Here is a 1,153,433-nt window from a genome sequence, read left to right as displayed (position 1 = left end):
TTTTATTCTATAGGATTGGCTACTTTGAATGTCATTGTGGTCCATTTCAAAGCCTTTAAAAAGGCTAATATAAGTGCATGTGACAGATGTGAGCAATAATAAATATTCTGTCTCAATCATTCTTGAAATGATCATTGTGAAATATCTACTTATTGAGAACATATGTGCAGTTGAAATTTGTCTATAGATTTATTTTCAACGTTTGTAAATTGCATATTTGAAACATCTGGAAAATACCTATTTCCGACATCCGGAAAATACCTATTTTCACCTTTCGTTCGGCACCTAAAATGCAGCTGATTTCAACGTCCAGGAAATAGGTACAGTGTTTTCAACATCCTGAAAATACGTATTTTCAACATCCGTAAAATACACATTTCAATGGCTGTAAAATAAATATTTGACCTTTCATTCAGCACCTAAAATCCACCTGACGTCAATGTCTGGAAAAGACATCTAAGACATATTTTCAATGTAATTGTGCTTACTGGGATAGGACTATGTCATTCATATAAAAAGGGGAATTCTTGAAAATAGTCTCTTTTCAGAATTTGCTGGTTCACTGAAGTATGCAGTAGCCTAGGGCTGTGTCTCAAGCGTCACCCTATTCCCTTTAGTGCACTACTTTTGAGCAGGGCCTACTGTATGAGTAGAATAGGGTGTCATGTGGTATGCAGCAGGACACAGTGTTAACAAGGATGATCCCACGACCTGCCTGGTGCCTTCATGTTATGCCTTCATGCTCTGGTTATGGTGTGTAAGCCCAACACTGGATGCAATAATATTACCAGTCTTTTTGGTTGTTAACCAACCCACATAAAACATAATGGCTATATGACATGCAGACTTGAGGCATCTGCTGATGTCGATTGATGTATCAATCAACATCAGTACCGTTAGTTGACTCATTTCCCTCTAGTAATTTTTTACCTCCCATCAACCCAGTCTCTCATTAATGATGTACTATATGTACAAATTAGCACAATGTTTTTATGTACTAATAGCACAAACTTTTTACGCATCGAACTCCAATGCCACGCCCCTTCTGAATCTCCCATAATTATGCACTGCAACAGGAACCAGGAAAAACATCTAGTTAGCTACACGTGCGCCTCTTCATCAGATTCAAACAAACATATCATACCAAAAGCTTCAGGTAAATGTAACTTGCAGCTATGCAATCTAACATTGTCAGTCAGTGTCGTTGAATTTGGCATGTAAATGCATTACATCGTGAAATTCATTCTCGTAAGCCTAGCTAACTAACGGGTCATTCAGCTCTCATCATCAAATCAGTCTACACTGACAAATGCTGCGTTTAAAACAAGTGTGAAATCTAAGAATGGGCCAAGCTGGGATAGGCTCCTATTGGTGAAATATCTGTCAATCACTCAATCAATCAATCAATCAATCAATCAAATGTATTTATAAAGCCCTTCTTACATCAGATGATGTCACAAAGTGCTGTACAGAAACCCAGCTTAAAACCCCAAACAGCAAGCAATGCAGGAGTAGAAGCACGGTGGCTAGGAAAAAAACTCTAGAAAGGCCGGAACCTAGGAAGAAACCTAGAGAGGAACCAGGCTATGAGGGTTGGCCAGTCCTCTTCTGGCTGTGCCGGGTGGAGATTATAACAGAACATGGCCAAGATGTTCAAATGTTCATAGATGACCAGCAGGGTCAAATAATAATCATCACAGTGGTTGTAGAGGGTGCAACAGGTCAGCAACTCAGGAGTAAATGTCAGTTAGCTTTTCATAGCTGATCATTCAGAGTATCTCCACAGCTCCTGCTGTCTCTAGAGAGTTGAAAACAGCAGGTCTAGAACAGTTAGCACGTCCAGTGAACAGGTCAGGGTTCCATAGCCGCAAGCAGAACAGTTGAATCTGGAGCAGCAGCACGACCAGGTGGACTGTGGAAAGAAAGGAGTCATCAGGCCAGGTAGTCCTGAGGCATGGTCCTAGGGCTCAGGTCCTCCGAGAGAGAGAGAGAGAGAGAGAGAGAGAGAGCGCGAGTGAGAGAAAGAAAGAAAAAGAGAGAACTTAAATTCACACAGGACACCGGATAAGACAGGAGAAATACTCCAGATATAACAGACTGACCCAAGCCCCCCGACACAAACTATTGCAGCATAAATACTGGAGGCTGAGACAGGAGGGGTCGGGAGACACTGTGGCCCTGGCCGACGATACCCCCGGACAGGGCCAAACAGGCAGAATATAACCCCACTCACTTTGTCAAAGCACAGCCCCCACACCACTAGAGGGATTCTTCAACCACCAATTTACCATCCTGAGTATAGCCCACAAAGATCTCGCCCACGGCACAAACCAACGGGGGGTGTCAACCCGGACAGGAAGATCACTTCAGTGACTCAACCCACTCAAGTGACACACCCCTCCTAGGGACGGCATGGAAGAGAACTAGTAAGCCAGTGACTCAGCCCCTGTAATAGTGTTTGAGGCAGAGAATCCCAGTGGAGAGTGGGGAACCGGCCAGGCAGAGACAGCAAGGGCAGTTCATTGCTCCAGTGCCTTTCCGTTCACCTTCACACTCCTGGGCCAGACTACACTCAATCATAGGACCTACTGAAGAGATGAGTCTTCAGTAAAGACTTAAAGGTTGAGACCGAGTCTGCATCTCTCACATGGATAGGAAGACCATTCCATAAAAATTGAGCTCTATAGGAGAAAGCCCTGCCTCCAGCTGTGCCTCAAGCCCATGTAATGCTTTGTAGGTTAGGAGTAAAACCTTGAAATCAGCCCTTGCCTTAATAGGAAGCCAGTGTACAGGCTAGCACTCGTGTAATATGATCATGATTTTGATCAAGATTGTAGCAGCCATGTTAGCAATAACTGAAGATTATTTAGTGCTTTATCCGGGTAGCCGGAAAGTAGACCATTGCAGTAGTCTAACCTAGAAGTGACAAAAGCATGGATACATTTTTATGCATAATGTTTGGACAGAAAGTTTCAGATTTTTGCAATGTTACGTAGATGGGGAAAAGAGCTGTCCTTGAAACAGTATTGATATGTTCGATATGTTTTCCAGTTGAATATTAAAGTCACCAAAAATGTGAATATTATCTGCCATGACTACAAGGTCTGATAGGAATTCAGTGAGGAATGCTGTATATGGCCCAGCAGGCCTGTAAACAGTAGCTATAAAAAGTGATTGAGTAAGCTGCATAGATTTCATGACTAGAATCTCAAAAGACGAAAACGCAGTCGTCTTTTTTGTGTAAATTGAAATTTGTTATCGTAAATGTTAGCAACACCTCCGCCTTTGTGGGGTGCGCGGGGGATATGGTCAATGGTGTAACCAGGAGGTGAGGCCTCATTTAACACAGTAAATTCATCAGGCTTAAACTTCTCTGGGAAATGTGGGACCCGCGGGACACACTATTCAACAGCTAGTGAAATAGCAGGGGGCCAAATTAAAAACAACAAAAATCTCATAATTCAAATTTCTCAAACATGCAACTATTATATCCCATTTCAAAGATACACTTCTCGTTAATCCAACCATATTGTCCGATTTCAAAAAGGCTTTACGGCGAAAGCATAACATTAGATTATGTTAGGACAGCGCCGAGACAAGAAAAACCACACAGCCATTTTCCAAGCAAGGAGAGGCGTCACAAAAAACAGAAATACAGCTAAAATTAATCACTAACCTTTGATGATCTTCATCAGATGGCACTCATAGGACTTCATGTTACACAATACATGTATGTTTTGCTCGATAAAGTAAATATTTATATCCAAAAACCCCATTTTACATTGGCGTGTAATGTTCAGAAATGTTTTGCCTCCCAAAACTTCCGGTGAATGAGCACATCAATTTACAGAAATACTCATCATAAACGTTGATAAAATATTAAACTGTTCTTCAAAGAATTATAGATACACTTCTCCTTAATGCAACCGCTGTGTCAGATTTCAAAAAAACTTTACAGCGAAAGCACACTTTGCAATAATCTGAGTACAGCGCTTAGACAACAACAACAACAAGCCTTCCCTGTAGCTCAGTTGGTAGAGCATGGTGTTTGCAACGCCAGGGTTGTGGGTTCGATTCCCACGGGGGGCCAGCACAGAAAAAAAAAAAAAAAATTGTATGAAATGAAATGTATGCATTCACTACTGTAAGTCGCTCTGGATAAGAGCGTCTGCTAAATGACTAAAATGTAAATGTAAATGTAACAAGCAATACAGATACCCTCCATTTTGGAGTCAACTAAAATCAGAAATAGCATTATAAATATTCACTTAGATTTGATGATCTTCATCAGAATGCACTCCCAGGAATCCCAGTTCCACAATAAATGTTTGTTTTGTTCGATAAATGATGGACCTCCTTTTTGTTTGCGCGTTTAGTCCACTACTCCAAATGCAGGAAGCGCTCGCAAAATGTCACGACGAAAAGTCAAAAAAAGTTATATTTATGTTCGAAGAAACATGTCAAACGATGTATAGCATCAATCTTTAGGATGTTTTTATCATAAATCTTCAGTAATATTCCAACCGGACAATTCCAATGTCTTCAAAAAAGAAAAGGAACACAGCTAACTCTCACGGGAGCATGCGCCAATGAACTCATGTCGTTCTCTCAGTCATCTGACTCCAGGAGCGCTTATTCTCTCCCTATTCACAGTAGAAGCATGAAACAACGTTCTAAAGACTGTTGACATCTAGTGGAAGCCTTAGGAAGTGCAAAATGAACCCTAAGTCACTGTATACTGGATAGGAAATCACTTGAAAAACTACAAACCTCAGATTTCCACACTTCCTGGTTGGATTTTTCTCAGGTTTTTGCCTGCCATATGAGTTCTGTTATACTCACAGACATCATTCAAACAGTTTTAGAAACTGAGTGTTTTCAGAGTGTTTTCTATCCAAATCTACTAATAATATGCATATCCTACCTTCTGGGCCCGAGTAGCAGGCAGTTTAATTTGGGCACGTTATTCATCTGAATTTCCAAATACTGCCCCTTCATCAAAAAGTTAAGCCATGTTTCAGTCAGGCCAGTCACATCAATATTATGATCAGTGATTAGTTAATTGACTATAACTGCCTCGGAGTGAGGGATCTAACATTAAGTAGCCCTATTTGAGATGTGAGACATCACAATCTCTTTCAATAATGACAGGAATGGAGGTCTTTATTCCAGTGAGATTACTAAAGCGAACACCGCCATGTTTAGTTTTGCCCAACCTAGATCGAGGCACAGACACGGTCTCAATGGGGATAGCTGAGCTGACTACACTGACTGTGCTAGTGGCAGACTCCACTAAACTGGCAGGCTGGCTAACAGCCTGTTGCCTGGCCTGCACCCTCTCTCATTGTGGAGCTAGGGGAGTAAGAGCCCTGTCTATGCTCGTAGATAAGATGAGAGCACTCCTCAGCAGGCCAGGCTTGGTCCTGTTTGTGGGTGAGTCCCAGAAAGAGGGCCAATTATCTACAAATTCTATATTTTGGGATGGGCAGAAAACAGTTTTCAACCAGCGATTGAGTTGTGAGACTATGCTGTAGAGCTCATCACTCCCCCTAACTGGGAGAGAGCCAGAGACAAGTACTCGATGCCGACATCTTTCTAGATGATATACACGCTGAAGTTATGTTGCGCTTGGTGACCTCTGACTGTTTCTTCCTAACATCGTTGGTGCCAAAGTGGATAACAATATCCCTATAGTCGCCAGTTTTAGCTTTAGCCAGCACCATCTTCAGATTAGCCTTAACGTCAGTAGCTCTGCCCCCTGGTAAACAGTGTATGATCGCTGGATGATTTGTTTTAAGTCTACATGTCGCTAAATGACTAGGGTTTTCGATTTGTCAGAGCTAGTGGTGGGAGGCTTCGGCGTCTCAGACCTCATAACGGGAGTAGTAGAGACCAGAGAAGGCTCGGCCTCTGACCCGTTGCTTAATGGGGAGGACCGGTTGAAAGTTTGTCGGCTGAATGAGCGACACCGGTTGAGCATTCCTACGGCATTTCCTTCCAGAAGCCATGAGAAAATTTTCCGGCTGCGGGGACTGTGCGGGGGGATTCATACTACCATCTGTACTTATTGGTAGCACCAGACGCTGTTTCATCCTTTCCTAAACTTAAATTACCCTTGCCTAATGATTGCGTCTGAAGCTGGGCTTGCAGTACAGCTATCCTCGCCATAAGGCAATCGTTCTCCTACATGAGCACAGCGACTCCAATTAGAAGGCATAATGTTACTAACGTTAGTTAGCTTCGGCTGGTGGAGGTCCTGACAAATAACGTCCAGATAAAGCGTCCGGAGTGGAACAAGTTGAATGAAAAAAGTTGAGCGAGGGGAGAAAAATAAAATGGTAACGTTAATTAACCTCTATGGGCTAGGCGGGACGAATTCGTCCCACCTACGTAACAGCCACTTGAAGCCTGTGGCGCGATTTTCAAAACCTTAAAAATCCTATTACTTCAATTTCTCAAACATTACAGCTATTTAAAGACAAGACTCTCGTTAATCTAACCACACTGTCCGATTTCAAAAAGGCTTTACAACGAAAGCAAAACATTAGATTATGTCAGCAGAGTACCAAGCCAGAAATAATCAGACACCCATTTTTCAAGCTAGCATATAATGTCACCAAAACCCAGAAGACAGCTAAATGCAGCACTCACCTTTGATGATCTTCATCAGATGACAACCCTAGGACATTATGTTATACAATACATGCATGTTTTGTTCAATCAAGTTCATATTTATATCAAAAACCAGCTTTTTACATTAGCATGTGACGTTCAGAACTAGCATACCCCCCGCAAACTTCCGGGGAATTCGCTAACATTTTACTAAATTACTCACGATAAACGTTCACAAAAAGCATAACAATTATTTTAAGAATTATAGATACAGACCTCCTCTATGCACTCGATATGTCCGATTTTAAAATAGCTTTTTTGGTGAAAGCACATTTTGCAATATTCTAAGTACATAGCCCAGGCATCACGGGCTATCTATTTAGACACCCGGCAAGTTTAGCACTCACCATAATCAGATTTACTATTATAAAAGTTTGATTAGCTTTTCTTGTCTTCGTCAGAATGCACTCCCAGGACTGCTACTTCAATAACAAATGTTGGTTTGGTCCAAAATAATCCATCGTTATATCCGAATAGCGGCGTTTTGTTCGTGCGTTCCAGACACTATCCGAAATGGTAAAGAAGGGTCGTGCGCATGGCGCAATTCGTGACAAATTCTAAATATTCCATTACTGTACTTCGAAGCATGTCAACCGCTGTTTAAAATCAATTTTTACGCCATTTTTCTCGTAGAAAAGCGATAATATTCCGACAGGGAATCTCCTTTTCGGCAAACAGAGGAATAAAATCACAAAGGCGGGGGCGGTCGGGTCACGCGCCTAAGCCCAGTGTCCCTTCATCGGCCACTTGAGAAAGGCGATAATGTGTTTCAGCCTGGGGCTGGGATGACGACATTCTGTTTTTTCCCGGGCTCTGAGCGCCTATGGACGACGTAGGAAGTGTCACGTTAGAGCAGAGATCCTTAGTAAAAGATAGAGATGGAAAAGAAGTTAAAGAAATGGTCAGACAGGCCACTTCCTGTAAAGGAATCTCTCAGGTTTTGACCTGCCATTTGAGTTCTGTTATACTCACAGACACCATTCAAACAGTTTTAGAAACTTTAGGGTGTTTTCTATCCATATGTAATAAGTATATGCATATTCTAGTTACTGGGTAGGAGTGGTAACCAGATTAAATCGGGTATGTTTTTTATCCAGCCGTGTCAATACTGCCCCCTAGCCCTAACAGGTTAAAAAGTAAAAAACGTGAAGTTGGCAGGTAGCAAAGTAAGGTCAGCAACAAACCGCACAGCAGCACATAAACACGCCTACAAGTTGTCTGATTGTTCTATTTTTGGTGTAGAGCTTGCCAGCTTGTAGTAGTCCTAATTACTTCTGGTTTCTTCATCCCTAAGCGAAAACATTTATTACATTGTTGCATGTTGTTTATATTTTTGTTCAGTGTAGGTTTATGCACCACAACATCGTGCCTAGCAGTTTATTAAAGTGAAAGTTGTTTATGAGTGTATAATGGTCATCATAAATGGCACCCAGAAAATAGACTCTTAGCCTAATCCTTTTGTTTTTCCACAGTTTTACATGGCTGCAGACGTTTGGTGCAGTTAAAACACTGCTTGTTAAAATGTCGAAAATATGTGAAAATACTATCATGAATGTTTAATAGCGTCATGAAATTTTACACACTTCTGTTGAACCCAGTCATTGGTTGTGTTCCCTAAAAAACATTTATGCCTATGGCCAGTGGTCTCAGAATTATGGCCACCCAAGGTGCTGTTTGGGTTCATTTAGTGCAGTTGTTATTTCTTCCGATGACCATCCAATAACCCCTTGACCTCTACCAGTTGTCTGAAATCTCAGAGTTCCAGCACTTTGTATCAACCTTTGGATAATAGTTCTGTGTGTGTCCATCTCTGTACAGCATCTAGTCGGGCAAAATGAGTGGACCATCGAAGATGGCTTCATGACGTGGAGCACGTCACTGTCCCTTGCCTGACATCCTGTGTGTGTAAGTCAGTGGGCCACATGTCCTTTCCCACCCCGTTGTACTCCCATGCGGGCCTTTCACTGACATGAGCCAGCCCAGGACCCCTTCCCTTTGATAGATGCCATTGACCAGATGCCATTGACCAGGATGCTGACAGACTTAAGATAATTAGGTGAACAGCTTATACAATACCTGGGTTGTATTCATTAGTGATACATAGCAAAACATTTTGCAACAAAACTAGAGTTTCTAATTGGACAAGTTCAGGTAGTCCCTCCCCGTTTTGTATCTAGTGAAAATGACCCTTGGTTGTGTTCATTAGGCACCAAACGGAAGAAAACAGACTGAAAGGGGAGGTACTCCCTGGACTGGTCCAATAAGAATTTTTGCTTTCTGTTGCGTGCCCTAATGAACACCACCCTGATACCTGTTACTGGTCAACAATACAGTTACTGACCTTTGTCCCTCTTCTCCAGCCCCTCTGTGTGTCTAGAGCTGGGCAGTGGCTCTGGGGTGGTGTCTGCCTTTCTGGCATCCATGATGGGACCTACAGCTGTGAGTGGGGGGGGGTGAGAGACTGCCTGTCTGTGTTTGTTTGTTTTATCTGTGTTTAGGACATACTTTTGTCTAGAGGGCTTGTGTTTAGGACATACTTTTGTCTAGAGGGTTTGTGACTTGTATGTGTTTTAAGTGATGTGTGTTTGACTTGTGTGTCCTCCCCAGCTGTACCGACGTGAACCTCGCAGCAGCTCAATGCACTCTGGAGATGTCTCGCTATAACGGCGTTAGTCTGCAGCCCATCATCACTGACTTGAGACACACAATAGGGATGTGCATCTTTCTTTTTCAAGATGATTTGATACGTAGCTAGATACATGGGATACAATACAGGAATGATACGTTTTGGTTTGACACAATTCGGTTCGATGCTATTCGCCCTAACAATGGGAGTCGTTGTCCACAAAGTGGCATGGCAGGCTGTCAAGCTCCCGCCTATCCTTTCTTTGGATTGGTGGATACATCTCATTATTGTAATCAGTTTTTGAATATTTGATGAGGGTTGCTGAAGTCAAGCACCTGTATTCAATGGAGAGCGATGCTATGAATTCATGTCATGAATACGCATAACCATCTTGAGACAACTCCGATATAAAGTGTTCTTTCTCAAAGTTGCCAGGATTGTCAATACACTCTTCTATTCGATCAAATAAGCCATACATTTTTGGTTGACCAAATTCGACACATTGACCTCCATACAAAAACTCCTTGCATGGTGGACAAAACAATGAAAAAACACCACCTGCTGGAGGGAGACAGATTTTCCACGGAGTTGGACCTCTCATGTCGGTGCCTGAGCTGAGCTATAAGGGAAACTGGACATCTTTTTTGAAAAAGTGTCGCTTGACGGGTCTGAATACTCGCTAAATATAGCGACAAAGTCGCTAAGTTGGCAACACTGCCTGAACGACAGCGCTGCATCGTGTGTGTCGCGGAGTGATCCTCAAGAAAACTGCAGAAAAAAGATCCAGTAAACCATGAAACCACAGGCATCTCCCTCTCACACTCGCACAGCTGCCAAACTGAACAGAGACCGCTGCTTAAGCAGAAAGCGCACCGAACAGAGCGCACAGATGCACTTGGCCAAATGAATTTCAGTAATTAATGAAACAATTATAAATTTACGCTGACACTTCGCGACCCACACTTTAAGAAAGGCTGGTGTAACATGCTGTTCAAATAATGTTATGAGCAGAGTTGAAATTGGCTAGCGTTTCTGGTGAATGCGATCTCTACAAAAGCTGAAGTAATTGCCTTTAGAAGGCGTCCTGTTGACAGTGTGACATTGAAGGTTACCTTTATTTTGATAAAAGGGCACCAACAACATTCAAACGTGACATTTTAGGCACTGGGATAGGGACTAGTCCAGTGCCAACAGGGGGGAGGGCACCAATGTCTATGTTGCACATTATTAAAAGCTGCTCAGTCTATTAGAACGTGAATAGATTAGAGATGTAATTAGTTAGGAAGGTTGGAAAACAAAGGTCGCAACAAGGAGTTGAATTGGGGACCTTGCGGGTCGCAACCTACGTGTAGTGATTTTTCAAACTAGTTTTCATTGGGAAGGCAGATAAAGCGTTTATCAAAAGCAATCACTTTTGCATGTGAAAACGCAGAATCCTACTCATTATGCTACGTGCTTAACCTACACTACATGACCAAAGGTATGTGGACACCTGCTCGTTGAAGACCTCATTCCAAAATCATGGGCATTAATATGGAGCTGGTCCCCCCTTTGCTGCTATAACAGCCTTTGGGATTCTGCTTTTGGGATTTCCACTAGATGTTGGAACATTGCTGCCGGGACTTTGCTGGAGTTCCATTTAGCCACAAGAGCATTAGTGAGGTCGGGCACTTAGGCCTGAACCGCAGTCAGCGTTCCAAATAATCCCTAAAGTATTTGATGGCATTGAGGTCAGGGTTCTGTGCATTGTCATGCTAAAACAGGAAAGGGCCTTCCCCAAACTGTTGCCACAAAGTTGGAAGCACAGAATCATCTAGAATGTCGTATGCTGTAGCGTTAAGATTTCCCTTCACTGGATCTAAGGGGCCTAGTCCAAACCAGGAAAAAAAGCCACAGACCATTTTTCATCCACCAAACTTTAGTTGGCACAAGCATTCGGGCAGGTAGCATTCTCTTGGCATCCGCCAAACCCAGACTTGTCCGTCGGACTGCCAGATGGTGAAGCGGGATTCATCACTCCAGAGAACGTGTTTTTACGGCTCCCCTGTCCAATGGCGGCAAGTTTTACCACTCCAGTTGGCATTGCGCATGGTGATATTAGGCTTGTGTGGCTGCTCAGCAAAGGAGCTCCCGGCGAACAGTTATTGTGCTGACGTTGCTTCCAGAGGAAGTTTGGAACTCGGTAGTGGGTGCTGCAACAGAGCACAGACAATTTTTATGCATTACAGCGGTCCGGTTCTGGGAGCTTGTGTGGCCTACTACAACGCGGTAGTTGACTGGGGCAGCTCTAGCAGGGCAGACATTTTATGAATTGACTTTTTGGAAAAGTGGCATCCTATGACGGTGGCATGTTAAGTCATTGAGCTCTTCAGTAAGGCCAATCTACTGCCAATGTTTGTCTATGGGGATTACATGGCTGTGTGCGCTCGATTTTATGCAACAGGTATGGCTGAAATAGCAGAATCCACTAATTTGAAGGGGTGTGCACATCACTTTTGTTTTGAGCCGACTTCGCCGTGGGCCAAAACGAAGCACCTGGCTCACGCCCGCCTAGGAGGCAATCAACGCTAACCAGGTTTACCAGAGGAATTAATCGAATCCCCTCATACAATAACATAACCTCAACTGAGTAACATTTCCAGGGCTCATTCGCAATTATCCCGGTTTGTCTTCTGCCCTCACCTCCTTAAAATGCATTTGTCGGAGCTTGGCTCCATTGTGCTTAGAGGAGATGAGAGGAATCGAGGAAAGACTACTTGAGAAATCAAGGCCATGCCTTAACGTAATAACTGATTGGATAGGTGAACAAACGTTTCACCACATAGCTTTTACCTTTCCAGTCATTTGTAATTGTCACGAGAATTTTATCCCAATGTTCTAACCAAACTATTTTATAGCTTTGACCAATTCACCCGAGGTCGTAAATCCCTGGTTCAAAATAAGAATTAGGCAAAGTCTCAGATACTGCAAAAGGTAAGCTCTTTATTTCTCAAGTCAAAAATGCATACACAGTCATTTTATAACTCACCCCCACCTACGCACACATCACTTTTCTACCAGCCTTGGCAGTTTCTCGCCATTCCTCTCCTCCCCAGATTAGAGAGGCCTTGGAAGGGCCCTCTTTCCTGTTATCAGATTTCACAGAGTCATAACCAGGTCATGTGCAGTTCAGTTGTCCTCTTGTCCATTTCTCACCCTTAACTTGTCTCACCCACACATTGGATTATAGTCTTCTAAATCTAATACATTTCACATAGTCTTATAAATTTCACAGTTTTATACATTTCAGGGTGGAATTCTTTAGTCATTACTTTAAACATATAAATTCCTTTATCAGTAATTGGTGATTACGTCAAGGGATGCTGAATGTGGCCCAGGTCTGCGTCCTTTCTCCTGAAGTGTACACTTCACTCTCCTTTATAAATTTGAAATGACTAATGTAAGAGGGTGGAAAATCCTAACCAATGCCTACACCAAGGAGTGCAGATGAAGTATAGCGGAGCTAGAGAAAGGTAATTTGTTAATTCAATAGTTTTCAGTTGTAACAAGGGAATGTTGTATGCAACCTAAATAGGAACATTAAATGATTCAGTGAATTTGAATTTTTTTATGTTGGAACACTTGGTATGTTCGTACACCTGTCCCATGACCTAATGAAATGTTCTGAGAACATTCACAGAAACGATTTTGGTTTGCAGGGAAGACTGTCATAAGCCTTTCGTTACATTTCAATATAACTTTATTGTATGCTAAGTCTGACGAAGAAGTCTTACTGGTTTGCCGATGAAAACTACAAAAGAAAGTTGTTCAACAGTGCAAGTTTAATGCAAGGACAGGCAGAAATAGCAGTATGGGCATTGTCACTAAGTATATGCAGAGAACAACCTTGACTCACTTCATGATAATCATACTACAACTACAATGACTTGCCCAGCTGGCATAGCAAACAATATAGATTGACTCGTCATGCAATGTCTCGAGGATATACCGAAAATCATAGTTCAAGTACAACTAACATTCTTACACAATATTACCCATGGAATGTGTGCAAGGGGAATTAGTTATTTCGACATTGTAGCAATGGCACAAGGAATGTATCTGGAATAAACCAGTTTGTGGCTACCAGAGATGAGGGAGGGTCTTTGAAGAATTCCATTATAGCCTCGTTGTTTTGACCAAAATCTATTATAAACAATAAGAGGTTGATTTTTGGGAGACATTGCTTACACTAAGGCAATCCATTTACTACACAGGTCAGTAGAGCCACTGCTTTTAGGTGGGGACCAATGTATTCTGAGGTAAGGGGGGTAAGGTATTTTGGGGATGGGGGCCAGGGTGTGATGGTACTGTGGTGAGGTTTAGCCCTGTGCATTTGGGTTCCAGACGATGCGTCCGTCATCCCCCAGCCTCACGCCACCAGCTCCAGGGCGGCAGGGAAGGCCCGGTGCTCCGCCTCCCGGATGCGATCTGATAGGCTCTCCTCAGTATCATTCATCAACACAGGCACTGCCTCCTGAGCAATGATGGCCCCGGCATCAACCTCTTCCTATGGTTGAGAAGGCAGGGAAATATTTAGGTCCTGTCCATAGACAACTCTGTGCCCAAAAGCCTGTTTTAGCATGAGCATCGACATTTTGAAGTAGTCAACTGGGTGAGACTTCCTATGTGTTAAAGGAAGGATCACATAATTCCATTAGAAAAGGGGTTGATCACTTATTGACTCGAGACATTTCAGCTTTTCATTTTTTATTAATTTGAGCTAGATATATCCAACTCAAATTACACTGACATGAGGTATTATTGTGTGTAGCCAAAAACAAAATATAAATTGAATACATTTTAAATTCAGGCGGTAACAACAAAATGTGGAAAATGTCAAGGAGCGTGAATACTTTCTGAAGGCACTGTACTTGAGCATAGCTATAGCCATCATTCTTGTGTTTTTAAGGTCATCACTCACTGCGAAGTTAGTCAAGATCACAAGCAGGGTTGCCATTAGACTACTTTGTGAAAATGTATTGGACACGGGTTGCGGGTTTTTGGGCTACTTCTAAACTGCCCTGTGGTTACCATGGTATTTCCTGTAAAAAAAGATACAGTACCAAGCAAAAGTTGACACGCCTACTCATTCCAGGGTTTTTCTTTATTGATTGTTTTCTACATTATAGAATAATATTGAAGACATCAAAACAATGAAATAACACATATGGAATCATGTAGTAACCAAAAAAGTGTTAAACAAATCAAAATATATTTTGTATTTGAGATTCTTCAAATAGCCACCCTTTGCCTTGACAGCTTTGCATTCTCTCAACCAGCTTGAGGTAGTCACCTGGAATGCATTTCAATTAACAGGTGTGCCTTGTTAAAAGTTAATTTGTGGAATTTCTTTCCTTCTTAATGCGTTTGAGCCAATCAGTTGTATTGTGACAAGGTAGGGGTGATATACAGAAGATAGCCCTATTTGATAAAAGACCAAGTCCATATTATGGCAAGCACAGCTCAAATAAGCAAAGAGAAATGACAGTCCATCATTACTATAAGATGGCTCTCATGAGGACCACCACAGGAAAGGAAGACCGAGTTACCAATACTGCAGAGGATAAGTTCATTAGAGTTAACTGCACACCAAATAAATGTTTGAGTTCAAGTAACAGACATTAACAGTTAAGAGGAGATTGTGTGAAATCAGGCCTTCATGGTTGAATTGCAAAGAAAACACTACTAAGGGACACCAATTACAATAAGAGACTTGCTTGGGCCAAGAAACATGAGCAATGGATATTAGACCGGTGGAACTCTAGCCTTTGGACTGATGAGTCCAAAATTTGAGATTTGGCTCCAACAGCCGTGTCTTTGTGACACATTAGGTGAATGGATGATCTCTGCATGTGTGGTTCCCAACGTGAAGCATGGAGGTGTGATGGTACTTTTCTGGTGACACGGTTTGTGATTTATTTAGAATTCAAAGCACACCTAACCAGCATGGCTACCACAGCATTCTGCAGTGATACACCATCCCATCTGGTTTGCGCTTTGTGGGACTATCACTTGTTTTCAACAGGACAATGACCCAACACACCTACAGGTTGTGTAAGGGTTTATTAGACCAAGAAGGAGAGTGATGGAGCATATGTAAGAACTCCTTCAAGACGGTTGGAAAAGCATTCCAGGTGAAGCTGGTTGAGAGAATGCCAAGAGTATGCAAAGTTGTCAAGGCAAAGAGTGGCTACTTTGAAGAATCTCAAAATATATTTTCATTTGTTTACTACATGATTCCATATGTAATTTTATAGTTTGTGTCTTCACTATTATGCTACAATGTAGAAAATAGTAAAAATGAAAAACTTGAATTATTAGGTGTCTAAACTTTTGACTGGTACTGTATCTATCAGGCAGTGAGCAGGCTATTACTGAGTGAGTGGTGGGGAGGACCGGTGGTTGTGTGTGTGTGCGCGTGTGTGTGTAGAGCAGCACATGCGCATGTCGTGACAACTCTTTACCAGTTGTAGGTAGGCTATTTATAATGAACAAAAATATTAAAACGCAACATGTAATGTGTTGGTCCCATTTTTTATGAGCTGAAATAAAAATATCCTAGAAAATGTTCCATACGCACAAAAAGCGTATTTCTCTGAAATTTTGTGCACAAATGTGTTTACATCCAAGTTTGTGAGCATTTCTCTTCTGCCAAGATAATCCATCCACCTGACAGGTGTGGCATATCAAGAAGATGATTAAACAGCACGATCATTACACAGGTGCACCTTGTGCTAGGGACAATAAAAAGGTCACTACTAAAAAATGTGCAGTTGTCACACAACAATGCAACAAATGTCTCAAGTTGAGGGCACGGGCAGTTGGCATGCTGACTGCAGGAATGTCCAATGGAGCTTTTGCCAGAGAATTTAATGTTCTATTCTCTACCATAAGCCGCCTCCGTTGTTTTAGCGAATTTGGCAATAGAGCCAACCAGCCTCACAACTGCAGACCACGTGTATGGCGTCGTGTGGGCAAGCGGTTTGTTGATGTCAACATTATGAATAGAGTTCCCCATGGTGGTGGTGAGGTATGGGCAGGTATAAGCTATGGACAATGAACACAATTGCATTTTTTTCAATGGCAATTTGAATGGACAGAGATACCGTGATGAGATCCTGAGGCCCATTGCTGTACCATTCCGCCGCCACCATCACCTCATGTTTCAGCATGATAATGCACAGCCAGCCCCATGTTGAAGGAAATGTACACAATTCCTGGAAGCTGAAAATGTCCGAGGTTTTTACATGGCCTGCATACTCACCAGAAATGTTGCGTTTATATTTTTGTGCAGTATACAGTGGGGGAAAAAAGTATTTAGTCAGCCACCAATTGTGCAAGTTCTCCCACTTAAAAAGATGAGAGAGGCCTGTAATTTTCATCATAGGTACACGTCAACTATGACAGACAAAATGAGAGAAAAAAATCCAGAAAATCACATTGTAGGATTTTTAATGAATTTATGTGCAAATTATGGTGGAAAATAAGTATTTGGTCAGTAACAAAAGTTTCTCAAAACTTTGTTATATACCCTTTGTTGGCAATGACACAGGTCAAACGTTTTCTGTAAGTCTTCACAAGGTTTTCACACACTGTTGCTGGTATTTTGGCCCATTCCTCCATGCAGATCTCCTCTAAAGCAGTGATGTTTTGGGGCTGTCGCTGGGCAACATGGACTTTCAACTCCCTCCAAAGATTTTCTATGGGGTTGAGATCTGGAGACTGGCTAGGCCACTCCAGGACCTTGAAATGCTTCTTACGAAGCCACTCCTTCGTTGCCCGGGCGGTGTGTTTGGGATCATTGTCATGCTGAAAGACCCAGCCACGTTTCATCTTCAATGCCCTTGCTGATGGAAGGAGGTTTTCACTCAAAATCTTACGATACATGGCCCCATTCATTCTTTCCTTTACACGGATCAGTCGTCCTGGTCCCTTTGCAGAAAAACAGCCCCAAAGCATGATGTTTCCACCCCCATGCTTCACAGTAGGTATGGTGTTCTTTGGATGCAACTCAGCATTCTTTGTCCTCCAAACACGACGAGTTGAGTTTTTACCAAAAAGTTATATTTTGGTTTCATCTGACCATATGACATTCTCCCAATCCTCTTCTGGATCATCCAAATGCTCTCTAGCAAACTTCAGACGGGCCTGGACATGTACTGGCTTAAGCAGGGGGGACACGTCTGGCACTGCAGGATTTGAGTCCCTGGCGGCGTAGTGTGTTACTGATGGTAGGCTTTGTTACTTTGGTCCCAGCTCTCTGCAGGTCATTCACTAGGTCCCCCCGTGTGGTTCTGGGATTTTTGCTCACCGTTCTTGTGATCATTTTGACCCCACGGGGTGAGATCTTGCGTGGAGCCCCAGATCGAGGGAGATTATCAGTGGTCTTGTATGTCTTCCATTTCCTAATAATTGCTCCCACAGTTGATTTCTTCAAACCAAGCTGCTTACTTATTGCAGATTCAGTCTTCCCAGCCTGGTGCAGGTCTACAATTTTGTTTCTGGTGTCCTTTGACAGCTCTTTGGTCTTGGCCATAGTGGAGTTTGGAGTGTGACTGTTTGCGGTTGTGGACAGGTGTCTTTTATACTGATAACAAGTTCAAACAGGTGCCATTAATACAGGTAACGAGTGGAGGACAGAGGAGCCTCTTAAAGAAGAAGTTACAGGTCTGTGAGAGCCAGAAATCTTGCTTGTTTGTAGGTGACCAAATACTTATTTTCCACCATAATTTGCAAATAAATTCATTACAAATCCTACAATGTGATTTTCTGGAATTTTCTTTCTCATTTTGTCTGTCATAGTTGACGTGTACCTATGATGAAAATTACAGGCCTCTCTCATCTTTTTAAGTGGGAGAACTTGCACAATTGGTGGCTGACTAAATACTTTTTCCCCCACTGTAATAACGGCACCATTGACAGAAAATAGTCTAATATTCATTTTCTGAAGTTTTTCAAGTGTTTCTTGCACAGATATTGAGATCATCTGTCCAACTTCATCACTCAAACTCTCATCTATAGTTATGCACATGCGCAAAAGGGATTTATTTACAATTATAAACTGGGTGGTTTAAGCCATGAATGCTGATTGGTTGAAAGCTGTGGTATAGACTGTTTACAACATGTATGACAAAAAAAAGACCTTAGTCGTGATATATTGATCATATACTACACCTCCTTAGGCCTTATTGCTTAATCATAGCAGTCAAAACAAGTAAAATCGACATCCATTGATAGAAAATTATCTGGCGAGTTTAATAAGGGTGAATTATCTTTTCTATTGTGATATTCTTAAGCTCACAATAATTATTTTGATGGAAAACCACATTTTGTTTCTTAGCCGGTTGTCTCGTTACAAATTACACCGCTATTCCTTCTTAATTTGCTCGATAACGTTATGGAAAAAGGGTTTACTGGGTAAAATGTGGCAACTGTTCTCTTGCTGCGGAAACTATTGTGGGTGGGTTGAGAGGTCATTGGGGCTAGAAATGTTTGCTTAAACTGGCAACCCTGGTGCCAACATCAGTAAATAGCCAATTCTGCTACAGGGATTTGTTGAGAGCATGTGGACGCATTACTTGAACATGATGTTTGCTTGTAATAAGAAAATGGTATACACATCTGTTGATCCTTGTCAAGGTTTTCAATTTCAGATACAGTGACACACACACACAACACTCTAACCTGTGCCTGAGATGAGGTCGCCAACCCTGGTCCTCTTGCGGGGGACGGTGCTGCTGCTATCCCCTTGAGACGCTCCGTTCTGCATTGGTCCCAGGTCTACTACGCAGGGAGAGGGGCCTAAACGCAGGCTGTGCTTCAGGTTCCTGATCACCACCGGCTCGGCCCCTTCCCACAAACAAAACTCAGTAAAATGACAAAGATGAATACCACCAAGCGCTGAGAGTCTTATCTGTGTGTGCATGCGCGCGCATTTGAACCCATCAATACAAAAATTACATTTAATGTGAACATCTGAAGAGCATTTCCTCATTAACCAGATTAACTATGTTGTATAGAATCAGTTTCCTTATTGGTCTGTGAGTATACAGAATCCATAATTCCTGTAGCATTGTTATAAGAGTTTCACTACCCATGCTTTTGCTTGTCTCTCACCAGGCTGCTTGTGGGCTAACGAGCCCACGATCCACGCATCCTTGTGGGCTTGGAGCTGCCTCAGAACCCTCTGGGCATTCGGAAAGGCCACCACCAGCACAGCCCCAAGGCCACAGTTGAAGGTGCGCCCCATCTCCTCCTTGCACAAGCCCCCCTCCTCCTGGAGCCACGAGAACACGGGGGGGGGATGATCCAACGGGATGCGTCTGGGTGGGACATAGAGTGCAGCTCACACACACATTCAATATGAAGTAAATACCAACCACAGTTTAGGGCTGACCCCAATTAGTCGACTGGTTGATTGTTTGGTCGTTAGGCTGTTGGTCGACCAAGATTATTTAAGTCGAGCAGTAACACACACACATATTTTCGCCCATCTCAGTGAACTAATCGATTGCGGAGGCCTAGATTAAAAGCCAATTTATGCTTGATCTGAAAATGTGGTCGGAGGCTCCATATGGAGGGTGTGACGTAATTGCAGAGCCTCAAGAGGCATGCAGAGGCCAATTCGAGCTCTGTACCGCGTCACCATGCGTCTCACATTTTTTAACAATGCGGAGGGCTCTGTATAGCTCCGCATTGACGTGATTGGTTGAAGGTAGGTGGGGACGGTACATCCTGTAAATACAAACTCAATTCCTTGACCACAACTCCGCAATGCTCAGCGAAGCGTAAGAAGTATGAATGCCCTGACTTCTGCTGAGGCCATATCGCTGCATGGCTAATGCAGATGTTAGATTGACCATGCGCCCAGATGCACTTCTCCCTCCAGAATAAGGTTTTCCCCACCAATTTTTATGACTTCATTGTGTGAATTGTTTGCATATATCAATTCTCCATTACATAAAATCACTAGTACATTTACCGTTAATTCCTAATCTACAATGTTTGTTACAGTAAATGATGTTTATGCGTTCCATATTATTCCAGTCCACTGCTCATTGTCGGAGTGGACACATTGTTTGCAGAGTGCACAACCTATGCCACACTACTGACAAACAAGTTTTGGTTTATTTCATTCCATTTACGGGTTTTAGTCATCGTCTTTTGTTGCTTGGAGCACTCCTGTCAATGTTGAGTAAGGACGCGCACACAAAGGCTACCTGGCCTGTGCGCAAATTTAGGCATATAAATGTGCCGATTTGGGGATCCGCTAGTATTTCTGATTGGATTAACACACCAGCAATGACCTGTGGAGATTCTCAAAGAAATGTTTTCACCTCAAACAGCAAGCAGTCTATTTTTACAATAGTTCCTCAAAGTATTTGAAAAATCTTACCAGCTCTCCCTTTCGATAACCACTCAGCGTGAAAGGGAAAAATGACATGCTCTGATCCAATGGAAATGTCAATATAGGCCTACCTTATTACTTATTAGTGCTTGACTTGGACTGAAATAGGTCCGATACTCATTTTGGCCGCTGGTACGGTTTATATTGAGGCGCAGGAGCTCCACAATACTTTTTAATATTCTATAAGAGGAACAGCAGCTCAAGCAGTTGTCTAGTTTGATAAACAGATGCCTCAAGTCCTCAACTGGCAGCTTCATTAAATAGTACCCACAAAACACCAGTCTCAGCGTCAACAGTGAAGAGGCGACTCCGGGATGCTGGCCTTCTAGGCAGTGTTCCTCTGTCCAGTGTCTGTGTTCTTTTGCCCATCTTAATGTTTTCTATTTATTGGCCAGTCTGAGATATGTCTTTTTCTTTGTAACTCTGCCTAGAAGGTCAGCATCCCGGAGTCACCTCTTCACTGTTGACGTTGAGACTGGTGTTTTGCGGGTACTATTTAATGAAGCTGCCAGTTAAGGACTTGTGAGGTGTCGGTTTTTGGAGCCTCCCACTCTTTCTATTCTGGTTAGAGCCAATTTGCTCTGTTCTGTGAAGGGAGTAGTACACAGCACAACTTCAGTTTCTTGGCAATTTCTCGCATGGAATAGCCTTAATTTCTCAGAACAAGAAAAGACTGACGAGTTTCAGAAGAAAGTCCTTTGCTTCTGGCCATTTTGAGCCTGTAATCAAACCCACAAATGCTGATGCTCCAGATACTCAACTAGTCTAAAGAAGGACAGTTTTATTGATTCTTTAAATCAGAACAAAAGTTTTGTCTACAGCTGTGCTAACATAATTGCAAAAGGGTTTTCTAATGATCAATTAGCCTTTTAAAATGATAAACTTGGATTAGCTAACACAACGTGCCATTGGAACACAGGAGTGATGGTTGCTGCTAATGGGACTCTGTATGCCTACGTAGATATTCCATAAAATAAATAAAATAAAAAAAGCTGTTTCCAGAAACAATAGTAATTTACAACATGAACAATGTAAAAACAAATTAACAGAGAGAAATGCATTTGGGGACCTAATATTACTATGAATATCTATGAACACCCAACATGATTGATTAACCCATTTATGTCTTCGACAGAGATAAATGTACAAGTAATCTCCTATACTTAATTATTGTTTAGCATTTAAAGCATTGCACACTTTTCACTAAGTGGGAAATATAGTGGCAAAGTAACTGACTGTGTTTTTTTAGTTTTGTAAGACTAGTTCTGCATCTTGGAGGAAATAGTAATTGAGTCATCTTTGGCTTAGGAGTGTTGTCTTATGTTATAGGTTATAATTGGATATGTAAGGTCTGGTGGGACTTGAGCACTGCACTTTTGCTTCGTAAAAAGCATGGTTTATATGTGCTTCCTACATGTTGTTTAGAGGACTTGGACTCGTAGAAACAATAGTAATTTACAACATGAACAATGTCTACACTGATCAATTTGATGTTATTTTTAAATGGACCAACAACAAAAAAAGTGCTTTTCTTTCAAAAACAAGGACATTTCTAAGTGACCCCAAACTTTTGAACGGTAGTGTACATTTTTAGGTTTGTATAATTTTCACTTTTTAGTTAACCACAGGATTTTGAAAAAAGACGTTATTATAAATTAAATGAAACTGTTTCACGAAAATGTGCATATGAAAACCATAACTGGTACGCAACTCAGATGGGTAAACATTTTAAGAAATTGACATTCCACATGAGAAAGGTTGCCGACTCCTCTTGTAGCCTATTACCGGCAACTTCAGGAGAGTAATGGCAGAATCTGCAGAAGCCAGCAGGAGGAAAATAGTTGGGTCAGGTTAAGGTGTTTCCCTTCTGGTTATCTAGATCTCTGGTACCCTCGAGGCATTTGTCTTATTTCAAAACGGTAAGCATCAGACAAGCTCAAAGCATATAGTTGATTTCATTAAAACAAAAAAAGGGTGTCTATATGGAAAAATACACATTTAAAAATTGTAACCAATCGATTGGTCGAAAGAGACGACTTTAGGTCAACTAAGATTTTTTGGGGCAGAGACAGCCCTACCACAGTTAGCACAAAACAGCAGGTATCTGATATGGACAACTGTTTCATCCTCACATAAACTCAGAAAAAAAAGAAACGTCCCTTTTTCAGGACCCTGTTGTTCTAAGAAAATTTTAAAAAATCCAAATAACTTCAAAGATCTTCATTGCAAAGGGTTTAAACACTGTTTCCCATGCTTGTTCAATGAACCATAAACAATTAATGAACATGCACCTGTGGAAGAGTCGCTAAGACACTAACAGCTTACAGACAGTAGGCAATTAAGGTCAGTTATGAAAACTACTGACTCTGAAAAACACCAAAAGAAAGATGCCCAGGGTCTCTGCTCATCTGCGTGAACGTGCCTTAGGCATGCTGCAAGGAGGCATGAGGACTGCAGATGTGGCCAGGGCAATAAATTGCAATGTTCGTACTGTGAGACGCCTAAGACAGCACTACAGGGAGACAGGACGGACAGCTGATCGTCCTCGCATGTGCAGACCACGTGTAACACCTGCACAGGATCGGTACATCCGAACATCACACCGGTGGGACAGGTACAGGACGGCAACAACAACTGCCCGAGTTACACCAGGAACGCACAATCCCTCCATCAGTGCTCAGACTATCCGCAATAGGCTGAGAGAGGCTGGACTGAGGGCTTGTAGGCCTGTTGTAAGGCAGGTCCTCACCAGACATCACCAGCAACAACGTCACCTATGGGCACAAACCCAACGTCGCTGGACCAGACAGGACTGGCAAAAAGTTCTCTTCACTGATGAGTCGCGGTTTTGTCTCACCAGGGGTGATGGTAGGATTCGCGTTTATCGTCGAAGGAATGAGCGTTACACCGAGGCCTGTAGTCTGGAGCTGGATCGATTTTGGAGGTGGAGGGTCCGTCATGGTCTGGGGTGGTGTGTCACAGCATCATCGGACTGAGCTTGTTGTCATTGCAGGCAATCTCAACGCTGTGCGTTACAAGGAAGACATCCTCCTTCCTCATGTGGTACCCTTCCTGCGGGCTCATCCTGACATGACCCTCCAGCATGACAATGCCACCAGCCATACTGCTCGTTCTGTGCGCGATTTCCTTCAAGACAGGAATGTCAGTGTTCAGCCATGGCCAGCGAAGAGCCCGGATCTCAATCCCATTGAGCATGTCTGGGACCTGTTGGATCGGAGGGTGAGGGCTAGGGCCATTCCCCCCAGAAATGTCCAGGATCTTGCAGGTGCCTTGGTGGAGGAGTGGGGTAAGATCTCACAGCAAGAACTGTCAAACCTGGTGCAGTCCATGAGGAGGAGATGCACTGCATTACTTAATGCAGCTGGTGGCCACACCAGATACTGACTGTTGTTTTTGACCCCTCCTTTGTTCAGGGACACATTATTCCATTTCTGTTCGTCACATGTCTGTGGAACTTGTTCAGTTTATGTCTCAGTTGTTGAATCTCATGTTCATACAAATATTTACACATGTTAAGTTTGCTGAAAATAAGACGACAATGAGAGGACGTTTCTTTTTTTGCTGAGTTTACCACTACACTTTAAAAACATGGGCAATAAGAGATGTGTGTTTTTCTCTCTCACCCAGGTCAACGGACAGTTCCTGAGGCAGCATTCGGGGGATGTTCTCCATGATGTGGGCATAGGCCTTGATGGCGCTGCTGCGCAGGATTGGCAGGAGCAGGCGGCTGTAGATCTTAGTGGGCGTCAGGAGAAACCTCGCCTGTCAATCAACACGGGGGAAGACTTTAGACGGGGAAAAGGGACCTTTAGGGGAATTACTTTAATTATGATACATTAGATTCATAGAGCACTTTTCTAGGACCCAGATAAACTTTACAATAATACAATTGAACAACCGTACAGTACAAAAGATTACCAATAGAGACTGGGATAAGACAGGAAGATTGCACCTGATGCAGGTGAACCCTACATAGTGGAAAAGATAAATGACCACAAAACTGTCCATTTACCTCCTTTCAAGAGAAAGTATGAGAGAAGATTGGGCAGACAAACCCACAGAAATTCTCTCTCAAAGAAACATAGGTTTACTCTGTGTAAGAGCTTATATGATCTCATTAACCTAGCCACAGTTTGTCCAGGATTCCCCAAAAGGTGCAGGGGAGCTGTAGGTGACTCCTGCCCTCTCCAGGACCTTCTGGACCAGGCTGAATCCGTTGCTGTGCACCCGAGGCGGCCACCCCGATGAGCAGGTCCCCGTCGCAGATGTCCCCCAGCCTGGGTAGCAAGGCGCCCCTCTCCACCGCCCCCACACAGAACCCTGCCAGGTCGTACTCTCCGGGGCCGTACACACCGGGCATCTCCGCAGCCTCGCCGCCTGGATGAATGGAAAAACACAGTTGTTAACACAAATATATGATCAAAACACACATACATGCAGTTGCAAATGTGCACACACACACAATGTAGAACACAGAAATTGATGGCCGGCTCCAGTGCAGCAGCTAAAACCCTACTTTGTTGTTTTCGCTACACCCCCAGTATACAGCCAGCATCTCCACTTTCTTACCACCTGAACACACAAAATAGTGAGAGCACACACACCCATCCTTGCATCTTAAAGATGACATCTGACAACCCCCTCACCCAGCAGAGCGCAGCCCGCCAACCCGCAGGCCTCGTCCACTCCCCCAATCACAGCGGAGGCCACGCCCACATCCAGACAGCCACAGGAAAAGTAGTCCAGGAAGAAGAGAGGCTCCGCCCCCTGGGCTAGAACGTCGTTGACACACATGGCCACCAGGTCCTGTCCCAGGGTGCTGTGCTGCTGGCACGCCTGGGCAATCGAGAGAAGGTAGAGATGAAGTCATGAAGAGGTTGAAGGATCTTAATGCCTTTGTGATTCCTGGCATAATCTCTCCTCACCTGCTTAAAACACATTAGCGTAGGAGGTCTAAGGGTAGGGACCTTGGACCTTCTCCGCCAATACAGCAGAGGCGGCAAGGAGATGAGATGTGAGGAATCATGGCGTAATTGAGAAACAGCTAAAACATATGCACATGATCCTACATTTCATGAAAAATAATGAAAAGCCTGTACTTATTCCAGCACCAAAATAAGCAATGCGGCTGCAATGTCTCATATACCGTTTCTGTTTTGAGAAGTCATGCTTACCTTGAGCTTGGTCCCTACTCCGTCTGTCCCAGACACCAGGATGGGGTCGATGAAGCCTGCAGCTTTGAGGTCAGAGAGGCCGGCGAAGCCCCCCAGCTCAGCGTTACACCATGGTGGACAGGAGGGGAATAAAAGCAACTGTTTACACACACAGGTCTTTTACAAACAAAGAACACATTGGGGAAAAAGTTTAATACACCAAATAATTAAAAACATTGTATATTTTTTAAATAATATTCTATCCAGTCTAGGATCAAAAGAAACATCTGGTTGATGTAAAGGTAACTGGCAAAATAAAGGAAACATCAACATAAAGTGTCTTAATAGGGTGCTGGGCCACCACGAGATGCCAGAACAGATTCAATGCGCCTTGGCATAGATCCTACAAGTGTCTGGAACTCTATTAGAGGGATTCAACACCATTCTTTCACAAAAAATTCCATCATTGGTGTTTCGTTGGTGTTCCCGTTAGTGTTCAATTGGGTTGAGATCTGGTGACTGACAGACACACAGACACTTTAAACCACCTATGCTCCTTTGAGACCCCTCTATCAAAGCCACAGATGCCATGGTAGCCAAATTAAAATGGGCAACCAGGCATTTTTAGACATGACTATAAGCATGATGGGTTGTTAATTAACTCAAGAACCACACCTGTATGGAAGCACCTGCTTTCAATATACTTTGTATCCCTAATTTCCTGGGTTTCCTTTATGTCTTTAAATAACTAAATGAATCAATCCATCCATCCGTCCACCCACACATATATTGTAGAAAACTAAATTGAAGCTTCCTGCAGCAATGTGTTTGTAGATCAAATCGAGAAAACTGTTCCAAATTCTGTTTTAGTAAAACTGTATCGATGGCACGTCTACAGGTACAGTATTTGTAACACCCAAATAAAGTAGACAAGACCTAATTTCTTTTCTCATGTTCATTTCACAAGGAAAGGAAAATAATTTACCTTCTTGGAGCTTCGTAATTATTTGGATAAGGTGAAATCATGATAGGTTGACTGAGAGACTGCTTTAGTGCAGGGCATGTAATGAAATGCCCAATCCCAAACCGACCCCTAGCATCTTGTCCCTCTAAAAATAGTCTAGATTGAGGTTTTTGCCATAATGCTTATACCAGTGTTGCCCAGCCATTCCACGTATTTGTTCAATTCCAGTACACCTGATTTATCTAATCAGAGGGTGATGATTAGTTGACCTGAATAGTTCAAAAAAGGTAGAATTACAACTGGCAGGGTACTCAGCAAGATTTGGGAAACTAATCATATATCCAATCTTACACAGATCATTACAAGTGGATAGGTATGAGTTTGGGAAAAGCACTGCAGCTCTGCAGGCTGTCTAGCTAGTAGCTCAGCTGTAGCTGTTCTGATTAAAGGCAATGAGAGAGGTTTGATGTGACTACCTGAGCGAGAGGTGGCCTTGGCAAACGGCTTGATCATGTCTACCAGCCGGTTTCCCGCGGCGATGTCCACTCCGCTGTCCTTATAGGTTAGGCCTCTGCTGGGGGAGGGACACACAGCAAGGGTCATAGGTTATGGTGAGATGACCACCCAATCAGGCTAGAGCTATTTGCCCTCTACCAATGTCAGAGTGACGCAACAGGCTATTGTCTGTCAGTCAAATCAGGTGGTCCCTCAATTCAGCTTCTACCTCACTGTCATGTATAAGAATGACTTTGGGTAGACTACCTACAAATATTTATCTTTCCGAAGTCCATCGACCCATTCTTATCAAGGGGTACAAATCATGAGTCATGTGCTAGCTAGGCTAACCTACAATTTAATGCAGGTTACCTTCCACCAATCCAACATAACTAACTAGGAATGTTTTTGAAAAAAAAAAAGTCAGACTGGAATTCTACACGGTAACAGTATACCAGAGCTGCCAACCCTGTCCTACTTTTTAGAGTACCAGATGCGCGAGGCCAATCGGGGTTTGTGGGCTTGGAGCTGCCTCAGAACCCTCTGGGCATCCGGAAAGGCCACCACCAGCACAGCCCCAAGGCCACAGTTGAAGGTGCGCCCCATCTCCTCCTTGCATGCAGGGCCATCTCCAGGGATGACCTAACAGCGGTGACAGGAATTGGAGATAAAAGGGAGCACCTAATCTCCCCCTACTTTAAATCAGTTTTATGCAAACGTTCTAAAATATGCACATTTTCCCCACCAGAGATACATTTCCATAAAAGGCTGTGCATAATGACGTAGCGCACATAAAAGTAATTTCTGCGGTTGGATTCCCATGTACCAAATAAAACATACAATGAAAACAATGAAAACAGTTCAGAATATGTTAGCTAATTAACATTTCACAGATTGCCTGGGTCCAGTAAGCAACTAACGCGTTATACAAAATTTCTCAAGTTATAACGTTACAGTACCTGGACACCTACAGCACCTGACATCACAGGAAGGCCCAAAAGATCATCAACCACCCGAGCCACTGCCTGTTCACCCCTCTATCATTCAGAAGGCGAGGTCAGTACAGGTGCATCAAAGCTGGGACCGAGATTGAAAAACAGCTTTCTCTCAAGGCCATCAGACTATTAAAACAACCATCACTAGCACAGAGGGTGCTGCCAATAGGCATAGACTAGAAATCACTGCCACTAAGGAATGGAACACTAGTCACTAATAATGTTTACATATCTGCCATTACTCATCTCATATGTATATACTTTATCTTAGTCTGTTCCGCTCTGACATCACTTATCCATATGTATAGTCTTAATTCATTCCTACTTAGATGTGTGTGTACAAATATGTAATTTGTTAGATATTACTGCACTGTCGGCACAAGAAGCACAAGCATTTCACTACACCCGCAATAACATCTGTTACTCACGTGTATGTGACCAATAAAATTTGATATGAGTTAATACAATAGCGAATTGGTTAAGTTACTAACTTTAGCTCATCTGATGTAACGTTTGCTTTCTGACTATTAGCCAGCAAATTTTCACACCATAAACTCAATTATTTGATCAGTTAAGCAAGATACTTAACAACGCTAACAATACTTGTTCCACCACACTTTCTCCCTCACCTCAAACTCTCCAAATGCCAGTTGTTTTTCAGTTAGTTCATGGAGTATGCTTCATCATCTTCTCACCCCCGTCTCCGTGGTCAAGCTTCTCAACTACCTCTTCGTTATTGTTCAGGGGACACGCTGCTGTAAGTTAACTGGCAAACTGCCTTTCCAGACCACGCGCTGATGCTTTAACTAGCATATTGGTTTCAAAGCTGTCAAGGCAAAGGGTGGCTACTTTGAAGAATCTCAAAATATATGTTCAACACTTTTTTGGTTACATGATTCCATACGTTTTATTTCATAGTTTATTATGGCTTCATTATTAATCTACAATTTAGAAAATAGTAAAAATAAAGTAAAATCTTTCAATGAGTAGGTGTCCAAACTTTTGACTGGTACTGTGTGTTAATGAACAAAAAAAGTGATATTCTTTCAAAAACAAGGACATTTCTAAGTGACCACAAACTTTTGAACGGTAGTGTGTGTGTGTGTGTGTACATATACAGTTGAAGTCGGAAGTTTACATACACCTTAGCCAAATACATTTAAACTCAGTTTTTCACAATCCCTGACATTTAATCCTAGTAAAAATTCCCTGTCTTAGGTCAGTTAGGATCACCACATTATTTTAAGGAATGTGAAATGTCAGAATAATAGAAAATAATGATTTATTTCAGCTTTATTTCTTTCATCACATTCCCAGTGGGTCAGAAGTTTACATACACTCAATTAGTATTTGGTAGCATTGCCTTTAAATTGTTTAAGTTGGGTCAAACGTTTCGAGTAGCCTTCCACAAGCATCCCACAATAAGTTGGGTGAATTTTGGCCCATTCCTCCTGACAGAGCTTAGTAACTGAGTCAGGTTTGTAGGCCTCCTTGCTCGCACATGCTTTTTCAGTTCTGCCAACAAATTTTCTATAGGATTGAGGTCAGGGCCTTGTGATAACAACTCCAATACCTTGACTTTGTTGTTCTTAAGCCATTTTGCCACAACTTTGGAAGTATGCTTGGGGCCATTGTCCATTTGGAAGACCCATTTGCGACCAAGCTTTAACTTCCTGACTGATGTCTTGAGATGTTGCGTCAATATATCCACAATTTTCCTCCTTCATGATGCCATCTATTTTGCGAAGTGCACCAGTCCCCCCTGCAGCAAAGCACCCCCACAACATGATGCTGCCACCCCCGTGCTTCACGGTTGGGATGGTGTTCTTCGGCTTGCAAGCATCCCCCTTTTTCCTCCAAACATAACGATGGTCATTATGACCAAACAGTTCTATTTTTCTTTCATCAGACCAGAGGACATTTCTCCTAAAAGTGCGATCTTTGTCCCCATGTGCAGTTGCAAACCGTAGTCTGGATTTTTTGATGGCGGTTTTGGAGCAGTGGCTCCTTCCTTGCTGAGCGGCCTTTCAGGTTATGTCGATATGGGACTCGTTTTACTGCGGATATAGATACTTTTGTACCCGTTTCCTCCAGCATCTTCACAAGGTCCTTTGTTGTTGTTCTGGGATTGATTTGCACTGTTTGCACCAAATTACGTTCATCTCTAGGAGAGAACGTGTCTCCTTCCTGAGCGGTATGACGGCTGCGTGGTCCCATGATGTTTATACTTGCGTACTATTGTTTGTACAGATGAACGTGGTACCTTCAGGCGTTTGGAAATTGCTCCCAAGGATGAACCAGACTTGTGGTGGTCTACAAATGTCAAGGTCTTGGCTAATTTCTTTTGATTTTCCTATGATGTCAAGCAAAGAGGCACTGAGTTTTGAAGGTAGGCCTTGAAATACATCTACAGGAACACCGCCAATTGACTGAAATTATGTCAATTAGCCTATCAGAAGCCATGACATCATTTTCTGGAATTTTCCAAGCTGTTTAAAGGCACAGTCAACTTACTGTATGTAAACTTCTGACCCACTGGAATTGTGATACAGTGAATTATAAGTGAAATAATCTGTCTCTAAACAATTGTTGGAAAAATGACTTGTGTCACGCACAAAGTAGATGTCCTAACCGACTTGCCAAAACTATAGTTTGTCAACAAGAAATTTGTGGAGTGGATGAAAAATGAGTTAATGACTCCAACCTAAGTGTATGTAAGCTTCCGACTTCAACTGTATATATTTTTCCCGTCGTCCCCTGCCGACCCATCGCCTGTCACCAAGATATGGTTATATCGATATTTGCACATAAAAGCATTTCCCCCACCATTTCTCACGTAATACATTTTACAGACACAAAATTATCCCACCTCGCATAGCGTATTTAGTTGTGCTAACATTTGGAAAGTTCGCTGACAAATGTGCCATTTCCATCAGGCCCGTCATGACATTTGTTTTATCCAACATGTACTTTACTCGCATTAAAAGTTTGGATGGAAACCTAGTTAAAGTTATGTAATTAGTTGATAGGTCTGTTGTTCAGTATCGGTTTCGACTGACAGCAGATCTGTTCCGAACAGGAATATTCACAAGGATCGAAAGGGAACCATACGAAAGAAAACAGAGGCAAACGGAATGAAACATGGAGGGACTTACCTGAATTTGTCCAATGGAAACGCTTTGCAACGGTGTTACTAATGAATACACGCCAGTTGAGTAGCGATTGACAGCTGTGTACATACCTGTGATTGTGACACCTTTCTTATAGGAGCCGGGGTAACCAGGGCTGGCCATGACCACAGTAACTGCAGAGCTGTCCTGGTGCCACACAGGGGCGCTGGATGCCAACTTCCCCTGCAGGGTGCTCTGGAGCACCTCGTACAGGTCACTCTTCAGCAAGGGCATCAGCACCTGGAACAGGGTCACGTTCAGTAGGAAGAAAATATTTTGATTCAGAGTGAAACAGGGATGTAATACTGGAATTTCAGTTTTCCCACTGCAAAATGTTTAGGTACAGTTTGCCCAAATGAACATGATTCAGGCAAGATCGGAATTGTCCTAATAGGCACAGATTAACCTGTTGGGGCTAGGGGGCAGTATTTGCACGGCCGGATAAAAAAACGTACCCGATTTAATCTGGTTACTACTCCTGCCCAGTAACTAGAATATGCATATAATTATTGGCTTTGGATAGAAAACACCCTAAAGTTTATAAAACTGTTTGAATGGTGTCTGTGAGTATAACAGAACTCATTTGGCAGGCCAAAACCTGAGAAGATTCCTTACAGGAAGTGGCCTGTCTGACCATTTCTTGCCCTCCTTGATCATCTCTAACAAATACAGGGGATCTCTGGCATGACGTGACACTTCCTACGGCTCCCATGGGCTCTCAGAAGGCGGGAAAAAGCTGAACGATGTAATTCCATCCCCAGGCTGAAACACAGCGCATTTGGCAAGTGCTCTATCAGAGGGCCATTAGACTGAGGCTCGTGCATGAGGGGATAGCGTGCTTTTACTTTCACTCTCTTTGTAATAAAAAAACGATTTCCCGGTCGGAATATTATTGCTTTTTTACGAGAAAAATGGCATAAAAATTGATTTTAAACAGCGGTTGACATGCTTCCAAGTACAGTAATGGAATATTTAGAATTTTTTTGTCACGAAATGCGCCATGCTCGTCACCCTTATTTACCCTTTCGGATAGTGTCTTGAACGCACGAACAAAACGCCGCTATTTGGATATAACAATGGATTATTTGGGACCAAACCAACATTTGTTATTGAAGTAGAAGTCCTGGGAGTGCATTCTGACGAAGAACAGCAAAGGTAATAACATTTTTCTTATAGTAAATCTGACTTTGGTGAGTGCTAAACTTGCTGGGTGTCTAAATAGCTAGCCCTGTGATGCCGGGCTATGTACTTAGAATATTGCAAAATGTGCTTTCACCGAAAAGCTATTTTAAAATCGGACATATCGAGTGCATAGAGGAGTTCTGTATCTATAATTCTTAAAATAATTGTTATGTTTTTTGTGAACGTTTATCGTGAGTAATTTAGTAAATTCACCGGCAGTGTTCGGTCAGAATGCTAGTCACATGCTAATGTAAAAAGCTGGTTTTTTTATATAAATATTAACTTGATTGAACAAAACATGCATGTATTGTATAACATAATGTCCTAGGGTTGTCATCTGATGAAGATCATCAAAGGTTAGTGCTGCATTTAGCTGTGGTTTGGGTTTATGTGACATTATATGCTAGCTTGAAAAATGGGTGTCTGATTATTTCTGGCTGGGTACTCTGCTGACATAATCTAATGTTTTGCTTTCGTTGTAAAGCCTTTTTGAAATCGGACAGTGTGGTTAGATTAACGAGAGTCTTGTCTTTAAAATGGTGTAAAATAGTCATATGTTTGAAAAATTGAAGTTTTTGCATTTGAGGTATTTGAATATCGCGCCACAGGATTACACTGGCTGTTGAGTAGGTGGGACTCAAGCTAGCCCATAGAGGTTAAGGACCAGTTCATCCTCCATTAATCTTAAATTTACCCATTAGTGGAGTGCAAGTGCAGAACTTGACTTATCAGAGAGCTGATAACATAGAGCAGTAACATATACCAATAACACATGCTCACACACACAGTTGACCAACCTGACAGTCTGTGTCGCCGAAGCGACAGTTGAACTCCAGGACCTTTGGCCCCTCTCTCAGCCCCAGCGAGAGGGCTGAGAGAGGATAACAACAAGTAAACAAGCGAGTGAGACAAATGAAAGAGAAAGGACAAGATTTCACATCCCTTTCATTTCCACTCAATAACCAGTGCTGCCTGCAGTTCATTACTCACCCACATAGGGGGCACACTCCTCCTTCATGCCATCCACAGTCTTCTGCAGGACAGTCTCTCTGATCTGCTGCAAAAGCTCCTGAGACACCTGGACGTTTGATTGACAGACAGAGGACAAACAATAGCAGGTTGTGTAGGACTCTCTGTGCACATTCTGAGCAATGTGAGACAATGGTCTGTGGTTGTCAAGTGTGTGTGTGTACCTGAGGGGTGGGGCAGTAGGCCCCCAAGCCGCCGCTGTTGGGGCCCATGTCGCCGTCCTGCAGGCGTTTGTGGTCCTGGGCCGGGGGCATGGGGGACACAGTGCAGCCATCACTGAAACACAGACACTACACAGGGAAGGAGAGAGAGAGAGAGCGAGTAAGTAGTTAGTAAATGGATATTGAATTGTTGTCAGGGTACATATAGGCCGACATTTTGCACAAGCAAATGGCAGTGAGCAAAATAACCATCACATTTTAAATAGACAAGGAACACACATGATCCAATGTATTCTTTGCCAAGAACTGTGCTATTTTGCATGACAAAAATGCTTCCCACTGCGCATGTACACGTTGGTATTTCACAAGAAAAAGAATGAGGGCCGGACACTCACAGACACTTCTTCTCCCTCCAGCAGTTCCTCCGCCACCACAGTTTCCCCGGCAGAGCCGAACATTTTGTCCTGCAACACACACACCGTATCTTTAAAATGGGAGATGGATTTGTCGAGTCGAATACAACTGGTGTAGAAATGCTTGCTTACCAGCCCTTCCCAACGATGCAGAGTTTAAAAATACTATTTTATTTATAACACAAGACAAATAAAATATAAAGTACACAAGAATGGAGCTATATAAAAAAGGGAGTACCAGATCAATGTGCAGAGGTACAAGGTATTTGAGGCAGATATGTACATGAAGGCAGGGTAAAGTGACTAGGCATCATCAGGATAGGTAAGAGTAAAATAAATAAAAAAAATGTGTGCACGTTTGTGTTGTCGGTATGTGCACGTATATAGTGTGAGAGATTATATACACACACACTCATAGTCTAGTGAGTGTGTGTAAGTGACACCTCATCTCACCCAAAATAACAAAATTCAAGGCCGAGCGACATTCTTATGAAAACTGCTGTACTGAGGTAAACCCACAGATAGCATTTTGGTGACAATCAAAAGAGGATAGACTGTGGTATTCTATCAGTACATGAACACAGAAGAGGATAAATAAGCCAACCAGAAAGGGCAAAGAGACTGGTAGTAGCTAGGGATGGGCATTTGAAATTTCACTATTCTAATGTCAATTTTTTTTTCAGATATCCAGATAGTCCCCCAAAAATATACATTTCAGAATTGCTCTACTCTTTTGACCAATCGTGACGCAAAATGCCACAATAGCAGACAATGCGCTGTTTTTTTTCTGGGGGTAGCTTTTGGCTAAAAGTAGCTTAGGCAAACTGCAACAGTGAACAAAAACTGATGAGGGAGAAAGTTTTATTTTCAAGCAAATTATCACTTTGTGCATCCTCAGAAGTGTAGGCTACATTTACAGTGTGCAACTGAAAACAATATACTGTCAAAGCCACATGATGTCTGAAGCAGCAGTAGCTCAGTAAGCTACATGAACACTACATTCCAAAGTTTGAAATGCTTAATTTTTATAAAACAAATGTCATGTTATATCATTGTATGTGACAATGTAACAGACAATCTACACTGAACAAAAATACAAAAGCAACGTGTTGGTCCCATGTTTCATGAGCTGAAATTTTTTTAAATCCCAGAACTTTTCCAGACGCACAAAATGATTATTTCTCTAAAATGTTTACTTACATCCCTGTTTGTGAGCATTTCTCCTTTGGCAAGAACTCCCTCTACCTGACAGGTGTGGCATATCAAGAAGCTGATTAAACAGCATGATCATTACACAGGTGCACCTTGGGCTGGGACAATAAAAGACCACCTTAAAAATGTGCAGTTTTGTCACAACACAATGCCACAGACGTCTCAAGTTGAGGGAGCATGCAATTGGCATGATGACTGCAGGAATGTCCACCAGAGCTGTTGTTCATTTCTCTACCATTAGCTGCCTCCAATGTCGTTTTAGAGAATTTAGCAGTACGTCCAACAGGCCTCACAAGCGCAGACCACATGTAACCACGCCAGCCCAGGACCTCCACATCCAGCTACAACACCTGCGGGATCATCTGAAGGGAAGTGGGGGCTCCTGAGGAGTATTAATAAAGCCTTTTTGTGGAAAAAAAACAAACAAAAAAAACATTCTGATTGGCTGGGCCTGGCTCCAAGACCAACCCATGGCTGCACTCCTGCCCCATCATGTGATGCATAGAATAAGGCCTAATGAATTTATAATTTCCTTATAATGAACTGTAACTCAGTGAAATATTTGAAATTGTTGCATTTATATTTTTGTTCAGTATCATTTAAGGTTGAGGCTACAAATACAGTTTTCGCCCCCACCCCCCTAGAAACTTATTTCTCAAATCTAAGGATCCAAATCATGTTCTGCACATGTTATTTTACACACATTCACATTTCCTCTTTACTCACCCTCTTCTGAACACTCAACCAATTTGATGATGTTGCCTCTGCCTAATTTCTGAACAACTGATATTTGAACAAACATTCCAAAAATACTGTGTGTGTGTGTAATATATGCACTGCTCAAAAAAATAAAGGGAACACTTAACACATAGTAACTCCAAGTCAATCACACTTCTGTGAAATCAAACTGTCCACTTAGGAAGCAACACTGATTGACAATAAATTTCACATGCTGTTGTGCAAATGGAATAGACAACAGGTGGAAATTATAGGCAATTAGCAAGACACCCCCAATAAAGGAGTGGTTCTGCAGGTGGGGACCACAGACCACTTCTCAGTTCCTATGCTTCCTGGCTGATGTTTTGGTCACTTTTGAATGCTGGCGGTGCTTTCACTCTAGTGGTAGCATGAGACGGAGTCTACAACCCACACAAGTGGCTCAGGTAGTGCAGCTCATCCAGGATGGCACATCAATGCGAGCTTTATTTTTTTGAGCAGTACATATATATATATATATATGAAACTGCTGTCTGTTGTAATGGATTTGCAATAGCATAAGCAAGACCCATTGCATCAGGGCGTAACAATTACCATTTGTGTGTTGTAATCTTTATATTTATGCTGCCATATAGGCAACAGTCTGCCTCTTGTTAAGCCAATGTTTGCAATGAAAAAAAGACCATGAAATCGCTATTGACTGCCCGTGTCATGCTTTTTTGATATGCTGTGCAGTCTACATATAGCTTTCCTAAATAGCTGCATGTAACTCCCCTCCTGACAAAAAAAAACCTGAAATGGCTTGACAACCTGTTTGTGTCTTGCTTAGATTTGCAATAGCCTAGGCTACTGTGACAACTGACAAATTATTTTGTGTACAACCGGCGTCACAGGGTGACTGAACCGCAGCTGTAAGGAGGTAGGCTAGGGCAAACATTCCCAAACTGGGATACGCCAAATATAAATGTGACTCACATTTTCAAATAGTCCATACATGATAGATAGATACAGACAGGAAAAAAAAATAACATCCTCTCACTGTCAACTGCATTTATTCTCAGCAAACGTAACATGTTCCACAGACGTGACTAACAGAAATTGAATAATGTGTCCCTGAACAAAGGGGGGGGTCAAAAGTAACAGTCAGTATCTGGTGTGGCCACCAGCTGCATTAAGTACTGCAGTGCATCTCCTCCTCATGGACTGCATCAGATTTACGAGTTCTTGCTGTGAGATGTTACCCCACCAAGTCACCTGCAAGTTCCCGGACATTTCTGGGGGGGAATGGCCCTAGCCCACACCCTCCGATCAAACAGGTCCCAGACATACTCAATGGGATTGAGATCCGGGGTCTTCGCTGGCCATGGCTGAACACTGACATTCCTGTGTTGAAGGAAATCACGCACAGAACGAGCAGTATGGCTGGAGGCATTGTCATGTCAGGATGAGCCTGCAGGAAGGGTACCACATGAGGGAGGAGGAGGTCTTCCCTGTAACGCACAGTGCTGAGATTGCAGGCAATGACAACAAGCTCAGTCCGATGATGCTGTGACACACCGCCCCAGACCATGACGGACCCTTCACCTCCAAAAACGATCCCGCTCCAGAGTACAGGCCTCGGTGTAACACTCATTCCTTCGACGATAAACGCGAATCCGACCATCACCCCTGGTGAGACAAAACCGCGACTCGTCAGTGAAGAGCACTTTTTGCCAGTCCTGTCTGGTCCAGCGACGGTGGGTTTGTTCCCATAGGCGACGTTGTTGCCAGTGATCTCTGGTGAGGACCTGCCTTACAACAGGCCTACAAGCCCTCAGTCCAGCCTCTCTCAGCCTATTGCAGACTGTCTGAGCATTGATGGAGGGATTGTGCGTACCTGGTGTAACTCGGGCAGTTGTTGTTGCCATCCTGTACTTGTCCCGCAGGTGTGATGTTCGGATGTACCGATCCTGTGCAGGTGTTGTTACACGTGGTCTGCCACTGCGAGGACGATCATTTGTCCGTCCTGTCTCTCTGTAGTGCTGTCTTAGGCGTCTCACAGTACGGGCATTGCAATTTATTGCCCTGGCCACATCTGGAGTCCTCATGCCTCCTTGCAGCATGCTTAAGGCACGTTCACGCAGATGGGCAGGGACCCTGGGCATCTTTCTTTTGGTGGTTTTCAGAGTCAGTAGAAAGACCTCTTTAGTGTCCTAAGTTTTCATAACTGTGACCTTAATTGCCTACCGTCTGTAAGCTGTTAGTGTCTTAACGACCATTCCACAGGTGCATGTTCATTAATGATTTATGCTTCATTGTACAAGCATGGGAAACGGTGTTTAAACCCTTTACAATGAAGATCTGTGAAGTTATTTGGATTTTTACAATTATCTTTGAAGACAGTGTCCTGAAAAAGGGTTGTTTCTTTTTTGCTGAGTTTATATTCAATGTGCGGGACAAAATTGAGGCTATGATTAAAAAGTTGAAAATTGAATTTAAATCAGAAGTCACTGCCAGATTTCTGGATTGGGCTGCACTCAGAGTATCCTGCCTTGGCAAATCGCGCTGTTAAGACACTGATGCCCTTTGCAACCACGTACCTATGTGAGAGTGGATTCTCAGCCCTCACTAGCATGAAAACTAGATACAGGCACAGTCTGTGTGGAAAATGATTTAAGACTCTCTCCAATACCACCCAACATTGCAGAGTTGAGTGCATCCTTTCAAGCACACCCTTCTCATTAACCTGTGGCGAGTTATTTGTTCATAGAAAATTGTGAATAAGGTTTTATATGTAAGATGGTTAAACAAAGAGCACAATTATTGATTATTATTTGTGCCCTGGTCCTATAAGAGTTCTTTATCACTTCCCATGAGCCGGGTTGTGACAAAAACATACCAATTCTTATGTTTAACCTGTTGGGGCTAGGGGGCAGTATTGAGAAATTTTGAAAAAAATATGTGCCCATTTTTAACTGCCTCCTACACCAACTCAGAAGCTAGGATATGCATATTATTAACACATTCGGATAGAAAACACTCTGAATTTTCTAAAACAGTTTGAATGGTGTCTGTAAGTATAACAAAACTCATATTGCAGGCAAAAACCTGTGAAAAATAGATTTTTAAAAAAATGAATTTTGTGACTGTACTATTTAGTGTCATTGTTTTATAGATACCATAGTGAGAAAGGATTCATTTCGCAACACCTACGGCTTCCACTAGATGTCAACGATCTTTATAAAGTTGTTTGAAGCGTCTATGATAAACAGAGAGCAAATTAGAATGCAAGGAAGTTGACATGTCGTCACTTCATTTTTTTGCGCCTGCGCATAAATCTGAGAAGCGTGAGTTTGTCATAATTGTTTATCTAGACATAGGATAGGTTGTGTGAAAATATTACTGATGTTTAACGTTAAAAATGGACCAAAAGATTAATGCTAAACAATGTTTGACATGTTTGAACGAACGTAAATAGATTATTTACTAGGTTTTTTTAGCTTTTCGGCGTGATTTTACACCCCCCCCCACCACGTTTTGTGGGAGCATAATGAACGCTAACTACTTGGTCTTATTTGGACATAAATTATGAACTTTGTCAAAAGAAACCACATTTGTTCCGGACCTGGGATTCCTGGCAGTGCCTTCTGATGGAGATAATCAAAGGTAAGGGGATATTTACAATGTTATTATCGATATTAGATGATGCTAACTGTATAGCATAGCTTATTGTTCTTAGCATAGCACCCCGTTTATTGCAAAATGTGATTTCCCAGTAAAGTTATTTTGAGATCTGGCCATTCGGTAGCAATTACGAGATGATAATATATTATTCTTTGAATGACAATATTATAATTTACCAATGTTTTCGAATAGTAATTTTGTTATGTTCACCGGAAGCATTTCAGAGAAGAAAAAATCTGAATTTCACGCTACTGTAAAATGCTGTTTTTGGATATAAATATGAACTTGATGGAACAAAAAATGCATGTATTGTATAACATAATGTCCTAGGAGTGTCATCTGATGGAGATTGACAAAGGTTAGTGCATAATTCTAGCTGGTTTCTGCTTTTGGTGACGCCTGATCTTGAATTGAAAATGGATGTTTGTACTTTTGTGGCTATGTACTGTCCTAACATAATCTAACTTTATGCTTTTGCCGTAAAGCCTCTTTGAAAATCGAACAATGTGGTTAGATTAAGGAGATGTTTATCTTTTAAATTGTGTAAAATAGTTGATTGTTTGAGAAATTGAAATTATTAGATTTTTGATGTTTTGAATTTCTAGCCTTGTTAGCAATCCCTGTAGCCCCAACAGGTTAATAAATGTATCGTATGTGTGGCAGGCTTACAATGATGGCCAAAAACAACATGTGAGAGTGCGCTGACCCTGGTGCTAGAGGGGGTACGCAGCTGGAGGTTGAATGTGTGAAGGGGTAAGGAACTACAAAAAGTTTGGGAACCACTGGGCTAGTGGATCCCACATGTGCAGAAACCTCTGTATTTTTACCAACATCAAGTCTGGTTTAACCTGTTAGGGCTAGGGGGCAGTATTGACACGGCTGGATAAAAAACGTACCCGATTTAATCTGGTTACTACTCCTGCCCAGTAACTAGAATATGCATATAATTATTGGCTTTGGATAGAAAACACCCTAAAGTTTCTAAAACTGTTTGAATGGTGTCTGTGAGTATAACAGAACTCTTATGGCAGGCCAAAACCTGAGAAGATTTCAAGCAGGAAGTGCCCTGTCTGAGAAGTAGTGTTTCATCTTGGCTCTTTTTATTGAAGACTCAGGATCTGTGCAATAACGTGACACTTCCTACGTCTTCCATAGGGTCTCAGAGCCCGGGAAAACGTTGAACGATATCGAGGCAGGCTCTGGCTGAAACACTTTATCGCTTTTGGCAAGTGGCCACTCAGAGTACTACGGGCTTAGGCGCGTGCCCGCTTCGACCGAATGGTTTCTTTTCCTTTGTCTGTTTATCTAAACGTAGATTCCCGGTTGGAATATTATCGCTTTTTTATGAGAAAAATGGCATAAAAATTTATTTTAAACAGCGGTTGACATGCTTCGAAGTACGGTAATGGAATATTTAGAATTATTTTGTCACGAATTGCGCCATGCTCGTCACCCTTATTTAGCCTTTAGGATAGTGTCTAGAACGCACAAACAAAACGCCGCTGTTTGGATATAACGATGGATTATTTTGGACCAAACCAACATTTGTTATTGAAGTAGAAGTCCTGGGAGTGCATTCTGACGAAGACAACAAAGGTAATAACATTTTTCTTATAGTAAATCTGACTTTGATGAGTGCTAAACCTGCTGGGTGTCTAAATAGCTAGCCCTGTGATGCCGGGCTATCTACTGAGAATATTGCAAAATGTGCTTTCACCGAAAAGCTATTTTAAAATCGGACATATCGAGTGCATAGAGGAGTTCTGTATCTATAATTCTTAAAATAATTCTTATGCTTTTTGTGAACGTTTATCGTGAGTAATTTCGTAAATTCACCGGCAGTGTTCGGTGGGAATGCTAGTCACATGCTAGTCACATGCTAATGTAAAAAGCTGGTTTTTGATATAAATATGAACTTGATTGAACAAACCATGCATGTATTGTATAACATAATGTCCTAGGGTTGTCATCTGATGAAGATCATCAAAGGTTAGTGCTACATTTAGCTGTGGTTTGGGTTTATGTGACATTATATGCTAGCTTGAAAAATGGGTGTCTGATTATTTCTGGCTCGGTACTCTGCTGACATAATCTAATGTTTTACTTTCGTTGTAAAGCCTTTTTGAAATCGGATAGTGTGGTTAGATTAACGAGAGTCTTATCTTTAAAATGGTGTAAAATAGTCATATTTTTGAAAAATTGAAGTAATATCATATCTAAGGTATTTGAATAACGCGCCACAGGATTCAACTGGCTGTTGAGTAGGTGGGACGCAAGCGTCCCACCTAGCCCATAGAGGTTAAGAAAATCTGTAACTACAGCCACTCCATTAATTCAAATTTAGACAAGGCTTGTTCATTGTTTAATAGGCTTAAAAACAAATACTGACGTTCATTCGGATATTTGATTAATTGTGCCCATCCCTATTAGTAGCTGGGACATAGCAGAGCCAAAAAGAGGTCAAGTGTGGGGGGAGGGGGGAGGGGGGAATTTGGTGGCCCTGTCTAGAAACAACCCCCATCCCCTACGTCAGTGGTTCCCAAACAGGGGAATTTGCACCCCCGGGGGTACTTGGCCAATCCACAGAGTATACTTGAGAAGACTCATGAGGTCATAGGACTACTGGTAAAATGCACACGAGGGGGAACTTCAGGGGTACTCCAGGCAGAGCAACATTTTTACAAAAATGGAACCACTGCCCTAGGTACCCTTTGAAAGACTATAGGTAGATATGTGTCATATTGCTTATTCCTATGCAAACTAGAGGTCGACCAATTAATCGTCATGGCCGATTTCAAAGTGTTCATAACAAATCGGTAATCGGCCATTGCAATCCACGAGGAGACTGCGTGGCAGGCTGCCCACCTGTTGCGCGAGTACAGCATCAAAAGGACCTTGTGGCTGCAAGGAGGCAAGGTAAGTTGCTAGCTAGCATTAAACTTATGTTATAAAAAACAATCAATTTTCACATAATCACTAGTAAACTACACATGGTTGATGATATTACTAGGTTAACTAGCTTGTCCTGCGTTGCATATAATCAATGCAGTGCCTGTTAATTTCTTATCGAATCACAACCTACTTCAACATTGCCAAACGGGTGATGATTTAACAAAAGCACATTTCAGAAAAAAAGCACAAATGTTCCACAAATTTACCTAACCATAAACATCAATGCCTTTCATAAAATCAATACAAAAGTATATATTTTTTAAAGAGATTCATGTTAGCAGGCAATATTAACTTCTCTTGGGTTCAGTGCAAGCAGAGTCAGGGTATACAGTCGTGGCCAAATGTTTTGAGAATGACACAAATATACATTTTCAAAGTCTGCTGCCTCAGTTTGTATGACGGCAATTTGAATTGCAATTAATTGCAAAAGTCCCTCTTTGCCATGCAAATGAACTGAATCCCCAAAAAACATTTCCACTGCATTTCAGCCCTGCCACAAAAGGACCAGCTGACATCATGTCAGTGATTCTCTCGTTAACACAGGTGTGAGTGTTGACGAGGACAAGGCTGGAGATCACGCTGTCATGCTGATTGAGTTTGAATAACAGACTGGAGGCTTCAAAAGAAGGGTGGTGCTTTGAATCATTGTTCTTTCTCTGTCAATCATGGTTACCTGCAAGGAAACACGTGCCGTCATCATTGCTTTGCACAAAAAGGCAGGCAAGGATATTGCTGCCAGTAAGATTCCACCTAAATCAACCATTTATCAGATCATCAAGAACTTCAAGGAGATCGGTTCAATTGTTGTGAAGAAGGCTTCAGGGCGCCCAAGAAAGTCCAGCAAGCGCCAGGACCGTGTCCTAAAGTTGATTCAGCTGCGGGATCGGGGCACCACCAGTACAGAGCTTGCTCAGGAATGGCAGCAGGCAGGTGTGAGTGCATCTGCACGCAGAGTGAGGCGAAGACTTTTGGAAGATGGCCTGGTGTCAAGAAGGACAGCAAAGAAGCCACTTCTCTCCAGGAAAAACATCAGGAACAGACTGACATTCTGCAAAAGGTACAGGGATTGGACTGCTGAGGACTGGGGTAAAGTCATTTTCTCTGATGAATCCCCTTTCTGATTGTTTGGGGCATCTGGAAAAAAGCTTGTCCGGAGAAGACAAGGTGAGCGCTACCATCAGTCTTGTGTCATGCCAACAGTAAAGCATGCTGAGACCATTCATGTGTGGGGTTGCTTCTCAGCCATGGGAGCGGCTCACTCACAATTTTGCCTAAGAACACAGCCATGAATAAAGAATGGTACCAACACATCCTCAGAGAGCAACTTCTCCCAACCATCCAGGAACAGTTAGGTGACGAACAATGCCTTTTCCAGCATGATGGAGCACCTTGCCATAAGGCAAAAGTGATAACTAAGTGGCTCGGGGAACAAAACATCAATATTTTGGGTCCATGGCCAGGAAACTCCCCAGACCTTAATCCCATTGAGAACTTGTGGTCAGTCCTCAAGAGGCGGGTGGACAAACAAAAACCCACAAATTCTGACAAACTCCAAGCATTGATTATGCAAGAACAGGCTGCCATCAGTCAGGATGTGGCCCAGAAGTTAATTGACAGCATGCCAGGGCGGATTGCAGAGATCTTGAAAAAGAAGGGTCAACACTGCAAATATTGACTCTTTGCATCAACTTCATGTAATTGTCAATAAAAGCCTTTGACACTAATGAAATGCTTGTAATTATACTTCAGTATTCCATAGTAACATCTGACAAACATTTCTAAAGACACTGAAGCAGCAAAGTTTGTGGAAATTAATATTTGTGTCATTCTCAAAACTTTTGGCCACAACTGTATGTAGCAGTTTGGGCCGCCTTGCTCGTTGCGAACTGTGTGAAGACCATTTCTTCCTAACAAACACCATCATTAATTTTCCAGAATTTTCCATAATTATGACATAACATTGAAGGTTGTGCAATGTAACAGCAATATTTAGACTTAGGGTTGCCACCCGTTTGATAAAATACGGAACGGTTCTGTATTTCACTGAAAGAATAAACGTTTTGTTTTCGAAATGATAGTTTCCTGGATTTTACCATATTAATGAACCAAGGCTCGTATTTCTGTGTGTTTATTATAATTAAGTCTATGATTTGATAGAGCAGTCTGACTGAGCGGTGGTAGGCAGCAGCAGGCTCGTAAGCATTCATTCAAACAGCACTTTCCCGCGTTTGCCAGCAGCTCTTAGCAATGCTTGAGGCACAGTGCTGTTTATGACTTCAAGCCTATCAACTCCTGAGACTAGCCTGGCAATACTAAAGTGCCTATAAGAACATCCAATAGTCAGAGGTATATGAAATACAAATGGTATAGAGAGAAATAATCGACGCGTCATAATTCCTATAATAACTATAGCCTAAAACTTAACTGTTAATATTGAAGACTCATGTTAAAAGGAAAGCTTTCATATGTTCTGAGCAAGGAACTTAAACGTTAGCTTTTTTACATGGCACATATTGCATTTTTGCTTCCTTCTCCAACACTGTGTTTTTGCATTGTTTAAACTAAATTGAATGTTTCATTATTTATTTGAGACTAAATTGATTTTATATATTATATTAAGTAACAAAAAAAAAAAATGTTAATTCAGTATTGTTGTAACTGTCATTATTACACACACTCACAAACAATTTAAAAAAGGCATAGTTATTTTTTTTGGTCCTCCAATAAATCGGTATCGGCGTTGAAAAATCCTAATCGGTCAGCCTCTAATGCAAACCTTTCTGATCCACCTACTGTGAGTGCCCACAGATACAGCATACCCTCTCGGAATCATAGCCTTAACTATTAGGGTGGGAAATGCAAAACTGACTTTGGGTCACTTTGAAACTATACCTTCATTATGTCCTGCACAGCCTGGCAGGCCTCCTCCTGGTCCTTGGCCACAATGACACCCTTCCCTGCAGCCAGGCCACTGGCCTTCACCACCAGAGCAGGAAAACTGGCCCTGGGGTCAGGGGTTAATTATATTTAAGTTCAGGAGATGGGTAGAAATTCAATGACACAGTGTTAAGATGATACACAGCGAGCAGACTCAAACAGGGACAGACTACCTGGACTAGTCCAATTAGAAACACTGTTTTCTGTAGCAAATAATTTTCCTATGGTGTGCCCTAATGAACATGACCCCCCCCCCAGTACTGACGTGCGGATGTAGCTACAGGCCGCCTGGGGGTCAGTGAAGGAGCACCAGTGGCCTGTGGGGATGCCGTGACGGTCCATAAAGGCCTTGGAGAAACTGTTACTGGCCTCCAGCTGGGCAGCCTTCGCCGAAGGGCCGAAACACTGGACCCCCGCCACTTGCAGGTCATCTACCATGCCTGGGGGGGTGCAGATGAGATTGGAACAAGGGAGAGGGACCAGAGAATGGGAGAAAAGGAAAAGCCTTATATTTGTAGTGCATTGATAATAATTATACATTTAAATGAGTCAATTAAGAACAAATTCTTATTTATGATGACTGCAAACTTGGCAATTCCTTTGTACCTTTACTGTTTCAGATGGCTGAATATGAAATGGGGAAGATAAGTATGTGTGCCACTCACCTGCTGCCAGAGGCACCTCGGGCCCTACCACCACCAGCCCCACGCTATGCTCCTTACAGAATTGAGCCAGGATGGAGTGGTTACTCACAGACACCTCTATGCAGAAGGGGGGGAGACACACACAAATTTCAAATGCAACGGAGTGGCTAAGAGTTTTACTAGATCATATGATTCCTGGTCATGTCAGGTGATCATAAAAGACCCCAGACAGATCATGATATGCGAAACAGTTATGCGTGTCCTTCTCACCAGAGTTGGAGATCTTTCCACAGTTGGCGGTGCCAGCATTCCCCGGTGCAACCAGGACCTCCTGGATGTGTGGCGACTGTGCCAGCTTCCATGCCAGGGTGTGTTCCCGCCCACCACTGCCAATCACCAGCACCCGCTCTGCCATGGCAACTGAATGACAGGTAGATGGAAGAACCAAGCACAAAACAGGCACACGTGATCAAATCACCTCCTCACACCAGGATGGTGCTCATTAAGACATCATGGAACTTTCATATAAAAATTAATTCTGTAGAACAGACATACTTCTCTGTCATGTAGAATAAAGAAACTTGTCAGCTCTATTCAATACATTTCTATCCGCAACCTTCAGAACATTGCACCCTTCTGAATTCCAGCCAGGTTAGTCACTGGGCACTAACAGCGACAGTAAATAAAACAGCTTCTCAAGTCACTTTTAATTTATAATCCATAAAGGAAGCTATTTAATTGCATGTAAAAATGGACCTATGGTCCAGGGGGTCTGCAAATGAGCACCTTACCCAAGGCCTCATCACCAGGCTGCTGTGAAGGATTGGTGACCTTTTGCTGGGGCCTAGCACCTAAATCACCTATTCATATGTCACATTGGTAGGGACACGGCCACCCATAAAAATCTGTCTCCAATTAGTTGTCATTGTGCAAGAGCCCATTCTGTGTAGGGACCCATTAAAAACTGTAATTTGCATAAAAAAAATATGTGGGCGACATATCATGTATAAGCGTGTTAAGGACAGTAGAAACAAGTTGGGGGGGACTAACATGTACAACCCCTTGAATACTGTATGCGTTTCATTTGCCTCAAAGACATTGTAGCTCAGGGATGGGCAGCCCAAGGTATGCAAACCCTTGAGCTACTGTGGCCATCATAATGACTTCAGATTTTTTGTTGGTCCCCACCCGCATCAAAGTTTGCTATCACTGTTGTAGATGGACAATATTGGGGTTGAAGAAGTGGAGGACATGCCTTTGCCCCAATCAATACCCCCTCCCCACACACACAATAAACAAACCAAGGGGTCAGAGTTTAAACCAGTCCTATCTCCCATCTTACTGGAGCAATGTACAGTTGCCAAAAGTTATCTAACGTTGCAGATAGAAATGTGTGAATAGAGCCAATGTGCTTTCTTATACTACATATTAGAGAGGCATGTTTGATCTACATAGCATATTGCTATCTGAATGTTCAATCCTGCTGAACGTGCCCCTGGAAGATCATGGCTAGAATGGATAAATTGTCAAATTAATGTCAGATTTGACTTTTTATGGCAGGTTAGGAGAACTTAAGCAGCAGGCTAGGATAATTAGGTTAAGGTTTGCTTAAATGAAGAAAAAAATAATACGTGAATTTGACAAAAAGCTGGATCCCTTCCTGCCATGAACCGCCCCCCCGGAATGCCCTATAAGCCTCTACAAAATCTAGGTTACATCAACAGACTATCAAATAGGAGCTTTTACATAGATAATGTGAGTAACAGGATGCGCGTGGTTCCCAATTAGTCGACTCGCTCCCTTTGATTGGAAACACGCACTCGTGACTCGAGGCAATGGAACTATTAATTTACAGAGGTTTGAGAACTTTTGGAGAGATAATTTGGCTAAAAATGTACAAATGATTGTCCGCTGCCCATCGCTTTTTTTTTTAATCAGCACAATTGATGCAAGCAGTACTAAAACTACACGGTGGAAAGAGAGCTACTTTTTTACTCAATTTGATGACCAGTGATGGCAGAATGAGCCCACTGGCTACAATATAACAAATGTGGGTGGAATGCCTTCACAAGCAAAGTTAAACTACATAACTTAGATAGCTACAGCAACTAGCAACAACTGTAACCAGTTAACTAAGTTACAGCGTTTGAGTTTAGCCACACTAACGTTTGCTAACAAGTTCATTGACGTATCTATATATTTGCAGCCACATGTAAAAATACTGCGGGAAAAAAATCACCCTCTCGAAATTAGCCGTGTTCTTGTATTTTTATCTAGGTGGACAATATTGGGGTTGAAGAACAATGTTTCTATGATAGTTGTTGGCTATCCACTTTGTAGATTTTTAAGTGCCTAAACATGTCAAATGTATAATTCAATTATCATGGAGTAGAGTTCTTGGTCTAAACAAATTTGGAGTAGAGTTCTTGGTCTAAACAAGTTGATTCCAAGTTGTCGTTAGCATCGCTCCACAATGGTAAAACTGACTCAGTGACCACACGCGCAACACTGCAAGTTCTCATTAAAAAAACTTAGTTGAAGTCTATTAAAGCCAAACGCACATGTGTCGTGGCAAGTTCGTATTTTTGATAAATGCGCCCACGTCCAGATGTATTTTCCTTGCACTCAGCTAGGGGGAGACTATATTGTGTGCAGTAAGGACCGAGAGTATTGCAGCGTTAAAGTGCTAGTCGAAACTAGCAAACTCGTACATTTTCGACTTTATAACAGGTTGTAGTTATACACGTGCCGCGTTCAACCATTTAACAAGTCTGACTTTTCTTAGTTCCAACTATGACTTGAACAAAGCATATCAACTCTCAAACCACGTGGACCCTAAATGATACACAACTGTGTTTGTTTAGCTTTTAAACGCGGGCCAAATAATGGATATATGTAACCTCTATAGGCCATTTATTTAGGTAGTGTCTAGTATAAGGTCTTAAGATAAAGTCTATCATGTACATATCAAGTTTTGTTTCTTGTAAAACATGTTTTAACTTCCTTAGCATGTAGTCGTTTTTTTCATTCAGAGAATCATGGGAGTTGTAGTTTTTAGGCCAACCCTATATTTTTTGCCTGTAGAGCATGGGCATTCAACACTTAAAGGCCCTGCGTGGTCAATCTGGGGTTCTGCATTGGCCGTGCTGCATTTTCGAGGATATGGCCTCTGCAGAAGTCAGGGTATTCATACTTCTTGTTCTTTGTGGAGCAGCACAGAGCTGTTGAGAAGGAAGTTGTTTAGATACAATCTGTTTTTGTCACACTGCTTTCCTTTATCTTGGCCAGGTTGCAGTTGTAAATGAGAACTTGTTATCAACTGGCCTACCTGGTTAAATAAAGGTGAAATAAATAAAAATGTTGCCAAAAAAAATTCAACAGGACCTCCCACCCTCACCTACTGTCAGCCAATCATGCCAATGCAGAGCTATATGGACCCCTCAGCATTGTAAAAGCCAATTTATGCTTGATCCAAAAATGAGGCACCATATGGATGGTGCGATGCAATTGGCGAGCGTCTGGAGGAATGCAGAGGCCACAATGAGTTAAGTACCGCATGGCAGTGTGCCTCTCAAATGTGTTAATAATGCAGATGGCTCCATATAGCTCTGCATTGACATGATTGATTGACCGTAGGGGGGAGGTCCTGTATAAACACAAACTCACTTCCTTGACAACGTCCTTCACAACAGCTCTGAACTGCTCCGCAAAGCAAGTATGAATGTCCTGACTTCAGCAGAGGCCATATCACCGTAAATGATTCAGCACAGCCAATGCAGATGTCGGATTGACCATGCGGCGCCTATTAATCCTTTTACAACATTTTAGATGCTCACGACAATGCGGTACTGAGCTCACTTTGGCCTCTGCGCCAACGGAGGTTCCGTATTTACGTCACCATCTATACAGCGCCTCTGACCACATTTCCGGATCAAGCTTAAATTGGCTCTTACCTTATGAGGTCCGGAGCCTGCTGGTTTTCTGTTCTACTTGATAATTAATTGCAACCACCTGGTGTCCCAAGTCTAAATCAGTCCCTGATTAGAGGGTAACAATGAAAAAAATGCAGTGAAACGGTCTTCGAGTTCCAGAGTTCAGTTTGAGAGTATGTACTTTATTGAGACAAGTTTGTTAAATAAAAGGGAGTTGAATAAAAAGCATGAGCAGCCGCACACCCGTTGACAATTATTTTGTGTAGAGGTTCTGACTAACGGCAAATAAACTGTAAGCTCTGAGAGAACAACATTTTGAGCAAAAAGTTCATTCGTACCTCCCCCCAAATCCATCCATAGAAACCTTTGGCAGGATTGTTGAAAATGATGAAAGTGACCTACTGAAAGACAAACAGAAACACAAATCCTATGATAACCTGAGTATAGATGAGATAATGGCTCTTAAGGACTTTACAATCACATCCTTCGATTATCATGAGAAAATGTGACAAAGGAAGAGGAATTTGCATACAAAACAAATGTGACTATGTGAATGAATGTCACCGACAAAGGTGACTTCTATCACAAACTGAATTATGACCCTACCCTAGAATTCCAGCATAATATCTCATCCACAGTGGAAAACTGTTTGGAATCAGGACAGATCACCAATAAAGAATGAGAATTTCTGTGAAATTTCATAAAATACCAACTTTTTATACAGTGGCAAAATTAATCAAAATAGTGTCTCCTCCCCTTGGTAGACCCATTGTAGCTGCATTTGACTCTGTGATTCCAACATTTCTAAGTTTGTGGAACACCACATTAAACCGATGGTTGAGAATCTCCCATCTTACGTCAAATACAAGACATTAGTCACATGATCTCATTGATAGAGGGCTTAAGGATACCAGAGGGCACCCTGCTGGGCACTTTTGATGTGGAGAGCTTGTACACTAACAATCCACACACTGGAGGCTTGCAGGCACTGCAACACTTCCTTCAGCAGAGAGACCCTACCCTTGCTTCATCCAATGATTGCATCTTGTAACTCACTGAACTGGTATTATCCAAAAACTACTTTGGCTTTCTGTCAGACTTTTTCCTTCAAATTCGGGGTGTAACCATGGGCTTCCACTATGCAAACCTGTATGTGGGACAATTTGAGGAAGCACTCATTTACAAAACAGACACACACCCTACTTTCTAAAACCTTCCTATGGAAGAGATACATAGATGATGTCTTTGTGCTCTGGGAAGAAAGGCAGCAGGAACTAAATGAATTCCAAACTCCGCTAAACGAGAGCTCTGAATATCTCCCATTTACCATGCAGACTGATGAGAGAAAATAAACTACCTGGACTTATGGATCATCAAAGATAATGATCCATTACACACAGACTTATACACAAAGCCCACAGACCGCAATACCCTGCTGCGTGTGGATAGTATGCATCCCCTTCCTCTCAAGAATGGTCTACCATATAGCCAGTTGCACAGGGTTAAACTAATCTGTGGCCACGAGTCAGATTTTGACAGCAATTCTAAGAAAATGACAGATAAATTCAAAATGAGAGGCAACAAGGACAAAACCCTTGATGCTGCAACGATGAAAATATCTCAAAAACCAAGAGAATAATTGCTAAAAACTAAACCGAGGAAGAAAAACAATTCAACAGTGTGTTCAGAGAAAATGAAAGCAATCCTGAAAAAGCACTGGCATATTTTGAAATCAGACAAAACAATTGCACATCTCTTCAAGGAACCCCCACTGGTGGTCTATAAGCATGGTCACAGTATTGGGGATAGCTTAGTGAGATCTGACATGCCCCCTGAGCCCACTCAGACACTCTTGACACGCATTCCGAATGGGAACTATAAATGTGGCTCATGCGCACAGTGCAATAGCACTACAAAAACATACTTCTTCAGACACCCACATATCCCTGTTAGTGGTATCATCTCATGCAAGACAAAGAAAGTAATCTATCTCATCACCTGTTCATTGAGAAAGCCTACGTAGGACAAACAAAAAGACAAGTAAAATAACGCATAGCTGAACACCGCAGCTCAATCAGGTGTAAGAAGACTGACTATCCAATAGCAGCGCACTTTGTTGAAGCTAACCATCCTATCTCTTCCATCAAATACACAGGCATTGAGCATGTTCATCTACCAAGGAGAGGAGGTAACATTGAGATCCTACTACTACAGAGGGAGGCCTACCGGATATCCTGTCTAAAAACATTGACCCCTAGTGGTCTGAAAATTGACTTGGATCTCAGGCGCATCATATGAACAATAACTTTTTATGAACAAGTCCTATAAATTCATACATTATTTCTACGGTTTATCAGCGTACACCCAACATCTTCCCCCTGTTGATGATGCTTATAATGCATTATGGTTGAACCAAAAGATTACATGAAACAAAAATGTAATTAATTTGGAAACAATTAAATATATACAATGCATTCGGAAAGTATTCAGACCGCTTGACTTTTTCCACATTTCCCTCATCAATCTACACACAATACCCTATAATGACAAAGAAAAAAAGGTTTTAGAAATTTTAGCAAATGTATTAAAGATAAATAACAGTCTTTCCAGACATCTTTGATTGGGTTCAAGTCCGGTCTCTGGCTGGGCCACTCAAGGGCATTCAGAGACTTGTCCCAAAGCCACTCCTGCATTGTCTTGGCTGTGTGCTTAGGGTCGTTGTCCTGTTGAAAGGTGAACCTTCGCCCCAGTCTGAGGTCCTGAGGGGTCTGGAGCAGGTTTTCATCAAGGATCTCTCTATACTTTGCGCTGTTCATCTTTGCCTCGATCTGACTAGTCTCCCAGTCCCTGCTGCTGAAAAACATCCTCATAGCATGATACTGCCACCACCATGCTTCACCGTAGGGATGGTGCCAGGTTTCCTCCAGACGTGACACTTGGCATTCATCAGACAAGAGAATCTTGTTTCTCATGGTCTGAGAGTCCTTTAGGTGCCTTATGGTTGATTGTGCTGCTGCTGTAGACAGAGTTTCAAACCGTGCACCATTTCAATGTGCAGGGCACAGGAGGTTGGTGGCACCTTAATTGGGGAGGACGGGCTCATAGTAATGTGGAATGGTATCAAATACATCAAATACATGGTTTCTATGTGTTTGATGCCATTCCATTTGCTCCGTTCCAGCCATTATTATGGGCCATTCTCCACTCAGCAGCCTCCACTGGTGCAGGGGCAAGTAGGCTATTCTTAACGTCACACACATAAGATCAGGGTCTATTCATTAGTGCATACTGTAGCAAAACGTTATGCAATGGAAAAGGAAAATTAGTTGTTCTTATTGGGTAAGTTCTGGGAGTCACTCCCTGTTTCGGTTCATTTTCTTCTGTTTGTCAGTGAATACGACCAAGAAAAGTGTTCAAACAAGGTATTACTGTCTGGGACAGATATCCTACTGTACAGCAGCAGGGACTTGTTCAGGTGGGAGTAACGTTACTGAACGTTCAGATAAAAATGTATTGTGTACAACATGACTGTCCAATATTATAGATAGACATATCAGAATCACTGTTGTGAGTTGTGTCTGAATAGGAAATTGAGTCAGCTCTATCAATTCTATTGTTTCTATCTGTTTTTGAGCGTTTCACCTCACTGAATACGCCTGGGCCACGTTCAGAAGGGTGCAACGCTGTGGGATGTTCAGATATAAATATATTATGTAGAACAGACAAGCTTCTCTTACCTGTAGAATAAGGAACCATGTCAGCTCTATTAATGACATTTCTATCACCAGTTTCCCATCACAATAGTGGGAAGGTCAAAGATGTATTGTCCAATCACAGCAAGATTTTTGGTAATGATGTGTCCACTGTCCAGCCATATCAAAGCAAAGGGAGTTCAGAGGTGTGGAGAAGCTCCTGCCCTCCTGACCACACGCACACAGACGCACAGGTGTGCGCATATACGCAAGCACAGGTGTGCATGCACGCACGCATGCACGCACACACACACACACTCGTCATTGAAATCCTGCTTTGGCAGAACTAAATTTTTTGTGTGCTTTTCTGAGACAAAGAGTGAGAGAGAGACAGACAGACAGACAGACAGACAGAGGGCACCTTCCTCTGCCCAGGCATTACTGACGCATGCCAGATCTTAAAACGCCTAGATAGGTATTTTACATAACACAATTGATGACGTGGCACACAACCATTGGTTGATGCACGCAACATCTGAGAAGGGGAATATGACCAGTGTAACAGAGAGCGGTGAAATCTATCTCTCACCCTCCACATCCAGGGCTTTCTAGCGTGGTCAGACTGGTCGTCTGATAGGCTAGACAGAGGGGCATAAAACTGTCAATCTCAGCAGCACATCCTGATGCACCTCCCGCTCACTCACTGGGACATAGAATGCATAAAGTCACACACAGGCTATTCTCTCTCACACTCACACACACACACACGACTTACCCACATCCAGGGGGTTGGTCATATAGACAGCGTTGGGTCCAACCAAGATGAGTTGGTGGTGCCACGCCAGCTGCGTGTTCATGGTGGCCACAGGCACTGCCCCTTTCTGGATCCACCGTGCCAGCCAGGGTACCAGCCTCACCCACCGGCGTTAGTGGATGGGGAAGTGGTGACCCAGCACACGCCCACCACTGGCCTACTGCGCCCCAGTTATCAGCTGCGCATGTGTGGCACCTGGGAGAGGGAAGAGACAGAGAGGAGGATGTATCACAGGTATACAACAGTGGAAAATAAATACAGAAACCCACAAGCACGCATACATACACACAAACACAGTTGAGAGAGCATTTAGTGGTCATGGTTGAGGGCCTCTGGTCCAGTTAGAGAAATTGTGGTATAATGAGGAAGTTCTAAGGGTGGTCGGTTGTGGTCAGAGTAGACTGCTGGATGAGTGTTGTGGTTGACTGTTGTGTTAAGTCAAATCAGGGTTGGGGCCAAAGATTCTTGTCATAAATTGTGGTAATTAGGTTAGTTTGCGGATGTGGTCAGGTGATTATTATGAAAACAGTGCACGGTTGTTAGCTAAATGGAACATGGACAGGTCAACGGTCAGTATCGGCCTCGCTCCGGGAGACAGGTAATCGGGCAACGGCGCCTCGTTCCTCCTCAGACACGTCCGCACACACCGGTCAGCCGTCTCGGGTGCCACAACGATGCCGAGGGCCTGTAGAATGTCCACTACGGCCGTTGCCCCACAGGCAGATGCTCCTATCTGCATGGTCTGCCTTTCCACTGCCTCTTGGATGGACCATAACATAGCTCCTTGTCCCTGCCTCTCCTCTCCTTCTTTGGGATGCATAGCAAGAAGTTTGTCTGCTTCTCCTCATGAGGATGCACTACCTCCATTTTCATAAGCCACACCTGCTGAAAAACAACTTCTATGATGATCATATTTCTTTTTTAGACTGCATTGCATATTGATACGCTTGACCAATATAGACTTATCAGAATCACTGTTATGAATTGTATAGTTATGTCTGTGAGAATTGCACATGGAGCCTTTTGACATGAACCTACATTTGGGGAATACTGACAAGTAGCCCAATAATAGACTAAAGAAGCCTCACCTTACAGTAAAGGCAAATTGCCTCTGGCAGCCAAAACAGCCAAATACACCATCTAAACGTAAACCGATTCTTAACTGGTCTACGGTTCTAGAAACATAAAGCCCTTCACTTTCATATCACATCAAAATAATTTCACAAATGCAAAATATACACTTACTGTCCACTGTTTTACCCGGTTTTAATATAATTGCAGAATACAGTATTTTTCAGTGACAACACAGGTTTAATCATTAGCCAAACAGTTGCAACTAAAACTAGAGTTTGTACTGGACAAATTCAGGTAGGTCCCTCTCTGATTCGTTCCGTTTGCTTCCGTTTAAGAAACGTTTTGCATCCTTCTTCCGTATACACCAAGGGTTGGAATCTAAAATAATTTTCCAATCGTTTCGTTCTGAACAGAACCCTTTTTTTTGGATCCTTGTATTCTGTCTTCCCCATATGTGGTGTCAGGTTGGGTGGAGAAAAGGTTGGGGACTGTTGAGTCGGGAAAGTAACACAAAGTGCACTCGTGAAGATTTATTGTGTTTCTTCAGTCCAACGGAAGCATGCTTCCCGGACCATGCAACTACGGACAAGAACTGTGACTTGCTTTGTTCTCTGGAGCAGGGCGCCGTTGAAAGGTGTGATAACGGGGTTGGCATTAAGTGTTGAGAAGGATCAGTATTTCATAGTATTACCATGACGACCGGCAAAACAGTTCGTCTTTCAATCACCCACGTGGGTATAACCAATGAGTAGATGGCACGTGGGTATCAGCTTCTATAAACCAATGAGGAGATGGGAGAGGCAGGACTTGCAGCGGGATCTGCGTCAGAAATAGAAAGGAGTTCTATTTTAGCCCTAGGCAATGCAGACGCTCGTTGGCGCATGCGAGCAGTGTGGGGGAAATAATTGAATAACATGGATTTCAAAATTTATTTTGCGACGCTCGCGCACGCGACGTCTGGTCTGGTCAGCATGTTAGACAATGTTTCCGCTGCCATATTGGAAATGACCGCCGGGGGTAATGGACAAAATCTGTAATGGCACTATAGCCCAAAATACATATTTAAACATGTTCTAGCTGTGGGTGAAATTTGTTGGCTGTATCACAAAGGTATTTTTTTATTTTTTTACATAGCTGCTGGAATATGTTCAAAATGTCCTCAATATGGCCCCTATTAAGGTCATTAAGAGTACCTTATGATCAGAATTATTGTCTACCTGTGAGGTTTATTTAGTGGGTAAATAACATTACAAAGTGATTTGTATATTTTCTAACAGGAAATCTGGATGGCAGCCATTTTATTATGATGGCCGCCCTGGTTGACTGACGGGCTTTCCAGACTGGCTCCAAACTTTAGCTAATGTTCCTTAAGGTATCTAGTGTTAGTGTACCATGTTTGGTACTTGTATCATAAAATGGAACAATTATGTCACCTATCCCTGGACTATATCGTAAATTATGCGCTAAAGCAAGCTAGCATCTATGAATGTGTTAACTGACACGTGACCGCGGTAACTATTTACTGAATAGCAAGCTAATCGTATCATCAAGAAGTCCCAAAGAGAAGTCTTCACAAAACCGAATTAATTTTTTTTTAAGGACTCTAACCTTAACACGAACATAGTTTTGCTCAGCTTCCTGATGTCTGCACTTTTACTGTAATTTCAGTGTATGCAATGACAAGAAAAAGTAACTGTTCTGCGTGCTATTTTTAACTTTGATTCCGGTTGTTTTGGTACACCCTCTGCCTGGATTGGATGAGAACATTTCCAAGATGTATTGGTAGACAAATATGTCAATCACTCATAGAACGTAATGAATACATGTCTTGGAGAGTAGTTGTCTGTATTTACGGCAGCGAATTAGAGGGGTGAACACTATGACCACACGAGGGCAGTGATGTCCATTATTTTCCAGGTAAGGCATTTCAAATCACTGGTGACTGTCTGCATAAAAGTTGAGGGATACTTTTAATACTTTCACTTTCATCTTCATCAGACTGACTGTTACAAAAACTGCATTTTGTTCCGGACAAAACATGTTAATTAACAGGTATGTTTCTGCATTTACTCATTTACTTCTGTTCAATGTCATGTGGAGGTAAATTATTTATGAATGCTTAAATCAAGAATAACAGCATTTATGTAGTCAATCTTTAACAATGTCTTGATTCAATTAATGTTGTCATTGAAAGTTGCACCTCTACATTCACAAAGTTTGTGTTTCATTTTAAAACAGTTGTTTATGTATGACAGAGTTGTAAAACAGGCTCAATATAGCCAGTTAAAGCATTATACTGGAATATTGCAGGCTAAAAGTACATTAACAATGTCATTATACAAAAACTTGCATGCATGCATGTATGTATGTATGTATGTATGTATGTTTGTTTGTTTGTTTTGAATTATTGTCTTTATTATCTCCATTATTTTGCTGTAGGTTTAACCTGTTGGGTCTAGGGGGCAGCATTTGCACGTCTGGATAAAAAAAATGTACCCGATTTAATCTGGTTACTAATCCTACCCAGTAACTAGAATATGCATATACTTATTATATATGGATAGAAAACACTCTAAAGTTTCCAAAACTGTTTGAATGGTGTCTGTGAGTATAACAGAACTCATTTGGCAGGCAAAACCCTGAGACATTTTCTGACAGGAAGTGGATACCTGATGTGTTGTATTGACTTTAAACCTATCCCATTGAAAAACACAGGGGTTTAGGAATATTTTGGCACTTCCTATTGCTTCCACTAGATGTCACCAGCCTTTACAAAGTGTTTTGAGTCTTCTGGAGGGAGATCTGACCGAACAAGAGCCATGGAACGATGATGTCCCATTAGACACCTGGCGCGCGAGTTCATGTTGGGTACCCTCGTTCCAATACGTTATAAAAGAGTATGCATTCGTCCACCTTGAATATTATTCATGTTCTGGTTAAAAAAGGCCCTAATGATTTATGCTATACAACGTTTGACATGTTTGAACGAACGGAAATATATTTTTTCCCCTCGTTCATGACGAGAAGTCCGGCTGGCTTACATCATGTGCTAACGAGACGGAGATTTTTGGACATAAATGATGAGCTTTTTTGAACAAAACTACATTTGTTATGGACCTGTGATACCTGGAAGTGACATCTGATGAAGAGAATCAAAGGTAATGGATTATTTACATAGTATTTTCGATTTTAGATCTCCCCAACATGACGTCAGGTCTGTATCGCAACGCGTATTTTTCTGGGCGCAGTGCTCAGATTATTGCAAAGTGTGATTTCCCAGTAAGGTTATTTTTAAATCTGGCAAGTTGATTGCGTTCAAGAGATGTAAATCTATAATTCTTTAAATGACAATATAATATTTTACCAATGTTTTCTAATTTTAATTATTTAATTTGTTACGCTGACTTGACTGCCGGTTATTGGAGGGAAACGATTTCCTCAACATCAATGCCATAGTAAAACGCTGTTTTTGGATATAAATATGAACTTGATAGAACTAAAAATGCATGCATTGTCTAACATAATGTCCTAGGAGTGTCATCTGATGGAGATTGTAAAAGGTTAGTGCATCATTTTAGCTGGTTTTATGGTTTTGGTGACCCTGTCTTTGACTTGACAAAACATTACACACAACTCTTGTAAATGTACTGTCCTAACATACTCTAAATTTATGCTTTCGACGTAAAACCTTTTTGAAATCGTAAAACGTGGTTAGATTAAGGAGATGTTTATCTTTCAAATGGTGTAAAATAGTTGTATTTTTGAAAAATTTGAATTTTGACATTTATTTGGATTCAAATTTGCCGCTCTTGAAATGCACCTGCTGTTGATGGAGTGCACCACGGGTGGCACGCTAGCGTCGCACCTAGCCCCAAGAGGTTAACAAAAGCATGTGGACAGTAGTTGGCATGTTGGTGTCTGTGTGCCCCACTGGTAAGTCTGTTACTATATTCTGCCGTACAGACATTTTCAAATTTCAGAAAATAGTGATTGAGATGGATCATAGGGTGAGAATTCCAGATATGTATTTTCCAACATGGCGCCAGTACAATTGCAGGCTAAGCACCAAAACAGAACAGGTTGCTCCTTGGTATTTTGACCCTTTCTTTCAATAAACCCCAGAAGCAATCCTAGATGTGGTCTCAAATTCAGAATAGCATAATACAATTAATCATACTGTAGCGATCTTTGCTATATGGGCCACATTACAATTCCCACCAAGTGTTCACGACCCAGGTTTGCTTCCCTTCCCCTTGCACACTACATTGGTGTCAGAAGTAGGATGGTGGTTGTGAGGCAATCAGAATGCAAGGCGCAATGTGTGAGGGGGCTGAGTAGTCGAATCACGGGTACGTGCCTTCCCATTCAGAGGGGCAGTGTAATGAGCCTCGCTATATGAGCCACGTTGCAATTCCCACAAAGTGAGTTAACCCTATTGGTAAGATGAGTTGGATGTTTGCCTTTCATGCCAGTGACCCAGGTTTGCTTCCCTACCCCACCATTCCCTACAATACCATTGTTAATACAAAGTAGGCATACAGTCTATCAAACATTGAAGTTTTGGCCTAGGTAGAATTTCATTAACTAGACACAGACTCTGGAAAAGAAGAAGGGAAACCTGACACAGCCACAAGACCACGAGTGTGAAATTCAATCCCAAATACATGCAGTAGTTAAACCACATATGTACCTAGTAAACATGTGGTTGCAGAAAGCACATTATATGTGGTGCCAAGATATGAAGATGTCTTTTTGACATGTTATGTAACACAGACACTAGCCACCATCTCCCAATGAGGTTTTGAGGCGGTACTTAAAAAGCTGTAGTGTACCCTTAAAGATAGGCAAAAGAAAAACTTATCTGAGGAAGTGTAGGGGGAAGTTGCGAATGTACCTGAGCTAAAACTTGTTCACCATCTTCTTTTTAAATGGTGAGCGATTGTGTTTTCAGCACTTTTATCTCCAAAACTCATTTTTGAAAGGCTCTCTCTTGTCCCTTTGCAGCAGAAATATAGTGAGCAATATGTTTGGAACATCGAATCGCAATATGTTTGGAACATCGAATCGCAATATGTTTGGAACATCGAATCGCAATATGTTTGGAACATCGAATCGCAATAAAATCACAGTATCGAATTGTAATACATATGGAATCGTGATACACCATATATACAAAAGTATGTGGACACACCTTCAAATTAGTGGATTCAGCTATTTCAGCCAAACCCGTTGCTGACAGATGTATAAAATGCAATCTCCGTAGACAAACATTGGCAGTAGAATGGTCTTACTGAAGAGGTCAGTGACATTCAACGGGGCAAATTTCAGTTTGTCAGTTTGTCACATTTCTGCCCTGCTAGAGCTTCCCCGGTCAACTGTAAGTGCTGTTATTGTGAAGTGGAAACAACAACGGCTCAGCCGTGAAGTGGTAGGTGACACTAGCTCACAGAACGGGACTGCCAAGTGCTGAAGGGCGTAAAAAATCTTCTGTCCTCAGTTGCAACACTCACTACCGAGTAACAAACTGCCTCTGGAAGCAACTTCACCACAATAACAGTTCGGAGCAGTGGAAACACGTTCTCTGGAGTGATGAATCATGCTTCACCATATGGCAGGACAAATCTGGGTTTGGCGGATGCCAGGAGAATGCTACCTGCATGAATACATAGTGCCAACTGTAAAGTTTGGTGGAGGAGGAATTATAGTCTCGGGCTGTTTATCATAGTTCGGGCTAGGCCCCTTAGTTTCAGTGAAGGGAAATCTTAACTCTACAGCATACAATGACATTCTAGATGATTCTGTGCTTCCAACTTTTTGGCAACAGTTTTGGGAAGGCCCTTTCCTGTTTTAGCATGACAATGCCCACGTGTACAAAGCAAGGTCCATACAGAAATGTTTTGTCGAGATCGGTGTGGAAGACCTTGACTGGCCTGCACAGACCCTGACCTCAACCCCATCGAACACCTTTGAGATGAATTGGAATGCCGACTGCGAGTCACGCCTAATCGCCCAACATCAGTGCCCGATCTCACTAATGCTCTTGTGACTGAATGGAAGTAAGTCCTTAAAGCAATGTTCCAAAATCTAGTGGAAAGCCTTTTGGCAGAAGAGTGGAGGCTGTTATCGCAGGGGGACCATCTCCATATTAATGGCCATGATTTTGGAATGAGATGTTTGACAAGCAGGTGTCCACATACTTTTAGAATCACAATACATATGGTATTGACACCTCAGTATTGTGATAATATCGTATCGTGAGGTTCCCGGCAATTCCCAGCCCAAATCTGAGGCACTTGTGACGCAGCATTTCTCTTCTGTCTGAAATGGTCAAGGGATATGAGACAGGTGTTTTTTTTCTTCTTCTTCCCATTCACCCACAAGGTCTCGTGTGGCTCAGTTGGTAGAGCATGGTGCTTGCAACGCCAGGGTTGTGCGTTCGATTCCCATGGGGGACCAGTATGAAAATGTATGAACTCTGTACTGTAAGTCGCTCTGGAGAATGTAAAATGGGTATTCAACGGATTCTGTGACTGCCCTTAGTGGACAAGAGGTCCTACTCCCCTAGTCCTGCACTCCCAGTAAACAACCCACCCTAGTCTGGAAAAAGAGTAACCACACTGTTGTCAACTACTAGATTGATGACAACACTGTTAACGGCAATGTCAACACTGTGTTGGACCCTCGCTATCAGAGCACAACTCAGCTCTTCCTGAACTTGGAGGTTTGGAACTGCTCCCTGCTCATCGCCAATGTCTCTGTCACAGACGAAGGAACTTACACACATTACTACAAGACTTCCTCCACTCATTTACGCTAATGTTATTCTTACCATCGCCGGTGAGTGATGCCGGTGCCGTTCCCTTCTGTCTGAGTGGTTTTCAATTGCTTTTTTAATGTCATACATGAGAGATTTTGGCTGAATAATAATGAGTAATTTCTCTAGTTAAAATGAGATTCTGCATCGTTTCATTTGACATTGTTCATTTGAATGTTCAATCATCAATTCATTTCCTCATCTCATCACTGCATTAAAAAATAGGGATCTACAGTATCATTATGAAATTTGAGGAAATGTACCATATTTGCAGAGATTTTACTTGTGTTCACCAATCTACAACTCAAAACACAAGTTGTAAATGACCTGGAAACATCCCCCCCTGTGTCCATACCAGCAAACTACAGCACACATCTACAGTGTCCCATCAGTGAAGGAAGCTCTGCTCATGGAACATACCACTGTGAGGCCAGAGAGCGGTATCCTGAGGGGAGGATCTGATCTGATGAAACCAAGATTGAACTCTTTGGCCTGAATGCCAAGTGTCACGTCTGGAGGAACCTTGGCATCATCTCTACGGTGAAGCATGGTGGTGGCAGCATTATGCTGTGGGGATGTTTTTCAGCGGCAGGGACTGTGAGACTCATCAGGATCGAGGGAAAGATGAACATAGCAAAGTACCGAGAGATCATTGATGAAAACCTGCTCCAGAGCGCTCAGGACCTCAAACTGGGGCGAAGGTTCACCTTCCAACAGGAGAAAGACCCTAAGCACACAGCCAAGACAATGCAGGAGTGGCTTCGGGACAGGTCTCTGAATGTCCTTGAGTGGCCCAGCCAGAGCCCGGACTTGAACCTGATCGAACATCTCTGGAGAGGCCTGAAAAATAGCTGTGCATCGACGCTCCCCATCCATCCTGACAGAGCTTGAAAGGATCTGCAGAGAAGAATGGGAGAAACTTTCCAAATACAGGTGTGCCAAGCTTTTAGTGTCATACTCAAGAAGACTCGAGGCTGTTATCGCTGCCAATGGTGCTTCAACAAAGTACTGAATAAAGGGTCTGAATAGTTATGTAAATAAGGTATCTGTTTTTTATTTTTAATAAATTAGCAAAACATTTATAAAAAACCGTGTTTGCTTTGTCATTATGGGGTATTGTGTGTAGATTGATGAGGAAAAACAACAATTTAATACATTTTAGAATAAGGATGTAAGGTAACAAAATGTGGAAAAAGTCAAGGGGTCTGAATACTTTCCGAATGCACTGTATATCCCTTTTGCTCAGAAGAGAAAATGCAGATTATCCATCCAGAAGCGGGGCCACCATCTCCAGCATCTTCCCCGTTCTTGGCTGTGGTTGGAACCATAACGGTGTTAGTAGGGCTGACAACATTACTACTGGTGGTCAAAAGGTGACCGCAATATTACAGCTCAAGTATAAATCAAATAATACTCCCTTATCTTCTACTAAAATTAAATGTTGTAGTTATTGTTGTTTTATTAATACGAAGACATGTTAAATACCCCCTAACCACCTTTTAGAACCTCATTTGTCAAATGATTTACCTACCAAAAGGTACATTTCAATAATTGGTGCAGGTCTCCAGATTACATTTTCAGCTTTGCTCCTCTGTCCTGACCAACTGTGTTTTTCTCTGTTGTCTTTATGCAGTGACCGGCGGCTGCTGATCCATGCTCTATTCACCTATCCTCTCCGTTCACCAAGATGCACACACACAGACCCTTCTGTAGAGTGTCTGGGAGGTGAATAGGCGTGTCTGGGAGGTGCATAGGCGTGTCTGGGAGGTGCATAGGCGTGTCTGGGAGGTGCATAGGCGTGTCTGTCAGGTGCATAGGAGTGTCTGTCAGGTGCATAGGAATGTAGTTGGCAACCTCATCTGATTCCAGACAACCCCTCAAGCTTTATAATTTAAGTTGAGTGATAAAAATGACTTTTGTGGTACTACAGTATGTGGGTAAACTGTCATCAGTATGTAGCTACATTGTTTTGGCTGGGATTCAACTCACTCAGTATTAAAAACAAATACTGTAGGTTGTGTTTCGTGACAGCTCTCCATTTTTCTCTGTACTGATGTCTACTTTGCGAGGATTACAAAGTCATACTTTAGTTAGTGGTTATTGTATGCTAACCTTTTGAATATGTGCATAAATCCTAATGTGTGGCTGATCTGATAAGACAGTGTATAGTGTATGTAACTGAGATTAGGAGGTCATATCATAAAAAGTGTGTTTTTGTCCAGATAAATATAAGAAAACATTTAGATGATGTGGAATTAGATACATCTATCTCAATAGTTGCATTGCATATTGTCCAGAACAGTCATGATTGTAAAGAAGATGAGACAATAAAGGATGACAATTTAAAGGCCACCTGGCTCTTGTCTGCCTCTTTGATCCTTATGCCACATGTAAGTAAAGTAAGCCTTGTCAGAGCCTGTTTCAATAGTGTGAGGCATCTTGGTCTACAAGTACATGTTCACCCTATGGACGCAGGTTGACATTTGTCATGAGTCTTGCCCTGGAGGCAGAACTGAGTGGTTTCCGCTAGATGGGAAGGCTGCCAAGTAAAAATTGTCCATATCATAAAAATCTATGAAAATAAAAATTGGCTTCTTGGTCTTAATTTAGGGTTAAGCATTAGGGTTAGCAGTGTGGACAAGGTTAGGTTTAAAATCATATTTTATGACCGGCTGTGCCAGCTAGAGACCACTCTCCAGAGCTGCCTTCATACTGGAGTCATCTCAATAAATGCCAACCTGCCTATGGACAGGACACAGTGCTGAGTGCAATGCAGAGAGGCATTGCAAAACCCTAACCTTCAAATCTTAGGGCAGACACTAACCACAAGGCCACTGAATTGATTGATGAGTTTGTTGGTATGCCACATGTACCTATCATATTTTATGTTAGAGTTCGATGATGGTTCTTGTTCCTACAAAAGGTCACACCCATCACAACTGATTGCTCAATAGTTCATAGCAATACTCTAATGCCTTTCATAGTGATGATTGATGACCATTATTTGGGCAAAGCAACATACTTTTGTATATATAGTGTATGTGGACACCCCTTCAAATTAGTGGATTCGGCTATTTCAGCCACACCCATTGCTGACAGGTGTATAAAATCGAGCACACAGCCGTGTAATCTCCATAGATGAACATTAGCAACAGAATGGCCTTACTGAAGAGCTCAGTGACTTTCAGGATGCCACCTCTCCAACAAGTCAGTTTGTCAAATTTCTGCCCTGCTAGACCTTCCCGGTCAACTGTAAGTGCTGTTATTGTGAAGTGGAAACGTCTCGAAGGAACAACGGCTCGGCCGTGAAGTGGTAGGCCACACAAGTTCACAGAACTGGATCCCCGAGTGCTGAAGCGCGTAGCGCATAAAAATCCTATGTCCTAGGTTGCAACACGACTGAGTTCCAAACTGCCTCTGGAAGCAATGTCAGCACAATAACTGTTTGTCGGGAGCTTCATGAAATGGGTTTCCATGGCCGAGCAGCCGCACACAAGCCTAAGATCACCATGCGCAATGCCAAGCTTCGGCTGAAGTGATGTAAAGCTCGCCACCATTGGACTCTGAAGCTGTGGAATGTCTCTGGAGTGACAAATCCCGCTTCACCATATGGCAGTCCAACGGACGAATCTGGGTTAGGATAACGCTACCTCCCCAAATTCATAGTGCCAACTTTAAAGTTTGGTGGAGAAGGAACAATGGTCTTGGGCTGTTTTTCATGGTTCGGGCTAGGCCCCTTAGTTCCAGTGAAGGGAAACATTAACGCTACAGCATACAAGGACATTATAGAGGATTCTGTGCTTCCAACTTTGTGGCCCTTTCCTGTTTCAGCATGACAATACCCCCGTGCACAAAGCGAGGTCCATACAGAAATGGTTTGTCGAGATCTTGACTGGTTTGCACAGAGCCCTGACCTCAACCCCATCAAACACCTTTGGGATGAATTGGAATGCCGACTGAGAGCCACGCCTAATCTCCCAACATCAGTACCCGACCTCACTAAGGCTGTTGTGGCTGAATGGAAGCAAGTCCCCAAAGCAATGTTCCAACATCTAGTGGAAAGCCTTTCAAGAAGAGTGGAGGCTGTTATAGCAGCAAAGGGGGGACCAACTCCATATTAATGCCCATGATTTTGGAATGAGATGTTCGACGAGCAGGTGTATACACAAGTTTCAATTGATAGAGAAGCAGTCACAGTATGCACTTATCTCTGTTGTGTTTGTTTGTCTTGGCATCCCTTTGATCGATGCCATCTTGGCTCCACGGTGTCTGATGGATTAAGTGATACTGGATCAAGATGACTCAAAACATTTGCTCACAATAGCTGACCTCTACACAGATACTCTAAACATAACATTATGACCATGACTTGTGACAAACAGCCCATGACAACAAGCTACGTATTGGGATGCATCCATGTGTGATCAACGGAAACTGCTAACATGCCTGGGCAATAGGTAATATTGTAGATTGTCCCATATTCATAAAGCTTCTCAGAGTATGAGTGCTGATCTAGGATAAGTTTTATTTTTAAATCATAATGAATAAGAGGGAAGACCTGATCCTAGATCAGCACTCCTACTCTGAGACGCTTTATGAATATGTGCCCTGGACAACAGGCAACATTTTTGATTTTGTCCTGTATTCATTAAGTGTCGGGGAGTGGGAGTGCTGATCTCGGGTCAGTTCTGCCTTAATCATAATGAATAAGAGGGAAAACCTGATCCTAGATCAGCACTCCTACTCTGAGATGCTTTGTGCAATGGTATTTTTACATATCTGTCCATCTTCTACACAGGAATAAAGCGAATGAAGTTCTTTATGATAAATATCCCCCAACACCTCTAGGTGTCAGTCTTGCTTCACACACTCTCTTACTGCACACTATGGGTATCATGATGTCCCCATCAATAGGCATACTACAGTAACTGAGTTGTTGATGCTTAGTGGAATCGCCATACAGTCTATGTTAACTCCTTTAACTATGTTCTGGTTTCCGCAAATCTCTTTGATGCATGGGGAAGCCCTGTCATGAGCCATACATACCTAGATCATAGCGTCATAGAGAATGTATGTCCTCCTTGAGTGCCATGCCTGCTTTGTATGCAGTATCACCGTAGGTGTGCTGTATCCTCGTCACATTTCTCTGGTTATATCCCTATCCTCTCTAAAGGGTATAAGGGGGTGTATATATGACAGGGTCTATGGCTGGTGGTCTGAAACAGATTTAGATTTAAAGCCACAGTCATGTGAAGATTTGCCGTCATTTCAATTATATACCCCATAATTTTGAAACATATGACTCATGGATGGATACACATTACATGGCCAAAAGTATGTGGACACACCTTCAAATTAGTGGATTCGCCTATTTCAGCCACACCCGTTGCTGACAGGTGTATAAAATCGAGCACACAGCCATGCAATCTCCATAGACAACCATTGGCAGTAGAATGGCCCACACTGAAGAGCTCAGTGACTTTCAATGTGGCACCGTCATAGGATGCCACCTTCCCAACAAGTCAGTTCATCAAATTTCTGCCCTGCGAGAGCTGCCCCGGTCAACTCTAAATGCTGTTATTGTGAAATGGAAACGTCTAGGTGCAACAACTGCTCAGCCGCAAAGTGGTAGGCCACACAAGCTCACAAAACGGGACCGCCGAATGCTGAAGCGCGTAGCTTCTGCACAGTTGCAACACTCACTACCGAGTTCCAAACTGCCTCTGGAAGCAACGTCAGCACAAGAACTGTTCGTGGGGAGCTTCATGAAATGGGTTTCCATTGCCGAACAGCCGCTCACAAGCCTAAGATCACCATGCGCAATGCCAAGCGTTGGCTGGAGTGGTGTAAAGCTTGACGCCAGCGGACTCTGGAGCAGTGGAAACGCGTTCTCTGGAGTGTTGACTCACACTTAACTATCTGGCAATATAGAAATTACATAAACGTGTCCTTTACTTGACCAAAGAGTTGTCATACATGTCATGTACATTCATGACCACTTATGTCAGATCAAATCAAATCAAATCAAATGTATTTATATAGCCCTTCTTACATCAGCTGATATCACAAAGTGCTGTACAGAAACCCAGCCTAAAACCCCAAACAGCAAGCAATGCAGGTGTAGAAGCACGGTGGCTATGAAAAACTCCCTAGAAAGGCCAAAACCTAGGAAGAAACCTAGAGAGGAACCAGGCTATGAGGGGTGGCCAGTCCTCTTCTGGCTGTGCCGGGTGGAGATTATAACAATACATGGCCTAGATGTTCAAATGTTCATAAATGACCAGCATTGTCAAATAATAATAATCATAGTAGTTGTCGAGGGTGCAAAAAGTCAGTAACACAAGGGTAAGTGTCAGTTGGCTTTTTCATAGCCGATCTTTGAGAGTATCTCTACCGCTCCTGCTGTCTCTAGAGAGTTGAAAACAGAAGGTCTGGGACAGGTAGCACGTCCGGTGAATAGGTCAGGGTTCCAGCAGGTCTGGGACAACAGGTCTGGGACAGGTAGCACGTCCGGTGAACAGGTCAGGGTTCCATAGCTGCAGGCAGAACAGTTGGAACTGGAGCAGCAGCACGGCCAGGTGAACTGGGGACAGCAAGGAGTCATCAAGCCAGGTAGTCCTGAGGCATGGTCCTAGGGCTCAGGTCCTCCGAGAGAGAGAAAGAAAGAAAGAGAAAGAGAGAATTAGAGAGCATATTTAAATTCACACAGGACACTGGAAAATACAAGAGAAATACTCCAGATGTGACAGACTGACCCTAGCCCCCCGACACATAAACTACTGCAGCATAAATACTGGAGGCTGAGACAGGAGGGGTCAGGAGACACTGTGGCCCCATCCAATGAAACCCCCGGACAGGGCCAACAGGTAGGATATAACCCCACCCACTTTGCCAATGCACAGCCTCCACACCACTGGAGGGATATCTCCAACCACCAACATACCATCCCGGGACAAGGCCGAGTATAGCCCACAAAGATCTCCGCCACGGCACAGCCCAAGGGGGGGCGCCAACCCAGACAGGAAGACCACGTCAGTGACTCAACCCACTCAAGTGACGCACCCCTCCCAGGGACGGCATGGAAGAACACCAGTAAGCCAGTGACTCAGCCCCCGTAATAGAGGTAGAGGCAGAGAATCCCAGTGGAAAGAGGGGAAACCGGCCAGGCAGAGACAGCAATTGCAGTTCGTTGCTCCAGCCTTTCCGTTCACCTTCACACCCCTGGGCCAGACTACACTTAATCTTACATCTAGACGTTCCGCTAGCAGAACACCTGCTCCAATATCCAATGATAGGCGTGGCGCGAATTACAAATTCCTCAAAAATCCAAAAACTTCAATTTTTCAAACATATGACTATTTTACACCATTTTAAAGACAAGACTCTCGTTTTTTTCTAACCACACTGTCCGATTTCAAAAAGGCTTTACAGCGAAAGCAAAACATTAGATTATGTCAGCAGAGTACCCAGCCAGAAATAATCAGACACCCATTTTTCAAGCTAGCATATAATGTCACAAAAACCAAAACCACAGCTAAATGCAGCACTAACCTTTGATGATCTTCATCAGATGACACGCCTAGGACATTATGTTATACAATACATGCATGTTTTGTTCAATCAAGTTCATATTTATATCAAAAAACAGCTTTTTACATTAGCATGTGACATTCAGAACTAGCATTCCCACCGAACACTTCCGGTGAATTTACTAAATTACTCACGATAAACGTTAACAAAAAACATAACAATTATTTTAAGAATTATAGATACAGAACTCCTTTATGCAATCGAGGTGTCCGATTTTAAAATAGCTTTTCGGTGAAAGCACATTTTGCAATATTCTGAGTAGATAGCTCGCCATCACAGGCTAGCTATTTTGACACCCACCAAGTTTGACCCTCACCAAACTCAGATTTACTATAAGAAAAATTGGATTACCTTTGCTGTTCTTCGTCAGAATGCACTCCCAGGACTTCTACTTCAATAACAAATGTGGGTTTGGTTCAAAATAATCCATAGTTATATCCAAATAGCGGCGTTTTGTTCGTGCGTTCAAGACACTATCCAAGGGTGACGAAGGGTTACGCGCCCGACGCGTTTCGTGAGAAGAAATTTCTAAATATTCCATTACCGTACTTCGAAGCATGTCAACCGCTGTTTAAAATCAATTTTTATGCTATTTTTCTCGTAAAAAAGCGATAATATTCCGACCGGGAGACGTTGTTTTCGTTCAAAGACGAAAGAATAAAAACATGGTGTCGCCTCGTGCATGCACCTCCAGTCTCTGTTCTCTGATCGACCACTATCTAAATGCGCTAGTGTTTTTAAGCCAGGGCCTGCCAAGACATCATTCAGCTTTTTTCCGCCTTCTGAGAGCCTATGGCAGCCGTAGGAAGTGTCACGTTACAGCAGAGGTCCCCTGTTTTGGATAGAGATGATCAAGAAGGCCAAGAAATGGTCAGAGAGGGCGCTTCCTGTTTGGAATCTTCTCAGGTTTTGGCCTGCCAAATGAGTTCTGTTATACTCACAGACACCATTCAAACAGTTTTAGAAACTTTGGAGTGTTTTCTGTCCAAAGCTAATAATTATATGCATATTCTAGTTTCTGGGCAGGAGTAATAATCAGATTAAATCTGGTATGTTTTTTATCCGGCCGTGAAAATACTGCCCCCTATCCATAACAGGTTAATCATAGGACCTACTGAAGAGATATGTCTTCAGTAAAGACTTAAAGGTTGAGACTGAGTCTGCGTCTCTCACATGGGTAGGCAGACTATTCCATAAAAATTGAGCTCTATAGGAGAATGCGCTGCCTCCAGCTGTTTGCTTAGAAATTCTAGGAACAATTAGGAGGCCTGCGTCTTGTGACCGTAGCGTACATGTAGGTATGTACGGCAGGACCAAATCGGAAAGATAGGTAGGAGCAAGCCTTTGTAATGCTTTGTAGGTTAGCAGTAAAACCTTGAAATCAGCCCTTGCCTTAACAGGAAGCCAGTGTAGGGAGGCTAGCACTGGAGTAATATGATCACATTTTTGGGTTCTAGTCAGGATTCTAGCAGCCGTATTTAGCACTAACTGAAGTTTATTTAGTGCTTTATCCGGGTAGCCGGAAAGTAGAGCATTGCAGTAGTCCAACCTAGAAGTAACAAAGGCATGGATACATTTTTCTGCGTCATTTTTGGACAGAAAGTTTCTGCACAGATGACATACTTTGTCACATACTATGAAAGGTAGTATCTTGCATTATGAACTGACATTGCACCAAATAGAGATTATAATGGTTATGTCTTATATGTTTATTGGTCATTGTGTTTTATGACAATGACGTATTTAAGATCAACTTTAACTAGTTGTCCCTAGTTTTCTGTCATACGACAATCGTTCTATCTATTGACGGGTAGCATCTTGTGTTGTGACTGAACTGATATGACACCATAGACATATAATGACAGTTGATATGTATGTGTTGTATATGGTAATTGTCATTGTATTTTATGACACTGATGGATTTAGGATCAACTTTAACCAGTTGTCCCTAGTTTTCTGTCACATGACAGTCATTCTATCTGTTGACAGGTAGCATCTTGGTTTATGACTGAACTAATATGACACCATAGACATATAATGACAGTGTGTATTGTATATGGTTATTGTCATTATATTTTATGACACTGATGGATTTGAGTTGAACGGTTAACTACTTGTCCCTAGTTTTCTATCAACTACAGTCATTCAACTGTATGACATCTCTGCACTGAAGCCTTACTTTAGCTGTGGTGTCATGATGGTGTACACTAGACTATCAAAACAATAACATCAACCAGCTGAAATGGAACAGCTTTTCAATGACTGTGATGTAAATCATATGAGACACGGGTAACCTTATAATTGTCAAGATTCAATCCACTGTTGAGAAGCCTGTTTGTCCTAGACTTGGCACGCCGGTACCGCTTGACATGCGGAAGTAGAAAGAACAGTCTATGACTGGGGTGGCTGGGGTCTTTGACAATTTTTAGGGCCTTCTTCTGACACCGCCTGGTGTAGAGGTCCTGGATGGCAGGCAGCTTCGCCCCAGTGATGTACTGGGCCCTCTGTAGTGCCTTGCGGTCAGAGGCCGAGCAATTGCCGTACCAGGTAGTGATGCAACCAGTCAGGATGCTCTCAATGTTGCAGCTGTAGAACCTTTTGAGGATCTCAGGACCCATGCCAAATCTTTTTAGTTTCCTGAGGGGGAATAGGCTTTGTTGTGCCCTCTTCATGACTGTCTTGGTGTGTTTGGACCATTCTAGTTTGTTGTTGATGTGGACACCAAGGAACTTGAAGCTCTCAACCTGCTCCACTACAACCCTGTCGATGAGAATGGGGGCGTGCTCGGTCCTCCTTTTCCTGTAGTCCACAATCATCTCCTTAGTCTTGGTTATGTTGAGGGATAGGTTGTTATTCTGGCACCACCAGAATCTGTCTGTAAACAATTGTTGCAAAAATGTCTTTTGTCATGCACAAAGTAGATGTCCTAACCGACTTGCAAAAACTATAGTTTGTTAACAAGATATTTGTGGAGTGGTTGAAAAACGACTTTTAATGACTCCAACCTAAGTGTATGTAAACTTCTGACTTCAAATGTATATCCCACAATGCTCAATCTGAGATTAAACACTCCAAAATGTTTGTTAAATTATCTTTATTATGCTAACGTTTAATTCTAGGTACTGTATGTGTATATCACACCACACTTTATTAAATCCCACCTGACATTATATTAGTCTCCGGCTCAAACATGAACTAAGTAGGTCCTCCACCGTTTTGAGTGAGAGGTGCACTATGGATATTGGTTTAGACAGCGTCCATCTCCAACACCTGGGTCAGACAGGTGGGCATTAGCTCAGCACAGATGACACCAAATGCCATTTTCTTCGCTACATTTCCAGACCCCCTGCCATTCCTGCATGCCGGCGTGCCAATTTAGTCATCAAACCTGTGACATTTAGAAGATTTTCCAGCACCCTGGCTCCTCCGCCCACCTTTAACTACGCGGGCGGAAGGGATGGGAGGGAGGCAGGGATCGATCCTGGTAATAGAAAAAGAGTACTCCCTGGAAGTGAATAGTGCTACATTTGTTCCTAATGGCCACTGTGGATTGTTAGCGTGAGCCAGGCCGCTAGGGAGAAGATTAGGGCATCCCGGAGACCGGAATGGGGAAAGGTTGGGTCATGGCCCCAATGAGCAGTCCTGTTATGTCTGATTGCTGTTATACCCCTGAAAGGGGGGATATATGAGAAACGATTCACACTGACACGTAGCATCAGCGACTGTTCAGTCAGTTGTCATTAAGAATTGCATAAAATCCTCATTCACATTTGTATTCCTAGGCATTACTAATCATGCTTCGTATAAACAGACATCAAATGTAGCACACAGATTATCGTATTATCACATTCACATGAATTGTTAGAATATTATTTACGATTCTGTATTAATATCAGTGATGTAGTGGTATAAAAAAAAAGTGGGTAATGGGTCAACTTTAAACTCCAGTGGTCGACTGGGATAAGACGAACAACCACCGATATAAACAAAAACGTATTATGTAGAACTGTATTGTTTGCATTTTGATAGCATTTTAATGTAGGCCTATAGGGAAGATAGGTGATGGGGAGATGTTGATATTGAAACATGTCTTCTTTTTAAAGTTCCTAACTTGTTTTATAAGATTAGTACAGATTTTCTCAGGGGACCCGACATGGCCCCGACCTTAGGTTTGGGAATTACGGTACTAAACTCTCTCTGCTTGCTTCCTTAATATCTCTCTTTCTGCTCTGCTTCCTCCTGCATGAATTTGAGACTGCTTCAACCTCACCACTGAGCGCCACATCACTGTCTGTCACAGTAGCCTGTCTGTAAAGCAAAGTTATTATGAGAACTTAGAAGCCTATTTTTTGCTCCTGTTGAGGTAGGTTCTGTTTAACTTCAGCTTTTTACTACACCATTCTAAGTAATACTAGCCAGAGCCCTTCAACGTTATTGCAGTAGAAGTTTCTGCCGGCAGCTAGCCACCTGACTGACTGTATTTATTTACTACTTGTGCGTCATTCTCCGCGAGTCAGTCTTTGTATGTTTGGGGGGATGTCTGTAGACACGGCAGGAGTCGTGGGACAGTTTTAAAATGGCCTTTTGTCCAGCATCTCGCAAACACAATGTCAGTAGCGTCTCTAGTTGCCTATTGCGCCGACTCCGAGCTGGGGTAGTTCGTTTTACGTCTCAGGCCTTGTGCCACGAGAGGGCGGTTAGTTGAGAGAGTGGTGAATGTGCCGCTAAAAAGGCAAATCCAAACAACATGATTCCATTCATTTGCAAAGAAGCAGGCGCGATTAAAACTCAGATCTTTGCGCTTTGATCAACGCGGGGAGAAATATTTAGATGTTGATCCGTAATTGATTTTGTTAATATGAACAATAGATTATATATATATATATATTTTTTTTTTATTAGAGCAAATTACAGAGGTCCGGACCTTGGTGTCCTCATATGTAAAAATAATATGATTGTCACATACACCAGATAGGTGTAGTGAAATACACTATGTTGTTTCACGGGGTCAGCCATAGTACTACGGCACCCCTGGAGTAAATCAGAGTTAAGGGCCTTGCTCAAGGGCACATCGACAGATTTGTCCACCTTTGGTAAACATGAAGTGAATCCTCAGATCCATTCCTCATCACATCTTCCCTCTGACTTCCTTGTTGAGTGTTTATTGTTTCTGAGTGATTGGGCCTCAGAGAGTGGGGGTGGATGAGTTTGCTGTGTGTGTGTGTGTGTGTGCGTGCATGCGTGCGTGCGTGCGTGTGTGCATGCGTGAATTTGTGCGTCCATCTCTAGATCTAGAACTAATTTCTATGTAAATGATCCAAACCACTGTGTATGGTTACATTCTCGGCATGATGCATTTGGCCATAGGACAGTGGGGGAAACACAAGACCAGAGTGAAGGGCGATGCTTCTCGATGACGCAGGTATGACAAACTGCTTTGGGGGAAGAGGCGCCACTCACGGGGGAAGAAGTGCCTCAGAGAGTGGGGGTGGACGAGTTTGCTGTGTGTGTGTGTGTGTGTGTGTGTGTGTGTGTGTGTGTGTGTGTGTGTGTGTGTGTGTGTGTGTGTGTGTGTGTGTGTGTGTGTGTGTGTGTGTGTGTGCATGAATTTGTGCGTCCATCTCTAGATCTAGAACTCATTTCTATGGAAATGATCCAAACTGCTTAAGAGAGACAAAAAGTCGGAATTGTCTGCCATTAGGCAGGGACGGTAGCTTAAGCGGGCGTGGTGTTCAGCATCAGTCCCTGTGTTGAGCAGGGACAGTACACTCAACACAGACAGATAGACAGACAGACAGACAGACAGACAGACAGACAGACAGACAGACAGACAGACAGACAGACAGACAGACAGACAGACAGACAGACAGACAGACAGACAGACAGACAGACACGGCCTCTCAGGAGGATTTCAAGAGCTTACCACATGCATGCCGTGTGCTCCCATCTGAGACCACTGAGTACGGTTACATTCTCGGCATGATGCATTTGGCCATAGGACAGTGGGGGAAACACAAGACCAGAGTGAAGGGTGATGCTTCTCGATGACGCAGGTATGACAAACGGCTTTGGGGAAGAGGCGCCGCTCATGGGGGAAGAAGGTGCCAAAGTAATTGAGGGGACTGGAAGAAATTTCTCTCTTGGCTAATGAGGCGAAAAGCCACTTCTCCATTTTTCTCTGTCCTATATTTCGAAAACACAGAAGGATCCTTGAGGAAACAAATATTATGGTGTCTGTTCCTAGCAATGATTCAAACCAGCCACTACTCTAGTGCAACATCTTTCACCAACCCCACTACTAGAGCCATTTCAGAAAAGACTCGTGTACCATTTGTGTTGATGACTTGGCAATGATGCCTACCAATTTGCTGTGTTCCTCTGTACTAATTTGTCAATGGAGAGGCAAAAAAAATACAAACTCTTAATTCTCTGTTGTACCCTGTGGGGAGGCTGGTGTAAACAAGTACTAATCGACTTTCCCTTTTCAGAGAAGAAATGCATGCAAACATTCACAGAAATCAGATTTAAAGTAAAGCTGTAGTATAACTTCACTTTCTTAAGAAGCGTAGTCTTCTGATACATCAGATATTTGCTTTCCTCTTTAGCACTTACTTGCATTCACATGCACCTACAAACGCACACACACAAACACGCACACACACACACACTCACAAAAGAACTGGTTGTCTTTGTGAGTGCGACCCTCGTTTCACATCGTCTGTGTCTGTGACTGACTTCACACAAAGTGCAGAAAGTGCAATCTTGCCTGCAGCAGTATCCACACACACACTCCTGCATACAGGCTGTCTGATCTTCATATTTAAGCGGAATAAACTACCACCAACCTCACACATTCAATATGAAATATTCCTTATCAGTCAGCCAATATGGATACGGAAAACGTTCCCAATCCAAAACAACTTTATTGTCCCTTGCATGCCGGCCCAACCCCCAACATCACTTTTAACAACACTATGCAAAATGTTTTATTCTCAAATCAAATCAAATTGAATTTGTCACATGCGCCGAATACAACAGGTGTAGACTGTGAAATGCTTACTTACAAGCAGAGTGAGAAAATGAAATGCTTACGAACAGTGCAGAGTGAGAAAATATGCTAAATAAACAAAAGTAAAAAAAAAAGTTACAATAAAATAACAATAACGAGGCTATATACAGGGGGTACCGGTACCGAGTCAATGTGCTGGGGTACGGGTTAGTCGAGGTAATTGTGGTCAATGTACATGTAGATAGGGGTAAAGTGACTATGCATAGATAATACACAGTGAGTAGCAGCAGAGTAAAAAGGGGGTCAATGTAAATAGTCCGTGTAGCCATTTGATTAACTGTTCAGCAGTCTTCTTATGGCTTGGGGGTAGAAGATGTTAAGGAGCCTTTTTGACCTAGAATTCAGCCTCTCCATATGGCCCATTCTGTCACAGCTCTGTGAAGCAGTAGGTGCTGTTGTGATGACATTCAAGACAGAGCTATGCATGCAAAGATTGACAGACATTTAGATTGTTATTGTCAATACTCAAAAGACAATAAATAGATACACAATTGACTAAAATGTCATTAATTCCCCATTATGATACTATATACCAGTGTGGCAGTTGTATTATACTGCTAAGACATAAACGTTCTTAAAGAATCAATGTGCATCAATAATTAAGGTAGATGCCTCTCATTGGTTGCCTCTCAATCCACCGCATCCGCCTATGTCGCACTTCCACATCTGCCACCTACAGAGCTAGAACGGTGTTTGGCAGACCATGAGACATCCCAAAAATCTGTCTTGTCACTAAAACATCTGTAGCGTCCTATGAACTATGGAAAGGGGAGACTCTCACGAACACAATAGTGTTCTCCGTTTTGCTCTACGACTCCCACAAGTGTCACAGGACTGGTCTGAAGGTAACCGGTATCAGTTAACAAAATTAATGGAAATATGGAGGTAGTTTTGTGCCTACCCAAAAAAGGGGTTAAATATGTGTAATATATATATATATATTTCCTGAGCTTTCTTATATCTCCTAGACATAGGACAGAGACTTCAATACCTTGTTTCTTATGATGAATGTGTTACTCAGTGCATTTTCCTGGGCTACAGTAGATTATATTTTATCAAATAATTTGTTTTATATATTTTTTGTTACCTAAAGGGATCCTAAAATTTGAAATCAAATTGCTAAATGATCCATAATATGACCAACTTGCTAGTAGCATGCTAACACTCATTAAGACAGATAGGTAGAATATGCCATCACTAGCATTCACTGGTTGAAGTACCTTCTGGGTGTAATGGGATGGCAGTGTTTAGAGTGTTTGGCCAGTAACTGAAAGATTGCTAGATCGAATCCCCGAGCTGACAAGGTAAACATCTGTCGTTCTGCCCCTTAACAAGGCAGTTAGGACATCATTGTAAATTAGAATTTGTTCTTAACTGACTCACCTGGTTAAATAAATAATGGAGTTGTCTGGTAACTATGACATTAAAATCTACAGTATATACAGTGCATTTGGAAAGTATTCAGACCCCTTGACTATTTCCACATTTTGCTACGTTACAGCCGTATTTTAAAATGGATTAAATTGTTTTGTGCCCCCTCGTCAATCTACACTCAATACCCCATAATGACAAAGCAAACACAGTTTTTAGACATTTTTTCAAATGTATTAAAAAAATAAATAAAAATGAAATAACTTATTTACATAAATATTCAGACACTTTGGTATGAGACTCAGCTGCATCCTGTTTTCATTGATCATCCTTGAGATGTTTCTACAACTTGACTGGAGTCCATCTGTAGTAAATTAAATTGATTGGACATGATTTGGAAAGGCACACACCTGTAAGGTCCCACTGAAGATACTGAGTAGCATATTAAGTGTTCCTCTACCTGGGTTTTGCCGTATCTTCTACAAGTCTGAGTTATAAGACATTTACATTATGAAAAAGATGGGGGTGTCACGTCCTGGCCAGTAAAAGGGTTAATTGTTATTGTAGTTTGGTCAGGACGTGGCAGAGGGTATTTGTTTTATGTGGTTCAGGGTGGTGTGTTAGTTAGGAGGGCGTTTGATTTATTATTTCCGGGTTTTGAGTTATGATCTATGTTTATGTATTTCTATGTGTAGTCTAGTAAGTGTGTTTCTATGTTGAGTTAATTGGGGTGGACTTCCAATTGAAGGCAGCTGTTTGGTGTTGCCTTTGATTGGAAGTCCTATATTAGTTGGGTGTGTTTTGTCTTGTATTTGTGGGAGATTGTTCTGTGTTTAGCCTTGTGCCTTGCCAGACTGTCTGTGGATCGTTCGTTCTCTTGTTTGTTGTTTTTGGTGTTCATTTTGATTTAATAAATGTTCAAAATGAACAAACACAGTCCTGCTGCATTTTGGTCCTCCTTCACCGCCGATAAGCGTGACAGGGGGACTAATTAATAATACAGATTCGGGTGGGGGTGGGAGGGAGAAATGTGGACATTTAATAATAAGGAAAGTTCATGTCCTGGACCTAACATGGCTAAGCAGCTAATTATGCTACTCACCTGTAAGTCATCCATCTTGGCTCTCGTCGACAGACACACCATAAATAACCATGTCGAAGCACTACTAAAACACAGGTACAGTATCCTGCTGAGACTGAGGCTGTCCGAATATGGACACCGTACCAAAATACAAATTTGGCAGACTAGCTCCAAGATGTTGCATGCGATGCCTCAGGCTCGGGCCTCAAAACTGTCTAGATGGAGAGCTAGCTGAGAAAGACTGAATTATTGACATTTGTCTTTCACATCCGCTCAGTGAATGAGAACTTAAAGAGTACACCTAGCTCTGTTCTCTGTATTCTCTGCGGAACAAGAGGCTATTGAATTTGTGGGAATACTGTAATAAAGACTGAGATTCAGAGTTCGATTTTTTTCTACTCTAACTTTTGTAACGTGCGTCGTATAGAGGGGACCAAGGCGCGGTGTGTTGAGTGCTCATGATTATTCTTTACTGAACACTAAACACTTTTACAAAGAAACAAAGCGACAGCAAACAGTTCCGTCAGACAACAAAACGGAAAACAACTACCCACAAACACAATAGAAAAAAACCCAACTTAAATATGATCTCCAATTAGAGGGAACGAGGACCAGCTGCCTCCAATTGGAGATCAACCCAAAAAACAACAACATAGAAAAACTAGAACTTATACATAGAAATAGAAAACATAGAAAACCACCCAAAACACCCCCTGTCACGCCCTGACCTACATTACTATAGAAAATGACATCTTACATGGGTCAGGACGTGACACTTTTCACATGTATTGCATTTGTGCAAGCAATTGTGTTATTGTTTTGTTTCTCGAGGTCACAAGAACATGATTGATTGAGACTGGGTAACTTGAGGACTCTTTGAAAGAGTATGGATGAGGCTAGGGTTACTTTTAGATACCTTATTTGAAAGAGCCTTCATACAGTACGTCGTTGAAAATGCTAATACAGGTATAGCAGAACCATTATATGCGCCCAGCTCACTGAGATTGTAGGTATTATAAATACAACATACTGTAATACTCTATATTTACTAACAGCTCACAGAGGACAGTAAACAACTTGTTTACAGCAACAAACCAATATACATTTACAGCCACAGTTAACAAACAACATGGGCAAAAATTATATATTTAAAACCAACAGCAGCGTTTTTAATTGATAGAAGCCTGGATTTCACTTTACACAAGTTAAAAAGCAGAAAGACTGAAATAATCATGAATAATAAATGTAAAAATCTACTGATAAAATGTATATATATATATATATAAAGCACTCCCACAACATGATGCTGACACCCCCGTGCTTCACGGTTAGGATGGTGTTCTTCGGCTTGCAAGCCTCCCCCTTTTTCCTCCAAACATAACTATGGTCATTATGGCCAAAAAGTTATATTTTTGTTTCATCAGACCAGACGACATTTCTCCAAAAAGTACTATCTTTGTCCCCATGTGCAGTTGCAAACTGCAGTCTGGCTTTTTAATGACGGATTTGGAGCAGTGGCTTCTTCCTTGCTGAGCGACCTTTCAGGTTATGTCGATATAGGACTTGTTTAACTGTGGATAGAGATACTTTTGCACCTGTTTCCTCCAGCATCTTCACAAGGTCCGTTGCTGTTATTCTGGGATTGATTTGCACTTTACGCACCAAAGTACGTTCATCTCTATGAGACAGAATGTGTCTCCTTCCTGAGCAGTATGACGACTGCGTGGTCCCATGGTGATTATACTTGCATGCTATTGTTTGTACAGATGAATGTGGTACCTTCAGGAATTTGGAAATTGCTCCCAAGGATGAACCAGACTTGTGGAGGTCTACAATTTTTCTTCGGAGGTCTTGGCTGATTTCTTTTGATTTTCCCATGATGTCAAGCAAAGAGGCATTGAGTTTTATTAAGGTAGGCCTTGAAATACATCCACAGGTGCACCTTCAATTGACTCAAATGGTGTTATTAGTCTATCAGAAGCTTCTAAAGCCATGACATCCTTTTCTGGAATTTTCCAACCTGTTTAAAGGCACAGTCAACTTAGTGTATGTAGACTTCTGACCCACTGGAATTGTGATACAGTGAATTATAAGTGAAATAATCTGTCTGTAAACAATTGTTGCAAAAATGTCTTGTGTCATGCACAAAGTAGATGTCCTAACCGACTTGCAAAAACGATAGTTTGTTGACCTGTTGGGGCTAGGGGGCAGTATTTGCACGGCCGGATAAAAAACGTACCCGATTTAAACTGGTTACTACTCTTGCCCAAAAACGAGAATATGCATATAATTAGTAGATTTGGATAGAAACACCCTAAAGTTTCTAGAACTGTTTGAATGGTGTCTGTGAGTATAACAGAACTCATATGGCAGGCCAAAACCTGAGAAGATTCCATACAGGAAGTGCCCTGTCTGACAATTTGTTGTCCTTCTGTTGCATCTCTATCAAAAATACAGCATCTGTCCTGTAACATGACACTTTCTTAGGCTCCCATTGGCTCTCTAAAGCCGCCAGAAAGTGGAATGGGGTGTCTGCTGTCTCTGGGCAAAGAACAGTAGCAGAGTTTGTGAGAAGTCAGCCTGGGGACAGTGAGACTGAGATGCGCGTTCACGAGAATTCTCAATTTTTTTCTTTCAGCCTTTGAATGAATACAACGTTGCCCGGTTGGAATATTATCGCTATTTTACGAGAAAAATAGCATAGATATTGATTTTAAACAGCGTTTGACATGCTTCTAAGTACGGTAATGGAATATTAAAAAAAAAAATGTCACGAAATGCACTCGCGCGTCACCCTTCGGATAGTGACCTGAACGCACGAACAAAACGGAGCTATTTGAATATAACTATGGATTATTTGGAACCAAAACAACATTTGTTGTTGAAGTAGAAGTCCTGGGAGTGCATTCTGACGAAGAACAGCAGAAGGTAATCCAATTTTTCTAATAGTAATTCTGAGTTTAGTGAGTCCCAAACTTGGTGCGTGTCAAAATAGCTAGCCGTGATGGCCGAGCTATGTACTCAGAATATTGCAAAATGTGCTTTCGCCGAAAAGCTATTTTAAAATCTGACACCGCGATTGCACAAAGGAGTTCTGTATCTATAATTCTTAAAATAATTGTTATGTATTTTGTGAACGTTTATCATGAGTAATTTAGTAAATTCACCGGAAGTTTTCGGTGAGTATGCTAGTTCTGAACGTCACATGCTAATGTAAAAAGCTGTTTTTTTTATATAAATATGAACTTGATTGAACAAAACATGCATGTATTGTATAACATAATGTCCTAGGAGTGTCATCTGATGAAGATCATCAAAGGTTGCTGCATTTAGTTGTGGTTTTGTTTTTTGTGACATATATGCTTGCTTTGAAAATGGCTGTATGATTATTTTTGGCATGGTACTCTCCTGACATAATCTAATGTTTTGCTTTCGCTGTAAAGCCTTTTTGAAATCGGACAATGTGGTTAGATTAACGAGAGTCTTGTCTTTAAAATGGTGTAAAATAGTCATATGTTTGAGAAATTGAAGTTATAGCATTTTTGAGGTATTTGTATTTCGCGCCACACGATTCCACTGGCTGTTGACTAGGGTGGGACGCTTGCCCAGGGAAGTTAACGAGATATTTGTGGAGTGGTTGAAAAACGAGTTTTAATGACACCAACCTAAGTGTATGTAAACTTCCGACTTCAACTGTATATATTAAAATTGAAGGCTGTTATCAAAACCAAAGTCTTTGGGGTGAGATGTCAAGAGAGGTCAAGCTGTATCACTATGGATGCTTACTACACAATATATAGCTCACTTATTTTTCCCAACCGTTTTTTCAAACAGTTGTTTGCCATAAAAACTGAGGGCTTAACAGATGCTGTGCCTCCTCGACAGGCATCTCAACGGGCAGCTATTTGACATACAGTGTGCCAGGAAGCCCAGCAGATAGCCTGATGGTTCGCTGGGGCCTGTATGAGCTCGGTGCACAGCAGGTAATTGAAGGCGCAGCTGGAGAGAGCTAGTCATTCGCCCCTGCGGGGTGTATGGAGAGGCTGTTGACATCGCGGCTCTCCAACGAGAGGTGAAAGCAGCTGAGGTCTCGGAGCGCCGGCAATAGGGGGAGAGAGAAAATGAAAGATAGGAAAGAGGAGCTCTCAGCAGCTCCAGTGACCCGTGACACCAGCTTCTTCAACCATTGGGGACGACATGAAAAACATACGGCTAAAGAGATTGGAGAGAGAGACAATAGCGAATAAATCTGCCCATCGGGAGAGAGAGAGAGGGATGTGAAGGGAGGTAAAGCAAACTCTATTACACTGAGAACAGATTGAAATGGAAAACAGAGCAGAGGTGGTGCTTCTGAATGGGGGATAAGGGGCTTATGTGATACGACTCCTTATGATAGAGATACTCTCCACGGACACAGGAGAAAATAAGTTAGGTGAGGAGGAGCATAACCCATTCACCCCCCACCCACCCCCACTTCACATGTACATGTGTACTTCTCTGTAGAGATGGCTTGAGGCCTCTGACTTGTCTATGCATAAAATGCAGGGTTGTGAGCATACAACCCTTCTGCATTTTATGATGATTTTGTAACGTTTATTGTTGGAAAACGTTGAAAAACATGTTGACATTGTGCCAGTGTTTAGCTAGCTACCTAGCTACATTAGTGAATGAGGGGGAAATGCTAGTTCGCTAGCTCGCTTTACCACCAGCCTGTGTTAGTACGTTTTACTAAATAAAATAGTTATTGCTTTGAGTCTGAAATGGGCAATTGAATCTTTGTCAAATCCATTAACCTCTTACATCTAGATGTTCCACAAGCGGAACACCGCTCCAATATCCAATGATAGGGCGTGGCGCGAATTACAAATTCCTCGAAAATCCGAAAACTTCAATTTTTCAAACATATGACTATTTTACACCATTTTAAAGACAAGACTCTCCTTTATCTAACCACAATGTCCGATTTCAAAAAGGCTTTACAACGAAAGCAAAACATTAGATTATGTCAGGAGAGTATCCAGCCAGAAATAATCAGACACCCATTTTTCAAGCTAGGATATAATGTCACAAAAACCAAAACCACAGCTAAATGCAGCACTAACCTTTGATGATCTTCATCAGATGACACTCCTAGGACATTATGTTATACAATACATGCATGTTTTGTTCAATCAAGTTCATATTTATATAAAAAAACTGCTTTTTACATTAGCATGTGACGTTCAGAGCTAGCATTCCCATCGAACACTTCCGGTGAATTTACTAAATTACTCACGATAAACGTTCACAAAAAACATAACAATTATTTTAAGAATTATAGATAATGAACTCCTTTATGCAATCGCGGTGTCCGATTTTAAAATAGCTTTTCGGTGAAAGCACATTTTGCAATATTCTGAGTAGATAGCCCGGCCATCACAGGCTAGCTATTTTGACACCCACCAAGTTTGGTTCCTTACCAAACTCAGATTTACTATAAGAAAAATTGGATTACCTTTGCTGTTCTTCGTCAGAATGCACTCCCAGGACTTCTACTTCAACAACAAATGTTGGTTTGATTCCAAATAATCCATAGTTATATCCAAATAGCGGTGTTTTGTTCATGCGTTGAAGAAACTATCCAAAGGGTAACAAAGGGTGACGCGCCGACGCGCATCGTGACAAAAAATTTCAAAATATTCCATTACCGTACTTCGAAGCATTTTAAACGCTGTTTAAAATAAATTTTTCTGCGATATTTCTCGTAAAATAGTGATAATATTCCGACCGGGAGACGTCGTTTTCGTTCAAAGACTGAAAATGTAAAATGGACACTTCACGTGCACGAGCGCACCAGTCTCATTGTTCTCAGATCGACCACTATCCAAATGCGCTACTGTTTTTCAGCCATGGACTGCAGAGTCATCATTCAATGTTCTGGCGCCTTCTGAGAGCCTATGGGAGCCTTAGAAAGTGTCACGTTACAGCAGAGATCCTCTGTTTTCAATAAAGAGGCTAAAGAAGGCCAAGAAATGTACAGAGAGTGCACTTCCTGTTTGGAATCTTCTCAGGTTTTGGCCTGCCATATGAGTTCTGTTATACTCACAGACACCATTCAAACCGTTTTAGAAACTTTAGGGTGTTTTCTATCCAAATCAAAAATTATATGCATATTCTAGTTTCTGGGCAGGAGTAATAAACAGATTAAATCGGGTACTGTCACGTCCTGGCCAGTATAAGGGTTAATTGTTATTGTAGTTTGGTCAGGACGTGGCAGAGGGTATTTGTTTTATGTGGTTCAGGGTGGTGTGTTAGTTAGGAGGGCGTTTGATTTATTATTTCCGGGTTTTGAGTTATGGTCTATGTTTATGTATTTCTATGTGCAGTCTAGTGAGCGTGTTTCTATGTTGAGTTAATTGGGGTGGACTTCCAATTGAAGGCAGCTGTTTGGTGTTGCCTTTGATTGGAAGTCCTATATTAGTTGGGTGTGTTTGTCTTGTATTTGTGGGAGATTGTTCTTGGATTGCTGTGTTGCCGTCAAGACTGTTATTTCGTCGTTCATTGCTTTGTTTTTTTTGTATACGTGTTTGTTTGTTTTTTTTTCCCTTCTTTTCCCGTAAATAAAGAAGATGAGTATATACATACCTGCTGCGTTTTGGTCCTCCATAACCGCCGAAAACCGTGACAGGTACGTTTTTTATCCGGCCGTGAAAATACTGCCCCCTATCCATAACAGGTTAAAGAAAAGTTAAACTGAAAATGTTTCTCCTGTCTCTTTATTTCTCCTGGTTAGAATATGTACAGAAAAGGTTACATTGTAACTACAAAGTAATTACAATGTCACTCACGTTACATTAAGTTGCTTGCTCATGGGTAAGTACATTGTAATTACAGAGTTGATTGTTAAAGATTTTTACATTGTTACTACAATGTAACTTAAAGCATTATGGCTAACATTCTCCTGAATTTATCCTGGTTAGCCTATTCTCTGCAAAGATTTTTACATTGAAAAAGTGTGCTGTTTGTTCCGTCTGAGCGAGTCTGACCACTAGTTAGAGATCACTATGGTGGCACACCAAATGCATTTAACTTTTTAGGGTATTGGGGGCAGTATTTTCAATTTTGGATGAAAAGCATGCCCAGAGTAAACTGCCTAATGCCCGGGCCCAGAGTCAAATATTTGTATATTATTAGTAGATTTGGATAGAAAACACTGAAGTTTCTAAAACTGTTTGAATGATGTCTGTGAGTATAACAGAACTCATATGGCAGGCAAAAACCTGAGAAAAATCCAACCAGGAGGTGTGGAAATCTGAGAATTGTAGTTCTTCTTTTGAATCCCTATCGAAACTACAGAGTCTGTGGGGTCACGTTGCACTTCCTAAGGCTTCCATTGGCTGTCAACAGCCTTCAGAAAGTTTTTCCATAGCTCAGTCAATGAGTGGACTGCCTGAGGACAAAGGGCTTGGTGATGCGCGAGCCCGACAGTGCGCCCCTCCTTCTTATTCTTCTTGAATGAATACGCTATTGTCCGGTTGGAATATTATCGATGTTTTATGTTAAAAATACCCTAAGGCTTGATTGTAAACAAAGTTTGACATGTTTCTACGACCGGTAATGGAACATTTTGACTTTTCGTCTCTGGTACTGCGCTCGCGCGTTATGCCTTTGGATAATGATCTGAACGCATGAACAAAACAGAGGTATTTGGACATAAATATGGAGTATTTCGAACAAAACAAACATTTCTTGTGGAAGTAGGAGTCCTCGGAGTGCATTCTGACGAAGATCAGCAAAGGTAAGAGAATATTTACAATACTAATTCAGAGTTTTGTTGATGCCAGAACTTGGCAGGTAGCTGTATAGCTTGCTTCGATGACTGAGCTATGTACTCAGAATATTGAACAATGTGCTTTCTCCGTAAAGTTATTTTGAAATCTGACAAAGCGGTTGCGTCAAGGAGTAGTGTATCTATAATTCTTTCAATAACTGTTGTAAATTTGTTCAACGTTTATGATGAGTATTTTTGTAAATTGATGTGCACATTCACCGGCAGTTTGGTGGGAATACATTTTCTGAACATCACGCGCCAATGTAAAATGCTGTTTTTGGATATAAATATGAACTTTATCGAGCAAAACAGACATGTATTGTATAACATGAAGTCCTATGAGTACCATCTGATGAAGATCATCAAAGGTTAGTGAATATTTTAGCTGTACTTTTGGTTTTTGTGATGCATGTCCTTGCTTGGAAAATGGCTGTGTGGATTTTCTTGTGAAGTTTATGTCCTAACATAATCAAATTTTATGCTTTCGCCGTAAAGCCTTTTTGAAATCGGACAATGTGATTAGATTACAAGAGTCTTATCTTTAAAATGGTGTAAAATAGTTGATTGTTTGAGAAAATGAAATTATGAGATTTTTGCTGTTTTGTATTTCGCGCCATGCTATTTCACTGGCTGTTGAATAGTGTGGGACGGTCACGTCCCACCTAGCCCAGACAGGTTAATGGACTCCGGGAAAAGAGCAGGAATAGGAGTTTAGGCTACAGTCAAAGCTATGTCTTCCAATGGTGCTACTGCTGTCGTCATCCAAAGATTTTTCAACTCGAATAAGCGTTTGGAAGTAAGGAAGACAGCAGTGTAGCTTACGAGTAATATAGATATCACTCATTATTGATGTGAATCACACTGCTGCTCTCTCATTTAGATATTTGCGCCTAACGGATTGTGGTTATTGTGGATGGCTGTTCATAGATGTATATATGTACACTGCTCAAAAAAATAAAGGGAACACTTAAACAACACATCCTAGATCTGAATGAAAGAAATAATCTTCTTAAATACTTTTTTCTTTACATAGTTGAATGTGCTGACAACAAAATCACACAAAAATAATCAATGGAAATCCAATTTATCAACCCATGGAGGTCTGGATTTGGAGTCACACTCAAAATTAAAGTGGAAAACCACACTACAGGCTGATCCAACTTTGATGTAATGTCCTTAAAACAAGTCAAAATGAGGCTCAGTAGTGTGTGTGGCCTCCACATGCCTGTATGACCTCCCTACAACGCCTGGGCATGCTCCTGATGAGGTGGTGGATGGTCTCCTGAGGGATCTCCTCCCAGACCTGGACTAAAGCATCCGCCAACTCCTGGACAGTCTGTGGTGCAACGTGGCGTTGGTGGATGGAGCGAGACATGATGTCCCAGATGTGCTCAATTGGATTCAGGTCTGGGGAACGGGCGGGCCAGTCCATAGCATCAATGCCTTCCTCTTGCAGGAACTGCTGACACACTCCAGCCACATGAGGTCTAGCATTGTCTTGCATTAGGAGGAACCCAGGGCCAACCGCACCAGCATATGGTCTCACAAGGGGTCTGAGGATCTCATCTCGGTACCTAATGACAGTCAGGCTACATCTGGCGAGCACATGGAGGGCTGTGTGGCCCCCCAAAGAAATGCCACCCCGCACCATGACTGACCCACCGCCAAACCGGTCATGCTGGAGGATGTTGCAGGCAGCAGAACGTTCTCCACGGCGTCTCCAGACTCTGTCACGTCTGTCACATGTGCTCAGTGTGAACCTGCTTTCATCTGTGAAGAGCACAGGGCGCCAGTGGCGAATTTGCCAATCTTGGTGTTCTCTGGCAAATGCCAAACGTCCTGCACGGTGTTGGGCTGTAAGCACAACCCCCACCTGTGGACCTCGGACCCTCATACCACCCTCGTGGAGTCTATTTCTGACCGTTTGAGCAGACACATGCACATTTGTGGCCTGCTGGAGGTTATTTTGCAGGGCTCTGGCAGTGCTCCTCCTGCTCCTCCTTGCACAAAGGCGGAGGTAGCGGTCCTGCTGCTGTGTTGTTGCCCTCCTACGGCCTCCTCCACGTCTCCTGATGTACTGGCCTGTCTCCTGGTAGCGCCTCCATGCTCTGGACACTACGCTGACAGACACAGCAAACCTTCTTGCCACAGCTCGCATTGATGTGCCATCCTGGATGAGCTGCACTACCTGAGCCACTTGTGTGGGTTGTAGACTCCTTCTCATGCTACCACTAGAGTGAAAGCACCGCCAGCATTCAAAAGTGACCAAAACATCAGCCAGGAAGCATAGGAACTGAGAAGTGGTCTGTGGTCACCCCCTGCAGAACCACTCCTTTATTGGGGGTGTCTTGCTTATTGCCTATAATTTCCACCTGTTGTCTATTCCATTTGCACAACAGCATGTGAAATTTATTGTCAATCAGTGTTGCTTCCTAAGTGGACAGTTTGATTTCACAGAAGTGTGATTGACTTGGAGTTACATTGTGTTGTTTAAGTGTTCCCTTTATTTTTTTGAGCAGTATATTTTAACCCCAAAATTGTTGAATTACAATGTAAGCTTCCTGCGACCAGAGGACAGCCAGTGAAAAATGTGATCTTGCAACAGCTGCATAGTGCGGATCCCAGCCTAAGCAATGAATGTTTGAGGGAGTTCCAGTCACACCCTGATCTGTTTCACCTGTCCTTGTACCTTTCTCCATCCCCCTCCAAGTGTCACTCATCTTCCCCACTTATCTCCTGGGTATTTATACCTGTGTTTTCTGTCTGTCTGTGCCAGTTTGTCTTGTTTGCCAAGTCAGCCATCATTTTTCTCTCAGCTCCTGTTTTTCCCAGTCTCTCTATTTCTCAACATCCTGGTTTTGACCCTTGCCTGTCCTGACTCTGAGCCTGCCTGCCTGACCACTCTGCCTGCCCCTGACCTCGAGCCTGCCTGCCATCCACCTCCAGGTGTCACCTGTTTTCCCCATTAGTCCCTTGGTATTTATTCCGTTTGTCTGTTGCCAGTTCGTCTTGTCTTGTCAAGTCAACCAGTGTGTTTTTCCGTGCTCCTGCTTTTTCTTATCTCTCTTCTGCTAGTTCTTCCGGTTTTGACGCTTGCCTGCCTTGACTCTGAACCCGCCTGCCTGACCATACTGCCTGCCCTGACCTCGAGCCTGCCTGCCCCTCTGTACTTCCTGGATTCTGACCTTGTTATGATCTTTTGCCTGATCACGACCTGCCTTTTGTCTATCCCTTGGATTATAATAAATACCAGAGCTCAAACCATCTGCCTCCTGTGTCTGCATCTGGATCTCGCCTTGTGTCGTTATAGTCCCTCCCTTCTAAACTCCTCCGTAACATTGTGCTCCATACTGTCAAAAACTAGATTAATTAAGACACGAGTGGGGCTTTTATAGCTCAATTGAATTCATGCTGATTAAAATGTTTTAATCCATAGGCCTAACGGACAAACACTCAAACACACACTTTTGATAGATTTAAACAGATGAAAATGATCATGATATCAAAGTGTCACCAACAAAAACATAAACAATAGGCCTATAGCAAATCCAGCATATAGTATATATTTTTCACATGCAAATAGTACTTTTTGGTAGTGCTCAAAGCATGCTATTCCATGAGAGCAGTATTTCCTTTTTCAACTCGAAGAAATGAGCCAAATCAGTCCTCACAACAAAATCATAAACAACAGAGTAGGCTAATAAATCCTTCATTTTTGGGTTATGCTCAGGTTAAACAATTTGGCCCTAATCTATATTTTCTTTTTCCATGTACTTGAAGTTCAAGGGGTATTAAATTAATTGGAATGACTGGAAATCTGACAGAGTTTGGCTTATAATGTAAAGATATAGCCTAATTGTATTATTAGCTGTATTAAAATAGAAAGCAATGGGTTAGAATAAGCCTACATAACCAACCAATTAAGTATAATGTTGGCAGGCTGCCTAGCAGTTAAGAGCAATGGGCCAATAAAAAAAGGTCACTTGTTCAAATCCCAGAGCCAATTAAGTAAAACATCTGCCAATATGCCCTTGAGCAAGGCACGTAACCCAATTTGCGCCTGTAAATTGCTCAGGATATGAGCGTCTGCTAAATGACATAAATGTCAAATGCAACATCCAGCTAGGTAAACTCTAACATTGATTTATTTTGCAATAGATAATAATCTGCAATAGGTAATATTAATTTGTCTTTTTCAGTCAAGTAACTGAAAGTAATCAGATTATATTACTGAGTTTGGGTAATCCCAAAATTACAATACTGATTAAATTTTTGGACTGCTAACTAGTAACTGTAATGGATTACATTTAGAAACGAACCTACCCGACCCTGATCAGATGGGGAGAGCTCCCATTTCTCTCCCAATGTTCCATAAATGAGACAATGTAAAAGAAACAGTGTTTAATAGTGTAACCATAATCACTTTGTTGTAGTTTTTCCCCCCTTCTCCTTTTCATTTCCTTCTCTTACACTGTGTGAACGCATTACACATGCAAAGTAAATGACCTTTTAGAAAGGTTTTTGGGGACAGAAGTTTGAAATTGAAATAAAACCAGCGCCGTCTTGATGGGACATGCATTTAGTCTTTAATCATACACTCATCTGATTAAGATTGCAGGGAATAAGGAATCTTCTGATGGTCTGGGTTAGGCAGATGAAGACCAATAGGGATGCTGAGCAGGTGAATGGTATAGTGAAGCTGTAGGACAGACTTAAAAAGAACATATTCTGTCTCTATGTGCTGTACTTTTACATTTACGTCATTTAGCAGACGCTCTTATCCAGAGCGACTTACAAATTGGTGCATTCACCTTATGATATGCAGTGGAACAACCACTTTACAATAGTACATCTATATCTTTTTTGGGGGGGAGGGTAGGGGGGGGGGGGGTTAGAAGGATTACTTTATCCTATCCCAGGTATTCCTTAAAGAGGTGGGGTTTCAGGTGTCTCCGGAAGGTGGTGATTGACTCCGCTGTCCTGGCGTCGTGAGGGAGCTTGTTCCACCATTGGGGTGCCAGAGCAGTGAACAGTTTTGACTGGGCTGAGCAGGAACTGTGCTTCCGCAGAGGTAGGGAGGCGAGCAGGCCAGAGGTGGATGAACGGCGTGCCCTTCTTTGGGTGTAGGGACTGATCAGAGCCTGAAGGTACGGAGGTGCCGTTCCCCTCACAGCTCCGTAGGCAAGCACCATGGTCTTGTAGCAGATGCAAGCTTCAACTGGAAGCCAGTGGAGTGTGTGGAGGAGCGGGGTGACATGAGAGAACTTGGGAAGGTTGAACACCAGACGGGCTGCGGCGTTCTGGATGAGTTGTAGGGGTTTAATGGCACAGGCAGGGAGCCCCGCCAGCAGCGAGTTGCAGTAATCCAGACGGGAGATGACAAGTGCCTGGATTTGGACCTGCGCCGCTTCCTGTGTAAGGCAGGGACGTACTCTGCGAATGTTGTAGAGCATGAACCTACAGGATCGGGTCACCGCCTTGATGTTAGCGGAAAATGAACTGCCCATTTATTTTTCTCCACCCCTCTCTCTTTATATTTCACTTTCTCTCTTTCGGTCTCTTCTTTCCAATCTCTCTCTGTCTTTCTATCCCTATTTTTTCTTCCCCTTTCCTCTTCTCCCATAGAGGGAGAGTGAAGGACGCCAAATATCAACCTGCACCACAAGACCGCTAGAACCCTATTGGAAAATGTTATTCATACAACAAAAAAGAACGGACTTAAAGCAAAGCAATAAATGCATGTAATTTCTTATTGTAAAGTTGCCTTACTTTCTTTTAAGCAAAGACAACATATTTTCAGACTTCACTCAGCCACGACTCCCTGTCTGAAAGTGACTCTCCTTTTATTGATTATGCAGCATGATCAAGCTGAGCTTTAAATGAAACTGAAATACATTTGTGTAAATTGTGTAAATTACAAGACCAATACAGTTTTTTTTGTTCCTTAGCGACCATATAGCAAATGATATTGGAAGTAGTATTGAGTGTTGGGTAACACTCCCTTTGAAGGTTGTTATTTATCTGAAAGTCAGAAGACTGGTGAGGATACTGAGCAGGTGAATGGTATCCTAGTGCTGCTGTAGCACAGAACTAAAGATAACATATTGGCTGTGTCCCAATCCAAAGGCAACTGCCTGCTGCCTACCTGCATCCAAAGGCATCTACCTTAGTAGGTAGCACTTTCCATTTAAGACGGGATTTGAAAGCAGTTTCACATGACAACGCATTCGCTTCCACTGATCGTGAACAACTAGTGCTAGCAATTCTGTTTACAATTACCACAAAATTGAAATATTTGACACGAATAACAACAGAATCGATCTCCTCAGTACCTGTTCATGAATTAAGTTGGCACCGTCCAGAATAATTATCCTACAGTTTAGGGTCCTCCTCTCTCATAATGCTTGGTCTGCAGCTCCTTCTTTGTGGATATGACAGGTGAGCTTGCATGCATGATACAGGATAGGATTTTTTGAGATGGCTAAATAAGCTATTTTACTGATGTTAAATAATTATTATTTATAGCCAGAATAATGGTGTTTCATTATTGCATTAGAACAGCTAATGTTTTTATGAGTAGGCTTAGATTGTGATTAATTTATACAACTATCATACCTGTGCATAATATGAAATGACACTGATGTTCAAGATAACACAGTTTTAAATTAGTTGATAACTAATATTGAAAGGTGATATGATGCAATCTATCTAGATAAGAATGCCCAGGCTACTTCAAGTCAAATCAAATTACGTGTTATTTGTCACATGCACCGAATACAACAGGTGTGTAGACCTTACCAAGAAATTAACCTACAACGCAGTTAAGAAAAAATAAGAGTTAAGAAAATATTTACCAAATAAACAAAAGTTTATAAAAAGCAACACAATAAAATAACAATAACAAGGCTATATACAGGGGGTTCTAGTACCGAGTTAATGTACGGGGGTACAGGTTAGTCAAGGCAATTGATGTAATATGTGCATGTAGGTAGGGCTAAAGTGACTATGCATAGATAATAAACAGCGAGTAGCAGCAGCTTAAAAAAGGGAGGATCTACGCAAATAGTGTGGGTAGCCATTTGATTAACTGTTCAGCGGTCTTATGACTTGGGAGTAGAAGCTGATAAGGAGCCATTTGAACCTAGACTTGGCGCTCCGGTACTGCTTGCCATGCAGTAGTAGAGAGAACAGTCTATGACTAAGATGGCTGGAGTCTTTTACATTTTTAGGGTCTTCCTCTGACACCGCCTGATATAGAGGTCCTGGTTGGCAGGAAGCTTGGCCCCAGTGATGTACTGGGCTGTAGGAACTACCCTCTTTAGCGCCTTGCAGTCGGATGCCGAGCAGTTGCCACACCAGGCGGTGATGCAACCAGTCAGGATGCACTCGATGGTGCAGCTGTGGAACTTTTTGAGGATCTGAAGACCCATGCCAAATCTTTTCAGTCTCCTGAGGGGGACTATGCGTTGTCATGCCCTCTTCACAACCTTCTTGGTGTGTTAGGACTATTATAATTTTTGGGTGAAGTGGGCATCAATGAACTTGAAGCTCTTGACCTGCTCCACTACAGTCCCGTCAGTGTGAATGGGGTCATGCTCGGCCCTCTTTTTCCTGTAGTCCACGATCATCTTCTTTGTCTTGATGACGTTGAGGGAGAGGTTGATGTCCTCGCACCACACTGCCAGGTATCTGACCTCCCTATAGGCTGTCTTATCGTTAATGGTGGTCAGGCCTACCACCGTTGTGTTGTCGGCAAACTTAATGATAGTATTGGAGTCGTGTTTGGCCATGCAGTCGTGGGTGAACAGGGAGTATAGGAGGGGACTAAGCACGCACCACTGAGTTTCCCCCGTGTTGAGGATCAGCGAGGCAGATGTGTTGTTGCCTTCCCTTACAACCTGGGGACGGCCCGTCAGAAATTTCAGGATCCAGTTTCAGATGGGAGGTGTTCAGTCCGATGGTCCTTAGCTTAGTGATGAGCTTTGAGGGCACTATGGTGTTGAACGCTGCGCTGTAGTCAATGAACGGAATTCTCATGTAGGTGTTCCTTTTGCCCAGGTGGGAAAGGGCAGTGTGGAGCGCAATAGAGATTGCGTCATCTTTGTATCTGTTGGGGCGGAATGCAAATTGTAGTGGGTCTAGGTTTTTTGGAATTATGGTGTTGATGTGAGCCATGACCAGCCTTTCAAATCATTTCATGGCTACAGACGTGAGTGCAACAGGTCGGTGGTCATTTAGGCAGGTTACCTTTGAGTTGTTGGGCACAGGGACTATGGTGGTCTGCTTGAAACATGTAGGTATTACAGACTCAGTCAGAGACACTTGCCAGTCCTGGTAATCTGTCTGTCCCTGCTCCCTTATGAATGTTGATCAGTTTAAAGGTCTTACTCACATCGGCTACGGAGAGTGTAATCACACAGTCATCCAGAACAGCTGGTGCTCTAAATCAAATCGAATTTTATTGGTCACATACACATGGTTCGCCGATGTTAATGCGAGTGTAGAGAAATGCTTGTGCTTCTAGTTCAGTGCAGTAATATCTAACAAGTAATCTAACAATTCCAAAAGAACAACCTAATACACACATATCTAAGTACAGGGATGAAATAAGAATATATCAAATATAAATATATGGATGAGTGATGACTGAGCGGCATAGGCAAGATGCAATAGATGGTAAAATACAGTATATACATATGGGACGAGTAATGCAACATATGTAAACATTATTAAAGTGCCATTATTAAAGTGACTAGTGATACATTTATTAAAGTGGCTAAAGATTAAGTCTGTATGTAGGCAGCAGCCTACACGTGTTAGCATGTACATATGTGTTAGTGATGGCTGTTTAACAGTCTGATGGCCTTGAGATAGAAGCTGTTTTTCAGTCTCTCAGTCCCAGCTTTGATGCACCTGTACTGACCTCGCCTTCTGGATGATAGCGGGGTGAACAGGCAGTGGCTCGGGTGTTTGTTGTCCTTGATGATCTTTTTGGCCTTCCTGTGACATCGGGTGCTGTAGGTGTCTTGAGGGGCAGGTAGTTTGCCCCAGGTGATGCGTTGTGCAGACAGCACCACCCTCTGGAGAGCCTTGCAGCTGTGTGCAGGATGCTCTCAATTGTGCATCTGTAAAGGTTTCTGAGGGTTTTAGGTGACAAGCCAAATTTCTTCAGCCTCCTGATGTTGAAGAGGCACTGATGCGCCTTCTTCACCACACTGTTTGTGTAGGTCGACCATTTCAGTTTGTCCGTGATGTGTACGCCAAGGAACTTTCCACCTTCTCCACTGCTGTCCCGTCGATGTGGATATGGGGGTGCTCCCTCTGATGTTTCCTGAAGTTCACAATCATCTCCTTTGTTTTGTTGACGTTAAGTGAGACGCGTTTTCCTGACACCACACTCCGAGTGCCCTCACCTCTTCCCTGTAGGCTGTCTCGTTGTTGTTGGTAATCAAGCCCACTACTGTGTCTTCTGCAAACTTGATGATTGAGTTGGAGGTGTGCATGGCCACGCTGTCATGGGTGAACAGGGAGTACAGGAGGGGGCTGAGCATGCACCCTTGTGGGGCCCCAGTGTTGAGGATCAGCGAAGTGGAGATGTTGTTTTCTACCTTCACCATCAGGGGGGTGGCCCGTCAGGAAGTCCAGGACCCAATTGCACAGGGTGGGGTTGAGACCCAGGGCCTCGAGCTTAACCTGTTAGGGCTAGGGGGCAGCATTTGCACGTCTGGATAAAAAAATGTACCCGATTTAATCTGGTTACTAATCCTACCCAGTAACTAGAATATGCATATACCTATTATATATGGATAGAAAACACCCTAAAGTTTCTAAAACTGTTTGAATGGTGTCTGTGAGTATAACAGAACTCATTTGGCAGGCAAAACCCTGAGACAGATTCTGACAGGAAGTGGATATCTGATGTGTTGTATTACCTTTAAACCTATGCCATTGAAAAACACAGGGGCTGAGGAATATTTTGGCACTTCCTATTGCTTCCACTAGATGTCACCAGCCTTTACAAAGTGTTTTGAGTCTTCTGGAGGGAGATCTGACCGAACAAGAGCCATGGAACGATGATGGCCCATTAGACACCTGGTGCGCGAGTTCATGTTGGGTACCCTCGTTCCAATACGTTATAAAGAGAATGCATTCGTCCACCTTGAATATTATTCATGTTCTGGTTAAAAAGGCCCTAATGATTTATGCTATACAACGTTTGACATGTTTGAACGAACGTAAATATATTTTTTTCCCCTCGTTCATGAAGTGAAGTCCGGCGGGCTTAGATCATGTGCTAACAAGACGGAGATTTTTGGACATAAATGATGAGCTTTTTTGAACAAAACTACATTCGTTATGGACCTGTGATACCTGGAAGTGACATCTGATGAAGAGAATCAAAGGTAATGGATTATTTACATAGTATTTTCGATTTTAGATCTCCCCAACATGACGTCTAGTCTGTATACGCACGCGTATTTTTCTGGGCGCAGTGCTCAGATTATTGCAAAGTGTGATTTCCCAGTAAGGTTATTTTTAAATCTGGCAAGTTGATTGCGTTCAAGAGATGTAAATCTATAATTCTTTAAATGACAATATAATATTTTACCAATGTTTTCTAATTTTAATTATTTAATTTGTGGTGCTGACTTGACTGCCGGTTATTGGAGGAAACGATTTCCTCAACATCAATGCCATAGTAAAACGCTGTTTTTGGATATAAATATGAACTTGATAGAACTAAAAATGCATGCATTGTCTAACATAATGTCCTAGGAGTGTCATCTGATGGAGATTGTAAAAGGTTAGTGCATCATTTTAGCTGGTTTTATGGTTTTGGTGACCCTGTCTTTGACTTGACAAAACATTACACACAACTCTTGTAAATGTACTGTCCTAACATACTCTAAATTTATGCTTTCGCCGTAAAACCTTTTTGAAATCGTAAAACGTGGTTAGATTAAGGAAATGTTTATCTTTCAAATGGTGTAACATAGTTGTATTTTTGAAAAATTTGAATTTTGACATTTATTTGGATTCAAATTTGCCGCTCTTGAAATGCACCTGCTGTTGATGGAGTGCACCACGGGTGGCACGCTAGCGTCCCACCTAGCCCCAAGAGGTTAATGGTAGTACTGCTCTACCACAGAATTAATTATGAGCTGTATGTAACAGAGTTGGATTGCTAACCTCTATGGGCTAGGTGGGACGCAAGCGTCCCACCCGTGGTGCACTCCATCAACAGCAGGTGCATTTCAAGAGCGGCAAATTTGAATCCAAATAAATGTCAAAATTCAAATTTTTCAAACATACAACTATTTTACACCCTTTGAAAGATAAACATCTCCTTAATCTAACCACGTTTTACGATTTCAAAAAGGTTTTACGGCGAAAGCATAAATTTAGAGTATGTTAGGACAGTACATTTACAAGAGTTGTGTGTAATGTTGTGCCAATTCAAAGACAGGCGTCACCAAAACCATAAAATCAGCTAAAATGATGCACTAACCTTTTACAATCTCCAACAGATGACACTCCTAGGACATTGTGTTAGACAATGCATGCATTTTTAGTTCTATCAAGTTCATATTTATATCCAAAAACAGCGTTTTACTATGGCATTGATGTTGAGGAAATCGTTTCCCTCCAATAACCGGCAGTCAAGTCAGCACCACAAATTAAATAATTAAAATTAGAAAACATTGGTAAAATATTATATTGTCATTTAAAGAATTATAGATTTACATCTCTTGAACGCAATCAACTTGCCAGATTTAAAAATAACCTTACTGGGAAATCACACTTTGCAATAATCTGAGCACTGCGCCCAGAAAAATACGCGTTGCGATACAGACTAGACGTCATGTTGGGGAGATCTAAAATCGAAAATACTATGTAAATAATCCATTACCTTTGATTCTCTTCATCAGATGTCACTTCCAGGTATCACAGGTCCATAACGAATGTAGTTTTGTTCAAAAAAGCTCATCATTTATGTCCAAAAATCTCCGTCTTGTTAGCACATGATCTAAGCCCGCCGACTTCACTTCATGAACGAGGGGAAAAATATATTTACGTTCGTTCAAACATGTCAAACGTTGTATAGCATAAATCATTAGGGCCTTTTTAACCAGAACATGAATAATATTCAAGGTGGACGAATGCATTCTCTTTATAACGTATTGGAACGAGGGTACCCAACATGAACTCGCGCGCCAGGTGTCTAATGGGACATCATCGTTCCATGGCTCTTGTTCGGTCAGATCTCCCTCCAGAAGACTCAAAACACTTTGTAAAGGCTGGTGACATCTAGTGGAAGCAATAGGAAGTGCCAAAATATTCCTCAGCCCCTGTGTTTTTCAATGGCATAGGTTTAAAGGTAATACAACACATCAGATATCCACTTCCTGTCAGAATCTGTCTCAGGGTTTTGCCTGCCAAATGAGTTCTGTTATACTCACAGACACCATTCAAACATTTTTAGAAACTTTAGGGTGTTTTCTATCCATATATAATAGGTATATGCATATTCTAGTTACTGGGTAGGATTAGTAACCAGATTAAATCGGGTACATTTTTTTATCCAGCCGTGCAAATACTGCCCCCTAGCCCTAACAGGCTAACCTCATTCCTCAGCTCATCCACTTTTAATTGAGCCCAACCCTGGTGTTTGTGTGTGAGGGTGTGTGCGTGCGTGCGTACATTCCTGCATCCCCCAAAAGTAAGAGGTGGTGAGCGGATATATTTTGACAATGAAAAATGATTTTCCTAGTCACGTCTGTCTTTTGATGGACCTTACATGAATGACAGGTGAGGGAAAAGACAACAAAAGACAACAAATGAGTCTCCTGGAGAAGAGAAGAGTAAAATATTTTCATGATATGATTATCAGTGTGATCTTTCTTTACAAAACTATTTGTTTATCTTTCAGTGGGTAGATCATGTTTGCTGTCTCACTGTAGCTCAGTTGGTAGAGCATGGTGTTTGCAACGCCAGGGTTATGGGTTCGATTCCCACGGGGGGCCAGCACAGAAATAAAATGTATGAAATTGTATGAAATGTAAGTCGCTCTGGATAAGACTGTCTGCTAAATGACTAAAGTGTAGATCCATCTATCATTGCATACAGCCTATCTTGTTTGTAAGTTATTGATTTTGGTACCGACTTGATCAATCTCCAATTCCATTTTTTTTCTTACATCACATTAGCCTTCCATCTATATTTCTCCATAGAGCTGTCGTCCACCCTCCCTGGCTGGAACAGCTTTGCTGTGTTACCGTTAGTTTAGTACAGTAGGAAGTGGGTGTGTGTGTTTGTGTGTGTGTGTATCCTGATGTGTGTGTAGGCATTTGTGCATGTGTGTATGTGTGAGTGCATGTGTGTACTTTTGTGTGTTCCCAGCTTGTCAAACTAGCCTAATAACATTACACGCAGCAGTAATATTAGTCTTTCAAGGATGACTGACGATATCCGTAACACTTTGGTCATTATGGTCTTTGTTGTTTAATCATGTTTTTTTCCCTTCCCTCACTCTTTTCCTCAAAGCTTTTGGTAATTAATTCCCTTGTGATCGCACTGTTTAAAGTTCACCCCCATGTGACAAAGCACCTTCCAAATACCAAGGGCATACAAACACAGAAAGAGAGAGAGAGGCACAAAGATCTGCACGGCACTCCGTAGAGTTTAAAATCCAACACACACAGATCCCTATCACCTGTTCATACTTTTTTTTATAGCACCAACCCTTTCAAAACATATCAAAATAAATGGGTTTGAGTGATTAACCTTGTACAACATTTCGTACAATGCATTTTAAATGCCATTATCTCCCTCCTAGTTCTTTTTTTGGAACACTGCGAGAATTAATAGAATTGTTGTGATGATGATGTATGGAGGATTCGGGGATAGGACAGATGGGAATGTAATTACGGATGTTACAGGGCGCTGGAAATACTCACCATAAAAGAGGGTTCAAGAAAGCACGACAACACCATCCATCATGTCAGACAACAGTCAGTAAAAATTGAATCAAGGGAATATGTATTCTTTGCTACATGTTAATTAAATTGAAATTATTTTGGGTTGGCCTTCACATCACAGGTTCTACACTTGAACAAAATATTTCATTTTTTCTTTGACATCTTTGTGCAACAATGAGTTCCGTCTGTTACGGGATGTGGCCAAGCCAATAGATGTCGCTACTGTCATGTGTATCTGAGTGTGATACTATATATAGTATTAGTGAGCCAAGTTAGGCATTACTTACCATGCACTGAATGGAGCTGTATGCATGCTACAGAGTGATGCTGAAGTAAATGCTTGTATAGAATAAACACCATACAAAACAAATAATTTCAACAAATGTCTCATACCATACTGTGATATTTATTGTGTTGAGGTAGACTTAGGCTATGTACTATATAAATGTAACTGCTCTACTTGTTAATTTAAATGAAAACCTTTCACTTGAAAATAAGTTTCATCCCAAATTTGTTCACCTCATAATGTATGGAAAAATCAAGCTTTAAGGATGAAATAGTGATATTGGAAACTGCCTCCAAAGTTTGACTTTGATGCTTTGAGTATCCTCTAAACTGGCTTAGGGCAGCAAGACAGGAGGGTTATAGGAGATGGGAGATCTGGGCTGTGAGCCAGAGATGGACAGAGGAGGGAGGAAGGGAGGGAGGGAGGGAGGAAGGGAGAGATGGAGGAAGCAGTGGCCTTGAGGCCTAACAGGATCATGGGAAGTTGGGTTCATTCCAGATCATAGTCATGATGTGCTTCCCAAATGGCAATATGTTCCCTACATAGTGCACTACTTTTGACCAGAGCCCAATGGACCCTGGTCAAATGTGGTGTACTATATAGGAAATAGGGTGCAGTTTGGGATGAAGTCATAGTGTGCTAAACTGAAGGGATGAGTCAGGGATGAAGAAGACAAGAGCATTTTATCCCTCGCCCATCTCTTTACCCTCCTATTGGCCTTTTCTCTTCTCCTCTCTGCCTGTCCTCACCTCCTCTTCCTACAAGACAATTTGTCTGAGAGGTTGAAGGAGAGAGACACGGGTCACTGAGAGTTCAAAGGGGGTTGTATTCGGGACAAAAGAAGACAGATTTGACACATCAGTTTAACCTGTTAGGGCTAGGGGGCAGTATTGACACGGCTGGATAAAAAACGTACCCGATTTAATCTGGTTACTACTCCTGCCCAGTAACTAGAATATGCATATAATTATTGGCTTTGGATAGAAAACACCCTAAAGTTTCTAAAACTGTTTGAATGGTGTCTGTGAGTATAACAGAACTCCTATGGCAGGCCAAAACCTGAGAAGATTTCAAGCAGGAAGTGGCCTGTCTGAGAAGTAGTGTTTCATCTTGGCTCTTTTTATTGAAGACTCAGGATCTGTGCAATAACGTGACACTTCCTACGTCTTCCATAGGGTCTCAGAGCCCGGGAAAAAGTTGAACGATATCGAGGCAGGCTCTGGCTGAAACACTTTATCGCTATTGGCAAGTGGCCACTCAGAGTGCTATGGGCTTAGGCGCGTGCCCGCTTCGACCGAATGCTTTCTTTTCCTTTGTCTGTTTATCTAAACGCAGATTCCCGGTCGGAATATTATCGCTTTTTTATGAGAAAAATTGCATAAAAATTGATTTTAAACAGCGGTTGACATGCTTCGAAGTACGGTAATGGAATATTTAGAATTCTTTTGTCACGAATTGCGCCATGCTCGTCACCCTTATTTAGCCTTTAGGATAGTGTCTAGAACGCACGAACATAACGCCGCTGTTTGGATATAACCATGGATTATTTTGGACCAAACCAACATTTGTTATTGAAGTAGAAGTCCTGGGAGTGCATTCTGACGAAGACAACAAAGGTAATAACATTTTTCTTATAGTAAATCTGACTTTAATGAGTGCTAAACCTGCTGGGTGTCTAAATAGCTAGCCCTGTGATGCCGGGCTATCTACTGAGAATATTGCAAAATGTGCTTTCACCGAAAAGCTATTTTAAAATCGGACATATCGAGTGCATAGAGGAGTTCTGTATGTATAATTCTTAAAATAATTGTTATGCTTTTTGTGAATGTTTATCGTGAGTCATTTAGTAAATTCACCGGCAGTGTTCGGTGGGAATGCTAGTCACATGCTAGTCACATGCAAATGTAAAAAGCTGTTTTTTGATATAAATATGAACTTGATTGAACAAAACATGCATGTATTGTATAACATAATGTCCTAGGGTTGTCATCTGATGAAGATCATCAAAGGTTAGTGCTACATTTAGCTGTGGTTTGGGTTTATGTGACATTATATGCTAGCTTGAAAAATGGGTGTCTGATTATTTCTGGCTGGGTATTCTGCTGACATAATCTAATGTTTTGCTTTCGTTGTAAAGCCTTTTTGAAATCGGACAGTGTGGTTAGATTAACGAGAGTCTTATCTTTAAAATGGTGTAAAATAGTCATATTTTTGAAAAATTGAAGTAATAGCATATCTAAGGATTTGAATAACGCGCCACAGGATTCAACTGGCTGTTGAGTAGGTGGGAAGCGTCCCACCTAGCCCATAGAGGCTAATAGATAGCCACAAGGGGGTGCGTGTACCGTTAGTCTTCAAATTAGCATCTTTGACATCTTAATCCAAATCTTAATCTATAAGTGTTTCAAATGCAAAACTGACCCGAGATCAGCGTCTAGGGACAACTTCACCCTCTTTTTATGCTCTTTGGATCAGCACAAAGCACAGCACAGAGTTATAGGGAATCAATAAGGTTCTGTATCTAAGGGTAATTGCTCAGGTAGAGTAATGGAGAATAGATACAGAACAGTTCTCTGTGTGTTACCATCAATTCGCAGGATGACAAATGCAACACAGAGTAACTCATGTTTCATTTCTCATACTCTGCACTCTAGCACTCTGCGAGGAAGACTAGTAGAATGTACCTATCCCTCTTAGTAATCTTATAACCAAAGCCTTTTTCTCCTGCAATCCCACAGGAATTCTAATGGAAGGAATGCCTGGAAAAAGCGGGAAGAAGACCAGGAAAATAATTCTATATATATATATACACAAATACCCACTACAGCATTCCCATTCCCATGTTCTTCCTATCTTATCTCCGGGAGTTCCATTCACTCCTGTGGAGAAACTGATAGAAGAACTAATTGATTTGTGTGTCTCACCTCGGGAAGTAGAGAGAGAGATTACATTTTACCCTGAGGGACGGGAGTTGACGGCGTGAGAGCATTCTCCTTGATATTCATATGTTATTAGCTGAGACACTAGCATCGGTTCCCTAGCTGTGTGATATTTTGTAAAAATAGTACAAATAGTTATGAATGGCAGTTTCACGGTGTCGTCAGGGAAACAGGTAACTGATTAGAACAGGGGACAATTTGCTGTGTGGATGAGCCCACCTGTCTTTCTCTCCTGCAGACCTGCTGCCTTGGGGAGAAGCCCTAAATGAATGAGCTTGCTCTATACTATATGAAGGTAATATATGGCTACAGTGGAAATCTGCGCCGTCTCATTTAATCCATGCTAGCTAATGCAGCCTTCTGTACACTTCAGTACAAATGCAAATGCATTGTAATTGGTCATGCTAACTAAGGGTCCGACAAGTGACGTAAATAGAACCTCCATTAACATTCTTAAAGAAGACTGAGATAAAACACTAGATGAATGTTCCAATGGGTCTGTTCATGTGTGTATATGCGTGTGTGTGTGCATGTTTGCATCCATTTGCAAATGTGTTTCTATGTGTGCACGCGCTCATGCAGGAATCCATCTCTTTCTCTTCCTCTCCTTCTCGTCTGAAAGGTCAGTCAGCTGTCAGCAAATAAATTCAATAGCACAACCTTTCCGAGGTCTTTCTCTATCCCCCTGTGACTCCCTTCAGGGCAACACAATACCTCTCTAATACAGCTCCGCCGAGCAAGTCACTTGGCCATTGATGTGACCATTTCACCTGCTGCCAACAAAAACCTAAAAACCCCACTGACATTGATAACTTCAATCATCTTATGGTATCTACTCTGCCCTACGGTGAAATTATGCATTAATTAATTGAAAGCGGAATGGAGGAAGGTTATCAAGCCCAAAATTGTTAAATTAATCTCAGACAACCTAACAGGAATGATATGTTTGGCTTCAGTGTCAATAACATCACATGGGTAGACTATATTTGAATCAGACAGAAGCCATGATATGATAGTTACACTTTTAAAGGACAGGGTCGTATTCAATAGGCACCAAACAGTAAAAAACAGACGGAAACAGGGAGGGACTATGTGAACTTGTCCAATAACAAATATTTGTTTAAGTTTTCCTTTGCAAAACATTTTGCTACAATGTGCACTAATGAATATTACCCAGGCTTAGATTTCAGCACCATTGACAGTGATGCTCAGCAACTACTACTACTACTACACTGGGCCGTGGGGACACTGGGCCATGGTCAAGGATTTTCAAAGAGGAAGACCAAATGAGACGTCAGTTAAGAGCATCCACTTTGACATAGTAAATGATGTGTTCTAAACTCCTATTATATTCTACACAACTCACACAACAAGAATGAGGCCTACTAAGCATATATGTGTGGCATCAATTTAGGGTCAATAGGTTGTAAATGAATTAATAAAAATCCAATAATAGTATTGTTTATTAAAATGAGTAGTCAGTTGTGTTATGGCTGATGATTATTTACCTAATTATATTGTTCACAGATCACGAGGACACTGGAGTTGTAAAGGTTATTGTTTGTCTAAAGTCGAGGAAGTGACATGAGTGCAAAATGGCACCCGTACCCAGCTTGCACTACCTTGATCTGTGCGTGAGACAGATGCCTTTCATTCACTTTGAAGAGAAGGTCAGGAGAAAGAAACACAGAGAGATAAGGGCCACACTACAAACACATCCACAACAGCACCACCAATATTTGCTATGCCACCCTATTCCCTATGTAGTGCACTACTTTTGACCAGAGCCCTATGGGCCCTGGTCAAAAGTAATGCACTACATAGAGAATAACGTGCCATTTGGTACACAACCATAGACCTTCAGTCATGAAAGTAAATGTCACTGCTCAGAAATAGTTTGAAATCAACTTCCAGTAAAAAACATCAACTGAGAGATAGAACAGCGACAACAACAGTTGAGAGATGCATGGACGACAGAGTATTATTACCGTCATGATGGGCTAAAACAAGGTTAAAATGTTACAGATGCCATGAAAATTATGACTATTGCTGCCTCGTGATGTCACCTCAGGGAGTATGTGCAAAGTCACACTTGAGTTGTTATTCCAGCTATGATTGGATGATGTCCCACCAGAGGAAGCTAGTTGGAAATGAGATCCTCCAATCACGTTCTACATCACTTAACTCCCCTCTTTACACAAACAAGCTCCATCAAATTCCCTCTCACATCGCCCATTCTATTTGTTTGCTTGATTTTCCAGCAAACTGGCAAGAACCATCCCCCTCATTTTCATTGCAGTGGGAAACGACATTACCAGCTCACCCTCTCTGAGCATCTCATCAAGCAGCCCAGTGTCTCATTGACATGGCAGTGGGTGGAATGGTGGGCTAGGGAGAAGCCTATTGGAAGTGAAGTCAATTCCCACAGCCACTGGGCGTCGGAGGGAGAGAGAGAGAGAGAGACCACCGAGGGGAGATTTAATAAAGAAGCACTCAGCCTCCTGAATGTGTTTACATCAATATGCACCTCCACAATGGAAGGGAGGATAAGGAGAAATAGAGAGAGAAAGAGAGAGTCTGTGGGAGAGACGAAGAAAGACTGGGCGGAGATTTGATCAAGAGGGGGAGGATATGGGGAGTCTGCGAGAAACAGAGGGTGAAGAAGAGAGAAAGGGAGAGGGAGAGGAAAATGTGAGATGAAAATGAAACTTTCGAGAGGGAGGGAGTGAGAGAAGAGAGAAAGAAAGAGAGAGAGAGAGGGAAAGAAAGAGAGAGAGTGATCCTTTGGAAAGTAGACCAGTTTATAATGACAATTGTAGTGTATTGCATGAATGATTAGTATGGTGGAGCGTGGGGGGATGACAATATGCTTTCTGCCTCTTCCATAATGCTCTGAGTCATAGCCGGCAGCAGAGGCAATACTCCTCACTCTGCGGGACTTCTCTTTTCCTTTTTCTTCTCATTCCACCCCTCCTGCCAATTAACTCAACCACCTGCTTCATGCACACCGGCTAATTGACTGCTGCTCTTGTCAACACAGCCACAGCGGAATGTCAATCTAGTACATAAGAGACAGGCTTGTCTGAACATATTGACTACATTATTAAGGAAATGTAAGGGGTAAAAGCGTGTGATTATAGTACACATGTATTTGCTAATTAGACAATTTAATTGAATGAGTGGGAATCTATATCTGGTATGGTATATACTCTCAATTCAAAGGGTTGTGAGGCTAATGAGTGAAGGTTTGGAGGTGTGTGTGTGAAACAATGTCTGTATGTCTTTGTGTATTTGTGTGTGTGTGGGTGGGTGTGTATGTGTGTATGGGTGTGTGTGTCCATGCTTGCTCGTGTGTGCCTCATCCATCGAGAGATTACAGTTGGCCTGGACTGTTCCATGCTCTCTAATCTGTGGACTCATCCATCTTTGTGACCAGGACCTGGATCAAAGAGAGCATTTTGATGGATGAGTGAAACTACGCTGCTGAGAGGATCAAAATGAGAAAAAAAACTTGGCCATAGTTGGCCAGAGCAGTTCCACAGACTACTATGTGTTATAATTACAAGTGTGTACGTCCATTATCGCCCTATTGTACAATTAAAAAGTTAATTGATCCACAATGTTCCATTATACTGTAACTATACTGTAACAGCCATATAGGAACAACCAATCCCTTGAACATACAGCTACAAATTAAAATATAGCTGCAATCAACCATCTTCAGGATAAATTGGACAAATCACCCTTGGTTGACCTACTTCTATACTTCTTACCACATTTACCAAATAACATGGCAGTTATAAGCCAATGAGCTTGCTTGAATGGTTTTTCCTATCCAACAGTGCCACCATGAGGCCAAACAGAACTGTACTGTACAGGTTAGCTAGACTCACATCGCTGAGCAAGTGTGCCAAATTGCATGACTCTGAGTCAAACAGATCAAGACATAAATATGTACCTGTTATAACGCCACCATTTGGTTGGATCTGATTGTTCTTGTAGATGCTAAGTCTTGACAGTGTTTGGAACATGTGTATCAAGTTTTGTTTCAATACGAGTAACCGTGTCTGATTTATATGCATTTATGTGCCCACGTGAATGTTTATTGGTCAGTAGCAGCCAAGTTGTTTGAGATGCTAGTCGGAAAAACATCATTTATGAGAGCTTGGTCCATAACCTTCTGAACCACTTATGGACATTTCTACACAGAGCACTTCTCAGCACCTTTATTGTATGGTTTGCAAATGGCAGCTCTAAAAGGCATTTTAACACCATCAAGAATGTCAATTTTTGTGTCCATTTTGAGCCACACAGGCCAGTTAAATAATATTAACAGGCACATTCTACCCCTAACGATTACCTGTCATTATGGGGAAATTTGACAGTTAGAATTCTTAGCTCTCGCTTCTGTATGCTCAAGCAAATATTTTGTGACTTTTAGCAACATTTAGTTGGTCTGCAGTTGTCCCCATCAACACAGTGAAGTGCTCCCCTAAGGGAAGATAACAAATGGTGTTAGGAAAAAAACTTAGGGAATGGTGGAAACTCTGTTTTGTGTTTTTATTAGTGTTTTTTCTCGTGGGTGACCAATTATGATAATTACTTAATTTGATCACTTTTGTTGCTGAGAATGTTCCTGCACAGCAGGAAAGTCAGACTTGTAGCAAAATCAAGTTTTAAAAAGGCTTCTAAAGTTTGTAATTTCAACTTTAAAATGTCAGACTTGATTTGCACAATTTTTTTATCATAAATCCCTACAAAAAAAATGCATTATTTATAATCAACATAATAATTTACATTTCCCGTTGTTGCAAGATTATTTTCCTGCTATAGCAAAGTGGCTTAAATTAAGATCCAACATCTGATTAAAGCTGATCTACCTCCAAAAAACAAAATCCTACATCTGTATAGGTCTATAAAGAATTTTAGACTAGAGAATACCCTAAGTAGTTACGTACAATTTATTTGACAACATGTGAACATACACACACAGAGTCAAATGCACACACACACACATGCAAACTTCAAACATACAGTGGGGGAAAAAAGTATTTGATCCCCTGCTGATTTTGTACGTTTGCCCACTTACAAAGAAATGATCAGTCTATAATTTTAATAGTAGGTTTATTTGAACAGTGAGAGACAGAATAACAACAAAAAAATCCAGAAAAACGCATGTCAAAAATGTTATAAATTGATTTGCATTTTAATGAGGGAAATAAGTATTTGATCCCTCTGCAAAACATGACTTAGTACTTGGTGGCAAAACCCTTGTTCGCAATCACAGAGGTCAGACGTTTCTTGTAGTTGGCCACCAGGTTTGCACACATCTCAGGAGGGATTTTGTCCCACTCCTCTTTGCAGATATTCTCCAAGTCATTAAGGTTTCGAGGCTGACGTTTGGCAAATCGAACCTTCAGCTCCCTCCACAGATTTTCTATGGGATTAAGGTCTGGAGACTGGCTAGGCCACTCCAGGACCTTAATGTGCTTCTTCTTGAGCCACTCCTTTGTTGCCTTGGCCATGTGTTTTGGGTCATTGTCATGCTGGAATACCCATCCACGACCCATTTTCAATGCCCTGGCTGAGGGAAGGAGGTTTTCACCCAAGATTTGACGGTACATGGCCCCGTCCATCGTCTCTTTGATGCGGTGAAGTTGTCCTGTCCCCTTAGCAGAAAAACACCCCCAAAGCTTAATGTTTCCACCTCCATGTTTGACGGTGGAGATGGTGTTCTTGGGGTCATAGGCAGCATTCCTCCTCCTCCAAACACGGCGAGTTGAGTTGATGCCAAAGATCTCCATTTTGGTCTCATCTGACCACAACACTTTCATCAGTTGTTCTCTGAGTCATTCAGATGTTCATTGGCAGACTTCAGACCTGCCTGTATATGTATTCTTGAGCAGGGGACCTTGCGGGCGCTGCAGGATTTCAGTCCTTCACGGCGTAGTGTGTTACCAATTGTTTTCTTGGTGACTATGGTCCCAGCTGCCTTGAGATCATTGACAAGATCCTCCCGTGTAGTTCTGGGCTGTATCCTCACCGTTCTCATGATCATTGCAACTCCACGAGGTGAGATCTTGCATGGAGCCCCAGGCCGAGGGATATTGACAATTCTTTTGTGTTTCTTCCATTTGCGAATAATCGCACAAAATGTTGTCACCTTCTCACCAAGCTGCTTGACGATGGTCTTGTAGCCCATTCCAGCCTTGTGTAGGTCTACAATCTTATCCCTGACATCCTTGGAGAGCTCTTTGGTCTTGGCCATGGTGGAGAGTTTGGAATCTGATTGATTGATTGCTTCTGTGGACAGGTGTCTTTTTTACAGGTAACAAGCTGCGGTTAGGAGCACTCCCTTTAAGAGTGTGCTCCTAATCTCAGCTCATTACCTGTATAAAAGACACCTGGGATCCAGAAATCTTTCTGATTGAGAGGGGGTCAAATACTTATTTCCCTCATTAAAATGCAAATCAATTTATAACATTTTTGACATGCGTTTTTCTGGATGTTTTTGTTGTTATTCTGTCTCTCACTGTTCAAATAAACCTACCATTAAAATTATAGACTGATCCTTTCTTCGTCAGTGGGCAAACGTACAAAATCAGCAGGGGATCAAATACTTTTTTCCCCCACTGTATATTGAGTGTACAAAACAAGTTGGCTGGATGTTCTTTGGGTGGTAGACTATTCTTGATGCACACAGGAAACTGTTGAGTGTGAAAAGCCCAGTAGCTTTACAGTTCTTGACACACTCAAACCGGTGCGCCTGGCACCTACGACCATACCCCATTCAACGGCACATACAGTTGAAGTAAGAAGTTTACATACACTTACGTTGGAGTCATTAACATTCTTTTTTCAACCACTCCACAAATTTCTTGTTAATTTCTAGTTAACAAACTATAGTTTTGGCAAGTCTGTTAGGACATCTACTTTGTGCATGACACAAGAAATATTTGCAACAATTGTTTACAGACAGATTAATTCACTTATAATTCACTGTATCACAATTCCAGTGGGTCAGAAGTTTACATACACTAAGTTGACTGCCTTTAAACAGCTTGGACAATTCCAGAAAATGATGTCATGGCTTTAGAAGCTTCTGATAGACTAATTGAAATAATTTCAGTCAATTGGAGTTGTACCTGTGGATGTATTTCAAGGCCTACCTTCAAACTCAGTGCCTCTTTGCTTGACATCATGGGAAAATCAAAAGAAATCAGCCAAGACCTCAGAAAAAAATTGTAGACCTCCACAAGTCTGGTTCATCCTTGGGAGCAATTTCCAAATGCCTGAAGGTACCACATTCATCTGTACAAACAACAGTACCCAAGTATAAACACCATGGGCCCACGCAGCCGTCATACCGCTCAGGAAGGAGACGCATTCTGTCTCCTAGAGATGAACGTACTTTGGTGCGAAAAGTGCAAATCAATCCCAGAACAACAGCACAGGACCTTGTGAAGATGCTGGAGGAAACAGGTACAAAACGATCTATATCCACAGTAAAATGAGTCCTATATCAACATAACCTGAAAGGCCGCTCAGCAAGGAAGATGCCACTGCTCAAAAACCGCCATAAAAAAACCCAGACTACGGTTTGCAACTGCACATGGGGACAAAGATCGTACTTTTTGGAGAAATGTCCTCTGGTCTGATGAACCAAAAATAGAACTGTTTGGCCATTATTACCATTGTTATGTTTGGAGAAAAAAGGGGGAGGCTTACAAGCCTAAGAACACCATCCCAAAAGTGAAGCATGGGGGTGGCAGCAACACGTTGTGGAGGTGCTTTGCTGCAGGAGGAACTGGTGCACTTCACAAAGTAGATGGCATCATGAGGTAGGAAAATGATGTGGATATATTGAAGCAACATCTCAAGACATCAGTCAGGAAGATGAAGCTTGGTCGCAAATGGGTCTTCCAAATGGACAACGACCCCAAGCATACTTCCAAAGATGTGGCAAAATGGCTTATTAAGGACAACAAAGTCAAGGTATTGGAGGGGCCACAAAGCCCTGACCTCAATCCTACAGAAAGTCTGTGGGCAGAACTGAAAAAGCGTGTGTGAGCAAGGAGGCCTACAAACCTGACTCAGTTACACCAGCTCTGTCAGGTGGAATGGGCCAAAAGCTTGTGGAAGGCTACCTTAAACATTTGACGCAAGTTAAACAATTTAAAGGCAATTCTACCAAATACTAATTGAGTGTATGTAAACTTCTGACCCGCTGGGAATGTGATGAAAGAAATAAAAGCTGAAATAAATAATTCTCTCTACTATTATTCTGACATTCTTAAAATAAAGTGGTGAGCTTAACTGACCTAAGACAGGGAATTCTTACTAGGATTAAATGTCAGGAATTGTGAAAAACTGAGTTTAAATGTATTTGGCAAAGGTGTATGTAAACCTCCGACTTCAACTGTATATATTTTGCCTTGCCAATTCACCCTCTGAATGGCACACATACACAATCCATGTCTCAATTGTCTCAAGGCTTAGAAATCTTTCTTTAACCTGTCTTCTCCCTTTCATCTACACTGATTGAAGTGGTTTTAACATGTGACATCAATAAGGGATCATAGCTTTCACCTAGATTCACCTGGTCAGTCTATGTCATAGAAAGAGCAGGTGTTCCTAAGGTTTTGTACACTATGCAAAAGCATGCACGCACACAAACACAGACACACACACAGACACATACACAATCAACCCACCCACACACACACATCATCCACACACATACAGATAAATTCCTATACAATTTATGATATGTACTGGTGGATTCTCCTTCAGCCTTAGCGGGTCTCATTTTGACAGAAGGGAAGAGATTAATCTGTTTGTTTGACAGGCCTGGGCCAAAAAGTCCTGCAAGTAGCCTACACAGATCACAGATCAACACAGATCAACCCAGCTTTATTACCTCCAAGCAAACATGTACCGACAGTCTCCAGAGAGCTGAGGAGATGGCCCGCTTCTCAATCCTCATCTCTGCACCAACAACCCTCCACTGCTGCTGCTGAAAAATGTTACATTTACGTCATTTAGCAGACGCTCTTATTCAGAGTGACTTACAAATTGGTGCATTCACCTTATGATATCCAGTGGAACAACCACTTTACATCTATATATTTCTTTTTGGGGGGGGGGGGTTAGAAGGATTACTTTATCCTATCCCAGGTATTCCTTAAAGAGGTGGGGTTTCAGGTGTCTCCGGAAGGTGGTGATTGACTCCTGGCGTCGTGAGGGAGCTTGTTCCAAGCAGCGAACAGTTTTGACTGGGCTGAGAGGGAACTGTGCTTCCGCAGAGGTAGGGAGGCGAGCAGGCCAGAGGTGGATGAATGCCGTGCCCTTCTTTGGGTGTAGGGACTGATCAGATTTGGATTTGGACCTGCGCCGCTTCCTGTGTAAGGCAGGGTCGTACTCTGCGAATGTTGTAGAGCATGAACCTACAGGATCGGGTCACCGCCTTGATGTTAGCGGAAAATGAACTGCCCATTTATTTTTCTCCACCCCTCTCTCTTTATATTTCACTTTCTCTCTTTCGGTCTCTTCTTTCCAATCTCTCTCTGTCTTTCTATCCCTATTTTTTCTTCCCCTTTCCTCTTCTCCCATAGAGGGAGAGTGAAGGACGCCAACAATCAACCTGCACCATAAGACCGCTAGAACCCTATTGGAAAATGTTATTCATACAACAAAAAAGAACGGACTTAAAGCAAAGCAATAAATGCATGTAATTTCTTATTGTAAAGTTGCCTTACTTTCTTTTAAGCAAAGACAACATATTTTCAGACTTCACTCAGCCACGACTCCCTGTCTGAAAGTGACTCTCCTTTTATTGATTATGCAGCATGATCAAGCTGAGCTTCAAATGAAACTGAAATACATTTGTGTAAATTGTGTAAATTACAAGACCAATACAGTTTTTTTGTTCCTTAGCGACCATATAGCAAATGATATTGGAAGTAGTATTGACTAAATATGTGTATTATTGCCATTGCATTACACAGTCCAAAAACCATGTAGCTCATTCGTTTTCCCTCTGGAGCATGTATTTACCTGCACCAGCTAGTAGGCTACTAAGCTGAGAGCTAAAAGGGCAATAAGGGCTGCATGGTGGCAGTGATTGAGTCAGTCCAGAAACATGGACAGTTCCTGACTCAAGGACAATGGGATGGGATGTACTCAATATGTTACAGGTTTTGGTTTTTCCACCTTTGCACGTATAGCTCGGGTGCTATTTAAGAGTGACAGGCCCAGTGCAACCAAAACGAAACAGGTGGGGTTTTAGGAGGGGGTTCTGAAAGACACCCACCATAAACACCCACTAAATTTGCCCAAGAAGAGGCAAACAAAAGAAAAACCCACACCAAACTTAAAGACAGGAAGCAAAACTAAATCAGACAATGTTTTTTTCTAGAAATCAAATAGGGAGAGCAAGCTAAAGTTGTTGACCCTCCACATCTTGAAAGCACTAACCTATGACTATTTTACACCATTTTAAAGACAAGACTCTCCTTTATCTAACCACATTGTCCGATTTCAAAAAGGCTTTACAACGAAAGCAAAACATTAGATTATGTCAGGAGAGTACCCAGCCAGAAATAATCAGACACCCATTTTTCAAGCTAGCATATAATCTCACAAAAACCAAAACCACAGCTAAATGCAGCACTAACCTTTTATGATCTTCATCAGATGACACTCCTAGGACATTATGTTATACAATACATGCATGTTTTGTTCAATCAAGTTCATATTTATATCAAAAAACAGCTTTTTTCATTAGCATGTGACATTCAGAACTAGCATACCCACCGAAACTTCCAGTGAATTTACTAAATTACTCACGATAAACGTTCACAAAAAACACAACAATTATTTTAAGAATTATAGATACAGAACTCCTTTATGCAATCGCGGTGTCCGATTTTAAAATAGCTTTTCGGTGAAAGCACATTTTGCAATATTCTGAGTAGATAGCCCGGCCATCATGGCTAGCTATTTTGACACCCACCAAGTTTGGCACTCACCAAACTCAGATTTACTATAAGAAAAATTGGGTTACCTTTGCTGTTCTTCGTCAGAATGCACTCCCAGGACTTCTACTTCAACACCCAATGTTGTTTTGGTTCCAAATAATCCATAGTTATATCCAAATAGCTACGTTTGTTCTTGCGTTCAAGGCACTATCCAAAGGGTGACGCGCCGGCGCGTATCGTGACAAAAAAAATGCAAAATATTCCATTACCGTACTTCGAAGCATGTCAAACGCTGTTTAATATCAATTTTTATGCGATTTTTCTCGTAAAATAGCGATAATATTCCGACCGGGAGACGTTGTTTTCGTTCAAACACTGAAAATGTAAAATGGACTCTTCACATGCATGCGCACGCCCGTGTCATTGTTCTCAGATCGACCACTTTCCAAATGCGCTACTATTTTTCGCCAAGGGACTGCATAGTCATCATTCTCCGTTCTGGCGCCTTCTGAGAGCCTATGGGAGCCATAGAAAATGTCACGTTACAGCAGAGATCCTCTGTTTTTGATAAAGAGGCTATAGAAGGCCAAGAAATGGTCAGAGAGGGCACTTCCTGTATAGAATCTTCTCAGGTTTTGGCCTGCCATATGAGTTCTGTTATACTCACAGACACCATTCAAACAGTTTTAGAAACTTTAGGGTGTTTTCTATTCAAATCAAACAATTATATGCATATTGTAGTTTCTGGGCAGGAGTAATAACCAGATTAAATCGGGTACGTTTTTTATCCGGCCGTGAAAATACTGCCCCCTATCCTAAACAGGTTAAGGCGAGGTGCTGGCTAGCGGAGTAGAACACTTGAAAAAGAAAAGGAGAGCCACATATTCTAGGAGCCCAGATGTAATAATTTAATAAACTAATAACCAACGTTTTGACAGACAAGCTGTCTTTAACATTCCCTTGCGACCATCACGCAACATTCTTAGAACGTTCTCAAAACGTCAGTGGGATAACGTCTTGCTGAAACCCTTAAAGGACCTAATGGGAACTGTTACCGAATGTCCTCAGGACGTCCCCTGTTTGCTGGGTAGTGCACTACTTTTAGACCAAAGCCCTATGGGACGCAGACATATTCTCGTGGGCAGAGAAACATTTATATAGACCCGCACATACCGTATAATCAACATGTCACGCAATGCAGAGCATTGGGGCGGTGTGGGTGTGCTAGGGTCATGTATTATTATACGCTATGCCAGATTAAAACCTTGGCAGTGTTCTATACTGGACTTTACTGCACAGTAGCCAATTGAGTGAGTTCATTGGAGTCACAGTACTTTATTGTATTTTCAACCCCCTTAAAGTGTTGCCATGGTTTCTGGTCCCCGTGGTTTCTGGGCAGAGGTGTCTGCTCTAGTGGAAATGTGCGGGGTTCAGACACAAATACCCTTGACGGACAGGCCATTTTAATAGCCCAGATACCAGGAGTGAGTGTCTCCAAGGGAGCTCTCCTGAAAGTGTGTGTGTCGGTGAAAGAGAGTGTGTTCTTGTGTGTGTGCATGAGGGCACCTGCATGTGTGTGTGCGTATATGTGTGTCTGTGAAATAGAGACCGCAATAAAGACTTAAGCCCTGACAAGATGGGGGATACAGCGGATCTTGTAACCTTCACTTTGGCTGTACACACGTGTCATCACTATGGGACTGGGAATAACAGCACTAACACTATCCACTACTCAGCAGTAGCTCACTTGACATTGGAGTCACTGGCTTTTTTCCAGCCAACTTGAATACCCCCTTATCCTTATATGTAAACACAAATATATTACACAATGTATTACATGATGTTTGATCATTCAGTACATTACCATAGCACGTTACAGACCTGGATAGTGTGTGTGTGTGAGGCCGCCAGTCTCTCACACACACACACACACACACACACACACACACACACACACACACACACACACACACACACACACACACACACACACACACACACACACACACATTATCCACAAGAATTGCTTTAAGTAAGAGCATAACTTGTCCAAGCCAGAACAGACCAGACACTAGTCTGTCATGGGGCCTATGGAATGGCTATAGTACCTTTTTATTCATGAGGATATACTATATCAGTACTAGGGCTATGACAGTCATGGAATTTTGGATGATGGTTATTGCTCAGCAAAATGACCACAGTCACCGTTATAACTGTTCGAATAGCATTTTAATTTTAACATTTTATCCTCCACTCCTGACTGCATGTGCTGCTGCTGCAGAGGGGGGAGATACTGTACCTAGGCAACCGAAGACTTGTTTGTTACAACACCTTGCTTGTGTCAGAAAGGAGCAACCAAGTTTCACATGTTACAGCAAAAACAGATTCTCTCTCTCTCCCTCTCTTTCTCGCTCTCCCTCTCGCTATAGTCCGTACCGGGATGAGGTTGCTCCAATGGGCCGTGCCCGTCGACACCTCGGGCCATACACGAGTGGACAGGAAGGATTAAAAAGGAACATCAGATATTTCCAATCCAATATGACTACCACGGTGGCGTAGCAGTGGAAAATTACGGAATTCTCACATGAGCGAGATCAAAGTGGAGGGCCTCCTATTCTGCCTTTGGTGTCTGGGATTAAAGTTTTCCCGACTCCATCTCTTGCTGGAACATCAAGCTCAACCAACGACATCAAAGAACCAGCCGTCCAGGCTTCCGATTCATCAGAGAACACATTCGTCAAAACCATAAATAAACACTTATTAAAGCATGCTGTTGGAAGCTTCGGATTGGATCCGAAGGCTTCTGCTGTGGTTTAGGGATAGATCCAGTTGGCAGGGAGAGCATCCCCGAAGACCACAGATGGATTAGGCCTGGCATGTCCAGGCCACGCTAGTGGACATCAGAGTGACAGATGCATCGCTGAGACCCAACATATGCTTTATGGGAGTGGTGGATTAGTTATGTCTTTTGTGTGTGTGTGTGTGTGTGTGTATGTGTTTGTGTGTATGTTCCCACTGGGCACAGACGTCAGTTCAACGTCTATTTTTGATATATATTTGGTTGAGTCGTCAACTAACATGAATACAACAGGAAATCAACAAAGCATTTCACCATGTCATTGAATTTAGGTTAAAAGTTTATTTGTAAAAAAATAAGTGTGTTTGTGTGTGCGCACCGATGTTTGTTTGTGTGTGAGCATGTAAAATAATGAATCCACAATAGAATGTTCTCAGCCCACTGGGTGTAGAGGCACTCGACAAACCCTGAAAGACTTATTATTATTTCTTTTTTTTTACATCCGCAAGCCTTTTGTTATGAAAGAACCACCCATGAAAGGCAGAAAAGGCAACCTGTGAGGGGTATCTGTACCACCGAGTCAAGTGAAAAGGACCCATGCTAAGCTAGTCAAAAGGAAAACATGAGGGCACCAGCTACCAGCTCCAGCTACCACTCGTTACAGCAGTCTGATCTCGTTAGTAAACATCTGCATCTTTATTATTGAGAATATTCATATGCATATGTACAGGACAGGTGGCTGTCCCTGCCATATGTTCACTCAATTAAAGGAAATCACTGTTCGGTGTACAGTGTCCATATTAGGACAGTCACATCACAGAAGTTGTGACTGACACAATTTACATGGATGAGACTGTCCTAAAATGTAGACCATATGGTTTGAGTTATATTAAATTAGTTTTATGAGTTATGCTGACCAGTGTTTGGCATGGGAGGGATGTATAGATGGCCAGTTAGGCTAGTTTTAGCCTGCAACTCAATTGTGCCAGGGAGATCATCAAACGAAACTACAATTCAGGTAGGTAGAATATACTGTAAATCAGAGTTTTATTCACTTGGCACCAAACAGAAGAAAACTGACAAACAGGGAGCTTCTACCTAAACTTGTTCAATGAGAAATGCTTGTTTTTGTTTTCTATTGCAAAGAGTTTTGCGACAGTGTAAACTAATGAATACCACCCTGTTGTACATTGCACAGTAGCCTTCACGAGTCATTGCTAACCGTCCTTTAGGGACAATCATGAATCATTGTAAAAATACACTATCTAGTCAGTCTGATAGGTTACTTTGATCATGCACACACACACACACACACACACACACACACACACACACACACACACACACACACACACTGTGATAGACATCTTCAAGATTTCTATCACAGCTCTCTACATAATCACACTAAATGTAAAGTTATACCCCCTGTAAACTCCCCCATTTATACCACCTATTTCTCACTACACGCCAAGCTTCACAGGGTCCCGTTGTGTGTCGGCCATCTTTCAGGAATCCGGGCGTACCTAAGGACTTCTGCGGTGTACCACACATCTTTCAGCGAGGCAGTAGGAGTTTACACAGGGAGCTCATGTTGTTTCATGCCTCCCACCAAAACACACACGCGAAACACACACACACATGGAGCTTCTAAGACATACACACACAGGGTGCTCCTGTTGTTTCCCGGCCCATCTCTCACCCAAACGACCCAGATGCCTGTCGGTGCGTGATACTCATGTCTCGCTGAGAGTCCTGCTGTGTAATAGTCATCTTTTTTTTCTCCTCCCTATCTGCATCCATTTGCTCTCTCTCGCTTTCCCCATCGACGTTCAGTCATTCTTACCGATGTGTCAGTCAAAGGGGCTTATAAATTATCTTAGTTTTCCATAGTATGGAATAGCTTTTCGAGAGTGCTGCTCACAAGGCGGATGTCAGGCCAACCTGGAATTAAATTCGCTCTAAACCCCAATAACAGCAACCACATATACAGTAGACAAATGGTATATGTGCTTGGAGTACTACTTCAAACACACACTGTATACAGTACAGCAGTGTATCCAAAATGAAACAGGATCTGCGTCCAAAATGGCACCCTATTCCCTCTATAGAGCCATATGGGCCCCAGTCAAAAGTACTGCACTATATTGGATAAAGGGTACCATTTGGGTCGCATCCATGGCAGAGGGAATGAGGAATGGAGAAGGGGAGTTAAGGGAGTCTTTTTGTATTTGTGAGTAGCATTAATCCGGGATAAATTGACTCGTTGGCTAATTTCACGAGACACAATGTTGCTGTGACAAAAGCATTACGGTGCATTAGTTTCTATGACAAGGGTCCCTGAATAGGTGACGGCGGGTTGGTGACCCCAACGCTAAGTCTCGGATCATATTGTAACTCACAATAAGACCGCCGTACTACTAATAAGGATTAGCTTTCGCATGCTCCCAACAAATGACTATTCGGGGGGTCTGTGTGTGGTCAATATGATACTTTTTTTCAATGAATGCCGTATTTACATTAGAATAACTAAAAACCGTGTCTTATGAACCATTGTTTCCACTGACACACACAAAAAAAAGCCAAGACAATGTTTCAAATAATTCCTATATCCCTAAATCTCCATTATAGACTATCACACCTATTACTCCCCCCAGGAAAAGGAAGTCACCACATTGACTATTACACATGTGAGGAGATTCCTGGCACCAGTCACATGTGGCTCTGTCTGTTTACCAATATGTGTGAATTGGACCTGTATTTCATTAATCAGCCCGGTGAGCTGACTAATACAAGTTGGCTAAAGCTAAAGTGCCTGGGTCTGGTGAGGTGCTTTTGCTTCTTTCAGTCATTCGTTGGTTCAAGTTGGAAGTTTTTTATTGTCACGTGCACAAGTACAGTGAAATGCCTTTTTACAAGCACTTTCCCAACAATCAATATCAGTAGTACTATATAAAAAAAAAAGTTAAGTAGAACAAAAAATAACAAAAAATTGTGTAAGTTCCAGTGTCAGTGCCAATACGATATTTACAATGTATAGGGATGCTGGAGTGGTAGGGTTAGATATGTATAGAGGTAAGGTGACTAGGCATCAGGATATATGACAAACAGAGTAGCAGCTGCGTATGTGATGATTGTATGTGATGATGTGATGTGATGGTGTGATGATGAGTGTGTGTGCATGTGTGTAGAGTCAGTATGAATGTGTGTGCATGTTATGTTTGTGAGCAAATTAAGTGTGTGTGTGTGTGTGTTGTTGGAGTGTCAGTGTGAGTGTGTGTGTGAGTGAGTGTATAGAGTCCTATGAGTGTGCATAGAGTCAGTGCAAAAATACAAAATAAAAAAGAAGTCAATAAAGGAAGTCCATTCTAGTCAGCTATGTGTCATGTTCATTCACTATACAGTATATGTGATGAGATTGATCTGTCGAAGCAGCCATATCAGATCTCATTTGCATTTACATTCCCTGTTTCTCTTTCATGTGTCAATTGGGTTCCATCTGTCGAGATAATGAGTACGGTGTCCATATTAGGACAGTCACACATCGAGGAAAGGATTCACTTATAGTGCCTTCAGAAAGTATTCACACCCATTTACTTTTTCCACATTTTGTTGTGTTACAACCTGATTGTAAAATGGATTGAATTGAGATTGTCACTGGCCACATACTATACCCCGTAATGTCAAAGTGTAATGTCAATAAAAATGTGTAAAGAAATTAAAATTAAATAACTGCTGAAATGTCTTGATTCAATAATTATTCAACTCCTGTGTTATGGCAAGCCTGAATAAGTTCAGGAGTAAACCTTTGAGTAACAAGTCATAATAAATTGCATGGACTGTGTGCAATAGTGTTTAACATGATTTTTGAATGACTACCTTCTCTGTACTCCACACATGCAATTATCAGTCGAGCAGTACATTTCAAACACAGTGGTGTAAAGTACTTAAGTAAACATTTGTGGTATCTGTACTTTACTATTCATATTTTTTCAGAACTTCTACTTTTTATTCCTGACATTCCTAAAGTAATGTACTTTTTACTCCATACATTTTCCCTGACACCCCAAAATAGTAATAGTTACATTTTGAATGCAAGAAAATTGTCCAATTCGCACACTTATCAAGAGAACATCTCTGGTCATCCCTACTCCCTCTGATCTGGCTGGTTCACTAAACACACATGCTTCGTTTGTAAATACATTAAAAAAACAAGAAAATGGTGCCGTTTGGTTATATAAGGAATTTGAAATGATGTAGACTTTTACTTTAGCAATTACATTTACATTTGATGGTAAGTATATTTCAAACCAAATACTTTTAGACTTTTACTCAAGTAGTACTTTACTGGGCGACTTTCACTTGAGTCATTTTATATTAAAGTATCTTTACTTTTATTCAAGTATGACAATTGGATACTTTTTCCACCACTGCAAACACAGATTCAACCCAAAAACCAGGGAGGTATTCCAATGCCTCAGACAGAAGTGCACCAATTGGTGGATGGAAAAAAAAATCCTAACTGTATCGGCTGACGTAGAAAGTAGACCAAGGTGCAGCGTGTTGATTGCTCATGATGAAGATTTATTTTAACTCAGAACACTAAAGGAAAAACAACAAAGAGAAAAACGAAAGCGCACAGTTCTGTCAGGTACATAAACTAAACAGTAGACAACTACCCACAAACACAGGTGGAAAAAAACCCTCCTTAAGTATGATCTCCAATTAGAGACAACGAGGACCATCTGCCTCTAATTGGAGATCAGCCCAAAAAACAACAACATAGAAATAGAAAAAATAGAACCTAAACATAGATATACAAAACATAGAAAAACACAAAACGCCCTGACCAACTCTACAATAGAAAATAACATCTTACTATCGTCAGGATGTGACAGTACCCCCCCCCCCCCCAAAGCTGCAGACTCCGAATGCCACTAAAAACGGGAGGGTAGGGTGGGTAACTCCTGTCTATGGCGGCTCTAGTGCAGTCCACATTATCCTCCAGCAGAGGAGGCGCCTCGGGGTGTAACCCCCGCTCCACCCGCTGATCCCTCTCCTTTAGTACCACCGGACCGTGGATCGTCGTCAAAGGAACCGGACTGTAGATCATCGCTGGAGGTTCTGGGCTGCAGGCTGTCGCTGGAGGCTCCAGACTGGGGACCGTCGCTGCAGGCTCAGGTCTGGGGACCGTCGCTGCAGGCTCCGGACTGGGGACCGTCGCTGCAGGCTCCGGACTGGGAACCGTCGCTGCAGGCTCCGGACTGGGGACCGTCGCTGCAGGCTCCGGACTGGGGACCGTCTCAGGAGGCTCCGGACTGGGGACCGTCTCAGGAGGCTCCGGACTGGGGACCGTCACTGCAGGCTCCGGACTGGGGACCGTCTCTGCAGGCTCCGGACTGTGGACCGTCTCAGGAGGCTCCGGACTGGGGACCGTCTCAGGAGGCTCCGGACTGGGCAGGCGCACAGAAGGCCTAGTGTGTGGAGCCGGGACAGGTGGCACCAGACTGGTGACACGCATTTCAGGGAGAATGCGAGGAGTAGGCACAGGACGTACCGGGCTGTTGAGATGTACTGGAGACCTGGTGTGTATAGCCGGTATCAATTGTTCCGGAACTTCCACACACTTCTCAGGACGAGTACGGGGAGCTGACTCAGGTGGCACCAAACTGACGACACGTTCCTTTGGGAAAAACTTACAACTCTCTCTTCTCCAAATTCTCCCGGATTGGCTCTGGTTCACTCCTTGGCTCCGCCGACTGCTCCATGTGCCCCCCCCAAAATGATCTTGGGGTTTCTGTAGCCTTCCTTCCCGACTTCGTAGCTCTCCCTCCTTCGCTGCTTCTCCAAAGTCCACGATATATTCCTCCTAATTTCTTCAAAAGTCCACTGGTCCGCCCCACACTGTTTGGTCCTTTGGTGGTGGGTAGTTCTGTAACGGCTGTCGTAGAAAGTAGACCAAGGTGCAGCGTGTTGATTGCTCATGATGAAGATTTATTTTAACTCAGAACACTAAACGAAAAATAACAGAAAAACGAAAGCGCACAGTTCTGTCAGGTACATAAACTAAACAGTAGACAACTACCCACAATCACAGGTGGAAAAAAAACCCTACTTTAAGTATGATCTCCAATTAGAGACAACGAGGACCATCTGCCTCTAATTGGAGATCATCCCCCAAAAACATAGAAATAGAAATACTAGAACCTAAACATAGATATACAAAACATAGAAAAACACAAAACACCCCCTGTCACGCCCTGACCAACTCTACCATAGAAAATAACATCTTACTATGGTCAGGACGTGACACTAACAGACATTGAATATCCCATTGGGCATGTTGAAGTTATTAATTACCATTCGGATGGTGTATCAATACATCCAGTCACAAAAAAGACATAGGCGTCCATTCTAACTCAATTGCGAGAGAGGAAGGACACCACTCAGGGATTTCACCATGAGGCCAATGGTGGCTTTAAAACAGTTACAGAGTTTAATGGCTGTGATAGGAGACAACTGAGGATAGATCAACAACATTGTAGTTACTCTGCAATAATAACCTAAATGACAGAGTGGAAAGAAGGACACATGTACAGATAAAAAAATATTCAAAACATGCATTCTGTTTGCAATAAGGCCCTAAAGGAAAACTGCAAAGAATGTGGCAAAGATATTAACTTTATGTTGTGAATACAAAGTGTTATGTTTGGGGCAAATCCAACACAACACATCACAGAGTACCATTCCTCATATTTTCAAGCATGGTTCTGGCTGCATCATGTTATGGCTATGCTTGTCATCGGCAAGCATTTTTTAGGATAAAAATAAATGGAATAGATCTAATCACAGGCAAAATCCTAGAGGAAAACCTAGCTTTCCAACAGACACTGGGAGACAAATATACCTTTCAGCAGGACAACAACCTAAAAGACAAGGCCAAATATACAATGGAGTTTGCTCACTGAGACAACACTGAATGTTCCTGAGTTACAGATTTGAATTATGTTGTCTTGAAATATATGGCAAGACTGGAAAATGGCTGTCTAGCAATGATCAACAACCAACTTGACAAAGCTTGAAGAATTTGTTTACGAATAATGTCAAAATATTGTACAATCCAGGTGTGCAAAGCTCTTAGATACTTACCAGGAAAGACTCACAGCTGTAATCTCTGCCAAAGTTAATTCTAACATGAATACTTATGTAAATTTGATATTTCTGTCCTCCATTTTCAATATATTTGCAAAAATGTCTAAAAACATGTTAGCACTTTGTCATTATGGGGTATTGTATGTAGATGGGTGAGAGAAAAAACTGTATTTAAACTATTTTGAATTCAGTCTAACACAACAAAAATGTGGAATAAGTCAAGAGGTATGAATACTTTCTGAAGGCACTGTACTTCAAGCGACAACAGCACCAACTCACATCAACATCAACGACTCCAAGCGACAATGACACCATCTCAAGCCATAAAGACACTAACTCCAAGCAACAACAACACCAACTCTAAACTAGTTATTGACTTTGATCTGCCACAGGAGATTGGTTGGGTTCAGCAAGGTCACTGGACACTGCTATGGCCCAGGGCTACATCCCAAATGGCACTCTATTCCCTACATAGTGCACTAGATTTGACCAGAGCCCAATAAGGCCTGGTCAAATGTAGTGAATTATGGAGGGAATAGGGGCCATATGGGACACAGCCCTGGCCCCGGCCAGAATATCAACCCTTGTAATAGGATCTGCCATTTTCTCTAATAGAACACAGAGAGGCTTAGCCCCAAGCTCGGGTCTCACTCTCGCCCCGCAATCACCACACAGGCACACAAAGCGTCGCCATAATCCTGTCCCTCTGCTCACAGGAAGGGGAGATTAGCTGCCTTTAGACATGAGTGAGAGGATGCACAGGGTTGCTTATAACCGCAGTAAAATGGAGTCTCGGCTTCCAAGGCGAAAAATCCTCCCAACTAAGCCGTAATGAAAAGCAAATGGATCGCAATAAGGGGGGATTTATTTGCTGGGATTTATTTACAGTGTGGCGCATTTTCCAGTGGTTTCCTATTATTCAATTGAGAAACGCAATTGGAAGATGTAGACTATGCAGCTATTACATTGTAATACATGTGTAACATCTCATTGATAGAGAGTTTTTCAAAAGCTGTTCAAAGCATTGTGCTTTGTTTTTCTGTGGTTTTATCAAGTAAAAAGTGTTCTGCAGTTTGCTCCAATGTGAATCCATGTACAATTAACTAGCTAACTATACATTGAGTCCATCATTGGATATTAAAATCACCAGATATTGTTTTTTACAGACTTCTCAGTCGTAAACTCAGTGCAGGTTTAAAATATGGTCTCATATGTCATTACTTTCGCACAGACAAAAATATGTAAACATGATTTTATAATGGATTTTTAAATTATTTGGCTAATGCCTCTTCGGTCTTAGTCATAATTGGCATAAAACAATATACTTAATTTGTTCTTGTGTTGCCCAACATTTCCATGTGAAGAACACAAAACACAGATTCAGTTTTTATGCATTTACTCTCCAGAGAACAAGGAAAAACATCATAAGCCAATCCCACATTAGCATTGAATTTTGCATTGTCAATATTAGTTGTTTTGTTTTGGGAGGGCAGCCATTGCACAGAAGAAATTCAATTTCAAAATATTTATTGATTGAGACATTGAGTTAAAAGAAGACGCACAAAAGGGAGAGAATTACTGCTCACTAGAAGGACGAATAGTTTGTTTTCAGTCATGCAAAGCTTTTGTCGTCCCTCTCTGGTAGGCTATTCAAGGTTAAACTGACTTCAGCCAACCTGTCGAGTTGCCATGGTAACTGGTATTCATCTCTTTAACAAGTTCTGAGGAGGGCGTCGACCTCTCAGCTCCTGGGCTTGAGGGCGAGCTGAAACAGAATATCAGAATATTGTGAAAAAAGCTAAAAAGTAGTATAGAATGCTGAATATCTAAAGCCAATTGCAAACAAGATGCTACATAATAAACCAAACATGGTCTTTCTCCCATATCCTAAGGTGAGGAATGGTTAACCATCTGCTTAGTTTGTTTTTGTCTGCAAGCGTTTGTGTGTTCCTGCTAATATGGGCAAAGAAAATTGTAAGGCAACATAGTGATTTATTGCTGTGGAGGCTGTGGTTAATTGAATACATGGTTGTCATCTGTCTAAGGTTTGTGGATGATAAATGCTGGGGTGGGAGATGCAAAACAGACAAATAAGAACAGGAATACGTCAACAACTCAAGTTAGGGGTTCAAGATAACCCCCTGTTTGACTTGGTTGCTCGCTGTGCTTAGCATCAAGTTAAGGCAGAACCCAATCAATGCCCTTTAAAGTGCCACATTAGCAACCGACACTGGGCAACATAGAGTATCAGTGCATCAGCTCATCCTCATGCTAATGTACTCAGATTCCTCACGATTCCTCCTAAATATTTGAAGCCATACTCCAAAAGGAGCAGGGAGTCCAGGGGTCTGTGTTGAAGAGGTAATTCATGCAAACTCCACGTATTGGCGAGGGATATAGGCTCTTTAAAAAGTTGGAGGAGCCTTTGAAGATGGGGCCCCCGGCGTGTGTTTATCCCTGAGGGAGGCGAGACCTTTGATGAGGAATGTTAATGGCACCCCGTATGGCGAGGAGGGGAACTCCATGCTAGGCTGTAAACACCGTGCGCTAGCGCCGGTTTGCCACCCACCAGCACCTTTAAGGAAGCCCACAATTGCCTTCGCCGTCTCAAGTCTGCGGTGTCCTAATCACCTTCAATAAAGCGCCATGCATGTCCTAAACAATAACAAAAACAAAAAGAGACAAAAACAAAACAAGAGAGAATGTTCTGAGAGTCTCTCAGAATTATTTTGAGACTCATTTCAAAAGATAACTGAGTGTGCGTATATCATATCACACACACATACCTGTATGTGGATATCTCTCAAACATGAATCACAACATGTGGTATCTATCTAAGTATTCATGCATTTTTTAGTCTATAGGTTTAGTAGTGACAAAATCGACACGCCACAGATTTGTTTGATCTCAGTATAATCTGCTAATTGGCTAACTAGTGGAGTAGGCACTGTGAGTCCATACTTGTGAATATTAGAAAAAGTTTATTTTAGTTAAGGCATCAGCCAATTATAAACATTGACGTAGTTTCATGTGATCAAAGGCTACATGTCAGCTGTTCCCATTATATAAACTGGCACATTTATCCCTATGCTATCCTCACCTCACCAGGTGGCAGTGATTATTTCCTGTAACAAATTCCGCACCATCCTATCAAAGAACTTAAACATTTTCTCCACAAAGCAATGGCATTTCTTAAAATAGGTCAACTTGGCCAACACAGGGATATTGTCAGGTGTGCTCCCTCTCCGGCCTCTAGGCACACACCTGTCACCATCGTTACGCGCACCTGCGCGAAATCAGACACACCTAGACTCTAACTCTTCCCTGATTACCTTCCCTATATATGTCACTCCCTTTGGTTCCTTCCCCAGGCGTCATTGTTGCTATACCTGTGTCATGTCTGTGCGTTGTCCGTGTTTCTTATTTTGTATTATGTTTTCATTTATTTATTAAAACACTCACTCCCTGAACTTGCTCCCCGACTCTCAGCGCACATCATTACAGATATATTTAAACATCCAAATTTAAGGTTTACCTTTGCTCCTCTTAACTTGGTATATCTCAAGTGTTGAGTGCCAATATTGCATGATCATCGCACCTTTGACTAGGCTACTTACTAATGTTATGTTAGACCAAACGCGAAAGACTCGTTTTCAAATATTACCATGTTTTTGCTTATCCGTTTCACACACATCCATGTGATTTTACAGAGAAAAGATAGTTGGAGACTTATATTTCCCTCACTAACTTTAAACATCAGCTATCTGAGCAGCTAACCGATCGCTGCAGCTGTACATAGTCCATCTGTAAATAGCCCACCCAACCTACCTACCTCATCCCGATATCGTTTTTATTTACTTTTCTGCTCTTTTGCACACCAGTATCACTACTTGCACGTCATCATCTGCTCATCTATCACTCCAGTGTTAATCTGCTAAATTGTAATTACTTCGCTACTATGGCCTATTTATTGCCTTACCTCCTAACGCCATTTGCACACACTGTATATAGACTTTCTTTTTTTTCTATTGTGTTATTGACTTGTTTATTCCATGTGTAACTCTGTTGTTGTTTTGCCGCACTGCTTTGCTTTATCTTGGCCAGGTCGCAGTTGTAAATGAGAACTTGTTCTCAACTAGCTTACCTGGTTAAATAAAGGTGAAAAAAAGATAGAAAAAAAGGTTTATACAACATTTAAGTTCATAGTACATTTTTAAAAAAAGGTTGGAGAGCCTTATGGACTTGTCAAATACAAAAACAATATCTCAGCTGGGATACGAACTTGCTGGGAGCCAGACTCGCAACACTGTGTGCTAATTGCCCAGTTAAAAATTGGTGAGTGTTTTAGTACATTTGATTAGCAGATGGTGCCGTTTACTGTTGTTAAAGATGCTCTCATAGAAAAGTGTTCTATTACATCCAACTATATCTATGATTTTAATTGGCTGATACGAGATTTGAACCGGATATAATCACGGCCACCTGGTAAGGTTAGCATAGGGCTAAATGTGCCAGGTTATGTAATAGGAACAGCTCACATGCAGCCAGCCTTTATCCACGTGCAACTGCGTCAACAATTTTTATTGGCTGATGCTTAAACTTGTTCTAATGTTCACAAGTTTTGACCCAGAGTGTTTTTCCCCTATGGGCCCGGGTCAAAACTAGTACACCACATAGGGAATAGGTTGCCATTTGGGACTCAGACACTGTCACCAGGGGACTTTTATACAGTCAGGAGACCAACGCAGCTTTAACAAACCGAGTGTCAAGCTAGTGCCACTTTCTAATGCAAAACACACAACACATTATGCTGAAGTAACCCCAGCTAATACCATATACTGTAATTACAGTAGATCTCATCGTGTCAGTGTCAAGTTCATTCCGGTCCACATCTATAATTAGTTGTAGTTATTAAAACAAGCCTGTGTCAGAAGGTGAGATAATTGCTTGTGTGTTTGTTTCTGAACTAATTTTGTTATTAAATGATGGTTCTGAACTAACTATTAAATATGATTGAAACAACCCTCCTCCCTGGTTTTGTATGGAAAACATTTCAGACTCAGTCACAGATGAGGAGTTCATTAATGGTGCTTATTAATTCTTTTTTTTGTTGCTTTCCTGGAGTGGGAAGATGGCTGATAAAGAAAAGCAGGAGGAAGAGAGAAATTGTTTACGTTCTTTGGTGTGACAAGCTCGCCGCAGGGTGCTCCACAGCCCTAAACTATCGGTTGACCCCTCCTTATGGTGTCACGAGGAATAACAAGCTCCCGAGAGGAGCCCACCTGAAGAAAACAAGTCTCCACCTGATGTTTGTGTTTCATCTAACAGCACGTAAGGGAATTCCCCGCGCCTCACTTTCGTTCGTTGTTCATGTGTAATTGGGTTAGCCACGAGAGGAAACATTTGAACTTTGCACTTTGGGAGATTTTTATTCTCTGACAAAACGCATTCATTGTCCCAAACATTGTTATCCCCTGTGTTCAGCATAGTGAGCTGTAAAAATTCAACATGAGTGCTGTAGAGTAGAATGCTGTTTAAATGTCATGTAACAGGGGAACAAGTGTCTCCTTTATAGGATACATTTCCTATAAAAAATATATTTTTTAATTTAACTAATGGGTTGATCTCTAAATTGAGAAAAAGCAGGGCTCGACCTGATGGCTCAGAAATTATTGTAGGTTGCTAATATGGCTGGTTTGTAGAAAATATACATTGCTAGGAAAGACAGAGCAGTTTCATGCACTGACCTTTGGGTTGTGTACGAAGCCGTGTTCCCCCTCCCAAGGACATTGCTCCAAACAGACAGTGTGAATTAAGTGGTTTTGCTCACCCATAATAACATTATCCTACAGAGCACCTCAACATGAAGAAAATTACTCTGCACCATACTGACCTTGAAGATTCAGAAATTGTTTGTAGGCTTACTTATACAGATACACACATGTATGCACACACACAGAGACCTTAAGTGCAGATACTTCTTGATGTGTTCTAGTGGGGGAGTGCAGAGCAAGATGCGTGTGCCAGTCATAGCTTTCCGCCACCATTAAACCATATGGTTAACTGAAGTATGTGTGTACTTCTAAGATATTTGTAAAATGTTGTACTTCCATCCACAATTACACTTTTCCATAGCATGGTCTGATATACTATCCAACTTAGTCTTCCTGATATGTTTTGATCAAGCCAAAGAATCAATCAGGAGCAAACAGGGTGTGGCCAGCAATCAGAAAATGGTGTGCCTTGTGGTTGAGATTGTTAACTTTCTCTTATTCGTGCCACTTCAGTAATCACAATGGAAAATGAATAATTGTTTTTGCCTTCCTCATGATTACCAAAGAAATGGTGCACATAGTTTATAACATCATTGCTACCTTTGGCCAGCCACCATGCCACCATCAATCAATTGATTGACCTGCTGTGGAACAACACAGACTCTTTCTTAATTCATCCTTCCTCATTTCCTTGCACCCTCTCTCCTTGCCTCCTTCACAAAAAAAACACATTGGAGAAGAAGACCTGAGGGGAGGGACCTTGGTTCTTCTCCTTCAATAAGGAGGTGAGGAGATAGGAAGCAAGGAATCGGAGAACGACAATTTGCGATAGAGCCAATCATTTTCATGGTGTAAGTAGTACTATAGGACAGAAGTAAAATGGACATGTAGGAAATAATCATTAATAACTGCAAAAGGGGGAAAGAAATCTCAGGGTTATAAAGGTAGAAAGGCACTGTGGGTCCAATTTTGGAAAACAAAAGGAGAGGTTGTTCATGATATCTTGTGAAAACTGTCCTCTTAGGTCTAATACCATATACTGCCAAGTGGTAGAGACTATTATACCCCTGTAAAGAGAAGCCAACCCAAGTTTTGTTGTGGTACTTTCTCCCAGTGTGTGTGTGCGTGAGTAAAACAGAGACAGACTTTCAGAAATCAAAAGTTACTGTATATACTGTAGAAACGAGTAAAGTGAACCAGTATTACAAAAATGTAACCCACTCGTGTGATGCCGAGATAACCCTAAGCAGCAGTAGCCTAGGCATGCGGTAGACGCAGCGTGCCTATCAATGCATATGTATAGCTGTGCTTGTGTACAGTCTATGTGTGGCAGCTTTTGAATAAGTTGTGAGTCCATATCATTTGCAGTGCTATCAAACACTCTTATAGAAAAGGATTCCAAAAGGGTTCTTCGGCTGTTCCCATAGGAAAACCCTTTTTGTTTCCAGGTACAACCCTTTTGGGTTCCATGTAGAACCCTCTGTGGAAAGGGTTCTACCTGGAACCAAAAAAGGGTTCTACCTGGAAACAAAAAGGGTTCTTCAAAGGGTTCTCCTATGGGGAGAGCCGAAGAACCCTTTATGGTTCTAGATATAACCTTTTTTTCTAAGAGCGAAGAGTTCAAACACAATTCTACACAGATTCCACTAAACAGAGGTTCTGCTCTTCACATTCAGTGTTAGAGTCAGTCCATGGGTAAAACCCTGCGTTTGCTGCCCAGCAGTACAGTTTATTTTTAAAGAGAAGAGATCAAATGTAGAAGCTTGCAGACCTTCGCTATTCTGTGTATTTCTAGAAAAAAAAGCTTTGAGGATTTTACAGCTAATTGAATTAATCCAGTCGCTGCTAATTTACTAATCTAATCAGATTAATTCCAATTTGATTATGACATGATAATGTTTAAAGTAGTGTGGTAATTTCATTGTGTCTAAACAAAATAGAAGATATCAAATGAAAGGGTGGCTACAGTGGGATGTCAATCAATCCTCAGCACTAAGAACAATTAGATAATGGTGGAATAGAAAGAAAAGCAGTAAATGGCATATTGTACTACAATTCAGTCCTGGGCGAGAAAACTCATTAAATAAACCAAACGTCAAGCACAATAAACACTGAGTGTACAAAACATTAGGAACACCATCCTAATGTTGAGTTGCACCCCTTTTGCCCTCAGAACAGCCTCAATTTGTCAGGGCATAGGACTCTACAAGGTGTCGAAAGCATTCAACAGGGATGCTGTCTCATGTTGACTCCAATGCTTCCCACAGTTGTGTCAAGTTGGCTAGATATCCTTTGGGTGGTGAACCATTCTTGATACACACGGGAAACTGCATGAAAAAACTGCAGTGTTGTCGTTCTTGACACACTCAAACCGGTGTGCCTGGCACCTACTACCATACCCCGTTCAAAGGCACTTAAAACTTTTGTCTTGCCCATTCACCCTCTGAATGGCACACATACACAATCCATGTCTCAAATTTCTCAAGGCTTAAAAATCCTTCTTTAACCTGTCTGCTCCCCTTCATCTACACTGATTAAAGTGGATTTAACAATGACATAAATAAGGGATCATACCTTTCACCTGGTCAGTCTGTCATAGAAAAAGCAGGTGTTCGTAATGTTCAGCGTATTTCTGCTATATTTCATGGTAACACAGTTTCGATTCCGTAAACGTTGATAGAATAACAGTGCGTTTTCACACTACGTGAGGAGATAACTTGTGGGTGTTTCTTCTGAACACCATGGAAAACACTCTGGGGTGAAGTTCCCCTGGGTAAAGATATAGGACCAGCTTCCCCTTCCCCAACCTTAACCATTAATGGGGATAATGCTAAAAACTGACCCAAGATCAGCGTCGAAATTAACTGATTTCTGGTAGTTTGGTTACTCAGTAGTATTTGGTAAAAACACACTGTAAATGGTAACACTCAAGGCTTAAAGAGACACCAACAAAGACTGAAATTGTGTTTGGCAGCTGTCTATTTCAATATGCAAATGTGGTGACTCCATGTGGTTCCATGTCCATGCTAATCCATGACTTTACTGCTGCATCAAAAGCCACCAAGAGCTACTACAAAAACTGAGTCGAACTTTGCCTCGCCGACAGCTCAATCCCAAAGTCTCGAAGGTGCACACCCATTTACATATGAAACACATCTGTTAGTGAAGGGAATGGGTGGGAAATGGAAATACACTGTGTGTTTTCGAGTCTCTCAATATCTTTCCTGCCTCAATGCCTGTTGGGAATGATTGCTGAAAAGCTCTTCCAGTGGAAACAGAAGTGTTAGATTGGATTGGACCCTAAGGACACTCACATATACATTCACACACACACACACACACACACACACACACACACACACACACACACACACACACACACACACACACACACACACACACACACACACACACACACACACACTCACACAAAATCACAAGGGTAAATTGGAGAGACAAACAAAGGAAAAATAAATTACGCTCAACCCTCTTATTAACAATTAGTGCCGGAGAGGGCTTGGTTAGCTTTTGTTTGTGCAGATTGTTTGGAGAGTTGCATCCTCTGCAGCTCTGGAGAGGTTTGTCTTCCCATTGTGTTAGCATTGATCGTCATTACTGCAATAGGGAAGCCTATATTATTAACAATTCCAAACTTTCAAAGTGACCAAGGTTTGGTTTTGTTTGGGATCTACTCTCTGCTGCTCTTTCTGGTGAAAAGGCATAGAATAGAAGGAAATACTGTCATCGATTAGGCCATTTTTGTAGTCGCAATGATAAAAACGTATCATATTTGATGGCCTTGAAAATATTTTTCAACCTCGAAACATCTGAAAGTAACTTCCGGCTTCAAGTTTACTGTGTCCAAGTTCCCTCTTCTCCTCCACCAGGGTGTTGCTAAAGTCAGGACTGTCTCTCCTTCCTATGTGGAGGCGAGTGCATCTGCTCGTCTGTCTCAGTCAGCAGAGATGCATCATGTGGCTCTTGCAAGCCAACCTGAACAACCCCTTACATCCGAACACAGCTGGTGAGTACCCAGTTCGGCGGTTGTTTAGCAGATGTGTCTGTCACGTTAGCCCTGGCCGTCTGCGACCCTGGGCAAGTAAGACAGGTCGGGGGCAGGTGGGGAGCCGGCAGCCTGCTGGCTAACCAGGGGGGTGAGAGGAGGTTGCTAGTAGCTCAGAGGAGGTTGGGGGAGATTGGCCTGCGAGAGAATAAAGGGAGAGGGTGGTGTCACTCACAAACACCCAAAGACTACAAGAGAGAAGATTCCTCACCACCAGCCGACAATGTGGCAGAGAGAAGCAGATGTTTGCTGTTGAACAGATAACACGGAAGCTCCAGGTGTTCCTCCCATGCTGTGAGTGAGTGAGGGAGAGAGATGGAGGAAGACAGAGAGAGAGAGGTATCCGCAACATTTTCAAACAGTACTGTACAGTGCCTTGAAAAGTATTCATCCCCCTTGGCGTTTTTCATATTTTGTTGCATTACAACCTGTAATTTGAATGTATTTTTATTTGGATTTCATGTAATGGACATACACAAAATAGTTCAAATTGGTGAAGTGAAATGAAAATAAAAACTTTGGTCTTGGCCATGGTGGAGAGTTTGGAATCTGATTGATTGCTTCTGTGGACAGGTGTCTATTATACAGGTAACACGCTGAGATTAGGAGCTCATTACCTGTATAAAAGAGACCTGGGAGCCAGAAATCTTTCTGATTGAGAGGGGGTCAAATACTTATTTCCCTCATTAAAATGCAAATCAATTTATAACATTTTTGACATGCGTTTTTCTGGATTTTTTAGTTGTTATTCTGTCTCTCACTGTTCAAATAAACCTACCATTAAAATTATAGACTTGTCAGTGGGCAAACGTACAAAATCAGCAGGGGATACTTTTTTCCCTCACTGTATATACACCTGTTCTGAAAGGCCCTAGAGTCTGCAACAACACTAAGCAAGGGGCACCACCAATCAAGTGGCACCATGAAGCCTAAGGAGCTCTCCAAACAGGTCAGGGACAAATTTGTGGAGAAGTGCAGATCAGGGTTTGGTTATAAAAAAAAGATCCAAAACTTTGAACATCCCACGGAGCACCATTAAAGCCGTTATTAAAAAATTCAAAGAATATGGCACCACAACAAACCTGCCAAGAGAGGGCCGCCCACCAAAACTCATGGACCAGGCAAGGAGGGCATTAATCAGAGAGGCAACAAATAGACCAAATATAACCCTGAAGGAGCTGTAAAGCCCCAAAGCGGAGATTGGGGTATCTGTCCATTGTACCACTTTAACCCGTACACTCCACAGAGCTGGGCTTTACGGAAGAGTGGCTAGAAAAAAGCCATTGCTTAAAGAAAAAAATAAGCATACATGTTTGGTGTTTGCCAAAAGGCATGTGGGAGACTCCCCAAACATATGGAAGAAGGTATTCTGGTCAGATGAGACTAAAATGTAGCTTTTTGTTTGGCCATCAAGGAAAACGCTATGTCTGGCACAAACCCAACACCTCTCATCACCCGAGAACACCATCTTTACAGTGAAGCATGTTGGTGGCAGCATCATGCTGTGGGGATGTTTTTCATCGCCAGGGACTGGGAAACTGGTCAGAATTGAAGGAATGATGGATGGCACTAAATACAGGGAAATTCTTAAAGGAAACCTGTTTCAATCTTCCAGAGATTTGAGAATTAGATGGAGGTTCACCTTCAAGCAGGACAATGACCCTAAGCATACTGCTAAAGCAACACTCGAGTGCTAAGGGGAAACATTTAAATGTCTTGGAATGGCCTAGTCAAAGCCCAGACCTCAATCTAATTGAGAATCTGTGGTATGATTTAGAGATTGCTGTACACCAGCGGAACCCATCCAACTTGAAGGAGCCGGAGCAGTTTTGCCTTGAAGAATGGGCAAAAATCCCAGTGGGTAGATGTGCCAAGCTTATAGAGACATACCCCAAGAACTTGCAGCTGTAATTGCTGCAAAAGGTGGTTCTACAAAGTATTGACTTTGGGGGGGTGAAAAGTTATGCATGCTCAAGTTTTCAGTTTTTTTGTCTTATTTCTTGTTTGTTTCACAAGAAAAAATATTTTGCATCTTCAAAGTGGTAGGCATGTTGTGTAAATCAAATTATAAACCCCCCAAAAAATCTATTTTAATACCAGGTTGCAAGGCAACAAAATAGGAAAAATGCCAAGGGGGGTGAATACTTTTGCAAGGCTCTGTATGCCCTGGAAGTCCATTTATTTGAATGTCAGGCTTCAAAGGAACGCATATTTTCTTTAAACCAGTGGGCTTTCAAGTTCAGTCTATCATGTGGTAAAACTGTACACTGTACATCCCCAACAGATTTACATAGTGCTCAAGGACACTCCAATATAATGGGATGTTATTCACACGTAGAGATCTGTTCCTATTCGCTCTCAGATGACCAATGGGCTGAGGATCATTAGTTCATTTCATTAAACATCTATTTGCATAACCCCCATAGAATCAGTCGGAATAGAGGGAAATCAAAATGGAAGCATGACACCTCAACATCAAAACCCATTGGGAAAACTGGTTGTAATCAGGTTATCTGACCCATTAACAACAAAAATGTGACGTCTTTCCCTGCCGTCTTCATGACAGCAGAATATGACATCATTATTATGTCACATACCATTTTTTCTCCCACTGGGAATGCCTTGCACTTATCATTTGGTTTGCCCAATACATTTTTTAGCTATTTCAGATATATCAATCACATGTTTACATTGCCGTGAACATAATTCCTTCTAAAATAAGAAATTAAATCCAATATTTCCTGTAAATCTTGTTAAGAAGACCCATATGGGTCGAAAGTCTGCTGTAGTGGTCTAAGCTCCCACTCTGGACCACACATGGCCCCTCGGCGATGGGGGTTTGACGGCTGTGCCCGTGTCTGTATCTAGCTCCCCATCTCTGCTTACATCTGTCCTGTAAAAATAAAAAATAAAATAAAAAGGGTGGATTGGAACTCCAGTCTCCTTAAGATAATGCAAAAAAGGAGACCCATCTGGTATATCTTTATTTGATATACAATGTGTTCCTATGAGGGACTGTGCATTGTAGTTAGTGGCACATCTCATTTTGTGACAGATGGCAACACAACAATTTGCAAGTCATGTGTAATGGCACTTAACGCTCGAAATTAGCTGACATTCCCATCGACCACTTGTGAGCCATTGCAATGTTGACACTCAACAGCTACAGGCAAATGTTCCCCAAAATACAAATTATATAGCAGAAAGTACACATATCTCTCTCCTTTTCTCTCTCACCTTCTCCCTCTCACCTTCTCTCTCTCTCTCTCTCTCTCTCTCTCTCTCCCCCTCTCTCTCTCTCTCTCCCTCTCTCTCTCTCTAAAGTAGTTAATTATATGGTGGTCAAAACATACAACTGTGTTTGCATTATAAATTGGAGGGGGGAATGTTTTGAAGATGGTCATATTACGGATAATTTAGCTATTAGATTTTTTTTAGGACCCCTGTAGGTAAACATTATATTCCAAAATATATGTAAAAAAAACACATTTATCATAAGGAATAAGGTTTTAGAGTGTTTGTCCTATATCTAGGAGATGCAGTATACGAAAGCTCAGGAAATCCGACACATACTTAGCCCCTTTTTGTGACCAGGTTACAGTGTATTCGAAAAAGAATTTAGACCCCTTGACTTTTTCCACATTTTGTTACATAACAGCCTTATTCTAAAATGGATTAAATAAAAACATGTTCATCATCAATCTACACACGATACCCCATAATGACAAAGCAAAAACAGGTTTTTAGACATTGTTGCAAATGTTTTACAAATTAAAAGCAGATACCTTATTTTACATTAGTCTTCATACCATTTGCTATGAGACTCGAAATTGAGCTCAGGTACATCCTGTTTCCATTGATCATCCTTGAGATGTTTCTACATCTTAATTGGAGTACACCTATGGTAAATTCAATTGAGTGGACATGATTTGGAAAGGCACACACCTGTCTATATAAGGTCCCACAGTTGACAGTGCATGTCAGAGCCCCAAGACAGTATTGTGTCGAGGAACAAATCTGGGGAATGGTACCAACACATTTCTGCAGCATTGAAGGTCCCTAAAAACACAGTGGCTTCCATCATTCTTAAATGGAAGACATTTGGAACCACCAAGACTCTTCCTAGAGCTGGCCGCCCGGACAAAATGAGCAATTGGGGGAGAAGGGCCTTGGTCAGGGAGGTGACCAAGAACCAGATGGTCACTCTCACAGAGCTCCAGAGTTCCTCTGTGGAGATGGGGGAACCTTCCAGAAGGACAAGCATCTCTGCAGCACTCCACCAATCAGGCCTTTATGGTAGAGTTATGGTAGAGTGTCCAGACAGAAGCCACTCCTCAGTAAAAGGCATATGGCAGCTTGCTTGGAGTTTGCCAAAAGGCACCTAAAGACTCTCAGACCATGAGAAACAAGATTTGCTGGTTTGAGGAAACCAAGATTGAACTCTTTGGCCTGAATGCAAAGTGTTACATCTGGAGGAAACCTGGCACCATCCCTACGGTGAAGCATGGTGGTGGCAGCATCATGTTGTGGGGATGTTTTTCAGCGGCAGGGACTGGGAGACCAGTCAGGATCGAGGGTAAGATGAATGGAGCAAAGTACAGAGAGATCCTTGATGAAATCCTGCTACAGAGCGCTCAAGACCTCAGACTGGGGTGAAGGTTCACCTTCCAAAAGGACAACGACCCTAAGCACACAGCCAAGACAACGCAGGATTGGCTTCGGGACAAGTTTCTGAATGTCCTTGAGTGGCCGAACCGGAGCCTGGACTTGTACCCGATAGAACATCTCCGGAGAGACCTGAAAATAGCTGTGCAGCGATACTCCCCATCCAACCTGTCAGAGCTTGAGAGGATCTGCAGAGAAGAATGGGAGAAACCTCCCAAATACAGGTGTGCCAAGCTTGCAGCACCCTACGCAAGAATACTCAAGGGTGTAATCATTGCCAAAAGTGCTTCAGCAAAGTACTGAGTAAAGGGTCTAAATACTTTTTATTATACATTTGCAAAAATGTATGTCAATTGATGAGGAAAAAATACAATTTAATACATTTTCAAATAAGGATGTAACGTAACAAACTGTGTAAAATTCAAGGGTCTGAATACTTTCCGAATGCACTGTACCGTCAGACGAGTCCTGTGACACTTGTGCGTGTCATAGAGTAAACGGAAAACACCAATTGTGTTTGTGAGAATCTCATCTTTCCATAGTGTGTGTAGTCTGTTCAAATGTTCAGACGATATAGATATTTGTGATAAGACGGATTTTCAGTATGTCTCGTGGTCTGACAAACACTGCTATTGCTCGACCACTTCCCATCGCAGATGCGGAAGTCTGACATAGGCCGATGTGGTGGATTGATACGCATCCCATACAAGAAGATATATCTAGCTTAAACTGACAAATAGATGGGTATTTTTGTATTATGTTACTCTAGACTTTAAAGAATTAATGCCTAATCAAATGAATTTCCATGTGTTTACAGATGTCGAATCTTAACTTGATCACTCTTTTGTCTTGGAGAATTTTCCTGCTGCATCAGGAAATTCAACTGAGCCGCGTGCTACTGGGGCCTGGACTTCCTGACGGGCCACACCCAGGTGGTGAAGGTAGGAAACAATACCTCCACTATGCTGATCATCAACACAGGGGCCCCACAAGGGTGCGTGCTTAGCCCCCTCCTGTACTTCCTGTTCAAACATGACTGCATGGCCATGCACACCTCCACCTCAATCATCAAGTTTGTAGACGACGCAACAGTAGTAGGGTTGATTACCAACATTGATAAGACAGCCTACAGGGAGGAGGTGACAGGCCTGGCGGAATGGTGCCAGGACAATAACCTCTCACCCAACATCAACGAAACAAAGGAGCTGATCGTGGACTTCAGGAAACAGCAGAGGGAGCACCCCCCTATCCACATCGACGGGACCGCAGTGGAGAAGGTGAAAATCTTCAAGTTTCTCGGCGCACACATCACTAACAATCTGAAATGGTCCACCCACACAGCCAGTGTGGTGAAGGCGCAACAGCGCCTCTTCAACCTTAGGAGGCATTTCGAAAAGCTGAGTAACAGTGGTCTAATGTTCTCTCAGAGCGTGTGCTACAGTCAATGTGTTGGTAGAACTTCGGTAGCATTTTCCTCAGATTAGCTTTGTTAAAATTCCAGGGTACAATAAATGCGGCCTCAGGATATGTGGTTTCCAGTTTGCATAGAGTCCAGTGTAGTACTTTGAGGGCCGACTATACATGGCTGGGACTATAACCGAAGAGAATTCTCTTGGGAGGTAATACGGACGACATTTGATTGTGAGATATTCTAGGTTGGGTGAACAAAAGGACTCGAGTTTCTGTATGTTATCTCAATCACACCATGTGTAGTTAATCAAGAAACATACACCCCCACCCTTCTTCTTTCCGGAGAGATCTTTATTCCTGTCAACGTGATGAACTGAGAACCAAACTGTCTGTACGGACTCAGACAGTATATCCCGAGAGAGCCATGTTTCCGTGAAACAGTGTATGTTAGACCTGATGTCTCTCTGGAAGGAAATCCTCGCCATGAGCTCGTCAACTTTATATTCCAGAGACTGAACATTACTGTGTAATATTCTCAGAAGCGGAGGGTGGTGTGCGTGCCTCCTGAGTCGGACTAGGAGTCCACTCTGAATACCTCTCTTCCGCTGGCGGTGTTTTGGATTAGCCTCTGGAATCAGTTCAATTGCCCTGAGGGGTACGAGCAAAGTATCCAATTTAGGAAAGTCGTATTCCTGCTCGTAATGCTGGTAATGCTGGTGAGTTACCGCCGCTCTGATATCCAAAAGTTCTTTCCGGTTGCATGTAATAATACAAAAAAATTCTGGCCAAATAATGTAAGAAATAACACACAGGCTACGTTTTGTAGGATAACCGTTAGCCTATCCATTGTCACATAATGAAAGGTATGAAAACTGATAATAGGCTACTGTTTGTGTTTCCCTGGCTGAGTTGATGAGCTGATTTGGGCCATGAGTTGATTGACAGATGTAGGCCTACTGTAGAACGATAAGCTTTTCTCCAGTGTGTATGTTCGCCCATGTTTTATAGTTAGGTTATGTATAATTTGAGATGGGTAGAGTACTGAAAATCTGTACTTAAGTAAAAGTACTGTCACTTAGATTGTAAAAATAAAAGTAACCCTCTTAAGGAACTGCTCAAGTATGAGTAAAATATTATTCAGTCAGAAAACTACTTAGGTACCAGTTACAAATTTAGTTTGGTACTTTTTAAAACCTTATGGTAAACTGTGACAGCAAACAAAAAAGAACAACTTAGTGCAATTGATTTGATATTCGTGTATTATTTAAGCCTGCCAGCACCATCTTCCAGCACAGGTAGTCTCCAATGAAGACAGACATCAAACAGTCCGTAGGCTGTACAGTTTCAATTTCAGTCTTATTTAAAGTTGACTTAATATCTAACAATGCCCTCAATTTCATAGAAAGGTAAATGGTACTTGAATAATTATACAATTTCAATAGCATTAATAAAAATGTATTTCACAATATAATTTCAAGTACATGTGATGGTGAATGCATACTAAAAAGATTTTCACCAAGTGTGATGTTTCATTTTTCACTCAGAATGAAATATCGAGGATCAGTTAAGTGTTACAACAGTAAAACAATCAATATTGAAATGTCACTATCAATCATGTTACTAGTATGCAAATCAGGTCAATTTCAGCATGGAATTAAACATCAAGGTCGGTATTCAGGTAAGTATCACGTAAGTAATCTATAATCAAACATTGCAGATATCAATTGCCATAGTCAATTCAATCATCTTTTTCCTGCCAAGCTAGGATTTGCCCTCCATCCTCCTTCTCTTCCAAACCTTGCTTTTCCACTTTGAAGGGTATTTTCTTTACTTGGCTAGCCCTAGCTCTCGAAAACACTAAGCGGCATTCTGCCTTCTCCCTACAGTTTTCAGCCCTTTGCTTAGCCCACGACTACCTCTTGTGAACTACAATCCCAACTCTGTCTTTTAACATTTAGAAACGTCAATAATCATTGCTTGCAATACCACTTTCGAAAAACATACTTCTTCAGCGAGAAAGAATTCAAAGAAAATATATACACATACTGTAGCAGTTTTGCACAGATTCATACAGCTATGGGTGCCTCAATCTGATGAAACAACACTTCCGCTACATGTCCCGAGTTACGCTTATGCATGCTAGATAGCTAATTAGCCTCTTGTCTTCTGTAAACAAGCGCTGTAACATGGAGATATGGCCGTGTGGGAACACTAACCCTATCATGGTGTGTATCAATTTAACATTTTGTAAAAATGTTTTTTATAATTCTCACTGATATGAAAGATAAGATCCTTATGCTTCCAAAACCGTACCCCATGCAATGCATGTTAATGTTCAGATTGAGCTTTGGGGCTCTTAACAAAACTCCCCCATACAGAAGACGGCTCCATCCATTGATTCTGATGTGTAATGTAATGGAATTGAGAGTCATGATCAAGGGCTAGGCTGGCATATTCTCTTCCCCGTTGGTTGTTCCGCTACAAGCTGTAAATAAAAAGACACATACCCCCAGTATATGGCACAACTCATATTGAGATGATACACTGACTGTATGACAGACGTGCTTATAGGCCTTGTCATAAAAACAGAATGACTTTTAGACACACACACAAAGACACACACACCGTGAGTAGGAGAGCAATGGAGTGGGAGGAAGCTGCACTGGACTGACTGGTTGATCTAGATAATGTTAGCTACATGGTTGACACAGCTAGCTAGCTAGCTTAGCCCGTTTTTTAGTGGCAACCTAATGTGATAGCTAGTTAGCCATTGCCACACACATCTGATTCATCTGTTCACTGTTTATGCCAATGACAAGGAGGCTAATTAGCCAACAGGCAGAGATCATATGGGGAGCTAAAAACAGAAGATTAAACTTTGTCAGATTCTGGGTTAGCCAAAGCTACTAGACATTTTATTTGCACTCACCCTCAAAACCCAATTTCAACAGCAGAATTATATTTGAAAAATACTTATCTTACTTCAGAAATATATCATATTACAAAGGCAGAAGGTAATTATCGTGTTTGGCTAAGAATCCATGAACAAAAATATCCTCAGTAGTGAAGATGTGCTCTTCACTTCAAGAGCTGTGGTCGAGATAAGGGGTTTGACGGACAACTTTGAGACCCAATGGACTTAAGAGTTTTGATGACAAGCTATTTTAAATACAATTCATTATTCAATTGGTCTTGAAACGTTTATACAGACGTAAAGGGAAACCAATAGCATAGATTCATGTATAAAAAAAATGAAAATCACCAAATTTGGAGTTAAAGGCACACCTCAGGAACTTCCCAGCTAGCACAGTGGATCTGGGCCGATTCCGGCTGAGACTCGGGGCACTCGGCTAGGAGTAAGACTCGGCCGATGTCATGCGGCACGAGTCTGGGCCGCCTTCGGCAGTATTACTTTTTTTAACCTTTATTTAACTAAGCAAGTCAGTTAAGAACAAATTCTTATTTAAAATGGGTTAACTGCCTTGTTCAGGGGCAGAAGAACAGATTTTTACCAGCTCAGGCATTTGATCTAGCAACCTTTCGGGTTACAGGCCCAATGCTCTAACCACTAGGTTACCTGCTGCCCCACTTATGGCTAGGATGCGGGGATTGAGGTCGGCCTATTCTGGTGTGTTATCTGGCCCAAATGTATTACTTGGGGCTCGGGCCGATTGTGGCTACTCTCTGGCAGATGAATACATGGGCTGCTTCATATAATTAACATTTCATCATTTTTACATACTTTCTCATTGTTTCTGTGATCCCAAAAATGTAATTAACGTTTCGATTAAATTCTTTAAGAGTCCTGTTTAAGTAGTATTTAGATACTTTGTGCAAGGCAATTGATAAGCATTAAAAACTTTGTGGATGGGGCCTCCCGAGTGGCGCAGCGGTCGAAGACACTGCATCGCAGTGCAAACTGTGTTGCTGTAGATGCTGGTTCGATACCTGTGCCGACCGCACCCGGGAGACCCATGAGGCAACGCACAATTGGCCCAGCGTCGTCCGGGTCAGGGGAGGGTTTGGCCGGCTGGGATGTCCTTGTTCGATCATGCTGTAGTGACTCCTGTGGCGGGCCGGGCGCATGCACGCCTACACGGTCACCAGGTGTATGGTGTTTCCTCCGACACATTGGTGCAGCTCGCTTCCGGCTTAAGCGTGCATTGTGTCTAGAAGCAGTGCGGCTTGGCGGAGTTGTGTTTCGGAGGACGCATGGCTCTCGACCTTCACCTCTCCTGAGGCCATATGGGAGTTACAGCGACGGGACAATTGGTTATGACAAAAAGGGGGTAAAAAATACATATAATTATATAACATTTTTGTGGATGGGTATAATTTGTATGTATAAAATGTATAATAGTAATATTTAAAATTACTAAATCAGGTAATTTTGTATACATTTAAAATTGCATCGTGCCAATTCTGGGCAGTCATGCATTTTGATTCCGGGCCGATTGAATCAGTTCTGGCCCCCCGGAAGAGGACCGCTTCTAGGCCGATTCCTCATTGCTAGTTGAGTTGCCGCACCCATTTCGAGTCATTTCTGTCCTAGAGAGGAAATTCTCGTTTAGGTTTCACCTTGAAGTCTGACACAAGCTGCTTAAACATATTCAGGAATTAGGGGTGGTAACGTTGTGGTGATTTCCACGTGTAGCAGAGAAAAAACAACAAATAGGGCATTGACTGACAGCTGTCAGTGTAACTAGCTAGCATGCTAACCTTAGCCAGCTAATGAAAGTTATAGGAGCACCATTTCAGTTAAGACAGGCGACGTCAGGTGAAAATAATTATTTCAGAAAAATACTACCAGCCTACCTGTCAAGAGATGGGTCTCAGCTAAACCGTGCCTATACAAGCTGTTGACATGTTGAGGGTTGACTCTTGTCTGACTCTTGGCATTTGATATCTACAGTGAAACCATGTTGGATTCCAAACTTCATTAATATTTGGACATGCACACAGACATTATCAAATAGCTATATCATTTGCTCTCTTTGTTATAAATTCAGCAAGTTAGCTAGCTAAGACATCAAAACTGAAGACATCAAAACTATGAAATAACATATATGGAATCATGTAGTAACCAAACAACTGTTAATAACCTCACTAGGGTACGTGGGACGGTAGCGTCCCACCTTACCAACATCCAGTGAAATTGCAGAGCGCCAAATTCAAAAACAGAAATACTCATTATAAAATTCATAAAACATACAACTGTTATACATCGGTTATACATCCAACCACGGTGTCAGATTTCAAAAAGGCTTTACGGCGAAAGCATACCATGCGATTATCTGAGAACAGCGCCCAGCAGACAAATCATTACAAACAGTAACCAGCCAAGTAGACGAGAAGACGAGTAACACAATTCAGAAATAGTGATAAAATGAATCACTTACCTTCTTCATATCGGTGCTCTCACAAGACTCCCATTTACTCAATAAATGTTTGTTTTGTTCGATAAAGTCCCTGTTTATATCCAAAAACCTTGCGTTTTGTTCAGTAATCCACAGGCTCAAATGCAGTCACAACAGGCAGACGAAAAATCCAAATAGTATCCGTAAAGTTCGTAGAAACATGTCAAATGATGTTTATAATCAATCCTCAGGTTGTTTTTAGCCTAAATAATCGATAATATTTCAACCGGACAATAACATCGTCACTATAAAAGGTAAACAAGAAAGGCGTGCTCTCGGTCTCGCACATGAAAAATCTCTAGGCCACTGTGGTGTCCACTCATTCAGACTAGTTTTACACCGTAATTTTTCAGAATACAAGCCTGAAACAATTTCTAAAGACTGTTGACATCTAGTGGAAGGCATAGGAAGTGCAATTTGAGTCCTAAGTCAATGGATACCGTAAAGGCACTCAATAGAAAACTACAAAAATAAAAAGTATCCTACTTCCTGGATGGATTTTTCTCAGGTTTTCATCTGCCAAATCAGTTCTGTTATACTCACAGACATTATTTTAACCGTTTTGGAAACTTTAGAGTGTTTTCTATCCAAATCGACCAATTATATGCATATCCTAGCTTCTGGGCCTGAGTAGCAGGCAGTTTACTTTGGCCACACTTTTCATCCGGAGGTGAAAATAGTGCCCCCTACCCTAGAGAACTTTTAAACAAATCAAAATATATTTTATATTTGAGATTCTTTAAAGTATCCACCCTTTGCCTTGATGACAGCTTTGCACACTCAAGTTGTAGAAACATCTCAAGGATGATCAATGGAAACCAGGTGCACTCGAGCTCAATTCCGAGTCTCATAGCAAATTTTCTGAATACTTATTTCAGTTTTTTATAAGTAATACATTTGCAAACATTTCACAAACACTGTCTTTGCTTTGCCATTATGGGGTATTGTGTGTAGATTGATGAGAATTATTGTATTTTAATTCATTTTAGAATAAGGTTGTAACTTGATTTTTTAATTTTTTCAATTATTTTTTATTTAACCCTTCGGAGGACAAATATCTTACTTTTTTTACAGCTTTTTTGCTACACATACATACATTTTACATACACATTTAACATATACATTTTACATACATGGCACTTTTATATATGACAACAATACATTACCAAACAAACTCTTTAATCCAAACCCTCAGCCACTCTCAGCCCCTCCCACTTATCACCATAGACTGCCTTTATTTGGTTTCCATGTGCCATATATTTTTCAATTGTGCTGTGATGTTTTACAAATAATTTTAATATTTCTAATCGTATATTATTCACAGATTGTGAGCTAAAGATGAAAACCTTTCCTACGAGTATTATTATATTATTTATTGACTGGCTATGGCTTTCCAGATCGCCCAACACTGCTATTTGTAAGATACATTTTAAGTGCATGATGTGATTTTTTTAACCATTCCTGAACCTGTAACCAGAAACAAGCTACATAGGGGCAATACCAGAATAAGTGATCTATTGATTCTGAGATTGTTGTAGGCCCTATATATATATATATATAGCATTCTGTTGTTGGCAAGAATTTTATATAATCATTTAAATTGAAGAACTCAAATTGTTGAGTCAAGTGTAGTTGTTTTGTACCAGTTCATAAACTATGTGCCATGGAATTGGTACACCAAACATCTCCCATTTACTTTACAACCTGTATGACACAGCTGTCAATATTTTTGTCCTCAGGTGAAAACTTTTTCTATTTATGCCAGTTTTTTCAGCCAATTTGTATCTTTAATATATGGCACGCAAACAAGTTCCCTACCTTCTCCCTTTTCCACTTGCCTCCTCCATTTTTGTGGTAGTGCTGCAATCAGTTGGTTGTAAGTTTGGATTGAGCAGATATTCCCATACATTTCTGATAACTGCATATGTGACACAACTCCTTCATTTCCATTCATAATATCATTAACAAATGTAATTTAAAAAAATTAAATCCATAAAGAATGTTTTTTTAATGAATCAATATATTTGAGTTTAACCATAACATTTGTTGTAATATTTATTCTATCTTTTCTGGAAGATAAAACTGAAATTGTAACCAGCTTTGTATGGCTTGTTTAAGAAAGGGGGATACATTAAACAAAATTTCATTTTCAATAGTCGGAAAAAAGAAGTTGTAATCTGTATGAAGGCAAAAAGGCAATTTTTTAACAGGATGAGCTTTTCTTAATAATCTACTGGAGAACCATTTTGGGTTTAAGTATAATGTACTCTATAAGTGAAGCTTTTAGTGAGAGTTTTAAAGCTTTAATATTTAATAAGTATAACCCCCAAAACTCATATTCATTATATAAAAAGGCATGTTTAATTTTGTCTGGCTTAGCATTCCAAATAACATTAAATATTTGTTGCTCATATGATTTTAAAAGCGAATCATCTGGAGTAGGCAATGCCATTAGTAAGTATGTAAACTGTGATAGGACCAAAGAGTTAATCAATGTAATTTTTACATAAATAGACAAGTATTTACCTCTCCATAGTTGCAAAATCATATCTATTTTTGCTAACTTTCTATTGAAATTAATTGTGGTAAGTTCATTAATAATTTTTGAGATGTGAATACCAAGTATGTCTACTTCATCATCCACCCATTTTATTGGTAAACTACAAGGTAGTGTAAACAATGTATTTCTTAACGATCCAATATGTAATATGGTACACTTGTCATAATTAGGTTTTAATCCAGAGAGGCTAGAAAAGTGATCAAGCTCTTCAATGAGACTGTGCAGGGATCCAGATTGCGGACTTAAGAAAAAACTACAGTCATCAGCATACACTTTTGTTTTTATCCCCTGGATTTCTAACCCCTTGATGTTCTTGTTGGATCTAATTTTAATAGCTAGCATTTCAATGGCCATAATAAATACATATGGAGACAACGGACAGCCTTGTTTTACTCCTCTTAAAAGCTCAATACTTTCTGAGAAGTAACCATTGTTTACTATTTTACATCTGGGGTTGCTGTACACAACTTTAACCCATTGTGTTAGAGATTCACCAAAATTCAAGTATTCCAGGCATTTATATATAAATTGTAATTGTACTTTATCAAACGCCTTTTCAAAATCTGCTATGAAGACCAGACCTGGTATCTTCAATGTTTCATAATGTTCAATTGTTTCAAGTAATTGTCATACATTATCTCCAATATATTATCCAGGTTAAAAACCTGTCTGATAAGGATGAACAATATCTGGTATAAGCTTTTTTATTCTATATGCTATGCATTTCGCCAGGATTTTTGCATCACAACATTGAAGTGTTAGAGGCCTCCAGTTTTTTAAATGGACTGGATCATTATACTTACCACCTGAGTCCTGTTCTAGTAGTAATGAAATCAAACCTTCTTGTTGAGTACCAGAAAGTCTACCATTTGTATAAGAGTAATTAAAACATGCTAATAATGGATCTTTGACTACATCAAAAAAGGTCTGATATACCTCTACTGGTATACCATCAAGCCCTGGTGTTTTCCCAGACTGAAAAGATTTTATTGCCTCAAAAAGTTAATCTTCTGTAAGTTGGCCTTCACACAGGTCTTTCCTGTAAATTTGTTAATTTTACATTATTATTATTATTATTTAGGAAAGAAATCCTTACTGTTAACATCATTCAGTGGAAATGGAGGAGACTAAAAAGAAAACACATGCTTAAAATATTTAGCTTCCTCTTTCAAAATATAATTTGGTAATTCATGGATAACTCCATAATTTTCTGTCAATCCTTTTTGGTAAAATTTCTGTGTTGAAGATTCAAGAACATTTTGTGAATTTTTCCCCATTTTCCATCCAATTCGATTTATTTTTGTAATACATTACACTTGATCGATCTTGAATAAGTACCTCCATTTCTTTCTGTTTTTCCTCTAACCTATTTTGTGCCTATATAGTACAGTTTCCATTACCATCTACAGGGGTTCCTTGCACGGGTTCCTTGCACTGTGGGTTCCTTGCGAGCTTGCACCGCGGGACATAGAGATACCCAGCGTCATGGCTTCATTGCTCCAGACCACCACAAGGGGGAGTTAGAGCACTCATTATGCATTTGGGTCCCAAGGTTTTTATATGACCAATCATATCGAGTGGTTCCAATGACGAATTTTGACACGAGACACCCTTGCCTTGTGGCATTCTTCAGCAAAGACGGCTGACAAAACATTACGGCGGAACCAATTGTAAGTTGTTATAACGTCATAACGAGTCAAGCAAAAAATTTACAATTGAGAGGAATATGTTAGTTAATGTAGAGACTAACATTATTGCATATTTTTTTGTCATAAAGTTAGTTTACGAAAATCGCAATTTATCTGACTAGCTAACATTAGCCAGCTAGCTAGTGTTAGAAGAACGAATTTGTAATTCATGTTGTTTCATGTTTCAGGGACTCCTGAGAAAACCAGCAAACCAGGCTGTTGTCTTGTGAAACAGTGGATCTAAAGAATCTAGCTAGCTAAAGCATTTACTGCAAATTGAATGTACAGTTGTTTAAAACCTGTTTGTCGCAGGTGCCCCGCTAGTGACCGACCTCAACAACATCCGGTGAAATTGCAGAGCGCCAATTTCAAATGACAGAAATAGTAATAATAAACATTCATGAAAAAACAAGTTTTATACATCGATTAAAAGATTAACTTCTTGTTAATCCAGCCGCATGTCAGATTTCAAAAAGGCTTTACGGCGAAAGCATAACCTGTTAGGGCTAGGGGGCAGCATTTGCACGTCTGGATAAAAAAAATGTACCCGATTTAATCTGGTTACTAATCCTACCCAGTAACTAGAATATGCATATACTTATTATATATGGATAGAAAACACTCTAAAGTTTCTAAAACTGTTTGAATGGTGTCTGTGAGTATAACAGAACTCATTTGGCAGGCAAAACCCTGAGACATTTTCTGACAGGAAGTGGATACCTGATGTGTTGTATTACCTTTAAACCTATCCCATTGAAAAGCACAGGGGCTGAGGAATATTTTGGCACTTCCTATTGCTTCCACTAGATGTCACCAGCCTTTACAAAGTGTTTTGAGTCTTCTGGAGGGAGATCTGACCGAACAAGAGCCATGGAACGATGATGTCCCATTAGACACCTGGCGCGCGAGTTCATGTTGGGTACCCTCGTTCCAATACGTTATAAAAGAGTATGCATTCGTCCACCTTGAATATTATTCATGTTCTGGTTAAAAAAGGCCCTAATGATTTATGCTATACAACGTTTGACATGTTTGAACGAACGTAAATATATTTTTTCCCCTCGTTCATGACGAGAAGTCCGGCTGGCTTAGATCATGTGCTAACGAGACGGAGATTTTTGGACATAAATGATGAGCTTTTTTGAACAAAACTACATTCGTTATGGACCTGTGATACCTGGAAGTGACATCTGATGAAGAGAATCAAAGGTAATGGATTATTTACATAGTATTTTCGATTTTAGATCTCCCCAACATGACGTCTAGTCTGTATCGCAACGCGTATTTTTCTGGGCGCAGTGCTCAGATTATTGCAAAGTGTGATTTCCCAGTAAGGTTATTTTTAAATCTGTCAAGTTGATTGCGTTCAAGAGATGTAAATCTATAATTCTTTAAATGACAATATAATATTTTACCAATGTTTTCTAATTTTAATTATTTAATTTGTGACGCTGACTTGACTGCCGGTTATTGGAGGGAAACGATTTCCTCAACATCAATGCCATAGTAAAACGCTGTTTTTGGATATAAATATGAACTTGATAGAACTAAAAATGCATGCATTGTCTAACATAATGTCCTAGGAGTGTCATCTGATGGAGATTGTAAAAGGTTAGTGCATCATTTTAGCTGGTTTTATGGTTTTGGTGACCCTGTCTTTGAATCGACAAAACATTACACACAACTCTTGTAAATGTACTGTCCTAACATACTCTAAATTTATGCTTTCGCCGTAAAACCTTTTTGAAATCGTAAAACGTGGTTAGATTAAGGAGATGTTTATCTTTCAAAGGGTGTAAAATAGTTGTATGTTTGAAAAATTTGAATTTTGACATTTATTTGGATTCAAATTTGCCGCTCTTGAAATGCACCTGCTGTTGATGGAGTGCACCACGGGTGGCACGCTAGCGTCCCACCTAGCCCATAGAGGTTATCATGCGATTATCTGAGGACAGCGCCCTGCACACAAAAGCATACAAACATTTTCCAACTGAGCAGAGGAGTCACGAAAGTCAGAAATAGCAATAAAATTAGTAACTTACCTTTGAAGATCTTCATCTGGTTGCAAACAGAAGGGTCCCAGGAACACAATAAATGGTGATTTTGTTCGATAAAGTCCCTTTTTATATCCCAAAATCTCAGTTTGTTGGCGCATTTTGTTCAGTAATCCACTGGCTCAAAGGCAATCAAAACATGCAGACGAATATATCCTAATAGTACCAGTAAAGTTCGTCGAAACATGTCAAACGATGTTTATAACTAATCCTCAGGAGGTCAATTATCTTAATAATCGTTACTATTTCAACCAGACAATAGCGAATTCAATAGAAAGGAAAAAGAATGAAGGGCACGCACACAGTCACGCGCGCAAACCAGTACTGCATATGTCACAGTTGTCGTATGGATTTGACCAAAATGCAGCGGGAATGTGTACACTAATTTTCTTTTATTTGGCAGAAAGAAGGAAAACCAAAACAAAACACACGTATACAAAAATAACGACGATAAACAGTCCTGTAAGGCATATAGCTATACAAGGAACAACTACCCACAAAATCCCATAGAAAACACCCATCTTAATTACTCACGATTAACGTTCACAAAATACATAACAATTATTTTGAGAATTATAGATACAGAACTCCTTTATGGAATCGCGGTGTCAGATTTTAAAATAGCTTTTCGGCGAAAGCACATTTTGCAATATTCTTAGTAGATAGCCCGGCCATCACGGCTAGCTAATTTGACACCCACCAAGTTTGGCCCTCACCAAACTAAGATTTACTATGAGAAAAATTGGATTACCTTTGCTGTTCTTCATCAGAATGCACTCCCAGGACTTCTACTTCAACAACAAATGTTGTTTTGGTTCCAAATAATCCATAGTTATATTGAAATAGCTCCGTTTTGTTCGTGCGTTGAGGTCAGTATCCGAAGGGTGACGCACGGGCGCATTTCGTGACAAAAAAATTCAAAATATTCCATTACCGTACTTCAAAGCATGTCAAACGCTGTTTAACATCAAATTTGATGCGATTTTTCTCGTAAAATAGCGATAATATTCCAACCGGGCGATGTTGTATTCATTCAAAGAGAGAAAGAAAAACATGGAGTCCTCTCGTGCACGCGCGCTCCAGTGTCAGTGGTCCCTGCCTGACCATTCACAAAAACTCCTGCTGTTTTTCACCCAGAGACTGCAGAGCTCTCATTCCACTTTCTGGCGCCTTCTCAGAGCCAATGGAAGCCTTAGAAAATGTCACGTTACAGCAGAGATGCTGTATTTTTGATAGAGATGCCCTAGAAGGACAACAAATTGTCAGACAGGGCACTTCCTGCATGGAATCTTCTCAGGTTTTGGCCTGCCATATGAGTTCTGTTAAACTCACAGACATCATTCAAACAGTTTTAGAAACTTTAGAGTGTTTTCTATCCAAATCTACTAATTATATGCATATTCTCGTTTCTGGGTAAGAGTAGTAACCAGTTTAAATCGGGTACATTTTTTATCCGGCCGTGAAAATACTGCCCCCTAGCCCCAACTGGTTTAACATGGAAATATGTATCAATTTATCTTAGAATAAGAAGAAATGCTATGGTATTTCATAATGTATGGGGTTAGCGGTAACTATCGAAGAAACCATCACCATGCCCACCATGCAGAGTCTCCCCAATGTACCAATCACTGGAGTTCTTCCTGAAGCCAGAACCAATGAGATCATGGCATGCTGGGTCAACATCCAATCCAACCAAAGCCCTGGGTCTCCTGTCGAAAATGAAAACATGTGTCGGTTTCATCCCAATAGAGTCGCAGTAAGTGGATTAGTACCCGGCATCTCCACAGTGTTAAACCCACATGCCCCATTGATAAGGACTTAACACAGAGTGAGGGGAGTGTCAATCCTGTTAGGCTAGGGTTGCGTCTCAAATGGCACCCTATTCCTTAGGTAGTGCATTTCTTTGGCCCTGGGACCAATGGGTTCTGGTCAAAAATAGTGCACTATGTAGAGAATAGGGTGCCACTTAGGATGCACCCATGGCCTATGGGACGACAGGGAGGAGGCCTGCTTCTGGGATGGGATGGGGAAGTGGGCATAGGGATGAGGGGCCTGGGGGATATCACAGGAGGCTCTTGGCTAATCCTTACCACAGGGTCTCCCATGAGTCAATCGCTTCTGATACCGAAGTCCGTCCACTTTCCTCTCAGGACCACCGAGGGGTTACAGAGAAGCAGCAGCACCAATGCCAGGTTAGCCTGATCGCATATCAGTTTGTGCTGTCTAGCCAACTATAGTAGTTTGGCATGGGACCGTATGCCGATAATACGGGACGTAAGTTTTTTGCTAAACTGCTAATAAAAAAGCTGATAGTAGTAGTATTTCCACTGAAATGCCAAACATGCTAATTGCTAACATGTTAGCTAACACACCAACAATCACAAAACATTGATGGCTTGATGACAAGATAACACTGTTGGAGTTAATATATTTCTTAAATGCTGTTGAATATGCAGATAATACTTTACTTTAATCGGTCACAAACTTCCTTAGGATTGCTTCATCTGTTTAGAAATGCATGTGTCCTCTGCCTTTTCCTCTTCTATTCCCCCTACAGCCTTCGCCAGCCCATCATGTGTTCTGCGGCCAGCGGCCAGCGGCCATCCTGTCCCTTACCAAAGAGATGAGTTATGTCACCTTTAGCGGACCCCTGAAGGTGAAATGACATTTGAACGCTGTGCCAAATAAGAGTGGTCTCCACTCAAACGCGCCTGTCAGAATTGATCACTGTTATTTCGGCATGGCGCTCCAACGGGGTCTCGGGCGGCTCACCCCAAAACTATATTAAGTTAGTCCAGATAGGAGCCCTCAGCTTGGCCCCTACTGGATAAATATGATTAAAGGGGGACTAATAGCACATTGTGGGGAGAGCACTATAGTGTGTGAAGAGAAGACAGAGAAGACACAGTCAGGACTTACCCTCTGTATCATCCCCCTCTCCTCTACCTCATCTCCTTCCCCCACTCTCTCAGTTCACTCTCTATTTATTGTCCCTCTCTTTCTATCTCTCTTTCTCTCTCTCCACATCAGAGTGTATTATGGCGCTATGGTCACCTTGGGGTGTGATGGGAACAGAATAGACCACTCAACAGATTGTGAAATCAAGTAAGCTGTTATTTGTTTTAGGCCCCACTGAATGATCAGGATTCTGTGAATGCACAGACACATATACACACACACATACACCACATGCAGCATATACTTGAAAACTGCTCATAACAAAGAAAAAAGTTGGATTATGAGAACTTTGCAAATACCCATGGCCAGGACCGTGTTGTACAAAGAAGACATAGATTTGCAACCATAATAATAATACAATGAGTGGTTGTGTGCAGCTCTTACCACATTTTGAGGAATTGCAGGTAGGCTACGGGGCTTCTTGTGATAATAGCCATGCCATGATATTTGCTCTGAATGGTTAAGAAACAATTCTAATTGTTTTAGAAAGTTTATTGAATAGACATGAACTAGTCAATCCCAATTTTGGCATGTCCCACTTCATGTTTGTAGGAAGATTTGAACTCACTCAACTCCATAATTTCCCCAAGTTTTCACCCTCATTGTAAAGCCCTAGTTCTGTGTTGCTTTGACAGTCATTTATGAAGATTGTTATTTATTTCATGTCATTAATAATTCATTCACATTTGTCCCTCGGGTTTAATATTCTTAAAACTGTCACTGGGATTTTTTTAAACTGCTAGCTTACTTTCGATTAACTGTTTTGAACTCCAAGCACAGATACAGATGTTGGATCTTAATTTGACCCCTTTCGTCATAGGAGGAAAATAATTATGCAGCAGGAGGATTTCAATGACTGATATTTAGAATCGCTGCCAGAGGGCCACTGGTATGCTATACAATCACTTAGACTGCAGGTCCACTAGACGTCAGTTCCTAAATAGCCTATGTAGGCTATGTGTATGTGAAGTATTATGTGGATTTTAATAAATTGACATTTTTAGGGGGTAGATGTATTTTTCATTAGGGCAAATCTATTTTTTCCATCAATTGTTTTATTATTGTCACGCCTACTTCCGTTCCCTCTCTCCAGCGCTTAACGATGCTGGTCTACTTTCCACTGGTCCTGGCAACCCACATTACGCACACCTGCCCCCCATCATTATGCACACCGGGACTTCATCATTACCTTGATTACTTTCCATTTATTTAGCCCTCAGTAGCATCAGTCTTCAGGCAGAATTGGTTTTGTTCACGTTCAATACACTTTCCCTGTTTTGTTTATCTGCTTATTGTCATTATTAAACTCACGTTCTGCACCTGCTTCCTAGCTTATACATTACAATTATATCTTCGAGGCAACTAATAGGCAGAATAAATTAATGGTTGCCTCAGTGCCTGTGTGTTCCAGTGGTTACAGCCGCTAACCTCTTAGAATTTTTGGAGGAACTAGTAGGACTACTTTTCAAGTAACTCTCTGTAGGCTGTACTTTTAAATAATTTCTGAAGGAAGTAACTTACTTTTTAGTCTGCTACTTTCAGGGCTGGCTACAGCCTTTTGCGAGCCTTAAGCGAGATTTGGTTGGGGGGCCCCCCCACCAAGTGGGCAACAGCGGAGAGAAATATATATATTTTTGAATGTATTTCCTGCAAATCTACACATTTTGCCATGGGTGGCAGGGTGTAAAGACATCTTTGCCTTTTTAAAGCAAGTTCTGCAGTTCTACACGTTTTTCCATGGGGCAGAGAGAAATGTTAGCAATTTTATAACACATTTTCTGCAATGAATGCCATGTTAATAAAATCTGAGTGAAAAAAACAATGGGGGCCAGCTGAAAGTCAGGGCCCCTGGGCACGTGCCCTGCATGCCCGGTTGGTAATCGGCCATGATTACTGCAAGTTTAGATAACTGGCTAGACCAGGGGTCTTCAACCTTTTCTTGCCCAGGGATCAGGGATATTGTGCTGCCATAGTGCGGGGGCGCTCCTTCACTTTTACAATTTAAGAATACACAGTGCTGTCCACCCTGATTCAAAGGGCGCTCAAATCACTTAAAATAACCCACATCAAGATCTGTATGTCTGTTGCCTACACCTAATAGTCCTACTCATCACTTAGTATTATTATTAGGAATAGAAGATTATCACTTCTCACAATGGTGCTCGTTTTGTAAAGTTAGATCAAAGCTGAATCAATGTCTCGCAAGATCACATAATGATTCATTTGCATTTGACATAACCGAATATAACAGCACATGTGACCGACCACCTTGATTCAGCCTTATGTAGAAAAATGTGATATTGTGTTTTTTACATTGGATAAAAGCAGAGACACAGAGCTACAAAATTGTATATCATACACTGCATTTTTGAGGAACAATGGGGAAGTAATTCTGCTTTCAAAGTTGATAAACTTGTAACCTCAATTTTGAGAAAATGGCATTTGAATGTTTTGATACTACTAGGAGAGAGCTCTCCTTTGTCTACACCCATTCAGCATTGTTCACAAGCCAGCCCCCCCTCTCTATAAGGATGCACATGTGAGGTCATGTGCTAAACAGTGAGTTGTGTAGTAAAGATTTAAACTAAAAGTAGTAAAAGTAGTAGCCTATAATAAGGAAAAATTACAGGTAAACAAAACGTGTCCAGATAAAAATATTTTATAAGTATTAGATGATGCTTACCAAAACAAACTTGTCTAAATTGATGGGTCATGTGAAAGAAATGCTATAACCCCTAGCCACATTTGCAAAGTAGATGTGTTTCTACAGAAGTGGTAAACAGTACAGCCATAGTAGCATTATCAGAAATAGTGTCAATATAAATAAAATAATATCCAGTATTTACAGAACAATATCAGTAACAATATCAATGATATATGAGGTTTTATGAGTTATATGCATACAATCAGGGATAAAGTGGCTGAGCAGCGGGATAAAAAAAACGATCGCTGCAATGTATGGCATGCGTGTTGGGAGAGAGTCGTGAATAGTGGCACTGCAGATAGTGCTGATGACTGGTCCGTCCGAACCACGCATGAACAAGGGAATTTATATTCGGAGAGCCTGTTTCTGTCCTGCCCTTTGGTGCAGGGCATGTGATGTCCATAACCTCTTCGTCGCAAAACTCCCTGATCCTCTCAAAAATATATGTTTGTCTAGCTGTGTCCAGTCCAGGTAGTGCTTGTACATTTACATTTACATTTTAGTCATTTAGCAGACGCTCTTATCCAGAGCGACTTACAGTAATGAATGCATACATTTCATGAGCCACAGGGAAGACAAACCATCTACGGGAGTAAGGATGTCAGCGTTGCGCAGCAGCTGAAACCTGGTCCCGACTGAATCCTAACGGTCCTTGGCGACAACAACCCCAGGCTCCAGAGCATCAAAGCTGTAAAACAAGAAATAACAAAAACAAATTGAAGACTTTACAACCTTGCACAACATCAATTCACCTCCCAAGTTTAGATAAGAAGAATAACCCCATTCAATGCAATGAAAATTATATTCACCTGAAGTGCTGGTACTGCTTGATCTGTGGCAGTGGCCTGAAGTATGGAGTCAGGTCTTGTTGCCAACCATAGCTTTCCACCAGCACTGTACCATCATCCAGTCCAAACAGCTGTGGGATGTTGACCACTGTCACAGTGCTGTCCTTCACAACACCAGCAATCTCAGACGAGAACACCATCCCCACAGGGAAGCATGGTGGTGGCAGCATCATGCTGTGGGGATGTTTTTCATCGCCAGGGACCGGGAAACTGGTCAGAATTGAAGGAATGATGGATGACACTTAAATACAGGGAAATTCTTGAGGGAAACCTGTTTCAGTCTTCCAGAGATTTGAGAATTGGACTGAGGTTCACCTTCAAGCAGGACAATGACCCTAAGCATACTGCTAAAGCAACACTCGAGTGGTTTAAGGGGAAACATTTAAATGTCTTGGAATGGCCTAGTCAAAGCCCAGACCTCAATCTAATTGAGAATCTGTGGTATGATTTAGAGATTACTGTACACCAGCGGAACCCATCCAACTTGAAGGAGCTGGAGCAGTTTTGCCTTGAAGAATGGGCAAAAATCCCAGTGCCAAGATGTGCCAAGCTTATAAAGACATACCCCAAGAGACTTGCAGCTGTAATTGCTGCAAAAGGTGGCTCTACAAAGTATTGACTTTGGGGGGGTGAATAGTTATGCACGCTCAAGTTCTGTTTTGTTGTCTTATTTCTTGTTTGTTTCACAAGAAAAAATATGTTCTATCTTCAAAGTGGTAGGCATGTGGTGTAAATCAAATTATAACCCCCCCCCAAAATCTATTTTAATTCCAGGTTGTAAGGCAACAAAATAGGGAAAATACCAAGGGGGTGAATACTTTCTCAAGCCACTGTATTGATATATGAGGATGAAAAAAAGTATTACTTCTATTATGCATATTGTAACATCTTGTGAGGAGTTACTTTCTGTATAAACACCCTTGACATCTTTCTCATCAAACCTCCTAAGATTGCTTTCTGTGCTGTATTGATGTATCCTGAAAATGACTTCTGCTGCTTTAGATTGAACGGTCATATCTCAGTTATTGTTTTCATATGTAAAAAAAATAAGCTATTTTCTTTATTTTCAGAGTGCGAGCTGATCAGGGAGACGAAAATGTAGATAATGCCAGATGTATGTTCACTGTCTGAGGAACAGGTCATGGAAGCTTTATTGCTGGCAAAAGTGTCCATAAACAGAGGAAATTAAACTGTTCTGTGTTCTTTTTCTCTCTTCCTCTCTGCCTGTCTTTTGTACATGGAACCTGTCTCACATGCATTAATTAAAAAACCCTTAAGATGTCAGCTGCTAATTTTAAGATTTACACCACATAAACACTAATTTTCACTGGACTATCAAGCCCCTTTTGCTGCCAAGTCATGATTTCTCTGGGGGTTAGCCTTGCAATAACCAAGTGGTGAGACACATATCCCTCTATATTTAAATGTTGCAGGTACACTCAGATAGGTGTCTGAGTCACATACAGTCAGTAACCACTCACAGAGGCACACACAACTTGCATTTATATAACCTCAGACCCACCTCAGTGTTCACTATTCACAGAGGAAGACCACAGGACCACAGACATTAGGTTCCGTCCCCCCACAAAACCTTTTATTTTTCTCTGTTAGACTGGAACGCTTATGGAGAGATGTTTGGAGTACTGTGACATGTCAGTACTACAACTTGCTGCACATTTTGTAGGAAGAAGGCTACCTTGACCTGTCGAATTCTATCCACCTCTTCTGTGTGGGATATGTGTTCCTACCTCGTCTGCAGGCAGATCTGCAGCATTTCACAGAGAGTTGGAATAATCACCCTTTAACCTGTTATGGCTAGGGAGCAGTATTTTCACGGCCGGATAAAAAACGTACCCAAATTAATCTGATTATTACTCCTGCCCAAAAACTAGAATATGCATATAATTATTAGCTTTGGATAGAAAACACTCCAAAGGTTCTAAAACTGTTTGAATGGTGTCTGTGAGTATAACAGAACTCATTTGGCAGGCCAAAACCTGAGAAGATTCCATGCAGGAAGTGCCCTGTCTGACAATTTCTTTGCCTTCTTGATTATCTCTATCCAATACAGGGGATCTCTGCTGTTATGTGACACTTCCTACGGCTCCCATGGGCTCTCAGAAGGCGGCAAAAAGCTGAATCGTGGCTATTCATATTCTAGTTACTGGGTAGGATTAGTAACCAGATTAAATCGGGTACGTTTTTTTATCCAGCCGTGAAAATACTGCCCCTAGCCCCAACAGGTTAAGGTGCAGTCCTCCCACACTACGTAGGATATTGTTTTAGCCCCAGTGCCACTCTTGATAATGGCAAAAATGTGTATTTTTTTGGAGGAGGGTGAAAGGATAGCAGGCCCAGCTGTCAAAGTGAGAATAGGCTATTCTGGATAGAGCAGGTACTTTTGTGTAGTCTATTTCTTGTGAGGTGTTCTGTCCGCAGATACAGAGAGCTGTGAAAGCCTGTCTGCAGATTAAGAGGTCCCAATGAAGAGCAGCGGTTCTCAGTCCTGATCCTGGGAACTCAAAGGGGTGCACATTTTTGTTTTTGCCTTAGCACTACACAGCTGATTCAAATGATCAAGTCATCATCAAGCTTCAAGTGATATTTATGTATTCATTTGTGACGTTATCCTTGATATGATCCTGCTATTGTCACATGTATCTATCTACCCAATGTAATCATGATTTGATATAAGGGATATCATACTTATATTATACAGGTTGTATTATTAAAAAGATGCTTTACATTGAAATACAGATAGAGATGTAACAGTCCCAGAGTTAATGATCCAAGGTCAGTTTTGCATTTCACCTCCTGATGATTATGATGACTGACCGTGTTAGAATAAAATAAACAAAGCTTAATCATACTCTCTCTCTCCATCTAGTCTATTGCATAGTTACAATGTGTAATCATTTATGTCCCAATAGCAGGAGTGGTAAACACGTTTGAAGTGTATAATTGTAATACATACATGCAGACAGAGCATCATTCAAAGAATGGAGTTTGATACACCTGGTATTGGATATGACTGAAAAAGAATGTCTCACAGAGATTCATACCTGAACCGCACCTTTAATTGCCAAGGAAGAGTACATGATCAGTGAATATATTCAATGTACTGGCTTCAATGTGGGGATCTCATGCGTGGTAATAACTACAGTACATGTATATAGTACTTGGCACAATAAAGTTATTATATTCTACTCAATCCATAGGCTTCATTAATCCCATTCAGACTTAAAGTTGATACAACAACTATGATAGCTGAGGTGCCGAGATTCTGAACTAATATTCATACCAAAAGTTGTAGGGTCCATACACAGATCAGCTACATACTGTAGCTAGCTACACATCCATAGGCATACAGTTTGAGAAACAGACTTCTCACAAGTCCATACAGGCACGTGGAGGCCACACACACTACTGAGCCTCATTTTGACTTGTTTTAACCTCTATGGGCTAGGTGGGACGTTAGCGTGCCACCCGTGGTGCACTCCATCAACAGCAGGTGCATTTCAAGAGCGGCAAATTTGAATCCAAATAAATGTCAAAATTCAAATTTTTCAAAAATACAACTATTTTACACCATTTGAAAGATAAACATCTCCTTAATCTAACCACGTTTTACGATTTCAAAAAGGTTTTACGGCGAAAGCATAAATTTAGAGTATGTTAGGACAGTACATTTACAAGAGTTGTGTGTAATGTTTTGTCAAGTCAAAGACAGGGTCACCAAAACCATAAAACCAGCTAAAATGATGCACTAACCTTTTACAATCTCCATCAGATGACACTCCTAGGACATTATGTTAGACAATGCATGCATTTTTAGTTCTATCAAGTTCATATTTATATCCAAAAACAGCGTTTTACTATGGCATTGATGTTGAGGAAATCGTTTCCCTCCAATAACCGGCAGTCAAGTCAGCGTCACAAATTAAATAATTAAAATTAGAAAACATTGGTAAAATATTATATTGTCATTTAAAGAATTATAGATTTACATCTCTTGAACGCAATCAACTTGCCAGATTTAAAAATAACCTTACTGGGAAATCACACTTTGCAATAATCTGAGCACTGCGCCCAGAAAAATACGCGTTGCGATACAGACTAGACGTCATGTTGGGGAGATCTAAAATCGAAAATACTATGTAAATAATCCATTACCTTTGATTCTCTTCATCAGATGTCACTTCCAGGTAATCTGGATGTCTAATGGGACATCATCGTTCCATGGCTCTTGTTCGGTCAGATCTCCCTCCAGAAGACTCAAAACACTTTGTAAAGGCTGGTGACATCTAGTGGAAGCAATAGGAAGTGCCAAAATATTCCTCAGCCCCTGTGTTTTTCAATGGGATAGGTTTAAAGTCAATACAACACATCAGGTATCCACTTCCTGTCAGAAAATGTCTCAGGGTTTTGCCTGCCAAATGAGTTCTGTTATACTCACAGACACCATTCAAACAGTTTTAGAAACTTTAGAGTGTTTTCTATCCATATATAATAAGTATATGCATATTCTAGTTACTGGGTAGGATTAGTAACCAGATTAAATCGGGTAAAAAAAAATTATCCAGACGTGCAAATGCTGCCCCCTAGCCCTAACAGGTTAAGGACATTACATCAAAGTTGGATCAGCCTGTAGTGTGGTTTTCCACTTTAATTTTGAGTGTGACTCCAAATCCAGACCTCCATGGGTTGATAAATTGGATTTCCATTGATTATTTTTGTGTGATTTTGTTGTCAGCACATTCAACTATGTAAAGAAAAAGTATTTAATGAGATTATTTCATTCATTCAGATCTAGGTTGCCTGCCATATGAGTTCTGTTATACTCACAGACATCATTCAGTTTTAGCAACTTCAGAGTGTTTTCTATCCAAATCTACTAATAATATGCATATTCTAGTTCCTGGGCCCGAGTAGTAGGCCGTTGAATCTGGGTACGTTTTTCGTCCGGCCGTGAAAATACTGCCCCCTACCCAAGAGAGGTTAACCTGTTAGGGCTAGGGGGCAGTATTGACACGGCCGGATAAAAAACGTACCCGATTTAATCTGGTTACTACTCCTGCCCAGTAACTAGAATATGCATATAATTATTGGCTTTGGATAGAAAACACCCTAAAGTTTCTAAAACTGTTTGAATGGTGTCTGTGAGTATAACAGAACTCAAATGGCAGGCCAAAACCTGAGAAGATTCCGTGCAGGAAGTGGCCTGTCTGAGAAGTTGTGTTTCATCTTGGCTCTTTTTATTGAAGACTGAGGACCTTTGCTCTAACGTGACACTTTCTACGGCTCCCATAGGCTCTCAGAGCCCGGGAAAAAGCTGAACGATATCGAGTCAGCCTCTGGCTGAAACACATTATCGCTTTTGGCAAGTGGCTGATCAGAGTACTATGGGCTTAGGCGCATGCCCGAGTCGACCGAATGCTTTATTTTCTTTCGTCTGTTTACCTAAACGCAGATTCCCGGTCGGAATATTATCGCTTTTTTATGAGAAAAATGGCATAAAAATTTATTTTAAACAGCGGTTGACATGCTTCGAAGTACGGTAATGGAATATTTAGAATTTTTTTGTCACGAATTGCGCCATGCTCGTCACCCTTATTTACCCTTTCGGATAGTGTCTTGAACGCACGAACAAAACGCCGCTGTTTGGATTTAACTATGGATTATTTTGAACCAAACCAACATTGGTTATTGAAGTAGAAGTCCTGGGAGTGCATTCTGACAAAGACAGCAAAGGTAATAACATTTTTCTTATAGTAAATCTGACTTTGGTGAGTGCTACATTTGCTGGGTGTCTAAATAGCTAGCCCTGTGATGCCGGGCTATCTACTGAGAATATTGCAAAATGTGCTTTCAGGAGTTCTGTATCTATAATTCTTAAAATAATTGTTATGCTTTTTGTGAACGTTTATCGTGAGTAATTTAGTAAATTCACCGGCAGTGTTCGGTGGGAATGCTAGTCACATGCTAGTCACATGCTAATGTAAAAAGCTGTTTTTTGATATAAATATGAACTTGATTGATCAAAACATGCATGTATTGTATAACATAATGTCCTAGGGTTGTCATCTGATGAAGATCATCAGAGGTTAGTGCTGCATTTAGCTGTGGTTTGGGTTTATGTGACATTATATGCTAGCTTGAAAAATGGGTGTCTGATTATTTCTGGCTGGGTACTCTGCTGACATAATCTAATGTTTTGCTTTCGTTGTAAAGCCTTTTTGAAATCGGACAGTGTGGTTAGATTAACGAGAGTCTTGTCTTTAAAATGGTGTAAAATAGTCATATGTTTGAAAAATTGACGTTTTTGCATTTTTTGGTTTTTGAATAACGTGCCACGGGATTACACTGGCTGTTACGTAGGTGAGACGATTTGGTGCCACCTACCCTAGAGAGGTTAATAACCACAATGTTTAATTAGTTTGACCTATAAACCTACAAGAGCACACATTATTGTATCAACATGAGCGAAATTGTACCTGTGCCTTGATAAATGCATGTGCAAACGAATTCCTACAGGCCAACACTACAATCAGACACTCAACATAACACCTTTGGATCTATCTATCTATCTATCTATCTATCTATCTATCTATCTATCTATCTATCTATCTATCTATCTATCTATCTATCTATCTATCTATCTATCTATCTATCTATCTTTGACTGTCTGTCTGTCTGTCTGTCTGTCTGTCTGTCTGTCTGTCTGTCTGTCTGTCTGTCTGTCTGTCTGTCTGTCTGTCTGTCTGTCTGTCTGTCTGTCTGTCTGTCTGTCTGTCTGTCTGTCTGTCTGTCTGTCTGTCTGTCTGTCTGTCTGTGCTGATATATTCACAGTGGTGGAAAAAGTACCAAATTATCATACTTGAGTAAAAGTAAAGATACCTTAAAGTCTCAGTAAAATTCTACTTTAAAGTAAAAAAGTATTTGGTTTTAAATATATCAAAAGTAAATGTAATTGCTAAAAGTAAAAGTATAAATAATTTCAAATTCCTTATATTAAGAAACCAGACAGCACCATTTTCATGTTTTAAAAATGTATGGATAGCCAGGGCCACACTCAGACATAATTTACAAACAGAGCATTTGCTTTTAGGGAGTCTGCCAGATCAGAGGCAGTAGGGATGACCAGGGATGTTCTCTTGATAAGTGTGTGAATTGGACAATTTTCCTGTCCTGCTAAGCATTCAAAATAGTACTTTTGGGTGTCAGAGAAAATGTATGGAGTAAAAAGTACATTATTTTATTTAAGTAAAAGTTGTCAAAAATATAAATAGTAAAGTAAAATACAGATACCACAAAAAATTACTTAAGTATTTTTACACCACTGTATATTCACTACCCATTTGACATGTCTATTTTCTGGGGGAGACCAATGTTTATTCTATTTTAGACTTTTTTATTGGGGGGGGGGTACAGATACAATGGTAACAAATATTCGTACAATATTCAAACAAGAAAACAAAAAAGAAGTGGGCCTCTACCCCCAACCTCCCATCCCATCCCATTTCCCCAACCCCACCCAGTCAACATGTCTTCATCCAACCACTCACCTCCCCAACCGCTCTCCCTAACACACGGTATAGCAACGTTATAGCAAGAGTAGGAACTATGCTGTGTAGTGGACTGTACTCAAATTTGTTCATCTTCCCTGTTTTCAATTGTGTTTGATGAGCTCATGCATATTCATTTGGTGTGAATTTGCAAATGTCTTATCCACCATAAGGTTATTATCCATAAATGTCAGCCTGCAATGAATTAATCCTGTCTGTCTCCTCGCTCTCCCTGGCTCATTAGAAAATCTGAGCCTGGCTTATTGTCTTCACGTTCCAATTCCAGATATTATGGCAGTATTTGGCTCCTTTGGCAGACTTCACCGGACTTCATCAATAGTTTGGTACTGAGTCGCTGGGGGGCCAATTGATGGCCAGAGCTGAATCGCACCAGCTCGCTCTGCACTCATGCAGTGTCTTGTGATTTTGGGTTTAAAATGCAGCCCCGACATCCAAACCGCTACCATGTTGTGGCGCTGTAGTGGCGTTGTCGCCGGTAATGAGAGGACACAAGCGCTGTGCTCACCGTCCCTGAGTCCTCGCAGAGTCAAACAAATGCATTCATAGATGGGCAGTTAACCTCTTGACGTTACCCTAGGATAGGGGGCGCCACAGCGCATTTTGAAAAAAATTTGTGCCCATTTTAAACGGCCTACTAATCAGACTCAGAAGCTAGGATATGCATATAATTAATACTTGTGGATAGAAAACACCCTAAAGTTTCTAAAACTGTTTGAATGGTGTCTGTGAGTATAACAGAACTCATATGGCAGTCAAAACCCCGAGACCGATTGAAACAGGAAGTGGAATTCTGAATTGTGGGCTCAACTTCACATCTTTGCCTGTAATTCACACAGTGAGCAATGGTTCATTGAGCACTTCCTATTGCTTCCACAAGATGTCGCCAGTCTTTACAAAGTGTTTTGAGCCTTCTACTGTCGAAACTCAGTCAATGAGACGCGTTGGAAATTGGTCACAGGGGGAGGGCCATCACCATTATGACGCCGGCGGCCCTGTCTACCCCCACCTTTGGAAACGTTTTGAAACACATTGAAATCGTCCCCCTCGAATCTTATTGGCTCTCTTGTTGAAACAGGCCCTGAAGATTTATGTTATACAACGTTTGACATGTTTGAACGAACCTAAATGGGAAAAAATAGCTTTTCCCGACACGGCTGTCCCGCGGCCGGCAGAGCTTTTGGATACTGCCTTGAGACGCGCTAACAACAGCATGCTAATAGAACATAAAGGATGGACTTTTTCGACCGAAAATACATCTGTTGTGGACCTGGGATTCCTGGAAGTGCTTTCTGATGAAGACAACTAAAGGTAAGGGATTATTGACAATATTATACAACATTAGATGTGATCTGCGATTGTTCCAAGATGGCGCCGAGCTGTATTTACTAGGTCATTTTCTGAGTATCGCATCCCCTTTTATCGCTAAGTGTGATTACCCAGTAAAGTTATTTTTAAATCTGGTATGACAGGTGCTTTCAAGAGATATTCATCTATAAATCTTAGAATGACAATATTACATTTTAAACATGTTTTCGAATAGTAATTCAGTAAAATGTAGCACTGTTTCATCGGAGCTTTTGACGAGAAAATAGTTAGTCAACGTCAGACGCTGATGTAAAATGCTGTTTTCATATATAAATATGAACTTTATTGAACAAAAGAATGCATGCATTGTGTAACATGATGTCCTAGGTGTGTCATCTGATGAAGTTTGTAAAAGGTTAGTGCTGCATTTACCTGTTTTTTGGTTATTTGTGATGCAAGTGGTTGGTCGGAAAATGGCTACGTTGCTGCTTTTTACGATGGACTCCTCTAACATAATCAAATTATTTGCTTTTCCTGTAAAACCTTTTTGAAATCGGACGACGTGGGTCGATTCCGGAGAGGTGTATCTATAAAACGAAAAAAAAAATATATATATTTTTTTCAAATTATTACATTTTGTTATGCTAATGGCGATATGATTTTTCGCTGGATTTTGATCCCGCTGACGGGATGAGACGCTGAAGAGGTTTTAAGTTGACTCTCAGTCGAACTGGAATCACCTTCAACGGTAATACAATCCAATAAGACAATTAGGAGGGTAATTGTGTCGTGTTTAGGAAATATACTTTTTTAAAGCTACCCCAGAGGCACTTCTATTACTGTTGGTTTGCATTTTAATAAAAATCCAATATGAATTTGCACAAGCCGAGAGTGGAGAAGCTTGGGCACATTCTACTAATGGAAGTGAATTCCACTGTCCATAACAATGAAGTCTAATGGTTTAATGTTATCCCCCTCTCACTCAGTTGGCTGTTCATCAAGATATATACTGCTCAAAAAAATAAAGGGAACACTTAAACAACACAATGTAACTCCAAGTCAATCACACTTCTGTGAAATCAAACTGTCCACTTAGGAAGCAACACTGATTGACAATACATTTCACATGCTGTTGTGCAAATGGAATAGACAACAGGTGGAAATTATAGGCAATAAGCAAGACACCCCCAATAAAGGAGTGGTTCTGCAGGTGGAGACCACAGACCACTTCTCAGTTCCTATGCTTCCTGGCTGATGTTTTGGTCACTTTTGAATGATGGCGGTGCTTTCACTCTAGTGGTAGCATGAGACAGAGTCTACAACCCACACAAGTGGCTCAGGTAGTGCAGCTCATCCAGGATGGCACATCAATGCGAGCTGTGGCAAGAAGGTTTGCTGTGTCTGTCAGCGTAGTGTCCAGAGCATGGAGGCGCTACCAGGAGACAGGCCAGTACATCAGGAGACGTGGAGGAGGCCGTAGGAGGGCAACAACCCAGCAGCAGGACCGCTACCTCCGCCTTTGTGCAAGGAGGAGCAGGAGGAGCACTGCCAGAGCCCTGCAAAATGACCTCCAGCAGGCCACCAATGTGCATGTGTCTGCTCAAATGGTCAGAAACAGACTCCATGAGGGTGGTATGAGGGCCCGATGTCCACAGGTGGGGGTTGTGCTTACAGCCCAACACCATGCAGGACGTTTGGCATTTGCCAGAGAACACCAAGATTGGCAAATTCGCCACTGGCGCCCTGTGCTCTTCACAGATGAAAGCAGGTTCACACTGAGCACGTGACAGACGTGACAGAGTCTGGAGACGCCGTGGAGAACGTTCTGCTGCCTGCAACATCCTCCAGCATGACCGGTTTGGCGGTGGGTCAGTCATGGTGTGGAGTGGCATTTCTTTGGGGGGCCGCACAGCCCTCCATGTGCTCGCCAGAGGTAGCCTGACTGCCATTAGGTACTGAGATGAGATCCTCAGACCCCTTGTGAGACCATATGCTGGTGCGGTTGGCCCTGGGTTCCTCCTAATGCAAGACAATGCTAGACCTCATGTGGCTGGAGTATGTCAGCAGTTCCTGCAAGAGGAAGGCATTGATGCTATGGACTGGCCCGCCCGTTCCCCAGACCTGAATCCAATTGAGCACATCTGGGACATCATGTCTCGCTCCATCCACCAACGCCACATTGCACCACAGACTGTCCAGGAGTTGGCGGATGCTTTAGTCCAGGTCTGGGAGGAGATCCCTCAGGAGACCATCCGCCACTTCATCAGGAGCATGCCCAGGCATTGTAGGGAGGTCATACAGGCACATGGAGGCCACACACACTACTGAGCCTCATTTTGACTTGTTTTAAGGACATTACATCAAAGTTGGATCAGCCTGTAGTGTGGTTTTCCACTTTAATTTTGAGTGTGACTCCAAATCCAGACCTCCATGGGTTGATAAATTGGATTTCCATTGATTATTTTTGTGTGATTTTGTTGTCAGCACATTCAACTATGTAAAGAAAAAAGTATTTAATAAGATTATTTATTTCATTCAGATCTAGGATGTGTTGTTTAAGTGTTCCCTTTATTTTTTTGAGCAGTGTATATTCAGTTACAAGTGATTCAAGGGACTCACTGCTATAACAATTGTCATAGGATTTAAAGGGGGAATCTGGGATTGGTACCTCCATTTTTTTACTTTTGAAATTCATGATATATAGTCATTTATTCACATTGTTGTTGTTTGAATCCCAGATTGCCCCTTTAATCATTGGAAGCAGTTACACTTACAAAAAGTATGCTAAATATTTCGTAGCTCTTTAATGGTTTGTTGACTTTACATCCAGTCCCATCCCAATCTGTGGAATAGGATAAGTGAGTTAAAACTATGCTAAAATTATACTATTTAAATGTAAAAGAAACAAGGTATCTAATAACATGTTTTCTGTTTGTAAAGTATGTCAATGAAATGTAGTAAAAATAACATAATCAAGAGGCAATTTCTAAAATACAGAGGGCTGTAATAACGTTAGCTCGAACAGCAGTCTAGATTACTTGATTCTGTGACTGAGAAAATATTAAGTCTGAACAAATCGTGAGCAAGTTTTTGGATACTTTATGCATGGCAATACTCATTTCCGCAGGCATTGACAATAACCAATTTAAATGCTGTGAGTGGGTGGCCTGACCCCGTTCTGAGCTAAAACAAATCTAAAAGAGAGAGAGGGAGGGAGTAAAGGGAAAAAAAACTTGGCACATTCAGTACTGAAGCTGTCCCTTCCCCTGAGATATTGTAGCATGTTGAAGATGGCACACTTCTAAGATGTAATGCCTCGGCTGTGAGAAAGTCTAAAGTAATAATGGGACAAGTGAAAGCTTTCACATACGTTGCTGGTGCTGTGTGGTGCACAATTGATGTTTCCATAGTGTTCTCACTTCCTACACATAAGTAATTGACTAAAGGGGCCTGGCAATCCCAAGGTGCGATGCATGCATGCCACATCGGACAGACTCACAGGCTCATACATGTACTCACAGGCTCATACATATATCAAATTATGTTATGACATCAAAAACAGTCTACTCAAACAGTGCAATGTTAACACCTCTTCTTATAGAGTTAGGGAATAATACTGTATGATCACAAACATAGGAACTCTGGATCCAAGTTCCACCAATATGTCTTTGACAGATAAACAGATTTGCTTTTGTTTGTCACTTTTTTATTTTATTTTCCCTCGTAGGATTACCATGCTCTTAAATTAAAAGTGCTTGTGTCTCACTATCCCCATCATGATAGTACCTGCTATGTGAGACTGAGGGCCCAAATAAAGGCAGGGCTTCGGCTGCAGTCAAGATGGTCTCCCCGGTGCTCCACTCCTGCAGCCGGACACGCCTTCAGCCGGGTGTGAGCTGCAAGATGCAGCCAGAGGAACGGAACATCCCTCCCCCTCTTTAATTAGGAAGTGGTTATCTGCATGTGTCCCTCCAGGGCCACTGACCTCCCCCTCCTCCTTCTCTCTCCCTCCTCTCCCATTATCAGAGGTAAGGCTAACCTCAGGATAACCCCCGCAGCACCGTGGGAGATTCTGAAAGAGTGAAGATTAAGGAGGGGAGGCAGCACCTGCCAACAGGCTTACCGGAGGATTTGCTCATGTGGCGTAGAGTTTGGGGAGGCCTCTCCGCACTTCAGGAAAAGTCTGACTTTGTAGTGTGTGTGCCTGTGTGTGTGTGCATTTGTGAACCTGTGTGTGTCTATGTGTGTATGCTTGGTTGTGTATTTGTAACTGTGTATGCCTGCCTGTGTGCATGTGTGTGTGTGGTAAGTTGAGGCAACAGTGACATTAACTATTCCCTTGCAAACTTCCCAGAGTTCTCTCATTGTGCGGATTAAAGTGCTGTCAGCCCATAGCATCATGGGAGATTCTGGAAACAGGGAGATTAGGGGGAAATGTACCTGGCTGAAGGCTCGCTGAGACATCTGTTCATGCAGAGGAGGACATTAGACAGAGGAAGCGGGTGTGTGTGTTTGTGAAAGATAGAGAGAGAGGGGGGGTGGAAAGCGAGAGGGAGAAAAGAGAGATAGTCTGTGTATATCATCGTGTTCACTTATGAAATGCATAAAACAACAGTTTATCCTTTATAGCCTAGCCATAGGTACCTTGTCATGCACTCGGAACACAGAGACCTTCCTCGCTGTCATTGGCCCAACTGAACACACCCAGGGATTGACATATGGTCATAGAGCACACCTCCCTGCAGCCCCAAGAACATCTGCTGTCTTTCACTGCTTCCCAATGGCATAGCCATTATTCTTGATCAGGGCCCTGCACTTTGTCGGGAATAGGGTGTCATTTGGGAAGTAACCACTCACTCACTCACTCACTCACTCACTCACTCACTCACTCACTCACTCACTCACTCACTCACTCACTCACTCACTCACACAAAGAGTACACTGAGTATACCAAACAATTGGATCACCTTCCTAATATTGAAATGCACCCTCTATCGACAATCTACAAGGTGTCGAAAGCGTTCCCACAGGGATGCTGGCTCATACTGGCTCTAGCCTAGTGGTTAGAGCGTTGGGCCAGTATCCGAAAGGTTGCTAGATTGAATCCCCGAGCTGACAAGGTAAACATCTGTTGTTCTGCCCCTGAACAAGGCACTTAACCCACTGTTCCTAGGCCGTCATTGTAAATGAGAATTTGTCCTTAACTGACTTGCCTAGTTAAATAAATAAAATTAAAATCTTGACTCCAATGCTTCCCACAGTTGTGTGAAGTTGGCTGGGTGTCCTTTGGGTGGTTGACCATTCTTAATACACACAGGAAACTCTTCAGTGTAAAAAAACAACAGCATTTGGCTCTTGAGTGGCACAGCGGTCTAAGGCACTGCATCTCAGTGCAAGAGGTGTCACTATAGTCCCTGGTTCAAATCTAGGCTGTATCACATCCAGCTGTGATTGGGAGTCCCATAGGGCGGTGCACAATTGGTCCAGCGTCATCTGGGTTTGGCCGTCATTGTAAATAAGAACTTGTTCTTACCTTACTTGCCTAGTTAAATACAGGTAAAACAAATAAAAAATACAAAATTGCAGTTCTTGACACAAATCGGTGCGCCTGGCACCTACTACCATACGCCGTTCAAAGGCACTTAAAACTTTAATCTTGCCCATTCACCCTCTGAATGGCAGACATACACAATCAATGTCTCACTTGTCTCGAGACTTAAAAATCCTTCTTAAACCTGTCCCCTTCATCTACAATGATTGAAGTGGATTTTAACAAATAACATCAATAAGGGATCATATCTTTCACCTGGATTCACCTGGTCAGTTCATGTCATGGAAAGAGCAGGTGTTCTTTATGTTTTGTTCACTCAGTGTCTATGAGCCCTCTGATACAAGTGTTCTCATAGAGATCATGAAGATAAACTGGGGTGGTGGCCATCTATTTGATGCATTAAAGGTCCTGCAAAGTTATTCTATTTCCCAAGTAAAAATAACCTTTGAATGACCAAAACATCACCCATATTTATTTCACGAGTGAGTTCCAAATATCTCTAACAGTTGTCTCAGCCTGAGTTGTTTTATGCACTTGATGTCAGAATGCACTCACTGTTCCAAAATGTGATTGTTATGCAGCAAGCCAGTTAACCTGGGCTAACCAAAACACGCTGCCTGCCTGCTAATTATCTATAGGCTGTTTCAACTTATTTTCTAACAAGTTTTATTTTCTAACAACAGTTTGAATTAATTCACATAGAAGTAGCCCATTTCACTGTTGCGGACAATTTATGTTTGAGGCTTTACTGAGCCGGACAAATTTCTCTCTACGACAGCCCAAGCACTTCCCCAGTGTTTCTGAAGATCAAGTATGCGGACATTTGCGCATTCTAGCACAAACCTTTTCCACCTGGATATTTTCTGGCTGGCACTCACATTGCCTTCATTGTTGTTTTCCTTACAAATAATAACTTTGGACATGTGTGTGTTCCTATCGAAGTAAGTGCCTTATTTTCTGTGTATCGCATTGTCGTTTCTACTGTAGCATACAGCATAATGTATTACAGTTTTATTCACATGTTTTCAAATATTGGTGACAAATCATGCACTCCGATTATTGCATACATTGTAATGGACACCTATGATGTCTGTAAAATACTTGTTTGAAGGTTGTACTGATTATGATGAGCTAATGCTAAGCTATTTGCCAGCTATGTGTGGTGCCATGTTTGTTGTCACAAACCGGTGTGCCTGGCACCTAGTACCATACCCCGTTCAAAGGCACTTAAACCTTCCAGTAGGGCGGTGCACAATTGGTCCAGCATCGTCATTGTTAAATAAGAATTTGTTCTAAACTGACTTACTTGGTGAAATCATTTTTTATTTAATATCACAGAAACGTCTGTCAGACCAAAGATGTTATAACAAAATGAGGTCATGGAATGGTTTACTCATCTTTCGAGTAAACTTCCGGAAGAGAATGAAGGGAAGTGAATGATCGTAGACGACACATCCCCTTCAACATGCATACTGCAAACAGACCTCATCTTGTCTCCTCTTCTTATCTTTGGTTGACGAGAAAAAACGAACATGGTGGCGTGCACAAACTACCCCATCGTCAGATTACTTTGGATTTTTAGAAAGTGTTTTACTAAATCATTTAGATCAATTGTAAATGTTAGCTACATGCTATTCGCATATTCATATTGTGGTTTCTGTCAGCAGAGAGATAGCTAAATTTAATCGCTTGTCAATCTTTCCTCAGTTAGCTCTAGGACTAATGTAGCCTACATGATTTGGCTAATTGTGTTATGCTGTCGCTACTTCTGTAGGATATACTGTTTTCTCAGGAACAGGCCCAAATCCCCATCACTTACACAGAGGCTGCTGCATACATGCAGACTTGAAATCATTGGCCACTTCAATAAATGGATAACTAGTCACTTTAACCTATTTAGGATAGGGGGCAGTATTTTCACGGCCGGATAAAAAACGTACCCAATTTAATCTGGTTATTAATCCTGCCCAGAAACTAGAATATGCAAATAATTGTTTGATTTGGATAGAAAACACCCTAACGTTTCTAAAACTGTTTGAATGGTGTCTGTGAGTATAACAGAACTCACATGACAGGCCAAAACCTGAGAAGATTCTATACAGGAAGTGCCCTCTCTGACCATTTCTTGGCCTTCTATAGCCTCTTTATCGAAAACAGAGGATCTCTGCTGTAACGTGACATTTTCTAAGGCTCCCATAGGCTCTCAGAAGGCGCCAGAACGGGGAATGATGACTGTGCAGTCCCTGGGCGAAAAACAGTAGGGCATTTGGAAAGTGGTCGATCTGAGAACAATGACACGGGTGTGCGCATGCATGTGAAGAGTCCATTTTACATTTTCAGTGTTTGAACGAAAACAAGGTCTCCCGGTCGGAATATTATCGCTATTTTACGAGAAAAATCGCATAAAAATTGATTTTAAACAGCGTTTGACATGCTTCGAAGTACGGTAATGGAATATTTTGAATTTCTTTGTCACGATACGTGCCGGCACGTCACCCTTCGGATAGTGTCTTGAACGCAAGAACAAACACAGCTAAAGCAGGAAGTACCAGTGACTCGTTCAATACAGAAGTGGTCAGATGATGCGGTTGCTACGCTACAGGACTGTTTTGCTAACACAGACTGTAATATGTTTCGGGATTCATCCAATGGCATTGAGGAGTATACCACCTCAGTCATCGGCTTCATCAATAAGTGCATCGACAACGTCCCCCCCACAGTGAACGTTCGTACATATCCCAACCAGAAGCCATGGATTAAGGCAACATCCGCATCGAGCTAAAGGCTAGAGCTGCCGCTTTCAAGGAGCGGGACAATAATCCGGACGCTTATAAGAAATCCCACTATAACCTCAGACGAACCACAAAACAAGCAAAGCGTCAATACAGGATTAAGATTGGATCCTATTACACTGGCTCTGACGCTCGTCAGATGTGGCAGGGCTTGAAAACTAGACAATATCTCTCTCATCATCACTCAATGCCTAGGTTTACCTCCACTGTATCACATCCTACCATACCTTTGTCTGTACATTATACCTTGAAGCTATTTTATCGCCCCCAGAAACCTGCTCCTTTTACTCTCTGTTCCGGACGTCCTAGACAACCAATTCTCATAGCTTTTAGCCGAACCCTTACCCTACTCCTCTGGCGATGTAGAGGTGAATCCAGGCCCTGCAGTGCCTAGCTCCACTCCTATTCCCCAGGCGCTCTCTTTTGATGACTTCTGTAACCGTAATAGCCTTGGTTTCATGCATGTTAACATTAGAAGCCTCCTCCCTAAGTTTGTTTTATTCACTGCTTTAGCACACTCTGCCAACCCGGATGTCCTAGCCGTGTCTGAATCCTGGTTTAGGAAGACTACCAAAAACTCTGAAATCTCCACCCCTAACTACAACATTTTCAGACAAGATAGAACGGCTAAAGGGGGCGGTGTTGCAATCTACTGCAGAGATAGCCTGCAGAGTTCTGTGCTACTATCCAGGTCTGTACCCAAACAATTTGAACTTCTACTTTTAAAAATCCACCTCTCTAAAAACAAGTCTCTCACCGTTGCCGCCTGCTATAGACCACCCTCTGCCCCCAGCTGTGCTCTGGACACCATATGTGAACTGATTTCCCCCCATCTATCTTCAGAGCTCGTGCTGCTAGGTGACTTAAACTGGGACATGCTTAACACCCCAGCCATCCTACAATCTAAACTTCATGCCCTCAATCTCACACAAATTATCAATGAACCTACCAGGTACCACCGCAAAGCCGTAAGCACGGGCACCCTCATAGATATCATCCTAACCAACTTGCCCTCTAAATACACCTCTGCTGTTTTCACCCAAACTCTCAGTGATCACTGCCTCATTGCCTGCATCCGTAATGGGTCAGCGGTCAAACGACCTCCACTCATCAGTGTCAAACGCTCCATGAAACACTTCAGGAAGCAGGCCTTTCTAATCGACCTGGCCCGGGTATCCTGGAATGATATTGACCTCATCGCTTCAGTAGAGGATGCCTGGTTATTTAACCTGTTAGGGCTAGGGGGCAGTATTTACACGGCCGGATAAAAAACGTACCCGATTTAATCTGGTTATTACTACTGCCCAGAAACTAGAATATGCATATAATTATTGGCTTTGGATAGAAAACACCCTAAAGTTTCTAAAACTGTGTCTGTGAGTATAACATAACTCATATGGCAGGCAAAAACCTGAGAAGATTCCTTACAGGAAGTGGCCTGTCTGACAAGTTCTTGTTCTTCTTGACTCTCTTTATTGAAAACTGAGGATCTTTGCTGTAACGTGACACTTCCTACGGCTCCCATAGGCTCTCAGAACCCGGGAAAAAGCTGAATGATGTAATTCCAGCCCCTGGCTGAAAAACATTAGCGCCTTTGGTAAGTGGTCGATCAGAGGACAATCAGACTGAGGCGCGTGCACGAGGCGACACCATGTTTTTATTTTCTCTCTCTTTGAACGTAAACACGCTTTCCCGGTCGGAATATTATCGCTTTTTTATGAGAAAAATGGCATAAAAATTGATTTTAAACAGCGGTTGACATGCTTCGAAGTACAGTAATGGAATATTTCGACGCGAAACGCGTCGTGCACGTCACCCTTCTTTACACTTCGGATAGTGTCTTGAACGCACGAACAAAACAGAGGATATTTGAACATAACTGTGGATTATTTTGAACCAAACCAACATTTGTTATTGAAGTAGAAGTCCTGGGAGTGCATTCTGACGAAGACAACAAAGTTAATCAAACTTTTGTAAGAGTAAATCTGATTTTGGTGAAGGCTAAACTTGCTGGGTGTCTAAATAGCTAGCCCGTGATGGCTGGGCTATGTACTTAGAATATTGCAAAATGTGCTTTCACCAAAAAGCTATTTTAAAATCGGACATATCGAGTGCATAGAGGAGTTCTGTATCTATAATTCTTAAAATAATTGTTATGCTTTTTGTGAACGTTTATCGTGAGTAATTTAGTAAATTGTTAGTAAATTCTCCGGAAGTTTGCGGGGTATGCTAGTTCTGAACGTCACATGCTAATGTAAAAAGCTGGGTTTTGATATAAATATGAACTTGATTGAACAAAACATGCATGTATTGTATAACATAATGTCCTAGGGTTGTCATCTGATGAAGTTCATCAAAGGTTAGTGCTGCATTTAGCTGTGGTTTGGGTTTTTGTGACATTATATGCTAGCTTGAAAAATGGGTGTCTGATTATTTCTGGCTGGGTACTCTGCTGACATAATCTAATGTTTTACTTTCTTTGTAAAGCCTTTTTGAAATCGGACAGTGTGGTTAGATTAACGAGAGTCTTGTCTTTAAAATGCTGTAAAATAGTCATATGTTTGAGAAATTGAAGTAATAGTATTTCTAAGGTATTTGAAAATCGCGCCACGGGATTCAACTGGCTGTTGCGTAGGTGGGACGAATTCGTCCCGCCTAGCCCAGAGAGGTTAAACTTGTCTTTGCAGCTTCCAATGAATTCCAAACCCAAACATTGAAAAAAAAATAGGAACATTTTTCCTCCAAATTTTTCTAATAATGTGCAAGCTACCAAAGGAGGTGGTCACCACTCCTCCGCTAATTAGTGAACCTCAACCCATAAAAGGATCGATCTCTGACCTCAGCAGGGATACCAACCCTAATTATGACATTAGCGAAAACACAGCCCGAAATTGAAAACGCTCTCCAAAATCAACCATCAAACACAGACTTTGTGACGGTTCTCTCCACTTTAGCACTTATGTATCGCCATCAAAGGTTTGGCATCGATCCAATACCACAGTGCACAGCTGAAGCACGTGCAAGACATGGCAAACATGAGGGCAAAGGTGGAGAGAACTGAGCAACTATTGACAAAAGCAGGAAATGAAAACATTCTGCTAGTCGAGGAACTGCGTTTGAAATCGGAAGAATTAAAAGTAATTGCAAATACTTATGACGATGAACGAGCACAAACTCTCCAACAAAATCGTCATCTGCAGGAACAACTCGATTTAGCCAAAACTAAATACGATGTAGTCCACTCCAAACTAGATAAATCTGTCGAGTTATCTATAAACAGGAGCGCACAATTTGATAACATGCAGGCAGTTTTGTTGAACGTTACTCAAGGTAACAATGTTCTACTCCAAATTCTGCAGACCAAAGATGATCAGTTGATGAACACAATGACAAAGTTGGATGACAAATCAGCAGAACTTGTTGAAGTCGCTGACCAAATGAATGATGAGAGAACTCAGGTGATGAGGATGGAAATATTGATTTCTAAGCAAGCAGAGGAAATCTCATCACTGAATCTCTCGCTCCGTACTCGAGACCTCAATCTGTAAACCATGACAGATAAGTTTGAGACCGAAAGGAGCAGAGGTGACACTCACGTGTCCAAAATCGGTACTCTAAGCGCTCAAGTGGACTCTGCAATGCAGCAGAAGACCACCCTTAGGTACCATCTGGAGGAAGTCCAGAATGGTCACGCTCTACAGCGCGACTACCCATCCAAGCAACCGGAGTCCGGTACTCAAAGGAGTGAAGACGATAGGTTTCAGACATTGCCTCCATCATGTGTCCCTCAGTCTTCTCCTCTTGGCCATTCGGCACTGAGTAATATGGAGCCTCTTGGCCAACAAAGGCAAAGCTTGGCTTCTCCTCTTGGCCTGTCGGCCCCAATTTCTCGACAGGATGAAGCCAACCCTCTCCGCCCGCTTGGCGCGGAATACCTTGACAAACTCGTCAAGAATTTCCCCACCTTTGACCCCGTTCCAGGTCAGCCAAACGATACTGAGACGTTCCTAGCTGACATAGAGGACGCGTTGGGTGGCTACCCGAATGCTACGGGTTCTGACAGGGTTTACCTGTTGAAGCGAACGTCAAATAGACACGTGACGAGGTTCATTCGCCTACAACAGCAACACGTGCTAAATGACTACGCTAAACTTGCCACAGCTTTGAAATTAGAATTCAGTGGTTCTGCGACTCGCAAACACGATAGCTCACTGGCTAACACGGTCAAACAAGCTCGGAACGAACACCCACAAGATTTCTACCATAGGCTTCGTTCAGCTTATTTTGGCCTACTCACGGAAACGGGAATGGAAGAGCTGTTACCATTCAAACAAATGTTTCTGTCGAACATGTATCCCACCTTCATTACCTACTTGTGCCCTGCAGCCCACGTTGGCTTGCCTATCTTACAACTCAGAGAGCTTGCAATCATAGCTTTTGAGGCATCAAAAGCTCGCAACACTAAGAGCCCTGACCACTCGGTTTTGAAGTTTGACCAGGAGCACTCACTCCAGTTAGAGGGTGCATTATCAGATATTGGAGCGTCAAGAGATGATGCACAACAACAGTTTCTACCTCGAAACCACGTCGCCTTCAAAACGACTACCGCTACAATCGACCTGTTCGCTACGTTCCTGCACCTAACCCACACAAAGTGTCAGAGCACAAGGGTAACAAAGGGTTGAAGGACGATCAAAACGTAGACCAATGTTCTCCAGAAGTCCCACTACGGGAAGAACTAAAGCGAGAACAATTTGAGAAAAGGGTAAAAGATAAGTCACAAGGACTAGACGGGGAATTACCGGACACCAGGTCCGCAGAAATGAACACCCATAGCAAGGACGTTAAAGTTCAAATTTCTCCCGCTCTCATTCAAGACCCTATCCAGGGCCCGCTTGATCAAGAAACAAGCCCCCGGGCTTTGTCTGTAGACTCTGATACAAAAGTTGTGAAGAAAAAGGTCAAACGCTTCGTTAAAGCCAAGCCCACTCAAAATCGGAAAAGTCAATCTGCTTCCACCTTGAACAGAAAGGGCACATCACGTCGTTGCGAACGACCACTCCACTTTGTGGGGAATATGTCCACTAACCACGAATCTAAACGGCCATACCTGGTGTCATGACGTTGGCCTCTTTTGGTACAGGGAGGACAGTTGACCCCTCCCTTTTGCACACAATCCACCCTCTGTGTAAAGGGTCGTAAAAACTCAAAAATTCCAGGAGAGTCTCTGGCCACATGGCCCATAGAGAGACACAGGAAATTCTTCCAACTCATAGAATTGGAGAGCCAAGCGACATTTTGTGTTCTGGAGAAGGTATGGAAGATTGGTGAAGAATCCAGCTACGAACTGATCCGCTTGGTACCATTTTGTGATACTCAGAAGAGACAATATAGCCATATTACCATAAAACTGTTCATATAATAGACTCAGTTTAAGACTTGCATCATATGGGTCTATGGAATGTATTAATAAGGATAAAGCTTTTGTAAGACATTGAGATGCTATGTACTGATGTAATGTGATAGAATTGTATTTCTGTAACCAAATCTAACTCAGTCATAGGCACGCCCCCAGGGACCCATACAGGACCAGGCGTCATTTGACAAGCTGTTCTATGGGCACTATAAAACACCCCCGTATTCACATTTCCTCAGACCAGGCCTACACTCCGTTGGCTAATAGGTTTTACCTTCCAATTCCTCTACTGAAAGTGAACCATACCACGTGGTTAACTTTTAGACTATCGATACTGACAGAATAAGAACAAGTCTTTGATATTACTTATTAGTCTGCAGCTAAGTAAATTATATCATTGAACGCGAAGACCATTCGATGACGACATTAATGAATGTCGCTCTGAAAGATCCATTCTAACCGAGAGAGAGAGAGAACGCGGACAAAACTTCCCAACAGAACCGAACTCTCCAACAAGAATCAGAACGACACACTGAGCGTAAATATATATTGATTGCAATTGTTCCCGAATGAGTGAGCCTTCAATTGTCAATTGTTAATATTAATGAACCCTGTGTAACTTCTCAGCCGACCTTTTATGATCCATTGTTCAACAGGCCGACCTGCCTGTTTAGCCAGTAGGGCACATTCCGATACCAATCCTTTGTGACGATAATTACTGTTTGTATGTTTTTCTGTTAATTACTTAGTGTAGTAAATAAATGATTTTAAGACAATTGATGTATGGATGATTTTAGTAAAGACTGGGTTCGTGCAGATACAACAATTTACGACGTTTTGGAATGAGACTGGACTAGAGGTAAATACACCATTTAAACTAGAAGATAATCGACCTATACTATAATAGAATATAATATTATAGTACAGGAAAGTTATATTAGGAAAATTATAGCTTTGTAATCTGAATATTCTCCTTGGTGCCCCGATCTCCTAGTTAATTACAATTAAACGATTAATCAGTTTAATCGCGTGATAATAATTACAGGGAGCTAATTGATAAACATATCTTCCGTTTAATGGTAACCCAAAGACACGACACTGGAAACAGTCCTGGAGGACTGCTTAACTTGTCATGCGCTAATTGATTCGGGTGCGACAATATCACTTATCTCTCAAACATTGTTTGATGATCTCAAAAGGGCTTTGAAGCTAACTAAACGTTGGTTAAAAGTGGAACGATGCGAAACTACACTTCGAGGGGTCACTCAGACTACCTCGCCTCTCACGTTGAGAGTCATGCTGAAACTACACTTCAAGAACGTATCGCTCGTTCACCCTGTGTATGTTACCAGCCTCGAAACTGTACCCCTGCTACTTGGAGCAGACTTGATGGATCGATTACTCCCATTGATGGATTGGAAAACCAACCAAGTATGGTCACAGGCCACAGTGCCTTCTCCACTGACCAAACTGTCTTCCCCTAACGGTAGCTGCAACGCAGTCATTCACGAGGGGTATCTGTCGAAAGCACCCCTTGGGAAAAAGACGTTTAGAAACCTCTTGGTGCAGAATCCGATCCAAGGAGATATTACGATATCTCGACACATTCCATCAGCCAATCTGATTGACCATTCTTTTCATGATTTCGAGCCAGCTGTCTCTGTGAATGAGCAACTTCCCTCCTCCTTGCAGTCGTGCAATACGGTAGTTGAGATGAACTTCTCTTGCTCTTCGGACACTTCCGCAAGCACTGCGGCCGTCTCAGCAAGAAAAACATTGATGCGCAGAGTACACTCTGCTTCCGATGATACACCGTCTGCTTTGTTGGGGACTGTCACCCCTTACAATGACACTAATGGCGTCAGTCCAGCAACTGACCCGATGACTCCCACTGGTGAAACACTTTGCGATATCACAGACCGATATCCTCGTCTCAGTTTGCAGATACTGAAGAGGTTGCCACACGCGGACGCGGTGGTGACTGACAGACCTCGACAGCCACTGAGGGTGTTGACGCACAAACACCAGGAGATTTGGTTGAAAGGTTACAGCCATTCTCATAATGACGCGGCCACTGACAACTCGTACATAGGGTCCGAGCTTTTCGTTTGCGCCTCGGACACCAACACCACCCGCTGGTGGGGGGGGGGGGTCCCGAGACACAAAGGGGGGGAATAGTAGCCCAGACCCATGATGAGCCTCATCGAGGCCGGTGGGGGGGTCGAGACTACAGACAACACCGTACGAGGCCACCAGAGCATAAATCAAATCTATTTGTAAACTCCCCTATGAGAACAGTGAGGAGCAGACAGGCCCCGAGACGGGGATTATCTTAGAACACATCTAAGATAGTACTGAGGTGTACCACACTGGTCGTAATGGAAGTCCAATGGACTTGTCCACCTCCAAAACAAATGGCAACAATAATCATTCCTTGCCATGTGTAGGTTCAACTACAATACAACTAGTAATATGCTCCAATCATGTGTTCCGGTAGATAATATTTCAGAATAAATCGGTAGGACAACTGGACCCCTTGAATACCAGTACCAATACCACAGTCAGTCCAGCAACACTGAGTAAGAGGATTAGTAACCTCACAAGTTAAATTGCTATTGATAATAGCGACATAGGAGTCACTCAGAGTGCAACACGGGGAAGGGAATCTCCATTGCACTCTTCCAATGGTTAACACATGCCACTAATAAATAGAACACTCCGTTCAGGAGAAAAGTTATTAGAAGTCACGAACCATGATCACACCACGTACGACTGGTCTAATACTTAGAGTACTTCCGTCGTGAGGTTAGCTCCTCCGTGGATAACATAGCTATGAAATAGACTTCATACCTACCGCCACTACAATAGTGGAAGACACCGTGACTTGTAGAAAACTACTACAGACTCCATTGACACCAATTCTGACTGACCTCCAGGCATTGACCTGAAAATTACCTGACTACGTCAGACTCATTCTGAACAAGTTGTAATCTGCCAGGATACTTGGTTTTCTTCCCTTGACATGCGCGATTGTGTAAGCATAAACACACATGCACAACGGAACATCCAATTAGGATTTATGCTAGGATCACTTAAGGGTCCAAGCAAAATACCAGCCTCAGTAAAGTTGAACATTTACTTCTAGGCCTTTGACTCTACAGCACTCACCAGTTTTCTAACCAGAAGTCCATAGGTCATCCCTGTAGACTGCCCAAAACTAGTGCCTTACAGCTGTAGAATTATCATATAGTTGTCAACTTAGGATAGTACCCTAAGCGCCACCCCGCAAATTAGGAAAGCCCTAAATATGACATTAGACAATGCCATGATAAGGTCATTTTGCCAAGACCATGGACGTAGATAGAATACAGTCCAATTAGATGATTAAGGTGGCATAACTATTTTTTGTTTTGTTTATGTTTTCATTCATTTTGTTTCATTTTCTTCGGCACATAGAAAGTGATAAAGCCATAAACAACTCCCCCATACAACCATCAGTTAGTGCCACAACGCCGCTCATTTGGGAGAAAATGTAATGATATATTTCATGAGTGTTTTTGCGTTGTTAACATCTGCCTAAGTTACTGCCCAGATATTCCAGTCTGGACGACCAGACGATGGGTCCGGAACTGCGATCCCAATCCGGACATCCGCTGCCGAGCCATGGAACGGACTTCTTCATTTGCAGAGACCCTACCCGGGTCGACCACCAGAGGGGGGACTGCAATAGCAACCACCAACTGGACATCTGCTGCCCAGCCTTGGAGCGGACTTCTTCATTTGCAGACACCCTACCCGGGTCGACCGCCAGATGGGGACCACAACGATGATCCACAACCAGGACAGCCCACGTTCATTTTTATGTTGGTTTACAACATGCAGGTTAATCGCAAGATTGAACCCAACATGGGGGGACTGTCATGACATTGGCCTGTGGGTAAGGTTTATGACCCCTCCATAAATACCTTTCTCCCTTCCCCTCTCTTTCTGACCCTACTGAAGGACTTGAATAGCCTGTGTTAAATATAGAGAGTCTGGGAACATCAAACAAATGGGGAAAAGGAACCATATTTTGGTAATAAAACCAGTTGGAAATATGCTTGGGAACGTAATGAGTATGGATGTCAGTTCGGTTGTCATCTGAGAAATTATGACTGATGACAGGATGACATAAACTGTACCTGAGAAAGTATACACACTCTAGTTATCAGAGTAACATGGATTTGTTATGCAATTGAAATGTTTGATATTGAAATTGTTTGTTAGGAGATTAACCTGTTAGGGCTAGGGGGCAGTATTTACACCGCCGGATAAAAAACGTACCCGATTTAATCTGGTTACCACTCCTACCCAGTAACTAGAATATGCATATACTTATTACATATGGATAGAAAACACCCTAAAGTTTCTAAAACTGTTTGAATGGTGTCTGTGAGTATAACAGAACTCAAATGGCAGGTCAAAACCTGAGAGATTCCTTTACAGGAAGTGGCCTGTCTGACCATTTCTGGAACTTCTTTGCCATCTCTATCTTTTACTAAGGATCTCTGCTCTAACGTGACACTTCCTACGTCGTCCATCGGCGCTCAGAGCCCGGGAAAAACCTGAATGTCGTCATCCCAGCCCCAGGCTGAAACACATTATCGCCTTTCTCAAGTGGCCGATCAAGGGACTCTGGGCTTAGGCGCGTGACCTGGCTGCCCCCGTCTTTGTGATTTTTTCCTCTGTTTGCCGAAAAGGAGATTCGTCCCACCTACGTAACAGCCAGTTGAAGCCTGTGGCGCGATTTTCAAATACCTTTAAAAATCCTATTACTTCAATTTCTCAAACATATGACTATTTTACAGCTATTTAAAGACAAGACTCTCGTTAATCTAACCACACTGTCCGATTTCAAAAAGGCTTTACAACGAAAGCAAAACATTAGATTATGTCAGCAGAGTACCAAGCCAGAAATAATCAGACACCCATTTTTCAAGCTAGCATATAATGTCACAAAAACCCAGAAGACAGCTAAATGCAGCACTAACCTTTGATGATCTTCATCAGATGACACACCTAGGACATTATGTTATACAATACATGCATGTTTTGTTCAATCAAGTTCATATTTATATCAAAAAACTGCTTTTTACATTAGCATGTACATTCAGAACTAGCAAACTTCCGGCGAATTTACTAACAATTTACTAAATTACTCACGATAAACGTTCACAAAAAGCATAACAATTATTTTAAGAATTATAGATACATTACTCCTCTATGCACTCGATATGTCCGATTTTAATATAGCTTTTCGGTGAAAGCACATTTTGCAATATTCTAAGTATTTAGCCCGGCATCACAGGGCTAGCTATTTAGACACCCAGCAGGTTTAGCACTCACCAATATCAGATTTACTATAAGAAAAATGGTCTTACCTTTCCTGTTCTTCGTCAGAATGCACTCCCAGGACTTCTACTTCAATAACAAATGTAGGTTTGGTCCAAAATAATCCATAGTTATGTTCCAACAGCGACGTTTTGTTCGTGCGTCCCAGACACTATCCCGATGGTAAATAACGGTCGTGCGCACGGCGCATTTCGTGACAAAAGATTTCTAAATATTTCATTACCGTACTTCGAAGCATGTCAACCGCTGTTTAACATCAATTTTTATGCCTTTTTTCTCGTAAAAAAGCGATAATATTCCGACCGGGAATCTGCAATTAGATAAACAGCCGAAGGAAAATATATCACTGGGTCGAATCGGGCACGCGCCTAATTCTATTGTCCTCTGATGGGCCACTTGGAAAAGGCGATAATGTGTTTCAGCCTGAGGCTGCTTCGTCATCGTTCAGGTTTTTCCCGGGCTCTGAGAGCCTATTGGAGCCGTGGGAAATGTCACGTTACAGCTAAGATCCTGACTCTTCAATAAACAGAAGCAAGAACAACAACACCTTGTCAGACAGGCCACTTCCTGCATGAAACCTTCTCAGATTTTTGCCTGCCAAATGAGTTCTGTTATACTCACAGACACCATTCAAACAGTTTTAGAAACTTTAGGGTGTTTTCTATCCATATGTAATAAGTATATGCATATTCTAGTTACTGGGTAGGAGTGGTAACCAGATTAAATTGGGTACATTTTTTATCCGGACGTGAAAATACTGCCCCCTATCCCAAACAGGTTAAGTCTTCCCGCTCTTTCATTCAAGCCCAACCCCCTTTCCTTTGTGTAACCAGCCATCATACAGGTTCCGTCCACCAGGACGTTTTCTGTATGACATCATTTTATTCTGTGTATATGTAATTCTGTGTGATTAGTTTAGGTATTTAGTAATTAAACCCAATTTGGTATTGCTGATTCAACTTGTTAGCCAGGGTTCGTGAAGATAGCCAGGAATGTACAACTTTCATTATGAGACTGAAAATAAGATAAGGGTTAATATTGACTGCTATCGATGTAAAGTATTACTAAGTATTTTAAGAGTTTATTCGGAAGATAACGGCTCTATAAACGTTATTCCGTGGTGCCCCGACTTTCTAGTTAATTACATTTACATGATTAGCTTAATCAGTTAATATTAATTAGAGAAAGAATTTTATAGGTTAGCATGTCATATCACTTAATCCGGCATAGCCAAAGACACGACACCCCGTGATATGCAACTTTTCAGGGAAGTTAGAAACCAATATACACAGGCAGTTAGAAAAGCAGAGGCTAGCTTTTTCAAGCAGAAATTTACTTCCTGCAACACAAACTCAAAAAAGTTCTGGGACACTGTAAAGTCCTTGCAGAATAAGAGCACCTCCTCCCAGCTGCCCACTGCACTGAGGATAGGAAACTCTGTCACCACCGATAAATCCACTATAATTGAGAATTTTAATAAGCATTTTTCTACGGCTGGCTATGCTTTCCACCTGGCTACCCCTACCCCAGTCAACAGCACTGCACCCCCCACAGCAACTCGCCCAAGCCTTCCCCATTTCTCCTTCTCCCAAATCCAGTCAGCTGATGTTCTGAAAGAGCTGCAAAATCTGGACCCTACAAATCAGCCGGGCTAGACAATCTGGACCCTTTCTTTCTAAAAATTATCTGCCGAAATTGTTGCAACCCCTATTACTAGCCTGTTCAACCTCTCTTTCATGTCGTCTGAGATTCCCAAAGATTGGAAAGCAGCTGCGGTCATCCCCCTCTTCAAAGGGGGGGACACTCTTGACCCAAACTGCTACAGATCTATATCTATCCTACCCTGCGTTTCTAAAGTCTTCGAAAGCCAAATCAACAAACAGATTACCGACCATTTCAAATCCCACCGCACCTTCTCCGCTATGCAATCTGGTTTCAGAGCTGGTCATGGGTGCACCTCAGCCACGCTCATGGTCCTAAACGATATCTGATCCGCCATCGATATGAAACAATACTGTGCAGCTGTATTCATTGACCTGGCCAAGGCTTTCGACTCTGTCAATCACCACATCCTCATCGGCAGACTCAATAGCCTTGGTTTCTCAAATGATTGCCTCGCCTGGTTCACCAACTACTTCCCTGATAGAGTTCAATGTGTCAAAATCGGAGGGCCTGTTGTCCGGGCCTCTGGCAGTCTCTATGGGGGTGCCACAGGGTTCAATTCTTGGGCCGACTCTCTGTATACATCAATGATGTATGATCTTGCAGCTGGTGAGTCTCTGATCCACCTCTACGCAGACGACACCATTCTGTATACTTCTGGCCCTTCTTTGGCCCTGTGTTAACTACCCTCCAGACAAGCTTCAATGCATACAACTCTCCTTCCGTGGCCTCCAACTGCTCTTAAATACAAGTAAAACTAAATGCATGCTCTTCAACCGATCGCTGCCTGCACCTGCCCGCCCGTCCAGCATCACTACTCTGGACGGTTCTGACTTAGAATATGTGGACAACTACAGACTCACATCAAACATCTCCAATCCAAAGTTAAATCTATAATTGGCTTCCTATTTCGCAACAAAGCATCCTTCATTCATGCTGCCAATCCTTGACTTCGGTGACGTAATTTACAAAATAGCCTCCAATACCCTACTCATTGGATGTAGTCTATCACAGTGCCATCTGTTTTGTCACCAAAGCCCCATATACTACCCACCACTATGACCTGTACGCTTTCGTTGGCTGGCCCTCGCTTCATACTCGTCGCCAAACCCACTGGCTCCAGGTCATCTACAAGACCCTGCTAGGTAAAGTTCCCCCTTATCTCAGCTCACTTGTCACCATAGCAGCACCCACCTGTAGCACGCGCTCCAGCAGGTATATCTCTCTGGTCACCCCCAAAGCCAGTTCCTCCTTTGGCCGTCTCTCCTTCCAGTTCTCCGCTGCCAATGACTGGAACGAACTACAAAAATCTCTAAAACTGGAAACACTTGTCTCCCTCACTAACTTTAAGCACCAGCTGTCAGAGCAGCTCACAGATCACTGCACCTGTACATAGCTCGTCTATAATTTAGCCCAAACAACTACCTCTTCCACTATTGTATTTATTTATTTATTTATTTTGCTCCTTTGCACAACATTATTTCTATTTCTACTTTGCACTTTCTTCCACTACAAATCTACCATTCCAGTGTTTTACTTGCTATATTGTATTTACTTTGCCACCATGGCCTTTTTTGCCTTCACCTCCCTTATCTCACCTCATTTGCTCACATTGTATATAGACTTATTTTTCTACTGTATTATTGACTGTATGTTTGTATTACTCCATGTGTAACTCGGTGTTGTTGTATGTGTCAAACTGCTTTGCTTTATCTTGGCCAGGTCGCAATTGTAAATGAGAACTTGTTCTCAACTTGCCTACCTGGTTAAATAATGGTGAAATAAATAAAAAAGAAAGATGAAATAAATAAAATAAAATTCATTGGGGAGACTCTCTCCATGCAGACACACTTACAGATTTTGGTTGTGGCATTTTTGTGGCCGGTTGTTTACTTTGGCACCTTTCAACACCCCTCCTTATCACATTTATGCACGCAAACACTCACTTACACTACTGATTACTGACTACACACACCATTGTTAATTTAGTTTACTTCAGTTAATAAATATATTTTGTTATTCCTTATCTCCACGTTGTCTCCTTTTTTGTTACGAACTTCGAGCCGGTTCGTGAGATGTGCACACAGAGTAGATGTTGAATTTTCTAAAATGTCTATCATTACAGTTTGGTGATAGTGGAAGGACAAAAGGAGATGGCAAAATATGATTTTCAGAGGTAATTTACAAATACTATACACACCCCAACTCCTTTTGTGGACAACATTCCTTCATGCCAGCTGTGTGGTGGCAGTTCTAAGACTCAATGTAGGGGGCTTAGGGATGAAAGAACAAAAACCATATAGTGACTATCAGGTATGTTACAGAAAATACACTGTTCACAAGTCAAAGCATCTACAGCCACAGTTGCATTATCTAACGTTAATGTTGGCTAACCTATCAGACTTATCAAACGCTGATACTTACATTATGGTCAGCACTTGCAAGATCCACTGTCAATAATGGTACAGCATCCGTCTTCAGGATTAGCTTCCTGGCAAGACCTATCGTATGTTCTCCCCAACTGATAAAGCAATTTCACTCAAAATGTACACTGCACATGCGTGACCATATTGTAATTTTCTGTGCAGCCTTTCCACCCAAAATGCAAAGCAGCCACTGCTGTCGGATGTCTTCATTATTCGGGAAATAGTGTAAGTAGCTTTCTAGCTAACAGTCAAACCCCAGATGAAACGTTACCAGTATCTTTGGTCGTACGTTCTGCTTGAGCTTTACGGTTTATAAACAAAGCCAAAGCAAGGCAAAGGTGCACATGTGATAACGGTTTTAAAGCGGTACATATTTTAATTAATTAAGATGATAAGAGGCTGCCATTGGTGTATTACATTTCTGTCTTTATTGCATAAAGCTGGAAGTAAATCCATGGTATTGCCTGCCTCCTGAATCCAATTGTTTGACATGGGGGGAGGGGACCAGTAACTTTATGATCAAACTTGATCAATGTACCAGTTAGTCATTTTTCATTTTTGGGTCACCCTACTTTAAACTGGTTTCAGCCAAATATCATCCAATTTATTGAAAAGTCCGTTAACATCGAGCAATAACAGAGAGAAGCCCTCAAAGCCAAATCAAACCATCAGTGTACAGTGCCCTCTCGTAGTGAAAACAGAGCAGCGAGGAGAGAGGCGAGTAGTACGAGTACATGTTATCTTTAAATGAGGTTTGAAGAGGGGGCAGCTTAGTTAGAAAACACTTCTCGTTGTCTCTTATTTTGAACCATTTGGAGCCCTTTGAGCTGAGCTTTAATTTTTTTGGGGTAAATTATTGTTAATAAAGCACTTTGTCTCTTGAAATAGAATCGAGTTTAATATGTTTTGCTCGGTCCCTCTCATCCGAGGCTGGCTGATATGGTTTGGAAGCAACCTTGGTGCGATTGAGGTTTATTTACAAATATGCACTTACTGACTTTGCATAAAGTGCAAAAGCATGCTGATAAATGGTGTCTTTGGAATATTCTCAGTTAAAATACTATTTATTGTATTTCAATTACTTTCGCATACATTTCGAAGTGAGTATTTGAATGTTTTGTCTTTGAAAATACAAGTAGTTGAATAATGGAATGTATTTGGAAATACACTTGTAAAATATTGGCATGTATTTGAAAATAAATATTTAAAATACAAACGCTTAAATACAAAAGTATTTGAACCCAGGTCTGACATTGAATCAATTCCCATTCAAGTTTTGTGTTGCACCACTACACTGGTGCCCTGTATGAGGATGTCTATGTCACAAATGACACCCTATTCCCTATATAGTGCACTTCAGTGTACCATTTGGGAAACACACAATTATTCTTTAATTCTCCTCACATGGCTCACCAAATGTAGTAAAACCACAACCAAGATAAAAGACAAGATGAAACCGCCTGAATGGCCGACTCCCACATGCATCATCTTTTACCAGGACATGTTTATTTACAGATGATAAAATGACAGGAGGTTTGTTACAGGGTGTTCCACAGGTTACGGCCACGTCGACAGTTTCCACCACCTGCGTAAGCACACTCAGTTTGGGAGTCCAGAGGGGGACAAGAGGGGGGACACAATCCACGGAGCTAGAAACACAGCAGTACTCTCTATGGAGACAGACTGAGACGGAGTCCGAGGGGGAGAGATTTGGGAGAAGGGAACGGGGGAAAAGACTCATATTCAGATATAAAATAACATGTACAAATCTCATGGCCATCAGGCACTGTGCTCCCTATTTACAGTTGTCTTAACAGGCTACAGAGCAACTCCAAGATTGCAGGTAAAGTTTACACATCGTGCTTTGGGGGAGAAAACAAAGCCAGTTTTATGGGGTAAAACCAATGGAGCAAAGAGGGGTAGAGGGGATTCTCAGACACACATGCAGAGCGCTCCAACAAGAGAATTGATGACAGCGATATACATGATAATCCATTTTTAAATTCAGTGTAAGACACACACAGCACACACACGCAGCACACATGGACTTATACTTACATGTACAGGCACGTACACACCCGCGGTATCACACACATTTCAGTGCTCAAATACTGTATGCTGCCTGTGCTAAAACCCTAGTTACCCTAGCAGAGCTAACTGTCAGAGTCCACCTAGCTCTCAAGCAGTGGCAAATACTAAATTATCCAGCATTCACAGCACCACCGTATAATTAACGACAGGGTCATTACAAACTAATGGGCAGCACGACGGTGTCCATCACGTCGACTCTGCAAGGAATAGTCCAGTCTCCAAAGATCATGTGCGCCGCTCCCTCGGCTAATGGCAAACAAGCTTCCCATTACATTTTTATTGAATGGTTTACACTGTTGCCACTGCAGCAAGGGACCAGGGGGACAATGGGCCGTGGGAAAACCAAGGCATGCTATTATCCTTATTACAGCCTCCATTGAAATGCTGTGAAGTGGCCTAAGGGCCCATTGTGTGTGTGTTTTCTTGAGGGTAAAGTGATGAATAGTAAAGACCACTGTCATGTCATCACTGAACTGTCGGACCAGAACTAAAATAAGCGTTTTTTCAGCTGGAGAGCGTTCACACAAGAAAGCCTGTTTTTGCTTTTGAAAAAAGACTCGTCTTTTCGGGGTCTATTTACATGAGAGCTTTGTAAAATATCTTTTTTTTCTTTATCTATTTACATGACAACATTGGATAGAGAAAATGAACAGAAAAGTTATTGGTTTTTGATCATTAATATTGGCATTAAACTAAAATCAGCTATAATGTAAGTGTATCTAAATAGCATGACTGAGATACTGTATGCCCGTGTGTTGGATTCTAGTCTTTAGCAGTTGAGAACAGAACAATTAGACATTCATTGGTTTTCACCTTTAGCCAATGGTGGCCAATGGTGGCACAACTTTCAAATGAAACAAACAATATCGGGCATGACCGTCTTTTCCTTTTTATAGACTACTTTTTTTCCCCAATAACTACTCACAGAACTGTATGACAACCATATTATTTTCACAATTCAATTTCATGTCAACATCAATAGTCTTTTTTCTTGTCTTTCAGAAAAAGGAAAAAAAAAATGTTTTACTGCAAAAAATGAATTGAAATAACATTCAATGTAAAGCAGAGTAACCATGAAATAACACAAAATGGTCTCTGTTGTTTATTGTTGTGTGAGATAACAAGCGCTGTAGCCTGGTTACGGATACACCATGAAGACGTTAACATATACACAGGAAACATTACCTATAACTCTAAGGGCTCGGTACAGATGAATTCTCTGCCAAAAACAGTAGTACTCTATTTTTGACATTATTGGTCATGGCATCACATCAAAACCAGTGCTAAAACACAGCCTTGCACAATCCCCTACAATGAAGTCAGCTCATTGGTCAACAGTGGCAGGTGTAACTATGTTCATATTCTGTTCAAAATATTTAACATTTCCTGACCACACAGACCATGTGTACTGACCATGTAGTCCTCCCAGATGTAACCACCTAGAACCATAATGGATCTTGGGGGATTCTTTCCGACTGGCTAACAAATAGCTGTTATCATCAGAGATTCTTTTCCTGTCATGCTGTCACCTTATGGAAATACATGATACACTAGTAAAATAATGGAGACAGACGGTCTGCATAGTTAACGCAAACGATTTTGATCAAATATGCTGAATATATTTACACAAAAATGGCTCTCACACTTATAACAGCAGACACACACTTCAGTGGAAGCTCTCATTCAGACACACCAAGACGAGTATCACTACAATGTGCAAAGGTACCTTTAGAGTACCTGTTCATTTTTTCATCTTTTTAAAAAGAAAAACCAAACAAAATGGTGGCATAACCAATGAGCAAACTCAACATTCTCTGAGCCGGAAGCTCAAAGAGGAGCGGGCATACTCAGGCATACAGGGGCGAATGTAGCGTAGTACACAAGCATTAGACAGGACAGTCCAGACATCACATCTTAGACCAGAGCCGCAATAGAATACAGACAAGACTGCTGCAGTGAGGGTAGGGTAGCTTACTCTGTAAATGCTACTGTAGGAGATCTTTTTACCAGGCACAGCAGACTTGAGTGGGAGTTGATAGTGGCGATACTTATCTGCGACAGAGAGCTTTAGTGTGTATGTGCATATGTGTTCATGTGTTTATGCATGTGTGTAGGAGTGGGTGTGTTTTCGCAAATGGGGATTGAATAAGAGGGGGAAGGAAAATAAATAAAAGCAACGGATAAGCAACGGCAAAGGCGTAAAAACCAACAACAAAACCAAAGTCAGAGGAAAAAAAAAACAATATTACAATCACTGATCAACACGAAGTGTCCTCGACTGGAGCCATCTTGGATAGAAACAACATAATTGATTAGTCACATATAAACACTTGTTGTTGGGGTCTTCCTCTCTCTTTCTCTCTGGCTTGCTCTCTCTTATTTGTATTTACACACACTTTTCTTTTTCTCTGGGCCCTTACGGACATATATTTTTTTATGTGTTGTGTTTTTTTCTGTGTTTTGATCTCAGGGTAAGATGCTCCGAAATGTTCTCGTTTGCAGCGAGGGGCGAAAGGGCACACACGTTTTATGCTTTACTGTCGTCCTGCTTTGTGTGGATGCTGTTGTCGCTGTGCACTTTGATCTCGATCATGTCGGACTTGAGCGTCTCCTTCCCGTTCTCCTCCTTCAGTGGTAGCTTCCTGTGGGAGAGATAAAGAAGACAGACACGTCTGAGTGAGAGACCTCAGATGAAAGGGTTAATTATAACTACATATTTCACCCAACCCACGTCGCACTCATGACCATGGCTGTTCATTGTTAATTACGGTAACAGTACAGAGAAGACACTCATAAACAATCAATACATAGAAATGTGGAATGTGAAAGGACTTTATCACCCTGTGAAACGTATACATTTTGATATGACATTTAGCTAAATCATTTACATACACACATACAGAGCATGCATCCTTATTGGCAAACTATAAGAGGTGGGATGAGTGGTAGTTTCCATGGCAGCATAGAGTGAGCACGATGGAGAATGATGCATCCATAACATAAGGAGCGGTTCCCTACTGCTACTCAATGCATGTAATACAGTCAAAGTTAGCACTACCTGACTGATTGTCTAATTAATACATTTACTTGATCAATATATTAATATGGTAATTTATAATGTCAACAGTTTCAACAGCCCTCAAATCACTTACTGAACATACAGTACTGTTCAAAAGTGTTTTGTCAGTTAGAAATGTCCTTGTTTTTGAAAGAATAGCATATTTTTTTGTCCATTAAAATAACATCAAATTGATCAGAAATACAGTGTAGACATTGTTAATGTTGTAAATGACTATTGTAGCTGGAAACGGCTGATTTTTAATGGAATATCTACATAGGCATACAGAGGCCCATTATCAGCAACCATCACTCCTGTGTTCCAATGGCATGTTGTGTTAGCTAATCCAAGTTTATTATTTTAAAAGGCTAATTGTTGTTTCTGTGTTCTTTTGCCCATCTTAATCTTACATTTTTATTGGCCAGTCTGAGATATGGCTTTCTCTTTGCAGCTCTGCCTAGAAGGCCAGCATCCGTAGTCGCCTCTTCACTGTTGCCATTGAGACTGGTGTTTTGCGGATACTATTTAATGAAGCTGCAAGTTGAGGACTTGTGAGGCGTCTGTTTCTCAAACTAGACACTCTAATGTACTTGTCCACTTGCTCAGTTGTGCACCGGGGCCTCCCACTCCTCTTTCTGTTCTGGTAGGTCAGCTTGCACTGTTCTGTGAGGGGAGTAGTACACAGCGTTGTACGAAATCTTCAGTTTCTTGGCAATTTCTCGCATGGAATTTCTCAGAACAAGAGTAGACTGACGAGTTTCAGAAGAAAGTTCTTTGTTTCTAGCCATTTTGAGCCTGAAATCGAACCCACAAATGCTGATGCTCCAGATACTCAACTAGTCTGAAGAAGGCCAGTTTAATTGCTTCTTTAATCAGAAACAACAGTTTTCAGCGGTGCTATCATAATTGAAAAACGGGTTTCTAATGATCAATTAGCCTTTTAAAATGATAAACTTGGATTAGCTAACACAACGTGCCATTGGAACACAGGAGTGATGGTTGCTGATAATGGGCCTCTGTATGCCTATGTAGATATTCCATTAATGACTACACTATATTTCTGATCAATTTGATGTTATTTTAATGGACAAAAAATGTGCTTTTCTTCCAAAAACAAGGACATTTCTAAGTGACCCTAAACTTTTGAATGGTAGTGTACATAAGAAATACACAAACAAAAAATTATGTAACTTAAACAATCCTTAATCTATAACATCGGAAATACAACCAAGAACAATCTACACCTGATTCATTTACAATACTCATACAAGCTCAGTCGATTAAAGACAACATTACAACTATCAAATCCAGTAGCGTTCAACGATCCCATCGGCAAGGTACACCCTTGTGTGGAAGAGGCCTGTTATAAAATGGACTAAACCTTGACTTTGGCCCCTGGCTGTTGAACCATATACTGTAGAAGGCTCTTCACTGACTGGATACGGTTGCGGCCTGAATTCACCATACTCTTTCATACTAAAGCACATTTCCACCACTATATGTCCAGTCCACTACTACAACCTATAACCATGTCCATAAATTATATCAGTTTAGTGAGTACAAGGGCAACACCATTAGCCAAGACCTAGAACACACACTAAAACACCAACTCATTATGCTTCTTGTCAACTTCAGCTAAAGTGCCATTTTCTACTAATATGGCTGCATATTTGGGTTAGGGTGGGGTTACATTATGCTGCATTTAGGCGAGGGACGCAAAAAACATCATACCAGTAAGCATTGCTGGACATGAACGCAAGAAAGAGTGGGATGGCAAAAGCAAGCCAGCACGCTCATATGCGCTGCTATGGTGATTTCAGTAAACAATCACTGTAAATCAACATCCGGTAGAAAACAACACTACGGCAAAAGTTGAAATATTTGAACTCTGGGGGCAAGTCCCTTCTACCGTGGCAACTGATGGCATTCACCGCCTGCCTCAATGGCATTTACCGTCGTGCTGTCATTGAAAACAATGACATCCGGATTGCCGTCAACCTCGTACCATCTAAATGCAGCATTAGGGTGGACAGGGCCTTAGAATCCTAGTGGTTCTGGTTCCTTACTCTGGCTCTGTGAGAGGTGTAGTCTCGTTGGGTTCGTGCACTGGGCTCCCATCGTGGTTAGTTATTCTCTCCTCTTCCGTTCTCATCTCAACGATAGGATCCTTGGACCCATCGCCCCTACACACAAACACACACAGGCAGGAGCATGCACATGCGTGCACACACAGTTACACACACACACAAACTTCAGCAAATCCATTTGTTACACAAAGCAGACAGAAGCAGCGAGCGCTTTCCTGTTCTCATCTCTCCTTCTCTTGTATGATATCTCCAGCGGCCATGTCTCCATGCAACCTTGTATACTTAACCCTCACACAGAATGCTGAGGAGATATCTCAGTGTGCCTGCCTGTAATCTAACAGAGCCTCCAAGTGACACCAAAGCACAGTGGGGAAGCCTCTCTCGTTCCCTCGCTTGCTCTTTCCAACGACAATGTTAATCGCGCCAATAAGGCTATCCACACCAGTGCTTTGGGGCTTGCTGACAATCCAAAGGGATTGAATTGGGCTGAGTCGGGGGAACCTGGCTGGCCCTGGGTTCAACCACTTCCTATATCAGGGGTTTGGGGTGTTAAGCACCACAGTATGTCAGTAGTGACTCTGAGGGGGCTGATGTCCTATAATAAGCCTGAAAAATCCATAATGCCAGGCATACACTACTCAAATTTTTTTGCCACAAATTCATCACGTTTTTGCCGTCCCATACAAATTTCCATGATCGTGGTGAAATTTTATGAACTAGGGCTAGGATTAGTACGTTGGGACTCACGAAGTTTGAGCGTGTCAAGGACACACCAATGATGGCTGTTCCGTTCTCCAGACCCCTGTCGGTTGTCTGAGAATTTTCTGACATTTTGGTCGTACATCTTGTAGTATGTGCAGTACTACGATGCGATTGGGCAAGGACTGCTGACAATAGCCAATGAGTACTCAGCATGTGAGACCAACAATGATGGCGAAGAAGAAAGCAACAGCAACACACACATGGAAGATAGATTGGTGGAGCTGTGGCGAGAACGCAATGCCTTTTCAATGGGCAAGTTCATTTTACATGGCCTGGTGGCCTGGATGAGCGGAGTTCCATTGGTCCTTAAGTGAAATCTCCACCCACCCGGGGCACCAATATTACATCTGCATCCTACCATGATAGAAACCAAAAAGATTATTTCATATTATCATTTTTATTTCATATTAAGTCCATATTCTGCTCCTCTGTCTCTTTTTTAATGTTTCTGCACATAATAATGTGCACACTAATAAACCAGCTCACTGTTTGCGTGTCAGAATTGTTTTCCTACGACAACCGAGAAACTCAGGATAAGATCAACTAGGGAATCATTGTGTAATGTGAGCAACCTGGGGTTGAGTATGGACAGAATTAAATATTTGGGACAAGGAAATTGGCGCACGTCCAAGTTGTTAAGATTTTAGAAGCGTGTAGTGTATGCCTAGCATAAGGTTCATTCCTCAAGCAGTCTGAGAAGGCCAAATATAAACATCTAAAGACAATTGACAAGTACCATCCACATTAAAGCGCCTTGCGGGCCGCCTTTGGCCTACAGGCTTGTAGTTTGAGACCCCTGCTTTAAACACAAGGGAGAAACGAGTCCAAGTCCCCTAAACAGCATGTAGGAAGCACATATAAACCATGCTTTTTACGAAGCAAAAGCGCATTGCTCAAGTCCCACCAGACCTTACATATCCAATTATAACCTATAACATAAGACAACACTCCTAAGCCAAAGATGACTCAATTACTATTTCCTCCAAGATGCAGAACTATTCTTACAAACCTAAAAAAACATGGTCAGTTACTTTGCCACCATATTTTCCTTCTAGTGAAAAGTGTGCAAATGCTTTAAATGCTAAACAATAATTAAGTATAGGAGATTACTTGTACATTTATCTCTGTAGAAGACATAAATGGGTTAATCAATCATGTTGGGTGTTCATAGTTATTCATAGTAATATTAGGTCCCCAAATGCATTTCTCTCTATTTTAATATGTGTTAATTTGTTTTTATAATGCTGTGCTTGTTTATTTCGTTTTTTAAGCACTTTGAGATTATTTCTTTGTACTGAAAAGCACTATACAGTATAAATTAAATAAATGATTCTGATTATGACTTATCTCTGTTTGTATAGAAACACAATGTGAATCTATTAAAAAGGACAAACCGTTTATTAACACCTTTTCCACATAAGCACGTCCTTGCTCAATACAACATTAATTATGGCAGGCAAAAACACATCAAATATGCAACTAAATAATTATAGATTGTTAATGTACATTTGCATGCATAGTCACCTAAAAATGCTGAAAGCATGCATTCCTGAAATCAATTAATAGTTAATTAGCCAGTGAATTAAAGTTATTTTAATTTAATCAAATATTTTAGTGATAATTGGATTCTTTGAGAAATATAAAGTGGGCCGCTATTGTGCAGGAAGGAGTGGGAAATAATAACAAATACGGGCTGGTTGTTGTCCCTTTTCCTCTGCCCTTGTTCAACCACCCTGCAGATCTGAGACTTTTGAGTTGGTGTAAGCAGTAGCTCTAGCTATTTTCTTCTATTTTGCTTACACTGATTTTAATCAGATCTAGCGAGGCTGCAAGTAAGGGAACAACGTTTTGGAATGAAATGCTGCCCAAAGCAAACTGGTAAAACACGCTGTATGCTTCCCGTCATAGACATGACCAGCACAACCATACACAAATTACGAATCACAACCCTACACAAGTCAACTCCATCAGAATCTAATGTTACTATACATACGGTATCATCTCTTTCCATTCACCACTTACTGTCATGAGTAGGTGGACCATTTACATGTAAGTGTCTTACATAATCCTACAGAACATTCAACACATCTCTAAGACTTAGAATCCCATTTTAGCACCACTTAGGCACCGTAGTGGATCTGAATTTGCATCTTAAACTTAAAGCATCTCCTACTTTCCATTAATCCAAATCCCTCAGATGTGTAGAAAGGCCTTAGTCAGAGGCAGTCTGCAGTCTCAGCAGGAAGATACAGTGGCTTGCGAAAGTATTCACCCCCCTTGGAATTTTTCCTATTTATTTGCCTTACAACCTGGAATTAAAATAGATTTTGGGATTAAATCATCTGATTTACACAACATGCCTAACACTTTGAAGATGCACAATATTTTTTCTTGTGAAACAAACAAGAAATAACACAAAAAAACTGAAAACTTGAGCGTGCATAACTATTCACCCCCTCAAAGTCAGTACTTTGTAGAGCCACCTTTTGCAGCAATTACAACTGCAAGTTTCTTGGGGTATGTATCTATAAGCTTGGCACATCTAGCCACTGGGATTTTTGTCCATTCTTCAAGGCAAAACTGCTCCGCTGGTGTACAGCAATCTCTAAATCATACCACAGATTCTCATTTGGATTGAGGACTGGACTTTGACTAGGCCATTCCAAGACATTTAAATGTTTCCCCTTAAACCACCCACATGTTGCTTTAGCAGTATGCTTATGGTCATTGTCCCTGCCGATGAAAAACATCCCCACAGGGAAGCATGGTGGTGGCAACATCATGCTGTGGGGATGTTTTTGGTGTTCTCGGGGTGATGAGGTATTTTTCCTTGATTGCCAAAAAGCTCAATTTTAGTCTCATCTGTCCAAAGTACCTTCTTCCAAATGTTTGGGGAGTCTCCCACATGCTTTTTGGTGAACACCAAACGTGTTTGCTTATTTTTGTCTTGAAGCAATGGTTTCTTTCTGGCCACTCTTCCGTAAAGCCCAGCTCTGTGGAGTGTACGGCTTAAAGTGGTCCTATGGACAGATACTCCAATCTCCGCTGTGGAGCTTTGCAGCTCCTTCAGGGTTATCTTTGGTCTCTTTGTTGCCTCTCTGATTAATGCCCACCTTGGCTGGTCCATGAGTTTTGGTGGGCGGCCCTCTCTTGGCAGGTTTGTTGTGGTATTATATTCTTTCCATTTTTTAATAATGAATTTAATGGTGCTCCGTGGGATGTTCAAAGTTTTGGATATTTTTTTATAAACCAACCCTGATCTGTACTTCTCCACATCTTTGTCCCTGACATGTTTGGAGAGCTCCTTGGTCTTCATGGTGCCACTTGTTAGGTGGTGCCCCTTGCTTAGTGGTGTTGCAGACTCTGGGGCCTCTCAATCCAATTGAGAATCTGTGGTATGACTTAAAGATTGCTGTACACCAGCGGAACCCATCCAACTTGAAGGAGCTAGAGCAGTTTTGCCTTGAAGAATGGGCAAAAATCCCATTGGCTAGATGTGCCTAGCTTACAGAAACATACCCCACGAACTTGCAGCTGTAATTGCTGCAAAAGGTGGCTCTACAAAGTATGGACTTTGGGGGGGTGAATATTTATGCACGCTCAAGTTTTCAAGTTTTTTTTGTCTTATTTCTTGTTTGTTTCACAAGAAAAAATACTTTGCATCTTCAAAGTGGTAGGCATTTTGTGTAAATCAAATGATACAACCCCCCCAAAAATCAATTTCAATTCCAGGTTGTAAGGCAACAAAATAGGAAATATACCAAGGGGGAGAATACTTTCGCAAGTCACTGTATATACTGAGATCATGTGACACTTAGATTGCACACAAGTGGACTTTATTTAACTAATTATGTGAATTATGAAGTTAGTTGGTTGCATACAAATGCAACCACCACTTTTCCATTCTACATTTTTTTTTTTTTTTTTAAACAAGTTATATTTTAAATTTCACTTCACCAATTTGGACTATTTTGTGTATGTCCATTACATGAAATCACCAAAAAATCTATTTAAATTACAGGTTGTAATACAACAAAATAGGAAAAACATCAAGGGGGATGAACACTTTTGCAAGGTACTGTATCACCCACCCACCGACCAGACAGTCACATGCACGCACGCACGCATGCACACACACAAACAAACACACACACACTGTAGACTCCATTACACCTCCTTGTAACTCAGCACAATGTCAGTCTAGCTACACGCTGCCTTGTTAGGCTCTTCCCTTCCTTTGCGTTGGCTGAGAGACAGCACGTAGGCACACTGACAACTCTCCCACACTATCCATCTTTCTCCCTCTGTCCCTCTCTCCTCTTTCACTCTCTTTATCTCTCGCTCTCCCTAACCCCTCTCTCTCTTTCCATCTTTCCCAAGCTCTATCACTCTTTCCATCCATTCTGCTGTGCTAGAGTCATCAGTCCTATCTTGCATTTATTAATTATTCATGCTGTTTCAAATTAAACTCCAGTTCCATGGAATGAAAGTGGAGGTAAATAGTAATAGCTGTGGTTTTGTAACGGCATGCTCAGTGAATCCTGAACACAGATAAGCACACACTGTAACCTAGATTTAGACACTCCGTACAAACACATAGCCTTGTATCCCCCCTCTTTCACATATACAGATTTTTTCACGTACATATGTATGTGCACACACGCCACAAACGCTGCTTACAAGCAAGCTTACAAGCAAAAATTAAAGCAGGAAGCACCAGTGACTAGATCAATAAAAAAGTGGTCAGATGAAGCAGATCCTAAGCTACAGGACTGTTTTGCTAGCACAGACTGGAATATGTTCCGGGATTCCGATGGCATTGAGGAGTAACCCACATCAGTCATTGGCTTCATCATTAAGTGCATCGGTGACTTCGTCCCCACAGTGACCGTACGCACATACCCCAACCAGAAGCCATTGATTACAGGGAGCATCCACACTGAGCTAAAGGCTAGAGCTGCCGCTTTCAAGGAGCGGGACTCTAACCTGGAAGCTTATAAGAAATCCCGCTATGCCATCCGAAGAACCATCAAACAGGCAAAGCGTCAATACAGGACTAAGATTGAATTGTACTACACCGCCTCTGATGCTCGTCGGATGTGGCAGGGCTTGCAAACCATTACAGACTAGGAAGGAAGCACAGCCGAGAGCTGTCCAGTGACACAAGCCTACCAGACAAGCTAAACTACTTCTATGCTCGCTTCGAGGCAAATAACACTGAAACATGCATGAGAGCACTAGCTGTTCTGGAAAACAGTGTGGTCACGCTCTCCGCAGCCAATGTGAGTAAGACCTTTAAACGGGTCAACATTCAAAAGGCCGCAGGTCCGGACAGATTACCAGGACGTGTACTGTGAGCATGCACTGACCAACTGGCAAGTGTTTTCACCGACATTTTCAACCTCTCCCTGTCCGAGTCTGTAATACCAACATGTTTCAAGCAGACCAACATAGTGCCTGTGCCCAAGAACACTAAGGTAACCTGCTGAAATGACTACCAACCCGTAGCACTCATGTCTGCAGCCATGAAGTGCTTTGAAAGGCTGGTCATGGCTTACATCAACACCGTTATCCCAGAAACACTAGACCCACTCCAATTTGCATAACGCCCCAACAGATCCACAGATGATGCAATCTCTATTGCTCTCTACACTGTCCTTTCCGACCTGAACAAAAGGAACACTTATGTGAGAATACTATTCATTGACTACAGCTCAGAGTTCAACACCATAGCGCCCTCAAAGCATATCAATAAGCTAAGGACCCTGGGACTAAACACCTCCCTCTGCAACTGGATCCTGGACTTCCTGACGGGCCGCCCACAGGTGGTGAGGGTAGGTAATAACTCATCTGTTATGCTGATCCTCAACATAGGGGTCCCTCAGGGCTGTTCACTCAGTCCCCTCTTGTGTCCTCCCTGTTCACTCATGACTGCACAGCCAGGCACGACTCCAACACCATCATTAAATTTGCCGATGACACAACAGTGGTAGGCCTGATCACCGACAACGACGAGACAGCTTATAGGGAGGAGGTCAGAGACCTGGCCGTGTGGTGCCAGGACAACAACCTCTCCCACAATCTGATCAAGACAAAGCAGATGATTGTGGACTACAGAAAAAAGAGGACCGAGCACGCTCCCATTCTCATCGACGGGGCTGCAGTGGAGCAGGTTGAGAGCTTCAAGTTCCTTGGTGTCCACATCACCAACAAACTAACATGGTCCAAGCACACCAGGACAGCCGTGAAGAGGGCATAACAAAACGCATTCCCCCTCAGGAGACTGAAAAGATTTTGCATGGGTCCTCAGATCCTCAAAAGGTTCTACAGCTGCACCATTGAGAGCATCCTGAATTGCTGCATCACTGCCTGGTATGGCAACTGCTTGGCCTCCGACCGCAAGGCACTACAGAGGGTAGTGTGAACGGCCCAGTACATCACTAGGGCCAAGCTTCCTGCCATCCAGGACCTCTACACCAGGTGTTGTCAGAGGACGGCCCTAAAAATTGTCAAAGACTCCAGCCACCCTAGTCATAGACTGTTCTCTCTGCTACCGCACGGCAAGCGGTACCGGAACGCCAAGTCTAGGTCCAAGAGGCTTCTTAACAGCTTCTACCCCCAAGCCATAAGACTCATGAACATCTAGTCAAATGGCTACCCAGACTATTTGCATTGCTCCCCCCTTCTTTACACACCTGCTACTCTCTGTTGTCATCTATGCATAGTCACTTTAATAACTATCTACATGTACCTCAACTAACCGGTGCCTCCGCACATTTACTCTGTGTCGGTACCCCCGTTTATAGTCTCGCTGTTGTTATTTTACTGCTGCACTGTAATTACTTGTTACTTTTATCTCTTATTCTTATCCGTATATTTTTTAAACTGCATTGTTGGTTAGGGGCTCGTAAGTAAGCATTTCACTGTAAGGTCAACACCTGTTATATTCGGCGCATGTGACTAATACAATTTGATTTGACACACATGCACGAACATGCAAACACCAACACGTGCGTGCATACACACCAAACATACCACATACAAGTTCACATGAAAAACAAACTGTGCCAAGTATATTTCTGCATAATGAAGAGTGAGCATTAAGTGATTTACATATTTTGACAGTAGGGAGTGTCCGGGTGAGATATAAACTGCCTTTGCGTGCGTCTCAATAGTCTAAATTGGCTTACTTTCCATCATCTGCAATTATATGTAAAGTTTGGACAGGTGAAAATAAATATGTCAGAAACAAAATGGAGGATTAACTTTCACCTATACAATTCTTCCAGATCAGAATGTATGAGGGAAAAGGTAGTAGAAAGAATTGAGATACACTCTGAGTGAGTGAGGGAGCGAGGGAGTGAGTGAGTAAGCAAGTGAGTGAGTGAGCAGGTGAACAATCACTTGCGACTAACTGCCTGACAATGTCACATCACACATTCTATGACACAAGGTCAGTCTTCACAATTCAAAGGTCCACTCACAGGTATGCGGCCTTGCCCTCCTCCATCTCCTTGCTCTTGCCGCTGGTGGTCGTCTTCTTGCTGCAGAGCTTGCGTGTGATACACATGAGCAGGCCGCACTGGCGCAGGAAGTAGCAGCTGACGTCCACCACTACGAGGACCAGGAGGAAGCCGACCAGGCCCAGGCCCACCACAGGCCCCAACCCCAGGCCGCTGAACAGGGAGTCTGCTGGATGGAGGCCGGACAGAGGGAGAGTACTGTCACTCAATGAGTTACAGAGAAAGTGTAAGTGACACACATCTTATTAACATAACCCTGACCACCCACAGGCCTGAGTCCAAGGCCCCTGAACAGGGAGTCTGCTGGATGGAGGCCAGACAGAGAGAGAGTATTGTCACTCAACAAGTTATATACCGAGTCACCCCCGCCCCCGCCCCCAGACCCAAACTGCTGAACAGGGAGTCTGCTAAGATGGGAGAAATGGGGAGAGAGAGCCCTGTGGGAAGCTGCTATAGACCTCCAAGTGCTAACAGTCAGTATGTGCTTGATAATGTATGTGATTTCAACAGAGTGGTATATTTGTTGGGTGATTTAAATATTGACTGGCTTTCATCAAGCTGCCAACTCAAGAAAAAGCTTCAAACTGGAACTAATGCCTACAACCTGGTTCAGGTAATCAGTCAACCTACCATAGTAGTTACAAACAGCACAGAAATTATATAATCAATTATATTGATCACACCTTTACTGATGCTACAGAATTGTGCTTTAAAACAGTATACAAATCCATCAGATGTGGTGATCACAACAGAGTAGCCATATCTAGAAAAACCAATGATCCAAAGGCTGGGCCTAATAGAGTGTGTAATAGGTAATACAATACGTTTTGTATTGATTCCTATGTTGTTGATGTAAAAAATATTTGTTGGTCTGTGGTGTGTAATTAGGAGCAACCAGGAAACCTCACGTGACACCAGTTACTAATACTCATGCAGCCAAGTGTTGATGTGAGCCATGTCGGACCAAACATTTTATAACAAACCGAGGTGAGTAAGGGTTCACTCATTTTTCGAGAACTTCCGGAGGTTAATGGTGGGATGTGAACGCTGGTAGACCCCCTTCAACATGCATACTATAAACAGACCAAACTCATCTTGTCTTGTCTTATTATCTTTTGTTGATGTGAAAAAAACAAACATGGTGGCGCGCACAAACTACCTATCGTCGGATTACTTTCGATTTCTAGAAAGTGTTTTACTCAATTATTTAGATCAATGGTGAGCTCACCCGTGATGTAATTAATTATACATAGTAATTGCTATTAGCTAATTCATATTGTAGTTTATGTCAGCCGAGAGTTAGAAAATATGACCGCTTGTGTTATGTCAATCTTTCCTCAGTTAGTGCTAGGCCAAATGTAGCCTACATTTTTCCGGTTTGGATGATTGTGTTATGCTGTAGCTACTTCTGTGAATGTCAGAACATTGCATCCAAAAATAAACTTCTCACATTCTGGACATAACTTTGTAAGGACTGTGTTTGTGTAAATAGTTTCTGAAAAAAGTGTGGCCAGCTCAAATGCTGATTGTTGCATCATTCGAAACTGGCCGTTCTAAATAAGCATTCTAAATAAGAGAATATGAATAAGAATATGTTAACAAAGAGGTGCAGCAGGTTTCAGAATGGGTGGAAGGGAATAAGTTAGTCGTAAACATTTAAAAAACTAAAAGCATTGTATTAGGGACAAATCATTCACTAAACCATGAACCTCAACTAAATCTTGTAATGAATAATGTGTAAATTGAGCAAGTTGATGTGACTAAACTGCTTGGAGTAACCCTGGATTATAAACTGACATGGTCAAAACATGTTGACATAAAGCACTGCTCTGCTTTCCAACACTATCAACAAGGCAGGTCCTACAGGCCCTTGTTTTGTCAAACCTGGACTACTGTTCAGTTGTGTGGTCAGGTGCCACAAAGAGGGATTTTTTTTTTTTCATTTTACATTTACGTCATTTAGCAAACGCTCTTATCCAGAGCGACTTAATGTACATGGGGAGCTAACATTAGTAGTATGCATGTAAATCTCTCATGGCTCAAAGTGAAGAGATTGACATCATCACTACTTGTTTTTTAAAGAAGTGCTGACAAGCTGAATGCACCGAGCTGTTCGTTTAAACTACTAGCACACAGCTCGAACACCCCTGCATACCCCACAAGACATGCCACCAGAGGTCTCTTCACAATCCCCAAGTCCAGAACAGACTATGGCAGGCACACAGTACTACATTGAGCCATGACTACATGGAACTCTATTCCACATCAGGTAACTGATGCAAGCAGTAGAATCAGATAAAAAAACAGATAAAAAGACACCTTATGGTGTGGACTGTGAAGAGACACACACACAGGTACACACACAAATGCTAGCACTCTACACACACATAATTTGAAATAACGTTGGATGATGGTATTATACATTTTTTGTATTGTAGATACAGTGCATTCGGAAGGTATTCAGGCCCCTTGATCTTTTCCACCCCAAAAATGTACGTTACAACCTTATTCTAAAATTGATTAAATCATTTTTTCTCTGGGTGGATTATTGACTGAAGCGCGCCAGCTAAACTGAGTTTTTATGGATATAAAGAAGGACATTATCGAACAAAAGGACCATTTGTGATGTAATTGAGACCTTTTGCGAACAGAAGAAGATCATCAAAGGTAAGGCATTTTTAATATCGCTATTTCTGACCTTCGTGTCGCACCTGCCTGGTTGAAATATGTTTTTCATGGTTTTGTATGCAGGCGCTGTCCTCAGATAATGGCATGGTGTGCTTTCACCATAAAGCCTTTTTGAAATCTGACAGCGGCTGGATTAACCTCTATGGGACCGGCGGGACGAATTCGTCCCACCTACGTAACAGCCAGTTGAATCCTGTGGCGCGATTTTCAAAACCTTTGAAATGCTATTACTTCAATTTCTCAAACATATGACTATTTTACAGCTATTTAAAGACAAGACTCTCGTTAATCTAACCACACTGTCCGATTTCAAAAAGGCTTTACAACGAAAGCAAAACATTAGATTATGTCAGCAGAGTACCAAGCCAGAAATAATCAGACACCCATTTTTCAAGCTAGCATATAATGTCACAAAAACCCAGAAGACAGCTAAATGCAGCACTAACCTTTGATGATCTTCATCAGATGACAACCCTAGGACATTATGTTATACAATACATGCATGTTTTGTTCAATCAAGTTCATATTTATATCAAAAAACAGCTTTTTTACATTTGCATGTGACGTTCAGAACTAGCAAATTCCCCGCAAACTTCCCGGGAATTCGCTAACAATTTACTAAATTACTCACGATAAACGTTCACAAAAAGCATAACAATTATTTTAAGAATTATAGATACAGAACTCCTCTATGCACTCGATATGTCCGATTTTAAAATAGCTTTTTGGTGAAAGCACATTTTGCAATATTCTAAGTACATAGCCCAGCCATCACGGGCTAGCTATTTAGACACCCAGCAAGTTTAGCCTTCACCAATATCACATTTACTATTATAAAACTTTGATTACCTTTTGATGTCTTCGTCAGAATGCACTCCCAGGACTGCTACTTCAATAACAAATGTTGGTTTGGTCCAAAATAATCCATCGTTATATCCGAATAGCGGCGTTTTGTTCGTGCGTCCCAGACACTATCTGAAATGGTAAATCAGGGTCGTGCGCATGGCGCAATTCGTGACAAAAAAAATCTAAATATTCCATTACCGTACTTCGAAGCATGTCAACCGCTGTTTAAAATCCATTTTTATGCCATTTTTCTCGTAAAAAAGCGATAATATTCCGACCGGGAATGTCCATTTAGCTAAACAGAGGAAAGTAAACAAAGCTTTCGGTCGACGCGGGCACGAGCCTGAGTCTCACAGTACTGTAACCAGCCACTACCCAAACGCGCTACTTTGTTTCAGCCAGAGCCTGCAAAGCCACGATTCAGCTTTTTACCGCCTTCTGAGACCCTATGGCAGCCGTAGGAAGTGTCACGGGACAGCTAAGATCCTCACTCTTCAATAAACAAAGACAAGAAGAACGACACCTTGTCAGACAGGCCACTTCCTGCATGAAACCTTCTCAGTTTTTTGCCTGCCAAATGAGTTCTGTTATATTCACAGACACCATTCAAACAGTTTTAGAAACTTCAGGGTGTTTTCTATCCATATGCAATAAGTATATGCATTTTCTCGTTACTGGGTAGGAGTGGTAACCAGATTAAATCGGGTACGTTTTTTATCCGGCGGTGTAAATACTGCCCCCTAGCCCTAACAGGTTAACAAGAAGTTAAGATTTATTTTGATGCTTTACACTTGTGATTTTATGAAAGTTAAATATTGATAATTCTGTAGTTAGAATTTCGCGCTCTGCGATTTCACCGAAAGTTGGCCGTCCCACCAGCCCATAAGAAATTAACTGACTTGCCTAATTAAATAAAGGTTAAAAAAATTATAATAATTTTTGAGGAGTTTGTAATTCGCGTCACGCTCTATCATTGGATATTGGCGAGGCGTTCCAATGATAGAGCGTGGCGCGAATTACAAACTCCTCAAAAATCCCAAAACTTCAATTTTTCAAACATATGACTATTTTACACCATTTTAAAGACAAGACTCTCCTTTATCTAACCACATTGTCCGATTTCAAAAAGGCTTTACAAAGAAAGCAAAACATTAGATTATGTCAGGAGAGTACCCAGCCAGAAATAATCACACACCCATTTTTCAAGCGAGCATATAGTGTCAAAAAAACCAAAATCACAGCTAAATGCAGCACTAACCTTTGATGATCTTCATCAGATGACACTCCTAGGACATTATGTTTACATTTACATTTACATTTAAGTCATTTAGCAGACGCTCTTATCCAGAGCGACTTACAAATTGGTGGATTCACCTTATGATATCCAGTGGAACAACCACTTTACAATAGTGCATCTAAATCTTTTAAGGGGGGGGGTTAGAAGGATTACTTTATCCTATCCTAGGTATTCCTTAAAGAGGTGGGGTTTCAGGTGTCTCCGGAAGGTGGTGATTGACTACGCTGTCCTGGCGTCATGAGGGAGCTTGTTCTATTGTTATGTTATACAATACATGCATGTTTTGTTCAATCAAGTTCATATTTATATCAAAAACCAGCTTTTTACATTAGCATGTGGCGTTCAGAACTAGCATACCCACCGAAAACTTCCGGTGAATTTACAAAATTACTCACGATAAACGTTCACAAAAAACATAATTATTTTAAGAATTATAGAAACAGAACTCCTTTATGCAATCGCGGTGTCCGATTTTAAAATAGCTTTTCGGTGAAAGCACATTTTGCAATATTCTGAGTAGATAGCCCGGCCATCATGGCTAGCTATTTTGACACCCACCAAGTTTGGCACTCACCAAACTCTGATTTACTATAAGAAAAATTGGATTACCTTTGCTGTTCTTTGTCAGAATGCACTCCCAGGACTTCTACTTCAACACCCAATGTTGTTTTGGTTCCAAATAATCCATAGTTATATCCAAATAGCGGCGTTTTGTTCTTGCGTTCAAGACACAATCCGAAGGGTGACGCGCCGGCGCGTATCGTGACAAAAAAATTCAAAATATTCCATTACCGTACTTCGAAGCATGTCAAACGCTGTTTAAAATCAATATTTATGCGATTTTTCTCGTAAAATAGCGATAATATTCCGACCAGGAGACCTTGTTTTCGTTCAAACACTGAAAATAGAAAATGGAGTCTTCACATGCACGCGCACACCCGTGTCATTGTTCTCAGAACGACCACTTTCCAAAAGCCCTACTGTTTTTCGCCCAGGGACTGCAGAGTCATCATTCCCCATTCTGGCGCCTTCTGAGAGCCTATGGGAGCCTTAGAAAATGTCACGTTACAGCAGAGATCCTCTATTTTCCATAAAGAGGCTATAGAAGGACAAGAAATGGTCAGACAGGGCACTTCCTGTATAGAATCTTCTCAGGTTTTGGCCTGCCATATGAGTTCTGATATCCTGTTAGGGCTAGGGGGCAGTATTGACACGGCTGGATAAAAAACATACCCGATTTAATCTGGTTACCACTCCTACCCAGTAACTAGAATATGCATATACTTATTACATATGGATAGAAAACACCCTAAATTTTCTAAAACTGTTTGAATGGTGTCTGTGAGTATAACAGAACTCAAATGGCAGGTCAAAACCTGAGAGATTCCTTTACAGGAAGTGGCCTGTCTGACCATTTGTTGAACTTCTTTTCCATCTCTATCATTTACTAAGGATCTCTGCTCTAACGTGACACTTCCCACGTCGTCCATAGGCGCTCAGAGCCCGGGAAAAAACAGAATGTCGTCATTCCAGCCCCAGGCTGAAACACATTATCGCCTTTCTCAAGTGGCCGATCAAGGGACACTGGCTTATGCGCGTGACCCCGACCGCCCCCGCCTTTGGGATTTTTTCCTCTGTTTGCCGAAAAGGAGATTCCCTGTCGGAATATTATCGCTTTTCTACGAGAAAAATGTCGTAAAAATTGATTTTAAACAGCGGTTGACATGCTTCGAAGTACGGTAATGGAATACTTAGAATTTTATTGTCACGAATTGTGCCATGCGCGCGACACTTCTTTACTATTTCGGATAGTGTCTGGAACGCACGAACAAAACGCCGCTATTCGGATATAACGATGGATTATTTTGGACCAAAGCAACATTTGTTATTGAAGTAGCAGTCCTGGGTGTGTATTCTGACGAAGATAACAAAAGGTAATGAAACTTTTATAATAGTAAATATGATTATGGTGAGTGCTAAACTTGCCGGGTGTCTAAATAGCGAGCCCGTGATGCCTGGGCTATGTACTTAGAATATTGCAAAATGTGCTTTCACCAAAAAGCTATTTTAAAATCGGACATATCGAGTGCATAGAGGAGGTCTGTATCTATAATTCTTAAAATAATTGTTATGCTTTTTGTGAACGTTTATCGTGAGTAATTTAGTAAAATGTTAGCGAATTCCCCGGAAGTTTGCGGGGGTATGCTAGTTCTGAACGTCACATGCTAATGTAAAAAGCTGGTTTTTGATATAAATATGAACTTGATTGAACAAAACATGCATGTATTGTATAACATAATGTCCTAGGGTTGTCATCTGATGAAGATCATCAAAGGTGAGTGCTGCATTTAGCTGTCTTCTGGGTTTTGGTGACATTATATGCTGGCTTGAAAAATGGGTGTCTGATTATTTCTGGCTTGGTACTCTGCTGACATAATCTAATGTTTTGCTTTCGTTGTAAAGCCTTTTTGAAATCGGACAGTGTGGTTAGATTAACGAGAGTCTTGTCTTTAAATGGCTGTAAAATAGTCATATGTTTGAGAAATTGAAGTAATAGGATTTTTAAGGTTTTGAAAATCGCGCCACAGGATAGCAGTGGCTGTTACGTAGGTGGGACGAATTCGTCCCGCCTAGCCTAGAGAGGTTAAGGAGAGGTGTATCTTTAAAATGGTGTAAAATAGTTGTATGTTTGAGAAATTTGAATTATGACATTTTGTTGTTTTGAATTTGCCACCCTGATATTTCACTGGCTGTGTCCCGCAGGTGGGACGCTAGCGTCCCACGTAGCCCATAGAAGTGAATTAGCCTACCAGAAACTTCTAAAGCCATGACATCATTTTCTGGAATTTTCCAAGCTGTTTAAAGGCACAGTCAACTTAGTGTATGTAAACTTCTGACCCACTGGAATTGTGATACAGTGAATTATAAGTGATATAATCTGTCTGTAAACAATTGTTGGAAAAATTACTTGTGTCATGCACAGAGTAGATGTCCTAACCGACTTGCCAAAACTATAGTTTGTTAATAAGAAATTTGTGGAGTGGTTGAAAAACAAGTTTTAATGACTCCAACCTAATTGTATTTAAACTTCCGACTTCAACTGTATATATTCTTATTCCATCCCTTTACTCAGATTTGTGTGTATTAGGTAGTTGTTGTGGAATTGTTAGATTACTTGTTAGATATTGCTACACTGTCGGAACTAGAAGCACAAGTATTTCGCTACACTCGCAATAACATCTGCTAACCATGTGTATGTGACCAATAACATTTGATTTGATTTGTTTCCCTTTCCAAATCATGTCCAATTGAATTTACCACAGGTGGACCCCAATCAAGTTGTAGAAACATCAAGGCTGATCAATGGAAACAGAATGCACCTGAAGCTCAATTTCAAGTCTCATAAGAAAGATTCTGAATAGATATGCAAACATTTCTCAAAAACTGTTTTCACTTCGCCATTATGGGGTATTGCGTGTATATTGATGAGGAAATGGTTTTATTTATTCCATTTTACAATAAATCTATAACGTAACAAAATGTGGAAAAAGTCAAGGGGTCTGAATACTTTCTGAATGCACTGTATGTTGTGGTGTAATAATGTTATATCATGTGCTGTTTTATCTTGTGTTTTATGTGTAATGTAAGTGCATTAATGTGTTTGGACCCCAGGAAGAAAGGAAAGGGGGATACAACTGAAATGTGTCTTCCGCTTTTAACCCAACCCCTCTGAGTAGCTGCTGCCAATAACCCGGACAGACATAGTACAAATCATACAGTAAAACACCCCAGCTCCCAGTTCCACAACAGAGTTCCGACAGGCAGGACAAGAGGGACAGAGAGAACACTGTCACTCACCAAGCCAGATATGCATAGTCTGAGATGCTTCACGCCCAGGATCCTGCACAGTGAGCCAATAACCAACCCAGACAGACACACACTTCATAGTCATATACCCCAGGCACAGGCTGTTGGAGATAAATGCAGGCCCAGGTAGGACAAGAGGACATAGAAAGCACCATCACCAAGCTAGACAGACATACAAACAGACAGACGCACACACTGTGAGCCATAACCTACGCCGGTAACCTGGATAAAGGTGGTCATAACCAAACACATACGATACCCCTCACCGAAAGCTACCCCAGCTATTTCCACATAGATTTGTTTTTTTACCCCAGCAAAAATATCTAATTTCATACATATTATGCGAATACACACTCAAGCAGTTAGCTCAGATTCCTCTCCTCTCCTCATCTGGGCTGTGTCCCACTACTGTAGTACCATTCGGGACACACCTCTGGTGTTTTCTAATTGTGAGCACTGGTGAGCACCGGTGACCTTGGTGTTGATCAAATAGAGCCTGTGGCATGGGGTCAGAGCCGAACACCTACAGACACACCTGAACGAGAACGAACAACGCTGGCAGCGAGAGCAATCAGTGGCAAGCACCGTCAGAGCAAGCAGTTTAGCGCAAGGAAGAGCGGGAATAGAGACAGAAGGAGAGAGGAAGATTGAGTGAATGAGAAAAAGAGAAAGCCTTGTGGCTAGGAATTTAAATTAAAGTAGTGTGTTTTTAGTGTTGCATCATGGGACGTGAGGCAGCGGCAAACCTCTTTGATTGGATCAATATTTTCCCTCCGCCACGGGGCTCTCTCTGTCGGCAAATGAATCTGAATTCATTTGAAGGTAGATGAGCCAAAGCTTAGTAGGTGGTAACCACTTTCCTGTCTCCCATTAAGAATGTTAGAATGCGTCCCAAATGGCACCCTATTCCCTTTATCGTGCACTACTTTTGACCAGGTGAGCGGTAGTGCAGTATATAGAGAATTGGGTGCCATTTGAGATGCATGCATAGCTTTGCAAGTACTCCTCAAGGGTAAACAGAGCAATGATAAAAAATGTTTACCTTATTGACCTTTTCTCATCAAAACTGCGCAATGTCGTATTGAACAATTTTGCTCTCAGAGTGCATTAAAACTCAGTTCAATTGTCTGTTTTAATATTTTGATGAAACACTCGTTTGTGTATAAAATCATAAGTGTTCAGATTACTGATAACTGCTCTGAATGCGCATCTGAAGGTTGGTCAGGGCAAATCTTTGTGAAAGATTCAACAGATTTAGACAATAATAATAATAATAATAATAATAGACAGCCTAATGTGGAGCTGTTTTTCTTTGGCGGTAGAGGTGAGGCCTTGAAGACCTTGTCAATGAATGCAATCAATTCAGCATTGGTAGTAATAAAACAGTTAAACAAACATAGGATGAATGGAACTAAATCAATTAAAATCAATTGAATAAAAATAATCACACAAAAGCCGTCGTGTTATGAAAAGAGAACTATGGAATACGCATACAAAAAACAAAACAAAACAATAATGGATGATTGCTACAAACCCCATCCTGAACAAAGCATAAGGAGAAAATAATAATTTAAGGACATAGAAAAGACACAAATTACTTTTATTTATGCCTAGTTACCTTCTAAATAGCACATTATGAGAATTTGGTCATAGCCATAGACGGGTATTATACTGTTGTGCTGAGTCACATTCCGCACACATCCTGGTTCCTGTCCAATCCACTCCTTTGGTTTGGAGGCTGGTGGCTCTGGCCCTCTACGGTTTTAAACCCCTTGTAATCATAGTAATAAAGCTTTACTATTCAATTATAGCCTCTTGAAGAACAGGGCAGATCCTTGTCGATCAAGGCAATTACAGGAAGAAAAAGAGAGACAAAACATAGTGTTAGTGCATCACTTTAATGTCGTAGAGTTTAGGGGTTATAATTAAGAACACTTTTACCTGGTTGTAATCTGACATCTCTATAACTAGAAACCAGTTTACAAGTAGGAAGCAACGTCATTATAATGTCCAATGTCAAAATTTGCCGACTGGGTATGATGGTTCACTGACCGCGCTTCAAATAGTGGAAAGGACATTGTCAAAGCATATATAGTAAATTATAAATAGTTGGTGATTGAAAATGGGGCATTCCAAGGGAGAGAGCCCATTAACAGTGTCTTTTTTCCTCACAGTGACACATACTCTCTAAACCGTATCAATCTTTCTTGAGCTGCTAGCTCAGCAGTCGTTTGCCGTGCATTCCATTGCGAGCCTGGTTTGATCTCTTTATTATTGGAGGGAATCAATGGACGTGAAGCAACACATTTCAAATAAGCGGGACCAAGGAAGGAAGCGGGGGGAAATACATGCCGCTTTTTTACTTTTCACACCTCCGATTTCCAATTTGCTGAGCAATAAGGTGAAATGAAAAAGAATCCTCGTGAATGTAATTCAAATCTTGACAGAGACAAATGTCTATTAGGTGCCTTGCAATGTTCAAACGATGACAGCTGGGGTGTCTCAAGGTCTCGGGTAGCTAGATCTCTCGACTGAAAACAATGAAAATAAAGAAAAAAGGAGGGTAAACGGAAAAGGGGAACAAGGAGAAGTCTTGTTATGCTGTCAAGTGCCTCTGGGGTTAGCTGCTCTAGCTGCCTACCTTGTGTGTGTTCGAAATTCATTCCAATCTATTCCGCCAAATATATTACCTGGGTTCGGCTTCAAAACACAACTACTACTACTACTTCCTTTCGCAGTGCCGAATTATGTCTTTGAGGTCGTTGAGAATAACAGAGCCCACATCAGTTTCAGAGCCCCAGTGAGAGGATAGAACTCTATACCTTATAGCTTTTGATCTTATCCTCATAATCCAAGCAGTGACAAATCAGCTCAAAGTAGCAGAAAAGACCGGGAATGACAACGTTTGTTAAAATTCGCTAATTGTGTGTCTTTCTAGTCTTCTACTCTATATCCTATCAAACCGATGGCGATGTATATCAATTTCGCAGTCTGCTTATTCCATGTGATTAATCTAGAAAGCACGTCCTATTGGCTCTTGATTTATTAGCCCATTAGCGGCTCAATTTGATAGTCTGTTAATAATGCAAGTCATCCTGCATCTCTCTTGGAGTGGGAGCCATCCGTATACGTCTACGTCTCTGTCATCAACTCATTAGGCCAGAGCACTCATTGGGTTGGACTTGATTAGATCTGAGAGGTAGTCGGTCAATTAACGATGACAAAACGGGAGCCGTTGATTGGGCGGAAACTTGCGGGTGCTAATGGTTTTTAGGGATAAACATCACTGTGAGTGTGTGTGTGTGTGTGACGCCATCATAGCTAGACTTGAGGGTCCAATTTGTGCTCTATGCCATGGGGAAGTATTGCTACTCCACTAGAGAAAGCCTTGGAAGAGAATCAGCACACCCACACCAGATCCTCTTAGTTAAGAGATAAGAGGAATGATGAGTCTCCACCATTACTAAGGCTGAATTAAAGAGCCTTAACATAGCTGAAGTACACTTCAATAATTAGGAAATGGAAAAACCATCAAAGACTATTATATGTTGTTTTAAACTAGAGTGTTGTCTGGAGAAACATAGACTATGTTGTAAATCATTCTTCTCATGCCATTTCAAGCAAACTAAGAAGTGTATAACTTTGCACTTTAATGCTTGAATTGCATGTAATATTATAATATCTACTCTGTAATGTCATTTTAAACATTCTCCTTGCAGTTACGAGACAAAATTGCCTTGACCAAAAGTTCACACATTATCCCAGTGCATTTACAATGTTCCGTTTATATGGTATACTACATCTCTTCCACATCTAAGACCAAAGGTCACAGAAACATTAGACACAGACATCCAGGCACTTTCTTTCCTTAACAACTCTCCAACAATTCATCAAGAATGATGACTCACGAAAAGGCCCCGAGATCTGGCCTGCACGCAACTCCAAAATGGCGAGCCCAAACGGAGCGTTACCACTGAACACACTTTTAAAGAGCAAAGTACCCTCGTTGCCGCTAGGGTTGTGGAACGAAATGGGGCCGGTTATTTGGGCTCGATGGTGTGGTGATTGTTGTAAAGCACAGACAAAAGTGTTCCTGGGAAGGGAGTGATAGGGCCTAGAATCAGCCACTTGTTAAATCACACAGCTCAAATGACTCAAAATGGCCCCCTAAATGGGACGCCTGACAACCAAACGACTGTAATCACAGTGACTTGACATGGTCTGTCCTTTCGGAGAGTTTCTGTCATATTCAGAAGCTCCACCAGGAATTATTGCCTAGAAATGTTAGCGAAAGTATGGAGCCCCTTAGGGGTCATGGCGGAGAAGAAATAAAACAGCCAGCTTAATCCCTTTTTCTTTTTATCTGTTCCCTCTGATTTTGTATTCGTCCCCTCTTCTTTTTATGTCGGCTATCATGACAGTCCCACTTGGCCAACAACATACTGCAGCCTAAATGCTTCAAATGATGGTGATCAATGACCATTCAATAGCTTATTTTCATTTGCTTCCGAATCATAAGGGCATATTAGTAACGGGCGTTTAAAACCACTCAAGGTGCAAATATGGTGCAATGATGCACTCTCATCCCTAGGCAGGAATTCCGTCTGGCTCTGCTTCATGACCTTAGCTGTTCTATATCTATATTCCGAAGGAGTTGCTTAGCAACCTACTCTAGCCTGGCAATTAGCTCATTGCAACAAAGCAAATAGCTATCAGTTTTAGTTATGGACAAAGAGCCATCTATCTGTGCCTGGTTGGCTACGTCACACAAGATGTTCACCTGCCTAGCGCAGGGATGAGAGTGCATAATTGCACCTTTTACCCCCGAAGCCTCTTGGAAATGATGCACAATAAATTTGTCATTGCAACAAAGCAAATAGCTATCAGTTTTAGTTATGAACAAAGAGCCATCTATCTGGGCCTGGTTGGTTACGTCACACAAGATGTTCACCTGCCTAGCGCAGGGATGAGAGCGCATAATTGCACCTTTTACCCCCGAAGCCTCTTGGAAATGATGCACAATAAATTTGCATGCCTTTCCTTTCTGCCTCAGATGAGTCACATGCACAATTGTAAACAACATAAACACATCCAGGTGCTTGGATGCACCATGTTTTACTGGACTTATATGGCCCTAACTTTATGCATGAGGGGTAAGCACCCAAAATTGACAACTGTTCATGTTGTCCAAGTTGCATAGATACGAGTTTGCACAAAGTGTAAACATACAGTACCAGTCAAAAGTTTGGACACAACCACTCATTCAGGGGGATTTTCTTTATTTTGACTATTTTCTACATCGTAGAATAATAGTGAAGGCATCAAAACTATGAAAAAACACATATGGAATCATGTAGTAACCAAAAGATTTTAAACAAATCAAAATATGTTTTATATTTCAGATTCTTCAAAGTAGCCACCCTTTGCCTTGATGACAGCTTTGCACACTCTTGGCATTCTCTCAACCAGCTTCACCTGGAATGCTTTTCCAACAGTCTTGAAGGAGTTCCCACATATGCTGAGCACTTGTTGACTGCTTTTCCTTCACTCTGCGGTCCAACTCATCCCAAACCATCTCAATTGGGTTGAGGTCGGGTGATTGTGGAGGCCAGGTCATCTGATGCAGCACTCCATCACTCTCCTACTTGGTCAAATAGCCCTTACACAGCCTGGAGGTGTGTTGGGTCATTGTCCTGTTGAAAAACAAATGATAGTCCCACTAAGCAAAAACCAGATGGGATTGCGTATCGCTGCAGAATGCTGTGGTAGCCATGCTGGTTAAGTGTGCCTTGAATTTTAAATTAATCACAAACACCAGCAAAGCACCCCCACCATCACACCTTCTCTCCCATGCTTCACAGTGGGAACCACACATGCGGAGATCATCTGTTTACCTACTCGGCTTCTCACAAAGACACAGCGGTTAGAACCAAAAATCTCAAAGTTGGAATCATCAGACCAAAGGACAGATTTCCACAGGTCTAATGTCCATTGCTCGTATTTCTTGGCCCAAGCAAGTATCTTCTTCTTATTGGTGTCCTTTAGCAGTGGTTTCTTTGCAACAATTCGACCATGAAGGCCTGATTCACGTAGTCTCCACTGAACAGTTGATGTTGAGATGTGTCTGTTACTTGAATTCTGTGAAGCATTTATTTGGGCTGCAATATCTGAGGCTGGTAACTCTAATGACATCATCTGCAGCAGAGGTAACTCTGGGTCTTCCTTTCCTGTGTTGGTCCGCATAAGAGCCAGTTGCATTATAGAATCTGACGAAATGCTCAAAGTTCAAGAAATCGACTGACTTTCATGTCTTAATTAAAGTAATGATGGACTGTCTTTTCTATTTGCTTATTTGAGCTGTTCTTGTCATAATATGGACTTGGTCTGTTACCACCCCATACCTTGTCACAACACAACTGATTGGCTCAAACGCATTAAGAAGGAAATAAATTCCACTAATTAACTTTTAAAAAGGCACACATGTTAATTGAAATGCATTCCAGGTGACTACCTCATGAAGCTGGTTGAGAGAATGCCAAGAGTGTGCAAAGCTGTCATCAAGGCAAAGAGTGACTACTTTGAAGAATCTCATATATATATATATTTACACTTTTTTGGCTACTACATGATTCCATATGTGTTATTTCATAGTTTTGATGTCTCCAATATGATTCTACAATGTAGAAAATAGTAAAAATAAAGAAAAACCCTTGAATGAGACGGTGTGTCCATACTTTTGACTGGTACTGTCCATCATTCAGTTATGACTGCCAGTGAGGCTCCTGGCTTTTCAGGCTATTGAAATTCCTTTGGCTAGTTGAGGGGTTTTTCACACCCGTTACCTATTATTTGCCCTTATGATTTGGAGGCATATGAAAACACTGAAACTGGAAATAAGCTATTAAATGTTAAGTAATCATCACCATTTGAAGCATGTAATTTACTAATATAATGATATTTAGGCTGCAATATGTTTTCGGCAAGTGGGAACAACATATTAGTCTACACAAGGAGAACATGGAACAAATAAAACATCTGAGGGAATGGATAAAAAAAAACTAGGGAACGGATTTGCCTGCCAGTCTTTTTTTCTCCTCCATGATCCCTAAGTGGCTCCGTAAGAAAGTAAACATTTTCACAGCATTTCTAGGCTGCTTCCCCAACATAGCTAATTTCCAAACTGAAATTACTCTTGATTAAAAAATGTATTGCAACAGTGTTGAGTGTTTTGTATGTACATGCTTGTGGGTTTTTTGGGGGGTAGGGCGTGTTCAAGATAATTGGCTGTACATCACCCTGTCTTGTTTTCCTGTGAAAAAAGAAACGGAATTCATGAGAGCTGCAATTACATTAATGGGCATCATTATTATTTTGATAGCAACAGTAGCGTTGCTATCAAGGGGAATATTTTAGAAGTTTACATTACCAGTGAAGAGTGGTTCAACTTACAACTTTAATGATCCTTTAAAGGTGTTATAAAGAGCACATAGTTTGCGGACGTTTCTGTTATGTTCTTTTCAATTTATTTAAACCAGCACCACTGGTGTGTGTTAAAAGTGAGTAGTATATGACAATGATTACCTCTATGGTAGCTTTAAACAGAGACAAACACTCGCCATATCATTCAACATACAAAATGTTCCGTTCCATTCACATCCATCAGGCTATATGTTAAACACATAGGGGACATAAAACCAAGATGGATGCCAAAAATCCTACAGAAAGGAGATCATTCAAAAAGAAACAGCCGGGACGAGACAGGATTTAGGAGGGAAATAGGGAAGACTCTATAGTGATTCAGGAGGTCTGACGTGAGTGGTGCTATGATTTAAGAAGGATAGAGGGAAAGGAACCAAGGGCAGAGTGGCAATCAATGACATTTTTCAAAGGGGAGTTCATGGATGGAAAAAGGTAAGGGAGAGGGGAGGTGTAGTGGCAGTTCATTGCAAGACAATCTAGGAGAGAGAAAGAATGGGAGGAGAGGCGGAAAAAAGAAAAGCAACAATTTCAGACCCAGGGAATGCATAATGCATAAAGAGGGAGAATTGAATAGAGATTGTTTAGAAAAGAAACACAGAGAGAGGCATATAGTAGATCCTTGGAGGTTATACAGCATATCAGATACACTGCAGGTAGGCATTTAATGGTGTCACTACAATATCAAAAGTCAAACAATTTGGATTTGTTCAGTGAAGGGAACTATTCAGAAGGTTGCAGTAATAAATATAATGAATAGATCTGTCACGAATCCCTATTCAACAGACAATCATATCTATTCTACATAATACATTTATCTTATTTGTCTTTAACATTCCTCCTGAATAGACCCCACGGGCGGCGATTAATGACGAATACTGATAGGTGACTCCATTGTCATTGGTACATTTTGGCCACTCCTTTCCCTCTCATTGGACCCATTAACAGGAAATAAATTGGGATAAAAGTAAACGTTTAAAAAAAATTTTTGCCCCTGGTCTCTCACTCCCTCTGTTTGCTAACGACAGGAAGTGACTCGGCTTAAGCACTGTGTTCGCAGCCTTGTTTTCCATTTAAAGAGCAGCGCACACACACACACACACACACACACACACACACACATGATCACACACACAAACTCACAGGCAGTTTAGCCACTCCAGTAATGAGAGAGGCAAACAGTCGCTCCTTCATGAGCAGCAGCAGAAACGACCTAAGCAACAAAAAGAGTAAACACTAAAGAAAGCACGCTCCCCTTGTTTTTTGAATCAGGCTCCACAGGGGGGCAAATATATGGGAGTGGTGACTCACTGTAAACTGTTCTTTTTGTGATGGTTTGTGTATGTGTGTGTGTGTGTGGTTTTACATAAAACTCTGGGGACTGTTTGATAATGATAAGCATCCTACAGCCTCTTCTCTCCCAGGAACATTGAGGCCCAGACAGATACGCTTTTCAAACAGCATGGCCTAATCAAACCAACGCTCTCTGCGTTTGATCCTGCTCCCTTTGCCCACACATAACCCCAATAGAAGGTGATTGGAGTGTGTGCTCATAACTCTACAGTGGGTTTACCTGGGTGAGTAGGTACGGTACAGTGTGTGTATGTACAGTGCCTTCAGAAAGTATTCGGACCCCTTGACTTTTTCCACATTTTGTTACGTTATAGCCATATTCTACAATTGATTCAATATTTTATTCCCCTCATCAATCTACACACAATACCCCATAATGACAAAGCAAAAACAGTTTTTTAGAATGTTTTGCTCATTTATAAAACATGAAAAACGGATATTTCACATTTACACAGGTATTCAGACTCTTTACTCAGTACTTTGTTGAAGCACCTTTGGCAGCGATTACAGCATTGAGTCTGTCAGGTTTGCTGGGGAATGTTGCTGCACAGCTATTTTCAGGTCTCTCCAGAGATGTTCGATCGAGTTCAAGTCCGGGATCTGGCTGAAGAGGACATTTAGAGACCTGTCTCGAAGCCACTCCTGCGTTGTCTTGGCTGTGTCCTTAGGGTCCTTGTCCTGTTGGAAGGTGAACCTTCACCCCAGTCTGAGGTCCTGAGCGCTCTGGAGCAGGTTTTCATCAAGGACCTCTCTGTACTTTGCTCTGTTCACATTTGCCTCGATCTTGACTAGTCTCAGAGTCCCTGCAGCTGAAAAACATCCCCACAGCATGAGGCATGGGCCGACCAACCATTGCTCCTGCACATTGGCTAACCGGGCTATCTGCATTGTGTCCCGCCACCCGCCACCCGCCAACCCCTCTTTTACGCTACTGCTACACTCTGTTCATCATATATGCATAGTTACTTTAACCATATCTACATGTACATACTACCTCAATCAGCCTGACTAACCGGTGTCTGTATGTAGCCTCGCTACTTTTATGGCCTCGCTACTGTATGTAGCCTGTCTTTTTACTGTTGTTTTATTTCTTTACTTACCTATTGCTCACCTAATACCTTTTTTGCACTATTGGTTAGAGTCTGTAAGTAAGCATTTCACTGTAAGGTCTACACCTGTTGTATTCGGCGCACGTGACAAATAAACTTTGATTTGATTTACTGTCACCACTATGCTTCACCATTGGGATGGTGCCAGGTTTCCTCCAGATGTGAAGCTTGGCATTCAGGCCAAAGAGTTTAATCTTAGTTTCATTAGACCAGAGAATCTTGTTTCTCATGGTCTGAGAGTCTTAGGTGCCGTTTGGCATACTCCAAGCAGGCTGTCATGTGCCTTTTACTGAGGAGTGGCTTCTGTCTGGCCACTCTACCATAAAGGCCTGATTGGTGGAGTGCTGCAGAGATGGTTGTCCTCTTGGAAGGTTCTCCTATCTCCACAGAGGAACTCTAGATCTCTGACAGAGTGACCATCAGGTTCTTGGTCACCTCCCTGACCAAGGCCCTTCTCCGCCAATTGCTATGTACAGTGTGTGCAAATGTAGAAGAGTAGGGAGATAGGCAATAAATAGGCCATAGAGGCGAAATAGAGGCGATTGCTCAGTTTGGCTGGGCGGCCAGCATTAGGAAGAGTCTTGGTGGTTCCAAACATCTTCCATTTTAGAATGAACTGTGTTCTTGGGGACCTTCAATGCTGCATAATGTTTTTGATAGCCTTGCCCTGATCTGTGCCTCGACACAATCCTGTCTTGGAGCTCTACGGACAATTCCTTCGACCTCATGGCTTGGTATTTGCTCTGACATGCAATGTCAACTGTGGGACCTTAATTAGACAGGTGTGTACCTTTCCAAATCATGTTCAATCAATTGAATTTACCACAGGTGTACTCCAATCAACTTGTAGAAACATCTCAAGGATAGGATGATTAATGGAAACAGGATGCACCTTGGCTAAATTGCGGGTCTCATAGCAAAGGAGCTGAATACTTATGTAAATAAGGTATTTCAGTTTTTTATTTTTAATACATTTGCAAACATTTCTAAAAACCTGTTTTCGTGTTCTCATTATGGGGTATTGTGTGTAGTTTGCTGATAATTATTTTTTACATTTTTAATCCATTTTAGAATAAGGCTGTAACATCATTTTTTTTTTTAAAGTCAAGGGGTCTGAATACTTTCCGAAGGCACTGTATGTATTTGCGCCCAGCAGTGTGTGTCACAGGAGGTTGGTAAGGGGAGGACGGCTCATAATAATGAATGGAATGGAGTAAATGGAATGGTATCAAACACATGGAAACCAGCTGTACTATGAGCCCGTCCCCCCCATTTAAAGTGTCACCAGCCACCACTAGTGTGTGTGTGTGTGCGTGGGGGCATCTGTGAGTGTCAGTGAATATAAACACAACTTTGTGTCTGTCTGTGTGCATAACTGTCTTTGTGTGTGTGTTTGTCTAAGGATTTTTGTCAGTATGGTCTGTGTGTATGCATGCTTGAACATGCAAGTCCCACAACTGTGTGTACCTATGATGTCGGGTTTCTGGGGCATGAAGAACTGGTAGAAGGTGGGCTCCGAGAGGCCCTTGACGTTGCGAGCTGTGATCTCCACCTCGTAGCGCGTGTTCCACTGCAGCGGCTGCAGCAGGGCAAAGTCATGCTGCCCCGACACCAGCTTTGTCATCCACTGCTCCTCCTTGTCCTATGGAGAGGGGGTGGAGGGTGGAGAGAGCAGAAGGAGAGAAGCAAAAAGAGAGAAAGGGGGAGGGGAATATGGGAGGGAGAGAGACAGAGGGTTAGATGGGGAACAGGGTATTGAGGGAGGAAGGGGGAAAGAAGAAAGGATGAGAGAAAGAAAGGGGAAGAGATAGGGAGAGAGAGAGTGTTAAAGACAGTATAAGAACAAGTACGCTCGGTAAGTTACAGCCTTTGTATACACTTCATCTTTATATGATCAAATCAAATATAGATCAAAGTACATTACATGGCCAAAAGTAGGTGGACTCCCCTTAAAATGTGTGGATTCAGCAAATTCAGCTACAACTGTTGCTGACAGGTTTCTTTAAATCGAGCACACAGCCATGCAATCTTCATAGACAAACACTGGCAGTGTTTTTGTGAAGTGGAAACATCTAGGAACAACAACGCCTCAGCCGCGAAGTGGTAGGCCACACAAGCTCGTCACTACCAAGTTCCAAACCGCCTCTGGAAGCAACGTCAGCACAAGAACTGTTTGTCGGATGCTTCATGAAATTAGTTTCCATGGCCGAGTAGCCGCACACAAGACATCGGCCGGAGTGGTGTAAAGCTTGCCGCCTTTGGACTCTGGAGCATTGAAAACACGTTCTCTGGAGTGATGAATCACGCTTCACCATCTATCAGTCCAACAGACACAAATGGGTTTTGCTGATGCCAAGAGAATGCTGCATAGCGCCAAATGTAAAGTTTGGTGGAAGGGGAATAATGGTCTGGGGCTGTTTTTCATGGTTCGGGCTAATCCCCTTAGTTCCAGTGAAGGGAAATCTTAACGCTACAGCATACAATTACATTCCAGACGATTCTATGCTTACAACTTTGTGGCAACAGTTAGGGGGAAGGCCTTTTCCTGTATCAGCATGACAATGCCCCCGTGCAAAAAGTGAGGTCCATACAGAAATGGTTTGTTGAGATCAGTGTGGAAGAACTTGACTGACCTGCACAGAGCCCTGGACTGAACCCCATGAAACACCTTTTGGCTGAATTGGAACACCGACTGTGAGCCTCACTAATGCTCTTGTGGCTGAATGGAAGCAAGTCCCCGCAGCAATGTTCCAGTATCTACTGGAAAGCCTTTCCAGAAGAGTGGAGGCTGGCAAAAGGGGGACCAACATATTAATTTCCATGATTTTGTAATGAGATGTTCGACGAGCAGGTGTCCACATACTTTTGGCCATGTAATGTAATTACATTGTGAGTGTACCTAACCTTTATGTTTGTCTGAATATTCGGAGAAAATATTATTTTGATCCAGAGTCAAGAACATTGTTGTAATAGATCCAAATCAAATCCAAATCAAATCCGGTTTTATTTGTCATATGCTTAATAAACAACAGGTTTAGACTAACAGTGACATGCTTTGTTACTTACTTCTGAGCAAAGCAGAGAGAAAAATAAAACAATTATAGAAAAATAACAATATAAGGAATAAATACACATTAAGTAACAATAACTAGGCTATATACATGGGGTACCAGGGCCGAGTCAATGTGCAGGGGTACGAGGTAATTTAAGTAGATATGTAAATATAGGTAGGGGAAAAGTGACTAGGCAACAGGATAGACAAACAGTGGCAGGAGCATGTGTGATGAGTCGAAAGATTTAGTGCAAGAAGTGTCAATGCAAGTCCAGGTAGCGATTGGTTAACTATTTAGCATTCTTATGGCTTGGGGGTAGAAGCTGTTCAGAGTCATGTTGGTTCCAAACTTAGTGCATCCGTGCCGCTTCCTATGCGGTAGCACAGTCTATGACTTCGGTGGCTGGAGTCTTTGACAATTTTTAGGGCCTTATTTGAACTAAATGCTCAACAAGTTTGGAAAGTTGTTATATCATTTCAACAAAAGACAATAATTTGTTAATTGGACAAAAAAAGTACAAATCTGCTAATCGCACTGTGGACATATTAGACTTCAGAATTGCATTGGGGGCATACCTATATTTCACTGTACAGCCTTACCTATGGACAGCCTTACCTATGGATCAATGAAATAGAGTATCAGTCTACTCAGCGACACCCACAGAACATAACTGTGAAGAGTTTACATAAATATTAGCGTCACAGCTCTTATTGAGGGAATTTGACTACCCTATTTCATTGATCCACAATCCAATGGTAAGGATGTACAATGCAATACGAATGTCCAATAGGATACACATAGTAGGTTGACTGACAAGCTTAATATGGCTCATTTCACAGTGGTTTCAGAGTCCCGCAATATGAGGTACAACAACTCTTCAAAGTTGTGTTCTGTGGGTGTCACCGAGTAGACTGCACATGACCTTGGCAAAAGGGGGCATGATTTGTTGGCATAATTGTGATCCAAACTCAACCTTAATTTACTCGTGACGTACTGAGGTTCCAAACTCCGTTTTAGACGAGACTAACTTTATGTCCAAAATTATCCTATTTACACTTTGCAGTCAATTTTGACACTAGAATAAATGTTTTTTTAAGAATACCTTTTCCTTTTTTCAGCACAACATGAAGGAATGCACAGGAAATGGCTTTGTGATGCCCCACTAAGAGTGCAGGTAAAAACACATTTGCAGTTCTCATAGCAACCTGAGGGCCCATGAAAAATATTTTCAGCCTCCTGAGGGGGGAAGAGCCATTGTCGTGCCTTCTTCAAGACTGTTTTGGTATTTGTGCACCATGTTAACTCCTTAGTGATGTGGACACCAAGGAACCTGAAGCTCTCGACCCACTCCTCTACAGCCCTGTCAATGCGGATGGGGGCATGCTTGGCCCTCCATGTCTTGTAGTCCACAATCAGCTCTCTCGTCTTGCTGACATTGAGGGAGAGGTTGTTGTTCTGGAACCGCACTGCCAAGTCACTGACCTCTTCCCTATAGGCTGTCTCATCATCATAAGTGATCAGGCCTACCCCCGTCATGTCGTCAGCAAACTTAATGATGGTGTTGGAGTCATGCACGGCCATGCAGTCGTGGGTTAAGAGGGAGTACAGGAGGGGACTAAGCACGGACCCCTGAGGGGCCCCCGTGTATGAGGATCAACGTGGCAGATGTGTTTTTGCCTACCCTCACCACCTGGGAGCAGCCCGTCAGAAAGTCCAGGATCCAGTTGCAGAAGGTGTTCAGTCCCTGGATCCTGAGCTTAGTGATGAGCTTGGAGGGCACTATTGTGTTGAACGCTGAGCTATACTCAATGAACAGCATTCTCACATAAGTGTTCCTCTTGTCCAGGTGGGAGAGGGCAGAGTGAAGTGCAATAGCAACTGCGCCATCTGTGAATCTGTTGGGGCGGTATGCAAATTAGAGTGGGTCTAGCGTTTCTGGGATGATGATGTTGATGTGAGTCATGACCAGCCTTTCAAAGGACTTCATGGCTACAGATGTGAGTGTTATGGGTCGGTAGTCATTTAGGCAGGTGATCTTAGTGTTCTTGGGCATAGGCACTATGGTGGTCTGCTTAAAACATGTTGGTATTACAGACTCGGACAGGGAGAGATAGAAAATGTCAGTGAAGACACTTGCCAGTTGGTCGGCGCATGCTCGCAGTACACGTCCTGGTAATCTGTCTGAATGTTGACCTGTTCAAAGGTCTTACTCACATCGGCGGCGGAGAGCGCGATCACACAGTCTTCCAGAACAGCTGGTGCTCTCATGCATGTTTCAGTGTTATTTGCCTCATGGCGAGCATAGAACTAGTTTAGCTCGTCTTGTAGGCTCGTGTCACTGGGCAGCTCTCGGCTGTGCTTCCCTTTGTAGTCTGTAATGGTTTGCAAGCCCTGCCACATCCGATGAGCATCAGAGCCGGTGTAGTACGATTCTATCTTAGTCCTGTATTGACGCTTTGCCTGTTTGATGGTTCATTGGTGGGTATAACAGGATTTCTTATAAGCATCCGGGTTAGAGTCCCGGTCCTTGAAAGCGGCAGCTCTAGCCTTTAGCTCAGTGCGGATGCTGCCTGTAATCCATGGCTTCTGGTTGGGGTATGTACGTACGGTCACTGTGGGGACGACATCATCGATGCACTTATTGATGAGGCCAGTGACTGATGTGGTGTACTCCTCAATGCCATCGGAAGAATCCCGTAACATATTCCAGTCTGTGCTAGCAAAACAGTCCTGTAGCTTAGCACCTGCTTCATCTGACCACTTTTTTATTCATCTAGTCACTGGTGATTCCTGCCTTAATTTTTGCTTGTAAACAGGAATCAGGAGGATAGAATTATGGTTGGATTTGCCAAATGGAGGGCGAGGGAGAGCTTTGCATGTGTCTCTGTGTGGAGTATAGGTTGTCCGGGGTACTTTTTCCTCTGGTTGCACATTTAACATGCTGATAGAAATTTGGTAAAACGGATGTAAGTTGAGGATACAATCCCGTTAACGGAATTGGTTGGACAACAGCCAGTGAGATAGCACGGCGCGATATTCAAAACAAAATAATCGCAAAATTAAAATTCAAGTATTATACGGCATTTTAAAGATACTCTACTCGTTAATCCAATCACATTGTCCGATTTCAAAAAGGCTTTACGGTGAAAGCAAAACATTAGATTATTTTAGCATAGCACCTCAGCAAAAAAAAAGCAATTTTCCAAGCACGATAGCCATCACAAAACCAGACATACACCTAAAATTAAGCACTAACCCTTGACAATCTTCATCAGATGACACTCCTAGGACATCATGTTAGACAATACATGCATTTTTTGTTCGATCAAGTTTATATTTATATCCAAAAACCCAATTTTTACATTGGCGCGTGACGTTCAGAAAATGTTTTCTCCCCATAACACCCGATGAATAGGCACATTTAATTTACGGAATAACTCAAAAACGTTGAAAAAATGTATTACAATTATTTAAAGAATTAGAGATAATCTACTCCTTTATGCAACCACTTTGTCAGATTTCAAAATAACGTTACGGAAAAAGCACATTGTTCAATATTCTGAGTACAGAACTTAGCCTTCAATGCTAAGCTATACAGTTAGCCTACAACCACGGCGTTGACAAATCTCTAGCAATATGTTCGAAATATTTACTTACCTTTGCTGATCTTCGGTGGAATGCACTCGGATGGGCACCCACTTTCACAAGAAATGTTCATTTGTTCTGCAAAGTCCATTTATGTCCAAATACGTCAGTTTTGTTGACCCATCCAGAACACTTTACAATGCCATGTGACGTAAATCCACCGTTTGTAGAAACACGTCAAACGATGTTTACAATCAATCCTTTAGGGTATTTTTTACGTAAAATTGCGATAATTTTACAACCGGGCAATAGCTATTCATCCCAGAAGAAAAATATAAAAACGATGATGTCACGTGCACGTGCATCATAAGACACCTCTCCTCAGACTGGCCAATGATTGACTGAGCCAAAATGATCTGCCCGGTAACAGATGACGGTTGAAACCAGTTCATAAAGATTGTTGACAGCCAATGGAAGAGTTAGGAGGTGTAACGTAAATCCTATGTCACTGTAGTTTTCCAAGGGATTCAAAACAAAAACTACATTTCTAAATTCTCCCACTTCCTGATTCAATTTTTCTCTTTTTCAATTTTTTTGCCTGCCATATGAGTTCTGTTATACTCACAGACACCATTCAAACAGTTTTAGAAACTTCACAGTGTTTTCTATTCACATCTACTAATAATATGCATATTCTATTTTTTGGGCCAGAGTAGTAACCTGTTCAAATTGGGTACGTTTTTCATCCGGCCATGAAAATACTGCCCCCTAGACCCTAGAGGTTAAAGTCCCTGGCTACTAGGAGCACCACCTCTGGGTGAGCGTTTTCTTGTTTGCTTATGGTGGAATACAGCTCATTCAATGCTGTCTTAGTGCCAGCCTCTGACTGTGGTGGTATGTAAACAGCTACAAAGAATACAAATGAAAACTCTCTCGGTAGGTAGTGTGGTCTCCAGCTTATCATGAGATATTCTACCTCAGGCGAGCAATAGCTTGAGACTTCCTTAGATATCGTGCACCAGCTGTTATTTACAAAAATACATAGTCCGCTGCCCCTTATCTTACCAGATGCCGCTGTTCTATCCTGCCGGTACATCATATAACCAGCCAGTTGTATGTTGATATTGTCGTCGTTCAGCCACGACTCCGTGAAGCATAAGATGTTACAGTTTTTAATGTCCCGTTGGTTGTTTAATCTTCCTTGTAACTCATCGATTTTATTCTCCAAGGACTGCACGTTTGCTAGCAGAACGGAGGGAAGTGGGGGTTTATTGGATCGCCTACGAATTCTCAGAAGGCAGCCTGCCCTTCGGCCCCTCTTTCTCCACCTTTTCTTCACACAGATCACGGGGATCGGGGCCTGTTCCTGAGGAAGCAGTATATCCTTCGCGTCGGGCTCGTCGGGGTCATGAAAGGAAAAAAAGGAATTCTGCTAGTCCGTAAGGAGAGTAATCGCAGTCCTGATGTCTAGAAGTTATTTTCGGTCATAGGAGACGGTAGCGGCAAAATAATGTACAAAGTAAGTAAAAAAATAAGTTACAAACAATGCAAATAAACAAACAAAAAACCACAAACGTCTGTCTTCTTCTCTGGCGCCATAAGCACACAGTCTGGTTTGACCTATCTCTGTCCCATGAGGTGTTCCACCATTCATGTGGATCTCTCTTCTCCTGTAGCTCCAAGGCATAGCGATTGGTCTCCTCCATTATGTTTCACACCAGCTCCTCTGTCAGAAACAGCTTGAAGCACTCTGCCTCGGAGGGAGATGGCAAGCAGCTTTGCACTCCAGACTGGGACACATCAAAGCCAACTGCAGGGCCAGGAGGGGTGAAATGGCTGGCGGCCTTCCAACTACCACAGAGTTCCTGTACTTCACCAACTGATAGTCTGCCTCCAGCACCACCAGCATCTTCAGAGGGACCTTGGACTTAGTCAGTGGAAAAGGAGTCCTCAGATTCAGGGTTCTCAATAGCCAGAAGGTTGTGGGGGCAGCTCCTCACTGTCACTGTCAGAGTATGATTCCTCACTTTCATACTCAGACTCATTGTCAGAATTTACCAAAATCTCCAGAATTTCTGCATTTGTGAGTTGACTCCTTTTGAAAGACATTGCTAATGCCACAGCTTAGCCCACTAGCTACATACATAAACAACAACACTGAATGGCTCTAAGTGCGTGTCAGGAGTGACGTGATTGGCTGTCGGTGTGGTGATACTGATGATTTGTCTCCACAGATAGTTTGTTTACAAAGCAGGTCTGGTGAATTAACACAGCAGGTTAGGGCAGGATTGAGCAACTCCAGTCCTCGAGGGCCTGATTGGTGTCACACTTTTTCTCCATCTCTAGCAAACACAGCTGATTAATCAAATTGCATTCTAATCTGAAGATCATGATTAGGTGAGTATTGGAGTCAGGTGTGTTAGCTGGAGCTGGGGCAAAACTGACACCAATCAGGCCCTCGAGGACTGGAATTTCCCACCCCTGGGTTAGGGGAACTAACGCATCAGGTTAGGTGAATTTAAGTAGGAGTATAAGAGAATAATGTTATTAAGGTTAAGGAAAAAGGTTAGGCTTAGGCTTAGTTACAATGCTAACTGTTGTCCCTGATGCGACCACTAGATTGAGCTGTTGTAAGCCAAGCTACTCCATCTAGCCACAACGGTAGAAATGCAAACAAACCATCTGTGATGACAAATCATCAGTATCATAACACCGGCAAGCCCAACTTCGTTTGTGGAAAATTGGTTGTCTGGCAATAATTCCGTAATTTTTTATTCACATATTTTCAAGTTCTGGTGACAAATCATGCATTCCGATTCTTGCATAGATTGAAATGGACACATACAGTGCATTCGGAAAGTATTCAGGCCCCTTGACTTTTTCCATATTTTTTTTACAATACAGCCTTATTCTAAAATTGATTTTAAAAAAGTAATCAATCTACACACAATACCCCATAATGACAGAGTAAAAACAGGTTTTTAGATTTTTTTGGGGCAAATTGAAAAACCTTATTTACATAAGTATTCAGACCCTTTGCTATGAGACTTGAAATTGATCTCAGGTGAATCCTGTTTCCATTGATTATCCTTGAGATGTTTCTGCAACTTGATTGGAGTCCACCTGTAGTAAATTCAATTGCTTGGACATGATTCGGAAAGGCACACACCAGTCTATACAAGGTCCCACAGTTGACATTGCATGTCAGAGCAGAAACCAAGCCCTGAGGTTGAAGGAATTGTCCGTAGTGCTCCGAGACAGGATTGTGTCGAGGTACAGATCTGGGGAAGGGTACCAAAACATTTCTGCAGCATTGAAGGTCCCCAAGACCACATTGGTTTGCATCATTCTTAAATAGAAGAAGTTTGGAATGACTAGGACTCTTCCTAGAGCTGGCCAGTCGGCCAAACTGAGCAATCGCCTCTATTTCACCTCTATGGCATATTTATTGCCTACCTCCCTACTCTTCTACATTTGCACACACTGTACATAGCTTTTTTTATATTGTGTTATTGACTTTACGTTTGTTTATGTGTAACTATGTGTTGTTTGACTTTGTCGCACTGCTTTGCTTTATCTTGGCCAGGTTGCAGTTGTAAATGAGAATTTGTTCTCAACTGGCCTACCTGGTGAAATAAATAAAATTTAATAAAAAAAATCAGGGGAGAAGGGCTTTGTTCAGGATGGTGACCAAGAACCCAATGGTCACTGACAGAGCTCCAGAGTTCCTCTGTGGAGATTGGAGAACTTTCCAGAAAGACAACCATCTCTGCAGCACTCCACCAATTAACGTTTTCATTGATTTAACTAGGGAAATCAGTTAAGAACAAATTCTAATTTACAATGACGGCCTACCCCGGCCAACGCTGGGCCAATTGTGCACCCCCCTATGGGACTCCCAAACATGGCCAGATGTGATGCAGCCTGGATTCAAACCAGGTACTGCAGTGATGCCTCTTGCACTGGGATGCAGTATCTTAGACCACTGCGCCACTCGGGAGCCCAATCTGGCCTTTATGGTAGAGTGGCCAAATGGAAGCCACTCTTCAGTAAAAGGCACATGACAGCCTGCTTGGAGTTTGCCAAACGGCACCTAAAGGACTCTCAGATCATGAGAAACAAGATTCTCTGGTTTGATGAAACTAAGATTGAGTTCTCTGGCATGAATGCAAAGTGTCACATCTGGAGGAAACCTGGCATCATTCCTATATTGAAGCATAGTGGTAGCAGCATCATGCTGTGGGGATGTTTTTCAGCGGCAGGTACTGGGAGACTAGTCAGGATTGAGGGAAAGATGAACGAAGCAAAGTACAGAGAGATCTTTGATGAAAACCTGCTCCAGAGCACTCAGGACCTCAGACTGAGGCGAAGGTTCACCTTCCAACAGGACAATGACACTAAGCACACAGCCAAGACAATGCAGGAGTAGCTTCAGGACAAGTCTCTGAATGTCCCTGATTGGCCCAGCCAGAGCCCGGATTTGAACCCGATCGAAAATCTCTGGAGAGACATGAAAATAGCTGTGCAGCTAAAAAATTGTTTTTGCTTCGTCATTATGGGGTATTTTGCATAGATTGATGAGGAAAAAATACAATTTTATCAATTTTAGAGTAAGGCTGAAACAACAAAATGTGAATACTTTCCGAATGCACTGTATGATGTGTGTAAAATACTTTTTTAGAAAGTTGTACTGATTATGATGAGCTAATGCTCTGCTATTTTTTGTTGACACCATCCAATGCATTCCGGGTGTCACATAAACGTTTGTCAGACCAAAGACGTTATCGCAAAATGAAGTGAAGGGATGGTTCACTCGTCTTTTGAGTAAACATCCGAAAGTATTATTATGCATACTGGATGGACTGGTTACCTTATTCCATGCTCCAAACTTTCTATCCATGAGTCTGGGAGAGAACATTTAGGCGTATGCAATGCTGTTGGTTCATTGATTGTGCAGGGCGGCTTAAATAGCTAGCCTGCAATTATAGTGATTTTATATTTGATTTTGATTAGCCTAGTAGTAGGGCATTTTTTTTATATTTTCATAATTAAAGGGTTGACATTATCTTCAGCTACAGAATGTCTCACCACCGTGTGTTTCCATCTCTTCCTCTCTCTCCTTCATTCCTTTCTTGAGCTTGCAGAGAGAGGTGCTGTCAACAGTTAAATAAAATCTGTTTTGTTGTGAAAACATGTTACTTTTGATGTTTCCGAACAGATTTCACTTGGTTCCCAAATTAAGCACTGGATAGCTGCAGGAACAGGGTTGGAGAGCCAATGGCATTCAGAGTTTGGGTGGAATATCACCTGTCGCGCAAAAAAGGCTACATGGTCCTCAAACATTGGTTGATGAGTGGAGTGAAATAAGCCCAGACATTTCTATATGCAATCCCTTGTGAAAGCAGAGTTTTGATGATTACCACTAAAAATAAGAGGATCCCTGCCTTCTACTGCTACTATACTTATTTCTCAGCTGCTAATATTAAGCATTGTGCCACTATAAAACTAGAGTAAAACGAACCAAGGAAAAGCTGTCTCCATTTGCTATGAGTGCATACGGATGACATGTATTTTTTACCCTGCCCCTGTTCCTGCCCATTTGATAACTTTAGATATTAGTAAAGATTAAACTGAGAATAGCCTGATGGGTGATATAAATATGATCACTTGATGAGAGAACATGTGCAGCCTGAGGCAAGGAACAAAGCACAAGCTTTTTTTGCAACTTTTTTAAATCATCATGCAAACCATATACGTTTTCATTTCTAAGACATTGCAACGTTTGTATCATTCGCAACTAAAGTTGCCAAATAACTATAAATCTAGTTTATAAGACCTGGTTCAAATTCTAACTTTTATGCTCAACATAGCCACTTCATATGCACACTCACCTGGAATAATTTTAATCATATAATATAAAATAATGCCACAGGATTTCTAAGCATATCTTGTCTACTAAATGAGCTAACCTATGGCATGGCACATAGCCAGGTAACATACTTAAATACATTTTCTTCATATAATAATGTTTCTTTAGACCTGCCTAAAATAAATAAATGATTTATTGTGATGGTGTATATTAAATGGATTTATTACACTTTTTAAAAATGTAAATGTTTCCTCAGCGGTTTGTATGCGTGGAGGCCTGGATATGCTAAATGTGATTATGTTAATTAATGGCCAATTTTATTTTATTTTATTTAACCTTTATTTAACTAGGCAAGTCAGAACAAATTGTTATTTACAATGGCCTACCGTGAGTCCGGTAGTCATTTGCATGACAATTATCCAGTGGACAAATTTCATGACCGCCACAGCCATAGGTGAGCTCACCTGTCATGTGATAAATTGTGAATAGTAATTGCTGTTAGCTAATTCATATTATGGTTTCTGTCAGCCGAAAGTTAGCTAAATATGACTGCTTGTGTTAGCTCACTTTTTCCTCAGTTAGCGCTAGGACTAATGTACACTACATTTTCCAATTTGGATGAGAATTGTGTTATGCTTTTGCTACTTCTGTGAATGTCTGAACATTGCATCTGAAAATAAACTGCTCACAATGGGGACATAAAGTTGTAAAGACTGTGTTTGTACAAAATGTTTCTGTGAAAAAATAGTGGCCAGCTCAAATGCTGACTGTTGCGTGAATCGTAACTAGACGTTATAATGAAGTGTTCTATTCACACTGGTTTGAGTGTACGCTGCTGGGACCACCTTAGAATGATCCACTGTAGAATGATTACAGCCCTGTGCGCCTATGCCTCAAAGGGTTTAACCTTTTCATACGTGAGTTCTGCCCCAGCGTGAGTTTTTTTATGCATGTGATGTTAGTATGCACTCACCATTCCAAAATGTGACTGTCACGTAACAGGACATTTAATTCGCACTGCCCTCAAACCAAGGCACTCTGCCTGTTTTTATTTATAGGCAGTTTCAACTTGTCAATATCAAATGATTTTCTAACAAGTTTATATTTTCTAAGAACAGTTTGAATTGAGGTGTGTTCTGCCTCCTCATTAATTCACATAAAAGTAGGCCTTTTTACTTTTGCGGACAACTTGTTTTTTTTAGGAAATTCTGACCCGGACAACATTCCCCAAGCACTTCCCAATTGTTTGTGCAGTTCAATTCTGCAGACATTTGCGAATCTCCCATCAGAACTGGATCTGCACACACGTGTTCACATTTTCCGTCTGTTGCCTGCATCGCAGTCATTGTTGTTTTCATTACTAATAATAACTTTGGAAATGTGTGCATTTCTATCAAAGTAAGTGCCTTATTACGTTTTAATAGTTTCTGTGTGTCGTTTCTACAGTACTGTAGCTCACTGTATGTATGGAGCATAATATATTTGTGTATATTCCTTAGAACCGTGGACACGCGAGGTAACGTAACTCATTTCATAACCTGTATGGTGTTATATTCAATCATGGTTATGTAGCTAACTATATTCTCCTATTAGCTCTGTAAAACAATGTAAATTGTGTCAGAGAAGTATTAGCTTGTGTTGTATTTTGAAGCTAACCAGGCCTTATGACTCCCAAGCGGCGCAGAAGTCTAAGGCATTGCATCTCAATGCTGGAGGCGTCGCTACAGACACCCAGGTTCGAATCCAGGCTGTATCACAAATGGCCATGATTGGAAGTCCCATAGGGTGACGCACAATTGGCCTAGCGTCGTCTGAGTTTGCCCGGTATACGCCGTCATTGTAAATAATCATTTGTTCTCAAATGACTTGCCTAGTTAAATAAATAAAAAATGTATGACCGTGGTTTGTTTCCATTTGGCCTATTTAGCATAGCTCTGTTCTGCCCTGCCCCCTTGTGGAGCTCAATAGTTACTGTTTCTTACTGTTAAAACTCAAATTTGCGATTTTGTCAATGCAATATACTGTATTATTTTTATAGCCGTGTTTATTATGTTACTTCTTTGTAATATTGTTTTTTATTGCTATATCCTAATTAGTAATAATTCCTCTTTATTCTGTACTTTCAGAACCACACACACAAACAGTATTTGCCAATATCATAATTGGAACTGGAGCTGGACATCTTTGGAGCTGAAGATTGAGGCCAGCTTTGGTATGCTAGCGTACACTCCTTAACAGTTTCACTGGATGAAAACACAGCAAGAAAACACATAGGCCAATATGTAATAGTTGTCTATTTTATTGCAGTATTGGTGGTGGTTGGTTGAAAAACAACAACAAAAACTTGTTTTACTAGAGGGGGAAAAAAACTGAATATGCATAACCCATATTTCATATTCATGCATTGACTGAACAACAACTGCATTTCCACCCCCCACCTCTAAAAGCAAAGTACCATGGCAGGTCACCTGTCAAGTCACCTGCCAGGTCAATCAGTCAGTAATTGCTGCAGATGTGTTCAATAGGGCTTGAGCATATGATTCTCCCCAAAGCATGGTGAAATACATAGAGGTGTATCACAAGCTAAACACATGTATATAGTCAACTTCCTCTGCTTCCTTCTCCTGGTGCCAGACAGGCACTTTGCAGTGCCTCCGTGTGTGACTACCTTAAGCAGCAGTTTGAGGGACTATGCAGGGAAAATACCGTTAGTGAGGCGTAGGGGATTGTCTGCAGCAGGACGACCCCCAGTAGATAGGCACTGAGAGGGTGTGGTGCTCCTCCAGTAGCTCTCTCAGGTTTTCTCTGTACTTTTGGTAGGTAATTACTTTACCTATGAGGGAGTGGGGAGGATGATGGAAGGGAGAGGATGATGAGGTAGTGGGTAGGTGGGTGAGATATTGTCACAATAATTGCATAATGGAGCTGTATGTGATTTGTATGTGAACTGTACGTCCAATTACAAAAAAAACCTTGTTCAGTAATCATCTCACCTGTTAGTTGGCAGTGAACTAGGTGGCCATTGAGGGCAGCAGTGTTGATCAGATGGAAAATCTTCTTATACCACTTGGTCGTTTTCCGAGTGCATTCCACAAAGCTGTTTATCATGTCTGCCTTATCCACTGCCCCCATTTTGAAGTTATAGTCAAGCACACAGTCTGGTTTGATGTTTCTCTCTCCCATCAGGTGGTCCACCTTCCCTGTGGCCGATATTGTTACTGTATGGACAGTGGCGAGGACATGGACGTCTTGTTTGTCATGCCACTTTACTGCCATCTGTTGACCGTTCTCCTTGAACTCCACCTCCCCTCTCTGCACCTTCCTGCATCGGAATGCCGGCATCCCCTTCCTGGTCGACCTGACTGTACCACAGGCCCCTGTGCTGTTGGAGAGCAGATGCTGGAAGAGTTTGGGAATGCTGTACCAATTGTCCACATACAAAGTGTGTCCCTTGCCGAGATTAGGAGCCAGCATGGTCATCCCCACAGACCTGGACACCCCAAGACCCTCATAATGTTGGATGTCAGTGGTGGACCCTGTGTAAACTATACTGCTCAAAAAAATAAAGGGAACACTTAAACAACACAATATAACTCCAAGTCAATCACACTTCTGTGAAATCAAACTGTCCACTTAGGAAGCAACACTGATTGACAATAAATTTCACATGCTGTTGTGCAAATGGAATAGACAACAGGTGGAAATTATAGGCAATAAGCAAGACACCTCCAATAAAGGAGTGGTTCTGCAGGTGGAGACCACAGACCACTTCTCAGTTCCTATGCTTCCTGGCTGATGTTTTGGTCACTTTTGAATGCTGGCGGTGCTTTCACTCTAGTGGTAGCATGAGACGGAGTCTACAACCCACACAAGTGGCTCAGGTAGTGCAGCTCATCCAGGATGGCACATCAGTGCGAGCTGTTGCAAGAAGGTTTGCTGTGTCTGTCAGCGTAGTGTCCAGAGCATGGAGGCGCTACCACGAGACAGGCCAGTACATCAGGAGACGTGGAGGAGGCCGTAGGAGGGCAACAACCCAGCAGCAGGACCGCTACCTCCGCCTTTGTGCAAGGAGGAGCACTGCCGAGCCCTGCAAAATGACCTCTAGCAGGCCACAAATGTGCATGTGTCTGCTCAAACGGTCAGAAACAGACTCCATAAGGGTGGTATGAGGGCCCGACGTCCACAGGTGGGGGTTGTGCTTACAGCCCAACACCGTGCAGGATGTTTGGCATTTGCCAGAGAACACCAAGATTGGCAAATTCGCCACTGGCGCCCTGTGCTCTTCACAGATGAAAGCAGGTTCACACTGAGCACGTGACAGACGTGACAGTGTCTTGAGACGCCGTGGAGAACGTTCTGCTGCCTGCAACATCCTCCAGCATGACCAGTTTGGCGGTGGGTCAGTCATGGTGTCGGGTAGCATTTCTTTGGGGGGGTCGCACAGCCCTCCATGTGCTCGCCAGAGTTAGCCTGACTGCCATTAGGTACCGAGATGAGATCCTCAGACCCCTTGTGAGACCATATGCTGGTGCGGTTGGCCCTGGGTTCCTCCTAATGCAAGACAATGCTAGACCTCATGTGGCTGGAGTGTGTCAGCAGTTCCTGCAAGAGGAAGGCATTGATGCTATGGACTGGCCCGCCCGTTCCCCAGACCTGAATCCAATTGAGCACATCTGGGACATCATGTCTCGCTCCATCCACCAACGCCACGTTGCACCACAGACTGTCCAGGAGTTGGTGGATGCTTTAGTCCAGGTCTGGGAGGAGATCCCTCAGGAGACCATCCGCCACCTCATCAGGAGCATGCCCAGGCATTGTAGGGAGGTCATACAGGCACGTGGAGGCCACACACACTACTGAGCCTCATTTTGACTTGTTTTAAGGACATTACATCAAAGTTGGATCAGCCTGTAGTGTGGTTTTCCACTTTAATTTTGAGTGTGACTCCAAATCCAGACCTCCATGGGTTGATAAATTGGATTTCCATTGATTATTTTTGTGTGATTTTGTTGTCAGCACATTCAACTATGTAAAGAAAAAAGTATTTAATAAGATTATTTCATTCATTCAGATCTAGGATGTGTTGTTTAAGTGTTCCCTTTATTTTTTTGAGCAGTGTATAATGTCTTAGACAAATCCTGTCTTCACGTTGCACATGACAAAGAACTTGACCCCAAACCTGTGCCTTTTGGAGGGAATATATTGACGGAACACCAGCCTACCTTTCCATAACATCAGGGACTCATCAATGCATAGGTCCTTGTATGGCACAAAGACCCGACCAAATGCTGATGTCAGGCTGGTAAGAACATTTCTTATTTTGTATAACGGGTCATTTAGGTTGGCAGTAGCATTGTTGACGAAATGCAGGCATCGCAACAGAACTAGGAAGCGGTCTTGGGAAAAAAGGTTGGCAAAGAAGGGAGTTGCAAACATAGGGTCTGTGCTCCAGTATTCTCTTAGGGAGTTCTTCTTTACTATCACCATGAGAAGGACTGTCACCAGGAAGGTATACGTTTCACTAATTATGGTTGTCACCCATTTAGCGAGTTTCCCCATCACTCCTGGCTCTCTCTTCTCCTGTAGCTCCAAGGCTTAGCGATTGGTCTCTGCTATGTCTCCCACCAGCTCCTCTGTCAGAAACAACTTGAAGCACTCTGCTACAGATGGAAATGCCAAGGGGCTTTGCACTCCAGACTGGGACTCAACAAAGCCAAACAGCAGGGCCAGGAGGGGTGAAATAGCTGGCGGCCTTCCAGCTACCACAGAACTCCTGTACTTCATCCACTGTCGGTCTGCCTCCATCACCACCAGCATCTTCAAAGGGACCTGGGACTTTGTCAGTGGACAAGGGGTCCTCAGATTCAGGTTCTCAATGGTTACAAGGTTGAGGGCAGCTCCTCACTGTCACTGTCAGAATCCGATTCCTGACTTTCAGACTCTGTCAGAATCTTTTTAAATCTCCCGAATTTACGTATTTGTGAGTTGCTCCTTTTCAAAGACATTGCTAATGCTACAGCTTAGCTCACTAGCTACATACATAAACAACAACACTGAATGGCTCAGAGAGGGGGTGAGAGGTTACATGATTGACTGCCGGCACGTGCCATTTGTATCAATAAATCACTATCAGAAATGTTTTGTTTGGTAATTATTTATGTATTTGCTGTTTTATTCACATCTTTTCAAGTACTGTGACAAAACATGCATTCCAATTCTTGCATAGATTGTAATGAACACATTATGTGTGTAAAATACTTCTTTGAAGTCTGTACTGACTATGATGAGCTAAGCTAATTCCAGCCTTGTGCGGACACATGTTTGTTGACATACAATGCATTTTGCGGTTCACATTGTCTGTCGGACCAAAGATGTTATAACAAAACGAGGTGAGTAAGGGTTCACTCATTTTTCGAGAACTTCCGGAAGTGAATGGTGGGATGTGAACGATGGTAGACGACACACCCCCTTCAACATGCATCCTATAAACAGACCAAACTCATCTTGTCTTCTCTTATTATCTTTGGTTTCTGTGAAAAACAAGCTACCCATTGTTGGATTACTTTCGATTTATAGAAAGTGTTTTACACAATTATTTCGATAAATGGTGAGCTCACCCATGATGTGATTAATTATAACTAGTAATTGCTATTAGCTAATTCATATTGTAGTTTCTGTCAGCCGAGAGTAATACAAATATGACCGCTTGTGTTATGTCAATCTTTCCTCAGCGCTAGGACAAATGTGGCCTACATTTTTCCGGTTTGGATGATTGTGTTATGCTGTAGCTACTTCTGTGAATGTCTGAACATTGCATCCGAAAATAAACTGCTCACATTCTGGACATAACTTTGTAAGGACTGTGTTTGTGCAAAATGTTTCTGAAAGAACAGTGTGGCCAGCTCAAATGCTGATTGTTGCGTCATTCGAAAATGGACGTTCTAAATAAGCATTCTAATCAAGTGTTCTAATCACACCGGTTTGATCATATGCTACAGGGACCACTATAGAATGATCACACAAATGCGTTGGTATGTGTGAAAAGGTTAAATAGGCTACACACCTACGCACTGTAAGGTTCTGTATTTATTTACTTAGTCAACCTTGTGTTCTGTTTCGTTGTGTTCTTGAACGTAGCCCTGTTTCTTTGTATACTTGAACGTAGCCCTGTTTCTTTGTATACTTGAACGTAGCCCAGTCTTTCATTTTTGTTCATTGTTTTCACCTGTGTTAGTTACTCACCTGGTCTCATCAGCTCCTTATTTAGTTCAGTTCATTCTGTTTGTGCCTTTGTGAGGTATTGTTAATCTTGACTCTACTAAGCCTTTTCCTAGCTCATTTGTGAGAACAATTTATAGCCTTCAGTCTAGTTCTGATTCACCTGCCTGTTTGCCTTCCTGTGTATGACCATTGCCTGCCTGTGACCACGATTCCTGCCTTCTGCGAAGGCGAAATGAACCTTTTTCTCCCTGAGTATTCATTACACGCACATTTCCACAATGACAGAGAAATTCACTTTTTGTGTGTTAAAAACAACTGTTCAGATCACCACTGCCACATAGCTTCTTTCTTTCTTTCTTTCTTTTTCTTTCTTATCCTATTATTTCCTTTCCCTTCCATCTCCTTTTCTTTCCTCTCCGTACCCCTCCCAGTTAATTTTTTTCCTTTTCCACTCCTTTACTTTCTTTTCTTTTCTTAAATAAACTTTTATCTCATCATAGGAGAACAGAGTGAAGTGTCACAGTGTGAGGCCTTTGCTTTGACAGCATGCCAAATGGATATTCAACCATTTAGCCTCCTTGGATTCTTCCACAAAATGTCAAAATAGAAGAGAGAGAGATAATAGTGTGGAATGGGCTTTAGGAAATGGGCCATGGTTTTATTTTTCAGAGTCATGAAAGGTGGAATAAAGCTAAGGCCAGCCAAGCATTGGAAAGCAGTTAGATACGGGTGACTGTGTGTGTTAATACAAATATGTGTGTGTGCATACTGTATGTGTGTATGTGTTTGTCTAAGAGAGTCCATATGCACTAACGTTAAAAAGTTTGCGGTCACTTAGAAATGTCCTTGTTTTTGAAAGAAAAGCAATTTTTTTGTCCATTAAAATAACATCAAATTGATCAGAAATACAGTGTAGACATTGATAATGTTGTAAATCACTATTGTAGCTGGAAACGGCTGATTTTTTATGGAATATGTACATTTATCAGCAACCATCACTCCTGTTACAATGGCACATTGTGTTAGATAATCCAAATGTATAATTTAAAACGCTAATTGATCATTAGAGAACACTTTTGAAATTATGTTAGCACAGCTGAAAACTTTTGTCCTGATTAAAGAAGCAATAAAACTGGCCTTCTTTAGACTAGTTGAGTATCTGGAGCATCAGCATTTGTGTGTTCGATTATAGGCTCAAAATGGCCAGAAATAAAGCACTTTCTTCTGAAACTCATCAGTCTATTCTTATTCTGAGAAATTAAGGCTATTCCATGTGAGAAATTGCCAAGAAACGGAATATCTGGTACACCGCTGTCTACTACTCCCTTCACAGAACAGCGCAAACTGTCTCTAACCAGAATAGAAAGAGGAGTGGGAGGCCCCGGTGCACAACTGAGCAACTCAGTGCTTTGTTTCTGGCCATTTTGAGCCTGTAATCGAACCCACAAATGCTGATGCTCCAGATACTCAACTAGTCTAAAGAAGGCCAGTTTTATAGCTTCTTTAATTAGAACAACAGTTTTTAGCTGTTCTAACATAATTGCAAAATGATCAATTAGCGTTTTAAAATGATAAACTTGGATTAGCTAACACAAAGTGTTTTTGGAACACAGGAGTGATGGTTGCTGATAATGGGGCTCTGTACGCCTATGTAGATATTCCATAAAAAATCTGCCGTTTCCAGCTACAATAGTGATTTACAACATTAACAATGTCTACACTGTATTTCTGATCAATTTGATGTTATTTTAATGGACAAAAAAATTAGCTTCTCTTTCAAAAACAAGGACATTTCTAAGTGACCGCAAACTTTTGAACGGTAGTGTATGTGCACACATGCATCTGTGTGTGCACTCCAGCCTGTGCGTGCTTGCCTGAGTCAGGGTCACAGTGTGAGACAGAGGAGGATGGATGGTGTGATTACTGGGGTGTGGAGGATTGTCCTATTCTTCCTCTCGTTCCCCTGCCTTTGTCTTTCAAAGGGCCTGCTGGAGAGTCCCTGACCTTCTCTCCACACACACACTTTCATCTGCTATAGTATAACTACACATCGCTGTCAGCCTCCCAATGAGACAGAGACACACCTGTATGGACATATTAGCATATTACATCAAATCCCACAGATCAATGTGTGTATGTGCGTGTGTGCGTGTGTGTGTGGGGGGGGGGGATTGTGTGTATGTGAGAGAGAGAGAGATTGTGAGTATGTGTGTGAGAGAGAGATTGTGTGTATGTGTGTGAGAGAGAGAGAGGAGGGAGAGAGAGGGGGAGAGGGATTGTCTGTGTGAGAGAGTGAGAGAGAGAGAGAGAGAGAGAGAGACAGAGAAAGAGCGAGAGGGAAAAGGAGAGACTAGGTTAACATGAATGTGTTTGTTTGTGGATGAGTATGTACATTTGTATGAATAGTGTATCTGCAAGCATGTCTATCAGTATGTAGTATCTGAGACATAGTAAATGGCCGTGTCCGAATAGCTGTACTAGCATTCTAAATAGTAGGTATTTTGGGTATGCAAATGTTATAGTATGTGACAGGAAATTGAGTATGCTTTAAATGCCAGGATGTCATTATCATTTTGGCTTCCAGTAAAATTCACACTATTGAGGAAGAGAACTGTCTCTCGAGAGCCACGCACTCTACCAAAATGAACGAATGGCGGGATTCAACACAATTGTGCATTAGATGACACCTTCGCAATATGGATGAGCCTATTATATTGATATTTGCTCGTACTACATACATTTTTAACTAAGCACTGCGATGTAGTGCCTTAGTCCGCTGCGCCACTCGGTAGGCTAAATAGTGCATTCTAATTAGTGTTTAGTACGATTAGTTCATAGTGTGTAGTTGATAGAATAATTTGTATGTTTAAGATAATGACTAAAGTATTCCACCCTGAAACTCTATAACTGTGTGAAATGTGTTCGAATCAGAAGAATATAATCTGGTGATGTGTGTAGCTTGGTTAGAATTATAACTAGGGCATTGTATTATTTTGTAGCTATGCAAGCAGGGTGCAACTGTGAGATGAGATAACTATGTAAAATATTGCCTATGATAAGAAACTTGTGTGTGTGTGTGTGTGTGTGTGTGTGTGTGTGTGTGTGTGTGTGTGTGTGTGTGTGTGTGTGTGTGTGTGTGTGTGTGTGTGTGTGTGTGTGTGTGTGTGTGTGTGTGTGCGTGTGTATGTATATATATATATATAAAAAGACTGGCTCTGCATTTGAGGGGCAGAGCGCTCTCTGAATAAAGTATTGATCTATTGCAGAATCTGAGACTTTGTCTAATTCTTCATTAACCAGAGCCTTACAACCTCTGGGAATTGGTCAAAGCTTGAGTGATAGTTGAGTTCAACCATTGAGATAGCAAAATTCTCGTGACAGTAGTTTAAGTAAGTAGTAGGCAAGCCAGATTTCGGACACGGCCATAGTCCATTACTAGTCTCTCTCCACAGAATAATATACAGTATTTACCCCCATAGTTTCACTGCCGAAAACACTTCAAAGCAGACATAAACAAAGGGGGTACTTATTATTTTTAGGCATTGAGCATGTGTGTGTGCATGTCAGCATGAGGACAGAAAAATAGAGCATAAGCCTTGCGTGCACACACAGTCAAAGTCATGCGATTGACACTGCTATTTGCTATTACCTTAAGTATGCAACATTATCTACTACCATTAAACTAGAAAAAAAACTACTTGTGGTCCCGTGATTGTGTTTTACGAGAGTGCTTTAGAGTAGAAGTGGCCATCTTGACTCGGTGATAACTGTGTGGTTGAAAATGGGTGGACCAAATTGGCCTTGTTCAGGGGCACTGGCAGTCCGTAAATACTGTGGTTCATGGCCGTGTCCGCATGGACTCTACAAGGAGTCGAAAGCATTCCACAGGGATACTGGCCCATGTTGACTCCAATGCTTTCCACAGTGGCTGGAGGTCCTTTGGTTGGTGGACCATTCTTGATACACACGGGAAACTGTTGAGCGTGAAAAACCCAGCAGCGTTGCAGTTCTTGACACAAACGATACCCCGTTCAAAGGCACTTACATTTTTTGTCTTGCCCATTCACCCTCTGAATGGCACACATACACAACCCATGTCTCAATTGTCTCGACTTAAAAATCTGCATTTAACCTGTCTCCTCCCCTTCATCAACACTGATTGAAATGGATTTAACAAGTGGTAATAATACGGGATCAAAGCTTTCACTTGGATTCAACTGGTCAGTCTATGTCATGGAAAGAGCAGGTGTTCTTAATGTTTTATACACTCAGTGCATGTAATGTATTGCCATTAAACATATGCAAATAAAGCCAGCTGACCAGTTCATGGAGGGTTCTAAGAATAACCCTTCAAATATAAAAAGGTTCTTGGAAGAACCCTTCATAGAAGGTTCTAGGGAGAACCTTCTGCAAAGGGTTCTACCTAGCACCAAAAAAGGTTCCCCAATTGGGACAAATTGAAAAACCTTATGGTTCTACTAAGCACCTTTTTTCTAAGAGTGTATGGTAGTATTTAATGGCAATCCTGACATCCAGCTACTCACTGTCTTGTACTTGACAATGTACTCCACGATGGGCATGCCCCCGTCGTCTTGCTTGACAAGGCCCAGCCGGTAGGCCTTGCCCATCCCTCTCTGGCCATGCACTGCCGGGGGGCTGGGCTCACGTATGGGTAAAGTCTGGAAGGACTCCGTGTGACTGAACTCCCCCTGGCCCTTCCCATTGACTGCAGCCACTCGCACTTCGTAGGTGGTGTTGGGCTCTAGGCCTGTCAGCAGTACTATCGCTGTAGGAGGAGAACCAGGGAGAGCATTAGTTAGCATATTATCATGTTGTTAGCTTGTTCACAGACACACAGAGAGGTAGAGCGAGAGAGATAGAGACATACAGACAGACAGAGAGACAGACATACAGTCAGACAGACAGCGGTAGAGAAAAGAGAAAAGACAGACAGACAGAATAAGAGATAGATACAAAGAGTCAGAGGGATAAAGACGGACACAGATTTTTTGACAAGTGGAGTGACAGCGAAATAGATAGCTGCGAGAGTGAAACCTCTCACGCTGTGTGTGTATGTATGTAAGAGACGCCTACCACCTCCCACTCTTCTCTGTTGAATCCCACTAATCCACCCCAGCAGCTCTTTGTTCCACCTGGTAAACAAGCTGGCTTAACCCGCTAACAGCATCGGTTAACAGTGCCACAAACACCACTATCAGTCAATGGGAGGGGGCGGGGTCGACAGCTACGCTAAAGCTAATTAATCGCTAACAGAGCCGCTAACACCCCTATGTGTCAAAGGGGGGACTGCAGCATACGGTAAAACTAATGCTAGTGCCACAAATCCCCTGTTGCTATCAGGACCACTCTCTTGTCAATACAGGGGGTAGGACGTACCATGGTGGAGTGCCACAGGGGGATCTGTGTACCTAGCTGTGTTGGGTGAGTATTCCACTGCAGCTGAGCTAGCCAGCATACTTCCTCCCTGCCTCCTTCCATTCATGGCCAGAGAGATAGTATAGCAGGTAACGATGTAAGGGCTCTGCCTATATGTGTTGTTTGAGTGTTGTTTGTGTGGAAACAGTATGAAAACAGTAGTACTCCATTGTTGATTCTCTGGGATCAGTAGATAGTAAAGCTTCATCTTCAATGTTCGGAGTAGGACAACATGTCTTTGGAACTCTTAAACTCTACTGAAATACTATGTGACAACTTCACAGTGTGCAGTGAAATGATAAGCATCTGTCAATAGTATTTTGAACATTTTCAAATTTAATGATATTAAATATCGGCCTAAAATATTGGCCATCGGCTCTCCAGAAAAACGGTATCGACATTGACCCTACAAAATCCATATTGGTCGTTCTCTAACAAAGACATTAGATCATACAACCACTCCTAAAAAATAAATACATTAAAACCTCTTTGGGCTAGGGGGCAGTATTTTCACCTCCGGATGAAAAGCGTGCCCAAAGTAAACTGCCTGCTACTCAGGCCCAGAAGCCAGGATATGCATATTATTAGTACATTTGGATAGAAAACACTCTGAAGTTTCTAAAACTGTTTGAATAATGTCTGTGAGTATAACAGAACTGATTTGGCAGGCAAAACCCTGAGCACAATCCATCCAGGGAAGTTTTTTTTTAGGTCAATATGTTTTACATACATTTTCTATGGTAAAGCCTTTTTAATAGGAATATGCTTGCAGTTCCTATAGCTTCCACTACATGTCAACAGTCTTTAGAATTTGGTTGATGTTTTTCTTTTGAGAAATGAAGAAGTATTCCTTTCCGTTCCATGTGTCATTCACATGGACTCAAGTCTTTCGTTGCACGCGACCTGGAACGTGCTTCACTTTGTTTTCATCCGGTATTGAGCACAGTATTTCCCGTCTTAAATTTTATTGATTATTTATGTTTTAGGGTACCTACGGTCGGATTAGGAATGTTGTTTGAAATGTTTGGACCAAGTTTACAGGTAACTTATTCGATACTTTGTAGGCATGTTGGGCGGGTTGTATTTGTGAATCAAACACGCCAAATAAATTGACATTTTTGGGACATAAACAAGGACATTATCGAACAAAATGACCATTTGTGATGTTTATGGGACATTTTGGAGTGCCGACAGAAGAAGATCTTCAAAGGTAAGGCATTAATTATGTCACTATTTCTGTCTTTTATCGTGTACCTGCCAGGTTGAAATCTCATTTTCATGTGTTTGTATGTGGGGTGCTGTCCTCAGATAATCGCATGGTTTGCTTTCGCCGTAAAGCCTTTTTGAAATCTGACACCTTGGCTGGATCAACAAGAAGTTAAGCTTTATTCTGATGTATAACACTTGTATGTTTTATGAATTGTTATTATGAGTATTTCTGTTTTTGTATTTGGCGCGCTGCAATTTCACAAGGTGTTGTCAAAGCAATGCCGTTAACGGGATTCGAGCGGGAGTGGGATAGAAGGGATCCCTAAGAGATTAATTAATCAGTAGAGCTTAATAACATTTTCTCAGCAGTCAGCCAAAATCATATTTCCAAAATCATATTTTCAATCTCTTTTCCATTTTTAAATTAAATATACCTTCCGGTAACCGGCCTCACTTAATGTGACACGGATCCGCAATTTCTTTTAGACCTTATAGCCAAGAACCTCCATCAGAAGCTAGCCAGCTAATTAGCTACTAGCTATTAAGCCATTGTTAGCCACGGCTAGCGGCCTTTCCTTCTGCACAGACACCAGACATTTTTTTTTGCCTGGATAATACTTGCCAGCATCGGACTGTTTTCTCCACTACAACGCCAGATTCCTGCCGTAAACCCTGGACAATTACTCCTGATCATCACAGCTAGCTAGCTGCCACCGAGTGACCCAGCCCCGAAGCTAGCCCTGAGCCAGGCCCACCTCCCGGCCTACTCTGTGATCACCCGGCAACTCAAACGATGCCTTCCGGACTCTACCCCAACATGGCTAGAATCCACTACTCTGCCGGATCCTTGCCGTAAGCTCTGGACCTGTGCATCGAATCATCGCTGCTACCGAGTGCCTATAGTGGCTAAAGCCCCTGCCCCAAAGCTAGCACCAGTTAGCCGTGAGCCAGGCGCATCTCCCGGCTAGCAAACAAAATTACTACAACTACCTCTTTCGCCATCTGGTCTTGACCCTTTTTGTCGACACGGCGCCCCGCCGTACCACCATGACTGGTCCGCCGACTTAACTCCATCCGCTGTGCCCTCAATCGGCCTTCGCCGGACGTTGGAGCAGACGCTTCTACGTACCCCGGCCTGCTAACTGTAAACGCTGTGTCTCCCGTGTGCTAGCGTAGTAACGACTACCCCGCGACTTCCCTGTTCCATCTATTGCTGTTCACTGTTCCCTATGATCTCTTGGCTACATAGCTGATGCCTGCTGGACTGTTCATTAATCACGGTACTCCATTTTGTTCATTTTTTTGTTTATCTGTCAGCCCCAACTCAGGCCCTGTGTGTAGTTAACCGACCCTCTCTGCCCATTCATCGCCATTTTACCTGTTGTTGTTGTCTTAGCGGATTAGCTGTTGTTGTCTTACCCGTTGTTGCCTTAGCTAGCTCTCCCAATCAACACCTGTGATTGCTTTATGCCTCGCTTTATGTCTCTCTCAAATGTCAATATGCCTTGCACACTGTTGTTTAGGATAGTTATTATTGTCTTAGTATACCGCAGAGCCCCTAGTCCCACTCAACATGCCTCAAATACCTCCTTTGTCCCACCTCCCACATACGTGATGACCTCACCCAGCATTACTAGCCTGTCCAGAGATGCAACCTCTCTTATCATCACTCAGTGCCTGGGTTTACCTCCACTGTACCCGCACCCCACCATACCCCTGTCTGTACATTAAGCCCTGAATCTGTTCTACCGTGCCCAGAAATCTGCTCCTTTTATTCTCTGTCCCCAACGCACTAGACGACCAGTTTTGGCCTATTTATTGCCTTACCTCCTCACGCCATTTGCACACACTGTATATAGACTTTCTTTTTTTTCTATTGTGTTATTGACTGTACGCTTGTTTATTACATGTGTAACTCTGTGTTGTTGTTTGTGTCGCACTGCTTTGCTTTATCTTGGCCAGGTCGCAGTTGTAAATGAGAACATGTTCATAACTAGCTTACCTGGTTAAATAAAGGTGAAATAAAATAAATAAATAGGCATTTGCTGAACGTGGGTGAAGGTTGTTGTTTTGCAACTTGCGCTGCTGTAAAAGTGCGCTAAGGGTAATGGTTGCTTTGCAATTGTATAATGGGGGATCTAAATACAAAATGAGCTAATTGCTAACATTTTGGCTCTACCAGGGGTTTGACGAGACCTTTAGTGAGTGCCAGTGGCATTCAGATGAACAAATTGTGCCAACTCATTATACACAGAGCTGTTTTATAGTGTAAAGTGCATCATTACTATTAAGTCCCTGAAGTGGCTCCAAATCCAAATATTAACTGTCAATTTGCGACTGGTAATTAGTTGATTTGGCTATCTCCGTTAACGTGCTCACCTCGAGACAAGGAAGGTGGTGAAACAGATGGGGGTGGAACACAAGAACTAACACAATTTAAGAATTCATACAATATACTTCACAACCTTGATTTCTTTCTCACTGTACATCTCTCTCGAATATCTCCCTCTCCCAAATCTCTCTCTTTCTCTCTAAAATCGTATTATAGTTGTTTTCTCTCCATCTTCTTCATATTTTCTCTTTCATTCTATCCTCTTTAACTCCATCTGTCTTTCTTTCTGTTCACATTGCCTGTATATATCACTTTGTTCTCTCTCTATCCCTCAATGCTTCCATGCTTCTCAGCATTTTCCGCATTCCATCTCACTATTGTAATAGACTCCAAAATGAGGGATATTAGCGATAAGCCCTTCAGGTTTGTCAGACCTGCTTATCGTCTGAGAATTCGTCCTTCTGAGGTGATCTTTTTTTGAAGTCCTCCACATCACGCACACCCACTCCCCTGAGTGCCTCCAAAATCAATTTCGAGGCGTGGAGCCAAAGTGGAAAGGGAAAGACAGTTGCTTTTCAGACCTGCTGGTTAGCTGCCTCCCCCTCTCTATCTCCCTCTCTCTCTCTCCCTCCCTTTCACAGGCTTTATGACCAGAGCGTAGGAGGCCTCCTGATCTTGTGGAGGCTTGCCGCAGAGAGATGGTTCGCTGCGCGAATCAAGTAGCAACGGCTTCCTGTTCACGCTTGTTTGGCTGGTTCACTGGTTCGATATGTTTGTGTGAGGATGGGGACTAATGTGCGTAAGCAAAGGTTCATCAAGGATGAGGGGTCTTAGTCTGACTTAGGTGGGCAGGACCTTGCAGTGAAAGACCTAACCTTACTTAGTCCCCGAAGACGGCAGCTTTTTGTTGTCTGAGTAAATGTAATGCATGTAAATGTGAGAAAACATGAGATATGTCACTATAATGGAGATGGTCATCTAGAATGTCTGTACCATTGTTGATGATGATTGTACATTTTTATGACGATAATGACGATGATGATTGATGATGACAAAAATGGTGTTGAAGATGATGAAAATGATGTCCATTTTGACGTTTGAGTTTGAGTTTATTTTATTTTTACAGGGACAGTGCACATTAATCAACGTTTCAGTAAAAGTGCCGGTTTTAGCCAGCCGGCTAATTTTCAACCGCAGTCCCTGGGCAGGTTATTAAAAACAATTACAATATAGACAATCATTGAACAGTGAGCACACGCAGAGTAACATAGGACAAGCAAGACATAGCATACAGACAGAGCAACATAGGACAAGCAAGATGTAGCATACAGACAGAGCAACATAGAACAAAAAGCAACAAGACCAAATCCATAAAAACAACAAAGTGTTTCCACACCTCACAAGCTACAGACAACAGACAACATGGAAAGTGGCAATACACAGCTAGGGATTATGTTCACAAGTCTGATTGACCTTTAGCCATGTCTTCATGCATTTTGTGAAAGTGTGATATGTGGTGCAGTTATGTGTGTCTGATGCCAGTGTATTCCAGACATGGGAAGCTCTCACAGAGAAAGCAGATTTACTAAAGGTGCTTTTCCTTAAGGGAACTATACAGTCACCTCTCATGGCAGACCTTGTGGATCTGCTGCCATATGTTTGGGTTTTCTGTTTTACAAAAATACTGAGTGGAGGGGGAGCTAGGCCATTTAGGATCTTGAATACAAGACATGCGTCGGTGTATTGCACAAGATTTTCCCAACTCAGGAGCTCATGCTTTCTGAGGATGTAACAGTGATGATGGCTATTGGGCTTTCTATCGAGCACTTTGAGAGCCTGTTTGTAGACAGACTGAATAGGTTTTAATGTTGTATAGCAAGCTTGGGTCCAACTAGTCAAGCAGTATGTTAAGTGGGGGAGTATCATCGATTTGAAATACAGTTTTGCTACCTCTGTGGTCAAACAATTTCGTATAAATCGGAAATTAGCTAGGTTGAATTTGGTTATTTGAATTACCTTTTTCACATGCTTTTTAAAGAGAGGTTGGAATCAAGTATGATTCCAAGGTACTTAAAATCAGATACCACCTGGAGCTTCTCCCCTGACACATAGACATCTGGCTCAGTAGCATCTGTTGCCCTCTTTGTGAAGAACATGCAAACTGTTTTTTTCACATTGAGATGCAAACACGAGTCACTGAGCCACTTTGTAACCTGGACCATTACAGTAGTGAGTTCTTGTGCAGCTTGTTGTTTGCTCTTTGCATGCACATATATCACTGTATCATCTGCATACATTTTAACTTCAGACCCAGTGCAGACGGAAGGCAGATCATTAATGTACAGGCTGAACAGGAGGGGCCCCAGTATTGACCCTTGGGGCACGCCCACATCATAGCTAAGAGTGGGCGACAGCTCATTGCTCACTCTGACACACTGAGTTCTGCCTTCAAGGTATGATTTCATCCATCTCAAGGCATCGGGGGAAAAGTTGAACTTGGACAATTTTGTGATGAGAATCTCATGGTTAACAGTATCGAAAGCCTTCCTTAGGTCCAGAAACACAGCCCCAACAATGCCCCCTTTGTCCATCTTGGACTTCACATTTTCCAGAAGAAAGCAGTTGGCCGTTTCTGTGGAGTGTTTCGCTCTGAAGCCAAACTGCATGGAGTGTAATGTGAAGGGGCTGTTGTTGAGGTGGGAAATCAGTTGTTCTGCTACACACTTTTCAACAACCTTCGACACTACAAGTAGTATACTAATGGGCCTGTAGTTACTCACATCAGCAGGGTCGCCCGATTTAAAGATGGCCGTTATTATGGCTGACTTCCATACCCTTGGAAACACCCCCAGACCAATAGATGTGTTGGTGACCTTAGTAATGGGGCCAATGAGTGACTCTTTGTAGTTTTTAAGAAAGGTAGAGTCCAGCCCAAACACATCTTTGGATTTAGAGTTCTTTAGTGAGCTAATCACCTTGTTCACCTTTGACTCAGAAACCTCCCTTATGATGAAGACAGGTTGAGCGTCATTTACTAGCACTGAGCCCAATAAACCAGTGGAGGGGTTCTGTGTCAGTACCTTGACAGAGTCAATAAAGTAGGAATTGAAGGCTATTGCTATTTCAACTGCATCCTGTGTTAGATTGTTATTCACCATGATTTCTAGTCTTTTTGCGGTGTTACTATGGTCTTTCCCTGTTAACTTTTTTAGATTCTCCCAGATCAATTTAGAATGTCCCTTTGCCTCACCAATTATGTTAATAAAAAAGTTTGCCTTGGCCTGTCTGATTTCTTTCATCACCTTATTTCACTACATGGTAAACCTACGTCTGTCATGCTCTAATTTGGATTTTAGGGCTGTTTTTAGAGCATAATCTCGTTCTTTCATCAATTTCCAAATTTCTCCATTTAGCCAAGGAAGACTGCTCTTTTGGCCAGGTTTGGATTTGATTTTCTTTAGGAAACCATTTATTGTAGCCTGGATTGTGGATAGAAAAACCTCACTATCAGCTTCCACGTCTGTATAGGACAAGAGATCATTCCAGTTAATTCCATTAATTGCTTTTTCAAAATAGTTTAATTCACTCTTAGGTATTCTTAGTTGATCCGGGTTTCTAACAGTAGAGAGCTTAAACCTGCTCTTAGACAACTTTCTGGCTATAAGTGTCAAATTATGATCAGATAGCCCAGTAACCATATTGAATGATTTAGTCACTCTCTCTGGTTTATTACTGAACACCAAATCAATCTGTGTTTTAGAGCAACAAGTCACCCTGGTTGGCCCTTTAACGAGCTGTGTAAGGTCAAAGGTATTAGTGATCCGTTTGAGGGTTTTCCTACAAGACTTGTCTTCATAATTAATATTAAAATCTCCCATTAAGATGACCTCCTTCCCAAAATCACATTCCCTAAGCATGTTATTAAACTGATCAAAAAAAACACTTTTGGTGGAAGGTGGTCTATACATTCCAATAAGGGTAAAGGACATTTGGGGAGACAGTGTAACGTTCAGGCCAATACATTCTAGTTCATTATCACATGACCACTCAATTTGTTTACATCGGATATGTTCTTTAATGTAAATCATCAGACCCCCTCCTCTTCCTTCAATCCTGTCTCTCCTGAAAACATTGTAGCCAGGCACAATCAAAGCAGCACATGGAGAGTTTGTATGGAGCTATGTCTCTGAGAGGCAGAGGAAGTCAAGGTTGGAGTCTGTGAGTAGATGTTGAATTTGATCACTTTTTGGAATGACACTACGAATGTTCAAGTGCCCTCCTAGTAGTCCCTTGGGCTTAGCCCGTGGGTCCCAGATGACTCAAGAGTGATTGACACATTGAAAAAAGTTAAATTTTCTGTGTTTTCTGACAGCTGGGTTTAGGCCGTTTTGTTTCGTTTTGATTAGGGGCATTTCGGTAGCGGAATTAACAATCCCTCCCGCTTGCACTGGATGTGGGGAACTACTTAAAACAGCTTGCGTACCAGAAGCAAAGTCAGGGATCGCATATAGCGGCTTGGGTATGTTTGAAGAGTCGAAATCTATCCTGGAACCGGGTGAATCGAGAGAAACCATGGGACGATAGCACTCACCCACTTCCACAGCAGCGATGATCTGTGGACGAGGCCATCCCCTGCTTTCCACTCCGGTGAGTATCGCTGGCTCGGTGATGTTAGGCCCAGGATTAAGTTGCACATCCCCGGAGAGCAGCAGGGTAGTGAACAGGTAGTTTAACAGTTTCCGATAAATGTTGGACTTGTGTTTGTCACGCCTAAGCGGTTCAGTGGAATAGGGAGCGAGGTAGACTTGGCCATTATTCAGAACATTATGGTATGCTGTGTATAGTCCGCTCCGGTGGATCGGTGAACCAATGTGTTTGGTGTAGATATTCTCCGGCAGTAGATGATGGCAATGAAAAAAACAATGATGATGACATAATGACAGCGACAATGATCAGAATAGGGATAATGAAGATCAAAACAGAGGAAATAGGGGAACACACTCACTCTGGACGCCATGTGACTTGACGTCTCTCCAGTCCTGCGAGCCCACTTCTTTGTAGTTGACCAGGTAGTGGCCAATGGGTACACCGCCATGTGAGTCGGGTTTCATGAATGTCACCGTGGCGATGCGCTGTGACACGGCCGACAAGCGCACCGAGTACGGGTTCGAGGGCACGTCTACAAAAAAGCAGAGAAATAGGTGTCACACTCATAACCGTCCCCCATTGAAACAACACACATCCAAACATCAGTTCCGGTAACCCTTCAGAAACATTACATTGTTTGGAAACATAACATTGTTGGTGTGTCTTTATTGGCAAATCAAAACTCTCACAAGTGATACAAAGATGTCGCTATGGCAACTCAGCCTTATTGGGTTTTACAATGCAGAATGCTTTGTGTTTACCCACATACAGTGTTCAGGCGTAGTTTAAAAAAAAGCCAAGGCCATTATATTTATCAGCGGTTGACTCAATACCGTTATCACACAAACACTTCCCTTTTATCTGGTGGAGCCACGGGGCTTTGAGCAAATCAAAAGAAACCGTTGCTGTCCTAAAGAGCCTCTCTTTTATAAGACCAGGAATACATTAAGGAGAGAGAGGCCTTTCAGCACGGTTGTGGGGCTACACACAATCGGGCACACACATGCACACACGTACATACACAAGCATAAGCACACACACGTACACACTGATATGCAGCCTGCACACACACACACACACACACACACACACACACACACACACACACACACACACACACACACACACACACACACACACACACACACACACACACACACACACACACACACACACACACACACACACACACACACACTCAAAGGGAAACCATCAATCATATGGATAAAAACAAAGTTTGAGCTAGGAATGTCTATGTACAAAGCCTGATTCAACAATTGATTCTGAAAACCCAGCACATACCTTCTAAATAAGTCATACACGTTGCAAAAGTTGCATAGTTACAATGTGTATCTAGCGACAAGTTATTATTTACACACAAACTGTATTTCTTTCAATCTCTGTTGCTATATGACACAAAGTTAGAGTGGGAAGGGAGACAAATTGAACTATCTTTGCTAACACTGTGGGTATAGGCAGTTCAAGCCTTCAGAGTCAATCCTTAACAGTCTTATATACACTGCATTTTTAACTTGGCACAACCCCATGATATCTTGAGTAATACATCAAAGACCATATTCACGATGCATCTCAGAGTAGGAGTACTGATCTGATTTTGCCTTTTAAGTCATAATGAATAAGAGGGTTGACCTGATCCTACAGTAGTTCATCACTCCTACTCTGAGAGGCTTTGTGAATTCAGGCCCAAAATGTATTAACATCAGGGATAATGCATGACTTTTCAACTATGATCTGACATTTACTTGCATCAATAACATTCATAATATCATTCAAGTTACATAAGGAGTTGCATAAGTGGGTTAGTGCTGCGACACGGTTTCTATAGAAATGAACTGATCATGAATCAAGTGTTAGCATTTAGCGGGGTAGTTGGCTTACAGGGTTGGCTCACAGTCTTCTATCTAGAGTTATTACACTAGAGTTTCCTCTCTCTTTAATGATCAGACTTTGAAGCCGAATCAAACTGATGTGTGTGTGTGTGAAGGACCCATTGTTTCATTTCATGGATCTCCAAACCTCTGTTTTAGTCTTATGGTTTGTTATTCACAATGTGGCGACACTCCATTCATTGCGATAGAGGGAAAGAGATCTGAATCTTAATTGAGCGAAGACTTGTTTACTTTCCTTTAGTGATGATGTCTGTGTGTCTGTGACAGAGAGAGAGTTTTTAAAGGTGTCTCTGTGTGTTTGAAATGTGTGTTCCGACATGTGTGTGCGCATGTATGCGAAAAATGCATACGTATATGGGTATGTGTGTGGAAGAATATCTCTTAAAACTACATTGTAAGTACTTTTTCTCAGAATTCTACTTCTAAGAGGCCCTGTGTTTGAAGTAATTGGATCTGCACTAAAGTGAATTGGACTGTGTTATTTTATATTAGCCTGCTCTATGCACCATAAATTAGGGGGTACTTTAGTAAATAGAGGGAACTACGTTAAATCAGCGAGCACTATTTGAGATTAGGTTAGGCTAAATAGAGGTTGGGGGGTGGTTGTGGGGGGGGTTAGGGGATTTACTGACATGGAAATGGCAAATAAGTAGGTTATCAACAACAAAATAGAGCGAGAGGGGTGCAAAACAGTTGGAAGACACTATCTGGGAAAGCATAAATGCACACACGTACATATAGTACACACAGCAATGCACGTACACACTGATATGCAGCATACACACAAACACACTAGTATAAATGCACACACGCACGCACACACACACACAATGCCATGCGCACGCTCACACACACAAACACACACACACACACAAAGGGAAGTTTGAGCTATGAAGGTCTGTGCACAAAGCCAGAATCAACAATTGATTCTCAAACCTTCCAAATAAGTTGTACAAGTCGCTAAAGTTGAATAGTTAGAATGTTTATTATCTAAACATAAACCATACTTAGGCGGTACTTTGGTAAATAGGGGGAGCTACAGTAGGTTAAATCAGTGAGAACCATTTGAGATTAGGTTAGGCTAAATAGAGGTTGGGGGGTGGTCGGAGGTGGTTATGGGATTTACTGCCATGGTAACAGCAAACAAGGAGGTTATCAACAACAAAAGAGTGAGAGAGGGGTGCAAAACAGTTGGAAGATACTATCTGAAGTGGCGCTTTGTTGCTTTGGTCAGCAGTAGATATTTCATTGAGTGATTGGAGCGATGATACACAGTTGGAACTATTTGATTGATGGATGAACTTTGATATGTTGAGGTGCATGGTTTACCCAATTCCATATGTATGATATCAAGGGAAAGACCAATGTGCTATAAAGAGGGAGGATTGGTTACTTTATGAGGCCAGCACTTACCTGCCTGGGCCAGGATGAACTCTTGGTATTTCACTCCGATGTTGTTCCGGGCCGTGCAGTTGTAGCGTCCGAAATCCCTGTCGGACACTGGGGTGACCTAGGGACAAACATTTGAGTGAGCACAGAGACCAGAGCTAAGTCAATACAATGACACTGGCATTACACTAAGTGAAGACATTTGGTAATACTATTTTAGCCATTATAAAGAATTGTTTCTTTCATTCAGCCCTTATTTTACCAGATAAGTTGGCAATGACCTAGGGAAAAGATGCAGAGGAGAGGAAAGGAGTTGAATAGACCACTTGGAAGCTGGGGATGATTTTTATTTCTGAAGTTAGATTGTTACCGGTGGGTGCCCTGTTGCTTCCTATACCCACCTCTAGCAGGGACTTGCCGTCGGTCGTGTGGATGCGTGTGTTGGCAGTGCCCTCAGCTGAGATGGTGAGGCGTCCTCTCCTCCACAGCATGGTGGCGGGCGGGTTGGACTTGACGTCACAGCTGATGTTTATCGGGTTGCCCTCCCACGAGTAAAAGATGGTTTGGTTGGTCTGGAATTTGGGCATGTCTATCCAAGACACAACATGATTGGTCGGTTAGCTTCCAAGTCATGCTTAACCAGGCAAATAAAAAACAGCCATAAAATCTGAGATGAAAAATACAAAAGATGGGTTGTTGGGCGAGTGAAAAGGGAGAGTGTCTCATGAATGCCTCAATACACTCTCGCTAAAGTTAAAAGGAAGCTTAAACTTAATTGAGGACACCTCATGCTGGGCGAGAGATCTCCATTACGATACTCTTTCCGAGTGTGCGTGTGTGTCGTGTGTGTGTGTGAATCTGTGGTGCTGAGCTGGATGGGCGCTAATGAACAATCCCCCCACTGCATTGGGGGGCCGCTTGCCATCACTGCTCGATGCTGCATTCACCCAGTAGTCAGTAGAGTGGCATTATGGTCTTTTTTATGCTTGCTCGCAGTATTCCATTAGGGAGATTGATGCCTGGTGCTTTGTCACGAAGGATGATGTGCCTCTACCTCTTCTTGTCCCGCCACAGACTTAATAAATTAGTTAATTAGCTCTGCGGTGACAGTTGGCTTAGCTCCCGCCGCTGCTACGCTCAGTCACACACCTCTTGGGCCCATTTTGTCCATCTACTTTCTGACTGTCGTGTTGAGGGAGGGCTTGATGGGTCACTGCTCTGAGGGTGTGGCATTGCCAAGGGTGGCGTGGGAAAAGTGAGGGCAGTGTTGTCATGCATGCTCACCTCAAAGGGTGCCACTTATAGCACGTTTGTTAGAAAAGACAGACACCTGGGTCTATATAGTTCCTTATTGCAATTGCACCTCTACTTTGGCAGTTATTACATGTGTGTTTCATGCCATTAGCCTTTCACGCGAGTTCCAAATATCTCAAATGGTTGCTCCAACGTGAGTTTTTTTATGCGTGTGATGTCAGAATGCACTCACTGTTCCAAAATGTGATTGTTATGCAACAAGACAGTTAACATACACTGCCCTCAAACCAAGGCACGCTGCCTGCTAATTATCTATAGGCTGTTTCAACTTTTACATTTTTTATTATTTTCTAACAAGTTTTATTTTCTAACAACAGTTTGAATGGAGGTGTATTCCGCCTCCTCATTACTTCACATAAGAAGTGGCCCATTTCACTGTTGGTGACAATTTATGTTTGAGACTGAGCCGAACAAACTTCTCTCTTCAACGAGAGCCCAAGCACTTCCCCAGTTTTTCCCCAGATCAAGTATGAAGACATTGTGCATCTCTAGGCAGAACAGGTCTTGCACAAACTTTTCCCCTGGCACAGTTTCTGGCTGGCGCCCGTATTGCCTTCATTGTTGTTTATTCACAGATAATAACTTTTAACATGTGTGCGTTCCTATCAAAGTAAGTGCCTTATTTTCTGTATAGTGTGTTGTCGTTCCTACTGTAGCATACTGTATTTATGTATGTAATGTATTTACTGTTATATTCACGTTTTGAAGTGTTAGTGACAAATCATGCATTCCAACTCTTGCATAGATTGTAATGTACACATATGATGTGTACTGACTATGATGAGCTAATGCTAAGCTATTTGCCAGCTATGTGTGGCGCCATGTTTGTTGATATCATACAATGCATTCTGGTTGTCACGTAAGGGTCTGTCAGACCAAAGATGTTATAAAAACAAATGAGGTGAAGGCATAGTTCACACGACTGACTTATGGTGCTTTCAAGATTACTGGGAACTGGAAAAAATACGAGATAAATCATGACATCAGTGATTTTCAGGTCAGAAAGTTGGAGCTTTAGAAAGAGGCACAATTTCCCAAGTTGGACGACCGTTCAAAACTAGTTTTCCCAAGTCAGAGATCGTTTTTTTCAGACTTCCCAGTTGTCTTGAACGCAATGAAATCGGAAGTCGGAGATTTCTGAGTTCCCAGTTGTTTTGAATGCGGCATCAGATTGTAACTACGGTACCTCAGGGTTGCCAGCTCAGACCCACTTTCAAGGGGTTTTATTTTTATTTAGCGTATAAACTTCTGTGTTTGCTCCCCACTTATTGATAAATCCCCCATTATAGTAGTATTTCCTGCGTCATATCTCCACACAATACCTTCCCCCATTTCTACCGACCATGGACTTGAAAAACCCTCTAAAATGGTTTCATCCCTGTCTAGCTTTTGCACTACGGCTAGGCTAGGCAGTAGGCTTGTATTTGGGGTGATCATCTGTGTCCTTTGTGATTTGTCAAGAACGGTAAGCGACTTGTCAAGTCATGTGCTTATATTTTTTTCAGGCAATGGGCACAGCCATCTTTGACTTTGACTATGTTTGTTTGTGTCTTATAGTGAATGGCATTCTGGGATTATGGAGTTTTCGCTTGTCAGACATAAACAAACATGGCTGCCATCATAAAGTATTTAGCTGCTGTTAGCTTAGCTGACACACAGCTATTTTCTAAACAGTATTATATTTCTCCCTTGTGCTCACCAGAGATGTGGTACATTGTAAAGAAATCTAGCTTTTAGGTCACTAACTTGTGTTTTGTTTTTTTGGCAGCGCAACCTGTTATTTAGACTGGTTTATGGAATGAGTTTGGCTGTGGATGTGTCCCGTGTGATGTTACGATGATGAAGATCACATTTATCTTTTACAATAAAATGTGAAATTGAGAAATAAAGGGGATAGATAAATGATGCAGCAGGATATCCTCCTACTACTTAGCCTATCTGGGGGGCAGGCAACTCTGTTGTGATTAATCTAGCACAAGCATAGCATCAAAACCACACACACAAATCTGCTGACTTGTAATATGCCAATGTTGAACACTGTTTCTGTTCCCGCAAAAGGGAAACAGAAACAGTGTTCAACAATGGCATATTACAAGTCAGCAGATTTGTGTGTGTGGTTTTGATGCTTTGTTGTGTAAACAAGTTGTATTGGTTTTAGATGTAATAATGAAGAAACTTTTTTATTAAATTCCATTGTCCTCCAATAGAGAATCTTATCTCTACTTCAGTTTGAGCCTCAATACTGTGCAGGTGTGCAAACCTGTGTGTGCATACTGTATCTGAGTAGGCATGTATGCTTTTGTTCTCAAAATGTACTTACACTCTATATCGAGGAACATGCTCTTTTGGTGGCCCCCGATCCTGCTGAGGGCCTCACAGTCAAAACGGCCTAAGTCAGTTAGCTTCACCCCACTGATGGTCAACATGGACTTGCCATGGCGGCCCCGCACGTCCACACGCCCATCCTGGCTCTGTGCAGGCACACATGCATGCGCACACACACACACACGCACACACACACAAACACACACACACGCAGACACACACACGAATGATCATGAATGTATTGTATACTGTACATCTCATGTGAAGAATTTGCTTTATCCCCTCCATCCACACACATACACTTTTTTTCTGTTGACCTTTACTCCAAAACAACCTCACACAACTTCAACACTGTTAACCTCTATGGGCTAGGTGGGACGCTTGAAAAAAAGGCTTTACAACGAAAGCAAAACATTAGATTATGTCAGCAGAGTACCAAGCCAGAAATAATCAGACACCCATTTTTCAAGCCAGCATATAATGTCACCAAAACCCAGAAGACAGCTAAATGCAGCACTCACCTTTGATGATCTTCATCAGATGACAACCCTAGGACATTATGTTATACAATACATGCATGTTTTGTTCAATCAAGTTCATATTTATATCAAAAACCAGCTTTTTACATTAGCATGTGACGTTCAGAACTAGCATACCCCCCGCAAACTTCCGGGGAATTCGCTAACATTTTACTTAATTACTCACGATAAACGTTCACAAAAAGCATAACAATTATTTTAAGAATTATAGATACAGACCTCCTCTATGCACTCGATATGTCCGATTTTAAAATAGCTTTTTGGTGAAAGCACATTTTGCAATATTCTAAGTACATAGCCCAGGCATCACGGGCTCGCTATTTAGACACCCGGCAAGTTTAGAACTCACCATAATCATATTTACTATTATAAAAGTTTGATTACCTTTTGTTGTCTTCGTCAGAATGCACACCCAGGACTGCTACTTCAATAACAAATGTTGGTTTGGTCCAAAATAATCCATCGTTATATCCGAATAGCGGCGTTTTTGTTCGTATGCGTTCCAGACACTATCCGAAATAGTAAAGAAGTGTCGCGCGCATGGCGCAATTCGTGACAATAAAATTCTAAATATTCCATTACCGTACTTTGAAGCATGTCAACCGCTGTTTAAAATCAATTTTTACGACATTTTTCTCGTAGAAAAGCGATAATATTCCGACAGGGAATCTCCTTTTCGGCAAACAGAGGAAAAAATCCCAAAGGCGGGGGCGGTCGGGGTCATGCGCATAAGCCAGTGTCCCTTGATCGGCCACTTGAGAAAGGCGATAATGTGTTTCAGCCTGGGGCTGGAATGACGACATTCTGTTTTTTCCCGGGCTCTGAGCGCCTATGGACGACGTGGGAAGTGTCACGTTAGAGCAGAGATTCTTAGTAAATGATAGAGATGGAAAAGAAGTTCAAGAAATGGTCAGACAGGCCACTTCCTGTAAAGGAATCTCTCAGGTTTTGACCTGCCATTTGAGTTCTGTTATACTCACAGACACCATTCAAACAGTTTTAGAAAATTTAGGGTGTTTTCTATCCATATGTAATAAGTATATGCATATTCTAGTTACTGGGTAGGAGTGGTAACCAGATTAAATCGGGTATGTTTTTTATCCAGCCGTGTCAATACTGCCCCCTAGCCCTAACAGGTTAAACCCCCTTGACACTCAGTCAAACCAAGTATCTGATATAAAATCAGTTTTACGCCTCTGGCTAGGATTAATGTGATTGACTATCAATTGATTTGCAATAATTAGATAGAGAACTGTGAAGACAGATGGTCTCAATTTGAAGCCAAGGGTCAATTAGATTGGGAGCAGCAATCATTCCTTGTAATCATCAATGATACTTAACAAAGACAAACTGGCTCAACGTGATCATCACTTAGAAAGTGATACTTTGAGAGTTTGCACTTTTGGGACTACTCCATTGGTGATTTTAATATTTAAAAGAAAACAATTACTATTTGAACACAGGTCTGCTAGCTGTGCGGACTCCCTAAGCAGATAGTGACTGCCATTGATTAATCAAGAGCTAGGGTTAGAAACCAGCAGGACTGGGCCCAACATTCGTAACCACTGGAGTTCCCATGCCAATTTGGCCAATAGATATCTCTCCACCCTCTGGGACCCATCTCTGTGTCATTTTCCTCCCTTCTCCTTTAGTCTTGAGCCTTGGTGTCTCCTGGGAGCTTGCTCCTGCAGTGTGCAGATGTGGCAGACTCACACAGACTCCAACTGACACCAACACCCACTCTATAGATCTCCCTAAACAATCGATGCATATCCAGCTCCAGCTGTTAATGCCCATTATAATGCCTCAGTCATATTAGCCCTGACTGTGAAGTCTCTTGCAGTCATTTCAGCTCACACAGTCTCTCGCTACTGCCAGGTTAAAGAGGCCTCCCTTTAAGGAGTGATAAAGGGTATAATACAGTTGGTTTGATCTCGGGTGAATCGTCACTTGTGTAGATAAAAGTTGGTTTGATCCTGGTTTTACCTTGAATGTGATTATTGTTTATAAAATTGTGGTTGCTATGAAAGTGGTGCTTTCAGTAGCATGGTCACAGTGTGCTACTGCACATATACAGCAGGTGCCCTCCACATTCCATTTGAACAATTCAGGAGTTGAACTGGACATTGCATTTGGAGTGAATAGAAACACTGTCAAATAAATTGGGGGGGGGCAGAAAGCAAATCTGCCAGAGGAAGAGAATGCTGACTGGGCTTTACGCATTCTCTCTCTCTTGCTCTCTCTCCTGGATGTGGGTTATTTATTCCCAGGTTCCGCTGGCTGAGGAAGGGATGCTCTCTCTAGGGAGAAGGAGGGAGGAAAGAGAGGAGGGAGAGAGAGAGGGAGGGAGGGACTGAGACACTAGCCTGTTTGATATGCAGTGCAGAGGAGCTGACATGGACAGGAGACACTGCAGGAGCACACACTCAGACACAGACAGACAGAAGGAAGGAGAAAGAGAGAGAGAATGAGACAGCAATCACACAAAGCAAGAGGAAAAAGGGAGAGATAGGTAGAGAGAGGTAAAGGTAGGTGGAAGATGAAAGATGGAGAGCAGAGCAGATCAGTGGAAGCCCTCTCCATCTGATGTGAGGAAACTGGACATGCCCTGCTACACCCTGCAATGATCACACATGATCTTAAATAAGATATCTCCAAAGCTGAACTCCAAGTAACCCCATGCAAAGTTCTCCAATGGTATTAGTGCTGGCTCTGGATCAGTTTAAAACAAGATGCATCATCTTTCCTTATCCTCTTTCTTCAGTTAAGATACAGTGGCTGTGGCTGTTGACCTTGGGAGTGTCGTCTTGCTGTAAGACCTTATTAAGCTGTCGTGAATGGGGAGCTGCATGGCTTGCTGCTAGTGCTAGCATAACCTCGCCAGTGGCATTAAGACGAGAAAACAGGCAAACAGAAACCCACAATGCTGTGTTACTATGTATCATTGACTTTCAGTCAGCGTACACTGTTTCTCAGCTAGTTTGCTTGGTTTTCTATTTGCCTTAATGAGAAACAAATACGCTAGCTGGCTAGCGACATGGCAAATAGGCGACAAAACAAAACAATGCTCTTGCTACATTACCCCGACGTAAAAGTAGTGGCGTTACGTTTTATGGTACTGGATAAGAGAATAGAGAGCAGCCCGCTGGCTGTGTCTGGATATGCAGATGTAAATTGAAAGAAGGGGCGACTAGCTTTTCACCTAAATGAACATGGCCATCCATCAAGGCAACAGTATACACACAGCCCTGTTTGTTCTTTCCCATACATTTAGGTGTGTTGCTCGGCGCTCACATTTCCATAATTTCATTTGCCTCAGCGTGCAAAGAACTATTTACTCTCATGCGGTGCCTTGATTTATCAAGCTGAGCGGATTACGCCAACGCACACATTCATTTATCTCAGCCATTGACCTTTCTCCCGGGGAAAGCAGAAGCCATCTTTGCTAATGCAGCGCCTCTCGAAAAGTATAAGTGCTCGGAGACAATGACAGCAAAGCACATGGTAGCTGTCTGTTTACTCTTTGCCATGTTTAGAGCATTTCTTTAACCTTTGTCTGTTGAGGCACTATCTTTCACAATTTATGCTCCGAGAACCTCAGAGATGAATGGTCTTCGTTGAAAACATCCTAGTCATATACAACATGGTTTTGTTTCAAATAAGTTACCAATGGCATCCAACCTTGATACACTGTGAGTATAACAAATCTTTGGATGAGGTAGCTTACCCTATGGCCTACCTATCTCTCTTTTGTTCACTAACACAATTAACAATCGTTTACTTCACATATACCTTATTGCATGGTGGATATAACGTAGTGCCTCTAAAGAGCTCTAGGAAGGAGATGTTGGAATTACTGGGCCCACAAAACCTATACTCAAAAAATGTCTCAGTACTGAGAATTATTCTATGACGCAGTCACATCCATCCTCAAAGGTGAGCATTCTCCTCAGACGTGCTCTTTGTTAATACCGGCCATCTGGTCTGTGCATGTGTGTCTGTGCAAGAAATAAAGGGTGAGAGAGGGTTGAGGACGGTACTTTGTGTGACCGTAGGCAGTATGCAGTGAGTGGAAGGTAGACAGTAAAAGCAGGGACAACCTTGTGTGTGTGTGTGTGTGTGTGTGTGTGTGTGTGTGTGTGTGTGTGTGTGTGTGTGTGTGCTTGCTTGCTTGCGTGTAACTGTGTGTGTCTAGAGAGGGTGATACGGGTACCAGTAGAGTGCAACAGCAGGCAACATACAATGAAAAGGGGGACGGAAGTAAGAGCAGGTGACAGCCTAGGGTTACCTTGTCTCCATCGGCGAAGCTCTGACCGTCACTGGCTCTCCTCCAGGAGATCTCAGGGAGCGGCTCCCCCTCAGCCACGCAGGAGATCATGGCGGCGCTGCCCTCTACCGCTGTCACGTTACGCAGCTGGGTGATGTGTGGCTGGACTGGAGGGACAGAGAGAGAAAGAGAGAGATTTAAAAAGAGGGAGGGAGAAGGGGGGAGAGTCCAAGATAGATAAAGGAGAGAGAAATAGAGAGAGGGAGAGCAGGAGAGAGACCAAGAGAGATAGAGGAGGGAAAGAGAGAGGGGGGATGAAAGAGAGAAAGAGAGAGATAAGGAGTCAGAGTGAAATGAAGAAAGAGAAATAGGGAGAAAGAGAAAGACAATTTTAGACAGGAGACGTCTAGGGCTAACACCATGTATTGGAGGATGAACGACTTTGGGCTTGACTATTGAGGCCATACGATCTAAATCTTCTGTTCAGAATCATACTTTTCCACTTCTGAAAGAAGGGGTGTGCATCGCAGTTTATAGCCTCGAGAAAAAGTAGTCTTTGGTACATTCGAGTCCACTGTCCACACCGTGCCCAGACCGACAACCAGACAACCAGACAGACAACCAGGACTTTGAGTTAAGTCTCCCTACTCCCTTACAACCTCTTTCTCACAACACCTATACTTCTCCTTTTCTCTGCAAAATACGTTTTTTTTCCAGACAAACCATTTTTTTATGCTGAGCACCCCCGATAAACAGCATTAAGGAGTGGGGAACCGTGGCTGTGGTGTAGAGGTCCGCTCACCGATAAGTCACTCTCTCAGACATGGCTGTCTAAGTTAGCGCTCGAACGTCACGTGTGTCATGGGCAAATAGTGTGCAATATGAATCATGTATATAAAAAAGAAATGACAACCTGTACAAGTAAAGTAAAGTAAAGTAGCAAGGGCTGTAAAACTGTGAAGAAATGAAAGTGAATGGAGAAATAGGCCTAAAGTGTGTCTGATCTTTTAAGGCTGTCTCGGCGAGATGAAGAAGTCGTTTGTAATTTCAAAAAGAGTGAACCTTAGGGTGGATGAGCCATCTAAGGGGATTTAGAGCTTGTCACGTAACAGGGTCATACACACACATATGCCTATATGCACCAACACACACACACACATACATGTACATACACACGCACACATACACACAAAATCAATTACTTTCTTAATTGATAGTCTTAATAGTTAAATTAGCTTAGTCCTTGAAGAGCCAAAAATGGAAGCATAAATAATTATCTTTCGACAGAAATGACAAGTCATTTAATATTTTGGTGATATTTATTTTTCAAGGTAAGCTAAATACTTTCAAACACGGCCTTGAGACCTGCATCAAGTACTACAACACTTTTTTATTTACACCCAGAGGCCCTAGTGGGAACCAAGCAGCAATACACAGATGAGGCCTATGATTCATACAATAACTCCAGGGTGGGAAAGTTGCTGTAAAGGATGAACAATAACTTACCCCCTTCAAATGAAATATGATAGTATTTCATATCAATATGATATGGGAATGGGCTTAAGCTTCTGAACAACAGGTATAAGAGATGGTAAATTTTGTGCAAGTGTGTCTTCTCCTTTATAGACAAATAACTGTTCAGTGGAGCAAGCTGAAGATGAAAAGATATTAAGCGACTCTTGGTAGAACAATGGAAGTGTGTTTTATTGATAAAATCAACGCATTTAGCCAATACCTTCATCAAGGTCTTCTCTTATACACATTATTCTGTAAAATAAGCTTTTGCTTCAAGTTTTTTAACATGAAGACTAGATTCCCATTTCAATATAGCCTACAGTGGTTCCTCCTTTAAAAGTTCCGAGCTTACACCCCGGGACTTAGAGGTACCCAGCGCCACGGCTTCATTGCTCCAGACCACCGCAAGGGAGAGTTAGAGCACTCATTATGCATTTGGGTCTCAAGGTTTATATTTGACCAATCATATCCAGTGGTTCCAATGACGAATTTGACGCAAGCCACCCGTCGCTGGTGACTTTCTTCAGCAAAGATGGCTGACAAAACATTAAGGTGGAAGCAAATGTAAGTAATAATGTCATAACGAGTCAAGCAAAAAATTTATAATTCAGAGGAATATGTCAGTAGAGACAAACGATTCTGCATATTTTTTGTCATAAAGTTAATTTACGAAAATCGCTATTTAGGCAGTTTTTTTTCAGTCATATCCAATACCAGGTGTATCAAACTGCTGTGTTGTGTCTGCATGTATGTATTACAATTATACACTTCAACCGTGTTTACCACTACTGCTCCTGGGACATCAATGATTACACATTGTAACTATGCAATAGACCAGAAACATGATTTAAGTAAAGGCTGATTTGTAATTCATATATACAGAACAAAGAAAACAGTACACTACACTTCCTATGCATATCTAACTCCCTTCATCTGCATTAATCTGAAGAGGTTCTCCCAGCCATGTGGATGATTGAAAACAGGGCAGCAAAGTTTGTTTGTCACCAGAGCGGTTAAGAGCATATTACTATTTGCCTGTGAATAACCAGACCTTCATACAAACTTGCTATGCTGAATACTTGACGCATAACCGAAGGTGCTGCCATATCCTGCCAGCACGCCCACAAGCAAGCCACTCAGGGGGAGAATGACGGGTGGAAGAGGGCGAGGAACGAGATGGGAGTAACAATCCAGGCTATTTGCTCTGAGACCGGCATAATAATGTAATGAAATAAGCAGGGAGCATATATCCGACCATGATTGGAAGTGCCATAGAGCAGCACACAATTAGTCCAGGGTCATCCGGGTTTGGCCGCGAGTGGCGCAGTGGTCTAAGGCACTGCATCTCGGTGCAAGAGGCTTTACTACAGTCCCTGGTTCAAAAACAGGCTGTATCACATCTGACCATGATTGGAAGTGCCATAGAGAAGTGCACAATTGGCCCATTGTCATCCGGGTTTGGCCGTGGTAAGCCGTCATTGTAAATAAGAATTTGTTCTTACCTGACTTGCCTAGTTATATAAAGGTTCAATTTAAAAAACAACTGGGAACCGCAGCACAATCAATAGGAAGTGAACAGTGGCTGGTGCTGAAAATATAGCTAATTTGTTACGTAAGTGTTGCACACCAACAGATGGATAAAACCTACAGCAGTCGAGCAATTCATTTCAACCATAATCTTCATTTTAATTTGACTTTACAAACAATGAGAGGGCTTAATTGGAGTCTATTTCTTCGGAGCCTAGACCTATATAAAATAACTTAACTGGCTGAGGTAGGCTATGAGGCTTAACAGCCTTCTAGAAGTAGGATTTTCTTTATTAGGCCTACTTACAATTGCAACTGGTCAAAAATGTAGCATCCTACATAAAATAAACATTTAAAGAAAAAAAGTCTAAAACAATGTAACTAATAATGAAAAGCGCACATTTGTAAATCCCAAACTCTAAAAGTAATTGGAAAGGTAGATACAAATTATTTGTGACATTGTGGTTACAATAAAGAATGTAAACAAGATGTAAGCAAGATGCTGTGTTTTTATTTACAGTAGTGATGGACAACCGGAGGCATTTTGAAAACAGGTTTTCAAACACATGTTTTTCACACGTGTACTGTTGTACTGTAGCAGGTGTAGCCCATCATGCAAGTATTTCCTATTAGCAGGACAATATACTTTTTATAGCCCGGCTACTGTTGTGAAAATCCCTCAACTTGCAATGTATTTGATGCTAAAGTACTCTAAAGTGTTACATTTCTAACTCAAAACAGCATTACAGTATTTCTTCATCAACTTCTTTATGCTTTCGTTAATAAAATAACGAGAAAAAATACATTCAAATGCGGATGTTTATTTAAACTACATTTTAGTCGCACTTCCACCCAGCTCCATGACCACAGGTAAAACCTTGATGAGATGATCAATGTATTTGTTGCATTGTTGTATCGTCAATTTCTCTAGCCAAAACATCTTGATGGCCTTGACCAGTTTATCTTTGTTTGTCAGCTTTGCAGTTACGGATGAATGTTTTCAGTTGATGCCAAACAAGTTCGATCAGGTTTAAGTCCGGAGACCTACATGTAGAGATGAAAAAAACATTTTTAGATATTATATATTTATTTTTATTTCACCTTTATTTAACTACATAAAGCTCTACTTACTCTGCTGGCGTCTTGACCCAGTTTATGCCCTCATTTGTAATGCAAACTCGGGCGGCAATATACACTGCTCAAAAAAATAAAGGGAACACTTAAACAACACAATGTAACTCCAAGTCAATCACACTTCTGTGAAATCAAACTGTCCACTTAGGAAGCAACACTGCTTGACAATAAATTTCACATGCTGTTGTGCAAATGGAATAGACAACAGATGGAAATTATAGGCAATTAGCAAGACACCCCCAATAAAGGAGTGGTTCTGCAGGTAGGGACCACAGACCACTTCTCAGTTCCTATGCTTCCTGGCTGATGTTTTGGTCACTTTTGAATGCTGGCGGTGCTTTCACTCTAGTGGTAGCATGAGACGGAGTCTACAACCCACACAAGTGGCTCAGGTAGTGCAGCTCATCCAGGATGGCACATCAATGCGAGCTGTGGAAAGAAGGTTTGCTGTGTCTGTCAGCGTAGTGTCCAGAGCAGGGAGGCGCTACCAGGAGACAGGCCAGTACATCAGGAGACATGGAGGAGGCCGTAGGAGGGCAACAACCCAGCAGCAGGACCGCTACCTCCGCCTTTGTGCAAGGAGGAGCAGGAGAAGCACTGCCAGCAGAGCCCTGCAAAATGACCTCAAGCAGGCCACAAATGTGCATGTGTCTGCTCAAACGGTCAGAAACAGACTCCATGAGGGTGGTATGAGGGCCCGACGTCCACAGGTGGGGGTTGTGCTTACAGCCCAACACCGTGCAGGACGTTTGGCATTTGCCAGAGAACACCAAGATTGGCAAATTCGCCACTGGCGCCCTGTGCTATTCACAGATGAAAGCAGGTTCACACTGAGCACGTGACAGACGTGACAGAGTCTGGAGACGCCATGGAGAACGTTCTGCTGCCTGCAACATCCTCCAGCATGACTGGTTTGGCGGTGGGTCAGTCATGGTGTGGGGTGGCATTTCTTTGGGGGGCCGCACAGCCCTCCATGTGCTCGCCAGAGGTAGCCTGACTGCCATTAGGTACCGAGATGAGATCCTCAGACCCCTTGTGAGACCATATGCTGGTGCGGTTGGCCCTGGGTTCCTCCTAATGCAAGACAATGCTAGACCTCATGTGGCTGGAGTGTGTCAGCAGTTCCTGCAAGAGGAAGGCATTGATGCTATGGACTGGCCCGCCCGTTCCCCAGACCTGAATCCAATTGAGCACATCTGGGACATCATGTCTCGCTCCATCCACCAACGCCACGTTGCACCACAGACTGTCCAGGAGTTGGTGGATGCTTTAGTCCAGGTCTGGGAGGAGATCCCTCAGGAGACCATCCGCCACCTCATCAGGAGCATGCCCAGGCGTTGTAGGGAGGTCATACAGGCACGTGGAGGCCACACACACTACTAAGCCTCATTTTGACTTGTTTTAAGGACATTACATCAAAGTTGGATCAGCCTGTAGGGTGGTTTTCCACTTTAATTTTGAGTGTGACTCCAAATCCAGACCTCCATGGGTTGATAAATTGGATTTCCATTGATTATTTTTGTGTGATTTTGTTGTCAGCACATTCAACTATGTAAAGAAAAAAGTATTTAATAAGATTATTTCTTTCATTCAGATCTAGGATGTGTTGTTTAAGTGTTCCCTTTATTTTTTTGAGCAGTATATTTTGGGTCATTGTCTGCATTTGGAGAAGAAAAAATATTAGTTAGCCTAACAGCCAACATTAGGTACAATAATAGAAATATACATGTAAATAGGCCTAAACGCAACAAAATATTGCTATAATCCTACCTTGAAAGAAACAATGTGATCCCAGAAACACCTCTCTGACATAGGGGACAGCCTATGTCTTGATGATTTGTTCCTCAAAGAAATCTCGAGCCATGATACTTGAAAAAGGAGGCAAGTGTGAATTATTTTGGAACACATAACAGTCGGTGAGGTGTAGGCTACAATATTTTATATACTTTTCGCTTTGTAAATAGCCAAACTTACCATCAAAAAATCAAATATGGGCCTGGTCCCTGGCGAGAAATTGCCACCCACACATGGAGTTTGAGCGGATACTTGGGACTCGGCTTGCTTGATCTTCTTCCTCTTTTTCTGTAGCAATTTTGAGCACATTGCTCAAGGGCCACGGTCGATTCGTCTGTGAAGATGACGTCATTGAATGTCTCGCCAGCTTTGATCCATGCCTGGGCCTGCAGGACGCGAAGTCTTTGTTTGTCAGACGAATCATTGTGTCGAAACTACAGAATATTATGGCTATATTTTGGCCTTTTTAAATATTATTTTGGCCTTTAAACAGATTACAATTGCTCACTGTCGTTTTTCTCAAAACAAAATAATCTCCAAAATATCGTTATAAATAGCCTTCCCACTGTGGACATCTTTTTCAGCACCGTTTCGCGCTGCTCTGAGACAAGCATGGAGAAACGAAAATGTTCAATTATATTCCATGATATTCTTAAGATATATGTGTTGACTGAATATAAGCATGTGATGTCTGCTAAATAATCAAGTTAGGTTTCTCCAGAAATAAATAATTATAAATAACAAACTGGCTTTAGTGAGAATGTCTCACCCCATGTTCAAGAATTGCCTTTTTCTCACTCACTCTAGGTTAAATGAAAATTAAATCTCCAAAATATCATTACTTTTTAAACGAAGCAATTATTATTATTATTATTATTAATACATTTAAAATTATATAAAAGACCCTTAGATATTCTCACAGATCCTAACAGAAAATGCCCCTTCGATATTAATTTAGAATCCTCCAATCCTAATTGAAAAAAAATATTTTTAGATATACTTGTAGGCCTACCATAGGCGAAATGAGTCTCACTAGTGTTGAGTAATGTGCTGTTAAAAACGGTGTAGGTCTGATTTTAAAAAAGCATATTGAAGTTAGAAGCAATATGATTTGAAGTAATACGATTTTTGAAGCAATACGATTTCAGCATTGTCTCGCGCTGCTCTGAGACAAGCATGGGGACTGGTCTTGATAAATCAATGAGATTTTTATTTTCACTGAATCTACGTGTGGGTATTGGTTAGACTAGAATTAGAAAATTAGGGTGCAGTTCAGTTCTTTGCACCCCATCACTGTGAGGTATTGTTTGTTTTGTGACATACGTCTTTCAGAGCTCTGTTTTTCCCGTGATTTACTTCTCTCGTGTATGATAGTTTTTGCCTGCCTCACTAACGACACCTTTTGCCTATTCCCTGCCTGTACATTAGCCTATCGGATTTCCTGTTATATACCTATTACCTGATCTCCCGGACTATGGTACAAGCCTTTTCCCTGCCTGTACTGTTGCCCTTTTGGACCCCCTGTGTATGACCTTCTGCCTGCCCCTGGACACAGCTACCTGCCTCCTCCTGTGGTCCTTTGCAATAAACACCAGCTGCGCCCTGCGCTTGAACCCAGCTCTCTGTCTCCCCTCGTGTTCATTACAAGCACCGTATTTTCCGTTCCATCCTAATGGAAACCTAGAGGGTTTTTCGTTTTTCTTGGAATAGAAACACCATAATATTAATCATATTAATTAAGCAATTACCAGTCAAAAGTTTGAACACACCTACTCATTCCAGGATTTTTCTTAATTTTTTACATTGTAGAATAATAGTGAAGACATCACGCCTATGAAATTACATATATAGAATAATTTAAGAACAAATTCTTATTTACAAGGACAGCCTACTCCTTCCTCCCCATCTAGGGGAATTGAACCACGGTCTCCTGCGTGCCCGCATTCTCTAGTACAGACATGGCCTGCTCTCCCTTATGTAAGGAATTAGGCACTTTCCCATGTTTACTACAGTATGTATTGTAGGCTATGTTTACTTGCCAGCCTGTACAGTAGCTTAATAAACAAATGCAGGTTGCTTATATCTTCAAAATTCTTTAAATGCTTTATTATCCAAATGTAAAAGCGTATACTGTTCAGTACTGTATTTCTTCATCAGCATCTTTATGCTTTCGTTAATAAAATAATGATACAAATATTCTTTCAAAATGCAGATGTTGATTTGGTTTTGGATCCATACGGAGGGTTTCGTTTTTCTCGGAATAGAAACACCATAATATTAATCAAATATATTAAGCAAAATGTCTTAAAATCAATCCCATGTACTATGTTATTACAAAAAAGGTTTTAAATTCTCTAGTAATGCTAATATGGGAGACTATCAAATGCTTCTCAAAGATGCCCTCTGGTGGTCAAACTAGCACTAACCGGCATTAACCTAAAAAATGGCTGACAATTGAATAACATGCCATAGAATGCTGCAGCAGCCCACAAGGTGTGTTGCAGTATGACGCAACTTTTAAAGGAGGAACCACTGTATATACAGTATATTGATGTTTCATGGTAGACCAGATGTTGGCCAGTGCAGCACTCTGCGGGCAACACCAACCTCTCTTCTCTTCATCCCCTGCTCTCTCAACTGTCAGGGGTAATAAAACTATCTTACAACTGTGTTTCAAGCCGCACTTTGCGAAACAAAACTCAAGCCCTCTGCTAACTTCTTAATTTAAAATGTGCATTTTGAAGAACAACCGGAGCCTTGGCCTTGAAAGGATCTTGATGACTAGAGCACAAATATCCATATATTTTCATAAAGAGGAAAGAGCTCCATCGGAATAATCAAGGAGGAAATATGCTGGCAGCTTTATGAAAATATAAATGTAAACTTTTATGAACAGGGTGTCACCGACTGTACAATAAATTAGATGCATTTTTTTCCATCCGGAATTGTATTAGAGTCAAGTTGTTGAATGATTGGTTGAGGTAGTGGCAACTGTATGCAAGTGTATGCATAGTCATATATGCATAGTCACTTTAACCATATCTACATGTACATACTTCCTCAATCAGCCCGACTAACCGGTGCCTGTATGTAGCCTCACTACATTTATAACCTCACTACTGTATATAGCCTTGCTACTGTTACTTTTCACTGTCTTTTTACTGTTGTTTTTATTTCTTTACTTAGCTATTGTTCACCTAATACCTTTTTTGCACTGTTGGTTAGAGTCTGTAAGTAAGCATTTCACTATGACAAATAAACTTAAATTTGATTTGTATGGTGAAAGTTTTCCTCTGCGATAATATTTTTCCTTGATGAATAGGAATTGGCTGTTTGTTGCGCTCAAGATGAAACACCTTATATTCAAATCAATATGTATTAATAATACCACAGATAGAACAATGAGACAGATATCTCACCGGATGTGTAATTGTGAAGCATCTGGTTGGCGTTTCTACTCAATGCCAAATATGGTGATAAGGAGAAGCCCAGTGGCCGGCAGTGGGAGAAGATGGAACAAAATGGATTTTGGCCGACATTATGCATATGTTCTCATGGATAAGGGTGGATATAGTTATTACACACGTGCCCTTCACAGAGTATGTGTTCCCCCTAACGGAAATATGGAAATACATTCTAGAAAAGGGCTGTCCAACCCTGTTCCTGGAAAACCAGCCTCCTGTGGGTTTTCGCTGTAACTCCAGTTGTAACTAACCCATCAACCAGCTAATAATTAGAATCAGGTGCGCTAGAAAAAGGTTGGAGTGAAAACCTACAGGACGGTATCTCTCCAGGAACAGGTTTGGGGAGCCCTGTTCTTGGTTCTGCCCCCCTCCATGCTTGTTCTGCTCACTATGACTTATTTGTTCTCATTGGAAACAACAGGCTGTGGTCTATCTTGGGTTATTTATAAAAAATCTTTGGTAATACTCAGGAATATGTAGCTTATGTTGCTTATAATGCACAGGAAACATGTAGATTATTATAGTGCCTACTGTCTATGGCAGAATTTGCAGTTTGTAGCTCTCAAGATGCAGAAAAGAAAAACTTTTGATTTCTATAGGCAAAAGTAAATGGGTATGCTAAAATGACATGAATTCTTGGTCCAATTCTGTTTTTCTGGTCGAAGCAACATCAAATAACCAGATAAAATCCAGGTACAGTAGCATGACGACATTAAGATGGCTGAGAAGGACATTATATTTTGGTTGTAATTATTTTATGTGACGTGAGACCATTTGACATGTTTACTTAAATTTGAGAATGTCATAACATAAGTATGGATGCCCACGAAGAACATGCTGCTACACTCACCGAACACTTTGAGGAAGAGCTCCCTCTCCTCTGCCCCGGCCTTGTTGGTGGCTCGGCAGGTATAGTCGCCCCCGTCCCCCTGGATGATGTTGCGGATGGTCAGGGTGCTCCTGCCTGCCTCCATGGTGTTGAGGACATATTGCTCTGACCTCTCCAACTGCTGGCCCTTCCTGTGTACAGAGATACAGTACAGGTAGAGATGATTAATTCGTACAATACACATAAAAACATATAGGCTAGAGGTGCACAACCAATTCAACTACACACACATGCAAACATAGAGATAAAACATGTATATCCTAATGCATGCACACAGACACAACCCCCCCCACCACCACCTTGATACGATAAGCATAAAATAGCTTTACTGCATTTCAAAATACATTTCTGTCACACGCACACATCCCCCACACACATTATAATGATGTTAAAACTCCGTCTCTCAAGGAAAGAGAGAGCGAAAGAGAGGGAGGATAATTGAAAGTGGACTGAGAGAAACATTGAGGTATAGTAATAAGGCTGGAGGGAGCCAGGGAGGAAATGAAGAACTGTGCGTGTGTGTACGTACAAGCTGGTCTGTGGAGCGGGCAGCGCGCTAGGCACAGGAAATTACACTGGCCGTATCAGAGTCTATGACTGACTGAAAGCAGGCACAACCAGCCAGCCAGGTGGAAACACCACACGCCACAACAGGAAATGTAACTGAGGGAGGAGGGGAAGGAGGGTGTATGAGAGAAAGAAGATGAGAAAGAAAGAGGTGTCCTCTTGCTCCTTAATACCAGAATGGTTATGAGTGTAGTCTTGCAAACCAGTGTGAGGGGGAGGGAGGGGGGTATGGTTATGGTGGCACAGTGGTCAGATTGCAGTTGTCATGATGAAGAGAACACAATGGACATAGTGGAGTTGTAGTCAGAGTTGAGTTGTGGTCAGTGTTGAGTTGTTGTCAATAATTGACCTGTGGTCAGTGTGTGGAGCAATGATCAAAGTGTTAGGGTGAAGCTGCAGTCAGGATGGAGTGACGGTCAGGGTTGAGTTGTGGTCAGTGTGGAGTAGTGTTCAAGGCGGAACAAAGAGGGCAGTACACTCTTAGACAAAAAGATTCCAAAAGGGTTATTCGGCTATTCCCATAGGACAAACCATTTTGGTTCCATTTAGGACCTTTTTGGTTCCAGGTAGAACAATTTTTGGTTCCATGCAGAACCCTGGGTTTTACATGGAGCCCAAAAGGGTTTTACCTGCAACCAAAAAGGGTCCTTCAAGGGGGATCAGCCGAAGAACTCTTGAAAGCATATTTTTTTCTAAGAGTGTACGATGATGTGGTCACATGAGGCCACAGTACAGAGTCAAGCTTGGTGGTCAGGATGGTTAAAAACCAGAGCTTTCTAAACCATTTATTTGAACTCAATACAGTGTGACAGTCTACATGGAGCAATTAGGCAAGCCAGTGGTGCAAGGCGAGGCACATCGAGATATCATTTTCACAGGATAAACCTAGATTTAACATTTCAATTGCTTTCTGTAATTACATGGCCAATTAAAACTCCATCTCTCCCATTGATAGAAAAGCTATTACAAGAGTGAATTTGAGGCGGGGGAACAAAAAAATGGTCAGTCAAAATCCTTCCCACAGCCAATACAAAAACTGTTATATTTGGAGCCACTCCAAAGGTTATATGCATGGCACAGTTCAGACTTTTCTTCTGAAACTTGAAAATGAACTTTGACATGTACACAACATTTATGAATTCCTCCCACACAACTGTATTAGCATTTGATAGAGCATCATATATCAGAATGCACATTTGGGAGACCTCCTAAAGTTTCCCAAATCTCTCCTCAAGTATCTCTAGCCACTCCACTTATTACATCTCTTCCAGCACTAGCACACATGATTGAACTAATCAAAGGCTTCGAAAGAGAGGTTGGGAAACACAGATCTAGAAACAGAAAAGGGGGTTGTTGTCTTGCTGTGAAGAGGGCAGAACAAGCCATTAACTCACGAAAGTTACCAAAATGTTACAGGTGTAGGATCTGTTGCAGATGAGTTTTATGATTTACATAAATTCACTGAAAACCTTCACTAACACACAGTAACAGTATTGCACTTTTCACTTTTGTCCACCTAATCGCCTAACCACCAGAAAAGCAACATTATGGACTAAACGTTCAAATTCCGTTGCTGCAAGATTATTTTGCTACGACAATACTGGTCAAATTAAGATCCTACATCTGTAACAGGATAACAGTGTTGTGTTCATTAGGGCATACAATGAAAAGTGTTTTAAAGCGTTTTGCAATGGAGGAAACATCTGCATTTCTCATTGGACAAGCCCAAGTGGTTCCTCCTTGTTTCAGACTGTTTTCTTCCATTTGGTGCCTAATGAACACAACCCTGTTATTATAGCTTCTAACACCATGCTAATGAGTGTGTCACTCAGGTTCAGGATATATGCAACAGCTGTTGTATGAATGAATGAGCGTGTTAGGAGTGTGTTAGATGAAACATGTTACTGATGCAGGTATGACTAATGTCACACACGGTAAAGATGGCGGCACACTCTAGAAGGCCATGTCACAGTGTCAACGCGATGTCATCGTTTACAGTGTCTGTCGACAGCACTGGCTTGTGAAGAGAGTGTGTGTGTGTTAGTGTGCGTGTGTGTCCTTTAGAACATTGGGACATTGAAGGAGGCACTAGTCTGTAACAGTGATATACAGTTGAAGTCGGAAGTTTACATACACTTAGGTTAGAGACATTAAAACTTGTTTTTCAACCACTCCACAAATGTCTTGTTAACAAACTATAGTTTTGGCAAGTCGGAGGTGTACCTGTGGATGTATTTCAAGGACTACCTTCAAACTCAGTGCCTCTTTGCCTGACTTCTTTGGAAAATCAAAAGAAATAAAAACATCTTGGTCATGTTCTGTTATAATCTCCACCCAGCAGAGCCAGAAGAGGACTGGCCACCCCTCATAGCCTGGTTCCTCTCTAGGTTTCTTCCTAGGTTTTTGCCTTTCTAGGGAGTTTTTCCTAGCCACCGTGCTTCTACACCTGCATTGCTTGCTGTTTGAGGTTTTAGGCTGGGTTTCTGTTCAGCACTTTGAGATATCAGCTGATGTAAGAAGGGCTATATAAATACATTTGATTTGATTTTGATTTGAAATCAGCCAAAAAATTGTGGACCTCCACAAGTCTGGTTCATCCTTGGAAGCAATTTCCAAACGCCTGAAGGTACCACGTTCATCTGTACAAACAATAGTACGCAAGTATAAACACCATGGAACCACGCAGCCGTCATACCGTTCAGGAAGGAGACGCGTTCTGTCTCCTAGAGATTAACGTACTTTGGTGCGAAAAGTGCAAATCAATCCCAGAACAACAGCAAAGGACCTTGGGAAGACCTTGACTTTATTGTCCTTAACCCCTGTGCGGCCTCGACATCCAGCGAAAAATCATATCGCCATTAGCATAACAACATTTTATAAAACATTTTTTTCAAAAAAAAATTCAAATTATATCGTTTTATACATACACCTCTCCTGAATCGAACCATGTTGTCCGATTTCAAAAAGGCTTTACAGCAAAAGCAAAACATTAGATTATGTTAGAGGAGTATATCGTAAAAGTAGCCACATAGCCATTTTCCGACCAACCACATGCATCACAAATAACCAAAAAACAGCTAAATGCAGCACTAACCTTTGACAATCTTCATCAGATGACACACCTAGGACATCATGTTACACAATACATACATTCTTTTGTTCGATAAAGTTCATATTTATATATAAAAACAACATTTTACATCGGTGCGTAACGTTGACTAACTATTTTCCCTCAAATGCATCCGATGAAACAGAGCTACAATTTACTAAATTACTATTCGAAAACATTTTTTAAATGTAATATTGCCATTCTAAGATTTATAGATGAATATCTCTTGAAAGCACCTGTAATACCAGATTTAAAATTAACTTTACGGGGTATTCATACTTTGCGATGAAAGGGGATGCGATACTCTGAAAAATAGGCTAACGTTACATGTCAGCGCCATCTTGGAACAATCGCATATCACATCTAGTCTTGTATACTATTGTCAATAATCCCTTACCTTTGGTTGTCTTCATCAGAAAGCACTTCCAGGAATCCCAGGTCCACAACAAATGCATTTTCGTTCGAAAAAGTTCATCCATTATGTTCCATTAGCTTGTTCTTGTTAGCGCGTCTGAAGGCTGATCCAAATCCTCCGTCGGGCGCGGGACAGCCATTTCGACAAAAAGCATTTTTTTTCCCATTTAGGTTCGTTCAAACATGTCAAACGTTGTATAACATAAATCTTCAGGGCCTGTTTCAACAAGAGAGCCAATAAGATTTGAGGGGGACGATTGCATTGTGTTTCAAAACGTTTCGAAAGGGGAGGGTAACCAGGGGCGCTGGCGTCATAATGGTGATGGCCCTCTCCGTGTGACCAAGTTCCACAGTGTCTCATTCATTCAATTTTAACAGTAGAAGGCTCAAACCAATTTGTGAAGACTGGGGACATCTAGTGGAAGCAATAGGAAGTGCTCAATGAACCATAGCTCACGGTGTGATTAATAGGCAACGTGATGAAGTTGAGTTCGCAATTCAGAATTCCACTTCCTGTTTCCATCTGTCTCGGGGTTTTGACTGCCATATGAGTTCTGTTATACTCACAGACACCATTCAAACAGTTTTAGAAACTGTAGGGTGTTTTCTATCCACAAGTATTAATTATATGCATATCCTAGCTTCTGAGTTTGAGTAGGAGGCTGTTTAAAATGGGCACGATTTTTTTTCAAAAATCGCTTTAGCGCCCCCTATCCTAGGGGAACGCCAAGAGGTTAAACAATTTAAAGGCAATGCTACCAAATACTAATTGAGTGTATGTAAACTTCTGACCCACTGGGAATGTGATGAAAGAAATAAAAGCTGAAATAAATCATTCTCCATACTATTATTCTCACTTTTCACATTCTTAATATAAAGTGGTGATCCTAGCAGACATAAAACAGGGAATTTTTACTTATTAACCTCTTATGGCCAGGGGGCAGTATTTTCACGGCTGGATAAAAAACATACCCGATTTAATCTGGTTACTAATCCTACCCAGTAACTAGAATATGCATATACTTATTATATATGGATAGGAAACACCCTAAAGTTTCTAAAACTGTTTGAATGGTGTCTGTGAGTATAACAGAACTCAAATGGCAGGTCAAAACCTGAGAGATTCCTTTACAGGAAGTGGCCTGTCTGACCATTTCTGGAACTTCTTTGCCATCTCTATCTTTTACAAAGGATCTCTGCTCTAACGTGACACTTCCTACGTCGTCCATAGGCGCTCAGAGCCCGGGAAAAAACAGAATGTCGTCATCCTGCCCCAGGCTGAAACACATTATCGCCTTTCTCAAGTGGCCGATCAAGGGACTGTGGGCTTAGGCGCGTGACCTGGCCGCCCCCGTCTTTGTGATTTTTCCTCTGTTTGCCGAAAAGGAGATTCCCGGTCGGAATATTATCGCTTTTCTACGAGAAAAATGGCATAAAAATTGATTTTAAACAGCGGTTGACATGCTTCGAAGTACGGTAATGGAATATTTAGAATTTTTTTGTCACGAATTGCGCCATGCGCACGACCCTTCTTTACCATTCGGATAGTGTCTGGGACGCACGAACAAAACGTCGCTATTCGGATATAACGATGGATTATTTTGGACCAACCCAACATTTGTTATTGAAGTGGCAGTCCTGAGAGTGCATTCTGACGAAGACAACAAAAGGTAATCAAACTTTTATAATAGTAAATCTGATATTGGTGAGTGCTAAACTTGCCGGGTGTCTAAATAGCTAGCCCGTGATGCCTGGGCTATGTACTTAGAATATTGCAAAATGTGCTTTCACCAAAAAGCTATTTTAAACCGGACATATCGAGTGCATAGAGGAGTTCTGTATCTATAATTCTTAAAATAATTGTTATGCTTTTTGTGAACGTTTATCGTGAGTAATTTAGTAAATTGTTAGCAAATTCCTCCGGAAGTTTGCGGGTGGTATGCTAGTTCTGAACGTCACATGCTAATGTAAAAAGCTGTTTTTTGATATAAATATGAACTTGATTGAACAAAACATGCATGTATTGTATAACATAATGTCCTAGGTGTGTCATCTGATGAAGATCATCAAAGGTTAGTGCTGCATTTAGCTGTCTTCTGGGTTTTTGTGACATTATATGCTAGCTTGAAAAATGGGTGTCTGATTATTTCTGGCTTGGTACTCTGCTGACATAATCTAATGTTTTGCTTTCGCTGTAAAGCCTTTTTGAAATCGGACAGTGTGGTTAGATAAAGGAGAGTCTTGTCTTTAAAATGCTGTGAAATAGTCATATGTTTGAAAAATTGAAGTTTTTGTATTTTTGAGGAATTTGTAATTCGCGCCACGCCTATCATTGGATATTGGAGCAGGTGTTCCGCTAGCGGAACGTCTAGATGTAAGAGGTTAATTCAGGAATTGTGAAAAACTGAGTTTAAATGTATTTGGCTATGGTATATGTAAACTTCCGACTCCAACTGTATAAACCAGACTACAGTTGTTGACATCGCCATAATATGAATCTAAACATACCCCAAATGTGGTTGAGCTAGTGGTCTGGTTGGCTAATAGTTTTGTCAAAGAATGGGTGGATTGCATTTGGTTTGCCAAGCCACAAGTGTATGAAGAAATTTAGATGTATGAATAGGACACATTAATCATGTATATTAGGTCACAAGGTTGCAAATCGTTTTGCAATGTAACACAAAAACAAGGGTTTCTTATTGAAGTTCAGGTAATGCTTACTCTGTGTTCTTCCGTTTTGTGCTTAATGAACACAACCGTGACGTAGTGTGTAGGGGGCTAACTGTACCTGTGCCAGGTGACCTCGGGGTCGGGGGATCCTGATGTGACGCAGGTGAAAGTCACTGACTCCTGGTAATCTGCTGTGGCATTGAATGCCTGCTGTAGTACCGACAGCACAGGAGGAACTATAGGAACAAGACAAAGATGACAATTAGTGGTGAGAACGTCATCAAATTACACATATGAGAGCAAAACTGTGGCAGTGAAACAATATGCACACAGGCAACTAGCATTGTCACCTTCCCCACCCCATCTTCAAATGAAGATGGTTGTGACTTAAGAACAAGACAGATCAACACGAACGTTGGCCGTGCACAGTGGTTGTGCAGAGAGTGGTCGTGATATTGCCTCTGACCATAGAATATCAGCAATTTTTTTAGAATTTCTAAACGATTCTACATGTTAATTCGCCACCGTTCAACACCAAGTGATTTACTGTGCACGGTCAATGTTCGTGTTGGACTGTCTTGTCCTTAGAGGGGAAATGGGGACAAAATGTCACTCTGCAGTCTTCCAAGGGACAGGTAGGCAGGTACTCATGCTAGCAATGGGAGCTAGCATTTAGCCTGTCATCCTAGCCTAGCTGGTTAACCAGGGTAATAGTGTTAGCCAGCATGTAGCATGTCAACCAAGCCTAGCTAGTTAACCAGGCTAACAGTGGTAGATTGCATTTACCCTGTCATCCTAGACCTAGCTGGTTGACAGCAGTAGCTAGCACTTAGCCTGTCGTCCTACACCTAACTGGTTAGCCTGTATGAAATCAGTAGGTGTATTCTTCCCTATTCAACCAGGACACTGTGTGTAGCCAGAACATCCAGCTACCACCTTTATTTACAATAAAAACAATTATTTATAACAAAATTATCTGAAACAAAACCAAAATGAACTGAAAATACATCCAACAAATTTGTAGTCACAAGCTTGACATAGTGATTGCGTGCTTGGAATATGGGACCAAATGCTATACTTTTGACTACTTTATTTATAAGAATCTTTAGAGGTGTCAATTTTGACCCCTACCTTTTTGAGAGAAAAGTATTACTTGTTAAACAAAATCTCATTCTCTAAGCATTTGTATAGCATAACTAAGTATTTTAATTATTTATATAGTCATTATTGCTCATCTTTATCAAGGGACCCCACTATATATGAATATCAAAACTTTCCAAGCTTCAGGCTATTGAAACGGCCAAGCAATATCAATAGCATGTGTTTTATTCAGTACTACTGTGCCACAGGTTGAGCTAAGAGAATTTCTCTCTCTTTCTCTCTCTTACAAGATTACCATTGATTTGCTTGCCAATCGAACACCATTCTCTCAAGTCCCTGATCCAATACAGTCCATTCCCACATCAGTAAGCTTCATTGAAAACAGCTCAGTAAATGGGAGACCCATACTAGGCACAGAGACAGCAACATGCTAAGTAGCCGAGATAATACATGTTTAATCTCCTTTATCATTTCAATTTCAAAGACTTGGAGAAGAAGAAAGGTTGAGAGATATATGGGGGGAAACACATGCTCCCTTGTGCACACAAATATACGGTAATAGACAAAATGCCCAGAAACACACACATATGCATGCACACACACACATATAATTGAACTAATTCATTTTTTGATCATACAGTGTAATTGACTGTAATCAATCGCAAAAAATGTGTGGGAAAAATCTACCTAAATCAAACTTATTTCTGAAGGTCGTCTGAACAACGATGAGTTTGAAAAGACTACAGCTCCGTTTGTATTTAAAAGTTGTTTCAATTGGAAAAGGGTGAGGAAAAAGCAGGTGTAGCCGATGGGTATCTGCCTCAAATGACTCAGCCTCTTCCCTGGCGAACTTTTCTTTTCAGCCGGCCAATCAGAAGAGGAGTAGGACACTGCTGAGTTGACCCCTATCCACCAGCCAATCAGCGGGAGGCCAGCCCTTTGATGATAACGCCGGAGTCTGAGAGGGAAGGGTACGCTAGGCTAGCCACACTGTCTGCATGATAATGTCAATGCTAATACTATTCAAAAACATCTGAGCCGTATCGTGGTTTACTCCATTATAGACCAACTCTGTACTGACTGATGTAATTATTCCCTCCTCAACTAAAACTTAGAAATATGTTTTTACACTATTTGGCTGAATCTATAGTTTAATATATAATTCTGAGGCTTGGGGGAAATTTACCCACTTTGGGACAAGCTGTGTTACAGAGTGAGAAAAACACACAAATGACTACACATATTTATGTTACTTAGGGCCTTACTTTGGATGTTTATTTCTTTAGCGTGTCACTTATTGTCTCCTAAGGTCTAGTTCACTTCTTAAGGCACGTGTGACTATACTTCAAATTCCATTAGGACCACATATAGTATCTATGCTTCTTTAGAGGGCCTTACTTTGGGCTCTTTAGAGGGGTTTCCTTCCCTCCATTCTACTTAGTGTTCCACTCCTTAGGACTCTTAGGTTAGTGTTAGTCTTTCCCTATTTCCTCCCCTTTAGAAAGTTCCCACTGGGCACACTACATCATTTCAAAGTGGATCATTATTTACATTGTATTTTATTTAACCTTTATTTAACTAGACAAGTCAGTTAAGAACAAATTCTTATTTACAATGACGGCCTACCAAAAGGCAAAAGGCCTCCCACGGGGACGGGGGCCTGGGATTAAAAAAATAAAATAAATACAATATAAATATAGGACAAAACACACATTATAACAAGAGAGACAACTACATAAAGAGTGACCTAAGACAACAACATCACAAGGCAGCAACACATGACAACACAGCATGGTAGCAACACAACATAACAACAACATGGTAGCAACCACAAAACATGGTACAAACATTATTGGGCACAGACAACAACACAAAGGGACAACAATACATCACACAAAGCAGCCACAACTGTCAGTAACAGTGTCCATGATTGAGTCTTTTCTTTGAATGAAGAGATTGAGATAAAACTGTCCAGTTTGAGTGTTTGTTGCAGCTCGTTCCAGTCACTAGTTGCAGCGAACTGAAAAGAGGAGCGACCCAGGGATGTGTGTGCTTTGGGGACATTTAACAGTATGTGACTGGCTCAATGGGTGTTGTATGTGGAGGATGAGGGCTGCAGTATATATCTCAGATAGGGAGGAGTGGGGCCTAAGAGGGTTTTATAAATAAGCATCAACCAGTGGGTGCTGCGACGGGTATACAGAAATGACCAGTTTATACTCCTCTGTAGAGTTAAGTGATGTTTCCAATAAGGAGCATTGGTGGCAAATCTGATGGCCGAATGGTAAAGAACATCTAGCCGCTCGAGAGCACCCTTACCTGCCAATCTAAAAATTATGTCTCTAGCATGTGTAGGATGGTCATCTGAATCAGGGTTAGTTTGGCAGCTGGGGTGAAAGAGAAGTGATTATGATAGAGGCAACCAAGTCTGGATTTAACTTTAACCTGCAGCTCTGATATGTGCTGAGAGAAGGACAGTGCACCGTCTAGCCATACTCCCAAGTACTTGTATGATGTGACTACCTCAAGCTCTAAACCCTCAGAGGTAGTAATAACACCTGTGGGAAGAGGGGCATTCCTCAAACCAAACCACATGACCTTCGTTTTTGAGGTGTTTAGAACAAGGTTAAGGGTAGAGAAAGCTTGTTGGACACTAAGAAAGCTTTGTTGTAGAGCATTTAACACAACATCCGGAGAGGGGCCGGCTGAGTATAAGACTGTATCGTCTGCATATAAATGGATGAGAGATTCCTACTGCCTGAACTATGTTGTTGATGTAAATTGAGAAGAGTATGGGGCCTCGGATCGAGCCATGGGGTACGCATTTGGTGACAGGCAGTTGCTGAGACAGCAGATTTTTTGACTTTATACACAGCACTCTTTGAGAGAGGTAGTTAGCAAACCAGCCCAAAGACCCCTCAGAGACACCAATACTCCTTAGCTGGCCCACAAGAATGGAATGGTCTACCGTATCAAAAGCTTTGGCCAAGTCAATAAAAATAGATTTGCCAGTTCTTGCTGTGAGATGTTACCCCACTCTTCCACCAAGGTACCTGCAAGTTCCCGGACATTTCTGGGGGGAAATGGCCACAGCCCTCACCCTCCGATCCAACAGGACCCAGACATGCTCAATGGGATTGAGATCCAGGCTCTTCACTGGCCATGGCAAAACACTGACATTCCTGTCCTGCAGGAAATCATGCACAGAACGAGCAGTATGGCTGATGGCATTGTCATGCTGGAGGGTCATGTCAGGATGAGCCTGCAGGAAGGGTACCACATGAGGGAGGAGGATGTCTTCCCTGTAACGCACAGCGTTGAGATTGCCTGCTATGACAACAAGCTCAGTCCGATGATGCTGTGACACACCGCCGCAGACCATGACGGACCCTCTACCTCCAAATCGATCCCGCTCCAGAGTAGAGTCCTTGGTGTAACACTTATTCCTCCGACGATAAACGCGAATCCAACCATCACCCCTGGTGAGACAAAACCGTGACTCGTCAGTGAAGAGCACCTTTTGCCAGTCCTGTCTGGTCCAGCGATGGTGAGTTTGTGCCCATAGGTGACGTTGTTGCCGGTGATGTCTCCCTTACAACAGGCCTACAAGCCCTCAGTCCAGCCTCTCACAGCCTAATGCGGACAGTCTTAGCACTGATGGAGGGATTGTGCGTTCCTGGTGTAACTCGGGCAGTTATTGTTGACATCATTTACCTGTCCCGCAGGTGTGATGTTCGGATGTACTGATCCTGTGCAGGTGTTGTTACACGTGGTCTGCCACTGCGAGGACGATCAGCTGTCCATCCTGTCTCCCTGTAGCGTTGTCTTAGGCTTTTCACAGTACGGACACTACAATTTATTTCCCTGGCCACATCTGCAGTCCTCATGCCTTCTTGCAGCTTGCCTAAGGCACGTTCATGCAGATGAGCAGGGACCCTGGGCATCTTTCTTTTGGTGTTTTTTCAGAGTCAGTAGAAAGGCCTCTTTAGTGTCCTAAATGGTCGTTACTGTGACCTTAATTGCCTACCGTCTGTAAGCTGTTAGTGTCTTAACAACCGTTCCACAGGTGCATGTTCATTAACTGTTTATGGTTCATTGAACAAGCATGGGAAATGGAGTTTAAACCCTTTACAATGAAGATCTGTGAAGTTATTTGGATTTTTGCAAATTATCTTTGAAAGACAGGGTCATGAAAAAAGGAACATTTATTTTTTTGCTCAGTTTATAAGCAATTTAGAATGTATCATCTCATGATCAAACGCTTTGGATAAATCTAAAAAGATACCACGAGCATATTCATTGTTGTTAAGGTCTTGTAACGCCTTGGCCATAGAGAGGGGTTTTTAGTTCTCTATTTTGGTTAGGCCAGGGTGTTACATGGGTGGGCGTTCTATGTTTATTTTTCTATGTTGGTTTGTTTCTTTGGTTGGCCGTGTGTGGCTCTCAATCAGGAACAGCTGTAGTTCGTTGTTGCTGATTGGGAGTCATACATAGGCAGCCTGTTTTTCCTTTGGGGTTTGTGGGTGATTGTTTTCTGTTTAGTGTGTATTTCCTGACAGAACTGTTTCTGCTCGTTTTTGTTTTTGTTTTTGTATAGTGTTCATTCGTTTATTAAAATTCCTAATGATGAACACATCCACCGCTGCACCTTGGTCTCATTGCGACGACGGCCGTTACAGGTCTTTAACGATTCTATCCACAAGTTGAAAAAGAGGCATATCTGTGGAGTACTTTTATGAAAACCATATTGGTGCTCATATGGAATATAGAATAACGTGTTGATTTTAATGTTTCAACATTCTATTACACACCAATTTTTGTTGGATTTTAGAAAAACATGGTAGTACTAATACTGGGCGAAAATATGGAAAATATCTGGGATCCACAGATTTATAGAGGGGGATAACTTTGGCAATTTTCTTATCTTTAGGAACAATACCAGTTTGCATAGATTTGGTGAAGATATATGTTACAGGCTCAGTAATCGAGGAAAACACTGATTTCACCAAAGAGACACCAATCTCATCATGACCTGCTGCTGATATCTACCAATTACCTCCATTACATCAGAAGGATCAAACTGAACCAGAGAAAGGAAATGTCCCTTAATGTAATCCAAGGGATTTCCATCAGTTCTCTCTTTTTGGGGGGACTGAGAGGAACCCACATTCACAAGAAAGTTATTTAATTGACATTAAATAACATCAGGATCACTATAGGTCTTATTGACAACATTACATTGAAATGGAATAATTATAGATTCCTTTATCTTATTCAACAGTCGATTGATGATTTTCGAAGTTGATTTTATAGGATTTAAGGGTTCTTGGAATTTTTTGGTAAAATATATTTTGGGGGATATCTTAAGTAGGTGAGGAAATTTGTTCTTATACTTTTTGTAATTTGCAGAATTCAGGGGAGAGGGATTTGTGAGAAACTTTTTATACAAATTGTTTTTTTTAACTTAGGGTTTTTTGAGACCGGTTGTAAACCAAGGTTTCCAGAATCATTCTGGAACACCCCACTGACAATTTTATTCGACCTAGCAGAGCTGGTTAGGATGTTTTCATGTCATCCAGTGCGTTGGTGACTGTAACTGTGCTGCTGGCAACAATTTAATTACGCTTTTTTGCAGATGTTTATGGACACCGGCCATATTTAACAGGTGTTGAGTGTTCGTATATTCATCAGTTCTTCTGCGCTATGGCACACTCAGACAAGAGTGCTCTGAAATCGGAGTGGATGGCCAGACTGAATTTACGAATGCACTCGAAATGGTTACTTGATTAGTGAAGTTATTTGTTAAGATGTTAATTGTAAACAATGAACCATAATCCCAACTCATGACGTTACTACCCTGCATGAATCTGCAGGTAGCTAACCAACCTGGTTCAATGTTAGCTAACTAACATTAGGCTATAGCTAGCCAAGCAAATAGCTCTGAGATATGAATAATAAGATCATACACGTAATGTTAGCTAGCAAGCCAGCCAGCTAACGTTAGCTAGCTAGCTAACAGCATGCTTTATTTTGAAATGAAACCAATTTCTGTCAAACTTAGAAATGTGTAATATCTGAAAATATAGCTAGCTAGACTATCTTACCCGTATACATCATTCATGGATGGACCCGTGTCGGATGCAATGGCCGCCCTTAGTTTGAAAATGTATTCCGGAGACAGGTGTTTTCTCCATCTCCTTAGCTATCATATTCTAATTCCAATTCCACTAATTCCGCAACACTTATGCAGTTTAACAACACAATACATTTAAAAAAAAAAAGATGCATTAAACAGGATACAGACATACTGAGCAGCTCAAATAGACAGAAGCATGCTATATGGCAGACCAATCGAAACTCATCTCTCGGCATGTCCAGCCCACTCATTATCTCAGCCAATCATGGCTAGTGGGAAGGTTGCTTATTTTTTCTGTGGCTAAACCAACTAGGCTTGTAATTTAACAATTGTATTCATATTTACAGATGGCATACAAGTTTGTTATTAAGGCACATGAAAGTGCACGTTAGAAAAGGCATTTCTGCCAAAAAATCCATTTTGATTAAAAAAAGTGTACTTTCAAAAGGCTCTCCTGTGAAGTAGTGACCCGCGACATACGTCCAGTTTCCTGAAACAGGTCACATTTAATTAATGCTACTAAACATTCTCAACTGTTCATTTCCAGCTGCCAAAGAAAAGTGGAAAATTGGAAAGTGGTCAGAAATGTCAGTATAAATCATACCTGTATTAGCCACATTATTCAAAGAATTAGTAATAACATTATCAATAAGGGTGTCAGATGAACTGGTCACTCTTGTGGGCTTATAGATGAGGGGATACAGATAGCTGGAGTATAAAGTATTCAAAAAAATCTGATGTCAGTGAGTGGTTCTCACTTTTAAATACATTTACTGTATGTTGTAATCACCCAATAGAAAACAAATGTTATCTTCATTATTAATCAAATCCAAGGATACCAATGAAACTTCCAATGTCAGAATCAGGTGGCCGATAGATGCATCCAATTACCACTTTTTTACCACCTAAAAATGAACAGGGGGGAATTTCTATGAAAAAAGATCCAACAGCAATGTTATCAGATGTAAGTGCGAGATCCTCTCTTACAAAGAATTGAAAACTTTTATGAACAAAAATGGACACTTCTCCTTCCACTCTTGATGTTTTACAGTGGTGAACATTATTGTAAGGAGACATGTCATAAAGCATGGTTGTCTCTTCAGTCAACCATGTTTCTGAAAGGGCAACAATGGAAAATTCATGACTGAGCGAAGACACAATGAACAAGATGGTCATGATTTTTAGGAAGACTGCAAACGTTCAAATGAAAGGTAGAAAATAAGATAGTCTTGGAATTAGATAAACTGCTATACAAGTTGTTAAATTGCTTAACATTATAGTAATCACAAGCGATAGACTCATTTCTGGTAAATTTCAAGAAATTTGAATCTGAATCAACACATTCATGATATTTATAATTCGCTTCATTAATATCTAATGAGTTAAAGAACATGTTATCATGGTTGATATCCTGCCCAACTAAGAGAGATACACAGTCAGATTCATCCACAGAGTGGAACGGAAAGATATAATTGCATGCCTCACATGTCCAATACCACCATACATTTCTGTTAGTTTTATCAATAGGGGTGCACATCCTATGGAATACACATTGACACAGTCCACGTAACACCACTGAAGACTTCAGAGGGTTATGACATTTAGAGCAATGTGTGTTTTTGGTAATGAGTTTAGATGACACACATGAACAAAGTAGATTCAATATGTTTATGTACAGTATATGTGGGTGTGTGTGTGTGTGTCAAATCAGTGGACTATAGTTTAGTGACTTGCCATAGGCCTACGAGAGGGGGGGTGAACGACCAGCTGATCATACTTCAGGTATGCGATGTTGCCTTTTTTCGTTCTTCAATTAGTCGTGACAGCAGTTCATTCTTTTGAGGCGAACCTTTTTAGAGAAGTCTTCATTGATTTTGGTTCCATTCAGGCACTTGGCTCTCCAGAGCGTCTCTACCTTGTCTTTGAACCTGAGTACTTTCACCACTACAGACCTGGGTCGTCCATCGGGGAAGAAAGTGCCATTCCTATGCGCCCTCTCCATCTCGATGAGTTTAGGGTCCAGTTTGACTTGATCTGCCAGGAGTTTCTTGGCCTTCTGTGTCATGCCAAGTTTCAGTCTTTACATCCTCAATTCCATCGATGAAAATGTTATTGTGCCTCGATTGGTTTTCGAGGTAGTCTCCTTTGTAAGAGTTCTTGTCAAGTGTTTTTGGGGAAATTGCAGCGTTTTTCTATCTATTATTAGCCAGGCTACAAGTTTGTTGTGAGCTAAAATGAGTTCGTACTCAAATCCACACTCTGCCTCCCAAAAACAAGCTCTGCCAGTGAAATGGCAAGCACACACAAGCAACACAGACTTGATCACACATGCACCAGTATGATAAACAGAGAGAAGGCAGAGGACTTACTCACTGCATGGAGCCTGGCTTCACTTTACTAAACAAGCAGGAGATCACCAACTTGCAAGTTAGTGCTGTGGATACAAGTAGTATGCGGGGCAGTAAGCCAAAATACCGGTTGAAGATGCTTGGGAGAGATAGTGGTAGGAGCATTCGCTTACCCACGGAATGAGCAGTGTAAACGTGCTGTTGTTGGAGATCTGATCCCCTAGTCGTCTTGACTACTTTCTTACCAGAACTTATGAGTGTTGATAGGGGACATAAATAATAGGTCAGACCATCAAGTAATTGGTATACACATAACTCTTACAGAATTTCCGCGAGGGTCAGGATATTGGACATTTTAAATAAACCAAGACAGAAAATGTATTACTTACAGTTTTCTACATAACATAGGCACAGCAGATCCCCTTATTGTATGGGACACTTTTAAATGTGCCTTTAGAGGCCATGCAATTCAATACTCATCTTTAAAACAAGAACAATTTAGGTCAAAAGAGTTCATCCTAAAAAAGGAAATAGAGGAACTAACAGTACAGCTAAATAGCAATAAAAACTAACATAGTGGCACAGAATAAGTTTGAGGAAAAAACAAAAAGAAATGGAGGAACTTATTCAAGAAAGATCAAGTGTAATATATATATATTTTTTAAAGTGAACTGGATGGAATATGGAAAAAATTGACCCAATATATTTTTAATCTTCATAGGAACATAGAAATGAATTTACAGAAACTTGTTACAAATTACAGTCATCCATGATTCACCAAACACTATTTTGAAAGAAGAAGCAAAGTACTTTAACCATATGTTTTCATTTCAGTCTCCTCCATTTCAAGTTAATTGCAAGGATGTTTTTTTTATATTAATAGTGTAAAATTAACAGCTATACAAAAAGTCTCATGTGAAGGCCTAATTACAGAAGTGGATCTTCAAGATGCAGTTAAAGCCTTCATGTCCAGGAAAACTCCAGGGATGGATGGCATACCAGATGAGGTATATCACATATTTTTGATGTACTCAAAGGACCGTTATTAACATGTGTTAACAGCTCCAATAAAAATGGTGACTATCACATACTCAACAAGAAGGTATATATAAATATTCAGTCCGCCTAAAAAACTGGAGGCCCCTTACACTTATGTTGTGATGCCAAAATCTTAGCAAAATGCATAGCGCATAGATTTAAAAAGGTATTGCCGGATATTATTCATCCTAATCAGACAGTTTTTTACATGGACGATACACTGGTGATAATATAAGTACTGGAAACAATAGAACACTATGAAAAATCTGGGAAACCAAGCCTGATATTTATAGCTCACTTTGAAAAGGCCTTTGATCAAGTTTGACTGGAATTTATATATAAATGCCTTGACTATTTTAATATTGGAGAATCTCTTATACAATGGGCTAAAGTTATATATAGTTAACCTAGGTGTAAAATAGTAAATAATGGCCACTTCTTAGAAAGTATTAAATTGACAAGAGGAGAAAAACAAGATTGTCTGTCCATTATTGGCATATCTATTTATTATGGCCATCGAAATGTTAGCTATTAAAATCAGATCCAACAATAATATCAAGGGGCTAGGAATCTAGGGCTTAAAAACAAAGGTGTCATTGTATGCTGACGATTCATGTTTTCTTTTAAATCTCCAATATGGATCCCTGCACAGCCTGCACAGCCTCACAGCCTCACAGCCTCAATTTTTCTAGATAATTCAAACTAAATTATAATAAGTGTATATTACGTATTGGATATCTAAAAAAAACTAATTATGATAAGTGTATATTACGTATTGGATATCTAAAAAAAAAACTTTTACATTACCGTGTAGTTTACCAATAAAATGGTCCAACTGATTAATGAATTTGTCTTTTCCCAGTTTACCTATATACTTATGGATCTGCCTACACATAACGACTTTTTTTTTAAATGATATGAGCAAAAACTATTCCACTTTATTTGGAACGGCAAGCCAGACAAAATGTTACGGGCCTATTTATATAATGAATATGAATTCGATGGGGAACAATGATTAAATACTAAAGCATTGGACCTCTCACTAAAGGCTTCAATCACACAAAAACTATACTTAAATCCGAACTGGTTTTCTAGTAGATTAGTAAAAATGGCTCACCTCGTGTTCAGGAATCACCTTTTTCTCCAAAATATCGCTATTTTTAAAACAAGCAATATAAAGCTGGTTGCAATTTCAATTTAATGCAACTGAAAATACAGAACTAATATTATGTTTAAACTCAATATACTAATACACTTTTTTTTAATATTACAAAAAAAAGTAATTTTTGTAAATATCATAAATACGACTGGTGGAGTTATGTCACACATGTAGTTAACAAAATGTATGCTCTATCCAAAATTTCAACCAACTGAATGCAGCATTACCACAAAAAGGGAAGAAGGTAAGGCAAATGTCTGTCAGCCCTACATTAAAGACCAAAATTGGCAAAAAGAAATTTGTGATAAATAAGAAAGTATACCAGTTTCATTTACACCTGCGTTATACTGTTTGCAAAAAAGGTGGGAGGAGATTTTAGATGTACCGATTCCATGGCACATAGAACCAATAGAATGTTATCTATATGGGGGATACAACCATCCCAGCTTTGTAGATTTTTCTGCGAAGAGACAGAATCATTAGATCACTTGTTTTGGTACTGCCCATATGTAGCTTGTTTTTGGTCGCAGATTCAGGAATGGATGAAGAATTGCAACATTTCCTTGGAGCTAACTCTGCAAATAGCACTGCTGGGTGATTTGAAAAGTCATAGCCAATCAATCAATATAGCAATAATACTCTTAGCAAAGGTGTTTATCTTTAATTTACAATCTGTAGAAACTATGAAAATAGAAAGGTTCAGAACTTTTGTGAAACATCACAGCACAGTAGAAAAATATATGGCAGCTAGAAATCAAAACTGGTTAGGTCTTCAGCGATAGATAGGAGGATTTGAGGGGAGCTGAAGGCTGGGACTAAAAACAAACAAAAGATAACTAATGTAAAATATACTGTCCATGTTGCTTCTACCATGCTATAGAAAGAAACTCAAACAGGATGTACCCATGACAAGAACTATTCAACGCTGGTCTGACCAATCGGAATCCACACCTCAAGATTGTTTTGATCACGCAGACTGGGAAATGTTCCGGGCAGCCTAAGAGAATAACATTGACTTATACACTGATTCAGTAAATTAGTTTATAAGGAAGTGCATTGGAGATGTTATACCCACTGTGACCATTGTTGGAATCGGCTAAACTTTGAACATTGAGATATTAAATAATTGATAGAGACAAAGCCTTGAATAGAAAGAGTTTGTAAAAAGCCAGAATGCTTTGGAATGTGTTTGATGGAGGAGAGGAGAGCGATGTATTGATATAGTGAAGACAGATGGATATCTGTGGATTAGGTGAAGAAGGGGTTGAGGTCAGGAGGTGAGGGGTGAGGTCAGTTTCCCTTAAGGGAGTCATCAGGGTTGGTATCTGGTTACCTTCTTTCCTGTGGAGCCATAAACTGTAAAGAGGAGGAGCGTCTTAAGTAGGATGCATATAAACTGTGACGTCTGAAATGTTTAGCTGTCTGATTTCAGCTGTACAGAACCTTTGGGGATGATTAAACATGGTTAAAGCTGCTCTAGTGTCCGTGAGTTATTTACTCTGAAAAATAAGAACCTAACAGTTGGCGTTGTTGACAGGATTCACCACGATTTTTAATCAAACCAAAGAGTCCAGATCAGTGGAACAGGAGCCGGCACAACAAATAAGGTAGGCAAGTTCCTACACCTGTTACCACTCATTTTGACATCTTGGGGAGATGAGAATCATAGGCTGAATAATTATAGAATAAGGACTTAGGAAGCCTGAGTTTAATTCTATAGGCCCATTGTGGAAATGACCGGTCGTAAATAAATGGTGTAGGGTAGGTTCCATAAGGATCGGTCCCGAGTGGAGGTTTTTCTTCTGTGAGAACCAGATAAAAATATAAGAGCCAGCCTAATATAAGTGAAGGGTAGGTTCCTTTTAAGGATAGGTCCCAAGTGGAGGTTTTTCTCTGCAAGAGCCACGCTAATATACGTGAAGGGTAGGTTCCAAATAGGATAGGTCCCTAGTGGGGGTATTCCCCTGCGAGATCTGTAAAAAAGGACAAAAGTCCCCATTGCAGTGAGTTTTAAGACGAGAGTTCTTGAAGATAGTGAGTTAAAAAACGAAAAGAAAGATAGGATAATCGAACACTGTTTGGTTTCCGTGTAGTAGCAGTATCAATATGGAGGATGGTTTGTGCCCTATGGGGAGAGGGTGCAGTGAGAGATGATATGGGTTATCAATAATAGTGATATTGGAGGAAGTATTGGAATAGGACATAAAGTCCTGTCCGTATTCTCCAGTAATAAATTCGCAGACGCTATGGTATCGGTTCTAATACAAGGTATAAGTGCCGTGACCAATTAATTATTATCCGGGAAAAGTGTGTTGTGCTATCTTAGAAAATAGCTAATAGAAGGTGTGTATTATAGACGGGAGTGAATAAAGCTAAAATACCCTGAAAACCGATGGGTGTGTTTAGGGAATAATAACTAGTGATATGGCGACAAACGGACACAACGTTTCTCCCTGTAATATAGAGATAGCGGAATTTAATAAAGCCAACTCAGCTGGAATATGGGAAAAATTGAGCAAAAAACAAAATAAAATTGCTACATTTTCCTGCTGACGGAGAATTGAAATTAAATAAAGAATTCAGGGAGGCAATCATGACTTGGCACAAGGACATAAAACCAGAATCAAAAGCTCAATATACCAGCATTTTGATGTCAGCATTCTATTAACGGAAAATGTGTAACAATAAACCCATAAAGTGTGACACCAGTACTTTACTACAAAAGGCCTGGGAATGGGAGTGTATTGATACAATTTGCGCTTCTGCTTTGATGTCGGGGTTGAACCCTGTGATCAAAACGGTAATTGCGGGAGTAGTATATTTAATTTGAGACGATGTTTTAAGAGTGGAATATGACTCCGCTCACCTCGCAGACGTGCGAGGGGTTAATAGGGCCATAGAGAAAAGCACTGAATATAGTTTCAATCGCCAAGATAAAACTAAGAAACATGGCTAAAAAGCATCAAAGCGTAGGGAAACCGAGTCCTGTTTTAGGTGTGGGGCTATTGGTCATTGGAAAAGGAGTGTAAAGTGGGTAAGGAGCCTGCTATATTCGGAGAAAATGTTGCCAGGCAAGCCTTTGCATCATTTTCAAAAGAGCAACAACAAATCCTCCGGAAAGTAGAAGGAATGGAACTTTCACCTAACGGTGTATAGTCTCTGTTCGATCGATAGGTGGTACATAGAGATTACAGTTTCTATGTGAATGAAGACGTATGAGATAACGTTATACCGAACTGTTTAGTAAAGGCCAGGGATTAAATCTTGCGGAATACCTATGATGAGAAATTGACTAAAATTCCAAAAGGAAAAATAATTTTGGGTTGAAGATACTAGGCGAAATGCCAATGTAATGGATTCTAGACACATTTAAATGATATGACCGAACACTCATTGCAAATGCAGAAGACCTTAAAACCTGTTGGGGCTAGGGGGCAGTATTTGCACGGCCGGATAAAAAACGTACCCGATTTAAACTGGTTACTACTCTTGCCCAGAAAGGAGAATATGCATATAATTAGTAGATGTGGATAGAAAACACTCTAAAGTTTCTAAAACTGTTTGAATGGTGTCTGTGAGTATAACAGAACTCATATGGCAGGCCAAAACCTGAGAAGATTCCATACAGGAAATGCCCTGTCAGACAATTTGTTGTCCTTCTGTTGCATCTCTATCGAAAATACAGCATCTGTGCTGTAACGTGACAGTTTCTAAGGCTCCCATTGGCTCTCTAAAGCCGCCAGAAAGTGGAATGGGGTGTCTGCTGTCTCTGGGCAAAGAACAGCAGCAGCGTTTGTGAGTGGTCAGCCTGGAGACAGTGAGACTGAGATGCGCATTCACGAGAATTAAAAAAAAATGTATTTCAGCCTTTGAATGAATACAACGTTGCCCGGTTGGAATATTATTGCTATTTTACGAGAAAAATCGCATAAAAATTTATTTTAAACAGCGTTTGACATGCTTCGAAGTACGGTAATGGAATATTTTGACATTTTTTGTCACGAAATGTGCTCGCGCGTCACCCTTCAGATAGTGACCTGAATGCACGAACAAAACAGAGCTATTTGAATATAACTATGGATTATTTGGAACCAAAACAACATTTGTTGTTGAAGTAGAAGTCCTGGGAGTGCATTCTGACGAAGAACAGCAAAGGTAATCCAATTTTTCTAATAGTAATTCTGAGTTTGGTGAGTCCCAAACTTGGTGGGAGTCAAAATAGCTAGCCGTGATGGCCGAGCTATGTACTCAGAATATTGCAAAATGTGCTTTCGCCGAAAAGCTATTTTAAAATCGGACACCGCGATTGCATAAAGGAGTTCTGTATCTATAATTCTTAACCTCTTGGCGTTCCCCTAGGATAGGGGGCGCTAAAGCGATTTTTGAAAAGAATTCGTGCCCATTTTAAATGGCCTCCTACTCAAACTCAGAAGCTAGGATATGCATATAATTAATACTTGTGGATAGAAAACACCCTAAAGTTTCTAAAACTGTTTGAATGGTGTCTGTGAGTATAACAGAACTCATATGGCAGTCAAAACCCCGAGACCGATCGTAACAGGATGTGGAATTCTGAATTGTGGACTCAACTTCACATCTTTGCCTATTAATCACACCATGAGCTATGGTTCATTGAGCACTTCCTATTGCTTCCACTAGATGTCCCCAGTCTTTACAAAGTGGTTTGAGTCTCCTACTGTTAAAACTGAATGAATGAGACGCTGTTGAAATTGGTCACATGAGGAGGGCCATCACCATTATGACGCTGGCGGCCCTGTCTACCCTCCCCTTTCGAAACGTTTTGAAACACAATGCAATCGTCCCCCTCGAATCTTATTGGCTCTCTTGTTGAAACAGGCCCGGAAGATTTATGTTATACAACGTTTGACATGTTTGAATGAACCTAAATGGAAAAAAAATGCTTTTTCTCGAAATAGCTGTCCCGTGGCCGACGGAAGTTTTGGAGCAGCCTTCAGACGCGCTAACAAGAACAAGCTCTTGGAACATAAAGGAGTAATTTTTTCGAACGAAAATACATTTGTTGTGGACCTGGGAATCCTGGAAGTGCTTTCTGATGAAGACAACCAAAGGTAAGGGATTATTGACAATAGTATACAAGACTAGATGTGATATGCAATTGTTCCAAGATGGCGCTGAACTGTAACGTTAGCCTATTTTTCAGAGTATCGCATCCCCTTTTATCGCAAAGTGTGATTACCCAGTAAAGTTATTTTTAAATCTGGTAGTACAGGTGCTTTCAAGAGATATTCATCTATAAATCTTAGAATGACAATATTACATTTTAAAAATGTTTTCGAATAGTAATTTAGTAAATTGTAGCACTGTTTCACCGGATGCATTTGAGGGAAAATAGTTAGTCAACGTTACGCACCGATGTAAAATGCTGTTTTTATATATAAATATGAACTTTATCGAACAAAAGAATGCATGTATTGTGTAACATGATGTCCTAGGTGTGTCATCTGATGAAGATTGTCATAGGTTAGTGCTGCATTTAGCTGTTTTTTGGTTATTTGTGATGCATGTGGTTGGTCGGAAAATGGCTATGTGGCTACTTTTACGATATACTCCTCTAACATAATCTAATGTTTTGCTTTTGGACGTGGTTCGACGTGGTTCGATTCAGGAGAGGTGTATCTATAAAACGATATAATTTGATTTTTTTAATGTATTTTTTTATTATTACATTTTGTTATGCTAATGGCGTTATGATTTTTCGCTGGATGTCCGTCCCGGCCGCACAAGGGTTAAAATAATTGTTATGTATTTTGTGAATGTTTATCATGAGTAATTTAGTAAATTCACCGGAAGTTTTCGGTGGGTATGCTAGTTCTGAACATCACATGCTAATGAAAAAACTGGTTTTTGATATAAATATGAACTTGATTGAACAAAACATGCATGTATTGTATAACATAATGTCCTAGGAGTGTCATCTGATGAAGATCATCAAAGGTTAGTGCTGCATTTAGCTGTGGTTTTGGTTTTTGTGACATATATGCTTGCTTTGAAAATGGCTTTGTGATTATTTTTGGCAGGGTACTCTCCTGACATAATCTAATGTTTTGCTTTCGCTGCAAAGCCTTTTTGAAATCAGACAATGTGGTTAGATTAACGAGAGTCTTGTCTTTTAAATGGTGTGAAATGTCATATGTTTGAGAAATTGAAGTGATAGCATTTTTGAGGTATTTGTATTTCGCGCCACGCGATTCCACTGGCTGTTGAATAGGGTGGGACGCTCGCCCATAGAAGTTAAGGTTTGTCTAAATAATTAGACAGTTTATGTGGTTTTATTTTTAAATACAATTACATTTGATGTTGTCTTATTCTGGAATGGGATTCTAGAATGGACGTAAGGGTGGAGGGGTCAGGAGGAATTCAAGAGGAATTGTCATTGGGGCACCAAACTTAAAATTAACTTACATTTTTTTTATTTGGTATGATGGTTATGGAGAATCAGGGGAAAAGGAGACCAGTGAATCATTAGACTCGGTGGAGAGATACTATCGCCGTGTTGTGGGATTTATTGGAAGGAGTCTTTTCAATTCAGTTAAAATGGGTATGCAGGAGGATGAAATGTATTGAAGAGGTATTTAAATGGTTTCCGAAGGACAGGGAAAGAAAGGGAGAGGAAACATTTTAATGGTGACGAAAGCCCTGATTATAAAAAATTCCAAATGAAGAATGATCAACTTCATTAGGAATTAAAAAGAAGGGGTTTTCAGCATAAAATTCATGAGAAACACCATTCTCTATCCAAATTGCACGTTTACTTTAGGAGATTATTATTATTTCTGTAGGGAGTTATAAAGACTTGTAATTCTAAATTGTTTATTTTTGATTTAACATGGTTTTTTTTATCACTCGTTTGAAAGGGGTAAATTACCAGTTCCCTGAGGTCCTGGTCATGCTTTTTGACATTTGTCTTAGAGATGGTATAAAGGAAAGGTTAATGTCATAATTCGTCATATAGTCAATGTTTGTCTAATTTACTGAAACAGAAATATAATGAATTTAACTGTTGTGATGATCTGTGTTTTTTTTTTAGGTTATCATGGAAGGTGACGTCAGATCGTGTTTCAATACATGGTAGAAATAATTTGACCATAGACAGTGTGTGTTAACCTCAAAACCCTCCCTAACCGGCTGAAGAAAAAGCGACAAAGGCGTGCTATGAGAGACAATGACTTTTACCACTCGTATCTGAGTCCGAGCCATAAACCAGGGCCGGGGTGCTGCGAGCGCGTGTGGAGTGAGCATCATGCTCAGGTGAGAGACTCGTGTACGTGGAAAAAACAGAAGTATCTAATTGGATATTAAAATCGGGACATTATCAAGGGCCATGAAATGTGACCGGCAAAAGTTACATGTGCCGTTGGGAAAATGAACTGTAAACAATATCTGAAGAAGACCTGCTAGAATGATAAGTGCCGGGTGAAGGACGTGGGGGGGGGGAAGAGGATACGCCCTGCTAACTATTTAACCTGTTAGGGCTAGGGGGCAGCATTGACACGGCTGGATAAAAAACATACCCGATTTAATCTGGTTACCACTCCTACCCAGTAACTAGAATATGCATATACTTATTACATATGGATAGAAAACACCCTAAATTTTCTAAAACTGTTTGAATGGTGTCTGTGAGTATAACAGAACTCAAATGGCAGGTCAAAACCTGAGAGATTCCTTTACAGGAAGTGGCCTGTCTGACCATTTCTTGAACTTGTTTTCCATCTCTATCATTTACTAAGGAGCTCTGCTCTAACGTGACACTTCCTACGTCTTCCATAGGCGCTCAGAGCCCGGGAAAAAACAGAATGTCGTCATCCCAGCCCCAGGCTGAAACACATTATCGCCTTTCTCAAGTGGCCGATCAAGGGACTGTGGGCTTAGGCGCGTGACCTGGCCGCCCCCGTCTTTGTGATTTTTCCTCTGTTTGCCGAAAAGGAGATTCCCGGTCCGAATATTATCGCTTTTCTACGAGAAAAATGGCATAAAAATTGATTTTAAACAGCGGTTGACATGCTTCGAAGTACGGTAATGGAATATTTAGCATTTTTTTGTCACGAATTGCGCCATGCGCACGACCCTTCTTTACCATTCGGATAGTGTCTGGGACGCACGAACAAAACGTCGCTATTCGGATATAACGATGGATTATTTTGGACCAACCCAACATTTGTTATTGAAGTGGCAGTCCTGGGAGTGCATTCTGACGAAGACAACAAAAGGTAATCAAACTTTTATAATAGTAAATCTGATATTGGTGAGTGCTAAACTTGCCGGGTGTCTAAATAGCTAGCCCGTGATGGCTGGGCTATGTACTTAGAATATTGCAAAATGTGCTTTCACCAAAAAGCTATTTTAAACCGGACATATCGAGTGCATAGAGGAGTTCTGTATCTATAATTCTTAAAATAATTGTTATGCTTTTTGTGAACGTTTATCGTGAGTAATTTAGTAAATTGTTAGCAAATTCCTCCGGAAGTTTGCGGGGGGTATGCTAGTTCTGAACGTCACATGCTAATGTAAAAAGCTGTTTTTTTATATAAATATGAACTTGATTGAACAAAACATGCATGTATTGTATAACATAATGTCCTAGGTGTGTCATCTGATGAAGATCATCAAAGGTTAGTGCTGCATTTAGCTGTCTTCTGGATTTTTGTGACATTAATACATTAAAGCCAATAATTATATGCATATTCTAGTTACTGGGCAGGAGTAGTAACCAGAATAAATCGGGTATGTTTTTTATCCAGCCGTGAAAATACTGCCCCCTAGCCATAACAGGTTAAACTAAAAATGCATTGAGATACTGATTTTTCTTTACCAGGCCACTCATGACAGGAAAACAGGGACAAAGGGGGACTGTAATGATCGGCAATAAAAGATTGTTTATAAATGTGTGTTCTAACAGGGATGATGTGTGCGGAGTTGATCAACTGGAATTTGAGCCTTAGTCTCAAAGAAAGCACTGAGGTCAGTCATTCTAAATTCGGGTTGGATAAGTGATAAAAGGTTTTCGTTGTGATTGGAATACTGCGAGAGAGAATGGCTAAAGCACGATGAGGGGCTGGGTGCGCTGCTAACGGTTATGTGGCCAGGAGAGTTTCAGAAACGTATCTCTAAGTGTCATCGTGAGGGGAGGTGGTTTGTTTGGGAGACTCACTGGATGATAGCTTGGGACAAACATGAATGTTTTTTTTTGTATTACCCTGTATTGAGAGTTTTTATGTTACATCGCATCAATGAGTGGTGCAAAGTTATGAAAAATGTCCTTTGTTTCTCTTTTCAAGTCAATATGTTTTTAGGTTTCTTGGAACATGAGGGTGTTCATTGTTCCAGAGGAGGGAATGATGTATATTGACTAAATTGATTTGATAATGTGTTAGTAGGTGTGTAAATGTAGAAAATGCATTATGAATATAGTGTGTTATGGGTTAGATGTAATGATATAGGATTATCATTCCCAGAGACTGAATATTGTTACAGGAGATAGATCATAGAAGAAGAAGAGCAGCTAACTGTACACAATATGGGGATTTAATTGAACGTTACACATACCCAGATCATGGTGAAAGTAGCAGAGATAGTGTTGTCATTTCAGACACTATTGTCAACTTTCAGTAATGATTTTGTCACAGAAGGCATAACACTTGAAAGAATAGCAACTGATCCCTGTATACAGGAGGCCAGAAGGGAAGTTTGCTGTGATAATAGCATCACATCTCCTGCAGAGTGTGATTAACCTGTTGGGTCTAGGGGGCAGCATTTGCACGTCTGGATAAAAAAAAATGTACCCGATTTAATCTGGTTACTAATCCTACCCAGTAACTAGAATATGCATATACTTATTATATATGGATAGAAAACACTCTAAAGTTTCCAAAACTGTTTGAATGGTGTCTGTGAGTATAACAGAACTCATTTGGCAGGCAAAACCCTGAGACATTTTCTGACAGGAAGTGGATACCTGATGTGTTGTATTGAGTTTAAACCTATCCCATTGAAAAACACAGGGGTTTAGGAATATTTTGGCACTTCCTATTGCTTCCACTAGATGTCACCAGCCTTTACAAAGTGTTTTGAGTCTTCTGGAGGGAGATCTGACCGAACAAGAGCCATGGAACGGTGATGTCCCATTAGACACCTGGCGCTACTTCATGTTGGGTACCCTCGTTCCAATACGTTATAAAAGGCTATGCATTCGTCCACCTTGAATATTATTCATGTTCTGGTTAAAAAAGGCCCTAATGATTTATGCTATACAACGTTTGACATGTTTGAACGAACGGAAATATATTTTTTCCCCTCGTTCATGACGAGAAGTCCGGCTGGCTTACATCATGTGCTAACGAGACGGAGATTTTTGGACATAAATGATGAGCTTTTTTGAACAAAACTACATTCGTTATGGACCTGTGATACCTGGAAGTGACATCTGATGAAGAGAATCAAAGGTAATGGATTATTTACATAGTATTTTCGATTTTAGATCTCCCCAACATGACGTCTAGTCTGTATCGCAACGCCGTATTTTTCTGGGCACAGTGCTCAGATTATTGCAAAGTGTGATTTCCCAGTAAGGTTATTTTTAAATCTGGCAAGTTGATTGCGTTCAAAAGATGTAAATCTATAATTCTTTAAATGACAATATAATATTTTACCAATGTTTTCTAATTTTAATTATTTAATTTGTGACGCTGACTTGACTGCCGGTTATTGGAGGGAAACGATTTCCTCAACATCAATGCCATAGTAAAACGCTGTTTTTGTATATAAATATGAACTTGATAGAACTAAAAATGCATGCATTGTCTAACATAATGTCCTAGGAGTGTCATCTGATGGAGATTGTAAAAGGTTAGTGTATCATTTTAGCTGGTTTTATGGTTTTGGTGACCCTGTCTTTGACTTGACAAAACATTACACACAACTCTTGTAAATGTACTGTCCTAACATACTCTAAATTTATGCTTTCGCCGTAAAACCTTTTTGAAATCGTAAAACGTGGTTAGATTAAGGAGATGTTTATCTTTCAAATGGTGTAACATAGTTGTATTTTTGAAAAATTTGAATTTTGACATTTATTTGGATTCAAATTTGCCGCTCTTGAAATGCACCTGCTGTTGATGGAGTGCACCACGGGTGGCACGCTAGCGTCCCACCTAGCCCCAAGAGGTTAAGAAACATGTGACTCAGAGTTTTGTACGGTTGGATACTCTTCCAACGCCACTAATCTCTCCCCCATTTCTGACAGCTAGTAAACACTTGACATACCTCCCAGTAGATTGGGACCGAACCACGGTAAATGGTTCAAAAGTGTCAGAAGGTGGCTGCTTATCAACCGTTGGGGCTCAAAGTCTACACTGTAACAAAGGTGTTTACAAACGGGTGGGGGGTAGATCGGCCTTAGGATGAGAGATGTGTACCTAACTTGAGCACAGGGATGTATTATCCACAGGTACCAACTGTAGCAGAATACAGGAGGTCAGTGGAGATGTTGGTGGCTAGAGACCAAGGGATAAACTGCGAAACAGGCAGGGGGTATCTGAAAGTTCAGTCCTAAACTTATCAGTAAACCACGAAGACAATAGGAAAGCAGGAGACAAATTCCGAGCAATGGGGGGACAGTAGGGACAGTAACAGAAGGAGCAGTAGTAGAAGCATAGAATGCTATATTAATAGCATGAAATTGGACTACTGTGCAAATGAGGGGTATTGTGAGACTATAGTCATGTAGTAGCATTGTTGGGATATCAGTTTATGACGACTCATGTCACATGGACTGGTTACTGGTAACTCGGGGACCGATGGGAGGACAGGGCTTGCTGGTATTCAAATATCACAAATTATGTTGTCAGGAAATAACCCATGTGTTACAGTGTGCATATCCTCAGGTGGAACCAAGATATAACCAATGGCACGGTCTGAATTCTAGAGATTGAGTGTACATCAAGAGACACCAGGCGGGGGTGTTGGAACAGCATTGATTTGAGAGACACTACTTCGAACAGTACCTGCAGTGGTTAAGATCGTCATGTCTCTCCTTGGGGGTTGCATAGTTTTCACGTGAAGTGAGGTCCAACTGCATAATGGGTGAGTGAAGACACTATGACACAGGAAGCGGAGCGAGAGAGAGACCAGATTCCACCGTAAGACATACATATGGTTGGGTCTGGAAACTACTATAAACATCATATTTGGTTTGGTGTTTAACTGCTTTATGGGTTAATGCATCATATGATAGAGGATAGAGGGGTAATTGTACTCTGAACAAAATGTTGAAGGCATTGATGTAAAAGCAGATACAGTGCTGAGTTCCCTCGAGGATGGAACGTGGATTAGGGATACACACTTGCATATCAGGTATTCGTGCCTATCAGGTGAAATGGAGAAGATGGGGAACAAAGTGAAAATGACATGACTTGGGAACACTTCTCGGAACCTGGGGCCTAAAGGGGAAGACTGGGTGAAAGCATGAGGAAGCTTTTTAGAGATTTCATTTTTGTGGAACCCAGCAGGAAATTATCTTGGAGGCAGACTGTCAGGTGAAGAGGGAGTGGGAATTGTCATGATTTCAGACTTTGTTTTCATGCATATATAAATATGCATAGCTTATCACATTGTTAATACTGTTACGTATTATGTTTGTTTTTGTTGCTTTCCAAGTCTTGTGCTATCACTCTCTTAGGAACAGGGGGGGAACCAAAGCCGCTCCATCTGATATATAACAAGACCGCAGATTCAGCTGGAAAGACATTTTGTTATGTGATGATAGATGGGAATACATTTGTTTGATCATAGCACAGTGGCCATAAGTCTCTTACATATGTAAACCTTGCGGTGACTGGTTGTTCATTGTTTGTTCATTTGTTTGTTTGTTTTATCCACGGCTGGATAAAAAAACGTACCCGATTTAATCTGGTTACTAATCCTACCCAGTAACTAGAATATGCATATACTTATTATATATGGATAGAAAACACCCTAACGTTTCTAAAACTGTTTGAATGGTGTCTGTGAGTATAACAGAACTCATTTGGCAGGCAAAACCCTGAGACATTTTCTGACAGGAAGTGGATACCTGATGTGTTGAATTACCTTTAAGCCTATGCCATTGAAACACACAGGGGTTGATTAATGTTTTGGCACTTCCTATTGCTTCCACTAGATGTCACCAGCCTTTACAAAGTGTTTTGAGTCTTTTACTGTGAGATCTGACCGAACAAGAGCCATGGAACGGTGATGGCCGATTAGACTCTGGCGCGCGAGTTCATGTTGGGTACCCTCGTTCCAATACGTAATAAAAGAGAATGCATTCGTCCATCTTGAATATTATTCATGTTCTGGTTAATTCATGTTTTAGAATCATTTGTTAATTTTTTTATTTCATGTTTTATTATCATTGTTTATACATTTAAGTAATTTCCAAGTTTATGTAAAGTGAACATTAGGATGCTATTGTTCAAGAGGAAGGACTGTTGGAATCGGCTAAACTTTGAACATTAAGATATTAAATAAATGATAGAGACAAAGCCTTGAATAGTAAGAGTTTGTAAAAAGCCAGAAGGCTTTGCAATGTGTTTGATGGAGGAGAGGAGATTGATGTGGTGATATAGTGAAGACAGATGGATATCTGTGGATTAGGTGAAGAAGGGTTTGAGGTCAGGAGGTGAGGGGTGAGGTCAGTTTCCCTTAAGGGAGTCATCAGGGTTGGTATCTGGTTACCTTCTTTCCTGTGGAGCCATAAACTGTAAAGAGGAGGAGTGTCTTAACCTGTTAGGGCTAGGGGGCAGCATTTGCACGTCTGGATAAAAAAATGTACCCGATTTAATCTGGTTACTAATCCTACCCAGTAACTAGAATATGCATATACTTATTATATATGGATAGAAAACACTCTAAAGTTTCTAAAACTGTTTGAATGGTGTCTGTGAGTATAACAGAACTCATTTGGCAGGCAAAACCCTGAGACATTTTCTGACAGGAAGTGGATACCTGATGTGTTGTATTGACTTTAAACCTATCCCATTGAAAAACACAGGGGCTGAGGAATATTTTGGCACTTCCTATTGCTTCCACTAGATGTCACCAGCCTTTACAAAGTGTTTTGAGTCTTCTGGAGGGAGATCTGACCGAACAAGAGCCATGGAACGATGATGTCCCATTAGACACCTGGCGCGCGAGTTCATGTTGGGTACCCTCGTTCCAATACGTTATAAAAGAGTATGCATTCGTCCACCTTGAATATTATTCATGTTCTGGTTAAAAAAGGCCCTAATGATTTATGCTATACAACGTTTGACATGTTTGAACGAACGGAAATATATTTTTTCCCCTCGTTCATGACGAGAAGTCCGGCTGGCTTAGATCATGTGCTAACAAGACGGAGATTTTTGGACATAAATGATGAGCTTTTTTGAACAAAACTACATTCGTTATGGACCTGTGATACCTGGAAGTGACATCTGATGAAGAGAATCAAAGGTAATGGATTATTTACATAGTATTTTCGATTTTAGATCTCCCCAACATGGCCGTTTGTCTGTATAGCAAAGCATATTTTTCTGGGCGCAGTGCTCAGATTATTGCAAAGTGTGATTTCCCAGTAAGGTTATTTTTAAATCTGGCAAGTTGATTGCGTTCAAGAGATGTAAATCTATAATTCTTTAAATGACAATATAATATTTTACCAATGTTTTCTAATTTTAATTATTTAATTTGTGACGCTGACTTGACTGCCGGTTATTGGAGGGAAACGATTTCCTCAACATCAATGCCATAGTAAAGCGCTGTTTTTGGATATAAATATGAACTTGATATAACTAAAAATGCATGCATTGTCTAACATAATGTCCTAGGAGTGTCATCTGATGGAGATTGTAAAAGGTTAGTGCATCATTTTAGCTGGTTTTATGGTTTTGGTGACCCTGTCTTTGAATTGACAAAACATTACACACAGCTATTGTCAATGTACTCTCCTAACATAATCTAACTTTATGCTTTCGCCGTAAAACCTTTTTGAAATCGGACAACGTGGTTAGATTAAGGAGATGTTTATCTTTCAAAGGGTGTAAGATAGTTGTATGTTTGAAAAATTTGAATTTTGACATTTATTTGGTTTCAAATTTGCCGCTCTTGAAATGCACCTGCTGTTGATAGGGTGCACCACGGGTGGCACGCTAGCGTCCCACATAGCCCCAAGAAGTTAATTCATGTTTTATAATCATTTGTTAATTTTTTTATTTCATGTTTTATTATCATTGTTTATACATTTAAGTAATTTCCAAGTTTATGTAAAGTGAACATTAGGATGCTATTGTTCAAGAGGAAGGACTGTTGGAATCGGCTAAACTTTGAACATTAAGATATTAAATAAATGATAGAGACAAAGCCTTGAATAGTAAGAGTTTGTAAAAAGCCAGAAGGCTTTGCAATGTGTTTGATGGAGGAGAGGAGATTGATGTGGTGATATAGTGAAGACAGATGGATATCTGTGGATTAGGTGAAGAAGGGTTTGAGGTCAGGAGGTGAGGGGTGAGGTCAGTTTCCCTTAAGGGAGTCATCAGGGTTGGTATCTGGTTACCTTCTTTCCTGTGGAGCCATAAACTGTAAAGAGGAGGAGTGTCTTAACCTGTTAGGGCTAGGGGGCAGCATTTGCACGTCTGGATAAAAAAAATGTACCCGATTTAATCTGGTTACTAATCCTACCCAGTAACTAGAATATGCATATACTTATTATATATGGATAGAAAACACTCTAAAGTTTCTAAAACTGTTTGAATGGTGTCTGTGAGTATAACAGAACTCATTTGGCAGGCAAAACCCTGAGACATTTTCTGACAGGAAGTGGATACCTGATGTGTTGTATTGACTTTAAACCTATCCCATTGAAAAACACAGGGGCTGAGGAATATTTTGGCACTTCCTATTGCTTCCACTAGATGTCACCAGCCTTTACAAAGTGTTTTGAGTCTTCTGGAGGGAGATCTGACCGAACAAGAGCCATGGAACGATGATGTCCCATTAGACACCTGGCGCGAGTTCATGTTGGGTACCCTCGTTCCAATACGTTATAAAAGAGTATGCATTCGTCCACCTTGAATATTATTCATGTTCTGGTTAAAAAGGCCCTAATGATTTATGCTATACAACGTTTGACATGTTTGAACGAACGGAAATATATTTTTTCCCCTCGTTCATGACGAGAAGTCCGGCTGGCTTAGATCATGTGCTAACAAGACGGAGATTTTTGGACATAAATGATGAGCTTTTTTGAACAAAACTACATTCGTTATGGACCTGTGATACCTGGAAGTGACATCTGATGAAGAGAATCAAAGGTAATGTATTATTTACATAGTATTTTCGATTTTAGATCTCCCCAACATGACGTCTAGTCTGTATCGCAACGCGTATTTTTCTGGGCGCAGTGCTCAGATTATTGCAAAGTGTGATTTCCCAGTAAGGTTATTTTTAAATCTGGCAAGTTGATTGCGTTCAAGAGATGTAAATCTATAATTCTTTAAATGACAATATAATATTTTACCAATGTTTTCTAATTTTAATTATTTAATTTGTGACGCTGACTTGACTGCCGGTTATTGGAGGGAAACGATTTCCTCAACATCAATGCCATAGTAAAACGCTGTTTTTGGATATAAATATGAACTTGATAGAACTAAAAATGCATGCATTGTCTAACATAATGTCCTAGGAGTGTCATCTGATGGAGATTGTAAAAGGTTAGTGCATCATTTTAGCTGGTTTTATGGTTTTGGTGACCCTGTCTTTGACTTGACAAAACATTACACACAACTCTTGTAAATGTACTGTCCTAACATACTCTAAATTTATGCTTTCGCCGTAAAACCTTTTTGAAATCGTAAAACGTGGTTAGATTAAGGAGATGTTTATCTTTCAAAGGGTGTAAAATAGTTGTATGTTTGAAAAAATTTGAATTTTGACATTTATTTGGATTCAAATTTGCCGCTCTTGAAATGCACCTGCTGTTGATGGAGTGCACCACGGGTGGCACGCTAGCGTCCCACCTAGCCCATAGAGGTTAAGTAGGATGCATATAAACTGTGACGTCTGAAATGTTTAGCTGTCTGATTTCAGCTGTACAGAACCTTTAGGGATGATTAAACTTGTTTAAAGCTTCTCTAGTGTCCGTGAGTTATTTACTCTGAAAAATAATAACCTAACACTATTAAAACCTACCCTAACCAGAAACAGTGGATAGATGGCGGCATTCGCACAAAAATGAAAGAGCGAACCAGCGTATTTAACCATGGAAAGATGACTGGGAATATGGCGGAATATAAACAGCGTAGTTATTCCCTCCGCAAGGCAATCAAACAAGCGAAATGTCAGTACAGGGACAGAGTGGAGTCGCAATTCAACGAGTCAGACATACGACGTATGTGGCAGGGTCTACAGGCAATTACAGACTACAAAAAGAAAACCAGCCAATTCATGGACACCGACGTCTTGCTTCCAGACAAACTAAACACATCATTTTCCCGCTTTAAGGATAACACATAAGGGGCCCGCTACCAAGGACAGCAGGCCACCCCTCTCCTTCTCTGTGGCCAACGTGTGTAAGACATTTAAAAGTGTTAACCCTCGCAAGGCTGCCGGTCCTGACGGCATCCCTAGCTGCGTCCTCAGAGCATGAGGACATATTCAATCTCTCTCTATCCCAGTCTGCTGTCCCCACATGCTTCAAGATGTCCACCATTGTTCCTGTACCCAAGAAAGCAAAGATAACTAACTAAATGACTATCGCCCCGAAGCACTCACTTCTGTCATCATGAAGTGCTTTGAGAGACTAGTCAAGGATCATATCACCTCCACCTTACCTGCCACCCTAGACCCACTTCAATTTGCATACCGCCCCAATAGTTCCAAAGACGATGCAATCGCCATCACACTGTACACTGCCCTATCCAATGTGGACAAGAGGCATACCTATGTAAGAAAGCTGTTCATGGACTACAGCTCAGCATTCAACACCATAGTACCCTCCAAGCTCATCATTAACCTGTTTAGGATAGGGGGCAGTATTGACACGGCTGGATAAAAAACGTACCCGATTTAATCTGGTTACCACTCCTACCCAGTAACTAGAATATGCATATACGTATTACATATGGATAGAAAACACCCTAAAGTTTCTAAAACTGTTTGAATGGTGTCTGTGAGTATAACAGAACTCATTTGGCAGGCAAAAACCTGACAAGGTTTCAGGCAGGAAGTGGCCTGTCTGACAAGGTGTCGTTCTTCTTGTCTCTGTTTATTGAAGAGTGAGGATCTTAGCTGTCCTGTGACACTTCCTACGGCTGCCATAGGGTCTCAGAAGGCGGCAAAAAGCTGAATCGTGGCTTTGCAGGCTCTGGCTGAAACAAAGTAGCGCGTTTGGGTAGTGGCTGGTTACAGTACTGTGAGACTCAGGCGCGTGCCCGCGTCGACCGAAAGCTTTGTTTACTTTCCTCAGTTTAGCTAAATGGACATTCCCGGTCGGAATATTATCGCTTTTTACTAGAAAAATGGCATAAAAATGGATTTTAAACAGCGGTTGACATGCCTCGAAGTACGGTAATGGAATATTTAGATTTTTTTTGTCACGAATTGCGCCATGCGGGCGACCCTGATTTACCATTTCAGATAGTGTCTGGGACGCACGAACAAAACGCCGCTATTCGGATATAACGATGGATTATTTTGGACCAAACCAACATTTGTTATTGAAGTAGCTGTCCTGGGAGTGCATTCTGACGAAGACAACAAAAGGTAATCAAACTTTTATAATAGTAAATATGATTATGGTGAGTGCTAAACTTGCCGGGTGTCTAAATAGCGAGCCCGTGATGCCTGGGCTATGTACTTAGAATATTGCAAAATGTGCTTTCACCAAAAAGCTATTTTAAAATCGGACATATCGAGTGCATAGAGGAGGTCTGTATCTATAATTCTTAAAATAATTGTTATGCTTTTTGTGAACGTTTATCGTGAGTCATTTAGTAAAATGTTAGCGAATTCCTCCGGAAGTTTGCGGGGGGTATGCTAGTTCTGAACGTCACATGCTAATGTAAAAAGCTGGTTTTTGATATAAATATGAACTTGATTGAACAAAACATGCATGTATTGTATAACATAATGTCCTAGGGTTGTCATCTGATGAAGATCATCAAAGGTTAGTACTGCATTTAGCTGTCTTCTGGGTTTATGTGACATTATATGCTAGCTTGAAAAATGGGTGTCTGATTATTTCTGGCTTGGTACTCTGCTGACATAATCTAATGTTTTGCTTTCGTTGTAAAGCCTTTTTGAAATCGGACAGTGTGGTTAGATTAACGAGAGTCTTGTCTTTAAATAGCTGTAAAATAGTCATATGTTTGAGAAATTGAAGTAATAGGATTTTTAAAGGTATTTGAAAATCGCGCCACAGGCTTCAAGTGGCTGTTACGTAGGTGGGACGAATTCGTCCCGCCTAGCCCATAGAGGTTAAGCTTGAAACGCTGGGTCTGCAATTGGGTTGTTGACTTTGACGGACCGCCCGCAGGTGGTGAAGGTAGGAAACAACATCTCCACTTCACTGATCCTCAACACTGGGGCCCCACAAGGGTGCGTGCTCAGCCCCCTCCTGTACTCCCTGTTCACCCATGACTGCATTGCCATGCACGACTCCAACTCAATCATCAAGTTTGCAGATGACTTCACAGTAGTGGGCTTGATTACCAAAACGATGAGACAGCTTACAGGGAGGAGGTGAGTGCACTTTGATTGTGGTGTCAGGAAAACAACCTCTCACTCGACGTCAACAAAACAAAGGAGATGATCGTGGACTTCAGGAAACAGCAGAGGGAGCACTCCCCTATCCATATCGACGGGACAGCAGTGGAGAAGGTGGAAAGTTAAGGCCCTTGGCGTACACATCACGGACAAACTGAAATGGTCCACCCACACAGTCAGTGTGGTGAAGAAGGCGCAACAGCGCCTCTTCAACCTCAGAAGGCTGAAGAAATTTGGCTTGTCACCTAAAACCCTCACAAACTTTTACAGATGCACAATTGAAAGCATCCTGTCAGCCTGTATCACCACCTGATACAGCAAATGCAGTACCCACAACCGCAAGGCTCTCCAGAGGGTGGTGCAGTATGCACAACGCATCACCGGGGGCATACTACCGGCCCTCCAGGAAACCTACAGCACCCAATGTCACAGGAAGGCCAAAAAAATCATCAAGGACAACAACCACCCGAGCCACTGCCTGTGCACACTTCTACCATCCAGAAGGCGAGGTCAGTACAGGTGCACCAAAGCTGGGACCTAGAGACTGAAAAACAGCTTCTATCTAAAGGCCATCAGACTGTAAAACAGCCATAACTAACACAGAGAGGCTGCTGCCGACATACAGACTCAAAATCATTAGCCACTTTAATAACTGGACCACTAGTCACTTTAATAATGCCACTTTAATAATATTTATATATCTTATGTTACTCATCTCATATGTATATACTGTATTGTATACCATCTATTGTATCTTGCCTATGCCCCATCACTCATCCATATTTTATATGTACATATTCTTATTCCATCCCTTTAGATTTGTGTGTATTAGGTAGTTGTTGTGGAATTGTTAGATTACTTGTTAGATCTTACTGCATTGTCAGAACTAGAAACACAAGCATTTCACTACACTCACATTAACATCTGCTAACCATGTGTGTCACGTCCTGGCCAGTATAAGGGTTAATTGTTATTGTAGTTTGGTCAGGACGTGGCAGAGGGTATTCGTTTTATGTGATTCGGGGTGGTGTGTTTGTTGTAGGGGATTTGATTTGTGTATTCCGGGGTTTTTGGGCACTGTTCCTTGTTATGTATGTCTATGATTGATCTAGCTGTTGTATGTCTATGTGTGGTCAATTGGGGTTGGGACTCTCAATTGAAGGCAGGTGTTGTCCATTTGCCTTTGATTGAGAGTCCCATATATTAGGGTGTGTTAGTATGTGTCTTTTGTGGGAGATTGTTTGTGTGCACTGCGTTTGTTTGAGCCTGCCACACTGTTGCAAGTATAGTTTTTTTTGTTCAAGTGGATGCTTTACATGTTTTCTTTAATAAACATGAGTGTCCACAATCCCGCTGCGCCTTGGTCCTCTTCTCTACATGACAACTTTTGTGACAATGTGTATGTGACCAATACCATTTGCTTTGTATGTTTAAGCTGGAAGTGGAAGCCTAAGTATTGTTGTCCATTAGTTTACAGTGTGTGTGTGTGTGTGTATATATATATATATATATATATATATATATTCAGTACCATTCAAACGTTTGGACATATGGAATCATGTAGTAACCAAATAAGTGTTAAACAAATCAAAATATATTTGAGATTCTTCAGAGTAGCCACTCTTTGCATTCTCTCAACCAGCTTCATGAGGTAGTCACCCGGAATGCATTTCATTTAACATGTGTGTTTGAGTCAATCAGTTGTGTTGTGACAAGGTAGTGTGGTATATAGACGCGAGCCCTTTTTGGTAAAAGACCAAGTCCATATTATGGCAAGAACAGCTCAAATGAGCAAAGAGAAACAACAGTCCATCATTACGTTAAGACATGAAGGTAAGTCAATGTGGAACATTTCAAGGACTTTGAAAGTTTCTTCAAGTGCAGTCGCTAAAACCATCAAGTGCTATGATGAAACTGGCTCTCATGAGGACCGCCACAGGAAAGGAAGTCCCAGAGTTACCTCTGCTGCAGCGGATAAGTTCATTAGAGTTACCAGCCTCAGAAATTGCAGTCCAAATAAATGCTTCACAGAGTTCAAGCAACAGACACATCTCAACATCAACTGTTCAGAGGAGACTGCATGAAATCAGGCCTTCATGGTCAAATTGCTGCAGAGAACCCACTACTAAAGGACATCAATATTAAGAAGAAACTTACTTTGGCCAAGAAACAATGGACATTAGAGCAATGGACATTAGACTGGTGGAAATCAGTCCTTTGGTCTGTTGAGTCCAAATTTGAAATTTCTGGTTCCAACCGCCATGTCTTTGTGAGAAGCAGAGTAGGTAAACGGATGGTCTCCACATGTGTGGTTCCCACCGTGAAGCATGGCGGGAGTGGTGTGATGTGTGGGGGTGCTTTTATTAAGAATGTATTTAGAATTAAAGGCACACTTAACCAGCATGGCTACTACAGCATTCTGCAGCGATACGCCATCCCATCTGCTTTTGCGCTTAGTGGGACTAACATTTGTTTTTCAACAGGACAATGACCCAACACACATCCAGGCTGTGTAAGAGCTATTTTACCAAGGAGAGAGTGCAGCATCAGATGACCTGGCCTCCACAATCACCCGACCTCAACCCAATTGAAATGGTTTGGGATGAGTTGGACCGCGGAGTGAAGGGAAAGCAGCCAACAAGTGCTTAGCATATGTGGAAACTCCTTCAAGACTATTGGAAAACATTCCAGGTGAAGCTAGTTGAGAGAATGCCAAGATTGTGCAAAGCTGTCAAGGCAAAGGATGGCTACTTAAGAATCTCAAATATAAAATATATTTTCAGTTGTTTAACACTTTTTTTTGGTTACTGCCTGATTCCACGTGTTATTTCATAGTTTTGATGTCTGCAATATTATTCTACAATGCAGAAAATAAAAATAAAGAAAAACCCTTGAATGAGTAGGTGTGTCCAAATGTTTGACTGGTATATGGGGGATTATGCAGACAATTGCACTGATAGAATCCACAATGTATCTGCAATATTAAAGCTGATTTTCTCCCCCCCCCCAAAAAAAAATAATAAAAATAAATCAGTTGATGACTCTTTTCAAATCCAATGTATTTTCCACGTCAGAATAAGCTGAAAAATTACATTGAAACAATGTTGATTCAACCAGTTTGTGCCCAGTGGGTGACTTCTGAGTTTTTCTTTATCTCAGTCGGACACACTCTATAGTGATGGCTGCGGTGGACTATCCCATCTCCGTAGCCAGATGGTGGGTGTCATGTTGCCGAGTGGATAATAGGACTCGCCTCATTGAGCAAGCTTATTGGATCTTCCTCACAACTATAAGTGGTGCTCTAAATTGAACGCAATCCGTGTTTTTTTTTCCACCGAGTGCGTTTATTACATTAGGTGGGAAGAGCAAGATAGCCGAGACAATATTGTGGGCGCTCATGCATAACCGGTGCTTATAGCTCGCGAGAGATCACATTTCAATCACTCCCGAAACACTCTCAGGTGGCTTGCATTCTTGGCTTCACTGGGGCCTTCCTGAGGACAAATTAGAGAATTAAAATGACAACCTTTCGCTTTTTGGGCTACAAAGCCCCGAGTTGGCACTAATTGAAATCTTCAATCACAGAAATAGTGCGAGTATAGAGGAAATCAAAGGAGCGGTGGCAGCCTTTGATCATTAAGTAGCTCTATAATGAGCCTGTCTAGATCGGTGAGTCTGTTCTTTCTCTCAAACTAAGCCGATCTGAGGTGAATGCTCAGTTCTTATGTTCAACACAGCAGAATTTAGTGACTCTACAGTTCTAACTGCTGGAGTCACTGCCTTTGTAGCGGTGGTGGTTCAAAACTACACTTGCGTGATGAGTAACCTTGATTGAGACCTGATGGACAGGTTCAAACCCCTGTCCATCACACTTCCACCTACACCACGGGATGCTGCTGAGGGGAGAATGGCTCATAATATTGTCGGAACAGAGCAAAGGGAATGGCATCAAACACAAGGAAACCATGTGTTTGATGTATTTGATACCATTGCACTAATTCTGCTCAAGCCATTACCACGAGCCCATTCTCCCCAATTAAGGTGCCCCCAACCTCCTGTGACCTACACTATTAACAAGATTAATTCTTAATCAATGACTCGATTCTTACACACCAGGTATGATTATTTTCGTATCAATAACTCAAAAGAGAACCTGAATTGAATCAGATCAGAGAAAAAAACATTTTCCGCCACTATTGACAATTTAATCCCTGCCACCGGAGACAAAAGTTCCTTCTTTGTGTGAGACCAAGTGTCTCTGGACAGATAAGCGTTTCATTTTGCCCGTGGTCCTGGGGTGCGATTGTTTGGGAGCTGGCAGCCCTGTACCTGTGTCAGTGCTGTGACTGTGGAGTGTAGGAGGGGAGAATGATTCTGTCTTACTAGGTGACTCTATTCTCACCCTGAGAGGAGCAACAATTCTGCATGCCACTGATCGATACACCCCAGTGCCTGGCCTAAGAGAGCCTTTACACTGTGGCTCCGTAAGGGGCTTCTCATCCTTAACATCACTGCTGTACGGCTGCTATTGTAGAAGGGACCACGGTATATGGTTGGATAGGCTTTTGATATATATAAAACGAGAGCAGGTACTGTATGCTACGCTAGTCTTCATAAGTCTGCTCTGAGATCAGGCCCAGCTGCTACAGTGAGAGGAAAAATATGTCTGGGTAGGGTTTTAATGATTCTGATTTGTTGAGCTTTGTTCTTTCAGAGAACCAAGTTTAGATATATAACTGAACATTTTGGTTATGATAGTCAAGGGGAGAGTCGGTATGATATGCTAGCTAGATGGCTAACTCTTCGTTCACCACTGCATATGAATGGATAGGTATTAGCTATAGTGGACTCTATAGCTTCTCACCATTCACCACCAACTCGATGTCGACAAAGTCGATCTCGCCGCGGGCCTCCACTCGCGCCTCACAGCGGTACACGCCCTCGTCCGCCTTGGTTACCTTGTGGATCTGCAGGTTGTTGTTGGGCAGCACCTGGAACCTGCCTTCAGGGGGGGGGTATAGAGAGAGCGATACAGAGTGACAAAGGGAGTGATAAAGAGGGATAGACAGAGAGAAGGGGGCAAGAATAGAGAGAGGGATAGAGCATGAGAAAGAAAGACAAAGACAGAAAGAAAGACAGAAAGAAAGAAAGAAAGAAAGGTGGAGAGAGAGGGGTAGAGAGAGTTAGAAAGAGACGTGAAATAAGGAAAGAAAGATACAAGGAAAACGATAGAAAGGAAAAATAGTGAAAGGAAGTCTCATGACTCCAATCACACACTTGCTATCAAATAATATTTTCAGAAACCTTTATCACTTTTAGCTTTTTAAAATAAAGTTAGATAAGCGAAGTGAGATAAATACTTTAGCAATTAGGTCTGCAGTTTACAAAAAGTTTCCCATCCTTCTTCATTGTTGTCACTGGCAGATAAGTGATAACCCTATCTCTCTCGGTCGAGCGCAAAGATATTTAAAACCTTGACCCGTAATTAGTGTGGAATTTTTTTTAAAGCAGCGCTATCTTTACCTTTAATCATTACTGCACGGCAAGGGGAGATCGTGCTTAGAAGGGAAGGGCCTTTGAATTTCAATTAAAAAACCTGACTACTTTCAAAGGATTCAAACAAATAATTTGCCTAATCAGCCTAGCAAGTCTGTCTATGTGATGGGTGAATGAGGGGGAAGGTGTAGGAGGAAAAGTAAGGATGGGGTGACAGAGTATTGGTAAACAAGTCTGAACCTGCAAATTAACTTCTGTCCATCATGCAAGAGCCATGAATGTGTTCCCAATAGTCGAAGATACATTTCATTCCTTCTCCTTTCTTTCTCAGCCCCAAGATGTATTCCAATAATCTAAGTTACATTACTTTCCCTCTCCTGTCCTTCTAGCATTGGAATGTGTTCTAACAGTCTAAAATAACTTTCCCTTCTCCTTTCCTTCTAAGCCATAGGATGTGTTCCAATCTAAGACACTGTTCTTTCCTTATCCTTTCCTCCTTAGCTAAAGGATGTGTTCCAATAGTATACGACACCTTTGTTTCCTTTCCTTTTAGGAGCAATGATCTGAAATAACTAATTTAATGAAGAAAAATAAAAGTAGAGAAATATGGTGGAATTATTTCCTGTGCTGTCACTTACAGTATCAGTGTTCAAGACAGACAGAATATCCCCTTCATATCCCCACATACTGTAGGTCAACAACATAAGCACACAAAAAATAAGTGAAGGAATAATACAAAATAAATAAAGAAAAAATAAATAAGGTGAAATAATATCCTGTATTGTGACTTTTCAGCGGCCATGAGAGAAGGAAGTAGAAAGATCTTCTTTCCACAGATCTCAACAACATGGGAACAAAAAAATACTAAATTAAAAAGTAGAAAGACATATGTAGAATATGGAAGAAGGAAGAAAGGATGATTCCCACAGATCTCAACAGCATGGCAGCGAGCATCGGACCACCAAATGACATTTGCATCCACTACTCTCCATCTTCTAGGCAGGCTCGTTAACATGTTTTATTGTCCAACAATATGTTTAATGAAATCACATGCTGTGGCTTTTATTGCTAGAACTAGCTATTTATAGCGTCAAACCCCTGACAGAATCTGGGGAATACATTTTTCATAAAAGTGGTTTGTTTAAATAGGTTACATCCCAAATGACACCCCTTTCACTATACAGTGCACTGCATATGAACAGGGCCCATAGGGCTCTTGTCAAAAGTAGTGCACTACATAGGGAATAGGGTGCAATTTGGGACACACCCATGTTCTACAGTAAGCACATTTATTAAACTGATATAACTCAAAATGGTGTGTGAAGCAATCTGACATGTAAACTGAATTCATTAGATGTTACATTTTTTGATGCGCTAGCAAACCCGTTAATTGGCTTCTGATATCAATGTTAATGTAATTATCAGCTGCTTCATTAAAAGCAGACTGTAAAATAGCATCAAAGAAAAATCCAATGACATGTTCACATGAAAATATCACTTGATTTCTATTTGGTCTGTACTGCTCAATAGATTACTTTTCATGAGTCAAGTTATGCTGCTATTGTGGTAGCTACAGTAAGCACGTTACAAAGTTAGGCATTTTAACAAGCAAATAAGGTTTACCAACACATCAACAGAGGCAGCATGTATCAAATGACCATAAGCAGACTTACTGTAGTGCTCCTCTGTGATCTCCATGCTCCTGAAGCCCTTTTGGTAGAACCAAGAGACAGCGGGTGCCGGCGAGGCGATGACATCACACACGACCTCTGCCGCCTCGTCGTGACGGAACTCCTGGGGGGACCTCACGTTGCGGAACGTTAGCTTCTCTGTCACATAGGAAATGAGGTAACAGGAACTGAAGACACATTAGAGATGTCTTTCCAAGAGAGTTTATGTTACAATATTCACACAAGTATACCATTTAGAATGCATGGCCAATACATCACCTCATTCTAAGTAGTATGTGAGTGTGGGCTTTGGAACAGAGCCCAAGTAACGTGTATTGATTGAGGGAAACCCTGCAGTGGAGTAGAGAGTAAATTCCATTCTATAGAACAAACTGTTTTACATGTTGTTTATGATTCTACACCACTGAGACAACTCGGATTCTCTGTGCTCTAAAATAGTCCCAGAAACTTTCCCACAGCATATTCAATGAATCCTCCCACCCCGAAAGTTCTGTTTGTAATCAAATGATTGATTCAACTTGTGTTGGTCTAAAGCTGTGGCACCTGTCTGACAAGCCCTGGCAGATGGTTGATAGATTACACCTGGGGAAAGCTGACTTGGGACCTGCATTTCTGTTCTCTTAAAAAACACTCCACCACCCTCTCAGAACCCGTAGTGCTGGCTAGTGTCGTCAACTTATCACACGGCGTGTGTGTATGGCGTATGGAGAGAAAAAAAGAGTGTGCATGCATGCGTGTGTATTTTGCATGTGGAGTTTGGCACCGGGTTATCCACTTTGTGAGGAAAAATGAAAGTGTGCATAAATCACATGCATGGCCCTATTTATTTCAGTCCCATCCACTAGATCACTCTGCAACCTATTACATTAGCATTTTTCAATGTGATTTATGTCAGGCGGCTCTCTAAAACATACTTTTTTTTCTCTTCGCCGCTCTTTAACGTGCCTCTGAATGTGAGATTCAACCCTCCTCATCTGCCCGGTTTCATTCCACGGCATGTTTTAGCTGGTTTCTCTCCTCTCTCCTTGTGTCTAATTCCCTCACTCCCTCTCTTGCGCTATGTCATTCCCTTTAATTCTCTTACCCCCCTCTCTCATTCTCTCCCTCTCCTTCTCTCACTACATCTCAAATTCACCCACCCCTCTCTCTCCATTTTTCTCTCTCATTTAATTCCCTCACTCCCGCTTTCTCTCTTCCCTCACTCCCTCTCATTCCCTCTCCTTCCCCCAGTTCTCTCCCTGGGATTCAAACACGTTGTTGTCCCTTGTTCTCCCGCTACTTGTTTTCATTTCCTGTCTTCTTTGTCGTTACCCTGCTCGACAAGAAAATCAGTAAGAAAAACAAATCCTCTCGTGTAATAGTCTACCGCTCGCTTGACACCGTCAAATTGGTAACACAGTGAGAATTTCTCTTCCGTCATTTTGCCCACATAGCTGCAAGGGCAACTGTCAAAGTGGGGTGACATGACATTTTTCTTGGAGCTCCCTCAGGTGGGATATCGACTGCCTCCACTGTCTCCTGTCTGAAGTGGGTCTCCGTTGGTCGGTGCTCAAAGATAGACTCTGGAAACTCTATACTTGTCAATTACTCAGCAGTGCGGAAAATTATAGTCTTTCATCTGTTCGCTAAAATAAAAATATAATTTGAGTTTGAATATGAATAGCTTTTGTCAGGTTGTGAGTTGTGATGCACGAACACATATGATAATGTCAAGACGTGTGCACGTGTGTGTGGGTGTGTTGACGTCTTCTGGAAATGTCAACACTCACAAGTGGTAATGTACAGCACATTTAAAGTGGCCGTCCATTTTTCATAACATGTGGTGTTTATGTTTATCACAAGAAATCACATTCGGTATCGCCTCAGATGGGTGCTGGCTACTACAGGCCTGCTCAAGCCCTTTAGGTGACTATCTTCCTGTTACTGCTCATACATACTGAACACACAGAGCTGAACGGTGGCTGACTGATGTTGTCATGGATACAGCTGCCAAGCTGTGGTGCCGCTGTAACGAGGTGTGTGAGAGGAGGTAAGGGGACTTGTGGAGAGGGAGAGAAAGGTAAGCACCCTCCAGAGGGGGGTGTGCGTACGTGTGCATGAGAGCGTGTGCATATGTACATACAGTTGAAGTCGGAAGGTTACATACACCTTAGCCAAATACATTTAAACTCAGTTTTTCACAATTCCTGACATTTAATCCTAGTAAAAATTCCCTGTCTTAGATCAGTTAGGATCACCACTTTATATTAAGAATGTGACATTTCAGAATAATAGAGAATTATTTATTTGAGCTTTTATTTCTTTCATCACATTCCTAGTGGGTCAGAAGTTTACGTACACTCAATTAGTATTTGGTAGCATCGCCTTTAAATTGTTTAACCTGTTAGGGCTAGGGGGCAGTATTGACACGGCTGGATAAAAAACATACCCGATTTAATCTGGTTACCACTCCTACCCAGTAACTAGAATATGCATATACTTATTACATATGGATAGAAAACACCCTAAATTTTCTAAAACTGTTTGAATGGTGTCTGTGAGTATAACAGAACTCAAATGGCAGGTCAAAACCTGAGAGATTCCTTTACAGGAAGTGGCCTGTCTGACCATTTCTTGAACTTCTTTTCCATCTCTATCATTTACTAAGGATCTCTGCTCTAACGTGACACTTCCCACGTCGTCCATAGGCGCTCAGAGCCCGGGAAAAAACAGAATGTCGTCATTCCAGCCCCAGGCTGAAACACATTATCGCCTTTCTCAAGTGGCCGATCAAGGGACACTGGGCTTATGCGCGTGACCCCGACCGCCCCCGCCTTTGGGATTTTTTCCTCTGTTTGCCGAAAAGGAGATTCCCTGTCGGAATATTATCGCTTTTCTACGAGAAAAATGTCGTAAAAATTGATTTTAAACAGCGGTTGACATGCTTCGAAGTACGGTAATGGAATATTTAGAATTTCATTGTCACGAATTGCGCCATGCGCGGGACACTTCTTTACTATTTCGGATAGTGTCTGGAACGCACAAACAAAACGCCGCTATTCGGATATAACGATGGATTATTTTGGACCAAACCAACATTTGTTATTGAAGTAGCAGTCCTGGGTGTGCATTCTGACGAAGACAACAAAAGGTAATCAAACTTTTATAATAGTAAATATGATTATGGTGAGTGCTAAACTTGCCGGGTGTCTAAATAGCGAGCCCGTGATGCCTGGGCTATGTACTTAGAATATTGCAAAATGTGCTTTCACCAAAAAGCTATTTTAAAATCGAACATATCGAGTGCATAGAGGAGGTCTGTATCTATAATTCTTAAAATAATTGTTATGCTTTTTGTGAACGTTTATCGTGAGTAATTTAGTAAAATGTTAGCGAATTCCCCGGAAGTTTGCGGGGGTATGCTAGTTCTGAACGTCACATGCTAATGTAAAAAGCTGGTTTTTGATATAAATATGAACTTGATTGAACAAAACATGCATGTATTGTATAACATAATGTCCTAGGGTTGTCATCTGATGAAGATCATCAAAGGTGAGTGCTGCATTTAGCTGTCTTCTGGGTTTTGGTGACATTATATGCTAGCTTGAAAAATGGGTGTCTGATTATTTCTGGCTTGGTACTCTGCTGACATAATCTAATGTTTTGCTTTCGTTGTAAAGCCTTTTTGAAATCGGACAGTGTGGTTAGATTAACGAGAGTCTTGTCTTTAAATGGCTGTAAAATAGTCATATGTTTGAGAAATTGATACGCAAGCGTCCCACCTAGCCCATAGAGGTTAACTTGGGTCAAACGTTTTGGAGTAGCCTTCCACAAACTTCCCACATTAACCTCTTGACGGTCGCCTAGGATAGGGGGCGCTACAGCGATTTTGGAAAAGAATTCTTGCCCATTTTAAACGGCCTCCTACTCAAACTCAGAAGCTAGGATATGCATATAATTAATACTTGTGGATAGAAAACACCCTAAAGTTTCTAAAACTGTTTGAATGGTGTCTGTGAGTATAACAGAACTCATATATCAGTCAAAACCCTGAGACAGATCGTAACAGGATGTGGACTTCTGAATTGAGGACTCAACTTCACCACTTTGCCTGTAATTCACACAGTGAGCAATGGTTCATTGAGCACTTCCTATTGCTTCCACTAGATGTCCCCAGTCTTTACAAAGTGATTTGAGCCTTCTACTGTGAAAACTGAATGAATGAGACACTGTGGAAAGTGGTCACATGAGGAGGGCCATCACCATTATGACGCCGGTGCCCCTGGCTACCCTCCCCTTTCGAAATGTTTTGAAAGACAATGCAATCATCCCCCTTGAATCTTATTGGAGCTCTGGTTGAAAAAGGCCCTAAAGATTTATGTTATACAACGTTTGACATGTTTGAACAAACCTAAATTTTAAAAAAATGCATTTTATTGAAAGAGTAGTCCCGCAGCCGACGGAAGTTTTGGAGCAGCCTTCAGAACGCGCTAACAAGAACAAGCTATTGGGACATAAAGGATTAACTTTTTCGAACGAAAATACATTTGTTGTGGACCTGGGATCCCTGGAAGTGCTTTCTGAGGAAGATAATCAAAGGTAAGGGATTATTGACAATAGTATACAAGACTAGATGTGATATGCGATTGTTCCAAGATGGCGCTGACCTGTAACAGTAGCCTATTTGAGTATCGCATCCCCTTTTATCGCAAAGTGTGATTACCCAGTAAAGTTATTTTTAAATCTGGCATTACAGGTGCTTTCAAGAGATATTCATCTATAAATCTTAGAATGACAATATTACATTTTAAAAATGTTTTCGAATAGTAATTTAGTAAATTGTAGCGCTGATCACCGGATGCATTTGAGGGAAAATAGTTAGTCAACGTCACGCGCCGATGTAAAATGCTGTTTTTATATATAAATATGAACTTTATCGAACAAAAGAATGCATGTATTGTGTAACATGATGTCCTAGGAGTGTCATCTGATGAAGGTTGTCAAAGGTTAGTGCTGCATTTAGCTGTTTTTTGGTTATTTGTGATGCATGTGGTTGGTCGGAAAATGGCTATGTGGCTACTTTTACGATATACTCCTCTAACATAATCTAATGTTTTGCTTTTGCTGTAAAGCCTTTTTGAAATAGGACAACGTGGTTCGATTCAGGAGAGGTGTATCTATAAAACGATATAACATAGTCCTATATTTGAAAAAAATAGATATAAAATTTTGTTATGCTAATAGCGATAGGAGCCCGACCAGGGGTTAAGGGGTGAATTTTGGTCCATTTCTCCTGACAGAGCTGGCGTAACTGAGTCAGGTTTCTAGGCCTCCTTGCTCGCACACGCTTTTCCAGTTCTGCACACAAATGTTCTATAGGATTGAGGTCAGCGCTTTGTGATGGCCACTCCAATACCTTGACTGTGTTGTCATTAAGCCATTTTGCCACAACTTTGGAAGTATGCTTTGGGTCATTGTTGATTTGGAAGACCTGTTTGCGACCAAGCTTTAATTTCCTGACTGATGTCTTGAGATGTTGCTTCAATATATCCACATAATTATTAAATCTCATGATGCTATCTATTTTGTAAAATTCACCAGTCCCTCCTGCAGCAAAGCACCCCCACAACATGATGCTGCCACCCCCGTGCTTCACGTTTGGGATGGTGTTCTTCAGCTTACAGCCTCCAGCTTTTTCCTCCAAACATGACAATATTTATTATTGCCAAACAGTTCTATTTTTTTTTCATCAGACCAGAGGACATTTCTTCAAAAGGTACGATCTTTGTCCCCATGTACAGTTGCAAACTGTAGTCTGGCTTTTTTGTGGCGGTTTTGGAGCAGTGCCTTCTTCCTTGCTGAGCGGCCTTTCAGGTTATGTCGATATAGGACTCGTTGTACTGTGGATATAGTTACTTTTGTACATGTTTCCTCCAGCATCTTCACAAGGTCCTTTGCTGTTGTTCTGGGATTGATTTGCCCTTTTTGAACTAAAGTACGTTCATCTCTAGGAGACAGAAAACGTCTCCTTCCTGAACGGTATGACAGCTACGTGGTCCCATGGTGTTTATACTTACATACTATTGTTTGTACAGATGAATGTGGTACCTTCAGGCATTTGGAAATTGCTCCCAAGGATGAACCAGACTTGTGGAGGTCCACAATTGTTTTTCTGAGGTCTTGGCTGATTTCTTTTAATTTCCCATGATGTCAAGCAAAGAGGCACTGAGTTTGAAGGTAGGCCTTGAAATACATCCACAGGTACACCTCCAATTGACTCAAATGATGTCATTTAGCCTATCAGAAGCTTCTAAATCCATGACATAATTTTCTGGAATTTTCCAAGCTGTTTAAAGGCACTGTGTATGTAAACTCTGACCCACTGGAGTTGTGATACAGTGAATTATAAGTGAAATAATCTGTCTGTCAACAATTGTTGGAAAAATTACTTGTTATGCACCAAGTAAATGTCCTAACCGAATTGCCAAAACTATAGTTTGTTAACAAGACATTTGTGGAGTGGTTGAAAACTGATTTTTAATGACTCCAACATATGTGTATGTAAACTTCCGACTTCAACTGTACACACACAGTACACACACCACACCAGTGATTCAAATCAAGCGTCTGCCAGATGGTTACCAGCCGCAAAACTCCTCCGTGTATCACGTCCCATTAACGGTCACAGAAGATTCCCTCTCCCATACAATTAGAGCCTGCCTCCTTCGCCTGCACACATTCAATACTATCCATCACACACACCACCAGACCCAGCAAACATTCACTACACTCTTTAATGGGCAAGTTATTACGGAGGTGCAATGGAATGTAAATATTGTGTATCTTTATGATCTAACAGAGGAGACGGCGATGTATTCAACTCATGTCTTTGTATGTCTGAAGGACCCCTACAGAGGCTGGAATGGATAAAGAGGGAATGAAGAGAGGGTGGTGTGTGTGTTCTCCTCTGTTACATATTGCATGTAAGTGACACTCACGGTACATTTCCAGCACCATGGTGGCCTCCTGCGTTTGTCCCTGGGCGTCGGTGGCCTGGCAGCGGTAGATGCCCGCGTCCTCCACCTCAGCATTATAGATGGTCAGCCTGGAGCTGTCCTCCCCGGTGTGCAGGGCCACACGCTGGGACGACACGATGCGCTCCCCCTGGGGGTTAAACCACTCCAGGTTCACCGGCTCTCCGATCACTGGTGGGACAGAGAAAACTTGTAGGTAACTTTAAGAAACTGTAAAAAGAACCAAGCCAAGCCGTAGACTTTAGAGCAGTATTTCCCAAACCTCCCCTTGAGTACCCCACCATTAGTCCCACGTATATATTCATAAGCACACCTGAAATAAATGGTAACCTAATCAGCCCTTGTTCAACATGGGAAAGTTATGCCTCTTTGAAATTTGATAAACGTGTTATCCCACTTCAGAGACGAGTAGGAGAAAAATGCCGTTGAATGATTTTCACACTTTCGAGAGCATTGGTGCCCAGGACGTCGATCGTAGTCGACCGGTCGATCGCAAACTTCTTTCTAGTAGACCGCAAAAAAGTTAGCAAAATGTATGCACTAAAAATATATATTTTGGCAATTCACAGCGTTACCATCGAGTCTGCTTAAAAATAATAAAGTCCACAGTTCTGAAGCACCGTATGCTTTGCTTACAGGTTAGCTTCTTTCTCGAATATTATTGCACAGCCAAAATAAAAATTAAAACAGCTTGATTGACATAACATTTGACCAACCCACGGCACTATAGTTGCCACATTTTTTTCCCAAACTGTCACTACCATAGCAACCGTCTGCAGTTAGCACGTTTCCATTTCCATGCTTGCGAGACCTGTAACAGAATATTTTTGATGTTCCAGTGGTAGCAATTTTTTTACACATTTTTTTTCTATGAAGTTGCGGTTATGTTTTTAATATTATTGCTGGACCAAGCAGCAAGAAAACGAAAATCTACCACTTTCACAGTGAGTGGGAAGATCTGCCATTCAAGCATAACTCTTGCTAAGAAGGAAAATGTCGAGAGGCATTTCAAAACTGTTCACAATAAATATGAAAGTGACTTTCCAGGTAAAAGTGAACTACGTAAGAGAAAAGTAAAAGAGTTGAACTCTCAACTAGCTGCCCAACAATCGATCTTTACAAGGCCCAGCTCAAAATCAAAGGCAACCACGATTGCATCATTCCGGGTGAGTCGCATACTAGCAAAGCACAAGAAACTGTTCCAGGATGGAGAAATGGTAAAAGAGGCCTTTTTAGAGGCAACAGAATGATTGTTCGATGATTTCAAAAATAAATCCGAAATCATTTCCGCTACTAAGGATGTTCAGCTATCCAGGAATATGTTTTCGTTTCAGTCTCCTCCATCTCTTCTAACCGAAGCTAGTTTTATGGATTTGTTTTCTATTAATAATGTAAAATTAACAGCCATACAGAAAGACTCATGTGAAGGTGAAATTACAGAGGAGGAACTTCTTGATGCAGTTAAAGCCTTTAAGTCCGGGAAAACTCCAGGGCAGGATGGCAAACCTTTTTATTTAATTTTTTTATTTTTTACCCCCTTTTTTTCCCCAATTTCGTGATATCCAATTAGTAGTAGTTACTGTCTTGTCTCATCGCTGCAACTCCCATACGGACTCGGGAGAGGCGAAGGTCGAGAGCCATGTGTCCTCCGAAACACCCAACCAAGCCGCACTGCTTCTTGACACAACGCACATCCAACCCAGAATCCAGCCGCACCAATGTGTAGGAGGAAATACCGTACACCAAGCGACCTGGTCAGCGTGCACTGCGCCCAGCCTGCCACAGGAGTCACTAGTACGCGATGAGACAAGGATATCCCTGCCAGCCAAACCCTCCCTAACCCGGACGACCCTGGGCCAATTGTGAGCCGCCCCATGAGCCTCCCGGTCGCGGCCGGCTGCAGCAAAGCCTGGGCTCAAACCCAGAATCTCTGGTGGCACAGCTAGCACTGCGATGCAGTGCCTTTGACCACTGCGCCACCCGGGAGGCTTGGCAAACCTTTTTTGATATATTCAGAGCATTAGCATGTTTTAACCACTCCTATGTAAATGGTAGATTATCAGACACTCAACAAGAAGGTCTGATTTCTTTATTACTGAAACAGGATACAAGTGGAAAATATACATTTCCAGGCCATTAAAAAAATTAGAGGCCCTTTACACTTCAGTGTGCGATGCAAAAATTCTAGCAAAATATATAGTGCATAGAATTTCAAAGGTATTGTCGGATATTATTCATTCTAATCAGAATGTTTTTTACATGGACGATACATTGGAGATAACATAAGGCAAGTACTGGAAACAATAGAACACGATGAAAAATCTGGGAAACCAGGCCTGCTATTCATTGCAGACTTTGAAAAGGCTTTTGATAAAGTATGACTGGAGTTTATATATAAATGCAAGGAACATTTCAATTTTGGAGAATCTCTTATAAAATGGGTTAAAATAATGTATAGTAACCCTAGGTGTAATGGCTACTTCACAAAACGTTTTAAACTGTCCACTATCGGCATATCTATTTATTATGGCCATCGAAATGTTAGCTATTCAAATCAGATCCAACAATAATATCAAGGGGTTAAAAATGCAAGGCTTAAAAACAAAGGTGTCATTGTACACTGATGATTCATGTTTTCTTTTAAATCCACAACTTGGATCCCTCCGCAGCCTCATAAAGGATCTAGAACATTTTTCTAAACTCTCTGGATTACAACCAAATGATGATAGGCGAACCTATCACAACTCACACAAAGTACTTTCTTCTGAATCTATTTTCTTATGGTCTTGCCTACACCTAGCAAACAGTTTTTTTTATTATATGAGAAAAATATATTCAATTTTATTTGGAACGGCAAGTCAGACCGAATTAAATGGGCCTATTTATATAATGAATATAAATTCGGGGGGCAGAAATTATTAAGTATTAAAGCATTACACCTCTCACTAAAGGCTTCAGTCATACAAAAGTTGTACTTAAATCTAGCAAATTAGTAAGAATGTCTCACCCTAAGATCAAGAAAGGCCTTTTCCCTTTATTCAGATTACAGCCTATCACTTTCAGTTATTTGAAAAGGAAATCTCCCAAATATTGCTATTTTTAAAACAAGCCATACAAAGTTGCTTGCAATTTCAATTTAATCCACCAGAAAAACAAAACAAATAACAGAACAAATATTGTGGATAAACTCAAATATACTAATTGATTAAAAAAAACTGTATCAATTGGAACCTTTAACCTGTTATGGCTAGGGGGCAGTATTTTCACGGCTGGATAAAAAACGTACCCGATTTAATCTGGTTACTACTCCTGCCCAGTAACTAGAATATGCATATAATTATTGGCTTTGGATAGAAAACACTCCAAAGTTTCTAAAACTGTTTGAATGGTGTCTGTGAGTATAACAGAACTCAAATGGCAGGTCAAAACCTGAGAGATTCCTTTACAGGAAGTGGCCTGTCTGACCATTTCTTGAACTTCTTTGCCATCTCATTCAATTACAAAGGATCTCTGCTCTAACATGACACTTCCTACGTCTTCCATAGGCTCTCAGAGCCCGGGAAAAAACAGAATGTCGTCATCCCAGCCCCAGGCTGAAACACATTATCGCCTTTGTCAAGTGGCCGATCAAGGGACTGTGGGCTTAGGCGCGTGCACTGGCTGCCCCCGTCTTTGTGATTTTTCCTCTGTTTGCCGAAAAGGAGATTCCCGGTCGGAATATTATCGCTTTTTTACGAGATAAATTGCATAAAAATTGATTTTAAACAGCGGTTGACATGCTTCGAAGTACGGTTATGGAATATTTAGAATTTTTTTGGTCACGAATTCCGCCATGCGCACGACCCTGATTTACCATTTCGGATAGTTTCTGGAACGCACAAACAAAACGCCGCTATTCGGATATAACGATGGATTATTTGGGACCAAACCAACATTTGTTATTGAAGTAGCAGTCCTGGGAGTGCATTCTGACGAAGACAACAAAGGTAATAACATTTTTGTTATAGTAAATCTGATTTTGGTGAAGGCTAAACTTGCCGGGTGTCTAAATAGCTAGCCCGTGATGGCTGGGCTATGTACTTAGAATATTGCAAAATGTGCTTTCACCAAAAAGCTATTTTAAAATCGGACATATCGAGTGCATAGAGGAGTTCTGTATCTATAATTCTTAAAATAATTGTTATGCTTTTTGTGAACGTTTATCGTGAGTAATTTAGTAAATTGTTTGTAAATTCCCCGGAAGTTTGCGGGGGGTATGCTAGTTCTGAACGTCACATGCTAATGTAAAAAGCTGTTTTTTGATATAAATATGAACTTGATTGAACAAAACATGCATGTATTGTATAACATAATGTCCTAGGGTTGTCATCTGATGAAAATCATCAAAGGTTAGTGCTGCATTTAGCTGTCTTCTGGGTTTTTGTGACATTATATGCTAGCTTGAAAAATGGGTGTCTGATTATTTCTGGCTGGGTACTCTGCTGACATAATCTAATGTTTTGCTTTCGCTGTAAAGCCTTTTTGAAATCGGACAGTGTGGTTAGATAAATGAGAGTCTTGTCTTTAAAATGCTGTGAAATAGTCATATGTTTGAAAAATTTAAGTTTTTGTATTTTTGAGGAATTTGTAATTCGCGCCACGCCTATCATTGGATATTGGAGCAGGTGTTACGCTAGCGGAACGTCTAGATGTAGGTCCTGGAGTGGCCTTGCCAGTCTCCAGACCTTAATCCCATAGAAAATCTGTGGAGGGAGCTGAAGGTTCGAGTTGCCAAACGTAAGCCTCGAAACCTTAATGACTTGGAGAAGATCTGCAAAGAGGAGTGGGACAAAATCCCTCCTGAGATGTGTGCAAACCTGGTGGCCAACTACACGAAACGTCTGACCTCTGTGATTGCCAACAAGGGTTTTGACACCAAGTACTAAGACATGTTTTGCAGAGGGATCAAATACTTATTTCCCTCATTAAAATGCAAACAATTTCTAACATTTTTGACATGCGTTTTTCTGGATTTTATTTGTTGTTATTCTGTTTCTCACTGTTCAAATAAACATACCATTAAAATTATAGGCTGATAATTTCTTTGTCAGTGGGCAAACGTACAAAATCAGCAGGGGATCAAATACTTTTTTCCCTCACTGTACATCAAAAATCTCTTCCCAACTATTTTGCAATCTGTTTGGCACAGTTGTCAACATCCTGGTCCTCAAATGAAACTGGTATACTTTTCTGTTTATGCTATTTTTATTCCTCCACCAGTTTTGATCCTTTATATTGGGCAGACAGACCAGTTCCCTGCGTCCTCCCACTGCCTACCGCCTCCTCCATTTTTGGGGCAATGCTGTAATCAATTGGTTGTACTCTTGGATTGAGCAGACATTCCCGTACAATTCGGATAACTCCATGAAGGGCATAACTCTACCATTACAATATCATTTAACCTCTCTAGGGTAGGTGGCACCAAATCGTCCCACCTACACAACAGCCAGTCTAATCCCGTGGCGCGATATTCAAATACCTTAGAAATGCTATTAATTCAATTTCTCAAACATATGACTATTTTACACCATTTTAAAGACAAGACTCTCCTTTATCTAACCACACTGTCCGATTTCAAAAAGGCTTTACAACGAAAGCAAAACATTAGATTATGTCAGCAGAGTACCCAGCCAGAAATAATCAGACACCCATTTTTCAAGCTAGCATATAATGTCACAAAAACCCAGAAGACAGCTAAATGCAGCACTAACCTTTGATGATTTTCATCAGATGACAACCCTAGGACATTATGTTATACAATACATGCATGTTTTGTTCAATCAACTTCATATTTATATCAAAAAACAGCTTTTTACATTAGCATGTGACGTTCAGAACTAGCATACCCCCGCAAACTTCCGGGGAATTTACAAACAATTTACTAAATTACTCACGATAAACGTTCACAAAAAGCATTACAATTATCATTTAAGAACAAAATACCCTTTTCAAACATGCTTTCCCATAAATACAGGTATTTTATCAACCAGCACATTTGAGTTCAGCCATAATATTTGTTGTAATATTTGTTCTATCTTTTCAGGGGGGTGAAATTGAAATTGTAGCCAGCTCTGCAATGTTGTTTGAAAAAGACAGATACTTTGAAAAAAGTATCATTTTCAATTAATCGAAAATGAGACATGGCAATCTGCACAAAGGCAAAAAGGCCCTTTTTAAACAATGGATGAGCTTTTCTTATTAATCTACTTGAGAACCATTTAGGGTTCAAATAAAGCGCCACTGAATGAGTGAAGCTTTTAGAGAGAGGTTTAGTGCTTTTATATTTAATAATCTCAACCCACCCAATTCATATTCATTATATAGATATGCTCGTTTTATTTTGTCTGGTTTAGCATCCCAGATAAAGCAAAATATTTTTTGCTCATATGAATTGAAAAACGAATCATCAGGAGTAGGCAGCGCCATAAGTAAGTGAGTAAACTGAGATATGACTAAGGAGTTAATCAGGGCAATTTTTCCATAAATAGACAGGTATTTACCTCTCCATGGTTGCAGGATCTTGTCTATTTTTACTAGTTTTCTATTGAAATTCATTGTGGAGAGCTTATTTATATATTTTGTGATATGAATACCGAGTATGTCTACTTCACCATCAGCCCATTTTATAGGTAAGCTGCAGGGTAATGTAAAAGTTGTATTTTTTTGGATCCAAAACATAATATTGTACACTTATCATGATTTGGTTTTATTCCAGAGAGTACAGAAAATTATCTAGATCTTTAATGAGACATTGCAGGGATCTAGCTTGCGGACTCATGTTTCATGATGTTCTATTATTTCTAGTAGTTGTTGTATATGATCCCCAATGTATGAGTGCTATGCATTTTGCTAGTATTTTTTCATCACAAGATTGAAGTGTAAGGGGGCTCCTGTTTTTTAGATAGACTGGGTCTTTATATTTGCCATCTGGGTCTTGTTTTAATAATAGAGAAATCATACCTTCCTGCTGAGTACCTGACAGACTACCATTTCTATAGGAGTAGTTAAAACAATCTAACAATGGAACTCTTAGTATATCAAAAAATACTTGATATACCTCTACTGGTATGCCATCAAGCCCTGGGGTTTTTCCAGACTGAAAGGATTTAATAGCCTCAAAAAGTTCTTCCATTGTAATTTGGCCTTTGCACTGATCTTTCTGTACATTTGTTAATTTTCTATTTTTTATATTATTTGGAAAGAATTCCTTACCATAATCTTCATTCAGTGGGAGAGGATGAGATGGAAAAGAGAACATCTGCCTAAAATAATTAGCTTCCTCTTTTAAAATAGCATTCAGATAATCATAGATGAGTTTCTGCAAATGCTTTTTGTTAGGGTTCCTGTATTGGAGATTCAGGAAGAATTTTGTGCATTTTTCTCCATATTCCATCCAGTTTGCTTTAATTTTGTAATAGATTACATTAGATAATTCTTGAATAAGTTCCTCAAGTTCTTTTTGTTTTTCCTATAACTTATTTTGTATCTCTGTAGTATCATTTTTATTGCTATCTACCTGTACTATTAGATCATGGATTTCCCTTGTTAGTCTTGTTTCTTTAGCCAGAAACTGCTTTTTATTATTTATGAATATTGAACTGAATGACCCCTGAAGGTACATTTAAAGGTATCCCAAACAATAAGGGGATTTGCTGAACCTATATTATACTGGAAAAATTCAGAAGATAAATGATTTTTTCTTAGTTAAAATAAGTTGTCCTTCAGTAAACTTTGATTAAATTTCCAATTTCCCCATCCACGTGGAAAATCTATGAGTTATGTGAATGCCAATTAGATGATGATCTGATCGCATTCTGTCTCCTATTGTCACGAATGCTAGGAGTGGTGGTAGGAGTCAGGCGCAGAGAGCAGAGGTAAGAAAAAATGAGATTTATTTTTCTCTGGTACGACAACAGTCGACGCCAACATAACAGGCGTGTGAACTAAGTGACCAACCCATACACAACGGGCACACAGTCCGGAAAGAAAATAAATCAGGCAGATCGCCAGCACATCCAAAAAGCACACTGACGTAAAACTAATCCTGCACAAACCTGGGCGGGCTAAACAGGCTTAAATAACCACAAATCAAGATACACAAATAAGGAACAGGTGCAAACAATAAGACATACCAACAGAAAAGGAAAAAGGGATCAGCGGCGGCTAGTAGGCCGGCGACGACGACCGCCGAGCGCCGTCCGAGCAGGCAGGGGAGCCACCTTCAGTGGGATTCGTGACACCTATTAAAACTTTTTTAACCTTTGATGCAAGAGAGAAAGAGAAAAGAAAGTAGTCAAGACGACTAGCTTGATTAAGTCTCCTCCATGTATATCTCACTAGGTCTGGGTTTTTTAGTCTCCAAATATCCACTATTTCTAATGTGTCCAGAATATTTGTGATTTCCTTAAGTGCATGGTGATGATAGTTTGTAGAGTGATTTCCTTTACGGTCCATTGAGGTACTTGACACTGTGTTATAGTCTCCTATCATAATGATTAGATAATTTGTTGCTTGTAAGTTCAATAAATTGGTATAAATGTTTTCGAAGAAGTGTGGATCATCCTGATTTGTACCATATAGATTAATGAACCAAATCTCTTTTTCGTCCACGTTCATATTCAAAAGGATCCAACTTCCTTGCAAATCATTCTTGATTATTTGCACATTCAGATCGACATTTTTGTTAATTAATATCATCACACCCTTTGAGTTCCTTTGTCCATGACAGAAAATTATTTCACCACCCCATTCCTTTTCCCACGCAACTTCATCTAAGGATGTAGAGTGAGTTTCCTGTAAACAGTATATGTGATATTCCTTTTCTTTTAGGCATGTAAAGACTGATCTTTTTTATAATCTGCCAAACCGTTAAAATTATAACTAGCTATACTTATTTCACCCCTTACCATAACTAGATACTATTCTCAGGCTAAATTGACCATAATTAGTGCTTGTAAAGTTACTGCCATCAGAGGTATTATGAAGGTCAAAACTAGAGTTTTCAAATGTCTGATATTTAGAATTCAAGAAATAGGTTCTAGCAATATTTTTTTTATTCCCTTACCTGTTTGCCTGTGAGCCAATGCCACAGATGTTAGAAAATTGAGACAAATTATATGTATAACAAATCTGAGTAGGTTGATGTGTATGATATTGGATATGATATAATGAGAGTGTGTATGATGTCTGTATAAGAGTAAGACTATAATGTGTGATGTACAAATAAATAATAACTCTGCCAATTTGCATTTTTGCGTGTCTATGTGTGTAACATGTAGTGCGTATAGTCTTAATATTCATAATTGTAATCCATTTCGTATCACCATCATAGTTGCATTATAATTACCTTTAACATAATTGAAAACACATCCCAGCATTTCCATAGCAATTGACGTTTCACATGATCATGAAAGAGACCTTGCATTACTCTAGAGTACAAATGTATTCCGTACAATATGTTATTATTCCCCAATGCCCCTATTCTGATATCTTCCCTTTGCTTGTTGTAAACATATATAACCTTGTAGACAAATACAAAAAATATAGACAAACAATAAACACATTAAATTATAAAACAGTTCTCAACAATAGAGAGAAAGGGAGAGAAGAGAAGAGAAAAGAGAGAAAGAGAGAGGAGAGCGAGATCAGGTGTGTGTGTGTATGTATAAGTCCGTATGTGTACGCAAGCATGTAGTTCAGTACGTGTGTGTTCATATCCACTTCATAATGTTCAGATATTTTAAACAGTTCCCAAACCCTCTTTTTTTTGGTAACCGGAAGTCCCTGTAGAATTTAGTACAGCCACGGTGTTATGGAGCTGTCTCGGAATAGCTGTCCATCAATAAAGAGTTTGTCCACAATGATAAAGGCACGCCTACCATCCTTCCTTTGTTGTCTTTGTACCGGATACAGTCTCTTACTACGTTCGTTTATCTCCTTTGGAAATTGGTCATTGAGACCGAATTTGGTCCCTTTAAGCTCCCTTCCTCTGCATTTGATCAGCTCCTTTTGTTGGCAGTGTTCAAATTTTACGATGATCGGTCGGGGACCCTTGGTCTTGTCGCTGCGAGCTCCAAGTCTGTGTACTCGGTGGAAAGCCACCTTGTTTACAGTCTCTATAGGAAGTTTCAAGGCGGATTGCATGAATTCTCTGATCGCGCCCTCTGGATTATTGGATGCGTCCTCAGGATACCAGAAAAAAATAGATTTTCACGCATGCTACGACTTTGTATGTCTAGTAGCGTCTCCTTCATCACCCTGTTTTCCCTGAGTAGATAATCCATGTTGGAATCGTGTACTTTTACCTTGGCTGTGAGTGTCTTGTTTTCTCTTTGGAGTTTGAGAATTTCACTCTGGCTGAACTCCAAACTCCCCCTCAGCCATGCTACCCCCTCACAAAACTTTTCCATTGTTGCATGGATTCCAACCAGAGCACTTGCCTCTACCTCAATGGTAAGTAAATCGCCCGTGTCTGTAGATTAATCTGTTTTTCTTTTTTTTGTCGGGTTAAAGTTATTTTGTGAGGTGGGCGGAACTTTTCACGAAGGAGTATGTTGTTCCTCCGTAGCGTAAAGCTGTTGGTACTTGTTGATTTCATTCAGGATCTCCTTGGTATCCAGATTGGCTCTATACTGCAAACAGTTGTTTTACGAAAAGATAACAATGAGTCTTTCCCACGACAACGACAGGTGTCTGTAGTACAGCTAGCTAGCACTCGCAGAATCCAAGCAAAAAGAAGGAACGTAAACTCCCAGCCGTAAAGGCTAACCGCATTGTGGAATCCTTAGTAACAAAACTTTAGTTCGGATTAAAATCGATTTAATGAAAATATTTTAATGTAAACAACAAACCGAGTGTAGACAGTACAGTGTCCTGTTGCGCGCTGGAAACCAGTCTTAACCTTTTGGGGCTAGGGGGCAGTATTTGCACGGCCGGATAAAAAACGTACCCGATTTAAACCGGTTACTACTCTTGCCCAGAAATGAGAATATGCATATAATTAGATTTGGATAGAAAACACTCTAACGTTTCTAAAACGGTTTGAATGGTGTCTGTGAGTACAACAGAACTCATATGGCAGGCCAAAACCTGAGAAGATTCCATACAGGAAGTGCCCTGTCTGACAATTTGTTCTCCTTCTGTGGCATCTCTATCAAAAATACAGCATCTCTGCTGTAACGTGACATTTTCTAAGGCTTATATTGGCTCTCAGAAGGCGCCAGAAAGTGTAATGGGGTGTCTGCAGTCTCTGGGCTAAGTACAGCAGCTCTGTTTGTTACTGGTCAGGCTGAGGACAGTGACACTGGAGATGCGCGATCATGAGAATTCTCCATGTTTTCTTTCAGCCTTTGAATGAATACAACGTCGCCCGGTAAGAATATTATCGCTATTTTACGAGAAAAATCGCATAAAAATGTATTTTAATTGTTGCACTAGCAGAAGAGTTTTGACCCACGGTTTGTTTGCTTAATTGTACATATCCAAAATACTAATTGTCCGTTTGCATACTTTTTTGAATTGTTCCCTCCTAACGACATTTAACAATTTGCCAATACAGGGGCTGACCCTTTTCATAGCATACTGATTCATTTCAAACGTTTCTCATTACTCAGTCCTGTGGCGATTGAAATGCCACCAATCGCTGATAATATTTTTCCATAACTGAAGCTGAAGGTTATACTCGTTGTTTAAAGTGTGACTGAAACCGAAAATGTACACTTGCCTATTGACATGTTTAATTTTTAAATTTCAAGAGCGTATGTAACTTCTTTCCTAGGTCGGTTTGACCTCACTGCACATGTAGGGTAATCAACGGATGCTGAGTAAGAGGGAATTCCTGCAGCTCGTCTCAAGTTTAGGATTTGTATTTTTCCTTTTTTTTCTTTGAAGGGTGTTGTACTATCATTTTTATTTTTGTGTATGTCGGGAATGCTGGGGGTGGTGGGGGAGAAGGGTTACGTTGGCATTATCCAAAGATTCTTGTGCTTTGCTTTTTTTAGAGGATTTTATTTATTTTTTATTCAGATGTTTTGCTCATGCTGCTCCTCTCTCAATCTCTCTTTTCCTCTTTCTTCTTCATTTGACTTCTCTTTATAAGGATTAATGTATAGTTCAACAATGGTACTTTAGGGCTTCCAGTCAGACTGCTGACATGGAACATTTGCCGTTGTGAGGGGCAAATTAAGCGCTCCAGAGTATTTTCACATCTGATGAGCCTGAATACTGATATCTCATTTCTTCAAGAAAAGCACCTATGTGTTAACGACCATACTAGATTGCGTAAAGCATGGGTTGGACCGGTTTTTCATTTTAACTTTAACGGCAAGCCAGGGGAACAGCAATAGTGATTCACAAACGAGTACATTTTTCACCCTCATATATAATTTCAGATACTGAAGGACATTATACAATAGTTACTGGCACCCTCTTCCAAACCCCTGTAGTACTTGCAAATGTGTACGCCACTAACTGGAATGTTTACGCCCCTAACACTAGATGTCTGACATCTATTTTAGCTTCTTTCCCTAATCTTGACACCCACCGCCTCATCTTCGGCGGGGACCTTAACTGTGTCATTGAACTAAGACTTGACCAGTCTAATCCCAGAACATTTACTCCTTCCGGAATGGCAAAAGCTCTTTCTACATTCATGACCCCCATGGGTTGTGTTGATCAAATGGCGCTACCTCCATCCGGTCACAAAAGACTTCTACTTTTCTCATATTCATCAAGCCTACTCACGCATGCACAACTTTTATTTAGATAGAGCCCTTCTCCCCTCAGTTAAAAAGAGGAGTGGGGGGGGTTGGGGGGACACACAATGCAAATAGTCCGGGTAGCCATTTGATTACCTGTTCAGGCGTCTTATGGCATGGGGGTAAAAACTGTTAAGAAACCTTTTTGTCCAGACTTGGCACTCCGGTACCGCTTGCCATGCGGTAGTAGAGAGAACAGTCTATGACTGGGGTGGCTGGGGTCTCTGACAATTTTTAGGGCCTTCCTCTGACACCGCCTAGTGTAGAGGTCCTGGATGGCAGGCAGCTTAGCCCCAGTGATGTACTGGGCCGTACGCACTACCCTCTGAAGTGCCTTGCGGTCAGAGGCCGAGCAATCGCCGTACCAGGCAGTGATGCAACCGGTCAGGATGCTCTCGATGTTGCAGCTGTAGAACCTTTTGTGGATCTCAGGACCCAAGCCAAATCTTTTTAGTTTCCTGAGGGAGAATAGGCTTTGTCGTGCCCTCTTCACGACTGTCTTGGTGTGTTTGTACCATTCTAGTTTGTTGTTGATGTGGACACCAAGGAATTTGAAGCTCTCAACCGGCTCCACTACAGCCCCATCGATGAGAATGGGGGCGTGCTCGGTCCTCCTTTTCCTGTAGTCCACAATCCTCTCCTTAGTCTTGGTTACGTTGAGGAATAGGTTGTTATTCTGGCACCACCTGGTAAAGGTCTCTGACATCCTCCCTATAGTTGTCTTTGTCATAACTTGATAATTGTTAATTGATAATTGTTAGCTAGCCAGCCATCGAGGTTAGCTAGCCAGCTATTTCCGTCCCCCGCGACGCCATTTTTCCTAACCTAGCCAACTATTACCGACGAGCAGCATTGTTGAAACTAAATACACTACAAGGAACGTCTTGATTAGTGTTATGTTAGCTAGCTAGCTACAAAGTTGCTTTGTATCATGACAAGGTGTAGTACTGAAACTACCGAGGTTACCTAGCCAGCTACACGTTCAAAGTCAACAACGCAGCCACTGCTAGCTAGCCTACTCCACCAGCCAGCAGTACTGTATCATTTTAGTCAATAACATTTTTGCAACGTAAGCTTAACTTCCTGAACATTCGAGACGTGTAGTCCACTTGTCACTCCAATCTCATTTGCATTAGCGTAGCCTCTTCTGTAGCTTGTCTACTATGTGTCTGCCTATCCCTGTTCTCTCTCCTCTGCACAGGCCATACAAACGCTCCACACCGCGTGGCCGCTGCCACTCTAACCTGGTGGTCCCAGCGCGCACGACCCACGTGGAGTTCCAGGTCTCCGGCAGCCTCTGGAACTGCCGGTCTGCGGCCAACAAGGCTGAGTTCATCTCAGCCTATGCTACCCTCCAGTCCCTAGACTTCCTGGCGCTGACGGAAACATGGATCACCACAGATAACACTGCTACTCCTACTGCTCTCTCCTCGTCTGACTACGTGTTCTCGCATACCCCTAGAGCATCGAGCCAGCGGGGTGGTGGCACTAGAATCCTCATCTCTCCCAAGTGGACATTCTCTCTTTCTCCCCTGACCCATCTGTCTATCTCCTCATTTGAATTCCATGCTGTCACAGTTACCAGCCCTTTCAAGCTTAACATCCTTATCATTTATCGCCCTCCAGGTTCCCTTGGAGAGTTCATCAATGAGCTTGATGCCTTGATAAGTTCCTTTCCTGAGGATGGCTCACCTCTCACAGTTCTGGGTGACTTTAACCTCCCCACGTCTACCTTCGACTCATTCCTCTCTGCCTCCTTCTTTCCACTCCTCTCCTCTTTCGACCTCACCCTCTCACCTTCCCCCCCTACTCACAAGGCAGGCAATACGCTTGACCTCATCTTTACTAGATGCTGTTCTTCCACTAATCTCATTGCAACTCCCCTCCAAGTCTCCGACCACTACCTTGTATCCTTTTCCCTCTCGCTCTCATCCAACACTTCTCACTCTCCCCCTACTCGGATGGTATTGCGCCGTCCCAACCTTCGCTCTCTCTCTCCCGCTACTCTCTCCTCTTCCATCCTATCATCTCTTCCCTCTGCTCAAACCTTCTCCAACCTATCTCCTGATTCTGCCTCCTCAACCCTCCTCTCCTCCCTCTCTGCATCCTTTGATTTCCTCTGTCCCCTATCCTCCAGGCCGGCTCGGTCCTCCCCTCCTGCTCCGTGGCTCGACGACTCACTGCGAGCTCACAGAACAGGGCTCCGGGCAGCCGAGCGGAAATGGAGGAAAACTCGCCTCCCCTGCGGACCTGGCATCCTTTCACTCCCTCCTCTCTACATTTTCCTCTTCTGTCTCTGCTGCTAAAGCCACTTTCTACCACTCTAAACTCCAAGCATCTGCCTCTAACCCTAGGAAGCTCTTTGCTACCTTCTCCTCCCTCCTGAATCCTCCTCCCCCTCCCCCCCCTCCTCCCTCTCTGCGGATGACTTCGTCAACCATTTTGAAAAGAAGGTTGACGACATCCGATCCTCGTTTGCTAAGTCAAACGACACTGCTGGTCCTGCTCACACTGCCCTACCCTGTGCTTTGACCTCTTTCTCCCCTCTCTCTCCAGATGAAATCTCGCGTCTTGTGACGGCCGGCCGCCCAACAACCTGCCCACTTGACCCTATCCCCTCCTCTCTTCTCCAGACCATTTCCGGAGACCTTCTCCCCTACCTCACCTCGCTCATCAACGCATCCTTGACCGCTGGCTACGTCCCTTCCGTCTTCAAGAGAGCGAGAGTTGCACCCCTTCTGAAAAAACCTACACTCGATCCCTCCGATGTCAACAACTACAGGCCAGTATCCCTTCTTTCCTTTCTCTCCAAAACTCTTGAACGCGCCGTGCTTGGCCAGCTCTCTTGCTATCTCTCTCAGAATGACATTCTTGATCCTAATCAGTCAGGTTTCAAGACTGGGCATTCAACTGAGACTGCTCTTCTCTGTGTCACGGAGGCTCTCCGCACTGCTAAAGCTAACTCTCTCTCCTCTGCTCTCATCCTTCTAGACCTATCTGCTGCCTTTGATACCGTGAACCATCAGATCCTCCTCTCCACCCTCTCCGAGCTGGGCATCTCTGGCACCGCGCACGCTTGGATTGCGTCCTACCTGACAGGTCGCTCCTACCAGGTGGCGTGGCGAGAATCTGTCTCCGCACCACGTGCTCTCACCACTGGTGTCCCCCAGGGCTCTGTTCTTGGCCCACTCCTATTCTCGCTATACACCAAGTCACTTGGCTCTGTCATATCCTCACATGGTCTCTCATATCATTGCTATGCAGATGACACACAATTAATCTTCTCCTTTCCCCCTTCTGACAACCAGGTGGCGAATCGCATCTCTGCATGTCTGGCAGACATATCAGTGTGGATGACGGATCACCACCTCAAGCTGAACCTCGGCAAGACGGAGCTGCTCTTCCTCCCGGGGAAGGACTGCCCGTTCCATGATCTCGCCATCACGGTTGACAACTCCCTTGTGTCCTCCTCCCAGAGTGCTAAGAGCCTTGGCGTGACCCTGGACAACACCCTGTCGTTCTCCACCAACATCAAGGCGGTGACCCGATCCTGTAGGTTCATGCTCTACAACATTCGCAGAGTACGACCCTGCCTCACACAGGAAGCGGCGCAGGTCCTAATCCAGGCACTTGTCATCTCCCGTCTGGATTACTGCAACTCGCTGTTGGCTGGGCTCCCTGCCTGTGCCATTAAACCCCTACAACTCATCCAGAACGCCGCAGCCCGTCTGGTGTTCAACCTTCCCAAGTTCTCTCACGTCACCCCGCTCCTCCGCTCTCTCCACTGGCTTCCAGTCGAAGCTCGCATCCGCTACAAGACCATGGTGCTTGCCTACGGAGCTGTGAGGGGAACGGCACCTCCGTACCTTCAGGCTCTGATCAGGCCCTACACCCAAACAAGGGCACTCCGTTCATCCACCTCTGGCCTGCTCGCCTCCCTACCTCTGAGGAAGCACAGTTCCCGCTCAGCCCAGTCAAAACTGTTCGCTGCTCTGGCACCCCAATGGTGGAACAAGCTCCCTCACGACGCCAGGACAGCGGAGTCAATCACCACCTTCCGGAGACACCTGAAACCCCACCTCTTCAAGGAATACCTGGGATAGGATAAGGTAATCCTTCTAACCCCCCCCTTAAAAGATTTAGATGCACTATTGTAAAGTGGTTGTTCCACTGGATATTATAGGTGAATGCACCAATTTGTAAGTCGCTCTGGATAAGAGCGTCTGCTAAATGACTAAAATGTAAATGTAAATGTATAGGCTGTCTCGTCGTTGTCGGTGATCAAGCCTACCACTGTTGTGTCATCTGCAAACGTAATGATGGTGTTGGAGTCGTGCCTGGCCATGCAGTCATGGGTGAACAGGGAGCACAGGAGGGCACTGAGCACGCACCCCTGGGGAGCTCCAGTGTTGAGGATCAGCGTGGCAGATGTGTTGCACCTACCCTCACCACCTGGGGGCGGCCAGTCAGGAAGTCCAGGATCCAGTTGCAGAGGGAGGTGTTTAGTCCCAGGATCTTTAGCTTAGTGATGAGTTTTGAGGGTACTATTGTGTTGAACGCTGAGCTGTAGTCAATTAACCTGTTAGGGCTATGGGGCAGCATTGACACGGCTGGATAAAAAACATACCCGATTTAATCTGGTTACCACTCCTACCCAGTAACTAGAATATGCATATACTTATTACATATGGATAGAAAACACCCTAAATTTTCTAAAACTGTTTGAATGGTGTCTGTGAGTATAACAGAACTCAAATGGCAGGTCAAAACCTGAAAGATTCCTTTACAGGAAGTGGCCTTTCTGACCATTTGTTGAACTTCTTTTCCATCTCTATCATTTACTAAGGATCTCTGCTCTAACGTGACACTTCCCACGTCGTCCATAGGCGCTCAGAGCCCGGGAAAAAACAGAATGTCGTCATTCCAGCCCCAGGCTGAAACACATTATCGCCTTTCTCAAGTGGCCGATAAAGGGACACTGGCTTATGCGCGTGACCCCGTCCGCCCCCGCCTTTGGGATTTTTTCCTCTGTTTGCCGAAAAGGAGATTCCCTGTCGGAATATTATCGCTTTTCTACGAGAAAAATGTCGTAAAAATTGATTTTAAACAGCGGTTGACATGCTTCGAAGTACGGTAATGGAATACTTAGAATTTTATTGTCACGAATTGCGCCATGCGCGTGACACTTCTTTACTATTTCGGATAGTGTCTGGAACGCACGAACAAAACGCCGCTATTCGGATATAACGATGGATTATTTTGGACCAAACCAACATTTGTTATTGAAGTAGCAGTCCTGGGTGTGTATTCTGACGAAGACAACAAAAGGTAATGAAACTTTTATAATAGTAAATATGATTATGGTGAGTGCTAAACTTGCCGGGTGTCTAAATAAGCGAGCCCGTGATGCCTGGGCTATGTACTTAGAATATTGCAAAATGTGCTTTCACCAAAAAGCTATTTTAAAATCGGACATATCGAGTGCATAGAGGAGGTCTGTATCTATAATTCTTAAAATAATTGTTATGCTTTTTGTGAACGTTTATCGTGAGTAATTTAGTAAAATGTTAGCGAATTCCCCGGAAGTTTGCGGGGGTATGCTAGTTCTGAACGTCACATGCTAATGTAAAAAGCTGGTTTTTGATATAAATATGAACTTGATTGAACAAAACATGCATGTATTGTATAACATAATGTCCTAGGGTTGTCATCTGATGAAGATCATCAAAGGTGAGTGCTGCATTTAGCTGTCTTCTGGGTTTTGGTGACATTATATGCTGGCTTGAAAAATGGGTGTCTGATTATTTCTGGCTTGGTACTCTGCTGACATAATCTAATGTTTTGCTTTCGTTGTAAAGCCTTTTTGAAATCGGACAGTGTGGTTAGATTAACGAGAGTCTTGTCTTTAAATGGCTGTAAAATAGTCATATGTTTGAGAAATTGAAGTAATAGGATTTTTAAGGTTTTGAAAATCGCGCCACAGGATAGCAGTGGCTGTTACGTAGGTGGGACGAATTCGTCCCGCCTAGCCTAGAGAGGTTAATAGCATTCTCACATAAGTGTTCCTTTCCAGGTGGGAAAGGGCAGTGTGGAGTGCAATAGAGATTGCATCATCTGTGGATCTGTTTGGGCGGTATGCAAATTGGAGTGGGTCTAGGGTTTCTGGGATAATGATGTTAATGTGAGCCATTACCAGCCTTTCAAAGCACTTCATGACTATGGACGTGAGTGCTACGGGTCTGTAGTCATTTAGGCAGGTTGCCTTTGTGTTCTTGGGCACAGGGGCAATGGTGGTCTGCTTGAAACGTTGGTATTACAGACTCAATCAGGGACATGTTGAAAATGTCAGTGAAGACACCTGCCAGTTGGTCAGCACATGCCTGGAGCACACGTCCTGGTAATCCGTCTTGGCCCGCAGATGTGTGTATATTGTCCTGTTTAAAGGTCTTACTCATGTTGGCTACGGAGAGCGTGATCACACAGTCGTCTGGAACAGCTGATGCTCTCATGCATGCCTCAGCGTTGCTTGCCTCGAAGCGAGCATAGAAGTGATTTAGCTCGTCTGGTAGGCTTGTGTCACTGGGCAGCTCGCAGCTGTGCTTCCCTTTGTAGTCTGTAATAGTTTGCAAGCCCTGCCACATAAGACGAGCATCGGAGCCGGTGTAGTATGATTCAATCTTATCCCGTTATTGACGCTTTGCCTGTTTGATGTGTACATAATGCTTCTGGATATCAGGACAGCGATCACTCACCTCGGATTAGACGAGGTCCTCCTTTTAAACAGCCCTACTGTGAAGTAGGAAGTGGCGTCAAACGCCCCGATCCTGAATTCGGTCACATACAGTACATTGAAAGGTGACCATAGAGGTAGGCATATGAGGGAATGCTGCAAGGAGGCATGAGGACTGCCGATGTGGCCAGGGCAATACATTGCAACGTGCGTACTGTGAGACACCTAAGACAGCGCTACAGGGAGACAGGACGGACAGCTGATCATCCTCGTAGTGGCAGACCATGTGTAACAACTCCTGCACAGGATCGGTACATCTGAACATCACACCTGTGGGACAGGTACAGGATGGCAACAACAACTGCCCGAGTTGCACCAAGAATGGACAATCCCTCCATCAGTGCTCAGACTGTCCGCATTAGGCTGAGAGAGGCTAGACTGAGGGCTTGTAGGCCTGTTGTAAGGCAGGTCCTCACCAGACCTCACCGGCAACAACGTCGCCTATGGGCACAAACCCACCATCGCTGGACCAGACAGGACTGGCAAAAAGTGCTCTTCACTGACGAGTCGCGGTTTTGTCTCATCAGGGGTAATGGTCGGATTCACGTTTATCGTAGAAGGAATGAGCATTACACCGAGGCCTGCACTCTGGAGCGGGATCGATTTGGAGGTGGAGGGTCTGTCATGGTCTGGGGTGGTGTGTCACAGCATCATCGGACTGAGCTTGTTGTCATTGCAGGCAATCTCAACGCTGTGCGTTACAGGGAAGACATCCTCCTCCCTCATGTGGTAACCTTCCTGCAGGTTCATCCTGACATGACCCTAGAAATGTCCGGGAACTTGCTGATGCCTTGGTGGAAGAGTGGGGTAACATCTCACAGCAAGAACTGGCAAATCTGGTGCAGTCCATGAGGAGGAGATGCAATGCAGTACTTAATGCAGCTGGTAGCCACAACAGATACTGACTGTTACTTTTGATTTTGACACCCCCCTTTGTTCAGGGACACGTTATTCAATTTCTGTTAGTCACATGTCTGTGGAACTTGTTCAGATTATGTCTCAGTTGTTGAATCTTGTTATGTTCATAGAAATATTTACACATGTTAAGTTTGCTGAAAATAAACACAGTTGACAGTGAGAGGACATTTGTTTTTTTGCTGAGTTTATATGCTTGACAAAAAATGTAAAAGTATTGTTTCGCACACAAGTTCACTGTTGCCCACAAAAAACTCAGGTCCATATTATGGCATTAACAGCTCAAATTAGCAAAGAGAAACAACAGTCCATCATTAGTTTAAGACATGAATGTCAGTCAATCTGGAAAATATCAAGAACTTTGAAAGTTTATTAAAGTGTATGATGAAACTGGCTCTCATGAGGACCACTACAGGAAAGGAAGACCCAGAGTTACCTCTGCTGCAGAAGATAAGTTCATTAGAGTTAACTGCACCTCAGATTGCAGCCAAAATAAATGCTTCACAGAGTTCAAGTAACAAACACATCTCAACATCATCTGTTCAGAGGAGACTGCGTAAATCAGCCCTTCATGGTCGAATTGCTGCAAAGAAACCACTACTAAAGGACACCAATAAGAAGAAGATAATTGCTTGGGACAAGAAACACAAGCAATGGACATTAGACCGGTGGAAATCTGTCCTTTGGTCTGATAAGTCCAAATTTGAGATTTTTGGTTCCAACCACAGTGTCTTTGTGAGACACAGAGTAGGTGAACGGATGATCTCCGCATGTGTGGTTCCCACAGTGAAGCAAGGAGGAGGAGGTGTGATGGTGCTTTGCTGGTGACACTGTCAGTGATTTATTTAGAATTCAAAGCACACTTAACCAGCATGGCTACCACAGCTTTCTGCAGCAATACGCCATACCATCTGGTTCGCACTTAGTGAGACTATCCTCATTTGTTTTTCAACAGAACAATGACACAAAACACACCTCCAGGCTGTGTAAGGGCTATCTGACCAAGAAGGAGAGTGATGATACTGCATCAGATGACCTGGCTTCCAAAATCACCCGACCTCAACTCAATTGAGATGGTGTACGATGAGTTGGGCCCCAGAGTGAAGGAAAAACAGGCAACAAGTGCTCAGCATATGTGGGAACTCCTTCAAGACTGTTGAAAAGCATTCCTCCTGAAGCTGGTTGAGAGAATGCCAAGAGTGTGCAAAGCTGTCAAATGCAAAGGGTGGCTACTTTGTAGAATCTAAAATATAATAAAATATTTGTTTAACCTGTTAGGGCTAGGGGGCAGTATTGACACGGCTGGATTAAAAACGTACCCGATTTAATCTGGTTACCACTCCTACCCAGTAACTAGAATATGCATATACTTATTACATATGGATAGAAAACACCCTAAAGTTTCTAAAACTGTTTGAATGGTGTCTGTGAGTATAACAGAACTCAAATGGCAGGTCAAAACCTGAGAGATTCCTTTACAGGAAGTGGCCTGTCTGACCATTTCTGGAACTTCTTTGCCATCTCTATCTTTTACTAAGGATCTCTGCTCTAACGTGACACTTCCTACGTCGTCCATAGGCGCTCAGAGCCCGGGAAAAACCTGAATGTCGTCATCCCAGCCCCAGGCTGAAACACATTATCGCCTTTCTCAAGTGGCCGATCAAGGGACTCTGGGCTTAGGCGCGTGACCTGACCGCCCCCGTCTTTGTGATTTTTTTCTCTGTTTGCCGAAAAGGAGATTCCCGGTCGGAATATTATCGCTTTTCTACGAGAAAAAATGGCATAAAAATTGATTTTAAACAGCGGTTGACATGCTTCGAAGTACGGTAATGGAATATTTAGAATTTTTTTGTCACGAATTGCGCCACGCGCGCGACCCTTCTTTACCATTTCGGATAGTATCTGGAATGCACGAACAAAACGCCGCTATTCGGATATAACGATGGATTATTTTGGACCAAACCAACATTTGTTATTGAAGTAGCAGTCCTGGGAGTGCATTCTGACGAAGACAACAAAAGGTAATCAAACTTTTATAATAGTAAATATGATTATGGTGAGTGCTAAACTTGCCGGGTGTCTAAATAGCTAGCCCGTGATGCCTGGGCTATGTACTTAGAATATTGCAAAATGTGCTTTCACCAAAAAGCTATTTTAAAATCGGACATATCGAGTGCATAGAGGAGGTCTGTATCTATAATTCTTAAAATAATTGTTATGCTTTTTGTGAACGTTTATCGTGAGTAATTTAGTAAAATGTTAGCGAATTCCCCGTAAGTTTGCGGGGGTATGCTAGTTCTGAACGTCACATGCTAATGTAAAAAGCTGTTTTTTGATATAAATATGAACTTGATTGAACAAAACATGCATGTATTGTATAACATAATGTCCTAGGGTTGTCATCTGATGAAGATCATCAAAGGTTAGTGTTGCATTTAGCTGTCTTCTGGGTTTTTGTGACATTATATGCTAGCTTGAAAAATGGGTGTCTGATTATTTCTGGCTTGGTACTCTGCTGACATAATCTAATGTTTTGCTTTCGTTGTAAAGCCTTTTTGAAATCGGACAGTGTGGTTAGATTAACGAGAGTCTTGTCTTTAAATAGCTGTAAAATAGTCATATGTTTGAGAAATTGAAGTAATAGGATTTTTAAGGTTTTGAAAATCGCGCCACAGGCTTCAAGTGGCTGTTACGTAGGTGGGACGAATTCGTCCCGCCTAGCCCATAGAGGTTAACACCTTTTTGGTTACTAAATTATTCCATATGTGTTATTTCATAGTTTGATGTCTTCACTATTATTCTACAGAGTAGAAAATAGTAAAAATAAAGAAAACACCTTGAATGAGTTGGTGCGTCCAAACTTTTGACTGGTACTGTATCTGTAATCCTTTTCAGTTTCCAATGCCTAGACAATTTACCTTTGAGACTTGTTATTGTAGAGTCTCTTTTAGCTGAAATATAAAATATTAAGTGAGTATTTTGTCTGTAGAATTTCATTACTATCAGTGCTGAACTGTAGTGTTGACATATACTGAGTGTACAACACATGAAGGACACATTCCTAATACTGAGTTGCAGAAACGGCTAGAAAACACCGCTAACCAAACAACAGTGCTAGGTGGCTGTACTACAAAAACACCGGTCGTCGTCATGGGAAAGACGCATTGTTAAAAACTTTTTGTAAACAACTGGTTGCAGTAAAGAGCCAACCTGGATACTAAAGAGATCCTAATGGGAAATCAACGAGTATCAACAGCTTTACGCTAAGGAGGAACAAAATACTCCATCATGGAAAGATCTAGCTACCTCACAATAGAACCTGGTTGTTTTCCCCACTAAAACAGTCTTTTTTAAACATATGAAAAATATATATTTATCCCAACAAAAAAAGAAAGACAGATTCATCTACAGACACGGACGATTTACTTACCGTTGAAGTAGAGGCTAGTGCTTGGGCTGGAATCCATGCAACACTGGAACAGTTGTGTGAGGAGGTAGCAGGGCTGACGGGTAGTTTGGAGTTTAGCCAGAGTGAAATTCTCACGCTCCAAGGAGAAAACAAGGCACTCACAGCCAACGTAAAAAGGTAAAAATCCACGATTCCAACATGGATTGTCTACTCAGGGAAAACAGGGTAATGAGGCAGCCGCCACTAGACATACAAAGTCGTAGCATGAGTGAAAATGTAATATTTTCTGGGATTCCTGAGGACGCATCCAATAATCCAGAGGGCGCAATCTGAGAATTCATGCAATCCGCCTTGAAACTTCCTCTAGAGACTGTAATCAAGGTGGCTTTCCACCCAGTACACAGACTTGGAGCTCAGAGCGACAAGACCAAGGGTCCCCGATCGATCATTGCAAAATTTGAACACTACCAACAAAAGGAGCTGATCAAAAGCAGGGGAAGGGAGCTTAAAGGGACCAAATTCGGTCTCAATGACCAATTTCCACAGGAGATAAATGAACGTCGCAAAAGGCTGTATCCTGAACAGAGGCAACAGAGGGAGAGGGGTAAGGTTGCCTTTCTCATTGCGGACAAACTCTTTATAGATGGACAGCTATTCCGAGACAGCTCCATAACACCATGCATGGCTGTACTAAATTCTACAGGGACTTCAGGTTACGAAAAAAAGAAAGTATGAGAACTGTGAAAATATCTGAACACTATGAAGTGGATATCAACACACATACTCAAATACATGTTCGCTTACAAATACAGACAAAAACATACACAGAAACACATGAAACTCACTCTACATCCTTATATGAAGTTGTGTGGAAAAAGGAATGGGGTGGTGAAATAATTTTCTGTCATGGACAAAGAAACTCAGAAGGTGTGATGATATTAATTAACACAAATTTTGATCTGAATGTGCAAATAGTCAGGAATGATTCACAAGGTGGATTTTTTTAACATGAAAGTGGATGAAAAAGAGATTTGGCTCAAGAATCTATATGGTCGAAATCAGGATGATCCATACTTCTTCGAAAATATTTATACCAATTTATTGAACTTACAGGCAACAAATGATCAAATCATTATGGTGGGATACTATAACACAGTGTTAAGTACCTCAATGGACCGTAAAGGAAATCACTCTACAAACTATCATCACCGTGCCCTGAAGGAAATAACAAATATTATGGACACATTAGAAATAGTGGATATTTGGAGACTAAAAAACCCTAACTGAGTGAAATATACATGGAGGAGACTTAATCAAGCTAATCGTCTTGACTACTTTCTTGTCTCTTTCACTCTTGCATCAAAGGTAAAAAAAAATATTAATATGAGACAGAATGCAATCGGATCATCATCTAATTGGCGTTCACATAACTCTTATAGAATTTCCACATGGAAGGAGATATTGGAAATTTAATCAAAGTTTACTGGAGGACAACTTATTTTTAACTAAGACAAAATCATTTATCTTCTGAATTTTTCCAGTATAATATAGGTTCAGCAAATTCCCTCATTTTTTGGGATACCTTTAATGTACCTTCAGAGGTCATTCAATTAAATATTCATCAATAATAAAAAGGCAGTTTCTGGCTAAAGAGACAGGACTAACAAGGGAAATACATGAACTAATAGTACAGGTATTTAGCAATAAAAACAATACTACAGAGATACAAAATAAGCTAGAGGAAAAACAAAAAGAACTAGAGGAACTTATTCAAGAATGATCTAATGTAATCTATTACAAAAATAAAGCAAACTGGATGGAATATGGAGAAAAATGCACAAAATCTTGCCTGAATTTAACAAAACGCTAACAAAAATAATTAGCAGAAACTCGTTACTGAAGACAGAGTCATCTATGATTCTCCAAATTATATTTTAAAAGAGGAAGCTAAATATTTCAAGCAGATTTTCTCTTTTCCGTCCCACTGAATGAAGATAACGGTAAGGAATTCTTTCCAAATAATACAAAAAATGGAAAATTAACAAATGTACAGGAAGATCAATGCGAAGGCCTCATCACAGAGGAATAACTTTTTGAGGCTTTAAAATACTTTCAGTCTGGAAAAACCCCAGGGCTTGATGTCATACCGGTAGAGGTATATCAAGCATTTTTTGATATACTAAAAGCTCCATTGTTAGATTGTTTTAACTACTCCTATAGAAATGGTAGTCTGTTAGGTACTCAGCAGGAAGGTCTGATTTCAGATGGCAAATATAAAGATCCAGTCTATCTAAAAAACTGGAGGCCTTTTACACTTCAATGTTGTGATGCAAAAATACTAGCGAAATTCATAGCACTCAGAATATAAAAGGTACATCCTGATTAGACAGGTTTTTTTAGATGTAATATACGACAACTTCCAGAAATAATAGAACATCATGAATTCAATTTCAGTGATTGTCTTATAAAATGGGTAAAAGTAATGTATAGCGACCCCCATAGTAAATAACGGTTACTTCTCAGAGAGTTTTGAATAGTTAAGAGGAGTTAAACAAGGGTGTCCGCTGTCAGCACATCGATTCGTTTTGGCCATCAAAATGCTAGCTATTAAAATCAGATCCAATAACAACATTAGAGGATTAGAAATCCAAGGCTTAAAAACAAAGGTGTCCATGTATGCCGATGACTCAAGTTTATATTAAGTCCGCTAGCTAGATCCCTGCAATGTCTTATTGAAGATCTAGATAACTTTTCTGGACTCTCTTGACTAAAACGTAATTATGATAAGTGTACAATATTATATATTGGATCTTTAAAAAATACAACTTTTACATTACCCTTCAGTTTACATATAAAATGGGCTGATGGTGAAGTAGACATACTTGGTATTCAGATCACAAAATATATAAATATGCTTTCCACAATGAATTTCAATAGAAAACTTGTAAAAATAGACAAGCTTAAGCAACCATGGAGAGGTAAATACCTGTCTATTTATGGACAAATTGCCCTCATTAACTCTTTAGTCAAATCTCAGTTTCCTCACTTACAGTTGAAGTCGGAAGGTTACATACACCTTAGCCAAAATACATTTAAACTCAGTTTTTCCCAAATCCTGACATTTAATCCTAGTACAAATTCCCTGTCTTAGGTCAGTTAGGATCACCTCTTTATTTTAAGAATGTGAAATGTCAGAATAATAGTAAAGAAAATGATTTATTTCAGCTTTTATTTATTTCATCACATTCCTAGTGGGTCAGAAGTTTACATACACTCAATTAGTATTTGGTAGCATTGCCTTTTAATTGATTAACTTGGGTCAAACGTTTTGGGTAGCCTTCCACAAGCTTCCCACAATAAGTTGGGTGGATTTTGACCCATTCCTCCTGACAGAGCTGGTGTAATTGAGTCAGGTTTGTTGGCCTCCTTGCTCGCACACACTTCTTCAGTTCCGCCCACAAATTGTCTATAGGATTGAGGTCAGGTCTTTGTGATGGCCACTCCAATACCTTGACTTTGTTGTCCTTAACCTGTTGGGTCTAGGGGGCAGCATTTGCACGTCTGGATAAAAAAAATGTACCCGATTTAATCTGGTTACTAATCCTACCCAGTAACTAGAATATGCATATACTTATTATATATGGATAGAAAACACTCTAAAGTTTCCAAAACTGTTTGAATGGTGTCTGTGAGTATAACAGAACTCATTTGGCAGGCAAAACCCTGAGACATTTTCTGACAGGAAGTGGATACCTGATGTGTTGTATTGACTTTAAACCTATCCCATTGAAAAACACAGGGGTTTAGGAATATTTTGGCACTTCCTATTGCTTCCACTAGATGTCACCAGCCTTTACAAAGTGTTTTGAGTCTTCTGGAGGGAGATCTGACCGAACAAGAGCCATGGAACGGTGATGTCCCATTAGACACCTGGCGCGCTACTTCATGTTGGGTACCCTCGTTCCAATACGTTATAAAAGACTATGCATTCGTCCACCTTGAATATTATTCATGTTCTGGTTAAAAAGGCCCTAATGATTTATGCTATACAACGTTTGACATGTTTGAACGAACGGAAATATATTTTTTTCCCCTCGTTCATGACGAGAAGTCCGGCTGGCTTACATCATGTGCTAACGAGACGGAGATTTTTGGACATAAATGATGAGCTTTTTTGAACAAAACTACATTCGTTATGGACCTGTGATACCTGGAAGTGACATCTGATGAAGAGAATCAAAGGTAATGGATTATTTACATAGTATTTTCGATTTTAGATCTCCCCAACATGACGTCTAGTCTGTATCGCAACGCGTATTTTTCTGGGCACAGTGCTCAGATTATTGCAAAGTGTGATTTCCCAGTAAGGTTATTTTTAAATCTGGCAAGTTGATTGCGTTCAAAAGATGTAAATCTATAATTCTTTAAATGACAATATAATATTTTACCAATGTTTTCTAATTTTAATTATTTAATTTGTGACGCTGACTTGACTGCCGGTTATTGGAGGGAAACGATTTCCTCAACATCAATGCCATAGTAAAACGCTGTTTTTGTATATAAATATCAACTTGATAGAACTAAAAATGCATGCATTGTCTAACATAATGTCCTAGGAGTGTCATCTGATGGAGATTGTAAAAGGTTAGTGCATCATTTTAGCTGGTTTTATGGTTTTGGTGACCCTGTCTTTGACTTGACAAAACATTACACACAACTCTTGTAAATGTACTGTCCTAACATACTCTAAATTTATGCTTTCGCCGTAAAACCTTTTTGAAATCGTAAAACGTGGTTAGATTAAGGAGATGTTTATCTTTCAAATGGTGTAACATAGTTGTATTTTTGAAAAATTTGAATTTTGACATTTATTTGGATTCAAATTTGCCGCTCTTGAAATGCACCTGCTGTTGATGGAGTGCACCACGGGTGGCACGCTAGCGTCCCACCTAGCCCCAAGAGGTTAAGCCATTTTGCCAAAACTTTGGAAGTATGCTTTGGGTCATTGTCCATTTGGAAGGCCCATTTGTGACCAGTCTTTAACTTCCTGACTGATGTCTTGAGACGTTGCTTCAATATATCCCAATAATATTCCTACCTCATGATGCCATCTATTTTGCGCAGTACATCAGTCCCTCCTGCAGCAAAGCACCCCCACAAAATGATGCTGCCACCCCCAATGCCGCACGGTTGGGATGGTGTTCTTCGGCTTGCAAGCCTCCCCCTTTTTCCTCCAAACATAACGATGGTCATTATGACCAAACAGTTCTATTTTTGTTTCATCAGACCAGAGGACATTTCTCCAAAAAGTACAATCTTTCTCCCCATGTGCAGTTGCAAACCGTATTCTGGCTTTTTTATGGTGGTTTTCAAACAGTGGCTTCTTTCCTGCTGAGCGGCCTTTCAGGTTATGTCGATATAGGTCTCGTTTTACTGTGGATATAGATACTTTTGTACCTGTTTACTCCAGCATCTTCACAAGGTCCTTTGCTATTGTTCTGGGATTGATTTGCCCTTTTCGAACCAAAGTACATTCATCTCTAGGAGACAGAAAGCGTATCCTTCCGGAGCGGTATGACGGCTGCGTGGTCCCATGGTGTTTATACTTGCGTACTATTGTTTGTACAGATGCACGTGGTACCTTCAGGTGTTTGGAAATTGCTCAAGGAAAAAACAGACTTGTGGAGGTGTACAATTTTTTTTCTGAGGTCTTGACTGATTACTTTTGATTTTCCCATGATGTCAAGCAAAGAGGCACTGAGTTTGACGGTAGGCCTTGAAATACATCTACAGGTAGACCTCCAATTGACGGAAATGATGGCAATTAGCCTATCAGAAGCTTCTAAAGCCATGACCTAATTTTCTGGAATTTTCCAAGCTGTTTAAAGGCACAGTCAACTTTGTGTATGTAAACTCTGACCCACTGGAATTGTGATACAGTGAATTATGAGTGAAATAATATGTCTGTAAACAATTGTTAGAAAATTACTTGTGTCATACACAAAGTAGATGTCCTAACCGACTTGCCAGAACTATAGTTTGTTAACAAGAAAATTGTGGAGTGGTTGAAAAATGAGTTTTAATGACTCCAACCTAAGTGTATGTAAACTTCTGACTTTAACTATATGTGTTGCACAGTGGAGGCTGTTAAGTGGAGGACAGCTCATAATAATGTCCGGAACGGCACAAATGGAATGGCATCATTACCATAAGCCCGTCCTCCCCAATCAAGGTGCCACCAACCTCCTGTGGTTTAGCAGAAACAGGTGTGTGCAGCAGAAATTAGAAAAGGTGTGTGTGTGATGAGAAAGAGTATATGTATAGTAAGAGATTGTGTGTGTGTGTGTGTGTGTGTGTGTGTGTGTGTGTGTGTGTGTGTGTGTGTGTGTGTGTGTGTGTGTGTGTGTGTGTGTGTGTGTGTGTGTGTGTGTGTGTGTGTGTGAGAAAGAGACGTGGCAGACATGAGGTGGTGTTGAGGCTAAGTAATGAAAATGTTTAGTGGAGAGAGAGACAGGGGGAACTCTCTCTCTCTCTTTCTGTAATAAGGCATGGCTAATTGAGTTGAACGGTGAAACAGAGCAGCTCCTAGTATTACTTTATTACTTTATTATATTACAGTATTACACCCTTTGTAAAAGCATGAAGGTATATATGCATTCCAAATGCACACAGTTTTTTTCATTAGATATAATTAGATTACCTTGATTATTTGTGTTTGTGTAGATGTGTGTCCCTTTGTGTGTACATGTGTGCCTGTGTGTTTATATGCTCCCATATTTTTGTTTAATGGAATATCTATCAGTAATCATCAAGCATATCCCATACATGTTTACTGTGTATCTCTATCATCTTCCTATCCTCACATATATAATATCTGTCTATGATACGATTAGACCATTAGAGGAAACTGTTCCTGCCCTTTCACGGTCGGTGACACAGTGGAGTCTTGAGGTTTTTCCCAGAATGCCTCAGTGTCTGGGTGTCAGCGGGGCACACCAGACACACATTCAGGGACTACTTCGCACACACCACACAAGGTTGGTGACACCTTAATTGGGGAGAAAGGGCTTGTGGTAATGGCTTGAGCGGAATTAGTGGAATGGTATCAAATACATCAAACAATTGGTTTCCATGTGTTTGATGCCATTTAATTCGCTCCGTTCCATACATTATTACGAGCCGTCCTCCCCTCCACTGACACACACAAGCAGGTACATGCACACACTTCAGGACACTCTGGGAGTCATCCAAAGAGTCAACAAACATGAGACAATTACCGCTCCTTCAGTGGTTCTTTTTCTCTCTCTCCCTGCCTAACTAACTTCTCGCTCTCACTCTGTGTGTGTGAGTGCGTGCGTGTTTATGTATGCTTGTGTGCTTGTACACTGTATCCGTGGTGGTGTGTGTATGTATGAACTGCCTTGGCTGTGAAAGGAGAACTGAGAGGTCACTGCACCCCCTGACAATAAATAGATCCTCAGTCATTGAGGCCAGTGGAGGAGAGATATGCTATAGAGCTTCCATTCTCCAGCATCCTCCATATTGTCTGCAGAAGGATAAGTTGAGCTAACATGATGTGCAGGGATTGTTTGAAGGCTGGGACACTGGTAAAACGATTGTATGTCTCTGGGAGAGGTATTCACCTGAAGTAAAACATATTTTGACATGTCAGCCAACCAGCATGTGGTTAAAGTGTAACTCGAGACTGAGTGGAGCACTGAGAGGCACCACTTAGCAATGACATCTGATTAAACACTGACAGAACTCTATAATACTATTTTTAATAGTGAAAAATGGCAAGCAGATAAACCATGCAGGCACCATTTGCTGGATGTGTTTAACTATACTTGTGGGGGACCAGAGGTCCTGACAAGAATAGTAAACAGAAATGTTTTGACCAACTGGGGACATTTTGTTAGTCCCCACAAGGTCAAATTATATTTAGGGTTAAGGTTATATTTAGTGTTAGGGTTATAATTTGGTTTAGGGATAGGTTTAGGGAAAATAGGATTTGGAATGGGACTGAATTGTGTCCCCCCACATGATTAGTTATAGAAGACTGTGTGTGTGTGTGTGTGTGTGTGTGTGTGTGTGTGTGTGTGTGTGTGTGTGTGTGTGTGTGTGTGTTTTAGGGTTAAGGTTAGGTTTTGGGGTTAAGGTTAGGGAAAATAGGATTTTGAATGGGACTGAAAATGTGTTCCCACATGGTTAGTTATTGTACTGTGTGTGTGTGCCTCTCTCCCATCCCTCTTCTCTCCTCACCCATTTCTCCCCCACTTTCACCCCATTGTTCTCCACCTGCCCATCTCCCCACCCTTCTCACCCCATCTTTCTCCCTGCCCCTCTCCTCTTCCTTCCTCTACTCTCCGCACTCTACATCTCCCTCCACCAACCACCCTCTGTCACTGTCCCTCTCTTCTCTGTCCATAAGCTCTCCTCACCATCTCCACCCCTCACTCCCCTCACCACCCTCAGACATTCCTTCTCCCTGCCCCTTTCCTTCCTGTCCCTCTGCTGTTAGCTCCATGTTGTGCTGTGCTGGCAGAAGAAGACAGGGACACAGCAGGGGTGGAACTGTGGACCAAAGCACTGCCAGCCCACACTGCCACCCTACAGAGCTGCATGTACTTGGCTTGGGGCCCATGGCACATAGACCCCCCAAACAGGGGCGGATAGGACAGCATCTGCAACAGGGTGGGATGGGCAAGGGGTTAGGTCAAGGCTGGGGGATTGGGGAGAGGGTTGATACCGTTGGTTGGGAGGGATGGTTATGTGTGGGATGGGGGGCAACCATGTCGCCCAAACAATGGTTCCATCCACCCCACCACCTCCATCCAACCCATCGCCCATCTCACCACACACTCAGGATGACATATCCACATTTACATTTGATTTAACACACAGACAAGCATGTTCTCTTCACCATAGCCATCATACCTGTGCATTTGAAGAACTTGGACTCTCCCACACTTAGCTCCACCTTGTTCAAGGATATGGATACCTGCAGAACAGCTGTGAGGAGAGAGAGAAAGAGAAAAAAGATGAGTATATACACACAAGAAAACTCACTAAGATAACCTGTTAGGGCTAGGGGGAAGTATTGACACGGCTGGATAAAAAACGTACCCGATTTAATCTGGTTACTACTCCTGCCCAGTAACTAGAATATGCATATAATTATTGGCTTTGGATAGAAAACACTCCAAAGTTTTTTAAACTGTTTGAATGGTGTCTGTGAGTATAACAGAACTCAAATGGCAGGTCAAAACCTGAGAAGATTCTGTACAGGAAGTACCCTGTCTGAACATTTCTTGGCCTTCTTTGTCATCTTTATCCAAAACAAAGGATCTCTGCTGTTACGTGACACTTCCTACGGCTCCAATGGGCTCTCAGAAGGCGGCAAAAAGCTGAATCGTGGCTTTGCAGGCTCTGGTTGAAAAAAAGTAGCGCGTTTGGGTAGTGGCTGGTTACAGTACTGTGAGACTCAGGCGCATGCCCGCGTCGACCGAATGCTTTGTTTTCTTTCCTCTGTTTACCTAAACGCAGATTCCCGGTCGGAATATTATCGTTTTTTTACGAGAAAAATGGCATAAAAATGGATTTTAAACAGCGGTTGACATGCTTCGAAGTACGGTAATGGAATATTTAGAATTTTTTTGTCACGAATTGCGCCATGCTCGTGACCCTTATTTACACTTCGGATATTGTCTTGGAACGCACAAACAAAACGCCGCTATTTGGATATAACGATGGATTATTTTGGACCAAACCAACATTTGTCATTGAAGTAGCAGTCCTGGGAGTGCATTCTAACGAAGACAACAAAGGTAATCAAACTTTTGTAATAGTAAATCGGAGTTTGGTCAGGGCTAAACTTGGTCGGTGTCTAAATGGCTAGCCGTGATGGCTGGGCTATCTACTGAGAATATTGCAAAATGTGCTTTCACCGAAAAGCTATTTTAAAATCGGACACCTCGATTGCACAAAGGAGTTCTGTATCTATAATTCTTAAAATAATTGTTATGTTTTTTGTGAACGTTTATCGTGAGTAATTTAGTAAATTCACCGGAGGTTTGCGGGGGTATGCTAGTTCTGAACGTCACATGCTAATGTAAAATGCTGGTTTTTGATATAAATATGAACTTGATTGAATAAAACATGCATGTATTGTATAACATAATGTCCTAGGTGTGTCATCTGATGAAGATATATCAAAAACCAGCTTTTTACATTAGCATGTGACGTTCAGAACTAGCATACCCCCCGCAAACTTCCGGGGAATTCGCTAACATTTTACTAAATTACTCACGATAAACGTTCACAAAATGCATAACAATTATTTTAAGAATTATAGATACAGACCTCCTCTATGCACTCGATATGTCCGATTTTAAAATAGCTTTTTGGTGAAAGCACATTTTGCAATATTCTAAGTACATAGCCCAGGCATCACGGGCTCGCTATTTAGACACCCGGCAAGTTTAGCACTCACCATAATCATATTTACTATTATAAAAGTTTGATTACCTTTTGTTGTCTTCGTCAGAATGCACACCCAGGACTGCTACTTCAATAACAAATGTTGGTTTGGTCCAAAATAATCCATCGTTATATCCGAATAGCGGCGTTTTGTTCGTGCGTTCAGACACTATCCGAAATAGTAAAGAAGTGTCACGCGCATGGCGCAATTCGTGACAATAAAATTCTAAATATTCCATTACCGTACTTCGAAGCATGTCAACCGCTGTTTAAAATCAATTTTTACGACATTTTTCTCGTAGAAAAGCGATAATATTCCGACAGGGAATCTCCTTTTCGGCAAACAGAGGAAAAAATCCCAAAGGCGGGGGCGGTCGGGGTCACGCGCATAAGCCCAGTGTCCCTTGATCGGCCACTTGAGAAAGGCGATAATGTGTTTCAGCCTGGGGCTGGAATGACGACATTCTGTTTTTTCCCGGGCTCTGAGCGCCTATGGACGACGTGGGAAGTGTCACGTTAGAGCAGAGATCCTTAGTAAATGATAGAGATGGAAAAGAAGTTCAAGAAATGGTCAGACAGGCCACTTCCTGTAAAGGAATCTCTCAGGTTTTGACCTGCCATTTGAGTTCTGTTATACTCACAGACACCATTCAAACAGTTTTAGAAAATTTAGGGTGTTTTCTATCCATATGTAATAAGTATATGCATATTCTAGTTACTGGGTAGGAGTGGTAACCAGATTAAATCGGCTATGTTTTTTATCCAGCCGTGTCAATACTGCCCCCTATCCTAAACAGGTTAAAATGCTGTAAAATAGTCATATGTTTGAGAAATTGAAGTAATAGCATTTCTAAGGTATTTGAAAACCGCGCCACTGGATTACACTGGCTGTTGTGTAAGTGGGACGAATTCGTCCCGCCTAGCCCAGAGAGGTTAACATCGGAGAATACGTTTTGTTAACATGGGAGGGTAGGGGGGTGACTGGATTTAAAAAGTTGGCGCTGTACAACGTGACCGGTCGGGAGTAGGCTATTAAGTGACTGCGAGTGAAGAGCAAAATAATCAGAATATTGATTTATCAAGACCAGTTCCCATGTGTGTCTAAGAGCAGCGCGAAACTGTGCTGAAATAGTTGACCACATGTGGGTATGCTGTTGCTTAAAATCCTATTATAACAATTGGATGACTTTTGGTGTTCCAGTATGCAACAATATGTTGCCTTCATTAGTCTACTTTATTCTTAAAAGAACTCCAGCACAGAGAAGAGAAAGGAGCCTTAAATAATTCAACAATAAAGTCTGTTTTTAATATTGGCCATCAACCAAAAACACATAATCTACCATGGTTTTCCATTTCTAGCGAGATGATTCAAGCCATCTGACAGGTGTGCGCGTACTGGTAGCGAAGTCAGGTGCAGGAGAGCAGAGAGGTGTGAACAGGCACACAATTTATTGAGGCAGGAGAAACCAACAGATGGACGCAACTGTGTCATAACCTCCAGCCCATAGGCAAAAGTGCAAAATGCGCAAAACAGTCACAATAATTTATGTTTAACAATAAACATATTCGTGAACAACACGGTATAAGCAAAACAGTCTGACGCGTCAACAATAAACACGTAACACAATCAATTTCACACAAAGACATGAGGGGGAACAGAGGAATAAATGCATGCAGTGTGATTGGGGAATGAAAACCAGGTGCGCAGGGAACAAATTAATCAATGAAGAATGGAGAGGCAGTGGCTAGAAAGCCGGTGATGTCGACCGCCGAACGCCGCCCAAACAAGGAGAGGAGCCGACTTTGGTGGAAGTCGTGACACCATCGACTCACTGATGACAGTTGAAGAAACTTGAGTGGACTTATGGAAAGGCTCTGTAAGACATTTAATATATACACTACCATTCAAAAGTTTGGTGCCACTTAGAAATGTCCTTGTTTTTGAAAGAAAAGCACATTTTCTTTGTCCATTAAAATAACATAAAATTGATCAGAAATACAGTGTAGACATTGTTAATGTTGTAAATTACTATTGTAGCTGGAAACAGCAGATTTTTCTAAGGAATATCTACATAGCAACTTCATTAAATAGTGCCGCCAAAACACCAATGTCAACAATGAAGAGGCGACTCCAGGATGCTGGCCTTCTTCACTGACGTTGAGACTGTTGTTTTTCGGGTACTGTTTAAGGAAACTGCCAGTTGAGGACTTGTGAGGTGTCTGTTTCTCAAACTAGACACTCTGATGTACGTGTCCTCTTGCTCAGTTGTGCACCGGGGCCTCCCACTCCTCTTTCTGTTCGGGTTAGAGCCAGTTTGAGCTGTTCTGTTAAGGGAGTAGTACACAGCATTGTACCCGATCTTCAGTTTCTTGGCAATTTTTCGCATGGAATAGCCTTAATTTCTCAGAGCAATAGAATGATAGAATGAGTTTCAGAAGAAGGTTTTTTGTTTCTGGCTATTTTGAGTCTTTAATTGAACCCACAAATGCTGATGCTCCAGATACTTAACTTGTCTAAAGAAGGCCAGTTTTATTGCTTCTTTAACCTCTCTGGTATCATTGGGACGCTAGTGTCCCACCTCGACAACAGCCAGTGAAATTGCAGGGCGCCAAATTCAAACAACAGAAATCCCATAATTAAAATTCCTCAAACAAGTATTATACACCATTTTAAAGATACACTTCTTGTTAATCCAATCACAGTGTCCAATTTCAAAAAGGCTTTACGGCGAAAGCACACCATGCGAGTATGTTAGGACAGCGCCTAGCCACAAGAAACCATACAGACATTTTCCAGCCAAGGAGAGGACTCACAATAGTCAGAAATAACGATTAAATGAATCACTAACCTTTGATGATCTTCATCTGTTGGCACTCCCAGGACTCCATTTTACACAATAAATGCTCGTTTTGTTCAATAAAGTCCCATTTTATGTCCAAAAACCTCAGTTTAAATTGCCGCATTATGTTCAGTAATGCATTGTCTCAAATAACATCCGATGAAATTGCAGAGAGCCAAATCAAATTACAGAAATACTCATCATAAACATTGATGAAAGATACAAGTGTTATACATAGGATTAAAGATAAACGTCTTGTTAATCCAGCCGCTGTGTCAGATTTCACAAAGGCTTTACGGCGAAAGCACACCATGTGATTATGTTAGGACAGCACCTAGCCACAAAACACCATACAGACATTTTCCAGCCAAGGAGAGGACTCACAAAAGTCAGAAATTGCGATTAAATTAATCACTTACCTTTGATGATCTTCATCTGGTGGCACTCCCAGGACTCCATGTTACACAATAAATGTTTGTTTTGTTCGATAATGTCCCTATTTATGTCCAAATACTCCGTTTTGTTGGTGCATTTAGTTCAGTAATCCAAAGGCACAAAGCGCGCTCTCAACATCCAGACAAAAGTAAAAAAAGTACAATAAAGGTTTGTAGAAACATGTCAAACGATGTTTAAAATCAATCCTCAGGTTGGTTTTGTCATAAAGAATAAATAATATTTCAACCGGACAAAAGCTACATCAATAGAAAAGGAGAAACAAGAAAGGCGCGCTCCCGATCATGCGCTGGACTCGTCTGGAAATTTCCACTGTCCACTCATTGAAAGTGCTGAAGCAATGCCTAAAGACAGGCCACATGTAGAAGAATCCATAGAGATTGTGAACTTGGTCCTAAGTCTTTGTATGGTGGATAGGCTTTCAATGGAAAAACAGCCTTTCAAAATAATAGTACTTCCCTGGATGGATTTTCCTCAGGTTTTCGCCTGCCATATCAGTTCTGTTATACTCACAGACATACAGAAACTTGAGAGAAACTTGAGAGTGTGTTCTATCCAGATCTACCAATTATATGCATATCCTAGCTTCTGGGCCTGAGTAGCAGGCAGTTTAATTTGGGCACGCCTTTCATCCAAAATTCCGAATGCTGCCCCCTAACCTAGTGAAGTTAATCAGAACAACATATTTCAGCTGTGCTAACATAATTGCAAAACAGTTTTCTAATGATCAATTAGCCTTTTAAAATTAAAAACTTGGATTAGCTAACACAACATAGTTGCCAATATCAAATCAAATCAACGTTTATTTGTCAAGTGTGCCGAATACAACAGGTGTAGACCTTACAGTGAAATGCTTACTTACAGGCTCTAACCAACAATGCAAAAAAAGGTATTAGGTGAAGAATAGGTAAGTAAAGAAATAAAACAACAGTAAAAATACAGTGAAAAATAACAGTTGCAAGGCTATATACTGTAGCGAGGTTATAACAGTAGCGAGGCTACATACAGGCACCGGTTAGTCGGGCTGATTGAGGTAGTATGTACATGTAGATACGTTTGAAGTGACTATGCATATATGATAAACAGAGTAGCGTAAAAGAGGGGTTGGCGGGTGGTGGGTGGCGGGTGGCAGGACACAATGCAGATAGCCTGGTTAGCCAATGTGCGGAGGCACCGGTTGGTCGGGCCAATTTAGGTAGCAGCAGTGTAAATGTCACGCCCTGACCTGAGAGAGACGGTTTATTTCTCTATTTTGTTAGGTCAGGGTGTGGGGTGGGCATTTTATGGTTTATATTTCTATATAAACCATAAAATCGTTGCCTATCGTTGTCTCTGATTGAGAACCATACTTAGGCATCCCTTTTCCCTCCTTGTGTTGTGGGGTCTTATTTTTGTATTGCTTTGTAAAGCCTGCAAGACGTGACGGTCGTTTTCCATTGTTTATTATTTTGTTTAAGTGTTCAGAGTTAAAATAAACATCAAGATGAACACATACCACGGTGCACCTTGGTCTACTCCTTTGGATGATCGTTTCAATAAAAGAGGGGTTGGGTGGGCCTCTGTACGCCTATGTAGATATTCCATTAAATAAATCAGCCGTTTCCAGCTACAATGGTCATTTACAACATTAACAATGTCTACACTGTATTTCTGATCAATTTTATGTTATTTTAATGGACAAAAATGTGCTTTTCTTTCAAAAACAAGGACATTTCTAAGTGACCAAAACTTTGGAACGGCAGTGTATGTATATATATATATACAGTGAGGGAAAAAAATCTTTGATCCCCTGCTGATTTTGTACGTTTGCCCACTGACAAAGAAATTATCAGTCTATAATTTTAATGGTAGGTTTATTTGAACAGTGAGAGACAGAATAATAACCAAAAAATCCAGAAAAACGCATGTCAAAAATTGATTTGCATTTTAATGAAGGAAATAAATATTTGACCCCTCTCAATCAGAAAGATTTCTTGCTCCCAGGTGTCTTTTATACAGGTAACGAGCTGAGATTAGGAGCGCACTCTTAAAGGGAGTGCTCCTAATCTCAGCTTGTTACCTGTATAAAAAACACTTGTCCACAGAAGAAATCAATCAATCCGATTCCAAACTCTCCACCATGGCCAAGACCAAAGAGCTCTCCAAAGATGTCAGGGACAAGATTGTAGACCTACACAAGGCTGGAATGGGCTACAAGACCATCGCCAAGCAGCTTGGTGAGAAGGTGACAACAGTTGGTGCGATTATTCGCAAATGGAAGAAACACAAAAGAACTGTCAATATCCCTCGGCCTGGGGCTCCATGCAAGATCTCACCTCGTGGAGTTGCAATGATCATGAGAACGGTGAGGAATCAGCCCTGAACTACACGGGAGGATCTTGTCAATGATCTCAAGGCAGCTGGGACCATAGTCACCAAGAAAACAATTGGTAACACACTACGCCGTGAAGGACTGAAGTCCTGCAGCGCCCACAAGGTCCCCCTGCTCAAGAAAGCACATATACATGCCCGTCTGAAGTTTGCCAATGAACATCTGAATGATTCAGAGGACAACTGGGTGAAAGTGTTGTGTTCAGATGAGACCAAAATGGAGCTCTTTGGCATCAACTCAACTCACAGTTTTTGGAGGAGGAGGAATGCTGCCTATGACCCCAAGAAACCATCCCCACCGTCAAACACGGAGGTGGAAACATTATGCTTTGGGGGTGTTTTTCTGCTAAGGGGACAGGACAACTTCACCGCATCAAAGGGACGATGGACGGGTCCATGTACCATCAAATCTTGGGTGAGAACCTCCTTCCCTCAGCCAGGGCATCAAAAATGGATCGTGGATGGGTATTCCAGCATGACAATGACCCAAAACACACGGCCAAGGCAACAAAGGAGTGGCTCAAGAAGAAGCACATTAAGGTCCTGGAGTGGCCTAGCCAGTCTCCAGAACTTAATCCAATAGAAAATCTGTGGAGGGAGCTGAAGGTACGAGTTGCCAAACGTCAGCCTCGAAACCTTAATGACTTGGAGAAGATCTGCAAAGAGGAGTGGGACAAAATCCCTTCTGAGATGTGTGCAAACCTGGTGGCCAACTACAAGAAACGTCTGACCTCTGTGATTGCCAACAAGGGTTTTGCCACCAAGTACTAAGTCATGTTTTGCAGAGGGGTCAAATACTTATTTCCCTCATTAAAATGCAAATCAATTCATAATATTGTTGACATGCGTTTTTCAGGATTTTTTTGTTGTTATTCTGTCTCTCACTGTTCAAATAAACCTACTATTAAAATTATAGGCTGATCATTTCTTTGTCAGTGGGCAAACGTACAAAATCAGCAGGGGATCAAATACTTTTTTCCCTCACTGTATATATTTATTTATTTTTTCCACAGTAATTTGTAATGGATCCATTAATATATTTAAAGTCCCTAAACTTGGCAATAGTCTATTGTGCTGCTGATAGTTGAAATAAACATCTGCATTTTGAAAGAGTATTTCTATCATTATTTTGTTAATGAAAGCATAAAGATGTTGATGAAGAAATACTGTACAGTATATGCTTTAACCGACATTTTGCGGTTGCATGATGTTTATAGTAATTTCTCGACAGGGACCAGGCCCATATTTGATTTTTGAGGATAAGTTTAGCCTCTTTACTAAGCAAAAGGTACATGCAATAGTGTAGCCTACACCTCACAGACTGCTATGTGATCCACAATAATTCACTGTTGCCTCCTTTTTCAGGTATCGTTGCTCGAGATTTCTTTGAGGAACAAATCATCAAGAGATATGCTGGACCCTATTTCAGAGAGGTGTTTCTGGGACCACATAGTTTCTTTCAAGGTAGGATTATAGCAATATTTTGTTTCGTTTAGGCCTATTTACATGTATATTTCTAGTATTGTACCTAATGTTGGCTGTTAGGCTAAATGCCTTTTTTCTTCTCTGAATGCAGACAATGACCCAAAACACACTGCCGCCCAGGTTTGCATTACAAATGAGGGCATAAACTGGGTCAAGATGCAAGCAGAGTAAGTAGACCTTTATGTAGTAAAATAAAGGTTAAATAAAAATAAATAAAAGACATACAACACATTTAACAGCACATTACTCAACACTAGTGATACTCATGTCGCCTACGGTAGGACTATATTTTTTAAATCTCTACATGTAGGTCTCCTGATTTAAACCCGATCAAACTTGTTTGGCTCCAACTGAAAACATTCATCCGTAATTATGCCAAACAAGCAAAGATGAACTGGTAAACGCCATCAAGACGTTTTGGCTAGAGAAATTGACTATACAACAATGCAACAAATGCATTGGTTATCTCTGCAAGGTTTTACCCATGGTCATGGAGATGGGGGGGGGAGTGCAACTAAAATGTAGTTGAAATAATACATCTCAAATTGGTGGGATCTTCACACATATAGTAACTGGGCTATTAAATTACCATTTTGTAAATAAATCGATGTATGAAGAGTCTAATGTCTTACTAATAGCCCATCATGGATACATTGTTTGCATGATGGGCTACACCTGCTACAGTACACTTGTGAAAAACAAGTGTTTGTAAACATGTTTTCAAAATACCTCCAGCTGTCCATCACCACTTTAAATAAAAACACAGCATCTAAAAAAAATGCACATAAAGCTTGATTACATATTTCATCGTAACCACAATGTCACAAATAATTAAACACACACACAACATGAGCAGATTAACTTGGTCAAAACAGCCAAAGCATTTTTCGTTAGGGCAAATCTGGTATGTGAGAATATCCAATGGGCTTCTATATAATTATAATATAGGGTTAATTATTATAATAATAATAATAATAATTGTTGGATAACAGATCGGCTCTCAGAACTCATTAAGACGTGGCTTCTATATTCAATATAATAATACATTCATAAGGGTTAACCGATATGTTTTAGGCCTGCAGTAGGTTATAATGAACTGAAAATGGTGTGTCAATTCATAAAGCATGTGCCATGGAATCAGTACATCAAAAAACTATTTTGCAATCTGTATGTCACAGCTGCCAATTTTTTGGTCCTTAAATGAAACTGGTCTTTAATGCAGGGCCGACAGACAAGTTACTTACTTTTTTATTTTTCCTCTACGGGAACGGTCCCCACCCCGCGGGACGGTTGAGCTAATGTGCACTAATGTGAAGAGCATGACCTTGTAATTAAGAAAGAACATTTGCCAGGACATAGGCATGTCTTATATGGGCAGAAAGCTTAAATGATTGATAATCTAACTACACTGTCCAATTTACAGTAGTTAATACAGTGAACAAATAACATGCTATTGTTTGAGGAGAGCACAACAACTAAAAACTTTTCACACAATGTCTTTTCTGTAGGGAAGCTAATTATCCATCATTTTTGACATTCCTGGGAGCGTGTAAACTCAAATGCTTTATTACCATATCATTTTTGTATGTTCTCTATAGTTATGTACTTGCAGATATATCAATTGACCAATTCGGCACATTTTGGCAGACTTGATACCACATTTTTAACAGTAATGCAATGGCTCATTGGATGAGTCTAAAACTTTGCACGTACACTGCTAAATTGCGCCTAGACTCCTAAGTTATATAATTGCCTTTCTGAAAATGCATGTTTTTTTCTTTGTATTATCTTTTACCAGATCTAATGTGTTATATTCTCCTACAATAATTTCACATTTCCACAAACTTCAAAGTGTTTCCTTTCAAATGGTATCAAGAATATGCATATCCTTGCTTCAGGTCCTGAGCTACAGGCAGTTAGATATGGGTATGTAATGTTAGGCGAATTTTTTTTTAAAAAGGGTCTGATCCTTTTAACTGAAATTGCAACCAACTTTTTTGTAATCTGAATAAAGAGAAAAGGGCCATTCTTTAACATGTGGTGAGACATTCCAACTAATTTCTAAATAAAGCCAGTTTGTTATTTAGAATGATTTATTTCTGTTTGTAGAGGGAGAAAAAAAAAGAAGCCCACCGTGTATATTTTATTCCCGAAAATCGTCAGTCCACATGTCATGTGAAGTTCCCCCATTGTATTTACCCAGGTTCTCTCTTAACTCCAGGACCACTGACAGTTGTTGTTGATGCCTGATGCAGGACTCTAGTGCCAGAGGAGAGACTTTCAGACTGAAAACGCCTCCATTAATTGCCACAATTTAGACTACTGATAGATCAGCTTTCTAACTCCCCCTTGTGATAGTGTGGTGCAATGACAGAATACCACCATCTACCACTAACGGTCGCGGCATAAGCTTGTAACTTTTAAAGGAAGAACCACTGTACCATTCTATGAAGCTCAAATACTTCAAATTATGCATCAAGAGGCTTACTTCAATGGCAGTCTTCAAAAGTACAAAGCAATGAGCCTTTCCCCTTTGCTCGGAGACTGCTACTACTACACAATAGGGTATCATGCGGAGGTTCACATAGGATGAAGGACTAGGTAATGAGTGGAGTTGCGACACTTCACTTTACCATATAAAAGCTTGAAATCACCCACACAATTCGAATGTAGATGTTCAGCTGCACCTCATTGCAAGTTGTACTTAAGTGCCTTCCTTGCTTGCTGCTTACCCCTTCCTGAGCCAAGGGTGCATCCCAAATAGAACCCTATTCTCTATATAGTGCACTTCTTTTGATCATAGGCATGTGAGCTGGTCCTATGGGCCCTGGTCAAAAGTAGTGCACTAAATGGAGAATAGGGTGTCATTTGGGACACATATTCAGCCAGAGAAGAATAGCGTGCATCTAGTTAGGGGCGACACCAAAGGCAGTGGAGGAGAAAGCACCTTTGATCTTTTCTCTCTCTCTCTCTCTCTCTCTCTCTCTCTCTCTCTCTCTCTGTCTGGCTATCCTTTGATTATCCCTTCTTTCAATCTCTCATTTTATTTCCCTACAGTTTGTGTTTATGTTCTGTAGATGCACACACACACACACACACACACACACACACGTGCATGTACACACACACACACACACACACACACACACACACACACACACACACACACACACACTCTAAGAAATGTGCTGTGTCAGAGAGCTGCCTATAGATAGCAGTAGGTGGACACTACTGTAATGTCAACACCTTGCTTCATGCCTGGTAATACACATCTATATCACAAAAGTTGTGATTTATCTATACTGAACAAAACTATAAACACAACATGCAACAATTTCAAAGATTTTACTGAGTTACAGTTCATTTAAGGAAATCAGTCAATTGAAATAAATAAATTAGGCAGTAATCTATGGATTTCACATGACTGGGCAGTGGCACAGACAATCAGAATATGTTTTTCCCCTCAAAAGGGCTTCATTATAGACAGAAATACTCCTCAGCACCTCCTCCCACCCCCACTCAGACGATCCCGCAGATGAAGAAGCCGGATGTGGAGGACCTGGGCTAGAGTGGTTACACGGGGTCTGCTGTTGTGAGGCTGGTTGGACGTAATGCCAAATTCTCTAAAATGATGTTGGAGGCAGCTTATGGTAGAGAAATGAACATTAAATTCTCTGGCAACAGCTCTGGTGGACATTCCTGCAGTCAGCATGCCAATTGCACGCTCCCTCAAAACATGAGACATCTGTTGCATTGTGTTGTGTGACAGAACTGCACATTTTAAAGTGGCCTTTTAAACTCTTGATATGCCACACCTGTCAGGTGGATGGATTATATTGGAAAATGAGAAATTCTCACTAATGTGGATGTAAACAAATTTGTGCACAAAATTTGAGAGAAATAAGCTTTTTGTGCACAGGTAATATATTATTTCAGCTCATGAAACATGTGACCAACAATTTACATGTTGCGTTTATGTTTTTGTTCAGTCTACGGGCTCCCGAATGGCGCAGCGGTCTAAGGCACTGCATCTCAGTGCAAGAAATGTCACTACAGTTCCTGGTTCAAATCCAGGCTGTATCACATCCAGCCGTGATTGGGAGTTCCATAGGGCGGCACACAATTGGCCCGTTGTCGTCTGGGTTTGGCCGGGGTAGGCTGTCAATGTAAATAAGAATTTGTTCTTAACTGACTTGCCTAGTTAAATAAAGGTTCAATTTAAAAATATCCTCCAACTTTCCATTCTCCCTCTTCGCATGCGCACACACAACCCCCCGGCCCCACCTCCCGCAAACACAACACACTGCCCCATCCCCAGGGTAGCACTATATTACAGTTGCCAGTTCTGTCCTCTCAGCTCTGCCCCACTTCCTCCTCTTCCCTGTGACACGGAGCTCCAGCTGTGCCTGGTGCCCCTGCTCTCAGAGGTAACAAGTAGACCGTCTGCCATACCTTAAAGTCACTCCGACTGGCTGATTAACGAGCAGAGGACACACACACAGACTCTGGCTCGATGCATGCACACACACACACTCCACCCCTCCCTCCATCGCCACTGCATCATTAACTACCAGCCAATTCCTGCTTACAAGCAAAAACTCAAAACAGGAACTACCAGTGACGCTCTCAATACGGAAGTGGTCCGATGAAGAGGATGCTAAGCTACAGGATTGTTTACCACATCAGTTACCGGCTTCATTAACCCTTTGACGCATTTGAACACATATTTATGATCATTGTTGAGTGGTCCTTGCAGGGTACCATCGCAAATATGTGATTGGAACAGTAGCAACAGAACATATGATACAACAAACATATCTAAACTTCATTGTTGTCTAAAAAGCATCTAAACAATGTTCTGTATTGATGGAACATATAGCTCTTAACTTTGTTCCTCAATTTCCCCCTTTATTGTAAAAGAAAAATGCAAAGTTCATCATCCAAGCATCACAAGGAACACATACACAGCCAAAATAATTCTATAAACCAGTCTAAGGTTCCGCTGACAAAAAAACTAAACATAAGTTGGCGACCTAAAAGCTAGAATTATTTACAATGTAACATCTCTGGTGAGCACAAGGGAGACATTTTTTATTGTTAAGAAAGGAGATATGTGTCAGCTAAGCTAACAGCGGCTAAATTCTTTATGACGGCAGCTTGTTTATGTTTGACAAGGAAAAACTCCCTAATCCCAGAATGCCATTCACTATAAAACGCAAAGATGGCTGCACCCATTGCCAGAATAAAATCATCTTAGTTTGGCCACAGAATATTACAAATCTTCGATGTGCTTGTTACGGTGTATACAAGAACCGGAGCACATGACTTGACAAGTCATTTAAATTTTTTTGACGAATAACAAAGCAAATAAAATGTTATCACCTCAAATACTAGTACATAATACATATCCTGTCTAGCTCCATAGCTTATGATAACCCATATCTACAACCTCACCTCACTCATGCCACAGTCTCTGCACACAATATACTGTAGCTGACGGTCTCACGCACACACCATTCAATCTGATCATCCACACAAACTACCTCAATTTGTTGCTTACATGACTTGGATCCACCCTGTTCTCACTCTCCTCTGTCCCGACCAGGCTAAAACCTATCGAAGCCATAATACTCACCACATTTGATGATTGCGAAATATCTTCTTCACTTAGCGACGACGCAGGCATCTGTAGGCTACATGTCCAGTGGTGATAAAATGTTGATATGAACAAAAAGTATTTACAAAGCCAGCATTTACCTTAGCCATGGTTGGCATATGTCATATATGCTGATACCCCGCTCTCACTTTGTTCCTTCACAACTATTGTGTCAAACACACCGGACTTAGCACCTCAGGTATTCCGACCTGTCTTACATGAGCAGACCCTCAGACAGGCTAATACCAAAGCCTCTTTCAGATAATAATACATGTAATATATATGACTATAATAATGATATAATTATCAATAATACTATCGATACTCACTGCTACTACTATAGATAGAAAGGATAAGAGATTGAGTGGTTAAAAAAATACAGTTTTATAAAACCTAATATGAATCAGAAAATGCGGTCTTGATGCAGTGAGGGGTGCAGAGAATAATGGCAGCATAGAATTCTGGTACCGTATGCAAAAATAACTCACGTTGTAAGGGTCGTTATTAATATTTAGAACTTACACATTAAAAGTGCATCGATGACAGTCACCACACAAACCAGAAGCCATGGATTACAGGCAACATCCACATTGGGCTAAAGGCTAAAGCTGTCACTTTCAATGAGCGGGACACTAATCCAGAAGCTTATAAGAAATCCAAGCTACGCCTCCGACGAACCACCAAACAGGCAAAGCGTCAATACAGTACCAAGATCAAATCCTACTACACCGGCTCTGACTCTCGTTGGATGTGGCAGGGCTTGCAAACTAGCACAGATTACAAAGGGATACCCCACCGCAAACTGTCCAGTGACGTAAGCCTACCAGATGAGCTAAATACCTTCTATGTACGCTTCGAGGCTAGCAACACTGAACTACGCATGAGAGCACCAGCTGTTCCGGACTGTGTTATCACACTCTCCATAGCTGATGTGAGTAATACTTTTACCCTTTTACTGCTGTGGGCTAAATCAGGGTCAAACAGAGTGTTTCTTTGTAGTCTTAAACAAATCTACTTTAAAACAAAAGTATACACCTCACACACATAGTTATGGGCTTAAAAAAAAAGACACCTGTACCATGGCAGATATAAAGTTGAAATGTATTACATTTTGAGTTTGCATTCCAATATTACACTTTATATACATTACAGAAGACTGAAATATAACAAAACCGTTTGACATAGAAACACCAGATTTTCTGCGGGTTTTTTAAATAATGTTTATTAATTATAAAATTATGAAAAATATGAATAACATTCCACCCATGAGACCACTAGGTCATTTGACTGCAGTAAAGGGCTACACAGGTTAGCATTCAGAAGGCTGCAAGGCCAGACAGATTATCAGGACACATACTCAGATCATGTGCTTACCAGCTGGCAAGTGCCTTCACTGACATTTTCAACCTCTCCCTGACCATCATAGTCCCTCTGTCCAAAAATGCTAAATTAACCTGAATAAATGACTATTGCCCCGTAGCACTCATATCTGTAGCCATGAAATGCTTTGAAAAGCTGGTCATGGCTCACATCAACACCATCATCCTAGACACCCTGGACCAACTCCAATTTGCATACCGCCGCAACAGATCCACTGATTATGTAATCTTGATTGCACTCCACACTGCCCTTTCCCAACTGGACAAAAGGAACACCTATGTGATAATGCTGTTCATTGTCTACAGCTCAGCATTCAACACCATTGTGCCCTCCAAGCTCATCACAAAATTAAGGGCCCTGGGATTAAACACCTCCTCTGCAATTGGATCCTGGACTTCCTGACGGCCGCCCCCAGGTGGTGAGGATAGGCAGCAACACATCCGCCACGCTTATCCTCAACTCGGGGGCCCCTCAGGGGTGTGTGCTTAGACCCCTTCTGTACACCCTGTTCAACCACGACTGTGTGGCCGTGCACGACTCCAACAACATCATTAAGTTTACAGACGACACGACAGTGGTAGGCCTGATCACCGACAACGATGAGACAGCCTACAGGGAGGAGGTCAGAGACCTGGCAGTGTGGTGCCATGACAATAACCTCTCCCTCAACATCAGCAAGACAAAGGAGCTGATAGTGGACTACAGAAAATGGAGGGGCGAGCATGCCCCCATCCACAACGATGGGGCTGTTGTGGAACAGGTCGAGAGATTCAAGTTCCTTGGTGCACACATAACTAAGGAACTATCATGGTCCACACACAACACAGTCGTGAAGAGGGCATGACAACACCTCTTCCCTCTCATGAGGCTGAAAAGATTTGGCATGGGCCCTCAGATCCTCAAAAAGTTATACAGCTGCACCATCGAGAGCATCTTTAATGGCTGCATCACAGCTTGGTTTGGCAACTGTTTGGCATCCGATTGCAAGGTGCTACAGAGGGTAGTACATCACTGGAGCCGAGCTCCCTGCCATACAGAACCTCTATACCAGGCGGAGTCAGAGGAAGGCCCAAAAAATTGTCAAACTCTCCAGCCACTCTCTGCTACCGCATGGCAAGTGGTGCCGATGCACAAGGTCTCGAACCAACAGGATCCTGAACAGCTTCAACCCCTAAGCTTTAAGACTGCTTAATAGTTCATTAAATAGTTAACCAATAGCTACTCGGAATATCTGCATTGACCCTTTTTGCAATTATCTCTTTTGACGCATAACATATGCTGCTGTTACTGTTTATTATCTATCCCGTTGCCTAGTCACTTTATCCCTGCATATATGTACATACTGTCTCTACCTCAATTACCTCATACCCCTCGACATCTACTCGGTACTGGTACCCCATGTATATAGCCAAGTTATCATTACTCATTGTGTATTTATTCCTTGTGTTATTATTTTTCTATTTATTTTCTATCTGCATTGTTGGGACGGGCCCGTAAGCATTTTACTGTTACTTTTTACTGTTACTCTACACTAGTTATTCATGACAAAACAATTTGATTTGATAGGAAGTGTCAAATAGCAGAGGCAAACACTGCAAAGTGTTGCTATAGCACTCGCAATGGATCAAATGGGGAAACCAATGAGCCATTACATAATTGATGACAACAATGGTGGGTGTTGATCGAACATTCAATATATATTTTTTTTCTCTACCATTGACCCCTTGAGATTTCCTTCCTCAACACACCATTGTGTTTGCATGTCACCTCACAGCCTGTGGTCACGTAGTTGAGGAAATTACCCAGAATGCATTTTACTTTCCTTTCCTGTGTTGCTGTACAGTAGCTCTGTGTCGAGGGGACTGCCTGGTGTGTGTGGGTGTGTGTATTGTACACCAGCTATGTGATGTCAAGAGGGGCGCCTGGAACGCCTTCAAGTCCTCTGTGAAATCACAGGGAATTACAGCTGAGCAGTCTCTTTCAGTCTCGCCTCAGGGCACATCTGCACTGTGTGCTCAATTACTGCTAATACACATGCTCTACGCAGGGGTGTTTGTTTAGAATGCCAAGCAATGGAAGTAACAGAGCCTGTTACATAATGGGACTACTGTAGGACTATAATGCAAAACAAATCCTATGCAATATATTGGGCAGTTGATTGGGCACTCTTGTCAATCAATTAATGTACTGGAAGGGAAGAAAGAGAGCAGGTGACTGATGCTCGGACATATCTGTCTGTCCATCCATCCGTCTCACTCCTCATCCTGTCACTATGGCATCCAATCCTCTGGACACGACAGTGGTGGCTCTTGTCACCAAACCATGTCGAATCGTCCTGACATATCAGCTCATGTATGGTCCCTGGCAGAACTAGCTCTCTTTCCCTCTCTCAATGTATCCCTCGATGCATTGCTCACCCACTGCTTTTCCAATTTCCCCCTCCTTTCTTTAACCTGTTGGGGCTAGGGGGCAGTATTTTCACGGCTGGATAAAAAAACGTACCCGATTTAATCTGGTTACTAATCCTACCCAGTAACTAGAATATGCATATACTTATTATATATGGATAGAAAACACCCTAAAGTTTCTAAAACTGTTTGAATGGTGTCTGTGAGTATAACAGAACTCATTTGGCAGGCAAAACCCTGAGACATTTTCTGACAGGAAGTGGATACCTGATGTGTTGAATTACCTTTAAGCCTATGCCATTGAAACACACAGTGGTTGATTAATGTTTTGGCACTTCCTATTGCTTCCACTAGATGTCACCAGCCTTTACAAAGTGTTTTGAGTCTTTTACTGTGAGATCTGACCGAACAAGAGCCATGGAACGGTGATGGCCGATTAGACTCTGGCGCGCGAGTTCATGTTGGGTACCCTCGTTCCAATACGTTATAAAAGAGAATGCATTCGTCCACCTTGAATATTATTCATGTTCTGGTTAAAAAAGGCCCTAATGATTTATGCTATACAACGTTTGACATGTTTGAACGAACGTAAATATATTTTTTCCCCTCGTTCATGACGAGAAGTCCGGCTGGCTTAGATCATGTGCTAACAAGACGGAGATTTTTGGACATAAATGATGAGCTTTTTTGAACAAAACTACATTCGTTATGGACCTGTGATACCTGGAAGTGACATCTGATGAAGAGAATCAAAGGTAATGGATTATTTACATAGTATTTTCGATTTTAGATCTCTCCAACATGGCCGTTTGTCTGTATAGCAAAGCATATTTTTCTGGGCGCAGTGCTCAGATTATTGCAAAGTGTGATTTCCCAGTAAGGTTATTTTTAAATCTGGCAAGTTGATTGCGTTCAAGAGATGTAAATCTATAATTCTTTAAATGACAATATAATATTTTACCAATGTTTTCTAATTTTAATTATTTAATTTGTGGTGCTGACTTGACTGCCGGTTATTGGAGGGAAACGATTTCCTCAACATCAATGCCATAGTAAAACGCTGTTTTTGGATATAAATATGAACTTGATAGAACTAAAAATGCATGCATTGTCTAACATAATGTCATAGGAGTGTCATCTGATGGAGATTGTAAAAGGTTAGTGCATCATTTTAGCTGGTTTTATGGTTTTGGTGACCCTGTCTTTGAATTGACAAAACATTACACACAGCTATTGTCAATGTACTCTCCTAACATAATCTAACTTTATGCTTTCGCCGTAAAACCTTTTTGAAATTGGACAACGTGGTTAGATTAACCTGTTAGGGCTAGGGGGCAGTATTTGCACGGCTGGATAAAAAAAATGTACCCGATTTAATCTGGTTACTAATCCTACCCAGTAACTAGAATATGCATATACTTATTATATATGGATAGAAAACACTCTAAAGTTTCTAAAACTGTTTGAATGGTGTCTGTGAGTATAACAGAACTCATTTGGCAGGCAAAACCCTGAGACATTTTCTGACAGGAAGTGGATACCTGATGTGTTGTATTACCTTTAAACCTATGCCATTGAAAAACACAGGGGCTGAGGAATATTTTGGCACTTCCTATTGCTTCCACTAGATGTCACCAGCCTTTACAAAGTGTTTTGAGTCTTCTGGAGGGAGATCTGACCGAACAAGAGCCATGGAACGATGATGGCCCATTAGACACCTGGCGCGCGAGTTCATGTTGGGTACCCTCGTTCCAATACGTTATAAAAGAGAATGCATTCGTCCACCTTGAATATTATTCATGTTCTGGTTAAAAAAGGCCCTAATGATTTATGCTATACAACGTTTGACATGTTTGAACAAACGTAAATATATTTTTTCCCCTCGTTCATGACGAGAAGTCCGGCTGGCTTAGATCATGTGCTAACAAGACGGAGATTTTTGGACATAAATGATGAGCTTTCTTGAACAAAACTACATTCGTTATGGACCTGTGATACCTGGAAGTGACATCTGATGAAGAGAATCAAAGGTAATGGATTATTTACATAGTATTTTCGATTTTAGATCTCTCCAACATGGCCGTTTGTCTGTATAGCAAAGCATATTTTTCTGGGCGCAGTGCTCAGATTATTGCAAAGTGTGATTTCCCAGTAAGGTTATTTTTAAATCTGGCAAGTTGATTGCGTTCAAGAGATGTAAATCTATAATTCTTTAAATGACAATATAATATTTTACCAATGTTTTCTAATTTTAATTATTTAATTTGTGGTGCTGACTTGACTGCCGGTTATTGGAGGGAAACGATTTCCTCAACATCAATGCCATAGTAAAACGCTGTTTTTGGATATAAATATGAACTTGATAGAACTAAAAATGCATGCATTGTCTAACATAATGTCCTAGGAGTGTCATCTGATGGAGATTGTAAAAGGTTAGTGCATCATTTTAGCTGGTTTTATGGTTTTGGTGACCCTGTCTTTGAATTGACAAAACATTACACACAGCTATTGTCAATGTACTCTCCTAACATAATCTAACTTTATGCTTTCGCCGTAAAACCTTTTTGAAATTGGACAACGTGGTTAGATTAACCTGTTAGGGCTAGGGGGCAGTATTTGCACGGCTGGATAAAAAAATGTACCCGATTTAATCTGGTTACTAATCCTACCCAGTAACTAGAATATGCATATACTTATTATATATGGATAGAAAACACCCTAAAGTTTCTAAAACTGTTTGAATGGTGTCTGTGAGTATAACAGAACTCATTTGGCAGGCAAAACCCTGAGACATTTTCTGACAGGAAGTGGATACCTGATGTGTTGTATTACCTTTAAACCTATGCCATTGAAAAACACAGGGGCTGAGGAATATTTTGGCACTTCCTATTGCTTCCACTAGATGTCACCAGCCTTTACAAAGTGTTTTGAGTCTTCTGGAGGGAGATCTGACCGAACAAGAGCCATGGAACGATGATGGCCCATTAGACACCTGGCGCGCGAGTTCATGTTGGGTACCCTCGTTCCAATACGTTATAAAAGAGAATGCATTCGTCCACCTTGAATATTATTCATGTTCTGGTTAAAAAGGCCCTAATGATTTATGCTATACAACGTTTGACATGTTTGAACGAACGTAAATATATTTTTTCCCCTCGTTCATGACGAAAGTCCGGCTGGCTTAGATCATGTGCTAACAAGACAGAGATTTTTGGACATAAATGATGAGCTTTTTTGAACAAAACTACATTCGTTATGGACCTGTGATACCTGGAAGTGACATCTGATGAAGAGAATCAAAGGTAATGGATTATTTACATAGTATTTTCGATTTTAGATCTCCCCAACATGACGTCTAGTCTGTATCGCAACGCGTATTTTTCTGGGCGCCATGCTCAGATTATTGCAAAGTGTGATTTCCCAGTAAGGTTATTTTTAAATCTGGCAAGTTGATTGCGTTCAAGAGATGTAAATCTATAATTCTTTAAATGACAATATAATATTTTACCAATGTTTTCTAATTTTAATTATTTAATTTGTGGTACTGACTTGACTGCCGGTTATTGGAGGGAAACGATTTCCTCAACATCAATGCCATAGTAAAACGCTGTTTTTGGATATAAATATGAACTTGATAGAACTAAAAATGCATGCATTGTCTAACATAATGTCCTAGGAGTGTCATCTGATGGAGATTGTAAAAGGTTAGTGCATCATTTTAGCTGGTTTTATGGTTTTGGTGACCCTGTCTTTGAATTGACAAAACATTACACAGAACTCTTGTAAATGTACTGTCCTAACATACTCTAAATTTATGCTTTCGCCGTAAAACCTTTTTGAAATCGTAAAACGTGGTTAGATTAAGGAGATGTTTATCTTTCAAAGGGTGTAAGATAGTTGTATGTTTGAAAAACTTGAATTTTGACATTTATTTGGTTTCAAATTTGCCGCTCTTGAAATGCACCTGCTGTTGATAGGGTGCACCACGGGTGGCACGCTAGCGTCCCACATAGCCCCAAGAAGTTAAGCCTCTCATACCGCAAGCTGGCCTCGTGGAGATGGAGAGAGAGACCACCCTCTATTTGCTTGGACTCCGATGGATGGAATCATATGCAAAGACCCACAGACACGCACACGCACACACAAACACACAGGGCTGTCTCTAGCCTTTTGGGGGCCATGAACACTTTGCCATTGATTCAGTCAATCTTGATGAACAATAGATGTGCAACGTGTCAAGTACAATGTCATGGTTCCACCTGTCACCAGAAGGCGGCAGAGACCGTCCTAGAGACATTAATGACACTCAGGTGTGTCCTATTTACTCATTATGATTTCCCTGTTAAAATAAGAGTTTTCTGTTGTCCTTTGCAGAAGCTTGGATTGTTTACCGCTTGCATTTGTTTCCTGATGGAGTTTGAGACTTAGTGTTTGTTGTTTTTTCAAGTGTACTGTGATCCTGTGCCTACCGTTTCTCAGTAAAGTATGATGTTTATCTTTAACCACTGATTCCTCATCTGGTCTCTTCTCTGCATCTGGGTCAAACCTCACCACGTCACAGCAAGCTTCTGCCTCAACATGGACCCAGCAGAGATCACCCAGATACAGAATGCTATAACCCACCAAGGAGCACTGCTGGGGTGGCAGCAATAACAACTCTACCAAATATCAGAGACCCTCCGGGCACTTACCGATTCCCTCGAACCACGTCCCAACCTCAACCCAGGAGGAGCCAATGCCCAAGTCTCATCGCCTAGTACTACAGGCTTCGCCATAGTTCCTCCAGGGAACCTGCATCGGGAACCCAAGATCCCAGCCCCCGAGTGGTATGACGGCCACCCGGGAGGATGCAAGGGGTTCCTCACTCAGTATTCTCTGGTGTTTGAGCTACAGTCCTCCTTGTTCCACACCAATCGGGCCATGATCGCCTACATCATCTCTCTACTCTCGGGCAAGGCCCTGGTGTGGGCAACGGCGGTGTGGGAACAGCAGCCACCATCCTGCAGCTCCATATTAGCCTTCACTGCCAAGCTGCGACAAGTCTTCAACCACCCCGTCGGCGGACGAGAAAAGGCAATCTGACTGTTCAACCTCCGCCAGGGGGCCAGACCAGTGTCTGACTTTGCCATTGAGTTCCGCAACCTCACCGCCGAGAGTGGGTGGAATACGAAGGCACTGGTCACCGCTTTCCACCAAGGTCTGTCTAACTCCATCAAGGATGAACTGGCCACTCAGGAACTGGGAGAGGACCCTGAGTCCCTGATAATGCTGGCCATCAGGAATGACAACCACATCCGAGAATGTGTGAGACAGCACCTTTTTGACACCACCCCTGTATCCCGCTTTCCGGAGCACCCTAAGCCTCCCGAGCCCAGCATTGAGGAGCCTAGGCAGCTGGGACGCACACGTCAGAGCACACAGGAACGTGACAGGCGCATGTGTGACGGCTGCTGCCTCTACTGCGGAGGTATCGGCCATCTCTGTGCTACATGCCCAGAGTTGACGGGAACACCACAGCTCGCCAGGACAAGGGGAGACCCTGACGAGCTGTGCAGTTATACTCCAGCTACTGCGTCACCATCTGACACGACCCACAACCCTCCATTGGGAAAACGATCACACCTCGGACACCTTTCACAGCTGAACAAGAAACTGCACTCATGTGCCTTTCTCTCCAAGCGGTTCTCACCAGCAGAGCGCAACTACGATGTAGGCAACCGAGAGATCTTGGCAGTTAAGTAGACCCTTGAGGGATGGAGACACTGGTTGAAGGGAGCACCTCATCCTTTCGTGATCAGGCGGGCCACAATAACTTGGTCTCTATTCAAGAAGCCAAGAGGTTGAACGCTCGCCAGGCTAGGTGTCCTCTGTTCTTTGACAGGTTCAACTTCACACTAACCTTTTGCCTTGGGATCCAAGAATCAGAAAGCAGATGCCCTGTCCCGCCAACACGTGTCTCTAACGAGGAGAAGGACTCCGAGTCCATCATCGCCATCTCCCGCATTGTGGCCCCGGTGATATTGAGTATTGAGACCACAGTCCGATGAGTCCAGACCTGAGAACCTGACCCCGGCAGGGGTCCCACTAACAGACTTTATGTTCCGCAATCAGCCCGTTCCCGAGTACTACAATGGGGACACTCCTCTAAATTAACTGGGAATCCAGGGGTTAATCAGACGCTGGAGTTCCTGAGGCAGAAATTCTGGTGGCCCAACATGATTGAGGATGTGAGATCCTTCATTACGGCCTGCTCCACCTGTGCCCAAAGCAAATCCTCACGACAGCAACCTGCTGGGTTGCTCCAACCTCTGCACATCACTAGCTGGCCCTGGTCCCACCTGTCCGTAGACTTTATCATCCCAAGGGCTTACCACTATCCTGGTGGTCGTCGATCATTTTTCCAAGGCAGCCCATTTCATCACCTTACCCAAGTTGCCCTCAGCGATGGAGACCGCTGATCTCATGATTACCCATGTATTTCGACTACACAGACTTCCCCAGGACATTGTCTCGGATCGTGGGCCCCAGTTCGTTGCACGGTATTGGAAAGCCTTCTGCTCCCTGTTAGAGGCGTCGGTGAGTCTCTCCTCGGCGTTCCACCCCCAGACTGAGCAGGCCAACAAGGAGCTGGAGAAGTTCCTCCACTGTTTCGTCTCCACCCAGGCCAGCAACTGGAGCAAGTTCCTTGTCTGGGCTGATTAAAGCTGATTAAACACTGATTATTACACAGGTGCCACAGATGTCTCAAGTTGAGGGAGCGTGCAATTGAAATGCTGACGGCAGGAATGTCCACCAGAGCTGTTGCCAGAGAATGTCATGTTAATTTCTCTACCATGAGCCATCCAATGCCCACCCATGGCTTCACCCCTGCCCAGTCACGTGAAATCCATAGATTAGGCACTAATGAATTTATTTCAATTGACTGATTTCCTTATACGAACTGTAACTTTGTAAAATCTTGAAAATGTTGCATGTTGCATTTATATATTTTTTCTATCATATTATTGTCTAGTCTATCATATTATTGTGTCCCAATATACCCTTCTCCGAAAGGGGGCACTCTGTAGAAATTGTCACGCCCTGACCATAGAGAGCCAACAGGACCAAGCAGCGTGCCCAGGAGGAGAGGGTATCCTGGGCTTGGGAGGAGACCAAGGAGGAGGACATCCTGGACTTGGGAGGAAATCTTGGCAGGAGACGAAAGCCTTCGTTGGCGGCAGACGCAAGGAGAGAAGGGAGGACAGCAATGACGCCGGGGTTCACGGCCACAAGGAAAGCCCAAAGGACAGCCCCAGTTTTTTTTGGGGGGGGGCACACGGGGTGGTCGGCGGAGCTGGGGAGTGAGCCAGTGACAACCTGGGAGTCAATGGAACAGTGCGAGGAGGGATACCGGAGGATGGAGTTGGCTAGGAGTATGCGGCAACGCAGGCGTTTGGAGGAGCGTGTCACCAGTCCAGTGCAACTTGTGCTGGTCCCACGCATCAGGCCTCCAGTGTGCCTCCCCAGTCTGGTACGTCCTGTGTCCCCTCCTCGCACTCACCCTGAAGTGCGTGTCCCCAGTCCGGTGCGTCCTGTGCCAGCTTCCCGCACTCGCCGTGTGAAGTGTGTCATCATTCTGGTACAATTTGTGCTGGCTCTACGCACCAAGTCTCCAGTACGCCTTCACAGCCCAGTACGTCCTGTGCCAGCTCCCCGCACTCGCCGTGCGAAGTGTGTCATCATTCCGGTACAACCTGTGCTGGCTATACACACCAGGTCTCCAGTGCGCCTCCACAGCCCAGTACGTCCTCTGCCAGCTCCTTGCACTCGCCCTGAAGTGTCTGTCACCAGTCCGGTGCCACCTGTACCGGCTCCACACACTAGGCCTCCAGTGCGCATTCACGGTCCGGAACCTCCTGCGACGGTCCACGGTCCGGAACCTCCTGCGATGGTCCACAGTCCGGAGCCTCCTGCGATGGTCCACGGTCCGGAGCCTCCTTCGACGGTCCACGGTCCGGAACCTCCTGCGACGGTCCACGGTCCGGAACCTCCAGCGAGGGTCAACAGTCCGGAGCTTCCAGGCAAGGTGTCCAATTCCAACTCCTAGGCCGGAGCCTTCCTCAGCACTGGTGCCCAGTCCAGGCACGGCGTCCAACCCAGCTCCAGGGCCGGATCCCTTCTTTGCGCCGATGACCAGTCCAGGCACTGCGTCCAACCCAGCTCCATGGCCGGATCCGGGGTCTGAGCGGGGGTTACGACCTGCACCAGAGCCGCCACCAATGCTAGATGCCCACCCGGACCCTCCCCTATAGAGTCAGGTTTTGCGGCCGGAGTCCGCACCTTTGGGGGGGGGGTATTGTCACGCCCTGACCATAGAGAGCCTTTTTATTGTTTATTTTGGTCAGGTCGGGGTGTGACTAGGGTGGGTAATCTAGGTTGTCTATTTCTATGTTGGCCTGGTATGGTTCCCAATCGGAGGCAGCTGTGTATCATTGTCTCTGATTGGGGATCATATTTAGGCAGCCATTTCCCCACTGTGTTTTGTGGGATCTTGTTTTTGTTGTGTTTTTGTGTAGTTGCCTGTGAGCACTACAGAATGTCACGTTTAGTTTGTTTCTTTATTGTTTTTTGATAGTTTCAGTTAATAAACATGTGGAACCCAGATCACGCTGCGCTTTGGTCTGAGTATGCTTCCAACGACGATCGTGACAGAAATATTGATGTTACACAGGAAATAGAAATAACTTAGTTGATGTACTGTAGCTGATTGACATGTTCAGTAAAGTTTGCTGAAAGTTTGAAACACAGTCATACACTCCCCGATTGGTGTACTAAAAATAGCAGAAACTATCTCCAGCCCAATACACACTTATAGGGTGAAAGTATACAAAGAATTGGAGCACAGCAATTGTAACACAAAAAACAATGATTATAGGGAGAAAAAATGCTGTCTCATCGCACAAGCTAAATAAACACCATAGTCTGGTAGAGCTGTGGAAAATAAAATAAGGAAATAATGAAAGTAATAGCACCTATTAGCAGGATGTCCATTTGGGTTTTTCAATTACTGCCTTGCAATCACTACTTTCAGACGGTCCCGCGTCTGTCTGGCGTCAAAATGGTTTTATATTCACCCAGGATGATGGGGTGATGGGGGGAACACGGGCATTGAGAGACACACATTCACGATTGTGACCTCTACAGAGTTGTCAGTGCCCCCAACCCCTCCCCATTCACAAGCCAAACTGTGGAGTCACACTGCGATAGAGCAAATTGAGAGTAATCGCATTGGTTCCTTGTCCTATGTATTTATAGAAACGCATTAGCTAAAATGCGGGACATGCCCCGGTAAACATAGGTAGGAGATAATGTCCTTAAAATTGTCTCTTTTCAAAATATAAATTAGATTAGGATTGGAAAATACAGTTGGGCATCGTAATAATGCACTCTCTGTTTTATTTCTTCTGTCTACCCCTCTTTCTCCATTTTGTTCTCTATCTCCTTGCACTCATTATATTTTCCTCTGTTGTTCTCTTTCTAAGACTATCAGTAATTCTATAACCTACTGTCTGTATCTCTTTTCCTCCTCCTCTCTCGTTGGCTCTCTCTTGCTGACAATTTTTCTCTCTCGCACTCTCTCACTGATTTTCCCCCTCTCTCTTGTTAACTAGGACAGTGTTTCTTTGCCTCTCTTTCTCTCTCCTATTTCTCGGTCTGGCATCCTTATCTCTCTCTTTCTCCTTTCTCTCCCTCTCTCCCTTGGTTAATTAAATCAGGAGCTGCCACATGTTTCTGTGTATGACTACATCAGCCCTTCAGGCGCGCTGGGCTTAGTCAAGCGGATCACAGAGATTCTGCAACTAAAAATACAGGTAACGCTGCTCAGAGATGTCCCTCCTGTCGTTACCTCCCCATCCCTATATCTCTGTCTTACATTTGGAATCATCTTCTCTCTTTCTCTCCCGTCTCCTATCCATCTCTCTCTTACACTTAGCCTCTGCCCCTCTCCCTCTCTATATCTACCTTCCTCCCTCTAACTCCCCATCCTTCTATCTCTCTCTTACACTCAGTCTCTCTAACGCTCACTCTTTTAGTCTTTCTCTCTCTGTCTGTCTCTCACTCCCACTCTCTTCCTCACTTTTTCATTGTTATCTCTCTCCATATCTGTGTTTGCAGTCTCTCTCTCCATCACTATTTAGCTCCCTCTGTCTCTCTCCTCTTTAATGGTGATTTCACAGTGATTATCACCCACTCTTTTTAGCGCTAACCCCTGAGCCCTTGAGCTGGTGAGACATTCTCTTTCTCTCTCTGAAGGAACTGAACAAAACATAAACAAAACAGCATTTCCAGGAAGCATGCTGATGATGCTTCAGGGGAAATGAAGAAATGTGATTCTTTCTAGCTCCATATCCCAGTAAAAGCCTGTGACAACACAGCTACAATCGTTCACTTTACTCTTACTTTACCAGGATTATTTGAATGGGAAATTGCAAATATATCAACAATTCTGGAAACAACATTTCAGGAAACGATAGCAGTAAGGGACACAACTAGCTGATTTGCCATGTTACACAAGCATATTAGCAGTAGAGAAGTTTCTAGAGACTTTGACATGATGAGATCGCCAGAGCAAGGTGGAAGAGGAGTATTCATCAACCTTCTGTATAATTATAATCAGCTATGTAGTTCAGCTCAAGGACCCTGACTTAAGTTGTAGTGAAAGCACTAAGCATAAGATAGCCTGATGCTGCCTGTTGAATACTCTTGCACAGGTTTCTGCCAGGTCACTGAGCAGATGAGTGTGTGCGTGCGTGTGTCTGTGCATGTCCATGAAAATATAAATTAAACACACCTGCCCGACCAGATCTCAATGAATGACAATTTTTGATCAGAATCTGTTAGATACAAATTCCTTTGGTAAACACAAACTAATCAGAGCACACTGAACCCACCCCAGCTATTTCTGTTCCAAGCAGGCTCTGCCACAGTGTGATAGCCTCCTGGGGAGACTAAACCCCAGTCATTTCCCTAAACGACTCCACACTGGCTCATGCTACAGCACTGGCTCATGCTATAGGCTCACAGTAGCGACAGCAGTTAAACACCACTTATCCAGTGACACTGCATTCCTCACACAACCAACACATAGGCTAGAGTGGCAATCCTCCAGCCCTGTCAAACACAGCTCTTAGCCTGGGACTCAACTTCCTCCATGCTGTGTCAATTGACTTCATAACATACTATTTCAGCTACTAATAGTGTGACTACCAATCAATCCAAACCTTATACAGACACTGTATGTATGTCAATCATGTTATTACCATTGCACACAGGGTAAAATTGCTATACCTGCAGTAGGTACATCAAAGTAACTACTCTCTGCAACAACAAAAAAGAGAAGTATCAATGAGATTTACCTGTAATTTAAAAAAAATAATAGACAAGAAAAACAACTAATTAAGCGTCCCTGTTTTGACCATGAATTATGTGACTCACCATAACTCTGTCTCTTCTTAGTCCAGCAGCTACATTAGGCTAATAACTGAATATTTTAAGAGTGGAGGGGAGGTAAAGTATGTAATTGATAAGAAGCTATCTTGCACTGTTAGCCATCCGTGTCCTGTAACACTTTGTATGCGTCCCAAATTACACCCTATTCCCTACCCTATTCCCTACTCCATCCCAAGTGACACCTTATTCCCTTTGTAGTGCTCTACTTTTGACCAGGGCTCTGGTGAAAAGTAGTGCACTTTATAGGGGACAGGGTGCCATTTGGGAAGCAAGCCCTTCACTCTGCATTAATCAGCTCCTCCATCAGTGGGGAAAAGGTCCCCTGTTACATGATTAGGGCAATCAGCGCATTATAAATGGCCGCCCACTCTCTCAGAGCTGGACGTCTAACCAACTGATTTAATGTGTCCCCTTTTCAGAATGAAGACATTTTGAAGAGAGTTGAAGGAAAACATTTCCACAGTGCCGTAGGGTTCAGAATAATAAACAGGTACATGTTTGAGAATAATCAGTTATGAGATACAGTGGCACTGAATTCCAAATCTATCCAGTTTTAAATTGACATTTTGTTCACTTAGCATACACTTATCCAGACTGACACAGTGAGTGCATTAAACTGAGGTAGTTAAGACAAACACATATCATAGCCATTGCAAGTAAAACTTCCCTCAATAAAGCAACTATCAGTTTAATTAAATCAGTGCTTGTAAGAAAAGCCCCCTTGCTCCTACGCACTATGGGCTTTACTCCAGTAGATCTGTGATGATTGGATAGATATAAGCATTATAGTAAGAGCTTCATATTGCCTTCTAATTGGCTGGGTGGAAATTGTAGACATTTGTGGAAATTGCATTCACATCGTCTTTTTAATTAGCCTACAGTACCTTCCATGTGCCATCTCCCATAGCTTAAGCACCAATTAGAAAAAGGAAATTTGATTTAGCAATTCAATTGGCAATTGCATCACGTGCAACACAGTTTCACACTGACTAGACCTACTGAAGATATGTAAGAAATGCCGATTAAAATCACAGTACCATCATTTTAATAATCACTCGCTGAAATCACACTAGTGAAAAAGACAATATTTTGGGCAGAGATCTGTGATTTTTCAGTTTTCAACAGAAAATATCGCCCTGCGATTGAACGGCAAACAATCAGAGCAGGAGAGAGTGATGGAGCTCCAACAGCCACAGAGCTCTGTATATGATCTTAATTTGTATGAATGGTGCCTTCATGCCCCATTTGCCCCCAATAACGCTCAATTAGTGCACCTGCTGTGTGATGAGGCTCACTACCGAGATACAGAGAGGAGACTGTCATCCATTTCACTGAGACCCTATCAGATCGCTCACTCGTCAAAACGACCCGTCTTTAGTCTACAGCCTGCCTCTCAGGGCCAGTATGTCAGACACCGATTTAGCCTAGTCCTGGAGTAAAAAGCTAATTCAGTGTAGATTCTTCATTGATCATGCTGTTTAGTCCAGGATTTAAAATAGAAAAGCTGACAGTGACGACCTGCACCAAGCACTAAATTACCGTGCAACTGTACAACAAAGAGTTTCAGAGTTATGTTATTTTCTGTGTATGCACTGTACTGGTTATGAACATGCATGTCTATTTATTCTTTTAGTAGCCCTTGTTAGCCAGGTCTCCCTTAGGGAAAGAGGTCTTATGATCTCAATGGGACTACCTTGTTAAATAAAGGTTAAATAAACAATGAAGAGGAAGGCTATCTACTGCATGTAGATAGCCTTAAGGGAAAATGGTCTTAAGGGAAGAAGTAGTGCTATTATGTTCATCATACCTTTCTCAGCGCGTTATGTATTAATGTGCGGACAGCAAATATATGGGGCAGTAACGCGGTTCAGTAGGGCATCTTAATTGTAGTACAGAACATGTTACATTATTTTAATGGTAGGTTTATTTGAACAGTGAGAGACAGAATAACAACAACAAAAAATCCAGAAAAATGCATGTCAAAAATGTTATAAATTGATTTGCATTTTAATGAGGGAAATAAGTATTTGACCCCCTCTCAATCATAAAGATTTCTGGCTCCCAGGTGTCTTTTATACAGGTAACGAGCTGAGATTAGGAGCACACTCTTTTAAAGGGAGTGCTCCTAATCTCAGCTTGTTACCTGTATAAAAGACATCTGTCCACAGAAGCAATCAATCAATCAGATTCCAAACTCTCCACCATGGCCAAGACCAAAGAGCTCCCCAAGGATGTCAGGGACAAGATTGTAGACCTACACAAGGCTGGAATGGGCTACAAGACCATCGCCAAGCAGCTTGGTGAGAAGGTGACAAAAGTTGGTGCGATTATTCGCAAATGGAAGAAACACAAAATAACTGTCAATCTCCCTCGGCCTGGGGCTCCATGCAAGATCTCACCTCGTGGAGTTGCAATGATCATGAGAACGGTGAGGAATCAGCCCAGAACTACACAGGAGGATCTTGTCAATGATCTCAAGGCAGCTGGGACCATAGTCACCAAGAAAACAATTGGTAACACACTACACCGTGAAGGACTGAAATCCTGCAGAGCCCCCCAAGGTCCCCCTGCTCAAGAAAGCACATATACATGCCGTCTGAAGTTTGCCAATGAACATCTGAATGATTCAGAGGACAACTGGGTGAAAGTGTTGTGGTCAGATGAGACCAAAATGTACCATCAAATCTTGGGTGAGAACCTCCTTCCCTCAGCCAGGGCATTGTAAATGGGTCGTGGATGGGTATTCCAGCATGACAATGACCCAAAACACACGGCCAAGGCAACAAAGGAGTTGCTCAAGAAGAAGCACATTAAGGTCCTGGAGTGGTCTAGCCAGTCTCCAGACCTTAATCCCATAGAAAATCTGTGGAGGGAGCTGAAGGTTCGAGTTGCCAAACGTCAGCCTTAATGACTTGGAGAAGATCTGCAAAGAGGAGTGGGACAAAATCCCTCCTGAGATGTGTGCAAACCTGGTGGCCAGCTACAACAAACGTCTGACCTCTGTGATTGCCAACAAGGGTTTTGCCACCAAGTACTAAGTCATGTTTTGCAGAGGGGTCAAATACTTATTTTCCTCTTAAAATGCAAATCATTTCATTACATTTTTGACATGCGTTTTTTCTGGATTTTTTGTTGTTGTTATTCTGTCTCTCACTGTTCAAATAAACCTACCATTAAAATTATAGACTGATAATTTCTTTGTCAGTGGGCAAACAAACAAAATCAGCAGGGGATCAAATTTTTTTTTCCCTCACTGTACACCACATGCTCAGTTGAGACCTGACATTGCAACGAAAGGGGAGTGCCTTTATAAATTATTGTCCTAAAACATTTCCAAACTGAAAGTTAAAAAAAGCGAATAACCCCACTCTCAAAAGGCTGGTATGAAACCCTTGAGTCTATCTAGAGAACTGAACCCATGCCGTGAAGGAATCATTCTTTTTTTAAATATTTCCTATAAAAACTGCACTCTACAACAATCTGCAGTCTAGTGCACCGAGGACGAGACCTTCTTTGTCTCTGTACATTTGGCTTCTTCACTCTGCTCTACTCCGCTAGACTCTGTGGCCCTTGAGGTCTAGGGTTCTTGGGTTGTGTTGAATATTCAGTGTCGACTCACAATAATGCGATGAGGGGTCGGGATCTGCTGAGTGGAACTGGAGCTCCGAGAGGCATATGTTCTTTTTAAGGCAGCTAGCTCTCCCTAATCCCTTCTTCGATAGATATCCAGACCTCTCTGCCACTTGTGGGGTAATTAGACCCTAGACTAAGTGCCAGCATCCCAAATGGCACCCTATTCCCCACACAGTGCACTACTTTTGACCAGAGCCTTATAGTTCCTGGTCAAAACGTGCACTACATAGAAAATATGGTGCCATTTGGAACTCAGTTGAAAACTCTTAGAAGCTAGCAGGAGTGGAAGAGAGTGTTCTCTTTGGCCCATTTCTATATAGACTAGGGTTGTATTTATTAAGCACCAAACAGAATAAAGCTGACTTAAAGAGGGAGCCAAATTTACCTGAACTTGTCCAATAAGAAACACTTGATTTCGTTTTCCATTGCAATATTTTTGCTATGTTTTGCTACAATATACACTAATATGACCCTGGAGGTACCATAGTATTTTTTACACTTGCTTCTTGATGCGAATGTGAGGACCTTTGAGAACCGTCTGGCTGCAATATAATCTAGGAGAAACACTCTTGTACTCTGTCATTTCTCTGACAATGGAATTCATTATGGAACCCATTATGTCTCGATAAATCAATGAGTCAATGATGTCTGCAGACTGAACCGCAACCGCACACATACACACACAATTCGCCAGTCCTTCATTCTCACCAATGAGTAATACCATGATGGAGTATTTCTCTCCCTTTTAACCCAGTGCACTTCTTACAGTATACAACCCATTTACACGACAGGACATGAACAACCATTAAATCTAAAGTCTTTTGAACCGGCTTCTCCTCATCTCACAAAATTAAATTTGTTAGTGTATGGATCGGAAGCTTGGAGTGTCGTTGAATGGGATACTAATGACAAAATCCAAAAGAAGGAAGTGAAACAAGCATTTCTTTCTGTTTGGGAGCAAATGTGTCAGATTCCAATCCGACCTAATTGCTCTGTAGAAAAGATTGTTTTGCTGAGAAACAAATAACTGTTTTGAGCCATTTCACTTTAAGACAGAAAGCACTATCGGGCCTCTCAGCACTATCCATAGTTCCTTTGATCTTCTGCATCTCTATACAACAATGAATAATTCAGGGACAAAAGAAGGCTCTTGTAAAACAAAAAAAAAGCAAAGCGAGAAGATAACAGCCAGCCATCCTAGTCAGCCTGATTTGCCATAAGTGTCGGAATCTTAATGTTTCTTTTCAACAAGCTGCACCGTGAATGCCTAAACGACTGACGTGATTTGGTTCTGTGAAGAAATAGAGAAACGGCCATTGTTATCATTGTCGCGGTGACAGCGTGATTGCGTGGTCTCGCTTGTCTCTCCGCCTCGTGCCTGAGACCAGGCCATTATCCTAGATGCTAGGGAATTAATTTCACCTGTGAGAAGGGGTCACTCCCCGAGGGATCGGGGGACTTTAGGGGTCTATGGGAGAGGAGATGGGGGTCTCATGAGACATTAATAGACAACAAAAGGTCAAAGGTCAATTGATTGTAATAGAGGGTTGATACAAGGTCAAGTGCCTGTGTCCTCTCTGATTGGTGCAGGTTTGTGGAGCTGTTGTCTACGTTCACTACATTGTGAACTACATTGTGAATGTGATGCCGGATACAACATTACAATGTAATCTGAATTACGTGTGTAACATTTTCTCATTCTATTCAGGTGTTAAAATATAAACTGGATTCCAACAGAGTACGCATTCAATTGTAATCCAGATTACATTAAATCCAATATGTATAATTCATGGGATTACATAGAGAAAAAGGGTAAGGGGAGGGGGCGATTTTACACATTGAATACTCATAAACTCAGCAAAAAAATAAACATCCCTTTTTCAGGACCCTGTCTTTCAAAGATAATTCGTAAAAATCCAAATAACTTCACAGATCTCATTGTAAAGAGTTTAAACTCCGTTTCCCATGCTTGTTCAATGAACCATAAACAATTAATGAACATGCACCTGTGGAACGGTCATTAAGACACTAACAGCTTACAGACTGAAGGCAATTAAGGTCACAGTTATGAAAACTTAGGACACTAAAGAGGCCTTTCTACTGACTCTGAAAAAACACCAAAAGAAAGATGCCCAGAGTCCCAGCTCATCTACATGAACGTGCCTTAGGAATGCTGCAAGGAGGCATGAGGACTGCAGATGTGGCCAGGGCAATAAATTGCAATGTCCGTACTATGAAACGCCTAAGACAGCGCTACAGGGAGACAGGACGGACAGCTGATCATCCTCGCAGTGGCAGATCACGTGTTACAACTGCACAGGATCGGTACATCCAAACATCACACCTGCGGGACAGGTACAGGATAACCACAACAACTGCCCGAGTCACACCAGGTATGCACAATCCCTCCATCAGTGCTCAGACTGTCCGCAATAGGCTGAGAGAGGCTGGACTGAGGGCTTGTAGGCCTGTTGTAAGGCAGGTCCTCACCAGACATCACCGGAAACAACGTCGCCTATGGGCACAAACCCACCGTAGCTGGACCAGACAGGACTGGCAAAAAGTGCTCTTCACTGACGAGTCGCGGTTTTGTCTCACCAGGGGTGATGGTCAGATTGGCGTTAATCGTCGAATGGAATGAGCATTACACAGAGGCCTGTACTCTGGAGCGGGATTGATTTGGAGGTGGAGGGTCCGTCATGGTCTGGGGCGGTGTGTCACAGCATCATCGAACTGAGCTTGTTGTCATTGCAGGCAATCTCAACGCTGTGTGTTACAGGGAAGACATCCTCCTCCCTCATGTGATACCCTTCCTGCAGGCTCATCCTGACATGACCCTCCAGCATGACAATGCCACCAGCCATACTGCTCGTTCTGTGCGTGATTTCCTGCAAGACAGGAATGTCAGTGTTTTGCTACCAAGGCCAGCGAAGAGCCCGGATCTCAATTCCATTGAGCACATCTGGGACCTGTTGGATCGGAGGGTGAAGGCTAGTGCCATTCTCCCCAGAAATATCCGGGAACTTGCAGGTGCCTTGGTGGAAGAATGGGGTAACATCTCACAGCAAGAACTGGCAAATCACATTATTTCATTTCTGTTAGTCACATGTCTGTGGAACTTGTTCAGTTTATGTCTCAGTTGTTTAATCATGTTAATTTCACATGTTAAGTTTGCTGAAAATAAACGCAGTTGACAGTGAGAGGACATTTGTTTTTTTGCTGAGTTTATAAAATCACATTATATGAGTCAATTTAGAATCCATTGTGTTCTACAAAAATATATTTATATGAATTTGCCCATGGGATAATTATGAACATACTGAGGTACTGAGGGCTTTGAATCACATTATCACTATGAACAAGGGACCAATACAACAAGATAAAATCTGTTGAATAAATAACAAATGGCCTCTCTCTTTTCATGTCCTCACCTCCATTAACATCTCCTCCCACATCCCTCTTCCCTTATTTTCTCCCTCTCTTCTAATGGTCTTTCCCTCGTCTCCCTGCCTCATCTTTTCTCTTTTCTTTTTTGTCTTTCCTCGCTCTGTCAAAAGTCACCTAATAACTGATTTATTTGTCTGTTATGTCTCAGCCTCTATCTCTAATTTTCTCTCTTTCTCCTTCTCCCCTTCTCTCTCACTCTCTCTCTCTCTATCCTTTCCTCTCTTCCCCTCTCTCTCTGCCGCTCTCTCATTGCCTCTCCATCTCTCTCTCTCTCTTGTTCCTTGTCTCTCTCTGCCAGATTCATGGTTTGACTGGTGCTGTAACTGTCAGGGGCTGCTGCTCACTGTCATCAGGTTGTCAGCGCAAGCCTCGAGAACGAGATCCTATCATAGCAGGGCAGGGTGGCACCATTGTGACATAATGCCCAGATACAGTGTATTGGGAGAATATTCAGACCCCGTTACTTTTTCAACATTGTAATGTTACAGCCTTATTCTAAAATGTATTAAAATGTGTGTTTTTTTCCCTCATCAATCTACACACAAAACCCAATAAAAGTTTTTGAAATGTTTGCACATTTATTACAAATAAAAAATGTAACATTTACATAGGTATTCAGACCTTTTACTCAGTCAGTACTTTGTTGAAGAACCTTTGGCAGGATTCTTTGGTATGATGCTACAAGATTTGCACATCTGTATTTGGGGACATTCTCCCATTCTTCTCTGCAGATCCTCTCAAGCTCTGACAGGATGGATGGGGAGCGTTGCTGCACAGCTATTTTCAGGTCCGGGCTCCGGGCTGGGTCACTCAAGGACATTCAGAGACTTGTCTCGAAGCCACTCCTGCATTCTCGTGGCTGTCTGCTTAGGGTCATTGTCCTCTTGGAATGTGAACCTTCGCCCCAGTCTGAGGTCCTGAGCGCTCTGGAGCAGGTTTTCATCAAGGATCTCTCTGTACTTTGCTCCGTTCATATTTCCTTTGATCGTGACTAGTCTCCCATCACTGCCGCTGAAAAACATCCCCACAGCATGATGCTGCCACCACCATGCTTCACTGTAGGGATGGTGGCAGGTTTCCTCCAGACATGACACTTGGCATTCAGGCAAAAGAGTTCAATCTTGGTTTCATCAGACCAGAGAATCTTGTTTCTCATGGTCAGTGTCCTTTAGGTGCCTTTTGGCAAACCCCAAGTGGGCTGTCATGTGCATGTTAGTGAGGAGTGGCTTCCATCTGGCCACTCTACCATAAAGACCTGATTGATGGAGTGCTGCAGAGATGGTTGTCCTTCTGGAAGGTTCTCCCAGCTCCACAGAGGAACTCTGGATGGTCACTCTGACAGGGTTATTGGTCACCTACCTGACCAAGTCCCTTCTCCCCTGATTACTCAGTTTGGCAGGGTGGCCAGCTCTAGGAAGAGTCTTGGTGTTTCCAAACTTCTTCCATTTAAGAATGATGGAGGCCACTGTGTTCTTGGGGACCTTCAGTGCTGCAGTATTTTTGTGTTACCCTTCCCCAGATCTGTGCCTCGACACAAGCCTGTCTCTGAGCTGTATGGACATGTCCTTTGACTGCATGGCTAGGTTTTTGCTCTGACATGTACTGTCAACTGTGGGACCTTATATAGACAGGTGAGTGCCTTTCCAAATCATGTCCAATCAATTGAATTTACCACAGGTGGACTCCAATCAAGTTGTAGAAACAGCTCAAGGATAATCAATGGAAACAGGATGCACCTGAGCTCAATTTTCGAGTCTCATAGGGTCTGAATACTTATGTAATAAGGTATCTGTTTTTTTTTTATAAATTTGCAAAAAATGTGTAAACACCTGTTTTTGCTTTGTCTTTATGGGGTATTGTGTGTAGATTGATGAGGGGAAAAAAACTAATTTAATATATTTTAGAATAAGGCTGTAACATAACAAAATGTGGAAAAAGGGAAGTGGTCTGAATATCTGACCAGGTCCCACTATCTCCCACACTGAAACATGTATCCTCTCATTCCACTCCTAATTCTCCTCCTCTCTTTATTCCTCCACTCTCCTTTTCTACTTCTCTCGTCCCCTCTCCTCACCCTTGCTCTCTCCTCCCTCTTATATTTTCCTCACCACTCTTCTCTCTCTTGTTCTCCCCTCCATTCTCGCTCTCTCTACCCCACCATCTATCTCTATCTCTCTATTTCCCCAGCACTAAAGTGGAGTTGTTTTGTATGCTGTAAGTACACAGACTGACAACAGCAGTGTAGGGGGACAAGACAATACAAAAAGAGATAGTTGCTGCCATCACTTCCAGACCCGTTGCTTCAATCAAATATATTATTGTATGATTGCAAATATAGGCTCAGGGCTCGACATTAACGCTTGCCCGAATGAACAAGTAAAAAAAAAAAATCACACAAAAATCACAATATAAAACAATTAGGCTACCCGATCATAATTGGATCAAAGTGTCCTCCGGATGTGATGTTTTGCTCACTGTCGTCCCAATCTCTGCAGAGCACATTAGAGTATAATTACTGTAGGCCTGCATTGACGTCACAAGTGGTCTTTCAATCATGCAGTCGTGAGCTGCGTTTTTGAGATCAAAGCGAGCCTCGTCACGTTTGCACATTTGTTGATAATAATTGTTAGTGAGTTATTTGCCCAGTAGTTTTTGGTCAACAATTAAAATCCTGGAAAAATCATGGTGGTTGCACCGAATGCGTAGGTGCCAGGGGGCGGTTGCCAGAGGAGAGAGAGAGAGAAAGGAAGCGACAGAGAGAGACATTTGTGTAGCAGGTAAAATAATGATATACAACAGACTAACTACAGAGAGTATACAAAACATTAAGACACCTTCCTAATATTGAGTTGCACCCTTTTGCCATCAGAACAGCCTAAATTCGTTAGGGCAGGGTCTCTACGAGGTGTCGAAAGCGTTCCACAGGGATGCTGGCCCATGTTAACTCCAATGCTTCTCACAGTTGTGTCAAGTTGGCTGGATACACCATTCTAGATACACACAGGAAAACTGTTGAGTGTGAAAAACCCAGCAGCATTGCAGATCTTGACACAAACCGGTGTGCCTGGCACCTACAACCATACCCCATTCAAAGGTATTTAAATATTTTGCCTTGCCCATTCACCTTCTAAATGGCACACACACACACAATTTTTCTCAATTGTGTCAAGGCTTAAAAATCAATTTTTAACCTGTCAACTGGATTTAAAAAGTGACTTCAATGAGGGATCATAGCTTTCACATGGATTCACCTGGTCAGTATATGTCAAGGAAAGAGGAATGTTTTGTACACTCAGTGTTGGGAGCCAATTCAAAAAATGGTATTGTTTGGGTGGTTCTCACCAGTTAACTATTTAGCATGCATTAATGTCATACATTTTACATTTCAGTCATTTAGCAGATGCTCTTATCCAGAGCGACTTACAGTAGTGAATGCATACATTTCATTAAAAAAAAATTCGTACTGGTCCCCTGTGGGAATTGAACCCACAATCGAACCCACAACCCTGGCGTTGCAAACACCATGCTCTACCAACTGAGCCACACGGGACCTATCATGTCATGTTCGATGTCCTAAAATAACTTTCCACCAGCACTCATGTATAACCGCAAATTGCCAACACGCAGGTGATATGGGTGCACAGCTGATGAAACCAATGCTGCATATTCTGCTTGTAAAACAGTCTCTCAAGCTCTCAAAATAGGCTAGGATTCTCCTCTATTCAATACTGGCCAAGTCATTCGGACAAAGTAAAAATATACACTGCTCAAAAAAATAAAGGGAACACTAAAATAACACATCCTAGAGCTGAATGAATGAAATAATCTTATGAAATTCTTTTATCTTTACATAGTTGAATGTGCTGACAACAAAATCACACAAAAATAATCAATGGAAATCCAATTTATCAACCCATGGAGGTCTGGATTTGGAGTCACACTCAAAATTAAAGTGGAAAACCACACTACAGGCTGATCCAACTTTGATGTAATGTCCTTAAAACAAGTCAAAATGAGGCTCAGTAGTGTGTGTGGCCTCCACGTGCCTGTATGACGTCCCTACAACGCCTGGGCATGCTCCTGATGAGGTGGCGGATGGTCTCCTGAGGGATCTCCTCCCAGACCTGGACTAAAGCATCCGCCAACTCCTGGACAGTCTGTGGTGCAACGTGACGTTGGTGGATGGAGCGAGACACGATGTCCCACATGTGCTCAATTGGATTCAGGTCTGGTGAACGGGCGGGCCAGTCCATAGCATCAATGCCTTCCTCTTGCAGGAACTGCTGACACACTCCAGCCACATGAGGTCTAGCATTGTCTTGCATTAGGAGGAACCCAGGGCCAACCGCACCAGCATATGGTCTCACAAGGGGGTCTGAGGATCTCATCTCGGTACCTAATGGCAGTCAGGCTACCTCTGGCGAGCACATGAAGGGCTGTGCGGCCCCCCAAAGAAATGCCACCCCACACCATGACTGACCCACCGCCAAACCGGTCATGCTGGAGGATGTTGCAGGCAGCAGAACGTTCTCCACGGTGTCTCCAGACTGTCACGTCTGTCACATGTGCTCAGTGTGAACCTGCTTTCATCTGTGAAAGAGCACAGGGCGCCAGTGGCGAATTTGCCAATCTTGGTGTTCTCTGGCAAATGCCAAACGTCCTGCACGGTGTTGGGCTGTAAGCACAACCCCCACCTGTGGACGTCGGGCCCTCATACCACCCTCATGGAGTCTTTTTCTGACCGTTTGAGCAGACACATGCACATTTGTAGCCTGCTGGAGGTCATTTTGCAGGGCTCTGGCAGTGCTTCTCCTGCTCCTCCTTGCACAAAGGCGGAGGTAGCGGTCCTGCTGCTGGGTTGTTGCCCTCCTACGGCCTCCTCCACATCTCCTGATGTACTGGCCTGTCTCCTGGTAGCGCCTCCATGCTCTGGACACTACGCTGACAGACACAGCAAACCTTCTTGCCACAGCTCGCATTGATGTGCTATCCTGGATGAGCTGCACTACCTGAGCCACTTGTGTGGGTTGTAGACTCCGTCTTATGCTACCACTAGAGTGAAAGCACCGCCAGCATTCAAAAGTGACCAAAACATCAGCCAGGAAGCATAGGAACTGAGAAGTGGTCTGTGGTTACCACCTGCAGAACCACTCCTTTATTGGGGGTGTCTTGCTAATTGCCTATAATTTCCACCTGTTGTCTATTCCATTTGCACAACAGCATGTGAAATTTATTGTCAATCAGTGTTGCTTCCTAAGTGGACAGTTTGATTTCACAGAAGTGTGATTGACTTGGAGTTACATTGTGTTGTTTAAGTGTTCCCTTTATTTTTTTGAGCAGTATATATATTCTTAGAATAGCTTAATTGACAAGTAACTCCTATGCTGTCAAGATTTCCCTGAAATGTATTTTGTGAAGTGGTTCCTTACATCATACAACAACATTTTCAGTCACATTTTTTGCCAATGGTGTTATAGACATTTTTTTGTTGTTGGGACAAGTGACTTGCGCTTTCAGACAAGTTAAAGAATAAAGTCTACTGGACAAGTGGCTAAAAAAGTTGATGTAGGCTGCACGTACACACACACACACAATGTCCAAGTCCTTCTGTAAGTCATTTCAAAAGTAATAAAGGTCTTTGTGTGCATGTATAATGGTGATACATCCTTTGAGAAAATATTACAATGGGGATTTCTATTCTCAGTATTTATTTTTCATCTATGCTCTACCAAGAGATACAGTTATAGTTGTAGCATCAATAAGAATGAGAAAAATGTTTTTCTTGGGATTTTCTCACTTGGTGATTTTTGCCTACAAAAAAAATAAAAATCATACTGCTTGTGACCACTCTGGACATATTTAGCCTGTCTCTGGTCAGGTTTAAGACCACAGGAAAGTAAAATCCTATCCATGTAACCATAGCAGAGTCCTCTGTGTTTCCTCAGTCTTTGTGCCAGGGGCTTCCTCTAGGCTACTAAAGTCTGACAGGTGGGGAGATGAGGAGAGGGTAGGGGAGAGGAGGAGGGGACGGGGCAGGGGAGCGGAGGAAAAGGTGATTTTTTAAAACATTTTGTCAAGTTACAGCCTGAATTTTAAATGGATTAAATATAATTTTTTTTGTCACTGGCCTACACACTATCCTTAAATGTCAAAGTGGAATTACATTTTTATATATTTTTTTAAATAAAAATGTAAAGTTAAATTGTCTTGAGTCAATAAATATTCAATCAACCCTTTTGTTATGGCAAGCCTAAATAAGTTCAGGAGTAAAAATGTGCTTAACAAGTCACTTAATAAGTTGCATAGGTTCACTCTTTGTGCAACAATAGTGTTTACCATGATTTTTGGATTTACTACCTCATCTCTGTACACCACACATACAATTAGGTCCCATTGAGCAGTGAATTTGAAACACAGATTCAACTACAAAGACCAGGGAGGTTTTCCAATGCTTTGCAAAAAACAGCACCTACAGAATTGGTAGATGATTTAATTCCAGGTGTGCAAAGCTCTGAGAGACTTAAACAGAAAGACTCACAGCTGTAATTGCTGCCAAAGGTAATTCTAACATGTATTGACTTAGGGGGTTGACTACCTAGTCAAGCTATTAAGCTCTATTTTTTATACATTTTTTAACATTTTCCTCCACTTTGACAGAGTATTTTGTGTAGATCGTTGACAAAAAAAAAGACAATTAAATCAATTTTAATCCCACTTTGTAACAACACAATGTGGAACAAGTAAAGGGGTGTGAATACTTTCTGAAGGCACTGTATATTATGATTTATGTGTGAAGGATTCTTTGACTCCTTTAATAATTTTCACATTTAATTTGTTACATTTTAGTGTAAATCAATTATATTAGAGGAGAATATCAATGTGATGATCTCCGTTTAGATATATGGAAAACTGTTGCCACGGAAACCATCTCCATCGTCTGACTAAATGCCATGGCTTTGGGAGGGTGATGCCGCCACTTTGAAATTGGCAAGAAATGCCAGAGCTGTCAACATTTTCTTCAGCTATCCAAATGTCACAGAGGAATGGTATTTTTTAAATGTTTGTGTGTGTATGAGTAAAGAGAGAGAGAGAGAGAAAAATAAAGAGTGAATGAGTGTGTGACCATGCATACTTGGATATGTACTGTATAAGGTTTGTGTTCAGGCTATACATTATGTGTAAGCATTACATGTACACTACCGTTCAAAAGTTTGGGATCACTTAGAAATGTCCTTGTTTTCCATTAAAACATACATGAAATGAATTGCAAAATGAATAGGAAATATAGCCAAGACGTTGACAAGGTTAGAAATAATTATTTTTAATTGAAATAATAATTGTGTCCTTCAAACTTTGCTTTCGTCAAAGAATTTGCAGCAATTACAGCCTTGCAGACCTTTGACATTCTAGCTGTCAATTTGTTGAGGTACTCTGAAGAGATTTCACCCCATGCTTCCTGAAGCACCTCCACACAAGTTATATTGGCTTGATGGGCACTTCTTACGTACCATATGGTCAAGCTGCTCCCACAACAGCTCAATAGGGTTGAGATCCAGTGACTGTGCTGGCCACTCCATTATAGACAGAATACCAGCTGACTGCTTCTTCCCTAAATAGTTATTTTGTAGTTTGGAGCTGTGCTTTGTGTCATTGTCCTGTTGTAGGAGGAAATTGGCTCCAATTAAGCACCGTCCACAGGGTATGGCATGGCTTTGCAAAAAGCAGTGTCAGCCTTCCTCCAAGATCCCTTTTACCCTGTACAAATCTCCCACTTTACCACCACCAAAGCACCCCCAGACCATCACATTGCCTCCATCATGCTTGACAGATGGCGTCAAGCACTCCTCCAGCATATTTACATTTTTTCTGCATCTCACGAATGTTCTTCTTTGTGATTCGAACACCACAAACTTAGATTTATCTGTCCATAATTTTCTTCTCTCCAATTTTCCTCTGTTTAGTGTCTGTGTTTTTTTGCCCATCTTAATATTTTATTTTTATTGGCCAGTCAGAGATATGGCTTTTTCTTAGCAACTCTGCCTAGAAGGCCATCATCCCTGAGCCACCTCTTCACTGTTGACATTTAGAATGGTGTTTTGTGGGTACTATTTAATGAAGCTGCCAGTTGAGTACTTGTGAGGCGTCTGTTTCTCAAACTAGACACTCTATTGTACTTGTTCTCTTGCTCAGTTGTGCACCGGGGATTCCCACTCCTCTTTCTATTCTGGTTGGAGTCAGTTTGCACTGTTCTGTGAAGGGAGTAGTACACAGCGTTGTATGAGATCTTTGGTTTCTTGGCAATTTGGCAATAGCCTTCATTTCTCAGAACAAGAATAGACTGACGAGTTTCAGAAGAAAGTTATTTTGTTTCTGGACATTTAGAACCTGTAATCGAACCCACAAATGCTGATGCTCCAGATACTCAACTAGTCTAAAGAAGGCCAGTTTTATTGCTTCTTTAATCAGGACAACAGTTTTCAGCTGTGCTGACATAATTGCAAAAGGGTTTTCTAATGATCAATTAGCCTTTGAAAATGATAAACTTGGATTAGCTAACACAACGTGCCACTGGAACACAGGAGTGATGGCTGCTGATAATGGGCCTCTGTATGCCTATGTAGATATTCCATTAAAAATCTGTCGTTTCCAGCTACAATAGTAATTTACAACATTAACAATGTCTACACTGTATTTCGGATCAATTTAATGTTATTTTAACGAACAAAAAATGTGCTTTTCTTTCAAAAACAAGGACATTTCTAAGCAAAGCCAAACTTTTGAACGGTAGTGTAAGTCGAGTATATGTGTTTCCATCGGAATGTATTCAGATCAGATGCACATCATTATTCTTCAATGTGTGCATGAATATGCCCAGTGTATTGAATGCAGTGGCTCAGTGGAGTGTGTGTATGATGTGTGAGCGGCTGCTGCTGGTGCTCTGGTAGGCACATTAAATAGGAGTCTGAGCGCACGGACGAGTGCCTCATCCCTCCTTCCTATCTCTCTCCCTTCTCCTCCACTCTCTCTGATGGATTGGAGGAACGTGTACATCTGCATACATAGACTGCACACAGCATGGATTTCAATTACCACTGTCAAAGAAATATATACTCCAGGATCCTATTGAGATAAACGTATGCAAACACATGCCTATGGATGCGAGTGCACACACACACATATAAATACACACACACACACACACACACACACACACACACACACACACACACACACACACTCTCAACCATGGAATTATGTTCACACACACGTACACATATGTGCATACACACCAGTGAGCACATATAAATGCATGCATGTATGCACGCATGTGCACATGCACACACACACACACACACACACACACACACACACACACACACACACACACACACACACACACACACACACACACACACACACACACACACAGTACAATATTTCTCTTGGTACCAATGACTTAGATAATTGTCATCACCGACACTCAAAAGACAATATATCCTCCAGTTTAAGCATTAGCATATGCATGATGGTAGCTGGAAAACTGTCTAATTTGAAAATTAAATGCTTATAATATTGTTTGTATGAATTGAATTAAAGTGAATCTGGGGAATATACCAAAGAAGGAACTTAAAATACATTCATAGGAAAATAGAAGGTGAAAACGGAAGAAAATCTCAGGCAGAAACAAGGCTAAACACTCAAATCTGCTACAATAAATAGGCCTACCTATTACTGTTATCATTTTGCTATGGATACCTACTCACTAACTATACCGAACAAAAATATAAACGCAACATGTACAGTTTTTGTTCCATGTTTCATGAGCTGAAATAAAAGATCCAAGAAATGTTCCATATGCACAAAATGTTTATTTCTTTCAAATGTTTATTTCTCTCAAATGCCAAGACAATCCATCTACCTGCCAGGTGTGGCATATCAAGTAGCTGATTAAACAGCATGATCATTACACAGGTGAACCTTGTGCTGGAGACAATTAAAGGGGGGACAATAAAAGTTGTCACACAACACAATTCCACAGCCGTCTCAAGTTTTGAGGGAGCGTGCAATTGGCATGCTGACTGCAGGAATGTCTACCAGAGCTGTTGCCAGAGAATTTTATGATAATTTCTCTACCATAAGGGGGGGGGGGGGTATTCCCTCCCAATGGATGCGCTCCTGCCCAGTCATGTGGAATCCATAGATTAGGGCCTAATTAATTTATTTCAAATGACGGATTTAATTATATGAAGTTTAACTCAGTAAAATCGCTAAAATTGTTGCATTTATATTTTTGTTCAGTATACTTAGCAATGGTTTTGTACCTACAGCCTGGCATATTGTAGAGCAGAAAAACAAAGTACATGTCAAGATATCGAACAAAAACATTTACTATGAATACCAACTGACTAGCTACTATACAATGGTGTTCTATCGTAGGCAGTAGTCAGTTGTGAAACAAAGGACAATAGCACACATTGGAATATAGACCAAATACATTTACTCATCATGCATTGCCAAGTCATCAAAAAAAACAGGTGAGGGATGAGAAAAAAAGCAAAGCTCAACTCCTGCACAGGTATTTCACTTTAATGAACTGCTGTAGGAGCTGACTGACTAAATCAGTCTGTCACTAAATCAGTGGGGAAGGGGGCCTCATGAAAGTGTCCCCCTTCACATACCTTACTCCTCTCCTCCTCTTGGCTCATTCAAGTTAATGACACACACTCTCCCGCCGTATATCAGCATCTTGTTTGATCCAGCTACTGGTCATTAAAGTTTGATGGGCCACCTACTCTTCCACTACCCCTGGCTGGGTGTGTCAGGAGGCGTAGGGGTAACGCACAATATTGCGTCCCTGTCGGATAAGTTGCAGGTGGAAATATTCTGAGTCATGCTCGGGAAGATAGATAACTGGGCATATGTGAATCACCGTGCGAAGACTCTGACAGATTTGACCCCAATAAAACCTCCCTGCGAAGAAGTTTGCTACCAATTGAATGCATTCAGGTCTCAAGAGAAGGGAGGGGGGGATGTTTTGGTATTTGAAGTGTATCATACAGAGCCTTTGATGAATAGCAGTAGAAAATAATGGAACAAACAAGAGCATTGCTTTGTCACGCTAGCTTGGGTTTGGAAAGTGTGTCATTCTACTCAAGTCTTCATAATAGACATACTGAGTGTAAGCAAGTTTCCAACCTATTCCCATCTGATCTATGGATGAGACTTGCCATGACAAAGTCCTTTTGTTGTCATTTATTTTCCATTTCCCTCTCTTTATTCAGTCAGTTATCCTGTATAAAACTGGTGGTTGGATGGCTGCGGCCTAGCATTATCTGGCTGTTGTCTAACCATTGTGCTATACTCAGAAGAGGTGTTCTTCCTACAATGAGTGACTGGCAAGCTTTACCATGCTAACGTGCTAACATCTGTGAGAGAATAGCTGGCCCCAGTTGGCTTTGCGCGATGCTCAAATGTGTCCCCTCCCTTTATCTCCTCTGTCTTTTGTTGGCTGTTTCCAGTTGTTGTTGTTGTTTGTGGATCGTTATTTGTTTTCGGCGGAGTGGGAGATGGTGCTGGCTCCCGCCACTGCACCATGGATGCCCGAAGACAATGGGCGTCATGGGTGGCTCTGACGGCGAGCGATAATTGCGTTATGAAGAGCTGAGAGGAGACAGAGCACTGCTCTCAGAACTGGATGGATCTCTTAATTTCTGATTACCATTTGAAATGAGCTACTCCACCAGGACACATGGAATGTATGAGCCTCGAAAGTTGGAAAGACATCTACATGCATTGTTTGTTGGATGGAGCGTGTGTGTCTGTATGTATGTGTGTGTGTGTGTGTGTGTGCGTGCGCATGTACGCACGTTCTAGTATTTGTGTGTGTTTCTTCGCATTTGTGAGTGTGCATAAAAAGTTTTTACTCTTTGGATCATTTCACTGACACAAACACAATAGTCGCAGCAGACAATGAGCACTGACACTAATTCTAACTTATTTTTTGTACAACCCATTAAATACAGCCTACAACAGTTGATAGGCAGCTGAATATTCTCCCGTCTTTAGGGAACTACGTGCTGACAAAAAAAAGAACATTCAAAGTAAAGTTTTCCTCTCCTTTGAAGTTTGTCCCTCGTCGTTAATGAGCTCTGTTCTCTGTCGCCATTATCACTTGATGGCCTCCTCTATTATTCATTGTGGCCTTTTTCTCCCGCTATTGTCGCTGGGAATCCATCTCAACTGCTGTGTTTTTCTCACTCTTCTAAGAGAGAAATGACTTTGTTTGCATGTAGCCAAGGCATCAGTGAGGGAACCTCAGTGAATGACAGAACAGAGGATGCTTGGCTCAGGGTTTGAACAAACAGTGGCAAGTCAAATTCAAGGAGTTTAACCCTTTCACATGTACCATCACACGGGTGTGACCATTCTACAGTGGTCCCTGAAGTGTACGATTACACCCGTGTGATTAGAACGCTTACTTAGAACGGCCAGTTTCGAATGACGCAAAAATCAGCATTTGAGCTGGCCACACTTTTTTCAGAAACTATTTACACAAACACAGTCCTTACAAAGTTATGTCCAGAATGTGAGCAGTTTATGTTTGGATGCAATGTTCAGATATTCACAGAAGTATCCATAGCATAACACAATCATCCAAACCGGAAAAATGTAGACTACATTTGTCCTAGCGCTAAGTGAGGAAATATTGACGCAACACAAGCGGTCATATTTGGATCAACTCTATGGCTGACATAAACTACAACATGAATTAGCTAATAGCAATTACTATTTATAATTAATCACATCACGGGTGAGCTCACCATTGATCAAAATAATTGAGTGAAACACTTTCTAGAAATCGAAAAAAATCCGACGATGATTGGTTTCAGCGTGCAGCCATGCTCACAGAAACCAAAGATAATAAGAGAAGACAAGATGAGTTTGGTTTGTTTATAGTATGCATGTTGAAGGGGTGTGTCGTCTACCATCATTCACACCCCACCATTCACTTCCTGAAGTTCTCAAAAAATTAGATAACCCTTACTCACCTCATTTTGTTATAGCATCCTTAGTCCGACAGACAATTACGTGAAACCCAGAATGCATTTTATGTCAACAAACATTGCTCCACACATAGCTGGAATTAGCTTAGATCCTCATAATCAGTACAACCTTCAAAAAAGTATTTTACACACATACTATGTGCCCATTACAATCTATGCAAGAATCGGAATGCATGATTTATCACTGGAACTTGAAAAACATGTGAATAAAACAGTAAATATATCAATAATTACCACACAAAACATTTTCTGATAGTGATTTATTGATACAAATGGCACATGCAGGCAGTCAATCACGTAACCTCTCACTCCCACTCTGAGCCATTCAGTGTTGTTGTTTATGTATGTAGCTAGTGAGCTAAGCTGTAGCATTAGCAATGTCTTTCAAAAGGAGACAACTCACAAATGCGAAAATTCTGGAGATTTAAAACATTCTGACAATTAGTCTGAAAGTCAGGAATCAGATTCTGACAGTGACAGTGAGGAGCTGCCCCCCAGCCATTGAGAACCCTGAATCTGAGGACCCCTTGTCCACTGACAAAGTCCCAGTTCCCTTTGAAGATGCTGGTGGTGATGGAGGCAGACCGACAGTGGATGAAGTACAGGAGTTCTGTGGTAGCTGGAAGGCTGCCAGCCATTTCACCCCTCATGGCCCTGCTTTTTGCTTTGATGAGTCCAAGTCTGGAGTGCAACGCCCCTTGCCATTTCCATCTGAGGCAGAGTGCTTCACGTTGTTTCTGACAGAGGAGCTGGTGGGACACATAGCAGAGACCAATCGCTATGCCTTGGAGCTACAGGAGAAGAGAGAGCCAGGAGTGGGGGGGACAACCATGATTTGTGAAATGTATACCTTCCTGGTGACAGTCCTTGTCATGGGGATAGTAAAGAAGAACTCCCTAAGAGAATTCTGGAGCACAGATCCTATGTTTGCAACTCCCTTCTTTGCCACCCTCTTTTCTCAAGACTGCTTCCTAGTTCTGCTGCGATGACTCTGCATTTCATCAACAATGCTACTGCCATCCTAAATGACCCGTTACACAAAATAAGAAATGTCAACAGCTGGCAGTAAAGTGGCATGACAAACGAGACATCCATGTCCTCTCCACTGTCCATTCAGCAACCATGTCGGCCACAGGGAAAGTGGACCACCTGACGGGAGAGATAAAAATCAAACAAGACTGTGTGCTTGACTATAACCTAAAAATGGGGGCAGTGGTTAAGGCAGACATGATAAACAGCTTTGTGGAATGCACTCAGAAAACAACCAAGTGGTATAAGAAGATATTTTCCATTTTTCCAGGGTAGCTTCAAAATACATCAAGCCAATACTTCTCTGACGCAATTAGCATTGTTTTACAGAGCTAATAGAAGAATATAGCTAGCTACATGACCACGATTGAATATAACACCATAAAGGTTATGAAATTAGTAACGTTACCTCGCGTGTCCACGTTATAAAGAATATACACAAAAATATTTTTCTACAGTAAACGACATAACACGACTTGCAAAAACTATTATAAAGTAATAAGGCACTTACTTTGATAGAAACACACACATTTCCAAAGCTATTATTGGTAACGAACACAACTATGATTGCGATGAAGGCGACAGACGGAAAATATGAACACGTGTGTGGAGGACGGGAGATGAGCAAATGTCTGCAGAAACAATTGGGAAGTGTTTTGGGAATTTTGTCCGGGTCAGAAATGTCAAAAAAAAAGAATTGGAAAAAGTAAAAATGACTACTTTTATGTGAATGAATGAGGTGGAACACACCTCAATTCAAACTGTTCTTAGAAAATAAAAAACTTGGTTTGATGGCAGCACGGATTAAATGTACTGTTGCGTAACAATCACATTCTGGAATGGAGAGAATGTTCTAACATCACGTGCATAAAGAAAACTCACGCTGGGGCGACCGTTGGAGATATTTGGAACTCACACATTAAAGGGTTAAAGTATTTTTTCAAGCAGTAATATATATATATTCAAGGACCATCAATTTGTAATAGTTCCTACTTTGCAATTGTTTGTTGTTGCCACCAGGTGTTCTGTAGTGGGGACTACTGACTATTCATCACTCCCTTACAAGCTCTACTCAATAATAAAAGTTTTACAATTGATTTACTACATACATGAGTGGTAAGTCAGTACTGATGATGTTGACTGATTTCCTAATATGAACTATAACTAAAATCTTTGAAATTGTTGCATGTTGCATTTATATTTTTGTTCAGTGTACATGATAATATTTAAATTGTCTTTATATTTCACCACAGGCTGTCCCAACACAGAATGACATGAAAGTGAATGCTGACAGTGTAAAAGGCCCTTAGTTGAATTCTACTCCCATTTCAAGAGAAACAAGTAATTAATGTGTTTGATAAGATTTAAGATTCTCTCAGATTACATTTTAGGGGACCCCACATGGATCCCAGACCCCAAGTTTGGGAACTACTGTATACTACTAACCTCTCTCCCTGCTTGATTCAATGCATCCTCTTTCTTTGCATCTCCTTTGCCTCCATTGCAGCATGTATCCCCACTGTCTGTCTCACTACTATCTGAAAATAAAATGCATTTTGTTATGACAACTTATAGTAGCCCATATTTTGATTATAGCTTGTTTAATTTCAGTCAACTGCACCTGCTGAGGTCAAGCTCCATTCAACATTAGTTTCTAACTTCATCCTTCTATCCAGCTAGATATAGCTATCTACCTGGCTAACAGCCAAAGCCCTTGAGCTACCTAGCTAGCTAGGTTGACATCTGACTGAAATGTCTGCAACTATTTACCAGTTGTACACTCATTCTCCGAGAGTGAGCGGGGGTTTGTTTAGGAAATGTCGGTTGACATGGCAAAAGTCGAGGTATGTCACAAATAAAAAGGTGCGTGTACGGCGTTTACCCTCCACTACATCCCTGGTTGGGTCTGGCAAAACACATTCATAAACATCAATATCCTGCCAGGCAGGATTAAATCTACATTTGCCCGGCATTTTAGCTATTGATATGGCATTTTCCGGCGCCTAATCAGTCAGTTCTGTGCCTGCCTGGCTGAGTGCCAGTGTGGGTGGAATGAGCAAGCTCGCCTGGCAACCAGAGCGCGAAATATGTTAGGAAATAAAATGTGGTAGTCTGCTAGGAAAATGATTTGCAAGACCAACACAATTTTCAAATATTTTTCATAAACATATTTAATCATTTTATCTCACCTTTCAAATACCAATTTGAGAAAATGTCAGATTTTGAAGGGGTTTTTCAATTCAAGTACTTTAAGCACCTCAAGCACCAAATCCCAGGGAAAGATGAACAACAAGAAGATTCAACTCATCTTTAGCTGTGACTGCATTCGCCTGTCGAGTCTGATCTATTCTCATCCATGGCCAGAGAGAAAAATAAAAAGCATGCTTCAAATACAGTATGTGAACATATAAGTGTCGTTCGACAAATCTCACTGTCTTGTCTGTTTAAGGATGAAAGGCGATTGAGCAGTGTTAGTAGATAGAGACTTTGGGGATGCAGTGCTCTTCAGAAGGGTTGATTAATAAATAACATGACTATGAAGGAGTCCTAGATTCTTTGGATTTCACAGGCGCTGACTCTTTTTTAAGAATCTTATTTTATGATTTGCCCATCTCTGCTAACATTCTGATACACCGTCTCTTCCCCCCCCCCCTACCTTATTATCCTCCTAACCATCTCCTTTGAATTTCATTTGTTTCCATGGAAACCCGAACCTGGCCCGCGCAGCGTTCTCTAGTGGCTGTCTCGTTACTGCATGGCAGGTCTGCTCCATTTCAACAGTACATGATCCCTTGACAGGTAGCATTCTGAGGGGCATGTGTCTCCAAACCTCGAGCCGAACAACTATACTTCATCCATATTGGAATCATAAAAGTGGATCTATCAATCAAACTTGAAGAAAAACAAGTCGTGGGTTTATTAGAACCCCCCCAGAGAGTACCTCCTAGTGATGGGGGTGATTGATACAGTTACATATCGGGATATTATTTTTGATGATGTATCGTTTTAACAACATAGTAATATTATTTTTGTGCTAGTTGGCTGTACCTGCACCAAAACCCCAGTATTTTTCCTTCATAGCTTGTTTTCCACCTTTTTAAATAGAGAGGCAATTTGTTTCACACATTTTGCATATACATTTTAGCCATTTAGAAGGTGTTCTTATCCAGAGCGACTTACTGGAGCAATTAGGGTTAAGTGCCTTGCTCACCTAGTCGGCTTGGCCAGTAACCTTTCGGGTTACTGGCCCAACACTCTTAACCACTAGGCTACCTGCCACCCTTTTCAGCACTTATATTATTGAATATTGAAGATATCAATACTATTAAATAACACATATGGAATCATGTAGTAACCAAAAAAGTGTTAAACAAATCAAAAAATATTTTATATTTGAGATTCTTCAAAGTAGCCACCCTTTGCCTTGATGACAGCTTTGTACACCCTTGGCATTCTCACAACTAGCTTCGAGAGGTAGTCACCTGGAATGTATTTCAATTAACAGGTGTGCCTTGTTAAACGTTAATTTGTGTTATTTCTTTCCTTCTTAATGCGTTTGAGCCAATCATTTGTGTAGTGACAAGTTAGGGGTGGTATACAGAAGATAGCATCATTTGGTAAAAGACCAAGTCCATATTATGGCAAGAACAGCTCAAATACGCAAAGAAAAATTACAGTCCATCATTACTTTAATACATAAAGGTCAGTCAATCCGTACAATTTCAAGAATTTTTAAAGTTCTTCAAGTGCAGTCACAAAAACCATCAAGCGCTATGATGAAACTTGCTCTCATGAGGACCACCACAAGAAAGGAAGACCCAGAGTTACCTCTGCTGCAGATGATAAGTTCATTAGAGTTAACTGCACCTCAGATTGCAGCCCAAATAAATGCTTCACAGAGTTCAAGTAACAGACACATCTCAACATCAATTGTTCAGAGGAGACTGTGTGAATCAGGCCTTCATGGTTGAATTGCTGCAAAGAAACCACTACTAAAGGACACCAATAAGAAGAAGAGACTTGCTTGGGCCAAGAAACATGAGCAATGGCCATTAGACCGGTGGAAATCTGTCCTTTGGTCTGATGAGTCCAAATCTGTCCTTTGGTCTGATGAGTCCAAACACTGAGTCTTGGTGAGACGCAGAGTAGGTGAACAGATGATCTCCGCATGTGTGGTTCCCACTGTGAAGCATGGAAAAGGAGGTGTGATGGTGTGGGGTTACTTTGCTGGTGACACTGTCAGTGATGTATTTAGAATTCAAGGCACACTTAACCAGCATGGCTACCACAGCATTCTGCAGCGATACGCCAGCCCATCTGTTTTTTTGCTTAAAGGGACTATCATTTGTTTTTCAACAGGACAATGACCCAACACACCTCCAGGCTGTGTAAGGGCTATTGACCAAGAAGGAGAGTGATGGAGTGCTGCATCAGATGACCTGGCCTCCACAATCACCTGACCTCAACCCAATTGAGATGGTTTGGGATGAGTTGGACCGCAGAGTGAAGGAAAAGCAGACAAGTGCTCAGCATATGTGGGAACTCCTTCGACTGTTGGAAAAGCATTCCAGGTGAAGCTGGTTGAGAGAATGTCAAGCGTGTGCAAAGCTTTATTCAAGACTACTTTGAAGACTTTGTTTAACACTTTTTGGGTTACTATTCCATACGTGTTATATCATAATTTTTATGTCTTCACTATTACTAGAAAATAGTAAAAACAAAGAAAACCCCTTGAATGAGTGTATGTCCAAACTTTTGACTGGTACTGTAGAATTTTGAGAATCACAATACATATCATATCGGCACCTAAGTATCATGATAATATTGTATCATGAGGTCCCTGGCAATTCCCAGCCCTAGTACCTCCCAGTAAACTGGAATTGCAAAGAACACTAGATTAAAATATACAACATTCAAAACAGAAGTGCTACATGTAAGCAGCTCGACAAAATATTTGACCTATCGGACTACATAACTGTTAGATCCCTGAACACAAGATATAACTAGTAGCACAACAACGACAAGCAAAGGAAACTTCCCATGCAATGGATAGGTAACCTCATGAGAAAAAAAAGACATCAAACATTGTACGATTTTTGGTCGGTCCCATCCGAGCGTCGCCCGAAAATATTTTGGGTATGTCAGATTGTTCTGGCACTTCTCATATACAAACTTAATTGGGAGGAAGTATTTTTGACCTGCTTTTAACATTTGTTTCACAAGACATATTTTGTTGTTGATGAAAGTGGCAATTTTAGAGCCCTTTTTAGATATATACAGTATATTTGCAAAGTATTCCGACCCATTGACTTGTTCCAGATTGTGTTAAATACAGGGTTGTGTTAATATGGATAACATTTAAAAAAAGTCCTCATCACTTTACACACAAAACCCCATAATGACAATGCTAAAACAGATTTTTGGAAATGTTTGCTAATTTAATAAAAATCAAAAACAGAAATACCTTATTTACATAAGTATTCTGACCCTTTGCTATGAGACTCGAAATTGAGCTCAGGTGCATCCTGTTTCCATTGATCATCCTTGAGATGAACTTCTACACATTGACATCCACCTGTGGTAAATTAAATTGATTGGACATGATTTGGAAAGGCACACAGAGGCACACAAGCCATGAAGATTTGTAAGGTCCCCCAAGCCATGAAGTCAAAGTAATTGTCCGTAGAGCTCAGAGACAGGATTGTGACTAGGCATAGATCTGGAGAAGGGTACCAAAACATTTCTACAGCATTGAAGGTCCACAAGAACACAGTGGCCTCCATCATTCTTAAATGGAAAAAGTTTGGAACCACCAAGACTATTCCAAGAGCTGGTCACCCGGCCAAACTGAGCAATCAAGGGAAAAAGGCCTTGGTCAGGGAGGTGATGAAGAACCCGATGGTCACTCCAAGTGGACTGTCATGGGCCTTTTACTGAGGAGTGGCAACCTTCTCTGCAGCACTCCACCACTTAGGCAATTATGCTAGAGTGGCCAGAAGGAAGCCACTCCTCAGTAAAAGGCCTGAATGCCAAGCGTCAAGTCTGGAGGAAACCTGGCACCATCCCTATGGTGAAGCATGGTGGCAGCATCATGCTGTGGGGATGTTGTTCAGCAGCAAGGACTGGGAGGCTAGTCAGGATCAAGGGAAAGATGAACGAAGCAAAGTACAGAGATCCTTGATGAAAACCTGCTCCAGAGCGCTCAGCACCTCAGACTGGGGTAAAGGTTCACCTTCCAACAGGACAACAACCCCAAGCACACAACCAAGACAATGCAGGAGTGGCTTCGGGACAAGTCTCTGAATGTCCTTGAGTGGCCCAGCCAGAGCCCAATCGAATATCTCTGGAGAGACCTGAAAATAGCTGTGCAGCAATGCTCCCCAACCTGACAGAGCTTGAGAGGATCTGCAGAGAAGAATGGGAGAAACTCCCCAAATACAGATGTGCCAAGCTTGTAGCGTCATACCCAAGAAGACCCAGGGCTGTAATCGCTGCCAAAGGTGCTTCAACAAAGCACTGAGTAAAGGGTCTGAATATTTTAGTAAATGTGATATCAGTTTTTTCATAAATTCATATATTTTTTTTATAAATTAGCAAAAATGTAAACAAAAAAACGTTTTTTTTTTTATTTGTCATTATGGGGTATTGTGTAGATTGATGAGGGAAAAAACTACTTAATACATTTCAGAATAAGGCTGTAACGTCCTAAATGGAAAAAGTCAAAGGGTCTGAATACTTTTCGAAGTAAGACCCTATGATCCGTGATCCTTGAACCATACATGAAACAGACAACATCTTGGTGTCATTATACTCCTTATACTGTACTGTGCTCTAAAACATGGAGTATGTCTAGATTCTAAAATACAATTTTAGAATTTATTCAACATTCAAAATATTAATATGAATATCTCAAAAGTACACTTTTTGGATGAGCTTTTTTGTAGGGGTGGGGGAATAATATACTTCTGTAAAATTTCTGTTAAAATGATAAGAAAAATGTCTGAAATTCCATGTGAATTCACAACGCAGCTGCGGTGCTGCCAGAAACAGTTTGGCTCTTACAGTGCATCCCTTTCAGATGGTAAAACATTGCACCTGTACTACCATTACCGTACCTCAATTCCACCTTGCAAAGTTTGCATTTTCTTCACATTTAACTTCTCAAAGTATTGCAATAAAGGTACTTGCTGCTGTCACTTGCCTTTCTCTGCTATTTTTCCAACTATTAACAACGCTGATGTTGTGGTATATAGTCGACTGCAAAATAATTAATTCCTTGTTTCCTTGCACATAGACTGTATTAATCAATTCCTAACTCTCAAGATTTTTTGAAAGGAGGAGACTGTTTAGCAGCTGCTGTCATCCCCCTCTTCAAAGGAGGGGACACTCTTGACCCAAACTGCTACAGACCTATATCTATCCTACCCTGCCTTTCTAAGCTCTTCGAAAGCCAAGTCAACAAACAGATTACCGACCATTTCGAATCACACCGCACCTTCTCCGCTATGCAATCTGGTTTCAGAGCAAGGTCATGGGTGCACCTCAGCTACGCTCAAGTTCCTAAACGATATCGTAACCGCCATCGATAAGAAACAATACTGTGCAGCCGTATTCATTGATCTGGCCAAGGCTTTCGACACTGTCAATCACCACATCCTCATCGGCAGACTCAATAGCCTTGGTTTCTCAAATGATTCCCTCGCCTGGTTCACCAACTACTTCTCTGATAGAGTTCAATGTGTCAAATCAGATGGCCTGTTGTCCGGGCCTCTGGTAGTCTCTATGTGGGTGCCACAGGGTACAATTATTGGGCCAACTCTTTTCTCTGTATACATCAATGATGTTGCTCTTGCTGCTGGTGAGTCTCTGATCCACCTCTACGCAGACGACACCATTCTGTATACTTCTGGCCCTTCTTTGGACACTGTGTTAACAACCCTCCAGACGAGCTTCAATGCCATACAACTCTCCTTCCGTGGCCTCCTGCTGCTCTTAAATACTAGTAAAACTAAATGCATGCTCTTCAACCAATCGCTGCCCGTACCTGCCCGCCCGTCCAGCATCACTACTCTGGACGGTTCTTACTTTGAATATGTGGACAACTACAAATACCTAGGTGTCTGGTTAGACTGTACGCTCTCCTTCCAGACTCACATCAAACATCTCCAATCCAAAGTTAAATCTAGAATTGGCTTCCTATTTTGCAACAAAGCATCCTTCACTCATGTTGCCAAACATACCCTCGTAAAACTGACCATCCTACCGATCCTTGACTTCGGCGATGTCATTTACAAAATAGCCTCCAATACCCTACTCAATAAACTGGATGCAGTCTATCACAGTGCCATCCGTTTTGTCACCAAAGCCCCATATACTACCCACCACTGCGACCTGTACGCTCTCATTGGCTGGCCCTTGCTTCATACTCTTCGCCAAACCCACTGGCTCCAGGTCATCTACAAGACCCTGCTAGGTAAAGTCCCCCCTTATCTCAGCTCACTGGTCACCATAGCAGCACCCACCTGTAGCACGCGCTCCAGCAGGTATATCTCTCTGGTCACCCCCAAAGCCAATTCCTCCTTTGGCCGTCTCTCCTTCCAGTTCTATGCTGCCAATGACTGGAACGAACTTCAAAAATCTCTGAAACTGGAAACACTTATCTCCCTCACTAGCTTTAAGTACCAGCTGTCAGAGCAGCTCACAGATCACTGCACCTGTACATAGCCCATCTATAATTTAGCCCAAACAACTTCCGCTTCCCCTACTGTATTTATTTATTTTGCTCCTTTGCGCCCCATCATTTCTATTTCTACTTTGCACTTTCTTACAAATCTACCATTCCAATGTTTTACTTGCTATATTGTATTTACTTTGCCACCATGGCCTTTTTTGCCTTTACCTCCCATATCTCACCTCATTTGCTCACATTGTATATAGACTTATTTTTCTACTGTATTATTGACTGTATGTTTGTTTTACTTCATGTGTAACTCTGTGTTGTTGTATGTGTCGAACTGCCTTGCTTTATCTTGGCCAGGTTGCAATTGTAAATGAGAACTTGTTCTCAACTTGCCTACCTGGTTAAATAAAGGTCAAATATTTTTTATTTTTTTTAATTAGTTGTCGTACTTCTGATAACACAAAGACTTGGATCTTTCATAGCGAACTAGTGAGGGATAGAGAGAGAGGGGAGGGGCATAGTATAGGCAGGTCAGCCACCAGGCAGAGAGTCAGAACCGTGCACTAGGCCTATCTATCGGCAATCAAAAGCTGTATCTCACAATGGAATGATGTATATCACAATTTCTTGGCTTGCAATGTCACGCAACTTCAGTAAAGTAGGGCCTATCATCAATGAATAGGCAAGGATATTGAGATGAGCAAAATGCAACACTTCGCTCTCACACAGTCATACACATTATATGGCATTGTGCAAGGGTTCGCTTCATGCTGTTCACAGCATGGTAGCCAGGGCACCAAAACAGTGGAGATGTTGAGCCTCGCGCTTCAACGCTCTTAGTTTTTGTGGAAATTGACCCACTATGATGTTTACTTTCTGGCTCCTGACTGATGCAGCGGTCTAAGGCACTGTGTCTCAGTGCTAGAGGCGTCACTACAGACACCCTGGTTTGAATACAGGCTGTATCACAACCGGCCGTGATTGGGAGTCCCATAGGGCGGCGCACAATTGGCCCAGCGTCGTCCGGGTTTAGCCGGTGTAGGTCATCACTGTAAATAAGAATTTGTTCTTAACTGACTTGCTGAGTTAAATAAAGGTTAAATAAATAAATAAATATTTTAAAAAGTCCACCTTTTCAATGACAAAACTTTCCCCTGGCCTTTATAGCCTATAGTCTATAGACAGAAAATCATATGTTTTGTGATAACTGCACTGTGATTTTAATTTTGTGAAAAAAGGAAAAAAAAGAAAAAAGATTTGTTGGTTAGGGATTTTTCTTAATGTTAAAGGATCCCAATTTGATTTACATTTTATAATGTTTACACCCTTAATCTAGACATACTCCATATTTTTGCGCACATAAGGAGTATAATGGCACCAAGATGATGTCTGTATCATGTATAGGTATAAAAAGAGTTTAAGTCATGATCTTTTTTTTTAAGCTGAATACAAAAAAGCATATCAAACATCCTTCCTCCCAATTAAGTTTCTATGTGAGAGTTTCCAGAACAATCTGATATACCAAAAACATTTTCGGACCACGCTGGGATGGAATCACCCTTTATACTTTCGAGGTTAGCATGAATATTAAGAGCCATGGCGATGATGAGTCATCCATCCTACATTAAAACATATCTAATGAACATACAGAATTGAAGGGCCCGTCTAAAAGCCTGCAGTAACGTGTGAACTCTACAGCCCCATTTAAAGTATTAAAGTAGGGCACAAACTAAAGTACGGCGCAAACTGGCCCTGAATCAGCCAATCGTCTGTCTCTTCCAGTGTCTACAACTTTTCTGATGTGGGAGAATGTGAGTACTAGGGATGACCCGACCATGCATAGAGTGGTGTTACTGGGTCAAGCTTTTGAAACAGCATCTACACTTGTGACAGTGGGGTTCATGTGGCCGGTCGGTCTGTGCGTGGGCACTGGACATTCAGGCCGAGGCCTTAATAATGTGTGAAAGCTCAATGACCCAGTTCAACTGCCTGGTCGGAGCCTGTGTTGAGACACAGCTGGATGGGCCGGTGTCACGTGGAGAAGGTAATGCAGCCTGAGAGACCGCTGACCCGTGGTCACCGCCGAGACGGTTTGCCCGGTGACATTCACTCATTGTGGAATTGCTAACGATAGCGGGGTGCAGGTGAGGCTGATGCTGTGCGACATTGAGACAGGCTAGGGAATTTGCTCTGAAAAAAAAGTCTGACCCCATAAATGTAGTGCAGAAGAGTGACTGTGCATTGCAGTCACAAAAGAATATATCGGAAATCATTGCCATTGTACACAAGCTAAATTAGATTGCACAGTGATTGTTTGAGATTAAAGTGGCTGAACCTGGACATGGCAAAAAAAGAAAGGTTAACCGGCCAAAGACGACATGGAGAAGGACCAATGCAGATAAAATCACCTGGAGTCAAGAAAACTTCCCAGAATAGGATTCAGTAGAGATGCATTGTTGAGTCCCTTTGCTCTTCAAGAAGCTAAGAGAAGCTAAGAGAAATAATTTGAAGTATGTCTACGAGCCTGGACATTATAAAGTTTAAAGGCATATTTCCATTTCAATTATTGTAAATGGCCCATAAAGTTGTGGATGTCATTTAGCTGATGTGGTCATGTTCCCATGCTCTATTTCCCCTTTGATTCTCATTTACTAATATTCATCCACCCACTGACCCAGTCCCTGACATGGATTTGAACTCTTCTGATGGTTTTATTCTGTTCTTCCACTCACACCCAGGGGGCTCCTAAGAGGAGGAGGAGGGTGGAAGAGGAGGGTGGAAGAGGAGGGTGTGAGAGGAAGAGGAAGAGAGTGTGAGAGGAGGAGGAGGGTTTAAGCTATCTACTAACCCTAACCCTTATCCTAACCCTAAACTTAACCCTTACACCATCCATTATTCTAAACCTAACCCTAACTGTAACCTTAGCAAGCAGTTGTTTATCAACAGATGGTTTGATAGTATGATCATCTGTAGAGCAGGACTATCCGGACTATCCAAATGAAGTGTAACCCTTCAAATACTTGACATAGCTTGGTGTTTTTGTTTTTGGGACTGTTCCATTTTACCACTGGCTATCTAAATTTAGTGCATCTCAATTATTTGAAAATACTCTATATGCATTTGACCCAAGTCAGAGTCACACTCAAAATAGCTTGGTGTTTTTGTTTTTGGGACTGTTCCATTTTACCACTGGCTATCTAAATTTAGTGCATCTCAAGTATTTGAAAATACTGTATATGCATTTGACCCAAGTCAGATATGGATTGAGACAGAGTAGCAATGATGGCGACAATTCTATTTTTATTCACTGAACCTTTGAAGGCATTTATCCAATCATTCACTAGTCATTCATTATATCTGCCCTTTTCCACTTGCACCACTTCAAGAGGCAAGAGAGAAAAAGATAGGACCTTTTTTGCCTCTTATTATCCTATCTAGATATTGTCTTAAACTCATCGTGGGAATGTAGTCATTTTTTCTTCACCTCACACAAGTGAATTAAGTCATTTAATTTATTTTTTTATTTTTTTACATCCATTGAAATTATAAATACTTCCTCACAGTATTTGAAAAATCATTCCATCACTATGCCCTTCGATAATCAGTGTCGCTGATAAATAGGTTATGTTGCGTGTATTTGTTTCCATTTGAATGATTGTCAATAACATTTTCATACTACAGCATTGCTGTCATCTTTATACTTTCCTTGTCATTTCATGATCGTATAGCCTACTTTCAGAAAACATAAGGTAGGATTAGATTTTGTTTTACATGTTTAAACTATCATAGTCCAAACACACCAAGACAGTTGTGAAGAGGGCATGACAACACCTTTTCCCACTCAGGAGAAAAGATTTGGCATGGGTCCCCAGATCCTCAAAAAGTCCTACAGCTGCAACATCAAGAGCATCCTGACCGGTTGCATCACCGCCTAGAATGAAAACTGCTCGGCATCCGACTGTAAGGCGCTACAGAGGGTAGTGCGTACGGCCCAGTACATCACTGGGGCCAAGCTTCCTGCCATCCAGGACCTATATACAAGGCGGTGTCAGAGAAAGGCCCAAAAAATGGTCAAAGACTCCAATCACCTAATACTGTTCTCTCCGCTACCACACGGCAAGCAGTGCCGTAGCGCCAAGTCTAGGTCCAAAAGGCTCCTTAACAGCTTCTACCCCCAAACCATAAGACTGCTGAACAATTAATCAAATGGCCATCCCGGACTATTTACATTGTCCCCCTTTGTTTTTACATTGTTGCTACTCACTGTTTATTTTCTATGCATAGTCACTTTACCCCTACCTGCATGTACAAATTACCTTGACTAACCTGTACACATTGATTCGGTACTGATATCCCCTGTATATAGCATTGTTAATGTTATTTTATTGTGTTACTTACTATAGTATTTTTTTGGTTTGTTTATTTAGTAAATATTTTCTTAACTCTATTTCTTGAACTGCATTGTAAGTAAGCATTTCACGGTAAGGTCTACACCTGTTGTATTCTGCGCATGTGACAAATAAAATTTGATTTGATTTGATTTAAAAGGAGAAGTTTCTGCTTGTGTCTGACATTTGCTGGTGGCTTTGATTGACGGGTGCTTTTACGGGGGTGTGCATGTGTAAGTTCGCTGATTTTCTCTATAGGCCTATATGTCCATAGAAAGTTTCCTAAAGTACCCAGTCTGGATGCCATCTCTTCAATAAAAATATAACGCTCCTGTCATTATTTAATCTTGTAAAATGCCTATTTTAAGTAGCTTAGGCTACATTATTTATCTTATTACGGCGTCCTCTCTTTGAAAAACATATGCCAATACGAAAATATGACAGCATGGCATGTGATGCAAATGTTATGCAAATATTTCGGGAAAAGTGGGAGAAAATCCACCGGACTTTGTTTGAAATACGATTTGTATTTATAACTTTCTTCTGCAGAAAAGCCAAAAGACAAGGATCGTTAGACAGAGTCATTCCAACACCTTGTGATCCATTGAGATGGGAACACTAGGGTGCCATTGTGTGATATCACCTGAGGCACTGTACATCATGTATATCATCTAATGTATATCATCTAATATCATCTAAAGTAAGTGAAGGCAACTGAGGACTTTGAAGCCTCATGTCTCCTCTCCATGTAGGGCACACCTTAAATACATAAACCATGATAGTACAATAAAAAAAAAGACCATGGCACTATAATTTTTTTTTGGTCACTACCATGGCAGGAAAAATCCATGGTACGTTTGCAAAACCATTGCATTTTCCTGCTATGGTAGTGACCAAATGATAGTACCACAGTATTTTTTCATTGTACTACCATGGTACACTTTTGTAAGGGGTGTCCTATGGGGGGAGGAGACAGAAGTACTCATTTGCCTTCACTTAGATTAGAAAATGCATGAGATACAATACCTCAGGTGATATCACACAAAGGCACCATAGTGTTCACATCTCAATGGATCACAAGGTGTTGGAATTACTTTCTAAAGATCCTGTGGATGGTAGTTAGGCGATAGTGCTGTGAGTATCTCTCTGTATGTCCTATGTCCTGTGTGTCTCTGTCTCTATGTATCACTCTGTCTGATGGTCTGTGTCCCATCATTTTTCAGGTAAAGTGACCAAAAACGTAGTAATTTATGGTACTCACATAATGCAACATTGGCTATTTGCTCTGCAATGGAAAAGTGTAGGTCTAGTGTACCCTCTTAAACCTAGGGACCTGGATAGGGTATGGTGAGAAGAATGAAGGGAGTCTGAAACCTAAAAGATTTTAAATAAACTCAGCAAAAAAAGAAACGTCCTCTCACTGTCAACTGCGTTTATTTCAGCAAACTTAACATGTGTAAATCTTTGTATAAACATAACAAGATTCAACAATGGAGACATAAACTGAACAAGTTCCACAGACATGTAACTAACAGAAATGGAATAATGTGTCCCTGAACAAAAGGGGGGTCAAAATCAAAAGTAACAGTTAGTATCTGGTGTGGCCACCAGCTGCATTAGGTGGTGGCCACCAATGCATCTCCTCCTCATGGACTGAACCAGATTTGCCAGTTCTTGCTGTGAGATGTTACCCCACTATTCCACCAAGGCACCTGCAAGTTCCTGGACATGTCTGGGGGGAATGGCCCTAGCCCTCACCCTCCGATCCAACAGGTCCTGCTCAATGGGATTGAGATCCAGGCTCTTCGCTGGCCATGGCAGAACACTGACATTCCTGTCTTGCAGGAAAACAATCACAGAACGAGCAATATGGCTGGTGGCTTTGTCATGCTGGAGGGTCATGTCAGGATGAGCCTGCAGGAAGGGTACCACAAAAGGGATGAGGAGGTCTTCCCTGTAACGCACAGCGTTGAGATTGCCTGCAATGACAACAAGCTCAGTTCGATGATGCTGTGACACACCGCCCCAGACCATGACGGACCCTCCACCTCCAAATCGATCCCGCTCCAGAGTACAGGCCTTGGTGTAATGCTCCTTCCTTCGACGATAAACGCGATTCTGACCATCAACCCGATGAGAAAAAACTGTGACTCATGAGTGAAGAGCACTTTTTGCACGTCCTGTCTGGTCTAGTGACGGTGGGTTTGTGCCCATAGGCGACATTGTTGCCGGTGATGTCTGGTGAGGACCTGCCTTACAACAGGCCTACAAGCCCTCAGTCCACCTTCTCTCAGCCTATTGTGGACATTCTGAGCACTGATGGAGGGATTGTGCGTACCTGGTGTAACTCGGGCAGTTGTTGTTGCCATCCTGTACCTGTCCCGCAGTTGTGATTTTCAAATGTACCTATCCTGTGCAGGTGTGGTCGTCCACTGCGCGGACGATCAGCTGTCCGTCCTGTCTCCCTGTAGCGCGGTCTTAGGCGTCTCACAGTACGGACATTGCAATTTATTGCCCTGGCCACATCTGCAGTCCTCATGCCTCCTTGCAATATGCCTAAGGCACGTTCATGCAGATGAACAGGGACCATGGGCATTTTTCTTTTGGTGTTTTTCAGAGTCAGTAGAAAGGCCTCTTTAGTGTCCTATGTTTTCATGACTGTGACCTGTGATCTGTAAGCTGTTAGTGTCTTAATGACCGTTCCACAGGTGCATGTTCATTAATTGTTTATGGTTCATTGAACAAGCATGGGAAACATGATTTAAACCCTTTAAAAAGAAGATTATTTGGATTTTTACGAATTATCTTTGAAAGACAGGATCCTGAAAAAGGGACGTATCTTTATTTGCTGAGTTTAGTTTTTCTGGTGCTTCACTCATCAATATAGTTTTCAGTTGGCTCTCCCTCATTCAACTGACTTGGCTATTCTTATACAATTCTAAATAGCCAACATACTAAAAAACTATTTGTAAAAAGCAAATATTATCTTGTCTCATAAATACATTTTCACCATGTAATTCTCAACATATCCCTAAAAACAGCAAGCTATAATGTTTCCCTTTGTTTAGACTCTGTGTGAATGTTCGTTGGTCTTGTCGCCATGAGAACGACAGGCTAACTTGACTGGAGCTAACTTTTGATGATTTTAGCTTCTATGCTAACAGACTTTTATAAATTAATAAACTATCAAAACATCATAAAAAAATTACAATTTCCACTTAACTTGGTCTTTCATATCATATGCTTTATAACTCGCTCACTGTGGGGTTCCCGAGTGGCTTAGCGGTCTAAGGCACTGCATCTCAGGGCTAGAAGCGTCACTACAGACCCTGGTTCGATTCCAGGCTGTATCACAACTGGCCGTGATTGGAAGTCCCATAGGGTGGCACACAATTGGCCCACGGTCGTCCGGGTTAGGGTTTGGCCAGGGTAGGCCGTCATTGTAAATAATCATTTGTTCTTAACTGACTTGCCTAGTTAAATAAAAAAAAAAAAAAAATTCAAATATTTTGTTTATGCGATGCTTCTCTCTTCAGTTGTCGCTCTCATTCAACTGACTGACTAGGCAGGTTAGTGCATGAGTGAGAGCGCCTGAAGCAGCCACTAGAGCGAGCGGCTCCCTCTGTGGGCCGAAACAAGCCCAACACCCCTTGACAATAAATAATATTAGGCTACTATATATCTTACATTATCCCAAATTTCAGGTTGGCAACACAGGGAACCCAAATATGAACAACATTTTTTACAATTAATACAAAATATATTGCCCCTTTCTCTCAAGTCCGGTCTCGTGACCACATGTTAAGTGGCTTGGTCTTGTCTCAGTGATACATTTTCACTCAGTCTAGACTTGGTCTCTGACAGTGAGGACTCATAATTTCTTCCCGAGACCAGCTGAGACCAGAGAGTAAAAAATGATCAGCTTCCAGTCAGTCAGTGCATAAAATCGCTTTGCCAGGTCAAATATATGTACTCCATTCCCTGAAACATTAATATGTTATTGCCTATTGAAACCTATTGAAAGGACTCCTACTTTACTTGTAACATTACTGTCTTTTACTTTCATTGGAAAATATCCATATTTCCTTGACTTCCTGGTAGGGAAGAGTGGGAGAAATTGTTGGAATGTTGTGAACTCACTATTAGTGAAGGGAAGCCGGAAAAATTGTAAGTCTTTATATCTATTATTGTAAGTCTTTATATTGTGTAGTGGCAAACCTATTGGACCTTCAGTGTGTGACAGGCTCGTGATGTTGAAAGGACAGCAACGGTCATACCAGCACACTCATGTAGGAGTACACTTTTTGTAACACAAAAATGGCCAGTCGTGTAGTGGAGGCTATATGCAGGTATACGCCTTAAATACACTTTTTTTTCAGTGGGCATTGCCTATACTCACTTCTTAATTCCTTCTGTTGCGTATCAAAGTAGTGTAGTGGAGGTATACAACTTATTAAATATATAGTACAATAGAGAAATCATGAATGCAGAAAGTAGCATACACAATCTCAAAGCATGTGAAATATATTCACATGTGCGCAGCACACATATTCCGCTGAAACTAGGCTATCATCTGCAGGCTGCAAAAGCGCACAGCTCTCAACTACTTGTCGCATGGAGCAGCTCTCAGAAGAATGACATCGGTAGCCGGTAGGTAGGAAATAACTTTCAACTTATGATATCTACCAGTAAATGCTAGCTAGAGCAACAATGTGTATGCAAACCAGGTATTGACAAAATTTGCTCCTTAGTCTTGGTTAGTAGGCTATTTGTGATGTGCAATCCAGTTATCATGCACTGTTTGCATGAATATTTGGCAATGCTTTCCCAAAAAAACTTACCCATTAAATGTTGACTGCAATGTAGGCCTACATGACATAATTATATAAAACTGATGTGAATCAATAAGGAGGGCATTTGTTTGCTCAATTGAATTAAAAGCAACTACACCCTCCAAAAACTAGATTTTTCCCAGACCTCAAAAATGGTTTCCTGATGTGGTTTAAACATTGTTGTCAACAAATTGTTGTCGTTTTTTGTTTTTGTTTCATCTATAGGCAAACATAAGGTTTTTCCACACAGGGCACCTTTCCTTCACAAAGGACCCACTTCTCCAGGCACCACTACATCACTGCATAGGGCCCAATGAAAAGACAGCGGTTCATTCATTTGGATATAATAAGCCAGTAGGTCCCAAACAAAAACACAACCAATAGGCTAAGCATTTCCCAATCAAAGTTTAAGTAAGTTAGCAGTGATCTAAAGTTTAAAAGCAACAATGTTTCACACAGAAGTTATTTTCAAAGAGATGGCTAACAACAAAAGCTGCAACAAAAAATATTTTATACCACTTGTTGAAAGTTATTCTTGAAAAGGGAGAAGCTAACAAATTAGCAACAACATCCTATTTCGATAACACCTGATGCAGCCACTGCAAACTAGCTTACAACAAAAGCTAGCTAGCTAGACTGTGGGAAAACTACTGCTTGATATCGCACAGTTACCTGTTGGCCATTACAAGTCAATGTGATTGGTTGATTCCACTGTCACTCCAAAAATATGCCCTAATACAGTTGAATGACATATGCCTTCTACCAAGCTTCTGATGGCTTAGCCAATGGCTGACCTTAGCTAGTTAGATTTATCTCCCCAGAGATTGCCAAAGAAAAATGCTGATTGGATATGTTTTTCTCTTCAGTGTTAATGTTTTCCTTTCTAACAAAAACTGAAGAGATTAAATCAGAACAACATTGAAAATAATAATATAACTACTATTATTATTAGTTGTATTATTTTAGAAATCCTCAAAGTTCCCATTTGTGTTTGGGTTAGTAAACATTTATATAGTGGCTCTATTTTCCTTCAGCATAAATTGTTTCACCATTCTGAATGTCTAAAGAATCTACATGTCCTTCTGAAATATGAACACAGAAATACTGGACATTTTGAACTCTTATGGAAGCGATTTGACAAAATTACAGTCTCGGTCTTGACTCGGTCTCGAACCTCTCCTCCCCTTTCCGGTGTTGTTGGTAACTCGGTCTTGCCCACCCTCCACTCTTGGTTTTGACTCGGACTCAATTCGCTCTGGTCTTGGCCTTGAATGGGTCACACCAACTGTTTCCCTTTTCTTTGATGTTACAGACAAACTAGGACCAACAATAGTAGCCTGACTGACTTCAGAAACATGCCCAATGTAAAATTAATAAAGATGGTACCATATGATAATCATGGTATTTCCATAATCTACATCTACCATGGTTTAAATGATGCAATACCATGGTATTATTTAGGTGCATTGCAGTACCATCATACTTCAAATCTAAAATCATGGTATATTTTCATGATTCAGATTTAGACCATGGTAATGATTAGGTACAATGCCAGTACCATGGTAGTACCATCATACCTCAAAGCTAAAACCAAACGGTACATTGTAGTACCATGGTATGAATGAAATAACCATTGAATGAAATAACCAGTGCTGTAAGGGACAGCACAAGTCTTCAGCTCAACAGAAACAGCGTGAATAATATACATTTCTATAATACATTCTGCTTTTTCTCTCTCTTCTCAAGTGACACATGTTTGACTTTTCACAGCACATTGAAATTGAGAGCAAGTGTGAAGACAGCCATTTCGATTAGTCTTTTTTCATCGTTTTTTTATTCTATATGCTTTGTTTTTATTGAGAAACACAAAGTACAAACAAAGTAAAAGAACAAAAATAAAGATCTGGCAGTTACAGCGCACATCATACATTCATCATATTAGTTACATTGACATCATCTTTGAATTAAACCATTTTCAAAAACGAAACCCATTTTTACCAGTATTCCTGACCTCTCTCCTCTTGACTTCTTAAAGCAAAGGTCATACGCTCAATATGGTGTATTTATTTTACATTATCTATCCATTGTGTGATGGTGGGGGGGTCTTTTTGTAGCCATTTCCCAGTGATAGCCTTTTTTTCTGGATGCCAGTAGGACCTTCAACGGGTACCTTTCTCTATTGTGTAAGTTATCAGGTATTTCACCCAAGTACAAAGAAATTAATGTTTGTTCTATGTCAAATCCCATTATTTTTCCAATGTTAGATCTTATTCTCCCCAGTAAGTTTCGATTGCAGGGCAGGTCCAAAAGATGTGAGAGTGATCCAACCTCGATAGACCGCATTCTCTCCAACAAGGGTGTAGGGAGCCAGTCTGTTTTGATTTCAGTTTAGGTGTTATGAAGAAACGTAAAACATTCTTCCAACAGAATTCTCTCCATGATCTTGAGTTGGTGGAGCTTTGTTGAGTCTCAAATATGTTCAACCATTTTTCATCAGTTATTTAAATGTTAAGTTCCTCCTCCCATTTCTGTTTAATATAGTTTGTAGAATGTTTCATTTTTTTCTCATAGTTTTGTATGAATTCTGGATAAATAGGGTAAAAGGGTAAAGAGTCTGGACAAATTGTGAGTTTGATGGCCAATTGAGACACTGACTTTAGTCTTACAGAGTCGGGGGAATAAAAGGCCCAAAAATTACGCTACACTGTTGATCTGGCTTAACTGTTTTGAGTCCTAGTTGCCCTACCACCACCCAGACTACACTGCCTTCATTGAATCATAGAGAGACAGATGGCTGATCCAATACCTCCTCCTAAACTCTACACTCCCTGTTCTTTATCCCTATGCCCCCCACTCCTCAACCCCATCCTCCCTTACTCCTTGTTACCTAGTCAATGTGGAGTAATCCATACAGGCACACACGCACACACTCAAGCACACAAACACACACACACACACTTGGTTGAAAGCATGGGTATTACTCGATTAGCCGCCCGGCCTGCCCTTGACTCATCCTCCATGTGTTTACCTGGCAGCCCCCAGAGCCAACACCATCTCCTAAAACACACATTCACTCAGTACCACGCCACACCTCTTAGCTACCAGCGTTAAAAAACACACACGTAGACACACACACATAGGCAGGAAAGACACACACACACACACACACACACACACACACACACACACACACACACACACACACACACACACACACACACACACACACACACACACACACCTGACAGCATTAAACACACACACTTTATATACCCCATGGACAAGGTGCCTGGACCGGGCATGGAATAACAATGTAAATAACACTCTAAGCTCTCTGGTAAAGAGACAAACCTCAATACCCGCTGCTCATTAGCATGGTACTAATTGGTGCCATGTTGGAGTGCATTCCTACTATGCTGGCGGGCAACGCTGGGCTGCTCTCTGCAGGGTTCTGTCAGTCTGCGTCTTTTTACCTCTTGTGTCTGAGCCTAGCTCTAAAGGAAGGCTCTGGCCTCAGATTAAAACAGACAATGTGTGTGTGTGTGTGTGTGTGTGTGTGTGTGTGTGTGTGTGTGTGTGTGTGTGTGTGTGTGTGTGTGTGTGTGTCAGTTCCATTCACTGCTTTGACAGCATATTGGCAGGACGGCACCCACAATGCTCTGCATCCACAATGCAAAAGGACTAAGTGCTTTAAATATCCCTCAATTCACACTCCCACATGAAAAAACATTACAGTTTACAATAGAATACAATAGTACTTACTATATCATTCTGTAGTAAATTTTTGTGTACTGTAGAATAATATACTACACACTGTAGTATCCCTTGATGATGTGTAGTATACTGTAAAATACCATAATAAATGCTAAACAAGTAAATACTACAGTAATGTCTGAAAAACACGGTACTTTTTTAACCATAGTAATAATACAGTATTTAATGTACACATGCCCTGCCCATTCCCCTGACCCATATCTCAATTCGTGACACCCATAGGTGTCGATGATCCCTTATTGATGTCACTTGTTTAATCCACTTAAATCAGTGTACAGTCGTGGCCAAAGGTTTTGAGAATGACACAAATATAAATTTTCACAAAGTCTGCTGCCTCAGTTTGTATGATGGCAATTTGCATATACTCCAGAATGTTATGAAGAGTGATCAGATGAATTGCAAATAATTGCAAAGTCCCTCTTTGCCATGCAAATGAACTGAATCCCCAACTAACATTTCCAGTGCATTTCAGCCCTGCCACAAAAGGACCAGCTGACATCATGTCAGTGATTCTTTCGTTAACACAGGTGTGAGTGTTGACGAGGACAAGGCTGGAGATCACTCTGTCATGCTGATTGAGTTTGAATAATAGATTGGAAGCGTCAAAAGGAGGGTGGTGGTTGGAATCATTGTTCTTCCTCTGTCAACCATGGTTACCTGCGAGGAAACACGTGCCGTCATCATTGCTTTGCACAAAAAGGGCTTCACAGGCAAGGATATTGCTGCCAGTAAGATTGCACCTAAATCAACCGTTTATCAGATCATCAAGAACTTCAAGGAGAGCAGTTCAATTGTTGTGAAGAAGGCTTCAGGGCGCCCAAGAAAGTCCAGCAAGAGCCAGGACCGTCTCCTAAAGTTGGATTCAGTTGCGGTATCAGGGCACCAGGAATGGCAGCAGGCAGGTGTGAGTGCATCTGCACGCACAGTGAGGCGAAGACTTTTGGAGGATGGCCTGGTGTCAAGAAGGGCAGCAAAGAAGCCACTTCTCTCCAGGAAAAACATCAGGGACAGACTGATATTCTGCAAAAGGTACGTCTTCCCTGTGGCTCAGTTGGTAGAGCATGGTGTTTTCAACGCCAGCATGGTGTGTGCAATGCCAGGGTTGTGGGTTCGATTCCAACGGGGGGCCTGTACAAACAAAAAAATATATACATTTTTTTTAAATGCATGAAATGAAATGTATGAAATGTATGTATTCACTACTGTAAGTCGCTCTGGATAAGAGCGTCTGCTAAATGACTAAAATGTAAAAATGTAAAAAATGTACAGGGATTGGATTGCTGAGGACTGGGGTAAAGTCATTTTCTCTGATGAATCCCCTTTCTGATTGTTTGGGGGATCCGGAAAAAAGCTTGTCCGGAGAAGACAAGGTGAGCGCTACCATCAATCCTGTGTCATGCCAGCAGTAAAGCATCCTGAGACCATTCATGTGAGGGGTTGCTTCTCAGCCAAGGGAGTGGGCTCACTCACAATTTTCCCTAAGAACACAGCCATGAATAAAGAATGGTACCAACACATCCTCCGAGAGCAACTTCTCCCAACCATCCAGGAACCGTTTGGTGACGAACAATGCCTTTTCCAGCATGATGGAACACCTTGCCATAAGGCAAAAGTGATAACTAAGTGGCTCGGGGAACAAAACATCAATATTTTGGGTCCATGGCCAGGAAACTCCCCAGACCTTAATCCCATTGACAACTTGTGATCAATCCTCAAGAGGACAAACAAAAACCCACAAATTCTGACAAACTCCAAGCATTGATTATGCAAGAATGGGCTGCCATCTGTCAGGATGTGGCCCAGAAGTTAATTGACAGCATGCCAGGGCAGATTGCAGAGGTCTTGACAAAGAAGGGTCAACACTGCAAATATTGACTCTTAGCATCAACTTCATGTAATTGCCAATAAAAGCCTTTGACACTTATGAAATGCTTGTAACTAACTTCAGTATTCCAGAGTAACATCTGACAAAAATATCTAAAGACACTGAAGCAGCAAACTTTGTGGAAATTAATATTTGTGTCATTCTCAAAACCTTTGGCCACGACTGTAGATGAAGGGGAGGAGACATGTTAACCTGTTAGGGCTAGGGGGCAGTATTGACACAGCCAGATAAAAAACGTACCCGATTTAATCTGGTTACTACTCCTGCCCAGTAACTAGAATATGCATATAATTATTGGCTTTGGATAGAAAACACTCCAAAGTTTCTAAAACTGTTTGAATGGTGTCTGTGAGTATAACAGAACTCAAATGGCAGGTCAAAACCTGAGAAGATTCTGTACAGGAAGTACCCTGTCTGACCATTTCTTGGCCTTCTTTGCCATCTCTATCCATTACAAAGGATCTCTGCTGTTACGTGACACTTCCTACGGCTCACATGGTCTCTCAGAAGGCGGCAAAAAGCTGAATCGTGGCTTTGCAGGCTCTGGCTGAAAAAAAGTAGCGCGTTTGGGTAGTGGCTGGTTAAAGTACTGTGAGACTCAGGCTCGTGCCCGCGTCGACAGAATGCTTTGTTTTCTTTCCTCTGTTTACCTAAACGGAGATTCCCGGTCGGAATATTATCGCTTTTGGCATAAAAATGGCATAAAAATTGATTTTAAACAGCGGTTGACATGCTTCGAAGTACGGTAATGGTGGGTGTCTAAATGGCTAGCCGTGATGGCTGGGCTATCTACTGAGAATATTGCAAAATGTGCTTTCACCGAAAAGCTATTTTAAAATCGGACACCTCGATTGCACAAAGGAGTTCTGTATCTATAATTCTTAAAATAATTGTTATGTTTTTTGTGAACGTTTATCGTGAGAAATTTAGTAAATTGTTAGTAAATTCCCCGGAAGTTTGCGGGGGGTATGCTAGTTCTGAACGTCACATGCTAATGTAAAAAGCTGGTTTTTGATATAAATATGAACTTGATTGAACAAAACAGGCATGTATTGTATAACATAATGTCTTAGGATTGTCATCTGATGAAGATCATCAAAGGTTAGTGCTGCATTTAGCTGTCTTCTGGGTTTTTGTGACATTATATGCTGGCTTGAAAAATGGGTGTCTGATTATTTCTGGCTGGGTACTCTGCTGACATAATCTAATGTTTTGCTTTCGTTGTAAAGCCTTTTTGAAATCGGACAGTGTGGTTAGATTAACGAGAGTCTTGTCTTTAAAATGCTGTAAAATAGTCATATGTTTGAGAAATTGAAGTAATAGCATTTCTAAGGTATTTGAAAATCGCGCCACGGCATTCAACTGGCTGTTGCGTAGCTGGGACGAATTCGTCCCGCCTAGCCCAGAGAGGTTAAAGGAGGATTTTTAAACCTTGAAACAATTGAAACATGGATTGTGTATGTGTGCTATACAGAGGGTGAATGGGCAAGACAAAATATTTAAGTGCCTTTGAACAGGGTATGGTAGTAGATGCCAAGCACACCGGTTTGAATGTATCAAGAACTGCAATGCTGCTGGATTTTTCACGCTCAACAGTTTCCCGTGTGTATCAAGAATGGTTCACCACTCAAAGGACATCCAGTAAACTTGACATAACTGGGGGAAGCATTGGAGACAACATGGGCCAGCATCCCTTTGAAATGCTTTCAACACCTTGTAGAGTCCATGCCCCGACTAATTGAACCGGTTATGAGGGCAAAAGGGGGTACAACTCAATATTAGGAAGGTAGTGTACATACCAAGTATAGACCATATATTGTGTTCCCTACAGGTTATAGAAAAGAGCAGAAGCTCTGACCTATCCATTCAGACCCCAGTCCTACCTACTTACAGGTTATGTAAAATGTGCTAATTTAGTATTTCTCCAGTAGGTTTCCTCAAAGAGAAAGCCCCCACTTCTATATACTACAGTAATGTCAACAAAGAACACTACAGTAAATACTACAGTCCACAAAACCACCACAGTAAATACCATGGTACTACAGTAAATACTACATACTAACATTTTATTTTACTACAGTATTTATACTTGTCACGTCCTGACCAGTATAAGGGTTATTTGTTATTGTAGTTTGGTCAGGACGTGGCAGAGGGTATTTGTTTTATGTGGTTCGGGGTGGGGGTTTATTTAGTAGTGTGTTTGATTTATTATTTCCGGGTTTTGGTTTATGTTCTATGTTTTGTACTTCTATGTTCTTTCTGGGTTGGTATATTTCTATGTGTAGGTTAATGGGGGGTTGGACTCTCAATTGGAGGCAGGTGCTTTCTCGTTGCCTCTGATTGAGAGTCCTATATATGGGTAATTGTTTGGTTTAGTGTTGGTGGGAGATTGTTTCTTGTTTTGCCTGTGTGAGCGTTACAAGACTGTTTTGTTGTTCGTGCGTTTCGTTCTGTTGTTTTTGGTGTTCTCTTTATTTAAAATAAATGATAAGATGAGCATCCACATTCCTGCTGCGTTTTGGTTCTCCATTCCCGACGACAAGTTACAGAATCTCCCACCACAAATGGACCAAGCAGCGGAGTAAGGAGCAAGGGGAATTCGGTGAGGACCGGGAACGCTACCGGGGTACACGACTGGCGGGGCAACCGGAGAGGCAGCCCCCAAAACATTTTTTGGGGGGGCACACGGACAGATCGGCGGAGCCGAGGATGGAACCAGAGCTAGTCGGGGTAAAATTGGAGGTGAGAGAAACAGAGACTATAAAGGAATTGATGGGAAAATTGGAGGAGAAAAGGATGAGAGAGCTACTGTGTTGGAGTATTAGGCACGACATTCGCCCTACAGAGCGTGTCCTAATGATATCACCTGAGTTAGTGTTTATTACTAGTACTGAGGTGCGTGCTAGCTGTCTGGTGAAGATAGTACCAGCACCAGGCCTCCAGTTTGTCAGCCCAGTCCAACTCGTCCTGTTCCCGCTCCCCGCACTAGCCCTGAAGTGCGAACCCCTAGTCTGGCACGTCCAGTACCAGCACCACGCACCTGGCTTCCAGCGCGTCAGCCCAGTCCGACTCATTCTGTTCCCGCTCCCCGCACTAGCCCTGAGGTGCGTGTTCCCAGGCTGATACCTCCAGTACCAGCACCACGCATCAGGCTTCCAGTGCGTCAACCCAGTCCGACTCGGCCTGTTCCCGCTCCCCGCACTAGCCCTGAGGTGCGTGTTCCCAGGCTGATACCTCCAGTACCAGCACCACGCATCAGGCTTCCAGTGCGTCAACCCAGTCCGACTTGGCCTGTTCCCGCTCCCCGCACTAGCCCTGAGGTGCGTGTCCCCAGGCTGATACCTCCAGTACCAGCACCACGCATCAGGCTTCCAGTGCGTCAGCCCAGCCTCGAGAGTTCGGCACCAGTGTGCGGTCCAGAGTATCCGGCACCAGTGTGCGGTCCAGAGTATCCGGCACCAGTGTGCGGTCCAGAGTATCCGGCACCAGTGTGCGGTCCAGAGTATCCGGCACCAGTGTCTAGTCCGGAACCGAGGGGGTCTGCCTGTGACCCGGAACCGAGGGAGTCTATCAGCGACCCGGAACTGAGTAAGTCTATCAACGATCCAGAACTATATATAAGTAACTGTGTTTCAAATGAGTCTACCTACAGTGTGGAACGGAAGAGGTCTGCCTACGATCCGGAACGAGGGGAGTCTGCCTACGGCCCGAAACTGATCAAGTCTGTCTGCATTCTGGAGGACAGTAGGCCGGAGCCTGAACCACCACCTGTATAGGTGGGTTGGGGAGGGGGGTGTAGCACAAGTGCCGTCAGGTGACGGCAACCACCCTCCCTTCCCTCCCTTTAGTTTAGGGGGATTTTTTGTTGTTGTTTTGGGGTTTTTTTGTTTATTTATGAGGTGCATCCGGGGTCTGCACCTTTAGGGGGGGGGTACTGTCACGTCCTGACCAGTATAAGGTTTATTGTAGTTTGGTCAGGACGTGGCAGAGGGTATTTGTTTTATGTGGTTCGGGGTGGTGGTTTATTTAGTAGGGTGTTTGATTTATTATTTCTGGGTTTTGGTTTATGTTCTATGTTTTGTACTTCTATGTTCTTTCTGGGTTGGTATATTTCTATGTGTAGGTTAATGGGGGGTTGGACTCTCAATTGGAGGCAGGTGCTTTCTCGTTGCCTCTGATTGAGAGTCCTATATATGGGTAATTGTTTGGTTTAGTGTTGGTGGGAGATTGTTTCTTGTTTTGCCTGTGTGAGCCTTACTAGACTGTTTTGTTGTTCGTGCGTTTCGATGTTTTTGGTGTTCTCTTTATTTAAAATAAATGATAAGATGAGCATCCACATTCCTGCTGCGGTTTGGTCCTCCATTCCCGACGACAACCGTTACAATACTATAGTAAACTGTAAATACTACACTACACAATAGTATACTTCAGTGAATAATAGTGTAAAGTCCACAAAAACAAGAAATTCAATAATATAGCATTTTTTTCCTGTGGGCAAAGACAATAGTGTGTCCCAAATTGCACCATATTCCTCATATAATGCACTACTTTTGATCAGAGCCATATGAGCCCTTGTGAAAATTATTTTTCTGTATGAGGATTAGTGGACCATTTTGGATGCAGACAAGGAGACCCTGAGAAAAAGCCAGGTTTAATTGTTTGATTGGTCTGTATAGAACTGACATGAATGTGGGCTATCTACTTTTCTCTATTTCAAAGAGCAATTGTTGTAATTATAATGTTGTAGAATAATTTAATACAGTGGTACATCACTAACACTCAGAGGCATGCAAGCAAACACATGCCCGCACAAACACACACACCCTTGACAATAACCCATTGCTGCTAGCCATGTCTGTACCGGTGGGAATATCTACTATTGATCTGTTCCATTCTGGGCTAAAGTAAATGTACTATTCACAATCTGCCTTGGACTCTAATTCATATTTGAGCGATAGCCCGATATTATTGGAGCTTTGCCTGGAGCGGGATCTGTTCCAAGTCTAGAGAGAGTGACTCTATTGTCTCCTGTTTTATATAGCCTGTTGGGTGAGCCAGAAAAGTGGCCAGATGTTGGAGTACAGTACTGTACTTTAACGGATGAGTTATTGTTGTCTGATATTGACCTGAATATGTGTAACGTGCGTAATATATATCAGTAACGTGCGAAATGTGACATTGGAAATGATGGCGAGCAGTAATGAGTCATACGAGTCACAGCACTTTTCAACAATTTCTTTCTCTGGTCTAAAATTAATATGTGTAGGTGAAAAGGATCATGAATGGGTGAATACTGAGAGCGTGTTTTTGATTGTGTGTGAGTATTGGAGTGTATGTGTAGGTGGTCTTTCTGTTTGTGAATGTGTGGCCATGGACTGGAGAGAGTGGGTGAGTATGTTTGTAAGATGAAATGCATGAATGAAGAAAGGAAGGAAAAAATAAAAAGGAGGAGGAAGCAGGGAAGGAAGGCATGAAGGAAGGGAGGAAGGCATGAAGGAAGGAAAGAAGGAAATAATCAAAGTAGTAAAGAAGCAAAGGAATGGAATACAAGGAAGGAAGGAACACAGGAAGGATGGAAAGAAGGATATCAGGCTGGAGACACTGTTCCATCCCTTGTGCCAGCCCTACTCTGCTCCAACCTGTTTACTATGTCCCCTGTCTAACCATCTGCCTGTCTGGCTTTGCGAGGACCCCAGTCTGCTGATAGCTGTCTGAGCGTGTGTCCGTCCTGTCTAAATGGGTCCCATGGCTTGAGTGGCTGCTCTGGCTGTGTGTGGCTTAATGAGTTAGAGCAGGAAAACACACAGCTAATGAAATGCAAAAGACAGACAACCCCGTGCTCTCCATCCATCTGAATAGGGGCAGAGCCGAGCAGGCAACAGATGGTCGGTCTGCATTATGAGTTGACGGGTGGGCCACACACACATATGCACACAAAGCCATGCACATGCATGGACACGCACAGAAAAGATGCATGTGGACTCCACAGGTTACACATATTACACACTCCAATGAAAAGCAGGAGTAAGCATTATGTAATGTCAAGGCCATTCTGCAGGCTCATTTTTAGAACAGCAATGTATGTGCCAGTGCATTTAAAGTGTGTCTTTCCACAAAACAGAGAGAGAAAGAGAGAGAGAGATGGGCTAACCACACAGACACCATTTCAATAAGGTCCCCCTCCGGAGTGCGGGAGCCAATCGTCAATAACAGCCATCGCAGCGGGAAACCAACCTAGGGGAGGAGTGGAGGGCTGGAGGAAGTCTCCCAGTACTCTAGCAGCTTTGTGGTCTGGTGGAATCTCAGTCACGTGTTCTACATTCCATTAATTACACCGGGACACCAGAAAACTTTGGGACCCCGTGAGGCCGGGCAAGCTCATAAATCAAACGTGGCGGACTGGGTTCAGATCATTTTAATAAGTCCTCAGACCTGGACATCGACCTTATTTCACTGAGCGAACACACACGCGCACACACACAATATCCATTAACTCTGTCTGGCTGCAATCTGGGTGCAATCGTATAAAATTATGAATTAATGTGATTGCTATTGTTTCTTGTCTTATTTGACGTACTGTCTGAGCAACTCGGTCAATATGGCTAACTTATAGTTAAAATGATCGCCTTATGCATGCAAATTAGGGTATTGAAGACTTCAGGATTGGGATTTTGTCGATTAATAGGGGTGTGTGTGCAAGTGAATGTGAGCAAATGTGTTTGTTTAAGTGTTGGAGTGTGCATGTGTGTGTCTGTCCGTGATTGCACATGAGTTTGAGTGTGTGTTTACGTGTGTGTGAGTAATGGAGTGTATGTGTAGGTGGTCTTTCTGTTTGTGAATGTGCGGCCATGGACTGGAGAGTGGGTGAGTATGTTTGTTTGTGCTTACACTGAGTGGGCTGAAGTGTGTGGGTGTGTGTTTGTCTAACAATACATTCATATCTGGACCCGGGGCTGCACTGCTTAACTACACACATTAGTCACCCAGACAGGCTGTGCAGAGATACAGCCACGGTGGACCCCTGCACGCACACACACACACACACACACACTCCGCAGCTGAATAGATGTTTTCACCAGCCAGACATTAACATGTGATTGTCTCATTAATGTCTCACAAATGTCTCGTTCATTTCTCATCAGCATAGATCATGAGCCAACACAAAGCATTCCCGATCCAGATACCTGCCTGCCTGTCAGTCAGTGTGTGAGGTGGGGGAGACGGTTTGTATGAGTCTGTGTGTGTGTTTGTGTTAGTTCTGCTGTCCATCAATGATAAGACACAGAAACATATTGGGTGTGCTGAGACTAGAGAAACTGGTCCAAGTCAACACACTCCAACCATGAGAGAGAGAGGGCCAAAGCATAACCACGCATGCAAGTCCAAGCTGACTGGCTCAATGGCACGTGAAGTCCGAGCCGTTTGGATGAACAGCGCCATGAGGTCCAATGCAATTGGCCAGACTAACCATCAGACTTGAGCGCCAGCAGGAGGCTGCGATAGCGGCACTCCACACTCACATCTCTCAGACACACACTCACACTTTCTCCATCTACACAGGGAGTGAGTCCAGGACACTGTCTTGGTAGCATTTCCATTCTGCGTGCAAGGTCACTCTGGCCTCATGTGGCACGGTTGAGCCGTTTGACCACGTGCAAACCTTGTCACAGTTCGTGCTGATTGACAGTCATGTGTAACTGTTATATATGCAGGCCATCTCTGGCAGCCATGGACCTAGAGCACTAGAACCTCTGCCATTACAATTTAGAGTGGGGAGCGGTCCAACTCGCTTAATACATGGTTCATCTGCTGTGTGGAAATCAACAGATACCCAACTTTGTCTTCCTGTGTCCCAGCTCGCCATCCTTCCCCACATCCAAAAGCAATTAGCTTGAGCCCGATCCATCATTGTTTCTCTCTCCTCCAACCAACTGGTTCTCTCGCTCTCCCTCCCTCCCTACAGACAATACACACTATACAGTTTAAGACCACTATTAACCATTTGGTTCATGAAATTTCAACATTCACAAGTAAGGTCTCCAGCTTAGACAACAGAACCTACAGTACAGTAAAGGTAATACACAATGCAGTGCCGATAATAAAAGTGTTCAACCCACTGTGGGTTCCTGTCAGTTCAGTAGCAGAGCAGCAGCATACATTATGGGGGGCAGACTGCCTAGCTGCCTGGCCGCTCTTATCGGTCCAACCTGCCCTGGAGCTGGGAATGAGGGCCAGTCACGGTTCTTTGGTCTGCCAGGAGATGGGTCATTATCATGTGTGTCTGCGGCCCTATCTCCTCTGGAAATCTCTTTTATATGCTCGGCAGCCTTTCGGACACATACACCCTTTTCTAAGGGCCCAATATGAAAGGATGTCCATAGTGATCATTGGAGATGGAAATATGTAGCTATAGCACATCTAAAAGGTGTGTTAAGATGTGTTTCACTCCATCCATGGAGTCTGCATCCCAAATGACACCATATTCCCTTTAAGTTATACTACTTTTGACCAGAGCCCAATGGGCCTTTGTTAAAAGGAATGCACATTATCCTGAATAGGGTGTCATTTGGGACGCAGAGGGAATGTTTGGTAATTGAATGATACAGTCTGGGGAATCAGCGTTTTCTAACTGACTCATTCATGCCCTCTCCTCTGCAACTATGTCCCAGCTAGTTGCAGTATTTGAAAGTGTGTTCTCAGACAATTTTTAAGATAAAGGTTAAATAAATAAATATTATTTGTGACCTGACAATACCTTCATAATTGCCAACAACAGAGGGGAGGTAGAAATGTATTTAATTGTAGAAAGTAAATTGATGACCATAATATGTTTTGGGTCAGTACTCAATGGGGGGGACAATGAAACTCAAATTAATGAATACAATTTATTGACCCAAAATTTGTCACCAGTATAAAGATACATACAGGGAAAATAAAGACACACAGGAATAATGCTTAAAGATGACATTGTTTGTTTTTGTGAAATTGTTCGAATTTTTCATTACTGAAAATGTGTCAATTAATCCTGTATAGATTATGTATCACTAAGAATGACTTGGCACAAGCATAAAAACATGATTCCTTCTTTCCTTCATTAATTAATACATTACTTTTTTCCCATTCATTCTAAAATTTGGCATTTATTGTTGTCAGTGTACAAATGATGTGCCCTCTCTTTTTGTGAACAAATGAATTGCCTAGAAAAGTACCAGCCAGACCACTAAACATATTGACATTACATTTCATACACATGAATCATCTACAGACAGACTGAGTAACATTGCGAAAATGTAATGATGAAACTGCCCGACATGTTTGATCATGGTAGGGAATCCAAAAAACCAAGATCAAAGCATATAACATATTTAGCCTTTAGGTGTATCACAGCAACAACCCAGGGTGCATTTACATACATGTAGTTCTGAACAAACAAAGAAACAGGATTACAGGAGCTGGTCTGGTTCTCGATGCAGGATGCAGATACACACACAAAACGCCCCCCCCATCCCATTATCATGATTGGCAGAGAGTTTTGTTGTCCTCGTGGTCAGTCTCCACAATTTGATCATTAACAAAACCTTATCCGTTAAGTGGCACTATTGAATGCCAAGACGGAGGTCGTGAATACCAAATGTCAGTTAGTCATGATATTCTCGCCCGGCTCATGTCTCCACCCGCCGTCATATTATTTGTTTCTGTAATCATCCCTCTCTTTCCAAAAGTGTGGTTTATTAAGGTAATGCTAATCGCTGTGCCCTGGCGTGAAATAAGCCGGGGTGGATGGGGGCCAGACTCGCGCTCCATTTTGTTTGTGTGTGTGTGTGTGTGTGTGTGTGTGTGTGTGTGTGTGTGTGTGTGTGTGTGTGTGTGTGTGTGTGTGTGTATGTTGTTTGTTTTCTGTATCACATTTGATTTCCATAAAATTTGTTTTCCTCCCACGCGATTCAGATTCAGCATTGCCATAGATATTCTGGTGGGAGACGACGAGCGTTGTTCCCCATCACTAGGTTAAAAACCTATTTTAGACAGTGAGAGAAAGAGAGCAGCATTCAGATGAATGAGGGATTCTGATCTGTGCATTAAGAGGAAAATGATGAGGTGGGTGTTAGGTGGAGAGACACAGCAGCCTCCGGGGAGTACTTTGTTTTTCTCTCTGCTATTCCTATGCTGTGGAGAAAGAAGTCACAACGGCACACATTAGAGGAGACGTTCATAGAAACAAAATTGTATTCGCAAATACGTGTCTGCGGGCATATACACAGACACAAATCTGCAAACACACACACACAAACATTCCTCCACCCCACCCACACACTGCATTGCTAATCTGAATTACCGGGATCATTGTTCAGTCAAATCCAGCAGTAAAATCTGCATTAGCAATGTGCTACTGTACTTATTGAGCAGATACAAGCAGACATCCCAGCTAGCATATTTGGTTCCTTGGAAGTTGTGGGAACGTATGTGTTTGGTTTCACATTGGTTGTGGGAATGAAGGCATATGTTTCCTGATCGGTACAACTGGACTCTTTTTTAAACGTTCTGAGTAAATAAGTGACATTTTTGCCTATTCTGGGAACATTTATTTTTAGGTTGCAGGGAGGATTAGATAATGTTTTACTCCGGTTCCTTGAAAGTTTTCCTGGGAGGTTTTAGTAATGCTCTGAGAACGGAAAGTATAGGTTATTTTGATAATTTTGAATAACTTCCTTAAAACTTTCACTGACTGTTTCAATAACACTGCTAGCTTATTTTGGGTTACCTTTTTTTGTTTTACTCCAAGCACAGATAGGGCATATGGAACAGCTTTTCTTTAGGCATTAATCATGAAAATACATGTCTTTTTTTTATTGTGAAACGGCATCAGTGAGATTCAAATCTATAACCTTGTGTTCTCTATTCCTGGTATTAGTCCACTGCGCTGCCAGGATGGAGGTGGCATGCTATATTTTCTTAAGCATACAAAGCTGTTAATTTTAGTCTATTCAAACAGACCCCAAATCAAAAGAAACAATCACTTATTAAGAGCAGGTGTGGCCAATTAGAGGGCACCGCACCACTCCTGAATACACTTAACAAGATAGAGGTTAGAGAGAGTTTTGTTGATGCGGAAAATGGAATGTAAGAATGTTTTTAAATAACATTATTAGAACGTTCTCTGAATGTTACTAATTTTCTTGTGGTTTTTATGGAACATTTTCTTAATATTCTCTGAACAATGAAAAAATAACTTTAAATAGAACCATAAGGAAACATTATGCTGAGGTACTGAAATTCCTACAGAAGAAGTGTTTTTTATGGAACATTTTCTTAACCTTCTCTGAACAATAGGAGAACATTACCATTGTCAAACCAGTTGGAGAACGTTCCTAGAACATTGCCAAAATGTTTATTAAATGTTTGAACTTTAGGGAAACGCTCTGTTAAAGTAATGACATATGAAGAAAATAGTGTTTTTGTCAAGTTCCTTAAATGTGCTGAGAATGTTCCAAAACCAAGCAACTATTCTGCACAATTCCCAGAAAGTTATGGTAAGGTTGTTCGCAAAATAATCATAGGACAACCATGTTCTCACCAAGCTCTAAGAAACATATGGTTCTCAGAACGTTATGTGCTAGCTAGGATAGGAATAATAACCACCCGAGATATTATACCAGTTATCTGATACAATAGCATCATAAAGGGTTCAGATAGGATGAAGGTGACAATTATAATTATCCCTAGCAAAGAAATCCTCCTTTTCTGCCCTGGTAATCTCAACACATAACAGAACCATTAACTAAGATATGGAAGTAATATGAGCAGTGGGAGTATGGCGGTAGCAGAACACGTGCACGTGCGTCCGTGTGAATATGTGCAGCAATGCTTGTGTGTGTGTGTATATGTGTGTGTGTGGTGTGTGTGTGTTTTTGTAGTGTGAACAAGAGAGCAAGAGCCCCCTCAGGACACAAAGCATTAAGATCAAACACGGAGGGTTAGTAAACAATCAAGGCGCAATCGGCACACAAAAAGTCACTAATGAGCTAGCAAGCTAGCAGGAGAGCTAGCGAGAGAGACAAAAGTCATGGGGTGGTGGGTAGTGGTGTCATCCCCCTAAGAGGAAAGAGAGCAGGGCAGAGGAGGGGAAAGAGGAGGAGAAATGTTTTGCCTCTGGGTCTCTACTTGTGGCATGTCGTTACATTTCAATTAAGACAGTCGGTACACACACTCGCACCCACCCACGCCATACTGTGAGACCAGTGGGTTCCCTATTGCTTTACTGTGGGCGAGGACTGGTGCCAATGTGCTTGGACGGATGACTCGAGCACTGTGCCCAGGCAGTTTCTGGAGTTATGATTATGACTGCTGGTTGTGAGTGAGCGAGAGTGGGTAACTTGCTTACTGTGTTGGGTGATTAACCTTTTGAGAGGGTACTATTAACTCTCTCTTTCTCTCCTCTCACTCTGTGCTAACAGGGGAGGTAGCGAGGGATGGGTGTCACTAGGGATGTGGTGGTCATGAAATGTTGTCAGCCGGTGACTGTCAAGCAAATAACTGCCGGCCTCACGGTAACTGACCGTTAATTAACATACCTTTGGAACATCTAAATGTAAAAACGTCTAATAAATCCATGTAATATAGCCTACACCATCACAATATATCCATTATTTATTTTAGACAGGTCTAAAGAAACATGATATGAAGAAAATATTCTCCTCATGTAAGGCCCTGATTTGGCTATGCCATATGGCTGTGGGCTTCGCTAGTTCATCTAGCAGATTATATTTGCTTAGAATTCCATGGATATTTTCTCCAATTGATTTGAGGGAGTTCGCACATGCGGCTATTCTGTGTTGAGCAGTTAACCTGTTGGGGATAGGGGGCAGTATTTGCACGGCCGGATAAAAAACGTACCCGATTTAATCTGGTTACTACTCCTGCCCAGTAACTAGAATATGCATATAATTGTTTGATTTGGATAGAAATCACCCTAAAGTTTCTAAAACTGTTTGAATGGTGTCTGTGAGTATAACAGAACTCATTTGGCAGGCCAAAACCTGAGAAGATTACAAACAGGAAGCGCCCTCTCTGACCATTTCTTGGCCTTCTTTGTCATCTCTATCCAAAACAGGGGATCTCTGCTGTAACGTGACATTTTCTAACGCTCCCATAGGCTCTCAGAAGGCGCCAGAACGTTGAATGATGACTTTGCAGGCCATGGCTGAAAAACAGTAGCGCATTTGGTAAGTGGTCGATCTGAGAACAATAAGACGGGGGCGCGCGTGCACGAGACGACTCCATGTTTACATTTTCAGTCTTTGAACGAAAACAACGAAGTTTTACCCAGTCAGTAACCAAGTGAGCACAGAAATGATGCCAAAATGATGGAACACCCCTTTTGCCAGAGTACTTAAAGGACTCCTAACAAAATGTACATTAGACCAGTATGCATGCAGTGTGAGCTGAATATGTTACAAATGGTTAAATCTCCACAGACCAGCGTGACCGACAGCGTGAGTTGAAGGTTATGAAATGGTTAGAAACTCTGAAACTTTCAACAGAGAAGACTAGACTAAAACACCGGCTGCAGCTCTGCATGTAACATAGTCTAGGAAACTCAGCTGAAGACAAGAGGGGAAGAATAGTTCCCTCGCACCACCGTGTGATACTCTGATGTATCCATTCTAATGAACTCTTCAAGAACAGAGGCCAACTACAACAACAAAGGACATTGTGACCTCCGGTGGACAACCGGAGACTCACACAACCAGAGTCTTACATCCCATTGAGTTCCCATCTTCCCAACATCGAGTTCAAGACGAGAGGGAAGACAGAGAAAGACATCTAAGCGTAAATATATGTTGCTTTTCTAAATCCGAATGAGCGGTTGTTAGGGTGCTAAATATCCATATTTCCGGTGAGCGTATTATTCAACTGTATGCATGATAATTGAATGCCTTTGTCTCTCCCTTTGTCTTTCTTTCTGAATCTTCCATTTTGTGTAACAAGCCATCATATTGGGTTAGTCCACTAGGGGATTTCATTGCATTATGTTTATGTGTGATTATTTAGTTAGTTAGTAAATAAATATTTAAGCCAATTTGTGTATCGCAGATTCATCATTTAGGTTAGGATTCGTGCAGATTTACGGATTATGCGACATTCAGAAACAGACTGCTATGAGGAAAACATTGACTGTTATGATCGAGATATTCTTATATATTCTTGAGTTAATTCAGGGAACAGTAACTCATTAAACAAACTTTTCCCATGGTGCCCCAAGGTAGTAATGAGTTAATTGTTATATGATTAATTTAATCACGTAATAATTAAACACAGTTCATTGATTTGATAAAATAAGTCATCACATTAATGGTAGTCACGTCACGACACCCCCATAGTACAAAAGATGACCTATTCTATTCTGTGCAAGAAATACATATTCCAATCATAATCTGGGACAGTTGAGGGATGCGATAGATCCCAAATTAATAAAACCACTAGCATCAAAAAACCTGATATAAGCAATGAGTCTGATGCAACAGATGAGAACATTTAGCTTAAAATGTTGATAAACTTTCAGGCTATTTCTTCACATTATCAGCGCACCAATGTGCACACGGCAGTAGGCTATAAGCGTGAATGTTCCACGAGCAGGAAAACACCATTCACAAAAGTGACCACAAATGTGATTATGCATGTGATGGTTTTATTATAAAAAGGTGCATTTTTATGGTGAAAATTATATTCCCCAAACTTGAAACTCAGGCACTGCTTATGTATGCCAGTTAGGCTCTACACCCGTTGTAAAGAGGATTAATGTACTTCATTTTAAGAAGTTATTTAGCCACTTTAGTTGTGATACAAACGTTATCAAAACATATAGGCCTATGGGCTTGGCTACATGAGGTGTGCGACTGTTTAAGCTTAAGCTGGGCATCATTCACAAGTGATAATACTGTACATCATTCACAAGTGATAGGCTAATATTGTCACCCATCACACCATTCTTGATTTAATATTGTCTTTACATATACAAAATAATATACAGTACCAGTCAAAAGTTTGGCCACACCTACTCATTACAGGGTTTTTCTTTATTTTTAGTATTTTCTACATTTCTCATGTTCTCTAAGTATTTGATTAGAATTTCGATTACATTTGCATTGATGTCAGAGTGATTACAGGGATAAGTGCGGGGTACCAGACAGTTAGCAAGTTTGGTACTAATGACCATCAGCAGCATCAGAGCTTGGAGAAGCCTAATTATCATGACTAAAAGGTCACATAGAATTTGACTGCCGTCATGACTCGTGACCGCCAGTGTGGCGGTAATACGGTCACCGTAACAGCCCGAAGTGTCACTTTCTTCCTCGTTATTCTCTCACATCTCTGGGGCTGTGAGTTCTGCCACAAGGCCTCGAAAGGGTCCAAACCACCAAACAGGCGCTTGTTTCAACCCTCCACTGATCTGCCATACAGCACCACCACTGCTACCTTTTCTACTACCAATCAACACACAATTACACACGCAAGCATGAATGCATGCATGCACACACACACACAAACGACGCACAACACACACACACATACACACACACGAACAACGTGCAAACCAACACCCACACACAGTGTGAAAGACACACGTGTTTTCATTCAGCTACGTCCTCTGCAAACTGCCTTTGGGAATGTTGTGATCTTTCTCTACAATCTCAATCTGATTACTTTCCAGGCAGATGTTGAAAACAAGGTTATCCTTCAATTAACCCAAAAAACATTGGATTTTCTTCATGCTTTTTAAATGTTAATCTACAGATTTCTGTCAATTTATCAATGCTCCCCATGGAAAAACAAACAACCAAACATATAGAGATTAATCAAGAAGTGGTTATCTTGAAGTTTGAGTTTTGTGTATTCACATCTCATGATCTTACTGCAAAGTGAGGACCACTTTCAAAGGCCTTGGATATAGGACACCCTTGAGGATAGTTGAGTATACAGTACGTGGCAAAAGCTTTGAAGATATTCCAAAACGCATACTGTGCAAATGTTTTGGGCAGTGTCAGCTCTGTTTGAAGTGTATAACCTCCCAACGTGACTGATTTGACAGGCACATCGCTGAAATGATTAAATTGAAAGAAATCAATCACATGACTCATAGATATACTGTACAGTCATTTGTAGCCTAGATGGGACAGTTTCAGCCCCCAAAGCCTGATTAGTTAATACCCTAGAGCAGTGTTTCCCAACCCTGGTCCTCGAGTATCCTCAACAGTACACATTTTTATTGTAACCCTGGACAAGCACACCTGATTCAACTGTTCAACTAATCCTCAAGCCCTCAATGAGGTGCGTTTGTCCGGCGCTGCAATGAAAATGTGAAGGACTAGCATTGGGAAACACTGCCCAAGGGCTAACAATTCTGATTAGTTCAGATTCCATGGAGTGGTGGCTGCTTTTCCCTATATAAAATATATGTGGACACATTGACTGTAAACACAGTGATCTTTCCAGGAGGGAATTTATCTTCCAGCCTGTTTCTTCTTAGTGTCCCTACATTATCTATGACAGGAAGACATTATGTGTTATGGCGGTAAACGTATTCATCAGTTAAAGCATGTTTTATGTTGAACTAGATTACAGATAAAGAGATTTGCCGAACGTATAATATTTATATTTCCAAATACTCTAATGGAATCCTCTTGATATTATTCAGAAAGCAAGGGTCTTATTCACTTGTTCCTTACACTGGGGGTAAATCATCCCTGGTGTATTCTGTGTTTGGCAGTAGCGAGCGGAACTTACAGTTGAAGTTGGAAGTTTACATACACTTAGGTTGGAGTCATTAAAACTCGTTTTTCAACCACTCCACAAATTTCTTGTTAACAAACTATAGTTTTGTCAAGTCGGTTAGGACATCTACTTTGTGCATGACAGTAATTTTTCCAACAATTGTTTACAGACAGATTATTTCACTTATAATTCACTGTGTCACTATTCTAGTGGGTCAGAAGTTTACATACACTAAGTTGACTATGCCTTTAAATAGCTTGGAAAATTCCAGAAAATGATGTCAAGGCTTTAGAAGCTTCTGATAGGCTAAATGACATAATTTGAGTCAATTGGAGGTGTACCTATGGATGTATTTCAAGGCCTACCTTCAAACTCAGTGCCTCTGCTTGACATCATGGGAAAATCAAAAGAAATCAGCAAAGACCTCAGAAAAAGAATTGTAGACCTCCACAAGTCTGGTTCATCCTTGGGAGCAATTTCCAAACGCCTGAAGGTACCACTTTCATCTGTACAAACAATAGTATGCAAGTATACACACCATGGGACCACGCAGCCGTCATACCGTGCAGGAAGGAGACGCGTTCTGTCTCCTAGAGATGAACGTACTTTGGTGTGAAAAGTGCAAATCAATCTCAGAACAACAGCAAAGGACCTTGTGAAGATGCTGGAGGAAACAGGTACAAAAGTGTTTATAACCACAGTAAAACGAGTCCTATATCGACATAACCTGAAAGGTCGCTCAGTAAGGAAGAAGCCACTGCTCCAAAACCATCATTAAAAAGCCAGACTACGGTTTGCAACTGCACATGGGGACAAAGATCGTACTTTTTGGAGAAATGTCCTCTGGTCTGATGAAACAAAAATTGAACTGTTTGGCCATAATGACCATTGTTATGTTTGGAGGAAAAAGGGGGAGGCTTGCAAGCCGAAGAACACCATCTCAACCGTGAAGCACGGGGGTGGCAGCATCATGTTGTAGGGGTGCTTTGCTGCAGGAGGGACTGGTGCACTTCACAAAATAGATGGCATCATGAGGGAGAAAAATGATTTGGATATATTGAAGCAACATCTCAAGACATCAGTCAGGAAGTTAAAGCTTGGTCACAATTGGGTCTTCCAAATGGACAATGACCCCAAGCATACTTCCAAAGTTGTGACAGAACGGCTTAAGGACAACAAAGTCAAGGTATTGGAATGGCCATCACAAAGCCCTAACCTCAATGCTATAGCAAATTTGTGGGCAGAACTGAAAAAGCATGTGCGAGCAAGGAAGCCTACAAACCTGACTCAGTTACACCAGCTCTGTCAGGAGGAATGGGCCATAATTCACCCAACTTATTGTGGGAAGCATGTGGAAGGCTACACAAGTTAAATAATTTAAAGGCAATGCTACCAAATACTAATTGAGTGTATGTAAACTTCTTACCCACTGGGAATGTGATGAAAGAAATAAAAGCTGAAATAAATAATTCTCTCTACTATTATTCTGTTATTTCACATTCTTCAAATAAAGTGGTGATCCTAATTGACCTAAGACAGGCAATTTGTACTAGGATTAAATGTCAGGAATAGTGAAAAACTGAGTTTAAATGTATTTGGCTAAGGTGTATGTAAACTTCCGACTTTTGGAGAGCCACGGTGTTTCAAAACAATTATATTATTTGATTGGGTTCAAAGAATCACACAGATGCATGCATATAACCTCCCCCTTGCACTTTCTGTCTCGCTCTACACACCCACATGAACATGCATACACACACCTGATACATTATACTCATAGCAGGTATAGCAACATTGTAGTTGCACTTAGGACCACTCATGGTAAAGTGTAAATCAGCTGATCATAGCAATCTATCTCATCCTGGAATATCCAAGGCCTGAGGTCATTTGCCTTTGGCCTAAAGAAGCAGTAACCTGAAATCGGAAATACAGACATTGTCATCCTACAAGAAACATGGTATAGAGGAGATGGACCCACTGGTTGCCCTCTAGGTTACAGAGAGCTGGTAGTCCCATCCACCAAACTACCAGGTGTGAAACAAGGAAGGGACTCAGGGGGTATGCTAATTTGGTATAGAGCAGACCTAACTCACTCCATTAAATTAATCAAAACAAGAACATTTTACATTTGGCTAGAAATTCAAAAGGAAATGATCTTAACAGAGAAAAATGTTCTCTGGTGCGCTACCTATATCCCCCTACTAGAACCCCAATACTTTAATGAAGACAGCTTCTTCATCCTGGAGGGGGAAATCAATCATTTCCAGCCCCAGGGACATGTACTAGTCTGTGGTGACCTAAATGCCAGAACCGGACAAGAACCTGACACCCTCAGCACACAGGGGGACAAACACCTGCCGGGAGGTGACAGCATTCCCTCCCCATATGCCCCCCTAGGCACAACTATGAAAACATAACCAACAAAAACGGGTCACAACTCTTGCAGCTCTGTCACACGCTGTGTATGTACATAGTCTATGGTAGGCTTCGAGGGGACTCATATAGTAGGTACACCTATAGCTCATCTCTTGGCAGTAGTACTGTAGACTATTTTATCAAGACTTTATCATGACAAGATCTGTGGTGGCATTGTCTCTGCGTATTTTAGAGTGGCCTTTTATTGTCCCCAGCCCAAGGTGCACTTGTGTAATGATCATGTTGCTTAATCAACTTCATGATATGCCACACCTGTCAGTTGTATGGCTTGATTAAGGAGAAAGGAGTCAAGGAGAAATGCTCACTAACAGGGATGTAAACAAGTTTGTGCCAACAATTGAGAGAAATAAGCTTTTTGTGTGTTTGTAACATTTCTGGGATCTTGTTTATTTCAGCTAATGAAACACGGGACCAACACATTACATGTTGGGTTCATATTTTTGTTCAGTGTAAATCAGCTAGTTAGCTATGATGCTGAAGCAATCTGACCAGTCCTTACCTGTGATTTGAGTTGTTTCTGTTGCTGACATCTGCCTCTTAGACCAACTAACAAATAGTCGAATTGAAGTCTTCCCTGTTCCTGATTGTACACTACCATTGGCAGCGGCGGTCCTGGCCGTTCTGCTGCCCTAGGCGAGACAAAATTGCAGCCCTCTGTAAAACTACATTAGGCCCAGTAAGCAAAAAGACAACTAAAATATGTTGAAGTTAGGTTCAATTGAGGTTCTGAATGAAAGGTAATTTATTTGGGTCAAATCAAAGCTGGTCCAGACCGGATAAAATCTTAACCAAACACAGCCATCTATGATTGGTTGAGATTTGGTTTGAACCGAACCAAAAATCAATTTCCGTGGATGTTGAAATCAAGACGGGTCCGTACCACACCAAATCTGAACCAAACATAGACATCTATGATTGGTAGAGACTTGATCCGGACCAAAAACCCATTGTCCGTGGAAATCAAGGCCGATCTGGACTACACAAAAAAAGACGTCCAGTCTGACAGGACCAAAAAAAAGACGTCCAAAAGGCGTCAGCGTCAGTCCGTGCTTACTGAGGTATAGCCTACGGTGTTGCCTGAAATGGAATTTTAGGAATGCCCATCCATGTGGTAGGCCCAACGCTTCTAAAACAGACCTTTGCATTGGCTTTATTAGTCCTGATTCCTGTGACTCATCAATTTGGCTATTTAAACTTAATATCAGCTACCAAACATTATCAAGAGGAGTTATCCTGAGCCTATTTGCAATGTGTTTACGCAGCGGGAAATACTAAGTATTTTCTTTTTCTCTTTGATCAACTCGTCAAAAATGTATGGATACAAACTTGAAACCACTGATCATTACAATTTAGCCCACGGGATGAAACTCCTTGACATCAGTTGTGAGTAGCTTGACTGTCCGTTCCATATTGTCCATTTTACTTTGACCTGTCAATAACATGTCAGAATATTTTTTTAATTAATTGGGCGGCATTTAGGTTAGGCTATTTGATCAGAGAAACCTGCATGATGTAAAAGACTGTCTCATTACATTGCCAGTATCTCAAGCCTGTAGTCTACAGAAAAGGCAATATACTCTTTCTACCATATGCTATATCTGTTACATGATTTATGTTAGATCATTTTTTTGACAGAACGTTGGTGGAGCACCACAGTGATGCGTCTCTCCAACAGCACCCTGGAGAGGCGCGCTGGGAATGGACAAGATAAAAGTGGGCACTGCTTATCACAGGGGCATCAGCACTCACATAAAAAGCCCATATGCTACTGGTTGAGAGAAATTGTCATTGTTTTTGGGCAGAATTATGTGAGGTTTTATGTGTTGTTGGAGGTGCATCTTGGTCAGTTTACCTCATAAAATTATATCCTCGTCAATCTATTGCCATAGGTGGATGCCTAATCCTTCCTAATGAGCGGGCCATCTCTGACCGCTGGGTGCCAGTAGCTTCTGCCTTCAGGACGAGTGCTGAAGGAGGGGATTTTCAAATATATATATATTTTTTATTATCCTGTTTGATGGTTAATTCATTAAAATAACAAAAGAGAAAATAGACTAAAATGAAATAAAATGCAATAATTAACATTACGCCACCAATCTGAAAATGGCACTTTTCTCGTATCACCCTTAAATATCGATCTGTGCACTTGCCTGGTTGTAGTTTTTCTCGTTTTATTTTGTAGTGGTTCACAACAAGCTCCAGTTTCTGCATCCTGTGTTTAGCTGCTTTGGCTTTCCCAGAATGCATTTTGTTTACTCCCAGTCCAGTCCTGGGGGGCATCTTTATGTTTTAACACAACACTTGACTTGAGTAAAGTCTGCCTGACCTACACCAGATGCAGTTGGAGAGAGACAGATAAAGAGAGAGGGGGGGGGGGGAAACAAAGTGAGAGAGAGAGAGAGAGACAAAAGACAATAGGTGGTGAGGTCATGTGAGAAGATGTAGTTGAGGAGAGAGAAAGAGAGCGAGAAAGAGAAGGAGAGGTGGGGGGGTCACTCTTTCTCTCTCCTCCTTGCTGTAAAAAAGCCACTCCCTGCATACCTACTATCAGCTAATGGACTCCTAGGGACTAGAACTCGGTTTTCCTCTGGTCTGCAATGAAACATTTATGAAAGGACCAATATAATGCATAAGTCCTCCCAGAAGAGAGGAAAATATATGCAGGTCTAATGGTTGGCAGCACAGGTGGTGGGTAAACTTAATAAACAGAGAAAGGGGAGAGAATGTGCCCTGTGCTTGCTCACTCAAATAACAATCTCAACTTTTAATATAGTAAACAAGGGTAATTTGAGCTATTCTATAGATTACTATGTTGCCCAATGCACAGTACTTGGAGAGGTTGGAGCAGAGGACAACCATCCTACGGAGCTATTATAAGAGCTATTAAATGACATTATTATCTTTCTACAAATAGCACAAAAGTGGGATGATGGTGAACCCATACCCACTTGAGCCTCAACATGCAATTTCTTCCATTCAGACCGCAAACAATTACCCCTTAATGTAGCCATCAGAAAGCAGAGTACAGTAATTGCAATTGTGGACTGTTGTTACAAAGAATGTCCCCCTGCTCTGAACCACTTGAGAGCCCTCAATGACTCTCCAACTCCAAATTTTGCCCTTACCTCACCCCCCTCCCTCCCTCCTCGACCTGATCTGCCTGTACATAGTCCCTCTACTGACATCCGACAAACGCTTGTCACTGTGTACATAGTCACTCTACTGACATCTGACAAACGCTTGTCACTGTGTCACTAATCAAATTGCATGCGGTGTCGCCCAACAGGCTCTGTTTCGATGGTCAAGGATGAGGGTTAGTTAAGTGGATGTTAACTGCTGGATGAGCCAGGTTGTGTTGGCTTGTTCACTTCGTCTTTCTACTCCAAACCTTTTATCATTGGTGAATAAAGTGTTCACAACAGTAGACACAGCCGTCCTGCAGAGTTGCAATCCTAGTACACTCAACAGGGTCAGTTGTTGGCACAATGAGAATCTATTAAATGTATCAGGGGATGAGACCGAATGGATATTTTAATGTCAGCTTGTCAGTGTGCACACTTTTTTCCCCACTCTCACCTTTCCCAGCAATGAATGTTTGGTTAATGGGTTTGGAGTGTAATGTGTGTGTGTGTCTGAAGCAAATGGCGATTGATAAAGGACACAGAAGAGGACCAAATGGATGGTGAGGAGAGATGTGACGATTCAAAGTGTCTTTGACCATTGGAGGACCAGGTGTTGACAAGGTGAAAAAGTGACAACCTCCTACACACAAAGGGCTGCTACAACAATAGAGTAGGACACAAATGGGCAGAATTGGGAGATGGGGGAATGAGGAATGATAGATAGTAAGGCCACTTTAGTTTTTTCGTTGAGAGATTGGCTTTGTGAGGAAGGACGCTCTTATTAGACCTTATTGACTGTGCTTGTCAAAGAGCTTGCTGCCAAATAGCGGCATAATGTAAATGCACTATACTGAGTTTAGAAAGTTCTGTATATTTAACAGTTACAGTGAGGCACCATGACCTGGCTGGTTTTTGACAGGAATAGAAAGACAAAGACACTGAATAAATGATGCAGGTGAAGATAATATACAGTGCCTTGCGAAAGTATTCGGCCCCCTTGGACTTTTCGACCTTTTGCCACATTTCAGGCTTCAAACATAAAGATATAAAACTGTAATTTTTTGTGAAGAATCAACAACAAGTGGGACACAATCATGAAGTGGAACGAAATTTATTGGATATTTCAAACTTTTTTAACAAATAAAAAACTGAAAAATTGGCCGTGCAAAATTATTCAGCCCCCTTAAGTTAATACTCTGTAGCGCCACCTTTTGCTGCGATTACAGCTGTAAGTCGCTTGGGGTATGTCTCTATCAGTTTTGCACATCGAGAGACTGAACTTTTTGCCCATTCCTCCTTGCAAAACAGCTCGAGCTCAGTGAGGTTGGATGGAGAGCGTTTGTGAACAGCAGTTTTCAGTTCTTTCCACAGATTCTCGATTGGATTCAGGTCTGGACTTTGACTTGGCCATTCTAACACCTGGATATGTTTATTTGTGAACCATTCCATTGTAGATTTTGCTTTATGTTTTGGATGATTGTCTTGTTTGAAGACAAATCTCCGTCCCAGTCTCAGGTCTTTTGCAGACTCCATCAGGTTTTCTTCCAGAATGGTCCTGTATTTGGCTCCATCCATCTTCCCATCAATTTTAACCATCTTCCCTGCCCCTGCTGAAGAAAAGCAGGCCCAAACCATGATGCTGCCACCACCATGTTTGACAGTGGGGATGGTGTGTTCAGAGTGATGAGCTGTGTTGCTTTTACGCCAAACATAACGTTTTGCATTGTTGCCAAAAAGTTTGATTTTCGTTTCATCTGACCAGAGCACCTTCTTCCACATGTTTGGTGTGTCTCCCAGGTGGCTAGTGGCAAACTTTAAACGACACTTTTTATGGATATCTTTAAGAAATGGCTTTCTTCTTGCCACTCTTCCATAAAGGCCAGATTTGTGCAGTATACGACTGATTGTTGTCCTATGGACAGAGTCTCCCACCTCAGCTGTAGATCTCTGCAGTTCATCCAGAGTGATCATGGGCCTCTTGGCTGCATCTCTGATCAGTCTTCTCCTTGTATGAGCTGAAAGTTTAGAGGGACGGCCGGGTCTTCGTAGATTTGCAGTGGTCTGATACTCCTTCCATTTCAATATTATCGCTTGCACAGTGCTCCTTGGGATGTTTAAAGCTTGGGAAATCTTTTTGTATCCAAATCCGGCTTTAAACTTCTCCACAACAGTATCTCGGAGATTCCCAGAAGACAGCTAAATGCAGCACTCACCTTTGATGATCTTCATCAGATGACAACCCTAGGACATTATGTTATACAATACATGCATGTTTTGTTCAATCAAGTTCATATTTATATCAAAAACCAACTTTTTACATTAGCATGTGACGTTCAGAACTAGCATACCCCCCGCAAACTTCCGGGGAATTCGCTAACATTTTACTAAATTACTCACGATAAACGTTCACAAAAAGCATAACAATTATTTTAAGAATTATAGATACAGACCTCCTCTATGCACTCGATATGTCCGATTTTAAAATAGCTTTTTGGTGAAAGCACATTTTGCAATATTCTAAGTACATAGCCCAGGCATCACGGGCTCGCTATTTAGACACCCGGCAAGTTTAGCACTCACCATAATCATATTTACTATTATAAAATGTCATTACCTTTTGTTGTCTTCGTCAGAATACACACCCAGGACTGCTACTTCAATAACAAATGTTGGTTTGGTCCAAAATAATCCATCGTTATATCCGAATAGCGGCGTTTTTGTTCGATGCGTTCCAGACACTATCCGAAATAGTAAAGAAGTGTCACGCGCATGGCGCAATTCGTGACAATAAAATTCTAAGTATTCCATTACCGTACTTCGAAGCATGTCAACCGCTGTTTAAAATCAATTTTTACGAAATTTTTCTCGTAGAAAAGCGATAATATTCCGACAGGGAATCTCCTTTTCGGCAAACAGAGGAAAAAATCCCAAAGGCGGGGGCGGTCGGGGTCACGCGCATAAGCTAGTGTCTCTTGATCGGCCACTTGAGAAAGGCGATAATGTGTTTCAGCCTGGGGCTGGAATGACGACATTCTGTTTTTTCCCGGGCTCTGAGCGCCTATGGACGACGTGGGAAGTGTCACGTTAGAGCAGAGATCCTTAGTAAATGATAGAGATGGAAAAGAAGTTCAAGAAATGGTCAGACAGGCCACTTCCTGTAAAGGAATCTCTCAGGTTTTGACCTGCCATTTGAGTTCTGTTATACTCACAGACACCATTCAAACAGTTTTAGAAAATTTAGGGTGTTTTCTATCCATATGTAATAAGTATATGCATATTCTAGTTACTGGGTAGGAGTGGTAACCAGATTAAATCGGGTATGTTTTTTATCCAGCCGTGTCAATGCTGCCCCCTAGCCCTAACAGGTTAACAAGGGACACCGGCTAATTGAAATGTATTCCAGGTGACTACATCATGAAGCTGGTTGAGGGAATGCCAAGAGTGTGCAAAGCTGTCATGAAGAATTTCAAATATAAAATATATTTTGATTAGTTTTACACTTTTTTGGTTACTAGATGATTCCATATGTGTTATTTCATAGTGTTGATGTCTTCACTACTATTTTACAATGAATAAAATAGTAAAAATAAAGAAAAAACCTTGAATGAGTAGGTGTGTCCAAACGTATTACTGGTGTTGTATATTTTTTCTGCTACTTAATACCTGGGCATCATAGCATTTATGTAAATAAAAAGGATGCTTCATAACATCATATCAACTGCAATTGTCATCCTCCCTCGGATACACTTTTGAAGTTTAACTGGGATGGGAGTCGATTGAGGTTTGGTGAAAGAGCACGTGGTCTCCTACTGCAGTGGCCCCCGAAATAGCTCTATCCTTGATTCCCTTCCCTGCCAGCCTGCATGCGGGTCCTGTCAGCTCAGCCATTCTACAGTTTCATGGATCACTTCCCTCAGCATTTCCTTATTATGCCGACATCATCAACAGGGTGGAAGAAGGAAGGGAAAAGGCAGCAGTGCCACACAGGACAGATGGCTCGCTTTGATGATGCGTCTTTGATGTGCCTTGGCGTTGGCACCGTTTCAGACAGCCCGGCTAATTTGACAGCCCACTTCGGCATCCGTTGAAGTTGCGATGCAGGCGTCGGGGGAAAAAACACCAAAAGTAGCAATAAATATGAGGTTTACAGGCAATCAATCACACTAAAAGCTTGGCGATATGGACAAAAATGCATATCGTGAAAAATTGGATGAATTGATGTGATAACAATAAATAGAACGATAAGTTTAGAACATTAATGTGCACCACAGTTTTATTTTTTATTATCCTTTAAAACTACTACTAATCATGATGAACGATATCAGCAAAATGTCTGCGATAAGTGTTTGGAATGGTTAGTGTCGATACTTTTCAGTTTATCGTCCCAGCTCTAAATCACACTGTTAATGGGTTTAAGATTAAGCGATTGGTCTCTTCGGTCTTTGAGATGAACGTCTCTCTGTGATCTGCCTTGACAGATTATACTGACATAGTTATAGAGGCTGGGGATATAGGTACTTGATCCATGTAAATTAGAAATACAAAGAAATGCAGAGTATTTCATCTAAGATATTTATTCCCACTGTAATTCCTTCTCATTCAGGTTCTGGTGGCAATTTGTGATTGGCTTCATGGTTGACATCACACTACTGCCCTCTGGCCCGCTTGAATATGAGAGTGAGATGGCGTCCCGAAAAGTGTTGAATTGCTGTCACAAACTTGGTGTAATGAATTAGTTATATGAATAAAAAAAATTGAGACAAAACCAACAAACCCATTGAACTTGTATTTTTTATTCGGTACATGAGAATTTAACCGCAAAAGTTATTTTTATGTGCACTACGTCATCACACATAGCCTTTTATCCGCAACAAGTCAATTTGATGGTAACATCTCTGGCGGGAAAATGTGCATATTGTTTTTATGCAGATTTCAGAATATTCATATTAAAATCTGTCGCCAATTGGATGGAAACATACTTACATTGTACAATTTCCTCATAGCCCATCATCTCTCCAGAAGGCATTACATCACATTGGTTGCATTCCAGATCGTCTTGTTTGCAGTGGAGCTGCACATCTCAGAAGATTGCATTGTCATATTCATGCGGTTCCTGATATAATTAACCCAGTGTGACTGCAATAAAGTCATCCTGTAACGCGGTCCTTCTGAGAGAGAACCCAAAGTCAATATTTGAAGATAAAGGGGGAACGTGGATACAGCATGAAGAGCGACGTCGCCAGTAATAATGATTCCAAAACAGATGTTACAGGAAGGAGAGGAAGAACTCCTTATGGGTAATTAGATAGATTAGTGGCTACAGTTGGAACAATTAAATGAAGGTGGCTCAGTGAGATGAATTGAAGTCTGCTAAAGGCCCGGGCCGTGTACTCCCACGCCTCAGTGCCGTAATGGAAGCCCGGCTCTAGCCCAAAGTATTCATCACCATCATATCTAATACCCTTTCGATAATGTTGCCACACGAAGGACGTATTAGTCAGACATTCTCCCCCAAAATTACAACACTGCATTATTTGAAGGTTCTGGAGGGTTATTTTGGCAACAGGCACTAGATTTGTGACTCATATGATGAAATCTAACCTATTTAGGCATATAATGAGGGACTGGGACAGAAATATACAGGACTGTCAATGTAGTGCAGAGATATTTCTCCAGGAGGTTGATTAAGAAAAGAGTTTTGATAAGGTACTCAAGTTGTCATATGAGACAAGTGTGCTTGGATGCTGGCTCCAAACAAAGGAACCACAGGTCACAAAATTGCAGCTGTTGAGGACTAATAAAAGGACTGAGGAAACAGTTTGACTAAGAGAAGTAACTTTTTTCATTTCACTATATATTCATAACTGTCTTAGTCATTGCATGGTTGTTGTTTACACATATTGTGACTCACTGATACCGGCTGTGTGAAAGAAAAGGGATTTTAAAAAAGGGTCAATTTGTGTTGAGTATATACACACACAATTTTGCATCTTCATACAGCTGCCAAAAGTTGATAAAAAACCCTTTTCAACTTCAAAGTCCTTGTGTGAACCTTCTAAGAAAAGCAATTTGTTCAAGAGTGAACAGTAATTTGCCCCGGGACAACAGCTTTGAAAGATCAGCTGTTTTCATGAACAGACCATTTTGTTGTTACTGGGAAAAACGCACGCTTTTGCACAAAATATTGCACCCATATGCTGTGTGATACAAGTAATGTATTCCACTGCCTTGGGATGAGCTAACCTGAGGGAATATCACCAATGTCATTTTATCAATTAAACAGTGTTCATCTCTGAATAATTATGCATGTCATTAGTCATTAAAGCTGTAATAGCTACATCCTGTAAGGGTATAAATAATATGATGTTTTCATTTAATTCTTAGGGGTTTCAAAACAGTGCAACTAACGTACTGAAACCAAACCTTTATAGCGACAAAATTTCACTATGTACTGGTAACTAGTTCAGTTAAATCTGACTATGCAAAGAAAGAAGAGAAACAGAGCAAGTGCATAGCACAGCCCTTTTAAAACATCATAGTTTGTAGATCCCACTGTAGAATTAAAATCAAACTCACACTGCAGAAACCCACCCAGCAAACTGACAGCATGTTTCATTTCATACTGGGTTCTTGGCTCCAACAATCAATATTAAGAGAGGTCAATGAAGTCCCCTCAGAGGAGTTGTAACGGTATGTATTGAGGGAAGGAAGAAAACATTTCTCCTCATTCGTAGGGGTTAATGCCAAGGGCGGTCACATGTCAAACTGGGTCATGGAGAACAGCTGCAGCTGCCTGGATATGAAACGGTGTGTGTGTGCACATTGCATCGTGCATTCTAAAATGGGGAACGGTGGGCACTTTCATTACTGGAACACTGAAGTACATACAACTATATTACAAAGAGTTGATAACGAGTTTTTGCCAAAAGAAAAAAGACAAGTGTACAAAGAAGAGCAGAACAATATCACAGACAGTGCCGAATAAAAGCACTACACCTTCATTCAGCTGTTTAAAAAATAACAGGAGTCATTATCTACCAAGCTTTTGAACTCCATACTTTAACACAAATCCCATCTTTAGAGACATTACAAAAGGAATATTCCCCTTGAAGAGAGAGAGAGACATATTGACATGTTTGCCAGACATTTTTGCTACCTTTGAACAGTGGAGTTGAGTGAAATGTTGATTGGCACATGTCAACTGAAGGACAGTTAAGGTGCCACATCTCAAACTGAATACTGCAATGCAAAATCAACATATAAAAACAGTGTGCAGTTGCTTGCTATGTGACTATGTCCTCTTAGGTGAACTGTCCTTGATCATAGATTAGTCAGAATTACCCTTCAATGGACGATCAAACATCGTCATCGTCTTCATAATTTATCTGACACCAACACTGAGCCTCTAAAAATAGTCATCACTTAGCTTTTTTTCCTTTAGCTCATCTTTAACCCCAATGACTGTAATTAACACCAATTAGTACATTTCATAATCTAACTTAATTGACAACGTAGGGTTGCCTGACAACAAACGATAGGGTTGATCTCCCTAGCTGAGCACAGCTCTGTCATCACTCAGTAATTGTGCAGCCCACCATCCACACACAGCAATATTCCTAAAGATGTCATTACATCTATGGAATATAATTACTTGCCTGCATTCAATCTAATCAATCCTCCCAATTGGCCTCTATATTCTGTGATATCTATTGGCAGGTATTGGATCCGAAGGCATGAATTAGCCAGAATGCCCTCATTTCATCATGACCATATTGCTGCAGTAAATATAGATTTAGCCTCCGTCTTAAATGGCACCCTTTTCCCTGTATAGTGCACTGCTTTAGACCAGAACCCTATGGGCACTGGTCAAAAGTAGTGCACTATGTAGGGAATGTGGTGACATTTGGGACACATACTTAGTGATGCACATCTGTCAACCACTCCTTGTAGATAAACCGGAAAGATCAGTTTACCTGGGGCAGAAATGGATTCTTAAGCAATTTCAAACTGCTAACAGATTGGTGGTGACTGATATCCAGTTGTGTCAGAGTTACACCTTTGTGAGTTAAACCTGTGTAATTTTGGCTGCATAGTGTTTGATTGTTTGGTTTTTGTCCTCGGCAATAGCCAAATGGGGTCAATTGAGGCAACCTATTTCACTATGCACCGGGAGTCTCAGAAATCAAGCAAAGAAAGAGAGAGAGAATGGAGAGGGAAAAGAGACAGAGAAAGAGACATTGAGGTACAAATTAATGTCAGAATAAGAAAGAAAGAATAAGGCAAGAAAGAGTTTCAGTGAATATTGACTGCCGAGGTGGGGAAACCAAACCGTTAATACCAAGTAAAAGAGAACATAAAATGTAGACAGACAGACAAAAATGTCATTAAGCAAGGGAACAGAGAGACATAAATCCAAGAGAGAGAACGTGAACGCAATAGAGCAGGAAGGAGGGAGAGAGAGAGAGAGAGAGGAGGGAGAGAGGATAGGAGGGGGGCAAGCGGCCTGGCCTAATGTCAGACTGACAGGTGATAAAGATTAGGTTGTCAAAGTACAGGAGGGGCTGTCAGCGTGATGGTGTACAAGCTTCATTTCCCTCTGACAGATACAAGAGCGGCATTGTGCACACCAGGAAAAAAGAACACTGCAATTTTATTCCCTCCCATCGCATTTCTCAGCAATTAGAGATGTGTGAATATGGCCAACTGCAGTTTATCCATTTCTGTTACATTTAGCGGGAGGGTTTTTCAACGGGAGTTTAACCATTTTCTCCCTACACTCGCTGTCAATAGGCTACAGCTACGCTATGAAGATCAATACGATTTGGTTTGATGTTAAGAGACTACATAACACTTACATTACCAAGAATATAGATCAATAAAGAATAATTCTGCACATTTGTATCCTCTGTTATGCTTGTCTCTACAGTGTATTGTACATTGCTGTGCAATGTCCACTTAATTTGAGTATTGAGAAAAGAAAAATTGTAGTACTTGCCTTCTCCATACAGAGTAAACTGTCTTCAAGTATTACATTATCAAACCTTGTGTATGGCTATTCTATAGGATCGTTGTGGATTTTTGACCGACTGGGTTAAAACCTAAATTTTATGTTAGCAAGCTGAGCTAAAGCATATTAAATAAATCTAAAGCTAAAATAAGACCAGTCTAGCACGAACTACTAAGTAATTCTATGCAACCACACACTGTATGGACACTAAATAGTCAGATAAGATGCAACATCTGTGTAAAGTATATTCTACTGAGGTATCCGTCACTGTAATTTGTATGTTGTGAGTTATAGCAACTGTCTTTCATACTTGGTTCCAGATTGATTCTGGCTAGCCTGTGTTGGCCTGGGAGCGTAGTGGTCTGTTTATGATCATATTGATCCAGCCTCAGCCTGATAAACACTGGTCATCCCGGTCCATCAGAACAGAAAGGTCACTAACGTCCATCAGCGCAACTCAAGACATGACTGATATACACTACATGACCAAAGGTATGTGGACACCTGCTCATCGAACATCTCATTCCAAGATCATGGGCATTAATATGGAGTTGGTCCCCCCTTTGCTACTATAACAGTCTCCACTCTTCTGGGAAGCTCCCGACAAACAGTTCTTGTGCTGACGTTGCTTCCAAAGGCAGTTTGGAACTCGGAAGTGGGTGTTGCAACCGAGGACAGACTATTTTTTTCAGCACTCGGCCGTTCTTTGAGCTTGTGTGGCCTACCACTTCGCAGCTAAGGCCATTCTACTGTCAATGTTTGAATATGGAGATTGCATGGCTGTGTGCTCGATTTTATACACCTGTCAGCAACGGGTGTGGTTAAAATAGTCGAATCCACTAATTTGAAGGGGTGTACACATAGTTTCGTATATATAGTTTATCAGTGTATTATTAGACATGCCTCGCACATATCTCACTGTCTGTACATACAGATGGAAAACAATGTGATACATGGGCTGACACAGTCCAGTGTAGTGTTTTAGTACTCTAAATGAGTGCCCTCTTTCTACTGTGATCTGAAAACAATGATAATGAACAAGGAGAGCGAAAGTACAGTTGATGTAGAAATCTACAAAGACCAAAACTACCACTCTTGTTCTAGAGACTAAACACTACAGCACTCACATGGCAGTAGCACCATATTCCAAAAGGCCCAGTGCTTATACTCTTGACCCAGCATTCCTGTCTTCCTCTCAACGCTCAGGTGGAGAGCATATGATGAAGCCAAGGTCAGAGTCAAGAGCAAACCTATCCGGCACGGGAGGGGAGGTAGGGCGTTATAAAAGACGGAGGGGGAAAGTATTATTGCATGCTTAATTAACACAATCCCATTGCCTTCAGGCTGCGACGGAGGCAATTTGAGGGCATTCTACAGAAAAAATTGAGGAGACAATTAATAAAATACTTCAAAAATGGGTGTCGAAAATCAGAGTGAAATGGAGGTCTTTTGATATAAAAAAAATGAAAGACCTCGGGTTGGGGAGAGGAGGGGAAGGAGGGGGGAGGGATAATGGCCTAGTCTTATACGACTTTGAGGGCAGGGAAATGGCCTAGTCTTATACTCAACTAAGTGACTTGGTTGGAGGGAAGGCCGTAACGGTTTAATTACGATCTGAAAAATCAGGGAGCAATCATTGAGTATTAACTAAAGAAGAGGGAAGGTCAGGGTCATATATACAGTACCAGTCTAAAGTTTGGACACACCTACTCATTCAAGGGTTTTTCTTTATTTTTACCATTTTCTACATTGTAGAATAATAGCGAAGACTTTAAAACTATGATATAACACATATGGAATCATGTAGTTGTAACGGTCGTCGTATATACTGGACCAAGGCGCAGCGGGTTGAGTGCTGATTTTTAACTTTATTTGAACACGTAACAAACAAAACAAGAAAACGTACGAAGGAACAGTATTGCAGGCTAACACAGCAGTGCAACAACAACTTCCCACAAAGGGACAGGTGAAACAGGGCTACATAAGTATGACTCTCAATCAGCAACAACGATGTACAGCTGTTCCTGATTGAGAGCCATACCAGGCCAACACAAAGAAATACACAACATAGAAAACCATAGAAATACAAAACAAGAACATTACCCAAAAACCCCGGAACACATTAATCAAACACCGCTCTTACATAAATACATATCCCATTTAACCCTGAACCACATAAAACAAATACCCCCTGCCACGTCCTGACCAAACTACAATAACCAATAACCCCTTATACTGGTACGGACGTGACAGTAGTATCCAAAAAAGTGTTACTACATGATTATATTTTAGATTATTTAAAGTAGCCAACCTTTGCATTGATGACAGCTTTGCACACTCTTTGCATTCTATCAACCAGCTTCACCTGCAATGCTTTTCCAACAGTCTTGAAGGAGTTCCCACATATGCTGAGCACTTGACTGCTTTTCCTTCATTCTGCAGTCCAACTCATCCCAAACCATCACAACTGGGTTGAGGTCGGGTGATTTTGGAGGCCAGGTCATCGGATGCAGCACTTCATCTTCTCATGCTTGGTCAAATAGCCCTTACACAGCCTGGAAGTGTGTTGGTGATTTTCATGTTGAAAAACAAATGGATAGTCCCACTAACATACTGACTACAGTCGTGGCCAAATGTTTTGAGAATGACACAAATATTAATTTCCACAAAGTTTGCTGCTTCGCTGTCTTTAGATATTTTTGTCAGATGTTACTATGGAATACTGAAGTATAATTACAAGCAATTCATAAGTGTCAAAGGCTTTTATTGACAATTACATGAAGTTGATGCAAAAAGTCAATATTTGCAGTGTTGACCCTTCTTTTTCAAGACCTCTGCAATCCGCCCTTGCATGCTGTCAATTAACTTCTGGGCCACATCCTGACTGATGGCAGCCCATTCTTGCATAGTCAATGCTTGGAGTTTGTCAGAACTTGTGGGTTTTTGTTTGTCCACCAGCCTCTCGAGGATTGACCACACGTTCTCAAAGGGATTACGGTCTGGGGAGTTTCCTGGCCATGGACCCAAAATATCGATGTTTTGTTCACCGAGCCACTTAGTTATCACTTTTCCTTATGGCACGGTGCTCCATCATGCTGGAAAAGGCATTGTTCATCACCAAACTGTTCCTTGATGGTTGGGAAAAGTTGCTCTCGGATGATGTGTTGGTACCATTCTTTATTCATGGCTGTGTTCTTAGGCAAAATTGTGAGTGAGCCCACTCCCTTGGCTGAGAAGCAACCCCACACATGAATGGTCTCAGGATGCTTTACTGTTGGCATGACACAGGACTGATGGTAGCGCTCACCTTGTCTTCTCTGGACAAGCTTTTTTCCGGATCCCCCAAACAATCGGAAAGGGGATTCATCAGAGAAAATGACTTTACCCCAGTCCTCAGCAGTCCAATCCCTGTATATCAGAATATCAGTCTGTCCCTGATGTTTTTCCTGGAGAGAAGTGGCTTCTTTGCTGCCTTTCTTGACACCAGGCCATCCTCCAAAAGTCTTTGCCTCACTGTGCTTGCAGATGCCCTCACACCAGCCTGCTGCCATTCCTGAGCAAGCTCTGTACTGGTGGTGCCCCGATCCCGCAGCTGAATCAACTTTAGGAGACGGTCCTGGCGCTTGCTGGACTTTCTTGGGCGCCCTGAAGCCTTCTTCACAACAATTGAACCTCTCTCCTTGAAGTTATTGATGATCCGATAAATGTTTGATTTCGGTGCAATCTTACGGGCAGCAATATCCTTGCCTGTGAAGCCCTTTTTGTGCAAAGCAATGATGACGGCACATGTTTCCTTGCAGGTAACCATGGTTGACAGAGGAAGAACAATGATTCCAAGCACAGCCCTCCTTTTGAAGCTTCCAGTCTGTTATTCAAACTCAATCAGCATGACAGAGTGATCTCCAGCCTTGTCCTTGTCAACACTCACACCTGTGTTAATGAGAGAATCACTGACATGATGTCAGCTGGTCCTTTTGTGGCAGGGCTGAAATGCAGTGGAAATGTTTTTGGGGGATTCAGTTAATTTGCATGGTAAAGAGGGACTTTGCAATTAATTGCAATTCATCTGATCACTCTTCAAAACATTCTGGAGTATATGCAAATTGCCATCATACAAACTGAGGCAGCAGACTTTGTGAAAATGTATATTTGTGTCATTCTCTAAACTTTTGGCCATGACTGTACACCGCTTGCGTGAGCATTGAAAAATATATTTAAACATACATGTTATTCAATTATTGCACCCACATTGCTCGCTTGCGCCAACGACCTTCTGCGTTGCCAAGCACTAAAAAAGAAGTCAGTTCTATTTGTGATGCTGATCGCGGTGCATGTCCTGCCTCTCCCATCTCCTCATTGGTTTAAAGAAGCAGATACCCACGTGCCATCTCCTCATTGGTTATACCCACGTGGGCGATTGAAAGACAACTCAGTTCCTCGGTCATCGTGGTAATACTATGAAAGTTTAGATGCCAATCGCCATATAAATTCAAAAGAAGAAAAAGCCTGGAAGGATGAGAGATGACTACAAACAATTTGGTTGACCGTTTTATGTGTGGATTAATTGTCGGCGTTGAGGACCTTGTGCATTTAAGGTAAAATAACAACTTAACGTTTATATCCCAGGATAAATTAGCTAGCAACAGCAAGCTAGCTAAATAGGACAAATTAGCTAGCAACTGCAAGCTAGCTAGCTAAATTGCCATAAATGTTCAATGCTTTTTGACATGTCCCCGAATTAATATAAATGGTTCAGAGGTTGTTTTGATATTTTAACCTGCAAGTCGTGATCGCGTTTGGTGTGGGGGGACAAAATCAATTTGCACACGATGGCGCATGCACACGGACGGTTTGGGTACAATGTAAGCGCAAACCAGATGGGATGGTCTATAGTGGCAGAATTTTGTGGTAGCCATGCTGGTTAAGCGCGCCTTGAATTCTAAATAAATCACAGACAGTGTCACCAGCAAAGCACCCCCACACCATCACACAACATCACACACCATTTTCCTCCATGCTTTACGGTGGGAACCACACATGCGGAGATCATCCGTTCACCTACTCTGCATCTCACAAAGACAGGACGGTTAAAGCCAAAAATCTCAAATTTGGACTCAGACCAAAAGGACCGATTTCCACTGGTCTAATGTCCATTGCTCGTGTTTCTTGACCCAAGCAAGTCTCTTATTCTTATTGGTGTCCTTTAGTAGTGGTTTGTTTGTAGCAATTCAAACATGGCCTGATTCACACAGTCTCAAATCAAATTCTGCGCTGAATTCTTACAGTGAAATGCTTACTTACAAGCCCTTCACCAACAATGCAGTTTTAAGAAAACTAAGTGTTAAGTAAAAAATAGATCATTAAAAAATAACAAATAATTAAAAAGCAACAGTAAAATAACAGTAGCAAGGCTATATACATGGGGTACCGGTACAGAGTCAATGTGCAGGGACACAGGTTAGTCGAGGTAATTGAGGTAATATGTATATGTAGGTAGAGTTAGTGACTATGCATAGATAATAAACAGAAAGTAGCAGCAGTGTAAAAATGGGGGGGGGGTGAACATCTGAACAGTTGATGTTGAGATGTGTCTGTTACCTGAACTCTGTGAAGCATTTATTTGCGCTGCAATTTCTGAGTCTTGTAACTCTAATGAAAAAATCCTCTGCAGCAGAGATAACTCTGGGTCTTCCTTTCCTGTGGTGGTCCTCCTGAGAGCCAGTTTCATAATATCACTTGATGGTTTTTGGCACTGCACTTGAAGAAACTTCATGAAATGTTACAGATTAACTGACCTTCATGTCTTAATGATGGACTGTCATTTGTCTTTGCTTATTTGAGCTGTTCTTGCCATAATATGGACTTGGTCTTTAACCAAATAGGGCTATGTTCTGTATACCCCCCCTACCTTGTAACAACACAACTGATTTGCTCAAACGCATTACGAAGGAAAGAAATTCCACAAATTCACTTTTAACAATGCACACCTGTTAATTGAAATGCATTCCAGGTGACTACCTCATTAAGCTGGTTGAGAGAATGCCAAGAATGTGCAAAGCTGTCATCAAGGCAAAGGGTGGCTACTTTGAATAATCTAAAATGTAAAATATATTTTGATTTGTTTAACACTTTTCTGGTTTGTACGTGATTCCATGTGTTATTTCATAGTTTTAATGTCTTCACTATTATTCTACAATATAGAAAATACAGCAAGAATAAGCCCTCTAATGGCTACAGTTTGTCTCAGTTAAGGCATGTACTATGTGTGTGTGTACTGTGTGTGTGTGTGTACGCACTTCAGTGTGTGTTTCCCCTACATATTGCTCTTCATTCTCTCAAATTACCCCTGTGTTGGTCAATCAACTCCTGCTCTCTGTGATTAAAACAATGCATATATATTTAACTGGGCGAGTCAGTTAAGAACAAATTCTTATTTACAATGACAGCCTAGGAACAGTGGGTTAACTGTCTTTTTCAGGGGCAGAACGACAGATTTTTACCTTGTCAGCTCGGGGATTCGAGCTAGCAACCTTTTGGTTACTGGCCCAATGCTCTAACCACTAGGCTACCTGCCCCTCCAGGTGATCCTTTGTTTCTCCACTTGTCTGTTTGTTTTCCCATTAAGTACAGAATTACAGTCTCATTTCCTTAGGTCGAAAATAAACCCATAGAAACGCATTAGGCTTATTTGGACAGATCTTGGCAGAAGTGAAACCTCTCACTTTGCCTCTTCTTTGCTGCTTATGGTGAATGACGTGAAGGAGAGGCTTGAAGAATCAGGACACTTCCGAGTTTTCAGTTCTTCATTCGCTGATAGGGGGTCCTGAGTGCTCTGACCATTGCTGACTCAAATGAATGAAATTAGTAGAAAAATGTGTATTTTGACTAAACGACCCATCACTATCTGTCTTTGCTTGCTGAAGACTGAGCTTGGACTGTGCTTTTATACTTGTCCCAGTCCCACCTACCTATTGGACAGATGCCCTGAGGAGATGCCGGTGGGCAGGGTCAAACGTGGTGATGGGCAGTCAAATGTCCCAATCAGAGGTCACTGAGTGTGGTATGTAACTGGAGAGCTCCAGAGGTGCAAACAGACTAGCCTGTAAACAATGGGGACCCATCCCCCACCTGTGGCAGGGTGACGGAGTCAGGCTGAGCTGGGGGCAGGTAGACTACTTGTTTCAAAGGTTAGAGATGGCTTTGAGTTAGTGTTCAGGAGAGGGACTGTAAGGGTTTTCCATACACACACACTGAAGTACAGCAGGATCGAAGTGCCTACAAAAGCTGTTCTTGTTACCTTTTGTAAAACTGCACAGATCAATATTTCTCCAGTCATTTAGATTTGGATAAAGCACTCAGAGTGTATCCCACATGGCACCCGATTCCCTATTCAGAGCACTACTTTTGACCACGACTCTATGAGCTGGTCGTATGGGCCATTGTCAAAAGTAGTGCACTACGTAGAGAAAAGCGTACAATTTGGGATTCATCCAGACACAGACACAGCTGCTTCAGAATTGTTCAGTGTCATCTGGCCATTCAAGCACCACAGTGGAAAAAGGGTGCGGCGAGCCAAGCAAAACACTCTCAGAGGTACAAAAGAGGAGAGGAGAAAAGGATGGAATGCAGAAGAGTGGCAGTCTAAGCGAGAGATAAAATAGTGAAATGAGACGTGGACAGATACGGAGGAGAATTAGTTTCTCTTTTTTTTATGTTACTTACAATGCATTATGCTAGGAATGGAATGAACAGGCTCTGTAATCTGCATTGATAATAACCTATTGGTTTTCCTTCAAAAACATAAAACAAAATGTGAAACAAGTATCTGAAGGATATCAAAGAGCCTATGTATTTGACCCACATCTGTTAGCTACAAAGTAGTGTGTCGCTTTCCCCATTCTAGCATAAGGAGGCCTTGAGCCTTGAACATTATGCTCAATTCTGTTTACTTGACCCCTAACCCCAATCAATATTGTCAAAAAACCTTTTACCACTGAGGTATGAAGTGCCCAGTATCGACCCCTGTGCACTTTGAAGTCCACTTAATCGACAAGGGCTGATGGATCCATCCCTCTATGGGTGGGTATCTGCTAATCAAACATCTTGTGTGTGTGTGTGTGTGTGTGTGTGTGTGTGTGTGTGTGTGTGTGTGTGTGTGTGTGTGTGTGTGTGTGTGTGTGTGTGTGTGTATACACTCATTCACAGTGCAGTTCATTAATCGATGCAGAACAACCTTAGTGCAAAGTTACACACAGTTACAGGCATGCCACAGAAATAGCTAAATAGTGGTGGTCACTGGATCCCTGTGCAGAATAAGGGAGATATGATATGAAGCATTGTTAGTGGGTGGCAGATAGACCACTATTGTATACAGCAAGAAAGAGAGGTGTCCCAGTGAGACCCAGATAAAAGGAAAACAGAGGGGGAGGGAAAGAGAGGGGGATGAGAGAGAGAAAGAGATATAATAGTATGTGGGAAAGACACAAAGCAGGTGGAGGGGATTCAAGAGTGAGAGAGAGATCTAGAGACTGATACAAAAAAGAGAGTGAAGAAATAATCACAGTGGGAGATAGACACAAAGGAGGTGAAGAGGATATTAGAGAGAAATCAATGTGGAAGAGAAACATTGTGAATGGGGTGGGCATACAGAGCACAGACAAAGACTCCGCGGCAGATATGAAAACACTCTCAGAGACAACTACATGACAAAAACATGATTAGTGTGGGTGGAAGAACAGCAATTTGCTCTGAAGGAATTAATGTGCTGTGTTGGTGATCATCTATCTGCTATGTGTGTGTTTGTGGGTGTGTGTGCGTACCTGTGTGTGTGCATGTGTGTGTGCATGTGTGTGTGCATGCATGTGTGTATGTGTGTGAGAGAGAGAACATGTGATACATAACTTTGATAACCATTTGACAGTCACAACACATATCATGACCATTGATTACCACTCCAGTATATTAGTCTGATGAGAATGAAGCACACACACCATTATGGCCTTTGATAACATCAGATGACTGTGACCTCTTAGTTGAGAAGTGACGCAGAGCCATGTTCTAATTACAAGAACAGTTTGCACATTTTCCCTGTCACAGCTTGTGATCACGGGTAGACCTGGAAAAAAGCATTGTCTCTATAGAGATGCACTGATATGCGCACGCACACTATTGCAAGCATGAAAACAATCGCAAGTGCGCACACACACACACACTCTGACATAACCTTAACCATTATCACAAACGCTGACGTAAAATGACAATTTACAATAAACAACAAAGTGCAAAACCGACAATCCCTCTCGGCGGCTCCAGTGGGGTTCCCCAAAACCTCATGCATACAGTAGAACACATTACTGGGTAATCCATACTGTGCCCTGACACATAGCTATCAGAAAGTGTGGGACAAGGAGGAGGGGAAGAGGAGAGAAAAAAAAGAGAGGGAAGAGAAAGAAAGAGGACGATGCGGCTTGTAATCCTGTAAAAGGATTAAGAGATGGAGCATCTTCAGACACAGGGGTTGCGTCGCAAATGGCACCCTTTTCCCTATATAAGTGCACTCTTTTTGACTAGGGGCCATAAGGATCTGGTCAAAAGTAGTGCACTATGTATTAAATAGGTTGCCATTTGGGACACATTCCCAAAGAGGGACTGCAGTGGCCTCCTGCATGTAATGTTACTCAACAATACCGTTGAAACAGCGTCAAAACAATGTTAGACATGGGACTGATGACCCTTCGATACATTTCTGTTTATCTTATAAATATTACACACAGTATTGCCTGTGATATGCAATGTTCCGTATGTGGGTCTTTATATAAACTAAGGTACCAGTGAGGGTTTCCTACACTGGACAACTTGTTACAGCTGTTTCATGTCATTACATTAAGATAAGGGGGGGGGATCATGACTATATTCAATAAAAAAATGTTATCCTTTATCATGGGTTGGTGTCTTGACGGATTTGTCCAAAATTGTGTGAAATAAAATGTTACTTTTCTGTCCTTTTGGTAGTGTAAGTTGTCGTTATATCATATATTAAGCATTAATCAGTTAAAATTAGACATTGAACGTAAATCCTGTAAGAATCCTGAATCTAGCTGTCAGACAGTTTTTTGTATAGAGATCTCAGAAATGAAGTGCAACTACATAACATTTAGTGTCTTCTGTTACCGGGTGAACACAGTTTTCATGGGCAAACCGAAAGTCACCTTACCTTGATACTTAAAACCTAAATCTATACAGTCATTAAAGGGATACTTTGGGATTTTGGCAATGAGGCCCTTTCTCTACTTCCCCAGAGTCAGATGAACTCGTGAATACCATTTTTGTGTTATGCTAGCAGATACCCATAGACTTCCAGTTATTGTGCTAATGCTAGTTAGCATTGGCTCACAAAACTACCTCTAACTTCCTTCATACTGGACAAAGAGACATTAAAAAGTTATCCACAAGTTAATGTGACTCTGGTTAAGTAAATACCACAATTCCGAAGTTTCCCTTTAACGTGGTTCTTAAATAATTATGCATAATACTTGTTGGATGCGCATTTGGTGTCCAGTTGATTAGTTACGCCATGATATTTTCACACATCATCATCTGATCTAGTAAGGAATTTTCTCAATGACAGTCAAGTGACGAACAGCTGTTGTGATAGCGCTTGCGATACAACAACAACCCAAGTGTTCGTGAGGAATGTCCAGAATAATTTGGTGACTTATTCGCAACGCGGGTGAAGACACTTGTGCCTGGATCCACATTGGATCTAATATTCCTAGCGAATTGATGTTGATCATCTGTTGTTGTCTGCTTGATTTACAGCAGGGTCTCGTTAGACTTAACAGAGAAAGCATCAAGGTAATGTGTTAATGTTTTCATTACTGGGCGCAATTGTGTAGGATAGACTACTGCGCAACACCCAATGCTATTCCTATTAATTATTATGGACATAATGACAACAAATTATATTTCCTATTGGGCAATATGATCTGGAAATCAAATAACATGAAAAGTATGTTTTCTTTTTCATGTTACACCTGAAATTTTAAACAATACAAGGGTCTTGAACTTTAATTTGGATATCAGAAATTTAAGTACTCTAATATGCCTACCTTGAAATCAGGCATTCCCTCAATTTGGTGCTCGTAATTATTGTTACCTTATAATTAGTGATTTAATTTTTTATTCGTTTTTGTGATAGATGCGGCCACATTTGTTTGTTTCCCACCGCTTCAATTGAAGGGTGTTGCCCTACTCTGTTGTGGTAAAACCATGTGTGTGTCACGTCCTGACCATAGAGATTCCTTATTTTCTATGGTAGAGTAGGTCAGGGCATGACTGGGGGGTTAGTCTAGTTTATTATTTCTATGTGGGGTTCTAGGTTTGTTTTTCTATGTTGGTGATTGTGTATGATTCCCAATTAGAGGCAGCTGGTAATCGTTGTCTCTAATTGGGATCATACTTAAGTAGCATGTTATTCCACCTGTGGGTTATGGGATATTGTTTATGTGTAGTTGCATTGTCATGTTTCGTTTATTCTTTATTGTTTTTGTATTGTGCTTAGTTTCACTATATAATAAAAGATGTGGAACGCTACTCACGCTGCGCCTTTGTCCATTTCTAACAACGAACGTGACAGTGTGGTTATTATGAGGAAGACAGCATCTAACGCTGGCTTCAACTTGGCTTTCCATACAATCAATCCATTAAAAAAGTAACCTACCTGGTTGTTGGTCACTTTCTTATTATAAAAACAGTCCCTGAAAGTGCTTACATTTGGCTTGACAATGTCTGTATGAACCCTGCTTAAAGGATGTATATTCCCCTAGGCCTATGTTGTTGTATAGGTGGAGTTATGGGTCAATTTACATATATTTTATTTCCACTAAGCAGACGAGGTGAGGGAGGTGAGGGCCCTCGGAGTGTGGTGTCAGGAAAATAACCTCACTCAACGTCAACAAAACAAAGGAGATGGTCGTGGACTTCAGGAAACAGCAGAGGGAGCACCCCCCTATCCACATCGATGGGACAGTAGTGGAGAGGGTTTGAAAGGTTTAAGTTCCTCGGCGTACACATCACGGACAAACTGAAATGGTCCAACCACACAGACAGCGTGGTGAAGAAGGCGCAGCAGCGCCTCAACCTCAGGAGGCTGAAGAAACTTGGCTTGTCACCAAAAACACTCACAAACTTTTACAGATGCACAATCGAGAGCATCCTGTCGAGCTGTATCACCGCGTGGTACGGCAACTGCTTCGCCCATAACCGTAAGGCTCTCCAGAGGGTAGTGAGGTCTGCACAATGCATCACCGGGGGCAAACTACCTGCCCTCCAGGACACCTACACCACCCGATGTCACAGGAAGGCCAAAAAGATCATCAAGAACAACAACCACCCGAGCCACTGCCTGTTCACCCCGCTATCATCCAGAAGGCAAGGTCAGTACAGCTGCATCAAAGCAGGGACCGAGAGACTGAAAAACAGCTAACATCACTAACATTGAGTGGCTGCTGCCAACATACTGACTCAACTACAGCCACTTTAATAATGGAAAAATTGATGTAATAAATGTATCACTAGCCACTTTAAACAATGCCACTTCATATAATGTTTACATACCATACATTACTCATCTCATATGTATATACTGTACTCTATACCATCTACTGCATCTTGCCATCTTGATATAATGTATCACTAGCCACTTTAAACAATGCCACTTTTATATGTTTACATATCCTACATTACTCATCTCATATGTATATACTGTACTCTATACCATCCACTGCATTTTGCCTATGCTGTTCTATACCATCACTTATTTATATATTTTATGTACATATTCTTATTCATTCCTTTACACTTGTGTGTATAAGGTAATTGTTGTGAAATGGTTAGGTTAGATTACTCATTGGATTTTACTGCATTGTCGGAACTAGAAGCACAAGCATTTCGCTACACTCGCATTAACATTTGCTAACCATATGTATGTGACAAATAACATTTGATCTGATTTGATTTGACATGTGGAACTGCATGAAAATACTTTTCATTTTTGTTTCAAAACATTTTAGAAATGTTTCTCTCAATGTCACCATTGGGTCCATTATTTATAGCAAGACTCATTTATGCACGTATGTGCACACACCCACCCGCTGGAGGAAAGCCTGCTATTACCTTTGAAAATATTATATTTGCTACAGTGTGCCATTTAGTATACCGTTTTATACGTACAGCCTCTCCACGAAAGAGAGCATCAATACTCTTTAGGAATGGATCAATCTGTGGTTCAGCTCTCTGTCCTATAAGGGAAGCAAGCTTAGCATCTCCTGCTGAGACCACACACACACACACACACACACACACACACTCCAGGATTGATAAGTAATTGAAACCGACAGGGGGGAGGTCTAAATCTTTCTCAAAGATTGCTAGAGAAGGATCAAAGACAGGCACATGCACACACACACACACACACACACACACACACACACACACACACACACACACACACACACACACACACACACACACACACACACACACACACACACACACCTTGGGGCACTTTGATTGACAGCTTTGTGTTGCTACCCCAGGGCCACTACCTTAATGCTTTGCCTTTTTTGATCTGTCTGCCATGGGCTAAATTGATTGCATGTTGTTCAGAATGCCACAAACTAACAGCCTATACAATCTCTACTTAATCCTGGGTCTTGCTCTCTACTGAAGCATAAAGTCAATAGAAAGGCTGTAAGACTCTCCCCTGCCCAATCAGAGGCTTGACAGGCTATTCAGGCCTGTAGGGTGATGTACACAAAAGGATCCTAAAGGACCTAAGAGGTGAGTATTTGGGAACATTTCAGGTCATCTTGAAGATTGTGGTATCATGTTAATATGTGTTGTGAGATCTGGTGCAGCAAAGTCCTGGAGCAGGACTGTTAAATGTTATATTCACAACGGGTCCATCTTTCCAGTCAGCACAGGATTCAAACATCCAATATAAGGACTCAAAACAGATTTGAATCCAAATATGTCTCATCAAGTCACACAGAAAGCAAGACTGGCAGTTCAAAATGCCAGAGAGATAGAAAAAACACAATCTCATTCATAGCATGAAGCAAAATACCAGTCAGTCTGGTATCAGCGGTCTGTACAGCCACATTGAAAACTGCATTTCAGTCCTGTTTTTAACATAGAAATAATTTCTTACCTGGGTAGTCAGTGAGGAGGAGGGAAGGGTTGCCATTGGACAGGAGAAAGGATTCCAAGTAAGACAGGATGACAGAGAGAGAAAGAATAAAAATTATTTCTCACCTTGCTCACACCTAATGAACTCTTAAGAAATTAGGTGTTATCTAACATCCTTAATGATGTGATATCATTACACCAGCGGTGTAAATTGGGTATGGCAGAGACTGGAAGTCACTATACCCTAGCTTAACACCAATCATTTAAAATAGGCTACTATATGCCTAGGATGCTAGGTAACTGCTGTTCGACTTCATGAAACTAAACTGAACAAAAATATAAACACAACATGTAAAGTGTTTGATCCCATGTTTCATGAGCTGAAAAAAAAATGTCCCAGAAATGTTACCTGTTGGACAAAAAGCTTATATCTCTCAAATTTTGTGCACAGATTTGTTGACATCCTTGACAGTAAGCATTCCTCCTTTGCCAAGATAAAAATCCATCCACCTAACAGGGGTGGCATATCAAGAAGCTAATTAAACTGCATTATCATTACACAGGTGCACCTTGTGCTGAGGACAACAAAAGGCCACTCTAAAATGTACAGTTTTGTCACCCATCACAATGCCACGGATGTCTCAAGGTTTGAGGGAGCGTGCAGTTAGCATGCTGACTGCAAGAATGTCCACTAAAGCTGTTGTCAGAGAATTGAATGTTCATTTCTCTACCATAAGCCGCCTCCAAAGTTGTTTTAGAGAATGTGGCAGTACGTTCAACCGGCCTAACAAACTGCAGACCACATGTAACCACGCCAGCCCAGGACCTCCACATCTTGCTTCATCACCTGCGGGATCTTCTGAGACCAACTACCCGGACAACTGATGAAACTGAGGAGTATTTCTGTCTGTAAAAAAGCCCTTTTGTGGGGAAAAACTCATTCTGATTGGCTAGGTCTGGCTCCCCATTGGGTGGGCCTATGCCCTCCCAGGCCCAACCATGGCTGCACTCCTGCCCAGTCATGTGAAATCCATAGATTAGGGCCTAATGAATTTATTTAAATTGACTGATTTCCTAATATGTGATCCGATTCAGGAAACTAGGCGTATGTCGCAAGTCACGACTTCACAGGAGAGCCGTTTGAACGTAAAAAATATTTTATCAAAATGCCTTTTTTAGCAGAAATGCCTTCTCGAACATGTGAACTTTCATGTGCCTTAATAACAAACTTGTATGCCATCTGTAAATACGAATAAAATTGTTAAATTACGAGCCTAGTTGGTTAAGCCACAGAAAAAGCCAGAAAACTTCCCACTAGCCATGATTGGCTGAGATAATGAGTGGGCTGGACATGCCGAGAGAGGAGTTTGGATTGGTCTGCCATATAAAAGGCCTCTGTCTATTTGAGCTGGTTAGTCTGTTGGTAATCCAGTCGAACGCAGATTTAAAAAAAAAAAATTATTGTGTAGTGGAGCTGCATACATGTTGCTATCCACTTTCTGGAGGATCAAGTTTTGAAATCAGTGGAATTAGAACATGATAGCTTGTCACGGTTGTTGTCTGGAATGGAGGACCAAAACGCAGCAGGAATGTGGATGCTCATCTTGATTTATTTATAAAATAAAGTGAACACCAAAATAATAAACAACGAAGAACTCACGAACAACAAACAGTCTTGTAAGGCTCACACAGGCAAAACAAGAAACAATCTCCCACAAACACTAAACCAAACAATTACCCATATATAGGACTCAAGGACTCAGAGGCAACGAGAAACACCTGCCTCCAATTGAGAGTCCAGCACCCAAACCTAAACATAGAAAACCTAAACTAGACAACATGCAGAAATACAACCTAGAACAACTAACCTAGAACATACACCCAAAACCCAGGAACACATAAATCAAACACCCCTCTCTAACACACACAAAACCCCCACCATACAAAACAAACATCCCTCTGCCACGTCCTGACCAAACTACTAAACAACTACTCCCTCTGCTGGTCAGGACGTGACATAGCTAAAGAGATAGCGAAAACACCTGTCTCCAGATTACATCTTCAAACTAAAGGGCAACTGTGGCATGGCATTTGTGACAGGGATATGCGTCCATCATACATGTGATGGACGCGTCCAGCATACAACCAAAGTGGTTTCATTTCAAGCTAAAGTGTACTGTTAAATAACATTAGCTGGCTGGCTCCATAGCTGACATTATTATTCGTATCCCAGAGCCGTTTGCTTTTCAAGTTAGAGCCTAATGTTAGCTAGTTAACAGTGAACATGTTTGGTTAGCCCCCTGCATATTCATGCAAGGTAGTAATGACATGATTTAACACTGTTCATTGATGTTTAACTAGCTAATGTTAGCTAGCTGGCTCGTTAGCTAGCATTACGTGATGAATGTGATCTTACACATTGTTTACCTAGCTAGCTAGTTATATGTTTTAAGCTAAAGTGTACAACACCCGTTGAATATGGCCAATGTCAGCAAAAAAGTGTAATGAAACTGATGCCAGCAGAGCTGGTTAGGCTATTTTCATGTTATCCATAGGTAAACAAATCATCGGGCAGAGCGTCAAGTGTGCGCTCTGAACGCTCCTAGAGTGAAATGAGATGGGTGGGGCTAAAGCTTAAGAGGGTGTGTACAATGCTGAATGGGTGTAGACAAAGAAGATCGCTTCATGAGATACCAAAACATTCAAAGGCCATTTTCTCAAAAGTGAGTTTACAAGTTTATCAACTTTCAAAGCAAAATTACTTTCCCATTGTTCCTCAAAAATGCAGTGTATGATATTCCATGTAGCTTAGTCTCTACTTTTATCCAATGTAAAAAACAAAATATCAAATTTTGCTACACAAGACCACATCCAGGTGGTGAGTCACGTATGAACTGTAACTTAGTAAAATTGTTCAGTAAAGTGTTTAATCCCGGTGCTGAGCAAGGGCGTAGCAGATGATTGCTGTATGATGTGTTTGAGGTGGATGAAGCTACAGCAGCTAAGTTATTAAATTGTGTACAAATGCAGTATGAGCAAATGCAAATCAATTTATAACATTTCTGACATGCGTTTTTCTGGATATTTTTGTTGTTCTTCTGTCTCTCACTATTCAAATAAACCTACCATTAAAATTATAGACTGATCCTTTCTTTGTCAGTGGGCAAACGTACAAAATCAGCAGGGGATCAAATACTTTTTTCCCCCACTGTAACTGTTCTGAGACATCAAGACGACTCCATGGCTATTCTAAATATTACAAAAGTTTCCATGGAGAAGTCAAATAATGGAACACACAATACTATCCATGTTAGGGAATGTAAAACAAAAATAAATTCAGGAAAACAATAAAATCCAACTATCGACAAAGAAAAAACTACAAATACAGTATACCTTTCAAGATAGGGAATGTTGTAAATAATTAGTATTCAACTTTCTATATATAGTATTTATAAATAGCTAAAAGACCGCATTAGAATAAAGGATCATTATTAAAAATAATATATCTTCAGATATAAGGAACTGGAACACAAAAGTCCTCACAAGCCTGAAATAAGGATGGAATCAACATGGTAGGGATAAAACAGAGGACATAGTGATTGTGAGTTAAGTGACTGAAAATGGAAAATGGTTGCAAAATGCCAGAGCCAATGTGTGTCTGCAAGCAGGAGTTGTGACAGAGAGCTTTCAATTTGATGCAGGTATGGGATATACATCTGAAATAAATTATAAATATAGTTTACTTATTGTCCTATCATGATGGAACAGTCCCCAACCCTATACACCCACCTGAGCGACCCATACACTAAGGAGAAGTCTGCAATACCGCCCCTTCAAGATTCTGAGCATGCCTGGCAGGGTTGGTCTTACAAAGCCCCCGGATGGGTGAGCATAATGTACAAGAAATTTCACAAAGCTGCTAATGAGAACCTTGATGACCTCGTACCTAGCCGGTGGGAATTCCGGTGGGGTGCACGCACCCAGGTAGTGGCAGTGCTGGCAACACTAGCTGCAGTAACCCATGGGGAGGGGGTCATACTTGGACAATCAATCAGAGAGGGGGAAAATTATTGTGGCCCTGGTGGCACAAAATTACTGCACAGAGATGATTGGGAAAATATAATTGAGGTGAGGGTGTTGGAAATGCTTTTGGTAGTTGATCTGCTTCTGTTCTGTGGGTGGCACTGTGTACTCTTTTTAATGGATGGGTCCCAATCTTCCAAAGGCCCTAGGATCCAGGGGGACCGGGGTGGTCTGCCAGTCACTGGGATGATAACCCAACATGGGACGAGGGTCGGTTTTAGAGGGTGGAATATTGGAGAGCAATTGGACGTTTACTTAGTAGCAAATAAAATATTATGGTACAGCTACAATATGTGGACACTCAAACATTATGGGACTTTTTTAAGTTTACAAACATACACTACTGGTCAAAAGTTTTACACCTACTCTTTGAAGGGTTTTTCTTTATTTGTACCATTTACTACATTGTAGAATAATAGTGAAGACATTAAAACTATGAAATAAAACATATGGAATCATGTTGTAACCAGAAAAGTGTTACTACATGATTATATTTTAGATTCTTCAAAGTAGCCACCCTTTGCCTTGATGACAGCTTTGCACACTCTTGGCATTCTCTCAACCAGCTTCACCTGGAATGCTTTTCCAACAGTCTTGAAGGAGTTCCCACATATGCTGAGCACTTGTTGGCTGCTTTTCCTTCACTCTGTTGTCCGACTCATCCCAAATCATCTCAATTTGGTTAAGGTCGGGGGGGTTGTGGAGGTCAGGTCACCTGATGCCGCACTCCATCACTCTCCTTCTTGGTAAAATAGGGGGGGGGGGTCAAAATATTATTCTCCCATGGGCAAAGAAACTCAAAAGGGGTGATATTAATTAACAATAATTTGATCCGAATGTGCAAATTGTCCAAACAGATCCGCAAGGTAGATGATTATTTTAAATATGTTATTGGACCATAAACCGATTTGGCTAGTTAATCTGTTTGACTCAAATAATGATGATCCACGCAACTTTGAAAATATAGATAATAATTGATCAAGTCTATTATTATGGTGGGAGATTATAATACGGTTTTAAATACCTCAATGGACCGTAAAGGAAATCACACTACAAACGTTCCCCCTCATGCACTCAAGGAAATCACAAATATCATGGATATATTGGAATTAGTGGATATATGGAGGCTTAAATATCCTTACCTAGTGAGATATACATGGCGGAGGCTCAATCAAGCTAGTCGACTTTACTACTGTACTTTCTTATGTCATTCTCACTGGCACCGAAAGTTTAAAAAAAAGTGTTGATAGGGTACAGAATGCAGTCGGACAATCAAATAATTGGCATATATATGACTCTTACCAAATTTCCACGTGTGCGAGGATATTGGGATTTAATCAAAGCCTACTGGATGATAAAAACAAGTTAGCTACTTTTTCCTGACATAACATAGGTAAAGCTGATCCCTTTATTGTATGGGACACTTTTAAAATGTGCCTTTAGAGGTCATGCAATTCAATACTCATCCTTAAAACAAAATCAATTTAGGTCATAAGAGCTCATATTAACAAAGGAAATAGAAGGACTAACAGTACAGATAGCAACAAAAACTGTACCATAGAGGCACAGAATATGTTAAAGGGATATACAAAAGGAAATGGTGGAATTTTTTAAAGAAATATAAAGTGCACCAAATTATTTTTTAATCTTCAACATAGAAATGCTACCAAAATGAATTTAGTGAAAATTGTTACAAATGACAGTCATCCACGATTCACCAAACGATAGTTTGAAAGAGGAAGCAAAGTACTTTAAGCATGCGTTTTCATTTCAGTCTTCTCCATCTCCAATAGCCAAAATGAATTATATGGATTTTATTCTATTAATAATGTAAAATTAACAGCTGTACAGAAAGACTAATGTGAAGTGCAAATTACAGAGGAGGAACTTCTTGACGCAATTAAAGCATTTAAGTCCTGGAAAATGCCAGGGCTGGATGGTATACTAGTTGAGGTATACCAAACCTTTTTTTATGTACTCAAAGGACTGTTATTAGCATGTTTTAACCACTCCTATAAAAATTGTAGATTATCAGATACTCAATAAGGGTCTGATTTCATTTTTACTGAAACAGGACCCAAATGGTACATATAAAATTCTAGCAAAATGCATAGCATTAAAAAGGTATTGTCGGATATTATTCATCCTAATCAGAATGTTTTTTACATGGACAATACATTGGAGATAATATCAGACATGTACTGGAAACAATAGAACACTATTAAAAATGTGGGATACCAGGCAAGACCAAGACCGGAGGGCCCGGGGACAAGGGGCCCGAGACAGAGTCAAGACCGAGACCAGAAAAATGCGAGTCCAATTCAAGACCATGATTGTACATTTTTCAAATAACCACCATAATAAGAGTTATTAATGTCCAGTATTTATATGTTCATATTTCAGAACATATGGATTATTTACACATTCAGAATAGTGAAAAACATACATGCTGAGGTAAAATAGAGTCACTCTAGAAATTATTACTAACCCAAACATAGTGGGGAACAATGGACCTTCTACGCCCTCAGAGAAGGGCTAAGGATTTATAAAATAATTATAATAATCTAATCTAATTATAATTATATTATTTTCAATGATGTTCTGATTTTCTGATTAAAAAAAATACACCGATATAGGTTCAATAGGCTCACTGACATAGGTTCAGCTAATTCACCAACATAGGTTCAATTATTTGAATTCCATTTAGTTTGGGGTGTTTCAGTGAACTCGATGCCCAGTTTCTCTAGAGATAAATCAGATCAAGCCCAAACTGTGCGATGTAGTAGGGAGTTGTAGTTTCCATAAGGCCAATATTCTATATAATTACCACGTTTTCTGCACTAAACTAACTACAATAACCAAAAATCCATTGCACACCCGCCTACTTCTACGGTCTGTGTGGAGCAGACACAGAGTAGAGAAAATAGAACCCACGACCGAGAGGAATAGAAAGCATTTGCTTCATGAGGTATCTCTACCAAAGAAATACATGATCTAAGTGATTGATAATTGGTATTCAGCAGTTATAAAAGTATGCCTTATTTACTTTGAAGAACTACTAAAATAGTGATTTTGTCAAAACAGCATAGGCAGCAGCTCTATAGAGATTCGAAGATGACATGGAATTAAATAATAATGTCATCAAATAAAACAAATGTAATTAATATACGACTGAAATATTTTTTTTAAGTAACGTGAATAAATAACCTTGTCACATGTGAGTTCCAAATATCTCTAACAGTTGTCCCAGGGTGAGTTTTATTAGCACTACATGACCAAAAAAATGTGGACACCTGTGCGTTGAACATCTCATTCCAAAATCATGAGCATTAATATGGAGTTGGTCCCCCCTTTGCTTCTATAACAGCCTCCACTCTTCTGGGAAGGCTTTCCACTAGATGTTGGAACATTGATGCAGGGACTTGCTTTCATTCAGTCAACAGAGCTTTAGTGAGGTCGGACACTGATGTTGGGTGATTAGGCCAGGCTCGCAGTCAGTGTTCCAGTTCATCCCGAAGGTGTTCAATGGGGTTGAGGTCAGGGCTCTGTGCAGGCCAGTCATGTTCTTCCACACCGATCTCGACAAACCAGAATCACCTAGAATGTCATTGTATGCTGTAGTGTTAAGATTCCCCTTCATTGGAGCTAAGGGGAGGAGCCCGAACCATGGAAAATAGCCCCATCCTCATCCACCAAACTTTACAGTTGGCACTATGCATTGGGGCAGGTAGCGTTTTCCCGGCATCCGCCAAACCCAGATTAGTCTGTCGGACTGCTAGATGGTGAAGCGTGATTCAACACTCCAGAGAAGGCGTTTCCACTGCACCAGAGTCCAATAGCGGCAAGCTTTACACCACTTCAGCCGATGCTTGGCATTGTTTATGGTGATTTTAGGCTTGTGTGCACCTACTCGGCCATGGAAACCCATTTCATGAAGCTCCCGACAAACAGTTATTGTGCTGATGTTGCTTTTAGAGGCAGTTTTGAACTCTGTAGTGAGTGTTGCAACCAAGGACAGACAATTTTTTACACGTTTCAGCACTTGGCGGTCCAGTTCTGTGAACTTGTGAGACCTACTACTTCGCGGCTGAGCCGTTGTTGCTCCTAGACGTTTCCACTTCACAATAACAGCAATTACAGTTGACCGGGGCAGCTCTAGCAGGGCACAAATTTGACGAACTGACTTGTTGGAAAGGTGTTGTCACATTGAAAGACACTGAGCTCTTCATTAAGGCTATTCTACTACCAATGTTTGTCTACGGAGATTGCATGGCTTGCATTGCATGTGTGTTTGATTTTATACACCTGTCAGCAACGGGTGTGACTGAAATAGCCAAATCCACTAATTTGAAGGGTTGTCCACACATTTTGTATATAGTGTATGTGTGTGATGTCAGAATGCACTCACTGTTCCAAAATGTGATTGTTACGCAACAGGGCAGTTAACCCATGCTGCCCTTAAACCAAGGCACGCTGCCTGCTATGTTACCTATAGGCTTTTTCAACTTGTCAATTTCAAATTAGTTTCAAACAGTTTGAATTGGGGTGTGTTCCACCTCATTAATTCACATGGAAGTAGCCCATTTCACTGTTGTGGACAATTTACGTTTGAGGCTTTCCTGGTGTTTCCCCAGATCAAGTATGCAGACATTTGCGCATCTCCAGTCAGAACAGAACTTGCACAAACTCCCCCCGAAACATTTTCCTGCTGGCGCCCGCATTGCCTTCATTGTTGTTTTCCTTACTAATAATATCTTTCCACATGTGTGCATTCCTAATCAAAGTAAGTTACTTATAATGTTATCATTATAGTTTCTGTATATCATGTTGTCGTTTCTACTGTAGCACACCATATGTACAGTATGTGTGGAGCATAATGTATTTACAGTTTTATGTACATGTTTTCAAGTACTGGTGACAAATTATGCATCCTGCTTCTTGCATATATTGTAATGGACACGTGACCCATTTCAGGAAACTAGGCGTATGTCACGGGTCACTACTTCACAGGAAAGCTGTTTGAACGTTAACTTTTTTTTATTAAAATGTTTTTTTGTTGTTGTCAGAAATGCCTTCTCGAATAAAAAACATGAGCTGACGCACAACCAGAGAAAATTATTTTATGTAGATGTGCTGACTAATGGTGAATAAACTATAAGCTATACAAATAAATAGACTGGCACACTCCATATATAAACTCCCAGTAATGTATGGGGTAAATCACCAACGTTTTGGCACTGTGCCTTCTTCAGGGTAATGTCATGAATGCTTGAACCAGGTTATATAGACAAACAGTGCAATTAGTCCAACAATGACAATAGTGAGGGGTGTGTAATAATTATTAAGTTAATTAGAATGAATTGAGTGAAACTGTTAAAAAAACAATAGTTTATGGCATATTGAATATATTAGGCTATTGTTATCATATGGACACAATTGAAAAGTGTACATAATATTAGCATCAACATACATTGTTTAATTCAATTTAACATATTTAATTGTTTCCTATTTCATTTCATTTTAGTGTTACATGTAATCTTTAGGTGCAACCATAATGCATAATGCATCATCAACAGGGGGAACATATTGGGTGTACACTGATAAGCTGTAGAAAGAATATATCCATTTGCACTTGTTCATAAAAAATAAAAAAATTGTTCATAAGAAGAGCCTGAGATCAAAGTCAATATTCAGACCACTAGGGGTCAATGTTTTAGACAGGATATCCAGTAAGCCTCCCTTTGTAGTAGTAGGATCTTGATGTTACCTCCTCTCCTTGGTAGAGCAACATGCTAAATGCCTGTGTATTTGAGGGAGGAGATTGGATGGTTAGCTTCAACAAAGCGAGCTGCTAATGGATAGTCAATGTTCTTATACCTGATTGAGCTGTGGCGTTCAGCTGTGCGTTGTTTTGTCTTTTAGTTTCTGGAGCATTGAAGGTCCCTACGTAGGCTTTCCCACATGAACAGGTGGATGACATGGTACCCCTGACAGGGATTGTACACCCTGTATGTGGGTGTCTGAAGAAGGATGTTTTTATAGTGCTATTGCATTGTGCGCATGAGCCACATTTGTAGTTCCCATTTGGAGTGGGTGTCAAGAGTGTCTGAGCGGGCTCAGGGGGCATGTCAGATCTCACCAAGCTATCTCCAATATTGCTTATAGACCACCAGTGGGGGTTCCTTGAAGAGGTGTGCGATTGTTTTGTCTGATTGCAGAAAATGCCAGTGCTTTTTCAATATTGCTTTCATTTCATCCGAACACTTTGTGAACTTGGTGCAAAATTGGTGTCAAAATCTGACTGGTGGCCACAGATTAGTTTAACCCTGCATAACTAGCTATATGGTAGACCATTCTTGAGGGGAAGAGGATGCATAAGTCCAGGTAGTTTATTTTTCTCTCATCAGTCTGCATGGTGAATTTGAGGTATTCAGAGCTCTTGTTTAGTAGAATTTTGAATTTATTTAGTTCCTGCTGACTTCCTTCCCAAAGCAGAAAGACATTATGTATCTCTTCCATAGGAGGATTTTAGAAAGTAGGGGGTCTCTCTGTTTTGTAAAGGAGTGCTTCCTCAAATTGTCCCACAAACAGGTTTGCATAGTTGGGGGATAAGGGGGAGCCCATGGCTACACCGCGAATTTGAAGGAAAAAGTCTGACTCAAAGACAAAGTAGTTATTGGACAATACCAGTTCTGTAAATTGTAAGATGCAATCATTGGATGGAGCAAGGGCAGAGAATCTCTGCTGAAGGAAGTGTTGCAGCGCCTGCAAGCCTCCAGTGTGTGAGATGTTAGTGTGCAAGCTCTCCACATTAAAAGTGGCCAGCAGGGTGCCCTCTGGTATCCTTCCTAAGCACTCTATCAATTAGATCATGTGACTAGTGTCTTTGACACAAGATGGGAGATTCTCAACCATCGGTTTAATGTGGTGATCCACAAACTTAGAAATGTTTGATGTCAAAGAGTTGATGGCTGCTACAATGAATCTACCTGGAGGAGGAGACTGTTTTTTTGTGTAATTTAGCAACTATATAGAAAGTTGATATCTTAGCAAATTTCACACAAATATTCAAATAATTTTTGGGTGATTTGTCCTGATTCCAAACAGCTTTCCACTGTGGATGAGATATTATGCTGGAATTCTAGGGTATGGTCATAATTCAGTTTGCGATATAAGTCACTTTTGGATAGTTGTCGGCGACATTCATTCACATAGTCACATTTGTTTTGTAAACAAATTCCTCCTCTGTCACATTTTTTTTATGATAATCGAAGGATCTGACTAAGAGCCATTCTCTCGTCTCTAATCAGGTTATCATAGGATGTGTGTTTCTGTTTGTCTTGCAGTAGGTCACCTACATAATATTTAACAATCCTGCAGAAGGTTTCTACGGACGCATTGCGTTTGGGGGGGAGGTACAAATGAACTTTTTGCTCTAAATGTGGTTCTCTCAGAATTCTTAGGTACCTCAGCTGGGTTAATTGCTCACGGTAGGGTAGATAAGTCTATTGATTAGGGAAAGGGGGATACCTAGTCATCAGTTCAACTGAATGCATTCACTGAAATGTGTCTTCCCTCTGAATCAGAGAGGTGCGGGGGGCTGCCATGTGTGGTAGACATATGTATACATCTCACTGAGGATGACATTTCATGTAAATTTCACTCTTATCCAAGAACTCACGCAATCTCAGATTACTGAAAAACTTCAATAGATCTATCTGGGCGTCAAAGTCATTAATGTATGCAGTGGGTACAAATGATAACCCCTTATTGAGAACACTAAAGTGAGCAAGTATCTATTTTAATAGAGCATCACTGCAACAACTGTTTCAGAGCACTCTCGTCTCAGTGTGCCAGAGTGCAGACTAACTGATATATTTACGAATGCTCAACACCGTTGAATATGGCCGGTGTCAGTAAACGTTGGCAAAATTTTTTAATTAAATTGTTGCCAGGAGCACAGTTACAGTCACCAACGCCCTGGATAACATGAAAACAGCCTAACCAGCTCTGCTAGGCTGAGTAAAAGGGTAGCATTTGGGTGGGGGTTGAAGCTTAAGATGATTCTCATGCCATTGCATACGTTCAGTGTGAACCAGTGACTTGACACCAAGCAAACTGTACAAACAAAACGGAAACGACACAGGACGCCTGACTCTCCTCCACCAGTCATACAAGGAGAATGATCTAATGCCTCCCATCAAAAAGAGAGCTGGCCCAAGCAAGCACAGGTTACACCTAAAGCATGAGGACTTGCATCGAGAGGTGAACTTCATCAACAACTACGCAGAGGATAACGCAATAGTATTACCAGGACGAAGTGTGGCATAAGGAATCGATATATAAGGAATCGATGACAACACTTGGTCTATAAAGCATAAACAACACGTTTTGATTATTTAATTGACCTCCAACATGATTGGCACTACTTTTATTGATCTCACATTATTTCTGTATTTTCCAGAGGTATGTGTAGTCGGGCTGTGTGTTATCATTTTAACTTACAGTTTCCAAGATTATGTTTCTGTATGCAGTGCTGCTGCTATGCATGTAACATTGCACGTTACATTTTCTTTTCATTAACTTATCTTAATGTTCTTTTGTTGTCTCCTGTTCCTTTTGACCTTATGTAGCCAGGTCCCATCTACTTTTTGTGTGGCTTGTTTGGTGTCTGCTGTGAAGGAATACCACAACAAGTCAACTACTTGATTGATAAAGGCATGTCATGCCAGCAAAGGCAGCAGCATAGTCATCAACTACATGCACCATTTTTTCATCACACCAAGTTTGTTCCCAACTGGTGCTTCGGCCTCATCAAGCAGCGCTTCAAAAAGACCAGAGTGAACACGTTGTCTGAGATTGCTGGTGTTGTGAAGGACAGCACTGTGACAAGGGTCAACATCCTAAAGCTGTTTGGACTGGAGGATAGTACGGTGCTAGTGGAAAGCTATGGCTGGCAACAACTCCTGACTCTGTACTTCAGAACACTGCCACAGATCAAGCAGTACCAGCACTTCAGGTGAATATCATTTTCATTGTAATAGGTTATTCTTCTTATCTAAACTTGGGAGGTGAATTGATGTTGTGCAAGGTTGTAATGTCTGTTTTACAGCTTCGATGCTATGGAGCCTGGTGTTGTTGTCGCCAAGGAACATTCGGACTCGGTCGGGACAAGGTTTCAGCTGCTGCGCAATGCTGACATCCTTCCTCCCATAAATGGTCTGCCTGTACAAGCACCACCTGGACTGGACACAGCTAGACAAACGTATATTTTTGAGAAGATCAGGGAGTTTTGCGACAAAGAGGCTATGGACATCACATGCCCTGCACCAAAGTCAAGGGCAGGACAGAAACAGGCTCTCGGAATATAGATTCCCTTGTTCATGAGTGGTTCGGACACACTATCTGCAGTGCCTCCATTCAAATGACTCTCTCCTAACACACACGCCATATGTTGCTGCTACTATTATTATTCCTTTTTTTATCCTGCTGCTCAGCCACATTACCCCTGATTGTATGTACATAACAACCTCATCTATCACTGATATTGTTATTGATATTGTATATCCTGTTTAGGATAGGGGGCAGTATTTTCATGGCCGGATAAAAAACGTACCCGATTTAATCTGGTTATTACCCCTGCCCAGAAACTAGAATATGCATATAATAATTTTATTTGGATAGACAACACCCTAACATTTCTAAAACTGTTTGAATGGTGTCTGTGAGTATAACAGAACTCATATGGCAGGCCAAAACCTGAGAAGATTCTATATGGGAAGTGCCCTGTCTGACCATTTCTTGTCCTTCTATAGCGTCTTTATTGAAAATAGAGGATCTCTGCTGTAACGTGACATTTTCTAAGGCTCCCATAGGCTCTCAGAAGGTGCTAGAATGGGGAATGATGACTCTGCAGTCCCTGGGCGAAAAACAGTAGGGGTTTTGGAAAGTGGTCGTTCTGAGAACAATGACACTGGTGCGCACGTGCATGTGAAGACTCCATTTTCTATTTTCAGTGTTTGAACGAAAACAAGGTCTCCCGGTCGGAATATTATCGCTATTTTACGAGAAAAATCGCATAAAAATTGATTTTAAACAGCGTCTTAAAATAATTGTTATGTTTTTGTGAACGTTTATCGTGAGTAATTTAGTAAATTCACCGGATGTTTTCGGTGGGTATGCTAGTTCTGAACGTCACATGCTAATGTAAAAAGCTGGTTTTTGATATAAATATGAACTTGATTGAACAAAACATGCATGTATTGTATAACATAATGTCCTAGGAGTGTCATCTGATGAAGATCATCAAAGGTTAGTGCTGCATTTAGCTGTGGTTTTGGTTTTTGTGACATTATATGCTAGCTTGAAAAATGGGTGTGTGATTATTTCTGGCTGGGTACTCTCCTGACATAATCTAATGTTTTGCTTTCGTTGTAAAGCCTTTTTGAAATCGGACAATGTGGTTAGATAAAGGAGAGTCTTGTCTTTAAAATGGTGTAAAATAGTCATATGTTTGAAAAATTGAAGTTTTTGAATTTCTGAGGTGTTTGTAATTCGCGCCACGCTCTATCATTGGATATTGGCGAGGCGTTCCGCTAGCGGCACATCTAGATGTAAGAGGATATACTGTATATTATTTTACTTATATTGACACTATTACTGATATTGCTACTAAGCAAGTAACCATTTGGCTGCACCGTTTACACCTTCTGTGGAGACCCATCCACTTAGCAATATGTGGCTGGGGGTTATAGCATTTCTTTCACATGGCCCATCAATTTAAATAAAATCAAATCAAATGTATTTATATAGCCCTTCGTACATCAGCTGATATCTCAAAGTGCTGTACAGAAACCCAGCCTAAAACCCCAAACAGCAAACAGCAACAAACAAGTGTATCTGGGTAAGCGTCCTCTAATATTTATTAAATATTTTTATCTGGACACTTTCTGTTTACCTGAAACTTTTCCTTACTTACTACTTTTACCACATCTTTACCTCAGTACTCACTGTTTAGCACATGACCTCTCATCCTTAAGAGGGTGTGAACAATGCTGAATGGGTGTAGACAAAGGAGAGCACTCCAGTAGGTACCAAAACATTAAAAAGGCAATTTTCTCAAAAGTGAGTTTACAAGTTTATCAACTTTCAAAGCATACTGTAATTACTTTCCCATTGTTCTTCAAATGCAGTTGCTACATAAGACCGAATCGAGGTGATCGGTCACATATAAGAATTAATGAATGACTGTACAGCATCATGTCAATGTGGAGGCTCATTTACAAATGCAACGCTTACTCCGGCATAATACACTGAACAAAAATATAAAATGCAACATGCAACAATTTATAAGACTTTCCTCAGTCAATTGAAATAAATTCATTAGGACCTAATCTATGGACTTCACGACTGGGAATACAGATGCATCTGTTGGTCACAGAATCCTTAAAAAAAAGGTAGTCAGTATACTGTACCAGTCAGTATTTGGTGTGACCACCATTTGCCTCATGCAGCGCGACACATCTCCTTCGCATAGAGTTGATCAGGCTGTTGATTGTGCCCTGTGGAATGTTGTCCCACTTAGGTTTGGGCTGCATCCAAATTGTCATACATTCATACTGACATTCTGCCATAATTGGATATTCGGAAATACCGGCACTTAACACAAGGGGTGCTATTGTCAAACTCCACTTAGACTCTCCTAACCAGTACATGTGAAATCCCATAGATAATGCCAATTAAATGCTAACGATGGCATTGCAAACATTTTATACAGTCTCTGACCTACACTATTTGCAAGACCGACATACATCCCAGCTCAAAGTTATACAAGTAACTCAAAAATACTAATATGTGTTTGCTGCATGCACAAAACAAATATTAGACAGCAAGGCTATTGATCTAGGAAGGGATTATCTGCTGTTACCAAGCAAACATTGATTTTGGAAGATCCTAACCACTTAGCTAGATAAATTAGCAAACCAATTGCACAACTGCAGAACATTTAGCACATTTTAGGCAGTTAACTTAATAGTCATAATATATCTAGCTGGTGAAGAAGCTGAATATGGATGTCCTGGGCTGACGTGGTTACACGTGGTCTGTGGTTGTGAGGCAGGTTGGATGTACGGCCAAATTATGTAAAATGACGGAGGTGGCTTATGGTAGAGAAATGAACATTCAATTATCTGGCAACAGTTCTGGTGGACATTCCTGCAGCCAGTATGCCAATTGCACACTCCCTCAAAACTTGAGACATCTGTGGCATTGTATTGTGTGACTAAACTGCACATTTTAGAGTGGCCTTTTATTGTCCCCAGCACAAGGTGCACCTATGTAATGATCATACTGTTTAATCTGCTTCATGATATGCCATGTAGGAGAAAATTCATGACTATGGGTAATTTTCCAGTATCTGTACTGTTATCCCAGAAGTAGTGAGCAGAATCAACATAGGGTTAATTAATAGACATGTGTAAGGAGAATAAAGGCTGAGGCCAGGTGAATGAACAGAGCTGGATCAACATAGAGTTAATCACTAGAACGTAAGCCGAAAATGTATGCCTGTGATGTTATAGGCCTGAGGGAAGTCATTACCTGGTCCTGTGACTAGCATTGAGACATGCAATTGGCTTTATGTATGTATTCCTGTGCTGTTGTAGGCCTGAGGGATGTCATTGCCTGGTCCTGTGACTGGCTTTAGGGCATGTAGTTGTATTGTATATGTATGTCTGTGCCATTACAGGCTTGGGGAGAGCCATTGTTTAGTCCTATGAGTATCATTGGACAGACACCTGCATTATGTGTGTCTTATTTTTGTATCATATACGCCACCAATAGAATCTGTAAACAAGCAGGAATTGAGACAGAAAGATAATGGTGGCGAGAGGCCAAGGGGTGTTAATCATCTACATAAAGGGGAGTGACCATGTGTGTTATCTGAAAGTGGAAACCTATAAGGCCTGTGGCAAGAGAATTTAGTTGCTCCATGGAATTTCTCGGCTTTGTTACTTTTTGTAATAAAGTCTATTTGAATTCACAAGCTCCGGTATCTGAGAAATATTTGATTCAATGTTTCGACGACAGCCACACCTGTCAGGTGGATGGATTATCTTGGCAACATTAACAGGGATGTAAAAAAAAGTGTGCACCAAATCTGAGAGAAATACGCTTTGCGTAATGAACATTTCAGGAATGTTTTATTTCAGTTCATGAAACATGGGTCCAACACTTTACATGTTGTGTTTATGTATTTATTCAGTATAATAAAGGGGAGATTATAATTAGATATGATGCAGAGGCATAGAATACAGTAACTAGTATATTTTAATGCATTTACACTTGTATACAGAAACTAATTGGAGCTCTAAGGCATTGCATTGGAAGCTGACTTGGTACCAAACTTGGTGTATGTTGGCTGGTGTGTGTGTGTTTTGGCAGGTTTTAGTGTGTCGACTGGTGTGTGTTTTACATATCCCAGCAGGTGGTGATGTTACAGAGAGAGGTCCTTCAGATATTAATAACAGCTTGAGGGGAATACACGCACCATCAGCATCCTCCATCACCGCCCGCATGCATGTCACACCTAATTTACAAGGCATGCTATCCCACTCCCAGCCACTGTCCAGGTGTATTAGCACAAGCCATAGCCACTCAGACCATCAACATGATTTTTATCTTAGAAAACTCCTTGAGACTACTTGCGAGTAGAGGCTCTTCCTGGGAGGCTGGGTTCTTTACTTTCCTACTAGCTGGATGGGGAGGACATGGTTATGTTCTAATAAAATATGTCTGTCTGGATGGACTTGACAGTGACAGAGGAGAAAGGAGAGAGAGGGACAGAGGATAAAGAGAGAGAAAGGGACAGAGTAAAAAGAGAGAGAGGATAGAGAGCCATTAACTGTCGTGATTCTTCACCCTGCTGCCTTGCAGCCCTACCAGAGACCTGAAGGACGGAGGGAGAGAGATGTAGGTGAGGTGAGGTGTGTGGGTGGGTGGGTGGAGGGAAGGAGAGAGATAGAGACAGAGGTGTGTGTGTGTATGTGTGTATGTGTGTATGTGTGTGTGTGTGTGTGTGTGTGTGTGTGTGTGTGTTTGAGAGACATCTGAGGTGAGAGACAGATCAGACCACTTTCCAGACAAACCTATTTTATCAGGTAATTTTGTGGTCTGAGACAAGGCCGTTAGTCTCGGTGTTGAAACAATAAATGTACTGTAAAACTTCCATTGATCATAAAGTCTCCTGCAAGAGATAGACTCTTACAATAGACAACACGATGAGTAGGGCTGTGTACTCACACAAACTAGGCTATAAAGTATATATCATGTGCCATTTTACAGTGGAAGTAAATAAACTGTCACGGGTGTCGTAAGGATTAGACCAAAACGCAGCGGGAATGTGTATACTCATCTTTTTAATAGGCAGAAAGAAGGAAAACTGAAACAAAACACACGTATACAAAACCAACGACGATAACAGTCTTGTCAGGCACACAGCTAAACAAGAAACAACTACCCATAAAATCCCATAGAAAAACACCCCTCTTAAATAGGACCTTCAATTAGAAGCAACTAGGATCAGCTGCTTCCAATTGAAGGTCAACCCAACAAAAACCACATAGAAATAGACATACTAGAACTAACAGAAATAGACTAACAAGAACATAACCCAACAAACCCCGAACGACTCTAAACAAACACCGCTCTTAAATAAGAACATAGCCCAACAAACCCCGAAACACTCTAAGCAAACACACCCCTGCCACGTCCTGACCAAACTACAATAACAAATAACCCCTTTACTGGTCAGGATGTGACATAAACAGACAACAAATGGGATTAGTGTACTGTATTATTGGAGAAAAGCTATGGAAGGAATTAATTGAGGAGTGGGACAGTGAAGGGTTAAACTCTCAAAAGAAGGGGTCAGAGAGTAACAGATATGGATGATGGTATGTCATGTTATACTCCATGGCATTGCACCACTGTCAGTGTATGCACGCTCATGTCGGCCTGCCTGCTTGCCTCTGTCTGTATGCATTTGTGTGTGAATGTGTGCGTGTTTCTCAGGCCCAGAAGCCAGGATATGCACTTTGAAGTTTGTAGAAATTTTAAAATAATGTATGAGACTATAACACAATTGATATGGTAGCCAAAAATCCAAAGAAGAACCCATGCTATTTCAATGTAAAGCTATGGGTCCTATGCAATTCCAGCTCCCAGATTGCAATTCGTATGGCTTCCACTAGATGTCAACAGTCTTTGTTCAAGGTTTCAGGCTTGTTTCTTCCAAAACGAGGAACAATTTTGAGTTTTGGTACAAGGAGTCACAGTTGGAAATCAGTCTGTGGGCGCGTGACGAAGAGGACGTGCATTTGCTCATTTTACTTTTCTATTGAACTTACTTCTTTCCGTATGAAATATTATAGTTTAATTACATTTTAGGGTACCTGAGGTTTGAATAGAAACATAGTTTGACTTGTTTTAACAAAGTTTAGCGGTAGATTTTTGGAATCCTTTGTCTGCATGTTGAACGAGTGGATTACTGAAATCGATGGCGCCAACTAAACTGACTTTTTGGGATATAAAGGATTTTATCTAACAAAATGACCATTCATGTTGTAGCTGGGACCCTTGGGATTGCAAACAGTGGAAGAATTTCAAAAAGTAAGTGATTATTTAATCGCTATTTGTGATTTTATGAAACCTGTGCTGGTTGAAAAATATGTGGGGCGCCGTCCTCAAACAATCGCATGGTATGCTTTCACTGTAAAGCCTATTGTAAATCGGACAATGCAGTTCGATTAACAAAAATGTATGCTTTTAACCGATATAAGATACTTGTATGTTTATAAATGTTTAATATTAAGATTCTTTATTTGAATTGCGCGCCCTCCAATTTCACCGGTTGTGTGACGGATGTGCAGACGGGACACCTAGCCCTAAGAAGTTTACACTGATTTGAAGTGGATTTAACAAGTGACATTAATAAGGGATCATAGCTTCCACCTGGATTCACCTGGTCAGTCTTTGTCATGGAAAGAGTTATTATTATTTTTTTTACCCCTTTTTCTCCCCAATTTCGTGGTATCCAATTGGTAGTAGTTACAGTCTTGTCTCATTGCTGCAACTCCCGTATGGACTCGGTGAGAGGCGAAGGTCGAGAGCCATGTGACCTCTGAAACACAACCCAACCAAGCCGCACTGCTTCTTGACACAATGCACATCCAACCCAGACGCCAGCTGCACCAATGTGTCGGAGGAAACACCGTACACCTGGCGACCTGGTCAGCGTGCACTGCGCCTGGCACGCCACAGGAGTCGCTAGTGCACGATGAGACAAGGATATCCCTGCCGGCCAAACCCTCCCTAACCCGGACGACGCTGGGCCAATTGTGCGCCGCCCCATGGGCCTCCTGGTCGCGGCCAGCTGCAACAGAGCCTGGGCTCGAACCCAGAATCTCTGGTGGCAATGCAGTACCTTAGACCACTGCGCCACCCGGGAGGCTATGGAAAGAGTTCTTAATGTTTTGTTCACTCCATGTATATTATGTGTGTGTGTGTGTCTGAGTGCAAGTGCAAGTGTGTGTGTGTGTGTGTGTGTATCAGTGTGCAACTCTGTCCTTACACTGAATGGTGACCTGTGATTCAGTGTAGGTTCAATGACAATGGTAATACTTGTGGAAAGCATTAGTGACTGATTCTCAGTCATGTTTCAGAAATCCTCTGATCCAATCCCTTTATAGTTCACTACCTTTGGTCCAAAATAGTGCACTATAAAGGGAATAGGGTGCCATTTGAGACGCAAACTTAGTCCCCCATAACTCTCTGCTAGCCTTAGAGTAGCTAAGTGTGATCCTTTCAATAGCAATTCAGGGTTTGTGGTCCAATCATTGCATAGTAAATAAATTATTGCATGAGGAAATATAATATGTAATCAGAGTATCAACCTGAGTGGTTAAAATGATGACTTACATACGGTAAACAAAACAAACATTTAACAGTATGAGGAGAGAGACAAAATAAGAAAAAAATAGAGGGATTTGGGTTAGAGATACTGTATGTGTGATGATACGGGGAGATTATGGATGTACATGTAACTGTCAAAATAATGGAAACCCTTGAGTAAATGAGGGATACAAAGTAGGTGTGGTGCCTTAGTTAATTAACATCCCAACATGCTTAGGGTCATGTATAAAATGCTGGGCAGGCCATTATTTTGGCTATCATGGCTATGCCCCCATAGGATGACAATTCCCCCATCCACAGGGCACGAATGGTCACTGAATGGATTGATGAGCATGAAAACTATGTAAACCATATGCCATTGCCATCCCAGTCACCAGATCTCAACTCAATTGAACACTTATGGGAGATTCTGGAGTGGAGCCTGAGACAGCGTTTTCCACCACCATCAACAAAACACCACTTTATGGAAGTTCTCACGGAAGACTGGTATCGCTTCCTGCCAATAGAGTTCCAGACACTTGCAGAATCTATGCCAAAGTGCATTGAAGCTGTTCTGGACGTTCGTAGTGGCCCAACGCCCTATTAAGACACTTTATGTTTGTGTTTCCTTTATTTTGGCAGTTACTTGTAGGCGTGTGTGTGTTAGAGAAAGAGAGAAAGAGAGAAAGGGGGATAAGACACAGGTCAGTAAGCAGCACCATTTATCTTCCTGCATCATTAGCCCCGGCGATGTAGCCCAGGATCCTGAACCACCATGGAGTGCGCTCTGACTCTTTGTCTCTCGTCCCTCACTTCATCTCCTCTCTCCGCTCCTCTCTGACGATATCCGATCCTCGTTTGCTAAGTCAAACGACACCGCTGGTCCTGCTCACACTGCCCTACCCTGTGCTTTGACCTCTTTCTCCCCTCTCTCTCCAGATGAAATCTCGCGTCTTGTGACGGCCGGCCGCCCAACAACCTGCCCACTTGACCCTATCCCCTCCTCTCTTCTCCAGACCATTTCCGGAGACCTTCTCCCCTACCTCACCTCGCTCATCAACTCATCCTTGACCGCTGGCTACGTCCCTTCCGTCTTCAAGAGAGCGAGAGTTGCACCCCTTCTGAAAAAACCTACATTTGATCCCTCCGATGTCAACAACTACAGACCAGTATCCCTTCTTTCTTTTCTCTCCAAAACTCTTGAACGTGCCGTCCTTGGCCAGCTCTCCTGCTATCTCTCTCAGAATGACCTTCTTGATCCTAATCAGTCAGGTTTCAAGACTGGGCATTCAACTGAGACTGCTCTTCTCTGTGTCACGGAGGCTCTCCGCACTGCTAAAGTTAACTCTCTCTCCTCTGCTCTCATCCTTCTAGACCTATCTGCTGCCTTTGATACTGTGAACCATCAGATCCTCCTCTCCACCCTCTCCGAGTTGGGCATCTCCGGCGCGGCCCACGCTTGGATTGCGTCCTACCTGACAGGTCGCTCCTACCAGGTGGCGTGGCGAGAATCTGTCTCCGCACCATGCGCTCTCACCACTGGTGTCCCCCAGGGCTCTGTTCTAGGCCCTCTCCTATTCTCGCTATACACCAAGTCACTTGGCTCTGTCATATCCTCACATGGTCTCTCCTATCATTGCTATGCAGACGACACACAATGAATCTTCTCCTTTCCCACTTCTGATAACCAGGCGGCGAATCGCATCTCTGCATGTCTGTCAGACATATCAGTGTGGATGACGGATCACCACCTCAAGCTGAACCTCGGCAAGACGGAGCTGCTCTTCCTCCCGGGGAAGGACTGCCCGTTCCATGATCTCGCCATCACGGTTGACAACTCCCTTGTGTCCTCCTCCCAGAGTGCTAAGAACCTTGGAGTGACCCTGGACAACACCCTGTCGTTCTCCACTAACATCAAGGCGGTGACCCGATCCTGTAGGTTCATGCTCTACAACATTCGCAGAGTACGACCCTGCCTCACACAGGAAGCGGCGCAGGTCCTAATCCAGGCACTTGTCATCTCCCGTCTGGATTACTGCAACTCGCTGTTGGCTGGGCTCCCTGCCTGTGCCATTAAACCCCTACAACTCATCCAGAACGCCGCAGCCCGTCTGGTGTTCAACCTTCCCAAGTTCTCTCACGTCACCCCGCTCCTCCGCTCTCTCCACTGGCTTCCAGTTGAAGCTCGCATCCGCTACAAGACCATGGTGATTGCTTACGGAGCAGTGAAGGGAACGGCACCTCCATACCTTCAGGCTCTGATCAGGCCCTACACCCAAACAAGGGCACTGCGTTCATCCACCTCTGGCCTGCTGGCCCCCCTACCTCTGAGGAAGCACAGTTCCCGCTCAGCCCAGTCAAAACTGTTCGCTGCTCTGGCACCCCAATGGTGGAACAAGCTCGCTCACGACGCCAGGACAGCGGAGTCAATAACCACCTTCCGGAGACACCTGAAACCCCACCTCTTTAAGGAATACCTAGGATAGGATAAAGTAATCCTTCTAACCCCCCCTTAAAAGATTTAGATGCACTATTGTAAAGTGGTTGTTCCACTGGATATCATAAGGTGAATGCACCAATTTGTAAGTCGCTCTGGATAAGAGCGTCTGCTAAATGACTTAAATGTAATGTAATGTAATGTAATCTCCCTTTCTCTCGCCCTTTCCCCCTCCATCTCTCTACCCTAATATATCTCTTTCCCTCTACCCCATCTCTCTCTCCCTCCCTCGCTCCCTCTCTCCCTCGCTTGCTTGCTCTAGCCCCATCCTTCACTCTCTAACACTGGCCATGAATGTCAAGGAGGTTTGGCTTAGCATCCAGCCTGGCCAGCTCTCTGCCCACCAAACCCCTGCCACACTGCAAGGTCATACCAGACCCTGCAGGTACAACCCCTAAATGTTCTACCAGTGAAAACTTCCAGAACATAAAACTACTAAGAGAGAGCGAGCGTAAGAGAGATGGAGAGATGCCCTGTTATCTATTATATCTGATTGATTCCATCTAGTCCAATGTGTTACGGTCGAGCTACAGGAAGATGATACAGTTTCAGAGTTCGGTAAGGTGTGTGTGTGTGTGTGTAACCACACGACAGCCATTTTGTAGGGGTTTAAACTAGACCTGTCCTTCAACGCGGTCTCAACCCGAAGCCAAATACCTTTTCCAGTACTATTCTATCACCCCCTAAATGACAAAATTGTATTCATTTACATTAATCCTCACAAGGAACAACTCAGTGCGACATAATCTCCATATTTTACACACCAAATTGCACTTCATCGCAATTTGGGGGATTGGGAACAGGTGTTGTAGCACTACCTTCTATTTGATTCCATAGTAACTATATTTTCTAGTCAACGAGGTGTCACTTGGCTGCTTAACCGTGTGTTAAAACATCTCCAATCTTCATATTCATAAAAAGGGGGAATGAATCCACATCTGTGTGGATGTTCAAATCGCTACCTAGCGCCGGTGAAAATTGTAGAGCTGTTAAATGAAGCAAAAGTGAGACACTCCGAACGATGGAAGTTCCTTTTTAGCACAGCGAAGAATTCAGAGTTTGCTCGTTTCACGATGAGATGAGGAGCTCTTGTCATTAGACTAGGATGGTGACAGAGGACTTGGTAAGGACATTTGTAGTGTGACTGAACTCATGGACTAGGGCTTCCAGCCTAAACCTTATGACATGTTTACAAGTACAATCTTAGGCTTGAATTTTATTGTATTTTTTAATTTTTAAAATTATTTTATTTTATTTGTCACATGCGCTGAATACAACGTGTAGACCTTACCATGAAATGCTTACTTATAAGCACTTACCCAATAATGCAGAGTTTTTAAGAAGCTAGTAAGAAAAATGTGCGAAATAAATAAACTACAGGAATAGTAACACAATGAAATACCTGAAAAGGCAACATAAAAGGGATATGAGTTAGTCGAGGTAATTGAGGTATTTGTAAATGTAGGTAGGGGAGGGGTAAAGTGACTATACATAGAAAATAAAACAGAGTAGCAGCATACAGTGGGGAAAAAAATTATTGTGGCTGTTTTTCTGCAAAGGGACCAGGACGACTGATCCGTGTAAAGGAAAGAATGAATGGGGCCATGTATCGTGAGATTTTGAGTGAAAACCTCCTTCCATCAGCAAGGGCATTGAAGATGAAACATGGCTGGGTCTTTCAGCATGACAATGATCCCAAACACACCGCCCGGGCAACGAAGGAGTGGCTTCGTAAGAAGCATTTCAAGGTCCTGGAGTGGCCTAGCCAGTCTCCAGATCTCAACCCCATAGAAAATCTTTGGAGGGAGTTGAGAGTCAGTGTTGCCCAGCGACAGCCCCAAAACATCACTGCTCTAGAGGAGATCTGCATGGCGGAATGGGCCAAAATACCAGCAACAGTGTGTGAAAACCTTGTGAAGACTTACAGAAAACGTTTGACCTGTGTCATTGCCAACAAAGGGTATATAACAAAGTATTGAGATAGACTTTTGTTATTGACCAAATACTTATTTTCACCATCATTTGCAAATAAATTCATTAAAAATCCTACAATGTGATTTTCTGGATTTTTTTTTCTCATTTTGTCTGTCATCGTCGAAGTGTACCTATGATGAAAATTACAGGCCTCTCTCATCTTTTTAAGTGGGAGAACTTGCACAATTGGTGGCTGACTAAATACTTTTTTCCCCCACTGTATGTGAAGAGTGTGAAGGAATGTGAATGTGTTTGTGTGTGTGTGTCCCATGCCAACTCTTTTCAGCCTCCTGAGGGGGAATAGGCGTTGTTGTGCCCTTTTCACAACTGTCTTGGTCTGTTTGGACCATGATAGGTCCTTAGTGATGTGGACACCAAGGATCTTGATGCTCTCGACCCGCTCCACTACAGCCCTGTTGATGTGAATGGGGGCGTGCTTGGCCCTCCTTTTCATGTAGTCCACAATCCGCTCCTTTGTCTTGATCACGTTGAGGGAGAGGTTGTTGTCCTGGCACCACATTGCAAGGTCTCTGACCTCCTCCCTATAGGCTGTCTCATCGTCGTCGTCGATCAGGCCTACCACCGTTGTGTCATCTGTAACCTTAAAGATGGTGTTGAAATCGTGCGTGGCCACACAGTTGTGGGTGAACAGGGAGTACAGGAGGGGACTAAGAACGCACCCCTGAGGGGCCCCCGTGTTGATGGTCAGCGTGGTGGATGTGTTGTTGCCTACCCTCACCACCTGGAGGTGGCCCATCAGGAAGTCCAAGATCCAGTTGCAAAAGGAGGTGTTCAGTCCCAGGGACCTTAGCATAGTGATGAGCTTGGAGTGCACTATGGTGTTGAACGCTGAGGTGTAGTCAATGAACAGCACTCTCACATAGGTGTTCCTTTTGTCCAGGTGGGAAAGGGCTGTGTGGACTGCAATAGTGATTGTGTCATCTGTGGATCTGTTGGGAGGGTATGCGAATTGAAGTGAGTCCAGGGTTTCTGGAATGATGTTGATGTGAGCCATGACCAGCCTTTCAAAGCATTTCATGGCTACAGATGTGAGTGCTACAAGGCGGCAGTCATTTAGGTTAGTTACAAAAAAAATGTAAACAACGCAATTTTTTTTTTAAACAATTGGTCAGGAGCCCCGTAAAACGGTGCCATTCTTCCATCAGGGTTATCCATCAGGGCGTCGACCGGGTTTGGCCGGTGTAGGCCGTCATGGAAATAAGAATTTGTTCTTAACTGACTTGTCTAGTTAAATAAAAGGTTAAATAAAAAAGAATAAAACAAGAAAGGGCCAGCCAGGACCACGCTTACCACATGCTCAGGAAAAATTCTGGGCCTAGCTAAGGTAGAACCTACAATTATGGCCAGGAATTTTTACTGGTTAGGTCATGTGATGAGAAAACAAAATGTGGGAGTTTTTCCAGACCATGTATCCCCTGACCAAACTCTTTGCCCACATTCTCAATATGGACATGGTTTACGGTGCCTCCCCTAGGTTCTTATCTCCCTGTAAGAAAGAAAGTCTCTCTCCTTTTGGGTGGACAGATAGAGAGGGTAGTTATTCTGTCAGCACGAGATGGAGAGTGTATTTATCTTATCGTTGAAGATAGACAGCATACTTCTTTAGGAGTTTAGGATGGAGCACTGTTTATTTAGAGAAGAGCAGTGCTGGCTGGTCCCATATTGCGGCAACTAGTGTTCAGGGAGTATCCCTCCACGTCCTAGTGAGGGAGTGATTTTCCATCGGTGGAACGGCACATACACACAGCAAACAACACACACACACACACACACACACACACACACACACACACACACACACACACACACACACACACACACACACACACACACACACACACACACACACACACACACACACACACACACACACACACACACACACACACAGAGAGAGAGAGAGAGACTGAATGTTCTGACTATGAATGTGGGTTGCCAGACAGGAGACAAGCAGCATATTACCTTTCACCTGCCATTGGGGTGCGACAGGAACAAACAAACACAAAGACGTATAAACAGTGTTGTGAGCACCATAATAAACTACAGGTCCCGGAACAAACTACAAGTACCACCATGCAATTATATAGCCACAGAATTAAATAAAACAATTCATTTGATCATGTATTTCTATTAGAGCCCGACCAATTCTGATTTTAGTGTGGAAATATTCACCGATATATCTTCCAATATTTGTATTATTATAGCTGGAATCAGGGTCCCAACTTTCATTGGGGACATGTACCCCACACATTCTGAAATTGCATGTTTGTCCCCCCAGTTATATCATTGGAATGTGATCCAAAACTAGGCAACAATGTGATTTAGGACCATGCGGACACCTCCGAGTGGTCGGGTAGGCTGTGTGTTTATCTGACTGGTTAAAAAATATATATAATTGCACATCTGGTTGGAATATATATATTTGTTTTGTGCTTAAAACAGCCCTACAAAGATACTCAGAAAGTGTAAGAACTTAGGATCACCAGAAAGATCATATTTGTTTATGGAAAAATGGTGTTACTCTCTAGTCTAGTAAAAGGAGGATAAACTGCACTGATTCCAGCCCAAATATTGCCTAGGCACTGAAGAATGAGCTGCTGGCTATGTTTTCATCGATTGTAGGGCTGTAGCCAATGAATTCTGGTAGTTGTCACTTGAAAGGAAAAACATCAATAACAAAATTCACCGTTCGCACAGCGCTGCCTCTCGCACAAAGGGTTAGGGTTTAGTGTAGGGACGTCCCGAGGATCCCAGATAGCATGAACTGTGAAGTGAACTGTGTCAAGTACTCTCACACAGCTAGTTAGCTGGCTAGCTAGCTAGCTTATGGGCTCCCGAGTGGCGCAGCGGTCTTAAGGCACTGCATCTCAATGCTAGAGGCGTCACTACAGAACCCTGGTTCGAATCCAGGCTGTATCACAACCGGCAGTGATTAGGAGTCCCATAGGGCGGTGCACAATTGGCCCGGCGTCGTCGGGTTTGGCCGGTGTAGGCCGTCATTGTAAATAAGAATTTGTTCCTAACGGACTTGCCTAGTTAAACAAAAAAAAGTGAAAATATATAGCCATGCAAAGGGCGCAAAAAAGTTACATTCTATGAAGTGCTTTTTTGCAGAGCGTTTTCATCTAATATCGGTCCTTTTCAATGGATTAAACGCTGATACAAATACATTGGTAAAAGGCTAAAATCGGCAGATAATATTAGTCGACTGATAAATCCATCGGGCTCTAATTTCTATGGATATAGCATTGCTGTAGTAGCAATATCCTCATATGGAGCCAGCTAAGAGCAATCTAAATGAATCTTCAAATTAATAACTCTACTTCATCTAGGGAATAAGTCAGCGTCACTCTATCCACTTGAGGTGTTTTACTGTATTTAGCATAGAGGCTAATGTGATGTACTGTCTAGTACTTAATGCAATACTCATTCTCATATCAATGCTACAAGCCTCTGCCGCATACCCCAAGTGTGTAACTTATACCGTTCAGCTTCTAGGCTGCCTAAGGAAAACAGATATGTTGGAATGCATCAGATAAACACATAGGGTACCACTTTCCTCCCAGTCGCCTCCCAGCTCATTATCCACAGGGCAACTGCGTTGGCAACCGGGTCACGCCTCTCTGGTAAAAGAGCTGTAATGGAGGAAGCTGGAGGGGGTTCACAAGCTCCTCAGACATGGTAACAGAACACAAAGGCCACATGTTCCATGTGTTCCACAGCGTTCCTCACCACTACACCACCTCAAATGGTGTCAAAGGAAACGCCCACTCAGACAGATGACTGCTGGGTTTCTAATCATACAATCCACAGAGGATCGTCTTCCCTGGGAAGACAGTGAAACATCAGCAGGTAGCTGGGAGACTGCAGGGATAATGTCGGAGCTAGCATATCTCGCAGTGGGAGACTGGGCAAAAGATAACCTCCATTGTAAGCAATCAGACGTCTAATTGTAGCTGTGAACACGTCCATAACTACCACGGAGGGGAAGAAACAACAACAAATGCAATTGATTGCAGTGCATGTGTATGTACTTAAAAATGGTGATATATAGTGTGGTTTATAACAAGGGACATTGGCACTAGAAGTGATTCATACAGCAAATACATATTGAGCTACTGCGCCAATCTAATACTGAACTACTTAGTATTAAACAGTAAGTAAGATGGTTAGCAATGTACATCAGAATGTATATAAATTCATTTTATAAGTACAATTTGACAGAAACAAAACAGTCCATACCTTCCAGATGAGTAGAATTTTTTACAAATGGGGAAATTCAAGATGAATCAAACAAACACATTCTGAATGGGAGGGTGACTTTGGAGCTCAACTGTAGTTTCAAAGACAGGAAGGGGGCATAGGGGGTAGGGCGGACAGGTGGGCTATTTTTGACCCTTGTCCAATCACCATCACTCACTATGTGGTGTGGGTGTGACCCTTCTATTTCCCAGGCCTGCTGAGGTATCGATCGGCATTGCCTCTCCAGGTGCCTTGCCCCTCATCAATCGGGCAATTTGAGAGGTGGAGAGGTAGAGAGAGAGAGAGAAATAAATCCATAAAGAAAAACTTAAATTGCCTTTTCTGTCTCAGCGAGAGGGCCCCTCTGACTTTGACATTTTGAGTTGATGTCACAGGAGGTTGGTGGCACCTTAATTGGGAGCAATGAAGTGGTGACACAGGTTACTGTACTAAACCTCAAATTACCTCTAAGTCCAGCAGAATAATCACAAAACTTTTAGTGGAGCAACCACTAACCACAAAGAGTTAAATTGCTCATTCCGAATGGGTGTTGGAGGATCCATATGCTTATGTTCATTAGACAACAAACATATTTTTTTTTGACTGAAACAGGTAGGGACTACCTTGACTCGTCCAGTTAGAAACACTCATTTTCGTTTTCCCTTGCAAAAAACATTTAGCTACAGAGTGCACTAATAAACATGACCCAGTCTTCTGTCCCCAGCTAGTCCATGTGCTATGAGGAGCATGGGCTGGGACTGCTGATACAAAGTAGCTGACGTGTTACACAAGTAATTACTGGACATACTGCTGGACATCTATCTGGATGGTGATTGATAAGATGCGCTCATTGACTAGGCCTTCAATATTTCTTTGTTGTCACTGCCTTTAATGCCAGGACCATTATTGACCTGACAAAGGATTTCTGGTCAGGAGATACAGTGCCTTCAGAAAGTATTCAGACCTCTTGACTTTTTCCACCTTTTGTTACGTTACAGCCTTAATCCAAAAAGTATTGAATTGTTTTTTTCCCTCATCAATCTTCACAGAATACCCCATAATGACAAAGAAAAACACGTTTTTAGAAATGTTTGCCAATTTATTTATATATATATATATATATATATATATATATATATATATATATATATATATATTTTTTATATATACTGCTCAAAAAAATAAAGGGAACACTTAAACAACACATCCTAGATCTGAATGAAATAAATAATCTTATTAAATACTTTTTTCTTTACATAGTTGAATGTGCTGACAACAAAATCACACAAAAATAATCAATGGAAATCCAATTTATCAACCCATGGAGGTCTGGATTTGGAGTCACACTCAAAATTAAAGTGGAAAACCACACTACAGGCTGATCCAACTTTGATGTAATGTCCTTAAAACAAGTCAAAATGAGTCTCAGTACTGTGTGTGCCCTCCACGTGCCTGTATGACCTCCCTACAACGCCTGGGCATGCTCCTGATGAGGTGGCGGATGGTCTCCTGAGGGATCTCCTCCCAGACCTGGACTAAAGCATCCGCCAACTCCTGGACAGTCTGTGGTGCAACGTGGCGTTGGTGGATGGAGCGAGACATGATGTCCCAGATGTGCTCAATTGGATTCAGGTCTGGGGAACGGGTGGGCCAGTCCATAGCATCAATGCCTTCCTCTTGCAGGAACTGCTGACACACTCCAGCCACATGAGGTCTAGCATTGTCTTTCATTAGGAGGAACCCAGGGCCAACCGCACAAGCATATGGTCTCACAAGGGGTCTGAGGATCCCTAATGGCAGTCAGGCTACCTCTGGCGAGCACATGGAGGGCTGTGCGGCCCCCCAAAGAAATGCCACCCCACACCATGACTGACCCACCGCCAAACCGGTCATGCTGGAGGATGTTGCAGGCAGCAGAACGTTCTCCACGGCGTCTCCAGACTCTGTCACGTCTGTCACGTGCTCAGTGTGAACCTGCTTTCATCTGTGAAGAGCACAGGGTGCCAGTGGCGAAATTGCCAATATTGGTGTTCTCTGGCAAATGCCAAACGTCCTGCACGGTGTTGGGCTGTAAGCACAACCCCCACCTGTGGACGTCGGGCCCTCATACCACCCTCATGGAGTCTGTTTCTGACCGTTTGAGCAGACACATGCACATTTGTGGCCTGCTGGAGGTCATTTTGCAGGGCTCTGGCAGTACTTCTCCTGCTCCTCCTTGCACAAAGGCGGAGGTAGCGGTCCTGCTGCTGGGTTGTTGCCCTCCTACGGCCTCCTCCACATCTCCTGATGTACTGGCCTGTCTCCTGGTAGCGCCTCCATGCTCTGGACACTACGCTGACAGACACAGCAAACCTTCTTGCCACAGCTCGCATTGATGTGCCATCCTGGATGAGCTGCACTACCTGAGCCACGTGTGTGGGTTGTAGACTCCGTCTCATGCTACCACTAGAGTGAAAGCACCGCCAGCATTCAAAAGTGACCAAAACATCAGCCAGGAAGCATAGGAACTGAGAAGTGGTCTGTGGTCCCCGCCTGCAGAACCACTCCTTTATTGGGGGTGTCTTGCTAATTGCCTATAATTTCCACCTGTTGTCTATTCCATTTGCACAACAGCATGTGAAATTTATTGTCAATCAGTGTTGCTTCCTAAGAGGACAGTTTGATTTCACAGAAGTGTGATTTACTTGGAGTTACATTGTGTTGTTTAAGTGTTCCCTTTATTTTTTTGAGCAGTGTGTGTATATATATATATATATATATATATATATATATATATATATATATATATATATATATATATATATATATTAATATAAAAACTGAAATATCACATTTACATAAGTATCCAGACCATTTACTCAGTACTATATTTGGCAGTGATTAAAGCATAGAGTCTTCTTGGGTATGACACTACAAGTTTGGCACACCTGTATTTGGAGAGTCTCTCCAATATGTTCAATCGGGTTCAAGTCCAGGCTCTGGCTGGGCCACTTAAGGGCATTGAGGCTTGTCCTGAAGCCACTCTTGCGTTGTCTTGGCTGTGTGCTTAGGGTTGTTGTCCTGTTGGAAGGTGAACCTTTGCCCCAGTCTGAGGTCCTGAGTGCTCTGGAGCAGGTTTTTAATCAAGGATCTCTCTGTACTTTGCTCCGTTCATTTTTCCCTCAATCCTGACTAGTCTCCCAGTCCCTGCCGCTGAAAAACATCCCCACAGCATGATGCTGCCACCACGCTTCTCCGTACCAATGGTGACAGGTTTCCTCCAGATGTAATGCTTGGAATTCAGGCCAAAGAGTTCAATCTTGGTTTCATCAGACCAGAGAATTTTGTTTCTTATGGTCAGAGTCTTTAGGTAACTTTTGGCAAACTCCAAGCAGGAGTGGCATCTGTCTGGCTACTACCATAAAGGCCTGATTGGTGGAGTGCTGCAGAGATGGTTGTCCTCCTGGAAGGTTCTCCCACCTCCACAGAGCAACTCTAGAGCTCTGTCAGAGTGACCATCAGGTTCTTGGTCAGCTCTCTGACCAAGGCCCTTCTCCCCTGATTGCTCAGTTTGGCCAGGCGGCCAGCTCTAGGAAGAGTCGTGGTTTTTCCAAACTTCTTCCATTTAAGAATGATGGAGGCCACTATGTTCTTGGGGACCTTCAATGCTGCAGAAATGTTTTGTTACCGTTCCCTAGATCTGTGCCTCGACACAATCCTGTCTCGAAGCTCAACGGACAATTCCCTTGAACTCATGGCTGGGTTTTTGCTCTGACATGCACTGTCAACTGTGGGACCTTATATAGACAGGTGTGTGCCTTTCCATATCATGTCAAATCAATTGAATTTACCACAGGTGCCTCCAATCAACTTTTAGAAACAGCTCAAGGATGATCAATGGAAACAGGATGCACCTGAGTTCAATTTTGAGTCTCATTGCAAAGAGCCTGAATGCTTATGTAAATAAGGTACGTTTTTAATTTTTAATACATTTGCAAACATTTCTAAAAACCTGTTTTCGCTTTGTCATTATGGGGTATTGTGTGTAGATTGCTGAGTTAAAAAAAACATTTAATCTATTTTAGAATAAAGCTGTAACGTAACAAAATGTGGAAAAAGTTAAGGGGTCGGAAATATTTCAGAATGCACTGTACGGAGACTGCTACATCCTGATGGAGAATAGGGCTCTTGAATAGTTTTAAAAAGCATCCTTTCTACCTTGATTCCTAAGAAAAATTGGGAATTGCCTCATTTCATTCATTAATGGGTACTTTTTCTTAATTTTTCCTCTACACAACAAGATGACCCAATATAACAAGCTATGGACTAGACACAAAATGGAATTTGGATGTTGAAAAGCCAGGCTGACATAATGTCCTTAGCGTACAATAGCCATCTTCACGCCACTGTCTGTGTTCCATCTTTCTCCACAGTAGCATTAATGGTATGTCAGGATGGCCTTGACAACTATTAGCTTTGATTCTAAATGATGTGGGGTATGTCCCAAATGGCACCCTATTATGTATATAGTGCACTACTTTCGACCAAAGTTCTATGGGACCTGGGCCCATATCCACAAAGCATCTCAGAGTAGGAGTGCTGATCTAGGATCTGTCCATATAATCTTACTCACTGATCTAAAGGCAAAACGGATCTTAGATCAGCACTCCTACTTCAAGAAGCATTGTGGTTACAGGCCCAGGTTAAATGTTGTACACTATGTAGGGAATAGGGTGCCATTTGGGACGCATCTACAGTGTGTCAGACAATGGAGTGTATTTCCCACTTTACAAGCCCTGACTGGTAAAAAGATAGCAAATATAAGAAAGCGGGAGAACGTCAGCTGCAATCATGGAGAACACAGTCCTACTACCCACGTGTGTGTGTGTGTGTGTGTGTGTGTGTGTGTGTGTGTGTGTGTGTGTGTGTGTGTGTGTGTGTGTGTGTGTACACACTGACAATAACTGTTCTGTACGTAGAACACTTCCACCCACGCCCTGCTTGTGGAATGAATAGAACATCTGCAGGCAATTGCAAGAGAGGGAGAGAGGGGCAGAGAAAAAAAGAGTGTGACAGAGATGGCGAGAGGGAAGAGAGAGCGGAGATATATAGATAAATAGTCAACGAGAGAGCGAGTTGAATGAGAGAGAGGTAGAGAAAGGAGAGAGAGAGAGAGAGAGACCTGGCTCTCAAGAGAAGACAGGCTATGTGCACACTGCCCATACATTTACGTGGAAACTGAGCTGCACTTCCTAACCTCCTGCCAAATGTATGACCATATTAGAGACACATATTTCCCCTCAGATTACACAGACCCACGAAGAATTCAAAAACAAATCAAATGTTGATCAACTCCCATATCTATTGGGTGAAATACCACAGTGTGCAGTCACAGCATCAAGATTTGTGACCTGTGGCCAGAAGAAAAGGGCAACTAATGAAGAACAAACACCATTGTAAATACAACCCATATTTATGTTAATTTATTTTGTACTTTGTGTATTTTAACTATTTTTACATCGTTGCAACACTGGATATAGGCATGACATTTGAAATGTCTTTATTATTTTGTAACTTTTGTGAATGTAATGTTTACTGTTAATAAAGCCCCTTAAAAAAGACAGAGAGAGAGATATTCTCCCTCACAGCCTCTTCATGCCTCGTGCCAATACCATATAGTTATCCCTCTAGGGTGGAGGAGAGAGGGAGAGAAGATCCCTTTGTTCCTGCTCTCTCTCTGTGTTCCGGGGTGTCGGGAGCTCTAACGGACCTGGGTCCGATCCAGAGGTGTGCGATGCAGCATGAGAAAAAGAGGAGAGGTGATGACAGACGGCCCTGTCTCACACCCAATACGGCCTGACTTCAGAGAGCTTAGGCTCTGAAGAGCTCTCACGATGGTGAGAGCAGGAGCTCTCCTCTGCTCCCTCTTTCTGAGTTTCTGTCTCCCAATTTCTGCTTCTCGTTCCCTTTCAATCGCTCCCTTCCTCCCTCTCGATCTCTCCTTCTGTTTCTCTTTCTCTCCTTCTCCTTGTCCTCCCTTTTTAAATCTCACCCGCCTATTGTTGTTTGCCAGCTGTAAAGCCAGTGTGGGGTTGAGAGAGAGCCCGGTGGCTGAGGTTGCTGCTGAGCCCCTCTCTCTTTGTTTAATCCGTGGCACTGGGAGAGTAGGAAGAACACAATGATAGTGTGTTTGGCTACTGATATCTCACTAATACTGCCAGAATCCCCTACTAGTCCCAGTGGACACAGGCTCCATGCCTTGTCCAAATCCCTCTAAACCCTGGTCTTTTTCTATACATTTGCATTGGATGAAAAATACTCCTTCCTTAGAAATATGAATGGTGTCACTTGTAGAGGATTCATTGACCCTGGACTTTGTAGTGATATTCGTTGCTAGCACAAAATAATGAATGAGATGTTGTGTGCCTTTTCCCCCAAATGAAATTAGAGGGTTTTATGCAAATCCAAGATATTCACAGGAACTGGACAAAATGAAGATATAATATGAAGGGAAAAGAGGAATGTCTGCTTTGCGGATTTCAAAGTTAAAGGTTTTCAATTCCATTATCTCAGATGCATTTCAATTTCAGGACTCTTGATGTACTACTAATAGTGTACTTATACATGTATTCCAGCTGTGCCCTTGACTAGGTGCTTCCCAATAATATTGCCATCCTCCTGAAGTGTATACTCATTCACTAATTTCCACAAATCTAAAAGCATTTAAATGGTGGAGGCATGGGCTGCTGGGATATCCTCTTACATCTAGACGTTCCGCTAGCGGAACATCTGCTCCAATATCCAATGATAGGCGTGGCGCGAATTACAAATTCCTCAAAAATACAAAAACTTCAATTTTTCAAACATATGACTATTTCACAGCATTTTAAAGACAAGACTCTCCTTTATGTAACCACACTGTCCGATTTCAAAAAGGCTTTACAGCGAAAGCAAAACATTAGATTATGTCAGCAGACTACCCAGCCAGAAATAATCAGACACCCATTTTTCAAGCTAGCATATAATGTCACAAAAACCCAGAAGACAGCTAAATGCAGCACTAACCTTTGATGATCTTCATCAGATGACAACCCTAGGACATTATGTTATACAATACATGCATGTTTTGTTCAATCAAGTTCATATTTATATCAAAAACCAGCTTTTACATTAGCATGTGACGTTCAGAACTAGCATACCCCCGCAAACTTCCGGGGAATTTACTAACAATTTACTAAATTACTCACGATAAACGTTCACAAAAAGCATAACAATTATTTTAAGAATTATAGATACAGAACTCCTCTATGCACTCGATATGTCCGATTTTAAAATAGCTTTTTGGTGAAAGCACATTTTGCAATATTCTAAGTACATAGCCCAGCCATCACGGGCTAGCTATTTAGACACCCGGCAAGTTTAGCCTTCACCAAAATCAGATTTACTATTATAAAAGTTTGATTACCTTTTGTTGTCTTCGTCAGAATGCACACCCAGGACTGCTACTTCAATAACAAATGTTGGTTTGGTCCAAAATAATCCATCGTTATATCCGAATAGCGGCGTTTTGTTCGTGCGTTCCAGACACTATCCGAAATAGTAAAGAAGTGTCGCGCGCATGGCGCAATTCGTGACAATAAAATTCTAAATATTCCATTACCGTACTTCGAAGCATGTCAACCGCTGTTTGTAAAAAGCTGGTTTTTGATATAAATATGAACTTGATTGAACAAAACATGCATGTATTGTATAACATAATGTCCTAGGGTTGTCATCTGATGAAGATCATCAAAGGTGAGTGCTGCATTTAGCTGTCTTCTGGGTTTTGGTGACATTATATGCTGGCTTGAAAAATGGGTGTCTGATTATTTCTGGCTTGGTACTCTGCTGACATAATCTAATGTTTTGCTTTCGTTGTAAAGCCTTTTTGAAATCGGACAGTGTGGTTAGATTAACGAGAGTCTTGTCTTTAAATGGCTGTAAAATAGTCATATGTTTGAGAAATTGAAGTAATAGGATTTTTAAGGTTTTGAAAATCGCGCCACAGGCTGGCAGTGGCTGTTACGTAGGTGGGACGAATTCGTCCCGCCTAGCCCAGAGAGGTTAAACAACTTCTTTGCGCGCATTGAGGACAATACAGTGCCACCAACACGGCCCGCTACCAAAGACTATGGGTTCTCCTTCAACGTGGTTGATGTGAGTAAAACATTTAAATGTGTTTACCCTAGCAAGGCTGCCGGCCCAGACGGCATATCTAGCTGCATCCTCAGAGCATGCACAGACCAGCTGGCTGGTGTGTTTACGGACATATTCAATCAATCCCTATCCCAGTCTGCTGTTCCCACATGCTTCAAGATGGCCACCATTGTTCCTGTTCCCAAGAAAGCTAAAGTAACTGAACTAAATGACTATCGCCCCATAGCACTCACTTCTGTCATCAAAGTGCTTTGAGAAACTAATCAGGGATCATATCACCTCCACCTACCTGATACACTAGACACACTCCAATTTGCTTACCGCCCCAATAGGTCCACAGACGATGCAATCGCCAAAACACTGCACACTGCCCTATCCCATCTGGACAAGAGGAATACCTGTGAAAGAATGCTGTTCATTGACTAAAGCTCAGCATTCAACACCATAGTACCCTCCAAACTCATCATTAAGCTTGAGACCCTGGGTCACGACCCCACCCTGTGCAACTGGGTCCGGGACTTTGAGGGGCCGCCCCCAGGTGGTGAAGGTAGGAAACAACATCTCCACCCCGCTGATCCTCAACTCTGGGGCCCAACCAGGGTGCGTTCTCAGTCCTCTCCTGTACACCTCCAACTCAATCATCAACTTTGCAGATGACACAGTGGTAGGCTTGATTACCAACAACAACGAGAGCCTACAGGGAGGAGGTTAGGGCACTTGGATTGTGTTGTCAGGAAAATAACCTTGCACACCCCTATCCACATCAACAGGACAGCAGTGTAGAAGGTGGAAAGTTTTAAGTTCCTCGGCGGACACATGGACAAACTAAAATGGTCCACCCACACAACATCGCCTCTTCAACCTCAGGAGGCTGAAGAAATTTGGCTTGTCCCCTAAAACCCTCACAAACTTCTACAGATGCACAATCGAGGGGATCCTGTCGGGCTGTATCACCACCTGGTATGACAACTGCACTGCCCGCAACCGCAAGGCTCTCCAGAGGGTAGTATGGTCTGCACAACGCATCACCAGGGGCAAGCTACCTGCCCTCCAGGACACCTACAGCACCCAATGTCACAGGAAGGCCAAAAAGATCATCAAGGATAACAACCACCTGAGTCACCGCCCCGCTATCATCCAGAAGGTGAGGTCAGTACAGGTGCATCAAAGTTGGGACCGATAGCTTCTATCTCAAGGCCATCAGACCTTAGAGAGGCTGCTGCCAACATACAGACTCAAATCACTGCCCACTTTAATAAACAGAGTTAATAATGGTGTCACTTTAAATAATACCACTTTAATAATGCTTACATATCCTACATTACTCATCTTATGCTGTATTTTATGCCGTATTTTGCATCTTGCCTATGCCGCACAGCCATCGTGCATCAATATTTATATGTACATATTCTTATTCCATCCCCTTACATTGTGTGTATAAGGTATTCATTGTGAATTTGTTAGATTACTTGTTAGATATTACTGCACTGTCAGAACTAGAAGCACAAGAATTTCGCTACACCTGCATTAACATCTGCTAACCATGTGTATATGACTAGGGTTGCACATTTTGGGGAATATTCAGAGGTGGAAACTTTCTGTGGGAATTAATGGGAAAATATGGGAATGAACAGAAATATATACTGCTCAAAAAAATAAAGGGAACACTTAAACAACACATCCTAGATCTGAATGAAAGAAATAATCTTATTAAATACTTTTTTCTTTACATAGTTGAATGTGCTGACAAGAAAATCACACAAAAATAATCAATGGAAATCCAATTTATCAACCCATGGAGGTCTGGATTTGGAGTCACAGTCAAAATTAAAGTGGAAAACCACACTACAGGCTGATCCAACTTTGATGTAATGTCCTTAAAACAAGTCAAAATGAGGCTCAGTAGTGTGTGTGCCCTCCACGTGCCTGTATGACCTCCCTACAATGCCTGGGCATGCTCCTGATGAGGTGGCGGATGGTCTCCTGAGGGATCTCCTCCCAGACCTGGACTAAAGCATCCGCCAACTCCTGGACAGTCTGTGGTGCAACGTGGCGTTGGTGGATGGAGCGAGACATGATGTCCCAGATGTGCTCAATTGGATTCAGGTCTGGGCCAGTCCATAGCATCAATGCCTTCCTCTTGCAGGAACTGCTGACACACTCCAGCCACATGAGGTCTAGCATTGTCTTGCATTAGGAGAAACCCAGGGCCAACCGCACCAGCATATGGTCTCACAAGGGGTCTGAGGATCTCATCTCGGTACCTAATGGCAGTCAGGCTACCTCTGGCGAGCACATGGAGGGCTGTGCGGCCCCCCAAAGAAATGCCACCCCACACCATGACTGACCCACCGCCAAACTGGTCATGCTGGAGGATGTTGCAGGCAGCAGAACGTTCTCCATGGCGTCTCCAGACTCTGTGACGTCTGTCACATGTGCTCAGTGTGAACCTGCTTTCATCTGTGAAGAGCACAGGGCGCCAGTGGCGAATTTGCCAATCTTGGTGTTCTCTGGCAAATGCCAAACATCCTGCACGGTGTTGGGCTGTAAGCACAACCCACACCTGTGGACGTCGGGCCCTCATTCCACCCTCATGGAGTCTGTTTCTAATCGTTTGAGCAGACACATGCACATTTGTGGCCTGCTGGAGGTCATTTTGCAGGGCTCTGGCAGTGCTCCTCCTGCTCCTCCTTGCACAAAGGCGGAGTTAGCGGTCCTGCTGCTGAGTTGTTGCCCTCCTACGGCCTCCTCCACATCTTGGAGTTACATTGTGTTGTTTAAGTGTTCCCTTTATTTTTTTGAGCAGTGTATATAAATGTCGATATTTTTAGCACTGGATATATTTACCATATCATATGGAGACAGAAACATAAACCTAAACCTTTTACCTTATCATAAGTATGCATAAATGCAAATTATTAAATCCTTCCAATAGAAATAAAAAATATATATTTTGTCACGAATTGAACTTTAATGAAATGAGTTGACTCTTCACATGGGATGATTTCACTGAACAACAAAAAAAGGGAATATTGAATGATCCCCAATGATCCATTGCATCTCCCAAAAACGTTTTCAACATACATTTGTAAAATGATAGCCTAGAAACTAAAGCTTTGGTTGTCTTCCTTTCAGCCTTCATGTCTTCTCCCTGGACCTCCTCAATGTCCACTTCTTGAACATCAGACTCTGAGGCCTCATCTTCACTGTCACTTTCCAACCTTGTTGAGGATGGCTCATTGTCAGACTCAAAAAGCCACAAATTTGCCAGGATGGCCACCAATTTGTCAACCCTTGTATTGGTCAGTCTGTTGCGTGCTTTGGTCTGTGTTCCCAAACAAGGACCAGTTGCGGTCTGAGGCAGCTGATGTTGGTGGGATTTGGAGGATGATGGAGGCAACAGGGGAAAGAGCCTCAGATCCACAAAGTCGCTTCCACCAGGTGGCTGATGAGATATGTTGGCACGACTGCCATATTGCATCTCGATTCCAAAGCCCTTGCTTGGAAGTGTACTTCGCTAGACTGCCAAGAACTTTCCCCTTATCCAGGCTGAGGTGGCGAGACACAATAGTGATGACACCATAGGCCTTGTTGATCTCTGCACTAGACAGGACGCTCTTGCCAGCATACTTGGGGTCCAACATGTATGCTGCGGCGTGTATGGGCTTCACACAGAAGTCTTCACGCTTTTTGATGTATTTCAGAACTGCAGTTTCCTCTGCTTGGAGCAACAGTGAAGTGGGCAGGGCAGTACGTATTTCTTCTCTTAGATCTGCAAGCAGTCTGAACATCAGACAGGATGGTATTGTCTCCCTCAATCCGTGCAATGGCTACTGCTATAGGTTTCAGGAGTTTCAGGATGCTTACCACTCTCTCATAAAATACATCATCCAGAAGGATCCTCTTGATGGGGCTGTCCATATCGGCAGACTGTGATATGGCCATATCTTGGTGACACCTTCCCCTACAGGAGACTGTCCAACATGATGACACCACCACCCCAACGGGTGTTGCTGGGCAGCTTCAATGCGGTCCTCTTATTCTTCTCACTTTGCTTGGTGAGGTACATTGCTGCTATAACCTCATGACCCTTCACATACCTAACCATTTCCTTGGCTCTCTTGTAGAGTGTATACATTGTTTTCAGTGCCATGATGTCATTGAGGAGCAGATGCAATGCATGGTTTAAACACACTTTGCTGTAGGCTACTATTTACTAGTTAACAAAAAATCATATATGTCATAAAATATATTCACCCCACCCAGTATTATAATCAAAACTTACCAGAAAGCATGTAGTCCTTGGCTCAGACAGTGTAGTAGTGTGGTCTCAATAGCATCTCATTAGTGCGCAAGATCTTGAGAATCAGTTGTACATGTGATGGAAGAGTGCACAGCCGGAACCGGAACCCCCAACAGAAGCTAGCCAGCTGACTAGCCACTAGCTAGCGGTCATCAGCTAGCCTTTAGCCTGGACAACAACTGCCAGTCTGCACAGCGCGATTCAACCCAGAGCATACTGGACTCTTTTTCCCCACATCTCCAGATTCCTACCGCAAGCTCTGAACCTTTTCACCTGGATTATCACAGCTAGCTATCTGCTATCTGAGTGGCTACTCCTGGCTAACATTTCTGTCCCAAAGCAAGCACCAATTAGCCTGGAGCTAGCCAATGCTACACCCATCTCCTGGCTAGCTGAAGTGGTCCATCAGCTACTCCTTGGGCTACAATACCTATTTTGCCAATTGGCCTGGACCCCTTTTACTGCCTATACGGAGCCCCGCCGATCCTTCACGACTGGTCTACCGATATAATCTGTCCAAGGGGGTTTTCAACAGGTTCCGTCGTGACTCAGTAGTCCCGTATAGCTCAGTTGGTAGAGCATGGTGTTTGCAACACCAGGGTTGTGGGTTCGATTCCCACGGGGGACCAGTACAGAGAAAAAATGTATGAAATGTATGCATTCACTACTGTAAGTCGCTCTGGATAAGAGCGTCTACTAAATGCCTAAAATGTAAATGTAAAAAATGTGACGTCCCCTGAATGCCCATCTGCTTGCCTGCTAGCCGCGGCCTGCTAGCTGTCTAGAGCATATCGGACTGTTAGCTGAAGAGGTCCATCAGCCAATTTTCTTGTGCCACTATACCTATTTTGCTAATTGGCCTGGACCCTTTTACTACACGGAGCCCTGCCGATCCATCACGACTGGTCTGCCGGTGTAACCGCCTGAGGGGGCTACAACTGACTCTTCCGTTAGCCTGCCTTCTGCTAGCCTGCTAGCCCCGGCCCACTAGCTGTCTGACTCGCCGTGTCTCCAGCCCGCCTAGCTACTCACTAGACCCTATGATCACTCGCATGCCTCTCCCTAATGTCAATATGCCTTGTCCATTGCTGTTTTGGTTAGTGATTGTCTTATTTCACCGTAGAGCCACCAGCCCTGCTCAATATGCCTTAGCTAACCCATTTGTTCCACCTCCAACACATGTGGTGACCTCACCTGGTTTAAATGGTGTCTCCAAAGACCACCCCTCATCACTGTCAAACGCTCCCTAAAACACTTCAGTGAGCAGGCCGTTCTATTCGACCTGGCCCGGGTATCCTGGAAGGAAATTGACCTCATTCCGTCAGTAGAGGATGCCTGGTTATTCTTTAAAAGTATTTTCCTCACCATCTTAAATAAGCATGCCCCATTCAAAAAATGTACAACAAGGAACAGATACAGCCCTTGGTTCACTCCAGACCTGACTGCCCTTGACCAGCACAAAAACATCCTGTGGAGTACTGCATTAGCATCGAATAGCCACCGCGATAAGCAACTTTTCATGGAAGTTAGGAACCAATATACATAGGCAGTTTGAAAAAGCTAACCTTTGCTTTCCTAACAGAAATTTGCATCATGTAGCACAAACTCCAAAGATAGAATAAGAGTACCTCCTCCCAGCTGCACACTGCACTGAGGCTAGGAAACACTGTCACCACCGATAAATCCATAATAATTGAGAATTTCAATAAGCATTTTTCTACGATTGGCCATGCTTTCCACCTGGCTACCCCTACCCTGGTTAACAGCCCTGCACCCCCCTCAGCAACTTGCCCCAGCCTCCCCATTTCTCCTTCACCCAAATCCAGATAGCCGATGTTCGGAAAGAGCTGCAAAATCTTGACCCCTACAAATCATCTGGGCTAGACAATCTGGACCCTCTTTTTCTATAATTATCCGCCGCAATTGTTGCAACCCCTATTACTAGCCTGTTCAACCTCTCTTTTGTATCGTCTGAGATAACCAAAGATTGGAAAGCTGTCGCGGTCATCCTCCTCTTGAAAGGGGGAGACACTCTAGACACAAACTGTTACATCCCCATCTATCCTACCCTGCCTTTCTTAGGTCTTCGAAAGCCAAGTTAACAAACAGATCACCGACCATTTTGAATCACACCGTTCCATCTCCGCTATGCAATCTGGTTTCTGAGCTGGTCATGGGTGCACCTCAGCCACGCTCAAGGTCCTAAACGATATCATACCCGCCATCTATAAGAGACAATACCGTGCAGCTGTATTCATCGACCTGGCCAAGGGTTTCGACTCTGTCAATCACCACATTCCTATCGGCAGACTCAACAGCCTTGGTTCCTCAAATGATTGCCTCGCCTGGTTCACCAACTACTTATCTGATAGAGTTCTATGTGTCAATTCGGAGGGGCTGTTGTCCGGACATCTTGCAGTCTTTATGGGGGTGCCACAGGGCCGACTCCTTTCTCTCTATACATCAATGATGTCGCTCTTGCTGCTGATGATTCTCTGATCCACCTCTACGCAGACGACACCATTCTGTATACTTCTGGCCCTTCTTTGGACACTGTGTTAACTAACCTCCAGACAAGCTTCAATGCCATACAACTCTCCTTCTGTGGCCTCCAACTGCTCTTAAATGCAAGTAAAACTAAATGTATGCTCTTCAAGCGATCGCTTCCACGCACCTGCCCGCTGTCCAGCGTCACTACTCTGGACGGTTCTGACTTAGAGTATGTGGACAACTACAAATACCTAGGTGTCTGGTTAGACTGTAAACTCTCCTTCCAGACTCACATTAAGCATCTCCAATCCAAAATTAAATCTAGAATTGGCTTCCTACTTCGCAACAAAGCATCCTTCACTCATGCTGCCAAACATACCCTCGTAAAACTGACTATCCTACTGATCCTTGACTTTGGCGATGTCATTTACAAAATAGCCTCCAACACTCTACTCAGCAAATTGGATGCAGTCTTTCACAGTGCCATCCGTTTTGTCACCAAAGTCCCATATACAACCCACCACTGCGACCTGTACGCTCTCGTTGGCTGGCCATTGCTTCATATTCATTGTCAAACCCACTGGCTCCAGGTCATCTATCAGTCTTTGATAGGTAAAACCCCGCCTTATCTTAGCTCACTGGTCACCATAGCAGCACCCACCCGTAGCACGCACTCCAGCAGGTATATTTCACTGGTCACCCCATAAGCCAATTCCTCCTTTGGCCGCCTTTCCTTCCAGTTCTCTGCTGCCAATGACTGGAACGAATTGCAAAAATCACTGAAACTGGAGAATAATATCTTCCTCTCTAACATTTAGCACCAGCTGTCAGAGCAGCTCACAGATCATTGCACCTGTACACAGCCAATCTGTAAATAGCCCATCCAACTACCTCATCCCCATACTGTTATTTATTTCTTTACTCCTTTGCACCCCAGTATCTCTACTTGCACATTCATCTTCTGCACATCTATCACTCCAGTGTTTAATTGCAAAATTGTAATTATTTTGCCAATATGGCCTATTTATTGCCTTACCTCCCTTATCTTACCTCATTTGCACACACAGTATATAGAGTTTTCTATTGTGTTATTGACTGTATGTTTGTTTATTCCATGTATTCTGTGTTGTTTGTGTTGCACTGCTTTGCTTTATCTTGGCCAGGTCACAGTTGTAAATGAGAACTTGTTCTCAACTGGCCTGCCTGGTTAAATAAAGTTTAAATTAAGCCATAAAAATAAAAAACGGGATTGAAGAATGCACTGTGCATGCAGAGTGTTGCAATTCCATTGAATTGGGGATAGTTTAACCAAAATATTCCACAATACCTAGAATTGTCTTATGTGTATCCCACAAAAAAAAGGTTCACTGTTATAAGCTAACTTTTTTGATGAATTTAAGCAAAATTCCCCCAAATTCCCAGACTTAACTTCCATTGGAAAATTTCCAAACATTTTCCGGAAGGTTTCCAACCCTTTGCAACCCTTTATGTGACCAATAAAACTGGATTTGATTTTACTCACTGACAAGTTCTTTACCTCACCTTGTCATGTACATTACTTATACAGCTTTTATGGTGTTGTACATTACAAGCCCAGCTAGCACAAGAGACTGAATATAATTTTTCTGATGCTTTTCAAACCCATGACCTCAGAAATGCAACACTACTATTTGCTTATTTTCTATAGCATTCTTCACCCCTTTCTGTACATGAAACATCAAGCTAGCACAAGACTGAATGTTTTGTTCTCGTCTTCTCAAAACCATGACATCTGATGTACTACTAATAATGTGTATAATGTGTCCTACACTTACTAAGTTAATCATCAAACTAAATTACACATGTAATTATACGTGAGTGTGCAGGCAACCACAAAGGAGACAGTGATAAAAGAAGTTTTCTTTAAAAAAAAAAGAATAAGAAAAACTGTGTGTGTAGAAAATAATTGGACGGTATAGTGCAATGAAAGCATGCCACACATACACACTCAGTTTATAGGTTGCCAATTAGCTGCTGATCAGATGAAAGCAAAGTAATGAAAGGATATACTTCCACGGAGAGAAACGAGAGAAGCTCGGGGGAGGTGGGGGTCTGTAGAGAATGGCACCCTCCGCTTCACCTTACCCAACACAAATAATAACAGCAGAGTGAGGTTGAACACACACACACACACACACACACACACATCAGGGGGCGTATAATAAGAATACACTGATCAAAGGGCATTCCTTTTAACTGCCTGATCAAAAACATCCCCGTAACCGCACCGATAGAGACAAATAGGCCCACACACTGAATCCAATCCGGGTTGGGGGATAGGACCCAATGTTCCTCTGCTACTCAACTTAAAGGATGGCCTCCACCTCCGTTGCACATTCCACTGATATGGGCCGCAATGATGCAATATAAATATCAGCGTTTGCTACACGTTGGCGAATGCTCAGGAGTGTGCTCCAGAGACACCAGGTAAATGTGTGTGTTTGGGACTGGTGTTTGAGGAGGGGTGTGGGTGTGTATGTGTGTGCTCCTTCCTGTCTAATTGGATACTTGGACACAGGGTAGCGGGGGGGCTATTGTCCATTCAAGTAAGACGTTTTCCTTCAAGTCAGACTACAATATACATTTTGGTGGGGGAAGAAATGGACAGGTCACACCCAACCCTTATGCATTTTCACCACTCCTTCCTATTCAATGTAATCATCAATTCACTTTAAATTAGAAAATGTCAGTGTATCAGCCTGCAGTGAATTACAATTCTCAACTGGAGAATTCTATTCCCAGATACTCTTGAAGAGTGGTAATGTTTGTCTCGACCTCAATCAATCTCCCTTATTGTGTGACAGGTAAAGAAGGTCATGAAATGTAGCACTGCATTCAAGACCAAACAAATACAACATTCCACTTTTATGAGATTGCGTCGCACTGAAAAACCCCAGCTATAAAGCAAATATACTGTAAGACAATCAAGATTGGGCATCGCAAGGGAGGAAAGCAATCTCTTTCACAACCTTGCAATACTGAGTTTGACATTCGGATTTACATTCTTGGAATAGCTCTAACTTCAATAAGTATATTATGCCCCTAGCTTAAGTGCATGGTGAGTATGTTTATGTGCATCTTCCAGTTGAGTAAACCCTCTTGGGACTGATGTTTGTAAGCTTGCCTTGGAACCAGATAGGCAATTTGAAACCCAAATTCAACTGCTCCCACAGATCACTGCAGTATATCCAATGCTGAATTCATCCCTTCAATTGTTTCTACACTTATTTTACAAGGTTAACATGAACTAAGTGTTTAGACAACTCTACCCATGCAGACTAGTGACAAAGTGACAGGCCAAACACAGAACATTTAATTACAACACTCAGCAGGCCTCCACGCACCTCATTAAGGCAATTAAAATGCCTGTAAATGACATCACCTACGAGGCTCAGTGCTAGCCAGAGAACTTCATTCCCTACTATTAACTGCAAATGCTGTGCTTGAAAGTTCCAACTGCTTACCGGCACCAAGAATAATCTGCAAGGAAACACGATGCATTTACTGCATTTAATGTAACAAAACAGTTCAAATTGCTGTGTGTTCTTCAAATATTGTACATTCCCCACAATCTGAACACTACACTGTTTGCTAAAAATGTTTGCTACAGTGTTTGCTAGAAATCTTCTTAACCGAAGAAAGTGACTGTGGGGTCGTTCCATGTCATTTCAGCAAAACACGACACCCACCATCTCAGAGTGTTCGGAAATTGTTTGTGTGGTTAGAATCAGATAAGACTAGCATTCCTGCACCATTATTTTGTTGAAATATAATTTGATCTCTGAGAAATTAAGCTAACTGAATGCACCAAAGTTGTCAATTTTAAATGATCAGATTCATATAATTTTCAATAAATATAGTACACAACATCCAATTTGGATCAAACTTTTTTTAAACTATGAGTAAGACATGAGGAATCCAATTTGCAAATGCCACCCACGGACTCCCGACACCCCACCCCCAACCCAGCAACAAGTATACAATATCAGTTATGGAGTTGCGGCTCAAAGTATTGTTTCTTCATCCTATGTAATGCATTCTCAGTGAATTTGGCAATATCATTTTATTTTTTATTCAGAGAAATTATTCATTGAAGTTGTTAGGTTTATGTCCCATCCTACATGCTGAACCAGGTTCTGACTAATAGATAGTGCTGTTCCAGATTATATATATATTTTTTTAAGAATCCCCCTCAATGGTGAAGGAATAGTGCACCCACATCACGAAATGGCAAATTGGTTTCCTTACCGTGTAAGCAGTCTTTGGACAAGGTATGTCAAAACCAAAGCACGGATTGCTGTTGTCTACTGCAAGTCAGTGGTACACCACATGGCCAAAAGTATGTGGATTCGGCTATTTCAGCCACACCCGTTGCTGACAGGTGTATACAATTGAGCACACAGCCATGCAATCTCCATAGACAAACCTTGGCAGAAGAATGGCCTTACTGAAGAGCTTAGTGACATTCAACGTGGCACAGTCATAGGATGCCACCTTTCCAACAAGTCACTTCGTCAAATTTCTGCCATGCTAAAGCTGCCCCGGTCAACTGTAAGTGCTGTTATTGTCAACTGTAAGTGCTGTTATTAAGTGGAAACATCTAGGAGCAACAACGGCTCAGGGGCAAATTGGTAGGCCACACAAGCTCACAGAACGGGACCGCCAAGTGCTGAAGGATGCAGCATGTAAAAAAAAAAATCTGTCCTCGATTGCAACACTCACTACCGAGTTCCAAACTGCCTCTGGAAGCAACATCAGCACAAGAACTGTTTGCAAGGAGCTTCATGAAATGGGTTTCAATGGCTGAGTAGCTGCACACAAGCCTAAAATCACCATGTGCAATGCCAAGCATTGGCTGGAGTGGTGTAATGCTCGCCGCCATTGGACTCTGGAGCAGTTAAAATGCGTTCTCTAGAGTGATGAATCACGCTTCACTGTCTGTCAGTCCGACGGACGAATCTGGGTTTGGCGGTTGCCAGTAGAACACTACCTGCCCCAATGCAGAGTGCCAACTGTGGTCTGGGGATTGTTTATCATGGTTTGGACTAGGCCCCTTGGTTCCAGTGAAGGGAAATATTAACGCTGCCGCACACAATGACATTCTAGACGATTCTGGTTTGTCGAGATCAGTCGGGGAGAACTTGACTGGCCTGCACAGAGCCCTGACCTCAACCCCATCGAACACCTTCGGGATGAATTGGAATGCCAAGTGTGAGCCAGGTCTAATCGCCCGACCTCACTAATGCTCATCACTGAATGGAAGCAAGTCCCAGGAGCAATGTTCCAACATCAAGTGGAAAGCCTTCCCAGAAGAGTGGAGGCTGTTATTGTTGCAAATGGGGGGACCAACTCCATATTAATGGCCATGATTTTGGAATGAGATGTTCAACGGACATGTAGTGTACCTATTTTAGCAATTTTGCGCTTTGTATGCAAATCATCTGTAAATAACATCATTGAGTTACACAATACACTTTAAGATACTTATGGATGATTTGGACATGAGGTGTGAAAATGTCAATATACAGTTGAATTCAGAAGTTTACATACACTGAGGTTGGAGTCATTAAAACTCATTTTTCAACCACTCCACAAATGTCTTGTTAACAAACTATAGTTTTTGCAAGTCGGTGAGGACATCTACTTTGTGCATGACAAGTAATTTTCCAACAATTGTTTACAGATTATTTCACTTATCATTCACTGTATCACAAATCCAGTGGGTCAGGAGTCTATATACACTAAGTTGACTGTGCCTTTAAACAGCTTGGAAAATTCCAGAAAATGATGTCATGGCTTTAGAAGCTTCTGATAGGCTAATTGACATAATTTGAGTCAATTGGAGGTGTACCTGTGGATGTATTTCAAGGCCTACCTTCAAACTCAGTGCCTCTTTGCTTGACATCATAGGAAAATCAAAAGAAATCAGCCAAGACCTAAAAAAAAACAATAGTAGACCTCCACAAGTCTGGTTCATCCGTGGGAGCAATTTCCAAATGCCTGAAGGTATCGCATTCATCTGTACATACAATAGTACGCAAGTATAAACACCATGGGACCACGCAGATGTCATACCGCTCAGGAAGGAGACGCGTTCTCTCTCCTAGAGATGAACATACTTTGGTGCAAAAAGTGCAAATCAATCCTAGAACAACAGCAAAGGACCTTGTGAAGATGCTGGAGGAAACAGGTACAAAAGTATCTATATCCACAGTACAACGAGTCCAATATCGACATAACCTGAAAGGCCGCTCAGCAAGGAAGACGCCACTGCTCCAAAACCGCCATAAAAAAGCCAGACTACGGTTTCCAACTGAACATGGGGACAAAGATCGTACTTTTTGGAGAAATGTCCTCTGGTCTGATGAAACAAAAATAGAACTGTTTGGCCATAATGACCATCGTTATGTTTGGAGGAAAAAGGGGGAGGCTTGCAAGCCGAAGAACACCCTCCCAAACATGAAGCACGGGATGGCAGCATCATGTTGTGGGGGTGCTTTGCTGCAGGAATAACTGGTGCACTTCACAAAATAGATGGCATCATGAGGGAGAAAAATTATGTGGATATATTGAAGCAACATCTCAAGACATCAGTCAGGAAGTTAAAGCTTGGTCGCAAATGGGTCTTCCAAATGGACATTGACCCCAAGCATACTTCTAAAGTTGTGGCAAAATGGCTTAAGGACAACAAAGTCTAGGTATTGGAGTGGCCATCACAAAGCCCTTACCTCAATCCTATAGAAAATGTGTGGGAAGAACTGAAAAAGTGCGTGCTAGCAAGGAGGCCTACAAACCTGACTCAGTTACACCAGCTCTGTCAGGAGGAATGGGCCAAAATTTACCCAACTTATTGTGGGAAGCTTGTGGAAGGCTTCCCGAAATGCTTGACCCAAGTTAAACAATTTAAAGGCAATGCTACCAAATACTAATTGAGTATATGTAAACTTCTGACCCACTGGGAATGTGATGAAAGAAATAAAAGCTGAAATAAATAATTCTCTCCTCCACTATTCTGACATGTCACATTCTTAAAATAAAGTGGTGATCCTAACTGACAGTGACTTTTTACTAGGATTAAATGTCAGGAATTGTGAAAAAGTTTAAATGTATTTGGCTAAAGTGTATGTGAACTTCCGACTTCAACTATAGGTACCATTGACTTGCATTGGATTTGTGCTAAAATGTTAGCATTTGAAACAATAGACAACAAAACCAAAGCATGAATTTCTGTCATTCCTTCTTTATAGACTGATTACAGGGTAAGGAAACCAATGTGATTTTGTAATTTAGGTGGGTCAAAATCCTCTTTCTTGTGCTTTTTGAGGTGGAAACACCTTATGTTTTTCTTTGAACCCAAAATGACTTGAGCAGAGATTGGAGAGAGGTCTATAATTGAGTAGTATAAATTACTACTATTGAGGTAGAGTGAGCAGAACAAATTGCCACCAAAAGGGTCATTTTACCCCACAAAGCAAATGTGATTATTTCTCCATAGCGCTGTTCAAACCCTACCATTTACTAGGCTTTAAAATGGTGTTTGTCTTTACTAAAACGCCATCTAACAATTTTACCAGGTTTACGTCGTTTACCAGACTGTCATTCACTGTTAGATTACTTCAGCCTGTCATACGGAGTTAAAATTGTGTAGAAAGGAGAGTGAGTGAGTATTCCATCGCTTTAAGAGACATGACACCTGCACCTCCATTCGAAACAATAATTACCCTTGTTCACAGTCACACCACCAAGAACAATGCTCAGTAAGTGCACAGCGTGTGCCCATTGAGCAGAGAGTGCCGTGACCTGAAAATGGCGCTGGAAGAAATGGCAGCAGTTTTACGGGCGCCCAACCAATTGTGCTACTATGTATTTTTTTTGCGTTATTTGTAACTTATTTTGTACATAATGTTTCTGCAACCGTATCTTACGGCAAAAAAGAGCTTCTGGATATCAGGACAGCAATCACTCACCTCAGATTAGACAAAGATTTTTTCTTCAACAAGCAAGATGCACAGGACATTCTCCAAACACCCGACAGGGCCAACATCCCTGTTACTTGCAAGAGGAAGAAACGCAGGCACAGAGGACACAGAGCAGGATGCCTCGTGAGGTCCGGCAGAAGGCGAGTGGGAAAGCTGCCGTTACCGTCATTATTACTCGCCAACGTGCAGTCATTTGACAATATATTAGATGAGGTAAGATCACAAATATCCTACCAAAGGGACATCAAAAACTGTAATATCCTATGTTTCACGGAATCGTGGCTGAATGACGACACGGATATTCAGCTAGCAGGATATTTGACCTATAAGTCAGACCACATATAAAGCATGCATTGTGAAAGGCGGTCATCAATGGATCCAGAGAAAGGGACTCGCACGAACACACACAATGTTAGTGTTGAAAGCCGGTAACCATTGCGTGTCCATCTGTTTGCGTTGCCCATGCAGTGAACGCCACAGAAGTAGCTCCCTGCGACAGCCCTAAAAGCCAAAAACCCTCCACAGAGCCATTTCATCTCTGAATCATCACATTTTATCCCGCCATAAAAAAGTGTCAGCTCATATATTTTTGTATGACAGTGTAGCATTGTGATTTATGATAATTGAAACATTGAAAAGAACATCAGAGGCATGCTTTGTCCAGTTACCCAGCATTATGTGGGAGATAGCGCCCCAGTGGCGGTGCACGATCTCTGGCAGGCATGGGAAGGCAGACCAGGGCTGCACCTCAGTAGTTTGAAGTAGCTTCCTCTCCTTCTGGAAAAGGGAAGGGGAAAGGACAGGTGCTTGCCAGAGGATTGGGAAACACCCATCCAGTTCCATCAGATTGGTGCAAATGAAAGAAAGGATACAAGGACAGGAAGCCACATTTTGACCACCAAGATGCATCCCAGGACTGACTGTTGTCTCAAGGAATTGGCCAGGATTCATTAGACTGGTCAGACTAGCTAATTACCTCCAGTGACCCAAAGCCTCTCTCCCTGACTGAGGGACCAGACTGAGCTAATGTACAGGTTCAGGTTCTGAACCAGATTCACTATTCTGCATTAACATGATAATGCACCTGTTAATCCATTTTGTTTAGACGTTCAGATGATTCATAGATCAACACCAATGTTGAAGCCTACCTTGATGAGGGAGCACCAAGTATTTTGCCTCTCCTCTACGTTAAGCTATTTACCAGGGGAAGTAGATCAGTATCCATGGTGACTCAATTGTTGTTTCAGAGAAACAGATGGGGTTTGCCCTTTTGTATTGTGCTTTAGCACAGGTGTTCCCAAACTTTCACTCGGGGCCCCCCTTCCAGCATTTGGTAACATCCTGCGCTGAGCCCCCCTGCGCCACATCTATTTCTGTGGGTACAAGAACTGTTCATGACACAAACTGTTCACACCCCTCATTGGTGGACGGAGAAAATTTAGCAAGTTTAAATCTTATTTCCTGCAATTCTACATATTTTGTCAAGGGGTGCAAATAACAGTTTTAAAGCTAATTCCCTTGCAATTCTATACATTTTGTCATGTCTAATGTGTATTCATGTGATATGAGTGACAAAAAAATTACAACAGTATCTTTCGGCTAATAAACGTTAGCTGACATGGGCTAGTTGATCTGGACATTTCTGATAACTTACAAATAGCTCTCTAAGATATGCAATGACTAACATGACAACAGGAACTGAGACCCTTCTGCCCCACAGTTTGGGAACCACTGCATTAGCACACCGTTAATGTGAGGTAGAATACTCCTGAGGGCAGTGAAAACACAAGGTAACATCTCAATGGATTTTTGACTTGAGTGAACGGACGGTAACTTTCGAAGCTCACATTCACTACATGCATAATCGTCTAATAACAAGTAGACATGCAAGAGGCACACCTATCTTGGTCACCGAGACTTTCAGGGTAAAGAAATAGCTGTTATTTCAAATGTCAATACATGATCATAGTCATACTCCCTCACAGCAAAGGCATTGGGTATAACCGTGTGTTTTGAATTCAATCAACTGAGGTTGGTCAACATAATTGAGACAGAATGGTAAAGCTAACAGTGTGAATGACAGCTATTTAACCTCATGTGTTTTAGCATTAGCTACACTAGCAGTAGCTACATTGGCTCATGGGTTCCCCAGGGTCTGTGATGATGACAGTGATTAGCACATTATCACAGTGATGTTGTTTAGTGGCCTCTAATCTACATACTGTCATCATGTGTCAGCTGTGAGGCCAGCTGCCAACAGACCAACCAGAAGCAGATGCAGTTGTAAAATATACTGTGGGAAAAAGCAGAACGCCGGTGAAGATAGTTGGTTGCGAGTAACATAGGGCACTCATGCTAACGATGCTAATTTGGTGTAATATGTATGCAAATGCTATTCACCAAACCAAAAATTGTGTGAAAGGCAATTATATGCGTTTACCCTTGACTACATCCCTGCAATCAATGTGTTGTCTTAAGCAGCTGAAGCATTTTTTAGACCGTCTTATGAAAATGATGATCCTATTCAGCTTTCTGCTCAGGTAAGACCATTGACAGTGATCTAGTTTTGAGGCAGGTCAGGTATAGAGGAACGTGTCTCGGAATACCAAGCAGCTCATCCAACAAACATCTCACATTCACAAGAGTGAGGTTCGAGAACGCTGTTGAACTTTCCACTTTATCTTTCTCAGGTGGAGATCAAAAGATGGAGGGGGATTGAAGTGTCCTGAATAGAAGCTGTTTCTAGCCCATCAAAGAGACGGTGGATCTCAGCAACTCAGTGAGATGACTTTATTTAGTACACGACCCCCCTGACCCCATCTCCAGGGTCATATCGAGTCATCGCCACGGAAACCTTTCGGCCAAGACGAGCTGCTCTAGGCCCAATTAACTGATAAAGGTTGGGCGGCGGGGAGCCAAGCCATGAGACATCTGAGTTGACGGATCAATCATCTAGGTTTCTCCATCCCTCCTTCCATACTCTCCCTCCTACACTCTGGCTACTGTAGACAAGTGAAAAGACCCATGGGAGAGCAAGCCCTTCATCCCCCTCCCCCCTCACCCAGCATCCCATCCCTCCCTCTCGTTGCAAATGCCACGGCTGATTAAGATGGAGTGGCATATACACGCCACTGTGGCGCCCAGAGCCTCTGGTCTTTCCCCAACACATCCATCCCCTGTGCTAGCTGCCACAATCCCCATCCCCTCCTTACCTTCTTCCCCATTATACATTATAGATCACATATAAGTCCTGTTGCGACGCTCCCTGGCCCACTCGCTTAGCAAAACTCCAGGTACCAAGCGTGTGTGTGACAGGCACAAATACGCCTATCGCTTGTAGTGCTTGCATCTCGGCCACATCCTCTACACCCCTTTAAAAATAATGATTTGATGGGCGAGGGGGTGTTTTGGGGCTTTTATGTTATGCCGTCGGTGTTAAAAATACTCCAACGCAAACGTGCAGTGTAGTGTATGCAAATACACGTTTATTGACTCAGGTCTGAGTCAAACATGTACATCAAGTACATTAACCTATTTGAGGTGTACTTTTGGCACTTTTACATTGGTTCCACTGCACAGGAGAAACTGAATCAAGAGTATCTAAAATATTTGAAATATGTACAGTTGATGTCGGAAGTTTACATACACTGAGGTTGTAGTCATTAAAACTCATTTTCCAACCACTCCACAAATGTCTTGTTAACAAACTATAGTTTTGGCAAGTCGGTTAGGACATCTACTTTGTGCATGACACAAGTAATTTTCCCAGCATTTGTTTACAGACAGATTATTTCACTTATAATTCACAGTATCACAATTCCAGTGGGTCAGAAGGTTACATACACTAAGTTAAGTGTGCCTTTAAACAGCTTGGAAAATTCCAGAAAATGATGTCATGGCTTTAAAAGCTTCTGATAGGCTAATTGACATCATTTGAGTCAATTGGAGGTGTACCTGTGGATGTATTTCAAGGCCTACCTTCAAACTCAGTGCCTCTTTGCTTGACATCATAGGAAAATCAAAAGAAACCAGCCAAGACCTAAAACAAAACAATTGTAGACCTCCACAAGTCTGGTTCATCTGTGGGAGCAATGCCTGAAGGTATCACGTCCATCTGTACAAACAATAGTATGCAAGTATAAACACCATGGGACCACGCAGATGTCATACCACTCAGGAAGGAGACGCGTTCTGTCTCCTATAGATAAACGTACTTTGGTGCGAAAAGTGCAAATCAATCCTAGAACAACAGCAAAGGACCTTGTGAAGATGCTGGAGGAAACATGTACAAAAGTATCTATATCCACAGTAAAATAATTCCTCTATCGACATAACCTGAAAGGCCGCTCAGCAAGGAAGAAGCCACTGCTCCAAAACCGCCATAAAAAGCCAGACTATGGTTTGCAACTGCATATGGGGACAAAGACCGTACTTTTTGGAGAAATGTCCTCTGATGAAACAAAAATGGAACTGTTTGGCCATGATGACCATCGTTATGTTTGGAGGAAAAAGGGGGAGGCTTGCAAGCCGAAGAACACCATCCCAACCGTGAAGCTCGGGGTGGCAGCATCATGTTGTGGGGGTGCTTTGCTGCAGGAATAACTGGTGCACTTCACAAAATAGATGGCATCATGAGGGAGAAAAATGATGTGGATATATTGAAGCAACATCTCAAGACATCAGTCAGGAAGTTAAAGCTTGGTCGCAAATGGGTCTTCCAAATGGAAATTGACCCCAAGCATACTTCCAAAGTTTTGGCAAAATGGCTTAAGGACAGCAAAGTCAAGGTATTGGAGTGGCCATCTCAAAGCCCTGACCTCAATCCTATAGAAAATTTGTGGGAAGAACTGAAAAAGCGTGTGCGAGCAAGGAGGCCTTCAGACCTGACTCAGTTACACCAGCTCTGTCAGGAGGAATGCGCCAAAATTCACCCAACTTATTGTGGGAAGCTTGTGGAAGGCTTCCCGAAACGCTTGACCCAAGTTAAACAATTTAAAGGCAATGCTACCAAATACTAATTGAGTATATGTAAACGTCTGACCCACTGGGAATGTGATGAAAGAAATAAAGCTGAAATAAATCATTCTCTCTACTATTATTCTGAAATTTCACAATCTTAAAATAAAGTGGTGATCCTAAATGAACCTAAAACAGGGAATTTTTACTCAGATTAAATATCAGGAATTGGGAAAAACTGAGTTTAAATGTATTTGGCTAAGGTGTATGTAAACTTCCGACTTCAACTGTAGCTACTTGACCAAGGTAGGCAGGCAGAGTATATAGCTAGAAGTTAGACAAACACACTCAAAGACAGACATAGAGTAGCCACATTCAATGGTAAATAGATTATTTCAGGATAAACAGTGGCACTATAGTATTAGCTAACACACTTAATCTCCATTGTTAATTGCAATTTGTTATAGCATACCCTGAATATAATGTTTGATGACCGCTGAATAAGCGGAAAATAAAGTTGAAAAAGAGCAATTAAAATAGCCACCACACTAAATCCTACAAAGCAAGCCGCTCTCTCCCAGTGAATGTTCCAATTACTCGCTAACATGGGGTGAAACTTTGCCTAATGCCCTGTGGATCACCGTCCAATTATCCCCGTTCAGCATGTACCAATCTTCCAACTCATCATTAGTTTACTTATTTGGACAATTGCCCCCGACTCCAAATCCAATGATAAAAAAACTGCACCATGACCAAAGATGAGATAAAAACACAATAATGATAATAACAATAATATGAGATTTTGAGTGCTCCGCAAGACCAACAAAACAAAAAAGAAAAAGAGAGGTAGAACTTGAATGGCACCCTGTCACAATACTGAATAGTGATAGAACTTTGGATATCTTGTCTAGTCATGGGGTGATTTGCCTGCTCGAGAATGTTGGGAATGGGACACTTGTTGGATGCTGCTGGGATGGGTTTGTTAGAACATACTGGAATACAGGTCACATATTGGAAGTCAAGTACAGTTTGCTTCAATAAAAAAAAAGTGCTATCTATGTTATCATTCCCACTGTATTATAAATCATGCGTATGTCTTGTCGCAAGGGGTTAGGAGAAAGCAATTGAGAGAGTTAACATGTTTATGTTGAAAGTGCACACCTTCGACAAATTCAAAGTGGATCAAGAAAAGCACTCAGCAGCTTAAACTTGTATCTTCTCCTATTTAAGTTTGATTTAAAAAGCATTATCAAAATACAAAAAAAGATAAACGCAACATCTCTGCTATTGAATCTAGTCTTCCAAGAATAGCTGAATATTTTACACAAAGCATAGTGACTTTTGGCTCAAAATGTATGTTGAATAAAAAAAAGGTTAATTCACAATCACACTGGATTCGAGAGGAACCCATTACCTGTACGCTGGAATTTAATATTATCATTTTTTACTATGGCAATATCTCAGGGATTATATTTGCATCCAATGGTGTTTCAGTGGGCATTGCGTATAGTTCTTATGCCCACTGATGCGTATCAAAGAAGTGGAGGTATACGCTGTATCAATTATGTAGTATAATAGAGAAATCATGCACTTTCTGGCTAATTTCAATACAACTTCCTCCATTTGAACTTCCACACACTGATACACCTTCTGTCATTCCACATCCATACTGGACCATGCAGATAATACATTTTCTGCATTAAAACTGAGCAATCGGCAACATGAAAAACTGACAACTGAAAAATTGCTTGTTTTTTGTTATTGTTTTTACATATAAACTAAAAAACGATTTCATGTCACGATTTTCACATGTAGGTGGGTTTAAATGTGGAATGCCTGTCATTGGCTAAATGCATAGCCAACTCTTCATGTCCCTTCAAAGTAGTTCACCCTTTTAACATCATTCTATTAAATCTATGATCTATCAATCTATTAATTCTAAGATAAGTTGATATTTTTCATTTCTACTTTAGATTTAAGATTATAAACTAGTCACAACAATGAGTGTTTGACTAATTAAGGAACTGCTGTGAATATAAATGGTTAGCTAACTGATATACAGTGCCTTAAGAGAGTACCCCTTGACTTATTCCACATTTTGTTACAGCAGTGGTCACCAATTTTTTCTTATTCAAGATCACTTTCTGGGTCAAAATGCAAGCTACGCCAATCAGGAACATTCAATGTTGTCTTGGTAAGCAACCTCAGCGTAGATTTGGCCTTGTGTTTCAGGTTATTGTACTGCTGAAAGATTTATTAGTCTCCCAGTCTGTTGGAAAGCAGACTGAACCAGATTTTCTTCTAGGATTGCAAACAGTGGAAGATCTTCAAAGGTAAGTGATTTATTTTATCGCTAATTCTGACTTTTGTGACGCCTCTGCTGGTTTGGAAAATGTTTTTAATGCTTTTGTATGCTGGGCGCATGGTATGCTTTCGCCGTGAAGCCTTTTTGAAATCTGACAAAGCGGCTGGATTAACAAAAAGTTAAGCTTTTAAATGATGTATGACACTTGCATTTTCATGAATGTTTAATATTATGGTATTTTACATTTTGAATTTCACGCTCTGCAATTTTACCGGATGAAATTGCAGAGCCCCACCTTTCCCAAAGAGGTTTTAAATAAACTTTTCTGTGGTTCCCCAGATTACTATTTAATTAATTGTTATATAATTAATTGCATGATAATTGAACGTGTTATGTAATTATTCGATGAATAGCCGTCATCGCATTGATGGTACCAAAGTCACGACAACAGGATGCATGTTTTAGAATATGTTTTATTCTGTACAGGCTTCATTCTTTTCACTGTGTCTTTTAGGTTAGTATTGTGGAGTAGCTACAATGTTGTTTATCCATCCTCAGTTCTCATTTCACAACCATTACATTTTGTAACTGGTTTAAAATCAACATTGGCCTCATGGTGAAATCAATGAGCAGTTTCCTTCCTCTCCGGCCAACGAGTTAGGAAGGACGCCTGTATCTTTGTAGTGACTGAGTTTATTGATACACCATCCAAAGTGTAATTAATAACTTCACCATGCAGGGATATTCAGGGTGTGCTTTTTTTTATTTTTACACATCTACCAATTGGTGCCCTTCTTTGTGAGGCATTGGAAAACCTCCCTGGTTTTTGTGGTTGAAGCAGTGCTTGAAATGCACTACTCAATTGAGGGACCTTATAGATAATTGTATATGTGGGATACAGAGATGGGGTAGTCATTAAAAAATATTGTTAACCACTATTATTGAACACAGAATGAGTCCATGCAACTTATCATGTTAAGCACATTTAAACACCTGAAATTATTTAGCCTTGCCATAACAAAGGGGTTGAATACTTATTGACTCAAACATTTCAGCTTTTCATTTTTTATGCATTTCTAAAACTTTCTACAAGAGAAATTCCACTTTGACATTATGGGGTATTGTGTGTAGATCAGTGACACAACATCTCAAATTCAGGCTGTAACACAACAAAATGTGGAAAAGGGGTGTGAATACTTTCTGAAGGCACTGTATAAAAGACAATATCCAGGCCAATACAGTTTGTGTTGACCTGACTGAAATACTAATCAGGTTACCGTGGGTTACCAAGTCTGTCACAACTATGGCAATAGAAACACATTTTATCTCTAAGGATACAACCACCCTTCATTCAAAAAGGCTTTTCATACAGCATCCCATAATTAACCACTCATTGTCGGACTAAAATACCATTGCTGTTTCTATAGCAACCAGTCTCGGGGCCACCACTTTTACTGTTAACATTCCGGGAGTGGGAGGACGAGGAGAGGTGAAGAGTGAAAGAACAAAAGAAGAGTGCAGCTGAGATAGAAATGGACAAGATACTGTAAGATTAGATAGTTTTACCAAAGCAATGGACATTTATTAAAGTAACAAAACCATAGTGTGGATTGCTGTCTCACCTTGTCAATAGGCTACTGTCAAGGTAAGGGAGCAAATATAGATCTGTAATTTAACTAAACTATCCCTTTAAGACAACATTCAATGCAACATCAACACAATATCTTAGGTCTTATCCTGACATAAATAGCAACCACAATAACCTAGAGACACAGTTCGCTATTTTACAGCAACAAGATCCCATAGTACAGTATCAAACCAACAATTCATATTCCAATAACGGGAGTCGATGTTGACTTCCTTCACCAAACCAACTCTGTCTCAGTTCAACAAAACTACATTTTCCATGGGATTCCATCGGCGTTGTTCTGATTTGTTGCCTAAATCTGGAACATTCCAGAGAAATATTCCTAGCTTTCCCCCCTGACAGGAATGGTCGGGCTTTCTAATATAATTAGGTAAAAAACAAACATTAAAGCATTACATGAAAGACTCATTTAGAAAAATCCATATTTCCAATTAAGCCTGATTAGAGGGCCTCCAGAGGCCTTGTGGGGGGTGAGTGGAAGCGTGTGGAAGGAGGGGAATGAAGGAAGGAGGGAAGACTTCTGTTTTCCTCTTTATAAGCGAGTGAAACCAGGCCATGAGGGCTAATTAGACAGCAAGGTGTGTTCCTTTTCTTTCCAAATACCTCTCTTTCTCTTGTTCCTTCTCTCTCTTTGAGAAATTGGTTTGGTAATTAGACTTTCAATCTTTCTCTTCCACTCTCTCTCCTGCTCAGACACTCACTATGTCTCTTACCATCTGTCTTTCTCTTTCTCTTCTCTTTTTCTCTCTCCTGCTCAGACTCTCTCTTTCTCTCTTTCTTGCAATCTCCTTCTCTCTTTCTCATCTCCTGTCCTTCCTTTCTCCTCTTTCACTTTCCCTCAGCAGGAAGAAAAGGCAGGATGGGAGTTTAACTGGGTTCCTGTAATGGGAGCAATAGGAGATGGGTCTAATGGCGCAACAGGAGACTTCGGAGAAAGTTCAGACTCTGCATGCATCTCAAGTCATGCTGCCCTGGTCTAACAACTTAAAAGTCTATTGAACTGAGGGCATCTCACTGGGTAATTTTTTTACACCTCAAAATGAGTCCACTGTAATAAATTATTGTATGAGTTATTTAACTGTGAACAATGTTACAAAATAGCTAAGAGTAATAAATTGCAAGCATTTCGCTACACCCGCAATAACATCTGCTAAATATGTGTATGTGACATACAATTTCATTTGATTCGATTTTTTATAAATTTGTTCTTCAATTCTCAGTATATTCTTGTTATGAACTTAAATTCTAAGTATACTATCAAATCATTATTGGTAGTGACAGTGCAATTCCTTTGTTGGCCAATACCATCATAACTTTTTTCCTGTGCCATTAGAGAGTAATGGGCCAAAGAAAAATAAATATCAAGTACGGTAACAGCTTAACAGCAAAGCTTGTGAGTGTTTGATTCCTTTGTTTGTCTCAATAAAAGTAAATGGTTACCTTGTTACGTTAATGTATTTCAATGGCCGCTGACTGAGTCACACTTTGTTATGAAGAATGGAAAAACAAAGGATGGAAAAATACAGGGGTAACATCCCAAAGGCACGCTATTCCTTACATGATGCACTACTTTTGACCAGAGGCCTATGGGCCCTGTTCAAAAGTACTGCACTATATAGGGAATAGGGTGCCATTTGGGACACAAACAGGCTCTTTAAAGTTCTGTCACACACAGAGTAGAATTACTCTTGATTGGATCTAAATCAGCCAATCACTCAATCACTCTTTTCACTTAATGACAATGGTTGAGAGGAGTGCTCTTTGAGTGTTCATGGGTGTGTGTGTTCGTGTGTGACAGTATGTATCCATAATCATTTTTTTTTGCTCTGAATCTTTTTAAATGCACACAATTACAAAGCCATTAAAAGTAATGAAATAAACCCAGGAAGAACTCATTAGTCTAAGAGCTAGTGATTGAGGAGAACTTGGAGTGGAAAACCACCCCCCTAAGTTTAAATCAAGGAGCAGATTACGACACAGAGACAATGTCTGCATCTCAAATTACACATTATAGGCCATGAGAGAAACCCTAATGCACAATAAGGAATAGGGTGCCATGTGGGACACATCCCATTTCTGTCACTGGACTGTCTTTGTTTCGTGTGGAAGCAGTAAAAATACAGTACAGGGCACCTTGGCTGCCAATGTCATGGACCAAGCCAGGAACCAAGGGCTGGGAAGACATGGCTTGGGCCCAATAAAAACCAACCGACAAGCAAATAATTCATTCATACACTCATAAAAAAAGGTCAATAAAGGCACCATATATTGTGCCATGCTGCCATTGTTTCATGGTAAACATTACGTCACAATATAAAAACTAAGATTCAATCAAAAAAAGATTATTTTTATATTTGTGCAAAGCCTATGACAATAGGCCTACATAGGCTAGGGAATTAATATATTTTATCCTTGGGCTCAATCAAGTACTACTACTAATGTCACTCATACTATCATTCATTCACATAAAGTATGTGGATCATGTCCAATCTTTATTGAATGACAACCCTATGGCCCAAGATTGGTGGTGGTGATATGAGCTTGGTTTAGGCCTAAGAAATCCTGTTGCTGCCACATAACACAGAGAAATAAAAAAAGCAAGTGAGCGAACAAGAGGCTGCTCAGGATAATCTGCTCAGGAGAAACAGAGAGAGACAGAGACAGAGACAGAGACAGACAGACAGGCACAGAGAGACACACAGACACAAATACAGACACATAGACAAAAACAGGCAGACACAGACAGACACACAGACACAAAGACAGACAGATACACACAGACAGACACATAGACACCGAGACAGACACCGAGACAGAGACACACATAATACAGAGAAAGAAAAAAGCAAGTGAGCGAGAGGCTTAAATCGGCTCAGGACAGACAGACAGACAGACAGACAGACAGACAGACACACAGACACACAGACAGAGAGACTCACAGAGAGACTCACAGAGAGAGAAAGACACACAGAGAGAGAGACATTTTTGGTATGATGCAGGGTGGCTGCTCCCCCGCATATTTCCACTGAGACTGGTGAAGGACACACTGTACTGTTCCTTCTCCGGTAGAGGGATGAGCAGGATGAAAGAGAGATAAGGAGAGGGAGAGGGTGGAGAGTGAAAAGTAGAATGAGGAAGTGAGAGGAGAGTGAAAGGGAGAAAGTGGGACAGAATGTAAAGACAATGATGATAGGCATCATGATAATGCATTGCATGTAGAGTATACTGTCCTTCTCAAGTATCAACATTTGCTGCCGTTTTGTACTATAACACTCACTCCACATCATCTATCACTGAATTAGTGAAGACATATTTTGCCAAATTGAACATGGGGAGGATTAAATGGCTACGATACCGTGAGGGCCAGATTGGGGAATATAGCCAGAACACCAAAGTTCACAACTTTAATCTTCCCCAAAATCCCATGGCTTCCACAAAAAAACAGGACTTTGGTTAAACATCCATTCTGAAAAACAACCGTTTTGCTAGGAATAAGACTAACCAAATTAATTCTGAGGAGAAAAAGGGAAGACTCTGCTGTCGGGCCTATATATAAAATACCCCAAAACCTACATTCCCGGACCGAAGATACATTATCTATATCTAGATATGATATAGTATGAAGTGGCTCACCTCTTGAACTCCTAGATATACTACATCAGGGCAGTGATAGTTACAAATGTCTCATCTCCCAGACCATCCCCAAGTCTCCTCTTCTGATGTATTTATATTTCATCAACAGCCAATATAAATCATATAGCCTGCTAGAGAAGCTATGGGGTAAACAAAAAATAGATCATGTGAATGTTTCCAGAACGTTATATTAGGTTCTGGTAAAGGTACTAATGAGAGAGACTACCCAGCAAACCAAAAATAGATTATGTGAATGTTCTCAGAACGTTCCATTAGGTTGTGGGAAAGGCGCCAGAGACACAAGGCTAACCACTGTTTGCTGCTTCACCATTGCTACAGGTAGAGAGGATAGCTAGCAAACCAAAATATGATAAGTGAATGTTACCAGAACATTCCATTTGGTTGTTGGAAATAGGCTTACCACTATTTGCCGCTTTCACTATTGCTATGTACCTCTGTTCACTACACGTTGACAGTATTTCAAGGCGTATTTCAAGCCGAAGTAAAAACACGGCAGCCGATCAAATGTGCCGCTTCAGTTAACGTTAATTACGAAAGATCAAAAGGCATGTTACATGCGAAAGTTGCGTTGAAAGACGGGATTCTTATTGGAGATAGAAATAGATAAAGGTCAGAGTCTTCCCCGAGTGACAGCACGGGAAGCATCTGTCACTGGTAATAATCGATTTATCTGCGCATGAAGAAGATAACTTGATATACCAGAAGTAGACAGAAAATCTGAATTAAAACACTTCACTCAAGGACAAAGGGAAGAATGTGACGTTTTTTTTTTGTAGCATCCCTAGGGAATTTAAACAAGGTTGAACAACGGGGGCAAAATAAGGGTAACAGTATGGGAAGGAATGAGGTGTCAATAAGACACGGGGGAGATCAATGGTGTTTTATGCAGTACTAGAAGAAATAAATAAATAAGGAGTAAACTTTTGGTGTAACAAAAACAAGTCAAACTCTGTGTGTATGGGCTTAAGTCTGTGCAAGCATGGGTAAGCATCCAAAATCATTGACGACGGCCTGCGTTCCTCCATAGCAACACTACACACACACACACACACACACACACACACACACACACACACACATGCACGCACACACTCCCCCCCTTAAAGCTCACTCTGCAATCAACCTTTCGTACCTCTGTTGGTTGGCTGAACTCTACTCTGGTTCTATTCTAACCCTGCAACCCGGCTGAAGCCAAGACTTTTTGTTTTTCCCTTATCGCTCCCCCCTATCACTTAAATGTAACGGCCCACCATGGGAGACGGCATTAAGACTAAAACGACATGAAGCACAACAAGTTTTAATCCAGCTGGTGAGAGGTGGTCTGGACCTGGACGGTAATGTGGAGCGGGGACGGGTGTATGCTACCAGCAGGGGGTGCCACCTTCTATGGGTAGATATGAGGTGGATGGGGGTATCGGACACAGGGATGGGTTAGGGAGTCAGTGGAGGTTATCAACCAGGCATGACAGCGGGGGGTGGCTTAGAATGACGGGGTGAGAAATAAGGACAAAGCCTGTGAGGCAGGGTTCGATGCAGTCTCTCTCTACCTCTCTCTCTTTTCCACTCTCTCTTGCGCTCTTTTTTCTCCTGCTCAGACTCAATTTCGTTCTCTTTCTCTCTCTCTGATAAAGTAAATATTCTGCTCCCTCCGATAGCACATGACTTTTCCCTCTCTTCCTGCAGTTGTCCCATTTTAATTCACTCTCTTTTATTATGTTCATTTCCTTTCTCATCCTCTTCACATTACTCCTTGCATACAATCTCCTCTGAGCCATTGGAGCCATCTGGTTTTATGCCAATCATTGCATCTCTTCTGATTTCCTGTGTGACTGACTGGCTTGAAGCTTTCTGTTTTAGCTAAATAATAAGGAGTAGAGGGAAGCTGATCGTGGTTCAGTTTGGAATTTCCCCCACTAATGATTAAGGTTAGGATTTGGGGAGGGGAAGCTGATCCTAGATCTGTACATAGGGGAGACTTCATACTGAACCTATATGATAATGAGGGAAACAACATAGCGTGGGAAACACAAAATGTTGAGACTCAGTAAGATGGTAACAGGCCGCGCCAGGAGACCATTCTTACAGTCACAATGTCTGCAGTTTCACACCATGCTGCAGTCTGGAGCAGCTGAGTGCAATCACACATCGTTAACATAGCACATCGTTAACACTCCTTTCACACCAGGCGGGGGATGTTGTTACAGTAACAGAGGAGAGCAGATAACTTACACATACATCTGCTTTATTACAGTATCTAAATCAACCACTAGCCCCTACCAGCTAAGCTCTCCTGTAGATCTGAAATTATTGGAAAGGCTAAGCAATATGGTAATATCCCCACCCAGTTTTAAACGTAGTATACGCACATCCAATAACTTGCATTTGCTTGCTACCAAAAGATAAACTGAATCAGGAAAAGATACCCGGACAATGATGAATTATCCAGTCATTCATCAGTGTGCAGGTATCTATTATTTATTTCAATATTTCCATCAAGCCAATCAGAATACAATGTGAAGCTATTATCATTACACTTACTGTATATCTATCCTAGGGGTGAAAATGGGCAGAATTCAGCATTAGTCAGCTGCACCAGCAGCCCATAGGAAAATACTACTATTAACTGGATCAATGATTTGAGAGCATGTCACTAAAGCCATACCAACAACATGACTCAGTTAAATCTGTCCATAACATTAGCAATGACACTGACGAGAAAAAACAGACACACACACACACACACACACACACACACACACACACACACACACACACACACACACACACACACACACACACACACACACACACACACACACACACACACAGTGACTTACAAAAACATTTGTTGAGTTCAAAGAACTTTACCAAACTCTGGCCATATCAACTATGGTAGCTGAAAATGCACACACAAGAACTACAGTAGGGGCTATATAGCAAACATAACAACATACACACACAAAGATAAGCAAAAACACATGCACAACAGATATGTGTAAGGGCTGTCTTCAGGAATGGACCAAAATGCAGCGGAGTTAGTATTCATCTTTCAATTTAATTAGAAAGAACACTATAACAAACAAAACAAGGAAACTGACAGCCAACAGTCCTGTCAGGTGCAAACACACTAAACAAGAAACAATTACCCACAAAACCCAAAGGAAAAACATGCTCCTTATGTGTGACTCCCAATCAACCACAACCCTCTACAGCTGTGCTTGATTGGAAGTCACACGGCCAAAATCAATGAAACAATAAAAAACACACACTCCCTTCTGCCACGTCCTGACCCGACTACACCCTCTACTGGTCAGGACGTGACAATATGTTAGGGGCTCTGCATAAAAACTTTTTTTTTTCAGATTTTCTCCACCTTTCTCAGGAAACTAAATTGCAAATGATATTGTTCTAAAGAGTAAAAAAAAATGGCAGAAATTGAGGGGAAAATAGTGATAAAGTACATGCGTACTGTGGAAGGACCACCAGAGGGCAGGCTGGGCTCACGGATAATAGCCCAACAAGGCATGTGAGACAAGGTAACCAGAGTCAATTAAGCACAGCTGACGGTACTAATGAGATATTCTCTTTCCCCTACAAGAGAGAGGATGGAACCAGCAAGAAAGGGGGAAGGTAAACTATCTCTGGAGAATGGCTACGGAGAGAGAGGTGCTATCCAAGAAGATCCATTAAGACAGTGACGAATATGTGATTGTTGTTATAGTTTGAAGATAATCGTAACGTGATCCTGTGTCATGTAAAGAAGATGTATGTTGTTCCTTTGGAGATTCTCATTGTGTTGGAGTGTTTGTATTGTCGGAAATCCCTCAATAGAGAACTGTGTTGAATCAAGAAAACCTACTCTGGGCTCGTTTATTCCACCTTTCCACTTTAGAGTGACACCAAATGACTTGGTCCGCTCACATTGGTGGAGAATGTGGGCATTAGGTGGACGAGTGACACAAGGATAAGTGAGTAAATCAAGATTCTTCCAATAAACACAGAGGAACCATTCAAGAACGATGGACAACGCCCTACTACAACAGTTGATCACGGCACAGCAAACAACCATAGAACTCCTGCAGCAACAGCTGAGTCAGCGAGAAGAACCTAGAGTTAAGCCTAGAGCAGCTGCTCACGCAATATTACCTCGGCTCTCCAAGGAGGATGATATCGAGGCCTTCCTCATGACCTTCGAAAGGAGGTCCACAGAATGGGCGAGCGCATTAGCCCCTCTTTTGACCGGGGTGGCCCAGGAAGCCTATTTTGACCTGGACTCACGTGAAGCTGCAGACTATGGGCGACTAAAAACCGAGATCCTGTCCCGGTACCAGCTGACTACCAGAGATAGAGCTGTAAAGTTCCATCAGTGGACCTATATGGCGGACCAACCCGTCCGTGCCCAGATCTTCGCTCTAATACGACTGATGAAACAGTGGCTGGAACCCGGAAAGGGAGTAGGACATGTAATTGAGACCCTCGTTGTGGACAAGATATTGAGGGAATTACCCAGTGACTTAAAAAGGGTTGTGGGTCAAACCAACCCGTTGTCAGCCGACGACATAGCCCAGGCGGTGGAAACATACCGATCTACAGGGGAGTTGTTAAAAGGGGACAAGAAGGAACAGAAGGATTCTGCAAATCCCGTACCACGACTCGCCCCGGCACGTCCGCCACCAAAACCTCCAAACCCCCTCCGGAGGTGGGAGAAGTCATCCCCCACACAGCAGGGTCGGTGTTATAAATGTCAGTCTCCAGACCATTATGCCTCACAATGTCCTAGCAAGGACGAGTCCATGGTCACGGAGTCATCGCTGCCCATCCCGGTGCGAGAGGGCATGATCAACACTGTTGGTTAAAAGAAATAGCCCCAGCCCCAGAGATTCCGGTTCGAGTAGAAGGACAAGATGTGGTAGCCATTCTTGACTCGGGAAGTATGGTTACGTTAGTAGAGAAGCGGATGGTGACCTCAGCAACACTGCTACCAGACAAAGTAACCGTGTCCTGTATCCATGGAGACACCCACTATTACCCCACCGTGAATCTGTCTATTCTCACTCCGAAAGGAAGGTGTACAGTCAGGGCAGGGAAAGTACCCCAGCTGAAGGTGCCATTATTGATAGGGAGAGACTGTCCTCTATATAAAGAGCTGCGGCAGATGACGTTATGCATGGGAAGAAGGGGGACAGGAAAGAAGAAAAAACCCAAATCCAAGCCCGAGGTAGTAGTCCTACAAGGTGACGTAGCCTCGTCCTTGTCCTCTGGAGCAGAGGAAAAAATAGAAACCCAACGTTTACGACAGATATTCCAGGAAACCACCGATAAATACATCTGCGAAGGGTTATACACGACGCAGGAAGGAAGGAGCAACCAGGCGCTAAGAGATATATTTGAAGCCCCATCCGAGGAGGGAACCTGGAAGGGATTCTCCTCGGGTACCCCTGGAGGGGATGGGGAACAACCTCCACACCCCTCTACCGAGGTTGACCTGCCCCAGGAATTAAAGGGACAGTTCAGCACCTCGCAGCATAGAGACCCAGACCTAAGGGAGGCCATGAGGAAGGTGAAGGTGATCGACGGGAGGAACGTCGACGGATCAGGTGAGCCCCCTCTTCCTTACTATGCAATCAGGCGGGGTCTCTTATATTGGGTCGTGCAACGAAGGGGGGAAATCCAGGAATTACTAATGGTGCCTAGACCATACAGGGATACAGTCCTACAGTTAGCCCATTCCCACATCCTAGGAGGACACCTGGCACGGGACAAGACTATTGACAGAATCATGCAGAGATTCTATTGGCCCCGTGTCACCCGGGATGTGGCCAGGTATTGTAGGACGTGTGATCAATGTCAGCGTACAGCTCCACGGCCACACCTATGTAACCCTTTGATTCCTCTCCCCATCATAGAGACTCCCTTTGAACGCATAGCTATGGACCTCGTGGGACCCCTCCCAAAATCTGCCAGAGGACACGAGTACATCCTAGTGGTCGTAGATTACGCTACCAAGTTCCCAGAGGCCATACCCCTGCGTAACATGTCGTCCAAGGGAATTGCCAAGGAATTGTTCATGATGTTCTCTCGGGTAGGCCTTCCCAAGACGATCCTAACCGATCAGGGAACCCCGTTCATGTCCCGGTTGATGAAGAACTTGTGTCGGTTATATCAGGTTCAACAGATACGTACAAGCATATTCCACCCTCAAACAGACGGGTTGTGCGAACGCTTGAACAAAACGATTAAAAGCATGTTGAGAAGAGTGGTGTCCAGAGACGGGAAAAACTGGGACATGCTTCTCCCACACTTAATGTTTGCCCTGCGAGAAGTACCCCAGGCGTCCACTGGATTCTCCCCGTTTGAATTGCTCTACGGCAGACCCTGTCGAGGGATCCTCGACTTAGCCAAGGAGACCTGGGAGACCCAACCATGTCCCTTTCGATCCACAATAGAACATGTTACCCTGATGAGAGACCGCCTGTCGGCAGTGTGGCCCATAGTAAAGGAGCATATGGAGAAGGCGCAAAGGACCCAAGGCTGGGCCTACGATAAGTCTGCGACATCCCGTGAGTTCTCAGTGGGAGAGAAAGTGATGGTGCTCGTGCCCACAGCTGAACACTGCTTGCTGGCGCAGTGGAGGGGGCCCTACGAGGTAATGAAAAGGGTCTCACCGGTCAATTACCTCATCAAACAACCCGACAGGAGGAAGAAGGTCCAACTCTATCACATAAACCTGTTGAAGAAGTACCATGGAAGAGAGGAGGAGGTGGCTTTGATGGCCATGGAGGCCCAAGGAAAAGAGGAGGTTCTACCACAGGTGCGCCATGGCCAAACTCTCTTGCCGGAACAGTCGAGACAGCTAGACAAGCTGATTATTCACTTCGGCCGGGTATTCTCTCCATTCCCAGGACAAACAGATGTCTTGTTCCACCATATCCACACTGAACCCGGCAAGAAGGTGCATATCAGTCCTTACAGGATTCCTGAGGCCCGCCGAGTCATCGTCAAGAACGAGGTAAGGGAGATGCTGAGGATGGGTGTGATCGAGCCATCGACGAGTGAGTGGTCCAGTTCCATAGTCCTGGTCCCAAACCCGATGGTAGTATGAGACTGCAACGACTTTAGGAGCGTGAATGCAATCTCTACATTCGACGCGCATCCCATGCCCCGCGTGGATGAACTCTTGGAGCGCTTAGGAAAGGCCAAGTTCATCACCACCCTGGATTTGACGAAAGGATATTGGCAAGTGCCGGTGGCCCCAGAGGACCGCCCAAAGACCGCCTTCGCCACACCGGAGGGGCTTTTTCAGTATGTGAGGATGCCCTTCGGACTGCATGGTGCTGCTGCAACTTTCCAACGCCTCATGGATGCCATTCTACGGCCCCATCAAGAGTACGCAGCGGCGTACATAGACGATGTGGTCATCCACAGCGAGGACTGGGATAGTCACCTCCTACGACTACGGGCGGTGCTCATGAGTCTGGAAGCCACAGGGTTGACGGCCAATCCCAAAAAATGCTGCCTGGGTCTGTCCGAAGCGGAATACCTGGGGTACACCGTGGGGAATGGGAAAATACGCCCACAGGCAGAGAAGACCAGGGCAATTCGGGACTGGCCTCGACCCCAGACCAAGCGGGACGTTCGGGCCTTAGGGATAACGGAATATTATCGCCGTTTTATCCCTGGATATGCAACCATTGCCAACCCCCTCACAAACCTCATCAAGAAAAACTTGCCAAACCGGGTAGAGTGGAAAGATGAGGCGGAGGAGGCCTTTCAATTGCTAAAAGAGGACCTGTGTTCTGATCCCGTCCTACAGGCTCCGGACTTCTCACAAGAGTTTATTGTACAGGTAGATGCCTCGGATACGGGGCTCGGGGCCGTACTAGCTCAGGGTGAAGGCGAAGCAGAGAGGCCGATTCTTTTTATAAGTAGAAAGCTCAGCGATCGGGAACAGAGATATGCTACCGTAGAGAAAGAGGCCCTAGCCATTAAGTGGGCCCTCGATTATCTCCGGTACTACCTACTGGGTCGGAGGTTTGCATTAGTTACGGACCATGCGCCCCTCACGTGGATGGCGGGTAAGAGAAACAATAACAACCGAATAGCCAGATGGTTTCTTGCTTTACAACCGTTCTCTTTCCATGTCATCCACAGGGCCGGATCGAGGAACGGGAATGCAGACGCGCTGTCCCGATGCGACCAAGACGGTGCGTCTGGCGCCCGACCCTCCGGTCCGGTCCTGAGGGGGGAGGTATGTGGAAGGACCACCAGAGGGCAGGCTGGGCTCACGGATAATAGCCCAACAAGGCATGTGAGACAAGGTAACCAGAAGCAATTAAGCACAGCTGACGGTACTAATGAGATATTCTCTTTCCCCTACAAGGAAGAGGATGGAACCAGAGAATGGCTACGGAGAGAGGTGCTATCCAAGAAGATCCATTAAGACGGTGACGAATATGTGATTGTTGTTATAGTTTGAAGATAATCGTAACGTGATCCTGTGTCATCTAAAGAAGATGTATGTTGTTCCTTTGGAGATTCCCATTGACTGTGTTGGAGTGTTTGTATTGTTGGAAATCCCTCAATAGAGAACTGTGTTGAATCAAGAACCTACTCTGGACTCGTTTATTCCACCTTTCCACTTTAGAGTGACACCAAATGACTTGGTCCGCTCACAGTACAGTGAAAACACGTGTTTGCTAACATGTTCGTGTGCATCTGGGACTCTGTTGGCCCCCTGAGCCACCTGTCTCTATCTGCCGAATGCCAGCTGTGGACGGGCTGCACGGCTGCACTGGGCTACGGAGGGAACACGCACACACACACAAGCATGGGCTCGGAGGCACGCACCCATGTACACACCCTTTCTCATATACACACACACACACACACACACACACACACACACACACACACACACACACACCACAGTCCTGTAGGCCATGTTCCTCCATTAGTGGTGACACACACCCCCCAGGTCCTGATGTCGGACGTTACATGGAGTTCTGCCGCCCAGACAGGTGTTGCCATTGATCACCAGAGGGCTCTTTATGACAGCCATAATTATAAAGCATGGAGTGTGAGTGTGTGTGTGAGGGCAGACAAAAACTAAAAAGATGACCATCCCGCTTTGTTGTTGCATCTAATCAATCATCTGCTGTCAGTGACCTCATCCAAAATGGCACCCTAATCCCTACATGAGCCCTGGTCAAAAGTAGTGCACTATGTACGGAATAGGCTGCCATTAAGGACGTACACATTGTTATGTTTTTATATTAGATTTAGTCATAGTCTCCTACCCCTCTGCTCAGGTTAGTGACACTGTTTGTACTTTGCCTTAATACACTTAAAGCGCACCCCTTTTCCAGGCAAGTTAACCTGTTGGGTCTAGGGGGCAGCATTTGCACGTCTGGATAAAAAAAATGTACCCGATTTAATCTGGTTACTAATCCTACCCAGTAACTAGAATATGCATATACTTATTATATATGGATAGAAAACACTCTAAAGTTTCTAAAACTGTTTGAATGGTGTCTGTGAGTATAACAGAACTCATTTGGCAGGCAAAACCCTGAGACATTTTCTGACAGGAAGTGGATACCTGATGTGTTGTATTGACTTTAAACCTATCCCATTGAAAAACACAGGGGCTTAGGAATATTTTGGCACTTCCTATTGCTTCCACTAGATGTCACCAGCCTTTACAAAGTGTTTTGAGTCTTCTGGAGGGAGATCTGACCGAACAAGAGCCATGGAACGATGATGTCCCATTAGACACCTGGCGCGCGAGTTCATGTTGGGTACCCTCGTTCCAATACATTATAAAAGAGTATGCATTCGTCCACCTTGAATATTATTCATGTTCTGGTTAAAAAAGGCCCTAATGATTTATGCTATACAACGTTTGACATGTTTGAACGAACGGAAATATATTTTTCCCCCTCGTTCATGACGAGAAGTCCGGCTGGCTTACATCATGTGCTAACGAGACTGAGATTTTTGGACATAAATGATGAGCTTTTTTGAACAAAACTACATTCGTTATGGACCTGTGATACCTGGAAGTGACATCTGATGAAGAGAATCAAAGGTAATGGATTATTTACATAGTATTTTCGATTTTAGATCTCCCCAACATGACGTCTAGTCTGTATCGCAACGCGTATTTTTCTGGGCGCAGTGCTCAGATTATTGCAAAGTGTGATTTCCCAGTAAGGTTATTTTTAAATCTGGCAAGTTGATTGCGTTCAAGAGATGTAAATCTATAATTCTTTAAATGACAATATAATATTTTACCAATGTTTTCTAATTTTAATTATTTAATTTGTGGTGTTGACTTGACTGCCGGTTATTGGAGGGAAACGATTTCCTCAACATCAATGCCATAGTAAAACGCTGTTTTTGGATATAAATATGAACTTGATAGAACTAAAAATGCATGCATTGTCTAACATAATGTCCTAGGAGTGTCATCTGATGGAGATTGTAAAAGGTTAGTGCATCATTTTAGCTGGTTTTATGGTTTTGGTGACCCTGTCTTTGACTTGACAAAACATTACACACAACTCTTGTAAATGTACTGTCCTAACATACTCTAAATTTATGCTTTCGCCGTAAAACCTTTTTGAAATCGTAAAACGTGGTTAGATTAAGGAGATGTTTATCTTTCAAATGGTGTAAAATAGTTGTATTTTTGAAAAATTTGAATTTTGACATTTATTTGGATTCAAATTTGCCGCTCTTGAAATGCACCTGCTGTTGATGGAGTGCACCACGGGTGGCACGCTAGCGTCCCACCTAGCCCCAAGAGGTTAAAAAAAGCAATTTGTTATTTTTTTCTCCCTCTGTTTGCTTTTACAGCTTTGTGCTCAGAACAGCGAAACTTACATAAAATTACAGGCAGGCCATACGAAAATGTCAATGAGATGCGGCTTCCCGTGAGTGAGTGAGTGAGTGAGTGATAGCTGGCAGGAAAGAGATGGAGAGATAGCGAGACAAAGAGTTAGTGGAAGAGAGAGAGCGAGAGTAGGGTGGCCTTGCCGGTTTGGACGAGGGTGGATGTGAACATCTCTTTCATACTCCTTTCACATTGAGTGGCCTAATTCATCTCTCTGCGTTCGCTTTGTCATCCTTTATTTCTGATCTCTACTCTTCCCGTCCAACAGATACATCACTGCGAGAATAATCTGTTGATCTGGCTTGGTCTGAGCACAGCAGTGTGCCATAGGGTTGGCTGTAGATTTAGAATCTGGATCACTGATTATCCCTCTGTGTGCGTGCGCATGGCCTGTGCAATTTTTTTTTACAAATAAAATAAAAGAGGTAGGGACAGAGAGAGAAAGAGAGAGAGAGAGATGTAGACAGCCAGGCAGGCAAACACACACACACACACACCCTCCCTCCTCCCTATCACGGGTCGTAATTCGAATTGTATCCAATACCGCAGCAATTAGCAAAATGGAGGAGGACCCTCTGTCCACACACACGGCACACCCGCTTCATCCCACTAATCACCATAGGGAGAGTGTGTGTGTATGTATATATATATATATATATATATATATATGTTTGTGAGTGTGTGTGATTTAGCCTCTGCGTCCACAGAGAGGGCCCAATTAGTTCAGTGGGGATGGTCCGTAGCGCGCACATACACTAGCTAGATAGTCCTGGGGGAGACAGGATACTGTACATAACCACTATATAACCACCGAGGTAAAACCCACGGGTGCATCCCAGATGACACCCTATTCCCTACATAGTGCACTACTTTGGACCAGAGTAGTGCACTACATAGGGAATAGAGTGCAATTTGGGAGACATGCCATGATTAGAAATAGGTTTCAGGAAACAAAAAGTCTCAGACTATGACTCTGCAGCCCCACACATTCATTTAAAATCAGACACGAGCAGATATTCAAACAGCACTAGCAGACTGGCTCTTTTTGTCTGTCCCAAATGGCCTCCTTTTCCCTATATAGAGCACTACTTTTCACCAAGGCACATAGTGCACTACTCTATGTACAAAAAGGGTGTGACTTAGGGCACACAGTTAGAAAGAGAGGGCTGGCGGTATAGGAAAAGGATCGACATTGAATAAATGATACCTGTGACATGGAGTAGGTCATTTTATTTTCTGCACACTGAAAATACAACATACATTTTTGTACTTATACATTAATATGTACCCATTGATTCTTGGAGAATATAACTTATAAATGTCTCGTGAGCTTTGTTTCACTTTTGCATCCTATCAGAACCCAAAATATAAGCTTGTTTTACTCCAATGTTTGAAAACAGTAAAAGTAAACAAAAGCTGTACAGTCAAAAAATATGGTTAAAAGTAACATTTTGTCATGGGATGGTCCGTCCTTGCATCTATATCTCTGTCTATGAATTTGAGGTACTCAGTTTTCCTGCTGTGCATAGGGCCTCTACTTCACATTTTGCAATGACTTGGGTCAATTCCAGGTAGAAGAGAGCCACAACTGCTCCAAGCTTGAGGAGTGTGTTATTATCATAGCCACCACCACTGGCCACTAGTGTTGCACGGTATACCGAAACTTCTGTACTTTTTCAATACTAGAACATGAAAAACGGTACTAGAACTTTTGTGACCTTTGGTTCTTATGTCAAAGGTGTCTCACTGATCAACTCTGTCTATCAGCGCAGCCGATATCCCCCTTATAGCACGAAAGCACCTTGCCTGCTCCACTTAGCCTCCACTGGGAGTCTGGACTGCATCATGTTTAAATCCCCAATCATGCTGCACAGAAGTTAACACACTTGAATGATGTAGATATGTTGAAACAGTTAATTACTGTTCGCAAAACAATGTCAATACAGGCTGGAACACTTTACAATGAAGATGATACCGGTAGCTTCCAGCTATGTAGGCTAGCTTTTCTTGGTAGCTTACAGCTGAAGTTATCAAATCACTACCCTCTGGTACTTTGTAATAATATGCAAATCATAATGAAAAATGTCTGATTTCAAAGCCACCAAAAAACTTTATTTAATCACTTAATCAATCTCTCTCTCCCAAAGATTATCTATTGCCTCCCTCTTGCCTTGTGAATTACAGTATGTCATTACTGTTAAAGTAAGCTACTTCTATGCAAATGTTGTTGATCAGTATAATAAAATGATTCCAAAATGGAAGACTCATCTGCAGCCCCATGAAATCAGCCAAAACAAGCGCAATAACTCAATGCATGCACACACTCCTATTGAATATGCATTCACCTGTATTGTGAATAGGCCTAGGCAATCTCTTGATTAACCCAGTTTATCAGCAGAGGTTTACCATTCAAAAACATTATTACCATTATGCAGCTATGTAGTTAGATTGTTTTTAACCAAAGTAAAATTGATTGTATGAGGTATAATTGATTCATTAATGCATTTATGGCTGTATCTGAAAAATGTCAAATGTAATGATATTGAACTCAAAAGATGCCCAACGATTGAACAGAACAGTAGCTGAGTTTCTGTCTAGCTCAAGTGTCATTCTGTGCCTATGTTAATATGGCTTATTCTTCTGCAGTGGTATTGTTTTGGTAGTAAGTATTGTGATGGTATTGAGAATTGTGATACTAAACCTGGTATAGAAGTCAAAATGTGGGTATCGTGACAACACTACTGGCCACACATGCAAAAATACACACACACACACACACACACACACACACACACACACACACACACACACACACAAGAAATGTGCTACTTTGGCTGACGCACACAATGAAGCATCCTTTGGGATCATGGTAGTGTGAAAACAATGCACACCATAGCCTTAATGATGTGTGATGTTGGCCTCCAGCTCCAGTACTATAAGCAAGGTTGTTGTTGAGTGGAATTTCCATGACTTAGGCTGCATCCCAAATGTGTCACCCTATTCAATATGCAGTGCCCTGCTTTTGTCCAGGGCCCATAGGTCTCAGGCCAAAATGTGTGCACTATGCAGGGAATAAGGTGCCATTTGGGACACATATTCAGCCTGCAGTGGCAGATGTTGGATGTGCTGCTTGGGCCAAGGGAGTCAAGCCTTAAGGATGAGTGGGAGTGTAACTTTTAAAACGCCTTAATTCTTCCGAGTACAAACACACAAATAATTACACATCTGCTACACAGCTGGGTATTTATTACAGACACATATGTGCACGCACCCTCACACGCATGTCAAAACCCAGCAGGAGTAGGACATGGGTGAGCAAACGTGATGCAGAGCCATCATCTTCCACTGTTTGTGTGTGTGGGCGTGTCGAAAATGTGTGCTGACTGCTTGTCGTGGGACTGCTGATATGTGCTAACCACAGCCTGCGCTACTCTATCCCTTCTCTAATGATTCTCTTACATCCAATCACAGGACAGATAATTAAATCCCGCCCGTGGCAAGGAGACACTGTTTACATCGCCGGGTGTCGTCAGGGGCTCTGGCCAGTCAGGTGGTGTTTACAGGAACCAAAGTAATAAGGGAATGGCGCTTGACTTGAATGGAGGTGGTAAGTTGCAGTGACAGTGCTATAAACTCAACACTAGTGGAGACAAAAGTCTCTCACTACCTGAGACCAACTGTCCAATCCAGTAAAGTCTTAAGTACGATCCTAATTCAGCTGTGCACCGTTCTTAGGGCTAGGTTCCCAACACTGGTACAGACTAACACCTCTCACTACAGGCTACATGAACAGCACGTTCTAAGGGATCACCTTAGGCAAGGCAATGCACAGATTTTATTGAAATGAGTAGTTGTTTAGGATGCAAGGTGATGTACAGCAGTAATTCTACCCAGCACTTTTCGCAGGCCAATCCCCTTAAACGCAAAGTTTCTCCCTCATATCAAGTGATTCAGGATCAACTTCAGTACCTAACCATGGATCGCGTTTGAGATCGACTACATTGCAGTCTGACTGCGCAGAATCAGTGATTTCACAAAACACCTTGCACCCCAAATAACTATTCATAATGTGATCAAGATGAAAAATTCTATGCCTCGCCCTGCTCAAACTGATCCCCTGAAACACGTTGACGGTCTCTAGGTAAACCCAATACTGATTCTGGGTGGGAGTGGAGTGGGAGAGATTCAGCAGTTGTGCTCGGGTAGAACAGCACCACTTGAACCCCTCCAATTGACTCAGGTGTAAATTAATGCAAAATGAAAGCAGACAGCAAAAGTGCTCGCTAATTATCCATAATAGCAGGAATTTAATTCAAACCGGAGACAATAGCTCCCAACCAATGTATCTATCTGAACATTTGTTTGTGGCTGAATGAGTCGCAGAACAAAAAAAACGACATAATTAAAAGTAAACAGTCTGAACTCCCTCTTTTCTTTCTCTCTTTCTCTGAGACATACAGACGCACATATAGTACACACACACACACACACACACACACACACACACACACACACACACACACACACACACACACACACACACACACACACACACACACACACACACACACACACACACACACACACACACACACACACACACACACCTGCGGCGAGTATCAGTGCAGCAGCTGGCATAGCCCTAGGCAGTGGGACTCCTCTTTGGCTCACAGCGCTGTATTTAAGACTCATCGCCTGGGGGGCCTGCCAGGAGCTGTCTATCACTGGGACTAGACACACACAGAAACACACCAGGGTTTCTGTTAGCTGGTAATAGCCGGCTTTTGGCCAATAAAAAAAAAGAAAAGTTGTGAAAATTGGCACCCAAACTAATTAAAAATCCCATTGCAAAATAATGGATTTTAGCCTATTCATTGATTGAAATACCAGTCGATGTAGCACGAGAGGTGATACAGCTCAAACAGCTGTTTGTTGCAGCTAGAGTGAAACGTGCTTTAAAAGCCGAATCATTGCGCAACAATTGTACATGAAATCAAGTGTAAAAACAACTATGGCCACGATTAAAAAGAGCAACTATTTTTATTTCTCTGTTATTGAAGCGTGGTTCCCATTCAGGTGCAAATAGGCAGGATTCAGAGCGTCAAACACCATTTTGCAATGAGCTGGAAGTAGTATGCGTTTTGAAAATATATACTTAATTGTTTGAAACCTGAATGTTGTACTACAATACATCATATTTTTTTTTTATTTCACCTTTATTTAACCAGGTAGGCCAGTTGAGAACAAGTTCTCATTTACAACTGCGACCTGGCCAAGATAAAGCAAAGCAGCGCAACAAAAACAACACAGAGTTACACATGGAATAAACAAACATACAGGCAATAACAATAGAAAAATATATATACAGTGTGTGCAAATGTAGTAAGATTAGGGAGGTAAGGCAATAAATAGGCCATAGTGGCAAAATAATTACAATTTAGCATTAACACTGGAGTGATAGATGTACAGATGATGATGTAGAGATACTTGGGGTGCAAAAGAGAAAAAATAATTAACAATATGGGGATGAGGTAGTTGGGTGGGCTATTTACAGATGGACTGTGTAGAGGTGCAGTGAACGGTGAGCTGCTCTGACAGCTGATGCTTGAAGTTAGTGAGGGAGATATAAGTCTCCAGCTTCAGTGATTTTTGCAATTCGTTCCAGTCATTGGCAGCAGAGAACTGGAAGGAAAGGCAGCCAAAAGGAGGAGTTGGCTTTGGGGATGACCAATGAAATATACCTGCTGGAGCGCGTGCTACGGGTGGGTGTTGCTATGGTGACCAGTGAGCTGAGATAAGGTGGGGCTTTACCTAGCAAAGACCTATCGATTACCTGGAGCCAGTGGATTTGGCGACCAATATGAAGCAAAGGCCAGCCAACGAGAGTTGTGAAGAGGGCACGACAAAACCTATTCCCCCTCAAGAGACTGAAAAGATTTGGCATGGGTCCTCAGATCCTCAAAAGGTTCTACAGCTGCAGCATCGAGAGCATCCTGACTGGTTGCATCACTGCCTGGTATGGCAACTGCTCGGCCTCCGACCACAAGGCACTACAGAGGGTAGTGCGTACGGCCCAGTACATTATCGGGGCCAAGCTTCCTGCCATCCAGGACCTCTATACCAGGCGGTGTCAGAGGAAGGCCCTAAATATTGTCAAAGACTCCAGCCACCCTAGTCATAGAATGTTCTCTCTGCTACCACATGGCAAGTGGTACCGGAGCGCCAAGTCCAGCTCCAAAAGGCTTCTTAACAGCTTCTACCCCCAAGCCATAAGACTCCTGAACATCTAATCAAATGGCTACCCAGACTATTTGCATTGCCCCCCTCTTTTAGACCGCTGCTACTCTCTGTTGTTACCATCTATGCATAGTCACTTTACTAAATCTACCTACATGTACAAATTACCTCAACTAACCGGTGCCCCTGCACATTGACTCTGTACTGGTACCCCCCTGAATAGTCTCGCTATTGTTATTTTACTGCTGCTCTTTAATTACTTGTTACTTTTATTTCTTATTCTTATCCGTACACCTGTTGTATTCGGCGCATGTGACAAATAACATTATTTGATCTTTGCTACGTGGCACATTCCAAGGTCAAGTGAGGCTCTTCCTGCTTATACCGCCAGTGACCTTCTGTTGTTTGTTGAAGGGAGGAATGTTTGTATTCTGAAAAACAGCACCTTCTGTTTGTGTCAAAGGATTCATGTTCCGTTGTTAGCATTTGGCTGTGCGTGCGTGCGTGCGCTTGCGTGTGTGTGTGTGTGTGTGTGTGTGTGTAAGAGTTGACTACTACCTCCCGTCAGATCGTTGGGGTGCATTTAAATAACTACTGTGTCTGGTAATGCGTTCCAAGGCTTTGAATACATCTCCTCTCCATCTGTCCATGTCAAAGCATCCAGTCTCACCAAAATGAATTATTCAACTCGTAACATTGTTATTTTCTTATGTTGTACATGTTTTGTTATGGATCTATTCCGAAGGTGCTTGGGCTGATCTTTGAGAAGGCATGCATCGAGACTCATGCTCATTCAATGTCACCCACATACAATAGAATAAGACTTTTTGTTGTGACACTGGAGGAATTGAGATTTCCCTTTCAATGGATAATAGAAAAGAAAGTATTCACACAAACATCTCAATTCAACCCGAGTGTAGGCCTATATCATATTCATCCCCGTATTGTTAGCAACAAAATGATGTCAATGCCCAAGGCAGGGTGAGACAAGATAAGAGAAGGGATGAACAAAATTATTGGAGGAGGCGAGTTACCGGTTGAAATTATGATAGAAAAATGCATACACGCCCCCAAACATCTCCATATTGTTGCCTACAAAAAGGCCCAAGGCAGGGTTAAACAATCAGAGTGAAAGGATGAACAAAATGAGTGAAAGGAGGAGAGAAAGCTACAAGGTGCACGGCCTAGCTGAGAGTAAACTGAAGGCGGGCAATGGAGGGAGTGCTCGCTCAAGGCCATCCTGTCATCTCCAAGAGAAAAGACAGGATGATCAGAATGGGTGAAAGGATGAGAGAAAGGTACAGGTGGATGCCCTAGCTTGGCATCTTCGTTTCCCTCTAACCAGCAGTCAGGCTGTCATATACACTAAATAGCAGCCAACAAATACACAGTTACAAACAGTAGCTTGGCTCACTGCCCTATCACTGTGGGTATCCTGGACTTGGGTGGATACACATGTGAACATTTGGACCACTGAAGGAATAGGATGGAGAGGGGGAGAGAAACATGTTTTTGGGCTTCATAAAAGTTTGAGGAAAATGTACTAAGTGTTTGCGTCTTTTGCATTGGTCAATGCTATTTTACCCCAGAGGGAATTAAACATTGAAGGAATAAGCCATCCAACCATGTTGGTCAAAATATACAAACATTGTTTGAAATACATTCTCTAGTATCTAAAGCTCTTTAAAATAGGTACAATACTGTTAAAAGTTTGTAGTCACTTAGAAATGTTCTTGTTTTCCATGAAAATACATTTCTATTTTATTTCACCTTTATTTAACCAGGTAGGCTAGTTGAGAACAAGTTCTCATTTGCAACTGCGACCTGGCCAAGATAAAGCATAGCAATTCGACACATACAACAACACACAAACAAAACAAACAGTCAATAATACAGTAGAACAAAATAAATCAAAAAGCCTATATACAGTGAGTGCAAATGAGGTAGGTTAAGGCAATAAATAGGCCATGGTGGCGAAGCAATTACAATATAGCAATTAAACACTGGAATGGTAGATGTGCAGAAGATGAATGTGCAAGTAGAGATACTGGGGTGCAAAGGATCAAGATAAATAAATAAATACAGTATGGGGATGAGGTAGGTAGATAGATGGGCTGTTTACAGATGGGCTATGTACAGGTGCAGTGATCTGTGAGCTGCTCTGACAGCTGGTGCTTAAAGCTAGTGAGGGAGATATGAGTCTCCACCTTCAGAGATTTTTGCAGTTCGTTCCAGTCATTGGCAGCAGAGAACTGGAAGGAAAGACGACCAAAGGAGGAATTGGCTTTGGGGGTGACCAGTGAGATATACCTGCTGGAGCGCGTGCTACGAGTGGGTGCTGCTATGCTGACCAGTGAGCTGAGATAAGGTGGGGCTTTACCAAGCAGAGACTTGTAGGTAACCTGTAGCCAGTGGGTTTGGCGACGAGTATGAAGCGAGTGCCAACCAACATGAGCATTCAGGTCACTTTGGTGACAAAACAGATGGCACTGTGAAAGACTGCATCCAGTTTGTTGAGTAGAGTGTTGGAGGCTATTTTATAGATGACATCACCGAAGTCGAGGAGCAGTAGGATGGTCAGTTTTACGAGGGTATGTTTGGCAGCATGAGTGAAGGATGCTTTGTTGCGAAGTAGGAAGCCGATTCTAGATTTAATTTTGGATTGGAGATGCTTAATGTGAGTCTGGAAGGAGAGTTTACAGTCTAACCAGACACCCAGGTATTTGTAGTTGTCCACGTATTCTAAGTCAGAGCCGTCCAGAGTAGTGATGCTGGACGGGCGAGCAGGTGCGGGCAGTGAAAGACTGAATAGCATGCATTTAGTTTTACTTGCGTTTAAGTGCAGTTGGAGGCCACGGAAGGAGAGTTGTAATGGCATTGAAACTCGTATGGAGGTTAGTTAACACAGTGTCCAAAGAGGGGCCAGAAGTATACAGAATGGTGTCGTCTGCGTAGAGGTGGATCAGAGAATCACCAGCAGCAAGAGCAACATCATTGATGTATACAGAGAAGAGAGTCGGCCCGAGAATTGAACCCTGTGGCACACCCATAGAGACTGCCTGTAACGGCTGTCTTCTGTAGAAATGGACCAAGGCGCAGCAGGTATGTGAATACTCATCTTTAATTAAAATAAAGAAGTAAAGCATCCACTTAACAATGCAAACAAAGTAACAACAGCTACAGTTCTGCAGGCTAGAAACGCAGTGCAAAAAACAACCACCCACAACCCCAAAGAAAAACACACACACCTATATAGGACTTCCAATCAAAGGCAACTATACACACCTGCCTTCAATTGGAAGTCCCAATCATCCACCCAACATTTAACCAATACAAACATGCCACGTCCTGACCCCAAAACTAAAACACTAGCTCCATCTGCTGGTCAGGACGTGACACTGCCAGAGGTCTGTGCCCTCCGATTTGTGCCCTCCGATTTGACACAATGAACTCTATCAGAGAAGTAGTTGGTAAACCAGGCGGGGCAATCATTTGAGGAACCAAGGCTGTCGAGTCTGCCAATAAGAATGTGGTGATTGACAGTCGAGAGCCTTGGCCAGGTCGATGAATACGGCTGCACAGTAATGTCTCTTATCGATGGCGGTTATGATGTCGTTTAGGACCTTGAGCGTGGCTGAGGTGCACCCATGACCAGCTCTGAAACCAGATTGCATAGCGGAGAAGGTATGATGGGATTCGAAATGGTCGGTAATCTGTTTGTTAACTTGGCATTCGAAGACCTTAGAAAGATAGGGTAGGTTAGATATAGGTCTATAGCAGTTTGGGTCTAGAGTGTCACCGCCTTTGAAGAGGGGGGATGACCGCGGCAGCTTTCAATCTTTGGGAATCTCAGATGACACGAAAGAGAGGTTGAACAGGCTAGTAATAGGGGTTGCAACAATTTCGGCAGATCATTTTAGAAAAAGAGAGGGTCCAGATTGTCTAGCCCGGCTGATTTGTATGGGTCCAGATTTTGCAGCTCTTTCAGAACATCAGCTGTCTGGATTTGGGTGAAGGAGAAATGGTGGGGGCATTGGCGGTTTGCTGTGGAGGGTGCCGGGCAGTTAACCGGGATAGGGGTAGCCAGGTGGAAAGCATGGCCAGCCGTAGAGAAATGCTTATTGAAATTCTCAATTATAGTGGATTTATGGATTTACTAACTAATGAAGCTGCCAGTTGAGGACCAGTAGACACTCTAATGTACTTGTCCTCTTGCTCAGTTGTGCACCGGGGCCTCCCACTCCTCTTTATATTCTGGTTAGAGCCAGTATGCACTGTTCTGTGAAGGGAGTAGTACACAGCATTGTACCAGATCTTCAGTTTCTTGGCAATTTCTCGCATGGTTTAGCCTTCATTTCTCAGAACAAGAATAGACTGACGAGTTTCAGAAGAATGGTCTTTATTTCTGGCCATTTTGAGCCTGTAATCAAACCCACAAATGCTGATGCTCCAGGTACTCAACTAGTCTGGGCGGCCAGTTTTATTGCTTCTTTAAACAGAACAAACGTTTACAGCTGTGCTAACATAATTTAAAAAGGTTTTTCTAATGATCAATTAGCCTTTTAAAATGATAAACTTGGATTAGCTAACAACGTGCCATTGGAACATAGGAGTGATGGCTGCTAATAATGGGCCTCTGTACACCTATGTAGACATTCCATAAAAAAATCTGCCATTAACAATGTCTACAGTGTATTTCAGATCAATTTGATGTTATTTTAATGTACCATTTTTTTTGCTTTTCTTTCAAAAACAAGGATATTTCTAAGTGACCCCAAGTCATGCATACAGACAGAGAGCCTTCAAAGCTCTATAGTTTTGGCATCCAGCAAGCAGTCAACAATCAGCTCGCTCAAAGGACAACAGGAAGTTGCCAACGTCCATTTTATGGTGAGCAGCGAAGGTCAAATGACATCCCAAGGGTCGAAGGTGAACGTATCTTCATAACTCACACCTTTAAAGTCCAGATAGACCCTGGGTTATTTGATTTATAACACAACTAATTTGTTCATCGAGAGATAGAGTGCACGAGAGGAAGAGATGGACGAGGGGCAAACATTTAATCTAATTTTGCCAACAAGGGGGGGGTTACCAGCATTTGTAACTTGAATCTTATAAGAATCTGTACCAAACAGTTAATCTGATAATACCAAGTATAAAAATACTTGCTTGATACATGTTTTCCAGTTATTTAAATACTTTGCAAGTGCAACTTATTTCTGTGTGAAAAATGGTCTGTTCATTCCTTTTCCATTTTTGTAGACACTGTTATCCAGAGCAATTTACAGATGTGTGTGCATACATGTTCATATTTTTTCACACTGGTCCCCCATGGGAATCGACCCCACAACCTCTACCATGTCTCAATGTACTTAATTACTGTATTGCTTTCCTTCATGGTGATGGAAAGTCTGCAGGTACAAACCTAAATGACCAGCCTATGTACAATACAGTAATGTACATTTACATTAAGTGGTCTGTAAGAATGGTAAATAAGTACTGCACAAAAATGTTTTGTTTTCCATGTCAAATTTTGATCAAGAAAAATATTTAATTTGATGTGGTTGCCCATAACTTTGCACCTCTTGATGTAAAATGTCAGGGTATTGTTCTTTCTGGCTTCCATTAGAATAACAAATCGCAGAGAAAGGGACAGGGCAATAACTCTTACAGTTCCAACTATTGACTCCTGCAAGATACTGTTCTTAATTATAAAACTACCTTTTTTGCCAAAGCAGAGATTAATATTTTTTTTTTATTTCTGCTATATCGGTTCAAATCTATATCTGTCTGCTAATACGAGTATATATTTTACCTTTATTTAACTAGGCAAGTCAAATTCTTATTTAAAATGACGGCCTACACCAGCCAAACCCTAACCCGGACAATGCTTGGCCAATTGTGCGCTACCCTATGGGAATCACAGCCAGTTGTGATACAGACTGGAATCCAACCAGGGTCTGTAGTGACACCTCTAGCACTAAGATGCAGTGCCTCAGACCGCTACGCTACTCAGGAGCCCTCTAGTAAAGGCCCAGTGTACTACATTTGTGATTTATATATTTTTAATATATTTTTTTATTCCGATTTTTCAGGTGGTGCTACAGCATCCTCAGCACCCCTACTTCCCGTGACTATGTCTCCCTCCGCGTCTCCATCCCTCCCAACGCTAATGTGCATTAGCTCTATGTGCTGAGCTACGCTAGCTACTATGCTAGCTGAAGTCGTGAGCATTTACGATGATGATAATATATGGGGATCTTCATCATACATATGGAAGTGTATGGTAATTACACTAAAGACAGAAATTACAGTATTAACGAGTTTCCAAAACAAATCAATGTTGTGTGTCCTAAAATGGCACCCTATTCCATATAATGTACTACTTCTTACCAAAAGCACTGTATAAATGAATAGGGTACCATTTGGGACACATCCCAGTGATGACCCTGGCGATGAGCTTCTGCTCCAGGAGGTAGAGCATTTGGAAGGGCTGTGCTGTGGGTCGATGCTTCCATTACACACTCATTGTATGTGTGTGTGTGTGTGCGTGCGTGCGAGAGAGAGAGAGATTTGTTGGAACAAATGATATTCTTTAGGTTGTATACAAGTGGTAAGAAAGTATGGTATGTACATTGTCAACAGGAGTTCTGTTCGGAAATTTACCGGCCATTTGCAAGATTTACCGCAGACCCATATGCATTGGGTGCATAGCCAATTAGGGCGTACACCCATGAATATCAGAATGACATAAATAACATTTAGATTATGGTAATGCATCTTAATAGAACATGCAACTCATGTAATGAAGCAGCCAATTAAAAACGGCATTTTAAAACATCTGGCAAAATGCAATTTGTGGGAAAACACCATTCTAAACAGAGTACCTGAAAGTGTTTCCATATGTGACAGAGATGATGAATCTCTCTTAGAAACTTAAAAAGAGGGGGAATCTAAAGATGCAACAACTAGGATGGGTTGCTAATATGACCAGGTGTGTGCCTTTGGCTTCTGAACAACGAAAGAAAGTTAATATAAAAACCAATAGAACAGGAGATAAATGACACAGCAGCACAATAGGCCTAACTGATTGAGTTGCAGCAGTCAGTGAAAAGCTTCTAAAAACTGTGTGAAGATGTGTCTTGAGTGTAATTTAAAATGTTGACAAGAAGAAGACCTAGGATAGGATAAAGTAATCCTTCTAACCCCCCCCCCCCTTAAAAGATTTAGATGCACTATTGTAAAGTGGTTGTTCCACTGGATATCATAAGGTGAATGTACCAATTTGTAAGTCGCTCTGGATAAGAGCGTCTGCTAAATGACTTAAATGTAAATGTAAATGTAAGAAGGGAAGGGGTGTGTGGCGAAGATATAGGCGAGGCTCTCTCCAGAATGGCTCAGCTGTCTCCCGCCAATTCTTGCGCATTCATTGTTTCATTGTCTGAATTGTTTGCCCTTTGATAAAATACGTTTATAAATTCCCCATTACATACACTACAAAAATATGTGGACACCTGCTCGTGGAACATCTCATTCCAAAATAATTGTCATGGCGCATGGTGATCTTAGGCTTGTGTGCGCGGCTGCTCGGCCATGGAAACCCATTTCATGAAGCTCCCGACGAACAGTGATTGTGCTGAAATCAGTCAATTGAAATGTATTAGGCCCTAATCTATGGATTTCACATGACTGGGCAGGGGCGCAGCTATGGGTGGGCCTGTGAGGGCATATGGCCGCCCACTTGGGAGCAATGCCCACCCACTTGGGAGCCAAGCCCTGCCAATCAGAATTAGTTTTTCCCCACAAAAGGTTTTTATTACAGACAGAAATACTCTGTTTCATCAGCTGTCCGGGTGGCTGGTCCCAGACGATCCCGCAGATGAAGAAGAGAGATGTGGAGGTCCTGGGCTGGCATGGTTACACGTGGTCTGCGGTTGTGAGGCCGGTTGGACGTACTGCCAAATTCTCTAAAACGACATTGGAAGTGGCTTATGGTAGAAAAATGAACATTCAATTCTCTGGCAACAGCCCAGGTGGACATTCTTGCAGTCAGCATGACAACTGCATGCTCCATAAAACTTGAGAATTCTTTGGCATTGTGTTGTGTGACAAAACTGCACATTCTAGAGTGGCCTTTTATTGTCCTCAGCACAAGGTGCACCTGTATAATGATCATGCTGTTTAATCAGCTTCTTGATATGCCACACCAGTCAGGTGGATGGATTATCTTGGCAAAGGAGAAATGCTCACTAACAAGAATGTAAACAAATTTGTGCACAAGATCTGAGAGAAATAAGCTTTTAGTGCGTATGAAACATTCTGGAATCTTTTATTTCAGCTCATGAATCACTTTACATGTTGCGTTTAAACTTTTGTTCAGTGTATAATAAAACTATAGTTTGAAAAATCTTTCCAACAAATCTCTCGCTCTCTCGATAATCACCAATCCTTAGTGTGAATGAGCAATGGAAGTTATAGGCCTACTGCTGCATTGGCCTATAAGCTATGAGTTCCATTCGCTCATTTCTTTAGCCACCAATGGATCACAATGTATCAATCACAATGTGTCCATATGGCAGAGGTTGGTGATATCGCAATAGTTGACTTTCAAATGTTAGATTTTTATCATTTTAATTCAGACCACATGAGAATGATTTTGAGAAACTAAAATGTTATTATTGAAATTAAACTGTTCCATGAAAATGCACATATGAAAATCATAACTGGCATGCAGAACAGTAGAAATTATAAGATAAATTGCAACCTTCCCCAAACTTCAAACTCGCACCGCCTATGAAGTCTTTATAAAATAATTGCCTTATGTTTGTCTATAGGCTACTCTGAAGAACGGTACAACATGCCTCATAATATGAAATAAAACATTCAGATTTCAAACTACATTTTCGGGCCTCTCGAGTGGCGCAGCGGTCACTACAGACCCGGGTTCGATCCCAGGCTGTGTCGCAGCTTGCCGCGACCAGGAGACCCATGAGGCAGTGCACAATTGGCCCAGTGTTGTCCGGGTCAGGGGAGGGTTGGCCAGCCAGGATGTTCTTGTCCCATCACGCTCTAGCAAATCCTTGTGTCGGGCCGGGCGCATGCAAGCTGACTTCGAACGCTAGTTATAAAGTGTTTCCTCCGACACATTGGTGCGGTTGGTTTCTGGGTTAAGCGAGCAGTGTGTCAAGAAGCAGTGCAGCTTGGCAGGGTCATGTTTCGGAGGACGCATGGCTCTCGACCTTCGCCTCTCCCGAGTCCGTATAGGAGTTGAAGCGATGGGACAAGACTGTAACTACCAATTTGGGAGAAAAAGGGGTAAAAAAAAAAGAGAAGAAAAAAAGGATATTTTCTAAATGTATACTGCCTACAGCTCACATTGTAAAGTGGTGGGAGACGCGTTGATAGCGTGTTGCCTGCACTTGAATGGTTTGAGAAATAAAAACAGGTATTTTTAATTGTGCGACAAAACAGTTTTTACCACGCGACTGCATTTAGAAGTGGTATGCAATGAATGAGCTTATAAAAGCTCATGTTTTAGTCCAGCAGCAACCAGCTGAGGAGCCGCAGAAGAAATCCCATTCAAAATAGGCTCTGTATGCTGTGCGCGTGATAGTTGTGTTGGATAAATAAGGTAACAGGATGACTAATGAAAATACAAACAGGCCAATTTAATTTAATTATGCAAATTAACCTATAGACCAACAAGCATGATGGTCAAAAGTATTTCCATCATCTGGTATTTCCATCAATGAATAAAAAGCATTATTTTGCAATGGGATTTTTTTGGCTGGCAACAGTTTTATTTATCGGAAAGAAAAAAAAAGCTGGGGTCAAAAGCGGGCAATTGCCGGCTAATGGAATCCCTGATTGTATTTCTTGACAATGTCAAACAAATCCATATTCTGCAGCATTCAGAGTGGTAAAAAAGGACGGTGAGAGTGAATTGCCAAGAGATACAACGTTGGAACAAATCATATTGCGGGGACCTGAATGCCGCATTTGAGTAGAGAGAAAACATATGGTCTTGAGATTGATGATTCTTTAGGGGGGGAAAAAACTAGATAAAATGTGTGTGTGAAAACAAGATTACATTTGGGTGTGAGTTGTGTGGGAAATATAAGTAGATACTGTATGTTTATGTGTGTGTATGCCTGTGTGCATACATTTGTGTGTGTGCTGTAGTACTGATGGAATGGGGATTCAGCCACGGCAGCAGCAGTAGCAGCAGGTCCCCTGTCCTGTGATGAAGCGAGGGCTGATCCTATCACTGCTCCTGTGAAGGGCCATCAATAACCCAGCCATGAGCAGCTAGGAGGAGGGAGAGGGAGCACATGCCCTTCACTCTGGTTCCACTGACGAGGGGTAGGTTGTGTGTGTATGTGTGCATGTGATTGTGTGTGTGTGCATGTATGTGTGTGCCTGCGTGAGTGTGTGGGCGACAGGGACAGCCAACCAGTAAGCATAAACTGATGGCCCGAGAATGGCAAGAATCTGCAATATGTATGATATATTATTTGTGAAGGAAAGAATAGCCATTTCCATATCTTTTTTCCCAACATAACAATGCAAATTAATTCAACATATTTAATCAGCATTGTAAAGGAGAAACTATTTATTACACAATCTACCTCCCAAGATGCCTGAACCACCAGAGCCGAGATGGAGGAGGAAAAGCAGGGAGAAAGAAGGTGCATCCCATATGGCACCATATTCCCAATATAGTGAACTACTTTTATCAGGGCCCATAGGGTGCTGGTCAAATGTAGAGCACTTTATAGTGAACAGGGTGCCATTTGGGATACAACCAGAGGATAGCATTATGCTACTACATCCGCCTAAGGAAATAGGACCCTGGATGATGGGAGAAAAAGGAGACCACATAAGACCGGCCAAAGCTGCTTGCCCGCTGGGGTAATTCTCTTCACATCTCCTTCCTATGACCTCCTCTTTCCCTCTTTCCCTCCCCTTGCACTCATTCCCTCTCTTTTTCATCACTTTGAGCCCTCCTTTCTTTTCTCATTTTCTTGTCAGCCTGGGTGGGTGGCTAGCGTTCCCAACAGACAGACAGACACAGAATGAGGGAGAGAGAAATCCCACTGCAGATGAGTTAACATAGTCTGGAAGTGTGACTAGCTGCATAATATCTCCTATTCCCTTTCAAAGAAAGCCTCCTTGCTCCTCTGCGAGAAATTGAGAGAGAGAGAGAAAAGTGAAAGAGAGCAAGAGAAAACACATCACTGCTACGATAAAGTCCTCCGAGCAAGGGTGTCCACAGATCTGAGAACAACCAAGCTGAGAAGGACGGCAAAAAAAGCGAGCTAGAGCGCTTCGAGCTCGTTCGGCTGCGCGAGTCCGTTAGCCATTACCATTAGCCTCCGGGGAGAGTCGGCACCAGAGGGACCGGCTAACTGGTTGGCTGAAGTACTATCCATTATTTATGATATAATGGCCATTTACAGCTTTGTGAAGTTTCGCAGCTGAGAACAGAGTTTGCCGTATTGCCTTTGTTTTCCAAGCCTGCGGCAAAGCTTAGCTGTGTTAGTTGTGCTGTAGTAGTGTAGCAGCCATTATCGTTTTTTCTTCCCAGTGTATTCACAGGTCAGAGGTAAGCTGGAGTCAGATGTTTGAAGTCCTAAATTTACCTTTTATTTTTTTGTTTTAGGCAGCCATTTTGGATTAGTATTGTCAGCCTCACACGTTCGAAACAGGCTTAATTACTGTCATCCTTAAACAACGCAAAAGTACAATATGTCTTCAATAAATAATGTTATGTTACAACAACCCAGATGATTGGAGAAGTTGTTCAGGGTGACACCCTTGAACCTTGTCATAGTCTCTAATCAAAAATCATGACTAACATGGAAAGCTATTCGTTTTATTGATGAATATAAATAGAACTTCAAAATGGAACACAGCTCTAAATTAACTTAGCCTACGTTTCACATCGCCTATATTTCTTTGTTGGCATAGATTTCCCATCCATTACATTTACAACTCCACCTGACACCGCCATTGCTTTATCAAATAAAAATGTATCAATTGATTGATATGGTCCTGTCAGGGAAAATACATTTAGCTTGACGTGGATGATGGCTAATTTGATCTAGGCTCCAATTGCAGTGTTGGTAGCCAAGGGAATGAGGTGAGTCCTCTCTTACTGTCTGAGGGAAGTTACTGTGGAGAGACAATGTCGCTTTTGTCCGACTAGAACAGCGACGACTTTGGGCAGACGTGTGACTTTGTGGCGTCCTCCCCCGTCCTTCGTCGTCGTCGTCCGCAGCTGTCGGAAACGACAACAGTTTATCTGGGCCTGTCGGTCAGCTTATCTACCACTCACCTGCACATTGATAACAGATCAATAAGTAGCCTTCAATGGCGCTGTCAATGCAACAAAACCGATTCAACCCAACACCTACCCACTGCTCTCACACCCCGTAACCCCCCCGTGGCTATTTCATGGTACATTTCTCAAACTTCTCTTTTTTGCGATTCTCAGACCAATATGGGTAGTGTGAACAGCTGATAAAATCTTTACCCTTTGATTCACAACCTTTACCCTGCTGTTTGCTGTAGAGAATATGAGCAAAGTTATCTTTCTTTTTGAAGTGTCAGACTCACCGACCTTCACCGAGCTGGAGAAAACCGTACAGAGAACAGCACGGGAGAGGATGACACTCCAACCGAGTAGTCAATCAATAATGTACCTGGGGAACGAGGAACAGGGGAGCGGTAAACGGCTTCCTGCTGTGTGTGTGTGTGTGTGTGTGTGTGTGTGTGTGTGTGTGTGGCCTCAAAAGCAGATGCACCGTAGCTTGTCAGTAACCTTCATCTCGTAATGAGAAAGCATGAGGCCAGTTATGGATATACTGTACTAGTGGATCCTCTGGGACCCTGAATTGTGATTACATTTTTTGTCATAGGCTACCTGGTTAAAAACAGTGATTCCCAGTAGGCAAAACATATCATGGGTCATCATGAAGACGTTGTTTTTTGGTTGGTATAATCATTTTCTGGTCATAAAGTTGTCATTTTCTGGTTGTACACTGATTTTCAGGTGGAAGAAAAGACACTGGGTTGTGTGTGCTTGGTTGATTCTATATCCAGGCACAACAACAATCACTCACACTCATCATTGATTCATAGAACGACTGCTGGTTTTGATCATGGCTACATTTGGTCTCATCACTGATTCATAAACAGTGGGATCAAACCGGCTGCTTCTCCAGACACTGTTGCTATATTTTCTCCCTCTTCTTTGGTTTGCTTCCCAAATGGCTCAACCGACACAGAGCCAGCTTCTGCTGGAAATGAACAGGGCTGTGTCCCAAATGGCACCCTATTCCCTTTAATTGCACTACTTTTGACCAGAGCCATATGGCCCTGGTCAAAAGTAGTGCACTACATAGGGAATAGGGTGCCATTTGGGACACAACCCTGTTCATTTCCAGGAGAAGCTGGCTCTGTGATTGAGCCAGTGCTCATCGCATAATCAAGGCATACAAGGATACTCTGGAATCTTCCACCCTCTGTCTGCCAACATCTCCATCAGTACGAGATGAATATGAGACGAGAGCCAAGATGAGCTTCAATCTAAGAAGAGGGACGACTGCCAAACCACCGACGTCAAACACCAAGCACAACCCGATTCCATTCCTTCGTAATATTGGATATCAAAAGGTGCAATAAGCACTCTTTACGAGAGCACATTGGCGTTTAATGCATTCACAAAAACATGATATTGACACTAAAAAGATGAGACGAGTGTTCAGAAAAAATACATGGGATAAAACACTGACAGAGTTGTGTGGAGAGAGAAAGGAGAGGTAGTTACGGACGCATCCTTAAAACACCCTACTACTTAGAAAAAGGCTTTTAATATATCGGCGGGCAGGTTTAAGCTTGGGCAATGGTGGGGAGGCCGTAAAAAAAGCACTTAGCGTGGTAATGTGCGATCTTTGGGTGTAAAAGGTAACCTTTCGAACTCCCGGAGAAAAGCATTACACTGGAAAAGTATAAATTCTAAAGGCTGGTGCGAGACTTGGGAGGGATGCGTCCCAAATGGCCCCCTATTCCCCATATGGATCTCCCTATCAGCCCTGGTCAAAAGTAGTGCACTATGAAGGAAATAGGGTACCATTTGCAGCTCAGCCTGGTTGCAGGTGCCATTAGGGTGGCTGCGTTTAAACAAGGTATTAAAAGAGACTGATGGAGAAGGATGTCTTGAATGACTAACTACAGTAGAGGCATTGTATTGTAGCCCATCTCTAATAGACAGGTACTTAAACCTGTCTAGAAAATAACCAGTAGAATCAGAATGGTCCTCTCAGTGAGTTCATAATGGCTTCTGGATCTAATTATGTACAGTGCCATGAAAAAGTATTTGCCACCTTCTGATTTTCTCTATTTTTGCATATTTCTGACAGTGAATGTTATCAGATCTTCAACTAAAACCTAATATTAGATAAAGGGAACCTAAGTTGATACTTATGTGATTTATTTAATTAACAAAAATGATGCAACACCCAATTCCCATGTGAAAAAGTTAATTGCCCTCTTACACTCAACTATTTGTGCCACCCTTTAGCTGCAATAACTGCAAACAAATGCTTCCTGTAGTTGATGATCAGTCTCTCACATAACGTTGGACGAATTTTGGCCAATTCGTACATGCAGAACTGATTTAACTCAGCGACATTTGTAGGTTTTCAAGCATAAACTCCCTTTTTCAAGTCCTGCTACATCATTACCTCTGGACTTTTACTAGGCCATTCCAAAACTTGAAATGTGTTGCTTTTTAGCCATTTTCATGTAGACTTGATTGTGTGTTTTGGATCATTGTCTTGCTGCATGACACAGCTGTGCTTCAGCATAAGCTCACAGACAGATGGCCTGACATTCTCCTATAGAATTCTCTGATATAAAGCAGAATTCATGGCTCCTTCTATTAAGGCATGTCGTCTAGGTCCTGAGGCAGCAAACTATCCCTAATCCCTCACATTACCACTACCATGCTGGACCGTTGTTTTAAGAGGTTCTTACTGTGAAATGCAGGGTTTGGTTTTCACCAGGCATTATGGGACCCGTGTCGTACAAAAAGTTTTACTTTTGAATCATCTGTACATAGAACATTATTCAAAGAGTCTGGATGATCATCCAGGTACTTTTTGGACTTCATCTGGTGACCGACAACAAACGGCTTTGGAACAGCCAAGCATATTATGGCCCAATAAGAGAGCCTGGTGCTGCAAGTGCTGTCGGTGCCGAGCTAACTGATTGGTGTTATTAGCAGGGTAAGTTCCGCACAGCACTGTTGCAGAAGGAATGTCATTTTCCCATGGCCACATAGCAGACAACATTACCCTGTGTATGTTAGGAAAAATAACCAATGTGCTTCTAAGACTAATGATAGCCTTGAAATGGTAGCCAGAGTGAGAGAATGCGAGACCTAAATGGTGCTCGGCCTAGTTCCAAGGAACATTTCATGAGATGAGGGGGGAAAGAAGGAAGTTTCTCTCCTAAAAAACACACTTACATTTTTTCTTCTTGAATGATCACTCCAAGCCCAGGCCTAAGGGGTTAATGAGCCCAGTGTACAATATAATCTACAGCTCTGGGCATTAAAATGTTAAGTTGTATTACAGCGAAGTAAAAAACACAATGGAGGCCGTAACATTGAACTACCTTCTAACATTTACTACTTTCTATCACACATGCAGGAAAGCAACTGTAGAGCAGTTGATGTCGAATCTCTCAACACGCTTTTCTAATGCGAGCGATAGTGTGAAGAAACACACACCCATACACATGAACACACGCACATTATGGACACACTCATGTGCACTGTACACACACACACACACACACACACACACACACACACACACACACACACACACACACACACACACACAGATACAGCGCATACATACATAAATACATGTGCACACACCACAGTGAGCATGCGCATACACAGAAGCATAGACACACACACTCGTATGCAGTGCACACACACAAATGACTTCTACGTATGGAACCTCTTTCACATGCACAGCCAACAGCATTCGCTGTCTCTCTAAGTGATAAATGGTTTTTTTCCATGCATTCTAAATACACCACACACACTCCTGCGGCAGTGCAAACACAATCTGTCAAATTTAATATGCAACAACAAATCTCTTCTTTGTTATGAGCCATATGTTGCTCTCACTTGGCAGTGAGGTGTAACACTGCAGGTAGGTCCATTCACCTGAGTGCAAAATAGATATTAATGCTATTACTGGTGTGTGTGTGTGTGTGTGTGTGTGTGTGTGTGTGTGTGTGTGTGTGTGTATATAGACATGGGTACTGGGGTGATCACAGAAACAATAATTGCCAGCAGCAAAGCTTTTGTACGTGTAGGCAAAAAAAAACCATCATGGTTGACTTACCTACGTAGACAGATCCATGAACATCAGCAAGCATGATGGAGGGAGAAAGAGATAAATACATTAATTAGTTCAATGGCAAACTGATCCAGGTAGCGGGAAAATCAAAGGGATGCTATGATGTATCTTTAGCAGAACTTTTTTTTTTCATTATAGAAAGAAACAAACACTAATATTGCCATGACTTCATATTCATATTTTTTATTTGTGCTGGATCTTCACCGACTCATTTGAATATGTCGAGCAAAACTTTCCACCCTCAGATGCACTGGTGTACAACAAGCAAGCAACAGCAACACCCCTCCCACTGAAAACCTGAGTTCCCCCCTGGGCTCCTACAGTTCTCCTTAATGATTTCCTTCTCCAGTCGAGAACTAATTAGCATCTCTGCTAACGTTCTCGTAATCAGGCTTCTGCTCACTGACACTGCTCATCAGGGTGCTACTGGGAATCGCAAAGATGGCGGGGGTTAAAAAGAGGCGAGCGGAAAAGTTTACTCCGGCGGTTGACGGAGAGTCTGATCGATAGATGGTTGGAGGGAAAGGAAGAAAAGAGATGGGGAGAGACGGAGATCACTAGGGTCCCTAGGATAAGGCGAGGTGCTGTAATTAGTTAAAGAAGGAGAAACTTTAACGGAACGGGGGGCTTAGTGATTGCCGATATGCCTTTGATGTCCTTCTTCTCCGGCTGCTCTGAAAGATGCTTAGAGGGAAAGGAGATAAGCAGGGGAAGTGAAGGTGTGTGTAGGGGGGGCTTGGATATCCCTTGGCAGATCAAACCGTGTGAGCCCGTAGGCCAAGATCCATACAAGACCCAATGAGAGTGTATGTGGCTGTGAGAGAGTGTAGTAGACAAATGACACCAACCTAATATCTCAGCAAACAGTGTGTGTCTCGTAGATGAGCAATGGCTGGGTTTCACAACGCTTTATGTCCACCTTTTGCATTGAGGGAAATGTAGTCTTTCATTAGCCACCATGTGCTATGCCATGAAAACATTGCCACTTGGTGTCAACCGAACTACATGTGGTACTAATGCCATGACTGAACATGCACCATTCTCCACATCAATGCTACATTTGCAAACCTTGAGACAAAACCCACTCACTAAGGGTTTTTCTCAACAACATACTGTCGTGACTATCATTAATGTGATGACGGCTATAAGTAAAGGTGATTGCATATTGGGCAAGAGACAGAGGCTATAAGTTAGAAGCTTATTATGCATAACCCATCATTAATTGGCTAAATATAAGGCTAATACTGCATTGAATATATTACCTAAATAAGGTGTAGGCTATGACAACTATATATATATATATATATATATATATATATATATATATATATAAATATATAAATATATAAATATATAAATATAAATATATATATATATATATATATATATATATATATATATATATATATATATACATACACACTGCTCACAAAAATAAAAGGAACATTTAAACAACACAATGTAACTCCAAGTCAATCACACTTCTGTGAAATCAAACTGTCCACTTAGGAAGCAACACTGATTGACAATACATTTCACATGCTGTTGTGCAAATGGAATAGACAACAGGTGGAAATTATAGGCAATTAGCAAGACACCCCCAATAAAAGAGTGGTTCTGCAGGTGGGGACCACAAACCACTTCTCAGTTCCTATGCTTCCTGGCTGATGTTTTGGTCACTTTTGAATGCTGGCGGTGCTTTCACTCTAGTGGTAGCATGAGACGGAGTCTACAACCCACACAAGTGGCTCAGGTAGTGCAGCTCATCCAGGATGGCACATCAATGCGAGCTGTGGCAAGAAGGTTTGCTGTGTCTGTCAGCGTAGTGTCCAGAGCATGGAGGCGCTACCAGGAGACAGGCCAGTACATCAGGAGACGTGGAGGAGGCCGTAGGAGGGCAACAACCCAGCAGCAGGACCGCTACCTCCGCCTTTGTGCAAGGAGGAGCAGGAGAAGCACTGCCAGAGCCCTGCAAAATGACCTCCAGCATGCCACAAATGTGCATGTGTCTGCTCAAATGGTCAGAAACAGACTCCATGAGGGTGGTATGAGGGCCCGACGTCCACAGGTGGGGTTGTGCTTACAGCCCAACACCGTGCAGGACGTTTGGCATTTGCCAGAGAACACCAAGATGGGCAAATTCGCCACTGGCGCCCTGTGCTCTTCACAGATGAAAGCAGGTTCACACTGAGCACGTGACAGACGTGACAGAGTCTGGAGACACCGTGGAGAACATTCTGCTGCCTGCAAGATCCTCCAGCATGACCGGTTTGGCGGTGGGTCAGTCATGGTGTGGGGTGGCATTTCTTTGGGGGCCGCACAGCCCTCCATGTGCTCGCCAGAGGTAGCCTGACTGCCATTAGGTACCGAGATGAGATCCTCAGACCGCTTTTGAGACCATATGCTGGTGCGGTTGGCCCTGGGTTCCTCCTAATGCAAGACAATGCTAGACCTCATGTGGCTGGAGTGTGTCAGTAGTTCCTGCAAGAGGAAGGCATTGATGCTATGGACTGGCCCGCCCGTTCCCCAGACCTGAATCCAATTGAGCACATCTGGGACATCATGTCTCGCTCCATCCACCAACGCCACGTTGCACCACAGACTGTCCAGGAGGTGGCGGATGGTCTCCTGAGGGATCTCCTCCCAGACCTGGACTAAAGCATCCGCCACCTCATCAGGAGCATGCCCAGGCATTGTAGGGAGGTCATACAGGCACGTGGAGGCCACACACACTACTGAGCCTCATTTTGACTTGTTTTAAGGACATTACATCAAAGTTGGATCAGCCTGTAGTGTGGTTTTCCACTTTAATTTTGAGTGTGACTCCAAATCCAGACCTCCATGGGTTGATAAATTGGATTTCCATTGATTATTTTTTTGTGATTTTGTTGTCAGCACATTCAACTATGTAAAGAAAAAGTATTTAATAAGATTATTTCTTTCATTCAGATCTAGGATGTGTTGTTTAAGTGTTCCCTTTATTTTTTTGAGCAGTATATATATATAAATCTAGAATAGGATTATCTATTTTTGACGCAATTTAAATGGAGTTGCTGGAGAGAGAAAGACTGCAAGAAAGTGGTCGTGCGTGCACGATTTAAAGCAATGATATTTGAGTGATAAGCTGTTTCAAAACTCTGCAGCTACAATTTAAAAAATGTAATCTTTCAAATTAAAAACCCCTAAAGCCAGATGGAAATGGGTAAATTAGACGAACTCGGGACATGTGACCGCCCTCCTGAAGCATCTTACCAGTCGGTGCCACTCAAAAAGCTAGGTATTCACCTGCGCAAGTGGGGACACTTCAGGCTGAGGAGTAATTTTCACACATCCTAATGTGTTACACTCACACATCCCATCTGACTCATAAAAGACTCCTAATCATCAGACACTACAGGCTAAATCAGGAATAATCTTCTTGATCTTTGTACCGTTACATGTCCTCTATACCTACGGCCCAGTCTCACAACCCCTGCCACACACCCATATATGCCCAGTCCACTGACGTCTCTATAGGGAGTAGTCCCTTATCTGTCCATGTATTATCTAATATATTTCTCATCCAGAGTTACCTCTGCTGCAGAGGATAAGTTCATTAGAGTTACCAGCCTCAGAAATTGTAGCCCAAATAAATGCTTCAGAGTTCAAGCAACAGACAAATCAACATCAACTGTTCAGAGGAGACTGCATGAAGCAGGCCTTCATGGTCAAATTTCTACAAAGAAACCACTACTAAAGGACACCAATAATAAGAAGAGACTTGCTTGTGCCAAGAAACACGAGCAATGGACATTAGACAGGTGGAAATCTGTCCTTTGGTCTGAGGAGTCCAAAATTGAGATTTTTGGTTCCAACCACCATGTCTTTGTGAGACACAGAGTTGGTGAAAGGATGATCTCCGCATGTGTGGTTCCCCCTGTGAAGCATGGAGGAGGTGGTGTGATGGTGCTTTGCTGGTGTCACTGTCTGTGATGAATTTAACCAGCATGGCTACCACAGCATGGCTACCACAGCATTCTGCAGCGATACGGAATCCCATCTGGTTGCGCTTAGTGGGACTATCATTTGTTTTCAACAGGACAATGACCTAACACACCTCCAGGCTGTGTAAAGGGTATTTGACCAAGAAGGAGAGTGATGGAGTGCTACATGAGATGACCTGGCCTCTACAATCACCCGAACTCAATCCAATTGAGATGGTTTGGGATGAGTTGGACCGCAGACTGAAGGAAAAGCAGCCAACAAGTGCTCAACATATGTTGGAACTCCTTCAAGACTGTTGGAAAAACATTCAGTTGAAAGTGGTTGAGAGAATGCCAAGAAGGTGCAAAGCTGTCATCAAGGTAAAGGGTGGCTATGTGAAGAATCTCAAATATAAAATATATTTTGATTTGTTTAACACTTTTTGGTTACTACATGATTCCATATGTGTTATTTCATAGTTTTGATGTCTTCACTATTATTCTACAATGTAGAAAATATTTAAAAAATAAAGAAAACCCTTGAATGAGTAGGTGTGTCCACACTTTTGACCGGTACAGTATATAGCTGGAAGTAGAAGCATAAGTGTTGTTGTCCATTAGTTTACTCCAAAAAGGTGAGGGGTAGTAGGGTTAGGGAAAAATAATAAAGGAAAATATATTTCTCTTTTATACCTCTCTGTTTCTATCTCTTTCTATGTCTCCCTCTTGCTCTCTCTCTCCAGACGGACTATTTGAAAATTGGGAGAGGAATTAGCTATGATACTGACATCTAATATTTAAAATTATTTAAAAGATGTATATATATCCAATAGTAGGCCAAGTGCTCCTTGCCCAGGGTCTATAATCTCTCCACCTGGCCTTCTTCCGAAGGCCCAAGCTGTTCTCGATAATCAACAACTTTACCTGGGAGAGGGAAAAACAATTAGTTGTGGTGTGTGTGTGTGTGTGTGTGTGTGTGTGTGTGTGTGTGTGTGTGTGCCTGTCTACACGGGTGAACGTGCATGTGTCAGAATATTGTAAAATGTCAAGTACATGGCCATAAACTTCAATAGTATCTAAAAATGTACAAGAATATACCTTAACAAGACCTGAAGCAATACAATACCATCAGCATTGACAAATCAATGACAGTCGCTTCAAACACAGCACCACACTCTACACACCAGAAGATGCAACCATATTCCAACTCATCATCACTCAATCCAAAAGCCCCTCAATCTCCCTTGTTGAATCATGAAAATGCTAATCATTCTCCCTCAGTACTCCACATATTAAGGAGTACAAAAGTACTCCCCATTCTGACTCTTCTATTACCGCAGTTAGAGAAGGTTTATATTTGTGATAATGTTAACGCCCACCCAGGGCCACTGGTGGCCTTTCTCAATGGAACCAGGCTTTCATTGTGTTGTACACCGAGGAAATTTAGCATTCTGAATAGGATCCCGTCATAGTCAGAGACTGTCAGGGTCTGTGAGTCCATACTAACTGAGGGTGTGTCTCAAATGACAACTCCAGTCCACAAGGGCCTGATTGGTTTCATACTTTTTCTCCATCCCTAGCACACTGCTGATTAATCAAATTGCATTTTAAACTGAAGATCATGATTAGGTGATTATTGGAGTCAGGTATGTTAGCTGGAGCAAAACTGTGACACCAATCAGGCCCTCGCAGACTGGAATTGCCCACCCCTGCTATAGAGTGTACTACTTTTTACCAGGGCCCATATGGCTCTGGTCAAAAGTAGTGCACTAAGTAGGGAATAGGGTGTCATTTGGGACGCAGGCTGAGAGTCAGAGAGACCATGAGTCAATGCTCCTAAGGCAGAGTCACCGATAATGTGATATCTGGTGAACGTGGGAGGGAAGACGATAAGCAATGGTACAATGTGTTCAGAGAGTCCGATTGAAATGGGAGAACGTTAGAAGGGAATTTAAGAAATTAAATCAGTGACTTGAGTAGCTAAATAAAAGGTTGGCACCTAATAGAAAGAGAGAGGGGAGGAGAGATTAATGTGGTTGAACAGGAGGGATGGGAGGAATATAGAGTGAGTTAAAGAAAAAGAGGAGAGAGAAAGTGAAAGTGAGAGATGGAGAAAGAGAGATTGAGAGAGAAAAAACGAGAGATCAAGAGAGAAAAAGCGAGCGAGATGTGCCAGTTGGTTGAAGGAAAGAGAAACAATGATGGGTCGGGCTCAAGCTTATAGCTTTTGGATGTGGGGAAGAAACAGTGAGAATTCAAATGAGAGATGGAGAGAATTCAAATGACTGTCCTTCATTACAGCTTTGCAGTCGACAGACAACCAGCCGAGGCCATGCCGACCCAAAAGCAGCGAGGACAGTTACATTAAGTATTAACACATGGCCGACGTTGCACGTGAAGACTTCTCCCCGGGTCTCTATGTCTCACATGCAAATTCCATTCCAGCACCACTGTTGCTATGCAAATGTGACATATTTGTATGCAAATGGGGTGTTTTGTCAATGTATAAGTTATGGTCTCGCCGCCCCGCCAAGCCTGCGTGTGGCGGGTACTGGGTAGGACTGATGTTGATCCAACACTATTTCAACGTTGTGTTCAAACCCGGGGCCCGTTGCCCTACTGTTAGGGTGATAATATACAGTAGCTCAACAGGGCTCTGCGCCCAGTCTTTGGCCTCTCACTGGTGATTGTGCTTGGCGTGTTTGTATGCATGTGCGCGGCTTGGTTTGTTGGTCACTGTTGGTCACTGTTTAATATGTATAGAGGCAGAGACGGGTGAACATGCCAATCTTTACCTGCATACATATGCACAAACACACACAAAGCGATACACACCCCCACTCACCTCTGCATCTTTTCGTTGTTGTTTTGAAAGCCCTGTGCAGAAATTGCTTGTAATTGTATTCTCTATCGCCCCTCTCTCTCCAGTCTCTATCGACTGCATACTAGCTCCAACTCCCTCAGTTTTACTCAAGCAAAAGGTAGAGTTGTAAATGTGTCCGCATCATAAATGGCACCCTATTCCTTACATAAGGGCCCTGGTCAAAAGCAGTGCCATTTGGGATGCAACCTGTGTTTACATGTGCATTTCTATTGTTTTGTAGGGAACACAAGGTTAGACAATAATTCAGTTGGGTGCAGAATAGGGTTAGCCAGTTACTGGCCCTGGATCTGTGTTAGATGTTCATGGCCCAGACCCAGACAACCCTTGTCTGCAGGTTCGCTGCCCTGATCAAAGAAGCAGTATTCTATCTACTATAGTGTGAGAGGTCATGAGTCAGCCGGGAGACCCAAGGATCCAGTCATCCATGTATAGTGGTCTTCAGTGTTGGGACCTTCTTTGTCTGTGTCTATGGGCTGAATCCTAATTGTTAATAATTCTTACCTTGAGTAATTTTATTGCCATGCAACAAAATGTTTTCTGGAAGTTCTATCGTACCTACTAACAGGTATCTCAGATTGTGTGTGAATAATCCATTGGGTGCAATGAAACATTCACACAGACATTCGAGGTAGGCCTATGTACACACATCTCAAGCATCTTTAGTTACTAAATTATTTGTGGAGAAAGGGAAGATGGAGAGGGGTGGGGTGCAGGGGGGTTTGTAAAAGTTTTCAAACTAGAATGCCTCATTCCTTGTTTCCAGGGAAACAGAAACCCTCCTCTGGTGGTGACAAATTCCAGACAGGCATAGGGTTTTTACCTATACTGTTATTTTTCTTTCTCTGTATGTAGTAAAAAAAATGCTAATTACACCTCTTTTACACTCCATTCCCTCTCTTTTGTCCTCTCTTGTTTTTCCGCTTAGATGAGCCGTGGTTTTGCTAGCGATCTGGCAAATTACGCTAACAAGACAATTTGCACCTGAACGGCTTGTTTCAATGGAAGACATCTCACGTATCTAATTAGCCACATTGTTGCTACGCTCGTCCCGTGTTCCACATTCTTTTTACAACTAAAGTAAGCTATAAAAATGAATGGTGGCAGCGACCACCTGTAACCAACAGGTGGTCGCTGTTGGTTACACCGTTTGTAGGTTGTTTACACCGTTTGTAAATGTTGAACAACAAATTGTTCAACTGACTGATATTACAATTACATTTTGATATTTTTGCAGAAGCTCTTATTCAAAATGACTTAGAGTCTGTGCATTCAAGGTAAGACATCCACAAATGTCATATTTTGCTCCAGACTTAGGAAAAAAAGCTTTTAGTTTTGTCGCACCCCCTCTGCTGAGGAATGTGGTTGTTTTTCTTGTGTGTATGTATTTTAGTCTTTTGTCAATTGTGTGTAATTGTAAAATGCAGGATAGAGACCTTTGTCTCAATGGGACTCCATGTTGAAATAAAGTTAAAATAAAATATGACAGTCAAGTAAACTTTCCTCAATAAAACAGCTATCAGGGAAATCCCTGCTAGTAAGAAAAGACAAGTGAGCGTGTTAGTGCAAGAAAGGCAAGTACAGGACTATCCACTAACCCAGGGGTGGGCAACACATTTTTGCCCGAGGGCAAAATTCAGCGGAGGGGCGCACAGATTTTTCTGGGACGGATTTGTTCGTCAAAGGCAATTTGCGGGCCAGAAAAATTGCAGTTATTTGAAAAAGTCCATTATAATGTCTACATACTTTGTATCTAGTTTTAGATGTTCAAGAATGGCATGGAGTGCATGTTTTTTACATTTTTTTACTTAAATCTCCCGCGGGCCAGATTGAATGGCCGTTTGTTGCCTAGCCCTGCACAAACATTTACCCAGCGTTTTGACAGTGCTTGACTATTTAGAGTCAAATATTTAGTGTTGCTGCTGTTATTCACAGGTCTCAGGTCTTTCTAACTTCAGTCCTATTAACCTTTTTACATGTGAGTTCCAAATATCTCTAACGGTCGCCCCAGTGTGAGTTGTTTTATGCACGTGATGTCAGAATGCACTCACCTTTCCAAAGTGTGATTATAACGTAACAGGACAGTTAACACGCGCTGCCTGCTAATTATCTATAGGCTGTTTCAACTTGACAATTTCAAATTATTTTCTAACAAGTTGTATTTTCTAACAGTTTGAATTGAGGTGTGTTCCGCCTCCTCATTAATTCACATAGAAGTAGGACATTTCTGCGTAGCGGACAACTTACGTTTGAGGCTTTACTGAGCCAGATAAACTTCTCTCTTCGAGGAGAGCCCACCGCACTTCACTTATGTTTGCACATATCAAGTATGCATATATTTGCGCAGTCTTGCAAGAATTGGAACATTTTCTTGCTGGCGCTCACTTTGCCTTCCTTGTTGTTTTCCTTACACATAGGAACGCACACATCCAAAGTTATTATCAAAGTAAATTCCTTATTTTCTGTATATCGTGTTGTCATTTCTACTGTAGGCGCATACTGTTTGTATGTATACATGTATGTATGGAGCATAATGTATTTACAGTTTTATTGACATGTTTTCAATTACTGGTGACAAATAATGCATTCCAATTATTGCATATATTGTAATGTGTGTAAAATCCTTTTTTGAAGGTTGTACTGATTTGTATCTAGTTTTAAATGTTCAATAATTGCATGGAGTGTACCTGCCGGGGCAGCAGGTAGCCTGGTGGTTACAGTGTTGGGCCAGTAACCGAAAGGTTGCTAGATCGAATCCCAGAGCTGACTAGGTAAAAATCTGTCATTCTGCCACTGAACAAGGCAGTTAACCCAGTGTTCCTAGGCCATCATTGTAAATAAGAATTTGTTCTTAATTAACTGACTTGCCTAGTTAAATAAAATAAATGAGCTAAGCTATTTGCCAGCTATGTGTGGTGCCATGTTTGTTGACATTATACAATGTTTTCTGGGTGTCACGTAATCTGTCAGACCAAAGATGTTATAATGAGGTGAAGGAATGGTTCACTCATCTTTCGGGTAAAACTTCCGGAAGTGAATGAAGGGAAGTGGATGATAGTAGAAGACACACCCCCTTCAACATGCATACTATAAACAGACCAAACTTGTCTTGTCTCCTCTTATTATCGCCGCGCACAAACTACCCATCGTCAGATTACTTTCGATTTCTAGAAAGTGTTTTACTCAGTTATTTTGATCAATGGTGAGCTCACCCGTGATGTGATTAATTATAAGTAGTAATTGCTATTAGCTAATTCATGTTGTAGTTTCTGTCAGCCGAGAGTTACAAAAATATGACCGCTTGTGTTATGTCAATCTTTCCTCAGTTAGCGCTAGGACAAATGTGGCCTACATTTCTCAGGTTTGGATGATTGTGTTATTCTGTAGCTACTTCTGAACATCGCATCCAAAAATAAACTGCTCACATTCTGGACACAACTTTGTAAGTACTGTGTTTGTGCAAAATGTTCCTGAAAAAACATTGTGGCCAGCTCAAATGCTGATTGTTGCGTCATTCAAAACTGGACGTTCTAATCACGCCGGTTTGATCGTATGCTACTGAGACCACTGTAGAATGATCACACCAGTGTGTTAATACGTATGAAAAGGTTAACAGAGTATGGAATCATCATTTAGTGTCGCTTGTCAACCACTTCAATGCATCCTGCTAATGTATGAAGACACAGCGTCCTCAAACAAGGGGAGAGAAGATGAAATGGAAAGTTTTCAAAAGTGTAAATAATATTGTGTCGACAACAGACATGCCCAGACCAAGCACACACACACAGACATGCACACAAAACACACAAGCAAACACACACACACACACACAAAACACGCACGCACGGACACACACGCAAACACACACACACACAGTGGAAGGCAGGAAGAGCTCTAACTGGATTTCTGATTAGGCGTCTTAGACAATAGTCTAGCACTACCTTTGATCCTAAAATGACATCCTCACAACTCAGAAAGAAGAAAGAGAGACAGAAACCAGAGTCTCAATAACAGCAGCTAGCAAATAAACGAGAATCCATATTACACCACTAGAGATGCAGCTAGTGCATTCTATTCTCTAATGTGCAATCTTGGTACAGGAGAGAAACTCCATTTTATCGATAACACAGGTCTGCAATCAAGCTAAAGCTAAAAAACTTGAGATCATAGTGTAATTTGGAAGATACCTGAAGTGTAAATAGACATAGTACGAAGTGGCAATACCTCAAATCTCAGTGTTACAGACAATATGTAACTGGTGACTGTTAGTGAGAGGCGTCCTTTCTCTTCCTCTGTCGTCCCTCCTTGTTCTTCGTCTACCTTTCTTCTCCTTCCCCCAACTCTGTGTACCTCTTCCCCCTCTCTTTCTCCTTCCTTCCTTCCTTCCTTCCTTTCTTCTCTCTCTCTCTCTCTCTCTCTCCCTTTTTCTCTCCTTCCCATAAATTGTTTTCTGTTTCAAGGCCATTAGACTATGTCCCTCTATTTATCTCCCTCCCTCCCTACATCTCTCTCCCGCTCTTCCTTCCTCCCTCCCTCCCCGAGACTCTTGGTACAGTGACTATCATTGATCGATTTTATCGGATGATTCGTCTTCATTAATGCTGACCAGCCCTGATCCGGTCCCTGTGGTGTGGACCTTGCGGGGCAGAGTGGAGGAGATTGGAAAAGGTACTGAAATGGCCTGGGATACACTAAACCAAGCAGTACATTCACAGCACAGGAGTGTTGTGGAGATATTGAACCCTCCAGTCAATGGATGTAATTTAATAACATCTCTTTGGGAAGTGATTCCCCGTGATTTCAATATAGAGCGAACAAGCCCGGGATAAACTAAATGACACTACACCCAGCAGTGCATTTACAGTTCAGGAGTGAAGATGTTGGATCCCCCAGTCAAAAAGTATTCCCATGATTCCAACATGGAGTGAACAGGCATGGGATACATTCAATTACACCTAGCAGTGCTTTTTAGAGCACAGGGGTATCATGTAAATATTGGACCCCTCCCAGTCAATGGATGCGATCCCCCATGATTCCAACATAGATCATAAGCTAAATTGTTGTTTCCAAAAGGTAGAACGTTCCAAAATGTGCTGTGAAATCTACGTTGACACATGTCAAGATGGTTTATGTAATATTGTTGTTGATGCACTTTAAATTACCTTGTCTTAAATTACACAAATGCTGCAACAGATAATTTAATCAGTTTTAACTTTCTGATCGACAACAAGGAAAGCCACGTCTACTCCTGCAGAACAAGTCAGAACTTATTTGCCCTAACCTGACACAACTGGTTATGACAGTGTGGACGTTTGTGATGGCGTATCGAATACTTTTTAATTAAATATTTTACTCACGTTAAATGCCTTTTGTCTCTTTCCATCATGTGTCTCTCTCTGTGTGTGTGTGTGTGTGTGTGTGTGTGTGTGTGTGTGTGTGTGTGTATGTGTCTCTGTGTGTGTACCTGACCTGTCCCGACCCGTCTTGTCAGCCAAGCAGGCACTAGCTAGGGCTCTACTCGTCGCTAGCTGTCACTTCTTATCACGCTAATAGACTGTCAGTTTGTCAGAGGACCGCACACACACACACACACACACACACACACACACACACACCCATAGCATGCATGGGTCTCCCTACCAGAACACAATAGCTCGCTTTCTCAGCGGGGAAAACATAGCGACAGCAGGAGCGAGAAAAATAAAAAGAGGGAGAGAGAGATTTATTTTGTTTATTAAATGAGGAAAGGCGGGGGGTGGTATTTATTTTGGTGCTACTCAAGGATAGCTTTAGTTAACAGCTCTGGTGGGTTGGTGGTTGATATGGGCATGTGTGAGATGGAGGGTGGGAAGATGTTGAGTTGGGAGGGGGGGTAGTTCAGATTGAGTTCAGTAACAGTGTCAGGGTGACATCTCCCCTCTCTCCATCTTCCTCTCTCCAGCTCTCTCTCAATTTCAATTTGTCTTTATAAATCTGTCTCTGTTTAGCTCACTCTCTATCCCCCTCTATTCGTCTTGCTTTCCAGCAGGCTGGTGTTTCTGCCTCGTTGCAGAGGGAGCCCAACTCAATGCATCTGAATCATTCACACTTGTCATGTCTCATATGCAGTGTGCAGGTGTGGAAGCAAACCACGACAGCCACAGAGAGAGGTAGAGAGCGAGAGAGTAGAGTGAGAGAGAGGGAGAAAGAGAGAGAGGAAGATTAGAGGAGGTTATAGAGAGGAGTAAATGAGGACAGAAAAAACAAGGGTGCGAGTGTGTGCGCGCATGCATCTGCTTGTCATGGTACAACTATTAAGTATATATTTAGAAATAAGAGCCTCCTTCTCTCTAACCATCATCCATTAGTCCCATGTTTGTTAGGACCTGGAGAAATATGACCACCCACTAAAACTCTAATCAGAACTTCCGTGTTCACCTCTTATACAACGAGACCATTTGTAAAGGTGTACTTCTCTGTGTCATCACACCGCTGATGGAGCACTCTGTGCCTCTGAGCTGTAACATTATACAGGTATCATCTATTGCTGTTAGATGCACTCATCCACTCTGGCCTTAAAAGGTTTAGGTTAGCTTAGCTCAGATATGCTAAAATAGCTTGTGTGGATCCTCTCCTCCCATGTCCAGCTACTGTTAGCTGAACTGCAGGGCTATTCAACTCAAGACCTGGAGGAGTGCTATACTAAGGCTTTCATTCTCTACCTCTAATCAAGTAGTGGCCCGAGTGGCCAATCAGTGATGTTAAATCACTATTTAACAGAGAGAGAAGAGCCTTACTGTACAACCTTGTTAAGAACACTGACAAACACAATATAGCTAGTTGAAACAACAACCACAATCTTACATTAAACCAGAAGCTCCCCAAAAAATGTATTTATTTATTCATTCCTTAGTTTACCAGGTGAATTGACCATCAAGATGGCCGCCAGCCCATGTATAGTTCAGTATGCCCAATGGACATATTGAATGACCATTGTCGTAGTCGCTGCTGTACTAACTATGCTGAAGTAATATCACCTGCATACAATGCTCTTCCTACTCAAGGTGACATTGGTTGTATATGGGTGGGAAAATTATTCTATCCTATCATATCCTGTGAGTGGAGGACACTACTTTAAACCTGGAGTTTATGTCTGTGTGTGTAGAAATCTGTTTGTTTGTGTGTTCAGACGCTTGAGAGTCTGTGTGTGCACATGCATCCCTGCATGTTTGTGTCTCTGTGACTGTGCATGTCTAAGAGGGACATTGACAAAAACAAAGCACTTTGGGGTCACAAGAGAGAGTATATATATATACACACACAATGTGTGAGTGTGTGCGCATGTGTGTTCGAGATTGTGAGATTGTGTGAGTGTGTCGTGAGCTGAAACCCAATTTGTAGCATTTGCCCAGAGCTCTGTGTATAATGTTTTATATGTATGAGCCTATTGCTGTAGCAGCACTGCTATGAATATGCATCTGGCCCAGATGGCAGGAAGTGGAGCATTACTAAGATATATTTAGTTATATTTAACTATCCAAGGTGGGGTAGAATTTCCTCTCAAAGTTTGTGTTTGTGTGGCTGTGTGCCCGCACGTGTGTGTGTCTGTGTGCGAGAGAGAGAGAGAGAGAGAGAGAGAGAAAGAGATCTCCTCTCACCCCAACTTCCCACACCGACCACTGTGATCTCTTAGATCCCCATCATTGTCACCATCAACCATTAAAGGGGCAATCAGCAGTAGAAACAATAACAAAACCGACTTCCAGCCCCTGGTTGGTAAAAAGCTGAGATGTGGGGCTGGAGAAATGTAACCACTCTCGAATTCATAGACAGAGCTATGGATGCAAAGACTGATTATAGCTTTAACCATGTTTTGGGGCTATATAGTGCTTGTTTACATTTTCTTTGTTTACAAAGGTTGGAGTAAAACAAGCTTATATTTTGGGTTCTGATGGGGTACAACAGTTGAACTAAGCTCATGAGGCATTTCTAAGTTATAATCTTCAAGAACCAATGGGTACATATCTTTAACTTATAAGTCCAAAACATGGTTGTAGCAACTGCTGATTGACCCTTTAAAGGGACTTGTCAGTGACACCCACACCACACCCCCTGTCACACAACCATAGCTTTACAGTGCAACTTTCACACTGTTATATCCACGTGAGTAATCTCTACACAGTCTATCCCATATGGACATTAGACACATCTGGTTATGTTTAACAAACATTCAACGACTCGGATTGGACAATAGTGGTTGTATTGTATTGATGGATTCTGGGTACTAACTCCTAAACTTGGGATAGGGTTAATTATCAGGTATCCTATTGAAATATTGAGTGCTTAGGTTTAGAGGGTCTACACCAGAAGTTACTGGTTATCTATCGGAGGAAGGTATATAGCGTGTGCAATTAAGCTTGGAATGTGCTGAGTGCAGGGAAAGCAATCACATGGCAGGCATTGATAAGGGGAGAGAGCCATGGATTAGTGATGAAGGGGTCGAGGTAAGTTCAGATCACGTTAAGGGAGAAAGAAAAGTTTATGGCCGTATTACTTAGTTTCCTGCCTAGCAGTAAAGATACTATGTTTGTTCAGATGTGTAGGAGGAGACTCAGCCTAGAGGAAAGGGTTAAATATCAGTGCTTGTGTGAACAATGTATTTGTCTAATGCAGCCTTATTGATTCTCTGGGAAGAATAAACTTGGTTTAAGCTTTCATTAGTGTCTATCAAGTTTTTACTCTGAGAAATTGGGTTCTAACAGTATGCACTGTACATCTACTCACATTGGCATTGACTGAGAAACCCATAGGAACATCTTATTGTCACACCCTGATCTGTTTCACATGTATTGTGCTTGTCTCCACCCCCCACCAGGTGTCTCCCATTTGTCCCAATTATCTCCTGTGTATTTATACCTGCATTTTCTATGCCAGTTTGTCTTGTCAGGTCTTACCATCGTGTTTCCTGTTTCACCTGCTCTCAAGTTTGCTTTTCTTGGCTTCCCAGATCTGGCCCATCCGCCTGTCCTGACCCTGCCTGCCGTTCTGTCCCTGTTTGACTCTGCCTTGGATTACGAACCTCTGCCTGCCCCTTTGTATAATAAATATTCTAAGTATCAAACTATCCGCCTCCTGTGTCTGCATTTGGGTCATATCCTGAGTCGTGATACTTATAGAGTTCACTAGTGAAAAATCCCACTTGAAATAGATCCATCTATTCAATGTATTGTATTTTTGGGTACTATACACCTACTCACATTGTACTGTGGGTCATGTTAGGGACAATGTGCATCCATTCAAGCCATACATGTGAGACTCTATTCCTACCTCCATTCTTTTGTAACCTGTATCTCTAAGCAGGCTGAATCAAGGCCTGTATGGCATAGTCAATGAATGACTAGTGGGCTGGAAAGGCCTCCTGTAGGTGCATAAAGCAGGTGTGCAGTCCTCACTGTTAGGCTGGTTCTACCTATTAACTCTACCCCCTCCATCTGTCTTTTGCCCGCTCCCTCTCTCCACAGGTGTTGCCTTTCATTAGTTCTACTTACCTCCGTACCCATCACTCTCTCCCTCCCTACCTCTTACTCCACATCTTGTTCCCCCTCTCTCCCTTCCTGCCCCCCTCCCTCCACATGTGCCGTCTCTCAAACCTTTCACATGCAGCCAACACCATTGAAGCCAGCTTGAATGGCAGGTCCTTCCCTGAAACATCCCTTTAGAAAGACACAGACCAGACCAGACAGACAGAGCTGAGCCTCTCTTAATGCCTCCTCTTCCTCTTGACCTGGGTGAAAAAGAAAAAGCCTTGGTTCTTAATAACCACCTCACTGGGCACACACTGGTTGAATCAATGTTGTTCACATCAATTAAATAAATAAAAAATTACGCTGAACCGAAGTGGAGTAGACGTTGAATTGACATCTGTGCCTAGTGGGCCAGTAACAGCACTAACCCCTGCAGTTGCTAACAAGCAGATAGATATACTGCCTGTTGTGACAGTTGAAGTCTCTGTCCCTTGCATGTGTTATTATCCAGGTGGAGCCAGGAAGAGTGCTTTTTATGTCACATGTCTACTGGGCTCCGCATAGCAATCAATACTGTCATATGCCAGTGAAAGCACCTTGGCTACGGCCTGTTTGTCTGTAAGGGTACACTACGTCTTCTTAACACTAGAACCATCTGACCTTTCAGTCTATAAGTACCCGCTAAAGAACATTGAGAACGTTGCCGGGTGTCCTCTTTAGCATAATGTACACATCAGATGCATTTAAACCCACAAGGTGCGTAAACATTAGCACCAATGCCTGATGTTTGTGTTTATGAAGGTCTTAGTTAACATTACAATCCTAAAAAAAAATGATTGTTTCATATAACATAATAGCATTGTCATTAGTTTATAATTTTTGTGTTGGCAGGTCTAAAGAAACATTGTGGAAATAACAAAATGTATTTAAACAAAAATAACGAAAGCCTATTTTCAGTTTGTTATGTTAGTAGTCTTTGCTAAGTAGCCAGAGCAATGCCGCTGCGCGAGTGGTCATGCGCTTGACGCATGGATAATGTGGATATTCTTGGAAAAGTGATATTTGGAAATAGAACTGCACCTCTTGAATTGAGAGTTATATGACAAAGGTAATTGTCAAAGAAACAGCAGAATATATATATATATATATATATATATATATATAAAAAATAGTGCATTCAGAAAGTATTCAGACCCCTTCCCTTTTTACACTCCTCAACACCTGTTGTATACGGCGCACGTGACAAATAAACTTTGCTTTGATTTGATTTCCGTTTTTTATTTGTAATAAATGTGCAAACATTTCTGAAAACCTGTTTTTGATTTGTCATTATGGGATATTGTGTACAGATTGACGAGGGAAAAAAGCAATTTCTTACATTTTAGAATAAGGCTGTAAACGTAATAAAATGTGGAAAAAGTCAAGGGGTCTGAATACTTTCCGAATGCACTGTATATTTAAGCAATAAGGCACGAGGGGGTGTGAATATGGCCAATATAACACGGCTAAGGACTGTTCTTATGCACAATGCATCGCGGAGTGCCTGGACACAGTCCTTAGCCGTGGTATGTTGGCCATGTACCACAAACCCCAGAGGTGCCTTACTGCGATTATAAACTGGTTACCAACCTAATTAGAGGAGTAAAAATAAATGTTTTGTCATACCCGTGGTATCAGCATTCAGGGCTGGAACCACACAGTTTATAAATATATATACACACTATATAGAAATCAAAAGGTTTTACCTGCATGTGACTCTGAAGGAGGATTTGATAAAGTGATGCCCCTTTCACTGCCCTTGTCAATTCCAAGCTTCTCCCATCTCTAAATGTACAATTTGCCAACTGATAATATTGTCACTCATCAGACTGTGAATAGAATTTTGTCTTTAGTTTTGGCTAACTCTTATGTGTGAAATTAGTTTCGGTATAGTTTCGATGGTCAGCTGCGCAGGCTGAATGGCATCGTTTGCATCCCCTTGCTCATCAACTAGGAGAGAGTCAAGGATATGTTTTGCATTATTCTAAAGGCCTACTGCAACACGTAGCATGTTTCCATGTACAATACACAAGTAATATAATTATAGTAAATAAAACAGTCCTGTAAATGCTTCTTTTTACAAAGTAAAATGTGAAAGAGAATGATTTCAACCCGCAAGGCACTCTGTCAAATTATTTGCTATAAACATGAGCGCCAATGCTGATAAGTTTGTTATGCCTATTTATCATTACACTATTATTTTCTAAATTAAATCAACCTCTTCACCCTTCAATTGTGAAGTAACGTGCACAATAATCACCCATTCATCCATTTGTCATTCATTCAGTAAGGAGAGAGAGACACATTAGCGCCTGGCTGGGTACCAACGTCCTACAGCACATTGTCTTGGCTGGTTAAGTTGTGAATAGGTACACTACATGACCAAAAGTATGTGGACAGCTGCTCGTTCGAACATCTCATTCCAAAATCATGGGCATTAATAGTTGGACCTCCTTTGCTGCTATAACAGCCTCCATTCTTCTGGGAAGGCTTTCCACTAGATGTTGGAACATTGCTGCGGGGACTTGCTTTCCACTTCACAATAACAGCACCTCTAGTTGACCGGGGCAGCTCTAGCAGGGCAGAAATTTGACAAACTGACTTGTTGGAAAGGTGGCATCCTATGACCGTGCCACGTCGAAAGTCACTGAGCTCTTTAGTGAGGCCATTCTACTACCAATGTTTGTCTATGGAGATGGCATGGCTGTCTGCTCGATTTTATACACCTGTCAACAACGGATATGGCTGAAATGGCCAAGTCCACACTCCTGTCTCAGCCTCCAGTATTTATGCTGCAATAGTTTGTGTCGGGGGGCTAGGGTCAGTCTGTTATATCTGGAGTATTTCTCCTGTGTATCCGGTGTCCTGTGTGAATTTAAGTATTTTCTCTCTCACTCTCATCTGGCCTGATGACTCCTTGCTGTCCCCAGTCCACCTGGATGTGCTGCTGCTGCAGTTTCAACTGTTCTGCCTGCGGCTTTGGAACCCTGACCTGTTCACCGGACGTGCTACCTGTCCCAGACCTGCTGTTTTCAACTCTCTAGAAACAGCAGGAGCGGTAGACATACTCTGAATGATCGGCTGTGAAAAGCCAACTGACATTTACTCCGGAGGTGCTGACCTGTTGCACCCTCTACAACCACTGTGATTATTATTATTTGACCCTGCTGGTCATCTATGAACATTTGAACATCTTGGCCATGTTCTGTTATAATCTCCACCTGGCACAGCCAGAAGAGGACTGGCCACCCCTCATAGCCTGGTTCCTCTCTAGGTTTCTTCCTAGGTTCTGGCATTCTAGGGAGTTTTTCCTAGCCACCGTGCTTCTACACCTGCATTGCTTGCTGTTTGGGGTTTAAGGCTGGGTTTCTGTACAGCACTTTGTGACATCAGCTGATGTAAGAAGGGCTTTATAAATACATTTGATTGATACATATTTATGGATACATCTAAATTAATGAATATCCTTGATGCAATACGCATATGCTAATGAAGGTTCCTGGGAGCGCAGAAATTCCCGGTTTCCCTGGCGACCGCATGCAGGTGTTTAAATTCCGCTGAATGTGAATGAGTGCCCTTGAACAGGCCAAGGTTGGCCGGGTGTTTAACATCCACAGCAGTGCTCCATTCACACGCACACACCGACGTGTAAAGGAACACACAATGCTTGAGAAACACACACACACACACACACACACACACACACACACACACACACCGCTTGAAGACACAAAAACACATGGGCATGCAGGTACGGACACACCACACAAAGACAGACAGAGACAAACAGAGAAAAAGAGAGGATGCCAACATTAGCGCAGAGCAAAGGTTTCTATGTAAATGAAGACCTGCTTTGCTACAGCAGGTCCTACAATCAGCAAGTCACTCTGATTTGGTAACAGCTGATCAGATATTCAAATGAACTCTGTCTGTTCCCAATCAGTGCCAAATCCAGGGTGACAGAACGGGGCAAAAATTATTGTGAGAACAGGGTGGTCTCATTTTCAGAGGATCAGTTGTCACTCACTCTAGTCCAAGGCAAAAGGAAAGACAGAACCTTATGTTTTTTGTCTTCTATTTAAATCTCAGAAAGTAGACCTATATTCAGACATCATGGAGTTACGAACCAATTATTTAAACATACATTTAATTTAAAACAACTGTACTACGGAAAGGAATACTCTGGAAGATGGACAGTACCACGTATAATACAATACGAAAATTCTTCATAGTATATTTGAGTGCCCTTTTGCCCTCAGAACAGCTTGAATTTGTCTGGGCATGTCCAAAGCATTCCACAGGGATGCTGGCCCATGTTGACCCCAATACTTCCCACAGTTGTGTCAAGTTGGCTGATGTCCTTTGGGTGGTGGACCATTCTTGAAACACACGAGAAACTGAGCATGAAAAACCCAGCAGGGTTGCAGTTCTTGACACAAACCGGTGTGCCTGGCACGTACTACCATACACACCCTGTTCAAAGGCACTTAAAACCTTGGCTTGCCCATTTACTCTTTGAATGGCACATATACACAATCCATGTCTCAAATTGTCTCAAGGCTTAGAAATCCTTCTTTAATCTGTCTGCTCACCTTCCTCTACATTGATTGAAGTCGATTTAACAAGTGATATCAATAAGGTTCATAGCGTTCACCTGAATTCACCTGGTCAGTCTATGTCATGGAAAGAGCAGGTGTTCTTAATGTTTTGTATCCTCAGAGCACAGTACCTAGCAAGTATAATCAAAAAAAGATTACTTCCTCACGGTTTCAGTATTCTGGAATCGAGTGCCTACACATAACAAGTCTGTCTAGCAAAAAGGGCCATCAATATTATTTTTGTTTATTTTTCCACTGATTTCCTCGCCGTCTCAACTTTCTTTGTCTGGCCTTCATCAGAGACTGAACACACAGACACCACTTTAGCTGCATCATCATTTGTTCGCTTTCCAAAGGTGCTTTTGAGAAGATAATCAACAGGGGAAAACAAAGACTGTTTGTTGTGTTGAAGTAGTTAATTGCTATTGTCATGCCACCACCGCCACCATTTGCAATCACAAAATGTTGCTAAACCTAGTTAAAGGTTAGATAGAAATTAACAACAAAATTAGGGACGCATAAAATATTTAGAGAAATCTTGAAAATGCAAACAAACAATAACACATCAACAATGTGCGGGGTTAGAATTTGAACTTTGTAGTGTTTTTAGAAAGCCTCCTAGTCCCCTCAAAAGTCCTCAAAGGCTTGAAATGTTTGTCGGTATAACAACGGGAGATTGATTAAAGTCCTAGTTTGTTGTTTTGATTATGATTATGCTGATGATGATGAGATGTATGAGGACATATTCCATATTAGTCGCCTCTGTTGTTGTTTATGAATGAATATTTCCCTACGACTTGAGGGACACTTCTGTGTTCATCTTCACTGGCCATGTGGGAGGGAGGAAGAGGGAAAACTACACACACACCATCCAAACGAACAACAAGAGAGATCGCTCTGTTCCTTTACGATATGACGAGATTAAATAAAACCTATAAAACAAAAATGATTAAAGTCGGCTTCAGAGTGTTATAGCGAGATACCCAGTCATTGCCGGCGGTAGTGACGTTTATTACATCTGTTTAAAGTGGCATTCGATAAAATAAAACAGCTTTTTACATTGTTCCTCTGACGCACACATCAGCACAGAGTGCTAGATGAACATTGTGAATGTTAAGAGCTCGTGAAATCACTGAGGCTTATAATTAAACGTTCAAACAGGATCTTTAATATTTATGAACTCTCAACTCGTGTCATCCTTCTCTCTGTTCTCCCTCGCCATCATCTACCCTCCTCTCTTCTACCTTCATCTCGCTTTTGCTTCTCTTATTCCTCACCCCTCCTCTCCTGCCCTTCAATTCTTGCTCTACCTCACCCCCACTCTCTTTATCAAAACAGTCTCCATATTAGCTATTTCTTCCCTATCTCTGTCCCTGACTAGTTTCTCCTTATCTCTTCATTGAACTCAACATGATAGGAAAACATTAGCCCACTAGAAGTAATGTGGGGGATGTCATGACCCCAAACTATGTATAGGTAACCTTTCCCAAAGGGACAATGATTATTGGAAAAGGTTTACATACATTGGTGATTGATAAAAACCCAGCGGCGGGGCTGCTGTTGTGTTATTTTTCATATAAATGTACTCAAAGGGCTCTAGTTCCGATTCTAGCATAGGTTGTTAACAACCTGGTTTAAGGGGAACGACAGAAACTAGAGAACAGAAAGTCTCTTTGACTTTATTACATCATAGTGTTAAATCGCTCTATGGAGATAGACATTAGCTGTATTTCCCACAGTGGGGAGATGTTGCTGTATGAGCCTATTGAGAACCGAGGCACCCCTGCTGTGTAGAGCATGTCTTTGACACACACACACACACACACACACACACACACACACACACACAGAGAGAGAGACTCAGAGACACAGGCTCGCACGTGCAAACACATGCACACACACAGAGAAACACGCTACTACACACACAAAAAACATTTGAGACTCAGACACACAGTTAACTTCTCATTTGACATTCTCACAACACTGATTCCCCTCCCTACCGTCTTCATGATTTCCCTCTATAGTCTAGATAAATCCTTTTGAGAGAGCAATCCCCAGAGATGAGCTGCTGGTCCTCTTAGAGTGAAAGATGTGTTTACGGAATGCTTAAAGGCCCAGTGCAGTCAAAACCCCAATTTTTGTGTGTTTTAAATATGTTTCCACAATATGAGGTTGGAATAATACAGAGAAAATGATGATAATGCCCTTTTAGTGTAAGAGCTGTTTGAAAATAAACAAAGATGCAATAGCAAGCAGACACAAACACTCACAGAGGTGAGTAGTAACGCGCTACAAGTAATGCAAGTACATTTTTGGACAAACAAGTACTTTTCTAGTTACTCTCTGTGGGCTGTACTTGTACTCTTATTCAATTTATTTCTGAAGGAAGTAACTTCATTTTTACTCAGTTACATTTTACCAAATCCCTTCAGTTGCATAGATATTATATCATAGCTCTTACTCCAAAACATGCATTTTTTTCAGGAATCGATACTATTGGAAAATGTAAAATGTTTCACGACCCATTGACCAATAAAATATATTCTAAATAGCTTGTCATCAAAACTCTTAAGTCCATTGCCTCTCAAACCCTGTATCTCTACCAAGGCTCTTGAAATGAAGTGCACATCTTCACTCGAGACTTTTGTTCGTGGGTTCTTAGCCAGATGCGATCAGAGGTACAGCACATTGTAAAAGTATTCAGACCCCTTGACTTTTTCCACATTTTGTTACATTACAGCCTTATTCTAAAATGGATTACATTGTTTTTTGTTCCCTCATCTATCTACCACAAAGCCCCATAATGACAAAGCAAAAACTGGTTGACATTTTTGCAAATGTATTATAAAAAATGAAATATGATATTTACATAAGTATTCAGACCCTTAACTCAGTACTTTGTTGACGCACCTATGGCAGCAATTACAGCCTCGAGTCTTCTTGAGTATGACGCCACAAGCTTGGTACACCTGTATTTGGGGAGTTTCTAGTATTCATTCAAGGACATTCATAGACTTGCCCCGAAGCCACTGAATACTTACAGAATATTTCCATCTTTTTATTTTTAAGGAATGTGCAAACATTTCTGAAAACCTTTTTTTGCTTCGTCATTATGGGGTATTGTGTGTAAATTGATGAGGAAAACATTTTATTTAATCTATTTTAGAATATGGCTGCAACATAAAATGTGGGAAAAGTCAATGGGGTCTGAATACTTTCCGAATGCACTGTAAAATGCACTGTAAATTGCACTTTAGTAATGACCTAGTATATATTTCTGCTGTTGAAATTATGTTTTGAGGGAGAGTCCAAAGGAAAATGGCTAGGTAGCTAACTTGCTAGTTCGCTTTGGCTAACCCAGAATCTGACAGAAAGTTGAATCTCCTGTTTTTAGCTCCCGGTATGATCTCTACTTGTTAGTTAACTAGCTAGCCACCTTATCATTGGCTTAAAAGGGGGGAACAGAAATATGTGTGTGGGGATAGCCAACTAGAGCTGAAATTAATTGTAATTAATACTATTGAAATTGTGAAATTATTCCACATGTCGAGTACCATTTACCGTGGTACTGGAATTGGAATTGAGCACATAAGCTACAGTAGGTTTCAATCCAATTGGTGACAGATCTTCATGTGAATATTCTAAATTCCGCATAGAGGGAAAAAAAGCATTTACCCACCAGTTGTGCATTTTCACCAAACTGACTTGTTGCAGATAAAATGCAGTGCGTGATGACGTAGTGCACGCTTTTCCGCTTTCATGTACCGAATACAAATCTTATGTTCAATGTTTTTTTTTTTTTTTTTTTTTTATTAACAGTAAGTAACATGCAAAACAAACATAACAGCCAGAGGGATTCCAAAGAAATTAGAAGAAAAAAAAATATATTCCACATTATATCAAATCAAAGACAGACATATAGCGAATAAAAAAAATGGACATTTTGTTTTGTATACGTTTTAAAGACTCTAAATAGTTTTGCACATCAGATTTTTTTTTTAAATAAGAAAAGGGGCTTTTTCTTCCTAAATTTTGATTTGTGTATGAAATATTTTCCTAATAAAATAAAGAGATTTATGACATACTCACGTTCAATTGTGGAATCAGTGTAGTAAAATAATATGTCAAACTTAGAAATTTCAATTGTTGTATGCAATGAGGCCAAGATATAGTTTTACACCAGTCCAGAACACTTCACTATATAAACAATTACAGAATAAGCGTTCAATAGATTCAGTTTCTAGTTCACAAAAACTGCATTCAATGGTAACAAGTATGCATTTAGAAATCAAGCTATTACACAGATAGAATCTATGGATTATCTTAAAGGAGATCTCCATCACTTTATTGGTCACCATAAATTTGTGTGGAGTGAGCCAAGCACGGCGCCAGTTTACATCAAATGATGAAGCCCAACAAAATATTGCACAGGGAAAAGACTTCCTGTAGAAAATATCCCTTAATAAACGATTGTTGAATTTCGTATCTCGTAGACCAATGCCATTCACCTGAATATTGCTTACAATCAGAGATATTCCAAAATATCTATTATTCTGAAGTAAAGTTTTTATCCCACTAAGTATAGCTTTAATAACAGTGTCATATTCCTTGCTTGAAACCTCAAAGTTCTATCTTTCCATAAATTCTCTCCGTGTAAATAGATTCCCACTATTATCAACTAATTGGCTGACAAGAACAATGTTTTTTGAGAATCATTTATTGTTAAATAACATCTCGTTTCTATGTAATATCGACCCATTGTTCCATATAAAACATTTATGAGGTGAAAAGTTGTGTTTATACAACAACGCCCAGCACATTAAAGCCTGCTTGTGAAAATCCGCCAGTTTCACAGGAAGTTTACCCACAATATATGGACATTGTAATAAAAAATGAAGCCCTCCGAACTTCTGAAAAACAAAATGAGGTATAATATTCCAGAAACTATGAGGATTTTTTTTATGTACCTTTTAATCCAGTTAACCTTTGATATCTGATTAAAGAGAGTGAAATCTAAGACATTTAGACCGCCATCACAAACCCTGTTGGTGATAACATCTCTTTTTATCTTATGTGGCTTGTTTTTCCATATGAAGTTGTACAAAAGCCTATCTAAGGTACAGCAAGTGGATTTGGGAATGTCAATAGATGAAAAAAGATAGGATGCACGAGATAGCCCCCTCAGCTTTGGATAAAAGCACCCTTCCTTGAAGACTTAAATCCCTCCCTAACCATGAGGATACTTTTTTTGACAGATTCCGTTACCGGGTTCAAATTAAGACCATTCACAGCTTTAAGATTTTTGGTGATCTTTACACCGAGGTAGGTTACAGTATCTTTTTCAGAGATGTTACAATCTGCTGGATTGACAGCTCCTTTCAAAACAAACATCTCACATTTGGAAAGATTTAATGCCAAACCTGAGATTTTGGAGAACTGCTTCACGATATCCAATGCTAATCTAGCTTGAGACACATTTTTCAAAAAAAGTGAGGTGTCATCCGCCAGTTGGGATATCTTGATCTCTCTGGCCTGGAATGTAATGCCTTCAAATGGACTTTTATGAACTAATGAGCATAGCATTTGAGATACTAACAAAAATAAAAAAAGGTGAAATTGGACAACCTTGTCGTATTCCTTTGTAAATGTTAAACCTTGAGGATGTTCCATGACAGAGTTTGATACAGCTATTGCCACCATTATACAGAGTTCTAATAGCATCAACAAAAGAACGACCAAATTTCAAATGCTTAAGACAATCAAAGATAAAATTGTGACTTACTGTATCAAATGCTTCCTGAAAATCCCAAAATAGGATAACAGGGAAGTCATCTAATAGATCACAATACTCAACCAGGTCTAATACCAGCCTCAGATTAGTAGATATATGGCGCCCTTTCATAAACCCTGATTGACATTCATCAATCAGATCATTTAAGCAAGACTTTAACCTTTTGCAAAGATTAAGGCTATAATTTTGTAGTCGTTATTTAGGAGTGTGATTGGATGCCAATTATCAATATTTAAGAGATCCTTGTGTGGTTTAGGTATAAGAGTAATAACCCCTTGCTTCAGAGAGGCAGGTAGTTCTCCCTTCTTTATAGCCTCCTTAAAAGGTTTCAAGTAAATAAGGTGCTATTTCTTCAGAGAAGGTTTTGTAAAATTCAGAGGTTAATCCATCACAATTTGGAGATTTGTTCTTAATTAACTGAGCAACCCCGTACTGGATGTCCATAATGGATAAATCTTGGCAACAAGACTGATTGAATTCTTCACTAACCGAATTAACATTCTCTATAGAATCAAGGAGATCCTTAGAGTCACTCAAATTGTTATCTAAGGAGTAAAGATTCTCATAATACTTTGTGGTAAAGTCTGATAACAACTCTCTATCCTCAGTGGTAACCACATTAATCTTAAATATCCGAAGTGTGTTGAGTTCCCCTCTCCTCTTTTCCAAATTAAAAAAGTACCTACTGTTCTTTTCGCCTTTTTCAAGCCATTGTTTTCTAGATCTTATGAAAGCTCCTCTAGCCTTTTCCTCATACAATGTATCTAGTTGATTCTGTAAATCATTCAATTTAGCTTTCTCATTAAGATCAAGATGCTCAATCTCTGTGATATCGGCAATTGTCTTAGAGAGTTCAGCTACCTCACATCTCCTTCTTAAAGCAAGCCGTTTTCCATAAGTAATACAGGCTGAGCGGATTTAAAATTTCAGCAGTTCCCAATATTTCCCATATTCTGCATTAGATGTAGCTAAACTCCAGTAAACAGAGATTAGATTCTTAAATCACATTTTTTTAAAACATCATGCAATAACAATGAGTTATTTAATTTCCAATAACCACCAGAGTATTTCTTGCCATCATTACTGCACATTCTTACAGTGAACCATATGACTTTATGATCCGTCAGGACTGCAGGCAGTATTTTTACCTCTACAGTGTTGGGCTCAAGACTAGAGGTTATCTATCACCCACAAATCAATTCTTGATTGTAAAGAATGATCTCTATTACTCCATGTGTATTGTATCTCTCCAGGGTTTTTTACTCTCCATATGTCAATTAAGTCCAAGCCTTGGCAGAAATTCACCAACTTGTTCACACCAATGTTAGGCCTATGGGGAAATCTATCAGTCACATTAGAATAAACCATATTAAAATCTCCACCAACTATAATCTGACTGGATGGATATTTTTTCAGAAGACTTAAGAATTTCTTCAATTTCCTCTAGAAGTTAGTTATTTGGAGGACTAGAACAGTATCCATATACATTACACAACGCAAATAATCTGTCCATGTGGTTGATGACCGCTACTAGCCAATGTCCATTGGAGTCCATTTGAGTAAACAAAAATTTCCCTTTGAAATTGTGTGCTAAAATTGCAACCCCAGCTGAATGATTAGTCCTGTGGGACAAAAAAATGACATTGCCCCACTGATTTTTCCAATAATTATAGTCCTCTTTGCATCAATGTGTTTCTTGAATGAATAGAAGATCTGCGTTGCAGTCCCTACAAAACAAAACAAAAAGCTTTTCTCTTCAACAGGTTTCGTATCCCCCTGGCATTGATTGACAAACTTCAAGTCCATTATCTATAAAATAGAAAGAAAAATCCTATGCAATCTCAACTTTACCCTCTCTATAAAAAGTTGCTTCATATATGTATTAAAAGATGCCCAACAATTGAACAGCCCATTAGCTGAGTTTTTTCTGTCTGGATCAAGTGCCATTCTGTGACTTTGGTTAATATGCCTTCTTTTTGTGTGTGTGTGTGTGTGTGTGTGTGCGCAGAGGTGGGTAGAGTACTGCAAATCTGTACTTGAGCAAATTACAATATAAGTAACAGTACAGTTTACTTAAGTAAAATTAGCCCTCTTAAGAAACTAATGTAAAAAAATATCTGATCAGAAAACTACTCAAGTAGTAGTTACAAATTTAGATTGGTAATTTTTTTACACCTTATTGTTAACTGTGACCGTAAACAAAAAGAACAGTGCAATTGATTTTACATGAATTTATTCATTAAGCCTGCCAGCACCATCTTTCAGATGTCCTCCAACACAGGTAGTCTCCAATGAAGACTGACATCAAAGTCTGTAGGCTGTACTGTTTCAATTACATTCAAAGTTGACTTAATATCTATCAGAAACCACGTTTCCATCCACAGTTTTCATGCGAGTAAAGTCATACCATATATATAAAAAAAAAATTACGACAGCTGAGAAATGGTGGTGGAAATGCCTTTTTATGCGCAAATATTGATTCAATAACCATATCGAGATAAAGTTGGAGTCGCGCGATGACATGGTGTGTGGTCCTCCCACTACAACTCAGGGAAACCATGCAGTTTATTAGGTAACAGATTAAATAAATTATGAACTTCACAGGGTGTTGAAAGTGCGTGGTTTAAGCTTGATGCTTCTTATCCAATAAATGTCGAGGGCCTTATTCTGGTGACATGATGAATGAAGCTTTACTGACGTTTTGACAAATAAACATTCTCACTGTTCTCATCATCCCTGCAGAGCCTTCCCACACTGTATCTGCGAGCTGTTGGCTAGAGCGCATTTGCCAAGACCGAAGTAAATGCGATTGAAACACATTGAACATAAGAAGAGGAGGCGCTGAAGATGGCGGCGAGTGCAGACGAGATTTCAGCTTGCTCCGAGTAACTTAAACTTTTATCCCTCTCAAACTTACTTAAATGTAACGGATCTTGGCTTATATTAAACACAATAGAGAATAACGCTTAGTTGACCGCTAATTTGATCTGAAACTTTGAGAAATGGAAGAAAAAAATGTGCGAAAGAGCAAAGGGAGGAGAAGGCAGTTGCTAGCTGAGCGCTCATACAATGGAGAAAAACCGAAACCTGACTCCTCGGGGAGAAGAAATGGAGGATTCTGGACATTCGGTTGATTCTGAAAATGCAGTCAATAGTCCTGCACCCAAAAAGACACAAATAATTGTCTTTGCGCGAACTACAGGTCAACATAATCGACGCTGTCTCTGCAAAGATAAACGAAAGAGCCGATGGTCTGGAGAAAATGATAAGCGAAAACACATCAAAAATAGTTGACCTCGAGACCTCTCTGAATCATGCATACAAAAGTATCGAAGAGCTTAAACGTGCAAACACTGCTACATCTGAGAAATGCACTGCTCAGGAGAAGACCATTGCAAACATGCAAGAGCGCTTATCGGAAGCAGAGCGATACTGGAGAAGGTGGGGGCTACGGCTTTATGGTGTCCCCGAGGACCAGGATGAGAATGTGAAGCGCTTAGTAAGAGACATCTGTAACCGTGTGACACTGGACTTCCCCGATGGATATATGGCTGTGGATGTTGCTCATCATATTGGGAAGAAACAAGATGCCTTCATCAGCCGCTCGATCATCATCCAGTTTGCTTTTCGCACAGCGAGAGATGCAGTTTGGAAGAAAGCAAAGGAAAGCGCCTTTCTGAAAGAGAGAGAACTTAGATTCGGTGATGACTTGACTGCAGCAGACAAGGCAGCAAATGCAAAATTGTGGCCTCTTGTACAACAGGACCGAAATCAAGGAAAGGGTGGATACTACAGGGGAATCAGAGCATTTTTCGCAAACGGAAAATAAATACGACCGGGGTGATTTGTTCTGTCGGTAGGTTTACAAGGTAGTTCCTTCCTCACTGCAAACTGAATGTTCTAGTTTTGAAATATGGTGTTACTGTTTTACAGGTTAAGACTTCTGTTAACCTCTATGGGCTAGGTGGGACGCAAGCGTCTCACCCGTGGTGCACTCCATCAACAGCAGGTGCATTTCAAGAGCGGCAAATTTGAATCCAAATAAATGTCAAAATTCACATTTTTCAAAAATACAACTATTTTACACCCTTTGAAAGATAAACATCTCCTTAATCTAACCACGTTTTACGATTTCAAAAAGGTTTTACGGCGAAAGCATAAATTTAGAGTATGTTAGGACAGTACAGTTACAAGAGTTGTGTGTAATGTTTTGTCAATTCAAAGACAGGGTCACCAAAACCATAAAACCAGCTAAAATGATGCACTAACCTTTTACAATCTCCATCAGATGACACTCCTAGGACATTATGTTAGACAATGCATGCATTTTTAGTTCTATCAAGTTCATATTTATATCCAAAAACAGCGTTTTACTATGGCATTGATGTTGAGGAAATCGTTTCCCTCCAATAACCGGCAGTCAAGTCAGCACCACAAATTAAATAATTAAAATTAGAAAACATTGGTAAAATATTATATTGTCATTTAAAGAATTATAGATTTACATCTCTTGAACGCAATCAACTTGCCAGATTTAAAAATAACCTTACTGGGAAATCACACTTTGCAATAATCTGAGCACTGCGCCCAGAAAAATACGCGTTGCGATACAGACTAGACGTCATGTTGGGGAGATCTAAAATCGAAAATACTATGTAAATAATCCATTACCTTTGATTCTCTTCATCAGATGTCACTTCCAGGTATCACAGGTCCATAACGAATGTAGTTTTGTTCAAAAAAGCTCATCATTTATGTCCAAAAATCTCCGTCTTGTTAGCACATGATCTAAGCCAGCCGGACTTCTCGTCATGAACGAGGGGAAAAAATATATTTACGTTCGTTCAAACATGTCAAACGTTGTATAGCATAAATCATTAGGGCCTTTTTTAACCAGAACATGAATAATATTCAAGGTGGACGAATGCATTCTCTTTTATAACGTATTGGAACGAGGGTACCCAACATGAACTCGCGCCAGGTGTCTAATGGGCCATCATCGTTCCATGGCTCTTGTTCGGTCAGATCTCCCTCCAGAAGACTCAAAACACTTTGTAAAGGCTGGTGACATCTAGTGGAAGCAATAGGAAGTGCCAAAATATTCCTCAGCCCCTGTGTTTTTCAATGGCATAGGTTTAAAGGTAATACAACACATCAGGTATCCACTTCCTGTCAGAAAATGTCTCAGGGTTTTGCCTGCCAAATGAGTTCTGTTATACTCACAGACACCATTCAAACCGTTTTAGAAACTTTAGAGTGTTTTCTATCCATATATAATAAGTATATGCATATTCTAGTTACTGGGTAGGATTAGTAACCAGATTAAATCGGGTACATTTTTTTATCCAGCCATGCAAATACTGCCCCCTAGCCCTAACAGGTTAACCTCTTGGGGATCTTATCCCGGTATTGGGATTCATTGTCAAGAGACCATGGCGGGAAATTCAAAACTGCAAGAATCTAATAATTTCAACTTCTCAAACAATCAACTATTTTTCACCATTTGAAAGATAAACATCTCCTAAATCCAATCACATAGTCCGATTTCAAAGAGGCTTTACGGCGAAAGCATAAAGTTAGGTTATGTTAGGAGAGTACATTGAAAATAGCTGTGTGTAATGTTTTGTTAATTCAAAGACAGGCGTCACCAAAAGCAGATAACCAGCAAAAATTATGCACTAACCTTTGACAATCTTCCTCAGATGACACTCCTAGGACATTATGTTATACAATACATGCATTTTTTGTTCCATCAAGTTCATATTTATATCCAAAAACAGCATTTTACAGTAGCGGTGAAATTCAGAATTCTTTTCCCCTCAAATGCTTCCGGTGAATCAACGATACAATTTACAAAATTACTATTCGAAAACATTGGTAAATTATAATATTGTCATTCAAATAATTATAGTTTAACATTTCGTAAATGCTACTGCATTGACAGATTTCAAAACGTTAATATATTTTTGTTCAGTATACATAAGGCTAATAATTTATTTGAATGGTAACTATGATAAACTGGGTAAATAAACATGTACATGTACTGTAGCTTACGTCTATTCACAATTCAGGTGAATGCATATTCAATATGAGTGTGTGCATGCATTAGGAGTGTGTGCATGCATTAAGTTATTGTGCTTGTTTTGGCTGTTTTCAGTGGAGTCTGTGGGGGCTACAGTTAATCTGTTTCCCTTCCATTTGGGACTTATTGTACTGATAAACATAATTTGCATAGGAAGTAGCAATCTCTTATGTTATAAAGTGCTCTGTTTCTTTAAGACCCAGTCATTCACGAGGCACATGCAGTCAGTTCATGTGACAAAGAGACGTGTGGGAGAGACTAGGGGCCTCATTTATAAAACTTTGTGGAGGATTCATGTCAAAACGTGGTGTATGGACGAAACACAGAAAGTGCTTACGCCAAAAATATTCTGATTTAAAACACAGTGCGCACGCACGTCTCACGCCAGTATCACAATCACCTTGAAATTTGGCGCTCGTGTGCGACCGTCTTGTCCCACCCTTTTAACGCCCATAGTTGCCTATAAATATTCAGTTAAATGCCCCTAATTAATATTCATCCATACTGACTGCATGACGACAAATCCCAACAGAAAGGCTAAAAAAAAAACATTTCACCCAGTGTGAAATTTAAGTTCTTGTAGGGGAGGTTGAAGCAACAAAAAATATATTCCTTGGTGGACACAGTGTGGGCATTACAAATGCCAAAAAGCTGTTAGAGTGGCAGCTTGTGGCGGACGCTGTGAATGCTGCTGGCTAAGAAGGTCGGAACCTCTCAGAAATAAAAAAGACGTGGTCCTACATAAAAGTGGAGCCCAAAAGGCGCATAGCCTTACAGAGACAAAGGGTTTGTGCCATGGGCGGGGGAAAGGGGACACCGGATGAGCGACTTGCCAGTATTATAGGGGAATCCCTCCTGAGTGGAGTAGTGACGGAGGTGGAGGGTGACACGGACATGCAAGACGCACCGGATAATCCAGGTATGTAAATTGTAGCGGGTCTTATATGTACCACAGGAGAACCAAGAAATGAAGAGCGACACCATGGCTATCTTTTAGGATATTATGTTGATCTGCAAATAGTATTGTGAAAAGACAGGACAGGAACACATCAGTCTCCAATGCACCACCTGACAAGTTGTTCTGTCTCTCTCAGTGTTCTCTCGGACTCACACAAATCACATGCATACATAAAGCCATAATATATAAAATAATAACCAGTCCTTAATACAACAAATGTATAATCTTAATTCTTAGACAACAGAAGCATACCTGCAATAATATTGTGAAAAGACAGGACAGGAACACATTCTCCAATGCACCATCTGACAAGTTGTTCTATACGGGAGCATGAAGAAAGGTAAAACACATATCCTGTCTCACATCCCCAATACATTGCTAGGTGCTTTCAGTGATGACAGTACCTAAATACAACAATTCATGTACAAAAACACTGCAACACAAACAAGTTACAACGTGAAATCACCTCTATCCCATTCAGACCGTAGAGGGCCAAACCTACATCTCCCATAATGCAACGCCATCACCAAACAGCAGCTCATCTAAACGTCTGCATCACAGAAAGGCATGCTAGTTAACACCAGCAACACTTTAAGCACTCCGTAAACTATATTAATAACAACAATAAAACTCTGAAAGTTACATGTTTCAATAGTCTCACACTCCATTATAACAATATCTACAGCATTAACTTTGGGATGTTTTATTTATTTCCCGTTATGGACTTCTACAAAGGAGTAATCTGCAACACATACCTTTCTCTCTGTGTTTTCTTGGACTGAGGAGAACAGGAGCTATGGGTGGTACCAGTGTGTTAGTAGGTGACGCAAGCACCCAGATGAAATAAAATACATTTAATGAAACACCACCCGATGATGTTATCATTCAGCTACTGTAGCTAACATCAACAGGCAGCACCAGTTGCGCAACAATTAAAAAGAGACACCAAAAGTAAAGTTCCTGGCGATCATCGCGATCTGACTCCCCCCTTCTGTCTGAACTCGGAATATTCCTCTTCGCGGGCTTTGGCCACTGACCCTCAACCTGGTTGTTCTGGTCTGCGTTGTGTACTATTCTAATAATTTGAAGTTTGATGGAATAACCATTTTAACTCCACTACATAATTAGTATTCCCTCGTTTGAAAAGAGTAAACCAAATGCATTCAAGTTGCGTTTTAAACATTTATTTACACAATTGTGACATTTTCTATTGTTTTTAGTCGCTGCGTGCTCCAGGGGGGTTGATGGTGCTGCAGCTGAGCAGGAGCCGAGTGCGCACAGCCCCGGCGACTCCACTGCACCTCACAACCCACCAGCGGCCGTGTCCTCTCAGATGCAGTCCTGCAAACGCAAAGAGACACCATCGACGCTATTAACGAGGTTGCCAAGAAGTTGAAGTGGGGCAGCCATTGTAATTGCATGCCTTTTTATACCCACCCATTTGATTGTCAAAGCTACCCAATTGCATAACACCTTCAGGTGTGGTAATTACCCTGATTGTAACTGACAATGACAGGGCCATTATCACATTGACAGTTCTGCGCAACGAACATGTGATAACAATATGAAACTATGCACTTGTATCTGCCCGACATCGAAAACGGCATCAGTTTAAACGTAATTTGTCTTACTGTTCACCTTATTTATGAGAATTACAGATCCAATGAAATATGATTCCCGAATAGATATGAGGGGTTATTTTGCAAAAACAGATCTAATTTTGTATTTATTATCCTAAATCATGTTTTTTTGTGTGGGAACTCTTCATATATAATATGTGAGAGGTAATATTTCGATTCATTTTACACAATGGTATCAATTACAGAGTTTCTCGAGTTTCATCCTTCTGCCATCGGAGTCGCAATTTCTCATTTCTCCAGGTTATGTACGTACGTATGGGTCGAAGTGTCCGTGGAGGACCGCACATTTTCCCGTCAAGTTAGTTTTTTATAAATCCTCAAGTTTGCTTGTGCCTAAGCAACGTTTATAAACGAGGCCCCAGGCCCGGTACTGGCCGTTCTGACGGTCTAGACAAAAATTGCCACCCTCTTGTCCCCGCAAAACTAGTGTAGGCCTAGAATGTCGGCATGCAATGCAATGTTATGAATGCCAATCCATGTGGTAGGTCTACCAATTGTAAAAATGTCATTTGCATAGGCTTTATTAGTCTTGATTCCTGACTAAGGTTTAACACTAACCATTTTGATTATTTAAGATCTGAATATCAGCTTTGTCAGAGTTGTCTTGATTCTCATTGCAAACAGGCTCAACATAGCCGGAAATGCAGAATTATTTTAATCTTTGCTATGATCAGCTCTCAAAAACGGACAAATACAAACTTGAAATCATTGATTATCATGACACTTTAGCCCAGGGAGTGAAACTCCCCAAAGGCAGTCGTGAGTGGTAATTTCATCCCATAGTCATTTTTATTTTGACCTGTCCTGTTTTTAGGATATGGTGTCATATTTTTCATCAAACCACATTTTTATATGAAAGGGCGCCATTTTAGCGGAGGTGCGTAAGTGTCTGTCTCATGACATTAGAATAAATTTGGAATCCAGTCTGTAGGTTACAGAAAAAACAGACACGATGTAGCCTAAAGAACTTAAGCCAGTGCAGGAGGTAACTTCCATTGTTAACTAAGTAAAAATACAGAGCCGACAAATAAAATGAAAAACATTGCATATAGAAAATATTCTGATGAAAATAAATATCCGATGACCTACCCAAATCACATTGGCTATGCATGGCAGTTAGTTCAGTTTCTTTTACTTGTATTTCTCTACTCCACCTGTCTGCCTCTCTGTCTTGAGCTATCGCTAGCAAACTTGCAACATTGCATCAACTATTCTGGGCCCTCTTTCTCCCCTTCGATACTGATCCTTGATGTGAAACAGCAAAATGTCATGTGATTATCCCATATATGGAATCGTCATAAAATACCTGGACACTTCTCCCGTGCACAAATTGGCAACAGCTGTGTCTGTCCCGAACTCATGGGCATCAGGAAACTAAGATGTAATAATCACATGACATTTTGCTGTTTCACGTCAAGGATCAGTATCGAAGGGGAGAGTGTTATAACCTTTTTCAAATACATTGGAGGACTGAGGAACTATTGTCATTCGCAATGGATGTACAAAACTGACTCCGTTGACTTCGTGTGAGGTGAAGAAAAAAATATTTTGAAAAGCTCAGCTCATTTTGGAGGTCAGAAATATATAACATATCCCCAAATGTAGCTGCTACATAATTTATGTTAGATTGATTTGACGGAGCGTTGGTGGAGCGCCGCATCCCTCCAACTGCGCCCTGGAGAGGCACGCTTGGCATGATGGACAAACTAAATATTTTTTGCAAAGTGGGCACTGCATATCATGGGGCGGCATTAGTGCTCACCTAAATAGCCCATATGCCACTGGTTGAGAAACGTTTGTTTTAGGACCTATTTAACCGGTCACGAGTATGTCACCTTTCATGAACATACAGTTGAAGTCGGACGTTTACATACACTTAGGTTGGAGTCATTAAAACTCGTTTTTCAACCACTCCACAAATTTCTTGTTAAGAAACTATAGTTCATGCAAGTCGATTAGGACATCTACTTTGTGCATGGCAAGTTAGACAGATTATTTCACTTAGTCACTGTATCACAATTCCAGTGGGTCAGAAGTTTATACATAAACTAAGCTGACTGTGCCTTTAAACAGCTTGGAAAATTCCAGAAAATGATGTCCTGGCTTAAGAAGCTTCTGATAGGCTAATATACATAACTTGAGTCAATTGGAGGTGTACCTGTGGATGTATTTCAAGGCCGACCTTCAAACTCAGTGCCTCTTTGCTTGACATCATAGGAAAATCAAAAGAAATCAGCCAAGACCTCAGAAAAAGAATTGTAGACCTCCACAAGTCTGGTTCATCTAGAGCAATTTCCAAATGCCTGAAGGTACCACGTACATCTGTACAAACAATAGTACGCAAGTATAAACACCATGGGAACACAGGTCCTATATCGACAAAACCTGAAAGGCCGCTCAGCAAGGAAGAAGCCACTGCTGAAAAACCACCATAAAAAAGCCAGCCTATGGTTTGCAACTGCACATGGGGACAAAGATCGTACATTTTGGAGAAATGTCCTCTGGGATGATGAAACAAAAATAGAACTGTTTGGCCATAATGACAATCGTTATGTTTGGAGGAAAAAGGGGGATGCTTGCAAGCCGAAGAACACCATCCCAACCGTGAAGCACGGGGGTGGCAGCATCATGTTGTGGGGGTGCTTTGCTGCAGGAGGGACTGGTGCACTTCACAAAATAGATGGAATCATGAGGCAAGAAAATTATGTGGATATATTGAAGCAACATCAAGACATCAGTCAGGAAGCTTGGTCGGAAATGGGTCTTCCAAATGGACAATGACCCAAAGCATACTTCCAAAGTTGTAGCAAAATGGCTTAAGTACAACAAAGTCAAGGTATTGGAGTGGCCATCACAAAGCCTTGACCTCAATCCTATTGAACATTTGTGGGCGGAACTGAAAAAGCGTGTGCGTGCAAGGAGGCCTTCAAACCTGACTCAGTTACACCAGCTCTGTCAGGAGGAATGGGCCAAAATTCACCAAACTTATTGTGGGAAGCTTGTGGAAGGCTACACGAAACGTTTGACCCACGTTAAACAATTTAAAAGGCAATGCTACCAAATACTAATTGAGTGCATGTAAACCTCTAACCCACTGTAACGGCTGTCGGGAGAGAGAGTAGACCAAGGCGCAGCGGACTTAGTGTTCATCATGAATTTTAATTTATGAAAGAACACTCACAAAACAAAACGAGAAAACTGACAGCCAAACAGTCCTGTCAGGTGCAAAACACTCAGAAACAATTACCCACAAAACCCAAAGGAAAAACATGCTCCTTATGTGTGACTCCCAATCAGCAACAACACTCTACAGCTGTGCCTGATTGGAAGCCACACGGCCAAAATCAATGAAACAAACCAACATAGAAAAATGCACATAGAACGCCCACCCAATGTAACACCCTGACCTAACCAAAATAAAGAACAAAAACCCCTCTCTATGGCCAGGGCGTTACATCCACTAGGAATGTGATGAAATAAATAAAATCTGAAATAAATCAATCACTCTCTCTACTATTATTCTGACATTTCACATTCTTAAAATAAAGTGGTGATCCTAACTGACCTAAGACAGGACATTTTTACTAGGATTAAATGTCAGGAATTGTGATAAACTGAGTTTAAATGTATTTGGCTAAGGTGTATGTAAACATCTGACCAATTTTGGGTCCGATACTGCTCAGGTTATATCTTACTCCTTTGCAGCGTTATCAAAAAGCACAACATTGATTTTCACTGCTACCCAGACGATACACAAAACTTTACATTTGTGTCACCAGAGGATTTTAGCTCCACAGACTAATTATTAGACTGTATTAGTGAATTAAATACTTGGATGGCTCACAACTTCCTCCAGTTAAATCAAGACAAGACCGAGGTACGTATTATTGGAGCCAAAGCACAGAGAGAGAATCTGGCCGCACATTTTAATTCACCGACAATAAATAAAAAAACACCAGGTATAACACCTACAGTGAGGGTAAAAAGTATTTGATCCCATGCTGATTTTGTACGTTTGCCCACTGACAAAGATATGATCAGTCTATATTTTAGTGGTAGGTTTATCTGAACAGTGAGAGACAGAATAACAACAAAAAAATCCAGAAAAACGCATATCAAAAATGTTATAAAACGATTTGCATTTTAATGAGGGAAATAAGTATTTGACCCCCTCTGCAAAACATGACTTAGTACTTGGTGGCAAAACCCTTGTTGGCAATCAGAGGTCAGACGTTTCTTGTAGTTGGCCACCAGGTTTGCACACATCTCAGGAGGGATTTTGTCCCACTCCTCTTTGCAGATATTCTCCAAGTCATTGAGGTTGAGGCTTATGTTTGGCAACTCGAACCTTCAGCTCCCTCCACAGATTTTCTATGGGATTAAGGTCTGAAGACTGGCTAGGCCACTCCAGGACCTTAATGTGCTTCTTCTTAAGCCACTCCTTTGTTGCCTTGGCTGTGTGTTTTGGGTCATTGTCATGCTGGAATACCCATCCACGACCCATTTTCAATGCCCTGGCTGAGGGAAGGAGGTTCTCACCCAAGATTTGACGGTACATAGCCCCGTCCATCGTCCCTTTGATGCAGTGAAGTTGTCATGTCCCCTTAGCAGAAAAACACCCCGAAAGCATAATGTTTCCACCTCCATGTTTGACGGTGGGGATGGTGTTCTTGGGGTCATAGGCAGCATTCATCCTCCTCCAAACACGGCAAGTTGAGTTAATGCCAAAGAGCTCCATTTTGGTCTCATCTGACCACAACACTTTCACCCAGTTGTCCTCTGAATCATTCAGATGTTCATTGGCAAACTTCAGACGGGCATGTATATGTGCTTTCTTGAGCAGGGGGACCTTGCGGGCGCTGCAGGATTTCAGTCCTTCACTGTGTAGTGTGTTACCAATTGTTTTCTTGGTGACTATGGTCCCAGCTGCCTTGAGATCATTGACAAGATCCTCCCGTGTAGTTCTGGGATGATTCCTCACCATTCTCATGATCATTGCAACTCCACGAGGTGAGATCTTGCATGTAGCCCCAGGCCGAGGGAGATTGACAGTCCTTTTGTGTTTCTTCCATTTGAGAATAATCGCACCAACTGTTGTCACCTTCTCACCAAGCTGCTTGGCGATGGTCTTGTAGCCCCTTCCAGCCTTGTGTAGGTCTACAATCTTGTCCCTGACATCCTTGGAGAGCTCTTTGGTCTTGGCCATGGTGGAGAGTTTGGAATCTGATTGATTGATTGCTTCTGTGTACAGGTATCTTTTATACAGGTAACAAGCTGAGATTAGGAGCACTCCCTTTAAGAGTGTGCTCCTAATCTCAGCTTGTTACCTGTATAAAAAGACACCTGGGAGCCAGAAATCTTTCTGAATGAGATGGGGTCAAATATTTATTTCCCTCATTAAAATGCAAATCATTTTATAACATTTTTGACATGCGTTTTTTCTGGATTTTTTTGTTGTTATTCTGTCTCACTGTTCAAATAAACCTACCATTAAAGTTATAGACTGATCATATCTTTGTCAGTGGGCAAACGTACAAAATCAGCAGGGGATCAAATACTTGTTTTCCTCACTGTAGGTGTCATTTTAGATTAACTCAATTTCGAATCACACATTAGGAATGTGACCAAAATAGCTTTTACCACCTGAAAAACACTGCCAAGGTGCAGCCATTTCTATCTCAGGCTGATAACGAGAAACTCATCCTTTTATTACAGCTTGACTACTCAGCTTGACTACTTGACTAATGCTCTCGAGTCTGGTCTACCCAAGAATGCCATTGCCCAACTGAAAAACATACAGAATGCATCAGCAATGGCACTGTCCAAGACCTGACAGAGAGCACACATTACACCTGTTTTAAGGTCTCTGCACTGGCTGCCTGTGAGTTTTAGAATTCCTTTTAAGATTATTCTATTGGTTTTCAAATCAATCCACGATTGTGCAACCTGAAACATATCACACATGCTTTTAAGTTATGTACCCAGTAGGTCCCTCAGGTCCTCTGGTACTGGCCTTTTAACTATCCCAAAGCCTAGGACCAAGAGGCATCGACAGGCAGCTTTTAATTATTATGGCCTCTGCCTCTGGAATAGCCTGCCAGAGAACCTGAGGGGTGCTGAATCTGTGGACATATTTAAAAGCACATTTTTAGCCTTGCTTTTCCTTAGGGGGCTTTTTTATTCTTTCCGTTTTAAAATTGTTATTCTTTAAAAAAATGATCGTGTTTTTTGTGTAGTAAATATTTCAGTTTTTATTTTCATGGTTGAGTTTTTTTCCTGTGAAGTGCACTGTTGCATTCATGTCTGAAATGTGCTATATAAATGAAGCTTGATTTGATACCGGTCGTGTTGCATTATTCAAGTATGTTAACTTCTGTGCAGCATGAGTGGGGAGCTGACATGATGCAGCCCAGACTCCCTGAGGTTCCGCAGGACTGACTAACTAGCAATGAGTAAGTGGAGCAGGCAAGAAGCATGAATGGTGTGCTCACGCTGTCAATGGGACAATGGCTGCACTGATAGACTTGATCCTCTCCATCAGTATACGACGTGACACACATTTGACAAAAGAACGGTATAATGTGCAACACTAATGCACACATACTTCCACTCAGATCAAAACCAAGCTGTCGAAAAACACCCCACAGAGGTCTGTTCATCATAAAGAGATGCTCTTTCCATGACAGACTGACCAAATGAATGCTATGATACCTTATTGATGTCACTTGTTAAATCCACTTCAAATCAGTGTAGATGAACGGGAGGAGACAGGTTAAAGAATCATTTTTAAGCTTTGAGACAATTGAGACATGGATTATGTATGTGTGCCATTCAGAGGGTGAATGGGCAAGGCAAAAGGTTTAAGTGCCTTTGAACGGGGTATGGTAGTAGGTGCCAAGCGCACTGGTTTGTGTCAAGAACTGCAACACTGCTGAGGTTCACTTTCAACAGCTCTGTGTGTATCAAGAATGGTCCACTACCCAAAGGACATCCAGCCAACTTGACACAACCGTGTGAAGCATTGGTGTCAACATGGGCCAGCAACCCTGTGGAATGCTTTCGACACCTTGTGGAATCCATGGCCCGAAAAATGTAGGCTGTTCTGAGGGCAAAAGGGGGGTGGGTGCACCTCAATATTAGGAAGGTGTTCCTAATGTTTGGTATACTCAGTGTACAGCACCATAACAAACCGAAGGACAAACTCCTAAAGTAACAAATGACAAATTGCATTGAATGAAAGGAGTGAGATAGATCACAAAAGAGGAGAGAGAGAAAATAAAGAGAAAAATAAATGATAGAGAGAGAGAGAAAGAATGCGAGCGAAAGATTGAGACAGAGGTACAGAGAGACTTGGAGCGATGCTGATGTGTAATCAAAGGCATGTAGATGGAGGGAGTCCTTGCATGTTTTGATGTGATCAGACAGGTCGTTCTCACAGACATTCTGATGCATTAGGATCAGGACTCTGCCACCAGCTGTTTGCTCTGTCTAAGTTCACAACTACACTGACTCCAGGGCTCTCCCTATACACACAGACATAAGTGCTTCAAGATAAGTAGGCACACACACTGGGAGAACTAAGCCCTATCATATATACTGAACAAAAATATAAAAATGCAACATGCAACAATTTCAAAGATTTTGCTGAGTGACAGTTAAAATATAAAAGGAAATCTGTTTGATGAAATAAATGAATTAGTCCCTCATCTATGAATTTCACGACTGAGCAGGAGTGCAGCCCTGGTTGGGCATAGACCCACCTGCTTGGGAGCCAGGTCGACCCACTGAGGAGCCAGGCCCAGCCAATCAGAATGAGTTTATCCCCCACAAAACGTTCTTATTATAAACAGAAATACTCCTCCGACGAGTGCTGAAGCGCTTAGCGTGTAAAAATCGTCTGTCCTCGGTTGCAGCACTCACTACAGAGTTCCAAATTGCCTCGAAGCAACGTCAGCACAAGAACTGTTCGCCAGGAGCTTCATGAAATGGGTTTCCATGGCCGGGCCGCCGCACACAAGCCTAAGATCACCATGCTCAATGCCAAGTGTTGGCTGGAGTGGTGTAAAGCTCGCCGCCATTGGACTCTGGAGCAGTGGAAAGACGTTCTCTGGAGTGATGAATCACGCTTCACCATCTGGCAGTCTGACAGACGAACCTGGGTTTGGAGGATGCCAGGAGAACGCTACCTGACCGAATGCATAGTGCCAAAGTTTGGTGGAGGAGGAATAATGGTCTGGGGCTGTTTTTCATGGTTTGGGCTAGGCCCCTTAGTTTCATTGAAGGGAAATCTTAACTCTACAGCACACAATGAAATTCTAGACGATCCTGTGCTTCCAACTATATGGTACCAGTTTGGGGAAGGCCGTTTCCTGTTTCAGCATGACAATACCCGTGTACAAAAGCGAGGTCCATGCAGAAATGGTTTGTCGAGATCGGTGTGGAAGAACTTGACTGGCCTGCACAGAGCCCTGACCTCAACCCCATCGAACACCTTTGGGAGTCCAATTCAGACATAAGTCCGTGAAGTCCAATGGCGGGATGAATTGGAATGCCGACTGCGAGCCAGGCCTAATCGTCCAACATCAGTAGCCGACCACACTAATGCTCTTGTGGCTGAATGTAAACAAGTCCCCGCAGCACTGTGCCAACATCTAGTTGAAAGCCTTCCCAGAAGAGTGGAGGCTGTTATAGCAGCAAAGAGGGGACCAACTCCATATTAATGTCCATGATTTGGGAATGAGATGTTTGACGAGTATGTGTCCACACAATTTTGACCAATGTAGTATATGTCAAGTCTAATGGTCAATTATCTGATGAATAGACAGATAATTTAAGTTGGAGCTCATTATGAAAGGCGTTAATTTGCTGCTGTCAACATGCTCCCGCACCACAAGCTTCCATTAATTCAAATGGCAATCATGTTCTCCCACCACGAGCGTGACAGTTTGTCTGACGAGAGAGATAGAGAGCAGATGGGTAAATAAGTCTAGAATGGTGTGAGAGAAAAAAACAAGTAGATTTGTTTTTGTCAAAGCTGAGAGCGAGTGGAGAACCATGTATGGTAGTTAACTTCATTAGCAGGAGGCAGTCCTCCTCCTTCCCACCATGCACTTCACAGCGAGCGCCACTGACATCCCGCCGGCTTACTGTCACACACACATCCTCAGTGTCTAAACGCTATCGAGTGGCCGCGGTGCGTGAAGCAGAAAAGACAGGCGGTATTGGATTCTAACGCTTTAGATTAAACTGATCAATAAGGCCCATTTGAGTTCTGGTGAAGAGAGAGCACTAGGGGAGAAAGCGAAAGAGAGCGCTGGGGTGGTTTGAGTGATGAGAAGAGAGATAAGAGAAGGAGAGGGGGAGAGAAGGACAGGCTGAGAGAAGGAGCGAGGGAACAAGTGTGTGTGTTGGTAGATTGCTGTGCAGCTGCAGGGGTTGTGGGAGGGAACAGGTAGTAGGTGGGTGGCAAGGAAGTGTGTGTGTTATAGTACAGTGTGAACGTCAGTCAGTCAGTGAGTGAGTGAGAGCTGCAGCAGGGTCCAGAACAGCAGGAAAAGAAAATCTCTTCCAGCCTCTGATTTCCCCAGAAAGAAGGGAGCGAGAGAGGGGGGATGAGGAGCAGTAGTAGGGAATGGAAATTTGGCCTTGACTATCAGTAGAGAGATACAACTAGTCTTATCTTCACCACTCCAATCCTGTTACTAACCTTACTGCATCCCTTTCTACAAGTCACTCAATCTCTTGTATCTAATGTGTCTCTATGAGGCTAGTTTTTAAACATAGGCTATTACAGGTATGAAATAATGATTAGAGATGTGGAAGACATTTCCTGAAGGAACAAACCCAGTTAACAATGTAAATATTAGAGGGAGATTAAGCCGGAGGCCTTATACCTTGTGACCAGAGTTTTACAGGCACAGTAAAATTACACCACTGTCTGCAAGGGAATCAATGTAAGCTGTGTGTGTGTCTCCTGCTGTATCCCAAACGATTACATATTTCATTACCCCAAATCTACAAAACACTGGGTCAAAGCCAGGAGAGCAAACAAAACCAGACAGGGTGTGCAGATAAACAAAACGACCCTCCAATCCCCACCTAGAACCAGACACACAAGCAAGATGGCAACACAAACTCACAATAACATACACAAGAAGCTACACATTAGAAGGTAAGCACACACACACACAATCACAGGGCTCTGGCACAGCCCAGCAGCGGTGCAGGCTGATCGCATTAGTGCCTTATCTACATTCTGTATATTCTCTTCGTCCTTAGGGTAAAAAAAATGACCCGCCTACACTAAACCTCTAAAATAAAGCAGCTTAATTTAATTTTAAACCCCAAATTTATTTTGCATTAAGAAACAACCTGTCATTCATCACAAACTTTGTGAATATCAGAGTTTTCCCTCTTCACAATGCAGAAAGACTGCATTTAATTAGTTGACACCACTCATTTTTATTACAACACACCTGTCATAATTGTTTTCTGTACTAAAGTAGGTTTATTATTAAAGGTACTGCATAGGTGTAAACATACATTTTTTTAGCAAGAGACAGCACTTGTATAGCCTAAGAAACTAGCAGAAATGTGCAGAAAGTAGTTTTGAATGCATTTTATTTAAGGGAAACAATAACAATGATGTTTTTTGCCAACATTGTACAGTATATAAGAATATATTACTATGAGGAATCAACTACAAAATTGCCCTCACCCACATGGTGTATAAACAACAATAAGAATAAAATAAGATAGACAAAACAAAAAAGGTGAAGAACACAAATCAATCAACTCTAATTAGCATGTAGGACAGTATGCAAGTGTGTGTGTGCATGGACTTTGCAAATGCATTTCTCACATGTGCAGCACATAGTATTTGTTTTACAGTCCTTTGGGCGGCAGAATTGACATCTCCTCCTCTGGCCTGCACCAGCTGTAGCCTCAGGTAGATCAGGACAAGAGTCAGCCCCCTGAACAGCTTTCACAGGCGCTGCAGAGGCAGCTGTGCGGGGGATGCGGCCCCTTCTTTGAATATGTGGGGTTACAAGTGCCTTTCCCAGCTGCTCCAGGAACACCCTCCTCTTGTTCCCCTTATCAGGCATCCAGGTAGGGTTGATCTTGTTCCATATCACAAAGGCATTGTATGAGGACACATCAATGATGTTATGGAAGATGACCAGGGGCCAGTCATCCACCTGCAGCTGTAAGTTACAATCACCTTGTCCCGGTTGTCCTGCCTCCTTTGTTGTGGTTGTAGTCCAGGATGATAGCTGGCTTCCTGTCCTCACGATCAAAGATCTCAGATGTTTTGTGCAGTGTTCTCAGGAGGACCACATTATTGTTCCTATTTGGGAGTTAAGAAACTAGAGTGAAGGTGAAGGCAAACTTTGATGAGAAGGCTTCTCTCCCCCTTGTTGCAAGGAGTGCAGGGGGGAGCTCAGACTTGTTCTTTCTAACTGTGCCAACCATGGTGATCTTCCTCTTCAGGAGCTGCTAGCGGAGTTCAATCAGTAGTACACAATCTCAATTTCTCATTGTGTGTGTGTATATATATGCACACATGCACAGCGTAGATAGAGAAACCAACACACACAGCGACAACAGTGTTCCAGATGAAGGGGATTTGGGAACATGGCGAAACGGTTGGAGCTAATGAACGCTCTGTTTTTGTTCCGGACGTTGAGTTCCATGTGCGCCATTACAATCTTCTCCATCCAAGAGTATAGATACAAATTGACATGATACAGTGAGTGGGTAAAGTAGGACAAAAATAGCCAAATGACCCAGATTAGAAAAAGTCCAACTTTCACTAGTTTGAATGTAAAGCTGACAACCAGTCCCCTATACAACACACTACTTTTCATTGCCCTAGAACTTGGATGCTCATAATCTAGACAGAAATTGAATGCTATTCACATTTACATATTACCCCAGCTACAGGCACACAAGCAGACTAGAGTCCAGTGCAGACTTAAGTCCACACTATTCTTGGGTTGCACATTGTCACAATATTGTTTTGAACATTCATTTTAGAACTGATGCCCGACTGAGTATTCTGAGCATTGTAAATGAGCACTGATGAAGATTATCAAAAGTGCATAATAGTGGCTTGGAAATACAATGACATTTTTCAAAAGGAGGCAAATAATTAGTATGAAAACCTTTTGTCATCATTTTGATGTTGCAGATTTACTTTATATGCAGTATAACATTAGCTAGCTAGCTAAGATTTAGGGGAGACTGTCGGATTTTAGCTAGCTGACGATAGCACTGCTAGCTATTTTGGATGAAATTTGCTAGCTAATGAAAACATTGCTATCTGTATAAAGTACATTTTCTGACATAATAATGAGAGCAAAGTTGTTTCCTACTAAATATTTGTCTAATTTAGCAATGTCATCGTATTTCCAGGCGACTAGTGTAATTTAGACAAAACAGTCATGAGCCTCAGTTCAGAATGACTGGGCTTATCACAAATTTTGGGCACCACTATGGCGGAAGACAACTTGAGAACGTTCATAACAGTGACGGAGGTGCACCCTACGAATACAGTGCATTTGTCTAGTCTCGCCATCACATGGATCAAATAGGGACAGCTGCCCCAGCAAACATCCCATTCTCGCAGGTAATGCCATCCCTGTCGTATCACTCCTTCATGGCTGAATCCATGTACGGTAACACTGTCACAGTACTGCCATGCATGACAAGTTCATTACATTTACATTTTAGTCATTTAGCAGACGCTCTTATCCAGAGCGACTTACAGCAGTGAATGCATACATTTCATTTTTTTTTGTTCATAATCTCTCCAACACTGCTGGGCTAGGGGACAACCAACCCTGGTGATATTCACACTGTTAAGATACAGTTGTCGGGTGCTGTAAGAAAACGAGAAAATAGAAGGTCCCTGGTACGTCGAGATCTGTCGTGGTGACACACGCAGATGTCCCTGGTACATCAGGCTTCTGTGGTGACACACAGTTCTCTAAAAGCACAGTGGGGGCTGGCACAGATGGCATTTAACAGGCAACTTTACAATTGTGCCCGCCATTTGCCACCCTCTGGGAGACATAGACAACATTAACGAGGCAGTGAAAGTCTGTTGTGCTGGGGGGGTGCGTGAGAGAGACCGATAGAAAAGGAGAGAGAAAGAGCATGAGAGAAAAGCAAAAGTAATTGCCTGCGGATGAGGTGTGAGTTTTACATGCATGTAACTAGGCCTACCTCTTTCTTCCCCTTTTGTTTGTAATCTCTCTCCCTTTCCTTCGGTCTCCCTCCCTACCCCTTTTCCTCTCTCTCATCCATCCATTGATCCAGGATTAATTTATTCTTATTCTGATAGACACACCATCTGCATCCCGTTACAGTACCTTCAAATCATCTTAGAACAATAAAACAAGCTCACCCCTTGAGCAGGATCAGTGTGCTCAGCACTGCTCACTGATAAAACAGGTGTGGATCAGATGAAAACCACATGGAAAATAGGGCTGGGAATAACGATACTTTGATGCCGGTATACAGTGTGTCAGAAAGTATTCAAACTAAGTTGAAGTTGGAAGTTTACATGCACCTTAGCCAAATACATTTAAACTCAGTTTTTCACAATTCCTGACATTTAATCCTAGTAAAAATTCCCTGTCTTAGGTCAGTTAGGATCACCACTTTATTTTAAGAATGTTAAATGTCAGAATAATAGAAGAGAGAATGATTTATTTCAGCTTTTATTTCTATCATCACATTCCCAGTAGGTCAAAAGCTTACATAAACAATTTAAAGGCAATGCTACCAAATAGTGTAACTTGGGTCAAACGTTTCGTGTAGCCTTCCACAAGCTTCCCACAATAAGTTGGGTGAATTTTGGCCCATTCCTCCTGACAGAGCTGGTGTAACTGAGTCAGGTTTTGAAGGCCTCCTTACACGCACATGCTTTTTCAGTTCTTCCCACAAATTTTCTATAGGATTCAGGTCAGGGCTTTGTGATGGCCACTCCAATACCTTGACTTTGTTGTCCTTAAGCCATTTTGCTACAACTTTGGAAGTATGCTTTGGGTCATTGTCCATTTGGAAGACCCATTTCTGACCAAGCTTTAACTTATGTCTTGAGATGTTGCTTTAATATATATCCACCACATTTTCCTCCCTCATGATGGCATCTATTTTGTGAATTGCACCAGTCCCTCCTGCAGCAAAGCACCCCCACAACATGATGCTGCCACCCCCGTACCTCACGGTTGGGATGGTGTTCTTCGGCTTGCAAGCCTCCCCTTTTTTCCTCCAAACATAACAATGGTCATTATAGCCAAACAGTTCTATTTTTGTTTCATCAGACCAGAGGACATTTCTCCAAAAATAGATTTTGTCCCCATGTGCAGTTTCAAACCGTAGTCTGGCTTTTTTATGGTGGTTTTGGAGCAGTGGCTTCTTCCTTGCTGAGCCGCCTTTCAGGTTATGTTGATATAGGACTTGTTTTACTGTGGATATAGATACTGTGGCAAACCTCTTCAAAGTTAGGAGCGTTTGTCACAAATTAAGTGGGAAACTGTCACCAAAGTCAGCCCAGAATGAAAGTTCTTTCGAACATGACAGTACCTGTGTGTTTGTTTCGCTGTCCTGGTCCACCCAGGCCGCAGGTAAGGTCAAGGATAGCAAGGTTCGGTACACAAATCTGGTTCTCGGTAGGTCCAGGTCTAAACGCCAACAGGTTAGTCCAAAACAGTCCAGCTCGTACACGGTAAATCCAGCCAATGTAGATTGTCTCCTTCTCTATGGTTCATAGATCCTTCCCACCCTCTCTCTCTCTTCCTGGTTTTTCTTGACCTTTTATCTGTGGGTCGGCTCCACCTTCTGAGGGTTCCCCTTGCTTCTGGGAATTGTAGTTTTGGCAGTCGGCCATTGTGTGATCTGTAGTTCTGATCGGGGTGGCCATTTTAGTGATCGGGCAGAGCCCGTTTATTAGTTCTGCCCTCACATATCTGCCATTTATCACTCGACCCCCTTCTTTGCCACACATCTCCCCCCCTAGATCCGACCCCCTAGGTCGGGCTACCGCAGCAAAATATGCGTGCATGCGGGATAACCCATCCACATTTCCCATTTCCTTTCCTGCTCTGTGTTTCAAGTCAAAGTGAAACGGTTGGAGACTCAAAAACCACCGCATCACCCGAGCGTTCTTCTCTTTAGCCCTATGCATCCAGGTGAGTGGTGCATGGTCACTGATGAGGGTGAAGTGGCGCCCCAGCAGGTAGTATTTCAGGCTTTCCAGAGCCCACTTTACTGCCAGTGCCTCTTTCTCAACAACTGAGTAGTTGGTTTCCCGTGGTTCCAGCTTCCTGCTTAAAAACAGGATGGGGTGTTCCACCCCTTCTACCTCTTGGGACAGCACTGCTCCCAAGCCGACCTCTGAAGCATCCGTCTGAACCACAAACTCTCTCTCAAAGTCTGGTACCACCAGCACTGGATTACAGCAGAGGGCCTCCTGTAATGTCCTAAATGCTTTGGTGGCCCTTTCATCACACTTGACCATGTTTGGCCCTCTGGCTCTAGTCATGTCGGTGAGTGGGGCGGCCACTGTGGCATAACTTGGGATGAACTTCCGGTAGTACCCGGTCAGCCCTAGGAAGGCTGGAACCTGCTTCTTATTTACTGGTTTCGGCCATTCTCTAATTGCCTCCACCTTCTTACGTTGGGGTTTGATTAATCCTCTTCCCACTGTGTATCCCAGATACTCCGTTTCCTCTAACCCCACATAACACTTGGCAGGGTTCGCCGTGAGCCCTGCCTTTCTAAGGGCGTCTAACACCGCCTGTACCCGGGGTAAGTGGGATTCCCAATCTGGGCTGTAGATCCCCACGTCATCTAAATAAGCTGCGGCATATGTTTGGTGCGGTTTTAGGACCTTGTCCATGAGCCGTTGAAAGGTGGCTGGGGCCCCGTGTAGGCCGAATGGCATGACGGTGTATTGAAACAAACCGTCAGGGGTTGCAAAGGCTGTCTTTTCTTTGGCCCTGGGGGTCAGAGGAATTTGCCAGTACCCTTTTGTCAGGTCCAGGGTCGTAATGTACCGAGCTTTACCAATTTTCTCCAGTAGTTCGTCTACTCTGGGCATGGGGTAGGCATCAAACTTGGAGATTTCATTTACCTTCCGAAAGTCGTTACAGAACCGCAAAGACCCATCGTGCTTGGAGACCATCACAATTGGGCTAGACCACTCACTATGTGACTCTTCGATCACTCCAGCTGTCAACATTTTCTCCGTCTCTGCTCTAAATCGCTGCCTGTCGAGCCTCAGGTACCCGATATGGCCTCATGCTCACTTTTCTCCCTGGTAGGGAAACGATATCATGAGCTGTCACCTCAGTTCGGCCGGGTACTTCTGAAAACACATCTGTTTTTCTGGATCAGGGTCTTTACTTCCTGTACTTGTGCTGGGGACAAAGCAGTGAAATATTTACTTCAGCTGTCTCCTGAGTGTGTGTGGGGTACGTGACCATTAGTGTTTCTCTCTCTCTCCATGCTTTTAACCTCTATGGGCTAGGCGGGACGAATTCGTCCCACCTACGTAACAGCCACTTGAAGCCTGTGGCGCGATTTTCAAAACCTTAAAAATCCTATTACTTCAATTTCTCAAACATATGACTATTTTACAGCTATTTAAAGACAAGACTCTCGTTAATCTAACCACAGTGTCCGATTTCAAAAAGGCTTTACAACGAAAGCAAAACATTAGATTATGTCAGCAGAGTACCAAGCCAGAAATAATCAGACACCCATTTTCAAGCTGTAAGGATCTCCTTTGGGACCCCAACCCTGGTGAACAATAGCACTAGTTCCTTGGCGATATTTTTGGAAGCCATTGTCCGAAGGGGAATGGCTTCTGGGTAGCGAGTGGCATAATCTAGAATGACCAGAATGTATTGGTGCCCTCTGGCAGATTTGGGTAGTGGGCCCACTATGTCCATCGCTATCCTCTCAAATGGCGTTTCGATTATGGGGAGTGGCACTAACGGGCTTCTAAATGCTGGTCGGGGAGCTGTTACCTGGCACTCCGGGCACTCTCCACAATGCCGAGCCACTTCAGCCTGAATTCCTGGCCAGTAAAACCTCCTTACAATCCGGTCTCGGGTTTTATCGATACCAAGGTGTCCACCCAGAATGTGCCCATGAGCTAGATCCAGTACTGTCTTCCTGTACCGGGTGGGGACCAACAACTGTTCCACCACATCAACCCCTATTTTTGAGACTCTGTACACCAAACCATTTTTCATGATGAAGTGGGGAAAACTATTAGGCATCATCCTATCATTTATGGGAGTACCATCTACGACCTGCACGTCTGCTCTGGCATGCTGCTGGGTTGGATCCTGGTGTTGGGCCGTCCCAAAATTAGTCATGGACCCTGCCAGGTCTGCTGGTTCTAGATAGTCGTCCTCTGGATTCAGATCGACCCCAGCCCCACTAGTACTGGGCTGTTCATTATCAACGAGGTTTGCCACTTCATCCTCATCCTCCCCTACTAGTACCTGTGAGGTTGGCCCCTGGGAGACATCTTTTCTTGGCCTTGGTTGAAGGCCCCATGCTTCTTCCTGCTTGGTCAGGGTTGTTGGCTTCTCAAATATGCCGTTCTTTTGACCTAACTTCGCAAAGTTAGGAAAGTATCTACCCAATATTACATCATATGGCGTCTTTGGGACCACGCCGACCTCATAATCCAGCAGACCGTCCTCTGTTTGTATGCTCACTAATGCTGTGGGGTACAGACGGGTATCCCCATGAATGCACGTAACACTGATAACCTGACTTGTATCCAGTTTATGCGTCGGCACTAGGTTTGCAACGACCAGGGTTAGCATACTGCCGGAATCCAGTAGTGCTTCAACCTCCTTCCCTTCAACCTTCACCCTGCACATATGTTTGTTTCTTGATCTTTCAAGTACAGTGGTTACTACGGGACCTGCATACCATATCTCATCTTCTTTTTCACCGAGGTTACATTGCATTGGCTTTTCTTTAATAGGGCAGTAGGCTGCAATATGTCCCGGTCGATTACAATTGTAACAGATAATAGGGTTCCGGGGGGGAGACCTCCTCGACGCCCAGTCCCGGTTTCCGGTTTTTCCCTTAGTGTCTCGGCCCGATTCTGATTCTTTCCTCATGGCCCCACGCTGCTCTCCTCCCCCTCCCCCTGTTGGGACAGTCTTACCCTGTCCGCTGGTTCGCCCAGGCCTGGGGAATGGGAATCTTTCCTCCTGCGCCTGCTCAGCTGTTCCTGCCGTACAATACCGTTCAACCAGGCCCACGAGATGGTCGGCGGAAAGTACCTCGTTCTGGCCAACCCATCGTCGCACTTCTTGGGGTAGACCTCGCTGAAACTGGTTGAGTACGATGGTCTCGACGACCTCGGCGGACGAACGGTTCTCCGGTCGCAACCATTTCCATGCCAGGTGAATCAAGTCGAACATCTGTGTTCGGGGGGGGGGGTTGTCCTGGTCTGTAGGACCACTGGTGGAAGCGGTGTGCCCTCACGGTATCGGTCACTCCCAGTCTAGTCAGAATCTCTCCCTTGAGTTTATCGTAATCCTGTGCATCCTTCAACTCCAGGTCGAAATATGCTTTTTGAGCATCCCCTGCCAGGTATGGTGCCAGAAGCCCTCCCCATTCTTCTTTCGGCCACTTCTCCCTCTCTGCCGTCCTTTCGAAGGTAGTAAGATATGCTTCCACATCATCCTGCGCTGTCATTTTTTGAAGAAAATGATTGGCCCACCTTTGGGTATTTGCAGCTGGTAACTGAGCCCCAATTTGGTCCGCTAGCCCCTTTAGGCCTTCTCTTAACTCCCGGGTGTTTCTCTCTTGCTCTTCTCTGAGCAGCTGGTTGGTGCGGTGCTGGACCTGTAACGTGTCCTGATACATTCGCATTGCATCCTGATGAGCTCTAGTTGCCTCTTGTTGGGCGGCCGCCGCTTGTAACAGGGCCTGTATGGCTCCCTCCATACTCATTTTCCTGAAAAAAAACTGTCCTAACCAAACAAAGCCACAAAAAAAACAAAAAGAAAACGAACTTTTTTTTTTTATATATTTTTTTTCTTCTACCTAACCATGGTTAATCCAGTGCCCACACTCTCCACCACATGTGGCAAACCTCTTCAAAGCTAGGAGCGTTTGTCACAAATTAAGTGGGAAAAAGTCAGATAGCAGGGTTCGGTACACAAATCTGGTTCTCGGTAGGTCCAGGTCTAAACGCCAACAGGTTAGTCCAAAACAGTCCAGCTCGTACACGGTAAATCCAGCCAATGTAGATTGTCTCCTTCTCTATGGTTCATAGATCCTTCCCACCCTCTCTCTCTCTTCCTGGTTTTTCTTGACCTTTTATCTGTGGGTCGGCTCCACCTTCTGAGGGTTCCCCTTGCTTCTGGGAATTGTAGTTTTGGCAGTCGGCCATTTTGTGATCTGTAGTTCTGATCGGGGTGGCCATTTTAGTGATCGGGCAGAGCCCGTTTATTAGTTCTGCCCTCACATATCTGCCATTTATCACTCGACCCTCTTCTTTGCCACAATACTTTTGTACCTGTTTCCTCCAGCATCTTCACAATGTCCTTTGCTGTTGTTCTGGGATTGATTTGCACTTTTAGAACCAAAGTACGTTAATCTCGAGGAGACAGAACACGTCTCCTTCCTGAGAGGTATGACGGCTGCGTGGTCCCATGGTGTTTATACTTGCGTACTATTGTTCGTACAGATGAACGTGGTACCTTCAGGCGTTTGGAAATTGCTCCCAAGGATGAACCAGACTTGTGGAGGTCTACAATTTTTTTCTGAGGTCTTGGCCGATTTATTTAGATTTTCCCATGATGTCAAGCAAAGAGGCACTGAGTTTCAAGGTAAGCTTTGAAATACATCCACAGGTACACCTCCAATTGACTCAAATTATGTATATTAGCCTATCAGAAGCTTCTAAAGCCAGGACATAATTTTCTGGAATTTTCCAAGCTGTTTAAAGGCACAGTCAACTTAGTGTATGTAAACTTCTGACCCACTGGAATTGTGATACAGTGAACGATAAGTGAAATAATCTGTCTGTAAACAATTGTTGGAAAAATTACTTGTGTCATGCACAAAGTAGATGTCCTACCGGACTTGCCAAAACTATAATTTGTTAACAAGACATTTGTGGAGTGGTTGTAAAACGAGTTTTAGAGAGATCGAGAGACACTCACACCCACCCACCCACCTGGTTGATGTAAGCACAATGCATACACTCGATTTGCCAACAGAAGAGCTTGCGGCTGGCTGATGCTCAATTATGCTGTGCCAGCCAGAATTGAGAAATGTCATATGCTGAAGCAGGAACACACAAACACAGTGAAGACAACGGCCAGATATGCATGAGCATCCATTTACAGTCAAACAAACCAAGAAATACACACAACAACATGTAACCCCCTCCCACACACAAGCAAACAATCACACAATCACACAGGCTAAAGCGACAGGTAAATCCAAACACAGTGAGGGGTTAGTTAATAATTAATGGTGTTTTTCCTGGACTGTCAGCTGCACTAGGAGAGTGGAGACTGCAGTGTGGGTGTGTATTTGCCTGTGTGTGTGTGTTATTCTCTCCTGTCATGCTGAATGCTCCCAGGCGAGGCCAGTGGCAGCAGCACTGACGTCAAACAGAGAGCTGAGCACAAGCCAGAGTTATCCACCATCACTACAGCTCAGCAAACTGCTCTAAGGTGCAATGACAGGGAATGGGTGCCCACTCCTGTATACTATTTGTATATCCCCTAGATACCCACAAAGCAGCATCTATCAAGACTCACTGCTGTCTACTCTTCTTACTGTCCTTTCTTTTCATTTTTTTCCCTCTCTGTCATATGTCATGCACCAACACCACACACTTTATTTAACCAGGCAAGTCAGTTAAGAACAAATTCTTATTTACAATGACAGCCTACCCCGGATGACACTGGGCTAGTTGTGCGCCGCCTTATGGGACTCTCAATCACAGCCAGATGTGATGCAGCCTGGATTCGAACCAGGGACTGCAGTGACACTTCTTGCACTGAGATGCAGTGCCTTACACAGCTGCGACACTCAGGAGCCTCCTTTGTTTCTTACCTCCCTCGTTCTTCCCTTCACCACTGCCTCCATCAATCCCTTCCTCCCCAGATACCATTCACCAATACAAAACTTTCACAGCTCCTTCCTTCCCTCCTCCTCCTCATATCCCCCCCATAGAGCTTGTACTCTATGGGGTGGAAAGGCTTAATCTCCTCTCAGGTTGACAGGCCACTGCTCTTTGCATATCAGTGGAAAAAATCTATTGTGTGGATAACTGGAAATCAATAGGTGGGAGCATGCACTTGCACATGCAACTCACACTCACACAGACACACACAAACACACACACTGCCCCACCATATATCTGCTCCCTCACTTGTCCTCTATAATTGCTGCAGTGCAGGTCATCACTGAGATTGGCACTCCCAGGTCGTCACACACACACTGAGATAGTGATCTTACTGGGGCCAGGGCACATACACAAATACATGCACAAACACAGTGACACAGACAGACTGGGAGTGCCACACACACACACACACACACACACACACACACACACAAAGCCGTTGACACCCTCTCTCCACCCCAGTGGCTCCCTGTAGAGCCACTAGCTCATAGCACAATCCCACTACCGGCAGAATAGCCGCGATAGCATCACCGGCCCAGCAGTACAAACAAAAGCTCCCCTCTCTGTGCTCTGCCATGGGGCACTGCGCATGAGCCCACGTAAGAAAACACATACAGGTACACAGACACACAAGCATGAATGTAAATACACACTCTCGGTCATACACACATCTTTACAGACAAGATGAATTCAATCTGTAAGTCAATGAATGTGTAAATGGTGTGTAGAAGTTAGTGGTGGTAGAAATCAATCACATTGAAGACAATTATCTACACAGACACCATTATTTACTTCACAGTAGGGTTCTTCATAATTTATTAAACTCAGTTTGGCACTGTTTACACTTAAAACGTTCACAAGACCTTGAAGCTTATATTTAGGTTGTTTACCAGGTCATATTCTGGATTCAAACCGATTTTCTGGTTGTAGAAATGAACAAATCTGCTCAATTGGGTTGTATTTATACATATCCCATTGGCACCAATGCATGTTTTATGCAAAAGTCTGAGTTGCACAAATCAAGTTAGGATGTAGCCCTCTGATCATACACTACATGGCCAAAGGTATGTGGACACTATTTCAACCACACCCAATGCTGACAGGTGTATTAAAAAAAAAAAATAATAATTATATATATATATATAATTTTATTTTATTTTTTTAAATCGAGCACACAGCCATGCAATCTCCATAGACAAAACACTGGCAGTAGAATGGCATGTATTGAAGAGCTCAGAACTTGACTGGCCTGCAAAGAGCCCAGACCTCAAACCCATCGAACACCTTTGGGATGAATTGGAACGCCGACTAAGAGCCAGGCCTAATCGCCCAACATCAGTGCCCGATCTCACTAATGCTCATGGCTGAGTGAAAGGAAGTCCCTGCAACAATGTTGTAACATCTAGTGGAAAGCCCTCCCAGAAGAGTGTAGGCTGCTATGGCAGCAAAGGTGGGACCAACTCCATATTAAAACGGCCATGATTTTGGAATGAGATGGTTGACATACCTTTGGCCTTTGGCCATATAGTGTATATTATATTAGAGGTCGACCGATTATGATTTTTCAACGCCGATACAGATTTTTTTTGTTTGTAATAATGACAATTTCAACAATACTGAATGAACACTTATTTTAACTTAATATAATACATCAATAAAATCAATTTAGCCTGAAATAAATAATGAAACATGTTCAATTTGGTTTAAATAATGAAAAAACAAAGTGTTGGAGAAGAAAGTAAAAGTGCATTATGTGCCATGTAAGAAAGCTAACGTTTAAGTTCCTTGCTCAGAACATGAGAACATATGAAAGTTGGTGGTTCCTTTTAACATGAGTCTTCAATATTCCCAGGTAAGAAGTTTTAGGTTGTAGTTATTATAGGACTATTTTTCTCTATACGATTTGCATTTCATATACCTTTGACTATTGGATGTTCTTATAGGCACTTTAGTATTACCAGTGTAACAGTATAGCTTCCGTCCCTCTCCTCGCTCTTACCTGGGCTCAAACCAGGAACACACCGACAACAGCCACCCTCGAAGCAGCGTTACCCATGTAGAGGAAGGGAAACAACTACTCCAAGTCTCAGAGCGAGTGACGTTTGAAATGCTATTAGCACGCACCCGCTAACTAGCTAGCCATTTCACATCGGTTACACCAGCCTCATCTTGGGAGTTGACAGGCTTGAAGTCATAAACAGCGCAATGCATTGCGAAGAGCTGCTGGCAAAACGCAGTAAAGTGCTGTTTGAATGAATGCTTACGAGCCTGCTGCTGCCTACCATCGCTCAGTCAGACTGCTCTATCAAATCATAGACTTAGTTCTAACATAATAACACACAGAAATACGAGCCTTAGGTCATTAATATGGTCGAATCCGGAAACTATCAAGTTTATTCTTTCAGTGAAATACGGAACTGTTCCATATTTTATCTAACGGGCGGCATCCATAAGTCTAAATATTCCTGTTACATCGCACAACCTACAATGTTATTTCATAGTTACGTAAAATTCTGGCAAATTAGTTCGCAACGAGCCAGGCGGCCCAAACTGTTGCATATACCCTGATTCTGCGTGCAAGGAACGCAAGAGAACTGACACAATTTCACCTGGTTAATATTGCCTGCTAACCTGGATTTCTTTTAGCTAAATATGCAGGTTTAAAAATATATACTTCATATATACTTCTGTGTATTGATTTTAACCTCTATAGGGCTATGTGGGACGCAAGCGTCCCACCCCTGGTACACCCTATCAACAACAGGTGAAATATCAAGAGCGCCAAATTTGAAAACAATTAAATGTCATAATTCAAAATTCTCAAACATACAACTATCTTACACCCTTTGAAAGATAAACATCTCCTTAACCTCTATGGGCAAGGCGGGACGAATTCGTCCCACCTACGTAACAGCCACCTGAATTCAGTGGCGCGATTTTTGAATCGTTTGAAATACTATTACTTCAATTTCTCAAACATATGACTATTTTACAGCTATTTAAAGACAAGACTCTCCTTAATCTAACCACACTGTCCGATTTCAAAAAGGCTTTACAACGAAAGCAAAACATTAGATTATGTCAGGAGCGTGCCCAGCCAGAAATAATCAGACACCCATTTTTCAAGCTAGCATATAATGTCACAAAAACCCAAACCACAGCTAAATGCAGCACTAACCTTTTATGATCTTCATCAGATGACAGACCTAGGACATTATGTTATACAATACATGCATGTCTGTTCAATCAAGTTCATATTTATATCAAAAAACAGCTTTTTACATTAGCATGTGACGTTCAGAAAAAGCACCCCGCAAACTTCCGGGAATTTACTAACAGTTTGCTAAATTACTCACGATAAACGTTCACAAAAAGCATAACAATTATTTTAAGAATTATAGATACATTACTCCTCTATGCACTCGATATGTCCGATTTTAAAATAGCTTTTCGGATGATGCACATTTTGCAATATTCTAAGTACATAGCCCAGCCATCACGGCTAGCTATTTAGACACCCGGCAAGATTAGCCTTCACCAAAAATCCTATTTCCTATAAGAAAAATGTTCTTACCTTTCCTGTTCTTCGTCAGAATGCACTCCCAGGACTTCTACTTCAATAACAAATGTAGGTTTGGTCCCAAATAATCCATCGTTATATCCAAATATCCTCTGTTTTGTTCGTGCGTTCTAGACACTATACGAATGGTAAATAATGGTCGTGCGCATGGCGCATGGCGTGACAAAAAATGTCTAAATATTCCATTACCGTACTTCGAAGCATGTCAACCGCTGTTTAAAACCAATTTTTATGCCATTTATCTCGTAGAAAAGCGATAATATTCCGACCGGGAATCTGCAATAAGCTAAACAGCCGAATGAAATTTCTCCACGGGGGCGAATCGTGCACGCGCCTCATTCAATGGTCCTCTGATCGGCCACTTGGATAAGGCGATAATCTGTTTCAGCCAGAGGCTGCCTCGTCATCGTTCAGGTTTTTCCCGGGTTCTGAGAGCCTATTGGAGCCCTGGGAATTGTCACGTTACAGCTAAGATCCTTACTCTTCAATAAACAGATGCAAGACGCACGACTCCTTGTCAGACAGGCCACTTCCTGCATGAAACCTTGTCAGGTTTTTGCCTGCCATAGGAGTTCTGTTATACTCACAGACACAATTCAAACAGTTTTAGAAACTTTAGGGTGTTTTCTATCCAAACCTGAACAATAATATGCATATTCTAGCTTCTGAGTTGGTGTAGGAGGCAGTTAAAAATGGGCACATATTTTTTCCAAAATTCTCAATACTGCCCCATAGCCCAAACAGGTTAATCTAACCACGTTGTCCGATTTCAAAAAGGCTTTACGGCAAAAGCATAAAGTTAGATTATGTTCGGAGAGTACATTGACAATAGCTGTGTGTAATGTTTTGTCAATTCAAAGACAGGCGTCACCAAAAGCAGAAAACCAGCTAAAATTATGCACTAACCTTTGACAATCTCCATCAGATGACACTCCTAGGACATTATGTTAGACAATACATGCATTTTTTGTTCTATCAAGTTCATATTTATATCCAAAAACAGCGTTTTACTATGGCGTTGATGTTGAGGAAATTGTTTCCCTCCAATAACCGCCAGTCAATCAGCACAACAAATTAAATAATTACTATTCGAAAACATTGGTAAAATATTATATTGTCATTCAAAGAATTATAGATTTACATCTCTTGAACGCAACCGGATTGCCAGATTTAAAAATAACCTTACTGGGAAATCACACTTTGCAATAATCTGAGCACTGCGCCCAGAAAAATACGCTTTGCGATACAGACTAATCGCCATGTTGGAGAGATCTAAAATCGAAAATACTATGTAAATAATCCATTACCTTTGATTCTCTTCATCAGATGTCACTTCCAGGAATCCCAGGTCCATAACAAATGTAGTTTTGTTCGAAAAAGCTCATAATTTATGTCCAAAAAGCTCCGTGTTGTTAGCACATGATCTATGCCCGCCGGACTTGTCTTCATAAACGAGGGGGAAAAAAATATTTACGTTCGTTCAAACATGTCAAACGTTGTATAGCATAAATCATTAGTGCCTTTTTTAACCAGAACATGAATAATATTCAAGGCGGACGATTGCATTCTCTTTTAAAACGTATTGGAACGAGAGTACCCAACATGAACTCGCGCGCCAGAGTCTAATCGGCCACCACCGTTCCAAGGCTCTTGTTCAGTCAGATCTCACAGTATAAGACTCAAAACACTTTGTAAAGACTGGTGACATCTAGTGGGAGCCATAGGAGGTGCTCAAAGATTAATAAGCCCAAGTGTGTGTCAATGGCATAGGCTTAAAGGTAATTCAACACATCAGGTATCCACTTCCTGTCAGAATTTGTCTCAGGGTTTTGACTGCCATATGAGTTCTGTTATACTTACAGACACCATTCAAACAGTTTTAGAAAATTCAGTGTTTTCTATCCAAACCTGAACAATAATATGCATATTCTAGCTTCTGAGTTGGTGTAGGAGGCAGTTAAAAATGGGCACATATTTTTTTCAAAATTCTCAATACTGCCCCCTAGCCCCAACAGGTTAAGAAAGGCATTGATGTTTATGGTTAGGTACAGTCGTGCAACGATTGTGCTTTTTTTTTCGCAAATGCACTTTTGTTAAATCATCCCCCGTTTGGCGAAATTGGCTGTCTTTGTTAGGAAGAAATAGTCTTCACAGTTCGCAACGCGCCAGCTGGCCCAAACTGCTGCATATACCCTGACTCTGTTTGCAAGAGAAGTGACACATTTTCCCTAGTTAAAAGAAATTCATGTTAGCAGGCAATATTAACTAAATATGAAGGTTTAAAAATATATACTTGTGTATTGATTTTAAGAAAGACATTGATGTTTATGGTTAGGTACACGTCGGAGCAAAGACACTCCTTTTTCGCGAATGCGCACCACATCGATTATATGCAATGCAGGACAGGCTAGATAAACTAGTAATATCATCAACCATGTGTAGTTAACTAGTGATTATGAATAATTGATTGTTTTTTTTAAGATAAGTTTAATGCTAGCTAGCAACTTACCTTGGCATTCGTGCAACAGGCAGGCTCCTCGTGGAGCGCCACGTAAAGCTGGTGGTTAGAGCGTTGGACTAGTTAACATAAGGTTGCATCCCCAAGCTGACAAGATAAAAATATGTCGTTCTGCCCCTGAACAAGGCAGTTAACCCACCGTTCCTAGGCCGTCATTGAAAATAAGAATGTGTTCGTAACTGACTTGCCTAGTTAACCTGTTAGGGCTAGGGGGCAGTATTTGCACGGCTGGATAAAAAAATGTACCCGATTTAATCTGGTTACTAATCCTACCCAGTAACTAGAATATGCATATACTTATTATATATGGATAGAAAACACCCTAAAGTTTCTAAAACTGTTTGAATGGTGTCTGTGAGTATAAAAGAACTCATTTGGCAGGCAAAACCCTGAGACATTTTCTGACAGGAAGTGGATACCTGATGTGTTGTATTACCTTTAAACCTATGCCATTGAAAAACACAGGGGCTGAGGAATATTTTGGCACTTCCTATTGCTTCCACTAGATGTCACCAGCCTTTACAAAGTGTTTTGAGTCTTCTGGAGGGAGATCTGACCGAACAAGAGCCATGGAACGATGATGGCCCATTAGACACCTGGCGCGCGAGTTCATGTTGGGTACCCTCGTTCCAATACGTTATAAAAGAGAATGCATTCGTCCACCTTGAATATTATTCATGTTCTGGTTAAAAAAGGCCCTAATGATTTATGCTATACAACGTTTGACATGTTTGAACGAACGTAAATATATTTTTTCCCCTCGTTCATGAAGTGAAGTCCGGCGGGCTTAGATCATGTGCTAACAAGACGGAGATTTTTAGACATAAATGATGAGCTTTTTTGAACAAAACTACATTCGTTACGGACCTGTGATACCTGGAAGTGACATCTGATGAAGAGAATCAAAGGTAATGGATTATTTACATAGTATTTTCGATTTTAGATCTCCCCAACATGACGGCTAGTCTGTATCGCAACGCGTATTTTTCTGGGCGCAGTGCTCAGATTATTGCAAAGTGCGATTTCCCAGTAAGGTTATTTTTAAATCTGGCAAGTTGATTGCGTTCAAGAGATGTAAATCTATAATTCTTTAAATGACAATATAATATTTTACCAATGTTTTCTAATTTTAATTATTTAATTTGTGGTGCTGACTTGACTGCCGGTTATTGGAGGGAAACGATTTCCTCAACATCAATGCCATAGTAAAACGCTGTTTTTGGATATAAATATGAACTTGATAGAACTAAAAATGCATGCATTGTCTAACATAATGTCCTAGGAGTGTCATCTGATGGAGATTGTAAAAGGTTAGTGCATCATTTTAGCTGGTTTTATGGTTTTGGTGACCCTGTCTTTGAATTGACAAAACATTACACACAACTCTTGTAAATGTACTGTCCTAACATACTCTAAATTTATGCTTTCGCCGTAAAACCTTTTTGAAATCGTAAAACTTGGTTAGATTAAGGAGATGTTTATCTTTCAAAGGGTGTAAAATAGTTGTATGTTTGAAAAATTTGAATTTTGACATTTATTTGGATTCAAATTTGCCGCTCTTGAAATGCACCTGCTGTTGATGGAGTGCACCACGGGTGGGACGCTTGCGTCCCACCTAGCCCATAGAGGTTAACCTGTTAGGGCTAGGGGGCAGCATTGACACGGCTGGATAAAAAACATACCCGATTTAATCTGGTTACCACTCCTACTCAGTAACTAGAATATGCATATACTTATTACATATGGATAGAAAACACCCTAAATTTTCTAAAACTGTTTGAATGGTGTCTGTGAGTATAACAGAACTCATTTGGCAGGCAAAACCTGAGAGATTCCTTTACAGGAAGTGGCCTGTCTGACCATTTCTGGAACTTCTTTGCCATCTCTATCATTTACTAAGGATCTCTGCTCTAACGTGACACTTCCCACGTCGTCCATAGGCTCTCAGAGCCCGGGAAAAAAGAGAATGTCGTCATTCCAGCCCCAGGCTGAAACACATTATCGCCTTTCTCAAGTGGCCCATCAAGAGACACTAGCTTATGCGCGTGACCCCGACCGCCCCCGCCTTTGGGATTTTTTTCCTCTGTTTGCCGAAAAGGAGATTCCCTGTCGGAATATTATCGCTTTTCTACGAGAAAAATGACGTAAAAATTGATTTTAAACAGCGGTTGACATGCTTCGACGTACGGCAATGGAATACTTTGAATTTTATTGTCAGGAATTGCGCCAAGCGCGCGACACTTCTTTACTATTTCGGATAGTGTCTGGAACGCACGAACAAAACGCCGCTATTCGGATATTACGATGGATTATTTTGGACCAAACCAACATTTGTTATTGAAGTAGACGTCCTGGGTGTGCATTCTGACGAAGACAACAAAAGGTAATGACATTTTTATAATAGTAAATATGATTATGGTGAGTGCTAAACTTGCCGGGTGTCTAAATAGCGAGCCCGTGATGCCTGGGCTATGTACTCAGAATATTGCAAAATGTGCTTTCACCAAAAAGCTATTTTAAAATCGGACATATCGAGTGCATAGAGGAGGTCTGTATCTATAATTCTTAAAATAATTGTTATGCTTTTTGTGAACGTTTATCGTGAGTAATTTAGTAAAATGTTAGCGAATTCCCCGTAAGTTTGCGGGGGGTATGCTAGTTCTGAACGTCACATGCTAATGTAAAAAGCTGGTTTTTGATATAAATATGAACTTGATTGAACAAAACATGCATGTATTGTATAACATAATGTCCTAGGGTTGTCATCTGATGAAGATCATCAAAGGTGAGTGCTGCATTTAGCTGTCTTCTGGGTTTTGGTGACATTATATGCTGGCTTGAAAAATGGGTGTCTGATTATTTCTGGCTTGGTACTCTGCTGACATAATCTAATGTTTTGCTTTCGTTGTAAAGCCTTTTTGAAATCGGACAGTGTGGTTAGATTAACGAGAGTCTTATCTTTAAATGGCTGTAAAATAGTCATATGTTTGAGAAATTGAAGTAATAGGATTTTGAAGATTTTGAAAATCGCGCCACAGGCTGGCAGTGGCTGTTACGTAGGTGGGACGAATTCGTCCCGCCGGTCCCATAGAGGTTAAATAAAAGTCTACGAAAAAATATTTAAAAAAATAAATACAAAATCGGCAAATCGGTGGCCAAAAACACCGATTACCGATTGTTATGAAAACTTGAAATCGCCCCTAATTAATCGGCCAACCTCTATATTATATACACTACGCTCGTGTGTACTGGTATGTCTGCTGGTACTAAGGCTATAGGCTAGTGTGTGGTGGTATATCTAGCTGAACAACACATTTAGCCAACAAAGGGGTGATAGATTGATGACATCTGGAGGAGAGCAGAACAGCTAATGGCTAGTGACGGAGTGGGATCCAGGAACAGATAATGTCAGCGTGTGAGAGTGTGTGGACTGTTTTGCATGCCGTTTTGCTGATGCCGTAAGATGCAAGAGCAGCATCGTGAGTACGGGACACCAGCCATAGAGGAGCAATCTGACACATTGAGAACCAGAGAGTAAGCAAAATTCACAGATAAAACACACACACTTACACATCTCGCACCCACCCACACACCTTGGTTTTCACCCTAACACTAATATCAACTCTCTCCCTTGTACTGTCTCACTTCATCTCATGTTCCACCTTATGGATGAGATTTGGATAGCCATCACATTTGATTTACACAGAAACAGTGTTAAAATTGATTGTATTCAGTATAACCAATCATTTCAGCAGCACTCATATTCACGACAGCCTGCTTAGCGTAGGTAGGTCCATCTGTGCATCTCAGTGCTCAGGGGATGTATATATCAGACATCTCAAAATAAGAGTGCTGATCTAGGTACCATGTAATCGTATTCATTGGGATCTATAAGACAAATCCGATCCTAAATAAGCACTCTTACTCTCAGATGCTTGAAACATTGGGCCCCAGGTGCTACAGTACAGTAGCAGAGTCTGAACTTTTTGGAGTCCTTCCAATCTATTACAGGTAAACTGGTTCGTTCAGCAGCAGGGAGACAGAGCATCCACCAACGGGTGATGCCTCACCCGGCTTAACACGATACACTTCATTACGGCATACATTTCTGGTCTCATCACCTCTCATCTTACAGAACACTTGCACCCCAAACAAATTGACCTGTCAAGAGGTGCAATGCACACTGACAAGAGGGAGTTTCTTGTTTTTCCTCATCCTCTCTTGTTGGAAGAGTGTTAAAGAACTAAACTGTTTTTCTGGAGTTCTAGAAGTAAATTGCTTCTCAGAAGTTAGACAAACCATCGCTCTGGAGTTAGAAAAGTAAAGTGTTTCCTTGTAAAGCGTTGTGTAAGCAGTAGGGCGGTAGAACTAGGGCGAAGTTAGGTATTAGGTAGAACCGCCTATAGAAGAGGGGGAAATTCTAGACTCTGGAGGAAGATGCTAGAAACCCTGTCATCAGTGGCACGCTGTTAGGTAAGAGTTTAAAAATAAGCATCCTCTATCCACCAACATATTGCAAACGGTGTGTCATGCACACAGAAGCAGCAGCCAATGGGGATCCTAATAAATACAATATATACTGCTCAAAAAAATAAAGGGAACACTTAAACAACACAATGTAACTCCAAGTCAATCACACTTCTGTGAAATCAAACTGTCCACTTAGGAAGCAACACTGATTGACAATAAATTTCACATGCTGTTGTGCAAATGGAATAGACAACAGGTGGAAATTATAGGCAATAAGCAAGACACCTCCAATAAAGGAGTGGTTCTGCAGGTGGAGACCACAGACCACTTCTCAGTTCCTATGCTTCCTGGCTGATGTTTTGGTCAATTTTGAATGCTGGCGGTGCTTTCACTCTAGTGGTAGCATGAGACGGAGTCTACAACCCACACAAGTGGCTCAGGTAGTGCAGCTCATCCAGGATGGCACATCAGTGCGAGCTGTTGCAAGAAGGTTTGCTGTGTGTCAGCGTAGTGTCCAGAGCATGGAGGCGCTACCACGAGACAGGCCAGTACATCAGGAGACGTGGAGGAGGCCGTAGGAGGGCAACAACCCAGCAGCAGGACCGCTACCTCCGCCTTTGTGCAAGGAGGAGCACTGCCAGAGCCCTGCAAAATGACCTCCAGCAGGCCACAAATGTGCATGTGTCTGCTCAAACGGTCAGAAACAGACTCCATGAGGGTGGTATGAGGGCCCGACGTCCACAGGTGGGGGTTGTGCTTACAGCCCAACACCGTGCAGGACGTTTGGCATTTACCAGAGAACACCAAGATTGGCAAATTCGCCACTGGCGCCCTGTGCTCTTCACAGATGAAAGCAGGTTCACACTGAGCACGTAACAGACGTGACAGTGTCTGGAGACGCCGTGGAGAACGTTCTGCTGCCTGCAACATCCTCCAGCATGACCGGTTTGGCGGTGGGTCAGTCATGGTGTCGGGTAGTATTTCTTTGGGGGGGGTCGCACAGCCCTCCATGTGCTCGCCAGAGTTAGCCTGACTGCCATTAGGTACCGAGATGAGATCCTCAGACCCCTTGTGAGAACATATGCTGGTGCGGTTGGCCCTGGGTTCCTCCTAATGCAAGACAATGCTAGACCTCATGTGGCTGGAGTGTGTCAGCAGTTCCTGCAAGAGGAAGGCATTGATGCTATGGACTGGCCCGCCCGTTCCCCAGACCTGAATCCAATTGAGCACATCTGGGACATCATGTCTCGCTCCATCCACCAACGCCACGTTGCACCACAGACTGTCCAGGAGTTGGCGGATGCTTTAGTCTAGGTCTGGGAGGAGATCCCTCAGGAGACCATCCGCCACCTCATCAGGAGCATGCCCAGGCGTTGTAGGGAGGTCATACAGGCACGTGGAGGCCACACACACTACTGAGCCTCATTTTGACTTGTTTTAAGGACATTACATCAAAGTTGGATCAGCCTGTAGTGTGGTTTTCCACTTTAATTTTGAGTGTGACTCCAAATCCAGACCTCCATGGGTTGATAAATTGGATTTCCATTGATTATTTTTGTGTGATTTTGTTGTCAGCACATTCAACTATGTAAAGAAAAAAGTATTTAATAAGATTATTTCTTTCATTCAGATCTAGGATGTGTTGTTTAAGTGTTCCCTTTATTTTTTTGAGCAGTGTATATTGCTGAAAGAGATTGTGATGAGAGTAAAAATATATATGCTGCTGTAAATGCAATGCATGATGCCAAACAATTAAGAAAAGGTTGAAATAACCATTATCCCCCAAATATTCGATTTTTGTATTTTTAAACAAGGACAATCATTCAATTCCAAAGCGTGGAACAGTAGTCCTAATAGTAGACTTCTCCATTGAACTACAACCATTATTTCTGCTACAGGCCAAGTCTACAATGACAGGCAATCAGAAATGGCTATAGAAAAGCAAAGGTATTCACTCTGCTGTACATGTTCACTCAAATAGCACAAAGTAGTAAGTTGTGATTGCTCCTTTGCATGAGAGAGGTATGGAAGCACATGAAGCAGATGCTGCGCTTTCTGTACCGTTTTATGAGTAGTCATTCTGTTAATCCTTCCTTCCCACAAGTGTGTGTGTGTGTGTGTGTGTGTGTAAAATAGACAGAAAAAGAATGAGCAAGAGAGAAAGAGAGAACAAGAGTAAGTCTAATATGCATGTAGTCTGGTGAGCGTTGACAGCGTGGAGAACAGCACACACTATCAGCCCTACTAGTCTTCATAGTGACCCCAGGAGGTGCAGTAGGAGAGTGAAACTGTAGAGAGAAAAGGAGAAAGAAAAAGAAAATAGAGACTGAGTCAGACTGGGCATCATGCCCCTCAGGGGAGAGGGACAATATATCAATGATGTCGCTCTTGCTGCAGCTGATTCTCAGATTCACCTCTACGCAGATGACACCATTCTGTATACATCCGACCCTTCTTTGGACACTGTGCAAAGAAACCTCCAAACGAGCTTCAATGCCATACGACACTCCTTCCGAGGTCGCCAACTGATTTTAAATGCAAGTAAAACTAAGTGCATGCTCTTCAACCGATTGCCGCCCGCACCCTCCAGCCTGACTAGCATCACTACTCTGGACAGTTCTGACTTAGAATATGTGGACAACTACCTAGGTGTCTGCTTAGACTGTAAACTCTCCTTCCAGACTCGCATTAAGCATCTTCAATCCAAAAATACATCTAGAGTCGGCTTCCTATTTCGCAACAAAGCATCATTCACTCATGCTGCCAAACATATCCTCGTAAAACTGACTATCCTACCGATCCTTGACTTCAGCGATGTCATTTACAAAATAGCTTCCAACACTCTACTCAGAAAATTGGATGCAGTCTTTCACAGTGCCATCCGTTTTGTCACCAAAGCCCCATATACTACCCACCACTGCGACCTGTACGCTCTCGTTGGCTGGCCCTCACTACATATCCGTCGCCAAACCCACTGGCTCCAGGTCATCTATAAGTCTATGCTAGGTAAAGCCCCGCCTTATCTCAGCTCACCGGTCACCATAGCAACACCCACCCGTAGCACACGCTCCAGCAGGTATATTTCACTGGTCATCCCCAAAGCCAACACTTCCTTTGGCTGCCTTTCCTTCCAGTTCTCTGCTGCCAATGACTGGAACGAATTGCAAAAAAATGTAATAAAATATATATATTTTTTAAATACAAAAAAAATCCCAAATCACTGAAGCTGGAGTCTTATATCTCCCTCACTAACTTTAAGCATCAGCTGTCAGAGCAGCTTACCGATCACTGTACCTGTACACAGCCAGTCTGTAAATAGCATACCCAACTACCTCATCCCCATATTGTTACTTATCCTCCTGCTCTTTTGCACCCCAGTATCTCTACTTGCACATCATCATCTGCACATCTGTCATTCCAGTGTTGATGCTAAATTGTAATTATTTTGTCTCCATGGCCTATTTATTGCCTTACCTCCCTACTCTTCTACATTTGCACACACTGTACATCGATTTTTCTATTATATTATTGACTGTACATTTGGTTATCCCATGTGTAACTGTGTTGTTTTTGACACACTGCTTTGCTTTATCTTGGCCAGGTCGCAGTTGTAAATGAGAACTTGTTCTCAACTGGCCTACCTGGTTAAATAAAGGTGAAATAAAACATTTTAAAAAAGGAGAATGGGTGGGTGGCTGTGTGTGCGCACACACACACACACACACACACGTATCATCCAGGTAATTCCATTCCAGGACTGCCAGTGAAGTTTAACCTGTTAGGGCTAGGGGGCAGTATTGACACGGCTGGATAAAAAACATACCCGATTTAATCTGGTTACCACTCCTACCCAGTAACTAGAATATGCATATACTTATTACATATGGATAGAAAACACCCTAAATTTTCTAAAACTGTTTGAATGGTGTCTGTGAGTATAACAGAACTCAAATGGCAGGTCAAAACCTGAGAGATTCCTTTACAGGAAGTGGCCTGTCTGACCATTTCTTGAACTTCTTTTCCATCTCTATCATTTACTAAGGATCTCTGCTCTAACGTGACACTTCCCACGTCGTCCATAGGCGCTCAGAGCCCGGGAAAAAACAGAATGTCGTCATTCCAGCCCCAGGCTGAAACACATTATCGCCTTTCTCAAGTGGCCGATCAAGGGACACTGGCTTATGCGCGTGACCCGACCGCCCCCGCCTTTGGGATTTTTTTCCTCTGTTTGCCGAAAAGGAGATTCCCTGTCGGAATATTATCGCTTTTCTACGAGAAAAATGTCGTAAAAATTGATTTTAAACAGCGGTTGACATGCTTCGGCAAGTACGGTAATGGAATATTTAGAATTTTATTGTCACGAATTGCGCCATGCGCGGACACTTCTTTACTATTTCGGATAGTGTCTGGAACGCACAAACAAAACGCCGCTATTCGGATATAACGATGGATTATTTTGGACCAAACCAACATTTGTTATTGAAGTAGCAGTCCTGGGTGTGCATTCTGACGAAGACAACAAAAGGTAATCAAACTTTTATAATAGTAAATATGATTATGGTGAGTGCTAAACTTGCCGGGTGTCTAAATAGCGAGCCCGTGATGCCTGGGCTATGTACTTAGAATATTGCAAAATGTGCTTTCACCAAAAAGCTATTTTAAAATCGGACATATCGAGTGCATAGAGGAGGTCTGTATCTATAATTCTTAAAATAATTGTTATGCTTTTTGTTAACGTTTATCGTGAGTAATTTAGTAAAATGTTAGCGAATTCCCCGGAAGTTTGCGGGGGGTATGCTAGTTCTGAACGTCACATGCTAATGTAAAAAGCTGGTTTTTGATATAAATATGAACTTGATTGAACAAAACATGCATGTATTGTATAACATAATGTCCTAGGGTTGTCATCTGATGAAGATCATCAAAGGTGAGTGCTGCATTTAGCTGTCTTCTGGGTTTTGGTGACATTATATGCTGGCTTGAAAAATGGGTGTCTGATTATTTCTGGCTTGGTACTCTGCTGACATAATCTAATGTTTTGCTTTCGTTGTAAAGCCTTTTTGAAATCGGACAGTGTGGTTAGATTAACGAGAGTCTTGTCTTTAACCTGTTAGGGCTAGGGGGCAGCATTTGCACGTCTGGATAAAAAAAATGTACCCGATTTAATCTGGTTACTAATCCTACCCAGTAACTAGAATATGCATATACTTATTACATATGGATAGAAAACACTCTAAAGTTTCTAAAACTGTTTGAATGGTGTCTGTGAGTATAACAGAACTCATTTGGCAGGCAAAACCCTGAGACATTTTCTGACAGGAAGTGGATACCTGATGTGTTGTATTGCCTTTAAACCTATCCCATTGAAAAACACAGGGGCTGAGGAATATTTTGGCACTTCCTATTGCTTCCACTAGATGTCACCAGCCTTTACAAAGTGTTTTGAGTCTTCTGGAGGGAGATCTGACCGAACAAGAGCCATGGAACGATGATGGCCCATTAGACACCTGGCGCGCGAGTTCATGTTGGGTACCCTCGTTCCAATACGTTATAAAATAGTATGCATTCGTCCACCTTGAATATTATTCATGTTCTGGTTAAAAAAGGCCCTAATGATTTATGCTATACAACGTTTGACATGTTTGAACGAACGTAAATATATTTTTTCCCCTCGTTCATGACGAGAAGTCCGGCTGGCTTAGATCATGTGCTAACAAGACGGAGATTTTTGGACATAAATGATGAGCTTTTTTGAACAAAACTACATTCGTTATGGACCTGTGATACCTGGAAGTGACATCTGATGAAGAGAATCAAAGGTAATGGATTATTTACATAGTATTTTCGATTTTAGATCTCCCCAACATGACGTCTAGTCTGTATCGCAACGCGTATTTTTCTGGGCGCAGTGCTCAGATTATTGCAAAGTGTGATTTCCCAGTAAGGTTATTTTTAAATCTGGCAAGTTGATTGCGTTCAAGAGATGTAAATCTATAATTCTTTAAATGACAATATAATATTTTACCAATGTTTTCTAATTTTAATTATTTAATTTGTGACGCTGACTTGACTGCCGGTTATTGGAGGGAAACGATTTCCTCAACATCAATGCCATAGTAAAACGCTGTTTTTGGATATAAATATGAACTTGATAGAACTAAAAATGCATGCATTGTCTAACATAATGTCCTAGGAGTGTCATCTGATGGAGATTGTAAAAGGTTAGTGCATCATTTTAGCTGGTTTTATGGTTTTGGTGACCCTGTCTTTGACTTGACAAAGCATTACACACAACTCTTGTAAATGTACTGTCCTAACATACTCTAAATTTATGCTTTCGCCGTAAAACCTTTTTGAAATCGTAAAACGTGGTTAGATTAAGGAGATGTTTATCTTTCAAATGGTGTAAAATAGTTGTATTTTTGAAAAATTTGAATTTTGACATTTATTTGGATTCAAATTTGCCGCTCTTGAAATGCACCTGCTGTTGATGGAGTGCACCACGGGTGGCACGCTAGCGTCCCACCTAGCCCATAGAGGTTAAATAGCTGTAAAATAGTCATATGTTTGAGAAATTGAAGTAATAGGATTTTTAAGGTTTTGAAAATTGCGCCACTGGCTGCCAGTGGCTGTTACGTAGGTGGGACGCAAGCTAAGGCCTACTCTGAAAGTCTAACCATTTCTACTCGGGCTTTATGTTGCGTGACTGTTTCAAATGAAACTTCCCTATCGTCCAGGAAACTCTATTAATGTGGCTCTGACCACCACCACCTCTAAGGCTGTGTCCAAACTTGCCACAAACTTGCTAGCCCTATGGGTCCTAATCAAAAGTAACATACTATATAGGGAATATGGTGCCAATTGGGAAGCAACCTCAAGGGCGCTCCAGCTGCCTACATCCTCCCCTTGGCAGTCTGGTTGTATGTGGACATTGTTCTTATTGACGAGAGTGGAGCTGCAGAGAATTTTTTTTCCTCCATTTGTTGCTCTGAATTCAGCCCGGAGTCCAGAAATGTCTCATTCCCCATGTCGCTTACCACTGCCATGTGGATAAGGAGCAGAGAGAAAGCTAAAAATACATAAACTCAGCAAAAAAAGAAACGTCCCCTTTTCAGGACACTGTCTTTCAAAGATAATTCGTAAAACTCAAATAACTTCATAGATCTTCATTGTAAAGGGTTTAAACACTGTTTCCCATGCGTGTTCAATGAACCATAAACAATTAATAAACATCCACCTGCGGAACAGTCGTTAAGACACTAAAAAATTAGGACACTAAAGAGGCCTTTCTACTGACTCTGAAAAACACCAAAAGAAAGATGCACCGTGTCCCTGCTCATCTGCGTGAATGTGCCTTAGGCATGCTGCAAGGAGGCATGAGGACTACAGATGTGGCCAGGGCAATAAATTGCAATGTCTGTACTGTCAGACACCTAAGACAGCGCTACAGGGAGACAGGACGGACAGCTGATCGTCCTCGCAGTGGCAGACTACATGTAACAACACCTGCACAGAATCGGTACAACAGAACATCACACCTGCGGGACAGGTACAGGATGGCAACAACAACTGCCCGAGTTACACCCGGAACGCACAATCCCTCAATCAGTGCTCAGACTGTCTGCAATAGGTGTGATGTTCTGAGGACTGAGGGCTTGTAGGCCTGTTCTAAGGCAGGTCCTCACCAGACATCACCGGCAACAACGTTGCCTATGGACACAAACCCACCGTCGCTGGACCAGACAGGACTGGCAAAAAGTGCACTTCACTGACGAGTCGTGGTTTTGTCTCACCAGGGGTGATGGTTGGAATCGCGTTTATCGTCGAGGAATGAGCGTTACGCCCAGGCCTGTACTCTGGAGTGGGATCGATTTGGAAGTAGAGGGTCCGTCATGGTCTGGGGCGGTGTGTCACAGCATCATCAGACTGAGCTTGTTGTCATTGCAGGCAATCGCAACGCTGTGCGTTACAGGGAAGACATCCTCCTCCCTCATGTGGTATCCTTCCTGCAGGCTCATCCTGACATGACACTCCAGCATGACAATGCCACCAGCCATACTGCTCATTATGTGTGTGATTTCCTGCAAGACAGGAATGTCAGTGTTCTGCCATGGCCAGCGAAGAGCCCGGATCTCAATCCCATTGAGCACGTCTGGGATCTGTTGGATCAGAGGGTGAAGCTTGGGTCAATCCCCCCAGAAAATGTCCATGAACTTGCAGGTGCCTTGGTGGAAGAGTGGGGTACCATCTCACAGCAGTACTTAATGCAGTTGGTGGCCACACCAGATACTGACTGTTACTTTTGATTTTCCCCCTTTGTTCAGGGACACATTATTCAATTTCTGTTAGTCACATGTCTGTGGAACTTGTTCAGTTTATGTCGTCTCAGTTGTTGAATCTTGTTACGTTCATAAAAATATTTACACATGTTAAGTTTGCTCAAAATAAACACAGTTGACAGTGAGGACGTTTCTCTTTTTGCTGAGTTTATTTCCTAAAAGCCACAGAAATTAAGGACTAGGGTCTAAATGCTAGTGCTGATCTAGGATCAGGTTCCATCTTATTATGATTTAAATTACACCTAATGAGACCCAGATGATTACATGGACAGTGCTCTATCCATGTCACTTTGTTGGTGAACCGCCCCTCACAAGTACCAATTGGACTGATCCTGTTATTTTTTCCAGATCAAGTTACAACTGCCAGTCTCGGATATTCATCTGATCCTCCATTTTGGCTTTATGTGTGTTTGTTGTGGTTGCTCAGTTGCTAAGCTGGCCCAGGTCGCTGTGGGGTTCTTTATACCAGTGCGTCAGTACAACAGCCATCAACAAGGGGCTTATGTGCAGGAGAGGGGTGTGGGCATGCACGGTATCCAAGACCCTTTGAAAGACTTTTATCTCTCTCTGTCTCACTCTCCCTCCCTTCCTCCATTATTTGAAAGTCAAATAATTTCAAACCTGCTTTAGTGGCTTGCACTTACACTTTATTTGCAAGACCACAAACATAAAAGTATCAGACAAATGAACATCAACTGGATACAGAAATAATTCAGTGGGCAGGATTCCGATCTGTTCTTTCTACCTTCTGGTTCTTAACTCCAGAGAATAGTCCTCAGATGCACGTGTGCACACACACTCCTTCCCTGTGTGTGATAGTGTTGGTGTGACATCTGAGGGAGTGTGTGTGTATGTGCGTTTTTACAGATCCACAGATGATGCAATCTCTATTTCACTCCACACAGCCCTTTCCCACCTGGACAAAAGGAACACTTATGTGAGAATGCTATTCATTCATTACAGCTCAGAGTTCAACACCATAGTGCCCTCAAAGCTCATCAATAAGCTAAGGACCCTGGGACTAAACACCTCCTTCTGCAACTGGATACTGGACTTCCTGATGGGCTGCCCCCAGGTGGTAACGGTAGGTAACAACACATCCACCAAGTTGATCTTCAACACAGGGGTGCGTGCTCAGTCCCCTCCTGTACTCCCTGTTCAGTCATGACTGCATGGCCAGGCACGACTCCAACACCATCATTAAGTTTGCTGATGACACAACAGTGGTAGGCCTGATCACCGACAAGACAGCCTAAAGAGAGGTCAGAGACCTGGGTGTGTGGTGCCAGGACAACAATCTCTCCCTCAACGTGATCAAGACAAAGGAGATGATTGTGGACTAAGAGAGGACTGAGCACGGCCCCATTCTCATCGACAGGGTTGCAGTGCAGCAGGTTGAGAGGTTCAAGTTCCTTGGTGTCCACGTCACGAACAAACTAACATGGTCCAAGCACACCAAGACAGTCGTGAAGAGGGCACGACAAAACCTATTCCCCCTAAGGAGACTGAAAAGATTTGGCATGGGTCCTCAGATCCTCAAAAGGTTCTACAGCTGCACCATCGAGAGCATCCTGCGTCACTGCCTGGTATGGCAACTGCTCGGCATCCGACCGCAAGGCACTACAGAGGGTTGTGCGAATGGCCCAGAACATCACTGGGGCCAAGCGTCCTGCCATCCAGGAACTCTATACCAGGCGGTGTCAGAGGAAGGCCCTAAAATTGTCAAAGACTCTAGCTACCTTAGTCATAGACTGTTCTCTCTGCTACCGCACGGCTAGCGGTACCGGAGAGCCAAGTCTAGGTCCAGAGGCTTCTAAACAGCTTCTACCCCCAAGCCACAAGACTCCTGCACCCCTAATCAAATGGCTACCCAGATTATTTGCATTGCCCCCCCTTTTACACCGCTGCTACTCTCTGTTATCATCTATGCATATATACATATTATACCTCAACTAACCGGTGCCCCTGCACATTGACTCTGTAACGCCCCCCGTATATAGTCTCGCTATTGTTATTTTACTGCTGCTCTTTAATTACTTGTTACTTTTATTTCTTATTCTTACCCATATTTTTTTTTTCAACTGCATTGTTGGTTAGAGGCTCGTAAGTAAGCATTTCACTGTAAGGTCTACACCTGTTGTCAGAGGAAGGCACATGTGACTAATAACATTTGATGTGGTTACCAACATATTCAAATAATAATTGACATATTTTCATTATGTTATTTTGATTAATTTATTCATACCATTTCATTCTTCCACAAGATATAGTCCCGAAACAAATCTAGAGTTGCTACCCAAGCCGGCTGGTCGTTCGGTTGCCAGAGACACGACCTAGTTGATATTCCAAAAAAGGTCCGGAAATAAGGATGACAAATACCCCCTCCTCATTCGAATAGAAAAAAGCGCCATCAAATTTTATAACCATCTAAAAACAAATGATCCCAAAACATTCCATTACACAGCTCTACAATGTCAAGAGATGAAACAAGAGAAGAGTCCCCTGAGCCAGCTGGTTCTGAGGCTCAGTTCACCAACCCAAACCAACCCCATAGAGCCTCAGGACAGCACTCAGAAAATCTGGCCCAACCAAATCATCACAAAACAAAAAGAAAAATATATCACCTATTGGAAAGACACCACAAAAAATCAAAGTAAACTTCAATGCCATTTGGCTCTAAACAGACAGTACATGGTGGCAGACTATCTGACCACTGTGACTGATAGAAAACTGAGGAAAACACTGACTAGGTACAGACTCACTGAGCACAGTCTGGCTATAGAGACCAGTCGTCACAGACAAACCTGGCTGCCGAGAGAGGACAGACTCAGACCTAAGAGAATATTTATTTCCCAAAATTATAATTCAATACAAAGCCAAATATGTGTCCTCCTGCCACCACCTGAGGAACAGCCAGTGAAAAGTGCAATGTAATGTCGATAATATTTCCCAACTTTTGTTGTCTTTCATACCATGTCATGTGTCTTCTCAGCCATGTTGACACTGCGAGACTGAGACAGAGAGAGCGAGAGCGCGAGACAGAGAGTGAGACAGAGAGAGAGCGAGAGAGTGAGACAGAGCGAGAGACACAGAGAGAGAGCGAGAGAGAGAGAGAGCGAGAGAGAGAGAGAGCGAGAGAGCGAGAGAGAGAGAGAGCGCGAGAGACAGAGAGAGCGAGAGCGCGAGAGACAGAGAGAGCGAGAGCGCGAGAGACAGAGAGAGCGAGAGCGCGAGAGACAGAGAGAGCGAGAGCGCGAGAGACAGAGAGAGCGAGAGCGCGAGAGACAGAGAGAGCGAGAGCGCGAGACAGAGACAGAGAGTGAGACAGAGAGAGCGAGAGCACGAGACAGAGAGTGAGACAGAGAGAGAGCGAGAGCGAGAGAGACAGAGAGAGAGCGAGAGCGCGAGACAGAGAGTGAGACAGAGAGAGAGCGAGAGCGCGAGACAGAGAGTGAGACAGAGAGAGAGCGAGAGACACAGACAGAGAGCGAGACAAACAGAGACAGCGAGCGAGACAGACAGAGACAGCGAGCGAGACAGACAGAGACAGCGAGCGAGACAGACAGAGACAGCGAGCGAAACAGACAGAGACAGCGAGCGAGACAGACAGAGACAGCGAGCGAGACAGCGAGCGCGAGAGAGAGCGAGACAGCGAGCGCGAGAGAGAGCGAGACAGCGAGCGCGAGAGAGAGCGAGACAGCGAGCGCGAGCGAGACAGCGAGCGAGACAGCGAGACAGCGAGCACGAGCGAGACAGAGAGAGCGAGCGAGACAGAGAGAGCGACAGAGAGAGACAGAGAGAGCGACAGAGAGAGACAGAGAGAGCGACAGAGAGCGACAGAGAGAGCGACAGAGAGCGAGACAGAGAGAGCGACAGAGAGCGAGACAGAGAGAGCGAGAGCGAGACAGCGAGCGCGAGAGAGAGCGAGACAGCGAGCGCGAGAGAGAGCGAGACAGCGAGCGCGAGAGAGAGCGAGACAGCGAGCGCGAGAGAGAGCGACAGAGAGAGAGAGCGACAGAGACAGAGAGAGCGAGCGAGACAGACAGACAGACAGAGCGAGCGAGACAGACAGACAGAGAGAGCGAGACAGAGAGAGCGAGCGAGACAGAGAGAGCGAGCGAGACAGAGAGAGAGAGCGAGAGCGAGCGAGACAGAGAGAGAGAGCGAGAGCGAGCGAGACAGAGAGAGAGAGCGAGAGCGAGCGAGACAGAGAGAGAGAGAGCGAGAGCGAGCGAGACAGAGAGAGAGAGCGAGAGCGAGCGAGACAGAGAGAGAGAGCGAGACCGAGAGAGCGACAGAGAGAGAGAGCGAGACCGAGAGAGCGACAGAGAGAGAGAGCGAGACCGAGAGAGCGACAGAGAGAGCGAGCGAGACAGAGAGAGCGAGACAGAGAGAGCGAGCGAGAGCGAGCGAGACAGAGAGAGAGAGCGAGACCGAGAGAGCGACAGAGAGAGAGAGAGAGAGAGCGACAGAGAGAGAGAGAGAGCGACAGAGAGAGAGAGAGAGCGAAGCGACAGAGAGAGAGAGAGAGCGACAGAGAGAGACAGAGAGAGCGAGACAGAGAGAGAGAGCGAGACAGAGAGAGCGCGAGACAGAGAGAGAGCGAGAGAGAGCGAGACAGAGAGAGCGAGACAGAGAGAGCGAGAGAGAGCGACAGAGAGCGACAAGAGACAGAGAGAGAGAGCGACAGAGAGAGAGAGAGCGACAGAGAGCGAGGAGCGACAGAGAGAGAGAGGCGACAGAGAGAAGAGGAAGCGACAGAGAGAGAGAGCGACAGAGAGAGAGAGAGCGACAGAGAGAGAGAGAGAGCGACAGAGAGAGAGAGCGACAGAGAGAGAGGCGACAGAGAGAGAGAGAAGCGACAGAGAGAGAGAAGCGACAGAGAGAGAGAGAGCGACAGAGAGAGAGAGAGCGACAGAGAGAGAGAAGCGACAGAGAGAGAGCGAGACGAGACAGAGAGGCGGACGGAGGCGAGACAGAGCAACAGAGCGCGGCGAACGCCGAACGAGCGCGCGGCCGAACGGCAAACGGCGAACGAAAGCGGCGCGAGCGAACCCGAGCGCAACGACACCGACAGAAAGCGGCCCGCAAAGCGGCCGGGAAGCGGCGCGACGAGCGGCGCGAGACAAGCGACGAAACGACAGCGGCGAAAGCGAGAGAGACGAGACAGAGAAAGCGACAAGCGAACAGAGCGAGACAGAAGGCGAGACAGAGGCACAGACGAGAGAGCCCGAGCCAACAGAAGGCGACAGAGACCGGCGGGAGCCAACCAGAGGCGGGACGAGAAGCGGCGCAGCGAGAAGCGAGACAGAGAGGCGAGAGAGCGGACGGCGAGACACGAAAAGCGCGCGACGGCGGCGGGGGAGACAGAAAGCGACAACAGGCGAACAGAGGCGGGACGAAAGCGCGAGGCGAGACAGAGAAGCGAGACAGGAGGCGGACAGACAGACCGAACAACAGCGGGCGGCGGACGAACCGACAGACGACAGACGAACAGCCAGCGACGCGAGGCGAGCCGACGACGAACAGACAGACAAGCGGACAGACAGACAGACGCGAAGCGGGCCAGAGAAGGCGGGACGGACAGACGCGGACAGACAACAGCGCGCCAGGAGCGGCGGCAGACGAGACGGCGCGCGACAACGGACGACAGAGCGGCGGGGACACCGAACGAACCGAAACACACCGGCACGACAGCGGCACACGAGCGGCCAGAGAAGCACCGACGGCGAGACCGCGGGGCGGGCGAGGAGCGCGGAGCGGGGGAACGAGACAGAGGCCGAGACGGCGAGCAGACAGCACGCACCACGGGCGGACGCGACCGACCGAGACCCGCGAGCGGAGGCGAGACGCGGCAAGGCGGGCGCGCACGAGCGGCGGGCGCGCGGCGACAGAGAGAGAGGCGCGAAGAGACCGAGAGGCGGGAGGACAGACACAGAGGACCGAGGCGGCGACGAGGAGGGCGACAGAGAGAGACGCGGAGGGCAGAGAGGCCAGGCGGAGAGCGGAAGAAGGAGCGACAGAGAGAAGCGACGGAGAGGAGAGAGAAGCGCAAGGAGGCGACAGGAGGCCACAGAACAGGGGCGACAGAGAAGAGCGAAGAGCGACAGGCAGAACGAAGCGGAAGCGGGGGACGCGGCCGACAGAGGGACGGAGCGACAGAGCGAGCCGCGAGGACAGCAGCAGAGAGCGAGAGAGAGAGCGGGGAGCGACGAGGCGAGCGGACAGAGAGAGAGCGACAGAGACAGCGAGCAGAAGCGGAGCAGGACAGGAGAGGCGACGAGAACGCGACAGACAGAGAGAGCAGCAGACGGAGCGCGACGAGGAAGGAGCGACGAGGGGCGACAGGACAGCACGGGGGAAGCAGGGACAGAGCGCAGGAGAGCGGCAGAGGGCGGACGAAGCGCGAGAACGGACGAAAGCGAGACGAGAGAAAGCGCGCGACAGAGGCGACAGGAGGGCGAGACAGGACAGAGGGCGCGACAGAGAGCGCGAGAGGCGGCGACACAGAAGCGCACGACAGACGACGGAGCCAGCGCGACAGAGAAGCGCAGAAAGCGCAGCGAGCGCGAGCAGAAAAAGCGAGACAGACGGAACGAACAGACGCGCGCCACGAAGCGACGGCAGAGAGCGCGAGCAGAGACACAGCGACAGACAGAGAAGAGAGCGAGACAGACGGCGACCGAGAGACAGACAGAGCAGGCGCGAGACAGAGAGACCAGAGACAGACGAGCAGAGAGCCACGGCAGAGCGACCAACAGGAGAGCGACGCGAGGGGCGACAACCGACAGGCGCGCGGCAGACGACAGAAGAGCCGACAGACGACAGACGAGAGCGGCGAACGACGAGAAAGCGAGCGAGCGAGACGCGACCGGCGAGACCGAACGGACCGAGGCGGCGACGACGGCGCAGCGCGCACAGGAGCGAAGCCGGCGAGACGAACGCGCGGAACAACGCGGCGGCAGACAGGGACGAAGCGCGAGACACGGGCCGAGAGACGCGAGACAAAGCGACAGAGGCGGCGACAGAGACGACGACGAGAGCGAGCGACAGAGAGCGAGACGAGGAGCGACGACAGAGAGAGCGAGCAGAGAGCGACGACAGAGAGCGCGCGAATGCGAGAGAAGCGAGAAAGCGAGAGCGAGGCGGAGAGCGAAGACGCGACAGCGAGCGCGAGGCGCGGAGCAGCAGCCGCGAAGCGAAGCGAGGGCGAGAGAGAGGCGAGGAGCGAGAGAGCGAGAGAGAGCGAGAGAGAGCGGACAGCGACGAGCAGAGAAGCGAGCGAGACAGCCGACAGAACAGAAGGCGCGACAGAGACAGAAGCGCGACAGAGACAGAAGCGCGACAGAGACAGAGAGCGCACAGAGACAGAGAGCGCGACAGAGACAGAGAGCGCGACAGAGACAGAGAGCGCGACAGAGACAGGGCCGCGACAGAGACAGAGAGCGCGACAGAGCCGCGACAGAGAGCGCGACAGAGAAGCGCGACAGAGAGCGCACAGAGAGCGCGACAGAGAGCACAGAGCGCGACGAGCGCGACAGAGACCGACAGAGACAGAGAGAGCGACAGAGACAGAGAGGCGACAGAGACAGAGAGAGCGACAGAGACAGAGAGAGCCCCAGAGACAGAGAGAGCCCCAGAGACAGAAGAGCCCCAGAGACAGAGAGAGCCGAGACAGAGAGGCCCCAGAGACAGAGAGAGCCACAGAGACAGGGAGCGCAGCGACAGAGAGAGCACAGCGACAGGGGCGACAGAGACAGAGAGCGACAGAGAGACGCACAGAGAGCGACGACAGGGCGACAGAGACAGAGAGCGACAGAGAAGCGACGACAGAGAGCGACAGAGAGGCACAGAGAGCGAGCGGGAGAAGCGGCGACGAGAGACGGAGCGACAGCGAGCAGCGACAGAGCGCGCGCGCGAGCGAGACAGAGGCGCGACAGAGACAGAGTGCGAAGAGAGCGAGAGAGCGCGAGAGCGCGCGCGGCGAGCGGGCGGCGAGCGGCGCGAAGCGCGAGAAGCGCGACAGCGCCGACAGCGAGGGCGCGACAGCGAGCGAGAAGAGCGCGCAGCGAGCGAGCGGCGCGGGCACAGCGCGGCGACACGACGAGGAAACCCGAGAGAAAGCCACGAAGGAAAGCGAGCGAGGAAAGCGCGAGCGAGCGCAGAGCGAGCAGGCGGAGAGAAGCCGCGACAGGAGCGCGAGAAGCGCGACAGCGAGCGAGGCGAGCGAGACAGAGAGAGCGAGACAGAGAGCGGCGAGACGAGAAGCGAGCGGAACAGAGACGACAGAGACGAAGCGACAGAGACAGAGAGCGACAGAGAGAGAAGCCAGAGGAGGACAGACAGCAGAGAGCAGGAGAGCGACAGAGAAGCGACAGAGCGCGAGAAGCGCAGGCGACCGCGACGCGACAGAGGCGACAGACGAGAAAGCGACGAAGACGAAAGCGACAGAGACAGAAGAAGCGACAGAGACGAAGCGGCGACAGAAAGCGGCGACAGAGAAGCGAGCGACAGAGAGCGAGCGACAGAAGCGGCGACAGAGGCGAGCGCAGACAGAAGCGAGCGCCGGAGAGCGACGGACAGACAGCGGCGAAACAGCGAGAGCGAGGCGAGACAGCAGCGACAGACAGAAAGCGAGCGCGCAGACGGCGAGACAGAAGCCGAGCGGAGACAGAGAGCGACGAGAGAGCGACGAGAGAGCGAGAGAGCGCGAGAGAGAGCGAGAAAGCGCGAGAAGTGCGCCCAACGCGAAGGCGCGAGAGAGCGCGACAGCGAGCGCGAAGCGCCGGCGACAGCGAGCGCGACAGCGAGCGCCGAGGCGAGCGCGAGAGAGCCGCGAGAAAGCGCGACAGTGAGCGCGACAGTGGCGCGAGAGAGCGCGACAGCGCGCGAGAGAAGAAGCGAAGCGCGGCGGAAAGAGACGGCGAGACAGAGAGCGCGAAAGCGAGAACGCAGCGACAGAGAAAGCGAGCGCGAGACAGAGCGGCCAGCGAAGACGAAAGCGCGAGACAGAGAGCGGCAGCCGCCAGCGGGACGCAGCAAAGCGACAGCGCGAAAGCGTGGCGAAGCGCGCGAAGACAAGAGCGAGACAGCGACGAGACAGAAAGCGACGCAGACAGAAAGCGCCGCGAGACAGAAGACAGCGAAGACAGAAGCGACAGAAGAAGAGACAGGCGACAGAGACAGAAGCGACAGAGACAGAGAGAGCGACAGAGACAGAGAGAGCGACAGAGACAGACGGAGAGCGACAGAGACAGACGGAGAGCGACAGAGAGACAGAGAGCGACAGAGAGAGAGACAGAGGCGACAGAGAGAGAGAGAGAGAGAGCGACAGAGACAGAGAGTGACAGAGAGCGACAGAGACAGAGAGTGACAGAGAGCGACAGAGAGAGCGACAGAGACAGAGAGAGCGACAGAGAGAGCGAGCGACAGAGAGAGCGGCGACAGAGAGGCGACAGAGACAGAGAGAGCGACAGAGACAGCGAAGCGACAGAGACAGCGCGACAGCGACAGCGACAGCGAAGAGAAAGCGACAGCGAGACAGAGCGACAGAGACAGAGAGCGACAGAGACAGAGAGAGCGACAGAGACAGAGAGAGCGACAGAGACAGAGACGGAGAGAGAGACAGAGACGGAGAGAGAGACAGAGAGCGATAGAGAGAGAGAGCGACAGACAGAGAGAGCGACAGACAGAGAGAGCGACAGAGACAGAGAGAGCGACAGAGACAGAGAGAGCGACAGAGACAGAGAGCGACAGAGACAGAGACGGAGAGAGAGACAGAGAGCGACAGAGAGAGAGACAGAGAGCGACAGAGAGAGAGAGAGCGCGACAGCGAGCGCGACAGCGAGCGCGACAGCGAGCGCGAGAGAGAGCGAGAGCGCGAGCGAGACAGAGAGAGCGAGCGAGACAGAGAGAGCGAGCGAGACAGAGAGAGCGAGCGAGACAGAGAGAGCGAGCGAGACAGAGAGAGAGAGCGAGACAGAGAGAGAGAGCGAGACAGAGAGAGAGACAGAGACAGAGAGAGCGACAGAGACAGAGACAGAGAGCGACAGAGAGAGAGACAGAGAGCGACAGAGAGAGACAGACAGAGAGTGACAGAGAGAGAGAGAGAGAGCGACAGAGACAGAGAGTGACAGAGAGCGACAGAGAGAGCGAGCGACAGAGCGAGCGACAGAGAGAGCGAGCGACAGAGAGAGCGAGCGACAGAGAGAAAGCGACGCGAGACAGAGAGCGACGAGACAGAGAGAGCGACAGAGACAGAAGAGCGACAGAGACAGAGAGCGAGACAGAGAAGCGACAGAGACAGAGAGCGACCAGCGAGACAGAGAGAGCGAGCGAGACAGAGAGAGCGAGCGAGACAGAGAGAGCGAGCGAGACAGAGAGCGCGACAGAGAGAGCGCGACAGCGAGCGCGACAGAGAGCGCGACAGCGAAGCGCGACAGCGAGAGAGCGCGAGAGAGAGCGCGACAGAGAGAGCGCGAGAGAGAGCGCGACAGCGAGCGCGACAGCGAGCGCGAGAGAGAGCGCGACAGCGAAGCGCGAGAGAGAGCGCGACAGCGAGCGCGAGAGAGCGCAGAGAGAGAGCGCGACAGCGAGCGAGAGAGAGAGCGAGCGAGACAGAGAGAGCGAGCGAGACAGAGAGAGCGAGCGAGACAGCGAGAGCGAGCGAGACAGAGAGAGCGAGCGAGACAGAGAGAGCGAGCGAGACAGAGCGACAGAGAGAGCGCGACAGAGAGAGCGCGACAGCGAGCGCGACAGCGAGCGCGAGAGAGAGCGCGACAGAGAGCGCGACAGCGAGCGCGAGAGAGAGCGCGAGAGAGAGCGCGACAGCGAGTGCGACAGAGAGCGCGACAGCGAGCGCGACAGCGAGCGCAGAGAGCGAGAGAGAGCAGCGAGAGAGGCGCGAGAGAGCGACAGCGAGCGCGAAGAGAGCGCGACAGCGAGCGAGAGAGAGCGCGACAGCGAGCGAGAGAGAGCGCGACAGCGAGCGAGAGAGAGCGCGACAGCGAGCGCGAGAGAGAGCGCGAGAGAGAGCGCGACAGCGAGCGCGAGAGAGCGCGACAGCGAGCGCGAGAGAGCGCGACAGCGAGCGCGAGAGAGAGCGCGACAGCGAGCGCGAGAGAGAGCGCGACAGCGAGCGCGAGAGAGAGCGCGACAGCGAGCGCGAGAGAGCGCGAGAGAGAGCGAGAGAGCGAGAGAGAGAGCGAGACAGAGAGAGCGAGCGAGACAGAGAGAGCGAGCGAGACAGAGAGAGCGCGAGCGAGACAGAGAGAGCGCGAGCGAGACAGAGAGAGAGCGCGAGCGAGACAGAGAGAGAGAGCGAGCGAGACAGAGAGAGAGAGAGAGCGAGACAGAGAGAGAGAGAGCGACAGAGACAGAGAGAGCGACAGAGACAGAGACAGCGACAGAGACAGCGACAGCGACACAGACAGCGACAGAGACACAGACAGCGACAGAGACAGCGACAGAGACACAGACAGCGACAGAGACAGAGAGAGCGACAGAGAGAGCGACAGAGACAGAGCGAGCGACAGAGAGAGCGAGCGAGCGAGACAGAGACAGAGAGAGCGACAGAGACAGAGAGAGCGACAGAGACAGAGAGAGCGACAGAGACAGAGAGAGCGACAGAGACAGAGAGAGCGACAGAGAGAGCGACAGCGAGGGAGCGGCTACCCGTCCTGTTGGGGGAGGACGCAGAGAGCTGTGTGTTGGCAGCGCACTACATTGCTGCCTGCCATAAGTTGAGGGACAATGTCTGACAGACCAATAAACCTGCACATGTACTCTACTGTATGGCTATTGTTATTGTTGAATGTATGGTTATGTTGACACTTGGTTATTGTTGTTACTGTTGTCCCGTTGACAATTTTTATTCTCATTTTTATATTGTAAATATCCAAAATAAGCTTTGGCAATACGTACATTGTTACGTCATGCCAATAAAGCGAATTGAATTGAGAGACAGAGAGACAGAGACAGAGAGACAGAGACAGAGAGACAGAGACAGAGAGACAGAGAGACAGAGACAGAGACAGAGAGACAGAGAGACACAGACAGACAGACAGACAGACAGACAGACAGACAGACAGACAGACAGACAGACAGACAGACAGACAGACAGACAGTGTGTCTGTGTGTCTGTCTGTGTGAGTGGTAGCTGGCAAGAGAGCGAGAGAGAGACACCGACACCTGGGGAGAAGCTGTTATTCCATCTGGAGTAGCAACATGTCCATAAACAGGGTTAGTGCACACACAGCTAAGTAAATACTGGCTGAGAATTAATGAATTGTATTCCCATGGAAAAGGTGCATGCATCACCGTCCAGGTTACGCATCGTGGGCGGAAAGACAGATGCGATCCCAGTGGTGCCCCCGCAACGGGAGCGGGGGAGAAGATTTATTCTGGAGAATAACGGAGGAGAGGAGGAAAAATATGAGATGCGTGTCAGAGATAAGATGTAATTAAAAAATATAAAAATAACACCCACTGTCTGCCCAACACACTTGGCGAGGCCGCCCCGTTGGATTGTGGGAAGATTAACGAGAGAAGTCGAGTAAACACTAAACAGTAAGAGAACGTTGCCCCCAGATTCACATGGAAGATGTGGGTATGATCCCAGAGGCATCGTGGGAAAAAAAGTCAAAATGTAAATAAAAGTCAAACTAAATCCTTATCTACAGTATTAATATGTGTAATGAGTCCCAGCAATAGCAAACATCATTAACTTCCTCTGTGAAGACAAACAGACTCTGCTTTAGAAACCGGTCAAATAGAGAGAATGGAGATATCTCTTCTCTGCAGACCTCGAGAACTGAGACGAGAGTAGCAGGACCAAGAAGAGCACAGCCTTGCTCACACGTACAGGGAGATTTTGTTTAAAGCCCCTGCATAGTGGCAGAAGGTACTGGACTTCTGAGAAGCCATCAAACAGACACGAGGATTTATCCATACCCCTATTATATAGCACCAGGTCTGAGTAGGGTTCATTAGGCACCAAGCAGAAGAAAACGGACTGAAACAGGGATGGACTACCTGGAATTGTCCAATGAGAAACACTAGCTTTCAATTTCTGTAGCAAAATGTTTTAAATGAGCACGTCTGTTGCGTGCCCTAATGAACACAACCCAGGTGTTTGGCCTATGCAATGAGAAACACTCACTTTCCATTGCAAAACGTTTTAAATAATCATATTCCGCATGCCATAATGAACACAAACCAGCTGTAGACAGCCTATGTCTCTGTTGGGACATGCCAAAGTGGGCTAAGTTTCCACCCCATTAGTAATGCTGAGCTGTGATTGGCAGACTGGGGCCGTGTTCCCGGGCAGGTCAACGGCGGGCGGCCCACGGCACTCGCTGGAGAGCCCATCAATCACAGTTTGGGATAATTAACCAGCAGGAGACAAGCCAGGAGCTCCTTGTTCTGTTCCCCCACTAAGGGAGGGAGGGAGGTAAAGAGAGGAGAGAAGGAGATTAGACTGGGATAGGCAAGAGAAAGGGAGACTGAAGAGACAGAAAGGGAAAGAGATATGCAAAGTGACAGAAAGAGTGCATACATTAACCCCATACTCATAGCCAAGGCTAAATATTCCTTTGACACTACAGTTACTCATCAGGAAGACATAGAGAAAGCATTTTCACATCAACCTGAAAACAAGAGTGTTGAAAACAATATTCTACCCAGTGATTATCAACCAATACAAAGAACATGAATCCTAACAAAAATTATTCCCTTAATGATTGGGACATTGTGCTATGTTGGCAGGCCAACATGTGGCTTCCCGCCACAAGCTAAGTGTCATGGTTGTCGTAGGATGAAGGAGCGGACCAAAGCGCAGCGTGTGTATCGTTCCACATTTTCTTTATTAAACTGTGAAACTATGCAATACATACAAATAAACTGAATGAACAAAACAACAAACCGTGACAAAGAGTTACAACATACACTTACTCAAAAACAATCTCCCACAAACCCAGGTGGGAAAAACAACTACTTAAGTATGATCTCCAATTAGAGACAACGATGACCAGCTGCCTCTAATTTGAGATCATCCCAAAAAAAGCCCAACATAGAAATACAAAACTAGAACATAACATAGAAAATCTAAACTAGAGAGAGAAAAAAAACACTGTCACGCCCTGACCTACTCTACCATAGAAAATAACAGCTTTCTATGGTCAGGACGTGACACTAAGGGACAGTGACCGGTAAAACAATAGGTATAAATGTATGCAGTTATTTCTGTTTTGTTATTCCGCTCATTACTGTAAAGTTAATTAGAATAATTGTTATTTGTAGTACAGCATGATTATATTTTATCCCTGTGTAAGTTACTGAGTTATCATGCCAATAAATCAAATTTAATTCGAGAAGGGGAGAGTGCGAGAGACAACTGGAGAAAGAGATCAATGTTTTAAATGTACGTGTGTGTTTGTGTGTCTATCTACAATTGTGAATGTGTGCAATACCTGCATATGTGTGTGTCTGCTTGTCTATCTGCATGCATGCGAATTTGCTATATCATGCACGTGCAATACGACACTTCCTTTCTCTCCTTCTCTTGCCTCTTCATTATGATGGGTGTGTAGTGAGGCTGCCTGGGTCACTGAGTAAAGGGGGGGAAACAATGCAGAATCTTGCACCAGCTCTTTAGTGGCTGCTAGCCCAACACTGTCATCATTAGCATTAGTCCCATCCTCCATCTCCCTGATTGACCGTCCAATAACAAAGCGCTTCATTTGCTTACGTCACACTTTTTCACTGTATATACTAGATAAGGTCTGGCATCAGCTCTAAAAGGCGGGATGGTATGGTTTCTCTTTGCCAGTCAATATACACTTCCCAACTATCTTACAGTACTATAGCCTATAATCTCTATCTATCTGCCCTGGCAGGTTGTCAGCGTCTGAGGTTGTCAGTCTTTTTGGCTTTCCATCTGTCAATTGGTTTTACCAATCCGCTGTCGATACGGTTCTGTTTGGTTTGGGAGCAATCCCTTTTAGAACCTGGCAGAACTTCAGTGTGATGCTTTTCTCTTGTCAAGATAAACCTGCATTTGAAGTGAATCGACGACGCTTGTTTTACGCTCAGTCTCTGTCTCAGTGTCTGTGTCCACACTCCCTGTCTTTCTACCTCTGGGAAAGTTCCTTTTTGCAGAGTTTTAGGCGTGTCCATTGCCAGTGTCCAGTGGATGCACCAAAAACATTTCAGCCAATTGCAATATATTTTTTAAGTGTACAATAAACTTTAGCTTGTATATTTTTATTATCCAAAATGGATAGAGAGCACATACCCCATCAGTTTCAATGGGCATGACCCCTCTGCTCCGACGATGGTCCAGTGTGGCTCCTCCAATCACAGTTGTAAAGTTATTAATACTATCTAACTGGGTCATCCCTACACAGTCCCATTGTGAAGCTGCACTGCCATCCTCACCGCCCTCAATGCTTCATTTAATCATGCCCGCCGGTGCCATGCCCCGGCCTACCACACAGTGGACCCCAAGAGAGGGACAAGAGAGGTGTAGGCCTAAAGGCTTTAAATTGATGGCCAGTGTGTGTGTGTACAAGTCTGTGAGTTAGTCCATCCCATCTTCCTCTGTGCCCCTGTCAGGGGGAACTAATCCCTGCCCCCCTCTCCTGTCTATAATAAGGAGCCCGGGGTATAACCCTGCTACCTCTGTGCTCTGTGGTGCCCATTAGACTGCCTGACTATAAGACAAGGCCAGACCCAAGAACCCCTGTTGAGGACACAGATCATTCTAATGTGGGAACACAACAGAAGAAGCCACGGGAACACGTCCGAATGTAATATCCAGCTGCCTCTTCTAATCATGTCAGTCTGTCCTAATTCAATTGTCCCAGCAGGATTCAATTACTTTTTATTAATTTTGGCACAGCCTCTCCATAGAGTGGGATTCAATTCTGCCGAATACAATTTGACTAGACGCAATCGGATTCACTTCAATTGAATGACTTAATATCTATCTTCTCTCCCCCTCACCCTTAGCCCCCCTCTTGCTTTTCTTTTACCCCTGCTTTCCTGTTCCTATTTTACACACACACACACACACACACACACACACACACACACACACACACACACACACACACACACACACACACACACACACACATTTACTTGTTACTGAACTCGCATGCAGTTTGCTGTATATAACATGTCTATAAACAAGGGTTCAGCTAGGAAGAAAGAGTTTCACCTGTAACTCATAAAAGCAAGCAATCTACAACATCCCAATACAATGTTCAAACAAACACAGCCAACACACACCGCATGACCAAATGTATGTGGACACCTGCACGTCGAACATCTTATTCCAAAATCATGGGTATTAATATGGATTTGGTCACCCCTTCGCTGCTATAACAGTCTCCACTCTTTTGGGAAGGCTTTCCACTAGATGTTGGAACATTGCTGCAGGGGCTTGCTTCCATTCAGCCACAAGCGCATTAGTGAGGTCGAGCCCGCACTGATGTCGGGTGATTAGGCCTAGCTCGCAGTCAGCGTTCCAATTCATCCCAAAGGTGTTCGTTGGGGTTGAGGTCAGGGCTCTGTGGAGGCCGGTCAAGTTCTTCCACACCAATCTCGACAAACCATTTCTGTATGGACCTCGCTTTGTGCATGGGGGCATTGTCATGCTGAAACAGGAAAGGGCCTTCCCCAAACGGGTACCATAAAGTTGGAAGCACAGAATCCTCTAGGATGTCATTGTATTCTGAATTGACTTTTCGAAAGGTGCCTATGACAGTGCCACGTTGAAAGTCACTGAGCTCTTCAGTACGGGCCATTCTACTGCCGATGTTTGTCTATAGCGATTACATTGCTGTGTGCTTGATTTGATACACCTGTCAGCAACGGGTGTGGTTGAAATAGCCAAATCCACAAATTTTAAGGCGTGTCCACATACTTTTGTATGTGTTAAATCTGTGTGGCAATGTATTGAACCCCAGTAGAATGACTCAGTCGTCGCATTGCATGTGGATCAAAGAGACAGATTTACTAAGCATTAACATAAGTATAATGTTTGAAACTGTCCATTATCAATGTTGAATCCAACAACAACAAAAACTCTCAAATCTTTCTGGCACCTTTGTTCTCCCTGTAATGCTACACTGCCACTTATTCTCAACAGGTGCAACCTGCACTATAGTACCAATGCTTTATAGATCTTCCACATGTATACCCACACATACTGTATCTCAAGAAAGTGCAGATGAACTGTGTGCAGTCTTTTTTTATCTATGCAAAAAATCCACCCCTCGATTCGAAAACATTATGGGATTGACTGCTAAAGGGCCTGTAAGAAAAATCAAAAAGCAGCAAAGAAAGGGTGAAATAAATAATAACATACATAACATTGCTATTGGCCTTTGGACGATTTCGGAGGCCCTGCCGACTCCAGTCGTTCTTTAAATAGATTTTTTTCATATGAGAGTCCCCTCCGGGGGCCCTTCCATTTTCATATGTGCATCTGTATATGTGTTCCCCCCTTCCCACTCTATTAATCAAATAATGCAATCAATTCCTGTGTGCACCGAGCGAAGACATGGGCCATTCCTTATGTGAACAGCTTTTGCATGTCTTTAAATGGGACTTTCTGAGTGGTGTTACATAATGTAAAAGGACTGTGTGTGCTCAACTATTCCCGGAAAATGTTAGCCTAATAGGTTCGTGCAGAAATTACAACGATGTGATTTTTGCTAGGAAAGCACTGGAAAAGGTGTATGTTTCAGCTTGAGGTTCTGACGATGAGACTGAGAGGGTCTTTTAAATACTGTGTGTGTGTGTGTGTGTATGTCTGTATATACACTGAGTGAACAAAACATTAGGAACACCTTCCTAATATTGAGTTGCATCCCCTTTTGCCCTCAGAACAGCCTTAATTCATTGGGCATGGACCCTACAAGGTGTCAAAAGTGTTCCACAGGGATGCTGGCCCATGTTGACTCCAATGCTTCCCACAGCTGTGTCAAGTTGGCTGGATGTCCTCTGGGTGGTAGACCATTCCTGACACACACGAGAAACTGTTGAGCATTAAAAACCAAGCAGCATTGCAGTTCTTGACACAAACTGGTGCGCCTGGCACCTACTACCATACCTCGTTCAGAGGCACTTAAACCTTTTGTCTTGCCCATTCACCCTCTGAATGGCACACATACAAAATCCTTGTCTCAATTGCCTCAAGGCTTAAAAATCCCTCATTAACCTGTATCCTCCCCTTCATCTACACTGATTGAAGAGGATTTAGCAAGTGACATTAATGTATTATAGCTTTCACCTGGATTCACCTGGTCAGTGTATGTCATGGTGTCCCTAATGTTTGTACACTCAGTGTACACACATGCTCCTGTATCTGTGTGCTTTCCTCTCGGTGCTGTGCGTGCTTGTGCACACGTGCATTACGCCTGTGTGTATATGTGTGCCTGTGCATGTATGTCTCCACTGTGCAAAGAGTGCACAGGGGCATATATCTTTTAAATCCTCCGCCACTGACGTTTCTCCCAGTGGATCAGAGAAATATCTTAATTATGCCACTTAACATCTCACTGGATGGTCTTTGGGCGAGCACATAATTAATTTCACTGAGCACCAGAAAAACTCAAAACACATAAATAACCGATGACCTGCTGAGAGGAAGCCTCGCTGGGATTTCTAATGCTAATGTTGCTCTAACAGAGAGAACACACTGCCCAGGCTAAAAAAAATAATAAAGTAAAATGGCATTGCGAACCAATAGCTAAATTAATTCTGGAAAAGGTTGTAAAAGCCGAAAGTGTATTGTAAGTTGGGTTGGATATAGCTAGAGGGAACAGGGGGATGGATCCCTGTTGAGACATTGAGCCAATGTGAGAAGGTTGTGTCAATGTCAGAGGTGCCAGGGAATGGGAGTTTTATTTGTCAACTGTACTGATGTTTAAAGCAGACAAACGTAACTATTGTTCAGAGTCAGAAGAAAACCAACTGAAATAATAAAGTCTGTACAGCAGGGATCATCAACTAGATTCAGCCGCGGGCCGATACTTTCTTGAGGGGATGGTCGGGTCTGGAACATAATTACCATTCATTTGTAGACTGCAAATTGACCGCAATAAGCCCCAAACAGATATAATAATTCATTAAAACATAATTTCGAACCTTTGAAGCTGGTTCCCTGGTGTTTTTACAATATGTTATGTCCAACTAAGCTTTACAATTTTTACATGTCTTCTGATGTTGCGGCTATTGTAAATCAGCTCTAAAAGAAAACAAGTGTGCTCAGAGTTGAAGGATTTTGTTTCTTTAGCCCCTACTCCTGCAATTTAGTCAGGGGGGCACCACAAATCATCTTTGGGGCCACCCTAGATTTAGCCTCAAATCCAATACGGCATCCAAAATCCAATATGGCTACCATAATACCATTTGATGGAGGTCAAATCATATGTACAGTTGAAGAAGTCGGAAGTTTACATACACTTAGGTTGGAGTCATTAAAACTCGTTTTTCAACCACTCCACAAATTTCTTGTTAACAAACTATAGTTTGGGCAAATCGGTTAAGACATCTACTTTATGCATGACACAAGTAATTTTTCCGACAATTGTTTACAGACAGATTATTTCACTTATAATTCACTGTATCACAATTCCTGTGGGTCAGAAGATTACATACACTAAGTTGACTGTGCCTCTAAACAGTTTGGAAAATTCCAGAAAATTATGTCATGTCAATTAGCTAATCAGAAGCTTCTAAAGCCATCATTTGAGTCAATTGGCATCATTTGAGTCAATTGGAGGTGTACCTGTGGATGCATTTCAAGGCCTACCTTCAAACTCAGTGCCTCTTTGCTTGACATCATAGGAAAATCAAAAGAAAATCAGCCAAGACCTAAGAAAACAAATTGTAGACCTCCACAAGTCTGGTTCATCCTTGGGAGCCATTTCCAAACGCCTGAAGGTACAAACAATAGTACGCAAGTATAAACACCATGGGACCACGCAGCCGTCATACCGCTCAGGAAGGAAATGCGTTCTGTCTCCTAAAGATGAACATACTTTGGTGCTAAAACTGCAAATCAATCCTAGAACAGCAGCAAATGACCCTGTGAAGATACTGGAGGAAACAGGTACAAAAGTATCTGTATCCACAGTAAAACGAGTCCTATATCAACATAATCTGAAAGGCTGCTCAGCAAGGAAGAAGCCACTGCTCCAAAACCACCATAAAAAAGCCAGACAACGGTTTGCAACCAAGATCGTACTTTTTGGAGAAATGTCCTCTGGTCTGATGAAACAAAAATAGAACTGCTTGGCCATAATGACCATCGTTATGTTTGGAGGAAAAAGGGGGAAGCTTGCAAGCCGAAGAACACCATCCCAAACGTGACGCAATGGGGTGGCAGCATCATGTTGTATGTGGATATATTGAAGCAACATCTCAAGACATCAGTCAGGAAGTTAAAGCTTGGTCACAAATGGGTCTTCCAAATGGACAATGACTCCAAGCATACTTCCAAAGTTGTGGCAAAATGGCTTAAGAACAACAAAGTCAAGGTATTGGAGTGGCCATCACAAAGCCCTGACCTCAATCCCATAGAAAATTTGTGGGCAGAACTGAAAAAGCATGTGCGAGCAAGGAGGCCTACAAACCTGACTCAGTTACACCAGCTCTGTCAGGAGGAATGGGCCAAAATTCACCCAACTTATTGTGGGAAGCTTGTGGAAGGCTACCCGAAACATTTGGCCCAAGTTAAACAATTTAAAGGCAATGCAACCAAATGGTAATTGAGTGTATGTAAACTTCTGACCCACTGGGAATGTGTTGAAAGAAATAAAATCTGAAATAAATCATTATCTCTACTATTGTTCTGACATCTCACATTCTTAAAATAAAGTGGTGATCCTAACTGACCTAAAACAGGGAATTTTTACTAGGATTAAGTGTCAGGAATTGTGAAAAACTGAGTTTAAATGTATTTGGCTAAGGTGTATGTCAACTTCCGACTTGAACTGTAAATATGCATTTTGTATACGAGGCTTTTTTCCAGAATTGCGTCCACTCATGCCCATAAAGACTGTTTTTGTGTAAATCATTCTTATTCCGAATCCAATATGGCCGACATAATTACTCTCAGACATCGTTGCCTGGATATAAATTCCCCTAGTTTATTTTGTATTGTGTTATTCTGTCTTTATTAAAAAGGGTTTCATACGACTCTTGGCATAACCAGAACTATGAGAGGCTCTACCATGCCTCGTGTTTGAATAGCTGAAGCCAAATTAGCTTTACAATGTGTGTTCATGTTTTTTACAACACAAGCACATAGTAGCGTCACCAAGTTACAGGAAAGCAACCTGTAATACAACAGTCAGCCACTCTAGTAGCATTTATGTAGAGCTCTAACATTTCCCCAATTTTCCCCACTGAAACTAAGTCTGCAAGGTTGACTCTAAGTATGTGAGGTGACAGGACATGAGTGTGTCCTAACAGGGTGAGGTAGCCAGGGTGAAGTAGCCAGTAGTGGTTGTAGTTCTGGGGCCTGACCAGGTTGCACAGCTACCTGGTCTTTCTGGTTAAGCTGCAGCGACAAGGGCAGTATCCTTCCTGTATGACTGGCAGGGTATTCAGGGCTGTGTGGTGATCAGTTTCCATTTTTACAACAGTTGGGTGCAGGCACTCAGCAGATGCAGTTTGCATGCTAACAAGACCCATTGACTAACTGGAATGTTATCTCAGCCTGAATAATGCTGGGGATTCTCCAGTAGTGGAATGGTTGGTTGTTTTTTTATGTTGAATATGGCAAAAAGTATAGGTCACGTCCTGCATATTCCTTTGGATGTCGGGTAAATAGTGGGTAAATGGCCACTAGCCTAAAAATGGCCACTAGCCTAATCGCCCATCTTCTGACTGAATATTAATTTGCAGCGCTCTACCCCCACCTGCCGTTCCACCTATAAAAAAAAAGAATGCGGCCAAACAAGTAATCCCCTTTCCCTTTCTAGTGCTTGACTGCCCGCAATTTTCCTATGATGTCAAGCAAAGAGGCACTGAGTTTGAAGGTAGGCCTTGAAATACATCCACAGGTACACCTCCAATTGACTCAAATGATGCCAATTGACTCAAATGATGGCTTTAGAAGCTTCTGATTAGCTAATTGACATGACATCATTTTCTGGAATTTTCCAAACTGTTTAGAGGCACAGTCAACTTAGTGTATGTAATCTTCTGACCCACAGGAATTGTGATACAGTGAATTATAAGTGAAATAATCTGTCTGTAAACAATTGTCGGAAAAATGACTTGCGGTAAGATACTTTTGTGTTCTGCCTAAAGCCGTCCCTCTAGAAAATGTGTGGGTTAAATTAGTGTTCCACTGTCTAATAATGGATGTAAAAAAAGGAATGATAGAAAAATGTGTTATGTAAAAATGATTTCATACTCCACATTTAGGGGGGCAACAAGGGGGTCCAAAATTGTTGCCCCCCCAGAATCGCTAGTGGCGCCAGTGACATGCAATCCCTCTCAGGGGTGAGCAATCCTTCCCACCATTCATATATGTCCACCTGCCCAATTCTGGGATTACATTTTCACACAGAACTAAACTAGCTACTGTTCGTTTATACCTACTCAGTTCTTTCTTGTAAAATATTCGGTACACTTTCACCGAAGAATGCAAATTCTGCGCCGTGTCTCGTTCACCCATTCGAAAGCTTAGGATATAAATCAATGAAATTGAAATGCTAAACACCTGAGGGTAATGATGCCTTTGAATTGTTCCACAGAAGCTTAGTTATTTATCAAACAAAGAATAAACAGTTTGAATTTAAATAGCTGGCCCTGAGGTTGTTGTGTTATGATGCGCTGTGTGTTAACAAAACAAAGCCAAATAATCAGCGCAGTGCCAACTGCTTGACACTGACACCTTCTGTTTTCCCTAGGCAATCACCCATATCACAACACTGTTGTTTATGATTTGTTGTTCTCCTTGAGAAAAAAAACAAAAAAACAAAGCACAGCATATTGTTGTCGTTCCACAGCCACATGCATCTATCCACAATTATTTCTCTCCTACTGATGAAGAACAAATTTGACCAGATATAGCCACTCTTTACCAATCGATGGATGTCACATTCAATGGCTGAATAACAACACCAGAACAGTTCAATGATGTCAACGGGGTCTTGATAATCCCCTTTTCAAAAAGCAAGCATTCCAATCTTTGGAAGACGTGCTGAAACTACAAAACACCAGCGGTCAAACAATCCGCCCCTCACTCTCTTGCTCGCTCGCTGCGGTCTCCTTTTCCCAAATCTCCCTAACATAATTGTTCCCGCCGATAGGGATATATGGACAAGGGCGGTCGAATACAGCAACTTATCCATCCACGAAGTCCACAACGCCAAGAGACATGTCTCCCTACCTTGACTGCCGCAGACAAGAAACCATAGGAGTTGGATAATCATTTTGAGCAGGTTTGGCTGATGGACCGCTTCCAGCGTTCGCTGTCAGTGGAGGTTTCTAGTAGCTGTTATTATAACAGGAACCGCGACACTCCTTTCGCCCTCGGTCTTGAGGTCCGCTGGCGTTCTCTCGCTCCCTCTCTGGCGCGCGCTCGCTCGCTCCCCAGCTCGCACTTACTTTTTACTCATTCGTTGCCTGACTCCACTGAGCAGTCTGCATTTATACATCACTCACTATACTCCTCGAGAGAAAAAGGAAGTAACTTTCGTTTAAAGGTCCAAATCACTCCAATTATTGTTTCACTATGGTTGATCAAAATTATAGTTTAAATGATTGTTCAATAATTGGTTCGGGAGTCAAACTAATGGATGATGGACTGTGCAACTTGCAGTGTCACATCTTATCGAAGAAATCCGTGTGACATGAACTGTTTCATTATTTACGGGTTGTGGAGAGCAGGGGCGAAAATCTGATATCAACTTTGGAGGGGACAATTACATGACATTTTCTCAAGAGCAATTCCTGAGGGGGACACCAAAAGTAGTGCTGTAACACATAGCCTACATTGTAATATGGTAAATGTATATTGAGGAACCAAAGAAATAAGGTGTTTGCCGTACTCCTAACTACCGGTACCCAAAACTACACAACTAATCACAACAACAATACCATTGCCTTTAACAAATCTTAGTTCAGTCACCAGTTTAAGTTGAGAGTGGGGGTATCCATGGCATTTTCCAATTATGTTCCTATTTTACAAGTCAAAAAAATTGAGAACCTTTCATAATGTTGCCAAACAAAGACTCAACAAACTTACCTGAGACTCCCTGTCTCTGCCAGTCTGTCCCTGCATATCTGTCCCCAACTCTGCTGTCTGTGTGCCATCTGTTGCCTGCTCTGCCTAATGACATCATTGTGAAACATTTCCATTAGAATTTCATTTCTTTCTTATGAACATTTTATCAACTAGTCTTTGAGATATTAGGTTACTTGGGTTCTTACTATGCGTTTTGGTGTATTGAAAAATACTCTGATGTTCGTCTTTTATTTTTCTGCCATTTTTCTACCTGGCTGGCTGGCTGGCTACACACACACACACACACACAGTGTGTAGGTTATTTACAGTAGGAGATGGGCTTCTATCATCTTCAATCATTCTATTTGGGCTTCGATCTAAAAGGTAGCTAGCAAATGTGAAACGGATTAAAATGACAAGAGTTGACAGCTGTATGAGTTCACCATTTACACAACATATGCTGCAACCTTTTGTAATTTTAATAGTTTGTTTCATATTGGCTGGCTTCCAACAATAGCTGAATTTGCAAAGCTAGCGAGCACCAATTCAGTTTCAGTGGTGTTTGCTATAATCTTTGCTACCCAGGTTAAATAAAGGTTAAATAAAATAAATAAATAAATAAAAGTTCCCTTGCGACAATTTAGCTTTTGCAACGAGACCATTAAATATATTTAAGACAATGGTAGAAGAGAGTGTAGTTCTGTTCAGTTTGGACTTCAGTTTATCGCTAACCTTATCACAGGGACTTTGAAGCACTAACTTACATCATCTGCATGCTGATCTTGGAATAAATTGACGATAGCAAAGATTCCATCTTTGACGACGCCACATAAATGGAATAGGTACTAGCTAGCTTAATAGTTAATATTTGCGCGCTAGCTCTGCATATTCAGCTAGTGTGTGTGCGCGATTGACTGGATGAACCTCACTTTTGAAACTTAAAAACGCGCTATTAAAGGTCTATAATTAGCACAATTGCTTTCATTGTAATTTAAATAATATTAATAATACGCATAGTTATGTTTCGGTGATATATTGGGGGGACAAATCATATTTTTCCCAGGATGGGGGGGGGTCGTGTCCCCCCCGTCCCCCCCGGGATTTCCGCCCCTGGTGGAGAGCACTGTTCGGACTGCAGGTCACTTCTCCCTATCCTATCTCTCTCTCTGTCACGCGCGCGCGCACAAACGAGAACAGCGAATGGCTGGCTGTATGTTTGTACAAATGATATGCATATTCAGCTTGAAAAAAAGCTTCTTCTTTATTTTATTTTTTGCTTTTTGTTTCTTGGCGCACACCTAGTAACTCACTTGCGGTACACTATCCAAACAAAATCTGCATGATACAGCCAACATCTCATTCCAAAATCATGGGCATTAATATACAGTTGGTCCCCCCTTTGCTGCTATAACAGCCTCCAAACTTCTTAGACAGCTTTCCTAGATGTTGGAACATGTTGGAACACTGCTGCAGTCACATTCAGCCACAAGAGCATTAGTGAGGTCGGCACTGATGTTGGGTGATTAGGCCTAGCTCGCAGTCTGCGTCCAATTCATCCCAAAGGTGTTCAATGGGGTTGAGGTCAGGGCTCTCTGCAGGCCAGTCAAGTTCTTCCACACCAATCTCGACAAACCATTTCTGTATGGACCTCACTTTGTGCACTTGGGCATTGTCATGCTGAAACAGGAAAGGGCCTTCCCCAAACTGCTGCCACAAAGTTGGAAGCACAGAATCATCGAAAATGTCATTGCATGCTGTAGCGTTAAGGTGTCCCTTCTCTCGAACTAAGGGGCCTAGCCCGAACCATGAAAAACAGTCCCAGACCATTATTCCTCTTCCACCAAACTTTACAGTTGGCACTAAATTTGACAAATTGACTTGTGGGAAAGGTGGCGTCCTATGACGGTGCCACATTGAAAGTCACTGAGCTCTTCAGTAAAGCTATTCTACTGCCAATGTTTGTCTATGGCGATTGCATGGCTATGTGCAACAGGTGTGGCTGAAACAGCTAAATCCACTCATTTGAAGGCGTGTCCACATACTTTTGTATATATAGTGTATGTGGATAAGATTGACATTGGAGTCTGAAATTCATAGGATAGTGACCCCACATGCCTCATGGCCCCTCCTACACCACAAACACTCTCTCTCCCTCTCCCACACGCACAGGTAGTCATGATCAATTCATTTATGTATTCTACACCAGTCTATTGTAGTTCTTTCATCTGGCAGTGCACGCTAACAACCCAAGACACATCCAACGGTAATATAAGCACAAATGTAACTGAGGAAAGGTGTGAAAGTGACATCATGTATGTCAGCAGATTCCTTAGGTGGTATCAAGATGCTATTTGAGATGTGTGACAATAACAATATCAAAGCATTTGACACACTTCACCATTCTCCTCAGAACAAGTGGTTGTGGTTTCTGCCTTGAAAATGAGAGGTATGTGACTTAACCCCTGCCACTATCATGGTGTTTAAGGCTAAATCACTCTTTAGGTTGGTAATTGTGTTGCTCCTTTTCCCCATTGAGCTGTTAAAGTTCAATGCCATTCAGCCCAGAAGAATATCAAATCTATCTCTGCCCTCTAACAATATGATGTAGAAAAGAGACACAAAACTGAGGCATTCAGCCTCTTGTCTCAAAGGAATAGCCGTGACATCCATTAACTCCATTGACATTTATGCACCAGGATCGCACTGTGAAAACATTATTTTATTGCCTTTGTTCTCTAGGGAAGAGGCAATTTTTAAGTTCATGCTGTCTCTCTAAATGTCTGGGTTGGAACATGCTTTCAAGGAAATGTAGCAGAAGTTGAGCAAGAATAGCAACATTGTCATGCTAGCTTTATGTTGTGCCTGAGCCGTTTTCTTCTAGATATAGCTACTTTAACATACTGTAATAGAATATGGAGAACTGGGGTCTGTCTGGTGGTGGGGGTGGTGAGGCAGGGGGATTATATAAAAATGGACTCCTCTGACACCTTGTGCCACTATTAGGGACATGGGTGTGACTGAAGAGCATCCATTTCAGCACCATAGACAGCTCCACTCACTACAGTATGGCTGGTCTATGACACTGCAGCAGCAACGCTCATTCAACAACACACCCTTGCAGCATCACTAGTCAAAACACCTAAGCCATTCTGGCTTATGTCTAATCAATCCAGTATCTTAAGAGAGCAACCTGATGGTCCCAACACACTGCCAGAGAAAAGTCATTCAGATGGTGCACACTGGCACAAGCATGTGGTGTCAGCCAAAGGTTGCATATGCAAAAAGTAGATCTAATCACTACTCTTCATGCAAGCAGATGGCTTAGTGATGATTGGATCAAATATATCCATAAATTAAGCTGTGCAATCACATTATCACCCTTGTTTCAGTCTAGCGATGATGACTGAGGGGATGTCAATCACACAGTAAAAATGTGCCCTAAAAACCACTCAGAATGGGGTCAAGAAAACCGCCCAGAACAGAGTTCGCTGGAGATGCACCGTTGAGGCCCTTTGCTCCATTAGGAGCTGAAAGGAACAAGCCAAATCAAGTCTAAAATTCAGTATGCCTGACACATCCTCAAAGATATAATCCACCACGGCTTCAAGCTTTAGGAAAATAAACATCTCCTTTACTTACCTGACATCTAGTTCTATTAGCCCACACTACTGCTGTGCTGCCCCTCCTGTTCTCTCCAATTAGACGCCAGTCAATGAGTGTTTCCTAAGTATTTCCTATTTTGTGCACTACTTTCGACCAGGGACCTATGGTCTCTGGTCAAAAGTAGTGCACTGTAAAGGGTGCCATTTGGGAAACAGACAATGTGTTTTGGTGACCAAACACACACGCTGGGTTGTTTCCCCTCATGGGGATCTGCCTTGGAAGAAGTCGAAGCAGTACCTTGATGTTTTCTAGAGAGACTGGAAGGTGATGGTATGGTAACCAGATCTCTACAGCCACCATCATCACAAGGGACCTGTTCACTGGCTCATCAACAGTGTCCCTCCAGAAACTTGGTTGTTGCCCCGGCAACCCGTTTTGTGATAGTTTGTTATCAATAGCAGTGTGTGTACGTCAGAGAGTGTGTCTCTGTGTGTGTGTGTGTGTGTGTGTGTGTGTGTGTGTGTGTGTGTGTGTGTGTGTGTGTGTGTGTGCTCGTGTGTGCTACTCCCTTTCTACACTTTCTTGTTCACAAGCTCCATCTCTTTATTCCCCTGGCCAGCGGTTATTGACTGGATTTTGTCGGATACAGTGTGTGTGTGTGTGTGTGTGTGTGTGTGTGTGTGTGTGTGTGTGTGTGTGTGTGTGTAAATGGAGGCTTGTGTAGGGTGAAACTGTGTGTGTTACACATGTGTGTGTATGTGTGTTTGTGTGTGTTCATTTGCATGCATGTGTGTGTGGTGCCAGAAAATTTGCATTACACTGATATAACCCATTGTTGCGAATAGTGATTAACAAGAGAACATTTGGTGATGATGACATATTGTATAGTGGCACAGGTCAACTGCACAAATGCATGAAGACTGTTGTTACAATGGCTGCCCGGAGTCAGAGACCAGGTTCTCCGTGGTAACGTGTCACAACAGCTGTTCCCTATTGCTCTCAGTGTCATGTGGCCCACTTCAGCAGTGCCATTGAGGTTATTACTTTCAGGCATGGGCTAAATGAAAGAGCAGTGTACACACCAAGGCCCTTCAGTGCCTGGGGTCTTTCTGTCATGAACTGCAAGAATAACAGTATTTACAAATGGTTTAGTATGAAAATATGTAGAAACTACTTCTCTAAAAGAAATCCCTGATCATGCTTGTAGGCGATGTCATGCTGACGTTGGCTAGCTAAGCTCATGCATAGAAACACGTAATCGGGTCATACGGTTGTCTCACGCCGAACTGCGCATGTGCAGGCCGTCAGTCAAAGGCACTCCTTCAATATAAAGTTTTTTCGACTAAAATGAAAACGTGTACGTTTGTCACTTAGACGAGGTTGGAGTAAAAACATGTCTAGCTACTTAAGACATTGGCTCGAATCTAGGTTGCGCCTTTAGACTTCGAGAAAATTAACAACTTAAGGAATTATTTTTTACTTCTATCATTGACTTCTCAAACCCCAAACCCCCGGCCTAGTCTGCCGAGTCTGCTTTGCAAGCGTTCAAGGAAGTCTCGCGATATTGGGCCTCGCGATGTTAGAAACTCTGTGGTATTTATCGCCACATGGGTGAGTGTGTGTGTCTTCAAGGCATTCTTAGAATCAACAATGTTATTTATTTGGATCCCTATTAGCTTTTGCAGAAGCAGCAGCTACTATTCCTGGGTTCCACAAAAATAGGCTAGTGGCCAATCCTCAAAATGGGCTTTAGTTTTTGAGATACCCCTACCCGAGGTATAACAAAGCACAACCATGTTTTAACATATGTCTAAGGTCTCCCATATATGAAATTGATTGTTGTATACAAATATTTTACTGCAAACGTAGTTAAATTGATAGATATTGTGACACACCCCCTTAACTCACAATATTTAACAGAATAAAGCCAAGTCAGAAGGGCATACACTGTTGAACTCTGCTTTGTACCTTCTGACAGTTTGACCAATATTTATTGAGAAATGATTTGCATCAGTAGTGACTCACTGGGCACAGATGTCAATTCAATGTCTATTTCACTTTGGTTCAATGTAATTTAATTGAAATAACTTGGAAACAACATGGATTCAACCAGTGTGTGCCCAGTGGGGAGCTTTGAAGGATCAACTGAGACTGGTCTCTATCGCAAAATAGATTTTCTATGTTAATGAGAATGATCTGTATAAACAAACTTCAGCTGGTCAAACAAAAGGCTTCTTTTATACTTCCAACACCTGTTTCATATTTAACCTCTGGCATGCAGGAATGACTAAACACAAAGATAATTCTTTGGTTTACACACGCAGCCCATTCCTTTGACTGTGACATTCAACCCCAGTACTGACAGTGTCAGCTTGCAGAAGCGTCATGCACCTACATTTCTGAAGGACCAAAAGTGAGGGAGAGACTCAATGAACATGACACACTCGTTAACCATGTTGGGAAGGACATTCCTTTCACTGATTTCCCAGAATGTTTATGTCAACAAGAGGCGACGGTCCACGAATCCACTCCCGAGTCCCGATCCCCTCCGCTATAAGTAAGATAAGGATCTGTGTCTGCCTTCGGGCTGCCATCCAAATGGAGCTCAGTTTGAGGGCCATCGACATGCTATTAACAAACCATGGGGTCTTCAACATCGATCTTCTGGGATGACTGAAAAGACATGAGAGATTGGAGAATTTAGGTTGGAGACAGGTCATTCAGGATATGTGAAGCTGGATGAGGATAGGGCTGGGGATGTTTGTTCTCTATGTGTGCTGACATGGGGTCTTGGGGGAACTCATCATGCTACTTACTGAGATTGAGCAGATTGTTGGACTGACTGTTTAAACCACAAGGAGATTTTCCATTTACAGTTATGTACGATTGTCCTGTGTGGCTCAATTGGCATGTACGTAGCACTAACAATGCCAATGAGGGTTCATTCCTTCAGGAATCACATCAAAATATATATATAGAAATTCACTGTACTGTAAATTGCTGGGCATAAAGCATCTACCAAAGTCGCACATGTGATATTATATTATACTGTGTATCACAAACAATACATTTATCGATGAGAACTTTCAACATTTCAGTGGGTTAATGTTACGGTAACTTCCCAAAGTGGGATTAAAAAGTTAACTTTTAAATGAAAACGGTTGATAATAATTGAATAATAGAGAGAAAAGTGTTGTTTGTGTGTATCATACAAATTAAGATGACAAGTACTTTAGAGAAAGCCTGTGTCATTATACATGTGATAAACTCCAATACCCAATTCATTAATTATTATATTTTCTTATTTTAATTAAAGTTGCTTTTCTAGCTTAATGAACGTCTGCACTTCAATGCCAGAGTGTAGGTGTACGTAGATCTCATTGCTATATTTGGCATCTGTAATGTTTGGTGAGGATCAGAAAACGGGGCCTACCTGTGATTGAATTACCACACAGAGTACTGAGTCAGCAAGCAATGTGGGCAGGATTCGAAGGAATGAGGCCCTCTATAATTAAACACATACAGTACACACACAGACAGACACGGACACGGACACGTGTACATGCAAACACATAAACACACACACACACACACACACACACACACACACACACACACACACACACACACACACACAAAATCAGACACACACACTCAATCACTCATAAACTGCCAGGCACAAATATGAACACACACAAACACGCAAACACGCACACACTCAAATTCACACACACATACCAGATGTTTCCATTTCTTTTCAGGAATGGCTGTGAGCAAACCGTTGTCTCTAAGAAAACATTCACCAGTCACCACACATATTACTAATTTGACCTTGCTCTGGTTACTCTAGACCTTGGAATTGTCTTGTGTTCAATAGTATACTAAACACTTTCCCTTACATTTCATGTCTGAGATGGCATGAGTGATTCTAGGGCCCCCAGCCATATTTACATTGTAAAGAGCTAATTGGCTGATGTTGAAGAGAGATGGTCTGTAGCAGATCCATTGACTACACTATGAAGGCTGATGTTTGGTTATTATTTATCTATTACTGACCTTGATACAGTCCTTTTTACGGTATATACTGTAGTTGTTGAATAGTTATTGCAAGAATGGTCTTGCAACACAGACGCTGAACCATTAACTCACACATTGAAACCGGTAACCTTAATCGTGCTGTGCACAACTTCTATTGTTGTCCCTTTTCAACAGATATAATGAATGTGTCAGAAAGAAACCCTTACTACGGATAATCAACAACCCTATCCATTTTCAGAATCTTATGTACAATACATCAAAGAGAAACTTGAAGATGGCAATTGTCTAAGCTACCATTAGACATACAGTTATATGCTCACTGTTCCCTGAGTTTATGCCTAGACTTTAGCTCCACGGGCTAACAACCCTAAAACCCGGACGGTCACATATATCCCTGTTAAATAATGCTCTGTAGCTAGGCTGATGCTGAACAGTTACTGTAAAGTACCTGGCCCTAGTATATGTACTGTAAATCGGCAGATGCTGACTACATGAGCTGTAACCTTCCTCATTCAATTCTAGGTTTCCACAGGAACCTCACAGGAAGTAATGCCCCGTGACACGGAGAGGCGCGTAGATCCATAGAGTCGGCTCAGTGGAGACATTATGGTCAAAGCCCCTGCCGGCTTTCGTTGGTTCTCTCATTTTAGACTCCATTTTCCTTTTCTCGCTCCCTCATACTGGGTTAGGGTCGAGGGGTCAACCAGATTATCTCCTAATCCCGTTAATCCATCCTCACATCAGTCTAGGTTTATGGGCTGTTGTAATTGAAGGAGCCACCGCCTCAATAAAAAAAGACAGGAAGGCTCAGGATGGCTGATGGTTGAGGAAATGCTGTGAAATGAGGAGAGGGAGAAATGATGGTACATTATCATGGTGTGTGTGTGGGGGGGTGGGAGTGTTTGAAGGGGGTCAGTGCCCTCCTCATGCTGAGATGCCAGTCATATTTCATTAAGGTGAAAGAAGAGAAGATGGCTTGCCCCCTGCCTGCGGCCTGGAGTAATCTCTCACAGTAACATTGACTCTCCCTTAATACATAAAAGCAGACGATAAATGGACAAAGACTGACAGATAGTTGGACAGATGGATGGACAATGTGTGTGTGTGTATGTATGTGTTAATGTGTGTGTATGTGTGTCTGTGTATGACTTTCCAAATTTTAGTCTCTGTGTGTGTATGCGTCTGTGTATCAATGTGAGTTGTCAAGTCTAAATATGTGTGTCAGTGTGTGTACACAGAGTTGAAAACTTACATTGATACACAGACACATATACACACACACACACAGATTAACATGTGCAAAGTCATTTCACGTTTGAGTGTATGTGTATGACTCCCATATGCAGCTTCCATTTGCCCTCTCATATGTCGGCTGTTAGTGTTAGGGGTCAGTGGTCAGTGCCTTCTGATGGGTGGACATTTTGTTGATAAAACATCTATTAGTAAGTACTCTGTCAGACTAGTGGATTTAGAGGTCTGCGGCCATGCAGGGTTACGGAGCAGCAGGCCTCTCTGCTGGATCCCTGAAAAGTTTGACTCTAAGACACTCCTATAATCTCCAAACACTAGCTCAAGTTCTCTTTCCGCTTGGGAAATTAAGGTCTTGGTAGAACTTGATCTTCTGCAATCTATGAGATGTACGCTGTACTTAGATGGAAATAGTACATTGTCAAAAGAAGACCGGTGCAGTACTATTGTTTTCCAGGAAATTAGTGCAATTCATAATTCAATCAAAGATGAATTTAGATAGAAGAGAGGCAGAAAAGAAAGATAGACAATGATTGGATGAATCATGGGGGGATACGTTTGTGTGTGTGTGTGTATGTGTGCACTTGTGTGTAACGCTTGTTGTCTGTAGAAGAAGGGGACCAAAGCGCAGCATGGTGAGTGTTCATATTAATGTTTTAATAATAAGAAACACTTCAAACAAACAAGAAAATGAACGACAGCCAACAGTTCTGTCAGGTGACAAAATGTACTAAACAGAAAATAACTACCCACAAACCCCAAAGGAAAACAGGCTGCCTAAGTATGACTCCCAATCAGCGACAACGATGTACAGCTGTCCCTGATTGAGAGCCATACCAGGCCAAAACAAAGAAATACAAAACATAGAAAAAAGGACATAGAATGCCCACCCAAATCACACCCTGACCAAACCTAAATAGAGACATAAAAAGGCTCTCTCAGGTCAGGGCGTGACATTGTGCTTAATCTTACATCTAGACGTTCCGCTAGCGGAACACCTGCTCCAATATCCAATGATAGGCGTGGCGCGAATTACAAATTCCTCAAAAATACAAAAACTTCAATTTTTCAAACATATGACTATTTCACAGCATTTTAAAGACAAGACTCTCCTTTATCTAACCACACTGTCCGATTTCAAAAAGGCTTTACAGCAAAACCAAAACATTAGATTATGTCAGCAGAGTACCAAGCCAGAAATAATCAGACACCCATTTTTCAAGCTAGCATATAATGTCACAAAAACCCAGAAGACAGCCAAATGCAGCACTAACCTTTGATGATCTTCATCAGATGACACACCTAGGACATTATGTCATACAATACATGCATGTTTTGTTCAATCAAGTTCATATTTATATCAAAAAACAGCTTTTTACATTAGCATGTGACGTTCAGAACTAGCATACCCCCCGCAAACTTCCGGGGAATTTGCTAACAATTTACTAAATTACTCACGATAAACCTTCACAAAAAGCATAACAATTATTTTAAGAATTATAGATACAGAACTCCTCTATGCACTCGATATGTCCGATTTTAAAATAGCTTTTTGGTGAAAGCACATTTTGCAATATTCTAAGTACATAGCCCAGCCATCACGGGCTAGCTATTTAGACACCCGGCAAGTTTAGCACTCACCAATATCAGATTTACTATTATAAAAGTTTGATTACCTTTTGTTGTCTTCGTCAGAATGCACTCCCAGGACTGCTACTTCAATAACAAATGTTGGTTTGGTCCAAAATAATCCATCATTATATCCGAATAGCGGCGTTTTGTTCGTGCGTCCCAGACACTATCCGAAATGGTAAATCAGGGTCGCGCGCATGGCGCAATTCGTGACAAAAAAAATCTAAATATTCCATTACCGTACTTCGAAGCATGTCAACCGCTGTTTAAAATCCATTTTTATGCAATTTATCTCGTAGAAAAGCGATAATATTCCGACCGGGAATCTCCTTTTCTGCAAACAGAGGAAAAATCACAAAGACGGGGGCGGCCAGGGCACGCGCCTAAGCCCACAGTCCCTTAATCGGCCACTTGAGAAAGGCGATAATGTGTTTCAGCCTGGGGCTGGGATGACGACATTCAGGTTTTTCCCGGGCTCTGAGCGCCCATGGAAGACGTAGGAAGTGTCACGTTAGAGCAGAGATCCTTTGTAAAAGATAGAGATGGCAAAGAAGTTCAAGAAATGGTCAGACAGGCCACTTCCTGTAAAGGAATCTCTCAGGTTTTGACCTGCCATTTGAGTTATGTTATACTCACAGACACCATTCAAACAGTTTTAGAAACTTTGGAGTGTTTTCTATCCAAAGCCAATAATTATATGCATATTCTAGTTACTGGGCAGGAGTAGTAACAAGATTAAATCGGGTACGTTTTTTATCCAGCCGTGAAAATACTGCCCCCTAGCCATAACAGGTTATTTGTGTACATGCATGTATGTTTGCACATGCACGTGTATGTGTGTGCGCATATGCATATCTGTGTGTGTGTGACCGAATCAACCCAATTAATCGGTGCATGCGTGTGACGATCGTCGTAAGGAGAAGACCAAGGTGCAGCGTGGTAAGTGTTCATGTTTACTTTTTATTTATACTCAGAAAACAAAACAAAATAACAAACAAAGGAAAACGAACGTCACGTTCTGCAGGCTTTCACTGAGCTGTACAAAAACAAGATCCCACAACTGAAGGAGGGGAAAAAGGGCTGCCTAACCTCTCTAGGGTAGGGGGCAGTATTTTCACATCCGGATAAAAAAACGTACCCGATTTAATCTGGTTATTACTACTGCCCAGAAACTAGAATATGCATATAATTGTTTGATTTGGATAGAAAACACCCTAAAGTTTCTAAAACTGTTTGAATGGTGTCTGTGAGTATAACAGAACTCATATGGCAGGCAAAAACCTGAGAAGATTCTGTACAGGAAGTGCCCTCTCTGACCATTTCTTGGCCTTCTACACTCTCTTTATTGAAAACAAAGGATCTCTGCTGTAACGTGACACTTTCTGAGGCTCCCATAGGCTCTCAGAAGGCGCCAGAATGTTGAATGATGACTTTGCAGTCCCAGGCTGAAAAACAGTAGCGCATTTGGATAGTGGTCGATCTGAGAACAATGAGACGGGTGGGTGCATGCACGTGAAGAGTCCATTTTAGATTTTGAGTCTTTGAACGGAAAGGACGTCTCCCGGTCGGAATATTATCGCTTTGTTACAAGAAAAATCGCATAAAAATTGATTTTAAACAGCGTTTGACATGCTTCAAGTACGGTAATGGAATATTTGAATTTTTTGCCACAATACGCATCCACGCGTCACCGTTCGGATAGTGTCTTGAACGCAATAACAAAACAGAGGATATTTGAACATAACTATGGATTATTTTGAACCAAAACAACATTTGTGGATGAAGTAGAAGTCCTGGGAGTGCATTCTGACGAAGAACAGCAAAGGTAATCTAATTTTTCTTATAGTAAATCTGAGTTTGGTGAGTGCCAAACTTGGTGGGTGTCAAAATAGCTAGCCTGTGATGGCGAGCTATGTACTCAGAATATTGCAAAATGTGCTTTTGCCGAAAAGCTATTTTAAAATCGAACACCGCGATTGCATAAAGGAGTTCTGTATCTATAATTCTTAAAATAATTGTTATGTTTTTTTAAATGTTTTTTGTGAACGTTTATCGTGAGTAATTTAGTAAATTCACCGGAAGTCTTCGGTGGGTATGCTAGTTCTGAACGTCACATGCTAATGTAAAAAGCTGGTTTTTGATATAAATATGAACTTGATTGAACAAAACAGGCATGTATTGTATAACATAATGTCCTAGGAGTGTCATCTGATGAAGATCATCAAAGGTTAGTGCTGCATTTAGCTGTGGTTTTGGTTTTTGTGACATTATATGCTAGCTTGAAAAATGGGTGTCTGATTATTTCTGGCTGGGTACTCTGCTGACATAATCTAATGTTTTGCTTTCGTTGTAAAGCCTTTTTGAAATCGGACAGTGTGGTTAGATTAACGAGAGTCTTGTCTTTAAAATGGTGTAAAATAGTCATAGGTTTGAGAAATTGAAGTAATAGCATTTCTAAGGTATTTGAATATCACGCCACAGGATTCCACTGGCTGTTGAGTAGATGGGACGATTTCGTCCCACATACCCTAGAGAGGCTAAGTATGATTCCCAATCAGAGAGAACGATAGACAGCTGCCTCTGATTGTAAACCATACTCGGTGTAACAAGTGTCGTAGTGGAGAGAAGACCAAGGCGCAGCGGGTATGTGGATACTCATATTCTTTTTAATGAAAACACGCAAAGCATCCACAGGGAAAACAATAAACAGTACTCACGACAACAGGAGCAGTTTTGCAGGCTCACAAAACGCAGTGCAAAAACAACTACCCACAACCCCAAAGAAAAACACACACTACTATATAGGACTCCCAATCAAAGGCAACTCAACACACCTGCCTTCAATTGGGAGTCCAATCACCAACACAACACTTAACACACAAAAACCCTGCCACGTCCTGACCAAAACTAATACAATTGCTCCCTCTGCTGGTCAGGACGTGACACTCGGCCAAAACAAAGACCTTTGAAAATGTACTATTTCCATCTAAGTACAGCGTACATCTCATAGATTGCAGAGGATCAAGTTCTACCAAGACCTTAATTTCCCAAGCGGAAAGAGAACTTGGAAATAAAACGTCTCTCTAAGGTCAGGGCGTGACAGTGCGGATGTCATTCACCTGAATGGATTACCCCCTCAATCTCTCTGACCTTCAAAGCTTCCCCCTGCAAGTCTGAAGGGTGGCTTGTGTGACCTTTCATTTTTGCCCACGTTCCCCCTTTTATTCTTATCTTCCGCATGCGCCGATAATGCCTCTTTTCCTCTTCACTCCTCCTGATGTAATTTAAACAGGATTTTCTTCATATCAGGATCTGGGGATAAGAAAGATAGCAGGACTAGGATGGAGGGAGAGAGGGAGAGAGAGGAGGGGGAAGGTGAGAGTTAGATGACAGAAATGTCTGGACTAGGCTGAGATTTGGACTGTGACCCTGTTGTATCTGTGGCCCTGTTGTGAAGAATAAACATCGCACACCATCTTCATAATGTTCTAAAGGATGAATGTGTTAAACATACCAGTGAATCTAACTTGAAATTATGATTGAGTACTTTAATATGTGTGTGTGTGTGTGTGTGTGTATGTGTCAGTACACGTGCCCGCGCACGAGTCACAACCACAGTATGTGTCACAGCTCCTCCCTGTGACATTCCCACAACAATCTTGACATTGATTTAAGACTTCCATCGATCACCCTCCCATAATTTCCCACAGCTTTGACTCTTAACAAAAATATGTTGTTATTATTGATGTAGGACTTAGGCCTCCTGGGTCCTGTGTTAGAGAGGGATGCAGAGAGAGAGATGCGAAGAGATATGCAGAAACAGAGAGAGAGAGAGAGAGATGATGTAGAGGCAGTTTTATACTTCCCTGATACATCCCTCCCTACATCGCTGCTGCCCCAAACAAGAAACACAATTGGACAGGGATGAAATACTGAACCATGGGGTCTGGCCCCTTCGTAACCTTCTAAAGCCATCTATCTCACTCCACTGCCTCAGCAGTGGCCAATGGATCTCCCTGATTGAATTCCCCCTGTCCTTAACTGATGTTAGCTTGCAACAGGCTGGCCATAAATTCCTCAGGCTAGAGGGTCGGTAAGGCGTATTTGCTGATAGTTTCATGACATCTTTCATAGATACTAGTATGTAAAAAAATTGTCAGGAAGAATTAATTACCTTGTTACCAACATTACCCGCTTTTCATGTGTGTATCAGACACACATGAAAAGACATCAGACTTACACTAAGACATACTGGCCAAACTCATGATATTTCTGACATATCTCTCCCAGCAATTCTACCAGGTGTTCATCGCTCTTTTGACAGCATACTCACACACTGACTAGTCCGGCAAAGGTTCTATCTCCTCTCTTGCCTCTCTCCTTAGTGGTTGACTCTCTTTGTGTGTGTGTCTCTCTCTCTCTCTCTCTGTGTGTGTGTGTGTGTGTGTGTGTGTGTGTGTGTGTGTGTGTGTGTGTGTGTGTGTGTGTGTGTGTGTGTGTGTGTGTGTGTGTGTGTGTGTGCGTGTGCGTGTGTGTATGTCCTCCTGTGTTTGTGCTCCTGTGTCCAACCCTCTCCCTGACAGCCAGGACTCCTGCTCCCTGCCCAACCCTGATTTATTTAACACTAAAACACTTGTTATGCAACGCGCTTATTAAACCTGCGAAGGGGAAGATCAATAAAGCATTCTATATGGCTACTGCTTAAGAAAATGTGGTGTGGGAGAGACAATGGGCAGGATCTTGTGTGATTTACCGCCTCCCAGGGTCAAAATTAATTTACTGATGCGGACATGAGAAGCACCAGAACCCAATAAAATGGCAGGATGGGCGATTATGAATCAGACTGCGATGCTGACTGTAACCATACATTTAAAACTTATCATTAAAAGCTTAAAGAGGGATACATTAATTATAATGACTATTGGCTTGGGAGATATACAAGACTACGGGGATGCAGGGAGAGGAGAAGGAGAGGCCTATAATGACAGGGAGGAATGGGTGTGTGTGTGTGAGAGAAAGAGTGTGTGTGTGTTTGAACCTGTCCATGTACATGTGGGTGTCTGCATTTGTGTTTCTGTTTTACATGCACACAAACTCCCATATGTGACAGTTCTGCAATAGATTAACAACCTCAATCACAGATCTATGTGCATGCTTTGATTGTAGAATTATATAAAATTATATAAAATATCAAATGATGAATACACCGCTGCAGGAGCAGGGGTAGTGGTGAGGGAATGAAGAAAAGTCACTAACAATCATATATCCCTGCAGAGTACAATGATTCAGTTGGAGTGATAATTGGACCCATTATAAACTCCAATTTCATCAAGTGCCAATATAGCATTTTAATGGTGAAATGCTCTGCTCAAAATGAATTGTGCCATTTTTACAGCTACCTGTTATTATTGCCTCCAGAGATTTTGTTATTCAAGCTTTTGTTGTTTTATTTTAGAAATGGGATTGTGGGTCTTGGAGTTGGTGGTGATTGAGGGTGGGGGACATTTTAGATCGAAAACGCGCCTTTCAAACTGCCATGGCAAAATTCTATTGCTGTCATATTGCCATATTGCTGTATATATTGACATATGCCATCCTGACCCTTTTTACATTCCGAATGTCACACATGACATTTACATCATGTCAAAGTGCACAGATCATCATAATCCGCAACTTCTGAGTTTAGTCAAGTTTCAGTATTTGGAACTCTCATTAGATAATATGTCTTCCAGTTATTTGAAATGTTATGGTTATTTTGGTCACTGCTCACAAAATATGCAAAATGTCACCCATAATGTTTTGAATGAGTACAGGTTTATCGATCTTCAGTTCTCATAAGAGTGGTTAACCTCTCTAGGGTAGGGGGCAGTATTTTCACATCCGGATAAAAAACGAACCCGATTTAATCTGGTTATTACTACTGCCCAGAAACTAGAATATGCATATAATTGTTTGATTTGGATAGAAAACACCCTAAAGTTTCTAAAACTGTTTGAATGGTGTCTGTGAGTATAACAGAACTCATATGGCAGGCAAAAACCTGAGAAGATTCTGTACAGGAAGTACCCTCTCTGACCATTTCTTGGCCTTCTACACTCTCTTTATTGAAAACAAAGGATCTCTGCTGTAACGTGACACTTTCTGAGGCTCCCATAGGCTCTCAGAAGGCGCCAGAATGTTGAATGATGACTTTGCAGTCCCAGGCTGAAAAACAGTAGCGCATTTGGATAGTGGTCGATCTGAGAACAATGAGACGGGTGGGTGCATGCACGTGAAGAGTCCATTTTAGATTTTGAGTCTTTCGAACGGAAAGGACGTCTCCCGGTCGGAATATTATCGCTTTGTTACAAGAAAAATCGCATAAAAATTGATTTTAAACAGCGTTTGACATGCTTCGAAGTACGGTAATGGAATATTTGGAATTTTTTTGCCACAATACGCATCCACGCGTCACCGTTCGGATAGTGTCTTGAACGCAATAACAAAACAGAGGATATTTGAACATAACTATGGATTATTTTGAACCAAAACAACATTTGTGGATGAAGTAGAAGTCCTGGGAGTGCATTCTGACGAAGAACAGCAAAGGTAATCTAATTTTTCTTATAGTAAATCTGAGTTTGGTGAGTGCCAAACTTGGTGGGTGTCAAAATAGCTAGCCTGTGATGGCGAGCTATGTACTCAGAATATTGCAAAATGTGCTTTTGCCGAAAAGCTATTTTAAAATCGAACACCGCGATTGCATAAAGGAGTTCTGTATCTATAATTCTTAAAATAATTGTTATGTTTTTTAAATGTTTTTGTGAACGTTTATCGTGAGTAATTTAGTAAATTCACCGGAAGTCTTCGGTGGGTATGCTAGTTCTGAACGTCACATGCTAATGTAAAAAAGCTGGTTTTTGATATAAATATGAACTTGATTGAACAAAACAGGCATGTATTGTATAACATAATGTCCTAGGAGTGTCATCTGATGAAGATCATCAAAGGTTAGTGCTGCATTTAGCTGTGGTTTTGGTTTTTGTGACATTATATGCTAGCTTGAAAAATGGGTGTCTGATTATTTCTGGCTGGGTACTCTGCTGACATAATCTAATGTTTTGCTTTCGTTGTAAAGCCTTTTTGAAATCGGACAGTGTGGTTAGATTAACGAGAGTCTTGTCTTTAAAATGGTGTAAAATAGTCATAGGTTTGAGAAATTGAAGTAATAGCATTTCTAAGGTATTTGAATATCACGCCACGGGATTCCACTGGCTGTTGAGTAGATGGGACGATTTCGTCCCACATACCCTAGAGAGGCTAAGTATGATTCCCAATCAGAGAGAACGATAGACAGCTGCCTCTGATTGTAAACCATACTCGGTGTAACAAGTGTCGTAGTGGAGAGAAGACCAAGGCGCAGCGGGTATGTGGATACTCATATTCTTTTTAATGAAAACACGCAAAGCATCCACAGGGAAAACAATAAACAGTACTCACGACAACAGGAGCAGTTTTGCAGGCTCACAAAACGCAGTGCAAAAACAACTACCCACAACCCCAAAGAAAAACACACACTACTATATAGGACTCCCAATCAAAGGCAACTCAACACACCTGCCTTCAATTGGGAGTCCAATCACCAACACAACACTTAACACACAAAAACCCTGCCACGTCCTGACCAAAACTAATACAATTGCTCCCTCTGCTGGTCAGGACGTGACACTCGGCCAAAACAAAGACCTTTGAAAATGTACTATTTCCATCTAAGTACAGCGTACATCTCATAGATTGCAGAGGATCAAGTTCTACCAAGACCTTAATTTCCCAAGCGGAAAGAGAACTTGGAAATAAAACGTCTCTCTAAGGTCAGGGCGTGACAGTGCGGATGTCATTCACCTGAATGGATTACCCCTCAATCTCTCTGACCTTCAAAGCTTCCCCCTGCAAGTCTGAAGGGTGGCTTGTGTGACCTTTCATTTTTGCCCACGTTCCCCCTTTTATTCTTATCTTCCGCATGTGCCGATAATGCCTCTTTTCCTCTTCACTCCTCCTGATGTAATTTAAACAGGATTTTCTTCATATCAGGATCTGGGGATAAGAAAGATAGCAGGACTAGGATGGAGGGAGAGAGGGAGAGAGAGGAGGGGGAAGGTGAGAGTTAGATGACAGAAATGTCTGGACTAGGCTGAGATTTGGACTGTGACCCTGTTGTATCTGTGGCCCTGTTGTGAAGAATAAACATCGCACAGCATCTTCATAATGTTCTAAAGGATGAATGTGTTAAACATACCAGTGAATCTAACTTGAAATTATGATTGAGTACTTTAATATGTGTGTGTGTGTGTGTGTGTGTGTGTATGTGTCAGTACACGTGCCCGCGCACGAGTCACAACCACAGTATGTGTCACAGCTCCTCCCTGTGACATTCCCACAACAATCTTGACATTGATTTAAGACTTCCATCGATCACCCTCCCATAATTTCCCACAGCTTTGACTCTTAACAAAAATATGTTGTTATTATTGATGTAGGACTTAGGCCTCCTGGGTCCTGTGTTAGAGAGGGATGCAGAGAGAGAGATGCGAAGAGATATGCAGAAACAGAGAGAGAGAGAGAGAGATGATGTAGAGGCAGTTTTATACTTCCCTGATACATCCCTCCCTACATCGCTGCTGCCCCAAACAAGAAACACAATTGGACAGGGATGAAATACTGAACCATGGGGTCTGGCCCCTTCGTAACCTTCTAAAGCCATCTATCTCACTCCACTGCCTCAGCAGTGGCCAATGGATCTCCCTGATTGAATTCCCCCTGTCCTTAACTGATGTTAGCTTGCAACAGGCTGGCCATAAATTCCTCAGGCTAGAGGGTCGGTAAGGCGTATTTGCTGATAGTTTCATGACATCTTTCATAGATACTAGTATGTAAAAAAAATTGTCAGGAAGAATTAATTACCTTGTTACCAACATTACCCGCTTTTCATGTGTGTATCAGACACACATGAAAAGACATCAGACTTACACTAAGACATACTGGCCAAACTCATGATATTTCTGACATATCTCTCCCAGCAATTCTACCAGGTGTTCATCGCTCTTTTGACAGCATACTCACACACTGACTAGTCCGGCAAAGGTTCTATCTCCTCTCTTGCCTCTCTCCTTAGTGGTTGACTCTCTTTGTGTGTGTGTCTCTCTCTCTCTGTGTCTGTCTGTCTGTGTGTGTGTGTGTGTGTGTGTGTGTGTGTGTGTGTGTGTGTGTGTGTGTGTGTGTGTGTGTGTGTGTGTGTGTGTGTGTGTGTGTGTGTGTGTGTGTGCGCGTGCGTGCGTGCGTGCGTGCGTGCGTGCGTGCGCGCGCGCGTGCGTGTATGTCCTCCTGTGTTTGTGCTCCTGTGTCCAACCCTCTCCCTGACAGCCAGGACTCCTGCTCCCTGCCCAACCCTGATTTATTTAACACTAAAACACTTGTTATGCAACGCGCTTATTAAACCTGCGAAGGGGAAGATCAATAAAGCATTCTATATGGCTACTGCTTAAGAAAATGTGGTGTGGGAGAGACAATGGGCAGGATCTTGTGTGATTTACCGCCTCCCAGGGTCAAAATTAATTTACTGATGCGGACATGAGAAGCACCAGAACCCAATAAAATGGCAGGATGGGCGATTATGAATCAGACTGCGATGCTGACTGTAACCATACATTTAAAACTTATCATTAAAAGCTTAAAGAGGGATACATTAATTATAATGACTATTGGCTTGGGAGATATACAAGACTACGGGGATGCAGGGAGAGGAGAAGGAGAGGCCTATAATGACAGGGAGGAATGGGTGTGTGTGTGGAGAGAAAGAGTGTGTGTGTGTTTGAACCTGTCCATGTACATGTGGGTGTCTGCATTTGTGTTTCTGTTTTACATGCACACAAACTCCCATATGTGACAGTTCTGCAATAGATTAACAACCTCAATCACAGATCTATGTGCATGCTTTGATTGTAGAATTATATAAAATTATATAAAATATCAAATGATGAATACACCGCTGCAGGAGCAGGGGTAGTGGTGAGGGAATGAAGAAAAGTCACTAACAATCATATATCCCTGCAGAGTACAATGATTCAGTTGGAGTGATAATTGGACCCATTATAAACTCCAATTTCATCAAGTGCCAATATAGCATTTTAATGGTGAAATGCTCTGCTCAAAATGAATTGTGCCATTTTTACAGCTACCTGTTATTATTGCCTCCAGAGATTTTGTTATTCAAGCTTTTGTTGTTTTATTTTAGAAATGGGATTGTGGGTCTTGGAGTTGGTGGTGATTGAGGGTGGGGGACATTTTAGATCGAAAACGCGCCTTTCAAACTGCCATGGCAAAATTCTATTGCTGTCATATTGCCATATTGCTGTATATATTGACATATGCCATCCTGACCCTTTTTACATTCCGAATGTCACACATGACATTTACATCATGTCAAAGTGCACAGATCATCATAATCCGCAACTTCTGAGTTTAGTCAAGTTTCAGTATTTGGAACTCTCATTAGATAATATGTCTTCCAGTTATTTGAAATGTTATGGTTATTTTGGTCACTGCTCACAAAATATGCAAAATGTCACCCATAATGTTTTGAATGAGTACAGGTTTATCGATCTTCAGTTCTCATAAGAGTGGTTAACCTCTCTAGGGTAGGGGGCAGTATTTTCACATCCGGATAAAAAACGAACCCGATTTAATCTGGTTATTACTACTGCCCAGAAACTAGAATATGCATATAATTGTTTGATTTGGATAGAAAACACCCTAAAGTTTCTAAAACTGTTTGAATGGTGTCTGTGAGTATAACAGAACTCATATGGCAGGCAAAAACCTGAGAAGATTCTGTACAGGAAGTGCCCTCTCTGACCATTTCTTGGCCTTCTACACTCTCTTTATTGAAAACAAAGGATCTCTGCTGTAACGTGACACTTTCTGAGGCTCCCATAGGCTCTCAGAAGGCGCCAGAATGTTGAATGATGACTTTGCAGTCCCAGGCTGAAAAACAGTAGCGCATTTGGATAGTGGTCGATCTGAGAACAATGAGACGGGTGGGTGCATGCACGTGAAGAGTCCATTTTAGATTTTGAGTCTTTGAACGGAAAGGATGTCTCCCGGTCGGAATATTATCGCTTTGTTACAAGAAAAATCGCATAAAAATTGATTTTAAACAGCGTTTGACATGCTTCGAAGTACGGTAATGGAATATTTTGAATTTTTTTGCCACAATACGCATCCACGCGTCACCGTTCGGATAGTGTCTTGAACGCAATAACAAAACAGAGGATATTTGAACATAACTATGGATTATTTTGAACCAAAACAACATTTGTGGATGAAGTAGAAGTCCTGGGAGTGCATTCTGACGAAGAACAGCAAAGGTAATCTAATTTTTCTTATAGTAAATCTGAGTTTGGTGAGTGCCAAACTTGGTGGGTGTCAAAATAGCTAGCCTGTGATGGCGAGCTATGTACTCAGAATATTGCAAAATGTGCTTTTGCCGAAAAGCTATTTTAAAATCGAACACCGCGATTGCATAAAGGAGTTCTGTATCTATAATTCTTAAAATAATTGTTATGTTTTTTTTAATGTTTTTTGTGAACGTTTATCGTGAGTAATTTAGTAAATTCACCGGAAGTCTTCGGTGGGTATGCTAGTTCTGAACGTCACATGCTAATGTAAAAAGCTGGTTTTTGATATAAATATGAACTTGATTGAACAAAACAGGCATGTATTGTATAACATAATGTCCTAGGAGTGTCATCTGATGAAGATCATCAAAGGTTAGTGCTGCATTTAGCTGTGGTTTTGGTTTTTGTGACATTATATGCTAGCTTGAAAAATGGGTGTCTGATTATTTCTGGCTGGGTACTCTGCTGACATAATCTAATGTTTTGCTTTCGTTGTAAAGCCTTTTGAAATCGGACAGTGTGGTTAGATTAACGAGAGTCTTGTCTTTAAAATGGTGTAAAATAGTCATAGGTTTGAGAAATTGAAGTAATAGCATTTCTAAGGTATTTGAATATCACGCCACGGGATTCCACTGGCTGTTGAGTAGATGGGACGATTTCGTCCCACATACCCTAGAGAGGCTAAGTATGATTCCCAATCAGAGAGAACGATAGACAGCTGCCTCTGATTGTAAACCATACTCGGTGTAACAAGTGTCGTAGTGGAGAGAAGACCAAGGCGCAGCGGGTATGTGGATACTCATATTCTTTTTAATGAAAACACGCAAAGCATCCACAGGGAAAACAATAAACAGTACTCACGACAACAGGAGCAGTTTTGCAGGCTCACAAAACGCAGTGCAAAAACAACTACCCACAACCCCAAAGAAAAACACACACTACTATATAGGACTCCCAATCAAAGGCAACTCAACACACCTGCCTTCAATTGGGAGTCCAATCACCAACACAACACTTAACACACAAAAACCCTGCCACGTCCTGACCAAAACTAATACAATTGCTCCCTCTGCTGGTCAGGACGTGATACTCGGCCAAAACAAAGACCTTTGAAAATGTACTATTTCCATCTAAGTACAGCGTACATCTCATAGATTGCAGAGGATCAAGTTCTACCAAGACCTTAATTTCCCAAGCGGAAAGAGAACTTGGAAATAAAACGTCTCTCTAAGGTCAGGGCGTGACAGTGCGGATGTCATTCACCTGAATGGATTACCCCCTCAATCTCTCTGACCTTCAAAGCTTCCCCCTGCAAGTCTGAAGGGTGGCTTGTGTGACCTTTCATTTTTGCCCACGTTCCCCCTTTTATTCTTATCTTCCGCATGTGCCGATAATGCCTCTTTTCCTCTTCACTCCTCCTGATGTAATTTAAACAGGATTTTCTTCATATCAGGATCTGGGGATAAGAAAGATAGCAGGACTAGGATGGAGGGAGAGAGGGAGAGAGAGGAGGGGGAAGGTGAGAGTTAGATGACAGAAATGTCTGGACTAGGCTGAGATTTGGACTGTGACCCTGTTGTATCTGTGGCCCTGTTGTGAAGAATAAACATCGCACAGCATCTTCATAATGTTCTAAAGGATGAATGTGTTAAACATACCAGTGAATCTAACTTGAAATTATGATTGAGTACTTTAATATGTGTGTGTGTGTGTGTGTGTATGTGTCAGTACACGTGCCCGCGCACGAGTCACAACCACAGTATGTGTCACAGCTCCTCCCTGTGACATTCCCACAACAATCTTGACATTGATTTAAGACTTCCATCGATCACCCTCCCATAATTTCCCACAGCTTTGACTCTTAACAAAAATATGTTGTTATTATTGATGTAGGACTTAGGCCTCCTGGGTCCTGTGTTAGAGAGGGATGCAGAGAGAGAGATGCGAAGAGATATGCAGAAACAGAGAGAGAGAGAGAGAGATGATGTAGAGGCAGTTTTATACTTCCCTGATACATCCCTCCCTACATCGCTGCTGCCCCAAACAAGAAACACAATTGGACAGGGATGAAATAGAAGTCCTGGGAGTGCATTCTGACGAAGAACAGCAATGGTAATCCAATTTTTCTTATAGTAAATCGGAGTTTGGTCAGGGCTAAACTTGGTCGGTGTCTAAATGGCTAGCCGTGATGGCTGGGCTATCTACTGAGAATATTGCAAAATGTGCTTTCACCGAAAAGCTATTTTAAAATCGGACATATCGAGTGCATAGAGGAGTTCTGTATCTATAATTCTTAAAATAATTGTTATGTTTTTTGTGAACGTTTATCGTGAGTAATTTAGTAAATTCACCGGATGTTTGCGGGGGGTATGCTAGTTCTGAACGTCACATGCTAATGTAAAAAAGCTGGTTTTTGATATAAATATGAACTTGATTGAACAAAACATGCATGCATTGTATAACATAATGTCCTAGGGTTGTCATCTGATGAAGATCATCAAAGGTTAGTGCTGCATTTAGCTGTGGTTTTGTTTTTTGTGACATTATATGCTAGCTTGAAAAATGGGTGTCTGATTATTTCTGGCTGGGTACTCTGCTGATGTAATGTTTTGCTTTCGCTGTAAAGCCTTTTTCAAATCGGACAGTGTGGTTAGATTAACGAGAGTCTTGTCTTTAAAATGCTGTAAAATAGTCATATGTTTGAAAAATTGAAGTTTTCGGATTTTAGAAGAGTTTGTATTTCGCGCCACGCCCATCATTGGATATTGGAGCAGGTGTTCCGCTAGCGGAACGTCTAGATGTAAGAGGTTAACTAAGTGCTATAGGTGCTGTAAGTGCCTATTAGAAGAGCATGAATGAATAACTGCAAATTCATCCATGGCATTTAAATGACTTGGGCCACCAAAAGAGTAAAGTACCAACACCACTTTGCACCTTGCAAGAGGCTGAAGAAGCGGCTTAATCCTCTCACTTGTGTTGATGCTCACACATAGCCCAATTAAAATTTAATTGAGTAATTGTAGTTAACAGAAAATCAAACAACTCAATAGATATTATGTTCTAGATTTTCTTAATCTAGAAAATCAAACTACTCAATAGATATTATGTTCTAGATTTTTGTAATCTAGGCATCCCAGAACCAAAATCTCACGTAAACAATCCAGATTCGATTCTGGAGGGAGAGATACGAGATATGAGACTAGTGCAAGTGGTGAAACCAGGCCGGATCCTCTTTGGTAGCTCCATCCCCCTCTTGCTGCAAGTGTCAGGCAAGTCTATGGGCCAAATGTCCCCTCTCTTTCTGAAATTCAAAAGATGCCAAGTACTGTTTACCTCCGCAAAATCGGGATTCGTCCTTGTAACATAGTGACACAAAACCAGTGCACCAGAACAACTGTTCCTTGTTATTCGTCAGATCTCATAGTCCCGGTACAGGCATTACGTTTATGTTAGTCTGCCCATGAGAGATTAAGATTTTCTCCAATTGCTAGAAGCTTCTGACCTTAGAATTTCAAAAAATCATCATAATCAATCATAGGTTTTCCATACAAAAAACTACAGGTGACTAGCTACATTTAAAGTTCCCAAGCAAACCTTTTAAAAACTTCAGATCAGAACATTTCTCCATAAATACGTCATGCTAATTGACAACTCCAAAGTGTGTAGGTAAGAGGAACACAAAGTGTGTCAGTGTCATTGGTTTGACGGCCACTCAGACCCTCTACGCTGCCCTTCAATCAATATGTTTACTCATGTAAACATACTGTATTTTAGATACTCTTTCGTTCAAATGAGGATAATTGGTCATTGGACCCTGTCATGCAGTTATGTGATGAACTATTATATTAGGTGTCGCCAGGTGACGTGGGATGGATGCTTTGATAACTAAATATTTCCTGTCTCTTTCGCCGGATTACATTTTTCACCCTTTCATTCGTGAGTTCCAAATATCTCTAAATGTCGCCCCAGCGTGAGTTTTTTTATGCACGTGATGTTAGAACGTTCTCTCCATTCCAGAATGTGATTGTTACGCAACAGTACATTTAATCCGCGCTGCCCTCAAACGAAGGCACGCAGCCTGTTTTTATTTATAGGCTGTTTGCAATTTGTCAATTTCTAATTATTTTCTAACAAGCTTTTTATTTTCTAAGAACAGTTTGAATTGAGGTGTGTTCCGCCTCATTCATTCACAGAAAAGTAGTAATTTTGACTTTGCGGACCAATTCATTTTTTTGACATTTCTGACCCATACAAAATTCCCCAAACACTTCCCAATTGTTTGTGCAGTTCAAGTCTGCAGACATTTGCTCATCTCCAGTCCTGCACACACGTGTTCACATTTTTCGTCTGTTGCCTGCATCACAGTCAAAGTTGTTTTTGTTACCAATTATAACTTTGGAAATATGTGTGTTTCTATCAAAGTAAGTGCCTTATTACATTATAATAGTTTCTGCATGTCGTGTTATGTCGTTTCTACTGTAGCATAATACTTTTGTGTATATTCCTTATAACCGCGGACACGCAAGGTAAATTTACTTATTTCATAACCTTTATGGTGTTATACTCAACACTTAGGTAGCTAGTTACATTCTTCTATTAGCTCTAGAAAACAATGCTAATTGCATCAGAGAAGTATTAGCATGTGTTGTATTTTGAAGCTACCCTGGCCTTACGACTCCCAAGTGGCGCAGCTGTCTAAGGCACAGCATCTCAGTGCTAGAGGTGTCACTACAGACAACCATGTTCAAATCCAGACTGTGTTTCTATCAAAGTAAGTGCCTTATTACGTTATAATAGGTTTTGTATGTCGTTTTCTACTGTAGCTCACTGTGTGTATGGAGCATAATATATTTGTGTATATTCCTTATAAGCGTAAACACGCAAGGTAACATTACTCATTTCATAAGCTTTATGGTGTTATATTCAATTGTGCTTATGTAGATAGCTACTTTATTCTATTACAGTGAGGGAAAAAAGTATTTGATCCCCTGCAGATTTTGTATGTTTGCCCACTGACAAAGAAATTATCAGTCTATAATTTTAATGGTAGGTTTATTTGAACAGTGAGAGACAGAATAAAACAAAACAAAAATCCAGAAAAACGCATGTCAAAAATGTTATAAAACGATTTGCATTTTAATGAGGGAAATAAGTATTTGACCCCTCTGCAAAATATGACTTAGTACTTGGTGGCAAAACCCTTGTTGGCAATCACAGAGGTCAGACGTTTCTTGTAGTTGGCCACCAGGTTTGCACACATCTCAGAAGGGATTTTGTCCCACTCCTCTTTGCAGATCTTCTCCAAGTCATTAAGGTTTCGAGGCTGACGTTTGGCAACTCGAACCTTCAGCTCCCTCCACAGATTTTCTATGGGATTAAGGTCTGGAGACTGGCTAGGCCACTCCAGGACCTTAATGTGCTTCTTCTTGAGCCACTCCTTTGTTGCCTTGGCCGTGTGTTTTGGGTCATTGTCATGCTGGAATAACCATCCACGACCCATTTTCAATACCCTGGCTGAGGGAAGGAGGTTCTCACCCAAGATTTGACGGTACATGTGAAGTTGTCCTGTCCCCTTAGCCTCTCTGGGCTAGGTGGGACGTTTGCGTCCCACCCTAGTCAACAGCCAGTGGAATCCCGTGGCGCGATATTAAAATACCTTAGAAATGCTATTACTTCAATTTCTCAAACATATGACTATTTTACACCATTTTAACCTCTTGGCGCTCCCCTAGGATAGGGGGCGCTAAAGCGATTTTTGAAAAAAATTCGTGCCCATTTTAAACGGCCTCCTACTCAAACTCAGAAGCTAGGATATGCATATAATTAATACTTGTGGATAGAAAACACCCTGTCTGACAAGGTGTCGTTCTTTTTGTCTCTGTTTATTGAAGAGTGAGGATCTTAGCTGTCCCGTGACACTTCCTACGGCTGCCACAGGGTCTCAGAAGGCGGCAAAAAGCTGAATCGTGGCTTTGCAGGCTCTGGCTGAAAAAAAGTAGCGCGTTTGGGTAGTGGCTGGTTACAGTACTGTGAGACTCAGGCTCATGCCCGCGTCGACCGAAAGCTTTGTTTACTTTCCTCTGTTTAGCTAAATGGACATTCCCGGTCGGAATATTATCGCTTTTTTACGAGAAAAATGGCATAAAAATGGATTTTAAAGAGCGGTTGACATGCTTCGAAGTACGGTAATGGAATATTTAGATTTTTTTTGTCACGAATTGCGCCATGCGCGCGACCCTGATTTACCATTTCAGATAGTGTCTGGGACGCACAAACAAAACGCCGCTATTCGGATATAACGATGGATTATTTTGGACTAAACCAACATTTGTTATTGAAGTAGCAGTCCTGGGAGTGCATTCTGACGAAGACAACAAAAGGTAATCAAACTTTTATAATAGTAAATCTGATATTGGTGAGTGCTAAACTTGCCGGGTGTCTAAATAGCTAGCCCGTGATGGCTGGGCTATGTACTTAGAATATTGCAAAATGTGCTTTCACCAAAAAGCTATTTTAAAATCGGACATATCGAGTGCATAGAGGAGTTCTGTATCCATAGTTCTTAAAATAATTGTTATGCTTTTTGTGAACGTTTATCGTGAGTAATTTAGTAAATTGTTAGCGAATTCCCCGGAAGTTTGCTACAATATCCAATGATGGGCGTGGCGCGAAATACAAACTCCTCTAAAATCCGAAAACTTCCATTTTTCAAACATATTACTATTTTACAGCATTTTAAAGAAAATACTCTCGTTAATCTAACCACACTGTCCGATTTCAAAAAGGCTTTACAGCGAAAGCAAAACATTAGATTATGTCAGCAGAGTACCCAGCCAGAAATAATCAGACACCCATTTTTCAAGCTAGCATATAATGTCACAAAAAACAAAACCACAGCTAAATGCAGCACTAACCTTTGATGATCTTCATCAGATGACAACCCTAGGACATTATGTTATACAATACATGCATGTTTTGTTCAATCAAGTTCATATTTATATCAAAAACCAGCTTTTTACATTAGCATGTGACGTTCAGAACTAGCATTCTCACCGAACACTTACTAAATTACTCACGATAAACGTTCACAAAAAACATAACAATTATTTACCAATTATAGATACAGAACTCCTTTATGCAATCGCGGTGTCCGATTTTAAAATAGCTTTTCGGTGAAAGTACATTTTGCAATATTCTGAGTAGATAGCCCGGCCATCACAGGCTAGCTATTTTGACACCCACCAAGTTTGGTACTCACCAAACTCAGATTTACTATAAGAAAAATTGGATTACCTTTGCTGTTCTTCGTCAGAATGTTTTCCCAGGACTTCTACTTCAATAACAAATGTTGGTTTGGTTCCAAATAATCCATAGTTATATCCAAATAGCGGCGGTTTGTTCGTGCGTTCAAGACACTATCCGAAGGTTAACGAAGGGTGAGGCGCCGACGCATTTCCTGACAAAAAAATTCAAAATATTCCAATACTGTACTTCAAAGCATGTCAAACGCTGTTTAAAATCAATTTTTATGCGATTTTTCTCGTAAAATAGAGATAATATTCTGACCGGGAGTCGTTGTTTTCGTTCAAAGACTGAAAATGTAAAATGGCCTCTTCACGTGCACGCACGTGCACGCCTGTCTCATTGTTCTCAGATCGACCACTATCCAAATGCGCTACTGTTTTTCAGCCAGAGACTGCAGAGTCATCATTCAATGTTCTGGCGCCTTCTGAGAGCCTATGGGAGCCTTAGAAAGTGTCACGTTACAGCAGAGATCCTCTGTCTTGGATAGAGATGACAAAGAAGGCCAAGAAATGGTCAGACAGGGTACTTCCTGTACAGAATCTTCTCAGGTTTTGGCCTGCCATTTGAGTTCTGTTATACTCACAGACACCATTCAAACAGTTTTAGAAACTTTGGTGTTTTTTCTATCCAAAGCTACTAATTATATGCATATTGTAGTTTCTGGGCAGGAGTAATAACCAGATTATATCGGGTACGTTTTTTAATCCGGCCGTGAAAATACTGCCCCCTATCCATAACAAGTTAAGAGTGTGCTCCTAATCTCAGCTCGTTACCTGTATAAAAGACACCTGGGAGCCAGAAATCTTTCTGATTGAGAGGGGGTCAAATACTTATTTCCCTCATTAAAATGCAAATCAATTTATAACATTTTTGACATGCGATTTTCTGGAATTTTTTGTGTTATTCTGTCTCTCACTGTTCAAATAAACCTAACATTAAAATTATAGACTGATAATTTCTTAGTCAGTGGGCAAACGTACAAAATCAGCAGGGGATCAAATACTTTTTTCCCTCACTGTAGCTCTGTAAACAATGCTAATTGCGTCAGAGGTGTTGGTTTGTTGTATTTTGAAGCTACCCTGGAAAAATTGAAAAATATATTTTTATAACACTTGGTCGTTTTCTGAGTGCATTCCACAAAGCTGTTTATCATGTCCACCTTATCCACTGCCCCCATTTTGAGGTTATAGTAATGCACGCCATCTGGTTAGATTTTTCTCTCTCCCGTCAGGTGGTCCACCTTCCCTGTGGCTGACATGGTTGCTGTATGGACAGTGGAGAGGACATGGATGTCTCGTTTGTCATGCCACTTTACTGCCAGCTGTTGACATTTCTTATTTTGCATAACTGGTCATTTAGGATGGCAGTAGCATTGATGACGAAATGTAGCCATCGCAGCAGAACTAGGAAGCAGTCTTGTGAAAAAAGGGTGGCAAAGAATGGAATTGCAAACATAGGATCTGTGCTCCAGTATTCTCTTTGGGAGTTCTTCTTTACTATCCCCATGAGAAGGACTGTCACCATGAAGGTATACATTTCACTAATCATGGTTGTCCCCTCTCACCAGCTCCTCTGTCAGAAACAACTTGAAGCACAATGCCTCAGATGGAAATGCCAAGGGGCGTTGCACTCCAGACTGGGACTCATCAAAGCAAACAGCAGGGCCAGGAGGGGTGAAATGGCTGGCAGCCTTCCAGCTACCACAGAACTCCTGTACTTCATCCACTGTCGGTCTGCCTCCATCACCACCAGCATCTTCAATGGGGAATAGGACTTTGTCAGTGGACAAGGGGTCCTCAGATTCAGGGTTCTCAATGGCTGGGAGGCAGCTCCTCACTGTCACTGTCAAAATCTGATTCCTGAAATTCCAGAGTTTCCGCATTTGTGAGTTGTCTCCTTTTGAAAGACATTGCTAATGCTACAGCTTAGCTCACTAGCTACATACATAAACAACAACACTGAATGGCTCAGAGTGGGAGTGAGAGGTTACGTAAATGACTGCCTGCACGCGCCATTTGTATCAATAAATAACTATCAGAAAATGTTTTGTTTGGTAATTATTGATATAGTTACTGTTTTATTCATGTTTTTCAATTACCGGTGATAAATCATGCATTCTGATTCTTGCATAGATTGTAATGGGCACATAGTATGTGTAAAATACTTTTTTGAAGGTTGTACTGATTATGATGAGCTAAGCTAATTCCAGCTATGTGTGGAGCCATGTTTGTTGACATACAATGTATTCTGGGTTTCACGTAATCGTCTGTCGGACCAAAGATGCTAAAACAAAATGAGGTGAGTAAGGGTTCACTCATTTTTTGAGGACTTCAGGAAGTGAATGGTGGGATGTGAACGATGGTAGACGACACACCCCTTCAACATGCATACTATAAACAGACCGAACTCATCTTGTCTTCTCTTATTATCTTTGGTTTCTGTGAGGAAAAAAAAGCATGGCTGCACGCTGAAAGTCATCATCGTCGGATTACTTTCGATTTCTAGAAAGTGTTTTACTCAATTATTTCGATAAATGGTGAGCTCACCCGTGATGTGATTAATTATACATAGTAATTGCTATTAGCTAATTCATATTGTAGTTTATGTCAGCCGAGAGTTAGAAAATATGACCGCTTGTGTTGCGTCAATCTTTCCTCACTTAGCGCTAGGACAAATGTAGTCTACATTTTTCTGGTTTGGATGATTGTGTTATGCTATAGATACTTCTGTGAATATCTGAACATTGCATCCAAAAATACACTGCTCACATTCTAGACATAACTTTGTAAGGACTGTGTTTGTGTAAATAGTTTCTGAAAAAAGTATGGCCAGCTCAAATGCTGATTCTTGTGTCATTCGAAACTGGCCATTGTAAATAAGCATTCTAAATAAGCGTTCTAATCACACGGGTGTGATCGTAGCTTCAGGGACCACTGTAGAACAATCACACCCATGTGATGGTGCGTGTGAAAGGGTTAATGGCATCAAAAGGAGATGAAAGGTTCCGGTGAAAACATCTGAATATTAATGTGTCCCTAATGGAGCAGTAGTGGGGCAAGTCTTTTAAAATCCACTCTTTGAAAAATGGGTTCTAACTAGAAACATAAAGTGTTCTTCGGCTTGTCCCTGTGGGAGAAAGGGTCCATCGGCTTGTCCCTTTATGGTTCTAGTCAGGTGTCTTCAACCTTTTCTTGACCCGGCAAACCAGGGACCCTATATATTGATATTATTCACTTTTTCTCTTTTATGACTTTACCCAGATGAGCACCATATTCCATAGAGTGCCAGCATACTTAAACCCCTATCATATGTTCAAAAAATAAAATAATCTTTTTGAACCAAATAACCCTTTTGAACCCTTTTTTCAAATGTGTGAGAGAGACATGAATGGGTTTTCCAAACAGGCTACTTTGTAAAAACAAGGATTCCTATGACACAATAACTTGTGACCTTTTCATGTTTGTCTCAGTTAAATAATGCTGAACGAGCCAAACAAAGAAACGTTTGTAGAGCATCACCATAAAGATGTGACACTATACTAGGTCATGAGTGTTTTCCTGAATGTATGTGTAACCGACGGAGTTCGAACACGTGTCTCCTGAGCGACGGAATAGTAAAAAGGTTAAAGATGTAAATGGTTGTGAGTGTTTTCCTAAATGCATTGTGAAATGCATTTGTTTTCTCTCTCTTACAGTATGTACAGGCAGCAAACTGGGAACTTTCCCAGAACATTAGCTAAGGTTCCCTGTCACACCCTGATCTGTTTCACCTGTCTTTGTGATTGTCTCCACCCACCCAGGTGTCGCCCATCTTCCCCAGTATCCCCTGTGTATTTAGACCTGTGTTCTCTGTTTGTCTGTTGCCAGTTCGTCTTGTTTGTTCAAGTCAACCAGCGTTTTGTGTCTAAGCTCCTGCTTTTTCCTGTCTCTCTTTTCTCGTCCTACTGGTTTTGTCCCTTGCCTGTCCTGACTGCAAGCCCGCCTGCCTGACCACTCTGCCTGCCCCTGACCCTGCCTGCCGACCTGTACCTTTGCACCCCTCTGGATTACCGACTTTTGCCTTACCCTGACCCTTAGTCTGACTGCCGCCTGGTACTGTTGCCCCACGTCTGGTTTTCTGACCCCTGCCTGCCTTGACCTGTCTATTGCCTGCCCCTGTTGGAACATTCAACTATTGTTTATTCGATGTGGTCTACATCTGGGTTTTACTTTCACACCTGATAGAACAAACTGGCCATGACTGACCCAGCAGACCCGGATCAGCTGCGCAGCGCCATCTCCTCCCAAGAGACTCCAATGGTAGGCACGAGGAATTGCTTCGTAGGCTGATGGTGGGGGTCCAAACTTTGGCTCAGCACCATGACCGGGTGTTGGACATGCTGCTGGAGCAATGCCACGGGTCATCTTGTGGGCAACCTGCCACTCCACCTTCCCGGGAGCCTCGGTTACCTCCTCCAGAACGCTTTAATGGAGAGCTGAGCACCTGTTGGGCGTTTTTAGCTCAGTGTGTCCTCATTTTTGAGTTTCAGCCCTCCTCCTTCCCCTCGGATCGCTCCAAAATAGCCTACCTCATCACGCTGATGTCTGGAAAGGCTCTCACCTGGGCTACCGCCAGATGGGAACAGCAGCCGGCCACATACACGAGCCTGGAGGGGTTCATGGGCGAGGTGAGGAAGGTCTTTGATGCCCTGTTCTCCTGGAGAGAAGCTGCCCGGAAGCTAATCCAGCTCTGGCAGGACGCCCGCACTGTGGCTGACTATGTGCTGGATTTCCGTATGTTGGCAGCGGAGAGTGCGTGGAACTCGGAAGCAATGTTCCTGCACGGCGTCTCGGAGGAGGTTAAGGACGAGCTTGCGGCTCGAGAGTTACCCACAGATTTTGACTCCCTCCTCACTTTGACCATCTGCATCGATGGCCGATTGTGGGAACGACGGATGGAGAGGAAATTCAATTTCACTCGCACGTCCAGGGATTCCACCTCGCCTCCGAGTCATCCCGGGAGGCCCCGATTGTCCCGTGGTCGAGAGAACCTGAGATTTCCCGACCTTCCTCGAGAGTCACGAGCACTGTTTCCCGAGCCCATGCAACTAGGCAGGGCTGGGCTGTTGCCAGTGGAACGCCAACACTGGATCAGCACAACTTGCTGTCTGTATTGCGGGACTTTTGGTAATTTTGTGTCCTCTTGCCCGATAAAATTGAACCAAGATGGCATAGCAGTAGTCTTATCCTGTGTCTCATCCCGTGTAAATAGCCGGTCTTTTTCGTATATATCTTAATCTCACTTTCTCTCTATGAACTAAATATACTTTCCTGCAACCTGCCTAACCCAATGTGGTACGGATCTGCTATTTTTATTCCTTATAACTGGAATAAATAGCTGGTCTTTTTCGTATATATCTTAATCTCACTTTCTAGCTACAAACTAAATATACTTTCCTGCAACCCGCCTCACCCAATGTGGTACGGATCTGCTATTTTTATTCCTTATAACTGGAATAAATAGCTGGTCTTTTTCGTATATATCTTAATCTCACTTTCTAGCTACAAACTAAATATACTTTCCTGCAACCCGCCTCACCCAATGTGGTACGGATCTGCTATTTTTATTCCTTATAACTGGAACTTCCTTCAGGAGCTAGCCAGCCAGCCAGCCAGCTACCTAGCTACTAGTCTTAGTTAGTCACGGCTAGCGGTCTTCACCTTTTTCTTGGTCACCAGCCAGCCTTAGCTCGGACTACACCCTCCAGTCTGCACAGTGCAATATCAACCCAGACCATAATGGACTGCTTCCCTCTACCATATCACCGGATCCATGCCGCTCTGGATTATTACACCGGATCATAGCAGCTAGCTAGCTGCAAACGAGTGGCTACTGTTAGCTAACGCCTCTGTCCCAAAGCAAGCACCAGCTAGCCTTGAGCTAGGCCCATATATCAGCTAATTCTAGGGCTACAATACCTCCTTTGCCAATTGGCCTGGACCCTTTATTGTCGACACGGAGCCCCGCCGATCCATCACAACTGGACTACTGACGTGATTGCCCGATGTAGTCTCAACAGGCTATTCTGTTACGGCGTCACCGAAGAACCATCTACTAGCCTCGGCCCGCTAGCTTTTCTGAACGCTGTGTCCCCTGCTCGCCTAGCATAATAGTGACTACTGAACGGCACCCTGACTCAAATATTGCTGCTCTTTCGACCGTATGATCACTCGGCTACACAGCTGATGCCCCCTGGACTGTTTCAATAACACGGTACCTCATTTTGTTTACCTGTCGGCCCCAGCCTCGAACTTAGGTCCTGTATGTAACAAACTGACCCACTCTGCCCATTCATCGCCATTTACCCATTGTTGTCTTAGCTCTCCTGATCAACACCTGTGATTGCTTTATGCCTCTCTCTAATGTCAACATGCCTTGTCTACTGCTGTCTTGGCTAGTTCTTATTGTTTTATTTCACTGTAGAGCCCTCTGTCCTGCTCAAAATGCCTTAGATAGCTCTTTTGTCCCACCGAACACACATGCGGAGACCTCACCTGGCTTAACTGTTGCCTCCAGAGACAAATCCTCTCTCATCATCAGTCAACGCCTAGGTTTACCTCCATTGTACTCACATCCTACCATACCATTGTCTGTACACTAAGCCCTGAATCTATCTACCACGCCCAGAAATCTGCTCCTTTTATTCTCTGTCCCCAACGCACTAGACGACTAGTTCTTATAGCCTTTAGCCAAACCCTTATCCCACTCCTCTTCTGTTCCTCTGGTGATGTAGAGGTTAACCTCTATGGGCTAGGTGGGACGCAGCAGAGTACCCAGCCAGAAATAATCAGACACCCATTTTTCAAGCTAGCATATAATGTCACATAAAAACAAGTTCATATTTATATCCAAAAACAGCGTTTTACTATGGCATTGATGTTGAGGAAATCGTTTCCCTCCAATAACCGGCAGTCAAGTCAGCGTCACAAATTAAATAATTAAAATTAGAAAACATTGGTAAAATATTATATTGTCATTTAAAGAATTATAGATTTACATCTCTTGAACTCAATCAACTTGCCAGATTTAAAAATAACCTTACTGGGAAATCACACTTTGCAATAATCTGAGCACTGCGCCCAGAAAAATACGCGTTGCGATACAGACTAGACGTCATGTTGGGGAGATCTAAAATCGAAAATACTATGTAAATAATCCATTACCTTTGATTCTCTTCATCAGATGTCACTTCCAGGTATCACAGGTCCATAACGAATGTAGTTTTGTTCAAAAAAGCTCATCATTTATGTCCAAAAATCTCCGTCTCGTTAGCACATGATCTAAGCCAGCCGGACTTCTCGTCATGAACGAGGGGAAAAAATATATTTCCGTTCGTTCAAACATGTCAAACGTTGTATAGCATAAATCATTAGGGCCTTTTTTAATCAGAACATGAATAATATTCAAGGTGGACGAATGCATACTCTTTTATAACGTATTGGAACGAGGGTACCCAACATGAACTCGCGCGCCAGGTGTCTAATGGGACATCATCGTTCCATGGCTCTTGTTCGGTCAGATCTCCCTCCAGAAGACTCAAAACACTTTGTAAAGGCTGGTGACATCTAGTGGAAGCAATAGGAAGTGCCGAAATATTCCTCAGCCCCTGTGTTTTTCAATGGGATAGGTTTAAAGTCAATACAACACATCAGGTATCCACTTCCTGTCAGAAAATGTCTCAGGGTTTTGCCTGCCAAATGAGTTCTGTTATACTCACAGACACCATTCAAACAGTTTTAGAAACTTTAGAGTGTTTTCTATCCATATATAATAAGTATATGCATATTCTAGTTACTGGGTAGGATTAGTAACCAGATTAAATCGGGTACAAATTTTTTATCCAGACGTGCAAATGCTGCCCCCTAGACCCAACAGGTTAAATAAGCATGCCCCATTCAAAAAATGTATAACTAAGAACAGATATAGTCCTTAGTTCACTCCAGACTTGACTGCCCTTGACCAGCGCAAAAACATCCTGTGGCGTACTGCGTTAGCATTGAATAGCCCCCGCGATATGCAACTTTTCAGGGAAGTTAGGAACAGGCAGTTAGGAAAGCAAAGGCTAGCTTTTTCAAACAGAAATTTGCATTATGTAGCACAAACTCCAAAAAGATCTGGGACATTGTAAAGTCCATGGAGAATAAGAACACCTCCTCCCAGCTGCCCACTGCACTGAGGCTAGGAAACACTGTCACCACCGATAAATCTATAATAATCGAGAATTTCAAGAAGCATTTTTCTACGGCTGGCCATGTTTTCCACCTGGCTACCCCTACCCCATTCAACAGCTCTGCACCCCCCACAGTAACTTGCCCAAGCCTCCCCATGTATCCTTCACTCAAATCCAGATAGCTGATGTTCTGAAGGAGTTGCAAAATCTGGACCCCTACAAATCAGCTGGGCTAGACAATCTGGACCCTCTCTTTCTAAAATTACTGTTACAGACCTATATCTATCCTACCCTGCCTTTCTAAAGTCTTCGAAATCCAAGTTAACGAACAGATCACTGACCATTTCGAATTCTACCGTACCTTCTCCTCTATGCAATTTGGTTTTCGAGCTGGTCATGGGTGCACCTCAACCACGCTCAAGATCCTAAAGGATATCATAACCACCATCGACAAAAGACAATACTGTGCAGCTGTTTTAATTGACCTGGCCAAGGGTTTCGATTCTGTCAATCACCATATTCCTATTGGCAGACTCAACAGCCTTGGTTTCTCAAATGACTGCCTCGCCTGGTTCAACAACTACTTCTCAGATAGAGTTCAGTGTGTCAAATCAGAGGGTAAGTTGTCCGGTCTCTGGCAGTCTCTATGGGGGTGCCACAGGGTTAAAATCTCAGGCCGACTCTTTTCTCTGTATACATCAATAATGTTGCTCTTGCTGCTGGTGATTCTCTGATCTACCTCTACGCAGACGACACCATTCTGTATACATCTGGCCCTTCTTTGGAGACTTTGTTAAGCTATTTCAGTTTTTTATAAGTAATACATTTGCAAACATTTCACAAACACTGTTTTTGCTTTGCCATTATGGGGTATTGTGTGTAGATTGATGAGAATTATTGTATTTTAATTCATTTTAGAATAAGGTTATAACTTGATTTTTTTATTTTTTCAATTATTTTTTATTTAACACTTCGGAGGACAAATATCTTACTTTTTTTACAGCTTTTTTGCTACACATACATACATTTTACATACACATTTAACATATACATTTTACATACATGGCACTTTTATATATGACAACAATACATTACCAAACAAACTCTTTAATCCAAACCCTCAGCCACTCTCAGCCCCTCCCACTTATCACCATAGACTGCCTTTATTTGGTTTCCATGTGCCATATATTTTTCAATTGTGCTGTGATGTTTTACAAATAATTTTAATATTTCTAATCGTATATTATTCACAGATTGTGAGCTAAAGATGAAAACCTTTCCTACGAGTATTATTATATTATTTATTGACTGGCTATGGCTTTCCAGATCGCCCAACACTGCTATTTGTAAGATACATTTTAACCTGTTAGGGCTAGGGGGCAGTATTGACACGGCTGGATAAAAAAACATACCCGATTTAATCTGGTTACTACTCCTGCCCAGTAACTACAATATGCATATAATTATTGGCTTTGGATAGAAAACACCCTAAAGTTTCTAAAACTGTTTGAATGGTGTCTGTGAGTATAACAGAACTCATATGCTTCCAGTGTATGACAACATTTCCTGTTTCCGGTCACAACTTGCAGACTTGTTTACGCTGCTGTGCGTTTTGTTGCCGATCTTACTTTGCTACCTGACGGTTTTTTACTTTTTCATTACCGTATATTTTTACTTTTTCCCTCACTCAACTTTTTTCATTCAACTTTTTCACCCCGGAGGTTTTATCTGGACATGGTTCGTCAGGACTTCAAACAGCCGAAGCTAAGTAACATTAACATGATGCCTTCTAATTGCAGTCGTTGTACCTATAATATACAGGAGAACTATCGCCTTACGGCAAGGATAGCTGTGCTGCAAGCCCAGCTTCAGACGCGATCGTTAGGCAAGGGTAATTTCAGTGTAGGAAAGGATGAAACAGTGTCTGTGCCACCAGTAAGTACAGATGGTAACGTTAGTATAAACCCCCTCGCACGGTCCCCGCAGCCGGACATCTTTCTCATGGCTTCTGGAGGGAAACGCTGTAGGAATGCTCAACCGGTGTCGCTTATTCAGCCGACAGAAACTTTCAACCGGTTCTCCCCATTAAGCGAGTCGGAGTCGGAGGCCAAGACTTCTCTGGTCTCTACTCCTCCCGTTGTGGGGTCTGAGAAGCCGACGGCTCCCACCATTAGCTCTGACAAATTGAAAACCCTAGTCATTGGCGACTCCATTACCCGCAGTATTAGACTTAAAACTAATCATCCAGCGATCATACACTGTTTACCAGGGGGCAGGGCTACCGACGTTAAGGCTAATCTAAAGACGGTGCTGGCTAAAGCTAAAACTGGCGAGTGTAGAGAGTATAGAGATATTTTTATCCACGTCGGCACCAACGATGTTAGGATGAAACAGTCAGAGGTCACCAAGCGCAACATAGCTTCAGCGTGTAAATCAGCTAGAAAGATGTGTCGGCATCGATTAATTGTCTCTGGCCCCCTCCCAGTTAGGGGGAGTGATGAGCTCTACAGCAGAGTCTCACAACTCAATCGCTGGTTGAAAACTGTTTTCTGCCCCTCCCAAAAGATAGAATTTGTAGATAATTGGCCCTCTTTCTGGGACTCACCCACAAACAGGACCAAGCCTGGCCTGTTGAGGAGTGACGGACTCCATCCTAGCTGGAGGGGTGCTCCCATCTTATCTACGAACATAGACAGGGCTCTAACTCCTCTAGCTCCACAATGAAATAGGGTGCAGGCCAGGCAGTAGGCTGTTAGCCAGCCTGCCAGCTTAGTGGAGTCTGCCACTAGCACAGTCAGCGTAGTCAGCTCAGCTTTCCCCATTGAGACCGTGTCTGTGCCTCGATCTAGGTTGGGCAAAATTAAAAATGGCGGTGTTCGCTTTAGCAATCTCACTAGTATAAAGACCTCCTCCATTCCTGCCATTATTGAAAGAGATTGTGATACCTCACGTCTCAAAATTGGGTTACTTAATGTTAGATCCCTCACTTCCAAGGCAGTTATAGTCAATTAACTAATCACTGATAATAATCTTGGTGTGATTGGCCTGACTGAAACATGGCTTAAGCCTGATGAATTTACTGTGTTAAATGAGGCCTCACCCCCTGGTTACACTAGTGACCATACCCCCCGTGCATCCGGCAAAGTCGGAGGTGTTGCTAACATTTACGATAGCAAATTTCAATTTACAAAAAAAAAACAATGACGTTTTCGTCTTTTGAGCTTCTAGTCATGAAATCTATGCAGCCTACTCACTCACTTTTTATAGCTACTGTTTACAGGCCTCCTGGGCCATATGCAGTGTTCCTCACTGAGTTCCCTGAATTCCTATCGGATCTTGTAGTCATAGCAGATAACATTCTAATTTTTGGTGACTTTAACATTCACATGGAAAAGTCCACAGACCCACTCCAAAAGGCTTTCGGAGCCATCATCGACTCAGTGGGTTTTGTCCAACATGTCTCTGGACCTACTCACTGCCACAGTCATACTCTGGACCTAGTTTTGTCCCATGGAATACATGTTGTGGATCTAAATGTTTTTCCTCATAATCCTGGACTATCGGACCACCATTTTATTACGTTTGCAATTGCAACAAATAATCTGCTCAGACCCCAACCAAGGAGCATTAAAAGTCGTGCTATAAATTCTCAGACAACCCAAAGATTCCTTGATGCCCTTCCAGACTGCCTCTGCCTACCCAAGGACGTCAGAGGACAAAAATCAGTTAACCACCTAACCGAGGAACTCAATTTAACCTTGCGCAATACCCTAGATGCAGTTGCGCCCCTAAAAACTAAAAACATCTGTCATAAGAAACTAGCTCCCTGGTATACAGAAAATACACGAGCTCTGAAGCACGCTTCCAGAAAATTGGAACGGAAATGGCGCCACACCAAACTGGAAGTCTTCCGACTAGCTTGGAAAGACAGTACCGTGCAGTATCGAAGAGCCCTCACTGCTGCTCGATCATCCTATTTTTCCAAGTTAATTGAGGAAAATAAGAACAATCCGAAATTTCTTTTTGATACTGTCGCAAAGCTAACTAAAAAGCAGCCTTCGCAAATGGAGGATGGCTTTCACTTCAGCAGTAATACATTTATGAACTTCTTTGAGGAAAAGATCATGATCATTAGAAAGCAAATTACAGACTCCTCTTTAAATCTGGGTATTCCTCCAAAGCTCCATTGTCCTGAGTCTACACAACTCTGCCAGGACCTAGGATCAAGGGAGATACTAAAGTGTTTTAGTACTATATCTCTTGACGCAATGATGAAAATAATCATGGCCTCCAAACCCTCAAGCTGCATACTGGACCCTATTCCAACTAAACTACTGAAAGAGCTGCTTCCTGTGCTTGGCCCTCCTATGTTGAACATAATAAACGGCTCTCTATCCACCGGATGTGTACCAAGCACACTAAAAGTGGCAGTAATAAAGCCTCTCTTGAAAAAGCCGAATCTTGATCCAGAAATTATAAAAAACTATCGGCCTATATCGAATCTTCCATTCCTCTCAAAAATTTTTGAAAAAGCTGTCGCACAGCAACTCACTGCCTTCCTGAAGACAAACAATGTATACGAAACGCTTCAGTCTGGTTTTAGACCCCATCATAGCACTGAGACTGCACTTGTGAAGGTGGTAAATGACCTTTTAATGACGTCAGACCGAGGCTCTGCATCTGTCCTCGTGCTCATAGATCTTAGTGCCGCTTTTGATACCATCGATCACCACATTCTTTTGGAGAGATTGGAAACCCAAATTGGTCTACATGGACAAGTTCTGGCCTGGTTTAGATCTTATCTGTCGGAAAGATATCAGTTTGTCTCTGTGAATGGTTTGTCCTCTGACAAATCAATTGTAAATTTCGGTGTTCCTCAAGGTTCCGTTTTAGGACCACTATTGTTTTCACTATATATTTTACCTCTTGGGGATGTCATTCGAAAACATAATGTTAAATTTCACTGCTATGCGGACGACACACAGCTGTACATTTCAATGAAACATGGAGAAGCCCCAAAATTGCCCTCGCTAGAAGCCTGTGTTTCAGACATAAAGAAGTGGATGGCTGCAAACTTTCTACTTTTAAACTCGGACAAAACAGAGATGCTTGTTCTAGGTCCCAAGAAACAAAGAGATCTTCTGTTGAATCTGACAATTAATCTGGATGGTTGTACAGTCGTCTCAAATAAAACTGTGAAGGACCTCGGCGTTACTCTGGACCCTGATCTCTCTTTTTAAGAAGATATCAAGACTGTTTCAAGGACAGCTTTTTTCCATCTACGTAACATTGCAAAAATCAGACATTTTCTGTCCAAAAATGACGCAGAAAAATTAATCCATGCTTTTGTTACTTCTAGGCTGGACTACTGCAATGCTCTACTTTCCGGCTACCCGGATAAAGCACTAAATAAACTTCAGTTAGTGCTAAATACGGCTGCTAGAATCCTGACTAGAACCCCAAAATTTGATCATATTACTCCAGCGCTAGCCTCCCTACACTGGCTTCCTGTTAAGGCAAGGGCTGATTTCAAGGTTTTACTGCTAACCTACAAAGCATTACATGGGCTTGCTCCTACCTATCTTTCCGATTTGGTCCTGCCGTACATACCTACACGTACGCTACGGTCACAAGACGCAGGCCTCCTAATTGTCCCTAGAATTTCTAAGCAAACGGCTGGAGGTAGGGCTTTCTCCTATAGAGCTCCATTTTTATGGAATGGTCTGCCTACCAATGTGAGAGACGCAGACTCAGTCTCAACCTTTAAGTCTTTACTGAAGACTTATCTCTTCAGTAGGTCCTATGATTAAGTATAGTCTGGCCCAGGAGTGTGAAGGTGAACGGAAAGGCTGGAGCAACGAACCGCCCTTGCTGTCTCTGCCTTGCCGGTTCCCCTCTTTCCACTGGGATTCTCTGCCTCTAACCCTTTTACAGGGGCTGAGTCACTGGCCTACTGGTGTTCTTCCATGCCGTCCATGGGAGGGGTGTGTCACTTGAGTGGGTTGAGTCACTGACGTGGTCTTCCTGTCTGGGTTGGCGCCCCCCCTTGGGTTGTGCCATGGCGGAGATCGTTGTGGGCTATACTCGGCCTTGTCTTAGGACGGTAAGTTGGTGGTTGGAGACATCCCTCTAGTGGTGTGGGGGCTGTGCTTTGGCAAAGTGGGTGGGGTTATATCCTGCCTGTTTGGCCCTGTCCGGGGTATCATCGGATGGGGCCACAGTGTCTTCTGATCCCTCCTGTCTCAGCCTCCAGTATTTATGCTGCAGTAGTTTATGTGTCGGGGGGCTAGGGTCAGTCTGTTACATCTGGAGTATTTCTCTTGTCTTATCCGATGTCCTGTGTGTATTTAAATATGCTCTCTCTAATTCTCTCTTTCTCTCTTTCTGTCTTTCTCTCGGAGGACCTGAGCCCTAGGACCATGCCTCAGGACTACCTGGTATGATGACTCCTTGCTGTCCCCAGTCCACCTGGCCGTGCTGCTGCTCCAGTTTCAACTGTTCTGCCTGCGGCTATGGAACCCTGACCTGTTCACCGGACGTGCTTGTTGCACCCTCGACAACTACTATGATTATTATTATTTGACCATGCTGGTCATTTATGAACATTTTAACATCTTGACCATGTTCTGTTATAATATCTACCCTGCACAGCCAGAAGAGGACTGGCCACCCCTCATAGCCTGGTTCCTCTCTAGGTTTCTTCCTAGGTTTTTGGCCTTTCTAGGGAGTTTTTCCTAGGGAGTTTTTCCTAGCCACCGTGCTTCTTTCACATGCTTTGCTTGCTGTTTGGGGTTTTAGGCTGGGTTTCTGTACAGCACTTTGAGAATATCAGCTGATGTACGAAGGGCTATATAAAAATAAATTTGATTTGATTTGATATGGCAGGCAAAAACCTGAGAAGATTCCTTACAGGAAGTGGCCTGTCTGACCATTCCTTGAGCTTCTTGACTCTGTTTATTGAAGACTGAGGATCTTTGCTGTAACGTGACACTTCCTACGGCTCTCAGAAGGCGGGAAAAACCTGAATGATGTAATTCCAGCCCCAGGCTGAAACACATTAGCGCTTTTGGCAAGTGCTCTATCAGAGGACAATGGGCTGAGGCGCGTGCATGAGTCGACCCCATGTTTTTATTTTCTATCGTCTTTGAACCTAAACACAGATTCCCGGTCGGAATATTATCGCTTTTTTACGAGAAAAATGGCATAAAGATTGATTTTAAACAGTGGTTGACATGCTTCGAAGTACGGTAATGTAATATTTAGAATTTTTTTGTCACGAAATGCGTCGTGCGCGTCACCCTTCTTTACCATTCGATAGTGTCTTGAACGCACGAACAAAACAGAGGATATTTGAACATAACTATGGATTATTTTGAACCAAACCAACATTTATTATTGAAGTAGAAGTCCTGGGAGTGCATTCTGATGAAGAAAGCAAAGGTAATAACATTTTTCTTATAGTAAATCTGATTTTGGTGAGTGCTAAACTTGCTGGGTGTCTAAATAGCTAGCCCTGTGATGCCGGGCTATCTACTGAGAATATTGCAAAATGTGCTTTCACCCGAAAAGCTATTTTAATATCGGACAAATCGAGTGCATAGAGGAATTCTGTATCTATAATTCTTAAAATAATTGTTATGTTTTTTGTGAACGTTTATCGTGAGTAATTTAGTAAATTCACCGGAAGTTTGCGGGGGGTAAGCTAGTTCTGAACGTCACATGCTAATGTAAAAAGCTGTTTTTTGATATAAATATGAACTTGATTGAACAAAACATGCATGTATTGTATAACATAATGTCCTAGGGTTGTCATCTGATGAAGATCATCAAAGGTTAGTGCTGCATTTAGCTGTGGTTTGGGTTTATGTGACATTATATGCTAGCTTGAAAAATGGGTGTCTGATTATTTCTGGCTGGGTACTCTGCAGACATAATCTAATGTTTTGCTTTCGTTGTAAAGCCTTTTTGAAATCGGACAGTGTGGTTAGATTAACGAGAGTCTTGTCTTTAAAATGGTGTAAAATAGTCATATGTTTGAGAAATTGAAGTAATAGCATTTCTAAGGTATTTGAATAACGCGCCACGGGATTCAACTGGCTGTTGAGTAGGTGGGACGATTTCGTCCCGGCGACCCTAGAGAGGTTAAAAAATCTCCGGACGAGCTTCAATGCCATACAACATTCATTCCGTGGCCTCCAACTGCTCTTAAATGCAAGTAAAACTAATGCATGCTCTTCAACCAATCGCTGCCCGCACCCGCCCACCCGTCTGGCATCACTACTCTGGACGGTTCTGACTTAGAATATGTGGACAACTACAAATACCTAGGTGTCTGCTTAGACTGTAAACTCTCCTTCCAGACTCACATTAAGCATCTGCAATCCCAAATTAAATCTAGAATCGGCTTCCTGTTTCGCAACAAAGCATCCTTCACTCATGCTGCCAAACATACCCTCGCAAAACTGACTATCCTACCGATCCTTGACTTCGGCGATGTAATTTACAAAATAGCCTCCAACACTCTACTCAGCAAGTTGGATGTAGTCTATCACAGTGCCATCCGTTTTGTCACCAAAGCCCCACATACTACCCATCACTGTGACCTGTATGCTCTCGTTGGCTGGCCCTCGCTTCATTTTCGTCACCAAACCCAGTGGCTCCAGGTCATCTATAAGTCTTAGCTAGGTAAGGTCCAGCCTTATCTCAACTCACTGGTCACCATAGCAGCACCCACCTGTAGCATACACTCAGCAGGTATATTTCACTGGTCATCCCCAAAGCCAACTCCTCCTTTATCCTTCCAGTTCTCTGCTGCCAATGACTGGAATGAATTGCAAAAATCACTGAAGCTGGAGTCTTATATCTCCCTCACTAACTTTAAGCATCAGCTGTCAGAGCAGCTTACCGATCATTACACCTGTACATAGTCCATCTGTAAATAGCCCACCCAGCTACCTTATCCGCATATTGTTATTTATTTTTTTGCTCCTTTGCACCCCAGTATCTCTACTATACGGCTGCTAGAATCCTGACTAGAACCAAAAAATGTGATCATATTACTCCAGTGCTAGCCTCCCTACACTGGCTTCTTGTTAAGGCAAGGGCTGATTTCAAGGTTTTACTGCTAACCTACTAAGCATTACATGCGCTTGCTCCTACCTATCTTTCCGATTTGGTCCTGCCGTACATACCTACACGTACACTACGGTCACAAGACGCTATAACCCCACGGCTACCACCCCAGAGCCCGAGACCATTCTTTCCACCTCGTGCCTGGCGACGGCACTCAGCTGATCTGCCCCTCCGGGTGGAATCCCACAAACTCCCCCCTGTTTATCGTCCCGTTCCCCATCTCCAAGATCATTAGCCCCTCGGCTGTTTGTCTTCTGTTACCCAGTACCCTTCGTATACATCCCACCTTTCATGTGTCCAGAGTCAAACCTATATCTCACAGCCCTTTGTCTCCCGTTTCCATGATAACATCCCGAAAACATTAAAAGAAAGACATTGTTTTAAATGAAATATTAATATATATTTTTATAATATACATTAAGTGTACAAAACATTAAGAACACCTTCCTAATATTGAGTTGCACCTCCCCTTTTGCCCTCAGAACAGCCTCAATTTGTTGGTATCGAAAGCGTTCCACAGGGATGCTGGCCCATGTTCACTCCAAAGCTTCCCACAGTTGTATTAAGTTGGCTGCATGTCCTTTCGGTGGTGGACCATTCTTGATACACACGGCAAACTGATGAGCATGAAAAACCCAGCAGCGTTGCAGTTCTTGATCCCGTTCAAAGGCACTTCAATCTTTTGTCTTGCCCATTCCCTCTCTGAATGGCACACATACACAATCCATGTCTCAATTGTCTCAAGGATAAAAATCCTTATTTAACCTCTTGGCGTTCCCCTAGAATAGGGGGCGCTAAAGCGATTTTTGAAAAAAAATTGTGCCCATTTTAAACGGCCTCCTACTCAAACTCAGAAGCTAGGATATGCATATAATTAATACTTGTGGATAGAAAACACCCTAAAGTTTCTAAAACTGTTTGAATGGTGTCTGTGAGTATAACAGAACTCACCATTATGACGCCGGCGCCCCTGGTTACCCTCCCCTTTCGAAACGTTTTGAAACACAATGCAATCGTCCCCCTCGAATCTTATTGGCTCTCTTGTTGAAAAACGCCCTGAAGATTTATGTTATACAACGTTTGACATGTTTGAACGAACCTAAATGGGTAAAAAATGCATTTTCTCGAAATGGCTGTCCCGTGGCCGACGGAAGTTTTGGAGCAGCCTTCAGACGCGCTAACAAGAACAAGCTCTTGGAACATAAAGTAGTCATTTTTTCGAACGAAAATACATTTGTTGTGGACCTGGGATTCCTGGAAGTGCTTTCTGATGAAGACAACCAAAGGTAAGGGATTATTGACAATAGTATACAAGACTAGATGTGATATGCGATTGTTCCAAGATGGCTAGCCTATTGCTATTGCTAGCCTATTGTTCTGAGTATCGCATCCCCTTTTATCGCAAAGTGTGATTACCCAGTAAAGTTATTTTTAAATCTGGCATTACAGGTGCTTTCAAGAGATATTCATCTATAAATCTTAGAATGACAATATTACATTTTAAAAATGTTTTCGAATAGTAATTTAGTAAATTGTAGCTCTGTTTCATCGGATGCATTTGAGGGAAAATAGTTAGTCAACGTTACGCACCGATGTAAAATGCTGTTTTTATATATAAATATGAACTTTATCGAACAAAAGAATGCATGTATTGTGTAACATGATGTCCTAGGTGTGTTATCTGATGAAGATTGTCAAAGGTTAGTGCTGCATTTAGATGTTTTCTGGTTATTTGTGATGCATGTGGTTGGTCGCGCATACGGGACGGAGGCCGCACAGGGGTTGACCTGTCTCCTCCCTTTCATCCACATTGATTAACCTCTTACATCTAGAAGTTCTGCTAGCGGAACACCTGCTACAATATCCAATGATGGGCGTGGCGCGAAATACAAACTCCTCTAAAATCCGAAAACTTCCATTTTTCAAACATATGACTATTTTACAGCATTTTAAAGAAAATACTCTCGTTAATCTAACCACACTGTCCGATTTCAAAAAGGCTTTACAGCGAAAGCAAAACATTAGATTATGTCAGCAGAGTACCCAGCCAGAAATAATCAGACACCCATTTTTCAAGCTAGCATATAATGTCACAAAAAACAAAACCACAGCTAAATGCAGCACTAACCTTTGATGATCTTCATCAGATGACAACCCTAGGACATTATGTTATACAATGCATGCATGTTTTGTTCAATCAAGTTCATATTTATATCAAAAACCAGCTTTTTTACATTAGCATGTGACGTTCAGAACTAGCATACCCCCTGCAAACATCCGGTGAATTTACTAAATTACTCACGATAAACGTTCACAAAAAACATAACAATTATTTTAAGAATTATAGATACAGAACTCCTCTATGCACTCGATATGTCCGATTTTAAAATAGCTTTTCGGTGAAAGCACATTTTGCAATATTCTCAATAGATAGCCCAGCCATCACGGCTAGCCATTTAGACACCGACCAAGTTTAGCCCGGACCAAACTCCGATTTACTATTACAAAAGTTTGATTACCTTTGTTGTCTTCGTCAGAATGCACTCCCAGGACTGCTACTTCAATAACAAATGTTGGTTTGGTCCAAAATAATCCATCGTTATATCCAAACATCGGCGTTTTGTTCGTGCGTTCAAGACACTATCCGAAGTGTAAATAAGGGTCACGAGCATGGCGCAATTCGTGACAAAAGATTTCTAAATATCCCATTACCGTACTTCGAAGCATGTCAACCGCTGTTTAAAATCAATTTTTATGCCATTTTTCTCGTAAAAAAGCGATAATATTCCGACCGGGAATCTGCGTTTAGGTAAACAGACGAAAGAAAACATAGCATGGGGTCGACGCGGGCACGCGCCTGAGTCTCACAGTACTGTAACCAGCCACTACCCAAACGCGCTACTTTTTTTCAACCAGAGCCTGCAAAGCCACGATTCAGCTTTTTGCCGCCTTCTGAGAGCCCATGGGAGCCGTAGGAAGTGTCACGTAACAGCAGAGATCCTCTGTAATGGATAGAGATAATCAAGAAGGGCAAGAAATTGTCAGACAGGCCACTTCCTGCATGGAATCTTCTCAGGTTTTGGCCTGCGAAATGAGTTCTGTTATACTCACAGACACCATTCAAACAGTTTTAGAAGCTTTGGAGTGTTTTTTATCCAACGCTAAGAATTTTATGCATATTCTAGTTTCTGGGCAGGAGTAATAATCAGATTAAATCGGTGGTTTTTGCCCAGTTGGGTTCCCTTGTTCCCTGCCTAGTATTTGGCAATTTTGGACTCGGTAACAATTAAACGTTCTACTACGTACCTTTGGTCTCCTGCGCCTGACTTCACCCCTCCTTCACTTCTAGTGCATCGTGACAGAATCCCGCACCATACTATGGAGTCAGCAGGAGTGGAAGCGCCCCAATCGTCCATGGAGGAACGGGTCGCTCAACATACTACCATCCTACATCGCCTGGGAACAGCCATGGACGAAGTGTTGGCGCGAATGGAGAGTTGGGAGAGAAGCGCTCTCCCCACCACACCTGCAGCTCCTCTACAACCTGCGCTCCTACCATTGCCGACGGCACCCAGCCCCAGCAGGATTAAGCTTGCGCTCCCGAGGGAGTACGATGGGACGGCCGCTGGGTGTAAGGGGTTCCTGCTCCAGTTGGAGCTTTACCTGGCGACCGTCCGCCCTACTCTCTCGGGAAGGAAAGCGTCAGCGTCCTCATCTCCTGTCTCACGGGTAAAGCCCTAGAATGGGCCAACGCCGTCTGGGAGGGTCCGGACTCTGCAAGGGACCATTACCCAGAGTTCACCCGCCGCTTCCGTGCTGTATATTCGATCATCCACCGGAGGACAAAGCGGCGGGTGAGTGGCTATTCCATTTAAGACAGGAGACGAGGAGTGCGCAGGACTTCGCGCTGGAGTTCCGGACACTGGCCGCTGGAGTGGGGTGGAATGGGAGGGCCCTGATGGATCATTATCGGTGTAGTCTTAGAGAAGACGTCCGCAGGGAGCTGACATGTAGGGACACTAGCCTGACACTGGACCAACTCATAGATCTGTCCATCAGATTAGACAACTTGCTGGCTGCCCGCGGGCGTCCCGATCGGGCCCTGTTCATTCCACCTCCCAGCACTCCTGCTCCAATGCCCATGGAGATAGGGGGTGCTGCAGCTAGGAAGACTGGAGGGGGAGTCTTCTCCTGCGTCCACTGTGGTCAGAGAGGACACACTGCTGACCGGTGCTGGAGAAGCTCGTCCGGGAGTCAAGAAGGCAGGCAGAACACTACTCCGACACCTCAGGTGAGTCAGCACCAGCCTCACCCAGAGCCCCCTGTCGGCCACAAGCATGTATTGGTTTCTTTCTCTGAGTTTTCCCCTCATTCCCAGCATAAGGCGCTAGTTGATTCAGGCGCGGCTGGGAGTTTTATGGACCGTGGGGTCGCAACTAAGTAAGGGATTCCTTTGGTGCAGTTGGACCAACCCTTCCCCGTGCACGGCTTAGACAGTCAACCACTTGGGTCAGGGCTGGTCAGGGAAGCCACAGTTTCACTGGTTATGGTAACGTGGGGGGGTCATGAGGAGCAGATTAGCCTCTTCCTCATTGATTCCCCTGCATTTCCGGTGGTGCTGGGGATTCCCTGGCTGGCCAATCACAATCATAAGATTTCGTGGCGACAGAGGGCTCTTAAGGGGTGGTCGGAGGAGTGCTCGGGCAGATGTGTAGGGGTTTCCATCGGTGCGACTATGGTGGAGAGTCCGGACCAAGTCTCTACTGTGCGCATTCCCTCAGAATATGTCGATTTGGCTATTGCCTTCAGTGCACTTTGCAGGAGTCACGTGTATCCCCTGTCCCAGGAGGAGACGGTGGCTATGGAGACATATGTCACTGAGTCCTTGAGGCAGAGATACATTCGGCCATCCAAATCACCTGTCTCCTTGAGCTTCTTTTTTGTGAAGAAGAAGGAGGGAGGTTTGCGTCCGTGCATTGACTATAGAGGTCTAAATTCCATCACAGTGGGTTTCAGTTACCAGCTACCTCTCATCGCTACGGCGGTGGCATCATTCCACGGGGCATGCTTCTTCACAAAACTGGATCTCTGGAGCGCCTACAATTTGGTACGTATCTGAGATGGAGACGAGTGGAAGACCGCATTTACTACCACATCTGGCCATTATGAGTACCTCGTCATGCCGTATGGGTTGAAGAATGCTCCAGCTGTCTTCCAATCCTTTGTAGACGAGATTCTCCGGGACCTTCTCGGGCAGGGTGTGGTGGTGTACATCGATGACATTCTGATCTACTCCGCCACACGCGCCGCGCATGTGTCTCTAGTGCGTAAAGTGCTTGTGCGACTGTTGGAGCATGAGCTGTACGTGAAGGCCGAGAAATGTGTGTTCTCCAAACAAGCCGTCTCTTTTCTGGGGTATCGCATTTCCACATCTGGGGTGGTGATGGAATGTGACCGCATTTCGGCCGTGCGTAATTGGCCGACTCCGACCACCGGTGCGGTTGCGGTGGTCGGTGGAGGCGGACAGAGCTTTTGTTCGGCTGAAGACTCTGTTTACCGATGCTCCTGTGCTGGCGCATCTGGACCCCTCTTTGCCATTCATAGTGGAGGTGGATGCATCCGAGGCTGGGGTTGGAGCCATGCTGTCACAGCGCTCGGGCGCGCCCCCGAAGCTTCGCCCCTGTGCTTTCTTTTCTAAGAAGCTTAGTCCGGCGGAGCGTAACTATGATGTGGGGGACAGGGAGATGCTGGCTGTGGTAAAGGCCCTGAAGGTGTGGAGACATTGGCTTGAGGGGGAGCAACACCCTTTTCTCATCTGGACTGACCACCGTAAGGAGACTGAACCCTCGTCAAGCTAGATGGGCTATGTTTTTCACTAGATTCCGGTTTACTATCTCGTATATACCAGGTTCCCGTAACACTAAGGCCGATGCACTGTCTCGTCTCTACGATACCGAGGAACGGTCCATCGACCCCACTCCCATACTTCCGGCCTCCTGTCTGGTGGCACGCACCGGTGGTCTGGGAGGTGGGCGCAGACATCGAGCGGGCGTTACAGTCAGAACCTACTCCACCTCAGTGTCCTGCGGGTTGGAAGTACGTCCCGCTCGGTGTCCGTGATCGATTGATCAGGTGGTCGCACACGTTACCCTCCTCGGGTCACCCAGGGATTGAGCGGACGGTGCGGGGTCTTAGAGGGAAGTACTGGTGGCCCACATTGGCGAGGGACGTGAGGTTCTTTGTCTTCTCTTCTTTGGTGTGCGCCCACTGTAAGGCTCCTAGACACCTGCCTAGAGGGAAGCTCGTAAAAATTGATTTTAAACAGCGGTTGACATGCTTCGAATTATGGTAATGGAATATTTAGAATTTTATTGTCACGAATTGCGCCATGCGCGCGACACTTCTTTACCATTTCGGATAGTGTCTGGAACGCACGAACAAAACGCCGCTATTCGGATATAACGATGGATTATTTTGGACCAAACCAGCAGTCCTGGGTGTGCATTCTGATGAAGACAACAAAAGGTAATGAAACTTTTATAATAGTAAATATGATTATGGTGAGTGCTAAAACTTGCCGGGTGTCTAAATGCGAGCCCGTGATGCCTGGGCTATGTACTTAGAATATTGCAAAATGTGCTTTCACCAAATAGCTATTTTAAAATCGGACATATCGAGTGCATAGAGGAGGTCTGTATCTATAATTCTTAAAATAATTGTTATGCTTTTTGTGAACGTTTATCGTGAGTAATTTAGTAAAATGTTAGCGAATTCCCCGGAAGTTTGCGGGGGGTATGCTAGTTCTGAACGTCACATGCTGATGTAAAAAGCTGGTTTTTGATATAAATATGAACTTGATTGAACAAAACATGCATGTATTGTATAACATAATGTCCTAGGGTTGTCATCTGATAAAGATCATCAAAGGTGAGTGCTGCATTTAGCTGTCTTCTGGGTTTTGGTGACATTATATGCTGGCTTGAAAAATGGGTGTCTGATTATTTCTGGCTTGGTACTCTGCTGACATAATCTAATGTTTTGCTTTCGTTGTAAAGCCTTTTTGAAATCGGACAGTGTGGTTAGATTAACGAGAGTCTTGTCTTTAAATAGCTGTAAAACAGTCATATGTTTGAGAAATTGAAGTAATAGGATTTTTAAGGTTTTGAAAATCGCGCCACAGCCTGCAAGTGGCTGTCACGTAGGTGGGACGAATTCGTCCCGCCTAGCCCAGAGAGGTTAAACGGGCTGGTGGATTGCAAAAGGAGAGCGCTGACCGCCGCCGCAGTGAGGCCCCCGTGTTCACACCGGGGGACAGGGTCTGGCTCTCGAGCCGGAACCTGCCCTTCTGCATGCCCTGCTGGAAGTTGGGTCCACAGTTTGTGGGGCCATTTAAAGTCCTGAGGAGGATAAACGAGGTGTGTTATAGGTTACAGCTCCCCTCTTATTACCGTATTAACCCCTCGTTTCATGTGTCTCTCCTCAGGCCGGTGGTAGCTGGTCCACTGCAGGACGTTGAGATGCGGGAGGTCCGTCCGCCCCCCCTGGACATCGAGGGGGCCCCGGTGTACACAGTCCGTTCCATCTTGGACTCTAGGCGCCGGGTAGGGGGCCTGCAGTACCTCGTGGACTGGGAGGGGTATGGTTCGGAGGTGAGGTGCTGGGTACCGGTGGAGGACATCTTGGACCCATCACTGTTGCGGGAGTTCACAGCCTCCATCCAGATCGCCCTGCGCCTCACTCTCCGGGTCGTCCTCGAGGCCGACGTTGGCGCGCTGCGGGAGCCGCACGTCGGGGGGGTACTGTCACAACGTCTACTGAAGGTGGCTCCTCTCCCTGTTCAGGCGGCGCACGGCGGTCGTCGTCGCCGGCCTACTAGCTGCCACCAATCTCATTTTCATTTTCGTTTGGTGTTGTCTGTCTTGTGTTATCACCTAGTTTTGAGTTAAAGTTCGTTAGTTCGTTTAGTCTGGCTCTCTAGGTTTAGGTTTGTGTGGGATTGTTTGTTTCCTGTCGTGGGGTTTTGGGGATTGTTTTTCCTCTCTTGACATTTTGTTGAAAGGACGTTTATTCCTGAGCTGTGTCCCGATTCTGTACTGGTGGTTTTTTCCCAGTTGGGTTCCCTTGTTCCATGCCTAGTATTTGGCATTTTTGGACTCGGTAACAATTAAACGTTCTACTACGTACCTTTGGTCTCCTGCGCCTGACTTCACCCCTCCTTCACTTCTAGTGCATCGTGACAGATGTGCCCTCTGAAAACGGATTGAGTTGTCCTCGCAAACCAATAAATAGGTCCCTACAAACACAGTCGCCGTAAACCACAACAGAAAATCAGCTTTCCTCATTAACTTGTTGCACAAACTGTATAACCTGAATGTTTATTTCAAAGATCGTTGCTTTGCTACTAAAGGTTGATAAAACCGCAAGCGTTCCGCCAGACTGCCATTTTTTCTCCCCAAATGGTAATAAAGAGATGGAAATGGTATTCATGGGCCACTGTGCCTGAGCCAGTGTTCCTTAAAGGAGGCATTGAAATGACTGGTAAGGCGGAGAGTGGAATAGATTGTCCTGTATGATTAAGTTCCTTCTCGGCGAGGCATGTCAACAGACATGCTCTCCTTATCTACACGCGGCTAGCGGTTGCCCTCTGAACACATTTATGGTCCTGCCTTTCAAAGGCAGCCAGGCCGAGACACAAATCACTCAATCTGAATAGCGAGATGTCATTTGCTGATCTTTCTTTCTTTCTTTCTTTCTTTCTTTCTTTCTTTCTTTCTTTCTTTCTTTCTTTCTTTCTTTCTTTCTTTAAGTGACTTGTGAATCGACAATGGTGAATGATGATCTAGGTGAAAAGATGGAACCTCAACCTGTTTTTTTAGAAGTTGGTTAAGGATGTTGACATTTTTAAATTAATATTGTTTTTTCTGAATTTTTGAAGTAATTGCATCTGTACCCAGCACTAATAATATTTAGTAGAGGTCAAAGGTTTCAATATGCCTCAGCATGTTGCTCAGTCAATACACAGCAATTTATACCTAAGAGTTAATCATCAATATAGTAGCATTTGCTGGAAAGGAAGAGTCTCCAAATAAGTCTCCATATTCCTTTTGGTAGTTGTTAACTAAACAGAGATGGTAGCAGAAGGCTTATATTTGTTTGGAACAGAAAGTTACTTCTGTATTCATGTTTTTCAAAGCTCATCATGTCAAGGTACACCTGATAAAGTTATGTGTAGCTAATTGATTGGACTTGTATATCACTATCATAATTAAAAACAGGCTAATAGGATTGTTAAGTGTGGCTCATAAAAAATGGCCACCTGTGTGCCTTTGTTTACTTTGATTTGCTGCTTGGGCAGAGAGGGATGTGACACTAGGGGGATTACGGTAACAGTTTACCTGAAGGGTACCCACATAAGGAGTTTATATTGCATTCATAATCCATGCATGCGGGGCGGCAGAAAGCCTAGTGGTTAGAGCGTTGCCGAAAAGTAACCGAAAAGTTGCTAGATCGAATTCCCGAGCTGTCGTTCTACCCCTGAACAAGGCAGTTAACCCACTGTTCCTAGGCCGTCATTGTAAATAAGAATTTGTTCTTAACTGACTTGCCGAGTTACATTAAAAAAAAAAATGTGGCGTTCATGAGCTGTTGTCATGATGTGCCCTGGGGGGAGGATCATAGCCCTCCCCCTCTCTCTCCACAGTTTTATGACTTTACGATAGGTCATAAATACTTGGTAGAAACTGCCATGCAGTATTGAGGGAAAGTCTCTACCAGAATGAAGAGCTTCTCTTAGTTCAAAACTCCTAATCCCCAAATTGGGAGAACTAAACAATTTTTCTACTTTTGAGAATGTGGGAATGGTCCATGGACACTTAAGAGACAGTCATGTCGAGTGTGTTTCATTTTGTGATCTCATGAAGGACAGGAAACACACATAACTGTATCTCTTAAAGTGTAAATTTCCCAGCTGTCAGGTTTACATCTAAATATTCTGAAATGTGATTAAACATGAAACTATTTGGGAAAAGACATAATGTGATGTTAACCACCTAAATGAGAGTATGGATTTTCATATAAAGATTAACTAGTCAGTGGCCACGCCCACTTGAGCATAGACATTACGTCGGCATCATGGAACCGGCCATTTCTACTCCAGAGTATAAAACCACCCGTGACAAAATTTACATTTTATGCCAAAGATACCCATGGTAAGCCGGACCTGTCGAATGGTTAATAAGTCAGAGAACGCCGGGACAGAGTTAGAATGGCCACGGAGACCATTCAGCTGTAGTTTTGGCTACACTGCTTGAAATGGTTAAACTCTGAGACTATTGATCGCTACAGAATAAGAGAAAATCTTAGACGTAAAATTACTAGTCTGCAGCTAGAAATGGCGTAAATCTAGAACGAGATTACCGACAACCACCGAAGCATCTATTCTATGAGAACATTTCAGAATGGTACTCTGGAGTATCCATTCTAACCAGCTACAACCACGAAAGACATTGTGACTTCTGGGAAAGTTAACCAGAGACTCTGATGAACTCTACAGGACGATCGAGGATTCCAACAGAGAAGACAACAATGACATACGGGCGTAAATATATGAATTGCAATTATTCTCGAATGAGTGGCCGTTCATGCGCAAAGGATTAGCGTTTCAATTAATATAATTATAGACTGTGTGTTGCGAATCCATTTTGTCTTTCCCGCTCTTTCTTAGTCCCCTCCAATTTCCTTTGTCTACCAAGCCATCATATCAGCTTAGCCCACTAGGAACTTTTCTATCATTGTTAGTAACCAATATCTACTGTTTGTTTGTTATGTAATTCTGTGTGATTATTTACTTAGTTAGTAAATAAATAATTAAGCCAATTTGTATATCACTGATTCATGATTTTGCCTAGGGTTCGTACAGATATCCAAGGGTTTGAGACTTTCAGTAATGAGAACTGATGAGGAAATTAGTAATTCATAAATAGAAGACTAATTGATCAGATATTAAAATCTGAAGAGTTATATTCAGAAAAGTACTACTTCGTAATCTCAACATTTTCCGTGGTGCCCTGACTTCCTAGTTAATTAATGTTTACATGATTCGTTTAATTACGTAATAATTAAACCTAGAGAACTGATTTGACATAAATAAGTCTTCACATTTAATGATAGTCCAGACACGACACAGTACATAATCAGTTTGTGAATGTTTATGTCAGCTTATATCCACATTCTCAAGTTGACCAAAGCAATTATGAAATGCTAATGTACTAGTTATGAATGTAGCATGTATGTGTTATGAATGTGTTATGAAGTGTTACCGGGTATTACATGGCCAACGTTTAAACCCAACAACAAATGTTGACGCTAGCAGGAAACAGTGGATAGAGGGATTTTTATAGAGGCTAAATAAAGAGGGGTAATTTAGGGCAGGTTAGCTCCCAAGGAAACCTTAGGGTCGATAAATTTATTGGAAAACAAAGTCCACTAATGAGCAATGGCAATACAATATGAGTGGAAGTAGCAGACAAATATGAAGAAGTAAAGGGAAATAAATTAGAATAGATACAAACATGACTGTACTCAAAACTGATCAGACAACCCTGATTAGATTCCTTTCTAGTGCCATGAATATTTAGTAGCAATTTGTTAAATTAATATTTAAGTGTTTATTGGATCGGTAATGATATGAGCTGATTTAAGGGTAAAGTTGAGTCAGTCAGCAGGGTTCGTGAGAGTAATTTTATGTGTTGGGTTGTGTTTTTTAATGATATGTGGTTAGTAAACACATCTGATTTTACACACATTGTTGATATGAGCTTCATATCATGTAGACCTTGTTTTTATTGCCAACACTAATGCATTCTCCTAACCGGTCATATTGGGCTTATTTGCATTTTGCAATCTCTTTTTATCATCCCTAATACTTTTCCCCTCACTGTGTTCACTCTAATAGCATTTCCACACCCTGCGGTGTGGGTTGGAGTCCTTATATATAGTTTTATTGCAAACAAGGTGTACAAAAATAGAAAAAAAGTGTACATCACTTTTTCAAGCAGTTGACACATTAGGTAGAAATCCAGCAAAATCCCACGTTAGCTCATGTGGGACATTGACATATTGAAGCTATTCGAAGGGCAACAATTGAATCTCTCCTTCAATTTCCATCAATGGTTTTCATCATCATAACCTCATAAAACCGCCTTTGGTTCCCGTTTCAAGGAAATGTCATTGTATCAGATATGAGTTTTGATTAATCATAAAATCAAATGACAATGTTTATGAATGGGAAAGAACATCTGCATCGGTTGCTGAGAGTGAAATTAGCTCAGTGTGAATATAATCGAAAGGTCATGCAAGTTCATACACAGAAACATGCTGCTACCTGGGTGGGTGGCTGTTGGTGAGTGTGTGTGTGCCCGCATATGTGCACCTGTTTACTTTTAATATGCCAGTCAAGGTTGTGCCAATCTGGATCCCGTGGTCATGTTTGTCGCCTAGCTGAACAGGGGTCCCTCTGGATAGCCCATGGGAGATGCTTCGATGTCAGATGCAGAGCTGTAATTGGCCAGTGAGCCTGAGGACATGCCTGTGGGTTCCTGAAGCTAGATGGGAGACCGTCCAGTTTGATGAAGTGCCTGGCTCCAACATCCTGGGTTATGTTCAGTATGTATGAAATGGAATATATTTTTTTGAAAAACAGTAAAATGGGGAGAATAGTCCAATAATAAAAGCACATTTTCTGTTGTAAAACTATCTAAAACGTTTTGTTACGGTGTGCCCAAATGAACAAAAGTCAAGTCACTTTATTGGAATTTTTTTGTATTGTACATAATGTTTATCGAAATCAACACAACCAAATAGCTGAATGACCAAACAACGCTAGAGCTGGCCTGCCCAGGTGGTCAACACTACTGGTCCAAGGTCAGAAGCTGGAGGAGGTGGCCTGCCTACATTGGGGCACAACACCTGTCTGCTTACTCTTACAACTTTGTACATACAGTTGAAGTCGGAAGTTTACATACACTTTAGGTTGGAGTCATTAAAACTCGTTTTTCAACCACTCCATAAATTTCTTGTTAACAAACTATAGTTTTGGCAAGTCGGTTAGGACATCTACTTTATGCATGACACAACTCATTTTTCCAACAATTGTTTACAGACAGATCACAATTCCAGTGGGTCAGAAGTTTACATACACTAAGTTGACTGTGCCTTTGAACAGCTTGGAAAATTCCAGAAAACGATGTCATGGCTTTAGAAGCTTCTGATAGGCTAATTGACATAATTTGAGTCAATTGGAGGTGTACCTGAGGATGTATTTCAAGGCCTACCTTCAAACTCAGTGCCTTTTTGCTTGACATCATAGGAAAATCTAAATAAATCAGCCAAGACCTCAGAAAAATAATTGAAGACCTCCACAAGTCTGGTTCATCCTTGGGAGTAATTTCCAAATGCCTGTACAAGCAATAATACGCAAGTATAAACACCATGGGAGCACGCAGCCGTCATACCACTCAGGAAGGAGACGTGTTCTGTCTCCTAGAGATGAACGTACTTTGGTGCGAAAAGTGCAAATCAATCCCAGAATGACAGCAAAGGACCTTGTGAAGATGCTGGAGGAAACAGGTACAAAAGTATCTATATCCATAATAAAACGAGGCCTATATCGTCATAACCTGAAAGGCTGCTCAGAAAGGAAGAAGCCACTGCTCCAAAACCACCATAAAAAAAGCGAGATTAAAGTTTGCAACTGCACATGGGGACAAAGATCGTACTTTTTTGAGAAATGTCCTCTGGTCTGATGAAACAAAAATAGAACATAATGGCCATAATGACCATTGATATGTTTGGAGGAAAAATGGGGAGGCTTGCAAGCCGAAGAACACTATCCCAACCGTGAAGAACGGGGGTGGCAGCATCATGTTGTGGGGGTGCTTTGCTGCAGCAGGGACTGGTGCACTTCACAAAATAGATGGCATCATGAGGATGAAAATTATGTGGATATATTGAAGCAACATCTCAAGACATCAGTCAGGAAGTTAAAGCTTGGTCACGAAATGGGTCTTCCAAATCGACAATGATCCCAAGCATACTTCCAAAGTTGTGGCAAAATGGCTTAAGGACAACAAAGTCAAGGTATTGGAGTGGCCATCACAAAGCCCTGATCTCAATCCTATAAAACATTTGCAGGCAGAACTAAAAAGTGCGTGTGCGAGCAAGGAAGCCTACAAACCTGACTCAGTTACACCAGCTCTGTCAGGAGGAATGGGCCAAAATTCACCCAACTTATTGTGGGAAGCTTGTTGAAGGCTACCCGAAACGTTTGACCCAAGTCAAACAATTTAAAGGCAATGCTACCAAATACTAATTGAGTGTATGTAAACTTCTGACCTGCTGGGAATATGATTTTAGAAATAAAAGCTGAAATAAATCATTCTCTCCTACTATCATTCTGACATTTCACATTCTTAAAATAAAGTGGTGATCCTGACCTAAGACAGGTAATTTTAATAGGATTAAACGTCAGGAATTGTGAAAAACTGAGTTTAGATGTATTTGGCTAAGTATATGTAAACTTACGACTCCAACTGTGTATCATGTTATGGACCCGTTAAGCAGGCCTTGGACACTAGAAAAAGTGAGTGTAGGCTTTTCAGTAGTCTGGCTAAATGGTAGTGATTTTAGTCCTGTCTGGTCTTGTGATGGGTCTGGTTTCCCAAAAGCATCTTAAGGCTACCTTCGTAGGAGCTTTGCTAAATCTCAGAGCTGTTGACCAAAACCATTGTTACTAAAGTGGCACTTGAATATGCTTGTTATTTACCGACTGCCTCAGACCACTCAGAGCAGCTAAGTGCATTGTTAAGTGCTTCAAATGAACCGAGATTACTAAATTAAAAGATAAATCCAGTAGGCCTATAGGCTACATAGGCACAGGTAAATGCCAAATTAATGGAAACACTTGAGTATATGAGGGATACAAAGTATATTGATAGCAGGTGCTTCCACACAGGTGTGGTTTCTGAGTTAATTAAACATTTAACATCCCATCATGCTTAGGGTCATGTATAAAAATGCTGGGCAGTCCATTATTTTGGCTACCATGGTTATGCCCCCATAAGATGGCGATGCCCCCATCCACATGGCACGAGTGGTGCCTGAATGGTTTGATGAGCATGAAAACAATGCAAACCAAACGCCATGGCCGTTTCAGTCCCCAGATCTCAACCCAATTGAATACTTATGGGAGATTCTGGAGCGGCGCCTGAGAAAGCGTTTTCTACCACCATCAACAAATCACAAAATTTTGGAATTTCTCATGGAAGAATGGTGTCACATCCCTCCAATAGAGGTCCAGTCACTTGTAGAATCCATGCCATGGTGCATTGAAGCTATTCTGGCTCGTGGTGTCCCAACACCCTGTTAAGATGCTTTATGTTGGTGTTTCCTTTATTTTGGCAGTTATGGTGCCTATAGAAAGTCTACACCCCTCTCGGATTTCTTCACATTCTACTGTGTTACAAATTGGGATTAAAATAGATGAAAATAAAATAAAAACGATCTATACAAAATTATCTGATGTCAAAGTAAAATAACAATTCGAACATCTTTTAAAGATTAATAAAAATTAAGCACTAATATATCTTTATTAGATAAGACTTTACCCCCCTGAGTCAATACATGTTAGAAACACCTTTGACAGCGATTACAGCTGTGAGTCTTCTTGGGTAAGTTTCATAAGAGCTTTGCATACCTGTATTGTGCAAAATTTGCCCATTATTCTTTTCAAAAATCTTCAAGCTCTGTCAAGGTATTGAGGATGGCTAGACAGCTATTTTCAAGTCTTGCCATAGATTTTCCATAGATTTTCAAAACTGTAACTTGGTCATTCAGGAATATTCACACTCTTCTTGGTAAGCATTGGAGACATTGGAGTAATGTATATTTGGCTTTGTGTTGTAGGTTATTGTACTGCTGAAAGGTGAATTCCTCTTCCAGTGTCTGGTGTAAAGCTGAAGCAGGTTTTCCTCTAGGATTTTGCCTGTGCTTAGCTCTATCCCATTTATTTTCATCCTGAAATACTCCCCAGTCTTTGCTGATGTCAAGCATAACCATACCATGATGCAGCCACCAACAAAATAAGAAGGCAGTTACTCGATGATGTGTTGTGTTGGATTTGCCCCAAACATAAAGATTTAGGCCAAAAGGTGTATTCCTTTGCCAAGTTTTTTTCAGTATTACTTTAGTGCCTTGTTGCAAACCTATGGATGTTTTGGAATATTTTTTATTCTGTATATTTTTATTATTCTAGTAGCTATGTTGTTGACCTGACGTTAGCTAACATGGTTCCAACAATGTGTAACAGTTAGGGTTTATGATAGGAAGGTTTGACTTGGAAACAGCTGATGTGTTGTGCACTGAAGTCCACAAGCGAAGGGTAAAAGTGAGAGGAGGAGAGCGCGTAGTTGTGAAAAGGAATTAAAACACGATCTGGCTGCTATGAAAGTGAACTGCTTTTGTGTGTGATCAGGGCTGTATTCATGTTTCTTAAACGAAAGCAAATGAAACGAAACAGGGATAAATATCTGAATTTGTCCAATAGAAACTCTTATTTGCAATTGTTGGACTAATGATTACACCCTAGATCAGCTAGATGCAGGCAAGACTGTGCAAGGCGATATTGAATGTGTCAATGTCTGTCACGTTCATTACTCAAATTTCTATTGACCTGTGCATCTACATTGTAAACTTTCCTGAAGTGCTAGGTTGGCCTCCCGGGTGGCGCAGTGGTCTAAGGCAGTGCTAGCTGTGCCACCAGAGATTCTGGGTTCGAGCCCAGGCTCTGCCGCAGCCGGCCGCGACCGGGACGCCCAGCGTCGTCCGGGTTAGGGAGGGTTTGGCCGGCAGGGATATCCTTGTCTCATCGCGCATGAGCGACTCCTGTGGCGGGCTGGGCGCAGTGCATGCTGACCTGGTGCACAGTATTTCCTCCGACACGTTGGTGCGGCTGGCTTCCGGGTGGGATGTGCGTTGTGTCAAAAAGCAGTGCGGCTTGGTTGGGTTGTGTTTTGGAGGACGCATGGCTCTCGACCTTCGCCTCTCCCGAGTCCGTACGGGAGTTGCAGCGATGAGACAAGACAGTAACTACTGCCAAAAAGCATTGGATACCACGAAAAAGGGGGAAAAAAAGGCTCGGATGAAGCAACCTCATGATGGGTATAGAGAACATTTGAGTATCATGTAGTAAGTAGACTAATCATATCCATGTTACATTGAGCTGGGTGAATGGAATATGAATGACTGCATGCAATATGCTGTAATAGAAATAAGGCCATGCCCAAAAAAAGATGTCCTCCCTCACCTTAAACGGCTCCGACTGCCACTGATATACACACAGTACATTCATTAAAAAAATGTGACAGGGATAACACAATAGAGTCAAAGACTTAATTCCATGCATGAAGAAAAACAAACAACACAATAAAATAAAGATGAAGGAGATGAAGATTGAATGTCTCTAATTATCTTCAGATGATGAAAAGGCTGAGAGTTGAGGCAGTTTGGATTAGAAATCTAGTATATCTTCAATGGAGTGGGCATCGATGACACAGCCAGAGAGAAAGAAAGACAATCTGACAAACTGGACTGTAGCTCTTCATCAGTACACCACACCTGCTTCTCCGACAGTCAGTTCCTTCTCCTCCATTGCCAAACATGTAACACCTGCCTGGGTGATGCCATGGATGCTGAAAAGTGCACAAAAAAGACACTACATCCTGGCAGTGGTTAAGATCAGTCCCTGAGCCTCTGCCATCTCTGGACAAAGCATGCAGTCCTTGATTGTTATTCTTCCCGACAGATGAAACAAAAAAGCCAGATAGCTAGCTAGCTAGCTATAAGCCATATAGTGTCGATGTGGCATATATGTGGCATATATACTTATGATAGTGTAACACAGAGAGTGGTTAAACATGGTTAAACATGATTCACAATCTTGGACAAACATTTCATCTGAATGTGACTCACAGTATGGACACAAAGAGAACAAACTAGATTAACAGTGTGGGTTTACATATTAGACTGACTCACACTCAGAATGGACATGACACTGGTTGAGTGTTAAGACAGGCTGAACAGTGCCTCCCAGCAGGGAACACACAGGTTGACTGTGCTTTCCACCCTGTGCAGCCAGAACTAGACTCCTGGTGCATGTCAGGACGGTGAGTCACTGGAATAATTCCTGTGTGCTATAGAGAATGATTCGTACTGTGTGCCATCTCTCTCTCTCTCAGCAAAAGGGACGAGAGGGTCACAACTGACAGCAGTCAACAGAGGCTCGTATTTTACTTTCTCATTAGCAGTAAACGAGGATGTGATAATTACTCTGCCAGAGTGGCAGAACCCTGCTCTGATGTAAAAGCTTACAAATGATGAGATGTGTATTTTACAACCGCTAAACTCTGGACAGTGCGCTTGGGAAACACCGGAAGTGTGAAGCTGTGTGTGTGTACAGTATGTGGGTACGAGGGAGGAGTGTAGGGGTGTGTGTGTCAGGTGTGTGTGGGTTTGTGTGTGTGGAGGCCCGCGGTTGGTTTCATTTGGCCCCCTAAGCAATTGTTTTTCATTGTTGGACATAAAAGACTGTAAAAACACCAGTAAATCAGCTCCAAGTGATTTTAATGTAATACATCTGTTCCCAAATAATCCCACACAGAATAGAGAGACGTGATTGTATACAAATGTAAGAAAAGTTTGAAATGTTTATGTTTTAGTCAAACGTATCTGTTTGGGCTTCTTGTGGTCAATTTGCAGTTTAAAAATGATTTGTAATTATGTTCCGGCCCTCTGTGTAATGAACACGATGGGAGACAGAGAGCTGGTTTCAAACGCAGAGCGCAGCAGGTGTTTATTTGTAGAGAACCACAGGAGGAGGCAGGTAGCTGGGTCCAGGGGCAGGCAGAAGGTCATACACAGGGGATATCCAAACAGGCAACAGTACAGGCAGGGAAAAGGCTAGTAATGTTATCCGGGAGATCAGGAAATAGGTTGATAACAGGAAATCCTAATGTACAGGCAGGGAATAGGCAAAAGGCTAGTAACGTTATCCGGGAGATCAGGCAATAGGTTGATAACAGGAAATCCTGAAGTACAGGCAGGGAATAGGCATCGTTAGTGAGGCTGGCAAAAACTATCAGACACAGGGGGATTAAATCCCAGGGCAAACCCAGCACTCCACATAGAAATGTGTCACAAAACAAACAATACCTCACAATGATGGGGTGCAAAGAACTGAACTAAATAGTGTGTGATAATGACATACAGGTGTGTGAACAAGTGATCAGAATTCAGGTGATTGGGATCTGGAGAATGAGCTGCGTTCAGGGGATCTGTGTGTTTGAGAGTGTGAGCTGGAAAGTGGGATGGAACGTGAGCTGCGTTCAGGGGATCTACGTGTTTGAGAGTGTGAATTGGAAGCAGACGTTACACTCTGACCATCCGCTCAGCAAAAAATCATGCCGCGGCTGAATCTAGTTGATAATGTTGAATTAACACATGCTTACATGTGTATTGGGGGATATTTTTCTGTCACTGGCCGTGTCCGAAATCTGTCTTGCCTACTACTTACTAAAACTACATACTGTGTACTAATCATACTAGATACTATTTAGAATGCATTGTTTAGTGGAAAATATGCAGTAATCAACAAATATCAACCTACTAGACTCACCCATACTGAGAATGCCTCATCTAATGTGCAATTGCGTTGCTTTCCACCATTCGCTCATTTTGCTACAACGCCTCCTCTTCTCTGATTATCAGCTGATTGTAAGCTGTTGTCAAACACACATCGGTCGGAAAAGCCAATTCTCTTTCTCAATAGCATGCTGCGAATTCTACTACATGTAAAGCTGAAATGAGTATGCCATCCTGGCATTTAAAGCATACAATCAAAAGCCTGCTATTTATAACCCAAGTACTGGTATTCGGACATGGCCTATATTTTGACCAGTCCCTTACACACCAAAAGGAGAGATACATAATGATCAAACATCTGCCTTCATAGAGCACATCAATGGATCTGCAGACATCTTCTCTTCGACATCAGCTCTGCACAGCCGCCCAAAGTAAATATAGCTTGGAGCCCTGGATTCAGATATGGGCTGCATCCCAAATTGCACTCAATTCAATATACAGTTCATTACTTTTGACCAGAGCCCTATGGGTAGGTCCTGGGCCCTGGTCAAAAGTAGTGCACTATAGAGGAAAGAATGTGCCATTTGAGACGCAACCATGCTATCTCAGACATCAAATGTAGGGGAAGAGAAGTGATTTAAACCCAGCAACGTCCTGTACTTCCTCACATAACAAGACCACCACAGACATAATCTATTTTAGGTCTGATATCGCATCCTGTAGAGCATGGGTGTCAAACTCTGGCCAAATTTGGCCCGCGGGGTAATTATATTTGGCCCGCGAGACAATACCAAATTACTACTGACAGTAGTCATAGCAACATAGACGCTACAACTGTCAGCGCGCTATCCCTTCCCAAAAATGGCGAAAAGAAAGGCAGAAAACAGGAGCTTTCTGGACAAGTGGGAGGCAGAATATCTGTTTACATATGTAAAAGACAAACCTGTTTGTCTTGTTTGTGGAGTCAACGTGGCTGTAAGTAAGGAGTACAACATTAGACGACACTATGAAACGAAACACCATGACAAATCCAAGGACCTGGACATGACTCAAAGGAGCCAGAAAGTAGAGGAGATGAAAAGAAGTTTGGTTTCACAACAGAATATGTTCAAAAAAGCCACATCACAAAGTGAGGCTGCTGTAAAGGCTAGTTATATAGTGGCAGCAGAGATCGCAAAATCAGCCCGGCCCTTTAATGAGGGAGAGTTCGTGAAAAAGTGCATGATGAAAGTTTGTGACCTCGTATGCCCAGAGAAAAAGCAAGCATTTTCAAATGTGAACCTGAGCAGGAACACAGTAGCTGATCGCACATGTGATCTTGCCACCAATCTGTATGACCAGCTGATGGAAAAGGGAAAAGATTTCGTTGCGTTCTCCCTCGCTGTGGATGAGAGCTGCGACGCATCTGATACTGCTCAGCTGTCAGTCTTCATCCGTGGAGTATTATCATTTTATTTGTAAAATTATTAGCCAGTGGAAAAAGTTTATTTTGGTATTTAAATCAGAAGGCTGCAAATAGAAAAGAGGCATACGATTTTTATTTAAATTTTATTTATTTAATAAATGAATGCCATTGATGTGTTTTTTCATTTGAAATTCGATTTTGCATGTCTCCTCTATTAAATTATATATTGTATGGTAATAAGCAATGCTTGTTCCATATTCAATGTTAAAGCAAAACTTGTTTGGGTCCATATTAAAAGGTTCATTTGTTCAATGTTGGCCCGCGACTTTGTTCAGGTTTTACATTTTGGCCCACTGGGTATTTGAGTTTGACACCCCTGCTGTAGAGCTAAGCGTTAGCATTTAGCCACATTTTATGTTAACCCCACACAAATAATTGTCTGCATGTTTCCCCCCAGTGTTAATAATGCATTATGGAGAATAAACAGCATTTAGCCTATCACTCAGTAGCAGTAGAACATTTGGCACTATTGCTCCCTGATAATATATCTGAGATGTATCATGTGTATAGCGAGCAAAAATTACATACCAAAAAGAGCAAATGTCACCTGCTAAATGTCACATGCTAATGCAACGTTATGTAGTTCTAGCGTTTGTGTGTGTTTGTGTGGGTGATAGAGATAGACAGAGGGAAAAAGAGAGATGGTGTGAGGAGATGGAGGGAGAGAGAGTGAAAGGGAAAGAGAGAGGTACAGGAAATGGAGAGGGATAGATAGAGCGAAGTAGAGCGAAAGGGAGAGGAGAGAAAGAAGGAGAGGGATAGAAAATGAGAGTGAAAGAGAGGGGCAGAGAGAGAGAGATGGGGATGTTGGAACACTTGTCTGTCTGTTAATCATCTCTGTCTTCCTGAGTCTTTTTTAAGGAACGATCCTCTGACAGCTAAATAATGTGTATTTGTTCTCCGTGGCTTAATTATACATATTCCAATAAGAGCAGCCTGCCAAGAAACCGAATGGGAGAGATATTTTATCCACCACAGTTATTCCGCAGTCACTTTACAGACAGAATAGCGGAAGTAAAAGACTCTAGCTAAACTGAGTCCTGCAGGTCCTCACAGAAAGCCACAGGGAGGACACAGGAAGTGTCACATTTAGTGTCTTCCTGACTGACCTTGTCACCGCTTAGGTAGGGTTGTCACTACTTACCACAGAAGTAAATATTAATGATTTTTTGTATTTATTTATGGTTAGGGTTAGGCATAAGGTTAGCAATGTGGTTAAGGTCAGGGTTAGGGTTAGGGTTAAAATCTGATTTTAAGAAGATAAATTGCAGAAATAGGTGGGGTTTAGCCATTTGTGGCTGTAATAACTAGTGATGACCCGTAGGCAGGGGAACTTTCTACGTGGCGCACAATCTAACTTATGCTATCATTATCATTATTAATGGGACTTGACATAAGCCATTGCCACACATGACGATGACCCTCAGTTAGTTGACAAATGGCCTCCCACTGTTGGAATTGTTACGGCTCTGTCTAGTGTTTCCATTGGATGGCATGCTGATATGTGTCTTGACATTGCAGGGTTGTTTGACATGAATTTTCAGACCAGCAACATAAGTACAAGTCAGGGTAGTGTTCAGTAGGGAGCACAATGGAAAACATAAAAAAAATAAAAATACAGAAAAATCTATTAAAGATTTCTTTTTGGATAAATAATTCCAGGAAGTCCCTCACTGTTTCAGTCAATTTTTTGCTATTTGGTGCCTAAAAAAATGACCCTGGTATATTAAGAAGGGTTCAAATTAAGAGTTAAAGCATGTCTTATGCCTAATTAGATGGCAAATGGTGGTACATCGGGTAAATGTTAAAGAACAAGTGAAGATGGCACCAGAGGGGATGGCTGTGGTCTTATCGGCTCTTAACCAACCGTGCTATTTGTTTAGTTTTTTTCGTGTTGTTCGTAACTTGTTTTGCACATATATCGAATTTACAATGGTTTAATAATCCAACAGGTGCAGGCAATAGACAGGTCAAGGCAGGCAGGGGTCAGTAAACCAGAGGTGGGGAAACGGTACCGGACGGCAGGCAGGCTCAGGGTCAGGGTAGGCAGAGGTCAATAATCCAGAAGTGGGGCAAAGGTACAGGTCGGCAGGCAGGCTCAGGGTCAGGGGCAGGCAGAGTGGTCAGGCAGGCGGGCTCAGAGTCAGGACAGGCAAGGGTCAAAACCAGGAGGGTGAGACAAAGAGAGACTGGGAAAAGCAGAAGCTGAGAACAAAAACGCTGGTTGACTTGACAAACAAGCTGAACTGGCAACAGACAAACAGAGAACACAGGCATAAATACCCAGGGGATAATGGGGAAGATGGGCGACACCTGGAGGGGGATGGAGACAATTCCAAAGACAGGTGAAACAGATCAGGGTGTGACAACATAATGTTGCCGCTACCGTCTCTTATGACCGAAAAGAGATTCTGGACCTCAGAACTGCGATTACTCACCTCAGATTAGACAAAGAGTTTTTCTTCAATGAGTCCATCCTGCTAGCTAATGTTCAATCGCTGGAAAATAAATGGGATGAACTGAAAGCATGTATATCCTACGAACGGGACATTAAAAACTGTAATATCTTATGTTTCACCGAGTCGGGGTTGAACGACAACATTAAGAACATACGGCTGGCGGGTTACACAATCTATCGGCAGGATAGATCAGCAGCCTCCGGTAAGACACGGGGCGGGGGCCTATGCGTAAACAACACGATATCTAAGGAAGTCTCGAGGTTTTGCTCGCCTGAGTTAGTGTGGTCTACAGCTTACCATGAGATACTCTATCTACCTACAGAGTTTCATCTGTGTTTTTCAAAGCTGTCTACATACCACTACAGACCGATGCTGGCACTAAAACCACACTCAACCAACTCTATAAGACAAGAAAATGCTCATCCAGAAGCGGTGCTCCTACTTGCCGATGACTTTAATGCAGGGAAAGTTAAATCAGTTTTACCTAATGTGCAACCAGAGGGGAAAAAAACTCGAAACCACCTTTACTCCACACACAGAGACACATAGAAAGCTCACTCTCGCCCTCCATTTGTCACGTCCTGACCATAGTAAGATGTTATTTTCTATGGTAGAGTAGGTCAGGGTGTGACAGGGGGTGTTTTGTGTTTCTATGTTTTCTATCTCTATGTTCTTAGGTTCTAGTTTTTGTATTTCTATGTTGGCTTGTTTGGGATGATCTCCAATTGGAGGCAGCTGGTCCTCGTTATCTCTAATTGGAGATCATATTTAAGTAGGGGTTTTTCTTCCTGGGTTTTGTGGGTGATTATTTTTGAGTAGTGTTTGTTTCTCTTCTGCGTCACGGTTTGTTGTTTTGTCAATTCAGTTAATTTATGTATTGCAAAGTTTCACAGATTAAATAAAATGTGGAACAAAACACACGCTGCACTTTGGTCCGCTCCTTTTGACAACCGTGACACTATTTGGCAAATCTGACCAGAATTCTATCCTCCTGATTCCTGCTTACAAGCAAAAATTAAAGCAGGAAGCACCAGTGACACGGTCAATAAAAAAGTGGTCAGATGAAAAAGATGCTAAACTACAGGACTGTTTTGTTGGCACAGACTGGAATATGTTTCGGGATTCTTACAATGGCAATGAGGAGTACACCACATCAGTCACTGGCTTCATCAATAAGTGCATCGAGGACATCATCCCCACAGTGACTGTATGTACATACCCCAACCAGAATGGATTACAGGCAACATCCGCACTGAGCTAAAAGTTAGAGCCTCCTATTTCAAGGAGCGGGACTCTAACCTGGAAGTTTATAAGAAATATCGCAATGCCCTCTGACGAACCATCAAACAGGTAAAGCATCAATACAGGACTAAGATCGAATCATACTACACTGGCTCTGATGCTCGTCAGATGTGGCAGGGCTTGCGAACTATTACAGACTACAAAGGGAAACTATGCCGAGAGCTGTCCAGTGACACAAGACTAGCAGATGAGCTAAATAACTTCTATGCCCGCTTCGAGGAAAGTAACACTGGAACATGCATGAGAGCATCAACTGTTCCGGACGACTGTGTGATCATGCTCTCCACAGCCATCTGTGAGTAAGACCTTTCAACAGGTCAACATTCAGACGGATTACCAGGACGTGTATTCCGAGCATGCGCTAAACCAACTTTCAACCTGTAATACCAACATGTTTCAAGCAGACCACCATAGTCCCTGTGCCCAAGAACACTAAGGTAACCTGCCTAAATGACTACCGACCCGTAATACTAACATCTGTAGCCATGAAATGCTTTGAAAGGCTGGTCATGGTTCACATCAACACGATTATCTCAGAAATCCTATACCCACTCCAATTTGCATACCGCACCAACAGAGCAATCTCAATTGCACTCCACACTGCCCTTTCCCAACTGGACAAAAGGAACACCTATGTGAAAATGCTATTCATTGAAGACAGCTCAGCGTTCAACACCATAGTGCACTCAAAGCTCATCACTAAGCTAAGGACCCTCGGACTAAACACCTCCATCTGCAACTGGATCCTGGACTTCCTGACAGGCCACCCCCAGTTGGTAAGGGTAGGTAACAACACATCCACCACGCTGATCCTCAACATGGGGGCCACTCAGGGGTGTGTGCTCAGTCCCCTCCCGTACTCCCTGTTCACTCATGACTGCACGGCCAGGCATGACTCCAACACCATCATTAAGTTTTCTGATGACACAACAGTGGTAGGCCTGATCACTGACAATGATGAGACAGCCTATAGGGAGGTCAGAGACCTGACCGTGTGGTGCAAGGACAACAACCTCTCCCTCAACGTGATCAAGACAAAGGAGATGATTGTGGATTACAGGAAAATTAGGACCGAGCACGCCCCCATTCTCATCGACGGGGCTGTAGGGGAACAGGTTGAGAGCTTCAAGTACCTTGGCGTCCACATCACCAACAAACTAACATGGTCGAAGCACACCAAGACAGTCTTGAAGAGAGAATGACAAAACCTATTAGCCCTTAGGAGACTGAAAAGATTTTGCACGGGTCCCCAGATCCTCAAACGTTCTACAGCTGCACCAACTAGAGCATCCTGACTGGTTGCATCACCGTCTGGTATGGCAACTGCTCGGCATCTGACCGTGAGGCGCTTCAGAGGGTTGTGCGTACGACCCAGTACATCACTGGGGCAAAGCTTCCTGTCATCCAAGACCTACATACTAGGATGTGTCAGAGGAAGCCCCAAAAAATTGTCAAAGACTCCAGTCACCCAAGTCACTGTTCTCTCTGCTACCCCAAGGCGAGCGGTACCGGAGCACCAAGTCTAGGTCTAAAAGGCTCCTTAACAGCTTCTACCCCCAAGCCATAAGATTGCTAAACAATTAATCAAATGGCCACCCCCCTCCTCTACGCTTTTGCTACTCACTGTTTATTATCTATGCACAGTCACTTTACCACTACCTACGTGTACAAATTACCTCAAATAACCTTTACCCCTGCACATTGACTTGGTACCGGTACCCCCTGTATACAGCCTTGTTATTATTATTTTATCTTGTTACTTTTTGTAAAATTTCTTGAACTGTGTTGTTGGTTAAGGGCTTGTAAGTAAGCATTTCATGGTAAGGTCTGCACCTGGTGCTCTATGATATGGGTGAAGGTGTCCTTCAGTTGGTCATAGTTTTTCGCCACAGTGTTGACAATTCTAGAAGTGAAATTCCAACGTGTTGGTGCGTTCTTCGGCAAGCGTGCACATCCAGCCTGTTCAAGCAACACCATCCCCTTGGTCGACTTGCAAAAGTAGTGAAGCCGCTCAGTGTCGCAAAGAAATCCTTAACTTTGGGAATTAACTTCGTGCTCTGACTCAGAACTAAATTGAGCCAGTGTGCATAGCAATGCACAAAAGTGGCACTCGGAGCTACTTCTCTTACTTTTGCCTGCAGGTCATTTAAGTCAGAAGCCATTACAGCAGCACCATCATAGGTTTGGGCAACACGTTTCTCCATGAAGTTAAACTCAGACATCTCAGAATTCAAAAAGTCAAACAGACTGTGCATCTCGCCCACTTGACACATCAAAGTAGCCCAAGAAACGTTCCTGAATAAAGCCCTGATCATCCACATACCTGACGATATCTGACAACTGCGAGCGACAGTTGATGTCTGTGGTTTCATCCATTTGCCATGCGAAAAATGTCTGCGTTCACCTCTCTTTTAACCTCACTTTTAATGGATTACGCGATGGAAGCTATCAAATCATTCTGAATTTATTTCGACATCCCATAAAAGACAGTAGAAAGTTCCATATGTTCAGCAAGTAACGCATCATAACATGCTATGAACTCTGCAAGCTCCCTGTAGTTGCCCTTTTTAGCGGAACTGTCCCTCTCGTCGTGTCCTCTAAAAGCGAATTCTTGCATTCCCAAAAATGCATTGGTGTCAATAAGCCGCTTGAGTACATCCCGGTTTCTTCTTACTTTCTTGTTGTGTTGCGCCGTCTGAGTACGCAGACCTTCGTCCATTACATGATCGATTCGGCTTTTTCCCCAGAAGCTTGAATCTGATGTGGGCATTTATATGCTCCCTGCTTTTGTGATGTCATTTACCTGAACGATCGATGTTATTCAAGTCACAATACCCCCCTTTTGCCCAAGGCTCAGACTTTCCAAAAAGCAGGCAAGGCCAGTAATACAGGCGGCTTGATGAAAGGCTCCCTGTTAACCAGCTATTCCTTTGATACGAATTGGCATTGAACGCCCTCACCTTTTCATCCTTCTTCATGAAACTAATCTCAGGCAGAGGTCGGCCCTGATTTTTAATTTGCACCTTTTACCCTGTACCCCAGAGAATGAAAGGGGTTCTTCAACAAAAAGTCGACAACATTTTCGGTCAATCACAGTACAACACAGTAGGTTCATTCTCTGATCCTAATTTTATCATTGGATGGACAGCATGTCAGTTCATACTGCAAAAGCTTTGATTGGTTGGAGGACGTCCTCTGGAAGTGGTTACCGTGTATGTCTATGGAAGGGGTGAAACCTACGAGCCTCCTAGGTTTTGTATTGAAGTCAATGTAGCCAGAGGAGGACGGAAGCTAGCTGTCCTCTGGCTACACCATGGTGCTACTCCAGACAGTGTTGTTGAAGTTACTGTAGACCTTCATTGAAAAACAGTGTATTTTAATCAAATATTTGATGACATATGAATATATTTAGTATATTTGTAACTATTTTTATGAAATTTCACTGAGGATGATGGTCCTCCCCTTCCTCCTCTGAGGAGCCTACACTGATGTACAACATGTCAGTCATATCTCGGGGTGAGGGAGAGGACAGTGGGGACGTCTATTCCATAATCGTCCTATTGTCTCACTTTCAGGGTGAGCCAGCACTGTCATAGGAGACTTTAAGCCTCCGTTTGACGACAGCTTAATAACGTTGTCCTCATTAACACTGTTGGCCGCCTGTGTGTGTGTGTGTGTGTGTGTGTGTGTGTGTGTGTGTGTGTACAGTGCCTTCAGAAAGTATTCACACCCCTTGACTTTTTCCACATTTTGTTGTGTTACAAAGAGTAATTAAAATGTATTTCATTGACTTTTTTTGTCAGCAATCTGTACAAAATGTATAGATTAATATAATGTCAAAGTGGAAGACAAATTCTAACATCCTTTTTTTATTAATGGAAAATAAAACACTAATATATTTTGATTAGATAAGTATTCAACCCCCTTTTTAAAATGTTTCAAGCTCTGTCAAATTAATTGTTGATCATTGCTAGACAGCCATTTTCAAGTCTTGCCATAGATTTTCAAGACGATTTAAGTCAACACTGTAACTACTGTAGGCCACTCAGGAACATTCAATGTCTTGATAAGTAACTTCAGTGTATATTAGGTCTTGCGTTTTAGGTTATTGTCCTGCTGAAAGGTGGATTTGTCTCCCAGTGTCTGTTGAAAAGCAGACTGAACAAGTTTTCCTACAGGACTTTGCCTGTGCTTAGCTCCATTACTTTTCTTTTTATCCTAAAAAACTCCCTTGTCCTTACCGATGATAAGTTTTCTCCTATCATAGCCATTTAACTTGGTAACCATTTAACTCGGTAACATGGCATCATGGTGAAATCCATGAGCAGTTTCCATCCTCTTCATCAACTGAGTTAGGAAGGACGCCTGTATATTTGTAGTGACTGGGTGTGTTGATACACCATCCAAAGTGTAATGAATAACTGTTTTCTTTACAAATAGGTGCCCTTCTTTGTGAGGCATTGGAAAACCTCCCTAGTCTTTGTCGTTGAATCTGTGTTTGAAATTCACTGCTCAACTGAGGGATCTTACAGATAATTGTATGTGTGGGGTACAGAGATGGGGTAGTCTTTCAAAAATCACCATTATTGCACACAGAGTTAGTCCATGCAACTTATTATTTGACTTATATGACTTGTTAAGCACATTTGTACTCCTGAAGTTATTTAGGCTTGGCATAACAAAGGGACTGAATATTTATTGACTCAAGACATTTTAGCTTTTTTTAATAATTAGTAAAAATGTCAAAACATATAATTCCACTTTGACATTCTGGGGTATTGTGTGTAGATCTGTGACACAAAATCTAAATCTAATCTAATCTAATCAATTTTAAACTCAGGCTGTAACACAAACTGTGGAAAGAGTTAAGGGGTGTTAATACTTTCTGAAGTCACTGTATATGTGTCTTTGTGTGTGTGTGTGTGTGTGTGTGTGTGTGTGTGTGTGTGTGTGTGTGTGTGTGTGTGTGTGTGTGCGTGTAATTTTATTTTTATTTAACCTTTATTTAACTAGGCAAGTCAGTTAAGAACAAATTCTTATTTACAATTACGGCCTACCCTGGCCAAACCCTGACCTAGATGACGCTGGGCAAATTGTCCGCTGCCCTTTGGATGTAATCAGGACCATTTCAAAATACACGTTTCCATCACTGACCACGGTTGGCAGTTCTAAAAAAGGGGTTAGTCCTAAGTAGAACTAAATAAAGCCTTACGCTAACTCCTTCAAACTGTTGCAGGGTTCAATTTACAATGGATCAACATTACAGTTTACTAAATGTGAAGTTTGTACATCACACATTTGCAGACACCTAGTAAGAGAGTAAAGTACAGTAGTACTTCATTGATCCCAAGTTTGGAAATTATTTTATCACTCGGCATCACCAATAAATTACAAGGACAACATAAATATCAATGACAAACACATTATAAAAAACACATAATAAAACACAGATGAACCAACCACACCAACCAAATTTACATAGAAAAGTAGGTTACAGATCTGTCATTCTTATTGAAAGCAAGTCTAAGATGTCGTAGATCTGATCTACGTGTGCTATTTCTATGCTTCCCATTCTTAAGTTTAGTTTTTGTGTCTTTTACTTTCAGGTTTGGACACTAGCTTCAAACAGCTGAAAATACAATATGGTTGGTTATGGAAAATATATTTCACAGCGGTTTAGATGGTACAATGATTCTCTACACTATACTACTTGCTTTTTTGTCACATAAACTGAAATTAGGCAAACTATTAGAATTTTAGCAACCAGGAATTGGGCGCAGCAATTTCTGCATAGTGCATCTCTATGACAATCCCAATTTCGCTCTTAATCTCATTAGTTCATAAATCCTCCTCTAACTATTCAGAGGAGCTGTCCTTTCCCATTTGGCAAATCCACAACAATCCATCTCCCATTAACACAGAGCTAGCATTACAAGCAATATGGAACTACAACTGGAGATTAACAGGATTGGCTGTCCATTGGCCATGATTATGTGTGTCTGATAGCTTTCAGCCTTTATATGACCATAACGTCTATCCACTGGGCACAGACATCAATTCAACGTCTATTCCCACATTGGTGCAACGTAATTTAATTAAAATAATGTGGACGCAACATTGATTCAACCAGTATGTGCCCTGTGGGTATTTTCTACCTGTGAGGTACATGTGTGAAGTTCCGACAAAAGCTGTCACCTCCCTCTTCCTGGTCATAGAATAATGCATTCTGGGATCTAATGCTCCTCACAGTTTGGTTTGTATCAATACATTCAAACTGAATGGTCATTGGGCCATTGTGTTTAGAATTATTCACACTTAAAAGCAATTACGCTTAATTTCTCTCCCTTCATTCAGGTTCGGACACTGATAAAAAAATAAAAGAGGGAAAAGAAGAGAGAGTCTAAAGCAGGCTAATTACTTCCCCAGGTTTGAACCTGTTGACTCTCATTAAAGCTCAGCCGGGGTGCAAATTGAGGTCGGGTATCAGTGAGAAGAAGGCGGCCGCCCTATCACTTCACTCTATGGGGTTTATATGATGGCTGGTCGAGAGGGTTACGCGGGTGAGGAGATGGTGGAGGTGGAAGGCCAGGAGTGGATGTAGAGGCTACTTTTGTCATTCCTACACTATAGATGTGACTTGTTTTTATATGGCATCTGTTCGAGAGGGTGAGGAGATGGTGGAGGGAGAACGCACGGGAATTTTGGAAAGTTTCCTGAATTTTTAAACCCTACTTCTGAGTTAGTTGTGAGTCTGACAATAGGGTGTAAGCTTGTGTTTTGACAACAAATGGGTTACCCTTGTCCTCATATACTTCCAATAAGATAATGAAGATAAACTTTATCACAAAACACAATATATCTTCACAATTTCTCTTTGTCCTTTTCTCTCTTGCTTTAAAGCGACAATGTATCTTTTTGCGATACCAACCAAATTTACTAAAAAAATGTAGGTTACAGATCTGTCATTCTTATTGAAAGCAAGTCTAATATGTCATAGATCTGATCTACGTGTGCTATTTCTATGCTTCCCATTCTTATGTTTAGTTTTTAGTCTTTTATTGTCAGGTTTGGACACTAGCTTCATACAGCTGAAAAGACAATATTGTTGGTTATGGAAAATATATTTCACAGCAGTTTAGATGGTACAATGATTCTCTGCACTATACTACTTGCTTTTTGTCACATAAACTGAAATTAGGGGAACTATTAGAATTTTAGCAACCAGGAAATGGTGGAGCGATTTCTGCATAGTGCATCTCTATGACACTCCCAAATTTCCCTCTTAATCTCATTAGTTCATAAATCCTCCTTTAACTATGCAGAGGAGCTGTCCTTTCCCATTTGGCAAATCCACAACAATCCATCTCCCATTAACACAGAGCTAGCATTACAAGCAATATGGAACTACAGATGGAGACGAACAGGATTGGCTGTCCTCATAATGCATGTCCAATTAATGCACATGCAGAAGTGTGAATTGTTTTAATAGTGAATCATTACTCTACCTGTATTCTGGTGGAGTTGTGATGGAGGTGGATCTGTAATAACTAGGCTTTAGCTCAGTGGGCTAACACATTAACCGGATTCGACCCTGGCCGTTCACAAAGAAATGGTTAGGGGTCACCAAAAGCTAATGATTCCTACTTGAGTTTTCCATTCAGCCAATAGTTCCTATAGCACAAACTATTTTCCATAAAGCTCAAACACCTTTGAATCTCTGAACCCGTGAAGTGGCCGTATTGGTTACCACTTAATTGGGAATGATAGACAGGGTTTAAGGCTGGACTGGATGGATGAGGAAACACACTGCACCTGGCCTATGTATTATGCATAGTGATATCTCCCTGAAGCATGCTTTAGTCTCTTTACTAATTGCTCTGTGTAGTGAGGGAGAGAGGGAGGGGGAGAAAGAGAGGGATGGGGAGAAAGAAAAATATAATCGCCCATCTGTTGTCAAGGTCACTTGCAAACATTACGAATACATCCATCATGACAAAAAATCTGCTCACTCCAGGGTACGAATTGAATTGTTATATTTTTATTGACAAGGATTTTATTCACTGGTAATTGTTGCAATGTCATAGAAAATACCTCAGAATTGTGACAATGTGACTTTACAAGTACAGTAGTTAGTAGTAAAATGAAAACATTCAAGTGTATGTAATCCATTTTTGGCACAATGGAACCGTAACTTGAACATGGACTTTCCATTTTTGAAACCTTGAGTCTTATCTGACACGACACATAACTAGTAAGCTACAAGTGTAAGCAATTGACAAATTGACTGTTGGCATAATGGTTATGTTTAATAGTCACTTGAATATACAGTACTGTATGTCATTTCCATTTCTCAGACCTTGAGCCTTATTCAGTTATTACAACTGTATTCTTCCAGCTTTTCACACAATACTTATACTTATTCTGTAAGGATGAGGTTGGATTCATATCATCAATGAAAAAATATATTTAACTTCATATACGCTCAAATATTGTTGTTATAGTGGACAGGAAATATTGTTTAAGTCTTTGGGCTACATACGTGAAAGCAAATAGCAATGAGCTCTGAGTACACTCACCATATCATTTTAAATTGAACATTCTTTAAAGTAAATACAGAACACTCCAACTCGTGATTGCATGCCACACATCATGCAGTTTTAATAATGATCTAACAATAATAATCTCCTTTACATGCACATTGTTAAAGTGCTTTTTTTGCATGAGAAAAATGTTGCCCTTTAGCTCTGAAGAAAGAATGGATGAAAAGAAGGAAAGATGGGTGCCCATGTGTCACAGGCAGGCAACACTGAGACTGATTGGAAGCAATGATAGGCAATGACAGTTCACTGGGTGTCATCCTCTGCCAGCAGGCCGCCGAAGACAAAGTGACCTCCAATTTTCTCTGATTGTTTCGAGAAAGAACAGATATCTGTAGACAAAGGTTTTATGCTCACACATACACACAAAAATACAGGCATTTTAGTCATTTAGCAGGCGCTCTTATCCAGAGCGACTTACAGTAGTGAATGCAAACATTTCATACATTTTTTTTTCTTTCTTCTTTTTCGTACTGGGTCCCCCATGGGAATCGAACCCGTGGGAAACGAACCCACAACCCTGGCGTTGCAAACACCATGCTCTACCAACTGAGCCACACGGGACCAGGTACACAAATGCATGTGCACACACCCACACAAACAAACGTAAAATCACACACACAGGCACACACGCAAGCGCATTCCATCTCTCTCTCACACACACACGCCTGAATGGAATGCACCCTGTTTCGTTAACAATACTGCACGCTACTGTGCAGTGGCTACAACACGTACAAGCACGATCAAAACCTGCTAACCTACTGTACACACTGCTAACCTACTGTAACTTCTTTTTTTACTTATTTTGTACATAATGTTGCTGTCTCTTATGACCGGAAAAAAAAACTTCTCGACATCAGAACAGCGATTACTCACCACGAACTGGAAGAAGCTTTTTCCTTTAACGGGAAAGACGAGAGGGATAGACTGCTTCCCGGGAATAGGCCCAAATCCCCATCATTTGCGTGAAGAAAAGATGTAGGAAAAGAGGGCGCAGAACGAAAGAGGGCGCAGCCTTCTGAGAATCCGTAGGTGAGTGAGTAAACTCCGATTGCCATCCATTCTACTTGCTAACATGCACATATGGGAAAATAAAATTGATGACCTAAGATTACGATTATCCTACCAACAGGACATTAAAAACCGAGTCGTGACTGAACGACGACACGGATAATATAGAGCTGGCGGGATATTCCATGCACCGGCAGAACAGAGAAAAAGCTACGTCTAGTAAGACGAGGGTGGGGTTGTGTGTCTTTTTGTCAATAACAGCTGGTGCGCAATGTCTAATATTAAAGAAGTCTCGAGGTATTGCTCGCCTGAGGTAGAGTACTTTGTCACACCCTGATTTGTTTCACCTGTCCTGGTTATTGCCTCCACCCCCTCCAGGTGTCGCTTGTTTTCCTCAGTGTATTGATCCCTGTGTTTCCTGTCTCTCTGTGCCAGTTCGTCTTGTATGTTTCCAAGTCAACCAGCGTTTTTCCTGTTCTCCTGCTTTTTACATTCTTCTTTTCCTAGTCCTCCCGGTTTTGACCCTTGCCTGTTTCTGGACTTTGTACCCGCCTGACTGACCATTCTGCCTGCCTTGACCACGAGCCTGTCTGCCACTCTGTACCTCCTGGACTCTGATCTGGTTTTGACCTTTTTGCCTGTCCACGACCATTCTCTTCCCTACCCCTTTGGATAAATAAACATTGTATGACTCCAATCATCTGCCTCCTGTGTTTGCATCTTTGTCTCGCCTTGTGCCTTGATAACCTTATGATAAGCTGTAGACCACACTATCTACCAAGAGTGTTCTCATCTATATTATTCGTAGTTGTCTATTTACCACCACAGACCGATGCTGGCACAAAGAAGGCACTCAAACAACTCTATAAGGCAATAAGAAAAGAAGAAAATGCCCATCCAAAGTGGTGCTCCTAGTGGCCGATGACTTTAATGCAGGTGAACTTAAATCAGTTTTACCAAATTTTTACCACCATGTGCAACCAGAGGAAAAAAAAACTCGAAACCACCTTTACTCCACACATAGAAATGCATACAAACGCAATAAAAGACACTAAAACAAAATTTGGTTAAATCTATCTATTTAGTCAAATCTATCTATCTGAATATCTATCTTTTCCAACACGAGTTGTTTAGCTGCCAGATCACATTAGTCTCTCTCTGTCGCTCAAACATTGCAGGGTGCTGCCACTACTGCTGCGTGTCACTGCTGTGTGAATAACTCGATTGGCTAGTACTGCTGTTTGTAAGAAATGGAGGGGTCTATGTTGATTGTGCTATAACTATTGCCCCTTTTCACCCTCCCTCCTCCTCTCCATCAGGGCCGACTGTCATTTTGTCTCCGTAGTGCCTCTGCTAAGGATTTCACAGATGTAAAAAATTTATAATCTTAAGCTAACAAGTTTTTGCCCTTTTCTCTAACAAGAGGTATGCCGTACCCCCACTTCCCCCCCCCCTCCTCAATTGGAGCACTGCCAATAGTTGAAGAGAGGTAGATTAACTATCAGCAATACATGGATGAGAGTATACCACACCTGTCTGAGTGCATTGTGTCTCTTGCAATCTTCTAGTGATGGTGCCATCTTCTTGAATGTGTTTGCTTTCCCTTTCCTCTCCCTTGTCCTTACCTCTGTAACCTTTCAGGCTATTATCGCTACAACCAGTACAGAGATGTCATAAGATGTCATTGTAAGTTACAATTTGTAACTCATTTTGCCCACTGGGACCATTAACTTTGTTTGTTGAATGTTCTTCTTGTTTTACACAACAGAGGCCAAAGAGAGCTCAAAGACCAATGACCAGAGACCAAAATGTCCCAGTGTACTGGCTGTTCAGAGTGAGTGACAGGTCAGATATATTCGTTCCATGGTTGCTGTGGAGCCTAGTGGCAGCCTTGGTAGTTTAACTTCTGCATATTTTAGTTTTTTTTTATGTGCATTGTTTTTATCAACATTTTTTGGTTTTTATAACTATTCAAGTATAGAATACAGAGATCTAGTTTTTTATATCAACAACATTGAATTGGTTTGGATATTTTATTTCTTATCCAATCAACTAGCTAGTTGTTTGGATTTGAAATACCAGCCTAGATTTTGCTAGATCATCTCCTCTCCCGGAGCCAAGGACCAATATGTTTTCTTGCGTGCAGTTTTCTGTACATTGCATTGGTTGCTTCAACTGCTGGATGACAGGTTCTCAATTAGAGGACTTTTTGCTGCATTTTTTATGCTTTTGATGTGCATCTCATCTGTGGAAACCATGGGAACAAAAGATGCAACTAGACACGAGAGAGCCTGCTTCATCATGGGCATCAATACGACTCTCCACCAGGACTGGAGAAGATGTTGGACATATTCAAGCCACACCAGCAAGCCCGTGTTTGAATAGGACAGCCCAGGAAGCGAGGGATAAGAGAGGGAGGGAGTGAGGCTGAGCCTCAAGAGGCTCGCTGGCACATGTCATCAACTCTGGCAGGTGCCAGGTGGAGGGGGGGTGGTCGCTCCACCATCAGAGACAGAGGCCAAATGCGGCATGGGGATGGACAGAGCTGAACCCTTTGTGGAACAGCGGACAGAGGACCAATCAATTCAGTTTGCAGCCTTGGTTAAGAGGAGAACACGGGGCGAACTGCTACACTTTAAGTCAAGTCGAGACTGGCAGAGAACAGAGGGGTCTGAGAGTGCAGATCTTGGGTCTTCCTTTGGGGTAAGAGGTATTTACTTTTAACATCTAATACTGAACAAAAATATAAACGTAAACATGTAGAGTTCTGGTCCCATGTTTCATGAGCTGAAATAAAAGATCCCCACATCCCTGTTTGTGAGCATTTTTCCTTTGCCAAGACAGAACCATTCATGACTCCGAAATTGAAATTCAAAACTATTAAAAAAGGTGGGGGGGGTTGTGTGTATGTGAGAACTGATAATGGATTTAATATCAAGACTGATATACACTGAGTGTACAAAACATTAAGAACACCAGTGGAGGCTGCTGAGGGGAGGACGGCTCATAATAATGGCTGGAATGGAGTCGATGGAAGGGTATCAAACATGTGGTTTCCATGTGGTTGATGCCATTCCATTGACTACATTCCAGCCATTACTATGAGTTTTCCTCCTCTCAGCAGCCTCCACTGAAGGACACCTTCCTAATATTGAGTTAAACCCCCCCTTCTGCTCTCAGAACAGCCTCAGTTCGTCGGGGCATGGACTCTACGAGGTGTTGAAAGGGTTCCACAGGGATGCTGCCCACGTTGACTCCAATGCTTCCTACAGTTGTGTCAAGTTGGCTGGATGTCCTTTGGGTGGTGGACCATTCTTGATGCACACAGGAAACTGTTGAGTGTGAAAAACCCAGCAGCGTGCAAAGGCTCTTAAATATTTTGTCTTGCCTATTCACCCTCTGAATGGCATACATACACAATCAATGTCTCAATTGTCTTAAGGCTTAAAAATCCTTCTTTAACCTGTCTCCTCCCCTTCATCTACACTGATCTGTCTATCGATTGATCGATCGATCTGTCTGTCTGTCTGTCTACAGTGCATTCAAGAAAGTATTCAGACCTCTGGACTTTTTCCACATTTTCTTATGTTACAGCCTTATTCTAAAATAGACTAAATTGTTTTTTTTTTTCTCATCAATCTACACACAATACCCCATAATGACAAAGCAAAAACAGGTTTTTATATATTTTTCAAATGTATTAAAAATACAAAACTGAAATATGACATTTACATAAGTATGTAAATGTGCTCAGTACTTTGTTGAAGCACCTTTGGCAGCGAATTCAGCCTCGAGTCAAATCAAATTGTATTTGTCACATGCGGCAAATACAACAGGTGTAAACCTCACAGTGAAATGCTTAATTACAAGCCTTTAACCAACAACGCAGTTTAAAAAAATAAGTGTTAAGTTAAAAAAGATAAGTAAAAAATACAAATAACAAATAATTAAAGAGCAGCAGTAAAATAACAGTAGCAAGGCTATATATAGGGGATACCGATACAGAGTCAATGTACAGGGGCACAGGTTAGTCGAGGTAATTGAGGTAATACGTACATGTAGGTAGAGTTAAAGTGACTATGCATAAATAATAAACAGAGAGTAGCAGCGTAAAGGGGGGGGACAATGCAAATAATCTGTGTAGCCATTTGACTAGCTGTTCAGGAGTCTTATGGCTTGGGGGTAGAAGCTGTTAAGAAGCCTTTTGAACCTAGTCTGTCTGTCTATCTATCTGTCAACTTCCACCACATTGCCTCTTTCCTTCTCAGAAACCCATTCTGCAGTTGCCAAGCAACTACCTAACATGGCACTAGTTTACAGAGAGAGAAAAGTCCAACCACACAAAATATGATTTTCACAGAACACCTCAAAGGGGGGAAATAATTTAACATTATGCGAAGTGTGCTTTAAAACATTAGTTCCCTGTAGCAGTGGCTTTGTAGTGGGTGTAAAAAAAAGGAAATCGACAATTAAACAAGTCACAGTCAATATTCTTAGGCGAAGCCTCACTGGTTGTTTAAAAAAAAAGGATTTCTACTAGAATAAGATACAGAGAGAATGAAGGCATAGTTGAAGGATGGACTTGTAGATTGAACCCCAGTCTCTGGTGGGGAGCAGTATGTGCCCAGAGGCAGGAGTGTTACCGCTAGTGTCACGATTGTGAGGAGAGACGGACCAAGGCGCAGCGTGATTGGAGTTCCACATCTTTATTTTTGTGAAACTTAAACAAACCAAGAAACAACCAATGACCGTGAAGTACCATAGTGCTACATGCACTCACTCAAAACAATATCCCACAAAACACGGTGGGAAAAAGGCTACCTAAATATGATCCCCAATTAGAGGCAACGATTACCAGCTGTCTCTAATTGGGAACCATACAACTCACCAACATAGAAATACAATGACTAGAACACCCCCCTAGTCACTCTCTGACCTAAACACCATAGAGCACCAAGGGCTCTCTATGGTCAAGGCGTGATAGCTAGACCATGGGCTCTGCACTCAGTTGGTATTAAACTCTTGTAGACAGCCTTACTTCAATTAAAAACAGGCAGGATACAGTTGGGTAGACTATTTTTAACAGTGAGTTGTGCGTGGCAACATTTCACATGAAGCCCATAATATATTTTGTATTTTGTAGAACGTAACACTGTTGTTTGCCTCTATAAACTCAAATGTTGTAATGAAACATTGTTGCCAACTACACTGAACAAAAATATAAACGCAACATGCAACAATTTCAAAGATTTTACTGAGTTACAATTCATATAAGGAAATCAGACAATTGAAATGAATTCATTAGGCACTAATCTATGGATTTCACATGAGTGGGAATACAGATACGTCAAATAAAAAGTTAGATCTGTGGATCAGAAAACACCATCAGAAAATGGTGTTACCACCATTTGCCTTATGCAGCGTGAAACATCTCCTTCGCATAGAGTTGATCAGACTGTTGATTGTGGAATGTTGTCCCACTCCTCTTCAATGGCTGTGTGAAGTTACTGGATATTGGCGGGAACTGGAACACGCTGTCATAAACGTCAACGTCCATAGCATCCCAAACATGCTCAATGGGTGACAGGTCTGGTGAGTATGCAGGCCATGGAAGAACTGGGACATTTTCAACTTCCAGGAGTTGTGTACAGATCCTTGTGACATGGGGCAGTGCAATATCATGCAGAAACTTGAGGAGATGGCTGCAGATGAATGGCACGACAATGGGCCTCAGGATCTCATCACGCTATCTCTGTGCATTCAAATGGCAATCGATAAAATGCAATTGTGTTCATTGTCCGTAGCTTATGCCTGCCAATACCATAACCCCACCACCACCATGGGACACTGTTCACAATGATGACATTATCAAACTTCTCAGCCCACACGACACCATACATGCAGTCTGCCTGCCATCTGCCTGATTCATCCATGAAGACTACATCACCCTTATCTCTCACCCAACAACACCCAAAATGGTGATTCCTGCCAATAAACCAAGTTAATAATATGCAGCACAGGGGAAAAATAACAAAACACGTATAACACAGAATATGCTAAAGTCAAACTGTGATGGAATTATTCCTGGGTGCATACTTGTTTCAATTTCAGCAGCGAGCAGAGTATTCAGCAGCGTGCATAATCTATGCAACCAAGGGAAGAAAATGCAAGAACGGAGAGAACAAGCACACATAATAGATCTCATTCTCTTGTCTCCATGTTTCTCCGTGTTTTTAGGCTTTTTTCAAAATAGCCTCCACTGTGTTCCACACCGGGGTTATACAAAATATGTTCAATTACACAGTGGATTATGCAGAAAATCTATTCTCAACTGGTTAACCTCCACAAAGAAGTTGACAGACATGAGAAGTACAATGTTTTTCCCACACCGAGCTGTTAAATCGTCAAGCATTTCAAGACTTTTCTTTTACAAGCTGAAAATCGCAGCAGAACCTGCCTGGCTTTCACTTCAATTGACAAGACAACAGTTTTAAGAAAGATTCTAAAACATGATACTAAAACCATTTGAATCACGACTCCAAAATGAGTGATATCTGCAAGCAATCTCCAAGGGAAATGGAGACATTTGCTATAACTGCAGGCAACAAAGATTACGAAGTGTGTTGTCCTTTTTAATTACGGAGTGTGGTGCCATCTGTAGATTATGAAGAGTTTTGCCATTTTAATTATGGAGTGTTTTGCCATCAGTTAGCTGTCAGTCAAATTGTGCAAAAGTGAAAGTGAAATGTTAGCGTAGGTATAAATTCTGCGTTGTTAAGGTCAGAGTTATCCCCAGGAGCGCCACTTTGGTTTTAGAAGTGTGGGTGACATAACCTGACGGGGGTCTGGGGTTCCTCCCCCCAGCATGTTTTGGGCATCTAAAGCTAATTTCCTGCATTTAACCCAATCCAATATGCCATCTCTATTTAGAACATAAAGTAAGCAGAAACGCCCACAGTCATCAAGCTAGGTAAGAGGTCATTATTAAATATGTGTGTGATTAATAAGACTGAACTAGATCTAAAGTAATTCAATAATAAATATTGTGTTGCACCTTTAACCATTAGCCTTACAAATGAACAGCTCTTGAAAAATTACAAAGACTTTTGATTGTCTTAAACATGATCTATATCAAATTTCAGCCAGACTGAGCCGCCTGCACGTCCAACAGTCTAATCAAAAACTAAACTCTCTCCCAACAGAGGTTCCTTTTTATTTATTTATTAACCTTTACTTAACTAGGCAAGACAGTTAAGAACAAATTCTTATTTTACAATGACGGCCTACCGGGGAACAGTGGGTTAACTGCCTTGTTCAGGGGCAGAACACCAGATTTGTACGTTGTCAGCTTGGCGATTCAATCCAGCAACCTTTCAGTTACTGGCCCAATTCTCTAACCACTAGGCTACCTGCCGCCCCTAGAGGAAATATCAATCAATACATTTTGCATAGGCCTATAGGATATAGCTTACATTTAGGTGAACGATTTGCTGGCAGAGACAAATAAATGGGTAATAAATACTTATTGAAAATGAAAAGGCGCAAGGCTGTTCCTTTTCCTTTTCAATGATGATTACATTTTTGGATTGCACATCGAATCATGTTGGTTGAGCACCCTCCACTTCTTTCCATTATCAGTATTTATTTACAGACACTGCAGTAAACTACAGTCTAATCATATTTAAGTTAATTTCATATTTAAGTTGTTTAACTGCCATGTGATTCTCCCCCCATGTAGGCAGCCTACTCTATTTCAATAAGACCACCCATACTAGGCACACTTGAACTCTCACGCCTAACTAGGAGAGAAGTTGAACCAGCAAATGCTGAGTGTGTGAATAACGCGAAAAAAATATGTGCTTTTAATACAATAGGTAGGCTAATGCATACAAGCAGAAAGAGGACTGTTTCCAAATAATCTGTGGGTCAACAAAAATACACTGAACAAAAATATTCCACAGATGTCTCAAGTTTTGAGGGAGCGTGCAATTGGCATGCTGACTGCAGGACTGTCCACCAGAGCTTCTGCCAGATAATTGAATGTTCACTTCTCTACCATAAGCTGCTTCCAATTTGGCAGTATGTCCAACTGGCCTCACAACCGCAGACCATGTTTAATCACACCAGCCCAGGACCTCCACATCCGGCTTCTTCACCTGCGGGATCGTGCTGGGGAGTATTTATGTCTGTAATAAAGCCCTTTTGTGGGCAAAAACTCATTCTGATTGGCTAGGCCTGGCTTCTCAGTGAGTGGCTGTACCCCTGCCCAGTCGTGTGAAATCCATAGATTAGGGCCTAATGAATTTATTTCAATTGACTGATTCCCTTATATGAACTGTAACTCAGTATAATCTTTGAAATTGTTGCATGTTGCGTTTATATTTCTGTTCAGTATATTTTCATCCCAAAGTCGTCTGTCTGATTGCCCGCTTCCACCCGCAATGATCTCTGTCGGAACCCACAGGTCCCTCAGGCATCCCGCGCGAATGCAGCTCTCTCATGCTCATTCAGTACACAAGACTATATACTCATAATATCTTAGCAGGATCAGATGGTGGCAGGCGTCCCAGCAGGGTCAGACAGCCAGGGAGGACCAGTCTACAGAGCTCAGGTGAATTCTGCAGTATATTAACAATATCAGTGAACAATACAAAGTTCCATCTTGAATTGATGGGTAGACCTACAGTAGCTACAGGACAGCAGCTTAAGCTCTGGGATCTGGGAATAATGGTCATTTCAATTACTGAACTATTGACTCTATTCTTCGATAAAATACTATATAAATGTACACCAAGGTAATTCTTTGTCATGCCTCTTTTTAGGAGGATCAGATGATGACACGGGTCTCAGCAGGGTCAGGCAGTCTGTGACGGAGCTGAGGTGAATTTCTACAGATACAACTCTTTATTCTCTCTTTGCAGCAAACACTGGACAAGCCAGATGCTATGTTAAGGCAGTCTGACAAACCTCCAAAGTTAAACAACTGTATTAACATTTACATTTACATTTAAGTCATTTAGCAGACGCTCTTATCCAGAGCGACTTACAAATTGGTGCATTCACCTTATGATATCCAGTGGAACAACCACTTTACAATAGTGCATCTAAATCTTTTAGGGGGGGGGTTAGAAGGATTACTTTATCCTATCCTAGGTATTCCTTAAAGAGGTGGGGCTTCAGGTGTCTCCGGAAGGTGGTGATTGACTCCGCTGTCCTGGCGTCGTGAGGGAGCTTGTTCCACCATTGGGGTGCCAGAGCAGCGAACAGTTTTGACTGGGCTGAGCGGGAACTGTGCTTCCTCAGAGGTAGGGGGGCCAGCAGGCCAGAGGTGGATGAACGCAGTGCCCTTGTTTGGGTGTAGGGCCTGATCAGAGCCTGAAGGTATGGAGGTGCCGTTCCCTTCACAGCTCCGTAGGCAATCACCATGGTCTTGTAGCGGATGCGAGCTTCAACTGGAAGCCAGTGGAGAGAGCGGAGGAGCGGGGTGACGTGAGAGAACTTGGGAAGGTTGAACACCAGACGGGCTGCGGCGTTCTGGATGAGTTGTAGGGGTTTAATGGCACAGGCAGGGAGCCCAGCCAACAGCGAGTTGCAGTAATCCAGACGGGAGATGACAAGTGCCTGGATTAGGACCTGCGCCGCTTCCTGTGTTAAGGGTTGATAGAGGCTTTTCCAGATGACACAAAACATGTAAAACAAATATGTGAGGAAGACCTGGTAGAAAATATTCATGATGATGAATGGATACAGCTATGTTTGAATGCCCAGTCATGTTCATATAATTTCAGACATAAATGAATGCAGTTTTAGGCCATCCATAGAATGTACTATATGCCAGTGAAATTAAATGACATGCAATCAGAAATGTCATTCCACTGCTGGAGTTGTAACACACAGAAGGGGACATATTTGCATATGTTATGGTCTTGTGAAGGCTGGCTGAATTCTGGCAAAGAGTATGTTCTATTATCTCAGCATTTCTACAGATTCTCCCTTCTTCCTTCCCTGTTTTTGTTTGCTTGGAAATGTTGACACTCGAGACTGTTATCTGAAAAAACTGTGTAACCAAGCATTTATAGCAGCTAGAAAATGCTTTGCAATTAATTGAAAGGTTGGTTATCCTCCCACAATCTCAAGTTATGTATCACTAGCTTTGATTCATTACAATATTAAGGGTATACTGGGCAACTTTCATAAGGTCTGGCTGGAATACAGTACGACTAAATGAGTCTGTATTGAAAACATGCCCACATCAGAGGAGATACCTATTTAGGCAATCCCTAGCTGCTTGGCTGCACAGTCCTGGCCCTAGGTGGGTTGTCACTCTGGCCTTGGCCTAACACATCTGAAACCGAAAAATGAATGTTTCACTAAGATCCTAAAGCTGAGTGGGGTGTGTTGGGTTGGGGCTCTGCAGGTTGTTGGAACCCTAGGGACAGGACTGGGCGACCCAGTTATATTGTGTGCAAATAAAAAGAGCTCTGCAGTACTACTTGGTCTATGAGATTAATTCTGTGTGTTAATGTATATTTGATGTGCATGTGCTTTTGTATGCGTGTTTTTTTGCTAACAAACCTTTCCCTTGGGAATTAAAAAATTAAAAGTTTTAACTGGGAAGGAGCAGCAGGTAGCCTAGTGGTTAGAGCATTGGGCCAGTAACTGAAAGGTTGCTAGATCGAATCCCTGGCCTGAAAGGGTACAAATATGTTGTTCTGTTCCTAAACAAGGCAGTTAACGCACTGTTCCTAAGCCATCATTGTAGATAAGAATTTGTTCTAAACTGACTTGCCTAGTTAAATAAGGCAAGTGAGCTGTGTTACATCTGCCTAAAATAACATTACTGCACTGCAGTTGGGTTTGGGACCAGTTCTTGCGGTAGTGGGTGGGAGTTGGACAGAAAGCCAGCGGGTGGGGCATGGTGCTGGCAGGGTGCAGTATGAAAAGATGCAGGTATAAGTGGGATGAAGAAATTGGTCCAGCACAGACCTCTACTGTGCACCATAAAGTGAAGCCTGTAACATTAGATCTGTTTATTACTGTGTCAGTGTGAAAAGTAGGGAATTAACTAGGGAAACTGACATATAAATAACGTTACATTGACATACTGACTAATAAAAACTCACTAAGGTACTGAAAAAACGTCACAATTTCAATCTTCAATCATTTGGCCGATGGTTTCATCGTTTGATTGAGGCAAAAAAAATACCTACCATTTGCCAACTTTTGGCCATCTCTCTCTCTAAATGTACATTATCTGGCGAAAGTTAGCCAAGTTAATTTACTTCTGTTAAAAAGGGACAAAACAAAGGCTACAATACATTTCCCTACAAACAACAGCTGTTAGATAGTAATAATAGCCACATCATATCGCTATCTGACAGCTAGCTAGAGGCTAGAGCTGACCTGGCTGTGGTAGCTATTAGATAGCGTAGCTAATTCATTCACCTCAATCGAGAGGCGATGAAAAATTGACTAACGTTACATGTCAGTTACAATATTAGCTCAGCACTGCGAAGAAACACTAGTTTAGTTGTTTTCTGGTAAGTTAAACAAGACTTGCCTTACCAGCTACACTACTGGTCAACATTTTTAGAACACCTACTTATTCAACGTTTTTTCTTTCTTTTACTATTTTCTACATTGTAGAATAGTATTGAAGACATCAGAAAATATGAAATAACACATATGGATCATCTAGTAACCAAAAATGTGTTAAACAAATCAAAATATATTTTCATTTGAGATTCTTCCAGGTAGCCACCCTTTGGCTTGATAACAGCTTTGCACACTCTTGACATTCTCTCAACCAGCTTCATGAGGTAGTTACCTGGAATGCATTTCAATAAACAGGTGTGCCTTGTTAAAAGTTAATTTGTGGATTTCTTTCCTTCTCAATGTGTTTGAGCCAATCAGTTGTGTTGTGACAAGGTGGGGTGGGGTTACAGAAGATAGCCCAAGAACTTTTAAAGTTTCTTCAAGTGCAGTTGCAAAAACCAGGACCACCACAGGAATGGTAGACCCAGAGTTACCGTTGCTGCAGAGGATAAGTTCATTATAGTAACCAGCCTCAGAAACTGCAGGCCAAATAAGTGCTTAGCAGAGTTCAAGTAACAGACACATCTCAACATCAACTGGTCAGAGGAGACTGTGAATCAGGCCTTCATGGTTGAATTGCTGCAAAGGAACCACTACTAAAGGCCACCAATAATAAGAAGAGACTTGCTTGGGCCAAGGAACACAAGCAATGGACATTAGACCGGTCCAAATTTGTCCTTTGGTCTGAGGTCCAAATTTGAGATTTTTGGTTCCAACCACCATGTCTTTGTGAGACACAGTGTGGTGTCATGACGTTGGCCTGTGGGTAAGGTTTATGACCCCCCCCCCCATAAATACCTTTCTCCCTTCCCCTCTCTGAATCTACTGAAGGACTTGAATAGCCTGTGTTAAATATAGAGAGTCTGGGAACATCAAACAAATGGGGAAAGGTACCACATATTTTGTTAATAAAACCAGTTGGAAATATGCTTGGGAACGTAATGAGTATGTATGTCAGTTCGGTTGTCATCTGAGACATTATGACTGATGACAGGACGACATAAACTGTATCTGAGAAAGTATACGCCCTCTAGTTATCAGAGTCACATGGAATTGTTATGCAATTGAAATGTTTGATATTGAAAATGTTTGTTAGGAGATGAAATGTAATTTTAGCTTCCGAATGAGAGATTTGGGTTTTCATAAGGAAAGTGCCCTGTTCGATCAGTGGCCCAACCCTGTGAAGAGACAGGGGTTATAAACGATGAAACACCTCCCTCCCCCTCTCCACTATATAATCCTTTTGACGAAAAGATAACCACGTTGGTTCCAGTACGTGAGGTCTGCAGCCTCTACGTTAGAAGGACACACATGTCAAGAACAGAACTAAGCCAACCTCGGCGTGAGCTTTGGTGGCGAATGGTATGAACTTTGAGCTTATTCACTACAGAAGTGCTACTTCCTAGCCGTTGAGTTAGCAGCGGCCGCTGTAACGTGGGCTAGGAAAGGACGGACGACGGATCCAGTCTAACAGACGGACGAAGATACCACCACGTATCCAATTTACCACCAGAGACATTCTTGCGAGGACAGGAAGGTCCGGCCAGCATCTATGACCAATCTACCGAAGCGCAGCTCAGAGTAAATATTTATTGCATTTTCCTTTTCCAAATGGGCGGTAATTTAGAATGCATAAGATAATGTATTTACGATAGCCTAGCTGCTGTTTCTCTGTTCCTAAATCTTCCCGCTCTTTCATTCAAGCCCAACCCCCTTTCCTTTGTGTAACCAGCCGTCATATCTGTTCCGTCTACCGGGACGTTTTCTGTATGACATCATTGTATTCTGTGTATTTGTAATTCTGTGTGATTAGTTAGGTATTTAGTAAATAAATAATTAAACCCAATTTTGTATTGCTGATTCAACTTGTTAGCCAGGGTTCGTGAAGATAGCCAAGAACTTACAACTTTCATTATGAGACTGAAAATAAAACAAGGGTTAATATTGACTGCTATCGATGTCAAATATTACAAAGTATTTTAAGAGTTTATTCGGAAGATAACGGCTCTATAAACGTTCTTCCGTGGTGCCCCGACTTTCTAGTTAATTACATTTACATGATTAGCTTAATCAGGTAATATTAATTACAGAGAAATCATTTTATAAGTTAGCATGTCATATCACTTAATCCGGCATAGCCAAAGACACGACAGTGGGTAAACGGATGATCTCCGCATGTATATTTTCCATCTTGAAGCATGAAGGAGGAGGTGTTAAGGTGTGGGGGTGCTTTGCTGGTGACACTGTCTGTGATTTATTTAGAATTCAAGGCACACTTAAAAAAAACCTCTTAAGGATTGGCCCCTTATTTTCAATTTTCGCCTAAAATGTCATACCCAAATCTAACTACCTGTAGCTCAGGCCCTGAAGCAAGAATATGCATATTCTTGGTACCATTTGAAAGGAAGCACTTTGAAGTTTGTGGAAATGTGAAAGGAATGTAGGAGAATATAACACATTAGATCTGGTAAAAGATAATACGAAGAAAAAACCAACCTTTTTGTATTTTATTTGTACCATCATGTTTGAAATTATAGAGAAAAGCCATAATGTAATATTCCAGCCCAGGCGCAATTTAGATTTTGGCCACTAGATGGCAGCAGTGTATGTGCACAGTTTTAGACTGATCCACTGAACCATTGCATTTCTGTTCAAAATGTTGTATCAAGACTGCCCAAATGTGCCTAATTTGTTAATTAATAACTTTTCATGTTCAAAACTGTGCAGTCTCCTCAAACAATAGCATGGTATTCTTTCAATGTAATAGCTACTGTAAATTGGACAGGGCAGTTAGATTTACAAGAATTTAAGCTTTCTGCCAATACCAGATATGTCTATGTCTTGGGAAAATGTCTTGTTACTTACAACCTCTGTTAGCTCAATTGTCCTCAACCAATCCAGAATAAGTTTTTATAAATTTTAACCAGCATGGCTACCACAGAATTCTGCAGCGATACGCCATCCCATCTGGTTTGGGTTTAGTGGGACTATCATTTGTTTTTCAACAGGACTATGACCCAACACACCTCCAGGCTGTGAAAGCGCTTTTGACCAAGAAGGAGAGTGATGGAGTGCTGCATCAGCTGACCTGGCCTCCACAATCCCCCGACCTCAACCAAATTGACATGGTTTGGGATGAGTCGGACCACAGAGTGAAGGAAAAGCAGCCAAGAAGTGCTCAGCATATGTAGGAACTCATTCAAGACTGTTGGAAAAGCATTTCAGGTGAAGCTGGTTGAGAGAATGCCAAGAATGTGCAAAGCCGTCATCAAGGCAAAGGGTGGCTATTTGAAGAACCTCAAATATAAAATATATTTTGATTTGTTTAACACTTTTTTGGTTACTAGATGATTCCATATGTGTTATTTCATAGTTTTGATGTCTTCACTATTATTATACAATGTAGAAAATAGTAAAAATAAATAAAAACCTTTGAATGAATAGGTGTTCTAAAACGTTTGACTGGTAGTGTACATCAGTCAACCAAAGAGTAGCCAGTTTCTGCTCTTCTTGCTTTTACAACTCGGTGAATGAGTGCAACACAGGACTATGTGTTGAGTGTCTCCCACTTGCTAGCGTAGTAACGACTTCCCTGTTTCATCTATTGCTGTTCACTGGACCCTATGATCACCTGGCTACATAGCTGATGCCTGCTGGACTGTTCATTAATCACGGTATTCCATTTTGTTTATTTTGTTTATCTGTCGGCCCCAGCCTTCGAACTCATGCCCTGTGTGTAGTTAATAACTGATCCTCTCTGCCCATTCATCGCCATTTTACCTGTTGTTGTTGTCTTAGCTGATTAGCTGTTGCTGTCTTACCCATTGTTGTCTTAGCTAGCTCTCCCAATCAACACCTGTGATTGCTTTATGCCTCTCTCTAATGTCAATATGCCTTGTATACTGTTGTTTAGGGTAGTTATCATTGTTTTATTTTACTGGCCCTAGCCCCACTCAACATGCCTCAAATATCTATTTTGTCCCACCTCCCACACATGGGGTGACCTCACCTAGCATAACTTGTGCCTCCAGATGGTGCCATCTCTCTTATCATCACTCAATGTCTAGGTTTACCTCCACTGTACCCACACCGTACCATAGCCCTGTCTGTACATTATGCCCTGAATCTAATCTACCACGCCCAGAAATCTGCTCCTTTTATTCTCTGTCCCCAACGCACTAGACGACCAGTTTTGATAGCCTTTAGCCGTAGCCTCATCCTACACCTCCTCTGTTCCTCGGGTGATGTGGAGGTTAACCCAGGCCCTGTGTGTCCCCAGGCGCTCTCATTTTTTTACTTCTGTAACCGTAAAAGCCTTGGTTTCATGCATGTTAACATCAGAATCCTCCTCCCTAAGTTTGTTTTACTTACTGCTTTAGCACACTCCGCCAACCCTGATGTCCTTGCCGTTTCTGAATCCTGGCTTAGGAAGGCCACCAAAAATGTGGAGATTTCCATCCCTGACTACAACATTTTCTGTCAAGATAGAACTGCCAAAGGGGGAGGAGTTGCAATCTACTGCAGAGAAAGCCTGCAAAGTTCTGTCATACTAACCAGGTCTATGCCCAAACATAGCTTCTAATTTTTAAAATGAATCTCTCCAGAAATAAGTCTCTCACTGTTGCCACCTGTTATAGACCCCCCTCAGCTCCCAGCTGTGGCCTGGACACCATATGTGAATTGATTGCCCCTCATCTATCTTCAGAGTTCGTTCTGTTAGGTGACATAAACTGGGATATACTTAACACCCCGGCCGTCCTACAATCTTAGCTAGATGCCCTCAATCTCACACAAATCATCAAGGAACCCACCAGGTACAACCCTAAATCCATAAACATGGGCACCCTCATAGATATTATCCTGACCAACTTGACCTCCAATTACACTTCTGCTGTTTTCAATCAGGATCTCAGCGATCACTGCCTCATTGCTTATATCCGTTATGGGTCCGCGGTCAAATGACCACCCCTCATCACTGTCAAACGCTCCCTAAAACACTTCTGCGAGCAGGCCTTTCTAATCGACCTGGCCCGGGTATCCTGGAAGGATATTGACCTCATCCCGTCAGAAGAGGACACCTGATTGTTCTTTCTATTTCTGACGCAGATCGCGCTACAAGTCCTGCCTCTCCCATCTCCTCACTGGTTATACCCAGGGGGGTGATTGAAAGACGAACTGTGTTGCCGGTCGGTGTAGTAATACTATGAAAGTTTAGATGCCAATCATTATATAAGTTCAAAGATGAAAAAGCCTGGAACGAGGAGAGATAACTCGAAACGATTCGGTTGACCATTTTATATGTGGATTAATTGTCGGAGTAGAGGACCTTGTGCATTTCAAGTAAAATAACAACTCAATGTTTATATCCCAGGACAAATTAGCTAGCAACAGCAAGCTAGCTAAATAGGACAAATTAGCTAGCAAGTGCAAGCTTGGTGTAGGGGGACAAAATAAATGTATGCACAATGGCGCATGATGGCGCACGCGTGCAGCCGGTTTGGGTCCCGTGTGAGGCTAGGAAACACTGTCACCACCGATAAATCCAGGATAATTGCGAATTTCAGTAAGCATTTCTCTACGGCTGGCAATGCTTTTCTCCTGGCTACCCCAACCCCGGCCAACAGCTACTTTCACAAGCCTCCCCAGCTTCTCCTTCACCCAAATCCAGATAGCAGATGTTCTGAAAGAGCTGCAAAACCTGGACCCGTACCACAGCTGGGCTAGACAATCTGGACCCTCTCTAATATTATCCGCCGCCATTGTTGCAACCCCTATTACTTGTCTGTTCAACCTCTCTTTCGTATCGTCCGAGATTCCTAAAGATTGGAAAGCTGCCGTGGTCATCCTCCAATTCAAAGGGGGTGACATTCTAGACCCAAACTGCTACAGACCTATATCCATCCTGCCCTGACAGTCTAAAGCAGGGGTGTCAAACGTCCGGCTCGTGAGCCGGATCAGGCCCGCAAGGGGTTTAATCCGGCCCGCGAGATGATTTTGTAAAGTATAAAAATGAGCTGCAATTTTTCAATAAAAGAAACTGCTGTTCCAAATGCGTCCACTGGATGGCGAAATAGCAATTGTGTTAAGCAAGCAAACTGTTTATACCGGAGCAGAGCAAGTAGGTCAAGCAAGTGCAGCCAGTCCGGATGAGCTACTTTGTTTTGCCCGCGATATTTCTTACGGCTTCTACTTTTAACATTATGTGCTTTGGCACCCTCATTGCCCCAATATGTTTCTGTCAAAAAAGAGAAAAGTGGACGCAGAGTGCAGAGTGTTCCAAGAAAAATAGTCATCCTCCTATTTATTCACGGAATTGAATGGGAAAGCTGTATGTTTGGTGTGTTCACAGCATGTTGCAGTGCTGAAAGAGTATAACCTTCGTCGCCACTATGTGAGTCTTCATGCCGACAAATATGACAACTTTCAAGTACAGCGGAGAAGAGAGAAGGTGAATGAACTGTTGGCGGGTCTGAAGAAACAGCAGTCTGTGTTTACTCACAGCCGAGACATCAGTGACGCTACAGTGAAAGCTAGCTACCTCATTGCTAATGAAATCGCAGTGGCTTCAAAACCATTTAGTGAGGGTGAATTTGTAAAAACATGCATGATGATTGTGTGCCCTGAAAAGCGCCAGGCTTTTGCAAATATCAGCCTGACAAGAAACACAGGATTTCCGATCTTTCAGTGGATTTGGACAGCCAGTTGAAGCAAAAAGTAAAGTCATTTATTGGGTTTTCAGTTGCAATTGATGAAAGCACGGACATTACAGATGTTGCACAACTGGCCATTTTCATCCGCGGAGTTGATGACACATTGACCGTCACCGAGGAGTTCGTGGAGTTGGTGCCGATGACAGATACAACGACAGCAGCTGATATTTTCACCGCACTCGTCGGCGCGCTGGACAGGGTCGGAGTTGACTGGTCCCGTGCTGTCAGCCTGGCTACAGATGGTGCGCCCTCAATGATCGGGAAAAAAGCAGGCGTTGTGACAAAGTTCAGAGAGAAAGTGCAATCTACAAATGGAGGACGTGATTTTTGGACTTTTCACTGTATTTTGCACCAGGAGGCTTTGTGTTGCAAGTCATTAAAGATGTATAACGTCATGAAGGTGGTCATCCAAACTGTTAATTTCATCCGATCCAGAAGCCTGAATCACCGTCAGTTTGACAGCCTTCTCAGAGAGAAAGACCACATCTATAGCCTGCCATACCACACTGAGGTAAGATGGTTAAGCCGAGGTGCTGTGCTTAGGCGTTTCTTTGATTTACGAGAAGAAATTGAACAGTTCATGGAAGAAAAGGGCAAACCAGTGTTAGAATTTCATTCCGCAGAATGGATGCAGGACCTTGCATTTATGGTGGATGTTACAGAGCACCTGAATAACTTGAACAAACAGCTGCAAGGGCGCAACAAAGTCGTCACGCAGTATTATGACAGCATACGTTCTTTCAAGTTGAAGCTGTCATTGTGGGAGACGCAACTCGCCGGTGGTGATGCAGCTCACTTCCCCTGTCTGAAAAATGTGTGCGCGACCCTACATGTGGCAGACATGAAGCGGTTCAAAGATAAAATAACGGGACTGTTACGGGAGTTTGAGCAACGCTTTCAGATTTTTGGTGAACTGGAGAAAGACTTCAACGTTTTTTTCTCGCCATTCACCGTGAATCCCTCTGATCTGCCCGTCAGCATCCAACTTGAAATAATAGACTTGCAGTGTGACTCGGATATGAAGGGCAAATTTGCCGCAGCTGGCTTGAACACATTTTATCAGAATCTCTTGCCAGGTTACCCCAACTTGACAGCCCTCGCTGCAAAACTGTTGTGCATGTTTGGAACCACATATCTTTGTGAGCAAGTTTTCTCTGTAATGAGCATAAATAAAACAAAGCTGCGCTCAAGGCTCACGCACAAGCACTTGAATCACATCCTGAAGTTGGCTGCCACTCAGGATGTGACGCCTGATATTGATGCGCTGGTGAAAGCTAAAAGATGCCAGGTATCAGGAGTCAAATAAACTATGCAACCCCACTTAAAGTGCTGCATGAGACACCCTGGTATAGTTCTGTGATCTGTGATATACTTCTGTGAATCACTGAGGCATTGTGTGTTTGTGTGTTCTTTTTCTTTAGAATTTTCAAATAAACTTGAGGTGTTTTTTATGATTAATAGTGATGTTGTGCTTGTACTATTGTGGACACACTGTCCTCAGGCTCCAGCTTTATGTTTTATGTTGATCGTATTAAAACAAAGAAAACAATTTGAAGTTGTTATTTTTAAGTTATATATACCATGATTTTACCGGTCCGGCCCACTTGGGAATAGATTTTCCTCCATGTGGCCCCTGAGCTAAAATGAGTTTGACACCCCTGGTCTAAAGTCTTTGAAAGCCAAGTAAATAAAAAGATCACTGACCATTTCGAATCCCACCGTACCTTCTCTGCTGTGCAATCCGGCTTCCGAGCTGGTCACGGGTGCACCTCAGCCACGCTCAAGGTACTAAACGATATCATAACCGCCATCGATAGAAGACAGTACTGTGCAGCCGTCTTCATCAACCTGGCCAAGGCTTTCGACTCTGTCAACCACCGTATTCTTATCGGCAGACTCAACAGCCTTGGTTTCTCAAATGACTGCCTCGCCTGGTTCACCAACTACTTCTCAGATAGAGTTCAGTGTGTCAAATCGGAGGACCTGCTGTCCGGACCTCTGGCAGTCTCTATGGGGGTACCACAGGGTTCAATTCTCGGGCCGACTCTTTTCTCTGTATACATCAATGATGTTGCTCTTACTGCGGGTGATTCCTTGATCCACCTCTACGCAGACGATACTATTCTGTATACATTCGGCCCTTCTTTGGACACTGTGTTAATGAGCTTCAATGCCATAAAACACTCCGTCCGTTGCCTCCAATTGCTCGTAAACGCTAGTAAAACTAAATGCATGCTCTTCAACCGATCGCTGCCCGCACCCGCCTGCCCAACTAGCATCACTATTCTGGACGGTTCTGACTTAAAATATGTGGACAACTACAAATACCTAGGTGTCTGGCTAGACTGTAAATTCTCCTTCCAGACTCATATTAAGCATCTCCGATCCAAAATTAAATCAAGAATTGGCTTCCTATTTCACAACAAAGCCTCCTTCACTCATGCTGCCAAACATACCCTCGTAAAACTGAATATCCTACCGATCCTTGACTTCGGCGATGTCATTTACAAAATAACCTCCAACACTCTACTCAGCAAATTGGATGTAGTCTATCACAGTGCCATCCGTTTTGTCACCAAAGCCCCATATACCACCCACCACTGCGACCTGTATGCTCTCGTCGGCTGGCCCTCGCTACATATTCGTCGCCAGACCCAGTGGCTCCAGATCATCTATAAGTCTTTGCTAGGTAAAGCTCCGCCTTGTCTCAGCTCACTAGTCACCATAACAACACCCACCCGTCCAGCAGGTATATCTCACTGGTCATCCCCAAAGCCAACACCTTTTTTAGTCATCTTTCCTTCCAGTTCTCTGCTGCCAATGACAGGAACGAATTGCAAAAATAGCTGAAGTTGGAGACTTATATCTCCCTCACTAACTTTAAGCATCTGAGCAGCTTACCGATCGCTGCAGCTGTACATAGTCCATCTGTAAATAGCCCATCCAACTACCTACCTCATCCCCATATTGTTTTTATTTACTTTTTTGCTCTTTTGCACTCCAGTTTTCTACTTGCATATCATCATTTGCACATCTATCACCAGTGTTAATTTGCTAAATTGTAATTACTTCGCTGCTATGACCTATTTATTGCCTTACCTCCTAACTCCATTTGCACACACTGTATACAGATTTTTCTTTTGTGTTATTGACTGTACTATTGTTTATCCCATGTGTAACTATGTGTTGTTGTTTTTTGTTGTACTGCTTTGCTTTATCTTGGCCAGGTCACAGTTGTAAATGAGAACTTCTTCTCAACTGGCCTACCTTGTTAAATAAAGGTGAAATAAAAAAATAAAAAACCACACATACACATTGAACTATGCTCAACTCTCCCATGCTAGTCCAGCCAGCCTTCCAAAATGTTTGCCTTCATACTGCCCGTCAGCTGGTATGTGGTGTCCGCCTGGTCCCATATCAAACCATCATAACACTATAAACAGCCTACTCAACCGCTCTGAGGTGTTGTTATGCTCCTAAAGCACAGCATTGGCACTTTTTTATGACATCATGGGGACAAAAATACAATTTCCGAATGTGGGGGGGACATGAGCCCCCGTCCTCAGTGAAAGTTTAGCCCTGGGTTACACCCTAGCTAGATGGTAACTTGCCCTCGCGTTGCCCCTAGTGGATGACTGGAAATTGCCATGGAAATAGAATTCCAAATCATTCTAATAATGGCCGAACAGCACATAATCCACTGGAGTTTTGGCTCAAAATCAGATATAATATGTGGAGAACTGTGTTTGTCATTTAGTGGCAATTTGTCTTTATTGTATTTGACTGGGAATATGTGTTTCCTACCCATTTAAAAGCAACTGTAGTCAGATGAGAAAAGGGATAATTAAAGGCATGTCTTCTACTTTGTGCCATTACATCTAATCAGCTACTTGTTTGAGTTGAAGATGTTGATTAAAATCTCACATTGATAAATGTGGAAAGGAAGCGAGTTGCAAATCTTACATTACATTTAAGTCATTTAGCAGACGCTCTTATCCAGAGCGACTTACAAATTGGTGCATTCACCTTATGATATCCAGTGGAACAACCACTTTACAATAGTGCATCTAAATCTTTTAAGGGGGGGGGTTAGAAGGATTACTTTATCCTATCCTAGGTATTCCTTAAAGAGGTGGGGTTTCAGGTGTCTCCGGAAGGTGGTGATTGACTCCGCTGTCCTGGCGTCGTGAGGGAGCTTGTTCCACCATTGGGGTGCCAGAGCAGCGAACAGTTTTGACTGGGCTGAGCGGGAACTGTGCTTCCTCAGAGGTAGGGTGATGAAAGTACGAGAGTGATGAAAGGAGAACAACCAAAACAGAAAAAGGATAGAGCAAGAGAAAGGTAGAGGCAGAGAGTGAGTTGGAGAGAGAAAACTGTACAGTAGACCAATGAAACAGGGTAGAGAGTCGATGGCAGAGTGAAACCACATAATGACATATAGGCTACCAATTCCACATCTATTCCACATACTCTCTCTATTTAGTTGGGAAGCTGTTGCGGGCTTCCCTCAGGCTCGGCTCCGAGGCTGATTGAGGAGGAAGGGGATGGGAGAAGGAGGAGGTGGATAGTCAAATGAGGTGATATTTTTCATAGGTTGTTAAAGTAAGGTGTGCATTCAGGCCCTTTTCTGAACTTTTCGGATCTCAGGCCTGCAGACAGTGAGAGACAGAAGGAGAGTAAGGGATACCTGTGTCTGAAATATGACTCTCCACATCTATCCTCTTCCCTCCCCTCTCTCCCCTCCTCTTTTTGGTATGAGTGATACTGCAGTGCAGGTATCTGGCAACCCTTAGCCAGACCACCACTGAGCTGTCTGTCTAGGATAATACTTTGAAATATCAGGCAACACTAGACATACAACCACTGAGCAGGCTGGAAGGACACCTGGCTCTATCTTTTGGAGTTCCAGAGCAGGAGTATGTCTAAGTCATGTCCACGTATGCCATATAACTAGAATGACTAGAACAGGATTGAAACTTACAGACTTTGAGTTTGAGTCTATTCTTAAAAATAGAAAAGAGGCTGAGCCAGTAACAATGCAGAGACAATTATAGGAACTACAGTACCATTGCCACACAATATTGTCATAGGATGACTCAAGCAAATACTGCATCGTTCCCTAAGTTCTAGACCGCAGCTGAATCTGGTAATGAACAAGTTGAGTAGACTAAATTACTTGGTATTGAACAAGTTGAACAAGTTGAGGAGACTGAATTACTTGGCATTGTAAACTGTTATGGTCAAAACATATTGATTCAATTGTTGTAAAGATGGGCAGAGGTCTGTCCATAATAATGAGATGCTCTGCTTTTTTGACACCCCACTCCATGAAAGAAGTCCTGCAGGCTCTAGTTTGATTTTATCTTGATTATTGTCCAGTCGTATGGTCAAATGCTGCAAAGAAAGACCTATTTAAGTTGCAGCTGGCCCAGAACAGAGCGGCAAATCTTGCTCTTCATTGTATTCAGAGGGCTAATATGAATGACATGCATGCCATTCTTTCTTGGCAAAGAGTTGAGGAAAGACTGACTGCGTCACTTTTTATAAGAAACATTAATGTGTTGGAAACTCCAAATTATTTGCATAGTCAACTTACACACAGCGCTGGCACACACACACACACACACACACACACACACACACACACACACACACACACACACACACACACACACACACACACACACACACACACACACACACACACCACCAGGGGTCTTTTCACAGTCCCCAGGCCCAGAACAAATTCAAGGAAACATTCAGTATTATACCGAGCCATGAGTGTATGGAACTCCCTTCCATCTCATTTAGCCCAAGTGAACAGCAACCTGGTTTCAAAAAACAAATAAAGCAACGCCACACGACACAAAGCCTCTCACCCATGTAACCTACTTGTTGTGTGTACGTACTGGCATGTATGTGTAACTGATAGATGCACACAGACACTATAGTACATGTTAATGTTTTTAAATGTATGTAAATGGTAAAGTATTTTGTCTTTAATGTATTTTTCGTTATGTGTTGCACCCCCGTAAGACTAGCTGTCGCCATTGACGTCGGCTAATGGGGATCCTAATTAAACATTTGTAATAAAAAAATTTACAACTGATAGATGCACACAGACACTATAGTACATGTTAATGTTTTTAAATTTATGTAAATGGTAAAGTATTTTGTCTTTAATGGAGAGTTCTTTTCTCTGCACATTATTTTAAACATTGGTCCATCGAGGCGTATTTAAAGTCCTGCCAGAATTACCACAATTAACCACTACTGAATATTGATCGCTATTCGCTATTCAAGTGAATAGTGAATAGCGAAGGGGAGCCTTTATCCACAGCCTTCATAACTTAATTTCTACATGTCAAATCTGATGATACTTTAGTATTTGTCAAATACTTTTCAGTGTAAATTATATATGTTTCTCTCCTCCGCCATATATCTCCCACAGGAGCTCTTTCAATACTTCATGATGCATCATAATGAAAAGAGGAGAGCAACAGATCCATTCTGTCTCTCTCCTAGAAATGTCCAACAACAATGTCACGACGGCTACTGTTTGGCTACACTTTGGGACTGGCTTTGTCCCAAATGGCACCCTATTCCCTATGTAGTGCACGACTTGGGCCCTGGCCAAGTGCACTATATAGAGAATAGGGTGCCATTTGGGATGCAAATATAGAAATATTTCTCAGAACAGGGGAGAAGTGATTTGAAGGGAAGGGAGGTATATGATGGATTAAATAGGCAACTTGTTCTCCATGTTTGCTGTTTCAGCTATTTATAATTGCTGTTAAGATGGAAATTATTGACAGTCCCTCTTCCAACTTCCTTGAAGGGAAGAAAAGTTTCAAATAATTCAAAAGCTTAATAACGGGAGAACGATATTGGAACAGTTTCAGTTATCTGGTAGGACTGCTAGCTACAAATCGGGGTCACGGACCTCTTGTTTGTATCTTTATTGTTTTGAATGAAATGATGGTATTATCGCTTAAAACTAATGGTAATTCAAACAAATGCTGTTGAAAAACACAATGTTCCTTTGCTGCTGGGGTAACGTTCAAAACTGACTCTGTTCTTTAATTCAGGGGCTATCTGTTCTTTGAATGAGACAGAAACTTGCATACAGTGCCTACAGAAAGTATTCGTACCCTTTGACTTTTTCCTTATTTTGTTGTGTTACAGCCTGAAGTCAAAATTGATTAAATATATGTTGTTTTCTCACCCATCTACACACAATACCCGATAATGAAGGTGAAAACATGTTTTGGGAAATGTTTGCAAATTGATTGAAAATTAGATAAATATCTATACATATTTCATTTACATCAGTTAACAAACAACTTTACTATGACAAATCCTTATTGAGCTCAGGTGCATCCACTTTAATTTGATCATCGTTGAGATATCACTACAACTTGGAGTCCACCTATGGCCAATTCAGTTTTTTGGACATGATTTTGAAAGAAACACACCTGTCTATATACTGTAAGGTCCCACTGTTGACAGTGCATGTCAGAACAGAAATTATACCATGAAGTCCGTAGATCTGAGATAGAATTGTGATGAGGCACATATCTGGGGAAGAGTGTTGAAAGTTTCCAAGAGAACAGTGGTTTCCATGATTGGGAAATGAAAAAAAATCGGGACCTACCTAGACTCTGCTTAGAGCTGGTTGTCCTACCAAACTGAGAAGTTGGGCAAAAGGACCTTGGTCAGGGAGGTGAACTAAGAACCTAATGACCACTCTGACAGAATTCCTTGGCTGAGATGGGACTATCTGCCAGAATGACAATATTCTCTACAGCACTTCACCAATCTGGGCTTTATGTGAGAGTGGTCAGATAGAAACCACTCCTTCGAAAGAAAGCACATAACAGCATGACTCCAACCTAACTACTTCCGACTTCAACTATATATTTTGAGGTTGGACTTTAGCAGGTGGGGCGCACCAATTGATGTCACCGTGTTAGTCAGTATGTGTTACACCTGTACTAGTTTGTCATCTCGTCATTGGGAAGGTGTTTCACCTGTGCTGGCCCAGGTGATATTTAGGAGTGGCTGGCCCAGTGCGTCAGTTGTCTTGAGAGATGTGCGGGGTTAACACCTTTAGTTGTCCTTCCCTATTTGATTTCCAAAAGAACAATCCTTTATTTGATCCTACCTGTTTTTGTTTTGCCCCACTTTTTGGTTTGCAAATTTAGTGGGCGCTCATGGTGGGTGTCTTTTAGGTCCCAGTTGTTGTTGCTAGTGAACTTTCAGTAGACACTCCCATGAGTGTCTTTCAGAACCCCTCCTAGAACCCCAAATGTTTAATTTTGCTTGTTTTCAGTTACTCTTTGTTAGTTCAAATCAAATCAAATTGTATTTGTCACATGCGCCCAATACAGGTGTAGACCTTTCTGTGAAATGCTTACTTACAAGCCCTTAATGAACAATGCAGTTTTAAGAAGGAAAGAAAAGTGTTAAGAAAGTATTTACTAGAATAAACTGAATAAAAAAATAGAAAATAGAAAAATAACAAATAATTAGAAGCAACAAAAAAAATTGCAGTAGCTAGGCTGTATACATGGGGTACCGGTACAGAGTCAATGTGTGGGGCACTGATTAGTTGAGGTAATTGAGGTAATATGTACATGTAGGTAGAGGTAAAGTGACTATGCATGGATAATAAACAGAGTAGCAGCAGCATAAAAATGGTGGTGGGAGGGGGGCAATGCAAATAGTCCGGGTAGCAATCATTTGATTTGCTGTTCAGGAGTCTTATGGCTTGGGTGTAGAAGCTTTTGGACCTAGACTTGGCACTCCGGTAGTTCTCCTTTCTGTTTGAGCGAAAACGTTCAACTGTAATGGGCAGATGGCGTTGTGTGGGCGAGAGGTTTGTTGATGTCAACGTTGTGAACAGGGTGTCCCATGGTGGCGGTGGGGTTATAGTATGGGCAGGCATAAGCTATGGACAACAAACACAATTGCATTTTATCGATTGCAATTTCAATGCACAGAGATACCGTAATGAGATCCTGAGGCCCATTGTCGTGCCATTCATCCGCCGCCATCACCTCATGTTTCAGCATGATAATGCACGACCCCATGTCGTAAGGATCTGTACATGATTCCTGGAAGCTGTTCTTCCATGGCCTGCAAACTCACCAGACATGTAACCCATTGAGCATGTTTGGGATGCTGTGGATCAACGTGTACAACAGCGTGTTCCAGTTCCCGCCAGTATCCAGCATCTTCGCACAGCCATTGAAGACGATTGGGACAACATTCCATGGGCCAAAATCAAAAGCCTGATTAAATCTATTCGAAGGAGAAGTTAAGCTGCATGTGATGCAAATGATGGTCACACCAGATACTGCCTGGTTTTCTGATCGACGCTCCTACATTTTTTAAGGTATCTGTGACCAACAGAGGCATATCTGTATTCCCAGTCATGTGATATGCATAGATTAGGCCCTAATAAATGTATTTTAATTTACTGATTTCCTTATGTGAACTGTAACTCATTAAAATCCTTGAAATTGTTGCATGTTGTGTTTTATATTTTTTGTTAATAGATACAAGATAGCACCAAAGCGGTAACGGCAAGCCCCAAATAATTCTATCCAGCTTCTACAAGCCTATTTCTCCAAGAGGATCTGGGGCCTTGGTAGGCTTAGACTATTGTGTCGAGCCTGGGAATGACACAATCTTTATTACATGGCTAATGACTCAGCAGACATTCATGGAGAAGTACAATAAAGTCCATGAAGTCATTGTTGTCTGTGTTTGCAGTGGGAGAGTGTGACCTGTGTGAATTTTAGCATGCTCTCTCTAATTCTCTCTTTCTTTCTTTCTCTCTCTCGGAGGACCTGAGCCCTAGGACCATGTCTTAGGACTACCTGGCATGATGACTCGTTGCTGTCCCCAGTCCACCTGGCCGTGCTGCTGCTCCAGGTTCAACTGTTCTGCCTGCGGCTATGGAACCCTGACCTGTTCACTGGACGTGCTACCTGTCCCAGACCTGCTGTTTTCAACTCTCTAGAGACAGCAGGAGCGGTAGAGATACTCTCAATGATCGGCTATGAAAAGCCAACTGACATTTACTCTTGAGGTGCTGACTTGTTGCACCCTCGACAACTACTGTGATTATTATTATTTGACCATGCTGGTCATTTATGAACATTTGAACATCTTGGCTATGTTCTGTTATAATCTCCACCCGGCACAGCCAGAAGAGGACTGGCCACCCCTCATAGCCTGGTTCCTCTCTAGGTTTCTTCCTAGGTTTTTGCCTTTCTAGGGAGTTTTTCCTAGCCACCGTGCTTCTACACCTGCATTGCTTGCTGTTTGGGGTTTTAGGCTGGGTTTCTGTACAGCACTTTGAGATATCAGCTGATGTAAGAAGGGCTATATAAATACCTTTGATTTGATTTGAGAGATGTCAGTTGATTCCAGTCCAGGGTGGTCCAGTCTTAAAATCAGACCTTGGTGTAAGTACAGTAATACAGGGACACATATTGGAAATGGGAAGTACTGTATATCCTTCTTTGGTGGCTGGTGGGCAGAGATATCAGAGGGTGGGCTCACTGTGATTGCTTGATGGAATAAATGGAACATTATCAAACACTTGGAACTATTCCAATCAAGCAATTACAATGTGTATGTCCTCCCATACTTCCACCCACCAGTCTCCTCTGTTCTCCTTAAGTACATTATACATATGAAGAGTTTCATTCCAAAATGCGATATATCCATTTTCAGAAATGTTTGTAGATTTATATTTACAAAAAATTCCTTTGGTTGGTGGACCATTCTTGATACACACAGGATACTGTTGAGTATGAAAAAAACAGCAGCGTTGCAGTTCTTGACACACTCAAACTGGTGCGCCTGGCACCTACTACCATACCATGTTCAAAGGCACTTAAATATTTTGTCTTGGCCATTCACCCTCTGAATGGCACAAATACACAATCGATATCTCCATTATCTCAAGGCTTAAAAATCTTTCTTTAACTATTCCCCTTCATCTACACTAACTGAAGTGGATTTATTAACAAGTGACATCAATAAGGGGTCATAGCTTTCATCTGGATTCACCTGGTCAGTCTTATGTTTTGTACACCCAGTGTATTTGGAACTGCCAACAATATTACACTTACTCAGGGGAGAGCTATACCCAGAGTGACAGATGGCATTGAGGCAGCAGTCTGAATTGGAATATGCTGCAGCGCCACAACCGGCTGTCCCATCCCATCCCGAGAGCGGGCTAGTCACGTGCTGATGCCAAAGCTACGGCTGTCCCAAATTCTTCCAAATTTCTCTAAACAACAACAGACCCATCTTAGAGCGCCGCAAGGCTCAGACGTGGTACCGACATTGTTCGCCGATGCCAAAAGGACAACCATCAATAACCACCACCCAGGAAGCTCCCTAATTGTAATGACTCTGCAACAAACGAGACGTCACTCCTCTTAATTTAATTTGAGTCAACTTTTATTGACATAATTGTTTGAGACAAGCCATTTTCCCAGCCTCGGACTGAGGATCTGACAGTGCCAATGATACGGCGATGAGTAATTAATGTGTTTCTTAATTGAACTCGAAGCGGGGAGGATTATGTGTGGATGGGTGGCGAGCTCAGAGTGGGACCCCAGCATGCCAGCCCGCTCCGTTCAAGAAACTATTATGTTTCTATATAGAATGCTGCGGCAGCCCGCAAACTGTACCACAGTATGATGCAACTTTTAAAGGAGGAACCAGTGTAGGAAGACTTCTTAGGCTGCTGCAGGTATACAAATAGAATGCAGACCAGTGTTCAAATAGTATTTGTTTTACTTCAAATACTTGAGCAAGCATGCCTGGAGAAATGTAACCAATAAAATAGGCCCAGAAGTACACACTGCGCCCATCTGGGATCTCAAGGCAGGCTCAATCAAACGCTCAAATTATTTTAAAGAAAAATAAAATATTTGAACCAAGGAAACCCATTAGCTGTTTTAACACTTCCCGTATGTTTGATTCGGCCTATGTTCCGGGTAAATTTGAAGATCATAAATATATGTTTAACCTCCAAAAATCTATTTTCCAGTAGACGTCATCTTTCATATGCTTTTTTCTCTGAGTTGATAGACCGAATTGTTCAAAATGTGTGATTACTGTATGACATTTTAAACATTTTTTTACGACATTTATGATTTTTTTGGCATATTTTATCCAAACTTCTGATCTCTGTCCCTCGGCCACTGAATTTCACAGGGAAAACATATGTATATCCTTGTGATCATAATGCTTAGCTCTTTACTGTGCAGAATACATTTGTCTCTAGCATCAAGCTCAAGCTCAAATTGACTACAAATTGAATTTAGATCAGTGTTGCTCAGCCTCTGAGCATAATTGGGAAATTATAGTTATATCTATGTGATTAGCATGGCTGCATCATTCATGTGCAGAAAGCAGCTTGTTTTTAAGACATATTGTTCAAATGTTCTATAGACCAAGATTAAGGTGAAATTGCAGGCCAAATTGACTTGAGATCAGTGTTGATTAGCCTCTCAGCATCATAAGGAAATCATGCACATATATCTGTTATCAGCACAGTTGCATCATGCATGTACAGAAAGCTTGTTTTTAAGACATATTGTTCAACATTTATATAGACGAAGGTCAAATTGACGGAACGTCATGATGTCACCATTCACCATGTCACACACGTTTAACTCCGGTACCGGGTCCAATTGTTTTAATTTATTTACTTTATTTTTAATTACATGTTTTACAAGTTTATTTACATAAAATATTATTTTTGTGATTTCAAACTCTGGTCTGGGCCTAATTGACTCGGAACATAAGGGAAGGGTTAGCATACTATTGGAACTATGATATGTGAAAGGCAGTAAAGATCTGAGGATTATGATTCAGCCGGTTGTTTTCCTTAATACAGACTGATCTTGGCTGATGACTGCAGTGTGCCAAAATACTACCATTGTGTGGTTATTCTCAATAATTAACTGTTGTCTTCTAATTAATTGATGGAATTTTCACATATTCCTGAAGAATTTGTGAGAATTCTAAAGGAAACATTTTGCTTTCACAAGACCTGAAAATACTCACATTTCACATGATGTTAGCAAGGTAGCTTGCTAACATCAAGCAACTCGCGCTGCCGCATTACAATACCTGGTACCCTTGGTCATGGATCTCTGACCATCTACTCACGCAGGTCCAGGATTTGTTTCATCCCGGTTTTGTTTGCATTTCACACGATTTAAAGCGTGGAGAAGGGTACTAAATGCTCCAAGATCCGTCTCATAGGGGGATATGTGAAACATGATAGTTGGATCAATGTTGTTTCAATGTAATTTGTCAACATATTGTGATGTAAAATCAACCTGGGAAATACTTAGTATTTGAAAAAAGTAATCTACCTCTACTGTTTTCATGTCAGTTCAAACAGCATGGTATAGATAGAAATTAGCGTAAAACATTGACTTAACATTACTAACAGGTTGTTACATCAATCTAATTTCAACATAATCATCAGAACTATGTATCAGTGGAGGCTCCTCAGAGGAGGAAGGGGAGGAACATCCTCCTCAGTGAATTTCATAAAAATAAAACATTTAAAAAGTTATCCTTTTTAGATACAACTATACTAAATACAATAAAATGTCACCAAATAATTGATTAAAACACACTATTTTGCAAAGAAGGTCTACAGTACTCTGTAGGGTAACACCTTGGTGTAACTGGAGGACAGCTAGCTTCCGTCCTCCTCTGGGTACATTGAATTCAATACAAAACTTAGAAGGCTCCTGGTTCTCAACCCCTTCCATCGACTTACACACTAATTATGGCAATTTATAGATGTCCTCCAATCTATCAGAGCTTTTGCAGAATTAACTGACATGTTGTCCACCCAATCAAAGGATCAGAAAATGAATCTAGTAACGAAAGCATAAGCTACAGCTAGCTAGCACTGCAGTGCATTAAATGTAGTGATTAGTCAGGGCACCATTGAAAATGAGAACGTGGTCTCAATTGCTCCCCTTACTAAATAAAAGTTCATTTCAACCACTAATATATTGTATTTATTATGTTGAATTTCAAATTGGATTAAACATTTTATTTGACCTTGTTTCAATGTTGATAGTAAAATGGTATGTTTGAATCAATGTCATTGTTTTAACGTCATGCCTTCAACCTAAATAAACAGTCCAACAATTCATGCCTAAACATTGACTCCTACTGGTATATGAGGAGTAATGCACTTTAGTGAGAATAAGTCTACCATCCAGAGGCCTGCCTCTACAGTGCCTTCAGAAAGTATTCACACTTCTTGACTTTCTCCATATTTAGTTGTGTCGCAAAGTGGGATTAAAATGTTTTAATTGTTATTTTTGTCAATGATCTACACAAAATACTCTAATGTCAAAGTGGAAGACAAATTCTAACATTTGTAATATATATATATATATATATATAAATAAACCACAAATATCTTCATTACGTAAGTATTCAACCCCCTGAGTGAGTACAGTACATGTTATAATCACCTTTGGAAGTGATTAGAGTCTTTCTGGGTAAGTCTCTAAGAGCTTTGCACACCTGGATTGTACAATATTTGCACATTATCATATTTTAAATTCTTCAAGCTCTGTCAAGTTGTCACGCCCTGACCTTAGACAATCTGTTTTATTCTCTATTTGGTTAGGTCAGGGTGTAACTTGGGTGGGCAAATCTATGTTTATATTTCTTTGTTGGCCTAGTATGGTTCCCAATCAGAGGCAGCTGTTTATCGTTGTCTCTGATTGGGGATCATACTTAGACAGCCCTCCCAGTCAGGAGCCCCCAGTGAAGGTTCCCAGGCCGGAGCCTCCTGCGACGATCGGTGGTTCGGTTCCTCCAGCAGTGATCTACGGTCCGGAGTCCGCGACAACGATCTACGGTCTGGAGTCCCCGGCGACGATCCCCGCACCAGAGGCACCACCGAAGTGGGGGGAGCCTCAATCGAAGCGGGGTCTGCGTCCCGCACCGGAGCCTCCACCGAGATGAGATGCCCACCCGGACCCTCCCCTATAGGTTCAGGTTTGCATCCGGAGTCCACACATTTGGGGGGAGGGTACTGTCATGCCCTGACCTTAGAGAGTCTGTTTTATTCTCTATTTGGTTAGGTCAGGGTGTGACTTGGGTGGGCAAATCTATGTTTATATTTCTTTGTTGGCCTAGTATGGTTCCCAGTCAGAGGCAGCTGTTTATTGTTGTCTCTGATTGGGGATCATACTTAGGCAGCCCTTTTTACCACCTCAGATTATGGGATCTTGTTTTTGCATTGTGCTGTCTAGCCCTGCAGAACGTTACGTTCGGTTTTGCATTTTTCTGTTTTGTTGGTGTTCATTATTAAAGTTAATGATGTACGCCTACCACGCTGCACGTTGGTCTCCTCATTCAAACGACGAACGTAACACAAGTTGGTTGTTGATCATTGATAGACACCCATTTTCAAGTCTTGCCATGCATTTTCAAGCTGATTTAAGTCAAAACTGTAAGCCACTCAGGAACATTCAATGTCGTCTTGGTAAGCAATTCCAGTGTTTACTGAGAAAACAAAACATTAAGAACACCTACCCTTTCCATGACATAGACTGACCAGCTGAAAGCTATGATCCCTTATTGATGTCACTTGTTCAGTCCACTTCAATCCGTGTAGATGAAGGTGAGGAGACAGGTTAAAGAAGGATTTTTAGGTCCACTCAATATTAGGAAAGTGTTCCTAATGTTTGGTATACTCAGTGTAATATTTGTTATATACAGGCAAAGATCCAATCAATCATGGATGAATGATAGTATACCTAGCTACACATAGAAATGATGGTGTCCTTTGTTGGGTAAATCCGATGTCAGTGTAGACTACATAATCCCAACATCCCTCCGAATTTGCTTTCACATACAGCTAGTGTAAGAAAAGTTACAGTTACTTTAAACTATTCAATGTTATTTAGGTAGTCTACACAAATGAGTATGGAAGTTGATCAATGTCTAAAATGTCTAAAATGTAATGTGTTGACATGATGGCTCATTTGAAATTAACAAAGCTTGTTTCCAAAACTAAGCAGGGTACATAGAGGTACATGATGGTACAATCCTTCTCACTGAAGTTCATACTCCCTCGTGTACCAGAAATTGTTGGATTATGGCTTATTTCAATATACAGTGCCTTGCAAAATTATTCATCCCCATTGGTGTTTTCCTATTTTGTTGCATTACAAACTGTAATTTAAATAGATTTTTATGGACATACACAAAATAGTCGAAATTGGTGAAGTGAAAAAAATGTAAAATGTAAAAGTGGTGTGTGCATATTTATTCACCCCCAAGCCACTAAATAAGATCTAGTGCAACCAATTACCTTCAGAAGACACATAAATAGTTAAATAAAGTCCACCTGCAATCTAAGTGTCACATGATCTCAGTATATATACACCTGTTCTGAAAGGCCCCAGAGTCTGCAACACCACTAAGCAAGCGGCACCACCAAGCAAGGGGCACCACCAAGCAAGCAAAGGGCACCACCAAGCAAGCAAGGGGCACCACCAAGCAAGCAAGCGGCACCACCAAGCAAGCAAGCGGCATCACCAAGCAAGCAAGCAAGCGGCACCACCAAGCAAGGAAGCAAGCGGCACCACCAAGCAAGCAAGCAAGCGGCACCACCAAGCAAGCAAGAAGCACCATGAATACCAAGGAGCTCTCCAAACAGGTCAGGGACAAAGTTTTGGAGAAGTACAGATCAGGGTTGGGTTGTAAAAAAATATCTGAAACGTTGACAATCCCACGGAGCACCATTAAATCAGTTATTAAGAAATGGAAAGAATATGGCACCACAACAAACCTCCCAACAGAAGGCCGCCCACCAAAACTCACGGACCAGGCAAGGACGGCATTAATCAGAGGCAACAAAGAGACCAAAGATAACCCTGAAGGAGCTGCAAAGCTCCACAGCGGAGATTGGAGTATGTGTCCATAGGACCACTTTAATCCGTACACTCCACAGAGCTGGGTTTACAGAATAGTGGCCAGAAAAAAACCATTGCTTAAAGAAAAAAATAAGCAAAGAAGTTTGGTGTTCGCCAAAAGGCATGTGGGAGACTCGGTGAAGCATGGTGGTGGCAGGATCATTCTGTGGGGATGTTTTACGGAAGTGGTGAACTCCTCGAAGTGGTCCAACGCCACGTCTCCTTCTCCCCACACGGTGTTTGCCCACTCCAGAGCTCTCCCCGAGAGGCATGAGACAAGGGCGGACACCCTCTCCCTTCCCTTCCCAAGGGTGCTGAGTGAACGGTGGCCAGGTATAGGTCCAGCTGTAATAGTAACCCCTGGCACCGAGCTGCCGTCCCATCATACTCCCTGGGAAGGGAGAGACGCATCCCACTGGGACTGGATCCAGGAGGGACGGGTAGAGGTAACCTCAGTTGTGCTGGCCGAGGTGCGGGAGAGACTTGCTGTCTCTCCCAGCGGTCCATGGTCTGGACAATGCGATCCATCGTGGCACCGAGATGTTGCAGCATTGCCACGTGTTCCCGGATGCGCTCCTGCTGACTCCATGGGTGGTGTGAAATTCTGTTACGGTGAGCGCTACTTGTGGAGAAGTCAGGTGCAGGAGAGCAGAAAGCTGTGAATTAATTTAATTTTTTTTTTTAACTTTAATTGGGTAAAGGCAACAAAACAGACAGACACCACTGCGTCAAAACCTCCAGCCAAAGGATAAAGTGCAAGGCGCGAAACAGTCCCAACAAATGAGCAAATGTTACAATAAACAACCTTCTTGAAATACCACAGAAAATACGGGAAAAAACCCAGACTAGCGCATACACACGAAACACGTAACAATTACAAATTCACACAAAGACATGGAGGGGAACAGAGGAATAAATACATGAAGTGTGATTAGGGAATGAAAACCAGGTGTGCAGGGAACAAGACAAAACAAATGGAACAATGGAAAAATGGAGCGGCGATGGCTAGACGGTGATGGCAACCGCCGAATGCCCCCCGAACAAGGAGAGGAGCCGACTTCGGCGGAAGTCGTGACATCTATAAAATTCAACATAATTTCAACCACATAATTGAATATAGGATGAAAAATACACTGCTCAAAAAAATAAAGGGAACACTAAAATAACACATCCTAGATCTGAATGAATGAAATAATCTTATTAAATACTTTTTTCTTTACATAGTTGAATGTGCTGACAACAAAATCACACAAAAATAATCAATGGAAATCCAATTTATCAACCCATGGAGGTCTGGATTTGGAGTCACACTCAAAATTAAAGTGGAAAACCACACTACAGGCTGATCCAACTTTGATGTAATGTCCTTAAAACAAGTAAAAATGAGGCTCAGTAGTGTGTGTGGCCTCCACGTGCCTGTATGACCTCCCTACAACGCCTGGGCATGCTCCTGATGAGGTGGCGGATGGTCTCCTGAGGGATCTCCTCCCAGACCAGGACTAAAGCATCCGCCAACTCCTGGACAGTCTGTGGTGCAATGTGGCGTTGGTGGATGGAGCGAGACATGATGTCCCAGATGTGCTCAATTGGATTCAGGTCTGGGGAACGGGCGGGCCAGTCCATAGCATCAATGCCTTCCTCTTGCAGGAACTGCTGACACACTCCAGGCACATGAGGTCTAGCATTGTCTTGCATTAGGAGGAACCCAGGGCCAACTGCACCAGCATATGGTCTCACAAGGGGTCTTAGGATCTCATCTCGGTACCTAATGGCAGTCAGGCTACCTCTGGCGAGCACATGGAGGGCTGTGCGGCCCCCCAAAGAAATGCCACCCCACACCATGACTGACCCACCGCCAAACCGGTCATGCTGGAGGATGTTGCAGGCAGCAGAACGTTCTCCACGGCGTCTCCAGACTGTCACGTCTGTCACGTGCTCAGTGTGAACCTGCTTTCATCTGTGAAGAGCACAGGGCGCCAGTGGCGAATTTGCCAATCTTGGTGTTCTCTGGCAAATGCCAAACGTCCTGCACGGTGTTGGGCTGTAAGCACAACCCCCACCTGTGGACATCGGGCCCTCATACCACCCTCATGGAGTCTGTTTCTGACCGTTTGAGCAGACACATGCACATTTGTGGCCTGCTGGAGGTCATTTTGCAGGGCTCTGGCAGTGCTCCTCCTGCTCCTCCTTGCACAAAGGTGGAGGTAGCGGTCCTGCTGCTGGGTTGTTGCCCTCCTACGGCCTCCTCCACGTCTCCTGATGTACGGGCCTGTCTCCTGGTAGCGCCTCCATGCTCTGGACACTATGCTGACAGACACAGCAAACCTTCTTGCCACAGCTCGCATTGATGTGCCATCCTGGATGAGCTGTGGGTTGTAGAATCCGTCTCATGCTACCACTAGAGTGAAAGCACCGCCAGCATTCAAAAGTGACCAAAACATCAGCCAGGAAGCATAGGAACTGAGAAGTGGTCTGTGGTTACCACCTGCAGAACCACTCCTTTATTGGGGGTGTCTTGCTAATTGCCTATAATTTCCACCTGTTGTCTATTCCATTTGCACAACAGCATGTGCAATTTATTGTCAATCAGTGTTGCTTCCTAAGTGGACAGTTTGATTTCACAGAAGTGTGATTGACTTGGAGTTACATTGTGTTGTTTAAGTGTTCGCTTTATTTTTTTTAGCAGTATATATATATATGGTTTTGGTGTGGAATTATCAATGCAATTTCAATGTATACATAGTTCTGATGATTATGTTGAAATTAGATGTAACAACCTGTTAGGTTAAGTCAATGTATTAAGTTAAAGTTTTACCCTAATTTCAATGTTTACAACGCTGGTCGAAATGAGATGCAAACAGTACTGGTTGACTTTTTTGTATTGTAACATGATTCCACGTCACAATACGTTGACAAATTATGTTGAAACCACGTTGATTCAACCAGTGTGTTCCTTGACAGTCAATAATGCATAAATCCTGTAGTTTATTATTATTTTTTATTTATTTAACCATTAAGTCAGTTAAGAACAGATTCATATTTACAATGACAGCCAAACCCTAACCTGGTATTGGTATTTTATTAGGATCCCCATTAGCTGTTGCAAAAGCAGCAGCTACTCTTCCTGGGGTCCTCTAATCAATGATCAAACAACAGAATGAGAGACATTCCTCTGACTTTCTTTTAATAGTCATCATGCTATTTTTCCACATCAAGCAAACATGACTCTAGATTGATAACAGCAGCCTATATTTACATTAATCAGAGATTTCTGCTTGCAGAATACTGAAAACCTACTCCTAAAATAGAAGGGTACCATTCATGAAAAGTGTTAACTCTTTAAACGCATATTCAAATGAACAGCTCCTCATTTTGGAGACTCCAACCCAAACACACTGCATCCCAAATGGTACCTTATTCCCTTTTGTAGTGCACTGCTTTTGACCAAGGACCATAGGGGGCTATATAGGGGAATAGGGTACTATTTTGAATGCACCCACTAGCAGAGAAAACAGCAAGGCACCTCGACAGGAAAATTTAAAGAACACACCTGTCCAAATAAGAGACCTCCCTCCCAATTCAGGAAATAATATTTTTGTGGAATGGGAATTATCATAAATTTCCTACTGTTCATGTTTTTCTCTTCATTTGGTACAGTAGTGGATAGATATATGATCTTAATTCGATCACTCTTTTGTTGCTAAGAATTTTCCTGTAAAGCTTGAAGTGTATTTGAGTTTTTAAAGGGTTCTAAAGTTTGTAATTTCCACTTGGACATTTCAGACTTGATTTTCCCTAACAAAAATGTATCATCCCCTCCAAAAATGTCCATTAAGTATGATACACCTAATAATTCACATTTGCTGTTTCTGCAGGACTATTTTCCTGCTGTAGCAAACTGGCTCAAATTAAAATCCTACATCTGCTAGACGTCAGGTTTTGCGTGGACGTAGGTATGAATTAATTTTGCTGTGATGTCAGATGTGGCAGATTTTTTCAGGCCAGAATAGTTTGGCCATTTTCCAGGCTGACTACGGTGCAGACACCAATCTCATAACACCTGGATAGGTATTTAACATATCAGCTAACAACTTCATATAATATTCACAGTCGAGGATGTGGTAAGCAAATCATTTGTTGAAGCAATGCAATTTCTGCAATGTAGTTGGCCTTGAACTGTCACTGGCTGGCTCGAAAAACAACAGGAGAGGTAGAGTCAGGCGCAGGAGACAGAGAGTTCTTGACCACACTTCTTTATTAAAAGCAACTGGATGTGGTCGCCAAAAGTATAGGGGCGCAGCCCTTAAATTATTCTGCGGTGGTGTACACAATGAAAATAAACCACAGGCAGAGGGAAAAACCCAGTACACGTTCCTCTAGTACAAAAAAACCCGGACAAGCAACACAATCACGTACAAACACATACATCCTACGCTAAACTAAATAACCCCCCCTTACTAATGACTAAACAAAAACAGGTGCGTGCCTACCTAGACCTAACCAACAGAAAGTGAAACAAAAAGGGATCGATGGTAGCTAGTAGGCCGGCGACGACGACCGCCGAGCTCCACCCGGCCGAGGAGGGGCGCCACCATCCGTCACTGTCGTGACATGAACGCAATCTTTGTTTTGGTTCAATCCACAACATGTGTGTTGCTTTCCTGAATGTTTCTAGACTAGATTTTATTATTTAGTAAAAAATAAGCATTTTTCAAGTCAACTTACATTGTCCTCTAAGAGTGGCTGAATCGTTTTCCTCTCTTCAATTTGCTCTTCTAGTCTATTGGAGAGTGAAGTATATAGGAAATGTTCTCTTTCCCAATTTACACCATGTCACAGCTCACTCCATATTTATCAGGCCTTCACATACTTTTGATTGATGTGGCAGACATAGATGATACATTTTAATGATGAATTCCACTCATTGATGATATGGTTAATGCTGAGTGAAGCCGACCTCTCTGACAAGCGACCAATGATGTAGATAGTGTTTCTTCAATTCCACTAGTTTGACCTACCAACTCTCACAGTCTCATGTCAAAATTAGATGTTCATCCAAGTTTCTCAAATGTCAAATTTCGAAGTTGGTCCAAACGTCAAATTTCTAAGTGTTAGGCATTAACTCCAAATGTTTAAGCTTAGGGCTAAGTTCAGGCATTAACTCTAAATTATTACAGTTAGGCATTGACTCCAAATGGTTATGGTGACGGTTAAGGTTTGGGATAGGCTTAAAACAAAAACAGCTTCATATCACTTGATTTGAACTTGCAACCTTTAGAATTAGATGCTTATGCCCATCTGCCATCTCCATCCACAACACCCTAGCAAAACCGAAGCTTACTAAAAAGTAAAAACACTCACTGTTGCCCCTAGTGGAGAGTTTCCACGTCATCTCACGACATCCTCAGACATGGATGGACGTTGAATACTGACTTGTATCAAGGGTGACCTTGCTGAGTTTGACATATAGATAGATTCAATGTTCTGGAGAGCACCTATATCCCTGTACCTACATTCCTGATAACACCCTCTGTAATTCAATGTGATGGAATGCCCACATACAGTACATTCATATTATTCGATGAGTGTGCTCTACCTGTGTTGGATGGGGCCCACTCATTGTATGTACAGAAAGGTGTTGAAGTTCTGGATGGTAGAACTCCTATGTCATACGCTGTGCTGCTAAGCATCCCAAATCCCACTTTATTCCCTATGTAGTACATTACTTTTGACCAGGGACCATAGGGCTCTGGTCAAAAGTAGTGCACTAAGTAGAGAATAGGGTTCTGCCGAGTGCCGACCGACCAGTCTTCCAGTCTTCCACAGGTTATCTTCCTCTGAGGTAACGAGAGAGTGGGAATAGCTGTGGTATAACAAGGCAGGGCGGCTAAGGAAAACCAAGATAATGAGGTGTTTGACGTACAGGGAGAACCGAGCAGGCAGCGAGCTGCTAGATATCCCTCTCTTTACCACCCCACTCGCTCGGTCTCACTCTCCAATCCCAAACAGGGCTAAATGTTTCCCCCACTGACTTCATTTAGAATTATATGTGACCATGTGGGACACACATCCGCCATATCCTTGACCAAGATTCAAGGGTGTCATACAATTTCCCTTCATGCTAATGCCTTGTCTTGGTGTTGATGTACATGCTTGTTGACAAATTCACATCTGGCTAATGAAATTAATGTACTTTTATTTGGGTAAATAATCAATATTGGTCAGTGTAGACTTTCAACATGAGAGAAGCTCCATGGATTATATGTTCTGTAGACCTACCTGAAACAACTACACACACACACACACACATATAATTCACCAGAGACACACAGGGAGGTGTTGAACATCACCTGTTATGTCACTCCTAGTTCGAGGCCTGTCAACACTGTGACAAAATAACAGTTGGCATTCGAGGGGCGGTATGTTTGTCAACAGACAGCATGGCAGATGCTAGTGGGCAGGAGGAACCAGCGAGAATACTGGAATTTATCTGCCAACGTTCTGTCACTCTGTTTTTAGGTTACCCCAAACCATCATATTGCACACATTGTTGTAACAAATTGTCATATTTCTTAGGTGTGTGTTTGAGCATTTGTGTGTGCGAGAGAGAGATTTTGAATTAAACTCAAAAACTCTCAAATCTGTTTGATTGTGTACGAATACACATATTTATTTTCACTCACAAATATGTATTTTGAATTTCTACAAATATGTATCTTAAATATGCCTAATATCCGATAGCTTATTGGCCAAACGTTCAAAAGCGTCCTATGAGCATGAGGTATGGATCCAAGACCACTGTGGTGAAACCAACCTTGACCTCTCTTGTACATGCTACAGCAATTTATTAACTTTTTTTATTTGCTAGCAATATTTATCTTTCAAAACAATGGTGTCATTGTATGCTGATGATTCATGTTTTCTTTTAAATCCACAATTTGGATCCCTCTGCAGCCTCATAGAGGATGTAGATAATTGCTCTAACCTCTCTGGATTAAAACTAACAAAAAAATACAACTTTTAAATTACAGTGTAGTTTACCAATAAAATGGTCTGACGGTGAAGTGGACATACTCGGTATTCATATCCCGAAAGAAAGAAATGATCTCACTATAATGAATGTTAATAGAAAGTTAGCAAAAATAGATAAGATCTTGCTACAGTACCATGGAAAGGAATAGCTGTTTATTTGTGGAAAAATCACCCTGATTAAAACTCTTTAGCCATATCCCAGTTTACCTATTTGCTTATGCCCTGCCTAAACCTAGCAATTTGTTTTTTTAAATTATATGAGCAAAAAATATATAGATTTATTTGGAACGGCAAACCATACCAAATCACATTTGCATATTTATATAATTAATATGAAGCATTAGACCTTTCAATAAAGGCTTCCGTCATACAAAAAAAATACTTATATCCGAACTGGTTCTCTAACAGTTTAAAAAGAATGGCTCACCCCGTGTTCAATAATGGCTTTTTCCCCTTTATTCAGATTACAACCTCTCACTTTAGGTTATTTAAAAATAAAATAACCACCAAAATGTGGCAAAATGTGGAAAAATGTGTTTTTTTAAGAAAGTTGGTTGCAATTTCAGTTTAATCCACCAGAAAAGACAGAACAAATATTAAGTTAAATCTCAAATATACTAATTGATAAACGGTGTAATCTTTGTAAATGATATCATAAATAGCACTGGTGGAGCTTACAAAAATATATGGAAATGTCTGCTCTCTACAAAATTATCACCAACTAATTGCAGAATTACTGCAAAAATGGACGAGGCAAGTGGAAGGGGAGAAATTAAGGAACTTACATTAAAGACCAAAATTGGTTGAAGAAAATTGTAATCAATAAAAAAGTATACCAGTTTCATTTTAGGACCAAAACATGACAGCTGTGCCATACAGATTGCAAAATAGCTGAGAAGAGATTTTCGATGTACCGATTCCATGGTTTGATTCCATGGTTTATGAACTGAGACACAAAACGACGTCAGATTCAAAATGTTGAGTTTTTTGGTCCGTATGTAGCTTGTTTTTAGTCGCAGGGTCTGGAATGGCTGTAGAATTGCAACTTTTACCTGGAGCTAACTCTGCAAATACACTGCTGGGTGATTTGAAAAGTCATAGTCAATCGATCAATAGTATGATAAAACTCTTAGCAAAAATGTTTATCTTTAATTTAAAATCTGTAGAAACTATGAGAATAGAAAGGTAGAACTGTTGTGAAACATCACAGCACAGTTGAAAAATATATTTTCACTCATTTCAGGAAACTATGCTTATGTCGCGCATCGCTACTTCACAGGAGCGCCATTTGAACGTAAACTTTTCAATGTTTTTTTTTGTTGTTTTCAGAAATGCCTTCTGGAACATGTGAACTTTCATGTGCCTTAATAAAAACTTGTATGCCATCTGTAAATACAAATAACATTTTAAAATTACGAACCTAGTTGGTTCAGCCATGGAAAAATAATGCAACCTTCCCACTAGCCATGATTGGCTGAGATAATGAGTGGCCTGGACATGCCGAGAGATGAGTTCTGATTGGTCTGCCATGTAGTACGCTTCTGTCTATAATATGTGCTGGTCAGTATGTTTAGCTAATCCTTTCCAATGCTTAAAAAAAGAGATCACGTAGTAGAACTGCATAAGTGTTTCTCTCCACTTTCTGGAGGACCGAGTTTTGAATTCAGTGGAATTAGAGTATGATAGCTGAGGAGATTAAGAAAATTCTGGCATTTCATTGCAAATATGCAGATGGTGTCGAAAAGAGAACACACAGAAGGCTGTTGTATAAAACACCTGTCTCCGGATTACATCTTCAAACTAAGGGCAACCATGGCATCCGTGACAGAGAGGGAGAAGCGTCCATCCATGTACACGGGTAAGAGAGTCTAACTAGCTACATTTTCAGATATTACATGTTTCTAATTTTGTCAGAAAATAGTTTTCATTTCAAGTTAAATTGTACTTTTAGCTAGCTAGCTAATGTTAGCTGGCTAGTTAGTTAGCTAATGTTAAGTGTATGATCTGTGTAGTAATATTATATTATTTGTATTGGTAGTTATAGCCTAATGTTAGCTACCTAATATTGAACCTGCTTGGTTAGCTACCTGCAGATTCATGCAGGGTAGTAAAGTTATGAGTTGGGATTATGGTTAATTGTTTAGCTAGCTACAGTGGGGCAAAAAAAAGTATTTAGTCAGCCACCAATTGTGCAAGTTATCCCACTTAAAAAGATGAGAGAGGCCTGTAATTTTCATCATCGGTACACTTCAACTATGACAGACAAAATGAGAAACAAAATCCAGAAAAATCACATTGTAGGATTTTTAATGAATTTATTTGCTAATTATGGTGGAAAATAAGTATTTGGTCAATAACAAAAGTTTATCTCAATACTTTGTTATATACCCTTTGTTGGCAATGACACAGGTGAAACGTTTTCTGTAAGTCTTCACAAGGTTTTCACATACTGTTGCTGGTATTTTGGCCCATTCCTCCATGCAGATCTCCTCTAGAGCAGTGATGTTTTGGGGCTGTCGCTGGGCAACACGGACTTTCAACTCCCTCCAAAGATTTTCTATGGGGTTGAGATCTGGAGACTGGCTAGGCCACTCCAGGACCTTGAAATGATTCTTACGAAGCCACTCCTTCGTTGCCCGGGCGGTGTGTTTGGGATCATTGTCATGCTGAAAGACCCAGCCACGTTTCATCTTCAATGCCCTTGCTGATGGAAAGAGGTTTTCACTCAAAATCTCACGATACATGGCCCCATTCATTCTTTCCTTTACACGGATCAGTCGTCCTGGTCCCTTTGCAGAAAAACAGCCCCAAAGCATGATGTTTCCACCCCCATGCTTTACAGTAGGTATGGTGTTCTTTGAATGCAACTCAGCATTCTTTGTCCTCCAAACACGACGAGTTGAGTTTTTACCAAAAAGTTATATTTTGGTTTCATCTGACCATATGACATTCTCCCAGCCTCTTCTGGATCATCCAAATGCTCTCTAGCAAACTTCAGATAGGCCTGGACATGTACTGGCTTAAGCAGGGGGACACGTCTGGCACTGCAGGATTTGAGTCCCTGGCGGCGTAGTGTGTTACTGATGGTAGGCTTTGTTACTTTGGTCCCAGCTCTCTGCAGGTCATTCACTCGGTCCCCCCGTGTGGTTCTGGGTTTTTTCCTCACCGTTCTTGTGATCATTTTGACCCCACGGTGTGAGATCTTGCGTGAAGCCCCAGATCGAGGGAGATTATTAGTGGTCTTGTATGTCTTCCATTTCCTAATAATTGCTCCCACAGTTGATTTCTTCAAACCAAGCTGCTTACCTATTGCAGATTCAGTCTTGGCCATAGTGGAGTTTGGAGTGTGACTGTTTGAGGTTGTGGACAGGTGTCTTTTATACTGATTACAAGTTCAAACAGGTGCCATTAATACAGGTAACGAGTGGAGGACAGAGGAGCCTCTTAAAGAAGATGTTACAGGTCTGTGAGAGCCAGAAATCTTGCTTGTTTAAAGGTGACCAAATACTTATTTTCCACCATAATTTGCAAATAAAATCATTAAAAATCCTACAATGTGATTTTCTGGATTTTTTTCCCTCATTTTGTCTGTCATAGTTGACGTGTACCTATGATGAAAATTACAGGCCTCTCTCATCTTTTTAAGTGGGAGAACTTGCACAATTGGTGGCTGACTAAATACTTTTTTGCCCCACTGTGTATGTCTAAACAAAAGACCTCACTATAAATTTAAATAAAAATTTTTGTCATTTAGCAGACGCTCTTATACAGAGCGACTTACAGTAGTGAATGCATACATTTCATACATTTCATTTCATGTTTTTTTTTTTTTTTTAACTATGCAAGTAACTATTTCAATACAATGTTTATGATGCCACTCCGGCCACTGTTGATTGACGTAGCAGGTAAATTCGGTCTGGCTATCTTCTCCAATTCCAGAGCACTCTCGTCTAAGTGTGCCAGAGCGCAGAATAATTTATGAATTTACGAATGCTCAACAACCATTGAATATGGCCAGTGTCAGTAAACTTTGGTAAAAAAGCATAATTAAATTGTTGCCAGCCACACAGTTGCAGTCACCAACGTTCTGGATAACATAAACACATCCTAACCAGCTCTGCTAGGGCAATAAACATGGTCAGTGAGCTGTTCTCTCATGTCTGGAAATAGCTAGCAAGCTAGCCAACGTTAGCCAGTTAGCTTGGGTGCTTGTCTGCAGTTGCTTGGTCAGAACGCTCGGATAAACCCTACTCCTAGGCCAGAGCGTCCAGTTTGAGCTCTGAACGCTCTGAGAGCAAAACACTCTGAATTTACGAATGGACAATCTGACAGCACAGTTGCAGTCACCAACGCTCTGAATAAGAAAACAGCCTAACTAGCTCTGCTAGGGCGAGTAATGTTCAGTGAGCTGTTCTCTCATTTGTGTCTGGAAGTAGCTAGCAAGTTTGCTTGGGTGCTTGACAGCTGTTCTTACTACAGAACGCTCAGATCAACCCTTAAAGATATGGGTGGGTCTAAAGCTTAAGAGGGTGTGAACAATGCTGAATGAGTGTAGACAAAGAGGGGCTCTCCAGTAGTAGTACCAAAACATTCAAAGTTTATCAACTTTCAAAGCAGAATTATTTTCCCATTGTTCCTCAACTGTATGGTATGATATAGCATTTTGTAGCTCTGAGTCTGTACTTTTATCCAATGTAAAAACACAATTTCAGTTTTTTAACGGTCTTTAACATTTACATAAGTATTCAGTCACTTTACACAGTACTTTGTTGAAACACCTTTGGCAGCGATTACAGCCTCAAGTCTTCTTGGGTATGATGCTAAAAGCTTGCACCCCTGTATTTGCACACCTGTATTTCTCCCATTCTTCTCTGCAGATCCTCTCAAGCTCTGTCAGGTTGGATGGGATGTGTGACTGGAAAGGCATTTTCTGGTCTATCTAGAAATGTTCAATCGGGTTGTGGCTGGGCCACTCAAGGACATTCAGAGACTTGTCCCGAAGCCACTCCTGCGTTGTCTTGGCTCTGTGCTTAGGGTCATTGTCCTGTTGGAAGGTGAACCTTTGCCCCAGTCTGAGGTCCTGAGCACTCTGGAGTCGGTTTTCATCAAGGATTTCTCTGTACTTTGCTCCATTAATCTTTCCCTTGATCTTGACTAGTCTCCCAGTCCCTGCCACTGAAAAACATCAGCATTCAGGCCAAAGAGTTGAATCATGGTTTCATCACACCGGAGAATCTTGTTTCTCATGGTCTGAGAATCCTTTAGGTGCCTTTTGGCAAACTCCAAGAGGGCTCTCATATGCCTTTTACTGAAGAGGGGCTTCCATCCCGCCACTCTACCGTAAATACCTTATTGGTGGAGTGCTGCAGAGATGGTTGTCCTTCTGGAAGGTTCTCCCATCTGTCCCCAAGATCTGTGCCTCGACAAAATCCTGTCTCAGAGCTCTACAGACAATTCCCTTGACCTGATGGCTTGGTTTTTGCGCTGACATGCACAAATGTGGGACCTTATATAGACAGGTGTGGAAACAGGATCCACCTGAGCTTTAGTTCGAGTCTCATAGGGTCTGAATACTTATGTAAATAAGGTATATATACAGTACCAGTCAAAAGTTTGGACACACCTACTCATTCCAGGGTTTTTCTTAAATATTTTCTATATTGTAAAATAATAGTGAAGACATCCCAACTGTGAAATAACACATATGGAATCATGTAGTAACCAAAAAAGTGTAAAACAAATCAACAATATATGTTATATTAGAGATTCTTCAAAGTAGCAACACTTTGCCTTGATGACAGTTTTGCACATTTTGGCATTTTCTCAAACAGCTTCATGAGGTAGTCACTTCTAATGCATTTCAATGAACAGGTGTGCCTTGTTAATCATTAATTTGTTGAATATCTTTCCTTCTTAATGCATTTGAGCCAATCAGTTGTGTTGTGACAAGGTAGCGGTGGTATACAGAAGATCGCCCTTTTTGGTAAAAGACCAAGTCCATATTATGGCAAGAACAGCTCAAATAGGCAAAGAGAAATGACAGTCCATCATTACTTTAAGACATGTCAGTCAATCCGGAATATTTCAAGAACTTTGAAAGTTTCTTCCAGTGGCAGTCGCAAAAACTATCATGCGCTATGATGAAACTGGCTCTCATGAGGACCGCCACAGGAAAGGAAGACCCAGAGTTACCTCTGCTGCAGAGGATACGTTCATTAGAATTAACTACACCTCAGATTGCAGCCAAAATAAATGCTTCACAGAGTTCAAGTAACAGACACATCTCAACATCAATTTTTCAGAGGTGACTGTGTGAATCAGGCCTTCGTGGTCGAATTGCTGCAAAGAAACCACTACTGAAGGACACCAATAATAAGGAGAGACTTGCTTGGGCCAAGAGATACGGGCAATGGACATTAGACTAGTGGAAATCTGTCCTTTGGTCTGATGAGTCGTGTCTTTGTGAGACCCAGAGTAGGTGAACGGATGATCTCTGCATGTGTGGTTCCCACCATGAAGAATTGAGAGGAGGTGTGATGGTGTGGGGGTGCTTTGCTGGTGACACCGTCTGTGATTTATTTAGAATTCAAGACACACTTAACCAGCATGGGTCCACAGCATTCTGCAGCAATACTCCATCCCATCTTGTTTGCGCATAGTGGGACTATCATTTGTTTCTTTAGCAGTAAAACCTTGAAATCAGCCCTTGCCTTAACAGAAAGACAGAAAGCCGGTGACGTCTGGCTAGCACTGGAGTAATATGATCACATTTATTGGTTCTAGTCAGGATTCTAGCAGCCGTATTTAGCACTAACTGAAGTTTATCCTCTTACATCTAGACGTTCCGCTAGCGGAACACCTGCTCCAATATCCAATGATAGGCGTGGCGCGAATTACAAATTCCACAAAAATACAAAAACTTCCATTTTTCAAACATATGAGTATTTTACAGCATTTTAAAGACAAGACTCTCCTTTATCTAACCACACTGTCCGATTTCAAAAAGGCTTTACAGCGAAAGCAAAACATTAGATTATGTCAGCAGAGTACCCAGCCAGAAATAATCAGACACCCATTTTTCAAGCTAGCATATAATGTCACAAAAACCAAACCACAGCTAAATGCAGCACTAACCTTTGATGATCTTCATCAGATGACAACCCTAGGACATTATGTTATACAATACATGCATGTTTTGTTCAATCAAGTTCATATTTATATCAAAAACCAGCTTTTTACATTAGCATGTGACGTTCAGAACTAGCATTCCCACCGAACACTTCCGGTGAATTTACTAAATTACTCACGATAAACGTTCACAAAAAACATTACAATTATTTTAAGAATTATAGATACAGAACTCCTTTGTGCAATCGAGGTGTCCGATTTTAAAATAGCTTTTCGGTGAAAGCACATTTTGCAATATTCTGAGTACATAGCCCGGCATCACAGGGCTAGCTATTTAGACACCCAGCAAGTTTAGCCTTCACCAAACTCCGATTTACTATTAGAAAAGTTGGATTACCTTTGGTGTTCTTCGTCAGAATGCACTCCCAGGACTGCTACTCCAATAACAAATGTTGGTTTGGTTCAAAATAATCCATTGTTATATCCAAATAGCGGCGTTTTGTTCGTGCGTTCAAGACACTATCCAAGGGTGACGAAGGGTCACGCGCACGACGCATTTCGTGAGAAAAAAATTCTAAATTTTCCATTACCGTACTTCGAAGCATGTCAACCGCTGTTTAAAATCAATTTTTATGCCATTTTTCTCGTAAAAAAGCGATAATATTCCGACCGGGAGCGGTGGTTTTCGTTCAAAGATAAAACATGGAGTCAACTCGTGCACGAGCCTGAGTCTCACAGTACTGTGACCAGCCACTATCCAAACGCGCTAATGTTTTTCAGCCAGAGCCTGCAAAGCCACGATTCAGCTTTTTGCCGACTTCTGAGAGCCCATGGGAGCCGTAGAAAGTGTCACGTAACAGCAGAGATCCCCTGTATTGGATAGAGATAATCAAGAAGGCCAAGAAATTGTCAGACAGGGCACTTCCTGCATGGAATCTTCTCAGGTTTTGGCCTGCCAAATGAGTTCTGTTATACTCACAGTCACCATTCAAACGGTTTTAGAAACTTTTGAGTGTTTTCTATCCAAAGCTCATAATTATATGCATATTCTAGTTTCTGGGCAGGAGTAATAATCAGATTAAATTGGGTAAATTTTTTATCCGGCCGTGAAAATACTGCCCCCTAGCCATAACAGGTTATTTAGTGCTTTATGCGGGTAGCCGGAAAGTAGAGCATTGCAGTAGTCCAACCTAGAAGTAACAAAAGCATGGATTCATTTTTCTGCATCATTTTTGGACAGAAAGTTTCAGATTTTTGCAATGTTACATAGATGGAAAAAAGCTGTCCTTGAAACAGTCTTGATATGTTCTTCAAAAGAGAGATCGGGGTCCAGAGTAAAGCCAAGGTCCTTCACAGTTTTATTTGAGACGACTGTACAACCATCAAGATTAATTGTCAGATTCAACAGAAGATCTCTTTTTTTCTTGGGACCTAGAACAAGAATCTCTGTTTTGTCCGAGTTTAAAAGTAGAAAGTTTGCAGCCATCCACTTCTTTATGTCTGAAACACAGGCTTCTAGCGAGGGCAATTTTGGGGCTTCACCATGTTTCATTGAAATGTACAGCTGTGTGTCATCTGCATAGCAGTGAAATTTAACATTATGTTTTCGAATGACATCCCCAAGAGGTAAAATATATAGTGAAAATAATAGTGGTCCTAAAACGGAACCTTGAGGAACACCGAAATGTACAGTTGATTTGTCAGAGGACAAACCATTCACAGAGACAAACTGATATCTTTCCGACAGATAAGTTCTAAACCAGGCCAGAACTTGTCCGTGTAGACCAATTTGGGTTTCCAATTTCTCCAAAAGAATGTGGTGATCGATGGTATCAAAAGCAGGCTACACCTGTAACGTAACAAAATGTGGAAAAAGCCAAGGGGTCTGAATACTTTCTGAATGTACTGTATATATGAACTCAGCAAAAAAGAAATGCCCTCTCACTGTCAACTGCGTTCATTTTCAGCAAACTTAAGATGTGTAAATATTTGTATGAACATAACAATATTCAACAACAGATATAAACTGAACAAGTTCCACAGACATGAGACTAACAGAAATGGAATAATGTGTCCCTGAACAAGGGGGGGTCAAAATCAAAAGTAACAGTCAGTATCTGGTGTGGACACCAGCTGCATTAAGTACTGCGGTGCATATACTCCCCATGGACTGCACCAGCTTTGCCAGTTCTTGCTGTGAGATGATACCCCACTCTTCAACCAAGGCACCTGCAAGTTACCAGACATTTCTGGGGGAATGGCCCTAGTCCTCACCCTCCGATCCAACAGGTCCCAGATGTGCTCAATGGGATTGAGATCCGGGCTCTGGTAGAAAACTGACATTCCTGTCTTGCAGGAAATCACACACAGAACGAGCAGTATGGCTGGTGGCATTGTCATGCTGGAGGGTCATTGAGGGTCAGGATGAGCCTGTAGGAAGGGTACCACATGAGGGAGGATGTCTTCCCTGTAATGCACAGCGTTGAGATTGCCTGCAATGACAACAAGCTCAGTCTGATGATGCTGTGACACACCTCCCCAGACCATGACGGACCCTCCACATCAATCCCGCTCCAGAGTACGGTGTCACCATCATTCTTTGACGATAAACGCGAATCCGACCATCCCGCTGGTGAGACAAAACCGCGACTCGTCCGTGAAGAGCACTTTTTCCAGCCTTGTCTGGTCCAGCAATGGTGGGTTTGTGCACACAGGCGTTGTTGTTGCCGGTGACGTCTGGTGAGGACCTGCCTTACAACAGGCCTACATGCCCTCAGTCGAGCCTCTCTCAGCCTATTGCGGACAGTCTGAGCACCGATGAAGGTATTGTGCGTTCCTGGTGTAACTCGGGCAGTTGTTGTTGCCATCCTGTACCAGTACCGCAGGTGTGATGTTCGGATGTACCGATCATGTGCAGGTGTTGTTACACATGGTCTGCCACTGCGAGGACGATCAGCTGTCCATCTTGTCTCCCTGTAGCGCTGTCTTAGGCATCTCACAGTACAGACATTGCAATTTATTTCCCTGGCCACATCTGCAGTCCTCATGCCTCCTTGCAGCATGCCTAAGGCACATTCACGCAGATGAGCAGGGACCCTGGGGGATCTTTCTTTTTGTGTATTTCAGAGTCAGTAGAAAGGCCTCTTCAGTGTCCTAAGTTTTCATAACTGTGACCTTAATTGCCTACCATCTGTAAGCTGTTAGTGTCTTAACCTCTATGGGCTAGGTGGGACGCTAGCGTGCCACCCGTGGTGCACTCCATCAACAGCAGGTGCATTTCAAGAGCGGCAAATTTGAATCCAAATAAATGTCAGAATTTAAATTTTTCAAACATACAACTATTTTACGCCCTTTGAAAGATAAACATCTCCTTAATCTAACCACGTTTTACGATTTCAAAAAGGTTTTACGGCGAAAGCATAAATTTAGAGTATGTTAGGACAGTACATTTACAAGAGTTGTGTGTAATGTTTTGTCAAGTCAAAGACAGGGTCACCAAAACCATAAAACCAGCTAAAATGATGCACTAACCTTTTACAATCTCCATCAGATGACACTCCTAGGACATTATGTTAGACAATGCATGCATTTTTAGTTCTATCAAGTTCATATTTATATCCAAAAACAGCGTTTTACTATGGCATTGATGTTGAGGAAATCGTTTCCCTCCAATAACCGGCAGTCAAGTCAGCGTCACAAATTAAATAATTAAAATTAGAAAACATTGGTAAAATATTATATTGTCATTTAAAGAATTATAGATTTACATCTCTTGAACGCAATCAACTTGCCAGATTTAAAAATAACCTTACTGGGAAATCACACTTTGCAATAATCTGAGCACTGCGCCCAGAAAAATACGCGTTGCGATACAGACTAGACGTCATGTTGGGGAGATCTAAAATCGAAAATACTATGTAAATAATCCATTACCTTTGATTCTCTTCATCAGATGTCACTTCCAGGTATCACAGGTCCATAACGAATGTAGTTTTGTTCAAAAAAGCTCATCATTTATGTCCAAAAATCTCCGTCTTGTTAGCACATGATCTAAGCCAGCCGGACTTCTCGTCATGAACGAGGGGAAAAAATATATTTACGTTCGTTCAAACATGTCAAACGTTGTATAGCATGAATCATTAGGGCCTTTTTTAACCAGAACATGAATAATATTCAAGGTGGACGAATGCATACTCTTTTATAACGTATTGGAACGAGGGTACCCAACATGAACTCGCGCGCCAGGTGTCTAATGGGACATCATCGTTCCATGGCTCTTGTTCGGTCAGATCTCCCTCCAGAAGACTCAAAACACTTTGTAAAGGCTGGTGACATCTAGTGGAAGCAATAGGAAGTGCCAAAATATTCCTCAGCCCCTGTGTTTTTCAATGGGATAGGTTTAAAGGTAATACAACACATCAGGTATCCACTTCCTGTCAGAAAATGTCTCAGGGTTTTGCCTGCCAAATGAGTTCTGTTATACTCACAGACACCATTCAAACAGTTTTAGAAACTTTAGAGTGTTTTCTATCCATATATAATAAGTATATGCATATTCTAGTTACTGGGTAGGATTAGTAACCAGATTAAATCGGGTACAAATTTTTTATCCAGACGTGCAAATGCTGCCCCCTAGCCCTAACAGGTTAATGACCATTCCACATGTGCATGTTCATTAATTGTTTATGGTTCATTGAACAAGCATGGGAAACAGTGTTTAAAACTTATTTGGGATAGGGGGCAGTATTTTGACATCCGGATGAAAAGCGTGCCCAAAGTAAACTGCCTGCTACTCAGGCCCAGAAGCTAGGATATGCATATCATTTCTAAAGTTTCTAAAACCATTTAAATAATGTCTGTCAGTATAACAGAACTGAAATGGCAGGTGAAACCCCGAGGACAAACCATAAAAATAAAACAAAAATCAGCATACCACTGATTTCAATGCCTGGCAGTTTTATAGTAGGGCGAAATCGTCCCCGATTGCAGTTCCTAGGGCTTCCACTAGATGTCAACAGTCTTTAGAAAGAGTTTCAGGCTGGTTTTGGAAAAATGAGGGAGAAGTTGTAGTTTTTCTAAGTAGCTCCCATTTTGGCTGTAGTGTTTCCAAGTGTATGGCCGAGACAGCGCGTTCTTTTTGTTTATCTCCGGTAAAGACAATAACGATTCTCCGTCTTAAATGTTATTGTTTATTTGCGTATTAGGGTACCTAAGGTTTGATTATAAATGTAGATTGACTTGTTTGGATAAGTTTATTGGTAACGTTTGGGATTCATTTTGTATGTATTTTGAAAGAGGGAAATCGAGTTGATTATTGACTGAAGCGCACCAGCTAAACTGAGTTTTTATGGATATAAAAAAGGACTTTATCGAACAAAAGGACCATTTGTAATGTAACTGGGACATTTTGGAGTGCCAACAGAAGAAGATCTTATGCATTTGTGTGCTGTGCGCTGTCCTCAGATAATGGCATGGTGTGCTTTCGCCGTGAAGCTACCGTCCCACCTTTCCCAAAGAAGTTAAACCCTTTACAATGAAGATCTGTTAAGTTATTTGGATTTTTACAAATTATATTGAAAGACAAGGTCCTGAAAAAAGGCAGTTTCTTTTTTTGCTGAGTTTAGTAGTCCAACCAGACATCAACAGAAAAATAGAGAGCATTGGCATCCTCAAGGTAAATGAAGCCTTCCTCTCAATAAGTTTAGTATGCACACTTAAGATTTACAGTGGCTTGCGAAAGTATTCACCCCCTTGGCATTTTTCCTATTTTGTTGCCTTACAACATGGAATTTTGGGGGGTTTGTATGATTTTATTTACACAACATACACTTTGAAGATGCAAAATATTTGTTCTTGTGAAACAAACAAGAAATAAGACAAAAAAAACACAGAAAACTTGAGCGTGCATAACTATTCACCTCCCCAAAGTCAATACTTTGTGGAGCCACCTTTTGCAGCATTTACAGCTGCAAGTTCTTGGGGTATGTCTCTATAAGCTTGGCACATCTAGCCACTAGGATTTTTGCCCATTCTTCAAGGCAAAACTGCTCCAGCTCCTTCAAGTTGGATGGGTTCCGCTGGTGTACAGCAAACTTTAAGTCATACCACAGATTCTCAGATTCTCAATGAGGTCTGGGCTTTGACTAGGCCATTCCAAGACATTTAAATGTTTCCCCTTAAACCACTCGAGTGTTGCTTCAGTAGTATGCTTAGGGTCATTGTCCTGCTGGAAGGTGAACCTCTGTTCCAGTCTCAAATCTCTGGAAGACTGAAACAGGTTTCCCTCAAGAATTCCCCTGTATTTAGCACCATCCACCATTCCTTCAATTCTGACCAGTTTCCAAGTCCCTGCCGATGATAAACATCCCCACAGCATGATGCTGCCACCACTATGCTTCACTGTGGGGATGGCTTTCTCAGGGTGATGAGAGGTGTTGGGTTTGTGCCAGACACAGCATTTTCCTTGATGGCCAAAAAGCTAAATCTTACCAGAGTACTTCATTCCATATGCTTGGGGAGTCTCCCACATGCCTTCTGGCAAACACCAAATATGTTTGCTTAATTTTTTCTTGAAGTAATGGCTTTTTTCTGGCCACTCTTCCTTAAAGCCCAGCTCTGTAGAGTGTACAGCTTAAAGTGGTCCTATGGACAGATAATCCAATCTCCGCTGTGGAGCTTTGCAGCTCCTTCAGGGTTATCTTTGGTCTCTTTGTTGCCTCTGAATCATTTCCTCCTTGCCTGGTCCGTGCGTTTTGGTGGGCGGCCCTCTCTTGGCAGGTTTGTTGTGGTGCCATATTCTTTCAATTGTTTTATAATGGATTTAATAGTGCTCCGTGGGATGTTCAAAGTTTCGAAAACATTTTTATAACCCAACCAACCCTGATCTGTACTTCTCCACAACTTTGTCCTTGACCTGTTTGGAGAGCTCCTTGGTCTTTATGGTGCCGCTTTCTTGGTGGTGCCCCTCGCTTAGTGGTGTTGCAGACTCTGGGGCCGTTCAGAACAGGTGTATATATACTGAGATCATATGACAGATCATGTGACACTTAGATTGTACACAGGTGGACTTTACAGAACCTATTATGTAACTTCTGAAGGTAATTGTTTGCACCAGATCTTATTTAGGGGTTTCATAGCAAAGGGGTGAATACATATGCATGCACCACTTTTCCGTATTTTTTAAAAATATGCTGGTTTTTGATATAAATATGAACTTGATTGAACAAAACATGCATGTATTGTATAACATAATGTCCTAGGTGTGTCATCTAATGAAGATCATCAAAGGTTAGTGCTGCATTTAGCTGTCTTCTGGGTTTTTGTGACATTATATGCTAGCTTGAAAAATGGGTGTCTGATTATTTCTGGCTAGGTACTCTGCTGACATAATCTAATGTTTTGCTTTCGCTGTAAAGCCTTTTTGAAATCGGACAGTGTGGTTAGATAAAGGAGAGTCTTGTCTTTAAAATGCTGTGAAATAGTCGTATTTTTGAGGAATTTGTAATTCGCGCCACACCTATCATTGGATATTGAATCAGGTGTTCCGCTAGCGGAACGTCTAGATGTAAGAGGTGGGGGGTCAATGAAAATAGACATGCATGTTCTTCTTTACACAAAAGACAGTATCGTCTGAAAATGTTTGGGTTTGCCAACAAAAAAAAACTGTCTTGTACCAACAAACATTGCTAGATGAGTTTATTTTATACCCATTTAAAAAAGCACTTCATTGGGGCTAGTATTTCTCGATAACAGGTTGTCCCTGCCTGTTTCAGTCCGGTTTCTTCTGTTTAGTGCATAATGAACACGGCCCAGGCTTCCTAAATGAAATGTCCTCTGGGTTCACTGCCCCGTCTCTAAGTGACCTATCTGTCACTGTGGCAAAGTTGAAGGGGTTAATGGACAATCACCCTGTCGACGGCCATCCCGTAACATGTCTCAGTGAGAATGGCCCCAATTAGTCAGCTAATTGCTGACACAGGGCTCCTGTTCCAATATCCCCTGGGACACCTGACTCCAGGTCAGCTCTAAATCCCTTAACAGAAAGTTCAGCCGTTGTGCCACAGCGGTCTGTAAAAGCATAGCAATGAAACTGGATCAGTATGTGACTATGGGAGCGGTAACTCTATAATTGCAAACCTGTGAGAGCCAAGGTTGATTGGAGGCTACAATACTTTTTGATTACATATTCCTATGAAACAGATCTGACATCCTTTATCATTGACTGCAGTAATTACCGTTGGCATGTCAGCCTTGTGTTTTTAGCCTGTCAATCTGATGTCAGTTGCCAAGTCTGTCATGATCACTAAATAATGTCCCAGGGCCAGGGGACCTCACATTTAAAGCCAGTGAGAGCAAAATAGAAATGTAAAGCCATTCAAACTGACACATGGATGTTTGTGTCATATTACTTTAAATCAACATAGAAGTAATTAAACAGGTAATAGTGCCGTAATTGTACCTAGGTTAGGTGGAGTAGGAAAGGAATGTTTGGGGGAAGGATGAGGGGAGGTCAAAATTATAATTATGATGGCACGCAATGTGATGAAACTCCCCATAATAAAATATGACACTATGAAGACTTGTAACACTCATAAATAACTCCACCTGAACTGTAGCTATATTTAATACAATTAAGGCAGAGGGACATGCGAACACACCAGAACACAATAAATTAATTTGTACAATGTGTTCCAATGACTAACTAGTTTTAGCAGCAAAATGGGACAAGCAGAGGATATACAATGACATAGGTAACGGGAATTAATTGGTTTTCATTAGCATGCACCGGCGCCAGCATTTATCTTGGTAAGAATCTGGTGACATTTGTCCTTGTAGTACACAACGGTACACCGTCTTTAATTTACGACAATTACGGTGAAGGGCAGAGGAGGAGAAGGGCTCTAATCACTAAGGGGAATTAGTTATTAAAATCCAATTGTATTTAAACAGATGTAATGAGCTCACCTCGCCCGTGTGGAGTGATAAGGATCGGCCCAGGATATATAGGATGCACCCTATTCCCTATATAGTGCACTATTTTTTGAGCAGAGTCCTATGGGTAGCTATTGGGCCCTGATCAAATGTAGTGCACTATATAGGGAATAGGGTGCCATTTCAGTCGAAGACATACATGGCCTTTTTTGTACTGTTTATGCATGGCTATTCCTCTCCAGGCTTTCTACTCCAGTGTAATGGTGTAGGGACTGTGCATGTAGAATGAAGCTAGAAAGCCATTTGCATTGATTTAGTGGCTGGTAACAGTGCATGTGCAGAGGTATGAATTTGTCTTGTTGATTTCCCTTTGTGTCATATGAAGCCATGCTGTTCGTAACACTCTGCAGTCCATCTGTAATAAAATTCATACACAAGCTACTGTACATATTATGTAATTAATCTGTTTTGACCATAGTCACTTTTTTATTTTCTCTGATTCAACTAAATCAAATATATCAAATTATAAAAATCTCTATACACACAAGCAAAAATCACTCAGCAAAAGGGTGCATGGGCTACATATCAAATGTTATTGGTCACCTACACATGGTTAGCAGATGTTAATGCGAGTGTAGCGAAATGCTTGTGCTTCTAGTTCCAACCATACAGTAATATCTAACAAGAAATCTAACAATTTCACAACAACTACCTTATACACACAAGTGTAAAGGAATGAATAAGATATACAGATGTACATATAAATATATGGATGAGCGATGGCCGAACGGCATAGGCAAGATGCAGTAGATGGTATAGAGTACAGTATATACATATAAGATGAGTAATGTAGGGTATGTAAACATTATATTAAGTGGCATTGTTTGAAGTGACTAGTGATATATTTATTACATCCAATATTATATTATTAAAGGGGCTAGAGATTGAGTTAGTATGTTGGCAGCAGCCACTCAATGTTAGTGATGGCTGTTCAACAGTCTGATGGCCTTGAGATAGAAGCAAATTTTCAGTCTCTCGGTCCCAGCTTTGATGCACCTGTACTGACCTTGCCTTCTGGATGATAGCGGGGTGAACAGGCAGTGGCTCGGGTGGTTGTTGTCCTTGATGATCTTTTTGGCCTTCCTGTGACATCGGGTGGTATAGTTGTCCTGGAGGGCAGGTAGTTTGCCCACGGTGATGTGTTGTGCAGACCTCGCTATCCTCTGGAGAGCCTTACGGTTGTGGGCAGAGCAGTTGCCGTACCAGGCGGTGATACAGCCCGACATGATGCTCTCAATTGTGCATCTGTAAAAGTGTGTGAGTATTTTTGGTGACAAGTCAAATTTCTTCAGCCTCCTGAGGTTGAAGAGGCGCTGTTGTGCCTTCTTCACCCCACTGTCTGTGTGGGTGGACCATTTCAGTTTGTCCGTGATGTGTACTCCACTACTGTCCCGTCGATCTGGATAGGGGGGTGCTCCCTCTGCTGTTTCACGATCATCCACGATCATCTCCTTTGTTTTGTTGACATTGAGTGTGAGGTTATTTTCCTGACACCACACTCCGAGGGCCATCACCTATTCCCTGTAGGCCGTCTCGTCGTTGTTGGTAATAAAGCCTACCACTGTCTGCAAACTTGATGATTGAGTTGGAGGCGTGCATGGCCACGCAGTCATGGGTGAACAGGGAGTACAGGAGATGGCTGAGAACGCACCCTTGTGGGCCCCCAGTGTTGAGGATCAGCGGGGTGGGGATGTTGTTCCTACCCTCATCACCTGGGGGCGGCCCGTCAGAAAGTCCAGGACCCAGTTGCACAGGGCGTGGTCGAGACCCAGGGTCTCGTGCTTAATGACGAGTTTGGAGGGTACTATGGTGTTAAATACTGAGCTGTAATCGATGAAAAGCATTCTTACATAGGTATTCATCTTGTCCCGATGGGTTAGGTCAGTGTGCAGTGTGATTGTGATTGCATCGTCTGTGGACCTATTGGGGCAGTATGCAAATTTGAGTGAGTCTAGGGTGTCAGGTAGGGTGGAGGTGATATGATCCTTGACTAGTCTCTCAAAGCACTTCATGATGACCGAAGTGAGTGCTACGGGGCGATAGTCATTTAGCTCAGTTACCTTAGCTTTTTTGGGAACAGGAACAATGGTGGCCATCTTGAAGCATGTGGGGACAGCAGACTGGGATTGGGATTGATTGAATATGTCTGTAAACACACCAGCCAGGTTGGAGTCATTAAAACTCATTTTTCAATGACTCCACAAATTTCTTGTTGAAAAAACATAGTTTTGGCAAGTCGGTTAGGACATCTACTTTGTGCATGACTGTCACGACTTCCGCCGAAGTTGGTCCCTCTCCTTGTTCGGGCGGCGTTCGGCAGTCGACGTCACCGACCTTCTAGCCATCGCCATTGCCAATCCATTTTTCATTTTCCATTGGTTTTGTCTTGTCTTCCATCACACCTGGTTCCAATTCCATCAATTACATGTGGTGTATTTAACCCTCTGTTCCCCCCCATGTCCTTGTCCGTAATTGTTTGTTGTAGTGCTTGTGCACGGTATGCTGGTATTTACCGGGTTTTGTTTGACCCATTTATTGTATTGTTCTGTTGACGGTGGTTTATGGTTATTAAACACAACCGTTGTAAATCAGTTTCCGCTCTCCTGCGCCTGACTTCTCTGCTGCCAGTAGCATCGCATTACAATGACACAAGTAATTTGTCCAACAATTGTTTACGGACAGATTATTTCACTTATAATTCACTGTATCACAATTTCAGTGGGTCAGAAGTTTACATACACTAAGTTGACTGTGCCTTTAAAGTTATCAATGTTAGGGAATTTAGTCTTTTTTTTAATCCAATTTCATCTTTTAACCTAAATCCAATAATATGGTGACCTTTTTTGTTGATTTTACATTGAATTCACATTAGTTGACAACTCAACCAAATGTAAATCAAAACTAGACTTGTTCCAGGAAAGGTTGATGGGAGGGCAGCCTTTCTCTGACCCCATCAGTAGAACCATTAGTACAGAGCAGGGAATTTGGTTACCTCCCTATACATTGACTATAACGGCTTGCTGCTTTTTCACACACAAAGCCCCCCCCCCCGAAAACATTTACAAAGGAAGATGGAGAAATTAATAAACTGAAAATGGAAGTTATTTAGTACAAAAAAAAGTAACAGTTGAGCACAAGGCAAAAACATAACCTCAGTATGTAGAATGATCAACACATTGGAATGGGATGTAGTTGGGAAAAGCAGTAGCAGCTGAGGCAAAGCCTTGAACAGCCTCAGTACATTTTTGAGAGACATCAAGAAAACATTGAGAAAACTGAAAAAAAGAGATGGTGTTGTTCTTGGTAGTGTGGTAATGGTGTCCACACTGTGCAGCAACACAGCAATGCTACAAAATGAGACAATGAGCCTTGAGGTTGTGTGGGTCACATATTTCTGTTTCTGCAGTGTATCATAGTGTAGTTGGACCATAAAAGAAAACAGCTAGACTGCTAGAGAATAGCTTCTGAATTACAATTGGATACAATTTTAGCTACTAATATACCGATCCTGGCCGAAATGGATGTTGTTCAATATTTTATATGATTTTTAACATTTTCAAAACAATTATATAAAACATACTTTTTTCATAGAGCTGTATGTGAGTATGCCCCAGTGACTAAATCCTAGCCTGAGCCTATTCTGCAAATTGACGTTTGCAGTCTATTTCCATTTATCCTTCTACCCTGTCATGATGAGCTTACAACAATGTTATTCGTTTATATTAAATGAAGTTCCCAATATGTGCTCTGGAGGAAAATAGCAATTTCCGAGACAAATTTTCTTGTTTATCTTGTTTATGTGTCTGGTAGTTTTCACTTTGGGGTTTTCACATTCTTCCGTCTGACAGAAAATGGTGTAACAGCTGGAAATTCATTCAGCTTTTAACAATCAAACGCAAATGATGAAAATAGTCTGTTTTTGTATGTGGAGATCTATGTTGAGATTAAATATAAACACTAGGTCTTTTCATCTAAGACAGAAAAAGCATGCCTTGAATTTTAGGAACCATTGATGTATGGAATCATGAGAAACATTTGCAGAGATTTCTTTACAGGCCCATTTGTTTTGTTTGTGCTTCTTCAAGTAAAGCTTTTATTTATCAATGGCTTGTTTTGATCTGTAGGTGTTTGCTCCAATCTATGAGCTGACAACCCATCAGGCAAAACTGGTTGTAATGATTTAGACTGACGTCTTTTATGACATCATGGTTTGTGTAAAGTGTTCCTGTTTTTCTACAGTTTAGGCATTTTTTTTGCGACTAGGAAATTGTCTTTACCTGACCAGACAACAAACAAAATATGTCTTTCCCAGACATCTTGATGTTTTCATTAACAAAAATATTTTGAGATATGGTTAACAGATATCTATCCAGACATAAAATCAGTTTACGTGCTGCAAATGACACCATTAAGACACCATTACAATTCTGTCAAATCAGTGGCTGTGATGTGCAGGAGACATAGAAATAATGGTAAAAACCTCATTCTATATTCCCACAGAATTTCATGAAAGGTGAAAAACACATTTTAAGACAACAGTCAGATTGAACTATTCATCTCTTGCCAAATTCATTATTGTTAATTATGAAAATAAATAGTTTTTCTTGTTGGTTTTTATTAAGAACAGACTAAGTATTTATAGCTACACCATTTATTTCTGTATTCAAATTAGTTTATCAAAACAGATAACAGGCTGAAAAGCCATTACTTGCGCAACACAAATACATAGCTATGCAAGTTGCTATTTGGGTCAAAGTGCAGAAAACGTCATTGCCGGATTGGCATTCACCGGGCACACGGCAAGACACCAATACACTTTCATCTCAGTTCATCATTCAACTGATAACATCAGCAATCATGGAGTACATTTACATATAAATACAACACATTTGGCTAAATTAGATTGTGAATTCAACCCAGGGCCTAGGTTACCAGCAAAATTCATCGACCAAAATAGCCAGGTGATTGCTTCAGTTTTTCCACATTTTACATTTAGATGATAAAACCTGATGAACGGCGCTTAATGGCATATGCAGCTGCTCAACAGGAATTAACTTTCAAATGACTATTATTCAAATAATTTAAAGTAAACCGACAATAGCATTAGTTGACAGGTGGTGTAACATGCAATAAATTCTCTCACAAATGACTGCTCCATTAGGCATTATTCATATTCGCAAACGTAGGCTCAATCTAAAAATCAATAAGTTATGGTAATAGAAAAACATAGCAGTGGGATAGAGTGACGGGATCAAATATGCCTACCTAGTATGGTCAAGGCTTTAGCGCAGGACAACACAAACTGGGGTAACATCAAACTAGGTGAAGAGTTTGGTCAGTTGAGTTATTGCTGGGTCGTATTTATTAGGAACCAAAAGGAAGCAAACGGACTGAAACAGGGAGGGACTCCCTGAACTTGTCCAATTACAAACAAAGAATCTTAAGAAAAAGTGGCAAAACGTTTTGCTAAGGACTGCACTAATGAATACGACCCAGATGTGTTCATGCAAAACGTATAGCACATTTTCTGGCAGCCATGACAATGTTGTACTTTACTTCACAGTTGCCCCAAGTTAATACATTAACCCAAGACATGGTAGCCTGCAAATCTGGACATCTGTTAGACAAGGGGGCTTGTTAGGTTGCTTACCACAGACTCATTCATTAGCAACAGGGTAACACACACACGCATGCACACGCACACACACACACACACACACACACACACACACACACACACACACAAAAAGTTAGTCAGCCCACACTTGCTCCCTCTAGTGTTTCATTTTTTCTCCAAATACTAATGAATTCATGAAAAAATGTTGATGTACACATAAAATCACCCTTTAATGCAGCCATCTGTGTTCTTCCTAGAGTAATCCCACATTACCCACCTCCTCCTTGGATTTAATTTCATTCTGATCCATGCCCTTAGATTCCATCTTTCATTTGAAAAACAGAAAGAGAGCTTTGCTGACCCACAACTCCTCCGCAAGCATCAAACGCAAGACACAAGAAAAGCAACAGCCGACATCCCGACTTGAACCTCGATACATTGTGTTCTTGTCTAATTTCCTGATGTTTGATGAGCGATTCATTGGTGAGAAGTACTTACTCTTTGTACTCACTCTTTGACAACTCATTTTTACAACTCATGTTTACACCTCTGGCAACCAAATCCACTTCAGACTGAAGCGGAGAGGACAGGGCTTTCAGACAGTAGCTTTACCTGTCGATGTCTCTCCCTCTGCTTTCTGTCTGTTCATCTCTTTGTTTTGGAAGGTGTTTGAGGCTGTCCCCAAGACTGTGTGAATGAGGGTGTTTGATGCCCACAGCGAGGGATGAATACTAATGCTGTAGACTGGCAGAGCAGTGCAGAAGGGCACTCTGCTGCCACCTTTTGGCAAACTTCAAAGCATAATACTATAGATAGGTATAGTGATTGAGAATTCAGCAACAGTCGGTACCTTTGCAATTCTCTCTCCCCTTCTCTCTCTGTTTCTCTTCAACCTCTACCTCCCTTTCTTTACTGTGTCTCACTGGCAATCCACATTCTGTCTGTATTGTAAGTCCCCCTCTTTCTTGCTGTAGCACACTACTGTACCTCCTCTTTTTTCTGTCTCATCTACAGTCTCATCTTCTGAGAGGTGTCATCATGTCCTCTGCTGATTGTTCCCTTCTATCTACTTGTTACAGTATGCATCCCAAATGGCACAATATTCCCTATATAGTGCACTACTTTTGACCAGAACCCATAGGGCTCTGGTCAAAAGTAGTGTACTATGTAGAGAATAGGGTGACATTTGGGATGCTCCACAGTGATTGCTCGGCAAACCTAATCAGCCAAGCCTCTTCCCTGTTCCCCATTATCCCTTATCCTCCCAGGGATGACGTGATGAGACAATTAGTCGTAGGAAGCAGCGGCATCATGCCCATTGAAACTGAGAGTGGCACATGCCCACTCAATTTCATCTACAGTATTTGTAGGATAAAAATACACAAGGAAGTTTCTGTTAAACATAATGAATTCAAATATTTTGAATTTGGCTGTTAGTGCCACTACAAAAATTATAGATACTGTACATGACATGCACCAACATGTTCACTTCATTATGCAACCTCTGATGATCAATAAGCAGCCAGGTGGCCATTACTTAGCGCAAAACTACAACAGCACTATGACAAGGCATTATGTCTCTCAAAGAAAAGGGACGCTAGGTTTGTCGAAAGGATCTAATATCATAATATCGGCACAGTTATAAGATTAACTCCCCAAAAATGTGATGATGTTTGTATTGAATGTGGTAAGAGAAATTCTGAAACAACAAAGCTATCCTAGAATTCTGCCCACAAGTGGTGCTTTGTTGTGACCCTAAGAAAATTATAGAATTATCAGATGCTACAAGGACCCTTGTACGGTTCATTTAAATGCAATTGAGTTGTTTTGGGATGGGTGCATAGTGAAGTGGACTGATAATTGTCAGAAGGTGAGTGTAGCTGGTGCATGAAATCAGGCGCAGGAGAGCAAAATGAGTGAGCAACGTACTTTACTCAAAAAATAAAAGCACAAGGTAAACAAATACACTTGACCAATAACCAACGGTAAATATTACGCGCGGTGAACACAGCACCAGTCGAAAAACCAGCCATCATGAACCGAACTGAACAATGAAATAATCACGCACAACCACCATGGGGGAAACAGAGGGTTAAATACATGAACATGTAATTGGATAATGAAAACCAGGTGTGTAGAAAATAAAGACAAAACCAATGGAAAATGAAAGATGGATCAGCGATGGCTAGAAGACCGGTGACTTCGACCGCTGAACGCCGCCCGAAGTCGTGACAATAATGGCCGCCTTAAAAGGGCAATCTGAGATTCAAACAACAACAAGAATCAATGGCTATGTATCATTAATTTAAATGTCCTTTTAACCACAGCTGTCTGTAATGCTGCCCCTCAGAGAGTGCCTCTCAATCTGGGTTTACTCATGATCAAATAAAACAGTTGCTTGATTATATAAAGCAAATAATGATCTGTTGATTGGATCACATTTCTTGTGAACTGTCAAATGTTGCCCTGCTGTGAAATAGCATGTAATGTGGATATACTCTAGGTTCTGTTTATACATTTTGAATAACGCACTAATAGATGTTTAATACATGTGGATGTATAACCTAGATATGAAGTTTCATAGGGAGATAAAAGTATCTTCCCTAAGAGTGGTTTGTATTCCACTGTGATTTGCGCCTCTGCTCCCGATGTCATAGAACCTTGCTTTTAAACTTCTCTCAGGTGATCTGTTTTCTAGCAGAGTTCAGGAAAAGGACAAATTATTGTACAAGGCAATTAACCCACTGTTCCTGGGCCGTCATTGAAAATAAGAATTTATTCTTACCTGGCTTGCCGAGTTAAATGAAGGTAAAACATTTAATAAAAGGTACCATTTACATTTACATTTTAGTCATTTAGCAGACGCTCTTATCCAGAGCTACTTACAGTAGTGAATGCATACATTTCATACATTCTTTCCGTACTGGTCCCCCGTGGTACCAAAAAGGAATGGCACAGGGAAAGTTTTCTGTTGCAAAATGTTTTAAAAACATTTCCGTTGCATTCTCTAATGAACAGGACTGTGGGCCATGAAGTTGTCAGAGAGAAGATATTAAGTAACACAGACTTCTTGCCATGCCCTGATTAATAAGCCAATGACAACACAAGCTGTGTAGTCACGCAGGCAGGCAGAGACAGAGAGAGGGTAGCAGAAAAGTCACAACATGTATCAGCAAGAGTTCTTCGACATCACTGTGAAAGTCAAATTATGTTCTGAGTCAGGTTCTCTAGCTACTGGTTTCATCCAATCATATTAGAAAGAGAGAAGAGGAATGGAGAGAGTGCGAGAGAGAGTGAGATGTATAGACATTCTTCTCATGGTCATGAATCAAAAGACAATCGATAACATGTTTTCAGCTATTATGAACAGTCTTTGTACAAGAGCTAGCACCATTATAGTTTGCCTCTGTGGTTCGAGAAAGAGAAAGATGTATAGACACTGTTGACATGGCCTTCAAAATGTCAATCAATATTCTACTGTACATTCAGCTCTCAAAGAAAAAGCATAGAAAGGCTTCAGTTGTTGAAGTCTATCTTTAACATTTCATTACACTTGGTGACCTTGACACATACTATACTATCCTCCAAACTCTTTTAGGTGCAGTTCTATTTTATTTCATGAATAATCTGAATGGAGTCAACTTTGAAAGGGAAGGTCAAATTCGTAAAGGTTTCTGATTGTGCCAGTGATTTTGAAGAACCCATTCAGAAACCCTCAAAAACGGACATTACCTATCAAAATGTATTCCATTTAGATAGTCACCTAATAAAATGGATGTTGCTCATCTGCATCTCTGAGTCTGAACAATGTCTAAAAGAGTTCAGCGGAATAAGACAGAGGAAACTAAGTGCATCGTTGACGTCGTCCCCACAATGACCGTTCGTACATACCCCAACCAGAAGCCATGGATTACAGGTAACATCCGCACTGAGCTAAAGGGTAGAGCTGCCGCTTCCAAGGAGCAGGACTCTAACCCGGAAGCTTATAAGTAATCCCGCTACCTCTATACCAAGCGATGTCAAAGGAAGGCCCTAAAAATTGTCAAAGACTCCAGCCACCCTAGTCATAGACTGTTCTCTCTGCTACTGCACGGCAAGCGGTACTGGAGCTCCAAGTCTAGGTCCAAGAGGCTTCTTAACCTGTTAGGGCTAGGGGGCAGCATTGACACGGCTGGATAAAAAACATACCCGATTTAATCTGGTTACCACTCCTACCCAGTAACTAGAATATGCATATACTTATTACATATGGATAGAAAACACCCTAAATTTTCTAAAACTGTTTGAATGGTGTCTGTGAGTATAACAGAACTCAAATGGCAGGTCAAAACCTGAGAGATTCCTTTACAGGAAGTGGCCTGTCTGACCATTTGTTGAACTTCTTTTCCATCTCTATCATTTACTAAGGATCTCTGCTCTAACGTGACACTTCCCACGTCGTCCATAGGCGCTCAGAGCCCGGGAAAAAACAGAATGTCGTCATTCCAGCCCCAGGCTGAAACACATTATCGCCTTTCTCAAGTGGCCGATCAAGGGACACTGGCTTATGCGCGTGACCTAGGTTAACAGCTTCTACCACCATGCCATAAGAGTCCTGAACAGCTAATCAACTGGCTACCCAGACCCCTCTTTTAAGCTGCTGCTACTCTCTGTTTATTATCTATGCATAGTCACTTTAACTCTATCTACATGTACATATTATCTCAATTACCTCAACTAACTGGTGCCCCCCGCATATTGACTCTGTACCGGTACCCCCTGTATATAGCCTCGCTATTGTTATTTTACTGCTGCTCTTTAATTATTTGTTACTTTTATTTTACATTTTTACTTAACTCTTATTTTTCTTAAAACTTCTTAAAGCATTGTTGGTGAAGGGCTTGTAAGTAACATTTAACAGGTCTACATGTGGTGTATCTGTCACGTCCTGACCAGCAGATGGAGCTGTTGTAGTAGTTTTGGGGTCAGGACGTGGCAGTCTTGTGTGTGTGTGATTGTTCTGTGTTGGTCTTGTGACTCCTGATCAGGAACAGCTGGGGATCGTTGTTCCTGATTGGGAGTCATATATGTAGGAGTATGTTTGTCACTTGGTTTTGTGGGTAGTTGTTTTTGCACTGCGTTGGTGAGCCTGCAAAACTGTTTAGTGCTGTGGGTATCATTTCTTGTTTCGTCAAGTGGATGCTTTACTCTTTTTTTTGTTAATTAAAATATGAGTATCCACAACTCCGCTGCATTTTGGTCTTCCCTGCAACACAACGAAGGATTTCGTGACAGAACTACCCACCACCAAAGGACCAAGCAGCGGAGAAGAGGACAGAGGCAAGTGAGGGAGGAATGTTGGAAGCAGTGCGCTCGGGAGGTGATGGATTCCTGGTCACTGGAGGTGTTGACGGAGAGGATTGACTGGACATGGGAGCAGTTGCGGGTCCACTGTGACAACCTGCCTGGGAGGCAGGTAGAACCCGAGAGGCAGCCCCAAGAATTTTTTAGGGGGGGCACAAGGGCTATTTGGCGGGGCGAGATTACAGCCCCAGGCCAGCTCCCCGTACCCTTGTAGGGCAGACTGGACAGGTCCCGTGCTTTGGGGTTGGGGCTGTGGTGAGGCCTGGGATTTTCAGGCCGGTAGGCAAGGTACCAGCGCCCCGCATGTGCCAGGGCGAAGTAGGCATCGAGCCGGAAGGGGTGATGCCAACCCTGCGCTCAAGACCGCCAGTGCGCCCTTTCGGTCCGGTGTTTCCCGCTAGACGCACTAGCATGGAGGTGCGTGTCTCCAGGCTGGCACGTCCAGTACCAGCCCCACGCATCAGGAGTCTAGTGCGTCAGCCCAGCCTCGCCAGTCAACAGTCGTCAGAGCTGCCCGCCAGTCAACAGTCGTCAGAGCTGCCCGCCAGTCAACAGTCGTCAGAGCTGACCGCCAGTCAACAGTCGTCAGAGCTGACCGCCAGTCAACAGTCGTCAGAGCTGCCCGCCAGTCAACAGTCGCCAGAGAGGTCAGACTGCGCTGAACTGCCGGAGTGGCCAGACTGCGCTGAACTGCCGGAGTGGCCAGACTGCGCTGAACTGCCGGAGTGGCCAGACTGCGCTGAACTGCCGGAGTGGCCCGACTGCCCCGAGCTGCCGGAGTGGCCCTCCTGTCCTCCGGCCCAGCCCGAGGGGCCCTCCTGTCCTCCGGCCCAGCCCGAGGGGCCCTCCAGCCCAGCCCGAGGGGCCCTCCTGTCCTCCGGCCCAGCCCGAGGGGCCCTCCTGTCCTCCGGCCCAGCCCGAGGGGCCCTCCTGTCCTCCGGCCCAGCCCGAGGGGCCCGTCTGCCTGGCACAGCTATCGGCGCCACCGAAGTGGGCGACGCCGAGGGTGGAGCAAGGTCCACGTCCTGCACCTGAGCCACCTCCAGGATAGGTGGGTTGGGGAGGGAGGGTGTAGCACAGTGCCGTCGTTGACGGCAGCCACCCTCCCTTCCCTCCCTTATTGTTTATGGGTTTTGTTGGGGATTTTGTTTGTTGGTGTTTTTTTGTTGTTAGGTGCATTCCGGGGTCTGCACCTTGAGGGGGGGTACTGTCACGTCCTGACCAGCAGATGGAGCTGTTGTAGTAGTTTTGGGGTCAGGACGTGGCAGTCTTGTGTGTGTGTGATTGTTCTGTGTTGGTCTTGTGACTCCTGATCAGGAACAGCTGGGGATCGTTGTTCCTGATTGGGAGTCATATATGTAGGAGTATGTTTGTCACTTGGTTTTGTGGGTAGTTGTTTTTGCACTGCGTTGGTGAGCCTGCAAAACTGTTTAGTGTTGTGGGTATCATTTATTGTTTTGTCAAGTGGATGCTTTACTCTTTTTTTTGTTAATTAAAATATGAGTATCCACAACTCCGCTGCATTTTGGTCTTCCCTGCAACACAACGAAGGATTTCGTGACAGTATCGTTGCATGTAACAAATACAATTTTAATTGATTTATATCAAGCAAATTGGTACTTTGTTGCTGTATCAGTGTGGACTGTTTGGACATTCCTTAAATACCAATCTATGAACTCCTTCAATGTGGAACATATTCCACAAGAGAAGAGAAGAGAGAAGCAGGGAGAAGCAGACCTGGGATAAAATACTATTGGAAATCTTTCAAATGTTTGGTTTGCACATTTAGGACTTGTCTATTGCTTCATTGCAACAGGCAAGCTCAAAAAGAAACAACAAGATAATTATTCAAAGGGAGAAGCAGAGAGAAGAATAGAAGAGATAAACAGAGTACATAAACGGAGAGGAGCGGAGGAGAGATCAGTAATAGCATTGTTGTGATTCTGGCGATGCTCCCCCTGCCTGTCTTTATAATGAACCTGCCGCATATTAATCCCTATCACTAATGAGGCCAATCAGAATGATAAGCTTCCCCCACACCCGCTAATGAACACATGCTAATGCTGCTGCTCCCAATCCGCCAGGCCCCTATTCACTGAGCCTAAATCAGAATGCAACACCTGCCCGGCTGCACCGCTGTCCAGACAGTACATAGGCTTAGGTCCAAAATGCAGTGCATCTATCTATGCATTCATTCATCAGTCCATTTGTCCGTCGATTCATTCATCCATCCATCCTTCAATTCATTTTTTACATCTGTCTGTCTGTCCTTCCATCTATCTATCCATCCATCCTTCCTTTTTTCACACCCATCTGACCATCCATTCATCCATCCATCCCTTCATATCTATCTAAGGGCACATTTCTTACTTATCTAATGATTTGTACATCTCTCCAACATTATGTAAGTTCAATGAGCTGACATGAATCTGAATTTCGTTACCATCTACTGATGAACCCCATTGACATTATTATTGTGTGTAGATTGAAGAGGAACAAAAAAAAATTAAATCATTTTTAAAATAAGGCTGTAACGTTACAAAATGTGGAAAAAGTCAAGGGGTGTGAATACTTACTTTTTTTCATGGACGTACACTACCGTTCAAAAGTTTGGGGTCACTTAGAAATGTCCTTGTTTCTGAAAGAAAAGCAATTTTTTGTCCATTAAAATAACATCAAATTGATCAGAAATACAGTGTAAACATTGTTAATGTTGTAAATGACTATTGTAGCTGGAAATGGCTGATGTTTAATGGAATATCTACATATGCATACAGAGGCCCATTATCAGCAACCATCACTCCTGTGTTTCAATGGCACGTTGTGTTAGCTAATCCAAGTTTATCATTTTAAAAGGCTAATTGATCATTAGAAAACCCTTTTGCAATTATGTACAGAAATTATAATTGTATATTTTATTTCTCTCCTAGTAGATTATATGTTACAGTTGTTTAGCTGACACATGCTGTATCTCAAGTGTCAACATACATAAGCACAAATGTCTCATAGGGGGAAGTGAACCCTCAACCTTTGTTGTCAGCACTGTGGTTAAACCAAATGGACCATCTGGATGCCTTCGCACCACATGCACTCCTAATGTAACTTAGGAGAGGAGAGTGTGAGATGAAGACCTTCCAAGAGTGCAGGAGAGTGGAGCCCGCGTTAACTCATGAGAAAATCATCCTGTAAGTGTCTTATTATTAATAGAATCATGGCTTATTAATGGTGGTGTATCTGTTTCTTTAAGCATTGATGGGATGAGGCTATGGCATATCAATAAAAATAGCTCAGCATACAGACATTCTTGTGTATGTGACAAATAAAACTTGAAAATGAAACTATTTATGTTCCTCACTATATAAGCTGAAGATCAGTGTTGCCCTCTATGCAGGCCTTGGGAACACGCGCACACACGCGCGCACACACGCGCACACACACACACACACGCGCACACACACACACACACACACACACACACACACACACACACACACACACACACACACACACACACACACACACACACACACACACACACACAGACTCCCATCCACACACACAGACTCAAACCACTTTGTAAGACTGGGGACATCTAGTGGAAGCCATAGGAAGTGCTCAATGAATCCTAACTCACGGTGTGATTTATAGGCAAAGTGCTGAAGTTGAGTCCGCAAATCAGATTTCCTCTTCCTGTTAGGATCTGTCTCGGGGTTTTGACTGCCATATGAGTTCTGTTATACTCACAGACACTATTCAAACAGTTTTAGAAACTTTAGGGTGTTTTCTATCCACATCTACTAATTATATGCATATCCTTGCTTCTGAGTTTGAGTAGGAGGCCGTTTAAAATGGGCACGTATTTTTTCAAAAATCGCTGTAGCGCCCCCTATCCTTGGTGTGCGTCAAGAGGTTTTAATTGTTGTCTGCTTACAAGAATTGCACTTCCTGACTAAGATACGGTTTCGTTTCAGAGGAGGAATGAGATGACGTCAAATACAGTACAACAATCGTTGATTGTGTTCTGTTTAATAATCATTGTATTGTAGTTGCCTGATGTCTGGTTGCATCTTTTCAGCTTTTGTTACTTGCTTGGCTCGCAACATTAGTTCATATACATTTTCATGTTATTGAAGTACTTCGGGATAATATAACAATCATTAGTTGTACTCTTTAAAATCATAATTTCATAGATTCCTGGTATCTAGTTGAGTCTTTCCATCTATTCTAACTTGCATGGCTCACAACAGTCGTTGGTAAGTTCAGATCCATTTTCTATATTGTGTTGTTGAAGTTCTTAAGCATAAATGCCTTCAAGGACAGAAGAACTACATACTACAAAAGAAAAGAAAAGGAATTGTAATACTTTTACTGGCAGTAATGTTGATGGCAATGAACTCTTTAGATTCAAGTTTCAAATAAAAAAGAGATGTTGTCTCTGCTTATTTTGTCCGGCAAGTTTCCATGTGTATGTGCGGTGGAGCTTTTTGTGATTTAGCTGTTGTATGTAACTCATTTAAACCCATAGTGCAACTAAAGAAACCCATGATTCATTTTTGATAGAGGTAATACCGTTTTAGATGTGTGCCTGACTGGCATTGCGTGTGTGTCTGTATGTCTGTTGTGCACTTGTTTGTGAGCAGTGTGCATATGTACACGGCATGAATGCGCCTGCCCTGAGTTTTCAGATTTCCCTGTCATACTAGCGTTCCTCTGAATAGGAGCACAGCGGTTCCACTTCAGCCACCATGAACCTCCCGCTCTTGCTCCTGCTGTCACTCATCCGTGTCCCCTCGCTAATAAAGGTTGAATTTATCACATCCTGCCTCCCTCGTTCCCCGCCATGCGTAGTGACCCGGTCCCTGCCGATCACCTACACGAGCGCCGTGACATTTCCGCTAACCGGAGTGGGCTGCTGCTAATAACCCAGGTCAGGTCACACCGTGGTGAAAGCCAAACCCAACCCCATCACTGACATTTCTCCCACTGCCACATGTAATAACCTATCATGGTGTCCTGGAGAAATGCACTGGGTTCCTAGGTTGTCACCTACATTGTCAAACAGATAACCGACAGCTCCTTTTGAGTGTTTCCCAAATGGCACCCTATTCCCTGCATGGGCCCTAGTCAGAAGGCTCTTCAAACCAAATCAACCCACCCTCCACACTTCCTGATGTTAATCATGTCACCATGATGTAGCGTGGGTGGGTAGATATAACTCAATATGATGGGGCTCATTTGGGACTGTGTCGGGTCACTAGGTAGGTCTGATAATATGAACTCCCCAGAAGCTTTCAAATGGAGTTTTGGAGTTCCTCTATTGCTTTTTTACTGTGAAACCTTTGTCAAAAAACATTAACCAAAGGTAATGTTAGCCACGGCCATACAGAATCTTATGATCCACAAAACACTTTCTCTCCTGCTGAAACTTACAGCCTAAACAGTTCTTCCTCACATGAATACTTCAGTGCCTCAATGCCAATCATCAGCTAAATGTGTTTTTGCATTAAATTGTTAATGCATTGCAGAAAAAAAATCCATGAACAAGCAAACCTTTAGAGAGACTGATGGATCACACTGCATTAAGCCAGACGGACCATTATGGGAAAGCTTTGGATCATAAACAAATGACATAATGACTACGAGTTGGTGAGGGAAAGGGGGAGTGGGGGAAGTAGGGGCTATTTTATCTGGGTACACTAAATGCAGCCGTTAAACTGTACAATGTAGCTTCTAATAAATCAGGAGTACATCCAAGGCAGGTGTTGTGTACGAAACCTCTTTCATTTTCCCGAATGAAAAACAAACTCTCTCCATAGCTCCTTCTCTTTCTCTCATTTTCTTTCCCCTTCTCTCTTTCTCTTCCCCTTTCTATTCCTCTCTCTTTCCCCTCATTATCTTCTCTCCCTTCCTCTCTCTCCATTGCTCCCTCCCTCCCTCTCCCTCCCGCCTCATCCCTCTCTCTCCTGAATCCAGTGGAGCAGCACGGTCATTCAGGAGGTGCTCTGTGATCCATATTGATGTCACACCCTGATCTGTTTCACCTGTCCTCGTTATTGTCTCCACCCCCTGCAGGTGTCGCTTGTTTTCCCCAGTGTATTTATCCCTGTGTTTCCTGTCTCTCTGTGTCGGTTCGTCTTGTTTGTTTCCAAGTCAAACAGTGGTTTTCCTGTTCTCCTGCTTTTGCATTCTACTTTTTCTAGTCCTCCCGTTTTTGATCCTTTCCTGTTTCTGGACATCGAAACTGCCTGCCTGTGTCACGACTGTGTGTAGGAACAGACCTAGGCGCGGCATGAATATCGTTCCACATATTTTATTATTATGTGAAACTATGCAAGACATACAATAAACCATAAACAAAACAACAAACCGTGGCGAAGAGGTGCAACATGCACTAACTCAAAATAATCTCCCACAAACAAAGGTGGGAAAAACAACCACTTAAATATGATCCCCAATTAGAGACAATGATGACCAGCTGCCTCTAATTGGGGATCATCCAAAAACCACAACATAGAAAAACAGAAACTAGAACCAAACAACATAGAAAAATAAAACTAGAATAACCCCCCCAGTCACGCCCTGACCTACTCTACCATAGAAAATAAGAACTCTCTATGGTCAGGACGTGACAGTACCCCCCCAAAGGTGTGGACTCCGGCCGCAAAACCTGAAACCAAAAGGGAGGGTTGGGGGGGTGTCTAGTGTTGGTGGCGGTTCTGGTGCAGGACGAAGAACCTTCTCATCTCGTGGATCCTCCAGCATCGGAGGCGGTTCTGGTGCGGGACGAAGAACCCTCTCATCCTGCAAACCCACCAGCATCGGTGGAGGCTCTGGACTGCCGACCGTCGCTGGGTGCTCCGGACCGCGAACCGTCGCTGGAGACTCCAGACCGCGGACCGTCTCAGGAGGCTCCGGACTGGAGGCCGTCTCAGGAGGTTCCGGGGACTGTATGCCATCTCAGGAGGTTCCGGGGACTGTAGGCCGTCTCAGGAGGTCCCGGACTGTAGGCCGTCTCAGGAGGTCCCGGACTGTGGACTGTCGCCGGAAGCTCTGGACTGGGAACTGTCACTGGAAGCTCTGGACTGGGAACTGTCACTGGAAGCTCTGGACTAGGAACTGTCGCCGGAAGCTCTGGACTGGGAACTGTTGCCGCAAGCTCTGGAACTGTCGCCAGAAGCTCTGGAACGGGAAGGCGCACTGGATGCCTGATGTGTGAAGCTGGCACAGGTGGCGCCAGACTGGTAACACGCACCTCAGGGCGAGTGCGGAGAGTAGGCACAGGACGCACCAGACTGGGCAGGTGCACTGGAGGCCTAGTGCGTGGAGCCGGAACAGGTGGCACCAGACTGGTAACACGCACCTCAGGGCGAGTGCGGAGAGTAGGCACAGGACGCACCAGACTGGGCAGGCGCACTGGAGGCATAGTGCGTGGAGCCGGAACAGGTGGCACCAGACTGGTGACACGCACTTCAGGGCGAGTGCGAGGAGAAGGCACAGGACGTACCTGACTGAGGACACTCACTCCAGGGAGAGTGTGAGGAGGAGGCATAGGACATACTGGGCTGTGGAGGTGCACTGAAGACCTGGTGCGTAGAACCGGTGCAGGATATACTGAACCGTGGAGGCGCACTGGAGGTCTGGAGCGTAGAGCTGGCACAACCCGTCCTGGCTGAACGCTCACTTTAGCCCGGCAAATGCGGGGCGCTGGCACAGGACAAAATGGGCTGTGAATGCGCACTGGCGACACAGTGCGTAGAGCTGGCGCAGGATATCCTGGACTGAGGAGGCGTACTGGAGACCAGGAGCGCTGAGCCGGCCCCATCCGTCCTGGCTGAATGCTCACTTTAGCCTGGCAAATGCGGGGTGCAGGCACAGTGCGCACTGGGCTATGAATGCGCACTGGAGATACAGTGCGCATCACCGCATAACACGGTGCCTGACTGGCCTGAATATTCTGCCTGCCTTGACCATGAGCCTGTCTGCCACTCTGTAACTCCTGGACTCTGATCTGGTTTTGACCTTTTTGCCTGTCCACGACCATTTTCTTGCCTACCCCTTTGGATTAATAAACATTGTAAAACTCCATCCATCTGCCTCCTGTGTCTGCATTTGGCTCTCGCCTTGTGCCTTGATGACAGTGACTAGCGAGCTATAGGCAGGACTGGAGTACCCAAAAACTCAAGTTGGTCTGACCTTAGCCATGTCCTGGTCTCAAACGACTGACTCCAGAACAGGTTCCATCCAGCATATTCATCAGCCACTGCCTACTGATCTGAAGACTACAAGCCCCATGCTGTGTAGTGGGTAGAGCAGTCCGATCTGAAGGCAGACAGGTAGTATTTTAATGGTGTTTAAATAGTATTGCTTTTAATTACTGTAATGGTTCCACCATGAATAATGATGAAGCTAGTGAAATGGTTGTGGAGTAAAGGAATTGGCGTAGAATAGAAAAGTAGCTATAGGGCCATGGATAGTAGTCATAGGGGTCATGGTCATTTCCTGGTCCGGTCACATGGGCTGTGTCTGAAAGTTACTGTCCATCCAATCCTTCCTTCCCCCGCTATTTTTTCCTCAATTCCCCTCAAAGCTCATTGAAGGAGGAGGCCCAAGGGAGAGACATCCATCCTCTCCTCCAATGTACTTTGAGAGGAATTGAGGAAACGATCCAGAGGAACCAAGGGTTTGAAGACTTGTATCGCTTTCTGCACAGCCATGGACACTACCCATACGGCTACGAGTATTTCCTGGTCAGGTCACATGGCTAGGAACAACAAGGCCATATTCCTGATTACCCATCTTCCTGTAATGTGTGTCTATGATATGGTAACATAATAGTGCAGCCTAGTTGTCCTGTGACTTTATGCATGTTAGACATCCAAGCCCTCCTCTCTCTCCATGTCTACTTGAAGATGACTTGAAAGCAATGGTCTCCAGGGTATGAAAGACACAAGTATTATTTTCCCTGTCCCACATTTCTTCCTCCTGGCTTTCTGTGGGGAATAGCATTCAGCGAGCATCAGTAGTCCTTCAAGACTTGACATGTCAATCAATCCCTCTATTCAATGCCTCAGGGAGCCAACTGAAGGGCTATGCCTCATTTCAAGGAGCTGAGGATAGGCGATAGATGCAGGAGAATAAGAACTCATTCCCCCCAAACCGGCAGATATGAGACTTCCTTCTGTTTTGGGGTGGGAGGACTCGAGGTGGACTTCAGGAGACTCGAAGAGAGTCTGGAGAGCGAATGTCGATAGATTTCCGGTGACGAGGGGAGAGAAATGTTCAAGGCTATGGATCAGTCCAGATCAGGCCACCACCGAGAGACAGGCTGACCCAGTGAGTTGATCGAGAATCGATAGCAATGTTCTTAATTACAGTGACGTGTGCACTACTCGGGTGTGCAAATGTATAGGACATTCAAGCCTAACAGCCAAAGGCTAAAAACACTCCCATTGACTGGCGGTCAAGGTCAGTTTTCATCAAACCTGAAATCAATGGATCCATTAGTGTCACATTCCACCCTCCATGAAACAAACAATGATGTCGGTGTTTCTCCCACAATTTGAATCAGATTGTTATTGCATCTCATTACCAATTATAAGAAGCATGTGATTACACGGATAATGCCCAAACTATCCATCTGCAGCACAAAAGTTAGTTATTGTAACGGGGTGAGTGACTGGGAAGTCAGGCGCAGGAGAGCAGAGATGGGTGATAACAGGAGAACTTTAATATACACGTTGCCCAAAGGCACAGGCGAGGCAGCACAAAGCACAACCACGGTAACATGAACCGGATTAAACAAAACAAACAATCCTAGGTTTGAAACAAACCTAGTGCAAACCAGCCTGTAGTGTAACACCCTACACAAAGAACAATTCCACACACAGACATGGGGGAAACAGAGGGTAATATACATTTAGTCTGATGAGGGAATGTGAACCAGGTGTGCGGGAAAACAAGACAAAACAAATGGAAAATGAAAGGTGGAGCGGCGATGGCTAGAAGACCGGTGACTTCGACCACCGAACGCCGCCCGAACAAGGAGAGTGACCGACTTCAGCGGAAGTCGTGACAGTTATCCCATTACAGCCAAATAGGAGTGGAAGCTCAGCCATACAATGGAACATCATACAATCATACAAAAAAGTGCTTTTCTTTCAATTTGAGTCATTTTATTTGCCTTTTCATGCAGCCACCAATATGCGGTCGTTTGAGCAGTTTGAATGATAAACTTTCTTTCTCTTTGGGGATCTGTCATTGTTTACAACATCAAGAGTTATGTATATATATTTTTTTAACCGATACAGGAATAGGACTATGTAGTAACTAGATGCAAGCACTTAAATATTACAATAGCAATGTAGCAATTTAAATAAAACTCGAGTCAATGTCCCTGCCTCCCACGGAAATGTAATTAGCATAATAAAACAATCCCCATAGAAATCTGTCAGTTTAAGCTAGAGATATCTGTGTTTTTGCATTGTAGGCGTCTCAATCCGCCGATGTCGCACTTCCCTTTTTGTTTCTAGGTAGAACCTTTTCCCCAAAATAGAGTTCTCCTATAGGGACAGGCAAATAACCCTTTTTGAAAGCCTTTAAAACCTGTTGAGGACAGACGTTCCGCTAGCGGAACCCCGTTCCGCCAGCGGGACACCTAGCCAACAGCCAATACAAAATATCAAAAATCTCATAATCAATTTTCTTAAACATACGACTATTTTACACCATTTTATAGATACACTTCTCCTTAAAATCTGACACAGCAGTTGCATTAAGGAGTAGTATATCTATAATTCTTTGAATAATTGTTATATATTTTGTCAATGTTTATGATGAGTATTTCTGTAAATGAATGTGCACATTCACCGGACGTTTTGGAAGGCAAACATTTTCTGAACATCACGCGCCAATGTAAAATGGGGTTTTTGGATATAAATATGAACTTGATCGAACAAAACATATATGTATTGTGTAACATGATGTCCTATGAGTGTCATCTGATGAAGATCGTCAAAGGTTAGTGCTTAATTTTAGCTGTATTTCTGTTTTTTGTGACGCCTCTCCTTGCTAGGAAAATGGCTGTGTGGCTTTTCTTGTTTAGGTGGTGTGCTAACATAATCTAATGTTTTTCTTTCGCAGTAAAGCCTTTTTGAAATCGGACAATGTGGTTGCATTAACCTGTTGGGGGTAGGGGGCAGTATTTACACGGCCGGATAAAAAACGTACCCGATTTAATCTGGTTATTACTACTGCCCAGAAACTAGAATATGCATATAATTATTGGCTTTGGATAGAAAATACCCTAAAGTTTCTAAAACCTGAGAAGATTCTGTACAGGAAGTGCCCTCTCTGACCATTCCTTGGGCTTCTTGACTCTTTTTATTGAAAACTTAGGATCTTTGCTGTAACGTGACACTTCCTACGGCTCCCATAGGCTCTCAGAACCCGGAAAAAAGCTGAATGATGTTGAGGCAGCCCCTGGCTGAAAAACATTAGCGCCTTTGGTAAGTGGTCTATCAGAGGACAATGAGACTGAGGCGCGTGCACGAGGCGACCTCATGTTTTTATTTTCTCTCTCTTTGTACTAAAACACAGATTCCCGGTCGGAATATTATCGCTTTTTTACGAGAAAAATTGCATAAAAATTGATTTTAAACAGCAGTTGACATGCTTCGAAGTACGGTAATGGAATATTTAGAATTTTTTTGTCACGAAACGCGTCGGGCGCGTCACCCTTCTTTACACTTCGGATAGTGTCTTGAACGCACGAACAAAACAGAGGATATTTGAACATAACTATGGATTATTTTGAACCAAACCAACATTTGTTATTGAAGTAGAAGTCCTGGGAGTGCATTCTGACGAAGAACAGCAAAGGTAATAACATTTTTCTTATAGTAAATCTGATTTTGGTGAGTGCCAAAATTGGTGGGTGTCTAAATAGCTAGCCCTGTGATGCCGGGCTATCTACTTAGAATATTGCAAAATGTGCTTTCACCGAAAAGCTATTTTAAAATCGGACATAGCGAGTGCATAGAGGAGTTCTGTATCTATAATTCTTAAAATAATTGTTATGTTTTTTGTGAACGTTTATCGTGAGTAATTTAGTAAATTCACCGGAAGTTTGCGGGGGGTATGCTAGTTCTGAACGTCACATCCTAATGTAAAAAGATGGTTTTTGATATAAATATGAACTTGATTGAACAAAACATGCATGTATTGTATAACATAATGTCCTAGGCGTGTCATCTGATGAAGATCATCAAAGGTTAGTGCTGCATTTAGCTGTGGTTTGGGTTTATGTGACATTATATGCTAGCTTGAAAAATGGGTGTCTGATTATTTCTGGCTGGGTTCTCTGCTGACATAATCTAATGTTTTGCTTTCGTTGTAAAGCCTTTTTGAAATCGGACTCGGATAATCGGATAATATTCCGACCGGGAATCTGCATTTCGGTAAATAGAGGAAAAAAAAGAAAGACGGGGGCGACCAGTGCACGCGCCTAAGCCCACTGTCCCTTGATCGGCCACTTGACAAAGGCGATAATGTGTTTCAGCCTGGGGCTGGAATGACGACATTCAGCTTTTTCCCGGGCTCTGAGAGCCTATGGGAGCCGTGGGAAGTGTCACGTTACCGCAGAGATCCTTTGTTTTGGAAAGAGATGTCAAAGAAAGCCAATAAATGGTCAGACAGGCCACTTCCTGTAAAGGAATCTCTCAGGTTTTTGCCTGCCATATGAGTTCTGTTATACTCACAGACACCATTCAAACAGTTTTAGAAACTTTAGGGTGTTTTCTATCCATATCTAATAAGTATATGCATATTCTAGTTACTGGGTAGGAGTAGTAACCAGATTAAATCGGGTACGTTTTTTATCCGGCCGTGTAAATACTGCCCCCTAGCCCTAAGAGGTTAACAGGTTTTAACATATTTTAATCAAACAAGCTAGTTATTTTCAGTCCAGACAAACATTCATCCTGGCTCTGAAGTTGTCCACAGCATAATGATGAGGTATAGGAACTGTGGTGATTGCTGCTCTTTTGCAAGTACCAGTCCATGGGCAACCTGAATAAACTGAAATAGGTTTACACTTTATTTATTCTCATTCTCTACTGGTTCCAGGCTCAGCACTATAGAATTCTTGGCTGGCAATATACCAAAGAACGCATTACAGCAATAAAGATGAGAGGATTGAGATGGGATAGTAGTAGAGTGGCTCTCCCTGGTGGAAACTGTGTGGGGACTGCAGTAACGGAACAGTCAGAGCACTGTGAGTAGGTGTTCACCTGTCTGAAATATCCCATAGCACCTTGGAGAAGACAGGGATACAAGTTCCAAAGGAAGACCAGGCTCTGTAGTCTGACTAGCCTGGTGATGGCTGGGACAGGTAGACTTGATAACTGTTAGGATGCACTATTCAGGGTTGTGGTTGGGTGTGTGTGTGTGTGCGAGCATTTGTGCATGTGTGCTTGGTGGACATGTCTGCCTGCCTGCCTGCCTGAGTGTGTTGGTGGATTGCCAGGCTGTAGATAAGGATGCATGTCGGTATAATAGAGAATAAGATTTATCTCCCATAGTGTGCTGCATTAAACAGGTCGATACACTGCAAATACCCTCCATTATGTTTGATAATGAAAAGCCACAGTCTTGGCTTTATGCTGCAAAGTAACATTCATATTCTTTACATCCATGAAATGTAATTATCTATAGAAAAATTAATTGGTACTTCAGTTTGTAAATTACTTTTCTGAGAATGTATTTTTCCTTTGTATGCAATAGTTGTGACAGGCAAATATGTGGTACAATTACTGAGATATTGACAAAAACAGAATATAAAATAGTAAAATCCTTAGGGCATATCTCATTTGTAAAACATGTATTTATTTTTCTCTCTTCCTCACTCCATGCCATTGCTGCATTTCCAGTGGATACTGACATTATCAGACAGCCATCAGAGGCCCATTGTTAGTCACTCAGCAGTCCACTTAAATCACTCCATGGTGAATGCTCTGAGGCCTTGACTGGAGCACTTGCACAAATAGGGCCTGATAAAAAGCCTACTGTACATGCTAGTAAGCATGTTGTGGCGCAGTATGAGCCCCTTACTGGGGGTGCACATACCGTTACATACTTTATAACACAACAGGGCTTTGGAAACTTGAATGTATTGTTTTCTCACCTTGAAATGGGGTCCTTGATAACTGCATCTGATCTTTAAAGTGCAACTTAAGGCAATAAACTACTTGTCTGATAGGCTGTTTTCTATGTGGCATCGGTATTAGTCTGAAACATTTATTCTGGTGTCAAAATTTACTACAAAGTGTAACTCGATAAATCTGGTCATAAAGTCAGTCTCGTCCAAAACTGAGTATTGTTTGTTCAACTTACTTGAGGGTTTGGTTTCGACAGTGCTCACTTGCCCACTAACATGGGATATATAGCTGTGGTAATTGCGCTTTATCCAATTCTACAGAAGAACACAGACAGTGAGACAGACCTGGCCTTTGTTTACATAAGACAACCCTGCACCAAGCACCTCAGCTACATGTTATATTGCACGACTAAACCCAGTAGCCCAGTCAATAGAGGGATTGTGTCGCTGGAGCCAAGAGAATCCCAATACCTAGGGAACCTGCAGAGACTCAACTAGCAGGAATTGGATTGTCTTGCTGTGGTTCCCTGACACTCGTAGGTTGATGTCGATGGTATGATTGTCACGTCCTGACCAGTATAAGGGTTATTTGGAACCCGAGAGGCAGCCCCAAGATTTTTTTGGGGGGGGGCACACGGGTAGTTTGGCTGGGCGAGGAGTGAGCCCCAGGCCAAATCCCCGTACCTTTTTTGGGCAACCAGTGACTGGACAGGTCCCGTGCTTCGGGGTAATGGGTACTGTGGCGAGGCCAAGTATTTTTAGGCCAGTACGCGCAGTACCAGCGCCCCGCATTTGCCAGGGGGAAGTGGGCATCCAGCCAGTAAGAGCGATGCCAGTTCTGCGCTCGAGACCGCCAGTACGCCTCTACGGTCCAGTGTGTCAGCCCAGTCCGACTCGTCCTGTTCCCGCTCCCCGCACTAGCCCTGAGGTGCGTGTTCCCAGGCTGATACCTCCAGTACCAGCACCACGCATCAGGCTTCCAGTGCGTCAACCCAGTCCGACTCGGCCTGTTCCCGCTCCCCGCACTAGCCCTGAGGTGCGTGTCCCCAGACTGGCACATCCAGTACCAGTACCACGCATCAGGCTTCCAGTGCGTCAGCCCAGCCTCGAGAGTTCGGCAACAGTGTGCAGTCCAGAGTATCCGGCAACAGTGTGCAGTCCAGAGTATCCGGCAACAGTGTGCAGTCCAGAGTATCCGGCAACAGTGTGCAGTCCAGAGTATCCGGCAACAGTGTGCAGTCCAGAGTATCCGGCAACAGTGTGCAGTCCAGAGTATCCGGCAATAGTGTGCAGTCCAGAGTATCCGGCAACAGTGTCTAGTCCAGAACCGAGGGAGACTGCCTGCGACCCGGAACCGAGGGAGTCTGCCTGCGACCCGGAACCGAGGGAGTCTGCCTGCGACCCGGAACCGAGGGAGTCTGCCTGCGACCCGGAACTAAATATGATTAACTGTGTATTAAATGAGTCTGCCTACGATTCGGAACGATGGGAGCCTGCCTACGGCCCGAAACTGAGCAAGTCTGTCTGCATTCTGGAGGACAGTAGGCCGGAGCCAGAACCACCTCCTGTATAGGTGGGTTGAGGAGGGGGGGTGTAGCACAAGTGCCGTCGGTGACGGCAACCACCTTCCCTTCCCTATTGTTGTTGTTGTTTTTTATTTTTTTGAGGTGCATCTGGGGTCTGCACCTCTAGGGGGGGGGGTACTGTCACGTCCTGACCAGTATAAGGGTTATTTGTTATTGTAGTTTGGTCAGGACATGGCAGAGGGTATTTTGTTTATGTGGTTCGGGGTGGTGATTTATGTAGTAGGGTGTTTGATTTATTATTTCCGGGTTTTGGTCTATGTTTTGTATTTCTATGTTCTTTCTGGTTTGTTGTATGTCTATGTTTAGGTTGATGGGGGGTTGGACTCTCAATTGGAGGCAGGTGATTTCTCGTTGCCTCTGAGTCCTATATATGGGTAATTGTTTGGTGTTGTGGGAGATTGTTTCTTGTTTTGCCTGTGTGAGCATGACAAGACTGTTTTGTTGTTCGTGCGTTCTTCATTTTGCTATTTTGGTGTTCGCTTTATTTTAAAATAAATAACAAGATGAGCATCCACATTCCTGCTGCGTTTTGGTCCTCTATTCCCGACGACAACCGTTACAATGATGGGTGACCCGGCCTATAGAGCGCCTGTCTAGCACTCTAACATCCATGGGCATGGAGAGGGGTTGAGTGGGGATGCCCAGCTCAGATGCTAGGGTAACGTACATAAGACTTGCAGTGGCCCCCACAGTCTATGGGTACCTCGAGAAAATTGGACCGGTCACACCACAGCAGGATGGCATGGATAGGGGGGCGAGTAAGGGGAGAACAGAAATTAACTTTAACCTCTTACATCTAGACGTTCCGCTAGCGGAACACCTGCTCCAATATCCAATGATAGGCGTGGCGCGAATTACAAATTCCTCAAATACAAAAACTTCAATTTTTCAAACATATGACTATTTTACAGCATTTTAACCTCTGCTTTCGGTGAAAGCACATTTTGCAATATTCTCAGTAGATAGCCCGGCATCACAGGGCTAGCTATTTAGACAACCAGCAAGTTTAGCACTCATCAAAGTCAGATTTACTATAAGAAAAATGTTATTACCTTTGTTGTCTTCGTCAGAATGCACTCCCAGGACTTCTACTTCAATAACAAATGTTGGTTTGGTCCAAAATAATCCATCGTTATATCCAAATAGCGGCGCTTTGTTCGTGCGATCAAGACACTATCCGAAATGGTAAAGAAGGGTCGTGCGCATGCGCAATTCGTGACAAAAAAATTCTAAATATTCTATTACCATACTTCGAAGCATGTCAACCGCTGTTTAAAATCAATTTTATGCCATTTTTCTCATAAAAAAGCGATAATATTCCTACCGGGAATCTGCGTTTAGGTAAACAGACAAAGGAAAAGAAAGCATTCGGTCGACGCAGGCACGCGCCTAAGCTCATAGTACTCTGAGCGGCCACTTGCCAAAAGCGATAAAATGTTTCAGCCAGAGCCTGCCTCGATATCGTTCAGCTTTTTCCCGGGCTCTGAGAGCCTATGGAAGCCGTAGGCATTTAGGTAAAAAGACGAAAGAAAATAAAGCATGGGGTCGACTCGGGCACGAGCCTGAGTCTCACAGTACTGTGACCAGCCACTATCCAAACGCGCTACTTTTTTTCAGCCAGAGCCTGCAAAGCCACGATTCAGCTTTTTGCCGCCTTCTGAGAGCCCATGGGAGCCGTAGGAAGTGTCACGTAACAGCAGAGATCCCCTGTATTGGATAGAGATAATCAAGAAGGCCAAGAAATTGTCAGACAGGGCACTTCCTGCATGGAATCTTCTCAGGTTTTGGCCTGCCAAATGAGTTCTGTTATACTCACAGACACCATTCAAACAGTTTTAGAAACTTATGTTTTCTATCCAAAGCTAATAATTATATGCATATTCTAGTTTCTGGGCAGGAGTAATAATCAGATTAAATCGGGTACGTTTTTTTATCCGGCCGTGAAAATCCAGGCTGAAACACATTTACGCTTTTGGCAAGTGGCCGATCAGCGGACAATGGGCTTAGGCGCGTGCCCGAGTCGACCCCGTGCTTTATTTTCTTTCGTCTGTTTACCTAAATGCAGATTCCCGGTCGGAATATTATCACTTTTTTACGAGAAAAATGGCATAAAAATTGATTTTAAACAGCGGTTGACATGCTTCGAAGTACGGTAATGGAATATTTTGAATTTTTTTGTCACGAAATGCGCCATGCTCGTCACCCTTCTTTACCCTTTCGGATAGTGTCTGGAACGCACGAACAAAACGCCGCTGTTTGGATATAACTATGGATTATTTGGGACCAAACCAACATTTGTTATTGAATGAGAAGTCCTGGGAGTGCATTCTGACGAAGAACACCAAAGGTAATAACATTTTTCTTATAGTAAATCTGATTTTGGTGAGTGCTAAACTTGCTGGGTGTCTAAATAGCTAGCCCTGTGATGCCGGGCTATCTACTGAGAATATTGCAAAATGTGCTTTCACCGAAAAGCTATTTTAAAATCGGACATATCGAGTGCATAGAGGAGTTCTGTATCTATAATTCTTAAAATAATTGTTATGCTTTTTGTGAACGTTTATCGTGAGTAATTTAGTACATTTTTAGTAATTCACCGGAAGTTTGCTAGTTCTGAACGTCACATGCTAATGTAAAAAGCTGGTTTTTGATATAAATATGAACTTGATTGAACAAAACATGCATGTATTGTATAACATAATGTCCTAGGTGTGTCATCTGATGAAGATCATCAAAGGTTAGTGCTGCATTTAGCTGTCTTCTGGGTTTTTGTGACATTATATGCTAGCTTGAAAAATGGGCGTCTGATTATTTCTGGCTGGGTACGCTGCTGACATAATCTAATGTTTTGCTTTCGTTGTAAAGCCTTTTTGAAATCGGACAGTGTGGTTAGATTAACGAGAGTCTTGTCTTTAAAATGGTGTAAAATAGTCATATGTTTGAGAAATTGAAGTAATAGCATTTCTAAGGTATTTGAATAACGCGCCACAGGATTCCACTGGCTGTTACGTAGGTGGGACGATTTCGTCCCGCCGGCCCTAGAGAAGTTAAAGAAACAAAAGTTTATTCCTCAAACAGGGGCAGGCAAACGACAGTTCAAGGCAGGCAGGGGTCAATAATCCAGAGGATGTAAGGTACAGGACAGCAGGCGGGGTCAGGGCACGCAGAACGGTTAGAACCGGGAAACTAGAAAACAGGAGCAAGGAACAGGCGAGAGCAGAGAAACAAAATGCTGGTAGGATCTATGAACAAAACAAACTGGCAACAGACAAACAGAGAACACAGGTATAACAGGGGATAATGGGAAGATGGGCAACACCTGGAGGGGGGTGGAGACAAGCACAAAGACAGGTGAAACAGATCAGGATGTGACAGTATTACAGATTTCTTGCGTTACCTTAGATTAATTCTGACTATTTTGAGGAAGTCATACCTGCTTTGTTCCTATGGTGTCTTATGGGGGACAAACATCAGTAACTGCCACAATGAACCACACCCCAAAGACTGAAATCTTGTTTCTCTCAATGAACAACAGAGAAACACACGTGGAATTGGTGTGTTCAGTCGCTCTTTTAGTGCTCTTTTAATGTTGAGGGTGTTAACACTATATGCTGGAAATGAGTAAGTGTCTTATTTCAGGTATTCTAATGCAGACCAATGCCCGTCCATGCCCCTCCTTCCTGATGTCTAGCTGGTTATTTTGCTCAAGTTAAAGAAAACTTTACATTGAACTCAAGTTGAACCAAGTTTACATGAAGGACCACTGCTGTTTCTTATTCCTAAACCCTCCAAATACAGTAGAGTTGAGTGAGGTGGTGAGTTTGGAAAAGTTGATAGCCCCATTCCTTTCCTCTGAATGACCTTTAATGTGTGTCTTCGACTCTGGGCCCTGGGGCCAAACTGGTCAAGAAAATGAAAACCTGTATGGGCACTGGCAGAGAAGGTTTTGGATGGAGAGGGAAGATGAGATTGTTTGTTTGTGTGTGCTTGCCTGTTTGTTTGTTTGTGTGTGTCCACACATCCGTGCATGTGCATTTGTGAATGTGTTACATAAAATATTCCTATTTACTACAGACTGCCTATAGACTTGTTTTGCAGTATATGGGCATTTCATAAATCTCATTGTTTCATAGTTACATTCCCGTTATGAATTCATGAGCGCGTGAGGAGTAGAAATAGGCACCTTCTTGCGGCAATGCATTAAGCTGAACCCTTCAGTGGTGTGCTGGCACCTTTTGTGTCGATTAAAATAGACTTAGGTTGCTGGCCCTCAGCGAACAAGACAGCTTAATGGACTTTTTAAATGACTGGAGGTTTGGGAAGAAATCACAGACAGGATAAAAATGTTGTCATGTGCTCAAGCTAAAGAAAAAAAATGAATCAATATTCTTTCAAAATAGAGCATGAAGGTCAAATCCAATTATACTTAAAACCTCTCTGCGAGTAAGGCTAGTTTCCTGAATTTCCGCCTGTCTGACATGCCCAAAGTAAATTGTCTGTTACTCAGGCCCAGAAGCTAGGATATGCATATAATTGGTAGAATTGGATAGAAAACACTCTGACATTTGTAAAACTGTTAAAATAATGTCTGTGAATATAACAGAACTGATATAGCAGGCAAAAATCCGAGGACAATCGATATGGAATTTTCTTTTTTTTTAGCTTGGATTGACATCCAATGCAATGCTATTGAAAGATCTTATTTCCGCCTCCCAGATTGCAGTTCCTATGGCTTCCACTAGATGTCAACAGTCTTTCTACAAGGTTTTAGGCTTGTTTTTTTGTAAAATGAAGAAGTATTTGTTGTCGTTCCAAGTTGAGCGCCAGGGAAAAAAATTGTATTTTGCGTGCGTGCTCTTCGTTCTTTTCCTTTGCTATTGAACATACTGTTCTCCGTCTGAAATATTATTGTTTATTTAGATATTAGACAACCTGAGGATTAATAAAAAACACCGTTGGACTCTGCTGGTAACCTTTTGGAATCCTTTGTATGCATGTTGAAAGACCTGGATTATTGAATTCAATGGCGCCAACTAAACAGCGTTTTTGGGATATAGAGAAGGACTTTTTCGAACAAAACGACCATTCATTGTGTAGCTGGGACTCTTGGGATTGCAACCAGAGGAAGATCTTCAAAAGTAAGTGATATCTTTTCGCTATTATTGCTATTTATGATGTTGTGTTGCCAGTGCTGGTTTGAAAGATATGTTGACTTGGGGCACTGTCTTCAGACAATCGAATGCTATGCTTTTCCCGTAAAGCCTTTTTGAAATCTGACAATGCAGTTAGATTACCATGATTCTAAGCTAAAGAATCATGTATGACACTTGTATTTTCATGAATGTTTAATATTACGATTTTGTATTTTGAATTTTGTGCGGTCCGATTTCACCGGATGTTGTCGAATTTGATCCCGCTAGCGGGATCTTCACGCTATGTTAATGCTTCTGGATGTCAAAATAACACTGTCTTATTCCCTTGTGATTCTCCTTTGCCACGTGTGACAGCAGGCATGACAAATGGTCCGGAGCTTTGATTTGATATAGAACAGGGAGAAAGGGAAAAGTAATGTGCGTTCTAAGAGATTGCGTTCTCTTAAATTCTCTTAATCTAAGAGGCTAACCATTAAGTGTTTTGCTATATAGAGACCCCTTGTAGTTATCATTACCCATTATACCATTAATCCTATATCAACAGTCGTTTTACTATATTCTCTTTCTGAATGGTCGTTGAGCTCTCAGACTTCAATGCAACATATTCAAAGTTTTATTACTAGACTAACATAGATTGAAAATGAGGTAGCTAAATACAGTTGTCTTAATAGACAAGATACAAATGGAATGCAGTACAATCATTGATGTGGAGAACTCAACAGATAAATTGAATAGGCTTATGTAGCCTACTCACAAGCAGATATGACAACACTTTAACAGAACTTCGGTGAATTGTAAATTCTTATTTGTGAAAACAGGAGAAATGAAGGAGAGAATACATTAATAAAGTTTCACAGCAATGAAACTATAGGTTCCCTAATCATGGGTAGATCAGCCCGGTTACAGGTTAACACCTGCTGTGGACAGTGCCATGACAGTGCCACGACTGAACAGTCAGACTAACAATCTTACAATAATCCGTTACTGCCACCACTTTTACAGAAACACAGCGTCACCCAAATGGAAATTAAATGCAATGATGTATTTAAGTGCAGTGGCGGATTTAGGTATAGGCGACATGGGCAGCCGCCCAGGGCAGCATCCTGCCGGGGGCGGCACGGGGAGCCTGCACAAAAAAATATGGAATGGTGAAATTTGCGTGATCGATTTTGTACCTCACATTTGCATGTCACATCAATGATATGTCACAGTTTGGGACTGTGGATCAATTAAGAATAATATAAAACCAGTCTGCACACCACCAAGGTGAATTGGTTTAGTCTTGACTCTTGGTTGATAGTGTTGGGGGATGGGAATGTATTGATGCCAGAGTGCCAAATCAACAGAAATTAGTTTCTATTTGTCTTTGTTACTTCTTTTTTATATTTATAAGTTTTATTTTTGAATATATTTTTATATTTATATAGTTTTAAATGGTATGATTATTTATTTGTGTTGTTCCAAATGTCTGAATAAAAATTACAGTTAGTGCAGAATGGTGCTTTTTGGAAGGGGGGCGCTGAAGGGGGGTTTCGCCCAGGGAGCCATACATGCTAGAACCACCACTGTTTACATGTATGTTAGCTGAGTGTCGTCTGGTTCAGTTGGAATTCCATTAAGACAGAGATGAAACAGGGAAAAGATCAGAGGGTCCTGGTGTTGGAGCTTGCAGCCGAAGAAGCTTCTTCCCTCGTTGGAGCTCACACGCATAGGAGCTCGTCGTTCTTTTGAAGGAAAGTGATAAAGTCGACCAACAGGTCGTTAAGAGATGGCTGGTGCCTGCTCTCTCTCTGTATCTCTCTGTCTCAGTCCAAAGAAATCAAGTTTGTTAGGCAATATGGTCCAGTAGAATGGCCTCTTAAGGAGAGATAAAACTTGGAGGTTCATCGTGAGTGGGCAGTGTGCGGTTCAGCAAAGTTCCTCTCAGGCGATGGCTATCTCTGTTCGAATCGGGTGGTGCAAGTCAAGATGGCGTTAAGTTTCTCAAGGAGAGGGATCATTCAACTTCTAAGGCATGGCCGTAACTCACGAAGATCTGATCTGATGAGTCTGAGTACAAATCTCAGTAATTATAGTGTGGGAAGGCTCAGCCAGAAAGTGTCACAAAGCTGCCCGGTCACTCCTCAGGTTTTAGCATGTGCAAGCCAATATTGGAATAAAACCTGAGATTTGCTTGTGAGTGTACACAATAAGTCCCTCCTGGACAGTTCACAGTTCCTAAAAGGAGATAAGCAATCCATTGATTCTAAACACGACTGAATAAGATACATACATTTATGTTGTAGTGAAATAACAGGCTCTCCCATTGGGACGTCCCCCTGAGGCCCATCAGAGCAGCTTACCGATCACTGTACCTGTACACAGCCAATCTGTAAATAGCACACCCAACTACCTCATCCCCATATTGTTACTTATCCTCTTGCTCTATTGCACCCCAGTATCTCTATTCTCTACTTGCACATCATCATCTGCACATCTGTCATTCCAGTGTTAACACTAAATTGTAATTATTTTGCCTCCATGGCCTTTTTAATTGCCTTTACCTCCCTACTCTTCTACATTTGCATACACTGTATATCGATTTTTTCTATTGTGTTATTTACTGTACGTTTGTTTATGTGTAACTCTGTGTTGTTTTGTTGCACTGCTTTGCTTTATCTTGGCCAGGTCGCAGTTGTAAATAAGAACTTGTTCTCAACGGGCCTACCTGGTTATATAAAGGTGAAATAAAAAAATAAACAAAAAACTTTATGTCCTGAATGCAAAGTATTATGTTTGGGGCACTGAGTACCACTATTATGGGTATGCTTGTCATTGGCAACGACTAGGGAGTTTTTCAGGATAAAAAATAAATGGAATAGAGCTAAGAACAGGCGAAGTCCTAAAGGAAAACCTGGTTCAGTTTGCTTTCCAACATACTCTGGGAGACAAATTCACCTTTTAGCAGGACTATAACCAAAAACAGAGTTGCTTAGCAACTTGAGTGGCCAAGTTACAGTTTTGACTTAAATCTGCTTGAAAATCTATGGCAGGCTTGAAAATGGCTTTTTAGCAATGATCAACAACCAACTTGACAGCTTCAAGAATGGTTTAAATAATAATTAGCAAATATTGTACAATCCAGGTGTGCAAAGCTCTTAAAGACTCAGCTCTAAATCGCAGCCAAATGTGAATCTAACATGTATTACATTTTAGCCATTTAGCAGACACTCTTATCCAGAGCAACTTACAGTAGTGAATGCATACATTTCATTTCATGCATTTTTTCTTCTTCTACTGGTCCCCTGTGGGAATTGAACCCACAACCCTGGCATTGCACACACCATGCTCTACCAACTGAGCCACAGTTGGTAGAGCATGTTTTGACTCAGGAGGTTGAATACTTATCTAATCAAGATATAGTGTTTTATTTTTCATATAAAATTTACAAATGTTAAACATTTTCTTCCACTTTAACATTACATAGTATTTTTGTGTATATCGTTTACAAAAAATGACAATTAAATAAATGTTAATACCTCTTTGTAACATATATATATATATATCCTCTCTGGGCTTGGCGGGACGAATTCGTCCCACCTACGCAACAGCCAGTTGAATCCCGTGGCGCGATTTTCAAATGCCTTAGAAATACTATTACTTCAATTTCTCAAACATATGACTATTTTACAGCCATTTAAAGACAAGACTCTCGTTAATCTAACCACACTGTCCGATTTCAAAAAGGCTTTACAACGAAAGCAAAACATTAGATTATGTCAGCAGAGTACCCAGCCAGAAATAATCAGACACCCATTTTTCAAGCTAGCATATAATGTCACAAAAACCCAAACCACAGCTAAATGCAGCACTAACCTTTGATGATCTTCATCAGATGACAACCCTAGGACATTATGTTATACAATACATGCATGTTTGATCCCTCCGATGTCAACAACTACAGACCAGTATCCCTTCTTTCTTTTCTCTCCAAAACTCTTGAACGTGCCGTTCTTGGCCAGCTCTCCTGCTATCTCTCTCAGAATGACCTTCTTGATCCTAATCAGTCAGGTTTCAAGACTGGGCATTCAACTGAGACTGCTCTTCTCTGTGTCACGGAGGCTCTCCGCACTGCTAAAGCTAACTCTCTCTCCTCTGCTCTCATCCTTCTAGACCTATCTGCTGCCTTTGATACTGTGAACCATCAGATCCTCCTCTCCACCCTCTCCGGGTTGGGCATCTCCGGCGCGGCCCACGCTTGGATTGCGTCCTACCTGACAGGTCGCTCCTACCAGGTGGCGTGGCGAGAATCTGTCTCCGCACCATGCGCTCTCACCACTGGTGTCCCCCAGGGCTCTGTTCTAGGCCCTCTCCTATTCTCGCTATACACCAAGTCACTTGGCTCTGTCATATCCTCACATGGTCTCTCCTATCATTGCTATGCAGACGACACACAATGAATCTTCTCCTTTCCCCCTTCTGATAACCAGGCGGCGAATCGCATCTCTGCATGTCTGTCAGACATATCAGTGTGGATGACGGATCACCACCTCAAGCTGAACCTCGGCAAGACGGAGCTGCTCTTCCTCCCGGGAAGGACTGCCCGTTCCATGATCTCGCCATCACGGTTGACAACTCCCTTGTGTCCTCCTCCCAGAGTGCTAAGAACCTTGGCGTGATCCTGGACAACACCCTGTCGTTCTCCACTAACATCAAGGCGGTGACCCGATCCTGTAGGTTCATGCTCTACAACATTCGCAGAGTACGACCCTGCCTCACACAGGAAGCGGCGCAGGTCCTAATCCAGGCACTTGTCATCTCCCGTCTGGATTACTGCAACTCGCTGTTGGCTGGGCTCCCTGCCTGTGCCATTAAACCCCTACAACTCATCCAGAACGCCGCAGCCCGTCTGGTGTTCAACCTTCCCAAGTTCTCTCACGTCACCCCGCTCCTCCGCTCTCTCCACTGGCTTCCAGTTGAAGCTCGCATCCGCTACAAGACCATGGTGATTGCCTACGGAGCTGTGAAGGGAACGGCACCTCCATACCTTCAGGCTCTGATCAGGCCCTACACCCAAACAAGGGCACTGCGTTCATCCACCTCTGGGCTGCTGGCCCCCCTACCTCTGAGGAAGCACAGTTCCCGCTCAGCCCAGTCAAAACTGTTCGCTGCTCTGGCACCCCAATGGTGGAACTCGCTCCCTCACGACGCCAGGACAGCGGAGTCAATCACCACCTTCCGGAGACACCTGAAACCCCACCTCTTTAAGGAATACCTAGGATAGGATAAAGTAATCCTTCTAACCCCCCCCATCCCCTTAAAGGATTTAGATGCACTATTGTAAAGTGGTTGTTCCACTGGATATCATAAGGTGAATGCACCAATTTGTAAGTCGCTCTGGATAAGAGCGTCTGCTAAATGACTTAAATGTAAATGTTTTGTTCAATCAAGTTCATATTTATATCAAAAACCAGCTTTTTACATTAGCATGTGACGTTCAAAACTAGCCTACCCCAGCAAACTTCAGGGGAATTTACTAACAATTTACTAAATTACTCACTATAAACGTTCACAAAAAGCATAACAATTATTTTAAGAATTATAGATACAGAACTCCTCTATGCACTCGATATGTCCCATTTTAAAATAGCTTTTTGGTGAAAGCACATTTTGCAATATTCTAAGTACATAGCCCAGCCATCACGGGCTAGCTATTTAGACACCCAGCAAGTTTAGCCTTCACCAAAATCAGATTTACTATTACAAAAGTTTGATTACCTTTATTGTCTTCGTCAGAATGCACTCCCAGGACTGCTACTTCAATAACAAATGTTGGTTTGGTCCAAAATAATCCATCGTTATTTCCAAATAGCGGCGTTTTGTTCGTGCGTTCCAGACACTATCCGAAATGGTAAATCAGGGTCGCGAGCATGGCGCAATTCGTGACAAAAAAAATCTAAATATTCCGTTACCGTACTTCGAAGCATGTCAACCGCTGTTTAAAATCCATTTTTATGCCATTTTTCTCATAAAAAAGCGATAATATTCCGACCGGGAATCTCCTTTTAGGTAAACAGAGGAAAGAAAACAAAGCTGTCGGTCGACGCAGGCACGAGCGTGAGTCTCACAGTACTGTAACCAGCCACTACCCAAACGCGCTACTTTGTTTCAGCCAGAGCCTGCAAAGCCACGATTCAGCTTTTTGCCGCCTTCTGAGAGCCTATGGCAGCCGTAGGAAGTGTCACGTAACAGCAGAGATCCTTTGTAATGGATAGAGATGGCAAAGAAGGCCAAGAAATGGTCAGACAGGGTACTTCCTGTACAGAATCTTCTCAGGTTTTGACCTGCCATTTGAGTTCTGTTATACTCACAGACACCATTCAAACAGTTTTAGAAACTTTGGAGTGTTTTCTATCCAAAGCCAATAATTATATGCATATTCTAGTTACTGGGCAGGAGTAGTAACCAGATTAAATCGGGTACGTTTTTTATCCAGCCGTGTCAATACTGCCTCCTATCCCTAACAGGATATGTGTGTGTATTCATGGTGGAACAGGCTTTGGCCATGCCTGTTCTTCCGCTCTCTGTGTGTGTGTGTGTGTGTGTGAGAGTACCTACGTATTTCTCTGTGACGACTTTCTATGTGAGAGCTTCCCATGTCTGGAACACACTGCCTTCAGACACACGTAACTGTGCCACTTACCACACTTTTACAGATAACCTACATGGCTAAAGAACAATCAGGTGTGTGAACATAATCCCTAGCTTTGTATAGCTGCTTTCCATGTTGTTTGTTGTCTGTAGCTTGTGAGGTATGTAGACATTGCTCGTAAATTTTCTGTAACTTTGTTTGCTGGTGTTTTGTGTTATTTCTCTCTCTGTCTGCATGCTAAGGGTTGCTTGTCATGTGTTGCTCTGTATGTGCTCATTGTCTGTCTGTATTGTCATTTTAATAACCTGCCCAGGGACTGCAGTCCAGAAACTGCAGCTAAAACCGTCACTTTTACAGGAATTTTGATTAATGTGCACTGTGTTCCATGCATGCAGGGCTGAGCCTAGCCTTTTGTGGGCCTTAAGCGAAATTTGATTGCAGAGCCCGCCCACGTCGCGGACAAAACCTTTACTGGCCACGCTCTTGACTGAGGAGAGAAAAAATACTTTGCCATGGGGCATATAGAAAAGGTTTAAGTTTTACAACAGGTTCACTGCAATTATACACATTTTGCCCTGGGGCTGTTGTACCTCTCTTAGCCCATGAGGGATATCCTTTGGTCTTGAAGAGGAATAATAGTCCACATCCTGTCCTTGATTATCTTACAAACCAGGTATATCACAAGGGCCTTAAGTCCTATCCCCTCCTTCTCTTACAACCCTTATGTACCCCAAGGATGGGTCAAGGGTATCAAATGCACATTTTTACGATAAGCATGTGTTACACAGAGCTAGTCAACCAGACATCCTGGCGTCAATTTAGCTGATTCTAAGAAAGGGGGAGAAGAGAGAAATATTTAGCCTGATGCCTTCATTGTTCTAAGGAGGGAAATGGCACCAAACCCTACATTGGACATTTGACCACTTTTCTAAACAATGCACCAAAATTAATGGCTTAGCACATAATTGGTAGGAACCAAATATACATTGTGAAAATGTTTCCTGTATTTTTTTTTTCACCTTTATTTCTAACAAGGTAGGCCAGTTGTTAAGAAGTTCTCATTTACAACTGCGACCTGGACAAGATAAAGCAAAGCAGTGCGACAAAAACAACACAGTTACACATAAACAAACGTACAGTATATAACACAAAAGAAAGAAAAATAGAAAAATCTATGTACAGTGTGCAAATGTAGGGAGGGAGGAATAAATAGGCATAGAGTCTAAAATAATTACAATTTAGCATTAATACTGGAATGATAGATGTGCAGATGATGATGTGCAAGTATAGATACTGGAGTGCAAAAGAGCAAGAGGGTAAGTAATAATATGGGGATGAGGTAGTCGGGTGTGTTATTTACAGATTGGTTGTGTACAGGTACAGTGATCGGTAAGCTGCTCTGACAGCTGATGCTTAAAGTTAGAGAGGGAGATATAAGACTCCAGCTTCAGTTATTTGTTGCTGCAGGGGTTCTGAGATGTTGGCCGGGGTAAGGGTAGCCAGGTGGACAGCATGGCCAGCATTGGAAAAATGCTTTTTGAAATGAACGATTGTCGTTGATTTATTGGTGGTGACAGTGTTTCCTATCCTCAGTGCAGTGGGTAGGTGGGAGGAGGTGCTCTTATTCTCCATGGACTTTACAGTGTCTCAAAACCTTTTGGAATTAGTGCTACAGGAAGCAAATTTAAGATATAAGACTCCAGCTTCAGAAATCTTTGCAATTCGTTCCAGTCATTGGCAGCAGAGAACTGGAAGGAAAGGCGGCCAAAGTAAGTGTTGGCTTTGGGAACGTCCAGTGCAATATACCTGCTGGAGCGCATACTACGGGTGGGTGTTGCTATGGTGACCAGTGAGCTGTGATAAGGCGGGTATTTACCTAGCATAAACGTATAGATGACCTGGAGCCAGTGGGTTTGGCGACGGATATGTAGCGAGGGCCAGCCAACGAGAGCATACAGGTCGCTGTGGTGGGTGGTATATGGAGCTTTGGTGACAAAACGGATGGCACTGTGATAGACTACATCCAGTTTGCTGAGTAGAGTGTTGGGGACTATTTTGTAAATGACATCGCCAAAGTCAAGGATCGGTAGGATAGTCAGTTTAACGAGGGTATGTTTGGCGGCATGAGTGATGGAGGCTTTGTTGGGAAACAGGAAGCCAATTCTTGATTTAATTTTGGATTGGAGATGCTTAATGTGAGTCTGGAAGGAGAGTTTACAGTCTATCCAGACACCTAGGTATTTGTAGTTGTCTATATATTCGAAGTCAGAACCCTCCAGAGTAGTGATGCTAGTCGGGCGGGAGGGTGTGGGCAGCAGTCGGTTGAAGAGCATACACTTAGTTTTACTTGCATTTAAAAGCAGTTGGAGGCCACGGAAGGAGTGTTGTATGGAGTTAAAGTTTTGGGGGGGGTTTGTTAGCATAGTCTCCAAAGAAGGGCCAGATGTATACAGAAAGGTGACGTTTGCGTAGAGGTGGATCTGAGAATCCCCAGCAGCAAGAGCGACATCATTGATATATACAAAGAAAAGAGTCGGCCCAAGAATTGACCCCTGTGGCACCCCCATAGAGACTGCCAGAGGTCCAGACAACAGACCCTCCAATTTGACACACTGAACTCTATCTGTGAAGTAGTTGGTGAACCAGACGAGGCAGTCATTTGAGAAGCCAAGGCTATTGAGTCTTGTGATGAGAATGCGGTGATTGGCAGAGTCGAAAGCCTTGGCCAGGTCGATGAAGACGGCTGCACAGTACTGTCTTTTATCGATGGCGGTTATGATATTGTTTAGGACCTTGAGCGTGGCTGAGGTGCAGCCATGACCAGCTCAGAAACCAGATTGCATAGTGGAGAAGGTAAGGTGGGATTCGAAATTCTTGGTGATCTGTTTATTAAACTTGGCTTCCGAATATTTTAGAAAGGCAGGGCAGGAGGGATGTAGGTCTATAATAGTTTGGGTCTAGAATTTCTCCCCCTTCGAAGAGGGGGATGACTGCGGCAGCTTTTCAATCTTTGGGGATCTCAGACGATACGAAACAGAGGTTGAATAGGCTAGTAATAGGGGTTGCAACAATTTTGGCAGGTAATTTTAGAAGGAGAGGGTCCAGATTGTCTAGCCCAGCTGATTTGTAGGGATCCAGATTTTGCAGCTCTTTCAGAACATCAGTTGTCTGGATTTGGGTGACGGAGAGGGGGGGGATTGGAGGGGGGGATTGAGCAAGTTGCTGCAGGGGGTGCTGAGATGTTAGCCAGGGTAGGGTAGCCAGTTGGAAAGCATAGCCAGCCGTGGAAAAATGCTTATTGAAGTTATCGATTACCAAGATGTATCGGTGGTGACAGTGTTTCCTATCCTCAGTGCTGTGGGCAGCTGGGAAGAGGTGCTCAGTGGGCAGCTGGAAGGAAGTGAATTTCTTTGCCAACTATTTTGCAGTTTTACTCTGTTGCATTATTGCAAACAGGATGCATGTTTTGGAATAGGACTCCTTCTTTTTACTCTGTCAATTAGGTTAGTACTATGTAGAAACTACAATTTTGTTGATCCATCCTCAGTTTTCTCCTGTCATGGTGAAATCCCTGAGCAGTTTCCTGCCTCTCTGGCAACTGAGTTAGGAAGGATGCCTGTATCTTTGTAGTGCTTGAGTGTATTGATACACCACTCAGTGTAATTCATAATTTCACCATGCTCAAAGGGATATTCAAGGTCTGGGTTTTAATTTTTACCCATCTACCAATTAGAAAACCTCCCTGGTCTTGTGGTTGAATCTGTGTTTGAAATTCACTGCTCGACTGAGGGACCTTACAGATAATTGTATGTGTAGGGTACTTACACAATCATGTTAAACACTATGATTGCATCCATGCAACTTATTTTGTGACTTCTTAAGCAACTTGTTAAGCACATTTTCACTAATGAACGTATTTAGACTTGCCTTAAGATAACAAAGGCGTTGAATACTTATTGACTTAAGACATTTCAGCCTTTAATTTGTAATTCAATTGCAAAAATTCAGAACAATATAATTCCACTTTGAAATTATGGAGTGTTGTGTCAGTGACAAAAAATCTCAATGTAATCCATTTTTAATTCAGGCTGTAACAACAAGGCACTGTAACCATTCTATGACCTGCTACTGCGTAAAGAATATATAGTACTACAATTAAGTACTATTCATTCTTTACATCATCCATTTTCTATTCCTCTGCTTGTGTAATAAAGGGCCTTCTCTCCACTGCACTTTGCTTTTCACTAATAGATCAGAATGTGTCCAAGGACTGGCACGCAGGACTCTCATGAGGCATAATTTGAGCAGCAAGTGTGAGATCAAGGTGATATATGAGTTGGAAATGGCTATTTGCCGTATTATCGATGAGATAGTGGAATACTTATTCTCACGATTTCATAACCATATCCTCAGAGATTTAAAAGCCTCATATTCACTCGCTCTGCTTTATGCCCTGTATATTCAATACATTATTATATGGAATGAACTCTGTTTCTGTGTACAATTTTGTTTCCCTGTTAGTGAAAAGTGTGCATTAGTGTGCTGTATTCCAAAATGACATGTTGTTGGGTTGTGTTAAATAAACACACACACATTAGAGATACAAGTCTGAATGCTTCAACAATCCATGACAAAGTGTACCTTTCTTCCAGGTGAATTATTCGCTATACAAAGACAGGCAATAATGTCAGCAACAGTGGAGAGTGCAGACCTGCCCTGTATTTACTGTTTATCAGGTACTGTAGACACGAAAACGCAACATAGGCATTACACAGCAGGGAACATTGCCTTTTAACTAGCTGAGTACTGCACTATTGTCCAGAGTGCTTCTAGAGGGCTTCTGGGGTTATCATATTTGTCTGTGTAATAGAGGTGGTACGGTGAACCTCTCTCAGTTGATGAGAAGGCTAACTTTGACTGAGACTTGAAGACTTGCATTTTAGGCTTTAGCTTAGCTGGCTAACACAGTCTTGTCAGGTGCTGACTCGGTGAGTGAATTTATAAGGAAGTGCATTGGAGATGTTGTACCCACTGTAACTATTAAAATCTACCCTAAATAAGAAACTGTGGATGGATGGCGGCATTCGCACAAAACTGAAAGCGCGAACCACCGCATTTAAACATGGAAAGAGGTCTGGGAGTATGGCTGAATATAAACAGTTATTCCCTTCGCAAGGCAATCAAACAAGCGTAATGCCGGAAAAGGCACAAAGTGGAATCGCAATTCAACGGCTCAGACATGAGACATATGTGGCAGGGTCTACAAGCAATTACAGACTACAAAAAGAAAACCAGCCACGTCACAGACACCGACATCACGCTTCCAGACAAACTAAACACCTTCTTTGCCCGCTTTGAGGATAAAACAGTGCCCCCATCGCGGCCTGCTAACAAGAACTGTGCCCACCCCTCCTCCTCCGTGGCCAACGTGAGTACAACATTTAAACGTGTTAACCCTCGCAAGGCTGCTGGCCCAGATGGCCATATAGCCGCGTCCTCAGAGCATGCGCAGACCAGCTGGCTGGTGTGTTTACAGACATATTCAATTGCTGTCTGCTGTCCCCACATGCTTCAAGATGGCCACCATTGTTCCTGTACCCAAGAAGGCAAAGATAACTGAACTAAATGACTACTGCCCCGTAGCACTCACTTCTGTCATCATGAAGTGCTTTGAGAGACTAGTCAAGGATCATATCACCGCCACCTTTCCGGCCACCCTAGACCCACTTCAGTTTGCATACCGCCCTAACAGGTCCACAGACGATGCAATCGCCATCACACTGCACACTGCCCTATCCCATCTGGACAAGAGGAATACCTATGTAAGAATGCTGTTCATTGACTACAGCTCAGCATTCAACACAATAGCGCCCTCCTAGCTCATCATCAAGCAGGAGGCCCTAGGCCTCAACCCCACCCTGGGAAATTGGGTCCTGGACTTCCTGACGGGTCACCCCCAGGGGGTGAAGGTAGGAAACAACATCTCCACCTCGCTGATCCTCAACACTGGGGCCCCACAAGGGTGCTTGCTCAGCCCCTCCTGTACTCCCTGTTCACCCACGACTGCGCGGCCATACACGCCTCCAACTCAATCATCAAGTTTGCTGACGACACAACAGTAGTGGGCTTGATTACCAACAACGACTAGACAGCCTACAGGGAGGAGGTGAGGGCACTCGAAGTGTGGTGTCAGGAAACAACCTCTCAGTTAATGTTAACAAAACAAAGGAGATGATCATGGGATTCAGGAAAGTGCAGAGGGAGCACCTCCCTATCCACATCAAAGGGACAGCAGTGGAGAAAGTGGAAAGTTAAGTTCCTCGACGTACACATCAACGACAAACTGAAATGGTCCACCCACACAGACAGTGTGGTGAAGAAGGCTAAACAGTGCCTCTTTAACCTCAGGAGGCTGAAGAAATCTGGCTTGTCACCCAGAACCTTGACTAACTTTTACACATCCACAATCAAGAGCATCCTGTCGGACTATATCACAGCCTGGTAGGGCAACTGCTCCGCCCTCAACCGCAAGGCTCTCCAGAGGATGGTGCGGTCTGCATAACGCATCACTGGGGGCAAACTACCTGCCCTCAATGGCAACTATAGGCAATGGCAACTATATCTTACATTACTAATATCATATGTCAACTGTATTTTGTAGCATCTATTGCACCTTGCCTATGCCACTCGGCCATCACTCATCCATATATTTATATGTACATATTCTCATTCACCCCTTTTAGATTTGTGTGCATTAGGTAGTTGTTGGGGAACTGTTAGATTACTTATTAGATACTACTGCACTGTTGGAACCAGAAGCTCAAGCATTTCGCTACACTCGCAGTAACGTCTGCAAACCATGTATATGTGACAAATACCATTTTATTTTGATTTGATGGTGACCTGGGATCAAAGCCCAGTTGGTCACTATGCTGATTCTGATCAGTCAGGAAAAAGTAAATGCCCTTGTTAGCTACTGTAACCCTTTGATGTAATTCAATCACTTAGGTCTATAAACAAAACCCATTGATGCAGCACGTTGACCAAGGGCTAAGAGGTGGTTAAGCAAGTGATTAGGCCAACCGGATGACCTGAACCTTCTTAAGTTGCTACACGATACACCAATATTGATTGGACAACGTTAATGAGTGACTAAATCTTCTCCAATTAGCAAACAACTCCCAATGTGAAAAGCATTTGACATTATCGTTAAATGTTCCTTGTGCAATGTCAAACTTCTAGAAGTCTATGTGAATCATTGTGAATAAGAGGACATGTATATGTTTGGCCTGACAAATCACATTGCCATGGCAACCTCAGTGAAGGTGACAAATTGCCTCCTTATGTAACATGTATTCCGCTATGGAACAAAAATGATTGATGTCAGTTGATTTTATTTTATTTATTTATTTTATTTCACCTTTATTTAACCAGGTAGGCAAGTTGAGAACAAGTTCTCATTTACAATTGCGACCTGGCCAAGATAAAGCAAAGCAGTTCGACAACATACAAAAACACAGAGTTACACATGGAGTAAAACAACGTACAATCAGTGATGCAGTTGAAAAAAATAAGACTATATACATTGTGAGCAAATGATGTGAGATAAGGGAGGTAAAGGCAAAAAAGGCCATGGTGGCAAAGTAAATAAAGTATAGCAAGTAAAACACTGGAATGGTAGATTTGTAGTTTGAAGAAAGTTCAAAGTTAAAATATAAATAATATGGTGCAAAGGAGCAAAATAAATAAAATAAATAAATACAGTAGGGGAAGGGGTAGTAATTTGGGCTAAATTATAGATGGGCTATGTACAGGTGCAGTGATCTGGGAGCTGCTCTGATAGCTGGTGCTTAAAGCTAGTGAGGGAGATAAGTGTTTCCAGTTTCAGAGATTTTTGTAGTTCGTTCCAGTCATTGGCAGCAGAGAACTGGAAGGAGAGACGACCAAAGGAGGAGTTGGCTTTAGGGGTGACCAGAGAGATATACCTGCTGGAGTGGGTGCTGCTATGGTGACCAGTGAGCGGAGATAAGGGGGGACTTTACCTAGCAGGGTCATGATGTCATGAGTAATTGTGATATTCAATTGTAAACTATCATTCTAGTTTTCATTCCTTGTTTGAATGATAAATGTAAAATGTCCGGACCTCTGGCAGTCTCTATGGGGGTGCCACAGGGTTCAATTCTTGGGCCGACTCTGCTCTCTGTATACATCAATGATGTCGCTCTTGCTGCTGGTGAGTCTCTGATCCACCTCTATGCAGATGACACCATGCTGTATACTTCTGGCCCTTCTTTGGACACTGTGTTAACAACCCTCCAGACGGGTTTCAATACAACTCTCCTTCCATGGCCTCCAACTGCTCTTAAATGCAAATAAAACTAAATGCATGCTCTTCAACCGATCGCTGCCTGCACCTGCCCGCCCGTCCAGCATCACTACTCTGGACGATTCTGACTTAGAATATGTGGACAACTACAAAAACCTAGGTGTCTGGTTAGACTGTAAACTCTCCTTCCAGACCCACATAAAACATCTCCAATCCAAAGTTAAATCTAGAATTGGATTCTTGTTTCGTAACAAAGCATCCTTCACTCATGCTGCCAAACATACCCTCGTAAAACTGACCATCCTACCGATCCTCGACTTCGGCGATGTCATTTACAAAATAGCCTCCAATAGCCTACTCAATAAATTGGATGCAGTCTATCACAGTGCCATCTGTTTTGTCACCAAAGCCCCATATACTACCCACCACTGCGACCTGTACGCTCGAACCACGTTGTCCGATTTCAAAAAGGCTTTACAGCAAAAGCAAAACATTAGATTATGTTAGAGGAGTATATCGTAAAAGTAGCCACATAGCCATTTTCCGACCAACCACATGCATCACAAATAACCAAAAAACAGCTAAATGCAGCACTAACCTTTGACATTCTTCATCAGATGACACACCTAGGACATCATGTTACACAATACATGCATTCTTTTGTTCGATAAAGTTCATATTTATATATAAAAACAGCATTTTACATCGGTGCGTAACATTGACTAACTATTTTCCCTCAAATGCATCCGATGAAACAGAGCTACAATTTACTAAATTACTATTCGAAAACATTTTTAAAATGTAATATTGTCATTCTAAGATTTATAGATGAATATCTCTTGAAAGCACCTGTAATGCCAGATTAAAAAATAACTTTACTGGGTAATCACACTTTGCGATAAAAGGGGATGCGATACTCAGAACAATAGGCTAGCAATAGCAATAGGCTAGCCATCTTGGAACAATCGCATATCACATCTAGTCTTGTATACTATTGTCAATAATCCCTTACCTTTGGTTGTCTTCATCAGAAAGCACTTCCAGGAATCCCAGGTCCACAACAAATGTATTTTTGTTCGAAAAAAATGACTCCTTTATGTTCCAAGAGCTTGTTCTTGTTAGCGCGTCTGAAGGCTGATCCAAATGCTTCGTCGGCCACGGGACAGCCATTTCGAGAAAATGCATTTTTTCACCATTTAGGTTCGTTCAAACATGTCAAACGTTGTATAACATAAATCTTCAGGGCGTTTTTCAACAAGAGAGCCAATAAGATTCGAGGGGGACGATTGCATTGTGTTTCAAAATGTTTCGAAAGGGGAGGGTAACCAGGGGCGCCGGCTTCATAATGGTGATGGCCCTCTCCATGTGACCACGTTCCACAGCGTCTCATTCATTCAAATTTAACAGTAGAAGGCTGAAACCAATTTGTGAAGACTGGGGACATCTAGTGGAAGCAATAGGAAGTGCTCAATGAACCATAGCTCACGGTGTGATTAATAGGCAACGTGATGAAGTTGAGTTCGCAATTCAGAATTCCACTTCCTTTTTCCATCTGTCTCGGGGTTTTGACGGCCATATGAGTTCTGTTATACTCACAGACACCATTCAAACAGATTTAGAAACTTTAGGGTGTTTTCTATCCACAAGTATTAATTATATGCATATCCTAGCTTCTGAGTTTGAGTAGGAGGCCGTTTAAAATGGGCACGAATTTCTTTCAAAAATCGCTTTAGCGCCACCTATCCTAGGGGAACGCCAAGAGGTTAAGGACTTAATAATGCATTCACAACTGCTGTGAAGTGACTAAACTGTTATTTATCGAAACAAACGAATTATGTTTAATTGGTACTCGATTAAATTAATCATGTGACAATTATCTCATTGGGAATTTGGGGCACCACGGGAAAAGATGTTAAACGAGTTACTATCTCCCGACTTAAACTCTAAAGATATATAGATATCTCTTACATCAATAACAGTCACTTATTAGTCATTATTACCTCATCAGTCTCATTCTGAACATCGCATAATCCTTGATATCTGCAAGAACCCTAATCCTTTTGAATATTCAGTACTACACAAATTGAATTAATCATTTATGTATTGACTAACTAAACAATAACATAGAATACCCATACATGCTTACATGAGATAAGTCCCTAGTGGACTGACATGATATGACAACTTGTTACACAATGGACAGGAGGTGAGGAAAGATAAAGAGAGGGAGAGACAAAGAGAGTCAATTTATCGTACATACTTTTGAAACTATGCTCACAACAACCAGAATACTTAGCACCCTAACCACCGCTCATTTGGATTTGAAATGCAATATATATTTACGCTTAGATGTCTTTCTCTGTAATCTCTCTGTTGAAACCATTGATCCGTCAATGGGTAGTGGCTCGATGTAAGGCTCTGGTTGTCCACCAGAGGTTACAATGTCCTTCTTAGTTGTAGAGCTTCTCTGGTCTTGGAGTGATCATTCGAATATATACTGCAGACATACCAACGGTTGTATCAAAGGGGATTGTCTTCCTTCCCACCTCATGTCTTTAGTCAAAGTTCTATGACCACTTTTTCATGCACAGCTGACAATGTCACCCTATGAATGTGTTATGTATGGGTTATGAATATGTTCTTATGTAGTTACGCTACAAAAATAGTCCATAACGACTTTGGATGAACTTAAAGACATGCTCTGGTACTTTGGTGATTAGTAAGTATCTTTTAAACCTGCTTGGGCTGGTTGTGTCAATGTGTAGTTCATAACAATCGATGATCAGAATTACTGTCTTACCTCAATTATCTTCGAAATCTCTAGTTTGAAGCGACTGTTTTCTAGAAGTTGTGCGGTGCCATTTTCCTTACATTTACCCCTACGTGGGCCAGCTCACTAGCAATTTGAGTTTCATCCAATAAGCTTCAACCCCTCACCATTTGAGTGACAGCTAGCAAGAGGCACACACAGTAGAGAGAGCACTGATTTTATTTAACCTTTATTTAACTAGGCAAGTCAGTTAAGAACAAATTCTTATTTACAATTACAGCCTAGGAACAGGGGCAGAACAACAGATTTTTACCTTGTCAGCTCGGGGATTCGATCTTGCAACCTTCCTGTTTCTGGCCCAACCCTCTAACCACTAGCCTACCTGCAGCCCCAGTGGTGCACATAGCTGCATATTTGTGACGTAGTACTCATTTTTCAGGGACCACTTTTACAAAGGTTCTATCTTCACACTTAGTGATGGTAATGACTGAGGAAAGCATGTAGATCTAGCAATATAGATATTTCGGAGTCTAAAATTAAAACATTTAATATAGAAGCTGTCCCTATCACTGCCCAGTGGGTTTCCTCTCATCTCAGACCTCTTGACTTCTTATCCCCATCTGACAAACACGCACACACACAGGCAATCACACACACATGCATACACATTCAAAGGCTCAGACATAAAACAGAGACACACCAACACCGACACCGATACCAATATACACACACACACACACACCACACACACACACACACACAACAGTTTTTTCTTTCTTGTCATCTTGATGTCTGATATCTTTAGCTCTCCTGGAAAAGGGTCCAGGTTCCACTTAGGCTGTGATAGGGATCTCCAAACCCAGGTTCTCTTTGTAATAGAGCTGTGTCTGTTTCTGTCGTCCCCATCTGATACAGCATCCTCTTCAATGACATGCAGCCCACAACAATCAATTTCTCATTCATTACCCATAGAGACACAGAGGTGATAGCGTGCATTTCCCTCAAACATGTTTTTAAAATACTTTTCGAAAAATCATATTCCCAGAAGGAAGAATGCATCATCAGAAGTTGAACATGACAATGTGTATTGCTATATCATCGTATTAGACAGGACAAAAAATATCTAAAAGGTTCAATGTAACAGCCTAGTTAATAAATATTGTGCGGGGGGGTGGTGGAGTCATCACTGGCCTCAGGCTGGAGGTACGCAGTGTCAGCGCTGGTAGAAATGAGAGCCATGGAAAGTCTGCTCAAACTTTTATAAAATACAACTTATAAGACCCCCTCTATGGCTAGTCATACTACTCTCTCACATTCGTTGCTCCACAGAGTCCCTTTTGCCCTTGATAAACCAAAATTGACAGAGGCTATGTATAAAGCAGTTGTATTATTACATTTTCACCATAACACATCTATTTTTCACTCTTTTCTATTACTTTGACAGGCCCGTCACGCTAAAGTAAATTAGCCCAGTTTAACCCCTCGACCCCTGAACCGTTTCTCAAAGTCACCTTTTCTTCCGGCATGGTGCTATTAAGCATTTACTTTCAGGTGTTAGGAGACTTCTAGTCGCACCTTGGTCCCATAAGGACATAACAAATCCCTCCTGAGTTTTCATTCAGAAGGAAAAAGTGAAAAGAGAGGTTGCCTGGTGAAAAATATGAGTTGGGATTACTTGGAAGAATTCTAAAGGACAAGTTTAACAGATACCCAAGCGTAATATTAACAGTGATAAGTTAATACAGAGGCACACAAAGACACACGGAGAACCAAGCCAAAAGTGCCAAGGCACAGATTCAACAATCCTGTACTGTTCTAAAAGGAAAACTTTGTTCAGCAACTTCCTGTATTCCTCCAAATTTTCAAATTTCAAATTTATTTATATAGCCCTTCGTACATCAGCTGATATCTCAAAGTGCTGTACAGAAACCCAGCCTAAAACCCCAAACAGCAAGCAATGCATGTGAAAGAAGCACGGTGGCTAGGAAAAACTCCCTAGGAAAAACTCCCTAGAAAGGCCAAAAACCTAGGAAGAAACCTAGAGAGGAACCAGGCTATGAGGGGTGGCCAGTCCTCTTCTGGCTGTGCAGGGTGGATATTATAACAGAACATGGTCAAGATGTTAAAATGTTCATAAATGACCAGCATGGTCAAATAATAATAATCATAGTAGTTGTCGAGGGTGCAACAAGCAAGTCCGGTGAACAGGTCAGGGTTCCAAAGAGGATGCAGTGTTAGAGCATAGAAATACACAATCAACAATTTTGTCTAAAAAGACTAAGTAAATAACAACTAAGGGACTTCCCTGGCATTTTGAAGATGTGAAATGTATGGATGGAATACAGCATGGCAATAAAAGAGAAGAATGCTCACCATGGTGCAATGTAGGCCCAGTGTGTCTTGCAGCAAAAAGAAGCTAAAGCACTGATTGAATGAAAACTTACTTGTCAGTATTCCATAAATCCTGATTCAAGTGTGTGTGTGTGTGTGTGTGTGTGTGTGTGTGTGTGTGTGTGTGTATACTTACTATCTTCTAAGTCCATTAAAGCAAAAGACAGACAGGTAGGCAGAGATGATTGTCATTTCTACACAGGTAGAGAGGACAAGGAGAGATACTTTACCCTTTAGCAATATACTTTACATTACCTTATAGGATATCCCATTTTTCTTTACATACAAAACCCCAGTAAGATTAAACCAAAAAAATGTATTTGAATGTTTCATATTTGCTTTCATTTTTGTACAGTCTGCCTCACTGTCTGCCTTAGAGCCTAACACCATCAGTATATACAGTGGGAGTAACTCTTTCAAAGTTAAAGCCACTCTCCCTTCTCTCCTCTCAAAGACTCCGCAAATGGGCATTTTGATGAATTATGAAGGGAGCTCCTGCCTGATTTAATAGGCAAGTTTGCACGCTCTCACGCTCGGAAAAACACACACACACACACACTTCTCTAGACGTTGCCTCAGTATGTTTCACTGATGCCCTCTACATCACACAGATATACCTTAAACCTCTTAACTCTACCCCCCACCTCCATTTGAATCCACCAGCAGGAGAGAAATGTACCTCTATGTGATGTCACATCGTTAGTGGCCTCGTGTTGCAGATGCTGCTTGCAATCCCCCCTGCCCCACACACACCCTTCACTCTTCCAGGTCAGTCTCCCTTAAGCAGCCCTGTAGCTGACTAAAAACTAGGGCTTTCAGGGCTTTCAGTTGCGCTGCTCCGCGGCTGTGGAACGCATTTCCAGACACTATTAAGGCTGCAGAGTCTCTATCCTCGTATTAAGGTACAGCTCAAGACCATGCTGTTCAGAAAAGGACCTCTGCTAATACTGTTCTCATGTCATCCCGATCTGATGACCCCTGTATATTGTGCCAATAGAAAGTCTACATCCCCTTGAACTTTTTTCAAATTTTGTTGCGTTAGAAAGTGGGATTGAAATAGATTTCATTGTAATTTTATGTCATTCATCTACACAAAATATTCCATAATGTCAAAGTGAAAATAATATTCTACACAATTTGACAAATTAATAACATTTTTATAACTAAAATATAGTCATTGCATAAGTGTATTTTTTATTTCACCTTTATAAGTAGTCACTCCCTTTGTTAAGGCAAGCCTAAATTAGTTCAGAAGTAAAATCTGGTGTAACAAATTACATAAAAAGTTATATGGACTCACTCTGTGTGAAATAATGTGGGTTGACATGATTTTTGAATGACTACCCCTCAGTGGTGTAAAATACTTAAGTAAAAATACCTGCAATTAATACTTAAGTACTTTATTATTTTTGAAAACTTTTACTTTTACTTCACTACATTCCTAAAGAAAATTATGTACTTTTTACTCCAAACATTTTCCCTGACACCCAAAAGTACTTGTAACATTTTGAATGCTTAGCAGGACAGAAAAATTGTGAAATTCACACATCAAGAGAACATCCATGGCCATCACTTCAGCCTCTGATCTGGCAGACTCACTGAACACACATGCTTCGTTTGTAAATGATGTCTGAGTGTTGGAGTGTGCCGTTGGCTATCCGTCAATTTAAAAAAACAAGAATAAGGATTCAGTCTGGTTTGCTTAATACAAGGAATTTTACTTTTGATACTTAAGTATATTTTAGCAATTACAATTACATTTGATACTTAAGTCTATTGAAAATCAAATACTTTGACTTTTAATTAAGTAGGATTTTACTGGGTGACTTTCACTTTTACTTGAGTCATTATCTATTAAGGTGCTTTACTTTTACTAAAGTATGACAATTTGTTACTTTTTCCACGACTGCTACCCCTTCCTCTGTCCCCCATTGTCACGTCCTGGCCAGTATAAGGGTTAATTGTCATTGTAGTTTGGTCAGGACGTGGCAGAGGGTATTCGTTTTATGTGGTTCGGGGTGGTGTTTGTTGAAGGGGCATTTGATTGAAGTATTCCGGGGTTTTTGGGCACTGTTTGATTTTCATGTATTCTATGTTTAGTCTAGTGTGTCTGTTTCTATGTTTGGTTAATTGGGGTTGGGACTCTCAGTTGAAGGCAGGTGTTGTCTATTTGCCTTTGATTGAGAGTCCCATATATTAGGGTGTGTTTGTCATTTGTGGGAGATTGTTCTGTGTTTAGCCTTGTGCCTTGCCAGACTGTTTTGTTGATCGTTCGTTCTTTTGTTATTTTGGTGTTCATTTTGAATTTATTAAAACGTCAAGATGAGCATACACATACCTGCTGCGTTTTGGTCTCATCACTACGACAACTGTGACACCCATACATACAACATCTGTAAGGTCACTCAGTCAAGTACTGAATTTCAAGCACAGATTGAACTACAAAGACCAGGGAGCTTTTTGAAAACCTCATAAAGAAGGGCAGTGAATGGTAGATGGGTAACAATAACAAATCCTGCAAAATATCTGTAACCCCCTCAGGTCGATGTCCGTGCCCCCGTGGAAATCTAATTAGCATAATAAAACAATCCCCATACAAATCTGTCAGTTTAAGCTAGAAATATCTGTTTGGAATAATTGGATGCATCTCAATCCACCACATCCAACTATGTAACACTTTCGCATCTGCGGTGAAAGGTGACAGAGCTGGAGCGGTGTTTGTCAGGCCATGTGACATCCTGTAAATTGGTATTCTCACAAAATTGTCTGTAGCGTCCGAACGGTTTGTAACTATTATGACCACTGTAGTGGAAATGTCAGTACTGAGAGACTCCTGGACAATTATTCAAACAATCATCTTTATTCATCATCGATTAATTATTTTAATAATGAAAACGTTGCCCACACACTCTAAGTTGTGTTGCCGAGAGCTTTCCTAACAATGAAAAACAGACATCTTATATAGGACACTAAGAATGTTTAGTTCCACCCCACTCAGGCAGATCAAAAAGCATCATAAGCCACTTTGGGTTCATCCTGTCATTAACAGCACATGGTGTTGTTCTAACCCCCAATCCTGGCTTAATTTCCCTGATGCCAGGATGTCTAGGACCCTTCGTTCCAGTCCATCTGTCACGGGTGTCGTAGTGTGTAGACCAAAACGCAGCGGGAAAATGTATACTCATCTTCTTTTTATTAGTGAAGAAGGAAAACACAAACAACGTATACAAAAACAAACGAACTAGACAGTCTCGTCAGGCACACAGCAAAAAAAGAAACAAACAATCTCCCACAATACCCAAAACAAACACACTCCTAAATATAGGACCTTCAATCAGAGGCAACGATAGACAGCTGCCTCCAATTGAAGGCCCCAATCCCAATACCTAAACATAGAAAAACAATCACCTAGACAGAACATAGTTTGTTTCTAACAGAACGATAGAACGATAACCCAAAAACCCCGGAATACATAAATCAAATACCCCTCTACATACACAACCACCCTGAACCATGTAACCCAAATATCCCCTCTACATGAACATATACACAAACACACCCTGAACCACATAAAACAAATACCCCCTGCCACGTCCTGAACAAACTATAAGAACAAATAACCCCTTTACTGGTCAGGACGTGACAGTACCCCCCCCAACAAAAATACCCCAAAAATAAACCCCTAAACTAAAGGGAGGGAAGGGATGGTGGCTGCTGTCACCGACGGCTCCTGTGCTACACCCCCCCTCCCCAAACCTCCTACAGTGGAGGTGGCTTAGGCTCAGGCCTTAATCCCCTACCTGACCAAACCACCCCCACTGCATACCTCTGCCTGAGGCCAGTCCCTGAAGTCCCTGGGCTGTACTCTGGAAGCTCCGGACCATAGGGCGACTCTGGGAGCTCCGGACCGTGGGACGACTCTGGGAGCTCCCGACCGTGGGCCGTCTCTCTTGGTTCCGGACACTCTGGACGAGGCACTGTCGCCGGACACTCTGGACGAGGCACTGTCGCCGGACACTCTGGACGAGGCACTGTCGCCGGACACTCTGGACGAGGCACTGTCGCCGGACACTCTGGACGAGGCACTGTCGCCGGACACTCTGGACGAGGCACTGTCGCCGGACACTCTGGACGAGGGACTGTCGCCGGACACTCTGGACGAGGGACTGTCGCCGGACACTCTGGACGAGGGACTGTCGCCGGAAGTTCTGGACGAGGCACTGTCGTCGGAAGTTCTGGACGAGGCACTGTCGCCGGAAGTTCTGGACGAGGCACTGTCGCCGGAAGTTCTGGACGAGGCACTGTCGCCGGAAGTTCTGGACGAGGCACTGTCGCCGGAAGTTCTGGACGAGGCACTGTCGCCGGAAGTTCTGGACGAGGCACTGTCGCCGGAAGTTCTGGACGAGGCACTGTTGCCGGACACTCTGGACGAGGCACTGTTGCCGGGAGTTCTGGACGAGGCACTGTTGCCGGACACTCTGGACGAGGTACTGTTGTCGGACACTCTGGACGAGGTACTGTTGTCGGAAGCTCGGGACTGGGCTGACGCACTGGAAGCCTGATGCGTGGGACTGGTAGTGGAGGTACCAGACTGAGGACATGCACCTCAGGGCTTGTGCGGGGAGCAGGAACAGGACGTACTGGACTGGGCTGATGCACTGGAAGCCTAGTGCGTGGGGCTGGTACTGGAGGTATCAGACTAGGGACACGCACCCCAAGGCTAGTGCGAGGAGCGGGAACAGGACGTACTGGACTGGGCTGACGCACTGGAAGCCTGGTGCGTGGTGCTGGTTCTGGATGTGCCAGACTGGAAACACGCACCTTAGGGCTAGTGTGAGGAGCAGGAACAGGAGTAGTTGGACTGGGCTGACGCACTGGAAGCCTGGTGCGTGGTGCTGGTACTGGATGTGCCAGACTGAAGACACGCACCTCAGGGCTCGTGCGAGGAGCAGGATACACTGGACTGTAGAGGCGCACTGGCGGTCTCGAGCGCAGGACTGGCACCGCCCGTACTGGCTGGGTGCCCAATTCCCCCTGGCAAATGCAGGGCGCTGGCACTGCGCACACCGGCCTGAAGATACTTGGCCTCACCACAGTACGCATTAACCAGAAGCACGGGACCTGTCAAGTCAAAGGTTGCTTAACAAAAGCACAGGGATTTGGCTTGGGGCTTAATCCTCGCCCAGCCAAACAACCCGTGTGGCCCCCCCAAAAAATGTCTTGGGGCTGCCTCTCCAGTTTGAACGCCAACCGTGTTCCCCTGTAACATTCCCGGTCCTCTTTCGCCTTCCTCCATGGGCCCACTCCGGCTTTAATCTTCTCCCAGGTCCATGACTCCCGACAGTCCATCTGTTGCTGCTCTCTCCTCCGCTGCTTGGTCCGTGTTTGGTGGGAGATTCTGTCACGGGTGTCGTAGGGTGTAGACCAAAACGCAGCGGGAAAATGTATACTCATCTTCTTTTTATTAGTGAAGAAGGAAAACACAAACAACGTATACAAAAACAAACGAACTAGACAGTCTCGTCAGGCACACAGCAAAAAAAGAAACAAACAATCTCCCACAATACCCAAAACAAACACACTCCTAAATATAGGACCTTCAATCAGAGGCAACGATAGACAGCTGCCTCCAATTGAAGGCCCCAATCCCCATACCTAAACATAGAAATACAATCGCCTAGACAGAACATAGAAATAAACTAACATAGAACGATAACCCAAAAACCCCGGAATACATAAATCAAATACCCCTCTATATACACAACCACCCCGAACCATGTAAACCAAATACCCCCTCTACATGAACACATACACAAACACACCCTGAACCACATAAAACAAATACCCCCTGCCACGTCCTGACCAAACTATAAGAACAAATAACCCCTTTACTGGTCAGGACGTGACACCATCTCTATCCCCATTACAACCACCACACATTCTGTCCATGGAATACATCTCCCCAGTGCACCACTGATCACAGAATGGAATGTGGCTGGAAAGTTTTATAGCCCTCTAGTAAAACCCATTTCCTCAATGCACAGACTATCTGCAGGAAGCTAGAGTTGACACCATAAAAACTCAGCCTTAATATTAGTTAAATATATAATATTTTACCATTAATATCAATCAAATCAGGTAAGTTTGTAATTTTTCCCTGACACCACTCTATTGGAAGATGAGACTGTCACGAACACGATGGTGTTCTCCATTCTGCGGCCCCCACAAGTGTCGTGGGACTCGTCTGAAGTCGGTACAGCCGATCTGCCATCTTCTGTTTGTAGCGTCCAAACAGTTTGGGCTACACACTAATATGACCCCTCAGTGCAAAGGTGAGACTCTCACACACACGCACATATCACAGGCCTTACAAGCCTCGTCTGAAGGTCCCCAGTACAAGTAGAAAACATTTATGGAATTACAGTATACAGTACAGTATATGGAGACTGTTTAGAGACAAAACTAAAGGGGTAAATACATGTCAATTTTTTTTTTACATATGTTTCAGTTATAGGATAAGACACTTTTAGGGGGAGGGGACTATCTGTTGTTTCATGTAGTGAATATTTTATTCAAAGAGTTTGTATGGGCTAATAGCAGCAAGGCCAAATACAATTTTTCATAAAATACGTTTTTTAAATATATTTTTTTTGATACTGCAAGGGGTCTTACAATTCAAACTTAAATAGCAAAATGATCCTTGGTATAACCCCTGTGCGACATCCAGCGAAAAATCATGTCGCCATTAGCATAACAACATTTTATAATTTTTTTTTTTCATTTTTTTTTTCAAATTATATCATTTTATAGATACACCTCTCCTGAATCGAACCACGTTGTCCGATTTCAAAAAGGCTTTACAGCAAAAGCAAAACATTAGATTATGTTAGAGGAGTATATCGTAAAAGTAGCCACATAGCCATTTTCCGAACAACCACATGCATCACAAATAACCAAAAAACAGCTAAATGCAGCACTAACCTTTGACAATCTTCATCAGATGACACACCTAGGACATCATGTTACACAATACATGCATTCTTTTGTTCGATAAAGTTCATATTTATATATAAAAACTGCGTTTTACATCGGTGCATAACGTTGACTAACTATTTTCCCTCAAATGCATCCGATGAAACAGAGCTACAATTTACTAAATTACTATTCTAAAACATTTTTAAAATGTAATATTGTCATTCTAAGATTTATAGATGAATATCTCTTGAAAGCACCTGTAATGCCAGATTTAAAATTAACTTTACTGGGTAATCATACTTTGAGATGAAAGGGGATGCGATACTCTGAAAAATAGGCTAACGTTACAGGTCAGCGCCATCTTTGAACAATCGCATATCACATCTAGTCTTGTATACTATTGTCAATAATCCCTTACCTTTGGTTGTCTTCATCAGAAAGCACTTCCAGGAATCCCAGGTCCACAACAAATGTATTTTCGTTCGAAAAAAGGACTCCTTTATGTTCCAAGAGCTTGTTCTTGTTAGCGCGTCTGAAAGCTGATCCAAATGCTCCGTCGGCCACGGGACAGCCATTTCGAGAAAATGCATTTTTTTCCCATTTAGGTTCGTTCAAACATGTCAAACGTTGTATAACATAAATCTTCAGGGCGTTTTTCAACAAGAGAGCCAATAAGATTCAAGGAGGATGATTGCATTGTGTTTCAAAACGTTTCCAAAGGTGGGGGTAGACAGGGCCGCCGGCATCATAATGGTGATGGCCCTCCCCCTGTGACCAATTTCCAACGCGTCTCATTCCTGAGTTTCGACAGTAGAAGGCTCAAAACACTTTGTAAAGACTGGCGACATCTTGTGAAAGCAATAGGAAGTGCTCAAATAACGATAGCTCACGGTGTGAATAATAGGCAACGACGTGAAGTTGAGTCCACAATTCAGAATTCCACTTCCTGTTTCAATCGGTCTCGGGGTTTTGACTGCCATATGAGTTCTGTTATACTCACAGACACCATTCAAACAGTTTTAGAAACTTTAGGGTGTTTTCTATCCACAGGTATTAATTATATGCATATCCTAGCTTCTGAGATTGATTAGTAGGCCGTTGAAAATGGGCACGAATTTTTTCCAAAATGCGTTGTGGCGCCCCCTATCCTAGGGTAACGTCAAGAGGTTTTAAGTCTGGGAAAGATAAGATGCACAAATGGTCAATCGTATCAGGTTTGTTTGAATAGTCTGAGATATGCAGTTCTGATGGCTTAAATAGATGGACTGACATTGGTCATGTCAGTGATTTAGTTTTTTTAACCTCTTACATCTAGACGTTCCGCTAGCGGAACACCTGCTCCAATATCCAATGATAGGCGTGGCGCGAATTACAAATTTTACAACTATTTTACAGCTATTTAAAGACAAGACTCTCGTTAATCTAACCACACTGTCCGATTTCAAAAAGGCTTTACAACAAAAGCAAAACATTAGATTATGTCAGCAGAGTACCCAGCCAGAAATAATCAGACACCCATTTTTCAAGCTAGCATATAATGTCACAAAAACCCAGAAGACAGCTAAATGCAGCACTAACCTTTGATGATCTTCATCAGATGACAACCCTAGGACATTATGTTATACAATACATGCATGTTTTGTTCAATCAAGTTCATATTTATATCAAAAACCAGCTTTTTACATTAGCATGTGACGTTCAGAACTAGCAAACTTCCGGCGAATTCACTAAGAATTTACTAAATTACTCACGATAAACGTTCACAAAAAGCATAACAATTATTTTAAGAATTATAGATACAGAACTCCTCTATGCACTCGATATGTCCGATTTTTAAATTGCTTTTTGGTGAAAGCACATTTTGCAATATTCTAAGTACATAGCCCAGGCATCACGGGCTAGCTATTTAGACACCCGGCAAGTTTAGCACTCACCAATATCAGGTTTACTATTATAAAAGTTTGATTACCTTTTGTTGTCTTCGTCAGAATGCACTCCCAGGACTGCTACTTCAATAACAAATGTTGGTTTGGTCCAAAATAATCCATCGTTATATCCGAATAGCGGCGTTTTGTTCGTGCGTCCCAGACACTATCTGAAATGGTAAATCAGGGTCACGCGCATGGCGCAATTCGTGACAAAAAAAATCTAAATATTCCATTACCGTACTTCGAAGCAGGTTAACCTCTATGGGCTAGGTGGGACGCTTGCATCCCACCTACTCAACAGCCAGTGTAATCCCGTGGTGCGTTATTCAAATACCTCAAAAATGCAAAAACTTCAATTTTTCTATGACTATTTTACACCATTTTAAAGACAAGACTCTCGTTAATCTAACCACACTGTCCGATTTTTCAAAAAGGCTTTACAACGAAAGCAAAACACTAGATTATGTCAGCAGAGTACCCAGCCAGAAATAATCAGACACCCATTTTTCAAAATAGCATATCATGTCACATAAACCCAAACCACAGCTAAATGCAGCACTAACCTTTGATGATCTTCATCAGATGACAACCCTAGGACATTATGTTATACAATACATGCATGTTTTGTTCAATCAAGTTCATATTTATATCAAAAAACAGCTTTTTACATTAGCATGTGACTAGCATGTGACTAGCATTGCCACCAAACACTGCCGGTGAATTTACTAAATTACTCACGATAAACGTTCACAAAAAACATAACAATTATTTTAAGAATTATAGATACAGAACTCCTCTATGCACTCGATATGTCCGATTTTAAAATAGCTTTTCGGTGAAAGCACATTTTGCAATATTCTCAGTAGATAGCCCGGCATCACAGGGCTAGCTATTTAGACACCCAGCAAGTTTAGCACTCACCAAAGTCAGATTTACTATAACAAAAATCTTATTACCTTTGCTGTTCTTCGTCAGAATGCACTCCCAGGACCTCTACTTCAATAACAAATGTTGGTTTGGTCCAAAATAATCCATTGTTATATCCAAATTGCGGCGTTTTGTTCGTGCGTTCAAGACACTATCCGAAAGGGTAAATAAGGGTGACGAGCATGGCGCATTTCGTGACAAAAAAATTCTAAATATTCCATTACCGTACTTCGAAGCATGTCAACCGCTGTTTAAAATCAATTTTTATGCAATTTTTCTCGTAAAAAAGCGATAATATTCTGACCGGGAATCTGTGTTTCGGTAAACAGACGAAAGAAAATAAAGCATGGGGTCGACTCGGGCATGCGCCTAAGCCCATAGTACTCTGATCGGCCACTTGCCAAACGCGATAATGTGTTTCAGCCAGAGGCTGCCTCGATATCGTTCAGCTTTTTCCCGGGCTCTGAGAGCCTATGGGAGCCGTAGGAAGTGTCACGTTATAGCAAAGATCCTCAGTCTTCAATAAAAAGAGCCAAGATGAACAACAACTTGTCAGACAGGCCACTTCCTGCATGGAATCTTCTCAGGTTTTGGCCTGCCATATGAGTTCTGTTATACTCACAGACACCATTCAAACAGTTTTAGAAACTTTAGGGTGTTTTCTATCCAAAGCGAAATAATTATATGCATATTCTAGTTACTGGGCAGGAGTAGTAACCAGATTAAATCGGGTAAGTTTTTTATCCGGCCGTGTCAATACTGCCCCCTAGCCCTAACAGGTTAAAAAGCTAACTAAAGGAGTGGATTAGCATGTTATTTATCTTTGTGTAGCATAAGATTAATCAATAAACCACTTTAATGTACATGGAAAACACAGATATTTATAAACATTTAAAAAGCTAACTAAAGGAGTGGATTAGCATGTTATTTATCTTTGTGTAGCATAAGATTAATCAATAAACCACTTTAATGTACATGGAAAACACAGATATTTATAAACATTTAACCTCTATGGGCTAGACGGGACGTAATCGTCCCACCTACGTAACAGCCAGTGTAATCCAGTGGCGCGATTTTCAAATACCTTAAAAATCCTATTACTTCAATTTCTCAAACATATGACTATTTTACAGCTATTTAAAGACAAGACTCTCGTTAATCTAACCACACTGTCCGATTTCAAAAAGGCTTTACAACGAAAGCAAAACATTAGATTATGTCAGCAGAGTACCCAGCCAGAAATAATCAGACACCCATTTTTCAAGCTAGCATATAATGTCACAAAAACCCAGAAGACAGCTAAATGCAGCACTAACCTTTGATGATCTTCATCAGATGACAACCCTAGGACATTATGTTATACAATACATGCATGTTTTGTTCAATCAAGTTCATATTTATATCAAAAAACAGCTTTTTACATTAGCGTGTGACGTTCAGAACTAGCATACCCCCCGCAAACTTCCGGGGAATTTACTAAAAATTTACTAAATTACTCACGATAAAAGTTTAACAAAAAAAATAACAATTATTTTAAGAATTATAGATACAGAACTCCTCTATGCACTCGATATGTCCGTTTTTAAAATAGCTTTTTGGTGAAAGCACATTTTGCAATATTCTAAGTACATAGCCCAGCCATCACGGGCTAGCTATTTAGACACCCGGCAAGTTTAGCCTTCACCAAAATCAGATTTACTATAACAAAAATGTTATTACCTTTGTTGTCTTCGTCAGAATGCACTCCCAGGACTTATACTTCAATAACAAATGTTGGTTTGGTCCCAAATAATCCATCGTTATAACCGAATAGCGGCGTTTTGTTCGTGCGTTCCAGAAACTATCCGAAATGGTAAATCAGGGTCGCGCGCATGGCGCAATTCGTGACAAAAAAATTCTAAATATTCCATTACCGTACTTCGAAGCATGTCAACCGCTGTTTAAAATCAATTTTTATGCAATTTTTCTCGTAAAAAAGCGATAATATTCTGACCGGGAATCTGTGTTTCGGTAAACAGACGAAAGAAAATAAAGCATGGGGTCGACTCGGGCATGCGCCTAAGCCCATAGTACTCTGATCGGCCACTTGCCAAACGCGATAATGTGTTTCAGCCAGAGGCTGCCTCGATATCGTTCAGCTTTTTCCCGGGCTCTGAGAGCCTATGGGAGCCGTAGGAAGTGTCACGTTATAGCAAAGATCCTCAGTCTTCAATAAAAAGAGCCAAGATGAACAACAACTTGTCAGACAGGCCACTTCCTGCATGGAACTTCTCAGGTTTTGGTCTGCCATATGAGTTCTGTTATACTCACAGACACCATTCAAACAGTTTTAGAAACTTTAGGGTGTTTTCTATCCAAAGCGAAATAATTATATGCATATTCTAGTTACTGGGCAGGAGTAGTAACCAGATTAAATCGGGTACGTTTTTTATCCGGCCGTGTCAATACTGCCCCCTAGCCCTAACAGGTTAAAAAGCTAACTAAAGGAGTGGATTAGCATGTTATTTATCTTTGTGTAGCATAAGATTAATCAATAAACCACTTTAATGTACATGGAAAACACAGATATTTATAAACATTTAACCTCTATGGGCTAGGCGGGACGTAATCGTCCCACCTACGTAACAGCCAGTGTAATCCAGTGGCGCGATTTTCAAATACCTTAAAAATCCTATTACTTCAATTTCTCAAACATATGACTATTTTACAGCTATTTAAAGACAAGACTCTCGTTAATCTAACCACACTGTCCGATTTCAAAAAGGCTTTACAACGAAAGCAAAACATTAGATTATGTCAGCAGAGTACCAAGCCAGAAATAATCAGACACCCATTTTTCAAGCTAGCATATAATGTCACAAAAACCCAGAAGACAGCTAAATGCAGCACTAACCTTTGATGATCTTCATCAGATGACAACCCTAGGACATTATGTTATACAATACATGCATGTTTTGTTCAATCAAGTTCATATTTATATCAAAAAACAGCTTTTTACATTAGCATGTGACGTTCAGAACTAGCATACCCCCCGCAAACTTCCGGGGAATTTACTAACAATTTACTAAATTACTCACGATAAACGTTCACAAAAAACATAACAATTATTTTAAGAATTATAGATACAGAACTCCTCTATGCACTTGATATGTCCGTTTTTAAAATAGCTTTTTGGTGAAAGCACATTTTGCAATATTCTAAGTACATAGCCCAGCCATCACGGGCTAGCTATTTAGACACCCGGCAAGTTTAGCCTTCACCAAAATCAGATTTACTATAACAAAAATGTTATTACCTTTGTTGTCTTCGTCAGAATGCACTCCCAGGACTTATACTTCAATAACAAATGTTGGTTTGGTCCCAAATAATCCATCGTTATATCCGAATAGCGGCGTTTTGTTCGTGCGTTCCAGAAACTATCCGAAATGGTAAATCAGGGTCGTGCGCATGGCGCAATTCGTGACAAAAAAATTCTAAATATTCCATTACCGTACTTCGAAGCATGTCAACCGCTGTTTAAAATAAATTTTTATGCAATTTATCTCGTAAAAAAGCGATACTATTCCGACCGGGAATCTCCTTTTCGGTAAACAGAGGAAAAATCACAAAGACGGGGGCGGCCAGTGCACGCGCCTAAGCCCACAGTCCCTTGATCGGCCACTTGAGAAAGGCGATAATGTGTTTCAGCCTGGGGCTGGAATGACGACATTCAGGTTTTTCCCGGGCTCTGAGAGCCTATTGGAGCCATGGGAAGTGTCACGTTACCGCAGAGATCCTTTGTAATGGAATGAGATGTCAAAGAAAGACAATAAATGGTCAGACAGGCCACTTCCTGTAAAGGAATCTCTCAGGTTTTGACCTGCCATTTGAGTTCTGTTATACTCACAGACACCATTCAAACAGTTTTAGAAACTTTGGAGTGTTTTCTATCCAAAGCCAATAATTATATGCATATTCTAGTTACTGGGCAGGAGTAGTAACCAGATTAATTAAATCGGGTACGTTTTTTATCCAGCCGTGTCAATACTGCCCCCTAGCCCTAACAGGTTAAAAAATATATTCTTGCAGTAGATCATGCTGGGTAAAAAGTTAATTTGTTATAATTTAAAAAAAGAAAATGTTGATGTGACTTCTCATTCAGTTTTGAGTCAGTACGTCAAATATTTTAAGTTATAATGACTATTCATTGACTTATTACAAGTATTGGAGTTAAAAATGCCTTGGGGTTTACAGTGCCTTGGGGTTTACCAGTCATTGTCTGGGACTTCTGACTTCAGAAGACACACTAAAGAAGGACAAGTTAAACAATACAGGAGGACAGTGATCCACCCCATTCCCCTGAGGCACAAAGCTAAATCCCAAATTTCCCACTCTCTAATATCTACTGTTTGCATGACTGTCACTGCTATTTAAATTAATTTCCATTGACTCCTGTCTAAAGAGATGCTTGTCGCTTGTCCGCCTCCCATCTCCCATATGGCAGGACCTATGTGGGTCCAGAGAGGCTGGGGCTGCATCTCAAATGGCTCCCTATTCCCTATATAGTGCATTGCCTTTGAACAGGGCCCATAGGGAACCTGATAAGGCTCTGGTCAAAATTAGTGCACTATATAGGGAATAGGGTGGCATTTGGGATGCAGGGCTGAGTGTGATGAGGCCAGACCTTTGAATATTGCTGGAGAAATAAGAGAAGGCGGCGGTCCTGAAATGGGAATCCTAGAGAGAGGGATATCCTATCAGCCTCATCTATGCCAAGATTATCACAGAGAAGAGACAGTGTTTTTATTGGTCTGTGTATTTTTTCTCTCTATCTCTCTCTCGCTCTCTCTCTCTCTCTACCTCTGAGACTTTCAGTCTAATAACTCAGTGACACAATATCTCACTTTCTTTCATTCCCTCTATTTTGTGCTCTTTTGCCGCATTTTTTCTCTATCTCCCTCTTTCTCCCTCTCTCTCTCAATTGTCTCTCTCTTTTTTTGCACACCGTGGCCCCTCTATCTCTGACAGCTGTCAGGGTATCACCACTTTCCTTTCATTTCTCTGTTCATTTTCTTCCGGCTTAAGTTGTTTTCATGAAGGACGGCGTGCGACTTTGGCTGGATACAGAACTTAGTTTTATTAACAGAGCTCTATTTTTTGTGAGATGAAGGACATCACTAGCCCTTCGAAGTGAAAAAGCAGGATATGGCAATTGTGACTTTGTTTGTTACCTTTACCAGTAGTCATTTTCACATTTGACATTAGGTTACATAATATAAGCATTTACAAAGCATTTATAAATGTTGCATGAGCCTCTACCATGTTAAAATGCAATTGCTGTTTATCAACGTAAAGCCAGTGTTGTAGTATATTATGTGTACTACCACACTGATGTTACCTTGTCATAATTCTTATTAAACTATGAATATTCTGCATTATACACTGTGTACAAAACATTAGGAACACCTGCTCTTTCCATGACATAGACTGACTGGGTGAATTCAGGTAAAAGCTATGATCCCTTATTGATGTCACTGGTTAAATCCAGTTCAGTCAGTGTAGATGGAGGGGAGAAGACAGGTTAAATAATGACTTTTAAGCCCTGAGACAATCGAGACATGGATTGTTTATGTGTGACATGTTAATGGGCAAGATAAAAGATTTAAGTACCTTTGAACGAGGTATAGTAGTAGGTGCCAGGCGCACCGGTTTAAGTGTGTTTTTCACGCTCAACAGTTTCCCGTGTGTATCAAGAATGGCCCGCTCCCCAAAGAACATCCAGCCAACTTGACAAAACTGTGGGAAGAATTGGAGTCAACATCGGCCAGCATCCTTGTGGAACAATTTCGGTACTTTGTGGAGTCCATGCCCAGATGAATCGAGGCTGTTCTGAGGGCTAAAGGGGGTGCGACTCAATATTAGGAAGGTGTACATTACATATGCTATGTCATAATGCAGAGGAAAACCTACCTACTGTACCTTCCTAAAAATACTTAACCACCTATAAAGTGTCTCACCCTGGAATCCCTGACAACCTGACCTACCAATTGTGACTAGTTTCAGGAAATGTCGCAAGTTACGACTTCACAGGAGAGGCGTTTTAACTTTATTCAGTTTTTTTATCAAAATGCGTTTTTTGGCAAAAATGCCTTTTTGAAAATTTGAACTTAATAACAAACTTGTATGCCATCTGTAATTTTGAATACATTTGTTCAATTACAAGCCTAGTTGGTTTAGCCACAGAAAAATACAGGAACCTGCCTGCTAGCCATGATTTGCTGAGATAATGAATGAGCTGGACATGCCGAGAGACGAGTTTCGGATTAGTCTGTCGTGTATCATCTTCTGTCTATAAAAGCTGCTAGTTATGTGTAGATAATCCTTTCTACTGTAGTTTTTTCTAAAGATATAGCGTTAGCAATGGAGAACTGCAAATGTGTTGCTATTGCTCTCAATAACATTGCTGCCCTGAATGTATCACGCACTATCGACAAAGGAAACAGCGTGACTTGACACAACGGGCCAAGTTTTATTTTTTATTTTTTTTAATCTTTATTTTAACAGGGAAAACAGACAGACCTGGATCTCTTTTACGGCTGTGCCCTGTGTAAACATGTTGACATGTACAGTTTTAGGCATACAGACAAGAACATTTCAAACATACAAAACAAAGACACAATTCAACAGAAACAATCACAGACAACATCATATTGATCCTCCATAACATTTTTAAAATGGGCAAGGGACAACAGAGTGTCTAACTTAAGTTGGATCTGCAGTTTGTTCCATAAATAAGGCGCAAAGGAACTAAAGGCAGTCCTAACCAACTCTGTGGAGACCGCAGGAGTCTCTAATGTAATCCACATCTGTGATCTGGTTTTAAAATGTGTATATCTAGTGGAAATTAATGATGATATATATGGAGGTAGTTTTAAAAGAAGCGCATTATAAATAAACAAGAGAGCATGTTGCTCTCGCCTCACAGATAAAGAGGCCCAACCCACATGTTGATATAGGATACAGTGATGAGTTTTGTAACTATCACCCGTGATAAACCTGAGTGCACAATGGTAAATAGCATCCAGTGGTTTTAATGTGTTTGCCGATGCATGCATATAGATAATATCACCATAATCTAAAACGGACATAAAAGTAGCCTGCACAATTTGTTTTCTATTTACAAAGGACAGACAAGCCCTGTTTCTGTAAAGGAACCCTATCTTGAATTTGAGCTTTTTTTCCCAATTCAGTAACATGTTTTTTAAAAGAAAGCTTATCATCTAACCATACCCCTAAATATTTATATGCAGAGACCTGTTTGATTTGAGTACCATCCAAGCTAGTGATTACAAAAGTGTTTCTAACTGAGAGTTTAGACCAAGAAAAAAAACATGACATTTGTTTTCTTAGCGTTTAAAACAAGTTTAAGCTGTAAAAGAGAACCCTGTAGTATCCTAAAATCAGACTCCAACTGCATTAACCTCTATGGGCTAGGCGGGACGAATTCGTCCCACCTACGTAACAGCCACTTGAAGCCTGTGACGCGATTTTCAAAACCTTAAAAATCCTATTACTTCAATTTCTGAAACATATTACTATTTTACAGCTATTTAAAGACAAGACTCTCGTTAATCTAACCACACTGTCCGATTTCAAAAAGGCTTTACAACGAAAGCAAAACATTAGATTATGTCAGCAGAGTACCAAGCCAGAAATAATCAGACACCCATTTTTCAAGCTAGCATATAATGTCACAAAAACCCAGAAGACAGCTAAATTCAGCACTCACCTTTGATGATCTTCATCAGATGACAACCCTAGGACATTATGTTATACAATACATGCATGTTTTGTTCAATCAAGTTCATATTTATATCAAAAAACAGCTTTTTACATTAGCATGTGACGTTCAGAACTAGCATAACCCCCGCAAACTTCCGGGGAATTCGCTAAAATTTTACTAAATTACTCACGATAAACGTTCACAAAAAGCATAACAATTATTTTAAGAATTATAGATACAGACCTCCTCTATGCACTCGATATGTCCGATTTTAAAATAGCTTTTTGGTGAAAGCACATTTTGCAATATTCTAAGTACATAGCCCAGGCATCACGGGCTAGCTATTTAGACACCCGGCAAGTTTAGCACTCACCATAATCATATTTACTATTATAAAAGTTTGATTACCTTTTGTTGTCTTCGTCAGAATGCACTCCCAGGACTGCTACTTCAATAACAAATGTTGGTTTGGTCCAAAATAATCCATCGTTATATCCGAATAGCGGCGTTTTGTTCGATGCGTTCCAGACACTATCCGAAATGGTAAAGAAGGGTCGTGCGCATGGCGCAATTCGTGACAAAAAAATTCTAAATATTCCATTACCGTACTTCGAAGCATGTCAACCGCTGTTTAAAATCAATTGTTATGCCATTTTTCTCGTAGAAAAGCGATAATATTCCGACCGGGAATCTCCTTTTTCGGCAAACAGAGGAAAAAAATCACAAAGACGGGGCGGTCAGGTCACACGCCTAAGCCCAGAGTCCCTTGATCGGCCACTTGAGATAGGCGATAATGTGTTTCAGCCTGGGGCTGGGATGACGACATTCAGGTTTTTCCCGGGCTCTGAGCGCCTATGGACGACGTAGGAAATGTCACGTTAGAGCAGAGATCCTTAGTAAAAGATAGAGATGGCAAAGAAGTTCCAGAAATGGTCAGACAGGCCACTTCCTGTAAAGGAATCTCTCAGGTTTTGATCTGCCATTTGAGTTCTGTTATACTCACAGACACCATTCAAACAGTTTTAGAAACTTTAGGGTGTTTTCTATCCATATGTAATAAGTATATGCATATTCTAGTTACTGGGTAGGAGTGGTAACCAGATTAAATCGGGTACGTTTTTTATCCGGCGGTGTAAATACTGCCCCTTAGCCCTAACAGGTTAATTGGAGCCAATTTCCTCCTACAACGGGTCAATGACCCAAAGCACAGCTTCAAACTATGCAATAACTATTTAGTGAAGAAGCATTCTCTCTTTCTCCCCTGACCCATCTGTCTATCTCCTCATTTGAATTCCATGCTGTCACAGTTACCAGCCCTTTCAAGCTTAACATCCTTATCATTTATCGCCCTCCAGGTTCCCTTGGAGAGTTCATCAATGAGCTTGACGTCTTGATAAGTTCCTTTCCTGAGGATGGCTCACCTCTCACAGTCCTGGGTGACTTTAACCTCCCCACGTCTAACTTTGACTCATTCCTCTCTGCCTCCTTCTTCCACTCCTCACCTCTTTTGACCTCACCCTCTCACCTTCCCCCCCTACTCACAAGGCAGGCAATACGCTTGACCTCATCTTTACTAGATGCTGTTCGTCCACTAATCTCATTGCAACTCCCCTCCAAGTCTCCGACCACTACCTTGTATCCTTTTCCCTCTCGCTCTCATCCAACACTTCTCACTCTGCCCCTACTCGGATGGTATTGCGCCGTCCCAACCTTCGCTCTCTCTCTCCCGCTACTCTCTCCTCTTCCATCCTATCATCTCTTCCCTCTGCTCAAACCTTCTCCAACCTATCTCCTGATTCTGCCTCCTCAACCCTCCTCTCCTCCCTTTCTGCATACTTTGATTCTCTATGTCCCCTATCCTCCAGGCCGGCTCGGTCCTCCCCTCCTGCTCCGTGGCTCGACGACTCATTGCGAGCTCACAGAACAGGGCTCCAGGCAGCCGAGCGGAAATGGAGGAAAACTCGCCTCCCTGCGGACCTGGCATCCTTTCACTCCCTCCTCTCTACATTTTCCTCTTCTGTCTCTGCTGCTAAAGCCACTTTCTACCACTCTAAATTCCAAGCATCTGCCTCTAACCCTAGGAAGCTCTTTGCCACCTTCTCCTCCCTCCTGAATCCTCCTCCCCCTCCCCCCCCTCTGCGGATGACTTCGTCAACCATTTTGAAAAGAAGGTCGACGACATCCGATCCTCGTTTGCTAAGTCAAACGACACCGCTGGTCCTGCTCACACTGCCCTACCCTGTGCTTTGACCTCTTTCTCCCCTCTCTCTCCAGATGAAATCTCGCGTCTTGTGACGGCCGGCCGCCCAACAACCTGCCGGCTTGACCCTATCCCCTCCTCTCTTCTCCAGACCATTTCCGGAGACCTTCTCCCTTACCTCACCTCGCTCATCAACTCATCCTTGACCGCTGGCTACGTCCCTTCCGTCTTCAAGAGAGCGAGAGTTGCACCCCTTCTGAAAAAACCTACACTCGATCCCTCCGATGTCAACAACTACAGACCAGTATCCCTTCTTTCTTTTCTCTCCAAAACTCTTGAACATGCCGTCCTTGGCCAGCTCTCCTGCTATCTCTCTCAGAATTACCTTCTCGATCCAAATCAGTCAGGTTTCAAGACTGGTCATTCAACTGAGACTGCTCTTCTCTGTGTCACGGAGGCTCTCCGCACTGCTAAAGCTATCTCTCTCTCCTCTGCTCTCATCCTTCTAGACCTATCTGCTGCCTTTGATAAGGTGAACCATCAGATCCTCCTCTCCACCCTCTCCGAGTTGGGCATCTCCGGCGCAGCCCACGCTTGGATTGCGTCCTACCTGACAGGTCGCTCCTACCAGGTGGCGTGGCGAGAATCTGTCTCCGCACCACGTGCTCTCACCACTGGTGTCCCCCAGGGCTCTGTTCTAGGCCCTCTCCTATTCTCGCTATACACCAAGTCACTTGGCTCTGTCATATCCTCACATGGTCTCTCCTACCATTGCTATGCAGACGACACACAATTAATCTTCTCCTTTCCCCCTTCTGATAACCAGGTGGCGAATCGCATCTCTGCATGTCTGGCAGACATATCAGTGTGGATGACGGATCACCACCTCAAGCTGATCCTCGGCAAGACGGAGCTGCTCTTCCTCCCGGGGAAGGACTGCCCATTCCATGATCTCGCCATCACGGTTGACAACTCCATTGTGTCCTCCTCCCAGAGTGCTAAGAACCTTGGAGTGACCCTGGACAACTTCCTGTCGTTCTCTACTAACATCAAGGCGGTGACCTGATCCTGTAGGTTCATGCTCTACAACATTCGCAGAGTACGACCCTGCCTCACACAGGAAGCGGCGCAGGTCCTAATCCAGGCACTTGTCATCTCCCGTCTGGATTACTGCAACTCGCTGTTGGCTGGGCTCCCTGCCTGTGCCATTAAACCCCTACAACTCATCCAGAACGCCGCAGCCCGTCTGGTGTTCAACCTTCCCAAGTTCTCTCACGTCACCCCGCTCCTCCGCTCTCTCCACTGGCTTCCTGTTGAAGCTCGCATCCGCTACAAGACCATGGTGCTTGCCTACGGAGCTGTCAGGGGAACGGCACCTCCGTACCTTCAGGCTCTGATAAGGCCCTACACCCAAACAAGGGCACTGCGTTCATCCACCTCTGGCCTGCTCGCCTCCCTACCTCTGCGGAAGCACAGTTCCCGCTCAGCCCAGTCAAAACTGTTCGCTGCTCTGGCACCCCAATGGTGGAACAAGCTCCCTCACGACGCCAGGACAGCGGAGTCAATCACCACCTTCCGGAGACACTTGAAACCCCAACTCTTTAAGGAATAACTAGGATAGGATAAAGTAATCCTTCTAACCCCCCCCCCCAACCTGTTAGGGCTAAGGGGCAGTATTGACACGGCTGTATAAAAAAACGTACCCGATTTAATCTGGTTACTACTCCTGCCCAGTAACTAGAATATGCATATAATTATTGGCTTTGGATAGAATTTGTAAGTCGCTCTGGATAAGAGCGTCTGCTAAATGACTAAAATGTAAAAAAAAATGTACAAAATGTAGAAAACACTCCAAAGTTTCGAAAACTGTTTGAATGGTGTCTGTGAGTATAACAGAACTCAAATGGCAGGTCAAAACCTGAGAGATTCCTTTACAGGAAGTGGCCTGTCTGACCATTTATTGTCTTTCTTTGACATCTCATTCCAAAACTTAGGATCTCTGCGGTAACGTGACACTTCCCACGGCTCCAATAGGCTCTCAGAGCCCGGGAAAAACCTGAATGTTGTCATTCCAGCCCCAGGCTGAAACACATTATCGCCTTTCTCAAGTGGCCAATCAAGGGACAGTGGGCTTAGGCGCGTGCACTGGCCGCCCCCGTCTTTCTGTTTTTTCCTCTGTTTACCAAAAAGGAGATTCCCGGTCGGAATATTATCGCTTTTTTACGAGATAAATTGCATAAAAATTTATTTTAAACAGCGGTTGACATGCTTCGAAGTACGGTAATGGAAGATTTAGAAATGTTTTGTCACGAATTGCGCCAAGCTCGTAACCCTGATTTACCATTTCGGATAGTGTCTAGAACGCACGAACAAAACGCCGCTATTTGGATATAACGATGGATTATTTGGGACCAAACCAACATTTGTTATTGAAGTAGAAGTCCTGGGAGTGCATTCTGACGAAGACAACAAAGGTAATAACATTTTTGTTATAGTAAATCTGATTTTGGTGAAGGCTAAACTTCCCGGGTGTCTAAATAGCTAGCCCGTGATGGCTGGGCTATGTACTTAGAATATTGCAAAATGTGCTTTCACCAAAAAGCTATTTTAAAAACGGACATATCGAGTGCATAGAGGAGTTCTGTATCTATAATTCTTAAAATAATTGTTATGCTTTTTGTGAACGTTTATCGTGAGTAATTTAGTAAATTGTGGGGAAAACAGAGGGTTAAATACATGAACATGTAATTGGGGAATGAAACCAGGTGTGTAGAAAACAAAGACAAAACAAATGGAAAATGAAAGGTGGATCGGCGATGGCTAGAAGACCGGTGACGTCGACCGCCGAACGCCCGCCCGAACAAGGAGAGGGACTGACTTCGGGGGAAGTCGTGACACTGTGCTATTTCACAACATTTCTGAACCTATATTCATTTTACAGACCCCGTATGTTTTACATTTATAATCTTGTTTTTATTAGTCCCACCCTTCAGCTCCATTCAAACCCTCCCATCTATCTCTTAACACCAAGTTTTTTTGATTTCCATTTGCCATACATGTTTCAACTGTGCTGTGATGCTTCACAAAAGTACTGAACCTTTCTTTTCCCATGGCTTCTACAGATTGTAAATTAAAGAGAATTTAGTAAAATTTTAGCGAATTCCCCGGAAGTTTGCGGGGGTTATGCTAGTTCTGAACGTCACACGCTAATGTAAAAAGCTGTTTTTTGATATAAATATGAACTTGATTGAACAAAACATGCATGTATTGTATAACATAATGTCCTAGGGTTGTCATCTGATGAAGATCATCAAAGGTTAGTGCTGCATTTAGCTGTCTTCTGGGTTTTTGTGACATTATATGCTAGCTTGAAAAATGGGTGTCTGATTATTTCTGGCTGGGTACTCTGCTGACATAATCTAATGTTTTGCTTTCGTTGTAAAGCCTTTTTGAAATCGGACAGTGTGGTTAGATTAACGAGAGTCTTGTCTTTAAATAGCTGTAAAATAGTCATATGTTTGAGAAATTGAAGTAATAGGATTTTTAAGGTATTTGAAAATCGCGCCACTGGATTACACTGGCTGTTGCGTAGGTGGGACGATTACGTCCCGCCTAGCCCAGAGAGGTTAAAAGATTTAGATGCACTATTGTAAAGTGGTTGTTCCACTGGATATCATAAGGTCAATCCACCAATTTGTAAGTCGCGTCTAGCGTCTGCTAAATGACTTAAATGTAAATGTAAGCAGTCAGCTGGTATTCTGTCTATAATGGAGCGGCCAGCACAGTCACCGGATCTCAACCCTATAGAGCTGTTGTGGGAGCAGCTTGGCCGTACGTAAGAAGTGCCCATCAAGCCAATCCACTTGTCGGAGCTGCTTCAGGAAGCATTGTGTGAAATCTTTTCAGATTACCTCACCAAATTGACAGCTAGAATGCCAAAGGGCTGCAAGGCTGTAATTGCTGCAAATTGAGGATTCTTTGAGGATTCTTTCAGTGGGCAAACGTACAAAATCAGCATAGGATCAAATACTTTTTTCCCTCGCTGTACATACATACATACATAGACAAACTTTTTGGGGAATATACCTTTATTATTCCCTGCAAACCCTACCACCCCTTCCCCAATTGGAGTAAACTAATAAACAATAACACTTAGGCTTCTACCTTCAGTTTGTACATACTATAATCATTTTACAGACACAATCTATTTTATAAGTTATATTTTGTTTGTTTTTAGTTCTGGTCTTCCTCTATTTCTGATGTTCATCCAGTTTGATTTCTATTTGCAACTGTGTGTCAGAAGGTGGGTGTAGCTGGTGATTGAAGTCAGGCGCAGGAGAGCAGAATGAGTGAGCAACGTACTTTACTCAAAATAAAGGCACAAGGTAACAATACACTTGACCAACAATAAACGGTGAACAACTAAATACGGGTGAAAACAGCACCCGTCGAAAACCAGCCATAACGTACCGAAAGAACATAGAAACAATCACGCACAAAAACATGGGGAAAACAGAGGGTTAAATACATGAACATGTAATTGGGGAATGAAACCAGGTGTGTAGAAAACAAAGACAAAACAAATGGAAAATGAAAGGTGGATCGGCGATGGCTAGAAGACCGGTGACGTCGACCGCCGAACGCCCGCCCGAACAAGGAGAGGGACTGACTTCGGGGGAAGTCGTGACACTGTGCTATTTCACAACATTTCTGAACCTATATTCATTTTACAGACCCCGTATGTTTTACATTTATAATCTTGTTTTTATTAGTCCCACCCTTCAGCTCCATTCAAACCCTCCCATCTATCTCTTAACACCAAGTTTTTTTGATTTCCATTTGCCATACATGTTTCAACTGTGCTGTGATGCTTCACAAAAGTACTGAACCTTTCTTTTCCCATGGCTTCTACAGATTGTAAATTAAAGAGAATTTTTTTTGCTAAAATAATTATTATATTATTGATCGATTGACTATGGCTTTTCAAATCACCCAGTATTACTATCAGCAGCGTTAGTTCTAGGCAAATGTGTCACGTCCTGACCAGTAATAGGGGTTATTCGTTATTGTAGTTTGGTCAGGACGTGGCAGAGGGTATTTGTTTTATGTGGTTCGGGGTGGTGGTTTGTTTAGTAGGGTATTTGATTTATGTATTCCGGGGGGTTTTGGGCACTGTTCTATGTTAGTGTATTTCTATGTTCTGTCTAGTCTTTTGTATTTCTATGTTTTGTTAATTGGGGTTGGGCTCTCAATTGGAGGCAGGTGTTTTCTAGTTGCCTCTGATTGAGAGTCCTATATATAGGTATGTGTTTGTTGAGTACTTTGTGGGATATTATGCTGTGTATAGCTTTGTGCCTTAAAAGCCTGTGATTAGTCGTTGTGTTGTCTTTGTGTACGTGTTTGTTTTGGTTCTTCTTCTTGTCCGTTTATAATAAAGAAGATGAGTGCACATTTCCCTGCTGCATTTTGGTCTAAATCCGACGACAACCGTTACAGAATCTCCCACCAACCAAGGACCAAGCAGCGGGGTAAGGAGCATCGGAACACTAATATGGACTATTGGGAGTTTTGGACCTGGGAGGAGATCAGAGCCGGAGTGGGCCCATGGAAGAAGGCAAAAGAGGACCGGGAATATTACAGTGGAACGCCGATAGCGTTCAAACCGGAGAGGCAGCCCCAATAATTTTTTTGGGGGGGGCACATGGACAGATCGGCGGAGCCGAGGATGGAACCAGAGCCAATCGGGGTAAAATTGGAGGGGAGCGAAGCAGAGACTGTGAAGGAGTTGATGGGTAAATTGGAGGAGAAGAATATGAGAGAGCTATTGTGTTGGTGTAATAGGCACGACATTCGCCCTGCAGAGCGTGTCCTAGAAATAATGTCACCTGCGTTAGTACTTCATACTTGTCCTGAGGTGCGTGCTAGCCGTCTGGTAAAGACAGTACCAGGCCCACGCACCAGGCCTCCAGTGCGTCAGCCCAGTCCTACTCGTCCTATTCCTGCTCCTCGCACTAGCACTGAGGTGCGTGTATCCAGTCTGATAACTCCAGTACCAACACCACGCACTAGGCTTCCAGTGCGTCAGCCCAGTCCTACTCGTCCTATTCCTGCTCCTCGCACTAGCCTTGAAGTGCGTGTATCTAGTCTGATATCTCCAGTACCAGCACCACCCATCAGGCTTCCAGTGCGTCAGCCCAGTCCAACTCAGCCTGTGCCCGCTCCCCGCACTAGCCCTGAGGTGCGTGTCCCCAAACTGGCACTTCCAGTACCAGCACCACGCATCAGGCTTCCAGTGCGTAATCCCAGTCCAACACAGCCCGTTCATGCTCCCCGCACTAGCCCTGAAGTGCGTGATCCCAAACTGGCACATCCAGTACCAGTACCATGCATCGGGCTTTCAGTGCGTCAGTCCAGTCTCGAGCTTCCGACGACAGTGCCCCATCCAGAGTGTCCGATGACAGTGCCCCGTCCAGAATATTCGGCAACAGTGCCCCATCCAGAGTATCCAACAACAGTACCCCGTCCAGAGTAACCGGTAAGAGTGTCTAGCCCGGAACCGAGTGAGACGGCCTACAGTTCGGAACCAAGGGAGACGGCCTACTGTTCAGAGCCGAGTGAGACGGCTCACAGTTCGGAACGGAGTGAGAGGTTCTACAGTCCGGAACCGAGTGAGTCTGCCTGCGGTCTGGAGCCGAGTGAGTCTGCCTGCGGGTCCGGAGCCGAGTGAGTCTTACTGCGGTCCGGAGCCGAGTGAGTCTGCCTGCGGTCCGGAGCCGAGTGAGTCTGCCTATAACTCCGAACTGTGTGAGTCTGCCGATAAATTCGAACTGTGTGAGTCTGCCTACAGCTCGGAACCGAGTGAGTCTGACTACGGTCCGGAACCAAGCGAGTCTGCCTACAGTCTGGATCTTCCAGAGTTGGTCCAAAGTCCGGAGCCCCCAGAGACGCTCCACTGCCCTGAGTATGCTGCAGGGGTGGACAGGTTGGGTGGGGGTTGTAGACCGGAACCTGAGCCACCTCCAGTATAGGTGGGTTGGGGAGAGGGGGTGTAGCACAGGTGCCGTCGTTGACGGCAGCCACCCTCCCTTCCCTCCCTTTAGTTTAGGGTATTTATGTTTGTTTTGGGGTAATTTAGTTTTTTTTTGTGTGAGGTGCATCCGGGGTCTGCACCTTTGGGGGGGGGGTACTGTCATGTCCTGACTAGTAATAGGGGTTATTTGTTATCATAGTTTGGTCAGGACGTGGCAGAGGGTATTTGTTTTATGTGGTTCGGGGTGGTGGTTTGTTTAGTAGGGTATTTGATTTATGTATTCCGGGGGGGTTTGGGCACTGTTCTATGTTAGTGTATTTCTATGTTCTGTCTAGTCTTTTGTATTTCTATGGGGTTGGGCTCTCAATTGGAGGCAGGTGTTTTCTAGTTGCCTCTGATTGAGAGTTCTATATATAGGTATGTGTTTGTTGAGTACTTTGTGGGAGATTATGCTGTGTGTAGCTTTGTGCCTTACAAGCCTGTGATTAGTCATTGTGTTTTCTTTGTGTACGTGTTTGTTTTGGTTCTCCTTCTTGTCTGTTTATAATAAAAAATGAGTACACATTTCTCCGCTGCATTTTGGTCTAAATCCGACGACAACCGTTACAAAATCTTACAATTCTTCAGCCATTCCTGGACCTGTGACCAAAAATGAGCTACATATCCTGTTAGGGCTAGGGGGCAGTATTTACACGGCCGGATAAAAAACGTACCCAATTTAATCTGGTTATTACTACTGCCCAGAAACTAGAATATGCATATAATTATTGGCTTTGGATAGAAAACACCCTAAAGTTTCTAAAACGGTTTGAATGGTGTCTGTGAGTATAACAGAACTCATATGGCAGGCAAAAACCTGAGAAGATTCTGTACAGGAAGTGCCCTCTCTAACCATTCCTTGGGCTTCTTGACTCTCTTTATTGAAAATGTAGGATCTTTGCTGTAACGTGACACTTCCTACGGCTCCCATAGGCTCTCAGAACCCGGGAAAAAGCTGAATGATGTCTTTGCAGCCCCTGGCTGAAAAACATTAGCGCCTTTGGTAAGTGGTCTATCAGAGGACAATGAGACTGAGGCGCGTGCACGAGGCGACCCCATGTTTTTATTTTCTCTCGCTTTGAACTAAAACACGGTTTTCCGGTCGGAATATTATCGCTTTTTTACGAGAAAAATGGCATAAAAATTGATTTTAAACAGCGGTTGACATGCTTTGAAGTACGGTAATGGAATATTTAGACATTTTTTGTCACGAAACACGTCGGGCGCGTCACCCTTCTTTACCCTTTCGGATAGTGTCTTGAACGCACGAACAAAACAGAGGATATTTGAACATAACTATGGATTATTTTCAACCAAACCAACATTTGTTATTGAAGTAGAAGTCCTGGGAGTGCATTCTGACGAAGAACAGCAAAGGTAATAACATTTTTCTTATAGTAAATCTGACTCTGGTGAGGGCTAAACTTGCCGGGCTATCTACTCAGAATATTGCAAAATGTGCTTTCACCGAAAAGCTATTTTAAAATCGGACATAGCGAGTGCATAAAGGAGTTCTGTATCTATAATTCTTAAAATAATTGTTTTTTGTGAACGTTTATCGTGAGTAATTTAGTAAATTCACCGGAAGTTTGCGGGGGGTTTGCTAGTTCTGAACGTCACATGCTAATGTAAAAAGCTGGTTTTTGATATAAATATGAACTTGATTGAACAAAACATGCATGTATTGTATAACATAATGTCCTAGGATTGTCATCTGATGAAGATCATCAAAGGTTAGTGCTGCATTTAGCTGTGGTTTGGGTTTATGTGACATTATATGCTAGCTTGAAAAATGGGTGTCTGATTATTTCTGGCTGGGTACTCTGCTGACATAATCTAATGTTTTGCTTTCGTTGTAAAGCCTTTTTGAAATCGGACAGTGTGGTTAGATTAACGAGGGTCTTGTCTTTAAAATGGTGTAAAATAGTCATATGTTTGAGAAATTGAAGTAATAGCATTTCTAAGGTATTTGAATATCGCGCCATGGGATTACACTGGCTGTTGCGTAGGTTGGACGATTTCGTCCCACCTAGCCCAGAGAGGATATGGACAGTACCAAAATAAATGATCTCATGACTCTGCCTCCTCGCAGCAAAATCTGCAGAGCTGGGAAGATTGTATCCCCAATATATTATATAACATTCTATTGGTTGCAAGAGTCCCGTCCCAAACTCCCTTGAACTGTAGCGAGCTGATGGGCTGTCATGGCTGATAGATCCCATGCTGGAATCTCTGACAAAGATTAATGACAAAGGAGGTTAAAACAGAAGGAGATTAAAATGGCAGCCTCTGGTTCTAACCTCTCACTCCCCCGCTCCCCATCTCTCCTCGACACAGTCTCCCCCCTAAGTGTCTTAGGGGAAATCTGCTGAGAGAGAGAGAGAGCGATCTTCAGAATGCATTATAAGCACATTTATAACACCTTATGAGCTATGCATTATATTGCACAACATAAGCCTAATATCTGAAAATAAACATCTACATAGTGTGCTTAAAAACGGCTTTTTTATGGTAGACCATAGGTGTTCACTCAGTATATATAAGATACTATATGTCACTTTATTACATCGCTACACTGTGTTGTATATGACTCCACAACTGTTGCATGAAAGCAGTCTTTATACAGATACAATATGTGAAATTTGACCTGATATCCTATCTAAGCTCATTTCGCCAAGGCCAGTGTCACCACACAAGCAGCTCCTAATCAAAAGTAGAAGAGACAAATGCTATTGTCATGGTAATGCATTTATTCATTTGATCAGTGACAAGATGTCTCTAAAATGGTACATTGTGAGCGGGAGAGTTACACTTTAAAAGTAATCAGTGAAATTGGGGGAAAGAGTGGTGTACAACATAGCCGACAAATACAATTGGACAAGCTCTACCATTAAATCAAGACTTTTGCTTTAGTTTTGCTCCGTATACACCAAAATCATATCCCATGTTCAATTTTTGATTAATCTTTAGTTACATTTAGTTTATGTTAATGTGCTTATGTGTGTATAACAGAGGTGGTTCAGTGAACCATGCTCACATGCTGAGTAATCATGCTTGGGGAGTAGGCTTTAACACAGTCATATAGGCCGGAGAAGATCCAAGTTCAAACCTACATATGTTTCCAACTAATTGTTATGGGCTGGCTGCATCCAAAGCCATTTCACCTGTTGTCTGACTTACTCTCCACATAGGCATTAGAAGAGCTTGGAATACCGTATCTCACAAACCATCACACTATGCTGATGTTCTGAGCATCATATGTTTCATCACAATTTCCAGTAGATGCCTTTGCCCATGCAAATGGTTTACATAAAGGGTCAGTGGTGAACCATCATTCAGGGCAGGTGGGGCAGAGTCCCACCTGTTTTCAGCCCTAGATTTTTACATTGTTTGCAATGTAAAAATATATTTCATGGAGTTAATAAAGACGCATACAAACATGGTCTCTTTTTTGTTTTCTTGAGTAAGGCAGCCCTAAATGCAAGTGTTTCAGCCTAGCTCAGTGTTTTCTGTGGTGGTGGGGCAAGCCAGCTTTGCGCCTTGATTGGCTCAGTGTTCTGTCACTCATGGGGATATAACGTCACCACGAAGTCTAAGGGTAGAGCTGGAAAATTCAAGCCCCTTAGGTGCTGCCATAGTTACATTAGAAGTGCCCACCCAAGAAGGCTCAAGGTCATTGGCCACAGATAAAATGACGTCAAATCACGTTATATCTACAGTATCTTTGATTGGACTTTCAAAATCATGAATGAAGTCGACAATCTACTGGCAAATCCTTTTTAATCCTTGTCATATGAAGATAAATAATGGAGAGAAATTATAGATAAAACGTATCGGTGCTCATTGGCCATAAACATTACACAGCAAGTTGGAAATCGCAAATTCAACAATGAGTGGTTTGGAAGGAATCAGTGTCTAACTGCAAGCATTGCAAAGCAATCATTAGCGTGCTATTCAGTGGAATGGCTGTGATGTCCCAAGTCTAAGATTAAGGGTCTCTTTTCCTAGTTTAAAATTATAGACATTCAACACTGGCCATGCTGTCAATGAAGCATGATTTGTGCCGCGCTCAAAACAACTGTTACCTCAGAACTGCAAAATCTTACTTTAGTGAGTTCAAGACAAATGGGAACTGGGGAAAAACGAGCTACGACTGGGAAAATAAGTTTTGAACTTTCATCGATCTCGGAATTGTAAATCCGGAAATCAGACCTCTTTCTAGCGCTACGACCTGAAGATCACTGACGTCATCATGGTTAAACTTTTTTTGTTTGTTCCTTGTTGTCTTGAAAGCACCATAAATCCAGAGAATGGCAGACTTTGATGACCATGTTCTGAATTTTGTCGCTGTACATTTCAAAAGTGCTGAACAAATAGTTATATTGACTACGTCCGTCCTAGCTCATCCATTAATGTCTTAATCGAAATTATGGATTGCCTCTTATCCGCTTGTTGTCCCCTTATGCCATAGTTTGTACATCTCAGTTGTCAGTAGAAACCACATTTGCTTAAGCAAGTCAGCCATATCAGCTGTGTTTTATAAAGGCAGTAAATGAGGCTGAATGAACTGTTTCGCTGCCAGACAAGGCTCAGCCAGGTATAGCAGTGGTAAGGTGTTGGGACTGCTGTTGGGACTCTGCTGTTGGGACAGCTTTATGTAGGCCCTAACAGTTTGTGGGCACCATTTGTCACCATTATAGAGCAATTCATGTATTGTTCAGTGTTGTGTTCTGTAGTGGCTTTGCTGGCATGCATCCCATATTTTTTGGTTTGTTTGCCCGACCAAGATTTAAATGCTAATTGCCACTGGAAAGGGTGTTGAATAATTCAACATAGACAGTTCCTCAACCTTGCTCAAGGGGCCTCTCTGTCTCTCTATACCTTTTCCAGCTCTTCTCCCATCATGTCAATTAACTAAACCACTGTCAACAGGCTAATCCTCCTCAAAGACTGTCACGTTCTATCCTATCAAATATCTGCACTACAGTACTACAAGGTGTCTGTCAAACAATCTGTTTGATTGATGGTACTTACAGTAGGAGAGTGTCTCCATCCTATTACCATGATGACCCACTCTATGATGTTTTCATCGCAACTCAGTATTAATGATTCGCTACTTTGGCTAATTGGAAAACTTGGGACGACTGCCTCTCAGGGAGCTTTTCAGAGTAAATAAGGAGAGGGTAGTATGACTGTCAGAACACAAGGAAACACTCGCAGAGAGCTATTCATGAGCAATAACTCTGCTTGTGTGCCCAAGAGGTTTCGCTCCAAATTGCAATTGCACTCTAGGCACTAAAGGCCTATTTTTATTTTTTTGGGGGTGGGGGGTGGGGGGGGGGGTTAGTTTGGTAGTGTGCTGGCTCCACAGTGTTTTCTGTTTTCACTCACTTGTAGCTTTTGTGACTAGTCAATATCATGCCAGGCTATGCTGATTGGAAGTACTGTATCTCCAGCTCCAACAACCCCCCCTGGTTTTAACTCAGGAGTATCAGCTGTTATAGCTGGTCGAATTTTGTTGAGTCATGATGCTTTAACCAGAATGTAGTTTGCTAAACTGGGGTTCAATAATTGCCTCATAATCAAAGTTTCAAAGTAAATCGTGCTGAAGATTATAAACGAGTTTAATGTTATTTCTTGCACGTATCTATTTTTTTGGTTGTTAGGAAAATGGCAGCCTGAGTCACTTCCTGCCTCAACAGGAAATGTATCATAGGTTAAAGGTTAGTCTGACAGGAAGTTCATATGAGGAAGGACATCCAACTTCTCAGGCCTTGCTATACCTCTTTTAACCTCTTACATCTAGACGTTCCGCTAGCGGAACACCTGCTCCAATATCCAATGATAGGCGTGGCGCGAATTACAAATTCCTCAAAAATACAAAAACTTCAATTTTTCAAACATATGACTATTTCACAGCATTTTAAAGACAAGACTCTCGTTTATCTAACCACACTGTCCGATTTCAAAAAAGCTTTACAGCGAAAGAAAAACATTAGATTATGTCAGCAGAGTACCAAGCCAGAAATAATCAGACACCCATTTTTCAAGCTAGCATATAATGTCACAAAAACCCAGAAGACAGCTAAATGCAGCACTAACCTTTGATGATCTTCATCAGATGACACACCTAGGACATTATGTTATACAATACATGCATGTTTTGTTAAATCAAGTTCATATTTATATCAAAAAACAGCTTTTTACATTAGCATGTGACGTTCAGAACTAGCATACCCCCCGCAAACTTCCGGAGGAATTTGCTAATAATTTACTAAATTACTCACGATAAACGTTCACAAAAAGCATAACAATTATTTTAAGAATTATAGATACAGAACTTCTCTATGCACTCGATATGTCCGATTTTAAAATAGCTTTTTGGTGAAAGCACATTTTGCAATATTCTAAGTACATAGCCCAGCCATCAAGGGCTAGCTATTTAGACACCCGGCAAGTTTAGCACTCACCAATATCAGATGTACTATTATAAAAGTTTGATTACCTTTTGTTGTCTTCGTCAGAATGCACTCCCAGGACTGCCACTTCAATAACAAATGTTGGTTTGGTCCAAAATAATCCATCGTTATATCCGAATAGCGGCGTTTTGTTCGTGCGTCCCAGACGCTATCCGAAATGGTAAATAAGGGTCGTGCGCATGGCGCAATTCGTGACAAAAAAATTCTAAATATTCCATTACCGTACTTCGAAGCATGTCAACCGCTGTTTAAAATCCATTTTTATGCCATTTTTCTCGTAAAAAAGCGATAATATTCAGACCGGGAATGTCCATTTAGCTAAACAGAGGAAAGAAAAGAAAGCTTTCGGTCGACGCGGGCACGAGCCTGAGTCTCACAGTACTGTAACCAGCTACTACCCAAACACCCTACTTTGTTTCAGCCAGAGCCTGCAAAGCCAAGATTCAGCTTTTTGCCGCCTTCTGAGACCCTATGGCAGCCGTAGGAAGTGTCACGGGACAGCTAACATCCTCACTCTTCAATAAACAGAGACAAGAAGAACGACACCTTGTCAGACAGGCCACTTCCTGCATGAAATCTTCTCACAGACACCATTCAAACAGTTTTAGAAACTTTAGGGTGTTTTCTATCCAAAGCCAATAATTATATGCATATTCTAGTTACTGGGCAGGAGTAGTAACCAGATTAAATCGGGTACGTTTTTTATCCAGCCGTGTCAATACTGCCCCCTATCCCCAACAATTTAATTTGATTTTTTAGAAGTTTAGAGCAGACATTCAACATAAAAACTTTGCTACGATGTAAGTCCAGCTCAAACACTCAACTCGGTTTTCAGCATCTCCCAAGCCAAAGTGTTTCCCGTGCTGATGTGATGGAAGGTGCCGAGCAATGACCCATTGGGAGGAGATAGACGTTTGGTGTCGGGAGACACAGTGGCTGTCTCAGTAGGCTTTTCTAGACGTAACTAAGGGGAGATTTACAGAGTTCCAGCGGTGCTGCCGATGGAGAAATATGGATGTAATGAGGAAGAGTGACTAAAAGACGGCCCAGTTTGAAGACCATTTCCCCCATCCCTTACGTCACGTACTCACACACACAAACAAACACACAGGCATACTGGAGCGTACACACGGGAAAATGCACACACACACACACACACACACACACACACACACACACACACGGACCGTACATGCACAAACACACACACCTCTTTGGGTTGGTATTGCAACTCACTCACAGGCGCAGAAAGGTACACACACACACACCACTTTGGGCTGGCATCGCAATCGCCACCTATCGCCTAAAATTGACTGTGACGGAGAGTGGAGAGCGGGGGTGTTTACTTTGAGGGTGCATCATCAGGACGTTTATCATAGCAAAATACTCTGCTTGTTTTTTCAGTTACCCCTCCTCATCCAAAGTGGTCATTATTGTCACAGAGGAAAAGCTGATGCTGATGAAAACAACCGCATTACCACGGTAACAAGCTATCAACGGACCCCACAAACAGATCATTTAGAGTGATTTAGTGCATCTGTTTTGTCAACACTTTCTCCCAGAAGATTATCACATTGAGATGTTTATTAATCCCATCAAATGAATGGTAATTAGCATATTTGTGGTATAATGAACAACTAGACTTAACGTCTCTGCATCTTCATGGGTAGGCATGCATTGTGTATGAGGGAAAAGACACAATCATTCAAATCTCAGCCTAAACCGCCTTAAACAATATTACAATGTAGTACCATAATGACACTGCTATAAAAAAATATATATTTCATTGACAACATGACAATTATGCATGATATACATAAGAAATAGTAAGAAACAGTAACTGAAGAGCTCCATAAGGGCTCCACAATGGGGCAGGGCAGAGTTATGCTAAATAGGCCAAATGAATACACAGGCCATGCTTGTGATAAGGCCAGGGCAGCTTCAAAGGATACAACACAAGCTAATACTTCTCTGACGACATTAGCATTGTTTTACAGAGCTAATAGAAGAATGTAGCTATATAATCACAATTGACTATCACGCCATAAAGGTTATGTAATGTGTCCAAGGTTATAAAGGAATACACACACAATTCTTTATGCTCCATACATACAGTGTGCTACAGTAGAAATGACATAACATGATAACAGAAACTATTATGATTACGTAAAAATGCACTTACTTTATAAGAATGCACACATGTCCATAGTAATTATTACTAAGGAAAACAACAATGAAGGCAATGCAGGCATTAGCCAGAAAATGCACTATTAGGAAAAAGGTTGGGCAGGTTCTGTTCTGACTGGAGATCTGCAAATATCTGTAAACTTGACCTGGGGAAACACTGAGGGAGTGCTTGGGCTCTCATTGAAGAGAGACGTTTGTCTGGCCCATCTAGTTTATCATCGCCTTACATTAGCATAACATGCCTCAAACAGAAATTGTCATCCACAGTGACATGGGCTACTTCTATGTGAATTAATGAGGAGGTGGAACACACCATATTTTAAACTGTTGTTGAAAATAATTTGAAATTGACAAATTGAAACTTAGCCTATACATACAGTAATTGGTTTGAGGGCAGCGTGGGTTAACTGTCCTGTTGTGCAACAAAAGCATTTTGAAAACAGTAAGTGCATTCTGACATTATGCATAGAAAAACTCACTCTTGGGGGACCATTCGAGATATTTAGAATTCATTCGTGAAAAAGTTAAGACCTGCTGGCCTAGTGCATCAGTTGGAGAGATATTGGGAGAGCAACACCTCACATTAGCTCTTCCACTTTGGTAGCCAAATAAAGCCAAATAAATTACTCTCAGCATGGGTTGTCTTGTGCCCATATTGTAGGATTTACATAGTTCCTTGGAGGGAACTGAACCTCTGGGCACAAACCAGTTTAATCAACGTTGTTTCAATGCAAGGTCGTAACTTTCTGTTGGATATCGGGGGGGTCAGGGTCAATGGGTTCCGTGGTCAATACCCCTTCCACATATTTTTAGCTGTGAATTGGTTGTTTCTGGTGAATATTGAAGGGAAACTATCTAAAAAAATGATAATTTGGTCAATATACCCCAACATTATACATAGGTGGGCATATAGTGGTACAGTCTTAATTAACTTAACTGCACCAAATACCTGTTTATGCCTGTCACTGCCAGAAATAACACTTGGGCATATTGTTTTTCTATCTATGGTATCCAGCTTATCCTGGTGGATATGACAGATGGAAACATAGTTCAATCTGCTTTGAGTCATTCTTAAGAACAGCCATGTCTTCAACCTCTATGACAACCAAATGAAAACAGAATGAAGGCAACAACATTTTGTTGTACCACTTGGGCTACAGTCAGCAAAGATTAAGAAATTAACTGATAGTGACTTATAACTTAAATTCTCACCTGATGACCTGTTTTCTTTCTCTCCCTGCCGCAACATGAGCGATGCTCTCTCTCACACTCTCTCTATTGCCTATCTTTGAACCCTGCCATAATCAATGTACAAAATACCATTATCATATGACAAAAATGGTTGGCCTTAATAACTTATTATCATGAATTACGTTGTGCTTTTATTAGATAAATTATTTATCTACTCTCTGGCAATAGATGTAGCTAGCTAGCTGAATACATAGTGACAGTCTATGAAAGCACAGTGTAGTTCAAATAAATTGAAATTGTATTGGTCATATACACATGCTTATCAGATGTTACTGACAGTGCAGAAATATCTAAGAAGTAATCTAACAATTCCACAACAACTACCTAATACACACAAATCTAAGTAAAGGGATGGAATAAGTATATGTACATATAAATATATGGATGAGCTAGCTGGCTACGTATCCATTCATTAATTTACTTACATTCCTCTGCTCCCCCCCCCCACCAGAATCTTATGTCCTGCACTTTTATCCTCTTTGGCATTGGCATGTCCATTAAGGGCACTAGCTACTTTTTCACTAGGGTGAACACTGACTCACTGAGTGCTGCTCATCTGAAACTGCAGTTTGAACAGAAAAGGGGAAGATCCAGATACTGTGCAAGCTTTTTTGCTTGTTCAGATAGCTAGCCATCTAACGTTAGCTTAGCTAAAATAGCCAATTTAGCATTTCATCACTCGGTATAAAACTATTTCTATACAATAATATCTCATCACCAATATTTTGCTAGAAATATTGAAATACATTTATGAAATGTTCATGAACTTTTACTCGTTTTAAACTTTCAAAACGTTCATACATTGGAGTAATCGTGAATATAGCTGCCCAGGGCTCAAGATTAACTTTTTGTCATCACTGTCCCAGAATTGTACCAAAGTACAATTTCAACAGTCCCAAACTGAAGATGAACCATCCCAAATGAAAATACGTTGTTAATTTTATGTTTTGATATGCCAACATGGGTCTACTGTACAGTAGGACTTGTTTTAAAAGGCTATAAAGAGTACTGCTGAAATAGATTAATAGGGCTGTCAACTGAGCCAGAAATTCAAATAAAAAATGTGCCTCCAAAAAGGCCAACATTGGTTTAATATTCAAACCTATTTTGTATAAATGTACAGGTAGCTGACAAAATAAAATAAAAACTTCACTAAATTGGGGATACAAAGTAGGCTATATTGGATATTTGGTGCTTCCACACAGGGCTGGTTCCTGAGTTAATTAAGCAATTAACATACCGTCATGCTTAGGGTCATGTATAAAAATGCCCAGTTGCCTATTATTTTGGCTAATATGGCTAGAAGAATATATATCAGTGACTTTGAAAGAGGGGTAATTTTGAATATAGGTCGTTATCAATAAAACGTCACAACACGGTGCAGTGTTCGATTTGGCAAGGAGACCCCAGCTCTGGTAAAACCATTGACAACTACATGCTGTTTTCAAAGGATTGTTATTACGTTATAACTATTTGGTTTTAATATCATCACCTCTTGAAGAGCATAGTCAGAACTGCACATTTCCAATTATTCCACATTTAGCTCCATCATCAGAGATATGCAGCAACTAACTAACTGAATACTTTTCATGATCAGTAAACGCATGCATTTTCAGATACGTGAGGATCGCCAGATCCATTTGGTATGCTAACTAGCTAAGCAAACAACTTGTGTCATTTAGCTTGCTTAACCTGAGATTAGGCTTTTGAAAAGAGCTGAACATCGGAAAATCATTGTCTTGGTAAAGTTGTCAGTCGGACTACTGTCACCACTATAGATGGCAAGCAAATCAAACAATATTTGGATGTAGCCTTCTAGTTTCCCCTAAAAGTTTACTCGTTAACTAACCATATTGACATGATCTTTTATCCATCAATCAATGAACATATCATGTACAGTAAATATATATATATATATATAATTGTGTTTTTTGCTCTATAAGCTGTTAATTCACATGCCTTGTGACCGTGATATATCAGCCTCATGGCCGAGACAATAACAAGACACAGTGGAAGAATAAATTCAACACCACATTTATTTTATAACAAAACTGGATAGCAACCTCTGTCCAGTGAAGTCCACAAAGCATATTGCATGTACAGTAACATGACCTACAGCGTGTTCAACAACTATTGATTTAGATTCAAATGGAAGAAGTTTGGAACCACAAAGACTCTTCCTAGAGCTGGCCGCCTCCCAAATTGAGCGATTATGGGTTAAGGGCCTTGGTCAGGGAAGTGACCAAGAAACCGATGGTCACTCTGACAGAGCTCTAGAGTTCCTCTGTGGAGATGGGAGAACCTTCCAGAAGGACAACCATCTCTGCAGCACTCAAACAATCAGGCCTTTGTGGTAGAGTGGCGAGACGGAAGCCACTCCTCAGATATAAATATGAACTTGATTGAACAAAACATGCATGTATTGTATAACATAATGTCCTAGGGTTGTCATCTGATGAAGATCATCAAAGGTTAGGGCTGCATTTAGCTGTCTTCTGGGTTTTTGTGACATTATATGCTAGCTTGAAAAATGGGTGTCTGATTATTTCTGGCTTGGTACTCTGCTGACATAATCTAATGTTTTGCTTTCGTTGTAAAGCCTTTTTGAAATCGGACAGTGTGGTTAGATTAACGAGAGTCTTGTCTTTAAATAGCTGTAAAATAGTCATATGTTTGAGAAATTGAAGTAATAGCATTTCAAAGGTTTTGAAAATCGCGCCACAGGATTCAACTGGCTGTTACGTAGGTGGGACGAATTCGTCCCACCTGCCCCAGAGAGGTTAATTTGAGGGTTTCAACATGAAATATGCTATTTCTTTACACACTTTTATTTATTTGACTATGTCAGTATGTATTCGTTGTAAATCTTTTGGCAATTGTAAAAAAAAGTGAATCGTTGGAAGAGTTGCGGAGTTAATTGAAATTTATTCCATTGTCGATAAGGTTCCTTTTTCATTAATTAGGATATTTTCTCTTTGAACTGTATGGTCTATCCACTACAAACTCAAGAACAATATGGACAAAGATCTAAAAAAATTATACAGTGCTTTCAAAAGTATTTGCCCCCTTTCTAATTTTCTCTAATTCTCTAAGGGGGCAATTAGGAAGCATTTGGTTGGAGTTATTGCAGCTAAAGGTGGCACAACCAGTTATTGAGTGTAAGGGGGCAATGACTTTTTCACACAGGGGAATTGGGTGTTGCATAATTTAGTTAATTAAATAAATTAATAAGTATATTATTTTTTTGTTATTTGTTCACTCAGGTTCCCTTTATCTCAGATTACGTTTTGGTTGAAGATACATCCAGTATCAAAAAGATGCAAACATAGTAACAAATCAGAAAGAGGGTAAATACTTTTCCACCACACTGTATGAATATTACTATTTATTTTAAAGTTATTCAAGTATAATTGACAAAAATTACCATAGATTACCTGTAACTTTACCGAAGATTCATGTAACTTTGATAAATTACCGGTAAATTACCCTAGTCATTACACAGACTTCAAACAATGCCTACTTTATCCTTTACAAATACTACCCATAATCTGATACTCTCATATCTTACACTATCCTACAGCTGGAATTCAATTCTATTGACAGAAAATGTATTCCGACCTGAGTAATTTTTTTCAGGCATAGTATGAATATATCAGTCATCAAGTTCTACGCTATTTCCTCCAGGGGATTGGACTTCATGTGAGTGTACTCCCGAGAGGGGCTATAGATGAAGGCCTGTATCCCAAATGGCATCCTATTCCCTATATGGTGCGCTGCTTTTGACCAGGGCCCATAGGGCCTTTTGGGACACCATCGGTTTCTGCTACTGTTCTACCCAGCATACATCAGAGACCCTTCTAGTCGCCTGCCTCCATGCAGATATTAGTATGTAGCCTAGTAAGCAATGTTCAACTGGCCATAAGACTATCACACCAGGGTTCCGGAATATAAAAAAGAAGAAAGATAGAGATAAAAAAGAAAGGGACTAGATCAGAAAAAACAGAGGGGGAGAGAAAGAAAACATAGCATATGGGTAAAATATGATATAAAAGAGAAGGGGAATGATGATTAAAGATGATACATACTTTTAAAGCTTTTAAAGCATGGCAGAATTCAACTCGATTTTAGATAATTAAATTAAATTGCAAGCCAGTCCTTAGAAATTAATATGGGGGGCACACACAAACATGAACACAAACACAAACACACACACGCACACACCACACACACACTGTATGCTCAACTAGTTTTGGAGTGCACAGACAGATGGTGCGGCAGAGCCTGAAGTAAGTAACACACAAAGCGATGTACTTGTCTCGCCCAGTGAGAGAGCTCGTTTGGAACTGCCATCAGTAGACATATGATTTATTGCTCTGTCTGCTGCCTCTCTGAAATTGCAGCCAGTGACTCCACTGCAACAACACCGGATTAAAAAACAAAATTAAACAACCTCCCTGCAATCTCTCTCTTTTTTTTTTCTTTATTTCTCTTTTTCTTTCCTTCTCATTATTTTTCTCCCCTTCTCTCTGAAGTGTGAGTGAGTGAAAGGATTGGTATAAGCCTGGATGTGTTTAAGTGTAGATGTTCTTTCAACTGACCAGCCAACTCCATAACGGACCCATGCTACTGAAAATGATTTATTTTTGCTTTAAATCTAAAGAATCCTGATAGGAATAAAGTGTTAATTTAAAAGCTTCTACACTGAATGTGCTCCATCCTTTCTCAACATTCTGGACTCCAAATCTGCAGGAGGGAAAGAATTGCCAGATACATCAATTATAAAAGTTTGGCATTCTTTGAAAGATCTGTTATTTAAGGAAGTTGCATGTTTGAGAAGTCAATGGGGACCCCTCAACAGAACTGATACATTTCTTTTAAAGAAACCTTGAGGACAATGGACTATTTCGGTTTTGATACCCTATCTGATCCAAGTTTACACCTTAAAAAGGTAGACTCAGTAATATGGCATTTTCATACACGGTGGGGATACTTCCTGCTTACAGACATAAACAACACTAAAATCTGTAAAGACTGCTACTATTGGCTCTTGTCATTTGCACACTTGATTGTTATTGTTAATGAGAGAGAGAGAGAGAGAGAGAGAGAGAGAGAGAGAGAGAGAGGTGAAGGAGGAAAGAGCATAACAAATCGATGGCCAAGGTATAATGAGTCGGCGGATGGTGGTACAGTAGATGCAGACAAGCACATCAAATATCAAATACCACAGCTATGCCACAGGAAGTGAGTGGTAAGAGGATCTGAATGTGAATGTGATTGATGTGATCAAGCTCAAGAAGCCTTAATATGTGTTGATCAATGCCGATTGTGCCTCATCTGTACACAAGATGGAATCCGCCACTGGTTCTCTCTTACTGTCAACACACCAGCATCACTATAATCGTTGAGCTGGGTTATAGGGAGCTGTAAGTGTGGTCAAAATGCAGGGCAGGGAATTTCTACCTTGACATTTAACCAAGGTTTTGCTAGTTGGAGTGTGAATAGGTTATAGATCAGGCCAGAGTTCGAATTATACCGTGATGTCCGAGGGGGTCTCTATTGGGTGCACTTATGGACCTAAAGAGAAGACGTAATTTAACAGTAAAAATTAATTACCATTTAATGTGGCATGAACAGAACCAGTAATGATCCTTTTATCTGATTGTCAAAAAATCACTTCAAAAAGTAGGCTACTTGTGCATGTTCATCCACTCCAAAATAATCCAAACAGTACAATGCATACACTCGCGCCATTTCATGAATGGAAATAAACTGTAAAAATTAAACTGTTTACAAAACACCAAAAAGTGTGCTTAATGACATTCTGCAATTGACATTGATTAGGCATACAGTGCATGAATTGATGCACAAGTAGCCTACTTTTTGAAGTGACACCAGAAATGGGGCTGAAACTATCCCGTGAAAAACTGGATGGTCATCCTAACACACAGGTCAATTTAGTAGACTAAGCTACAATGTGTAGGCCTATTACCATGAACTTGAAATAGGTCTACCGGTAGCCAGTGATGTAGCGGTAAAAAAAAAAAAACATCTGAAAAAATTCTGATTGCCGGCCTGAAACTTAAACTTATGCTTCCCCACTACCTCTTGTGATTTCCATTCAAGATATATTCATCTTGCTGTTCTTTGCTTTGACTGACATGTACATTGTACAATGGCAGAAGTTGTTTGACTGGAACAAATTGATGTGTGTCTAAGCGCTGTTAGACTCTTTTGACCCATTTCTCACAATGCCTACATCTTTGACATGTAATATAATGGCATGCTGTAGAAGTGCATTAAACCAGCTTAACAATGGAGATAAGATCCAACATTGATAAATGCAGCAGGCAGGCAAACTTTGATGTGCAGACAGAGAAAAGAGAGAGAGGAGATGGCTTCTTTCCCTATTACGCACTTATCCATTTGATGCCACTCTGTGTGAGGGCCTTCCAAAGCAGGGAGCAGTTGGAATTTTCGACAACAGACAGACACACTGTGAAAGCTAATTTCAGTGTGTGTGTGTGTGTGTGTGTGTGTGTGTGTGTGTGTGTGTGTGTGTGTGTGTGTGTGCTGTGTACACGTCTGCGTGCATACGTGCGTGAGTGTGTGAGTTTGTGTGTGTGCATATCGTGCTGCACATCAAACACAGTCCTGGTAATCAGGCAGAAGGTGCATCAAACACAACCCCAATCAGCCTGTTAGACCTTGCTGATGACATTTAAACTGCTGTTTTGTCCAAACTAGAAAGGGACCCTTTTATCTGACAATGTCATTCGTCTCCTCCCGAGGCTGCATGCGGCACGTTCATTCATCTCGTTAAAACATGCCACAGCAGCTGTCAGAAGCCCCCATCGGAAGGGATGGGTGGTACATCAACCACAATCAGTAAGGTCATTATTAAAGGACTATTAGCGCATCACATTTTCGGTTTTATGGAAATTACCCTGGCCGACTCCACCGTATCTCTACTCAATGTATCGATGGCAATTGGGCTAAACGGGACAGCAAGCTGGTGTGATCATAATGCATTAATGTTTCGCTTACAAAGCTGCAGATATAACTGAGTGTTCAGTCTGACTGCGAGAGCGACGCCTGAAAGTATACCAATCTTATTAAGATAATGGATACTACTAATGACACTTCTAAGACAATGTTTGGGTTCAGCACATCAGAGGTTTTATAGATACCCAGACGTGTGTGTGTGTGTGTATGTACAGTATGTGTGTGTAATGTGATGACTGCTTCCAGACTAATAGTTTGTCTGCACCTCCATCGTTTCAGGGGAGGATTCTTAAATAATGGCTCTCCGTCATCAAGAGCAAGAGAATAACATCACTGTTTTGCATACTCATGGTGCAAGTCTTAACTTCCACTTACTATAAGTCAAATTTTCACTGAGTAATGCATTGATGTCAATAGAGACAATGACAAAATGTGACTTAGGTTTCACCTCTACTGACAGTGTATTCGGAAAGTATTCAGACCCTTTGACTTTTTCCACATTTTGCTACGTTACAGCCTTATTCTAAAATGGATTAAATCGTTTTTTTTACCCTCATCAATCTACACACAATACCCATAATGACAAAACAGTTTATTTATTTTTTAAATATACATTTACATAAGTATTCAGACCCTTTACTCAGTACTTTGTTGAAGCACCAAGAAGACTCAACTATTACAGCTTTGAGTCTTCTTGGGTATGAAGCTACAAGCTTGGAACACCTGTATTTGGGAAGTTTCTCCCATTCTTCTCTGCAGATCCTCTCAAGCTCTGTCAGGTTGGATGGGGAGTGTCGCTGCACAGCTATTTTCAGGCCTCTCCAGAGTTGTTCGATCGGGGTTCAAGTTCGGGCTCTGACTGGGACACTCAAGGACATTCAGAGACTTGTCCCAAAGCCACTCCTGCGTTGTCTTGGCTGTGTGCTTAGGGTCATTGTCCTGTTGGAAGGTGAACCTTTGCCCCAGTCTGAGGTCCAAGTAACTCTGGAGCAGGTTTTCATCAAGGATCTCTCAGTACTTTACTCCATTCATCTTTCCCTCGATCCTGACTAGTCTCCCAGTCCCTGCCACTGTTTCCTCCAGACACGACGCTTGGCATTCAGGCCAAAGAGTTCAATCTTGGTTTCATCAGACCAGAGAATCTTGTTTCTCATGGCCTGAGAGTCCTTTAGGTGCCTTTTGGCAAACTCCAAGTAGGCTGTGATGTGCCTTTTACTGAGGAGTGGCTTCCATCTGGCCAATTTGATGTGCAGTCATTTAAACAGTCGATTACAGAGCAAAAATGCCAGGGAGCAAGCTTCGCGTGGAGAGACGAGATGAAGGATTTAGTTGTTAAAGGTTGTTTTGTCTTAACTCCCTCAAAGACTTGATATGTGCAACCTAATTTCTTTCCACCCTAGCATAAAGGCCTAATTGGTGGAGTGCGGCAGAGATGGTTGTCCTTCTCGAAGGTTCTCCTATCTCCACAGAGGAACTCTGGATGTCTTTCACCTCCCTGACCAAGGCCCTTCTCCCCCGATTGCTCAGTTTGGCCAGGCGCCCAGCTCTAGGAAGAGTCTTGGTGGTTCCAAACTCCATTTAAGGATGGTGGAGGCCACTGTGTTCTTGCTGTCACAGTATCTAACGAAGGTGGTGCCCCTCCTCGGTCGGGCGGCGCTCGGCGGTCGTCGTCGCCGGCCTATTAGCTGCCACCGATCGTTGTTTCTGTCTTTTGGTTTTGTCTGTCTATCCCGCACCTGTTTTGTGTTTGTCATTAGTGGGGGGTTATTTAGTGTGTATTTTCAGTTGGGGTTCTCGTGCGGGACTGTTTATTGTCCACTCAGGACAGTTGCGAGTGTAAGCTGTTATTGTCCATTATATTGCCGGGCTGCGTCCCGTGCGCTTTTTTTTCAGTGCGCTTATTTTGGGAATGTGTTTTCCCCTGGCGGACTTCGCCACGCGCCCTGTGCCCTACGGCTATTGCATTTGCTATTATTATTAAAACACAGTTGCTCCGGCCCTCTGTCTCCTGCTCCTGATTCCACATCTCCACTGGTCCTAGACAGCCGTGACACTTGCGGACCTTCAATGCTGCAGAAATGTTTTGGTACCCTTCTCCAGATCTGTGCCTTGACACAATCCTGTCTCGGAGCTCTGCAGACAATTCTTTCGACCTCATGGCTTTTGCTCTGACATGCACTGTCAACTTTTGGGACCTATAGACAGGTGTGTTCCTTTTTCAAATCCAAATTCCAGTTGAAGCTCGCATCCGCTACAAGACCATGGTGATTGCCTACGGAGCTGTGAAGGGAACGGCACCTCCATACCTTCAGGCTCTGATCAGGCCCTACACCCAAACAAGGGCACTGCGTTCATCCACCTCTGGCCTGCTGGCCCCCCTACCTCTGAGGAAGCACAGTTCCCGCTCAGCCCAGTCAAAACTGTTCGCTGCTCTGGCACCCCAATGGTGGAACAAGCTCCCTCACGACGCCAGGACAGCGGAGTCAATCACCACCTTCCGGAGACACCTGAAACCCCACCTCTTTAAGGAATACCTAGGATAGGATAAAGTAATCCTTCTACCCCCCCCCTTAAAAGATTTAGATGCAATATTGTAAAGTGGTTGTTCCACTGGATATCATAAGGTGAATGCACCAATTTGTAAGTCGCTCTGGATAAGAGCGTCTGCTAAATGACTTAAATGTAAATGTAAATGTAAATCATGTCCAATCAATTGAATTTACCACAGATGGACTCAATAGAAACAGGATGCACCTGAGCTGAATTTTGAGTCTCATAGCAAAGGGTCTGAACACTTATGTAAATAAGGTATTTCTGTTTCTACTTTGTCATTATGGGGTATTATGTGTAGATTGATTAACAAAATATATATTTAATCCATTTTAGAATAAGGCTGTAATGTAATAAAATGTGGAAAAAGTCAAGGGGTCTGAATACTTTCCGAATGCACTGTACAGTCATGGCCAAAAGATCTGAGAATGACACAAATATTAATTTCCACAAAGTTTGCTGCTTCAGTGTCTTTAGATATTTTTGTCAGATGTTACTACGGAATATTGAAGTATAATTACAAGCATTTCATAAGTGTCAAAGGCTTTAATTGACAATTACATGAAGTTGATGCAAAGAGTCAATATTTGCAGTGTTGAACCTTCTCTTTCAAGACCTCTGCAATCCGCCCTGGCATGCAGTCAATTAACTTCTGGGCCACATCCTGACTGATGGCAGCCCATTCTTGCATAGTCAATGCTTGGAGTTTGTCAGAATTTGTGGATTTTGTTTGTCCACCCGCCTCGTGAGGATTGACCACAAGTTCTCAATGGGATTAAGGTCTGGGGAGTTTCCTGGCCATGGACCCAGAATATCGATGTTTTTTTCCCCCGAGTCACTTAGTTATCACTTTTGTCATATGGCATGGTGCTCCATCATGCTGGAAAAGGCATTGTTTGTCACCAAACTGTTCCTGGATGGTTGGGAGAAGTTGCTCTCGGAGGACGTGTTGGTACCATGCTTTATTCATGGCTGTGTTCTTAGGCAAAATTGTGAGTGAGCCCACACCCTTGGCTGAGAAGCAACCCCACACATGAATGGTCTCAGGATGCTTTACTGTTGGCATGACACAGGACTGATGGTAGCGCTCACCTTGTCTTCTCCGGACAAGCTTTTTTCCGGATGCCCCAAACAATGGGAAAGGGGATTCATAAAATAAAATAACTTTACCCCAGTCCTCAGCAGTCCAATCCCTGTACCTTTTGCAGAATATCAGTCTGTCCCTGATGTTTTTCCTGGAGAGAAGTGGCTTCTTTGATGCCCTTCTTGACACCAGGCCATCCTCCAAAGTCTTCGCCTCACTGTGCGTGCAGATGCACTCACACCTGCCTGCTGCCATTCCTGAGCAAGCTTTGTACTGGTGGTGCCCCTATCCCACAGCTGAATCAACTTTAGGAGACGGTCCTGGCGCTTACTGTAGTTTCTTGGGCGCCCTGAAGCCTTCTTCACAAAAATTTAACCGCTCTACTTGAAGTTCTTGATGATCCGATAAATGGTTGATTTAGGTGCAATCTTACTGGCAGCAATATCCTTGCCTGTGAAGTACTTTTTGTGCAAAGCAATGATGACGGCACGTGTTTCCTTGCAGTTAACCATGATTGACAGAGGAAGAACAATGATTCCAAGCACCACCCTTCTTTTGAAGCTTCCAGTCTGTTATTCAAACTCAATCAGCATGACAGAGTGATCTCTAGCCTTGTCCTCGTCAACACTCAGACCTGTGTTAACGAGATAATCACTAACATGATGTCAGCTGGTCCTTTTGTGGCAGAGCTGAAATGCAGTGGAAATGTTTTTTGGGGGATTCAGTTCATTTGCATGGCAAAGAGGGACTTTGCAATTAATTGCAATTCATCTGATCACTCTTCATAACATTCTGGAGTATATGCAAGTTGCCATCATACAAACTGAGGCAGCAGACTTTGTGAAAATGTATATTTGTGTCATTCTCAAAACTTTTGGCCACGACTGTACACCTATGCACATCGTCACATATTATTTAATCTCTTCTACCAGCTGTCGAGACGTATGGTTTCAGAGCGCCTTGAATGGCAGTCTGTGGGCAGGAGTGCCAAAAACATCTGACAGGTTTTAATTGGCTGATCTCAAGTAATGAGCTAAATAAGGAAGTGAGTTTGGGAATTCGGAAAGTATGCATCTAACAATTGTTTTCACATATACATTTTATATGCCTGAACTCAGAATCAATTGAGCTCTCCAAAAATAATAATGGTCACCATGATATTAGTTTGATTAGTTTCGTCATTTTTCAAAATGCCCATCTAATACAGCTTGCTCCCTCTCCTGCCTCAATTTTAACCACACTCTTTACAAGTCCCACTTTGAGGCAGAGTGTTACCAGGCACTATGTGCCAGCAATTCGAGCCTGGGGACAAGGTAACATATGATTGTTTTGGCGGGATTGTTTGTTTTTACAGTCAGGAGGAAATATGCTCCATGTTCTGATATTTTTTTATAAAAAATGAAATGTGAGCCACTAAAGAGGGATATCCCTGTGAGAGAAGGAAGGATAAAAATAGATGGAGAGGGCATTGCTCATTCTGGATGCAGTTTTCCTAATGCAGTATCTGAGGCATTTAAACTGGTACATCAGTTCCACTCAGTCAGCACACAAACACTCAGCAGCATCCTGGACTACACGGAACTGAAAAACTAAACACATTTTACATTATCAAGATAGTCCAGTAGATAAGCACTGCATTTATATCCAATCATGTTTATCCCATGAACAACGTGTTCACTGTCCTAGCATGGGAAGAATGACACTGTCATAGAACAAGTCAGTAGCTCTCTGAGTGACAGCTGTGATGTGTAGGGAGAGATGTGGGATGACAGGGAGGAAGGGAGATAGGGAGAGGGAGAGAGGGGAGACAGAGAGAGGATATTTGACAATGTCCGGAGATTCCACAGCTTTGATTTCCTAGGGTCACATATTTTATCCAATTCCAGTTTCTCCAAGGCACCACAAGGAAAACTAGAACATTTCAGTAACCCCAAAGGTTTTGGTTTAGAATCGCACAAGGCACCAATTTACTGTCAGGTAGATTTTCTGAATCACGCTTGGAATGTAAAGGACCCACACCAAAGCGCAGCTGGCTCTGGTAGAAGTGTGCTGTGTCCTGCTCCTCCACAGTATAGACAACAGTTATTATTCATCATCCGTGAGCGCTCCCAAACTGATAGCCAAGTTCTTCTTAAAACCTGTTGGGGCTAGGGGGCAGTATTTTCACGGCCGGATGAAAAACGTACCCAATTTCAACAGGTTACTACTCTGGTCCAGAAACTACAATATGCATATTATTATTAGCAGGAAATGAAAATCTGGTCCCTGTAGTTTTTTCAACTCATTGCCAATCAAACACACAGTGACTAAGGATTCATTTTGCACTTCCTAAGGCTTCCACTAGATGTCAACAGTCTTTAGAAAGTTGTTTGCGGCGTCTATGATGAACAGAGACTGAATGAGAAGGCTGGGATGTTGGTGTCCCAGGGAATGACATCACTTCATTGGTGCTCATTCACGAGAGAGGAAGCTCTCTTCCAAAAGATTTTCAAGACACAAGAATGGTCCGGTTGAAATATTACTGAAGTTTCACGTTAAAATGGCCCTAAAGATTGATGCTATACAACGTTTGACATGTTTGAACGAACGTAAATAGATTTTTTTTAGACTTTTCGTCGTGACATTTTCCTCACGCGTCCTACATTTTGAGTAGCTTACTGAACGCGCTAACAACATGGAGTTATTTGGACATAAATTATGAACTTTATCGAACAAAACAACATTTATTGTGGACCTGGGATTCCTGGAAGTGCCTTCTGATGAAGATTATTAAAGGTAAGTGAATATTTCTAATGTTATTTATGCATTTAGATGACTCCAAAATGGCGGCTATCTGTATTGCCAAGTGTATTTTTCGGAGCGCAGTACTCAGATTATTGCAAAGTGTGCTTTCCCAGTAAAGTTATTTTGAAATCTGTCAATTGGTTGCATTCAGGAGATGTTAACCTGTTAGGGCTAGGGGGCAGTATTGACACGGCTGGATAAAAAATGTACCCGATTTAATCTGGTTACTACTCCTGCCCAGTAACTAGAATATGCATATAATTATTGGCTTTGGATAGAAAACACTCCAAAGTTTCTAAAACTGATTGAATGGTGTCTGTGAGTATAACAGAACTCAAATGGCAGGTCAAAACCTGAGAAGATTCTGTACAGGAAGTACCCTGTCTGACCATTTCTTGGCCTTCTTTGTCATCTCTATCCAAAACAAAGGATCTCTGCTGTTACGTGACACTTCCTACGGCTCCAATGGGCTCTCAGAAGGCGGCAAAAAGCTGAATCGTGGCTTTGCAGGCTCTGGCTGAAAAAAAGTAGCTCGTTTGGGTAGTGGCTGGTTACAGTACTGTGAGACTCAGGCGCGTGCCCGCGTCGACCGAATGCTTTGTTTTCTTTCCTCTGTTTATCTAAACGCAGATTCCCGGTCGGAATATTATCGCTTTTTTACGAGAAAAATGGCATAAAAATGGATTTTAAACAGCGGTTGACATGCTTCAAAGTACGGTAATGGAATATTTAGAATTTTTTTGTCACGAATTGCGCCATGCTCGTGACCCTTATTTACACTTCGGATAGTGTCTTGGAACGCACAACAAAACGCCGCTATTTGGATATAACGATGGATTATTTTGGACCAAACCAACATTTGTTATTGAAGTAGCAGTCCTGGGAGTGCATTCTGACGAAGACAACAAAGGTAAACAAACTTTTGTAATAGTAAATCGGAGTTTGGTCAGGGCTAAACTTGGTCGGTGTCTAAATGGCTAGCCGTGATGGCTGGGCTATCTACTGAGAATATTGCAAAATGTGCTTTCACCGAAAAGCTATTTTAAAATCGGACACCTCGATTGCACAAAGGAGTTCTGTATCTATAATTCTTAAAATAATTGTTATGTTTTTTGTGAACGTTTGTTGTGGGTAATTTAGTAAATTCACCGGATGTTTGCGGGGGGTATGCTAGTTCTGAACGTCACATGCTAATGTAAAAAGCTGGTTTTTGATATAAATATGAACTTGATTGAACAAAACATGCATGTATTGTATAACATAATGTCCTAGGTGTGTCATCTGATGAAGATCATCAAAGGTTAGTGCTGCATTTAGCTGTCTTCTGGGTTTTTGTGACATTATATGATAGCTTGAAAAATTTGTGTCTGATTATTTCTGGCTGGGTACTCTGCTGACATAATCTAATGTTTTGCTTTCGTTGTAAAGCCTTTTTGAAATCGGACAGTGTGGTTAGATTAAAAGGTCAATGTAAAAATGTCTAAACGAGAAGAATACAATTAATATTATATGAAAAAGGAGCACAGTGTTAAGGCTGTAACAATACTGATCTAATTCATTTTGTAAGACATTCCTTCCCTTACTGGAAAACAAATAACAATTCCGTACTTAACAACTAGTCACCTTGTACAACCATCAAGAATTCTCACAAGCTTACATTCCAGTAATCCGTCTGGTAATTATGAGGCTAAGTAACTGGTACAAATATGTCCAATTCTCTAAGTGTCCCATTGCAAATGAGTCTCTTTCAATGGGGTAATCTTCTCTAAGTGTCCCATTGCAAATGAGTCTCTTTCAATGGGGTAATCCATTTTTGGAATCATACCGAATCATCACTAATTTAAAAATCATCAAATGGATGTATCAATCCCAGATTGCCCCTTTAAAGCCATTCTGAATAACTAATTTCTCATTTCAAAACTGTGTGAAGACGTGTATAACACAGTATGATACTTCTCTCCTAAATATTCACCCTTTCCACTGCCTGCTGTGGAGTCTGATTAATTTGTGTGAATGGTGTGTGTGGGCGTGTACCCACTACAGACCACGATGTGAATGGCAATGGTAGTACAGTACCAATGTATCTCAGGCACATACACACACAAGCACACAGGCACACACACGCATACAGATACACACTGTATCTGGGGCAGTTAGTGGCAGATTTAACTGACTCTTCTCCGTGTGACATGCGGTGACATTCAAAGCGGTGAATCTGTGAATCGTGTGACATTGTACGTTTAACATGTCTGCGCTGGAGGAGATAGGCGAGAGATTACTCGTTCACCTTCACAAACCGAGAGGCAAATTACACTTGAATTTGAGATGACCAATCTCTCTCCATCTTGCTCTTTCTTTCTAAACGAGTGAAGTAAAATAATGGCCTATGTGGGTAAATGTCCCGGGGTCTCCAGAAGATGACTGACGAGGGGAGAGATAGCGAATGAGAGAAAGATAGCGAGAGAGACAGAGACGATAATAAAAGAGACAGGAGGAAGGGTGGGGGAGTGGGATAGAGGACAAATGTAGAGTGGGTGAACGGAGGCAGTGATCATACGATCCACCCATGCCCAAGATAGACTATTTGGTTATATGAAGAGATAAAGGTAGTAAAGTGTAGGAGAAGCATGAGGCGGTTGAGAAGAGAACACAGAGAGAGAGAGAGAGAGAGAGAGAGAGAGAGAGAGAGAGAGAGAGAGAGAGACGGACAAGTGTCAGAAAGAGTACGTTAAAGAAACAGAAAATGAGAGAGAAGCGTGAGAAGGCATGAAAGAGCACGGAAAAGAGAAATAGAGAGTTCTGTCCTTTTGCCCTTACCAACTTGAATTGCTACTGGCACAGTTTCTCCATCAATCACTTAGTTCCTGTCAGAGTGTGCTCAGTGAAGAGGTTGCTGGAGGTCACAAATCTCCCCAGGTGAAGTGAAGAACACTGGTCACTTTAATAATGTTTACATTCCGTTTTTCCCTATTTATATGTACTGTATATACTATATTCTAGTCATGGCTCATTCTATATAACTACTGCTATACACACCTTTTCTATTCACTTACTGTCCATACTGTCTTTACACACCATTCACATACATACAGTATATATTTAAATTCCAGACTTTGGTCCTGAAGATAATTTACTGCAATTCTATCCATTTTGCCATGGGGTTTTGTACCATGTCTTTAAATACTGCATTCTCGATATATCTCATTCTAATATTTATATTACATTGCATTTTAGTTACACTGTTTATACACACCCCATATTTATTTATATACTGGATTCTTGACATACAGTAGCTCACTCTACTATCTACTGCTGTACATGTCATTCTTAGATAGCTTGTGTAAATGTATCCAGTTTATATACGTATAGATTGCATTTGGATTACTGTTACAGTGCTATTTGGTTTGTTAATTGGATTCATTCTGACATTTCTTGATTTCTTGTGTTTTTATTAAAAATGTGGATTATTTCTGTACATTTTAATGCATTGTTAGGAGCTAGTAACAAGAATTTCTCTGCACCCACTATAACATCTGCTAAACTGTGTACGCGACCAATGAACTTTGACTTGAATACATTAAATAGGAAAGGCAATGCATGGTCCACATTATAATAAACAGCGACGCATTTCAGAACCAAACAGAGCCACCTCAACTAGCCAGAGAGGAGATGGTAGCATCACCCCATATTAGAATGAGTCAAAATATTGAAAGCCATGTTTCTCATTGCCCAAACTTCCCCGTCAGTAAACTCTAAGTTTAATTAAAGAGTACTTCCGTCGTGAGGTTAGCTCCTCTGTGGATAACATAGCTATGAAAAATACTTCATACCTATCGCCACTACAATAGAAGACACAATGACTCATAGTAAAACCACTACAGACTCCCTCGACAGCAATTCTGACAGACCTCCAGGCATTGACCTGAAAATGACCTGATTACGTCAGACTCATTCTGAACAAGTTGCAGTCTGCCAGGATACTTGGTTTTCTTCTCTTGACATGTGCGCTTGTGTAAGCATCAACGCACATGTACAACGGAACATCTAATTATGATTTATGCTAGGATCACGAGCAAAATACCAGCCTTAGTAAAGTTGAACATTTACTTTGAGGCCTTTGACTCTACAGCTACAGTACTCCCCAGTTTCTTCACAGAGGTCCATAGGTCATCCCCGTAGACTGCCCAAAGCTAGTGCCTTACAGCTGTTTATCATTAAACAGCCATCACTAACATTGAGTGGCTGCTGCCAACATACTGACTCAACAACAGCCACTTTAATAATGGAAAAATTGATGTAATCAATTTATCACTAGCCACTTTATATATATAAATGTTTACTTACCCATCTCATATGTATATACTGAACGCTATACCATCTACTGCATCTTGCCATCTTGATGTAATTAAATGTATCACTAGCCACTTTAAACAATGCCACTTTATATAATGTTTTCATACCCTACATTACTCATCTCATATGTATATACTGTACTCTATACCATCTACTGCATCTTGCCATCTTGATGTAATGTATCACTAGCCACTTTAAACAATGCCACTTTATATAATGTTTTCATACCCTACATTACTCATCTCATATGTATATACTGTACTCTATACCATCTACTGCATCTTGCCATCTTGATGTAATGTATCACTAGCCACTTTAAACAATGCCGCTTTATGTTTTCATACCCTACATTACTCATCTCAGATGTATATACTGTACCCTATACCATCTACTGCATCTTGCCTATGCCATTCGGCCATCACTCATTTCTATATTTTTATGTACATATTCTGGTTCATTCCTTTACACTTGTGTGTATAAGGTAGTTGTTGTGAAATTGTTAGGTTATATTACTTGTTAGATATGTGCGGAACTAGAAGCACAAGCATTTCGCTACACTTGCTAACCATGTGTATGTGACAAATACATTTGATTTGATTTGAAATGTAGTTACCAACTTAGGATAGCGCCTAAGCAACACACCAAGTAGGACAACCCTAGACATGACATTAGAGACAATGCCATGAAAGAGTCATTTTGCCAGGACATTGGACGTATATACAATGCTCAAAAAAATAAAGGGAACACTTAAACAACACAATGTAACTCCAAGTCAATCACACTTCTGTGAAATCAAACTGTCCACTTAGGAAGCAACACTGATTGACAATACATTTCACATGCTGTTGTGCAAATGGAATAGACAACAGGTGGAAATTATAGGCAATTAGCAAGACACCCCCAATAAAGGAGTGGTTCGGCAGGTGGTGACCACAGACCACTTCTCAGTTCTTATGCTTCCTGGCTGATGTTTTGGTCACTTTTGAATGCTGGTGGTGCTTTCATTCTAGTGGTAGCATGAGACGGAGTCTACAACCCACACAAGTGGCTCAGGTAGTGCAGCTCATCCAGGATGGCACATCAATGCGAGCTGTGGCAAGAAGGTTTGCTGTGTCTGTCAGCGTAGTGTCCAGAGCATGGAGGCGCTACCAGGAGACAGGCCAGTACATCAGGAGACATGGAGGAGGCCGTAGGAGGGCAACAACCCAGCAGCAGGACCGCTACCTCCGCCTTTGTGCAAGGAGGAGCAGGAGGAGCACTGCCAGAGCCCTGCAAAATGACCTCCAGCAGGTCACAAATGTGCATGTGTCTGCTCAAACGGTCAGAAACAGACTCCATGAGGGTGGTATGAGTGCCCGACGTCCACAGGTGGGGGTTGTGCTTACAGTCCAACACCGTGCAGGACATTTGGCATTTGCCAGAGAACACCAAGATTGGCAAATTCGCCACTGGCGCCCTGTGCTCTTCACAGATGAAGCAGGTTCACACTGAGCACGTCTCCAGACTCTGTCACGTCTGTCACGCCGTGGAGAACGTTCTGCTGCCTGCAACATCCTCCAGCGTGACCGGTTTGGTGTTGGGTCAGTCATGGTGTCGGGTGGCATTTCTTTGAGGGGCCGCACAGCCCTCCATGTGCTCGCCAGAGGTAGCCTGACTGCCATTAGGTACCGAGATGAGATCCTCTGACCCCTTGTGAGACCATATGCTGGTGCGGTTGGCCCTGGGTTCCTCCTAATGCAAACAATGCTAGACCTCATGTGGCTGGAGTGTGTCAGCAGTTCCTGCAAGAGGAAGGTATTGATGCTATGGACTGGCCCGGCCGTTCCCCAGACCTGAATCCAATTGAGCACATCTGGGACATCATGTCTCGCTCCATCCACCAACGCCACGTTGCACCACAGACTGTCCAGGAGTTGGCGGATGCTTTAGTCCAGGTCGGGGAGGAGATCCCTCAGGAGACCATCCACCACCCCATCAGGAGCATGCCCAGGCATTGTAGGGAGGTCATACAGGCACGTGGAGACCACACACACTACTGAGACTCATTTTGACTTGTTTTAAGGACATTACATCAAAGTTGGATCAGCCTGTAGTGTGGTTTTCCACTTTAATTTTGAGTGTGACTCCAAATCCGACCTCCATGGGTTGATAAATTGGATTTCCATTGATTATTTTTGTGTGATTTTGTTGTCAGCACATTCAACTATGTAAAGAAAAAAGTATTTAATAAGATTATTTCTTTCATTCAGATCTAGGATGTGTTGTTTAAGTGTTCCCTTTATTTTTTTGAGCAGTGTACATAAATACCACTTGAAGCTTGATGATGACTTGATCATTTGAATCAGTTCTGTAGTGCTAAGGCAACAGCTGGTGAGGTGTCAGGTTCGCCTCTGTACTTAAAGGGTGATTATTCCAACTCTCTGTGAAATGCTGCAGATATGCCCGCAGACAAGGTAGGAACACATATCCAACACAGAAGAGGTGGATAGAATTTGACAGGCCAATGTAGCCTTCCTCCTCCAAACAGTGGAGCAAGTTGTAGTACTGACATGTCACAGCATTCCAAACCTCACTCCATAAGCGTTCCACTCTAACAGAGAGAAAGAAAAGGTTTTGTGGGCGGGAACCTAATCTTTGTGGTCCTGTGGTCTTCCTCCATGAATAGTGAACACTGATGTGGGTCTGAGGTTATAGAAATGTAAGTTGTGTGTGCCTCTGTGAGTGGTTACTGACTGTATGTGACCCAGACACCTATCTGAGTGTACCTGAAACATTAAAATATAGAGGGCTGTGTCTCACCACTTGGTTATTGCAAGGCTAACCCCCAGGGAAATCATGACTTCACAGCAACAGGGGCTTGATAGTCCAGTGAAAATGGCTGAAAATTAGCAGCTGACATCTTAAGGGTTTTTTAATTAATGCATGTGAGACAGGTTCCATGTTCAACAAGACAGGCAGAGAGGAAGAGAGAAAAAGAACACAGAACAGTTTAATTACTTCTGGTTATGGACACTTTTGCCAGCAATAATGCTTCCACAGACTGTTCCTCGGACATTGAACTTACATCTGGCAATATCTACATTTTAGACCCCATGATCAGATCGCACTCTGAAAGTAAAGAAAATAGCTTCTTTTTTGTAGATATGAAAACACTAACTGAGATATGACCGTTAAATCTAAAGCAGCAGATGTAATTTTCAGGATACGTCAATACAGCACAGTAAGCTTAAAACCAGACTGGTATTATGGTTGTTGTTGTTTATTAGGTGATGTGAAATATGAAATATGCATACAAAATAATATACTTACATTCTTTGATAATCCATCTATACCGCCAAAGATGACAATGTTGTATCTTGAAAAAAAGCACTGGAATTAAAAGTGAAATGTTTAACCTATTAACCTCTCTGGGCTAGGTGGGACGTTTACCCTAGTCAACAGCCAGTGGAATCCCATGGCGCGATATTCAAATACCTTAGAAATGCTATTACTTCAATTTCTCAAACATATGACTTTTTTACACCATTTTAAAGACAAGACTCTCGTTAATCTAACCACACTGTCCGATTTCAAAAAGGCTTTACAATGGAAGCAACACATTAGATTATGTCAGCAGAGTACCCAGCCAGAAATAATCAGACACGCATTTTTCAAGCTAGCATATAATGTCACAAAAACCAAAACCACAGCTAAATGCAGCACTAACCTTTGATGGTCTTCATTAGATGACACTCCTAGGACATTATGTTATACAACACATGCATGTTTTGTTCAATCAAGTTCATATTTATATCAAAAACCAGCTTTTTACATTAGCATGTGACTAGCATGTGACTAGCATTCCCACCGAACACTTCCGGTGAATTTACTAAATTACTCATGATAAACGTTCACAAAAAACATAAATTATTTTAAGAATTATAGATACAGAACTCCTTTATGCAATCGCGGTGTCTGATTTTAAAATAGCTTTTGGGTGAAAGCACATTTTGCAATATTCTGAGTAGATAGCCCGGCCATCACAGGCTAGCTATTTTGACACCCACCAAGTTTGGTACTCACCAAACTCAGATTTACTATAAGAAAAATTGGATTACCTTTGCTGTTCTTTGTCAGAATGCACTCCCAGGACTTCTACTTCAATAACAAATATTGGTTTGGTTCCAAATAATCCATAGTTATATCCAAATAGCGAAAAATGAAGTCAAAAGTGACATATATTTTTCTTTTTTTTGCCAAATGCCATTAGAAATGTGCAAATTAAATGTCCAATTCTTTTTTTGTCAATTATACGTGTATGAAAGTATTGAACGTGCCAAATCAGGATGTTTGTCCGTTTGCCATGTACGATCATAGGAAGTCGGTTTCCAAACCCAAAAGTCAGTGAACCATAGTCCAAATGGCATTTATACTGCCCAAATGATATATAGCCCTATGTTAAGCCATGAATCAACGCAGTCTACTTGTCATGTATGATGAGGGAGAAGTGGGACTCTGTTGTTTTAAACATTTTTAACGAATTTGACATGCTCAGAATGCATAATTGACTGGCCCGATGATCTCGGGACGGCCGTGCAGTGACCGTGGTTCCTCTCCATCGCTCGTTGTGTTGATTTCATCATGTCAACTTTGGTGATATTTTTTGCTGTTGAATCATATTGCAAATGCGCGTTACATTTGCAATATAGCGCGTTACGTTTGCAATATGATTCAATGGGCATTTAGCATCACGAATTTAGGCATGCTCAAAAATACTGCAGAAATGCATAATTGACTGTCCCGATGATCTCGGTATGGCCGGACAGTGACTGTGGTTCCTCTCCATGGCTTGATGGTGACATGAGAGAAGTGGGACTGTCGTTTTTTAGCGATGTTTTTGAAAAATGTCCAAAATGACCAGGGGCGCCCCATATTGGATGGGCACTGATGGAAGGTGCTCCCTACCCAACCGTGGACCCCTTGCACCCCCCTAAAGGCATATAAAACCCTTCTAAAAAATTAATCCTGGTAACCCATTTCGGGTCACCATGTGCACGGATGCGCATTTGGAATATGTTTCAATGGGCCTCAACATCACGAATTTGGCATGCTCAAAAACCCTGCAGAAATGCATAATTGACTGTCCCAATGAACTGGGGATGGCCGTGCAGTGACTGTGGTTCCTCTCTATCACTCATTGTGTTGATTTCATCATGTCAACTTTGGTGATATTTTTTGCTGTTGAATCATATTGCAAATGCACGTTACATTTGCAATATTGCGCGTTATGTTTGCAATATGATTCAATGGGCATTTAGCATCACAAATTTAGGCATGCTCAAAACTACTGCAGAAATGCATAATTGACTGGCCCGATGAACTCGGGATGGCCGGGCAGTGACTGTGGTTCCTCTCCATTGCTCGTCACCCAGCAGTCAGCGTCCATCAGTCAATTAGATGTCAATCTGACACCAAACTGATACCATCTGACACCAAATCCACTTTTTCCAACACGTATAGAAGCCAACTATCACATATGTCAGAGAAGGCCCATAATTCACAGTGCTTTAAATTTTAACCATAAAAAAACATAAAACACATAGTTACGTTATAGCTGCGGGTCCAGCTCTGACAATTTGTGTAGGCCTATGTGAGGCGACCCCGAATCCCAAGTTTCGGCTCGATAGGTCATTTGGTGCCCGAGCAATGGCCTTAATTGGTGCTGAAAATCCACTTTTTCAGGGCGTTACTACGGGGTCCCTGAATGAGCTATCGGACAGAGACATTGGGGTCCGTCTCTATGGGCCGAGGCGGTTTCAATGCACCTAGTCTTGCGACTCTGGGACATTTGTACATGTCGCCATGTCCGTGATATTCAAAATGAATTGAACATATTGCAAATGCACGAGGTGGTTTCTCGGTCTGAGAACCTTCTAGAGCCACATAAATCACCGTGCACTATCGACTTGAGCTCTACAACAGGTTTATAAAATTTCGGAGCTCTAGGTCTGACGGTTCTTGAATCGTTTGAACGAAAATAACTATTGAAGGCGGTATAAGCCTCTAAGCCCCACACTTTGTCCCTATGGCCAAATTGTGTGTGTGTGTTTTAGTTTTTTTTGCAAAAAGAATAGACACACGTTGTCTGTGGGGTAGGCATAAACAGAATCCTGAATATGAAGTCTCTACCTTAAGAATTGACTGAATGACAGATGGTTGAGTTGCATGATTTTCACTATCTGCTGGTTGGCCATATGACAATAGCTCTAGGCTGTTTTTAACAACTTCCGGTTGTCACAGGAAGCTCTTGCTCCACACACGTTGTCTTTGGGGTAGACATAAACATAATCCTGAATATGAAGTCTCTACCTTAAGAATTGACTGAATGACCGATGGTTGAGTTGCGTGATTTTCACTATGTGGGTTTTATATGACAATAGCTCTAGGCTGTTTATAACAACTTCCGGTTGTCACAGGAAGCTCTTGCTCCACACACGTTGTCTTTGGGGTAGACATAAACAGAGCCCTGAATATGAAGTCTCTACCTTAAGAATTGACTGAATGACAGATGGTTGAGTTGCGTGATTTTCACTATCTGCTGGTTGGCCATATGACAATAGCTCTTGGGTGATTTTAACCTGTTAGGGCTAGGGGGCAGCATTGACACGGCTGGATAAAAAACATACCCGATTTAATCTGGTTACCACTCCTACTCAGTAACTAGAATATGCATATACTTATTACATATGGATAGAAAACACCCTAAATTTTCTAAAACTGTTTGAATGGTGTCTGTGAGTATAACAGAACTCAAATGGCAGGTCAAAACCTGAGATTCCTTTACAGGAAGTGGCCTGTCTGACCATTTGTTGAACTTCTTTTCCATCTCTATCATTTACTAAGGATCTCTGCTCTAACGTGACACTTCCCAATTCGTCCATAGGCGCTCAGAGCCCGGGAAAAAACAGAATGTCGTCATTCCAGCCCCAGGCTGAAACACATTATCGCCTTTCTCAAGTGGCCGATCAAGAGACACTAGCTTATGCGCGTGACCCCGACCGCCCCCGCCTTTGGGATTTTTTCCTCTGTTTGCCGAAAAGGAGATTCCCTGTCGGAATATTATCGCTTTTCTACGAGAAAAATGTCGTAAAAATTGATTTTAAACAGCGGTTGACATGCTTCGAAGTACGGTAATGGAATACTTAGAATTTTATTGTCACGAATTGCGCCAAGCGCGTGACACTTCTTTACTATTTCGGATAGTGTCTGGAACGCATACGAACAAAACGCCGCTATTCGGATATAACGATGGATTATTTTGGACCAAACCAACATTTGTTATTGAAGTAGCTGTCCTGGGTGTGTATTCTGACGAAGTCAACAAAAGGTAATGAAATTTTTATAATAGTAAATATGATTATGGTGAGTGCTAAACTTGCCGGGTGTCTAAATAGCGAGCCCGTGATGCCTGGGCTATGTACTTAGAATATTGCAAAATGTGCTTTCACCAAAAAGCTATTTTAAAATCGGACATATCGAGTGCATAGAGGAGGTCTGTATCTATAATTCTTAAAATAATTGTTATGCTTTTTGTGAACGTTTATCGTGAGTAATTTAGTAAAATATTAGCGAATTCCCCGGAAGTTTGCGGGGGGTATGCTAGTTCTGAACGTCACATGCTAATGTAAAAAGCTGGTTTTTGATATAAATATGAACTTGATTGAACAAAAGATGCATGTATTGTATAACATAATGTCCTAGGGTTGTCATCTGATGAAGATCATCAAAGGTGAGTGCTGCATTTAGCTGTCTTCTGGGTTTTGGTGACATTATATGCTGGCTTGAAAAATGGGTGTCTGATTATTTCTGGCTTGGTACTCTGCTGACATAATCTAATGTTTTGCTTTCGTTGTAAAGCCTTTTTGAAATCGGACAGTGTGGTTAGATTAACGAGAGTCTTATCTTTAAATGGCTGTAAAATAGTCATATGTTTGAGAAATTGAAGTAATAGGATTTTTAAGGTTTTGAAAATCGCGCCACAGGATAGCCGTGGCTGTTACGTAGGTGGGACGAATTCGTCCCGCCTAGCCTAGAGAGGTTAACAACTTCCGGTTGCTCCAGGAACCTTAGAATCGACACAGGTAGACCTCACAGTAGCCTGATGGATTGTTATAGAAGACTGGTTCATAAGGCATTCATAACCCACATAGACTTCAGGTTGAATTTAGGAGAATTGTCAATGTATTCCTATGGGGAGAGAAGTCATTGCACACTTTTTGATCTAAACACCTTCTTTTTACTGTGAAGGGTTAATGCCACAGGGTCAAGGTTAGGCTTGCACAGATCGGGAGGACCTCAGGAACGCTCCTGAGGTTGAACTGTGCTTCTAACCCTAACGGTTCTCTCACTGTCACCCAAAAGCACTTGACATATTGGTGCAGGCATCATATTGGTGCAGGCATCTAGTTTTCTCACGGTCACTGCGCTCAGACCGAGCGAGCTACGGTCAAGCGGGGCGTCTCATTGAACTCGGCACAGCCTAGAGATAATGGTAATGCCATTGCAGGCTCTTTGTGTCTTTAAGCACCGCACTGTGTCACTCCGTACTTGCTGTGTGTGTTTGTGAGAGATCTTTTCTTTGACATCTGATGGGATATATGACTGAATTACAGTTCATGAGGGTTGCCTAGTCACACATATGAAGTTGTGGAAAGATCTGACCTTTTTAACCCTTCAAAACAGCCCCTATGACACAATTTTAAGGCACTTCTGGTTGACACAGGAATCTGAACGTTAGGCTCTTATAGAATATTGAGTTTTAGGTCTTTATGTTAAGAACTGACTTATTTACAGAGGGTTGAACAAGTGTGTGTTGTTTCAGAAAATCACAGAAAATCACAGAAATCTCACAGAGCTCCGAAACCCGCCTTAACGGACTTATCTGAACACGCTGCAACTGGATATGTAACTTTTTCGGAAAAAACCCCTCCTATTGTTGAATATCACCAATGTGTCATTGTACAATTTCTCTGAAATGAACATTGGTAAATGCATGGTTCATTTTCTCCTGACACCGTAGGCTCATGTAGTTTGATGTGAAGCGGTCAAATCAGCACTCTATTTTCCTGTTTGACTTTCAAACCCAGAAAAATAGCCTTAACCTCTATGGGCTAGGTGGGACGCTAGCGTCCCACCCGTGGTGCACTCCATCAACAGCAGGTGCATTTCAAGAGCGGCAAATTTGAATCCAAATAAATGTCAAAATTCAAATTTTTCAAACATACAACTATTTTACACCCTTTGAAAGATAAACATCTCCTTAACCTGTTGGGTCTAGGGGGCAGCATTTGCACGTCTGGATAAAAAAAATGTACCCGATTTAATCTGGTTACTAATCCTACCCAGTAACTAGAATATGCATATACTTATTATATATGGATAGAAAACACTCTAAAGTTTCCAAAACTGTTTGAATGGTGTCTGTGAGTATAACAGAACTCATTTGGCAGGCAAAACCCTGAGACATTTTCTGACAGGAAGTGGATACCTGATGTGTTGTATTGACTTTAAAGCTATCCCATTGAAAAACACAGGGGTTTAGGAATATTTTGGCACTTCCTATTGCTTCCACTAGATGTCACCAGCCTTTACAAAGTGTTTTGAGTCTTCTGGAGGGAGATCTGACCGAACAAGAGCCATGGAACGGTGATGTCCCATTAGACACCTGGCGCGCTACTTCATGTTGGGTACCCTCGTTCCAATACGTTATAAAAGGCTATGCATTCGTCCACCTTGAATATTATTCATGTTCTGGTTAAAAAGGCCCTAATGATTTATGCTATACAACGTTTGACATGTTTGAACGAACGGAAATATATTTTTTCCCCTCGTTCATGACGAGAAGTCCGGCTGGCTTACATCATGTGCTAACGAGACGGAGATTTTTGGACATAAATGATGAGCTTTTTTGAACAAAACTACATTCGTTATGGACCTGTGATACCTGGAAGTGACATCTGATGAAGAGAATCAAAGGTAATGGATTATTTACATAGTATTTTCGATTTTAGATCTCCCCAACATGACGTCTAGTCTGTATCGCAACGCGTATTTTTCTGGGCACAGTGCTCAGATTATTGCAAAGTGTGATTTCCCAGTAAGGTTATTTTTAAATCTGGCAAGTTGATTGCGTTCAAAAGATGTAAATCTATAATTCTTTAAATGACAATATAATATTTTACCAATGTTTTCTAATTTTAATTATTTAATTTGTGACGCTGACTTGACTGCCGGTTATTGGAGGGAAACGATTTCCTCAACATCAATGCCATAGTAAAACGCTGTTTTTGTATATAAATATGAACTTGATAGAACTAAAAATGCATGCATTGTCTAACATAATGTCCTAGGAGTGTCATCTGATGGAGATTGTAAAAGGTTAGTGTATCATTTTAGCTGGTTTTATGGTTTTGGTGACCCTGTCTTTGACTTGACAAAACATTACACACAACTCTTGTAAATGTACTGTCCTAACATACTCTAAATTTATGCTTTCGCCGTAAAACCTTTTTGAAATCGTAAAACGTGGTTAGATTAAGGAGATGTTTATCTTTCAAATGGTGTAACATAGTTGTATTTTTGAAAAATTTGAATTTTGACATTTATTTGGATTCAAATTTGCCGCTCTTGAAATGCACCTGCTGTTGATGGAGTGCACCACAGGTGGCACGCTAGCGTCCCACCTAGCCCCAAGAGGTTAATCTAACCACGTTTTACGATTTCAAAAAGGTTTTACGGCGAAAGCATAAATTTAGAGTATGTTAGGACAGTACATTTACAAGAGTTGTGTGTAATGTTTTGTCAATTCAAAGACAGGGTCACCAAAACCATAAAACCAGCTAAAATGATGCACTAACCTTTTACAATCTCCATCAGATGACACTCCTAGGACATTATGTTAGACAATGCATGCATTTTTAGTTCTATCAAGTTCATATTTATATCCAAAAACAGCGTTTTACTATGGCATTGATGTTGAGGAAATCGTTTCCCTCCAATAACCGGCAGTCAAGTCAACACCACAAATTAAATAATTAAAATTAGAAAACATTGGTAAAATATTATATTGTCATTTAAAGAATTATAGATTTACATCTCTTGAACGCAATCAACTTGCCAGATTTAAAAATAACCTTACTGGGAAATCACACTTTGCAATAATCTGAGCACTGCGCCCAGAAAAATACGCGTTGAGATACAGACTAGACGTCATGTTGGGGAGATCTAAAATCGAAAATACTATGTAAATAATCCATTACCTTTGATTCTCTTCATTAGATGTCACTTCCAGGTATCACAGGTCCATAACGAATGTAGTTTTGTTCAAAAAAGCTCATCATTTATGTCCAAAAATCTCCGTCTTGTTAGCACATGATCTAAGCCAGCCGGACTTCTCGTCATGAACGAGGGGAAAAAATATATTTACGTTCGTTCAAACATGTCAAACGTTGTATAGCATAAATCATTAGGGCCCTTTTTAACCAGAACATGAATAATATTCAAGGTGGACGAATGCATACTCTTTTATAACGTATTGGAACGAGGGTACCCAACATGAACTCGCGCGCCAGGTGTCTAATGGGCCATCATCGTTCCATGGCTCTTGTTCGGTCAGATATCCCTCCAGAAGACTCAAAACACTTTGTAAAGGCTGGTGACATCTAGTGGAAGCAATAGGAAGTGCCAAAATATTCCTCAGCCCCTGTGTTTTTCAATGGGATAGGTTTAAAGGTAATACAACACATCAGGTATCCACTTCCTGTCAGAAAATGTCTCAGGGTTTTGCCTGCCAAATGAGTTCTGTTATACTCACAGACATCATTCAAACAGTTTTAGAAACTTTAGAGTGTTTTCTATCCATATATAATAAGTATATGCATATTCTAGTTACTGGGTAGGATTAGTAACCAGATTAAATCGGGTACATTTTTTTTATCCAGCCGTGCAAATACTGCCCCCTAGCCCATAGAGGTTAACCTCTTACATCTAGACGTTCCGCTAGCGGAACACCTGCTCCAATATCCAATGATAGGCGTGGCGCGAATTACAAATTCCTCAAAAATACAAAAACTTCAATTTTTCAAACATATGACTATTTCACAGCATTTTAAAGACAAGACTCTCGTTAATCTAACCACACTGTCCGATTTCAAAAAGGCTTTACAACGAAAGCAAAACATTAGATTATGTCAGCAGAGTACCAAGCCAGAAATAATCAGACACCCATTTTTCAAGCTAGCATATAATGTCACAAAAACCCAGAAGACAGCTAAATGCAGCACTAACCTTTGAAGATCTTCATCAGATGACACACCTAGCGTCCCACCTAGCCCATAGAGGTTAAACGGAAACGGAAGGTGTGAGAGACTCCGTTCGATGACTTCCTGGAAGATCCGGCCCCTGTGAGCGGCCGGACGCCGTCCGCGGATTTATCGGACGTAGTCGGACGTCTAGTAAGGGAGCGTACATTTGCAATATGCACTTTCTCACTAACCACACAGCTGGCGCACGAGAGTTCCCTTCATGTATGTAATAGCATTTCTAAGGTATTTGAAAATCGCGCCACGGGATTACACTGGCTGTTGCGTAGGTGGGACGATTTTGTCCCACCTAGCCCAGAGAGGTTAACCTCTTGACGGTCGCCTAGGATAGGGGGCGCCACAGCGCATTTTCAAAAAAATCCGGGCCCATTTTAAATGGCCTACTACTCAAACTCAAAAGCTAGGATATGCATATAATTAATACTTGTGGATAGAAAACACCCTAAAGTTTCTAAAATTGTTTGAATGGTGTCTGTGAGTATAACAGAACTCATATGGCAGTCAAAACCCCGAGACAGATCGAAACAGGAAGTGGAATTCTGAATTGCGAACTCAACTTCATCACGTTGCCTATTAATCACACCGTGAGCTATGGTTCATTGAGCACTTCCTATTGCTTCCACTAGATGTCCCCAGTCTTTACAAAGTGATTTGAGTCTCCTACTGTGAAAATTGACAGAATGACACGCTGTGGAACGTGGTCACACGGAGAGGGCCATCACCATTATGATGCCGGCGCCCCTGGTTACCCTCCCCTTTCGAAATGTTTTGAAACACAAGGCAATCGTCCTCCTCGAATCTTATTGGAGCTCTCGTTGAAAAAGGCCCTACAGATTTATGTTATACAACGTTTGACATGTTTGAACGAACCTAAATAAGAAAAAAATGCATTTTGTTTAAAGAGTAGCCCCGCGCACGTCGGAACTTTTGGTGAAGCCTTCAGAACGCACAAACATGAACAAGCTATTTGGGATGTAAAGGATTAACTTTTTCGAACAAAAATACATTTGTTGTGGACCTGGGATTCCTGGAAGTGCCTAAGGATGAAGATAATCAAAGGTAAGGAATTATTGACAATAGTATACAAGACTAGATGTGATATGCGATTGTTCCAAGATGGCTAGCCTATTGCTATTGCTAGCCTATTGTTCTGAGTATCGCATCCCCTTTTATCGCAAAGTGTGATTACCCAGTAAAGTTATTTTTAAATCTGGCATTACAGGTGCTTTCAAGAGATATTCATCTATAAATCTTAGAATGACAATATTACATTTTAAAAATGTTTTCGAATAGTAATTTAGTAAATTGTAGCACTGTTTCACCAGATGCATTTGAGGGAAAATAGTTAGTCAACGTTACGTGTCGATGTAAAATGCTGTTTTTATATATAAATATGAACTTTATCGAACAAAAGAATGCATGTATTGTGTAACATGATGTCCTAGGAGTGTCATCTGGTGAAGTTTATAAAAGGTTAGTGCTGCATTTAGCTGTTTTTTGGTTGTTTGTGATGCATGTGGTTGGTCGGAAAATGGCTATGTGGCTACTTTTACGATATACTCCTCTAACATAATCTAATGTTTTGCTTTTGCTTATCGCACAAGGGTTAACCTGCTTGTAGCGAGTGTCGTGTGTGGAGGACCAAGACGCAACAGGGAAGTGTATACTCATCTTCTATTTTTAATATATAAAAAGGAGAAACAAAATAAACACGTATACAATTAACAGAAACGACACTAACAGTTCTGTCAGGTGACAAGCACAAAACAGAATACAACTACCCACAATACAAACACACCCCTAATTATAGGACCTTCAATCAGAGGCAACGATAGACAGCTGCCTCCGACTGAAGGCCCCAACACCAATTAACTAAACATAGAAATACAAATGACTAGACAGAACATAGAACAATAACCAAAATCCTGGACTAATAAATCAAATACCCCTCTACATGGACACATACACACAACCACCCTGAACCACAAAACAAATACCCACTGCCACGTCCTGACCAAACTAAACACTAACAAATAACACCTTTACAGGTCAGAACGTGACAGTACCCCCCCCAAAGGTGCAAACCCCGGATGCACCTAACAAAAAGAAAATACAAAAATAAACCCCAAAACAAAAAAATTCCAAGCTTATATGGGAGGGAAGGGAGGGCTGCCACCGTCACCGACGATGCCTCTGCAACGCTCCCCCCTTCCCACATACTAGTCCCTACGGAGGTGGCTCTGGAGCGGGATGTATCCGTCGCTCCGCCACTTGCTCACCCCTCTTTTTTGCAGACTCTGGGGCGAGGTCCCTCTTTGTCGACCTCGGACTTGGGATCCTCGCTACGGGCGACTGGAGGGCGACTCTGGCTGCGTCGGACTGGAGGGCGACTCTGGCTGCGTCGGACTGGAGGGCGACTCTGGCTGCGTCGGACTGGAGGGCGACTCTGGCTGCGTCGGACTGGAGGGCGACTCTGGCTGCGTCGGACTGGAGGGCGACTCTGGCTGCGTCGGACTGGAGGGCGACTCTGGCTGCGTCGGACTGGAGGGCGACTCTGGCTGCGTCGGACATAGGTGCTGGACACTCGGGCTGAGGCGGACATAGGTGCTGGACACTCGGGCTGAGGCACTGTCGTCGGGCACTCGGTTAGACGCTGTCGCTGGGCACTCTGGGCGAGACGCATGCACTGAAGGCCTGGTACGTGGGGCTGGCGTAGGGGACGCCAGACTAGGTCCACGTACCTCAGGGCTAGTGCTAGGGGCAAGAGTAGGATGAGTTGGGCTGGGCTGCCGCACTGGGAGCCTGGTGCGTGGTGCTGGCTTTGGGGGAGTCAGACTAGAGACACGCACCTGTAGGCTTGTGCAGGGATAGGTCGAGCTGGACTAGGCTGCCGCTCGGGAAGCCTGGTGCGCGGTGCTGGCTTCTGTGGAGCCAGACTGGATACACGCATCTGTAGGCTTGTGCGTGGCTCAGGAATAGGTCGAGCTGGACTGAGCTGCCGCTCGGGAAGCCTGGTGCGCGATGCTGGCTTTGGAGGAGCCAGACTGGAGACACGCAACTGTAGGCTTGTGCGTGACGCAGGAATAGGTAGAGCGGGACTGAGCAGCCGCTCGGGAAGCCTGGATCGCGGTGCTGGCTTCGAAGGAGCCAGACTGGAGACACGCACCTGTGGGCTTCAACGAGGAGCAGGAGTAGGATACACCGGGCCTTGGGTGAGTACTGGAAGTCTCGAGCTCACCTCCTGCACAACCCGTCCTGGCCGGATGGCAGTAGTAGCCCTGTATGTTCGGGGTGCTGGTACAGGGCGGACTGGGCTATGCAGGGGCCTGATGGTCACCGTGCGTAGAGGAGGTGTCCTGTAGCCTGGACTTCGGAGGCGTACCGGTGGCCAGACGTATTGGGCTGGCATCCTCCTTCCATGCTGGATGCCCACTCTAGCACGGCCTTTGCTTGGGGCTGAGATCACACGCACCGAACTTGCGTACCTCTTCATATTTCGGCGCTCTCCACTCCATGTGCTCCCCATAATAAGCATGAGGTGTTGGCTTCAGAGGCATCCTCTGCCCAGCCATCCACCATGTGTGCCCCCCAAAAGAAATATTGGGGCTGCCTCTCAGGCTTCCTTGCTAGCCTTGTCCCAACATACTTCTCCCGGTCCTCACCGTTCCTTCGCCACGGACCTTCTCCCGCCAGGATTTCCTCCCATGACCACGATTCCCTGTAGTCATCCTGCTTCCTTGGCTGCTCCCTCTTCTGTTGCTTGGTCCGGTTGTGGTGGGTAGTTCTGTAACGGTAGTTGTAGAGATTAGACCAAGGCGCAGCGGGTTGCGTGCTCATCATTATTTTATTTAAACGTGAACACGAAAAAAACAAGAAAACAAAGAAGCGACAGAATGACAGTTTCGCAGGCTATACTAACAGCAATGCAAAAATAACTACCCACAAAGGGACAGGTGAAAAACAAGCTCCTTAAGTATGACTCTCAATCAGAAACAATGATGTACAGCTGTTCCTGATTGAGAGCCATACCAGGCAAACAAAGAAACACACAACATAGACAACCTAGAATACAAAACTAGAACATAAACCAAAAACCCCGGAACACATAAATGCAACACCCCTCTAACTACACACACACCCCGAACCATATAAAACAAATACCCCTCTACCTAAATACCTAGCCCAAACCACATGAAACAAACACCACCTGCCACGTCCCGACCAAACTAAAATAACAAATAACCCCTTATTCTGGTCAGGACGTGACAGTACCCCCCCAAAGGTGCAGACCCCGTATGCACCTGACAACAACCCCAAAATAAACCCCTAAACTAAAGGGAGGGAAGGGAGGGTGGCTGCCGTCACCGACGGCACTCGTGCAAACACCCCCCCTCCCCAAAACTCCTACAGTGGAGGTGGCTCAGGCTCAGGTCTTATTCCCCTCCCTGACCAGTCCACCCCCACTGAATACCTTTGCCGAAGGCCAGTCACTACAGACCCTGGACTGTCCTCTGGGAGCTCCAGACTGTAGGCAGACTCACTCGGTTCAAGGCTAGTGCGAGGAGCGGGAAACACTGGACGTAGAGGCGCACTGGCGGTCTCGAGCGCAGAACTGGCACCACTTGTACTGGCAGGGTGCCCACCTCCCCCTGGCAAATGCGGGACACTGGCACTGCGCACACCGGCCTGAAAATACCTGGCCTCGCCACAGTACGCACCACCCCTAAGCACGGGACCTGTCCAGTCATATGTCGCCTAAAAAAGGCACAGGGATTTGGTTTGGGCTCAATCCTCACCCAGCCAAACTACCCGTGTGCCCCCCCAAAATAAATATTGGGGCTGCCTCTCGGGCTCCCTTAACTCCTCCATAGCCCTGGAAATGCTCATCCTCATCTCTGCCCATGTCCATCCTTCTTCCTCCTGCTCCTTACCCCGCTGCTTGGTCCGTGGTTGGTGGGTAGTTCTGTAACGAGTGTCATCTGTGGATGACCAAGACGCAACAGGGAAGTGTATACTAATCTTCTCTTTTTAATATATAAGAAGGAGAAACAAAATAAACATGTATACAATTAACAGAAACGACACTAACAGTTCTGTCATGTGACAAGCACAAAACAGAATACAACTACCCACAATCCACAATACAAACACACCCCTAATTATAGGACCTTCAATCAGAGGCAACGATAGACAGCTGCCTCCAACTGAAGGCCCCAACACTAACTAACTAAACATAGAAATACAAATGACTAGACAGAACATAGAAATAAACTAACATAGAACAATAACCAAAACCCTGGACTAATAAATCAAATACCCCTCTACATGGACACATACACACAACCACCCTGAACCACATAAAACAAATACCCACTGCCACGTCCTGACCAAACTAAACACTAACAAATAACACCTTTACAGGTCAGAACGTGACACTGCTTCATTATTTATGTATTACCAGTTGATGAAGTACAACTCCAATTTCATACATCAAACTTTGTCTACGAATAAGTAAGAATAAAAAAGTTTCAATAACTTCTTTGATTTGATGGAGGCATTATACATCTTAGTACCTTATCAATTTCTGATTTGTATCAATGTGGACGAGAGACAGGGGAGCAGGATCAGAGTATTTTTTGCCGAGCAATGCAACGAAGCTCGATCATTCTGGCAATGATACCTGCACCATTTACAAACTGCAAAGACTCCCTAACTCTCCGCCGTTGTACACGATGGACCATTGCTTGGAGACTTCCTTTGACCTTTCCAAAGTCCGCATGGGATCCTTGCCTTAATGCCCCTGACTTTCTCGTCTACCTCTTTATCTGACATATTAGAATAGCATTCCCTGACAAACATATTGTGTTCTTTCATCCTTCTGTAAAAAAAGCTAACCTTTACACTGTCATGAAATATGATTATGTATTGACTATGAAACAAATAGGACATGGCCTGCTTATGAGTTGCCATGACAGAAAGTTAGATGAATTCAACTGAAAATGTCGAGAACAGGTTTTTGTAGCAAAATGTTTTTGGTTAGCTTGAGAATAATAATTGCATGATTTATCATTCTACGGTATGCATGTATCCATGTAATATAGTAGAATGTTATGAACCGACACTGAATAGTAGGAGCTAACTACTAGCTGTGTAGAAGTTGGACAGAAGAAAGCCCAGTGCTGCTTACCTGAGATGCCATCATCACACAGTCTTTCGTAGGTGTCCTCTATGACTTCCTTTGTGTCGGAAAGGAAGGCTGAACAGTATTGGTTGTAACCAAATTGACACTCGTACCAAACTGACAAACTGACAAATGTACCTCCATAGCATATGGCATACAAACTTGCTATGCAGAATTCTTGACGCACAACCGAAGGTGCTGTGATATCCTGCCAGCACGCCCACAAGTGAGCCACTCAGGCGGAGAATGACTCGTGGAAGAGGGCGAGGAACGAGATGGGAGTAACAACAATTTGTTGCAAGTTGGAAAGGGGGGCTAATAGCTGAACATTAGAATATTCAACCTTTACTAAAGAATAGTCTAATAGCAGAGCTAGGTGTGAAAAGAAAACTCCTATCACAGACCAGATTTGCCCTCACGACCAAGGGGGGAGTTAGAGCACTGATTATGCTTTTGGGTCCCAATCACTACTGTGTCTCTGACTGACAATGAATGGGCAATATAAACCAAAAAATAAACTGATAATTGTGTATGACTTCAAATGAAACAAGCAGGGAGCAGGTTTCGAACCCTCAACCTTCTTGCCCGAAGTCCAGTGCGCTATCGACTGTGCACCAAAAGCATGCTCAAGCCACAGAGTCCATAGAGCGTGTCCTTGCGGTAGCTTCTTACTCAATGTAATAAAGTAATGACTTTACAAGTAAGTTATCTTACACATTACGTTGGCTGACAATTTGTTAGCTATGCTGTCCTTACGAACCACATAGCATATCATTACAGCAGTATGTACCGGTATGTTAGCTATCTACCTAACATTAGTAGTTATACATCAAACTTGACAGTATATTAACCTCTATGGGCTAGGTGGGACGCTTACGTAACAGCCACTTGCAGCCTGTGGCGCGATTTTCAAAACCTTAAAAATCCTATTACTTCAATTTCTCAAACATATGACTATTTTACAGCTATTTAAAGACAAGACTCTCGTTAATCTAACCACACTGTCCGATTTCAAAAAGGCTTTACAACGAAAGCAAAACATTAGATTATGTCAGCAGAGTACCAAGCCAGAAATAATCAGACACCCATTTTTCAAGCCAGCATATAATGTCACCAAAACCCAGAAGACAGCTAAATGCAGCACTCACCTTTGATGATCTTCATCAGATGACAACCCTAGGACATTATGTTATACAATACATGCATGTTTTGTTCAATCAAGTTCATATTTATATCAAAAACCAGCTTTTTACATTAGCCTGTGACGTTCAGAACTAGCATACCCCCCGCAAACTTCCGGGGAATTCGCTAACATTTTACTAAATTACTCACGATAAACGTTCACAAAAAGCATAACAATTATTTTAAGAATTATAGATACAGACCTCCTCTATGCACTCGATATGTCCGATTTTAAAATAGCTTTTTGGTGAAAGCACATTTTGCAATATTCTAAGTACATAGCCCAGGCATCACAGGCTCGCTATTTAGACACCCGGCAAGTTTAGCACTCACCATAATCATATTTACTATTATAAAAGTTTGATTACCTTTTGTTGTCTTCGTCAGAATGCACACCCAGGACTGCTACTTCAATAACAAATGTTGGTTTGGTCCAAAATAATCCATCGTTATATCCGAATAGCGACGTTTTGTTCGTGGGTTCCAGACACTATCCGAAATGGTAAAGAAGTGTCGCGCGCATGGCGCAATTCGTGACAATAAAATTTTAAATATTCCATTACCGTACTTCGAAGCATGTCAACCGCTGTTTAAAATCAATTTTTACGCCATTTTTCTCGTAGAAAAGCGATAATATTCCGACAGGGAATCTCCTTTTCGGCAAACAGAGGAAAAAATCACAAAGGCGGGGGCGGTCGGGTCACGCGCATAAGCCCAGAGTCCCTTGATCGGCCACTTGAGAAAGGCGATAATGTGTTTCAGCCTGGGGCTGGAATGACGACATTCTGTTTTTTCCCGGGCTCTGAGCGCCTATGGACGACGTGGGAAGTGTCACGTTAGAGCAGAGATCCTTAGTAAAAGATAGAGATGGAAAAGAAGTTCAAGAAATGGTCAGACAGGCCACTTCCTGTAAAGGAATCTCTCAGGTTTTGACCTGCCATTTGAGTTCTGTTATACTCACAGACACCATTCAAACAGTTTTAGAAACTTTAGGGTGTTTTCTATCCATATGTAATAAGTATATGCATATTCTAGTTACTGGGTAGGAGTGGTAACCAGATTAAATTGGGTATGTTTTTTATCCAGCCGTGTCAATACTGCCCCCTAGCCCTAACAGGTTAACTATAGGCTAACTAACTCCCCAACGTTTATTGACTTGATTAGTCCCGTCATTCTTAGCTTAGCTAAATGGCAGAGTCGCTGTGCGTTGTCAATGGACATTCGGGTGCTTTCATAAATTCGCTCTGGGTATCTACTCCGATTACAGAGCACTCTCATCTAAGTGTACCAGAGCGCAGAATAATGAATTCACGAGCGCTCAACACCCGTTGAATATGGTCGGTGTCAGTAAACATTGGCAAAAAAGCATAATTATATTGTTTCCAGCAGCACAATTACAGTCACCAACGCTCTGGTTAACAGGAATACTGCCTAACCAGCTCTGCTAGGGCGAGTAAAATGGTCAGAGTGGTCTGATTTGTGTCTGGAAGTAGCTAGCAAGCTCCCCAACGTTAGCTTGGGTGCTTGACTGCCGTTGTAAGGCCAGAACGCTCAAATCAACCCTACTCCTCAGCCCGAAACAGTGTGCGCTCTGAGAGTGAAACGGTCTGAATTTACAAACTGACAATCTGAAAACGCTCTGAATTTATGAGCGCAGGCACTCCAGATTGAATTTAAGAACACAACCAAAGTCGAAACATTTCTAACTTGTAATTTGTTATGACAACTAGCTAGCAAGAGGTTGCATAGCAACAGCATCAACTTCATGGTAGAGAAGTAGAGAAGGTAAAGTATGGTCAACTGAAAGTTCGGTTACAAGACAATTAGGGTGTGGAAATGTTATGCCCCTGAGATATTAATTTAAAATCCTCCAATCCTCTTATGCTGTAGCCTACTCCCGACTGTCACGTTGCACAGCTCCATATTTTCCATTCCATCCTTACGGAAACCCTGACGGTTTCATTTTTCTCGGAATAGAAACTCCATAATATTAATCAAATAAATGAAGCCAAATTTCTTAAAATCAATCCCATATACTATGTTATTACAAAAAAGGTTTTAAATTATCTGGTAATGCCAATATGGAGACTTTCAAATGCTTATTGAAGATGCTCTCTGGTGGTCAAACTAGCACTAACTCATATTAACAGAAAAAATGGCTGACACCCGAGGGCAGAGGAGCGGGGGAAAGGCTCTTCCATTTGAGGCAGGGGACGAGGAGCGCCCAAAACTTCGCCCTGGAATTCCAGACCTTGGCCGCCGGAGCAGGCTGGAATGACAGGGCCCTCATCGACAATGATTGATGCAGCCTACAAGAGGACATCCGACGTGAGCTGGTCTGCAGGGATGCCACCATTTCCGTTGACCAACTGGTGGATTTGTCCATCCGGTTGGATAACCTGCTGGTCACCCGTGGACGCCCAGAGGGGGCTCTGTCGGTTCCATCTTCCAGCACCCCCACTCCGGTGCCCATGGAGTGAAGAGGGGCTGCTCATATGGAGACTGGAGGAGGAGCCGTCACGTGCGTCATCTGTGGCCGCAGAGGACACACTGCCGGTCGGTGCCGTGTTGGTTCCTCTGGGAGTCGAGGCAACAGGCAGGGCACTCTGGCGTCACCCCAGGTGAGTTTGCACCACACTCATCCAGAGTCCTTTGTTGATCAACTGTTTGTGCCTGTTTGTTTCCCTGAGTTTTCCCCACATTCCCAGCATAAGGCGCTCGTTGATTCAGGCGCAGCTGGGAATTTTATCGACAGAGCATTAGCCATTAGGTTACGGATCCCCATTTTTCCTATAGTTAGACCCTTCCCGGTACACTCTCTAGATAGTCAACCATTAGGGTCCGGGCTAATCAGGGAGGCCACCATCTCCTTGGCCATGGTTATGCAGGGGAGTCATGAGGAGAGAATCAGTCTCTTCCTCATTGACTCTCCTGCGTTTCCTGTGGTACTAGGCCTTCCTTGGTTGGCTCTGCATAACCACACTATTTCCTGGCAACAGAGGGCTCTCACAGGGTGGTCGCGAGAGTACTCAGGGAGGTGTGTAGGGGTTTCCGTTGGTGCTACCACGGTGGAAAGTCCAGACCAGGTCTCCACCGTGCACATCCCCCCAGAATATGCCGATTTGACTCTCGCCTTCTGTAAAAAGAAGGCGACTCATTTACCACCTCATCGACTGGGGGATTGTGTGATAAATCTCCTGGCAGACATTGCGCTTCCCAGGAGTCACGTGTATCCTCTGTCGGAAGCGGAGACGGTGGCTATGGATACATATGTCTCTGAATCCCTGCATCAGGGGTACATTCGGCCCTCTACTTCACCCGCCTCCTCGAGTTTATTTTTTGTGAAGAAGAAGGATGGAGGTTTACACACGTGTATTGACTATAGAGGTCTCAATCAAATCACGGTGAGGTACAGTTACCCGCTACCTCTTATCGCCATGGCGATTGAGTCAATGCATGGGGCGCGCTTCTTCGCGAAACTGGATCTCAGGAGTGAGTATAACCTGGTGCGTATCCGGGAGGGAGACGAGTGGAAGACAGTGTTCATTACCACCACAGGGCATTTTGAGTACCTCGTCATGCCGTACAGGTTGATGAATGCTCCATCAGTTTTCCAATCCTTATTAGACAGAATTTTCAGGGACCTGCACGGGCAGGGTGTAGTGGTTTATATCGATGACATTCTGATATACTCCACTACATGTGCCGAGCATGTGTCCATGGTGCGCAAGGTACTTGGACGACTGTTGGAGCATGACCTGTATGTCAAGGCTGAGAAATGCCTGTTCTTTCAGCAGGCCGTCTCCTTCCTAGGATATCGCATTTACACATCAGGGGTGGATATGGAGAGTGACCGCATTGCAGCCGTGCGTAATTGGCCGACTCCCACCACGGTAAAGAAGGTGCAGCGATTTTTAGGCTTTGCCAATTACTACCGGAGATTTATCCGGGGTTTTGGCCAGGTTGCTGCACCCATTACCTCACTGCTGAAGGGGGGTCCTGTAAGGTTGCAGTGGTCGGCTGAGGCGGACAGGGTTTTTGGGCAGCTAAGAGCTCTGTTTACTTCGGGTCTCGTGCTGGCCCATCTGGATCCCTCTTTGGCATTCATAGTGGAGGTGGACACGTCCGAGGCTGGGATAGGAGCCGTGCTCTCACAGCGCTCGGGCACGCCACCGAAACTCCGCCCCTAAGCTTTCTTCTCGAAGAAGCTCAGCCCAGCAGAGCCTAACTATGATGTGGGGGACCGGGCGTTCCTAGGTTCCTAGAATCAGAAGGCAGACGCACTGTCCCGGCTGTATGACACAGAGGAGCGGCCCATGGATCAGACTCCCATACTACCGGCCTCCTGCCTGGTAGCGCCGGTCGTGTGGGAGCTGGATGCGGACATTGAGCAGGCGTTGCATACAGAGCCCACTCCCCTCCAGTGTCCCGTTGGGTGTATGTACATTCTGTCTGCTGTCCGTGACCAGTTGATCTATTGGGCCCACACGTCTCCCACCTCTGGTTCCGGGGATCAGTCGGACGGTGTGCTGTCTGACTGGGAAGTACTGGTGGCCCACTTTAGCTAAGGACGTGAGGGTTTATGTCTCCTTCTGCTCTGTGTGTGCCCAGTGTAAGGCTCCGAGACACCTGCCCAAGGGTAAGTTACATCCCTTACCCGTTCCACAATGACCTTGGTCACATCTGTCAGTGGATTTCCTAACAGATCTTCCTCTTTCACAGGGAAACACTACGATCCTGGTCGTTGTGGATCGTTTTTCTAAGTCCTGTCGTCTCCTCCCTCTGCCCGTTCTTCCTACGGCCCTACAGACTATGGAAACCCTGTTTACTCACGTCTTCCGGCACTACGGGGTGCCTGAGGATATAGTGTCGGATCGGGGTCCCCAGTTCACGTCGAGAGTTTGGAAGGCGTTCATGGAACGTCTGGGGGTCTCAATCAGTCGAACCTCAGGTTTTCACCCCGAGAGTAATGGGCAGGTAGAGAGAGTCAACCAGGATGTGGGTAGGTTTCTGAGGTCCTATTGTCAGGACCGGTCGGGGGAGTGGGCAGCGTCTGTGCCCTGGGCCGAGATGGCACAGAACTCGCTTCGCAACTCCTCCACTAACCTCTCCACCTTTCAATGCGTAGTGGGGTACCAGCCGGTTCTGGCACCGTGTCATCAGGGTCAGACCAAGACTCCTGCGGTGGACGACTGGTTTAGGCACGCGGAGGAGACATGGGAAGTCGCCTGTGTCCATCTCCAGCGAGCCGCGCGTTGCCAGAAAACCAGTGCGGACCATCACCGCAGTGAGACCCCGGTGTTCGCACTGGGAGACCGGGTCTGACTCTCGACCCGTAACCTGCCCCTCCGCTTGCCCTGCCGGAAGCTGGTCTGCGGTTTGTGGGGCCATTTAATGTCCTGAGGTGGGTGAACGAGGTATGTTATAGATTACAGCTTCCCTCTGATTATCGTATTAACACCTCGTTCCATGTGTCTGTCCTCAGTCCGGTGGTGGCTGGTCCGCTCCAGGAATCTGAGGTGCGGGAGGTCCCTCCGCCCCCTTTGGACATCGAGGGGGCCCCAAAGTACATCGTTCGTTCCTTCCTGGATTTGAGGCGTTGGGTGGGCGGCCTTCAGTACCTCGTGGAGTGGGAGGGGTACGGGCCGGAGGAGAGGTGCTGGGTTCCGGTTGCAGATGTTCTGGATCCTGAACTGCTGCAGGAGTTTCACCGTCGCCGCTGGAGCCGCGCGTCAAGGGGGGGTACTGTCCAAAATATAGAAAAACCCTTGATAGGGTAGGTGTGTCCAAACTTTTGACTGGTACTACATATACATACAGTTGAAGTTGGAAGTTTACACACACTTAGGTTGGAGTCATTCTTACATCTAGACGTTCCGCTAGCGAAACACCTGCTCCAATATCCAATGATAGGCGTGGCGCGAATTGCTAATTGCTCAAAAATCCCAAAACTTCAATTTTTCAAACATATGACTATTTTACACCATTTTAAAGACAAGACTCTCCTTTATCTAACCACACTGTCCGATTTCAAAAAGGCTTTACAGCGAAAGCAAAACATTAGATTATGTCAGCAGAGTACCCAGCCAGAAATAATCAGACACCCATTTTTCAAGCTAGCATATAATGTCACAAAAAACAAAACCACAGCTAAATGCAGCACTAACCTTTGATGATCTTCATCAGATGACACGCCTAGGACATTATGTTATACAATACATGCATGTTTTGTTCAATCAAGTTCATATTTATATCGAAAACCAGCTTTTTACATTAGCATGTGACATTCAGAACTAGCATTCCCACCGAACACTTCCGGTGAATTTACTAAATTACTCACGATAAACGTTCACAAAAAACATAACAATTATTTTAAGAATTATAGATACAGAACTCCTTTATGCAATCGAGGTGTCCGATTTTAAAATAGCTTTTCGGTGAAAGCACATTTTGCAATATTCTGAGTAGATAGCACGCCATCACAGTCTAGCTATTTTGACACCCACCAAGTTTGACCCTCACCAAACTCAGATTTACTATAAGAAAAATTTGATTACCTTTGCTGTTCTTCGTCAGAATGCACTCCCAGGACTTCTACTTCAATAACAAATGTTGGTTTGGTTCAAAATAATCCATTGTTATATCCAAATAGCGGCGTTTTGTTTGTGCGTTCAAGACACTATCCAAGGGTGACGAAGGGTTACGCGCCCGACGCGTTTCGTGACAAAAAAATTCTAAATATTCCATTACCGTACTTCGAAGCATGTCAACCGCTGTTTAAAATCAATTTTTATGCAATTTTTCTCGTAAAAAAGCGATAATATTCCGACCGGGAGTCGTTGTTTTCGTTCAAAGAGGAAAGAATAAAATCACGGGGTCGGCTCGTGCACGCGCCTCAGTCTCATTGTACTCTGATCGACCACTATCAAAATGCGCTAATGTTTTTCAGCCAGGGGCTGCAAAGACATCATTCAGCTTTTTCCCGCCTTCTGAGAGCCTATGGGAGCTGTAGGAAGTGTCACGTTACAGCAGAGATCCTCAGTTTTCAATAAAGAGAGTCAAGAAGCCCAAGGAATGGTCAGAGAGGGCACTTCCTGTACAGAATCTTCTCAGGTTTTGGCCTGCCAAATGAGTTCTGTTATACTCACAGACACCATTCAAACAGTTTTAAAAACTTTGGAGTGTTTTCTATCCAAAGCTAATAATTATATGCATACTCTAGTTTCTGGGCAGGAGTAATAATCAGATTAAGTCGGGTACGTTTTTTATCCGGCCGTGAAAATACTGCCCCCTATCCATAACAGGTTCATTAAAATTGACATGATTAGTTTAATCACGTAATATTAATTACAGAGAATTGATTTGATAAAATAACAATCTTCACCTTTAATGATGCCAAAGACACAACAACAAAGAACAAAAAGCAAAGACATATACATGATCAAATTCAAATCTTAGAATCAAATCAAAATCAAATCAAATTTATTTTTATATAGCCCTTCGTACATCAGCTGATATTCTCAAAGTGCTGTACAGAAACCCAGCCTAAAACCCCAAACAGCAAGTAAAGCATGTGAAAGAAGCACGGTGGCTAGGAAAAACTCCCTAGGAAAAACTCCCTAGAAAGGCCAAAAACCTAGGAAGAAACCTAGAGAGGAACCAGGCTATGAGGGGTGGCCAGTCCTCTTCTGGCTGTGCAGGGTGGATATTATAACAGAACATGGTCAAAATGTTAAAATGTTAAAATGTTCATAAATGACCAGCATGGTCAAATAATAATAATCATAGTAGTTGTCGAGGGTGCAACAAGCACGTCCGGTGAACAGGTCAGGGTTCCATAGCTGCAGGCAGAACAGTTGAAAATGGAGCAGCAGCACGGCCATGTGGACTGGGGACAGCAAGGAGTCATCATACCAGGTAGTCCTGAGGCATGGTCCTAGGGCTCAGGTCCTCCGAGAGAAAGACAGAAAGAGAGAAAGAGAGAATTAGAGAGAGCATATTTAAATACACACAGGACACCGGATAAGACAAGAGAAATACTCCAGATGTAACAGACTGACCCTAGCCCCCCGACACATAAACTACTGCAGCATAAATACTGGAGGCTGAGACAGGAGGGATCAGAAGACACTGTGGCCCCATCCGATGATACCCCCGGACAGGGCCAAACAGGCAGGATATAACCCCACCCACTTTGCCAAAGCACAGCCCCCACACCACTAGAGGGATGTCTCCAACCACCAACTTACCCACTCAAGTGACACACCCCTCCCATGGACGGCATGGAAGAACACCAGTAGGCCAGTGACTCAGGCCCTGTAAAAGGGTTAGAGGCAGAGAATCCCAGTGGAAAGAGGGGAACCGGCAAGGCAGAGACAGCAAGGGCGGTTCGTTGCTCCAGCCTTTCCGTTCACCTTCACACTCCTGGGCCAGACTATACTTAATCATAGGACCTACTGAAGAGATAAGTCTTCAGTAAAGACTTAAAGGTTGAGACTGAGTCTGCGTCTCTCACATTGGTAGGCAGACCATTCCATAAAAATGGAGCTCTATAGGAGAAAGCCCTACCTCCAGCCGTTTGCTTAGAAATTCTAGGGACAATTAGGAGGCCTGCGTCTTGTGACCGTAGCGTACGTGTAGGTATGTACGGCAGGACCAAATCGGAAAGATAGGTAGGAGCAAGCCCATGTAATGCTTTGTAGGTTAGCAGTAAAACCTTGAAATCAGCCCTTGCCTTAACAGGAAGCCAGTGTAGGGAGGCTAGCACTGGAGTAATATGATCAAATTTTTTGGTTCTAGTCAGGATTCTAGCAGCCGTATTTAGCACTAACTGAAGTTTATTTAGTGCTTTATCCGGGTAGCCGGAAAGTAGAGCATTGCAGTAGTCCAGCCTAGAAGTAACAAAAGCATGGATTAATTTTTCTGCGTCATTTTTGGACAGAAAATTTCTGATTTTTGCAATGTTACGTAGATGGAAAAAAGCTGTCCTTGAAACAGTCTTGATATGTTCTTCAAAAGAGAGATCAGGGTCCAGAGTAACGCCGAGGTCCTTCACAGTTTTATTTGAGACGACTGTACAACCATCCAGATTAATTGTCAGATTCAACAGAAGTTCTCTTTGTTTCTTGGGACCTAGAACAAGCATCTCTGTTTTGTCCGAGTTTAAAAGTAGAAAGTTTGCAGCCATCCACTTCTTTATGTCTGAAACACAGGCTTCTAGCGAGGGCAATTTTGGGGCTTCACCATGTTTCATTGAAATGTACAGCTGTGTGTCGTCCGCATAGCAGTGAAATTTAACATTATGTTTTCGAATGACATCCCCAAGAGGTAAAATATATAGTGAAAACAATAGTGGTCCTAAAACGGAACCTTGAGGAACACCGAAATTTACAATTGATTTGTCAGAGGACAAACCATTCACAGAGACAAACTGATATCTTTCCGACAGATAAGATCTAAACCAGGCCAGAACTTGTCCATGTAGACCAATTTGGGTTTCCAATCTCTCCAAAAGAATGTGGTGATCGATGGTATCAAAAGCGGCACTAAGATCTAGGAGCACGAGGACAGATGCAGAGCCTCGGTCTGACGTCATTAAAAGGTCATTTACCACCTTCACAAGTGCAGTCTCAGTGCTATGATGGGGTCTAAAACCAGACTGAAGCGTTTCGTATACATTGTTTGTCTTCAGGAAGGCAGTGAGTTGCTGTGCAACAGCTTTTTCTAAAATTTTTGAGAGGAATGGAAGATTCGATATAGGCCGATAGTTTTTTATAATTTCTGGATCAAGATTCGGCTTTTTCAAGAGAGGCTTTATTACTGCCACTTTTAGTGAGCTTGGTACACATCCGGTGGATAGAGAGCCGTTTATTATGTTCAACATAGGAGGGCCAAGCACAGGAAGCAGCTCTTTCAGTAGTTTAGTTGGAATAGGGTCCAGTATGCAGCTTGAGGGTTTGGAGGCCATGATTATTTTCATCATTGCGTCAAGAGATATAGTACTAAAACACTTTAGTATCTCCCTTGATCCTAGGTCCTGGCAGAGTTGTGCAGACTCAGGACAATGGAGCTTTGGAGGAATACCCAGATTTAAAGAGGAGTCTGTAATTTGCTTTCTAATGATCATGATCTTTTCCTCAAAGAAGTTCATAAATTTATTACTGCTGAAGTGAAAGCCATCCTCCATTTGCGAAGGCTGCTTTTTAGTTAGCTTTGCGACAGTATCAAAAAGAAATTTCGGATTGTTCTTATTTTCCTCAATTAAGTTGGAAAAATAGGATGATCGAGCAGCAGTAAGGGCTCTTCGATACTGCACGGTACTGTCTTTCCAAGCTAGTCGGAAGACTTCCAGTTTGGTGTGGCGCCATTTCCGTTCCAATTTTCTGGAAGCTTGCTTCAGAGCTCGTGTATTTTCTGTATACCAAGGAGCTAGTTTCTTATGACAGATGTTTTTAGTTTTTAGGGGTGCAACTGCATCTAGGGTATTGCGCAAGGTTAAATTGAGTTCCTCGGTTAGGTGGTTAACTGATTTTTGTCCTCTGACGTCCTTGGGTAGGCAGAGGCAGTCTGGAAGGGCATCAAGGAATCTTTGGGTTGTCTGAGAATTTATAGCACGACTTTTAATGCTCCTTGGTTGGGGTCTGAGCAGATTATTTGTTGCAATTGCAAACGTAATAAAATGGTGGTCCGATAGTCCAGGATTATGAGGAAAAACATTTAGATCCACAACATTTATTCCATGGGACAAAACTAGGTCCAGAGTATGACTGTGGCAGTGAGTAGGTCCAGAGACATGTTGGACAAAACCCACTGAGTCGATGATGGCTCCGAAAGCCTTTTGGAGTGGGTCTGTGGACTTTTCCATGTGAATGTTAAAGTCACCAAAAATTAGAATATTATCTGGTATGACTACAAGATCCGATAGGAATTCAGGGAACTCAGTGAGGAACACTGCATATGGCCCAGGAGGCCTATAAACAGTAGCTATAAAAAGTGAGTGAGTAGGCTGCATAGATTTCATGACTAGAAGCTCAAAAGACGAAAACGTCATTGTTGTTTTTTTTTGTAAATTGAAATTTGCTATCGTAAATGTTAGCAACACCTCCGCCTTTGCCGGATGCACGGGGGTATGGTCACTAATGTAACCAGGGGTGAGGCCTCATTTAACACAGTAAATTCATCAGGCTTAAGCCATGTTTCAGTCAGGCCAATCACATCAAGATTATTATCAGTGATTAGTTCATTGACTATAACTGCCTTGGAAGTGAGGGACCTAACATTAAGTAACCCAATTTTGAGATGTGAGGTATCACAATCTCTTTCAATAATGGCAGGAATGGAGGAGGTCTTTATACTAGTGAGATTGCTAAAGCGAACACCGCCATTTTTAATTTTGCCCAACCTAGATCGAGGCACAGACACGGTCTCAATGGGGAAAGCTGAGCTGACTACGCTGACTGTGCTAGTGGCAGACTCCACTAAGCTGGCAGGCTGGCTAACAGCCTGCTGCCTGGCCTGCACCCTATTTCATTGTGGAGCTAGAGGAGTTAGAGCCCTGTCTATGTTCGTAGATAAGATGAGAGCACCCCTCCAGCTAGGATGGAGTCCGTCACTCCTCAACAGGCCAGGCTTGGTCCTGTTTGTGGGTGAGTCCCAGAAAGAGGGTCAATTATCTACAAATTCTATCTTTTGGGAGGGGCAGAAAACAGTTTTCAACCAGCGATTGAGTTGTGAGACTCTGCTGTAGAGCTCATCACTCCCCCTAACTGGGAGGGGGCCAGAGACAATTAATCGATGCCGACACATCTTTCTAGCTGATTTACACGCTGAAGCTATGTTGCGCTTGGTGACCTCTGACTGTTTCATCCTAACATCGTTGGTGCCGACGTGGATAACAATATCTCTATACTCTCTACACTCGCCAGTTTTAGCTTTAGCCAGCACCGTCTTTAGATTAGCCTTAACGTCGGTAGCCCTGCCCCCTGGTAAACAGTGTATGATCGCTGGATGATTAGTTTTAAGTCTAATACTGCGGGTAATGGAGTCGCCAATGACTAGGGTTTTCAATTTGTCAGAGCTAATGGTGGGAGCCGTCGGCGTCTCAGACCCCACAACGGGAGGAGTAGAGACCAGAGAAGTCTCGGCCTCCGACTCCGACTCGCTTAATGGGGAGAACCGGTTGAAAGTTTCTGTCGGCTGAATAAGCGACACCGGTTGAGCATTCCTACAGCGTTTCCCTCCAGAAGCCATGAGAAGATGTCCGGCTGCGGGGACCGTGCGAGGGGGTTTATACTAACGTTACTATCTGTACTTACTGGTGGCACAGACGCTGTTTCATCCTTTCCTACACTGAAATTACCCTTGCCTAACGATCGCGTCTGAAGCTGGGCTTGCAGCACAGCTATCCTTGCCGTAAGGCGATCGTTCTCCTGTATATTATAAGTACAACGACTGCAATTAGAAGGCATCATGTTAATGTTACTTAGCTTCGGCTGTTTGAAGTCCTGACGAACCATGTCCAGATAAAACCTCCGGGGTGAAAAAGTTGAATGAAAAAAGTTGAGTGAGGGAAAAAGTAAAAATATACGGTAATGAAAAAGTAAAAAACCGTCAGGTATCAAAGTAAGATCGGCAACAAAAACGCACAGCAGCGTAAACAAGTCTGCAAGTTGTGACCGGAAACAGGAAACCAGGCGTAGCGGGCTGTGAATTCTGCAAAACAAATCAATTATTACTGACTACCAGAACCCACTGGATCCTTCAATTACATTGAATAAACTACATTACAAAATACAAACCCTCCAAGCCAAAATGGCCTGTGGGGTTGATGGTATCCTCAGTGAAATGATAAAATATACAGACCACAAATTCCAATTGGCTATATTAAACTCTTTGTCATCCTTAGCTCTGCAATCTTCCCCAATATTTGGAACCAAGGACTGATCACCCCAATCCACAAAAGTGGGGACATATTTGACCTCATTAACTACCTTGGGATATGCATCAACAGCAACCATGGGAAAATTCTCTGCATTATCATTAACAACCGACTTCTACATTTCCTCAGTTTAAACAATGTACTGAGCAAATGTCAAATTGGCTTTTTACCAAATTAAAGTTCAACAGACCACAAACAAACAAAGTCTTCTCATGCTCTTTTGAGTTCAAAAAAGCTTTTGACTCAATTTGGGATGAGTGTCTGCTAAACAAATTTATGGAAAGTGGTGTTGGGGGAAAAACATACGACATTATAAAATCCAGGTACACAAACAGCAAGTGTGCGGTTTAAATTGGTAAAATACACACACATTTCTTTTCACGGGGTCGTGGGGTGAGATAGGGATGCAGTTTAAGCCCCACCCTCTTCAACATTTATGTCACCGAATTGGCGAGGTCACTAGAACAGTCTGCAGATTTTCTACTAGAGTTTGCTGATGATTTGGTGCTTCTATCCTCAACTAAGGAGGGCCTACAGCAGCACCTAGATCTTCTGCACAGATTATGTCAGACCTGGGCCCTGACAGTAAATCTCAATAAGACAAATATAATGGTGTTCCAAAAAAGGTCCAGTTACCAGGACCACAAATGCAAATTCCATCTAGACACCCTTGCCCTAGAGCACACAAAAAAACGATACGTACCCCGGCCTAAACATTATCGCCACAGGTAACTTCCACAAAGCTGTGAACGATCTGAGAGACAAGGCAAGAAGAGCCATCTTTGCCATCAAAAGGAACATACAATTGGACATACAATTGGACATACCAATTAGGATCTGGCTAAAAATATTTTAATAAGTTATATAACCCATTGCCCTTTATGTTTGTGAGGTATGGGGTCTGCTCACCAGTCAAGAATTCACAAAATGGTACAAACATCAAATTGAGACTCTGCATGCAGAATTCTGCAAAAATATCCTGTGTGTACCAGGTAAAACACAAAACAATGCATGCAGAGCAGAATTAGGCCAATACCCGCTAATTATCAAAATCCAGAAAAGAGAAGTTAAAATTCTACAACCACCTAAAAGGAAGCGATTCCCAAAACTTCCATAACAAAGCCATCACCTACAGAGAGAGAAGAGTCCCCAAAACAAGTGTTGCCCACAAAACCTTCTTAATAATACATTTCTTCTTAACTGCTATTTTTTCCTGAACTACAGTTGAATTCGGAAGTTTACATACACTTAGGTTGGAGTCATTAAAACTTGTTTTTAACCACTTCACAAATGTCTTGTTAACAAACTATACTTTGTGCATGACACAAGTAATTTTCCCAACAATTGTTTACAGACAGATTATTTCACTTATAATTCACTGTATCACAATTTCAGTGGGTCAGAAGTTTACATACACTAAGTTGACTGTGCCTTTAAACAGCTTGGAAAATTCCAGAAAATGATGATATGGCTTTAGAAGCTTCTGATAGGCTAATTGACATAATTTGAGTCAATTGGAGGTGTACCTGTGGATTTATTACCAGGCCTACCTTCAAACTCAGTGCCTCTTTGCTTGACAGCATCGGAAACTTGTAGACCTCCACAAGTCTGGTTCATCCTTGGGAGAAATTCCAAATGCCTGAAGGTACCACGTTCATCTGTACAAACAATAGTAGACAAGTATAAATACCATGGGACCACGCAGCCGTCTTACAGCTCAGGAAGGAGACGAGTTCTGTCTCTTTGAGATGAACGTACTTTAGTGCGAAAAGTGCAAATCAATCCCAGAACAACAGCAAAGGACCTTGTGAAGATGCTGGAGGAAACAGGTACAAAAGTATCTATATCCACATAACCTGAAAGGCCACTCATCAAGGAAGAAGCCACTGCTCTAAAACTTCCATAAAAAAAGCCACACTACGGTTTGCAACTGCACATGGGACAAAGATCGTACTTTTTGGAGAAATGTCCTCTGGTCTGATGAAACAAAAATAGAATTGTTTGGCCATAATGATCATCATTATGTTTGGAGGAAAAAGGGGGAGGCTTGCTAGCCGAAGAACACCATCCCAACTGTGAAGCACGTGGGTGGCAGCATCATGTTGTGGGGGTGCATTGCTACAGGAGGGACTGGTGCACATCACAAAATAGATGACATCGTGAGGAAGAAAAATTATGTAGATATATTGAAGCAACATCTCAAGACATCAGTCGGGAAGTTAAAGCTTGGTCGCAAATGGGTTTTCCAAATGGACAATGACCCCAAGCATACTTCCAAAGTTGTGGCAAAATGGCTTAAGGACAACAAAGTCAAGGTATTGGAGTGGCCATCACAAAGCCCTGAAACTCAAATGAGTTTAACCTCTTGGGGCTAGGTGGGACGCTAGCGTGCCACCCGTGGTGCACCCGTGGTGCACTTGAGGAAATCGTTTCCCTCCAATAACCGGCAGTCAAGTCAGCGTCACAAATTAAATAATTAAAATTAGAAAACATTGGTAAAATATTATATTGTCATTTAAAGAATTATAGATTTACATCTCTTGAACGCAATCAACTTGCCAGATTTAAAAATAACCTTACTGGGAAATCACACTTTGCAATAATCTGAGCACTGTGCCCAGAAAAATACGCGTTGCGATACAGACTAGACGTCATGTTGGGGAGATCTAAAATCGAAAATACTATGTAAATAATCCATTACCTTTGATTCTCTTCATCAGATGTCACTTCCAGGTATCACAGGTCCATAACGAATGTAGTTTTGTTCAAAAAAGCTCATCATTTATGTCCAAAAATCTCCGTCTCATTTAACCTGTTGGGTCTAGGGGGCAGCATTTGCACGTCTGGATAAAAAAAATGTACCCGATTTAATCTGGTTACTAATCCTACCCAGTAACTACAATGCATATTGTAGTTACTGGGTAGGATTAGTAACCAGATTAAATCGGGTACATTTTTTTTATCCAGACGTGCAAATGCTGCCCCCTAGACCCAACAGGTTAAATGTATTTGGCTAAGGTGTATGTAAACATCCGACTTCAACTGTATATACATAAGAATAAATTTAAGCAAAGTTGCTATTCCTCAAAAAGGTTTTTAGAAATGTTCTTATGCTATTTCTTATGTTTATCCTTAAGCAAAGAGTTAAGAAGAAATTAGATTCTGGAAAATAAAGTTTTTGGAAATGTTCTGAAATACAATATAGCTAAACCCTTGTCATAAACTCAGGGCAGCGAGAGAAAAAGCTCATGAAAGCAATTGAACATGTTTATCCTGTTGGGGCTAGGGGGCAGTATTTTCACAGCTGGATAAAAAAACGTACCCGATTTAATCTGGTTACTAATCCTACCCAGTAACTAGAATATGCATATACTTATTAAATATGGGTAGAAAACACCCTAAAGTTTCTAAAACTGTTTGAATGGTGTCTGTGAGTATAACAGAACTCATTTGGCAGGCAAAACCCTGAGACAGATTCTGACAGGAAGTGGATACTTGATGTGTTGAATTACCTTTAAGCCTATGCCATTGAAACACACAGGGGCTTATTAATCTTTTGGCACTTCCTATTGCTTCCAATAGATGTCACCAGCCTTTACAAAGTGTTTTGAGTCTTCTACTGTGAGATCTGACCGAACAAGAGCCTTGGAACGGTGATGGCCGATTAGACTCTGGCGCGCGAGGTCATGTTGGGTACCCTCGTTCCAATACGTTTTAAAAGAGAATGCATTCGTCCACCTTGAATATTATTCATGTTCTGGTTAAAAAAGGCACTAATGATTTATGCTATACAACGTTTGACATGTTTGAACGAACGTAAATATATTTTTTCCCCTCGTTCATGAAGTGAAGTCCGGCGGGCTTAGATCATGTGCTAACAACACGGAGCTTTTTGGACATAAATGATGAGCTTTTTGGAACAAAACTACATTCGTTATGGACCTGGGATTCCTGGAAGTGACATCTGATGAAGAGAATCAAAGGTAATGGATTATTTACATAGTATTTTCGATTTTAGATCTCTCCAACATGGCCGTTAGTCTGTATCGCAAAGCGTATTTTTCTGGGCGCAGTGCTCAGATTATTGCAAAGTGTGATTTCCCAGTAAGGTTATTTTTAAATCTGGCAAGTCGATTGCATTCAAGAGATATAAATCTATAATTCTTTAAATGACAATATAATATTTTACCAATGTTTTCTAATATTAATTATTTAATTTGTTGTGCTGACTTGACTGCCGGTTATTGGAGGGAAACGATTTCCTCAACATCAACGCCATAGTAAAACGCTGTTTTTGGATATAAATATGAACTTGATAGAACTAAAAATGCATGTATTGTCTAACATAATGTCCTAGGAGTGTCATCTGATGGAGATTGTCAAAGGTTAGTGCATCATTTTAGCTGGTTTTATGGTTTTGGTGACACCTGTCTTTGAATTGACAAAACATTACACACAGCTATTGTCAATGTACTCTCCTAACATAATCTAACTTTATGCTTTCGCCGTAAAACCTTTTTGAAATCGGACAACGTGGTTAGATTAAGGAGATGTTTATCTTTCAAAGGGTGTAAGATAGTTGTATGTTTGAAAAATTTGAATTTTGACATTTATTTGGTTTCAAATTTGCCGCTCTTGAAATGCACCTGCTGTTGATAGGGTGCACCACGGGTGGCACGCTAGCGTCCCACATAGCCCCAAGAGGTTATCCTGTTAGGGCTAGGGGGCAGTATTGACACGGCTGGATAAAAAAACATACCCGATTTAATCTGGTTACCACTCCTACCCAGTAACTAGAATATGCATATACTTATTACATATGGATAGAAAACACCCTAAATTTTCTAAAACTGTTTGAATGGTGTCTGTGAGTATAACAGAACTCATTTGGCAGGCAAAACCCTGAGACATTTTCTGACAGGAAGTGGATACCTGATGTGTTGTATTACCTTTAAACCTATCCCATTGAAAAACACAGGGGCTGAGGAATATTTTGGCACTTCCTATTGCTTCCACTAGATGTCACCAGCCTTTACAAAGTGTTTTGAGTCTTCTGGAGGGAGATCTGACCGAACAAGAGCCATGGAACGATGATGGCCCATTAGACACCTGGCGCGAGTTCATGTTGGGTACCCTCGTTCCAATACGTTATAAAAGAGTATGCATTCGTCCACCTTGAATATTATTCATGTTCTGGTTAAAAAGGCCCTAATGATTTATGCTATACAACGTTTGACATGTTTGAACGAACGTAAATATATTTTTTCCCCTCGTTCATGACGAGAAGTCCGGCTGCCTTAGATCATGTGCTAACAAGACGGAGATTTTTGGACATAAATGATGAGCTTTTTTGAACAAAACTACATTCGTTATGGACCTGTGATACCTGGAAGTGACATCTGATGAAGAGAATCAAAGGTAATGGATTATTTACATAGTATTTTCGATTTTAGATCTCCCCAACATGACGTCTAGTCTGTATCGCAACGCGTATTTTTCTGGGCGCAGTGCTCAGATTATTGCAAAGTGTGATTTCCCAGTAAGGTTATTTTTAAATCTGGCAAGTTGATTGCGTTCAAGAGATGTAAATCTATAATTCTTTAAATGACAATATAATATTTTACCAATGTTTTCTAATTTTAATTATTTAATTAGTGGTGCTGACTTGACTGCCGGTTATTGGAGGGAAACGATTTCCTCAACATCAATGCCATCGTAAAACGCTGTTTTTGGATATAAATATGAACTTAATAGAACTAAAAATGCATGCATTGTCTAACATAATGTCCTAGGAGTGTCATCTGATGGAGATTGTAAAAGGTTAGTGCATCATTTTAGCTGGTTTTATGGTTTTGGTGACCCTGTCTTTGACTTGACAAAACATTACACACAACTCTTGTAAATGTACTGTCCTAACATACTCTAAATTTATGCTTTCGCCGTAAAACCTTTTTGAAATCGTAAAACGTGGTTAGATTAAGGAGATGTTTATCTTTCAAAGGGTGTAAAATAGTTGTATGTTTGAAAAATTTGAATTTTGACATTTATTTGGATTCAAATTTGCCGCTCTTGAAATGCACCTGCTGTTGATGGAGTGCACCACGGGTGGCACGCTAGCGTCCCACCTAGCCCATAGAGGTTAACCTTTATTTAACCTGTTGGGGGGTAGGGGGCAGTATTGACACGAATGGATAATAAACGTACCCGATTTAATCTGGTTACTACTCCTGCCCAGTAACTAGAATATGCATATTATTGGCTTTGGATAGAAAACACCCTAAAGTTTCTAAAACTGTTTGAATGGTGTCTGTGAGAATAACAGAACTCATATGGCAAGCAAAAACCTAAGAAGATTCCATACAGGAACTGACCTGTCTGACAAGTTCTTGTTCATCTTGGCTCTTTTTTTGAAGACTGAGGATCTTTGCTGTAACGTGACACTTCCTACGACTCCCATAGGCTCTCAGAGCCCGGGAAAAAGCTGAATGATATCGAAGCAGCCCCAGGCGGAAACACATTTGCGCGTTTGGCAAGTGGCCGATCAGAGGACAATGGGCTTAGGCGCGTGCACGAGTCGACTCCATGCTTTATTTTCTTTCGTCTTTGTACTAAAACACAGATTCCCGGTCGGAATATTATCGCTTTTTTACAAGAAAAATGGCATAAAAAATGATTTTAAACAGCGGTTGACATGCTTCGAAGTACGGTAATGGAATATTTAGATTTTTTTTGTCACGAAACGCGTCGGGCGCATCACCCTTCTTTACCCTTTCGGATAGTGTCTTGAACGCACGAACAAAACGCCGCTATTTGGATATAACTATGGATTATTTTGAACCAAACCAACATTTGTTATTGAAGTAGAAGTCCTGGGAGTGCATTCTGACAAAGAACAGCAAAGGAAATAACATTTTTCTTATAGTAAATCTGATTTTGGTGAGGGCTAAACTTGGTGGGTGTCTAAATAGCTAGCCCTGTGATGCCGGGCTATCTACTTAGAATATTGCAAAATGTGCTTTCACCGAAAAGCTATTTTAAAATCGGACAAAGCGAGTGCATAGAGGAGTTCTGTATCTATAATTCTTAAAATAATTGTTATGTTTTTTGTGAACGTTTATCGTGAGTAATTTAGTAAATTCACCAGAAGTTTGCGGGGGGTATGCTAGTTCTGAACGTCACAGGCTAATTTAAAAAGCTGGTTTTTGATATAAATATGAACTTGATTGAACAAACATGCATGTATTGTATAACATAATGTCCTAAGATTGTCATCTGATGAAGATCATCAAAGGTTAGTGCTGCATTTAGCTGTGGTTTGGGTTTATGTGACATTATATGCTAGCTTGAAAAATGGGTGTCTGATTATTTCTGGCTGTGTACTCTGCTGACATAATCTAATGTTTTGCTTTCGTTGTAAAGCCTTTTTTGAAATCGGACAGTGTGGTTAGATTAACGAGAGTCTTGTCTTTAAAATGGTGTAAAATAGTCATATGTTTGAGAAATTGAAGTAATAGCATTTCTAAGGTATTTGAATAACGCGCCACGGGATTCCACTGTCTGTTACGTAGGTGGGACGAAATCGTCCCACTGGCCCTAGAGAAGTTAAAGAGGGAGAACGAGAGATAGAGAAAGAGAGAGGGAAAAAAGGGAGAAGAAGAGAAGCTAGATAAAGGTGCAGATTGAGATAGAGGGGAATTGGAGGGGGTTCAAATGTCTGATATTTTCATCCACTGAGAGAAAAGGTGCCTCCTCTGGCCTCAGTTGCCTGGTTGTTTAATTCCTGAGGGAGGGGTGAGGGGATCGAGGCTTACTTTAACTGGGTCTGTGTCTGAGTAGTTGAGGAAATGTAATCTCCTCTGGCTGCCTGGGGTCAAGCTTATTTTAGACACAGCTTTGAGAGAGTGTTAGACCAGATGCCGATATAGTAAGAGTGAGATTATGTAATCAGATCAACCTCTCCATTCCCACTCAAGGACATCAATGTCACAATCCTGTGTCACAACTTAGTAACGAGAGCTGTCGATGTTAAGGACACATCATCCAAAGGGAAAACAGATATTTTCAGTTTTGCAGAATATGTAGTCGCCTGTGATTAAATGTAGGGCTGTACTGCCCTCTGGGGGTTTTACTGAATAACTGAAAAATGGAAGCTCCAGGACCATCTGCACACAGGTTAAAGGTTTGCACTTTGTGTGGCAGATGCTGAAGTGACAAATGAGTTCACTCCAGTGGAGACCCGTCATTCAGGGTGGTTTTGAGCCCCACATTTTTAGCAAATGTTTTTTTGGGGGGTCTGTCCTGTTTTGCATGTTATTTTGGCATTAATATATGTCACATATCAGGTTGCAAACCATGTAGTATAGCCACATACAAACATGGTCTCTTTTTTGTTTTCTTGAGTAAGACAGCTCCAAAATGCAGTTGTTTCAGCCTAGCTCAGTGCTTTCTGTGGTGGTGGGTCAAGCCAGCAGAAGATACAGAGTGTCGCGCCGTGATTGGCTCAGTGTTCTGTCACTCATGGGGACACTACGTCACTGCCAAGTCTAAGGGAAGCCCCTTTGGTGCTGCCATAGAGTTACATTAGAAGTGCCCATCCAAGAAGGCTCAAGGTCATTGGCCCCAGATAAAATGACGTCAAATCACAGTAGCTCAACATCATACTTTAAAAATCTTAGGTAGCAGTCATCATCATGAATCAAGTCGACAATCTACTGGCAAAGTATTTTTAATCCTTGTCACATAAGAGAAATAATTAAGATAAATTATTGATAAAACGTATCGGTGCTCATTGGCCATTGGACATAAACATTACACAATAAGTTGAAAATTGCTAATTCAACAATGAGTGGTTTGGAAGGAATCAGCGGCTAACTGCAAGCATTGCAAAGCAATCATTAGCCTGCTATTCAGTGGAGTGGCTGTGTGGTCCCAAGTCTAAGATTAAGGGTCTCTTTTCCTAGTTGAAAATTATAAACATTCAACATTGGCCATACTGTTAATGAAGCATGATTTGTGCAGCGCTCAAAACAATTGTTTTCTCTGAACTGCAAAATCTGACTTTAGTGAGTTCAAGAAAACTGAGAACTCGGGAAAAAACAAGCTACAACTGGGAAAATATGTTTTGAACTTTCATCCATCTCGGAGTTGTAAATTCAGAACTCGGGCCTCTTTCTAGAGCTCTGACCTGAAGATCACTGACGTCATCATGATTCAACCTTTTTTTTCCCAATTCCCCAGTTGTCTTGAAAGCACCATAAATCCAGAGAATGGCAGACTTTGATAACAAAGATGGATGACAAAATTTGCCCACGAAGGACCGCCGCACCACCTTACTGTTCAAGTGAGCACAGCACAACAAGGTGAGTCCAAAAATGTATTGGATGCTGCTGCACAAATTATGTAATATGCCAAGGAGATGTGTATACTGTAACTAAGAAAGTAATACTAAGTGTATGTTGTGTAGTAAGCTGTTAGTAGCACATGTGCCTCACCCTAATCATTTGGTATATTTTCACCTCTTAATTTCTCCTACTGTTCTGACTTGGTGGTGCACATGTAACGTTAGCCTATAACCTGTTTTTGAGAAATGTAATCACTGAATATTGTAAGAGCTTTCATTGTCTGCTTTTTTGTTACCTTTATTTATCCTATGGTGCTGACATGCAGGGAGAACACTGTAAGAACGGCCCATGTTATGAATTCTGTCGCTGTATTTCAAAAGTGCTGAACAAATAGTTATATTAACTAAATCGGTCCAAGCTCGCTCATTAATGTCTTAATCGAAATTACGGATAGCCTCCTATCTGCTTGTCATCCCTTATGCCATAGTTTGTACATCTCAATTGTCAGTAGAAACCACATTTGTTTAAGCAAGTCAGCCATGTTTTTTTTAAAGGCAGTAAATTAGGCTGAATTAACTGTTTCGCTGCCAGACAAGGCTCCGCTGATAGCCAGGTGTAGCAGTGGTAAGGTGTTGGGACTGATGTTGGGACTCTGCTGTTGGGACAGTTTTATGGAGGCCCTTACAGTTTGGGGGCACCGTTTGTCACCGTTATAGTGCAATTAATGTATTGTTTACTGTTGTGTTGTGTAGTGGCTTTGCTTGCATGCATCCCACATTACATTTTTTTGCCCCACCAAGATTTACATGCTAAAATCGCCACTGGTTCACTTGCCCCCACCACCACACACACGCACACACACACACACACACACACACACACACACACACACACACACAAACACTTTCGTATTACAGTTAGAGTAATACAGGTCTTTCTCTCTTTTCTCTGATCACATTTTCCCTTATGGCTGTCAATGTTATTCAAACACAATCATGCTCCCGTTCCTATATTGTGTGTGTGTGTGTGTGTGTGTGTACATGGGTGTGTGGGCGATTGAACGTTCTTGTTATTTCAGCAGCCGCCACGCTCACTAATATAGCGCAAAGATCTTACTTTGTGATACATCACTTGGCATTTCCTGTTACCATGTACCAACAGCTTCAATCAGAAAACACTCAATCAATATTTTTTGCATTTTATTCTATGCCATCTTTTTACATCATTTGTAAATTGCAGTACTCTCTTTGACAGACCTGTCCAATGCCAAACCCCTCCTCGCCTCTGCCCCTAGTCCCTAGTCACTGTCCCCTACATCACTGGGACAGTGCTTCCACTTATCTAGGAAATCTACTTGAAATGGTGCCTGAGGGAGGAAGGCACGCATCATCATCAAGGACCCCACACACCCCAGCACAAGCTGTTCTCTCCCTTACCGTCGGGCAGACGGTACCAGAGCATGTGGTCTGATACCAACTAGACTGACCACTTGCTCTTATTCGCCACACCTTAGCATACATGCACACACACACACACACACACACACACACACACACACACACACACACACACACACACACACACACACACACACACACACACACACACACACACACACACACACACACACACATATACATTCATGCCACACACACTTCACAACTGCTGCTACCAGACTCTTATTATACTGCTCAGTTTATACACTGCCCCCCATTGCCCCTTTCCCCAATACACATGTAAATATTAAACAATAAATTGTGCCGTCCTGTATTATACTGTATTATACTGCAAAAATGTTTATTCTATTTTACTGAGACATTTACTTTATGTTCATATTCTTATAATTTCTTACTGTTGTTTATTGTCAAGAAGAAACCTTGGACGATGTATACCATGCGTATGCCATATATACGACTAATATAACTAGAAACTACCCCTTACTCCTAAGCCCCTACCCCGTATAGATCTAGAGCAACTAGAACAGTGGTCTCCAACCTTTTCTAGCATGAGAGCTACTTTTAAAAAATGTAACATGTTGCAAGCTACTCATTTATTTTTTTCTAGCTTTGAAGTGGACATATTCTCTTCTCCTTTCCCCTGCAATTCTTCCCCAGGTCCTTACTGTACAAGATATGTTTTCTGTCAATATACCTGGTCAAATAATGGTGAATAAATAACTCTGAAGACTGGAAAAAGCTAACAATTTGGGATTTCTTTGTGAAATTCCCCTTTACTTCAAGTGCACACCTAGCAAGAGAGGAATGTGTTTGACTAGCAATGTTTCTGTACTGCTACTGCAACTGTACATGTGATGGCAACAAATTGATACAAATAATAATTATATCATTCTGTCAAGTAGGCCTACTTCGAAGTAAACATTTATTTGAGAAGGTTTTGAGGAAAACCTTTGTCTACCCACAAGACGGTAATCATGAGCATTTCTAACTGGTTACACGTAATGATAGACAGACTTACGCATCACACAGGCAGGGGCAATGTTGCTGGAAATGAATTGGTAGATATTATGGTACGTTTGGCTTTTTAAGCCAATTGTGGCTAACCATTGGTAGTAGTGTCAACGTGGCTTTGATTGGATAGTGTCGTGTATGGACTATCATTAACCTCTATGGGCTAGGCGGGACGAATTCGTCCCACCTACGTAACAGCCAGTCTAATCCAGTGGCGCGATTTTTGAATCGTTTGAAATACTATTACTTCAATTTCTCAAACATATGACTATTTTACAGCTATTTAAAGACAAGACTCTCGTTTATCTAACCACACTGTCCGATTTCAAAAAGGCTTTACAACGAAAGCAAAACATTAGATGATGTCAGGAGAGTGCCCAGCCAGAAATAATCAGACACCCATTTTTCAAGCTAGCATATAATGTCACAAAAACCCAAACCACAGCTAAATGCAGCACTAACCTTTTATGATCATCATCCGATGACACACCTAGGACATTATGTTATACAATACATGCATGTCTGTTCAATCAAGTTCATATTTATATCAAAAAACAGCTTTTTACATTAGCATGTGACGTTCAGAAAAAGCATACCCCCCGCAAACTTCCGGGGAATTGACTAACAGTTTGCTAAATTACTCACGATAAACGTTCACAAAAAGCATAACAATTATTTTAAGAATTATAGATACATTACTCCTCTATGCACTCGATATGTCCGATTTTAAAATAGCTTTTCGGATGAAGCACATTTTGCAATATTCTAAGTACATAGCCCAGCCATCACGGCTAGCTATTTAGACACCCGGCAAGATTAGCCTTCACCATAATAACATTTCCTATAAGAAAAATGTTCTTACCTTTCCTGTTCTTCGTCAGAATGCACGCCCAGGACTTCTACTTCAATAACAAATGTAGGTTTGGTCCCAAATAATCCATAGTTATATCCAAATAGCGTCGTTTTGTTCGTGCGTTCTAGACACTATACGAATGGTAATCCACGGTCGCGCGCGCCATGCGCCATGCATGGCGTGACAAAAAATGTCTAAATATTCCATTACCGTACTTCGAAGCATGTCAACCGCTGTTTAAAACCAATTTTTATGCCATTTATCTCGTAGAAAAGCGATAATATTCCGACCAGGAATCTGCAATAAACTAAACAGCCGAATTAAAATACTCCACGGGGGCTAATCGCGCACGCACCTCATTCCATTGTCACCTAATGGGACACTTGGATAAGGTGATAATCTGTTTCAGCCTGAGGCTGCCTCGTCAACCTTCATGATTTTCCCGGGTCCTGAGAGCCTATTGGAGCCCTGGGAATTGTCACGTTACAGCTAAGATCCTTACTCTTCAATAAACAGATGCAAGACGCACGACTCCTTGTCAAACAGGCCACTTCCTGCATGAAACCTTGTCAGGTTTTTGCCTGCCATAGGAGTTCTGTTATACTCACAGACACCATTCAAACAGTTTAAGAAACTTTTGGGTGTTTTCTATCCAAACCTGAACAATAATATGCATATTCTAGCGTCTGAGTTGGTGTAGGAGGCAGTTAAAAATGGGCACATATTTTTTCCAAAATTCTCAATACTGCCCCCTAGTCCAAACAGGTTAAATGTGACAACTTATTTGTCTCAAAGCAGTTCTCTAGGTTTAATTATTACGTGATTAAACTAATCATGTAAACATTAATTAACTAGGAAGTCGGGGCACCACGGAAAATGTTGAGATTACAAAGCAATAATTTTCAAAATATAACACTTCAGATATTTTAATATCTGATCAATTAGTCTTCTATTAATTAATTATTAATTGCCTCATCAGTTCTCATTACTGAAAGTCGCAAACCCTTGTACTGTATATCTGCACAAACCCTAGCGAAAATCATGAATCAGTGATATACAAATTGGCTTAATTATTTATTTACTAACTAACTAAATAATCACACAGAGTTACATAACAAACAAACTGCAGATATCGGTTACTAACAATGATAGAAAATGTCCCTTTTGGGGTAAGCCGATATGACGGCTTGGTAGACAAAGGAAATGGGTGGTGACTGAGAAAGAGACAAAAGATAAAAGACTAAATGGATTCACTACACACAGTGGATAATTATATTAACCTGTTAGGGCTAGGGGGCAGCATTTGCACGTCTGGATAAAAAAAATGTACCCGATTTAATCTGGTTACTAATCCTACCCAGTAACTAGAATATGCATATACTTATTATATATGGATAGAAAACACTCTAAAGTTTCTAAAACTGTTTGAATGGTGTCTGTGAGTATAACAGAACTCATTTGGCAGGCAAAACCCTGAGACATTTTCTGACAGGAAGTGGATACCTGATGTGTTGTATTACCTTTAAACCTATCCCATTGAAAAACACAGGGGCTGAGGAATATTTTGGCACTTCCTATTGCTTCCACTAGATGTCACCAGCCTTTACAAAGTATTTTGAGTCTTCTGGAGGGAGATCTGACCGAACAAGAGCCATGGAACGATGATGGCCCATTAGACACCTGGCGCGCGAGTTCATGTTGGGTACCCTCGTTCCAATACGTTATAAAAGAGTATGCATTCGTCCACCTTGAATATTATTCATGTTCTGGTTAACCTCTCTAGGCTAGGCGGGACGAATTCGTCCCACCTACGTAACAGCCACGGCTATCCTGTGGCGCGATTTTCAAAACCTTAAAAATCCTATTACTTCAATTTCTCAAACATATGACTATTTTACAGCCATTTAAAGATAAGACTCTCGTTAATCTAACCACACTGTCCGATTTCAAAAAGGCTTTACAACGAAAGCAAAACATTAGATTATGTCAGCAGAGTACCAAGCCAGAAATAATCAGACACCCATTTTTCAAGCCAGCATATAATGTCACCAAAACCCAGAAGACAGCTAAATGCAGCACTCACCTTTGATGATCTTCATCAGATGACAACCCTAGGACATTATGTTATACAATACATGCATGTTTTGTTCAATCAAGTTCATATTTATATCAAAAACCAGCTTTTTACATTAGCATGTGACGTTCAGAACTAGCATACCCCCCGCAAACTTCCGGGGAATTTGCTAACATTTTACTAAATTACTCACGATAAACGTTCACAAAAAGCATAACAATTATTTTAAGAATTATAGATACAGACCTCCTCTATGCACTCGATATGTCCGATTTTAAAATTGCTTTTTGGTGAAAGCACATTTTGCAATATTCTAGGTACATAGCCCAGGCATCACGGGCTCGCTATTTAGACACCCGGCAAGTTTAGCACTCACCATAATCATATTTACTATTATAAAAATGTCATTACCTTTTGTTGTCTTCGTCAGAATACACACCCAGGACAGCTACTTCAATAACAAATGTTGGTTTGGTCCAAAATAATCCATCGTTATATCCGAATAGCAGCGTTTTGTTCGTGCGTTCCAGACACTATCCGAAATAGTAAAGAAGTGTCACGCGCTTGGCGCAATTCGTGACAATAAAATTCTAAGTATTCCATTACCGTACTTCGAAGCAGGTCAACCGCTGTTTAAAATCAATTTTTACGACATTTTTCTCGTAGAAAAGCGATAATATTCCGACAGGGAATCTCCTTTTCGGCAAACAGAGGAAAAAATCCCAAAGGCGGGGGCGGTCCTGGTCACGCGCATAAGCTAGTGTCTCTTGATGGGCCACTTGAGAAAGGCGATAATGTGTTTCAGCCTGGGGCTGGAATGACGACATTCTGTTTTTTCCCGGGCTCTGAGCGCCTATGGACGACGTGGGAAGTGTCACGTTAGAGCAGAGATCCTTAGTAAATGATAGAGATGGAAAAGAAGTTCAACAAATGGTCAGACAGGCCACTTCCTGTAAAGGAATCTCTCAGGTTTTGACCTGCCATTTGAGTTCTGTTATACTCACAGACACCATTCAAACAGTTTTAGAAAATTTAGGGTGTTTTCTATCCATATGTAATAAGTATATGCATATTCTAGTTACTGAGTAGGAGTGGTAACCAGATTAAATCGGGTATGTTTTTTATCCAGCCGTGTCAATGCTGCCCCCTAGCCCTAACAGGTTAAAAAAGGCCCTAATGATTTATGCTATACAACGTTTGACATGTTTGAACGAACGGAAATATATTTTTTCCCCTCGTTCATGACGAGAAGTCCGGCTGGCTTAGATCATGTGCTAACAAGACGGAGATTTTTGGACATAAATGATGAGCTTTTTTGAACAAAACTACATTCGTTATGGACCTGTGATACCTGGAAGTGACATCTGATGAAGAGAATCAAAGGTAATGGATTATTTACATAGTATTTTCGATTTTAGATCTCCCCAACATGACGTCTAGTCTGTATCGCAACGCGTATTTTTCTGGGCGCAGTGCTCAGATTATTGCAAAGTGTGATTTCCCAGTAAGGTTATTTTTAAATCTGGCAAGTTGATTGCGTTCAAGAGATGTAAATCTATAATTCTTTAAATGACAATATAATATTTTACCAATGTTTTCTAATTTTAATTATTTAATTTGTGACGCTGACTTGACTGCCGGTTATTGGAGGGAAACGATTTCCTCAACATCAATGCCATAGTAAAACGCTGTTTTTGGATATAAATATGAACTTGATAGAACTAAAAATGCATGCATTGTCTAACATAATGTCCTAGGAGTGTCATCTGATGGAGATTGTAAAAGGTTAGTGCATCATTTTAGCTGGTTTTATGGTTTTGGTGACCCTGTCTTTGACTTGACAAAACATTACACACAACTCTTGTAAATGTACTGTCCTAACATACTCTAAATTTATGCTTTCGCCGTAAAACCTTTTTGAAATCGTAAAACGTGGTTAGATTAAGGAGATGTTTATCTTTCAAATGGTGTAAAATAGTTGTATTTTTGAAAAATTTGAATTTTGACATTTATTTGGATTCAAATTTGCCGCTCTTGAAATGCACCTGCTGTTGATGGAGTGCACCACGGGTGGCACGCTAGCGTCCCACCTAGCCCATAGAGGTTAATTGAAATGTCTGTCCTTTGCACATGAACGGCAGCTCATTCTGAAAGAAATTGCAATGTACATATTTATGCTTGGATGTCGTTGTTGTCTCTCCGTTGAAAACACTCGATCGTCCTGTAGAGTTCATCAGAGTCTCTGGGTAACTTTCCCAGAAGTCACAATGTCTTTAGTGGTTACAATGGATACTTCAGAGCACCATTCGGAAATTTTCTCATAGATTAGATGCTTCGGCAGTTGTCGGTATTCTCGTTCTAGACTTACGTAATTTCTAGCTGCAGACTAGTAATTGTACGTCTAAGATTTGCTCTTACTCACTGTAGTGATCAATAGTCTCAGAATTTAACAATTTTCAGCCATGTAGCCAAAACTACAGCTGTATGGTCTCCAATGGCCTATAGAATTGTAGCCGTTCCAACGTGGGGACGACGTCCCGGCATTCTCTGACTTCTTAACCATTCGAGACGTCCGGCTTACCATGGGTCTCTTTGGCATGAAATGTACATTCTGTCACAGGTGGTTTTATACTCTGGAGTAAAAAAGGGTGGTTCCATGACACAGACATAATGTCTATGCTGATGTGGGCATGGCCACTGACTAGTTAATCTTTATATGAAAATCCAAACTCTCATAAGGTTATAATCACATGACATCTTTTTACAAATAGTTTTATGTTTAATCACATACGTTTCACAATATTTAGATGTAAACCTGACAACTGGGAAATGTAACCATTAACCTGTTATGGCTAGGGGGCAGTATTTTCACGGCCGGATAAAAAATGTACCCGATTTAATCTGATTATTACTCCTGCCCAGAAACTAGAATATGCATATAATTATTAGCTTTGGATGGAAAACACTCCAAAGTTTCTAAAACTGTTTGAATGGTGTCTGTGAGTATAACAGAACTCATTTGGCAGGCCAAAACCTGAGAAGATTCCTTACAGGAAGTGCCCTGTCTGACCATTTCTTGCCCTTCTTGATTATCTCTATCCATTACAGGGGATCTCTGCTGTTACGTGACACTTCCTACGGCTCCCATGGGCTCTCAGAAGGGGGCAAAAAGCTGAATCGTGGCTTTGCAGGCTCTGGCTGAAAAAAAGTAGCACGTTTGGATAGTGGCTGGTCACAGTACTGTGAGACTCAGGCTCGTGCACGAGGGGATCCCATGCTTTTATTTTCTCTCTCTTTGTACGAATACACGCTTTCCCGGTCGGAATATTATCGCTTTTTTTACGAGAAAAATGACATAAAAATTGATTTTAAACAGCGGTTGACATGCTTCGAAATACGGTAATGGAATATTTAGAAATCTTTTGTCACGAAATGCGTCATGCTCGTGACCCTTATTTACACTTCGGATAGTGTCTTGAACGCATGAACAAAACGCCGCTATTTGGATATAACAATGGATTATTTTGAACCAAACCAACATTTGTTATTGAAGAAGCAGTCGTGGGTGTGCATTCTGACGAAGAACACCAAAGGTAATCAAACTTTTGTAATAGTAAATCGGAGTTTGGTCAGGGCTAAACTTGGTGGGTGTCTAAATAGCTAGCCGTGATGGCTGGGCTATCTACTCAGAATATTGCAAAATGTGCTTTCACCGAAAAGCTATTTTAAAATCGGACACCTCGATTGCACAAAGGAGTTCTGTATCTATAATTCTTAAAACAATTGTTATGTTTTTTGTGAACGTTTATCGTGAGTAATTTAGTAAATTCACCGGAGGTTTGCGGGGGGTATGCTAGTTCTGAACGTCACATGCTAATGTAAAAAGCTGGTTTTTGATATAAATATGAACTTGATTGAACAAAACATGCATGTATTGTATAAGGTGTGTGTCCTAGGTGTGTCATCTGATGAAGATCATCAAAGGTTAGTGCTGCATTTAGCTGTGGTTTTGTTTTTTGTGACATTATATGCTAGCTTGAAAAATGGGTGTCTGATTATTTCTGGCTGGGTACTCTGCTGACATAATCTAATGGTTTTTTTTCACTGTAAAGCCTTTTTGAAATCGGACAGTGTGGTTAGATAAAGGAGAGTCTTGTCTTTAAAATGCTGTAAAATAGTCATATGTTTGAAAAATGGAAGTTTTTGTATTTTTGAGGAATTTGTAATTCACGCCACGCCTATCCTTGGATATTGGAGCAGGTGTTCCGCTAGCGGAACGTCTAGATGTAAGAGGTTAAATCTGATGTCTTGCCCATTTAAACTCTGAATGGAACACATACACAATCCATGTCTCAATTGTCTCAAGGCTTAAAAATACCTTTTCACCTTTCATTCAGAACCTACAGTGCATTCGGTATGTATTCAGACACCTTGGCTTTTTCCACGTGTTGTTACGTTACAGCCTTATTCTAAAATTGATTAAATCATTCTTTCCCTCATCAATCTACACACACTACCCCATAATGACAAAGGAAAAACATTTGTTCATTAGTTTACTCCAATTAGGGGAGGGGTGGTAGGTTTTTTGGGAAAAATAAAGGAAAATATATTTTACAAAGATATTTTTTTATTTTTTTATTTCACCTTTATTTAACCAGGTAGGCAAGTTGAGAACAAGTTCTCATTTACAATTGCGACCTGGCCAAGATAAAGCAAAGCAGTTTGACACATACAACAACATAGAGTTACATATGGAGTAAAACAAACATACAGTCAGTAATACAGTAGAAAAATAAGTCTATATACAATGTGAACAAATGAGGTGAGATAAGGGAGGTAAAAGCAAAAAAAGGCCATGATGGTAAAGTAAATACAATATAGCAAGTAAAACACTGGAATGGTAGATTTGCAGTGGAAGAAAGTGCAAAGTAGAAATAGAAATAATGGGGTGCAAAGGAGCAAAATAAATAAATAAATACAGTAGGGGAAGGGGTAGTTGTTTGGGCTAAATTATAGATGGGCTATGTACAGGTGCAGTGATCTGTGAGCTGCTCTGACAGCTGGTGCTTAAAGCTAGTGAGGGAGATAAAGTTCATTCTATGCTATTTTCATTACTCAAAACCTAACAATGACTGGATTAAAATGTATCCTGCCATGATATTGTGCAGTTTGGATTAAAATTGGATGTTGCCTCTTCACAATATTATTCTGTTTCTCAACAACAAAAAAGGACCAGACACCATAAGCCTATTGAACACCTAAAGTTACACACTTGATACAGACAGGGAGCTTAGTGAGCTCTAAAAAGGCAGCATGTAATGAATGGTAAAAAGAGACATGTCACCATTTTCTTTTTTTTAAGGAAAATATTTGTTGTGTACAGTTTCAGAGATTTTTGTAGTTCGTTCCAGTCATTAGCAGCAGAGAACTGGAAGGAGAGGCGGCCAAAGGAGGAATTAGCTTTGGGGGTGACCAGAGAGATATACTTGCTGGAGCGCGTGCTACAGGTGGGTGCTGCTATGGTGACCAGTGAGCTGAGATAAGGGGGGACTTTACCTAGCAGGGTCTTGTAGATGACCTTTAGCTAGTGGGTTTGGCGACGAGTATGAAGCGAGGGCCAGCCAACGAGAGCGTACAGGTCGCAGTGGTGGGTAGTATATGGGGCTTTGGTGACAAAACGGATTGCACTGTGATAGACTACATCCAATTGATTGAGTAGGGTATTGCAGGCTATTTTGTAAATGACATCGCCGAAGTCGAGGATCGGTAGGATGGTCAGTTTTACGAGGGTATGTTTGGCAGCATGAGTGACGGATGCTTTGTTGCGAAATAGGAAGCCAATTCTAGATTTAACTTTGGATTGGAGATGTTTAATGTGAGTCTGGAAGGAGAGTTTACAGTCTAACGAGACACCTAGGTATTTGTAGTTGTCCACATATTCTAAGTCAGAACTGTCCAGAGTAGTGATGCTGGACGGGCGGACAGGTGCAGGCAGTGATCGGTTGAAGAGCATGCATTTAGTTTTACTTGTATTTAAGAGCAGTTGGAGGCCACGGAGGGAGAATTGTATGGCATTGAAGCTCGTCTGGAGGGTTGTTAACACAGTGTCCAAAGAAGGGCCAGAAGTATATAGAATGGTGTCGTCTGCGTAGAGAGTCTATGATCCAGAGACACAAGAGCGACATCATTGATGTATGTGTATTATTATATATGTATATGTATGCATGTTTATATATATATATATGTGGGTATGTATATATATAAATATATACATTACTGTTCAAAAGTTTGGGGTCACGTAGAAATGTCCTTATTTTTTAAAGAAAAGCACAACAAAAAATTGCCCATTAAAATAATATCAAATTGATCAGAAATACAGTGTAGACATTGTTAATGTTGTAAATGACTATTGTAGCTGGAACGGCTGATTTTTTATGTAATATCTACATAGGCGTACAGAGGCCCATTATCAGCAACCATCACTCCTGTGTTCCAATGGCACGTTGTGTTAGCTAATCCAAGTGTATCATTTTAAAAGGCTAATTGATCATTAGCAACACTATCGACAAGGCAGGTCCTACAGGCCCTAGTTTTGTCACACCTTGACTACAGTTCAGGAACTTGGATGTACACAGAGATATAATATGAATAGTAAGCATGTCAATCTCTTCTGGCTCAAAGTGGAAGAGAGATTGACTTTACATTTACGTCATTTAGCAGACACTCTTATCCAGAGCGACTTAATGTAGTGAATGCATACATTTCATACATTTTTTTCCTTTTTTTTTATACTGGTCCCCCATGGGAATCGAACCCACAATCCTGGCGTTGCAAACACCATGCTCTACCAACTGAGCCACTACCCACTACTTGTATTTATGAGAGGTTGAATGCACCGAGCTGTCTGTCTAAACTACTGGCACACAGCTCGGACACCCATGCATAACCCACAAGACATGCCAGAAGAGAGCTCTTCACAGTCCCTAAGTCCAGAACAGACTATGGGAGGCGCACAGTACTACATAGAGTCATGACAACATGGAACTCTATTCCACATCAAGTAACTGATGCAAGCAGTAAAATTTGATTTAAAAAACAGCTAAGGCTTAAGAGGGTGAAGACGATGCTGAATGGATGTAGACAAAGTATTTGTGCTTTGTGTTTGAGCTATGTCTGTTTGTTTGAAAGGTGTGAGAAAATTAGCTTTATTTGGAAAATTCTCCGTAATCTACAGCAGCATTATATAATTATTTTCTGGTCTAAAGGATTAATGTGTCTAACATTTAAATGATGGTTAAAATAATTGACCAATTGTCAAATGCCCTTTTGATTGATGTGAACCATTTGTGAACTCGGTTTTGCCATTGGGCCTGGGCATCAGATGCCAGAGCCCTTTATTGCAGAATTGTGTCAATGTGGTGGTCGGTTTTAAAAACACTTATCACATGGTTTATACAGGCTGAAATGTACAGGCTGAAATATGGTGCTTTCGGATATATGGTTGGGATACTATCTGAAACACAACATTTGCAACATGCATGGTAACAAGCATTCATTCTTACAGCTCTGTAATTACAGACTTCAATTACCACCAGTTACATGTTTTTATTGCAGTGTAAGTACGTACTATTACAATTAATCACAATAGAGTGTAATAACATATGCAATTACATAGTGATAAGGACCCATTATCATTAAGTGTTACCGAAAGATGTTTGGATTATTTTGAAAATAGAAAATACCATTCTCTGAAATACCATTATCTTGTTCCAAATTAGAGGATGATTTTGTTCAGGCCTTTGAACTACAAATAATGTATAATAATAAATAATAAATAATAATAATAATAAATAATGTATTTCAAATACATGCAACAGAATCACTGCCCATCTTTGCGCGTGTGCACACACATATACTGAAATGTTAGCTTTACCATATAACATATGTTTTGCGCAATCCGTTTTGGATGATTACTCAAAACTGGAATAGCTGGACTTGAGAAAATATATCACAATTTCTTCAAACAACGAAACGTGCACTAGATGAGCCCCATAGAGTGCTCTTCTGCTGGTTGTCTGACAGCCTCTTTCTCTCCACTGGAACTTATATCTACTCTACGCCTACACACGCCCACAAGGAAGACACACACGCTCTAACTTTCTCTGTAGCCTCTTCAGTGGGCAGATCTAGCAGACTGCAGATGAAATCTTAGTTATTGTGTGTCTATGATGATACTTCAATCTGTTGGTCATCTATAACACATAGCTCACGTGGAGTACATCAGTTTAAGCAACTTTCAGTTTCGAGTGCTTGTGTTTGGAAATGGTTTGGCTCCGTGGATCTAAAGTGCTGTCCCTGCTGTTGACAGTGTCACTCTGTCTCTGTGTGTCACCTTCTCTAGGCACAGGTGAGTACTCATGGGGCTACTAGTGGGTAATAAACACACAAGTGTCTTTACTCAAAAGTGGGACAGAGTTAAACCCTAGGTATGGTAGTTGCGTTTAGATTAGATAGTATTCAATGCTTTTAATACCCAGATATACTCAGAAATAACCCCTAATAAACTAGGAAACGTGCACTAGATTAGTCCCATGCACTGCTCTACTTGTCCATTACATTTTTCAGTAAATGTTTATTAGCAGTTACTCTAACCCACCCTTAATAAACTAGCTTGCTTACAAAAACAAAGTAGTTATATGTAGAGCTGCTTTGGAGCTGAGTTATATACTTTTTCCACAAAAACTTCAGGTGCCGTAGAGTTGAAGTACACCAAGACTCCTATGTTTGGGACTGAGAGCATGCCCTTGAGGCTCACCTGTAAGGCAGAGTATGACACAAAACAATGTGGTCGTATTGATGCCTTTTGGTGTCATCACACTTTGGAAGAGTGTCCCAAGCTCATTGACCCCGGCAAGTACCTCACTGTTGTCAACGAGATGCTTATGGAGGACCACAGTGTCAGACATAGACACATTGTAACAGACTTCATACAACTGACCCCTGCTGACCAAGGAGTCTATCAGTGCAATGCAGTATGTGAAATGGGAGGCCATACTGCCATGGGACACTACATAAATATCACAGTCGAAGGTACATTACATTTTTCTGTTAATTTTTGTTAGCAGTTACTCTAACCCGCAGCGACTTACAATAACAACGTCCAACTAAGGTGAAACAGCCATGTAGCATGATCATCAGTCAATCAATTAAACAATCAACAAACCAACCAATTAATCACTAATGTTGATTTCTAACCCAATAACAGCAGCTCCCATAGTTGATCAAAGAAAGGCCAACAATGGTGGACTGAACTGGACATACAGCACTGGAATGATACTGTGGTCCCTATTCCTAATACTGGAGTTACTTGAGGCAAGATCAATAACAAAGTAACACAGAAAAAATGCACTTGTACATTTATAGTTCGCAGCCAATCATAACTTAACGTAGATCTTTTGAGGTGAAGTCTCTTGTTTATTAATGATTATTTGTGTTTAACAGGTTAAATATTGAACTGGTCTGCTAGCTGATGGCAGATGACGTCAAGGCTGAAAATGATCTATTTACTTAACATTTATGAAAAATAAAAATGTGTTATAAACCGGCTTCAAACATGTATGTTGGAAGACAGGAGGGTTTGTACTAATTAAATAAAAATTAAATTTCATGGAATTTCAATGGAATGGAATGCTCATTTGTTTGCTCGATCAAATTTCAGTTTTTTTTGTTCTCTCCCCTGTTCTTGTCATGGTGGGCTATCTCTCTACACCTCTCAGGTCTGTGTCTGTTAGAGGAAATGCCCATACAGGACAGGAAACCACACATAGCATTTGCACAAACGGAGGACTGAAGCAATGTGAACAGCGCTAGTATCAGTCCATGTGGTTGGAAGGGTGAGGGGGAGTAAAAGGGTCTGGTAGTCTTGTGATGTTCATTATATTTCAGTTTAATTTGAAGGCGCAGGAGTGCACTGTCATACTTTTTTGTTCTAGTTGTCATGCATGACTTTTTTTGTTTGTTTGTTTGTTTGTTCTCTCCCCTGTTCTTATCATGGTGGGTTATCGCTCTACTCCTTTCAGGTCTGTGTCTGTTAAAATAAATGCCCATACAGGACAGGAAACCACACATAGCATTTGCAAAAACAAATGGAGGCCTGAAGCTATGTGAACAGTGCTAGTAGCAGTCTATGTGGTTGGAAGGGTGAGGAGGAGTAAAGGGATCTGCATTTCTTGTGATGTTTATCATAAACTCAGTTTGATTTGAAGGCTCAGGAGTGCACTGTAATACTATATACTGTAGGTTTACAATATTTTGAAGGAAGTTATTTTGAATTGTGAAACTGAGCGATATTCCGTGTGAATTATTGACTAGACCACTAGGTCAGAGCTTCCCCAAATACATTTTGGTTGTATTGTATTACATTTTGTAATTGTATTACATTTTGGTGTTCCCCCAGAGTTATTTTATGTGTACTCCAAAAGAACACCAGATAAGAAAAGCATGGTGTGCCAAACAGTAAATGGAAATTAGCCATTTGACCATTATAAACTGACAAACTAGATAAACATTTGTGCACTTGTTACGGGAATTAAGTTATCAATGTTCTTAAACCGAACTTAAATTTAACTACTCAGTTTGTATACCAGAAGGTGTAAGGTTCCGGTTGAAAGAAACAAACTGAGACCCAGCTAACAATGGTCAGAATGTTTATTTACGAGAGCTCTGACATCCATACAATGCACACAACCTTTTATATTACACATTTCGTCATATAAATGTCCCTCCTCTTCTCTAACACTGACGATGCTGTATACACTTTTCTACAACACATACATTGTCTATCATATCTTGCACATGGTACCTAATCCACTGTGAGCCTCAAGGTTTCTCCCCTCCCTGGGTGGGGAGACATTCTTCCTGTTATCAGTTTCACAGTAGTCACAAGTTGTCTGCTGTCTGTTATCAGTTCCCCTTTTTCCTTGAATGTCTTGCTTACATTGCTAAATCCTTAAGCTTAAACTTTTCCTACACACACACATTAGTACATTCATCTTATAATCACTTGGTTATACATTTCAGGGTGAAATCATTTAGTCAAACCTTTAATCATATAATTTCCATTACAGCACTATATCTGCAATCTTATAAAATAATCAAACATTATTTTGATGATTACAACAGCAATTATCAAAGCGGTTTATATGTTTACATGCATTAACGTCTCAGTAAAACCGTATCTATACGTTTAAATGAGTGGAAATGACCACTTCTGTAAACTTTAAAGGTAGGGAGATTTAAAGAGGAGACTACCATGCACCAGTTGTTGCCACAAAACAAGTGAAGACCGTTTTATTAGCCTCGCTTGCCAGGCTAAAGACACAAGTCTTTGAACGAGTTCTCATCACACGGCAGCAAGCGCCCAGGTACTTGGAGAATTGATTATGTTTCATGCTAATATTGGTTAAGCCTTGGTTGGTATCACCATGCTGATATTAGACAAACTACTTTTATTTTTATGACGTATTTGGTGCTCATATGTTAATTGTGTATTGGTCTTACATTAATTTCTCATGAAAGCAACAGCATAATGGCTTTTCTCTAACAGTTCCTTCTTATGAGGGAACGCAAACCTTGTTACATATCTTGTTTCACATCTATTACAGATCTATGCTTTTTTATTGTTGTTTACTGATATGAAATAGTATTTATAAAAATTTCAATCATCAGTGAGCATTGTCTTTCCTCCAGATGCTTTGGAGGTGAGGTGCCCAAGGGTCCCTATCACTGGGAGAGGGGGCACGCCAATGAATCTCACTTGTAACATAGAGTATGATCCAAGAAAATGTCATATTGAAACTTCCTGGTGCCATCGCTCTTCAGTTGAAAAATCCTAAGCTTACTGCTCTCGCTAGGTACTCCACTGTCAACGAGGCAGCTATGGAGCACCCCAACATCAAACGCAGAGAAGTCATCACAGAGATCAAACAGCTGAATGAAAATGACCAAGGACTCTATCAGTGTCAAGTGCATTGTGAGAGCAGCAATTCTGTTATGGGACACTATAGTAGTATTACAATCAAAGGTCATTTGTGGGTCAGCTATGGGTACAAGTCAGTTAAAAGAACAAATTCTTATTTACAATGACGGCCTACCAAATGGCAAAAGACCTCCTGCGGGGACGTGGGCTGGGAATAAAAATAAAAATAAATGTAAAAGAAATATAGGACAAAACACACATCACGACAAGAGAGACAACACAACACAACATAAGGAAAGACCTAAGACAACAACATAGCATGGCAGCAACACATGACAACACAGCATGGTAGCAACACAACATAACAACAACATGGTAGCAACAAAACATGGCAGCAGTACAACATGGTAGCAGCACAAAGCAGGGTACAATCATTATTGGGCACAGACAACAACACAAAGGGCAAGAAGGTAGAGACAACAATACATCACACAAAGCAGCCACAACTGTCAGTAAGAGTGTCCATGATTGAGTCTGAATGAAGATATTGAGATAAAACTGTCCGGTTTGAGTGTTTGATGCAGCTCGTTCCAGTCGCTAGCTGCAGCGAACTGAAAAGACGAGCGACCCAGGGATGTGTGTGCTTTCGGGGACCTTAAACAGAATGTGACTGGCAGAACGGTTGTTGCATGTGGAGGATGAGGGCTGCAGTAGATATCTCAGATGGGGGAGTGAGGCCTAAGAGGGTTTTATAAATAAGCACCAACCAATGTGTCTTGCGATGGGTATACAGAGATTACCAGTTTACAGAGGATTACAGACTGCAGTGATGTGTCCTATAAGGCGTATTGGTGGCAAATCTGATGGCCGAATGGACGACTAGGAGATTGATCTTCAATCTCTAAACTCTCTTTTTTCAAGAGAAAATTAACCCAGTGGTAGAGCATGGTGAAAAGGATGAGCGTATGCCTTGATACGTTATTACACATTCACTCACTCCTGTATTACAAATCACCTGTTCATAAAATGACAATGTACTTTTTCAATCTCACTCACGCTGGATACTCCAGCTAAAATAATCTTAACAGATGACAATATCCACAATATTCATTTTTTATATTTCCTTTTATGTTTTGTTGTGATATTGTTTTGGAGACTTTGGCCCAATCCCAAATGGATTCCTAGGCTCTATGCCCTACGCACTTGTGGAGATCTTACATGATTTGATTGCTATAAGCAAAATGATGATACTTCACCTAACCTATTTGAGTGAAAGGTGAAGCTGTTACCATATTGATTGCAAAATCTACACAGATCTCCACAAGTCTATGGGATGTAGGGTCTAGGCCTAGGCGTCCATTTGGACCCCTTATATTACTGAAATTCACCCCTGTGACCTGCAGGAAAATGCTGTCCTATGTGCATCAAACCACCAGAGGGCACCCTCTTTCCTCTGTCCTTTCTCCTCTGTGACCCGGAACCGATCAATCAACATTGGAACACTGCACTGAACTGTAAAGATCATTGATATCCTTTGTAAGTGGAGCTACAAAACTCCATATGTAATTAATCAAAGCAAGAGATCAAAATAGCAAGAGTAGGAAACACTATTTTACGTTGACTTTAAATATATTTTAGAAGTTTACAATAATGCCTAACCATGATCCTTTACAGTTAAACAATACATGCGGGTGGAAGCGATTCTTTCTCTTTCAGCATCACATACAGACCTTTTTTCCCAATTTGGCAAAAGTCCATCCTCCATCAATGATATGGAAAGATTCTGTATGGAGGACTGGTCTAAGATACCTCCCAATGTGTTCTCCAATCTCATAAAACATTTTAGAAAAAGCCTCGTTCTCCTCGCAAAGGTAGGGTGCTGGAGTACTGAAGGTGAAGCTGGTTGAGAGAATGCCAAGACTGTGCAAATCTGTCATCAAGGTAAAGGGTGGCTACTTTGTAGAATCTAAAATCTATTTCTAAACTCTTTTTTGGTTACTACATGGTTTCATATGTGTTATTTCATTGTTTTGATGTCTTCACTATTAGTCTACAATGTAGAAAATAGTTTAAAAAAATTAAAAAAAATAAACCTCGAATGAGTAGGTTTGTCCAAAATTTTGATTGGTACTGTATGTCAGAAGGGACATTTTGGGGTGAAATCTCAGGTTTATTGAATATACATTCTGTGTGTTACAGGTTCATCAAGGCAGAACATGACCTGTCAACTATCATGGAGAGACCATCTACAATACAGATTTATATTAAATCCAAACATATTGCTGTGTCACAAGGTGTATAGGAGGCGAAGTGAGGTGCAGGAGAGCAGAGTATAATGAACAGGCGCACTTTTATTATAGTTCCAAAATGGGAGCACTACATAAATCAAACGCGCTCAAAAAATGGAACATAAAAGTAAAGTGTGTAAATTAACACCACATAACATGAAACAATTACACACAAAACATGATGGGAAACAGAGGGTTAAATACAAGTAGCTTAATTGGGGAAATGAAAACCAGGTGTGTATGGAAACAAGACAAGACAAATGTATATATGAAAAATGGAGCGGTGATGGCTAGAAAGCCGGTGACGTCGATTGCCGAACGTCGCTCGAACAAGGAGAGGAGCCGACTTCGGTAGAAGTCGTGACAGTACCCCCCCCCTTGACGCAAGGCTCCAGCGGCTCACCGACACCGGCTTCGAGGACGACCCAGAGGACGAGGCACAGGGCGATTCGGCCGGCGACAGTGAAACTCCCGCAGCAGTTCAGGATCCAAAACATCTGCAACCGGAACCCAGCACCTCTCCTCTGGCCAATACCCCTCCCACTCCACGAGGTACTGAAGGCCCCCCACCCAACGCCTCGAACCCAGGATGGAACAAACAATGTATGCCGGGGCCCCCTCGATGTCCAAAGGGGGCGGAGGGAACTCCTGCACCTCAGATTCTTGGAGCGGACCAGCCACCACCGGCCTGAGGAAAGACACATGGAAAGAGGAGATAATACGATAATCAGAGGGAAGCTGTAATCTATAACATACCTCGTTCACCCTCCTCATGACTTTAACCTCTATGGGCTTTGTGGGACGCTTGCGTCCCACCTACTCAACTGCCAGTTGAATCCTGTGGCGCGTTATTCAAATACCTTAGATATGATATTACTTCAATTTAAAAAAAATATGACTATTTTACACCATTTTAAAGATAAGACTCTTGTTAATCTAACCACACTGTCCGATTTCAAAAAGGCTTTACAACGAAAGCAAAACATTAGATTATGTCAGCAGAGTACCGAGCCAGAAATAATCAGACACCCATTTTTCAAGCTAGCATATAATGTCACATAAACCCAAACCACAGCTAAATGTAGCACTAACCTTTGATGATCTTCATCAGATGACAACCCTAGGACATTATGTTATACAATACATGCATGTTTTGTTCAATCAAGTTCATATTTATATCAAAAAACTGCTTTTTACATTAGCATGTGACTAGCATGTGACTAGCATTCCCACCGAACACTGCCGGTGAATTTACTAAATTACTCACGATAAACGTTCACAAAAAGCATAACAATTATTTTAAGAATTATAGATACAGAACTCCTCTATGCACTCGATATGTCCGATTTTAAAATAGCTTTTCGGTGAAAGCACATTTTGCAATATTCTCAGTAGATAGCCCGGCATCACACGGCTAGCTATTTAGACACCCAGCAGGTTTAGCACTCATCAAAGTCAGATTTACTATAAGAAAAATGTTCTTACCTTTGTTGTCTTCATCAGAATGCACTCCCAGGACTTCTACTTCAATAACAAATGTTGGTTTGGTCCAAAATAATCCATCGTTATATCCAAACAGCGGCGTTTTGTTCGTGCGTTCTAGACACTATCCTAAAGGCTAAATAAGGGTGACGAGCATGGCGCAATTCGTGACAAAAGAATTCTAAATATTCCATTACCGTACTTTGAAGCATGTCAACCGCTGTTTAAAATCAATTTTTATGCCATTTTTCTCATAAAAAAGCGATAATATTCCGACCGGGAATCTGCGTTTAGATAAACAGACAAAGGAAAAGAAAGCATTCGGTCGAAGCGGGCACGCGCCTAAGCCCATAGTACTCTGAGCGGCCACTTGCCAAAAGCGATAAAGTGTTTCAGCCAGAGCCTGCCTCGATATCGTTCAACGTTTTCCCGGGCTCTGAGACCCTATGGAAGACGTAGGAAGTGTCACGTTATTGCACAGATCCTGAGTCTTCAATAAAAAGAGCCAAGATGAAACACTACTTCTCAGACAGGCCACTTCCTGCTTGAAATCTTCTCAGGTTTTGGCCTGCCATAGGAGTTCTGTTATACTCACAGACACCATTCAAACAGTTTTAGAAACTTTAGGGTGTTTTCCATCCAAAGCCAATAATTATATGCATATTCTAGTTACTGGGCAGGAGTAGTAACCAGATTAAATCGGGTACGTTTTTTATCCAGCCGTGTCAATACTGCCCCCTAGCCCTAACAGGTTAAATGGCCCCACAAACCATGGACCCAGCTTCTGGCAGGGCAGGCGAAGGGGTAGGTTATGGGTCGAGAGCCAGACCTGGTCCCCCGGTGTCTCACTGCAGTGACGGTCCCGCTGGCTTTCTGGCGACACGCGGCTCGCTGGAGATGGATGCGGGCGGCCTCCCATGTCTCCTCTGCGTGCCTAAACCAGTCGTCCACAACAGGAGTCTCGGTCTGACCCTGATGCCACGGTGCCAGAACCGGCTGGTACCCCAATTCGCACTGAAAGCGGGAGAGGTTAGTGGAGGAGTGGCGAAGGGAGTTCTGTGCCATCTCGGCCCAGGACACAAACAGGCTCCACAGTCTGTAGGGCCGTAGGGGGACCAGGCAGAGGGAGGAGACAACAGGACCTAGAAATACGATCCACAACGACCAGAATCGTGATATTTCCCTGTGAGATAGGAAGATCCATTAGGAAATCCACTGACAGATGTGACCAAGGTCGTTGTGGAACGGGTAAGGGATGTAACTTACCTCTGGGCAGGTGTCCCGGAGCCTTACACTGGGCACACACCGAGCAGGAGGAGAAATAAACCCTCATGTCCAGCGCACTGTCTGACCGATCCTCGGATGACCAGAGGGAGACGTGTTGGCCCAAAAGATCAACTGGTCATGGACAGCAGACGGAACGTACATACGCCCAACGGGACACTGGAGGGGAGCGGGCTCTGTATGCCTGATCAACGTCCGCATCCAGATCCCACACGACCAGCGCTACCAAGCAGGAGGCCGGGAGTATGGGAGTCTGATCCATGGGCCGCTTCTCTGTGTCATACAGCCAGGACAGTGCGTCTGCCTTGTTCTGGGAACCTGGTCTGTAGGATAGGGTAAACACAAAATGGGTAAAGAACATGGCCCACCTTGCCTGACGAGGATTCAGTCTCCTCGCTTCCTGGAGGTACTCCAGGTTGCGGTGGTCAGTCCAGATGAGAAAAGGGTGTTTATCCCCTTCAAATCAAATCAAAATCAAATCAAATCAAAGGTATTTATATAGCCCTTCTTACATCAGCTGATATCTCAAAGTGCTGTACAGAAACCCAGCCTAAAACCCCAAACAGCAAGCAATGCAGGTGTAGAAGCACGGTGGCTAGGAAAAACTCCCTAGAAAGGCCAAAACCTAGGAAAAAACCTAGAGAGGAACCAGGCTATGAGGGGTGGCCAGTCCTCTTCTGGCTGTGCCGGGTGGAGATTATAACAGCACATGGCCTAGATGTTCAAATGTTCATAAATGACCAGCATTGTCAAATAATAATAATCATAGTAGTTGTCGAGGGTGCAACAAGTCAGTAACACAAGAGTCAGTGTCAGTTGGCTTTTTCATAGCCGATCTTTGAGAGTATCTCTACCACTCCTGCTGTCTCTAGAGAGTTGAGAACAGCAGGTCTGGGACAGGTAGCACGTCCGGTGAATAGGTCAGGGTTCCAGCAGGTCTGGGACAACAGGTCTGGGACAGGTAGCACGTCCGGTGAACAGGTCAGGGTTCCATAGCTGCAGGCAGAACAGTTGGAACTGGAGCAGCAGCACGGCCAGGTGAACTGGGGACAGCAAGGAGTCATCAAGCCAGGTAGTCCTGAGGCATGGTCCTAGGGCTCAGGTCCTACGAGAGAGAGAAAGAAAGAAAGAGAAAGAGAGAATTAGAGAGAGCATATTTAAATTCACACAGGACACCGGAAAAGACAAGAAAAATACTCCAGCTGTGACAGACTGACCCTAGCCCCCCGACACATAAACTACTGCAGCATAAATACTGGAGGCTGAGACAGGAGGGGTCAGGAGACACTGTGGCCCCATCCGATGAAACCCCCGGACAGGGCCAAACAGGTAGGATATAACCCCACTCACTTTGCCAAAGCACAGCCTCCACACCACTGGAGGGATATCTCCAACCACCAACATACCATCCCGGGACAAGGCTGAGTATAGCCCACAAAGATCTCCGCCACGGCACAGCCCAAGCCAATGTCTCCACGCTTTCAACACTTTAACCACAGCCAACAACTCTTGGTCCCCCACAACATAGTTATGCTCTGCTGGGCTGAGCTTCTTCGAGAAGAAAGCACAGGGGCGGAGTTTCGGTGGCGTGCCCGAGCGTTGTGAGAGCACGGCTCCTATCCCAGCCTCGGACGCGTCCACCTCCACTATGAATGCCAAAGAAGAATCTGGATGGGCCAGCACTGGAGTCGAAGTAAACAGAGCTCTTAGTTGCCCAAAAGCCCTGTCCGCCTCAGCCAACCACCGCAACCTTACAGGACCCCCCCTTCAGCAGTGAGGTAATGGGCACAGCAACCTGGCCAAAACCCCGGATAAATCTCTGTTAGTAATTGGCAAAGCCTAAAAATCGGTGCACCTCCTTTACTGTGGTGGGAGTCGGCCAATTACGCACGGCTGCAATGCGGTCACTCTCCATCTCCACCCCTGATGTGGAAATACGATACCCTAGGAAGGAGACAGCCTGCTGAAAGAACAGGCATTTCTCAGCCTTGATGTACAGGTCATGCTCCAACAGTCGTCCAAGTACCTTGCGCACCAAGGACACATGCTCGGCGTTTAGCGGAGTAAATCAGAATGTCATCGATATACACCCTGCCTGTGCAGGTCCCTGAAAATCTTGTCTACAAAGGATTGGAAAACGGATGGACCATTTTCAAACCCGTACGTCATGGCGAGGTACTCATAATGCCCTGTGGTGGTACTGAACGCTGTCTTCCACTCGACTCCCTCCCGGATATGCACCAGGTTATACGCACTCCTGAGATCCAGTTTCGTGAAGAAGTGTGTCCCATGCATTGACTCTATCGCCTGTGGCGATAAGAGTTAGCGGGTAACTGTACTTCACCGTGATTTGATTGAGACCTCTATAGTCAATGCACGGGCCTAAACCTCCCTCCTTCTTCACAAAAAAGAAACTCGAGGTTGCAGGTGAAGTAGAGGTCTGAATGTACCCCTGACGCAGGGATTCAGAGACATATGTATCCATAGCCACCATCTCCGCTTGAGACAGGGGATACACATGACTCCTGGGAAGCGCAATGTCCCCCCGTCGATGAGGTGGTAATTTAGTCGCCCTCTTTTTTTGAAGAAGGCGAGAGCCAAATCAGCATATTCTGGGGGATGTGCACGGTGGAGACCTGGTCCGGACTTTCCACCGTGGTAGCACCAACGGAAACCCCTACACACCTGCCTGAGCACTCTCGCGACCACCCCGTGAGAGCCCTCTGTTGCCAGGAAATAGTGGGTTATGCAGAGCCAACCAAGGAAGGCCTAGTACCACAGGAAACGCAGAAGAGTCAATGAGAAAGAGACTGATTCTCTCCTCATGATTCCCTTGCATAACCATGGCCAAGGAGATGGTGGCCTTCTTGATTAGCCCGGACCCTAAAGATGGACTTTCTAGAGCGTGTACCGGGAAGGGTCTAACTATAGGAAAAATGGGGATCCCTAACCTAATGGCTAATGCTCTGTCGATAAAATTCCCAGCTGCGCCTGAATCGACCAGCGCCTTATGCTGGGAATTTGGGGAAAACTCAGGGAAACAAACAGGCACAAACAGTTGATCAACAGAGGACTCTGGATGAGTGTGGTGCAAACTCACCTGGGGTGACGCCAGTTGCCTCTACTAAAAGAGGAACAAACACGGCACCGACCGGCAGTGTGTCCTCTGCGGCCACAGATGGCGCACGTGATGGCTCCTCCTCCAGTCTCCCTATGAGCAGCCCCTCTTAACCTGTTGGGGTTAGGGGGCAGTATTTTCACGGCTGGATAAAAAAACGTACCCGATTTCATCTGGTTACTAATCCTACCCAGTAACTAGAATATGCATATACTTATTATATATGGATAGAAAACACCCTAAAGTTTCTAAAACTGTTTGAATGGTGTCTATGAGTATAACAGAACTCATTTGGCAGGCAAAACCCTGAGACATTTTCTGACAGGAAGTGGATACCTGATGTGTTGAATTACCTTTAAGCCTATGCCATTGAAACACACAGGGGTTGATTAATGTTTTGGCACTTCCTATTGCTTCCACTAGATGTCACCAGCCTTTACAAAGTGTTTTGAGTCTTTTACTGTGAGATCTGACCGAACAAGAGCCATGGAACGGTGATGGCCGATTAGACTCTGGCGCGAGTTCATGTTGGGTACCCTCGTTCCAATACGTTATAAAAGAGAATGCATTCGTCCACCTTGAATATTATTCATGTTCTGGTTAAAAAAGGCACTAATGATTTATGCTATACAACGTTTGACATGTTTGAACGAACGTAAATATATTTTTTCCCCTCGTTCATGACGAGAAGTCCGGCTGGCTTAGATCATGTGCTAACAACACGGAGCTTTTTGGATATAAATTATGAGCTTTTTTGAACAAAACTACATTCGTTATGGACCTGTGATACCTGGAAGTGACATCTGATGAAGAGAATCAAAGGTAATGGATTATTTACATAGTATTTTCGATTTTAGATCTCTCCAACATAGCCGTTTGTCTGTATAGCAAAGCATATTTTTCTGGGCGCAGTGCTCAGATTATTGCAAAGTGTGATTTCCCAGTAAGGTTATTTTTAAATCTGGCAAGTTGATTGCGTTCAAGAGATGTAAATCTATAATTCTTTAAATGACAATATAATATTTTACCAATGTTTTCTAATTTGAATTATTTAATTTGTGGTGCTGACTTGACTGCCGGTTATTGGAGGGAAACGATTTCCTCAACATCAATGCCATAGTAAAACGCTGTTTTTGGATATAAATATGAACTTGATAGAACTAAAAATGCATGCATTGTCTAACATAATGTCCTAGGAGTGTCATCTGATGGAGATTGTAAAAGGTTAGTGCATCATTTTAGCTGGTTTTATGGTTTGGTGACGCCCGTCTTTGAATTGACAAAACATTACACACAGCTATTGTCAATGTACTCTCCTAACATAATCTAACTTTATGCTTTCGCCGTAAAACCTTTTTGAAATCGGACAACGTGGTTAGATTAACCTGTTTGGGCTAGGGGGCAGTATTGAGAATTTTGGAAAAAATATGTGCCCATTTTTAACTGCCTCCTACACCAACTCAGAAGCTAGAATATGCATATTATTGTTCAGGTTTGGATAGAAAACACCCTGAAGTTTCTAAAACTGTTTGAATGGTGTCTGTGAGTATAACAGAACTCCTATGGCAGGCAAAAACCTGACAAGGTTTCATGCAGGAAGTGGCCTGTCTGACAAGGAGTCGTGCGTCTTGCATCTGTTTATTGAAAAGTAAGGATCTTAGCTGTAACGTGACAATTCCCAGGGCTCCAATAGGCTCTCAGGACGCGGGAAAATCATGAAGGTTGACGAGGCAGCCTCAGGCTGAAACAGATTATCATCTTATTCAAGTGTCCCATTAGGTGACAATGGAGTGAGGCGCGTGCGCGATTAGCCCCCGTGGAGTATTTTAATTCGGCTGTTTAGTTTATTGCAGATTCCCGGTCGGAATATTATCGCTTTTCTACGAGATAAATGGCATAAAAATTGGTTTTAAACAGCGGTTGACATGCTTCGAAGTACGGTAATGGAATATTTAGAATTTTATTGTCACGAATTGCGCCATGCGCGCGACACTTCTTTACTATTTCGGATAGTGTCTGGAACGCACGAACAAAACGCCGCTATTCGGATATAACGATGGATTATTTTGGACCAAACCAACATTTGTTATTGAAGTAGCAGTCCTGGGAGTGCATTCTGACGAAGACAACAAAAGGTAATCAAACTTTTATAATAGTAAATCTGATATTGGTGAGTGCTAAACTTGCCGGGTGTCTAAATAGCTAGCCCGTGATGCCTGGGCTATGTACTTAGAATATTGCAAAATGTGCTTTCACCAAAAAACTATTTTAAAATCGGACATATCGAGTGAATAGAGGAGTTATGTAGCAATAATTCTTAAAATAATTGTTATGCTTTTTGTGAACGTTTATCGTGAGTAATTTAGTAAATTGTTAGCAAATTCCCCGGAAGTTTGCTAGTTCTGAATGTCACATGCTAATTTAAAAAGCTGTTTTTTGATATAAATATGAACTTGATTGAACAAAACATGCATGTATTGTATAACATAATGTCCTAGGTGTGTCATCTGATGAAGATCATCAAAGGTTAGTGCTGCATTTAGCTGTCTTCTGGGTTTTTGTGACATTATATGCTAGCTTGAAAAATGGGTGTCTGATTATTTCTGGCTTGGTACTCTGCTGACATAATCTAATGTTTTGCTTTCGCTGTAAAGCCTTTTTGAAATCGGACAGTGTGGTTAGATAAAGGAGAGTCTTGTCTTTAAAATGCTGTGAAATAGTCATATGTTTGAAAAATTGAAGTTTTTGTATTTTTGAGGAATTTGTAATTCGCGCCACGCCTATCATTGGATATTGGAGCAGGTGTTTATGCTAGCGGAACGTCTAGATGTAAGAGGTTAAACAAATCGCATAATACGTTACATCGACTCACTGTGTGAAATATAACATGGGTTGACATGATTTTCAAATGACTAATTCTTCCTATATCTTCCTTACATGCAACATATGTAAGGTCCCTCAGTCAAGTATTGAATTACAAAAAGATGGTGGGTTACTGGATGGCCACCGTTTTGCAAGCTCTGACCCAACTTTGCTATTTTTCTTACAACCAACAAAACCTTTTGAACATCACATTGGCAGTTACGTACCTCAATTCCGTCTTCAACTTCGAATTACGACCGAATTTTTGGTCTTCCAAAGAGGCAAGAGAGGTGGGGATCCTGGCGAGATTAACCTCTTGACGGTCGCCTAGGATATGGGGCGCCACAGCGCATTTTGAAAAAAAATTGTGCCCATTTTAAACGGCCTACTACTCAAACTCAGAAGCTAGGATATGCATATAATTAATACTTGTGGATAGAAAACACCCTAAAGTTTCTAAAACTGTTTGAATGGTGTCTGTGAGTATAACAGAACTCATATGGCAGTCAAAACCCCGAGACAGATCGAAACAGGAAGTGGAATTCTGAATTGCGGACTCAACTTCATCACGTTGCCTATTAATCACACCGTGAGCTATGGTTCATTGAGCACGTCCTATTGCTTCCACTAGTTGTCCCCAGTCTTTACAAAGTGATTTGAGTCTCCTACTGTGAAAACTGACAGACTGACACGCTGTGGAACGTGGTCACACGGAGAGGGCCATCACCATTATGACGCCAGCGCCCCTAGCTACCCTCCCCTTTCGAAACGTTTTGAAACACAATGCAATCGTCCCCCTTGAATCGTATTGGAGCTCTGGTTGAAAATGGCCCTAAAGATTTATGTTATACAACGTTTGACATGTTTGAACGAACCTAAATAAGAAAAAAATGCATTTTGTTGAAAGAGTAGCCCCGCACACGTCGGAACTTTTGGTGCAGCCTTCAGAACGCGCTAACAACAACAAGCTAATGGAACATAAAGGATGAACTTTTTCGAACGAAAATACATTTGTTGTGGACCTGGGAATCCTGGAAGTGCCTAAGGATGAAGATAATCAAAGGTAAGGGATTATTGACAATAGCATACAAGACTAGATTTGATATGCGATTGTTCCAAGATGGCGCTGACCTGTATTGCTAGCCTATTATTCTGAGAATCGCATCCCCTTTTATCCCAAAGTGTGATTACCCAGTAAAGTTATTTTTAAATCTGGCATTACAGGTGCTTTCAAGAGATATTCATCTATAAATCTTAGAATGACAATATTACATTTTAAAAATGTTTTCGAATAGTAATTTAGTAAATTGTAGCGCTGTTTCATCGGATGCATTTGAGGGAAAATAGTTAGTCAACGTTACGCACCGATGTAAAATGCTGTTTTTATATATAAATATGAACTTTATCGAACAAAAGAATGCATGTATTGTGTAACATGATGTCCTAGGTGTGTCATCTGATGAAGGTTAGTGCTGCATTTAGCTGTTTTTTGGTTATTTGTAATGCATGTGGTTGGTCGGAAAATGGCTATGTGGCTACTTTTACGATATACTCCTCTAACATAATCTAATGTTTTGCTTTTGCCCGACCAGGGGTTAAACAAAGAAAACAAAACGACAGCCAACAGTTCTGTCAGGTTATAGTAACAAAACAGAAAACAACTACCCACGAAAACCAAGGGAAAAAAAGGCTGCCTAAGTATGGCTTCCAATCAGTCACAACGATAGACAGCTGCCTCTGATTAGAAACCATACCCGGCCAAAACATAGAAAAGAAAACATAGAATTCCCACCCCCTATCACACCCTGACCTAACTAAACAGAGAAAACCAGCTCTCTTAGGTCAGCACGTGACACATAAACAACAACACAGAGTTACACATGGAATAAACAAACATACAGTCAATAATACAATAGAAAACGTCTATATACAGTGTGTGCAAATGAGGTAGGATAAGGGAGGTAAGGCAATAAATAGGCCATAGTGGCGAAATAATTACAATATAGCAATTAAACACTGGAGTGATAGATGTACAGAAGATGAGTGTGCAAGTAAAGATATTGGGGTGCAAAGGAGCAAAATAAATAAAATAGTTAACAGTATGGGCTGAGGTAGTTAGATGGGCTATTTACAGATGGGCTATGTACAGGTGCAGTGATCTGTGAGCTGCTCTGACAGCTGGTGCTTAAAGTTAGTGAGGGAGATATGAGTCGTATTTGACCAGCATGTGCATTAGTAGCACAATTTCGAACTTATTTGCACCATTGATGTTATTTTTATGTTTTCACAGACTTTTCTTAGCGAATGTACAATCGTTGCGAATTGAATTATGGGGAGTTTCAGGCCTGGGAGTGAACATAATTGTAGACTTGCAAAGCAAACTAAAAACGAGGGCTGAGGGGCTTACGTTGCAAACTTCCCTTGCTTGGCTAATCATTTGGACCGCCCTCCAAGATGGCGACAGGGATTTCCCCAAGGACATAAGGCGAGGGTAAGTGGACAAGGTTGTGTCTTTTAAGTGTTTGGACCGCAGCCCATGATTTATGTAAGTGATAATGCCCAAAAAGCCAGTGTTTAGAGGATATATTGGTACAGGTGTTGTATTGGCACAGCAAACCGTGCCAATATATCCTCTAAACACCGGGTTCAAGGGCATTATCACTTTCATACAACGGGTTACCAACATCTTCAAATAATGATTTACATATTTTCATTAAAAACTTTATTTTGATGAATTTATTCATACTATTTCATCCATCCACAAGATATAGTCCCGACACAAATCTAGGGCTGCTACCCAAGCCGGCTGGTCGTTCGTTCTATTGGTTCGTTTGCCAGAGACACGATCCAGTCGTTTAGTCTTTTTGTTCTGTATCTATGGACACGACCCAGTTGTTCGTTCTAAATGTTCTATTGCCATGCTGGCTGGTACCATTCTTGTCCCTTCCTTGCAAGCTAGCCAACTATGGCTAACTTACAAGCACGTCAAACAGTGCAGCCAGAATAACAACAAAGTAGCTGCATTCGCATTTGTTTCAGCCATTTTCTAGTGACATTTATTTGGATACATCCATAAAAACAACCTTATGAAGTGCAATTTCACCTGGCATAGAAAATGAGCTCTCTCGTCAGGACACTGTTGTTCAAAGGAGCTAGCCAACAACACAGCTAACACATTCACTTCTAACTGAAGCTGGAAAGACTGAAAACTAGCTGCACTTCATTTCGTTTTACCTGTTTTCTATTGATATTTCTTAGTATATGTCCATAAAAATTATGCTGATTCATGATTTCGACTGGCTGAGAAAAGCTGATAAAAGCTCCCGACTCTTGACACATTCATTACTATGCAATAGATCGAATTGGAACATTGAAACAATGTTGCAAATGTAAGATAGACAGACAGCAAGGTTCACACAAATCTCCGCTGTTGAAAACTAAATGTTAGTCTAAAAGAAATGTGAGATAATGTCTACATGTTTTTATATTGGAGATCAAGTTGATAAGTTGCCTGGCTGGGCTGATGAGACAGTGGATTGCGCTGTCAGATGGAACAGAGTAAATAGGCAATTTAACGTCATAGATTTAGCCGGAATAGACACTGACTGGAATGAGGTTTTAACCAATAAGCATTCAGGATTTGTCACGCACTGATCTGTTTCACCCGTCGTTGTGATTGTCTCCACCCTCCTCCAGGTGTCGCCCTTCTTCCCCATTGTCCCCTGTGTATTTATACCTATGTTCTCTGTTTGTCTGTTGCCAGTTTGTCTTGTTTGTCAAGTCAACCAGCGTTTTTGTTCTCAGCTCCTGCTTTTCCCAGTCTCTCTTTTTCTCGCCCTCCTGGTTTTGACCCTTGCCTGTTCTGACTCTGTGCCCGCCTGCCTGACCACTCTGCATGCCCCTGACCCTGAGCCTGCCTGCCGACCTGTACCTTTGCCCCACCTCTGGATTATTGACCTCTGCCAACCCTGAACCTGAGCCTGTCTGCCGTCCGGTACCATTGCCCCACTTCTGGTTTATTGACCCCTGCCTGCCTTGACCTGTCTATTGCCTGCCCCTGTTGGATTATTAAACCATTGTTAGTTCGACATTGTCTGCATCTGGGTCTTACCTTCATACTTGATATGTTTAGACATGATAGGATTATAAATTCTTATATTAAACAAAATGTGAAAATCCACCATTACAGTCTCTCCATGTCTACCCTGGAGCAAATCATGAGAACAAGGACAATTATAAATGTTTTATGTTTAACATAACTAACAAATTACATTTAACTAAAATGTACCCTTAATCCAATATAAACTAATGTATAGAATGTATTACACAAGAGACAAAATTCACAAATTCAAAAGCAAAATGGCAAAGTCATGTCTTAAGAGTAAACCTAACAATTACTCAATAATCCATGCCTTCAGGGAATGTTATAAAGTCCAAAATGTATGGGCAGTGTTAGAAAGTTGCCTGTCAGAAGTATTACAATGTACTTTTAATCTGTCTGTTTGCATATTTCAAGACATGGCATATGAGAGTGCAGTGAGATACCCGATGGGTTGGACTATACTTTCAACAATCATCTTGAAAAAACATACACTTAAAAACTGGAAATCAACTAATCCTCCATTGTTAATCACTGTTCTCAGCTTGTAATACATATTTCATCAGTCAAAGAAGTTATGATCTTAACTTTTTTTGTCGGACACAACCTCAGCTTTACTATGACACCATTATTTGATCCATGAGTGAGTGCTGAGTTGGTAACACAGGGCACACCATGTCAATCAACATGGAAATGTGGGTATTATTTGCTTGAGACATTGTTCAATGAGCTTTCAACATTTATTAATCAGCTCAAAAAGATAGCTAGAATTGTATTGAATTCCCAATGTGTTGTCACGCTTTTAACTATCTAAAAATACAACAGACCAGCGACCTTTGCATGCTTTCTTGAACATGCACGCTTTCTATGATTATATAAGAAGACATGTTGTCACAGAAATCTTCGTCGTCAGACGATATAGCGAAATCATCGTCGGAGAACGTGGACCAATACGCAGAGGAGTTAGTGCTCATCGTCTTAATTTATTAAATGAATGTGCACTCGTGAAAACAAGAAAGACGAATGACAGTTTCGCAGGCTATAACTAACAGTGCAAAATACAACTACCCACGAAACACAACGACAAACACACCCTACTATATAGGACTCCCAATCAAAGGCAACTCAACACACCTGCCTTCAATTGGAAGTCCAACCCCAATTAACTATACATAGAAAAACAACCCTAGAACCTATACCAATCACTAACACACCCCACTACACCACACACAAAACCCCATAATACAAAACAAATATACCTCTGCCACGTCCTGACCAAATATAATACAACTAATTCCTAAATATTGGTCAGGACGTCACACATGTACAGTTGAAGTTGGAAGATTACATTCACAGAGTCATTAAAACTTGTTTTTCAAAAACTCAACAAATGTCTCGTTAACAAATTATTGTTTTGGCAAGTCAGTTAGGACATCTACTTTGTGCATGACACAAGTAATTTTTCCAACAATTGTTTACAGACAGATTGTTTCACTTATAATTCACTGTATCACAATTCCAGTGGGTCAGAGGTTTACATACACTAAGCTGACTGTGCCTTTAAACAGCTTGTAAAATTCCAGACAATAATGTAATGGCCTTACAAGCTTCTGATAGGCTAATTTACATCATTAGAGTCAATTGGAGACCAACCTGTGGATGTATCTCAATGTCTACCTTCAAACTCAGTGCCCCTTTGCTTGACATCATGGGAACAACAAAAGAAATCAGCAAAGACCTCAGAAAACAAATTGTAGACCTCCGCATGTCTGGTTCATCCTTGGAAGCAATTTCAAAATGCCTGAAGGTATCACGTTCATCTGTACAAACAATAGTACGCAAGTATAAACACCATGGGACCACGCAGCCTTCATACCGCTCAGGAAAGAGACGCGTTCTGTCTCCTCGAGATGAACGTACTTTGGTGCGAAAAGTGCAAATCATTCCCAGAACAACAGCAAAGGACCTTGTGAAGATGCTGGAGGAAACAGGTACAAAAGTATCTATATCCACAGTAAAAGGAGTCCTATATCAACATAACCTGAAAGGCCGCTCAGCAAGGAAGAAGCCACTGCTGCAAAACCGCCATAGAAAATCCAGACTACGGTTTGCAACTGCACATGGGGACAAAGATTGTACTTTTTGGAGAAATGTCTTCTGGTCTGATGAAACAAAAATAGAACTGTTTGGCCATAATGACATAATGACCTTCGTTATGTTTGGAGGAAAAAGGGGGAGGCTTGCAAGCCAAAGAACACCAACCCAACCGTGAAGCACGGGGGTGGCAGCATCATGTTGTGGGGGTGTTTGTTGCAGGAGGGACTGGTGCACTTCACAAAATAGATGGCATCATGAGGCAGGAATATTATGTGGATATTTTGAAGAAACATCTCAAGACATCAGTCAGGAAGTTAAAGCTTGGTCGCAAATAGGTCTTCCAAATTGACAATGACCCCAAGCATACTTCCAAAGTTGTGCCAAATTGGCTTAAGGACAACAAAGTCAAGGTATTGAAGTGGCCATCACAAAGCCCTGACCTCAATCCTACAGAACATTTGTGGGCAGAACCGAAAAAGTCTGTGCGAGCAAGGAGGCCTACAAACCTGACTCAGTTACACCAGAACTGTCAGGAGGAATGGGCCAAAATTCACCCAACTTATTGTGGGAAGCTTGTGGAAGGCTACCCAAAACGTTTGACCCAAGTTAAACAATTTAAAGCCAATGCTACCAAATACTATGTAGCCATGGATGTGTTACTCATTTTAAGGTTGAATAAATACTGTTCAAGAAGGGAGGTGCTGCTAAGTTATACAATAGTAGGTTTTTGTAGACAGAAGGTGCTCTTTGGTAAAAGGGGTAAATTGATCATCAAAACGAAAGGAGAACCAAGGCGCACTTCATATAATTAATTAAAATGTCTTTGTTTGTATTGCATTTGGTTACAGAATTCATTGAACAACACCTAGTAAGCAATACTATACACATAAAAAAAAGTGTAATAGATACAGTGGTGGAAAAGTACGCAATTTTCAAGTGTATAGCGTGTAGGGTCCAGCGAGTAGGGTCTAGCGGTCCATTTGGGCCGCTTACAGTATGTTAGTGAATGTCACCCCTGTAACCTTCAGGAAAATGCTATCCTGTGTGCATCCCACCACCAGAAGGCAGTACAGTGCAGTGTTCCAATGTAGAATCCCCACAGGCTGGCCCGTCTAACATGGAGATGACCACTATGGCTGCAGCTGCAGGGGTTGACTCCGCAGAAGACTCCTGGGAAGAAGATTATGATGACTGTGAGTGATGCTGATCTGAGAAATACTATACAATATTACAATATGGCTAATATTGTGTAACTTCCACCAGTATAGTTTAACTGTAGATTAAGCATTAAAAGTGACATTTCACTTTTAGATGAAAGTTTAACCTCTCTGGGCTAGGCGGGACGAAATCGTCCCACCTACGCAACAGCCAGTGTAATCCCATGGCGCGATTTTCAAATACCTTAGAAATGCTATTACTTCAATTTCTCAAACATATCACTATTTTACAGCATTTTAAAGACAAGACTCTCGTTAACCTGTTAGGGCTAGGGGGCAGTATTGACACGGCTGGATAAAAAACGTACCCGATTTAATCTGGTTACCACTCCTACCCAGTAACTAGAATATGCATATACTTATTACATATGGATAGAAAACACCCTAAATTTTCTAAAACTGTTTGAATGGTGTCTGTGAGTATAACAGAACTCAAATGGCAGGTCAAAACCTGAGAGATTCCTTTACAGGAAGTGGCCTGTCTGACCATTTCTTGAACTTCTTTTCCATCTCTATCATTTACTAAGGATCTCTGCTCTAACGTGACACTTCCCACGTCGTCCATAGGCGCTCAGAGCCCGGGAAAAAACAGAATGTCGTCATTCCAGCCCCAGGCTGAAACACATTATCGCCTTTCTCAAGTGGCCGATCAAGGGACACTGGCTTATGCGCATGACCCCGACCGCCCGGCCTTTGGGATTTTTTTCCTCTGTTTGCCGAAAAGGAGATTCCCTGTCGGAATATTATCGCTTTTCTACGAGAAAAATGTCGTAAAAATTGATTTTAAACAGCGGTTGACATGCTTCGAAGTACGGTAATGGAATACTTAGAATTTTATTGTCACGAATTGCGCCATGCGCGCGACACTTCTTTACTATTTCGGATAGTGTCTGGAACGCACGAACAAAACGCCGCTATTCGGATATAACGATGGATTATTTTGGACCAAACCAACATTTGTTATTGAAGTAGCAGTCCTGGGAGTGCATTCTGACGAAGACAACAAAAGGTAATCAAGCTTTTATAATAGTAAACCTGATATTGGTGAGTGCTAAATTTGCCGGGTGTCTAAATAGCTAGCCCGTGATGCCTGGGCTATGTACTTAGAATATTGCAAAATGTGCTTTCACCAAAAAGCTATTTTAAAATCGGACATATCGAGTGCATAGAGGAGTTCTGTATCTATAATTCTTAAAATAATTGTTATGCTTTTTGTGAACGTTTATCGTGAGTAATTTAGTAAATTCACCAGAGGTTTGCGGGCGGGTATGCTAGTTCTGAACGTCACATGCTAATGTAAAAAGCTGTTTTTTGATATAAATATGAACTTGATTGAACAAAACATGCATGTATTGTATAACATAATGTCCTAGGTGTGTCATCTGATGAAGATCATCAAAGGTTAGTGCTGCATTTAGCTGTCTTCTGGGTTTTTGTGACATTATATGCTAGCTTGAAAAATGTCTGCGTGATTATTTCTGGTTGGGCACTCTGCTGACATAATCTAATGTTTTGCTTTCGCTGTAAAGCCTTTTTGAAATCGGACAGTGTGGTTAGATAAAGGAGAGTCTTGTCTTTAAAATGCTGTGAAATAGTCATATGTTTGAAAAATTGAAGTTTTTGTATTTTTGAGGAATTTGTAATTCGCGCCACGCCTATCATTGGATATTGGAGCAGGTGTTCCGCTAGCGGAACGTCTCGATGTAAGAGGTTAAAATCCATTTTTATGCAATTTTTCTCGTAAAAAAACGATAATAATCCGACCGGGAATCTGCGTTTACGTAAACAGAGGAAAGAAAACAAAGCATTCGGTTGACGCGGGCACGCGCCTGAGTCTCACAGTACTGTAATCAGCCACTACCCAAACGCGCTACTTTTTTTCAGCCAGAGCCTGCAAAGCCACGATTCAGCTTTTTGCCGCCTTCTGAGAGCCTATGGGAGCCGTAGGAAGTGGCACGTTGTAGCAGAGATCCTCAGTCTTCAATAAACAGAGGCAAGAAGAACGACACCTTGTCAGACAGGCCACTTCCTGCATGAAATCTTCTCAGGGTTTTGCCTGCCATATGAGTTCTGTTATACTCACAGACACCATTCAAACAGTTTTAGAAACTTTAGGGTGTTTTCTATCCAAAGCCAATAATTATATGCATATTCTAGTTACTGGGCAGAAGTAGTAACCAGATTAAATCGGGTACGTTTTTTATCCAGCCGTGTCAATACTGCCCCCTAGCCCTAACAGGTTAATGTTTCTAGACCTCAAAAGGAGACGAGTAGACTAGTGTTGAGATATGTCAACAAACCCATAAGTTGTGTAGATCCAGCTATAGGCCTCAATCACCAATGAATGGTAAAAATAAGTAACATCTAATTTCCTAGGTTAATTTGGTGCTCATCTTTTCCATTTGTTTGAGGGTTGAGGAATATAGCTGGATCTACACAACTAATGGTCTGGGAATAGGATATACTGTATTTTAACACTAGTTACCCTCTTGCAATCTGTTGACTTTGATAAACATCTTCATTCTACATGGAGCTGTATTTTTTTATTGATACTGTCAACAGGAAATCAGTCTAGGGTAAGTGTATAATATGTGCCTGCTTTACTCATGTGCTTGCTTTATTCATGTGCTTTTATCCATATTAAAGAAGATTAATTAGATACATTGCCAGTTAAAATCAAATTGTTAACCTCTATGGGCTAGGCAAGCGTCCCACCCCTGGTACACCCTATCAACAGCAGGTGAAATATCAAGGGCGCCAAATTTGAAAACAATTAAATGTCATAATTCAAATTTCTCAAACATACAACTATCTTACACCCTTTGAAAGATAAACATCTCCTTAATCTAACCACATCGTCCGATTTCAAAAAGGCTTTACGGCGAAAGCATAAAGTTAGATTATGTTAGGACAGTACATTGAAAATAGCTGTGTGTAATGTTTTGTCAATGCAAAGACACGCGTCACCAAAAGCAGAAAACCAGCTAAAATTATGCACTAACCTTTGACAATCTTCATCAGATGACACTCCTAGGACATTATGTTAGACAATACATGCATTTTTTGTTCTATCAAGTTCATATTTATATCCAAAAACAGCGTTTTACTATGGCGTTGATGTTGAGGAAATATTTTCCCTTCAATACCGCCAGTCATCAGCACAACAAATTAAATAATTACTATTTGAAAACATTGGCAAAATATTATATTGTAATTCAAAGAATTATAGATTAACATCTCGTGAACGCAACCGCATTGCCAGATTTAAAAATAACTTTACTGGGAAATCACACTTTGCAATAATCTGAGTACTGCGTCCAGAAAAATTGGCTTTGCGATACAGACTAGGCGCCATCTTGGAGACATCTAAAATCAAAAATACTATGTAAATAATCCCTTACCTTTGATTATCTTCATCAGAAGGCACTTCCAGGAATCCCAGGTCCATAACAAATGTAGTTTTGTTCGAAAAAGCTCATAATTTATGTCCAAAAAGCTCAGTGTTGTTAGCGCGTCCTGTAGGCTACTCAAAAACATGAACGACCCCGCCGGACTTGTCTTCACCAAAAAGGGGGAAAAAAACATTTACGTTCGTTCAAACATGTCAAACATTGTATAGCATAAATCATTAGGGCCTTTTTCAATCAGAACTTCAATAATATTCAAGGCGGACGATTGCATTCTCTTTTGAAACGTATTGGAACGAGAGTACCCAAACATGCACTCGCGTGCCAGAGTAGTATTGGCCATCCGCTTATGACCAACGTTCCAAGTCTCTTGTTCGGTCAGTTTTCACAGTAGAAGACTCAAACCACTTTGTAAAGACTGGTGACATCTAGTGGATGGCGTAGGAAGTGCTCAATGATTAATAAGTCCCTGTGTGTTTCAATGGCATAGGCTTAAAAGTAATTCAACAAATCAGGTATCCACTTCTTGTCAGAATTTGTCTCAGGGTTTTGACTGCCATATGAGTTCTGTTATACTTACAGACACCATTCAAACAGTTTTAGAAAATTCAGAGTGTTTTCTATCCAAATCTGTTAATAATTTGCATATCCTAGCTTCTGAGTTGGTCTAGGAGGCAGTTAAAAATGGGCACATCATTTTTTTTTTATTCTCAATACTGCCCCCTAGCCCCAACAGGTTGCAGCAGAGCTAGTATCATTCAGCTAGTAGTTTTGAAAGTAGTCTTCATGAGCCAAAACGGGTTCACGGAAATTGTGCACAATTGTGTACAACGTCAACCATTTCATATGATGTTACATCCCACAAAAATATTCTATAAAATCCTGCAATTCGTATATATTACGGATTTGTAAGTGCTTAAGATCCCGTTCAATCTCTTTATTTAATAGCTAGGCAACAGTAAAGATGTCATCCCTTACAAATTATGGAGAACCTCAGCTTTGGCCAATTAGTCACAACAATTCAAGCTCAAAATGGGATAGGAGATATGCTTGTTCACAGTTTGGAATTACTAATGTACGAACAGACGGAGACGGAGACAGAGCCATAGTCTCCCTTCCGATTTCTTCGTGGTGCCAATTACACACCAGCGAAAAGCAAGACCGATGTGCAAGTTAAATTTACTCTCTTTTCACTTTTAGTATTTGTCAAAATGTGAACCTACTAGGGAAGACAGAACCTGCAAAGGAAGAAATCAACTAGGGAAGAAAGGGAAAAAGCAAATAGCCTAATACACAAACTCTGAGCCTCTATCTATTGAAGGGGAAATCTGGGATTGGTAAATCCATTTGGAAATTTGACCAGGGTGATCACTTTGTTGTTGTTTGAATCTCAGATTGACACTTTAATTCTGTGCTCATACATCAACTATTAATAGGTAGCTATTTATTCATGAAATCATGATTATTCAATTACATCAGAGGGATTTATTACCTTTTGCTCAGACATCAGGCTGCTTTTGCCACCAACAGAGAATATGTACTCAGATAGAATGGATCAAAGAAGATGACATATCCCTTCATCCAAATGATAGATGGATGAAATACCTAATGATGAAGGTAAATTCTCAGCATAAGGGTGCACTCTCCTGTGCTCATGCATTACACACACACAGGCGCACACACACTGCTGTGATTTACAAGGCTTCTCCATCAGACTCCCACTCAGATTGGTCCTAAAAATGGTCCAATTCAATGGCTTTCCCTTTTCATTACTGTCACTCACCATCATTACCCAAGATGCTTAGCGCCTTCTCTGAGTGGTCACTGACTCAACACAAAGTAGTAGACAATAGGACAGGCAGCAGAGTCTGTACATTCCAAATGGCACCCTATTCCCTAGACTAGTGCACCACTTTTGACCAGAGCCCTATAGGCCCTGGTCAAAAGTAGCGCACTAAATATCCATCAATCAATCAAATGTATTTATTAAGCCCTTTTTACATCAGCAGATGTCACAAAGTGGATATACAGAAACACAGCCTAAAACCCCAAACAGCAAGCAATGCAGATATAGAAGCATAGTGGCTAGCAAAAACTCCCTAAAAATGTAGGAACCTAAAGAGGAACCAGGCTCTGAGGGCTGGCCAGTCCTCTTCTGGCTGTTCTGGGTGGAGATTATAAGAGTACATGGCCATTAAGGTCAGCTCGTTCTTCAAGATGTTCATAGATGACAAGCAGGGTCAAACAATAATCACAGTGGTTGTAGAGGGTGAAACAGGTTAGCACTTCAGGAGTAAATGTCAGCTGGCTTTTCATAACCGAGCATTCAGAGGTTGAGACAGCAGGTGCGGTAAAGAGAGAGAGGGAGAGAGATGGAGAGAGAGAGGAAAAGAGAGTCGAAAACAGCAGGATCGGGGCAAGGTTGAATGTCCGGTGAACAGGCCAGAGTTCCATGGCCGCAGGCAGAACAGTTTAAAGTGGAACAGCAGCACGACCAAGTGGATTGGGAAAAGGGATAGCCAGGAGTCATCAGGCCTGGTAGTCCTGAGGCATGGTCACAGGGCTCAGGTCCTCAAGGAGAAGAGAGAGAGAGAGATGGAAAAATTTGAGGGAGCATAGGACACCAGATAAGACAGGAGAATTACACCAGATAGTACAGACTGGCCCAAGCCCCCCGGCACATAGACTATTGCAGCATAGATACTGGAGGCTGACAGGGAGGGTTGGGGACACTGTGGCCCTGTCCGATGATACCCCCGAACAGGACCAACCAGACAGGCTAAAATCCCACCCACTTTGCCAAAGCACTGCCCCCACACCACTAGAGGGATATCAACAGACCACCAATTTACTACCCTGAGACAAGGCTGAGTATAGCCCACAAAGATTTCCTCCACTGCACAAGCCCGAGGGGGCACAGAACCGGACAGGAAGATCACGTCAGTTACTCAACCCACTCAAGTCGAGTATAGCAAAACAATCCTGGCATGATGTGACGCACCCCTCCTAGGGACGGCATGTTAGAGCACTAGTAAGCCAGTGACTCAGCCTCAGTAATAGGGTCAGAGGAAGAGAATCCCAGTAGAGAGAAGGGAGCCGTCCAGGCAGAGACAGCAATGGTGCTTCGTCACTCTAGTCCCTTGCCTTTCACCTTCACACCCCTGGGCCAGACTACATTCAATCATAGGACCCACTGAAGAGATGAGTCTTCGGTAAAGACTTAAAAGTCAAGACCGAGTCTGCGTCTCTCAAATGAATAGGCAGACCATTCCATAAAAATAGAGATAAATAGGAGAAACCCCTACTTCCAGCTGTTTGCTTACAAATTCTAGGGACAATATGGAGGCCTATGTCTTCTGACTGTAGTGTATGTGTAGGTACAGTATGTACGGCAGAACCAAATCAGAGAACAAGTTTGGAGCAAGTCCATGTAACGCTTTATAGGTTAGCAATGAAACATTGAAATCAGCCCTAGCCTTAACAGGAGCAGTGTAGAGAGGCTAGCACTGGAGTAATATGATAGATTTTTTTGGTTCTAGTCAATATTCTAGCAGCCGTATTTAGCACTAATTTAAGTGTATTTAGTGCTTGATCCGGGTAGCCAGAGAGTAGAGCATTGTAGTAGACTAATCTAGAAGTGAAGAAATAGTGGATTAGATTTTCTACATAATTATTGAAGATGGATAAAAGCTGCCCTAGAAATATCCTTGAAACTGTATGTTCGTCTAAAGAGAGATCAGGGTCCAGAGTAACACCGAGGTCCTTCCATGTGTTATTTTACACGACTGTACAACCACCAAGTTTAATTGTCAGATCAATTGTCTGATTATATCTTGCGACCTAGAACTATCATCTCTGTTTTGTCTGAGTTTAAAAGTAAAAAATGTGCCTCCATCCACATCCTTATGTCTGAAACATAGGCTTCCAGGGTAGGCAATTTTTGGGCATCACTATGTTTCATCTATGTTTCATTTAAATCTGTGTATTGTCTGCATAGCAGTGAAAGTTGACATTGTGTTTCCGAATGACATCCCCAAGAGGTAAAATATATAGTGAAAACAATAGTGGTCCTAAAACAGAACCTTGAGGAACACCAAAACCTACCATTGATTTGTCAGAGAACAAACCATCCACAGATGGTGTCAAAAGTGGCACTAAGTTCTAACACGGAACCCAAACCGGCTGCATGCGTAGGCCATCGTGCGCCATCGTGCATACATTTATTTTGTCCCCCTACACCAAACGCGATCACGACACGCAGGTTAAAATATCAAAACAAATTCTGAACCAATGACATTAATTTGGGGACAGGTCGAAAAGCATTAAACATTTATGGTAATGTAGCTAGTTAGCTTGCACTTGCTAGCTAATTTTTCCTATTTAGATAGCTTGCTGTTGCTAGCTAATTTGTCCTGGGATATAAACAATAGGTTGTTATTTTACCAGAAATGCACACGGTCCTCTACTCTGACAATTAATCCACACATAAAAACGGTAAACCGAATCGTTTCTAGTCATCTCTCCTCCTTCCAGGCATTTTCATCGTTTAACTTATATGGTGATTGGCATCTAAACTTTCATAGTATTACCACGACAACCGGCAACAGTTCGTCTGGGTACCTGCTTCTAGAAACCAATGAGGAGATGGGAGAGGCAGGACTTGCAGTGCGATCTGCGTCAGAAATAGGAATGACTTCTATTTTAGCCCTTGGCAATGCAGATGCTCGTTGGTGCGCGTGAGCAGTGTGGGTGCAATAATTGAATAACATAGATTTCTACATTTATTTTGCAACGCTCGCACATGCGAAGCGAGCGGTGTGGTCAGCCTATAAAAGCACAAGGACAGATGAGCCTTTGTTTGACGCCATTAAAATGTAATTTACCACATTCAAGAGTGCAGTCTGTACTTTGATGGGGTCTAACACTTTTGTATACATTATTTGCCAATTTTAGTTTTGTTGGAATAGGGTCCACTACACAGCTGGAAGGTTTAGAGGCCATTAGTATTTTTGTGAATGTGATGAGAGGTACAGGGTTAAATTGATCCTAGGTCCTGGCAGTTCTATGCAGACTCAGGACAACCGAGTTTTGGAGAAATATGAATATTCAAAAAGGAGTCCATCATTTTATTTCCAATGATAATTCTCTCTTTGTCGAAGAAGTAGCTTTGCGACAGTTTAAAAACAATATTTTTGATTGTTTTTATTCTCCTTAATCAGGTTGGAAAAGCAGCAGTGAGGGGTCTTCGATATTGTACGGTACGGTCTTTCCAAACTAGTCGGAAGACTTCCAATTTGGTGGAACGCCACTTCCGTTCCAATTTTCTGGAAGCTTGCTTCAGGGCTCAGGTATTGTCTGTATACCAGGGAGCTAATTTCTGGTGACAAAGTTTTTTTTGTATTCAGAGGTGCATTCCATCATGCTATGGAAAGCGGTCTCTTTAGGTTTTATCACCCAAAGACATCGTAAATCTTCTGTCTGTCACGTTCTGACCAGTAAAGAGGTTATTTGTTATTGTAGTTTGGTCAGGACGTGGCAGTGGGTGTTTGTTTAATGTGTTTCGGGGTTTGTTCTAGCAATGTTCTATGTTAGTCTATTTCTATGTCTGTGTCTAGTTTATCTATTTCTTTGTTTAGTTTATTGGGTTGACCTTCAATTGGAGGCAGCTGTTCCTCGTTGCCTCTAATTGAAGGTCCTATTTAGTAGGGGTGTTTTTCTATGGGTTTTGTTTTGTGGGTAGTTGTTCCGTATGTGTAGCTGTGTGCCTCACAGGACTGTTTCTTGTCGTTGTTTTTTCGTTTGTTTGTTTTGTTTTTCTTCATTAATAAAAGAAGATGAGCATTCACATTCCCACTGCGCCTTGGTCTACTCAGTATGACGAACGTGACACTGTCAGTGTTAAATCTCCCAGAGGCCCACTTTCAGTTCACACAGACACAATAGAGTTATAAGAACACTCTATTCTGTTGCACAAAACAACCATTTGATGCAATAACAGTATTATAAGACAATCTTGTAATTTCTCTCAGTCCTTGGGAAGGTGGAGGGAGTCTGAAAGGGAATCTAGGAATCTATGGGTTGTCTGAGATAGTGCGGCTTTTGACAATCCTTGTTTGGGGTCTGAGCAGATTATTGGTTTCTATTGCAGACGTTAAAGATAGTGGTCCGATATTCCAGGAGGAAAAACCTTTAGATCCACAATATTTATTCTATGGGACAACACTAGATCCAGAGTATGATTGTGACAATAAGTAGGTCAGGAGACAGGTTGGACAAAACCCACTGAGTTGATAATGGCTTCGAACGCCTTTTGGAGTGAGTCTATGGTCTTTTCCATGTGAATGTTGAAGTCACCAAAAAGTTGGATATTACCTGCCATGACTACGAGGTCCAATAGGAATTCAGGGAATTCAGTAAGAGACGCTGTATACGGCTCAGGAGGCTGAATCAAATTCAAATCAAATAAATGTTTATATAGCCTTCTTACATCAGCTGATATCTCAAAGTGCTGTACAGAAACCCAGCCTAAAACCCCAAACAGCAAGCAAAGCATGTGAAAGAAGCACGGTGGCTAGGAAAAACTCCATAGGAAAAACTCCCTAGAAAGGCCAAAAACCTAGGAAGAAACCTAGAGAGGAACCAGGCTATGAGGGGTGGCCAGTCCTCTTCTGGCTGTGCAGGGTGGATATTATAACAGAACATGGTCAAGATGTTAAAATGTTAAAATGTTCATAAATGACCAGCATGGTCAAATAATAATAATCATAGTAGTTGTCAAGGGTGCAACAAGCACGTCCGGTGAACAGGTCAGGGTTCCATAGCCGCAGGCAGAACAGTTGAAACTGGAGCAGCAGCACGGCCAGGTGGACTGGGGACAGCAAGGAGTCATCATACCAGGTAGTCCTGAGGCATGGTCCTAGGGCTCAGGTCCTCCGAGAGAAAGACAGAAAGAGAGAATTAGAGAGAGCATATTTAACCTCTTGGGGCTAGGTGGGACGCTAGCGTGCCACCCGTGGTGCACTCCATCAACAGCAGGTGCATTTCAAGAGCGGCAAATTTGAATCCAAATAAATGTCAAAATTCACATTTTTCAAAAATACAACTATTTTACACCATTTGAAAGATAAACATCTCCTTAATCTAACCACGTTTTACGATTTCAAAAAGGTTTTACGGCGAAAGCATAAATTTAGAGTATGTTAGGACAGTACATTTACAAGAGTTGTGTGTAATGTTTTGTCAAGTCAAAGACAGGGTCACCAAAACCATAAAACCAGCTAAAATGATGCACTAACCTTTTACAATCTCCATCAGATGACACTCCTAGGACATTATGTTAGACAATGCATGCATTTTTAGTTCTATCAAGTTCATATTTATATCCAAAAACAGCGTTTTACTATGGCATTGATGTTGAGGAAATCGTTTCCCTCCAATAACCGGCAGTCAAGTCAGCGTCACAAATTAAATAATTAAAATTAGAAAACATTGGTAAAATATTATATTGTCATTTAAAGAATTATAGATTTACATCTCTTGAACTCAATCAACTTGCCAGATTTAAAAATAACCTTACTGGGAAATCACACTTTGCAATAATCTGAGCACTGCGCCCAGAAAAATACGCGTTGCGATACAGACTAGACGTCATGTTGGGGAGATCTAAAATCGAAAATACTATGTAAATAATCCATTACCTTTGATTCTCTTCATCAGATGTCACTTCCAGGTATCACAGGTCCATAACGAATGTAGTTTTGTTCAAAAAAGCTCATCATTTATGTCCAAAAATCTCCGTCTCGTTAGCACATGATGTAAGCCAGCCGGACTTCTCGTCATGAACGAGGGGAAAAAATATATTTCCGTTCGTTCAAACATGTCAAACGTTGTATAGCATAAATCATTAGGGCCTTTTTAACCAGAACATGAATAATATTCAAGGTGGACGAATGCATACTCTTTTATAACGTATTGGAACGAGGGTACCCAACATGAACTCGCGCGCCAGGTGTCTAATGGGACATCATCGTTCCATGGCTCTTGTTCGGTCAGATCTCCCTCCAGAAGACTCAAAACAATTTGTAAAGGCTGGTGACATCTAGTGGAAGCAATAGGAAGTGCCAAAATATTCCTAAGCCCCTGTGTTTTTCAATGGGATAGGTTTAAAGTCAATACAACACATCAGGTATCCACTTCCTGTCAGAAAATGTCTCAGGGTTTTGCCTGCCAAATGAGTTCTGTTATACTCACAGACACCATTCAAACAGTTTTAGAAACTTTAGAGTGTTTTCTATCCATATATAATAAGTATATGCATATTCTAGTTACTGGGTAGGATTAGTAACCAGATTAAATCGGGTACATTTTTTTTATCCAGACGTGCAAATGCTGCCCCCTAGACCCAACAGGTTAAATTCACACAGGACACCGGATAAGACAAGAGAATTACTCCAGATGTAACAGACTGACCCTAGCCCCCCGACACATAAACTACTGCAGCATAAATACTGGAGGTTGAGACAGGAGGGATCAGAAGACACTGTGGCCCCATCCGATGATACCCCCGGACAGGGCCAAACAGGCAGGATATAACCCCACCCACTTTGACAAAACACAGCCCCCACACCACTTGAGGGATGTCTCCAACTACCAACTTACCGTCCTAAGACAAGGCCGAGTATAGCCCACAACGATCTCCGCCATGGCACAACCCAAGGGGGGGCGCCAACCCAGACAGGAAGACCACGTCAGTGACTCAACCCACTCAAGTGATGCACCCCTCCCATGGACGGCATGGAAGAACACCAGTAAGCCAGTGACTCAGCCCCTGTAAAAGGGTTAGAGGCAGAGAATCCCAGTGGAAAGAGGGGAACCGGCAAGGCAGAGACAGCAAGGGCGGTTCGTTGCTCCAGCCTTTCCGTTCACCTTCACACTCCTGGGCCAGACTATACTTAATCATAGGACCTACTGAAGAGATAAGTCTTCAGTAAAGACTTAAATGTTGAGACTGAGTCTGCGTCTCTCACATTGGTAGGCAGACCATTCCATAAAAATGGAGCTCTATAGGAGAAAGCCCTACCTCCAGCCGTTTGCTTAGAAATTCTAGGGACAATTAGGAGGCCTGCGTCTTGTGACCGTAGCGTACGTGTAGGTATGTACGGCAGGAAAAAATCGGAAAGATAGGTAGGAGCAAGCCCATGTAATGCTTTGTAGGTTAGCAGTAAAACCTTGAAATCAGCCCTTGCCTTAACAGGAAGCCAGTGTAGGGAGGCTAGCACTGGAGTAATATGATCAAATTTTTTGGTTCTAGTCAGGATTCTAGCAGCCGTATTTAGCACTAACTGAAGTTTATTTAGTGCTTTATCCGGGTAGCCGGAAAGTAGAGCATTGCAGCAGTCCAGCCTAGAAGTAACAAAAGCATGGATAAATTTTTCTGCATCATTTTTGGACAGAAAGTTTCTGATTTTTGCAATGTTACGTAGATGGAAAAAAGCTGTCCTTGAAACAGTCTTGATATGTTCTTCAAAAGAGAGATCAGGGTCCAGAGTAACGCCGAGGTCCTTCACAGTTTTATTTGAGACGACTGTACAACCATCCAGATTAATTGTCAGATTCAACAGAAGTTCTCTTTGTTTCTTGGGACCTAGAACAAGCATCTCTGTTTTGTCCGAGTTTAAAAGTAGAAAGTTTGCAGCCATCCACTTCTTTATGTCTGAAATATAGGCTTCTAGCGAGGGAAATTTTGGGGCTTCACCATGTTTCATTGAAATGTACAGCTGTGTGTCGTCCACATAGCAGTGAAATTTAACATTATGTTTTCGAATGACATCCCCAAGAGGTAAAATATATAGTGAAAACAATAGTGGTCCTAAAACGGAACCTTGAGGAACACCGAAATTTACTATTGATTTGTCAGAGGACAAACCATTCACAGAGACAAACTGATATCTTTCCGACAGATAAGATCTAAACCAGGCCAGAACTTGTCCATGTAGACCAATTTGGGTTTCCAATCTCTCCAAAAGAATGTGGTGATCGATGGTATCAAAAGCGGCACTAAGATCTAGGAGCATGAGGACAGATGCAGAGCCTCGGTCTGACGTCATTAAAAGGTCATTTACCACCTTCACAAGTGCAGTCTCAGTGCTATGATGGGGTCTAAAACCAGACTGAAGCGTTTCGTATACATTGTTTGCCTTCAGGAAGGCAGTGAGTTGCTGTGCAACTGCTTTTTCTAGCATTTTTGAGAGGAATGGAAGATTCGATATAGGCCGATAGTTTTTTATAATTTCTGGATCAAGAGAGGCTTTTTCAAGAGAGGCTTTATTACTGCCACTTTTAGTGAGCTTGGTACACATCCGGTGGATAGAGAGCCGTTTATTATGTTCAACATAGGAGGGCCAAGCACAGGAAGCAGCTCTTTCAGTAGTTTAGTTGGAATAGGGTCCAGTATGCAGCTTGAGGGTTTGGAGGCCATGATTATTTTCATCATTGTGTCAAGAGATATAGTACTAAAACACTTTAGTATCTCCCTTGATTCTAGGTCCTGGCAGAGTTGTGTAGACTCAGGACAATGGAGCTTTGGAGGAATACCCAGATTTAAAGAGGAGTCTGTAATTTGCTTTCTAATGATCATGATCTTTTCCTCAAAGAAGTTCATACATTTATTACTGCTGAAGTGAAAGCCATCCTCCATTTGCGAAGGCTGCTTTTTAGTTAGCTTTGCGACAGTATCAAAAAGAAATTTCGGATTGTTCTTATTTTCCTCAATTAAGTTGGAAAAATAGGATGATCGAGCAGCAGTGAGGGCTCTTCGATACTGCACGGTACTGTCTTTCCAAGCTAGTCGGAAGACTTCCAGTTTCGTGTGGCGCCATTTCCGTTCCAATTTTCTGGAAGCTTTCTTCAGAGCTCGTGTATTTTCTGTATACCAGGGAGCTAGTTTCTTATGACAGATGTTTTTAGTTTTTAGGGGTGCAACTGCATCTAGGGTATTGCGCAAGGTTAAATTGAGTTCCTCGGTTAGGTGGTTAACTGATTTTTGTCCTCTGACGTCCTTGGGTAGGCAGAGGCAGTCTGGAAGGGCATCAAGGAATCTTTGGGTTGTCTGAGAATTTATAGCACGACTTTTAATGCTCCTTGGTTGGGGTCTGAGCAGATTATTTGTTGCAATTGCAAACGTAATAAAATGGTGGTCCGATAGTCCAGGATTATGAGGAAAAACATTAAGGTCCACAACATTTATTCCATGGGACAAAACTAGGTCCAGAGTATGACTGTGGCAGTGAGTAGGTCCAGAGACATGTTGGACAAAACCCACTGAGTCGATGATGGCTCCGAAAGCCTTTTGGAGTGGGTCTGTGGACTTTTCCATGTGAATGTTGAAGTCACCAAAAATTTGAATATTATCTGCTATGACTACAAGATCTGATAGGAATTCAGGGAACTCAGTGAGGAACACTGCATATGGCCCAGGAGGCCTGTAAACAGTACTTATAAAAAGTGAGTGAGTAGGCTGCATAGATTTCATGACTAGAAGCTCAAAAGACGAAAACGTCATTGTTTTTTTTTTGTAAATTGAAATTTGCTATGGTAAATGTTAGCAACACCTCTGCCTTTGCCGGATGCACGGGGGGTATGGTCACTAGTGTAACCAGGGGGTGAGGCCTCATTTAACACAGTAAATTCATCAGGCTTAAGCCATGTTTCAGTCAGGCCAATCACATCAAGATTATTATCAGTGATTAGTTCATTGACTATAACTGCCTTGGAAGTGAGGGATCTAACATTAAGTAACCAATTTTGAGATGTGAGGTATCACAATCTCTTTCAATAATGGCAGGAACAGAGGAGGTCTTTATACTAGTGAGATTGCTAAAGCGAACACCGCCATTTTTAATTTTGCCCAACCTAGATCGAGGCACAGACACGGTCTCAATGGGGAAAGCTGAGCTGACTACGCTGACTGTGCTGGTGGCAGACTCCACTAAGCTGGCAGGCTGACTAACAGCCTGCAGCCTGGCCTGCACCCTATTTCATTGTGGAGCTAGAGGAGTTAGAGCCCTGTCTATGTTCGTAGATAAGATGAGAGCACCCCTCCAGCTAGGATGGAGTCCGTCACTCCTCAACAGGCCAGGCTTGGTCCTGTTTGTGGGTGAGTCCCAGAAAGAGGGCCAATTATCTACAAATTCTATCTTTTGGGAGGGGCAGAAAACAGTTTTCAACCAGCGATTGAGTTGTGAGACTCTGCTGTAGAGCTCATCACTCCCCCTAACTGGGAGGGGGCCAGAGACAATTAATCGATGACGACACATCTTTCTAGCTGATTTACACGCTGAAGCTATGTTGCGCTTGGTGACCTCTGACTGTTTCATCCTAACATCATTGGTGCCGACGTGGATAACAATATCTCTATACTCTCTACACTCGCCAGTTTTAGCTTTAGCCAGCACCGTCTTTAGATTAGCCTTAACGTCGGTAGCCCTGCCCCCTGGTAAACAGTGTATGATCGCTGGATGATTAGTTTTAAGTCTAATACTGCGGGTAATGGAGTCGCCAATGACTAGGGTTTTCAATTTGTCAGAGCTAATGGTGGGAGCCGTCGGCGTCTCAGACCCCACAACGGGAGGAGTAGAGACCAGAGAAGTCTCGGCCTCCGACTCCGACTCGCTTAATGGGGAGAACCGGTTGAAAGTTTCTGTCGGCTGAATAAGCGACACCGGTTGAGCATTCCTACAGCGTTTCCCTCCAGAAGCCATGAGAAAGTTGTCCGGCTGCGGGGACCGTGCGAGGGGGTTTATACTAACGTTACTATCTGTACTTACTGGTGGCACAGACGCTGTTTCATCCTTTCCTACACTGAAATTACCCTTGCCTAACGATTGCGTCTGAAGCTGGGATGGCAGCACAGCTATCCTAGCCGTAAGGCGATCGTTGTCCTGTATATTATGAGTACAACGACTGCAATTAGAAGGCATCATGTTAATGTTACTTAGCTTCGGCTGTTTGAAGTCCTGACGAACCATGTCCAGATAAAACCTCCGGGGTGAAAAAGTTGAATGAAAAAAGTTGAGTGAGGGAAAAAGTAAAAATATACGGTAATGAAAAAGTAAAAAACTGTCAGGTAGCAAAGTAAGATCGGCAACAAAACGCACAGCAGCGTAAACAAGTCTGCAAGTTGTGACCGGAATATGGCCCTTGAATATGGCCCTTGAATATGGCCCAGGAGGCCTGTAAACAGTTGCTATAAAAAGTGATTGAGCAGTGTCGTGTCTTTGGGCACCATTAACTGAAGACATGTTTATCAATTAACTCCCTGTAATTATTATTACGTGATTAAACTGATTAATCGTTTAACTGTAATTAACTAGGAGATTGGGGCACCAAGGAAAATATTCAGATTACAAAGTTATAATTTTCCTAATATAACTTTCCTATATTATAACATTATACAGTGCCTTGCGAAAGTATTCGGCCCCCTTGAACTTTTCGACCTTTTGCCACATTTCAGGCTTCAAACATAAAGATATAAAACTGTAATTTTTTGTGAAGAATCAACAACAAGTGGGACACAATCATGAAGTGGAACGAAATTTATTGGATATTTCAAACTTTTTTAACAAATAAAAAACTGAAAAATTGGGCGTGCAAAATTATTCAGCCCCCTTAACCTGTTGGGGCTACAGGTTAGCAATGAACCCCGAGTCGGGATTGCCAACAAGGCTGGAAATTCAAAACATCAAAAATCTAATAATTTCAATTTCTCAAACAATCAACTATTTTACACAATTTAAAAGATAAACATCTCCTTAATCTAACCACATTGTTCGATTTTCAAAGAGGCTTTACGGCAAAAGCATAAAGTTAGATTATGTTAGGACAGTACATAGCCACAAAAGTACAAACATCCATTTTCAATTCAAGGTCAGGCGTCACCAAAAGCAGAAACCAGCTAGAATTATGCACTAACCTTTGTCAATCTCCATCAGATGACACTCCTAGGACATTATGTTATACAATACATGCATTTTTTGTTCCATCAAGTTCATATTTATATCCAAAAACAGCATTTTACAGTAGCGTGAAATTCAGATTTTTTCTTCTCTGAAATGCTTCCGGTGAACATAACAAAATTACTATTCGAAAACATTGGTAAATTATAATATTGTCATTCAAATAATAATATATTATCATCTCGTAATTGCTACCGAATGGCCAGATCTCAAAATAACTTTACTGGGAAATCACATTTTGCAATAAACGGGGTGCTATGCTAAGAACAATAAGCTATGCTATACAGTTAGCATCATCTAATATCGATAATAACATTGTAAATATCCCCTTACCTTTGATTATCTCCATCAGAAGGCACTGCCAGGAATCCCAGGTCCGGAACAAATGTGGTTTCTTTTGACAAAGTTCATAATTTATGTCCAAATAACACCAAGCAGTTAGCGTTCATTATGCTCCCACAAAACGTGGTGGGGGGGGTTGTAAAATCACGCCGAAAAGCTAAAAAAAACTAGTAAATAATCTATTTACGTTCGTTCAAACATGTCAAACTTTGTTTAGCATTAATCTTTTGGTCCATTTTTAACGTTAAACATCAGTAATATTTTCACACAACCTACCCTATGTCTTGATAAACAATTAATGACAAACTCACGCTTCTCAGATTTATGCGCAGGCGCAAAAAAATGAAATGACGACATGTCAACTTCCTTGCATTCTAATTTGCTCTCTGTTTATCATAGACGCTTCAAACAACTTTATAAAGATCGTTGACATCTAGTGGAAGCCGTAGGTGTTGCGAAATGAATCCTTTCTCACTATGGTATCTATAAAACAATGACACTAAATAGTACAGTCACAAAATTCACATTTTTTTTAATCTATTTTTCACAGGTTTTTGCCTGCAATATGAGTTTTGTTATACTTACAGACACCATTCAAACTGTTTTAGAAAATTCAGAGTGTTTTCTATCCGAATGTGTTAATAATATGCATATCCTAGCTTCTGAGTTGGTGTAGGAGGCAGTTAACCTGTTGGGGCTAGGGGGCAGTATTTTCACGGCTGGATAAAGAAACGTACCCGATTTAATCTGGTTACTAATCCTACCCAGTAACTAGAATATGCATATACTTATAATATATGGATAGAAAACACCCTACAGTTTCTAAAACTGTTTGAATGGTGTCTGTGAGTATAACAGAACTCATTTGGCAGGCAAAACCCTGAGACATTTTCTGACAGGAAGTGGATACCTGATGTGTTGTATTGCCTTTAAACCTATCCCATTGAAAAACACAGGGGCTGAGGAATATTTTGGCACTTCCTATTGCTTCCACTAGATGTCACCAGCCTTTACAAAGTGTTTTGAGTCTTTTACTGTGAGATCTGACCGAACAAGAGCCATGGAACGGTGATGGCCGATTAGACTCTGGCGCGCGAGTTCATGTTGGGTACCCTCGTTCCAATACGTTATAAAAGAGTATGCATTCGTCCACCTTGAATATTATTCATGTTCTGGTTAAAAAAGGCCCTAATGATTTATGCTATACAACGTTTGACATGTTTGAACGAACGTAAATATATTTTTTCCCCTCGTTCATGACGAGAAGTCCGGCTGGCTTAGATCATGTGCTAACAAGACGGAGATTTTTGGACATAAATGATGAGCTTTTTTGAACAAAACTACATTTGTTATGGACCTGTGATACCTGGAAGTGACATCTGATGAAGAGAATCAAAGGTAATGGATTATTTACATAGTATTTTCGATTTTAGATCTCCCCAACATGACGTCTAGTCTGTATCGCAACGCGTATTTTTCTGGGCGCAGTGCTCAGATTATTGCAAAGTGTGATTTCCCAGTGAGGTTATTTTTAAATCTGGCAAGTTGATTGCGTTCAAGAGATGTAAATCTATAATTCTTTAAATGACAATGTAATATTTTACCAATGTTTTCTAATTTTAATTATTTAATTTGTGACGCTGACTTGACTGCCGGTTATTGGAGGGAAACGATTTCCTCAACATCAATGCCATAGTAAAACGCTGTTTTTGGATATAAATATGAACTTGATAGAACTAAAAATGCATGCATTGTCTAACATAATGTCCTAGGAGTGTCATCTGATGGAGATTGTAAAAGGTTAGTGCATCATTTTAGCTGGTTTTATGGTTTTGGTGACCCTGTCTTTGAATTGACAAAACATTACACACAACTCTTGTAAATGTACTGTCCTAACATACTCTAAATTTATGCTTTCGCCGTAAAACCTTTTTGAAATCGTAAAACGTGGTTAGATTAAGGAGATGTTTATCTTTCAAAGGGTGTAAAATAGTTGTATGTTTGAAAAATTTGAATTTTGACATTTATTTGGATTCAAATTTGCCGCTCTTGAAATGCACCTGCTGTTGATGGAGTGCACCACGGGTGGCACGCTAGTGTCCCACCTAGCCCATAGAGGTTAAATAATTAAAATTAGAAAACATTGGTAAAATATTATATTGTCATTTAAAGAATTATAGATTTACATCTCTTGAACGCAATCAACTTGCCAGATTTAAAAATAACCTTACTGGGAAATCACACTTTGCAATAATCTGAGCACTGCGCCCAGAAAAATACGCGTTGCGATACAGACTAGACGTCATGTTGGGGAGATCTAAAATCGAAAATACTATGTAAATAATCCATTACCTTTGATTCTCTTCATCAGATGTCACTTCCAGGTATCACAGGTCCATAACGAATGTAGTTTTGTTCAAAAAAGCTCATCATTTATGTCCAAAAATCTCCGTCTTGTTAGCACATGATCTAAGCCAGCCGGACTTTTCGTCATGAACGAGGGGAAAAAATATATTTACGTTCGTTCAAACATGTCAAACGTTGTATAGCATAAATCATTAGGGCCTTTTTTAACCAGAACATGAATAATATTCAAGGTGGATGAATGCATTCTCTTTTATAACGTATTGGAACGAGGGTACCCAACATGAACTCGCGCGCCAGGTGTCTAATGGGCCATCATCGTTCCATGGCTCTTGTTCGGTCAGATCTCCCTCCAGAAGACTCAAAACACTTTGTAAAGGCTGGTGACATCTAGTGGAAGCAATAGGAAGTGCCAAAATATTCCTCAGCCCCTGTGTTTTTCAATGGGATAGGTTTAAAGGTAATACAACACATCAGGTATCCACTTCCTGTCAGAAAATGTCTCAGGGTTTTGCCTGCCAAATGAGTTCTGTTATACTCACAGACACCATTCAAACAGTTTTAGAAACTTTAGAGTGTTTTCTATCCATATATAATAAGTATATGCATATTCTAGTTACTGGGTAGGATTAGTAACCAGATTAAATCGGGTACATTTTTTTTTATCCAGCCGTGCAAATACTGCCCCCTAGCCCTAACAGGTTAACCTGTTTAGGATAGGTGGCAGTATTGACACGGCTGGATAAAAAACATACCCGATTTAATCTGGTTACCACTCCTACCCAGTAACTAGAATATGCATATACTTACTACATATGGATAGAAAACACCCTAAATTTTCTAAAACTGTTTGAATGGTGTCTGTGAGTATAACAGAACTCAAATGGCAGGTCAAAACCTGAGAGATTCCTTTACAGGAAGTGGCCTGTCTGACCATTTCTTGAACTTGTTTTCCATCTCTATCATTTACTAAGGATCTCTGCTCTAACGTGACACTTCCCACGTCGTCCATAGGCGCTCAGAGCCCGGGAAAAAACAGAATGTCGTCATTCCAGCCCCAGGCTGAAACACATTATCGCCTTTCTCAAGTGGCCGATCAAGGGACACTGGCTTATGCGCTGTGACCCCGACCGCCCCCGCCTTTGGGATTTTTTCCTCTGTTTGCCGAAAAGGAGATTCCCTGTCGGAATATTATCGCTTTTCTCACGAGAAAAATGTCGTAAAAATTGATTTTAAACAGCGGTTGACATGCTTCGAGTACGGTAATGGAATACTTAGAATTTTATTGTCACGAATTGCGCCATGCGCGCGACATTTCTTTACTATTTCGGATAGTGTCTGGAACGCATACGAACAAAACGCCGCTATTCGGATATAACGATGGATTATTTTGGACCAAACCAACATTTGTTATTGAAGTAGCAGTCCTGGGTGTGTATTCTGACGAAGACAACAAAAGGTAATCAAACTTTTATAATAGTAAATATGATTATGGTGAGTGCTAAACTTGCCGGGTGTCTAAATAGCGAGCCCGTGATGCCTGGGCTATGTACTTAGAATATTGCAAAATGTGCTTTCACCAAAAAGCTATTTTAAAATCGGACATATCGAGTGCATAGAGGAGGTCTGTATCTATAATTCTTAAAATAATTGTTATGCTTTTTGTGAACGTTTATCGTGAGTAATTTAGTAAAATGTTAGCGAATTCCCCGGAAGTTTGCGGGGGTATGCTAGTTCTGAACGTCACATGCTAATGTAAAAAGCTGGTTTTTGATATAAATATGAACTTCATTGAACAAAACATGCATGTATTGTATAACATAATGTCCTAGGGTTGTCATCTGATGAAGATCATCAAAGGTGAGTGCTGCATTTAGCTGTCTTCTGGGTTTTGGTGACATTATATGCTGGCTTGAAAAATGGGTGTCTGATTATTTCTGGCTTGGTACTCTGCTGACATAATCTAATGTTTTGCTTTCGTTGTAAAGCCTTTTTGAAATCGGACAGTGTGGTTAGATTAACGAGAGTCTTGTCTTTAAATGGCTGTAAAATAGTCATATGTTTGAGAAATTGAAGTAATAGGATTTTTAAGGTTTTGAAAATCGCGCCACAGGATAGCAGTGGCTGTTACGTAGGTGGGACGAATTCGTCCCGCCTAGCCTAGAGAGGTTAACCAACCGTATTATTTTGTTAGTTTTTTCACATTGTTTGTAACTTATTTTGTACATAATGTTGCTGCTACCATCTCTTATGACCGAAAAGAGCTTCTGTGGACATGAGAACAGCGATTACTCACCTTGAACTGGACAAATAATTTTCCTTTAATGTTTAGGACAAGAGGGATTTACTCCAGACACCTGAACAGGCCCTCATGCCCGTCATTCACAGGAGAAAGAGACTGAGGTTTCGCGGAAGGAGATCGGGGTTCCTAGTGACGATCCAGCGACGAATGGCTAATCTGCCTTTGCCATCGGTACTATTGGCCAACGTACAATCACTGGAAAAAGTGGATGAGCTACAAGTATGTATATCCTACCAACAGGACATTAAAAACTGTAACATCCTAAGTTTCACCGAGTCGTGGCTGAACGACGACATGAATAACATACAGCTGGTGGGTTATACACTGTATTGGCTGGATAGAACAGCAGCCTCTGGTAAGACAAGGGTCTATGTATATTTGTAAACAACAGCTGGTGCACGATATTTAACCTCTTACATCTAGACGTTCCGCTAGCGGAACACCTGCTCCAATATCCAATGATAGGCGTGGCGCGAATGACAAATTCCTCAAAAATACAAAAACTTCAATTTTTCAAACATATGACTATTTCACAGCATTTTAAAGACAAGACTCTCCTTTATCTAACCACACTGTCCGATTTCAAAAAGGCTTTACAGCGAAAGCAAAACATTAGATTATGTCAGCAGAGTACCGAGCCAGAAATAATCAGACACCCATTTTTCAAGCTAGCATATAATGTCACAAAAACCCAGAAGACAGCTAAATGCAGCACTAACCTTTGATGATCTTCATCAGATGACACACCTAGGACATTATGTTATACAATACATGCATGTTTTGTTCAATCAAGTTCATATTTATATCAAAAAACAGCTTTTTACATTAGCATGTGACGTTCAGAACTAGCATACACCCCGCAAACTTCCAGAGGAATTTGCTAACAATTTACTAAATTACTCACGATAAACGTTCACAAAAAGCATAACAATTATTTTAAGAATTATAGATACAGAACTCCTCTATGCACTCGATATGTCCGACTTTAAAATAGCTTTTTGGTGAAAGCACATTTTGCAATATTCTAAGTACATAGCCCGGCATCACAGGGCTAGCTATTTAGACACTCGGCAAGTTTAGCACTCACCAATATCAGATTTACTATTATAAAAGTTTGATTACCTTTTGTTGTCTTCGTCAGAATGCACTCCCAGGACTGCTACTTCAATAACAAATGTTGGTTTGGTCCAAAATAATCCATCGTTATATCCAAATTGCGGTGTTTTGTTCGTGCGTTCCAGACACTATCTGAAAGGGTAAATAAGGGTCGTGCGCATTGCGCAATTCGTGACAAAAAAAATCTAAATATTCCATTACCGTACTTCGAAGCATGTCAACCGCTGTTTAAAATCCATTTTTATGCCATTTTTCTCGTAAAAAAGTGATAATATTCCGACCGGGAATGTCCATTTAGCTAAACAGAGGAAAGTAAACAAAGCTTTCGGTCGACGCGGGCACGAGCCTGAGTCTCACAGTACTGTAACCAGCCACTACTCAAACGCGCTACTTTTTTTCAGCCAGAGCCTGCAAAGCCACGATTCAGCTTTTTACCGCCTTCTGAGACCCTATGGCAGCCGTGGGAAGTGTCACAGGACAGCTAAGATCCTCACTCTTCAATAAACAGAGACAAGAAGAACGACACCTTGTCAGACAGGCCACTTCTTGCATGAAACCTTCTCAGTTTTTTGCCTGCCAAATGAGTTCTGTTATACTCACAGACACCATTCAAACAGTTTTAGAAACTTTAGGGTGTTTTCTATCCATATGTAATAAGTATATGCATATTCTAGTTTCTGAGCAGGAGTAATAATCAGATTAAATCGGGTACGTTTTTTTATCCGGCCATGAAAATACTGCCCCCTATCCATAACAAGTTAACAGCATTACCTGTATTTACTGGGGGCACAGACACTTTACCATCCTTTCCTACACTTAAATTGTCCTTGCCTAATGATTGTGTCTGAAGCCAAGCTTGCAACTCGGCTATCCTCACCATAAGGCGATAGTTCTCCTGTATATTAAGAGAACGGCAACTGCAATGAGAAGGCATAATATCACTTAGCTTTTTTTGGACGGAGGAGATCCCACAGATCGACAGTATGTCCAGATAAAGCGTCTGGGGTGAAATGTTAAATGAAAAACGTTGTCTGAGGACAAAACTAAGATCTTGGTAGATTTGTTAAATACAGAGTTTTAATAAATAGTTATTAAGAGTAAAAAGTGAAAAAGTATGTCAGGTAGCCAAGTTGCAATAAACAGTACAGCAGTTTCTTCTTTGGATACATGCAGCAGGAAATAAGGAATCCTCTTGATGTAAAAAATAACATGGTAGGATGAAAGTATGTTTTAGTCATTACCTTTCTTCTAGGAGATTGTGGATTGTATGCTTTCACACTATAGTCTGTCAGTGATCTCCAAGACATTTGTAGTCGATCACCAAACACTTGAAAAATGATAAGAATGATAAAGCCTTGCTTTTCTTTTTCTTTCATTTAGCACTTTTTGCGGTAGGTGCACTTGATTCAGCAGCCATAGCGCCAGGAAGGCAAAGTGTTCCCATTTTGAACCATTTCATGTGTCTGAAGGTAGAACTCTGCATATCCAGCAGGCCCAGAGAGCAAATCAAGTGCACCTACTGTATAGGCCTACCGATGGCCAATCAGATAGCTCCGATCACCATGTCTGCACAGCTTAGAAAGAAGCCTCTATACTGTAAGATTTCTAAACTTTTAAAACCATGACTAGAGAGCGACTGAATACAGCAAAAAGCTGCTGTTTATGTAAGTTAACCTCTATGGGCGTCCCACCCGTGGTGCACTCCATCAACAGCAGGTGCATTTCAAGAGCGGCAAATTTGAATCCAAATAAATGTCAAAATTCAAATTTTTCAAACATACAACTATTTTACACCCTTTGAAAGATAAACATCTCCTTAATCTAACCACGTTTTACGATTTCAAAAAGGTTTTACGGCGAAAGCATAAATTTAGAGTATGTTAGGACAGTACATTTACAAGAGTTGTGTGTAATGTTGTACCAATTCAAAGACAGGCGTCACCAAAACCATAAAATCAGCTAAAATTATGCACTAACCTTTTACAATCTCCAACAGATGACACTCCTAGGACATTGTGTTAGACAATGCATGCATTTTTAGTTCTATCAAGTTCATATTTATATCCAAAAACAGCGTTTTACTGTGGCGTTGATGTTCAGGAAATCGTTTCCCTCCAATAACCGGCATTCAAGTCAGCACCACAAATTAAATAATTAAAATTAGAAAACATTGGTAAAATATTATATTGTCATTTAAAGAATTATAGATTTACATCTCTTGAACGCAATCAACTTGCCAGATTTAAAAATAACCTTACTGGGAAATCACACTTTGCAATAATCTGAGCACTGCGCCCAGAAAAATACGCGTTGCGATACAGACTAGCCGTCATGTTGGGGAGATCTAAAATCGAAAATACTATGTAAATAATCCATTACCTTTGATTCTCTTCATCAGATGTCACTTCCAGGTATCACAGGTCCATAACGAATGTAGTTTTGTTCAAAAAAGCTCATCATTTATGTCCAAAAATCTCCGTCTTGTTAGCACATGATCTAAGCCCGCCGGACTTCACTTCATGAACGAGGGGAAAAAATATATTTACGTTCGTTCAAACATGTCAAACGTTGTATAGCATAAATCATTAGGGCCTTTTTAACCAGAACATGAATAATATTCAAGGTGGACGAATGCATTCTCTTTGATAACGTATTGGAACGAGGGTACCCAACATGAACTCGCGCGCCAGGTGTCTAATGGGCCATCATCGTTCCATGGCTCTTGTTCGGTCAGATCTCCCTCCAGAAGACTCAAAACACTTTGTAAAGGCTGGTGACATCTAGTGGAAGCAATAGGAAGTGCCAAAATATTCCTCAGCCCCTGTGTTTTTCAATGGCATAGGTTTAAAGGTAATACAACACATCAGGTATCCACTTCCTGTCAGAAAATGTCTCAGGGTTTTGCCTGCCAAATGAGTTCTGTTATACTCACAGACACCATTCAAACAGTTTTAGAAACTTTAGAGTGTTTTCTATCCATATATAATAAGTATATGCATATTCTAGTTACTGGGTAGGATTAGTAACCAGATTAAATCGGGTAAATTTTTTTATCCAGCCGTGCAAATACTGCCCCCTAGCCCGAACAGGTTAATGTTTAAGTTGTTATTCAGCACTGTCAACAATTTGTTCAACACTTTTATAAGTGTAGTTCCCTGTGGCTCAGTTGGTAGAGCATGGTGTTTCCAACCCCAGCATGGTGTGTGCAATGCCAGGGTTGTGGGTTCGATTCCCACGGGGGGCCAGTACAAAAAAATAAAAAATGCATGAAATTAAATGTATGCATTCACTACTGTAAGTTGCTCTGGATAAGAGCGTCTGCTAAATGACTAAAATGTAAATGTATAAGCCATAAAATGCATGTTCTACCTACTTCCACTCATGTTACAACCAGCACTGCAGCTGCAATGAATGAGTATAGAAAAGCGCTTAGATAAGCTTCCATTGTTGTTATTAGAGTCTTGTTTAATATCAAGGAATATTTCCCTGTCTCTGTTTATAGGAAGAACAATATGATTTGGTGCATGAGGCAGAATTAATGCAGTGCAACTTGAGTTTTGCCATCAGCTGGAAGACTGTGTCCCCTTTTCTGAGCAGAGGTAGGGAGAACAGAGGGACGGTGAGTTGGATGAGAGGCAGCCTCAACACTGCTCCCTCCCTCCCCTCAGACTGACAATCAGATGCAGACCATCAGTCCAGTAACATTTAAAAAGCTAATTATTATGCTCACTCAGCTGTGCCTCACAAGAAATACAACAAATGATCTATTAACAGGGTGATCATATACCTCCAATTTTGAAATATTATTTGGCAGGGCAATTTAAGCATAGGCAATACGCCATGAAAATATATTGAGCCTATAGCCTACTGCACAAACCACATTGCTATATAACTGTTTTTAATAGTTTTTTTAAGAAATGTTTTTTTTAAAAATCTGAATGGAAGATCTCGGCTTGCTTTTGGACTCAGAAAGTGATGTTAACTCAGAAAAGGTTGGTGACCACTAGGCTAAGGTGTTGTATCTTCCACTGGGAGGCAGTGTCAAGCTACAGTATATGCTACTATGCTGCAGTTAAGTAACTGCATGACCCCTCATCCCAAACACCCCTCCCCAACGTGTGTTTATATAGTGATGCATTCTCTCTACATGCCAGAAAATCTCTCCAGTCTCCAAGCAACAATGATGCCAGTGTGCTCTCATTGACTCTACACACGGATCTGCATCTTTCTGCGGACTGTCAGTGGATTGACATATACGACAGCTCGCCTACAGAACATTTCGATGTCAAAACGGCAGGAGTGTAAATTGGAAATAATCCTCTGAACCAGATTTGCTACCAGCATTTTTTCGTGATGCACTCCACAACTGTATAATTATTACATCGAGATACAGGTGATAAGGATGAAAAGTTATTGATTTGATTGATTTTAATAGTTTGAAGAACAGAGAAAAAACATGGCTTTACAAACTTCTAATGACACTTCTTTTTCAACATTCCTGGACTGCTGCCACGCCTGCAGAGCAACTCATCCGTGAATGCATCTGGAAATATGAGCAAGGAAGTTACCAATACCACCTGTAGCAATGCATCTGTCATCACAAAACCCCCATCCATGCGGCAAAAAGGTAATACTGGAAGATTCCTAAAGATTCTCTATAACAATCTCAGTTCTTTTGAGGTTCTTGAAACCTTTTCCTATCATTAAATTAATTACATGAGATTAATTCCTACATTAAATGATATGATGGGTTGCAAACAAAAGAGTGCTCTAATTGGCATCGTTTGTCACAGCAGTATAGGATTTAATTAAGTGAGAAATGCAGGTTGTTCACACCACATTGAACAACAGGGTAACTTGGAGGAAATGTATATTTTCTGACAGAAAAAAAGTTACGTTTGGTAAGATTTAGATATATTGCAAAATGACCCTGAAGATTAATGTGTTAATTAACTCTTAAAAGCTCAAGTCTAGGTATCTTATTTTAATTAAATAAATCAAATTTTGGAAAACAAAATGACATCGCGTATGTAAATGACATCATGCTGCTTGCTTAGAGATTACCACTTCCTCCCGATTTGGGGCTTACCTGGCACAAACTCAGGAGCTCTGCCTTGCTAGCACACGTGACACCCTCCTGAAGTGTTTTACCAGTCAGCGCCACACAAAAGCTAGTTATTCACTTGCGCAAGTGGGGTAACTTTGGATAAAACAGATGAAATGTTTAGTTGCACAAGACTAGTGGCATCCAGGGAAAGTGTTGAAAATAAAATGGGTGACATAAAGTGGTTTCTGTTAGAATTACAGGTGGGGGTGGGAGGTTTCAATCCCGGGGGTCATTTAACCCTAACCCACCCTAACCACTAATTCAGTGTGGACATCAAATCAAATCAAATGTATTTGTCACATACACATGGTTAGCAGGTGTTAATGCAAGTGTAGCGAAATGCTTGTGCTTCTAGTTCCGACCATGCAGTAATATCTAACAAGTAATCTACCAATTCCACAACAACTACCTTGTACACACAAGTGTAAAGGAATGAATACGAATATGTACATAAAAATATATAAATGAGTGATGGCCGAACGGCATAGGCAAGATGTAAAAGATGGTATGGAGTACAGTATATACATATGAGATGAGTATTGAAGGGTATGAAAACATATAAAGCAGCATTGTTTAAGGTGGCTAGTGATACATTACATCAGGATGGCAAGATGCAGTAGATGGTATGGCGTACAGTATATACATACGAGATGAACAATGTAGGTTATGTAAACATTATCTAATATAAATAATATAAAGTGGCAAGTGATAAATTGATTACATCAATTTTCCCATTATTAAAGTGGCTTGAGTTGAGTCAGTATGTTGGCAGCATCCACTCAATGTTAGTGATGGCTGTTTAACAGTCTGATGGCCTTGAGATAGAAGCTGTTTTTCAGTCTCTCGGTTCCAGCTTTGATGCAACTGTACTGACCTCGCCTTCTGGATGTTAGTGGGGTGAACAGGCAGTGGCTCGGGTGGTTGCTGTCCTTGATGATCTTTTTGGCCTTCGTGTGACATTGGGTGGTGTTGGTGTCCTGGAGGGCAGCGAGTTTCCACCCGGTGATGCGTTGTGCAGACCTCACTACCCTCTGGAGAGCCTTCCGGTTATGGGCGGAGCAGCTGCCGTACCAGGCGGTGATACAGCCCGACAGGATGCTCTCGATTGTGCATCTGTAAAAGTTTGAGTGTTTTTGGTGACAAGCTGAATTTCTTCAGCCTCCTGAGGTTGAAGAGGCGCTGCAGCGCTTTCTTCACCACGCTGTCTGTGTGGGTGGACCATTTCAGTTTGTCCGTGATGTGTACGCCGAGGAACTTAAAACTCTCTTCCCTCTCCACTACTGTCCCGTCAATGAAGATAGGGGGCTCCTCCCTCTGCTGTTTCCTGAAGTCCACGATCATCTCTTTTGTTTTGTTGACATTGAGTGCGAGGTTATTTTCCTGACACCATACTCCGAGGGCCCTCACCTCCTCCCTGTAGGCCGTCTCGTCGTTGTTGGTAATCAAGCCTACCACGGTAGTGTCGTCTGCAAACTTGATGATTGAGTTGGATGCGTGCATGGCCATGCAGTCGTGGGTGAACAGGGAGTACAGAAGAGGGCTGAGAATGCACCCTTGTGGGGCCCCAGTGTTGAGGATCAGCGGGGTGGAGATGTTGTTACCTACCCTCACCACCTGGGGGAGGCCCGTCAAGAAGTCCAGGACCCAGTTGCACAGGGCGGGGTCGAGACCCAGGGTCTCGAGCTTAATGACGAGTTTGGAGGATACTATGGTGTTAAATGCTGAGCTGTAATCGATGAACAGCATTCTTACATAGGTATTCCTCTTGTCCAGATGGGTTAGGGCAGTGTGCAGTGTGATGGCGATTGCGTCGTCTGTGGACCTATTGGGTCGGTAAGCAAATTGGAGTGGGTCTAGGGTGTCAGGTAGGGTGGAGGTGATATGGTCCTTGACTAGTCTCTCAAAGCACTTCATGATGACGGAAGTGAGTGCTACAGGGCGGTAGTCATTTAGCTCAGTTACCTTAGCTTTCTTGAGAACAGGAACAATGGTGGCCCTCTTGAAGCTTGTGGGGACAGCAGACTGGGTTAAGGATTGATTGAATATGTCTGTAAACACACCAGCCAGCTGGTCTGCGCATGCTCTGAGGACGCATCCGGGGATGCCGTCTGGGCCTGCAGCCTTGCGAGGGTTAACAAGTTTTGAATGTTTTACTCACGTTGGCTGCAGTGAAGGAGGGCCCGCAGGTTTTGGTAGCGGGCCATGTTAGTGACACTGTATTGTCCTCAAAGCGAGCAAAAAACGTGTTTAGTCTGGGAGCAAGGCATCGTGATCCGCAACGGGGCTGATTTTTCTTTTGCAGTCCGTGATTGACTGTAGACCCTGCCACATACCTCTCGTGTCTGAGCCGTTGAATTGCGACTCCACTTTGTCTCTGTACTGACGCTTAGCATGTTTGATTGCCTTGCGGAGGGAATAGCTACACTGTTTATATTCGGTCATGTTTCCGGTCACTTTGCCCTGATTAAAAGCAGTGGTTTGTGCGTTCAGTTTTGCGTCAATGCTGCCATCAATCCATGGTTTCTGGTTTGGGAATGTTTTAATAGACGCTGTTGGTACGACATCACGCACACCGAGTCAGCGTATTCATCAATGTTGTTGTTTGCAGCAAAGCGGAACATATCCCAGTCCACGTGATCGAAGCAATCTTGAAGAGTGGAATCCGATTGGTCGGACCAGCGTTGAACAGACCTGAGGGCGGGAGCTTCCTGTTTTAGCTTCTGTCTATAGGCTGGGAGCAACAAAATGGAGTCGTGGTCAGCTTTTCCAAAGGGAGGGCGGGGGAGGGCCTTATATGCGTCGCGGAAGTTAGAATAACAGTGGTCTAGGGTTTTGCCCGCCCTGGTAGCACAACCGATATGCTGATAGAATTTGGGGAGCCTTGTTTTCAGATTAGTCTTGTTAAAATCCCCGGCTACAATAAATGCAGCCTCAGGATATGTGGTTTCCAGTTTACATAGAGTCCAATGAAGTTCTTTCAGGGCCGTCGATGTGTCTTCTTGGGGGGGGGGGGATATACACGGCTATGATTATAATCGAAGAGAATTCTCTTGGTAGATAATGCGGTCGGCATTTGATAGTGAGGAATTCTAAGTCAGGTGAACAAAATGACTTGAATTCCTGTATGTTGTTATGATCACACCACGTCTCGTTAATCATAAGGCATACACCCCCACCCTTCTTCTTACCAGAGAGATGCTTGTTTCTGTCGGCGCAATGCGTGAAGAAACCAGGTGGCTGAACCGACTCAGATAGCTTGTCTCGAGTGAGCCATGTTTCCGTGAAACAAAAAACGTTACAGTCTCGGATGTCTCTCTGGAATGCTACCCTTGCTCGGATTTTGTCTACCTTGTTGTCAAGAACCTGGACATTGGTGAGTAGTATGCTCGGGAGCGGTGGGCGATGTGCCCGTCTACGGAGCCTGACCAGAAGACCGCTCCGTCTGCCCCTTCGCTGTTGTTTTGGCTCGCCGGCTGGGATCCGATCCATTGTCCTGGCAATGGTTCTTTATTAAAGCACAAAAAACTGTTTTATATACAGTACAGTAAAAAGCTTGGACACGCCTACTCATTCAAGGGTTTTCCAATACTTTTACTATTTTCTACATTGTAGAATGATAGTGAATACATCAAAACTATGTAATAACACATATGGAATCATGTAATAACCCAAAAAGTGTTAAACAAGTAAAAATATATGTTATAATTGAGAGTATTCAAAGTGGCCACCCTTTGCCTTGATGACAGCTTTGCACACTCTTGGCATTCTCTCAACCAGATTCCCCTGGAATGCTTTTCCATCAGTCTTGAAGGAATTCCCACATATGCTGAACACTTGGTGGCTGCTTTTCATTCACTCTGAGGTCCAACACATCCCAAACAATCTCAATTTGGTTGAGGTCGGGTGATTGTGGGTTGAGGTCGGGTGATTGTGGAGGCCAGGTCATCTGATGTAGCACACCATCACTGTCCTTCTTGGAGGTGTGATGAGTCATTGTCCTGTTGAAAAACAAATGATAGTCCCACTAAGTGCAAACCAGATGGGATGGCGTATCGCTGCAGAATGCTGTGGTAGCCATGCTGGTTAAGTATGCCTTGAATTCTAAATAAATCGTAGACAGTGTCAACAGCAAATCACCCCTACACCATCACACCTCCTCCACCTTGCTTCACGGTGGGAACCAAACATGTGGAGATCAGCCATTCACCTACTCCTATAGTAGTTGTTTCTTTGCAGAAATTCAACCATGAAGGCCTGATTCACACAGTCTCCTCTGAACAGTTGATGTTGAGATGTGTCTGTTACTTGAACTCTGTGAAACATTTATTTGGGCTGCATTTCTGAGGCTAGTAACTCTATTGAACTTGTCCTCTGCAGCTGAGGTAACTCTGGGTCTTCCTTTCCTGTGGCGGTCCTCATGAGAGCCAGTTTCATCATAGTGCTTGCTGGTTTTTGCAGCTGCACTTGAAAGAATTGTCCACATTAACTGACATTCATGTCTTAACCTCTTACATCTAGACATTCCGCTAGCGGAACACCTGCTCCAATATCCAATGATGGGCGTGGCGCGAAATACAAACTCCTCTAAAATCCGAAAACTTCCATTTTTCAAACATATGACTATTTTACAGCATTTTAAAGACAAGACTCTCATTAATCTAACCACACTGTCCGATTTCAAAAAGGCTTTACAGCGAAAGCAAAACATTAGATTATGTCAGCAGAGTACCCAGCCAGAAATAATCAGACACCCATTTTTCAAGCTAGCATATAATGTCACAAAAAACAAAACCACAGCTAAATGCAGCACTAACCTTTGATGATCTTCATCAGATGACACACCTAGGACATTATGTTATACAATGCATGCATGTTTTGTTCAATCAAGTTCATATTTATATCAAAAAACAGCTTTTTTACATTAGCATGTGACGTTCAGAACTAGCATACCCCCCGCAAACATCCGGTGAATTTACTAAATTACTCACGATAAACATTCACAAAAAACATAACAATTATTTTAAGAATTATAGATACAGAACTCCTCTATGCACTCGATATGTCCAATTTTAAAATAGCTTTTTTGGTGAAAGCACATTTTGCAATATTGTCAGTAGATAGCCCAGCCATCACGGCTAGCCATTTAGACACCGACCAAGTTTAGCCCTGACCAAACTCCGATTTACTATTACAAAAGTTTGATTACCTTTGTTGTCTTCGTCAGAATGCACTCCCAGGACTGCTACTTCAATAACAAATGTTGGTTTGGTTCAAAATAATCCATCGTTATATCCAAATAGCGGCGTTTTGTTCGTGCGTTCAAGACACTATCCGAAGTGTAAATAAGGGTCACGAGCATGGCGCAATTCGTGACAAAAGATTTCTAAATATTCCATTACCGTACTTCGAAGCATGTCAACCGCTGTTTAAAATCAATTTTTATGCCATTTTTCTCGTAAAAAAGCGATAATATTCCGACCGGGAATCTGCGTTTAGGTAAACAGACGAAAGAAAACAAGGCATGGGGTCGACGCGGGCACGCGCCTGAGTCTCACAGTACTGTAACCAGCCACTACCCAAACGCGCTACTTTTTTTCAGCCAGAGCCTGCAAAGCCACGATTCAGCTTTTTGCCGCCTTCTGAGAGCCCATGGGAGCCGTAGGAAGTGTCACGTAACAGCAGAGATCCTCTGTAATGGATAGAAATAATCAAGAAGGGCAAGAAATTGTCAGACAGGGCACTTCCTGCATGGAATCTTCTCAGGTTTTGGCCTGCCATATGAGTTCTGTTATACTCACAGACACCATTCAAACAGTTTTAGGAACTTTGGAGTGTTTTCTATCCAAAGCTAATAATTATATGCATATTCTAGTTTCTGGGCAGGAGTAATAATCAGATTAAATCGGGTACGTTTTTTATCCGGCTGTGAAAATACTGCCCCCTAGCCATAACAGGTTAAAGTAATGATGGACTGTCATTTCTCTTTGGTTATTTTAGCTTTTTTTACCATAATATGAACTTGGTCTTTTACCAAATAGGTTTATCTTCTGTATACCACCCCTACCTTGCCACAACACAACTGATTGGCTCAAATGCATTAAGAAGGAAAGAAATTCAACAAATTCACTTTTAACTTGTTATAGATAGGGGGCAGTATTTTCACGGCCGGATATTTTCACGGCCACCTCTTAAATAAAAAATAAATAATTCAAAAAGTAATTCAAAAAGGCCCTTCTCTCCCGATTGCTCAGTTTGGCCTGGGTGGCTAGTCTAGGATTAGTCTCGGTGGTTCCAAACTTCTTCCTTTTAAGAATAATGGAGGCCATTGTGTTCTTGGGGACCTTCAATGCTGCAAAAAAAAATGTGGTACCCTTCCCCAGAACTGTGCCTCGACACAATCCTGTCTCAGAGCTCTACAATTCCTTCGACCTCTTGGCTTGGTTATTGCTCTGACAATCACTGTCAACTGTGGGACCATATATAGACAGGGGTGTGCTTTTTCAAATCATGTCCAATCAATTGAATTTACCACAGGTGGAATCCAATAAAGTTATAGAAATATCTCAAGGATGATCACTGGAAACAAGATGCACCTGAGCTGAATTTCGAGTCTCATAGCAAAGGGTCTGAATACTTATGTAAATCAGTCATTTGTTTTTTTATTTTCAATAAATTAGCAAACATTTTAAAAAAAACTGTTTTCGCTTTGTCATTATGGGTTATAGTGTGTATATGGATGAGAAAAACATTTAATTTAATCAATGTAGATTAAGGCTGTAACGTAACAAAATGTGGAAAAAGTGAAAGGGGCTGAATACTTTCCGAATGCACTGTAAATCTGCTTCCTGCTGACTAGAGAGAAACAAGATCTGTTTATGTAAAAAACAGCCACTATAAATCGTAGTTTCTCAACAAGCTCAGTCGTATGCTTTATAAACTATAAGTCATTGTTAACCTGTTAGGGCTAGGGGGCAGTATTGACACGGCTGGATAAATAACGTACCCAATTTAATCTGGTTACTACTCCTGCCCAGTAACTAGAATATGCATATAATTATTGGCTTTGGATAGAAAACACTCCAAAGTTTCTAAAACTGTTTGAATGGTGTCTGTGAGTATAACAGAACTCATTTGGCAGGCCAAAACCTGAGAAGATTCCAAACAGGAAGCGCCCTCTTTCAAAATGCGCTGTGGCGCCCCCTATCCTAGGCGACCATCAAGAGGATAATAATGTGATCTATGATTTCAAAGCGGTCCAGCCAAACTTTTTGTAAAGAATAAAGTGGTGAGTAACAAACTGTCTCCTTTGATAAATATAATTGTGCCCTGAAAAACAGCATCCAAAGGTTTAGGAGTAGAGGCAGCTGCACTTTAATACATGGTATTACAATAATCAAGAACAGGTATACAGTGTGTGCGGAAAGTATCCACACCCCTTCAATTTATCCACATTTTGTTACCTTACAGCCTTATTTTAAAATGGATTAAATTGTTTTTTTTCCCCCCACTTCTCATCAATCTACACACAATATCCCATAATAAAAAACTGAAATATCACATTTAAATAAGTATTCAGACCCTTTACTCAGTACTTTGTTGAAGCACCTTTGGCAGCGATGACAGCCTCAAGTCTTCTTGGGTATGACGCTACAAGTTTGGCACACCTGTATTTGGGGAGTTTCTCCTATTCTTCTCTGTAGTTCCTCTCAAGCTCTGTCAGGTTGGATGGGGAGCGCACTGCACAGCTATTTTCAGGTCTGTCCAGAGATATTAGATCGGGTTCAAGTCCGGACTCTGGCTGGGCCATTCAAGGACATTCATAGACTTGTCCTGAAGCCACTCCTGTGTTGTCTTGGCTATGTGCTTAGGGACGGTGTCCTGTTGGAAGGTGAACCTTCGCCCAACTCTGAGGTCCTGAGCACTCTGGAGCAGGTTTTCATCAAGGATCTCTCTGTACTTTGCTGCGTTCATCTTTCCCTCGATCCTGACTAGTCTCCCATTACCTGATGCTGAAAAACATCCCCACAGCATGATTCTGCCACCACCATGCTTCACCGGAAGTGGCTTCCATCTGGCCACTCTACCATATATATGTGTATCTTTTTTTATTTAACCTTTATATAACTAGGCAAGTCAGTTTAAGAACAAATTCTCTTTACAAGCGCCACCCTATGGGAATCCCAATCACGGCCAGATGTGATGCAGCCTGGATTCGAACCAGGGACTGTAGTGATGCCTCTTGCACTGAGATGCAGTGCCTGCTGCGCCACACATGAAGACCTGATTGGTGGAGTGCTGCAGAGATGGTTGTCCTTCTGGAAGGTTCTCCCATCGCCATAGAGGAACTCTGGAGCTCTGTGAGAGTGACCATCGGGTTCTTGGCCCTTCTCCACCTCTTAAATAAAAAATAAATAATTCAAAAAGTAATTCAAAAAGGCCCTTCTCTCCCGATTGCTCAGTTTGGCCTGGGTGGCTAGTCTAGGATTAGTCTCGGTGGTTCCAAACTTCTTCCTTTTAAGAATAATGGAGGCCACTGTGTTCTTGGGGACCTTCAATGCTGCAAAAAAAAAATGTGGTACCCTTCCCCAGAACTGTGCCTCGACACAATCCTGTCTCAGAGCTCTACAATTCCTTCGACCTCTTGACTTGGTTATTGCTCTGACATTCACTGTCAACTGTGGGACCATATATAGACAGGGGTGTGCTTTTTCAAATCATGTCCAATCAATTGAATTTACCACAGGTGGAATCCAATAAAGTTATAGAAATATCTCAAGGATGATCACTGGAAACAAGATGCACCTGAGCTGAATTTCGAGTCTCATAGCAAAGGGTCTGAATACTTATGTAAATAAGTCATTTGTTTTTTTATTTTCAATAAATTAGCAAACATTTAAAAAAAAAAAATGTTTTCGCTTTGTCATTATGGGTTAGTTTGTGTATATTGATGAGAAAAACATTTAATTTAATCAATTTAGATTAAGGCTGTAACGTAACAAAATGTGGAAAAAGTGAAAGGGGCTGAATACTTTCCGAATGCACTGTAAATCTGCTTCCTGCTGACTAGATAGAAACAAGATCTGTTTATGTAAAAAACAGCCACTATAAATCTTAGTTTCTCAACAAGCTCAGTCGTATGCTTTATAAACTATAAGTCATTGTTAACCTGTTAGGGCTAGTGGGCAGTATTGACACGGCTGGATAAATAACGTACCCGATTTAATCTGGTTACTACTCCTGCCCAGTAACTAAAATATGCATATAATTATTGGCTTTGGATAGAAAACACTCCAAAGTTTCTAAAACTGTTTGAATGGTGTCTGTGAGTATAACAGAACTCAAATGGCAGGTCAAAACCTGAGAAGATTCTGTACAGGAAGTACCCTGTCTGACCATTTCTTGGCCTTCTTTGCCATCTCTATCCATTACAAAGGATCTCTGCTGTTACGTGACACTTCCTACGGCTCCAATGGGTTCTCAGAAGGCGGCAAAAAGCTGAATCGTGGCTTTGCAGAATCTGGCAAAAAAAAAGTAGCGCGTTTGGGTAGTGGCTGGTTACAGTACTGTGAGACTCAGGCTCGTGCCCGCGTCGACTGAAAGCTTTGTTTTCTTTCCTCTGTTTACCTAAACGGAGATTCCCGGTCGGAATATTATCGCTTTTTTACGAGAAAAATGGCATAAAAATGGATTTTAAACAGCGGTTGAGATGCTTCGAAGTACGGTAATGCAATATTTAGATTTTGTCACGAATTGCGCCATCCTCGTAACCCTGATTTACCATTTCGGATAGTGTCTGGAACGCACGAACAAAACGCCGCTATTTGGATATAACGATGGATTATTTTGGACCAAACCAACATTTGTTATTGAAGTAGCAGTCCTGGGAGTGCATTCTGACGAAGACAACAAAGGTAATCAAACTTTTGTAATAGTAAATCTGACTTTGGTCACGGCTAAACTTGGTCGGTGTCTAAATGGCTAGCCGTGATGGCTGGGCTATCTACTGAGAATATTGCAAAATGTGCTTTCACCGAAAAGCTATTTTAAAATCGGACACCTCGATTGCACAAAGGAGTTCTGTATCTATAATTCTTAAAATATTTGTTATGTTTTTTGTCAACGTTTATCATGAGTAATTTAGTAAATTGTTAGTAAATTCCCCGGAAGTTTGCGGGGGGTATGCTAGTTCTGAACGTCACATGCTAATGTAAAAAGCTGGTTTTTGATATAAATATGAACTTGATTGAACAAAACATGCATGTATTGTATAACATAATGTCCTAGGATTGTCATCTGATGAAGATCATCAAAGGTTAGTGCTGCATTTAGCTGTCTTCTGGCTTTATGTGACATTATATGCTAGCTTGAAAAATGGGTGTCTGATTATTTCTGGCTGGGTACTCTGCTGACATAATCTAATGTTTTGCTTTCGCTGTAAAGCCTTTTTGAAATCGGACAGTGTGGTTAGATTAACGAGAGTCTTGTCTTTAAAATGCTGTAAAATAGTCATATGTTTGAGAAATTGAAGTAATAGCATTTCTAAGGTATTTGAAATTCGCGCCACGGGATTCAACTGGCTGTTGCGTAGGTGGGACGAATTCGTCCCGCCTAGCCCAGAGAGGTTAAACAATAACTATTTGAAGTATGAGTATGCATCCTGCAGACATTAACCCTTGACTTTGGGGGTGACATTACTCTTTGTAATCACTCAGCTCAGCAGATAGTCAATGGTGACCTTGTCCCGTCACATGCTGTCAGCTTCAAGCACAGGGTCCGTGACAGTGTAATGACTAGCATCGACTTCACTGGCATCCTTGGAGTTCTCTGTCCTTGCAGTCATAGTTGCTCAGTTGCAGACCAGCAGATTTTCTAGATGTATACAATGTAGAATATATTCCAACTGTGGTGTGTTGTGATTATGCTCCGTATAAAATGATATAATACTGATATGTGATCATTGTAATCTGTCTCTCTCTCTCTCTCTCTCTCTCTCTCTCTCTCTCTCTCTCTCTCAGAGATGGACTCGGTGCGGATCCTGCTTTACTCTCTCATCTTCCTGCTCAGCGTCTTTGGCAACCTTCTGATCATTGTGGTCCTGACGGTCAACAAGCGCATGCGCACGGTCACCAACTCCTTCCTGCTTTCGTTGGCGGTCAGTGACCTGATGATGGCTGTCTTCTGCATGCCCTTTACACTCATCCCCAACATGCTGGAGGACTTCATCTTCGGAGCCGCCATGTGTAAAACGGTCACCTACTTCATGGGTAAGATTGTGGTCGCGTTCCAGACCGTCTGCAAAGCAGTCGCACTGCGCAAATTCACCAATGATTGAATACCATGTAATCTACATTGCAGTCGAGCATCAGATTGCAATATTATATTGGTGTAGTTACTGACATGGGCAACACTTATCCAGGCATTATGAGATTTGGTGCATGACAGCTTTGTAGACAGGCTGGATATGACTGGCCTGGAACTGTCACATAGATCTGAAAGCAATGCATTACATATTTTCAGTATTCTTACTAGATATCAGAGCATAATTAGGTTCTGGAGTCAATAATCTTTAAACAGAGGTCTCTTCCTAGTGACATCCTGTTTTGGAGTTGTAACAATAGCCAAAGGGGAGTTAACTGTAGCTCATTTATGCTGAGGTCAGGGTGGACACAACCCATCATGCCAGAGCCAGTTGGACTGTCATATGTCCGCAGGAGTGTGACTTACTGATGAGCTGGCCCTTCATCAGGTTGGGCCCAATGGACCACAATACCTCCCTGAGTCAGAGAGAGAAAAAAGAGAGGAGAGTGTGAGAGTGAGAGAGAGGGGGGAGAGGGGCAGACAGAGAACAAAAGAGAGAGAGAACGTGAGAGAGAGAGAGAGAGAGAGAGAGAGAGGACGTTTCAAATTTCACATTTTATTTGTCATGTAAGGGATAAACATGGTATACACTGTCCAAGAAAATGCTTATTTGCAGATTCCTTCCCGATAATGCAACAACAATAACAAATAAAAATATATAATAATACGAACATAAAGTAAATGGCTCCGTAAAATATATTTTAAAAATGTATAGTACAGGACGGCACATTTTACAGTCCAACATGTGTTTTGGGGAAGGGGGGATTGGGGGGCAAGTGTTTAACCTGTTAGGGCTAGGGGGCAGTATTGACACGGCTGGATAAAAAACATACCCGATTTAATCTGGTTACCACTCCTACCCAGTAACTAGAATATGCATATACTTATTACATATGGATAGAAAACACCCTAAAGTTTCTAAAACTGTTTGAATGGTGTCTGTGAGTATAACAGAACTCAAATGGCAGGTCAAAACCTGAGAGATTCCTTTACAGGAAGTGGCCTGTCTGACCATTTCTGGAACTTCTTTGCCATCTCTATCTTTTACTAAGGATCTCTGCTCTAACGTGACACTTCCTACGTCGTCCATAGGCGCTCAGAGCCCGGGAAAAACCTGAATGTCGTCATCCCAGCCCCAGGCTGAAACACATTATCGCCTTTCTCAAGTGGCCGATCAAGGTACTCTGGGCTTAGGCGCGTGACCTGGTCGCCCCCGTCTTTGTGATTTTTTTCCTCTGTTTGCCGAAAAGGAGATTCCCGGTCGGAATATTATCGCTTTTCTACGAGAAAAATGGCATAAAAATTGATTTTAAACAGCGGTTGACATGCTTCGAAGTACGGTAATGGAATATTTAGAATTTTTTTGTCACGAATTGCGCCATGCGCGCGACCCTTCTTTACCATTTTGGGTAGTGTCTGGAACGCACGAACAAAACGCCGCTATTTGGATATAACGATGGATTATTTTGGACCAAACCAACATTTGTTATTGAAGTAGCAGTCCTGGGAGTGCATTCTGACGAAGACAACAAAAGGTAATCAAACTTTTATAATAGTAAATATGATTATGGTGAGTGCTAAACTTGCCGGGTGTCTAAATAGCTAGCCCGTGATGCCTGGGCTATGTACTTAGAATATTGCAAAATGTGCTTTCACCAAAAAGCTATTTTAAAATCGGACATATCGAGTGCATAGAGGAGGTCTGTATCTATAATTCTTAAAATAATTGTTATGCTTTTTGTGAACGTTTATCGTGAGTAATTTAGTAAAATGTTAGCGAATTCCCCGGAAGTTTGCGGGGGGTATGCTAGTTCTGAACGTCACATGCTAATGTAAAAAGCTGGTTTTTGATATAAATATGAACTTCATTGAACAAAACATGCATGTATTGTATAACATAATGTCCTAGGGTTGTCATCTGATGAAGATCATCAAAGGTGAGTGCTGCATTTAGCTGTCTTCTGGGTTTTGGTGACATTATATGCTGGCTTGAAAAATGGGTGTCTGATTATTTCTGGCTTGGTACTCTGCTGACATAATCTAATGTTTTGCTTTCGTTGTAAAGCCTTTTTGAAATCGGACAGTGTGGTTAGATTAACGAGAGTCTTGTCTTTAAATGGCTGTAAAATAGTCATATGTTTGAGAAATTGAAGTAATAGGATTTTTAAGGTTTTGAAAATCGCGCCACAGGCTGGCAGTGGCTGTTACGTAGGTGGGACGAATTCGTCCCGCCTAGCCTAGAGAGGTTAAATCTGTTGGGGATAGGGGGCAGTATTTACACGGCCGGATAAAAAAACAATTTAATCTGGTTACTACTCCTGCCCAGTAACTAGAATATGCATATAATTAGTAGATTTGGATAGAAAACACCCTAAAGTTTCTAAAACTGTTTGAATGGTGTCTGTGAGAATAACAGAACTCATATGGCAGTCAAAACCCTGAGACAAATCCTGACAGGAAACTGAAATCTGATGTGTGGATATCACTTCAAACATTTGCCATTGAAACACACAGGGGCTTATAAATCATTTAGCACTTCCTATGGCTTCCACTCGATGTCCCCAGTCTTTACAAAGTGGTTTGAGTCTTCTCCGGTGAAAACTAACCCAAAGAGAGGCTGTGGAGCTTGGTCACAGGTGGAGGGCCATTACTACAATGACGCGGCCGCCCATGGCTACCCTCCCCTTTCGAAACGTTTAGTAAGACAATGCATTCGTCTGCCTTGAATATTATTGAAGCTCTGGTTGAAAAAGGCCCTAAAGATTTATGTTATACAACGTTTGACATGTTTGAACGAACTTAAATATTTTTTTTTTTGCACATTCGTGATGACAAGTCCCACGCACCACAGTACATTTTGAGTAGCTTTCGGGAACGCGTTAACAAGAAGGAACTATTGGGACATAAATGATTAACTTTTTCGAACAAAACTACATTTGTTATGGACCTGGGATTCTTGGAAGTGCCTTCTGATGAAGATAATCAAAGGTAAGGGAATATTTACAATAGTATTTTTGATGGTTGATGGTTCCAAGATGGCTCTAACATGTATAGCTTAGCCTATTTTTCTGGGCATACCACGTCATTTATTGCAAAGTGTGATTTCCCAGTAAAGTTATTTTTAAATCTGGAAAAGCTGTGGCATTCACGAGATGATAATGTAGAATTCTTTGAATGACAATATAAAATTTTAACAATGTTTTCGAATAGTAATTTTGTAAATTGTAGCGCTGATCCACCGGAAGCATTTGAGGGAAAAGATTTTCTGAACGTCATCCGCCGATGTAAAATGCTGTTTTTATATATAAATATGAACTTTATCGAACAAAACATTTGTGTATTGTGTAACATGATGTCCTAGGAGTGTCATCTGATGAAGATTGTCAAAGGTTAGTGCTGCATTTAGCTGTGTTTTTGGTATTTGTGATGCATCTAGTTGCTTTGAAAATGGCTGTGTGATTATTTCTGGCTGGGTTCTCTCCTAACATAATCTAATGTTTTGCTTTTGCTGTAAAGCCTTTTTGAAATCGGACAACGTGGTTCGATTCAGGAGAGGTGTATCTATAAAACGCTGTAAAATAGTCATATGTTTGAGAAATTGAAGTCATAGCATTTATGAGGTTTTGCATTTCGTGCGACGCGATTCCACTGGCTGTTGATTAGGGTGGGATGCAAGCGTCCCACTGGCCCAGAGAGGTTAAAACCACCAACTCAGATTTACTATAAGAAATAGTGGATTACCTTTGCTGTTCTTCGTCAGAATGCACTCCCAGGACTTCTACTTCAACAACAAATGTTGATTTGGTTCCAAATAATCCATAGTTATATCCAAATAGCGGAGTTTTGTTCGTGCGTTCAAGACACTATCCGAAGGGTAATGAAGGGTGACGCGCGGACACGTATCGTGACAAAAAAATTCTAAATATTCCATTACCGTACTTCGAAGCATGTGTAATGTTCAGAAATGTTTTGCCTCCCAAAACTTCCGGTGAATGAGCACATCAATTTACATAAATACTCATCATAAACGTTGATAAAATATTAAACTGTAATTCAAAGAATTATAGATACACTTCCTCTTAATGCAACCGCTGTGTCAGATAACAAAAAAACTTTACAGCGAAAGCACACTTTGCAATAATCTGAGTACAGCGTTCAGACACGAAACCAAACCCGCCATTTTGTGGAGTCAATAAAACTCAGAAATAATATTATAAATAGTCACTTACCTTTGATGATCTTCATCAGAATGCACTCCCAGGAATCCCAGGTCCACAATAAATGTTTGCTTTGTTCGATAAAGTCCATAATTCATGTCCAAATACCTCCTTTATGTTCGCGCATTCAGTCCACTACTCCAAATGTAGGAAGCGCGTGAAAATGTCACGACAAAAAGTGTAAAAAAGTTCGTTACATTTGTAGAAATATGTCAAACGATGTATAGCATCAATCTTCAGGATGTTTTTAACATAAATCTTCAGTAATATTCCAACCGGACAATTCCAATGTCTTCAAAAAAGTAAGGGAAAACCCCCCTGATTTGGACAAAATAACATGGGAACATATTGGCATAGCACGAATCATACACACGATTGTAACTACCACCGAAAGCGGTCCATCTCCGGGTCAATCATATGGCAATTTTCCGATGGCAATTGCCAATTGTAACACCCCAAATTTCCTTTAGATGGCGAGCGCGCTCCACCGTGGATTTTCATACAGCAAATGATACCCAAGTCTACACCCAAGGGTCAGATTTTGATAAAATTATTTTTTTTTTGAAAACTTATCACCCCTTAAAAAAGTGGTTTCTGGACCGTTTTTCGATTTTTTTATTGTTATGTCAATTACACATGTATAAGAGCTGTATGAACATGCTTATGACGTTTTTTATTGACGTCGTTTTTTGGGTTGCTTTTGCTTGTCCACAAGGCATATATTTTGTGTATTTTGAGTATGATTTCATAGGAAAAAAGTGACTTTTTTTTCCTTTTTTTGCAAAATGACATGTCCAATGCTTTTTTTGGTCAATTATGAAAGTATTGAATGTGCCAAATCACAGCAAATATCCAACAGATGGCTAGAGCTCTCCGCAGTGAATTTTCATATTGCATATGTAACACAATTCAAGACCCAAGAGTCACATTTTGAAAACTTTTCAAACCCTTAAAAAGTGGTTTCTGGACCGTTTTTCGATTTTTAAAATGTTTTTATGTCAATTACACATGTATAAGAGCTGTATGGACATACTTTTGACATATTTTATTGACATCATTTTTTGGGTTGTTTTTCCTTGTGCATAAGGCATATGTTTTGTGCATTTGGAATATGATTTCATAGGAAGTTAAAAGTGACATATTTGCTTGTGCATAAGGCATATGTTTTGTGCATTTGGAATATGATTTCATGGGAAGTCAAAAGTGACATATTTGCTTGTGCATAAGGCATATGATTTGTGCATTTGGAATATGATTTCATAGGAAGTCAAAAGTGACATATTTTTTTCTTTTTTTGGCCAAATGCCATTAGAAATGTGCAAATGAAATGTCCAATTCTTTTTTGTCAATTATACATGTATAAAAGTATTGAATGTGCCAAATAAGGATGTTTGTCCGTTTGCCATGTACGATCATAGGAAGTTGGTTTCCAAACCCAAAATTCAGTGAACCATGGTCCAAATGGCATTTATACTGCCCAAATGATATATAGCCCTATGTTAAGCCATGAATCAATGCAGACAGTCTACTTGTCATGTATGATGAGGGAGAAGTGGGACTCTGTTGCTTTAAACATTTTTAATGAATTTGACATGCTCAGAATGCATAATTGACTGGCCCGATGATCTATGGATGGCCATGCAGTGACTGTGGTTCCTCTCCATCGCTCGTTGTGTTGATTTCATCATGTCAACTTTGGTGATATTTTTTGCTGTTGAATCATATTGCAAATACGCGTTACATTTGCAATATAGCGCGTTACGTTTGCAATATGATTCAATGGGCATTTAGCATCACGAATTTAGGCATGCTCAAAAATACTGCAGAAATGCATAATTGACTGTCCCGATGATCTCGGTATGGTCGGACAGTGACTGTGGTTCCTCTCCATGGCTTGATGGTGACATGAGAGACGTGGGACTGTCGTTTTTTAGCGATTTTTTTGAAAAATGTCCAAAATGACTAGGCGCCCCATATTGGATGGGCACTGATGGAAGGTGCTCCCTACCCAACCGTGGACCCCTTGCACCCCCCTAAAGGCATTTAAAACCCTTCTAAAAAATGTATCCTGGTAACCCATTTCGGGTCACCATGTGCACGGATGCGCATTTGCAATATGTTTCAATGGGCCTCAACATCACGAATTTGGCATGCTCAAAAACCCTGCAGAAATGCATAATTGACTGTCCCAATGAACTGGGGATGGCCGTGCAGTGACTGTGGTTGCTCTCTATCGCTCATTGTGTTGATTTCATCATGTCAACTTTGGTGATATTTTTTGCTGTTGAATCATATTGCAAATGCATGTTACGTTTGCAATACTGCGCGTTACATTTGCAAAATGATTCATCATGTCAACTTTGGTGATATTTTTTGCTGTTGAATCATATTGCAAATGCACTTTACATTTGCAATATTGCGCGTTACGTTTGCAATATGATTCAATGGGCATTTAGCATCACGAATTTGGGCATGCTGAAAAATACTGCAGAAATGCATAATTGACTGGCCCGATGAACTCGGGATGGCCGGGCAGTGACTGTGGTTCCTCTCCGTTGCTCGTCACCCAGCAGTCAGCGTCCATCAGTCAATTAGATGTCATTCTGACACCAAACTGATACCATCTGACACCAAATCCACTTTTTCCAACTCGTATAGAAGCCAACTATCACATATGTAAGAGAAGGCCCATAATTCCCAGTGCTTTCAATTTTAACCATAAAAAAACATAAAACACATAGTTACGTTATAGCTGCGGGTCCAGCTCTGACAATATGTGTAGGCCTATGTGAGGCGACCTCGAATCCCAAGTTTCGGCTCGATAGGTCATTCGGTGCCCGAGCAATGGCCTTAATTGGTGCTGAAAATCCGTTACTACGGGGTCCCTGAATGAGCTATCGGACAGAGACATTGGGGTCCGTCTCTATGGGCCGAGGCGGTTTCAATGCACCTAGTCTTGCGACTCTGGGACATTTCTACATGTCGCCATGTCCGTGATATTCAAAATGAATTGAACATATTGCAAATGCAAGAGGCGGTTTCTCGGTCTGAGAACCTTCTAGACCCACATAAATCACCGTGCACTATTGACTTGAGCTCTAGAACAGGTTTCTAAAATTTCGGAGCTCTAGGTCTGACGGTTCTTGAATCGTTTGAACGAAAGTAACTATTGAAGGCGGTATAAGCCTCTCAGCCCCACACTATGTCCCTATGGCCAAGCTGTGTGTGTGTGTGTTTTAGTTTTTTTTGCAAAAAGAATAGACACACGTTGTCTTTGGGGTAGACATAAACAGAATCCTGAATATGAAGTCTCTACCTTAAGAATTGATTGAATGACAGATGGTTGAGTTGCGTGATTTTCACTATGTGCAGGTTATATGACAATAGCTCTAGGCTGTTTTTAACCACTTCCGGTTGTCACAGGAAGCTCTTGCTCAACACACATTGTCTTTGGGGTAGACATGAACAGAATCCTGAATATGAAGCCTCTACCTTAAGAATTGACTGAATGGCACATGGTTGAGTTGCGTGATTTTCACTATCTGCTGGTTGGCCATATGACAATAGCTCTAGGCTGTTTTTAACAACTTCCGGTTGTCACAGGAAGCTCTTGCTCCGCACAAGTTGTCTTTGGGGTACACATAAACAGAATCCTGAATATGAAGTCTCTACCTTAAGAATTGACTGAATGACAGATGGTTGAGTTGCGTGATTTTCACTATGTGCAGGTTATATGACAATAGATCTAGGCTGTTTTTAACCACTTCCGGTTGTCACAGGAGGCTCTTGCTCCACACACGTTGTCTTTGGGGTAGACATAAACAGAATCCTGAATATGAAGTCTCTACCTTAAGAATTGACTCAATGACACATGGTTGAGTTGCGTGATTTTCACTATCTGCTGGTTGGCCATATGACAATAGCTCTAGGCTGTTTTTAACAACTTCCGGTTGTCACAGGAAGCTCTTACTCCACACACGTTGTCTTTGGGGTAGACATAAACAGAATCCTTAATATGAAGTCTCTACCTTAAGAATTGACTGAATGACAGATGGTTGAGTTGCGTGATTTTCACTATGTGCAGGTTATATGACAATAGCTCTAGGCTGTTTTTAACCACTTCCGGTTGTCACAGGAAGCTCTTGCTCAACACACGTTGTCTTTAGGGTAGAGATAAACAGAATCCTGAATATGAAGTCTCTACCTTAAGAATTGACTGAATGACACATGGTTGAGTTGCGTGATTTTTACTATCTGCTGGTTGGCCATATGACAATAGCTCTAGGCTGTTTTTAACAACTTCCGGTTGTCACAGGAAGCTCTTGCTCCACACACGTTGTCTTTGGGGTAGACATAAATAGAATCCTGAATATGAAGTCTCTACCTTAAGAATTGACTGAATGACTGATGGTTGAGTTGCGTTGGCGTAGACATAAACAGAATCCTGAATATGAAGTCTCTACCTTAAGAATTGACTGAATGACACATGGTTGAGTTGCGTGATTTTCACAATGTGCAGTTATATGACAATAGCTCTAGGGTGTTTTTAACAACTTCCGGTTGCTCCAGGAACCTTAGAATCGACACAGGTAGACCTCACAGTAGCCTGATGGATTGTTATAGAAGACAGGTTCATAAGGCATTCATAACCCACATAGGCTTCAGGTTGAATTTTGGAGAATAGTCTATGTGTTCCTATGGGGAGAGAAGTCATTGCACACAGTTTGATCTAAACACCTTTTCACTGTGAAGGGTTAATGCCACAGGGTCAAGGTTAGGCTTACACAGATCGGGAGGACCTCAGGAATGCTCCTGGTTCCTCTCCATCGCTCGTTGTGTTGATTTCATCATGTCAACTTTGGTGATATTTTTTGCTGTTGAATCATATTGCAAATACGCGGATGCGCATTTGCAATATGATTCAATGGGCATTTAGCATCACGTATTTGGCATGCTCAAAAATACTGCAGAAATCATGTCAACTTTGGTGATATTTTTTGCTGTTGAATCATATCAGCAAATGCACGTTACGTTTGCAATATTGCGCGTTACGTTTGCAATATGATTCAATGGGCATTTAGCATCACGAATTTAGGCAAGCTCAAAAATACTGCAGAAATGCATAATTGACTGGCCCGATGAACTCGGGATGGCCGGGCAGTGACTGTGGTTCCTCTCCATTGCTCGTCACCCAGCAGTCAGCGTCCATCAGTCAATTAGATGTCATTCTGACACCAAACTGATACCATCTGACACCAAATCCACTTTTTCCAACTCGTATAGAAGCCAACTATCACATATGTCAGAGAAGGCCCATAATTCACAGTGCTTTCAATTTTAACCATAAAAAAACATAAAACACATAGTTACGTTATAGCTGCGGGTCCAGCTCTGACAATATGTGTAGGCCTATGTGAGGCGACCCCGAATCCCAAGTTTCGGCTCGATAGGTCATTCGGTGCCCGAGCAATGGCCTTAATTGGCGCTGAAAATCCACTTATTCAGGGCGTTACTACGGGGTCCCTGAATGAGATATCGGACAGAGACATTGGGGTTTGTCTCTATGGGTCGAGGCGGTTTCAATGCACCTAGTCTTGCGACTCTGGGACATTTCTACATGTCGCCATGTCCGTGATATTCAAAATGAATTGAACATATTGCAAATGCACTAGGCTGTTTCTCGGTCTGAGAACCTTCTAGAGCCCCATAATTCACCGTGCACTATCGACTTGAGCTCTAGAACAGGTTACTAAAGTTTCGGAGCTCTAGGTCTGACGGTTCTTGAATCGTTTGAATGAAAGTAACTAGTGAAGGCGGTATAAGCCTCTAAGCCCCACACTATGTCCCTATGGCCAAGCTGTGTGTGTGTGTTTGAGTTTTTTTTGCAAAAAGAATGGACACACGTTGTCTTTGGGGTAGGCATATACAGAATCCTGAATATGAAGTCTCTACCTTAAGAATTGACTGAATGACATAGGGTTGAGTTGCGTGATTTTCACTATGTGCAGGTTATATGACAATAGCTCTAGGCTGTTTTTAACAACTTCCGGTTGTCACAGGAAGCTCTTACTCAACACACGTTGTCTTTGAGGTAGACATAAACAGAATCCTCAATATGAAGCCTCTACCTTAAGAATTGACTGAATGACACATGGTTGAGTTGCGTGATTTTCACTATGTGCAGGTTAAATGACAATAGCTCTAGGCTGTTTTTAACCACTTCCGGTTGTCACAGGAAGCTCTTACTCAACACACGTTGTCTTTGGGTAGACATAAACAGAATCCTGAATATGAAGTCTCTACCTTAACCTGTTATGGCTAGGGGGCAGTATTTTCACGGCTGGATAAAAAACGTACCCGATTTAATCTGATTATTAGTCCTGCCCAGAAACTAGAATATGCATATAATTATTAGCTTTGGATAGAAAATACTCCAAAGTTTCTAAAACTGTTTGAATGGTGTCTGTGAGTATAACAGAACTCATTTGGCAGGCCAAAACGTGAGAAGATTCTGTACAGGAAGTACCCTGTCTGACCATTTCTTGAACTTCTTTGCCATCTCTATCCATTACAAAGGATCTCTGCTCTAACGTGACACTTCCTACGTCTTCCAAAGGCTCTCAGAGCCCGGGAAAAACCTGAATGTCGTCATTCCAGCCCCAGGCTGAAACACATTATCGCCTTTCTCAAGTGGCCGATCAAGGGACTGTGGGCTTCCCCCGTCTTTGTGTTCTTTCCTCTGTTTACAGAAAAGGAGATTCCCGGTCGGAATATTATCGCTTTTTTACGAGATAAATTGCATAAAAATTTATTTTAAACAGCGGTTGAGATGCTTCGAAGTACGGTAATGGAATATTTAGAATTTTTTTGTCACAAAATGCGCCATGCGCACGACCCTGATTTACCACTTCGGATAGTTTCTGGAACGCACAAACAAAACGCCGCTATTCGGATATAACGATGGATTATTTTGGACCAAACCAACATTTGTTATTGAAGTAGCAGTCCTGGGAGTGCATTCTGACGAAGACAACAAAAGGTAATCAAACTTTTGTAATAGTAAATCTGATTTTGGTGAAGGCTAAACTTGCCGGGTGTCTAAATAGCTAGCCCGTGATGGCTGGGCTATGTACTTAGAATATTGCAAAATGTGCTTTCACCAAAAAGCTATTTTAAAATCGGACATATCGAGTGCATTAAGGAGTTCTGTATCTATAATTCTTAAAATAATTGTTATGCTTTTTGTGAACGTTTATCGTGAGTAATTTAGTAAATTGTTAGTAAATTCCCCGGAAGTTTGCGGGGGGTATGCTAGTTCTGAACGTCACATGCTAATGTAAAAAGCTTTTTTGTGATATAAATATGAACTTGATTGAACAAAACATGCATGTATTGTATAACATAATGTCCTAGGTGTGTCATCTGATGAAGATCATCAAAGGTTAGTGCTGCATTTAGCTGTCTTCTGGGTTTTTGTGACATTATATGCTAGCTTGAAAAATGGGTGTCTGATTATTTCTGGCTGGGTACTCTGCTGACATAATCTAATGTTTTGCTTTCGCTGTAAAGCCTTTTTGAAATCGGACAGTGTGGTCGAGTTTAGAGAAAAAGCCGTGTCGTGATTGGTGATATATGTTACATTTGCAATTTGATTCCATTCGCGCTCCCGTGGAATAATCCGGAACTGCAAAGAAATGACCAAATTTGAAAATTTTATTAAACAGAAACGGAAGGTCCGAGAGACTCCGTTCGATGACTTCCTGGAAGATCCGGCCCCTGTGAGCGGCCCGACGCCGTCCGCGGATTTATCGGACATCGTCGACGTCTAGTAAGGGAGCGTACATTTGCAATATGCACTTTTTCACTAACCACACAGCTGGCGCACGAGAGTTCCCTTCATGTATGAAAAGGAACACAGCTCACACTCACATGAGCGCGTGCCTATGAACACATGTCATTTTCTCACTCATCTGACTCCAGGCCCTCTTGTTTGCTCCATATTCACAGTAGAAGCATGGAACAACGTTCTAAAGGCTGTTGACATCTAGTGGAAGCCTTAGGAAGTGCAAAATGAACCCTAAGTCACTGTATACTGTATTGGGAATCACTTGGAAAAACAACAAACCTCAGATTTCACACCTCCTGGTTGGATTTTTCTCAGGTTTTTGCCTGCCATATGAGTTCTGTTATAGTCACAGACATCATTCAAACAGTTTCAGAAACTTTAGGGTGTTTTCTATCCAAATAAAGTAATTGTATGCATATTCTAGTTTCTGGGCAGGAGTAATAACCAGATTAAATCGGGTACGTTTTTTATCTGGCCGTGAAAATACTGCCCCCTATCCTAAACAGGTTAAAATGAAGTGGTGATCCTAACTGTCCTAAAACAGGAAGTTGTTTCTTAGATTAAATGTCAGGAATTGTGAAAAACTGAGTTTAAATGTATTTGGCTAAGGTGTATGTAAACTTACAACTTCAACTGTGTCTATTTGTGTGATCTGTCTTGTGATCTGATTGCCTATAATTCATATGATGCAGTTAGCAACATCACTCTGAAGCAGACAAGAAAAAGCCATGGGCAAAAAGTTTCATCAGCCAAAAGCAATCAATGCACAGGGCCATTATGACTTTCTTTCTTCAGACATTGATTTTGTGCCTAGGCACAGCAAATTCGCCTATTAATGCCTGCACATAAAGAGTCGTTCCATCAGTCCCAATGACTGGCTAAAGGTAGATGATGTACATTATATAGATGTCCTGTATATATTAACGAAGTGTGTTGTTAACCTTTTGATGTGTAAATTCTAAATATGAATAACGGCCCTTGCAATGTGAGTTCTTCTTGCACGTGATACCATAATTCTATGTTGCATTTTGCCATTATTCTCTGCACCCCTCACTGCATCAAGACCACATTTTCCGCTTAATATTAAGCTTTACATAACCATTCAATCCCTTATCCCTTCTGCCTATGGTAGTAGCAGTGAGTATCTATATTATTATTGATAAATCTGTTATTATTATAATCTACATTATATGTGTTATTATCTGAAAGAGGCTTTGGTGTTAGCCTGTCTGAGTGGCTGCTCATGTGAGACAGGGCGGGACACCTGAGGTGCTAAGTCCGGTGTGTTTAATACAATAGTGGCGAACAAACAAAGTGAGAGCGGGATATGATTATACATTACATATTCCAGTCATGGCTAAGGGAAACGCTGGCATCCTAAATATTTTTTGTAAAAAAAAGATGAATTACATTTATTCTCCCCTGAAAAAACTAGGCTACAGTGGTGGCTACATTTATCATCATGTCAACTTATTATCACCACTGGAAATGTAGTGTACAAATGCTTGGCTTGTCGCCAAGTGAAGAAGATATTTCGCAATCATCAAGTGCGGTGAGTATTATGGGATAGATAGGTTTTAGCCTGGTTGGGATGGAGGAGAGTGAGAACAGGGTTGGATCAAGTAAGCAACAAGGTGAGGTAGTTTGTGCGGATGATCAGATTGAATGACGTGTCCATGTAATAAGATATATTACATGCAGAGACTTTGGCATGAGTGAGGCAAGGTTGAAGATATAATGAGTTATCTATGGAGCTAGACAGGATTATCTAGGTTTATATTTTGGTGTCATCTACAAGCTGAATGTTATGTGGGTGGACCAGTTATTGATCTCCTTCCAAAACGTGGTTACATTTGTATTAACTTGAAGTATTACTAACTACAAAGCGCCCTAAAATGGTTTCACCGAATCTGGCAACCCCGTTTAGCTTTTGCACTACAACTAGGCTAGGCAGTAGGCTTGTATTTGAGGTGATAATCTGTGAGGTGAAAACATTACTTTTAGAAACTATAAACGACTTGTCAAGTCATGTGCCCAGGTTCTTGTATACATTGTAACAAGCACATTGAAGATTTGTAATATGCTGGTGGCCAAACTAAAAGTGGCCAAACTAAGTTAATCTTATTCAGGCAATGCACGCAGCTATCTTTGACTTTGTTTATTTGTGTTTTATAGTCAATGGCATTCTGGGATTAGGGACTTTTCATTGGTCAAACATAAACAAACATGTCTGCAATCATGAAGATTTTAGCCGCTGTTAGCTTAGCTGACACGTACCTCTATAATATTACATTTCTCCCTTGTGCTCACCAGAGATGTGATACATTGTAAACAAGTCTATCTGTTAGGTTGCTAATTTATGTTTAATTTTTTTGTCAGCGCAACCTGTTTTTTAGACTGGTTTATGGAATGAGTTTGACTGTGGATGTGTTCCGTGTGATGCTTGGATGCTAATGTTCGCATTTACAATAAAAGGAAAAATTGAGGAATAAAGTTGTGAAAACCTTAATTTTCCATCAGTACGGAACATTTTTTAGATACTTTTCAGACAACAACGCCATTTAGATGTGTTTGTTATATGTAGACGTTCTGTTACTTCTGTTCCAATCACATATTTGCGATGGTACGCTGCAGGGACCACTCAAAAATGATCACAAATAGGTGACCTTACGCTTGAAAAGGTTAAAGGTCCAATGGAGCCATTTTTATCTCAATATCAAATAATTTCTGGCTAAGAATGAAGAAGTATCTTACTGTAATTGTTTCCAATTAAAATGGACAAAAATAGCTTCTTAGCAAAGAGCAATTTGACAAGAAAGAATTTAGCTAGGACTGTCTGGGAGTGGTCTGAGTTGTGAGGGGGAAAATGAATGCCGTCGCTGCAAATACAGTTTTCTGTCACCTGCCGCCCCTCTGGAAACCTTTTAATCAAAGCTATGACATTTTGCGCATATGTTATCCTCTATGGGCTAGGCGGGACGAATTCGTCCCACCTACGTAACAGCCACTTGAAGCCTGTGGCGCAATTTTCAAAACCTTAAAAATCCTATTACTTCAATTTCTCAAACATATGACTATTTTACAGCTATTTAAAGACAAGACTCTCGTTAATCTAACCACACTGTCCGATTTCAAAAAGGCTTTACAACGAAAGCAAAACATTAGATTATGTCAGCAGAGTACCAAGCCAGAAATAATCAGACACCCATTTTTCAAGCTAGCATATAATGTCACCAAAACCCAGAAGACAGCTAAATGCAGCACTCACCTTTGATGATCTTCATCAGATGACAACCCTAGGACATTATGTTATACAATACATGCATGTTTTGTTCAATGAAGTTCATATTTATATCAAAAAACCAGCTTTTTACATTAGCATGTGACGTTCAGAACTAGCATACCCCCCGCAAACTTCCGGGGAATTCGCTAACATTTTACTAAATTACTCACGATAAACGTTCACAAAAAGCATAACAATTATTTTAAGAATTATAGATACAGACCTCCTCTATGCACTCGATATGTCCGATTTTAAAATAGCTTTTTGGTGAAAGCACATTTTGCAATTTTCTAAGTACATAGCCCAGGCATCACGGGCTAGCTATTTAGACACCCGGCAAGTTTAGCACTCACCATAATCATATTTACTATTATAAAAGTTTGATTACCTTTTGTTGTCTTCGTCAGAATGCACTCCCAGGACTGCTACTTCAATAACAAATGTTGGTTTGGTCCAAAATAATCCATCGTTATATCCGAATAGCGGCGTTTTGTTCGTGCGTTCCAGACACTATCCGAAATGGTAAAGAAGGGTCGTGCGCATGGCGCAATTCGTGACAAAAAAATTCTAAATATTCCATTACCGTACTTCGAAGCATGTCAACCACTGTTTAAAATCAATTTTTACGCCATTTTTCTCGTAGAAAAGCGATAATATTCCGACAGGGAATCTCCTTTTCGGCAAACAGAGGAAAAAATCACAAAGGCGGGGGCGGTCGGGTCATGCGCCTAAGCGCCTTTTTGTCCCTTGATCGGCAACTTGAGAAAGGTGATAATGTGTTTCAGCCTGGGGCTGGGATGACGACATTCTGTTTTTTCCTGGGCTCTGAGCGCCTATGGACGACGTAGGAAGTGTCACGTTAGAGCAGAGATCCTTAGTAAAAGATAGAGATGGAAAAGAAGTTCAAGAAATGGTCAGACAGGCCACTTCCTGTAAAGGAATCTCTCAGGTTTTGACCTGCCATTTGAGTTCTGTTATACTCACAGACACCATTCAAACAGTTTTAGAAACTTTAGGGTGTTTTCTATCCATATGTAATAAGTATATGCATATTCTAGTTACTGGGTAGGAGTGGTAACCAGATTAAATCGGGTATGTTTTTTATCCAGCCGTGTCAATACTGCCCCCTAGCCCTAACAGGTTATATTACATACGCTACATAGATGCTGCTCACACTTCCCCTCTCTTGATTCCCCCTTTTCTGTAGCCTACAGTACGTCTGCCTCATATTCCTGAACATTTTAAATAAATAAAAACCTGCAGCGATTTGAATGAACATTCCCCAAAATATATATTGAAGGCTATACAACCTTCTCTGTCTGTTGTAATGGATATTGCAGTTGCACAAGCAGGACACAGTCCCTTAACATGGCATTGGAGCAAAGAAATCACTGATGATGTAGGCTAATCTTATACTTTCTGCCATATCGTAGCCAATAGCCAGAGTTCCTGAAAAAAGAACACTACTACTTTTGACTGTCTGTCTGTCTCCAGCTTAGCCAATGTTTGGAATGATGATGAAAAAATAAACGCGATAAACGCGACCATCACCCCTGGTGAGACAAAACCATGACTCGTCAGTGAAGAGCACTTTTGCCAGCGACGATGGGTTTGTGCCCATAGGCGAAGTTGTTGCCGGTGATGTCTGGTGAGGACCTGCCTTACAGCAGGCCTACGAGCCTTCAGTCCAGCCTCTCTCAGCCTATTGCGGACAGTCTGAGCACTGATGGAGGGATTGTGTGTTCCTGGTGTAACGCGGGCAGTTGTTGTTGCCATCCTGTACCTGTCCCGCAGGTGTGATTTTCGAATATACCAATCCTGTGCAGGTGATGTTGCACGTGGTCTGCCACTGCGTGGACGATCAGCTGTCCGTCCTGTCTCCCTGTAGCGCTGTCTTAGGCATCTCACAGTACGGACATTGCAATTTATTGCCTTGGCCACATCTGCAGTCCTCATGCCTCCTTGGCCATTCACGCAGATGAGCAGGGACCCTGGGGATCTTTCTTTTGGTGTTTTTCAGAGTCAGTAGAAAGGCCTCTTTAGTGTCTCACAGTACAGTCGTTTTCATAACTGTGACCTTAATTGCCTACTGTCTGTAAGCTTTTAGTGTCTTCACAACCGTTCCACAAGTGCATGTTCATTAATTGTTCATGGTTCATTGAACAAGCATGGAAAACAGTATTTAAACCCTTTAGTTATTTGGATTTTTATGAATTATCTTTGAAAGACAGGATCCTGAAAAAGGGACATACAAGGTTATGTTAGTGAGGATTTATCCTTTTCCAAGATAATCCATCCACCTGACAAGGTGTGGCATATCAAGAAAGAGTATGATCATTACATAGGTGCACCTAGTGCTGGATACAATAAAAGGCCACTAAAATGTGCAGTATTGTCACACAACACAATGCCACAGATGTCTAAAGTTTTGAGGGAGCGTGCAATTGGCATGCTGACGGCAGGAATGTCCACCAGAGCTAATGGCATGGAATTGAATGTTAATTTCTCTACCGTAAGCCACCTGCAATGTCGTTTTAGAGAATTTGTGACTCGTTTCAAGAAACTAGGCATATGTCGTGCGTCACCACTTCACAGGAGAGCCATTTTAATGTAAACTTTTTTTTATCAAAATGCATTTTTGGGCAGAAATGCCTTCTGGAACATGTGAACTTTCATGTGCCGTAATAACAAACTTGTATGCCATCTGTAAATACAAATACAAGTATTACATTTCAAGCCTAGCTGGTTTAGCCACAGAAAAGACAGCAACTTTCCCACTAGCCATGATTGACTGAGATAATGAGTGGGCTGGACATGTCGAGAGACGAGTTCGGATTGGTCTGCCATGATTCTGTCTATTTGAGCTGGTCAGTATGTGTAGATAATCCTGTCTAATGCAGCTTCTTTATATATATATATATATATCACGTAGTAGAGCTGCATAAGTATTGCCTACACTTTCTGGAGGACCGAGTTCTGAAATCAGTGGAATTAGAGTACTGTAAGATAGCTAAGGAGACTACATCTTCAAACTAAGGGCAACCATGGCATCCGTAACAGAGAGGGAGAAGAGTCCATCCATGTATATGGGTAAGATTGTCTAGCTAGCTACATTTTCAGATATTGCACATTTATAATTTTGCCAGAAAGTTCATTTCAAGTTAATATGTACTGTTCGCTAGCAAGCTAACGTTAGCTGGCTCCCTAGCTAACATTACATGTATGGGCTGTGTAGTAATAGTGTTCGTATCTCAGAGCCATTTGCTTGGCTAGTTATAGCCTAATGTTAGCTAGCTAACATTGAACCTGGTTGGTTAGCTACCTGCAGATTCATGCATGGTTGTAACATCATGAGTTGAGATTATGGTTCATTGTTTAGCTAGCTAGCTATATGTCTTAACAAAATACTCCACTATGCAAGTATCCATTTCAATTGAATGTTCATGATGTCACTGCGACACGACAGCTGTTGATAGACGTAGCTGGTAAATTCGCTCTGGCTATGTAGTCCGATTTCAGAGAGCTCTCATCTGAGTGTGCCAGAGCGCAGAATAACTGACAAATTTACGAATGCTCAACACCCGTTGAATATGGCGTCAGTAAACGGCAAAAAAGCATCAATTGTTGCCAAAAGCACAGTTGCAGCCAGCAATGCTCTGGATATCATAAAAAATGCCTAACCAGCTCTGCTAGGGTGAGTAAAATAGTATGAGTGAGCTGTTCTCTCATTTGTGTCTGGAAGTAGCTAGCCAATGTTAGCCAGTTAGCTTGCCTGCTTGACTGCTGTTGTTAGGACAGAATGCTCAGATCAAACCTTAAAGAGATGGGTGGGCTAAAGCTTAAGGGGGCATGGACAATGCTAAATGGGTGTAGACAAAATAATTGCTCTCTAGTACATACCAAAACATTCAAAGGCTATTTTCTCAAAAGTAAGGTTACAAGTTTCAAACTTTCAAAGCAGAATTCCTTTCCCATTGTTCCTCAACTGTAGTGTATGATATTCCATTTTATAGCTCTGAGTCTCTACTTTTATCCTATGTAAAAAACACAATTTCAAATGTTGCTACATAAGACTGAATAGAGCCGGTCTGTCACATTTGGCACGACACCGGCCTCATAATAGGGTGGCCAGACGTCCCCGTTTTCCGGGGACAGTCCCCGTTTTTGGTGGCCTGTCCCCGGCTGGAGCTGTCCCCGGAAATGTCCCCGCTTTTAGCTGTGCGTTAAAAACAGACTGCTAAGTGAAATAATATTTAACGTGGCAAGAAAGACCGGGCAGCAGAGTTTACCGGTTGACGTCTCAATCGCGTTGTGCTTCTTTTGTCCAGCAGAGGGGGCTGCTCGCTATATCAGCTTCATTCACTCTTCCCCTTCTACTAGCTACTTGCTCACACTAGTTTTAGAGAAAACTGCTGTGGAAAAGTCGGCCAGAAGCTAGCAAGTGTCAAGTGAATCCACAACATCTCCACAAACGTCTTTTCAAGCCAGGTAAGTTACAATCATTTGAGATACTAGCTAATGATGTTATAATGTCACCATTTATTATATAGATACATGATCTGTTTTATAAGGTTTTAAATAGGTTATGCTAGCTAACATTAGCTATGTCGACTAAGTTATCTCGCTAGGTTAGCCAGCTACTGTCATGGTAGCTAGGTTAAAAAACATTCACATGTAAACGAGCTATTTTGATAATATGATTATATTAAATGAATGCACAATTAATTATGAGAATATTTATCTGTAGATTACAATTTTAATGGTTTGGCATTATAATAAGTAATGTGAAAATCTATTTAGAAATTGGATAACATTAGGATAACATCATGGATAACATTAGCATAATGTTTTCTGTTAGAGAGTGGAGAGGAACGAGATGAGGAAGACTGGATAGTAAGAAGAGTGAAAGAGATAGAGGGGAAACGTAAAGATATGATTACAGAGCCTGCCAATTTATTATTCTTAACAATGTTTTTGAGATAAAATACAAAAATGAGGCAAGCAATGGGAATCTGTTAACCAAAGTATTTTATCTAATAGTGTACTATTTATTATTACAGATTGGAGAATAAGGAGGAGGAAAAAATTAAGGGAGTAAAAAGAGTGAAGTGAGGAGAGTGTGGAAGAGTCAGGTGGAAAGGTAAAGGAAAGGAAGAAAGAGCAGGAAGACGAGTGAAGAAAAGAGGAGGAGAACGATTGGAGGAGAAGAAAAAGTTAAGAGAGTAAGAAGAGTGACACAAGGAGAGTGAAGAAGAGCAGATAGAGGAGGTACAATGGCTCTTTCCAAGAAACAGAAATGCCATTTTAATGACAACATGATGAGAGAATTCCAATTTATACGCTCAGGTCAAGACGATAGAATGGTTCACTGCACCCTTTGTAATTCCTCTTTTTCAATTGGCAGCAGGGGAAGAACAGCAGCGGTACAACATCAACAGACGAAAAAGCATAAAGCCTCTCTGATTGGCCGTGTTGGTATGCCCTCTGTCACCACATGCTTCAAGAAGGTTGAGCCTTCCCAAGAAGAATATGATTTAGCTGTGCAGGGGAGTGTCTTTGTATACCACACTATGCGACGCAATCATAGTTACAGATCTATGGACTGCACAGCACAACTGACACGGAAGCTTTATGAGCCGAAGTTTACATGTGCTAGGACAAAATGTGACACCATAGTAAGTAACCAGGTTGACCAGGTTGACAAAATGTGACGTCATAGTGAATGGTTGACCAGATTTAATTTGTTTCCCTGTCCATTGATGCGTCCAATCATGAACATGTAAAGCTGCTGCCAATAGTAGTCAGATATTGTAAGATATATGATGGCAGTACATCTGTGGCGGCAGCAGGTAGCCTAGTGGTTAGAGCGTTGGAATAGTAACTGACAGGTTGCAAGATCGAATCTCTGAGCTGACAAGGTAAAAATGTGTCGTTCTGCCCCTGAACAAGGCAGTTAACCCACTGTTCCTAGGTCGTCATTGAAAATAAAAATGTATTCTTAACTGACTTGCCTAGTTAAATAAAGGTAAAACACATCTGTGGAAACAAAACTGCTTGATTTTGTTGAATTGAAAGGAGAAACAGCAGAGGAAATTGCAGCTGAGGTCCTGGTGGTCATCCAAAAATGTAACCTGGAAAACAAAGTCGTGGCATTCTCTGCCGACAACACAAATACCAACTTTGGAGGACTGAATAGGCTGGGGAGGGTCAATGTCCATATCAAAGTTAAAAATGCTCTGCAGCGGGAGGTGACTGGCTTAGGTTGTCCTGCCCACATCATTCATAACACGGCCAGAACAGCTTTGGATATGATTCCCCTTGATGTTGAGTACCTGCTCACAAAGATATTTTCATATTTTCACCGCAAGAGTAGAAAGACTGAAGAGCTTTTGTGAGTTTTCTGGCCAGGACTACCATAACATTTTAGGACACCGCAATGTTCGCTGGATGTCCATGTTCCCTGCTCTAGAAAGAGTGCTGAAAATGTATGTGTCGTTAAAATCCTTTTTTCTTTCTGAAGACAAATGTGCTGTTGTCCTGCGAACAATGTATGAAGATCCACTGACTGAACTTTACCTGGCCTTTGTCCATGGAAACCTGAACGTATTCAGTGACATGATCAAGATGCGTGAAGGCCAGGACTGCTGTGCTGTGGAGTCAGCTGCAATTCTGAGAAACATTGAGGCAAAATTGACTGCAAGACGTGATGACAACTTCATTCCAGTTTTGGTCAGAGGACTTCTGAGAGAGCTAGAGGAAAATGGAGCAATGTCTAAAGAGAGCTTTCTCAAAACATCCCAATCATTCTTCACTACGGCTGTGAACTACATGCAAGCATTGGGGAAGCACACAGATAATCTAAACGATTTACATTGTCTCCTTTTAAAAGCAACCTCAGCGTAAAGAGATCCAGAAGGCAGCAGCCACACTGCAGGAAAAATGCCCCAATGTGACCTTCAATGAGGATGCATTGTTTGACGAGGTTACTGGCCTGCAAGAGTTCCTAAAGGGGGGATCGCTTGAAGACTGGAAAACATCTGAGACACCGCTTAGTCATAGACAGAGCACAGTGGTTACACACTTCAAAGAGAACGACATCCCACACACTAACCTGGCTATATTAGCATCTGTTGTCATGTGCTTACCTGGAAGTAATGCACCAGTCGAGAGAGTGTTCTCCCAAATGAATGATATATGGACAGCAGCAAGAAATAGGTTCGCTGTTCCTACCATCAAGGCCATGCTTATTGTGAAGACAAACTTCAACCTCCCCTGCCAGGAGTTCATGGAGAAGCTGGCCAAAGACGGAGCAATCCTGAAGAAGATACATTCTTCTGAGAAATATACAGATTAGGTTGGTATAAGTATATTATGCAGTTACCAATCTCATCATCTTCTTAATTTTTATTATGTTGTTAAGTACCTCACATATACTATTGTGTGTTTTTTCAATTTTGCTCATGTTCACTTCTGCTCTTATTCTACCCAGACTACCAGGACCACTGAATGGCTGTTCAGATCGGACAGTTCTGTGTTGTCTGTAGTGTTTCTGTAATATATTTGTTTTCTCCTGTTAGACTAAATACATGAAACCGGAATTGTCTCCTTTTTTATTTCCTAGATAATAACATTGAATATTTTGATGATATATTGACCGCCGAACTGGAAATGTCCCCGGTTTTAATTTCAGAAATCTGGTCACCTTACCTCACAACCACAGACCATGTGTATGGGGTTGTGTGGGCAAGCGGTTTGCTGATTGTGAACAGAGTGCCCCGTGGTGGTGGGGTTATGTCATGGGCAGGCATGGACAACGAACACAATTGCATTTTATCGATTGGCAATTTTAATGCACAAAAATACCGCAACGAGTCTGAGGCCCAATGTGAGGCCAATTTTTTTTTAAGGTATCTGTAACCAACAGATGCATATCTGTATTCCGAGTCATGTGAAATCCATAGATTAGGGCCTAATGAATTTATTTAAACTGACTGATTTCCACATATGAACTCAGTAACTCAGTAAAATTGTTGAAATTGTTGCATGTTCAGTTTATATTTTTATTCAGTATATATTTATCCTATATATCCCTGCCTTGTTTCATTCTGAAATTATCAAGAATAACTGTTTGTTTGATTTTAGACCCTCTGATCCCCATTCCCTGTGACTCTGATTCTGTAGCCTATCATATTAGTTTATAATTTAGCAAAAATCTTCATTATTCATTCATCCTGTAAACTCATTGCTTTACCCTGGATATTTCTAAATAAATCTTCTTTGTTTTATAAAATATCTACTGTCTCGAAGAATGCACTGCCTTGTCATTTTAAGAACATAATTGCCTTCAGAATAATACATTAATTAACCGCAGTTATAAGTGTAACTATCTTATAGTTTCTTACTGACTTAGAGCAAGGGGTGCCCCGTTAATGATTTCATAGTAATAAGTGTACACACTTGCTTAGATTCTGGTGGCCAGCCTCCTAAATTGCTGCTGTGATCTCCCGCCTCCAAAAAAAGCTGCTGTTTGCATGAAAGTACTCTCCTCCCTATCTCCCCTGTAATTCGTAGGCCATTGCAATTCTATTGCATTGGAATGGCAACCTCTGTATTTGGGCATAATATATTATTTATAAAATTTAAACAATAGTGGAATTGGATATAATCATTAAGATCAAGGCATGCTTGAAGTTGGTGTTTTAATTACGTTTATTGAGCCTTCTTTTTCTTCTATCTATAGTGTTTTCTGCATGAAAGAGTTGTTCGGGTGTTTTAATGTTACCGGACAAAAAAATGTCCATGAACTGTAATCCTAGTGGCTGACTAGTGGCTATCTGTATCCTAAAACTTCATGCTTTGTTTTATTTTAGGATTATTAGAATAATCGCTTGCCTATATCCTTAGTTTTGCTCAGTTGAATATATCCCCTCCTCCCTGATAAGGTGCGCAGTCGTCGGTCATGCCTGAGTCATACTCTAGTCCTTAATCTGTTTCACAATTCTATTGTTAGATTATTTTGCATTGGGACTTGGACAAATCATATTCTGATATTGAAACTTGGTGGACATGGTTTTGACCACTATGGTCAAGGTGTACTTGAAGGTAGTGTTTTAATTAATGGAGACTATTGAATAAACCTACCTCCGCCAATAAATATAGTGCCCATTATTGATTTGATTGAGTCAGTAATGTTCTCATAAGAAACCTGCATTATCTATAATTCTCATAGGGGCCAATTCTGACCCAAGTTAATCGTGCGTAAATGGAATGGAATTCCCTTTTTATGCAGATTTCTCTTTATGCGTATTCTTACCTTGAACATAAGCATGAGAATAGCGTGCTATTCACACGTTATTTGTTTGGGGTGGAGATCAAATAAATTAAGGTGTTGCGGAGGTGTGGTACAGATACACCCTATTCTGACCTTGATTTAATTTCAGCATAATTTCACCACATTTGGGGTGGTATACAGAAGAAAGCCCTATTATGCCATATTATGGCAAGAACAGCTCAAATATGCAAAGAGAAACGAAAGACCATCATTACTTTAAGACATGATGGTCAGTCAATACAGAAAATCTCAATAACTTTGAAAGTTTCTTCATGTGCAGTCGCAAAAACCATCAAGCGCTATGATGAAATTGGCACTCATAAGGACCACCACAGGAATGGAAGACCCAGAGTTACCTCAGCTGCAGAGGATAAGTTCAATAGAGTTGGACCTCAGAGTGAAGGAAAAGCAGCCATCAAATGCTCAGCATATGTGGGTTTCCTTCAAGACTGTTGGAAAATCATTCCTCCTGAAGCTGCTTGAGAGTATGCCAAGAGCGTGCAAAGCTGTCATCATGGCAAAGGGTGGCTACTTTGAAGAATCTAAAATCTAAAATAGATGTAGATTTCTTTAACATTTTTTAGGTTACAACCTGATTCCATATGTGTTATTTCATAGTATTGATGTATTCACTATTATTATACAATGTAGAAAATATTAAAAATAAATAAAAACCCTTGAATGAGTAGGTGTGTCCAAACTTTTGACTGGTATTGTACATGTAGGTAGAAGTAATGTGACTATGCATGGATAATAAACTGAGTAGCAGGGGGGGGGGGGGGTAGTCATATAGCTTGGGGGTAGAAGCTGTCAAGAAGCCTTTTGGACCTGGCAAGGTACAGTGCTTGATTCATTGTTTACCTAGGTACCTAGCTACATGTCTTGGACTAAGTGTACAACACCCATTGAATATGGCGGCAAAAAAGTATAATGAAATTGTTGCCAGCAGAGCTGGTTAGGCTGTTTTCATGTTATCCAGAAGTAAACAAATCATTGGCCAGAGTGTAACGTGTGCGCTCTGAACGAAACGAGAACTAAACGAGATGGGTGGGGCTAAAGCTTATGAGTCTGTGAACGATGCTGAATTAGGTGTAGACAAAGAAGTGCTCTCTCACCAAATCACAAAAATGCAATTTTCTCAAAAGTGAGTTTATCAACGCATAATCAAAGCATAATTACTTTCCCATTGTTCCTCAAATGCAGTGTATGATATACCATTTTGTAGCTCTGAGTCTACAACTATCCCATGTATAAAACAGAAATTCAAATTTCGCTACGTAAGACCGAATCCAGGTGGTGAGTCACATTTACATAAGTATTCAGGCCCTTTACTCAGTACTTTGTTGAAGCAACTTTGGCAGCGATTACATCCTCAAAAGTATTTTTATTTATTTTTATTTATTTCACCTTTATTTAACCAGGTAGGCAAGTTGAGAACAAGTTCTCATTTACAATTGCGACCTGGCCAAGATAAAGCAAAGCAATTCGACAACATACAACAACACAGAGTTACACATGGAGTAAAACAAATATACAGTCAATAATACAGTAGGAAAATAAGTCTATGTACAATGTGAGAAAAAGAGGTGAGATAAGGGAGGTAAAGGCAAAAAAAGTCCATGGTGGCAAAGTAAATACAATATAGCAAGTAAAACACTGGAATGGTAGAATTGTAGTAGAAGAAAGTGCAAAGTAGAAATAAAGTTAATGGGGTGCAAAGGAGCAAAAGAAAATAAATAAAATAAATAAATACAGTAGGGGAAGGGGTAGTTGTTTGGGCTAAATTATAGATGGGCTATGTACAGGTGCAGTGATCTGTGAGCTGCTCTGACAGCTGGTGCTTAAAGCTAGTGAGGGAGATAAGTGTTTCCAGTTTCAGAGATTTTTGTAGTTCGTTCCAGTCATTGGCAGCAGAGAACTGGAAAGACAGACGGCCAAAGGAGGAATTGGCTTTGGGGGTGACCAGAGAGATATACCTGCTGGAGCGCGTGCTACAGGTGGGTGCTGCTATGGTGACCAGTGAGCGGAAATAAGGGGGGACTTTACCTAGCAGGGTCTTGTAGATGACCTGAAGCCAGTGGGTTTGGCGACGAGTATGAAGCGAGGGCCAGCCAACGAGAGCGTACAGGTCGCAGTGGTGGGTAGTATATGGGGCTTTGGTGACAAAACGGATGGCACTGTGATAGACTGCATCCAGTTTGTTGAGTATGGTATTGGAGGCTATTTTGTAAATGACATCGCCAAAATCGAGGATCAGTAGGATGGGCAATTTTACGAGGGTATGTTTGGCAGCATGAGTGAAGGATGCTTTGTTGCGAAATAGGAAGCCAATTCTTGATTTAACTTTGGATTGGAGATGTTTGATGTGAGTCTGGAAGGAGGGTTTACAGTCTAACCAGACACCTAGGTATTTGTAGTTGTCCACATATTCTAAGTCAGAACCGTCCAGAGTAGTGATGCAGGACAGGCGGGCAGGTGCAGGCAGCGATCGGTTGAAGAGCATGCATTTAGTTTTACTTGTATTTAGGAGCAGTTGGAGGCCACGGAAGGAGAGTTGTATGGCATTGAAGCTCGTCTGGAGGGTTGTTAACACAGTGTCCAAAGAAGGGCCAGAAGTATACAGAATGGTGTCATCTGCGTAGAGGTGGATCAGAGACTCACCAGCAGCAAGAGCGACATCATTGATATATACAGAGAAAAGAGTTGGCCCAAGAATTGAACCCTGTGGCACCCCCATAGAGACTGCCAGAGGTCCGGACAACAGGCCCTCCGATTTGACACACTGAACTCTATCAGAGAAGTAGTTGGTGAACCAGGCGATGCAATCATTAGAGAAACCAAGGCTATTGAGTCTGCCGATGAGGATGTGGTGATTGACAGAGTCGAAAGCTTTGGCCAGGTCAATGAAAACGGCAGCACAGTATTGTTTCTTATCGATGGCGGTTACGATATCGTTTAGGACCTTGAGCGTGGCTGAGGTGCACCCATGACCAGCTCTGAAACCAGATTGCATAGCGGAGAAGGTGCGGTGGGATTCAAAATGGTCAGTAATCTGTTTGTTGACTTGGCTTTCGAAGACCTTAGAAAGGCAGGGTAGGATGGATATAGGTCTATAGCAAGTGTCCCCTCCTTTGAAGAGGGGGATAACAGCAGCTGCTTTCCAATCTATGGGAATCTCAGACGACACGAAAGAGAGGTTGAACAGGCTAGTAATAGGGGTTGCAATAATTTCGGCAGATCATTTTAGAAATAAAGGGTCCAGATTGTCTAGCCCGGCTGATTTGTAGGGGTCCAGATTTTGCAGCTCTTTCAGAACATCAGCTGAATGGATTTGGGAGAAGGAGAAATGGGGAAGGCTTGGGCGAGTAGCTGTGGGGGGTGCAGTGCTGTTTACTGCAGTAGGGGTAGCCAGGTGGAAAGCATGGCCAGCCGTAGAAAAATGCTTATTGAAATTCTCAATTATAGTGGGTTTATCGGTGGTGACAGAGTTTCCTATCCTCGGTGCAGTGGTTAGTTGGGAGGAGGTGTTCTTATTGTCCCAGAACATTTTTGAATTTGTGTTGCAGGAAGCAAATTTCTGCTTGAAAAAGCTAGCCATGGCTTTTCTAACTGCCTGTGTATATTGTTTTCTAACTTCCCTGAGAAGTTGCATATCACGGGGGCTGTTTGATGCTAATGCAGAATGCCATAGGATGTTTTTTTGTTGGTTAAGGGCAGTCAGGTCTGGGGAGAACCAAGGGCTATAGCTGTTCCTGGTTCTACATTTCTTGAATGGGGCATGCTTATTTAAGATGGTGAGGAAGGCATTTAAAAAAAATAACAACCAGGCATCCTCTACTGACGGGATGAGGTCAATATCCTTCCAGGATACCAGGGCCAGGTCGATTAGAAAGGCTTGCTCGCTGAAATGTTTCAGGGAGCGTTTGACAGTGATGAGTGGAGGTCGTTTGACCGTAGACCCATTATGGATGCAGGCAATGAATGTTTTTCCTCATAATCCTGGACTATCGGACAACCATTTTATTACGTTTGCAATTGCAACAAATAATCTGCTCAGACCCCAACCAAGGAGCATTAAAAGTCGTGCTATAAATTCTCAGACAACCCAAAGATTCCTTGATGCCCTTCCAGACTGCCTCTGCCTACCCAAGGACGTCAGAGGACAAAAATCAGTTAACCACCTAACCGAGGAACTCAATTTAACCTTGCGCAATACCCTAGATGCAGTTGCACCCCTAAAAACTAAAAACATCTGTCATAAGAAACTAGCTCCCTGGTATACAGAAAATACACGAGCTCTGAAGCAAGCTTCCAGAAAATTGGAACGGAAATGGCGCCACACCAAACTGGAAGTCTTCCGACTAGCTTGGAAAGACAGTACCGTGCAGTATCGAAGAGCCCTCAAGAGCTCGATCATCCTATTTTTCCAACTTAATTGAGGAAAATAAGAACAATCCGAAATTTCTTTTTGATACTGTCGCAAAGCTAACTAAAAAGCAGCCTTCGCAAATGGAGGATGGCTTTCACTTCAGCAGTAATAAATGTATGAACTTCTTTGAGGAAAAGATCATGATCATTAGAAAGCAAATTACAGACTCCTCTTTAAATCTGGGTATTCCTCCAAAGCTCCATTGTCCTGAGTCTACACAACTCTGCCAGGTCCTAGGATCAAGGGAGATACTAAAGTGTTTTAGTACTATATCTCTTGACACAATGATGAAAATAATCATGGCCTCCAAACCCTCAAGCTGCATACTGGACCCTATTCCAACTAAACTACTGAAAGAGCTGCTTCCTGTGCTTGGCCCTCCTATGTTGAACATAATAAACGGCTCTCTATCCACCGGATGTGTACCAAGCTCACTAAAAGTGGCAGTAATAAAGCCTCTCTTGAAAAAGCCGAATCTTGATCCAGAAATTATAAAAAACTATCGGCCTATATCGAATCTTCCATTCCTCTCAAAAATTTTAGAAAAAGCTGTTGCACAGCAACTCACTGCCTTCCTGAAGACAAACAATGTATACGAAACGCTTCAGTCTGGTTTTAGACCCCATCATAGCACTGAGACTGCACTTGTGAAGGTGGTAAATGACCTTTTAATGACGTCAGACCGAGGCTCTGCATCTGTCCTCGTGCTCCTAGATCTTAGTGCCGCTTTTGATACCATCGATCACCACATTCTTTTGGAGAGATTGGAAACCCAAATTGGTCTACATGGACAAGTTCTGGCCTGGTTTAGATCTTATCTGTCGGAAAGATATCAGTTTGTCTCTGTGAATGGTTTGTCCTCTGACAAATCAATTGTAAATTTCGGTGTTCCTCAAGGTTCCGTTTTAGGACCACTATTGTTTTCACTATATATTTTACCTCTTGGGGATGTCATTCGAAAACATAATGTTAAATTTCACTGCTATGCGGACGACACACAGCTGTACATTTCAATGAAACATGGTGAAGCCCCAAAATTGCCCTCGCTAGAAGCCTGTGTTTCAGACATAAAGAAGTGGATGGCTGCAAACTTTCTACTTTTAAACTCGGACAAAACAGAGATGCTTGTTCTAGGTCCCAAGAAACAAAGAGATCTTCTGTTGAATCTGACAATTAATCTGGATGGTTGTACAGTCGTCTCAAATAAAACTGTGAAGGACCTCGGCGTTACTCTGGACCCTGATCTCTCTTTTGAAGAACATATCAAGACTGTTTCAAGGACAGCTTTTTTCCATCTACGTAACATTGCAAAAATCAGAAACTTTCTGTCCAAAAATGACGCAGAAAAATGAATCCATGCTTTTGTTACTTCTAGGCTGGACTACTGCAATGCTCTACTTTCCGGCTACCCGGATAAAGCACTAAATAAACTTCAGTTAGTGCTAAATACGGCTGCTAGAATCCTGACTAGAACCAAAAAATGTGATTATATTACTCCAGTGCTAGCCTCCCTACACTGGCTTCCTGTTAAGGCAAGGGCTGATTTCAAGGTTTTACTGCTAACCTATAAAGCATTACATGGGCTTGCTCCTACCTATCTTTCCGATTTGGTCCTGCCGTACATACCTACACGTACGCTACGATCACAAGACGCAGGCCTCCTAATTGTCCCTAGAATTTCTAAGCAAACGGCTGGAGGTAGGGCTTTCTCCTATAGAGCTCCATTTTTATGGAATGGTCTGCCTACCAATGTGAGAGACGCAGACTCAGTCTCAACATTTAAGTCTTTACTGAAGACTTATCTCTTCAGTAGGTCCTATGATTAAGTATAGTCTGGCCCAGGAGTGTGAAGGTGAACAGAAAGGCTGGAGCAACGAACCGCCCTTGCTGTCTCTGCCTTGCCGGTTCCCCTCTTTCCACTGGGATTCTCTGCCTCTAACCCTTTTACAGGGGCTGAGTCACTGGCTTACTGGTGTTCTTCCATGCCGTCCATGGGAGGGGTGCGTCACTTGAGTGGGTTGAGTCACTGACGTGGTCTTCCTGTCTGGGTTGGCGCCCCCCCTTGGGTTGTGCCATGGCGGAGATCGTTGTGGGCTATACTCGGCCTTGTCTTAGGACGGTAAGTTGGTGGTTGGAGACATCCCTCTAGTGGTGTGGGGGCTGTGCTTTGGCAAAGTGGGTGGGGTTATATCCTGCCTGTTTGGCCCTGTCCAGGGGTATCATCGGATGGGGCCACAGTGTCTTCTGATCCCTCCTGTCTCAGCCTCCAGTATTTATGCTGCAGTAGTTTATGTGTCGGGGGGCTAGGGTCAGTCTGTTACATCTGGAGTATTTCTCTTGTCTTATCCGGTGTCCTGTGTGAATTTAAATATGCTCTCTCTAATTCTCTCTTTCTCTCTTTCTGTCTTTCTCTCGGAGGACCTGAGCCCTAGGACCATGCCTCAGGACTACCTGGTATGATGACTCATTGCTGTCCCCAGTCCACCTGGCCGTTCTGCTGCTCCAGTTTCAACTGTTCTGCCTGCGGCTATGGAACCCTGACCTGTTCACCGGACGTGCTTGTTGCACCCTCGACAACTACTATGATTATTATTATTTGACCATGCTGGTCATTTATGAACATTTTAACATTTTAACATCTTGACCATGTTCTGTTATAATATCCACCCTGCACAGCCAGCAGAGGACTGGCCACCCCTCATAGCCTGGTTCCTCTCTAGGGTTCTTCCTAGGTTTTTGGCCTTTCTAGGGAGTTTTTCGTAGGGAGTTTTTCCTAGCCACCGTGCTTCTTTCACATGCTTTGCTTGCTGTTTGGGGTTTTAGGCTGGGTTTCTGTACAGCACTTTGAGATATCAGCTGATGTACGAAGGGCTATATAAAAATAAATTTGATTTGATTTGAGGCAGTGATCGCTGAGATCTTGGTTGAAAACAGCAGAGGTGTATTTAGAGGGCAAATTGGTTAGGATGATATCTATGAGGGTGCCAGTGTTTACGGCTTTGGGGTGGTACCTGGTGGGTTCATTAATAATTTGTGTGAGATTGAGGGCGTCAAGCTTAGATTGTAGGATGGCTGGGGTATTAACCTCTCTAGGCTAGGCGGGACGAATTCGTCCCACCTACGTAACAGCCACTGCTATCCTGTGGCGCGATTTTCAAAACCTTAAAAATCCTATTACTTCAATTTCTCAAACATATGACTATTTTACAGCCATTTAAAGACAAGACTCTCGTTAATCTAACCACACTGTCCGATTTCAAAAAGGCTTTACAACAAAAGCAAAACATTAGATTATGTCAGCAGAGTACCAAGCCAGAAATAATCAGACACCCATTTTTCAAGCCAGCATATAATGTCACCAAAACCCAGAAGACAGCTAAATGCAGCACTCACCTTTGATGATCTTCATCAGATGACAACCCTAGGACATTATGTTATACAATACATGCATGTTTTGTTCAATCAAGTTCATATTTATATCAAAAACCAGCTTTTTACATTAGCATGTGACGTTCAGAACTAGCATACCCCCCGCAAACTTCCGGGGAATTCGCTAACATTTTACTAAATTACTCACGATAAACGTTCACAAAAAGCATAACAATTATTTTAAGAATTATAGATACAGACCTCCTCTATGCACTCGATATGTCCGATTTTAAAATAGCTTTTTGGTGAAAGCACATTTTGCAATATTCTAAGTACATAGCCCAGGCATCACGGGCTCGCTATTTAGACACCCGGCAAGTTTAGCACTCACCATAATCATATTTACTATTATAAAAGTTTCATTACCTTTTGTTGTCTTCGTCAGAATACACAGCCAGGACTGCTACTTCAATAACAAATGTTGGTTTGGTCCAAAATAATCCATCGTTATATCCGAATAGCGGCGTTTTTGTTCGATGCGTTCCAGACACTATCCGAAATAGTAAAGAAGTGTCACGCGCTTGGCGCAATTCGTGACAATAAAATTCTAAGTATTCCATTACCGTACTTCGAAGCATGTCAACCGCTGTTTAAAATCAATTTTTACGACACTTTTCTCGTAGAAAAGCGATAATATTCCGACAGGGAATCTCCTTTTCGGCAAACAGAGGAAAAAATCCCAAAGGCGGGGGCGGTCGGGGTCACGCGCATAAGCCAGTGTCTCTTGATCGGCCACTTGAGAAAGGCGATAATGTGTTTCAGCCTGGGGCTGGAATGACGACATTCTGTTTTTTCCCGGGCTCTGAGAGCCTATGGACGACGTGGGAAGTGTCACGTTAGAGCAGAGATCCTTAGTAAATGATAGAGATGGAAAAGAAGTTCAACAAATGGTCAGACAGGCCATTCCTGTAAAGGAATCTCTCAGGTTTTGACCTGCCATTTGAGTTCTGTTATACTCACAGACACCATTCAAACAGTTTTAGAAAATTTAGGGTGTTTTCTATCCATATGTAATAAGTATATGCATATTCTAGTTACTGGGTAGGAGTGGTAACCAGATTAAATCGGGTATGTTTTTTATCCAGCCATGTCAATGCTGCCCCCTAGCCCTAACAGGCTAAGCATGTCCCAGTTTAGGTCACCTAGTAGCACGAGCTCTGAAGATAAATGTGGGGCAATCAGTTCACATATGGTGTCCAGAGCACAGCTGGGGGCCGAGGGTGGTCTATAGCAGGCGGCAACGGTGAGAGACTTGTTTTTAGAGAGATGTATTTTTAAAAGTAGAATTGTTTGGGTACAGACCTGGATAGTAGGACAGAACTCTGCAGGCAATCTCTGCAGTAGATTGCAACACCGCCCCCTTTGGCCGTTCTATCTTGTCTGAAAATGTTGATGTTATTGATGAAGATTTCAGTTTTTGGTTGACTTCCTAAGCCAGGATTCAGACACAGCTAGGACATCCGGGTTGGCAGAGTGTGCTAAAGCAGTGAATAAAACAAACTTAGGGAGGAGGCTTCTAATGTTAACATGCATGAAACCAAGGCTATTACGGTTACAGAAGTCATCAAAAGAGAGCGCCTGGGGAGTAGGAGTGGAGCTAGGCACTGCAGGGCCTGGATTCACCTCTACATCACCAGAGGAAAAGACAAGTATGAGGATAAGGGTATGAATTGCGACTCCACTGTCACGACTTCCGCCAGCTCCTCTCCTTCCGCCGGCTCTCTCCACTGTCGGCTCCTCTCCTTGTTCGGGCGGCGTTCGGCGGTCGACGTCACTGGCTTTCTAGCCATCACCGCTCCATTTTTCATGTATCCATTTATTTTGTCTTGTTCCCTGCACACCTGGTTTTTATTCCCCAATCAATTCATATGTATTTATTCCTCTGTTCCCCTTCATGTCTTTGTATAGGATTGTTTGTGTTACGTGTATTTTGATATTGTGGATATTGTTACGCGCATTACTTTTTGTCTATGTTCCGTGTTTTGGGCACATTTTATGTTATTTTTGTGCTGTCATTTGACCGGAATAAAAAGTGCGCCTGTTCACTACACTCCGCTCTCCTGCACCTGACTTCGCCTCCGATACACACTCCTAAAATAATCCGACACCAACCATGGAGTCAGCAGGAGCAGGTACCCCAGTCAGAGGAGTCGAGGAACACTTCCAGGAACACGCAGCTATGCTACATCATCTCGGTGCCATGATGGATTGTGTTGTCCAGACCATGGACCGCTGGGTGAGACAGGAAGTCTCTCCAGCACCTCAACCAGCTCAACCGGGGTTATCTCTACCCGTCCCATCCGGATCCAGCTCCAGTTCCCAGGGAGTATGATCCAGCTCCCTTCCCAGGGAGTATGATGGGACGGCCGCACAGTGCCAGGGGTTCCTATTACAACTGGACCTATACCTGGCCACTGTTCACCCAGCTCCCTCAGGAAGGGAGAGAGTATCGGGGAGAGCTCTGGAGTCGGTAAACACCGTGTGGGGGGAGGAAGACGCGCCGTTAGACCAATTCAAGGAGTTTACCCGCCGTTTCCGGGCCGTCTTTGACCATCCGCCCAAAGGTAGAGCGGCAGGTGAGCAACTCTTCCATTTGAGGCAGGGGACGAGAAGTGCACAGGATTTCGCGCTGGAGTTCCGGACCTTTGCTGCCGGAGCAGGATGGAACAACAGGGCCCTCATCAACCACTATCGATGCAGCTTACGTGAGGATGTCCGATGGGAGTTGGCCTGCAGGGATGCCACCACCACCTTTGACCAACTGGTGGGTATGTCCATTCGGTTGGATAACCTGCTGGTCATCCGTGGACGTCCTGAGGGGGCTCTGTCGGTTCCATCTCCCAGCACTCCCGCTCTGGCGTCCATGGAGTTGGGAGGCGCTGTGAGTATAGAGGCTGGAGGATGGGCTTTCACGTGAATCATCTGTGGCCGCAGAGGGCACACTGCCGGTCGGTGCCGGGTTGGTTCCTCTGGGAGTTGAGGCAGCAGGCAGGGCACTCTGGCGTCACCCCAGGTGAGTATGCACCCCTCTCATCCAGAGTCCTCTGTTGTCCACCTGTTTGTACCTGTTTGTTTCCCTGAGTTCTCCCCGCATTCCCAGCATAAGGCGCTCGTCGATTCAGGCGCAGCTGGGAATTTTATTGACAGAGCATTAGCGCTTAGTTTAGGGATCCCCATTATTTCCGGTTCATGCTCTGGATAGTCGACCATTAGGGTTTGGGCTAATCAGGGAGGTCACCATCTCCCTGGCCATGGAGACGCTGGGGGTTAACGATGAGAGAATCAGTCTCTTTCTCATTGACTCTCCTGCAATTCCCGTGGTACTAGGCCTTCGCTAGTTGGCTCGTCATAACCCCACCATTTCCTGGCAACAGAGGGCTCTCACGGAGTGGTCGCGAGAGTGCTCGGGGAGGTGTGTAGGGGTTTCCGTTGGTGCTACCATGGTGGAAAGTCCAGACCATGTCTCCACCATGTGCATCCCCCCAGAATATGCCGATTTAGCTCTCGCCTTCTGTAAGAAGAAGGCGACTCAATTACCACCCCATCGACGGGGGGATTGTGCGATAAATCTCCTGGTAGATGCTGCACTTCCCAGGAGTCATGTGTATCCCCTGTCGCAAGCTGAAACGGTGGCTATGGAGACATATTTCTCCAAATCCCTGCGTCAGGGGTACATTCGGTCCTCCACTTCACCCGTCTCCTCGAGTTTCTTTTTTGTGAAGAAGAAGGATGGAGGTCTGCGTCCGTGTATTGATTATAGAGGTCTCAATCAAATCATGGTGAGGTACAGTTACCCGCTACCTCTTATCGCCACGGCGATTGGGTCAATGCATGGGGCACGCTTCTTCACTAAACTGGATCTCAGGAGTGCGTACATTCTGGTGTGTATCTGAGAGGGAGACGAGTGGAAGACGGCGTTTAGTACCACCTCAGGGCATTTGTGTACCTCGTCATGCCGTACGAGTTGATGAATGCTCCATCAGTCTTCAAATCCTTTGTAGACGAGATTTTCTGGGACCTGCACGGGCAGGGTGTAGTGGTGTAGATCGATGATTCCTGATATACTCCGCTACACGCAAGGTACTTGGACGACTGTTGGAGCATGACCTGTACGTCAAGGCTGCTTCCATTACCTCACTGCTGAAGGGGGGTCCTGTACGTCTGCAGTGGTCGGTTGAGGCGGACAGGGTTTTTGGGCAGCTGAGAGCTCTGTTTACCTCGGCTCCCGTGCTGGCCCATCCGGATCCCTCTTTGGCATTCATAGTGGAGGTGGATGCGTCAGAGGCTGGGATCGGAGCCGTACTCTCTCAGCGCTCAGGCACGCCACCGAAGCTCCGCCCTGTGCTTTCTTCTCGAAGAATCTCAGCCCGGCGGAGCGAAACTATGATGTGGGGGACCGGGAGCTGTTGGCTGTGGTTAAGGCTTTGAAGGCGTGGAGACATTGGACTGAGGGGGCTAAACACCCTTTCCTCATCTGGACTGACCACCGCAAGCTGGAGTACATCCGGGCAGCTAGGAGACTGAATCCTCGTCAGGCAAGGTGGGCCATGTTCTTTACCCATTTTGTGTTTACCCTGTCCTACAGGTTCCCAGAATGTAAAGGCAAATGCACTGTCCCGGCTGTATGACACAGAGGAGTGGCCCATGGATCAGATTCCCATTCTCCCGGCCTCCTGCCTGGTAGCACCGGTCGTGTGGGAGCTGGACGCGGACATTGAGAGGGCGTTGCGTAATGAACCCGCTCCACTCGTGTCCTGTCGGACTTCAGTACGTTCCGTCTGCTGTCCGTGACCAGTTGATCTATTGGGCCCACACATCACCCTCCTCTGGTCATCAGGGGATCAGTCAGATGGTGCGCTGTCTGTCTGGGAAGTACTGGTTGCCCACCTTGGCTCGGGATGTGAGGGTTTATGTTTCGTCCTGCTTGGTGTGCGCCCAGTGTACGGCTCCTAGACACCTGCCCAGAGGTAAGCTATATCCCTTACCCGTTCCACAACGACCTTCGTCACACCTGTCGGTTGATTTTCTAACGGATCTTCCTCCCTCACAGGGGAACACCACGATCTTGGTCGTTGTGGATTGTTTCTCTAAGTCCTGTCGTCTCCTCCCTCTGCCCGGTCTCCCTACGGCCCTACAAACTGCGGAGGCCCTGTTCACACACGTCTTCCGGCACTACGGGGTGCATGAGGATATAGTGTCTGATCGGGGTCCCCAGTTCACTTCTAGAGTCTGGAGGGCGTTCATGGAACGTTTGGGGGTCTCGATCAGCCTTACCTCGGGTTTCCACCCCGAGAGTAATGGGCAGGTGAGAGTGAACCAGGATGTGGGCAGGTTTCTGCAGTCCTATTGCCAGGACCGGCCGGGGGAGTGGGCGGCGTTTGTGCCCTGGGCAGAGATGGCGCAGAACTCACTCCGCCACTCCTCCACTAACCTCTCCCCCTTTCAGTGTGTATTGGGGTACCAGCCGGTTCTGGCACCATGGCATCGGTGTCAGACCGAGGCTCCTGCAGTGGACTAGTGGTTCGGTCGCGCAGAGGAGACCTGGGAAGCCGCCCATGGTCATCTCCAACAGGCCACGCTGCGCCAAAAGACCAGCGGGGACCGATACACACTCCTAACATCCACTTTGTCCCTATACTGACATTTTGCTTGTTTGATTGCCTTGCGGAGGGAATAACTACACTGTTTGTATTCGGCCGTATTCCCGGTCATCTTTCCATTGTTAAATACGGTGGTTCGTGCTTTCAGTTTTGCGCGAATGCCAAATGTCGTTCATGTGCAAAGTATTCATTCTATTGAGCATAGTTTCCACATGTATGTACCAGCCCACTCTCTTTGTCTCTCCCGCTCTCTTTATCTTGCCCCTTCCTTTCATTGTGTAACAAGCCGTCATAGTCCACCAGGGACTTTTCATTGCATTATGGTAGTAATCAACATATAATCTATCCTGTGTGTGTGTTTATGTAATTCTGTGTGATTATTTAGTTAGTTAGTAAATAAATAATTAAGGCAATTTGTGTATCGCTGAATCATCATTTAGACTAGGGTTTGTGCAGATTTGAAGTCGACAATGTTTAGAATGAGACTGATGTGAGGTAATAATTTATGGAAGACTGGTATGATAACGATATATTCTGATATATACTTGAGTTAATTCGGGAAACAGTAACTCATTAAACAAACTTTTTCTGTGGTGCCCCAAGTTACTAATGAGTTAATTGTTACATGACTAGTTGAATCACGTAATAATGAAACATAGTTAATTGATTTGATAAAATAGCCATCATCGCATTAATGATAGTCACATCAAGACAGAGTGCTAATGGTGGGTCTGGGATTGAAGTTGTGGATCTTTCTAAGGAGGGAGGATTAGTGGGTGGAGTATATTAGAGGGAGTCTCAATTGGTTGGTAATGGCTGCCGGTTTAATGCATGTACAGTATGCCTTTATTGATGCTATATGTCTTCACTGCCAACTCTTTGTCTGACTGCAGACGGATTGAGTGGAGTGCCTCAGTGCAGCTTCATGCATATTCATGTAGGCAAACACAGTTTGGGTTGAAGATTTTTTTACTAAAGGGTTTTCACACAAGTTTGAAACCAATTACAAGGGTGTCCTTCGGTATTACAATGCAATTTAGAGATCTAACACTGAGCAGGACAGAACGACAATGGTGTGATTCCATCAGTGTGAGGCTATTTGTCTGAATTGTAATGCACTTCATGTCTTTACTTAATGATAAGCTAAAGAGGCTTTACCATTTGTCTTTACTTTTTTGGTGTCCTACGAGCATCTCTCTGATGTGTCAGGCCTGCTCAAATACATAGAAGGTGTTTATCACTATCATACCTGGTAATATAGTATTTGTTTTCTTTAAAATATTTTTCCTGCTTAATTGAACTTGCCTTGCTCAATGGAGACAATGGAATTGTCTCAAAAGTTTAAACCCCGTCCATCTGGCACTCCAGACAGAAAACAAGTACTATTTCAACCCAGGTCTGATCACTGTTGATACAGTCATTTTAATCTCTCTTATTGACCCCTCCCCCTTCCCTGCATTCCTATAGGACATTCCGTCAGGATCTCCACCTTCAGCCTGGTCGCCATAGCGATCGAGAAGTACAGCGCCATCTGCAACCGGCTGAAGTCGCGGGTGTGGCAGACTCGTTCCCATGCCTACCGGGTCATCGCCGCCATCTGGGTGTTGTCGTTGGTCATGATGGTGCCCTACCCAGTGTTCAGCCACCTCAAGTCCTTCCCCAAACCCGACCGAACTATGGGACACATGTGCCGCCTGGAATGGCCAAGCGTTGGGGTGGAACAGACGTGGTGAGTGAGTTTCTGACTGGAGACCTCTAGTGCAGTGGTCAGAACTGGTTTCTGACCGGTCCCTGAGTTTCCTGACGCTAGTTAAGTCAGTTCTCGAGTGGTATTTTCAAAGTAAGCAGTTATCAAAGGAACATAGATTGCCATTCCCTTGTACAAAAAAGTATCTTGAATTTGTTTGGTCTGTTTTTATGTTTGATTGCTTTATTGAATAGATTTGTTTCAAAATAAATAGTTTTTTCCCCCCCATTTCTGATCAGGGAAGCAATGAAGCATTTCATGCAGTTTTCATTATATTTCCACTTATATTAAATTTGCCCAAAAGTAATGCCTTCCCCCTGCAAGACTGAACAGAATCGTCATAGCCGGACATTTAGGAGCACCACAGCAACATCTAAGGCAAAGCAATTATATTATTAGGCAGATTAGTTCGCATTGACTCAGGGCTAGCAAAGCAGTTTTAGAAGGTAATTCCACTCTAAAGACAAACAGTTTATTAAACACTGGTCTACGATTAGAAATATAGCTAGAATAAAGCTCCACTGCCCAAGTATCTGCATCTGCAGTTCAAGGCAAGGCTTTTTCTGTAGAAACTGTTGCTGTTAAGTTTGGGCACAGAGGACTATTCATCAATTTGCCCATAAACAAACAGAGAGGCTGTGGAGCAGAGCAATTAAAGGAAGATTGACATTCTCCAGGGGTTCTCCCCAGCCTAATACAGCTCTCTCGTCCAGACTATACTTCTTATTTTTACACTAAATAAGCTCTCTCTCTGCAGACCTTTCTACTTTAATTGTAGTTGTTCACTGTTTGCAGCCTGTTAAAACCTCTCCAGACTTTACTCATTTTTCTTTACAACTACAACCCTAAGAGTCCTTTGGGGATATACAGTGCATTCTGAAAGTATTCAGACATCTTGACTTTTTCCACATTTTGTTGCATTACAGCCTTATTCTAAAATTGATTAAATCGTTTTTTTCAAGCTACACACAATACCCCATAATAACAAAGCAAAAAACATATTTTTTGTATAAATAAAAACATAAATATCACATTTACGTAAGTATTCAGACCCTTTACTCTGTACTTTGTTGAAGCATCTTTGGCAGCGGTTACAGCCTCGAGTATTCTTGGGTATGGCGCTACAAACTTGGCACACCTGTATAAGGAATTTCTCCCATTCTTCTCTTCAGATCCTCTCAAGCTCTGTGATGTTGATGCCCAGCTATTTTCTGGTCTCTCCAGAGATGTTCGATCGGGTTCAAGTCCAGGCTCTGGTTGGGCCACTCAAGGACATTCCAAGACTTGTCCCGAAGCCACTCCTGCATTGTCTTGGCTGTGTGCTTAAGGTTGTTGTCCGGGTGGAAGGTGAACCTTCGCCCCAGTCTGAGGTCCTAAGCACTCTGGAGCAGGCTTTCATCAAGGATCTCTCTTTACTTTGCTCCATTCATCTTTCCCTCAATCCTGACTAGTCTCCCAGTCCCTGCCGATGAAAAATATCCCCACAGCATGATGCTGCCACCACCATGCTTGACTGTAGGGATGGTGCCAGGTTTCCTTCAGATTTGATGCTTGGCATTCAAGCCAAAGAGTTCAATCTTGGTTTCATCAGACCAGAGATTCTTCTTTCTCATATTCTGAGAGTCCTTTAGGTGCCTTTTGGCAAACTCCAAGTGGACTGTCATGTGCCTTTTACTGAGGAGTGGCTTCCATCTGGCCACTCTACCATAACGGCCTGATTTGTGGAGTGCTGCACATCAAATTAAATTTATTTATATTGCCCTTCTTACATCAGCTGATATCTCAAAGTGCTGTACAGAAACCCAGCCTAAAACCCCAAACAGCAAGCAATGCAGGTGTAGAAGCACGCAGAGATAGTTGTCAGAGATAGGAGAACCTTACAGAAGGACAACTATCTCCACAGAGGAACTCTGGAGATCTGTCAGAGTGACCATCGGTTCTTGGTCACCTCTCTGACCAAGGCCCTACTCCCACGATTCTTCAGTTTGACCGGGCGGCCAAACTTCTTTCATTTCTTTGTGGTTCCAAACTTCTTCCATTTCAGAATGATGGAGGCCACTGTGTTCTTGGGGACCTTCAATGCTGCAGAAATGTTTTGGAGTCCTCGATACAATCATGTCTCTGGGCTCTACAGACAATTCCTTTGGACCTCGTGGCTTGGTTTTTGCTCTGACATGCACTGTCAACTGTTGGACCTCACATAGACAGGTGTGTGCCTTTCCAAATCATGTCCAATCAATTTAATTTACCACAAGTGGACTCAAGTTGTAGAAACATCTTAAGGATGATGAATGGAAACAGGATGCACCAGAGCTCAATTTCGAGTCTCATAGCAAAGGGTCTGAATATTTTTTTTATATATAGATTTGCAAAAACTTCTGAGGATTTGTAGTTATTTCAGAGTATTTTTTGTTATTTAATCCATTTTAAAATAAGGCTGTAACCTAACAAAATGTGGAAAAAGGGAAGGAGTCTGAATACTTTCCGAATGCACTATTTCTCTTAACAATGGCAGGCACAATCATTTTAATCGGATTTATATTTTAATTTGAATTGATTTTCAAAAAATTATCAAAGCAGCGGTGACAATAGATGTCATCAACAAACACACACAATATAATACCTATCATTTTTGAATTATTACAATATTCTTCAGAAAAGATGCTATTGAAATATAACTTGTGACCTTAGTACTTTTGTACTTTTTGTGACCTCTGATGCCAAGCATCTTGGTGTAATGGCTAAGGTGTTAGACTGACAGTCACAGGGACTATTTGAGTCCATTACGGGATACTCCCCAAATTGGCTATTGAATCAGCGTGTGTAATTATGCTTACTAATGATGCCGGTCATGAAAAGTCCTCAAATAATGTGAAACAGAAATATTAGTGTAGCACCTGTTCCTCTTCCCTTTCCATGTTCTTCTCTGACAATCAAGAATAAGGATCAAAGACTAAACAAAAGATGAACCGAAACCTCTAACCTCTATTTACTACCTCTCTGTATGTCCTTCCTTCCTGTCACCTTTTGTCCCCCAATCCCTGATGTGTGACCCACTATCAAACAGAGTACTGATGAAAAGCTTTGAGTATCAGAGGCTGCATTAATGAATGAATTAATGAATGAATGAATGAATGAATGAGAGCCTAACCTGCTGCAAAGGCTGATGGGAGATGAACCATCCATGGAGGATGTTCAGAGGAAAACACCCATGCACAATTAGAATTTCACACAATGCAAAATAAAGGCTTCCTCTCTACTAATTCTCAAAGTGTGTGGAAGGAACAATAGTGGATTTGTACTTTTTTGTTACACGGCCAAGTTGATAGTATCCGGATTGATGTGAAGATAATTGGAAAAATGTTAATGACCATCATAGAAATATTATTTTATTTTATGACCACAATGATCAAAGTCACTTTTTTCTCTTCCTGTCTGGCTTCCTGTCCCGCTTTCCCTACGTCTTTCACTCCCTTTTTCTCTAATTTTTCCTCTTTTTCTTTCACTCCATGTTCCCTCTTTCCCTCTCTCTTTCTCTCCTTTTTTCTCAGGTACATGCTGTTGCTTTTAATCTTGTTCTTCATCCCTGGGGTTGTGATGATCGTTGCCTATGGACTCATCTCCAGAGAGCTGTACCGGGGGATGAAGTTTGAGCTGGACCAAAACAGAGAGAACAGTGGTGAGACTCCTACACCACATGTATCTCCTGCCATGGATATGATTGAACATCTAATTTGTTTCTTACAAATAGAAAGTTATATAAGGGAAGTTGAGGTTTTGGGTTAGGGGTTGGGGTTTTGGAATAGGGTTGTGCTGGGCAGAAGCAATGAGGGCAAGGACTAGGATTAGGGTTTTTAAAACAGGCAATGATAAGGCTGGGGCCAGAATAAGTGTTTTGCATTCATACAGTAACTATTTTCCCATAAGGCCTGTTTATTTGTGAATGCATGTTCCCCACAATGCAGGCTTATGTCACCAACTCTTTTGTCATGTTATTATTAGTAATGTGCTATGTCTTCAACCTACACACTTACACTCACCTACACACTTACACCCAATTCAGACCCACTTACACACTTCCATGTACATTCCACAGCACTGAAGAATGGCGTAAACACCACTGTGACCACCAGCAACAACGACACATACTATGATGGCTGCTACATCCAGATACCGAAGAAGCCACCGTCCATGGAGCTGTCCACCCTCACCACCCCTACTCCGGCCCCTCCCAAACCCAAAGTGTCCGCCGAGCACCCTCGAAGCAATACCTCGGAGGCTAAGCTCTTGGCCAAGAAGCACGTGATCCGCATGCTCATTGTCACTGCCATCCTCTTCTTCCTCTGCTGGATGCCCCTGTACACGGCCAACACGTGGAAGGCATTCCACATCAGCTCAGCCCACCGGCTCCTCTCGGGGGCACCCATCTCGTTCATCCACCTATTGAGCTACACATCGGCGTGCGTCAACCCCGTTATCTATAGTTTTATGAATACACGCTTCCGCAAGGCGTTGCTCACCACCTTCGCCCACAGCCGTCCGCCCTGCTGTCGGCGCCGCCGGGGGAGGCGGAACGGCGGGGATGATGAGATGACAGTGACGGGGACTATGGGTCCTTTGTCCATGTCCAAGATCAGCTATACCACAGTGAGCACCGCGGGGACCTACTGACTCTTTGTGAAGGGGGCTAGGGGTACAGTGTCCATATTAGGACAGCCTCATTCTCAGCAGGACTTCTTCCTAATATGGACCCTGTATAGGGGAACACAGGGGGCTGTAGCAGTGGGTACACAGGTAGTTGTGACCAAGGATGGCAACCGACAGAATGCTTGTGCATTTCTTTGCTTGTTCGCTCCTGATTTCTTCACGTTTTATTGTGTAACATACTGGGATTAACATTAATTTAATTTACATTTTTTTGTCAACGATCTACTCAAAGCACTCTGTAATGTCAAAGTGGAAGAAAATGTCTGATGAAAAATCAAACACTAATATATATTGATTTGATAATTATTCACCCTCCTGAGTCAATACATGTTAGAAACACCTTTGGCAGCGATTACAGCTGTGAGTAATCTTGGTTAAGTCTCTAAGAGCATTGCACACCTGGATTGTGCAATATTTGCCCATTTATTATTTTCAGAATTCTTCAAGTTGTTGGGGATTATGACTAGACAGCAATTTAAAGTCTTGCCATACATTTTCAAGCAGATTTAAGTCAAAACTGTAACTTGGCCACTCAGGGACATTCACTGTCTTCATTCATGGTAAGCAAACTCCAGTGTAGATTTGGCCTGTGTTGTAGGTTATTGTTCCACTGAAAGGTGAATTCCTCTCCCAGTGTCTGGTATAAAGCAGACTTAAGCAGGTTTTCCTCTAGGATTTTGCCTGTGCTCAGCTTCATCCCATTTATTTTTGTCTTTGCCAATATCAATCATACCTATACCATGATGAAGCCAACACCATGCTTGAAAATAAGGTGGCAGTTAGTCAATGATGTGTTTTGTTGGATTTACCCCAAACATAAGGCTTTGTATTTAGGTCAAAAAGTGTATTCCTGTGCCGTGTTTTTTTTTTAGTATTACTTTAGTGCCTTGTTGCATTCGTATGCATGTTTTATTCTATATGTTTGTATTCTTCTTTTCACACTGTCATGTAGGTCATTATTGTAGTATTGTAGCAGTTATTGTAGCAGTTTTCTTCCTGTTCTGCAGCTCATTTCATTAGGACAACTGTATCTTTGATGTGTCTGGGTGGTTTAATACATAATCAACAACATAATTGTTAACTTGTTTTTATTTGATTTATTTAACCTTTACATAACCAGGCAAGTCAGTTAAGAATAAATTCTAATTTACAAGGCAAAAGGCCTCCTGCGGGGACGGGGTCTATCTCAGATAGGGGGAGTGAGGCCTAAGAAGGTTTTATAAATAAGCATCAAGCAGTGTGTCTTGCGACAGTTATACAGATATGACCAGTTTACGGAGGAGTATAGAGTGCAGTGATGTGTCCTATAAGGAGCATTGGTGGCAAATCTGATGGCCGAATGGTAAAGAACATCTAGCCGCTCGAGAGCACCCTTACCTGCCAATCTATAAATTACATCTCCGTAATCTAGCAATGGTAAGATGGTCATCTGAATCAGGGTTAGTTTGGCAGTTGGATGAAGAGGAGCGATTACAATAGAGGAAACCAAGTCTAGATTTAACTTCAGCCTGCAGCTTTGATATGCACTGAGAGAGGGACATTGTACTGTCTAGCCATACTCCAAAGTAATTGTATGAGGTGACTACCTCAAGCTCTAAACACTCAGGTAGTAATCACACCTGTCGTGAGAGGGGCATTCTTCTTACCAAACCACATGACCTTTGTTGGGAAAAGATAGCATAAGGCTGCATACACTGAGTGTACAAAACATTGTGTATGTGTGCCGTTCAGAACAAGGATAAGGGCAGAGAAAACTTGTTGGACACTAAGAAAGCTTTGTTGTAGAGGGTTTCACACAAAATCAGAGGAGGGGCCAGCTGAGTGTAAGAGTGTATCATCTGCATATAAATGGATGAGAGAGCTTCCTACTGCCTGAACTATGTTGTTGATGTAAATTGAGAAGAGCATGGGGCCTAAGATTGAGCCTTGGAGTACTCCCTTGGCGACAGGCAGTGGCTGAGACAGCAGATGTTCTGACATTATAAACTGCACTCTTTGAGAAAACTTGATTAACCTCTTATGGACAGGCGTTCTGCTAGCGGAACGCCTCGCCAATATCCAATGGTAGCGCCTGGCGCAAAATACGAAAAACCTTAAAAATACTATAATTTCAATTTCTCAAACATATGACTATTTTACACCATTTGAAAGATAAGACTCTCCTTTATCTAACCACATTGTCCGATTTCAAAAACGCTTTACAGCGAAAGCAAAACATTAGATTATGTCAGGAGAGTACCCAGCCAGAAAGAATCACACCCATTTTTCAAGCTAGCATATATGTCACAAAAACCAAAACCAAAGCTACATGCAGCACTAACCTTTGATTATCTTCATCAGATGACACTCCTAGGACATTATGTTATACAATACATGCATGTTTTGTTCAATCAAGTTCATATTTATATAAAAAAAACAGCTTTTTACATTAGCATGTTTTGTTCAGAACTAGCATACCCACCGAAAACGTCCAGTGAATTTACTAAATTACTCACGATAAACGTTGACAAAAAACATAACAATTATTTTAAGAATTATAGATACAGAACTCCTTTATGCAATCGCGGTGTCCGATTTTAAAATAGCTTTTCGGTGAAAGCACATTTTGCAATATTCTGAGTAGATAGCCCGGCCATCACGGCTAGCTATTTTGACACCCACCAAGTTTGGCACTCACTAAACTCAGATTTACTATAAGAAAAATTGGATTACCTTTGCTGTTCTTCGTCAGAATGCACTCCCAGGACTTCTACTTCAACAACGAATGTTGTTTTGGTTCGAAATAATCCATAGTTATATCCAAATAGCTCCATTTTGTTCGTGCGTTCAGGTAACTATCCGAAGGGTGATGCGCCGGCGCGTTTCGTGACAAAAAAAATCAAAATATTCCATTACTGTACTCCGAAGCATGTCAAACACTGTTTAAAATCAATTTTGATGCGATTTTTCTCGGAAAATAGCGATAATATTCCAACCGGGCGATGACGTATTCGTTCAAAGAGAGAAAGAAAAACATGGAGTTGTCACATGCATGCGCTCCAGTGTCATTGTCCTCAGAAGGACCACTCTCCAAAACGCCTTGCTGTTTTTCGCACAGAGACTGCAGAGTTATCATTCCACATTCTGGCGCCTTCCTGGAGCCAATGAAAGCCTTAGAAAAGGTCACGTTACAGCAGAGATCCTGTATTTTTGATAAAGAGGCTAAAGAAGGACAAGAAATGGTCAGACAGGGCACTTCCCGTATAGAATCTTCTCAGGTTTTGGCCTGCCATATGAGTTCTGTTATACTCACAGACACCATTCAAACAGTTTTAGAAACTTTAGGGTGTTTTCTATCCAAATCAAATAATTATATGCATATTCTAGTTTCTGGGCAGGAGTAATAACCAGATTAAATCGGGTACGTTTTTTATCTGGCCGTGAAAATACTGCCCCCTATCCCAAACAGGTTAAATAACCACAAATCAACACACACAAATAAGGAACAGGTGCAAACAATAAGACATACCAACAGAAAAGGAAAAAGGGATCAGCGGCGGCTTGTAGGCCGGCGACGACGACCGCCGAGCGCCGCCCGAGCAGGCAGGGGAGCCACCTTCGGTGGGATTCGTGACACATAAAAAAATAATGCCAACCCCTATAATTTCACACAGAGTTAGTCCATATATTTTACTTCTGAACTGATTTAGGTTTGCCTAATCAAAGGTGGTGAATACTTCTGCAACAACTATATTTTAGTTATTTAGGTTTTATTAATTTATACACATTTGTAGAATTCTCTTTTCACTTTGACAATGTGGAGTATTTTGTGTAGATCAAGGACAAAAAAATGACAAGTAATGCCACAAAATGTGAAAATATCCAAGGGGGTGAATACTTATGATACCCACTATATGTGTGGTTTATTTATTGGACTGATTACCTGAACAAATAAGGTATTTCAAATACAAAATGGAATGTTGATATTTTATGTAGTGCTTAAATGTGTGTGTCCTGTATATGTAATATAAATGTTTTCGTATTTTTAATTGTTTTTATAAATCAATGCCAAACTGTAGCACACAATGAGGAAAATATAGCATAAGGCCACATACACTGAGTGTACAAAACATTGTTTATGTGTGCCATTCAGAGGGTGAATGGGCAAGACAGAAGATTTAAGTGCCTTGTGTCAAGAACTGCAACGCTCTTGGGTGTATCACGCTCAACAGTTTCCCGTGTGTATCAAGAATGGTCCACCACCCAAAGGACATCCAGCCAACTTGATACAAATTTGGGAAGCATGAGTGGAGTCAACATAGGTCAGCATCCCTGTGGAATGCTTTCAACATCTTGTAGTGTCCATACCCCAAAGAGTTGAGGGTGTTCTGAGGGCAAAAGGGGGTGCAACTCAATATTAGGAAGGTGTTCCTAATGTTTTATACACTCCGTGTAGAAGTTGTCTAATTACTCATCCTGAATAAAATGTTGCTTGTCTATCAATTGCTCCGTACATCAGTCTGAGCCTACTACTCTAGAAGTCGTTTGTGCTGACGTGAAGACAGGTATAGGCCCAACCTATTGGTTTCTAGGGCCAACCAGAACGGTTTGACTTTGTTCGCATTTAAGAAGGCAAAATTCCGAAACTTTAGTGGGTGTGGCATTTGGCCGGAGATGTGGATGGGTAACCAGGCAAACTTTGAAGATCTGTCACGCAAAGACTATAGATACAGTAGCTTGGTGGTTGGTGTCTTATAGCTCCCTACCGGAAATGTACAGTATATGTTTAAAACTAGTTGGAAATACATTAATTACACAATAACACATTTCATTTTAACACAAATCTAGTTATTACATATTTTCGTATTTTACACCCTTTTTCTCCCAATTACGATCTAGTCTCATCGCTGCAACTCCCCAAAGAGCTCGGGAGAGGCGAAGGTCGAGTCATACATCCTCCAAAACATGACCCGCCAAAGTGTGCTCCTTAATAACACCCACCTGCTTAACCTTGAAGCCAGCTGCACCAATGTGTCGGAGGAAACACTGTTCAACTGACGACTGAAGTCAGCCTGCATGCGCCCAGCCCACCACAAAAATCATTAGAACGTGATGAGCAAAGTAAAGCCCCCTCGGCCAAACCCTCCCCTAACCTGGACGATGCTGGGCCAATTGTGCGCCTCTCTATGGGACTCCCTGTCACAGCTGGTTGTGACACAGCCTGCGATGCCGTGCCTTAGACCGCTGCACCACTCGGGAGGCCCCGAATTGTAACATGTTAAATGCATTCTATTCCGCCTTTGCTTTCACAAACAGCTAAAACGCTTGTTTGGAGTGCAGTTTTTTCTCCCTAAATACATTTCAAATGTATTGGAAAGAGGGTATCAAGTCCTTTCAAATACATGGAACATGTTACAATTGCAAACTTCTAAATCTTGTGTGAAATATCCGGTAAGGCTGTTTCCCACAGACATTTATTACCTCCTCTGAAATGCTGTTGAAGCTTTTTATTGAGGGAAGGTACCACAGCCACAGTATATCTACCATCCTTGCGTTGAACATATGAAAAACCATGTTGTACCTGCTGTAGCGAGTATTTGCTTTGTTATTTCATGGTCAGAAGGAAAATTACTGCTAAAAATATGTTTCAATGTACCTGTTTGCGCATTGCAATGTCTCAGATCCATCCATGCATTATGTGATTGGTCTGTGTACCGCAGGTGAACTTGCTCTTTGCTCAATGGTGTTCTGGCTACACATGGTACAGAAAAGCTGTTTTAGTCCAAGTCAACCTTCATGCTTGAGTTTCTCTGCAGTGTACTCTGCATGCCTTTTGCGGCATGTCCTCAGAGGCAAATTGATCGTGCTCAGCTTTAGACATGCTCAAAACTTCCATTTTATGGTTATAGATACACATTGCAGGAGCTCTCCAAAATACAGCTGTTTATCTCATTGCTTCCTCATCTTAAAATTGTTTACAAATAGCTGTATACTGATCTATCTCTGTATTATTGACTGTGCCATGGTAAGGACTAAATCCTCCTTTTAGTGTGTGGTAATACACTATACTTTCCAACAATCCACAGTGTAGCAAAGAGCTGACACCATTTAGATTATGCTGCTTTACGGTGTCCATATTAGGACAGCCTCTGTCTCAGCAGAACTGCTTAGAATAATCATAACAAATGAAGTAATTAACTGATGAAACCCAAAATGTGCAGAAACCCTATGAAATCCAAAATGCACAGAAACTGTCTACAGAAGGCCACACACATTACATGCTTATTTATTTCCACGCACGCGCACACACACACACACACACACACACACACAAAGGATCAGAGCTAAATCCTACGCAGGATAACACAATTATACAATTCCAATGCCCTAGCTGTTTCACCTTTACTTTTTCTCCCCTTAGGAAATGAAAATAGGCCTCTTTCCATGTCCTAACCTTAGCATCCCTTAGACCTTTTCTCTCTCAGCAGAGAGGCGTTGAATATATGAATGGCATAGAGAAACTGCTGTGATATGCTTATGGTCCGTGTTCAATAACGGTATGTCACAGAGACTTTAGGGGATTATTTGACACCAATGGGCACATGCATAAACTCGCACATACCTTGTAAAATACATTGTTCAATCGTAGGTGTCTCTTAATCTTGGTATGACAAACGCCTGGAAGGAAATTCGGTAACACTCTACCTATAGCCTGTTGGTGTAATGCTTTATAAGTATTATGATCCCTACAATGCATTATAACTGCAGGCTTTAAGTAAAGTGTTACTGGGAATTCATCACTTGGCTGTCTCTCTCTTCGCTGATCAGTGTGGAGTAGCATGCACCATACTTAGCATCGTTTGCTGCTCTCCCTGGCCTCAATTTTACCTTGTTTATCTACAATCTGTTCATATTGTTATGATCCTCTGTCCCGGTTACACAAAGTCAATATCCATTTTAATACTCTGTTTAATTAGTGTTAATCTAAACTTCGTCCCTACACACAATATGAATAGCAAACATATCATTGTGTGGTGGGTCTCTCACTTGTGGTGTCAGCTTCACGAATGTTGAACGTATGAGGACCATAAAGAAGAGGAACAACCATTCACAACAACGTTATGACCAAAAATCTGTTTTTCTTTGAAAAACATTTTTATTTCTTTATTATTTTTTTTTTCTTCCCAAATTACAAACCTTCCCCTGCCTTTGTAAGAGCAATTGTTTATTGCTAGATATGGTTGGAGCTAAAAGGGCAAAGCCAACAATAACTACAAATAGCATTTTAATGATAATAGGTTCTTATCCTCCAAGATATAAAAATTCAAACACAATTCTCTAATGTAATTGAAGAAATGGCTCCTGGTAATCGGAAATGGGACCAAGAATAAGACCCTGGTGTTAAAATGTCTGTGGCTAATTGCAGAAACTCTGGAAAAGTCAACATGGCACCCTTAATGGAAATGTAAAATTGAAATTGACCTAGACAAGGTGAACATGTAACTTGTTCCTGTGAGAGCATTTATTCAGAATAAACTCCATGTCTCTCTTCTTAAATAGGTGTTAAAATAAGAAAAATGCAGGCACCATGGACAAACCTTGGTTTCGCCTCGTTTTCCAATAATTGTCTTGTACGTTTCAAGGTACCACATGTGGCACCAACTAAATTACCTAGTGGACTTTATTAATTTACAATACATGATTAAACTGCCTTGTTGTCTTTGTCGATCATTTGTTCTTAGTCTGGTGATGCATGACAGAGTAATGCATGTAATGTAGTCCAAATGAGAACTTGATTTAAGACAGTATTAAATGATAGTGGCTTTACTGATAGTTCATTCAGCGGTAGCTTGGTTTTGCACAGCAGTGCCAGTGTGTCTCGGATGGAGGGAGAAGATATAGAAACTGTCTGTCATGTGGTGTGACCTGTTCAATTCTGATGGAAAACCTGATTGAAAAGTAATCTTGCACACAAAACCAGACTGACAATTTATACAAGTGACAACTACTATATTCTTCATCCAGGACATGCTGCTGTGCAAACCAAAGGGACAAGACAGACCAACACAAATGTCGGACGTGCGCAATTGATCACTTCCTGGCTGACGACAAACGGTGACGATTCAATATGCAGAATCGTCTGGAAATAAAAGGAAAACGATGGCTGATGTTCTGTGGTCAGAGGCGATAGGATGGCCTCTCACTTTACACGACGCCCACCCACTTAAACACACTTCTGAAAGTATTATCTGAAATCGAATTAACTGCAATTGATTGAATACTGGATAAATGGGAATCTAAATGTGATTTCATGTATAATTTCTGCCAAATAATAGTAAGCCAATAGCATATTTTCGAAAGATGCTGACATATCATGTGCATTAAATGGTTAATTCTACCGTTCTGTTTACTGTATAAAAGTTTCTGTGCTTAATCTTGGGAAGTCATTTTTACATTATATCAAATGTGTGTTATAGAGACACATTTTTCAAAAACAATTTTCACACAATCTTCCCATATTTCGGAGGATTTTGAATTATTGAGATAGGAGTAAGTGTGGATTACTGTTTGTATTTGGGGTCTTTTGAATCATCCATCATCTTGCTCTCTGATGAGTAGAGAAAAGCATTATGAATGTTTGAGCCCATGCTCTAGTGGATGACACACCATCAACCCATTTTTGGAATGGTAAGGTTATGTTATATCAAGCCAAATTATACTGGGAAAAAACAAACACAGCATGTAAAGTGTTGGTCCCATGTTTCATGAGCTAAAATAAAATATCGCAGCTTATTTCTCTAAAATATTGCACAAAAATTTGTTTACATCCCTGCTGGGGAACATTTCTCCTTTGCCAAGATAATCCATTCACCTGACAGATGTGGCATATCAAGAAGCTGATTAAACAGCATGATCATTACACAGGTGCAACTTGTACTGGGGACAATAAAAGGCCACTCTAAAATGTACAATTTTGTCACACAACACAATGCCACAGACATCTCAAGTTTTGAGGGAGCATGCAATTGGCATGCTGACTGCCAGAATGTCCCCCAGAGCTGTTGTCAGAGAATTGAATGTTTTAATGAATTTGGCAGTACGTCCAACCTGCCTCACAACTGCAGACCACGTGTAACCACATCAGTCCAGGACCTCCATATCTGGCTTCTTCACCTGTAGGATGGTCTAAGACCAGCCACCCAGACAGCTGATGAAACTGAGGAGTATTTCTGTCTGTAATAAAGCTATTTAGTAGGGAAAAACTAATTCTGATTGGCTGGGCCTGGCTCCCCAGTGGGTGTGCCTGGCTCTCCAGTCGGAGGGCCTATGCCCTCCCAGGCCCACCCATGCCTGTGCCCCTGCCAAGCCATGTGAAATCCATAGATTAGGGCCTAATGCATGTATTTCAATTAACTGATTTCCTTATATGAACTGTAACTGAGTAAAATCATTGAAATTCTTGCATGTTGTGTTTAGAATTTTGTTCAGTATATTTTCATTGCAATTTCCAACCGTCAACTAGGGGCAACACGGGTGCCTGCTAATTTGGTCGGATCGCAATGAGCTAGGGCGTTGGGGAGGAGGATAAGCTAAAACTTTGTGCTATAGCTCCAAGAAATCACACGTTCAATCCCAGTGTTAGGCATTTCTTTTGTGTTTTAACCCTTTCCCAAACCTTAACCTTAACCATTCAGAATTAATGCCTAAGCTTAACCCTAATGCCTAAATTTAACCCAGACCTTAACACTTACTCAGTTAATGCCTAAACATATTTTTCCCTTTTGCTAACAGATGTGGATAAAAAAGATACTTTTGTACATGGTTCAGTTTTTACTTGGTTGAATCCTTGAAGTCTTTTTCAGACAGAATTGGTTTCTGTGTCTGTGTTGTAAACTGCAACCATCAAGTCTGAACAACTGACTCTGTCATTAACTTTTGATAGCGTCATACTGTATTTTGTTTCTGTGTCAATCTGATTTGTCCATGCCAGGCCAGCTTTTGGTGTAAGTTATTATCTATAACATGTTAGTGTCGCCACTTTGCAATGTTTTCAGGATTCTGGTTAGTGTCTCCACTTTGTAATGTTTTCAGGTTTCTGTGTTTATTTGTGTTTCATGTAAAATTATATTTATAAAAACAATAAATGTTTGGGCAATTCAGATAGGCGGTCTGTCATTAAATGTACACTGTGTTTTTTGTGTGTGTTTGTCTGTGTGTGTCTGTGTGTGTGTGTGTGTGTGTGTGTGCATACAGACACACATGTCTATGGCTGTGTGTACCACAGTGTGCAGGCGTAGACCTACGGGTGTGAATGTGTTCATGGGAATTTGAATTCCACCAGCACTGAACAGTATCTCATTTGATGTAACTTCTCTGGTTGAGCCTACCATAAAACAGGTTCTCTCGTGTGTCCGTTTAGAGGCCTGTGAAAGATTTTGTGTGTGGTCAAAACTAAATAAAGCTAATTGGTTCACTCTATAGAGGCCAGTCTTTCATGCTAACATCAGGGCAAGGTCTCAAAGCTCCCATTTGATGTGGTACTCCCTCAGGTTAAGGGCATTTACAGTGAGGCAGTGGCCCCGTAAACACTCAGTTTGTACAACTGATGTACAACTAATTTGACAAAACAGAGAACACACAATGATTGTGTAAAAAAAATTGTGAAGACAAACTCTGTTGCATCACAAAAATATCAGTTGTATCATATCCATTGTATCAAATGTGTTTTACGTGACCAGTGTGGCTGGATACAATTTGTGTGGGTGTGCGGGAGAGTGTTTTTTGGCAATATTTGTGTGTGCATAAATGCATGAGATTCCACTTGCTCATCCACACATTGCTCTGACAATGGGAGTCTTCAGAAACGTTTCTCAATTCTCAATGTACCCCATTTTGGTCAATGTTGGAAATGCTTGTCGATTTTCTCTTTCCACTACTTTCTCTTACTCTTTCCAATGAAGGTTTTTTCCCAACACTGCCTGGGGAAAAGCTCATTGTTGAATGGAACAGGACTTTCAGAGAGGTACAGTATAGGAGAAGGTATAACAAAACTATTTTTTTTTAAATAAACTAACCGCTTTAGAATTTATTGCCATATTAACAGACTTTTTTCCTCAGACTTCTTTACTCATAAAACTGGAGCAATATATTTCTTAAAGCTATCTATCAAAGACACTGGTCCCATCACAATAAAAGCAATTTCCAAGAGAGTGCCAGAGATGATATCGGGATGCAACTAGTCATAGCTTGTCTTTCAGCAGGTGTTTGAAATTGTGTTTTGTTATTTGAGCAGAGTATGTTAAGGTATTGACTGCGGCATAATGTTTAAAGAATAAATACGTTTTGTCAAAGCACATGGCATATTATCATTAGGCTTATATTTGCCATATTCTTAAACCTGTAAAATCTTCCAGAGTAGATTCAGGTGTAATCCACATAAGGATTTCAATAGCGACAGTATATGACATGATGTCAATAATGAAGCATATTAACCTTTTTTCCCATTACCTCTACAAACAGTAAATAGTATGCATTTTTCTATGTTACACAAAGAAAACACGTTTGGAATAGATACATAGTGTCCATTAGTCCCCTGCCTCCATCCCCATGTGTTATGTCTGTGGGCCGCTCCAGGGTGCATTACTAACGTCAGATCCAGCACTCCAAGCAAATGGACTCTCACTCTCCCAATCAGCCTACCTAGACAGACAGAAAGGCTCATTCATATTTCTCCGGGCCCTGACGCACTCTCAGGTGTACCCCACTCTCTTTTTCTATATAAATTGTTCTCTCTTTCCTTCTTCTCTAATTTCTGTATATACAGTGCATTGCAAAAGTATTCACCCCCGTGGCATTTTTCCTATTTTGTTGCATTACAACCTGTAATTTAAATAGATTTTTGGGGGGATTTCATGTAATGGACATACACAAAATAGTCCAGATTGGTGAAGTGAAATTAAAAAAGAACATGTTTCAAATAATTCTAAAAAATAAAAAACGGAAAGGTGGTACGGGGTGTATTCACCCCCTTTGAAATGAAGCCACTAAATAAGATCTGGTGCAACTAATTACCTTCAGAAGTCACATAATTAGTTAAATAAAGTCCACCTGTGTCCAAGTGTCCATTGATCTGTCACATGATCTCAGTATATATACACCTGTTCGAAAAGGCCCCAGAGTCTGCAACACCACTAAGCAAGGGGCACCACCAAGCAAGCGGCACTATGAAGAACAAGGAACTCTCCAAACAGGTCACGGACAAAGTTGTGGAGAAGTACAGATCTGGGTTGGGTTAGAATTTTTTTTCTCGAAACTTTGAACATCCCACGGAGCACCATTAAATCCATTATTAAAAAATGGAAAGAATATGGCACTACATCAAACCTGCCAAGAGAGGGCCGCCCACCAAAACTCACGGTCCATATGGACCACTTTAAGCCATACACTCCACAGAGCTGGGCTTTATGGAAGAGTGTCCAGAAAAAAATAAGCAAACATGTTTGGTGTTCGCATGTGGGAGACTCCCCAAACATACTGAAGAAGGTACTCTGGTCAGAAAATAACACATTTTTGCTTTTTGGCCATCAAGGAAAACACTATGTCTGGTGTAAACCCAACACCACTCAATCCCCAGAGAACCCCATCCCCACAGTGAAGCATGGTGGTGGCAGCATCATGCTGTGGGAATGATTTTCATCGGCAGGGACTGGGAAACTGCTCAGAATTGAAGGAATGATGGATACAGGCATACAGGGAAATTCTTGAGGAAAACCTGTTTCAGTCTTCCGGAGGTTTGAAATTAGGACAGAGGTTCACCTTCCAGCAGGACAATGACCTTAAGCATACTGCTAAAGCAACAGTTGAGTGGTTTAATAAAGGGAAACATTTAAATGTCTTGGAATGGCCTAGTCAAAGCCCAGACCTCAATCCAATTGAGAATCTGTGGTATAACTTAAAGATTGCTGTACACCAGCGGAACCCATCCAACTTGAAAGAGCTGGAGCAGTTTTGCCTTGAAGAATGGGAAAAAATCCCAGTGGCTAGATGTGCCAAGCTTATAGAGACATACCCCAAGTTACTTGCAGCTGTAATTGCTGCAAAAGGTGTTGCTTCAAAGTATTGACAATCAATTTTAATTCTAGGTTGTAAGGCAACAAAATAGGAAACATACTTTCGCAATCCACTGTATTCCTACCTTTCTTTCTCTGTCTCTCTCTCTTCTGTTTAGATTTCCTCCTCTCTCTCCTTCTCCCTCTCTTTTTCTGAAAATGTTTGTTCTTCTCTCTCTTTCCCTCTCCGTCTTTCTCTCTCCGTCTTTCTAAGGTTCTCGATTCAATCTGTATTGCTCAAGTTCAGCGCTATAGCGTGATAAAGGCAATGTTCGCAGAGGCTGCGTTGACGATAAACACTCCAAATTTCAGCTCAGTCAGAATTTACTTTTAAATATAGCGCTGAACTTCAGCATTACGAATTGAATTGAGCCCTTGATGTCCCCCACCCGCTCCACAGTTGTATTTCATGGCAGTAATGTTGTGTAATAGTTGTAAAAGGCTGACGAAGACACACACACTTTAACAATGTTCCAATTTGGAGAGACTGAAACACTTGGCTATTTTCATGATCCATGGGAATAAAAGTATGTTACACTAGGCTAATGGCGTGAACACACCAAGGGAGTTATGTACAGCTTATCTCCATATACACACCTGTCAGCTTGGTGGAGTGACGGGGATTGGATAAAATAAAGCAGGAGAACAAGAGGTACTATACATTAGATGCTAAAAAGGTTTGTTATAGTATTTGTGGAGCTGAATTCAAACAAATTTGATGTATTATTTAAGCTGAGTATGTGTAAAACAACTGCTGATTTAAGGGCTATATCAGTGATGTTAAAATGAATGATAAAATAATTAATAAAAATGAATAATTTGATCAATCATTTTGTCATCTTCATGTCTTTTCTGCATGAAAAAAATAGATTTCTGAACTAGTACTTCCAAATTTGCAGTGGTCTGGAATAAAATGCTTAAGGAGGCCAGGGGAAAGTCAGCCTCGCCGTGTGCCTTTCTCCCACCCTTCAAATTCCAAACTCAATGTAAAGCATTGACATGACTTGTGCATGTGTGTTTCTACCTTATACTGCCAGCTAACAGACGATAAAAGGCAGGCAGAGAGCTTCGCAGCCTTTCATTTGTCAGCATGTCTCATTTATTTTCCTTGCACTCAAATAATAAGTATGCAGGTATATTGGCATGAAACAAATAATGGGATAGGCAGGAGGATAGGCAGGATGGCTAACATATTGCATCTGAAACAATTTCCAAAGTTTGATTTTCTAGCGAAATAGGGCCAAGGGTGATAAAGCATGAAAGAACAACAACTGAGCTTGGGGACCTACATCAAAGAAGGGACAGAAAATACACAATTATTTAAATCTGAGTGGTATCAATGGAAAGACTGGCTCTGTGGCTGCGGTGCTAGCAGCTGACTCTACTGCTTCCCCTGCCTGCTGTTCCCCACTAGCAACAGTGTGTGGACAAGAAACGGTTACTGCATCTTGAACAACTTGCCTATAGCACTCAACAAGCATGAGAAGTGTGTGTTTCACATCCGAAGGCAGATAGCTCTTAAGACATTTGGCAGCTCACAGATAGATCTGGCATTGAATGAATAACATAGATTGAACATCAGCATGCACAATGCAAAGGTAAATGAGAACCGTGAGATTCTGAAAGATCAAATAAAATAATGCTACCTGCTACCGAAGTAAACATGAGTTGGCATTTTGTGGCAACGATGCTCTTTCCATGACATAGACTGACCAGGTGAATCCAGGTGAAAGCTATGATCCCTTATTGATCACTGTAGATGAAGGGGAGGAAACAGGTTAAAGAAGGATTTTTAAGCCTTAAGACTATTGAGACATGGATTGTGTATGTGTGCCATTCCGAAGTTGAATGGGAAAGACAAGTAGCATTGAAAGGGGTATGGCAGTAGGTGCCAGGTGCAGGAACTGCAATGCTGCTGGGTTTCCTGTGGGTACAGTTCACAAATGGTACGAGACAATCAACTGGACAGCTCCTCAGCTTGTTGTTCAAGAATGACCTTACACACACTCTTCCCTAGGTGACAAAGTTACTGCAGTCGGTCCTCACTATACCAGCTGTAACAGCATCCGTTGAGAGGTTATTTTCTGCGCTGAAACGAATATTAACTTATAGTCGAAACCGGACCGATAAAGGACGACTCTCATCCCTTGACATTTTCTCCATCGAGACCGAGAGACTGCTAAAACTGAGGGCCAACAGGGAGGAGTTTTATAGTTCAGTCACTGATGTCTTTACTCCGAAGGATAAATGGATGGACTTAGTTTACAAGTAAACGTAAGTGCAAGCAGGTATTTATTTGCAGTAGAGCTGTCTACTATTATTACATTACAAATCTATTGTATAAGTACCAGTCAAAAGTTTTGGACATACCTACTCATTACAGGTTTTTTCTTTATTTTTACAATTTTTTTATATTGTAGGATAATAGTGAAGACATGAAAACTATGAAACAACACATTGAAAAATCCAAGATGGCGTAGCAGTCAGACGTCTTTGTCTTTGTCCTGTCGTGTTCCTTGTATATATCTTTTTACATCTTTTTCTTCGCATATCTTTTAAAAATATTTTCCTAAACCTCAACTTCTAAATACTCTCCTGCAACCTGCCTAACCCAATGTGGCGTGGATCTGTTTTTTTTCTAAAGTATTTCTATTTACTTCGGATCTGGAATCCCTCAACTGAAGCTAGCCAGCTAACTATCTACCAGCTGTCAGTCAGCAAACCATTGCTAGCGTTCATCAGCTAACCTTTAGCTCGGGAAGCTCTCGCCAGTTCGAACAACGTGACTCAAGCCAGAGCATAACGGACGTATTATAATTTTTTTTCCCCCATATCCCCGGATTCCTACCGCAAACTCTGAACATTTTCATCTGGATCTTCGCAACTAGCTAACAGCAATCCCTGGTGACTACTCTTGGCTAGTGTATCCATCCCGGAGCAAGCACCAATTAGCCTGAAGCTAGCCCGGCCAGGGCTCCTGTGCTACCACCGAAGCCCACTCCTGGGCTAAAATATCCGGACCCCTTCTACTGCCAGTACGGGGCACGGAACCCCGCCGATCCTCAACGACTGGAATACCGACATAATCTGCCTGAGGATTCCAACAGGCCCCTTAGGCGCGACGTCTGCTGAAGGCCCATTCTGCTAACTGCGGCCTTCTAGCAACCTAGAGCTACTTGGAACCCTACTAATTCCACGAGTGGTCTATCGACGTCACCGCACGAAGAGGCAAAAACAGACTTACGCCCATTGCGACGTCCCCCAAAGGCTAACTTGCTAGCCCCAGTCTGTTAACCTGTTATGGCTAGGGGGCAGTATTTTCACGGACGGATAAAAAACGTACCCGATTTAATCTGATTAGTACTCCTGCCCAGAAACTAGAATATGCATATAATTATTAGCTTTGGATAGAAAACACTCCAAAGTTTCTAAAACTGTTTGAATGGTGTCTGTGAGTATAACAGAACTCATTTGGCAGGCCAAAACCTGAGAAGATTCTGTACAGGAAGTACCCTGTCTGACCATTTCTTGGCCTTGTTGATTATCTCTATCCATTACAAAGGATCTCTGCTCTGACGTGACACTTTCTACGGCTCACATGGGCTCTCAGAAGGCGGCAAAATGCTGAATCGTGGCTTTGCAGGCTCTGGCTGAAAAAAAGTAGCGCGTTTGGGTAGTGGCTGGTTTCAGTACTGTGAGACTCAGGCTCGTGCCCGCGTCGACCGAAAGCTTTGTTTTCTTTCCTCTGTTTAGCTAAATGGAGATTCCCGGTCGGAATAGTATCGCTTTTTTACGAGAAAAATGGCATAAAATGGATTTTAAACAGCGGTTGAGATGCTTCGAAGTACGGTAATGGAATATTTAGAAATCTTTTGTCATGAATTGCGCCATGCTCGCGACCCTGATTTACCATTTCGGATAGTGTCTTGGAACGCACGAACAAAACGCCGCTATTTGGATATAACGATGGATTATTTTGGACCAAACCAACATTTGTTATTGAAGTAGCAGTCCTGGGAGTGCATTCTGACGAAGACAACAAAGGTAATCAAACTTTTGTAATAGTAAATCTGACTTTGGTCAGGGCTAAACTTGGTGGGTGTCTAAATGGCTAGCCGTGACGGCTGGGCTATCTACTGAGAATATTGCAAAATGTGCTTTCACCGAAAAGCTATTTTAAAATCGGACACCTCGATTGCACAAAGGAGTTCTGTATCTATAATTCTTAAAATAATTGTTATGTTTTTTGTGAACGTTTATTGTGAGTAATTTAGTAAATTGTTAGTGAATTCCCCGTAAGTTTGCGGGGGGTATGCTAGTTCTGAACGTCACATGCTAATGTAAAAAGCTGGTTTTTGATATAAATATGAACTTGATTGAACAAAACATGCATGTATTGTATAACATAATGTCCTAGGGTTGTCATCTGATGAAGATCATCAAAGGTGAGTGCTGCATTTAGCTGTCTTCTGGGTTTTGGTGACATTATATGCTGGCTTGAAAAATGGGTGTCTGATTATTTCTGGCTTGGTACTCTGCTGACATAATCTAATGTTTTGCTTTCGTTGTAAAGCCTTTTTGAAATCGGACAGTGTGGTTAGATTAACGAGAGTCTTGTCTTTAAATGGCTGTAAAATAGTCATATGTTTGAGAAATTGAAGTAATAGGATTTTTAAGGTTTTGAAAATCGCGCCACAGGCTGGCAGTGGCTGTTACGTAGGTGGGACGAATTCGTCCCGCCTAGCCTAGAGAGGATATACTACCCACCACTGCGACCTGTATGCTCTCGTTGGCTGGCCGTCACTACATATTTGTTGCCAAACCCACTGGCTCCAGGTCGTCTTTAAGTCTTTTCTAGGTAAAGCCCCGCCAACACCCACTCGTAGCACATGCTCCAGCAGGTATATTTCATTGATAATCCCCAAAGCTAACACTTCCTTTGGCCGCCTTTCCTTTCAGTTCTCTGCTGCCATTGACTGGAACGAATTGCAAAAATCACTGAAGATGGAGTCTTATATCTCCCTCTCTAACTTGAAGCATCAGATGCCGGAGCAGCTTACCTGATCACTGTACCTGTACACAGCCAATCTGTAAATAGCACACCCTACTACCTAATCCCCATATTGTTATTTATCCTTTTGCTCTTTTGCACCCGAGTATCTCTACTTGCACATCATCATCTGCACATCTATCACTCCAGTGTTAAAGCTAAATTTTAATTATTTTGCCTCTATGGCCTATTTATTGCCTTACCTCCCTACTCTTCTACATTTGCACACACTGTACATAGATTTTTCTATTGTGTTATTGACTGTACGTTTGTTTATGTGTAACTCTGTGTTGTTGTTTTCGTCTCACTGTTTGGCTTTATCTTGGCCAGGACGCAGTTGTAAATGATAACTTGTTCTCAACTGGCCTACCTGGTTAAATAAAGGTGAAATAAAAATAAATAAATAAATAAAGATATGCTAACTGCGTATAACCGTCGTTCAAGTTCAGCATAGCTAGCTAGCTAGCAAAGCAATCCACATTTCTTGCTAGCTAACCAAATGACTCCTGCAGCATCTCTAGCTGTAGCCAACAAAAAATGATATAAGGGAAAAAAGTTGGTCACTCATCCACTCCTCCAATGACATCCTCCCATCAGCTAGCTAGCTCTCTAACGGTAGACTCCGTGTTTTTAGCTTCCTAAATAAATAGCTAGTTTCATAAATAGATACGCTGGCCCAGGGATGTCAAACTCAAGCAGCGCACAGGACATATTGAAAAAACACAACAAATTCGCAGACCAGACATTTAAACCTATTTGTTTAAAAAAAATAACGTGCAACTGCAACACAAACTGGCCATTGTTTTACTTGAAAAATATGGCCCTTTAAATCAAATCAAATCGAATCAAATTTATTTGTCACATACACATGGTTAGCAGGTGTTAATGCAAGTGTAGCGAAATGCTTGTGCTTCTAGTTCCGACCATGCAGTAATATCTAACAAGTAATCTACCAATTCCACAACAACTACCTTGTACACACAAGTGTAAAGGAATGAAAACGAATATGTACATAAAAATATATAAATGAGTGATGGCCGAACAGCATAGGCAAGATGTAATAGATGGTATGGAGTACAGTATATACATATGAGATGAGTATTGTAGGGTATGAAAACATATAAAGCAGCACTGTTTAAGGTGACTAGTGATACATTACATCAGGATGGCAATATGCAGTAGATGGTATAGAGTACAGTATATACATATGAGATGAGTAATGGGATGCTGTATATAGTATTTGAACGTATTAGAGAGAAATAATATTTGTCCAGCCTTTGCTGCTATGCTTTCAGATGTGCATAATATGTTGTGACCCTAATCAAAAAGTATTTAATAACTCCAAATAACAAGTACTCAGCCATAATTTGTTGTAACATTTAAACTTAAAACATGTTTTTCCTTTTTTTTGCACTGGATCATCGTTGTGGTTGAATGCAGCATTGCTGTATGGTATACTGAAAACGTATTGTAGTTGTGTAGCCAACCTAGGCTACTGCTGAAATGTTGCTATAATAGACCTACATTACATTTAACTCTTTCCACGGATGGCCGAGTGCGAGTTTTCGCTCCACCCTTGTACTTAATGAATGAATTAAGGTCGCTAATTAGTAAAGAACTCCACTCACCTGGTTGTCAAGATCTTAATTGAAAGGAAAAAACAAAAACCCGCCGACACCCCTGGCCTACATGTTTCTCTTTTTCAGTATGTTTTGTTGCAAATTTGTTTTTTGGTTATTCATTGTCAAGCTTTAAAAACCGAAGTCAGACTGCAACATTTTAGTTGCCTAGCTAGGACAGTGGCATGTGTCTGTACACTTTTCGTCCGCCACGCTGTAAACAGGCTACAGGAAAGCACTGCAAGTGAGGTTGAATTCACCAACGCCAGTGTATCAGGCTGTATTTTCATAAAGTAGATGACTCAACTATTGACTCATTCAGACTCACTTGCGTGTTCTATTTGTCCCGCCGGCATTGTGTTTGACACATTTGTGCTAGCCTATTAGCCACGCCATGACTGACTTGTGATCATTGCCCTTGCTAGTTTGATTGTATTGACATTCCCAGCCGTAGGTCTCAGGGTAAAGGGTTTGGGTTAAGGTAAAGGGTTAGGTTAAAGGGTTAGGGGTCAAACCCTACCTTGTCCAACAGGTGAGATGTCAATGCCGGGTTAGGGTAAAGGGTTAGGGGTCAAGCACAACCTTGTCTGTCAGGTGAGATGTCAACGCCGAAGATTTTAAAACCCAATTCTTAGATTTTAAAGATTTTAAAACCCAATTCTTAAAAACAAACAATTGTTAAAGGGACAAAAATGGCTGACAAACTTTGACGGATGTTATTTTATAAGATGGTTGCCAAATTTTTACAGGTAGCTGTATTTTTAACTGACTATGATGATTTTATTTAGAATTTATTGGATTTGTTGTGTTAAACACAATATCATTGTGTTTACTTGATAGCTACCTACACAAATAGCTAGCTAGAACAAAGTGTTAAGATTAAAATTCATTAAAAAGATTTAAAAGCTATACAAATAAGTTGTCCAGTAGGCATCTACAGAGGGAGCTAAGAGCTGTGTTGTTAGTCATTCCAGTCTTCAAATAATATTTTTGCAGGAATCTCCTTGCGAATGATTTTGCCGAAGATTGTATCTCTGCAGGCCTGGGCAACCTGAGCTTTTGCTATCTCAACCTGAGCTTTTGCTAAAAATGAAATAATGACAATTGCTACATTGGCTTGTGGCCCCTTCAGCCACAAGCCAGAGTCAGGCAGTCTCAAGACTCTACCAACATATATGTCCATCTACTTTGACGAGTATATATATATATATATATATATATATATATATATATATATATATATATATATATATATGTCCATCTACCACTACACAAGGTCATTCCATACTTTGAATCAGGTAGCATTTGTTTAAAAAAAAAAGGTGACCCATTTTTCCCGTGTCCAAGGGCATTGAAATATTTGATATTGATTTATACACTTTGATCTGTTGGAATTTAGAATTCCCAAATCAAAGCTTTTTGGTTTAATTCTGTCTGACTTCTTACCTGTAAAGTTTTAAAATGTTTGTGTTAAAAAAAAGGTGACCCATTTTTCCCGTGTCCAAGGGCATTGAAATATTTGATATTGATTTATACACTTTGTTCTGTTGGAATTTAGAATTCCCAAATCAAAGCTTTTTGGTTTAATTCTGTCTGACTTCTTACCTGTAAAGTTTTAAAATGTTTGTGTTAAAAAAAAGGTGACCCATTTTTCCCGTGTCCAAGGGCATTGAAATATTTGATATTGATTTATACACTTTGTTCTGTTGGAATTTAGAATTCCCAAATCAAAGCTTTTTGGTTTAATTCTGTGACTTCTTACCTGTAAAGTTTTAAAATGTTTGTGTTAAAAAAAAGGTGACCCATTTTTCCCGTGTCCAAGGGCATTGAAATATTTGATATTGATTTATACACTTTGTTCTGTTGGAATTTAGAATTCCCAAATCAAAGCTTTTTTGGTTTAATTCTGTCATAGATCATTTTAAAACTTTACAGGTAAGAAGTCAGACAGAATTAAACCAAAAAAGCTTTGATTTGGGAATTCTAAATTCCAAATGTATGTTGACCTGCCTTTCAAACTATGTACTGTTTCAATGTTAACTATAACTAGGAAGTGTATTTAAATGTAAACATTTGACACATTTCTGGATCATGTTGTATGTCCCGTCTAAAAATGGCGGAGTATATACATGTTGTTCGAAGGGCAAAATTGTGTATTGTAGAGTATTTGTTAATAAATCAGAAGTTCCCTCTTGGCCAGATAGCCCAGCTCCACCCGGTCACCACTGCCATCTCAGATGTCCTCTCCACCCACATCAGGGTGGAGAGACACAGAGCCTTCTTACACACACACCCTTCTCCTCCAACCATACAAGTCCACCCAGGGCAGCTTCACATGGCAGAATGCTTAGGCCTGCCCCTCCATCCTTTCTCAGCTCTGCTCTCCCTGCAGTACCCCACCGGGCCTGGCGAGAATGTGTACTTCCCCGTTTCCCCTGGGCTCACCATTCAAGTCCCCACACAGCCCCCCATACCCCCCACTGTGTGATATTAGGTTGCTTCTTGTGTAAATATTTTCTGTCTGGATTTTTATGATTTGTATGTGTGATATTAGGTTGCTTCTAAGTGATGCAACCAGTCTGGATGCTCTTGACTGATTAATGGGAATTCTATTTGAAAAAAGCTTCTAAGAATATTGTATAGCGTTTGTGTTATACAATCACCATCCAATTCTGAAATTGAATCAGAATAAAGTGAAGCAGTGAAGCTGAATGAGATCAGTACTCTGAATGGGATGTAATGGTTTGTTTAGTGAACAGTTTGATGCTGTCCCCTCCCTCCCTCCCTCCCTGAGCCAGCCAGTGTTTCATCTGTTGCTATTCTCCATTCTTACATGGAGATACAGTGGATCAAGCTTGATGTTGCAAGACTTTGTGCAAGTGATAAAAAAATTACAAGTATATACAAACACACAACACACAACTTTGGAGTTTCTCCACACATATTATCAAAATCATTAACTGCCAGGGAACATTTGTTTTTGTTTAGATTCTTCTAAAGGAGAGTGGGCGTCTCACTCTTGAATGTGCCAGTGATGAATAGAGCAGACATTAGAGCAGACTTTAGAAATCATACCAAAAATTCCCAGATCTTCAACCAGCCAACGTCATCAGCTTGCTGGTTAGTCCTGGTCCTGGTGTTAGGTGACCTGCACATCCCCCACCGATGCAACACCCTACCAGCCAAGTTCAAGAATATTATCATATTACAGTCGTTTGTTTTTGTTAAAAATGTTGAGTCATTGAAACTGAAAAGGTGCATTCAAAAATGGGTGGAAGCAGGAAACAATGTACCAGGCCATCTGTGGTTTATAATGTGTGTAACCTGTATTTAACTAGGCAAGTCAGTTAAGAACAAATTCTTATTTACAATGATGAGTCATTGAAACTGAAAAGGTGCATTCAAAAATGACAGCAATATTTTTGGGACTACCAAGAAATGTATTGGTGAATTATGAGTCTTGCATTGAACTGCATCCATCTATTCTGCCAACAATGCTTTAATGTAAGTCATGGAATTTTTTGTCAAATAGAACCTATTTTTAAAACATCTTAAAAGTTGATATATTTTTGACAGATATTATAATTGTCTGTTTGTTTCATATCTGCAAAGTAGTTAAAACGCTGTCAGTTCCACAATAACCTTGTTAATAACCAAAGTTATTGTTTTACACTGTGGAGAGTAAAAAGTGTCCATTATTATAATATTTCCCAGTGTGCTCTACTGCAAGTAGATTTTTTGGGATTATTTTTAATATATGGGTTGATGCTACACAAAGATAAATAACACAACGTTTTTCATAAACTAATCCAATCAGTTAGTTAGATTTATTGCACCTGTTACTGAAATGGTTGTTCAAGTTTAAATGGTTTAGGTAGTATCCTCTATCAATTTCCATTGTCCTGACAGTCATTCTGAATGCAGGTTGCTAGTGAATAAAAATGCAAACTATTGGATATCTTAACTCAGTCTGGATTCCAAAAGGAATTACACATCACTTTGCAAGTAAGCATAATGTGACTTGCACGTCTGATGTGGCCTGTAATCCTGGAGTCTCCTAACACCACTGAGTTAGAAAAAAACTAGGCCATCGAAGTAAGACCTTATGATATAAGTTAACTGTCACGCCCTGACCATAGAAAGATGTTATTTTCTAGGGTAGAGTAGGTCAGGGCGTGACAGGTTTTTTTCTCTCTATGTTTTCTATTTCTATGTTCAGGTTCCAGTTTTGTATTTCTATGTTGGGTTTTTTGTTTGGGATGATCTCCAATTAGAGGCAGCTGGTCCTCGTTGTCTCTAATTGGAGATCATACTTAAGTAGGGTTTTTTTCCACCTGGATTGGTGGGAGATATTTTTTTGGGGGTAGTGTGTGCTTCAACTCTACGTCACGGTTTGTTGTTTTGTTCTTTAGTTTATGGTTATGTATCACATAGTTTCACAGTGTAAATAAAAATGTGGAACGACACACACGCTGCACTTTGGTCCGCTTCTCCTTACGACAACCGTGACAGAATCTCCCACCACCAAAGGACCAAGCAGCGTGCCCAGGAAAAACAGGAATGGACTTGGGAGGAAATTCTGGACGGGAAAGGACCCTGGAGTCAGGCTGGGGAGTATCGCCGTCCGAAAGAGGAAATTGAGGCAGCTAAAGCGGAGCGGTGATATTACGAGGCACTATACCAGCCACGAGGCAAGTGCGAGAGGCAGCCCCAAAATATTTTTTTTGGGGGGGGCACACGGGGAGATTGGCAGAGTCAGGTTGGAGACCTGAGCCAAATTCCCGTGCTTACCATGGGAGTGATGAAGCAAGCACCGTGTTATGTGGTGATGCGCACTGTGTTGCCAGGGCGCATTCACAGGCCGGTGCGATCTGTGCCCGCGCCCCGCATTTGTCAAGCTAGGTTGAGCATCCAGCCAGGGCGGGTTGTGCCAGCTCTACGCTCGAGATCTCCAGTGCGCCTCCACGGCCCAGCATATCCTGTGCCTGCCCCACGTACCCGGTCTCCAGTGAGTCTATTCAGCCTGGTATGCCCTGTGCCTGCTCCTCGCACTTGCCCTGAGGTGCGTGTTACCAGTCTGGCACCACCTGTGCCAGCCCCATGCATCAGGCCTCCAGTGCACCTGCCCAGTCCGGGGGGTCCTAGTCCTGGTCCTGCTCCCCGCACTCGCCCTAAGGTGCATATTACTAGTCTGGCGCCACCTGTGCCAGAGCTTCCGGCGACAGTCCCCAGCCCGGAGTCTCCGGCGGCAGCCTGCAGGCCAGAACCTCAGGGGATGATCTACAGTCCGGTTCCTCCGACGACGATCCACGGTCCGGTGGCACAGAAGCAGAGGGATCAGCGGGCAGAGCGGGGGTTACGCCCTGAACCGGAGCCGCCTCCTCTGTTGGAGGATCCGCGGGATGGGAAGGTTATGTGTACTGCACCAGAGCCGCCATAGACAGTAGTTACCCACCCTACCCTACACTTCCTTTTTTTGGGGGGGGGGGGTTTGTTGTTGTTTTGTTTAGGTGCGGTCGGAGTCCGCACCTTTGGGGGGGGTACTGTCACGTCCTGACCATAGAAAGATGTTATTTTCTAGGGTAGAGTAGGTCAGAGCGTGACAGGTTTTTTTCTATGTTTTCTATTTCTATGTTCAGGTTCTAGTTTTGTATTTCTATGTTGGGGTTTTTGTTTGGGATGATCTCCAATTAGAGGCAGCTGGTCCTCGTTGTCCATAATTGGAGATCATACTTAAGTAGGGTTTTTTCCACCTGGGTTTGTGGGAGATGTTTTTTGAGTAGTGTATGTTTCAACTCTGCGTCACCGTTTGTTGTTTTGTTCTTTAGTTTAAGTTTATGTATCGCATAGTTTCACAGTGTAAATAAAATGTGGAACGACACACACACTGCACTTTGGTCCGCTTCTCCTTACGACAGCCGTGACATTAACATTTATTGTCATAGTTTCATTTTAATGATAACATTCACCTAGGAACTCACTTGATGAAAGCCATAGCCATTTAAAATGAAATAATTCAATAACCATGTCTGTGTCACTAACAAATACGGTCATGGGTGATAAATCTACAATTCACCCCAAAAAAATTCTCGCTGGGAAATATGCAAATTAGGCTTTACCCCACACACCATTTAATTATATTTCCCTCCAGTGTATTGTGAATTTCACACAGCCAGTGTTCAATATTCTACTCTGTATAGGGTTACAGAAACACTGTCTAAATGTTAACGTTTAAACCCTGAAATTCACTCTGTTGAGAGTGGATGCATACACACACTGCAAAAGTGTTAACATTAACATTAAAGCGAGTTAGTTTAACACCTCCGAGTTTGCTGTGTATTGACCAACAGGCAGACGAATTGATAATGTGTCACTTTGCCAATGAGGTAAAGAGTTCTCAGGTCGACATGATAATGTTGTGTTTTGTTCTAAAAAGCTGGAAAGCCTTGAAAAAACTATTTCCCAAAGTGTCTATTGATTTAACAATCACTATAACTTGAAGCTTTATGATGTTTAGTTATGCTTTATCTTGAATATAATAGTCAAATACTGTATAGCAAAACCCCTAGGGTTGACGGTGGAGTGAAATCACTCTGTCTCCATTTGAATGTTGAATTGCTGTGAATTTCTTCCACCACCACAATGAGCCTGGGTGCAATCAAGAAAACATGGTAACAATTTACTATAGTGGGGTATGCACAACACCTTTACAGGGAAGTTTTGGCAGGGTAGGCAGATATTATCAGCAAAATAACTGTTATATACAAATTTACATTTTCCATTATTTTAATTTTAAGTTATCCATTTTTTTAGTAACACTTTATATTAAGGTACACGTATTAACTAGTAAATTGTAGTTTATAAGTATGTCTAAGTAGCTTATAAGGCCTTTATTATGTATTATTAGCCATATACACTGTGTGTGCATTCTGTGTGTGTTCTTCATTGATCAAACTGCTTTATCAACACAGTGTGTTGCCTGCATGAGAGAGTTTGAGTTTAAACACACCTTTACAACCACATGTTGTGTTGTGTGTGTTATATGCACTGAGTATACAAAGCATTAAGACTCTTTCCATGACACAGACTGACCAGGTGAATCCAGGTGAAAGCTATGATCCCTTATTGATGTCACTTGTTAAATCCAATTCAATCAGTGTACATGAAGGGAGGAGACAGGTTAAACAAGGAAGTGCCAGGCTCACCAGTTTGAGTGTGTCAAGAACTGTACGCTGTACGCTTCACGCGGAAGTTTCCCATGTGTACCAGTCAAAAGTTTTGGACACACCTACTCATTCAAGGGTTTTTCTTTATTATTTTTTTTACTGTTTTCTACATTGTAGAATAGTAGTGAAGACATCAAAACTACGAAATAACACATATGGAATCTTGTCGTAACCAAAAAAGTATTAAACAAATCCAAAATATTTTATATTTCAGATTCTTCAAAGTATCCACCCTTTGCCTTGATGACAGCTTTGCACACTCTTGGCATTCTCTCAGACAGCCTCACGAGGTAGTCACCTGGAATGCATTTAATTTTAACAGGTGTGCATTCTTAAAAGTTAATTTGTGGAATTTCTTTCCTTCTTAATGCGTCCTTCTTAATGCGTTTGATATAGAAGATAGCCATACTTGGTAAAAGACCAAGTCCATATTATGGCAAGAACAGCTCTGTCACACCCTGATCTGTTTCACCTATCTTTGTGATTCTCCACCCCCCTCCAGGTGTCGTCCTTCTTCCCCATTATCCCCTGTTTATTTATACCTGTGTTCTCTGTTTTCTGTTGCCAGTTCATCTTGTTTGTCAAGTTAATCAGCATTTTTGTCTCAGCTCCTGCTTTTCCCCGGTCTCCCTTTTTCTTCCCCTCCTGGTTTTGACCCTTGCCTGTCCTGTCTCTGAGGCCGCCTGCCTGACCACTCTTCCTGAGCCTGCCTGCCGTCCTGTACCTTTGCCTCACGTCTGGATTATCGATCCCTGCCTGGGCCTGCCTGCTGTCCTGTACCTTTCCCCAACTACTCTGGTTATCGACCGCTGCCTGCCTTGACCTGTTTTTTGCCTACCCTGTTGCTGTAATAAACATTGCTACTTTGACACAGTTTGCATCTGGGTCTTACCTTCAAACCTGATAAGCTCAAATAAGCGAAGAGAAACAACAGTCCATCATTACTTTGAAACATGGTCAGTCAATACGGAACATTTCAAGAACTTTGAAAGTTTCTTCAAGTGCAGTCTCAAAAATCATCAAGCGCTATCATGAAACTGGTTCTCATGAGGACCACCACAGGAAAGGAAGACCCATAGTTACTTCTGTTGCAGAGGATAAATTCATTAGATTTACCAGCCTCAGAAATTGCAGCCCAAATAAATGTTTCACAGAGTTCAAGTAACAGACACATCTCAACATCAACTGTTCAGAGGAGACTGTGTGAATCAGGCCTTCATGGTCAAATTGCTGCAAAGAAACCACTACTAAAGGACACCAATAATAAGAAGAGACTTGCATAGGCCAAGAAACACGAGCAATTGACATTAGACTGGTGGAAATCTGTTCTTTGTTCGAATTTGAGATTTTTGGTTCCAACCATCGTGTCTTTGTGAGACGCAGACTGGTGAACGGATGATCTCTGCATTTGTGGTTCCCACCGTGAAGCATGTAGAAGGAGGTGTGAAGGTGTGAGGGTGCTTTGCTTGTGACACTGTCAATTATTTATTTAGAATTCAAGGCACACTTAACCAACATGGCTACCACAGCATTCTGCAGTGATAGGCTATACCATCTGGTTTGCGCTTAGTGGGACTATCATTTGTTTTTCAACAGGACATTGACCCAACACACCTCCAGGCTGTGTAAGGGCTATTTGACCAACAAGGAGAGTGATGTAGTGCTGCAACAGATGACCTGGCCTCCACAATCACCCGACCTCAACCGAATTGAGGGGGGTTGGGATGAGTTGGAGCACAGAGTGAAGGAAAAGCAAGCAGAAAACAAGTGCTCAACATATGTGGGTACTCCTTCAAGACTGTTGGATAAACATTCGAGATGAAGCTGGTTGAGAGAATGCAAAGAGTGTGCATAGCTATCGTCAAGGTAAAGGGTGACTACTTTTATGAGTCTAAAATATAAACATATTTTGATTTGTTTAACACTTTTTTGGTTACTACATGATTTCATACAGTGGCAAGAAAAAGTATGTGAACCCTTTGGAGTTACCTGGATTTCTGCATAAATTGGTCATAAAATGTGATCTGATCTTCATCTAAGTCACAACAAAAGACAAACTAGTATTTTTCCTGTGTTTGGCTCCATTCCGTTTATTTTTTATCCTGAAAAACTCCCCAGTCCATAACGATTACAAGGATACCCATAACATGATGCAGCCACCACTATGCTTGAAAATAGAGTTGTTCTCAGTAATGTGTCATATTGGATTTGCCCCAAACATACTGTACACTTTGTATTTAGGACAAAAAGTGAATCGCTTTGCCAAATTGTTTGCTGTATTACTTTATTGCCTTGTTGCAAACAGGATAAATGTTTTGGAATATTTTTATTCTCTACAGGCTTCCTTCTTTTCAGTCTGTCAATTAGGTTAGTATTGTGGAGTAACTGCAATGTTGTTGATTGACCCTTAGTTCTCCTATCACAGCCATTAAACTCTGTAACTGTTTTAAAGTCACCATTGGCCTCAGGGTGAAATCCCTGAGCAGTTTCCTTCCTCTCCAGAAACGGAGTTAGGAAGGACGTCTGTATCTTTGTGTTGACTGGATTTATTTATACACCATCCGAAGAGAAATTAATTGAATAAGGGATATGTCTGCTTTTTTTAACCAATCTACCAGTAGGTGCCATTCTTTGCGAAGCATTGGAAAACCTCTCTGGTCTTTGTGGTTGAATCTGTGTTTGAAATTAACTGCTTGACTGATGGACCTTACAGATAATTGTATGTGCAGGGGTATGAATACTTTCTGAAGGCACTGTACATGTGTTTCTCTCTCTCTCTCAATCATCTCTGGGCTACATTGCTCTGCTCATCACTATATTCCATGCTCTACTGTTTGGTTGGAAGTGAGCCCACGAGGTGGAGGCCTACCGTTTCTACCTGCCCCCTAACTTTGTGGTGGACCTGGCCTTGCCCGTGTGCTTGTGTGTGTCATCCTGGAGAAAGTGTTCCTTCTAAACCCGTGTGGGACGGAGGTTCCACAAAATCAAACGGGGAGCTTTCTGAAGGCTCTGTATGCCACATAGCCAACAGTCAAGTCAAATTTTGATGTAAACAACTAAAAGTCCATATTTCATTATATAAATGTAGGCTGTAGAAGATTATGTAATGAATCGCAAAGGGGCACACCTCCCCACACCCTTGAGCATGTTTGCCTGAAACTTAGGATTTGTGTAGTTTGATTACATAATACATGTATTCAAATATAGTGCCTTGAAAAGGTATTTGTCCCTTTTCTAATTTTCCCTACTTTTGCAGATTTTTTTATACTGAATGTTATCAGATCTTCAACAACAACCTAGTATTAGATAAGGGGAACCTGACTGAACAAATAACACAACAATTACATACCTATTTAATTTATTTCATAGACAAAGTTATGCAACACCCAATGACCCTGTGTGAAAAAGTAATTTCCCCCTTACACTCAATAACTGGTTGTGCCACCTTTAGCTGCAATGACTCCAACCAAATGCTTCCTGTACAGTGCCTTGCAAAAGTATTCATCCCCCTTGGCATTTTCCTATTTTGTTGCAACCTGTAATTTAAATTTATTTTTATTTGGATTTCATGTAATTGACATGAAGTCCAAAGAGCTCTCCAAACAGGTCAGGGACAAAGTTGTGGAGAAGTACAGATCTGGGTTGGGTTATAAACAAATATCAGAAACTTTGAACATCCCAAGGAGCACCATTAAATCCATTATTAAAAAATGGAAAGAATATGGCACCACAACAAACCTGCCAAGAGAGGGCCGCCCACCAAAACTTACAGACCAGGAAAGGAGGGCATTAATCAAAGAGGCCACAAAGAGACCAAAGATAACTCTGAAGGAGCTGCAACGCTTCACAGTGAAGATTAGAGTATCTGTCCATATGAACACTTTAAGCCGTACACTCCACAGAGCTGGGCTTTACGTAAGAGTGGCAAGAAAGAAAAGCCATTGCTTAATGATAAAAAATAAGCAAACATGTTTGGTGTACACCAAAAGGCATGTGGGAGACTCCCAAACATATGGAAGAAGGTACTCTGGTCAGATGAGACTAAAATTGAGCTTTTTGGCCATGAAAAACGCTATGTCTGGCGCAAACCCAACACCTCTCATCACCCGAGAACACAATCCCCACAGTGAAGCACATAGTGGCAGCATCATGATGTGGGGATGTTTTTCATCAGCAGGGACTGGGAAACTGGTCAGAATTGAAGAAATGATGGATGGTGCTTCTTGAGGGAAACCTTTTTCAGTCGGAGGACGGAGGATCACCTTCCAGAAGGTCAATGACCCTAAGCATACTGCTGAAGCAACACTTCAGTGGTTTAAGTGGAAACATTTAAATGTCTTGGAATGGCCTAGTCAAAGCCCAGAACTCAATCCAATTGAGAATCTGTGGTATGACTTAAAGATTGCTGTACACCAGCGGAACCCATCAAACTTGAAGGAGCTGGAGCAGATTTGCCTTGAATAATGGGCAAAAATCCCAGTGGCTAGATGTGCCAAGCTTATAGAGACATACCCCAGGAGACTTGCAGCTGTAATTGCTGCAAAAGTTGTCTCTACAAAGTATTGACTTTGGGGGGGTGAATAGTTATGTATGCTCAAGGTTTCCGTTTTTTTGTCTTATTTCTTGTTTGTTTCACAATAAAAAAATATTTTGTGTCTTCAAAGTGGTAGGCATGTGTAAATCAAATGATACAACCCCCCCAAAAAATCTATTTTAATTCCAGGTTGTAAGGCAACAAAATAGGAAAAATGTCAAGGGGGGTGAATACTTTCGCAAGCCACTGTAGTTGTTGGTCAGTCTCTCACGTTGCTGTGGAGGAATTTTGGCCCACTACTCCATGCAGAACTGCTGTAACTCAGCAACAGTTGTGGGTTTTCATGCAAGAAATTCTCATTTCAAGTCCTGCCACATTTAAATTGGGATTATGTCTGAACTTTGACCAGGCCATTCTACAACTTCAAATTTGTTGCTTTTTAACAATTTTCATGTAGACTTGATTGTGTGTTTTGTATCACCCAGCTGCGCTTCAGCTTCAGCTTACAGGCGGATGGCCTGACGAGTCATTATGCATACCCCCTTATTTTATTTATTTTATTTAACCTTTATTTAACTAGGCAAATCAGTTATGAACAAATTCCTATTTTACAATGACGGCCTAACATGGCACTCTCCTAACCCAGACGATGCTGGGCCAGTTGTGCACCACCCTTTTGGACTCCTGATCACGGCTGGTTGTGATACAGCCCGGCTTCAAAACAGGGTCTGTAGTGATGCCTCTAGCACTGAGATGCAGTGCCTTAGACTGCTGCACAACTCGCAAGCCCTTAGTAAAGTGTTACCATGTTTTCTTTATTGCACCCAGCCTTATTGTTGTCGGAAAAAATTCACAGCAATTCCACACAACATTCAAATGAAGATTGCTGGAGTGAAATCAATCTTCAACCCTATAATATGACTATTATATTCACAATCAATTTACCAAGAAAAACTAAACTTCCTGAGGTTACAGTTATAGTGATTGCAGATATTGTAATTTTGACTTCATTATTTAATCAAAAGACACTTTGGGAAATTGTTTTGCCAAGTCCCTCAAGCTTATTAGAACAAAACACAACAGTGTCATGTCGAGCTGAAAACTCTCTTTGACAAAGTGACAGAATATCAATTTGTCTGCCTTTTGGTCAACACACAGCAAAATTGGATGTGTTAAACTAACGCACTGTAGGGTTAATTTTAACTCTTTTCAGGTGTATATATGCATCCACTCTCAACAGAGTGAATTTCACACCTTCAAAAGTGTTTAAATGTTAACATTTAGAAAGTGCTTCTGTAACCCAACATATTTTTCCGTCAATGATTCTAGTGGTTTTTATGGAAATTGCTAATACCGCATCAAAAGCTCAGAAAGTCGCCAGGGTATGCATCATCGACCTGTGCCAACTTTCCCATGATTGAAATCCATTCAAATTGGTGGCGCACGCATTCCTGGCTCCAGTCACTGTTAATGAACAGGTGAGGCATGGGGCTTTACTGCATACCCTACAGGCACTACCTTTATTAATTTCATTGAGCGGAATCCATATTTTGTGCATACGTACAGGCTTAATAATGTTGTGGGAGAGGCATACAGCGCCTTGGAGAATTTAGGCATGTCTACCAGTGGAGGCTCCTTAGAGGAAAAGGGGAGGACCATACTCCTCAGTAAATTACATACAAATAAAAGTATTGACAAAAGTTATCCTTTTTAAATAAAACTATAGTAAATATATTAATGTCACCAAATAATTGATTAAAACACACTGTTTTGCAATGAAGGTCTACATTAGCCTCAACAGCACTCTGTAGGGTAGCACCATGGTGTAGCCGGAGGACAGCTCGTTTCCGTCCTCCTCAGGGTACATTGACTGCAATACAAAAGCTAGCAGGCTCGTGGTTCTCACCTCCTTCCATAGACTTACACAATATTTATGACCACTCCCGGAGGACGTCCTCCAACCTATCAGAGCTCTTGGAGCATGAACTGACATGTTGTCCACCCAATCAAAGGATCAGAGCATTAATCTAGTACTGAGAGCATAAGCTACAGCTTAGCTAGCACTGCAGTGCATAAAATGTGGTGAGTATTTGACTCAAAGAGAGAGAAAGATAAGTTGAACAGTTTTGAACAAATTCATTTCTTCAAAATTTAACCTGTTGGGTCTAGGGGGCAGCATTTGCACGTCTGGATAAAAAAAATGTACCCGATTTAATCTGGTTACTAATCCTACCCAGTAACTAGAATATGCATATACTTATTATATATGGATAGAAAACACTCTAAAGTTTCCAAAACTGTTTGAATGGTGTCTGTGAGTATAACAGAACTCATTTGGCAGGCAAAACCCTGAGACATTTTCTGACAGGAAGTGGATACCTGATGTGTTGTATTGACTTTAAACCTATCCCATTGAAAAACACAGGGGTTTAGGAATATTTTGGCACTTCCTATTGCTTCCACTAGATGTCACCAGCCTTTACAAAGTGTTTTGAGTCTTCTGGAGGGAGATCTGACCGAACAAGAGCCATGGAACGATGATGTCCCATTAGACACCTGGCGCGCGAGTTCATGTTGGGTACCCTCGTTCCAATACGTTATAAAAGAGTATGCATTCGTCCACCTTGAATATTATTCATGTTCTGGTTAAAAAGGCCCTAATGATTTATGCTATACAACGTTTGACATGTTTGAACGAACGTAAATATATTTTTTCCCCTCGTTCATGACGAGAAGTCCGGCTGGCTTACATCATGTGCTAACGAGACGGAGATTTTTGGACATAAATGATGAGCTTTTTTGAACAAAACTACATTCGTTATGGACCTGTGATACCTGGAAGTGACATCTGATGAAGAGAATCAAAGGTAATGGATTATTTACATAGTATTTTCGATTTTAGATCTCCCCAACATGACGTCTAGTCTGTATCGCAACGCGTATTTTTCTGGGCGCAGTGCTCAGATTATTGCAAAGTGTGATTTCCCAGTAAGGTTATTTTTAAATCTGGCAAGTTGATTGCGTTCAAGAGATGTAAATCTATAATTCTTTAAATGACAATATAATATTTTACCAATGTTTTCTAATTTTAATTATTTAATTTGTGACGCTGACTTGACTGCCGGTTATTGGAGGGAAACGATTTCCTCAACATCAATGCCATAGTAAAACGCTGTTTTTGGATATAAATATGAACTTGATAGAACTAAAAATGCATGCATTGTCTAACATAATGTCCTAGGAGTGTCATCTGATGGAGATTGTAAAAGGTTAGTGCATCATTTTAGCTGGTTTTATGGTTTTGGTGACCCTGTCTTTGACTTGACAAAACATTACACACAACTCTTGTAAATGTACTGTCCTAACATACTCTAAATTTATGCTTTCGCCGTAAAACCTTTTTGAAATCGTAAAACGTGGTTAGATTAAGGAGATGTTTATCTTTCAAATGGTGTAAAATAGTTGTATTTTTGAAAAATTTGAATTTTGACATTTATTTGGATTCAAATTTGCCGCTCTTGAAATGCACCTGCTGTTGATGGAGTGCACCACGGGTGGCACGCTAGCGTCCCACCTAGCCCCAAGAGGTTTTAAGGAGAAGCAAGAGAGAGAGAGCTAGCTATTTAGTTTTTTTTTTTAAATGCAGCTTGCTAGCTAGTTTATCCTACTCAAACATCCGGCTCAAAAAGAGAGGGATGCTACTGTATGTTAACTAACTGGCTATGGCTATCCAACACTGGAACTCTTCCAAGTTGGGGTAAGCTTTTGGTTGTATTAATTTATTGCCACTGGCACCCACCGGTGTAACTGCTAAACTGCTTACTAACTGTACACTGTTCTGCACGATTGTAGCTGGTTTACTAATGCGTTAGTTCTAGTAGCTATGTTGTTGACTTGACCTTAGCCTACATCGTTGTCACCATATTAGCTATGTGTAGTGGTTATGATATGAAGGTTTTGTCAGGGATTTCGTCGTCGTCAGACGATATAGCGAAATCATCGTCGGAAAAGGAGGACCAATATGCAGCAGAATTGAGATAGTTCATTTTGAACATTTAATAAACTCAAAATGAACATACAAAATAACAAAACGAACTCACGATGTACAGACAGTCTTCTCAGGCTCACATACTCTAGACAAGAAACAATCTCCCACAAATGACAAACACAAACACACCCTAATATATGGGACTCTCAATCAAAGGCAAATAGACAACACCTGCCTTCAACTGAGAGTCCCAACCCCAATTAACCAAACATAGAAACAGACTCACTAGACTAAACATAGAATACATGAATATCAGACAGTGCCCAACAAACCCCGGAATACTTAAATCAAATGCCCCTTCAACAAACACACCACCCTGAACCACATAAAACAAATACCCTCTGCCACATCCTGACCAAACTACAATGACAATTAACCCTTATACTGGCCAGGACATGACAGGTTTGGCTTCGTCACAGACAGCAGATGTGCACGGAAGTCCACAAGTGACGGGAAAAGGTGAGAGGAGGAAAGCGTATAGATGCGCTTAATGATCTGGCTGGTATGAAAGTGAAATGAGTTTGCGTCTGATCAGGGGTGTATTCACTCTGACTATTCTGTTGAAAAGTTATTCTTAAACGTAAGCAAATGGAACTAAATGGGGATAAACATACCTGAATTTGTCCAACAAAAATTATTTTTTGCAACTGTTGGACTAATGACTACCTACACACTGGATCAGCTATGTGTCAATGTCTGTCACCGTGATTACTAAAATTTCACTCAACCTATGTACCTGCGTTGTAAACTTTCATTCATAGGCTAGGTTGTAGCAACCTCATGATGGGTATAGGGAAAATGTAAGTATCATGTAGTATGTAGCCTAAACATATCCATGTTACATTGAGCTGGGTAAATGGAATATGAATGACAGTCATCCAGTACACTGTAATAGAAAGAAGGCCATGCTCATAAATAATAATCGTCCTTCCCATCTTAAATGGCATCGACCACCACTGGTGTCTACAAAGTTTGGTGTTGCAATAACTTACCTTTCTATTCACCTAGCCAGCTAAGAATATGGATATTATGCACCTCAAACAATTTTCCACAGGGATAGACAAGGTAGGCCTAAATGCATTTTTCTTTTGAAATTAGCGGATCACTGTTGGATGGTAATGTTTATTACAAACGTGTAACACATATGTGACTTTGAAATAATGCAGCAGGTTAGGAGAATGTGAAGAGTTTTATTCCAAAACGCTATATCCACATTTTAATTTTTTTATTTGTGTTTTTTTTTTCAGGTGTGTGTATTAACTTTTGACTGCTTTCATACACAGCAAGTGAGTCTGTCCAAATACTTATGACTTCAACTGGGGGCGCTATATACATAAAGTGCTTTCATTTCTAAATGGTAAGAGTGTATGAAAATACACTCTTAGAATTAGTGGTGACTGAGGAACCCTGGAGATCCTCAAGTAACCCCTGGAGTTCTTCAATTGCTAGTCAATGGTTCATATTTGCACCTTTGGTTAGTTCCGAGGTTTTTGGAGGAACCTTTCATGTTTCAATGTAGCAAAGGGTTCCTAGAGCAACCCTGGACTGTAAGTGTTGCTTAATAGGGATGTGGCTTAATAGGGATGTGGCTTTCAGATATATATTTTTTGGCCACCCGTGGGAGTAAATGTCATTCCTGTTCATCTGTTCATCTGTTCTGTCGTATTACCATCACATGTTAAGGTTGAACATTGACCGTTTTGTAGCTTCAATGAGGCTTGCAGAGATGTATGAGTTCCTCAAGAGCAAATCCTGAAGTTGGAATAGTTACCACTGTATTACTATAATTACTATATTTAATAAATGTAGTACTGTACGTGTACAAACTTAACGGGTGGACAAAAATAACTATCTGAAAGCCACCCCTCCAATAAGCCATGCCTCTTATCTTCAAAAAGCTTCTAGTTTGAATCTTTACACAGGGGTTCCTCAAAGGCCCTTTTCAGAACTGGAATGGTTCTCCGTGTGGCAATTTTTTTAACCCCAAAAGGTTCTTCCAGGCTCCTTTGCTTCTAAAAGCGTATCCTCAAATAAAAGGTACTGTCACCTCATATGAAACATTTGATCTCAAAATGCTGGAGTATAGAGCCAAGTTAAGAATGTTGGCTCACTGTCCAAATACATGCTGTGTGTAGAGAAGTATATGTCACTCTGGTTGTTGGAGCAATATGTTGTATGGTGAACTTGGGCTGCATCAGGGTTTATTTGTGAGTAAATCTGGCTTTGATAATAGAGAGTGCCCACTTCACCGCACATCACTACACCTTTATGAGTCATAACACCTTGTGACGCCCTGAATGTTTCTGAACCGTCTCAGTGCTTCTCCTTCCAATAGGGCTCTTTCCCTTTAATTCCCAATTAAATAGTGCTTCTCCTTCCAGTTGGGCGCTTCCCCTTTAATTACCAATTAAATAGCAGCATTAGCTGCGCAAAAGTGGGGTTGTGATGGAGACGTGAATGAGGATGTGGTCAACCCTCAGTTCTGAAGCGACTCTCTTCCGTTTGTTTTGTTGCCTTTAAAAGTGTGCTTTGTGTAGCCTAATAGCAAGTTTACCCAGGATCCGATACAACTCTTTTTGTCCGTGGACTACACCTCTCCGTTGTTCTTCGTGGCCTTTCTCCGCTGGAGATCTGTCGGCGGATTGGCTTGACCGACTGACTACAACCTTTTTGTATACGGTATTTAATTTGTTTTGGTGTGATGTATACCGTGACGATTTAGGTAGTTAGTTGTGAGGACGTATTAAGATTTGATATGCTTTATAGTTGTGTGGTAAAATATTTGTTATTTTGATTGTATGATTGATACTGGGTTTACGCTAAGGTCACTTGAGTTCCCTGAACTTGATTACCGGACTGGACTCTTTTTAGGCCCGAGGTACAGGACATTTCTGGAGGAACCAGAGCTCATTAATTGTTGTGTGTGTGTGAGATAATTTATGTTGGCAATACAACCCACGCAAAAGAATACAGTTGTTTTGTAAGTTCTTTCCAATGTTTTAAGGGTTTATGAAAAGTGTATTTCCATCCTGACTTTTACATGAGTCCTTTGTATTGGTGTAGACTTGACAGACCAGATGGGACTCATTCCCTCCCAAACCAAAAGGAGAAACTAATATTTTCTCTGGTAGGCACAACCTACCTGGCACCCCTATAAACGATAACCTCAAGTCAAAACCATTACAACCTTTACCATCTTTGTTTGGGTTGTTGAAACACAAATGTGGTAAACTGCACTGTAACACAATATTGATACAACAAATGCAGTAAAAAAAAATTGGGGATTGAGTAGATTAGTTAAGCAGCCACAGAAAGCTGTGTTCCCAGAGTGGAAAAACACATTCAACATGTACTTTTCTGAACCACCCAGCAGAAATGCTGTTGATGTAAGGAATACTGTCATGTTATTGTTATTTGTTAATCACTGTGTATCTATTCCTTGTGTCAATATTTCACATTTGTATTGTCTTTTATCTTTAACTCTGCATTTTGGAAAATATCCCATATGTAAGCATTTCACTGTTAGTGTTTACCTGTTGTTTGTGAACCATGTGACATAACATTTGATTTGAAATACAGTATGTTAGAGCTTGCCACTGCTGTATAGCAGTTAGACATTAGGAGAAGAGGGATTTTAAATGCCTAAAATAATGTGTATCCCTCTTGCATGCAGAATTCTAGAGTTTGCCCCACAGTTCTCTCTGAGAACTGACTGAACTAAATCCAGAGTTCTGTTGCTATGAATAATTATTTATTTCACAAATCGACTGACGCACAGACAAATATACGCTCACATACACAGAACGAAAGCTCATACGGATGAACGCACATACGCAAACACACTCACGCTCACACACACATATATACGCACACGCATACTAACAGCATGTTTGGATTTGTCATTGATTTTCAAACAGTACCCGTGGAGCAAATCTTTGAAACCAAATCTTCTGGGAACCAACACTATATACCAGGGTTGAGCATCATTGTCTCTTGAAGTTAATAGTCTGCCCTTAAGAGAGCGACATTGTGTTCTACTCTAATACACAGGACTCATACCTCAGGCCCAGCGTGTATGGTGATAGAGACTGGAGAGGGGATGTGGTTAGAATACAGTATTGGCATTGGCAGCACAGCATGGCAGCAGTTGCGGTGTAATATATTGACAGCCATGCATAGAGCGGGGACGATAAACCGTATGGATCACTTATTGCAGGCATTTTGCTGATATTGTTCATTACGATAAGAAGCCTATACTAGAGAAATGTGAAGTTTGAAATGGAATACATTTTATATGGGTGATCGTTAATGGGACAATTGATGGCTACAACCATCAAACTACAAGTAGTAGTTTAATTAAAGGATAATAAAATAAAACTGTAGAGCACATTAATGTTATAAACGTATTGTTCAATTTAGCATTATCGCATCAATTCAGGCAATTTATCGTGATGTGGATTTTTGTCCACGTCGCCCAGCTCTACCCATGCACTTTTCTTAAATAATTCACAATTTATGCTGATTTCATGATGCCTTGTACACATTCAAGGCCCCCACTACTAGAGGCAGCAAAGCAACCTTACAGCATTATCAAACCTCCCCAATGTTTGATTGTAAGGAGGGTTATTTTCTTTGAATACTTCATTTAGTCGTAGATCAAGCAGAGAAAAGACCCTCCCTACAATCAAACCTGGTGGAGGTTCGATAACGCTGTGGGGGTTGCTTTTCTGCCTCTAGTACTCTGGGCCTTGAACATGTGCAAGACATGAAGTCAGTAGCTTATCAAGGTGTTTCGGAGTGCAATGTTCAACCCAGTGTCCTTAAACTGGGTCTGGGGATCCCTGCCCGGTATAGGGATTCATTGTCAAGAGACCATGGCGGGAAATTCAAAACTGCAAGAATCTAATAATTTCAATTTCTCAAACAATCAACTATTTCTCACCATTTGAAAGATAAACATCTCCTAAATCCAACCACATTGTCCGATTTCAAAGAGGCTTTACGGCGAAAGCATAAAGTTAGGTTATGTTAGGAGAGTACATTGAAAATAGCTGTGTGTAATGTTTTGTCAATTCAAAGACAGGCGTCACCAAAAGCGGATAACCATCTAGAATTATGCACTAACCTTTGACAATCTTCCTCAGATGACACTCCTAGGACATTATGTTAAACAATACATGCATTTTTTGTTCCATCAAGTTCATATTTATATCCAAAAACAGCATTTTACAGTAGCGGTGAAATTCAGATTTTTTTTTCTCTCAAATGCTTCCGGTGAACAACGTTACAATTTACAAAATTACTATTCGAAAACATTGGTAAATTATAATATTGTCATTCAAATATTTATAGTTTAACATTTCGTAAATGCTACTGCATTGCCAGATTTCAAAATAACTTTACTGGGAAATCACAATTTGCAATAAACCGGGTGCTGTGCTAAGAACAATAGGCTAGGCTATACAGGTTAGCACCATCTTGTAACCATGTAATATCAAAATTACTATTGTCAATAATCCCTTACCTTTGATTATCTTCATCCATTGGCACTTCCAGGAATCCCAGGTCCACAACAAATGTGGTTTCTTTCAACAAAGTTCATAATTGATGTCCAAAGTAGCATCAATCTTTAGAGCCATTTTTAACGTGAAACATCAGTAATGTTTCAACCCGACCTCTCCTGTGTCTTGAAAAACGTTTTTGAAAAATGTCTCGCATCACATGATTGCGCAGGTGCAGGCAATAATGAAGTGACGACATCCCAGGGAGGTCAACTTCTCTTCCTTGTCATCCGGTCTCTGTTCATCATAGACGCTTCAAACAACTTTATAAAGATCGTTGACATCTAGTGGAAGCCGTAGGAAGTGCGAAATGAATCCTTTCTCACTGTGTTATCTATTAACAATGACTCTAAAAAAATTGTACAGCCACAAAATTCTTTTGTTTTTCTCAGGTTTTTGCCTGCCATATGAGTTTTGTTATACTTACAGACACCATTCAAACAGTTTTAGAAAATTCAGTGTTTTCTATCCAAATCTGGTAATAATATGCATATCCTAGCTTCTGAGTTGGTGTAGGAGGCAGTTAAAAATGGGCACATATTTTTTTCAAAATTCTCAATACTGCCCCCTAGCCCCAACAGGTTAAAGATTTTCCAGCAGGACAACAACCCCGAATACTCATCAAAAAGCACTCAAGAATGGTTAGTGAAGCACTGGATTGTTCGGGAGTGGCCAGCGACAGTGGAGGCTTCTCAGAGGACCATCCTACTCAGTGAATTTCATAGAAATAGTGAATCATTAAAAAAGTTCCTTTTTTTAGATAAACGTTTATTAAATAAACTCAACAAAAATAGAAACGTCCTAACTGTCAACTGCGTTTATTTTTAGTAAACCTAACATATGTAAATATTTGTATGAACATAAGACTCAACAACTGACACAAAAACTGAACAAGTTCCACTGACATGTGACTAACAGGAATAGAATAATATGTCCCTGAACAAAGGGGGAGTCAAAATCAAAAGTTAGTCAGTATCTGGTGTGGCCACCAGCTGCATTAAGTACTGCACTGCATCTCCTGAAGGACTGCACCAGATTTGCCAGTTCTTGCTGTGAGATGTTACCCCACTCTTCCACCAAAGGCACCTGCAAGTTCCCGGACATTTCTGGGAGGAATGGCCTTGGCCCTCACCCTCCGATCCAACAGGTCCCAGATGTGCTCAATGGGATTGAGATCCTGGCTCTTTGCTGGCCATGGCAGAACACTGACATTCCTGTCTTGCAGGAAATCATGTACAGAATGAGCAGTATGGCTGGTGGCATTGTCATGCTGGAGGGTCATGTCAGGATGAGCCTGCAGGAAGGCTACCACATGAGGGAGGAGGATGTCTTCCCTGTAACGCACAGCAATGACAATCTCAGTCCGATGATGCTATGACACACCGGCCCAGACAATGACGGAACCTCTACATCGATCCCGCTCCAGAGTACAGGCCTCGGTGTTACGCTCATTCCTTCGACGATAAACGCGAATCCGACCTTCACCCCTGGTGAGACAAAACCGTGACTCGTCAGTGAAGAGCACTTTTTTCCAGTCCTGTCTGGTCCAGCGATGGTGGGTTTGTGCTCATAGGCGATGTTGTTGCCGGTGATGTCTGGTGAGGACCTGCCTTACAACAGGCCTACAAGCCCTCAGTCCAGCCTCTGTCTATTGCGGACAGTGTGAGCACTAATGGAGGGATTGTGCGTTCCTGGTGTAACTCGGGCTGTTGTTGCCATCCTGTACCTGTCCCGGAGGTGTGATGTTCAGATGTACCGATCCTGTGCAGGTATTGTTACACATGGTCTGCCACTGCGAGGACGATCAGCTGTCCATCCTGTCTCCCTGTGGTGCTGTCTTAGGCGTCTCACAGTACGGACATTACAACTTATTTCCCTGGCCACATCTGCAGTCCTCATGCCTCCTTGCAGCATGCCTAAGGCACATTCACGCAGATGAGCAGGGACCCTGGACATCTTTGTTTGGTGTTTTTCAGAGTCAGTAGAAAGGCCTCTTTCATAACTGTGACCTTAATTGCCTACCGTCTGTAAGTGTCACATTCGTCGTATGAAGGAGACCAAGGCGCAGCGTGAATATTGTTCCACATCTTTTATTTAATTGTGAAACTTAGCCAAATAAACTATAAACAAACAACAAACTGTGACGACAGCGGTGCAACATGCACTAACTCAAAATAATCTCCCACAAACACAGGTGGGGAAAAACAACTCCTTAATTATGATCCCCAATTAGAGACAACGATGACCAGCTGCCTCTAATTGGGAATCATACAAAACCCCCAACATAGAAAAACGAAAGTAGAACACAACATAGAAAAAAGAAACTAGATAAACATAATCTAGAATGCCCACCCAAATCACACCCTGACCTACCCAAATAGAGAAATAAAAAGGCTCTCTATGGTCAGGGCGTGACAGTAAGCTGTTAGTGTCTTAACGACCGTTCCACAGTTGCATGTTCATTAATTGTTGATGGTTCATTGAACAAGCATGGGAAACATTGTTTAAACCCTTTACAATGAAGATCTGTGAAGTGTTTTGGATTTTTACGAATTATCTTTGAAAGACAAGGTCCTGAAAAGTGGCATTTCTTTTATTGCTGAGTTTATATTTGTATGTCCCCAAATAACTGATTAAAACACACTGTTTTGCAATGGTCTACAGTAGCCTAATGAGCACTGTAGGATAGAACCATGCTGTAGACGGTAGACAGCTATTTTCCGTCCTCCTCTGGGTACATTGACTTCAATACAAAACTTAGGAGGCTCATGGTTCTCACCCCCTTGCATAGACTTGCACACTAATTATGACGATTTCCGGAAGAGGTCCTCCAACCTATCAAAGCTCTGGCAGCATGAACAGACATGTTGTCCCTCCAATCAAAGGATCAGAGAATGAATCTAGTACTGTGGTGAGTAGACACAAAGAGAGAGAAAGACAGTAGTTGAACAGTTTTGAACAAATACATTTCTTCAAAAATTAAGGAGAACCAGCAGAGAGAATTCATTGTATTTATTTTTTCAGTTTCACTTACTGTACGCTAGCTAATGTTATTAATTTAGCCTACACAACAAACTGACAGGAATTATATTTTGTTAGCTAGCTGGCTAAGGCTATCCAACACTCCAACGCTTCCAATTGTATTCATTTGTATTAATCTTTTGTCAACGGGGCCCGCCGGTGTAACTGCTAAACTGCTTGCTGTACACTACTCTGTGATAGTACACATGGATTGGATTGTGGGTTTACTAACACGTTTGTTCTAGTAGCTATATTGATAATGACGTTAGCTAATATGGTGACAACTATGTAGGCGGTGTGTAGCGGTTATGGTTTGAAGGTTTGGTTTGGAGAGATTTTTTTGCCTGGTCACAGACAGCTGTTGTGTTGTGCACTGAAGTCAATAAGCGAAGGGAAAATGTGAAAGGAGATGATGCTGTTTGTATGGCTGTTATGAAAAGTGAACTGTGTCTGCGGGTGATTAGTGGTGAATTCATTCCGCCAATTCTGTTGCAAAATGTTTCTTAAACGGAACGAAACAGGGATGGACCTACCTGAATTTGTCCAATAGAAACTCTTGTTTTAGTTGCTTTTGCAACTAAATACTGAAAATAAATTATATGCAACATTTTACTGAATTACAGTTCATAGGTGGAAATCAGTCAATTGAAACAAATTAATTAGGCACTAATCTATGGATCGCACATTACTGGGCAGGGACGCAGCCATAGGTGGCCCTGGGAGGGCATAGGTCCACCCACTTAGGAGTCAGTTCTAGCCCATCAGAATTCGTTTTTCCCACAAAAGTGCTTTACTGAATACAGACATACTCCGTGGTTACACGTGGTCTGCGGTTGTGAGGCAGTTTGGATGTACTGTCAAATTCTCATATTTCACACTCCCTCAAAGCTTGAGACATCTATGGCATTGTGTTGTGTGACACAACTGCACATTTTAGAGTGGCCTTTTATTGTCCACAGCACAAGGTGCACCTGTCTAATGATAATGCTGTTTAATCAGATTCTTGATATGCCACACCTATCACGTGGATAGATTACCTTGGTAAAGGAGAAATTCTCACTAACAGGGATGTAAACATATTTGAGCACAGAATTAGAGAGAAATAAGCTTTTAGTGCATATGAAACATTTTTGGGATCTTTTATTTCAGCTCATGAAAAATGGGTCCAACACTTTACATGTTGTGTTTGTATTTTTGTTCAATGTAGTAGCCTAAACCTATCGACGTGACCTTGAGCTAGGTGAATGGAATATGAATGCCCATAAAAACAGTACAAAAGCATCTCAGATCACCTGGAGCTAAATCATGTGTCCTGATCTTGTCCACATTCTTATTATTCCCACATTTCTTTAAATGTGTGTACAAATGGTATTAAAATGTGTGTCTTATGTGTCCACTGTGTCCGCATTGTGACTATACTACCTGGTCCATCCCTCTTGGCAAATTATTTTACAGCTATTCTTTCTAAATAATATGTATTTATTTATTTTAAAACACATATTGTGGCCTAGCTTACATAAATGATTCGCTAGCGAAGACAATTGATAAGCAAGATCAAGATGGCTCGCGAGGCTAAATGGTACCACATGTCAATGATTTTAGTATGCAGGTTAATGATTAATTAAATCATTTCACTGGCCAGATCTGTCTACACTTGTAAGTTATTCAGCCACAATGTGTGCTTGACTACCTCTGGAAGATCATCTGGTAAGAAAGATCTGATCACAATCAGATGAGAATGCGTCTTTTAATCGTCTACATTTGTCAAAAAATGTGGGTACAATCAGAATGTGAAATGAGATCAGGACAAAGGATGCATGTTAGAACTAGGTATAAATGAGACTTCAGCCTATCAACAGTCACAATTATTCATGGACATGAAGCAGAACAAGTCAATGCATCAACAGGTGTTAAAGTAAAAAAAGCAGACAAGACACCACTGACAGAATGCAAACACAATGTTTGCAGTGTAACTTCACCTTAGATGAGAGCAGCAACTGACACCAGAATAATACTTTTACACAGCACTGTTCTCCCAACCAAAACTTTTTGTTTCACAATCAGTGGTGCAGACGCATTAGTGTTAGCGATGAGATAACTTACTCCTAGGGTTGACTCGCCATACAGAAGGCATTATATTATAATATACATGGTATTATACATTACATTACATTATTACACAATGGTCATTGGGGTGGGCAGGTAGCCTAGAGTAGTGGTTCCCAACTGAATTTTTCTGTGCCCGGAGTCCCCCTGAAATACCACCTCATGTACATTTTACCAGTAAGCCTATGGTCTAATGAGTCTTCTCAAGTACCCCCTGTGGATAGACCAAGTACCCCCACTGGTCCTAGTACCCCTGCTTGAAAACCACTGGCCTACAGGTTATGCATATATATAACTACTAAGCATAAACAGCACATTATGATTAGCAAATGCTACCAGGGGTATATAAAATCCCTTGGGATACATTGTCAGAAAATGAGCCTATTAGCTATACTTTTAGGACCACCTACATCAGCACCATCATCCTGGAAACCCTAGATCCACTTCAATTCGCATACCCCCCCCCCAACAGATCCACAGATGACGCAATCGCACTCCACACTGCCCTTTCCCACCTGGACAAAAGGAACACCTATGTCAGGATGCTGTTCCTTGACTACAGCGCACCGTTCAACACCATAATGCCCTCAAAGCTCATCACATACATGAAGGGCACATTTTGGCATTTGCTGTATGATTGATGAGAAGCTCCATATTGCAAATGTACGGTCCCTTACCAGACGTCCGCGAATGTTTGTAAAATTCGCGGACAGCGGCGGGCTGTGCACCGGGGCCAGATCTTCCAGGAAGTCATCGAACGAAGTCTCTCGGCCACTCGATTTCCGTTTTATAAAATTGTTCCACTGTCCCGGAAAATACCACCAGAGGGTGAATGTAATCATATTGCAAATTTACAAAACATCACCAATCACGACGTGGCCTTTTCTCCTAAACGGAAAAGACTTCGAAGACGAAACTTGGTGAGCATAGGTTTGGCATAAAGGGCAGTTGGCCCCGAACAAGATGGAGTCGAGGCCTCAACGCTTTTTGAGTTAAGGCAATTTTCTGGGATTGAAGGTTAAAAACGAAAATGGAGCGCTAATTTGACCACTTCACGTCAAAGTACATGAACCTACGGTGTCAGGAAAAAAAGAACCAGACATTTATCTATCGGCATTTAAGAGAAATCGTACAATGTACAATTGGTGATGTTAAAAAAAAAAAAAAAATTTTTTTCCCAAAAAGTTACAGATCCAGTTGCAGCGTGTTCAGATGAATTTGTTAAGGTGGGTTTCGGAGCTCTGCGAGATCTCTGTGATTTTCTGAAATAACACATACTGAAGTAAATAAGTCAGTTCTTAACGTGAAGACTTAAAACTCAATATTCTATAAGAGCCTAACCCAAGGAGGATATGTGTTCACTTTCAGCTTCCCGTGTCAACCAGGAATGCCTTAACCTCTCTAGGGTATGTGGGACGAAATCGTCCCACCCTAGTCAACAGCCAGTGGAATACCTTGGCGCGATATTCAAATACCTTAGAAATGCTATTACTTCAACTTCTCAAACATATGACTATTTTACACCATTTTAAAGACAAGACTCTCGTTAATCTAACCACACTGTCCGATTTCAAAAAGGCTTTACAACGAAAGCAAAACATTAGATTATGTCAGCAGAGTACCAAGCCAGAAATAATCAGACACCCATTTTTCAAGCTAGCATATAATGTCACATAAACCCAAACCACAGCTAAATGCAGCACTAACCTTTGATGATCTTCATCAGATGACACTCCTAGGACATTATGTTATACAATACATGCATGTTTTGTTCAATCAAGTTCATATTTATATAAAAAAACAGCTTTTTACATTAGCATGTGACATTCAGAACTAGGATAGGCGGCAAACTTCCGGTGAATTTACTAAATTACTCACGATAAACGTTCACAAAAAAACATTATTATTTTAAGAATTATAGATACAGAACTCCTTTATGCAATCGCTATGTCCGATTTTAAAATAGCTTTTCGGCAAAAGCACATTTTGCAATATTCTGAGTAGATAGCTCGCCATCACGGGCTAGCTATTTTGACACCCACCAAGTTTGGCACTCACCAAACTCAGATTTATTATAAGAGAAATTGGATTACCTTTGCTGTTCTTCGTCAGAATGCACTCCCAGGACTTCTACTTCAATAACAAATGTTGGTTTGGTTCAAAATAATCCATAGTTATGTTCAAATATCCTCTGTTTTGTTCGTGCGTTCAAGACACTATCCGAAGGGTAACGAAGGGTGATGCGCCCGGCGCGTATCATGACAAAAATTTTTGAAATATTCCATTACCGTACTTCGAAGCATGTCAACCGCTGTTTAAAATCAATTTTTATGCGATTTTTCTCGTAAAAAAGCGATAATATTCCGACCGGGAAACCCTGTTTTCGTTCAAAGACTAAAAATCTAAAATGGACTCTTCACGTGCACGCGCCCCCCCCGTCTCATTGTTCTCTGATCGACCACTTACCAAATGCGCTACTGTTTTTCAGCCATGGCCTGCAAAGTCATCATTCAACGTTCTGGCGCCCTCTGAGAGCCTATGGGAGCCGTAGGAAGTGTCACGTTACAGCAGAGATCCTCAGTTTTCAATGAAGAAAGTGTAGAAGGCCAAGAAATGGTCAGAGAGGGCACTTCCTGTTTGGAATCTTCTCAGGTTTTTGCCTGCCATATGAGTTCTGTTATACTCAGACACCATTCAAACAGTTTTAGAAACTTTAGGGTGTTTTCTATCCAAATCAAATAATTATATGCATATTCTACTTTCTGGGCAGTAGTAGTAACCAGATTAAATCGGGTACGTTTTTTATCCGGCCGTGCAAATACTGCCCCCTACCCTAGAGAGGTTAAAATGGTGTCATATGGGCTGTTTCAAAGGGTTAAAATGGTCAGATCTTTCCACAATTTCATATGTGTGACTAGGCAACCCTCATCAACTGTAAATCAGTCATTTCTCCCAACAGATGTAAAAAAAGCTCTCATACACACACACAGCAAGGATGGAGTGACACAGTGCAGGGCTTAAAGACACACAGAGCTTGCAATGGCATTACCATAATCTCTAGACAGTGCCGAGTTCAACGAGATGCCCCGCCTGACCATAGCTTGCTCGGTCTGAGCGCAGCGAACGTGAAAAGAAGTAGGCCCATAATGAAGCCTGGCCCTAAATTTCAGGTGCTTTTGGGGGACAGCGGCAGAACCGTTAGGGTTAGAAGCACAATTCGACCTCAGGAACGTTCCTGAGGTCCTCCCGATCTGTGCAAGCCTAACCTTGACCGTGTGGCATTAACACATCCCTCTGCAAATGGATCCTGGACTTCCTGACGGGCCGCCCCCAGGTGGTAAAGGTAGGCAACAACACATCTGCCACGCTGATCCTCTACACAGGCGCCCCTCTGGGGTGCATACTTAGTCCTGTCCTGTACTCCCTGCTCACCCACGACTGCGTGACCAAGCACGACGCCAACACCATCATTAAGTTTGCTGACGACACAACAGTGGTAGGCCTGATAATCGGCAACGATGAGACAGCCTATAGGGAGGTCAGAGACCTGGCAGTGTGGTGCCAGGACAACAACCTCTCCTTGAACGTGAACAAGACAAAGGAGATGAGCGTGGACTACAGGATAAGGAGTGCCAAACATGCCCCCATTCTCATGATGGGGCTGTAGTGGAGCAGGTTGAGAGTTTCAAGTTCCTTGGTGTCCACAATACCAACAAACTATCATGGTTCAAACACACTAAGACAGTCGTGAACAGGGCACGACAACACCTTTTTTTGCCTCAGGAGACAAAATATTTGGCATGGGTCCCCACATCCTCAAAAAGTTATACAGCTGCAATATTGAGAGCATCCTGACCGGTTACATCACCGCCTGGTATGGCAACTGCTCAGCATCTGACCATAAAGCTCTACAGATTAGTGCGTACGGCCCAGTACATCACTGGGGCCAAGCTTTCTGCCATCCAAGACCTATATACTAGGCAGTGTCAGAGGAAGGCCCATAAAATTGTCAAAGACTCCAGTCACCCAAGTCCATAGACTGTTCTCTCTGCTACCAAATGGCAAACGGTACCGGAGTGTCAAGTCTAGGTCCAAAAGGCTCTTTAACAGCTTCTACCCCCAAGCCAGAAGACTGCTGAACACGTAATCAAATGGCCCCCCCCGGACTATTTACATTGCCCCCCCCTTTGATTTTACACTGCTGCTACTTGCTGTTTATTGTCACTTATTTTTTACTTTAGTTTATTTAGTAAATATTTTATTAACTCTATTTCTTTAACTGCATTGTTGGTTAAGGGCTTGTAATTAAGCATTTCACAGTAAGGTCTACACCTGTTGTATTCGGCACATGTGACAAATATAATTTGATTTGATGTCCACGCTGGATGAAGCTCTGGCTGTATAGTGGCTATGTAATGACATCTTGTGGTGTAGGAAAGCATTACTGCGTACTACATGTGGGTATCAGTGTGTGTACAGCAAAGTTATGACTCAGGAGTCACACTCCTCTAGTGGCTTCACGCCTGCAATGACAGTGAGGATATTGTGACGGTATGTTTCCAAGGATACATTTACAAATATTGGCTGCATTCTACACTGACTACAATGCAGATACCTGCCAGATCTCACAACGGCTGGATAAGTGTTTAACAATTCAGCTAATCACATCATATGATATAGGAATCTGATCCATTGGTTGATGCTTTGCAAGATCTGCATTGTAGTCGGCCTGGAATCGCTGGGCGCGTTTGAGCTGATCCCTTTTGTCAAGTCAATGGTCACGCTTTTCAAAGTGTGTTGCATTCTGGGGATAAAAATAGTCTGACTTGCATCTACATGTCGACTGCATAAACTTTACAAAAATCATGAAGTTTTGACTGGAGATGACTGCAAGTTTCTGCAGTTGCTTTTCATCAACTTCATCCTGCAGCCATCACCTGCATTGTGGGAGGCTCTATTGTCAACCAATCGTTAGGGTGTTTTTGTTTTACCATGCGAACGTGACCAAATACGAGACTGAGACAGGAAGCAGTTTGGTACATTTCATGTGTAGCCTACAATGAGGAAATGAATGTGATTGAGACACTCTCTCACTAAATGATTGGACTGTGCATTTGGAAAGTGTTTAGACCCCTTGACTTTGTCCAGATTTTGCTACATTACAGCCATATCCTAAAATGGATTGAATCATTTTTTCCTAATCAATCTACACACAATACCCCATAATGATGAGGTGAAAACAGGTTCTTTGACATTTTTGCAAATGTATTAAAAATAAAAAACATACCTTACTTACATAAGTATTCAGACCCTTTGCTATGAGACTCGAAAGGAAGTTGAGGTGCATCCTTTTTCCATTGATCATCCTTGAGATGTTTCTACAACTTGATTGGAGTCCACCTGTGGTAAATTAAATTTATTGGACATGATTTGGAAAGGCACACGCACTGTCAACTGTGGGACCTTATATACACAGGTATGTCAGAGCAAAAACCAAGTCTTGAGGTCAAAGGAATTGGGATCTATAGGGGGAGCCTGGGAAACTGAAATGTCTGACCTTTTTCAACAGTCTGACTGTGAACATCTGTACAAAAAATTAATTAAGGGAGAAATAGATATGATTAAAAAACAACCGTTGATGCAATATGAAAATAAATGGGTGGAGGAGATTAATCATAAACCCTAATTGAGAACCTTTTGTTTGATTGAGAGTGAATTTGTGTGTGAGAGATATATTATGCATAACCTACCTAAAAAGCAAGAGATCACTATGTGCACAGGTAAGATCAGGGATATTGCCTCTGTGTATTGAAACGGGACGGAATTGTGGTGATATGGAAGAGGAAAGACTATGTAACTATTATGACCTCAAAGAAATGGAGAATGAAACTAATTGTGTCCTCTATATCCCTTTCAACAGCGATATACTCTTGCTCTTATTCCAGAAAGCACACCAGATATACCCTGGCATTACGTGGCTGAGTGATGAGGAGAAACTGAAATGGTTTTTTGTCCATTGTGTATTTCCGTTTGCAGAATATTTACATAAATCCTGGAATAAAAGAAAAATGGCTACCTATAATTCAATTGTAGAAATATTAAGCTTCTATGTGGTAAATGGCACGTCTGGATAAAAATTGTTTAGGCTTCCATATGAATCTTCTCTTTGTGCCAGAAGGTTCAAATGCCTTCTGTTTCTTTTTTTCTGTATTTATTTCTGTATTTATTTATCTGTATGTATGTATGTATGTATGTATGTATGTATGTATGTATGTATGTATGTACAGTGCCTTGCGAAAGTATTCGGCCCCCTTGAACTTTTCGACCTTTTGCCACATTTCAGGCTTCAAACATAAAGATATAAAACTGTATTTTTTTGTGAAGAATCAACAACAAGTGGGACACAATTATGAAGTGGAACGAAATTTATTGGATATTTCAAACTTTTTGAACAAATAAAAAACGGAAAAATTGGGCGTGCAAAATTATTCTTTATTCTTCACAAAAAATTACAGTTTTATATCTTTATGTTTGAAGCCTGAAATGTGGCAAAAGGTCGAAAAGTTCAAGGGGCCGAATACTTTCGCAAGGCACTGTATGTATGTATGTATGTATGTATGTATGTATGTATGTATGTGTGTATACATACAGCGTGTATGTTCAGTTGAAGTCGGAAGTTTACGTACACCTTAGCCAAATACATCTAAACTTAGTTTTTCATAATTCCTGACATTTAAACCTCATAAAAAATTCCCAGTCTTAGGTCAGTTAGGATCACCACTTTATTTTAAGATGGAGGAATGTCCGAATAATAGTAGAGAGAATGTTTGATTTCTTTCATCACATTCCCAGTGCGTCAGAAGTTTACATACACTCAAATAGTATTTGGTAACATTGCCTTTAAATTGTTTAATATGTGTCAAACGTTTTAGGTAGCCTTCCACAAGCTTCCCACAATAAGTTGGGTGAATTTTGGCCCATTCCTCCTGACAGAGCTGGTGTAACTGAGTCAGATTTGTAGGCCTCCTTGCACGCACACGCCTTTCAGTTCTGCCCAAGATTTTCTATAGGATTGAGGTCAGGGCCTTGTGATGGCCACTCCAATACCTTGACTGTTGTTCTTAAGCCATTGTGCCACAACTTTGGAAGTATGCTTGGGGTCATTGTCCATTTGGAAGACCCATTTGCGACCAAGCTTTAACTTCTTGATTGATTTCTCGAGATGTTGCTTCAATATATCCACATAATTTTCTTCCCTCATAATGCCATCTATTTTGTGAAGTGCACCAGTCCCTCCTGCAGCAAAGCACCCCACAACATGATGTTGCCACCCCCGTGCTTCACGGTTGGGATGGTGTTCTTCGGCTTGTAAGCCTCCCCCTTTTTCCTCCAAACATAACGATGGTCATTATGGCCAAACAGTTATATTTTTGTTTCATCAGACCAGACATTTCTCCAAAAAGTACGATCTTTGTCCTCATGTGCAGTTGCAAACCGTAGTCTGGCTTTTGTGTTGCGGTTTTGGAGCAGTGGCGTCTTTCTTGCTGAGCGGCCTTTCAGGTTATGTCAATATAGGACTCGTTTTACTGTGGATATAGATACTTTTGTACCTGTTTCCTCCAGCATCTTCACAAGGTCCTTTGCTGTTGTTCTGGGATGGATTTGCACTTTTCGCACCAAAGTACGTTCATCTCTAGGAGACAGAACGCATCTCCTTCCTGAGCGGTATGACGGCTGCGTGGTCCCATGGTGTTTAAACTTGCGTACTATTGTTTGTACAGATGAACGTGGTACCTTCAGGCGTTTGGAAATTGCTCCCAAGGATGAACCAGACTTGTGGAGGTCAAACATTTTTGGTTTTGGCTAATTTCTTTTGATTTTGCCATGATGTCAAGCAAAGAGGCACTGAGTTTGAAGTGGGCCTTGAAATTCATCCACATGTACACCTCAAATGATGTCAATTAGCCTATTAGATGCTTCTAAAGCCATGGTAACATTTTCTGGAATTTTCCAAGCTGTTTAATAAAGGCACAGTCAACTTAGTATATGTAAACTTCTGACCCACTGGAATTGTATACAGTGAACTATCAGTGAAATAATCTGTCTGTAAACAATTGTTGGAAAAAGTAGATGTCCTAATCGATTTGCCAAAACTATAGGTTGTTAACAAGAAATTTGTGGAGTGGTTGAAAAATGAGTTTTATTGACTCCAACCTAAGTGTATGTAAACTTCCAACTTCAACTGTATGCATTTCCACTACCCTTCAAAAGTTTGTTTTCACTTAGAAATGTCATTGTTTGTGAAAGAAAAGCAATTTTTTGGTCCATTAACCTGTTATGGCTAGGGGGCAGTATTTTCACGGCTGGATGAAAAACGTACCCGATTTAATCTGGTTACTACTCCTGCCCAGTAACTAGAATATGCATATAATTATTGGCTTTGGATAGAAAACACTCCAAAGTTTCTAAAACTGTTTGAATGGTGTCTGTGAGTATAACAGAACTCAAATGGCAGGTCAAAACCTGAGAGATTCCTTTACAGGAAGTGGCCTGTCTGACCATTTCTTGAACTTCTTTGCCATTTCTATCTTTTACAAAGGATCTCTGCTCTAACGTGACACTTCCTACGTCGTCCATAGGCGCTCAGAGCCCGGGAAAAACCTGAATGTCGTCATCCCAGCCCCAGGCTGAAACACATTATCGCCTTTCTCAAGTGGCCGATCAAGGGACTCTGGGCCTAGGTGCGTGACCTGGCGGCCCCCGTCTTTGTGATTTTTTTCCTCTGTTTGCCGAAAAGGAGATTCCCAGTCGGAATATTATCGCTTTTCTACGAGAAAAATGGCATAAAAATAGATTTTAAACAGCGGTTGACATGCTTCGAAGTATGGTAATGGAATATTTAGAATTTTTTTGTCACGAATTGCGCCATGCGCGCGACCCTTCTTTCCCATTTCGGATAGTGTCTGGAACGCACGAACAAAACGCCGCTATTCGGATATAACGATGGATTATTTTGGACCAAACCAACATTTGTTATTGAAGTAGCAGTCCTGGGAGTGCATTCTGACGAAGACAACAAAAGGTAATCAAACTTTTATAATAGTAAATATGATTATGGTGAGTGCTAAACTTGCCGGGTGTCTAAATAGCTAGCCCGTGATGCCTGGGCTATGTACTTAGAATATTGCAAAATGTGCTTTCACCAAAAAGCTATTTTAAAATCGGACATATCGAGTGCATAGAGGAGGTCTGTATCTATAATTCTTAAAATAATTGTTATGCTTTTTGTGAACGTTTATCGTGAGTAATTTAGTAAAATGTTAGCGAATTCCCCGGAAGTTTGCGGGGGTATGCTAGTTCTGAACGTCACATGCTAATGTAAAAAGCTGGTTTTTGATATAAATATGAACTTGATTGAACAAAACATGCATGTATTGTATAACATAATGTCCTAGGGTTGTCATCTGATGAAGATCATCAAAGGTTAGTGCTGCATTTAGCTGTCTTCTGGGTTTTTGTGACATTATATGCTAGCTTGAAAAATGGGTGTCTGATTATTTCTGGCTTGGTACTCTGCTGACATAATCTAATGTTTTGCTTTCGTTGTAAAGCCTTTTTGAAATTGGACAGTGTGGTTAGATTAACGAGAGTCTTGTCTTTTAAATAGCTGTAAAATAGTCATATGTTTGAGAAATTGAAGTAATAGGATTTTTAAGGTTTTGAAAATCGCGCCACAGGCTTCAAGTGGCTGTTACGTAGGTGGGACGAATTCGTCCCGCCTAGCCCAGAGAGGTTAAAATAGCTTTTCGGTGAAAGCACATTTTGCAATATTCTGAGTAGATAGCTTGCCATCACGGGCTAGCTATTTTGACACCCACCAAGTTTGGTACTCACCAAACTCAGATTTACTATAAGAAAAAATTGATTACCTTTGATGTTCTTCGTCAGAATGCACTCCCAGGACTTCTACTTCAATAACAAATGTTGGTTTGGTTCCAAATAATCCATAGTTATATCCAAATAGCGGCGTTTTGTTGTGCATTCAAGACACTATCCGAAGGGTAACGAAGGGTGACGCGCCCGGCGCGTTTCGTGACAAAAAAATTAAAAATATTCCATTACCGTACTTCGAAGCATGTCAAACGCTGTTTAAAATCCATTTTTATGCGATTTTTCTCGTAAAAAAGCGATAATATTCAGACCGGGAGTAGTTGTTTTCGTTCAAAGACTGAAAATGAAAACATGGAGTCGTCTCGTGCACACGTGTGCCAGTCTCATTGTTCTCAAATCGACTACTTACCAAATGCGCTACTGTTTTTCAGCCATGGCCTGCAAAGTCATCATTCAACGTTCTGGCGCCTTTTGAGAGCCTATGGCAGCGTTAGAAAATGTCACGTTACAGCAGAGATCCCCTGTTTTGGATAGAGATGATCAAGAAAGGCCAAGAAATGGTCAGAGAGGGCGCTTCCTGTTTGGAATCTTCTCAGGTTTTGGCCTGCCAAATGAGTTCTGTTATACTCACAGACACCATTCAAACAGTTTTAGAAACTTTGGAGTGTTTTCTATCCAAAGCTAATAATTATATGCATATTCTAGTTTCTGGGCAGGAGTAATAATCAGATTAAATCAGGTACGTTTTTTATCCGGCCGTGAAAATACTGCCCCCTATCCATAACAAGTTAATAAAGATGTGGAACTCTATGTACGCTGCGCCTTGGTCCAGTTCTTACAACAACCGTACCGTGACAGCATCGATGACGTCGTCCGCACAGTGACTGTACGTACATATCCAAACCAGAAGCCATGGATTACAGGCAACATCCGCATCAAGCTAAAGGCAGGAGCTGCCGCTTTCAAGGAGTGGGAGACTAATTCGGACAGTTATAAGAAATCCCGCTTTTCCCTCAGACGAACCATCAATCAAGCAAAGCGTCAATACAGGATTAAGATTGAGTCCTACTACACCGGCTCTGATGCTTGTCGGATGTGGCAGGGTTTGAAAACTATTACGAACTACAAAGGGAAACCCAGACGCGAGCTGCCCAGTGATGTGAGCCTACTAGCTAAATGCCTTTAACCTCTTGGCGTTCCCCTAGGATAGGGGGCGCTAAAGCGATTTTTCAAAAAAATTCGTGCCCATTTTAAACGGCCTCCTACTCAAACTCAGAAGCTAGGATATGCATATAATTAATACTTGTGGATAGAAAACACCCTAAAGTTTCTAAAACTGTTTGAATGGTGTCTGTGAGTATAACAGAACTCATATGGCAGTCAAAACCCCGAGACAGATGGAAACAGGAAGTGGAATTCTGAATTGCGAACTCAACTTCATCACGTTGCCTATTAATCACACCGTGAGCTATGGTTCATTGAGCACTTCCTATTGCTTCCACTAGATGTCCCCAGTCTTCACAAATTGGTTTGAGCCTTCTACTGTTAAAACTGAATGAATGAGACGCTGTGGAACGTAGTCACACGGAGAGGGCCATCACCATTATGACGCCGGCGCCCCTGGTTACCCTCCCCTTTCGAAACGTTTTGAAACAGAATGCAATCGTCCCCGTCGAATCTTATTGGCTCTCTTGTTGAAAAATGCCCTGAAGATTTATGTTATACAACGTTTGACATGTTTGAACGAACCTAAATGGAGGAAAAATGCATTTTCTCGAAAAGGCTGTCCCGTGGCCGACGGAAGTTTTGGAGCAGCCTTCAGACGCGCTAACAAGAACAAGCTCTTGGAACATAAAGGAGTCATTTTTTCGAACGAAAATACATTTGTTGTGGACCTGGGATTCCTGGAAGTGCTTTCTGATGAAGACAACCAAAGGTAAGGGATTATTGACAATAGTATACAAGACTAGATGTGATATGCGATTGTTCCAAGATGGCGCTGACCTGTAACGTTAGCCTATTTTTCAGAGTATCGCATCCCCTTTCATCGCAAAGTATGATTACCCAGTAAAGTTAATTTTAAATCTGGCATTACAGGTGCTTTCAAGAGATATTCATCTATAAATCTTAGAATGACAATATTACATTTTAAAAATGTTTTCGAATAGTAATTTAGTAAATTGTAGCTCTGTTTCATCGGATGCATTTGAGGGAAAATAGTTAGTCAACGTTACGCACCAATGTAAAATGCTGTTTTTATATATAAATATGAACTTTATCGAAAAAAATAATGCATGTATTGTGTAACATGATGTCCTAGGTGTGTCATCTGATGAAGATTGTCAAAGGTTAGTGCTGCATTTAGCTGTTTTTTTGGTTATTTGTGATGCATGTGGTTGGTCGGAAAATGGCTATGTGGCTACTTTTACGATATACTCCTCTAACATAATCTAATGTTTTGCTTTTGCTGTAAAGCCTTTTTGAAATCGGACAACGTGGTTCGATTCAGGAGAGGTGTATCTATAAAACGATATAATTTGAATATTTTTTTATTTTTATTTTTTATTAAATTTTGTTATGCTAATGGCGATATGATTTTTCGCTGGATGAGGCCGCACAGGGGTTAATGCTTGCTTCAAGACAAGCAACACTGAAGCATGCACGAGAGCACCATCTGTTCTGGATGACTGTGTGATAACGCTCTCGGTAGCCGATGTGAACAAAACCTGTAAACAGGTCAACATTCACAAAGCCGCTGGGCCAGACGGATTACCAGGACGTGTACTCAAAGTATGCGCAGACCAACTGTCAAGTGTCTTCACTGATATTTTCAACCTCTTCCTGACCGAGTCTGTAATACTAACATGTTTCAAGCAGACCACCATAGTCCCTGTGCCCAAGGAAACGAAGGTAACCTGCCTAAATGAATAACGCCCCGTGGCACTCATGTCGGTAGCCATGAAGTACTTTGAAAGGCTGGTCATGGCTCACATCAACAGCATCCTCCCAGACATACCGCCCCAACAGATCCACAGATGGCGCAATCTCAATCGTACTCCACACTGCCCTTTCCCACCTGGAAAAAAGGAACACCTATGTGAGAATGCTATTCATTGACT

The 1,153,433-nt window shown here is 42.1% G+C and overlaps 3 protein-coding genes, 1 long non-coding RNA gene and 1 pseudogene across 9 annotated transcripts; 3 read left to right on the top strand and 2 right to left on the bottom strand.

The window, feature by feature from the left end:
* Nucleotides 1-12,260: 12,260 nt before the first annotated feature.
* LOC106574367 (trifunctional purine biosynthetic protein adenosine-3-like) lies at nucleotides 12,261-46,888 on the bottom strand (annotated as a pseudogene).
* Nucleotides 46,889-57,264: 10,376 nt separating this feature from the next.
* LOC106574384 (uncharacterized) lies at nucleotides 57,265-65,123 on the top strand. The gene is made up of 4 exons (XR_001321533.2): nucleotides 57,265-57,881; nucleotides 57,963-58,016; nucleotides 64,025-64,151; nucleotides 64,412-65,123. It is a non-coding gene; the product is annotated as an uncharacterized lncRNA (long non-coding RNA).
* Nucleotides 65,124-193,571: 128,448 nt separating this feature from the next.
* On the bottom strand, nucleotides 193,572-685,210 carry LOC106574338 (neural cell adhesion molecule 2). 4 transcript variants are annotated; one of them, XM_014150199.2, is made up of 17 exons: nucleotides 684,820-685,210; nucleotides 367,086-367,160; nucleotides 334,205-334,411; nucleotides 327,210-327,365; nucleotides 324,905-325,042; nucleotides 288,553-288,670; nucleotides 281,636-281,805; nucleotides 271,373-271,518; nucleotides 266,541-266,691; nucleotides 263,308-263,495; nucleotides 262,931-263,027; nucleotides 259,966-260,139; nucleotides 250,528-250,769; nucleotides 227,723-227,897; nucleotides 207,581-207,785; nucleotides 199,314-199,430; nucleotides 193,572-196,831 (listed from the first exon to the last, which is right to left on the bottom strand). In XM_014150199.2, the coding sequence occupies exons 1-17, from the start codon at nucleotides 684,860-684,862 to the stop codon at nucleotides 196,717-196,719; spliced, it is 2,517 nt and encodes an 838-aa protein (XP_014005674.1). In that variant the 5' UTR covers nucleotides 684,863-685,210; the 3' UTR covers nucleotides 193,572-196,716. The 4 variants fall into 4 exon arrangements, with proteins under 4 accessions (XP_014005674.1, XP_014005672.1, XP_045553499.1 ...); XM_014150197.2 differs by having other exon boundaries at nucleotides 207,581-207,788; nucleotides 684,820-685,206; XM_045697543.1 differs by lacking the exon at nucleotides 199,314-199,430 and having other exon boundaries at nucleotides 684,820-685,203.
* Nucleotides 685,211-987,262: 302,052 nt separating this feature from the next.
* zgc:174945 (immunoglobulin domain-containing protein) lies at nucleotides 987,263-988,827 on the top strand. Of its 3 annotated transcripts, none has more exons than XM_045696804.1 (4): nucleotides 987,263-987,556; nucleotides 987,898-988,239; nucleotides 988,418-988,521; nucleotides 988,651-988,827. In XM_045696804.1, exons 1-4 carry the CDS (start codon nucleotides 987,472-987,474, stop codon nucleotides 988,660-988,662), a joined length of 543 nt encoding a protein of 180 aa, XP_045552760.1. In that variant the 5' UTR covers nucleotides 987,263-987,471; the 3' UTR covers nucleotides 988,663-988,827. The 3 variants fall into 3 exon arrangements, with proteins under 3 accessions (XP_045552760.1, XP_014005714.1, XP_014005715.1); XM_014150239.2 differs by having other exon boundaries at nucleotides 988,415-988,521; XM_014150240.2 differs by lacking the exon at nucleotides 988,418-988,521.
* Nucleotides 988,828-1,049,240: 60,413 nt separating this feature from the next.
* LOC106574386 (cholecystokinin receptor-like) lies at nucleotides 1,049,241-1,095,524 on the top strand. The gene is made up of 4 exons (XM_014150241.2): nucleotides 1,049,241-1,049,487; nucleotides 1,089,184-1,089,445; nucleotides 1,093,015-1,093,142; nucleotides 1,093,560-1,095,524. The coding sequence occupies exons 1-4, from the start codon at nucleotides 1,049,241-1,049,243 to the stop codon at nucleotides 1,094,132-1,094,134; spliced, it is 1,212 nt and encodes a 403-aa protein (XP_014005716.2). The 3' UTR covers nucleotides 1,094,135-1,095,524.
* Nucleotides 1,095,525-1,153,433: the final 57,909 nt, after the last annotated feature.

This window comes from Salmo salar, chromosome ssa16 (assembly GCF_905237065.1).
Source record: "Salmo salar chromosome ssa16, Ssal_v3.1, whole genome shotgun sequence".
Taxonomy (NCBI): Eukaryota; Metazoa; Chordata; class Actinopteri; order Salmoniformes; family Salmonidae; genus Salmo; species Salmo salar.
The sequence above is the reverse complement of the archived record's forward strand: the minus strand, read 5'-3'. Positions and strand labels throughout refer to the sequence as shown.

What these genes read in the sequence shown, in the direction of transcription:
- LOC106574338 (XM_014150197.2), bottom strand. Translation starts at nt 684,862, where the DNA reads ATGATTATCCAACTCCTATGGTTTCTTGTCTGCGGCAGTCAAG. An exon ending in GCTCTTCCTCAAAGTGTTCG is followed by an intron (nt 271,519 to 281,635) that starts GTGAGTGTAGCA and finishes CTGTCCCTCCAG; the next exon opens with TCCAGCCACACATCACCCAG. An exon ending in GAGGGCAAGGCCGCATACCT is followed by an intron (nt 199,431 to 207,580) that starts GTGAGTGGACCT and finishes GTTTGTGTGTAG; the next exon opens with GGGCGATGGGTCCAAGGATC.
- zgc:174945 (XM_014150239.2), top strand. Translation starts at nt 987,472, where the DNA reads ATGGTTTGGCTCCGTGGATCTAAAGTGCTGTCCCTGCTGTTGACAGTG. An exon ending in GTCACCTTCTCTAGGCACAG is followed by an intron (nt 987,557 to 987,897) that starts GTGAGTACTCAT and finishes CAAAAACTTCAG; the next exon opens with GTGCCGTAGAGTTGAAGTAC. An exon ending in CATAAATATCACAGTCGAAG is followed by an intron (nt 988,240 to 988,414) that starts GTACATTACATT and finishes ACCCAATAACAG; the next exon opens with CAGCTCCCATAGTTGATCAA.
- LOC106574386 (XM_014150241.2), top strand. Translation starts at nt 1,049,241, where the DNA reads ATGGACTCGGTGCGGATCCTGCTTTACTCTCTCATCTTCCTGCTCAGC. An exon ending in AACGGTCACCTACTTCATGG is followed by an intron (nt 1,049,488 to 1,089,183) that starts GTAAGATTGTGG and finishes GCATTCCTATAG; the next exon opens with GACATTCCGTCAGGATCTCC. An exon ending in GTTGGGGTGGAACAGACGTG is followed by an intron (nt 1,089,446 to 1,093,014) that starts GTGAGTGAGTTT and finishes CTTTTTTCTCAG; the next exon opens with GTACATGCTGTTGCTTTTAA.